This window comes from Struthio camelus, chromosome Z, assembly GCF_040807025.1.
Source record: "Struthio camelus isolate bStrCam1 chromosome Z, bStrCam1.hap1, whole genome shotgun sequence".
Taxonomy (NCBI): domain Eukaryota; kingdom Metazoa; phylum Chordata; class Aves; order Struthioniformes; family Struthionidae; genus Struthio; species Struthio camelus.
This window is the reverse complement of record NC_090982.1, coordinates 77,182,179-78,159,007: the sequence shown is the minus strand read 5'-3', so window position 1 is coordinate 78,159,007 and position 976,829 is coordinate 77,182,179. Positions and strand designations below refer to the sequence as shown.

The window sequence follows — 976,829 nt, the reverse complement described above, 5'->3', positions numbered from 1 at the left end:
AATAACAAATGCACTTAAAACAAGGGGGATACTTCAGGGCACAGAAGAGGCTTGGGGTCCGAAGTCTTGTGAAGAGCGCTACATGGGGCTGATTTTAGGCTCTGAAATCCATGGCTTACCTGAACGGCAGCTCCAGGGGAGGAGGGTTGCAGAGCCACTCCATACCTGTTGCTGGTCCTTGGGTTGCCTGGCAGGAACCTGGGTGCTCCCAGAGCCAGGTTAGATAAAGCGGTAGGTGTAAAATGGACCATCAGGAACGTCTGCACTGGTTCATGCCCCTTCCTCCTTCCTTGTCTCAGCACCAGAGCAAGGAGGGGGTGAGCTGAGGTTACCAGACAGTAGCAGCTCTGGAGGGTGCCAGCAGGGTGCCAGAGAAGCCCCACAGCTCACCAGCTTTCCCAACAGCAGGGAGGGGGCAGCAGGCACAGCCAGCCCCGTGTGCAGCACTGAGGTCTCAGGAGAGCACGGAGAGCAAAGCAGCCCATGCATGGAGAAAGCACAGGGCTGGGCTCTGTCTAAGCTGCTACAGAAACCTGCAGGACCCACCGCCGGTCTGTGCCTCAGTTTACCTCCATGTCTGCATAGAAGCTAAAATGCCAGTGTCAGAGAGAGGCTCTGAAGGAGAGGAGCGTCATATTCTGAGAATGACCATTCCCCTTTGCTTGAACAGAAGGACTGGGAGCAGTGCGACAAAGTGCACAAAGCAGCATGCTCTCCCTGCAACTGGCACAGCTGTGTGAATAAAACCTCAGTGCAGGTAGCAGGCCACCCAGGTGGCACTGACGTGAGCTCAGCAGACACCTGAGGCTCTGCATTATGCTGGAGCTGGGTGTCTTCACAAGACAGATAGGAAGCAAGCAGGGAGTGCTGATGGGACACCCCTGTTCCAATAGTTGTCCCTACTATGCAGAGAAAAGTGTCAGGAGCATCCCCATGCCCCAAAATGTTACCCTCTGTCCGTGGCAGGGCAGTGGAGGCTGGCGGCGATCACCCAGCAAGGAGAGAGCTGAGCGTCCCTGGAGGTAGAGCCAGATCCACCAGGGAGGAAAGACCTTCCTGAGGCCTGTTGGCCTCTATGGGCTAAGGGAACCCAACTCAAGTGCCTTGGAGAAGCACCTGTGGCCAGGGGGTAGCTCTGCTCCCATCTCCAGCAAGTGAACGGACCTTCTGCCAGTGTGCCCTCGGCTGGACTCAGAGCATACCACGCCATGCCGGACAGTGAGCTAGGAGGAGCACCATGCTAATCATCTCCCACTGCAGCGCAGTGTGCAAGGCACCCCGGGACAGGGGGAACAGGCCACCGTCAGGAAGAGCAATACCCAGCACCAGTGTTGGCTGGGTTCGCTCCTTCCTAAGCAGTCCCAAACACTGCCCTTTTTCCCAATGTGCAAGGCTTCTGCTGCGTCATGCGTAAGGACAGATGCTCTCTGGGTCAATAAGCTGGTCCCAGTCCTACGTCGGGTCCCTCAGGACACTGCATTCAGGCTCATGCATGAAAAGCCCCTGCTTTTCCGTTCTCTAGCTGCAAAAGACATTTTCAGGCCCTCAGAGCACAGGGTATCCAGTTTCTCAGAGGGCTGCAGGGATTACTGTAAGAGCAGCACCAGGAGGGAATAGAGTCACCTTTTCCTTTGTCTGGAGAAAGTTTTACTGCTCTCTGTGACACTGTCTAATTCCACTTTCTTTCATGGTTTCACTGCCTCGTTCCAGAGCGATTGCACAGACAAACGTGTCCAAAAGCAGATGGATCCACTAAGCATTTCTTTGCTGCACATTATCTCATACAGTTTGGGTGTAATAAAACTTATAGGCAGAACAAATCTTCAAGCTTGTGCCTTGCCTTATTTTTAGCTGTGAAGTATGTCTGTTTAGTGCTCCTAATCCCTGGCTTGGTAGTAATTTATGGAGCAAGATCTTGGCTCAGTTGGGCCAGAAGATTTGTAGTAAAACTTTTATAAGTTGCAGAGATAAATCCCATGGACTCTTGCAGTCTCTGGGGACTCTGCTCCAAAAGTGTGTTTTGTTGAGCATTTCCTTGGTGTGGGAGTATGTTCTGCTTGAGAAAGCTTCAGGTGGCTGAGAATAAATTGTCCCCAGTATCTTGACAGTCTGCAAATCGCCTGGAAGGAGAAATCTGGAGAGCCCATTGGCTTCCCCCTGTCCTCCAATATGCTGGACTTCCCACCAGGGCCAGAGTTAGGAGAGTCCTTACTCTGCAGGACCTGTTCTCTCACTCCGAGTCCATGTCCTTTGCCTGGCAAACTGGTCCTCGGCAAATCCTAGTAACAAACTGCATTATCAAGCTATGCCAGGTGGTAAGATGCCTGAGTGGGAGAGCAATTGCTCACACACACAGCCACTCTGGCTTTGCTGGGATTACTGGGAGGACTGGCTGCTCCCTCATGCTGGGAAATATACATGTTGCCCTGAAGCTTTTAGCATAAGGCTGTGGCTTAAGGACAGGGACAAGGGCAAATATCTTTTCCTCCACTGCCTGCACTCCCCAGCGAAACCTCAGGGAAAGGGTCTGCAGGAGGGAGCATATACTTTCTGCTTCACTGGAGCAGGGGGCTGAGAAATGTCATGGAGCAGAGCAGGGGAGGGGGATCAGGACGTGGGAACCATCAGCAACTCCCTCCAGATCACAGCAGAAACAGGGGCTGAAAGCTGTGCTTGCCGGCTCACCTCATCCAAGGGCTGTTTGCTGCGTCAGAGCTGGCCTGCTTGGAGCCCCAACGCTTCCTGGAAGCCAGCGGCCCTCCTGGAGACCTACTCCTGCGCCACATCCCTGAGCCTCGTGCCTCCGATACGCAGGAGTCATTTGCAAATGGTCCAACAGCTGGGGCGGGAGCTGCTGTGTAATTACTGCGGCACATCCCAGCAGGGAGGCCGGTGATTCGCCATCTGTGCGCCATGCTGCAATGGGGTGATATTCAGTTTGCCGTGGTGTTTAGATTCACGTAAACCCATATCCCCCAGTACTTCATATTCCCAAGAGCACTTTTTTTGAAGAGAGCAAATGTTTCCAGGAACTGTAAAGGAAGGAAGGTCAAATCCAGAGAGGAGACGTTCTCACTCTGCATAACTTTATAACCCGAACAGGCATCAAGGTTAGCTGCAGTCTGTGGGTAGATGTTCTCCCTTGTGCAATAGCTCTTGCAAAGATGGAGCAACCTTCTCGGCTGTTGGCATACAGGCACTGCTTGGTTGTGATGTCTTGGGATTACTCCCTGGCCAAGCTGGATAGCCTGCTGGTGACCTTGCATACTGTTACAGCAGGGGAGGATGGGTATTTCTCAGGTGTTTCCAGGTAGTTTGGTCAAGGAGAAAGCTTATCAACACCCAAATTTAGTGTCTTTGCACATTTGTGGTGTCCTTTGGTAAATGCAGACACAAAGAGCAGAGTCCTTCCCATCACTGTCCCTTGGGAGATAGTTGTGCTTGGGCGGACAGAAGAGTAGCCCTGAGAGGTATCCTGCTCATGCGCAGACCCTGCTCAGCATAGCCACACAAATCAGGTCAAGAGGACGTTCGCTGCAAGCGACCGCTGCTCAAGGCATTGCAGGGTTTCCTTGCAGTAAGCATGGGCCACGGTCTTGGCTCTCCTGTTTTCTTTCTCCCAGAAGCACAGAGTTATTCCAGCCCTAGCAGGAGATCCTAACATAGGAGAGCTTTTCCCTGGAAAAAATTCCTCCAACCACTAGCTGGAGCAGGAGAAACTTTGAAAACTTCCCCTGCGCTTTCCTGTCTCTAACAGTGTCCGCAATGACGGATGCCTGCCAGATTAGCAGCAGGGTCCCACACAAACCGTCTCCTACCTGTTCACCCTCCTGACTACCTGCTGGTCCCAAAAGCCTGCCATTCCCTCTGGCAGCTCACAGCCCACACTGCCCTGTCCTCCCATCCTTATAGCCCTTTTCCTCCAGCATCTCCAGCCACAGCCCCAATCCCTGTCCCTTGTAGGAAGAGCACTCACCTCCCATCACACAGAGAGGCTCTGGGCAGTCTGCCCTCCTACCTCCATAGGGCTCTGCCTCCTGCCTTTGCTGCTGCCTTGTCTCCAGCCTCTGGCTTTTGGACAGTCCCTGTCCATCTCTGCCACCCAGTCTCATTGCCAGCTTCCTCAAAGCACAATCAGGGAGGACCTTTCTGTCCACTCTGCATTGGAAAACTTCCCCAGCAGAGCATCCGTAGGAGCCCACACAGCTTCATAAGACCTTGCTGCTTCGAGCAGCCTGGGGTTTCCACCACATCCCACCAGCTGAGAGGTGAGTTTCCTCTCCAGCACATGCAGCAGAGAGGCAGGATCCACCTCCCAGTCCTGGCACTGCTGGTATGAATGTGCTGCCGGCATGGACATGTTTCTAGTCCTGCTTGCCCCTGGGGAACAGAGAAGTGGCCTTGTGGTGCACAGGGCAAATCATGGCTAAGGTGGGTTCCCCTTGAAGCTCCAGAAATGGCTGCAAAGATCAATTTCTTTCATCTTTTCTCATATCTTTTCCCATTTTCAGCCCAGTTTTCCCAGGGAATGAGCAGGATTCCTAAAGCCTGAGAAAGACAATGTAGAGCTGGAGCCATGCACACCCAGTCAAGTGGGTCACTGCATCTCACCAGCTACAGGAGAATTAGCTGAGAAGTTTCCTGAGCCAGCAGCCAGCGTTGCAACAGCTCCACTCTATCTGAGCAAGCACTGGCCTACTGGAGAAGGGGAGCCAGCCAAGGCCTCCCAAAGGCAGTGAGGCTCTTCAGGCTTGGTTTAGGCAGCTGGACCATTACAGCATGAACACCATGAAGCAAGATGCCTCTTCCAGGAGTGAACAGTCCGCCAGGCTCAAGGGACTCCACGGCCCCACGGCTCCTCGGTGGAGAGAGTCCTGCCCTGTACAAGAAGCCCTCAGCTTATTTGACAGCGCAGATGATGCAGGAAAAGATTCTTCCACTGGAGAAGTGGGAAACAGGCTCCCGGGGGAGAGCCTGAGGCATCTCCTGAGGGATTAGCAAGACAGCCAACAGAGACCACAGCACTGGGGAAGGAAGGGATGGACACACAGGGCAGATGGGAACCAGGGCTGGGGCCCGTCCTGTTCCTGCTGCCTTTGCTGGTGCAGCCTGGGGGTGGGGGGAAGGCTGGTGGCTCCAGGGCTGGCCAGCCATGCTGCCTTCCTCTCCACGGAAGATGCCTTCTCCTGCCCACCTGTCCTGGCTAGGCAAGGGCCCTGCTGGCTGTTCCTCTCGGACAACAGGGGCACAGCGATGGCCTGAGCGTGGCCCACAGGGTCCAGCTGGGAGACCCTGCCCAGGGTGCCAGGTGCCTCTTGCTGCATCGAGTACCTCCCCATGTAAGAGCCTGGGAGCTCGCTTCACATCAGCAGCCATGTGTCTCTCTGCCATTAAGGCTTTAGCTGCCCCTGGTCTGCCTCTCCTCTCTGGAGAGCACGGAGGGGTCTTGCCCACCTTTGCCCGGCAAAGAGCCGTCTGCAGGAGCTGGTGCTAGCTGCGATGTGCAGGCCCTGGCCTGCTCCCTGCGCTGGCAGCGGTCTGTGCTGCCCTCCCACGGCTGCGCCGTGCTGCAGCCTGGGCTCACTGTCTGGTCCCGCCTGGCTGTGCAGCCTCACACCCACTCTCCATCCAGCTGCTCTCCCTGCATGGGGCCAGGGGCAGGAACGAGGAGGGGGCATGGGCTGTGAAGGGCAGGGAGAGACAAGCTCATTCCTGGATGGGGACACTGCCAGTTCCCTGCACCAAGCAGGAGGTATGTGTTGGGGTCTCTGCTGCTCCCAGCTCATCTGACAGCCTCCGGCATTTGCACAGAGTAGACCCAGACAGCGCATCACAACTCAGATGCATGGAAAGTGCTGAACAGATTGGCTGAAGGACCTATCTTCAAATATATTTCCCCCAGGAGTGCTTTTCCTAGCTTTCCAACCTCTCTGACCTCCTCAGCAGAAGCAAACTCCTCCTGGATCAAACATACCCATAGACCCAAGCCATGCTAGAGCAATAATGCCGAACCTGCAGGACCTGCTCAAATACCCAGCAGAGCCATCCATGGACTACCAAAGAGCGCCACTGCACGGGTGACATGTTTCTTGGGGATCCCATCTTGAGGACACCACACAGCAGGCACTCTGCAGTAGCATGGCTCGCACAACCCCTCAGTGAAGGACACAGACCTTCCCTAAGGGGGAACATTTCCCCCTCTCCTGCACCAGCCTCTCATCTTGACCCCAATAGAGAGGCTCGAACCAGCTTTCAGGGAAATCCAGACAGACAGCAAATCCCAGGGACTCACTAGAGATGCTGGTTTTATGGCACAACACACGATAAGCTACCGCTTCCCTTCTCTCTGCAGCACGCGCTCCCCTTGCTGGCTCTGCCCCTGCAAATGGTACCCATGGCTCCACAGGTGGGATTTTTCACAGATAGATTATCAAAACTAGTCATGCTCAGAGAAACTGCTCTTCGTTCACATTTTTTAAGCCTATTGCTGCTTCCACTTCAGGCCTGAAGGATTTTGTGCCCTGAGCTCTGTGCTTACTAGTTGGTCTTACTAAAAAATATCACCTCTGCCTCTGAGCCACATCTTGCTCGCGCCCCTTAGACAATCACGCCTCTGACAGCATCCCGCTAAAACATCTCCAACAGGCATAAGCTGAGCCTGTCCTACAGACCCCTGGGGCAGAGGCTCCACTTCTCTCTCCAGATGATGCATCTCGGTGTAGACATCAGCTTTTCCTGATGTCTTCCCTAAATCTCCCTTGCTACACTCCAGCCCACGACCTCTCCTCCTGACACAGGGGGTGGCTGTTGCTCCCTTCCTTTCTATACTGGCAGGCTGCTGTCAAGCAATACCTGGCCCTGCTCAGGGGATATTTACTATTAATTGCCTGGTCCTTTTCTCTGGTGCCTTTCAGCTCAAGATCTATCTTCCTGTGACCCTGTGCCCAGAGTAGGTGGTACGTAGAGGCAGGTGCCTTGACTCAAGCTGATTCTTGTCTCCCAGGTGCCCCAGTCTGCTTGGAGCAACATGAAGCGCAGATGTCCCAGGGCTGCTCAGAAATAATGGCCAAATGGGATGTTTTTGGGTTGGCCCTCCTGTGGGGCCAGTCCTGCCTTGGGAAAGCTGCTGCCCAAAGTGTCATTCTTGGGGGATGTGCCCGCAAAATGCAAATCCCAGGTGGACCCCTGAGACCCTCCACCTTATGCTCAGGAGATGAGATATGAATTACCCCCTCTCAGGAAATCTCTGTATCTCACAGACATTGGCTGACTGCCCTCTCCATGATGCCTGTCAGTCTCAAAACCTTCTGCCATCCTGCCCAGGAGGCCTCTCTCCTGGGCGAGGGGCTGATGGATGCCTCAGCTGACACAGCACCACTGCCCTTCCCTTGGTGGCGGTGCAGAAGAAACAACAGGATCTGGGAGAGCCAAGGGTGGCAGCACAGACCCAGATGCTGGCTCTGGCTTGTCTGCACATAGTCCTTGCAATCCTCCATCCTCGCTTTACCAGCCCAAGAAACCCCAGCAAAACTTGCTGAGCATCCCACCACGCTGACTGAGGCCTGGCGGCTCAGTGCCGGCATCGCGACAAAACGCGCCAGCCGCTCCTGAGTTTCCCTGGGCAGCCACCCAGCCCAGCTCCCCCAGAAGGATCCTCCGGAGATGACCGCGACCTCGAAGCAGAGCTGCAGGAAGGGCGTCCGTCAGCGTGCCAGTGCGAATGCCTTCAGCCTCTGGAACAGTCCCAGCCCCGCCTGAGTCGGCAAGGCATGACAGGCAGCTCAAAGAGGCCTTGTTGGGCAGTGAATGCCACTTTTTCTCAGTCTTCTGGGTCCATGTCCCTTTGCCAGTAGCCTCCAGGCAGATCCCAGGGGAGGAACTAGCAGCTTCTGCTGTCCAAAGGGTGTTTTTTATCCTCAGGCCCGCATAAGCCTTTCTCCCAGCATCGTTCAGCCATCCATAGCCTATATTTGTGTCTCTGTCGTCCTTCCCTACGGAGCTCCCTTGCTGGCTGGTGTCCTTGAGCCACCCACCATCATACAGTTTATGCAAAGCCTGGCACTTCTCTCCATGCACGGGGCTGGGAAGCAGTGTGCGGCCCTCCCGTTTAGCCCTGCCAGGGCCAGCTGGAGGATAAACCCTCACCCTGCTGTGGGAAGGTGCTCTGGTCCCCATAGCAAAGTCTCCTCTCCAGCTGCCGCATCAGCCCTGGGGTATGTGCTGAGCTTGGGGAAGCCAGGCAGGACAGCACTGCCGCGTAGCCTCCTCATCCAGCCAGCATCACCCTCAAGGCTGGCTGCTCTCGGACCACCAAGCAGCCCCCCGTGCCTGAGAAGTGAGCTCAAATCTGCATGGTGCCGGGTGTTTTGCCTGCTCGGTCCCACTGGCACCAGCCTCACGAGTCCCCAAAATCCATGTATACATGCGGTTACATCAAAGGAGGGTTGCACTGTTGCAGGGGCCAAAAGGGACCACCCAGGGCAAGCTTGCATCTGGGGGCCAACAGCATGCTGAGAGCAGGGCTGTGGGGTGCAAGTCCCTGCAGGGGGATGTCTCCTGGGGGTGCAAACTGCTGGAGGCAGGGGTGAGGCTGCAATCCTAGCCCCTTCCAAGGCTGCTCAGAGGGGCAGGGAGCAGATTGACAGTGTGATGGAGAGGGGCACTCATCAGTGCGGAGTTTACTGCAGCCTGGATCCCTGCTCTGCCTGAAAGTCAGACCTTCCTGCAAGGGCTGCCTGGGCAGCCGGTTATAAACCTTCTTTATTTGCCCTCTTTCTGCCACTTCACTCTGCATTTTCTCTGTTCAAAATTTGGTTACCCTACTTTTTTTCCTGCTAAAATCTGACTTTCAGGGTCATTTTGGCTTGGAGGAAAAAGTCCAAACACATCCCCAAGCTCTGGTTGATTCAGGGTCCCGTCACAAGGAGCAAAGCAGTCCAGAGGGAGCAGGCACCAGCCCTTGAGCACCAGGGACCCAGGAGATCTGGCAGATCCCTGAAACACAGAGGAGAGGTGCCTGTCACCCACTCTAGGACAAGACACCTCGGTGTCCCCAGTACTAGATACTGCGGTGCTTTTCAGAGGCAAAGACACCCCCCCCCCCCACGGCCCCCACGGTCCCATGGGAAGGAGCAGCTCTGGGCTCTCCCCACCTCTGTGACTTTCTCAGCAGTGAAAAAGACGTTGTGTGTACCCCAGGGAGGCTCCAGTTTGATGGGTAGGAGCTGCGGGGAGCGGCTGCCCCTGAGGAGTGGGAAAAACCTAGAAGCAGGGACCAGCCCCTCCTGGCTTGCCATTGCCCATCTCCCACTGGCATCTTCAGCCTCGAACTGGGAAAGGGAAGGAGTCCAGCCTGCCTTTTCACTCCTCACAGAAAGCGCTGGGAGAGATGTGCTGGCTACCTGCCTGATCGGTGTTTTTAACATGTTTTATGAGCATTTAACTTCCCAAGCTCCTGCAGGGGCCAGTGCAACAGGGCAGGCTGGTGGTGTAGTGGGGGTCAGTGCAGGCAGCCCGGCGTGGGACCCAGAGGAGGGGAAAGCGGTGGATGCAGGCGCAGGAAGTGAAGCACAGCCCCGGGCTGCTGCCGGGAGAGGGCACCCGCAGCTCGAGCAGCAGAGCTGGGAAAGCTGCCTGGCGGCTGGTGCTTGGCCAGGATTGCCTCCTGTCCCCCACCGGGTCCTTGCAGCCTCCCAGTCTTTGCGGAGCATCCCTGGCTCCAGCCTGGCCACTGGTCCCCTCCCCAGGGTGGTGCTCCTGCTGCCCAGGATGGACAAACCAGTTCCATGCTCCTCCCTAGGATAAATCTGAATCTGTCTGCGTCTAAGGCTTGAACACCGTACCTTGCGTCTCCCCATCTTGTTGCTACTCCCCGGCTCTGCTCCCAAAGGCATGTGTCTGGGTTCACGGGGGCAGCAGCAATGGAGCATTTCATCTGAGTGTGAACACGTCCCCTGTCCCCTTGGGAAAGGCTTGCCCAGCGATGATTCGAGCTGCCAGTGCTGTTTTCAAAGCCCGGAGTGTCGCTCAACCCTTCCCCTTGCATGAAGGAGGCTGCAAAGGGGGAGCTTCTCCAGCTATTCCATCTGTTCCAGCTGAAAAAGTCCTGATGATATTTGGGACTAGCCTGTAAAACATTGCTGCCTGCAGATAGGAGACTTTCCGGGTCTTCTTCCCCTCTTCATCTCGTCACCTTTAGCTCAACTGCCCACTTCTGTGCCTCAGCATCTCCTTTTACAGGTTCCCTCCCCCAGATCAGTCTGGGCCTTGGGAAGAGATTTTGCTGCAGCTGCCTGGCAGCCCCAGGGATTTGGATAGGAATCTCCCAGTCCTGGTCGGTTGATACTGGTCCTTGTTTCCCACCTACAAGCTTGTTTCCAGGCTCTCTTGTACAGCAGGCAGGACTTATTGCAGAGCTCCTACAGGAATGGTCAGTTTGGCTGTTGATTTTCAGTCCCGTCTTTGCAAAAGCAAGCTGGATGCTGAGTGAAGTTTATGACCAGATGAGCAATTCCTGGAACAACAGGTACTGGGTGGAGGGGGTCTCTAATAAATCCCAGCTCCTCTCCCAAACACAGCCAGAAGCAGCCGCCAGGAGCACATAAGTACGAAGGGAGCAGACCTTTGAGCGCTCGCTGCCCTGGTTCACTGCAAGTAGCGAGGCTCCCGAGGACTCTGCACTGTGACTTTACACCAACCTGGGATGATTAGTGAGGGCTCCCTGGAGACAACCTGCTGATAGCCAGAGAGGGGCTGGCAGCATTAACAGATCTGATTCGGTAGGCCACAGCAGAAGCATCTCCCACGGTTGTCCCACAGACGGCAGCATCACCTTGGCTCCACTGAGACTTGCCTGGGGGACGGAGACTTACTCTGCTGAGGGGCAGGGAAGTCAGTGACTTATCCCTGGGTCCGAATGACCAAATGCCGACCTGTAATCACCGCTGGCTCTGGGAAGCAGCTGTGCCTCACACCTGGGCAGAGGTCTCCCTGCACAGTGCCAGCAGGGCAGTGCTGTGGACCGAGCATCCAGCCGCCGAGCCGGCCTGGGGAGACGTTGTCCAAAGCTGGGCCCTCCTCCGCAACAGGAGGGAGGAGAGGTGGAGTCCAGCAGTGTCCAAATGTTATGGGCCAGCGTTTCTGGAAGGAAACGTTTAAATTTTTCCTTTGGAAATAATTTCTCATGTTCCACTTCTCTTTGAGTTTTACTAGCTATCTCATGCCATAAATGTCACGACTTCAGGAAGTCAAAACCAAATACTGTCATGCACTTTCAGTGAATCCCTTTCTGGACTTTCTGTTGGTGGAGAACACAGGGATCTCAGAGGTCCAAACAGAACAAAACTAACATCCAGCTCTAAAAAGCCCCCTTAAAGCCAGTTCTCCATTCCCTGCACAGATTTAATACTCAGTGACTCAAACCACTCTGTCAATGATTTCAGACCAACTGACTAAATATTATCAGGGCCTGAATATGTCTCAGGGCTGTTCAAACATTTACAGAGCTGTAAAGCACTGGGGGGAGCCAAGTGCAAATCCCGTTCCTGACACGGCTCCTTTGCTCGCCCTCGGGTGTGCAACCACATCTCTCCCTCCCAACTTGCCAGCCCCGAGGCTGTCATGTGCGTACGCACCCCAGCCTTTGGCAAAATGCTAGAAGAAAAGAGAAAAAGGGGCAGGAGGTTGGGCAAGGAGGTTTGCTCACCAAATGAATTGCCCCTTGGATCTGCTCAGGGTGAAGCGGGCCTCTCTGCCCTGCGCGGCGGAGCAGCCAGCTGGCCGGCACACACCTCCCCGGAGAAAAAGGCTGTAAAACTGCCCTGGATTTCAAGAACTGGCTCGCATCACCCTGTTTATCAGCTCACTCGTGTTTTCTCCCTTTAATAGCAACACAGTTCGCTGGGCCACGTGATTCCTGTTTGCGAGCAGGGATCAGGAGCTCTCTGAGCACTGGGAGGTTTAGTACAATGTCCTCAGGTTTCTGGCTGGTGTTTTTTGTACTGGCCAGCTTAAACTCCAGCCCAGCCCTTGCAGCTGCCAGTCAAGTCCTGGCAGAAGGGCAACCCCTATAAATAGCAGTGAGTATAAAGTCTCCTTTCTCCGCTTCACCTCTTCAGCAGGACGAGGCTTGCAGCGCGCAGTGTTTTGCACACTCGCACCATGGTATCAGCCAGGTGCCAGCAGTGCAGGCTGGTGGGAGCAGCTGGGGTGGCTCAAGTCCCCGTCCCCCGGTCCTTAGGGAGGGATTCCCTACCACCAGCAAAATCCAAGCTGCACTTGGGCCTCGGGGCTGTAAATGAACCCAGGCCATGGCTTCCTGCTGGCAAACGTGGAGGAACTGCTAGACAAGAGGACAAAAAAAAGCCCAAAGGGCTGCCACATGGAAGAGCCACGTTGAAACCTATCCCCCTCCTTAAAGCAACCTTGGTCACTGCTGCGATGTCCTCTTTGGGATGAGGAACTGCTGTGACCAGCCGAGGGACCTCTGCTCTGCCCCGACTGTGGTAGGCTGGCCCAGTGCGGGCAGCGTGTTGCCCGGCTCGTGGGGAGCGTGGGGTTTTGGGGAGAGCAGGGCTGGTGGGGTTAGCAGTGCTGCAGTGGGATGTGGGGAGCAGCAGGCCATGGGGCATGAACCGCTGGTGTCCTTGGGCACAAAGAGCGGGTGAGCCTCAGCCTCTGTGCTTCAGGGTGCCCATTAGGCTGTGTCCCCTTGCTCTTCCTTCCCAGAGGTGATGGACGTCGATGAAAAGGGAGCTCCAGAGCAGGGATCAGCTACTGAGGGCATCGGCAATGCTCATCAGTATTTTGCAAAACAGGTGAAGAGCGAGAGGAACATGCAACCAGGCCAAGGCATCCACAGCAAAAGGATAAAGGTGAGCGCAAACCAAGAAACTCTGTTACTCAGCTACCAGATGCCCCAACGGGGTTGAGTTCCAGCTGGGCAAGATACTTCCTTGGTCCTGTCCTGCCCTAAGTCTCTGTAGGCAGAAGACTCACTGGGGTAGGACTGCTTTTCCAGAGTACAGATGTAACATGCAGCAGGAGAGGCATCCAGCACTGATAAGCGGACCTGGCATCTCCTGAGACACCGCTCCCGGCATGGCTTGGCCGGCCACGTGTGGGACAAGCTACTCTGCTCACGGATGGGACGAGTATCGCGTGGCACGGGGCATCCCTGCTGTCTCACTCCGGAGCGCCGGACAGCCCAGGACTGCTCTCTGCTGCGCAACAGCAGCCCTGTGAATCAGAGCAAAGCAGGGCTGGCACAGAGAGAGTCCCGCTGCAGCGCTTGGGGTTTTTGCTGCCTTTTTTTACAGCGCGAGCGGCCCAAACTGTGACCATAATGAATAAAGCGACAGCCAGGCAGCAGAGCGCTCTGGTTTCCTGTACACCTCAGGCTGGCCAGGGTAAATACACAACAAGCCTGCACTTCAAACAGGGCTGTGCCCAGTGCACGTCAGCCAGACCACGTGCCAAGCGAGAGCCAGCAAAGCCACTTGAGCCTTGCCTTGCCCAGCGCAGCGCAGCAGGGATGGCCACGAGTGCCAGCGTCAGCAGAGGCGGGTAGTTTGTAGGGATGCCTTTCGGCGGGCAATGCTATGGGTTGTATCTGGGCCGGTGTAAAGTGGGAGACTCCACCTGCACCTACAGGTCAGACAGATCCCAAGCAGGGCAACGGCTGATGCCAACCGGCACGGCCCCATTGCCATGCAATGCCTGTGCCCAGCTGGTACCCGCACCTGCCCCCCTGCAGCCCTGCCCTTGCTCTGCTCTATCCTGGTGCTCAAGAACCCGGCGCAGGTGTCTCACTTGGAGGAGGTCCCAGCCCACACGGCCTCCCCGCTGTTCAGGGGCAGAGCGGGCAGGGACAGTCACCGGAGGCTGGGCTCCGGAGCACGCGTCTGCCCTGTAATTACCCTAGCCACATCCATATCCCGGCTGTGTGGTCACAGGCCGCCCTCAGGCAGGCAGCACTCGGATGAGCACCGAGCACCGCAGCAGGACAGACTCCAGGCCAGATGTGAGCCTGGTCTGCCAGCCCGGCCTGCACCATGGGGGATGTGACCCATTGCAATGTACTGTGTGCAGAGGCCACAGCACCTGGCCGCACACATCTCACTCACTCTACCCCAGCACTTACCTTCACGCCAGTCCCCCAAGCCTCCTCCATCCGTCTGCCTGTCCCACTCACACTGCCTAGGCAGCAATGCAGTTCTCTCTAATGCACCCAGCACAGCTGAGGACCAGCACCACTGTTGCTTGACACGTCATCATGACACAACATCTGTACATCAGGATGAAACATCATGGCTCGATGCTTGGTCTGATCCCAGCTGCCAAGCTTCCAACCCCATAACTCCCCGTCTGTCCACCCAGTCAAGCAAGGCTCTGCTGGTGTGATCCCAAGTCACAACCGCTCTGGGCATCCTTGCAGTTAGTGCCAACACACTTGGTGAGTCAGGCAAAGCCAAGGGCTGTGAGGGAGAGCAAAGCGTAGCCCAGAAGGTGCCTCATTTAGCCTCGCATGCCTATGCCTGGGTTTGTGATAGCGATATGTAACCCCCAGCCACGTGCTTACATGTCCAAGTCTAGGCCTGCCTGGACAAGAGCAGGCAGCTCTCTCTCTGACATAGCCTCGCTGCTGGATCTCTGCTGGGAAGAGGAAAGAGAGACCCTGTGGTCCCCTGGCTGAGGGTTGCGGTGGGGAGCAGCATCTGGACGGGATGCTGCACCCAGCATTGGAGATGTTCTTTTAATAAGCTCTCATGCCATGGCAAAACGCAGGAGCTGGGGTGTGTGTAATCCTCTCGTACGCTTGAGGATGGAGCAAGGAGAGCACTGCAAAGTCAGAGCTACAAATCGTGCCAGTCCCACCTTGCTGTGTGCCAGGGAGGTGCACAGGCTCCTGCCCCAGGAGGCCTCTGCCACCGTAGCCAGGAGCAAGCATCCAGGGCACGTCCGTGACCCACAGTGGGACAGCCCAGCGGGTGGATCAGGACTGTGACTTCTGCTGCCGAAAGACGCTCGGAAGCAGCTGCTGTGTGGGTGGGCACAGCTGCACGGAGCTCTCTTCCTCCTTCCTTCCCCCCGCTCCCCTTCCATCGAGCCTGCGCGCAGATCAGCCCTTTCGCAGCCTTGTCTCGCAGCAGCGGCCGCCTGTCCTTCCCCCATCCTGTGTGGGGCATCTGCAGCCCCAGGAGCAGTGCAGGACTCCTGGGTGCCTGCACCTACCTCCTCACCCTGCTGAGCACCCCTCTCTCCCTGCCAAGTCCACACCGCTCCTACTGAGCCAGCCCCTTCTGCCTTCGGCTTTCGAGGCTTTGCTCCCCCTGGCTGGGACCTCTCTGCCCAGCTGGCTCTGCTCAGAGCTGGTCCCTCGACAAGCCGCAGGGCCCTGCCATCTCCTGGGTGGTGCATCCTTGCCCCAGCGCCCTCGGCGGGGTGTCTGTCTGTCTGCATTTCCCCCCCTCCACCACCAAAAAAAATCTGTGCAATTGAATCTCTGCTCTCCACTTCCCAACCTCAAAGGGCGGCTCCAGCCCCGGCGGAGCTGGGGGAATTCCCTGCATGCACAGCTCTCCTCCAGCGCCGCGGCGGCGGGGAAAGCAGCGCGTGGCTTCCTGCCAGTGCTGGCGCCAAGCAGCCCGGCTCCCGGAGACCAGCAAGAACCACGAGGCGCTGGGGAAAGCCCTCTGGGTCTGCTCCCTGAAAGCACCCACAGCCAAATGTGGGGGGGCAGCTGGCAGTCCCAACCACCCCATACCACTGCGGCCAGCCTAGGGGGCCTGATCCTGCAGGATGCTAGCGTCAGTCAGCTCGCGCTGGCTGCAAGGAGCTGGGGCGCTGGCAGAGCGGCATGTGGGGGACGGGGAAGGGGAAAGCGAGAAGCTGGGGGTCAGGGCTGAGGGCGCTGGCTTGGCTGGCTCCATCTCTAGGCTCGGTCGCCCCAGATCTGCGTGAGCCACTGGATAAGAGCAGATCTAAGCGGGCTGGTGGGACCAGACCCCTCTCCCAGACCATCTGAGAGGCCCCCCGAGCTGGCCCAGCGGTGTGCAGGAGTGGGAGATCCCCGGTCCTTTCCCAGCCCTGGCACTTGCCCAGCTCCTGCAGTACAGGCTGGACGGAGGAGGCACACGTGTGGCTAGCAAGGCGACAGCCCAGGCCACGAGCAGATGTGCCGAGCTGGGGCTATTCCTAGGCACAGAGCCTCAACCACAGCTGAGCGAAAACCCGCAGCGCGGCCGGGAGCGTGCGCGGGCGCCGGGCTCGGCACGCTCACCCCACACGCTGCCTCCACCTCTCGTAAAGTGCCTAGAGCACAAGAGCTGTCTCTATTTCGAAGGGGGAAACTGCCACCCCGAGGTGCCCTAATCATCGAGTTCATTAACACTCTGCCCATCCTCTGCCCTGCCATGACGCAGCCACAGCCTGCGGCCCCGTGCAGTCCCACACGTTGCCCGAGGCAGGAGGCAGAGGGAGATGCTAGACAGGGAGCAGGGTTTCCCTGCCTTGGTTGCACCACTTCCCGGGAACGCTGCCTGCGCCCATGCGGGATGCTCCGCTGATGGCGTATGGCCCTTATCTCGGTGCAGCCCCCGTCCCCTACCGCCTGCCCCAGGATCTCCAGCCCTTCCCAGGGATGACCCCAGAGCACATTCAGTCCCAGGCGAGGAGGAGGTTCCCAAAGTGTCTTCGCCAGAGGGTTTCCCATTGCAGGCTTGCAAAATGTTTTTTTCCTCTTGAAAATTTTCACTGTGATGACATTGCAAAACAAGCCCATTTCCAAAGGAAAACAGGTAGGGTGATGCTGCTGCTTTATATAAGATGAAAGGGGAACACAAACATGTCCCGAAAGCTACGTGGAGGAGAGACTGTTCCTCAGCTCAGGAACAGAAGCCCAAGGGCCAGATTTTGCCTGACAAGTTGCCAATCAAGCAAATAAACTACTTTAAAAAATCAGCTCCAAAGGAATGCCAATCCTACGGGCAGGGAAACTGAGGCTCAGTTGGGCTCGGTGTTGCCAAGTGCCCCTTTCTGGAAGGTGCTTCCCACAGAGGGCCCCGGGGGTGGGGGGTCCTACACCCCAGGGGGACCCACATGCCTCAAGGGGGCTGTGTAACTCTGAGAGGGCCGTGCATCCCGGAGGGAACCACATGCTCCGAGGGGGACCACAAGCTCCGTGGGGGGCAGAGCTGTGCACCCCGCGGAGGAGCCACGCACCCTGGAAAGGACCCACGTGCCCAAGGAGGTAGCCATGCGTCCTGGGGACCCTGGTGGGACCACGCGCCCCAGAGGGACCTGTGCACTCCGGGGGGAGCTGTGTGCTCCGGGGTGACCGTGCACTGCAGGGAGACCGTGCAAAAACGGTCTGGGGGGGGGGGGGGGGACCATGCAAACCGGGGGTGGCGTGCAACCCAGAGCAGGGAGCGGGGCGACCCCTGCACCCGGGGAAGAGCCGTGCACGCCGAGGGGAGCCGAGCACCCCGGCGGCACCGCGCACCCCAGCGGGACCACGAGTGGCCGAGGGGAGCCGTGCAGCCCGGGGGCAGGGCGCACCCCGCGGTGGCCGGGCCGGGCCGGGGGGCAGCGGCGGGTGCTGAGCGCCGGTGTCCGGCGCGCAGGCAGGAAGGGCTCCGCAGCGGCGGCCGCAGATTGGCAGCGCCCTGCTCCAATTGAGCGGCGGCGGCGGCGACGGGGCTCGCACCGCCCGCGCTGCCGGCTGCAGCCAGCCCCGGCGCGGGCTCCCCGCCACGGCCCGCGGCGGCCGCGCTCCCGGCCCCGGCCCGGCCCGGCTGCGGCCCCGGCCCCGGCCTCAGCCCACCATGGACACATAGCCGCGGCGCCACGCAGGAAGGTAGGACCCCCTCCTCCCAGTCTCCCTCCCTCCCCCCCCCCCACACGCATACCCCGGCGTGCGCCCCGACGCCGCGGTGAGGGGCGCGCAGGCAGGGGAGGCTCTTCGGCTGCCCTGGCTGCTTGCCGACCCCGCAGACCGGGGCGAATGTTTTCTTTTTTTGTTCCCCCCCACCACATACCCTACCGGGAGTTGCCCTCCTCCGTCAGCCTCCGCGGGTGCCAGGAGGGTTTTTTTGGAGAGAGGCTCGAGTAATAGCCGGCAAAGCGCCCCCGCGCCTAGGGAGCCCCCCGACTCCCGGCAAGGCCCTCTGTTCTCCGTGGTGGGGGCGGCGGGGGACCAGGCAAGGAAGAGCTGGTCTCAATTAGGGGAGGTGCGGAAAGAGGCGCTTTCTCAAGCGCAGGCACTGGCAGGGCTCTGCCGGCCTCGTCGCTCCTTGCGCCGCGGCGGCGCTCCCGCAATCACGGCTTCGCAGTCAGCCTCCGCGGGTGCCCGCCTGGGCTGTCCCCGTGCCACGTTCGCGGGCCCGCCACCCCCCAAATCCTGAGCGCCCCCCTTCCCCCCCCCCCCCCCCCCGCTCAGCACCGGCTCCAGGGGGGAAGGCTCCTAAACAGGGCTGCAGGGCTGAGTTTCGCTTGAACTTTTTTGGTATCAGCAGACCCCGACCCCTCTGGGGCAAGGGCTGTGGGGTGCCTTGAGAGTCTCGTTTCCATTTTGCCCCGTTTCCGCAGGGAGCTGCAGCAATTCTGGGGCAGGCGGCTGTGCCCCGAGACGGTGCGGGACCGCCTGGTGCCGTTCACGTCGCTGGTGTCCGGGCTGCCCGGGGCTGGTGGAGCGTCCCCCACGCTGCCACCGGCCAGGAGGTGCCCGGTGTTTGCACGCTGCACTCGCATCTGGGTCTGCGTTTGCAGGAGGTGGGGACCATGTTTGTGCTCTGCCTCTGTGTACACCAGGGCAGGTCACGGTGTGGTTACGCACGGGGCTGCATGGAGCCTGCGGGATGGCTTGGGAACGTGCCCGCGTTCTCCTGGCAGGGCAGAGCAAAAGCCTGGGATGAGCCTTGCGTGGGGCTGCGAGCTGAGCTGGAGGGCTCCTCGGGCAGTGTCTGGGCAGACAAAGTGGGACGGGAGCAGAGAGACAGCGGCTGCAGCACAGGGGCTGAGCAGTGATGGCAGGCGTGTGCACACTTGGGGGGCGCAGAGGATGGGGGTGCAGTGGGGTGATGTGGAGGGGTCCCTGGGCTGACACCCTGGGGGGATGCAGCTGTTGGCATGTTGGCAGAGCTGTGCGCAGCGAGCTCAAAGAGTGGCTCAGGTTTTGCTCTGCTAGCTGCCTTTCGGAAACCTTACAGAGAGGGGAAAACTTGATGCGCCGATTATTTCTGATAAGCAACTTTTTCCCCGTCCCAAAGAAGTCTCTGGGCTGTCACAGCGCCGGGGGGAGGGAGGATGCTTGGCTGGGTGCAGGCCTGTTTATGAAGGATGAATGAATGACTCACAGTGCTGCAAGCCGTGTTAATCTTGGAAACAGCGGCAGTTCCCTTTTACCGTGGTGTGCTTTATCGGAAGCCTCCACGTTAGGTCGGCGCCCACCTCTGCGTCCCTTAGCTGGCAGGTACCAACCTATAACCCGGACCCACGGTAGCAGGGAAACACGAAGGGACGGGGATCGTCCAAGTCATGGAGCTGAGCTGCAGCCTGCATCCTGCAACACCCTCACCTGTAGGGAGCGAGCTCTGCGCTATATTCACAGCAGCCTGCTTTCTTTCCCCTCTGCTCTTGTTTGAAGGCTGCTCCAGAGCCTTCCTGCTCTCGCAGGATAAACCTTCCTCTAATTTCCTGCCTGAATATATTCCTGGATGGTTTATTCCCACGTGTGTTTGTGCCAACATTGTGCTTTTAGTTCGAGACCTCTTCTGCCTCTCCGCTGTTTACCCTTGTGTATTTATAGCTTGTTCGTTATTTCGTTAGGTTAAACGAGCCAAGAGACTCTTGTCTCCTCTAGTCAGATCAGCTCGCTGCTCCCTGATGCTCCCTGCTGCCCTCCTCTGCCCTGTCTCCAGCTCTGGCACACGTTGTCTGTCCTCGGCAAGGGGAGAGGCTTCCACCCAGCTCTCGGCAGGGCCATGCGTGACAGTCCCGGGAGTTCCTCGGAGGATTAATAGATCTTTGTCCTCGGCTGCTGGCACGTGCCTAGGTCGGAAGCGCAGGGAGGAAGGGGCGCTCCCGCAGGTGTCCGCAGCGGTGACGCTCTGCTGTTGCGTGGGGAAGGCTCCCCGGGGAGGCTGCCGTCCCTGTGCGAGGCCAGGTGCCGATGTTTGCAAGGTGCCTGTTTGCTCACCTGCTGTCACGGCAGAGCCTTGCTGGCTGAGAGACGAGGAGGCCTGGGGTGTCCTTGGGAAGGCCGTTCGGCCTCAGGGAGGCAAGGCTGGAAGGAGCAGCGAGAAGCAGCGAACTGTAAACCTCTCAGGAGAAACATTTGCTGCCGGTTTGGGGTAGATGTGTACATGGAGTCTAGCTTGGAAATGTGCCCACGCATGTGACACGCTTTCGTGTGTGCATGCAAAGCTGCTCTTTTTCTGTGCGCTTTGCTCTCAAGATGCTTCAGAGCATCTGCATCCCTTGCAAGATGCTCCCCAGAGCGAGGCGGGCAGGTGTCGGGCGACTTGCGGTTCTGCTTTCCTCTCCTGCAATGTCCCCAGAAAAACAAAGACACCTTCCCCCATCTTCTCTTTTTGAGGTTCAGACATGAGAGAGAGTGGCTCTGCCCCTGCTGAGGACGTGGCCGAGGACAGATTTTGGCTTAGGTGGGAGCTGTTCCTTACATGAGATGCGACAGGGTCTCGTCTGCTATTTGGGATGCTGATGCAAAAGCAGCATTAAGAATTAGCTGTAGGGTATCTGGGTGATGCTCTGGGATGTTTAGAGAGCTTTTGGCTTTTGTAAGTGTTACTGTGGTTACAAAAAGCATCACATGTGTGAAAATGACCGAATTTCTCTCTTAGCAGATTTAGTGATCTGGTGGCCCAAGTTCTTACCAGCAGACCTCTGCATCTCTCCTGCTCGTGGTTTTCTCTCACACATCTTCTCTTCCAGGCTATTAAGGTGGGGAAGTGTGCAACTGTGTTTAAGTTGTGGTTAGGTTGTCTTCTCTTTGCAGTCAGATTCCCATGGACCGTTTCCATGGAAAAAGAAAAATTCCTCCAGAAATTAGAAGCAGGTTTGCCGTGTGAGAGATCAGTGTGTTAATAGGAATTATCTCTTGAGTCTGGCTGGTTCCCAAGTCTCTGAGTCACCCTCTCATTTAGTGAACCCTGGTGTGGTTCTGGGACGGGGTAAGCTTCAGGCTTTTCTGGACTCGATTGTGCTGTCACAGCATCTGCAGCCCCCTTAAAGCACGTACTGGGCTCTCTTGCAAAGGCTTTACCACTCTCAGCCGGTAAAGGAGAGGTGATGGGCGAGTGAGCTTCTCTGCACCCCTTGGGCTTGATTAAAGGTTACAACACAGTGATTGACTCTTGGACCTAACGGACTTTGGCTCAGCTCCATCCAAATCCACATTGAAGGGACCTCTCCGCTTGGTTTCTTCTTTGTAGTTACATCTTAACCCTGGTACTCAGGGAAAGCTGTATTGGCCTGCCTCCCGGGTCTGGCTTGGGGAGATAGGCACTGCGCTCCCGGCCCCATGTGCAAGGGGAGCAGAGGGTGTCCCACTGTCCCGCCTGTCATCAGCCAAGGCTCCACGGGTGGGTAATGAGGGCAGACTACCCCATCCCCTGCCGGAGCTGGGCAGAAAGATGTAATTCTTTCTTCTGTCCAGCAACATGAGTCTCTCAAACTTGGCAAAAGTATCCTCCTCCTCTGCTGCATCTGGTCTTTGGGGTAGGGAAGGTCTGGAAGAAGAGGGGTAAGAAGTTGAATTGATTTTTTTAAAACCTGATTCACCTCCGTCCTAAAGGGATTCTGTGCCGTGGTCACATCTGACCAGCGGAGCCTGGATTTGGTCCATAAGAGATCAGTCACTACTAAAAAAGCTTATGAGGGATTTCAGAAGGATTTGCTGGGAGGGTATGAGTAGGAGAAAGACACATCTGTGAATCCCCTGTTTGTACACATTTTCTGAAGATGCTTTTGGAGACTACAACAGATCTAGATGGACCTTGGGACAAAGCTGGTGTGGCTGGCCTTATGACTTAACCATATGGGTGGCTAGAACCGGAGGAAACCACAGGTAAGACTCTGTGTAGACCAGCACAAGATAGTACCCACTGGAAGGAAGGATTAGAAATACCATGCAAGTTGTCGGGTTTTTAATTGGCTGTAACCACTCAGGAAAAACACGTAGGCATCGCTTGTGGACAGCTCAGTGAAAACCTGTGTGCAGCGGTAGGCAAGAATGCAAACAAGATGTTAGGCCACGGAGAGAGGAGATAATGCTGAAAACATTTGGCCCTGTTATGAAAAATCAATCCAGGATCCCCAGGAGACTGCTTGGCTTTGGTCCCCTCCTCTCAATAAGGAGACAGCAAAAATAGAAACAGCCTAATAAAATGATTATGGATCCACAGAGATTTCCTTATAGGGAGAGGTGGAAAAGTTTAGGGCTCCTTCATCTAATGAAATCCTCATGGTGGAAAGAAGGTCTTTCGGGCATTTTCTATTTTATCCTAACTCCTAAAGTGAAAACAAGGGACGCCTGGCCTTGCTGAAAAGCTCCTGCTGGAAACGGACCAAGGAAAAGAGGGGAAGTCAGAAGCCACGAGCCAGCAGAGCTCTCTGCCGTGCTCTGGCTGCAGCCCAGGATGCGGAGGGGCCCCACGGCAGCACGGCACCCTTTCTAGGAACGTGGCGAGCGGCAGCGGGTGGCCGGCGGGCGTCCGCTCTGTGGTTTGGTGCAAGAGCCTTCCCGGCGGCTGGGAGAAAGTAAGTCCTGTCTCCAGCGCTCTGATGCCCCAGGGTCAGATCCGGTATGGGAGAGCCCCTAGCAGAGAGAGGCTGCGGCAGCCGCGTTGCATCCTACAGACAGCCCTCAGGGCAGGTGCGTTAGCCGGGCAGACGACTGATTTTGGAGTGCGGGTTTGGATTTGTGTCCCTGAGATGCGTCCCTCTGCCAAACATCCACGCTGGCAGAGCATCACCTGTTTCCTTCGCCTTCCTGTGCCTGCACCGGCCCCGTCCTTTGGGACTGAAATAGCGTGCGTTTTTGTCCCGGCCAGACCAACAGCCAAAGCTGGAGACGAGGATCTTGCAAGTCCCTTTTTGATGAAGGTTGGTATGAACATCAATGGCTCTTGAATCTAATAGTACCATGAAAGGCGTGATTCAGACCTCTCTTTCCTGTAAAATAAACTAGGAAAACAAAAGACCTTGGGTGACGTCGAGCAAGGCCCGGAAGGCTGCTTCGCCGAGGGAAGTGGTGAACGGCTGTGCTGCAGTATCGCCCAGCACCGCACCCATGTTACAACAGGGGCTGCAGCTCCCGACAGCTGTGCTGAAAATGTCCCTGTAAAGATCGCCCCGGGGCTGGGTTGGTTGTGGTGTCCTTGTTTTGCTTTGCAAAAGCCTCTGTCACGCATGGTGCCTGGGCCAGCTGGCATCTCCCCAGCCTTCCTTGCAGAGCTGGGGCCAGCCCTGAGCCCCTCGGGAAGTCCATGGGAGTCTTTCTTTTGCTTTCCATGAGTTTTGCCTGAGGCCCCAAACCTTAGGAGGAGCTGATGGACTTGACCAGCTATTGCTCCATCCTTGTCTTGCAAGGGCCAGCACGCAACCCCAGGGGGTCCATCAGGGCTTTGGCTGCTTTTGATTTCTTGGCTCCTGCGAGGTTCCCAAGAGGCTGTTCCCTAGCTCCATCGAGACCGCTCCGCCCTGTCCCGGCTTTGATTTTAGCGCTTTATGCCTCGAACGTGATTGCACCCAGGGAATTGTCCCTTCCTCCCTAACCGGTCCCTTCTTCCTCCGCAGTGCTGTGCCTGGCTCTGTTCCCTCACGCTGCTGGGGCAGTGCCAGCCATCCTTGCATCCCCTCGCACCCGAGAGCCGTGCGTGCTCGCTGGTGCCTCCGGCTCCCCGGCTGCCCCATTTCCCTCCTTCTGGTGCTGGGAGGGAGCAGGACGCGGGCCCCTCCGAGCTGCGCCCCTGCCCTGGGCGGCGTTCGCTGGGCGTGCGGCCACGCGCTAGCTTGGAGCTGACCTCCGCCAAGTGCAGCCGCCGGCCGGGTGAACTCCGGAGGGGATGGTTTTTCTAAGCATCCTGTTGACACAGCTCTTTGACTCTGCTGCAAAACCCCCGGAGGCTGCAGATAAGAGCTCAGAGCTCGCGCAACTCCAACTGCAGGGCAGTTTGCTCTGAAAATGCCTTGGAGGGCTCTCGCAAGCCAGCAAGTTGCTGAGTGTTGACCTGCACTCTGACTGGCATGGGAGGAAGGTGCTGAGACCCAAGTCTTGCTTCGGCTTGGATGGAGCCTTTGAAATAACCCGCAGCGGTCGTGCTGTACCTGTGATGGGCAGAGGACGTAAGCGAGGCCAGGTCTGTGGGGTAGGTAATATTTTCCCCCCACCTCCCGGGGTGTAGGTGGAAGAACGAGACCTGGGACGTGCTGCCCCAGCCCGCTGTGCTTCCCTGGCAGTGTCCCCACGAGACGTGTCATCGGCAGGGTGGCACACGTTGGACCTGGGGTTAACGGTGAGCGAACGCCAGGCTTCGATCCAGGTAGCAGCAGTGCACGGAGGGCTTGCTTCCTCCGGGGCCTGGGAGGCTCTTTCAGGGGCTCTTTCCTTATTTTCCCTGTCTATCAAGGGCAGAGGGACCCTGCGGCAGCGTTTAACCCTCTTGGGGCGCGGAGGAAACCTCGGCAGAGCTGCCGGCGACGTGGCTGCTGGGGCTGTGCTGCGCTCGGCCGTGAGATTTCTTGCAGCAGCGGTATTTCGGGGATGGCAGAAAACGCCTCTTTACCGGCCCTCGCCTCGACAAAAGGAGGGTGGAGCAGCGCCGAAGGAAACTTTTTGCAGCCAGCTCTATGAATTTCCAATTAACAGCTCGCCTGGAGTGGGCCCTGCCACCGCGAAAGAGGTTAATGCCCCTAATGTTTGCAGAAACGATCCATTTTTCTTAGCAATTTAATAGCGTGGGCAGACTACTTGCTGACAGAGAGCCAGCAGCCAGCACTGAGGAGCCTGTGTGTGCTGGGCTGCAGACCGTAACCACCTTCCCTATGAAAAGAAGGAATGTTGACCTAATAGAAAAGGCATTTAAACAGAAGTTTTAAAGAGCAGTTTGGGTTGGATTCGGCTTGCACTTACGGGTGTAAACCTGCCCGCTGCGGCGGAGTCGCTCTGGCCCCTCCGATGATGAGCAGGGCCGTGTCCCCTTTCTGGGAGCGGAGGGGACGTCCCTGCCGGCGCGGTGCTTCCCCGGGGCCTCCGCGGGAGCCGGGCGGCAGCCTTGTCCGGCGGGAGCGCGAGCTCGCGCGTCCACCCGCCGGCGCAGCTCGGGGAGGTTATATCGGGCAACGGCTTTATTCGCCGGAAAAAAAAAAAAAGGCAGTTTCGAGGAGGCCAGCACGATTTCTGAATTGAGGCTGGACTCGGTGCCTAGCTTGGGCTCTTCCAGGGCATTTCATTCTGACATTTTCCAAATGAAATGTTTTGATTTTTTTTTTCCTTTTTTTTTTCTTTTTAATTCCCCACCCCAAGGTAATGTTTGGAAGCCAAATTTAGCTCAATTTAATTCGAACCATTTTAAAAAAGTAAAACCACTGAAAACTAAACAAGGCCTATCATTTAGAACAAAATGTTTTGGTTTTCATTTTCCTTTTGGCACGAAAAGTCCCAACTTCTTTTTTTTTTGTTTTTTTTTTTTTTCCTCCTGACCCACAAACAAAATTTTTCTCCGGGTCTCTTCCCGAGCTCGTGTCGTGCGCAGAGCTCAGAGGCGCCCTGGCAGGGGGACAGCTGAGCCCTGCTGCTGTCGGTCCCCGAGCATCTCCGAGCTGGGCAGCGGGGTCGAGCCTGGACTGGGGCGAGCGGGGTGGGGGGCCCCGTGGGTGCAGCGAGGGGGGAGCACACGGGTGCCACGGCCGTGCCTCTCCGGCCGCGGGGAGCATCCCGGCGCAGCCCGTCCCGGAGGGGGACGGTGCCAGCATCGCCGATGGATGCTTTCCCCCAGCTGCTCCGCATCTGGCGGGGCTGAGGGCTGCAGGGTGAGCTCTGGCGTTGCCTTGTCCCCTTATTTATCCAAGTTTAAAATTAATCTGACCTTCCCCCGCCCAGGCTTGTGCAAACAGTAGCTGTCCCGGAGCAAGGAGCTCCTTTCGGCTAAATGGGAGCAGCGGTTTTTTTTCCCCTCTTGGCTTCTGCCGTCGCCTTGCAGCGAGCCCCCTCCGTGGGCGCCGGGGCGGGCACGGTGGCGGCGGCGGGTGGCCGCGTGCCGGCCCCTCTCCGCCGTCCGGGGCTGTCAGGATCGATGCGCGGGGACGGGAGCCAAGCTGCGGGAGCTGCTCAGGCACCTCCCGCTCCCGGCCGTAAATCAGAGCGCGGCGAATCCATAGGGCAAAGCCCGAGGGAGGGATGCCGCAAGCCCGCCGGGAGGCTGCGCGCTCGGACCCGGCGTCTCGCAGCCGGGCCGTGGGGCCGCGTTTGGGCCAGATTTCACCCAGCAGTGAGCAGGATGAATCCTTGCCTTGCCGAGCGCCTGATTTCTTTTTTTTTTTTCTTTTTCTTTTCTGTTTTTGCCTCTTCCCCTCTCTCAGCGCGTTGCTGCATGCCACAGCATTGCTTTTTATAGCCCCGAGCTGCAAGCCGGCTGAGTTGCCAGCCGGGTCGCCGGCCCGCGGTCCGGCAGCGGGATCGTCCCCTGGCGTAGCAGGAAGAGGAGAGCGGCAGGCCGCGGCGAAAGGGAGATAATTAACCCCTAACCCGGAGCCGCGCTCCCGTGCCTGCCGAGGCATTTAAAGAGCCGCATTAGTCACCCACGCTGGAGCCGGCGCGTGCCGTTGCCAGCAGGCAGCAGGGCCCCGGGCCGCGGGAGGGAGCGCCCGCCGGCGACCGCCGCAGCTCTTCCCTGCGAGCGGAGGTGGCCCGTTGCTCGCCAGCCCTTCCGGCGCTTCCCTCCTAAACGCTTGCTTACAAAAACAGGGTAGAAAAAGGATGAGAGACAAGCGGCAGCCCGGAGGCGGCGGGGTCCGGGGCGCGAGCGTTTCGTCCGCCGCCGGAGACGGGGCAGCAGCGGCGGCCGGGCCCTCGCCCCCAGGGCAGTCGCGTCGTGGCCGAGCGCTCCTGGCAAGGCTCGGAGGGGTCGCGCCTGCTCCCCCAGGGCGCGCGCGGGGCTGGGAGCGTTTCCGCCGCGGCCGCGGGTGCAAACGGGCATTTTGCTGGCCGGGAGCCCGTGCGTGCGCCGTTCCCTGTGGGCCGTTTGCAGAGGGTCGGATCTGGCTCTGAGTGCGTCCCGAAGGATGGAGGGGGAAGAGGCTTGCGGAGAGGCGAGTGCCATAGGGCAGTTTGGGTTTTTAGCCCCTGCAGCTTGCACCGTTGGGGGGACACGCGAGAGCCGCCAGCTCGTTCCATGAAACGCAGCCAGTTGCTTTCCGCCATCCGGGAGCCGAGTGCACGCCGCGATGCTGCTTGCAGGGAGGCGGTAGCGGTCCCCCCGTCCCCGCAGGCTCTGGAGGGGTTGCATTGCTATTTAAAAAGTTAGCGGGAGGCCAGAGGTTCCTGCCCGCTGGCCTCAGCAAGCTGCCGGCCTCCCACGCACCGAGCTGCACGGCCGTCGCTCCGGCAAGGGACGCTGCCGGGCGATCCGGAGCGAGCAGGGAGGCTCGTGGGAGGTGATGAGGAGCGCCGGGGAGGAGGAGACGGGATGTCTCGGCTGAAGCCAGCTCTTTGCAGGCTCTGTCTCCGGAGCATCCCTCTGTCTGGATGAAACCCCGAGCTGCCACGGGGCTGGGGCTGGCGGGATCTGCTCGCGGAGCCGAGGCTGGGAAGGAGGCAGAGAGCCAGCGGCCTCGCTCGGAGCGACGGCAGGGGATACGCCGGCTCCGCGCGCGCTTTCTCCAGACGTGATTTCACCACCGCGGGGAGGGAGCGCGGCCAAGGGATGGGCCCTGCTCGCCCCGGCGGCACCCGGCGCGCTTGCCGGGGCGTTAGTCATTGGGGCCGGGGCCGGGGTGTGCCGGCTGCCGCGGGAGCGCGTGGGGCCGGGGTCTCTCCCGCGCCCTGTCCTCGCGCGGCACAGGGACGGGCGGCCCGGTGAGCCTGCATTTCTGGGAAACCGCCGGGCTGCCCGGGGCGAAGGCGGAGGAAGGAAGGGAGGGATGGACGGGGACAGTCTGCGGAAGGCAGCGTCCCCCTTTGGGATGGATTTGGGGAGGCGACTCCGGGAGACGGAGGTGCTGTCTGGTGCAGGAGGAGCTCGGAGAAGGTGCTGGCACCATCCCAGCTCGGGGAAGCCTGCCAGGGGCTGTTTCTTCCTTCTCTCCAGCCCCTTCCGCTTGCCTAGAGCTACGGCACACAGTCAGCCTGCCCTGTACGGCTTAAGGTCAGAGGCAGCACCTCGCGCTGTGCTCGGCCCGGCTGCGGTTGCCCTCCCAGCTCTGCTGGTGTGACAGCAGTAAAACCGTGCCGTCGCGCCGCAGTGATTTGCCCTGCCAGCAACGGGGCTCTGCCCGGGATGCGCCCGGCTGTGGTTCGGTTCGATCCAGCCTGCAGTTAGCACCCTGGGGACGTTCAGGTCGCCCCAAGCTCTGAGCGCACCCTGAACGGCAGGGCAGAGCCGGCAGGCTGGGGGGCTCTTGCAGAGGTCTGTGGGTCTCTAGCACTGCCAGGGGCTGAGACACAGCCACGGTTTCGCCTGTGTGCCGCGGCTGCCCCGCTCAGGTCGGCCTTATCTCTCCTCCTGCGCAACCTGCCCTGCCGGTAAGCGCAGGAGCCGGGCCGGCTTCCAGGCAGCGCAAGTAGAAACTGGGGCCAGCCTCTCCTTCACCTTCGGGGGTGCGATACGAAGAGGTTTTCCAGGAGCTGCTCCCGAAAGCAGGGCGCGGATAGCTCGGGGCAGCCCGACTCGGAGAGGCTGGGAGCGCTGCTCCGCGCTCCGGCGCGGGAGGAGAGCGATAGCTCGGCTCCTTCTGCCCAGCCGACCCTGCTCCGGCACGACGCCAGCTGGGAATTGCTTCCCCGGCTCGCGCCGAGCTCCTGCCCCTGGGGACAAGGAGGTTGCGAGCTGGGAGAGGCCGTGGGGTGGCTCTAGGTCCCCACATCTCCCTGTGATGGGGCTCTGCGCTTGCATCCCTGCACCGTGCCGAAGCTGCCTTGGCCCAAAACTTCCTAGGGGAAAAGGGACAAAGCCAGGAGAAGCAGCCGGCGAAGCCCGGGGGCTGGGTCCCGTAGGACAGTGAAGGTGCCTGTGGCCAAGGAGCCCCTGGAGAGCGGGAGAAGCCAAGGCACGGGCGACGCAGAGGCGTCGGAGCGAGGACCGAGCCGCGGCCCTTTGCTCTGCGCGGGCGCTGTGGGTGTCAGGTTCCCAGGGCTAATTTTAAACCCCGGCTGAAACACTGGTTGGCTTGTTCTCCCTCCCGCCGAGGCTGCTGCCGGCAGCGTGTCCCGGGCACGGAGGAAGAAGCCAGCCTGTCAAATACCTGCGGTGCTGCCATATGGCTGCGTCCGAGCACCTGGGGCCGCGGAGGCAGCCGGAGCCAGCAAGCGCTGCCTGGGAAGAGGGAGGGAGGACGGGCAGAGGAGGGCCAGAGAGGGAAGATGTGGGAGCAAGAAGGGATGTGCACAGAGGGTTTTATGAGGAGCACACGCTGCGATTTTAACCTGGTGCAGGTGGCTGCGTGGATGCATTTAAGCCCATTTCAGATGCGTTGGCCTTCACTTCTGCATGGGTACGCACCTCGAGCGGAGACTAGAGCTTCAGCAAAGGGCTTTGCACGGTTACACCAAGCCACCACGGTTTGCTTCGGCCAAGGCTTCCTCTCTGTACCCCCAGCCTGTCCCTTCTGCCCAGGGTGCTCTGCGTCCCGTTCCTGTCCCAGCATCTCCAGAGATGCTCATGGTTGGCCAAGGATGGGTTTTGTCCATTGGCTGCCTGTGCTGAGGGTTGGGTCTCTGCAGCAGCGCCCAGCTGGCACACTGTGCCGATCCTCGGGAGACCTGATGGTGAGCAGCTCCATCGAGGGAAGCACCAGACTCCTGGGTGCTCCTGGGGCAGCCGTACCCCAGGCCCTGGGGTCCACGGGGCTGGCCGTGTTTGCAGTGCCCTGAAGGGCACCTGGGCATGGTACTGGGGTGACAGCACCGTGGTGACTCGATGCAAAGTGAAGGTGGGGGGGTATTTCCCCCTTCCCTAGCCTGCATCCACATCCAGCTCAGCCCTTCAGCCAAAGGTTGGGAGAAACTTAACCCAGAAGGGTCGCAGCCCAAGAGATGCCTGGCCCGGCTCTGATCTGCAGAGCCAAGGGCCGGGGGTAGCATATCTCTGTGCCGGAGCTGCAAAAGGGGCAGTGCGTGGCGCTGCACGTGCTGGACGATTTGCTGCCTGCTGGGCAGCGTGGGTGCAGAGCGGGCAACGGCACCAGCGTTTGGTGCTTGATACCTTCCTGCTGTGCTTCCCTCTCTCACCAGCGTGGACCCTCGAGGGGGAGCTGGCGGCAGGATGGTGTCGATGAGGAGGCTTGGACTTTGCATCTGCGCAGTCCCCATCGGCGTGCAGGACGGGGCTGCAGCGATGGCACGAAAGGGCTCCCTGCAAGGGAGCTCAGCCCACGCTGGTGTCCGCTCGCCGTGCACCCAGGCCAGGCGGCTCCGGCTGGGCTGCGTCAGGCTCCCCCTGTCCCTGTCACTCTCCGGGACCGAGGTCAGAGGCGATGGCGGGGATGCCAGTGCACGTCGGCATTGGGCATCCCTCTTCCACGGGGGTGCCGTGAGCGTGTTCAGCTCCACGGGAGCAGGGCTGCTCCCACGGCTCCCTCAGCCTGCCGGCCCCTGCTTTGCAAGCCGGTGCTGCAGAGAGGGCAGGCGTGCGTGCACGGCCTCGCACACCCTCCTCCGGGGCGCGCGTAGGCGGCCGAGGATGCCTGACCCGGGACGGGGGAAGGCTGCGATCGGTCTCGACCGGTGGGGTTTCTGCACTGCTGGCCGCCGGGGCTGCCGCGGACCCGCTCGCGAGCAGCACCGCGCTCCCGGCCCAGGTGCCGAGCATGCCGGGAGAGGGGGAATGCCTCGGAGACTCGTTCCGAAACAAGGCTGCCCTTTTATTCTTCTTTACGACTGCATTTTAATATCCACGAACACCGCTCCCTCCCCAGGCCCCTGCCAGCAGAGCCTCCATCGCCTGCGTTTGGCCTGACGAGAACGCCCGGCCAAGCCCTGGGCCCCAGCGCGGGAGAGAGGGTATTATTTTTTCCCCCCTCGTTTTTAATGTATGTTTTCTGTAGCTCTAATTAGACAAGCCGGGGCCCCGGCCAAGGCAAACACACCTGAGGGAGTCTTGCCTTACAGACCCCATCTGCCGCGCCAGAGGCTCTGCTCCCCGCACGGCCGCGGCGCGCGGCCCCTTTACGGGCGAGGGGGGCGCGGGGCTGTTTCGGGGGGAAGGATTGCTCCCGGGCCAAGCCGGCAGCCGTTGCGTGCGGAGATGGGGCCGAGCCGGCGGTGCGGCGGGCGGCTTCGGGGGCGCCCGGCACAGCCCCGTTCCCGCGTGGAGCTGAGGTACCGTACTGAGCACCCGGGCCGTGCGGGTGCTGCCAGGCTTGCGGGTGGGTGCTGGGTGAGGACGCCATGGGGAGGTGGCATGGGTGGATCGAAGCTGGAAGAAGTATCCCAGCAAGGTTTCACCCTCCCAGGGCGACCGAGAGCTGATATGCTGCAGGTCACAGTCCACCTCCTGGCTTTTGGGTGCTCAGAGAGGTGACAGTCCCCAAGACCCTGTTTGCCGGGGTGGTGTCAGGGTCTATGTTGAGCTGCAGGGCCACCTACCCTTTGAAAACAGTCCAGGGACCGCTTGGGAAAACGAGCTGGAGGCATTAATGGGCCGTGTTGTGGCAGGCCACCACAATGGCTTGCATTGACAGCCAAAGCCAAGCTCGGCTGAACTTTGGGAGTTTGTGTAGTACTCTTATGCCTTGGTTTGTTTGCTTTCTTGTGTGGGCTTTTTAGCTTTGCTTTTTTCCGCAGTTGTTTCAGGAACCCCCGTTGCGGGCAGGCTGAGCAACGCTGGCTGGGCACCGGCACCAAGGGGCCCGGCCAGTCCCACGCGGTGCCAGGGCCGAGGGCAGCTCTGGGCGCTCTGCTTGCCCATGCCAGGGGTCCCATCAGCTCAGGCTGAGCTCGCCGACCGCCCTGGCCGACAGCAGAGGTGTGCAAAGGGAAAATAACCCGTTTATGGGGAGACTGGGGATTAAACCCTGGGGTCTGTGCTCCAGAGCGACCAGGGCAGCACGTGTGCACGTAGCCCTCAGGGTAAGGACTTGTCCTGCTGCCCCTGGTGCAGCCAGGCCTTCTGCACCAGCATCGGGTCCTTCTGCCAGTAGTAACTGCAGTGACAGCTTAAAACTATAAAAAGCAGGGCCCATCCTCACCAGGACCTGCTGGTTCCCTTGAGGGGATGAGCCGGGCTGGAGGTCAGGCAGATGCACAGGCTGGGTCGTGCCTCCGTTCTCCCTCCCAACAAGTGTGACAAGCTGGAGGATTTTCCCTGCATATGGGGTTTTCTGGGAGTTCCGGCTGCTGGTCATCATGAAGGGTCCTCGGTGACTCTGGTCGAAGCTAGAGCTGTGCGGAGGGCAGGAGCATTTCACGAAGGATTTCAGAGCTTTCTTGGCCTCGAGTCAAAGCCGGCTGAAACAGGAACATTTCGAAATTCTTTTGGATGAGGAAAATTCCACAGGCAGCCCCCCCCTCCGGAGAAAGTTTGGGATGGTTGAAATGTTTGGAGTGAGAGGCTGCTTGGTTCTGTTTACTCTGAACTATAACATTAAAAAAAAAAGAGGAGACAATAGAAGCTTGTAAACAGAGAGCTGTCCCCAAGCGGGGGACGGGAGCCTCTCTCCAAGAACGTCGAAGGAGATGTGTCAGCACAGTCAGAACTTTGCCCTGGTTTTTCCCCCGCTTGGATACGCTCGCACTTAATTTTTCAGGAGAACTTTTTTTTTCCAGCAGAAAATGATCCTGCTGGTGTTTTTCCAACCTTCTCAACTCACGCTGTGCAGACCCCCCTGTCTCCTGGCTGCATTTCGGAGCCCCTCGGTCCTCAACAGTGGCCACCTCCTCTCACGCCTTCTAGTGTAACCCCCTGTGACGTGGCTAGGCACGCCGCGACGCCTCCGGGAGCAGGAGGACATGTAAATGAAACCAGCTTGGCTGCAGAAAAGTCTCTTTCCCATGTTGGCACGCTGCCAAAGGAGAGCAGCTGAGGGGGGAAGATGGGACCTACTGGTGCTCCTACTGCTTTCCCAGTGGAAATGGTGCCATTGGGCTGTCCTAGCGCCTCCGTGCTGGTGTGGTTCCAGCTTTTGCCGGTCTTTGCTTCTTGCAGCTTCTCTTTGTGTGGGACTGCTGGATGATTTAAATTCGATTGAGCTGGGAGGAGAGGAGGGCACGGGTGCCCGCCGCAGCAAGGCGTTTCCTCAGCTTCCAGATCCACCAGGTGCCTCAGAGCCTGCTGCATCCCTGGCTCAGCCTGAGCTGCTTCCTATTAGCAAACCACCGTGTCAGGGCTGCCTCCCAGCTTGGAGAGGACTGGCTGTGTTGGTCCCGCAGCAATGCCCGGCTGTCCAGCCACACTGGGCCCCAGAACCAGGCAGCTCCTTGGGCACCTCACTGCACCGGGCATTGGCAGGGGTCTGCACCCACGGTCCTTCCCCTGTGCAGGGACACCGTTGGCCAGACAGAGATGCTACAGGCATGAAAGGATAATGGGCTATTCTTTGGCAGTGGATTTATTTTGCTGCTCAGGTGTCTGTTAATGACACCTGAAATTGCCCCCAGCCCAAGAAGGGTTTTTGTTCTGTAGAAGGAATGACAGCAAATTGCTAGCTGCAGGATTATTTGTGCCATTGAAATGAAACGTTACCAGCCCTTGAAAGAAAGCAGTAACGGCGAACTGTTTGTTTTGGACCTGCCACCCTGCAATGTTTTGGCTGACCTGAGTGCCTTCGTGCTTTGGTGATGGAGCAGAGCCCAATTGCTCCCAGACACCGGAGAGCTTTAGAGCCTGGAGCACGGCTCTGCTCCCCGTGTCCGGGGGAGGGATGGGGCTGTGCGGCCAGCTCGTGGCACTAGGCGGGAGGGGATGCTGTGGGGCCCCTCTCCTGCCTGCGGTTTCCTTTGCGCCCCTCTTGCCAAGGGGCAATGGGGAGCAAAGCCATGATATGCACACAGGACATCGGTACATGAGACCCGAAGTTGCCATAGGCCGTGGTGGGGTTGCCATGTCCTAGAAACCTACATCTCGATGTGCAGGAGCCCAGGGGCTTCCATGGGACGTCTTTTCGGGCTCGCTCGAGATGTCAGGTCACGCTGTTCCGGGGGGACACCAGGCTGAATGCTCCCGTGCCCTGCATCCCTCCAAAGCACCTCAGTGCCCAGTTCCCAGGCTGTGCCCCACCTCTCGGTGTGCTGGCTGCCCGCCCAGCCCCACTCCCGCTGCCACAGCTCTAGCATGGTGTGCCGTCCTCTCCAGCTCTCTGCTGCAGGGACGCTCTGAGATGCAGACAAACGGTGAAGCCAGCAGCAGGAGGTTGTCCCCCACTGTCCTTGCACTTCTGGGATTTTTGCTGGACAGGCCAGGATGTCTGTCCCCTCTTCTCTCCTTTCCCTGCCACGCTCGGGCAAAGGGTTGAGCCTCCCGGCTACTGGCCTGCGGCGAGTAAGTGACACCGGCTTGGGGTTCAGTCCCCAAGGCAGCTCCAGGCTCACCCCAAGTTCATCAGGAGCAGACTGGCTTCCCAGGACTGAGGAGCTGGGGCTCGGAAGGGGCACTCACATATATGCACATATGTATATGTATATGCCCTGCACATATAGAGACGTACGTGCTGTTTGTATGCCAGCTGCAGCGCCAGCTTCTGCCCCGCTGGCACGTGCTCCTGAGGCTGATTTCGACAAGGTGCCCTTTGCCTCCAGGTCCTGTCGCAGCCCCGTTCTGGGTGGTGCGCGCTGCAGATGGGACGGGGTCCTGGCTCCCTGTAGCCTTTGGTGTCCCATTTCCCCTCGCTCCGCTCTTGGAGGGCACGCTGGGAGAGCTGTGCAAAGCCACGGCTGGACAGGGACTGTCTGCACAAAACCCTTCACCACCCAAAAGGAAAGCGGCTTTGGCAAAACCTAGACCATGCACAGGAGAAGTTTGTTTCTGGGGGGCTCCTAAGGGAAGGACAAGGAGGGGGAGAAATGCCCCAGCCCCGCTTGGTAGACGTGCTGGTGGCCGTGGGCCCCCGTCCTGCCGTGGGCTGTGGCTCCGGCCCCTGCTCTGCTTGGGAGCAGGGCTGGCTTTGCTCATTTCCAGCGAGGGGCTGAGCCCGCAGGCGTGCCGCCTCTTTTGTTCAGGAGCAGAAAAATGTCCAAAATCTCAAACATTCTGGGGACAGGAAAACAGCTTCCCGCCCTGCTCTAATCACAGGGTCGCGAAGGTCTGTGTAAGGAAAGGCCCAGTGGGTCCCACCCATGCCTGCCGGTCCGGCGCGAGGCTCTGCCTGGCCACGTGCCCAGCTGTCCCTGGCAGGGGACAGAGGGGGACAGCGGCTCAGCCCGTCCCCCCTCACCGCGCGCACCCGCAAGCCGTGCCGGGAGCCCCGCGCCGCTCCGTCCCTCGCCCTTCGGACGGGAACGCCGGCCGGGGCTGCCTTTAGGGCCGCTGAGATTATTTTTAGGAATTTCTCCAGCGTGCGGCTTCGGGCGAGGGTGGCAGGCCGGCTGGTGGGGGCAGGGAGAGAAGGGCTTTTTCTTTCCCCCCTCCGACTAAAAACGCTGCCAGCTGGCAGGGGCTCAAGGCTGGGCTGCTAACAGAGCAGTTGCTGTTTGGCCCCGGCCGCTGCCTCAGGTTACAGCCGGGAGCAAGAGCCTTCTCCTTCCGCGTACTGGGGCAGGGGAGGGTGGGGGCGAGGGGCCGGGCGGAAGCAGAGGCGTTTCGGTGGGTGTTTTCCAGCTGCAGCTGGGCTGAGAGCGGCGCCGTTCCGCAGCGCAGGGCCGCGGGGGCCCGGCGCGGGGCGGCCGCCCGTCACCGCGGAGCCCGGGCGGCGGAGGAGAGAGGTGCGCGGCGGACGCCGGGCTGCGGGCCGGGCGCGGCGCGGGGGGCGGCGCGGCGCGGCCCCGGTGCGCGGCGCTGGTGGGCGCTGCTGGCCTCGGGCGGGCTCTGCCGCGCACTTTGGGGCTGGTTGCAGCGCCGGGGCTGCCCCGGTGCCCGGCATGGACGGCGGCGGTGGTGGCTCCAAGGCGGCTCTGCTCTGGGACCAGGCGGCACCGTGCACCGGGGGGCACACGTGTGTGAGCTGCAGCGGGGGGCTGTGCGGGGGGCGCGTGTGCGGTTGTGTGTGGGAGACCGGCACCAGGTGTTGGGGCTGTGCTGGTGCTGGGGGGTGTGTGTATGTGTGATCATCACCAGGTGCTGGGGCTGTGCTGGTGCTGGGGTGTGTGTGTGTGTGTGATCATCACCAGGTGCTGGGGCTGTGCTGGTGCTGGGGGTGTGTGTGTATGTGATCATCACCAGGTGCTGGGGCTGTGCTGGTGCTGGGGTGTGTGTGTGTGTGATCATCACCAGGTGCTGGGGCTGTGCTGGGGCTGGGGGTGTGTGTGTGTGATCATCACCAGGTGCTGGGGCTGTGCTGGTGCTGGGGGTGTGTGTATGTGTGATCATCACCAGGTGCTGGGGCTGTGCTGGTGCTGGGGTGTGTGTGTGTGTGTGATCATCACCAGGTGCTGGGGCTGTGCTGGTGCTGGTGTGTGTGTGTGTGATCATCACCAGGTGCTGGGGCTGTGCTGGTGCTGGTGCTGGTGTGCGTGTGTGTGATCATCACCAGGTGCTGGGGCTGTGCTGGTGCTGGGGGTGTGTGTGTGTGTGATCATCACCGGGTGCTGGGGCTGTGCTGGTGCTGGGGTGTGTGTGTGTGTGTGATCATCACCAGGTGCTGGGGCTGTGCTGGTGCTGGGTGTGTGTGTGTGTGATCATCACCAGGTGCTGGGGCTGTGCTGGTGCTGGGGTGTGTGTGTGTGTGTGATCATCACCAGGTGCTGGGGCTGTGCTGGTGCTGGGGGTGTGTGTGTGTGTGTGTGATCATCACCAGGTGCTGGGGCTGTGCTGGTGCTGGGGTGTGTGTATGTGTGATCATCACCGGGTGCTGGGGCTGTGCTGGGGCTGGGGGTGTGTGTGTGTGATCATCACCAGGTGCTGGGGCTGTGCTGGTGCTGGGGGTGTGTGTGTGTGTGATCATCACCAGGTGCTGGGGCTGTGCTGGTGCTGGGGTGCGTGTGTGTGTGTGATCATCACCAGGTGCTGGGGCTGTGCTGGTGCTGGGGGTGTGTGTGTGTGTGATCATCACCGGGTGCTGGGGCTGTGCTGGTGCTGGGGTGTGTGTGTGTGATCATCACCAGGTGCTGGGGCAGGTGCTGGGTGCAGGTGTATATGTGTCTGATCAGTGGTGGGTGCTGGGGCTGTGCTGGGTTGCAGGTGTGCAAGTGTGCAGGTGTGTGTGATCATCACCAGGTGCGGGGGCAGTGCTGGTGCAGGGATGTGTGTGTGGGTGTGTGCAATCAGCTCCAGGTGCTGGGGCAGTGCTGAGTTGCAGGTGTTTGTGTACGTGTGTGTGCAGGTGTATGTGTGTGTATGAGCAGCTCGAGGAGCTGGGGCTGTGCTCTGTGCAGGCAGGGGTGTGTGTGTGTGATCACCACTGTGTACCGGCTTCAGGCAGAGGGGATGGGTAGGCAGTCGGAGGTTTCTACCTGCTCCCTGGTGGGAACAGGGTCTGGGGGGCTTTATGGGTTTAATTTGGGGTCTGATCTGAGTGGGGTCTTGGGGCCCCCCTGGGTTTGGCAGTGTCTGGCAGCGACTCCCTGGCTCCCAAAAGCTATGCCCTACGACAGTGCCAGGAGGAGAAAGAGGGGCTGTGGGAGAAGGAGGCACCAAAGAAATAAGGGGAGAAGCACAGGACATGCTTTTGGAGGAAAAGGCAGCTGCATTACTGAGCAAAGGCCAAAGTTTTCTCAGCTTGGAGGTCCGGGAGCCTCCTGGCAGGTCGAGCCCTGTGGGGCTGCACCATCTCTCCCCCTGTAGCAGCCCCCCGCAGTCAGAGGGTTCATTGCGCTGTTCACATTGGCATTTATCAGACATGGTTTCTGGCTTGTCCGTGTCTCCTGGGCTTCTCAAATGGAGGTTTCGCTGGAGCCGAGGGCTGCTGCCATCCCAGTGCAGAGAGTGCATACCCCTGGTCTGGGGCTTCTCCCATGCCCATCTGAAGTGCAAGTTGTCCCTGTGCTGCTGAGCCCCAGCTGTACCCAGCTGAGTCTCATCTGTGGATACCGGCAGTGGGTCGGATGTTTCATCCTTGCACCCGGGCAGACCCCAGTAGGGGGTAAATCCAAAATCCAGCACAGCCCATCCAAATCCTAGGGCTTGGCCGGTTTCTTGCGCCCGGTGCCGAGCCCAGCCGAGCTCCCCAGAGGCCACGTGAGCCCTCAGCCCCATGGAGTCGATGCTCCAGACCCTGACAAAGGAGGCACGAAGGAAAGTGGTCCTCCTCGGGGTCCCCACGGGATCAGAGGGGCTGGGGAAGGCGAGCAGGGTCACGCCGTGGCACGCGGAGGGGGTGGCCCCCGCCAGCAGCCGGGGACGTGTCCCCTGCCGGCGCCTATTGTTTGCCTTGTTCGCCAGCGCTGGCACGGCGCGCCGGGGTCGGGTGTCTCTGAGCAAGCTGCGGTGCAAAGGGGGACAACGTCACGCTCGCCGCGGGAGGCACTGCATTGTCTCCTTCTCCCCCCTGCCCCCCCCGCTCTCCACCCCGCCTTGTCCCCAGACTTAGCCAAAAACAAAGGATGAATACAAATGAATGCCCTGGGAAATGAGGGTGTCGCGCCCAGGATGGGTGCGCCGAGGCAGCCCCAGGGACGGCCGGGGGTGCGCGCTGTGATGCCGGCTGGCGTTTGCTCTAGGTGGCTGGTTATCCCTGGGAAAAGCCAACGTGAAGCTCCCAGATTTGAAGCACAGCGGGCAGGATGCAGCCCTTCGCAACTCGAAAAAGCAACGCAAAGAGGCGGCGGGCCGACGCAACAGCACTTTACGCTGCTGAAACGTCTTGGAGGTGCCCTGTCCTTGCAGGGTGGGGAGGGCAGGGGCCCCGCGGCGGCGTGCCGGGGTGCTGGCCCGGCGTGGTCGAGGACCTCCTGTTTGCAGTGGACTTTCCAAGCAGGACAGTGGAAGCTTCCCCCTGACCCAAAGGTGCATGTTAGCATAGCTCCTCGCCGGGGCAGCGAGTCTGTGCCGCCTCCAAGTCTAGCCACGGTGCTGGGTGCGAAAACCTCCAGCCCTTTGCTCGTGCCTGGAGAGATGGTGCTGGGGCAAGGGCGCGGGTCAGCGATGCCGGATCTCAGCCCTGCCGCGCTGGGGCCGGCGCATCCCTCGTCCAGGGAGGCAGATGCTGCAGGGTTTTTGGGCACAGTAGTGGCGTTGGGGATCTGCTCGAGCCATATTGCAGCAGATCACTTTGGCCAGCGCCGAAAACCCTTGGAGATGCTGAACGCAACACAGCCCATCCCGGTTTCCTGAGCTGCTTCGGCGCGGTGCGTCTGCAGGGAAGCCACAAGGAGAGGGGGCTTATCAGGGGGCTCCTCTCCCACCCTCCCAAACCCCAAAGGAAGCAGAAGAGGGAAGTTTTTGCTGCTTCCAAATGCCACCGCCCTTGGCTGCGGGATGGGTTTCCCATAGCCAGCACCCTGGCAGGAGAGAGCTGGGTTTGGGGATCTGCGCCAGGGCTGATCCACAAGCTCAAGAGAGCACGAGTCCCACATGATGGCATGTCCTGGGTATTTGGAGATGTCTCACATGAGATGTTGCCCAGTGCGGAGTGGCTTTTTGCAGGTGGGTGACTCCAGCAGGGCGCAGCGTGTTATGGGCAGAGCTGCCAAGTGCTCTTGGGTTTTTTGTATTTTGGTGGGTTTTGTCTTTTTTTTTTCTCCCCCTCATGTCTCCATTTCAAGGACGCTGCCCCAGACCACCCTGGGGAGGAGCTGTCAGGGGAGAGATTAGGAGGCGCCCTGGGTTTCTGCGCTTGGGTGGGAGCATCCTGTTTTTCCCACCGCCGCCGTCACCCTGTCCTCAGCCCCCCGACGCGTCGGCGTCTCTGTCTGTGTGTGTGTGTGTGTGTGTCCTCTCCCCCCCCCCCACCATCCCCGGCTGTGCGTGCAGCTCTTTCGCTTTGAAGAGCGACTTCGAATGATGCAAAGCAGAAAAAAGCCACTGTCTTTCAAGGCGCCGAGTGCAATGGAAAGTTGGCCTCCCCCAGGAATCTGCGCCGTGCCTGTGCCAGGCCGCCGCGGGGCACGGCACGGAGCGGCCGGGTCGGGGGGACGGAGGCGGGCGGACCGTCACGCGCCGCCTGCGTGTCGGTGCCGGTGCGCGCGGCACCTGTGACAGCCCTGTGATTTGAGCCGGGGTGGGGGGACGGGGGACGTTTCCGCTCCCATCGGTCGGGTTTGGATCGTGCCGCCGTTTCTGCAGGAGCGGGCAGGCTCGCGGCGGCGTTTCTACCCCAGCTCCCCGCAGTCAGGCTCCTAGAAAAAAAAGGTCAGATGGGCTAAAAAGTTACGAGAGAGATCTGCACGCCGCCGTCTGCCTGGGCTGGGGGCCCTGCGGCCCCCCTCGCCAGCCTCTGCCCTTGCAAAGGGGTTGGCCGGGAGTGGGAAAATCACGTGGCTCCAGGAGCTGGTGCTGCAAGGAGACATGCAAAAGGCCAGGAGGCTGCGGAGGAAAGTGGCGGCAGGAGTTGCCTCTCCCTCCGGCAGCGCGCCTCTGGCTCTGCCGCGCTCCCCGCGGCGCTGCGAAGTGCCCCGCGCCAGATGGGTGTTGCACAAACTGCTCCCGGCCAGAGCCGTCTCCTGGCTGCCAGCGCAGCTCGGAGCGAACGCAGGGCGACCCAGGCGGCTTCCTGCTCTCCGGCGAGCAGAGTTGGGAAAATAAGACAGGGAGGGCCCTTCTGGGGCCAGCCCAGCCCTGTCCCCTGGCACTGGCATTTAGAAACCTCCACTAAATTTCCCAGCGTGGTTTATTTCTAGCCAATTCATCCTCGTCTCTCCTTGAGCCAACGCGATCCCACGACTTTTGGAGCAGCTGCAGCTCCCATCCTGCTCCTCGGGGGCCCGGAGCAGCCGTCCTCTGCCCTGCGCTGGCTCCGGGGGGCACCAGCTCGCCGCGGCTGCTCTCCAGAGATGTCCCTGGCCGCCTGGGTCCGGGCGGCCCGGAGATGAGGTGCGTGGAGGTAACGTCAGCCGATGCTCAGCGGGCCCCGGCGTGCGCAGGGCAGAGCCACAGTCGGGCTGGGGTGGGATGGAGGACGAGGACCTTGCGTTTTTCGACTCCCGCTCGCAGGCAAGCACGGTCACTCCAGCTGGGCATGACAAGATCTTCCCACGCTGAGGCAAGTCTGATATTGCGGCTGTTCATCCCAGGATGAAGCTGTGACCCGGGGCGGGGGGCTCACGCAGCCCGGAGCGGGCGGCAGACGCCTCTCGGACCATCATTAGCGCGAGCGGAGGAAGAAAGCGCCTGATTGTTTCCTCTGCCGCGGCTCGGCTCCAGGGCTGCTGGGCCGGGGACTCCCTGTGCCCGGGATGCGTCACCGCTGGTGCGAGGATAGAGGGACGCTTTCTGCAGCCGGCCGGCTGCGTGCACGCCCCGGCCTCTGCGTGCCCGTCCGGGCTGGGGGCGCGTGGCACGGCAGAGCTCAGAAGGAAGCCAGCCCGGCGGTTGCACGCGCCTGTGCATTTCCATGTTTCTGCCTCGGTGGCGGAGGTCGGCTGCAAAAAGCACGGGGAGCCTTTCTGGCTGGCCGGTTTTGAACCGCTGCCTGACCCGGCATATCTGGCCTCCTTCCACGCCACGGCAGTGACGGAGAGCAAAGTCCCCGGGTCTTCCCCAGCCCGCGGCTCTTTCCCAGTGGGATGGGGCTGCGGCTGGGCACTGGGGCCGGCTCTTCTGGGCGCTTTTGCTTGTGGTCTTGGGGGCAGGCAAGGAAGGGGTTGCCCTGTTGCTCGTCTCTGCAGTGACGTTGCTGGGCCACGGCTAGCTTTCGGCAGTGCTTCAGGCAGGTGGTTTTTGGAGCCAGCTGGCATGTCTGCGTGGGCTTGATGCAGTCTCCCCCGGCACTGCCCAAAATATCCTACCTGAGGCTGGGAAGATCAAGATGTGCTGGGGTAAGGACGGAGAGTGCTTGGGGGTCCCTGGACGGGGGATGCTCGAGGGCGCTGGCAGCTGTGAGGATGCAGGATGATCCTTGGCTGGTCGGTGAATGATGGGGGGGTCTCTGTGGGGGATCAGGGGTTGGGGTATGGCTGGAGGCTGCAAATTGTGCTTTGTTCCCAGCTCTTCCCACGTGCACACAGGGAAAGATGCCTTTGAGTGTCTCCACTGCAGGGTAGATTTTCCAGGCTGGCCTCAAACTGGGTAACTACCCAGCGACCTAGCAAATTCATGTCACCAGTGGTGCAGAGTCATGGCCAGCTGCACTTGGGCTCGGCGCGGCCGCGGCATTGCGAGCACCACTGTCGCGGGCACCGGGAAGCCGCTCTGCAGCAGCGGGGTTAACAGAGCCGGGGTTTCGGAGCCGCGAGGGCCGGCGCTGAGCCACCGCGGCACGTCCCAGGGCCTGCGGTTTGTGCCGTTGGGTCGTTGCTCTGCTCCCAGATCAGCTGGTGTTTTTGCTTCGGTCGCCTAGTCCTGCAAGGTGATTAAAGAGAGCGAGCGAATAGGCGAGCGTCCGTCCTCCGCGTGCCCCGTGGTATCCCCAAAGCACAGCGACCGTGCTAGCTTGGCCAAGCCACCGCTGTGCGTTCACCCTCCGCAGCCCTGGCGCAGCCCGCGCTGGGGGAAAAAAAAAAAAACAGGACGATCAGGAGAATAAATCATTTTATTTTAAAGTTATTTTGCCCTGTCCACGCTAACACAGTCTCCCTTTTCCCTAATCTCCCACAGCATCATGCCCTTAGCTCTGACCCACATGGTGTTTGAAGTTATTTTTGGTTGCTGCTTTTAAGTGTATTTTAAGTCTTTTATTCCATCCCCAAAATATTTTACTTCAAGGCGTAATATTCCCAGTTAATATCAGTTACCATCATAGTTTTGGCAGCGCTCTTTCAACTGATGTTCTTGGGAATGTTTCTACATGTGGTTTAGTAGGAAAAGCTTATGACAGTCTAATGAAATTATTTATGTTTGGGGCTTGTGTTTGAGGCAGCCTGGTATATTCGGGAGGACTGCGAGCAGCTCTTGCAGGCAGAGATCGCAGGGAAACCTGCGGCCGTCCCGTGCGCGTGGCTCGTCCGCAGATGCGGGCACAGGAGAGCGGCCGGCGGCTGCTCTGTGGCACGTTTCCAGGGCCGGGATATTCCCCTCCGAGGTGACTCAGCGGGACGTGGATTTAATGCCCGCAGAGCTGAGAGCTGCACCTGACCCAGCGCTCGGGGCTGGCAGGGAACTGGCCGGGTCCCGTAGCCCCTGTCCTGCCATAGCCATGGGCAGAGCCCAGCGAAGCGGGCATGGATGGACAGGGCTGCCTGTTCCTGAGCGGGGGGCACTGGGGGGTTTCCAGGCAAAAAGGATTCAGCTGTCGCTGCCCCTCTCGGGGCCAGGCCAGGCTGGCTGGGACGGACGGGGCGACGGTGGCTGGGACGGACAGAGCGATGCTGCCTGGCATGGATGAGGTGATGCTGGCTGGGGCAGACGGAGCGATGCCGCCTGGACGGGATGTGGCAATGCTGGGTGGGACAGATGGAGCGAATCTGGCTTTGATGGACAGGGCGATGCTGGCTAGGCTGTGGTGGGGTGACCTGGGTCTGTGGCTGGGGCCGACCTGGTGATGGTTGGGAGCCCATCCCTGCCTCAGCATCCCAGGCGCTTCTTGCCCAGCACCCACTGGTGGTCTCTGAGTGGGAGGAAGGGATTTCAGGGTAGCTCCCTTTGGGCCCGGAGGTAACAAACGACCCGGAAGGGCCTGGGAAACATGGCGAACGATCCCACCTCCATCCGCTCCGTCTGCCCCCACCACCAGCGGTTTGGTAGCACGGCGGGACTGGAGCGGAGGTGATGGCAGCGTTCACCCCTCAAGCCGTGGAGGCTCCTCCTCAGCCCACCCGGGCCACCCGCTGTGACAGTGGCACAGACCTTCCCCGCCGGCTCAACACCACAGGTCCCCGCGGCGGCTGGACTGGGGGACACGTTGTCTGGAGCTGCCCCAACATCCCCCTCCGCCTGCCCCCTATTGCATCGCCTCCCCCGGGCACGGGGCCAGCCGAGCATCCTTGACCCGCTGGCCCGGACTGGTGGGTGCTGGGGGCAGGAGTGTGGCTTGGCGGCGTGCCCCAGCCACGGCGTTTATTTGCGTTTGCCGGTCCCTGGCGCGAGCGGATTAGCGGCGACCTGGGGTCGAGACGGCGTCTCCCGGGAACGCCGTTGCTGGAGCGCGGGAGGAACGGCCGGGGGTGACGCGCTGTCTTTTCTGCCTCCTCTAGATGCACAGTCCCACCCGAGGCCTGGGCAGGGTGATGGTGTTTCTCGCGGCAGCCCTTGCGTCAGCCTCCCTCGCCGTCCCCGAGGGCTGGGGAGAGGAAGGTGAGCAGCCCCCGTGACGCAGCAAGGCACAACCTTTTTTTTCCCGAAACGCAGCCCCGTGGCCTTGAGCATCCTCTGGCCGTCCTGCCCCTGCAGCCACCCGCTGCCCCAGCCCCAGCGGGGACCAGTCCTTCCCGGGTCCACGTGGCGGAGCCGGGATAACCAGCCCGGAGTGGGGTGGGACGGGGGGCTGACGCCCGTGTGTGTGTGTGTGTCCCCCTCCAGGTGTGCAGTACGGCCAGGTGGGGACAGACGTGACCCTGTCGTGCGCCGGCGCCCATGCGGGGTAGGTGTTTTCCGTTCGTGCCAGCATCCGATGAGCCGGTGGGTGGTTATAGGGGGGCTGCAAAACGATGGGACCGGGGGCAGCCCAGCCGCGCCGCGTCCCTCTGCTCCGACACGCCACCCCGTCCCCCTCTTCGGCCGGGCTCGACGGGCGCGCACGCGGGGCTGCCCCGCCATCCCCTTTGCCTAACGCCGCCTGCCCGGTCTTTTCCTCGACAGCTCGGCCGTGGAATGGAGACGGGACGGGGCCGCGGCGCTGCCGGCGGGCTCCGCCGTGCGGCACGGGGCCCTGGTGCTGCCGCGCGCCGGCCTCGCCGCCGCGGGGACCTACAGCTGCCACGGCGAGGACGGTGGCCTCCTGCACGCCGTGTCCCTGCGGCTGGGGCGTGAGTAGCATCTCTGCAGGCTGGGATAGGGGGCTGCGCAGCCTCGGCGGCCCCCCGTCGGCTCGCTGCGCCGCCGCAGGGCGGGCGAGCGGTGGCAGCCCGTCCTCGGGCTGGGGTTTCGCCCTGGCCAGACCCCTGGCAGGGGGTTGTCACGAGGGGACTTGTGCAGTGACGCAGGTCGGTACGGGGCAGGGAATTCCTTCACTTACCGTCGCTCCCCCCCCGCTCCCCGGACCCCAGACCTGCCGGGGGTCCCCTTTGTGTCCTGCAGAGCGTCGGACTATGAGAATTTCTCCTGCTCCTGGACATCCAGCCTCGAGACCTTCCTCCCCACCAGATACATCACCACCTATAGGTGAGGGCAGGGCTGCAGGGGCTGGATGGGGGTGAGCCCTGCGGGCCTGGCCAAACGTAACGCCGAATCCTGCTGGCAGCCTGACCTGCAGCCTGGGTTTGCATCGGGCCCCGCGGAGTTGTTCCCGAGCACCGTGCTGCGCCCTGGAGCAGGCTGCGTTTCAGGGTTTGCATCAAGCATGTGCTTTTTTTTTTTAAAGGGAGGCCTGCAAGCAGCGTTGAGGGGCTGGCGCAGGCAGGCTCGCTCTCTGGAGGTGGCTTTGCCAGCACCTGAAGGGGTATAAAAAAGCAGCAGAGTCATCTGCAAGCTGTCAGAAATGCTTCGGCATGCTTCAGGATGAAAGGAGTTTGGGAAACATCCCTGCTTCTAATTATCACAGCGGGCCAAATCGCAGGGTTGCTTTGAAGTCAGCCGGAGCTCGTAAAACGTGCCGAGTGGCGCTTTGAAAAGCGATGCAAAACGCAAGCCTGATCGGGGCCGCACACGCTCTGGAGCCGGGCAGCCCTTCTTCCCGGAGAGCCTGGCTTTCCCTCCTGCCGTCGCGGCGCTAGCTCCTCGGGGTGGGCCCGTGCCGCGAGCCCCCCACCCGCAGGAATGCAGCACCCCCCACCGTGGGCACGGCCAGGAGCACGGCCGCTTAGTCCGGGGAGACGGAGCCGCTTGGAGCTGGCAGTGGAAACCAGCGGGGTTTTTGGACTGGAGCGGAGGGAGAGAACAAAGCCAGCTGCCGGGGAGTGGAAAATAACATGAGGCCTCCCTGCATCCCGCCCGGGCGGCTTTTGTTAGCATCCCTATGCGTTTCTGCTGCGGCGTGATAAAGAGCAGCAGGCGAGCCCCGGCTGGCGAGGGGAAACTGAGGCACGCAGCGGGCCAGGGGCTGGCCGAGCTGCCTGGGCACGCGTCCCCGCCGGGGCAGGGCTCAGGAACTGCCTCCCCGTCCCGCCGGCTCCCGGGGCGCCCAGCTCCCGAGCCCGTCCGCGGCAGGAAGCCGACGTCCGGGTGCTGCGTGGGAAAGCGGGGCTGTGCGGCAGCGGAGCCAGGCGCCGGCCGTGACCTTTTCCGGCAGCCGGGAGAGGCCTGGCAGGTTGGAAGCGGGGAAGCACGCGTATTCGCCGTGCCCTGCGTGGCCCCGGCTCGCCGCCAAGCGGCTGACCCTCCCTGGGGAGCGTCCCCTGGGTGTCCTCCGGCTCCTGGGGCGCGAGTGTCCCAGCAAAACCCTGGCCCTGAGACTAGCGGGAAGCAGAGCAGCCCCCCAGGGCCAGGCTGGTGCGGGTCCCTGTCCCTCCTCTGGGTCACGGTGGGGTTGGTTTCATGCTGTTCCCCGTCCCCCTTTCCTCACTATCTGCTTTTCCATCTCGCTCCCCGGGCAGGAAGAAATCGCTGACGGGAGAAGAGAAGCGGAGGTAGGACTGACCCCACCCCTGGCCCTGTGCTCGGGGCATGGCCCCCATCCCAAAAGCTCTGCCGGTGTCCTCAGTGGGGTCACCAAGGCCCGAGGATGGGGACCCCCATGGGGGAGCAGGGTCCCCAAGCCAGGGGGACCTGGGGGGGAAGGATTTCCCCCAGGGAGGGACCTTCCCAGAAGACACTGTGGGGCTCAATAGGTTTCCCTTTGGTCATGCTCAGAGGGAAGTGCTGGAGTTTGGGGGGGTGAGAGGATCTTCTGCCCTTGCCCTGGAGTCACCTCGAGCTCTCTCATGGGCAAGGTACCTGCCCAGACCCTGCCTGAGCTCTGACAGAGAGGGCTGCCTCCTACACCGTGCTCTTGGCACGGGGGCTTGCCTGCATGGCACCTCCTGGGCGGCGCAGGGAAACGATGCGCGACCGTGGGGAAGGCACGGCGGAGGAGCCACCACCTTGTCACCCCGTCAGCAGGAACAAGATTGGGCATGTGGGGCCGTGCCTGCAGGATCCAGCCCGGGCCGACACCTGCACCGTTCACAAGTCCGAGTTCTGGAGCTCCTATCGGATGAACGTCACCGAGGTGAACCCGCTGGGGTCCAGCTTCCGCCTCCTTGACATCACCATGCAGGCGATCAGTCAGTGCGCCCCCATCATCCCTCCATCCCCCCCATCCCTCTATCCCTCCATCACATCTCTCCCTGCCTGTTGGGCAGCCAGTCCAGGGCGCCAGCACCCTTCTGCATGGGAGAGCGGAGGAGGCGATCGGCCACAGTGTGACGGAGCCTCTGCGTCTTCTCCCACACAGTTAAGCCAGACCCTCCGGAAGGCCTGGTGGTGGAGCCCGTCCCCCGGGCACCGCGGCGGCTCCAGGTGAGCTGGAGGTACCCCACATCCTGGCCCAAGGAGCCCCACTTCCAGCTCAAGTTTCGGCTCCAGTACCGGCCTGTCATCCACCGCTCCTGGTCCGTGGTAAGCAGCGGGGACGCGAACACAGAGCCAGCTCAGGAGCAGGGTGGCTCTTTGGCACTGGGAGAGCAGTGTGGGGTCTGGGCCTGGCTGGGGACACTCAACGAGTGTGAGTCGGGCTGGGGAGGTCGCCCAAGCCCTGGGGGTGGCATCTCTGTGTGCCCGATGGCTCCCCTCTGTGCCACACAGGTGGAGACGGTGAACCTCTCCGAGGTGATCACAGACGCCTTCGCAGGGCTGGAGCACGTGGTGCAAGTCAGTGCGAAGGATTTCCTGGATGCGGGGAACTGGAGCGAGTGGAGCATGGAGGCACGGGCGACGCCTGTCAGAGGTGTGGGATGGGGGCAGGCTGCAGCCCCCAGCATCTCTACGGGGCTGCACCATTCTTCTCCACAGCCCCTCAGCACCCCGGACTGCCCCTCTCCAGCCCCTTCTTTCCAACATCCCTCCTGCCTCGAATATCACCCAGGGCCATGCTCAGGGCAAGCCCTGGCTCCTGAAGTCCCGTGAATTCAGGACCCAGCTCTGAGTGCCAAAAGAAAAAAAAAAAGAGGATAGTTTTTCACCCTTAAAGTTGACCAAGGAAAGCTGCATGTGCCATCCAAATACTTTCCCCATGGCAAGAGGTGCAGCTGCAAAGGGACAAAGCAGCCCCAGTTCCCAGCCCTGCTGTGGGGCATTGTCCCTGCAGCCCCGTGGCAGGCTGCAGCTGTGCTGCTGGGATTTGGGGATTGCTTCCCACAGCCCTTGGCATCTTGGAGGCACCTTCAGGCTCCCAGGATCCCCAAGGCACAGCAAGACCCCAGGGGCACCCTTTTGTGTGGGTCCCTGCAGTGCTGCCAGTGTCCTGGGTGCCTGATGCCCACCCCCTGTGCCGTTCCAGACCCTGCCACCGTGGCGAGTGAAGAAACCACTACAGATGCCAGCCTGGAGAGCCTGGCTGAGGAGCCCTCGCGGGCTCCCAATCCTGAGCCCATTAGTGAGTAGAGCTGGGAGGTTGCAGACAGGAGTGGGAACAGCCAGTGGGCTGCCGGCTGCCTGGGCACGTCCATGGTTGAGAGCTGGAGAGGAAAAGTCCTGTCTCCTGAGACCCCGTGCCTGCATGTTTCCGCTTTGCTGGGCAAGCTGTAGGGGTGCCAGTGTGCCCAGGAGCCTGCAATAGGGTCCTAGAGTCCCCTGGGGTCTGCGGGAGGCTTGACTGGGGAGGTTGCTGGATGGAGCTTGCAAGTCCTTGCTTTTCCTTTCCCTGGGGCATCAAGGGCCATGGAGCATGATGGAGATCCTGGGGTCCAGCAGCTGTCCGGGGTGGGTGCAGCCCCCAAAGGAGGGCAGGGTCCACCCCAGCACTAGCCTGCCCAGCTACTCATGGCTGTGGGGTCACTGCAGGGTGTGGGGCTGTGGCATCTCTTGGCTGTGACGATCTCTGTGCCCACCTGTCCTAGATCGGAGCGACCCCCTGGAGAAGATGGCCATCCTGGTCTCCCTTGGGATCTTTGCCTTCTTCATCCTGGCTGCCGTTCTGGTCATCACCATCCTCGTCTGGTAGGCTGTGTTTTGGAGGGCTGTGAGGCACTAGCGTGCTGTGGCTGGGTGTGAAGTGGTGCCAGGCCTAGCTCTGCTGCTACCCTGTAGCTGCCCTGTAGCTCTCTGCTTTCCCAGCTCTATGCTCTCCAGTCAGCTCTGCTGCCATCCCTGTCCCACTGTGGCCCCCAGTCACCCCAGCAAAGGTCCCCCATCCTTCCCCAACCCTGTGCCATGAGTCCCACCCCCAAAGAGACTTGAGGCCAGCCTGATGTGGTGGTTCATTCTGTTCTAGTCCCCTTGGAAGGGCTAGTCCTCCGCACACCCATGCCTGGTGCACATTGCCAGCATTGCCCATTCTTCCAGGTGTGCTGGCCTTTCCGCTGGCCAGGACACACTGGTGAGCAGCCCTCTGCTGCAGAGGGGGACAGGTTCTTGACTGGGAGGATCAGGATCGGCTCTGCTACCAGAGTGGGAATGAGGCAGGGTTAGAGCTGCCCCGGAGGGGGATCGGGGAGAAGATGACGTGTGGGGGTGCTTGGCTGTATATTTCAGCTTGTGTGGGGTCTTCCTAAGGAGCTCACATCCATGAGACCTTATTCTGTATCCCCCAAAGATGCTGCCACTATTAATCTGCCCCCCCCAAACCCTCCTGCCTACCTGGGATCTCTTTTGCTCCGTGATCAGCACAGAGACCCCTTAATCTGCCTTTTTCGACCTGAGTCCTGCCCTTGGGCACTGCTCTGCGGGGTCCTGTCCTGCTCTGATGAGTCCTCTGTCATCCCACTACTGCTGTGGCCCTCCCTGCCAGCACTGTGGCTGTGTGGCCAGCCCTGCCCCTATCTAATGGCAGGACTCTCATGCTGCCTGGAGCTCACCTGCTGGGCCTGGCTGGATGGGGTGTGCAGTAGGATCACTGGGGACCGGGGCAGCACTGGTCTCCTTCTGCCCACGGAGGGCTGCTTGAGCTCTTCAACCACTCTGCTCTGTCCCCAGGCTCCGGGTGAGGAAACACGGCAAGGACGAGACCAAACCCCACAACTTCTTGGTTGCTGCCACCCACTTGAAGGCTCTGCCGAGTGAGTGCTGAGGGGGGCCATGTCAGGGGCCACGATGGGCAGGACAGCGGGGATCCATGCCATGTGCCCTGGCTCAGGGCAGGTCTGCCACCCAAGAAGGGGGGAGGTGGGGCTTTGACCACTGTAACCCCTCACCTTCTCTCCCTTTCCACAGAGGCCCAGATCTTGTAGTGAGCCCTGGATGTTCCCCTGTCTGAGCACTCACTCACCCGCCTATGGGACTTGACACCACTGTTGGCCCCAGAAGGGCTCCCCACCGCACGGAGCAGGGCCTGGCTTTGGACATTGCCTGAGTGCCGGCACCGTTGGGGCACACGATGGACCCTAAGGGGAGAGGCTGTGCTTTGAGGAGCTTAGGGCTGCCCGTGCCCGCCAGGAACTGGCTGGAGACATCTCGGACTCAGTGCGACGGGCCAGTTCCCACCACCGGGCACTGCTATACAACATGGGGGTGGGGCACCGAGCCAGCCCCACTTCGCTGCTTAGTGCCACATGGAAGAGGACAGTGGGCGCAGGGTGCCAGGGGTGTTGGTCTGTGGGCATCGGTGACCGTGCGGTGCTGAGCTCTGCCGGCCTCCCTGGCCCATCGCACCCCCACCAGCCATCAGCAGGCAGAAGCGCCCCCCCATCCCTCTGCCCCTCGCCCCCACGCTGTGGCAGGACGGAGCAGTGATCCCAATAAAGGGGGCAGTGTTGGCGCTGCCTGGGCCAGACCTCTCTGCACTTCATACAGGGCCAGGGGAGATATACAAGGTGCCAGGCAGAAAGAGAGTTGCCAGCTTGGGGACCCTTGGTCCTTGCAAGGGCGTGCATACATGGCTGGTCCCCAAACAGGACACCTTCACTCCAACCTCTCCCCAGAGAGCTGGTGGGCTGAGCGAGACCCTTGCCTGGTCCTGCCCTTGCTGAATGTCAGAAGAGGAAGATCCTTGTGCGCAAGCCTTGCCCTGTGTCCCAGCAAGCCTAGAGGAGTCCTTAGGGGAAGGACACCCCAAAAAGACAGGGCTCTGTCCATCCCCAGCCTCTCTGCCTCTCAGGAGAGCTATCAGGACAGGCCACAGGGCAGCTGTAGCCTCCTGCCTGGGACATCTCACTTGCCCCTGTCCTCGCCAGCCCTGCTGTGGGGACAGGAACCTCTGCACAGCCCCCAACGCTCCGTGTGTGCTGGCTGGGCCCGCTCCTCTCCGCTCGACCCGGCCCCTGTAATCGTTTCCATGTGTTGACATCTCCCAGCCCCGATGCTCAGCGCCAGCGGCTCTGTGGCCCAATGAGATCCAGATGGGGCTGGATGGAAATTCAGGCAGCGGTGGTGCTGGCTGGCGTTGGGAGCATAGGGAGCAGAGCCAGGGCAGGGTGGGCCCAGGGGCTCTGCCTTGCGGCCGGCACGGCAGGGGAGATATGTGTCACTTCAGGCTGGGCCGCAGGGCTTCCCTTGAACCCGGGGTGCAGTGAGAGCGTGGCGGAGGGGTGTATATTTCCGAAGGCTCCTTATGAAGGCTGGATTGGGGAGGACCCCTCTAAATGTCTGAGCACGTTCAGGCTGCACCTTGTAGTACTGTGGGGCTTTGCGCAGGGGGCCATGGGCAAGGCAGGGCCAGCAGGGTGTGGGGCATCTCCTCATGGCCCTTCCGCAGGGGCAAAGCAGGAGCTTTTGGGTGTCCCAGCCAGCCACGGGGCAGCTGGGGGCAATGGATCCATCCCACTGTGGTGCCCTTGCATGGTGAGGCAGGGCTGGGGGCTGGGAGGTGGCTTCAGTCTAGTCTTACTCTGGGTCTTGGTGTTCAGGATCAAGCCTGGGCAATACCATGGTGGTGAGGGCAGGGGCAGCCCTGTGCCTTTTGCAATGGGTTGTGGCCCTAGGCCTCTTTCCATGTCCACCTTGCATTAACCAGCACTTCAACCCTTGCCTCTGCCCTCGCTGGGCGCCCCTTTGCACCCAGCCCTGGATTTTGGAGCGTTGGGGCTGCCGACGCAGGTCCTGATTTTTGCAGTGCCCCTGCCCCTCACTAGCCCTGGTGAGCACATTGGCCCTGGGTGGAGAAGACACAGAGTCAGCCCTCTATCCTTGATGTGGTGCTGGAACGGCACCAAACCAGGATGGGAGCAGGGCTCACCGCAGTCCAAGTAAAGCAGGTCACTGAGCTAGAGAGGACCCTATGTGTGCCTACACACACAGGTATACACAGGGACCAGCTCCTGCCTGGGTTTCTGGGCCCAACAGCCACTCCTTCTCTTCCAGGCCCACCCTAGACCTTGCCAGCTCCAGCTGTGTCATGCTGCTATTGCCTCCTGCTGGGCTCTGGTCCCCAGCTTGGCTGTGCACAGCAGGAATTGCAGCCTCTTGGCACCCTGGCAGGTCCCCATGACCTCTGGGCTTGGCTGAGGCTTGCACTGGGGAGGAGGGGGCTGTGTGCATGCCTGAAGCTGCCCAGACAAGCGCCCTGCTCATCCAGCTGCACAGCTGGACCAGCACCAGCTGCAGGGCCAGCCAGCGTGGGGCAAGCACAGAGCCAAGCGTACAGCATCCCTCCCCAGCTTCCATTACCTGTCTCTGATGTGCTAGGGTCACCCTTGTTTCCCTGGTCCCAGTATGCCACGGGTAGCCCTTACTGCTTAGAAATCAACTCTTATTACCACCAGATCCCACCTTCCCTGCTACTGTGGAGGGTCTCAGGACTCTGGTTGTCCATGGGATGCTGTTGAATGCCTGCCATATCTGTCCCATATCTGTGGCTTTGGTGTTTGCAAGCAGAGCTCAGTGTTTTCCAGGCACATAGCGCTGGCTTAGAGGCTAACGCCTGCTCATGACGCAGGAGTGCGATTGGCCAGCAAATGGGAAAGAGCATGAGCCAGAAGCTCTGGCGCCCATCTCCTGCCCCGCTTATAAACTCCTTCAGAAAATCCAGATTTGCTCCAAATAAAAGGGAATTGCTGCTGGCCAGGGTGGTACAGAGACCACCGGAGCCTAGCACATACAAGACAAAGCGTGTCAGCTCCACACAGGTAAGTGCAGGTGGGTAGACGGGAAAGACTGCCAAGGCTGGACGGCAGCATGGTGATGTCCAGACTGAGCACTGCAGGAAGCTCTGCCCCTCTCCCTGTGCGTAGTTACCCCCAGGGCTAGGACCCCCAGTGCATAGATCCCTCCTGAAATGGGGGGAGCTGACGATCTGCAAAAATGGTACCTCTGTGGAAATGCAGTGGGGCAGGTTGTGTGCTGGGTCTCTGCTTGGCTCTGGGTGAGGAGCAGTCTCAGAGCCTCTGCAGTCTCTGAAATAAAGGCTGATGGGCAGAAGGGACCCAGAGCTCTACTGTCCCTCTGTGCCAAGCCCTATGTCTCCTTCCTTAGGTGCCCCAGGGTAGCTGCCCCAGGCCTGCTGGGACACCAAGTTTTGATGAGCAGGATGTGATCACCAAAGCTTGCAGGCAGGAAATGCACATCTGGTTTTCATCACTGCATCCCACTGCCCTCCACCCTGGGCTTCATCCCCTTTTCCCTTCTCATGAAAGCCTTAAAGGCATGACCAAGCATCCATTTGGCAGTGGGAGAGACCAACAGCAGGTGAGAGAGCTCTGCATTCAGCTGCAAAGTCCTACCTGCCGTGCTCTGAGGGACGGTGGCTTCTTGGTAGGATGCCCCACAACTCAGCCAGGCTTGCAGGCAACTCAGGCTGGTGCTGAGAGGTGTGTTCATTCCCCCATCAGCAGCCTGAAGATGTGATGCTCAGGCAACTTGAGACCCCAAGGAAACAGGGAGCTCAGCGCTTGGGGGTATCAGGATGTTTAATGTTGGGTGCTGCACACTCTGGGAACCCAGCTGCCCAAGGGAATGTGTGACCTGACACTGGACATGAGTGAACATGGCTCTCCTCTGGACCAGTGAAGATGCAAGGGGAGGGCTGAGTGCATAGAAATCTAGGACAAGGGAGTGGGCTCCAGATGCCGAAATCCACAAACTGCAGAGGAGGAAAAGAGGAAGAGATCATGAAAACAGTCCCAACACTGGCACCTCCCCATCCCACTGCTGGGCCAGGGCACTTCCCTCAGGGCTCAAGCCTTTTGGTGGCTCACACTTGCAGTCGCTGAGCTAGTGGGAGGCTTCCTGCTCCAGGCTGGAGCACTGCCTGGATGCACTCTGCCCAGAGTAGGCAGAGATGCTTCCAGACTCGCCTTGCTGCATGATCCCACCCTCCACAGGGCAACACTATGCCAAGATCTCTGGGGAGAAGGTAAGATCCAAGCCTCGGGGTACTGAGGCCATGCCAAGTCAAGACAGCCTGTGGGATGCACCCACAAGGAGTGGGAACAGGTCCCACCTCCCAGCAGGGAACAGGGAACAGCCCAGGCACAGCAGGAGGAAAGTATGGGAGAGTAGGGCCCAGGTCTCATTGGGTGCCAAAAGTTTAAAGCAAGAAATGCAACGTGCCAGGGAATGTCCCCAGCACCGAGGCCCTGAATGGCCCACGTCTGTGCTACATGTTTCCATCCAGCACAGGGCAGACCCATCCAGATCATCTCTTAGGCAGGGGGCTGGAATGGATCAGCTGCCCAGCCACATCCAGGACCCATTTGGGAAAGCAAGAGTCAGTCTGGGCCAAAACCACTGCATCACATCACTGATATGGACAGTTGTGCAGTGATGCTTGGACTGCTTGAATGTGACAGACTGCCAAATGTCTGTGCTGCCCTGAATCCCAAGCCCCTCCTCTCCACACCTTGCTGCCAGGTCAGCCTGCGTTTTGCAGGGAAGAGGCTAGGTTGCCTACGCAGGACAGCAAAGCAAGATAATCTTAACTTACCTCTCATGACCGCTCCTGCTTCCCTCTCCTCCACATCCTGAGCCAGGGAAAGAAGTAAAAGCAACCCCAGTAGATCCTGGAAAATATAGGGGCATGAAACCCAAATATAGGTCATTGGGAAAGGGAGAAAGGAAGGGATACGTACACAGTCAGGGAGTAGCAAGGAGGGAACTATGCATAGATCGGAGGAAGGAGCCAAGGATGATTGAACATACAGATGCATGGATGAATTGATAAATGAACAGACAGTTTGGTTGCCCTAACACCCTCCTAAGCATCAAATATGCTCGTTGTTGCAGAGGCTGATTTGTGAAGCCCAACTGTGTAACAGTGGCAAGGGGAGGCCCATGTGTAGAACAAGGCTGGTGTTTGGGAGCAAGTCCCAGATTTAAGCTACACACGCACTCATGGAAATGACACAACAGTTAACATGAGGAGACAGAGCCCGAATCATAGCCAGGGCAAGTCCTCTGTGTCCGGGGAGAGAGCGCGGCATCTCCAGAGGGGTTGCATCCCCTTCAGGAGCTGAATCGGGCTAGGAAATGCTGAGAGATCATCCTTGAAATGCCACAGCTGCTATGGCAGAGGGAAGATGGAAATCTTCACCATCTGACTGTGAGTTTTGTCACTGGAGAGAGAAAAGACGCCTGGAGAGACAGTCCCCCTCTGTCCAAGGGAGAGGAGGGCTGTTTTGGGCTGTGCTTCTGTCTCGCCCTAGAAATCTGTAACAAAAAGAGACAGTGGCTGTAGCTTCCTGTGGTGTTGTTGGGGCAGTCCCCCAGGCTGTTAGGGATCTCAGGGCAGACTCAGACCCTGTTCCCCAGGCTTTGTGGCCATTTCCAGAAGAAGCATAGCTTCCTGGACCAAGCAGCTTTCACATCAGTGTCAGGGCACTGGGGGTGTGAGTGCAGCAGGAATCCTATCTCAGGGATACGGCAAATCCCAACAAAAATTCCTTAAAACGCAGTGCTGAGCATTCACTCTGCTTATAGATTTTATCTCACCTGCAAGTGGGACACTCCTGCCTGGGCTCTTGCTAGCGAGTCAAAGCCTCTGGGCCCTGGCAGACCCCTGAAATCACCCATACTCACTTTTCCTCGTCCGCCTCTCTTTCTAGCTGCCATGGGCCTGAAAACTCCTTCCCCATCTTTCTCTCTCTTTCCTGAAAAACAGGGAGGGTCCAAATCACCCTGCCCATGCCAGGATACCCAGAGTCTCCCCTGGCACAAGGACTCTGCCAGCTGGGGAGTCTGAAAGCTGGTCCCCCCCAAGTTGTCCTGCAGACAGAGCTGGGGCCAGAGAACTTGATCAAAGAAGCAAGAGGGAGATTGGGTTGTATGGAGGGCAAACCCCAAGGATTTGAACCCACTCACCTCTTGGCGAGGTGACTTCACCCTGCAGGCATCCAGCGGTTTTCCCATCAATGTCTGCAAGAAAGAAGGGCTTTGTCTCCCTCAGCACACTTCACAGAATGCAGCCAGAGAGCAGACCATGAGAGGAGACCTGGATGTGGGTCAGGGAGACAGTGCTTCTTGCCCACCGGCACAACAAGAGGCATCACCTGCCAGGCCAGCTGTGCTGGCACCCAAACAGATGTGGAGGGGGGAGGGGGACAAGGAGAGAGGACAAATCTGAAACATCTCTTCTTGGTGCCCCCACTGTAGCCCCCTCTCCCTTCTGCACTTTTTAAAAGATTGATTCTTTCTTTCTTTGCTGGGGCTGGCCCCCTCCCTGCCTCCAGGGTACTTTTTGTCTTTCAAGGCCTGGAAGAGCCCAACACACAAACACAGAGCTGCCAGGAGGCTAGAGCCAGCAGCTTAGCTGTACCCAAGCGTTGTTGCTCATGATGCTCCCAGGAAACGGCTGTTCTTTCCTCGAACCAGCAGCAGCACTTTGGATGAGCTTACAGAGCACAGTACTTTCCTGCCAGCTTTTTTTACACTGAAAACAGGCCTGTTGTCCAACCAAGACTTCAGTGTTTCATGTACCTGCCATGAACTGTGGTGGCACAGGGGGAGACATGCAGCCAAATCTCTTGCACAACAGTACCCACTACATATCCCCCGCATGCACACTCTGCTGCTGTGCAGCACCTAGATCCCCACCCTTAGCCCCCACAGTGCTCCCCCAAGCTTGACCCAGATCTCCTAGATGCTGCCATGACACTTGCTTGGAGATGACCTCTCTCTTTTCTCTTTGGCAGAAAATCCATCCTCTCCTCCAGCTGTCTCCAGAGCTGTGAGGACTGAAACAGAGCAGGAAACACTTTTAGAGATGTCTTTTGGGAGGGACGGGGAACGTGCTCCCAGCAGGGAGATGGGAGGAAGAAGGCACCCTACTTGCTCTCCTTCCACCAGCTGCACCTTACATTCCCCCGCTTGCACAAACTGCTGCATCAGCTGCTTGGTCTGCAAGGATGAACCAAGAGAAGAGAAGTCACAAACGGCACAGCCTAGCCCTACACAAATGCTCCTCTACCAGCTGAGGGACTCAGGTACTCCCTGGGTTTCCAGGATTACACTAAACAGGCCCAAGGGTTTTGCACGCTTGGGGAAGACAAACAGACAGGCCAATGCAACTGGGTCCCTCACTGTATCCTGAAAACAACTGGCCAAAATTAAACATGACTGGGAGTCTTGTGCACCTTTGCAGGATTACAGTACACAGTGCCCTCCCAGGGCACAAGCAACCCCAGCCCTTGCTTCACGCTGGGAGAGCTGCTGGACATGGCAGCAGCTAAGCTCCTCAGACATGCTGGACACTGGTATATTCACCTCTGTGCCCAGCAGCCCCCAGTGCACTGAGATGCTATGAAGCTAAAAGTGACGGATCCATGTCTACGCTTGGGACCTCCTGGGGCAGGAGACACCACCAGTGCCTCTGTGATGCTCTGACCTCCCAGGAGGATGCTGACCTGGAAGGCCCTGATCTCCCAGGAGGATGCCGACCTGGAAGGCCCTGATCTCCCAGGAGGATGCTGACCTGGAAGGCCCTGATCTCCCAGGAGGATGCCGACCTGGAAGGCCCTGATGCCCCTTGAGGATGCTGACCTGGAAGGTGCTGTTTATCTGGGACATGGTGCTTTCTCCCCCACTCCAGAGCCCTTCCTTCAGCTCCTCACGTACGTCGGACACGAGGGACTGCTCCAAGAGCTTGGGCCGGCGATCGTTACCCATGAAAGCATCCATGGCTGGCTGCAAAGGGCCCAGTGAGCTCCCTGAGGCAGGCAAAGGGCTGCAAAAAGCTGATGTGGCACCCCGGCATTTACCACCGCCCCTGGGGCCTGCCGCCGGGGCTGGGAGCCGCAGGCTTGGCCGCGGGCCCTGCTGCGCTGCCTGGGACTCAGCCACAGGCTTGGAAATGCCGCCCGCCCTGCCGTAACGCCCCCCCCCCCAAAAACGAGAGCGGAGGAGAGCGGGTGCCAGCCTTCCCCCCGGCCTCCTCCTCCTCCTCCTCCCCACCGGGCCGGGCTGAGACCCCTCCAGGTGCGGCTGAGGGAGCAGGCGGCAGGGCAGGCCCCGTTGCCATGGCGACGGCGGCCTGCTGCAAGGGCCCCCAGCCCACCATGGGGCGGGGGGTGGTGGGGGGGGAACCCTCAAAACCTGGTTCCTTCCCTTTTCTGGGGTAAAAATAACCACACCTGGGGAGCGCCCCGCACGCTGGCGGGAGGCCTGCAGCAGCCCTCGCACCCGCCGGCACCTTCCCCGTGGCCTTCGCCCACGGCTGGCTGGCTGGCGCCACGGGGATGCAGGCTGTGGGGCTGCGTGTGGGGAGGCCGGTCTAGGGGGCACTTCCCCCACAGGGCAGGTTACCCCAAAATGATCCCAGGGGAGGAAAGGAGCAGGGATCGGCACGGCGCGATGGGCCGGCGGGAGTACGGTGCTGTCTCATGCCGGCAGCTCCCAGAATGCTAAAAACAGGGTGAAGCCGGGTCCCACCGCCGCCCCGAGCAGGGAACAGGGATGCCCAGACCCTGCTTTCCCACTAGATGGCAAACACTGCCTTTAAAACGGCCTCTAAAGGAACCGTTTTCCTTCCCCTGAGAGAGGAGGCTGAGAAAACTTCCCCAACAGCAAAGCAGGGAGTGAACGGCCTCTCCGAGCGTGGGGGGGAAAGTGCTGGGAGAGGCCGGCCGGTCCAGAGACGCCTGGCCGCGATCCCGCAGCCGTTCCTCGGACAAGGGGAAATCTTGCAGTAACTCTCTGAGAAGCAAAGTCTGGAGCGATTTGGACAAAAGCCAGGTTAGCAGCGGGCAAAGCTCGCGTGCGGTTTGTAACCGGTCAGTCTGGAAGAGGAGAGTGCTTTGGATGCAGGAGCAAGAGGGAGAAATTTGGGAAGTGTGAGAACTTTCCGCTGCGATTTCCGAAGGGAGCAGGGCTGGAAAGAGTCATTGCGACAGCTTGGAAACAGGATGCTTCGACTTTCCATTTTGCAAAGGTTCTTTCTCAATCCAAACCTTGTCCGAGTGACAGAAAGAAAGAACAGCTCAAAATGAAGAAAGACTGCGAGAGCTGGGCCTGTTCAGCCTGGAGAAGAGAAGACTGAGAGGGGATCTCATCAACGTGTACAAGTATCTGAAGGGAGGGTGTCAAGAGGATGAGGCCAGTCTCTTCTCCGTGGTGCCCAGCAACAGGACAAGAGGCAACGGGCAGAAACTGAACCACAGGAAGTTCCACCTAAACCTGAGAAAAAACTTCTTGACTGTGAGGATGACAGAGCATTGGAACAGGTTGCCCAGAGAGGTGGTGGAGTCTCCTTCCCTGGAGATATTCAAAACCCGTCTGGATGTGACCCTGGGCAATATGCTCTAGAGGTCCCTGCTTGAGCAGGGAGGTTGGACTAGATGATCTCCAGAGGTCCCTTCCAACCTAAACCATTCTGTGATTCTGTGAAAAGGAATAAAAACCAAACAGTTCAAGTTTTCAGGGTCCAGTTTCTTTCTCCATCATTTCTTAAACTGCTTTTGTTTCCTAACTGCCTAGCTTTGCCCTCGTCATAGGAGATCCATCCCTCACCCTGTGCCCATGGGTCTGAGTGTCATGTATATACAAGAGATACTTCTCGTTAACCCTAATAACATCGTGAACTCTGGGATAGCCACAAAGCTAAACCCAGAGGCTTTGCTGGGAATTGAGTACTCTGTGGTTCTTAAGCCAAACGTGTGCTCATTCCTGCTTGCATGAGAGCAAACCCCCAGGTCCATGTGCAAGCCCTTATACCTACATAAATGAAGGAAGAAGGAATGAAGGCCATGCAGGTGGATGTGCCCGCTTGTCTGATGTTTTTTGCCAGCCCAAATGTGTTTCCAGGCTCGTGCGTGTTTGTTTGAACTCAGCCCTAGATCATCTTGTGGTTTCCAGTATTAACCCTGCACAGCAGTTTTCTGAGAGTTTTCTGCCGGCTCTGGAATCACTACAACATTTTTATGCAGTCAAACATGATGCATCATAGTTAATGGAAGAGTTAACTGTAGATAGTAAATATTTAATGCAGACAAATCAAACCAATTAGGCAATGTCGGGGTCTGCTCTGAACACTAATGGAGAGAAATGCATCGTATTAATCGGCTGTGTCCGTCCTGTGTAGAGGGCTGCTTCTGTGGCAGGATACAACCCCAGCCGCTATACAGGATCAACAGCCTCCAGCGCCATCCAAGAGTAAAGAGCCTGAATGCAAATTTTCTTAGAGATCCCCTGGGCCACCATGTAGGTAGATTCACCTGGGAGAAGAGAAGAGTCTCAAAAGAAGAAGATTTTGTGTCTAAAACAAAGATCTCTGGATATCTTGCATATGCATGGCTGCTCTCTCTGAGAGAGAGCAGTTCTAGACAGTAGAACAGAAAGAAGTAAATCTTCCCACTGGAAGTACTCCTTGGAGGCCCACAAAGGGACTTTGGGCAGTTCAGCAGTGTGCCACCTGCTTTCATGGCAAACCTGGGGCTCTAATGCTTTGCAATATTTGGATGTGTGCATCAAGAAACACAAACAACTGGAGCGTAGGAGAGACTCTGCCTGGTGAAGGTGCCTCGGGGTGCACTCACTGCACGGCTGTAAAAGGAGCCGTTCCTAGGAACCACCCGGCATGTTAATGAACTAACAGCAGCAGCTATATTTCCTCCGCAAAGTGCTAAGGAGCTTCACTCCTGGCAGCATCAGCTCCATTTGCTGCCTCCAGCATTTCCTGCCTGGGGATGTTGTTTGGCATCACTTACTCTGGGATGAGAAGGGTCCTTCAGGCTTCCTGGACGCTTCCTTCAGGAAGGGATTATTACCTCTTCCTCAGCAGGACTGGGAAGTCCCTCTTGGGCCATTTATAGTCAAAGAGAAAACATAAAAAAATGAAAGGAGGAGGATGACTGGGAAACAGAAACTGTGGGAGCTGTCAGGAGCCAACATGCAGCATGAGGCTCAGGGCCACAAGCCTCAGCTAAGCCCGCTGTGATAACTACTGAACCGCAAGCATAGCAAGTGAAAAGCCCTTCTGGCTCACTCCAGGAGAGCGAGGCTCCCTGCCAGCACTTGTGTTGGCATGTGCTGGTGTCTGGGGACTTTGGGATCAGGGCAGAGGCAGTGACAACATGGACAGGGTGGGCTCTGGTGCATCCCCATGGCTAGAAGCTTCCCCATGCCTTTGCCAAAGTCACAGTCTCTGAAGGCAGCAGAGCAAAAGCACTTCAGCGCAGATGTGGCTGCATTCCTCTGGCAGGTATGATTTATAGATACAGACGGCTTTGACCCAACAGGATCTATTTGCCTGCCCGACTTGTGTGCCTGCACAGCCACAGCATCAGAGACCATGCTGGTACTCCCCAGGCCATTTAATATTGCCCTAATTGAATATTACCCAACCCCGCGGCTCCTTTCTGACTATTGACCCTACCTCTCTCCTGACCTGAGGACACCAAGGGATGGGTAATTCCCCTTACGTAAGGATGTCACGTCATTGCTGTGACACGTGTCTGATTTCAGCTTTGCAGTCCAGGTCCCAGGAGTTGGTCTGGCCCTTCCCTGTAGGCTCAAGGTTCTAATATTTCCACCCCGGGTGGCTTTCACCAAGCAAAAACACTTCCTGCCTCTGTGTGGCATCTGTAAAGGGTGACAGGCTACCATGAGCAGCAGGCACCCCCTGAGCCCCCTCACCTTGCTTTCTTCCTCCTCCCAGGTCCCTGGGGGATAGAGCCTGCTGTGGTTGTGGTGCTGACTGGTCCTAAGCTAACCAGTAAGCCAGTGGCTCCAGGGCAAACTGGCCAGCCATGTCCCCTCTCCCCTGCAGCAGAGTTACACCATCCACAACCCTCACCTGGTTCTGCCAGGTGAGAGCATCCTTTACCAGAAAGCAGCCAATGATTCGGAGACACCAGTGAAGCTGCACCAAGCTATTCCAGCCAAGGACCTGCGTCCACGAGAGCGGACTCTCATGGGGTCTTAGCCGTGCCTGTAGTGTGGGGCAGTGGCTGCAAAGGCAGACTGGCTGTGCTGGACTGAGCAGGAGGTCACGGAGCTGTTCATTCCCTTTATGCTGGTTCAGATCCCCCCAGGAGGTGACGGATGGGAGGCACGAGCAGGCAGGGTAGCTGAGGGGGCTGGGGAAATAAGTTTTCTGTTCCCAGAGGTAAGGGATGAGCATCTCCAGCCCAAGCTGGCCTCCCTTGCGGCTGCAGCCCCCTGGCCTCTCAGGGGGTTAAATGCAATAACTCACCATGACACACTTGCTTCTGGAACCATCATGCTGAAATCAGCGTCTAGAACTACACCCTCCAGCTACATCTGTACTAGGAAATCAGCTTTCTGGCCCTGAGGCCAACCGGCATGGCACACAAGGTGCTTGGCCTCAGGTGGTTGTTTGGTGCAGGGCTAGTTGACCTGGGCCAAAACCTGGCAGGAATGGTGCTGAGGATTTTTCAGCATCCTCAGCTGGACAATAGTGTTCCAGCATGCGGGAACATTTACTTCATTTACTTCCATCCTCACAGCTTAATGTCCTGGGATGGACGCTGCTATGTCTTCAGGGGCCACTGGAACGGAAACTCAGACTCCTGCTCATACTGTGGCTAAAGATGCCTCCTGAGCAACAGAACCCATAGGGGCTAAGCCCAATGCAAAAGAACAAACGTAAGGAAACCTAGTACAGTTCATATACCACCATTGCTCGAATGGCAGCCTTCTGTGACCGACATCACAGAAGGGGACATCAGCAGGGATCAAGGCCTCAAAGTTAAGGCAGGTCAAAGGAGACGGCATGGTCTGTGGCTAGACCTTGCAGTGGGTTAGTGGCCTCCACTTCCTGCGGTAGTCTAGCTGTGTTTGTTTATTCCTGTTGCATAAGCGCTTTGCTCTGCTCCGGGATCAGGTTCTGCAATCAATAACATTTTGATCTACCCTTTTTTCTGCACAATCCTTTAAATGCAGCAGTTCCTAAACTGTTGCCAAATGCAGCAGTTCCTAAACTGTTGCCTGAGGGTCTGTGGCAGAGCCATGAAAACCTGATGGGTGATCTGCAGACCTGCTTCATTGATGCAGTGCACTCTGCTCTGTAGGATTGCCTGGAAGCCTGTAAGAGACTTAAGGGCTAGCAGGGGTCTGGAGACCAAAGAAAAGGGTACCGGTACTTGCAGGTTCTTGCTCTCATTTCCTCCTGAAGGCACTGGGAACTGGGGTAGCCATTTCAAAGGAAAAATCTCTGAAAAAATCTGCTGCCTTCACTGGGGCACTCGCGGTAAAGGGAAGTGAAAGTTCCCTGCACATGCTGCAACGCAACCCACTGCCACCACTACTGTAATTCCCCAGTTTAATAATAATCCCCACACCCTTCTCCAAAGCACAGCTGGGATCCTGAAATGAAAACGATCCAGAGAACAATTGCACAGAAGGAGGCCAGGGATCATGGTGATGGGCAGCAGCTGAAACCCAAAGAGAGCATGGCAAGAAGGCGTGCTGCCCAGCCAAGCTGCACTCCTATTGTCAGCAAGGGAAGTTCGGCCTCTTAGTGTCTTTAGGATCTGGAGTTTTGTTGCTACCTGGAGAGCTTCACCAAACAGACACCTGGCTGCATCTGAGCAGGGCCACGGCAGCTTCTCTGCCCTGCAGTCCGGCACTCCTCGACAGCATTTTGGTGTCCTCCATAAGAGAGGAGCAATCAGCACTCCTGCAAGAATGCAGCCACTGACTGGGGCCTGGCTGATATGATGCGAGAGGAGGGAGGGCAAGGCCCTGGGGGTGGGGGGTAAGAGGGGGTTGCAAATGTTCCTTTAAGGATATGAACCTGATTTATAACATTGTGATTCTTTAAACAAGTACACGCAGGGCTGTATAATCTGCAGACCTGAGCAGATTGTGAAAAGGCTGATGAAATGCTGAGTTCTGCCTTGATCATTTAGTTTTGCCTTTAATTTTTTGCTTTGAAGATAGTTACCGGACTGAGTATGTGTATCTTGTACCCAATAAAGACATTAGGAGCCCTTTAATCTACTGCTGTGTAACCAGCATCTTATTTTACTGCAGAGGTAAACAACGTCAGTGTGAGATATTTGCTGTGCGTGGCTCAGAGCTTACTGCAAAACATCCTTGATTAGCTGTGAATTATTCACTGGCGTTCACTCACTGTGGGCTTAGCAAGGGTCTCGGCCCACCTGGCTGTAAACCAGGTGGCTTTCAGCATCCTCACACAGGCCATGCACAATCTGGTGACAACCTGACAACCACACTTAGAGGATAAGGTATATTTTCACAGTGGCACTAGAGCCAAAGCCAGGGAGTGGCACTAGGGACTGTGTCTGGAGCACCAATGTGATGCCGCCCTCTATTTCTCGCCACGGGGCTGGAGCATAGTTTGGAGTGAGACATCAAGCAGCGGATGAAGGGGTCCATGCAGGGCTCAGGGCTATCAGCCCTGAGCTGATGCAGGACAGAAATGTGTGTACCATCTTGGGAGCTTAAAGAAGAGTAGCAGAGACGTGCTAGGATGGGGATTTCGGCTTCCTCCTATGCTCACTGTGTGCAAATCCTTTTACCATGCGCTCCAGGGTGCATTCAAAGGCATCATGTGCTCAGCTCCTCTGGCATCCCCACAAACACCTCTTTTGCTGTCAGAGGTTCGGGAGGCATTTTGATTTTGCTCAGTATTTGTGCGAGAAGAGCAAAGAAGGACTCCCAGAGTCGCAGGAGGTGAGGCTTGTGGACTCATCTCAGCACATCAGAGTCCTTGAGATAGTGCCTCCTGCAAAGACAAGCTCTGTGCAATCAAAGCAGAGCTCCCTGGCCTGGAGGAGCATGGCGGTCACCTCCCCTCCTTTAGGACAGTAGAGGGGAAAGATGGAGCTGATGCGTTTGCAGTGGCCAGTGCCAGCACTCAGCATGATGGCTTGGGTTTCCTGCACACTGCAAGGATCATAGCACTCAGATTACAGGTACATGTCAGCCATGCGTGCAAGTCCAAGCTATGCAGGAATCATCATTATTATGGATGGTGTTTAAAGACTCAGACCTACTCTGAGCCCCAAAACAAAAGCTAATCCCCTCCCTAAAGAGTTTTCAGTCTCCTCTAAGTAGACGAGGCAGGCCACAAGTGGGAGAGTAGATCTGCCACCCCTCTACCCCATTTTTCCTGGGGGAAATGGGTGTCTTGACAGAAGATAACCATGCATGTTCTTGCCCCTCCAGAAACGGTACATGGGATGCAGTAACTGGTGCTGCTAAAGACTTAAGAGGAGAGCAGGCATCACTCAGAGCAGCCCCTTACTCTGTGCACAGCTCTGAGCCTTGCTGTGTTCACTGCATGCATCCCTGTCATGAGAAATTCCTTTAATTTCAAAAAAAAAAAAAAAAAAAAAGCTTAAAATGTGGTAGAGTGACCCATCAGCAATTTTCTATGCCACAGTCAGCTCCTAAGGTGGTCCAGGCTGCTCTGAAACACTATACCAGCCCTGCTACCTCAGCCTCCCTGGGCAGCAGGGATGAACCCTTTCTTTACTGTAAGGAGCTGAAAGGGCCCATCACTGTGAGCAAACAGTAGCACAGGGAGTGCATAAAAAGACTGCACAAACTCATCCATCATGCCCTGAGTCCTGGGCCCCCCTGGATGGCTGAATGCCCACAGGCACGGTCCTTTCCAGCTTACTTTTCTCGGCTGCCAGCTCCTGTTGGGCTCCAGGATGTGCTAACACATGCGTGCAGCCAGGAACGGTGGTGGATAGCCTTGGACTCTGCCCATCCGAACAAAAGAAAGAAGAGGCTCGGCGGTGCCTTCCTTCTCTTTCCCAATGGGTGGCTGGCTTTTTCTGCTCGCTGGGATTTTTTGGAGAGGCAGGATCATTTGGTTCAGCATTGTTCAGGCAATGCTGGGAGCCAGGGGAGTTCTTGCCCTGCAGGATACCAGGTCAAAGGGCCGTCACACTCCCTCCCAGACAAAGCTTACATCTCTATCTGCAGCCGCGCCACTTCCTCAGGATGTGACAGGCATTCAGTAGGTGAAAATCTCCCAGGGACGAAGGACAGGGCTGCCTTGCAGTGCTCTGCTAGCCCAGCACTGCTGGTACCCCTCATCCTGGCACATACCCCCCATTTCCTAAATGCAGACCCTGTCCACTCTCCTGGGACCCCTCAGTCCTGACTCTGTTATCCTTGGCCTCCCTGCACATCTCAGCACGAATGTGCAACTGTTCCCCATCCTCAGCCAGGTGTTTGCTTCCCACACGAGTGCTAAACCTGATCTCTGCAGTCCTGGTGCATTTTAATTAAACCAAAGCTTCCTTCTTGCCCACACAGTTGCTTTGCCCGGTAAATCTTGCCCAGAGGGGTGCATCATGAGGCACATGGGAGTGGGAGGAAGGACGCAGGTGGAGATGCCATTTGATTTTGGCAATACCAGAGGAGGTGAGGATTAGTGAGGCAGGTGGATAAGTCAGAGCGTGAGGGTATGCTGCAGCAGGGTGTTTTGAAAGGGCAGTGATTAGGGTCCTTGGTGCTTCGGAGAGCTGCTTGGGCACCCAGTGAGGCTGGGTGTGGGATAGTAACACGAAATGTGGGAGCAGGTTAATGACATTCACTGATAACTCAGAGGAGTGTCAGAGTGTCTTACAGGAGGAAATGAGTGCAATAGATATGGGATGAAATTTAGCAGTGCAAAGGGCATAGGACACAGCCTAAGGATGGCTGTCCTGGGTCAGGGCAGAGGCCATATCACTCTAGATCTCTCTTCAGCAGAGACCACTACTAAATACATAAGAAAAAGCACAAGAAACAGAGTAAACCAGAGTTATCCTTCTCTGCTATCCCCTCTCAGCTTCCAGCAGTCACTAGCACAGGAACTTGCCCAGGTGGAGCTTGCCTGGGCCCCGGGGGGTTTAATGGGCAGCAGTGTACCTACCCTGATGCGTTTGACTAGTGCCTGGCTGAGCATCTGGCTCCTCCAGGACCCTGTACTGCAGGTGTCCGTGATTTATCTACACAGAGTGTGAGGAGGAGACTCCTATTTCTTTTAAATTTGCAACCTGATCATTTCAGGGATGGACACGGATCATTTCAGGCCTGTGGACACCATGAGCGCAGGAGCAGCTGGGCTGGTCCTGGGAGCACTGCAGTGGGACAACAGGAGGTTTCTAGCTGTCAGGGGACAGGGTGCTGGGCTGGCCTTCCAGGAGCAGGAGGAGGAGGTTTTGAAAGACCTTCATGGTTCCCACGGGGGCCAGCACGTTTCCAGGTGAGTCCTAGTGTAACTGCCAGCACCAGGAAAGAGGAGATGAGGCCAAGTGGGCTTCAGTGCTAATCTCGCAGTGCATAGGCCAGAAGCTCCTGGGCCTGCTCCCTGGGACCTTGCAACAACTTCCCCATGTAGTTCAAGAGCCTAGCTAAGACAGCCGCTCTGCTTGGAGCCTCCTTTATTGTCCCATCACTCTGACTACTCTCCTGAGGCCTCTCCTCTCTGTTTCCTGTAACAAAGGATCTGCAAGCAAGTCCATCCTCAGCAGGGCACACAGCCAGTCTGCCTTATCAGACACAGAAGAGCCAGCCAGGGACTTTCCGCTTTTCGCTCGTATGCCCTGGTAGGAATATCAGCCTGATACATCGTTTGCTTCAGAGACTTCCCCGGCTCTCCTGTCCTGTGCTGCCTTTGACCTGCTGGCAGCTCTACCCGCACTCACTCTGGATTTGCTCTCTCTGACTACTTGTTCCTGGCTCTGGTCATCCTCTGCCTGGAAACCCCTGGGAAGGCTGGGAATGAAAACACTGCCTCTGGGGCAGCACACATCCCTCGATCCATGGGGGAGACCCCGAAGAACCAACCGCCATGGCCTCCTCCAGCTCCCTTTTATCACTGTGGTGTCCCTACAGCCAAGAAAAAAGCTCGCCTGGGGATTTCTGCATTTGACTCCTTGTCCATCTTGTCTCTAATGGCCCGTATGAGTGTGGCACGGAGCTATGGACTTTTTTGAGACAAGAGCTGGTACCCAGTTTAGCTCTCTTTGCTTTCAGAGCAAGCCCTTGGTAGCAGAGTAAGGTCAAAACCTTGTCCCTAACCTGCCCTCCATCCTTACATACACTGTTTGGGAAGCGAAAGCCAGCATCCCAAAGAGGAACAGCAACACCAAGCAGATTGGGACAGCTCAGATTGGAAAGTACTGGCCCAGGAAAGGAAATTATCAGTACTGTGGACCCAGAAGGCTTGTTTGACTGTGATCAGTAATACCTTTCAAGGAGAGAGATCCAGCCCTAGGAGGAATTCCCTCCTGGACTGAGGGATGAGCAGAGAGAGCAATGCTCTGCTCATGAGCTATGAGAAGAGAGAGCAATGACCCTACTGACAACCAGCCAGAGCTCTTGTAAAAAAGCACCATGGGGTCACATTTGCAGGGCTGGGGTTAATGCCCTGCCTGGAAGGAGCAGCTCTTTGCTTGTATTTGCCTGCATGCAGAACGGGAAAGGCTGCAGCCTCCAAATGGATGATGCAAGTGAAGCAAAGCCCCTAGAGAGAGCCAGGAGCTTCTGCTCTGCATGGGCTTGTCCCAGCAGTCAGCACAGCCTGTGATGAATGGCCTGGCATGTTCTGGTACACCACAGCGCCCCAATATTTACTTTAGACAGTTGCAGCAAAAGGGAGACAAATGAGATTCAGAGAAACTCAACCTGCTCTTGACCCCTTCTGTCTCCATTTACATGCCTCTTTTCTCCTCCAAGGCCATGTCTCTCTTGTTTAGGAGTGTGTCTGGCTTCTGGTCCTGTGCCAGATGTTTCCCCCTCCAGCCATTCCTCATTCTGTTAAAGTGCTGAGCATGATCACTTCAAGGCCTGTTTTGGTCAAAATGCTCTAGACTCGGATGCGTTTCACCAACCAAACATCACAGCCTCCATTTAGACCTACCTACTGGGCCAGGCAGTGCAGATCTCCTGCCAGCCAAACTCTCACGACTGCCTCCCACTTAAAAATCCTCATTTCAAAATCTCACAAGGGTGGAAATAAACGACCAGGTGGATGGGTCCTTCTCCGAGCTCTTTAGAGAGAAAGAAGAAGCACTGTAGAGCTTCCCTCTCCCCAAGACATTGAGTCCTGCCCCTGCTCTGACCATGGGGTTGCATGTCAAGAGCCTAGCAAACACGGCCTTCAGCAGCCACGTTTCGGGAAGGAGCTTGTGCTCGGGGCCTCTATGTTTTAAAGAAATTTCCTTGCTCAGGAGTACTTTCCATGGTGGGGTGGGACGAGGGGTGCTGCAGATAAAGGAGCCAAAGGAGAGGCAACTCTGGAGGCCAGCACAGTGGCATGGCTCCATGCTGCAGCCACACAGCAGTGTGGTGGGAGCTGGGACCCCAAAAGGCCTCCTTTGAGAGAGCAAAAGAGTTTGTTACACAGCTGTCTCCCACTCTCCATTTGCACAGCATGTTTGATGAAAACCTGCGTGTATGTATGTGCAGCATGCACACGACGTGAACCAGAGACACCCACCCTAACGCAACGCAGATCTCATGCCCTCTCTAAGCTCCTCGTATCTTCTTAAGGCTTTGCACCAGGGCTCGCTCAAAAGCCTGGGGGAAAGGAAAGCAAGAAATGTGATCTGTTTTGGGGTGAGACAGCACCCTCCTGTTTGCTGGCTGGGCGAACCGCTCCATCTGGGGCAGAGCAAGCAGTGGAGCAAGGTGTGCCCAGCGCCTCCCGCACAGACGCACGCCTGCCGTTTGGAATAGCAGGCCAAAACACTCATCTCTGCCAGGATTCCTCCAGCAGCTCTGTGGGGAACCTAGCCCTGCAAGGAAAGGTGGTCTGGAATACATTTGGTGAGATGGGAACAGCGTGTCCTGCCAGCCAGCTCTCTCACTTCAAACCAGCCTTTATTTATCTCTGAACGAGGCACCACAGCTGCTTTCAAAATGCATTTCATGCTAAACTCTTTGGCTTTACATTTCCCCTGAAGAGCTCTTTTCTTTTCTCTCTTTGGGTTGCTTTTTTTTCCAAACTCAAGTCTCAAACTGTGCTGGTGAAACAGATCTAAAGCTGCCAAAATCCTTGCCACCAGCACAGTAGCGCGTGGCCCAGATGGTCCCAAGTGACAGCAAGGATGTCATTTTTCACGACTGACAACTTTCACTCTGCTATTGGCGTCTGCACAGCCCGCTTGGCTTCAGAGCGATTCGAGGACATGATGCAAGATCTGCTTCCTTCAGCCAGGCCTGCCAACCTCTTTGCTTGCTCTCGAGGCAGCTTTGTCCCATGGCACTAGGTCAGTTCCTGAATTTGCACCGGGGAAGAAGGGCTTCTTGTGGCCATGGGGTGCCTTATGTCACACATCCAAAAGATGAGTGAGGGATTCAGAGTGTGAGTCTTCCCTTCCACCTCCACCTTCTAGAGGGGTCCCCAAGATCATGTTCCCCGTGACTTCATGCAGCCCTCAGAGAAATACCATAAGCCAGAGAAAGCCCACCTCTCCCACTGGGAACCCCATAGAACAGAATAGTCCAGTACTACTTAAATCTTTCTAGCAGGTGCTGGTCTAACTGTAAAAGTTTCCAGCAATGAAGACTTCGCATTTCTCCAGCTGCCTCTTCTGGATAGATGGAATTTCCCCATAATGTATGCCCCCAAGGTCTCCTGTGATTTCATGTCCTACCGAAAGTAAACTCAGAAAATAGTTCCTGCACTTCCGCTTCGTAGCAGCCTTCTATTGCTTTGGAGAGCATCTTATCTGTTACTGGAAGCTTCTTGCCTCCAGGGTAAACCGAAGCTCCTTCAGTCCATGCTTGGAGGCTGGTGTGTCCAGACCTCTTCTCCACTGCAGCCCTCCTAAGTGAGGTCACACCTTTCCAAAGCCCAGATGTGCCATCCCCTGCTCTTCTCCAGGACCACCTCTCCCATCAAGAGTGGATTTCAAAACTCCTGCAACACAGGATCACTCATGAGTGGCACCCAGGATCCTCGCTGAACACAGCTCAGAGGTAAACCAAAACAGTGGTCCCTGAATGAGGGAAGGGGACACCGACAGCAGGCTACAGGACTTGTACCCCCTCTTCCACATCCCAATAGCTGCAATGCTGTTCCCATTTCTCCTGTCACCACTGTAACTGCTTCCAGGTCACGCTGCAGATCTGAGTGCTTCTTGGTACAAGGCTGACTCACTGGCTTTTTATGGTGATTATTTGCTTCGGTCCACACTAGCACAGTTTTTAACTCTGATCCCACAGCATGCCAGGAGATGCTCATTTTTGCCACAAATGACTTGCATTTGATTTCCTATCAGTAGGGCTAATTATTAGTCTAGCTTGAAACCAGGCCAAGGTGGGGAGAGTTTCCCTCCAACCATCCGCCATCGTGCTTTAAAATATCTATGGCTCCTAGTGTCTGTGCTGAGATATGGGGCAATGCAACCCAAACAGGGCAGATCATCCCTACCCCAAGTGAGAAATGGCAACGAAACCCGGCAGCTCTGCAGCCTCCAACATTGGGAATTCCCTGGAGGTAGCTGGCCTTGGTGGGGGGAGAGGCAGATGCTGGAGAATTGCGCAGCAGCCGGGAAATGAAACCAAGCACTGAGAAGAGGGTGAATCTGTAGCTGTAGCGTATCTGGGACACTTCTGCTTTTGTTCTTTGCAATGCAGTGGCTGTCATCCATCACTGTAAATACTGACCAGTGCCTTTCCAAAAGCCACATCAAATGAATAAAAGGTGGTGGTGGGAAACTGCAAGTTGCAGGGTCTTTCAAGGAAAATGCTTGAGTTCCTTGCCAAAGACCACCTCAGAAGCTCAGAAGACTCCCAATAGCAAATCCTCCCTCTCTGGAGCATCATCTCCCCAGAGACAGTGGAAACTGATGTCTCGATAGTTTAAACAAGATTAATGAATGTGTACATAAACAAAGTTGCTAGCAATGTGGGGACAGTCAGTGCACAGCCTAGCATAAGAGGGGTTTTCCCAGGCAAAATGTCTGCAAGCAGGAAATCTTGCCTTCTGTGGGAAAACAGAGAAGAGCAAGAAGTGTTTGGTGGAGGAGGCAGACTGAAGGCTGCGGAGGGTAAGCCTCCCAAGCCAAGCAGCCGTACTGCACCTTTAGTCTTGCTACAAATCTGCACTGAGACAACACAGCTGCCTAGGGACTAAAATCTCTCTGGTCAGTCACAAAACGGCCACCACACAGGCAAAGCCTGGGGCAGAGTGGACCAGTGGCAAACCGACATCACTAGACTCACCAGAAGACTCCTTTTTATCCCCGGACCCTATGTCACAGATAGTCTTTGCAGAAAGGCTCTTTCAGCAAAAGCCAGAACCACCCCACATCCCACCCTCATTCGTGAGGGGCAGGGAGGGCTCCAGTCCCACTTATGGGCTCCCCTGGTCTCCCCTGAGCCACCTGCCTCCCCCTGCTCTACCTTTGATGGAGACAACCCACACGAGGAGGACGGGGAGGTGTCCTGGAGCAGAGCCTCCTCAGCTCACAGAGGACCCACATGATCTCACTTCCCAAATACTGGCAAGAAAGGCAGAAACTGGGCACCACAGGGTTCAGCAGATAGCGGGACAGAAGACCCCAGAATTAGACCTTTGCACTAGCTAGAGCTGAACAAAGATCCCAGGAAGACCTTCTGAGTGTGTCTTACAGCTAGCAACCCTCTGGCAGAAGTGGGGCTTATCCCAGCAGACCTTCTGCAGCTGAAATGGAGCAACCTTAAGGCAAGCCTTTAAAGTGTATAGGCTGGAGGTAATTCCAAAGAATTCCTGGCCTTACATGTCAGAGATGGCTGTCAGGGAGGCCACACTCATGTCTTCCCAGCCCCAAGGAGCAAGTGAGCTTGCAAGTGAAAGGAGAGTTCCTGGGGCAAACCCAGGCTTTTGAATCCCAGATGGCCCCAGCTAAGTTCCCAGCCTCTATATCTCCCTTTCCCTGGCCCAAACCTATCCTGAGGACAGGTCCTGCAATGGCCCAGGGCTTGAGGCATGAGGAAACGCTCCTCTGGGCTCATGGCTTGATCCAGGACAGTGACACATGCATACAGCCAACAGTCCCAACCACATTGCGACTACCACTGATTTACGAGCTCTTAGTGAACCCAGGTTGGAGGTAGAGCAAACAGGGCCCATGCCTTTTTCATTTTCAGGCCAGAGTGTCTTGCCTTGGGCAAAGAGCAGACTCAGGAACAGCTACTGAGGTGCAGCATGATTTATTCCCCACATCCCATGGCCAGGTGAAACAAGAGCAATCCAAGCTTGTCAGGAACTCTCAAACGCCTGTGCTGATTTATAGTTCAGCACGCAAATTCCAGATAAGCTCACCTACGGCCCAGCTGGGCTAAGCACAACATCAGGAGGGAAAGGTGGGGAACAGCACAACAAATGTCACTGAGCCTGCCATCACTGCCTGCTGGTTTATGGGGAGGGATGGTTAATGGGGAAGGTACTTTCCAGGGAGATTCCTGGCAGCAGGACAAGTCTCTTATTTGTTTGTCCTCTTGGTTTTCTCTTTAATCTTCAGGTGTTACTGCTACTGTGTGTAGCAAGATGAGTACATCTGAGAATAGAAAGGATGACCAAGCTCGGTTCCCCACCTCCCTTCCAAAGGGCAATCTGAGCTATGGAATCGGGGCCTGTCCCAGGCAATAATGCACATGGCTCATGGCTGAGCCTACACTTCAATGAGCTGGAGTACCAGCTCCTTGTAAATGCACAGAACTGAGCCCTACATCGGTGCAAGATATGCCTATATCAGGCAACTTCTAGGTTCAGTTTGGCTCCAGGGACCTGAACCACACTTTGAGGTTGGGTCAGGAAAAGCACTTCGATCCCCTGCTCCAGTCCCGGGGATCAGCAACCAGGTAGCCAGATCACACCAGTGCGGGAGAGGTCTCCAGGGCGCTTCCCGTTGCATGGGAGAAGAGGAGGAATCTTGGCCCTTCCCCTGTCAGGAGGCCTGGCAAGGCTCTGCTGCTGCTCCTGCCCTCTGGTAAACGCTCTTGCACTGCTTTACACTGCACTCCCCAAGCACGAGCCAGCTTCTGGAATCAGCCTTTGAGGGAATTCAGACCAGCTCTCAAGCACCCCAATCCCCCCACATCCCTTCTCCTACAGGCCAGGCTCTACCTGCATCTTCCCAGCCTCAGGAAAGCCTAACCCCTGTGAAGGAGACTGTGGTGATAACCCCAAGTCCTATGTGCAACACATGGATGGGGATAGGCCTTAATCATGGGAAACCCACCTCCCTGCTTCGTTTGGGTTATTTCTTTGTTTGGAAGGGTCTGACCAAACATTCAGACACTGAAGGGCAGAGTGAAACCAAAAAGCTGAGGAACAAAACTAAAAGCTGTGGTCTGGGATGGGTTCTCCACAGATCCAGGAAGGGAGTGGGAAGTCCCAGGCCCAGCATTTCTGAGCAGGTGAGTGAGGTATTGCCAGCCACCACTGTTGGTGGGCGATGAGAGCCGGATCGTAAGCTGGGTCATCAGCAGGACAGGGCTGGGTGCACAGGGAGCAGCTCATGCAGTGCTTTGGGGTCCTCAGCTCCAGCTGGCCATGGGATGCTCCCTCCCTGCCCAGGAGCAGCCATCCTGCCCTACAGGCTCCCTGGTGCAGTCGTCTGCCCATAAAATGGATGGATTTGCCTGGGCCCTCTGCTCTCCTGTGCCAACATGGAACCTGCCAGCCAGGTTCAGTGCTCATGCCAAGGGAGCTGTGCCCATGGAGAGCAGCCCCTTGCCATGGCACCAAGCAGAGAAAAGCACCAGTGCGGGTAACAACCAGCACTGCCATGGGCAAACGTGCTTGGGGACACATTCGCAGCTTCTGCAGATACCTGTGCACCAGCGAGCAATGTGGAGAGGTCTTGTGAGGGCCACGGGAGTCTTTAGCACGCTGCCGATGCTGCTCACCTCACATTCAGCTGCATTCAGGGGAGGGTGCAGTTTGGCACAGGGACAAGCCTCTTCTGCTTCAGGCCTGGCTGGGCCCTCCGTCCAAAGAGGAGGTAGGGACTTTTCTCTTCTCGCAGATTTGCTGTGGTCAGTTATTACCACATGGGTTGGTACTGACTGCGGGTGCTGGGAGCTGTGCTAGCCAGAGGGTGGGGAGGAAGTTCCTCCACGCTCCTACACCACTGTGCCTTGCAGCTCCTTATCAGAGGGGTCAACACTGTCCAGCTCCAGGTAGACAACAGAACAGCTCAGCAGCAGAAGATGGTTGGATCAGAGCTCTCCAGTCACTCCAGAAGCAAATTTTGCAACATGGGGTGCCTTTGCTATGGACCAAACACTACCTTTTCTCCTACCTCCTAGCTGGGAATGCCACTAGGGTGGACCCTAAGACTTCAGCTGGGTAGATGGTGCCTGCTGTGTCATGTGAATACAGCCTGGGAAGCACCCGACACAGCTTTCACCACACATGGGAGAGTCAGGAGGGCTCTCCTGATCCCAGCTGTGAGACCTGGGGGGTCAGAGAACAACCCAGAGCATGTTTACTTTGCTTTCATAGATGCAGCCTTGCTTCTCTTTTGTGGCCTTGCACAGTCAGCAGGCAAGCGGTTGTTTTGTTAGCTCCTCTGGAAAGCTTTTTGGTTACAATATCTTAGTCCATGACATGAGAAATAAGGGTCCCAGACATGGATAAAAGACTGTGTGTGATTTGATCCATGCTCCAGAATACCTCAAACTGATCCATGCAACATAACCCTGGATCTTCTGAGGGCATGTCACCATCGTACTGCAATGGATCCTGATCCTGCCACACTGAATCCTGCGAGTGGGGTGATGTTAAAAAATGAATGGGACAAACATGGTGGGAGAGAGAAAGAAACAGGAGGACTTGGAAGATGTCTACTGAGACTTGCTCTTGGCTGGGACCCAAGGTTTTTGACACAGCAGTGATTTGCCACTTTCTTCAAGGAAAGTGGCTGCTTCCCTCCAAAGAGGGTTTTTTTACAAGAAGAACTCAGTCTGCAGTTTACTTAGTACAGAGCCATGCTGTTTTTTGGCAGATTTCCAAGAGACAGGCTCTGCAGTGGGGTCAGCTGCTGCAGGGCTGGAGGAGGAACACCCAGCCAGGCCACATATCTTCTTTAGCCCTGGCTGAGCTGGACCAGAGGGCTCTGCTCGATAGGATAGAGTCTCCTCCTGTCCTTGACAGTTGGTCCATCACCCAAGGGTCAGGGCAGCCTGCTAGCAGAGCTGGGGCCCAGGTCACCACAGTCCTTAGCAACAGAAAAGACAAGATTTGTGATGTAGCAGGGATTTGTGATGTACGGCTGCATTGCTGAGATGGACACCTTTACTGGCCCAAAAGAGCTGAGATCCACAGGCTTTGCAGCCACACTCTTACAGGGAACTTGGCCAAACAGCCCTGCAAATCCTGATGGAAATAGGGGAACCTGCCTCCAGTGTCAAGGAGGTTGCTGCAAGCCCCTTCTCCCTCAGCTTCACAAGGAGCTGGGCCAGGCCCCAGAGCACCATGCTCTTTGCCAGAGTAGCCTCCAGCCGAGGATGAACCTGATCTTTCTCAGACTGGCTGCCGCAGTCTCCTCCTGCCGCCTCTGTCCTGCTCTGGGACCCTGGGCACCAGCTGCAGCAGCTCAGCCCAAGCATCCTCCTCCTCCCCAAGCATGATCCCTCACTGGGTCATCGAGCGAGCAGCAGGAAGGCTCCTGCCAAAACAAGCACCAGCCATTCTCCTTTCCCACTCCTGCTGTTTGTCTTGGCCTCTCTTCCCCTACCAGCCATCTTCCTCTTCCTCCTCCTCCTCAGGATTGGGTTTCTGGAGCTGTCAGTAAAGCTAATGATCTGGGACAGAGCTGATGCAAAGGCTCTGGGAAAGCAAGAGACAGCAGGTCCCAGGGCATTGCACGTGCTCAGATACCAGAGAGGCGGGCCCGGCAGGGGGAACACAATGGGAACCAAAACCCCTGCCACCAAACCAAGGGAGCCAGCAGACCAGGAGAGAAAAAGGGCCTCCCCTGGGTTGGACAGCCCAGCTTCTGCACCACCGTGGGCACCATCCTCAGGACAAATCAGTGGCCTTGTAGGCTCCTTTGCCTGGGGACGCTTGTTCACTGCAAGGTGCTGTGCCTCTGTCCAGCAGCCGTGGCGGTCATGATCCCAGCATCCACCCACTACACATAGCCATGGGCAGGGGAACCCCAGGAGATACAAATGCCCTCTCAAAGCACTAAAGCCCCGCAAAGCATCCAGCCCAGCTGGAAGCCCATCTCACACTTTGCCCTGCCCTGTGCTGCCCTGCCCTGGCCCCTGCAGAGGGAAGTCCTGTTTACAGGCCAGCTGCTATAAACCCCAGCTCTTTCTGAGCGGGTCTCCTGTTCACCACAAAGGTGCTTTGTACTTCAAAGGGGACGGTGACCAAGCCACAGCCAGTCGAACAGAGCAGGCTGCATCCGTACCTGCCCTGGACTATTCCTGCCTCCCGGGCCAGCTGGCACAGATCAGTCCACATCGGTAACATGAAACTTCCCCATCCTCCAAGCAAGAGGATCGCATCCCTCCTGCCTCTCAGGAATGGTCCTGGGGCCTCTCACTTCCAGACTATGCCCAGCTCAGTACTGGGCAATGCCAGCTGGCTGGGAACAAAACCATGCCGGGGTAGCGCTAATGATTTAACTGCATGAACAGTCTTGTTTGACACCACAGCCTTTGGCAGCAAGAGCATGGTGTGCAATGGTGGCAAGCAGTGGTGTCTGCTGGCTGTGCCTAACGCTACTTGCACTCGTTTGGCTGATGCTTTCATACAGCAAAGCAGTTTTATTCAAACTTTGCATGGCCTGAATGAGAGGGAGGTTTCCAGGACGACGCAATGCCACTTTGGGACAGCAGGTCCCAGGGCAGACTGACTTGTCTTGAGAGACATCGTTATCCACAGTCCCAGGGCACAAACCCAGGAGAGCCAGGGTGCAGGGGCAAAACGGCCAGGGACTCCCAGCTCACCAGTGACATGGGGCAGGAGCCTGTGGTTGCCCTCTATGCCTTGTCCTCGGGTAGGTCCAGAAGCAGGGGCACTGGGGTCTGTAGCAGCCTCCATTTCCCCAAAATCTCTTTCCTGTCCCTGGCACCCCAACCTATAGCCAGCACTGAACCACCAGGGGAATCAGAAGATCTGAGTCAAGGTGTGCCTCAGCTTGCCTTTGACGCAAAGGCAAACCTCCTGTTCCTTTAGTTCTGCAGCAGGTGCTACTGTTTGGCATCTGCGCTCTTTCCCCGTCCCTGCTGTCCACGACCCGTCAGAGCACTCCCGCGCCTGCGTGACCCAAGCTGTCTGCCCACACTCCCGACAGCAGCCCACACCGCAAGCTCTGCCGCCTGCCAGCTGGGGACCGCTGACCTGGCAGCCGCACAAGGGGATTGTAGTGGTTTGGCCTGCATGGTGCAGTACTCCCACACTTTCCTCCTCATCCCATCTCCACTGTGTAACACAGCCTCCCAGGGGCCAGCTCAGGCAACCTTATCTGCTGGCCCAGAGCAGGGTGGAAGCCCGACCATGGTTTTGAGGGACTCCCAGAAAAGACCTGAAGCCCAGCTCCTGCAAAAAGTGCCCTTCACCCCTTTGAAAGTCTCTTTTCCTTTCCCGGTGCACGGCTCAGCCTCCTTGCCTGCGTGGTGTAGCAGGGAGCACTGACTGCAAGCAAGCCCTGCAAGGCAGTGCTTCACTCCCATGCTCATGGCTGGATTTGGGACCCAAATATGAGGCAGGCCAACTGTCTAATTTTTTTTTCTTTTTTTATTTAACAAAACCACTGCAAAATAACAGAGAGAGAGAGAGGAAGCAAGTTACACCCGTAATTGTTGCCTCAAACAGATCCAGCAGCAAACACCTGAGTGTGGTGCAAACGCTGTTCAGGCGTCTCTGCCCAGGCAGGCGCTCGGGGCAGACGTGGTGGCAATGTCCCCGCAGAGAGCAGGGGCTGGGGGGGCGGCATCGCCAGGCAGCCGTGTTGGGAAGGGGGTGTGAAGCGTTGAAAACTGGCCTATTTCCACACCGCTGCCCCAGGCAGTCAGCATCATGCTGGTGCTCATCACTCGTTTCCCTCAAGCAGGCGAGGCCATGGGTGCTGCAGCAGATGCCAGGGTCACGCTGCAGACACCCATTGATGGCAGGGCTGGGCAAACCTGGCGCATTTTTGCCAGGCCGCCACGGATGCTGGCACTGCTGTTACCGGCTCCAATTCAACCCGTGCAAGAAAGGTCAGGAAAGGAAAAACTGTAGGGATGTCGGGGCTCGAAAGAGGAACCGCATCAGCCCTGCTGTGCTCTGAGGAGGTCCAGGTCACACTCAGTGAGGGACAGGCACCGTGCACGGCTGGTGAGGGACATCCCCATCCCTCCCCTCCATCCCTGCACTGTTCCATCCTGCCAACTCCTCCTAGGCCACAGAAGAGCTCAGGCCCAGGGATACGGATGGAAAGAAAAGGGAACGGGCCTGTGCTGGAGACCGTGGCTGCTGCTCCAAAGGGAAGGCTGAGACCCCCTCAAACTCATCGCACAGAAAAATCCACTAACCAGCTTCCAGCAAGTTCCTGAATGTGGCAGAGGTAAAACCCCAAAACTTGGCCGTAACCCACGTGCCGCCAGCCCCGCTTCACTCATGGGGTTTCTCCTTGCTGGGGAGCTCAGCACTCAGTCCAGCAGCTCCCCACTCAGCCTGATGCAGGTTTCTCAATCACGCTGGAGACAGAGCAAAGAAGAGAGAGCAGGCAGGACTCTGCACAGCCCCGCACACTGGCACAAGTCCTGAGGAGGGTCTACCATGCACCCTGTGCCTGGGAAGGGAAGCAGGCAGGCTTCACAAGCTTCAGATTCACAGCTGGGAGCTAGCTCCAGCTACAGGCATGGGGGCCAGCCACAGCCTTCTTCAGAGCCTATATGCCTTGAGATTTGGCCTGAGGAAATGAAAAATACAGCAGTGGGTGAGCGTGATGCCTCAGGGGCAGGAGTCCCTTCCCTGGGGTCTGGGCAGTCACTGGGGATTTCCTCCCCTGGCCAAGCCACGGTGGCAAAGTGGAGGGACAGCTGTGTGCATCTGCTTACAAAAGCACCGCAGCCTCATCCTGGGCATCCTTGCACAGGGCCGCAAGCCTCTTTTGGCATCCAAATGTCCTGGGCCGCCAAGGGTTGGCACTGCTGTGGGAAACCAAACTCTCCAAAAGAGATGCAGAGAGGCGCAGCTGAAAAGGTAAGGGCTGCTTTCTTCATCCTTCCCAAATCACTGCAGCACCACATCTCTGAGGCAAGGAGGCAACCTGGGACCTGGCAGGGGCTGCCCACCGCCAGGGTCATGGACATGCCTACGAGGACTTGCAAAGCACCCACCAAACTCATTGCAAACTTTCCCCTTGCCCCTGTGAAGACGTATGTGTTGCATCTCAGCCCAGGGAGGCCCTGGAAGCAGTGGCCTTTCCCAGCCTGGCAGAAGGTAGTTATTGCATACAGTAGTGCCAGGGCTGGATTTATTTGGGGTGGAAGAGGGATTGCAGAGGACGCACACCGATCCCAGTTTGAGGGAGGAGGGATGGAAACTGAGACCAATTATCCATGCCTATCCATGGTATGCTGTAACAGCCTCCCCGGCTCTGACCAGCACCCCAGTCAGACTGGGAAAATGCTATCTGGTGACTGGTTAAACCTGCCCGTGGGCTACCCCAATGCTTGGCCACAGAGCTGAGCCAAGGCAGGCTGAGGGCTAGTCCTTACCTTCCTGGCGGAGTTGGCGTCCACCTTCTCTCGGAGGTGAATCACCCATGGGGCTTGCAGGGGAGCACAGAGGCGCTTGCCCTTCATGGTAATGAACCTGCCAGGTCCACGGGAAAAAAAAGACCTGAGCGAGAAACCCTGGGGATTCTCCAGCATGGCCAGAGCTCTCACCCGTTGCCTCCACCACTGCTCTGGCACAGGACACAGGGTAAAGCACTGCCCTCCTCTGCCCTGACTTGAGATGAGTTTCTTCCCTGTCTTTTTTCTCAGGTGTTCCCCTCTCAGCAGGTCTCTCCTACTCTGTTTGGGCCTCTGATCTCCAGGGTCTTCCCTTCTCTTCCCATTCCCCTGTCTCCAAATTCAGCCCCATCTCTCTTCTTACCCTCCCTCCACCCTGCTCTGCCTCCCTCCTTGCAGAGCGCCTCCCTGCCGCATGGCCAGCCTGGGTGTCTTACACTGTGGCAGGGATGACACAGCCGTCCTGCACCAGCTGTATCCGGTAGTCCTGCACTATCCGCTGGGGGATGCGATTCTGACTCGTCCGCAGGCAGCAGTCCACGACATTGTTCCCACTAGACACTGGGGGAGGAATGCAACATGTGGGCTGAGGTTGTTCCCTGTGGGCAGCAGCAGCTTCACCACCCCCAGGTGATCCTGCCAATCTGAGCTCCCTACACCCTGGTCCCCTTGGGACTAGCACTTGTGGAGTGAGTTCTTTGTGCTCAGCCAGGCTGAGCTCAGAAGCAACAAATTGGGCTGGAGTATGAAAAGCAAGAGTGATTTCTGGCTGGGGAATATTGCTGTTGTCTAAGCAGGTGGGCTCCATCTGAAGGAGTCCATCTGAACCATGCCCCACGTGGAGCTGAGTGGGATGGTGTCCCTGCTAGCTCAGTGCAGAGCTCCGTGCTTCCACTGCCACAGCGAGCCGTGCCCTTGCGCACAGCCCTGATCGCAAATGCACGCTCAAGTTTTATTGGACCCACTCCCTGGCGCTGGGAGCCCTTTGCCTCCTTCCGACCGAAAGCAAAGAAAGTGAAAAAGAACAGGCTGGAGGAGGGCGCCCCTCCTGCACACGTAGCTCCCTCCTGCAACCCCGGAGCCAGTGCCTGCCAGCTGGGCAGGGCAGGACGAAAGCATTCGCCTGGCTCCGGGGCGCTGTGATACAGATACTGAAGACATCTGTCCCCAAGGGGCTGGGAATGTCTTTGTCTATATTTGCTATATGCCTGCTTTTGCAATCACCCCATTACTAGCCCACCCCACACTGATCAGTCCCGTTATAGCTGAGGGACACAACTATCTGCGCTTCGTGGCGGGGTAGGGGAGCCCAGCCATCCTCCAAGCAAATGCTCTATTTACTGTTAATGCCCAGCAGGGCTGGCAATGCCCTGGGATGACTATAACTCCCTGCAGCATTGCAGACCCGGGAGCTATTTGCTCGTCCCGGGGCTACCCCACACCAAAGAGACAGCTTCCTTTCCACTGCCAGGGGGAACACATTTCCCCTGGTGTGCCGGAGGTGCTGGACCTGCAGCAGTCCTGCTCCCGCAGGGGGAAAAGGGGCTGAGACCATCCCAGTCTGGTCTGCACAGACTGGGCTAGGGCACTGGGAGGCAGGATTGCTCCACCGCCTTTCCCAAGTCCAGCCCTCCCCCCTCATGCCCTGCAGGATCCTTCCTGGACTTTAGGCAGCACAGAGTTCCTCTGGGATAGGATGCAAGCAGATGACTCAGGAGGGCTGTGACAGACTCCCAGCAGTGGGTCCCTCTAAATGTCTGCTGGAAAAGCAAAAGGGGGCTAGAAGCTGGTTCCATTCCCTTCTGCAAGCAAGGCACCCGAGAGGTTCCCTCTTACCGTCCAGGACATGTCCCAGCACCAGGAGGCTGATGCACAGAAGATGCGGGTGCTGCATTTCGCTGCCGACTTTGGGCAGAGGATGGCCTGGGAGCTGGCTGCGGTCCTCCGGGCAGGAGAGGTGAGCGCTCTGTGCAGCTTCCCTGTGCTCTGACACTGCTGCTCCACTGCCTATTTATCCATCCAGTTTGTGGCTTTCACTTTCTTTTGAAGAGCGCTGGAAAGTTGCAACAAGGCTTGCCAGAGGCTGGATTTCGATCTTTGAGCAGTTCCCGAAGGTCCCAGCTGCCTTCCCTGCATCCAGCTGCTCTCTGGCCCAGAGGTAAACACCCTCCTGCCCTCTCCACTGCTGGTGGCCCGGGGCACAGAGCCTGCTGGCCAGAACCAGGGTTGCCCCGGTGTCTGCTCACCATGAAAAAGCACCCCAGAGCCCTGAGCAGGCACATTTGGGGTCTCATCCTGCACATTTCCCAGTCCTTCTTCCAAGACATCTCTGAGACATTCCCAATGGCTCATCAACATTTCTGAGGTCAAGGGGAGAACTTGCCTCAGTCCCTCTCTCCAGGTACCTCTCTCTGCTGGGGGGAACCTGCCACACTGCTCAGCCCTTGAAGTTTGCCTTGCTGCCCTGGATCCCCCTGACCCGGTTGCAGGAGCCAGCTGGCTCCTCCTGCCTCCCCCAGTGCCTGGGTGCTGGGCTTATCCAGAGCCTGGCATCCGACCTCTCCGGCTCCAAGGTGCCTCTATGCCAACACCGGCAGGGGAGGACCCAGCCTGCATGCTCTGCTCCGAGGCCACGAGCCCATGTGCAAAAGGCAGCATGCTTCCCAGGTGTCCCAGCAAATGGGCTAGTAGCCAAAGGCACTGCAGATTTTTCTGGAAACAGGTTTCTCGACATAAGAGCAGAAGAGCTCTGTCTGCACTGCTGCAGAGCAGCTCCATGGCTATGCAGGCACTGCAGGGAGCGAAGACCCACGCTCCTGCTGCAAACCTGCACTGTCAACCTACACTCAGAGCCTGTTTCTCCTGGAGAAGATGGATCATCACTGGGCCAGCACCTCCTGCGGCAAGGTCCGTTAACCAGCCTGCTTCAGCCTTGATAGGTGGCATATAGGATGCTGAGAGCAGTGGGTTTAGGCAGCATGGAGAAGGGAAGGGGAAAGCGAAGGGGCTGTCCTTGCTGTCAGCAATTGCCTGATGTGGGTTTGGAGGGAAACCAGAGCCAGGATCTACTTGGAGGGGCCCAGGGTCAGGATGAGAAGCAGCAGCACAAGTTGCATCAGAGAAAATTCCCATTAGCTACCAGTAAAAAATGTTCCCAGCGAAGGTGGCCAAATCCTGGAGCAAGACCTTCATCCCTCCATCTTCTCCCTTACTCCAGCCTTGGCCTTCCATTGCTCCTTGGCAGAGAGTGCTGCCCTTCCACGGGGACAAGCCACAAAGTTGGAACTGGAGGAGGTCAGTGATTCCCTGGTGTCTTCTTGGATGTACGAGTCCCACAGATAGCGTGCTCTGCCCCTTCGCTAATCTGCAGTAAGAAGTGAGAGGAGGCTCCAGCTGTGCCATCAGCTGAGGTGCCCCTGTCTGGGCACCAGCATGGGCTCCCAATGGTGGGAGAGAGGCACCAGACCCCTGCATCCAGCTGCTCCCCGTGACCTAGCAGGCCATCTCCATGCCAAGGGAGAGAGCCGGTTGGCAGGAAGAGCAGTAAAAACAGGATGTGCTAGCTTAACTTCAGTCAGCACCTGTCTCCTTTTATCACTCACAAACCCTCTTATCAGAGGGAAATCTTGGCTGACGGAGGAGGAATTTAGGCAGCAGAGGATTAGCGTCAGTCATCCGCCTCAGCTTCCCTGGGGATTTCAGGGATGCGGGCTGGCTCTAGGACCTGCCTTCCGTTGATCTTCCCAGGCATGTGCCAAGGACACCCCACGGCAGGGAGGATGGCAGCTCCTGGCTGCTGACGCTGGTGGCCAGCATCAGCAGCTGCTCTTAAGCCAGAGCCCGTTCTTCTCAAAGAGGGGCTCTGCCAGAGCAGTGTCTCACAGGCAGCAGTGTGGGGGGAGCTGACAATGAACTCTCAGCCCCTTGCACGTTTAGTGGCTTTCACTGCTGACGGAGTGTGCCCAAGAGCTGGTGGGTTTGCCGGGGATGTTGTGGGTCCCCTCATGTGAACCACCTCCAGGCACTGCTGGGGTCCAGGTCCCCCATGGCAAGTGGCTCTGATCCAGCCACTTCCCTGGCACAGGGGGCTTCTGGCCATGGCTGGTCTCCAGGGTAGCCATGCATGTCCAGTGTTGGGAATACATCCCACTGGGGGTTAACCCCTTTACTGCCTCCAGCTGCGGTGACCTGACCCAGGTGGTGGGGACTCCTGCTCATGAGCCACCCATAGTCCCTGCTGACACATGCCGGGGGAAGAGATGCTCGTCCTCCTACTGGGAGCTGTCTCCATGCCAAGTGGGTGAAAGCACAGCCCGCTCACAAAGGCTGTGCACAGCAAAGGCACCGGAGGGTGAAGAAAGGGGCTTTCCACTGGCATTGTGAAAGGGGGATGTGGTGGGTTTCCCCCCCTACGCTGGGGTCAGCAGGGTTTCTAAGAAGTGAGTGGTCATTTCTGAAGTCCATCGCTGCAGTATGCATGGAGGTGTCCCCATCCCACTCATAGAGCTGAGTCAGGAGCTGCGGGGAAGCACGGTGGTGCACATGGGCCAGAAGAGATGCAACAGACAGGGAAGAGGGGGTATTTGGGGATGTAGGCTCTTGAAACACACACTGGTAGGGAAACGGACAGGGGATCTGATATCATTTGGGAACAGGAGAGAGCACTGTGCGCACTGGCCTCTGATGCTTCATCCAGAGCGCGAGAGCTCCAGCCCTGCGGAGCTTCACCGCAGGCAGACACAACCCTGAGCATCCACCCCTGCAGGAGCCTCAATAACTCGTTTGCTAATGAAAGTGGAAACAACGAGGGAGGTGGAATCCTCAGGGGAAGTGCAACCCATCTAAATGCAAATGGGCTGTGTGAGCACCTCCATCTCCAGGCTCTCCTCAGGGAGGACTGGCCACGCCGCCCGCTTCCCCCCCAGCACCCTCCCAGAGCCCTGAAGCTTGCAGTGGTCTTGCAGTGATCTCCTTTCCACATCTGACCAAGGGACCTGGGAAGGGCAAAGGGGGAATTCCAGTAAATTCCAGGCACAGCCAGTCCCTGGGGCAGGATCTGACCTGGCTGTGTTTGCCTCATTGGGAAATACTGGGATATCACAGCTGCTTTGATTTCCTTTTTATCCATTTCAGCAGCCTGGCATGGGAGAGCCTCCTGCACAGTCCCCAGTGCTGCCTGAGGACCAGGGCCATGGCCAGCCACAGGGCTCAGGGCCCTGCTGTCTTACTGGGGCTCCTCCAGCTGAGGGGAACCTGGCTGGACTGCTTTAGATGGGATTTTTAGGGAAGGAAATGAGCCAGGTATTCCTTTGCCTAGAGCAAGTAAAGATGACCCTGAAGGTCTGGCTAAGAGGGTGCTAAAGGCCCCAATTCCTGGTCCGTGAGTGCCCCTCTGCCTTGACATTTGGTGCCTTCTGCATCATTAACGCTGAGGTGCCCAGGCGTGACGGCCTCTGAGTTGTGTTCCACTCGACCTGCCCTGGGGAGCATCCATCTCCCTAGGTCCCTGCGACGCACAGATCCCTTGGCAAGAGATATTTTCGTAGCATCCTGCAGAGTCTCACGGTGGCCCTTCAGAAATTTGGGGTCGTGCATGACTCTCGCTGGTGGTGATGGGAGGGGGGGATTTCTTTTCCGTTCAGGGCTCCATCCTTGGCAGTGGCCTTCGATCTCTGTGTGTTTTTCTTCTTTCTCCCTCTTCCTCCTCCCCTGCTACAGTAAAACTGGGGCTCTGGGCACAAGCCCAGCACTGGTTGCTCCCCATGCCCTAGGCGTTCAGGGACAGCTGGCCAGGCTTTGCCTGTGCTTCCTGCAGACATCCTCAGAGAGTCCTTGCAGCACTGCCCCTGTGATGGCATCACGACAGGGAAAGCCAGAAGAGATCCCCTGGAGCTTCTCAAAGCTGGATGTGGGCACCTGCACTGCATCCGGGGATGGCCAGGGACGGAGAGGGGAGCTGCATAGGTGTTGGCCCCAGTGCACTCCCTGCTGTGCATCCAGCCCTCATCAGACATCGCAAAACTGGCACGCAACTAGCATCAAAAAAAGCCTTGAAGCTGCAGTCAAAGTTCACAGCCTTTTAGTCCAGGAAGATCATTCTGCATCAGCCGGGGATGCTGAATCACAACAGACTACCACTTCTTGGGAAACGCGTGGTGCAGAGGGACTGACCCGCTGCATGTGTCTCCAGGTGCGCACACCTGGAGCCCAGCCCAGTGTTTCAGCACAGCTCGCTCCGTGCCAGGGCAAGCCTGGAGCATCATCTGCACTGGATATCTACTGAGCTGATCATTTGGCCCAGGTTCAAGATTTCCCACGGCAGGCTGTGGTTCCTGTCTCGCCTGGCTATTTTCTGTCACCTAATCCTTTTTGCTCTAGGGTGTCCAAGCCCTCCTAACTTTTCACTCTGTTTGACGCAGTTGCAATTTTTCTTTCCCTCTCAGGAGAATGATTTGCAGGCTTGTACAGCCCTGCACGCTCACTGCCGTGGCACAAGCCAGAGAAGCGCTGCCCTGGCTTTGCATATGCGGCAAAGCACCCGTTCCTGCGGCTGTTTTGCCCTGCCCAGATGTACAGCCATGTCCATCCTCCTCTGCCACTTCACTACTTTCTTAGAGCACCTTCTTTGCCCCATTTTGCTCATCATAAGTCTGTGGGTTCGCCTCCTTGAGAGCTGGGCAGTGCCCATGCCTGAGACTCCTTCCTGCAGGTTACCCTGTCCCCTTTGCCTTCCACTCTGCATTTGCAGCCGCAGCTCAGTGCTTGCTCACCGAGTCTGACCCAAGGGGCTCAGAGTTTCCTGAGTGAGGTTTCCAGTGGGGGTAAAGGATGCTAGGGTTTGCCAGGACCCCCAGGCACGTTCCTGGGACAGCTCGGCTCCAGTGAGCCCGCTGCAGCCCATCGCCTCTCTCTTCAGCCTCCTGCAAGGGATCTCCTCGGAAATGTTTCCCCGGTGCCATGCCCACGCCACGCACCACAACAGCACCACTCGCTGCCCACCTCTCCAGTAAGAGAGTTCACTAAGTCTTAACATGTTATTTTCTCTAAAAGCAATACTTGGAAATAAAGCTGGAAGCTGTGTGCAAATGCCGGGGGGGGAGGGGGGGCATGTGTGGAGATGCAGTTGTGCATTCATGTCTGTGCTTAGGTGTGTGCTCCTGGCAGGTATCTGTGCTCATGCACGTGACAAGCATCGAAGCAGAAAGCCTGCTTTTAGGATAAATTGTCTACAGAGCACACCCTAGCCACATTTTTTAACCTGTCTTAGTCCCTGGCCCATCTAGCTTTTTTTTTTTTTTTTGGGGGGGGGGGGGGGTCGGGGGGGAGGAAAACTCAAGCAGCATTCACATTTACAGCCACGGAGAAATTAGGCTCTCTTTCACGTGCTGACTGGCTCCTGACATCTGCTCCCACTTTGCTGTTTGTGGCCGGAGATGTATTTGGTTAGGCCTCCTTTCTAGGGGTTTTTTGCAATCATTTCACAATCCTCTGACACCGAGACCAGCGCAACAGCTCATCCTGCACAAGCAGAAGTCAGCCTCGCAGTGCCTGGATGCAGCTCACCCTTAGCAAACGCGGGGTGGGCTGCTTCCGGCCCTCCCACAACAGCCCCGGCTGACTCCCAGCCTGCAGAGAGCAGTTCCCAGGCTCCCAGCACGGTCCAGGCCAGAGCATAGCCTTTTTAATAACTCACTTTAATGCTGCTTTCCCGGAGCAGCCAGGAGGGCTGAGCCCAAGCGCTACTTTGAGCGAGAGGCGCTTGTTCGGGGAGGCTCAGCACTGCGGAGAGAGACTTGGCCACAAGCAAAAGATGCTGCGTAAAAACCATTTTGTGTCGCTGGGTTTACTAGGATCTCAAGACGCCTCGTGCTCAGCTAGCGTGGGGCGATTGGAGCAAATAGGAGGGCTTCACCTCCCTGGGCAACGAAGCAATGACAGCCGAGGCAGGAGCTGCAGGTAAGGGTACCCGCTGCCCCGCTCTACCATGCTGGCACGGCCCCTTCCCCTGCCCATCCCAAATCATGACAGCAAGAAACAGCGAGGTTGGTTAAGAATGTGATTTTATTGCCTTACATCTTGTCTCAAAACCCGCCCGGCGGGCGGACGCGTGCTCCCACATGCTCCGCGGAGCAAGCTCAGCACCTGTCCGTTCTTCAGGGCCAGTATCTCAGACTTCACAGTTTCTTTATGCAGTCTTTAAACAACACCTAAACGTCCACCTAATAAAGCGATCAAGCTAGATAAATGTACTTGATAGAAACAGTCAGCTACAAGCTTTCTCCAGCCAGCACACAGCCTTTGCTGATATTGTTAAGCTCTGCAAATCCTATTATTGTAATTATACAGCTTAATAGACTTTAACTGACCAAAGTCCACGTCTGAAGTCTCTGCAAGCAAATAGCACTGCAGCTGCAGTAAGACCCTTCAGATTGCTCCTTCTCAGCATACTGGAGGGGTTTTTGCAAACACGGGTAGTTGCCACGACCCTGTCAGCCCTGTTCCCAGATCTATCCCCTCACTCCCTGCGCTCTCACTTCATGGTGTCCCTGGGTTAGTGACTCCTCATTTTACTAAAGATTTGGGATAGGGTCACTCTCAAAACAACTGCAGTGTGTTTGCAATGAATTTTGCAAACTGTTCTGCTCCCCCACCTGCAGTGCTTCGCACACACCATTTTCACATGCAGGCTTTCTGGATTTGGGATGAAAGTGTAAAAGCATCTTTTTTTCCCTCAGAAGGCAAAACTTAAGACTGAACAGCTGACAACAGCAAAAACAAGGGGGACTAAGGGGGCAAAATTCCACCAAAATGAACATTTGTTTTAATTATAATTTCATACTTAAAAAAAAGGCATTTAACAAAAAAATCAAAAGGGAATGCGGACAAATCCTGACTTCTTCCTCCAAACTACACTGCAACAGTGTGCTGTAAAAGCAGAAGAGAAGCCCCAGAGCAGCTCAGGAATAAAGCCACACCATCCCCCCGCTGTCCCCAAACTCTTGTTCTTGCCACTACCGACTGCTCCGCAAGGAGGCCCAGGGACACAGGGACGTGGACCCTACCCAGCACCCCACAGCCTGGCAAGCCGGAAAAGAGCAAACGGGCCAGAGAGCAATGAAATGCAGCCGTGGTTTATTCGGTAGAAAAATAGGAGTAATCTTCCAGAAAAGCTAGCCTATGATATGAAGGGTACCCTGTAAAAAGTACGAGGAGCCGAAAGTAGAGCCCTTCAGGAAGCCTGAATGAAAGCACACTCTTTACATATAAATACAAACGTATAAACCCCCCCCCCAACAGTCAAAGGAAAAGCTGCCATCCTGTCGGGCACCCCTGGAGCTGGCGCAGCCCCCCGGCCAACCCTCCCCGGCGTGGGGCTCGACCCCGCAGGGCCACGGCTCACCTCCCCGGGGCCAAGAGGGACGGGGGCATCCCGAAGGCTGGCTCTTGCACCCCGCCGGGAGCCGCCGTTGCCGAAAACCCCAGCGGCTCGTGCCTTGGATCACGGCGGGGGCGACGCTGCAGCGGGCACGGCAGTGCCGAGGGGGCCGTGGGGCGGAGGGCAGCCCCCTCGGCCAGCCCATCCTCGCCTCGGCCAGGGCTGGTGGCCGGCACTCTCCAGATGTCCGTGTCCAGGCGATTGTCGGTGGGGAAGGCGTCCGTCCTAGGGAGAGGTAGGAAGGGGAGCATGGTTAGCCCTGCTGCGCCTTTGCTTTAAGCATCGCTATGCCCAGCAGCTGTGGCAGGAGACCCTATCCGAAGGCAACCAGTGGTTTGGAGGGGGCCGTGCCCTAATTGCCTCCATGATCCGGCTGCTGCTCCAGCACCTTTTCCAAGCTCAGCCAGGTGCCTCCCTCCATCCCATGAGAAACCACAGGGTGCTAACCAGGACATGGGGCAGCATCCTCCCGCTACTGCTCGGCACCCCCCGCTCATCCCACCTACCTCTTCAGGGCTGAGCTAGGTGCGCCGCCCCCTCTGCCGCGAGGCTTTCCTGCTGGATGCTGCGGGCTGCGCTTTCTTCTTGTCCAGCTTCTGCATCAGCTTCTGGACGGCCGTGTCGGTCGGGGAGGCGCAGATCTTCTTATTCTTCTTGGTGGTGAACCTGGGGGTCGAGGCAGAAAGGTTTGCTGTGGGGCTGCTATGGAGGTGGACGGGAGGCTACAGGGGTGACAGGTCGGGAGGACCCACCTGCTCCGGATGGCTCCCACCCAGCCAGGGTACTCACACAACGGCACGCAGCAGGCAGCCTGAGTCAGGTCCCTGTAGGCTGTAGGACTTCACCCAGCCATGCGGGATGACCTTCCTGCTGTTCTTCAGGCAGCAGTCGGAGGCTTGGCTGCCTATGCCTGGGGGACAAGGGGGGACACGTGGGATTTTAGACCTGACCCGGGGCAGCTTTCCAGCACTGCGGGACCGTAACGTGGCCAGCTCAAGGTAAGGGAACCACAGCAGGTCTTGCAGAAAGCCCCCGTTAGGAGCAACCCCTTTGGTGGTGGGGGCGAGCATCCACAGGCTCAGGGCTCTGCCCTCCGGGGATGCACGTCGGTGCCATCAGCACCAGAGAGACTGGAGAGGTGCTGGGGCAGCCACGTGACGATGGGAGCCCTCAGCCCCCACTCCCTGTTGCAGGTCAGACCCTGCCCCAGGGAGACGTGACGCCAGGTTTTTTGGTGAGGAAACTGAGGCAGAGAGGGGCTCCTTGCAAAGGAGCTGAAAATCATTCTTCTGCCCCTGCCACCCACCGCCACCACTGCCCTGCCAGCCACAACTGCTGCTTCTCCCTGGCCTGAGGTAAGCAGGGCAGTCCTCAGGGGAAGAGCTAGCGCAGCACGCGCACACACGTGCGCGCACACACATGCACTCACACCGCGTGGGAACGCATGGCAAGCACCACCGGCGTACTGCAAGCCAGCCGCGCACGCGCACCCCTGCCCGTGAACGCACTGCAAACGCTACGCGCCGACTCCAACCGCGTGCACAGGCATGGGCACCCCCCCCCCCGCCACGCATGAACGCAGCACAAGCACTACGAGTAAACCCTGCCGGCCAGCCATGCACACGCATATCTGCACGGCAAAGCGCTGCAAACACTGCATGCGCACAGCGCACCCCAGCCACGCAGACACATGCACGCAGGGGGACACGCTGCAATCCGGTCACACGCGCAGGCCTTCCAGCTGGCAGCCTGCACCCAGGGGCTCAGCACCCTGCACAGCCCCTTAGGGCACTCCGACCCGTGCACCATCCCCCCCCCCCCCCCAAGTCTGGACACCGGGGGTTTGCAGCCCCTCACCTCGAGCCGGGTAGACGAGGAGGGCAGCGGCCAGCAGGAGCAGCGGCAGGAGAAGGCGCAGAGCCATCGCGGGCAGCTGGTGCGTCGGGTGCTGAGCTCTGCTTGGGAGCAGGACGCGCACTGCTGCCTCGTGCCTCGGACACTCCTATTTATCCCTGGATGCTTTGGTTTCATTTTCGGCCACCCTGGCATGCAGCCCTCCAGTCGGACAGGGGGCTGGGTGACAGAGGAGAGGAAAGGGAGAGGATTCCTGTAAGCAGCAAGCCCCCCCTTACAGATGTGTCCTATCTTGTTCCCAGCTGCCATTCACTGCACCAGGCGGGGGGCACGCTAGAGACACAGCCCCCATCATGTCTCGAGTTTGTGGGCTCTCGTTTCCTACCCGGTCCCACAACCTGCTGCTACCTGCTCTTGTCAGGTCAGGTGTTGCTGCTTGCCTGTTTGCTCCCCAAGCGCAGTCCCTGGCGGGCTGCCAAGCCAGCCGGGAAGCCAAAAAGTCGACCTGCTCCACTTCCCCCAGAATATGTTGCTCGGCAGCCGCCAGCTCCCTGGTTGTTCCCAAGGCAGGCTGCCCACCTCGAAGGGGCAAGAAGGGGCTCGGGGAGACCCCAGTCGTGGTCCCCTAACCCCCATCCATGTCCTGCTGCCTTGGGATCCTCCTGAAACAGCTGGGCACATATGTATGGGCTGTGGTGGGGCCAGGCTGCAACTGGGGCTGCGGGAGAGGGCATAGCCCACTCCCAGCTCTGCAAGCACAAAAAAAAACCCAGGAATCTGCAATGACATTAAATTGTCAGGAGCTGTGGATGTTCACCTGCCTGGACCAGCTGGAGAAAGGGGCTCACGGACACCTCCTAAGGTTCAACGCCAACGCAGACAAACCGCAAAGTTCTGTGCCTGGGATGGAGTGATACCATGCCACAGGACAGGCAGCTAGCTAGAAAGCACCTGTGCAGGATGACTCTGGGGTCCAGGTGGAGCTGAACAGGAGCCTGCAGCGTGCCCTTGCGGTGACAGGGGCCACTCACTGCCAAGGCAACGGGCAGAAAGGCTGCGACAATGCCATCCTTGGAGATGGTCGACCCTCGGTCGGGCCAGCCCCCGAGCAACCTGATGTAAGTCTGGTCCTGCTCTGAGCAGTGTCTGGGCCAGGGACCTCCTCATTTTCACAGAATCACCAGGTCACAGACTAGTGGAGGTTGGAAGGGACCAAGGGCGAAGTTTTAACAACCTGTCTGGGCAACCTCTTCCAACGTTTGAAGTGTTCTAATGTTGAAAACATTTATCTCAGGATTTAATTGGATTGGGGTTAGCTAATCCCTTGTGTTGTGGTCTTTTGTCCTCTCTCTGGGCACCTCCAAAGTGAGGAGCCCCATCTTCTCTCCAACCCTATCAGGCTCTTGCTGACAGCATCCCTTTCCCAGGCTGCACAGCCCCACTGCTGCCCAGAGACTGCTGGCCCTATTGGCCCGTGCCACAGGTGGGCAGGCAAGGGCTCGATTGCCCCCCCTTGCCCTCCTAATAAGGCCTGAGGGGCTCACGGGCACGGGAGACCTTGGCACCATGAAGGGGAGCCAGCTGGCTGTGCTGCCCAAGGAGCCACCCCAGGGGGACATAGCACTGGGGAGCTGCTGATGCAACACCAGGACTTTCTACCAGTACCTGATAAGGACCCTCATAAAGAGTTATCAAGGGCAATAAGTAACCCAGGGGGAGAACAAAGTCCCGGTTGTTTTAAAAAGCAGAGTAATAGGATACCCAGGCTCTCCCCCGTCTCGGCAGGGAGGAGGCAATGCTGGAGTCCCAAAGGGCTCACTGGTAATGGCTCTACATCCCCACCTTGGGCACAGGACCCAGCAAGTTTCTGGGGTTTACTGGCTTCCTCAAGGATGAACTGGGGTGTCTGGGGAAAGCCCCCACTGCCTTGGCACATCTGCTCCCTCTGGGACTGCCCATAGCCTCTCCCGTCCCATCTGCAGGCCCATGTGCTGGACAAGCTGGGGGCACCGCTACTCCCTCAGCCCTAGCCCAGGTTGTATATCCCGATCATAGCTCTCCTGGAGGCTGCGTCCTGCCAGGGCTGAGTGGCATGGAGGGACGGGTGGCAAGCCACAAGCTGCCACCAGCATGGACCCAACATCCGCACACTTGAGGACTACTGTCAAGGAGCTGCACGGCAGCACAAGGAAATTTGGGAAGCAATGTCAGCCAAAGTGAGTTTTTTGGCTTGATTGAGCAGAAAGAGAAGCCAGCAGAGATGCCCCACCGGCTAGAGGGCCAAGGGCCAGTCCAGCCTGGTCCTGAAGGAGCCCAGGAGCCCTCCAAGCGAGCCTACCACCCAGGAGGATAGCCCAGCAGCACTTCTTGCCACATCCCAGCCCTGGCCACAGCAGCAGGCGCCTGGAAAGTCCCAAGCTTTCTGCATGTTTTCAAGACATCACAGCAGCATCCTCTGGCTGTACGGTCTGAGCTGCTGAGGAGGGTTAGAGCATATGTTGCCTTTGCAGGCACTTCTCTGAACACCGCAATTTGTGTCCAATGAAACTAGTTGGCTGAGTAGACTCTCAGCGGCTTAGCGAGGGACTGTGAAAGGGCACACGGGGGATAGGAAGGGAGGCAGGGGACAAACGGGTCTGATACCAGCTAAAGCATCAGGGCAGTGGTTAGGAGAGGGGCCAGGAGGGCACCCAGCACAGGGAGGAAGCAGGGAGCTTCTGGCAATAAGAAGGCAGTGAGCATCCAGCTTGCAGGGGAGGTCGCAAGGCAGACCTAACTTTCGGGATACGGAGGAGCTGCTGGGGTGGCAGGGGAGGAGGCAGCTTTTTAGGGGTCTCTAATGACAGCAGCCTCCAGCAGTTCTGCCCTGGTGAGGCACAATTTCTTGCATACACTCACATCAACCTGTTTCTCACCAGCTTGGGCTCCTGCACACGCCAGCCTTTGCCTAAAGTTGGGCAGGTGGAGGTGGTCAGAGCCCTGATGCAGCCAATCAAGGCACTCCTCTGCTGTGTCCACAGGGAAACTCTGGCCCCAGGACCTGTGTCAGACAGCCATGCACAGCTTCACGCACCCACAGAGCTGCGTGCAATGGTGCCTCCATCCACCTCCATACTCTGGCAGCCCAGCTCCAGCCCTTAGTGCACCCCTGTGGTGGAGGGGCCTCCAGGTTGGAGGAGGGGGGAAGGGTGTCATAAAGAGGGCCTTGCTCGTGAGGCTTTCCCATGCAGTGAAACCAGTATGGGAAGGGGTAGGGAATCGCTCAAACCTCCATCCCAAATGCTTCCAGCTTCACACTCCACACCAGAATCTGGAGTTTGCCCTAGGAATTACTTTCCTGACTCCCAGTGTCCCAGTTTCCTGGCATCCCATCTCTTAATGCCAGCAGACCCCTCTCTCCTGAACTCTCAACCCTCTGCTAGCCCAGCCTTGGGCTCCCTTTCAGCCCTGCGAAAGCCCTCAGGTCTGACGTGCATGTGCCCATTGCTAACTAGGCTGTAGGATCTGCTCCTTGGGCAGGTCAGGAGGAGTGGTTCGAGCCCTGCTTTGGAACAGAGGCTCCTCGGGTGCATGCACGGGGCCAAGGGCGTCAAGGGGAGCCCACCAGGGGGGCTGGGAATTTCCAAATCCTTCTGGATGCTGCGTCCAAATTAAAGTCACTGTTAACAGGAACAGGGTCGCCCAACTCCATTCAACTCGCTGACCAGCAAATTCCTTCCTGCAGAGGCCCCTGATTCCCAGGAGCAGGCAGTAAGAGGTACTTTGCAAAGTCCAGTGTGGAAAGCCCCAGTGGCTGGGAAGGGGAGTGGGCTGCCTGCCAGGCACACGGTATAGAAACCTCACATAGCAAGTGGCCCTCAGGGACTGGGAAAGAATTGCTGGAAGCCAGCGGCACACGAGCCGAGCAGCCTCCCCACTGGCTGCCTCTCCATCCCCAGCAATCAGCAGAGTTGATGGGAAGAGCTGGCTGAGCACAACATGCTGGGAAGGGCCGGGAGGCAGGCTGCCTGGGAGTCCCCTCCTCGCGCACGGACTCTGGAGCCGGCTGCACTCGGAGAGACGGCCTTCAGCAGGGATAATTCCCCCCCCCCCCCCACGCCCCGAGCGCTCTGACCTAGGAGGAAAAGCAGTTTCCAAGCGGGGTGTGGGTGCAAGAAGTTAACCCTTCTGCTGCTAGCACATCCGCAGAGCCACTCGACTGCTTTTGGACAGGGCGGGCTCTCCGCGGAAAAATGTGCTGGTGTGAAATGGGAGCAATCAGGCTGAGAGGGACCCCAGGGGGTCTTGCACCATGGCAAGATGCACTCTTCCTACAGCATCTTCTCTGTGGCTTGGGGCGCTGCCACTCATCCTGCCACTCACATGGGGCAAGCTCTGCCTCTTCCTCCCCAGGGAGAGCACGTGGGCAGCTTCATGCTGCTCTCACCCCTCCTGAGCCAAGCACAAGGGGGTCCCGTGCATTCAGGCTGTAGGTAGTTTGAGCTTTTTCCACTACTGCTACAGCAAACATGCTCAGTGCCTGCTGAAAGGGGTGACAGCTCAGAGCCTGTCCCTCTGTGGCATGGCAGAGACCTCCCTGGGGTGGCCGAGGTTCCTGGTGGAAAGGGTACTTGATCCTTCTCTTGGCAGAGCAGCTAGGCCAGCCAGCAGCAGACGCTGCAGGGAAGAGCTGGTCAGCTGGAGTCTGTATAACCCTCCAAATGTAAGGCACCTCTCAGCTGGTCCTCAGCCCTTGCACTGACCGCAGAGCCACCCCTCCCTCTTCCACTGAGAAACAGCTATCCTCCGTCAAGAAAAATCATGGTTCCTCTTATGGCAGGGTGAAACTTTGTGGAAACTGCTGGCCCCAACCCAACCTTTACTGAATATGGAGAGGTAACAAGTCATAAATCCTCCCATGGCAAAACGAGCAGCAGCCCCCAAAGCAAGTCACCACGTGTGTGCCAGCTGAGCCAGGACTGCCTGGAATGAGTGGTCTGGTCGGGCTCCGAGCAGCGACGTGCACACGTGTACGCTGTGTACAAACACATAGTCCTGGCCTGGCCCACATGACGTGTGAATTCAGAGAGCTTTGGGAAGCTGCAGGGAAGGGAGATGGCTGAGTGTTGTCGGAAAGGAAACTGCTCCTTCTCCACTTCATTGCTCTGGTGCCAAGGAACATGGGACTTTGTACTTGAAAACAGGCAGAGCTGTACTGCAGACAACCAACATCAGCCAAGCAGGCCGCTCTGCCTGCATTTCTGGTGTGTGCTCAGCTCTGCTGCTCAGAGCCTGGATCCAGTTTCTAGAGCAGATAGAAGCTGGCACACACAGCGAGTTCATCAAGTGGAGAGAAAAGGAGACAGAGAAATTAAAGATGGCCAAAGGGAAATGAAGCAAAACATCAAGAAGGCTCTGGAGAGTTTGTAGAAGATATCATAGCAAAATGTAAACAAGGAACTGGATGTGCTTCAGCCAAGGCTGGAGAACGCCAGAGGAGAGCTCTACTCCCAGCAAAGGTGCAACCAGCCACCCCAACCAGGGAAGCAACAGGGCCCAACTCCCAGGCAACGGTGGCAAAATCAAGTGCAGGGGAGAGAGAAGGCCAAGAGAAAGGAGATGACCCCCCACACGGTCCAGGAGCTGCCAAGCACAGGCACCAGGCACAGACCTGCCATATGAGCTGCTGATTATGGGGCAGTGAGCTCACTTGGCTTGGCATCAAGGGGAGCAACGCTGCCAGGAGGGTGCACGAATAGCAGCTGGCCGAGCCCTTCTCAGTAGTGTGGAAAGGAAACAGCTGGCCAGAAGCCTGGAAACGCCTGGGGGAGCGGTGGAAGCCCGGCTTGCACAGGTCTCACTCTGCCCGGATATAATTAAATGATAGGAAGAAGTAATAGAGTCGATATCTCAATATGACTAGTCATTACCAGTAATTCAGAGCAGCAGGGCTCGGTGATGGAGCAGTCAAGACCCTGCAATAAGTGACTATAGGTGACAGGGACCATGCTTGGAGAAAGTAGGAGTGACCTGAGGGTCTGTCCATCTCCCAGACAGACAGAAGTAATGCAGAGAGGATGTTCTGCACTGCCAGGGAGACCTGGGTGATGCACAGCAACCTCCTTGTGGGTACAGACAGAGCAGGGATTAATCAGAGACTTAGGACATCAGGACTCCAGAGCTGGCTACCGCATTGGTCACCAAGGGAAGGTGGAGGGCACATCCCAAGATGTCACCCCAAGAGTGACATCCACTGGAGCATGGGGAAAACAGCATTTGGAGCTGGGACTCTGCTTGAGATGCCCCAGCTGGCCAGCCAGTGCCCAAGCTCTTTGGTTCTGCGACTGGCTGCAGGTGGTGTCCGGCTGGCCTGAGAGCAGGGCATGTGGGTGGAAATTCCCTTTGGAGATGGGAGTCTGGTGCGATGGCTGTTTACAGCAAGGGAGCTGCAGGGGAAGAGCTGCAGGGTCAGAAGCCGTGAGACCTCTGGACCGCATCCCCCTGCCAAAGTCCAGCAGACCCTAAAATGACAGCACCAAGTCTGTGCAAGCTCTAGGAGAGCCTCCCAGATGCCTTGCAAGCCTCCCCTAGGGGACCAGAGAGTTCCTGGCTAATGTGACATTAGGAAGAGGAGCTGCATCCTTGCTTCCCCAGATGGTCCCATCCTGACACCTCAGCAGCAGAGCAGACCCCACATGTTGCAGAGGTCTGGAGGAGCTCATGATGGCCAAGACAAAACTGAGCCCAGGCCATGCCCTGTATCTCCCACAGCAATTGACTGTGATTGCAGTTAGAAAGGGGACTTTGCCACGAGTGCTACAACCATTACTCTCTCTTTGCAGGTCTCTGTTCCAGTCCTGAATGTCCCCGTGAGAGCTGCCAGCTTGCAAACCCCCCACCCAGCTGCACCAAGGCAGGGTTACAGGGACAAGCAAGAGCTGTATTAGACTGGCTGATATGATTGAGATTAATTGATAGTCAGAAAAAGCATTCTCAGAGTATGCTCCTGTCTCCGTTGCCTGCAACTGCCTCCCATTCAACACCTGATGTCACAGACAAATACCATAGCATCACAGAATAACTGAGGAGGGAAGGGATTTCTGGCTCTCCACTCCAACATCCCACTCAGAGCAGGTCTAACTTCCATCTGGATCAAATTGTTCAGGGACTATTCCAAGCAGAGAAGCCCACCATCCCTCTAGGCCCTATCCAGGGCTGCACTGCTCTTTGGGGAAGAAGGAGTTTTCTAGCATGTAATAGGAAATTCCTGGCACAACTTGCGCCACTGCCTCTCATTCTGTCTTTGGCCAGCTCCAAGCAGAACCAACCTGGCCCTGGCATCTCTCTAACCCCATCAGGCTGCTGCCCCTTCGCCTCCCTTTCCCCAGGCTGCCCAGCCCCACTGCTCTCAACCAGTCGAGGGACTGGAGGTTGGGCTCACATAGGTTGGGCTGGAGAAGGAAACTCAAGGTCCCTAAGGAAAAAGCTCTTTATAACGCCCTTCACAGTCACCCCCTGATCTTTGGGCCATGGAAAGGCTGTGTAAGGCACCTAAAAGAAGTCTGCAGAAGCAACACACGGCATTTTAGAAAATGAGCATGCCTGCACAGACTGACACACATGTACTTCACATGCAGATATTGTACCAGAGACCCATCTGATAGCCTGTGCCCTGAAGTGCATTAACCTATATTCCTGTCCATACAGCTCCTTGCTCATCTAGCTCCAGACAGCTCTGCTATCCACCAAAATGTCCAATCTCACTAGTTTCAGCGGCCAAAATAATCTGTATTTTAAAAATGTGTGGCTGGCACAAACGCTGGGAAATCACTAACGGGGGAAGGGAGGCAGCGTACCTTGTGCACATGTATATCAGCAGATCACTGCCGATGCCATCCATTTCTGGAGTCAGCCCTTCAGAAGGGATGTAAAAAATTGGATTAGGGTCTGAAAAGAGAGAGAAAGGTGAGGAGGAATTTATAAGGAGACTAAAAAAGAGCCTCATCTGGAATATTCAAGCCAGAACCTCACTTTATGGAAGAACTGGGGAAGTTTTAATAGATTTATAGATTAAAAGATTAATAAATTTAATCTTTAATGCGTCCAGGGGTTGGAGTGCAATCTTCACGTGCATCCGAACGCTTTGTATTTCACCAGATCTGCCGCACAGCAAAACTCATCAAGCAGTTCACTGAATCAGAGCTGCAAGGCCAGAAAAGACAAGACCACAGAGCAGCAAGCAATTTTTTGTTCCTGTGGTTGGCCGTAGCCAACAGTTTATTCCGCATGGTTACAACAGTGACAAGTTCCCCCTTGTCTACAAAATCCGGTTTCCTCCCCACACAACAAGAAACATCAGATCGACAACAGCAGAAGGACTGCCATCCTCTGCCTGTCCTTTGGGCTTGCTTTTCTTGCCTGTGACGTGCTTGGAAAGTAATTTGGCCATCATAAATGCTCGGAAACAACTCTCTCCACCTCAATGGCAAGTCCATATTCTCTCAGGTTAGACACTGTGTGCAGAGAGAGTGCCCTCAGGTACACCCACCACCCAATATATAACAAGGAAATCCTGTGATGGGCAAGAGGGACCCCCAGCCTTCCCAGGGATGGAGAGCTTCTCTGGGAGATGAGGAGCATTCTGTAATCCCCAGCACGCCTGAGACTGTGAGTAAGGATCTCGACTGGGCATCCAGCTTCTCTAGGAAGACCGTCAGGTTAGAGCTCAGGATAGACCAGTGAGAGCACCCAGATGTCACTCCCAAAACCGTGAGTTTCTTCTCATTCTAAAGGCTGAGTTGCCCTGGAAACGAGCTAGCAGAAAAGCAGTGATGAAGGTGGTGCCTCTTCCGAGAAGAGCCTGACTCCTTCTTTCAGCCAGCACTGCAGATACGTGATCTTTCTCCCTCCAGCAAATGGAGGAGCCAAGACCCCCAAAGAGGGAGCTGGAAGCCTGAGCAGAAGGTGAGTTCCCACCTTGTGCATCTGAGGACCTTTGCTGGCTAGGACCAGTGAGACCAGGTGCAATATGGGTGGTGCAGTAGGTAGGATAGGTACTGCTGTGAGGTAGTGGAACTTTCTGTCCACAGGACTTCCAAGGGGAAAGCATCTACTGTGTTGTTCCTGGAGATATGCAGGCCCCTAAGAAGGTTTCCCAAGGAGCTCTTCTCTCTCCAAATCTCCTTGTCTGTGTCATAACCATCCTCCCTGATCTGGGGAGATGAACAAGCCTTGGTCCATCTGGCACTCCCCACAGCCCAGAGCTGCTGTGTGGATGGGCTGGTGTCTCCCCATCTCCGTCCTCGTGCTTGGCCTCCAGAGCCTTGGCAGGCGGATGGTGCCAGAAGGTCTCGCAGCTTCTCACCCTTCAGCTTCTTCCTGATGCTCCCTTGCTATAAACAGCTGTCTTGCCTGACCCCCGTGTCCAAAGGGAATTCCCACTCACATGCATTGCTCCCAGCCCAGCCAGCTGAACTGAAGAGCTTGGGTGCTAGTTGGCCAGCTGAGGGGTCTCAAGCAGAGTCTCAGCTCCAGACGTCGTTTTCCCTATGCTCCGGTGGGTGTCAGTCCCGTCCACCTCCCCTGGGTGACCAATTTGGTAGCCATTTCTGGAGTCCTGATTCTCCACAGGGCAGTTCAGTGGAGATGTGAGACCCCTTCCCCTTTGCAGAGGCTAATGGAGACACTAAGACGGCCCTAACACAGCCTGAGCTGTTGTAGCACGTGAACACCAGGGAGAGGGACATCCCTGTGCACACAAAGCAGATTGACCTGTGGTGTCTGTGCTGGCGGGTGGCTCTGCACCCACCTTGCGAGCCCTGCAGGCCTGGCTCTCCCACTATGGGATCCTGGAGTCCAGGGGTCTCATCCCTGCCTCCCTTGGTCGGTCCTATCCTGACATCTGAGCAGCAGAGCAGACCCCACGTGTTGCAGAGGTCAGGAGGAACTCATGGCTGCCGAGAGCGAGACCTGGCCGTGCCCCATGTCCCCCACAGTGGTTGACTGTGGTTACAGTCAGAAAGGGGAATTTGCACCCCCAAGGAAGACCACAGGGGCCACAGCCCCATTTCCCAGCTGTACAGGGCTCTGCTCCAGTTCTGAAGGTCCCTGTGAGAATTGCCAGTATTGCAAAACCACTGCCTTGCTGGGAGAAGAAGGGGAGGACATTTAGACTGGCAGAGGACTGTGTGCTATTTCAGTACCGAAAGCCGTGGGGATGCTCCTGCCCTTTCTGTTTTCGGCCCGCATGCTCCTGCTTCTGGGAGCTGAACTGCCAGACGGTCTGTGAGACACAAAGCCCAGCTTCCCCAGTGAGCTGCGCACCACCCGCACGGGGCTCCTGAAGTGGTTAAATGTTCAGAACATTCTCATCTCAACTTCTCCAGCAGGAAGTCTAGGGTCAGGACAGGCCGTGCACCAGCCCATTAAATTTTGGCATCCCGAAGGCTCGGCAAGAGTCCGTCTGATTTCACAAGCAGACACAAGCCGGGTAACTCCCGCACCCTGTCCAGATCCTCGGTGCCACATCTGGTGGCCAGGGAGACGATGGCTGGTCACTCCCTGCCCTACGTTTTGCAGGACAGCAAATGTCTATGGCTCGTCTGCTGGGCTGGAGGCTGCTGTGCTGAGGACACGGGCACCGGAGCAGATAACAGCTGCCCAATGAAAGGACCCTCGCACTAAGCCTGGGAAACCCATCTTTTTTCCTTGCAGCAGAGCATAGCATCCCTTCATGATCCAACAGCCAAAACTTTGTGGTCAGAGAGGGAAACTCAGTGCTGGAGCTAAAATCTAGTGGAGGAGATGAGGGGAGCAGAGTTCAAAGCGTGTCCTGCTGCTTCACGAGCAGGCATGGATGGAGGCCATGGCTGCTGTGCTGCTGGGAGTGATGCCGGTCTCCAGAGCTGCCTGAAAGGGACTTCAGACCCCACACTGCAACCCTTCTTCTATTCGTCTGACTCCTCCTACATCAGGGAAAGAGATACCACATCCTTTTCTGATGAAGCAGGAACTCTTTGAAGCACCATCTATATTTCCTCTTCCAAAGAGCAAGACTCCACCAGTCCCGAGGCTCTCCCGCTCCCAGCCGCAACAGCCCCATGGTTCCAGGGAGGTCGCATGTTCCCATCTGGCTGTCTCACCTTGCGCTGCAGCAGTAGTAGCACGTAAAGATCGGTTTAAGCAGGTTCGGCCTAAGGATTCAGAGCATAAACGCAAAAGCTGTGTCATTATTTACAGCTGAAACCATGTAAAAAATGTGCTTTTCAGCAGCTCTTCAAAAGAAGAGGCTGGAGCAGCCAGGGTGGACGGCTGACCCTGTGCATCCAAAGCAGCTCTTGGTTCTCACACAAGCGACCTTAGCCGGGATGCGGGGTGCCCACCTCGCGTGATTATACCCTTTGCAGTGCTCACCCTATCTCCTCCCTGTATCTACTCAGGGCTTATGGGGTGCCTTTTCATCTCCCATCCTCATGATATTTCAGACTTAACCTTCTTGTACAAGGCAATTTAACAAATCTTCCTGGAACCTGTTGAAGTTTGTAATCACTCAATTATCACAGGGATTTAAAAGATTAAGCATATCTCCACGCTGCTGAGCCTCATCTCAGCATTCGGCAGAGAAAGCACACAACCACTTTGGCTACAGCACTGCAAAGATAAAGAAAATGCTTCAAACATCCAAGCAGATCATGGAGGTCAAGTCGCTCTCCCTTCCCACTTGATGTTATCTGCCTTGGGAGCCGCTGGGTTGCATACAAATTTCAGGGAAAAATCCCATCTTACTTAAAAACTTTCAATTGCCAGAGACTTCTCGAGCTTGGTGATACACTAGGGGCTAAATGTCCCCCCAGACACGCACACCATCTTTCTAGTTGCCCCTGTACCCCTGTCAAATATTGGCATAACATTTTCTTCTAAATCCTTTGGAAATCCCCGCTGTCCCAAGACTTGGACGCTGCCTGTGCTCGGCACGCTTTGCTGGAATAGGCGTTTTATATATGCTAGAGCGAATGACGCAGGACGTTAGAAGAGCACTTCTGGGATGGGCGCAGCCTGTCTAAGCTTGTACTCCCAAATCTCCCCGCAATGACCTCCCCGAGACAACATACGGCATCCTTCCACCTTCCACCGCCCAGAAGCTTCGGCCACATGCACAGGAAGAGCAGTGGCTGCTCGCTGCCCTGCAACAGAGGTTTCCCGACCATGTTCTTCCGCGAGCTGTTGCTCCCAAGCCCGTCGTGATCACCACAGTGCCCTCCCCAGTGTAACGGGAGATGCACAGACCATGCAGTTCTCAAGTCTTTACCAACCCACAGTCCCAGCCATGAGCTTGTGAGAGAGCCATGTATGAGATAGGGGAGGGCAGAGCTGATCCTGAAGGCACTCACGCTCTGCCAAGCCAAGATGGTGCATGGACAAGGGTTGTTCCTACCCCACAGTAGAACTGAAACATCTCTGAGGTCCAGGATGGGGGTGAGCCCCGAGCACAACCAGTTCTTACAGGTGGGGTCTGCACTGCACAAGGGGAAGAGTGGGCAACCCAGTGGTCTCCTCCAGCCTTAAACCCAAACAGTGTAATGGGGCGTGCAGCACCTATGGCTTCCTCCATCCTCACCACACAGCCAAACTTTCCTGTGCGGCCCCAGCCGCCAGACTGTGTGCTGGCCAAAGCCATTGGAGCACCACACACTGCTGCTCAGGCCCACTCCCTTCTCCCGCTCCGAGGATGTCCCCATAAAAAGCTGTCCTTCCAGTCTCTCGGCACTAAACTCAATACACTGCAATTTCTGGGAAACTTTGGATCTCACATGTGTTTGTCCCATTTCCCAGGCTCCTGAGCTGCCCAGCTGTTCCTTTCCATTTGGGCTAATCACGGAGATTAAGGCAAAGACCCAGCCTGGGAGGTTTGCAAACAGCTCCAGCCTGCTGCTGCAAACAGTTTTTGCGATCAGTGCTCCTGCACAAAAGCTGCTGGGCTAATAAAGCCTATGGCATCAGTGCAGGGAATTCCTGGGAAGGGCTCAGTGTTAACTCAGCCTAGCCAGAGACCAGCCTGCTCAGTGCTACTTCCAGCCATCAGCTTAGGGACAGCAAACTCAGGGGTCACTGGGCACAGGTCCTTGAAAGGGAAAGCTGATGAAGGCAGCAAGGTTGGAGACAAGGCGCCCCAGTGTCCCAGTGCCTTCCAGCACACAGCTTGGGTCCCAGTGTCCCTTGTCTCCCCAGAAAGTCTGCCCAGATCTTACTTCCAGGTGCCTGAGCGTGTTAACACACTCACCCCTCTGGGAAGGGGAAGCCCCAGGAGGGCGCAAGTTACAGCGGGGCTAAGCGGAGAGGAGCCTCCAGCCCAGTCCTCCCAGCTCAGAGACCCATGTCCCCGCGCTGCCCCTTGCAGCACCACAACGGCAGGCAGTAGCTGTTGGCTGGAGCTATGCACTTTTAGATTGACTCCAGATTTTGTAGCGTTTGAACACTCACAGCCAGGAGACTCCAGGCCAAGATGACAGATAAGCCGCCCTGCATCTGTCCAGCTGTGTGCTGAGGTTGCAGCAGCCACCCACCAAGCAAACCGCTGTCCCTTTCAAAGTAAACAGGTCGCCTTCTGTCTACTAACAAGCTTGAGGGGTCACCTTGAACCCCCAGACCATCTGTAGCCCCCTGTGTTTGCCACTGTGTAAAAGCAAGCTGCTTGCAGCTGCTCTCACTGCGATCGCACTGGGGAAGAAGAGGGTGCAATCATCTGGCTGACTGCAGGATATGATGGACCGCTGACAGACACGACCCTTCCCTTCCTGAGACCAGCCCCCCTCGTGTTGTGCTGGGGAGGATTTACTAGCAGGCTGAAATGGTGCAGACCTGAGCCTTGCTTGCAGCCAGGCCAGGATCTCATGCATTTGCGTGCCAGGGAGCGGTTCTGCAGGAAGGTAATGGGCAATGCTTACACTGCTGCACAGCAGAAACCTCAGGCTAAATGCACCCGTCCCATAGCCACATGTAGCTGCATGTGTGTCATCAGGACCAGATCCTGCCAGCCTCTGTGACTGCCTATTGCTGTTTCACAGCCTGGAGCTGGTGCAACACCTTCCTGTTGAAGAAAATGGGGTCCCACGTGTGCTTTGAAGCAGTCCTATTCTTTTTCTGGGGTACCCAAGCCTGTCTCAAACTTATCCTCCTAATAGGAGAGGCCTGTAAGGGGCTGCCTTTTGGCAAGGTGCAAGGTGAGAAAGACCTGCGGCAGCCCCAGGAGCAGGGATTTGAATGACCTGCGAAGCAGGGAGCCTTATAGGTGTCCTATTCATGGCGTTTCTGCTAGAGAAGAACTCATCCCTTTCTCAGCACGGCAGGCTATTCCCAGGGTAAGGCATTCTAGTCATGAAAGCATTAAGCTCTTGCTGATAATACAAACAGGATAATTTGGCCCCAAAACCTAAAGTCAGTTAAATCGGAACCATGGCTCAGCCTTACAGAGTGGGGATTTTGAGAGAAATAAACAGTTTAATTAATTTCACTCAGAAGCAGAGGTGGAAGTAGAAATAGGAAAAGACACTTTCAGTTATATATTTTGGGAGAAATAAGCATGGTCCTGAAAGGCATTTGGGAAAAAGGCACAGGCTTTCCAGCCAGGTGAGCTGCCAGAGGAGCCCACCGGGACACTGCACTTACTGACCAGAGGACCCCAGGAACCAGCAGCGGTGACGGACAGCCTCGCAGTGAACCGTGGCAAAAGAGGCAAGTTGTCTTCTTAATCAGGACAGTGACAGCATCCAGGAAAATCACAGGGACGTAGAGAAGCTTTTCACATGACTAAGTGTCCAAGGGAGGATAAAAGGAACAAGAGAAAAGGCTGTATACTCGATTTCTCACCATCATGACCTATTACAGTCAGTGGCAGTTGGATGGAGAAAACTGTGGTGGTGGTATGGTTTGTCTCTTTCCGTTCTGGTTTCTCCATACCTGCAGGCACTGGTTTCTCAGCACCTCTGCTGCAAAACCAGGGACTGCCTGTTGCTTCAGAGGAGTCTCTCTGGGTCTTATTCACATTGATACCTCTTGATCTATTAGAGCCGAGGCCCTGGAGTGACTATGTCCTCCCAGAGCAATGCTCAGGCTGCAGCGATCCTGCTGGAAGGTCACCATGCACACTGCTAAATTGTGCACACACTCCCTCGCATGCTTTTGAGACGGGCCAGCTAGCACAGCGCTAAATGCAGAGCTGCCCTGTGGGGTGAGCAGGGCCAGGGGCCAGCCCCAAGGGTCGGTGGATGCAGCCGCCACGTCTGGGAGCGAGAGCTTGGCCCTGAACCGCTCCTAGCCAGCTGGCTGAGGTGCCTGGTGACGTCCCCATGCACGCTTAATCAGCTCGCCCAGGCCCAGCTGAGCCCTCATGAATCACTGACAGACGCGGGTCCTGCCAGAAAGCCTAGCCCTTCCTCTCTCAACCTTGCATGTTCCCTGGATTCACCCCGTCTCACCCCCAAAACTCAGGCATAAGCTCTTGCCCTGCTCTGTTCCCAACATAGACTTCAGCACCCCGTTGCTCTCCCCGCAGGAAGGCAGCTCTCATCCCCCACCACCCGAGTGGCTCGGCCCCTGGCCCCAGGGTATGTGCCCTGCGTGGGAGCACGCAGACTGCCCCAGGCCGTGCTCTGCCCCTTCCCTTGTGGCCCTCCAGCGTGAGCTCCCAGCCGCTCTGCCGCTCCAGGCCAAAGAGTTTACAGATGCTTTCCAAACAGCTCCATTAATTTCCCCTTATCCCTCCTCTTGGGTCTCCTTAGGAGCTGGCAGAAGAGCATGCTGGGATGAATCTGAATCCAGAAGGAAATGCTAGAAATTGGCTTCATTTCTTATCTAAATTTGTCTGACTTCTCAAGTTGTTCGATCCCACTCCCACTCCTCTGCCAGTTCCAAGAGCCCTGTGCTCTGACCAGGCCTTACCAAGATCAGCTCACCTCCAGGCTCAGCACCAGGTGCCAGGAGCTTCTCAGGGTAGAGCAGGTTTTACTTCCAGTGAGCATCCAGATAGTCCTTTTCTCCAGCCTCCCCCTGTTCCTCCCTTAGGCTCCTTTTGGTTAAGTCCATTTTCAGCTGCTGATCTCCCTGCTTTCTCCCACTGCAGGGCCCTTCCATCCATTCTGGAAGGGATCTCAGGAGGTCTCTAGTCCAATTTCCTGCCAAAGCAGGGTTACCAGTGGGATCGGACCAGGTTGCTCACTGCTTTGCCCATCTGGGTCTTGAAAACCTTCAAGGTTGGAGAATCTTCAACATCTTTGGGCCTCTCTTCCAGTGCTTGACTCCTTCAGGGGCCAAACTCCCCACTATTCCAAGTTAGACTACTCTCATCCTCCTATTGTGCACCTCCATAAAAAGCCTGGCTCCATCTCCTCAGTCCTCTCTCTGCAGGTGCTGGCGGCTGCTGTGAGGTCCCCCTGAAGCTGTCTCTTCTCTGGGCTCAAGCCCAGCTCCCTCAGCCTTTCCTCACAGGACAAGCGCTCCAGCCCAACCATCTTGGTGACCTCCGCTGAACTCGCTCCACTTTATTGATGTCTTTCTTGTACTCAGGGACCCAGCTAGAAGCTCTGCAGATGTGGTGTAGCAAGTGATGAGTAGAGGGCGATAATCACTTCCCCAGAGCAGGAGAGAGCTTGAGCCCTTTTGCCTTTAGCGATCCAAGTGCATTGCCAAAACTGTTGCTCAGGCTCCCAGGAAATGAGGATTCACAGCCTCCTGTGTGCCCTAAAAACCTGTGCGTGATGCCCTGCGAGCACCAACCCTGTGTTTCTGCATTGCCTAGTAGCTCACAGGAGCTGTCGGTGGAGGAAGCCTTTTGCAGAGCACGGCTCTAGGAGAGGAACAGGATCCGCAGCTCCTTGGATGTCTGTGGAAATGGTGCAGCTACAGAACGCGTTTCTCAGACTCACAGAGCCTACGGCCAGAGGGAGCCATCAGATCACCTTCTTGCACCTCCTTCGCAGCAACTGCCGAAAGCCTCCCTGTCTGGCTGCTCTTACAATATTTTAGCTCCTTACTTGTCTCTGTGCCTGGAGATTTCATCATTCATCATTTCATTGCCTGCAGTAATTTAATATTCATTTCTCATCATGCTGAATGATATCAAGCCCAGGACTGGTCTCGGGGGAATAGGCTGGCAGGTGCCACGTCCCCATGGATGGCTGCAGCTGCCCGGGGTCACACACACACACTCCTGAATGGCCTCCAGCCCGTCCTCAGATCAGAGCAACCCGGAGTCCCTAAACTGTTGCAGGGATTCCTATCTCCAATATGCTTTCTAGGGTATCCTTAACATCCTTAACAGCAAAGAAAAGGACAAGAAATGACAGTGCAGTTTGCAAACACGATTTCAAGAGATCTCATGGTTTAAATTGTGCAAACAACAGAAAACGTGCAGGAAAACTGCAACTTGGGCAAAGCAAGTTGGAAGCTACTCTGGAGGCAAGAAGGACTTTCTGTTGGCAAGAAGCACAGACTAAGAAACTTTACGGTGTTTTCTTGATGAAGGGCCATTTGGCAGACTGGTGATTGAACCTCTAAAGGGCTGTTATGTTGGGTCCATGTGCATACCACAAAGAGACACTCTCAGCTGAGCTGCAGAGTGCCCCAGCAGCAAGCTCACAGGGTGCCCCCATGTTCAGGGAGAAAGGCTCTCTCTTCACTTACTACTCACATTTATTCACCATCCTGGGGACAAAGGAGAAGGCAGAGGCATAGAGCCGCACAGAGATGAGCTCCTTCCCATGGGGAGAGTGCAGCTGAACCCACCTTGGCACCAGCGACAGCCAGGGAGACAAATTTGGGAGATAGCATGCATTCCCATTCATCTTTTAAACCTCATCTGGGACTTGCGTTAGCTTTGCTTTGCTCCAGATTTTTCCCAGAAAGAGCAAGCAGTCATTCTTCTTTCGAGACACTTGTAGTAAGAGCCATCCCACCTCTGCGTGCCTGACTCACATGAAGGATGCTCTCTGCTCAGGAGGATGTGGATGTATGAGCAGGGAGATACTCAGCAAATGCCTGCCTGCTCCTTCATCTCCTGGGAGCACCAGGGAAATTCCAGTTGTATTCGAAATAAATACCAATGAGGCCAAGATCCTTTAGCCCATTCTTTCAGGGCTCTTGGGTACAATTTATCTGGGCTGCTGCTTCTTTTAAAATATTTGCCCTGAGTGTATGTCATCTATCACCCTTTCTTGTGCCCTATAGACTGGAAAGCATTTTGAAGCCTTCCTGCTTTCTTCCAAATACTGAATACAGATATTTTCTTCCTTTCTGCATTTTGCTTAACAGTGTTTTCATTCTTTTTGGAAACAGACTTTCCTCATCATCACTGAGGTCTGCCATGGAGATCTCCCAGGAGTGTTCAGCTTCTTTTCCAATTTTATACACTTCCCAACTTCCCATTTGTATCTGTCCATGACAATTCAACCCAATTTGATGGCTACTTCTCCTTCTCTGCTGAACCCACCAGGGTCGAGCCAGAGGTGTCCCCTTCCTCACTGTGCAGTTCAGATTGTAACCTCTAATAATCTCTTTTCAAAGAACATGCTATCTCAGCTACCCCTTTTCTGTCCCCGCTGCTTTGCTCTCCACCAGCCTCATCGCTTTGGTGCATGTCCTTGGTGATGGAGCTCATGCGTCCCACAGTGCCCCAGTCCCCGTGGGCTGCCTAGGGTGAGATCCGCTCGTGGCTGTCTGAGAGCCCTGATGGTCCCCCCTGGCCCCAGGGCCTCCCCTCTGCTCCTCAGCAGCTAAATGGATGTGTCCATCCTGGTCCCTGTGCAGCACACGAGAAACAGTTAGGAAAAGAGATGAAGAAGAAGAAGACAGACTGTGGTGAGAAGGAGCAGGACTCAGCCAGGCAAGTGTATGACCGGCCCCTTTCACTCCCCTTCCTCCGTTTTCCCATGCCTATTCCCCCCCGCCCCGATCCACACTGACCCCTCCTTTCCCTGCCTTTGGCCCTTCCTCAAACATCCCATGACACATCCCATTTGCACATTCTCACCATCCCCTTAAAACATCCAATTTTGCACAACCCTCCCTCAAAAACCCCTCGAAGAGCTTGCTCTGTCCCATGAGATGCAGGGAGATCTCATTGCCCTCTTTCTTGTTCCCCAGCTCTGGCTGAACGTCGCAGCTCCACGTGCCCTTGCACTGGCCTGGCCGTCAGTAAGCTGAAACCTCTGTCATTCCCTGTTCTTTAGGGTCTGTGCATCTGCAAGGTTAATGCATTACTCCTCCTTTCACTTGTCCTCATCTTTCATGCCGAATAGCTGTTAACCAGATATCCTGAAGAACTAAGTATTTTACAGCATAGTCCCCAAAAGGCTGGTAAGTACAAGGCTCTCTTGTGGAGCAGGACCAGACCATAGGCATTTGGAGTTCGCCTTCGGAAGGAAGCTGCACAAGACATTCACATCTTGCAGCAATACTGAAACATGTCCAACAGGAACCAAGGAGCACATTTGCCAGCTTCGGCAAAGTCCTTGCAGTCTCACCAGCCACACTTGCTGTGTGCACGCAAAATGGTCAAAGCTCCCTCTGAGCTGCTGAAGTCTGGCCAAGCTCAGGGCCGGGGGGAGAAATTCTAGAGGACTGAAGGCAATGTAGTTGTGTCAGTATTTAAAATGGGGAAATTTTCTAATGAGCCTGACAGAAATTCTGGAAAATACCTGGACAGGCTGGCCTGGACACAAGCAGAGGGAAGCTGAGGCACAGCACTGTCAGCAGGGAAGCTCGGAGTAGGTTGTATCACACAAACATCTGGTTGCCACTAGGTTGGCCAGGCTTGGAGGGACCACACAGGCAGGTTCTCGCTGGGGGGTTCCCACGCCCCAGGCCAGCAAGACAAGGTTGCTCCCCGATCCCTGCTGCCAGGGCCAGCCTGCAGTGAGACCGGCGAATACCCCACGGAGCGTACCACCCAGCTTGGCCACCCACCAGCAGGCAGGCACAGCCAGGGCAACAGCTCATGGCACTCTCAGGGACCCCATGGCACCCAGCACCAGCCCTGTCCCAGGACCCTCCTTCCAAGCACTTCTGAGTTTGCCCACAGTTCACAGCACAGCGAATGACTACCACTGTGGGGTGAAAAATAGGATTTAATGGGACTATAGGACAAATGGTCCAGACCTTTTCATCCCCCTCTGTCTTCCCATGCTTGTCCTTCCCGGACCCACTGCGATCCCTCCCAAACATCCCAGGAGCCGCCTGTGCAGTCTTTCACGTCTCCGCTCCAAGCGATGGTCTCTTCTCCAGCATCCCGGGTGCAGCCCTGTGCCATCCAGGCAATAACCCCCTTCCTTTGCTCGGCTTCCCGCACAGATGGTTGCTCTTCTGGTGTCTTCAAGCCTCTCCCTTCCCGCGTGCCTCCTGGCATCCCGTGCTCCTCACCAGGCACATGGCCCCCAAGGCCCCAAGGCAGCACAGTCCCCACTGCGACACCAGGGACCCAGCACCGCTGCTCCACAGGGCTGGCTCCTGTGTCCCTGGCCATGTTCGGTGCCTTCTTCTTGCTGCTGGCATCTGTCCCTGTCCCAGCTGCTGAGCCTGGAGAGGGAGTGCTGAGTGCTGCTGGTCCCTGAGCCTCCGGCAGGGATGGAGAGGGTGCTGGGCACCTGGCAGCCATGGACCCCTTGCCCGTCCCCTCTGCTGGAGGATGATGCTGCTGGCGTGGCCATGAAGGGCTGTGGGGGGCCAGGAGTGCCCATGACTCCTCCGTTTGGGGCTGTGGGCAACAGCATGGGGGGGCCCCACAGCAGCCCCAGGCACCCAAGGGCCCCTCCACCATCTGGGGCTGGGCCTCCAGGTGTGAAGGAGGGGAAGGAGGCTGCTCGGGAACAGGTGTCTCCGTCCCGTCCCGCTGGCTCCGGCTCTGGGCCATTTCCTGCAGGCCGGACTCGAGCGCCCGCAGGATCTGCCTCCTGCTCCAGCGCAGCGTGGCCACGGAGGCCGGCGGCGAGCAGCCCCGGCCCTGCCGCGGGGGGCTGCGGTCCCCGTGCGGGGCTCCCTGCCGGGGGGCACGGCACCGCGCAAGGACGCCCTGCCGCTGGGCCGGCCCCTCGCTGGCGGCCGGGGGCTCCTGCGCCGTGGCGAGGGCCGCCGGCGCCGCTGCGCTGGGTCTCTCCTCCGTCCCGGCCGGCGGCTCCTCCGGCGACGCGGCGAGGCCCCAGGCGGGCTGCGGCTCCCGGCCGCGGGCGTTCGCCTCCTCCTCCTCCTCCCCTGCCTGCGCCTCCATCTGCGGCCGGCTCCTCGCCTCCGCGCTCGCTCTCGCCTCCTTCTCCAGAAACGGCGGCGCCGCCGCCGCGTCCCCCCTGGCCGAGCCGGCAGCCGCGGGGACGAGGACCGGAGAGACCACCGCGGCCGCCGGCCCTGCCCAGGGCTTCGGCGTCCCCCGGCTCTTCCCCGGGGCTTCGCTGGTGGCGGCCGCCTCGTCGCCGGCGCCGCCGAGCGCGCCGGGCAGGGAGCCGGCCCCGGGGGCCGCCCCGCCGCCCTCCTCCTCGCCCGGCGGCGCCGGGCCGGGCCGGGGGCCGAGCAGGTCCCCGCGGCGCTGCAGCCGCTTGGCGCGGACGTGCAGCTCCAGGGCCTCGCGCTGCTCCTCGGGCAGGAACAGGGCCTCGGGCACCGCGATGTGGACGGGCGGCGGGCGCCGGCCCCCCGGCGACCTCCCCGGCCGCGGCCGCGCCGCCGGCTCCGGCGGGCAGAGGCGCTCCGGCGGGAGCTGGGGCGGCGCCGGCCGCGACGCTTCCAAGGACCGCCGCACCGCGGCGGGGAGCATCCGCAGCCGCGTCTCCAGGCACTTCCTCGCCGCGTGCAGCCACAGCCGGCGGCGGACGTCGCGGCTCAGCTCCGGCTTCGACGCGCCGACGGGCCCCGCGGCGCCCGGCCGGCTCCCGTCCTCGCCGGCGGAGGAATCGGCCTCGAGGTCGGCGCCGGCCTTCGGCGCGGCCGCTCCTGCCGGCCCGGCGGCCGGGCTGGGCAGCTCGGGGCTGGGGGCGGCCGTGCCCGGAGCCAGCGGCCCCCCCGGGGGCTCCTGGGCGCTGGGGGGCAGCCCCCCGCCCCGGCGCCGGGGGCCGTCCCGCGCCGCGCTGCCCGGCGCGCGCCCGGCGGAGGAGCGGGCCCCGGCGGGGGGATCTTCGGCTCCGCCGGCGGCCTCGCCGCCCCCGGCCGCCCTCCCGGGGGGCTCGGGGGCCGGCTGCTGCTGGAGGCGCCGGGGGGGCCGGCCGGGCCCCCGCGTCCCGGCGCCCGGGGAAGAGCCGGCGGAGGAGGCCGGGGCGGAGCGGGGCGCCGGCGGGCCCCGGGGCGGCCCCGGGTCCAGGGGGGCGAGCAGCGGCGGCGGGCAGGGCACCAGGCGGGCCAGGGACTCCTCGGTGGGGTTGGGGACCCCCCAGAGCCCCTGGAGGTGCTTCTGCAGCACGTTGGCGGCCACGGCGTCGGCCTTGCCCTGCAGCCAGGGGCAGAGCCGCCGCCGGGCCAGGGGCCGGGCCTGCCCCGGGCCGATGGGCTTGGGCAGGCCGGGGCGGCCCTGCCGCAGGGCGGCTCGCTGCTGCGACCGCCGCACCGGCCCGGGCAGCGCCCCCAGCCAGATCTCCAGGCCTTTCCGAGCCAGGTGGCTCTGCAGGGACGGAGAGGCCCGGCCGTCCCGCTCGGAGCCCGGCGGGCGAGCGGCTCCGCGCCCGGCGGGGGCTCGTCCCTCCGGGCCCGGGGCCGCGGCGCTCCGGCTCCGAGGGGGGCTCGGCCCCGGCTCCGGCTCCGGCTGCGGCTCCGAGGGGGCGGCCCGGCCCCGGGGCGGGGGGCAGAAGGGGCAGCGGTGCCCCGAGCGCCCGCCCCGCCGGGCCGAGCCCGCCGCGCTGTCGCTGCTGGAGGAGCCCCAGGAGAGGCCGCCCGCCCGCACCAGCTCCTCCAGGTCCCACCAGGCCGCCCGCCACGTGCTGGAGCCCCACGAGGCCACCGAGCGCGGCCCCAGCCCGGCCGCCGGCCCGGCCCGCGCCGCCAGCACCCGCCGCTGCAGCTCCCGGGCGGCCGCCGCGCAGCGGGCGCAGCCGGCCCGGCGGCACCGCGGCTCGGCCCCGGTGCTGCTGCTGCTGCTGCCGGTGGGATGCACCTCCGGACCGGGGCCGGGACCGGGGCCCTCGCCCAGCGCCTGCCGCCGGCGCCACCAGCCGCGGCCACCGCTCTGCGGGCACAGGAGCACAGCAATGGGACCAGACCAGAAGGGACTTGGCAGGACGCACCCCCGGCACCTCCCTCCCCTCTCCACCCCGGCCCGACCTGGCCCATACCTGGCGGCGGTGGCGGCGGCGGCGGCCGGCGGCGAGCAGGGCCGCAGCGGCCGCCAGCAGCAGGAGGCCGGGGCCGAGGAGGGCACCGCTGGTGCCGAGAGGGGCCAGGCCACGGTGCAGCGCCGGCCCCAGGGCGCCCAGCATGGCGCCACGGGCCGCGACGGGCCGGGCCGGGCCGGGCCGGGCAGGCGGAGGGGGTGCGGAGCGATCCCCATGGGTACCACTGTGAGGCCACAGACCTGCTGCTGTGAGGTCACGAACCCACTGCTGTGAGGTCACAGACGCACCGCTGTGAGGTCACGGATCCACCGCTGTGAGGTCACGGATCCACCACTGTGAGGTCACGGACCCACGGCTTCGCGAGCCCACCAGGATCCAGCAAGTCCTGCTGGGCTCCCAGCGCCCTGCCCGAAGCCACGTTGGCGCTCACACTACCACCACTAGTCCTCTTGCAGCCGTTTGCCAGGTGCCCCGACACCTCGGCGTCACGCCTGGCTTTTTGGGTGACAGACACTTCCTTTGGCCCCTCTGGCATCACCTTGGCTTTCGCACTCCATTAAAACCAGCAACAGGGACGCCCTCGGCCAGCTCCCGTGCAGCTCCAGGACGCACCTGGTCCTCCGCTGCTTGCAGAGAGGTGGGAACCAGCCAGGAGAAGGTGGCACGGCCAGAGCCCACCATCCACAGCTCAACGGTGCCTGCAGAAACAGCATACAAATTCACAATGCCATGAAACACGTGTTAAAACAAAGCAGGGTCCAGGCATCTCCTATTAGTGTGAACCAGACACGCTATGACTGTAGCGAAAGCCACATGTCCGATGCCCTGTGGTACCCGTGAAAGATGGGATTCAGCCACCGGTCAGACAGGGATCAGGGACGCAGCCCTCACAGGTGAGGTGGCCCAGGCCCTCCCAGGCACCGGTCTCATCTCCCCACTCCCCATGGGAATCGGCCCCCCCAAAACGGCAGCAGCGAACCCTGCCAGCCGTGGCAGATGGCACTTCTTCCCATGCTAATGAGCCGGCAGGATTTAATTCTTGCCTCCCATTGACACTCATTAAAGTGTCACTTGGCTGTTCATCCGAGTCTATCACATCTCTGCTGCTATTACCTCCGCAAAGTCGAGGCTGTCTCTGAGATTGCCGTCAACCCCTCTGCATCCGGCTGGCACCTCGCTGAACCCCAAACTCCGCTGAGACCCAGATCCCTTAAACGTGTCCAGGGGAGGCAGGCACAGAGCAGCACGACCGACAGCCTTGCGGTGGGCTAGCAGCTGCAGCTGCCCTTAACCCACAGACCAAGTCCAGACTCAGGGTTTTCCTGTGGCGTCCTCATCTATCCCAAAATCCTACAGCCCCACTCCTGGCACAGAGACGCAGAAAGAGGCAGACAGAGCTACTGCAGCTGGCTCGGGGCTGGAAGTAGGTTACTTTCTGCTGCGCATGGAAATGCTACGATGCATATTCATCAGTCACGGTTATGCAGAGTTTACAATAGTGGCATAAATTGCAGATTTGGGGACTATTAGCTTCACTCTGACTTCCTTAGAGCTTCCTCCTCTGAAAAATGGATGGAAAATGGAGTCAATCCCATGAGAAATAAAGGCCAGGACTTCAAGGGATATCTTAGAGAAATACCATTCTTCTCTTTACAGTACATTTTTGCTGCCCTCAAGGAAACAATTTAGTGATTATAAGCCTCATCTTATTATTTAAAATGGTATTTATCAGCTGTAATCACTGTCAATACATCTTCATTGTTTAAATCAATTTACCAAACTCTTCACAGGTACAAAGGAAACAAATTGAATTTGAAGTCCAGCCTAACAGGATCGATGCTAAGCAGGTCTCTGTGTCTGACTAACTCTGTTTACAAAGAGAAAATATTCTTTCGTGCTGCTGCCTTTCAGTATAATGGAGCCCAGGGAGCCTAAAAGCTTTGGGAATCAGAGAGGGTTTGGGGATTGATGCTCGGCAATCACTTGCAAAGGCAGGTGCTAGGGACTAAGATACCCCAGTGAATGCAATCCCGCGTGACAACCTTTTCACCCAGTGGAGAAAGCCCTCTCAGGTTTCACCAGCCTTAAGAACCTCTCAGAATGACACTCCACAGTTTTCCCCTCATGCACCGATAGTTATTAGAGCCCCTAAATCTTCCTTTCCACTCCAGTGTATGAAGGTAGCCCCACGTGGGGACTTGCCTGAGTCCACCCACAACGGACAGGTCTCATCTAAAACTCTGAAGCTTCTGTAGCTGACAAGGAAGAAGGATTGAAAGCTACCCAGCTCCTAAAATCAGACTTGATTTGAGTAAGCTCTGCATGATGCAGAAGCTGAGTGGTCAACCCTAGGCAAATATTTATTTTTGTTGTCCATTCCCTTGTAAACACAGAGGGATCGCCCAAAGTTATTTGCAGTTTGTCAGCTGCAAATAACAATGGTCTGCCAAGCTACAAAACATTTACTCTTTCACACTTTCAAATACTGAAGGAGGTTCATCGCTAGCCTGAACACGGTCCAGCAGACAAAGTATTGTTCCCTTTCAGCTGTGTAGCAGCAAACAATAATTGGAAGCATTTTGCTATTGCCATAGTTTAGGGTATCTGTGACCACAGAAAAAGCATGGTCTTTTCAGCCAAGCCTTTCATTAATTTTCCATCCAAAAAAAGAAGCTAATATCTAAGTGTAAAGTTCCTGGCTTCCCCAGATGTCTCATTTGAACTATATGGGACCCTCAGGAGATACCACTTCATCCACTTCCCAACCAAGTACTCTAAGTGCCTTGGGATAAGGCACTATGGCTCCCTTTTATTGCTCCTGCAGCAATGCCTTAATCATCCTCTGCATTTCCACATCTCTTTAACAACAAAGGAAGCTGTGGGAGCGCTGCTGTTAGAAGCTATTCTAGAAACACTTGAGCGATCTGTGCATCCTCACCAGCGCCAAAGAGGGGATAATAACTTCCCTTGATCTTCTAGCCACTGTCCTCCTAATGTAGCCCAGGATGTGGTTTGCCTTATTTGTGATCAGAGCGCTCTCTTAGCTCAGGTTCAACCCGACGCCCATGATAACCCCCAGGTCCTTCCCAGCAGCACTGCCGCTTGGCAGTCGGCTCCCAGCCTACAGCTATTCCACTCTCTGCTGCATTTTGCATTCCTCTTTGGTGAAGCTCATGAGGTTTGCTCATGTTTAGCTAATCCATCCAGACTGAGACTGTGCCAGGCGACCGTGCCACCCTTGCCTAGTATCTCCTGCAGCTTTGCTGAAGATTCATCCTGTGTCATTGCCCAGGTCGCTGATGTTGAGCGGTATCAGCACTGTATCAGCCCTGGGATGCTTCACTCACTCCTGGCCACCAGCCGAGTGTCGAGCTGCTGGTTGCCACCCTTGGAGTCCAGCATGTTTTGATCTTGGGAAACCCCCGCTGATAAACCTTCTTGCCCTTTATGTGCTTGGAAACGACTTCCAAGAGGTTGGACTCCATAATCAGCCTCACAGCAATTACTGCTCCCTTTACTCATCCAGCTCAAATCATGTCTTCCCTTTCCCCAGAAAGCACAGAGCCCTTCTTTCCTGCGGGAATCCTTTGACTCTTGGGTGGATAATCCTCACCATCACTGTCAGGCCTCATCCTGCAAGCACATAGCAATGGAAAATGCATAAAGCATGGGTTAGAGTCCACCTGAGATATCAATCGCTTGACATCCTGTGTGCCCCTTTGCTCTGGCCATCCCGGACACCAGGCCCCATGCAGCCAACAGCACTCTTAAATCTCCTGCAGGACGAACCATCTCCAGCCTGGGATGGAGGAATAATTTGGGGGATCCTAGCAGCAACCATTCTGCACAGGCTAGAGCTTTGCATCCCAGCAGCAGCCGTAGTCAGTATTGTACAAAGGCATTAAAGAAATGTGTGATCCTTGGTGTGGAAAGTGCTGCATAATTGCAAGCTGTTATCGTCTGAAATCACATGCACAAGATGCAATTTCAAAAGCTAAGCAGTTTGAGGGGAAAAAACCTTTGCTCAATGAGGGGGAAAGCTCCTGAGGGGAAAATGGCCTTGCCATGCCCCTGCCGAGCAGTCTCAGGTCTTCCTCTCAGCTGTCCAAGCACCTCAGTTTTCAAGCAGCAGGCTCTGGACAGGCTCTGGGAAACAGCCTACCCCAGCCACCCGCAGGCTTTGCTGTAAGCTCATGGTTTTTCTGTCCCATTGCTCTGTATAGCCATGCAGGCCTCCTTTTTCACCCCGTCAGTATCAGGCAGCAAAGCTGATGGTGATCTGGGAAGGGGCAGGCCTATGGGCTCCCCAGCCTGAGTCTGGATATCCAGAAAGCTCTGCCAAAGCCACTGTGTGCATGTTCCTACCCTGCTCACAGCACCGCTGAGCCTTTGCAGTGGAGCAGATTGTGCCCTTCCACATAAGCATTTGTGATCCCTTCCAGACTTCTCTTCCTCATCTGGATTAAGTAACAGAAGCCTGGGAAAGGCTGGGTTTGATCAGGCCCTGGCAAAGCCACAGGCATGAGTTTTGTTTCAGGCTTGCAATTCAGTGAAGTCCTAGAGCATCCCAGAAGAAGAACTGCTGCATTTTGTTTTGAGTTTCATCATTATATTTCATCAAAAAAGTCAGCATTTTTGGACTAGATCCTAAAAACAAGGTCTGATCAACAGCTTAATGCTGCTCAGCAAAGGTTGGAGTCTCAACCTTCTCCTGCAAGATGTCCCTTAGCCTAGACAGGTGGCTGGGTGCTCTCCATCACCATCTTTTCACAGGTAGAAATGCGTACATATCCCATCCCTCTTTCATGTCTCATCTCATCCACACCCACCTGCACCCAAACTTTGGGGGAGTTGCTGGGTTATATGAAGCTTAGATTGTGCCTTTTTGTCATCACTCAGCCCTGAGAGCCAGGTTTCATAATACATCAGTTTTTATGAAGCATGAGATGACCATGCATGAGGTCCACCTGGTCCTTGGAGATGCAGAGCAGGGAGCAGCCAGAGGCTGACCTGAATTTAGGACATACCTTCCTCTGGCTTGGACTTGAGGATGCTGCAAGCGTGCACGGGCTCAAAAGGAGACAAGCTCAAGGGAGAGAAATCCACTGACGACTGCTAAATACCCATGGGGTGGCCAGCACTCCCTGCCCACGGCCACTAACCCTTGGGAGAGAGCAGCAGGGCTTGCAGCCACACACAGCGCTGCCAGCTCTGCACAGCCTGGCAACTTCAGTGTTAACGGGGCTCTGCCCTGGCCCTGCCACACGTGCATGTTTGCCTTCAGAGCTGTGCTTCCAGAACGCTCCTTGCAATTACATGCTCTACCACCATGCAGGCAAGTTATTAATATTTATTAGGCTCAATTATTCATGGCCTCTTTAGGATCCTGTTGTTTAAGTCCAGCTTGAGATCTGCAGGCTAGCAATCACAAAAGTTGCTTTCCAGAGGAATTACAGTAAATCAATCCTTTGGAGATGTTCCAGGCAGCCGTAAAACTCACGGCCAGAGCTGCCCGGAAAGGAGCCTCACGCCCAGCCCTCAGAGGCACAGGAAGCCTGCATGGGAGCAAGTAGTGCCCAGGCCCTCCAGGGAGGGGATGCAAGGTCCAAGACACCATGCCCCTTCTCCCCACCATCCACAGGGAGGTCACACTGGCAATTTTATTCTGAAGCTACAGGATAGAATCAGCTGAGAGCTGCCCATCTTGCTGCCTCAAAGCAGGACCAGCAGCAGCCAGGGGTGTCTGCATGGCCTGGAAGGGTAGGATTTGCCCTCCTGCCCTGTGAGCAGGGTGTACAGCACCAGTCGATGCCCTGATTTGAACTGTGGCAAGCTCTGGGTGAGACCTGGCAGCAGACACCATGCATGCCAGGTCTCCGAGGTGCGCAGGGGGTCTGTTTGTCTGCGCACCGTCTGTAGCGGCCGCGAGCTGCCAGGGCTGTGCTCTGCCAGTGGAAAGCCATCTGGACCGCACAGAGACACTCGGCAAGGCTGATAGCTGGTGCCTGGCACCAGGCAAACCGAGCTCACAGCTGCTGCAAAGCACTGGGCAGCACAGGCCATCCTGGCACTTCCCCAGCGAAGCCTGAGTCGTACTCCTGCTCTGACCACTGCATCCACAGAGAAATGGGGACCTGGGGCTAGAAGCAGCCACCACACAGTCACAGCCACTTCCAGCTGGTGCAGCAGCAGCCCAAGAAACGACCCTGGAAAACACGGGGAATAACGCAGCAGAGGGGGGACTCAGCCTCTGCTTCAGGCCCCCGGGCCCTGGGGTCTGCCACAGATGCCAGCTTCTGTGCCGGCTGTGCAACCTGCTCAGTGCCCGAACACGGTGGCACACTTCAGTCCCCCGCCTGGGGGCAACTAGCACCAACCTGGGACCCTCGCATGGGACTGACAGATGGGACATGTGGCCCCCAAGGGACCCAAGAGCTGCTGGAAGGAGCTTGGTATGGCCAGAGTCCCCCAGCACATCGCAGACAGCGCATGTCACTGCGCCCCGCTGTCCCGGTGGGTGGGGAGGCTCTCTGGTGGTGCCGACTGATGTTCATCAACTGCAGTGGGCGATGGGGCATATCTCATGTAGACAGCTGAGGCTGGGCGAGGGGAAGGGAAGGAGAGCGCTTATGCCAGAGGAGCAGCCCCCGGCCTCCATCAGGCTCTCCTGGTGGCAAAGGCTCATCCCCAGAGACATACGGGCTCTAAGGAGGCAAGTGGGGCCGGTGTGAGTTGCATGTCCAGGAAAGAGCAGGGTACACCAGCCCTTCTCTGGGGACCAAGCAACCCAAGGAGCAGCCTTACCCACAGTGATTCGAGGCTGAGCCACATCGCAGGGTGTCAAAAGGGTATATGTCACCCGCAGGAACTGGGTTTCCTTGTGGGTCTTCCTACCTCCAACCTGCCTTCCCCTCTCCCCACCTCCCCCACCTCCCTGCAGCAGCTGATGCCTCCTGCCTCCTTTGACTGAGATCTGCAAAGCCGTGCTGTGCTCTGGGCTCCAGTGTTGCTCAGCGTATAAAATTTTAATCTGTGCAGTGGGTTTGTAGGGAAGGTGGGGGAGCAACGAGGAGCAGGAGGGGGGACACAGCCCCCTTCTACAGCCCCCACCCTGGGGCACCTCCGTCACCTGGGATGCGAGTGAGACTTCACACCATCCCTAGGAAGGAGGGATGGCCCCAAGCCCACTAGCCAGGCAGAAGGTGCTGGAGAGGCCTGATCCAGCTCACAGAAAGGACGCAGGCAAAAAGGCAGATTTGCCAAGGAGGGGAGAGGAGAGACCAGAGCACAGTTGGAGACAAATAACACCCTGCCGCAGAAAGCGAGGAGAGCACGTGTCCACGTGCCCAAGGCCACCGGGACCAGGCCTGCCAGGGGGCAGAGGGGACTCTGCAGGGTGCTCCATCTGCTCTCTGCCACCCAGCACCCTCCCAGCCAGCACCCAAGGGAGCGCTCAGGGCTGAGCAGAGGGGCCAGAAGGCAGCTGGGGGCCATGTAGCCTCAGCACCTGGAGGTGGAGGCGGCATGGGCAGCAGCAGAGGTCTGCGATGGCACGCGCTGTGCGCCACGCTGCAGCGGCCAGACCAGTGCGAGCGTGCGGGGATGCACGCCTGCCTGCCTCTGTGGTGGAGGTGAAGGTTTTTCCCTCTGACAGCAGCTTGGCATATCACAGAGCTTTTCACAGAGCACCTGCAAGGCCGTTGCTGTGCTCCTGACAGCCTCTTGCCCCTCGTTCCCCGCTGCTCCCACGAGTGCTCCTGTGCCCTGCAATATCGCTGCTGACGGAAGGGGTCGGCCGCAGACCTCCTGCGCTGGGGGCCTGCAGGGTGCTGCTGTCTCGCCGCTGCCTCCCTCCCCAAGACGTCTGTGAATCCCAGGCTGCAGCACTGCGAGGCGCCACGGACAGGCAAGAGCCGGAGCGCAGCCAGCAGACACGGCACAGCCTCAGAGCAATGCAGCGAGATGGACAGAAGCCACCGCAAAGCATCTGGGTGGAGAAAACGCAGCAAGTACTCAGGGAAGTTACTGGTTTGTTACTGGTGCAGTAGTGAACAGGATGCCAGCACCACAGGCTCTGGCTTTCATGTGTCTCCAAGGACTCACATGCACTCTCATGGTTGGATATTGCTCTTGTGTTGATAGATTTCAGGTGCATCCCAGCATCATAACCAGGGAGGACACCAGGGCATGGACAAATGTGGGCTGGACCCTCTGAGCTGCAAGATCAGCAGCACATCACCCCCCTACCCATCTCCTCTTCCTCCTCCACCGTGCTGCAGCGCTATCCAGCCGGATCGCAAGCGTGGCCAGCACTGAGAACAGCGGGTCCGTGGGGCCAGCACCCACCGCTTGTCCCCGTGCTCTCTGCCTGGGGACGCAACCTTGGCTGTGCGTCTCACAGCTCTCCCCCTGCCCACGTGTGCTGAAGAAGCTGAGATGATCCTACTAACAACAGTGTCTCAGACAGACTCCAGCAGGCAGGGGCATTTGCTCTTCCTCCCAAAAAGCCTCTGGATCCCAGCAAGAGCCATTTTAATCAGTGCTTTCTGCCCTGCGGGACTCCTCGTGGTATAATGCAAGAGGCGCAGGCAGCCCTTTTAGTCTGCCCTCCCATCAACCCTCTGGCCTCGTCTCTTTTTTTTTCCCCTCTGCATTTCAAGTCTGCCTGGTAAATGTTTGAAAGTGATGCTGATGCAGTTGTTATGGCAACACCAGGCTGGGGCCCTCGCCTGAAACCCCAAACACACAATTAGCTGATTAAGAGGCAAGCACGAAGCCATGGCGTGCCGGGGCCTGGGGCCCTGCTGCTCTGCAGGGCGCTACCCGCTCACGCTGGTCGGAGATGCCCCTCTTCTGAGCCATGGGGCTCACGAGGGCGACAGGTACCAAGTCCCACAAGGGGCTGAAACGCACCTGAGGGAGCAGGCACGGACCTCAGGTGGGTGAAGGACCAGCTTTCTAGCCTTAGGGAGGTCAGGACAGGTCTTTGCACAAAGCCTCCCCGTGGGACGCTGTGGTGCGGGAACCTGCCCGGTGCAACGTGCTGCGTGGCTTTCCCCACCTCGGGGGGACACCAAAGCAACGTGGTGGCTGCTGGTCCAGCTTGCAGGCACAAAGCCCGTGTCTAAACATGAGGGCATGGGAGCTTTTCATAACCCTGGGGTCGGGTGCGCATCACGCTGCATCCCAACGCCGCGGCAGGATGGGACCCAGCCATGCCCTGGGGCCGGGGTGCAACGGTCGGACTCAGTGCTCCCGGCCCCCAGCTTGAAGCTCCCCTGGAGCCAGCTGGCCTCAGGGCCTGCCTGCTCACCCCTAGCCTCCGAAACGGGCCCCCACGGTGCCGGCGGTACCCTCTCGGCAGGCAGAGGCATGCAAGGAAAGCTCTGCCCCTCTCCCCTGGCTGCTCCGCTCCTCTCCTCATGCACAGCTTTATCGCTCGTAAAGCGGCTCAGGAAGGCAGCAGTCATCCCCGTGACAGCCCCGTTTAATGAAGTCGGCCTTCATTAGGCGTTTCCGTTCCACTTGAAAAGCTCCTCTGTGAGGCGGCTCCAACAGCCTGCGGCGGAGATGGCCCCACGAGGGGAGGGCACGGGGACCGGCGACGCCGCAGGGGGCCGCCGCAGCGGGCTGGCCCTCTTCGCCCTGCCTGTGTGGGGACGAGGGTGTCCTCTGCAAGGACGCTGTGGGACTGGCAGCGAGATGCTGCAGTGGCAAAGCCCTTCCCCGCACCCGCTCGGCCCCAGCTCTGCCATGGGGCAATGCCAAGGGTCGTTCCCGCTCTCCCTGCTCCACAGTCACCCTCAGGGGACAGTGCTGTCCCTGCTTGCAGCAGCGGGTATCAGTCCCCGGAGAGCCATGGGCAGAGGGCTTGGCCTTGATCCCTTTGGAGGGGAGCGCTGCTCGCCAGGTGCCTGGAGTGGCCCCGTGGAGAGGGTCATTTAGCTAATGCCTGCAAGAGTGCTCCTAGCTAGAGCGCTCTGAAGTGCTCAGCTATTATCCGTCGGGAGGCAGCATCCTCCTCTCCCCAGGGCCAGGCTCGGCAAGCTGCCAGCTGCAGCAGCAAGCGCAGGGGAGACCCACAGCCCTGTGCCCCAGCTGTTCTGCACCTTCTCCTTTGCTCCCTTTGGGGTGTTTTGGCACCTGTCTGCAGCACCAAATCACGTCCTCTCTTAGCATCCCCTTCCCCGGGTCCTGGCTCTGGTCCCCACCCCTTCTCACGGGGGTGAAGGCAGCTCGTGCAGGAGCAACAAGGTTAAATGGCTGGGCAAGGCAGCACAGGGCTGAGCACCTCACCCTTTCTCCGAGTTTCCACAGCCCAGTCCTATACCGGGAAAAGGGAACGTCCCAGCCCTGCCTGGGTCTGCAACGGTTGTGTGGGACGGGAGCAGGTAGCAGAGAGCAGCCCTCAGCCACTGGAGATGGATGTGCAAGAGGATGGATGGGCAGACAGCCAGATATGCAAGCCGGATCTCCTTGCTCAGCAGCCGGAGGAGCAGGTGGAGCCCGTTATCCAGCCAGGGCTGTGAGTGCAGCAGGTCTGGGGAGGCTGCAGCTGAGCCCAGGGGACGTGGGGACCCAGCGGCGAGGATGAAGAGGAAGTGGCACTCAGCTCCACACCAGGCCGGGGCCCTGTGTCTGCCGAGGGGAGCTTGGCTGGATGAAGCTAAAAGCTCCTGGGGCAGCACAAAGAGCTCCTGCCCCAGGAGGGGAGGTTGGGTTGGGCTGAGCCGGGACCTCAGCTCGGATCTGCAAGTGGGCAAAGAAGGGCCTTCATCCCTGCACAGCCCAGTGCCTGGCCCGGCTCCAGCCAGGCGTTCGGCTGCCGAGCGCTTTGCTCTCCGTCGCATCCTGACAGACCTTGATTGCAAATTCCCAGGGCCTGCTGAGCTCCGGCGCTGAGGCCAGCTCCATTAGGCAGATCCTGCTCGGGGCCTTTGCGCCAGGGGATTTTTCCAGAGCTGGGAAAGCTGCCGGGGAGGGAGCCAGCAGCGCCAGCCCTCGCTCCGGGACGGGGCACACAAGCCTGCTCGGGAATTGCGCCTTGCGACAGCGCTGAATCCCGGCCCCAGGACGGGAGGGACAAACTCAGAGCAAGCAGAGCCAGCGCCACGGCAGCGAGGCACGCAGCCAGCTGCTGCCCCTCCTTAACCTACTTCGGCTTCGTTACCGCCTGCTCTTTCCTGGCTGCTTACGGGGCTCTCCAGGACCTGGAGGGAAACGTGCGCTGTCCCAGCCTCTGTCACGGACTTGCAGGTGACCTTGGGCAAGGCACGTTTCGTGCCTCCACCTCCCTGGTCCCCGCGGGGCGCGTTGCCTGAGCCCCGCGGAGGAAACGGCTGCAGGGTTTGTGCGGCAGTGCCTTAATCCCCAAATCCTCAGCATCTCCTAGACTCGCCGCGCTCCCCGACAGAGGGGCCGCGGCTCTGCCACCGCCGCCGGGCCGGGGCTGGCGGTCGTCACCGCTCCGACGGCAGGAGCCGCGACGGAGAGCCATCGGCGGAGGGGCCAGGAGGTGCCGCCGGGGCTGCCGGGCGGCCGCACGGGGAGCAAAGCCCCCCCCCCAATAACCTGGGGACCGGGATGGAGCCCGCGGCTGGTGGGATCCAGGGCTCTTTTCCCGGGGAGGGGGAGCACACGCGCCCCGGGGCGCAGGCTGGGCGGCCGCAGGGAAGGGCACGGCTCACACGCCGCCTCCCTCCGGCACCGGCTCGCTCCACCGCGGCTCGTTACCGCCGGCGGGTGACGCTCTCCCGGTCCCTGCCAGCCGTGGTACGCGGCAGCCCATGAGGCAGCCGCTTTGCACCCCGCTGCCGGCTGATTTTGGCACGGCTCTCGGCTCCTGCGGCAGCTGCCGCGAGGTGTGCCGAAGCCTCTCCCCACCCTGCGCGCAGCGCATCAACGCTATTATCTCCGCCAGCCAAACCGGTAATCTCCCGGAAAAAGATATCCAGTATTTTGACAAGTTCTGTTTGCTCCTAACCCCGCGCTGATTGGCACGAACGAGCGCTGGTGCAGGCGCTCGTCGCTGTCGCGCAGCCGCTTCTTCCAGACGTTTGGCGCCGGCGAGCAGAGGGCAACCGCGCTGCCCTGCAGCCCATGCCCGAGCGGGGGCCCGCGTGCGGGCTTTGGCCGGGGGCCGGGGCGGGAGCCGGGGGGGCCGAGGGGAGGCCGAGGGCGGCGCGGGGAGGCAGCCCTGGCACGGGGCGCGGGGCAGCGCTGCCAGGCGTCTCCGGGGCTGCGCGCTCCAGAAGGCGAGCGCCAGCCGCAGATGGTGAGCCCACACGCCGCGTCGCTGCAAGCAGCCAGTGACCTACACGCGGGCGTCGTGCGAGATTCGGGGAAGGGGGGGAGGGGGGGGAGCTGACAAAAACGCGTGTTCCCGCCGCGGCTCAGCTCTCACCTCCGCCCCTACAGCCCTCCCCCGGCAGCCCGGCGCTGCCTGCTCCGCTTTCACAGCCTTTTGCCTTCGAGCCCGCTCCAAAGCACGCCCAGCTGGTCTTCTTTCTCCCTATAGGTGCAAGAGCATCACAGATGATCGACGCCTCTGCGGGAGATGGAGGCTACTGGAGGCTCCTTGCAGAACAGGGGCTGAGCTCTGCATGCCAGCTGCATCGCTCCTCTGCAGCACGTGCCCTTATCAGGCTGGAAAGGGCAGCTCTGCGCAGCCCAGCGGGACGGCGGGAGCCGGGACCACTCCGCTTGACACAGTGCCTGAGCCCTGGGCACACACACTACCGTCACACCATGGTCCTGCCCTCCTGAGCATCCACCCGGCATCACAAACGGATCCTGAACCTCACACGCATGTGCCCTGGTCACTGGGGGTGACATTGCCTTCCTACCCGCTCCATAGCTCCTCCGCACCACTGCCCTGCATCTAGCCTGCATGGGAACAGGGATAGCCTCTTTCCATGCTCCCCTATACATGGTAGAGGGCTCTCTGGGACAGCCCTGCACATCCCACACTTGGGGATGGGCAGTTTGGGGAGGACCAGCCCACAGGACCTCCATGAAGGAGGCAGAGCTGTTCCCAGCATCATCCAGGATGCATCGTCCTGGATGCCCAGGGCAGCTGCATCCTTCCAGCCCGCATCTGATCACTATGCAAACAAGCAGGAGGCCCCAAACGGGGCTGCATCCGGGCAGCTGGATTGCCAGGGGTCCGCCAGGCAGTGCGAGTACCAGGGCAGAAGGCAATGTGACCCCTGAAACTTCGAAAGCCCTGAGGGCTCCAGTCCTGGCTGCCTTGGAGAGAGTGGGGCTGTGCATCTGCGCCCCCCCCCCCCCCCGCACCGGGTGTCCGGCTGCAGCACCGATAGCCCCCAGGGTGCTGGGCTGAGCGGCAGGGAAGGGGTCTGGTGCACCAGTTCGGCTGCTAGGAAATGGGTTCAAAGGCCACTGGCGGGCACCAAGCAGGGCAGGGAGCAGAGCCAGGAGCTGGCCTGCAGCTGCCAGGCAAACCCCACAGCTCAGCACCGGCCGCACTCCCCAAGGCCTCTCTCCTGCCCCACACTGGGCACCATCCCCAGCACCCCTGGGGCTTGCTGAGCTCCAACGTATCCCCCTAGGACCCACATCCTGGGCCCGGAGGACACAGCGGCTCCCCTCCAGCCTCCTGCCCCAGCCAGCACAGCCTGGCCCGCTGCCAGCACGGCCGTGGCGCTGCGCGCACCCGGGGGCTGGCCAGGCAGGGCTGGCGCTCCTCCTCGCCGTTGCTTTTCCAGGAACGGCTGCACTCAGCCGCAGGCCTGCCAGGTCAGGATGCTCCCTGGAGAGGCACTTAAAGCTTTCCCAGCCTCCCAGCACGGTCCTCCTCCACCGCCTCCCCCTTTGCCCAGTCCTCTGGGGCCAGGACTTGTCTGCGGAGATGCTTGTCTCTGGCCCTGTTTGCAGCTCACCTCCCCTTTCTCCAGCCCCCTGCCCACACGTGCATCCTGGCACCTCTCCATCACAGTCACCAGGCCGAATAAAGCAGCACGTCGCTCACCCTAAAGGGGAGCATCCTCAGGGAAAGATTCAGCAAAGTGAGGTACCCTGGGCCAGGGCTGGGGAACCGGAGGCTCCCTGCAAGGCTCCTGCAGGGCGCGGAGCGAGGCAGGACAGCACGGCCAGCGGCAAGAAGAAAGCAGACAAGTGCTGCCTAGAGCCTAGCTTCTTCGCACCTCTCCGCCCAGAGGGGAAGAGGGCTGTGGGCTAGCTGAGTCCCCGTGCAACACCCTGTCCGACGCCTCCCAGCCCCTTGCTGGTGGGTGGCGTGAGTTGCAGACGGTCTCAGCACACTCATGGCTGAGATCTGGGGGAGTAGGAAGGCTCTGTAACAGTGGCAGCCTGCAGCTAATCCAAGACATGGCGGGGGCCAAGCTCAACCCCTGCAGGTCTAGGTCTCCTGCTCGGCGCTCAGGCATCTTGCTCTAACCTTCAGCATGAACCCCAGGCCTGACTGCAAGCTGCTCCTGGGAGGGCTCAGTTGCACCCTAAGTCTCCCCAGCTCTGACAGCTCTGAAACGGCAATGCACAGCCCCCTTGGCCAGCTGTGCCCCATCCTGCGAGGGTGCCAGTGGGGCTGAGTGTCCATCCCTGCCTGGCGTGCGGCAGCCAGGGCTGTATATCGTGAGGACATCCCACCTGCAAAGAGATGCTTTAGGGCTGCACCTCCAGCATGAGGCAGAAGACTTCCCCCGCCCTCTTCAGCCCAGCATCCTCCCTCCAGCCCCGTCACCCCCCTCACATCTCCGCAGGGTCCCCAGCCCGTGGGCCTGGGCAGCAGAGCAGTAAAGGCCACCCCAGGCTCGATCCGCTTGCGATTCCCTGCTAGGTTTCAAAGGGAGCCCTGTCCCCCGCGGCGCCGGGACAGCCGAAAGCCCTGGCGCTGCATCGCACCGGGCGCCCTGGGCTGCATTTCGCCAGGAGCATCCTGCTGCACGAGGACCGGTGGGCGGCGGGTTAAAGCGGCTGCAGGCAGCCTGCGGCCGGGCGCTGGGTCCGGGGAAGACCCCGCGGGGCGGCAGGGGGCACCTTGCCTGCCTCGCTGCTGCACGGGGGCAGCCCCGGCTCGGCAGTCCTTGAGGTCGTCTCCGAGAGAGACAGCGGGGCCCCGGGGGCTGCGGGAAACGCAGGGAAAGCTGTTCTTGGTATCTCCCAGCCAACGTCAGACTGGGTTGAAAAAAAAAAAAAATGCTTCGTCTCAGCGAGCTGTTTAACACGGCTCAGGCAGCAATTGGTACAGGGACAGCAAAGCAGGCTGCATCTGCTCAGCCCCAGTCACAAGCTCCCCGCTCCCCCCGTGTGTGTGCGCGCGTGTGTGTGTGCGCGAGTGCGCGCCTGTGTGTGTGTGTGTGCGTGCGCGCGCACTAGCTAGGCACAGGCATCTGCTCCCAGCATCTCGCCGTCGCCTGCATCCTTCAGCGGCGAGAGCGCGGCTCCGGCTCCGCGGCTAGCGGCCTCGCCTCTCCGTCACCCCGAGCGGGGATGCGGTGAGCGCGGGTGAAGAGGAGGCGGCGGGAGCGGCGGCCGCGATGGGCAGCGCGCCGGCGGCTCTCTAGGGCACCCGCGCTCCCCGAGCCGGACCCTCACCCTGGTAAGTGGCTTCGCCCGGTGCGTGGGGTAGGGGGGTCAGCCGCCCTTCGCGATACCCACGGGTGGGTGGCCGTGCCGGCGCCGTGGAGGGGGGCTCGGGCTCCTGGGTTGCGGTGCCCGGGAGGGGGGAGGTGGACGGGGTTGGGAAGGTGCTGCTGATCCTGCCCGGGGTGCTGGGGAGGGAGACGAAGCGGGGAGCAGGGCGGGAGCTGCGCGTGCTGCAGGGGAAGGCACGCTGCTGTCATGGCATTTTCATCCCGCTCCGGGAGACGGACACGCGCGACACACCTATACAACCCGCCACGGCGCGGCAGGACGGACAGCCTGAGCCGGGCGGGTGAGCGGCCCTCGGCTCGGCGTCCTGGGAGAGGGAACGCGGCAGACCCCCGGCCGGCGGACGGGGAGGGTGCAGCCAGCCGCAGAGCCCCGCTGCAGCCGGGTCACCTCCCAGCGGCAGCGCCCTGGCCCCGGCGCTGCCCGCGAGATGGGGACGCGGCGGTGCCGCGCAATCCCTGGGCATCCCCTCTGGATACAACCCTCCCCGCAGGCCCCCCGCCGCGCCCCCTCCATCACCCAGCGCCCGGCCCCCCTCCTGCCCCACTGCCACCCAGCCCTGCCGCCGCTGTCCCCCGCTGCCAGGGCTGCCGTGGGGAGGCAGAGCCAGCATGGGCCAGGGGAGCCAGGCGCCTCCTCGCCGCCAGCCTGGGTCCCGCTCCGGCCCCGCGAGGATGGGCAAGGAGGGCACCAGCACCCAGCCCGCTGCTTGCGCTAGGCCCAGGACCCGTTTGCCCTCGTTTTGCTCCCCTGGCTCTGCGCCGAGGACACGCGGTGGGGCAGGCAGGGGGGCCCCAGCGTGTATGCTGCACCCCGAGCTATCTGTGTTGCTGCCCGGCACCACAACAGCCCACGGCCTCCGTAACACGGCCGTCCCGCACCCACAGCCACAGCCACCCACATTGCACCCACAGCTGCTCCAGCAACCCGCCCTGCACCCATAACTGCTGCAAAGAGCCACCCTGCACCCCTAACCACTGCAACAGCCCATCCTGCACCCATAACTGCTGCAAAAGCCTACCCCGCACCCAGAGCCTCCACAACCACCTGCCCTGCAGCCACAGCCGCAGCAACAGCCTGGCCTGCGCCCACAACCGCTGCAAAAACCCACTGTGTACCCATAACCACTGCAAAAACCTACCCTGCACCCACAGTCACTGCAACAGCCTGTCCCACACCCACAGCCACTGCAAAAACCCGCTGTGCACCCATAACCACGGCAAAAACCTACCCTGCGCCCACAGCCGCTGCAACAACCCACCCTGCACACCCAGCCAGGCCATAACACCTGTCTGCACTCATGGCCAAAGCACAGCCCCACACCTACAGCCGAACCATTACACACCCACCCCACACGCAGCCGCTGCAACACCCATCCCACTCCTGCAGCCGCCGTGCCCCATCCGCGCCGTGCCCACAGCCGCTGCAACACCCCCGCCGGCATGTGCAGCCGCCACAACAGCCGCACCCCGCGCACCCGCCCGATGCCCCGTGACGCCCCCCCCCCTGCCCAAACCAAGCCACGGGAGCCGTGTGTGCCCCGTGCTTCCCCCCTGCCCTGTCCTCCCAGCATCTGGATGCTCCAGCTGATTTTCTAGTCTCGCGGGAGCTGAGCATCGGGGAAAATCCCGGGTGAGCCGAGCCGAGCCGAGCCACGCCGGCGTTCCCCTCCGTCCTCTTCTCCTGGCGAACGCAGGTGTGACGCCTCCTTGGCAGCCAGGGCAGCGCGTCGTCGGGCCCCGGCGGTGCTGGGGGGGGGCATGGGGTACGCACGCACGGGGTAAGGGCATGTGTGATGGGGAGAGGAGCAGGGGCACCGGGGCTGGCGCCCTGGTTTCCTGCGTCGCTTGCTTGCACCGCTGCGCACCGCGGCTCAGCCCCGCTGCAGCGGGGCAGGGAGAGCTGCAGGGCAGGACGGGGCAGCGGGTGCTGCAGAGCCCGGGGACCGCACCGGGTTTGAGCATCCTGCCTTGCCAGCACCAGCCCCACCCCGCCGGTGCCCCTATTTCCCCCACCGAGGCAGGGCACCCCCCCACCACTCCCACAGTCCCGGCATTTCCTCCTGAGGTGTCTCTGTGCCTCGGTTTCCCCATGCAGAGAGCTCCTAGGGGCTGGGAAAGATGGGTCCATTAGCGCTAGGATGATGAAGCAGACTAAGTGCTTTTTAAGTCGGTGTTTTGCTCCAGGGCTGAAGTAAGGAGGAGCATTTCCCCATCAGAAGACCAGGGAGAAGCGGTGCTGCCCCGGGGGACGGAGACGGGAGTGCAGCGGGCCAGGGGAAGGCAAGGTTGGGGAAGGCCGGGGTGGGGGGGCGGGAGGTGAGAAGACGCCCCAGACCCGCTGCGACAGCCCCCTGCACTGGCAGGGCTCAGCAGGGGTTTGGAGACAGCTCCAGCCCATGCCCAGATTTAGCTCCTTGGCATGGGCGACCTAAAAATAGGCCTCGCATTTGCAGCAAGAAACAAGGTCGAGGCCATGGCACCTCATGCCACGGTGAGCTGGGTGGTGGCACCGGATCCCGGACTGCCACCACGCCAGAGCCAGGCGCCAGGCAGGGTGGCCGCAAATAGCAACGGTGACACCTTCTTTTGTCCCGCTTGGGGACGCAGGAGCCGCTTGGCCACTGCAGCTGGCAGGATGCGGCCAATGCACGGACAGCAGGTATCCGGGCCGCTACCGTGCCTCTGGCTCGGCACCGCCACTGCTCCCTGGGACCCCAGAGCCAGTGGCAGGAGCCAGGAGTCCTGAGCCAGCGCCAGGCTCTGCGTGGGGGTGATGTCTCCCCCCCGTGCATGGCAAACATGCCAGTCAGGACATGGTGGAAGGGGAGGCTGGCACGGCCTGGAGAGAGCAGAGCAGGTTCAGGGGCATCTGGGGAGCCCTGGGCCTACGGGGAAGCAGCAGGGTCTGGCTGGGGAAAGGAGAGGGAGATCCAGGTGAGGCCTTGCAGCCCCTAGATGTGGGGGGCTTCCATGCCAGGGCAATAAGGAGGGGCAAAGAGGGCTGAGGAGGGGCAGGCAGAGGAGCGGGGACCAGGGTCCAGCTGCACAGCGCTAGCAGGGCCAGCGAGGCCAGCAGAGCTGAGAACAGGCACAAGCTGTGACAGGAGTGTGAAGACATCTAGACTCGATGCAGGGCACATAGCGGCTGGCGGCACTGGCTGTAGCAGGACGTACTGAGGGCAGCCTTGGGAGGGGACAGTCACCAGGGACTGGAGGCACGGAGACGGGCTGGGCTCCTCCAGCAGTGGCACCGGGCAGCGGCACGTCCGCGCCGCAAACACGGGCTGCTCTGCACCGGCGGGACCGTGGGGCATGCGTGTGGCCACGCTCGGCATGCCTGGGGGCCCTCAGTGATGCAGGGATCTGCCAAGGCCGCGCCGGGGGGGTTCTCCCTACCGCACTCCCGCCTCGGTGGCTTGCAGGCAGAGCTGCAACGCTGCCCCGAGCGAGAGCCGATCCTGCCCGCAGCCCACTGGTGTCCTGAGCAGCCCGGGCAGGGGGGTGGTAGGCGCTACAAGGAGGCAGAGACACCCAGGGCGTCTTGCCCTGCTGCCAGCACAGCAGCAGAGATGCTGGCGCTGTGGCTCGTGCGTGTGCCTCCCGGCTCTTCCCCGCTGCCACCTTTGCAAAACCCCGGGCAGCTCTGGAGGTCAGTGGGTGCCCAGGTCAGTGGGTGCCCACACCTGCGCAGGCAGGAACGTCCCCCCGTGCCGCGCCTGCAGGCCGCCGAGACCCGCGGGCGCAGCTCTCTGGGTGCACACAGACATGTGTGCACCGCGCTGCGCACAGGATGGGGCACACGTGTTGCGCGCCGGGCTCCACGTGTGCGGACGTGTGTGCAGATGGCCCCCCTGGGCGGCAGCGGCGGCGGGGGGGCTGGGAAGTCACATGCGTGTGCTCGCAGCGGTGTTTGGGTTGGCACGTGCGCGCGCGTGTCTGCGCGCATGCACGCCAATCGAGCCAGCATGCGCGCCTGGGGGACGGACAGCACGGTGCTGACGCGGGAGGCAACCAGGCGAGAGAGCACGAGCGCACGGCTCTGCACCTGCAAGGAGGTGTCGGGGCCGCTGCGCGTTACGTGGCCGTTTCGGCGCGTGGGGAAGCCGGGGTGTCTGCGTGTCTTTCCATGTGGCTTGGACATTTGCATGCGTGGGCGCTGCACGGGGCTGTGTTTGCCCATCCGGGAGGGCTTGGCAAACTCTCAACAGCCATCGCTGGCCATTAAAACTCCCAGATCGGCTGCTTTAGGGATGACTGCAGGCCTGCGGGCTGCCGCCTGCCAGCAAGCACGCTCTGCTCGGCGTCGCGGATGTGGGGTAGCTGTAATTACCGCGCCGAGGCTCCCTGCCACAGCAGTGCCTGCAGCGCTGCGTAGTCCTGCGGCCACGAAACCCCGGCGAGTGCGCGTGTGCTGCTAATTATCCTGCTACCTGGGGACTTCCCATGCTTTGGCACGTTGGCCAGGCTGGAGGGGCCAGGAGATCGCTGCTCTGATGTCCCCTCTCTCACAGCCACCGAATGCCACCTGCTTGGCCCTGGCCACGGGCTGGGAGCCCCTCTTGGCTGCAGCATCTTCCACAAAGCAACCTCAGATGGGCACGGGGCAGCGCTGTGCCCCCCATCACTAGAAAGCAAACCCTTCTTCTCTCCAGCTTCAGCCCTTCTCTAACCCAAGATCACGCCTACCCACACTGAGACACAGCCCAGCCTGCTATTGCTGCTGCCATCGCTCTCCATTTTACCTCAAATACATCTCGGCCCTGCACCCAAAGGCCCCTTCTCTTCCCCCAAGACGCCCCCGGGCCCAGGCACCGCTCCCCTTCCACCCCAGCATCTTCACAGCTCCCCCCCCGGCTGGCGCAGCCTCCCCACCTGGCTGCTTGCTGCGAGCCAGCCCCGACCCACGTTTCAGCGAGGGATGCAGGATGCCTAGCAGGCAGAGCAGTGACACAGACACACACACACACACACACACACACACGAGCTTGTGAGGAGGACAGAGAGAGACTAGGGAGTGAGGAGAGATTTGGGGAGGGTAAGAGACCACCAGCGCCAGCCCATGTACACTGTGGCCCTGGGCAGAGCTGCTGTGAGGATGGCCCCCTCACCCCTGGCTGGCCACAGAGGTGTTTCTCCAAGGGAGAAAGGGGATGCAAGCAGAGGGGCAGGGTTACAGCAGGGCCCAGGACCCCAGCCCTTTGGGATTTACCAGTCTAGTGCAGGAAGGACCTGGAAGCATTTCTTGTTATGCTGGAGTCTCCAGAGCAAGGATCTGGTAGGCAGGGTGCTCCAGACCTGCTCCCTGCTTGCTATCCCCCCGCACCAAAACACTCAGACCCTCCATGGCCAGATCTCTCCGGGCAGTTTGGCACTATCCACCTGCAGCCAGCCCAATTCCTTGTGTCCCCATGGGTGATCCCAGCGCACCGGCCTGCCAAGGACCCCCTGTTTCTCCCTGCCCTGAGCTGCTCCCAGCCAGGGGACACAGCTCGCTGCTGCAGGAGCGGGGACCTGCCCTGCACCCCAAGGCATTAGCAGTTGACTCTTCCCTCCTCCTCGCAGAGCCATGGGGGTGTTGATGTCAAGGCGGCAGACGGTGGAGAAGGTGCAGAAAGTCAGCTTGGCGGTGTCAGCCTTTAAAGACGGGCTGCGAGATCAGCCGTCGACACGGCGACGAGCAGAGGCCGAGGGTACGCGCCGGGGGACACTGGAACAGACAGTGCAAGAGGGAGAGGACGAGGCACCTGCAGGGCCCTCCCAGCCAGAGGAGAGCAGCACCAGCAAGGCAGCATGGGAACGGCTGCGGGACGGCCGGGGAGTGGAGCCGGAGGAGTTCGACCGGGCCAACAGGTTCACGCCACCCGCCTTCATCCGGCCTACGCGGGAGCTGCACGATGACGAGCCGCCGGACATCAGCCTGGAGCAACGGGAGCAGGCAAGCACCCAGTGCCAGCTCCAGCCGGAGCACAGCAACGGGCAAGAGGGACAAGGCCAGGGTGGACGTGTGCAGGGGAGAGCAGACATGGCAGCCCAGGGGATCTGCAAGTGTCCCTAGCACCCACCAGGCAGTGACAGCCTGCCTGGGCACAGAGAAGCTCCTCTGAGCAGTGCAGCATGGCCAGGCTCTCCTGGCCCGGAGATGGCTCAGCAGAGCAGGATCCATGACGCAGGAGCGTTCCTTCTCCTGGGGCAGGACCTGGCAGCTGGGAAGGCAGGAGGTGCCATTCAGAGAGGAAGGTGCAACTGGGGTTTAGCCCTGGCCACCCCAGGGTGCCTAGGAGGGGAGGAGAGAGGAGGGGTTAATGCTGGGCACAGACAGCTCCAGCTTCGGGGAAGAGGGAAGAAGCATCTGATCTATAGGCTCGTCCGCACAGCCCAGCCAGCCTACAATCCTACCCATCCCTCCACATCTACAGCCCTACCCATCTCTCCACACGTACAGCCCTACTCATCCATCCATTCATCCACCCACAACAGGCCAACACACCAGCCAACCTACAACCCCACACACCATCCATCCACACCTACAACCCTGAACACTATCCAACCTACAGTCCCACAGCCCAGCCAGCCTTACCCACCCATCCGTCCATCCATTCCTGCCAACCCATCCACCCTCCTCCAGACCAACCCAGCCAGCAAGTCACCTTACTGACCCTTACACCCATCTCCGCCTGAGAGGCACTGCTCCACAGTGCCCTGAGCCCCCCACATTGAGAAGCCAGCCCCTCTGCCCACGCTGCTTTTCTGAGCATCCCCATGGTACTGAGACGGAGCTGCCCACCACTCCCCAGGTACTCAACGATGAGATGTGTGAGATCTGTGAGGTGTGGACAGCTGAGAGCCTCTTCCCCTGCCGCATCTGCAGCCGGGTGTACCACGACGGCTGCTTGCGCCGCATGGGCTACCTGCAGAAGGACAGCGCCGTGGAGGTGACGGAGACTGCGCACACCGAGACAGGCTGGAGCTGCTATTACTGCGTGAGTGCCTGGGGTAGAGGGTGCAGGGCTTCTGCTCTGTGGGTGCAGGGCAGGGCACGGAGGCTGCACTGGAAGCAGTGGGTGCTCCCTGGGGAGCTACGCCCAAAGTAGACACAAGCAGGGTCCCATATCAAGGCTTGGTCCATGGTGATGGGCACCTGCTGCTCCCTGGCTCCTCCTGCAGCCTGTCTTGGCCTGATGGGGAGCTGCCACAGGACAGAGGACACGGACCCTTTGCCACCTCCCCACCTTGGCACCCTCACCTGCAACCAGCCTCCCAGCAACTTGGCAAGAGGCCCTTGGGAGGCAGGGAAACCTTTCCTTCAGGGAAAGCAATGGAGAGTTTGAAGCAGGTCCAGCCAGCAGCTTTCAGACCAAATCTCTCCCCAGGGAGCACCTCCATCTGCCTCCAGGTTGTCCAGGAACTCAGAGAGACCGCTAGGAAATGCCCCTCCATTGCAGGCTCCCCCCTGGGGATTGTCTCCACATCTCCCCTGCTTGGGGTGCAGAGCCCCCTCACCCCCTCTCCTGGGCCTCTCCTCCTCCAGCTGGACCAACATACCACTAGGGCATGGTGACACAATGGGACATGCCACTGGGCACACAAGAAGTTGTGGCAGAGCTGGAACCATATCCAGAGGCAGATGGTGTGAAGCAACTACACTGCAGCACCTCTGGGTGATGCGAACCCATGCTGCCACCTCACGGTGCTACACTCGAGCACCCATCCCTGCAGGCAGCTCTCCCTTCCCAGGCTCAGATGCCCAGAAACCCACCCTGCAATTCAGCTGCGGCTATCTGCCCCGGGACACCATGCTTTGAAACACACAGCCTGGCACAGTGTGTGTGCCTTGTGCATGCCCACATCCACATATGTTCGAACACGTGTGAATGCAGCCATGCACCCACACAAAGCCCACATCCATCCACATGCATGCAAAGAGGATGGCTACCCTTGCACGCTAGTAATAAGCCCACGGGGTAACCTGGGCATAGGGGAGAGCCAGAGGGGCTCAGGGGAACGCCACTCTTGTAGGGATGAGGCAAGGGGAGTGCCCCCACATCCTGATGCTGCAGGAAGGCTGGGTGCTAATGCCTTCCCATGCATTCCTCCCTGCCCCAGGACAACCTCAATCTCCTGCTGACAGAGGAAGAGATGTACAGCCTGATGGAGACCTTGCGGCAGTGCAAGATCATTCCAGGTGCGGACCCTCCCCGTGGCGGGACGGGCTGAGCCCTCGCTCTCCCCTTATGCAGTCCCGGCCCCCGGGCTGAGCCCTGCTGCTCCAGGGTGGAGGTGTTGCTGCTCCCCTGACTGGCAGAAGGTAAAAGCTCTGCTAAAGATGGCAGCCTGTGGGGTCCCCTGTTAGCGCTAGAGGAAGCAGGAAAGGAGGGAAGTAGGGGGAGGGAGATGGAGGGAGAGGGAGTGTGCGTGGTGCTCCCAGGGACCTGGAGAAAGACAAGAGGAGAGAAGCTCTCCCCATAACTTTGAGGCTGGTGGAAGGGATGTCCCGAGTTGCCATGCCTCTGAGAACCACCCTGCTGCATGTCCCTAGCCTCAGGCCAGGCACTGGGCAGCTTCAGACCGCCCAAGAGCCGCTCTCCCCATCCTTTCCCTCGGCAGCGCTCAGAGCCCCATCACTGGGGTCTCCTGAGGTGCAGGTGCTGCTCACCTCTCCGCCTGCCAAGATCCACAGCAGGCTCTCCGGAAGACAGGGTGGTTTGGGGAGGCAGGTCCCATTCCCAGGGCATCACGCAGCACACTGACAAGGCACCTGGCTTGATCCTGCAGAGACTTGCCTGACTCTGGACGACTTCCTGCACTACAAGCACCTGGTGCACAAGCAGCAGTTTGAGCGGCCCATGGGAGAGGCCCAAGAGGAGCGGGCTGCCCTGCAGTTTTCCGCCCTGGACCCCGACAAGAAGGGGCACATCGAGTGGCCAGACTTCCTCTCCCACGAGTCCATCCAGCTGCTGCAGAAACTCCGGCCGCAGGTACTACGATAGCACGCAGGGGTTGGGGGTCAGCTCCCTGCCAAGGGACCAGAAAGGAGCTGGTTGCCAGCAGGTATCAATTGCAAGTCAACCTCGACCCCACAACGGGCTCATGACCCATCAGACAGGTCCCCCAGCCACCAGGTTGGTGGTGGCTTTCTCCATCTGGGGTGTGGGAAGGTGAACAGCTTGGGTATCGGTGGGACTGGAGCTATCCTGTGGTCAGCGGGAGGTTCCCCATGCCCAGGCCCTCTGCCTTGGCGCAAGCGCTCCCCATTCCCCTCTCCACCCCGCAGAACTCCCTGCTGCGGCTGCTGACAGCCAAGGAGCGGGAGAGGGCGCGCGTGGCCTTCCTGGCCCTTGACCAGGACAGTGACGGCTTCATCGGGGAGGGCGAGTGTCACAAGGCCCAGCACTCCTGGTTCCGGAAGCACCAAAAGGAAACGCCATCCTGCAACGTCAGGTAAGGAGACACAGCATCAGGTAAGCAGACACAGGCCCACAGGGGCATCTCTGCCCAGTGCAGCTCAGAAGCGCACCTCCACAGCCTGCTTTTGTGGGTCCTCCTTGCTGGAAAGGGTCCAGCAGAGCTTCAGCAGCCTCACGAGGGCTCAGCACGGGAACAAGCGTCCCTTCTGCCTCTTTAACTCTCCCCGCGGTGTCTCCTCTTCCGTGGCCTGACGCTCTTCCCCTGCACTGCGCACCCTCCTCCCCTGGGCCGTTTGGGGTGGGCACATTGCCGCAGCGGGATCCCTTCTGCCCACAAAGAGCGCTGCCCCGGCTCTTCCCTGCAGCATCAGCCACGTAGGACCCATGTCCGAGAGCAGCCCCGCCAGCAGCGGCAGCAGCAAGAGCCAGGAGAAGACCCTGCTGGCCACGGAGCAGGAGGAGGCCAGGTGAGGCTGGCTCCGGGGCGTCCCGGGCGCTGTGGGGCGCCGGCAGGGCCGCTGAGGCCGCGCCAGGCGCTGGGGCGGAGGCAGGCCGCGCAGGCCGGTGGGCTCTGCCTCTGCCCTGCGCGTTGACGCCCGGGCTGGCGGGGAGGATGCGGAGGCTTAGCGAGAGGCGGCGCTTGGGCGCGGGCAGAGAAGCAATCGCGGGGTGAGCCCGGACGGCGGGCAGCGGAGGGGGGCGCGGGGCCGGGGCGGCGGTTGCTGACGCCGCGGCCGGCCCCGCAGGCCCGTCGACTGGCCCACCTTCCTGCGGGAGAACGTCGCCTACATCCTGGCTGCCCGCCCCAACAGCGCCGCCGTCCACCTGAAGCCGCCGGCGTAGCGCCGCCCCGGCGAGGGCGGCCATGCATGACCCACCCGCCCGCCGGCGCCGCCACGGCGCCATCTTGGCTGGCGGGGTTGGGGGGGGGCTCCCCACCCCACCCTGCCCTGGCCCTCCCGTTGCCACGGCAACCCGTCCCGCACCCCCATTGGCTGAGGTGCAGACGGGCCCCCCCCCCCCACCCCGCCCGCCAACCCCGCGCCGCGCCCCGACACCTGCTGGCAGGACGCCGACTGCCCATTGGCTGGCGGGGAAGCAGCCCTGACATCGTCTTCTCCCAGCCCTGCTCCTGATTGGCTGAGAGAGGTCAGTGCAGGATGGTGGCCCAATGGGTGCTGGGCTCTGATTGGCTGAGGGAGGCCTGAGTGGGGGTAGTCCCTAAGTATCCCAGTCTCTGATTGGTCAGGAGAAAGCAGAGCTGGTTTCTCCAGGCCCCACCAATGGGGGGCAGGGAGTGACCCCACTGCCCCGGGGACTGGGCACAGGGGCTGCCCCGACCCCCCGCGGGGATGGCTCCGGTGTCCGGGGTGGGGGACGCCCCGGGATCCCCCAATCCCCATCTGGGACTGGCTCCGGTGTCCGGGGTGGGGGACGCCTGGGGATCCCCCAATCCCCATCTGGGACCGGCCCCGGTGTGCGGGGTGGGGGATGCCCCAGGATCCCCCCCCAGACCCTGCTGGGACCAGGGTGGGGGACACCCCGGGATCCCCCCCAGACCTTGCTGGGGCCAGGGTGGGGGATGCCCCGGGGATCCCCCAATCCCCATCTGGGACCAACCCCGGTGTCCGGGGTGGGGGACGCCCCGGGATCCCCCAATCCCTATCTGGGACTGGCCCCGGTGTCCGGGGTGGGGGATGCCCCAGGATCCCCCCCCAGACCCTGCTGGGACCAGGGTGGGGGACGCCCCGGGATCCCCCCCAGACCTTGCTGGGGCCAGGGTGGGGGATGCCCCGGGGATCCCCCAATCCCCATCTGGGACCAACCCCGGTGTCCGGGGTGGGGGACGCCCCGGGATCCCCCAATCCCTATCTGGGACTGGCCCCGGTGTCCGGGGTGGGAGATGCCCCTGGATCCCCCCCCAGACCCTGCTGGGACCAGGGTGGGGGACGCCCCGGGATCCCCCCCAGACCTTGCTGGGGCCAGGGTGGGGGATGCCCCGGGGATCCCCCAATCCCCATCTGGGACCAACCCCGGTGTCCGGGGTGGGGGGCGCCCCAGGATCCCCCAATCCCCATCTGGGACCGGCCCCAGTGTCCGGGGTGGGGGACGCCCCGGGATCCCCCAATCCCCATCTGGGACCAGCCCCGGTGTCCGGGGTGGGGGACGCCCCGGGATCCCCCCAACCCCACCATCCCGACAGCAGCGCTGACTGTGGCTCCGTCCCTCCACGTGCCAGGCGAGCAGCCCCACGGGCACCGGGGCTGGCCGCCCGCAGGAGCCCCCACACCGCCCGGTCTGGGAATTTCTGCCATCCCGCTGCCTCAACCAGCCAGAAGCAGCAGCGTGCAAGGGATCAGGGCCAAGCAGGGGGTTACGGGGCGCGGGGTGCTCTGTGCTTCCCCAGAGCTGCCCTACAGTTTTGGGGGCCAGGAGGCAAGCGTGGCGCACAGACCATCCCACCGCCTGGCTGCTCCAAGGGGCAGCTGGTTCCCGGGAGGCTTCGCGCCCCGGCACAAAGCAGGTCTGCACCTGGGGAGTCGTGGGGCTTGTTCGGGGGAGCTGGGGAGGGAGCAGAGCTGAGGGCGGCGCGGTGGGCAGAGCCGGGCGCTCCCCAGGCTGCTGCGTCACCCCCGTCCGCGGGCCTGACTGCGGGCAGCTCTCCCCTCGCCCTGCATTGCCGCCACGCGCCAGCCCCGTCGCTCCCTGCCTGGCGCGCCGCAGGGCGCGCGGGCAGCGGCCCCGCTCGCGCTGATCCTCGCCTCTCCGGAGGCGTTAGCATTCAGCGGCGGGAGGGAGAGGCTCAGCCCGGAGCCCTCGAGGGCCCCTCGTCCCTCCGGCGCAGGGACGGCAGGAGACGTGCTCAGCCGGCGCCCAGAGGACTGGCACCCCTGGGTACCTTGCTCCGTGCACACCAGCGGTGTAGCCGCCCGGGGGGCACGGCCGCAAGCGGCTATCCCCGTCCCCTCCGAGCTGCAGCCCTGCGGCGCTCCCGGCCCATCTCTGCCCTGGACGGGGGGCTTAGCTGGGGGAGCCCGGTGCTCGCAGAGACGGGGTGCGCACCCGCAGGCTGCTCCCAGCCACCAGGGACTTGCCATCTCCGCAGCCTCTCCTCCAACTCCTGAGCCCTGAGCCGGGGGTGCACCGTCCCTGCTCGGCACAGGCCCCCCGCCCCGGGTCGGGGCCTCCCTCCATTTCGAGCTGGGAGCCGATCGCCGAAATTCAGGCCGCATCAGGAGACGCTCCTGTGCCAAACGCCCCGGGGCACCCGTCCCCGCTGCCCTGGCCACGTTTCGCACCGAGCTTGGGGCCTCGCACGGTGCCGGGCCGTGGGGACATCTCAGGTGGCAGGTCTGAGACGGGGCTCGGGTGGGCTGGAGCCAAGAGGTGGCCGGGGCTGCGTGCGTCCTAACGTCAGCTCTGTACCGAGAAGCGTCCATTAAACAGCAGTGTCCAACTCCCCTCTGGCTGCTTTTCTTCCAGGGCGGCACCGCCGCCAGCCTGGCCGGCCGCTCCGGAGCCGCGCAGGGCTACTTCCCAGGGCGTTGCGGGCGCTCCTGCTACCACCCCACCGATGTCTGCTGTGCGGGGGCTCCGGTCCCTGGCCCATCAGGTGGCCTTGGCCTCGGCCTTGTGTCCCCTGAGCCCTGGCCTCCGCTGCAGTCCCCAGGCTCACGGGCAGCAGTCTGGCAGGTTTATTGAATGTGAATGGAGCATCCCCAGCTTGCGGAGGAAACCTCTCCCTTGGCTCTGCAGGAGGCGCAGCCAGGACCCTGCAGGCTCTCACCGGCTCGGCTCCGCACCCTGCAAGATCAGGGTCGCACCCTGAGTTCTTTCGCAGCAGAGCTGGGAGACCCCAAAGGCTGGGGGCACAAAGGGTCCTCGGGAAGAGGCATCTCAGGGACGGGTCCCCATGGCTCCTCCAGGGCTAGCGATATCCACCGAGCATCCAGGAAAAGCTGCGGCTGCTGCTAGTGATGCTGGAGAACCAGGCTGCCAGCAAACCCAGGGTCCTGGGGGGAATGAGGAGGGCTGTTGCAGGGTGAGGGAGGGCAGATGGTGCAAGGAGGCTGCCCTGCTGACTGGCCGTGGCTGTGCCAGGCTGCCGTGGCGCCCGTAGGGTCTCCCAGCACATGAAGATGCTCGTGGTCCTCGCTCGAGTCCCAGTTCTGTGCCTGCTGCTCCTGCCCTGGGCTCCCGGGAGAGACACGCTCGGGAGTGTGTCTCAGGTGTGTAAGGTTCATGCCAGAGGGACTTTTTGCTAAAAGCTGGCCTTTCCATGCTCTTGGCACACTGCAGCTCATGTGACACAGCTCTGCCTAAGGGTGAAGCCCTGGTTTTGTGAGCAGGGTTTCTCTCTGGGGCCGCCCTGCTTAGCTCTAGACCCATCAAGGAGTCCCTTGTTTGCTCTGCAAAGAGAAGACGACCCAGTGCAGGAGATCGAAGCAACCAGATGCAGTTTCCCCTGCGTGAAGCGGGTGGTCCTGTGTAAAACAGTCCCATCAGCAGGTTCCTCGCTCCCTCACACCGAGCAGCGAAAGGCAATGTCCAGGGGAGGCAGCTCCCATCGTCCGCAGGGTTTCTTCAGCCCAGGAGGCTAGCTGATGGCGGGCATACGAGGGGTGTACGAGGGCTGTACAAGGGGTGTGTTTATATATTGGATATTACAGCAGATTCCCACAGCCGCTCTTCCCAAGTCAGAGGGGCTGCTATTGGGGCCAGACCACAGCAGCAGTTTCCAGCTGGTCCCATGCAGAAAATTGAGCCTGGGGAGCAGCGGGAATTTCAGGCCCTGGAAAGACGCGTTAGCTGTTAAAGCTCCTGGAGGAGGAACCCATGCGCCTTGAGGAAAAGGACAGTGACCTGCGGGACGAGGAGCTGGCTGGTAGTTTACGAGCCTAAAGGAAGGGCAGGTGGGAGATGCCGTGCGCTCTGCCAGCGCGCGGGCTGCGCCGGAGAGGCGCTCGCCTGGGGAGATGGTCTTCACTGCTGCTCTTGCTCCAGCTGACGAGAGCTGGGCTGGATGGGGCAGAGCACAGGCTGGTCCTGGGGGCCCTGTGGTGGGAAGCATCCGCTGCCAGCACCCCAAATCCATGCTCTGAGCACCCTGCAGGATCTACAGGTACCTGGGACATGCTCCACTAAAACCAGTTCCCCCAGCTCCCCTGGCCAAGGACCATCCATGTTCAGCAGAGAACAAGCAGGTACTCAGCACTTCTGTGCTGGCGGATGTGGAATGAGCTTGGCAGGTCTCAGACCTGGCGTGTCCACACTGCTGCGCCTGCTGGGCATCCATTCCCACCTCGCTCGGCTGGCCAGGCTCTGCCCTGGCTCCCTGCAGGGCTGAGCACCGGAGGAGCTCACAGCCTTCCTCTTTCCGCCCTGGGAAAACCCTGAAGCAGGCACCCAGGACATGCAGGTCCACCCTGCAAGAGCCTTCACCCAACCCGGCAGGCACTGTGCCATTGCAGCTGTGCTGTGCCCTACACGGATGGGGCAGGGGCTCCCTCAGTGGGGCGCAGGACAAGCGGTGGTGGGTCCAGCAGCCACGTGGAGATGTGGCTCCAGCCCTTCGCCCTGCCGTCCGTCCCTGGGGACGAGGCACAGGCAGCTCTCCTGGCTCCAGCCTCGTTCACCTCGCCCTGCAGCATCCCTGCCAGGGGATGCAGCCGGCTGGTGTCCCTGGAGAGCTGACTAATGAGTGCTGCAGGTGGCCGGGCTGGCTCATGGCCCGCAGGGCTGCCCTGTCACCACCGCCACATTGGCTGCCCGGTCGCGTGCTCGGCTGCAGCTGCACGTCCCCAGCGAGCGCCTGCCGGGGGGCAGAGCTCACGCCGTGTCTCCGCCATGGGCAGAGCAGGGCAGGAAGCGGCAGGGGAACAGGCAGGGGGCTGCTGCAGCATCGCTTAGCTGTCACCCGCCACCACCCTGTGACTGGAGACGCTGGCTGCGCCACAACGCAACGGGGAGTGTGCCCCTGCAGCAGCCTGCAAACCTGCCCCGAATGAGGTGCAAGCCTCCTGTTAAATGCCAGTGCAAACCTCCCCCAAAGGCTGGCGTGAACCTCCCCAGCATAGCCCTGGAGGTCCCACACCAAAGCATCGGATGCTTCTGTGGGATTTGAGCCTGCAGCAGGACCCCCTTTACTGACTGTGCTCCCATCTCTCCCACTTAGCTGCATCCCACTGTTAGGATGTCCCAGGAGTGGCAAATTCCTGCTTTAGGGATGGTAGTGGTGCAGCTCCCGGGTCCTTCACCCCCGCCCCGGCTGCTCCAGGCAGCTTTGCCCAAGCCGTCCTGCCGCCTGGCTGGTGCCTGGGGCACCTTGCGCTGTCCTGCCTGCCTGGCTCAGGGTGTCCGCACTCACCCGGGTAGCATTAGTCTAGCACGGGGACCCCAGCGGGCGGTGGTCCGGGGGAGAGCGGGGCTCTGCTCTGTGGGGAGGCTGCACCCTCTGCTGGAGTGCACAGCCATTACACCAGGCTGCCACGCCACCCCAAAAACCTCAGCTTGTGGGGAAGGTGGGTGCTCGGCCCAGCACCCCAGGGTGCAGGACAGGACCCTCATCCAAGCCAGGGCATCTGCTGGCTCCACGTGCCCCAGAGCTGCTCGAGTGCCACCAGGTCTGGAGCAGCCGGTGCAAGGTGACCACATGTGCCACCCCAGAGCCAGCACCCCCTCGGGACTCCTTGTCCACAGGGTGACCCAGCAGGCTGGGACAGTGTCATCGCGAGCTGTGGCACCAGGCCATCACTTGGGGACATGGCATGAGATGTCAGGATATCATCCCAGCCCTGCCACGGGGCCGGTCGGGGGGACCGCTGGGCAGTGTGCCAGTGAGGGTGACAGCTCCCAGAGGCATTGCCACCCGATGGCCCCAACGGTGCACCCCCTCCCCTACGGCGTGGCAGGACCTTCCTTGGGTGGCTCCGGGCTGCTCTCCCCTGCGGCGGCGGGCAGGGAGGCAGCTCGCGGGGAGGCAGGAAGAGCGTGCGCAGCAAGGGGAGCATCAGGGAGCCACAGATGGCTCTGGGACCTCGGCTGATATTTCCATGAACGACCTTGTCACGACAGACAGGGCAAGTCACGAGCTAGGCTGCGGTCCCGACAGGGGCCGGGGCCTTCTGGGGAGACCCCCGGGTGGGTTGGAGGGCACGGGGGCCGCGGTGGCAGGCGAGGCGCTGAGACAAAGCCTCCAGCAGAGAGGTGGCCACAGGGTGTCGCCCCTGCACTGCGCCCGGGAGCGCCCGGTGCCACTTCCGGACCTGCACACCTGCACACCATCCCGGCTGCAGCACCAGGGATGGGGGGCATTGCCAGCTGGGGCCAAAAGCATGCTACGAGGGGGTCCCGATGGAGCAGACGGGCTGGTGTCACCCTGCCTGCCGGCCGTGCCTCCCTCCCTGTTCCCATCGCAGTCTCCCTGCAGCGGCTCTGAGCGCGGGGCAGACACGGCAGCCCTGGCACGGGCAGGCACATCCCGGCGTGGGGGCTGTCCCCAGGAGCCCCTTCCCACCTTGGGAGAGGACAGTGTCCCCAGGGGAGCTGTCTGGGCCAGGCTGCCGTGGTTTGGGTGCCAGACTGTGGATTTCAGCATCCCTCCCTGAATGGGGAGAGGCGGGAGCTGCGGGTCCCGGTCCTGCGGCAGGACGGGTTGGGGGGGATAGCTGCACCCGGGGTGGGGGCCTCAGCATCGCACAGGGCACCAGTTGGGTGGGATTTGGGAGACCTTAAGGTATGAATGCCACTGCCCTGCTCTCCCCCTGCTCCATCTGGCAGCTCACCAGGTGTCAGCCGGGCGGTGCTGTGGTGTCCTGCACCCTGCACCCTGCTCAGACCCTGGTGGGTCTGCCAAGTGCCCCCTTAGGAGCAAGCGGCTCTCCGCCTGCCCCCTCTGCACTGGATGGTTGTCCTCTGTCTGTAGGAGGTTGCTGGCTTGACTTCTGTACAGCAGATCTCCAACCTTCAGTATGAAGCAGCCTTTCCCATGGAGGTGGCACAGACACGGATGGGGGAAGTATGAAGAAAACAGGTCACAGAAGTCTGAAGAGGCTGAAGTCTCTCCCGGGTTAGGAGCTCTGAGCCCTGCCAGACATTCAGCACTTCCACTATGCCAAAACCCACCAGGAATTCAACTTTCCATCCCAGCTGGGGACCAGAAACAGTTCTGGACACTCAAAATGCCTGGGAGGGAAGATCCCACCTCCACTGCCCTGTCCCCTCTGTGGGCAGCAGGAGAAGGCAGCTGTGCCAGCGTTGGGAATGGGGACAGCAGGGGCCAGGATCTGCCCCCTCCCGCTGCCTGTCCCTGAGCCAGGGGCCGTCAGGGCACCTCTGCGGTGCTGAGCAGCCGCAGGGGCCGCCGCTCCGGGCACCGCCGCACAGCAGCAAAGGATGCTCTGGTGATGGAAATGCAGCCAGGCACTGTGAGCTGCGATGCGGGGATTCGGGCTGTGATGCGCACCAGGTTGCGGGGCGCCGGCTGGGACCCACCACGTGCTGCTTGGGTCCATGAAGCCGGAGCAAGCCAGATGGGAGCTGAGCGTGGGACCATAGAGAACGGGGTCCCCCATCGGCATCTCCCCCCACAGAGGGACAGGAGCAGCAAGGTGAACTGCCTCTTTGGGACACATCTCCCAGGCACCACAGCCTGGAGGTGTCACGCTCTGGGTCCCCAGTCCTCCCCAGTGCGCAGCGAGGACGCACCGAGCCTGGGCTGCCCACGGGAGCCCACGCTGCGGGGCTGCACATCGCTTTCCTCCGGCATCATCCGTGCTACCGGCTTCTGCCTCCCCCGCGCTGCCGGCCCATGGCCCTGACAGACGCCAGACGCCTCCTTCTGTTCCCTACGCGCTCGCCCGCTTTCCTCCCCGCGGCTGCCGCGGGCACAGCCGGGAGCGGGGACGTGGGGCGCCCACTCCGTGCCTGGCGGAGAGCGGTGCTGGGGCGAGGGGGAGGCACGGCGCGGCGGCGGGCACGGGAAGCATCGGCTTGGATGGGGGCAGGAACAGAGCAAGCGATGCAGCCCCCGAGCAGGGCATCTGGGACCTCTGCTGCATCACTGTAGGGTCATCAGGGAGCACACGATGACACCGAAAGTCCTCGGGTGCCTCCTTCCATGCCCTCTGCACCCTCCTGCTGCTATTGCCCTGGCTGCACGGTGGGACCAGGAGGTGGCACAGGGCACGGTGGCTGCGGCCCTGGCCTCCTATGCACCGTGCCCAGCCATCGCCCCTCTCTGCAGCCACCTGTACCTGGACCATGCCTAAAGTAAATGCTATTTAGCGCCAGGGCTGGGGCTGGCAAGGTGGGGGGCCATCAGCTGCCGAAGCTGTAGGAGGGAAACAATTCGGTGCTGGCCAAAGGTCCTGCCTTCTTATTTTGCTGGTGCAGGTCCAAGCCCTGCTGCTGGCATCAGAGCAGATGCTGTCAGCTCCTCTGGGTGGCACGGGCGGGCAGCTGCATGACACCCCGCGTGCCCCAGTATCCCCTCCCAGGCTGGGGTTCATCCCTGGGCTGGCAGACAGCTCTGAAAGGTTGCAGTGCTCAGCCTGAGCGGGGCCTGACCGTCGCCTGCGCTACGCTGCGGCCGGGGTGGCAGCCGGCAGCATCCTCCCCGCACCGCGATGGAGGCGAGGCCAGCGCCTGCGGTCCCATGTTGGGGGAGCTCACCCAAGGCATGTGCTAGGACACCGGTAACAGGACGCTAGTCCAGGCTCTGGACTAATCCGGGAGCCCCATGGGGCCGAAACATATCCTGGCTGGCCAGGAAAGGAGGAAGGCAGCCAGGATACCTGGAAAGCGCAGATTTGGGTCAGAGCCAGCCCAGAAAGCCAGTGCAACGCTTGGCATTGATGGAGACACCCAGCCTGCAGGCCTTGGAAGCAGCCGGCCAGAGACACGGAGCCCAGCTCGGTTTTACCCTCCAGCCCATGCCAGAGGCCAGGACGGCAAAGCAGCCCCTCCTGGGAAGGGACTGGCGCTTGTCCCGGCCCTCCACGAGCCCCAGCACTGTGCAATCAAGCCGCTGGCTCCCCGCACCTGGGCAGCAGGGTGAGGGGCTTGCCGCCCCTCTCTGTGGGAAGAGCAATGGTGAGGGTAGTAAAGGATGAGGCCTTTAATATTCAGCGCTGGGCACCTTGTTACCCAGAAGGCTGTCGGAGACCAGCAGCGAATCGAGCCGGGGGCTGGCGTGATTGCTTCGCGAGGTGCTGCTATATCTGTCTAGCTTGGCTGAGCGATGACTAAGGGAAGGACATGAGAGCAGTCTGCAAATACGGAGCTTGCAAACAGCCAGGCAGAGGAGGAATTATTCAGGCTGGAGCGCGGGGGTGGCGAAAGGGGGATCAGAAGGAGACGGAGAGAGGGAAGGTGGAGGCTGGGTGGGCTGGTTTGGCAGCACCCCCCACCGGTGCGTGGACACCAGGTACCAGGCTGGGGAAAAGAGGCCTGGGAGCTGTGGGACTTCTCCCAGCACACCTTTGCCAAGGCAAGAAGAGATTTCCAGCCAAAGGGGTGTCCTGCCCTGGCCCCAACCTGACAGCAACCACCTCCTAGATGCTGGCTCGGAGACCTGCCATTACCACTGCAAAACAGCCAGCATCTCTGTCCAAAATCCCAGCCAAAGGGACCACCCCTCTATATGCAGGATGCTCTGAGCGCATCCATGTTGCAGGAGGGATCCCTGTGCAGAGACACTGGTGCTAAGGTGTGAAAGGGCCACCAGCACGGCTCGGAGGGGAGCAACCCTCAGGCAGGAGAGCCCTACTGCGCCCCAAAGCCTGCACAAAGTGACGGGGTGGCCCCAGTCTCCTCTGAAGGGATCCATACGTGCAAAAATGCCCCGCAGCTGCCTGCACAGGGCAGGCCCGTGCACAGCCTCGGCCCTGCCCTGCTGCGACACGCAGGCAGCCAGACAGCAGGGTATTTGCAGAAGCTATTTCTGCTCTCCTTGGGGCCGTGCCGCTCGCGCTGCGGCCAGCCGAGTGCCTGCAGACAGACCACGCTGCTCCTGCGGTCGGGACGGCTGTGCGGGGACAGGCGGACACTGGGCTTGCAAGAATTTGCCTCGGTGCCTACAAAGCTCTTCTAACAGCAGGGAGAGGAAGGTGATAAAATGCCCCCAGTGTGCAGTGCGTCTCCCAAGCCCCTACCTGGCCAAGCAGCGCTCTCGCTTGAGCAGGCAGTGCACGACGGTAGTCCAAGGCAGGAGGAAGGGATGTTGAGATCCAGGTGCTGGGAAGGAAGGGATGGCACAGCTTGAGCCTCTCACCCAGCTCTGACACCTGACAGGTACCAAGCCTAATTTCCTTGGTCACCTCATGCTGTGGGGGGCTGACAGCAGGATGGAGAAGAGCAAGTTGAGCACCAGGAGCCAGGGCTGCTACTGATACTTCGGTTGGCCCATCCTGACTCTTTGGCCTGCAGGTTTCAACTCTTCTTGCTCTGCAAAGGTTTTGCAATACAGCTCAGGCAGAAGCATCCCAAAACAGCTGCTGTTTCAAGCCGGGAGAGCCCGCAAGCTGCTCTGTGCATGGGCAGCAGAGCCTGGCCCACCAGCACTTCACTGGGGAACGCATGTGCTCTCCACCCCTCTCCAGCCTAAGAGGATGTTTGCTAAAGGGAGGATCATTTTTAGCCCATTTTTAAATAACTTGCAGCCAGGAGTCCGCAAAGGGGCTCACTTTAATGGTGCAGATGAGTGGCAAAGCTAAAGTGCGTTTATTACAGTCACAGGAGTCGGGATGAGGACAGGTATGGGCCTGTCATTCTAACACCTATGGGCTATAGGGACAGCAACATGATCCAAGACCCTGCAGAAAAGGAGCTTAAGGAAGGGGAGATAACTCAGCACCAGTGATCATGACATTAGACCTATGCTTTCAGTAGGGCTTGTCAAAAAACCCTGGCTTCTTTATTTGCTGGCATTACAAATCTGGGCGCTAAAACACCACTGCAGACATACTAGGCTGCTGCAGGGCCGCTCCAGGCAGCCTGATGCTGCGATGGAGCCTGACGGGTGAGCAATACGCGGGGAGCGCTGGCAAAGCCGAGAGTCGTCCCCGGGGACGCCGTGGCCAGCAGGAGCCGTGATGAACGGGGCACTTGAGCAAAGTCCTAAAGGCGTTTCCTGGTCTTCAAAGGGCCGCAAGCAAGAACGGGGTCACGGCTGAGGGGTGACCAAGGGCTAGAGGCACAGTCCGGCTGGGGCTGTCATCAAGCCTCAGAGGCAGCTCCCAAAGGCAGCAACACTTCCGACCCCGCCGGGGTGACGTGCCGTCCCCGGAGGCTGTGCAACGAGGTGGGATCTCCGATCTGCTCATCCTCCAAGATACTGAACATCCTCTTCTGACACCCTCGGCGTCGCCTGGCAACGGCGGCAACCGCATGGCAACGGCGGCAACCGCATGGCAACGGCGGCTGCTATAGGAGAGAGAAAATGTCAGGCAGATCGCCCCTAGCCCCAGCCGGCCTCTGGGTCAGGCTCGTGCCAGTACCAGAGATGCTCCGTCTCCTCCGGGTACCCGTGTTACCCCTGGGTAGCAACTGCTGCGGTCTCTGGGCTCAAAGGACCCTGCAGACCTCATCACCTCCTTTCCCCATCTCCCAGAATTGCATGAGATGAGTTGGTGGGTCTCAGCCCAGGTCCTGGAAGTCCCGTTGTCCAGACACGGGCCAGCTGTGGCTGGCAGCAGGCTGCAGATGCCGTGCTGTGCTCCTGAGGACGTGCCCAGGTTTAGCAGCCCGGCTGCCAAAGCGGGTTCAAGCCCTGCGATGCAAACCTACCTGCTTGCTGCAAGGGGAGAGGCAAGGGGCAGCACAGCCCCCCGTAGGGCCCTTCCCCACGGCCCAACCCTGTCTTGCTCCCTGCCTCCCTGCCCAGCCAAGCGGTCTCAGGCTCAGAGCAGGGGCATTCAGAGAGCGCCGGGTCTCCTCCGTCCTGCCCAGCCTCCCTCCAGCCTCTCCGAGAAGTCGGGGGCAGAGCAGATGCAGGGAGAAAAGCCCAATTTCCTCCTATATATCTCCCGGAGCAAATACCTGGCTCTGACTCTCACCAGAGGAGCACAAATTCAGGATACCCGGCACATCAGTCTCTCCTTTTCGGTTGCCAAGGGCTCTTTCCCACGGCCAGTCCGTCCGTCCGCCCGGGGCCAGCCCTCAGTGCTGCCTGCCTGGCAGCAAGCCCTCCTTGCGCAGTTTCACCGGGGGGGGCGGGGGAGTCACCCCGGCAGCGGGGGCACCCCCCTCTCGCGATGCGGCGGGGGGGCGTCGGAAGTTACACAACGCTGCGCCCCCGCCGCGCCGAGCAGACAAGGCGGCGAGCGCGGCGGGGGCGCGCGAGCCCCCGGAGTGAATTCCCTGACGTGGCAAACGTGTCCCGAAGCCCCCTCGGCGCCCACCTGCGCACGCAGGCACGAGCCCACGCGCATACGCAGGCACGAGCCCACGCGCCGGCACACGCCTGCCTCTAAAGGAAAAGCCTCGCCGGAGCCAGTGCTGAAATAGTGAATTGCCTCATTCATTCAGCCTCGCCGGAAGCTTTGCCTGTACTTGTGCATGCAAACATACGCACGGGGAGGCATGTGCGCCAGACACGTGTGCGCACCCCCCCCCCCGGGATCCCCCCCCCAAGCCATCTTCTCCACTATCCGCTCCCAAATGCACACGCAGTCTTGCACACACACACGCACGGGCGCGTTTTTCCACGCCCGCCTGCGTCCTGCCGGCAGAGAGCCCATCCCAGCCGCCACCGGCACAGGGCATTCAGGGATGGAGCACGTTTCCGCAGGAAATTTCTGCAGCCCTCTTCGCAGCGGGGCGAGATGACCCCGCACATATACCTCGCTATAGGTGATGCTGCGGCAGCCAACCCCTCGCCACGGCCTGTGCGCACGCAGGTGGGTCCCTCCAGGCACATGCGGGCACGCACACACATGAGCACACCCGCAGCAAAGCTGACCCCCAAAACCAGCTGGAGGCAGGAACCCAGCACAGAGGCAGAGTGGGGCACAGCTCTTGTGCAGGGGCCTCACAGCCAAATCCCTTCTCTCGAGGTTGCCTCAAGATTTATAGCACAAAAAAACCCAAGAAAACGTTTCCCTTCCCTGGACCAGTGGCTTGCAAAAGCCACAGCTCTTCTCCTCCTCCTGCCTCATAGTGTTGGACTCCCCCCCCAGGTTACTCCTTGCAATAGGGGTGCTGCTCTCCACTGCCACCCCCAAAAGCTAGGGCAGGACCTGGCAAGGCTGTGCAGGGTCCCCAGCCCTGAGGTCCCCATGGGAAGGAGAGGTTGTCCCTCGCTGTTGCAACAGGTGCCTGGGCTCTGCAGGTGACACGCATGTGATGTGTGTGATGCATGTGCCTGCACAGTGCAACACATGCATGCGACATGTGTGATGCGTGTCTGTACAGCATGGCACAGGCACGCGACTTGCAACATGCCCGCGTGGCGCATTAGCACTGTGTATGACATATGCACATGCCCGGCATGCAGCACATGCACGTGTGATGTTTGTATACATCATACATGCGTGACCAGTGATGGGTGAACATCCAATGACACATCGATGCGACACCTGTGATGTCTGTTCATGCACGGCATGCGTGGCACACGCACACAGCACACGTGCACATGCTCTGCCTCCGGGAGACACCAGGACCAGTGCATGTAGCTACCACTTCCCTTCAGAAGTGACCAGAAGACTAAAAACAGACACCTCCATTTCTAGTTTGGAAAGTCCGGCCAGGGTTTATCACCTTCCTCCTCCCCTCTCTTCGTGGCAAATGCGCTCCCCTGTGACGCGCTGTCTTGCAGCACACTTCCGCGTGCAACCCAGGGCAGACGTAACATGTGCACACACACGCGTGCATGGGCCCAGCGTGCTCTGTGGTGCACGGGTCTGTACAGCCCTTTTGCCAGTCCCTTGGGGTCTGGCACATGACTCGCAGCCGTCCCCAGGCAGCACAGGGAAAAGCCTGCAGCCTACCTGCCTGGTCCTCAGCGTGACCCCGCTCTGCCCCGAGCGTCCTTACATAACTCCAGCTAAGTGTGGGACAAGCCACTGCACCGAGAAGGGAGATGGAGCGGATTCAGCTCATTTCCTAGAATAACTTCTTTTTTAAGCCTCCTGAGGTGCCTGAGAAAACATCCCATCTCCACCCCCCGCCCCCTCACCTGGCAGCCTCCCAGCAGCACGGAGCCGCGATGCGGGAACGGCAGCCGGCGCGGCGCGCGCAGCACCCATGGACGCGGCTTCGCACCCTGCTTGCACAAGCTGGCATCCTGCCTTGCCCACGCCAGGTGGGCACGTCGCAGGTGCCTGTCCCCAGCCCTCCTCGACAGGCAGCAGCCACTTCTCCAGCCCCACCGTCCCAATCACTGCCGGGCAGCGCTGGGCGAATGCTGGCTTCTGACAGCCTGGAGATGCTGCGCCGTGGCCAGAAGGTTCCCTTTAAGGAGAAAATCGTGGTCTTCACCACCCGAAGCAGACCTCCACCAGCTGTCTGGCACCCCACACACCTCTTTCCAACACATGCGTTTGCACCCTGGTGTGCACAGACGGAGGGTACCACAAGCAGAGAGCAGCACAGCATGTCCCTGTTCTGCTCTCTTTCCACCCTTGGCTGCAAAGTGTAGCAGGCATCACGGGACACATGGGACAGACACATGGGCCAGTTGTCCCCTCCGTTGCTGGCATAGAGCAACTTTCAGGAGTTCTTGCAGCAGCACCCGCAGCTCAGAGAGCAGCATCAGGTCCTGCTGGGGCAACCCAGGCACACGTACACCCAATGACATGCACCTCAAGGAAGCAAAGGCATCGGCTCCTGTAGCTCAAAACCTGCAGCCCTGTCCCCACCCACTCCATCATTGAATTTTATTCCAGTTTCACTTCAAACATTCCTTATGTATTTTTCCTCAACCTTACCTAGAATTTGAGGCCAGGGCTTGCATTTGTCCCAATCACTTTTCCCTTCCATACACATAGGTTCTGCATTTGCTATGCACCAGTCATTCAACACCACTCCAATTTGAGTGATGTATTAAAGGCAGTCGTTTGCTAAAGAGGAGACCTGTAATTGTGACAGCTCTCCCGGGGCTTGTGGTGGAGATCAGCCCATCTCCCCAGCTCAAGCACATTGAGAGCTCAGAGTTTTTGTTCCACTCCGGCAGTAAAAATTTGTCCTCCCCGCCTCCCTCCCACTCTCCATCCCGCTTTGGGCTGTACGTTCAGTGGTGCTGCCCTCACTGAGGATTGAGGCAAAGGGGGAATTGGTTTGAGGCCACATTTGCTGGAGCACTAGTTCTTCCAGCTCTTCCTCACGCAGAGACACTGCTGTTGCTTTCCTTTTTCTCCTCCTAGCTACACGGCCCTGTAACTTCTTTCTCTTGGCTTACTGTCTTCCAACAAGTTGGAGTGTAACATTTGCCAAGTCTCCCTCTAACCTTAACCCACTGCCATCTCCAACTGGGCTGAGATACAACACTGGCCTCTGCTTCCCTTCGTCCCTGCTGCCACTGGGCTTTGGTTTGTCCAGAGCTCACAGCTGGTGCTGTGCTCAGCATTCCCCCTGGGCATGGTCAGCTCAGCCCCTGCAGCCAGGCCAGCCTGCCAGAATTAGACACGTGACGGTCCAGCTGGAGATAGTCACAGCCAGCTTTATCTCAGGCTCCAGGGGTGCCTTGCAGCAGCTCTCAGCAGAGCCCACCAGGCAGGCACTGAATCCTCTCAGCCCAATGCCTTGGGCAACAGGACACAACTTTGAGAGTTAGAATCCCAGTGCTCTAGATGTGGCCCCACAGCTGGACAGCTGCACAGGGCCTCCAGACAGCTTCTCATCCCCAGAGCATCCTAACCCTGAGGAGCAAACAGCATCTACAGAGCCCAGGCTCCCAGGCTGCTGGAAAGGGTTGGTGCGTGCTGGGGAACAGCTGAAGCCAAATTCCCTGCTCCATCCATCAGTCTCAGTTCAGAAAGGAGCTTGGGACCCTCTCTGCTGTCAGGGTGACTTCTCAAGTCAGGGTTTCAGAGGGGCCTGAGGCAAGCCCAGGACAGTCAGCACAGTCAAACACGAGTCCAAGCACTGCCACCAGAGCCTGCATGATACACACAACAAATAGGAGCCCAATCTCACCCTGAGCAACTGCAGGAGGAGCAGGACAGCAGTTTTCCAGGTGCCTGCAAGGCCACCTGGGCAAGGTAGATCTTTCCCCAAGCAGCTGGGCAGTGCATCCAGCAAAACCTGTGCAAGGAGCACCCACCACAGATGGCTCTGCCAGCAGAGGAGCCCCCATTCCTGTGAGAAAGGCTAGTGCCAAGTCACATGTCCACCAGCTGCAAGCTCCCCTTTATGTCCTCTCCTGGTCCAGTGCTGGCTAAGGGCCACCTATCTGGGTTGCAGGGACATAAACAGGGTATCTCAGCAGCCTCCAGCACTCTGGAGGTGGTGCTTGGTGCTTCTCCTTTTCCTCCTGTAAAGGGAATCTTTGCTGCTTTACCTGCCCGCTGACCATTTCCCTGGACCAAGGAGACAGGATGCCGCCCAGGGAGCAGCAAAATCAGAGGGGCTAATAAATAAGGACTGAGAGAAGGGAGGGAAGGAATCTGGCACCGCTGTGGTGCCAGTTGAGACCCTGGCCTGGGTCCCATGCAGAACATCACCTGTCTCCCATGATGATCTCTGGGCATCTGCCTGCCACCAGGCCTGAGCAGTCACAGGGAAAGCAGTTTGGGAGCCAGCAAAGATGAGAAAAAAACTGGAACAAAGGCCAGTCAACCTCTCTTCCAGAAAACTGGCCAGACAAACCTCAGGTCATTTTTTGAAGCAACTGAAGATTTGATAACTCCACAGAGGTATTAAGCTTCCTACAAGTCAACTGGGTACCACTTTGTGTCCTAATTAACTAGCTAGATCTCAGAGTCAGTTCATTTAGGAAATTAAGAATTAGATGCCAAGCAGATCTGCAAAAGGAAGAGCACACAAGAGAGACACATTCCTAGTAGATATGGCAGGGACTGACTCTGGCCTTGACAATATCCATGACTGGGCATAATCATCAGGGCCAGCATTCCTGCTGGGGACACCTGTGGATGCCCATGCCCTGGGGAGCAGGGACTCAGGATGTGTTTAAGGCTAAAACTCCCCAAGTGACAGGGTGCTTGGAGAAACTAAAAGACCTCAACGCATTTGGCACCCAAAAGACGACTGGAAGTAACTTGATTAAGTAATATCCTGGTAAGAGCCTTCCCTAGGAGAAGCTATCAGGTGCTACAGGACACTTGCCGAGAAAAATAGCAGCAAAGTACCAAAAATAGAGCAAGTACCAAAGGCTGGAATTTAAAATCAAGCCAAGACAAGCTCGAGCACATGGTTTCAATGTGCAGATGGGTCCCTAGAGGCAACGGGCACTATTCAGGCTTCTTATAGCAAGGCTGGACTCCCTTCTTGGGGGACGCATGAGGTTATAGGCAGGTAGCTGGGAGGATGCAAAGGCTGCAGAGGTGCTGCCAGGGCTCAGCTACCACAACACCATTTCACCAAAGTGCCTCAACCAACAGATCAGAGTTCAAGAGCTCTAGATTCAATTCCCATGTCTGTTATTTGATTCCTGGGACAACTCACTATGTTCACACTGCAAATAGGGATGGAGGTGCATCCTCCCTGCTCAGACTGCAGGCACTGCTCTCAGGAGGGGCTTTCCCAGCCCACATGCCCAGCTTAGACAGGCATATTGCTGTTTCACAGTAGGAGCACCTGGGGAGGTCAGGCCCCAAATCAAGGTGTCCAGAGGCAGGATTTGCCTGGGAGAGCTTTGCTCTGCCTCAGGACAGCCTTATCCTAAGGAGCAGTCCCCAAACAGCTATTTCATCCCACTCCCACACCCCTGCCCTCAGGCTTTGGCCACTCCAGAGGACTGCATCCTCCCACATGCTGCTGCCCACCGCCACTCAGAGACACTCATGTCTCCTCCACCCGCCTGATGCATACAGCAGGAGAGGCCTGACAGGCTCATTACAGAGCACTCGCAAAGGTCAGCGTGAGAGTAGCTCTCCAGCGGGGGCCCATTCCCACGACGCAAGGGCCGTGTGCCAGCACTGGCTGGGAACCACTCAAGAATAGAGGCAGGAAGAAAAAAAATAGCCCAGCTGGCAGTACAGACATTGCCGGGAGAGGAAGCGGCAGGTTGAGACAAGGACACAGCTCATTATGCCACCCCCGCAGGTGCACAGCACAGAGCAGAGCGGCCTGCTCCGCTGCCACCAGCGGCGCACTGGCAGGGGGAGGCAGCAGCCAGCATCTTCAGCACCAGCCAGAGAGAACAAATTAAACACCATTATTAGCACTAATAGGGGCTTCTATCTCCTTCCTCCACCTCAGCCTCAAGAGACCGGGGAGACTCTGATGAGACACAGAGTGCCTTGAGGACATGGAAGAGGCTGCTGCAACAAGCTCTTCTAGTGCTGTCTCTGTCCTTGGAGGTTTTCAAGGCCAGCCTGGATAAAGCCCTGAGCAACCCGGTCTGATCTCATAGCTGACCCTGTTTAGAGCAGGAGTTTAGACTAAAGCCCCCCCCCCCCCCCCGAGGACCTTTCCCACCTGACTTATCCTAGGATCCTAGTGCCCAGAGCTGAAGAGCCTACCTCACACTGGGGCTAGCAACAAAGTCAGGGTTACTAGAAGCTGGCGAGTCACTTCAGTTCAGTGGCTTCCTCAGTGGACAGGCTAGGGGCTGGATAAGCCCAGAGGTACAAGGCCCCATGTCCACAGAAAGGGCTCACCTGCACAGACAGGAATTTCTGCAGGGATGAAGACCCAAACCTCACCAGGAAGGTTACCCACCAACATCACCTTGGAGTCACATCAACCTCAGGCCACAGCCAGGGCACTGGCAGGTGGGAACATGGCATTATGCCCAGGAAAATCCTGGGCATTGATGTTTTGCAGCTCTGGGTGAGGAAAAAGGAGGGCGATATCTCCAGGGACAGGAACAGGCAGGAAGGAGAGACAGCATCAAATACGTGGGCGCTGCTCTAGCTGTGGAGAGCTGAGTACAAACCCTGCTGCTGCTGCCAAGCCCAGCGTCCTCAGATGAATCTCTCAAGCTCACCGAACCATGATTCCCAGAGACTTCCTCATCGTGTTGTGGCAAGGGAGTCTGAGCAGGGTTGTGGGCACAAGAGATGGGAAAGGGCTCCCCTGTGTGCAGGACTGCACCCTTGCTCCTGACCTATCCACTGAGCCCAGCTAAGGTCTACACACCTCAGGCAGGCTGAGCTCTCATCTGTGAAAAGCTTTCAGGAGCCAACCATGCTCTGTAGAGGTGGCAGGACCAAGGGCAGCATCTGTCCCCTGCAGCTGGCCCTCATGCCAGGGATGAGGGCTGAGCAATGCCTCAGCAGCTGCTAACCAAGCTAAGATAGGCAAAGGGGTGCACAGCAGCAGGGCCACATTCACACTGCCTGCTTTAGGCACTGCCCCAGCATGTCCCACCTCCTTCCATCACCAGAAGCAGGAGCAGATCCAATGGCAGCCTGGGTTCAGCACTCTGACAGGCTGCACAGCTCAGCCTCCCTTGGTGATGGGAAATGGCACCTCCGCTCCCCACATCTCCTCCAGCTCGGAGGGTGCTGCGGCAGAGTCAGAATTCTCCTTTGGACCTTTGCAGAAGTGTCACAACAGCAACAAACTCACTTAGGACCCAACGCTCAAATAGGAAGTCGCATGGCTTGCTGCCTGCATACGCTGCTCTGACCTTCAAACACTCAAGCAATAACATAAAATTTTAGCAGAAAAACAGCCCTGCTGCTCTGGGCAGAGGTCCCTGAGCTCCCCACTCTCTCTGGGACAGAGGCCAGCAGCTGAGGCCTTGGGAAGAGCTCAAGATCAAGTTGAGCACATCGCAATGCTTCCCCACAACATGCTCCCACACTCCAGCAATCTGTAGCCCAGGGACTTCCCGAGCCAGAAGCACCATTGTTTGTGCTCACCAGTCTTCTCTGGGTTTTCTTTCCAGAAATTTGCTTAATTGCCTTTTGATCCCAGGCAAGTTTTCCTAATCTTCCCCCGCCACACAGCAAGCAAGCCTGGCACTTCCACATGTTAATCCCATGCCGCTTCAAGAAATATGCTCCTGCCCTGAGGTACCACTGCCTATTGCAGCACGTGATGCTATGCAGCCTCTTTATGGGAAGAGAGCTTAAGCAATCTTTCCCTGCTCACCTTCCCCCAGCCACACATGATTTTATTATTCTCCGTCATGCCTCATTCAGTCATCTCTTCCCCCAGACGGAAGAGAACTAGTTTATGTAATTGTTCCTTGTATGGCAACTGCTTCATACCTTTAATTATTCCTGTCACCCTTCCCTGCACTTTCCTAGCTCTACTTTAAAAGGGAGCCGGATGTTCAGGCAGACATAGGCTGTGAGGGAAGAGCAGCAGCTTTTGGTTAAAACATCTACAGTCAAGCACAGCACCCAAAGCAGGAGGCTGTGGTCTGTGCTCACCCCTCTCCCGCCTGGCTTTCAGTGGCATATGGGCTGCGTTCAGCCTTGCCACCACAGACCCCTGGACCAAACCGCTTGCTCTCTTCACCCTTGTTTGCGTTGTTTCAGCTCACAAAGGCTGAACACAAAGCAGATCACTTGCGTACACAGATATGGTCAGCATTGGCTCTACCCCAAAGCCTCCATTGCCTTTGCCTATTAAAGCTTGGGAAGTAGCATGGAAAGAGTTTACAAGTCCAGGACACTGCACTGGATGAACGGCACAAGCCCTTGGAGACAAGAGCAATTCCTCCAGGGGTGCATGGATACCAGAGCAAACAGAGAGCAAGATAGACATATAACTGATAACAGTAAGTAGTGGTTTAACATTCCGATGACTCAGACACTATGCAGATAGTACAATGAAAATATTGACTCTTTAGTTCAAAGACGCTTCACAAACACTTCATGAGAGGAAAGGAAGAGCCGGGGGGGGGGGGGGGGGGCGCTACTCGCATCTCACATGTCAGAGACACCAGCCCCATCCTGGGAAAGGACAAGGAGGAGACTGGTGCTGCAACTAAGCCATGGTGAAAGAACAAGCCATGAGCCCAGAAGCGACTCCAAAGTGCCCAATCCAAATACCTCCCCAACTAAGAGGAAGTATCCAGAAATTATAGAAGCATGGCACTCTATAATCATGGCAACTGCCATATTAATAGCCTCATTCACACCATGTCTCCCTCAACTTCAGAATCAGAAGCTTTTTAGATCAAAATTGGGTTTTCACTGTGGGTGGGCAGCATTCTGGCTCCAGAGACAAGCCAAGTACTCCTCTACACCCAGACTGGAGTAAGCCACAGTGATTCTGAAACAAAAGGGAAGTTTTTCTTCCCTGGAACAGGGTTCAGACACAACACCCAAGTGTCCCAAGATCTTCAACAGCACTGACAAGCGGCAGCCTCCCAGTCCCTGCGAGCTGGCATTTAGCCGCCGACAAGGGAAACGTACAGGTACCATGTTCCAGCTCAGATCCAGCACACCCAAGCACACGACAACCTGCCTCCTTCCCCACAGCCAGGACGATGACACCAGAGCAGAACATCCCCCATCAGGGTCAAGGTCCCTGTGCTTCCAGTGCAGCCTGAGAGCAGTGCTCGCACCCGTGAGCTGCTGACACTGTCCCTAGAGGGATCACCGCTCTGTAGCCACACAGTACTTCTACAAGGGCAAGAGGTAGGCTTTTTCCCGGAGATCAGCAGGTTTCCCAGGCTGAAAGCAAAGACACTGGCCGTAAACAGCCCCTGAAGGCTGGTGTCACATGCTCTCCCAGCACAGCCACCTCTAGCCCGCTTGACCCCAGTGCATCGCAGGTCCAGCCCCAATCCGAGCAGAACCTGTGGCTGTGTGAGGCCAAACCTTCAAGCTGTGCCATCCAAGTTTGTCTCTCCCTCCCCCCCTCCACCAGCTATCATCACTCCCCAGCTAACTCATTGAAAGGGGAGCAGGAGAACAACGAAGCATGAGTCAGAAAAAAAGTAAGGTTGAATGAAAGTTTCTTCCAGGAGCTCAGCAGTGCCGGCACAGGAGCATGGGATGCTGCAAGTCACTCTGGCAGGTCAGAGGGAAGTCGTCTCCAGCAGCATGCTGTGTCAAGCAGCTGGAAGCAGAAACAGGATGTGCAAACAGTCTCATCGCTCCCTGCTTGCACGCTGGATGTTAAGTGGTGGCACGCAGGCTGCAAACAGCACACGTCTGTCCTCACTCTGCTGACGGCAACAAGGCCGGGTGAGCACCCATGCTTGGCTAGAGATGGGTATGGCTCCCCTCCTCACAGCAGAGCCACTTTGATCACCTTGCGCCACTGCCTTTAGCCTTGGACATCCAGTCAGGCTGTCAGCACAGCATGGACAAGTGAGATCATGTCAGCAAGGCTCTGCACGCAAAGGAGCCCATGTGTGGCTGCAGCGTTGCAGCAGCAGCTCACCTCCACTCCAGGTCTAACCCCAGCCAGGGCTACAGAAAGATCAAGGGGATGACTCAGACTGCAAAAAACCCAAACACACTCCTCCCTCAGTAGGAAAGTATGATGCAGGACAGCTCTGGGAGCTTATTTAGCTCAGCTACACTGCATCTCTGCTAGTTTTCCCACAGCTTCAGGCACTTCCACTGCAGAGCTAGGTTCCACTGATGCAAACAGATCCGGACCTGTATTTTAAATACAGCCTCTGAACTCACCGAAGACCTGGATTTCAGAGGTGCTGATGGATTATTCCAGTGAAAAAATCCCTGAGAAACGCCGACATGCAGAATGAGGTCAGAACAGAGGGCTCTCAGCTCTGCCAGAAAGCATTTAGGGCTCCAAACCCCTAGGCAAACCTTTGCACCCTTTCTGGGCCAAGGTGTCTCCACTGACACTCTGACAGAAAAGCCTCTGCAGCGAGAGGACTAGGAGCCTCGCTACTCCTCAGTGAGTCAGTGCCTGATCCGGGTAGAGCAGTGTCCCCAGGGACCAGGTGTTCACACGTCCTTCCTGTCAGACGACCTCCAAACTACAGCAGCTGAGCAGCTCCCAGAAGGGCCCCACGCAGCGACTCCCCAGGGCTCACTCCCACTCCCATCCCGCTGCGTGTGCGGCAGGGCGCTGCCTTAAGGCAGGCAGGGCTTTGAGAAGGCACGTGCTGTCCCGCAAGCTCATCAGCACAGCAGGGCAGGAGGAGCACACCTTGTACTGAGTGAGGAGGCAACTCGCATTTGTTCCTACCTCCCATGGACTTTTGCTCCCTTCCTGGGGAACTTCATTCACCCTTCAGTGAAGCTGCCCCCAGTAAGCTTTCTTACCGTGGGACAGGCCTGAGGCCCACCAAGCACCTCTGGGCTCGGCCAGGCTGCTCCTAACCCCAAGACAGCGAGAAACATGCTGCAGCATCATCTAGTAAAAGCAGTGGCAATGGGAGCCTCGCTCACCGGGGCGGCCCTGTGAGCGTACGGTACCAGCCTGTGCGGCTCCAAGCACGCACAGCGGCCAGCACCGGGACAGGTGTCCCCACTGCACCCTCTGCTCCCCCAGCAGACCCACGAGGTCCACCCGCCCTGCCGAGGGGGAACATCCCCTGCCCAGAGCTGCAGAACAGCTGGGGCACATCGCTACCCCCTCACACGGCATCCGCTGCTGCAACTCCCCCACTGGCCCTAGGCCTACGTGAGGGGAGAGAAAGAGGTGCCCCCTACACACCCCAAACCTGTGGGGACCACCAGGCCCAGCCCCACACAGGGGCAAACCCATCTCTTGCCCAGCTCTGAACCTGTGGGCCCACCCGGCCCAGCCCCACACAGGGGCAGCTCCCCCCACACATACCCCACCGTGTGGGGCCCACCAGGCCCAGCCCCACACAGGGGCAGCTCCCTCCCCACACACCCCCACACCATGTGGGGCCCACCAGGCCCAGCCCCACACAGGGGCAGCTCCCCACACATACCCCCACACCATGTGGGGCCCACCAGGCCCAGCCCCACACAGGGACAGCTCCCCCCACACACACCCCACCATGTGCAGCCCACCAGGCCCAGCCCCACACAGGGGCAGCTCCCTCCCCACACACCCCCACACCATGTGGGGCCCACCAGGCCCAGCCCCACACAGCAGCAGCTCCCTCCCCACACCCCCCCACACCATGTGGGGCCCACCAGGCCCAGCCCCACACAGGGCAGCTATACCCCCTGTCCACCCCAAACCCCATAAGGTCCACCAGGCCCAGCCCCACACAGGGGCAGCTCCCCCCATACATACCCCACCATGTGGGACCCACCAGGCCCAGCCCCACACAGGGGCAAACCCACCTCTTTCCCAGCTCTGAACCTGTGGGCCCACCAGGCCCAGCCCCACACAGGGGCAGCTATACCCCCTGTCCACCCCCAACCCCATAAGGTTCACCAGACCCAGACCCACACAGGGGCAGCTCCCCCCACACCATGTGGGGCCCACCAGGCCCAGCCCCACACTGGGGCAGCTCCCCCCCCACACCCCCACACCATGTGCAGCCCACCAGGCCCAGCCCCACACAGGGGCAGCTCCCCCCACACATACCCCCCCCACCGTGTGCAGCCCACCAGGCCCAGGCCCAGGCCCAGGCCCAGGCCCACACAGGGCAGCCCCCCCCCCCCCACGGGCACGCGCTGCGTCCCGCTGACGTCACAATCTTCCAGAAGATTCCCGAGGGAATTCCGCCGAGACCGGCGCTATAAAAAGCCACCGAGGTGCGGCGGGGCGGGCGGTCGCAAAGCGTCGCTGGCCAATAAGAACTCGAGGGGGGGCCGCGCCGGCTTAAACTACCCAATGGGCCGCCCGGGGAAGGAGGCGGGGCGAGCTGGGCGAGCCGCCCCGCCTCCCCCGCTCTATCCGGCCAATGATCGCCGCGGCTGGGCGCGACGGGCACTCCCCCGGCCCAACAGGGGGCGGCGGGGTGGGGCGGGCGGCGGGCGGGGCGCGGGGGCGGGACTCCCCCGCCGTCACGGCCAGGGGGCGGGGCGGGCCCGGGAGCGGGCGGGCGGGCGGGGGTGGGGGGGGCGGCTCGGCGAGTGCGCGGCGCCCCGGGACAGCGCGAGCGGTGAGTGCCGGGGGCGGCGGGCGGCACCGGGACCCCGCGGCGGGGGGGCTGCGGCCCTGCCCCCGCCCCGCAGCCGGCCGGGGCCGCGCAGCCCGGCACCGGCACCGGCACCGGCACCGGCCTGCCGGGCCTGCGAGAACGGCTTAGCCGCCCCGTCCCGTGGGGTGACAGCGGGTCCCGAGGGGGCCGGGGGGTGTCGGTCCCCCCGTCCCGTGGGGTGACAGCGGGTCCCGAGGGGGCCGGGGGGGTGTCGGTCCCCCCGTCCCGTGGGGTGACAGCGGGTCCCGAGGAGGCAGGGGGGTGTCGGTCCCCCCGTCCCGTGGGGTGACAGCGGGTCCCGAGGAGGCAGGGGGGTGTCGGCCCCTCTGGCCCGTGGGGTGACAGCGGGTCCCGAGGAGGGGGACGGGATGGGGGGGAAGATTCAGCCCCTCTGCCCCTATGGGGGTAACAATGTATGCAAATAGGGCTGGGGGGGCAAGGGGTTAAACCTGCCACTCCTGGGGGATGTAGTGTCGCCCTGTGGGACTGGGGCGGGTGGGGAACGGAAGAGTTACCCCCTTCGTTTGCCCCATAGTGGGGCAATGACGTGTCCAAGTGGGGCTGGAGCGGGTGGCACGGGGAGGGTTAACCCTCCTTCTCTGCCCTCCGGCTTTGCAGAGCAGTGATGTGTCCTAGTGAGGCTGTGCAGGGTGGCGAGGAATGGGTTAAAACCCCACCACCACCACCACCACCACCTTGGGGGCAGCAGTGTGTGCCAATCAATGGGGCTGGATGGCTGGGGAGGAAAGGGTTAATCCTTCTCCCCACCCCACCCTCATGGGGGGTGACAGTGTGTCCCAGTGGGGCTAGAGGGGTTGGCAAGGAAGGGGACAACCACTGTCCCCATTGGAGGGGACAGTGTCCCCCAGTGGGGCTGGTGGCAGGGAGGGCAGTAGGGAGGGAGCGTTAACCCTTCTCCCCCATGGAGCTACCAGTGCCTCCCAGTGGGGCTGGCCGGGGCGGGGGGGGGGGGGAGCAGGCTGTCACCTCGTCCCCGCAACACAGGTGCCAGCACACCAGTGGGGCTGGCAATGGGGCCTGTGTATGGGGGGACAGCAAGGGGAGGGCTAACCCCATCCCCACACAGGGTGACAGCACCGAGTGGGGCTGGAAGTGGGGGGCACCACGCATGGGGAAGCAGTGCGGGGGGTTAACTCCGTCCCCACAGCAGTGCAAGCACCCCAATAGGTCCGGAAATGGGGGGCATCACACATGGGGTTGCAGTGAAGGGGGTTAACCCCCTCCCCACACTGATGCCAGCACCCCAGCGGGACTTGCAGTGGGAGCCGTGCAGGGAGAGGCAGCGAGGGGAGGGTTAACCCCATCCCCACGCAGGTGCCAGCACCCCAGTGGGGCTGGCAGTGGGGAGGGGGAGGCGGTGCGTGTGGGGGCCTGGGGAAGGGATGATTCATTGCGTGTAGTCATGACATTGCTGGCTGGTTCCCTGCGGCTGGCAGCCAGCACGGGCACGGGTGGCTCTGCCTGCCCTGGCGCGCGGAGCCTGCCTCGCCGTGCCTGACCAAACTTGGGCTTGCCTGCCCCAGCGCTGCTATGCCGGCCATCCTGCTCTTCTGGAGCCGCGCGGAGAGGTACGCACCGAGCCCCGGGCTTTTCCCGGCACCGGCTCCCAGGCTTCCCTGGGCAGCCGCTGCCCGGCGGCACCGCTCGGCACCCCCTGCACTCAGGCACGGTGCTTGGAGTGGGACCGGACCCCCATCCCCGGGGATGCGGTGGCTTTGGGATGGGGACTGTCAGCTCTCCAGGTGCTGGCTCCCCAAGGGTTATTTCTCAGGTGGGAAACCTGAGGCGATGTCTGGGTCGACGTCTGGGGGAGCCTGGCGCTCCCTGTCTCGGGGACGGGCAGCACAGGTTACGGGAAGCCTGCGCGCCCGGAGAGGATGCTCTGAAGTTACTGTGTGACGGGGGGACGCGGTGGCATTGAATTTCCTTGGCGTGCTTCAGGTGCCCTGCTGCGAGAGGCATAGATGTGTGTGTGAAGGTGACTTCTCAGAAGTAGGTTTTGTGCCATTCAGCATAGAGGAGGCACCGTCCCAGTGCCCAGCTCCGGTGAGGGAAAAATCAGGAGCGTGTCGGGGGGGTAGTAAGAGTTGCTCGGTGGGAACGTGGCTTTCAGAGCCCCTTCTGCTCAGGTGCAAGGGATCAGTGCTGGCGCCGCGGGGAAACGGAGACTCCCGTGAGGCTTAAGGGAGAAGATGGGAAGGTGCAAAACGGTTAACGTTACTTTTTCCGACTCGTGCATCATTGCCGTCCTACTTTTCTCCCTCTCTGATTCGCCTTGTGGGTGCAGCAACCCTGACACAATTGAGGCAGTGAGCAATTAATTTCTGGTGAAACCCAGGGACCCTGGGGTCCTTGTTCTCACTGCTTTTACCTGCTTTACTGCAGGAGGTGACTGCGTTGGGGACGTTAAGGTAACGGGTTGCTGAGGGTCGGGCATCTCGTGGCGGCTGCAGGTTGGGAAGTGGGAAGGATGCCTGAGCTGGCTGCAGAAATGTCTTAATCTGGGAGTCGTGAACGGCAGCTCGCAGCCTGCATTAGAGAGCCCGGTGCTCCTCTGTGTCTCTCGGTCCAAGAAAGCAACAAGAAACCAATTAGAGGAAAATTACTGCTTGTCAAGTGACTTCATTGAACGGTTTCTTCCCCGCTCGGTGGCGGGGAGGGGATGGCTGAGCGCTGCTAGCAAGCACACAAAGGAAGGCTTGCTCGCCAAGCATGGAGGCTGCTCTGTGAACCGCTTTGACGCCTGCTTCCCTGCAGCCGAACCCACCCACCCCTGGCGTTTCGGAGCTGCGTCGGCTGTCCTCAGAGCGGAGTTCAGAGCCACCCGCAGCCGCTCCGCTGGCGAGGACCTCCCTTTTCTGTGCTGAAGGAGCTGGGGAGAGGCTGCCACAATAGCAACTGCAGAGCATCGCTTCGCTGCAGTCGCGTACGCTGTGCGCCCCGGTGGCTTCCTCCTCTCCGTCCCGTGCCACCCTCCGTTGCCTCCCAGAAGGGCACGCGCTAGCTGCCGGCGCTGTAGGGGTTGAAGAGCCTGTGGCCAGTGTGATGTTTAAAATAAAATTAGAGCCTTTAAAAATGTCAGCTTGGACTCTGAATGTGTTTGTAAAGTTTCGGTAAGTGGGTTTATGTGTCTTGTGCTTGTGTTCTCATTACTGAAGAATAATGTTTTACGACCCAAGGTGCCTGTCAGCGCTCATCTTTGTCCGGTGCGTGATCCTCTGGCATCGCTTATCATCCTGCAGTGACCTTATAGTCTGAGATGGAAAATCTTACTGAAGGCACTATCTGTGTGGGTTTGTTCCCTTACATGACTATAGAGTAGCGGGATTATGTCAAATGATTGCTATTCAGCTGGCTCGCTGACCCAGGGCTTGCATGGTCTGATGTCATGTGAAGGGCTGGAACAAAGAATTTTTTTTTTTTTTTTTAAGAGGCGAATAGATGCTGGGTTATCTCAGCAGTGCGGTCACCAGCTGCGAGATGCCTGTGGTTTTCTCCGCAACTGGACATCTGGGGCTTTTCTGAACATGGCATGTTTTTGTAAGGTGTCCCAGCTTGGAAGGAGAATGCAGGTGCTGAAATCACTTGCCTGTCTGAAAGCCCTTGCTCTCCGGCATCTTCGCCCTGCTCCCTAGAGGGTTAAATGGGAAGGCAGAAAAGGATGATTGAGCAGAATGGGAGAGAGGAATTGTGGAAAGGCACAGCTGATCCTGGGGAGGTGGGAGGAAAGCTCTGCAGGGACAGAGTCGTGTTTTACCACCGCACATGTGAGTGTCGCCTCCGAAGCGTGGCTTAACCCACCAGGTCACCTGTAAGAGTCTAATTGTCTTCGGGACTCATCATAGTAAATCACTGCACGGGGCTGCTTCTCAGCTGCTTTATCATAGCCAGCCAGCCTGAGGAAGCCTCCCCAAGCCCAGCTGGGAGCCAGACGAAAGACTTCACAGCTTCCAAAGCTCTTGCCTGCTCTCTCCTTCCCTTTGCGACCCTCCAGCCTGACGCGGGCTGCTGGGGAAGACAGCAGCCAGGCTGACTAGACTGGGAAATGAGGTACTGTGTGATTTGGGATCCCGACAGCGCTGGGGCACGGGACAGATACCGGCTTTGCATAGACGTGTCTGATTCTGCTCGCACCGCGACCCCGAGAGCGTCCCCCAGCAGGCATCCCCCCATGCCAAGGACCTCTCGACGGTAAAGACCGGAGGTCTTAAGGGAGGAAGTACTGGTTTGTCTGGGCAGGGCTATCCTTTTGTAAAATTCGCTGTGGGGTGTCAGCCAGGTAGGAAGGACCCGTGATGGTGTCAGATACAGCTGCGCTGGGTCACAGCCAGGCACTGTGCCCCATGTGTTTTGCTAGCTCGCAGGTGTAGGTCCTGCTAGCAACAACTGGCCTCTGTTGTAACAGCAACTTGGATAAAATCTAACATTTCTGATCTCCATGCCTCAGGACATGATCTGATTGGGGTACAAAAGGAGGTTGTCTTCCGCATTGCCTCATTTGACCTTGCTCGGGAGGATTTTTTTCCCCTGGGCTATCCAGAAAGGGGCTGTTATCAGGCCAGCGGCCAGCTCTGGGGCTGGTGTCCCTTGATTTGCCTGAGTGCAGAGGAGCTCACTCAAGGTCTGAGCCCTGCCTGGCGCTGTACAAGGACGGCATCCCAGTGAACAAGGCTGCTCCGATCTGAGGGACAGGGATCAAACAGCTGGTGTGCCAAGGCCAGGTCTCTTGTGTGTACCATGGCAATGAGGACACCAAGGTGGCCTTCTAAGCATTTGTAAGGAGCTTCTACAGTCACAAGAGGCTGTTGTGGGAAAGGAGGGAGCCGGAAGGTGTTAGACTGAGGAATCTGGATCAGCAGGTTACCGTGCATCAGCATACAAGTAGTAGCTGACCCTCACTGCTCAGCTCAAAGCGAAGCTGGGTTTACTCACATCACCTTCTGCAATGGTAATGGCAATGACTTTTTTTTTACGGTGTAGTGCAAAAGTGGAGCTATGCAGAGAGGCGGGTAGAGATGCATGGCTGAAGCAAGGTGGTCTGTGCAGCAGCGCTCTGAATGCATGTGGCTGTGCCAGGGGCTGAGGGTATCTGCGGTCTTGCCCGGTTGCCCAGCTGGGAGTTGGAGAAGAAAATCTGTAACACCGAGTTGTCTGGTTAGTGTTGTTTGCTTGCCCTTAAGAAAATGACCTTTCAGGCCGACATTTGGGGCTTCTTGCAGTCCTGTCATGTGGAAAGGGCAGAATCCTAGGAGTCATCAGAACAGATGCAGAGTCGGTGGTGGGTACGGGCTAGAGCATCTTGTAACGTCTGTGTGGGTTTGTTAAATATGGCTGCTCTTTGCACAGAAGCTGGAGGGCTCCTGCTGGAGGCTGTGTTGGTACAGAAACGTGCTGGCATTTAGAAGCTCGGATCTGGAGATGCTGTGGGATGCTCTTTACACCCCCAGAGGCCTTCTTGTGTCTCTAACAATAGCACGGCACAGCGCTGGTGTGCCGGGCTGCAGTGTTGCCTCTGATTTCTGTAGTTACCCCTGAGGCCGGTGATGCAACCAGTTCGAGCAAGTGCCTGGCATCTTGCTGGTATAAACCACCTTCCTGCCCTCGTCCACATGAGCTTGCCTCTATGAAGGTGCCAGTGGGCCTGACCAAAGGCTTAGCCCACTACTGTTCCCTCCAGAAGTTCACGTGCCTGTGAACCCTTTTGCGCTGGATGCCTGATCTTCCTCCAGATCTAATGGAAAGTGACTGCACTGTGGCTAGCTCAGAGGGAGCACAAGTTGGTGATTCAGATCATCATAAGAGAAGGACCTGGGAGTGCTGGTGGACAACAAGTTGACCATGAGCCAGCAATGTGCCCTTGTGGCCAAGAAGGCCAAGGGGATCCTGGGCTGCATTAGGAAGAGCGTTGCCAGCAGGTCGAGGGAGGTGATCCTGCCCCTCTCCTCAGCCCTGGTGAGGCCTCCCCTGGAGTACTGTGTCCAGTGCTGGGCTCCCCAGTACAAGAGAGACATGGAGCTGCTGGAGCATGTCCAGCAAAGGGCTGCTAAGATGATGAAGGGACTGGAGCATCTCTCCTCTGAGGAAAGGCTGAGGGAGCTGGATCTGTTCAGTCTGGAGAAGAGAAGGCTCGGGGGGGATCTGATCAATGTGTATAAGTATCTGAAGGGGGAGTGTCAAGAGGGTGGGGCCAGACTCTTCTCCGAGGTGCCCAGCAATAGGTCAAGAGGCAACGGGCAGAAACTGAAGCACAGGGGGTTCCGTCTGAACCTGAGGAAAAACTTCTTTCCTGTGAGGGTGCCAGAGCACTGGAACAGGTTGCCCAGAGAGGTTGTGGAGTCTCCTTCGCTGGAGATATTCAAAAGCCGTCTGGACACAATCTTGTGCAACGTGCTCTAGGTGACCCTGCTTGAGCAGGGTGGTTGGACTAGATGATCTCCGGAAGTCCCTTCAGACCTCAGCCATCCTATGATTCTGTGATAATCAATGGGACCATTGAGGTAGCTGGGTAAACGGCTCATTTCCAAGCCCCTGCAGCAGCCCCCCAACTGTAGAGTGGTTATTGCCCAAGACAGGCTGGCTTGTCTGTCCCTGGATGGATGCCAGGGGCTCAGTGCAGCACTGCAGATGTGCACTTCCAGGGGGTGGGCAGGATGCCCAGCAGTGCTCATCGGAGCTGGTGGCCACCAGGAGCATCTGCTTATGGACAGAGTGAGGACAGGAGGGAGCATTTGGTGACCTGTATGACCTTAAAGGAAAGAGCCAAGGCTCAAACACGGTGTGGAAATCAGTCTGCTGGAGGGGCTCAGAGGGCACAGCAGCTGGGGACAGGGTTGGTCTGTCCAGGGCATGACAGGGCAGTTTGGAGCGAGGAGGGGGTGGGAGCTCAGAGAGTGCAAAAACTCTGGCTTAGTGGAAAGCATTCAAGAGCAGAGGGCAAGCTGGGGGCAACACCTGGAGAACAGCATGGCATGGAGCGAGCACCGAGCTATGTGCTGTGCGAGGCAGGGCAAAGCAGGTCATGTTCAGGAGGGACAGAAGTTCACAGGGCTGGAAAACTGAAGGGTAAGGAGCAAGTCAAAGCTGTTGGCAGAGCGTGGGTCTTGCTCACTTTTGCCGTTGTTTCTGCTTTGAGCAGTTGGTCTCATGTCTTTCTAGGAGCTCTCCTGGCTTTCCATGACTGCTGGCTTTTGCTGCTGCAGCAGCATGCCTGTGGAATGAATTAATTGCCAATCCATTTCCTTCCCTGGATTATGGCCGTTGAGTTTCCAATGCCTTAGTATAGGCATGGCTCTGTCCTAAGCCACCCACATGATGGAGAAAGTGAATCCAGGGAGCTGCTTCTCTATTCTGACCTCACTGCGTTGTGTCAGGCTATGACACTTAACCACCTCTTATGCCACTTAATATTTCTAGCTGATTGCAGCGTTTAGTTGAAGACTCAAAGGGAGTGCAAGTCAGGCTAGAAAGTGTTTTTTAAAAAAAAACCTCCCACCATCACAAGATGTTTCTGTCTAACGGCTTCGTTCTCTCTCCGCTAAATACAAATTACAGCTCTGACGTGCTGGAAGCATTTATCTCCAGCTGAATGCCAATTGCTTTGAGGAACAAAATGTTTGAAGTTCCTTTAAGGTGAATGCGGCAGCACTGTCCCTGTTGGTTTTCAGTCTGTGCTGCCATCTCCTCAACGACTTAAGAAGTTGCAGTCGTTACCCTGCTTTGCGTTAGCTATGCACAGATCCCTCTCCTTGCTGAACCTCCGTGAGACAGCAAGCCAAGCTCTGCCCTTCGCCTGCCCGGCGGAGGGGGGAGACAGCTACGTTTAAACTCCGCACAGCCCTCCTTGCTCTGTGGGGGGGAAACGGTCACGCCTACGAGCGGCCTCGCATGACGTTAGCGTCGGCGTTGCCCATATAATAATTCTGTGTGCTGGCTTAGTGCTTCCTGTCCGTGAGCCTGAAAGCTTCGCACAGAAGATGAGTGCCTCTGTCCCTGCTTCGCAGGTTGGGCAGGCAAACCCAGAGCCAAGGGGTGCCTTAGCCCTCCAGCGCTAGCGTGTTGCCTGCGGCTGCTCTGCACCGTTACGCTTAACTTTACCTCTTGCAAGGAAAACGTGGACTTGAACTGGCTCTGGTGTTGTTGGCCGGTGCAATGGGGGGAGAGACAGCTCCGTGATAAGTGTGTGCTCGTCCAATTTCTGGCTCCCGGAGTGCGATACTTGCGTTACAGAGAGCTGTCTTTCTGCTTTCAGGAATAAATACTCAGCTGCAAGCAGCGTCGCGGTCATGGGGAAGGACTATTACAAGATTTTGGGCATCCAGTCTGGAGCCAATGAGGATGAAATCAAGAAAGCGTATCGGAAAATGGCCCTAAAGTATCACCCCGATAAGAATAAAGACCCCAACGCTGAGGAGAAATTCAAGGAGATTGCAGAGGCCTATGATGTCCTGAGTGACCCCAAGAAACGAGCCGTTTATGACCAATATGGGGAAGAAGGTAAGGTGACGAATGCTCCCGCTCGAAGGCAGGGGTGAGCTGGGCGCAGAGGCATCCCAGATTGTTCTCTCTTCGGATCTTAGTAGGTTTTTATAGGCAAGGGAGCATTTTTATACCCTACCATGTAGCAGGCATTCGGCGGCGTAGGTGGTGTGGCCGGAATTCTCCCCGTGATTCATTGCTGCCTCCAAAACAAGGTTACTAGTAGCAGAATTGGGGAGAACAAATGCTCCGCTGATGCCACTTCGCCTCACTGCCAGAAATAATCTCTCGACCCAGTTCTCCACTGACTGCTCTGCAGCAGGTCGGAGCTGCTTTTGCAAGGTGCAGCCCTGCACCAGGCTGGGCCGGGCCGGGCCGGGCCGGGCCAGGCGGGGATCTCCTTGCCCTCAGCCCACAGGGCAGGCGAGGAATCACCCTGCAGCAGCTAGTAGCCCCAGGTAGTTAGCTCAGACGGTCAGGAAGCCAGCTGGCGCTTCTTAGCTCTTTAGTGCTGCCTCCAAAGGCTGAATCACTTACTGAGATAACAGAAGAGAAAGGAGTTTGACTCCTGGGTCACACAGGACTGTTTAGTTGACCTAAATTTTCTAGCAGATAACCTTTCCTTTTGCCTTGATTTCCCCTCTGCAAAGTCCTCGTTACCATGCTTTGAGGTGCCATTTGTAAGCTATTCCCACTTTTCTCTCTGGCACACGCTGACCTACATGATTCAAAGCCTTTCCCAATTTAAGTAATAGGTTCTTGTTTTGAAACTAAGTGGCTGCTGTTGTCTCCCGGTTGGCATGGAGGAGGAGAGCCGCTCCACCACACACAGCCTTATTAGTCGAATATGAAAGTCTGCAACCCCATTTGCTGAGGGTGAGGAGAGCACTGAATAGCATCGGCATTAATCAGCCAAGGACTTGGGTGCTTAAAAGATCAGAAGGTCTAGTATAAACAGGCTGCTCAGTGGAAGATGCAGCCCCTCCTGTGGGCCCAGCAAGCAGGTGCATCCCCTTATGAGACACCAGCAGAAATACACTGTGGTCAGAGGTACCTTTATCAGTCCAGTCCTGCTCCTGGCAGGCACAGAGAAGGCTCTCTCTGCCATTCGAAAGCAAAGAAGTCTTAGGAGGATACAGAGACTGGTACCCCTGACTGATGTAACTATATCCACTGCCTGAAAGTTGCTGGGGAACTAGAGACATCAGAAACTTAAGGAAAAAACTGAGGAGCTCCATGGAGAAGTTCCCAGAGGCTCCTCGTGCTGTTAGAAAGCAGGCTTCTGGGTGTGAAAGCGCAGACCGACCTGGGGAAACTCCCTGCTGGTTTATCTAAGCAAAAATACAGAGCTGTATTAGAAAATCTCTGCCTGGCAATGCACGCTCTCACTGTTGCCTATACCAGTTGCTTAACTAGTTAATTATGTCACCGCTACAAGGGAATCACTGAACCGCAGTGATTTGCTGCTGTCTAAAATTAGATATGGCTATCTCAAGTGAGAAACTAGCTTTTCCTTGGAGGCACCATTGAAATTGGACCCTGCTTTCCTGTTGGTCTCACTGCTGTCTTGGGATTAAAGTGAAGGTAAACAGCGATTGCATAAAGGTGAAACCTCCTGGCTGAACAATCTGTTATGGACAGGGGCTCTCTGGGGACGAGGTGAAAACTCCGTCGCCGAAGGCAACTAAAATAAGTTAATTGAGTAGTGGGGAAAAAAATACAGCAGAAAAGTGCTCCCCTAGTGTGCAGGGGATGGAGAGGCTGGGTTTGAAATCGGCCTTGCCTCTCTGTCACTGGCCCCAGCGTGTGAATGATTTTCTTTCTTTCCCCTAATAAAAGACTCCACAGTGCGTACAGCGACCCCAGCACCAACAGCATGCAGCCTGGCGAGACCCATACGTATGATCACCCAAGCACGTTTTCAGCAGCCGCTGGGGTCGTCCCCCCTTCAGGGCTCCCCTGGGTAAGGAACGGCCTCATGCTGCTGGGGTTTCTCCGGTGCTGGTGGACCCCAAAGCCACCAGGCCTGAGCCTGCTCCGCTCATGGCCTGGAGACATGCCCTCGCTATGGGAGCTGATCCCACCTACTTTGGCAACCCTGGCAGAGAAAACACAGGCACAGAGTTTTTGTGTTGAACTACTCAAAATGGGAATAACTAGCAGCAGGTTCAGCCCTTCCTGAGGGGCATGGATTTGCCTGAAAAGAGCACGGCACCTGTCCCATGGGGCTCAAGTACCAGCAAACCAAACCCCTTGGGTGTTTCTGGTTACTGGAGATGATTACTCTCTCTCCAGTATCCTGGGCAGAATCAGTGCTGTATCTCTTTCCCACTGGACGCGTGGTCAGGGTCACTATTTTGTCCTCTTTTCTTCCATTCGTACGCTGTTGGGCACCCGTGGGCTTTTCATGTTAGCGAGCAAGAGCAAGGCACGGATTTCCTTGTGACTTGTAGCTGCCCTCTAGCTATTCCTGGAGCAACTGGTTATGCTATTGGCATTGCCACTCTCTCCTTGCTCAGTGGCCTTTCCATGTTGGCCCATAATCAGCTGCCTTGCCTCTTCCTTTCGTGATCCCTCTTCCAATGCAAAATGTACTCCATCCCCTGGGCTGGGAGAGGCCGACTTCCCCTACAAGGGCTTCTCCGTAATTATGGCCGCGTGAGCAGGCAGACGCAGCGTCTGAGCTGGCTGTACCCAGAGAGCCCATGCAGAAGTTCAAGGTGTAGAGTCTGGGCAAAAAGGAGATGGAAGATTTGAGAAGGCCTTGTGGCTGAAGGGAGGGCCTGGGAGGTGCTGATGCTGGTCCCGGACCTGTTGCGGGACAGGACACGGACTGTCATCAGTCCCGGAGGTTTGGCTCCTGGATGGTGACTTCCAGACTAGTCACTTGCTCCTGCAACAGGCCCACTTTTGTTTTCCAACCAACTCCTTTTTTTGGAGCGATGTGGCCTGCTGGTTAGTGTTTTAAGGGGGCCTCTGGGCCCCACATACTGGCCTGAGTCAGGGTGGGCCCCTTGGGGCTTTGCTCCTCCTGCCCTAAGGCCCAGGTCCAACCTGGGAACCAGGCTGGGGAGGGTGACGCTCGTAAAATCGGACCTGTGCAGCCAGGGTGCTGAGCTGAGAGGCGTGACGGCTGTTGTTACTCTCCACATCTCTCATGCCATGGGGCACTAGCCACCTTCTAACATCCCCTTTGCCATCAGCCCTTTCCTAAGGCCAAACCGCCTCCTTGACAGGGCTGCAATGGGGTCTGAAAGGCACAGCCTTTCTTATGGCCATGAGAGGCCAGTGGCACCAGGAGCCTCGCGCAGCGCACAGCATGGGCTCTGCAAGAGCACAGACTGCCTGGCAGGGCAGGGGCAGAAGGCAGGGGTGCTGCGGACCACCTGTGAGCTTGCCCAAGTGCTGCTGCCTTGCAAGGAGGCTGAGAGCCCAGCCGGGCAATGAGGCCTCCTGCTCAAGTGAGTGCAAAGTGAAGCAGAAGGCCTCTACCTCACATGATAAATTCGTCAATCAAGCCAAGCAGAAAAGAGGAGCAAACATGTCCATACTGTGTTGTCCCCCTCGTATCGCCTGCTGCTGGCTTGTTGTGCAGGGCGCTGGCACAAGGGATGGCCCTTCAAATAGCCCTTTACCATCACTGGCTTCCCCCGAAAATAGTCCTTGAGCTAGGCTTGTTTTAACCCTTCCCTGACCTTCTTAGTCAAAAATAATGCTGCAGAGTATATGACCATGAACCATCTGCCCACTGCTCCTTGTGCTTTCCTGACCTCCTCTGTGGTTCCTCTTGAAGGGGTTTTGCAAGTGTGACTTCTTTTGGGGGCTGTTTGTCCTGTACCTCAGCTGCTTGGGACTTTATGGAGTTTGCAGTGATGTAAGGCTCTGCCAAGGATCTGTCAGGGGAGATTTCCATGGGAATGGTTGCCATTTTATAAAGTCTTCTTTTGAGTTGGGAAAAATACAAAAATACCACTGTAGGACTTCCACTCCAGTGGCAGCAGCTGACCCCTAAGACCTTGTATTGCAGAGGGGAAGGTAGCACATGCATGTGTTTAAACCCTGCCCTCAACCGTCCTCCTGCAAAATGATTGTCCTATTAAGCAGATGTAATGGTGCTCTGACAGAGCTATCACGATGCCAAACCTTCACCCCGTTTGCAAATTGCTGCTAGGACCTCAGGTCAGACCCTTTGATCTAATGTGCAGAGAGCTGTTTCGCTCCCACGCACCTCACTATGCTGGGGGGGGGGATTAGCTAGGGCAGGTCTGCTGACCTCCATGTGCTCTGCCAACAAAAGTCCTGACTGTACAGTTGCTTACTGAGTTCAAAGCTTTTTCTAACATGCTAAATGTGCTGCTTTTAGCCCGTGACTGTCAGTGCAGCTCAGGTACTTTGGGTAACAGGCAAGAGCAGATAGCTCGCCCAAACGTGGGCTTTGTGCATCACTGGCTGGATGTCAAAGACCCAATACATTGACTGCAGCGGCTCAGCTCCAAATGCAGCTTGAAGTGGCTGATAAAAGTCTGGTGGGATGCTTCATCCCCTTTAATGTGCAGGATTTCTCTGAACAGGCTTAAATCCTCATTACCAGGAAGGAAAAGCTTGCAAGCAGATCTGCTCCTGAGCCAGCTAGTCCTTGTGCTCACCTTCCAGCCCAGGCCACTAACAGTTTTCTCAGCCGTACCCATTCTCATCCACGGGGAAGATGTTTGGCTAGAGTTGTTGCTAGTATGTTCAGAGGAACATACTAAATGTTCTAAATGGACTAATCAGGAAACATTTTAAGTGAAAAGGCTGTAACATAACCAGAGAGAGCAAACAGGTCTTTCAGTAGGGATAGCAGGACAAAACCAGGCAGCTTTTAAGATGGAGCTGGCTGGGTGTAGGGGCAGGACTGTGTGATGTGGGCTGAGGTGATCCCTCCCTGGTCTATGCTCTCCATGGGCAGCTGGGATGGAGGGGGTGACCGACAACACCAGGAGCTGCTGGAAAGGCTGCCTGGAGCCGGTGGAGACCATACTCCCGATCCTGCACCTGTCTGGAAAGTGCAGCTGTGATGGGTTCCCAGCACAGCCTCGCATCTGCCATGCAGAACCAGCAGCTTTCAGCAGGGAGTGTTAATGTCTTGTGTTCCCCATTCTCTTCTAGGTCTCAAAACAGGAGGTGGCTCTTCAGGTGGCTCAGGGAACACTTTCCACTACACCTTCCATGGAGACCCCCACGCCACCTTCGCATCCTTCTTTGGAGGCTCCAACCCTTTCGATATCTTCTTTGCTAGCAGCCGCTCCCGAGTGTTCAATGGCTTTGACCAGGAAGACATGGATATTGATGACGATGATGACCCTTTCAGTGCCTTTGGCCGGTTTGGTTTCAATGGCATTAACGGGGTTCACCGGCGGCACCAGGAGTCCCTGCACACGCGGAGGAAGGTCCAAGACCCACCTGTCATCCATGAGCTCAAGGTGTCCCTGGAAGAGATCTACCACGGCTCCACCAAGAGGATGAAGATCACCCGCAGGAGGCTCAACGCTGATGGCCGGACCATGCGGACAGAGGATAAGATCCTAAACATTGTCATCAAACGGGGGTGGAAGGAGGGAACCAAAATCACATTCCCCAAAGAAGGGGACGCCACCCCGGACAACATCCCTGCTGACATCGTCTTCATCCTCAAGGACAAGCCTCACTCACACTTCAAGAGAGATGGGACAAACGTGGTCTACACTGCAAACATCAGTCTTAAAGAGGTGGGTGTCAGTGGGAAATCCTACAGGGTGGGAGGTGGTACTGGGTCATTGCACATGGGGCCAAGATGGGAGAGCTGTTTTGGAGAGCTGCTCAACCTTTCTGCTGAGTGTACGATATGGGATACTGCAGTCCCTGCTGATGCACCTTGCTTCTTGAGCAAATACATGTGGTATTTATCCATTTCCCCCTTTCCCCATATGTTCCATCCTTCTATTTCAACATTGGGTATTCACATGCGGAAGACAACCCAGATCCTCTGTAGAAACAAGAGAAAAAACAAGTTGGCTGACTTGTGTCTGGTCCCTAGTTGTTCACATAGCTGAGCCTGCTGTAGTAATCGTCCTGGATCCAAAACCAGCTGTTTTCTTTGGTTCTGGCTTCTCTAGATAGAGGGCAATAAATAAAATATTCAGGAAAGCCTGGCTGTGAGCAAAATCCAGCACACTCAGGCTATCGGTCCTGGAGGTCACAGTGAGACTTGCTGCATCAGAGCCTCAAACTGTGCAAGGATGGGAGAGGAAGGGGAGATTACCCAAGTACAAGATGTGCCGTTCACTGCTGCTGTCTAACTACCTTTTAATAAATGCCAGCTGGCAGCTGCATTTAACGTTGACATTTTTGGCAGCTGCCATTTGCTGTTCCTTTCAGACTGTAGACGCTGTCTGTCTTCTTAATGAATTGATTTTTGTTTCAAAGATAGATTTGTGTTCTCAGATGCATTTAATAGAAATCAGCTCAATGGGCCAGACCTGGGGTAGGGAAACGTGAGCTCTTTAGTGCGCCAGCAAGTCAGAAGAGCTTTGCGATGGCTCTGCATCTTTGCTAGGGCTATGGCCAGGTGTCCTGGGAGCAAGGGGGAACCAAGTGGGTCAGGAAGAGCTGGATGCAAAACCTACACTAAAGCAAACTCATCTCAAGGTAACCTGTAGACTTGGGAGTTGAATTTCCTTCACAGTGCAAAGGGATTCAAGTAAAGAGGTTTATTCCTGTGGTGGCTGGCTCTGCTGACCACTCCAGAAATACTTGGGAGAGGCTGCATTATTTATGGAGGCATGCATGCCATATCTCAGATGTTTCCTTCTGTGCATTCCCATATCTGTAAAATTAACCCCAAGCTGGCTGTCCTGATGTCCAGTCTATGTTAGTCCAGGATCATTTGCTGCTCAGGTAGCAACCTAGACTAGGAAGGACTCTCAGAGTTGGCCTTTGAGCATGCAGCCCTAAGAAAACTATTCTGGCTCCATGTGCTAGTGCAGAGACCTGCCAAAATTGCTGATGGTGGGGCCGGGGGAAGTAGCTGCTGTGCCGTACCAAGTAGTTCCCCAGCTACGTCTTACCCACAGGTTACTTGTGATCTCTCTCCAGCTGCCCATAAACAAGGCGTGTGTTGGCATTCGGTTTGCATGATGCAGTCACAAACAGAGACTAGTGGAAATTGCTGGTCCAGGCAAATTCCTGATCTCTTTCTTTGAGCTGGAGCTCCTGTTCTCTGCACGCCCTCATCACAAACTGAACTCACTGGAGATCCGTAGGGAGCTGCTGGCCTGGCTGCCATCCCCATCCTTCTGTTTGCCAGGGCAGGATAATGCTTTGCTGCTTTTATCTTCCTTGAGAAGAAGTAGCTTAAGTGCTCTGAAGCATGAGCAGATGCCAGGATCTCCCCGACTCCGTATGCCACGATCTCGGTTTGTGACGGAATAAATCACAGACCTCTTCATCACCTAGCCTACAACTGTAGCCTTGAGTGCTCTCCTTGCACTGTTCTTCTTTGCGAGTCTGTCTTTTTTAGCTTTAGCTTTCATCTTTTCAGCTGCCACGAGAGAGCAGCACAGTGTGGTACGAACAGGCAGATCTGGGAGGCGTTTGGGGCTGTGATCTGATTCACAGTCCTGCCGGAGACCTCTTGCCAGCACCCTGCTGCCAAGGGTGGTAACGCTCGCTGCCATGGCCCTGCTCAGGCAGGGAGCAGTGAGTGCCTAGGAGCAGGACAGGGGTGACTGGAGCACTGGCAGTGCAGCATCCGTTTCGCAATGCTTCCTCACGGGCTCCTTCTCAAAGTTGAGCAGGAGCAGGCAATGCTGAACCTGGACACCTGTCCACTCTCTGGTAGGAACTCGTCCGGCTCCAGCACTCCCACAGGGAACCTGGAGACCATCCTCCTTCTCTTTGATCCCATGGACCCCTCCAGAGCATGGTCCAGGCAGGTACTGGCCTTCCAGCAGTCACTTGACCTACAGAACCTAGCAGCTGTAAACTTGTAACCCTAGACTGCCTCAAGCAATGGTTTGGTCAGGGTGCAGATGAAGGCAAGGAGATCCCAAAGGACAAGCTGCCTTGTGGCACATTGAGGGCCAGGGTGCGACTCTTCCACTCTCTGAGCCCAGGCATTTCCAGAGCTCATGTCCTCATCCCTTTCGGCACCACATCCCCTTGGCCAGGACAGCACGGGGTAGTTGCTGCCCGGTGGGATCTGCTGGCTCAGCACTGCAGAAGCGTGTGGTGGAAGAGGGCTTCCCCAGAGGCAGGTGGGCTGCAGGGAAGTGTCCATTCTTAAAATTACAGGCACGCGCCGCAGTGGGAGCCGAGGGAAGGAGGAGTGACACTGCTATGCCAACAGCTGCAAAAGCCTGTGTCTCCTGGGAGGCAGATCTTCAGGCAGCGCTGCCGGAAGGGGCCTTTATGGAGATGTTACATCCGCTCGGCTGCGTGCCTAACGCCTGCCCTTGGGAGCTGCCTACTTTGCATCCTTTACCTGGCGTCACCTTCCTTGAAGCATCCACACTCCAGCCTTGCTGAAACGCTCTTGGAGTGCCACTGCTGCCAGTGGCAAAATCCTCCTGTGGCTTCACTGCAAGCAGAGGAGGGCCCACTGCTGACCTAGATAAATTTCTGCACTCGTAGCTTAGCTCTCGAACTTACTTTGATTTAATACCTAGGGGTAAACGGAGCCTCTTTCCAGGAGGCAGAGCAGCTCCCTGAGTTACGGTGGAGCGCTGCATGCTGGCGTATCACCGTGATCCACGCTCCTGCTTGCGGTCACTGGTATTATTTCAACAACCAATTCCTTAAATGCCAGTGAAGTTGGGCAAGAAAAATTAAAAACAAGAACATACGGTGGAGGAGCAGTTGCCTCTAATTGGTGTGTCTTGGCTCTAGGAAGGAAACGTTAAGATCCTGCCTGTCTTCACTGTTGCTGCCTGTTTCTGCTAACATTCCTCAGCTTTTCAGGGCAAACATGTTGCTGACGTGCAATGCCCGCACCGTGAGCATGGCAGAGGGCTCTCTGCTTCGACTTTTCCAGCCCTGTCCCTTGGTGCTGGATGCAAAAATGCCAATCACACTTCTGCTGGCCTATTTTGGTCTCAAAAGCTCATTCTGGAAGCTGAAACAGCCGCCCAGCTTCCCGCTGGCCGTGTTGCTGTGAGGACTGATCAGAGGAGAGCGTGCGGGCGGCTGCCCGCCGCACTCCTCAAGCGCAACGCACCATCACGTTGCAGAAGCATGGTGGCTTGCAGAGAAGGTGGCTGCCCTGAGAATGACCTGTCTCCTCCATAGCAAAAGCAGCACCTCAGTTTGCCTTTGGCTTTTCTGCTGCAAATAAAAGGACAGTGTTACCTTGGCCCTCTTGGCTGGAAACCTGAGGCCTAACTGCTGTGTCCGCCACCCACCCCTTGCTTTCCCTTTCTGCTTGCCATTCCTCAACCGGCGATGTCTTTTCTGCAGCACACCTGGACTCGTGCAGCCCTCTGCAGTATGTGCCAGTGGGCACCTGCGAGCACCCCCAAAACCGCCAGTCGCTTCCTCCTCCCTTTCCTTTGCGGGGTGTCTCTTGGGGACACGAGGGGCTGTACCCCGGGAGGCAGCTCGGGGTGGGGGGGGCGAGCGCTTTGCGTGCAGCGCACGGGACGAGCCTGCGCCAACCCCTCTCCTGGGAAGCTGAACCGCTAGCGCCTGGCAGCTTTATCCCCAGCAAATCCGCCCCTTCCAGAAGTATCGCTCCGCAGCCCTCTTGTTAGCGGCAGCCTTTCTCCCTTGCTGAAAGCCTGGAGACGGTGCTGCCCACGCGTATGGCAGAGCTGTCTGAGTTATTTAAGGACACAAGGATTTTCTTGCTGCATTCCCAGGTCACGTGGCCTCGCTAATGCGGGCTGGCTTGCGGCTGCCGGGCAGCACCCGCTTCCCCGGCTGCTGCAGGAGGCAGCACCCGGCCACGTGGACGGGTGCAGGGCTGGCAGCCCGGGAAATCAGCTCTTGGGTCAAGCCGCCCCCATGGCCGGGGGCTTGCGCTCGGCAGCCCTGCGCCATGGAGGAGCGTGGGGAGGCAGGGCGCACGGCCCGGGGGGCCGGGACGGGCAGGGGGGGTTGTCTCACTGCAGCTTCCTTCTTGGGCTGCCGGCAGGTAAAAATAGCCGGCGGGCAGTAGTGCGATGCTGTAACTCGACCCTTCGCCTGCGCGGGGACCTGCAGCAGGGAACAGACCCTCCGGAGCCCTGGCTTCCAGGAAACCTCAGCGTCGCGCCGCAGCCGCACCGCTGTCTCGCGCCCGGTATAACCTTTTGGAGGCTGTTGGCAGGGGAGCCGCAGCCTGTGCTATAGATAACCCGCAGTGCCAGGCAGAGTTGCCGGGCTGCGAAGGGCGACAGCTGATGAACCACAGAAGCATCCGATGATCTCAGCTGGATTTTCGGTCCTTCCCCCCCCCCCCAGATTGGGTGAAGAGGCCGGGGTGGGGGGGGCTAAATTTAACCTGCTCTGTTGCTGCGAGTCCCGGGTCGTTTGCTGGCAGTGTCTCCTGGGAAGCACAGTAGATGGGGAGCAGGCATCCTTCCCCCCCCCAAGCAAGGCCAGGATGACCCTCTCCTGCACAGCTCCTGGCACCTCGTGGCACCCAGCGCAAGGAGGTTAGGACCAGAGGAGACCTGGGCTTGCACCAGTGAGCATGAGCTGTGCTGCTAACCCTGGGAGCTGGGGGTGAGATCAGAGCCAGGCAGTATAATCCAGGGAGTGTCTAATGCAGGGATGCAGCATGTTTCCCGCTGCTCAGCAATGCGGGCACGGGGATGTCCCCATCCCGGAGCTCTGCTCCAGCCCCACGGGAGCTGGAGGCTCTTCCCAGGCCGTCCCGCTCCATCAGCGCGAGGTGTTCCCCACCGCGACGTGCCACGGGGCGAGCCAAAGCGTCTGCTGGGTTCAGGGTGGTGGCTGTGAGCGTCCTGGGGTTGCGGTCGGTCCTGGGGTGGCTCTGCACTGCCGCAGCCCTGGGCAGGCAGGATGCTTTGGGAGGTCACGCTGGACCAGGCTACTCTGGTTCAGGCGTGATTTCTGAGAGGTAAATAAATACGGCTTGTCTCTCATCTCTTGCCTGCTTGGAGACTCCCCCAGCTGTTTGGGAGTGTTGGGAAGGGAGAGGGCTGAACCCCGCAGGGCTGAGCCGGTTGTGCCCACTGGTGCCCCCCCCCCATGCCGGGGGGCAGCTCAGGGCTCTCTTGATAAACCCTTGGGAGCCGTAGCTGGCGATTCCCACGCAGGCAAGGCCAGCATCACTACTCCGCGGTGTCTGGGGGGAGCGAAGGGGCTAAGGGCCTGGGAGGACAGGCAGCCCGGCTCACGGCATGTCGCTTTTCTCCCTCGCAGGCCTTGTGTGGCTGCACCGTGAACATTCCCACCATCGACGGGAGGGTGATCCCGCTGCCCTGCAACGACATCATCAAGCCGGGCACAGTGAAGAGACTGCGCGGGGAAGGGCTGCCCTTCCCCAAGGCCCCCACCCAGCGAGGAGACTTGATCGTGGAGTTCAAAATCCGCTTCCCGGACAGAATAGCCCCCCAGACGAGACAGATCCTCAAGCAACACCTCCCGTGCTCCTAGAGCCCGGGGACTCTTCTCCAAGCAGCAATACTCCAAACGCACGTGCCACAGCATCCGACCTGTGCGGAGCAGAGGTGCCAGAGCACTTTCAAATGCAAAAAAACCCACCTTCCTTCCCCCAAGGTCCTGTCCAACTCACCCTCCTGCCTGCCCCTCTTGGCCTGTTTTCTACTCCAGCAGTGGAGAGGTCGCGAGCGCGGGCTCCTGCCCAGCCCTTCACGGCCCTCTTAGCTGCCAGCCTTTTTTCTTTGTTTTCTAGAGGTCCAGCTTTTCTGCCTTGCACAAGCGAGTGGCATGGGCTGTTTGCCCAGGGAGGTACATCACTTTGTCGTTTTTATGTCACCTGCTTTTGAAGCCAACTTTCTGACTAGAGGATGGACTCGTAGGGATTTAAACACAGTGTAAATAGGACTTTACACGACCTCACACACACACCCCCCTCCGATGTTATTTTCCTCTTCTCCTCTTTGATACTTGCTGCTGTTCGGGGTCCCGGCTGTACCGAGGTGCCAAGGAAACTGTGTGTATGGCAAAGGGATCGCTTCTGCACACAGTGGCCACTGTAGCTGGACTGTTTGTAACCTGGGACCATGGTACCTAGTCCTACTGCGGTCCGCTCTCCGGTGCCAAGACTACAACCGAGCATCATCTGTGCCAAACGAAAACGCTGAGCTCCAAGCGCTTGGTGACGGTTCCTCCCGTCCCCCTGCACCCTGCTCGGGATGTAGGTCTTGGCTGTCCCACAGACCCGCGTGGAGCTGGGCCAGCATCTCTCTGTGCCTGCTGCCAGGCCAAAGCCCAAGCGAGCAGGAGGGAAGGGGGAGCCCAGGGTGGGCGCTTTCTTGTTCAGATGTGTTGAGTTTGCATTGCTGCTTTTTTTTATACATATATATATAGATAGATAGATAGATAGATCAACTCCATAAGGGTTTTCTCTGCCCGTTTTGGGTTTCCTGGAGCGGTTCATCCTGCCTTTCAGGGGATCAGTTCAGCCATATGAACATCATGCCTGTGAGAACATAGTATGTGTGTAGCACAAGTTTCGGTGCAAAAGCAGAGCCAAGTGTGAGCAGAGCTGTGGTTTTCACTAGCGTTTGAGTTCAACCTTAGGGATTTTCATAGGAAGAGAAATGCACGTGTATATATTTTTCTACAGGGAAGATGAATTCAGGAGGTGTTTCTGGGCGTTACAGTGGAGCTGGGAGGAGCATGAGGCAATCTGCTTGGTGGTTTTGTTTTTAAATGCTGTATTTTTTTAAAACTTTGGATTTCCATCAGGAGAATTTTTATATTTCTTACCTTTGTCGGCCTATTCAGCCTCTCGCCAATTTTTCTCGGGAGGGGGGGTTCTTACGGAGCGGGAGGCATGTTTGACCTGGCTTTGTACGGCTCAAAAGCTCATCTTCCACCGCGGCATCGCCTTCCTGGTCCGACCGGCGCCGAGAAAACCTGTGCCAAAATAATCCCCCTGGCCATCCCTTTTCTTTTTTTTTTTTTTTTCCAAAGCGAAATCACTGACTTGAAACAGGGGTCCTTTGGGGCGGTCCGTGCGACGCGGGGCTGGGCCGCTTCCCGACACGGTTCACGTCTCGCCGCGGGGCGGCCGGGCCGAGGTGGCGCGTGCGGCGGGGCGGCGCGCGAGGTGTACAGATGTACAGCGTATCATACGCGGCGGGGAGGCTGTCCTGTGCAATGGCTTCGTTACGCGGAGGTGGAAAGTGTAGCGCACTGCTTTTAATTTATCGACCAGTTTGAATGGTTAGGGTACGACGCCTTTTCCCTCTGCTGTTCCCTGTTGAGTTCGACACACAAACCCTGGTGGACACCGATGGAGCGAGAAGACAGGTCAGCACGCAGATGCAAGCTGCTTGGTTTTTCTCAGTTTCAATGAGACCTGAATGTTTTCTAGTGGTTTTTTTTTTTTTTGTAATTTTTTTTTTTTTGTAATGTCAGTATTGAGAGAAAAATAAAGTATTTTAAAAAATATGCCCCGCTGGCATGTGTCACGGTGGGGGGACGCTGGCGCAGCCGAGGCGCAGCCGCCATCTCCGCCCCGTCACTTCCCTTTGGGTAGCGGTTTGCCGCAGCCCCGCGCTGCCGGCTCGTCCCCGCCGGAGCTCCTCTCCGCGTGCGGTGCCGGGGCCGTAACCCCCGATGGGGAGGAGGAAGAAACCCCCTTCACAGCACCCTCCCTCCCAAGCAGAGGGAGCGCTGCAGAAAAACCCCTGGCAGGGGGGGCACAGGAGCCGGCGGTGAGCTCACCCGTGGGGTGAGACAGGCCACCCCACCGCCGGCTGTGCTTCCCACCGGCAGCGGGGCCGGGGAAGGGCTCTGCCCCTCCGCAAGCACTGGGGGACACCACGTTGGGGCACCCCAGGGTGCAGCTGACACGGGGGGGCGGGGGCGAGGCCCGCTGACGCGCCGAGGGGCTGCGGGAGGGGGGTCGGGGCGGCCTCGGAGGCTGGGAGCAGCTTGGGGAAGGGACGGCGAAGGGGGCTCCTTCCTGTTGGCGGCAGCCTGATGGGGTGGGAGAGGCGCTGGGAAGCCAGGATCTTCTTGGAGGTGCCAAGGCTCTTGCCTCCATGCGAGGCAAGAGCTCAGCGCAGCGAAATCACCCGGAAGCTAAACCCAAAGCCGGAGCAGCACTCACTGCCGGGGGAAGCCAGCAGCTGGGCAGGACGTGGCCGGAGCTGACGTGCCAGAGGGTGCAGCCCCCCGGGGCTGGTGGGGCTGCCCATGGGGAGGGGAGCTCTGTGGGGCAGGGACGCCCATGGAGAAGGGACGCCCATGGAGAAGGGATGCCCATGCAGAAGGGATGCCCATGCAGAAGGGACGCCCATGCATAAGGGATGCCCATGCATAAGGGACGCCCATGCAGAAGGGACGCCCATGCAGAAGGGACGCCCATGGAGAAGGGACACCCGTGCAGAAGGGACACCCGTGCAGAAGGGACGCCCATGGAGAAGGGACGCCCGTGCAGAAGGGACGCCCATGGAGAAGGGACGCCCATGGAGAAGGGACGCCCGTGCAGAAGGGACGCCCGTGCAGAAGGGATGCCCATGGGGCAGGGCCGCCCGTGCTGTGGGAACGCCCCTGACGCGAGGCATGTTCCCAGGGTCGGGATGTCCATGGGGAGGGGACACCCATGGAGCAGGGAGATCTGTGGGACAGGGATGTCCGCGGGACGGCCCGGCAAGGCCCAGGCTGGCATCTGGGGACAGGGGTAGTGGCGAGCGTGGCCGTCGCCTGCCCTCTGCTGGCAGGCGAGCCTGCTCAGCCCGGAGATTTTTGGGGTGCTGCAGGAGGCCTCCCCCAAGCCCTTGGGTCACAAACCAGCCTCTAATCCCCATCCTGGGCTGGTGAGCCCCCCCCTCCCGCACCTACAGCGGCTGGGCCGTGCCCCCGGGGGGCTTATACTAGAGCTGAATATGGCGTATAAACCAAGGGAGCCAACGGGAGCCCCCAGACGGACGTCGCAGCTTATTTTCTGCCTTGCTCAGCTTGAATCAAACAGGTAAAAACATAAGACAACTGAAAGCCTCACCTGGAGCTGCACACCCGATGCAACTGTTAACACAACAAACAGAATAAAAGCTGCAACGAGAGCAGCCTGTGGGGTCTGGCCGTAGGGCCGGGGCACAGGGCCCGTCTCGCTGCGGCCTCACGGCGCAGGGGGCACGAGGAGGTGCCAAGACAGCAGCAACGCCAGGCCTGGCCTCAGCTGCCCCCGCAGCTAGGGCAGCCCCATCCAGGGCGAGCCCCCTCCCCAGCCATCCCAGCCACCAGCCCCTCCGGGGCTGCCCGGTCCTCCCAGCGAGGTGCCGGCCTTGGGCCAAGGGTGCGGCGGGGGGGTCCCTGCCCCGGGCGCGCAGCGGGGAGGCTCGTGGCCGCGTGGCTGCCGGTGCTCCGGCTTGCAAGGGGCTCCGCTGCAGGGTGTCCGCTGGGAAGGGGCACGGGCTGGGGCAAATCCGCTGCGGGTCCTGGGTAGGGGCAGGTGCTCTCGGAGCTCCTGAGGGTGCTGGGCCCATCCAGAAGCCGCGGCCCATGGAAGAAAGCTGAGGGTTTCAGCTCCCCGGCCGAACCTAGCGTCAGAAAGCAGCTCGCCGCTGGTTTCCCCTCGTGGCTTGAGCTGCCGTTTGCGCTGGGGAAGGAGCAGGACGCAAGAGGAAAAACCAGCACCTATTTCCATCGGGCTTGGCTGGCCCAGAGGCCCCGCAGGGCCAAGAGACCTCAGCCGCTCTCCCCTGCTGCGAGAAGAGCGAGGCGGCGACGCAGCCCTGGGCTGCTGAGGAGCAGCCGCCCTCCCTGCTCAGCCTGCCCGGCCCCTGCTCGGCCAGCGCAAAGCGGCCACAGCCCCGGGAGGAGCCGTCCTGCCTCGCACCTACAAGGGAGATGGGTCCCTAGCACCACCCCAAGGCTGCGGCCTTCCCTGTAGCGAGACAGACGCCGGTTGCAGGGACGAGGGAGGAGGCAGAGCTAGTTCAGGCCTCTCCGACTGCACCCCTGCAGAAGGGGACAATCGGCACTTTCCGAACAGCCTGGGAGACCCTCGTACCCGCCGGCCGGAGCGAACGGCAGGGCAGCAGCACTGACCACGTCCGCACAAACCGGCAGCTTTTTCCTTTGCTGGCAGCGGGCTTTGCGGCGCTGAAGCGAGCTGGCGTGAGGACAGGGCAAGATTGCTCCCAGCTGGCAGCTCTGCCAGCCTTTCAAACTAGGCCAACGCGGGCGAGCAGGGGCTGCCCGTCCTCCCCCGGCTCTGCTCCCGCATCCCGCTGCAGCCTCTGCCGGGAGCTCATGCTATTTAAGCAAAGTTTGCTCTCGCTTTTGGCGCATTTCTCCCGCTTGCTACCCACGCAATGTCACAGGGAACGAGCCCTCTCTCCTTGATGATCCCATCCTTTTGCTATTTTGAGACTCCCCTCGCCTCTCTTCTCCCCGCCCCTCCCCTTAAATCTAGCTGGTTTGATGGAGCCCGTCTAGAGCTGAGAGTTTACGGCCTGGGCCCTGCACAGTTCATGCAGGAGCAGAGGCTGCCACACGCTGTCCTCTGCAAGGCTCAGCCTCCAAAGGCCTGCAGGCACCTTCCTGCCCTCATCAGCACCACAACCGAACATTTAGGCCCCTTGCTCTTTGCAGAAATCCTTGCAGGGCCCCCAGTTCACCCAGCCCTTCCCACGGGCACTCGGTTGCTTAGTGCATCTTATAGCCAAGGTAACAGGATCTCCCCCTTGCTCCCAGGGGCTGGGCCATATCCAGCCCACCCCGACTCCTGCGTTCGCATGACAGGCTCTCTTTTCCTCTCTAGCCCCCCCCCCCCTTACAGCAGGTCTTCCCTTGTCCAGTTATGCACCCCAAATACCACTAATCCAGCCCGCACCTGGGTGATCTAGAGACAGATAGCGAGGGACACCTCACCACCCACAGGACTTCACATACAAGCCCGGAAAGCAAGAGGCTCGCAGGCCATGCTGCAAGCACCCCTTCACGCAGCTCAGAAATGAGAGAAACCTCCCTGTTCAGGCCAGCTAACTGTCTCCCCTGCCGTCGACCAGGGTACCTTCCCCCCTCGCTGGGCTGTTCCCCACGCTCACCTCCCTTGCTCTAACGGGCTGCTGGCCAAAACTGCAGGTTCAGCCCACTGAAAGGAGAAGCAAACCCAGCCACGGACAAGCCCGCCCAGCTCTCCAGGGTCAAAGGAGCACCCAGCCTCCGGCCTGTCTCGGAGGGTGAGCACAGGCGCTCGTTTCGTGAGATCTGCAGTCGACAACAAGCAGCAAGGGGACGAGTTGAAGCTACAGTCTTCGCGGTAGCGCTGTCCATGACAGTAACGCATCAGCGCGCCAACTCTTGCTGGCCCTGACCCCTCCCCGCCTGTTACGCTGCAATTCAGGGGCATGGATCATAGGCACTCAGGGCCTCCCCACTTCCCTCTTGTAAAGCCAGCCCCCTTACCACACAGAGTGGAAGTGAAAAATAACTGTACAGAGCAAGAAGCTTTTTATAAGCTGTCTGGCTCATCAGGAAGTTTAGGGATGAGTTCAAACTACAAGCAGCACGGGATCCAGCTTGCAGCTGCTCTTCCTGTAACAGCTCTGCTGTCCAGCTAGCCAAACTATTTTTCCTGAGAGCTCCTCTGCTGCTTGGGCCATTCACCTGCTTTAACAGGTACTCCCAAGGGCTTCAGGACAGCACTAGGTGAATGAGCACACGTGCACCAGGACAGGGCAAGCACTAGCTGTCAGCCCCAGGGCTTCTCTCAGGTACAACACTGAAAAGCACAGCGCCATAGCGCATTTCGCAGTTCAGAGAAGGGCAAATGAACCAAGGGAGGAAAGGAAGCCTAAGAACCATGATCAAAACCTGGCTACTGCGTACAGGGAATAACAAAGGGAAGGTAAGGAGGTTAACAGAAAAGAGCCGAGCCCTTCATCAGAACCCCAAGGGCACACGTGAATTGTTTCAGCTGAACGGGAAGGAAATCTTTCAGCAGAGCCTGACGAACAGTAAACTGCTGTCCGTAGCACGGGCCCAGGAGGCTCCTCTTTGGCCTAAGCACGCTCAGGCCATGCTGCACCACAGATTCCAGCCACAGCTCAAGAACCCTCTCACACCCTTCATCCTTTAGGCTGGACGGATGAAAGGGCAGTTGCTGGAATAGGACTCCTGCCTGCCAGAGTCCAACAGCCCGGCAGGGAGAGCACCGGAGCTCAAAGAGCAGACTGGGATTTGGGCTACGCTGCTGCACAGCAGCCAGAGCAGCAGGAGACCCAAAGGCTCACAACTAGTGTTGGAGAAAGAACACCAGATACCTGTCACAAGCAACAGCACGCTCTTGTTTGGTGCTTGCAACCAAGTAACAGCAAGGGAAAGAGGCTGCCAAACCGGCACATTTCTTCGGTTAACATGAGTTTAAAGACATAAGAATGAGCCTCATTAACTAGGGAACTTTCACAAAGGAATGGCCAGGGCCTGGCTAGAGTTTTGTGGGATTTTTATTTTTTTTTTTTTATTATTTTTGTGGGGGTTTTTTTATACAGGCTAGCGTTGTACCCTTTGCTAAAGCTGCTGATTCTGCCACAAACTAGAACAGAAATTTCTCAGAAATTAAGTCGGCTCCCCTCCTTGTTAATTCACTGTCTGCCTCCCAACTGAACATTGGTGTAGATTTGTTTGCAGAAAACATTCCCTGTACAAAGTCTGACGCACAGCTACACTGGTTCTGACTGAGGAATGAAGAAGCCGAGAGTCCATTGAACATTGGATTTTCCCTGTACAACGTGGCCTGATTTGGAGTTTGGTCCACCGAGGACAGTGAGTTAACCGTAGAGATCATCATCATTGTCTTCACTGTACACGTTGCCCCCGCTGCCACCTCCTGCGCCTTGGCTCGGACCAGCGCCTCCCTGGTTACCTGACGGGAACCTGCATGCAACGTTGCAGAAGGGGAGAGAAGAGATGCTGTTCAAAAGCCTCCTCCCAGCTCAGTACAATCTCCTCCCCTCCACACCAACACCCAGGTGCCAAGTAGGACAGAGAGGTGAAACGGGAAGAAGCCTTACAACAGGTCATACAAAAGGCTTGTATCGCTGCCAGCTGTTGCTTGCATTAAAAAGAAAAAGGCTCTTCAATGTAGACGGCCCTCAAGAGCACTAACAGAGCAGCTACAACCGGCCTGTAGCACAGCCGATACCGGCCCTGTACTCAGTTAGCTGCTGTATGTACTGGGGAGAATGGGAAAAATTGGTGGAAGAGGGGATTGTTACTCAGTATGCAGCTGAGAAGCTGCCCTTGGGGCTGAGTCATACTGCCCTCTCGCCCTCCCTCCTGGTTACCTGAAGCTGCCAAAGCCACGGCTCTGCTGTAGAGTCTGTGCAAACATCTCGTATTTCCTGATGTCATTGTCACTGACAGAGCGGCGAGCAAAGCGCATGGCCTCCTCAAAGTGATCCCTGCGTATCTCAGGAACCGGGTCGTCCTCCTCCACTTCCTGCATGGGATAGAGAGGCCAGGTGAGCTGTGTGCCCAAGTTCTGCAGCCAGACACCTGCCCCCAGCCTCCCTCTAGGCCAGGATGCTCTGATACCAGCCAAGGCAGGGACTAGGGAGGGACACTGCAGTAGACAGTGAGTCACAGCTGCAGCAGGGGCCTTCTGAGTAATGCCAACAATGAGACACGCTAGCAGGGCCTCACCCTCCCACAAGAGGAGAACAAAGTGCTCCAGCTCAGCGCTCTGTGCTGAGAGCCTACTCGTCCCCATCTGAGGATTACAGGCAGGAACTCATCATGCCTCACCCACGGGCAGAGGTGGGCTGCCTATCTCTCATGAGCAGGGAAAGCTCAGAGGTGCCTCACTCACCATGGCAGAAGGGTTGGTCTGCCTCTCACGTTCTCGCCTGATCTCGCTCTCGATGGACTCACGGATGGCCAGTTTGCAGGCACGCTGGCAAATTTCTGTCAGGTCAGCTCCCGAAAAACCATTGGTCATCTTAGCTAGGAAATCCAGGTCGACATCCTAGGAAAAAACATGGGAGGCCTGTCCTTTGTGCCTTACACTCTCAAGGGACAAAGAGATCTCCATGGTACCAAGGTACCACCTTAACCCTGACCAATTTTAAGAGATGAGCTATGAAGGCTCTCGTTTCTGGGAAAGGTTAGATCCACACAACGGCAGGCCACACTCTTCACACGATCAAGAGGAGCCTGCTAGGCAGCTACAAATTCCCCTGCACTGTTCATCCTCAAGGAGAAGCAGGCGGACTTCTGGTTTTAGGGTACTACCCACTCAGATATCAGCACGAGGGGTCAAACGAAACAGCGTCAGGCTCTAACACACCAGTAATGCCTTGGAGTCACTAGCTCAGGAGGTAACAAGCAGAGAGCACTACCTGCAGGTGCATTTCACATCACCAGCAAGAGACCCTTCTGCCACATAAAGCAGCAACATCACTTCAGAGGGAAGCACAGAGCACAGGCATGTAGGAGAAGGGGCACAAAGAGACAGGACCAACCACCTTCCTCCTTCCCTCCAACTGATGGAGTAGCACCATAACCTCCTTTCAAGCTTTTCTTCCTGATAGGGCCTAAAAAGGTAAGCTTGTCATAAAACAGCCTGAGCACTTGCTTGACACCTGCTCTTCTCTGATTAACGACACTGTCGGTTGCATTATTGCCTGCTCCCCCGGGAAAGGGGCATAGCTCTTGCCTGTGATAAAATTCAGCACCAATTTACTGTGATGACTCCTCTTCAACTTCCATTTTCCTTCCTGGTTTTCAACACCCACTTTTCTTTTGAAGTACAAGAATCTTTTCCATCTTCCCTAACACGCTGGTGGCAGGCTTTCCTGTTCCTGCACCATGTGATTAAGACTTGCTGTGCTACTTTGTGTACACACACAGTAACTGTGTGTCACTGATACCTGGTTTCATTGATATCTAGATGCAAAGCTCAAGCCTCCCTCCCATCTCTTCATTTCTGTCATTCAGGCACTGAAGGTTTCCCAGCTCGGTACTGCATGGATTAGTCACGAGCCCTCTGCTCTGTCTGAGGCTTGTGAGAAGCATTTGAAGCATGCACCAAACCCAAGTCAACCACAGTCAGGGCACAGATCCTACCTTGGCAACTGGTGATTTCCTCAGGTTGGCTTTAAGAATAGCCACCCGGGACTTCTCGTCAGGCAGGGGGATGTAGATGAGTTGATCCAGACGGCCAGGGCGCAAGATAGCTGGGTCAATGATGTCTGGCCTGTTGGTGGCACCAATGATGAAGACGTTCTTCTTGGTGGACATACCGTCCATCTCTGTCAGAATCTGGTTAATGACACGGTCTGCAGCACCACCACCATCTCCGATATTCCCACCTCGAGCCTTTGCAATGGAGTCCAGCTCATCAAAGAAGAGCACACAAGGGGCTGCTTGGCGGGCCTACAAAAAGCAAACAGGTACGGTTCCCGCATGTTAAGTACCACCAGACAGGAAGTACACGGATTTCCCACTAAGCCTACCCTAAAATTACAGTCGCTCAAAGGAGCGCTAGAGCACTGCTGCCTTAAGGACAGCTTGGAGAAAGCTGCTCTGGAATAGCCTCCTGCCGCACAAACCCATTAAACTCTCATGAACAATAAGCTGCATTTCCCCAAAGCTGGGAGCATGGTGAACCAAGCAGAAAGGTGGTAACTCCAATGCCTACAGGGAGAGCTGAAGCCATTTTGCCTGGACCAGAGCTGTCCCCGCAAGATCTAGGGTTCTCAGATGGCTATTTAGGCACTAAAGTATCAGTAATCAAGACAGACACATCAAATGGAAGGCGGGATCCAGGCGCTGCCTTCAGCTCCCTAATGGGTGGTTATGGGGAAGAGGTAGCCAGATTCTTCTTCGAGGTGTGCCGCGAAAGGACGAGATGTAACAGGCACAAATTGCTGCAAGGGAAATTCCAATTAGAAACATGGAAAAAAAAAAAAAATTCTTCATAATGAGAAATCTCAAATACCGGTACACAGGCCAAAAGAAGTGAAGGATTCTCCATCCTTAGCAGATGTTCAGAACTAAACTACACAATGCCCTGAAAAATCTGATCTAACTTCCGAGTTATCCCTGCTCTGAGCAAACAGTTGGACTAGATGGTGTCTGAAGTTCCCTTCCAAACGAATTATTCTCTCTCAAACTCCTTCTAACTTTGGTCTTACAGCATCTTCCCTGGTCTTAAGAATGAGGATTCCCAAGCTGATCCCTGCAGATACCTCCTGGAAAAGGAGGTAACACTACCTAGAGGGAACTGGGCAGTAGGAGTGAACTCCTTCCTAAGCCGTGTTTATTGCAGTACAAGAACCTGTAGGACGTTTTGAAGGTCTGCAAAAGGTGATGGCTAATGAGGTTTCAAAATAAGTTTTCAGGGATTTGAAGGATATCTGCACCATCCTAAGCCTAGCTGCATTGCTAAGGCACTTAAACGTTTATTGTCCAACAACAACAATGCAAAGGGTAGCAGAAGAAAACCATTTAAAGAGTTATGTTGCCAAAAAGGATTAGTTTCTTAACATCAGAAAAGCAGCAGGCAGTCACAGACTAAGTGGGGAAACACCAGACACAACAAACAAGCGCTGGGCCAGTAAGCTACGCTCAGTAGAGAATAACGTTCTGGGGTATCTGAGCGCAAACACAGCACAGGGAGCAGAGGGAACGCTTACCTTGTCAAAAATCTCGCGCACGTTGGCTTCAGACTCGCCAAACCACATGGTAAGCAGCTCAGGCCCCTTGATGGAAATGAAATTTGCCTGGCATTCATTGGCAATGGCTTTGGCCAGCAGCGTCTTACCACAACCAGGTGGCCCATAGAACAGAACCCCTTTGGATGGAGTCATGCCAAATTTGAGGAACTTGTCTGGGTGCTCCACGGGATACTGAAAGAAAGAAAAATCTGGAAATGAGCCAAAACAGACCCGTACCTTCCTCCTACCAGGACAGATACCCGAGACTTCTGGTGGTTTAAATAAAAGCTTCTGCCTCTAGGTGCTACTGGAGCTTTCGAAAGAGTGCTGGTTTGAAAAGCACCACAGCTAAACCGCAGAGCCGCCTTAAGCGTCCCATTTACCACCCCTAAGACAGAGTATTGTTTCAGGTATTTTTCCAGCACGCTTAACCCATGCTGTGCGCCTTCACTCCACGCTATAGAAGCGAAAGGGAACAACTCATTATCTAATCTATTCAGTTCTGCCCTCCAGAGACAGCCAAGGCGTCTTTTAGGTGGGCATGTATCCCCAGCAACAAGGTCAGAACTACGTGATAATTTTAACGCCAGGAAATTAGACTGAATAAGAAGGAAAAGAGATTTTTATTCATAGAGAGGGTGTTCCTACAGCATCAGTTGAAAGTAAGGGCACACCAAAACCAAACTACCCCAATGCTGGCACTAGAAACTTTACACAAGCCATTCTTGACAGTATGTCCCAGCCTCTCCCTTCATGGAAGGCTTCACAAACACCTCTCACCTATCCCTATGTAATACTGATGGAAAGCCCTTCAGAGGTATACTGTACGAGTACCTGCATTCACTTTCCAGCACATAAACGACCACTTAACAGAAATCCCAGCAGTGTTCTCACACATAAAAGAAGCAGATGCACTGCTGTGGCTGTTTCTGCATGTAGCAGAAAGTCCGTGAAAGAAGTCAATGTAGATTCAACTGGCAAAAGTCAGCTGTTGCTTTCCAGCACCCTCCCCTCGCTATGTTCGCTGAGAGGAAACGGTATGGTATTTTCAGTCCACTGCAAGCAAATACCGAAGCTCTGCATTTACCCTATTCCCAGCCCAAATAGGAATCTGAAAAGGTCCTGTTTTTTATTACTACTACTAAAGCTAACAGGGCAAGGATATGTCAGAAGCCCTTACCTGCACAAGCTCCTGGAGTTCTCTCTTTACATCTTCTAGACCACCGATATCTTCCCAGGTAACTTGTGGCACCTCCACCACAGTCTCCCGAAGAGCGGAAGGATTGCTCTGGCTTAGAGCCCACTACCATTAGAAGAGAAGGCATTATACGAATTCTAACATGCTATGTCCACAATTTCCAGATACACAACTAGGCATTGCACCTAAAAGAAAGAAGGGCACTCCTTCATTACCCTAAAGTCATCCATGGTCACAGCCAGAGAGTTCATCACTTCAGCGTCGATGGTTTCATCTTCTAAGTCTATGAGATCCATCTTCTTTCTGATAGCCTGAAGAGCAGCTTCTGAGCAAAGAGCAGCCAAGTCAGCACCAACATGGCCATGGGTCTCATTTGCCACCTGAAAGCAGAGCATCAGCTATGACTCACAGGGATACAAGCAAGCACTCGGCAAGGGCTATATGTGCTCTGGTCACTCACTCAGAGGTGCAACAAACTCCAGGACAGGACCGGACCGGACCACCAGTGCTCTGCTCTGAATTGAAGACAAGTGCTATCACCCATTTACCAGGCAGAGACACTGCTGTTCTGCCTGAGATCAAAGCTACAGGTGGAATTCAGATAGAGTTCCGAAAGACAACCCGGAGGACTGAAGAATTTCATTCAGAACAGAGATGACGGGAACCATCCTGTTTACGTGTGCTCCAGTCTCACCATAACGTGCACCTGTATAGCCTGTTTCAGGCTTGCTTTTTATTTTTCATATATATATATTTTTTTTAAAGAATGCAAGCAAACAAACCCAGGAAGACTGTGTCAAGGCACTTCCAGACTGGACAGATGTTTAACTCGGTCATGTCACTATAACTAGCGCGCGAGGACTTTTAGTCACTTGTAAACTGGTTAAGGGAAGCCCAGAGATCACATATTCACCTAGTAGCAGTTCATTTAGGAGGGCATGAAACATTTACACGATCAAACCATAACAACTCTTCCCTGCAAAACCCAGCATTAGGAGCGTCTGTCTGCACAGACAAGCTTCCCAATAGCACGCTACTCACCTGTTCCAGATCCACATCATCAGCCAGTTTCATATTTTTTGTGTGGATCTGCAAGATCTCCAGGCGCCCAGTGGCATCTGGGATACCAATATCTACCTCTCTGTCAAAACGACCTGGGGAGTACAAAGCACACGTTAAGCTGCTGACTCTGAACTAAAGGGGCTGCAGTTGCTGCCTTCCTCTGACTGAAGACGACGACGACAAGCCACAGACACGTACAATTCCAGAAAACGACAGAGCTGTGAGTTTCTCTGCTTCTCTGATACATGCTAAGTCAGATCAGAGCAGGAAGAAAGGATTTAGCCATTTAGGGAAAGCGAGACTACCGTTTTAACTAGAGTTCAAGATTACAGAACACAGAGGTACTGGTTCAGTAATTTTTTTCCCAAGTCTCACTTCTAGGAAAATTAGCTTCCTGTAACCAACATACCATGAGACACTTTTGTTCATTTCCACCCTTTTATCCTCAGCACAACACGTGTCTGCAAATACTGAGAGACAGATTTTTCAGAACTTGATCACAGCAGTACTAGAGCGGTGAAAACCATAAACGGCCCCAGTAATTGGGGGAAGGGAAGGAAACCTATGTGCTACTGCAATATTTCCTAAGGTACGGACACCTATCACTTGCCTCTCATCATAGCTGTGTGTTCAAATGGCTAGTTACACATTTAAGAGGCTACTCTCTTCTGCAAGCTTGGCTGGTTTGCTATTTTAGTCTTTACATACTGCCCAGACATTCACTCTCTCTGTGAAGTTTTGAAAACCTGGATCTCAGAAATTACTGTACTTCTCAGCAATAAAACTATGAGAAGTTGGACAATTCAGAGCCTAGTGCAACTTGAGACACAAACACCCTTTAAGTAGCCATTTACTCCTCAGTGTGTCTTGAAACAGCCTCACCTAACGGAGGCTAGCACATCATTCGATCTCAAAGTGTTTTACTATTTCTACAAGTACTAACCTAATAAAGCACAGAAAACGATACCAAAAGCAAGCCAGTAGTTTATGAAACATACAGAAATTGCTTAACGTTAATTTCTGCTCATTCTTTTCAAGGTCCCCCAAACATAACCTGTAAGAAAGTATCAGACACACGGAAAAGAGATGGCAATCCTGGTTACCAAATCGCCTGAGTGCTGGGTCAATGCTGTTAGGTCTGTTGGTAGCTGCCATAACAATTACGTGTGCTCTCTGTTTCAGTCCATCCATAAGAGTCAACAGCTGAGACACTATGCGACGTTCCACCTCTCCATGTGTCTACGGAGAAAGAAAGCAACAGTAAGACTCACAGCTCTACAACACGGCACAACAGCTAGTAGTGCACCGCAACAGATGGATATTATATCCACAAGCTACTACGAAACCTCCTAAACTGTATCACTCCAGGTGTTCAATCTTCTCAAGTCTGACTGAACTGTTCGGGTAAAGCAGCATTTAACTTATGTTCTAACGCTGAGGTTCACGTCAGCCGCTACCAAAAAGGATCTGAAGACCCAGCGCTTTCTTTACCTTCTCTCTCTTTGGAGCAATGGCATCCAGTTCATCAATGAAGATGATGGCAGGAGCATTCTTTTCTGCTTCTTCAAAGGCTTTCCTCAGGTTGCTCTCAGATTCACCAGCCAACTTACTCATGATCTCAGGACCTGCAAAATACACCATGAATTCAGCACGCTGCCGAATTTTTTTTTTAGTACAAAGATCACATGGGAGTGTCTATATCTTAAGCCAAAGCAAACACTAACAACCAAATTCTCACTAAATTTGCATCTGTACAGGTAAGGACAGCATGCAGCACTACTCTCTACCATTATTCTGGTGTTTTCAGTTTATTCTATCAGAACGCAGCGCTAGTCAGTGAGCTACCTTTAGCTGCCTCTTTCCTTACCCTATTGCACACTTGGTGAGCTTCTCTGCAATGTGCCACCACACACTGTTAATGCCAGTCCTAGCTTTTAAGAGAAGCAACCAAATTACACGGTGACGAATTATTGGGGTAGGGAAGGAAAAAACTGCAAGACACTGAAGGAAGGAAAAAACTGCAAGACACTGAAGCTATTTTTAGCTTGCGCTACACGGGTATATATTCCCCCTTGTAAGAGCCCATAAGCGAGAGCATTTCCGAAAAAAACTTCTCAAAAAGAGTAACAAAAGGGATCATCTACAAATACATCAAACCTAGAAAGGAGGGCAGCAGTCCCCCGAGATCTCCTATAAGGGCTGAACACAAATACAGACTTACAGATTTATTCTGTTTAGCTTTTTCCATCATGATGATGGGAGTGATAATGAGGAAAAAGTGCTCTTCTAAAAGATCCAAGAAAAAGTTATCTGATCCTCAGGAGAATACAGCTGGCTAAAGTCAGCTAGCTGCAGAGCCACTGGTGCAGACAGGTCCTGAGAGCATTACATTAAAAGTAACTCACGGATTCACACCAGTCCTATCCTACAACGTTATCTGCTAGTCCCAAACCTGGAGCTGCAGGCAAAGAACGTATCACTGACACCACTACTTTTCTTATACAACAAAGCACAAGTCTCTAAAGAAAAGGCTGGCGCATTAGCATACAGAGGTCCCTTTTGCACACTTCGGAAGTATATTACAAGGGCGATATATGCTTAAGAACAGCCCACTTGCATCCTGCATCTTGAGACCACCCCTACGCTGTGCTATGTCCTCCTTTGCTTTCACCCTAACAGGTCTATGTAATTGAAATTAGAAGTCTATGCAACGGAAGTTAGAAAGAAAGCTGCAGTCATGAAGCACAAACTCGGTCATTCCAACACGGCCTATGAAATGGGACAGAAAAGCAGTGAGGAAAATTCAGAATCTGGTCTTTACCGGCCAAAAAAAGAGCATCTCTCTTATTTGCTAAAGGGGGAGAGTGATCAAGTACGAGGTTCTGCCACTTGCAACTAGCCCCAAGGCACCCATTACAGCTTTGAGGGAAGTTCCTCCCAATTAACGCTATGGGAAGCGGAATAGGTCTTGTGCTTTGCTTGAGGGAAAGAAAATCCAGTGCAAACTACCTTCTTTTTTAAATGAAACATGCCGGCAGTGATAGAAGAGTGTTCTGCACCCATATACAAAGAATAATCTCAGCACTTCAGTCCTAACTCTGCCCCCACCAACGTAAACAGAGTCCAGGCCCCTGCATTCTAAAGCCATCTTCCCACCATTTTGCTACAAAACCGTTAAGCTTAAGGAAAGTGCTGCTACAGGCACTTCCACAAGAACGGCCTCTAAGTGTCTCCAGAGCCACATATCAAAGAGGTAAGGACAGATCTCAGGAAGATAACATGACTCTAAAAGCCTTATCAATACCATTCGTTACCATGAGCTGGATGAATAAGCCCAAAGTAGACTTGGGATCAAAGCAGCCACAGAACTCACCGTTGATCAGGAAGAAGAAAGCCCCAGTTTCATTGGCAACCGCTCGGGCAATCAGTGTTTTACCAGTGCCAGGAGGACCATACAGCAGAATTCCACGGGGCGGCTGCAGACAAAGCCAAAGGATTTAGGTGGTGAGTTAATTTCTGAGTGCCTAAGTAGCTTCACAGTGAAACAGAGTGTTTGATAAAGCAAATCCAAAATTCTGATGCAAGCTCATGCAACAGCTGCCATCCTACCATTACTATCAACATCCTTACTAGTTTACACGACACAGAAACAAGAACTTTGCCAACAGCTGACAGTGCTGATTCAAGGCAACACTCCGCTTCATAAGTTTCTAGTACTTCGTTCTGTGTCTAAAACGCCTAAGGCGATACCTTCTTAATATCAGCGAGAGGAAAAAACAACACAAAGAAAACCAGGTTATTCATTATGTTATTTATTCCTGTCCTCCCCAATACCTCATAATCCTCCTATATCAAGAGTTTTCAGCAAAGGCAAGACGACTCATTCACACGGCGCACCCAGGATACCTTACCTTCACCCCTATTGCCTTGAAGAGGGCAGGGTGTCGGAGTGGAAGTTCCACCATCTCTTTGATCTGGGCCAGCTGCTTCCGGCAGCCACCAATGTCATCATAGCCCACTTCATTCAATGATTCTTCCTCATCCTACCAGGAAGGAAATATATTAAACATTTGAGGGAAACAACAACAGTTCAATCCCTCCCAGCATACAGAACCCAGGAATTTCTAGAGAGTAGCGCAGAATCCCAAAGTGCTGGCTTATAAAGGGAACAAGCCACAAGTTTTGCTTGCTGCCATTTCTTTGTTACTCGGGGTTTCCCAATTTCAAGTCTTCCTGTGGTATTCAGCAACTCTTAGGTCTGTCTTCTCAGACATACAACGAGGATCACCTGAATGCACCTAGCCCCCAAGGCTTTTACAAGAACGAATGCAGCCCACCCTCCTGAACGATGGTCTCTGCCGACAGGTTCGTTCCCTAGAGATACTAGTCCAAAAAAAAGGTGTGCGATCCTCTACCATTGCTAACAAAGATAAAAATGGACCATGAAGCCCAGTATAAAACATCAACTATGGTTTAAGGGATAAATATATTTCAGTCTAACGACTCAAATTATCTTAGGTACCATACAGTTCTCATACGTAGTGTTTTCTTCAGGAATTGACTTGAATACTGTAGCTAAGATTAAGACCCATACATGCAGATAAGACCAACTGTAACTAACGCTTCTAATGTAGCTCTACAGCACCCATTTGTTTCATGGCCATGTAAATCTCTACTGCCCTTCATCATCTGCAACATTAGGCCACACTAAAAATCACCTAAGCTGGAGGGACCTCAAGGGGGGCTCAGTCCAACCCCTACAAACCTGAGACAGCCCGGCCTCATCAAGGCTGAAGGTTTCCAAACGTGGACGTTCCTGCTCTCTCCAGGCCCTGCTCCAGGATTTGACTACCCTTACGCAGAAATATTTTTCCCTTATATCTAATGGGAATTTCCTTTGGTCCCATTGCTTTCGTTCTGTCCCTGGGCACCTCCAAGAAGATCCCGGTCGCAGCTTCTCTGCACCTTCCCATCAGGCATTTGCCAACAGCAGTAAGACCCCCCCTTCACCTTCCCTTCTCCAGGCTGCACAACCCCATTGCTCCCAGCCTCTCCTCGTCCACCCAGCCTCCAGCCCCTTGTCATCTCAGTGACCTCAGCTGAACTCACCCCCATCTGTGTCTGCATTGTCCCGGGGAGCTCCAGCTGGACTCATCCAGGACCCAGACGCAGTCTCATAAGCGTCAAGTAGATGTGAATTCTTCAGAAGGCAGCTAGCTAAGAACTGCCACTCACCCCAATACAAGTAGTTAAAAGGCACTTCCTTTGTGAAGCATACAACCAACTTAGCTCTCATCTCTGAGGTTTCCTACTCTGAGGAGTAAGGTGGCCAAGACCTGACAGACAGGCCGCTCAGGCTACCTTAAAACTTGGGATGCTCAAAGCTAGATACTTTATGAGACTGGAAAAAATTCAGTCTCTCAAAGATCTCAAGCTTCTCATTGAAAAAGTACTAATTGCTTTCTTTTCTGAAGGAATGAAATTTAGCAACAAATTTAGCTCCTTCCTACTATGGCTCAAGAGAACTTCTGAATTAAAAGATGCATCCAAGCCCAGTATCAGATATCTCAAAGTAGATGCCAAACCTGCTGTGGCCCAAGCACGGCATCACCTCAGAAAATCTAAGCATTAATATTATCTCAGCATCTGAGGAAGGACACAGGAAGCACACTTTTCTAACTTCAGCAGCTTGTATCCCAATACTGAAATTTTCTAACCACTGCAGTCAATAAACAAAATGCCAAACCAGGAACTGCAAACAGTGCTCTTCAGGACTATCACAGAAACAGGTTTTGTTAGATGAACTGGATTCAGTGGAGAGCGGCACGCCAAGATTCTGCTCACCTCCCGTTTGATGGGCTCTCCTTCACAATGGATCACCGTGTCTGGAGCCACTATGCAGTAAGGACTCGGATCTGTCTCCACCACTTTGAACTCCACTGCACGCATCCCTCCACGCACCAAGAAGATGTCACCTGTAAAAATCTCACATTTCAGCAGCCTGCTGCAACTGACATTTGCAAAATATCAACCCTTGTACTATCAGCAGTCTCAAAGGACGAAGCAGGTTACACAAGCACATGCTACTAGTGTTTTACCACTAGTCTGTGCTTTAAATTCAAGAGCTGCGTGCACCATGACTACCAGAGCATCGTTTGGCTCTGCAATGGTTGAAGTTCTCAAATTTCATCCAGAACAAAACAATCGGCAAACAGGAGAAAAGAATTCTCTGTCCTGATACCAAACGCTGTCAAAGGCCAGTTATCAAATTGAAAACGAATGGAAAATACACTTAACTGTTTTGCAACTTGTTTTCCTTTTTTTTTAAAGGAAAAAAAACTTCCTAAAAATAATTCAGATATAGTTTAAGGACAAAAATTTTCACAATTTTTTGCAATTCAAGTTTGATTCATCTACTCGGTCACAGACTGACATGGAAGCAACCCCAATGAAAGAGGCTAATTATATGGCCCAAGACTAAGGTGTTAACTGCTCTGTTTTCCCTGCCTCCTTTAATAACTGGTTTCCGATCTTGAAAAAGAGCTGCCTGCTTCCAGTGTGCAGCAGAGGGACAGTAGAACACGCAATCACAAGTGTAAGTCACAAGTGAGACTGGAGAAATCAAAACGAGACTGCAATGGTGAGTTGCCATTACCAACAAAAGGTTGTTGAAAAGTTTGCAGAAGAACAGCATACTTGACCCCAAAAATAGGAGGCTACCTCCGTAAAATCCCAAACCATCTCACACAGATGGTGTTCTAGGCTAACAGGCAGTAACTGCTGGCTGTCTCCCCTGAGAGAAAGTCACTCTAACCACTACTTGCCTATTGCTTTTGTTACCACAGTACCAAAGAAGTGACTTCCAGGTGGCTGTTCTGGCCCGCACAAAGCCCTGCAAACAGAACTGCAGCCTTGGATGTCCTAACCTTCTGTCTACTGCACTCTGTCACTCCTGGCTATATTGGCTAAAGCAGCGTGATAACTTCAACTTCTGTTTATGCTTTATTAGGATCTATCTGTTCCAGTAGAAGTGCTACAAGCACAACTCTGCAAAGCGCAGCTGGCTTTTCTATGCACTCTCCTAGTTATTTATTAAATTGTGTTGAAGCAGTGAATTTAGTCAGGGTGCCAGCTGGTATATCTGACCAACTGACTAATACACAGGCAAACACCCAATCCCATCAAGTGATATTAACTCAGTTTAACAAGATTTTTTCCTGCATTCTACCTAAGCCTTTTATGACACTCTCCCATCCTATTTTGCAAGAACAGCCAAAGGAGGGGAAAAAAAAAAAAAAAAAACAGGAGAACCATCAGGCTGCTATGCTAGCAGCAGATACCACTCTTTTTCTGAAGGTCAGAAAAATCAGCATCAGCAAATTCTTGTTCTACAGATACCAACCTAATGCTACGCAGAGCGCTGTGCGTGTCTCTGGAGCTTCTCTTTAATTGGCCACGGGACTAGATCACAACCACTGTCATCAGGACCTCAACAACAGGTGCTATTACCTTTCCTGATGGGTCTGTATGCTTCCAAGAAGTATGGTTTGAGGTAGACCTCAAATAGATTTCCTGTAATCCCTTCTACTGTGTCATCAATCGGCAGCACATGGATACGTTTGCCGTATTTCACATCTGGGCAGGGCTGGATGCTGCAACAGAAGAAAATTCCAGTTAGCTACATCATCCTGGTTTTGTACCTCAGCTGGGAAAGGCATGAGATAACTTGTCCCAGACCCGTACAATTACCAGCAAGGACTCTCCAAAGCCTTGGTACGACTTCCTGCTTGCCGAAGAACATCTCAGCATTGATAAAGTAATAAGCATCCCTGCAGGAGAACTAGTCTTCACACTGCACGCTTTCCATTCCTGTCAGCACTCCCCAAGATTGCTGGAGAGATTCATACTCTTCTTCCTACATCCTGCTCTTCTGCAGCCTCCCTTTCCCCACCAAGGCAAAGCTCACAACTTCACTAATGCATCTTAAATTGCTTAGGAGAGTCACCAGCTACCTTTTATTTCTACAAGAAGCAATTGTTGAACCGATCGTAAGGGAAAGGGAGCTAGGAGAAATTCTTTTTTTCTTCAGTTCTCTCGTCTATAATAGACCTCCTGTTGCTCATAACCCTGCTTATGAGCAAAGGCTTTCAGTACCAATCATTGGTAATTAGCTTGCAGCCAGATAGCTGTCAACCTCACTTTGCAGAGGCTGACATTCCAGTTAAAGTCCTAAGGACCCTTCCCCCTTTTCTACTAAAAGCCACTTCAGTTATTATTTTACAGTGTAGGCCAACAGATTACTGTAGCAATAGCTCAGAGTAACAAACTGCTGCAGGGAGGCAGAAAGTTCCAATCAGCTTTGCCAGATAAAAGCGCCTACACAGAACTGCAACTAAGTGTGCTACTTTTCATACATTACTTTGTTAGACACGCTTAATAGAGCCTTTTACCACACGCTCCCCAGAGAAGATACAGTAGAAGAGTACAGGAAAAGACACGCTGCCCCAGAAGGAAAACAGCTCAGAGACCACAAGCAGAAAGTGATTAAAGCATGAACCTGTATTTCGGCAGAGGCCAAGCCATGGAGATAAGCAGAGTAAGTAATTAAATATCAGCAAGAAAACCAAGGAGGTGTGGAACATATCTGACCCTTGTAACAGTTAAGAAAATTGGTAACACATCTGGAAGGCTCAGAACCACTACAGACAGTCCCAGCAGAGAAGGGTAACAGGAGATGAATTGTCACACTAGAAATGACCCCAATGGTAACCGGTTCACACCAGTTTGAAGTAAAAATGCACCTTTATTTTAAACAGACAAATATAGCCAGCCTGGCTCAAAGCACCGTTCTCTTCCACCTGTAATAGTGTTTAGAACTGGCCTCTTCTAGTGGTAGAGAGCGGTGGAACAGCCTCATTCCTCTGCTCTTAGAAAGTTCACATGAAATGAATTTCGCATTTAAGAGATTATCCCTGGTCTCACCCTAGGGAGTCTAGTGCTAGCAACCAGGCTCCAATGTTCCCAAAAGAGGTAGGAGATTCCAGATCAGGAAGATGCTCAGAAGGAAGAGCCTTCTGCCCTACCACACTTAAGTCTGCAAATCAGAATTTCAGCGTTTAAGAAACGCTCACGAGTCCATCCCTGTTTCATCACAGAACGTAATCTGTCTCCCATAAGTCAATGGGAATGCTCTCCACGATGTGTGTTTCAGTGCTTCCCCGCTACTTTCTGCAAGTGTTGGGCAACAAAATTCCTGCAATGCTTTTGCAAGCATTACTAATTTTAAATTATTTTTATACCAAAAATTGGAATACACAGATTCTATGGGGATTTTTTTTATCTTGCTATTTGACGGCTCCCTGCTTTTGTCAATCATTTCTAGCAAGTTTTAACTTCTGCTTGTCACAGTGCAGTTCAGTGCTTGAACTAATGGTATTAATAAGACCCATTATAACATTGCTTAATGCTTTTCACATGTTTTCTGTTTTTAGCAGACAAGAAAACTGCGTGAATTCATCTGACAACGTAAATTTGGGATGAAGAATGTGCCAATGGTGAGGTAATTACTCGATTTAGTGACAGGACCTGGGCTTCTGAAAGTGCTGAGGAGACTTGAGGAATGTTAGTATAGTTTTTTTAGTATTAATCTACATGTATATACAGCCAGAAACACATGCACAAGTAAACGGAATCGAAAACCTTGATGTAAGACATGCACTTGAAAACATTCCCACGATCTCCTCCAGAAGACACAGGAGTACTTCCTGCAGACCCTGCCTCTGTTACTGACTAAATCAATTCAGAGCCCACGCGCAAATTCTTTAGGCAACCCAGGGATATGCAACAGTCAGCAAACTAGTCTTTACCTGATCACATCACCCAGGCGCACTCTCAGGTTGTTGCGAACAACCCTATTCATGCGAATCTTCTCATCTGAACAGGTATCATCTGACAAGACAATGCAGACCGCTTCTCTCCTCTTCTTTCCTTTCAGCAGGACAGTGTCTCCTCTGAACAGCTGCAATTCGTCCATTTTTGCCTGTAAACAATAACATTAGCACAAGCTTTTGACAAAGCAAAAATTTAAGTATTTGAAGGAGAGCTATTTGACTTTGGAGAATTACATCTTGAAAGTGATATACTAAATCCACAAAGACAGAGGATTCTACTACACTGGACAGGAGCGAGTCCTGAAGCCAGAATAAAGTCTCAAGCTTGACTGAACATGAAAAGTTCATAATCAAAGCATATTTTAACCATGAAAGAGCGCTAGAAAACAAGATGATCCATCTCCCTCACTTGTAACTACTGCAGCTTCTCATACAAACACTTCGATTGCTGCAGCTTATGTTCCAAGGTAACACACAGCAGCAGCTTGCAGGCTCGCCACATTTAATGTTTTGCTTCTGTAGATGACGCACCTGGGACAGCGACACAACACTGTTGTCTTCATTGATGGCTTCATCAACAATTAACCGATTGGGCCTGTTCTTCTGCTTCAGAATGGCAGTCGATAAGTCATCTGCTTTAGAACTGGAGAAGAAAACAGAACTTAGGAGTCCTAGCAATACCGGAGTCCTGGCAGTACCACTCGTCCCTTTCCAGCCACCCCCTGTTTTGGTCTCAATTTCTTTGTTATCTGGTCTTTTGGAAACTATAACCGTTCATAAGACAAAGGAGAATAGTCTTCCTAGGCAATAGTTTCAGGAGTTCAAAAGGTAATGTTTTCTGTGAGGAAACACTAGCTACTTTACTAGCCTCAGATGGAAATAGCCATGAACCTGTCCTTGAAAAGTAGTAGTCAGTGAGATGTCGCTGACTGCAAGATGTTTTGCCTAAAAGAATTAGTCAGACTCATCTGAAATCACACGTAACCACGGCCGCTAAAACTGCGGCAAGACTTTAAGTCTATTTGGTGCCAAATCCCAGATAAATAGGGGAATTAAAGCACAATGCTGCAGCTCCCCAGACAGGAGGAGTTGTAAGAGTTTAGTCTGTCGAGGCCTATTAGTTAAACCTAGTAAGCCAGTAAAAATAGTCATGTCCTCATGAAAAAATGAGATTTTGGGTTTTGGATATTTCTGTAAAACCTTCGCAGAAGTCACTGCAGCTCTAGCCCAGTACACCACAGCAGCTAATTCATTTACCTTAACCAAATGGAGCAAACCAAAGGGCAAGAAAATGAAAGAAAGGTAATTAAGTTGTTTCCTTCAAAACCTAATACACCAAATAAGTTATTTTATAAAAGAACTAAGATTTTGAATTCATTGATTCCTGGGGAGCTCTTCAAAGTTGTACACTAGCCACCTGCAAGAGCACCAGAAAACTGCTACTTCCCTTGTCGGATATCTAACTGCTGTCTCAAAGCAGTCCAGATGTGCCAAAGCCTAAGGTCATAACAAAATATCATGCAGAGTATGGCTTGATTTTGACCAAAAAAAAAAAAAAGAAGAAGAAAAAAAGAAATTTTCCTTTGTCCTAAGTACGTGAAAGCATTAGTAAAAAGCGAAGAGTACAAAGCTTTGTGGACAATCATGCTGGCTGTACACTTTGGCTTCATGTAGCTCTTTTAAGGACACAATAACTGAGAGAGATCAAACCTTGAGAAGAAGTAGAAGAGCAAGCAGCTACTCAGTATGAACGCAGCCTGTGGCAGCGATGCTTCTCTCGTGTTCACTGTGTCTTTAAAATTACATCGTTTCAGCAAGCAGAGAAGGATGACATACCTACAACGGGATGTTACCTGAAGTCCCCATGACACACTCAAGACTGAGCTCTTGCCAAGAGAGACTCTGTGATACTGGCTCCTTTCTTTGACACTTAAAAGAAAAAGGGGAACAATAACAAGCAGGCATTTAAGGATAGCCAGCTTGCCTCAAAACCCTTTGGAAACCTCAGGCAAGGGCTAGTAACAGGTAACGTTGCAACTGACAGGCAACATTATTTTAAGGGAACAGAAGAACCAGTTGCTGAACCTAACTTTACAGACCTGCCCTTCCCTTTTCCCTCTCTTCTTTAAAATAGGGTGCAACAGGTAACAAATTAACGTCCCTCCACTTCAATGGCTATGTGAAACTTAACGACAATTATCCATGCACATTCTTAAACCCCAAAAGACACTAGAAAGGCAACTGGATACACCTAGAAAGGAGCTTATGAATCCCATCTTGAATATAAAGCACAGCATTTGTAGAGTATCGAAAGGTCAGGAATTACCAGGAAAAATTAACAGAGCTATAAGACATTCTAAACCAAAAAATTACCAGGCTAATGGATGTTGCAGGTGAAACGGTGGATAAAAATAACTATTTGTAAGGTCCTTGCATCAGCATTAGCTCCTGGACACTGGAAATTAAATCAGCAGCTAGATGTGAACTAAGGGACTCCAGAAAGAAACAACACTCCTATCTAGCCTACTCAAAGTCAGAATGTAAATCATCCCAGGCACATGGCTGTGGAACCGAAAGCCTTTCAATAAGAAACCTCTGCCAGACTTTGACTATACAAACTGTCACTGAGACTGACTGGCTGTGCCGCAGGATGCGGAGACTATCACCGAGCCCAAAAACTGGCCTGGGACCCAAGATAAAAATAAACAGGAGAGGAACAGGGCAGCAGGTGAAGACTTACGGATCAGAATTTTCAAAAGCAGAAGTTGTATAAAAAAAACAGAAAAAAAAGTTCAGATAGCTTTCAAAACACAGCAGTACTGAGCAGCACAGCAAGAGGTGTGTTTAGTTCCACCAAACGTGAGGGAAAACAAAGTTTTAATACTGAAGAACTGTGCATCTGCAGAGTTCCCTAAATAAGAAGGGAGGGCTAGATCGATGTTGTCAGTACAGTACTGCATTTAAAGCAATTGAAGAACTCGGATGCATTTAAGAAATGGAATAAAGGTCTCCAAGGAACAATATATAGGCATTTAAATGAACGGGGTCAACTTCAGTTATCCGATCTGACAGTTCTACAGACAAAGAAACAAAAGTGTTAAGAAATTACATGACAGCTACATAGGAACATGATGTTACTCATCCTAGAGAGGAGAATAAGGACTCTGATAGACAAGGGCTACCTAGCCTTCCAGTGGCAGTCTAAAACATTACCATCACCATTTTTCCTCATTGCATCTCTCCTGGGGGGTCCCTTGCTATAATTGAGATGACGAAGCAAAATTTGTTTGCGCATTTCAGCCACCCTCACAGAGTCTCCAATATCTATACATCAGGAGAGCCTGAATTGAAGGCATCAAACAGGAAAGCCTATGGCACGAACAGCGCTTCTCTTCTGCCAACTTTCCTGAGCATAGTGGTAAGCCTCAGCGAAGGGCCAAGACAGACAGCTAACCTAGGTAATTTTTAAAAGCTCTCCAATGAGTTTTGATCTATTTCTACCAGAAAGAATCTGGTCCAAATCCTTTAGATCATTTCCCCTACTCAACAGCTTCGTCAATTCCCTCACACACTTTCTGTGTCCCTCCTTTCTTCCTGTCCCTCCTTTCTTCCGCTGATTCAACAAAGAGATAAACTGAACACAAAACATACCTTTAGAGTTGTTTTTGGATTAAAAGCAAATTCACAGTCTGCTTCAAACCTGGACAGAGGCCATAAGCGAGGACAAACTCTCCAGTACAATTAACGGCCAAACTTACACCTAAAACCCCAGCTGTCTATAAAATTGATGAGACTATGAACTAGCTCTAAAGACCAACAACAACTGATTCCCAGTTCCCATCGTTTAGCCCCTTTCCTTTGTCAGTTAAACAATCTTATAGCCCTTTTGATTGTGGGTGAGGAGGAGGACACAGACTAAGCAGGATGACTTTAAAAAAACAAAACAAAACAAAAAAACCAACAAACTTATGTTACTTCATCATTTCTCTGTGTCAGGGTTCCTCTAGTTCAACAGATGAAGAAGTTCAGAGACTGGGGTGGACAGTATGAATGAGTGAGGACACTAAGTACTTTATGATTAGTGATTCTTCTGAACTACCAATCTCCAAAACTCCACATAAACTAGGGAATCATGCTGTTCCTGGAAGCCTGTTCTAAATATACAGCAAAAAGGTCACAGACACAGAATGATTCCAGCTTCCATAACGAAAGTGAAAACAGTCGTATCTTCTACATGCCTGTGTGACTTTTTATCAGCATCCTCATGAACGTGCTTCTGAGACTAACTTGTCAACAGTTTCTTAGTGTCCTAAATCTGAGCATCCATGTTACAAGCAGAACTACTTTTCCCAGGCAGGTATTAGAAAAAAATCCTTAAAATATTTTTCCATTAAAGCAAATGAAAGAGGTCTCTACCCACTGGAACACCACAGGAGAATCTAACAGTGAGTTCATACCTAAGGTTGAGATGCCAAGTTCTCAAACACTATTTCAGGCAGGTATGCAGGGAAAAGTGAAATTCTCTTCAAAAACCACACTCTGCTAGCTCTTGCATTCTTACATGTTGTGCTCAAGCTCACTTCAGCAAGATGGCTGCCAAAAGCATTGACCCCAAAATCGCAACTTTTTTTTTTTTCCCCAATTGCAGAGTAACTTTTGTTGACACCTATGTGATGAGAAGAACTTTGTAGAGGTAGATGTTTATTTTTACAGATACTCTTCAACTCACTCAGCTTCACAATATGCCTTTTAGACTATTACTTCCAACACAAGCTCTACCAGGGACGCTAAATTCGTGGCGTACCTTGCTGGAACTGATTCAAGCTGGTCTAACTTTCAAGAGTTGCAAAAGAAAAAGAAAAGGTAAACAAAGGACATGACAGGGACTGAAGGCAGGTGCCTCTGGCAAGGCCAAAAAGTCATTTCGAGTATTCTTGGACTTGGAAAATTATTTCTAGGTTCCATTTCTACTGCTCCCAAGGGCCAACGAAGCCGCCTGCGCACGTGGGATGGGAGCCGAGAGACCACTCTTACTCAACTCATTTTTGAGGAGCGTGAAAGATGATCTTCAGCCTTGGAACAGAAAGCAGCGCGAGGCAAGACACCGGAGTGAAAAATATAGCCGATTGCCTCAGCTGCCACCCAAGCCAGCCCGGTACAACATGTCTGCCTCTCCTAATGCCAAGTCACTTGCCAGCCCGAGGCCCTCGGGCCGCTCCGAGCCGGCGGGGAGGAAACCGGCGCCTGCTCCGTCCCCCCACCGGCCGCTCCGCCGGGGCCCGGGAGACAAAGCCCTCCCTCGGGCCGCCCCTGGCGGAGGCCTAGCCCCGCCGGGACAGCCCGGGCCGCGCCGGGCAGCCCCGGACCACGGTGAGGGCCCGGCCTCGCCCCCCCCCCCGCCATGACTCGACACTTCCCGGGGAGGCCCCGGGGGGGGGGGAGGCGCGGCCCCGAGCTGGGCCCCGGCGCCGCGCGGGAGCCCCCTGCGGGCACGCGCCGGGCGCGGCCCATCCCCCCCCATCCCGGCGGCCCCGCCTCCGCCTCCTCGGGGCCTGCATGACACAGCGGGATCGGCAGCGGGCCCGCGCTCGGCCCGGCCCGGCGCCGCGGTGAGGGAGATCCAGGCCGGGCCCGGCGCCTGCGCGGACCAGGCCCAGGCCGCGGCCTGCCGGCGGCCGAGCGAGCCGCACTTACTCGGATCCCGAGGCCATGGCGCGGGGGGGCGGGGGGCGAGGGGGGGCGGGCGGCGGCGGCTCCTCAGGGCGGGCGGCGGCGGCGGGTCTCGGGGCAGGCTCGCGGAGGCGGCGGCGGCTACGGGCGCTTCGCGCTGACTGAACCTCAGAGCCGACTCATCGGAAGGGAGGGCGCCGGCCAGCCTGCCAGCCTGCCTAGCAACAGCGTGCGCTGGCCAATCGGAAATTTCGCCTGGCGAGAGTCTGAGCCAATCGGGAGGCAAAAGTGTGTGTCGGGAGGAGGAATCGAGGGAGGGAGGGGAAAAAAGCGCTTCCCCTCCTCTCCCCCCTCCCCTCTTCTTTTCCCTGCCCAATCATCACTAGCCAAGCGCAAAGCCCATCAGCCAATCACAGCGCCTTCCTGCTGTGGTTATTCTACCCAGCAACACCGGGCAGGCAGCCAATGGCAAAAATCGACCAATGAGAAAATTGAGCGGGATGGCCCGCCCCCACGGTGATCCCGTCTAACATCGCCGACCGATTGGCTTATGCCCGATGAAAGGGAAACGAGCAGCGCAGCCAATCAGAAGGAAGGAGGCAGGTGATTGACAGTTCAGGAAGCACCATCCTTGTGTTGAGCGCACCGGGGCTCAGCCGGGCGCTGCAATTGCAGAGCCCAGCCCGTGGGGGTGGAGGCTGTGCGGCCATGAGGGGTGGCAGGACAGCTAGGGGCCCACATGCGTGGCGAATGTGCTCAGATCTGCCCCGCATGGAAGCCAAGCCTGGCTGTGACTGACCCGGGAGTGCCCCTGGGGTGCCCTGCCGCAGCCTGCCCTGCTGAAGAAAGCAGGGGCCTGCTCCCCAAAGCTGCCTGCGAGGGAGCTGCAGCAACGGGCCCCAAGCCATCTCTGTGCTGAAAGAAGTGGCGTCATCTGGCCACGCTGTGGCGGTGCCGGGAACTCCTTGGCTGAGCTCCTCGCAGGGGGAGTTGTGGCACCCCTCGGAGAGCGGCAATTTCTCAAAGTGCTTCAGCCACAGCAGCCTTTGTGAGCTTTTTCCTTCTCCAGAACCCCTGCCTCAGCCGAAAGGCCACGCAGCAACCACGGGGTTACTCTGTGATCGATGGGGGCCCTCCGTATGCGAAAACCTGGTTGCGGAGAGAGATGACGCTCTTGTTAACGAGGGCGACCACCGAGCGAGGTTTTCGGGGACGTGCTCTGGGTCTGCCTTTCCCCGGAGGGCAGGTCATGCCTGCGTTTCTCCTCGCCAGCCTGCGAGAGGCGACCAGAAGCAGCCCCGTACCCTTCGAGAGGCCCGGACAGAGGCGATAGTACAGCACGCAGGGGGCCGCCGCGGGCTGGGAGAAGCCGTCCTGGAAGGCCGTGGACGGACAGGAGCTCCTGGTCCATCCTGCGTCTAACGGGGCGGCGAGCGCAGCAGGCGGCACTCAGGCTGGGTCCCTGCACCATCCGCTCACAACTCCTCTGCTGCATTGCCTTTCCCGCGGGGAGCGCGGCGCCTGCGGGCTCGCCTTCCCAGGAACCCTTCGCTTAGACTGAAAGGCACCTAAAGGGGTTTCTTTCCCCTGATTAGCTTTGTTTTGTTTTTTTCAGCTCGGGAGCATAAATAACTCCGATGGACGGTGACCTTGGAGAGAGGCGCTATCTGCAGGGACAGCTTCTGCAAGAGGCCACACGTTTGGCGCGGGGGGCTGCGGCTCCGAGCCGTGCCTCTGCCCGCAGGGCAGCTTTCCTGCATGCTGGGGGGCCTCGTTGGCCCCCACCTCTGGCACCGCAGTCACAGCTGCTCCTGCTGTCTAGCACAGACGCTGCTGGCCTTCAGTGGCCACATCAGGAAGCTGAAGCTCAGACTTCCCTTGAACAACCCCCAAGAGACCATCCTGGAGCTCCTCCACCACCTCTCCATGACCTACCACACTGCAAGTGCAGCTTTCCAGCCCATTTTGGCACTCATGGTCCCACATCTCCACCTGGATGCTGTTTCCCTACAGCCAGAAACACTCCCAGAGCCAAGTCACCCAGCCCAGACCCTACTGACTCCCTCTGGTTGCATCAGAGGAGGAAATCAAATGCGCCCAACGTTTCTTCTCCACCAGCCCACATCGGCAGTCACTCTCTTTTGTTTTCTCCTAGGTGCTTATGAATACATTAATTAGCCAATGCTCTATTCCACAGGGCCAACTTGTGCTTAATCCCTTGTGTCTTCTCTCCTACCCTCCTTTTTTTAAAGTCTGGGAAGTACATACGGCAAGACTAGAGAAAAGCAGACATGGGGGCCTGTCTGCCACAAAGCCCCAGGTTTGGGGCTCCACCAACTGAACCAGAAGGTCCCAGAGAAACCCGAGCCCGCTAACGTGCAGGTGTTTATTCTCCTGCAGTGCTTCCCCCCACGCCCCAGCTTCCCTCGTGCCATGCTTATGGACGACATCCACGTGCCCGGGCAGCGCACATCCTGCTCTGGCAGATGGGCTTCGACACATTTTCCTTCCGAATCACGATCCCAGCACAATTCCTCCTTATGTTTGCAGTCTGTAGCTGAGGCCACAACTTGGTCAATCCAGGCTCTTGCAGGTTTTTCAACCCCCTCTGTAACAGGCAAGTTTGTACCTCAGTCTCTCAGTTATTTTCCTTAAGGAACTATAGGCCAAAGCACACTTTTCTTGAGACTGACCTCTCCAAGCCCTTCTCTTGTCAGTCTGGAGTACTTCCTAGTTCACTCTTCATCTTAGCTTCGTCACTTCATTTTTCCTCTCCCCCCTCTCACATCTTAGCCTGCAGACCCCAACCGCTTCCTTCCTTCTCGCGGGAGATGGAGCCTGCCAAAGACTCGGCTAACGCAGTCGTGGGACCTTCCTGACCCCAAATGAGCTGCACCAAACACTGGGCAGGAGCAGGGGCACCTTTACCTTAGCCCAGTGCCACAGTGAGGGGCTCAGAGTTGTGCAGTGCAGTTGGCATAGCCCCCCCAGGGATAGATCCTGACACCGCTGTCTCCCTTGGCTAACGCAGCCCTGGTGCAGCGTGTTGGTACAGCAGGACCTAAGAGCTGCATGCTTCAGCCAAAAACATTCCTGGGCTCCAAATGACAGCAACTGAGTGAAACACCAAGATACAAAGCACAGGTAGAAGCAATGATCTGACAACCCTCAGCTTCATCAGCTTGTCTAGCTCTGCCACAGCTCCCCGGAGCAGGGAATGCAGAGCTGGCGCCTCTCGGTACAGCAGTGTAGCCTGTGACGACTTCAAAGGGCAAAGATATTTCTCTCCGGAGCAGGGAGCCTGCAGGCTCACAGCAGCTCCAGGCAACACCAAGGCCACGATCATCATTGCAATGGTTCACTCTGAATTGCTTAAGGAGGAAGGTCACAGAAAAACATATATAAATTAAATAGATCTGAGGCTTTTATTAGCAACTTTCAAAGCAACTTTGTTCCATTTCAGTCCTTTGGGAACCCAGCTTTATCCAAGAGTAATTCTGAGTCTTGGAGAAGCCATTAAGGCTTCCTGTCACCCTGGTGCAGGCAGGGAGATTTCAGCAGGTATGTGGTGATGGGGAGACGGACTGGGTTAGCTGGAGAGATCCTGGCTTGTGGTCCGGAGGTAATCCTGTATGTTTCTAGCAAGAGATTCATTGTGCGGGAAGCTGGCCTGCTTCAGACATGAAAGCAAGTACAAAGGGTAGGGCCTGAAAGAAAAGAGGGTATTGCAGCAGTAAGGACAGCAGCATTCCTTTGCCACAGTCTTACTAGTAAGCTCACTCCTCATACACTACAGAGACTCCTCAACTCTGCCCCCAGCCTTTGCTCTCCCATTTGCTATTGCAGAGGTGGGCTGACTTTGGCTCCTTGTCAGTTCTTATGTGCCCCAGAGCCCTGCAGAGCCACAGCCTGGCTAAGCACTGAATATCAGAGCAGAAGTGGGGTGAAAGCAACTCAGACGCCTTCGTGCTGCAGTTCCAGGCTGGCAAGGGCTGAGCTAGATAAACCGTGCACACAGTTTAAAACACAAGCTGAGGGCTGTGGAACCCTCTTGGGTGCCCAGCAGTGATCCCACCCACCTCACTACACACCTTCCCAGCCTCTCCTGCCGCTCATCTTCCTCAGAGAGGCTCTCTGAGAGCTTCTGCCAGCGAGTGGCAGCCTCCTGCTTTCGGTTCAGTTCCCACAGGACCTGAACCAGGTAGGAGGCAGCAGCAGGGTCACCTGCAAGACATGAAGAGTAAATTAAGCCCTTAGCAAGGGAGGAGCAGGTCCCTGGCACTGCTGTGGATTGTAGGGTGTTGCAAGAGCTGTTTAGAAGCCAGACCAGGGAGCTGAGCATGAGAAGAGGAGGCGTCCTGGGGAAGAGACCTTTCAGGCTACCTCACAGGCTCTAATTAACCCTGGGGCTGGCAGCCAGACTGGCAGCCAGGACAGATGGCATCAGCCCTGCGGTATAGCCAGCCACTGCTCTGTTTAGACATGGGTCAGGGTTTGCCTTGTAAGCAGGTCTGCACCCCCAAAGCAAGGCCCTGGCTGGGTGGCGGGAAAGCCTTAGTCAGGACTGCGATGGGCCATCAGAGAGAAGTTCTTACTATGATGATCTCACCAAACCTCGCAGACCCACAGTGACGGTGCTGCTATAGCATCCAACAGCTGAGGTTGGCTCAGGTGCCAGGGGATCACCTCTGCAAGCAGCTCTGGCCATGTCTTAGCTGTCCTCAGGACAAATGCAGCTCCCTGTTCTGCTCCCCTCTCCCAACATGCCTCAGCCTCTGGGCTGCCAGGTAAGGACACCCAGCTTCCTAGGATGAAATAAGATTCCAGCTATCCAGCTCCTCCTTTCTGGAAAACCAGTATCTCTCTGGGAGAAAGCTGGCTGCACTAGGCTTGGGTGCAGGAAGAGGAGAGACTTCCACGCTGTCTCAGGGTACCAGCAGAGAGAAAGGTCAGCCTTCAGAGGAAAATAGTTTTGCTCTGCTTCTCCGGGGCAATGAGCTGAGCAGGCCCCAGAGGAGTATCTCAAGCATGCAGCATTGCCAGCAGCCTGGCCACAGTCCGTCATTTGAATTTGTGATCTAGAACACGAGACCTTTCTACTGAAAATAGCAAAGGAAAACTTGTGGCTATTCTCTCTGTCCCTCATCAAAATGAGCCTCTTACCTGGTGAGATCTGCAAACCATGCTGGAAATCCAGCAAGGCTTCCCTATGCCTCCCCAGCTCCAGGAACTGGCTGCCTCGCCCAACGAGAGAAAGCAACCTGATCTTCTGGAGAAGCTTCACTTCTGGTAGGAGACTCTCTGGCATAGAAAGACAAAGACAAATACACCTGGAGACAGCATCCTCCGACATTCCCTCCCCCATCCTAGCAAACTAAACCAGGTTAGCAGTCAAGATAAACCAAACATTTGCCTGGCCTGTTCATCTTCCAACTGCCCTGCTCCACAACCAGCCTGTGACCAAGCTCAGCCTCTCTGCTTGTTGCCAGGCACATCCCAAAATGATGCCAATAGCGCTGCAAGAGACTGTCAAGGAACAGGGGATCTTCTAGGAGAGGACAGGCCAGGAGGTGGTAGAGGCAAGAACAAAGAACACCAAGCACCTTATGTGGCTATGACTTAACAGTAACCTCAGCAACAGCCTGACCTTTGCTCGGCTGCCCATCTGCAGAGGTGCAGGCTGGGCGCTTTCACGCTCTCTCGGCAGTCCCATAACTGGAATAAAGGCTGCTCTCAGCCTCTGCATGCAAACACTGCCAAGAGACCAAAGGCTCTGGGCCAGCGTTGCTGCAGATCTCCTTCCTGCTCAAAGCCTGCAAGCACAAGGAAGGAAAGGCTAAGCCATGCCTGTTGCAAAAGACTGGTGCACAAGGTGTCCATAGCACCTCCAAGGCAAGAATTAAATTTGCCATGGAAGACAAAGAGGAGCGGAGGGAAATCCTTAAAAGACTAGGAACAGCACAACTGATTCAAATCTATACCCTGGCACCCGAATTCAAGAAGCTTTCCAGTTCACAGCCCGCTTAACTGTCACCTAGCACACGGGGAAGAAGGCAGGGCTGGGGGAAACCCTTCTCTGACCAAACCAGCTGGTCCCTTCAGAGGTTCCAGTGTGGCATGAAGCTCAGCACAGCGCAACAGGCACCTCCTGCCAGAGGTGACAATGGGCCTGGAGCCTTGCTTCTTTTCCCACCACTGCCAGAAACACCAGATCCAGACACAGCCAGGCCTCGAGCAGGTCTCAGCTGCGCAGTGTCATACCTGTTGTTTCAACACCCGACCCATAAAGCTGGACTCGTAAGAGATCGCCAAGGCACCTGAGGGAGGGAGGACAGAGGAACTTCAGTGCTGTCCTTGGGCTGCAAGCAGTCACGCCAGCTGCCACAGCAAGGTGCACTCTGCTCTGGCCCGTCAGCCACTGCTGCCCCAGCATCTAGCGAGCTGCTGGCTAGGCCCCTTCTTGCAGTGCACCTTCATCACCTGCTGAACTGCATTATGGCCTCCTTGTTCTTGGCCAGCTTGGCCCAGGCCCAGCCCTGGTGCAGGTATGCAGCTGTTCTCCACACAAGGCAGCACAGACTCTCCCTCTTCTGGGACAGGGGACCACTAGCCAATTCTGTCCCTGGTGATGGGCGCTCTGGCCTCTCCTCAAATTCCAGCGTCTGTGGGATCAGGTCAGCTGTCCGGCTCACAACCTCCTCACACACAGTTATGGCATCCTGATGCCTCCCGGCCTGCTCCAGAGCAGATGCTGCTTCCAAGAACACCTCAGGTATCCTGGGCAGAGCTGATCCACCATCCAGAGGCACCTGGGGAAGACAAGCGACGGCAGTGCTCAGACATAGAACTGCACGACTCCCAGCCAAGCAGAGTGGCCCCATGCTTACTGGGGATCCAGAGCTGCCACCCAGCAAAGCTCAGACCCACTCCGATAGAAACTGGAGCCTGTTGGAAGCAGAAGCTGTGGAGCAGCAATGGCTCAGCAGAGCCAGAAAGGCAAACCCTAGTCCTGAAGTGAAGGCCATCCAGAACTGGGCCAACAACTACTCCCTGAAGATAAGGGGAAACTGTTTCTCCGGGCAGTAGTACCAAGCAGTCTCTGGTGTGAATCCCAAGGCAGATGTGCCATGGGTCAGAGGTGCCAGCCCGCAGCTCCCACTGCCCCCTTGGCAGCTCCCAGCTTATTTCCTTTATTTCTCAAGCTAGACAGTGAAACTGGTCCAGGTGTGAAGTCTGATACCAGTCCTTCAGGTGGGTATCCGAATCTCACCTCCCAAGGCGCCAGGGAAACTTTTCAAGATACCTACCTGCTGCTGCAGCCCATCCTGGAGCAGAGCCAGAAAATCCAAGTAATGTTCCACAGCAGCAGCCACCCTGCAACAGGGACAGGACACACGGTAGAAGGAGCAGGGGACCCCAATAAGTGCCAGCAGCCAGGTGGAACCTGAATTGCCAGCCTGCAGGCACTCCCCACACTGCAATCACTCTGTCCGTGCTGCCCACAACTAACAGACCTACAACAGCAATACCGACTGGACAATATCCAGGAGCACAGAGAAAACTGCAGATCCCAAAGGGGCAGCATCTTGTGAGCAGACAAGAGGCAGCTCTGTTACCTCCCATCCTGGAGACACCTCTGTGCCAGCAGGTACTTCACTTCGGAAGGGGGGCGATGGCGGAAGAGAGAAGCTAGCGCTGGTGTGTGGACAAGGTGCTCTGTTTGGATTAGACTACAGGGAGTAGTGGAAGCAGCTGCTGGAGAGCTTCTTTCCAGAGCCTGCAAAACAGGAACAGAAACCGTAGTAGATACACTACTGGTCAAATCCCAAGCAGTTGCAATGATTTGCTATTTCTGGACTCCAGAGATGCATCCAGCCAAGCAGAAGTACTACACCACACCTATGCTGTTCTCACTCACTAGGGCACAGCCACCTCCAGGAAAAGGAAGGGCAAGATCACAACAGAGACAGGCAGACTTTTGCTCCCCACATATAATCAGGAGATCTCTAAGAGCACACAGAACCTTTCAGTTCAAGATGCTCTGAGCTGCACGGAACAGCATCTCCCATCACAGCCACAGGCCTAGTTAGACCAGATCTTGTGCTATTAGCAGTGAGAGAGATCTCTCATGGCTGTGTTTGTGTTACGGGACTTCAAAAAGGCTTAAGAGCTAACTCGGTGTTTACTGCTCTTCCCAGGCAGGACAAGGCTGCCGCAGCTAATGCACACCCTCTCACAGCCACAGCATGCCTTTTAAAGGCTCCTTTACTAGAGACTTTAAGAGGCTAATGTTCTCCAACACTGAAGTGTAACCTCTGCTCAGCCAACAGTTGGGTGCTAAGCAGCAGTTCCTGACCAAGCTGGGCTCCCCTGTTCCCACTGCTGAAGCCAGAGGAGACACTGCTGACGGTAGTACCACGGCTGGATCACCGTCTTCCACTTTGGGAACCTCTTCAGGCTAAAACAGCCCCTCAGAAGGCATGAATCTCAAAAATCAACCCTGAGGCCACCCCACTGCACAACTGCAGGCAGCAGACAAACCTCGTATAGCACAGCCAGGGTCTGCAGCTCTGCGTCTGTCTCCCCCAGCTCACGGTACACTGCTGCAGCGTGGGACAAGGCAGGAAGGCACTGGAAGTCCACCTGGAGGGCCCGTTTCAGGTGCTGAAGGGCTGTCTGAGGCTTGCCCTAGGAAAATGAGGGGAGTTGCACGTTGCAAAGACATCCTGCTCACATCTTTACTGTTTGCTGGGATCCAGATCCCCACCTTGCTTGCTTCTCCGATAAGCCCCACTAAGCAAGGGCAGTATGCATGCACAGGCTACCCCAGCAACCCACCAAACCTTCTCCATGCCCTCAAGCTCCTTCAGAGCTCGCCTTACTGCTGCAGGGCAGCACGCATATTATCAAGCTGCAGCACTTTAGCCATCAAAGGCAACTCTTCTTGGACGGAGTTTGAGTTTCTCCTCTCTCTGAAGCAACCCTTTGTGCTCAGGGAAAATCCCTCTTTGGATTTTGCAGCTGCCCAAGGAGACCGGGGCCACAAGGGTACCGTGCTCAAGACACTGCCCTCCCGCTGCAGCCCTGACCACACAGAGGCACTGTGGAGGTTAGCCTGACGCTCCCCTCCCAGCTCTCAGGCTGTTTCCCCTCTCTGTGCTGGCAGGGGAGAGGCCTGGCTGTTACCATTCGCTGAGCGCAGCGGCCGAGGCAGGTGTAGATCTGAGCCAGGACCCTCTTGGAGCAGAATCCGCCAGCAGCTTCTTGCAGGAGGGAGAGGGCGCCTGGGAGGTTCCCAGCCTCCAGCTCCTGCAGCCCTACAACAGACCCAACATCTCAGCTCTGCGGCTCCACTCCCCACACAGCCTGGCCCCTAAACAAGGCTCTGTAGACACCCCATCCTGCAAACCCCCCCAAAGGGAGCAGGCCCACAGCTCAGGCTGTGCTATGCCCAACCCACCCTTTTCTTCCCAACTGTCCCATGCCTGGATCCCTCCACAACCAGCAACACAGGGCAGGATCGGCCCAAGCTTCCATCTTTTGCTCAACACTACTGAAAGAGAACAAGCTGCTCTATGTAAGCGTCTAATGGAAAGAAGGGCAGCCTCCAAGCCCTGAATACCAAGATGCCCACCTTTTCCGAGGCAGAGGTAGGTGCTGGGCAGGCCCAGGTGCATATACATGCACAGCAGAAATAGTGCAGGTGAGGAAGCACGCACAGAAAAAACATTTTTTTCCAGTACATCTGGGCCATTACCTAGCAGGATGCTCTAGGATATTAATTCAAAAATATTTACTGTGATTGCTGTTTGCTTCTCTTTCAACCCCTGCTTCAAGCTTCCCTCTGAAAACACCCTCAACGTGCCTAAGTCACATCCATATTCTCATCTGCTGCCTCTTTGCTGAAAGTGCTATTACCACCCTAGAGGCTTTTGAGAGGTTTGTGCATGAGAAGCTCCAACTTTCCCCACTCAAAGGAAAGGAAACTGAACACAGTGAGGCAGTGCTGGCTGCCCCAGGAGCTGCAGGTGCTATCAAGACAGCAAGCAAGCAAGCAGTGTGACTGGGATGGATCTCATCTCTGACTCTTGAGCTCTATCCCCTGCTGCCATACCAGGCTGAGAGGCTGCACAACAGCTTCACTTGGCTCTTGCAGCACTATAATCCAGCAGGAGCAGCATGCCTGCAACAAGGCAGGCACCAGAGGACAGACAGAAGAAAAGAAAATCCTCATAGGCCCCCCACCAGCCTTCCAGCTTTACCAAGATCAGTGCTGAGCCCAGGCACCTACCTAAAGCCAAACACAGGCAGAAGAAGCCCTGTGGCAATGCAGAGGCTTAGCTAGGGAAAAAGCAGAGAAGCTCTTTGGATATCAAATGGCAAGTCTGAGACCCATAGACCCAAAGGCTCAGCTTGGGTCATTTCCCAAGGGAATCCCAAGGGCTGACTTGGTTGGGAAGAACAACCAGGATAACGGCAGGGAGAGGGGTCCTGGGACAGGAGGGCAGGGGGAGGCTACAGCAGGGACGACGGTCCCTTCTGCACAAACCCTGCAGGAAGGCGGCTGCAGTGCACAGGATCTCCTTCAAGTCTTCGGCGCTCTGTACGAGGGACACAGAGGACCCCTCGGCAGGTACCTTCCATGCTTTGAGCAGAGAGAGGAGTTCGTTCTTCCCTCCGCTGCAGGGAGCTCTCCCTGCGTCCTGCAAGCACAGAGAGACAGAGAGCAGGGAATACTGAAGGGAGCGTTGATCCTGAGGCAAAGGGAAGCAGAGGGGCACTGAGCTCCTCGACAGCATGCTCTGTCCTGGGGAGCTATGTCCTACCATGCCCTCACTCTAACTACAACCTGGTTTGGGGAATAACTCCTTCCTGGTGCTGGGCAGCAGCTCCCACCTGACAGTGGGAGGTACACCTTCGGGACTTCCAGCAAGGCAGATTCAAGTGCTGCCTGAGGGCTTTTGAAAAGGGACCCCTCGGCGACCTGGTGCTCCTGATCAGTAGGAAAGGTTCCTCTAAGTCACACTGTTCACAGCTTATTCCCTGCAGAGGCTGCAGCTCTGTTTGCAGCCCCCTTCCAGCATGCCTGAGTCACCTGGCTGGCGCCTTGCTGCCCTGGGCCCTGGCAGGCAGGAGCTATTCTGGGACCCATTAATGCACTGCGGGCCATTAGGTTAAGCTGGGATGCCAGGGACAGGATTACTCATGCTAAGTGGGAAGCACTGATGGGTTCAGGTCTCCAAATGCCACAGCAGCATTTTGGAGAGAGGGTTTTATGGCAAATACAGTATTTATGCCAGCTCTGCACCCTTTTACCAAACCTGCAAGTATTTATTTTGGTCTGCAGATATAGCTGGGGCACACACTGAGACTACTTGGAAACTCCCTAGTGGCAACAGTAAAGAAAAAATACAAGCCCCTCAGCAATGGGCTGGATAGGTCTCCTGACGTTAGCAAGCAATTCAGATGCTGTCCCTTTAAGGCTGACTCAGGTCCAGCCGGACAATTCATCCCCAGCATGGCTTGGCGCTAAACTTTTGAGCCACCCAGAAAAACATCAAGCACCAGCTGTGGAGGAGATCAGGCTGCAAAATCAGCAGGAGGGGAGGAACAGCTGGCTTAACGATCCCCCAAGGCTAAGGGAAGACACCTATCATACACGCAGGAGGCACTGCACTGTTGCAGGGATGGTAACAGCATGCAGATGCTCTGACACGGGACAGTGTAGGAAGCTAGAAGCTGCACAGCATCCTCCTGCTGCCTGGTTACCTCAGCATTGCTCAGGAGCCGGAAGAGGCCGATGATACTTCCCAGGCGGTTGGCTGCCAGCCACCACGCTCCTTGCAGGGCGCCCAGCCGATGCAAAGGCGCCTGAAGTTCTTCAACAGTCACCTCCTGCAGCACTTTCTGCCACAGCTCCTCAGTGCTGAGATCCTGCCCAGAGGCCCCACAAGCCTCCAGAACTAGTAAAGAAACAGCCATGAGGCAACAGGTCAGTGCCCTGTAACAGATATCCTCCCAAGAGTGGGAGGAAGCCTCAAGCAAACAGAGGCTCTTCCTAGCGAGGGATGGAACAGGGCTACAGGGCTTGCCCAGCTTCACCTGGCTACAGGAGCAGCACAGAAACCAGAGCTCTCATATTAATGAGGTAACCCACAGCAGACAACACACCGTTCAGAGCCATGACTCCAGCTTTGTTGACTCCTCCTAAGGTCACTAGCCCAAGAACAAGCAAGCGCTAACACTGCGGATCTCTCTCTGACTCAGAGTCTACTTCAGTGAGTTCCCTTTGAACCCAGGGCATCATAATTAACAAAAACTTTGCTAGAAACTTGGCATTTTATGCCTCAAAACTCTTTTGTTTCCTTTAAAACCTTTGGCCCATCCCCACGGGCTGCAACATGCACATATTATCCATGGCCTCACGCTGCTCCATGCTCCTGCCGTTCCCTACAGAGCCAGCCTTTCTTTTTCACAGTCCTCCCTCCCCTGGCCAGTCACCCGACATATTTAAAATAGAGAATGTTCTTCTTACCCCTGAGGAGCCCCTGGTGTATTCCTTCTGCTTCTCCACTGATGGCACAGTTAGATGCTCCCATAGCAAAAAGCAGGGAGTTGTAGAGGACAGTAAGCTCCAGAGGCAAGGTGGCGAGGGCAGCTGGCAGCCCTGTAATCAAAGCCAACATAAGAATTAATTGAGCTAGGTGTGTGGCTAGAGAAAACCCTACAACCATCCACGCTAAGGCTTCATCACCCTGCTTTGCGACAAAAGAATATTCCTGCCAAGGTTTTTGTGGTGGTGGTGGTGGTGAGATTTTACAGTTCAGAGACCGCACTACCCACAGTGGGAGCAGATGTCACCTCTCCAGGTGCCGATACTACTGATACCATCCTTGGTGTCTTTCCAACCAGCATGCTATCTAGGTCCTGCAGTCCTCCAGGACAGAGAGGCCTTCCAGCCCTTCCAACAGGGCATCAGTAGAACGTGCTCTTCCCAATACAGGTCCGTCCTTCCGCAGAGGTTTCCCATGTTCTGTCTCCCCAGCTGCAGCCACAGGACAACCCAAATGCTGGGCTGCTCTGCTCTTATTGCCTAACTGCTCCCTATAGTATCTTTCTCCGATCAGGTTTCCTCTATAGTAGCACTGCCGCCGGGAATCCCTTTTCTGGCATCTCGGTGCAGTGGGGTGACAAGCAACCCCATCCAGCAGCTTCTAGGCTGCTGCCATTCCTTCCCTGCCTCTTTTCTTCCAGAAACCCCAAAGCTCAACCACAACCCCTGACAAAAGGATTAGGTACAGGTCAGGGCTGGGCCTTCACCCCTCCCAAGGCGCAGCTCAGCTTATGGCAGCAGGGAAAAATTTCACTTCCGTCTCTTCAGAGATTTGTTTCAAACATCAGGATATCAGAGCTGCGGCCAGGCAAACATCAGTATCCAGGCCCGGGACTTCCACCCCCGGCACGCTTCGGCTCTGGGAGGGGAGGGGAGAGGAGGGAAGGCAACCGGCCGGGCCTGCCACTCACCCCGCATCCGCAAGAGCAGTTCCCCAAAGGCGCCTCGCTGCTGCCGCGCCGCCGCTCCGCCGGGCCCCGCGCAGCGCGCGGCCTGCAAGGGACACACTCACCCGCCGGGCCGGCACCGGGGCCGGCCCGGGCCACCGCCACCCCCCACCCCGCGTCAAGGCCCGGCGCCGGCGGGCAGGCCGAGGCCGAGCCCCAGGCGTTCCCACGGCAAGCGGTGCTGGAAGCCCCGGCGCTCCCGGAAAACGGCGACCCCCTCGCACCCGCCAGCGCCCGGCCAGGGCCTCGCTCTCGGCCGCCCAGGCGCGGAGGCAGCCGGGCTCGGGGGCCTCCCCGCACCGCCGCCGCTTCATGGCGGCCGCCGCTCTCCTCCCGCCTTCCCGCCTGCCGCTGATTGGCTGGCGCCCGCCGCGGCGCCGCTGCTATTGGCCCCAAGGGCAGGCGGGAAGCGGCGGTCGCTAAGGCAACGGCCAAGCGCGCGGCAGGAGCGGGCGGGGCTTGCCGCCGTCCCGCCGCGAAGGCGGTGGCCGAGAGGGGCCGAAAGGCCGCGCTCGGCGAAGCCGCGAGGCCGGCAGGGCAGCGGCCGGCAGCGGGGCCCGGGCGCCGCGGGCCCCCCCAACCTCCCGAAATGAAGTCCGTGCGCTCCGGCTCTCACGTTTTATTTGCAGCGATGAGGTTGTGCAGTCGTACAGAACCGGAGCGACCGCCGCGGCGCAGGGCTTCGCGCCCCGCTCCAGCCTGGCGGGCAGGAGCAAGGCGGCAGCTAGCCTCCACGCGAAAAAGCTAATCTTCCCCACCACCTATTAACCAATGATTTAACAATTAAAATAATAATAGTAATAATAATAAAATCTAAAGCTCACGGGCCTTCCTCGAGGTGCTTCATGCACACCACGCGTAGCTCGGCCTCACAACACCCCTGTGAGGTAGGTCGGCGTTATCCCAACGCGGCAGCCGGCGAACGGAGGCGAACGACTCGCACGCGGAGCGGAAAGCAAAGACGGGGACTCCCAGCTTCCCAGGCCCTCTCCTCGACGCGCCAGCCCCGCCGGGTCAAGGGCGCAGCAGCAGCGTGGAGGCGACGCCGTCAGATGAAGGAGTGCTGCCAACTTGCCCAGTATTTACTTATTTATTTAAGGAAAAGAAAGGCTCTACTTGCCAGCAGAGACTCAAGAACCACTTCCACCTTCTGGGTTGAGTTGCTGACGGGGGAATGAAAGCGTTAACCAGATACGCAGTGATGCCCAGGAGAGCTTAGCACCTTTATAGCGCTTTGCAGGCAGAGCTCTCAAGTTGCTTTCAAGAACTGGGTCCTTCCCCCTTTTTTCCCAACTCAGGGTTACTGAGGCACAGAGAGGTTGATAAAATAAAAAACAATCTTACTCCGATCCAGGCAGTGAGTCAAGTCGGCCACAGGAAGAGAGAGCAGCTTTCCCAAGCCCACGCCTGTTCCTTGAATGCTGCCCACGCTGCTCCCCAAGGGCAAGGGGAGACAGGTACGCTAAAAACATGACTATTCCCTGGAGTAAAAAAACGGTCTGAAACATTCAGGGAAGAATAAACAGAGATGGGATGAAGAGAAGGACATGCAAACAGATGCTAATTGCTGGGAACTGAAGCACACCAAGTTTGACTTGTCTGAAGCAGTGTCATCTCTTGGCGTTGCCCCACAGGCAGCAGCTCCACGCCAGCCCCACGCCAGGCAGCTGCCCGGGGATCAGGGCAGGGACAGGCTCCAAAGAAGCCCAACCTTTCACAGTGGTAGTGGGTTTCTGTTGACATTTTCCAGGCAGCGCAAGCTAGACACAAACGATTCCACCGCTCCCCCATGCCAGGACCAAGATACATACTGTCCCACTCCTGGCCTGGCACCAGGGAAGGATCTCAGGGGAGGTTTCCTCCTGCATAGACAGACAGGGCCCTCCTCGGTGCTGGGCAGGAGCCACTGCTGAGGAGCGCGCACACAATGCTCACAGAAGCAAGAAGAGCAGCAACAGTCAGAAACCTCAGGATGGAAACCCCTCTGCCGAGCGCACTGAGGGTGCCACCTCTCATGTCACATTTACATAAAGGACACACCGACGAGAAACCAACCCCTTGGAGCATCTGCCTCCAGGGCTGGTTTGGCTCTGAACTGTGCCACCACTAGAGATAAGCATGAGACTGGATTCTACCCGCGAGTCCTGGCCTCCTCTAATCCTGCCTTCCCCACTCACCTCCAAGGGCATCCAGCCTGCATTTGCTCAGGGAGCAGCGTGACCCTCCTCCTGGCGGGTGCCTGCGCTGGGGAGGTGGCTGCTAGCAGGCAGGGAAGGGAGGCCAGGACTGCGTTAGATTGTGCAGCTCTCACTAGGGTGCTTCAGTCCCAAGGGAGAACCAGCAGGTTCTGGTGACAACCTGAATGGGGGAATGCAAGACAGAGCCTTCTCCCCTGCACCCCAGGTTTACTAAAGTGGCTAGGAGCTGGTTTGGCCCCAGGGGCACCTTCCACTGTACGCTCCTTGGGGTTTTAAAATCAACAAGCACAGCCACTTCTGTTTTCATATCAGCAGCATGTCATGCTTCCAAGGTCATCAAGCCTTGCACAAACATTAACTTTGTCATCCTCAGCACACTCAGAAGAACAGCAGTCAAACGTTCAGCTTGAGCTCAGTTCAGGGCTGCCTGGTAAAGACTAAAAATGTCAATGAAAGAAAGCAAGAGCATCTCCAGCCCTTGGACAGTTTGCCTTCTTGGATCTAAATTCTTTGGTGTAGCAGCTAGGCTCCCTTGGCAGAGTAGCTAGCACAATAAGTGGCCAGTCCTATCTCCTTGGCACGACTGCAGTAGTAACAAATCCAGCTGAAGTAAGAACCTGTGTCCCTAGACCCCTATGATGGCATCAAGGGAACAAGATTTCCGTATTTCTGGAGAGGAGATGTAGGCATCAATAGGCAGAACGATGTGTCTGAAGTCCCCAAAGAGGCCTGCAGCTTTTCAGCCTGGGCTCAGATCTACTAGAACATGACATGGCTAAAAAATAGTGCTAATTTTGACTTTGAGAGGCAGAATTTGTATTCTGCAGTGGGGACTCAACACTGCCTAATAAGTCTTCAACACTGCCTAATAAGTCTCTGGTGACATATGGGTGCACGTTTTATGGAGCTGGAGCTTTGTTCTCTGCTCTGCCCCAGCCTCCCTGGGCTGTGAGCCCACGGCCCAGCCAGGAACGTGGAGGGGCGACGTCTCCAGGGGGAGAACGGAGACCCGGGAAGAGGATGCCCGTGTGCTTGCTGAGCGCTCTGACCACACAGAAAGGGCGCAGAAAGGTTCAGCAGCATGACAGCAGCCCCTGAAAGAGGAACTAGTCCCAGAGATGGGAGAGAACACAGCCCAAGGGCCTAGGTGGCAGCAGCAGGAATGTCACGGGCCAGCATCACAGTATTAGCGATCATAAGGATTTCTGCCAGCACAAATACATTCAGGCAGCAAGCTCCTGACCACGTTGTGAGCTTACTATAAGACCTATTTGGGCCGCAGCCTTGGGGGTTAGCAACATGTGTTATCTGGACTTACCTTTTCATGTCAAATCAAAAATCACTGGATAGCTGCTGCCTCCAACCCTTTCCTTCTCTACATGCGAGTGCACCCCTCACTCATCAGCATGGCCCCACTCAGTACCTGAGAACCATCTGGCCACTAGGGAGACCCAAGATAGAGCATATAACCCATTTTAAAGGCAGGATTGCTTAAGCCAATCTCAGTGTGGGCTGCCACAGCTCCCAAATACATGCTCCTCCCTGCTTCCTTGCACCAGCACTGGTGTTCACGGAACTGGGCAGTGAGCCAGCTGAGGGAGTCAAGCCAGCTACAAACTAATCCCTGGTTTTGTCAGTTAAATTAAGCGAGAGAGGCCCATAGGGCAGGGGAGACGCAAGGCAGTGGTGGGAGAGCACAGCCAGCAGGCCAGAAGGTGGCCAAGCAATGGAAGCCCGAGATTTGATCAGTTTAAGCCTCCCTGGAATTGCACCCTAACACCTGGGCTAGTGTTACCCTCCCATAGAGGCTAAATATAGAAATAAACCTGCCTTCAAGAGACACTTTCCACAGCCTTCCCCAAGACTCTTCAGGGCAGAGGCGAGGAAGAGCCTGGAGTTATGCAAGCAACGAGGAGCTCGGAGGCAGTCACGGTCCACGAGTCAAAACTCAAACAGGGACTGGGAACAAAACTCAAAGCAGCAATCCCAAGCATGCGGTCCTCAGGTCTGTCAGGGCAGAGAGTGGCCCCACCACACAGTGCAGGTAATGTGCCCTCCACCAGGGAAAGAGATGAAAGTATCATAGCACCAAATAACGCCACACAGTGGTTCAGGGCAGGGAGTAAGGAATCCCAACTCCCATCGAAACTGCAGGGGCAATTTGACTGGAATGTGGCCAGGCACCGTGGTCACCATCCTTTACCTCTGCACATAAAGAAAGGAATACAACCCCTCCTGACTGCAAGCAGTCAAGAGCAGAATTATGATAGCTCACTTGCAGCACAGAGTCCCATGCAGAACACCACGGTCAAGAGGGAGAGAAGCACCATATATTGGATCACAAATGCTATAATCTGCAGTGCCGGGGATCCTTTCAAGGTGACATAACCTCAGGCGCACATGTAGATACCAATGGGTTAGATCACCTTGCAGAAAAGTTATCCCTTCCTAAGGGCTTTCAAGCAGCTCTCCCCAGGCACCAGTGCCCACACCAAAGCTACTCCTGCAGAGTTAGGACAGCTATTCTAGGCTCCCCTTTCCTCCTGACATTAGCCAATATGGAAATGGGTCAAATGCTCCATCACCACATCCTGCTGCAATTCAGCTGTTCCCAATCAACAGCCAGCATCCCACCGCAACAAGCTCAGGCAGAGATCGGGAACCCTGACTGCTATAGCCAGTCTGTGTGGATAGCCAACAGGCAGAGCCCACTCGTGCAGGGGTTCTCAGTCACAGACACAGTTCTCTGCTGTCACCCTTCCAACAAGCTGAGCCTGTTTCACACTGTATGAGACAACCCAACCTGGCCCCCTCGGCCCAACAGGGCCCTTCAGCAGGGTTGAGAAAGACCAAAATGGTAGTGAGCACGGCTTACCGCAGAGCAACCAACTGACTCTACAGCTGGAGCAGAGCAGCTGCCACTGAGCCCCAACGGACTACTGTACATATATGATCATGTGCACTTTGATTCAAGCATGAAAACTAAGCGCGCAAGGAAGAGAGAAGAGGCGATGGCTGCAGGACCCAGTGACAGGGCTGAGTTGGAGCCTTCCCTCTCCTCCCTTCCCTCCCCTCCTCAGCAGGCGCCCCTTCCAGCAGGTCACTGTCTTAGCAAGGTAACACATCCCGGGCAGCACGCCAGCTGCTGAAGCCTACCAGCTGCACAGTGGGCAGACTTGTCAGGAAAGTAGCAGCAAGACCCCTTGCTGGCGCTTCTCCAGAGGAGCACTTCAGGACTCTTGCTTCTTGGCCTCCTGCAGCAGACTCCTCTGCTGCTAACAAATGCCCAACAAGAGCTCTAACTCCAACTGCTGAGAAACATGCTCCCCGCAGAGCATCGCAAAGAGCAGGGAACAGCTGGCAACAGTCCTTTTGTGCAGTGCTTGAGGCTGGGAGCTGGGGATAATCCCTGACTGCTGTCGACAGGCACTCGTTGCTGGTGGCTCTAGGATCCCTCCAGGCCCCGGGAGGCAGGGAGACAACAACCACAGCCTCGGCCGATGAGCAGGACAGGCTCCCCACATCTCCAACGCTACCTGAGCTGAAGCTGGCTGAACCAGGTACTGACCGCACAGTCCACACGCATCACCAGGGAGATCCCCAGCAGGAGGCAGATGCTGCTGACCATGAAGCCCAGTGCTTCAAAGAGGAACCTGTGGGCACAACAGACACAGTGAGGTATCACAGCCAGCATGCCTGCAAAGACAAGCTGTTACCCTCACTCCCAGCGGAATGACTTTCCTGACAGCAAGAGGATCCCAGATCCTAAAACCTGATTACATTCACCCCCCAGCAGTGGATGCTACCTGCAACCTGGAAGCCCAGCAGGCTTCAAGTTCCTTCCTTCCAGTTACTGATCTAGAGGGCATTCAGGAAGACAGCTAGGAGGGATTTGGAAACTTTAAGAGCCCAAGGACTTCCCATGCTCCTACTAGCCCATGCCTACTAGCTTCTCATTTCTGGTCTGGTAGCTCTATATTTGGCTCCCTGCCCTGAATATTCTCCCACTCATTGCCCCTGCCTGGCAGGACCATTCTGGCCAGTCTGGGGATCCCACGGTCCTATGGCTATTCCCACTCAGACAGCCTACCAGGTACATGGTAGGCTCTGCATGTCCTCACAAATCAAGACAAGAAAAAATTTCTTTGCTTTAGTTCAAGATCAGCTTCTAGACTCAAAGCTGGAATTAATTCAGGACAGTCCTATAGCCTCTGCTAGGTAGGAAGTCTTACAAGAATGATCACACCCCTCTGGCCTTATTGTCTACACACACCAGTTGAGAGCTTGGGCACAAGAGCCCTAATCCAGCATTAGAGCAACTCCTGGGACTTACTTTGGGGCAAAGACCTTCCAGACCATGAGATGCCTCCTGAGGATCATAGCTGCACAAACACAGGCCAGAAGCTGTGGGGGAGACCAGGAAAAACAAGTTACAAGCGACTCTGGAGAGACCTCCTGGGCAATGGATGCACATTGGAAACTGGTGCTAAACCATGCACACCTGAGGGGCTAGTACAGTACACATCAGAAATATGCATCCCAGAGAGGATACTCTTCCATTGTGGCCTCAAACCAGGAAAGACAAACAGCCTGTGACACATACAGGCCCTCCAAGAAAAGGGCCAGTCCAGGACAGCACAGGGGAGGACTCACACTGTGGATAAGCTGACTTAACAGCTCACTGAGAGGGGTGTTGCTGTTCTCCTGTTGTAAGGGCTTGCCCCTTCCCTTGCACACAGAGAGATGATTTGATGGGCTAAACCCCAGAAAGCTTTTCATTTCTTTCATGGGATAAGTTTTCTGCTGTTCAGCTCCCTACATCACCACAACGTTGGATCAAATGAGAACCAGAGCCAGTGCAAATGGATATGCATGGTCAGAAAGAGGGGAAGCAGGATTATAACCCTGCAGCTTCTGAACAGATGCTCCCACTCTGCAAAGGTGGATATGAAAAGCAGCCTAATCTGTATTGCTGCTTCCCTGTTGGAGCCTTTCCCAAAGCAAAGAGCAAATGGCAGTGCTGAGAAGAGGGCCTGTGCAGCTGACCTTCCCCTGCAACCAGACATATCAACCCTGGGCCCGTCTCTGCCCTGGCTGACCCCTTCCTCATGTCAAGGTGCCTTGGGGCTCTGATAACACACCATTCTCCTCTTGGACAGCCTTCCCTACAGCCATCTGCATCTGCCAATACCTGCATCCCGAGGACGAAGAGGTACTTCAGGCCCAGCTGCAGCAGAGCAGCAGAGAACCTCTCCGGGGACTCCCGCAGCCTCATCTCCATCATGTGCTCCTCTTCTTTATGCAGCTCCTCCCGGGGCTCATTCTTGGGCTTCCTCTTCTGTGAGCTGGGCGTCTCACACACAAAGGGCCAAAGCAGGAGCAGAGGGCAGCCGACTACCTCGAGGACAAAGGCACAGGAAGTTACTGGGAGCCTAGAGGTGAGGAGCAGCGTGGGCTCTGCCATCGCGCCCTGGGCGTGCAGGAAGCATATGTGCCAGCTCCAGTTTGCTCGTCAGGCACAACTTCACGGAGGCTGCAGACCATGGGCAGCTCTGTGGCCCCTGGAGGGGACAGTGAAGATGCTGCTGTTCAGCTGGTGCTAGAGCCTCCATCACCTTCTGCTAAGCCTGCAGGCCTCCAGACCAGACAGAGCAGGGAGCTGTGCCTGCTGAGGCTTCGCAGCCCAGGAAGAAATTGATTTACCTGCAAAGAGGATATGGGAGGCAAACGTGTTGGCGCCCACCAGGACAGCGGGCAGGAGGTTTGTGCTGTGGTCAAGGTGGAAGCCCACAAAGGCTGCGTTCCAATGGATGGCTGGGAAGATGGGCTGGTGGCCTGTGGAATAGAAGAACTGGGAAGCAGCAAGGAGCCAGGAGATGACTGCATGCCAGGGCACTGAAAAAGGCTCTGAGAGAGAGAGACAGAGACAGAGAGGCAGAGAGGCAGAGAGAGAGAGAGAGAGAGAGAGAGAGAGAAAGAGATATCAGCATTGAGGATCGAGAGAGATCGACAGTCCAAAAAAGCATATTGTGTTTCCTTCCAGGTTTCCTTCCCTCTCTCTTCTGAGACAGAAACTAGTCAGGCTCCCAGCACAGGGAACGGTGAGTGGCCAGGCATCCCTTCCATGCTCTGCCCTGCTCCCGGGGCTCTGCCAGCAGCGATGGGGTTTGGTGGCTGCTCGCACCCTGGGGAGCAGCGATGGGTGAAGAACCCCCTTCCCTGACACAAGGACCTCCTCTTCCTCCTCCCATGCTGCATCCCTGCTGCATGTGCATCTTCTATCAGGGGATTTAAGCAGCTCTTGTAAAACACAGGAGCGAAAACCAGTGCACGCCCATTCCCTGGGAGCAGAAACTGGGCCCTGCCTCTCCCAATGGGAATAAGAAGAGGCCACTGAAGACAAAGCCCAGGCCACAGCCTAACACACATCCAGAGGATGCTTTGCTGAGCGTTGACTCACCAGCATCTCCAGCAAGGCTTCTGGCACGGCTGTGGATGTGCAGCAGCATGAAGGCCTCCAGAAAGAGGAGCAGGAAGGCAAGACTCAGCCGCTCACTGTGCAGAAGCAGCAAGAGGAAGCCCAGCAGGGTAAGTGCTATGACCAAGGCTGCTGAGTACACGCTGCCCAGCCCGTAGGCTGCAACTGTGGCCTTGCAGCTGCCCCGCTCCAGGCGGCTCTTCAGGGACTCCTGCATCCTCCTGTAGATCTGAGGGATGACGTGGAGGAAGTCAACTTCAGAGCTGGGAACCCCCAGGTAGGGGGTGACGATGGGTCCTGCTGACTCCCGTGTGTCCTTTGCAAACACCGTCATGGGATTGCACAGCAAGAGCAGCAGCCCCACGGACACCAGCCCGTAGACAGCCCACGGAAAGGCAACAAGTGCCACCTGCACCAGCTCCTGCAGCTTGCCGAGTGAGTCCTCAGCGCTGGAGGCAACGGCCCAATAACAGGCAATGCAGATGGCAACCAGTGGGAAACCCCAGCGCACAAAGAGCACGACGGGGTCTGAGCTGTTCAGGTTGCCGTAGTGCCGCAGCCACCACCGCACCACACAGACCAGCCCGACCAGCGAGGCCACGCACAGGAGGTAGAAGAGGTTCTTGGCCCGTGTGTTCCTCAGGCTGGCAAGGGGGGCGAGGAAAAGAGAGGGCTGGCACTGGGGGATTTCCTCACGGCACTGGTGGAAAAAAACGGAGAGGCGCACGCAGACCAGAAGCACGGCCACGAGGTACAGCAGGTACCAGCTCTCTTTACGGTAAGAGGAAAAGCCAAGAAGCTGCTGCTTGGGGCCTTCTGGCACGGTCAAGTGACCATCCCAATGGAGTTTCCCTATCAGCAACACCACCAGGGAGGCCAACAGGAACGGGGCCACTCGGGCCTCAGCCACCACAAAGCTATCGGAGAACATGGCTCCACAGCGGAAGAGGAGAATGCCCATGGGGAAGGCCAGCCCCAGCCATGCTTGTACCTGCTGCCTCAGGCCAACGCTGGCCAAGGGTGGCTGGCTGCCCGCCAAACGGGCTCGCTTGGGCTGCCGGCCCCACCAGCGCCAGAAGAAGGCCACCTGAGAAACTGCAGCTGCCCATGATGACACCAGGAGGAGATCCAGCCCCTCCTGGGTGAAAGTACAGGCCAGCCCAAGCAGAACAGCCACCACCAGGCCCCAAAGCAGTGGGTACAGGAGGCAGCTGCGATAGAAAGAGTCCGACGCTGTCGCCAGCTCCGAGGTCACGTAACAGAGCAAGCAGGAAGCGGCGATGAGGGTGCAGCCCGCCACCATACGCAGGGGGTGGAAGCGGGCCCAGGACTGGGTGCACACAGCCCGTGCCTCCCGCAGGTAGAGCTGGAAGCGACCGATCAGATTTCTCAGCCTGGATTCCAGCTCCGGAGACACCAGCATTGCCTCCTGCAACTGGGCCAAGAGCTGAGCGTGCTCCTCCACAGCGCCGGAGAAGAGCTCCTGCAGGTGCTGGAGCTGCTCTGCTGGCAGGTCCTGAGCCACCAGCGAGTAGGAACGCAGGAAGCGGTCCACCTATAGGAGAAGGGACACAGGGTCAGACAACAACACTAGGACCCCTGGGAAAGGAATTTCACTGCCATCTTCAGAATGGAAACAGCCCTGATCTGCCAACCCCTGCTGGGATAGACCTTGGCAGTATCGCCTGGGACTGCTCACCCAAACACAAGGTGTGACCAGCAGGAAATAGTCATTTGGCTAAAGTCACACACCTCTAAAGTGACATATCCATCCTGACAAATACACCTACACCTCTCAGCTACCCAGTTCTTAACTTGCTAGGTGTACTTCTGGCGCACATTGGTATACATTAGCCTTGGATAACAAGAGGCAAACTTCCCGAAGAAGTTCAAGTCACTACTAGCTATTAACCTGAGCCCAGTGTCAGCTTTTCCAATATTTTTCTGAGCGCAGACAGCAAATTGAACAGCTTTTAGCTAATCAGGCCAAACTGTTCCCTTTTTGAATATGAGAACACTAACCCACTGTCCCATAAGCTCAGGAAAGCTCATTCTGCCTCCACTTCAAGCCAGCAGGAACAGAGCCAGCTATGATCCCAAAGCTGTAAAGGGCATTACCAGGGCGAAGCACCTGTGCAAACATCCAGCTGCTCAGCGATGCAGATCCGCCCAAGCCCAGACCTGCACTGATACATTCCCGTGGCTTCCAGTTGCCTCCGAGCACAGGCAGAATCAGCCTGCCCCTGCCCACAACAGCAAACACACCCACTAGCTTTCTCCCAGGCTTGCATGAGCTCCCTGGTATGCCTTGTTCAAAATTGTGATCAAGCCAGAAACCTCCTCTGACAACTGAGTGCAAACATTTAAATAGGCAGGACTGGATAATATTAACTGCTAACAGATGATCAATATTTGTTGTGACTAATGGACAGGAAAGTACACTATCATCCTTCAATGACAAAGCACCCTTCTTCTCTATAAATACACAGCAGAGATGCTGAACGCTTCTGCCTCCCCACTAGCAATCACATGGTCTCCAGCTCTTCCCTGACTTGCACCAACGGCATCCAAACTACATGTGAGGGGTTGTAGCCAGGCCACTAGACCCAAAACGGGGCCTACGCTGGTTTGGCTTCTTCCCTGAAAAGCCCCACAGGTACACCAGGAAGCTGACTGGGGGCCAGAGGAGTTATTCTTGGGCCAGGAGTGTGCTTCTAGCAATCCAGGGGTCTCTCAAAGTCAAGTAGGGTCTTACATGAGAAACAGGCTGTGTAACACAATACATGCGCAGCAAATGTGATCCTGTGACAGGCCAGGAGCTGCACCAGACAGCCCTCCATAAAAACATGCAGACACGCCCTGGTGCACGGCCTTGTTCCATTGCCTGGGCTTCTTTTATGCCTGGTATATTCTCAGTCACTCACAATCTTGGCCCAGCCAGCCAGCCATCATTCAGCTGTGGGGGTTCTGTATTTTGCAGCACTAGGTGTAAACCGATCCTTCTCTACCATCCCACTTTACTCTCTTATTATGCAGCGTTTGTTTTATTTAATCCTTCATTGCTGCTTTCCTTTTATCACTGAATTAAAATAACTTTTTAGCTAAAACTGTTTCTCCTCCAGAATTGAAGAAGCATCAAAACATCCATTTGTACTTTCGAATCTCCATTAATGAAACCTGCCCCTAGTTTTCCTCACCTTTGAGGAACCATCTTTCCCACATGACTAAATCCACCACTGATCACCTGGGACCAAACCTTATCCAGAAGTACATACCAACTTTCAGATCAGTGATTTTCTAAACCATAGTGCTCATCACCAAGTACTAAACTGGATCTCCCATATCTCTTTTGGGAAAGCGGCGCTGCCTTCTCCTGGAGCAAACTCCACAAGGAGGTAACTCTTTGAATTAACTTCCCCATGAAGATAACACTGTCCCACCCCCCACCAAACAGAAGAGGTGGGCCCTTAAAAAGCAACTCCTCTTGCCCTCCAGTTCAATAAGGAGGCCTGCAGTAGGTACTGCTTAGCATTGCCATAAATCAGTGTCAAAGAGCTTGTCTGAGAGCTCCCATATGAGGCATAGCGGGCTGCGAGTTCCCAAAACGGTCAGGACCCCATGGCTCAGCCCTTAGCACTACCCCATGACTGTCAGCCAGTCTCGCCCTTCTGTTGCCCACCCACACAACAGGAAAAGAAGCTAAGACGACCCCGGCCATACCTGCTTGGCATTGACGTGATAGACTGAAAGCTGCTGCAAGGCTGCAGACACAGCGTCGCCATCCCCAGGGAACAGCTCAGCCATCACCTCCCCGATGTTACTGTAGGGAATGGGCATACCCAGCAGCAAGGCCACAGTGGGCACCAGGTTCACCTGGGGAATGGCCTCAGGCTCCTGGAGAGACAGCAGAGGAATCGGGAAAGTGGAAAAAGCTCAAAAACATGGTTTTCCACTCAGGCCAGAGAGGGCACAGCCAGCTGGGCACACACATGGGACACCAAACCCATGCTCTGTCATGCCCTCCGCTAGCCTGGATCTGGAAGGATGCCCTGCAGCTGTCACTGCCCCATGAAAAGGCCCAGCAGTGGGGAAGGCAGCCCTGTTCTAAGGAGACACCAGGGAGGCCAGGAAGGGGCAAAAATACAGGGGAAACCACAGGCACAGCTCACTCCTCCCTGAGTGCTCTGCAAGAGGAGGATGCCTTCTGGGAACTGCATTTGACCCAGGCTGTCTGGTAGCTCACCTGGCCTTGCTTTAGCACAGCTGAAAGGCCTGAACATGGGTTCCAAACACTGGCCCCACATACAGGTCACTCACTGCCCTCTAAGGTTGAAGGTAAAGCCCCGTCCCCATCCCAACCCTCTCCTGGAGGCCTGAGGGGAGCTGTCTGCCCTGTCACTCATTCAGCCCTGCAGCAAGCCAAGTGCTAAAGATTTACTACAGAAGTGAAACAGCCCAACAGAACCTGCATTCACCCCATCTGCAGTCTGTTTTTGCGATCAGATTTTTTTACTAATCAATAAGATGGATTTTGTTCAACAGAAACTGACGTTAATCACATTCCTATCTTTTAAACTTACACTATCTGCATCCTGTGTCAGACTTTCCCCTGTTCTCTCAGGAAGGGTGACAGACTCCCTGGCCCTCTCAATCTGAACAATCCTCATCGAACTGCTACTCTCTGTAACCCCAGGATGCAGTTTTCTCCCTGGAGGTCACCTCAGGCAGTAGCCTAAAATTCCCTAAGCATCAACATCCTCTCACCTCGGGAGGGCCGGTGCCAAATAGGGGTGTTTTGCTGTACACAAACAGTGCTGCATTCACTTCTTTCTCGCTGTTCCCACCATGGTCTCCAGTCTCCGTCATGCCATGGTCCCCAGCCACCAGAAGCAGGGTGTCATTTCCCAGATGATCTACCAAGGACCTGTCACCAGGATAAAGAAGGTCAACCCCAACCCTCTGCCCTGGTTGCACAGCTGAGAGAGGACGTATCTCCGCCAAACTGCGTGCACCATGGAGGTGAGGCCTACACAAAGAGCTGAACAAAACTAAGTGCTGCTTCAGAGCTGTACCAACTGATCAAGGAATCAACCTTTTTTCCCACTCAAACTGACAAAAGCCCTTGTAGATGTAGCTAGCAAGAATGAACACCCAGGTCCCAGGGCAACATATGCATCAGACAATTCAGAAGGGATGTCGCCAGGAACAAGTTTCAGGCTGATCTTACTTTGGATTTGTCACTCCAACATGAACACACATGCACTGACACTGCCCTGTGGCACAGCTGGGGTGCCAGCTGCCGCTGGTCAAAGCCGTTCTCTGTGGTAACCGGCACAATACGTGTTCTCTGTTGCCCTCTGTGTCTGTAAACACTTGAGGAAAACCCCACCAGTCTGGGCGAAGAAAGAGGCAAGCTGCTAAACCCCCACAGCCACTCCGATCACCTGAGCATCTCATTCATCTGAGTGAGCTTCTTAGCCATTTCAGGATGGTCAGGTCCATGTTTGTGCCCACAGTGGTCCACACCAAGGAAGTGAGCAATCAGCAAGTCCCATTCACCATCATCCACTGCAGAATAAGAGGAGCCTTATCAGATGCTAGCCTGGGATTTGGACAAGTGCCCTACTGCTGGCTCCTCCTGCCAGAGCTTTCTGAGTGCCTTTGGAAATACCCGTTTCTTCCCCTCATGCCCTCTTCAATCCCAGTGGTCAAGCAGGCCAGTACAGGCATGCAATGAAGGCACCCTATCGGTCTGTAGGTGCCCTGGTGCAACGCTGAGGGCAGCTGGACACCCAGCAAGCAAGCCAATATCCATGTTTTTCATTCACCGCCCCTCAGGAGAGGAATGGCCCAATGTTACCCAAGTTACCTTGAAATACACTTAACTCAGAATGACAAACCGAGCTAAACCAAGGAGAGGGTCAGGAAAAGGAGAACTCAGAACTCCAGCCCTTTCCCAGAGACGTTTTAGGTCAGACTCATCAATGTGCCCCTTCGTGTCCCACCCAGGACAAGGGCCTGGTGCACCAAGACTGTCCTCATCTATTAAGTTACTTCTGGCCCTTCCTGTTTGCTCCAGGATCTCCACACATGAGAACCAACTTATTTGCAGTTAAATGACTAATTGCATTTCTCCCACAAGGTGGAACTCACCACTGGGGCAACTTTTCCACCTTCCTCATGAAAGACCATTGCAATCTTTGTTTACTTAGATTTATACACAGACTAAACAAGGTGCGTTCCCCTTAGTCCTAGGGCCTCAAAGAGAAGTCTGAAATTACCTAAAATTCATACACCAGTGTCACATTTCACCCTCTCCCCAAGACTGGGAGCCACAAATATCCTGCTGAGAGCAGTGCTGTGCGTCAGCCTCCCACTCCAGTAGCTGCTCCAGGTGAGTATTTCCTATAGCACTGTGGGCCTGCCCAGGCAGCCACAGATCAAATGGCCCCTTCAAGGTTAAGTTTGAAGAAAGAGACGTCCTTCCTGCTCCATCCTAGCAGTGTATTTCTAGGACAGCTATAGAAGCCTAAACTGTGGACGAGTCCTAACAAGCTGTGTCCTCTCCCAAATGGAGGAGAGGCATTTAGAGAAATGGCTTGTCATCCCTGAAAGCTGGCTTATCTGTGGAAATCCAGCTAGGGCACTGTAGTCCATGGGCTACAGCCACAAGCAGGTATGACTGCCCGCTGCCACTCCAGAAAAGAAAAAACTCTTCAGTTCTACCCCAAATTTGCACTAGGACCCCAGCATAACATAAAGGTGCAGCTGGCCCCTGGGGAAGAGCTGCTTACCAGTTGGATAGAGATGCTGCAGGATCCCATCATCCACAGTATGAAGATCCTTCACATTAAAAGAAGGGAAGAAATACGAGCGGAAAAACTTATTGGGGAAGAGTCCTTCCCAAGTGTCGTCTCCCATGAAGACCACTCTCCTTCCTGGGGAAGCAAGAAAGGAATTAATCAGAGCAAGGAGCCTGCTGGAGTCATGCTCATATCCACACTAGTGCAAAGAGTCTGGGCAGATCCAGGACAGGGTCTGGAGCTCTTCTCCCACCCACACTTGAAGTGACTGACAATTAAAAACTCCAGCTGGTTGTCAACAAATCTGAATGTGGGGAACGGTTAGCCCTGTTCCTAAGCCTACAAGTGGTCCCAGCACCAAATCCAGCAGCTCAACCTCATCACCTATCATTAAGCTCTGACATGTCCCCTCAGCTGAAAGATCCATGGATTGAACAGGCTAAAAAGTTACTTATTTGTATCACTGCAGCACTTACGAAGGGAAGCGCAGGAAAGAACCCTCCTGTCTCAAACCAAAGGCCTCACAGTCACACTGTAGAATACAAGACAAAAGATGGCTACAGACAGACAGGGGCTGGGCAGAAGCCTTCAGTCCTAGGCTCAGACTTTAAACACGACAGCAGTGGTTTTGCAAATGCAGAGAAGGCAAAAGCACGGATGTTTCCAATTGTCTTCACTCTGCTTCTCCTACCTATTGCCAGCTACCCCCTCCGGGATTTCAGAGCGATTTCAGTTTGGGAGCAGGAACTGTCTCCTCTGCAGCTGCTGCTACAGCACGGGGTTTCCTTCTAGCATTTTTCACTACTGATGATTTACTGCATTTGCCCATCTTACCCTCGTACATGGGGAGCTGACAACTCAGTAGTGTCACCCCATCCTAGGCACAGGCACTACTGGTATTTGTGCCAGCTGGAGCCCTGGAAGGGAATCTCTCTGGGTCTCACAGGACTGCACCCTGTCCCTTTTTCTCTACTCCATCGTCCCACCCTAACAAGATGCTCTTTAAAGCTGCGCTCTCTAAATATATGCATGCAGCACCAAATTACATAGAGAGTGAGATAAGGTAGTTGCCTAACACTCGCAGGCGGCTGGCTGGGCAGGCCTGCTGCCTGCGTGACACCTCCACAGCGTACCTGGCACCGGCTCCTCCCGCCTTGTGCATCTCACCTGAATGCAAACACGACTGATTGGCAATGCCCTTGGCTTCCCAGAGCGGCTCCTGGCGGTGACCTTGCAACAGTCACCATTAGTACGGCTGTTATTACCTGTTCTCTCATTGTCTTTGAAGAAATTCTACCCAAGGTTACAGCTGCCTCTCACCCCCAGCACAAGGCAGAGAAACCCTGCCTGCGTGACCACGCTGACTGAGACCCCTGTGGTCTTCAGCCAAGGACCCTTGAGTGAAAGGGTTGAGGTGTTGCACCCGGTCCCCTTCCCAGGGGAAGAGAGGATTAAAGGTCCCACACAAATGCTGACCTGGGCTTTATGCATGGCCTCTCCCAGCCGGACTCCACCCCCAGCACACATACCGTTCTGCACCAGCTGTGCCAGCAGGTTGTCCTCCTGGATTGCATAGGTGGCAAAGTTGCTACCCACGTCGATGAAAGTCGGCAACGAGCCGGTGGTGAGGCCCTTGATGCGCTGCATGGTGGCAGTGGGGGGATCGGCTCGGAAGCGGTAGAGGCGGGCATGACGGGGCTGGGAGGTTGCTAGGTGGTGCAGGAAACTCAGCTTGTTCTCATATGGCAGTGGGCTCACATTGGCCGGGTTGAACCAGGCAAACTCAAACCGGAGGGCATCAATGATGACTAGCACAGCCTTAGAAAAGCGCTGGGGCATCCAGCAGGAGCCCGGCGGGAGGCTCTGCCTGTCCCAAGGTGGTGGTGTGAGGGGGTCTGAGCAGGAACTGCTGTTGGCAAGCTCAATCCGGGTGAGCAGGAAGCCACTCATGAAGAGCCCGATACCAGCAAAGAAAAGAAAGCAGACCCAGGCCAGGAAGAGCAGGACTGGCCACCGCTGCATCCTGCAGGGAAGGACAGGAACATTCAGCCCCCGATGGTCAATCTGGGCCAGGTACCCCCAACCTGCCCCTGCCAGAACCTGGTCGCCCCCCATCCCTGCACTGTCCTGCACCCTAACACCCCTCACATCCTGCTGTGCCCTGATACTCCTCAGAGCCCCCCCAGCCATCATCCTCTGCCCTGACACCAGCCTCCCTCATACTCGCTGGGTTACTGCCTGACACCTTGCGTAGTCTCCAACCACCACCCCTTGTACCCCCAACCACCACCTAGCACCCCAACACCCTTCCAATCCCCAGCTACCCTCATCCCCAACCTCCCTCCTACCCCAGAGCCACCACCCAGCACCCTGACACCCTTCCTGCCCCTCAGTCACCACGCTGTGCCCTGTCATCTCTCGTACTCCCCAACAACCCTAACAACCCTTACAACCCCAATCTCCCTGACTAACCAGCGGGTCTCCTTATTCCCCTTCCTACACCCCAGCCGCCACACTGCACCTCAGCCACCCTTGTACCCCCCAGCCACCGCTGGGCAGCCTGACAACTCTCCCACCCGCCAGGCCCCTTGCACACCCCCCCCAACCCCTTGTCCAGCACAGCAACGTCCCAGCACTCCGATACTCCTCTCACCCACCTGAGACCCCTCGGAGCCCCGGACACTGCCAGCACCCCGACACCCCTCCCACCCCCCAACACCTCTTGGAGCCCCAGACATCACCAGCACCCCGACACCCCTCGGAGCCCTAGAAAGCACCAGCACCCCGACGCCCCTTCCGCCCCCCTGACACCCCTCGGAGGCCCGCACACCCCCACCACCCCGACACCCCTCCCGCCCCCCGACACCCCTCGGAGGCCCGCACACCCCCACCACCCCTCGGAGGCCCGCACACCCCCACCACCCCGACACCCCTCCCGCCCCCCGACACCCCTCGGAGGCCCGCACACCCCCACCACCCCCGACACCCCTCCCGCCCCCCCGACACCCCTCGGAGGCCCGCACACCCCCACCACCCCCGACACCCCTCCCGCCCCCCGACACCCCTCGGAGGCCCGCACACCCCCACCACCCCCGACACCCCTCCCGCCCCCCGACACCCCTCGGAGGCCCGCACACCCCCACCACCCCCGACACCCCTCCCGCCCCCCGACACCCCTCGGAGGCCCGCACACCCCCACCACCCCCGACACCCCTCCCGCCCCCCGACACCCCTCGGAGGCCCGCACACCCCCACCACCCCCGACACCCCTCCCGCCCCCCGACACCCCTCGGAGGCCCGCACACCCCCACCACCTCGACACCCCTCCCGCCCCCCGACACCCCTCGGAGGCCCGCACACCCCCACCACCCCCGACACCCCTCCCGCCCCCCGACACCCCTCGGAGGCCCGCACACCCTCACCACCCCGACGCCCCTCCCACCCCCCCGACACCCCTCGGAGGCCCGCACACCCTCACCACCCCGACGCCCCTCCCGACCCCCGGACACCCCTCGGAGGCCCGCACACCCCCACCACCCCGACGCCCCTCCCACCCCCCCGACACCCCTCGGAGGCCCGCACACCCCCACCACCCCCGACACCCCTCGGAGGCCCGCACACCCCCACCACCCCGACACCCCTTCCGACCCCCGACACCCCTCGGAGGCCCGCACACCCCCACCACCCCGACACCCCTCCCACCCCCCCGACACCCCTCGGAGGCCCGCACACCCCCACCACCCCGACACCCCTCGGAGGCCCGCACACCCCCACCACCCCGACACCCCTCCCACCCCCCTGATACCCCTCGGAGGCCCGCACACCCCCACCACCCCGACACCCCTCCCGCCCCCCGACACCCCTCGGAGGCCCGCACACCCCCACCACCCCCGACACCCCTCGGAGGCCCGCACACCCCCACCACCCCGACGCCCCTCCCGCCCCCCGGCACGGCCCGCGCCCCGCCGCCCCGCGCTCCCCTCCCACCTGCGGCCGCCGGGCCCGGCGTGAGCCGCCGCCTCCGCCGGAAGCGCGCGCGCGGCCGTGGGCCAAGAGCGGCGGCGGCGGCGGGCGGGCGGCGGCGGCAGCGCCCCCTGGCGGCCGGGCGCGGGGCTCCCCCCCCACCCCCTTTCGGGCTCGCCCCCCCCCCCCCCCCCCCGACGGCGCCGAGCCGCAGCACGCCCGAGCCCAAATCGCTGTTTCACCGAGCGGCGAGCAGCGAGCGTGGCCCTTCCCGCCCTGGCTTCTCCTTTCCTCCACCCTCCCTTCAACCAGGCTCGGGGGAGCGTCTCCTCTCAGGCCCTGACCGCGCACCGACCCCAGCAGCGGGGCCCTGCGCTGTCCCACGCACCTTCGCTCAGCTCCGTTCCTAACCCGCCTGGCAGCTCCCGAGCCCCCCACAGCTCTTACAAAGCCACTTTCCAGGCTAAGTCCGCTCTCCGGCCAGTTGGTCTCGGCCCAGAGCTCTTCTTCCAGGGCAGCAGCTCTCGTGGCCCTCGGGGACTCGTCCCTCGGCATTGCGAGGGCCTCGCTGTTCCTTCGCCGCTGGCATTCAGCCAGGCTAAATCCAACCAAATTCCCGGCCTGCTCCCCTCTGGAGGTGGGTGAACACCTCCGAGACAAAACTAATCGCTCAGGATTAACACCGGAACCGGCCCCCTCTTGCTTCCCTGAGGCTGGCCGGGTTCTCTGAGTGATAACAGCAAGAGCTAAAGGCACCGCGAGAACGAGCAGACGAAGGCTGCCAGGTTCAGGATGTGCAGGAACTCAATCGGCCACGACGGGGAGCCCATATCCCCGGAGACGGATCCCAGGGCTCCTCTTGCCGACCATCATGCCTTCGTATGCAGCCACTGGAGCAACCGGCAGGATTAGGATGGACACGGTCTCAAACCGTGCCTCGTTGCCCCAGTACACAGCGGGTCCCGCTCCCAAGTGCCAGGAGGATGCGCTGCAGCACCAGTGCCATTTCCTTTATTACATGATTAAATCCAAATACAAAATAAGAACCAAAAGAGGAAGAAAAGCGTCTGACTGGGGAGGGCAGCAGCAGAACAGGATCCCCTGTAGCCTGGAAGGCCCTGGACTTGGATCCCCCTCCCTTGGGGTGCTGCCACAGCAGTATGTCCAGTATCCTTCCAGCCCTGCTAGCTGGAGTTCACCTGTTCCACCTTAAGCACCTCCGCGCTGGGGGGCTGGGGGCCCTTGTGGACTGGAGGTATCTCGTCCTGGGTCTTCACAGCTTGTGGCTTGGTCAGCGTGCTGTAGATGCCCAGGGCCTGCGGGGAGTGAAAGAGCCATCAGGGAGGAGAGGAGAAACTGGGCACTACTGGCAGAGGGAAGTCAGCCTGTCTCTGGAGAGGGTCCTGGGGGACAGCAGGAAATGTCCTTGCTGCAGGGCCGTGGCAGGACAAGAAAGGACATGCAGTAGGACTGTGACAGTGCAGGCCCCACAGGGCAGGCAGGGATACAACAGCCTCTAAACAGCCTACGTTCAAGGCCTCGATGCTGCCACGCTACGCCGCAACATAAGAAAGCCCTGCTAAGAGCACCTCCTGCCAGTGCACAAAGGTGCCTTCAGGAGATGACCTGAACCCTTGTTCCACGTTCAGTCCTGCTCAAGGCATAGGGACGGACAAGAAAGAAGTAAATTTACACCCCAAAGAGACAGGGAGAAAGTCAGCCTTGTATTTCAGCCCACTGCAGCTGGCCTATTTCAGCCAGCCTCTATTTCAGGTGGGGTGGAGGGAAGGGTCCTGTCTGCTATTGCCACAAGCAGGCTCAGGCCAGCCCCCACGCAGGCCCTCAGGCCCAGCCAGGGATTGCCACAGCAGAGACCCTCCTGCTGCCCCAGAGTGCTGTGAAGCAGGTATTCCAGCCCACAGCTGGGAAATCAATTAATTTCAAACCCACCCACTGGGCCAAATTCCTCCTCTTCTCCACATCTCTCCTTTACTGGCACCACCGCCTCCACCACAATAGCTAGGGGCTGTCACACTGTCACCTTCACTTCCCTCGTGCTCTGGCTAACTCTGGGAAAGGAGACAAGGTCCCTCTGACCACACTGACCTGCGCAACCATGTTGGTGACGTCACCGGTGTTGGCTGGCAGCAGGACTGTGTTGGAGTCTTTGGCAAGCTTGGAGAAGGCGCTCACGTACTGCTCAGCCACAGAAAGAGAGGCGGCTGCGTTGCCATGCTGGGGAGAGAGGGCTCATCAGCAAGATGATGAGCCACCAAGAGCACATCCACACCCACACCTCCAAAATGCCCTGCTCCAGCAGCAGCTTACAAGACTGCAAAGCTCCTTGCTGCCAATGGAGGTGACAGGGAGTGTCCCAGGGAAAGCCAGGCGCTGCCCTAGCCTCGGGTCTACCTCCCCCAGTGCTAGCACCAACGCTTTGGCTGCCCCAAGGAGCCACCACTCACCTGCTGTGCCAGAGCAGCTGCCAGGAGCTGAATAGCCTCAGCCTTGGCCCTGGCCTTGACCAGCATGGCGTTGGCTTCTCCTGGAACGAAGCACGGCAGAGCGCACGTCAGAGCTGCCACTTCACACACATGAAGTCTCCCCTCACAACGATCCTCCCTGCAACGCACCTCCTGCTGCCCCAGTCTGCAGGGCAGCAACACCAGCCAGAGCACAGCCCGAGGGCCCCAGCGGGGAGGAATCAGCCAAAGCGGCCAGGGGAGAACCTGGCTTGCTGGGCAGCCCAGCGGAGCACACGGAAAGCGGTGCAGCTTGCTCCCAGAGAGCGTTCCCCCTCAGTACAGAGGACTACAGATCCCCCTAGGGCCTGGCGCTCATGGCACGTTCTAGGCCAAGGCACTACCAGCAGCTTTGTTGATCTGTTCGGCCTTTTCAGCTTCTGACGCCAGGATCTGGGCCTGCTTCTGCCCCTCAGCCACGTTGATAGCAGATTCCCGGGTCCCCTCTGACTCCAGCACTGTTGCCCGCTTCCGTCGCTCTGCCTCCACCTGCAAACACAGGTTGGATGTCCACCTGCCACGGCCAGTCTGGGGACATCCCGTCCATGGGGCAAGCACAGCAAGGGCACGCTCCCATGCCCCTGCTTTGGCAAGCATGGCTGAGCAGGGGACGAGAACATGGCCATGAAACACTGAGTGAGCCCCAGGGAGGGATAGTTCTCCTTCCCAGGCTCAGCTCACTGCAGTGGTGAGCCCAGACCACAATATGCCATGCTACCACGATACTGGGTGTCCTCTTCCTTCTGCCACAGCGACCTAGTGCAGGGTGCTCCCTGTAACAGCGCTGGGCACCGCCAGGGTGTGGGCAACACCCACAGCAATAAGAAGTTGCTTCCAAGAGCAAGCATTGACCCGTTGGCCCGCGCAACCCTATGCAGCCTAGGTCACATTTAACCAGATAGCATGCTTCCCCCTCCTCCCGTTCCAGCGGGGCAAGCAGCTCAAGGCCAATACTAGCCCTGGGATCTAGCTCCCAGGTTTTCTCAAGAGGAGACTCTCCAAGCTCTGGGATTTGCTGCCTTCAGAGCCCTAGGGATTTTAAGGGTTGCTGGCAGGGCTCGTGTGTACGAGGCAGGGGCCACCACTGCAGAAATAAGGATGGGTATTATCTGTTCAATAGCCATATGTTCGCAGCCGAAGTCAAAGCGCTCACAACTTCCCTCACTGCAGGAGAGCCCTAGGCAACCAGCTCTGGAAGGAGAAAAGCTATGCTGCATGGGAGGGGAGGCTTTGCTCTCATTCCAGTCTGCCCCAGACCACCAAACCTGCATCTGCATGGATTCCTTCACGCGCGGGGGCACGTGGATATCCTTGATCTCATAACGCAAACACCGGATGCCCCAGTAGTCTGAGGCCTGGTTGATGGCATCCACAATGCTGGCATTGAGGGACTCACGCTCCTGTGAGGCACAAAAGAAACGGCAGAGAGGAGAGAGAGGAGCGCAGCATGAGATAGGGGTCAGAAGGGAAACAGTCAGACACCTCCCTTCATGGGCCAAGGTCATCCAGAAAACCCGAGTTCCACAGGGGCAAAGCAGGGCCAAGCTCTTCCCACATTTCACACGAGTAGGAGTCGCCTTCTCCTGGGGCAGGCAGTGCCCAAAGCTGGAACTGGTGAGAAGCAAACATCTGGTGTACATCTGGATATAAACACCTCCCAGGAGCACAAACAGCGCCTGCTTCTATCCACATACGCAGCACAAGGGTTTTAGATACCCTGAGCCGGGTCCAGCCAGCTCATCACTGGGCCTGGAGCAAAGAGCCACTGACTCAAGAAGGACAAAGCCAAATCAGCCGGGTCTGGGCACACACCACCCATTGTCTTTTCTGACTAACCCAGGACAGAGCAAAAACAGCTCCCATCAAACAGAACAATCGAAGCAAGACCCATCCCCAAAGGGTCCAATGCTGACAGGCCAACTGAAGAGGATGCCAGAAGCACTCCAAGCAAAGGGAGTTTTGCTGTTAAGTGAAGGGAGTTTTGCTGTTAAGTGCATCAGACTGTCCGCACAGGCCCTGCAAGGATTTGAGAGATGCTGCTACAAGCGGGCAGCTCCGTGACCCCTCCCCCAGCTCACCCGGAAGACTCTGTCGAGGGAGAGTTTGCCCAGTTCAGATCTCATGGTAGTCTGGGCCAGCTGGGTCACTGCGTACTCAGGATCCTCCACCCCGTAACTGGCCTGGACAGCAGGAAAAACAAAAGAATTTGTGGGGGTGCTGAAAGAGACCCTCAAAGAGGCAGAACCAGCAAACAGCACTAAGGCCAGAAGCCTACCACAAACACCCCTGCCAAGGAAAAGCAGAACCTGGAGCCAAGATCTGCCTTCCCCTCTTCCCTCTCACAGAGAGGCCCCAGGGAACGGGGTGCTCAGCCCCCCAGCCTCGCAGGGCACAGCGTGTCGGACAGAGGCTGAAGCGCACGTTTTAGAAAAGTGAGCCAGGAGAGCTGGGCGTGCTGCCCCCAAGGGTCTGCCAAGGCAGCTGGCTGGGCGACGCACCACACACAGACCAGGCCTGGAGCAGTCACAGGCTCCCAGAGGCTGAAAGTTGCTTCATGCCTCTAGGTTTAGGATGGGTCTTAGCAGAACGGGGACGGTACCTTGTAAGGGTCCATGACCCGCAGATAGAGCACACCATCAATCTGCAAGGTGACATTATCTGCCAGGAAAGAATGGCATATCCCTCAATGGAGCAGCAAAGTAAAGCAACAGCAAAAGCTCCCTCCCCTGACAGAATTAGCAGAGCTGGGCAGGGCCGTCCCCTTCCTTCACGGTGTCGGCAACACAGCATAGACAGAGGGAGCAGCTCAAATGGATCTCCTGATGTGAAAGGCTTCGTAAAAAGGCACTGACACTACATGTAAAATGTCTCATTTTGACGTTTTTACGCACAAGAAGTCTCAAGTTTCCAGATCAAAACATTTTATACTGTAGTTACCTTAAGATACTAAAGAAGCAAACAAAAAAAACCCTTAATACTGGAATTGAAAGACAGACCTCAATTAAACAGATTTGAAATTTTTACAGGTCTTGTACAAAAACTGAGGACAGATTTTTCCTAGTTCAATGCTGGAAAACATCCGAGATCTGAAAAACGAATTTCTGCCCACCTCCACTCAACCCATGCTGAGAATGGGCAGCAGCAGCCCAGAGAAGAGGGCAAGAGGGACCTCCTAGGGTTCCTCCAGGCACAATGCCACTAGTACGGTCAAACCAGATCCCCAAGGACAGGGCTGACTGTATGAGGCTGGGACATTTCCATTCTTCCCTGCACTCTCCCTTGCTCCTCCCAGATGCAGCAAAAGGAAAGGAGCAGGACAAAGAAGCTTTTCCTTACCCAGGGTAACGGCAGACTGCTCTGGGACGTTAATGACTATTTCCTTGAGACTCTGCACATAACGAATCCGATCCAGCAGAGGGATGAGAAAGTTCAAACCCTGGGAGAAGAAGAGTAGTTAAGGCTCAGATTAGATCACTGAGCCCAGAAACCAGGCCATATTTTTCTACCCAGAGAGCTCAGCCATACTAGAAAAGGCTGTGCAAAAAAAGCCCAAGTGCACTACGTGCTACAGATACTTCAGGCAGAACAAGCATGCTTCGCGCACAGGGAGAATTTAGGTTTCTCACTGCTTTCAATAGCCCACCAAAGAAAATTAGACCACAGACAATCAAAAGAATTGCAATCTAGAAGAAGAAACGCAGGTGCTCCAACCATCCCCTAAGTCCCCGTGCAAAGTACATGTCTCACTACAGCTATAGGAACCTGCTGAATCCAGAAGGGGAGAAAAGCGGCTCCTTACAGGCTCGAGTATTCGGTGGAACTTGCCCATCCTCTCCACCACCCAAGCCTCCTGCTGCGGCACAAAGAGCACTCCGATGTTCACGGGCAGGCCTGAGTTCCAGCGCTGCGGCGCCGGGGCCAGCCGCGCTAAATGCTTCAGCTGTTGGGAGCGCTGGAGAAAGGAAGAGGAATAGGATGAAGAACTGCAGCTACGAGCCTGACTCCACTTGCTCGCGCAACCCTTCCTGCCCGTGTGCTGCACTGGGCAGCCTTGCTGCTCGCAGGCTACAACCCTCTTCCAGCCTGTGCTCTCCTGTCTGGGCTTGCTGTTGCCAGCCCCGATGCACCGGGGCAGGAACCGGCGTCGAGCCCCCGCCAAGCACGCACCGGGAGGGGACGTGGGTTGTGCCCACAGGGACGAGCCCCGGACCGCAGGGACTCCAGAGGAGGTGCGGGCATCACGACCTTCCCCAGAGGCCAGCAGAGGTACGAAGCCCACCGCCTCTACCTCTGCCCTTCACACCCCCGCTTAGGGCGGGAGGGGCAAAGCCACCCGACACCGCAAGGGAGAGGAAGGAGCGGGACAGGGTCTCCCCTGCCCCGCTCAGAGCTATATCCTGGTCGCCCCCCTCTCCCCGTCCCCACTCCCCCCCCCCCAGACCAGGCCTCCCCCTCACCGCTCAGGCCCTCCCCGGCCTCAGCCCCCCCCCGCCCCCTCGCTACCCCCAAACGCGGCTCCCCCGGCCCCCTCCGTCCCCCCGGGGCTCCCCCGGCCCCACCTGCAGCAGGCCCCGCCCGGCCTCGCGCCCCGCCCGCGCCAGCATCGCGCCGCCGCCGCCGCCGCCGCTCCGCCGGGCCCCGCCACTTCCGCCCGCCGCCGCCTCCGGAAGCGACGGGAGGGGGCGGCCCGGGGCTCAAAGGAGTCCCCGCGGAAACGCTTCCGCGCCGGCCGAGCCGGGCTACGGCTCCTCCCTCGGCCCTGACCAGCGAGAGGCGGGCACGGAACGCCCCCCGCGCCGGGCTCTTCCGGGTGCGCCGCTCATCGTGTCCCCCGGGGGCGCCGGCCGCTCGCGCAGGTTCCGCGGGCGGCAGGGGCCCGGCAGGCACCTCGGGGCCGCGCAGGCGCAGAGCCAGGGCTCGGGGTCCAAACCAGCGTTTATTAAATTAAAAACAAACACAAGAAGTACCGGGCGCAGCTGCTCCGGCGGCTCTGGGTTCCCGCAAGGGCGCCCCCCCTCCCCCGGGCCGAGGGCCCCAGCCTCCTCCACCTCCCCGGCCCAGGGGCTGAGCAGGCCCGGGCCTGGCCCTCCCTGCCTCCCAGCCCCTGCCCCGTGGTCCTCGCCCCTGGGGGTGCCGGGGGAAGGAGCTGGGTGCTGGCCCTTGCTGGCAGACGTTGGTGTTCCTGCCCTCCTCAGGCTGGGCTCCCTCCCTCCCTCCCTCCTTGGAGATCCTGGCTGGGCCTCCCCCACCCCCAACCAGGTCTTCCAGAAAAAGCCTAGCAGCGACTCTGCGTCAGTAGGGCACGCTCAAAGGACGCTCCGGTCTTGCACCCTGCCTCTCTTGCCTCCCTGACCCCCCTGCCCGGGGCTTGACGTGTTCTTGCACACATTTCTTGAGGCTTAGGGGCAGAAAAAGGTACCGCTCTGGATAATCTCCAGCTCCCTTTCTGCACATCCAGCCCAGAGCTGATGCTCGATTCTCTCTGCTGCTTCCTCTCTTCTCCATCCTACCTAAGGATCAAGCCAGGCCTCCTCCCCCTCTACTCTCAGTTGATCAACGTGGTGACAGGTTCTTGCTCTAAGCAGGTTCCCAGCTGCCCCAAAGGCAACAGGATTCACCCCAACCCTACCACATCAGCACAAGGCCAAGATCTTTTGGTGATCTCCACCTTCTCTCAAATCTTGCGGGAAGGGCTAGTCCCTGCTCTTCCAGAGAGCCCCCAGCTCCTTGTCCCTTCGTGTTACAGCCATATCTCTTACCCCAGGGCCCATAGCAATAGCCACTTCCCTGCCAGCCCCAGGCTTCTTGGGGCCTGCCTTGCCCTAGAGGGGTTGCCCTCTAGGGCCTCCCCAAGCTGCCTGAAGAGGGGCAGGCCCAGCAGAAATCTCAGCCTCTCCCAGGGCTTTTAACAAAGGCCCCGCAGGGAAGCTGGGCCCTGTTCCTTCTGATAGGTTGGTCACCCTCTCCTTCCACAGCCCGAGATGTGCCTCGCTGCTGGTGACCCTCACAGTCCCCACAGCCCTGCCTCAATGCCTGCAGCCCCACACTGCTGAGCGCAGCCTGCCCGCTGCCTGGGTACCTCGTCCAGTGCCTGCAAGGCCAGGAGGGCTGCGGAGGAAGAAAAGCACGTCTGATCCTCTGCACAGGTCTCCTCCACACTCCCAGCAACAATAAATACTAATAAATATGAACCCTTCTACGGTTTCTGCTCCCCAGCCCAGGGACTGGCATAGACAGCCTCACCCTGAGCCCCCCTTCCAGGCTTAACTCCCCCCTCAACCCTGGCCACGTCTCCGAGCTTGGAGCAGCACTGGTGAAAGACCTGGGCATGTCTTGGGAGCGCAGGGGCTGCTCACCAGCCCCTGCCCCTCCTTACAAAGCCCCCTTGGTGATCCCAACCCTGCCATAGGGCACAGCCACGATGTCCACGCTGCTTGGAAGGACGCAGCCATGCGGGGAGGGCGATATTTCAAGGTGGTGCCTGCTCTCTGGCCCTTTACTCATCTCTCTCTGAAGTGCTGGGCTGGATGCTCCCCAGTGGCTCTAGGCAACGGAGAAGGTCAGGCGGCTCCGTGCTTAGGCCCACGGTGAGTAGCAAGGGTTCCTTGGCATCTCCGTAAAGGATTTCAGTTCATAGGGGATCCCGGAGTCGACCTCGATTGACTTGCGGGAGAAGAGCAGCCGGATATCGTCATGAAGGTAGATCTTCCCCGACTTGGAGCTGTGAAACCTAAGGGGAGAGGAGAGCACGGCAGAGGAACTTCAGACTTGCAAGAAAGGATGTAGCAGCCTCAGAGGGAGCCGGTGGCAGCAGAGCAGGGCAGGGGAACACAACTCCGACCCAGGAAGCTTCTTCCCACCATCTTCCTTGCCTACTTATGCTCCTGGTCAAAGTGGCTTCCACTCTGCCTGCCTCCAGAGGGGCAGAGACTGCTGCCCTAGGGCAGGACGGCAGCTCCAGTCTCTCCGCAGCCCTTCTAGGGCAGAGGACAACCGTTCCCTGCTCCTCCCCAGGGCTACCAAGTCAGGCTCTCCTCCTGCAATAGTGGCAGAGCCTGCAGGTTTGGAGGAGACAGGGACACACGGAAGAGGGGCCTGGGAGTCCAGCGGTGACCCCAGAGCAGGTGTCCATCCCTCCCAGCCTGCCCTACCTCAGGTGCATCAGGTAGCAGAGGACCCTGCGGGGTGGGCTGGTGCCTGGTGGGTCGCTGGAGGCCACGACGGCCCCCTCCTCCTCTTCCACGGGCACCAAGAAGATGCGGTGGCGTAGGAAGGTCATGTGGTTGGCTGGCATGTCCTGGAAGTCGTACGTCACCAAGAACATCTTCACCACAGTCTTGTTGGGGTTAAATAAGGTCTATGGGCAGAGCGGGGGGGAGGTCAGACTAGGAAGTGCCCACGGCATGGGCGCATAGGTCAGGCCTGGGGCATCTTGGGGCTGTGCTGGGAGGCCCAAGGGCCCACAAGAGCAGTCCTTGCTCCACACCAGCCCCAGAGGGTGTAGCCCAAGGCCCAGTTCTTTTCCAGTCTGTGTCCCTCACAGAGGAGCCAGCGCACACAGCTCAGATACCGCAACCCACCGGTAAGCCCTTTCCTCCCCACCTCCACCCACATGCTCCCATCTCATTCCCATGGCACCCACAAGCTCTGCTGTTGAGACCCCTGCCCCTCCTCACCAGCCTCTTCCTTTCTTGTGTCTCGCATCCCCTTGCCTCCTTGCCAGCGCCCCGGGGATCCCGTGCTTCCCTCCGCAGCGCTCCTGGTGGCCATACACTGGCTCTGCACAGAGCTTTCTGGCTGTTGCCCCAGCAAAACAACAGAATGGAGCAGTTCTGCCCCGGGGATGCTCCAAAGCCACGGGAGCCCACCTAGGCCTCCTCCACACTGCGCTATCAGAGGCCAGGGGATGACTCACCACTTGGATGGTTCCAGCTTTGGGGACACTGTAACCCTTCTTTCCCAAGGCCTCCAAGTCAATCACTCCCTGGGAGGCAAAAGAAACAGCATGTAAGAGAGGATGAAAGCCCACGGAGAGCCTAGCTGAGCCCTGATATGGGGCCCAGAGTCCCTCTCACCAGCAGACCGTGGGACAAGGCAACCAGGGGCACGTTGCAAGAGGGTGCTCAGCTCAATCCCTCTCCAGACCAGGAGGAGAACAAGCAGCAACAGAGAGGTGATGGCAAAGCAGCAGCCGTGAGACGGCTGGGCAGCGGCAGCCCTGTCACACATCTGAAGCCTGCCTCTTCCTCCCTTTGCCTCATAGGTTAAATATGGCTTCTGTCTCCCTGCAGCAGACCCTGGTGTGGCCGGTGCCACGGCCACAGAGATGTGCCGGGGCTCCTGGGATATGTGGTTGCTTGTGCCACGTTCTCAAGAGCGGGGCAGCCCCAGAGGATGTCCAGTGCCTGCATACGGCCCCTGCTCACCTCCCTCACTGGCCCAGCCCTCCCTCATTGGCGTACCAGAAAAGGCGAGGGCGCGCTGTGTTCAGAGATGTCGAAGTAGGTGACGTCGACAGGCAGGGTGGCATGCTGGGGGCAGTAGGAGCCGCTGGCTCCGATCTCTGCTGTGAAACCCTCGATCCTCCCTGACGGTGCAAAGCGCCCCTTCAGGATGGACTCCTGAGAGAGGAGGGAAGCGTTACAGACCTTACAACACTAGGCTTGCCCCTCACCTCTAAGCTATATGTGAAACGACCTCCATCTCCACCATGAGCACGCATCAGCCTGCCCTCACATGGCCCTAGGCTCTCCAAGGACTGCGTGTGAGGGACCTTGGCTGCTATTTCTGAGATGGACTCCATCCTTGAATAGGTGGGCTGAGACCAGCCATCTAACACCAAGAACAAGTGCGAGCGTTCTGGCTTTGCCAGTCAGCTCTGCGGCAGCCCTCTCAATAGGGTCTGAGGGACAAGTTCAGCCCAGCGCGTCTGTCCCCTGGCAGGATCTGCTGTGGTGAGCTGTTCTGCCAGGGGACAGATGCCTCTCCCCACAGCTGACACACGTGAGGCCCTTCGGGACACGGGATACAGCCTTGTGCAACTGCTGTACCAAGCAGCACGCTCCCATCAGGCTCAGCACCTTATGCCATGTTTCCAGCCCAGCGCCTGCAGGGCTTAACTCCCTCCCTCCTGCACTGGTGGGCAGTCACAGCACAGGTGCCGTTACCTCAAAGTTGCCCAGCAGAGCATGACTGACTGTGGTGGTGGTCCAGGGGGCTGCAGAGGGCCGGGTCCCTCTCCGGAGGCTGCTCCGGAGATGTCGCCTTTGAGAGAAGAGAGAGCATCAATGCCAAACCGGAGAGCAGGAAGCCCTGTGCTCCCCCTGTGTCCTCCAAGGTATGGGCCCTTACCTGGCAGAAAGGAGCCCTGTCCTTCTCTCTGGGCCCCCCATCCATCTCTCTAATGGAGGTTGAACAGATTTTCCCACCCCATGAAGTGCAGCAGAAACCCGCCTCCACCCCACAGCCCAGGATCTTCTGGAGGGGAAACATCTGGGGCAGGAAAAGGACTGGGATTACCCCAACCCTGACCCTCCCACGTGGCTGCAGGGTGCTGGGAGTGCCGTGCACCCAGAGCCCGCACTGCTGTGCCCGAGGCCCTGCTCCAAGGCCAGCAGGGCTTCATGGCTGCTGGGACACTCACGATTTGAGGCGCAGCCCGCTCTTCAGCCTTCTCCCGACTGTAGTGCAATCTGCAGAGCTCTGGGGGGATGCAAGACCAAGAGCCATGTTAGGGCAGCAATCAGGGGCTGCGCACCCCCAGGAAATATCATCACCCCCTGCCCTGCTACCCCACAACAGGCAGCAGGAAAGGAGGCCGCGCTGCCCGTGCACTGCCAAAGACCACTGCAGACAGAAAGACCCAGGCACAAACACCCCCTTGCACATCCCAGGGAACGGTACCACATACCACAAAGCTCCCCGGCCAGTCCAGGTCAAACTTCAGTCCCAGGTGATTCATGCAAAGCCCATGGCAATGCTGCTGAGCAAAGGGTCCTGCTTGCCCACCCCTGCCCAGCGCCAGGTCCCTAGAACAGTAGTAGTGGGTGCTAAAGCTAGGGCCACCCTGCTGCCTCCTTTTACAGGGAGTCCCCTTTTCAGGGATTTTCCTTTCTGGAAGCCACATAAAGGGCTGCACAACACAAAGCGATGACAGAGCCAGCTGGCATGACTGAGCTGGAGGCTCGAGGGAAGCTGCCGGAGGGACGGCAGCACTGGGGACAGCCAGGCTGAGGGACAGTCACCCAAAAGGGTACATGGGCAGGGAAAGAGCTGTGCCATGCTGATGGCACTGCCTGGCCCTAAAACAATGCATCTCTGCTGTCTGTCCCTGTCAGTCCCCGCACCTTGGGATGTCCCACAGAAGGACAGGAGCGTGCTGGCTCCGGCATGAACCTGCTGTGACCTTGGCCAGCAGGATATGGTGGGAGCAGGGATCTGGTCAGGAGCAGCTGGCAAACAGGATGGAATTGCAGGCTGCTCCTGAGCTACCAGGGTGGTTGCAAACCCCAGAGCTCTGCTCCATTTCTGAGGGCTCGTGGCACGCTGGGGACACACAACAGGCTCGCCAGTACCGCAGAGGAGCTAGCAGCATCTCGGCACACAGCACCAGGGCTCCCATTCCCTGGCCAGAGCTGTCCAGCCCTGATCCATGCCACCAAATCCTCACCCAGCAGGCCCAGCACCACGAGGGATGTCATGGACAGGGGCCGAAGCAGTCCCCATCCCTCTGCCTTCCTCCTCCCTAGGCACACAGAGGACAGCTGCTCATGCTAAGCCTGACGGCTTGACACAAAGCTGTCAGACACTGACTCGGCCGCAGCCAACAGCCCCTGTACTGTGTCTCCAACTCCCGCTGTCACTGGCGGGGGTGGGGGGGGGGTAGCGTCCTCCCCAAGTGAGGCTCTCAGCATGCCAGAGAGCTGGTTGCAAGGGGCTAATCCAGTGATCACAGCAGGTCTGTAGCCAGTGACACCCTGCAGACTGTTCCTCAGGGCTGGCCAGCAGCCACTGCCCTGTTTGAACCAGGGCTATGGCACTGGGACAGGACAGGGCGCTGTGCCACTGGGGGCCACGTGCCCACAAGCACAGCCCTGGACTCTGGATGTCCCTAGGCTGTTCCTTGCCTCTTCCCACCCCTCAACAACTGATGCTCACCTTGGCTGCTGGAAGCAGGTGATTCCAGAAAGGAGCCCCCTTGGCATCAGTGCTGCGGCAGGCCGTGGGCACTGGATGACATGGCGGGGCCCTCTTCTTCCTCGCTGGTGGGGACAGGCTCTCGTCCTCAGAGCAGGAGTCAGCTGCAACCTCTCCAGCAGGCAGCAGCTTCCGTTTGGCTGGGCAGCTGCTCCCGCTGAGCCGACTGCTCCCACAGGGTGTCTTCTCCAAGGAGCTCAGGCTGCTGGGCTCGGGGCTGAGTGCTGTCTGAGGAGCTGGGGGCTCCTTGCACCCGTTGGCCATCACTGGCCATTCCCCTTCTCTGCCAGCCTGGCTGCTATGAGCAGGGCCGTCCCTCGGCTTCTCTCTCTTCCCAGAGTCTGCCCGGGGCATTTGTGCAATATTGTGCAAATCAAGTTCAAGTACGTTGTGGCCACTTGCCCTCTCCCCATAGTCTTCAGGCTGATCCCCTGGTGGGACAGGGCAATGGTCTCTTGTGTGCAAAGTACTGCAAGCAATGTGCTGTGGCCGGGAGGATGAGGCATCCTGCGACCTGTCTTCTCTGCTAGCCTTGGGACTGTGGCTTGGGCTGCCCTCACATCGGTGCTCCACCACCCGCAGCCCGCTGTGGGAGAAGTGCTGCGCAGAGCCGCACAGGGATAGCTCCTCCACCAGCAGACCATCCTCGAAGGCATCGTCATCGTCCAGGGAACCGTGCCCGGGACCCCCGTCCCATTTGCCGTCTGCCCCCCCGCCACCCCAGTGAGTTCGTTTGGGATCGCGTGCCCCCTCTGGAGTTCGCTGCTCGGGGTACCCCCTCTTCACAGCTGGTCGGCTGCCTGTCCGCTGCTCTGTGCTCTCGGAAGAGCTGGAGAGATGGGAGAAGATAGAGACCTGGTAAACCTTCTGGCGCTTGATCTCTGTCTCGTTGTAGCCCATGAGGATGCCGCGGCGAGTGCAGCGTTGTGAGGAAGGCTCTAAGGCTGCCTCTCCACCTGGCCGGGACAGGCCAGAGTCCGTGCTGCGCTCTGGGGGCAGGGACGCCTCCGTGTGGATGTGCCGCATGGAGCCTTACTTGGCTGGACCCCAAGTGGAGCCAGAGTCAAAACAGCCCCATACAGCAGCAGGGAAGGGACAGTAAAGTGCCACAGGGTCACTGTGTGAGGGCAGCAGGTGGGAGCTGGACCCCCCTTGCTCAGGACGTCCGGGTGAGCCCTCTGTTATGGAGTGCGCTGCAGCGCAGCATCTGGAAGGACAGAGCAAGAGGAAGGAGATCAGCCCAGGATCCTGATCCTCAGCCAGCCTTTCAGTAGCAGGGGACGTACTGGGACCCGGGTGGCTCCGCATACAGCCCTGCTCAGACCTCCCTCTCTGGGGACGGGAAGAGGAACCAGCTTGGTGTGGCTCTCTAGGGAACCCCGTGGCATCACCCATCTGCAGGATCAGCACTTTCTTCCTGGCCTGGGCACAAAAAGGAGTCTCCAGCCGGGCTGGAGGCTACTGAGGACAAGCCTGAACAAGCGGGGAGAAGAGGGGCCTGCAAGGGACTTGACGTGCTTGCGCTGTTCTGGAGCGCAGGAATCAGGCGGGTCAGACCAGACCCAGGGGCTCAGGATTGTAATCACCCCTTTGGGCAAGAGCAACAAGATCTCCAAGCGCTTGCCAAGGAAACCTTGCCCAGCCGCATGCACTGAACAAGGCAGGGCTGGCTCCCTACGCTTTCAAACCCACAGTGGGGCCAGAAATCAGGCTGTGCAGCCTGAGGGAACCTGATCTAACATTGCAGTTAGCCCTTCTCTGAGCTGGCTTGAAACAGAGACCTCAAATACCTGAATTTGCAGGTGGGTGGTTCTGGGGGCTGCAGGTTAACAATGCCTCCAGCCTATCCTAACCTACAATCAGGGAGTTGAAGGAGCAGAGCCCACCATGGGCTCCTGCACAACCCATCCACATCACTCATTCCCACCTACCTTGAGGGTTTGGCCTACTCTGCGCTACATGGGGTCTCAATTTTGATTTTAAGTCCAATTTCGGAGCCATCAGAGTCCTAGCCAGGAGCTGTGTCTGCCACGATAAATACCGGAACGGTCACAAGACCTCAGGAGATGGGATCTTTGCCGAAAAGTAACTGCCGGGCTGAGGAGCTCCGGAGCCTGACAAGCAGCCCTGGTTTGGCAGCCCTGCCGCCATCAGCCTGTCCCCATAGCTCTGTCTGCTCCCGTGGCTCCAAAGGCTTGGGGCAGGTATGCAATAGGGAAAACGATTCCTCAATTGGGTCAAGGTCATCTGGGAACTGAGGCTGCGAGCGGTATTTTGCCCCACATTGTGATGGGGATGGGAGGGTGCTAGGTCAAGGCAGTCGGGCCCAGGGATGTTGTTTAGGAGGAGCGATGAAAGGTGCAACCTGCCACTCTGTAGCCTGTCCTGGCTGCCTCCCACACTCACCCCTCTGCAGCAGAACCCCACACGGCTCCAGATTAGGCTCCCCGTCCTGCAGTGGATAGTCGTTGGCACAACTAGCTGAAGACACCTGCCAGCCGGGCACCCCCCAGAAGCGGCGTGGCTGCCGTGGAATGGCTCCCACCATCACGGTGTGCCTTCGAACCTCTGCGCTGTCCTCTCCAGCTCTTCGGTCTCCACAGCAGCTCTGACGGGGAAGGAGAGGGGAAGATGCAGGGCGGGAATAATTCAGGAGCTCACCGACAGAAGAGCAGGAGGGTGCCACCTGCCTGTGGTGTCACACAGGCAGAGAAGGCAGTATTCGTGTTCAGACTTTCAGCCTCCCAAATCCAAAGGCCATACACATCTACAGGCCCTCTTGGGCAGTATGGTCCATGATTTCCATTTAAACCACAAATACTTCAAGCTAAGCTGTGAATTCTCATCTTTCCTGTATTTTATACCTCTTTTACTTGCTTACCTTCATGAAAACCTGTGCATTTGGACAGATTCCTACTTATTTTGGTGACCATTTCATGGCTTGCTTTCCAAGATGCTGCGAATCATCAGACTCCCCAGGCCACTGGTCTCATGTCCACCTCCCATCCCTTTCACCCACAGCACACGTCACTTTCTGGCCCTACAGACAAGGAGAAGAGCTTGCAATTTCCTTCCTCTAATAAGCGATGTCTGGCAGGAAGGTAGAAACAGGGAGCTTGACAGCCCTGAGCTGTGATGGCCCCCCACCAGCTTCCCCCAGAGCAAAGACAGCAGTCCTTTCACGTGCACAGCACTCACCTGCTCAAAGGTGCCCTTGATGTACGAAGGAGATCTGCGGATGCAACGCAGCTTCCTGGGCACAGCCACGGCTTCCCTGCGGTCATAATCCACCAACACCGTACCTTTGATGCCTGGGGGAGGGCAAGGACGAGAGTCAGCCTGGGCAGCAGCCTACGACATGACACCTTCACAGCAGGCAGAAGCCCTTGGGAATCTCTTCCCTTAGCCCCTCCATCATGGGGCAGCCCATGAGCCTTGTTGCCCCAGGGGCAAAAGGAGGCAGCGCTGCCCGTCCTTAGGGCCCACACACTCCCCACCTCTCCCCCCGTGCAGCCCTTGCCTGGGGGTCCACTGCAGCAGCTGTCCAGAGGGAAGTCGCTGCCTGGCTGGCTGGCCATCCTGACCGAAAGCACCATCCCAAAGGCGGCATAGCTTAGGCCTATATCGCCTCGCCTAACTCTCCGCAATGCATCAGGCTCCGGTTAGGCTGGGTGCGAAGCCCATCTCTTGCCACCCTGTCAGATCATCCCTCCATGAAGCATGGGGCCCAACAGAACCTGTGTCTCCCTGAGCAACTGCCCCCCAGGCAGGGTGCAGATCAGTACCCAGATAAGAGAAGTTCACACCCCACTTCCCAACCCAGCCAGAATCCCCGCTGCATAGGGCCGGACTGGAAACAGCAGGGCCAGGCAGATGAACAAAATCCCTGAAGGGATACTTGGAAACATCGAACACCCAAGTGCCCCCCTATTCTGGCACCTTAGTATGGCAAATTCTGCAACCCAAAATCTTTCCAGTTGGAGTCCTAGTGTCAGCAGGTCTCTTGCAGTGCTCACTGCAGCACCAGGGCTGACCTTGGCTGCCCCAGGAAATGGCCTGGCCTTTCATTATATTCCCAACGGCATCTGTAATTAATAGGCACTTGCAGCCAGTCCCCGAGAGCAGGTCAGCCCGAGAGCCACTGCCAGCAGTACCAAAGGAAGAGCATCGCCAGGGATCAGCCAGGACACAGAAGCAATATGCTGGCTCCCTGGAAGCGCTCACCGCAGGGCAAATCCACAGCATGGCACATCAAATGTCCGATCTCAAGCCTCAAGCTCCTTGAGGCTTTGTAAAGACAGCTCCTCCTGGCACCCTGCACTGGGCCTGCATGAAGGCACACAGGAGAGCAGGTGAACACCCACAATTGTGGACCGTGGGAGGACGTGGAGGTGCTAACTCACTGTGCTCTGCCTGTCTGGAAGGTGGAGAACTCTTACACCAGGTAGCTGCTTCCCTCTTCCACCCCCGGGGGAGATTCGTACCACAACCTGCAGGGCACAATCGACCGCTGGGAAGCAAAGTCAGCAGCTGGCAGCAAAAGAGTCAGCATGGCATGGCTGGAGAAAGCCACATCCTTCCTGCATGTCTCCATGCTGGGACAAATCTGCAGTTTCAACCTGCGTCATTTCTTTCTCTTTCTCGCGTTCCTCTGTGGTCACATCCCTTCCCAGGTCCTTGTGCTGGTGGGCTGAGCCATTTGCTCCCCAGAGGCAGCTGCGTTTCAGGAGAACAGGTCCATCAGGTGAGGCTGACACGCTGACACCACAAACCTGTCCCAGCTGAGATTTCAATGCCAGTCACCAGGTAAGGCCAGCGCTAGCCTGAAAGGGTTCCCTCTGTCTACAAATACACCGTGGGAGGGACCTCCTTGCACATCCCCTTGGAGGTCTGCCAGGCAGCCTAGGATAGGGAGCGCTGTGATCAGGAAGGTGGAATCCCCTTCTATGGCACTGCAGTGCCACAAGGGTCACATCCCCACTATCTCCAAGGTCCCCTTCTATGGCACTGCAGTGCCACAAGGGTCACATCCCCACTTCTCCAAGGTCTCCTAGCACCTGGCTCCACAGCTATGTCGGACGCAGCTTTCCTCTCTGCATCTCACCTGGCCAAGCTTGGAGAAAGGGCACTAGGCTTCAACAGCCAGGACACTCTCAGTGCCTGAGGACCAGCAGGGAGGGAGCACGTCCCAGGTGCTGGGGCACAGACACTGCATTTCACTGCCTTGGTGACACTGAGCCACCAGACCCCGACCCATCCAGCATCTGATGCAGGATGGTACAGCCAGGACTGAGGGTCACAGACCTGGATTACCTGTTGGCTTCATTCCTATTAGCACATCGGGGGGACACAATAAACAGACCGTGGCCTCAATCTGGCGGCACGAGAGCAGGATGGCAGGTGAGGAAGGGTTCCCAGCTGGGCGATGCAGCAGCTGTACTGTACGTCAGGCTGCAGCCAAAGCCTCTGAGCTGTAAAAGGATCTGTTGCCATTTTAACTGTATTGCACCATGCCAAGGGACAGGACAGGCAGAGTCTTTGGAAAGGGGAGCCCAGCAGGGTTACCAGTGTGACACCGGCGCAAGGAGGAAAGGGAATGCTGTGCCCAAAGGGGCCAAGCTCACACAGTGGGAATCCACACAGGTCTCCCAAAGAGACCAGCAAGTCAGCGGACACATGGCCAAGGGACAGAAGACTGTGGTCTGAGCCCTGCTGCCTGCGGCAGACAGCCACGCAGAGGGGCCAGCAAGGCCGAGAGCGGCCTCGCATCATTCAGACCACAGAGAAGGAATCCCTGAACAGACCTTCCCTGCCTGCCTCCCTCCTGCTCCCTCTCCTGGGAAGGGCTTAGGAGACCAAAACTTCCCAGCCTCCCTGCAGGGTGAAGCAAGAACCACAGAGCAAGGAAAGAGAGCGGCAGTGAGAGCGGCCTTACAAGAAGGCAAGGGATCGGCCTCAGTACAAGCAGAGCACAAGGCAAGAGAAGAGGCAACAGAAACTGCTGGAAACTGTGACTGCTTGGAAGATACCTCACGGCTCCATCAATCCTGTCTGAACCCAAGAAAAAGACTTAATAGGGGAAATCTAACCAGTGGAAGTGTAAAACCATGAGCTCCTTGGCACAGGCTAAGAGCTGAGCTTGAGAAGCAGGCAGAAAGTTTCCGTCACATTGCTGGAGGATGGCAGCACCAACAGCAATGTTGCCATCAGAGCGGTTTCTCCACGGCCTGCAAGACCAAATGTACCGTAGTCAGCAGAGAGACGGAAACCACTTATAGCACTATCCATGGGAGAGGTGGGACTCCTGTGGAGAAACCAGTGAGGGAGATGCTCCAGCAGCAAACTGTACCTGGAGGGAGAGATGAAAGGAGTAGACACGGCTCTGGCTCTCCCCTGGTATTTGGGTCAGGGAGGAAGAAGCCCACACTTGGTGGAAACAAGGGAGAGGGGAAAGAAAAAGATGATGCAGAGAGGGAGCATCCCTGCTCCACTGCAGGGACAAGTACTGCTCTCAGGGGCTCCTCAGAAGGAAGCCTCCTGCTGTACCAGATTTATGCAGCTGCAGAGCCTTGCTCAGTGCTGGCCCCTGTGCAGATAACAGGGAGGAAGCCCAAGCCCAGAAGGGAAGCATGGGGCAAGAGGGAGTGCCCATGTTAGAAGCTGCAAGCTCCTAGAAACCCTCAAGGGCAGCTTAGACAGAGACAAACCCTACACATTCCTCTGCCTGGCAGCACCCGTGTCAGGGAGGTGCTGCTGCTGCTGCCCTTCCTCCCAGCCCGCAAGAGGGGACACCGTCCCGGTGCACCAAAGCAGGGTGCAGAAGCCCCGAGCACAGAGCAGGCTCCCTGCAAGGAGCCTCGCTGTGGCTCCAGCAGGCTCCTGAGTGACCAGACACCCCATTAGCTCCCTGGCCTCCCTGAGGGCTGAGGTCTGCCCGGAGGTGCACGGTGCCTTCCCAGCCCCAGGCCCACGCACAAGGTGCCATAGGGGGCTACGTGGGGACTGAGCCCTTCCACTCAGCCAACCTGCGATAACACAATGAAATCTCTCCCGGCAGCTCAGAGCTGCTGGCCTGGCGGCTCACCCCCTGCTCTGACACCCCACGCAGATAACCTCCGCACACCTTGCCTCGGTGCGTCGCATGCAAACAGAGACGCTGACAATAGCCTGCGGCTGGGAAGGGGGGCTTGCAGGGTCTGCAGGCAGACCCCACTATACAACAGCCACCTGTGTACAGCTTTCTTCCCCCATGTCCAACCCTCCCACACCCCCCCCCCCATGCTAACCTCCCCCCCATGCACAGCTGCCCCTCTCCCCAGAAAAAGCACAGTCAAAGAATGAAAAGCAGCTTAAAATCCAGCAGGACAATCAGCCAGCTCTCCAAAGCCGGCAGCACCCCCTGCCCACCCAGCCCAGCAGGCTCAAACCTCAGCGATACAGCCTCCCGGCTCCAACGTTAATCAGGAGCCCACGAAACCTGCAGCACGCAGAGGGGGAAATCCCATGCAGCAGCCGCTCACGGGGAGGACAGCCCAGGTTGAGGACAGACCTTTGTCTCTGCCTGCCTGTCTCGCTCGCTCGCTGCTGGAGGAGGAAGAGGGGGGCGGTGGGGGACAGCAAGCAAAGATAACACCCCTAGGAGGGATGTCACAGTCACGTTAATCACTCGGAATTCCAGCCAGCGCAGACCCGGGCACTGCAAATATGGGCAGCAAATGGAGATGCTCAAAGCTCTGAAATAATTGGATCCTTTCACAAGAGCTGAGCCCAGAATCCAGCACAGGAATTCAGTCCCCGCTGGAAGTCGAGAGATCAAATACACAGAGAGGCAGGCACAGCACAAGCAATTCTTAGCCACTGCTGTATTCGGATCCGCAGCCCGCTCTCCCCCCCCCCCCCCCCCCCCCATCCCTTTGCACTGCTCTAATCTCAGGTATCTTCTCAGCAGGAGCGCCGGCACGAGAGCACCGCAGCGGAGAGCCCGAGCCCCGAGCAGAGCCGAGCTGAGAACTGTCCCCTTCCCATCCAACTTACTCCACTTGTGGCAAGGTGCAGAAACGCTGCCAGTGTAAAAGAGCGCTTATCAGAGGAAACCAGCAGCCTCAAAGCCCTGCTCGAGCAGAGGAACAGCCCACGGAAAGGAGCCCCCAGAGCTGCCAGCTGGCCTCCGCAGCCCTGCGAGGGAGACACGCAGCCCGGCAGGTCTCGCCAGCCCGCACCACATTCCCGGCGAGACACACACACACACACACACGGCACATGTAGGCTCCTGCTCAGCGCCTCAACGGCAATGAAAAGGCACGGAGGCTTCTGCCAGAAAACAAAGAGGCAGCGGCAGAGCTGGGGGTGGGGAAAACTCTCTGCTGCCCAAGAGGATCCCTGCAGAGACAACAGGATGCTGCTGGGCTCCACCGCAGCCACTTACCCCTCCGAGCCCGAGGTGGCACCCACTCACCCGGCAAAAGGAGTCTGCAGGGTGGGCCGGCCTCCGGTCCCCTCCCCGAGGAAGCACAGAGTGGGAAGTGCTGGAGGACGCAAGCCAGGCCCAGGACAACAGCTGGCCACAAGGGGAAAATTCCTCCGGGCTTGCTTCGCTTCATAAAGAGCTATGTCTTTTCACCCCGGGGTAACTACTGCGTGCCACCGCTCCCAAGGGGAAAGCACGGCCAACACCACATGTGCAAGTTTTACAACAAGGCAAATTTGCAGAGCTCAAAGCTGCACGCTCTCTCGAGTTGACCTTGCAGTAGCATGGTGGCCTGGCTGCCTTTCCTGCAGGAGAGCGGCTGTGGTAGTTACCCTGGGGTAATGAAGAAGGAGCCCACAGCTTTCTTTGCAGCAAAAGCAAGCCCCTAGTTCTCCATGCGCAGAGACTTGTCTGCGGGCTCCATTTCAGTTTTCCACTAGCCTCTGGAGGTGGCAGCTGAGGAACCTGGGCCCAAGCTGCCAGACAGCCACACAGACTCGCTGCTCCGTTCCAGACCTTGGTGCCAACTGGAACCGATGGAAAAATTTTCCACTGTCAGCAATTACAAAGTCACATGTGCGTGCACCCACCCAGTCACAGGACGGCCACAAGAAGCCTGATCAGTCCTGACGGAGGGGCAGGGATCACTTCTGCTCTGTGCTTGCACAACACCTGGGGTCTCTGGCTATGACTATGGGCACCTTCACTCCGCCTTGTTGAAAGTTCAATACAGACATTTGTCCAAGGGGGGTACGTCCCAGGCCCAAGCAGGACCTCACCCTCACTGTACTAGGTACTGTATAAATGTTAGGAGTAATAGTTCTTTTAGTCTGAATACTTCGTGTCCCAAGAGGAGTAATAATGCCCCGGGGTCACTGCCTGTATCGGAAACCCTGGGGAACCCTATCCTGACCTGTTTAACTTGACCACAGTGGAAAGGCAGATCACTCACTGCTGCTCACATCCCTGTCCCAGGTAGTCTTCCGCAGGAAGCGTGATCTAACTGTGCAGCATGAACAGGCAACTCATCGTTGCTGCGAGCCGGGCACAGAAACGTGGGCCCCAAGAGGGTGCTCTGGGCGATGAAGTTGCAGAAGGGAACCCCTGCCCCTTGCAGGCCTGCGAGGGGGCTGATGCTTCACGAGCTGGGAGAAGATGGCATAGCAATTGGAACGGCTGGTGGTGACAGGACCTCTGCAGCTTCCACTCTGCTCCCTAGCTCCACACCCACCTCTGACGCCCTCACCACCATGCACAACCACAGCCGCTCACAGCCCCGTCCTACCCTCCCTACCAAGCTAACTCCTTCCAGCCCCTCCCGCAACCGACTCCCTGTAATCATCGACACTGCCTGAGCCCAGATACACAGACCTTCAGCTTCCCTACATCCTTCTCACGGCAGCCCGGCTCAGTGTCCCCTAAAGCATGCTCTTCCTCACTCCCACCCCAAACTCTGCCCTCCCCAACCATCAGACCCTGCTCTGTTTACATGCACCCCCACACATGTCCCCAAAGTCCCCAGATAAAGATCTGGGCTCTGTCCCCTCCTGATCTCTGCAGCAAGTGACATAACCTACCCTAGTCTTCCCCATCCCTGACTGCCACTCACCTACCTACAGCCCTGCTGGCCCGAGCCTCTTTGCACACAACTGACATGAGACCCACCAAGGAGTCCCTGATACCCGTGTGGGAGAGCCACAGGAGCATCATCCTTCCAATGTCCCCTAAACTATCATAAAGGCACTGCAGAGCAGTGGAGAAGGTCCCAGGGATGCTGCATTACCTGAAGCGGCTCTTGACACGTAGGCATCAAAGCTGGGCACTGGAAGAGGGAACAGGCCCAGTGCCTGTGGTGAGAAGGGCAGCAAGAATTGTGTATGGAGCATTTACCCCGTGGGAACTGCCCATTCGCACCGCAACCCCTCTTGCGATACACTTCCTTTTACCGTAAGAGCCCTCCAAGGGAGGCGCTTGGGCACAGGCGCTCAGGCCTCTGGCTCAGCACTTCGAAGCTGCAGCTTGCAGATAAGGCTACAGCAACGGTGGCGACGTTCAGTGTCTTTTCCATTGCCCGTGCTAGACATCTGCATGGCATGGGGGGAGGAGATACCCTATATACATATCCACGTACACCCACCCAACGCGCACCTTTCCAGCTGCGATTTAGAAAGCCTTAAGTCTAGTGAAAGCTAAAGCGGTGATACTGGCTGGGTAGGTATTTGGGCTGTAAGGGCAAGGCTCTGTACTTGTTTGACTGTAAAGATCTGGCCAAATCCAGGAGGGCTATCACAGAGAAGGGGCATTTCTACCATCAATTCAGCGTCCTGTACCTTGTCAGATGAAGGCAAGGTCTCTCCCTTCCAGCAAGCCTGAAGGGAGGGAGAGGGAAAAGATCTGCCGAGGCATCAGGAAAAGGTTGTCACCACCATCACTTGAACACTCACGCTGCTGCCCATGCTGGCAGCAAACATAGAGGTGCACAAGCCCCTTCAAAGGGGAACAAGAGGGGATGAGGAATTGGTGTATCTAACGCCAGCCCCAGACATACCTAAGCCACAGGCCCACGCAAGGCAGCAGGATGCAAGGCCCAGCAGCATTGCACCAGCTCCTACTTCATCCCGTGGAACCGGCAAACATCCCGGTCTGCATGCTCTGAATTGAGCCTCAGCAAAGCCCTCTGCCCCGCACATCCACCGCCACCCTATAGCGAGGGCAGGGCTCTGAAATGGCAGCCCAGGCCTCTGCGCAGCAAGGCACCTGGGGTACGAACAGGGCCTAACACCCAGATGTTGCACAGAGATGGCAGCATTAAGGAAGCCAAGGCCCAACCAGTGCCTCATGCGAGACAGAGGCCAGAAAGGATCTGCCCTCGGGGCTATCAGGCAGGTGCAGCCTGCACAGACCACACAGCGCAGGGTATGCTGACGTATCAGCATCCTCCGTCTTTGCGGAAGTGATAGGGAACAGGGGTGAGTTCAAGACACAGCTGCATCCCCAGACAACCTTACTGCACAAGACACAAGCTCCCACATCAGCCCCTATAAAACAAGAAAACTCCCTTGCAAACTCTGCTTGTTGCTGCAGCAGTCCACGTTTTGCTGCACACCTTCCGCAGGAATACGCAAAGCTTAGAGATCTGAGAAACCAGCTTTACTGTGGCAACGGGGTCAAAACACCCCTTAAATTCTGATGGCAGCCATGCCACAAGGGACACAGACCCTTCCCCCCCAGCTCTGATGTTCATAGGGATCCAGAGCCCACAAAAGCCACGACAGCTCTCCATGGGCTATGAGGAATCGACTAGTCCTAAGGCATGCAGTGATTTACCTCCAGAGCTGGAAACAGATCTCAGGGGCCTCTTGGCTCAGACCATCAGACCCTGCTGCTCTCGATGCGCGCGAGTGTTGTAACGGGGATACCCAAGTAACGCAACAGCGCCCAGAGCGGTATTGAGTAACACCCAGACTGCGAGGAGAGGCAGCTGGGGGAAGGGAGAGACACCACAGCTTAGTGACCCAGGGGGTAGCCCAGCACCAACAAGCCCGAGGAAAAGGCTGAGATGAGCAACTTGAAAAGGGGTCTGGGGACAAATACAGGTCCATGGGAACCTTCTCGACAGTGGAAACCCACGTAAAAGTGTCCGGGGAGCCTGAATGCTGGGGACATCCTCCCAGCCTCTGAGATGGGGAGGTGCATGCAGCTACTGCTGCAGGTCAGCTGTGCCCAGGCTCTGTGGCTACACACAACCCCCTTTGCTCCGATTTGTGACTCTGGCAGAGGGGACAGGGCAAGCACTAAAAACCATTCTAGCACTTACACACCAGACACAGGCTTCTGGGGCATTAGACACTAGGGTCACAGTTAGGAGACTCAAACTGCAGAACAGAATTGTTTCTGAAGACAAGACTGACGAGGCTGCCAGCAGCCAGCCTTGCAGAAGGACAGGATCAAGAAAAGAGCAGCCATGAGAATAAAAGGCTGGCAAAGAAGCAAAAAATACTGGGAGCAAGTAATTCTTTCCAGACAGTCCTCCGGGCTCATCTCAGCCTCCATCTGCTCCCTATCTGCTTGGGATGGTCAGGCAGCTGGAGCCTTTAAAAAGACTACTGGTGACTTCCCCTCCAATCGCCGCTGTCTCTGGGCCTGAGACAGGCACCAAAGGGAAGATAAACCTGGAGCCCTTCCACCCAGAGGGGTTGGGGGCCAGTGTCCTCTCCAGCCTCCTAGTAACACGAACATCCACTGCAGAACACAGCTCCACACTGCCAGCGGAGCGGGATGGATGGTTTATTGCCCTGTGCTTTTCTGTCTCTGTGTCAGAGCCAAATTCCTCATACTCATGCAGGTAAGGGGAAAATACAGTCCTCTGGAGAGAAAGGTACTCCAGCTAAGATAGGTGGAGGCAGAGCAATGAGCTGAGCAATGCTGCTCAGACAGTGCCTCTGTTCCCCAACACTGCTAGCACCACAGGGACGAGAGACAGACCCAGCCAGGAGAAGGGCTGATACACACCATGCCGAGATGCAGCAAAGGGGATACACAAAACTAACCTCTGAGCTCTCTGCGCACCTGCAGGCAGGTCGGTCCAACAGGCCATGTCACAGCTCATGGCCAACTGCCCTGAGAGTTGCAGATCCGTAAAAAAAACATGGGCAGGAGGAGACTTTGTGTGTGGGGGGGGCGGTCTCAGTCCAATCCTGCTCTGAGCAGAGCCAACCTCGAGCAGGTTGCACAGGGCCTGGCCCCACTGAGGGCTGAAGGCCTCCAAAGTTGAAGATTGCGTCCCTTGTCCAGGTCTGCTCCAGGATTTGACTGCTGTCATGGGGAATATTTTTCCTAAAATCTGACGGGAATTTCTCTTGATGCATCTTGTGCCGTTGCCCAATATCCTGTCCCTGGACACTTTCCAGAAGAGCCTTGCCGCAGCTTCTCTCCAAATCCCCCTCAGGCAGCCTCTGACAGCAATGAGACCCCTTTGCCTTCGCTTCCCCAGGCTGTGCAGCCACACTGCTCTCAGCCTCTCCTTATCTGCCCTGAACCCCAGCCCCTCCGCGTCTCAGCTGGACTCTCTCCCATTTGTCCATGTCTGCCTTATCCTGGGGAGCCCAAAACCTCCTCCATTGACAGCAGAAGCAGTTCAGGTTCAGGGCGGGGAAGGACAAAAGGGGAAAGAAATGCGTTAATCTGCAATTAGTCACACTTTGGATCTGGGAGCTTTGGATCTGGGCAGGCATTCAATGCCAGCCACACCTCTGGTGGAGAAGTACTGCCTTGAGGACACAGCCCCCTGCGAGCCTGGGTGAGGCTCTGCATTTTGAGGAAGGGATGGGAAGGTCTGTGCAACAGGGAGACACTGACTAGCCACAGCCCGCCACGGCCCAGCTGGAAGATGGGGATGCAGACTAAGCACGGATAGCGTTGTCTCTCCTGTAACATCGTTCCATCCATTTCAACCACCACCATCGAGGAGCTCTCAGCCAGTCTGGTGGCCAGACGGATACAGGCAAACTCCTGTAAAAGGGCACAGGACACCCTCACTCTCACTTCACCCAGTCCACTTAGAGCAGGGGCAGAGGGTTAATCTGCAACACCTGAACTCACAAGCTGCAACAGGCAAAGCAGCTGACTGGGAAGAGGGAGCAGTCACCCATGGCAGGAGGGAAGTCACTCCACCAGGCTGGGCAGAGGGACTCCACCTGGTCCTACCCCAGCATGGTGCCTCCCACAAGCAGACAAGACACACATCTGCCTGCGAGCCCTTCCTCTTCTCACCTGAACAGGCTGCAAACACAATGCAGTGCAGCATGCCAACCTGCCTCAGCCCCAGGGCAAGGGCCAGACCCCCAGGGTATCTCTGGAGAAAGCTGGAGCCTGTTGATCTCCATACCTTGCAGCCAAGCACACACCCAGGGAGGACAGCAGGTACCTACAGCCAGCCTAGGCAACAGACCTGCAGATCTTAGGGACACTATTTCCCACAACGCTGAAACCAGTGGGAACTGTTTTGGTTTGAGAATTCAATCCACAGCTCTCCTCGTTAGAAATACCAGGATATAGACTTCAGTTCCCGTTGCAACATGCCCATGTCACCCTGCATCGGGAATCTCAAGTACCTGCTTCAAGAAGTTTGGCCCTAAACACACAGAGCTTTGGCTTTGCTGCTGTGGCACTGTTACAGGGCCCACCTCCATCCTGTCCGTAGGGGACCTGCCTATGGGCAGCACCATCTGAAGGAGTCAAACTCACCGGAGGCCAGCTGGGGAAGACAAAAACAAAACAGCCTAGAACAGGTCCCCGGATGAGGGAAGCAGCCCTCTATGACCCCCTCAAACGCCCCAACAGGGTCTGCAGCAGGGCCAGAGCCCAGACCACAGACGGGCTTTTGGAGCCAGCATCCCCCTGTGCCCCCAGGCCTGCAGTGCATCATTCCATCCTGGCTCTTCCCACATGCCATGATCACTCAATACAAAACTATCTGTTTAACCTTCTCTGCCCAGCAGGGATCATTAATTTTTCCATCTTCTCCCACTCTGAGCGCAACAGAAGGTCAGTGGACAGTATCCAGCCAGGACAGAGACCTGCTCAGTTTGCCCAGGGCTGGCTGGACATCCCACAGCCTCCCAGGGAACAAGGATTCACCCTACGTACCGGAAGCTGGGATATCTGGTCATCACACTGCTCCCTTGCAGTGCTCGTCTTCAGTCTCTCCCAGGAAAGCCTCAACACCAGCGACTTCCCAGGCCCCACCAGGACAGCAGAGTACTGAAGGCAAGAGGAGACGAGAGCAGAGAACAGGTTCGGTGCTTGCCCAGGCCACGTGCGGCACATGGCCAAGCCGGATACCGGGGATCCTGGCCCGTTCCCTCCGCTCTGCTGCCCAGGACGCGCTGCCTCTGCAGCGGCCACAGGTGCTACCTTCCCCTACTAAGCCTTGGGGCTCTCCCAGCTCTCTTCTGGCACCTCCATCCCATCTCCAAGCCTGGGCTGCCAGGCCCCTGGGCTCCCTTAAAGCCCAGCCCTGGGAGAGCACCTGCCTTTGGCTTCCCGCTGACTCATTCCCCTGTGATTCACCCCCTCCTCCTGCCTGACTCACCCGTTTGCGCGGTTTGTGCCACAGCCCGCGCGTGTGCAACCCTGCCACAGTTGTCAGGGCAATGCCACAAGCTCTGCGAGGCAGCAAATCAGGCAGGAAAACTGGCCAGGCTACACCAAACGCCTTGACTCCCGCAGCACGCAGCGGCAGGAGGGGCAGAGATGACGCCACTGGCTCAAGTCCGCATCGGGGAGACGGGGGCAGCAAGGCAGCCCGGGAGTGGGAGCGCTGCCATGTGTAAGCACTGCTGAGATAAGGAGTGAGGCTGGGGGAGGGTTTCCTCCAGGCTCCCAGGCTGCCTTCCAGGCAAACCCGTTCACTTTATCAGGCCTTTGGCAGCCTGTCCCCCACCTCTGGCTCTGGGAGGGTTAGCTGGTGCTGCTGCAGCGCAGACCCATATGCTAGCTGCCTGCCACCTAACCTCCTTTAGGTACAGCCAGCACATGCCTTCCCAGGCCACCCCAGGCTATGGCTTTTCCCAGCTTAATTCTCCAGGCAGCTGCAAAAGACACAGCTGGGAGCCCAAGACCCTGCTTGGGAAGAGAAGATGAGCTGAGCTGAGTGGCTCCCCTCCTCACCTAACTCTGCTAAAAAACAGTGTGAGCAGCCCTTCAGATGGCAGAGGGGTGACCAAGGTATGGGCACAGAGCTCGGGCAGAGGGATACTGTGCTTTCAGCTTCCTGGGAGCTGGGAAGGGCTTTCTTCTAAAGCACAGCTTTGTCGCTCAGCATCAGCTAGTGCCGCGGTCCTTGCGGGGCCTGCAGGCTTGGCCAGTTCCTGAATCTGGACAATACAAGAAGCTATATGCATGATGATACGATGTATACGTATCCTCCGCACACTGCTTCTCAGACTAGTGATTCCCCTAATGCTAGGGGCAGAAGTTCAAATGAAACAAGCTTTGCCCCAAATCCTCTCCCTTCACATTCATCCTAGCATCATTTCTTTCCAGGAGCTCTTTGGCTAAGCTCAGCCTCTTTCTTAGAGGGAACCAGTGTAGACAGAGCCTACAAAAGCAGGATTGCACATCACATCACAGCTGCTCACCGTGCTGGAGCCCAGCGAGAGCTGCAGCATGAGCCTCCCCGCCGGCGAGAGGCTGCGTGTACCAGAGCACATCCATCTGTGTCAAGGAACGCGAGAGAGAGCGGGCGTGCACAGAAGATGCCGGCCTGTGCAACACGCCTGGCGTGCAGATCTGCGCTTCTGCTTACAGCAGCCTCATGGCGGAAGGACCCATTTCCCATCGATTATGGAAAAAAATTACTGAGATCAGACATACACTCTTCTTTCACTCTTTCTGCTCCATACCCTGCGAGTCAGAGTCACGCTGACCAGGGGCTCTGGTCATATTCACCCAGGAGCAAAGTTCAGGACTATATGTCAGAATTGTTGGTTCAGCTAACGGAGCTCCCTGGATTCTTACAGGTATGACACAGAGGTGCAGTACCCAGCGCCTCCTGATTCTTGCCATACGCTCACAGAGCCTTTCTCCCTTTTCAGGGCAAAGAAAACCAAAACATAGAGAACAGAAGTCTTACCCAGGATCACACAGGGAGCCAGTGACTTGCCCCACATGCCACCTCTCCTTTTATCAGGATGCTTCAGTCTCCAGGGTCCCTTCTAGGAAGGTAGGGTGGGACATCTGCAGTACTCACTGCATGTCATCAGTGAGGTCAAAGGCAGAGCCAACACCACGGTCACGGTGTCACCAAGGTCACAGAGCTGGGTAAGTGCTTGAACAAAACTCAGCAGCTGCCAGTGGGACAGGCCCAGCAATTAAAATTGACATGCTTGAATCCACTTGTTAGTATTGGAAAAGATAGGCTTCTCTGCGAGCTCTGGGAGTCTCTGAGACAGTAGACCTATGTGAGCTCCTAGACCAGGCCAGCTCCTTGCTGTAGCCCCAGGAAAAAGGGGGAGCTGAGAGCAAACCCAGTGATGTGTCCGACATCCTGTTAGAGCAGCTAGGGGACTGCTCTGAGTTGAGCCAGACAGCAACAATTTCCTAGCGACAGTTCTCCATTTGTGAATAACAGATGTAACACACCATCCTTAACACCATCCTTCAGTCAGGCTCTGGGACGAACAGACAGGAGATAGCTAAGCTACTCTTGCTTTTGAGGTCTCTCCTACACCAAACAGGATCCCTTGCAACTGCCTTGTGTTCCTCTTCTACAGCCCAAGTGGCAAAAAAAGAGTGGCAGAGCATCCCTCCAAAGGACAGAGACAGCACCTTGCTGCCTTGAAATAGCACATTTCAGGCTAGCCAGTTGGGAACTGTCAGCAGAGAGGAGCCAGTTTATTCACCCATCTTTATGTCAGTGACCTGCTTCTACAGTACAGGTGCTGTCAAAGGGCAGGATGGGAAGAGAGGTTAGGGGAAACTACAGAAGAACTTCAGGCTTCCTGAATGTGGATGGGGGCAGTTTGCTAAGCTGCAAGAAGTGCACGAAGTTGATGCTTCTGCTGAAATGCTTCCTGGTTACAAGGGCTGACGCACAGATCACTAGTTTGAGAATGAGCAATCTACCAAGGTGAACAGAGGAAGTCACCGCTTCCAGGAACCCCTTGCTGGGTCATCCTTCTCACAGCAGCTCTCTGCTCTCCACATTTCTCCCTGCCCAGGGCTTGAAAAAGTAGAGCAGCCTCAATGCTACTAACTTGCATGCTGGCTGCAGTGACCTGCTCAGAGTTGCCAGCAAAAGGACAGAGGTTGGAATAGAGTATGTTCCTCTCACAGCCTCTCCTCTCTGCCAAGGACCTGGGGAGATGGAATAGCTGGTCCTGGACCGCAGGATATATGGAGTATTCCTGGGATCACTTTTCATCTCCTGGCTAGATGACAGTGAAGCATTAGCCCTTTGTTCACATCCAAGGTTATCAGGTCCAACGTAAGGACCAGATGTGGAATTTCTCTTAGTAAAAGCTCAGATTGAGGAGCACGTGTCTGCAGCAAGGGATGGAGCTGAACGGCCAAGCGTCTGCTAACCCAGTCTGAAAGAGTTTTAAGGACTCAACTGCCTTTTCTGGTCCGTAACACAAATTCAAGTTTGCTAAAATTGGAAAGCATGCCGTGTGGTTCACAGCTGGCGCTCACCCTTCCTGCAAGCTGGAAAATCCCATCGTCTTGGCAGCCCTCAGCAACCCCCACACCGAGGGGGGATGCTCATGTTGACTCAGCACATCCTGCAGCCTCCTTGCACAACCTGGGTGTGCTGGCTGGCTGGCTGGGGCCATATGAGGCTTAGGATGGAAACTCACCATGTCCCTCTTTCCACCTTGCTGTGGGAAGGGAAACACAGGTTTTAGGCATCCATTCCTTCCCTCCTTTTGCTGCTCCTTCTGCTGCTGTGCCCAAATGGCAGCCTGAGCAGATAGCACTAAGCCGAATGGCTAGGAAAGCAGCTAGACTTGGGCTTTCCTGCTTAACTACACATGCAAATATCCAGCTTTGGCCTGGGTAGGTCATTTAAAAGGCAACTTCCCCCCTCTGCCAAAGCAAAACGTGCCTGCAGGCACCCAGGGCTGTTTCCTCTTCTGCATTTGGGAGATGCCTTCCCTTGAGGCATTGCATTTGACTCTGCTCACTCTGCAGCCTTCGCCTGCTCAGAGCAGGTCAGAGAGGTCCAAGTGCTGATCGCATTGGCAATGCACAAATTCATGCGTGAGCAGCTGCAAGCATCTCCTCGTCCCACACTTCTTTGGTATCTCTTACAAAATACTCGTCTGCCCCACTGTGGATCCACTCAGGCAAGATAGCCTCACTGCTCTTCCCCAGGGAGCGAAAGGCATCCTCCTTCCAGCAAGCAAAGGCTCTTTCTTCCTCCTTTTCTCCAGTAAAGTTCCACACCAGGATCCTTTCCACAAGGACTGCTTCCCCCACCTCACTGTCAGCTCTCCTCTTCCTCCAGGCCCAGGCTCCTGCTTTTTTTGCCCTTACCAATACAGCCATCCGTTCTCATCTCCTGATTAGTGTTACCAGAATATCCTCGTCTGCCACTGTGTCATCTCTCTGCCTGCTCTGGCCAGCGAAACAATTCTCCATTGCGGGAGGGAGACTCCACTACATTTGCCACAACACTTGACAGAGTCACTAACAGCCCCAACAGCAGGAATGGCCCCTCTTAACCATTTTCCTGTCAAGGAGTAAGATACGGAGAAGTGCTATGACTGACCTGAAAACTCCTGGGCAGAATGCCTGAACTAAGCATACAATCCTAGCTTCCTTGCTCCCAGCCTTATGCTCAAAACACTCATGCATCTCAAGATCCAGTCCCAGTTTTCACTATGGTCTTAAAGCTACCCATGAACTTGTTTAGTTTTGGTTTGGTTTTTTTTTTTTTTTTTTTTCATGTTTGAGTAAAGACTTGGATCCTCTGGTCCAGCTCCAGGAGCAAAGGACAAATTTCTATGTACTGACCTCAGACTGGCTCTGCATTTTCACCACAAACCTCCAAAAGCAGTTTGGGGCCTGGCCTACCAGGTAAGAACTGTTAAGACTTCCCGGAATCAGGTCTTAAGGGCAGTCCCTGCTCCTCAGCTCTAGCTGAGCACAACTAGCTCTAGCACCCACACCAGGTAGGCCAACATCCTTTACAGCGTCTAGGTTTGGTGCAGCAGCAAATCACCACCCACCTACCTTCTAGAGCGAGAGGCTGAGGAGGAAGGCTTGTTCACGTTGGCTCCAGTTCAGACATTTCACTAAAGTTATTAAAGTTACTTTTTCTCTACTGCATTTGTCATGATCACAAGGTTAAGAGTCCAAGGCTGTTGTCTGGTTCAGCAGGGCGACTGAAGGGGAAAGCAAAGCTTATGCTGCGGAACGACGCACAGCTATTGTGCACTGCTCATCTATGAGTTTCTTGGCATCTCTCTCCAGCTTCAGGTCACTCAGTTGCCTGGTTCCATCTTCTTGGGGACTCCTTGAAGAACAGATCCTTTTGGTTCCCCCTGGGAAAGTGATTCAGCTGGTATTTCCTGTTATTACCATGTGAAGCACCACATTTATTGGCAATATCGTTAGCCCACTTCTATTTCCCTGGACATAATCTATTAGATTAAATTCATTATTCGCTATCACTTTATAGCACAATCTTTTCATTTCTCTCTTAACACACATCTGAGACATATCAAGTTCCAGACAGGCTCACTCCAAAGGTAATTCCATGCTCTTTCCTTGCAAAGATTTGTACAAGAAGTCATACATTTTCTTTTAGGTGCTAAAAGCCAAGCAACCAACCAAAAAAAAAAAAACACCACACACACACACAAAAACCCCACTCATCTTAGGGGTTCATTTTAAGACAGAACTTGACTTTTCTTTCCAGATCATCATTTTGGTTGCAGCTTTCTCAGGCTACGGAAGGCAGCTCCATCAGCAATGCCAATGTTTAGAGCTGTGTTGTAGGGAAGTTTTCAAGGGCAAAATGCCTTTTCCTATCCAAAAGCAACCAGCAAATGAATACAAGCGCTTCCTGGTAAACTGTTACTCTGTGCTTCAAGCCTCTGCTGCAAGACAGGCCTCTGATATCAGCCTTCCTTCCGGAAGCATCACTGGGTTTTCTTCAGTTACTCTAGCAGTATGACATTGTAGAGAAACACAATTAAAGAGAGCTGTAATCTATAATAAATCATTCCTATTGAACTGCCAGGAAGAGAGCTGCAGAGCAGAAAGAGGAGAGCTATTTCAAATCTGAAGTCTGTTTCCTCAACAAACACAAGCCATGAAACAGCCCTTCAGCTACAGGAAACAGGCACAGCAGCAAGAGAAGCACTTTCAGGATGGCAGCCTGATGCCACAAATTCGTATGTTCTCTCTATGAAGACTTATTACACGGCCAGGACAGATCACAGCAAATCCCTTTAGATCCCAGATGGTAAGCCTTGGGGAGAGGTAGGCAGGCCAGCCCAAGACAAAAAGCTGAAAACATGCTAATTCCTCAAAAACTGTTAGTATTTTGGCTGTTGCGTGCTCCCAGAATATGAATGGAAACAAAAAGCTCAGACCTACTACTTGATGCCACAGCCGCTTTCTTTTGCTGGCAGCCACAGCACAGAGGGCCACAAGAAGTGAATTACTCTCTTGTCCACTACTGGTCCAGCTACTCCAATCTCATCAGTGATGGAAACGCCGGCACAGAAAGGATACAAGTGACTGCGCTAACCTGTCTATGCTACACTTTCTCTGCATAGCTACAGCATTGCTGATTGGCAGTAAGAAAACCCGAGTACAGACAGCCCAGATATGCTTTCCCCAAGTCTCAGCTGAGTAAAGAGTTGGCTCTTGCAGACTATTCTTTATGCATCTTCCAGACAGTGACAGCTGCATACCACCGCTGGGCTCAACTATCTTCTCACAATTTAGGGAATGCAAGTAGAAACACCCATCAAGCCAAAGTTTACTTCTGGGCTCAAAGACACATCTTTGTTGAAACTGTGCTGGGGACTTCAGTAGAGGCAGCATTAAGGTGGCTGCTGATGTCCAGAAGGACATTGGCCAGTTTTTCAGTTACACTGTTCAACTCGGTGTCCCCATCTGACTATAAGCAGGCTTGCATGTTCCAGATCAGCCTAGGAGATGGCAACAGCGAAACACAGCACGTAACCACACAGTACTTTCCGAACTTTGACAGAACAGCTCATCCAGAAGGAAATCTCTCTTGGCTGCCTCTCCCTAAATGCTTATTCCAGCACTGCATGTCTAACTCCTCCCCAAATCGGTAGCTGAGAATGTGACCCCACTGCCTTTGGGTTTTTCTGTTCCTTTGTGCTCTGCTTAAAAATGTATAGAATGAGCAGGCAAAACACAAAAAGAGGGAGTAGCACTCAAAAGATGACACTGATATAACTCATCAGATAACAGCATTCAGCATTTCCAGTCTTAGACAAGGATCTCAGCGTGCTAGGTGCTGTATAAATGCAAAAAAACCTCCACTCTCTTCCCTAAAAGCTGGCAATCAACATGCCAGCACACACGTACTTCAGAGCCTTATCCACTGGGCTCTGCTGCCACTCCATGATATTTCGCAGTACACCTCGGGGCCTCAGATCGGAGCAAGGATCAGAAACAATAGGCTGCAAAAACAGGGTGAGAGGGAACTACCGCTTGGCTCAATGAATTCTGGTCACGCTCTGCCATTACTGCCCATAATATTTTGCAATGCCAGTTCTAGCACCAAGTGCTGAAGGTCAAATACATGAAAAGCAGTTCTTGAGCTGTCAATCTGAAATTGCCCCAATATCTCAGCTTCCCTCACGGGAAGGGAGCTTCAGCTGCCAGTTCAGAGCGAGCAAGCAGCTCCCCTTCGTAAAGAAAAGGAACCTGCCTTGGAAGTCTGAGGGAGGAAGGGCACAGCTATCTGCCACGAACAGCTTTCACTTAGGCTCCATGTTCCAGTTTCCACCTGCCTGTTTGTTCTCCCTCGGGAGCACCAGAGTCTGGAGTCCAGGAGACATTTTACAGACGATGGCTGGAACTGTAGCACAGGACAGAGTTGGGCAGTCTACACAGATCTTAAAATCACCCTAAATCTGATTTGGATACTACAGTAGACTGCAAAGAGTGAAATAGTTGTCATAGGCATTTCTGAGGCTTTGTATTCTGGTTCACAGATGGAAGGAGCGCTCACAGCTTAGGCAAAGGATCATGACATTTGTGAATACAGCATCATTCAGGCAGCCCATAGACACGCACCCTTTCCCCTCCATTTCTGCCTGAATGTCCTAGTCCCGGCTGAACTCTGAGCACAGGCACCGTAACAGAGTGCACTACCCCATAACAGCCCCACACATCTGACCCGCACAAGTTCAGAGCATCCTCCGGAGGTGGGGCAGGCTCCTTTATCTTTCAGGGCTGGGTCAGAGCTGGGGGCAGGGTGTTGCGGTTCACTGCGAGTGCTGACCTTTGAGAGGTGTAACGAGAGAGGTTTACAGCTCACATACCAGTACATGTTAAGATGAGCAAGTTCTGCTTGCTTCCAGCCAGTCCCTTGCCCCTGGCTCACACCCAAGGCTTTAGGCACTTTACAGAAGATAGGTCAGGTCCTAATCACACTCACATTATGGCCAGGCTGGAGCTTGGCTTCCTGACCCATTTCCTCTGTGCAGCCAGTGGGACAATGCTCCCTGCTGCATCCAGTAAGGAGAACGAGGCCCCCTACCAGGGTCTGGCGAAGGGTCTGCCCAAAGGCAGCTTCAGAAATATTCAACTTTTCCTTCACCTGCTCTGGGGGCAGGCCTCAGGGTCATATCACGTAGCTAATTAGAGCGTCTGTTTTCCATCAGCCTATAGAAACCCTGGAGCAAGGCAAGCAGGCTGCGCGGGATGGAGGGCACCGTACAGGGCCAGGCATCCTTGGCAGACGCAGGGATGGCTGGATCCACTGACACCAGTTACCTGAGGATGAGCAAGGGCAGCAGGATGACGAGCTACTCCCTGTGATTCAGGGAGAGGGCTTAGGAGAGCGGCTTCTTTCAGGCTGGGCCTGATCTGCAACTCCAGGCTTCAAACAGAACAGGTCTACAAACAGGAGGTGCCGGCCCATCCCCCAGCGAGGGGCAAAAGAGGAAGAACTGGACAAAAGCGGCTGCTGCCCAGGGGCCTGGGGAGAACGGCTCTGGGGGAGCTCCGGATGTCAGGTTAGCACGCAAGGAGCCCAAAGATGCAGAGGAGACAGGCTTGCCAGGAAGGAGCTCCTAACGGCGTGCCAGGATCCTGGCCACCTGAGATACGTCGAGGGCCGTGGCCGCACCGGGCTGCGTGTTGGTCCTGGCTGCTCGTCCGCAGCAGCGCAGGCTGGGGAAAGCGCGGTGCTGCTGCCAGCGGCGGGTTGCCATAGCAATCCCCCCAAGCGTGTCCCGCTGCCTCCCTCCTTTGTCTCGGCTCCCCCCAGCCTCGCCGTCCCCAACGCAGCGCACCCCATACACCACCTACTCCGGGTACCCGAAAGCCTCATCGGGCTCCCCAAAAGCTCATCACCCTGAGGAATAAAAGGGGGCAGAGGTGGAAGCCACCCCCAGGAGCCATCATCCCTACCCCCTTCAACTGCAAGGTGCCTGCTCCGGGCCCAGGTGCCCACACCCGACCTCGTCCACTCCCAAGATGGGAGCCCCCCTAGCCGTTATCCTCCCGCTGCGTTGCGGCAGGGAGGATGCTCTGCCAGTCAGCGTTACCATCTGTCAAGCCAAGCGTTCCTGTACTGCCTACTCCGTGTAGCGATATGCAGCCCCCTGCCCAGCCCAGCCAGCCCTCTTGCGCTGTCACCAGTGGCACAGGAGGGCTTTCTGGATGTGAGAAAGCTCCACGCACCTCTTTCTACCTTGTGCCAGTAGCAGGTTTGATGGAAACAGAGGTCCAGGATTTTTCTTCTTGCAGCCTAGCAGACATCCCTTAAGACAATAAGTCTCTGGTCTCCAGTCCCAGCCCATTTCCATTTTAGGCAGGTTTGTTCTGCTGCACTTAACCTTGCTGTGGCTTGAATTGGAGACAAGATCCTGCTTCACTTCCTGTCCTAAAAACTGTTGTCGACTGTTGCTATGTGCTGTTAAAAAATTATCCAACCTAGCATGTAAGCAGAATTCCCCTCTTTCTTTCCTTTCCTACACAGATGAGATGCAAGGGAAAGACAAAAGATCCTGCTGAACCACATCCAGGTGTGATACCTGCCAACATATTTTGATGAATTAATTTAATGACTTAACAGAATGGATAACCAAAAAACAAAACACTCTGAAAAGCTCAGCTTCCCTCCCCACTGCTGCTCCTTCCCTTGCCCTTCCACACATCCAGGAAGGCCCACCACAAACGGTTACATCATTTGAGCGTTACAGCAAAAGCTAGCAAAGCCTCTGTCCTGATCCAAGGTGACTCATGGGGCTCAGGAGACCATACAACTTCCTTCCGATACCATTAACCATGTCTTAAAGGGGCTAAAAATAAAGTCGGGCCAAAACTGCAGAGCTATGTCTTGCCTCAACATGAAACTTAACAAAGCTCAGCGTTAACCTCAGCTCAACCGGGATACCTGACAAAAATAACATGAGCAGGTGGAAACCAAAAAGCTCAGAGAAGCCAAAAATCTTGGGTAGATAAACAAGGGTGAGGCCAGGAGGCCTCACCCTGTGCTATGCTTGGTTGGAGAACATCAGTGGCAGATGCCACGCTGCCATGCAGCCGTACAGAAAAGGCCAGAGCGGTGCTCTCATCTCTCGTTTGTGGGTCTTGGGATATTTCCACACCCAAAGGCTTTGTGGAAGACTGCATTCGGTGTGGATGCACCCTTCCAAGACAACACGAACTGACTGCTGCAACAGGAGGGATGCTGCATTTTTTGGCAGTCAAGGCAGGGAAGCTGGCAGCTTGTAGTCAGCTTCCCACTGTGCAATGCATGGGCATCCACAAAAGCAAGGTCCAAAGGGAAAAGAGGGTGCTGGCACTAGGGCTGTAAAAAAGGGTCACATATACATCTGATAGGGAAAGGATTTGGCTTAGACACCTTAAGTAACTGAGGAATCAAAGTTCTTCCTAATCTCCGGGACACTACGGCCCTGCAGAACCTCTGCACACTAACATACAGGACTCTCACATAGCTCTTAGCAGGGAGCCGGCAAGATTGCACACAAATAGGACTTCAGAGGGACACAGGCAATGCTCGGGGGCCTAAAATTAGCCCCAGCAGATGATCCTCTGCTCCATTCTTGGGAGCAGTGAGAACTGAACGAGGATTCAGCTGTCCCAGCGCTCCCAAGAACAACATCTTTGAATGCCCAGCCTACTCGCAACAGAGATGGTAGGGCAAAGAGGGGATTCCTCACATAACTCCAGCGCTAATACCCACAAGGAACCCAGAGTCCCATCTCTGAAGGGGGAACAGCATTTCTTTGGGGTTTCCTGTGGAAAGAATATCTAGCACTACCTCGGCTAGTAAGGCCAAGGGACAATGGTAGCCACAATGTGCTAACGACAGACTGAATAGCGTCACGCTGATTACTTTTGGTTGAGGGTATAAACCCCCTCTTAGCCAGGTCTACGGAGCTTGCAAGCAAGGGCATCATGCCTCATTCCTGACAGAGGTGCCAGAAGTCTATTCAAGGATCTGCAAGGTGTACTTGCTTCCAGATTACTGCCGGCTGCATTAAACTGAACTAGAAAGATTAACTCAGTCCAAGTACCAGCTCACTGCTATCACCTGGGTTACAGGAGAGGGAAAAAGTTTCATGTTATGGCCAGGAAGTGGGAGGAAACTGCATTATACGTGTGTGGGAGAGTTGCTGTCCCTGAAGATATCAAGCTGTTTGGTCAGCAAGGGGATTAAAGTGGATCCAACATGGTGAGCTTTAGGTTAAAATGCCACTTGTCAAAATGTAGGGGAGCCCTGAGAGGAGACTGTGAACTTGGTGGGCTGGGATCTGTAAGTAACTCCAGCAGAACAGAGACCAAATCTTCCCTCTGCTCTTACTACTTAATCCATCTCCTTTCTGTTGCTCAGAGAGACCTGGGATCTCAGCATGGAGCAGGTATTAGTGACTGCCCCTCCTCAGCCAGATAAAGGGGCTGCTTTGCTGCTACTGCATTGTGTGATTGGAAGTCTGCACTGCACAGGGCAGGGCTGACATGGGTGAGGGACTTCTTCCTTTCTGCCTCCTAACTTCCCAGGTGAATGCATCCCTGCCTCGCTTGCTGTGGGTACCACTTCAGCATCAGGCTTCACTCTCTGGGAAACAGAAGGGAAAGGAAGGGATGAGGCCCAGACTCCAATTGAAAAAAGTCTCTGGACTGGTGGGGAGAGCAGGAGGCAGAGCAATGTGGCAGCACACAGCCAGCACCAGTGCTGACGGGGAAAGACAGTAATGTGCAAGGGGTTTTGGGGAAAGGAGGCAGCTATGGTAAAAACACTGGAATTAGAGTTCCCTGAGTACACAAGAAGTGTGCACGTGGAGGGGAGGGTTCATCCACCATGTCTGTGAGCAAGCATGAATCTCACCTCTTCTCTGACAAATGCTCTGAAAAGCAATTTATGCCGTGTCCCAATACTACACCAAGCTCTTTGCACGAGACAGAAGAGAGTCCTTGGGCTACCTGAGGCTTTCTGAACTAGCATGAGCCCACAAACAGCAAGGGCCCTGAAGGAGGAAGCCTGCCTCTCATTTTGGCAGGTATATCGCTGTATCCCCCGCACTGAGCACAGCTCAGACCGTCCTAATCTCTGCACCAAACTTCAGCAGCAGTAAGACCTGGACTTACAGAGATTCCCAGGCAAAAGAGCAAGCCACAAGGGAGCGAACAGCCCAGCAAAGAGCCCTGCATCCTGTCATGAACTCCAGGCAAGGTCTTAGCTCTGTTTTTTCAGGTGAAGGACAGTGAGCAGAAGAGACCAGCAGCTGGGAAACGTTCCTGTTCAACGTGCCAATGCATGAAAGGACAGATTCAGCAAGCAGCACAGACAACAAGTTCTCAAGGGCTTAAAATATACTGCCCTTGAGCTTCTTGACCGCGTGCAGGGTTCAACAGTCTTAACAGGACAGGTCATAGATATCCAGCCTCCCTTAGCCACACTGCCAGCGAGGTGGGAGGCAGGAGCATCCAGGAAGCCTGGGCTATGTGAACACCTGGCTGCAGTGACACCGGCCCCACAGAGCTGACCCTTGAGGAGAGGGAGGAGGAAAGGACAGGGTTCCCAGTGACCATCACACAGCCCCGGTAAAGGAAGGGAAACGGGTATTGACCAGACTGGTTCTAACCTTGGTGCAGGGCTAAAACAGGTTGGAAAGGCAGCTCTCAGCTGTCGGCTCCCACACCGTGGTCTGGGGATGGCTTGTTCCGGCTGTGCTGGGTTGCCTGGAAAGACAAGCGCACAGTGCAGAGATACAGGTTAAATGCAGCTGTGAAATAACCTGCCCACACAGGAAGACCCTCTGAACGCTAGACAGTCAGTAATTGCTCTCACCCCAAGGCAGGCAGGCGGGCTTGTGGCATGTACAGCACTGAGAGACCCTGAGCACCCCAGCACCTGAAGATCCCACAGCATCTTTTACCAGTGCTAAGGCCATCCCTCCGGCTACAGCCGCCCCGCTTCTTCCACCTCACCACCCCAACTCCCCGTGTGACTCCAGGTGAACGTATGATTCCCCCAAAGAGCCAGAGCTGGATCGCTGGAGAGGATTGCTATGGTCACTGCCACTGTCCACATTCACTGAATTGAAGTGGGAAGTAAAGGACTTTTTATACCCTTGGCTTTATTCTTCTCCACCCTCTGCAGCTGTGCTTTGCTCCACCACACAAGGCTTTGCCTGTACTTCGGTGGGTGCACTGGCATATGGTTTAGCTGCTAGTACAGACTCTCACTACGGTCTCCACAAGCTACCCACTAAATCAGAGTGCAGAAACACAGAGCCATGGCAGAAAGGGCCAAACTTTGCTGCCGGCTAAGTCGGAGCTCTCAACAACCTAAACAGACCGAGCCAAATCGAACGCTGTAGCGTTTCCCAGGCTACAGTGAAGGGGGGAAACGACAACTGCTTAATAGAAATCTCCGTGAGGCCTGCCAGAACTGTCACAAAGACGTTGTTTAAAACTCCTCCCCGGGTTCCCACTACTGTAATTATAGCCTACTGGAGACCACATTGTGTGGGAGCTAGGCCCTTGTGTCCAGCAGGCCCTGAAAATCAGGATGATAACAGCCTCTCCAAAACCACGTCTAACATTCCCCCAGCCGCAGGCACAATCAGCGAGAGCTGGTTAAGGGCAGTCCCCGCTCCTCAGACTGGCCCCTTGCTCTGGGTACCGCTCTGTGGCACACAGGCGATCTGCAGCAACACTGGCAGCGTAAGCCAGCTCCGACCGGGACAACGGCAGCGTGCAGAGCACTGCAGACTGCTGAGCAGGCTGCACTGCTTATCCCCCAGAAAGCACAGGCGTTGCCTCAGCCTTTACACCATGACGCAGAAACACAGCCTGTACACCAGCTCACTGGCAGAGCACTGGTCCTTCAAACAGTCATGAGGGTACCCAGCAAGTTTCTGGCAAATGCTGTCTGCAGCCATACAGCTAGCAAGGCATTCTGTACCACCGCCCCAGGACGAGAGCCCACCTCGAAGCTGTAACAGCTGTGCCTGCTAGTCACCACAGCTGTGTTTCCAGAGAGCTTACAAGCAGAACAAACCCCAGTATGCGTACAATGTGTGTGTACTAAAAAAAAAAAGAAAAAAAAAAAGAGAGAGAGAAAAAAAAAAAAACCCACACACCAACCCTCCACCAGTTCTCTGCTCTGCCATATTGCCTTTTAGACAAGACTCTCAGAAGGCTCTAAGCCTCAGCACCCCAGTGACATGAATTGCTTTGGACACCACTGAAGTATTGCCACCCGCATACTGCCCTAGCACAGGAAGTGATGGTGAACCATCCAATAGGGACTGGTTGAAAACACTCCCCAGGAAGAATGCAATTACCCCGAATGGACTGAGGCCAGGAGATCTGGATTATCACTTCAGCTCTTGCATAAAAGGCTTTGGATCTTTGCTAACTTCCAATAACAAGAATCCCAGTGTTAACATCAGCCTTAGCCTGGGACAAAGATTCATTACTAAAAAGCACTTCTGGATGAATCACTAACCGTACTTTTTTTTTACGGCACACAGGACTTCTTTGGAGGCCTCCCATCCAAGTATTGTTCTACCATCACGCTGCTTAGCTGCAGGGTGGCGGTGGGGGGTGGAGCTGCTGAGGCCACAACACAGGCGAGTATGACTGCAAACCACTAGCCAGTCCTGAAAAAGCTCTCTGAAAGGCAGAGCATGTGAGCTCAGCTGCTGTTCATTCAGGATTCACAATCAGCTGAGGACACTAACAGAAACATGGGGAAATATATTCACTGGCAGCTAAGCATTCACAAGACAAAGCAAATGAGACTATGAAAGAGAGGAGCAAAGGAAAAACAAAGATTTGCAAGGAAACTTCCCAGCTGAAGAAAAAAGCTTTTAAGCAAACTCCAAACTTTGAGAGATCAAGCTGAATTCTCAGGAGGTTACTGTCACCTGGCTCACTTGTGCGTGATCACAAGCAAAACTGAAAAAGAAAGAATAAGAGTCGGTCAAATAACAGGGCGTCAGGAAGCAGAACTGCCAGGTGCTGCAGACAGAAAGGACGGAAAGAAGGCTCAGAAACGCAACCGAGCCCACACAACCCACTGGAGGAAGGGGGTCCCTCTCATGTGGTGCAAGGCGGAGAAAAATCAGGCAAAATCCTCCCACAGAAGAACCGTACTGCCAAATAACCCACAATGATGTCCTCCGCAAGCCATCTGTTAATGTACAAATGACTCCCTTTGGGATTTCTCTCTCGCTGCCCTTCACACCTGTCCTGCATCAAACCTCACTCATCAATTCCTCCAGCTGTGATATCTTTGATAAATTTGACTACAGCTATGTTGGAAGTGAGCTGTGGGCACCATTTTTTCTAAGCAACATGGCTTCACGTTTCCCTTTCCGCATCTGTTGTCCCATACTCAAATACTGCTAAGTGGTGTGTCTTCTTATTCTGTATCCAGAGAGCATCCTGGTCCTCTAGGCGCTGTGGATTTCCAGAGAGTAAACGAGAGCATCTACCAACTCTAGCGCTGCAGGGAACAAGCACAGCCAGGGTCAGAGCACTAAGCGCAGGTAAAGGACTGGGAAAGACTCTGGAGTCAAGGAACATCAACTTTCAAGAGTGGGACTAATAACCATTCCCTTGAACCATCCTCTGAGAGTCAGAAGCAGTATGACAGCCCTAAAAGGAGAATAGGTCTGGGAGCTCGTGCACAGGCTGACTGAGAAGCAGAGGGCAGAGATGCACCAGGAGTAAAAGCTGGTACAAGACAAAAAGGAGGAAGAAGAGCAGTGCAGATGTGCTTCCCAGCCCTCAAAGGTCAGCTGAACTCAGGGAGGGAACTTCCTTTCCTGCTGCTCTGCGTGCCCAGAAGGAACAAGACCTGAAACCGCCGAGGGAACACAGCCCAGGAAAGCTCATCGCTATATCGCTATATATAGGAGTATATAGGGCCTGGGCACTTGGATCTGCCTGCTGAGAATGCTGCCAGGAATGAAGCAACAACCCTAAAAGTGAAATTAAAGTGATCCATTATCCCCTGAAGTCCATCTCTGCAGGAAGGATAGAGGTGAATGACAACGTATAGAGAGCTCCTCTGCCCAGTTTGCTGAAAAGATGGCAGAGCGGGTGAATCCATCAGTGAGCCATGCCTCCGACAGCAAAGTCCTGAAGTCAGCACAGAGTAATCACCACCAGCTTTCCTTCCAGCAAGGGGTAAGAAACCTTCCTCACACAGGGGAACAGAAACAAGGTGCATCAGTGGTAGTGCCGAAACACAGCCCCAGCCCTGTCCCACTTGCAGAACGGACCCAGGAAGAGCAGGCACCCAGGCAGTGACCTCAGTCAACAAGCGCAGCTTCCCGAGAACAGCTAGCTCTATGGCTGCAACAATGATCAGAGGGCTCTGCTGGCCCCACACGTCTTGGCCACCCCAGGGCCCACGGGAAGGGATGTGTTCAGAGCTCATGAGAGTCAGCAGGAACCTGCCAAGGAGGACTCAGGAGCAGTCGCTGCAGAGAAAGCAAAAGCAGGTGCTCTGTCTCCTCTGCAAAAGACACTGTGGTGACAACGTGACATCCCGCGCTGACAAAAAACTTTGTAGTATCGAGACACTGTCCCCAAGGACAGAAGTAAAACTCTCTTCCCACCCAGGTCCTGTTTCTGCTCTACCAGCAGAAACAGCATAGATAAAACTGCCAGGAGGCTGCAGATCCCAGCAGCAGCACTGCCCAAACTGGCTGCTCAGCTGTGCCGAGAGCGCTGCATGCTGGGACATGTAGTCCCCAGCAGGGCCCTCTCTCTCTCTCTCTCTCTCTCTCTCTCTCTCACTTATGCCAGGACCCCCTCTAGATCCACTGCCGCTATTCTGCACGCTGAGATGAAATAAGAAGGCAGTGGGGCTTTACAAGACGACTCAGTTCTCCAGATCCCAAAGGCTTTTTTAAAGCAGCGCTCAGCCAAAAGCAACTCCAGCACTGTTAAGATTTGGAAATTTCTCTCCAGTTTCACCTGCCACAACTTGTTTACCTTCCTCAGATATCAGCAAGTTTCCTCAACCTCTTCTTCGTGTCAGGATTCAATACTGCCACAATAACCACAAGGTCCCAGCTGCACCTCTTTGCTATGGCTACCACAAGCAATTTAGGCAGAGGAGGACACAACCATGAGCAGATTTTTCCTTGTGCAATACTTCTCACACAGGCACTGAATGGAAGTTACTTTAAAAGTATCCTAAAAGGCAGCATGGCATTCCCAGACCATACCCTATGTGCTTTCCACAGCAGCGGGAAACTCTACACTCCTCTTAAAAAAAAGTCTAGAGATCCCTGTGATAACTCCATGCCCCCCATACATGTCACCACATGGGCCATGTGCACAGGTGGTTTCTGAGCAAGCCCACCACAATCCCAGCTCCTAACACACAGACATCACATGCGTCTTTCCTAACGAACGGCAGCTCTGGTAATGCTTTCCAAACATAACATTTGGGATTTCCAAGAGTACGCTGAGCACCACCCCTGTGAGTTCTGCAGAAATTGGGTACTGCAGCCGCAGAGACATGTTTGAAAATCCCAAGTCCCCAGCTGCTCCTTTTACGTGAGTAAATGTCCTCCCAAACTGCCCTTCCGCCTGTGCCTCCTGTCACCAGAGGGCAGCAGGCCTCTCACCACGGATGCTGGGGATTCACATCCGCTCCAGCACTGCTTTAGCAGCCCCACACCGAATGGTGTGATTTACCCAGAGGGCAGGTGCAGGCCAAGCAGGCGCCGGACTAGCTGCGCGTCCTGCTCCCCAGCTCGGCACGCTGCGTGGCAGGGGCACAGCACGGCGCAGCAGCTCTAAGCCCCTGGCACAGCCCCACAGGGACCGGTCCCTAAGGCATCGACAGTCCAAGGGGCACGAGAGCACCCAGTTACTCCCAGCTGGGGCTGGGTTTGAGCTGGTGCGCTAGAGGAGGAAGAGGAAGAGGCAGAAGAAGAGGCCCCATCCTGTCCGCACTGCTGTGGGCAGACTGTCCGTCCCTGTGTCACAGCGGAGAGGAGGTGGCCCTGGAGGATGATACTGGGAGACGGCACAGCTCGCCTGAGCTAGCCCAGTTCATACCTGCAGACCCAGCACAGGGACCAGAGCTGGCACAGGGCCTTCAGGGGTGGCAGGGAGGAGGGTGCCAGGGTAGGGGTGCAGCCCCCCGAGCAGAGCCTGCTCCACCCCAGCCACAGCACCCCTCCCTGAGCAGGAGCCCTGTTCACAGTCCCCCACTCAGCACCCCCCCGCCAGCCCCAGATCTCTCTCTATCAAAGCAACCCGTGCTACAGTCCCCCCCCCTCACGTCACAGCAACCCCCCCAGCAGAAGCCCTGGCCACAAGGCTCCCTGCTATGGCCCCCTCCCCTACTCACAACCCCCCCCCAACCTCTCCCTCCAGTCACAGCCCCCCTCCCTGGGCACATCCCCCTCCCCAAGTCATTGCCCTCCCTATGCTGCAGCCCCCCCGCCCCCAGTCACAGTCCCCCAGCTCTCCCCGCTCACGGCCCCCACGGTCACGGCCCCCCGCCCCCACCCTGTCACTGTCCCCCCAGTTCTCCCCGGTCGCACCGGTGCCGGCCCCCCCCCCGCCCTCCCGGCCCCCCAACAGGCCCCCGAACCTTCTGGAACCGGGGTGGCGGCGAGGACGGGGCACATTAACCCCCTCGGCGCCGTCCCCGCCGCCCGGGCCGGGCCGGCCCCGCCCCGCCGCCCCTCCCCCGCCTCCCCGCCCCCGCCGCGGCCGGCACCCACCAGCGCCCCCCGCCGCCGCCGCCGCCGCCGCCTCGGCCCCGACTGCTGCGCGACTCCGGCCGCTCCTTCCGGGTGCCCGCGGCGCCACGCCCCCTGCGCCCGCCTCCTCCCCGCTGATTGGTGGGGTGGGCGGGGCACGGCGAGGGGCGAGGCGAGCCGTGGGGCCGCGCGGCCAATGGGCAGGCGGGGGAGTGGTGACGAGCGGCGGAGGGGCCCCGCCCCCGGCCCGCCCCCTCCACGTGCGGGTCTGTGATGACAGCGGGGAAGGGGCGGTCTCACGCAAAGCGGCTTCCCCATTGGCCGCCGCCTGGGGGGCGGGGCCAGCCTCAGCGGCCGGTGGGGGGGGGGCTGCCGCAGCCGTGACCCTTCACCTCTGACCCGCAGCAGGGTCCCTCACCTTGCCCCATGGACCCGGCCCCGCTCAGCCCCATGGATGTGGGGACCTGGCCCCACCGACGTGGGACCCCTGCCCATACAGACACAGCCCCCGCCCCATCCCCACGGACACACCCCTCCAGCCGCACGGGCATGGCTCCACCAGCCCCATGGATACAGGAGCTTGGCCCCATGGACATGGCCTGCCTGGCCCCACAGAACCCCCCGGCCCCATAGGCACAGCCCCCCAGCCGCGGCCTTCCCCAGCTCTGCAATCATGGATGGGGCCCCACGGATGAGGCTCGCCCCGGCTCCAGGGACACGCCCCCTTGGCCCCACCAACACGGCCTGCCCCAGCCCCATAGACACAGCCCCCCAGCTCTGTGAACATGCCCCCCCCCCCGGCCCCATAGGCATGGCCGCCCCCAGACAGAATCACTCAGGCTCCCCCAGCCCCACAGATAAGGCTTGACCCTGGGCAGGACCACCTGGGCCATGGACACAGCCTCCTCCCGCCACAGACACAGCTTCCTGGTGGGACCATCCGCAGCCCCCAGCCCCACAGACACAGCTTCCTCAGGTGGGACCGTCAGGGCATCCCCAGCCTCCGTGAGCTGACAGGACTCCACGGCACACACTCACACGCTGATCAGAGCGATACTGTGCTGGAAAAGGTCTATACTGTGTCAGGAATGATCTTGCAAGGATAGCTGATAGGCTGTTGCGGCCTTAAAAAATGACTAGTCAGAAATATTTAGGCACAGAACAAGCATTAAGGGCAGCAGGCTTTGCTACTGTCTGATGGAGACCCTGGGCTAGACAGGCCTCTGGGAATAGCAGTTCTTAGGGTCTGACTTAGCCCAAAAGCCTGACCAAGGGCTATTTGGATCACTGAAATGACTCATTAACTGCAGCAAATTTGGATTAGACCCTGTGAAAGTCAACCCCATAGCTGACTTATCTTGCTTCTCAGTGAGCCACAGATGCAATGTTGCTCTAAAAATAGCAGAGACCAGTACTGTCAAATGATAAATATAACTAGGATCTCGTCTTCTGACTATGTTAGCGTGCAGCAAGATGGATGCTAATTGACAACATACCGGCTACTCAGCTCCAACATCCTTTTCAGCTCGCTCCCTTTTCAGGGGCATTATTTTCAGACATGCTGTCATGGACAAAGCCATGCTCAGCGCACTCCAGGAATAGCCGTGCCAAAGGATAGGGCAGTACAGCCAGCCATTTCACACCCTGGTCTATGCTTACAGAAAGAAGTGGCAGGACAAGTGTGCTACTATGTGGATGCAGAGCAGCCACAAACATGGGACCCTCCTCTTTTTCTGGGGCCCCAGGTTGTTACTGTAGGAGATCTTTCTCATGCCTCTTCCAAAAACTCATGGCTGTTCCAAAAACGCTGGCTCCATGAGGGTGTGGGCTATTTTTCCACAGTTCCAGGTGTGATGATAGGAACACATCATCCATCAGTGGGTCTTTGCTCCCGATGGTTCGGGAGCCACTGCCTTGAAAGAGATGGCACATTTTCTTCATTTCAGAATAGAGACATGCCTGAAGCAGAGAGAAGCAGATTATGTTGTGAGGCAGCCCAGGCTGGAAGCCAGTTTGAACTGTTGCTGTGTTTTCCTCAAACGGGACACAACCTGAGCACTTACATTCAGGTCTGCTGAACGAGAATCCTCCCTAATTTTCCAGCAATCACATCAAAATAGCATCAGTGAAAAACTGATAGGCCATCACAGCATTGTTCAAAACGAAGGATCTGTACGCACTACAGCGTGTGGAGAGGCATCGCCAACAGCTCCTCCCCAGCTGCAGAAACCCCCATCCTTTTCCCCTTAGGAGGTGTCCGGCCAGAGCTTCAGTTCCTGCCCTCCTGCAGAGGACATCTACATGTCCTCATCGCTGCTGGAAGCGTGTGGTGGACACCTGCAGGCACGCCACCACCGCATGCTTTGGTGTATGGACGTGCCCATCTGTGTGCATGTGTGCGTGCAGGTGCTGGTTTCGGCAAGGGAGAGCCTGCAAAGGGCAGCAGGTCCCCCCTGCCCCCTGCTCATCTGCCACAGCGTGAGTTTCCCATGCTCTCCAGGGGCAACATTTAGCTTTTCCGCCCTTTCAGCCCCATGTGTCAGCCCTGCAACACTGGTGAGGAGCTATAGCGTCCAGCTGGGAATGCGAGCAGAGGCCACGGAAACAAGAGGGTTTGAAAGCCGCTTGGTCCCCATCCCATAGCTGCTTGTACAGGCCATGTTTTCCAGCCTAAACTGGCTGAAATGAGTCTGGGGTTAAGAAATGGTTAACGAACCATTATTGGCCTGAACAGGAACTGAACTGGAACAACTTCAGTCGCAGCTGAACCTGCCACGGAGCTGAATCCAAAAGATTTGCTGGTTCAGCTCCTTGGCTGTGGGGAAATATGGGCTCCTTTGTCCTTGACAAGAATAATACATTTCTGTTTATCGTGCGGGCAGTGAAGGATTTATAATATCCCAAGTTATTTACCTCCTGCTCTTGAGTGCTTAGGGTTTGCAAGCGGTGTCCCTGCCGAGTACACTGTCCCTTAGCAACCTTCCTTGATTTTTAAAACATGTTCCAGTTCCAAAAACAGGATTAAGGAGCAGGATGTAAAAACTCGTTTTAACAGGCGAGGTGGGGCTAGCTGTTACCTCGTCTCCTTGTCTGAGGGCAGCTCATCGCCTCTCCCCGCAGCACAGGATCGAGGCCAGCAGGTCCCTCTCTGCCCTGGATTGTTTTGCAGATTGGCACACGCTGCTTTTTTGTCTGCTCCCATCCAATTCCCTCTCCACAAATTCAGTTGTGGTCATTTGATGGCAAAGAGTAGCATAGACTTGAGAGCAGCCATTCAGAGAGAGGCTGGAAAACCTCCAGAAGCTCAGAGGAGATAGGGAAGGGGGAAAGTTCCTGCACTAGAGCAACGCCTCCTTCCCCAGAGTGACAGCACAGCCATGGCTTTCAGGGAGTGATTTTCCTCCACTCTCTGCAAACCCCTTCCCCAAGATTAGCTAAGACAATGCAAAAAGCAGGGCAAAAAGAGGTTTAAATACCTTACACAGGGATCTGCACCATACTAGATATCTTCCAGTGGCTTGCCTGCTGGACAGGCTGGGAGGAGAGTGTTTTCCCAGGAAAATGGGGTGTCCCAGGCAGCGCGTGATGGAACAACGTCCTTCCGTAATAAGCTCTGCTGCCTGCAGGGCTTCCCTTTGAACGGTGCCTTGGCGAGGTGACTCTGCACTGGTGAGTTCATCATTGGGTTAGCTGCCTGCCGACGCTGCCAGCACTGCCCCGATGGGCCGGCTCACACGCTGGGCTGGGGCGGTTCAGCCAGTTTGCCAGGCTGGCTGCTCTCGCTGGAGAGGCTCTTGGGGTGCGGATCTCAAACAGGATTAGGAACTCTGCAGGCTGACACCAATGAGGCTCCTGCTGTAGGTTTTAGTTATGGAAAGGTGACTTCCCCATGCACAAGCTTGTTTCATTGGCATGAGTAAGTTTGCAGTCATAAAAGCGCCTTACAAAAGTACGCGTATCATGTCTCAAAGTTTATGGGGCAAGATGTGCTTCTGTAGGCACCCTTGCATCACTTACCCTCTGCCCATGCAGCAGGCTGGACCACGCTACGCGCACCCAACCCAGGTCCATATCGGTAAAACAGTGCAAGGAGCATATGAAGAAATGAGCACTGAAAAACCTGGAGCTCTGCCAGGAAGAGGTCACAGGGAATTTTAAAAGGTCCTTGGAAGAGTTTGTAGGAATCAGTTGTCACGCTGTTCAGAGGCCCCTCACGAGCCATGCTGGGTGGTTTGGGCACAGACCCACAGCAAGGCCGGACCAGACGTCCTGCTGGGAGTGATGGCTGGACACCCCACATGACTCCTCATCCCAGCTGGCAAAGGAGAAGGAAAAAGTCCAAGGGGCAGGGGTGTGAGAGAAGGAGAGGAGCGTTGCATGTCAATTCTCCTTTTGCATAGCCACACAGTCATCTGTTCTTCAGGCAGTTGCAAAAGGGCTTGTTCTTTTATTTTTCTTGCAGTCTCAGCCCTCTGCACATTGCAGAAAGACCTTGGATCCTGCTGCAAGCAGCTAACTAACCCCCAGTCACCTCTCAGCACAGCCTCCTCGCTCCAGGTCCCTTCCTGCCTCTCACCTTCTCCAGCATTTTAGCAGGGTGGAGAGGCCACACCCTGCCTTGCTTTCTCCTTCCCCAGCTGATGTGATGCCACGATGCCATTGTTAGGGAGGGGAGGCACCCCAGAGCCCCATGGTGCCCAGCATGGCCAAGCCAGAGCCCACAGAGGTGTCTGCATTAGGGGAACGCATGCTCGCACCACGGGACCTTTCGCCTACTGGAACCTGTTTCGAGCAACAAGCTTGGTTTACCTGTTCGACCGAAATGGCTGTAAAACTGGAGATATGAGTCACGCTTGGAGAGTTTCCTCCCCTCGTGGAGGGGATAGGAGCAGCGTTTCCTTGCTGCACCTGCAGGAGCGCTTCCCTGTGCTGCTCAGAGTGGGGCCCAGGGTCACAACTCAGCTGGAGTCACCCGAGCGAGCCCAGGTGCCCCAATACCTCATCCCAAATTGGGGGTGTCTGCTTGGCTTCAGAGTCTTGCTAGGCATAGGGGGCCTGACAGCTCTACTGTGGAGAAAAGGCTCTGATGTCACTTTATCCAGCAGTGGTGCTAGGGTTGGGCTTGGTTGCTGTCTTCTTCCGGAGCCTCACACCCCCCTCCTAGCTACAGTAATGTCTCTTTCCATGGCCTTGCCAAAGACAGCAGCATTGCAGCCCCCTTGGGACTGTGAGAGGACTCAGGCACAGAGAGGCAAAGCAACTAGTGGCCCACCTAAAGAGATGGGCCATTAACCTTGCGCTCTAGCCTAGGGCTCTGGCTGTAGCCACAGCATTTTGCTCCCTCTGTGTCTGACATGCCCGTGGGGGGTCCTTAAGATAGGGATCTTAGCTGTAGGCAACACTCAAAAGGTTCATCCTGGAGCTGCTGCCCCAGAGCTGTTTGGCATGTGGTGTAGTGAGGGGCAGCAGCCACAAGTTGCCACTTAGCAGGTTCAGAGTGGACAGCAGAGAAAGTTTCAGCAGGAGAGATCTGCAACCCCAGGGCAAGTACCTGGAGGGCGGATGTCCATCTTTGGGGATTTCCAATACTGCTAAGCCACAGCAGATATGAAGCAGGGATGGCTACAGACCCATTCTAAGCAGAAGGTCTAGCTAAGGACATCCAGGGTCCCTTCCCACTGTCAGTCCCTGCCAGCAGGGCTCAAGGGTGGGGGCCAGCTGCCACCCCATGCTCAGCAGTGGAACCAGCTAGTGGAACACCATGGGCCAGCTCTGCACCAGGGAAGCAAGCCCCCACTCACTCTTCTCCTCTGGGACAGCCAAAATCCCCACTAGGGCTATCCCAGTCTGACCCCAGCCCCCAGGGTGTTGCTCCTACCAGAGAGATGGATCCTCCAGCAGTCCTGCAAGCAGGGCAGAGCTCAAGCCAGGACGCCCAGAGGGCCCTAGCCCTTCTCTGTGATGCAAAGGGTGAAAACATAGAAAGAGGTGCTGCCAGCTTCACTCCAGGCCTGGCCCAGCCAAGCTGGGATACAAGCTCAGTATTTGCTTCCAGAGGAAAATAAATCTTGTAGCACAGCAAGACAACATGATCTTTCGGCTAGTGCTTTACCACTTGGAGACACTCATCACTCCAACCAATTTAGCTTAACTTAATAGCACAGGGAAGGCAAGGGGCAGCCAGCAAAACAGCAAAAGAGAGGTAAATTAGAATCAGTTGCTGTTGATTACCATCTGGGCAATTCGGAGGAAGTAATTTGTGCCTGATCTAACTAGCACAGCACTAGGGCTCAGGAAAGTGAGGGATATGGCTGTAGTACTGCTCTGAACGAAAGCCCAGGAGCCTTGGTTTCCCATGTGCGTGTTCCCTGTGCAGTGCTGCTGTCTGGAGCAACCCGGCTGCTCTCTGCCGTGAGCATGGAGCAAGTGATTTGGGTAATGCGGTGCAGGTTTAGCATAGCACCAGGGAGCCCCAGGGAGGAGCAGGCGTGGGACAGGGCGCTGCTTGTCCCAGCTGGCCCTGGAGAGTGATGTACCAGGACAGGGGAATGCATCCCTCCCTTGCTGTCCTGTGCCTGAGCTTCTCCTGTGCCAGCTTCCCTACAGAAACGTTTTCCTTCCTTTGTACCTGACTTTAAAAATAAGGGAGGGACTGATAAACTCCATTATTTGCTAACCAAGATAGCCATCTGTCCCAGGCAGCTAGTCAGCGAGGGCCGCACTGGGGCCGGTGCGTGCCAGGGCTGCCCGGAGCCACGCGGTGATGTCTCTGCCTCGCTGCTGCCCGCCTGGCCGGGCCGGCAGCCTCTGTTGCCACCAGATGTGCGAGCCCCGGTGCCGCGGCCGAAAGCGCACGGCAAACTTCCCCTTGACGTCACCTCACTGGTGGTGGCAGAGGCGCCTGGCTGAGCTGGTGGCGAGGCGGTGCATCCCGCGGCCCACCCAGAAATGCCTCCCAACGCTGCAGGCTCTGCTGCCGCTGCCCTGCGCCCTGACGGCACTGACCTGAGGCTGCTGGCTCGCTCCCGGTATGGCTCTGGGCACCTGCCTGTGCCCAGATTTTGTGCTGTGGGCTGGCACAGTCCGTTGCTTGAGCTGCAGGGGAGCCAACAGCATTTCTCTCTGGCCGTGCTCACCGTTTGGGGCTAAGCCCTGACCTGGAGCTCTGCAGCTTGTTGTACATCCGGAGCTGGCCCTGCTGGGATCCTGCACCCTGCGCAGCCTGGGCGACCTGGGGGGCTACCGGCTTCACCGCCTTGGCGATTCCTCCAACACGGCTGTTGAACGGCAGGGCCGAACTTTGCACAGCCACAGTGAGATGCTGCAGGTGGGCTGCCTGCTCCCGGATGGGTGCTGAGGTCAGTGGGGGTTCCTCTGAGGCCCTGGGGTATATCCTCATCTTTTTGGGTTACTAAAAACCCCTTGCCATGCCTTTCTCGGTCGGTGGATGCTGCCTGTTGGCACAAGGTGGCAGTCCAGCCCTGCTTATTTTCAGCAGGGCTGGGTCCGGCTCCCTCCCAGGGAAAGCTGGGCTCTGCCTGCCCTGGCAGGGGAGGTTTGGTCCCCGGGGGCTTGGGCTGCGCATCCCCCACAGGGTGCTGCCCCAGCCCTGGCATGGCCTGGACTCAGCATTGCAGGATGGACAGATGCTGCTAAAGCAGACTGCGTGCACCCCTGGCCCAGGGAGCAGCAGGGAGACACCAAACCACTGAAACTGGCCAAAGCAGCCTGGGTGGCACAAACCAGTGCTTGCCACGGGTACTGCCACGGAGCATGTCCCCTGCGAGCACCCGTGACGCTGAGCGGTGTGTGCCCTCTACAAGCCTGCACTGAATGAGCTGAGACCTGCCTGACCCAGAAAACTGTCTATGTTGCACTAGAGCTGGCATGTCCCTGTGTGCCCGGATAAGGGCTGTGAGGGCAGCTGGGCAGCATCCCGGAGGATGTGCCTGTGGGCACCCATGCATTGCTCCTCAGCTGTGGTGGCTCTGCTGCCCAACACCTTCCCTCTGAAAGGGGACCTGAGGAGCCAGCACCCACCGGGTGCTGCCAGTGGGCTCCAGTCCTGCAGCACCTGGACTGGGGGGTCCCTGGGGTGAAGCCAGTACTGGGTACATAGTGGCTACCAAGACCTTCTCTCAGAGTCTTTTTGAGCAAAAAGGAGCAATGTGGAAATGGGTGAAGTGATGCAGCACAGCAATGGGGAATGATGGGCTCTCTGTGGAGAGCAGGGATGCCCTGGGGTCTTCAATAACCAAGCTAAAGTGTGGGTATTAGGATGCATTGAAAGTGTTCATGGGCTTCTTGCCCTGGCATGGTTGCGCACCTCCAGCAAAGGGATCAAGAAAAGCATTTTCACGAAGTCCTGATGCTGTGCGGGTTCGTGGTTGCTTGGGATCAGGTCTCACCTCTTGGGGCTCACCATATTCCTTGGTTTTATCTCTGCCTGTTGCAGGTCAGAGTCTGGTTTGTACCTGAGAGTCCCAGCAGATGAGTTCAGTGAGACCACCATGAAGAGGCATAGCAGGCTCTTCTTTCTTCCCTCCCTCCCTTTGTCGTTCCCACCTTCCATCCATCCATCCATCCATCCATCCTCTGCAGGTGAATTTTTGTCCCTCTGTGGAGCTCCTGGCATGGGATAATGTGGTGGCATCGTCAGGATGGTTCCTGGTGGAGGCCTGGGGTTTCCCTGTGCCCACGGAGCAGCCGCAGCTGCCGTGCGCGCCTGCGCTGCAGGGGCTGCAGTTCTCTTCCTGGCTCCTTCTCGATGTGATCCCTTTCCCGTCTTCAGTTTGCTCATCTCTAACAGGGACATGTGGGAATGCTGTTGGTGTGTTAGGCCTTTTTAGAGAGGCCTGCCCCCACCATCTCTTCCTTTGGATTTACTGAATCTCATACCGGACCTGTTTGCCCCCTCTTTCCATGCCCATAACCCGAACTTTGACTATCTAAGACTACCTCAAATTAAATGTTTTTTTTTTTTTCTGGCGTAACCCAAGAGTGCTTAGCGCTCGATGAAGCAACAGTGGCCTGTGCGCTGCAGCAGGTGAAACAGTGCTGCACGCACCGAACTGGGCGAGACTTGCCGTGGGCTGCCACTCCAAATCAGTACGTGCTGGGGGCGAAGCTGCAGCGAGGAGCAGGGCCAGGAGCTGGGCATCCCCAGCCTTTCCCATACAGTAGGACCCAGCTTTCAAGGCACTGAACCTTGAAAACAGTTTCTTTCCTACATGCTGTGGCCTATGGATAGGGGCTGCTCCCAGCTTCTGTAGGAAACTAGGCAAAAGGAGCTTCATTGGACACTTAATATTGACCTCTCTGCATCATCCCAATCTTTAGAGAAAATAAGGTCAGAAGGACCTCATGGAACAGAGGGGCAGATTTGAAGGAGGAGCTGCACTAACCACTACTGTTGGGAGGTTTAGATCTTGCCAAAAATCACAGCCTCGCGATTGCTTGGTAAGGCTGCATTAGCAGACAGGGCTGGGCAGCGTGACGGAGTCAACGCATCGCTGCTGCACCCTTCTGCGTCCAGAAACTCCCTGCTGAGCACCTGACCGCATGCAACTGCTCACGGTGCCCAGCTGTGCAACCCTGTGCACAGGACTGCATGCTCGGCGAGGGTGTCTCGGCGCTCCCATGCTCCGGTGGAGAGCAGGGGGCTCACAGAATAACTCTCCTCGCCCTGAATCACCACCGCTCATGCAGAGGTAGGAGCCCCCCTGCCATTTCCCGAGCCCCAGCCAGGATGGGAGCTGGGTTGGTGCTTTGCTGGCCAGAGAAATGCCCACATCTGGCTGTTATTTCTGTGCTAGCTTCTCTCACTTTTGGGGGAATGGTAGGACATCTCCGGAGCAAACCATTGTCACCTGGCAGCTTCAGCTCCCAGCATCCGGCTCAGCTCTGTGTGCCTGCCCTTCATTTCAGCGTACGCGCTCAATCCCTCACTGGGCTCTCGGAAGGATTGAGAATTAAACAACACAAAAATCCCTGCCAGCTGCCCACGCCAGGGCTCCCCGGATCAGTCTCGCGGGCTCTGCGCAGACGGGTGCATGAGCAAACGAGGTCACCGCCACGGGGGGAGGCAGGCGCCTTGGCTTCCTGCTCCAAACCCTGTGGGTGCAGCCAGAGTGGGGAAGCCTCCGTTGGAGAGCAGATCCCAGTGCTGCATGCAAAGGCAGGCGAGGGGGTGCTGGGCGCCAGGAGCCCCTGGCCGGGGTAGAGTGAAGCCCCCTTAACCAGGGCTGAGGTTCCCTTTGCATTACGCTGGTGGAGGATGCCACAGTGATGCTGGCAGTGTGAGCAGTGGATGCAAAGTGTTTTCAGGTTCCCTTAAGCAATTTTCAGCCCAGAGGGCCTGCCTCTGTGTCTTTCACACTTAGATCTGCACGACAAAGCCCTGCTAGCAAAGCTGCTTCGGTTTTAATTCAGAGGAAAAGACATATAGACCCCCAAAATGATTTAGCAGTGTTGATGAATGTCACCTGATGATGCAGCTTATGCCATTGAGTGTGTCCTTTGGCCACCAAAGCAGATCCAGGCTGCTGAGGCAAAAGGGCTCTCTTAATGGCACAAGCAAGGCAGCTTTAAAAGCAAAGCTCTGGTGTGCAAGCTGAAGGGTTCTGCTGTTTAAAGCTGCCCTAGCAAACCCTCTGGCCCAACGGCCTGTGCCTGCAAGGCAGGGCCCAAGGGAGATGTCTATCAAATATGAAGTGAGTATGAAGCAATCACAGCTACCTTGCTTTGGGTGCAGGTGGCCACGCTGTGGTGGGAGGCACTCAGCTCCTGTTTGGGTAGCCATCATCAGGCTGTGCTATCAGAACACAGCCTGTAGGAACGCTCCGCAGGAACTAGCTATCTCCAGAAGCTGGCGTCTCGCCCTGACCGGCTTGGCTTGGGAGTGAGTGTTTCATCTTTGCAGGCTGCCTCTGGACTAAACACACAGGGGAGCAGGGGGATCCCTGTATCTCTCACAACAGTGCTGCTTTCTAGCCGTGCGTCCACTTTGCTGCTGTAAACGCGTGGGGGAAGGAAAGAGGATAATATTCATGAATTAAAGTTCTAGCCTTGTCCTCCTCCATCGCTAATCCCCATTCAGATTTAATCAAGCAAAGAGGGCATTTCAGTCACTGCGGTTGGAGTTACTGCAGCAACTCCCTGCTCCACAGAGGCTGCGCTTCAGTAGGTGTTGTGCAAGCTCAGAATAAAAAGATAAACCTGCCTCTGAGCCCCTGCAATTTGGAACATGATAGCAGGTAGAGACAACTCCAGGGGGAACTGGGGAAAAACAGAAAGAAGTCAGCCAGCACAGCCCAGGAGCTGGGTAACAAATGCAGCAGGTTCAAGTGTTTTCTCTTTAGGATTGTATCAGCCAGATGGTTCAAGTGTTCAGCCAGGCGGGAAAAACTAGAAAGACGATGATGCTGTACTCCATGACAGAAGGACCTGATGACGGATGTAAAGATCTCTGTTTTAGCCAAGTTGAGCTTGAGGCCGTGGGATTTATCTGTGAGGAAAAAAGAGGGCCAGGCTAATTTTGGACGGGTAAAGCCGAGTCTGGGGCAGAGAGGCAGATCTGCGGTTCCCCAGCATGGATGGTGTTCACGTTCACAGATAAAGCCTTAGATTCATCTCATCTGATGTTTTCCTTCTTCTGAGCTAAGAACCCCTGGATCCCTTCACAGTCAAAGGACACAAATACGTACTTTTAGGGCATCTAACCTAGGTTGAATATGTATTTGAGAACGAAGGGAACTGTGCCTGAGAGGTGTTTCCACTGATTACAGAGGGGAACATAGTGGGAGGAGCCAGATACAGGTGGCCATGCTGCAGACACCTGTGTTTGCCCAGCTAAATCCTCCCCCAGAAGGTGGAAGGGGGAAGCAAGGGAATCTCACAGCAAGCCAAGTGGGATGCACGCTCCAAAGGACACCCCAAGGAAACAACGTGAGAAGAGATAGGACACAGAATCCAAAGGAAAACATGGTTTTAAGGATAAAAAGTGGTCAGTGCCCCAGTGGTGACAAACCAGGGAGGTCAAAGCACCCGCTCCACCTTGCACACTGCATTGGGATGGAGGCAGGCCCAAGGAGGAGCTGGAAAATGTCCTGAGCAGCAGCTTTGCAGAGGAGCAGCGCAGTTTTATAGACTTGCACAAACTCAGGTGGTACCTGAGGGTGGCAGAGGGTCTGCTTATGGTGTGAACTCATCCTAATGGATACGCAGGGATTTAGAAATGACCGAGCTGACAGCGTGCAGCAAGGATGAGCTTTGAGAAACCCCTGTGTGCAAAGGGCAGGTTCTTTGGCTCTGATAGCTTCTGCAAGAGAACTGCCTGCTCCCAGCACTGCTGCCTGCTCGGCTCTTTGGCCAGAGCACTGGTGTGCGTTGTTGCCCTGCTTTCCCTGCTGTGGGGAAGGGCTTTGCTCATGGTTTGGCAGACAGTCCAGCATACACCTAAAGCGCTAGAAAAGCTCCGCTCTTCCTTCTAGAAAGTGGAGACAAGGTTGAGACGCCAGTGCCTCCATCCCTACATGCAGGTGTAATTGGTAAACACTACTTAACGAACATTCATGCTGCTGTGGCAGCACCCTGCAGCTAGAGATTTTGTGCTGAACAAACTCACTCTGTCAGCACTAAACTGTCAAGGCCACATGGAGAAACTCTCCCTAAATAACACCAAATCACGGCAGTTTTCTGATAAGCCCTCGGATTGCAAACAACCCCCAGGACCCGTTTGGTTTTCCCTGTGGCTCTGTGGCTTTCAGCAGGTATCTCTGCTGCTTCCAGCCTCTGCGCTGAAGCTTCCAGCCAGCCTGCAGGGATCCGTGCACTTCAATGCTCCTGTGTGCTATCTTAGCAGCTCTTCACACACAAGAGCAGCATCTGGCCTGCCTAGTGGTGCCACGAGAGACCTCTAGAGAAACTTGGCTGCCTTCTAGGACAGTGCATTCTGATAGGGATGCTTTCCTCCTGCGTCTGTGTTGGCTTTGCTCCTCAGCATGGTGCCCTGGTGCCAGAAGATCTGGCTTTTTGCCGTCATTAAAGCTTGCTGTGGATTCTGCAGGCTGTGACCAGCCTGAGGAATTGGGCTTTGTCCCGTTGATGTGTCAGCCAAGGGATTTGGCTTTTAAGGGCTTCTGAATGCAAAAGAGAGCACTGGTACTGCCGGTCAGGAACACGAGGCGATAGCCGGTGGGATGAGACCAGTGCCTGGTGGTCACTGCCACCATTGACCAGTGCCTGGTCTCTCTCCCTGTGCTTATACTCACCAACTCTCCTCTCAGGGAACTGGATGCTTTCCTTATGGATTTTCAGAGGGGTGAGGTTTTAGCTGGCATTGCTGTTTTGCAGTGTGACGAGACCCTCCAGCACTTTCACAGCTTTCCTCCCCAGCCTGAATGCTCCCGCTGTACCCTCCCACTTCCTCGGATACAGCTGTCCCCAGGCTGATGAAGAGCAGAGGTCAAGCTCTTCCTTGTGCACTCAAGATGCCAATACCACTCTTGAAGGATGGGGCCAGAAGAGCCTGGACAACCTAGTGTGGTCCTGCTCTGTCTTACACCCTCTGGAGAGTAACAACAGCTCCTTGGGAACCCTAGATCTGCACCCCAGCTTAAGGAAGAGGAACAATAACACTGCCAAAGCTGTCCCTGTTCCCTCAGAGAGATGGGGCTAGGGGCCCCAGGAGACGATGGGTGAGAGGGGAATGCAGAGCAGATGTGGGAGCTGGTCAGACTCACAGGGGTGGGAGAAAAGGCAGGAAGATGGAGATGGGATTAAGACAGGAGGGAGAGAGGAATTACCGGGTGTGGGGGGCAGACAGATGATGGATAAAGGATCTTGTGATGAAAGGAAATATCTCCTTAGCCAGTATCTTTGTGAACAGGGAGCAGCTTTGTATGGATGTACGCGAATATCCCATGGAGATGAATGGCTGGCATTCAAGGATCGAAAGACATGACAAAAGTATGATATCTGTCTAAAAATTCACGTGCTTTGGATGCTGACTTGCTCTCGGCTTGCGCGGCTGCCAGTTCTCAACATTTTTCCAAGCAGAATTATCCATGTTAATGCATGTAACTCTGAGCATGAAAGCAAATAGCATCTGGAAGCAAACAATTTGTAGCGAGTGTCATTAAGAATTTCAATCTGCACACCACAAAATGATGCCTTGTGCAACTAAATGACTTTGCCAGTCTGTTTCTTTTCCTATCCACTAAGCAGAACAATGATATTGGGTTCATTTCTCCAGTTTGGGGTCTTATACTGTTCACTCCTCAGCTTTCTGAGCAAGCACACATAAGCATCTCCCCAAAAGGCATGAGGACTCCTGACTGCCATGGGCAATATCCACACCACCCAGGCGATACTCATCCTACAGGCAGGCCACGTGCAGTGCAGCCACTCTGTGCTCTGCAAGCATTTAGGCTCCCACTGGCAAGGGAAACAGCCTTTCTAATGACCAAGAGGCCTGAAAGTATCAGGTAATTTAGAGCCAGGCTCCCCAGGGAAGGGGAATGGCATATGCAAGCAGTTACCTAATTGTGATCTAATTACCCAGCTGGAATTTGGCCAGGACACTGGGACCAAGAGCTCTGCCCTGAGGAAAGGGCTGTAGGGTTTCTGCTGAGTGCACGTGCTTGGGACCTTGGCTTTATATGCTTAGGTGCAGAAAGCACAGCTGGCACTGCCCAAGGATGCTCCAAGATGAGCAAATATTTCAGGTATGTTGTTTCTTGGTGGCTTCTTGTCGCTAGAAGTTAGAGACCCAGCTTTGCCTCCTGGCAGGAGTTAGACCTCCAGTTATTGGCAAAGCCAGAGTTTTGTCTGTTTAGCATCTCCGTGCCTCAGAGTGTCTGAATTGTGAAGAGCCTGGGGAGTCCAGACAGGTGGATTATTACTTAACCTTCTTCTGGGCATCTCCATCATGATCCTACCCGTTTACGTCAGTGGGTGTCAGCACAGGCTGTGCAGTTTCTACGTGCAGGAGCTAAGCCAGGGTGCCAGGATGTGCCTGGCCGACCCCGTGCCCCGCTTCGTGGCTGCACTGCCATGTGGCTGCAGTTCTCAGGCTTTGCTTTCCTGCCTGCAAACACCAGGCTCTGTCTGGAGGCTCAGACCTGAACTTGCTTTCTTTTCCTCCGAGAAAACTCCAGCGAGAGGAGCTCCTCCTGCATTGCCCTGCCTTCTGCTGCGGCTTGTGATCTGGATCTCGGTGACGCTTCCTTGTTATTGCCTTTTTCTCTGAGATTGTTTTGTTCTGCAGCTGTTTCCTCTTTAGAAGCGCTGGTCACTTGCTCAGCATGGACCTGACAAACTCATGCCAGTACCAGGCTGTTTAAGGTGCTGCTTGCAGCTGTGCTCTGGTCACAGGCTCTGAGAGCTGCTCCGGCTCAACTCTTAGGCAGATAGGAAGAGATGAGAAAGAACGGGAACAGGAAGGGGAATGACAGGGCTGGGATAACAAGGGAGCTGCTCAGGACGGAGGTAGGGGCTGGAGGTGCCAGTAGCCTCTGGCCCTTCCTTATGGGTGGGTTTGGAGAAGTTTCCCGGCTGAGCTGAGGGATGGCTGTTGTGTCATGGTGTACCGCAAAGGGTAGCGGGCATTACAGTAAGGCTTGTAGCTGCCTGCCCCAGGGCATGGCAGAAGACTTCTGCATAGGGCTGGCGGTCGTAATGTAGTAACTGGGGACTCCTGGCTCCTCAGCTTTCCTAGCTTGCTGCCAAGCCAAACCTTGACGGTGGCAGGATCCTTGCAGCCTGGCGGCAGGACCCCTTATCACCGCTCTAATGTTTAAACAACTATATCTGTGCCAGGCTATTTCTCTCCAACTCTTGCTGATTTCCATGAACCATTTAATGCATCCAACTGAGCTGGACTTTCACAAGCATAGAGCAAAGGCTTATTGACCTTTTTTGTTGTTTTATGATAGTATATAAACTTGGTAGAGCAGTATTTTCCTCCTTTTTGGTTTTTCTTTTAATCCTCACCTCTTAGCAGGCTCACAAAGCTTGTGAACAGTATCTGTTCTGATCCCAACATACAACAGTAAGATTCATCGCAAAAAAACAGAGGAAGCCTGGGATTGTTGAATTCTGCTTTCATATTTGCTTTTTAACAGTTTCTTTCATTCAAAGATCCAGCAAACAGTTACAGAGAAATGGTCCCTATGTGCAACGGATCCTGCTCAAACAGATGTTACTCAAGGAGCTCCCGAGGAAGATATTACTCTTCTAAAACTTACCATCTCAGACCGACCACCAAAAACACAAGGTGAAGTTTAGCAAGACACAGGTATCGATAAGAAGAGTTACAGCCTGTAAAGATGATTTTCAGGTTGTAATGCTACATCTTCTGTGACTTATCTTTACCTGCAGCTTGCTCTGTTCCTGAGTAAACTGTGCCTTGCAGCTGCCACGCAGGCTGTACTGTGGACGCAAACATGTAAAATGTGGAAAGTCCTGAATTTTTATTTTTGTTGCTTTAAAAAAGGGGGGAGAGAGGAAGGGGAAAAATTAAAATCTGGACAGTGAGAAGGCTCCCAATTATTAGTTAGTGTTCGTACACAAACTGCAGCGCATGGACATTTAATGAAATAAGAGGGCTTCTCTTCCCTTTGCATTGTAAAATCTTTGGAAAAAGGGATAAAAGGGGAAGTCAAATGCGGTAACAGAGAGACTCCTGAGAGGACGGTGTCGCCAAATGCTTACTTTTTGCGCGTTCCTCTTAGGAGGCTGGTAGTAGAAAAGGTTCACAATGGGACTTTTATTTTGCTATCTGGGCTCTGAAAGCACGATGTGTGTGTGCCCGGGGGAGGGAGGGATTGCCTGCCTGCACGCCTTCCCCCGCCGTGCTTCACGTACCAGGAAGGCACGGTGCACACGCACGCGGCTTGGACTCCAGTGCCGCTGGAACAACTTGGCTGCGAGGTTAAACAGCCTGTTTGCATAGGAAATGTCAGTCACTTGGCTGCTTTTAGAGGCTTGGTGGTTCTGGCAAACTGTGGGAGGTTGGCCTTTCCCTGCAATGTACTTTCCCTGCAATGTACTTTATTACTCTAGGAAGTAATTTTATAAGAGTACCATAAAAATCCTCTAACAAAAAACATGTTGCTCATAAATACGGTTAAATACCTTACCATATTGCTTATGGCTCTTACCAAGGCATTTTTAGTCTTAATGTGAAAGCCCTCGTCTCTCCCTGCGGCTCTCAGATAACAGCTACGCTGTGATACGAAATCATGCCGAAGGGAGGTGGTTCTGGCCAACTGCTCCACACCAAAGTGAGAAGGATTCAATAACCCCAAGGGCGCAGCTAATACTTTATAGACAGACACTGTTTAATTTTAGCGCTGGGAACCACAGAAGGACTGTCACGAATAAAGTTCATAGGCAACGGGGTCCCGTTTGCCTTTCCCTGTGGCACCCTATGTCCAGTGCTGGGAGAGGGTGTTGCTGGGACTCTTGACCATGCTTGTGGGGCTGTGAGGCAGGTCAGAGAAGCAGAAGAGCCCGCTGCAGCCTCACACTGCTGCTCCCTCGGATCCCATCACTTCAGCTATATCTACCAACAACTTTTCCTTTAGCTTTGACAAATAGCTCCTCTTTTATCTCTGACAAATGTTCCTCTGCAATGAATAAAAAGTACAAAAGCAAGAGAAAAGCTATTCCCCAAAGCTGCTCTATTGAAGAATAACCTTCTGCACTCCTCAGACTTTCCCTGTTCATGTGAACAGAATAAAAGCAGAGGGCAAAGCTGTAAGGCAGGAAGCAAATCCTGCCATGGTGAGGGCTTCTGCACTTTGCCAAGCTAAAAGTGGCTCCTCTCGGAAAGGTGAAATAGCCGACTTTGTTAAAAAAAGCAGCTATTCTCTCTCTCTCTCAATCTCTCCCTCTCTTTGTTATAGGGAAGCCATGGCTCAGTTTAAATATGAATCAGATCAAAGCGGAGTAGAAATGGTAGAATTGGTGTCACGTGTTCCTGTTAAACTGTATGGTGACTGTCTGGTCTCGCAGAACCGCAGAGATCTGAGCATCGTATCTGAGGCATCAAGGTCAGGAAACGTTGGCCAGATCCTAGTGTGATCTGCTGTGTACAATATATGCCATCCACACTTGAGAAGAATTAACTCGGAAAGAGCTATAAAACAGTTGGAGTAACAGTTGGTCAGAGCTGATGGACCACAAGGAAAAGAGGCCTTTTTTTAAAGTCTGGCAAAGCAAAATCTGAGAGGGCATGGGGTTGCTGCCCCATGGTATAAAGACATCTAGCGGGTAAACACTATGAAGAGAGAAATGCTCCATGTGCTGACCCTGGGTGCAACTAGCTCAAGGACAAAGCACCCCAAAATGAATAAGAAATGCTTTGTTCAGGACACTCGGGATAATTGCATGAGAAATGGGTACATTTCTATCGGCTCCAACATGCGCGGCTGAAAGACTTTTCTCTTTCTACCGAGCAGCTGTAATTAAAAGGTCAGTTCCCATGGAAGCTGCTCCCTTATGCGGAGGGTTTTTCCTCCGAGATGAAAGGATGCTTCTCGCCTCTCTAGCCTTTTGAAGTGGGATTTGTATTCTAAAAGCCTGCGGATCACTTCATCTGTCTTAAATGATTATGTGGTGATAGCGTCTGAGTGTCTCATCATCACTAATGACACTCTTCATCTGTGATACATCCTTCCTTCAAAGAGTTATCACAACCTCCATTTTGTGCATGGAGAATTGGGGCACAAAGACTAAACCCTACCAAAGTGCTCATGCTGTTCAGGGAGGAAAGTAAGGGACCTCCTGAACCTGCCAAAAGGAAAGATCCAGCGAGGGGACTTCAGTGGCACAGTTGCAGGTTGATCAGGGTAGTCAAAGAGTCTCTGTTTCAGGGGGAAATCAAAATTAAGCCATGGGTTAATGCCTTAAGTTGCCAGGCCACTGTCACTTCCAGACATCACCAAGTCACCCTTAGGAAAAGCTGAGATGGGGATTTTGGAGAGAAGACACCCAAAATTGCACAGAAAATTTGGCTGGTTGGTCGGGGTGGGGGCTGCTGTTCTCGCTGCCCCGTTCACCTCTCTGCCCTGCAACGTTACATGCAGGTGCAGTCCTTCAGGTGCGATGTTACTCGGACATCTTCGTTATTTCTGTGCCTCTGAGACTTCACATGTACCATCCTGTTTCAGTGTTTTGGAGTGTTAAAATGAATGTTCTGGTTTAAATATTACTGAGGGAATTACAGGCTACTTCTCTGCAATTCCCAGTGCATGTATGTGCTGTTCTTCAGTTACTGCACCGCTATCTGCTGTGATCCATCCCAGAGAAAGCTGTTTCAAGGTGCTGTTGAAACAGCTCCTGCATTCAGGTGAGATGCCATGCAGTGTTGGGAAAAAGACCCTGGGATCCCCTAGCTGTTCTGCAAATGTTATTACTAAACAAATGGAGTAAAAATACCCGGGAAAGCCCATTCCTTAGCCTGTTACTTTTACAGTCAAACCTGAGGGCTGTTTCCTAATACTAGAATATCAATTAACTGCTTAGACTACATTCAGCACTCAGTTACTGCCAAGTGTCATGGGGTACATTAAAAGCTTTTTTCTCCTTGTCTTTAGAGCTCAGCCTCCCCCAAACCCCAGGTCTGAGATGATTTTTTTTTTTGTCAGTTGCATAACAGAAAAATAGTTTAACAGATCTAAACCTTTTCATTTAAAATAAAGCCCCTGTGGGTTTGTTACATGCCAGATTTCAGCTTGATCCATTCTACCACGGTAGAAATACAAAACCCCCAAAGGCAGAGGAGCAACAAAAGAAGAAGAAAACACAGTTTACCTAGGCTGCAAATATGGTTACACTATTGCTCTCTTAACAGAGCAACTAAAGCAAATAGGCTGGTATAAAACAGCTGGCAAGCTGCAGTGAGCCAGGGACCACCCATTTATAACCTTCCTATCCAACAACGGGTGATCCTAGATCAGTGGCTGGAGTCTGATCAGCCAGAGAAAATTAACTCTTGCTCTGCAGAGTGAAAATTGGATATCACTTTGGAATCGCCAGTTATGACTCCTTCCTGAGTTTGGAGAGCCCCTCAGTCTTAGTTCAGAAAGGCATATGGCTTCAATGTGTATGAGGGTTACTTTATTGTTTGCTGCACCGTATTTTCCCTCCTTAATTCAATAAAATTCTCCATTAAAAAACATTATATGATGCTGACGCAGCGCATACTACCTGTGCTACCAGAGCACTCTGCCAGCTGCAGAATTTAGATCCATTCTGCTACAACAGGATTTAGGGCTTTGCTTGTGGTTTATGAACCTGGCATTTCCTTTTGTAGATTTATAGAAACAGACCTTGAAAGATCTTCCATGTTTAAGAGGCTGAAGAAAGCACTGGAAGTTTTTTCCTCTTTCTATTGCAGAGTAAATAGCATTAAACTAGTCCCTTATTTATGACAACAGCGTCTAGAGGAAGAACTGGAAAAAGGAACAGGGAAAGATGCGTTTGGAAGTGTCATTTCTACTGGGAAAACATAAAGAAGTTGATATCAAGGAGCAAATATAATTTAGAGGAGGGGAATTCTACTTTGCAAAAGTTTCCTAGTGGTGCTGGTCGCAGGGGTGCTGGCCCGTCTTCCAGCCTGTTTGAAATGGAAAGGAAGGAGAGGTTGGGCAGACACACAGGCAAGCACCATCTTTAGGAATTAGGAGCTGGCTGAAGCACTTCTATACATGATCTCTTTTGATTAGATAAAGATTGGTAAAACACTCACCTAGACCCGGACTTCAGAACTGCAGGGAATTCATAAGACCTACAGTAACCTCAGCCTTTGTGTTATAGCTAGTAATGAGAAACCTCAGCCAGTGAAGGTCCTGGCTACAAGATGCTTCCTGGATTGCCGCAATTACTAGCACCACATTACTCAAGATTTTTAAAAGGCGTGACATCATCTGCCTTGGATGAGACTATTTCTGTCCTATGGTAGCATTTACAAGCTGTAGGCAAGACTTTCTGTACCAGGTGCTGTGTGGCACAGTAAGTGACGATCATGGCCCCAAAGACTTTATTCTTTAAATTAGGACGGGCAGAATAACGGGGCCTAGCAAATGGAGAGTCTGGTGGAGGAGGGCAGTGATGATGGGATTGTATGGTTATTGCTCAGATCAGCTCACGCACAGTTTAAGGGTTTTCTTTTGCAACAAGGCTGCAAAAGAAGAAGAGAAAGGACCTGTGTGAGATAGGTCTAAGACCCCTGAGCAGATCTTTTGCTGGTATAAATTTCTGCAGCTCCAATGACTGCAGAGGAGCAACAGAGATCTAAAAAGGCTGAGAATCTGGTGTGCTACCCTAAGATACATAGAAGATAAATAATAAAGGGCTTTTTAGAACAAAACAGTGACATCTCCTGAAGTTAACTGAAAATCAGTGTCATGCCCAGCTCACAGATGAGGCAGGCTTTGATGATGCGCAGCCAAAATACAGACTGGTTTGCTGGAGCCCTTACAATATCCTACTATATACTATATAATATACAAAATAATATGCAAACATGAATATATAAACTATGTAAGTAAGCAAACATCAGCCTTTGTGGGGTTTTAGAGCCTTTCAGAGACACTGAGGCCAGCCCAGGAATAAGAAGAGGAGATTCCTTCCCCACACGCCTTGGTGTTGGTACTTGAGGCTTCCTTCACTGACAGTCGCCGTTTACACTGCCAAGAGCAGAAGTGTTCCTAGTCCTTTGAGATTGTGCCTGGTAACATCTTAGCTCTTACTCTGCCTGTTTTTTTTACAGGAACACCCTGGCATGTCCTTTCAAGTGTTCGATCTTGGTATCTCAGAGAAGCTCTAAGTATTGCTTACACATTTCCATGACTGATACACTTCTGTGCAGCAAACATAACGGTAGTAAAAGGTACTGTACTGTACGGGGCAGAACTCAGCCCTCTCATGCCTAGGGCTGAATGTTGGGAAGGTCGGTGGTGTCTTTGAAACACCCCACTAAGGGGCTTGTCCTCTGCCCTCTGTGCAGAGTTTTGCATTATTCTAAACATGAATGGAGCAGAACTCACGTTACATGACACTCGACTGTTGAGTTTCAGTATCAGAAATGTTTGTTCCTCCTTGCATCCTCTATTTGGAACCAAAACCACATTCCACACAGTTATGGTTATTAATATATTGGGATGAAGCAGCTGCAGCATAAGAACTAGTGGCCATGAGAGAAAACTGCTGAAGAGCCAGGTTCAAAGGAAACCAAAGGAGTGGAGAGACTAGACAATCGCTTGGAAAAGAGATCGATTAGGGGTTAGTAAACACACAAACACATCAGATTCAGGGACCCCCCACCCCAGCTGATGACCCTTCAGAGCTGGAAGGATATTAAGAGGGAGGTCTTCATGAAGGGTAGCAATCACAAGTCCTCGACCTGATCTTACTCTTTTCCAAGCATTTGCTTATTTTTATTAGAGACAGAGGGGAGAGGGAAGCAGGTGACCGTTGCTCTGAATCGTTTGAGCCATTCTTAGGGCTGATCAGCTAAATCAGGGAGGGGGGAGCGTAAACACGGAGAACGACCGCCACGAAGACACCACCGGCACGAAGTTGTGCATCCAGCAAGTTCTCTTACATTGAGGGAGTAAAACAAAAGGAAAAAATGAGAGGGGGAAAAAAAAAAGGCGGGGGGCACCAGGGAGTTCCCTTTCCTCAGGCGCAGCCCTGCCCTCGGCACCAGCATCGCCCTGGCAGGAGCGCTCCGGCACGAGTGACGCCTGGAGCGCTGCGGCCGGCGCTCCTGCTCGCCGGGGAGCACAATTTATTTGCAGAAGACTTAAGTTTACGAAACGTCTAAGCGGGCAGACAAGACAAATTTCGCAAATTGCCTTCGTTTCCTTGAAGTCGGTCTTACATAAGCAGCTTAATTCCACGGAGTCACGGACACTTAAGCATTCTCCTTCAAGCTGCAACCGTAGCGTTGCGTTCACCTTGACTAGCGAGCTTATTTGCGCTTCACTTCACTTCTGGCGCTCGCCAGAGCAGTTAACCCGCTGGAGCCAACTCAAGGGCTCAGAGGAGCGGTTTTAACCTGCGCTCGCGTCGGAGACCTCCGAGTCAGCCCGGGAGGCTCCAGGGGGACGAAGGCTCTTTCTCCGCGCCCAGCTCCCTCCGCAGAGGCAGAGCGCGGCCGCTGAGCGCGCGCGGGGCGGACTGTGGGCGCTGAGGTTTAAACCATGGCGGGGTGTAAATCGCAGGGCTGCGCTGAGCCTGCTGGTGTAACTTCACCCGGGTGTTGTCGGAACAGACCGACCGACCCATTTCGGAACCCCTGGATTTGGGGTCGGGCCGACACCCAGACACGGGGCTGCCTCAGGCGGGCAGGAGATGGCGGCGGCGGGCGGTTGCCGTGGTTACCGGCGGCGGCGGCGCCCCCTGCCGGCCGCCGCGGGGGGTCATGGCGGCGGGGCGGGGGCGGCGGCCGGTGGCCGCCCCGTCCCTCCCCTCAGCGGGGCGCGGTGGCGCGGCTCGTCCCGCCGCTCGGGCGGCTCCTCCCCCGCTCACGGCGCCGCCGCCGCCGCCGCCGCCTCGCCTGCCCGACCGACCGACCTGCGGGGCGGCATGAGGAGCGCCGGGGGCGGCTGGCGGGGCGGCAGCTGAGGCGCCGCCATGTCGCTGCTATGCGTGCGGGGTGAGTGGGGGTGAGGGGGAGGCGAGGCGGTGCCGGTGTCGGGGGCTGAGCCGAGCCGAGCCGAGGCAGCCCGGGCGCCCTCCCCGGTGCCGGGCAGGGCGGCAGCGGCGGGGCAGGCTCCGGGAGCGCGGAAACGGAGAGGGAGGCAGGGCAGCAGGTGCGACGTCCGGGAAGAGCGGTGCCGCCGCGGAGCGGGGGGCGGGGAGGAGCCCTCGCTGCCGCCCCGCTTCCACCTGCCCGTGCGGGGCCAACGGCCGCCGGCGGCGGCGGGAGGCTGCGGTCGCCGCCCTTAGCTCTTGACTTCTGCAGTTGTTCTTGTCCCCAGCGCGCGTTATCGCTTCAGGTGCGCTGCTGGTTCCCGCGGCCTCCTGCTGTCGAGCCTCGGTCCCTAAGCGAACAGGTGGCCGACAGGCGACTCGTCCTTCCCGCGCCGCGGGTGGCGCAGCGAGCTGCTCCCTCTCCCTCTCCGCTCCTCCGTCTCTTCCCCTCTCCGTGCCCACAAGTCAAAATCCCCGGGGGAGACCCTCTGCCAGGGCGTCCGCGCCTGGGACGCGTCGCCCGGCGGCTGCAGCCTGGCCCCGGCCCGCCTCGGAGGTGTCGCTCGAGCGTTCTCGACGCCTTTGCCGGATGCGGTGAAAAACCAGCCCTGCGTTGCCGCTCCGAGTCCTCGACGGTAGCCCTTCGCCGAGCGGTTCGTTGCCTTTTGCAATCAACAGTCCTTGCCTGGATGACAGTGTTAATAAAGCCAGCGGAGTAATACCAGGGTGGTGTTCTTCTTGAGGGCAGGTTATTCTGGGGGGAGTGCTGCTCTCACAGGAGAGAGTTTTTCAAATTAAGATTCAGTCCTTTTATTAAAACAGTCTGTTGTGTTTAAGGAGTGAGGTGAGATGTGAAAGTGTGACGTTTGTCTTAAAAATGTTATTGTTGTAATCTCTGAAGCACACTGAGCAGCTCTGGTAGACGTATATAGTCCATTTTGAAGGCTTTGCCAAAATCGCTTCATTGAAGCGGATTCCTGCTAGCTCAAGGATGCTTCCAGGTGGTTGAACCTTCTCCGATTGCTTTGGATATGTTATGAGTTTGAGACATAAGGGAGAGGCAAGGTGATGGGAACAGCCCTGGTCTCTCACAGTGCTGGGGCGTTTCTTTGATGTGAAGGTCTGGTATTTCAGAGCACCAGGCAAGGAAATATCAAGAAAGAAGGATGCAAGGTATTCCAAGGTTTTGTGGAGTCAAGGCTTGCATAGCTGAGGAAAATAGTAGCTATTTCATAAACATTACATCTCGGTGAATCTGGCTGCTGTGTCAATCAAAGCCTGTTTAGAACAGGTTCCTGAATCTGGATGTTACTGTCGTCTGCACAGGGAGCTGCTGCTCAGCTGGCAAAGCAGGTAGTAATTCATTTTGGGTTGCTGTGCGCTTCATTTTGGGTAGCTGGGCTTCTTCAGCTTACCATCTGTTTCCTCGTGGCAGTAACTTCCCATAGGTTGTTCTCTGAGCACTGGAGAAATGTAGTACCAGGCTTCTGAAGGAGGATGTGTTTCTTCGTTCTTTGTGGCGGTGGTTCTCAGGTTGTCCTTTCAAAGACATCTACTTCCAATGCTACTTCGAGGTGACTGTGTTAAAGATGATTTGTACTTGTAGTTGTAGCTCATCCATTGAGGGTAGTGGAAGACCGTGAACTGAAGGATTTAGTTGTTGAAGTTGTCTTGCCTCTTCAGGGTCCTGATGCCTGGTCTATAGAGCTTTTGGGATAAAAACTTGTCAGTGGCCTAGAACAATGTGCTTTTGTGTTTGGCTTATTGTTCACTTAGGGATAAAGATAAGAAGAAACTTGAGGCTAGTGAATTAGTGATGGAGGATCATCACAGCGACAACTGTTATCTTTCATTTCAGCTCCTGCACTAAGAGAGTGGCTAATGTTAGCAGTAATTAGGATACAAGATACTGAGCAACTTTTATAATAATGCTATATATAAAGTATATATACTTTATATATAGCATTTTATATACTATATATACTTTATATACTATATATACTATAGTATATATAGCGTGTATATATATATAGCACTTATATAGTGTATATATATAGCACTTTATATACCATAAAGTATAGTAATTTACTAAACTTGAAGAAACCTATTTTTGAAGTATTCATGGACTGAAAGCATAAACCAAAAGCATAAACCAATGAGATCTCAAAAGTGTGAACCATTAAACATAAAGCGGAGGCATACTGAATGAAGTAGAGTATTCTGAAAACTGAAATGGATACTAGGAGCTGAGATAGTGCAATAACTTTGGAGGCAAGCGGGAGAAATCTCTGTTGACTTTCACTTCTAAAAAGTGACACTTTCTTGCATTTTGCCTTTCTACTGACATGAACAGATCTTGATCAGAAAGCAATGCAGCTGTTGATGAAAAGAGTCACTGTTCCAACTTTCTTATTAAAAAAGGTGCACGTATAAGGCTGCATAGTAGTGTGGCGTTGCATGCTGTAAACCTGAGATTAAAAAAGAAAAACAACAAAAAGCCTGTGAACGAAATGTGGGCGACTAGGACACTGTTAATCGCCTCTGAATTGCAGTTTAACAGATAGAGAGAAACATGGAAAAAACCCTAAGTGGCAGTGTAACAACAAGCCTGGCAGCCAGAAAGATAGAGTTGTAATTCAGTAACTTTTTTTCCTCCTTGAATTACATGCATTAATAATATTTTAATGAATGGATAATCTAAAACAGTGCCCACCAAACAAATCTGCCTGCTGTCTTTCTTCCTGGAAGAGTGGCTAACGTACATGGCTTTTGGATGTCTTTTTTAGCTGCACATTTCTCTTCCTTTTTCTTCCTGGAAATCAAAGCAGATACTTTTTTGGAAGCCTTGTGCTGTATCTGCCACAAAAGCACCTGATGGAAAATACTGAGCTCCTCTGAGAAAGTGTGAATCTGGGGTCACTTGCAAGTGCGTAGAGGATGCGTGAAGTGAGCCAATGGTACAGGCTGTGGAAGTAGGAGCACAAATCCGAAGAATTTTTTTGGAGAAGGAATCCTGAAAGATGCAGAGGGTTTAACTGAAGTGAAGGGGAAAACAAATGCTGAATTTTATAGGATTAAGGTTTTTAGAGGGGACTTCTTCATATTTTCATTCTACTGCTTGAGCACAAAAGAGATTGCATATACTCCTGTTTAGAGCAGCTGTGCGTGGATTATGTCCGATAATCTTCTCTTGGCATAGTTTGCTTTATTAGTTTGCATTTAGTGCTGTATTTGTGAGTATAGCACGTATTGAATAAAAGTAGTCCCAGTGAAGCAATCTAGGTTTTCACGTCAGTCTTGCATTGTTAACTTTCTTGGCCTTCTCTTAAAAGTCTTGATTTTACCTTGAGCTTATTTCCATTAAGTTTCTTTTTCTGATCTTTCCTGTCTTGTTACAGATAGAAATACCTGCTATCTCAGCACAGCTTGCAAGGGTCATCCCATAGGAGGACCTTCCTGAGGTTGGATCACCTGGTCTTGAGCTCTTCATCATCATTTCCTTTACTGTTTGCATCCTTTCCATCAAACTCCAAAGCCTTTCACTTACCGCTTTTATTACATCCTACGTTGCCTCCAGCTCTTGCCATCTCAAGGTAATGGCGTAGCGCCTTACCAAATTCAGTGATGGTTCTCTTCTCATCTTCCTCATCTCTGCTATGTGACAGCTCCTGCTGTGATTTCTCTTCCTCTGTCTCCTTAGCTTCTTCACCCACCTTATCCTGCTGATAATTGTAGTGACATTTATGTCTCTGTCTCCTTACCTTGCCTGTTCTGCTCCCTGCATCAGTGTCTGAAATACTTTGCTCCTCTGCAGTTGCAAAGATGTTGGCAGTGGGGATCTCGCCTCGTCTCTGTGCGCGGTACACAGCTTAGTCCCAAGAGGGTCTAAGCGCTTTTGTCTGACTGAAGTCTTGGGACCTGATGTGCAGTGTCTGTGTGAGATTTAGCTGCCGGAGATATTTAGGAGATTTAATTAGATGATCTGTTCTGGTGTTGCACTCTGAAATTATAAATTGTTGACTGTTATGTGAAATGACACCGTCTTGAGACTGGGGGCTTTCTTTTTTGGCATACCATTTACATTGCTGCTGCTATGAAGGGTTGCAAAAGCTTGCTTATCTGTTGATGTTTTTGTGATATCAGAATAGCAAGGGGTGTTGGAATGCTACTCAGTGAACTCGACTACACGTCCCTGCATTGCTAGCAAAATTAAGGTGCTAATACCTGTCCACCAAATTAAACTCTTGTTAGTGTCCAGGTGAAGGAAGCAAATGGGAAAATGGGTGTTATTGATACTAGAAATGAAAGCACACCGACCCTGTGGAATATTTAAAAATATCCATAACTCGAAGCAAGTAATCAAACATCAGGGCTTTTTCTTTGTATTTAAAGGTTTTTTTCCCACAATCATCAGGGACTTTTCTTTGTGTTTAAAAGACTTCTTCCCTGACACAATAGCCTCAAGTCACCTCTGCATTTTTTGTAGGCCTGAATGCAGCTTCTCCAGCTCCTGATGTCGCAATGGTGAAGGTCTGTAGTTGGAACTTCCTACATTGCACACTTGTAAACAATACTCTTAGCAGGAGTCTCATTGCACTGCTATGTTGTGATTGTATTCTAAAATGGTTACAAAATTGAAAAAAAAAAAAAAAAACTGGCTGTCTTTGTATAGATCGAAAGGGGAAAGAAAAGAATCGGATTCTAAATGCAGTAGTAGAAGTACAAGGTATGAAGCTAGGGCATGAATAAAAGCATAAAGCTTCGTGGATAAATTGCTGTGTAACTCTTAAAAAGCTCCTTTTCTTTAGTTGCAATTAATCATGACGCTACCAGTGCATCTACTATTGGAATAAAATAAAATGCATTAGGAACTTAGGTTTTAACGCTAAAGAGTTTTGCTACTAAAGGAACCTCTTTGTATCGAGTCTTGGGTTTGGAAAACTGAAGTGTGTAGTTTCTGGCTTAATTGGAGAGAAAACTTTAAAGCTTTCTTGCTTCTTCTCCCCTTGTTAAATAATAGGAACGCTGAAAACCTACAAATGGCGTTTGGCTTGTGATGCGCTGATGGTAGCTAATTCAGCTGTTTCAAACCCTCACTTTTTCAGCTTTGAACACTGTCATACTGCAAAAGTTGCAACAAACAGTTTGGACTTTTGTTTTAAGTATTTGGGTGCTACAGGCTACTTGAAAATCCTCTGCAGTTTTCAGTGGGATAAAGGCAATACGTAATACTGCTTCCCCAGTTGGGATAATATGTGCTTTCTTCTTGCTCACCTGGTGTCCTTTCCGTTAACTCCTTCAGCTTGGGCTCTGCTAAGTCAAACTTTAATTTAAAGTTCTTTTTAACCTACTTGTTTTAATATGCAACAAACTGCTGGATTTATCCAAATGCTGAAAGTTCTTCATTTTGTACTGTACTAGTATACAAATTGCCGTTTACACATTGTCATATAAAGTCCAGGCAAATTCAACTGCTTTTTTTTTTTTTTTTATCCAGCACTTTACTTCAAATATTTGACTTGGAGGCATGTGAAATGTATATTTCTGCCTGCAAATGACCTTCTTATTACTTTCCTTTGAACCTCCTGCATTTTTGTTTCTACTCCCTTGTTACCAAGCTTTAATCAACATTTTGAAAACTACTTTAATGACTCGGTGAAAGCTGCCTTAAGTGCTCTTCCGAGAGCGCTAAGGTACTTGAGGCAGAGCGATATACCTAATAACTATTGCTTTTTCATACAGGTAATTCGTTGTGTGGCCTTGCAAACAGATGTGCTGGCATGTACGCAGATTAGGAACTGCTGTGAGGGTGTGTGGGGACTTCTCTTACTCTCTCTTTGGTAGATTAAAGCCTGCTAGTATCTAGCATTTTCTTTGTGTGGAAGTGTGTGAAAGCACTTGCTATCCTTGTCTCTTGTTATCTACGCTACAAACTGTCAAAGTCTCTCTGGAAGGTGTCTTTTTAGCATTTGAATTTCTGTTGCTCTTTTAAAGTTTCCATAGAAATGAAAATTGGATTTAATATTCTTGTGTTGATCTCCTCATCGTTGAATGGAGAACTAAAATCTGCTGTATTCCTATTGATAGCTCCTGCTTATCTGTGCATACATTAGCCATCTTTGCCAAGGACTTTGCTGAAATAATGTTTCCCTTGACGACTGTGACCTGTAAAACTTGGCAGATGCTTTCTGTCATACAGGCTCTTCTTCTATAGCTGTATCCTGGGTGTTCAGATCCCTCTGCATTGAGCAGGATTTCAGATGCGTTTTGTTTTGACTTGGAACCTGTGTACACTTGACCAGGCTGCTCTGAGTAATGCTCCTTTTATTATTTGCCTCTTCACTAGCTTCTGTATCCTACTTCATTTTTATAAGCAACGAATGCTCAATCTGGCATTGCAAATGTTGCAACGTGGCAGGCGTTAATACTGGTGTTTGGGGAACTCCAACGATCGGGACTTTTTTCTCAAGTGGCTAACCGTTACTCTGTTTCACTGGCTTTCCTGATGATATGTGATTTTATGCTTTAATGAGAATATAATGCACTTCTAAGTCAAATGTCTCCAAAACTTCTGCCTGTTACATCTATGTAGTTCAGGTAAGTCTTTCCAAACCAGTGCTGCCTAGCAATCGCTATTTCTCCATATGCATTGGTTGCCGCGTTAGTTCTTTGTAGACGTTTCTGGCTGGAACTGGTAATGTGCTCTGCAATCTGTAGATACCTGCTTGGAGTATCACCTGGAGGCGGGCACTCCTGGTCTCCTTAGAGCTTCTTTTCTAATCTTTCGGGATGCATTTAACACAACCATCAGTAGGATACAGACTTCTTCAGTGACACCCAAGTGCCAGTTATCCAGACCTTCTGATAATTATTATTTATATCCTAGGGTGTTTAATCACTTCTTCACTTACTAATGGATCAGAAAGTATTTGATCACACAGGTGCTCTGCCTGTTCCCAAACATAGGGCAAATGTTTATTGGATGCCTGACGCTTCTTTGCCATTAGCAATTTAGTCGGTGAATGATTTAGGAGGGCGACGTCCTTCGTAGTGTTTTTCGTTTAATATAATTAAATTTTTTTTTTCATATCTAGGTGTCTCAGACATTTTCTCCACCATCTAACTTCCTATGCTTAATGCTGCTCACCTGTGTTGATACTGCTTGTTTCTCTTATGCTGTACCATGGTTTATATCTGTTTGCTGCTGTTGAGGTAGGATGGACTCTTATCCAAAACTGCCCTTCTTGCTTGAGGAATAGTGGCTTTTTGGCCCCCTGGAAAGCTCTTTGTAAATGATTCCTGTAGCTAATATCACAGTTTTGGTTCAAATTTATTCTTCTCAATGAATTTTACTAATAATTATCCTCAGCTTTTGAAGTTAGCCCCTTTGAAATGCCTCCTGTGAATTGCTTGGGATTGTCTTTGGACTAGCCATATTGTGTTTGATTTGGTCACAACTGCTGCAGGTAACTTTTCACTGATTCTTTTGTAGAAGTAATCATATTGGGATTCAGTTCTGCTGCTGCCTGCTCAACGCTTTTTGAGTTAGGAAGCTATCTACAAGTTTTGAAAGAACTGCAGAATTACTGGTAGGCGTATGATCTCTCCAGTGTTTGTCAGTTTAACATCTTTATGTATGTCTAATACGGTCCTCCACAATGAGTTCACAGATTTCAGTTAACTACTTTCTAAGCAAGGTGCTCGATATTGTAGTATATGATCCTGAGCATTTACATTTCTAGTTCAGGTAGGGAGTAAACTTCAATTTTAATCGGGATAAAAAAGTTAAAGCAAAAAACCTCTAGTTGTTACTTCAGTCAGAGATGCAGCTGAGAGATTACAAGGGTTACTTGGTGCGTTGCAAAAAAAACTGAAATGCCTGCCTCCGCCAGGCTTTCAAAACAAATTCCTAATGTTCTTTTAAGTTATTTTTTCCATTATTAGCTGTGAGTTTCAATTGAATAATTACACTTTTAGCTAGCAAATAACACACTGAGTACCTGCTGATGTTAGCAACTGTTTTCTTCTAGTACAGTGTGGAGTGCAGAGACCGGTTATGAGGCCAAGTTAGATGAAGAGAAATCCTCAGCTGAGGAACTCTTTTGACCAATGTTGACTGAACTTTATAAGCACTGTGTTATGACGTGGATTCACATCCTGAGGTTAAGGGAAGTGGCAAGGAGCTGGAGTATGAGTGATATGATGGTGCTAGCAGGTTTGCTCTGTTTCTGACAGCTGGGTGAGGGCATCTTAAAAATGAAGGGAAATGCTGCCAGCTAATGGCTGTGCCTCCGTTTCTAGCACACTGCTTTTGAGCATCCATATGCTCAGCCTTTTGTTGGATGAGTTGGGGTGTGATTTGAAAAGAACAGTAAGAAAGTTGGCTATCGGCATTCACTGTGGAAGTCTACACTGGGAGCCCCACACCTTATGGAAATACCATACTGAGGGGAAATTAAATTGAAGGAGTGTGAGGGAGAGTGAGTGTTTATGTCCTTCACCCCCTTTGCTTGCAGGAGTTTCTTCTACATGTCTTAGCATTGCTGGGCAGGGATGCAACGGGTTCAAAACCTGTGTTAAAAAAGTCATTTTGTTCCCTTTTTGTCATCTGCATTTGGGGAATGGGGCACTTAGAAGCATAAGGCTGTATGATCTTTCAGCAAGTTTGTGCTGACCTCAGACCCCTGCTCCTCTTCCTTGCAGCTGAGCAGACCCATGTGAATAGAACGTGAATTGGACAGGAGTGAGATTTCTGATGTGGGATGAGAGAAAGTGTTTTGTTTGAGATAATCTCCAGCCTAGAAGTGTTGGCACGTTTTTAAAAAAAAGTTTAGCTTCCAGCCTTGACCAGTGTCCCTTTAAGGAATACTGGTTTTAACCTTATTACTTAAAGCTTCTATAATGTAAACTTCTTATTTCTTTACAGCTAAATGCTCTGCTAAACAGACTCCAGCGTTTCCAGCACTGAGACATGATTATTAGGTATAAAATAATTGAGAATTACATTTCTGTGCGTTGGTAGACTCAGTGCTTATTTTCTCAGTTCAGGCTGATGAAGTAATACCCAGTTTAAGCTGCATAATCAAAAAAAAAAATACTTTTCATGTAAAAGGACTTCTTGGTCACCCCTCTGTCCAGATGAAGTCTACAACATATAGCCAACCGGTCTTCCTCTTTGTTGGTCTTGAAGAAAGGAGTTTGGGTCTGGAGCTAAGTATGGTTGTCCATTAAACCTCCCATTCTTTTAATCCTTGAGCAGATTGTTCCAAAACTACTCTGCATGCTTGGCTCTTGCACAGTTTTGATTATTTTTAAGTTGCTCTAAAATATGTTTTAAGGATATTTCAGAACACTTGCATGTAGTCAGGTTGTAATGGAAGGGCTATGTATGAAGAAACCCTGAGTCAAATTTCCCTAAAGCTATATTGTAAACTCAAACTTTTGCTTATCAACCATAGCAGTTTTCAAGGAAAGAAAACATATATATATGTGTGTGTGTGTGTGCTTATAGATGAATATGTAGATATTGAAATATCTAGAAGGAAACCCTTTAGTGACGTTTCCTTTCCTGAGGGCTTGTTTAAACCCCAGTACATGCTTTCAGGAACTGTCCAGGGGCTTCAGACTTTCAGTACCTGGGATGATTCGTTTTTAGTTGTCACAGGGTCTTCAAACTGCCTGACTGCAAGCCCTTTTGTTGCAACAACCACAGTTCTTTGCAAATACAGTCTCTTTGGACTATTACAAGTGCAATTACACTGGAGAGTTGCAAACTGTGATGCTGGAAGCCTTGAATAACTGTTTCTCCTAAAGGGATCAGGAGTGCTGGACACTAATTGAGATGATGCCGAGGGAGCTTATCAGCTTTGGGTGAGGGAGGAATTTGACTGCTGAGTAAACCACCACGAGCATTTTGAAAAATTGTTATTCCCGTTTTCTTCACCCTCTCAGTTTTGTGAGTCGGTCTTAAGCATGAGGCTTCTTTAAGAGCAAACAGGTGGCTGCCTTGTGAGGGCCTCTTGGCTTCTGCGAGAGGCCCACTTCATGTGGCTTCTCTTGGAGAGTCTGAGGGCCAGAAATTGTGAGAAAGCTGAGGCTACCTTGATTTGGGGGTGTAGGAATTGTAACACCACCAAAAATCTTTATATTGCCCTATGAAAAGGCATTTTCCTGTTATTTTACAAAATGAATTCTTGTCATCTTCTTATTGAAACATCCCCCTAACTTGAATTCCTGATCCAAACCTGAAACTTGTAGTAGGTTGCTGAAGTTTGGCATGCAACACGGATATGGATGTGGATCTGGCGGTGGGGGAGTGGGGGAAATGGATGTGAAACAGTAATTTTGTTTCAGCCTTTCCTACCTGGTGCAATGTGCTCCATATGCAAAGTTTTATTAGATTTTGACATATCAAATTACGTAAGCGGAGTCTGCATATGCTCCATTTTAGTTGCAGATTTTTTGAGGAGATTAAGTGCTTAGAAAATCTATAGTTTTAAGGCCAGAATGAATTGTCATAATGAGCTAATGTGACCCTCTGTAGAACATAGTCTTTTTTACTGTAACAATCTACAGTCTTTTAGAAAAACATCAGGTTTTGAATTAAAATTGATGAAGGATTTACTGTAGTTCCAGGCAGCTGCCTTCTCATGTTAATTATCATCATACTTGACAAATTCATGCTTTCTAGACTGAACTGGTCATCCAGCTTCAGCATCAAAACGACAGAAGCTGATGTGCCTTTTCTTGCATTGGAGAGGCTATTATGAAACTCATATTCTCCCTTCAAATACTTAATGATTGGGAAAGATGAAATTTGGTAATGTTTTTGTTGCTTCAGTGGAGGTACTTGGCTATTGTATTGTGGCTAGTCTGTCTGTAATGAAAAGTGCTGAGATATTTTTCCGTGGTGGAAGGAGATGAAGACATGCCATCAGATTGGCATGTTCAAATCAATATTTTGTTACACTTTGGCTAGGTAGAGAGACTGTGGCTTAAAAGAGCTTTAGCAACAAACTTTTTACTTCTGTTGTAAATTTGATACTGTTCTGTACGTATCTGACACTTCTGTCAAAGATTTAGAAGTGTGTCTGGCTTTATTGGAGCAGAGCAGGACATGATGGACGTCCAAGTCTGTTCACGCTAACCCTGTGCCCACTTGCTGGGGACTTGCGTTATATTTTTTTCTCGTAGAGCATCAGTGAAGTGATAGTAGGGGAGATGAATTGTGGATTACATGATTCTGGAATGGGAAGTAATATAACTTAAAGTAAATAGTGAAAAGCATCTTAATTAGTAATTTCTCTTGAGTTGTTTCCAGGAAGGTACAAACACGTTAGTATCATAAAGTGAAGTACGAGCCTGTGAGTAAAATGATGAGACTAGAACTGTGGGTGTAAAACTTGGAACTAGCTCTCGTAGGGTTAGCAGAAGTCCTGTGGAGTGGGAGGTATGATGGGAAGGTAGATGCTGGAGGACGTGCCCTGCTCTGGAAGGAGAGGACTAAAGGTGACTGGCAGTATTTCACTGTGCGTTAGTGATGCAAAAATGTAAAGCAGCATTAGTGTGGATAAAGGAGAACCAGCTGGGCTGAAATTACTTTAGGAAGAGCTGATAAGAGATTTTGCTGTGATAGTGCTAGGGAGCTACTGCATGTACTCTAGGATTTAAATGTGGGTTAAAAAAAAAATCTTGTAATATGGTTAGAGAGAGATATTTCTGGGTATTGTCACTGTGAGAGACTAACTCCCTGCACCCGAGAACAGATGCTATTGGTAATGGCTGAGTCTGAAGAGCTGTATTAGCTGGCAATGTCATCAAATAGCGACCAAAGTAAAGAGATCAGTGGAGATCCCTGTAGATGTAACTTTGAAAAGCATAGAAGATGCTGCAGAGAAGCAGGACATAGAAGCGAACTTGGACTGAGTGATCACTGCTTAAGCTGGGTTAAGGTAAATAGATGCACGAGTAGACCAGCAACTGTCAAACCTCTAGAGAAACCAAAGAAACTGGTTGTTAAAGCCAGGTTGGCAGAAGAACTGGGGAGCTTGGATATGGAGAAGGGCAGGGAATGTTGTGAAGCTAAAGGGGCAAATATTAGTATCTCAAATAACAAGCAGAGGCTCCATCTCGGAAATGACCTGGTGATTCATCTGATCATTGCGTCAGGATATGGTGAGCAAACAGAACCTCTGAGAGGTGTGGGCAAAAATCAGTTTGTAAAGGAAGGTGTATCTTGGAGATCAGGAAATTCAGGACTGAGGCAGAGGTTTCCAATACAGCACATGATGTTGAGGTCTTGCAAAGGATATTAAAGGATATTAACACAGGTAACGGGTGCTTTGGCCAGTATGAAGAGGAGAAACAACCAATCTCACAAAGGGAGGAATTAGATCACAGTGCAGCAAGGACAGGATGGAGAGTAAAGATGATCTGAGTGTGATCCCTGAGTTGTAGGCGTTGTTTTTTGTGAAGATGACATTGAAAATGATGCACGGACATACGGAGCGGGAAGAAAACTTTTAACACCTTAGTGCATTTAAGTCGGAGAGATCAGACAATCGGTATTCCAGAGCACTGAAACACATGACATTTGAAATCAGAAGTCTGGTAGCAGAAGTTAAAATACGGCTCTAAGCAAGTAGTTAGGCATCACCTAACTGGAGAACAAGAAAGGTGGTTTCTGTAGGTTGGCAGAAGAATAGGGGGATGGGTGATAGATGTGAGCCAGTATGGTTCTTGACCTCAAAAGCAGGCAAGACTCTAATAGTATGCACAGGTTTAAAACTAACCAGAGAGAATAATAAAAACTCCGTAGACAGGTGGAAGCAGTGTGGAAGGTAATTGGGTATAAAATGCAGTGCGGAGTTGCTGACCTCTTGTTCTAGACAAAAGCAGGCATCTGTTTGGGCTCAGATATTAACTTCTCACAAATAACAATAGCAGACAGGTCCCTTTTCTTGAAGAAAGAAAAAAAAAGTGGTAGAAGAAATGTGAAGCGGATAAAGAACTGAGCGAAACAGAAGTTAGTAACACTGCAAAGGCTGGTGGGAGAAACAGATGGATGTCTCTCCCTTGTGACATGGCAAGAAAAGTAGGAATGTGTGTGTTAAAGCTGTTGTTGAGCCAAGTCATAATGGCATAAACAGTCTGGAAGTAGATAAACATAATGCATGAAGAATTAAATGACCCTGAGGAAAGCCATAATGAAAATGGGTTGATATTGAGTAAAAGAGCTATGTGTGTGAAGGCAAATGGTAAGAATTTCTGATAAAGCAAGGAGCTCGGTGGTGAAAGGAGGGATATTGGGGAGTCCTTATTACTCAGCACTGTGTTGCCAACCAGTGCAGACTGTCAGTGGGAAGAGAAGGAGATACTGGTATGCGTTGGGGAAAGTATTCCTGGCCGAGAGGGGAGGACGAATGCATACGTAGTTCTTCCTTGAACGCAGTAGGCTGCACTGGTGCATCCTTCCTGGACAGGAACAACTCTGGTAGGTCTAGATGGAGAGGGTGAAAACAAACATGACTGCTTCTCCATTCCCATGAGCCTCTGCTGTGGGAAGATGAGGACCGCGTGGCGGCTTCCACCTACTAAATACAGGCTGATGGCATCTATGGCTTTTGTAGATAAATCTGTCGGGAAAGCAAACGCAGAGGATAAGAGGAGCCGTTTAAGGTAGGACAGCGTTGGCATGAGATGTAGTGGGTACAAGTGTGTCATGAATTAAAGTCTATGCTGGAAATTAGGAATGATTTTTTTGAATGGATTAAATGACATAGGTACTTATGAGAGCAGAAAGTAGGCTGAGTGACCCCAAAGGGCCTTTCCAGTCCTGTGATCCTCACAGCTCTAACTTCAGGACGCTGTGTATCACTTCTGTGACAACTGCTTGCTGTAGAGAAATTGTATGTTAAAGCAAAATTTTTGACTGAGTTCTTGCTGAGGTAAAAATTCTAATAATAAAAAGGCAAGCTACATGTGGGGAAACTTGCTCATACTAAATTGCCACACAAGGCTGTTTGTTTTAGTTAATGATTTTGATACTAATGCCATTTAGCCTGATGGAATTTCACTTTTGTTTTTTATGGAGGATGAAATGCAAGCAAACAGCATGGTTTTCAGGAGAACTGTCTTGGGTATAATCCTTGTCATAGTAACACCTGGTTATGTTCTTTGTGTATGCACTGTGTCAAAACAAAAGTATGGGCAGGGGAATATTAATATGTTCGGAGGAGACGGCCCTTGCAGATATTGTAAAACTGCCATGGGGCAGCAGCGCTATCCTCCCAAATGGAGTTAAAAATCCAGTGCTCATGCTTCTGAGCTGCCTTAAGGAATGGAATATTCTAAGTGACTGATGTCCCAAGACCTTTTAAAAAAAAAAAAAAAAAGAGAGAGAAAAGTTGATGTTGAACTAACCGCCACCCTCTTTCTATGATGTATCATCCAGGGACCAGTATTTTCAATTTGTGAACTGCCAAGTGTGAAGGCGGGCTTTCCAAAGAATTCATCTGCAAACCCTGCTCTGTCCGATCTCAAGTTCCCACATGGAAATCTCATTCAGTTATGGCGCAACTTATACCCTAAAAGTTTCTTTTGCTCTTTTTCAGCGCTCACGCTCAACTCTGTCTCCCATAGATTACACTTTTCTCTGGTTCGTGAACTATAGCAGTTAAATACTGAAGTACCATGATGTTATTTTCATTAGAACTAGTCTTCAAAGCAGATGAACGCTGCTTCGTTATTTGATGCAGGAACGCACAGGTGCCGTTTTCCCTGGGAGCTTATCAGTTGCCATAGTACGGCGGGGTTTGTTGTTTAAAAAAAGCAGTTTCTGAATGCACCACAGATGTGCTGTTGGTTTGGTTTTGAATTTCTCTTTTGCCACATACGTTAAACTTGCCAGACTGACCAATGATATTTATTGATCTCTCTTCTTAGGGCGATGCCTTTTGGAGCAGGGTAGTGCTCTGTCCTGCTTGACAAGAGCAGCGTTCCGGCTGGTTGATTCCTGCCTTGCTCTAACTTAAATCGAAACTACCAGAAAAGATACCGAGGCCGCGACTGGGTGGCGATCGCTTGTAGTGTGGTTAGTCAGCAACTTTGGTTCCAGGGTGGCTTCTAAATTAAACTAAATCTAAACAGGGAGTGTAGAAACAAGAGTCGCTTGGGAGACTTAAGTGCTTTTGTTGACCAAGGAGAGAGGTGTGCTCTGGCCAAAGAAAAAGTACACAAGTTCTTATATTCTCTCTGTAATTCCTGGTTTTTCTTCTTTGTTTGGTACCAGAGATATGGTACTTGTGCCTTCTAAGAGCTGTTACTTTGCAGTGAGCAAGCTGTGTGATTTGACCTGGTGACTCCAGCAAGTTTCTGATCATTTAAGTGGCCTCTACCAGTACTTACTATGTCTGAGCAGCTACTGATTGCGCTTCACATCTTGGAAGAAAGTATTCTGTAAAGAGGTGAATTTTATCTAAATCTTATTTTAAAACAATCTGATTTCTGAGGGTTTTTATTTTTCCTCCTCTTTGGCTTGTCAGCTCAGTAACTAAAACTGGCTTCCAGCAGACTTGATGTATTATCTGTCTGTCTCTTCCTCCCTTATAATGTAAGGATACTTCCTATATATGCACTTTTTTTTTTTTTTTTAAACAGACACTGATGCAAGAGTAGAGATGCTGCCCCTTCTGGCTATAAAATAATGAAAAATTCAGGAGAAATCTGTAACCGTCAGGGAACTCCTTAAAGCAAAGGGATTGAAGCAAAATTTAAGAGAAAATCTCTTTGGAGGGAAAGTGACAAACACAGTAAGTAACTCCCTCCAGTACTTTGCATCCAAGCTTTATTTACTACTTTTTTTTTTTTTTAAACCAATAAAATAAAATAAAATAAAGACTGCAACAGAATGTTGGAGAGAAGAGACAGGTTGGATTATTGGTTAGTTCACCTCTTCCTTGGGGAACCAGGTCACCCGACAGAGTTGTCTGTGTTGCTAGCATCAGGAGGATTAACCTCTTATAATCTCTGTGATTTGAATAAGAGATTTTGTTCCTGTCCTCACTGCTCAGTTCAAAGCAACTGCTGAACAGAAACTTGAGTGAATCTTCAGTAACGTGTCCATGTTGATCAACCAAAAAAGGAAGAAATGGATATTCGAGAATTTCTCCTAGCCATGCTTTTTAAAAGCTAGCTTATGTGTTCAGATGTTAAGTGCATATATATGGAGCTGTTTTCTCTAGGATCAGGGAAGTTGGCTGCATCCTCAATTGCCTTTTTGTTTAACAGGTATTTTGTTACACAAGTAGAATCAAATCCATTTCTCCCTCGCTACCCTCTGTTCCCCTTTGGAAAGGAAACTCTGGAAGAAAGTGTTATCTCTTGCTTTGTAAGCACAACATAACAAAATATCAGCATGTATTTATTTCCCTGCTTCTCAAGAAAAATGCAAATGATCCAGTCCAAATCATCTGCGGTGATGCTTTTTTGCCTGTGCTAGGTCAGTCCGAGGCTAGGAGGGATTACTCAGACCATCTCATGTATGTGAATGTAACCTTATGGAATGGTGGTGGTAGTAATGAGGGACTTAACTCCATTTATAGCCCCACAAAATTTGAAGAAGGTTTTTCTTTAGCATATTGTGATCATGGGGAGGCTGTTTATTAAAAAAAATGTATTTGCTGTGTCAAACGTGCAGGTGAAGAATCATCTTGCTTCTCTTATGGGTGCTAGTCCCTTTCTTCTCAATGGTGTGTGGATGTCTCGTCCAGAGTTTGCTTTAGTTGCTTACTTAATTTGAAATATCTGATACCAGTGTCAAGTGACAGTAAAGATGTATAGCAAAGGGGACAAACTGTGAAGTGAGGTCTCTGAAGCATGTGTTCCCTCTCACTATTAAGGAACTACCGAAGTGGAATTCACCTGAGATTGCTTGTTGGAGCCCTTAAGTCTTGGTTTCATTGGAGATGAAGGAGATTTGGTGGAAGAATGGACCATATGAAACTCTAAATCCAAAAGCACCACCTCTGGGTCCAGAGCCTAGCAGCTGGGAGGTGGGGGGCACATCACTATATAGGATAGGTACTGTTGTATCCTCTTCTCATGCTCTTTCCTAGAAATCTTTGAGGTGTTAGCCTGGTACCTTACCCAAGCAAAAGGGGCTTGTGGTGCAATCCTTCTTATCGTGATGTGACTACTCTTTGTCAGTTGTGTGTGCAGCCACGTGAGTTAGTGTAAACTCCTGCTGAAGGTGTGTAAAGAATCCCTTGATCTGCAGGGCAGGAGATATCTGATGTTTGGGTCCCAAGTGTCACTGATGTTAAAGTGGCTCTTGGGGATATCCCACCATCCAGTTTGAGCAGTGGGACTGTGGGACTTACTCTAGTCATGTTGCTGGTGGGGGGAGAGGCAGTAACCAAAAGGCAAACCGTGAGACGGCCAAAATGTCTCTCTGGGATATGGTTTGCAAATAATGTAATATGACTTTGATTGCAGCTCTTTTAATTTTTGTGAGGCGAAGTAGGGCAAAGGAGCTGATACTTCAGGTCTTTCTTTCCTTGATGAAGAGAACCATCTGAAAATAGCTCGAGTCTCTCAGTGCCTCTGGGTTTGAGTAGCAAACAGAGATGTTGAGGTGACAACTAGGAGTGGAGTTAAATTTCAGGTAGATGTTAACATGTCTCTGTGAAGGTTACAGAGAAGTAAAGTATAATGCTAAAAAAGCGTCTGAGTATACTGGCTCTCACCTTGCTAGAATTAACTGGTCAGTTTGCTTTGGGATCATGATTCTTGTCAGATAAGTTGAAGAGGTGAGTGATGAGGTGCAGGGCTCTCCAGAGAGCAGCATGCAAGCTTGGTATATCTTTGAGGCACTTTGTCTCCAGCATGGAGCTCTTGAGAACTGGAGCAGATGTTTTCCACACAACCGTTAAGAGCTGGTAACGAGATGTCTCACTAGAGGGAAGAAATCTCTTTGAGCGCTGGGAAGTTGGAATTCCAGTGAGTGTCAAAGCTGGCAGGAGATAGCTTATGATTCTCAATTTGTTCTAGTGACCTGAAGGGTGACTTGAGCTCATGTGGTTGATCTGCTATGCATTGGCTGGGGACGTCTCTTGAGACTGACTGCCTGTCAGATGATCTACAAGACCATACAAATGGGGGAAAAGGGGATAGCCCCTTAACCTGAAAAAGGAGGTGAGACTTGTCTCCTCCTGGCTTTGGGAATTCCAAGGTGATATGTTCCGCTCCTCTCCTTAGACTTTCTCCTCCTCTTCTCTTCTGCTCAGCATATAGCCAAGCAAACTGCCTAGAACTGGGAGCTTCTTCACTTTTTCTGTTTCCAAGTGCAGTTAATGTAAAAACTGGAAAGTCTTTTATGGGCTGTTGGCATTCTGGATTCACTGGCAGTGCTTATCTCTTACAGGGGGTTGTAAAGTTCAAGACTTCATGTTCACACTTTCTTTACGGTCTGAGCATCTGTTTCCAGCTTTTTTTGGCTGTATGGATCATGAATATGCTCTTTTTTTTCCCCCCCAGGGAGAAGGAACAATACTGTCAAACTTATTTCAGCTGCTGCTTGTATGAGATCAATTGAATGCTTCCTGCCGACTTTCAGGAAGCTTCTTCTGGGATCATGTGCAAGTAAACTTCTTGCAGTTTCCTTAGTGCAAAGCAGAAGCTTCAGTAACTGTTGGTGCTCCGTATAATATTGATGCAAGCTGTGGCTTCCAAAAGAACTCATCAATATTTTAAGTTTTGTATTGATAAGATCCCCTGAGTTTTTGGTCAAAACGATGAACGTGTTTTAAAATGCTGCAATCCTTTTGCAGTACAGGCTTCATACCTAGTGGTCATACCTATTTGCCAGCACGGATCCTGTTCTGGACCGTGCTAGCTCTTTAATAAAAATCACTGTAGCCCTTTGGCATGTATTCTGTAGCACTGTTTGTAATCTTTAATTGCTGCTCTTTAAGAAGAAATTTCTCTAGAACAGTCTTCCAGGTTTCTGCAGGAGTGTCCTAACTGCATGGTGACGTTTTCTTCACGTGTGAATTTATGTTCTTGAAATACTTTAGGAAATATTTCAAGTATGTGAGTTCTCGAGCTAAGCAGCAAATGAGAACGCATATGAAACTCTTCAGTTCAGGAGTACGAAAACCTGTGTGATGTTAAGTCGGTGAGTCAAATCAAATCTGGTAACAGATTAACCCGTAAACGAGATCCAGCTGTCTTTCCAACTGTCTGAATCTATTTTGTCATTGAAAGTGTGTAGAAGCCTACATACATTAACCGCCTGCTGCATGAAACCATTGTAGAAAGTAAAGATAAATTGAATTGCCACTCCTTCTGCTGTCTAAAATCCCTTTTAGAGAAGTAGGGCCTTTTAATAGAAGGCTTCTATTGCTGGGAAGGATTGAGCTGCATTTAAAAAAAAAAACTACACACACGTACACCCCCAGCTTGCCAAAGGTGTCTGCAGAGCTGGTCCTCTCTTCAAGCTGTACTTTGAGAATGTGGTTTCAATTGGTGTGTTTGCAACTGTTAAAAAAGGATTTCCTATCAAGCCTTTAAATGTGTTGTTTAAGTTATCTAGTAACTTTGTAAGGATAGAAGCAGAGTGCTGTGAAGCTGTGGTACCAGCAGAGCTGTGCTGTATACATTAGTAAGTTTCGTTCAAGAACTGAGCTGAAAAGTGACAGTGTCTGCGGGAGGTATGAAATTACTTAATTCACTAGGATGATTGAGCAACACAGTCAGATACATCTTTGTTTTGATAATTGGTTCCAGTAAAGTATATTAAATGTAGAATTGCTCAGTTTTGTGTAGATTATGTTGTCCATTTGACTCTCCGGGTGCCCTGTTCAGGTGAGTAAGACACTGAGTAGGGAATTCTTGAGATATCCTACTCAAAAGCTGATAGGCTATGGCAGTGATGAAGGAGATTTAGATAAGACTATGATATATAGCATCTAGTGAGACTCAGCTATCCAGAGGGTTACTGGGAGAGATATGTATGTACTTTCCGTAGTGCTTTTCTAGGTTTGATATCAAAAATGGTACTGAAGCTGGATGGGGTTAGCACAGGAATCTGGGAAATTCTTCCAAGCAGTGTCACCTGTGTCCTAGCTGCTATCAGTCACCATCCTGTGGACAGAAAGGGTGGAGTGACTATTAGGAAGCTATTTGTTGGAATATTGCATTGTAAATCAAATACACTTGGTAGCTTTGTGCGTCTTGGGAAACGGTAATGAATTTGCAGATCATTTGATCAGGAAGATGCTAATTCATGTGAATTAGGAGGGATTCTAATTCATTCTCAAGACGTTTGGCAAAACGAAAATCCCTTGGGTAGATCAATTTGCTACCAGAAGCAACAGAAAATATTCTCTCTCTTTCTCCTTCTTGAGAGAATCCAAGAGGGACAGTAGTTGTTTTTTAAATATAGTTGCCTGCTAAACTGAGCCTAACTTCCCTTTGCTTGACATAGTTCCCAAGGTCTTGAGAAAGGTGAGACAAGTTGTCCTGTGGGCGTTGAGAGTGGTCCAATTGAGGAAAGCTCCCTGCTTCGAGAACAGGAAGTGCAGTGTGAAAGTGGTTTTTTCATGTTGATGAACTATTAAAAATTAATAAACGCATATTTTGTCCGTTCCATTTATTTTGGACTACTTATTAAAGCAGATTAAAGCTCTCCGTTCAGTTGAGGTAAGTTTAGTGCTACTGTTGGCTTGCAGTTCAGGCTATCTGGATCCCCCCACTGTCATCTCAGTCAAATATGATGGATTTTTGAAGGACTGTTTCATGTTTTAAGTCAGAAAAATCCTGCCTTTAGACCCAGCCTTAGTTCTCTGAGTACTGATGGATCTGTGCTACGTTTCTGTTGTAGTGGCTCTTCTTTCTTCTGCTGCCAGAGTAGCTCTCAGGTCAACCCAGCCCACAACCGAAATCCATTCATGCCAAGCAATAAAAAAAGTTATTCTCTGTTTGTTGTCAATGCGGTCTCAGCTTTTATGTCTGTTGATACATGAAGGTGTACCCAGTGTGTTTCCAGCACGTAATCTTTGAAGGGAATACACTGGTGCATAAAATGCTCCCTTCACCGGCTGGGTAGCACAATGGTTATATGTAAACCAGTGATTTGTTTTCCCTGGCAGTAAGATAAAGCATAGAAGTAATTAACCTGACTTTAGTCTCTTGTCTCCATACCACCCCTTAGGTGCCGAGGAATCTCTCAGGTGCGATAACTGTCTTAGTTCAGCAGCGCTCTGGTTTTAGGAGATGGGTCTGAACGGGCCCTGTTCTGGGCTCTCTTGCAGTTACAGCAGAGGCTCCCAAAGCGCTAGTGAGTGCCTATGAGTTGCTGATAGGACTCCTGTGCAACTGTTCTTTTCCTTCTTAGTTATTTAAGGAAAATCTTTTCCTTCTGAACATAATTTAGCTCTGAATGTATGAGAATGCAGTGAAGCTCTGGTTTTTAAACCTGTCTCAGGCTGGGAAATACCAAGGGGCTGTGACACGTTGAATCCTCATAGCAGGCTTCGGAAACCATTAAGCTGCTGTTTCATGCAGCTCCTCTTTTCCTAGAGTCGTGATGGCATGAGAGGAGTTTCACAGCATAGTCATTCTGCTTTCTGCTGTTGCACGTGCAATTGCATTTAATAGCATGACTGTCTGATGCTGCTGCATTTCCATAGGGAATGTGTGAAACAAAACAGTGACCAACTTAACGTGGGAGGGTCTAAGGCCACTGTGTGGCTCCAGCTTTTTACAGTGTGGAGCATCTTCTGGATTCTGGTGGCTTCATTGCCTGCGAGTGAGAGGTGAGGATGTTTTCACATCTGCATAGCCCCTTGGCAGGGGCTATGCGTGATCTATAAAATTTCTTGATTTCCAGGGTGAGGAAAGGTACCTGTGTATCAGGGTTGGACCCCCAGGAACAGAGCAGTCCTTGGTAGATGCAGCAGTCTTGCCTCGCTTGCCAGCCTTTCATGGGTCTTAGAAACAGCTTTCAAGAGGGACTAGGTGTTGAGTTTCTGGCTCTTTCTATCTGTACGTGTGCTGTAGCAGTTGGTGCAGGGTTCACGTGGCAAAATGGTCACCAAAGACTCAGTGCAGCTTATGCAGAAAATGTAACAGACCTGTAAGGCTACAGCAGTGACTAGCCAGCATTTCTCTCTCAGAAGGGAGTCCCTCCTTTCTGCGCGTGTACTGCATGATGCACAGGGCGTGAATTTGGTGTGTTGACTTAGTCTTGGATAGTAGAACCCTCTTGCAGTTGTCTGTTATTTCTGTTGTTTAAGCAACCTTTGCATGGTGCTTTATATCAGTGTGCACTGAAGTCTGAGGCACTTGCAAGAGGTAGGAAAAGCCCAGCAGAGTGAAATGGGACTATGAACGGATTCTGCTGTACAGTAACTGCCTTCAGCTGAACAAGTTGGTGTACGTGGCCGGTTCTCTAAAACACATTAACACTGCATTCAAGTTTTGCAGGGAAGAGGAAGCTATTTGTCAAATTGCTTGTGTACATTAGCTGATCATGAAAATGCATTTTGAATGCTCTGCTCTCAGCATTGCTTTTCTTTTTAAGAGCATTAAACTGCATCTTCTCGTTCTCCTCCTTTCCCATGCAGCCCGTCTTTGGTACTTTATTGGCCTCTGTGTCAGGATGTAGATTTTGTTGTTGTGTGATCAGTGACCAGCTCCTGTCATGTGCTGGATTTAGTTAGGATGTAATCTTTTGGCCATCTGCTCGGGCACTCCCTGTGTCTACATCCCTCCGATTTGCAAAGCAAATGTTAAAGGTGAGCTTGAATCTGCAGTTTTTCAGACTATCCATGAACTCCCTAACTGAATAGGAGCATGTTCCCATTCAGGAGGTTTGAGAAATGTGATGTATGAGCCTCACAGTAATTTGACACGCTGATAACCCCTCCCCCCCCCCGCCCCTCCGTCTGGGTTATGGTATACCCAGTCAGAAAAAACATTATTTTAGAAGAATTCAAAAATAAATTGGTAGCAAGGATTTCTCTGTAAAATTGAATTTAAGAATAACTGTGATGTATGTTTTACTGTTGCTTTTCCACTCTCCCAAAATGATTCTGAACCTTTTCTGCAAACTCTGGCTTATGTTTTCTGTCTTCTAGGCTTTAGGAGTCTGTTTGGCTTTCCAGTGTTTTGTAGCTGACGGGTATAGAGCCCTTTATTTCCCCTCTTTATTTAGAGTAACACCAAAATGGTGAAGGATTCCCAAGGGCAATTCTCTGGATGAATGAAATGTTTACATCAGTTATAGTTGCTTTCATATCTGTCCGCCCAATATGTGTCCAGTTATTTCAGTGCAGTCTGTCTGCTTTCTAGTAGGTGCTATCAGTGCTCCTGGAAGTGAGGTGTGGTAGGTGTGACTCTCATATGCCAGTCTTCTCCTGCAACTAAATGCACTTTCGTTTGCTTAGTGAGAGCAGGTGCTTTTCTATGCATCGCTATAATGCATTGTTCCCACATGGCAGTGCAAAGCTCTAGGCTTCTCTTTCTGTTCTTATTTTCTATCATTTTCAATCCCTTCCTTCCCACAGAGCATTGCAGTGGCATAGGAGAATTACTGTTCAGTGCAATTTAACGTTTGCCTCTGAATGGCTGGGCTTTCTGCGCTGCCCAGTTTGCTGAGAGCAGCTGTTTGAAACTGGACAGGATTTAATATTTCCAGTTAGTTTCCAATTACTGCTTTCCCAGAACTCGGAGGAGCTTTTGGGATAACCTTTTTGGCTTTTTTTTTTTTTTTTTGTTTGCGCATGGGAGTAAGGAAATTGCTCCTTTAGATCTCTGATTTATTGTCTTCAGGTTTTTAGTTTGTGACAGTCCAGAAGCAAATGCATCTGTGATACCTGGCATTGCTGCATGCTCCGGAGAACGGTTTCCTTTTGTGATACAAATTTTAATCTATAAAGCGTGCTGTTCCATGCGGCTTGATTTCAGTCTACCAACCCACGAACCATGGGAGTAGCAACTGGTTTTTAGGCTTTGCTGTAACACTGCATTTAACTGATAATGGTTCAGGTTCTTTCATGGCTTCATTGCTCCTTTGCGTCATTTGTTGGACGCTTGGCATATAGGGGCCTTTTAGGGAGCTCTAGTGAGATGGAACGAGCAGGTGTGGGTACAAAAATGTCCCTTGGGAAAGCTAAGCTATTGTTCCTTTCTGAAGCCACAGTTGATCAGCAGTGGCTTGATGCACACTGTTCTGCTGTATCGCACCCATCCTGTGAACAGGCTGGGTCTTGGTAGTGTCTAGTGGCTGTTTCCAGTTCCGACCTCCAGGACATTCACCCTACTGTATGGGAAACCCTGCGGTCTTGCAGCAGATCTGATCCTAAAGTGTTGTGGGAGCTGCAGCTTTGCAAAGATTTTTACATGTGCCTACGAAGTGCTTTCCACTGAGCTAAAAAATCAAAATATATCCAAGTCACTTTTCCTGGGAAACTTTTTGGACACACTGGGTTAACTTGCAGAACGAGCAAGAGAATTGCTGGAGTAGATGAAGCTTCCAGGTCTGTGATCAAGCTCTTATAAATAAGCCCTGCTTCTGCAGTTGAAGGTGTAACTTGTTATGTGCAGGTTGTCTGCAGGGAATGAGCCCAGGGCCTCTAGGTATTATAAATACAATGCTTCATTTTTGTGTTACGTGGGTCTGCAGCAGGCTCGGGATCTCCTGTGTTTCGCTTCACTGCCGCTCCAGATCATCCCCTTTGCTGTGACCCGTGGGACAGCTCTTGCTGGAGCCCTGCACCAGGAACTCTTCTGCATACCATCAAATGAACCTCTTAATATTTAGAGGTTGAGACCACAATGTGCAGACAGCCATCTGTCTCTTAGTTTGCATATCGCTTGCTGCGGAGACCACGTTTGTCTCGGTGTGGCTGGGAGCGATTGGCCTGCTCTGGCTGCTTTTCTAATAAATAATCCCTGAATTTCCGCGCTGGGGGTGCATCCGCTTCCCTGCTAACAGCAGTGGAGCTTGTTGCCGCTGACCAGGGAGCGAGACTGGCTGAAGCTTAGCTTACTGCACACGCCCCTGCCGTCTTTCTCCCTTTCTCCCTTCCCTCAAGCACATGCACTTGTTTCTTTGTGTCCCCTGCCTTTTCCAAAGAGGGGGTAGAGAGGATCTAAGATAAGCTGGTGTCTACCTGCTCCAGGGCAATGTTGACTCGTGAAACACCTGCTTTTGTGTTATATCCAAAGGCACCTAGAAAGCAGGTAGATTGCCCTGCCTCTTTCTCCGTGATTAAACAGATTGATTGGTTTGGAGGTTAAAAAGAAATCTGCATCTTCAGTCAGCTGGAACACTGGGGCTGCGACCCTTGCGTGCTTTGCTTGTACCACTAGGTTTAGCAGCAGGAATACTTCAGGCCCTGAATCTGCGAGAAAATGCGTCTATTTATTTTGGAAATAAGGCTTGCAGGGCTTCACAGTCTTGCTAAAGGCTGCAGCACTTCTAACTCCTGTTTGAGACCTCCCTGTCCCATGCTACAACTGGTACAGCATTCCCTGCATAGAAACATCTGCTTGGGCTGTGAATGCTTGCAAAGAGGCATTTATCAGATAGCGAGCATGTTCTCCAGCATCACGCTCGGTTGTAACTCTGTGCATATAACCATGTAAAGGCCATTAAAAAAAAAATGATTTCCTTCTAGAGCATTTCTCTTGGAAATTAGTCACTGTGGGATGCTAGTAAATGTTGGGTGCCCTGTTTTCTGGAGGAAGATGCCCTACCTCCCCCCTTCAACTCTTTTTTGCTCTCAAGTATATCTTGCTTCCTAGCTTGTCAAATATCTTGTTAGTGTTATGAAGCTTCCATTGGGAAAGCTAGAGGAGCCTGGAGATAGATGTCTTACCTCAGTACTTAGCTTAGCAATGTCATTGAGGATACGAGCTTGCAAAAGAGAAACGTAAACAAAATCTCACTTAGTTTGACGTGGACTGTCTCCGTCCAGAGAGATAAGAACCAGTGCTGTTTTATGTTCTGATCGTTGTTTTTTGATAAATACTGTCCTGGAATTAAATTAACAGACGAGAGCTCTGACGAGTGACATTTGAGTTCAGCCTGCTGCTTGTTTGGCATAGAGGGTTCATTTCATTTATAGATGTCGTATTATAGAGATAATTCTTGGATGATTATTTTCAAGTTGTGATTGAAAGTCTGCTGTGTCCTGCTGAAGAGATGTTCTTTGTTTATATAGTAATGTTTACTTCTTCTAGAGTATCCATAACTTTCTAAGTGAGATGATATGAAGTGATGTCTTGCTAAGCAGAAGTAATGACTTCTGGTTTGCAAAGGACTGATTTTGAAATTGTTTTGTTAGCCACATCACAGTGCTTTCCAAACATTAATCCTATAATTCTTTTCCTAACTGCATCAATCTAGAGAGGTGAGGTGGGGCACAGAAGAAGCTCTGTCTCCAGATTTGTTAAGCTGTGAAAACCAGTACAGATTTCTGGCTTCCAGTTCTCTGTTGGGGATGTTGTCCAATGGCCGTGATGTCCTGTGGCACTAAATGTCTCCTAGAATGAAAGTGTAGCAAGACAAAATCACTGATAACCTCTTTTTTTTTTTGTTTTTTCTGTACAGTTAAAAAAGCCAAACTTCAAGGACCACCAGGTAAGCCCTGCTCTGACCTTGTTCCAGTTGATCTTGTTCACAGCAGCAGTGACACTTGCTCCTGTTCCTGCTCACGCTGCTTCACCCCCACAGTTTTCATCTAACCCCTCTCTGCACCTCTATGTTCTCCGTATGAGTGACAACAACTACCCTGAGAGTCCAGGCTGTCTGAGTTATACAGCCTGAAAGGGGACCTGGCGTCACCGTGCTGAGAAACCTCTACCTGCTCATCTGACCTGAACAAGGCGATAAGTGAGGAAAGTCAATTTTCATCTACTGTCACCAGCTCCCACCCCAGCCTGCCCTTTTGTCTCATCTTTCATGTGAAAACATCTGCCAAGCAGAACTGGTGCGTCCCAGCCACTGGTGTGTGCCTGTCTGGATCCAGTGCCCCCCGACCCCTGCACTGATTGGGGTTGCTGGACGCTACCACAGAAGCGACTCATTCTCTTAGTGGCAGCCCTTAATGGCTGTAGTTGGGATCAAAATCGCATCCGCCTGGTTTTGTGTCCACATAATAAAATAACAACAAACAGTTGGTGGCGCACAATTTACAGTCTACATAACTACTTTACTGTGCTTCGGTAGCTAGCAAGGAGTCCCTCAGCAATTAGGCATGTTTGTTGAATGCAATTTGATGTGCTTTTTACAAAAGAATAAGCAGTTTGCCTTTCTTTGGAGCCCAGTGGTTTTTAAACTTGCTTGTTTGAAATATCGTTTTGGGGACATTTGAAGAAAGGAAAGAGGTGTGGCTTCTGGAGAAAGATACGCTAAAATGTTTAGGTCCAAAGCAGTTGCACAGCTATATTCATGATGTACTCATTCAGCTGTATTCCCTTGGTAGAGGGGTCACCAGGCTATAGCTGAACTGCAGGCATGCTTGTGTGTATCCTTTTGCTATCTCCTTGTCCTTACTCCACATCAGATCCCGATCTCTACACACACCAGCCTTGGTTTTCCAGGAAAGGAAAGCTGAGTGCACAGGCTGGAAGGGAGACAGTATGTACTCCAGGCATTCTCCATCCAGCAGCTCTGCTCAGGGCTGCAAAATGCTTCCTACAGCCTAGATTTAGCACAAGTGAAGTGTATGGCCCAGTGTGCCAGGAGGGATGCAAGCAGTGTAGCTAGATATGGTGTCCAGCTTCCAGTGACTCCCACTTCTGCCTGAGCTTCTGGATCGTGTATTAAGATATTTGAAGCTAGATGCTAGGATGTGCTATAGTAGCTGGCAGCACTGGTGTGTGTGAATTGCGCAGCATTAAAATGGACTGTGATCTGATTTACGCAGGGCATAGATAAAGCAGAACACCTAATTATTAGAATTTGTTCTTTGCTTTCTCGCTGCTTAGTGTGTGTCTTGTTCCAGGTTTGATAATGCTAGTAGAGATGCCTGATGCAGTAGTTCCCCTTAAAGGGGACTTGCTTGTTCTCAGATGCTGATACTCAAACGTCCTCTGTGTCTATTTGCCTGCTTTTGGTTTTATTAGCAAAGAAGTAGCAGCAATGAGGAAAAAAGTTGTTCCGGGCTTTTCTGTTAGATTTGAAAGAAAAAGCAGAAAATCTTAACAAACCCGGACTTGTCAAAATGCGAGTGTAACATGGTTCTTCTAGTTCAGCTGGTTTGGCACTACAGATCAGTTTTTGCATATTTAGCATAGATCACTGTATTTCCCTGTTGCCTTTAACTTGTCATTAGAAAGCCCTTTGTGGACTCACAGTTGGAAAACCAGATTGGAACTAGGAGAGCAGTCAGGCTGATCATACGGTCTTTTCCCTTCCGTTTCAATTGCTTCTTGCTTGTATGTTTTGTATATCTGTTTTTAGCTCTGCATGGTCTGTGTGATGGGCACTATCCCTTCACACTGGGGGGGACTGTCCCTTCTTCCCCTCCTTTGCGTTTCAGTAAGCAGCCATTTAAAGTGGCTATGTTCTTCAGGGTTTTACCCTCTCCCTCCCCCTGCCCTTTACTTACCGTAAGTGCTTAGTTGCCTGTTGTTTGGGAGGGAAGACTTTTTATTTGTTCATGCGTGAATTTCTAAGAAAATGGGATTGACACTGATGGAAGGCGGAGGCCTTTGAAAGACATTTTCAATATTTAGGTCTTTAACCCAGTGATGTCTCCCCACATGGGCTGTTTATTTTGGGTTCTCTAAAGTGCAATGTATGGACTGAAAGCTTTGAAACGTTGCGTTTATGCGATGACATGGTGCGTATGCTGTAGAAGATAATTTTTTGCCTCTCATTCCCCAGATAAATTCAATACGTATGTGACCCTGAAAGTGCAAAATGTGAAGAGCACAACAGTAGCAGTGCGAGGGGACCAGCCATGCTGGGAACAGGATTTCATGTTGTAAGTACGGTGTTGCATGGCAGTGAGGTGCTTGTGCACGAATCTTTCCACAGCATTGACGTTTATAGGAAGCTCCTTAGCATATTGTATGAACTGGAGTACTTATGCAGGCAAAGTGCGCAAACCTGTTGACACCCTAAATCATTTGATTTTCTATTTTACGCAGTAGCTTGTGCTCAAGGAGATGTGGGCTGGGAGATTGATCCCGACTGATGGAATGGTGGGAGCAGCCTGTGTTCTGTAAGGGTCCCGGGTTGCCTGGATTCCTGCTCTTGGATCCTGTGTGTCAGGGCGCAGTGAGGGCTGGCTGCCCCATCTACGATGGGGATCCGGGAGCCGAGCGTGATACCGCGGCCGGCTCTTAGTTATGGGAATGACATGGTGTCCATCTCATGGAGTCAAAGCTAATGCTGCTGTTTTTCCGTGGGTCTGAGGTGTTTGCATAGTCTCTGTAGCAAGACACCCACATGGTGCTTTGTGAGTGCACTCCCCCCGTACGGCAGCAGTTGGTCGTCCTCTCCCCAGAGCGTCCTCGCCCAGAAGCTTCTGTCTCTGGGCGAGGAGCTCACCTGGTTTGGTACAGGGCAGAGTGCTGCTATCCTAGCTGTGCTCCCATGTCCCTTATTTTGTAGCCCTCATCTCCTTTTGGAGTGGCATATGGGAGTGTGCTCCTCTTGCAAGGAGAGTTGGGAGCCCGTCTTCAGTGTCTGGTGAAACATCAATTGCATGATCATCTCAGCTCGGCACTTTCTGTTCAGACCAGGGCTGTGGCTGACATTAGGGTAAACCACGCAGCTCTGAGGTAATCCCGCTAAGGGAGGCTGGGGCAGGGAGTTGTACCCATCTGCCAAATCCCATGCTAGTACCCAGGCTATTAACTCATTCTTCCTGTGCTTTGGCTTGGACTTGCGGGCAGGAACTAGCTTTAAACCCAGCCAGCTACTGCGAAGGTGACTCAGGAGCGACTGAAGAACGACGGGTTTATTTTGGATGACCACGTTTGCCACCATCCCCGTCGCCCCTGGGACTGCTCTCCCCTTGCAGCTGGGAGCTTAGCTAACATGCTGTAAGGTCACTGTGCCACTCCGTAATTAGTTGCTAAGGGATATAAAAGCAGCATATTAGCTAAACTACCTCACCCTGCTCTTCTCTGCTTTTACCCAGGCAACAGCACAGTTATTGTGATGTTTTTGTAGCACGTGGCAGCCAGTGTGTTTTGCTTGATCCTGTGTACATTAAACTGGCCCAGGAGAACTAACACTGATATTCCAATGCAACTGTTTACTGGTTTGCTCTTCTTTCTGGAGCTGGAAAAGGTTTTTGAACGTAGTATTTTTTTCCCTGAGGGGAAAAAAAAGGGAGCTTTTTACTGTCTGTGTTTGTGTTTACCTCCTTTATAAGGCATGGTAGAAAAATACACTGCAAGCAAGAAAACACTTTCTGTGTGTGAATGTTGGTTTTGCTTCTGAACTCCTTGTCAGAAGTAACATTTCAGAATTTGAGGCTCTGGGGATGTTTGAGATTTGCTTATCTACCAGACCAGTAGAGCACTTTAACGTCTTCTTTGGGAACATCCTCTAATTTTGAAGAAGCTTTGAAATGAGTGCGTGTTTACAAGCAAGCACCTCTTTAGTGAAAATACAAACTATGATGTTTAAAACACGATAATTAAAGCGGTGCTGAAGTTGTTAGAAATGTCTTTCATTTAAATTTTGTGTGTGTGGAATGGGAAAGACATTAAATTCAAATCTCAGCTCTTTTGTTTTTTGAAGCTATTCTGCCTCTCACCAGAAGGTGGAGAAACGGAGACATAGTCAAAGCAATCAAAGCCACCGTCCTGAAAATCTTTCTTTCCTAGCTGGTGACCTCTCCTGTGAAGCTCTGGACAGAAGCCCCATGGGTGTCTTACAGCCAGAGTCTTGCTCTGGTTGCTCTAGGTTGAAGCAGAGACCGTGGTTTTACAGTATGGCTGAGCCAATCTAATGAATCTTCCCTTCCTTCCCCCTCTGGCCTCACAGAGGTCCAGCCAACAGAAAAAATCACTTGTTTGTGTTGGTGTTGCAGGTTTATCTGAGCAGTGAGATAAATGTCATCTCCCCAGGAGGGAAGCAGTAGGACAGTGCCGCAGTGAAGGTGCGAGTGGCTAGTTGTTAGCTTGCCTCAAGCCACATTATGTAGCCATATCCAAACGGAGAGGGCTGGAGACTCAGCTTCAAGATGTTAACAGTAAACTCATAACAAGACTGTGTGTTAGCTTAATTGTAAACTCACCGAAGTACTGGGCGCTCCTGACCTCAGTTTCTGTGTCCTAAAACAAGAACAGAGGCGCTTGGATTTAAAATAGGTGTTGAAGTGTTTTGCTGTAGCTGTAGGGTTTGTCTTGAACCTTGCAGATACAAAGTACTCTTTTCGAGTATGAGATGTCTCTGAGACAAAGCCCGATTAGATGCTGGAATTTGCAGCAGTCCTTTTTTTTGGCCATGATGACAGTCTATAGAAATTAGCAATTAACGGGCTTTTAACCTCCTGTGATAAACTTAACGTGCATGCCTTACGTTGCTGGACCAAAGCACAACGGGTAGCAGCTCTTTGTGTCTGAAATACCTAATTTTGGAGATTAGCAGCTGTACAAAGGATAGTTCTGGACTCGAACCAGAAGAGGCAACAGCCTTGCTACATAAGTGCAAGACAATTGTGTATCAACAGAAAGCTCCGGAGCCTTCTGTTCTTTATCATTTCTCCCAATATTCAGACTGTGCCTGTGTTACACTGTTCTTGAGTAGGTATATTATAAACCACCATGAAAGAGAGAGATAAATGGCATGGAGCAATGGGAAGAAATGAATTTGAGGTGTATTCTTTGGTCACTGAGAGGAAAGACAAACACAAAAACCTTCTGACAAATATTTCCAGGAACATAGCACTCGAAGGTTGTGTGCTTGTGTTGCCATGTGCTGCCAGAGACTCGCATGGCTCAAAGTCTTGCAGTGCCGTGCAGAGGAACAAGCTAGTGCAGGATCAGAAGCAGTGCAACTCAGCACTGAGCAACAGGTAGTGCTGCTAATGCAGTTATGCTGTATTTGGGACTGTTACTCTTGACGTATGGCAGCTCTGTTCACAGATGCATATTGGCATGTTTGAGTCTGCCAGAGCATGCTCGTGTTGCTGTGTTGCTGAGGGAAAGGAGATACCAATTTGTTAGAAGTGGGGATGGCTGATGACAGAGAACAGCTTGCCTCTAAGTTTCAGTCCAAAACTTACTTCTATCTCCTGTGTATTTAGCAGCTGAGATGAGTTTCCAGCTCTGGCAGCCCATGAGTTAGTTCAGGGTCCTATTTTGCAATCTTTCTGCAGTTAAACTGTGAGAAATCGGCCATTAGAAATGAGTGTTCCCTATGTGTGCGAGACACCTTGGCTGCACACATTCCTTCCAAAAGCCCTCTGTAGGTTGATTAAGCTGTGTGGAAGGAGTTCACTGGTGTGATCACAGTGGTAATGCAGAATCTCAAGCAGAGCTGGATTGTCCTCTGCTTTTTCCTCACCTATGCTGCCTTTTCTTTTTTTTTCTTGCAGTGAGATCAGTCGCCTGGACCTGGGCCTAATTGTTGAAGTATGGAACAAAGGACTGATCTGGGACACCCTGGTCGGGACCGTGTGGATTGCTCTGAAGGCCATTCGCCAAGCTGACGAGGTTAAGTTGACACACCAGTTCTCCTGTGGTTGCACCAGTACTGATAGTTAATGTATTACAAATCTAGCCTGGTGCAGCTCGGGACTGTGCTTCTCAGAAGAACTTCAACTTGCAAAGCTTGGGACTAGAAGGAGGCTGCCAACATGAGATAATTGAACTTAAATAGGTGCCTGTGGTCTCGTTGCACTCATATGAACTCAAAAAACAGGGCTTAATGTGTTAAGGAACGTGTATATTTGGCAAGTGTCTGAAGTCTCAGGCCCCGACCCCTTAGTTTGATGCTCAACTTTTTTTTTTTTTTTTTTAAGTCCCTATTAAAGAGAGAGGGCATTGTAGTTGTCCCAGTAACAGACAAGCTGACTTTTAAGGTAGGCCTAGGACGTGTCTACATCATTTTCCTGCAACCGCTGAGTGCAATGTTAGAGGGTGCCTAGCGATGTTCCTATTTAAAAAAAATTAGGGAATGGGATGCACTCGTATCTGTAACTCCTGTAACTGCTGTATTTGGCATTCCTTGCAGCTGATCAGAGCATACTTGATTCTTTTACCTCAAATCCAGTGCACTTGTTTAAAATAATATTCAATTTGGTTTTGGAGCAGGGAGAGGGAATTTATAATAGAAATGAAAGGAAAAGGTTGGGGATGCCCAGCAGTGTGACAGTAAGATCTAGACGATGCTGAATCCCTCTGACTGTCCAGGCACTCCTTGGTGTCTGCCTTTGAGGACTTCACTTCTCACGGGAACCGCAAATGTAATAGTTCTGCTTTGAAGTATATGCCTTCAGGATTTGTGAAACCAAGGCTGCCAGCATGTGCTAAGTGGATGTCTGTAGACGGTAAAACCGGGTGTCACATCTTGACAATGTTGTGGGGCTCCTATCCTAGCAAACGTGTGAGAATTACTGCAAAAACACTTGCCAGACCTGAAACTTCCTTTGTGGCTTGTAATTCACAGGAAGGGCCAGGGGAGTGGTCTACACTGGAAGCAGAGGTTGTAATGAAACGTGATGAAATCTGTGGAACCAAAAACCCGACTCCTCATAAAATTTTGCTGGATACAAGATTTGAGTTACCTTTTGGTGAGTGAATTTTGATAACTTACCTAGGATACTGATGCTGGAGAGAAAGTGTTTGGGAGCGATTTGAGCCTTATAATCAAGTTGTGTTCATTCACAATTCAGGCAAAATAGTTCAGCGCAGATCAACGCTGGTGACCGCTCCTTGACTGGCTCCTTTCTTACTTAAAAAGTCAGAATAAATAGGCAAGATTTGAAGGTCTCCGAGTGGTTGAATGTTTAGAAACTAGTAATATTTATTTCAGGATTGTGCAGTCAAACATTTTGTGTCCAAGCAGGGAACGTTCACTTCTTTGTATCTATACATGTTTGGTTCTAGAAGAGTCCAAGTCCGTTATTAGAGCTATTTTGAATGAGCTGTATGCAGTAGGTGCACTTGCTTTCTGCCAGAAGCAGGCAGCTTAGTTCGTGAAGTATTAAGGCCCAATGTTTTTGAACATTCTCATTAACAGAACGTATAAATAACTCAGTGTCATAGGAATAATTGCTTGTCTTGGGAGTTACTTGCGGTTGAAAAGGACAGAATGTGGAAAAGGTAATTGGAGCAAAGCTGTCTCAAGTAAAGGTGTTTTTAATAAAATTAAAAATGAAAAAAAAAAAAAGGAAAGTTGAGGGGAAGGAAGGAAGGATTTAGCCACAATGCATCCAAGGCTTATATAGCTTCTCTTTCCAGCTCTTCACTAATGCACAGGAGCTAGAACAGAGATGGTATTTGGGAGGGTTGTGTGCTTTTTTTCTGCTTTGGGTGTTGAAGTGTTTCAAAGTTGTCTGTCATTGCAAGACTCATCTCTCCTCTTCTGCCTGTTGCTTGTTTTCTGCAGCTAAGCTCCTGGCAGTGTGAGTGATGTTGCATCATGATCTAAGCACTGATGGAGTATTTGTGCACCCTCTGGCATTTGGCCAGGAATTGTCAGGATTGGCCATCTGCTGTGGAAAAAAGTTAGGTCATCCATTAGTCTCACACCCTCCTTGGTGTAAGGAAGGATGCGGGCTTTGGCCCTGCAGCACTAAAATCGATGTAAATTGTATCTTGTGTTATGAGAGCTACACCAGATGTACTGTTTTGAGTGCACAGAAGAGTCAGCTGGATAGTGCACATTTGACTGAATGCAGTGTTTTATAGAAGTAACAGGCACTACTGTTTGACTACAGTCCTGCATGTAAAGGAGGAAAGGTATCCAACATCTTAAGTTGTCTAATGTTGTTGTGGAGCTATCCTTCTTCCTCATGAAAACTCCCTTGATGATTTACTGTTGTCACACTGTCAGTGGGAAGTTTGTTACTGAAGTTGCCTGTTATATAGGGAGAGGAGCAGCTCACTTTATTTCCTTGTGGAAAGAAAAATTGCTTCTGTGGGGAAAATGTTCAGGCTGTCGAGAAGGAGAGAAGACAGCACACGTAGCTAAAGGCAAGGCTTATAGCCACTCTGTTCTCATTTAAGTTCATCTTGACACCGTTGCTTGTAAATCATCTCTGCTTTAAAAGAACATGAAGTTGTGATCTCTCTCTCTCTCTCTCTCTCTCTCTCTCTGTATTCAGAAAATATCTGAAAGAGAATTCAGTTTCTTCTGCAATTCATGTTTTAGACTACGTTGCAGTCTGTGAACTATGCTTAATAGAAATCATCTGTGTTTTGCGTCTAGGAAAACAGACTCCCTGCAAAACACTATGTGTTAGAACAGTCTGGATTTAACAAATGAAAAATTTCATGTAATTTGTTTTCTCCCTGCTCCTCCCCTCGAAACATAAGACTGTTGTTTTTTAACCACTATTTTAGAATATATTACATTATACAAGACCATAGCATGTGCAGAAGACTGAGAACATTAAATGGATAACAAGCGTTTTACGACTTTTCTGTTTTTGATTTAACACAGTTGATCATATAAAATAAATCTATTACTTCTTCCTTTGCTTATTGTGCCAAATCGTGAAATCATAGGTACTCCACACTTAACTGCCTCTCAGAGGTCTGAGACAATGTCTAATATATTATATGAGGCTTCAAAGGAAACCTTTAGGATGCAAATTAATTTTCAGTGGATTATAGATTTAATAAGAAAACTCTAGAGGGAGGTCTGCTGCACTGAAATAAATTTAGTTTGGAGTGTGGAAAGTTATCCCTTTGTCCAGGGTTTTATAATGTCCAGGGAAATATGGGAATATTAGTTGGCTGTTTCGAGGCTTCTGCAGCTTTTCACTTGAAGAGTGCTGCTCGATTTCTTGGATTCTCTCCCTTCTTAGTTTGCCCTGCCGCAGGAGGGTCAGAAGCAGGTTGAAAAGGTGGAGGTGCCAAGAGTGTGGAAGATTAATCTTAGGAAGGTAGCCTCTACCCACATCACCTTCTCAAGCCGTGCTTCTCTTCCTGTGGTGACTGAATGTCTGCTGCCTCCACCTCTCGGGAGGAGGAGGAGGAGGAGGGGCCCTAGGAGACAGTTTGGGAGTCTTGGAGGGATGCATGGAGATTGCTCAGCAAATCCACTGGGAGAGAGGCAGGGGCAGTGCTGTGAGCTGAGCTATGTCCCTCTAGGCTGAGGGCAGCAGCATGACCTCTTCATGCCCCACTTGTTAAGCCTGTGTTGCCTTATCAGCTGGGAATAGCTGCTCTGAACCTGCACAGAGAACTGAATGGATCTTTGGTCTGCTGTGGAAGTTCTTATGTCTGCAGTTCTGTCACTGTAGACGTAGCCTTTTAATAACAGCATGTTTGCAATGGTACTTAGGAACATTGTGTATCATGTTTTGTTTCCCAGGTGAAGATCTCCTGGATATTGTAGAAGCACAAGACCAGGAGTGATACCTGTGTGCTCGTATACAGCTTGTGCTGCTTTCCGAGTCTGGTAAAATGTGTCTACCTCGAGTAGCAGCTTTACGAAAACAGAGTGTTCTTCTGTTGGGGTGTACTTTTGTACTTTTTCTATCGCTTCTGGCTGCTCTGTTTGTTAGGTTAGATGATGCATGTGGATGCAGTACCCCAGGCTGCTCAATCTATACATTTAAAATGTTTCATTGTGTTTAGGTGGTACTTGAGAAGTTTGTAAGGAAGTATAAGAGAAAATAAATTTCAAAACCCCAAAAGCTGATGAAGTCCTTGGTATGAAACATGATTGTATTTCCAGATTCTTGGATTCTTGATTCTTTGTACTATATTTATCCCAGATTAGTTTGCTGTTCCTACTTCTACCTAATATGTTTGGGATTCTTCCTCCCTGGTATGTCAAGTTTCAAGTTTCCCACACTTTCTTCTGCTTCTCTGGAGACTGGCAACAGCTAAAAGCTGGAAGAAATGCATAGCATGCTGGTGCTGTTATTGGTAGTACATGATGCAGGCAACCAAGAGATCCCCCACCCCACCCCTGCCATGAACTGTTTTAAAAGCAGTTAGCAATTTGGAGTAGGGAAGCAACCGTCTTCTGGAAGAGGCTGGTGAGGACTGCTGTAGTCTCTGCTCCTGGTGATATAATCAGATATGATCTTTCCAGTGGTCATCCAGGAGTTACGCTTTGCTAATACTTACACTCCTGATGGGACCAGGAACATCTGTAAGATCCTCACTCTAGCTTTTGTATATCCACATTGCATGTTCTGGATGCAGGTCTTGCTTTGTGTTCACTGGTGCTGTGAGCATGGTGTTGGCTGTGGTGTGTAGGGGAGAGAGATCTGTGGACCCTTCTGCGCTAAGCACGTGTGTGTGATGGAGCGCAGTGCTGGGGACCAGGCTCTCGCCTAAATGTTGGCTGCCAGCCCTGTGTTCTTAAATGTTTGGTCTCTCGGAAACAGTGACTGAAAATCCTCTTCTCTGAAAATGGAGAAAAGCGTGAGCTTTAGTGAGAGTTAGTGAGAGTTTGATATTAACCCTTACAGTGCAAAGCATTTTTGTGCTTAATAGTTGTTTAAAAATGATAATAAACTGCTTTCTTGATGGGAAGAAGTGGTTGTTGTCTAAGACAGACTAGAGCAGCTTTGGTTACTGATCAAATCTGATTCTTTTCAGAAATAAGACAGGAGACAGCTTTTCTTCTTGCTTGTTTTAGAAACTTTGAGAAGACAGCCCAAGAATCAGTCTTGCCATTGTTGTCCTGAGATGTAGTGAATGTGTGCTGGCTCCTCTCCAAGACGCTGCTTTTCAAGTGTAAAATTTTACTGTTAAAATGCAACTTTTCTCTGTTCCCCTGTTTAGAAGTGCAGTGGCTGTGTACAAGTCTCTCGCATGGTGGAGTACTTAATGCTTTTGGCTCCCAAACTATAGCAGTTTGTGTCTATGCCAGTCTGTTTCTAGCAGATAAATGGAGTGAGCGTGCTGATCTGCATCCAGCCATCAGGTGGAGTGAGCGTGCTGATCTGCATCCAGCCATCAGGTGGAGTAAATGTGCTTTGTTGTTTTATTGTCTTGGGAACCGTACAGAAAGAGAAGTGTGCAAAGGCATCTCGGTGAGAACTTGTAAGGACTCCCATACCTCTGGAAAGAGAAGAAATTGGGGTTGGGAACTAAGGAAGAGAGGAAGCGAGGGTGGTTAATTCTTTCTTTTACTTCCATCGCTTACTCTTGCCTGTGTGCAGCTGAGGTATATGCCCCAGCCCAGGACTTGCTACTTGGGAAAAGCTCAGGTGGCACCAGATGGTGTGCAAGGAGTACAGTGAAGAGCTCTGGATCAGCCTCGTGGTAGAGAAGAGCTGTGTTGCAAGCAAGGTTGTTGCAAGCTAGAGATCTCTAAGAGAGAATACTGGTGTATTTAAATATCCAAGGGAGTCTGACTGTGGGAGAAATGGTCTGTACAGACACAGGAAGTTCTCTTCAACTTCCTTCCCCAGCCCGATTAGTCTCTATAATGGAGTGCCCTTACTTCTTGGTGGTGCAGTATATGCTGGTGTTAGGGCCCTGAGGGCGATAATAAGCCTTAATGGCATTGAGTAGCCTCACCTGGGGCCTCCACCACTCGCATCCTTGCCCTGAGCCCAGGAGCACCATTTCAGCTCAGCCTGTGGCCTTCTGTCCCTGCCTAAACTATGTTGGAGGTGTACTGATCTGCAGCTCGGCCCCAGCCATGCCCATGCCTGGCCTTGGGCCCTGCGGATCCAGACCTGCATCCACAAGCTGATTTCCCAGCTTGACTCTGGACCTGCCTTGTTACCCTGGACCTGCTTGGCAATCACTGGACGTGACCCTGACCTGTGGACTGACTTCCTGGCGTGACATTGGACCTGCCGCGTTGCCGTGAACTTAACCTCGTGATCTGGACTCTTGGTCAAACCTGGCCGTGATCTCTGGATCTGCCCAGCTCGCCTTGCTCTGGTACAGTAAGCCTGGGCCCTGGCTGGTGAGGTATCAAGCTCAGGTCCTGGCTTCCCTCTCTTAGGGAGCAACTGGCCCTTGCTGCACCCTGACACCGACAGCCCAGAGCGATGCGGAAGAGTTCCAGCTTTCAATGTTTGGCTGAAGGCGGCAATAGAAACAAGGAGGGTAAAGCGGTCAACCTTTTCATGTTAGTGTCAAACTAAGAAGTCCAAAAAGCTAATTAATAGATTTGCCCATCTTCTCGTTGTTCTTGTTCAGCAATTTTGTTTCACTGTCATATGGCCTTCCTGTCTTGTTTACCAAGCGTGATGTCAGCAGAGTCCTTGACTGACATCAGATGGTCTCTGTTTGGACTAGTTCAGCTTCTTGTCTTGTAAGCAAAAGTTAATGTAGCAGAGTAACTTGGACTTGTAATCAAAGCTCTGTATTGGTGCAGGAGTTGGCTAGTGGATGTGCCTCGTAAGCAGTCAGTCTGTGATTTCTGTGCTAGGAGTTTGGTTTCTCTGTGCTCCAAAGCAGCAGCTTAAACAAAACAGCTGGCTGAGGCCAGACACAAATGGATGATAAAATTAAATATTTCCAAGATGCATTCTCAAAAAATCAAGAACTCTGGTTTGTTGGGCATCTGTTCTTCTGAGAAGGTAGCTTCACTCAAATTCGTAGGCTGGTTACTTAATGTTTAAGGTTTGCTGTGCAGTACCTGTACTGCCATTAGCATTGCTGACAAGAGTTTCTCCAAGATTGAAAAGATGCCCTTAAAAACTCAAAGTCTAGATCATAGAAATACTCTATTTCTGACTTGCACAAAAAGCTGTTTCTGTAGAGCAGTAGTGATCCTGTACTAAAAATCTGATACCTCTGTTTATGAAACTGGTGCCTTGGATACAGGAGATTAAAAACAAATCCAAGAGATGCACAGTGCTCTTTGTTGTCTGGGCATTTAGATGAACTCTGATCTATGGGTAAGCTTTAAAGCCTGCTCTGAGACCGCTACAATTTCTGCAGTGTTGATGATATCACTTCCTCCCTCCTGGATCTCATTGGGATAGATTTTGGGCTAGGAGGGTTTATTCCTCAGTTTATTAATAATTCTTTAGCTTTTAGAGATGTGGTGGCTTCCAAGGGCAAAATTCCTTAGCTTTGCTCTAATATTTGCATTGTTTCAGATCGTCATTGGAGTTTCTTGTCCCTCCTTAATTGCATTAGGTCCTATGCTGATGGCACTTCAGTTAAGTGAGGTCCTCTTTGTTAATCAGTTATGTCCAGATTTCCTTCAGATATCATCCTTAATTGGTGCAGAGCTCACCTAAGAAATCTAGCTATGTATTTTTGATCCACAGCCTGATGATCATAAGCATGTATGTTTTTCTGCACTTCCCGTAATTGTGGAAGACTGTCTTGTGTTTCTCCTACCTTGTTTTCTAATAGCATGTGACAACAAAGCAACATGCTGTACATCAGAAAGAGTAACTGACTGTGTGTATTATAGTTAAAATATATTACCTCACTGATCTCCCCTCCAGAAAGGGGAAACGGCCTGTCCTTTTTCTGCTTAGTGCAGGTTTTCAAGACCCAGGTACTAAATTCCCAGTTCCCTAAAACTTTCTCAAGTGAGGCTTGTTTTATCCCCCTTGCCTGGACAAGGCTTACTGCGCAAAAATTCAATGGTGTTTATTTTGCAGAAGTGTAGACATTCAAACATGTATAGTCTAGGGAAATACCTCCTTCTGCAACTTGAAATTCCATGAAATTTGGAAATGTTCCTTGTTCGCGTTGAAAGCTGTTCATGTTCTCAAATAGTGGCCAGTGGTTTATCCAGATGTTTTTTGGGTCACGGGCTTCAAAAAGATGATGGTTTATGTAGCTGAGAGAAGTGTCAAACAGATGCCCTCTCTGGGGATAAGAAGAAAGTAATACTCAGTAAACAGCTACCCTCCAGAAAAAAAAAGAATTAGTTCTCATTATTTCTCTCAGGAGCTAGAATGGATGTAACTTTTGGAAGTACATTTTCATCAGGAAACTACCCCGGCATACTTCTCCTGTTCTTGCTGATGTACAGCTTAGCATGTTGAGGACATATTTGTGTGGTACAGTTCATTGCAGCAAAACAAACTTGTTAGGTGTAAACATCTTGGCACCTGAGAAAGTTAAGAGTTGTAGGAGTTGGGAAAACCAGCTAAATTCATATGAGCACTTACCCACATTTGTCAGTCCTGGGGACGGTCAGGTTGGCAGGGTTGGTCTTGTGTAGCCAGAGCAGTCCCTGCATCTGCCGCTACCATCCCGTGCGAGTGCTGAAGTTTCTCCCTGTGTTTAAGCAGTTGTACAGGCCATGAATAGGCAAATTTCAAAATAGTCGATGCCCTGCTGGAGGCAGGACTGACTGACTGCTCTAGTATCAGGAGGGTGGTACTGAAGGTTGGCTGTTCGTTTTTTACTCCAGATATTTGAGAAAATAAATCCTAAATAATTTACAGTTAAATAATTTACGTTAAGTCTGCTGGGTTGGAAGCCTGACTGATGCTGTGCTTTCAGTATCTTGGGCCTCTGGTGCTGTGCATCACTTGCTCTGTTCCTTAAGCACAGTTCATATCTGACTTGCCTCGTGTTAAGCTCTCCGCAGCAGTTTGTCTGCACCTTCAAAGGTGGCCGCGGAGAAGTGATGTTTTCTGAGTGGCAGAATTCGTTGTTCCCTTCAAAGCATTAGGTCGTGATGTTATTTCGAAGTGTGAAATAGAAAATAGTTACCAAGAAAGATGGTAATACTTGCTACTTGCTGTTAGCAGTTAACTTGGTAAATCTTCTGGAAGGTGAAAGGGTGGCTGCAGCTCATTTCACAATGAAGCTGCATTGCAGTATAAAAATAGGAATATGCTTTCATTGAATGTGACTGTGTCTGTAACTCTGTTCATTACCTCATCATATCTGCCTTATCACCTGCAAAGGAAAACAAGAGCCTGTTTCTTGTCTGATGCTTCATTTGGGTCACTTCAGGTACATAGGTGAGCTGTGCTATCCAAAAGGAGTCCTTGTTCTTTGGAGGTTATGAAGGCCTCTAGAAGAAGCTCTTGATCTTGTTATGTGTTGTCAAGTACATAGCAAGCCATTATTAAGCGGCACCTCATAAAGCTAATACTCGAATTAAACATGCACCACTTTGTCTCCCCTTTCCTACTTTTGTGTGGTATATATTTGGTTGATCAGCTTTAAACAAGAAAGTAATGTTTGCTCTGAAGACCTTGAAATGTGTTCCTATTTAGAATGTTTATTTTTTCATCTGAGTGCTGGTATAAGGCCATTTTATTTACTTCAAAATTAAGTGTGTTTTTTTGGTGTGATCTTGGAATACTCTTGCTGTTTTAGTGCTGCTGGTGATAAATGCAAACTTGCCTGGTCAATAAGATGGTGTGACTCTGATTCTTTTCCTATAGATATCCCTGAAGAAGAAGCCAGATACTGGACCAGAAAATTAGAACAAATAAACTCACTGGGAGATGATGAGGTAAATATCCGAACTGAAAGATAAATGTAGGAATATAGCCCTGAATGTCCTTTAGCTTGCTTATATTTTTGGTATTGAATTCCCGTGGTTAAGGTAACTACTGAATGTTCTGCCACTGCTACAAGTCTTCCACAAGCTGTTTTCAAGACTGTTTTCTTAAGTGTAATGTTGGTGTTAATCAGAGAAATATTTTTCCATATCCTGGAAGCGCTCAAATAGAACTGTTTTATTGATGCATGTACGCTCAAAGTAAAGGTAACATTATGGCTTACCTTTTGGGAGGATGAAGCAACTTTTGACAATCTGTAATTGGCTGTCTTCGTTCATGAAATCAAGTCAAAAAGGATGTTTTAGAGTTAACTTCTTCTGGGAAGGAGACAAAAACAGTTACTGAATCTCTCCTGGAAAGGAGACGTTACTGGAAGGAAAGCTTTTGACCTCATCAAACTGTTAATGGTTCAGGTTATAAACGTTGTATTGTAATACCTGCTACCTATGGCTTTGCTTTCCTGGATTTTCTTATGTGTACATAGGTAAACAGCTGTACACTAAAAATTATGATTTTTATTAGAGAGCCTGGAACACTAGTATTATTAAAACCTTTCTTTACATTTCGTACTACTGTACTGTCTGATGAATTTCAAAATCGGATCTGACCTACTAGTTCCTGCGATCGAAGTTTTGCATTTCTTACCTCTCATGTAGCAATGCTAACACCAGCGAGTAGGAACGTGGTGCTTGCTTAAACTCTGATAGGTCTCTTTCCTTAGCAAGATACCCTGCAAAAGGTGCTATCAGTGACTTCAGGAGCTTGTTCGGGGATTTGTCACCTTGTCCGTTCCTTATTTCAGTCACTGGATTTGCTGTGCAGGTGGAGAAAACTAAGGTGGGTTTTTCTTTTTGATGAGGATGGGTCAATATTTAGGTGAATTAAAAAATAATTGCTCAAGGGCAACCTCTCCTGCCTTCACAGAAGTTTGAGAACCTCCTGGATTTGATGAAAAGCTCATTCAGTGGTTTGGCTTGTCAGTGATACTACTGCCATGCCTCCCTGCGCCTGTGGGCTGTAGCAGAAGTCTGTGCCAGGTACTTCAGTGGAGCGTAGATGCCCTCTAGTGCTTCACTGAAGCTGTACGTGGTGAAAAATGTCCTGAGCTTTGTGAGGCTCCCCTTTCCTTGGAGTGCCATCTGTCTGCATGTTAAGTGCATTCTGTTCCCGAATAATAACAACAAATTCATGTCACTTTATTTGCAGTCTAATTTATAATGGATGTTCACTTTTACCTGTAAGAACATAAAAAAAAATGTAAGAGCAGCTGTGTAGGGCCTGACCCAAGGCTCATCTAGTGCCACATCTGATAGTGACCCGGAGAAGCAGGTAACAGGGCAAGCGTGCAGGGGCACCTTCCTTGCGTATTCTCTGACTCTGCAGCCACTTGTAGTTCAGGAACTTCTCAAGCCCGAGGCAGTAACTTTGTGTTTAAGAGCACTTGAAGGATTTTTCTTCAGCGACTGTCAGTTGGCTTTTGAACCCAACTAAGCCTGTTATGTTGTAGCAAGGAATTCAGCAACTTCATTATGCGTGGCCTGAAGAAATACTTTGTTTGCTCTGAACAAAGAAACCTTTCCTTATGAAACCAGCTGGATGCAGGTTTATTTGGGGAAATCGAATGACTGATCTGCCTTTGTTTACCCTGTGCCCCTCAGAGCTCTACAGCCCCCTCTCCTCCTGGCTGGCTTTCAGGCTGCGGATTCCTAGTCAGTATAGTGGCATTTCATACAGGACAGCTTTGTGCCTTTATCTTTTCTGTTCTTCTTTTGCTGTCTCCATTTGAGACAAAGGATGAGCAGGCTGAAGTGGCACAACAGTATTCAAAGTGCAGATTCATTAGGAGTTTATATGGTGGCATAATAATGCGTTCTGTTTCTGAACACTTAGCGTTCCGTTTCCTTTTTGGGACTGCTGCTAGCTGTTGGGCTGAAGTTTTAGAAAGGACAAACCGTTACCGTTCTTGAATCTCATCTCTTAGTATGACTGCCAGTTCAGAGCCTGTTGCTGTTCTGTGCAGCTGAGGATGTTCATCAGCAGACTTCCTTTCACCAGTCTGCTAACTGGTCAGTGCTATGAGATCTGGTAGTTCCTGTTTTTGCGGTCCTGAATAGCTCAGTGAAGTAGAAGCTTGCTGGTGATATGACTTACCACCTTTCAGCATCACTTGTACATTTTAAATAGCACAGGTGTGAAAATGAGCACCACAGAAGTTTGTGGGTCATCCTCCTCCACTGATCAATAATTCTTACCCAACCAAAGGAGAGACTGTTTTGCAGAAACTGCAGCACCCAGGTTACTAAGTTGCTGTTTTCCTTGTCTTGAGACCCTTTCTTCCTAGCAGAGACTGTTCTCACTGTTTTGCCCAGTTGTCCTAATTTTCTTACATCTCTGTGTCATATGACACAGAGGAGGATAACAAAATAAAATCAGCAGTGTTCCCCTGTTGAATGCTTGGATGCTATGACAAACAACTTCATAAAAATCGAAGCTGGTTAATTGAAATATCTCCGTTTTCTAATTTGGTGTTAAGAGAGATGTAAAAATTCTTCACTTTGGACCTACAAACTCTTCTGTGATTCACTGTATGCGTTGGCTGAGCAAAAGTATTACAGCCCTTCTGGACTGCCCTTCCATCTCCAAGCTCAGTATTGCTGCAGCGCCCCACACTTTCAATCTTGAGCTCCTGAAGGTGTGCTTGGATGTCCGAGATAAAAGTTTGCTTGTGCTCAGTTCTGAGCTCCCCACCACTGTACAACTTCGATGCAGAGAGTCAGATCTTTTAGATGCCTAAATTGAAATCTCAGAATTGAAAATAGTGCCTCTGCTTGTACTAAAGCAGACTGTATCCTAGCCAGATGCACAACTGTTAACAGCTGTTTTTTTGCACTAAAAAGGGGAGAGACTGCTGGGAGAACGGTTTGCTATTGGTATTAAGAAGAATACTTTGTGCTTTGATACTGCCAGAGATGTTTTCTCTAGTGTGGCATGTCATACTCTGAAAACTGTTTCATAAAGTTACATTTGCTTTCTTGCCAATTTGCGTTTTTATTATTTTCCTTCAGTATTCTTCTCAGGAGGAAGTCCAGAAGAAACCGTTACCCAGTGCTGCCTCCCAGTGTTGTAAGTCAGACCTTTTTTTTTATTTCTTCCTAACACTTTTTCTTCCTTTAGTGTACTTCATTGCCTTCTCTGGTTAGTTATCAAAGGATGGTACATCTGAACAGTGTTTTCTTGTTAGACCTGCATGGAAGAAATGGCAGATCAGCTGGAGGGAGCAATACTTAAGTCTCTGTCAAGCTAATAACTTTTGTAGGTTATGAAAAACTCTGCCCATGAAAAATGTTGATCCAAAACTCCTGATGCTAGAACGTGAAATCGGTCATCGAGTCTTTAGCCACTGTATATCCTTGTGTACATCAAGAAAACGAGATGTGTCTGAGGTCACCTAGATTGTCAGGTGCCCATAATGCCAATGCAAATGAGAAAATTGGATGCTCAATTTTCATTGTATAGCTGAGTCAGGATATGTTATCTTTAAACATCATGTACTTAATATTATTTTTATGACCCTTATGGAATTTTAAGGGGAGGAGAGTACATGTAGTCAGAGATGCTGCCCATAGCTTGTTAAAATGTAGCTGTTTTGTGTACTTTAATTTCTTTGATACTACTTTAAAATGGTGACTAGATTTTTTTTTTTTTTTTTACACTTGGATGGGAAAACAGCATAGTACACACTATATCTGATGGTCTGCAAAATTATATTTCTGAAATATTGCTCTTAACATACACTAGAGGAAGCCTCATTGATGTCTCTGAATATCTTATCTTCTTTTGGCAGCAACATTCATAAAATTCAAGGTTCATAATTTAAACAAGTCTTTTATTCTCTCCTTAAAATCCTGGAAGACTTGCATATTACACTTTGCGGGATGTTTATCCATTAGGCTGATTATAGGATCTCTACAAAGCTGTTAACGTTAGGAAATGTTAATTACTCTTTACCTTTTTTGGAGAGAAGAGTTAATTTATCTGTGTGCTTTTATTATGTTATCCTAAAGTTAGCTTCAGAAACATGGATGTTGACCAGTTGCTTAGGAAATCTGAATGTACTGTGTAGCTGAGATGTACAAGCCTGTATGAAAGTATTCCAGCAATGGTATCCTAAGTAGTGCTAAATGTATCCTCCTTTTGAAAACAAAACACCTTTCCCCCAAGCAAAACGTACATACACAAACACCTACGTGCAGGTGTGTATATGAAGTGTGTGTGTGTATATTATCTGAAGATATGGAAGGATGCAATTGATTTGTAAAGCCTACAAACAAGAAAAGTTGTTGGAGAAACTGTAATCTTTGGATAAATCATACTAGCATAGTATACAAAACTCCTAATGTCAAAAGATCAGAGAAAATTTGTCTAATCTAAAGTGTCCACAGAACAAATGTCTTACAGCCTGTGAAGTCATTTCAGCAAACGTGCCCTGGGCTTTTGCATTTGTTTGAGAAAGACTGGATTAATTGATTTGTTCTAAATATTGTGATGCATGAGTAAATTAGCAAGACTATTTCTCTGTAGGAAAAATTGCTGCACTTGTTCCCACAGCATGGTGCTTTTACATCTTCAAGCTCATGTAGCAGGTGTCTTTGCTGGAGTTCCAACTCACTTCTTGCAAGTAGAGATAGTAAAGAGTAGAACCACAGCAGCCCTTTGTGTTGCCTGTTAACAGCCTGCATCTTGCTGGAAAGTGACCTTTTAAAATAATTAATTGAAGTTCTCCAATTTGAACAATTAGTATTGTGTAAGAATGAATTTAATTATTCATGGGTTTAAAAACAGAATCACTAGAATTGTGATGTTTAGAAATTTCATGCAGGATGTGGCTAACATTTAAGAATTTTCTGGTAATTCAGTGAAGCTTGTGCCACTGCATGCACTTCTGCCTATCTGTTGCCTGCAAGTGTCCAACGTCTGTGAATATCAAATTGTTTCCGTGACCAAATACAGAATAGGCATTTAATGTAGAAGTAAGTCCTAAGTTTGACAAATCGACCCTGCCTGCATTACTCTATGCATAAGAATTGTAAGCTTGTCTGAATGATTTGTAGTCCTTTAGAACCAAAGAATTCAACTCAGAAGACCCGTTGGTTGTGGCTCCGTGTTGAAAGCTGACCTGGCCTTTGCATATGAAGCAGGCACTAAACCCCTTTACCCCCCTTTCAAGTATGGATGGCCTTCCTGAAACAAAAACCCTGAGTACAAAGCCTCCTTACTTAAAATGTGGGTAAATAACTGACAGTTATATTTTTAGACAAAATAAAAATGGGCTCAAGAAACTGCTCTGTAAAACTCAACCAACTTTCCATCACAATGTGCTAGATGAGATCTGTGGTCCAGCTGATGGTCTCCTGTTGCCAGTAGTGATCGGGGTTAGCTACAAAGAGGCAAAAGCAGGAAATTCTGGGAGTGAGTAGATTTTTTTTCCCCAGGAAAATGTCTTCCTGAATTGTAAAACTTAACAAAATTGTCTTAAAACTTGATGCGCTGTAGAGCAAAAATGCACTAAAATGTTGCATATAGCTTGCATTTAAAGGAACTAACTGTATATCTAGTCTGACTTGTCAGTAGCTTGGGTCATTCTTGACCTGACTTGAAGACAAGGACTGTAGGGCTCTTCTCCTTTACAATTAACTTGCATTGCATGACACAATGGGATTAGTGCTCAGGGAGAGCCACTGCATGTGCTGCTGGTGTCCTGCTGAGGCCTCCTACGGCTCTCGAAAGACTTATCCGGCTACTTTGTTCTAGCTGGAGAAAATTGTATTCCAGTAGGCAGGTCTGGGTTTGTTAAATGGGGAAATACTTTTCCTTAAGTGCTAGAATTAGATTAGTCCTGCCCTGTTCTGCTCCTGTGTTCTCCACGTGCCTCTGATTGCTTTCCAAAGTCACCTTCTCTCACGGTTATTTTCTCATTTCCTGTATGGATGTGATTTCTGTTGCAGGGGAAGTAGAGAGGGGAAGAAGGATGGAGCAGTGAGCGAGGGAAGGGAGCTGGGTCAAGCTGTCCATTTATGGAGCTCGGCAGTAGCCTCGTGTCTAAAAGCCAAGATCTGATCTGTGGTGGTGGGCTCTCATTTTGTGGGGTCCTTGTGTGTGTGCTGCTGCCTTGGCATGGTGCCTTGGGAAATCTCAGCCCAGACTAGGTGCTGTCATTTCTCCAGAGACTATGGAGCTTTCAGGCCTACTTGACAGTCTGAAATGCTACTTTTTCTTTACAATACATTTCTTTTCTTTACTAATGTAGCGCAGGCTTAGGGCTTTCTACTGATTCCTCAAATGAAGCAGGTGGGTCTGTGCTTGTACATGCAGTCTGTTCTAACTAGGCCCTTCTAGTTTTGGCATTTCTTGCCTCTTCCTTCGTCATACTTAGTCATTTCACTTTTTCCTCGCTACTTCTGTGCTTCTCTGCACGTTTGTCCTGCCCCAGCAAGATCGTATGCTACCAGCTGCTTTAACTTCTACTTATCCCAAGCCATAAGTGAGGCACTATAGTGGTAATATATTTAAACATATAGAAACATATATCAAGGTAAAATATTTAAACAAAACTTCTACCAGGAGTCTTTCCTGAGAGTGAGTTCTGTCTGTCCATAACTGGTGCCTCAACTGTTCACCGCTTGACTCCAATTTTGTATGCATTCCTGTCAAATAATAACCTTAGTTCTGAATTTCCTGATACTTGATTGTTGGATAACTGCAGCATCCTCATACTGGCTTTTACCCGCAACGTGAAATTGAATGTAAATTAAAAAATAAAGCAAGCTTTTATTGTCTGGAAACTTACTTTAAATGAACGAGATTGAAAAAGAAGTTATTTGATTACTTAGAGCTTATTGACTCAATGAATGTCAAAGTTATTTATTGTAGTTGTAGGTACAGATTTATTTTCCTCGCATGCTCGCAATTATTTCTGGCAATGTCAAAGTCCATTATAATCCGTGAGTGAGTCACTCTGTCAGTATTTTAAATGCAGCTCTGACTTGGAGTAGACAGCAATGCAAACTGGGATGATACATATATTCTATATCTTTAGGAAAAATGGTTGCCTCAGTTCATGTCAGCTAGTCTAACTATTGCCATATCCCTTTTTCAGAGAGTTCACAAATTTGGGAGAGAGCAGTTTTTTCAGTATAAATTCTCAGAAAAGACGATATACTTGCCACTGCATCGACCAGTTTTGTCTGTCCTCATATCTTTGGCTGTTAATCTTTGTGAGAAAGGTTTATCCTCCCATCTCTTCGTATTTTTCTTCCACTTCCTTGAGTCTGTGATGTTCCTCTTTTTACAGTCAGACTCTAATAGACCACAGCTCACCGGAGTGATGTCTTGCTTCGTTTCCATTGTGTAAAGTCCCCGTTCACCAGGGCTGTGGGTTCTTTTCAGAAGAAGGTAAATTTGTTGCCTGGCTCTGGATTGTGAGCTGATGCAACAATAAGAGAAATAATTTCTGATTTGCTGTTACACCAGCAAAAGCAATCCAAGTCAGCCTGTCCTTGGTCTGCCAGCAGATGAAACAGAATGGAGCAGGACAGAATCTAGCCTGGAATAGTAAGGAAGGATCCTAAATACTATCTAGAATAGGTATGCCTGTGTGCGTGTACGTGCATGCAGGAAAAAAACGATATAGCTTTGTTCTTGATACTTGGATGCAGCCTTTTAACTGCTTAAAAGCTGGCTAGTTATTTTATATGCATTGTAGGAATGGGCATCGTTCCAGGCCAAATCAGTTTGCTGAGTTGACCCTCCTTTCCCAGTAATATTTGAAGACATCTGTCTATTTTTGCAAATTATATAAGGTAGAACTTTGTTAGTATCTTTGAATTCAGTTAATCAGTTGAAAGTACTAAAGACCTGCTCTGAAAAGTTGAGAGGTTTCATTCCTGATATCCATTAGTTCTGTCTCCAGGACCTCAAATCCCATTGACATGTCAGGAAGATTTATACATTCCTCTGCATGTGCTGAGCTTATGGCACCTTCCATGGCACTGATGGGAGACTTTGTTCACTAAAATGCCAGATACCCGCCTCCTTTACACCCTACTCCTGCTCCCCAGCCAGCCCCAAGACATCCACATTCATTTTGTCGTGCATTTAGGGTGCTGTACTGGATGCTAGCATGTTTATGCTGGCGTTAATGTGCCGTTGAGTTAGGGCTGTGTCAATCTGTTGCTGGGATTTCAATGGCAGGAGGGTTACGGTTCTAGCAGAAGTGACGCTGCGTTCACAGATCTGGACAGACTGGGCCAACTAAAGCTCTTACTTGAAGAGCTCGGTTGGCAGAATATGCGTTACAGCCTGTTGCGAAGGAGTGCACTCAAAGTGACCTAAGGTTGCAAGTCCACTGGCTTGAACCGCATCATCTCATGCAGTTGTCGGATCCTGTGGTTTATTCTAGCTGTCGTTCAGTCGCTGCTGTCCACCAGTGCTGACCTGGGAGAGCTGACCCTATGGCAGTGAATGTGCTGAAATGCTATCCTGTTGAGAGTGTGGGTTTTTCTTTTTTTTCCTGTTCTATAACAACATTTAAAAAAAAAAATCTGCTATGCCAGGCTTCCAAGGCTAGGCAATATCAAAATGCTTCTGAATAGGCCACGACTCGGTCATCTTAACTGTTCATAGAGGTGTATGACCTGTAATCCTGTACTGGCAAGCAGTGTAGTACGTGGCAATTGCTGGGAGATGATACTGCTCTCCTTGTTGTAGAAATGCATGCTATACCTCTGGTTTTTTTGGAAGCTTTTGCTGAAGTTATTAACCTGCTTCTACGTTTACAAACAACAGTGGGTTTGCACTTACCTGTGGCGCCTCTAGAGAGGCCAGGCCAGTTCGAGAAGGACAGCGAAGAGGTCAGTGAACGTTTTCCCCTTCTCCTCAAGGGCAGGTGCTGCTAAAGATACTGCTGCTGTTGTTGAAAAGCTGCGATTTAGAAATAGCGGTGAAATTACTGGCTGCAGTGCAAACAGCAAGCCTTACAACAGACCTCGGGAAACATTCAGTGTAATTCAAGACGTGGCACGTGAATGAATGTTAAATGGTAAGGGGAGAGAGTGGGTGGAAAGGAGGTTAGTGGGTTATTATTATTATTGAGCCAGGGAAAGAAAAACTACCGTTGTCTGTACCAGTGAAGCAAATATGCGATGTTTTGTGATTGCTCAGCTGATGAGGTGGAAAAGTTGCCTCTCTGTTTCTGGAGGACTGACGGCTCCTGCTCCTCTTTGTTTAGGAGGGGGATAAATCCCATCTGAGAGATTTGTTTCTGTGGTTTTGTGGTACTCGCTGTCCTGGGCTGGCTGGAGACGTGATGGTCTGCTCAAAGGAATGCTGATTCAAAGTCTGAAAACGCCTGCCTGCGTTTTTAGTATAAAGCTGCTACTTCGAGACTGAGCATGTCTAAGGGAAAAGTACTCAGACAACTGAAGTTAAAGATAAAAATAATGGCTATATTAGAAGTTTATGCAGTAACAAAGTTTCTAGCGTTTGACCCACTGCTGAACTCTGCAGATCCCTGGCTTTTTGGCTGATCCTCTGGATGTACTTTATTAGTTATCACTTCCTAGAGCACGTACTGTCTTCTCAAGGGTTTTGACAAAGAAATGAAGCTTTGACTTTTAATAAACTCAAAATGTATGCATCTCTTCTTTAAATGCTGATAACTGCTAATAGTCACACAATTCTCTATGAGTAGCGATCAAAAAGGCCAACGCTCCGTAATGACTTAGGTTTCATAATTTGTTTAGTGCCTCTGTTTTGGGGTTTTTTGTCTTCCTTTTTTTTTTCTGCTGGGGTAACTCTTTTTTTTTTTTTTTAAGGATTCTAAATCTTTAATGGTCATCTTTTATGTCACAGCAATAACAGAAAATTAATTTGAATTTTTCTACCACAGTGGAATATAACCATTTATTTAAAATATAAGAAGGTTTTAAACTGATACAAAAATCATTGCTCAACTTGTACACAAGCCATAGCATATGTCCTGGAGCAGTGGGTCTCAAACTGCAAGTCCAACATGGAACATCAGAAGAAATAGGCACCAAATCTTTTATCTCAACTACCAGTCCAACAGTATATTCTCCATTGTTTTTTGTATGAAGGTAATGTTATATAATCAATAACCAACTATATTCTAAAACTGTACCTCAAGGAGGAGCATATAAAACTCTTTCTGATTCTGTTTACATCTGGTAGCTGAATAGTGTGTGTGACTTGGCAGCCCAGAAATTGAAAAGACATCTGACAGCTCTTTAGGTATTTGTGAAGTGATACAAATATTACGGGTTTTCCATGATGGGTAAAATCAGTCAGTGCTCTGCCTGATTCTTTTGTCTACAGTTAGTAGTGAATCGCACAAGTCTGTAATAACTTAACGGATACTCTCGATGATCTTATGGTGATCCTAGCCCCGTTCACGTTTTCAGCTCTCGGTCTATTTTATTTTGACCATAGCAAAGTTGACTGGAAGAGCCTTTTAATTTAGTGAAATTAAATTGCCCCAAAACTGCAGCATAAACTGGATGCTGAACTGCAGTAAAATATGTTCAAAAAGAGGGAGTATAGCAGGGAGGAGAGGCACGAGTACTCCCATGCTTGTCCTTAACTCTGTTAACTCCTTGTAGCGTATTTCGCTCCTGTACTTCCTCGTCTCCTTTTGCTCAAAAACCTTATCCATCATTTCTGGTATTCCAAAAATGAACTGGGAAATGTGATACTTGGCATGAAACCTTCTCGGTTAAAATTCCTGCTTACTGAAAACTTGATTCTAAAAGCTAGCTGTTTGACATTTGTTTTATGTTTTGGAAGCTTATTCCGCTAAATTACTGTGTGTTTAATTTTGGAAAGTACATCAAACACTGGAATAATTACACTTTTATAGAATCTGCCGAGACCTGAGATCTGTGCATGCTGTGGAAGGGTGTTAGCTAGAGGAAGAGGAGCTATATAAAACTTTGGAGAAGGAACCAAACAAGACTTGCCCATCTCTGTTTTCTCTAGCACAGTACTTTATCAGCACCAAATATACTGATATTTCCTGAGCTCAGTTTGCTTTATTTTTAAACTTGTTTAGATGCTATCTGCCTTTGCTAAACATGGGCTGTAACAGGAGGATTAAATAATTTGTCAGCATGACTGTCAGAAATGGACAGTGGCAAATGATAATGCTCTGATGCTTTCAGCTGCTCTGAAAGACTTGTAAACCCTGGAACAAAATGACATGCGGAAAATAAAATTAGACTGTGTTTAAAAACTTGGAATGTTCTGCTTTGCTTCAGTGTCCCTACTGATCCAGGCTTGACAGTGTGAAGTGAGGAGGAGGAGTTCCTCCTTGAATAGTTGCATAATTTGAGACACAGAACGAACATATGCTATGTTCAGCTAACTGTGGGAACTTAGATGTATTTTATAAAATGTGTTAATGACAAGAATGTTGTAGCTTCCAAGGCACCAGGCTTGCTGGCATCGCTTAGTTCTTACTTGGAGGTTTATATGAAACCTCATTTTTGAAAGTACTGAAGCTTGTGAATACAAAATAACGTGGTAACCGAGACACACACTGTTTGTGTTTAAGAGCACATAGAGTAACTAGTCGGATTTGTCTGCTTCATCTATTCCAGTATTAATGTATTTTGTTGCATCTTCTTAGGATTGCAACTTTCCATTTTCTACTGTCTGGGCTTCTTGGTATTTTCAGTTCAAGTCTGTAACATTTTACCTCTGGTTTACAGGCCTAAATTTGTTCCCAAAGTTAATCTCAATCTTGAAGCATAAAAGCAACTTGAAAAGGCTAAAAAGAAATTCTGTTTTCATTAACCTTCAAAATATCAAGACTGTCAACCCAGGTCTTCTGTGATGATGCTGAAGGACTGAGATATATACTGTTAGCTCTTGAATCTTAGATGAAATGGCATATGTGTTGCATCTTTAATAAATTCATCTTTTATCCAAAATGTTAGACGCTGAAGTGAAGTGGGTGTCAGTAAAAACAAACAGAAGCAGAGTTGTGAGTTTCTGCCTGAAAATCCCTTCCTCTCTCTGTTACTGCACCTCTTTCCGGCTGTTGCTGCAGTTTCTTTCCAGCAGGTCTGTGGTTCTAGCATGCCCTGTTTAGCCAAGAGCCAACTTAGAGGGTAAGGAGTTGGTTTCTAAAGGCAGCTCCTCTTCACCTCCCTCTCTTCCTGTCAACCACTATTTTTCTTATGCATCAGAAATAAATCTCTAATATGCTTCTGAAAGTTTGTGGGATTTTCATACTGTACATAAGGAGCTTGGTAGTGGTAAGGTAGAGAGGTAAGTAGCTGTCTCAGGGGCATCATTATCGGTTTGAGGGCTCTTGTCTATGGCAGGTGGTAGTGTTTCCCCTCCAGGGACAGACTTTGTCTCTGTGAGGCTTGTTTTTAGTGCTTGGTGGTTTTCTCCTTGTTGTCTTTTGAAGCTGTGAGTAGTATTGTGCCAGCCATCCTAATGGTTGCTGTCAGTAAAATGAGGGATAGGAATGGTCTGAGCTGATTTCAAGAGTCAGGCTTTGTGTTTTCCCTTAAAGAGCCCCTCGGTCCTTCTGAGCAGATTAACGTGGTTGTGATGAGGGAATGAGGTTGTCAGTCTTGGAGTTTTATCTGGGGAAAAGCAAAGTAAGCTCTGTTTCCTTTGTAGCCTTCTAACCTGTATGCTGCTTTGTGATATTTATAGCATCTTCTGCGGTTCTTCCCCACTATCTTTGGGAGGTTGCATGTGCACGCATTTGTGAAAAATGAAAGGGGTTTAACTAGCCGGTAGGCTGAGTGCAGTAATGCTGTGCTGCTGTACAGGTCTTCTGGATCTTTAACAGTAATCCAGGCTGCAAATAGCTGACCATTGACTTCCTTTGCCTCTCGCCGTTCACCTGAGATAGCAACTTCAGCATCGCTTTCCATCCAAAAGTTTCTATCGCGTCCGCTAGTGGTGCGGTATCAGTGGGAGAGCTCTGCTGAGCTTCAAGATTTTCAGGATTGAGAGATTCATAAGCTGTTATCTAACTTGCATGTTAATAGGAAGTTGTTGATTTCCCTTCCTCTTGAAGAACTATTTAAGACGGTGAATGAAAGCTCGGTGCAAAGTTCTGGCTACTTTTTGTACCTTCTCCCTGGCCCCTCTCACCATGTGCTTCTTCATGCCATTCCTGCTTTCGCTGCCTCTTGCTTCCGTAGTCTGTCTTCTGGTTGTCTCCCCTTCTCAGCTGTCCTTGCCACATCCGTTTTACTTCTGCTCTCTTTGCCTGCTTGATTTCTTGTTTCTCTTCCCCTTTTACCCTGAAAGAGACTCGGATTTTAGTCTGCCAGTGCTTGACTCTACGGACTTCAATTTTTCCTCACTTTTTCTGTAAACAGGAAAAAAGGTTTTTTTGTTATTTCTGTAGACAGGACAGGAGTGACCTCTTATTTTCCATAGAAACTGCGTGTTTTTGACATTATAGCTGTTTAATATGTGGTTATTTCTAAATAAACTGGGTAAAAAATATCATGTTGGTTCCATGCACATATTTGGTCAGAGCTGCTTAGATTAATGACAAAAGCAAACATACATGTGTGATTTTTTTTTTTTTTCTTTGTCCTAACTGCTCTTCCAGGGGCCCTAAGGGAATGTCGTGCTTCTGAAGCTTTCCTAAATAGTAGAAGTCCCACTAAACTTTAGCTATGACTGTACTTGACAAACCACCAGCCCAGAGTCCAGGGACCCTGCAAGTACTGAAGTGTATCTGAGGAATTACATTGGTTTGTAAACCTTTTATGCTGAGAAGGAAGAAACAGCCTGGCTGTAGCTCTGATGCACTGTTTGTTTCCAGATGAGAGGATTAAACCCTGGCTTCCTCCCCCGTCTTTCTTATTTTTTTTCCTTCAGGATATTCTAAATCTGCCCTCTTTTTTTTTTATCTGCCCACCTTAGCTTCACTCACAGAATTGAAGTGGCACCAGAGTCTCTCTGTGGTAAATGTAATATTTTTTTTTTGTAAAGGGGAAGAGGTTTCTTGGGACTTATTTATTTATTTTATTATTTATCTAAAAGTAAAGAATAGCCCGTTCTAACTTTGCAGGCCTTGTTTTGAGGGCAGGAGGAGTGATGTGCTGCATCCTCTAAGCTATCCCCCGCAAGAAAACGCGTGCCTGCCTGGTAGCTGGAGATGAGGACGGTAGCCAGGGAAGAAGGCTCTTGCTAGTTCTCCGCCCGCATGTGAAGAATTTGTGTTTATTGCCTGTTGCGCTTTTGCAGCAACACACTTGTAAATGTCACTTTTTAAAGCATTCTTGCACGCCAGCTTCTAGAAATGCTCGTTTTGAGACTTTCTTGGTGCTACAGGTTTTGGGTGTGCTTCTAAATTGCTTTGAAGGGTATACGTAGCAGGTTGCTGCCGCTGTCCTCTTGGATATCGCCTTGAGGTGGCCACGTGATATTGGAAAGGCATAAATTGGCTCGCTTACCAACTTGTTGTTTAGCTTTAGCGCAAGTTTGTTGTCATCTTCAGTTATGATACGGGAAGATTTGCTTACTGCTGATTTAATTCACTACTGTTTGCCTCTGGGATGCTCTGAGAGCTCTACGTTTTGTAGCAGTGTCTTTCTCTCTGGCTGAGACAGCGCTCTTCATTTATGCTAGTTTACATGCATGCCGATAGTTTTTTATGCTAATATTACTCCTGTGACGTTTTCACCACTGAAAAGTGGTGAAAGTGGTTATCTTTGTTCTGGAAAGTGGGCAGGAGTGGAAACATGAAGCAACTTCTGCCAGTTAACTTGCAGAGTTCAGACAAGCATTCAGGTATTGCTCTAACCCAGTCTCCCCTCCTGACTCTGATTTTTCGTATGTCCTGTCTGTAATCATGATAATGCATGTAGTAGAGAGTACAGTGTTTAACAGCTCTTGCAGAGTAGAGTGTTGATAAATATTTTGTCTACTTATGTTAATAAATGTATGGTAGTTTAATAGTTCCTAGGGTTTATAGCAGTCTTAATCTTCAGAGCGTCTTATAAACAAACTTAACAGTGAGCCCCAAAAGAAATTTACTGCTGAATTTATAAAGAAAAAATGTCTTACATTTTCAGGCATTTTAAATGCATGAAAAGTATGCTTGTGGTTTGCTTTTCTAAGCTTTCTTTTTCCATTCCTATTCTTTGCTGCCATTTGTGTTACACCCAGGCAACTGGAGTTATTTCGGATGGGGAGAGCAGCTGAGTACGTAACAGTTTAATTTCTTGCAAGTTTCATGATCCTGCAGTGATGCAGCATGCTCCAGTATGAGGAAATGGGAATATTCATGCATATAGAAAATCTATTCTGTTGTATTTTCTTTAACTTTCACGGAGTCTTCCTTTTTGTGTGAATGGTTGTCTGCTCATTTTTATTCATTGTTTAGCTTTTGTTTTGGCAATGTTTTGAATGAGTCACTCGCTCTAACTGGAGTTTGAGGGGTGAGAAAGCAGAATTGGAATATTCTTCTTTTCCTCTAAGAGTGATTCTGATTTTCTGCTTGTACACTTTCCTGTGTTGATCTTCCCACCCGTGTAAACCTAAATCCATCTTTGGAGTAACTGAAAAACAGAAGGGAATCTGTAATTGTTACTTTATTAAGCTGACAAGATAGATTGGAAGTGAACACAGATTTATCAAGCACTACATACAAGGACAAATCTAAAAGAGGATATGGCTAGTGAACACCAGTGTGACAGAAGTGTTGCAGGTGTTCTAGCATATTTGAGTTCAGTGGGACAGCAACGTGGCAAAAGTGGCAAGGCTTTGCTTTAACTCGTGTCCACCAGCCTAGAAAAGGTAAAACTTAGTTACTGCTGACCTGTAGAGCTGAGGGCTGTACCTGAAGGCTGTTTGGTGTGATGACTTTTGCAGAGGCCCCACAGCTCAAGGTTTGCCTGAGGAACCTGCATGAAGCATCTTTACTTTCTGGAAGTCTCACAGGCAAAGCTTCTGCTTAAGCTATGGTGCATGGTTTCTACTGCCTGTAGGACCTCCAGAGATGGATCCATCAGTCTTAATTTTAAGATGTTTGTTCCCTGTGTCAAAACAAAAAACTAGTGTGTTGCTCACAGGGACTGTATAAAGAACAGCAAGAGTAACTGCTGCCAGCAGGAGAATGGTTCTGCTTGATACTATTCCATTTTTGACATAATGGAATATGGAGAGGAAACTCTAACTCTAGCCAAGTAATTAGTCTGGTGTCCAGCTAATGTTACAGTGCATTTCACTAACTGTATTTCTTTCTTCAGCTCTGCTCTATATCCAGCTAAATTATCAAAAAGTGAGGACTTATTCTTTTGATTTCTAGAATGCTTCCACCAGAGCTTCCCCATCTCTCCTTCTGTAATATCCCTCATCCTCCTTGTTCTCCTGTCTTTGATCAAACCGTAAGTTCTTTGAGCATCAACACTGCTAGATGACATCGTTATGCTGTTAGTGTTGAATGTCTCAATTGCTGTTCGAGCTTATTCTCAAAGATATGGTAGGATATTTGAGAATTAACTAGACTTTTTTTTTTTTTTTAAACTACTGAAGATGATAAAGATGAATATCCTAAACAGTGTTTCTTTATTTGCCGGTTTGTGTGTTTGGGGAGGAGTGATGAAGGTGCTTAGGTATTGGTCAGTCAGAAATTTAGGGGGTTTGTGCAGAGAGTACTTCATCTGTTTCTCTGGAGCAGGCTTTTCAGAAATGACTGATATTCATGGAGCTCCCTCCTTCCCCTTCCTCCTTTCTGGGCTCTTCTCCTTGAAGTCATATTATGAATTTCCTTAAGGACGGGCTTGGGCCAGCATTCATGGCTGGCCCACACAGACTGATTATTGCCACAGAAGAGTAGGGAAGAACATTTTTAGCATACGCTCTGTTGTAGTTTGTATGTAGCAAGCTTTAGTTTTTCTATGGCTGCTAAATGTTTCTGTGGCTAGGATAAAGTTAGGAAAACTTTTCTATGGAAGATGAATTTCCTTAGTCTCCAGTTGTATTGTCTCCCTGGTTGTCAGAGCCTCTCTTTATCAACAGGAGACTAGTTGATGGGATCAAACAGATTTGCATGTGTGTGAATGTACCCAAGCCAACTCCATTAAAATCCACGTGAAGTTATAAACTTAAAACAGCAACTGGGAAAGAAACAGCATGTTGGTAGCTGGCAGACTTCTTCCTAGTGAGAGCTTCTTTCGAGAAGGGTGCTGCAGCCCAGAGCACTGCTGGCTGGACACGGTGTACCTAGAGCATAGGGACATCTCGTGCTGCTGACCTGATTTCATTTTAAGAAAGGGAAAGACATAAAGAAATAAGGCAGACGTTCAAGGCACTCTTTGCACCTCTGAGTGTCAGGCAGGTTCTTGACCGTTGGCTGTTTTAGCAGAAGAAAATATTTTCTGAAGTGGGGAAAAATAAGATTATGAAAGCCCTCAGACTGAAGACTGCATATTACTAACTGCCGGTGTTAAATTTAAAATCATTCAAATGTCTAGTGTGCTTTTTAAGTAGTGAGGGCAATAGGAAGGATTAATGACCTGCAAAATTTCATTTAAATCATTGCTGCTAAGCTTTTCAGTTTTTAGCAGAAAGAGAGCTGTAGAAGAGCCTCAGAAAGATCCCCTAGTGTCCTTTCCGATTTTTTCTTTCTTTTTTTTTTTTTCCTATTACTTCACTAGTTCTCCTTTAGCTTTCCAGCGTTTGAAGTATAAGATTTCAGAAAGGGAACATGACCATCAGAAATGACGTACAGTTCAGTGAGGATGGAGTATTGGGTTCTGAGAATTGATTAAGGAAAGATGTTAGAAGCTTTTGTAAAAAGCAATTTAAGTGGAATGCAGGGTGGAGAAGGTGGCCTGGGAAGGACCTGCTGTGGAATTGGCAGAGATCTCTTTTGGCCTTGGACTGAAAGCAGTGCATTCAGTACGCTCTCTTCTCTTCTACCCTGTTCTTTTAAAAGTAGATAAAAGCTATGGGAAGCCCAGTGACTTATTTTGGAGAAGTGGTGGGGTCTTTAGGATGCAGAACCTTGCATTAACCTCCTTCCTGAGGACCTCATGCAGTGTGCACTTACTGCTTTTGTCCAAGTTTTTGCTCTAGCTTGTGAAGCATAGCTGAGCCCAGGGATTGGACCCCCCCTCATGATGGCAGATGAAAAGCATAAGGCAGTTTTAACTCAGTGCAGCCTTTTGAGAAGAGCCCCTGCTGTGCATTGGATCCTTTAGGGAAAAAAAAAAAAAAAGAATTCTGAAAGGGCATTCATCCAACAGCCTGTAATAATTTTGCTGTTAACTTTCCTTCCTGTCCTGAAGCAGGATGTAAAGAAAGTTGCAGAAGTTAAGTCTGGCTAGCTAGCAAAGCAGGCACAAAGTGGTTTTGAGATAATTATATTAAAAACTATGCTATTCTGCCTTGCAGCTGTGGTTTGAGAGCATCTCAAGGTGGAGAGGGGAGAGGAATAGGGTTTCTGGGGTGCAGTTGGTTTCAGAGAAGTGGATTCTCTGAACACATCTTGCCATCTCCTTTCTTGGTTTTCCCCACTCTTTTTGTAAAATCCTGCTGTGATGTGACTGTCTGATAGGTTTTCTTTATATGCAGCCTATATGCATGAATATTCAATTATTAAACACGAACAGCATGCTTCTGCCTTTCCCTTCAGCCTTAGGCCCCTGCCCCCACCCCCCCCCCCGCTCACTGGACAGTGGGTCCAAAGACAAAGAAACTTTTTTCATCCTTGAGAACTGTTTGGTACATGTGAAACTTCTCACATTTGGGTAAAATAACTGCTTCTTGTGTTTATTGTTATGTATCGTGTGATGAATGAACTGATCTTCAAAGATCGAGGTTAAGCTACTGCTTTCCTTATGGAAGGCCTGATGGATCATCTGTTTGAAGAAGATAGTGCTTGAACTTAATATGTCAATGTGTATTGTGAGGGATATTTTGCCGAACCGTGGGCTGTAATGTCTGATCTTTTCTTTTGAAGGGTTACTTTGCCCCCAAAGCTGCTTCTGCAAGTTCTTGTCAGTCTCTTATTTAAAATTTGTTAAGTGTCAAGCATGTTAATGAATGAGGTCATCATCATGTACAGGCAGTTGACGGTAAACTTTCTTGCAGAGATAATGTGTGCTATAAGCCACATAAGGGCTGAGTTTTAGTGCTCTTAATCAGGCTGAGCAATGTCTTTGTGAGTGTTTCCATTAAATAAAGTGAGACTGGTCATGGCGTTTCCGTTAAATAAAGTGAGACTGGTCATAGGGTAGGTACGGTTCAGCATGGACAAGTTTCTGGAGCTGGCCATTATCTGAGTCAGTTCTTACTGAGGGTTTCTTCCTGGTATTAAAAGCTATAGATGCTGTAGGTGCTTGGCACACATATCAGGGGTGTTTGTGGTTAGAGTGTGGTATCCTTTAAATTTGTCATGAGGGAGGCATTCTGTGTGATGACCTCCAAGAGACTTCCTCATGCTGTACATTAGTAAGAGCTGGGAGAATTTCTGGGGCCAAGCTTTATAAACATACATGCTGTAAATGTTTGATTAATATTTAAGCTAGTCTACTATTTTTAGATATAGCGTAGAAATATTCTGATTCTTATGGGAATTCCCATTTTTGAGCCACAATGTTTATCACCTTTCCTATAGAAAAGGAACAGAATATCTGCTAGTGACCGTGCTCCAACTAAGAGTGGAGAATTTTATCCATCATAAACTTCTTTAGTCTGATATAGCAGAATAGTGCGCTCTGCAAGACTGGCCAGTGCTAGACTGGTCATTAGCAGCCACTGGAATGCATAATCAGAACTGAAACAGCGGCCTTGCAGTCACTTTAAAGTGGTGTAGGCCTTAACCCCTTCAGCAAGTGGTTATTCCCCTGCCCGCTGGTCATCCAGTGGCACATTCTGCCACCTCCCCTGTGCTCTCCCACTGTGAACGGGGTCAGGAAGCTGGCTTAAGCTGGAAACCAGCCTCTTCCGCAGTCCAGAAGTGGGTTTTAGCTTGGGGAGGGAGGTCTCTGACCCTCCCCACTGCTTAGGGACACAGATGCTGTAGCCAGCACAAGCAAGCAGGAACGCAAGGCCACACAGTACGCAGACATGGGACTGCCTCGTGCAGCAGCAGGCTGCTCTTACTAGACCTTGCAATGATTGTGCAGCCACAGCTGGAAGAACTTTGCGTTCTATCAGAGTTATCTAACCTTCGCTTTCAATGCGGGTTATATCTGATGGGAAGAAGAAATTAATTGAGCAGCAAAGCGAGGCATTCGAAAGCTCTTGTGAAACAGTGTTTTCTGCCCAACAAAAGTAATTATTGTGCATTAGACAGTAATGGCTCAAGCGTTCAGCAGTGACATTGCTCATCTGAGTAATTGCTCATTACCCTTCTGAGGATGGCGTGTGCCTTGTGATCTACAAATAGATCAGCCCCTGCACCACAGACTGAAAATATGGTGCTTTTCAGAAGAGTTTGTCACTTTGGCATATCAAATCATTTTTCTGTGTAGCAAATCATTGGTGCTTCTTTTAGGCCCCCAACTGCATTGAAATTGGACATTTTGTTTTTAATGAAGCTGAATAAAGCAATATATGTTTACTATTCATTTGTATTCAATTGGCTAGAGACTGACAAGAGCTATGCAGCGTTTAGGCTGCTAAAGTGCAGGGGTCTTATCTCTGTTTTCACTGTGGACAATCAAATTAAATCGATTGTGCTGAAGAGGATAGAGTTTCCCGCCCTCGCCCAGCAGTTTATAGATGTGAAGCCATGTTTTATACTGGAATTGTTTTCTGCTTTTTCATCCACTTTAAGGCACTGATGTAACTTTGCTCTATTGTAAAGAACTGAAAAGATCACTAGCAACAGCTTTACCTTAGATGAAAAATAGATGTTGAATTGGAGGGGCATGAAGCTCTAGTAGAAGGAATAGGTGTGTCATCACTGTGCATCATGTCCGTCTGGAGTTTCAGCAGTTAAACTTTCTCTTTTTTTTTTTTTCTAATTGCATGAAAACGGACAGCACTCACTTTATTCATTGCTCAGCCTCATGATGAATGGCTGGTGAGGGCACATGCCACTGAATAACTTACTAGAGGGTGCTTTAATTTGATTGTCCTTTTCAGACAGGCTTTTGGTGGTGGACATGGTGAATAACGACTGATCTTTATTTTTCCTTTGTTTCAAGCATGCTAACGGTGCACTCCACTAACTTACCAGTGTTTTACTTTCACTGTACGCTTGCAAAGTTAACCTTGCATTCTGCACAGCCAAACACAGCTATGTAGCAATACTGTATTTTTGAGAGCTTTCCTCAGAATAACTCTTTGTTCTCTTTTTCTGAAGGCCTAGCAAGCAGAGGTGCTTCTCCAGGGAGAGGGACTCATGGGAAGGGAGCTTTTCCCTTTGTGAAGGTTGTCTTTAGTGTCGACTACTAAATTTAACAAGCTAACCTACCCTGGTGTGTTAATGTAGCATTTTTTTCCTGGAAGAAGCAATAATTGTTTATAAGTAGAGCTGCTTTCTCAGTTCTGATTTTCCTACTTACTTGACCTTCCTACTGTTTCATTAGTTTCTCTTAACTTTAAAAACTAATACTTTTAACAATCCTCCCCACCCCTCAGCTCCCTAAAACACAGATTAAGGTTGCTGAGAAGAGATGGTATTATGGTGAAAAGGCAGAAAAGTTTCCAGTAAAGACCCCTTTTCCGTTAAGGGAGTGTTTTTCTCCAAAAATCAAAATATTCATTTTGACCACAGTAAAGAATCTGAAAGTTTATTGAATTTAAAAAAAGTCTTAATCTTCTGCTTATTCAGAATGAATAAAGAGAAAGAAGTTCCTCTGATAAGAAGTGGGAAAGGGGGGTGTGGAGGCGGTCACTGGAGTTCCTCGGTATGTATCAAGAGAACCACAGATTATAACCCGCTACATGTACAGGTTGTACAGGACTCATCCGTAGTAGAAATAGCCTCTTTTTGTAGCTTTCTAAAATCTAAATGGGCTTCTCTGCCCCAGCAAGGCAGCATTAGAGAGCTGTGCCCTTAACTGTTTTTTCTTCCTTAGCCTTTGAAGATGCTGACAGTGCTGTGGATGATCGAGACAGCGACTATCGCAGTGAGACAAGTAACAGCATTCCTCCTCCATACCACACGACTGCACAGCCCAATGCCTCTGTGCACCAGTTCACCATACCATCGCGCGTGCAGCAGCAAGGGCTCTTGCGGGAATCCTGTGCTGACTCGCTACAAAACTATGATCTGGATTATCCGGAGCATGTGGCCATCAGGTGGGTGCCATCTTCTGGGTAGTTCTTCTTTTCCTACTTGTCTCCCATGGCAGAACCTGAAGTTGCTGTGCTGGCAGAGGAGGATGGCTCAAGGGCTCCGAAAGGCTTGAAATGAGAAGGTACCATATGTCTTTGCTCACATTGGGACTCAGCTGTGAAGCAAGATAAGCATATAAGGCTATGTGTTACACCAGATCCTGTAGCTTAATAAATAACCTTTTAAATATGCGCTCAAGTATGAGGTCATTTATTCTTGGTTGTACTTTTTCTTTCCCTTTTAAAGGCTAGAACACATGGTAAGGGGTTGTTCTGGTACCAGTGTATGAGTGTGCCTCCAAAGTCAGTGAAACACAGCCTGGCAGAGTTGTCCTATTGTGAGTTTCCTTTCCCTGGGGGCAGATGTATTTTCTCTTTTGGATTAGCTCCTGTTCTTCTATTAGCTCTGCCCATGCAGCATATTCAAGGAGAAGGTCTTTAACTGCTAATTTCTTCAGTTACCATGCAGGGTTGTTAGATAATGCATTCTTTTTTGTTTTGGTTTGTGGTTTTTTTTTTTTTTTGTCTATATGAAAGATAAAGTTTACAGCTTTAAATTAACTTTCTTCATCTTCTTAAGTAACTTCCTTCACAATGGGGTTGATTTTTGCTCATGACAGACATGTAAGTCTTGGGGCCATTTGGCCGTAAATCAGCAATTTCACAACTGCTTGTGTCTGACCCGAGCATTAAGCGTTAGAGCATTGACTTACAAGCATCAAATGGTTGTGCTGGGAGTAGTACAAATGTAAGAAGGATGCTGTTCAAAGTAAAAGACGAATAAGTTTAAGGGAAAGCAGGAAGAAGAACTCTGACAATAGCAGTCAGCTTGATAGGACTGGATCTATAGACCAGGGCATGCTGCTGCTTCTGCCTCTAGTGCAGAAGGAAGAGGTAGTTGCTTAAACATTGTCAGAGTTGGAGGTGCAGAGTTTTACGCATGTTATAACTGATTCATTCTACCTCATCCTTCTCAGTAAGAATGTTCTTGTTTCCTGAAGCCTGAACCTGGATTCAGTTGTTCTCCTCGGTGAATAGCTGAGGCTAAATTTTGACTTTTTTGGCTTGGTTAATCAAAATTCTTTGGTGAAAGCTGAAGCTGACTTAATAGTAGCATTTCATGTTGTCATTGGTGTTAGGATTTCATGTGGCAGAGGCAAATGTGCCACCAAAAATGCGTATACTGTAATGTGATATGTCATTCTTACTGTTTTTTCCTAGTTTGTTAAATACCTAATGGAAAGAATAGACGCTCGTGTCAACTGTTCTATACTGCTGGTTTACAGTGGTAACGAACTGAAACCTTTTCTTTAAGGATGGGCCAAGCTGAATAGCAGGTATTGAACCCCCAGACTGGGGAAGTCGGCAGTGGCTGGATGTTTTGGCAGCCGGGCAACTTCTTCGGCTGGTATTGACAATAGAAAGGGACTTGCCCACCTTGCTCGGAGCAGGCTGTGAACTTTTAGCCCTATGTGACAGATAAATGTGGTGTTTGTAACATGCCCTTCTAAAGAATCCCTTCTGATTTGAATTGCTAAAGGAATAAAAAAATTAAATATTGCGCTTTATTGGTTTTTTTTTTTTGATTTCCTGAATGTATCCATATGAAAGTATCAGGACTTTACTTAAACTTTATTTAAAGCTAAACACTTTGTAGCCCTATTCTGCTCTAAAATTACTTTCACTCCAGGAAAGCAAATCTCAGATGGTGATCAGTTCTCTCAATACTGCTGTTCTCCTATGCGTTTTCCAGGTGCCCAGCAAGATTTTTTGTTGTATACTTAATCTTAATACTTAGGACATGCAACAATGCTTTCCAAAGAAGCTACATCAGATTTTCTTTCTTACCAGGAAAGTATTTCTAACTAGAGTGGTCTGAAAAGAGGCATTTCGGTGGACATTAACTATTTTCATATTTAATATTTAATTAAATTTAATATTTTTAAAGCTCAGTTGCAGCGAGTATTGCAAAAACAAAATGTGTTTTGACTTTTACTCCTAGCAGCTAGAAGTGCCGTGGACCAGGCAGCCACCTGATGAAACCGGCATTCCTGGCAGACTGCTGTTCATGGTTGCTGAGGAAATGACCGAGTAGCTGTTACAGACTCTTGGGCAGACCCAGAGGAACCAGACAAGGTTCTGCTGGAACCTGTCTTGACTTGGGTGAAAACTGGTCTATGTCACAATACTTCAAATGAAACTGGCTCTACTAACACCTGCTTGAGTTTTTTTTTTTCTTCTAACAACGTTTGATTTAATTGGAAAAGTTCTCATCCTCCTGTTCACCTTGAATAGCTTTTCAAGGTGACTGTGTTACTGTGATAGAAGGACATTTATTTTATTTACCTCTGAGTAAACTGAGCATAACAAATATTATTCTTGATTGTCCTTGGAGTATTTTTGCTCCCAGTAGCCAGTTCAACTTCAGAGTAGCAGACCCCTTCCCCCCAGACTTTTTTTAAGCTCCTGTTTTTCTTTGCGAAGTTCATTTTTGGAAGCACTTTGTAACTGTGTGTCCTCCATGTCTCCCTACTCTTGCTCTATTTGCTTCCAAGGCGCTCTGATAGCATAGATTCCACTGTGAGTGGCCGAACTGACCCAGAATCTACATCTGAGTCTAGTCAAATGACAAGCCGCCAGTGCTCGCTCGAGAGCAGGCACTCTCTAGATCTATCCGATAGGTGGGTTAACCTCTTTGCAGCCTATGTGCTTGTCTCCTTGCTGTCGCTGCTGTGAAGTGGTCTTGTGAGATATTTCAGCTGATTTTTCGCTGTTTGCCTTGGCTGTGTTTCAGATCTGTGGTAGTTTTAATGCTGGGCTGACATCATCACTCTTTTCTTCTCTCTCTCAGGTGCTGGACTTCTTGTCATTGCTTTCTTTTCAGTAGAAGAAATGCTTTGTAGAGTAGCGGGGGAAACTCTTATGAGGGGGAGCTCAATTAGAAACAAAAGTAATTTCTTTGGTGCTTAAATTAGTCGATTATTGGTTCAGCATTTACAGCTAATGGCTCTTCATGCATTCATGTAGCTCCTATTGCTTTCAGCTGAGATTTGGAAGGGCCTCATCCAGCAACTCTGGTGGCCCTAGGAGTCTTTTCAGTTTCATTAGCTTTTTAAAGATAAACATCTCCATTACTGGCTTAAAATTGCAAGCAGGAAGGATGTGGCTATTTTCTAAACTGAGCGTAACAGGGCTCATATAAAATAATGAGTATCTTTCCAATTAGTGTAAGTTAGCTAATACTGATGGAAATGAGGCCTTAAACCAGCGGTAGTGAAAATGCAATGACCCATTTCTCCTTCAGTGCTAGTGCATCGGCATCCTATATCGGGGTGCCTCAGGCATCTCAGGCTCTCGGGGTGAACAGACTTGCATTAGCAGTATCCATACAGTGCCCATATTCCCTTTCCCTTCTCTTGCTCTGTTCTTGTAGTGTCAAGACGTGTGCCCTTATGGTCCTTAGTTCTTTTCTGCGGTGTATCTTTTAGATAAGTAGATGTAAAAACCAAAATGCTTTCTACCTGATTCATTTTTAGTTAGGCTGCCAAGAACTCTTCCTGGAAGATTTAGATAAGGAGGAAGCTTTCTTCCTATTGGCATTGGGAGTGGTGAGGAATTGAGGTAATCCTGTGGTAATTCTGATCCTGGCTTAGGAGTTAATCCAGAAATCCCAAGGGTCATTTACTTGGGATTCTAGAAAGCTCAGCTTGTTTGATAGCAAAACTAGCTGCTGTAATGCATTCTCCCACAGTAGGCAAGTTTGGATTGCTGAGCCTCTTTAGAGGCATAATAGTGGAAAAGTATAGACCCTGGAAAGCATCTGAGGCTTTTTATGGGCATCGCTGCCCATAAACTATCCATCCCTGATGTGTTGTTTTGCCAACTAGGCCAGTAGTGACCCTGAGGATCTTCCTTTTTACATTGGTAGGGGCCACCTCAGAGGGAAAAGAAAAAGTCACTCTGTGCACATATGTGGGCAGCAGCCTGGGGGGCAAGTTTCCCCTGGAAGAGAGCAGGAGAGGATCAGGCTGTCCTGTATGCCAGGCTCAGGAGCTCAAATAACCCAAGAAATGGTCCAGTCCCCCTCTGTGCAGAGTCCTGAGACATGAGCTCAGTTCTCCCTAGTTGCGGTCTGCCCGCCCTGCAGAGCATCTGGAGAGGCGCTGTCGTGGCTGCAGTGAGAGCAGGCCCAGCAAAACAGAGTGGCTGCAGTAGGCAGAGCTCCTAGTGTTGTCTGTGTGCACAAGTTTGTATTTTGTCCTCTGGCCCCTTTTCCTTGGTGTCCCCTGACTCCTGAGACTTTGCACACATTCTCTGCTCTTTAGCCAGCCTCAGGAGAAAAACGGTGCCCGTGCGCTATATGAATACTGCTAAAACAAAGTCTCCTGCCTAGAGTGACTGAAATACAGGCATAGCATAGTGGAATGGTGCATGTGGGCGCTGTATCTCAAAGTAGTCCTGTTACTGTAATGAGTGACATTTTTTCAGTATGCCGAAAAATGTAACAGCGGAGTATTGGTACAGCCAAGGCTGTGTGCCCTCAAGTGATGACAAAAAGCTATTCTTCCTCAAACAGGCATTTGTTAATTTTCTGTAAATGTAACTGGTGGAATATCGTAACCCCTACTCCTTTTCTTTTCTTTTTTTTTTTTTTTGAAAATTTGATTGAAATTTAATGTTGGTAGATTGACAGGTTTTTAGTTTTATCTCTGACTGTTTCTCATTTTAATTTGCCTTTGCTTAATGCATTTTTAATTACCATTTTTTCCTCATTGAAACTGTCCTTTTAAAGATTTTTTTTTATTTCCCTTTTCTTCTTTTTGCTGCCTCTCTTCCTTTCCCGCCCACCCCCTTTACTTCTCATCTTAGACAAGAATCTCTAGCTAGAAATGAAAGAGTCAGGATCATTCCATTTAACTCTGAAGATGGAGAAGAAGAACAGGAGAGTAACTATGAAGAGCTAGGAAAACTGCTAATAGAAGAATTCTTAGAAAAAAGCCATAAAAATAGAAGCTGGCAGGAAACAAAAAAGACACCAACTCTCTCAAAAAAGGAAAATTTTAATCACTGTGCAAGATCAAGGTATTGCCAGAATGTGTATGTGGAGTCAGGATCTGTAGATGTCCCTAGGTATCCTCAGGAATATGATACAATAGATAGGAGAAGGAAAAAGAAACTGAGATACAATAATCTTGACGACAGTGAACAAATAAGCCTGCAACGCAATGGAGGCCTGCAATTTCCTAGGGGGAAAACAGTTTATTTCAATGGTGTGCCAACTAGTTCCAAGCCTAATGATGTTTTCCCAGTATATGATAGAACTGGAAAATATACCAACAGCTCCGAAAATAAAGAACAGTTGCCTGTTTATCCCGTCCTGCGCCCATACAAAAATGGCCTGATGGTTAAAAGTGGCAAGTTGCCCAACAAGCAGGGAGTGAACCCCGAGGGCTCACTTCACCTCAGTAGCAGTGAAGACATGAAACGTGTGGGACAGTTGGAGGACACGTTTGTGCCCCTGGATATCCTTGAGGAGTTTGACAGCAGTGCTTCCGACGAGTTCCAGTATTCACCTGTTTCAGACGATGACATGGAGGAACTGGCTATGCTTTCACAAACGTGGTGCGAGTCTGACATCAGCCCTTTGAGAGGCTTCAATGTTAATTGCCCTGCAGATTCAGAGTCCAAGTTAAAGGCTAGCTGTGATAAAAAACACCAAATTAAAGGAAGCAAGCATAATTATCCTATGCAAGACTTGACACTGTCTCCTGTTGAAGAACCCAATGAGGATTATATAGACACGATGGATGAACTTCAGTGTCTGGTAGAGACGGTCTCAGAATACTTGGCTGAAAAGGAGGAAGAGATCAACAAATTTGGTACGTTGCCGGAGACCAAAAAGAGTGCTGAGAGCGTGTCACTGAAGCAGGATAATGCTGGTAATTCAGCAGAGGGCAGGCATTCTGGACAGACCAAACTTCCTGCCGCAGAGGAGATTAGTAAAGGCAAATCGGAATCTCTCCCAGACTTGTCAGGTGTGAAGAATACAGTGAATTCTCTGTTCAGCTCTTTCACTGAAAAGGTGGGATCAAGCACAAAGCAGTTCACAGCCTCTGTTGAAAAGCTTGTTTCTTCCACTCCGGAGAAAACAGAGAGCAGAAACTCCTCAGAAAGTGGAATCTCAAATGTATTACCTAGTAAGCCCAAATGCGAAAGTTCATCTTCTGGAGTGATGGCAGACAGTAAAGCTGACACCAAGTTCTCCATCCACTCTTTGCTACCATCCCAGGTAAGTGATGATAAAAGAGCCCCAAATGCAATCTCCAGCAAGCCAGAAGCTACTGAGATGGACAATAAGGCTTCCACACCAAATCATCCTCAGCAGTCACGAGAAACTGCCACCAGCAGCCAGCAGAGCCAGCATTCGGTTATGAATTCTGTCCTAGGCATGTTTAATCCTTTAAAGATCTTCTCTGAGAAGGAAGTGCCAAAACAAGAAGTCATAAAAGAGGAGCAAGCCAAAGAGGACAGCCATGTGAAAGCTGATGAGGCAAACCTAAGTGAGAGACTGTCTGGGCAGCCGGCAGCTGGGACTAGCAGTATTGTTCCGGAAATACAGACGAGTGAGATGAGAAGCGAGGGAGAAGTAAACACAAATAGCACTTCTGTGTCTTCAATCTTTGGCAGGCTCACAAACTCGGTCAGTTCCTTCAGTCTGAAAGCCAATTTTGATGGTCTCTTGGCTCCCAAGCAACAGGATGTGCCACAAACGCAGTCAGATTTGCGTCACGTTACAAATCAGCCAGACATCACAGTCAAAGAGGGTGCGCACACTGACCGAGAGCAGCGTCCTGTGAGTCCCTTAGGGAATCAGCATCCTACAGAATGTGGACTGAGAAACACGCAAACTAGAGGTAATGTGGAAGTTCATTCACAGCCTCCAGATCAGGCTCCAGCATCTGATAACTTTTTTGGTCCACTCAAGAAGTCCTTCAGTCAATTGTTACTTCCTTCTGCTGAACTAGGGCAAAAAGAAAGTACGCCAGGACTTTTTAAAGGCCCCAAGTCTGAAGAGGATGTAAGACAGAACAGTTCATCAAATGACAAACACTCATTTCCTTTCACTGGGAAAATTTCTTTTTTCAATGGATTGGGTTTTTCAGACAAGCAGGAAAGTACAAAGGAGAAAGGAGGCTTTATTCCTTCTTTGTTTAAATTTTCTTCTGCAGAAAATCTAGCAACTTCAAAGGACCAACAAAATCAGAGTTCTGGTGGCATTTTTCCACTTGAGCACAGAAGCAGTAGTTCAGAAAATGCTGTTTCGTTAAAGTCTAGCTCTGTTCCAAATTTATCAGACCAGAAGGAGGAACTTGTACAAACAAAAAATACCAGTAAAAAAACCCCTTCTAGTGCCCAAGTAAACAGAAATAAACAGCAGGAGAATGCCTCTGTTACCTTCAAGGTTGCAGACAAGCAACAGAAACCTCGGAGTGCCCAAGAACAACCTAGAAACGTAAAAGAAGGATTGATGAGAGAAGGACCAAGTGTACCAGGCTTAAACAACAGCTCAGTTGAATCCATCCCTTCAGGTGGAATGCCAGAAGTTACAAGTGCAGGTGATATGCAGAAAAAACACACAGCAGGTTTTCTTTCTGGATTTCTTCACATCTCTTCCAATGAAAACACACCCAATAATCAAGACCTGACTGTTAAAAGTGAAGGTGATGACCAGAAAACCAATTCTCCTGGATTATTTTCTGGCTTATTTAAACTTGCGTCAAGTGAAAATGTGTCTGAATGTAAGCAAGAGAAGGTGAAATCAAGCTCCCTAGGCTTCGTGAAGCTTTTTGATAGAAGTGACGATTCTAGCTCAGAGAGAAAACGCAGCAACTCGGGAATGACTTGTGATACTCAAAGCAGCACTGTAGAAAAGCAGGAAACTTCCAGCTTCTTAAAAAATCTCCTGCCCAAACCAAAGGAGAAACTAGATAATGTGAAAATGACGGAATCTTCCAGAAATACCAGCTCTCTGTCCAGTGCAAGAGTAAATAAAACAGCTGAGCCTCATGTTCCCCAGTGTGGGCATCCTGAGTTCCATGATGCTCTAAATCCTCAGGACAAAGTACAAGACTTATCTGGAAAGCCTGTAAATAGCAGGCATATCCCTTATCAGGATGCAGACTCTAGAGTTCTTCCAACCATTCTAAACAGAGGATCAAATGAATGTCTCACTTTGACTAACGAAAGCCATAACTTTACAGAGCAGCGCTCGGATTATCAAGAAACAAGAAGTCATTCTAGCTTTGAATGGGAGTATGATGTGGGGGAATTTGCTGCTGACGCTCATGGAATAGCTCTACCAGTTTACTATGTATTAAACCAGAACTCTGCTCCACCCCCTCAGTTCTTGAACTGTCCAGAAAGTGATATGGTAGTGAATCTCTGTAAAAAAGATGGAAATGCAAATGTAATGGATTGGCAGACTAATGCCAATTTTGATGGACAGAATTTAGATTTAAGTGTGATATCGTATGAATCATTTGACCAGTTAATGTTTCAAGATGTCTGTTCAGAAGACAATGATAAGTGGACTACTAATTCTCTCAATGAAAATTATAGTAATTTTACATTTGAAAGAGATTGCAGTTACTCATTAGAAGAGATGCCCATGGATTTAAGTTACTCGTCTGGCTGTGATGGAACTATGTGGACCCTAACTGACCAAGATACTTTAAGTATGGACGAGAGCTTTATGTACTCCTCCTATAGCCGGGAGTACCAGGAGTGGCTAGCAATGCTTGAACAGGGTATATGGTGGCCATCAGAAGATGGCGATTGTGGATACTACATGTACAGTGATAGCCAATATGTATATTCACTGCTCACTGATCCGACTGGGCAGTATGTCTATGTGTGCGCCCCTGAAACGTACTCCTATCCAGATTGCTGGGATTATAACTTTCAAATGGGCTCTGTTCCAAGAGCTGCGTTAGAAGACAACATGGTTGCTGTTTGTGGTTTTAAAGTCCCTCTTGGCAGTGAAGATGAGCTGTTCTGGTTTGCTGAAGAAGACTCTCTAGATGATTACACAACAAATAAACCTCTGGATTTGTCAGTAGCTTTGCAGAGAAGTGATCAGTTAATGAACATGAACTTGGAGACTTTTTCACAGATGTTTGAAGAGTCTATTTATTATCAGAGAGAGCAGCCATTAGACTTCTCAGGTTATAAACTCCAAAAACTCAAAGTAGACTTAAGACCTGAAAAGGAAACCCTGAATTATTCAGAGGAATCTCCACTAACCCTTGATCTTAGAACACATTCCAAAGCAGCTTTTAATAAGTCACTGAATAAAGAAATTCATACCAAGCAAGTGGATAAGACTGTCCCTGTGCCAGCTACTGGGAGCGGATCGTCAGGGTTCTTTGGTTTCCATCTGTTTCAGTCTACTCCTAAAGCTGAAGAAACTGTGGTATCTACTAAAGGAATAACAGAAGCAAAAAAGACTGAAGAGGATAAGAAAACACCTGTGAACAAAGTTGCCTCTTTATTTTCTGCTTTGGGTGGACTGATTGGAAAGTCTTCAAGTCCTGACTCTGAGCTGTCGGAAGATTCTGCCTTGAAGAAAAAAGACACACAGTCAAAATCATCTGAAAATAAAGCTGATGCTTTGTCACTTGCACTGAATGGAAAATTAGGAGATGAAGCACAAACGGGGCAAAAGTATCCTAGTACATCTGAACTGAGGACAAATAGTTCGTCAGAATTTAATTTGGAGTCTGCGAGAAGTGAAAAACATGAATTAAATCAGAATGAAAACTTGCATGTTAAAAATACAGGATTAAAAAAATCTCCTTCTCAGCTGAGCCAAAATATTCCAGGTGGCAGGCCCATAAGAGAAGAGAGGCCCATTAAAGCAAAGCCAGTTTCTAGCCATCTTGAACGCCATGAGAGTAGCAATGAGCCCAGACAGTCACAGCCAAGTCAGAGCCATCCAGCCGCTGAGCCCGAGGAGACGTTATTTAAAAGTGCTCTGAAACTGTTGAGCCTCGGAGAAGGTTCTTCTGCAAGCTCAACTGCCAACAAAAGCCAAGCTTCGGGATTCTTTGACTTCTTTAAAACACAAGTAAGCAAAGCACCGCAGCCATCACCAAATCTGGAAAAAATTCAAAGTGATAAACCAGAAAAGACAATACCTCTGGAACAGAAGGAAACCTCTAGCATCTCATCATTATTTGGATCCCTTGGAGATCTCTTCAAAGGGGAGGCTGTCTCTTCTCAGCCAGCCTCAAGTACTACAAGTCTACCAAAAACCAATGGCAGAACTGTGGCTGAGTCGAAAGAAAAGAGTGAAAAGTCTGTTGATCATCAGAATGCCAGTGTGCCGCGTCTGTCCCCTGCTCCTAAGGAAGGTTTAAGAGTGGAAGGCACGGGCAAACAGATCTCTCCTGGTCCTGACGTGCAAATGGAAGATCTGAGCAGAAAAGCTGAGGAGGAGTCTCCTGATAGCAAAAGAGTGCCTTCCGGAAATGCTTCACAGAAGCCAATGTGTGTAGGTCCCAAAATAGGCCAGCTGAGTCACTCAGCTGTTCAGCAAAGCAGTGTGCCCACGGTTACACCAAAGCAACAAGGAGCAAATCTTTTAGGTGCTACAGTTAATCAGACACAGCCAAGCAAGCCGGATCAGACACCTAAAGGATCTGGTTTCAGTTTGCCTTTCAGCTTGTCGGATATTACTGCTTCAAAATCACAGCCAGCACAACCAACCAGTAGGAACGTATTCTCGTTCTTCACTGGATCAGGTGACCCAATGCCTTCAGCACCTGCTACCGCTCCCGCTAGTGCGAAGCAACGAGAAACAGAGGGGCTATTTCGTCTGCCCTCCTTCTTTTCCAGCAGTCCAGCCGCTGAGAAGAGCGTACCTCAAAGAAGTACTAGCTTTAGCTTCTTCAATTTGACATCCTTTTTCGATGAAAAGCCACAAACTGCCCCAAGACAGGAAGATGATACAAAACGAGCTCAATCGGTGAACTCCAGGCCATACATGAAGCAAAGTATTTCCACTGACTCTGGTGTCAGAATTGCCAGACCTTCCAGGCAACAAGAGACAGACGACAGAAAAGACGTTGATGATATTGTTGCAGCAGTGACTGGTAAACAAACGTCTAATAATCTCACCATCACAGAAAATACATCAAAAGTGCTGGCGGTGGAAGATATTGTAGAAAGCGTTGCTGAGGTAGTTGAAGAGAATGACATAAAAAAACAACTGCAGAGTGATGGCAATGCAGTAACCAATTCAGCTGTTTCTGATGCTTGTCTTGAGACTCCCAGCATGCAGGAAGGTTCTCGGGGCCAAGAGGCTGTTTTGTTAGAAGCAGAAGAATGTATTCTGGGTAGCACAGGGAAGATGGACAGCATTGCATTTCCTATTGATAAGGAGCAGCCTTATTCTTCAAAAGAACAAGCTTCTGAAAATAGAGATTATAGCATGGCCTTAGATGATGAAAGGGTTTCAGTGAATCTAAATGGCATAAATATTACGAGTGCCATAACAAATGAGGCAATCTCTAAAGAAGTAGCACGTTTACAACATGAATTGCTGGAACATAAATTACCTGAACAAACTCTTGGTGACGGGTTACAACAGGCACAAGAGCCACAGTCTCTCTCTGAAATGCCAGATGCATCTAATTTGCAAAACAAACCTAAGGAATCTGACAGTGATAAATCAGTACTCAATTCTTCAGTCGAAATGTTTTCAAGTTTCATGACAAAAATGAAACCTCCCAAAACGCTATCTGGTTTCTTCTCACAGCCTGAAGCTCCAGCACCTCCTACTGCACAGAAGAAGAGCTCCTCTTTCTTTGGTTTCTCATCCCTCCCAAGTGGCCCAGCTCCAACTTTCACAAATGACCTTTTTGGCATCTTTAAAGGTCCAAAAGAAACTCCAAAAGAGATGCCTCCAAAACCAACTGCTAAAGCTCAAAGCAGTAGTGTGAAAGTTGTCATTGGGTCCGTTCCAGACTCTAGAAAGACAGAAGATGCATCTTCAGCCAGAGCGTCTAAAATAGATGCCCCAAGCTCTCTGAAGCAGGATAAGTTGTCTATCTCAGCAGAAGAGAAAGCCACAAAAGAATCTCTTATGAAAATGGAAACTGAAGAAAATAGGAACACAGAAGCCTGTAGAGAAGAACCAGTGAGGAACACTCTAGAAGCAGTGGTCTCTAGTGAAGATCAAGCCCTGGAGGTCCTGCAATTAGGTAGTGACACACAATCCTCTGAGATGGTAGATGATAAGCCGTGCCAGTCTGATTCCAGTAATGCAGTTGATGCAGAGCAGACGGTGGTCACTGACCAGACTGATGTAAATCCATGCCAATTAGATATGAGCTTTTCACATGTAACAGAAGAACAAGCAACAGAGAAGGCAGCTATTAATTTCCTTCCAGCTGGCTCTAGCAGTGGACTTGAACTGGAAATCGAAGCCCCACCTGATAGGACAGACACAAACCTCTCCCATGCAGATCTCAGTGCTACACTTGCATTGGAGCCTGCTGTTACGGAAGAGCAGGCAAATGCTTGTGCTGATCACTCAGACCTGAGTGGTGGCATTGGAACAGAAACTGCAGCTTCAGCTGATGAACCTAGTGTTCGTCTGCTCCCAGAGGATGGGGAGAAAGCAAGTGAAATAGAACAAAGAGCTGCTGAACAAACAGAGCATTTAGTAGTTAACAAAGTGCCTGCAGAAAGGATTGCCTCCAAATGTGACTTGGAGAAACAAGGTCAAGCTAGTAATGTTCCTACAGATGCAAGCAGCAGTAAACCAGTCTTTGAAGTACCAAGCATGCCCAGTTTGCCAAAGTTCAGCTTTATGTCATCTGCTGATAGTGGGAAGCCATTTGGGTCGCTCTTCTCTCAGCAGCCACCTTCTGTTAATAAAGCAGGGGCAGACCAGGGCCTCATGTCCAGCTTTAAGAAATTTTCTTTGACTTTGTTTGAAGGAGGCGGTGAAGAAAAGGTGAATAAGCCAGAGAGTGCCCAAGGACCAGTATTTGGAAGAAAGCTAGAATTCTCCTTTCCCTGGCAAAAAGACAACAGAGAGGCCCCTGTCAAAAGGGAACTGCATGTACCACCGCAGGCTTTGTCAAAACCAGATGACAAGGTGTTAGGAACAGCCAGTTCAGATGAAAGCTCGAAATCTGCAGTATCAGATCAACTAACTAATGCAAATACAGAAGTAAATTTGTCTTTAAAGCAGCCTGGCACTGTAGACAATGAACTTTCTGAAGAGCCAACTGGTGCCAGCGCTGTTGATGATATATTCAACAAAGAGCTGGAAGAGAAAGTTGGTAAAGAGTCTGAGGATCAGCAGAGTGTGATTTCTAGTGAACTGCAGAAAGACGATCAGGCAGAAGAACGGGAAACGGACCAACCTGAACTGAAAGAAACTGAGTTTGATTCTGCTCTGAACAGAGCATCGCTTCATCCTAGCGCACAGCCTGCAGATCTGAACAGTGCGGAACAACTGAATGAGAAAAGGCCAGTTACAAATTAGGCATAATAAATGGTTTAAAGGAAGTGGCCATTTATAATGCGATACTACAGCAGTAGATATTGGCCGTGGTGTCTGATGTTTGTAGCTCAGTCCCATCCCTTTTTGTTGTTGAGTGTTTGTAGTATTACTGGTAGTCGTCGCAAGAGGATGCGGCAAGCTGTTATTGCTAGTTATGCATAGGCCCTTATACCATCTTCTCAGCTTTTTCCATGCCTTTTTTCGTGAGTGTAATTAGCTTTCCTGTGTTCTTATACTGTACCACTGAATGAGATGCTTTTAGTGCTGATTTCATTAGCCTTTCAGAACTTAATTCTTTGTGTGTTAATTCTTCTGCGTACAATACACTTTACTTTCTTGTTTAGTGATGGTTTTGTTGTATTTGCTAAGGAAAAAGTAAGAGTAAATAACACATTGTGGGGAATGAGCATGGTGTTTTCAAAACGCAAAATAAAGACTTTTAATTACTGAGAGAAATCTAACTTACCACTAATGCATTATAGAACTAATTGGGCTCATTTCACATTATTGAGGCTTTTAAAAACATTTCCGGAGTTATCAGTGAAGGTATTTTAATGCGTGCTCTTCCTAAAATCTGTGCAAAGGGTATATCGTGCGGTACTAAAGGAAACTAGCAGTATTTCATGAGTCTGAATTCAGTCCTGTATATATGCGTGAAGTTACAATTACTCTCAAAAATCAAAGCAGAGACTTGCTAGACTTTCATCTGTGGGTGATGCAAGTGAAACTTGTTGTGCTTTTGATCCTACAGTTGTTACACTGGACTCTAAAACTTCCTGTGTGACATCAGATTCACCTAAATTCTAAATGTGCAAGTAGGAGAAACATTAGTACAGCTTAATTTCTCGGATTGCAGTGTTTACCGTGGTTCACCTGCAGTTTCCTGACTGCACGAGAAATTTCCATCCGCTCTGTTTTGTGTGAGGATTCTAGGGATTCACTCCTGGAAGTGGTATCTTGAATCATGGCGGGTCAGGCCCCTGCTGTGTTGGGCTTTTTAATATAAATGAAATTCTTAGGAAGGCTCTGGAGTGAGACGTACAGCTTCCTTTTGTGAATAATTGCTTCTACTTTTGTAAAAGATTTTAAGCTGATTGTCTTAACAACCTGAATCTTGACTTTAATGTTAGAGTTAACTGAAGTTCTTAGCAACAGTCAAATTAAAAGGTCATAGTAAAGGCCATGGCTGCGGTGAAACCACAGAAGGCAAAACCACTTCCATTCTGAATTCCTGTGTTTCCATTCTGAGTCCTATCTGGCTATTAAAATACCTTCACCAGCAGTTTCTAGCTGACTTAAGATGGAAAGTAGTTTATGGGTGCTAGAAAGACTGCTATAATTCATTAACATATGTAATCTGTATACTGGCAGGCTGTATATCAGCTATTTCTACTGCCTCCCAGAGTTTTGAAGTTTAGTAGTCTAGGTCTACTTTGAGGAGCATAATTGTTAGATATGACTTAGCAACATACCTTTTCAGCATTTTTAGTGTCTCATGCGGGTTATTAGACATGCAGATTGCTTTGTGTTTCTCCAAGCCACTGCTTTTTTCCTGACAAAATCTCTTATTCTCTCATAGTCCTGCTGGCAGTAGTAGATATGGCTCTTCTTGTAATGTCAGCCAGGGAAGCTCGCATATAAGTGAGCTGGAGCATTCCCACGAAAGTACACACGGCTCGGAGCAAGATGATGATCACCAGGAAAGGGAGTCAAACCATTCCTACCACAGCTCTGGCAGCTACCAGAAAGATGGCCAGGCCTGGCTCAGGGAGCAAGTGGAGCCTCGTGGCAAAGGAGAGGAGGAGAAGGTCTGTGGGACAGAGGAGAAACATACAGATCGTTCTGCAGCTAAATTACCTCTGGAACTTGAGAAGCCCAAGGATGTTGATGCAGGAGTTCAAGTGAGGTAGGTGAAATGCTGTATTATTGAGTTCCTTTTAACTAATTCGTAGAGGATTCTTCTCTTTGTTGTTGTCTGAAGCAAATTGTCTACATTGTTATTGCCATCTTCTCTAACAACTAACTTGGTGTTGCTGATCTACAAAGCATCTTTACGTGCAGGACCAGATATTTTTTGAGACATTGGCTAAGCTTAAACTACTTTTGCTATATACATGAAGAGGAACACCTGCTAGTGTCTTGAAACTCACTTGCTGTTTTACTTCTTGTTCAGTGAGTCCTCCAGTCTGGGCCAAAGATTGCTGCTTGCTTTGCTTGTGTATAATCAAGCTTACATGCAAGTAAGCAAGTGCTATATCTAGTGATGGTGAGAGCTGCACTAGTTCCTTCTTGCTGTAGTTAGCTGGTCAGAATTAGGGTTTATGGAATTGTAGGTTGTAGGCTTATGGTATGAATAGACAAGTTGCTTCTACTCGCTATGGCAGATTTTCTCCTCCTTGTACTTTCCAAGCTGCTGGCAGTTTTGAAGACAGCCATCACAGCTGAGTTTGGAGGAGTAATGCTCTGGATGATGTACAGCTTTTTTGGGAGTGACTGTTTGTTGCTGTTGTTTTTCTAATTGATGGAATTAAGTCATAGCAGCCCCTAATGTGGATACAGTTATGCTTTCGCAAGGATTAGGGGTTGTTTTTGTCTGGCTCAGTTACATCCATGGAATATGTTTGCCTGCGAGTGCCCAGAGCTTTGAAGGTAACCATATCTTGACACCAAGGTAACTGTGCTTATGTAAGACAGTAAACCCACAGCCAAAACCCTGCAGTTTGTGCAGAGGCAACCCTTACGCTAAGGATGTAAAAAAGGAAAATAAGACTAGAGAAAATGTTAAACTCTTAAACTCTGACCACTCGCTTTCCTCTTCTCCTTACAGATCAGCACAAGTCTTGTCCCAGAATAGCTGGCCTATATTTATCTACATAGACTATTCACACAGTCTATTTCAGGCTAATTTAGGCATCCAACGTGGATATTACTGCATCACTGCCTCCCTTTCTCTCCACTCTCTGGAAACACTTTCCTGTCTCCCTGGAATATTTGGGAACCTAAGTCTGAGAAATCCTTGGAGTTGCACCTGAGCTTAGATGTGTAGCATGGATAGTGTGCCTTGTTGCTATAAGCTATATATATATATGTATATATATATATTTTATACTGCCTGCAGTGCTTGATGCTTTGCAAACAGGGAAAGGTGCTCACCCCAGAATGTCTGACACCTCAACAGCATGCAAAGGGAGAGATACAACCCAAGACCCAATGCGTCATGAGGTCAGGGAGAGTAAAACATGCTGTGGGACACTGAGATTCAACATTTTTGCCAGATACCCATAACCTCTAGAAAAACTGTGGAAAAGGATGGACTGAGAAAAGTGCAAAGAGAGGGTAAAACGCACTTAAGCCCTTTTGCCAGTATTTCCACTGAAAAGGGGCCACAAATTCGTAGCAGTAGGGATAAGTGGGAAGAGGCAGTAGTTAGAAGGGACTGGCAACAGGCCGGGGGGACTATAATTATGGATGGTAAATCTTCATTCTGCCTGCTTGTGTGCACCTGTGATACCACTATGATGAATCAGCTTGATCTGATTAACTTCCCCCTTCCCAGAGCATGTGTCGGGTTTTATTTACTTGAGGGTCTACTTCCGCAGCTGAAGCTTTGATTGCTCTGTGTAATGTTAGTCTTTAATATTACAGATGAGTAATTTTCAGATCGCATTTTTATGTTTCTTGTCCTTAAGCTACCGTGGTGACAACGAGCCACTACCGTTTTCTCCAGCAAGAGCCCGTTGGATTCAAGCCATTAGCAAAGTACGACTGCAGCTTCAAGAGGTAGGATGGAGCATGGCTTCACGCCTTCTCTGTGCTTTCTGGATTTTAGGTCTGTGGCTGAAGGTTTCATTTATTTTTCTTTGTGAGACACCTCTTACAGTTTTTATGTTTTACAGACAAAAAGATAATCAAATGTATTGCACAGGTTTGTAACATGTTGTGACGAGCCTTTGGTGTAAAAGCTATCTCATGCTGCCAAACATTATGGAGGCTTGTTGTTTGGAACTAGAGAGGAATTCTCAGAAAAGATACAGAAGCAGAGAAATTAGCTATGAATTTGTAAATAATGATAATTAAAATAAAAGTTTGGGATTAAATGGCTCATGTTCAGCTGTTCAAAATGAAGATGGCTTTTCAAGCCAACCCCAGAATATCTTGTTAACTCAGTAGGTTAACAGTTAACAGTATTTATGTAACAGTTAACAGTATTTATTATGTTAACAGTATTATGCCTCTTGCAAAGCTTTACACCAATATATTTATATATACTAATTAAAAGTGGGTGTATAAAACATCCTGATATGTCCCCCTCTGAAAAGTAGGATTTAAAAATAAATAGTCTCAATTTGGGAAGTCAAAAGCAAAAGGTTGTGACATTTTCTTCAACAATATAAACACTAGTTTTAGAAAAAAGCGATTAACCCCCCAAAAGTGTGTGTGTGTGTGTGTATGTACACACACGCACACAGTCTTATGCTTTCATCCATCTGTATGCCCACAGAAATAGAGCACATGGTGTGTTCATTTTCTATAGATGATAAACTATTGCCTGCTGTCCAATGTGCACAGTTAATATCTTTCATTTGAAAACATTACTTTCTTCTATAACTTTTTTTTTTTTTTGGTACGAAACAATTTTACAGCAGCTAACTATCTCCAGCAGAACTTCTGTTTCTTTCCAGGATCTTTTGCAAGTTTCTGTCTGGGAAGGCATTTGAAGCTTCGTAGCAGAAACAGGTTTTTTCCCTGGGCTTATCTGGATTGTAATTTCTTTCTTTCCCATCTGGCAATTACTGTATTACTTCACTTTTGAGCAGAATGGCTTTGGGTCAAAGCTGTCAGTGTTTTTGGTTAATGCCAACAATTGGTATTGAAGATCACCACTGGCATGTAAGCAGAAAGGAAATTTCTGTTGTAGTTTTGTAGCGCATGCAAGCAAAACAGTTCAGTTGTGTGCATTATGGAAAACGTGTGTACAAACATACCAGAGAGGGCAGGAGATTCAGAGATGCCTCTCCCTGGGTATCTCTTTTTTTCTGAAAGAGTACAGGGTCGCTGTCTGAAGTGGGAGGTGTTTCAGCATCAATCAAAACTTTGAATTTCTACTGAGCCGAAAGGAAGTTTTGCCTTGAGATGGCTGTTACAGCAATCCTGGTTTTGGTATGATAGCAAAATATCTCTTAAGAAATAAGTTTGAAAGAAAACCTGTAATACCCTTAGTCAGTCTTCCCACACCATAGCTTTGCCTTGACTGTGCCTAACAACTTTCTGTCCAAACTTTCCTTAAAACAAAAAATCTTAAGTGATGGAGCTTTCCAGTGGCCTGCTCCAGGGTTTAGTTGTCTTTGGTGTCCAAAAGCTTTATCTAACCTCTGCTCTGGATCTCTCTTGCTCCATATAAATCTATTTCTCGTGGGCAGGACCAGTTGAAATAGAGCAGAACTGATTCCCTTCCTCTCTGGAACAATGAAGGGCTGCTGGAAAGAGAGGACCACATCCGCACTTGCTCCTCTCCTATTCGCTAAATGACCCTTTTTCTTTTACTTTTTCTTGTCGATATTTTGAGGAACTCTTTAATCAATGCCTGCCTCTTTTGTGAAATGCAGCGTCCAAAGCTGGATATAGAAGCCCAGCTGGGAGCCTGCTGATCTGCGCTGGAGAGCGAGGAAGACTTTGTTCTCCAGGCTCTGATCCCGATATCCTAAGATATCAGATACTCTGGTGTGATAGTGCTTTTTCATCACAGAGTAAAGCTGTTGACGCACAGTTAGCTGCTTATCCTTTCCAGAGCTCAAGTCCCTTCTGAAGAAGGGCTTTGTCAGTCATTCCCTATCCTATATTTATGTTGGATTAGATCTGTACGTGATTTTGCACTTGTTCTTACATAATTGTTTTTTTTTTTTTTCCTTTTTCATCCCTGAAGCACACTGCCCTCTGTCTCCTTCTAATCTGATATGCCTACAAATCTTTCAAATGAGGTGAAAAAGCTGTGTAGTGCCCAGGCTGCCAGGTTGTACTCTGCCAGAGCTGCCTGTAGGACCCTGTTTGATACATTCTTTGTATTTGGCTACACTGAGTGTAATTTTTTCCAGTGTGTTTGCATCCATTTTAGCAGTTTCATCCAGAAGTCAGGATATAATACTTGCACTGCTCTTCTCCTACCTCTTAAGAATAATTCACCATGTCATAGCAGGAAGCTAAATGCATTTGATACAGTTTTACTCTTGATGAAAGCATACCACCTGTTATTTCTCTCCTTTTTATGTTCTAGATGATTTACAAATAACTTGATTATTTGTTCCAGTTTTCAGTTCCCAGGAGGGGGGGAAAAAGTCAAGTTAGCTCTTTCATAATTATTTAAGTCAGTCCTCCTTTCTCCATTTTTTAAGGATAAATGCTACTTTTGCTCTTTTCCAGACCACAGGTGCATTACCCGTTTTTTCGAGTTCTTAAGTATTAATACTTGGCAATCGTCCCTGTTTGTAACCCTAAGTGCCTGAGGATGAAGATTCATCAGGGCCAGCTGATTAGGAAATAACTACCTTCTCTATTTGATCTCGAATTTGTTTGCCTTTACTGCAGTCTATTTCCTAACTTGCAAAACGTTTTTTTTTTTTTTTTAAACCAATATTTACTTCTGTCAGCTGCCTGACTGCAGTTGTCACTTTCAGTGAAGACTGAAGCAAATAAGGCATCAAAAGCTCCAGCCTCAATAATGCCATCTATTGATAGCTTTCCCTTCTTGAAAGTAGCAGCTGTATTTTTCTGTCGCATTGTGTAGTCTCTCTACTAGCTGTTTAATTTTGTTCTTTGGCCTTTTGATTTCTTTCCTGCATGTTTGTGCTTATCCTTAAAAACTTTATCAAGAAGAAATCTCCACTTTGAGGTCCAAGCCCTCTGAAGAGCTTGTTATGTTCTTGAACTGCCCTCTTGTTGTACCACTTTTTCTTCCTCTTCACTGGGATAGCTTGTGGTTGTATCAATTAATGTTGTTTTCCATTAACTGTGAACAGCTTCCTGTACTCCTTTCCATTTAAGCCCATTCTAGCTACTGATTTTGTGAATATTGGTTTGCTTTCTTAAATTCCTGAGTCTTCATCTAGCTCTTCTCACTCCTTTCCTTCCAAGCTATCAGGAAGACGGTATTTCAGTTTTCCCAGATGCCTTTGCATTCTCAGCTGATCTGTCTTTAGTCAAATGTAGAAGAGCTTCTCTGCTAGCTGCTTTCTGTTTTCTGCATCTAGTGCATTGTCAGCTCGTTTTAAGACCTCATTTGCCAGAAATACAGACTATCCAGATAGGTATCTGGGTTTTAAAGTGCAATGTGATGGTAAAATCTGATGTTTCGGGTGATTCTGGGGATAGTTAGAAAAGGTCTAGTCTATATTTTATCTTTCCATCTTCTGTCATTGCCTAGAAGCCTTCAAGAGGACTATCCCCCTCTTTTGTTCCAGCCCTCGGAGCAGGTGCTTATGTCCTTGATGTTCAGGGCAGTGCCTGCAGCTCTTATTCCTGTTCCCGTTCCTCAGTGCGTGATGTTCTTTCATGTTAATACTTGTGGAACTCCAGCACACGGATCCGAGCTATTGGATTCCTCTCACATAGTCTACTGAGATGGTTCTAATGACTCTTAATTGTTAATGATCTGGGCAGGAATTTGAACAAAGATCTGGCTGGAATTTAAACAAATGACAGCTAAGAAGTTTCCATATGTGATTAAAAATCCCCTGAGCAATTCAGCCTCCTACCTGGGAAGAGATTAATATGCATGTGAATATTATACATGCATCCTACAGCACCATGAGTCAGAGAAATGTAGTATTTTAATTAAGACTTGACAGTTATAAAATGGCACAGAGATTTGTAACTATGCATATTAAAAAGGCTTAGTGGTAGCATGCGTAGAGTCTCTTCTACTATTTAGCTAGTTTTGTTTCCCTATTTGTGAAAAAGGAAACTTAATTATGCCAGAATCAAACTAAGGTTTTCAGTCCTGAGAGGAATGACTCAATAATCCTCACCTTCACACTTAAAACCTTGCCTACAAAGAGAGATTAACTGATAGCTCTTCTGCTACAGTGCCTCTGGGGGAGCTGCTTTTTTCAGAATAAGAACAGAGACAGGGCTGTTTAATGTTCAACTTAGTCTCCTTAACTGAAATAGTTTTAAGTTATCCACGTGCCTGTGTCACTTTTAAAGTTATACAAATTTGAGTTTGATTGTTGTAGAATACAGAAGAATTAGTAGACAGGAGCAGAAGAGGAAAAATTCAGTCAAATCATCAAATTGACTCTCTTACCAGTTCTTTCAGCGCTTAAAAGTATTATAAAAGGCTGTTGTGATCTGGAATTTTATTCTCTTACATTGAACTTTTTTTTTTATGGGGAAAAAGTCTTGTGCAGCATTTTTCTCTTGTATGTTAGGAGCTTAAGTACATCAGTTTACTTGCTTTTGTTTCGAAAGCAAAGCTATCCAAGCAGTGTTTCCTCTTTGGCTTTTCTTTTATAAAAGTCATTTTATACCAGTTGTTTTGATTTTAATTGTTGTCTTTGCCTGTTAAATATCAATATATATTCTTTCTGACTGCTATATAACTAGATCATGTATTGAGATGGCAGATGTAGTTGGAGCATTCATGACATTGTTGTTTTGGATTATGATAAGCACCCAGAGTAGGGTACTGAGTTATGTTCTCCTGTTAGTCTTACAAGTACCCGTCTTAGCCTCATTTCCCCATGCACGTAATTAAACAGGCAGTGCTTTTGATCAAGCACCTATAAATATTGAAGAGCCATTAGGCACTCGATTTTGAAAGCCTTGGTCCACAGAGGGCATTGTATTGGTGGCTTTCGAGTGTGAAGCCCTATTTTTATTTTGACAAAAAAAGGTGATGCTGCAGACCTCCAGCATTGCCTTTTACGTAGCTATGGGGTTCCTGGGGAAGCGGAGTCCTTTTTGGCAATTTCCACTGTTGGTGAGGACAACAGTGGGGCACTAACTGGTGTCATTTTGGTTGCTAGTTTGACTGTAAGCTGTCTGCCTGTGCCCCTCCCCACATTGCAATTGAGGCCCCCAGATCAGTAAAATTGTGCTGTGTTCTAGCCCAGATGGCTAACGGAGGACATGCTTTCTTTGAATCAGTCACCAAGAGATTAGAAACTGCCCCTTTCCACCTTTCATGAACTTTGCAGTGCGTGGAATCGTTTCCTTTTGGCGTTTTATTTCCCTTAAACTTTGCCAAGGTGTCTTTTCATCAGTCCTGTGAAGATGAGTAAGCTGTGCATTTTCAAAGCCTCCCACACAGTGGCAAAGAAGCAAATTGAAGCACCGTGTACTCTTTCTGAAAGTTATTAGAAACTCCTCTTCGTAGGAAAAAATTAATCTCCAGTTAGAAATCTTCCTCCTTTTCTACCTGTTATGTTTAGGGGGGTTATCTTTAGTCTCCAGAAATACCAGCACTGCTGATCAAAAGTCCTAGAGGTCAGGGATGGCGGGAATCTGTAGAGCATCCCTGTGCTTAGGAGACTGCTGTTCCTGCAGTGAAGAGGAGAGCAGGTTTGTGTAGTTAAGGTGTAGGTTTGATGATCACTGTCAGCTCTTGTGCAGACTATCTGATGTTAGACAGCTGTGCTTACAACGGCAGTCAAATGGTTTCTGCGTACCTTATCTTTAAAATGCATATGTGGCTTTCAGATTCCTTAGGGACTGTGCAACAATAACTATTTCAGGATCATTAAGTACAAAAGTAACGGGGACCATCTAGTATCTCCCCATGCCATAATCTTACTTCCCTGTGTTGCATCTAAGTTTGCAAACTAGCAAGTCCTGTGCCAGAGCAGAAGTGTCATAGTAGCACAGCCAGGGCCTCCCCAAAGCCGCTCATTGCTCCCCAAGGCAGCATTTTGTGCGGGGTGGTTATCTGGTACTTGAACGATCTGTGCCTGTTGCTTCTTTTTCCTGCCTTTCTGTGGAGGTTTGGCTGACACGCTCTGCTTGGAGTTGGAGGAAAGGTTTGTTCATCTGCCAAGTGTCTTAAATAGCCACATCTATTTGGAATAAAATGGATGTTTATTTAGGTTACTCATCCTTACTAAGATTCTCTGAGACCTACTATCATTTCTTTAACCTGCTGTACATTGAATGGTAACAGTTAAGTAGTAATGAAGAGATAATTACTTATGTATACACAGAAGAAAATAGTATTGTGCATTCATTAATGCTGCTGTTGTGGTTTTGAGTGGCTTTTGGATAACCTAATATCCAGAGGGAAAAATCAGCAGGCTTGCCTTTTTTAGGGTAGTTACATTGAAATTAAGAGAAATGCATCTCTTACGAAGCAGTGTGCTGGTCAGAAAGCCTTTTTCATAATGACCAGAGCAGCTAGAAGCTTAATTAATTGCTAAAAGGATTTTCTATGAGGTCCTCTAAACATACCGATGCATTAACACTCTGCTTCTGTTCATTTAAAACAAATTTCAGTGTTGATGTCCTGTGCCAGGGAACACAGACCATCCGTCCCATTCAGTGAAAACAAAGTTCTTCCATGCACTCCCAGTGGTTGGTACTGAGAAATAACTACAGTTTGTGCAAAAACAAAGCACATGTTCTCCCCCCACCACCCCCCCCCAAAAAAAAAAAACAAAAAAGAAAAGTTTAGTGAGTATTCTTAAAGTCGTTACAGGAATTTGGAGTAGATAGTTAACTTTCCTGTTAGGCTATTTTACTACTTCACTCCAAGCCTCCTGTAGGCGTGCAAGACCCTTCATGAGAAGACAGAATCCTGACACTTTCTCTTCTCAATCTGTAGTAGCATTCAGGACTCCAGCTTTGTTTCTCCAGTTCAATATCAGCAACTTTACACGTCTCTTAGTCAGAATTGTTACGAAGTCTTTGAATGGGAATCGAAGTGTAATTTACTTCTGCTCCAAGGTTTATTCCATTGATTTCCTTAAAAAGAAAAGGCAGATGTGTGTGTGTGATGCCTGGGGTATAGTTTAAAAGCACAGGATATTCCACAGCCTGACACTAACTTTGTGTCAGCACTGCACATAATAAAGTTCCAGGATTCAAATCTGGTTGAAGCACATGTCAGAGAACAGGAGCATATATGATTACACATTGCACATGTATGTTCTGGTCTGCCATTATATCTCAGATCTGACTTGAAATATTTCATGTTTAAGTGTTTTACTTCTGGAGTAAAGCTGTGTGGAAAGTGGTGGCTTCTGTCCTGTAACGTGGGTGTTTATAAGTGGGTGTAGGGTAAGGTATTTCTTTTGAGGTTACCAAGAAAATCCATTACAGACTGGGATGCAACAAATGGGAGACCTCTCTGCGGAACAGCCGACAGCTTAAGGGGGAATACATCTCGACTAAAGAGGGGGACTTAGCCTCTAGTCCCTCATTGGAACTTGACAGTACAGAGATTTTAGCCTAGGTTTCCCACATCTTGGAAAAGAGCCCTGGCTGCTAAGCTGTAACACCCCTTCTAGGGAGGGACCCTTCCCTCCTCTCCCTTTCCTATCTGAATATAGCTTCCATCTTAGACCTGAGAGGTGTTTCCTGTCAAATTCTGTGCGCTCCTGTGAAGCGTGTTTTGATTCTGACAAACTGATGTTTTCTGAAGGCAAAGATGTTTTATTAACCCTTCTTCCTCCCGACTGGAATTGTACTACTGCTGAAGAGAGATTAAGATGTGAGTGGCAGCAGTGCTTTGATAACGTGGATAAATGACCTCATGTCTCATAAGGTCCCTATGTTCCCAATTAGATACGTGCCCAGAAATACTACCTTTTTCTCCTTGGCTCCGTTTTGCTCAGACGACCTGGTCGCAGCAATTTCGGTGTTTGTCCTGTGCAGAAGTGACTTGTATATTGCAGACTGAAGAAACTATCCGTTGCGCACAAAGCGTTGCCCAACTGGGCTGAACCAGAGGAAGTGCTATTCCTCTGCCAGCTGCTGCTCAGCTTCCATCCACGCTTGTACCAGTACCTTCCTAAACGCTTTGTCAAGCAAGTGCTTTTCTCTTTTTAGGACCTGCTGCAGCAGTTGTCTGAAGCTTTTAAGAAAAAAAAAAAAAAACCTATAGAAAAGCACTCAACGTATTAGAAGAGGTCGCATTCACCACCTTCTGCAAAACTTCCCTCTTCGCACCTTATTTTGGGGATGTAATGGCAGAAGAAATACAGCAGCGTGCTCTGTTAGTAGAAGCTTGTGTCTAGTGTGGAGTGGGACAAAGAATCCCGCGGTGGCCTGACCATCTCACCATGGCACTTGCATGTGGTGTTAACCTGTAAAAACTGAGAGATTCTTCTAGCTTTGGAGTAAGTCAGTTACTCCTGCTCGGAATAGGGGTGCAATGGGAGCAGTGGGTGGGGGGACTCCTACCTTCCACATACACAGCTATTAAAAATAGCATTGCCTGTTGGGAGAGCCAGACTTCACACACTTATTTTTAAGACTCTGCGTGGGAGGAGGGGTTATTTCCCAGTTTTGTATATTGCCGAAGCAATCTGTAATGCTGCACTTGAGAGAGAGCAGTGGGCTTTGGCTTACAAGGCACAAGACTTGGGAAAAAGACGAGCTAACCAGCATGGGTTGTGAGAGCATCGTAGATGAAGCATTAACTATTAGTGCAATGTTAGCAAATGCTTCGAATAATATCAGAACTCTATAGAAAAGTCAGTAGCTCAGAAAAGTGGTCTAGTACATGACAGTTCTGTTTTTCAGTGCTGTTTCTTTCTTTCGCTTTTTTTTCTTGTTTTCCAAGCGGTGTGGTTACACACAGGGGTTGCCTTGCATACTTCTCAGCTACTTGCATGTATTGAATCAGGAAGAGAGAAGGAGAGTCTGTTCTGGGTAACTCCAGGCCTCCTTAGTGTGCCCTCAGAAGTGCGTGGGGCTGTGGAATGATTTTAAAGGCAAAGTGTCACTGGATGGCAAATGGGAAATTAGTAAAACTGTGAATTGCATGCTGCTTTCTGCTCTGTGCTACGGTGTGACAGAGCAGGTGGGCGCTAAGTCTCGTCTGTGTGTATTGCCGTAATATTTCTCATGTGATGCCATAAAGGAAACTAGCAAATAATTTGGAGAAGATGAGGACTATTGCGAAAAATTAGAGAACGAGTTATAGGGCTGGGGAGGGGGCACTGGGGCGGTGTCGAGGAGGCAGTGCTGAGAACGTGTGAGAGGAGCCCAGGCAAGTATGGTTCGTTTATCTCAGCAGTCTGAAAGCTGAGAACGGATGTACTAATAGATCAGGGGAGTAAATATTGGCAAGTTTACAGCCATTTAAGCTAAAGGTTAACGTTAGTGCAAGAACAGAAGGGTATAAACTAGTTATGAACAAACCCAGGCTAGAAATCAGAAAGCAGTTTTTCTAGTTGTTAGTGAACAGCTTCCAAATGGGTTTCTTTGCCCTTTCTGTTTCTAATTAATCTAAAAATGGCTCTGTTTATGAAAGCTATTATATGACAGTCGTCTGTGGGAGCAAAGAATGGGACTTCATCATCCAGGAAGCCTCTAAGCAGGCTGTGAGAAACGTCCGTGGAGCCACAGCCTCTGTAACTATTTTTTGTAGCGTAGCCTCCCAGCGTTCACGCTGCCCACCAGCCTGCCTTTGCTGCCGAGCTCTGCTGCGTGCCGGGACCCTGTGGGTTTCAGAGCACAACCAGAGGTGCGTGGGAGAGGTATTTGCTATTAGATATAGTCACTGAAGTAAAACTGTGAAAATTATATTGCAGCCCGGCATGGCCTAGCTTTTCGGTACACTGATGCAGTAGATGTTAAAGATGCTAGCAAGTGTGAGGTGTTTTTTGAAGAATAGTATTAGTGACTCATGCCTTTTAATGAAGCTGTCATAGATACCGTTTTGTTTTCTGACAAATGTTCAGGTGGTAACCGTTTCAGAAAATATGGTGTAGTACGTAAGCAGGTTTGTACTTAAATGAGATTTTTTTTTTTTTTTTAAGTTTCCCATAGGATTTCAGTAGCTTATTTAGACAATAAATTGCAGCTGAACCCATCTTCGTTACAGCTTTCTTAAAGCTAACATCAGAAAAGTGTTTTTTTTTGGAGAGCTGGAAAAGTGACAGTCAAGACAGCATTAAATTGGTGATCTGTTCTAAGAGGGGGATAACAGAGCTATCCAGCATTTGGTGACTTTAGATTTGACTTTGCACTGGTTTATATATTTAGCCCCATCTTGGCCATTATTTTAAGCTTCTCTTATGTTCTTGTATATAAGAAACTGGAGATAACCTTACATAAAAGAGCATTTTATTTTAACCATGTTTCTGTCTCTGTTTTCTATTGTTTAGGGCAGTCAGTCAATATTCACCTTGTCACTTACGATAACATAGGTGTTTTTGTGAAACTGTTGTTCAGACTAAGTTTTACTGCGAATTATTTAAACTTTCCTATTTTTATTCGGTGTATCCTGTTAGTGCTGCAGATTGAAATGCTTAAATATGTTTTTGTGATATTTTATTTAAAGGGTACTTGAAGGATCCAGTTTTGCCTGCATAAATATCTCTGTACATTGGCTGGTGTAGTCACTCTGAATTGTATCATGCCTCATTTGAGGAACGTATTTTAAAGCAAGTATTACTTCTTCATGTTTATGTGACATGGATTCATGTTACTCATCATAATTAAGCCACCCTATTTTTAGCCCGCAATACTGATATAGGACTACATACAGCTGCTAGAATCATCCCTCTCTCATCCTGTGTTTGAATTTGCTTCTCTTCCCTTTCAGTGGAGGTTAAAAGGCTTCAGTGACTTGAGAGCGTACAATAGAGTTGGCTACAGGAATGCTCCTCCTGCCTTCTCTGCTCAGTATTTGTGTATGTTTTGGTCGAGCTATGCTTGTCCAACCTGTCACAGACTTGCCAAAGGGGCTAATTGGCCTCTCAGTCACTTAACGTAGGTCAGCTATGTAATCATAGCCTGGTTTGTGGTGGATTTTTTTTTTTTTATCCCTTTGCACAGGTTTTCTAAACCCAGCTATTTTCACTTTTTTACATTCAATTTCCTGCCCTTTTCCCTGTCCCTGACAAGGAGGGGAGTAGTCTGACTGGGTTTTTAGAATAACATGCAGACCCGTTCTGCAGAGACCATCAGCTGTAGGTTCGAAAGCTGTATCTGGGCTGGTTAACGTTGGTATGATCGCTGGAGTCAGCTTCGTCAGAGCTGCAGTGTGCCAGTGCCCCTTCTTTCTCATTCATTACATCCGCTAGCAGTGCCCGCAGAGGCTGGCGGAGGAATGCGCTTACATGGGGTTTATAACAAATCTGTATGGGGTATTTTGGTTCATTAATCAGCTGCTGTCTTCGGTAGGAAATACAAATCTACACAATATTCCCACCTACAGAGAAAGGCAAATTATTTCAGCCAGCAGTCATTAAGCTCAAGGTAGGGTATGGCCAAGATTCTTTCCATGCTTTCTTGAAAGTTGGTGTATCTGTAGCAAATGAAGACGAAAATATAAGAAGAGAAAGCAGAGGTAGCTGGGCATTGCTCCATGGGGTTATTAGTTATTATTCCTCTGCCACACTGCTATATGTGCTGGAGAAGTTATTTAGTGGTGATTTTTGAAAAGGGTTTGCCCCTCGCCTCTTCGTGTGATCTGTTACTTGATTTCTGATTATTTGACTTAAGATGCTGAAAATGAGCCATCACAGCAGTAACTGAAATAGTTGGAAGCTAGACTTTGTAGTCTTTATTATGCTCCAAACTCAAGTACTCTGAAAAATCAAGCTTTTGTTATCTTGAAATGGCTGTCTAAAAGGAGCAGATGGTCCTGATTCTGTTATTACTCTTCTCTTCTGATGGGGATAGTACACTTGCTTGCTTCACAGGGAAGCTATGAAAAAGCAAAGTATTGTTTAGAGCAGTTGAGTAATGTGGTGATGAGTACAAGGAACGCTTCCTAACCCGCTGTGTGTAACAATGGTTCTGTTTGTTATGACAGGGCTTGGCTGCAATGCAGTAAATACTGCATGGGGCCATTCATTGAACAACACAAAAAATACTGAGTGGTTTCTTGTTTGTTGAGCAGTAGGACATACTCTGTTCTTGCTGAGAAAGGGGCTTACCTCCAAGCATATGAATAGTCTTGAGGTCCGTACAGAGTACCACTCTGTAGGATACAGTCATGTAGGGCAAAATAAAATGAAAATCTGGAGGGTGAATTAATGTTCTGGGAAGGAAGAACTCAAAACCACTTTTTTGGCTCTAGGTGGTAACTGAACTGTTATCCAGGGCAAGAAAATCAACTCTGAGCAGGTTTGAGGGACACACAGCTCCTTTATCCTGAGGGCATGCAGTGGGAGATGAGCACAGTATCGTATCCCGACAGTGCTGATTTAGACCGGATGAAAATAGACAACGTAGGGTACCTGAATCCTGAGGAAGAGTTAGGTGCCGAGACTGTTGGCTGCAAAATTTGGTGCAGAGAAAGGAGCCGACTTCCTGTAGCAAAATCTTGGTGTTATTCCTACCTTTCTACAGAACACGCAAACAGGTTTGTCAGAGACCGTTTACCTGTTCTCCCTGTTATGCTCAAGTGGGAAAGCAAGCTCTATAGTGTTGGTTTAAGCCATTGTATTGTGGACAGCTGAACTGCCATGCAGACCATCCGTAGGGACTAATACACTTTCGTCTTTTATCTCTAGAGAAATGATCCGCAAGGGGTGATGATGCTCAGCTAACACCAGGGTCTCTAATAGCCTACCTAGACTACGTGCAAAGTCATTAAGACATGTTGATGCCTGTTAGCTGGCATTGATGTTATGTAGTTTCCTAGTTGAGAGAGGTTCTGGAATAACATAGGTAAGGAGCAATAGAGTTGAGGCCTGGGCAGTCTGTGAGGAGATTAACTAGACCCATCCATCTTCCTCAAAAGCAGCTCTGAAAAATGCAAGTACTCCATCTTTTTAAAAGCTTCTGGGAGGGAGATTTTGTAGCCTCCTTAGACAATCCATGCTCACTTAGACTTATCGCTAAAAGCTTTTCCAGATGTCTAACCTGGCTTTTCCACTGCTGCAAGTTAAGCACGTTATGTCTTTATCTGTGTTATCTGTGCTTACAATAGAAATGCTGAATAGTTTGCTACACTTGTCCTTGCCTCCACTGGTTTGTGTCTGAAGGCTATTATGTCTACCTGATGCCTATATATTTCAGAGCACCTGCGACTTTTACTTCTCAGGTTTCTTGATCAAAAAAAAGCAGTTATAGCTCTAAGTGTGAGTGTAATTCCTTCCCCCTCCCCCCTCCACCTCCAGCACGTCTGGGCTCAGATGAGTTTCTGTTTTAATGAGGTTGATTATTTAATTAGATGTGCAATTAAGACATTTTGATTGTAATTTTCTAATCTCATGAAATATCACGTTCTTATGTTTTGAATGCCGTAAGGGGGGAGAGAGAGAGAGAGAGAGAGAGAGAGAGAGAGAGAGATGTAATTTGAAAGAGGAAGCAGCAGAGGGAGAGTTTTCTCTGCAATAAATACTTCCTTTACTGCCTGTTAATTTGAGTTATTTAAGCTGACTGAAATTTAAAAGCCAGTTTGATAGTTGTTCCTGGAATAGGAGCACCCAGTTGGTAAAAATTTTAGTCAGCTGAGTTCTAGAGGACAATGTAGAAGATTTGTAAGGGCCTCTGAAGGCATTCAGCTGTTCTCAGGTGCACATCTAAGAAAGGTTTTGGTGCCAGTCATTCCTGGGGCACAAGGAAATAATGTGTCACCCCAGAGCTTGCCACCTGGAACAGCTTTGCTCTCCAAATCTGACCCTCACTTTGAAGGCTGGTGCGGGATGTGACACGTGGGGTGGCTTTGGCTCAGGAGCAGCTTCTGAAAAGAGCCCAGTGTCTGGGAAATGAGGCTAGTTTGTGCCCTGGAATGACTGGGACTTACTGGGTGAGGAATAAAATAGCCTTTTCTATGAAACACTGGATTTCAGAACTGATAGTATTTGGTTTTATCTACCAAAAGTCATGGGTGTAAACATCAGCATGAAAACAAGGAGGGGAGGAGGTTTAGCTTGTGTTATTAAAAGGGCGGTTTGGGATATTTTGTCAGGAAAGGCTATGCCTGTCCTTGCAAGTGACGCTGATGACTGTGAACAAATCAAGTGGAGGAGAGTTTTAATGTGAGCCTTTCACATTCACTAGCTTTATGAACAAAACTGCCTTTAAGGTCTTTACATCACAAGAATTCCCAGATCCGTTTTAGCCCCAGGAGAAGTTTTTGGCTGATGTGGCAGCAGCCGCCTCAGAGGGAGGTGTTGAGGACTCATCGCAGGCAGCTCGGAAGTCCTTTCTATCCCTGCCTCATAAAAACTAGCCTAAGCTGTGAAGCACAAGGATTCGTAGCCTTGCAAAGATGTTAGTGCTATTTTAACTCTAGGCTTTCATTAACCTTATAAAAATTCCACGGCTTGAATTTTGCTTTATTCTTCACCCTGGAAATATCCTTTATTTCCAGACTATGTGAAAGTCTTTCCTTCTACTAGTTTAGAAACATTCATCTCCCAGGTTTTGGTAGACATCTTTGCATTCGAATAAAGTAACAATAAGGAGTCTAAACACCTTTGGTCCATCAACAAGAAGTCAAACAGCACTGTGGGTCTCACTTATTCATGGCAGGTAGACTTACACTGCCTACCTTTCTCTCTCCTTTGAAGGTAAACAGTCCTAATGCCTCTAATCTCTAGCAGATTTTCATGTGCCAGAGCTGCTATTGTTGTCTTCCTATAAGCCAAATAGTTTACCTTCCTGTTTTATATGAGGAAAATCCCTTTTAAAGGAGGGGAAACTCTTTTGGTATTAAGGAAGGTCATGTCTCCTTCCTTCTCTTCAGGGGTTTCAAGGCCAATAGTTAGTAATTATTGCTTTCGAGCAGGGTGCTATAGAAGGGATCTGTGTCGTTGTTCCCTTTCGAGCTTGCAGATTGTCCTTGCACCTAGCCTTACTTCTTTCCTAAGTGGGAAAGAAAGGATCAGTGCTTTGTGTGACACCTTCATGAAACTTAAACTTATTCTTTCATCTGAAGGCAATATCTTAAAGATGTATTTAATGTGATGTGTGTTGTGGAACTACAGAGTGGCTATGATGACAGAAATAGCATTGGTAGGCTAATTTTAAATGACTTGGAATATTACTGTCTCTTCTCTTCCAAACTTATCTTAGCATCACTGGCTATATTGTGGTGATCCATATGACCTCAGAGTGCACGCACTGAGGACAGTTGTCAAACACTGGAGAACCACTGTTTTTACATTAATACTTCAGTCTTTAGACTTTTGGTTTGATTTTCTTGTGGCTGTGAAGAAGATAGTGAATTGTTTTCACTACTGAACCGATTGACAGCCATTACACTGTATATTTGAACTTCCGTGGTCCAAAACAGCTCTGACCCCAGACTACCTCACCAAGCGCGCGCTCTCTCTCTCTCTTTGGGGAAATGCAGTAGGCAGCTTCATTTTCAATAAATGATGCTCCTTTTTTGTTTGCTTTACGGAAGAAAAGTGGTTTATTTTAGAGAGTTCTTGGGTCAGAGATGTCTGAGGCTATTTGTGAGATGGGTGCGAGTTGGACAGAATTTATCCCTGATGTTTTAGATGGGCTATCTGCATTGACTTCTCCTTTCTTCTCCCTTTGTTCCAACTCTGTACGTAATATTTTATCCTGCATTTACTTAAGCGCCACATTTTTTATTTTCCCAGCATCTGGGGCTAGAAATGTTCTTGCTTGTTTTCCTGGAGGAAGAAAGGTGTAAGAGTCTGGGAGGAGGAGGAAATATGCTTGAAGCTTGCTCTTTTTCCTTTGGTTAATCCACTCATGCTCATGGAGAAACTGCTTACTTACACAATGTAATCAGTAATTTGGTACTTTACAGGAAGCTGGAATGAAATAGAAAGATGATGAGGATTAAAAAAGAAAGAAGGGTAGTGTATACCTCACAGACATCAAAGCACTTGGCCTATATAGTTGAGCCTGGTTTTACTGGTTTTACTAATTCCCTACTGGCTCAACCTAAAATTAAAATCTGTTGGCAAATTAAAAAATCACAGTAAGAAGTATTTAAATTTTTAAGTGGAAGTTTTATTTCTCTAGTAGAAGACAAATCACTTAGCAGTCTGAGCCTTAAGGTAAAACACATTCTTTCTCATAGGCTTTTTACTTAGATGTGAGTTGCACGTATTTTTTCCAATCCTGAATTATTTTCATTATTTCCAAAAATTAGAGCCCTGAAAAACAGAGCCTGAACCAATAAGCAAACAATCTCCCATGTGTTAGATAAGAGATTTTAAGTAATTGAAAGGAACAGTCCTGCTTGCTTCTGAGAGCACCTGTTTTGTCTTTTTATAGCCACATTTTCCTCTCCAGCTCTTTGAGCTGTCGTAAGGGCCGTGACCAGTGCTTCACTGCTCACGACCTCGGTTAGCAGTGTCTCCTGTCTCCTTGTCTAATGAGATCTGCTCACTTTTTCCATGGTTTTTTTTTTTTTTTCTGCTCTTATAAGGCAGTCATGAAAGTATTGGGATTTTATGTGGTAGTGCTTGGAAACCTGCGTAGTCTGTTTTGGATCTCAAGAGCCCTGGCTGGAGGATTGTGTTTGGCCCTAGTGCGTTTTTGACTTGAATGTACTGCAGGGAGGGAAGAAGACCAGGAACAGAAGAAATATGAAGGACAGGGGCAGAGGCAGCAATATCAATATGGCATTGGCTCCACTTGTAAGAGGGTCTCTGGAAAAGAGGGAAGGCACGTAAAAGCCTAGGAGGCTGTCTAATGGGTACTTCAGGTGCTCTAGATTGTTAATGCCAGCAAGAAAGGGTTGTCTAACTGATACTTTTCTTTTTGAATGCTGTGAAAGAGATCACTGAAGAAGGTCCTTTTTGTCTTATTTGTATGCAGAACTTTGAAGTTACTAAATGCCACACAAATCCTGGATTGCATTTTATTTTCTTAGTTGGGCAGTCTTCATCCTTATGTGAATGAATTTGATTTAGAGCTTTGGCTCTGAGCTAAAGTGCTGTAATTGGTGTGTTTAGTAGTAATCGTTTCTACTGCAGTGGAACTCGGTGCCCTCAGTTGGATAGCAGCCTTCCTGTCCTGGCATGATGCAAACATATAATGAGAAGCTCAGGGTTAGACTCTTAAGAGTGTTTAAAGCTAAAGCAGCTCTGAAAATCTGACCTATGGTTCTTGGCCCTGCACCAAAGGAAAGAGCAAAGAGAAGGAGAGGCTTCTGGAAGATGGAGGAAATGAGTGACCATGGTGGTCCTCCAGACTTATGGGGATCTGAAATGAAGTTGGCTGCCTGATTTCTGTGCCTGGCTGAAAGGGGCAGTGCTGTGGCTGCACATGGAAAGGGCAGAGGGTACTGTTCACCAGTATTGCTGCTAAGACAAAGTATTGTGACCCGTGGCATTAGTCTACCTGTAAGCAAAACTTGTGCTTATATCCATCGAACAAATGAGCTGACGGGGACACCAGCCTGACCATCATCAGCTGATGCTTCACTGAGGTAGACGGGTGCTGGGAAGAAGCTGTCGGTAGAAGCTGTCAGGAGAATATCCCATGCAGTGAGGGCAAGGCTGGGAGCACGGCGATGTTTGTGGAGGTAGTGGTGAATAAAAGTTGGCTTTGGTGTAGGTAAGAGATTTGGGAGGGGGGAAGCAAGCGTCATTGTCAGCAAGGCTGGCTCACAAGGAGGTAGGAGGTACTTGAGTAGGTGGGAAGACAGTGGCATTTCTATAGCTAAGTCACACAGGCCTCTTAAAAGTTCCACCGCACACTAAAAAGACTTTGTTTTGAAAGATGCAGTGAATTGTCCTTGAGCAAAACCAGACAACGTGCACAGCTCCTGTATAATGCCTTCAGTGCTGGTGCAGCTGTGAAATAGCCTTTGGGAAAGAAGTGGGTGCTTGTGTTGGGTACATGAAGAAGGGCAGCCCACCAGTAGGATGAAGGGAGCCTTTGTGAAAAAGGGGATGTGATGCAGACCAACTGGCCAGGAGGACTTTCTTAGCAGCAGTCCTTTGGATGCCCCAGGGGCAGCTTGTGGTGCAGATAAGAAGCGGCTTTAATTTAGGCACTTTTTACAGGGCTGGCGTCTGCTGCTGCCCTGATTTTATACTTAAAGGAAAGAAGTGTCAGTTCAAAGTGAGTGAATCTGATTCTATATGCAATGTTTTTGCAGTCATTCTTTTATGTAATGATAGGACTTTTATTTTTGGGAAATGCAAGATCAATGGGGTGTTCAATCCCCCACACTTAGAACAGAGCTGGTACTAGTCTTCCTTAAGCTGGATATGATGTGTTTGCGCAAGGGCATCACTGAATCTTGCAGGTTAGTCTGGGGGTGAACCAGAGATATAAAAATATACATATGTATCTCTAAAATGGGCAAAGAATCTTCTTGGAACGGGTTAATTGTTTAGTCCTGGGCTTTTTTCCCGGCCCCCCCTGCTCCGCAGTCCTACCGGGTGCCAGGAGCCAGGCAGAGCGTTTTTCCAGTGCAGATGTGCTCACTGTGCTGTGCTGCCTGCTCTCCTGATGCCTAAGGAGTGCTTTTTTGTCTTTAGTCAGATTGGTCCCATCAGTTCTTATTTCCTTCTGAATGGATAATAAAGTGGAGAATCATTTCAAGTCGAGGAGTGTTGGTGTGTGAGCGAAAGAGGGAGGCTGCGTGTGTGAGGATCTAGGCAGTAAGCAGCTGACGAGGAGGAGTAAAGTAGCAATAGCTGCACAGCTTTCTCTCTGCCTCTGAAGTACAATATTTTCTGTTGAGTCACAACTGAAGAGAAGGATGAAGTTTTAACTGTACTTGGTACTGCCTGAGAAGGAAAAGATGCATTACGTTGGTGAACAAAAGAATTTCTGTTGAGGGATCCTCCTTGAAGCTGACAGGATTTCTGCATTTTTTGGTTACGTTCATTGGCTTCTACGGTTTTTTGCTTTTTGGATTTTTAGCAGCTGTTTGCATTTTTTTTTTTTTTTTCTTCAAAACATGCCTTCAACTTTACATGGTTTCTCGTCCTAGTGCTGCTGTGGAACAGGATACTCTCGGTGCCTTTGTACCATCTCTTTTCCCGACCCCTGAGATGGGACATCAGGAATATGTTGATAATCTCCATAGTGAAAGTTCATTATCTGATGAACCTTTAACAAGATTAGGAATCATTCAGGACTTCTGTTTTCTATGAGAACAAGCTATTGTATTCTGTAGTTTTCTATTAATTCTATAAATTTCCTTTACATTTTAACATTTTATTTTATTTTGGAGCAGAAAGGTAAGTGAATGATTGGAACGAAGTGACTAGGTATAAACTACAAATAGGCAGCAAACAAGGAGAATTGCTCTTTCTTTATTTTTAGGGTGAGCTGTTTGTGTGTTTATTTTAGTAATAGCTCCATTGGAAGCTTACTGGATGTAAACACGTGCTTTGCAAAGACAATCTACTATTGGTATGTTCGTTTGTATAATCTATTTTTTTAGTTTTTGTATTCACCCCTTAGACACTAGTTGTAGATGTCTTACTTCTGGTATAACTGGGGTTGTGTCTGTTTACTTCACATACTTTTATATTAAGAGGATTTGTATCTCAGTTGGAATTTGACATCAAAATCGCTGTGTGAAGAAGAGTTGAAGGGAAAAGGATTTTGGAATAATTAAAATTTGATCTCTTGAAAATCAAATAGCTAGAGAGTAATTAAATTACTGGCTTGATTCTTCCTCAAATGTCACTTAAAACAGGCTTGCTTTTTAACCCAGAATATTTGTCATTGGCCTGATTTCCTGTGCTGAGAAGCTTGTGAGCTGATGAGATGAAATGACTGGCATGAAGGAGCAGTGAGGATGCTGTACAAGCTCATGAATCAGAGCAGATGGTGTGACAGTTTCGATATTTTTTTCGGTTTTTGTTCCTTTTTTGCGGGTAGCTAATGGAGACCGTTTCTGGGATAAACATCAATATTTAATCCAGAATGCTTAGCTTTTCTGCCCTCAAGATAAGAAGGAAGATGCATACAAAAGTAAAGCTTCAGTTTTAGCCCAGGAGGATTTTAGTTGAAGAGAGCTGCAGTTTAGCAGCACGGGCTGGAAAAGCCCGTTTGTTCCATCAGCTGCCTACGTTACCTTTTCCCTTCCTGTCTGAAAGCTACTGAGTGTCTGTCTGCCCTGAAGTGGTGCAGGACAGGCCAGAGACAGGCGAATGAGATGATACAGCACCAGTCCAGCTGTGCTAGCAGTGCCTCTTGACAACACAGGTTGCATTTCCTAGTTGCATCACGTTGGGCTGGTGGGTGCTGCCTATCACTCCCGGCTCTGACTGTCCTTGTTAGTTGAAGCACTGTCAGCTGGAAAACCAGCTCCAGACCTCCTCAGTGAGCAATTGGAGTTTTGAGAAAAATCGTAGGGATGAGTGTGCGTTTCCTGGTGGCTCTCATCAGAAATGCAGCACTTGGGAGTGCACATGATTGCTTCAGTGCTGGTTGTAAATTGGATTGCAAGTCGGGGAGAGTACAGCATGTTCTGTTTCTGTTACTCTAGGCAGAGCTCTTAGCCTCCTTCAGTGCTTTCATAATAGTGCGCGCAAACCTTATTTAAGGCAGAAGTACTGGCAGTGCCGCCCGTCTACTCTCCTGTTAGAGGTAGCTGGAACAAGCAGAAACCTTTCCATAAAGCCAAGCGTATTTCTGCAGTCCTAATCGCAAGGCCAGCTAACTTGTCAGCGTGCCCCAGTGCTTATATTTCAGTTGTTGGTGCTGTTTCCCTTAAACAGAAAAGTTGGTTCTTGCTCTGGCTGATCTATTCAATATAGTACTTGTTCTTCAGGATCCTGATGTGGGAAAAATCTACTTTAAAGAGCAGCTGTCAGCTGATTACATTGCAGTGCATTAGCTTGTCATGAGTAAATCATTTAATGGAGATACCTGATTCATTCAGCCATGTACAAAATCCCATATAACCTAACATGAGTGCTCTGGAAATAACGAAGCTGCTGAACTTCATTCTCTCTCAATTTGCTCTGAAACTGCTAACAGCTTGGGTTCCCTGCTTGCTGCCGAGGAATGGAGTGATTTTGCATAAGAATGATAGAAGAAACTGCGATTTCTTCCCTTTTTCTCAGCAGTCAATTATCCTTTTTGCTGTTTCTCAGCGGAGGATATTCTTAGATTTAAGTAGGTACCTTAGACTGAGCTTGCTGCTGGCTATGCACAAGCCCTGTCACTGCATTGCCATGGTCAGCAGCTTTCAGCCTGTTCTTGCCTTTCCACTCAGAGGGAGCTTATTTCTTTAACCCTGTCTCTGCATGCCTTGTTTGCTTGGCCACCAGGTAATGGCAGATTTCGTGTGTTACTGCAACGGGTGCCAGCTGCTGCTCCTTTTAGCTTGCAGGAAAAGCTGTGATAAAAGGATGTGGCTGCCCAGGGAATGAGTACATCTCTGGGAAGGGCAGGGCTGTCTAGTGCCTAGCCACTCTCAGGGTAGATTAATTTCAAAGGCCTAATATCTCCATTCTTCTCCATCTGTGCTATCAAAGCTGGTGCCAGTGAGGAGGGGGGAGCAGCGTTAGTCCTGTTTTACAGAAGGCTGAGAGACACTTAGCAACTTTTTCAGTCTGTTGTAGTTTGTAGGGGGTAGTAAGGAGTTAAGGTTGTGTGCTATCTCTCATAGTAATACTCTTTAACTACGTGAATTTAATTTCAGGCAGTTTCTCAACAAAATTTTTTACGCTGCTGATGATCCCCTGGCAACACTTCAGTGTTTTTTTTTTTTTTTTGTTTGTTTTTTCAAACCCTCGTAGTCAGTACTTTTTACTGTTCCTTCACTTTGTAGCTACATCAGTCACGTGCTGATATAGCAAAATATTACTTGGTGGTGTTTTTTTTTTGCATCAGTTGAATGTCCCTGTGTAAAGGGTAGCAAATACCTGTGGCATGAGATATGCGTAAGTGTGTAATTCATTCAGCCAATGTGCTGAGTTCCCCGGCTCACTTTCCACCATGAGAGTTACTGGTATGGCAAATCTGACCTTTTGTTCTCTTCCCTCTTTTCATCGTCAAACAGCTTTGGAAAGGTTTCAACTGTATTTTTGTAAAATGTGATAGGAACAGAGGCTGGCTGTCGTTCATTACACCATTCATGTTCTGATACAACTTCTGCTCTGCTTTATTGAAACAAATCTGTTTGCAGATATAGGTGAAACATGAAAAACATCATTGGAAGCGCTTGAAGATTTCAGAAAGTTTTACAGGTGGGGCTGAGATGCAGTTAGAGTTTTAGCAGCTTATGCTCCAATATGTGAACAAGAACACAGATTGATAAGGCTTGGACAGGAACAGGATTACTAAGTAAGGGGCTGTGAAATAGTTTCTTTGCTCAAATGTGGTTTTTTTTGTTTTTATTTTTTGTTTTTAAATCATTTTCATCCTTTTATAACCACTTTCTTTTCAATAGTATGAATGTATTTCCTTTATAGTCCACCTGTGAAGTGCTGTGCATCTCTTCTGCACCTTACTTTTATCCAAAGTGTCCTCAGCTGAACAAATGCTTCAGAATACATTTTGTTCTCTAGTCCTGCTGCTTTTCACCCAGGCTTACTCAGCCTCAGGTATCTTCTTGTTCAAATAATTCATAACAGGACTCAAAAGTTGGAATTTCTGTTAATTACCCGAAACAAGGCTCGGAAAGAGAAAGAGGCATATTCTAAGAAGCAAGCAATAAATGCCACGGTTAGGTGTGGTCCAACCCAAAATTAAATCTAATTTTGTTAATTAGAGAATAGCATGCTCACCTCCAGAAGTTATACTGTCAGCAAGGCTGGTTGTAACTCTTCGTGTTGCTGTCAAGCCTTGTTGTTAGGATCCTTTTAGCAATTAATGTGTTTAAAAATCCTGTTTAAAATTCCTTTCCCAGGAAGACCTGATGTTTCAGCATGCAGAGTGCTGGGGCGATGTTGCTATGGCAGCCTTAGCCATGAATTCTGTCTTCTGTTAATGCCAAAACCTTTTTTCCCCACCATGTCCTGCATTTTACTTCATGGTATTTTTCATGTTTAAACAACTCTTTATACAATAGCAAAATGATTTTTTTACTCATTTTGTTACTTTTCCTGTTGTAATTGTTAGTACAGGTAACACAATACCACTTGGCATGGAAGATGCTATAAAAGTAATCTAGTCCGAAAGATTTCACTCGGTGCCATGGTGGTGTGAGTCAATAGCCAGAGAGGCTGCGTGAAATGTCTTTTGGTCGTAGTCATTTTTTGCATCTCTTTGCTGATGACTATCTCATCTGCACCAGGGCACCAGTACCTTCTGACATGAAGGTGTGGGGCAAAGATGTCTCAGAATCTCCCTTAATGTGATGAAAGCCACATACCTGGTAAAGAGACAAACTGATCTCGTGTTAGTAGAGGTTTAATGGACACAAAGGGGCCAAACTCTCTCCTGACACTCTTCCACTTGACTGCAGCCCGCTCACTGCTGCTTGGGGCAGTGCTGAAGGGACTACACAAGGCTGCCTGTCTTTTCAGTTGCGTTTGTCCAGTGGCTGGTAGAAGTGAAGACCCTGCTCCAAGTGGGTTGCAGCCAACTTTCCTCTCTCTGGTGGAGAGCCTGACCTTCTCCAGAGCACTGTAAATGTGAAGTTTGATCCCCAACTGTTGAGCAGAGATTTCATAATTGCAATTTATTTTTTCATGAGACTTCTCATATTCTTATTTCTCACCCATTGATGCTTATCATTGGCATGCCTGCTGTTATTGCAAACCTTTATACCAGAAAGAAATGCAACTGTTTATTCATGTTTTAAGAGGATATTTCAGAAATGTGGCCAGTGGCAAGGTGATCATCTCTGCAGTCTGTGTGGTAGGTTGCCTGTTTCCGCCTGTCTAAAATCTTAAGATGTCGTTTTTGTTCCCCTGGAAATTTAAAAAAAAAAAAAAAAAAGAAGAAGAAAAAATCCCTAAGAAAAGCCAGAGTGCTCTCACTGTTCCTTAGCTTGAGCCTGGCTTTCTTTGGGGCGGTTGCAGTACATAGTACTGGGGATGTCACTGAAAGCTTTGTAGCTTGCTCTTCCATCTGCACACCCAGAGATGACTGTGCTGAAATAAGCCCTGAGATCTCCTGGAGACAAATGCCTGCTAAAAAGGCAATCAGAAGTTTGTGTAGTATGTGAGGGTTTGCGGTATCTGGCAGGATATCAGGAGGCAAATGCTCTCTCTCTCTCTCTCTAAAGACTGGATTTCTTGTTACATGTTGGTATGACTCCTCAACTGATCCTGGGAGAGAGAGAGACTTAAGCAATGATCTAAGTCTAGATTTTTTTTTGGTTACTTTTACTGTCATTTTGATGACTCTGTGCCATGAGGAACCCGTGACCTTGACACAGGTGACATCAGAGGAACAAGAGACCTTTATAGGGGATAGATAACTGCACAGCACCTGATCTGGAACAGCCAAAGGGAACAAGAGCGCCCACACAACCCTGGGTGGGAGGAGGAGTGAAGGACCCTGGTAGGAGGTGTGGAGGGACGGGGAGGTCAGCCCACAGTATGAAGTGTGGGAGTACCTGGAGCTCTGTGTCTGACTGGAGAAAATGGAGATTTCCATTTGCTTACCCCACTGTACAGAGAGGTGGAGAGACTCGCTCTGAGCCAGAGCTGACATCCTCATGTTCTGCTCTGGCCCTGTTCCCATACTGGGCGGAAACAATTTTCGTCCCTCTTGGAACGAGCTGGATAGGTGTTGCTGGTTTTTGAGATCCGAGTTACTGCTTTTCTTCTGTGTTCTGATAAACTGCTCCTCTATAATGAAGAGCTCTAAGGGGAAAAAATGTATGTATAAATGACAGCTACATACTGTTTGCATTTAAGTGCCTGCTTTGGAACGGCTGCAGTCCTGCGAGTAAGTGTTTGACAGGAAGAAGCGTTCTCCGTAACAAACAACTGCTGCTGTTGAGTGTTGCAAAAGACAAAGGAACTCAGAATAAATTCCAACTGAATTGATTTTTTTTATTAATTAATTTTTTTTTTTTAAACTATAAAGATGATTAAGTCCCTCCAGTGGCTTGAAAGCCATGTGCAGAAGGAAGCGTGTTGAACATTTGAGTATTCGGAGGGAATCCTTGCACAGGCGTGTGTAGGCTTTTCTCCTAGCACTCGGGGTTTGATAAGCCGAAAAATATTTGAAATGAACTTCTCTGTGTGTTATCCTCAAGCAATGCATGTAGGGAGGCACAGCTTCAGAGCTCTTCTGCCCAGCTGCCACTGAATACAGGTGCTGGCTCTCTGAAGGTTCACTTCTCAAGTTTGACACGAGAGTGTTTTTCTAGCATTAAACACCAGTTCTTTGCTCAAGTGAAAGGTAACTGCATGTGATGAAAGAAGAGAGCAAATATTTCTTAGGTCAGCCCTGTTCTGTGAAGGAGCGTATAGGTAAAAAAGATGTGAAAGGCAGATCTTTATGGATTGAAAATTTTATAAAATCAAAATGTCTTTTCTTTAAGAAGCTAACAAAGAAATTTTGGGGGAAATTAGCATTTACGACTGAGTAAAGTGACTATTTAGCCTACACAAGGGCATGTATCACATCTGGTATGTAATTTCAGCCGAGGTGCTAGACAGTAGTAGGGCTTAAACCTGAAGCACAGATGCAGCCTCTGTTGTGGCGTGTTAACTAGCTCCGATTATAACAATCGATATTTGCAAGTGTTGCTTGCTCCAAATCAAAAAGCCTCTCCGTCCCTGCCCTCAAAGAGAAATGACAACAATGAAAACAAAATACTCACCAGAATGAAAACACTTGCTAAAAGCAAAATATTGATAATGTCATAATAAATGACTGTCAGGTGGAACTGGAGGATATATTAGGGAAAGGAGTTTCTGCACTGCAGTAGCTTGGGGTCGAGGAAGGAGCAGAAAAGCTGAATTAATGCTTTGAAAGTGGGAATCATTGTTTGACTGCTGAAAGAGGCACCTGGCCAATGCTTTTGTAACCTCTGGACCTGGCCCTTAGTTGGCGGAAAGGCTCTTAGTCTTAGATCAAGGCCTCGATTCAGTGCAAGCAGAATTGCTGCGGTGTTCAGTCCTCTGCTTCGCATGAGAACACGCCTTAGTTGGGCTCAGCCCCTTGTCCCACACTCTCTAGTGGATGCTGCTGGGACAAATGTGGCAATATCTGCAGAAGGTTTCAGGATGGCAGAGACCACGTCAGGAGAACCGAGGTTACCAGGCCTCGAATAAGGGTGAGAAGGAAGCAGAAGAAAAACACCTGATGTAAACTGCAACATGCATTAGCCTTAAGACGGTTAAACCAAGAACAAGGTTAGCTTTGTGCTGAGCTTTTGAGATTGTGAGCTGATGTGGAAGGAGTTAAAAGAACCTTGGGTTTATAATTCTAGTGTAATTTTGAGCAGCTGGAGGAGACCCCAGACTCCATCTGGCCCTTTTTCTATTCCTTGCAACATGGCAGTAAACCTTCCTGTGCAAAGCAATTGTGAGCTATATAGAAACGTGCATCCTGGAGGCAATTGGTGAAATTTAAGTTAGGCTGAATGTTGCATGTGATGCTTAGATTTGTGCATTGTGGGATTTAAACAAAAAAATTGTTTTAGATCTAGATAATAGTAAAAATGAAAATTAAAGGCACTTGCTATGGGTCTTACACCAAATAAGAACATGAGAAAGGAAATGTTTCAGCACTGAGTCCAAACTGGAATGTCAAAGATTGAAGTGTTATCTACTCACCTTGGCTCAAGGAGGAGGAGGTCTATATTGGTCTGTGTCTGGCTCAGTTTCCTGGCTATCTGGAGGAAGCTGATTGTATATAGCTAGTAAGTACAGCAGTGAAGCCACATGAAAGCCTTAACTAGGTGACATAATTCTTTTTTTATATATATTTTTACAGTGGGGATTTAATTTGGGAAATGATCTATTGCAAAAATCTTGATTGTTGGACTAGAAGTGACGTGCAGAATCTTCAGGCTGTCAGCTCAGCCTGTTCGTACATATGCTGAGTGTGGCACGTTTAACTGCAGGTTAGCTTGGGAGCTTGGGAGCTTTGAAGGTGTGTGGGTTATTTTTTTATTTTTTATTTTTAAGTGTTTGGTAGCAATATATTAAGATAAAAATATTAAAACAGCAAAAAGGTTTTACACTCAAAATCTGTCATCCCGTCTTCCTGCCACTTTACATCACTTTGTGCAATTCCTGTTGGATAGCTGGTAGTAAGCCAACTTAAATATGATTTCTACTTCAGTTTGAAGCAAGAATGGATGAAGCTAATGGACTGAAGGGAAAGGAAACTTACAGAGATAAAATTCGTAATATTTCATGTCAAAATTCTGTGTTCAGAAGAGCAGTTAAGCAGAGTACCATTGTTAGGAGCTCAACTTAGAGAAAATTGACAACATGGTAGTAAAACCAAATGGTCACAGGGTTGGTCTTTGCTGGCGGGAGGGGAAGGTATTTTGGGAGTTTTATTTGTTTGCTTTACTCAGGTAGAAGAAAGTGTGAGGAGCAATTACTTCAACAAAGAACACCTAATATGTGGAGGTGGCCAAAACCAAGACGGTGGCTGTAATACGCTTCAAATAGTACATCTTCTTTCTGCCTGCTTTTATGTGGATGCTGTTTTTTTTTCATTATGCTTTTTAAGTTACTTTGGCTATTTCTACTTGAACCAAAACGTAATGTTTTTTCCCCTCTTTTGGTAGCTGCTTCATGACAGAATAAAAACTGGATGTGAGTTGTGCATTGGGAAGTGTTTGATGTGTGCTTGTGCGCCTTGTAGCACTATGAAAAACACAGGTGGAGCTGCTGATTATGTTTGCTAGAAGTAGATTGAAAAAGCAAGAAAATGAAATTACACTTCTGCACAGAAGACCTGTTGTAAAACTGTGGGCCAGGAAGCAATTCCGAAAGCAAAGACTCCATTTGTTTGTGTGGGACAAAATGAAGAGGCTTCTTCAAGGCCAGGTAGATGAGAATCCAAATCACGCTCATCACTGCCAGCTCTCTCCAGTAGAGATTGAAACAGACTTGTTTGTTTGTGGAATAAAGAGGAACTCTGCGAGCACTGAATTTTCTACTGCTGGAGGGAACTTTAATCAGGACGGAGGCGATGGCTGCAAGGAAGCCAGTGAAGTTTGTATTGGGGAGGTGGAACTGAACTGGGATGGCTGTGTCAAAATACCATGCTCAGTTCAACAGAACCAGAAGGACTTGGGGGGGAATTCTTCTGATTGTATGAAGCAGACCTCTTCTAAAAGAAAGGGTAGAGTGTCTGAGGGGCAGGACCTTTCTACCCTGAGCATTACCATGAGCTGGAGGGAGATAGCTGAAAGGGAAGGGTGCTTTCCCCAGGAAAAGACCCCTACGTACAGCAGTCATAGACGGAAGTCAAGAGATCGCTCGGCTGATGTGGTTGATTACATTGTTAAAGAGCTCCAGGGAATAAGCCGCATCCAGACAGAGATTGCAGAGCTCCGGCAGCACCTCACCTTGATAAAAGGCTCTGTGGATGAAGTCTCCAGCTGTGTGGATACGGTCTTGAGTGAGATAGAAGGCCTTCAAGGTGGTTCCACCAAAACCCCAGGCACACATGCTCGGGAGCCATGTAGGGAGGTACACAAGGAAGAACCAGTATTATATTTTTATGGGATCCCAGAACAAGAGGGTGAAAACACAGTGGAGCTCATCTGCAGCTTCTTGTCTGAGTATCACTGCTTCAATGGTATCCAGTGCAGTAAGTATATAAAAGATGCTTATAGGTCAGATATTGGTACAGGCAAGCTATTAACACCAAGACCAGCAGTTGTGAAACTTGTAAATTCTGAACAGAGAGACTTTATTTTACAGAAGTCTATCCTTCTGCAAAGCTCAGGGGTCCGGATTGCTACCAGTGAAGAACAAAAGCGGCAGAATGACCAGAGGGGCCGCAAGGTGGATTCAGTCTCTCTGCAATCTGGCTTCAAGAAAAATCATCGCAGCTCGGCGAATCTTGATGTAGCTCAGAAAACTGATGGAGTTGGGCACCTTCGAACTGACTCTTACCAGGTGAAGTGTAAAAGCACAAGTAGGAGAACACAGTGCGTGGAGGAAAGATTTGATTTTGCACAGAAGTCGACCTTGGCCAAGAAAAGCAACTTGATATCCGAAACTGAGAAGGAAGCACAAGTAATAAGCTGCAGTGAGCAGCCTTCACATGACAGTGACTTTCACCAGGCCCCTCATGAACCTCCACAAAATCTTCAGGTGACCAGTTTGGTCAAATCAGGTGATGGAAATTCCTGCTGCTTATCTGAGTCTTCGGGCCATGCCAGCCAGGTGTGTGCTTCAAGCAATGGAAGTGAACACAGGCTTGACCTTGAAAGCATCCCTGAGAATGGTTCTTCCCCTCTAGATAAACATGAGAGGGTAACTGCTGAAGAAATTGAAATAGACTGTGATAGCCCATGCAAGTTCACTGGTCTGGAGAAAGGTGATACTCAGAGAGAAGATGTTTCTAGTGGGGTGACAACTATTAGCTGTGATCATATAACAGATGAAATGGCTGATAGTAGTGACAGCTTGAAAGATATGATCCAGATGGACCTGAATGATCAAGATCCAACTGATCAGGTCTTTAGGGATGTCCTAGAAAACTCTCAGTATTTCCTTGACCATTCCCGGGATAACATTGATCTTGTAGACATGAAATTTTACACTAATAAGCTTGGGAAAGCTATTCATCACTTCAGATCTGCTCTGCAAGTGGTATTTAACAAACTAGAGACGAGTGATTCCGAAATCCTTTTGGAAAATGATAGTGGCTTACAGATGGATGATGACAATACACTTATGCTGAACAGTTCAGGTATGTGTGACAGCTCTGACAACTTTGCAGAAACCCCTCCTAGTCAGTCATCTGAGAGCCAGGCAAACACAACCGCAAACAGCGAAGTGTCTGCTCATATGCAGTTTGTTCCTTCCAGTCTTCCCTCTGGTCCACATGAGCGTCCTGTTTCCAGTTTGATGCTGTCATCTGACTGTGAGATTTCTGCTGGGCAGCGCTCACCTCCTCATGAGCTTGGAGTAGATGTGAGCTCTCTACCTGAGCAAGCAAAGGAGTGCAGACCTATGAGCCTTGAAAAAGTGTGTGCGGAGACCATCTACCTGAACAAATGCATCAACAATTTCAAAAATGTGCTGAGGGAAAAGAGACAAATGCGTAGGAGACTCTTAAAAGAATTAGCACAGGAAGGAAACTGGATTTCTGCTGAGGAGACGAATTCAGGTAAACTGAAAAAATGTTTTAAGGAGATGTCAAAATCTAGCATTTGTGCAGCCGGTAGGGAAGACCTAGCTCTGTGGGTGAACAGTTTATTAGAACTGTCTTAGAAGTTGTTAGCAAATAGTTACGAGAGCAAGCACACATGATATGCGACAGTACTGACCGAAAAGAACTCCAAAATTTATTGGATAACACACTAGAATGCAAGTTTGCAAGCTTCACCCCCCTGCTTTTTCCTTTTTTTCTTTTGAGAGGTTCGCAGTGTATCTTCAAAATAGCAAGTGTTAGGATTTTTGTCATAATTCGTGACTTGGTTCCTTGTTAAATATAATAGTCAGGGAATGTGATAACAAAGTGTGCATTTGAGCTATAAGTAGCTAGATTTGCCAGTTCTAGGAATTGAGTGGATCTAGATTTCCAGTGGCTCCATCAGGAAGTGGGAAGTCTCAATGTTTGTTAGATTTTTATCCTAGTGGGGACATTAAAAAAAAAAAAAAATTGAAACCTGTGTTGTGATATTGTGTTTCTGTAACTTGTCTATGAGATGAGAAATTTTCCATTTCTGTGGGGCTGCATGTTTTACTGCCAGCATAGGTAATGAAGCGTTGGACCTCAGCAGATGTAAGCTGATATAAGGTTGCAGCAGTGCTGGTTGACCTGTGCTGGGATATGAGGCATAGAAATGACCTGCATGTTTTGATGGGCCTTGTTTTAGTAGGCCTGGATTTGGTAAAAACAAGCCCAACCTTGTAGTTGAGGTCCATCTAGCCCCTCCGTAATCCAAGGAGTAAAGAAAACTTTCTCAGTAGCATCTCTGTCCGAATCACTACACAGTTAAGGACAATGAAGCGACCTGACTTTCAAGTGTCGTAATGTTGGAACTGTAGCTTGAAATCTTCATTTGCTCATTTTAAGCTTCCCCATATCAAATATTTTGTTCACTTGTCTTCTTGCAGTCATCAAAGCTAATTAGAATAGTCATAGTGCTCCTTTGCCCACTGAAAGAGTTGTCTCACTTCAGTGACTGTCTTATCCAGTCGTTGTGCTTTTGCTGTGAAGAAACAACTGTCAGTCTGTTTGGCTTGTGTACCAGTTACCTTCTCAGTTACGCGGATCATAATGCTTGTAATCAGCTCTTTGCTTTCTTATTTTGTGCAAGGCCCTTATTGTAGAATTCATTCAAACAATAGGCTTGTAATAAGTAGAAACAATAGTCTTTTGGCATGGATGAATACCTGTTTCTGTGTTTCAAGGTTATATTCAAATTACTGAAGTATAGATGGTATAGATGAAACTGATTTTTTTGTATTCAAAAATTTATTTTGCTTTTCTATTGTTTGTTTGTTTGTTTTTTCATATTTTATTGTTTGCATAGTGCTCAAGTCCTGGAAGTATGTCCTCTAATTTTAGGACCTAAGGGAAGAGACAGTAGTTTGGGTTCACTTTCCGTAGTTTGGGTTTGCCACTGTACAAGAAAAATATTGCAATAACCTGTCTGTGAGGCGCCATCGAATGGGAGGCTGCCTCTCTCAGCAGAGTTTGAGCAATACAGGCCTATTCAAGGTGAAAAGTAGCTGAAACAGTAAAGAGAAGGAAGGTGACATCTGGACTTTGGTGCCTCAAGTCTGACTCTGGTATGGATTAGCATTCCTGTGAGCATCCCTGGCTCAGTTTTCCTGTCTAGTAATTACAACAGCATCCAGTGATGGGAAAATGAGTTGATGTTTGTGTAATAAATCATGGAAAGGCATGTCTATATGGTAGATATGACAATTGCAGTTACTGCAATGAGTATGAGATGAAATCACAATTTAGGAAATGTGTTCTGAGAGATGGGGGAAATCTAAAGGAGTGAAGGGTAGTGGAAGGAACTAGATAAAGGATGGGAAAAGGGAAAGAACTTGGAGGGGAAGAAACCCTGGAGGAGAAGTCAGGAAGCAAAGCAGCCCAGAACATGAGGGCAAGGCATAGAAATGGGCAGTGGAAGAGCAGGTTGGTCTAGAGTGGAGGCAGGGGGGTGTAACCAAAATGCCAGTGTTAGCACAGGATGGAGCAAGCAGGTGAGGAAGCCAGTGGGTAAATAGCCACTTGGCGGTAGCCAGAAAGATTGGAGAGGATGGCAGTATTGGCAAGGGCCATAGGGTAGAACAAAAGTAACCATATAATCATTCAGTGTGAAATAGGGTTGTTTTGGTATGCGTTTTCTGAGAAAGAGTAGCAAGTGTTTTATATTCCTGACTTCTTTTGCTACACTCAACTCAAAATAGGTATGAGCTAAGCTCTTATTTTCTTCTTTTCAGAAAAGTATCACATACAGAATGCAATGAGAGTCTTTTTTTTTTTCCTTCCCCTTCCAAACTGTAGGTGACTGTTTATGCCTTTAAAAATACAGCTTTTAAGTTTCTGAATCAGGTCCACTGAAAACCTGGTTCTGCCTGCTGGCTTTTTTGTTCTGAGCCTGAACCACTGTATTGTTTATGTCTGTTGTAAAGTTCAGTTCAAAGTATTTTATTAAATATGTTTGGCAGCAGTCTGCAGCAAAGGAGTAGATGGTAACTTTGAAGGTGTTAGTAAGTCTGTGTGTTTTGATGAATCAGAGATGATGCACTGGCATAAAGGTTTAAATTATTTATAGTTGTACACAGATGTAAATTATAAGAACAGTTTAAAGCTTGGCAGATGCGTGTAAGTAATTGTTGTATTTAGTTTGAAGCAAAAAGAGAAAATAGAATATCCTCTGAAAATCTAAACAAGCTCATAAAGGTTTAATTTGAAGAAAGAGTAAGTGAAGTGGTGAAGATGGTTTGACTTTGCATATTTAAGAAACAACTGAAATGGTAGCGATTTCTATGAACTTAGTGCTTGGAAGTGAGACAGTAAAAGAATTCTGTGATTAGGGTTTAACTACATCAGTCACTGTTGAAGGCTTGTGCTTTTCAGTATTGGTGAGGCTGTTAGCACATCTGCTATAATGGACGATAATTAGAAAATTTTAAAGCTGTCTCTGCAGTCGCTTAGAGATTTGCCAAATTATATTTAGCCTGAACCTGTCCCTAACATCTTTGAACTGAAGTGGCTTAGAAATCAGAGATACGTATGGAATTTAAGCCAAAATAATCCAGCATTTTCTGAAAATGAGCCCAATGCAGGATTTATTGCTGTATGTTTCTATAAATATAAATTTGATGACCTTTTATTTGAGAAGCTCCAGTGCCCTTAGGCATTAAAATTTGGCAGCAGTAGTCCATGTCAAGGGCTTATCTGTGAAAATCTACCCCAAATGAGTGAAGTGAATAAGTCTTTGAAAAATGTGTGGTTTGCGTATGCCTACTGGTAATTTGTTACAGCTCAGCTGTTGCATTGCCAGAAAATTCATCCGTCCTCAGTGTTTTCCAGGCTGGAGCTAAAGCAGTTTTCCCTGGTAGGGATGACAGAGAACAGTGCCAAACATGAGCGGGCCAAGGAGTCCAGATCTTCTGCTCTCAGAGACTTCATGGGCTCTGGCAACATTGGGAAGCAATCTGATCCAAACATGAAGGAGATAAAACCCAAGAAAGAAGGAAGATTGGATCTGCCTGGGACAGACGGAAAGAACCAAAGGGATGAAGTCAGGAGAGACAGGGTTTGGATGTGGAAGTTTGGGGTGATTGTGCAAAGAGAGGGATGCAAACAAAGGACTTGAAGTGGAATTGGGGTTGCCTAGGTGAGAAGGTTTTTAATAACCTACAGAAAGGAACAGGCAGGAGCATGGTGTTGGAAATCACAGTGCAAGGGAGCAGTTGGAAGTGTCTGTGCCCCCCAAAAAGCAGGTAGCCTGGAAGGGACCCCAAGTTTCCTCAGCTCTTCCACATCAGGAGATAGATGCCGAGCTGACTGGCAAAGTGTGGCATTTCTGTTGCATAGAAGACAACAGTGTACTACTATATATGTTTTCTCCTCTGTCAGCTCATGAATGCAAGGTCTGTCCAGTGGTCCAAAGGCTTTCATCCCTGCTGTGGATCCGTGCAGGCAGCACTGACATATTTTAAGGTGGAAAGCAGGGATTTTATTTTAGCTACAATCCAGCACTTCATTTTCTAAAATAATTTGACTTCTCCTTCGTGACTGAATTAAAATAGTTTCCAAAGTTACTCTCTATATAGGTGTAATTACACACATGCAATCACTAAGACAGGAAAATAGAGAAGCTATTTTAGCATTTTAACCAATCTGAGTGGCCCTTGTTGCCATGAAGCTATTCCTTCGCCTCTGTCTTTCATTGGCAAATGGGTAATTTGATTCTCCTATGCAGACGCAGCATTTTCTGATTGATAGACTTATGAAATATCATGTGTGTACCGGAAGTTTTGAGTATGGCTCTCATAACTTTACTAGTCTTGAAATTGCCTATCCATAAATATGAGATCTGGTGTAGGAGGCTTCTGGATTTTTTTTTTTTTCCTCGGAGGAGAACTGCCTAGATTTATAAAACCAGAAAATCTCTCTCAGCATTATGGTATTTGCAAAAGCAAAATATGTTCCGTGGGAGATAGTGGTTTCCTCCCAATGGGCAAAATGTACAGGGGGGAGGAGAGGGAAATGCTTCGTATGCAAACAGGGCATGCAGTCTGGGGAAAAGGAGGCTAAATCTCTTCCTTTTTGTGATAAATACAGGTTCTCCTTCAAGTGCAATAAATAGCATCTCTAATTCAGTATTAATTAAGATGATTAAAAGTTCTTGAGTTAATAAAAACAGGAGCTAGAACACGGTAAAATCAACTCTCAGAACCATATGTTCTAATGCATGTGTAGTTATGGGTGAAATTTGATCACAATTTAACTAGAGATTAATTAACTGGTGTATGTCCCAGAAACCACATGGAAAAACTCTCCAGTGCGCAAATGTTTTATCAACTTGCAGCAAATGTTTACTCCACTTTCTGAAATAATTTTACAGAGCTCATGGCAAAAATCTGGTCTATTAACTTTTATTCCTCTCCTTCCTCTCTTTTTCTTTGCAGAAGGAGGTAGAGGAGAGCTCCAGGTTGTACATGTTGTCCCTTCTCAGCAGTGTCTCTCTTTCTGAAACACCTGTGTGTGCATGCCTTGTCTTCGTGTAACCGGTTGCTTCAGCTGAGGCTCTGAGATTCAGTTTAGCATGTTATGGTCATGAGAGGAATTGTTAACACTGTGTATAAGCTAAGAATCTGTTCAGTGCGTATTACCTTTTAGAAAGAGAAAACACGAATGCTTCAAGTGGTCTCTTCCCTTCAGCAGTCTGTGGGGCGTGTGCAATGTGCACAGGAACCAGGCTAGTAGAGGACAAATTGTTTGTCTTGTGTTTTCTAGTCACCCTCTTCCTTTATGATTCCAAAACCAAGTATTTCCTAATTTTTCCTCAGTTCTATTATTTCATTCCATCTCTGTTTTGTACAATTCACTGCAACTGAAGTCAAATGTACCATTATGGGATGTAATCCTGGGATTAAGCAAGGCTATGGGTGCTGGGAGGTGTCTGCTGCAGATCCCATGCCTTTCTAGCTAGCTACAGGCTGCACTTTGCTCCAAACAGCAGGGCAGTGTGCCCCAGGGGAAGGGCAGGACTCTTCCATTAATACCTGCAGCTGTTGCCTCTCCATTCACGGACCTGTTGCCTCTGCTTGTCACGCTAAGGTGTTTGGGCAGTTTGTGAGTAACAGATAACTGTTTCCTCCTAGGAGGATGCCCAGAACTTTTTGACTGCTGTGCAACATCTTGGTTTGCGTTTGCAACTGCACCTCATGTATAGGAGTTTCTGGCTGTTTGAGTCTCAGGTTGTTTTTTCTTTTCTTTCAACCCATGCTACATGGATTAGGTGCCTGCTGTGCCTCTGCCTTGCTGTTAGTTGTATGAATCAGGTTAAATCAGCTTCCTGGAGCAGACTGAACATTGTATGTCTTCTGGGCTTCCATGCAGGTCTTATCCTTTAAGCTTCATGAATTTGCATTTTTAAGCTTTGTTAGCTCATATATTGACAGCTTTGTTTCACGGTTTCACAACTGGCAAGTGTCTGTCCACTGACTTTTCTTGGAGGTGCAGAGAAATTCAGAACTGGTGTCAAATTCTATCCTCTTCTGACTTGGGTGCAAAAACATTGTAGTTTTCCTTTAAGCTGTTCGTTTGGCAGGTAGAAAACTGTAATTGGAGAAGTCATCAGGTGGAAGTAGCTTCCTTTGCGATTTTTCAGTCGTTATTTGAATCAATGCTATTGAAGATTCATTGTGAATACAATGAACGTAAGATAATCCTTCGGCTTGTTGCGGCTTTGGATTCCATGTAACATGTAGTGTACTTGGGTCAATAAAGGCACTAAATGACAAGACTGGTTAGTTTAATTGGAATGACTTAGCTCATTCTGCTAATGCCCCTGAAAAAGGGTCTAATTAGACATACCTGGAAGTTTTATTTAGACACTGAAATGGTTTTTCCTTCTTTTAGCCTAATTTGGATTCTTCTATAGCTAAACAAAAGGATTTGAATTTCTAGAAGGCAGATTTTGGTTTGAAGGTTTAATAACCAAACATGGTACGTGGAAATAGGTAAGGATGATTTTTAAAGCAAACAAGAAGTCGTCATTGATTTTCTTATGTCTGTTGAAATAATGCAGCTTTCTATGTTTTACATTTGATTTTCATCTAAGAGAATGATGTGACAGACTCAATATTTAAAGGAGATAGAAGGTTACATTTCAGAAATCATTTTATGTAGTCCTGGAGAGGACTAACAGATGTGGGGATATTTTTCCTTATGCACCTCCAGATTTAGTGACTTTTTTTTTTGATGCCTTTGTCTATTTTATGGTTTTTTCCTTCTACAAAACCATATAATTGTTCTCTCTATTAAAACATCTTCATGTATATGGAATAAACTCGATGCAAATTGCAGCTTGTTTAAATAACTTCTCAAATTATTTGTAATCCTAGCTATTGCTCTTCCTGAATAATCAAAACCCTTACTGGGTTCCTTCTTAGGCTTTACTAAGCATTGCTTTCCTGATGATTGAATACTGTGCCTTAAATGATCGCGTCTATTGACTTGTTTAATCCAAGGTATGAAATTCATGCTATTGTGTCTCTGGCGTTATTTTGCTAAACGGTTCCTGGTTAAAAACTTCAGTTACTTTGCAAAGACCTTGCAGCAACTGATTGCAGCATTCTTTACTGTGAGTTAATATACGGAATTACTAGGGTTGACAAGCACTTCTCCAGCAGAAGATTTGTCAGACAGTGGTTGTAAAACCATCATCCGTCAGCATCAGAAAAGCACAAATTGGGCACCACAAATTTATGGGCTGTTTTGTGTACATGTTCGCTGCTCCATCTTCTCAGTGCTTCTTTATGCACTTATTGAAGACGAAAACATCCATAATTTCCAGATTCAAGTAACCTGGCCTGGCTGCTTCCAAGAAGGGATCAAGTGACAGAGCTGCAAAGAGGAGGGAAGTAGAAGCCGATCACGAAGCAATTTCCTATGGAGTGCTGAGCGTGGATGTCTGTGTGTTACCCATGCTGGCTTTGCTTTCCCTTCCCATTTGTTTGTTGGAAGGACAGTGGTTAAAACCCTCACAGTTGTTCTGGATGTTCTTCCCCTCTGCCCGTTGCATTTTCTCTGCTCGCCCAGGCTCTAAGCAAGCCCAGCCATCATCTGGGCCTGCTGGATGTGAGCAGCTCCACGACTGGTGATGCGATCTGGACTGGCCACTGGAGCCCTCTGGCACACAGCTGTGAGTGCTGCCTTCAGAGAGCAAACCCTAGGCAACTCTCCAGCTGCAGCAAATCTACCTAAACACCATTACCATTTACCTCTCTTAAATGAAGAGGAATCCGTTTCTATAAAATGTTCCTCCCCACAACTGTGGTATAAACTATGGATTACTTTGTTACACTTAATTAGTGCTACCAGAGGTGTCTGAATCATGTTAAACTGCATGCCAGTACTTGCAGGTAATGCGGCCCCCGTTTCCAAGCTCATTTGACTACGTAGGTTAGTGCAACAAGGGATCGCAGAGGCCTTCATCGCTGTCCAGCCCTCTGCCCTTGTGTGCTCTTGTGTCATTAACTCATATAAACTACCTAGTTTACCTTTCTAAAACTAGTTAAGTTTTAGAAGGCTGCTTGTCAAAGGCTACTACAGAACTTCAATCCTATCATAAGTAGACCCCTTCTTTCCAACTGCTGTCTATATTTATTCTCAATTCTTCTTCCATGCTGTATGTTTTCCTGTCTAATGAATAAACAAAGGTTCATTTTGCTGGAGTAAGCAAGCTGTTTTCTGTTCTCTTCGTTGTAGTGTGGTCTCTGCATCCTCACACGGGTTTTGCAGTTTTCCAGTTTGAATTCTTTTTACCTCAATATAGAATACTGAGGTTGTACATGCTTTTCTGAAGGTGTCTTGCTAGCACTCTGCAGTGGATTTCATTCACGCTTTTATTTCTATGAAGACTTTTCGCTGGATATGCCTATGGATGATACTCTCTCCTTATATGGTTGTATCATAGTGGCTCTCGGCCTCTTTGCGATGCCTACAACTCAAGTTCTCCTTCAGCTGCTTTTCTTCCGCTGAACAACCCCTTGTATGCCGTAAAATTCACAACAGGTTTTGGAGGGGGTCTGACCTTGGTGTTTGTACTGACTGCGTTTAATCTTCTGTTGTCGCAGACTTCACTTCCAGGAGCTTTTTCCATAAGGTTTCTCAGTTCTCTTCTGTATCGATAATTCTCCTGTGTTTGTCATCAGCAGATTTTATCAGCATATCTGACTTACTCCCACTAACTTCCTTATGACGTTGTCCAGGGCTGGCTCAGCTACAGTTACTTATTTACCCACCTTAAACCTCTCCTACTCCTTCTCAGTGTATCCAGCCTTATTAACATCACATGGCATCATGTCAAATGTTTTGTTGAGCTAGAAAGAATTATTGTATCAATGGCATTTTTATGCTTGGTTGCTTTGTCAAAGAAGAAAACAATATTTTTAAAAACTGGAGTACCTTGTGGGACATTTTATCCTATTTTCCACTTGTTAACACGTTAATTCTTCCCTGTATATTTGCTCTGAAGCCTTTCAAGCTCTTGAAGTCAATAATGAGCCTGTGCTAGTCTGGATCACATCCTCCCCCTTCTCTCTCACACCTTAACTGTGGGCACTGTATTTGCTCTTCTGCAGTCTTAAGGCAACAACGCTGGTTTGATGGCTGTCAAGTGCTGGTTCTCTCAGTATTTACTCAGGGAGAACTATGCCTGGAGCAAATTAACCTCTTTACTTCACTTTTGCCTGGAGATAGGTGTGTGGGAACAGGAGTTATCACATGCCTTGCCCCTGCATCAACACTGTCACTTACTGAAAGCTCTTTCTTCTGTTTTGTGGTGATATACCCAGATGATTTTTAATTTCAACCCTGCAGAAGCCCCTCCTTTTTCCATGGTTTTCTTTTTATTCACATATCTAAAAGGCTTGGCAAAAGAAATTAAAACAAATAAGGAGAAATACAGCTTATCTGGCCTTTTGGCAATTTTTACTTTGCACATCTCAAAAGCTGGGAGATTTGTTTCCTGATTATTCTTTCTGCCCCTCTCCACCTTCACAGGCTGGATTTTTTCCCCCCCCTCCCAAAAAAGAGTTCCTGATGCTCTTATGGGCTCAGTGCTGTAGTATGGCGCATGGTATTTGTGATCTGCTTACGTGTCAAAGATTGGCCACTTTAGGTTTAGAATTTCTCAGATAAATTGACTGAAAAACCAGGTTACACCAATGGCGTTTACCAGTAGACGATACTACGTTTATTTGCCATTCTTAGTCATTCAGGACAGTGGTTCAGCTTTGGCTGGATGCTGCTGTCAAGCTCAATCCAGTATAAAACTTTCTATGATTGCGTTCTAGCCATAACTCTTACAAGTGTTCAGGGACAGCGTTAGAGATGTCCTCCCTTCTGCGCTCTGAAGTAGCTCATTGTATTTCCTTCCTGAAATCCTTGCTCTTGGCCAGCAGTTGATCCAGGTCTGTCTGGAGGAAGCCTAGGTTTCAGCTGCGGGGAAGAGTTTTTCAGGAGCTCAGCTTTAAGTGGAGGTGCATTGAGCACAGCCCTTTTGGAGAGAGATTGCACCCCAGCATGCTGAGGGAAATGTGCACCGGGGGCAGACTCTGTGGGTCAGAGCTCCTGCCTGTTCTGCAGTCCTCTGCAGGCACATAGCAAAGCAGGGAAGTCCATTAAGTACTGGGTCGTGTCATATTTTTCGTGCCTGTGGGGGACAAAATTCTACTTAGTCTTCTGATCTACATGGCCCTAGAGTTGTAGGAACAATGAATGAGAAGTTTGGGCTCTTGCTGCTGCACAAGTTGAGACCTCAAACTGAAACCTGTTTTTCTTCGTTATTTCTGCTCTTCTTGTGAGAACTCTCCTGTCACCTGTGAACAACCTACAGGTTGTGCAGCTCATCTGAAGGAGATGAAGAAGAAGTGAGTCTTTCTTTTGGAGCTATGTTCTTTTATCTTGCATATAACTGAAGCTTATTTTCTGATAGGTACTGCTTTGCTTTGCACTTTCCCAGATTGGCGATACTGTTATGTTTGTTTTCTGTGGTGTACAAGCTACAGCCTCTTTATACTCTTGGCAGACATGATTGTCTGAGGTTGGACTGTTAGGTATTAGCAGTCTATTTTGCTTACCCCTATGGTACTGCTGGAAACTAGCTGCCCTTTCAAGTATGCAGGAGGATGTATGCACTGTATGTTAGGAATAGAGATGTTACCATTTCCCGTTAAACAGAAAGTTTACTGTTTTCTTCAGGTATGTTTTAAGTGTTTAAATGCTTTTCAACTGTAATCAGTCCTTTTAAGATTTTCAAGGAAACAAGACTTTGCCCTCTAAGTACACTCTTATATTGATATAAGAACATGATTTGAATTCAGATGATCCTTATATTGCTGTCTGTAGTGGTTTCCATCATACCTACAGATCACGGTTCTCCTGCAGTCATCTTGCAAGCGACTGCCCTTGTTCATCACCTATTGGAAATGAAATACTCGTGTACGAATTGTTGGAGCTGCAATGGAAGCTTCCTGCTGAGGGGGTTGAAGAGTCTTTGTCTGAGCATGAACAAGTGACACTAACGTGATCTGTGCCTAAGAAAGTTCATATGTGTTTGTACAAAGTTTCATGTTGATCAAACATTTGTCCATTTCATACAGATGCTTTTAATTTATATAGTGTCCCAATTATGACCACGTTCGCGTAAGTTGTGATGTAGAGTAACAGGAGCTCTCCAATAACTCATGCCTTAGTTTAATTGAAAAAAAAAAAAAAGGGGGGGGGGGTTGGTCTTCAAAGCTCCCTTTTGAAAGGGGAGATGCACTGAACAGGCTCTTCTGGTCCCAGTCCGAGGTGTTTAATGAAATTGCATAGCCCATCTGTGTCCATATGACCTGTCCTGATGTGCTGGTCATTTGAGGTGCTTGAATGAGCGTCTGTATGTGTTTGCCTGCATGCAGTGTGGTCTGTTGTCCTTTCCTCAGAATATAATCTGATAACATTTTTTGATGTTTTCAGAAACTAATTTCACATTGTTCTTTCCCCTTCCTCCGTTTAAGGATCAAGATGAGGCTGATCCATCAAAACCACCTTGGCTTAAAGGAGGGTAAGTGGTATTTTGAAATCTTGTTTCCCTGTGTTTATAGTTACGCTGTTATTTTGTGGTCTCCAATTCAAGTTAAGTAGAAGCAGCACTTCTAATGTTTTTAATAGCTGTTCTCAGGATTAATCAAATAGCCATGTCTCACCTAGAGCCAGGCTGCTGCTACGTTTTGCAGTCTCCTCTTAAACAGCTGGAGGTGGGCTGTGCAGCTATTCAGGAGGTCTGTGATTAAGAACAAGGTTATAATTGCAGTATAATCCCTCAAGTGATGGGGATAAGCGCTTATGGCACTAGTTAGTAAATAATCCTTGCTGAGCATCATAGAGAGGAGTCTGGATGAGGTCTCTTTTTCCCAAATCGGTCGCAACTGGCACCAGCAAAGGGGGAGAGTAGCTCTGAACAACTGGTTTGTCTTTTACTCTTAGAGAAAGGTAACTTTGGGGAAATTTTCTGTCTTTGCAGTGATTTTTATGGCCAGGCTAGTAGCCAAATAAAACTAGAGTAACTCTGGAGATCACTGCAATTTGTCATTTGTAAAGTAGTGATGATAATGCCTCTTTTAGGCAGGTCAGAGTGAGAGGCTGTGTGCGTTCTCTCTACAACGTGCTAGTCGCAGCAAATGAAGCAGACAAATTTTGATTATGTCTAATGTCAGCATGATACTCGGCATAATAGATGCCAGCGCGGTAGCTTCCCTAGAATCCTCTCTGGAAAAGAGCGTGCAGTCTTTCCGAGCTGTTGGGTGATGCGCTCTGTATGCGACTAGAGCGAGACAGTTCTGTGGTGGTGCGCTCATTAGGCGCTGATGTTGTAGCGGCAGATTTGTCCTGAAATCTCAGCAAGAGATTGACTTTCCACATGTACAAGTTAATTCTCATAATACTGAAGTAGGCTTTGCTAATAAAACACAAAGTTATGTCGAAGACTTCATTATACAGCTTTCTGCTTTTGGAGTAATTGTTCTATAATGTTGGTATTGCCACAGAGCTTCCTCCACACCTGCAGATGCCTCGAGCTGCCTAGCAACCCCATGCTTTCTTAAGGAGCCTAAGACTCTGCTCAGCAGACTGCTGGAGAACTGGCAATTAGCAGAAGCAGAAGACAGTGATTAATTCTAACTATAAACAGCACCTTCTCCTGTATTAACAAGGAGCCAATACACTGCGCTTACTGGTTCACACAGATAAAATGATTTCCTAGCTTGAAAGACAAATACAAAGGCAATCACTGAATACTTACAATTTATTTTGTCAATGCAAGGCAACGTTTGCTCTAGTCTATAATTTGTTTCTTGCTCTGCAGGATATAACAAAACAGGCCAGCTACTGTAGTTTTGACAAAAGTCCGATTTATTCACCGTCTATCCCCGTGCAAGGGATTTCCAGAAAAGGCGTTTGTGGCTGGTTATGCTTTAATTCCAATGTTAGCCACGTTGTGGCTTATTCGCCACGAAGTATATTAAACCACTTATGTTTGGGATTGTTCTTCCATAAGAAAGATTAGAAAAGTGGAGCTCTTTGAAGAGAGTAATCATTTCTTGTCATCTCAAACTATCTTTACTTGGTCATATTTCCAAGATTTAATGTAAATATTTGTGTGATAAAGCTAGTATTAAAATATCAATACATGCTTCAAGCTAAACTTGCATTTAGCATAATGTAACTAACTTTCTGTCTGTAAGCACTAGTTTTGGAAAGAGAGCTTTTAAATAATAAGTACAGTTGGTATTATAGATCAGTTTCTGGGTATAATTTCTCATATCTATATATTTTGTTTATTAACGCAAATAAATCCCTCATCATCTTCATACAGAGATGCTGTTCACTCCCCAGTGAGGCACTCTGTAATAGTGCTATAAATATTACATGCATTGCAGAGCAGAGTTATCCTGTTACATATATAGCTACAGTGTGCCTGTATGAGGCAGCATCAGTAATTGTGTCTGTGCAAAAACTGTGATTTAGTTAAGCAAAGTTAAGCTTGTACTTGACTAAAAAGATTCAGGTATCAGAAAACACAACAAGCTGAATAATTTTGAAAATGAAGAACTAGTGCTGAAAGCTCTTTTTTATATTAATAGGCTAAAAGCAGGTCATCTAGGTATAACTGTCTAGGTATTTGGTTGCGTCTCTTCAACAGAGACTGCGAGCACCTTTCAAATATTCTTGTCCTCTGTCAGAGTCTGACTTGGGCGTTGTTCTTTTTATTTGGCAGCTGCAAAAACTTCTCAGTCTGTCACAGATATTTGGCACAAACCAGGTCTTAACTAGATATATTCTCAGGCACAATAACTTGTTTAAGTTTATCTTGAATTTAGAAAACATGCCATTTTAGTGTTTTTGTTTCTCAGGAAATGTCAAAGTATCACGATTCCCTTCCAGTTGAATTAAAAAAAAAAAAATCAGAAATCCTGTAGAAAATAAGTGTTGCTTCCCAACTATATCGTTAACATGGACTCTGGATTTTTGCCTGTGTCTATTCTGTTGCATCTTTTCAACTTGCAGACTTTAATCAACTAAAATTATTGATTAATTACACTTCCAGCACTATTTAGATCACAATGCATTCTTAACATCATCTGACTAGTATTCCATGACACCTATTTTACTCCAAAACAGTATTTATCACTAATATCAGAAAAGGTTTGCAACATCAGGGCAACGGATGAAATTCCTGTTTGATTTCCAGCAGGAGCGTACAGATGTTTTGACAACATAAACTTTTTATGTAGGCATTGGTTAATGGTTAATTTGGGTCATTTTTTTCTGTTATAAACCAGAAAGGATTATTGAAGCGTAACTCAGTCAAACAGATTTTCCAGAGTTTGCTGTTGGAAAGGAGGATAGGATAGCCTTTAGTAAAAACACTACCTAGCCTTGCTGTAAGGATTTCCAGTGGTGGAAAGCTATTGAATTCCTTTGGCCTAAAATTCTAGCAGTTTTAGTTAACTGAACCGCTAAAAATCTGCGCCTTTCTCTTATCTGAGTTTGTCTCCCATCCCCAGCTGAGGATCTGGTTCTGCTGTTTCGCAGGCAGAACAGTGCAGCTGACTGGTTTTTTGTTTGCCGTGGAGCAGCATCAAAAACCGCCGGCAGTACTGCGGTGCAACTGTGACTAATGTTGCATACAGAGGCAAACCACGGCTCATGGCATTACACGTGACGACGCACCTTCCCACCAGAGCTGTTCAACCAGCAACGGCTGTTGCTCAGCTGTGACTTGGACATATCACCCTCCTACATCCCATCAAAAGTCAATTTTACCCCTATAGCACTGTGGCAGATTTCTATATATAATAGACTGGTTTCTTCTTTGTCACAGCCTTGTGCTATGCTGTGCCGTGATGTCCTTGTCCATCTTGGAGCCTGATCCCCTAGTCTGTACTAGAGTTCTTATATCTGAGGAGAAAAGAGAAGATACTGAAGGTTTTGGGTTTTTTTTTTTTCCTTTTTTGAGGGCCAGGATTAAGTATGTCCTGGCCTAGACTCAGAGGAAGGATAGCAGGGAACTGCCTTAGGTCTGATCCACTTTGACGTGCTCCCTCCCATCCACCAGCGCATGGCAGAAAGGTCTGGATTGTTGCATATAAGAAGATAAACACTTAATCACTTTTACCATAACTGTACACTTTCTGAAGTATAATCTCAGTTCTGGCTGGCTTTGCTTTATCCAGAAAAGCATTTTTTCCCTTCTCAAAGAAAAAAAGAAAGAAAAGAAAAATAAGAAAGAAAAACAAAAAAAAAACTCAAAACATACCCCCAAACCAAAAGAACCCGACAAAACAAAAACACAAGATGGATTTAATAGAAGGGAAAGGAGCAGAGAAAGACTGATGCCTGTATGTTTCCTAAGTTTCCAGAATCTTTCCTGACATGACGCTCAATACCAATAGTGAACTATAAACTGAGTTATACCTAAGGAACAAAAAATGTTTCTCAAAGCATAAGCATGTGAACCGGCTACTGCTGACTAAGCTGTGGTGTGCATTAACGCCACAGGTCTGCGGTTCTGCCGTTCCCCAAGTTTTTGCCAAATCCATGCCCAGTAGTTGCCATGGGGGAAAGGCTGCCTTCCTTCCCCGTACAGGCAGCAGCGAGTGGGGAGCTCTGCATGCTCTGTGAGCGTGTGCCCAGCCTACTCTGAGTGAGCGCAGACCTCAGCACTGAGAACTGGAAAATGACCTTTTTTGTGTGTGTAACAACTTCAGTTTAGTAGATTATTACCGAGTTGCATTTGTAGCGAAACTGATTTTTCATCTGTGAAGGCCAGATCCTTCTGTTCTTGTTGATTATGGTATTAGCAAGGAGACTGATGTTTTTAAGGAGGGCATTTGTTCATCTATTTGCCATATCTCATTGCTGGTGAGATTTTTAATCTTTTTTTTTTTTCTCCTAAATTTCCAGGCCTGCAGGTGGTCTCTATGGCATCGATAGTATGCCTGATCTACGCAAAAAAAAGCCAATTCCACTTGTCAGTGATCTGGTAAGAGATATATCTTCTGCCACAGATATAGTCATTGGTGCAAATGGCTTACTTTATGAGATATGATTATGTTCACTTGACACGTGCTAATGTTCATTCACCTTCCAGAAGTTGTAGGTTTCCTGTTAAATTAAATTAATCCTTAAAGTAAGGAGTTGAGTTGTGCTTGCAGAAATCTCTGTGAGAATGAGGGATGATTTGGTAGACTAAGGTCTTTTTAATGTTCCTTTTCCCTTTTTTCCAAACTGACTATTTGTAGGCCTGCATTATTCTTAAATGTTTTCCTAAAAATCACAAACTCTGGGGAAAGTTATTGTAGTGCCCGTGTTAGGTTTAGAAACTTACCAGAAGGTCAGAATTTCAGAGGATAGATAAACTGAGCATAAGTGCTTGGATTTTAAAAGTAATTTTCAATATTGCCAGTAGGCTTCTGTGCTGAGGAAGCACAAGAACCATACTAATAATGAGGACAAATTTCATGTACTTGTGTGATATGGTGAGATAAGGCTTCTGTTGGCTGCATGTTCAACACAAGCAGTGCATTTGCTCTTGGGAGAAATATTTTAAGAGCTGCAAGATCAAGGTTTCCATGTTCTGTAATTCCTCTGAAAAGATAACATACAACTCTCTCTGCCAACTAATGCATGGGAGGCCTGGTATGTGTTTTACTAACCGCTTATAGCTCTTAAGTCTCTGCAATGATGGCATTAACTTGTCTTACTTTCTTACTTCTTTTGTATGCTTTCACTCTCTCTCTCCACAGGCCATGGTAAGTGGAGTTAAAGATTATCCACCAAGTCTTAACCAGAAACAAAAACTATTTTACTGTATTTTCCCTCCACCGTTTTGCTTTTTATTTTGAACCTGCAGTGCATGCATATTCAGTACGCTGTCCTGCCACATCACTGATGGGAATGAACCTTTTCAGTCTGCCTTCAAGTAGCATGAATCAGGGCAGAGATGGAGGTTTCCATTAGGATTTGATGACTTCAGTGCAGATGTTGCTAGCTCTTACTTCCTTCTTGATTCGTGCGGTTGAATCAGGCTTGCTGAAGAAATCCTTTGGATGCCAGTGTTAGGTGCTGCAAAGGCAGTCACCTATGGTGCACACAGCTGCAGAACTTAGCACTGATGTGATGTGAAGGAGGCAGTTTTGGGTGGGGGAGGAATGCTGTTCATTGTATTCAGTGATGCCCGGTGAATGTGACACGCTGCACATTCAAACGTGATTCTTACCCACCCTCTGTTCTCTTTCACTCTGTTTATTTGTATCCCTTTCACTGTCACATTTGGGAGTGTTGGATATGTTATAAAACTGATGAAATAATCTCCTTTTGTTTATGAATAAAGTTAAATATAGAGGAGCGATCCCACATAATGACCTTAGGCAATAGCAGTGCTACTGTTGCTACTAGAAAATAGAAGTGGAGATGTGAACACTGTTTTTGTCTACGATTAGTACAGAGAAACAAAATAAAAATCTCCTAGAGTAAGATGGGTTGTGAACAGGTGGAAACAAGCTGATGACCTTTCAGAGTATGCTTTTGACTCTTCTGGTATGTGGGCTACCATCATTTAAGAAACCAACTTGAATGTAATAGATTGCTGATTTGGTATCATTTTGGAGTGACAGGTTCTGCCCTTGCTCACCTCTCTGTGCATGTATTGCCAAAGCATTTCTGAATATTGCTGGTGAATAGCAAACTTTCTCCTTTCTTAGTCACTGGTGCAGTCCCGGAAAGCCGGAATTACCTCAGCAATGGCCACTAGAACATCTCTCAAGGATGAAGAGCTGGTAAGTGGGAGGTTTGCTTGGCTCGTGATAACTTTTAGTAAGCAAATTGAAGGAGCTTGGCTCTCTGGGGTGTAGTGCCCGCTTCACAGATGTCTAAAAATATAGATGCAAAGCTTCTTATTTAATTTGTTTAAAGAAACCAAACATACTTTAAAAAAAAAAAAACATTTAATGTGTCAAATGCAATCCTGAAAATAGCACAAAAGGAAGTGATAAGATTCTGTCTACCATAAGAGATACTGTGTGGAACTTGCTTTATGCAAGGTACTCCTTGTCCACAAACCTTAGTTCTTTCCTCTCCCATTTTTTTTTTTTAAATATCTGCAAAATCATTTTTGAAGCAGTGTTCTCTGCTGCCACTTGTAAAAGTTTGCTAGACTTGGCTACCTCAGAAGCGTGGATTTATCATGCTGCTCATGCATTTTCTCTTAAAAGTCATATGATAACCAGTGAAAACGGATTCAGTCACCTTTCTGAACGTTTCTTCATGTGTTCTTGTGTTTTAGAAATCCCACGTTTATAAGAAGACTTTGCAAGCCTTAATTTACCCCATCTCCTGTACAACCCCACACAACTTTGAAGTGTGGACTGCCACCACTCCTACCTACTGCTATGAGTGTGAAGGGCTATTGTGGGGCATTGCACGGCAGGGAATGCGCTGTGCTGAATGTGGAGTCAAGTGCCATGAGAAGTGCCAAGACTTGCTCAACGCTGACTGCTTACAGAGTGAGTAGTGACTTTGCTGTGCTCCCTCTTGAGAGGTGCAGTGGAGCGTGGTCCTTCCAAAGGTGTTTCTACACCTTTTCTGGCTGCATACATGATACTTCAGTGATGAGCAAAGATGCTTTTATTAAAGTGACTACAGATTTTCTGAAAAGGTGACATTGGGCTAAAACTGTCCCGTTCACTCTGTGGACACAGGCAGCTCCACTGACACAGAAAAACTTGTTTGCAAGACTGTGCTTGATGTGCTTTTTAAAAAAAAAAAAAAAAAGTTTAATTCTCGGCTGTGTCACATCTATTTGTTTTTTGGGTTTGACCTGTGTAACATGTTTAATCTCTCTCTGTGTCAGCTCAGGTGGGATGTTTAGCGTATCCAGCACAGATGAGAGGGAATGGGCTGGATGGATAGGGTCCTGGGTTGAATGTTCTGACTTCTCTTCGGTCGGTCCTGTCCTGGAATCCCAGGCAAATTGCTTGTTTTTACCATCAGCTCATTTTGCTGTAGATTTTAAGATCTTCAGAGCAACACTGGGTTCCTGGTGATGGGATAGCAATCATGGACTTAGCTCAGATTCTCTGTACCAAGTGTAGACTGGTAAGGCATTTTGCCTTTAAATAGGAGAGCCTTGTGGCTGAATCACCTTAGAGACTTAGGGCTGAGTCAGCATAGATGATGGGTGAGACAGGAAGGTGTCGTTTGAGCATATGGGCAGTATCTCATCTTCCTAGTAACGCTGCAGTTTATTTTGTTGTTTCTGCAGCGTTCAAAACCTAAGCCCTCCCTTCAAAGAAGGCAAAGAGCTGTGAGCTTGCAGAATGAATGAGACCTAACACAGGCAATAGAGATGTTTAAAAGAATTTGATTAAAAATGAAAAGAAAAATATTAATTTGATAGGCACCTTGCTTAGCCAGATTATTTTTATTTGCTTGTAAAACAGTTTCCTGATTTGGTCTCTAGTTTATATTAATACTTGAGAGCAAAATATGTTAGTCTAAATGGAATGCAAGTTTCTACCATGCATGTTAAATCTTGGGTAGGACCCATTTCTCTCGATTTTCTTCCTGTCCCAGATTGATAGAGTAAGTCTACGTAATAGGAAAAGTTTGTGAAGTATATACCAGGTTGTTGCAAATTATGGTAATAGGAGTCTGAATAATCAAATCTTGTACCTGCCTCCGACTTTAGTTGGGAAAGTTAGGCTGGATGATCCAGCAAGGGATACCAGTGAATCATAGGTCACCAGTTTCATAGGGTTTATCTTGACACCTCAAACAGACGTTCTTTATACTTTTATTTCTCATGTGTGCAGGGTTTTAAAGAAGTCGCGGTTAGGACTGGGGCCATTTGCAATGACTGACTTACATTTCACCAGTATCAGCCGTGTCTGAAAAATATCTGTTCCTCAGTTGCTTAGGATTTATTTGATTTGCCTTCAAGGGCCGTAAGGTGATCTTTACAGTTTGTAGTGTTTGAGGGATTGCATCATTGATAACTTGGCTTTGTTGTGACCATTTGGAGCCTAAGCAAAGGGCTTCTGGATTTCCTTTGGTTCAGGAGAATGAAATTAAGCCATAATTCAGGTTTCTGACAAAATTGGATATAGAAGATCACTCAGACTCAGGAAAACTTTGTTAGTTTTGGGTTTCTGGAGTCGCCAGAGCCCTCTGCTACCTGGGGATTTTCAATATTTGAGATGAAAAGGTGCTGATATGTGCATCCAGGTTTGTTTCAGATGCATGTCGAAGATACAGTCATGTTCCCTTTGGAGCTGTAATATCTCAGTATGGCAAAATGATATGGAGAGCAGAGGAAAACTAGGTTTGCACTAGGAGCCGTGAGGAAATAGATACAATTTAGCTGTGCAGAGCAGAGGTAACGAAGTCAAAAACAGTAGAAGGAAAACTAAATTTCAGAACTAGCTGATGACTAAGAGGGGATGTATTCCTTCAGAGGGCAGCTCTGGCCATCCGTGTGCAAGAAGGCTTACTTTAAACTGGGGTGCGTACTGAAAGGGGTGCAGTGGTAATGGGGGAAGTGTGGACTGTTTCAAGAGGAAGATAGGAGTTTGCTTGTTCATCTTTCAAAAGAGAGGCTTGAAAGGGTGAGATGGGAGGACGGCAGGACTGGTGCTATTTCAGGAAGCTAAGAATGGCCATATTAGGTCTGTTCCAATATGGGATTTCTAAAGCGATGTTGTGGAGCCCTAGGCAGAGGTGTACGACATGCAGTGTAGAGCTCCTACATCTCTGGCTTGCTCTCCCAGCTTACAGCTGTCCCTGGCTTGAGGACTTTCCAAGTAGTAGATGCTATATTCAGTAACCAGCAGTGATGGCTCTGTGAATTGGTCTAATCCATCTTTGAACTTGTTTATGCTTGAAGTATATTGAGGAAGTGGAACATAGACAGCACGGAGGGCAGTGGTCTGTTTAATCCTAATGTTTGCAAAAGAAAAAAAAATGGAATAAATTTGCTGTAAGAAAATTAAGGCTGGAAGCTAGAAGATGGCTTTAATGGTGAGAGCAGGAGTCTCTGGAACAGCCTCATAAGAGCATAATCTCTGTCTGGAGTTGAATCGGTTTGTGCAATGGGTTCTGGGATGTGGTGATGACAGTAGTCTGTGTTTTTTCTGTAGAGTAGAAGTAACAACTGGAAACAGCACTGCTTTTCGTGTCTAGCAAAGCACCAGATAAGAACTTATTTTATTCATGGGATTGCAGATATTTGCTTTGCACATTTCCTTTCAAATGTGAACACAAGATATTCCAGCACGCAGCCTTGAAGGTAAGGAGAGGAAGAAACTGAGAGTGCTCTGGACTCAAAACTCATGAAGCACATATAAAGGCAAAACTTCACTTACTGAGTTGTTTGAAAGTTTGCCCAGTATCAGAGCAGGGAAGATCCAGAGACTGTGAGCTGGGGCTCTAAAGGTAGCCAGTGTGAGCATGGCAGGTATTGTATCTGGGGTGGAGACAGGACAGGAATTGGAGTTGGGTACTATGTAGTTAAAAGACGGAAGAGTCAGGGGAAAGATAGTCCTAGGAGATTAAGACGGTGGGGCCAATGTGTGGATGTGCTGCTGGGGTGGGAAAGCAGTTGTTATTGATACTGAAAATCTCTTTAAAGGCTTTTTCAGAAATTTGTGTTCTTTGCTTCGGCGTGTTCATGCTAAAATTCTTCTAACTGGAACCTGCAAGGCCAGAAGAAAATGGAAAAATTAAATTAATTTTTATGTATGTTTGAAGAACATAGACTCTGCTTGAGGAATGAGAAAAAGGAACTTCTGGGAAGAAAAGCAATAGTTTAGAGATCCAGTAAATCTGAGACTAAATTTTTTTTGTTTATTAAACTCAGGAGGGGGTTTCTTCCCAGCAGAGAAGTCTTATTATTGCTGGCAGTATAAAAAAGCATCTTCTCACATTGCATCTTCACTTAAGTCTATGCAAGTCTTCCAGAAAATGTTACATTGGAGTAAATGAATTTTCAGGCTGGTAAGAAATAAATCCCGTCAGTTATGCCTTGATGTCTCAGGACATATCTTCATTCAAGTGTATATAAGTCTTCCAGAAAATCTTGCACTGAAGTAAAGAATGTTCAGGATGGTCACAAATAAAATTCCATTGATTATGCCTTGAAAGTTTGGGTAGATGCTTGATGTTCTATTCCTTAGATAGAGTCAGGATGTGATGTTAATCTTCTACACTCCAGTGACTTTCTCTAGGAAGTAACAAGATCTCTTTCCCCAAGTCTATTAGAGTTAAGCTCAGTTATTTCTTCTGAGGGAGTTTTTCTCACTCTCTGTATTTTAAGAATCTGAGTATCTGATAGAGTCAACAAATGTGTGGGACTGTAGTGACAAAATACTCAAATTCAGCACTGCTTTGTTGCAATTTGAAACAAAATCCATTTGGGTAAAATTGCGCACTATTTCTGTATTGAAGCCAATTTTCTCATCAATTTATGTTTGTGAGACTGCTTCAAAACATTAGTTGTCTAGGATGCAATTAAGAATGTATTTGCAATATATTTCCTGCTCCAGGAAGCATTGCACCCAAGATAGGACACCCAGCCGAGAGGAAGGATGGGAAACTTTTATCTAAAATTTACTTAATAAAAGCAAAACTTGCAACTTTCAGCCTAGCAGCTTAGGGTTCAGCAGTTTTTTGTTTGGTCTCCAATATTGTGTGATGGGTCATGGCTTACATGTCAGTTCAGGAATGCTGTTCCCTGAATTGGCGATGTTTGAAGTGCACTAAGCCTGAATTACTTGTGGCATGTGTAGTGCAACCATCTGGTTTATGGCTCTGTTGGCACTAGGTTGTTGCTCCGAGAGTATTAAAAAGTCTGAGTTTCTGTATAGCAGAAATTTATAAGATGTTATTGTGGTGATGAGGCACTAACCTTTTTATTTTAAGGTCATAAATACTTGCTCAAGGTCAGATGCTCTCTTTTTAGCCTTTGGCGATTCTTGGGAGTAGTTGAAATTTCCCCTGTGGTGTTCTAATCCTTTCTCTCCAAGTGAATGGAGGGATGTTCCTGGGAATCCACAGAGCGGGCAAGCTTTTGGAAAAAGGGTACCTTTATTCTTGCCCTGAGCACCAGTATAATACTAACTAGAGGACAATGAGTGAGCAAAGCTGGTGTTAAGGGAAGAGTAAAGCTGAGGATGGATGTAGGATGCAAAGAAGCAGATGCAGAGAAGTAGGTATAGCAGAATTATGAAGAGTGTGGAAAGAAGGGCATTATGATAGCAAGATCATAGCAAAAGGGGCTTGCACAGTTCTAGGCTAGCTTTTGAGAAACAATAGTATTCTGCTTCTGCAGGTGTTCATCTTGTTTTTCTGTAATGTTACTAATCTGGTGGATTACAATCAAACCTGAGGAAAGATATAGCCCTGGGATATCCAAGTCTGGTTCCTTGGAGCTCTTGAAAATGAAGAATTGAGATCTCAAGCCTGAAACTGCTGTTGAACAGGAAATCTGTGTTGTGTGTGATTAGCCATATGTCTTTGCCTAATGCATCTGAAAGGATTTTCGTTCTTTATGGCGTGCTGGAGTCACAAACCTGCAGAACTTCGTGCGAGGTATCACAGCTGCTTTGTTGGATGCTCTTCTTGGCACTGTTTTGGCCCCTGGGACTTTGGTTTACTTCTGGAGCTCTTCAGAGAGCGTTCTGGCTCAGGACTTGAAGTCAGTTACCTTTGCGGCTTTTTACATGAGAAACTTTTGTGTGTTACACTCTGAACAGGTTGCAGTCGCAGAGGCTGAAGGTGGACTTAGTAAGACAGATAAGTCAGTCCTGTGATGAACATCTTGACTTTTGTGTTGAATGATGATTAAAGCACCATGGTGATGAATACTTGTTTGCTTCCAGAATCCTGTACGGGAAAATATTTGCACAGAAGGAGGAAGGATACCTTTATTTGAAACTTGAATATCTATTTTAAGTTTCAGGAATATAGAATTTCTAAGCATTATCCGCCTACTGAGCAGCTGTCTTCTATCCTGCCAATGTTGCTTTCTTGACTTTTTCCTGTTAGAGCATAAGGTAGCAGCAGTGGCAGTTTACTAATAGCTGTATCAATACCAGTCTCAATATAGTCTTATTTCCTTTCTGTTTCCAGTCATAAATTGACTCATGATTCATTTCTAGAGAGGAAGAGATAAGGAAAGCCCAGTACCATTCATATGATGCTGTATATTCCTGTACACGGTACTTGGATATTCTTTAGCCTTTCTGTAGTCATTTACAGAACTACTTGAAAAGCTGAACCTTTACACTGCCTGAAATCACCTTTTTGCAGCTGAGTGAAAAAAAAAAAAATCTCAAGTCCACCAACACGACAAGCACTCTCTGCCTTCCAGTGTAGTGATGTGCTTTGGGTGTCTATCCCATGCATTACAGGTGATTAATCCCCTGATGATATTTATTTTAGAAACCATGGAGATTTTGTACCAACAAGCAGGTGTTAAAATGAGGAAAGGGTGTATTGTTATGACAGAGAGTTTGTCTGTTCTTTACTCTGTTAGTCTGTATTGTTAATTAGGCTGCCTGTTTGTTTGGTCCTGGCTTTTGTGCTCTGGGTCCAGTATAACCTCTGCAGGGAGAGGAGGAACCTTCCCAGGGGAGGAATAACCAAATCCTCTTCCCTGGGCAAACGATCTGGGCAGAGTAGGGGAGCAGCATGGATGGGGACAGGGGGTTACCTGGGAAAGTCGTGAAGCAGAGCCTTTGAGGTGACAAAAGTGGGCGCTCTCCGAGGGTCTATGTTGCAGTGACTGCGTGTGCCGCAGTCCAGGTGGCCACAGACGGCTGCCAGCCTTAGAGTGAGCCTGGATGAGTGACCCCATTCTGCAAGGTTTCTGGATTGGGGGGCTATTAAGCATCTTTTTAATTGGGATTCCTCCAGTTGCCCAAGTTTGTGTCCTGAAGCTGCTTTGGTGCCTCTGGAGCGCTTGCATTAATACAATAATATGGACCATGCCACTTCAAAAATACAGTAAGTTGGGGCCCATCTCGATGATGAACAGCAAAACATTTATATCTGCCAGCTGCCTGGCTACTAATTTCTTCAGAAAATGACTCTGAACTAGAGCACTCCCACTCGTGCATGACATGAGCTCTTAATGTTTAAATTTGTTTCTTAATTTTTATAAAATCCAAAAGGGCAGGGCAGGGTTTGTTTCTTTGGCTCACTATGGATTTCAGAATTCCAGCAAGGAAATGCAAAATGTTCAATTTGGCCTCTCCCGATTTTCCAGTAATTTTTTGTAGCTGTGTATGCACTAAGTAGAGTCCACCTCAGTCCCCAGAAGGCCTAAAGCTGAATAGCACTTATCTGAAGTTCAAAGTATAGCCCTAGTATCATTTCACTTTTGTAGTCCTTTAACAAATGCTGAGTCTACAATGAGATGGTTGTCTTACACAAGACATCGCTTTGCGTGGTGCTCACTCGTGTTCACCAATGAGTGGAGACAGCTGGGACTGCGTAATTAATTCCAGTATTTTAATTTCGTTTCATCTTAAGCCAACAATAGGAAACTCTGGGGCCTTTTCTCAGATGCCTTTTATTGTACTAAATGGAATACTGAACATAGAGCCTCTAGCAAGTAAAATGAAAAATAATTATCAGGTGAGGCGAAGTTATGGCCTGTTTTAGAGCCAGGTCTTTAATAACATGCCTTGGTATGCAGTATCTTTAATAAACTTCTGAAACTTCAGCTATCACAGTCTGTTCCAGATTGCATTTTTATTCTTTTCGATTTGGATGGCGGAAGTTATAATTGAGTTTTGTTTCTTTATTGAAGTGAATTTAACAACGGTTAAAGGCGTTAGATTGACAGTCCTGGAAATGGATGTCTTTAGGCAGCGTTAATCACTGAGCACCCTGTTGAGCCTGCTAACAAGACTGCCTGTTAAGTTGTGCTGCTGGGGGTCCTTTTTGAGCGTGCACTTGTTTCACAGAACTTTATTCGTATCCAGACACCAACTGCTGGAACTGTTTCATATGCAAAATTGTAATGCCTTATATTAAGGTGTTCCCGATATCATCTTTGCCAACTTCTTTCAGAGGCAAGCAGTTTTAGGTATCTTCATGATTTGATGGCTGCCTTTGCACAGACTTGCACACCTGCTTTAATGCATATTTTTACAGAACATTTCTCTAAGACAAAAGAATATTTTAATTAAGCTGTCCCAGGGAAAAACAAACAAACAAACCAAAATAAAAAAGCATATTAAACGAAACCAAAATGCGATGGTTGAATACATTCACAGGATTTTTGTCCTGGTTTCACTCAATCTGATTTAACATCACAATTTTAACTGCAGACAGTGTAGAGAGACTGTGTGTAGTCTTGGATTTTTGTTTTTCCTTTCACACTCTGGTTTATCTGCCTTGTTAGTTCGTGTCAGTGCTTTCAGTAACGTATGCCTCGTATCCGACCCGATAGTCTGTGGCTGAAATCTGCCAGTGAACGTGACCAGCATAATTTAATAGGGAATAGTTAGTGGTGGGAGCGTTCTTATCTCATCATTATATGAACTTTTTAATGTTCTAAGAGATATACAGATGACCAAAGTCCTCGATTTTCTAGTTACCTATGAAGTACAGACCCCTAGTCTGGCTTTTGTTTCCAGTGGCTGGTTACTGTACTAGCACCTCTATCTCATGATGGTCTGTATTGTTAACTTTTGAATTTGCTGTCTTATATGTTACATTTACTATAGCTGCACAATTCTAAGAATGGTTTTTTTGTTTTGGGCTTCTTACAAGTTGATAAAATAGAGTGGGCTCCAGGGAGGCACTTCAGATGCCTCCAGCTAATGCCTGATCCAAGCAGATGGTTCTAGGCAGAAGAAATGGGCGTACACTGGGCAGTGAGTCTGTGCTCCACCTGTGGAGGTGTGTGGAGCCTATCAGTTGGAAATGCTGTGCACTCGGGTCCATCTGAACTCCTACTCTTCCCTGGTCCTTAGGTGCAGCCTTCAGACAATCTCATAGATGCAATTGGATATGAAAGACCTACGTCCTCTTCTTACCACTTCCCCAAGCGGAGTTTTATTTATTCAAAGCAAGTTCATGAGAGGAGGGGCATGCTAATGTCTGCTGTTACAATGAGAACCTGATTTCTGGGTCTTTCTCAGTTTGCGTGATTCTGATGAGCATTTTGTACTTCCTGGTGCACAGGAGCAGCAGAGAAGAGCTCAAAACATGGGGCAGAAGACCGAACCCAGAATTTCATCATGGCCATGAAGGATCGCATGAAGATCCGGGAGCGAAACAAGCCAGAGATCTTTGACTTGATCAGAGATGTGTTCTCTGAGAGCAAACTGACACATGCTCAGCAGATGAAGACAGTGAAGCAGAGCGTGCTTGATGGTACCTCAAAATGGTCAGCAAAGATCACGATCACGGGTGAGTGAGGGGAGGCACGGGTTCTCTTGACCTCACTTGGGAGCCTAAGGTGAAAGGGAGTCGGGGTACAACTCGAGAGAATGGAGAAGAAAAGCATCTGCTCTGAACTGTGTGTCTTTCTGCTCAGTGTGTAAGAAGCAGAGGGAGATGCACTTCCTGCCCCAGGCACTGTAATGCACTGTGAGCTGAGGCTCAGCAGAAATGGTATCCCTCTTTCTGTGGGCGTTCTGAGCTGCCACTGCATGTGGCGGGCAGACACGTTGTCTTACTGGAGGGTGGCGGTAACGCTTTTCTTTTCTTTACAGTGGTGTGTGCTCAGGGTCTGCAGGCCAAAGACAAGACTGGGTCCAGCGATCCATACGTAACTGTTCAAGTGGGCAAAACAAAGAAGAGGACAAAAACAATTTTTGGGAACCTGAACCCTATCTGGGAAGAGAAGTTCTATTTGTGAGTGCTCTACCAAGGGCTCTCACCCCTCTTCTGCCTTTCTGTATGATCTCTACTTCTACACTTACCCCTTCTGTATCAGCATGCATTCCCACACCACCTATCATGTATGATGCTTTCATTTGTCCTCAGCATAGTGTGTGTGTCTGGAGGCCTGATGACTTTAACAGTATGCATGGTGCATACCTGCCCATGTCATTTTTCCTACTTGTTATGTGTATCTAAAAAATTTATCTGCTTTGTGAATGTCTTTATATTGCTGTTTCTAGAGAAATATAAAGGAAAATCTTTAACTGGGAGACTCTTGTTCATGCACAGTAGATGTGCATTGAAAATTCTTTGAAGTATAGAAGAGTAAAGTTTGCACAAAAGATTATGCAAGCTGCCTGTGACCTACTGCTTGTGTTGGTGTTTGACCAAATTTGTGAGCTCAGATTAGAGGTAGAGGATTGTCTGTCACTTGTCTGTGAAGATAGCGAGCTCCCCCTTAATTCTGGAAAACCAGTGTAACAATAACTTGAGGGATTTTTCGCTTTCAAAATGAGCAACGTATGGGCATCTGAATCAAAAATAAAGGCTAGAAGTACAAATTCTTAGATAACAAATAAGCTCAGAAGGCTGAAGAGGGTTTTGTTCCATCATACTTCTATAAGTAAATAGTAGCATCAATTTATCATCAAACTTGTTGTAATTCAAAATGGAGACATGAAATCCAAGAAGCAAGTAGCTTCTGAAGATTCTGGGTGATTTCTTGCACCCATCTTTGTTTCCTTCAGTGTGTCAGCACTTCTGTTGTACTTCATCTCGCTCTCATTTTTCTTTTCCCTCATTTTTTCCTGAACTGGTTAGAGGAGAGTTCTTCCTGAAAACTGAAATTTGTGTTTGTATTTTAAAATCAAGCTTATGTCAGTGCAGGTTTGTCTTTTCAATGCTTTTTTACAAACAAAATTATTTCTAAAGTAGTTTTGAGTTCCTCATTAACATCAGAGAAATCTCAGTTCTATTTTGAGCTGCTAAGCCCTTGGCCTTATATTCTTAATTTAATGAAAGATAACGTTACTGCTTGGTAAGTAGTAAGCAGGCTTATGTACCATTTGGATAACTCTAGTCACAATAGCAGTGAATCTGTGTGGGAGCCTTAAGGACCTTGATTTGCCATGCCAAGTAGTTACCATGGTATTTGCAGTGTGTTCCCTTCTAATTTTAGGAAATTCAACAAATACTATGTTTAAAGATAGATACATGATAACAACATGATAAATGTCACAGTTCTCATGGTGCCGCTGTACGGGTTTTATGGCCATATCTGTGATTCAGTAGGATAGTGTGCTGTTGGACGTTGGAGTTGGTGCTACTTTATATCTTGTCCATGTCTGGGTGGGTATTTTAATTGCCTTGGGAATAGCAGGAAGAGGTGAAGGAAATGAGCACAGTATCCAGATCACTGGCCAGAGAGCATTCAGTGCAGGAATCAACGTGTCATTTCAAGTAACAGGTGTCAAAGCTCACCTTATGCCGATGAGGAGAGTCATTTAGTTAAGCATATGAATTGCTGGTTTTTTACATTCCCATCTTCTTTCTTGCATTTATAGATCTTTTTTCAGCTTACAGCTCTTAAAATTACTGAAATCTCCTTCTCCCCATAATCAAATGGAAACTTCAGTCAACATACGCTGACCAAAAATACACCCATTACTTACTAGGTGGTTGTTGTTGTTTTGTTTTTGTGTGTGTGTGTGTCTGTGTGGTGGTTTCTTTTTTTTTTTAAAAAGCTTGTCAGGGCAATCAAGAAATTGTGGAGGGTTTTTTGTTTGTTTTTTAGACATAATTTACATGGGTAGAGAGAGGTCAGGGTAGTGATAAATATATGGATTAGTAGTAATTGCTGTTCCTTTTCTGTTTGGCTTGTTGGACAGCCTTGTTTGTAGCTGGTATTCCTTAGGTGCCCACTGTCTTTATACTGATCATAATTCGAGTGTCTGTTTTTAAAGACTGAATACAGAGCCAGAAATCTGTCTATATCAGTCATTATCGGGTTGATATTGTAATCCATACCATGAACTGAGGCAGTGTATGTATAGCTCAGTGCTATAATACTTTCTACAGACTCAGTAAAGTTTATTAAAATTTTTGAAACTGGTTTAAGCTGCTTTTAAGGCTGCAGTAACCCATTTCAAATAGTTCTTCTGTGCTTATTTACAATGATGGTTGGAAAAATCTATTAGGGTAAGTACCCCTCCTTAAATATGACTTTGTTCCTTTCTTATATATTTTTAGAAAAAATATTGTGGGAAGTTTGACCCAATTTGGAAATCCAAATTTAGAACCCTATTTTAGAAGAGACTGAAAAGACTTTGGGTTGGCATTATTTAGGTCATTACCAGCCTATGTCTTACCGGTGTCTGCTTAGATTAATGACCAGGTCTTGGAGCATACTCATGTTGTCTGAGGAAGTGATTTGCAGGTCCTGTTGTCTCTTTCTGAAAACTATCTCTTGGTATAGTCACATCTTTAGCTTTAGGAAATGTCCTGCTCTAGTGAGATTGTTGTATCTTTTCATTGAAATTTAAAGACTTGGGAGAATTTAAGGAGTTGATCTTTCTGCTCCATTCAGTGTTGCAGACTTGACACAGACTCGGCATATGCAGTGCTTGGCACGATGAAGCCTTATTGGGGGACCCTGGCCATTCCTGCAAACAGAACGAGTCGCTCTGTGAGCGTGCACTGGTGAAGCCTGCTTATCTTGGGTTTGCATCCCATTTGTCTTCTGCAGTAAATCCCGGGTCCCTTCCCTGGGAGCTTATAGGTGGTTTCCTTCATTTGCCCTGTGGGTTTCTCTGCAATGCCCTCAGCTGTCTTCCCTGGCATTGTACTCTGGCTGGACAGAAGGCAGAGCAGGGCATGCCTGCAGCTGGGTCTGAGTTGTATGTTTGGATCAATCAGTACATGTGAGCCAGTTGGCTGCAGGTTTCCCTGGGACAGCAGCTGGTTTGGGTTTCTCTACTCCATCCAGCTCTAGCTTTTCACAGAACTTGTTGGAACTTTGGTAAGTCTGCACAACTCTCAGCTAAAATAAATGTAGGGCCTCCTGCAAGCAGAAAATCAATATTTTGCTAGGACTGTTCCAAGGATATGTGACTGTTCCGAAGTTATTTTTTAAGACTACCCCTTCTGAGACCGCTATATTTATAAATGCCGCTGTAACTCTGCACATTCAGCCTTTGCCCATTGCATGGCAGGGGCCGTGCAGGCTGTCCTGCTTTCTTTATTCTCCAGGCACTGCGGATAATGAAACTGGCAGTCTGATAAAGTCCTGCTTGTTTCCCTGCTCAGTGACCAATGTAAAAACTAGATTTGAGCGCAGAGTTGATGCCTTGCAGCAAGCGCCTGTTGGGAAGCTGAGTTAATGTAGCTAAAGCTGTAACGCTCCGAATCGCTTTATCTGCTCTTTGTAGTTTGGAGAGTTGCACGATTAATTTGTGCAGTCAGTGCTGTAGCATTGGGTAACAGCAAAATGATTGTACTTGTTCCCCTAAGAAATGAGCTGCTTCATGCTCATAAGAACAGAAAACTCATTTCTTTGTTGTTAGACAGCAACAGCTGGATCTCAGGGCATTCGGTTATGTTGTCATGCTCAACTTCTAAGCTGCTCCAGATTTTATCCTGGTTTTCTTGCCTCTCTGATTTTTGCCTTCAGTGTTTCCTCCAGTGTCTCTTTCTGCTCTGATAGAGGAGTCTTGGCATTACTTAAAAATTAACCAGTCCTTAGAAGTTTTCTGCCTTCCTTTCCTATTGAAGTTGGCCATAACAGACCTACAAATTGGACTCTGCTCTTTCAGGACACCTCTGTTTGAACCATATCCAAATTATTTTACTTTTTCAGCCAGATTGTTTCCCAAAGTCAACTTTTTTTTTTCCTGCTCCCTCTATGTATGTTATTGTAATTCTTTATTAGGCTCTTTTTGCCTCGTGCTGGTTGCTACAACTACCCCTTCCTTTCTAATTTTCCAGTAATCTGCTTTGCTTTTTTTGGAGCGTTGCTCCTCAGAAACTGACATGATGACAAGTCCTGAGCTCCTGCTGGTCTGCACTCCTGTGCGTTTTCCCACCTCCTGCACTCTCACCCACTCTTCCTGCAAGTAGCTCTACACTTTTTTCTGTGTCTCTAGCATTGCATGAACTGTCCCCTTGCTCTGGTCTGTGAAACTTTGTAGTCTCTCTTCAAGAGCTGCGTCTGCCGTGATGCAGAATGGAAACTGCTCATAGCGTATGACTGTAGAAATATGCATTAGGCTCTCTGGACATAAATATATTTTTAATATCAAAGCACAGCAAAACTATTTCATTTTGGGCGTGACTGACCTACTTTCAAATCTGCAAAATATTGTTGTTCCCTCGCTTCAATTGTTTGTTCTCGCTATGCCGACTTGTTGCTTTTTGTCTTTATTAGACTGTCAGCTCTGCAAGGCAGGGGCTCCCTGCCTTGCTGTGCGCTGCCAAACACAATAGAGTCCTGATTGCATCTGGGGCTTCTGGGCTTTTCTGTCTTCAGACTGCAAATATGAGAAAACAACGTAATTTTAAGGAAATGTCTTTATGTGAAAGGGGCATGTTGAATGAAAGGGTTGTGTTGGCTTCTCACCTCTCTAATCTGTGCAGTGCATGTTATAGACATAAAATCTAAGTCTTGCTGCAGCATTAGTGGATTGAAACTGATGGTCTGATGTATCCTACTGGGTTAACTTGTTACTAATGCATTTCTTGAGATGAGAAATTGATTGAGAAGAAATATCCATGCAGATATGATACAAACGGAACTGAAAAAGCCCTTATGGTATTTACCTGTGTCTTATTTCTTGAGTATAGAGTCATCAGAGTGAGCTAATATTGTCAGAAGGTTTTAGTTTCTTTTCTGGCACTCTCCATGGTCTAAATTTATTATCTTGATTGCAGTTCACTTTATCGTTTGTGACCTGCTGGACACAAAGGTTCATAGGTGTACCTTGGTATCTCTTTTTGTAGAACTTTACAAACTTTATGTTTAGCTACAACTTCGACGTACGACTTCATTTGACATTAGTATTCCTCCAGCGTAGAGATTCAGTAACAATCCTGCAAATGTTGTTAGCACAAGCAACGAATGATTAACAAATTCAGCACAATTGCCATTGTTTTCTCCACCTCAGAGTGCAAATCACTGGCTTGAAAATGTTGTTCTGGTCATTTTTAGACAATTCTCCTTTTTCTTCTCCTCACTTTCTTGAGGAGAGGATGCCGTGCTCTGTCCCAGACCCTTGACAACTTCTGAACCAGTTTTTACAGATGGGCAGAGGTCTCAAACCTAGCAATAAGTAGGTTTTTTTTTTTTTTGGTTATGTATGTGGAAATTGGAGCTGGATTACAAAGACCCAAATAATTAAGTGAATTGTGGGAGAAGCTGTAATGCATATTCAGCAGTTAGCATGCTGCTGTGTGCGTAGCTCAGAATTAAGAACAGCTTCCCGTGCTTCCCCTCACTGCAGCTGGCAGCTGGGGTATGGGAATAGGGGCAGGGTATCGAAAGCACTGAGGGATCTATGTGGGGAACTGGTAGTTTGGGGCTGGGGCACAGCCAAAGAGGAACGTGGCAGAAAAGCTGGAGGTAGAGAGTGGGTTAGGGGGCAAGTCTGCAGATCCAGGCTTTGCTACTTCTACTGCTCCTGCAACCTGCGCTGGCTTCAAGGAGAAAAACTTGATGGAAACAAGTTTACTATTTATTTGACTTTTGCAGGTTTTGTGTGTTACTTCCTGAAAATGTTACCTTACTTGGTAGTTGGACACGGCGAAGTAACTTCTGTATATAAAATGGCATCACTGAAAACATCAAAAGAGTAAAGAAATAAAAGAGAGACAATTTCTGGGCCACAGAATGGAGGGAACCTTGTTTACAGGCCATTAGACTCTCTGAAATCTCTCCGAACTCATTTGGTGCTTTCTTCCTTGTTGTGGGATATGACGGCGTGTTTCCTCTATCTGCCTCCTCTTGTGAAAGTTGTAGGGGGTTCAACATGCAAGAGGGACTGGATGGACGTAGATGTGCGTACAGATCCTTAGGAAATCAGGCTTCACCAAATGGTAGCAAGAAGCAGGGCAGGCATCTTTAGAAATATGCCACCTCCTGTGTTATGACAGGGCAGGTTTCTAGCAGCAGTCCTGTTGAATTATTATCATTCTGTCACAAACTGGAAGCTAATATTTTTCATTAGTTATTGAGTCTATTATCAGTTAACAAGCCTGAATCCCCACATGTTCATGGTTTTGTTTTGGGACGCTCTCTGGAACGTGTACTGATGCTAACACAACAGTCCTACTTCGATGCAAACAAGGACTGTGGTTCCTACCGACTTACCAACTGTGATTCCTACTGACTTACCAATAGTGACGTTTGAAGGGTAAGCCACCAGCCTAAGGATTTCAGCTGCTCTGAACCAGCAGTACCATAAGGTACTCTCTCTGGCATGGGAACAGCATGAGGAATATGAATTGAGAAGTCTCTTAAAAATGGCAGAGAAAGGCGTGATAAAGTAAAAACTTCAGGAGCTCAGTAAATGCTGCTTAAAAGCTTCCAGTGGCCCTTTGCAGTGAGCTGTGCTGCTGTGGCCAAGTGAAGGAGGGCGTTCAGCCGTTCTGGGAATGTGGGACGTGCGTGTGGGAGCGCCTAAAGCGGATTTGTGTCTAAACAGCTTGAATGCTTTCCTGAAGGAAGGAGCAAAGTTTTGACCATTGGTAGCAAAGAATTGAGATCGAAGCTGTCTTAATGAAGAACTGGAGCACTAGAAGGTGAGATCTGAAGGAGTCAGGAGTTAGCTTGCCTGGTGCTTTGTAAATGCCACTGTGCGCCAATCTGTATCTTTAGGCGCCCATGTATTTCTGAACGCTGAGCCTCCGAGGTGCTGCCAGAATGTATATTAGTGCACTGCACAGGGAGCAGAGAATTTAAGTGCTTATGCTGTGTTGCCTGTAGACGTGGCAATGTGCTCAGATAAATTTTGAGAGCTACAGAGAGCAGTCCTAGCATTCCCTGCCTGCAAACGTTTGCTGCATAGTTTAGTTGAAAGAGGGCATCCTTGAAGTGGAGGAGGAGGAAGGGAAGAATAAATGCAGAAAAGAAACACTGAACCTTCTTTCTTCTGAACTCTAAACACGCTCCTATATTGCGTAGGAAAGGAAGGGAGCATGGACAGTCTCGAGCAACGGTCAGAACTGTCCAGAATTGCCTCGAAGTTTCTCCATGTAATCCCCAGGTATTCCTTTGGGCTGGAAAAAACCTGTAGGAGCTGCCTGGGTGTCTGTTAAGCAGTCCTGAATCTCATTAGTGGCAATAGGAGCCCAAAAGATTCCTTGATAAGGAGCATGCAAATACCAGACACTGCTACATCTTACTGACCAGGCTTAGCAGATCTCTTCTGACCCATTTCTTCCTTTTCCTTGTTGCTTAGCAACAGATGCAGCATGTTAAAAAGGCTAGAAAACAGGCTTTCAGCAGAAGTTGCCTATTTTCATAGGTTTTATTTCCTTGAGGGCAGACATTTGTAGAGGTTATGGTGAGTAATCACCCTTGTCATGGTCTCATGTGAGCATTCAAATTGCTTTATTGTATCGTGTGGCCTATAAATGAGCAGAGCTCTTATTATGTGGTCCTTCTACCCACTTCTGATATCCAGGAGCCTGTTTATGTCTACAAAAGGTATCTGAACACCTACGCGGGGAGGGAGGCTGCGAATTCTGCCTGTGCACTAGGCTTAAGGTGCGGATTCAGCAAACAGTAAACTGCTTTATTTTTTTTTTTTAATGGAAGTGTCTTTACTGACCTGCCTGCGGCACAGAGCAAGTATCAGTCTGAATTGCGAATAATAGGCAGAATCAATTTCAGTAATTAAATACCAACTTTGTTACAACTACTGTATCCCACCGCATCCTCCCACGTACGGGCAGTGTTTATATCATCTGATTATAATGTGTTGTACATTAAGCATTATTACTTTGTGAGGATCTTGAAGTAAGAGGACTATCTCTACCTGAGCTACTTATTTATTTATTTTTGTTAGCAGAGAACGTGGGGGGCTCTTCTCATAAACCTGGACCCTGCTTTCTTAAGCACTGCACATGCACAGACAGAAATAGCCTGTAATGCTTGCAGTCTAACATGAGACCGTTGATGGAGAAGGATATCAGAAACCAGTGAGATGCTCACCGCCCTCTTTGGGGTGTGCAGGTCGATGCATGAGCCTAGCTATCATTGGGATTTTATGTGCTTCACAGCAAAAAAGATGAGGATAATGAAGATGATTCGTGAGTTCAGGGAGCTGCTCCTGGGAATGAGGAAGAGCAGTAGAGCTGCAGCCACTTGCACGTCTGAAGCTAGTGGTTGCAATCAGTGCAGGGCACTCTCCTTCTGCCTGCATCACATGTGCCTGTATCCATTATGTCATAGGAGCAGTTAGAATGCGTTGTCATGTGGTTCCTATCAAAGGCTACCCTTTTATTTAAATTGGCAGTTGTTTATATTTTATGTTTATGCATCCCTCTACTGTTAGACAAACAGGTCAAAATGAATGTAAAGCATGTAGTGTAGAAATGCCACCTGAAGTATGTGCTCTTCAACATCACGTGTGTCTCGTTCGCAGTGAGTGCCATAACTCCTCCGACAGAATCAAAGTACGAGTGTGGGATGAAGATGATGACATTAAGTCTCGCGTCAAGCAGAGGCTGAAACGCGAGTCAGATGATTTCTTGGGGCAGACTATCATTGAAGTCCGTACACTGAGCGGAGAGATGGATGTGTGGTACAACCTTGGTGAGTGGGGCTTTGGGTTTGAAAATGTGTCATGTGTTTGTTTGGGAACACTGGGAAGCCTAGACAGTTTCAAGAGTGGGCGTTCTACAAGGCTTTGGTCTTTGGTCCCAGTTAAAATGGAGAAGTGTGATTTAGCATTTCCCTACAGGCACTGGAAAGTACTGTGGGTAGATACTCGGCACAGGGTGGGACTCTCCTGACACTGGAGGAATATTTCCCATCCTGTTCCCTTTCTTTTTATGCTGATGTAAGCATTTTACCAGTCTGCCAGTGCACTGCACTGGGCTGGCAAGTTGTTGAGGCCTTTTTCAAGTGGCAAAAATAGGACTTTGAAGGAAAAAATAATATGTAACCAGATGGTGCTGATTTAACGCACATAAAAATCCTAGGAGGTGCAAAACTGTCTTGATGAGGACAACATCAGCAATTCCCAGGAGCCTCAGGACTATGATGAAGTCAGGAACAGATTCCACATCGGTCAGCCCTATTCTTAAAAAGGGATTTGAGCAACATTTTCCAGATACACTGGCATTTTAATGCTTGCCTTGGTGAAAACCTTGTGTTATGTATGCTGAACTCTCTTGCCTGCTGTTATATGAGCCTTAGTCTGGAGAGGTTTGCAGCATGTTCCCTGGTGGTTTCAGTTCAAGTGACTGAGTCTGAGTCCGGGGACCCTGCAGCACAGCTGGCGTCAGAAGGGCTGGTTTATGTCTATCAATGTGCGTAGCTGTAGCTAGATGCGTCATACTGGGAGTGTATCGTGGCAGTTGTTTTCCTGGGGCCTAGTTAGTGTTTAATATTTTGGAGGAAAAAAAAAAAAAAGTCAGTCAATTTTCTCTGTGGTTATTCTGACTCCAAGTTCAAGCCTGAGTTTCCAGCAGTCTCTTTTCCCGTGTTGTCCCCCCAAGATGGCTGTGCTCCACACGTGAAAAATACGTATAATTGCTGATGCATTTTGCTTCTAGAGAAGAGAACGGATAAGTCCGCGGTGTCTGGGGCTATCCGCCTGCAAATCAGCGTGGAGATCAAAGGGGAGGAGAAGGTGGCTCCATATCATATTCAGTACACTTGCCTTCATGAGGTAAGAACATGTTCTGCTTAGTCCTTTCTGTGTTCCTCCTTTCTGTTGAGAAGCAATCTTCCGACCTTTATTTCCTTGAAATGTTCCTCCTCACCCTAGATAAGCTCTTCTTTCCCCTGTGCCACAGGCCTGGAAACTTGCTGAATTGTCAGACCTGCGTTTATCAGGAAGGCAGAGGAGGCTCTAGGTTGTCTGCCCTGCGCACGAGCACTGCCCGGCTCAGCTGATGGTGTTGCGCTCCGTCACGCTGTCGCTGTCCAGCTCAGCGCCCCGTACGAGCATAACGTGGAAACTTCTGTATTTCCTCAAGCAATGTTTTTAGCATGTACAATACCTAGGTTTTTAGGGCAGGACTACTCAAATGGCAGGCTCTAGCCCAGATCCGCTTCACAAATAAACTTCATTCATACCTTGTGGGGTCCCAGACATGCAGCATTTCCATGTCTCTGAGCGTAGTGAGTCTCTCAGCGTAGTGAACAGAACTGCTTGTGTGTCAGTGGTAGCGAGCAGCAGTTTCAGTACATCATTGTAGTTTCCATCTGGACAATCAGCATGTGTTGCATGGTTCAGCAAAGCTGAGCCTAGTGCTTAGACTTGGTTGTATTGTCCTGCTTGGACAACACAGGAAAAACTGTGAGTGGCCCTACTGAAGAGTAATTGCTAAGCTACGGGCTAGTGCCAAGCGTTCTGCAAATTTGAAATGAAATGACATCAACTTCTTCTGTATTTTGTGAAGCAGGAGAGTTGTAGAAAAGCTCTTAGGTTGCTCAGTAAAAGCTGTAGTTAAGCTCACCTGCCTGAAGAAAGCTAGAAAAGTGAATATTCATGTGAAAAGTTGGATTTTTCACCTTAGCGGCTTTATGAGTAAGTTCTGTTCTGGCGAAGGCTTTGACTCTGGCCATTGAGCGGTGCAGGTATGGGTGGTGTAGATTCCTCTGCGCTGCTGTGCTGCTGTAGAGCTATGAATGAATATTGGGGAACCGCAAATGAGCTCCGGTTACAGGGTACTGAGCTGCCTCAAGATAGACTAAGCTAGGCAGGCAGTGTTTAAGAAGTTGGATGAAACTCAGAGAGAAGACTTGTAAGAACATTTAAAAGAAGGGAAAACCCTGTGTCTGAGAGATTCATGGTGCCCAGTCTATTTATCAAAGAGAAAGCAGGTGACAGATTCAGTCTCTGAGTGCCTGAATGGGCAGAAGTAATCAGAGTCCTTTTACCTGCTGTATAAAAATATCACAAGGTCCAGTGAAGTTGAAGCAAATTCAGATTAAGAGAAGGACAGCTGTGTCACAGTGAGGAGCGTTCAGCTAGGGGAACAACTTATGTATTTAGGCACTGGGCTAGATGAGCCCTGTGGTGTCTCCTGGCCTTACCAAGGAAGAGACAGATAGATGAATATCAGTTTCGTTTAGTAGGCTGTGCTATGTCCTTCAGTATATAGTTTTTGTTGGTTTTGAGTGACTGCTTCTGTTTGTTAAGCTATTTTTTCCCCTTCTGAGCATGCATGATCACTTGCTTCCCCTCCTTTTTGCAAAGATGTCTCTTTCCAAGCATCACCTTCTTTCATGGACTTATTTGTGCATCATAAAATGAAAATGATTTACGCCTAGAATAATTTCATCAGGAGAAGCAGCGGTGTAAAGCAGAGTCCTATAGCTCCTAATTAGCCCATAAGACTTTTGCATCCCTTAGCTACAGGGAGGCAGCTGTCTGAAAGACTGATGCATTCGTAAGTGACATAAATTTGAGGATTACTGAGAAAGCCACTGAACTGAATGTGCAATTTCTGCACAGCAAGAATAGATGAAAGCCTTTCCAGTGTTCCTAGATAAAGTGAAAGGTTATGATGAATAATAATTTAAGGGTCTAGTTGTTAAGGGTCCTGCTTCTTGGAAAAAATTCTGCTCGGACTGTTCTGCTGGATAGTAGTAATTATAAAGCTGCTACAAAACTGTTACATCAACTAGTTTAAATAGCTTGTCCATGTTAAGTCAATTTTTTTCTGAGGATAGAAATGTGTAGGTTTCAGGAAACTAATTACTCTATTATTTCACTGCATTGAAGCACTCCTCTGTATCATTCACAAAGACTGATGGGTAAAGTGGTAAGTATGCACGTGAAAAATTTATCTGTGAATGCTCGAGAAGAAAAACAAGTCAAAGCAGAAAAATACAGAGTGAGTAGCGGAGAAGGAGAGAAGGAGGGGAAGGGAACTTGCCTTCAGCAGCTACTCCCTCAGGGCAGTTTCAGGCTGGACAACAAGACTCACTTGGAGGCTTCAACAACTTCACGTATAATTTTATTCCTATTTTGTATTTCAGAACCTCTTCCACCATCTCACAGATGTGCAAGGAAATGGGGTGGTGAAGATCCCTGATGCCAAAGGAGATGATGCCTGGAAGGTGTATTTTGATGAGACAGCTCAAGAGATAGTGGACGAATTTGCGATGCGTTACGGCATTGAATCAATATACCAGGCTATGACGTAAGATGCCTTTCGTATGGTCTATAGTGCAGATGTTCAGTCTGACTAATTCATGTGACTTTTCTGAGTCTGAAGATTAAATCTGGTTGGTAATGAGAGGCTTGGCATTGCCGGCTATTCCTTTGGGGGATTACTGTGAGCAGGAAGAGACTGCCTATCTCTGAATCAATAGCTTCCTCAAAGTCTAGAAATTAGCGTCTGATAAAGTGCTGGAATTAGACATCCAGCTGAGCACTTGGAGTGAGCACCTTTCCGTTTAAAATGAATTCTAAGGCGCTACACCAGCCTCAGTAGTGTAAATAAGTGTACTTTATTATTGACAGTTGAGCCATTTTTATTTTAAGACTCTAAAATCTCTATTTGAACACTATCATATTAAAAAGATATTGTCTAAGGATCCCAGTGAAGATTTCTAGTGGTATGAGAAGGGAAGAGGTTTTGTGAAAGTGTTAATCCTGCAGGTCTGTTGTGGCAATTGATACAGTCCTGTGAAATCACTGTGAATGAAATCCTGTGAATTCCCAGATGCTGTTGAGAGCTAGCTGTAATATTCCTAATGTAATATTAAATATGCAGACTAATGCAAAAAAAAAAAAAAAAAGGTCCACATCTGAAGCTGAAAGCTTTTTTTTTTTTTTAAATCAACTTAAGGGCCTTGGACTAGTTATGATCTGCACTTATGTCTGCTTGCAAGCACCTTTCTGCCTATTGATTTAAGCCAAAGTAGAAAGAAATTGCTGAAATTAATGAGACACCTGCCATGACTAGATGTTCTTGTCCAGGGCTTATTGTGAATAGCTACAGTTAAGCTGCTGGCACATTGTGGTTATTGTTATTTCAGGGATTTTTGTAATAGTAAAAATAGGGTTTGTGTGTGGGCAATAGATCTTTCAGAGACATTTGTTAAAAGATGAAAAAATAGCCAAATGGAAAGGGGAACATTATTATTTTGCAGACTTGTAGAAAGATATGAGTTGGAAAGGACTTCTGGAGGCCGTCTTTCTTGCTCATAGCAGAGCTAACTTGGCAATTGGATCAGGTTGCTCAGGGTCTGGTTCACTTTGTTGAAAATCTCCAAGGATGGTGATATACCGCCTCTCTCTCTTTTCCGAGGACACGAGCTTTCTGGGAAAGAAATTCCTAGTTGGAAAATCCTAATCAGAATTTCCTGTGCCCCAACTGCTGCATGTTGCCACTCTAAGATACTGTCTCTGTCTCCATCTTCTTGCTAACTCTACCCTATCTGTTAATTAATGAAGGTATCAGTTAGATCCCTGCTACTTAAGCCTGCTGTTCTTCAAGCTAAACAAAGGCAGTTGATGTGCCTTTATTGATCAGTCTCCATCCTTATTTACTGATAAAGTGCCCAAATTACCTGTTGGTACATAGCTTGCTGGCTACGTGATACCTAACATTGAAGTATCAGTATCATATGGTTATCTGAAATACTGGTTTGTGAATTTGTGTGAAATCCTCTCACTGGAACTTTTTTGGTTTTAATTATTTGCAGGATAACTTGCAAATGTCTGTGGTCAGCCCCGTGGGGAGAAAGCTACATTTAGAAAATTGCTCCCAAATTTGATTTGGGAGCTTTGTAAGGATTCCTGCATAGAGAACTACTTAAAAATTGGCCAACTTTCCTGTCTGTTGGAATGAACCTCACTTGCTTCTGCTCTTATCAGCCTTCTTAAGCTCTGATTTTTTTTTTCCCTCATGTCTAACAGATTTTCTTTGATTGTTTAATCATTTCACAAGCCCAAATGCTTCTGGAATAGCGTTGAGATTTCCTGCAGGAGGGTTCCTTGCACTTTAATGAGAGCAATTAAATGATAAAATGCAAATGAGGCTGTGTGATTCCAGCAGGATGGAAGGGTTAGCCCTAAGGAATTGAGTATCAGCGTGGCACGCAGCTACTAATGCATGATCTCGCTGTGCTTGAATGCTTTGCGGTTGCTGCTGCCTCGTGTCACCTCAGTAGCTGTGGCTACCTCAAGGAGCAGTAAAATTTATGGTAATCTCCTTGTGTCAGGCTTGAGTCTTATAATTGGAATTAGGACCCAAGGTATTACCTAATCACGAGCTATTGACAATAAATTGTTGAGAAGAGAAGCTATTTTGTAGTATGGAAAGGGCTGTAGTAAAGAGATTACTCTTGTTTCTATAGTATCTATTGTTTCAATGGTATCTTTCCGAAAAACTCAAAGTAAGGTGCTGGAGACTTCCTAGAAGAGAGAAAGTGTAGTTGGCATCTGTGCAGGGTGCTAAGCAGAGCCATGTGGCTGTTAAAGGGATAGGAAACAGTGGCCGACCTTTGGTTCTGGAGACTGTAGGCAGAAAATGAAGTTGTGCTGTGCAAAAGAGACCAGAATGACCAGGACTGTCCTCTCTATTGCAGGCACTTTGCATGTCTCTCTTCCAAATACATGTGTCCAGGTGTGCCAGCTGTGATGAGCACCTTACTTGCCAATATCAATGCTTACTACGCGCACACAACTGCCTCCACAAATGTGTCTGCTTCAGACCGCTTTGCAGCCTCCAATTTTGGGGTATGTTTCTGTGTTCGATGATGTTACAACTGGACATGTTTGATTTGCCTATGACGTTTCTGCCTTTCAATAAAGAACTAGATCCGCTTAAGGAGCGTTAGATCCATGAGGAGCTTTAAGCTGTGGAGCTCTTCTAGACAAAGCAGAGCAAGGTTTATTGTCATCTTCACACAGTTTGTATATTTGTCAGTGTAATGTATTGGAGTGTCGGCTCTTTGTGTTCAAATTGCACTGAAGCACAGATGGTATGGAAATGAGCAAATTGTATTAAACACTGTGTGGTGATGCTGTTGATAAAATATACCGTGCAATCTAATGATTTCAAAACTTCATTTTTAAAAACAGCAACTGCTTAAAGAAAAAAAAAAAAAAAAAAAAAGCCTGTCCCCTAATGGTTCAGCTCCTTCATATAATATGAGGTGGGGTTGAGCACACTAGCAAAGTGGTAGAGTTGAGCATATCGGGAAAGTAACTGCAATAGCACGAGTTCTCCTGTAGGACAGAGGATACATAGATTTGAATGAGGAGATGTTCACAGTGCGAAACCAGGATCCAGTGGAGAGACCTGACTCCAAGAAGATAGCCCTAGTCACGAGACACCTGTAATACTTGTCATTGAACTAATACGTAAGAACTTGGATCTGTCTCATTGCTCTGCAGTAGACCCTTTTATGCCTGTTCCTTTACTCACTTCTGAATAATAGTTTCTCTACAATACAAGCTTAGTGCAAACTGAGTTCTAGATATCAGGTTGTTTCATTCTGCCTCTACTTCAAAATGGTAATAGAGTATTTTTGCAACACTTCTACTGTTTTATAAGCTTCAAAAATCATTACAGTGTAACGGCAATTCCAGGAATCCAAAGAAAATACTGTTTGCACAATGTGGTTTCCTCCCACTCTCCTGAGATCTGACACTGCTTCTCTGATAAGTGGCTTCTTACTCTGAGCATCAATTGGACAGTGATGATATGTGATGTTTGTTGGTGTTTTCTGCTCAACAGAAAGAACGATTTGTGAAACTTCTGGACCAGCTCCATAATTCACTTCGTATTGATCTATCAATGTACAGGGTAAGTGTCAATAAATGGAATCTTTTCAGTGATTCTCATGGGCAGAGAGGAAACACAGTTTGGATTTTTCTTATATGTCTGAATTTTTGGGTAATTTCTGTGTCTTATGGAATTGTCGTGACCAGCTTGTTGCTCAGATGCCTAATTCTGTTTCTCTTTTGGATAGAGCTTCAACTATATTCTTTCCTGCTTTATAACTACCTCAAAACTTCTAAAGTAATTTAAAGATTGTGAACTGTACTTATCTGTGATACTCTCTCAGAGTAAGTTGAGTTAGATTAATTCCTTTGAATTAAATCCTCCTCAGCTACTTCAGGCATAAACTACAGAGAGAAAACAGACGAATCTGTTCTCACTTAGAGAGGCAGGAACTTTTAGGGGACTCACAGCCACGTTGCACATATTTTAGGTCTGGCAGACTCTAATCGCTATCGCTGACTTTGGATCTAAGATGTGCTCTCAGGATGAGATCCCACTTAAAAGTATAAGGGAGGATGAGTTTCAAAAATTACCATCAGTCCATCAGACTTCTTAAACCCTCTAGTTTCTTTCTGTGCTGCTCCAGAGTCAACACAGGCTTGTGATTTGGCTGCTTTTTTTAAATTAATTTTTATTTCTTCCTGGAGAGTCTAGCAAGAAGCAGGAGCATAGGAGTTCCTTACATATGTTTTCTTTTTCTTATTTTTTATAAAATACACTAATTACAAATTTTTTTAAGGAAGCAGGAGTCCTGGAAGCATTTTGCTGACGCCTCAGTCCCATGGTCCTGAGATGTTAGGCTCAGTGAAGTCTCTGCTCTGGAATATAGAGAGAAACGGTATCATAGTCAAATACCCTTTCTCACATCAAATGCAAGTCCTCTCCTTTTGTCATGGTTTCCTTCAGAAACCTTCAGCCTATCTTCTGGGGCCCCTGTGTGAGAGTGGAAAAACCTCTTGGTATTTAGCACTAGCTAATAATTCCAGCTATCGATTGAATGGCCCTAGCTTGTTTGTGGTACTGAGTTTCTTCCTTTGGCAGGGGACATATTGGAGCAGTTTTGAGCCGTTTTACACCTGTGTCAATGGAAATACAATAAATAGTGACTAATACTGCTTCACTGAAACGTTCAAAAATGGTGGCAAAAAATCAGCTTTGTTTTTTTTTTTTTTTAAAATCATATTCCAGGTGGTTTATCTCTCTGAAACACACCAAAACATACGGAGAAGGGAAATATGAATGGACTAAGAGGAGGAATGCATTAGGAAGACAAACAGAAAGGGACAGAAAGGGGAAGACACAAAAAAAGATAAAAGGGATGCTATGTAATGAGCTATTCTGAAAGTGCATTACTAGTAAGGCAAGGTCCAAAGAGAGCACTGATCCGCAGTGTAGCAGAGAAAAAGCTACCAAAACATGGCAACAGGAAGCTGCAATGTTGGTCCCTTTCTGTTTGTATGATCTTCAGGAAAAATTGCATTCGGGTATGGATGAACAAGACCTTAGCTAAGGACTAGGAAAAATTAATGTACTTCAAATAATGTAGAGGTTATCAAATTGGTAGTATACTTAAAAAAACAAAACAACACAGGGACTGAAGCCATCTGAGACCTGCTAGTGATTATTTTAAGACCCCTGAAGGACCTGCTAAGTTCTGGAAAACCAAAAAAGGCATTTCTGTTTGCAGCTGTAAAAAGAGGAGATAGCAATGTACAATTTAAATTACCCAATTAAAATGCGCCCCCTCCCCCCCACAAAAAAAATATTGAAACAGCAAGCTATTCGTAAGCACTTATAACAAAACAATGAGTAACCAGCAAAGTGGATTTGTCAAAAAGAAAGCATCAATAGTTTTTGAATGGGCAAACATGACAAGACTATTCAAGTGCGGTTGCCTTTGCTATTTTACTTGTGGCAAAAGCAGCACGCTGGCCTGAGTGTAAGAACGTGCTGAGGAACCTTAACACTGTGAAAGGACACAGGAGGGAAAGAGTGGGAACACAGGGAAGGCAATGGTGCCTGAGGTCAGAAAAGCAGCAGTCTGTTGCAAGAAATAGCTTGCTGCTTTGGGGTCAGCATATATGTACATGCATATATAAATATAAATATATATATATAAAAAAAGAGAGAGAGAGAGAGAGATTGTGTGTGTGTGTGTATATGTGTACATATATATGTGTGTGTATGTATATAGTTCTGGAAAGGACAACGTGGATCTCAGAGTGGAAGAGGAAACAACCATTACAGACAGCAGGGTGATAATGTAAAATAAAAGTGGGTTAGAGCGAAGGAGGTGCTGAAGGATACCTGCTTATCTTGGCGGCTTTGGTCTTAGAGGGGAGCAAGTGGTTAAGACAACTTTTTATGGTGAGCAGCGCTCTTTTTGTCCTTCTCCGTCCGATTTATTCCTCCAGAGAGACTGAAAATATACCACACCTTTTGGTGTCTCAGAGAAGCCAAAAGCTGAGCAGGGAGCGTGGGAAGGAAAGCACCAGCCCAGTGGTTAGGCAGGAGGCCAGGGCTGAGGGTGGCGAGGCTGTTGTTCACAGCCTGCTCATCGTGGGGCCAAGGAAAGGCCTCATGTCTCTGAGGGTTGTTAGTCTCCTGGCATCCACAAACTTTGCATCCATATGAGAAGCTATTAAATTAAGCAAACAGATGAGCTCCTGCAATAAAAGGCCTTATTTGTTGAGCATTGTTTTGACTGGTACAAGCTTCTTGAACAGGAAATGTTTCTAAGACACTTTCCCTATTTAGAACATGCTTGAAGCTTTGCAGGGATCTGACTGTGCTTTCCAACAGGATTTCCCTTTTTTGTCAACAGAACAACTTCCCAGCCAGCAGCCGTGAACGATTGCAGGACCTGAAGTCTACAGTGGATTTGCTGACCAGCATCACCTTCTTCAGGATGAAGGTCGTGCTATGGGTGGGGATGGGAGCGAGACCTCTGTAGCTTTGCAGCAGGAGCTGGTTTTCCATTTTTATTCTGTTATTTTGTGCCTTTGTTCTTTAGACACTGTGAAAGACAATGGAGGTCTTAGGCTGACTGTGTGATAAACATCCACATTTTATTTCTATATCACTGTATGTTGATTGACAAAGATTAATGCTGTTTTTTCTTTAGGGTTCTTAAGTCATAAACATGGCACAAATAATTTTCTTCAAAAAAAAAGAAGGCATATTGTTCATCTTTAGAATAATGTTAGGAAGCTTTTCATATAAAATTTTGTCTATATCACTTAATTGTGACAACTATGTCTTCACTCTCTTTTATCCAGTAGATATTTTTAAATTTATTTCCTGGAGGGTAAGATACTGAAATGATAGTATCCATCAGTAAAGACCCAAGGGAGTTTTTGTGTATGTTAATGTGCCTGTCTTGCAGTAAAGTTTATTGTTCTGGCAATGTGCAATGAGATTATTTTTAACTCTTGATTTTTTTTTTTTGTTTCTCAACTTTTTTTTTTTTAAACTGCTGCAGTAGGTGAGCACATGTCACTTAGCAGCTTTCATCTTTTCAAAAACAAAGCAAGTTTTCATTTGAGCTATTTCAGGAAGTGCTTATCACTCTCATCCTAAGGCTTTTGGATGATAATGTTTTAGAACTTTTTTTTGAAAGTCTTCATTCATACAACATGTATGTATTGAAAGTTTGGTTTACAGAAGCACTCTGAAAGATTTAGAGACAACAGCAAGCAAAATTGCCTCAGGATATAGTTGTATTCTCAGGATGATGCCTGCATATCTGTTGCAGTATTAAAGTAGACCTGTAATGTTTTTCTAAAGTAATGTAGCAGTGACACAAAAGAACTGATGTTGCAAGAGGAGAATGGAGTATCAGTTGGCATGTCACTAAGGATTCTGGTATGCTTTAAAATTCAGTTAAGCTGATGAAGAAAAATGCCCTCAAAGAAAGTTATTGTATTTAAAGGCACGTGAGTGTTTGGTCTTTAGCAAGACTTTCCAGATCAGATGTAACGTGCATGCTCTGATGGTTGAAAAGAACGTGTGCTGTCATTATAGCAAAATCCTTTAAGTTTAGCAGAGATTATGTGTGCCTAGCTCAGACTTTCTGCACCAAAGCACACAATTTATGTATTCTGAAGAATGCTCCTTGGCACTTCAAAATCTCTCTTATGCTCCAGATGATCCTGCTGGAGCATAAGTGTTGTCACTGCTGTTTTGTAGCTGGGCAAGTGAGCCACAGAGACTGGCTCTTACATGGTTTCAGGTCACTAACAGTGCAAGCGGTAGAAAGCAGATCCACCGAGTCCTGGGTAGTGCCCAAACTGGTGGCTTGTTCTTTTTCTGCTTTATGAACACTGTTTTGTTTGGCTTTTTTTTGTTGTTGTTGTTGTCTCCTTGCAGGTTCAAGAGCTGCAGAGCCCGCCCCGAGCCAGCCAGGTAGTGAAGGACTGTGTAAAAGCTTGCCTCAACTCCACCTATGAGTACATTTTCAACAATTGTCACGAGCTGTACAGTCGCGAGTACCAGACAGATCCTGTGAGTAACTGATAAGCAGGCAGAAATCCAAGCTTCTGATTTGCTTAAGATGATAATGAGAATACTAATTAATACAAAAAGCTAGAAGAAAATTGTGTGGCATGTAATCTTCTAAACGTACAAAACTTGTAATCAATTAATGAGCACTGATTAGTAAGTGGAGGATGATAATTGTTTTACACTAACTAATTGCTCTGCCATTCATTTTACCAGCTTCAGCTATTTTATTTCATGAGCAGCTATTTCTGAAGGGAAGGTTCGATGCAGCATTCAGTCCGCAAAAGCCAATTAGCATGTAGACCTATCAAGGAAACCGTATTTAGGTTAGATAAACCTCAAGGAGTGAAATTTTACCTTGTTTTCTGGCACCTAGTGTCCTGCACTGGGCTTAGGATGTACCTCTAGCCCCAATTTTTTCTCAAATCCCTGAGAGCTCTACTGCCCAGTCTTCAGTAACACGCACAGAATTTGTCAACGTGGATATGTTAGTCAACACAAGTGACTAAAGTGCAAGTAGTTGCAACTAGCTTAGAGAAAAAGATGTCTCGGCAAGTTTGCCCTAGCCTGAGCTGCTCTTGGCATGGTACGTGACAAAAGGAGGGTTATCTCTGGCTTTGAGGCCACCACTTGGGAGCATGGTTTGCGTGTTACTGTGTTTTATGTTAGATGAAGCAAGTTGCCGGGAGACGTTAATAACTTTAAACTCTTTGGAAGGAAGTGCCCAAATGTACTTCGTGTTTGGAGTTTGTAAGGAACAAGGTGATCCACATTTGTGAGCTTTTTCTTTCCCCTTTAAATTTACGCTGAGTTTCCAATGGCTTCCTTCCCAGAACAAAAATCAGGACCTTCCTCCTGAGGAACAGGGCCCCAGCATCAGGAACCTGGATTTCTGGCCCAAACTCATCACACTGATAGTTTCTATCATAGAAGAGGACAAAAATTCTTATACCCCAGTCCTGAATCAGTAAGAAACTTCCATGTCCTTTATGGCTAATGCTAGTAGTGGTCTCTCTGTGTGCTCTGCTTTATTTGTTAAACTGCTTTCTATCTCTTCTGTCACTTGTGTATTTCTAGAAGTACTTATCTTGTCTGTCTGTCTTTCTGTCTTATTTGTCTCTGTCTATATAAATAACTCTTTTTGATTGGGATGGAAGAGTTTCAAAAGGTTCATTTACGATGGCGTTCGAACACAAACACCCTGATTATTACAATCCTGAACTCAGGGAGGCAACTGAAAATGGGGTGAGAGTTGTTGGTTTTTTGTTTTGGGGATTGGGTTTTATTTTTTTTGTTGAGCAGTTCTGGGGTGCGTATTAATGCACACAGTGATGCCTCGGTGGCAGCGCCTTACACTGTGGTTTAGGAACATGATGTTCTGTGCTGTGCCGGGAGATTGCATTGAATGGAGTTGGCGTAGCATTGCAAAGGAACCTGAAACTGGTCTGTATAACCAGTGAACGCTCCTCTGACAATGCCACAGGGCAAGAGAGAGGGAGATATGTGAAGATATGTTATACGTGAAGGGATGGATTTTGCCCTAGAAGGTGTGGATTTAACATGGTGAGAACACCTGATTAGTGTCCACCTGCTACCAATGCCTAGTAATTGTAGAAAAAACCTGGAATATGGACAAGAAAGGGAAAAACGTGCAAGTGCATTGAGGTCACATTGCTGGAGTTATTGTATATGTCTGTTTTAGGAGCGGCATCCAATGACTGGCTCTTTGAGTTAACACCAGTCTCGACCAGTCCTTGATGTCCAAAATCCACCTGGTTATCTCTCTAGGGTGAAAGACATGTCTGTAATGTGGAGTCTTTCAGCTTATAGTTTAGCTCAGAGCAGAATAAAGAGCCTGTTGCTCTGAAATGTGCCAAAGCCTTTCCCAAATGTCCTCTCAGGTTTCCTCAGGAGCTTGCTGTTGGGAAGATCAGTGCGGAGGTCATGTGGAGTCTTTTTGCCCAGGATATGAAATATGCCATGGAAGGTAAGAGGATTTCTCACCGCTGCCAGCTGAGCTGTTGTTGCTGATCTCTTGTTCTCTGTCCATTTGGTGTAAATGAAGCTTAAGCAAATTGGTTGTACCACTATTTGGAGCAGGTTTTTCTAGTGTTTTATTTGTGGACAGATGCTTTGTGGGTGAGAATTCAGACTGAGCGCTGCATGGCAGGCTCCAGGGGGTCTAGACCTGGGTGTCAGGCTGTGTTGCAAGCTGTTTATAGTCATCTCAGCTTATTTAAAGTAAGGAATTCGCTTGGACCTCAGAACATGGTGCCCTTGAACAGCAACAGTTTCTTCCTGCAATGTACTGAGGTAGTGAGGTAGGATGGGCTCTGGGTCGTACCATGGCTGCAGTTTTCTGTGTGATACGGTGTAGGCTTTGTCTAAGTGATGAGCAGAAATGTGCTGCGAAAACAAATCCTGCTGCAGACATCTTTATCCTGAATAAATCTTTGCATAATCCCAGCAGACTCCTAGTAAAGGAGGAATTTTACAGTTTTTGAAAATATGAGTTAGGCACACAGAGGCCACCAAACTCCCTGAAATAAATTTTGCCATTTGCAGTACTCTTCTTACAGTTTATTACAGGGTCTGAATTTGGTTTTTGTATTTGTTTGCAGAGGGCAGACAGCTTCTTACAAGGTTCAGAGAGCATCCAGCTCCCACTGTCTCTGCAGCTATAGTGGGAGTTGTTTTCTCAGTATTTTGCAGGGTCAGGCCTTGACAATCATCTGTAAGGTGACAGTCTGATAAAACGGAAGTGCCTGTGCTGCCTGTGTGTTAGGTGTAGCTTGTATTCCAAAAACAAAGTTACTACTTTTGGTCACTCACAAAATTGCCCTCAATCCATTTACCTCAGTTTGATCTAAGCTCACTTACTGTTAGAAAAAAGCTGTTGCTAGCTAAGAGAGTTTCCTGCATGTTGTTCTGCAGGCGCAGTCTTGGAAGCTTGTGCTGTAAGTGAAGAGGATAGACTCCATCTATTTCTCAGTCTCTATTAGCATAACAGGGCTAGAGACTGTGCTGTGGACACCCTTTGCCAGCTCTAGGCTTAACTTGAGCAGGCTGCAGGTCTAGATGAAGCATTGTCACTTCTGCGTTAGGAACTCTTTGAATATGTTTGTACCCCTCAGCATCTTTGTCTTGTGGGGTTACGTTGATCTAAGAACAGATATTATGAACACGGGACTGAGACCTACTAACTGTATTGAAGTGTCTTTCTTGTAGTGACTGGCACTACTGGCTCATGCATCAGAGATAAGGCAGCTGTGATTATTTCACGTTCACTTTCCCTAGAAACCGTTTGCTCCTACAAACCCTTTTGGCTTCCCTCTCCATTTTGTCTTTATTTACTCCTGTGCACTCATCCTCAGGAAATCATAACGCATTTTGCTCTTCTACATGTTGAAAGTGCCTTTCCTATTGGCCTTGAAAACTGTATCTCTGTGGGTCTAGTTGCTGACTCCTTTTCCTGAGATTTCCATTCCCTATTGCGTCCAAAATATAGCTGCCAAAAGTTGTACTGATTCTGTCTGTATCTGACTGAATCTGGCTGATGATTCCCCCCCCCCCCCCTTTTAAATGTCTCCATTAGATTGTCAATGACCAAGCTAACTCTGCCTCCCGAGTTTTCTCCATTCACATCTTGTACCTTGTCCCCTTTGACCATGTCAGTGGTGCCATCTGGACTTATTTTAGCTTTTCCTGGCATCCTTCTGTTCACTTGTGAGCTCCTTAAGACAAGGACTGGCATGATGTTTCCACCCAGGAGTTGATCAATGCATAGGAAATACTTGCTAAAAGAGCATATATCATAAGAGCTTCCCTCTTTGGAGTATTTCTTGCTGAGAAGGGTTGACGCTAAGTCAGCTGATGGACAGGGAAGGGTTTGCATTTTGAACTGAAGATGGAAAAACTGCATGATATATGTATTTGTACTCTATCTGTGCAATTCCTGTGGGAGGGTTGAGCAGTGGTAGAGTGTATGTTGGCGTGTGTGTCTTCCAACTATATATTCGAGAGATCCTCAAGGTGCAGAGTTCTATTCAAGGCAAGTGTGATTCCACACCGCTTTACTTTCCAGAAACTTTGAAGGTAACCTTTAGAACAAGCTTGCAGTAATTGAGTTACTGGCCTTACTATCCAGGTTTTAAATACAGATGCTTGGATTAGCTCACTGCATTTCTTTTTTTTTTTTTTTTTTTTTTTTAATGGGACAGAGCAGGGGAAGGATACGAAGGATGAAGATCAGATTTGCTGTCCTTGGCTGTGTAATTTCTCAGTTTAACTCACTAATTTCACTACCAGTTTAGCTGTATTAAGAGTTTCACATTCCTGTCTTTGCTGGGTTGTGTGTAGTAATTGGTGGGTACGCTTCTAGTGTGCTCTGAGGTCTGTATGCGTCAGAAGCTCTCTGCTACAAAAGCTGATCTGTTTTGTGGAGATGTGTGCACGTGAATGCAGAGTGTAATACCTGCTCCTAACTTTCTTCATGGTGTTTTCCTTTATGTTCTTTTCCTAAGTTCTGGATAACATGAGCTCATTCACTTCACCAAGTGGTAAGTTCCTGCTCCTTAATAGAGTTTATAGTTGTGAGTAGGCAAAGACTTTCATATGTTACTGGTAGTTAAAGCACCTTGGCCGTAGTTAGTATTAGCTTTATTGTCCTGTGGTGTCCTCCTGTCTGAGGCCCTAAGCTGTGAGTAATATTCAGTGGAGAATAACTGCTGAGGTTTGAGCTCTAGTTAATGTGCGGGCCTGTTCCTTCCCTCCTGGCTGGGTGACACTTGAGGATCTGTGGCCCCTTCGCTCTGCAGTGGCAGTAAGCTGGCTTCTAACTTAAATGCTATGCAATGGCTTTGGTGTCGAAAGAGTGGGGGCCTGGTTGCATGAAACTGCTCTCTCCCTCGCTCCAGCTTGGTGCTTCCACATTGCTCTCCAATATGCAATGTGGAGAGAATTGTGAGGTTCAGGGGGAAGGCAGCTTCTCTGAGCTGGAGAGCAGCTCCTGGCTGCATGAGTTGTCCTCTTTCTGCACAGGTGGTAGCTAACAGCATCTTTTCTGGCTGGAACTTCACCCCCATATGCACTGAACAGTCTGTGCAGAGCAATGTAAAAATGGTAGTGTATAGGAGCAGTACACTGCACTGCTCTCAGTGCTGTTAGTGGGCAGGATGTTTTAGGAGGAGGAAGTAGAGCCCTCAGTGAGATGCAGACCCTAGGCTAAGTTAAGCATCTTGTTTTTTTATTTATTTGTTTTCTCTGTAAGTCTCTATTGCTAAATCTGTAGCTTTGTGAGAAGAACAGCAGCTTTCAGAGAATAAAGTGTAGGAGATATCTACGATACAGTGCTTGGGGGGCTTCAGAACTGGAAGTCTTGCTAGTTCAGGGGTGCTGCAGTATGTGCCCTTTGAACACCTTTAGAAGAGTAAGATTGCTAATGTTTGAAATGTTCAGGTCATAAAAATGAAACACCTCTTCTCAATTTAAAATATGTTCTGGAACTGGTAGTAGTAGTGACGGCAGCAGCGTGCTGGAGGTGGCTTCTGGAAGGCAAGCGTGCTGGAGGCCCATCTTTTGTTCCCGTTTGTCTCCCCTAAGGAGACTCAGGTATTGAGACATGGCAGCAGCTCCGGGATCTACCAGGCCTGTCTTTTTTTTTCCTCTCCCCAGAAGCAGTGACAGCTCAGAGCACTGTGAGCAGAAGACCTGGTGCTTCCCTTCTCTTTGGCAAAGGCGGTACAGGAGGAGACATTCAGAAGCTGCCCCCTGTTCCCCGTCAGCCTTGGGGGGGCAAAATAGATCGGATAGAAATGTCACACGGCCCAGATTTGGTTGGCAGGATCCTCCTACTCTGCAATCACCGTAGGGAAGAGCGCAGTGTTTCCAAGTTGCACAGTTAGCTTCACTTCTGTGGCACTGACTAGTGCTCAGCAGCTGGAGAGCCTCCTCGTGAAACCAGTTTGGGCTTACAGATGAAACTAAACTGGAGTTACTAGTTTTCTTGCTATCTCCCATGAAACCTCCATAACCCAGAAAGCCCACACTCCCCAAGCGAAGAGGGATTCTGCTCTTTCTTTATTAGGAAGACATTAAAAGGCAGTAATAGAAAATCAATGTCATCCTTGACAATAACATTTCATCTTGTTTTGGACATATCAGTTTTAGGGAAGCTGAAAATTGGAGGCATCTCTGGTAGCAACAGAGACTGAGTAGACTTGGCAGGAAGGGCTGAAATAAATCATTCTGCCACAGTCTGACTTCTGATATGGGAGATCAAGTGCGTGCACGGATGCCAACTTTCTAAAGTGTTAACACCCCAACAGCCTAGGTAGCTATTAGCATTTTTTTGCAGAAATTCAGCATTATTTGCTTGAAATTAAGAAAAGTAGGTTGACTATCAAGAAAAAAATCCACCCAGTGTGATGTGATGGCCTGTGGAGTAAGAACGTGGTGGAAGTCCTATTCTCTTTCTCAAAAATAGAACTGGACGTAACATTGAAAAGCCTGCTGCTAGGAAGCAGTTCCCTATTAACGCTTTAATAATATGACCTCAGTGACGCTAAAACTCTTCTCCAGAGGAGACTATTTGCAGACGAAGTCTGCAGAGGAAATGTGAGGACGTTACAGAAGTTGGTGGGTTTTTTTGAGGATAAAACACAGCAGTTGCTGAAAAATATCTGTGTACTCTTCCACTATTGCTGCCACTAAGCTCTATAAAAGCCAGCAGGTTATAAAGCAGAACCTGGATCTGCTAAGACTGATGGCTCCTATGCTCTTCAACTTATTTTTTCTGAACAGTGTGAGGGTCTGCAACACAGTTTGCTTTGTGTGAAAGGTGTAAGTGCAATTTTATGCAATATACCTGTGGCCTGTAGCTGATGTATTTCCATGTTGCCTTCACGTGCTCTGAAACCTTTCTCTTTACAAAGAGTGCGGGTGATCAAAACCCTGCAGGGGCCATTGAAGGGGGGGAAGGCAGAAGGTACAAGCTGGTGGAGATGAGGGGCTATGGCTTAGTTGGTTTTCTTTCTGCTCCAGTGTGTTTGTCTGTTGTAGTTCATTTTTATCTTTTGTCTGTCACAAGCCCCGCCTTTCTTTCGTATACGCAAAGGTCTCTTTTATGGTGGTAAGACCTCTCTTTCTTTTAATTTCCCTTAGTTTTGTCTCCTTAGTGTCAAGCCTCTGCTTTACTGCATAGATGGTTAGGTAGCAATCCCTGAGCTTATGCTTCTGTGGCTGCTTTGCATCTTCCAGTTCTGCAGTTTACTAGTGTTTTAAATGTCCTACTGCAGGAAAAATGCATATCAAGAAAAGGCTTAAATTGCTTCTAGTGTGCTGCTTAATTTTGAGGAAATAGGTCTGATTGAGTCCTTTTTACATTGCTTTTTACCTACAACATTTAAACTTTCACCGTCTTGGCTGCTATTGTATGCACCATGTTCCCTTGTTGTGTGAGTGATGCAAAAAGCAGAGGGGTCAAGCCTCCCCCCAGTTTCTGAGCTAAGTGCCATTAGGCTTATCACAGTGAATGTGTTATTTTGGCCTGACTGTTTTTAAAGCTACCTCTCCACCCTTTACAGGTGATATGATTCAAAGTTCAACCACGAGTGCTGCAGGCTTCTGAGTAAATGGTGCTTAGGGAGGTGGATAGTCCCCTTACAGGTTTTTTGGGGTGACTTTGGGATGATGCCTCACCTTTGTCGAGGTGCACAGCCAAGCTTCAAGTCAGGCCTTCTGTTTGTGGGAGCAGAGCTGTTCCCATATAGGAACCGCACCTCTCTAGCACCACATACCAAAGTTAATGAAGTTATAATCCTGCATCGCTAAGCGGTCGGTGATATTGTTATTTTTGTTTCCAGTTTTAGGTCTACAAAGAGAGCTTATTTTCTTCTGCAGTTATTCTGAGGAAGGTCAGCACTTTAGACTCTGAGGGAGGGACATGTTTCCTTAGTGCTGAAGAAAGATATTAGCTTTATTAAGCTAAAACACAAACGTACTTCTGTTCCTCTGCTTCCAATAAAAGCAACTTCACTGTGAAGAGTGATGGATCACAGCACATGTGGTAGCACATATGAAGTAATTTGTCCATCATCCCCTGGGGATTATGTCTATCTGTTTGATATCAGCCATTTTAATTTATTTAAAAGGAAGGTTGGGTTTCTTTTTTTGAAGATTGTATCCATGTGGATCTGCTACATGTGAATTGGAAGAACACTCACTGGAGTGTTCTACTGCTTTGGGAGTTGGTGAAATTCATAAAACAATTATGCGTGAGAGGTTCCTTGTTTTTGTGTTTTTGGTTGGATAACTCAACTTATTTGGCCTTTCTTCTTATGCATATTGCTCCAGCTTCAGAAGAGAGGTGGGAGTTTCTTAATGTTTTGAAATAGCTGCACGTATTCACATTTACATTAAAATGTACAATGATAATGTAAGATAAGGTTGTCTGTCAGGTTATTGCTTAGAAAAGCTGTGACCATTTTACATCTTTAAGGCACATGTTCAGCTGATCAATACCTGTAGTGTATGTTGTTCGCCTATGCATATATTTACCCAGTTGCTGGGTACTTTTACTGTAGTACTAGATCAAAGCCATTCAAAGTTGAGAGAGACTTCAATTTTTAACGCGTTCAGATCCAGTCTACGCATGTAAGCGGCGATGCCGTTAGAGACTTACATTAGTAATGACATAACCACACAAAAACTAGAAAGTTAAGTTTAAAGACAAACCCTAGATCTTACTCCCTTCCTCTCCTAGGCTCATGCAAGCTTTTGGAAAAATTCCTAAGTCTGTATCCAAATCATGTACGTTTTAGCATAGCCTAATATCTAAGACCATAGTCATGGCCTAGCAGCTTACCATGGTGCTAGAGTGAACAAACTGACAGACAACAGGCACAAAGTGTATTCATGCTGTTGAAGTCTGATAGAAGAAAGAAATGGATACAGGTGGTGCAGCACTAGTCAGCTGATCATTAGGATCACAGTTCACATAAAGCTCAGCTTCTGTGAGCCCTCCATTAGCATCATGAAAGAAGATTTAATCTTATTCTCCTCAAGGTGGATTTTGAAGAAAAGCAGTGCACTGGGAGGAGCTTCTTTTAAGCTCACAAGTGGTGGCCTGGGAGAAAGCATGAAGGTGCTTTTTGGAGAGCCTAACAAGTAGGTTAAAAACAGGGCTTGTGGGCTGACCAGAGGTGGGAGTCAAGGTGCTGAAAGATGGTAACGTGGAAATAGGCTGTGAAGGGCCTTGGGAATGATGACATGAAGCATATGTTTCTTATGAGAGAGAAAGGGGAGCGGTGGTCCAAGGAGATGATCTCTGCGGTAATGTAGGTCTGAGTTTGGCAAGTGCTTTAGCTGCGTAGGTGTATGGGAAAGGTCACGTTATGGAGACAGATGCATTATGCAGAGAGGAGCTGTGTTGTTCAGATAGCCTGGGTACAAAGACATCTGGAGAAGCTCAGGTCAAGCAAGAGGGCCAGGTTAAAGGTCTCAGGAACAGCATGCCATGTAGTGACCACAGTGAGCAGGAACAGCAGCTGAGATGGCTTTGAGGTGCGATGGCAGTAGTTTGCTTTGGTTGCACTGGGCTTTGTGAATGAGGAGAGGAAGGGAGAGAGGTTGAGATTTCGTCTTGCAGAGAAGACTATAGCTTGGAATAGAGATCAAATTAGATCACATTTGAGTCTGTGTTGCAGAAAACTGGGATGGAGGGGAGAGTAGATGGATGATCTTCTAAGGGATATGCTGAAGCAAGGACTAGAAGCTACAGGAAAAGCAGAAGATAGGCACAAAATCTGAGGGGAGTAAAATTTTCAAGAATTATGCTCCACCCTGTTGATAGGCTGAGCGGGGGCCTATGGAGCTCTGGTTCTGAGATTCCGAAGAGGTCATTTGGATTAAATGTAATCTGAGTGTTGTAGGTAGGACATGAGAGATGATCTGTGGTGGAATGAGACAGACTCCTAGTATTGCTTGTGCATGTCATATTCATTGAATAAGGGTGGAGAAAACAAGAACAACTGAAGACTGGAGACGTGAGCAGTGGGTTGCTTTTGCAGATGGGGAAAACTAAAGTGTACAGGGGCTGAGGGGCAAAGAAGAGTCTGAGGAAAAGACTGGGAAGAGTAAGCTGGGCAAAAGGGTAGTGATGCGAAGGCAAAGAGTCGTTAAGCTAAACTGAGAAGAGGAAGAGAGCAGATGAAGAACAGGCACAGTAATGGATAAGTACAGACAGATTTATGTGAGGCTTAAGAGCAAACATGAACACTTCTGGGCTATGCAGACTGGCTTCAAACCTGTTTGTTACTGGGAAGGTAGCCCATATGCAGAATGTAAGGTAAAATAATAATAATTACTTGAAGCCAAGCTGGTAATGAAAAGCTGTATGAGCCTTCCAGGAGATATATGGAAATAACATGCTGTGGCAATCCGTGGAGTGTCTGTGATGCTGAGGAATGTTTTGTGGCTGTATTGGAGAAGTGGAATGGAGTATTTCTGGCTACGTATTGCCTCTCTTTAGGGTACGAGGAAGGAAAAGGCCTTTCTTATAACTCTACTTGTACCACTGAGAATTCAGCTGCAGATCAAGTTGATGTCAAAATGGCTCCAGTGACCACTGAATTCATGCTTGCTCCTTCCCAGTCTTCACAAGGCAGAGTTGGGCAGGGGGAGATTTCACATGCTATAGTGAAAATGCTTGAGAGGGCCTATGTGAAGAATTCACAACTAGTCTCAACTTGCTCATGACTGACAACTGTCAAACTAAAGAACTTGATTCTCTCTACTGCTGTCTCTTAGGGGATGTAGTGTAACATATATATGTTGCCTGTCTTTATATCTAAGAATGAACAGATTCACTCTCCTTGATTTATTTCCTGAAAGAATAAAATCTGGACATCATATGTTAAATGGAAAGGCTATAAGAAATTGCTCTCTTTTTATTGCCTTGGCAACCAAAACCTCTTAGTAAGTGGAAGTATTAGTTGGAGCTACAGAAATAAACTCCAGAGCACAACCTGTCAAATGTAGAGAACCCCTGCTCGCTGTTGAAATCCTGTGTCGTTGAAGATTTTATGGCTCTGTAGAAGCTTTGTGCTCAAAACCATGGCATACTGCAGACGTGCTTTGTAAGACCATCCTGTATCTGATGCAGCAATAGTGGCAAATTGAGACTTAACTACTATTTTTTTTCCTTCTTTACAGAGCATGAGAAACACAGGCTGTGTAAAAGTGCAGACTACATGAATTTACACTTCAAAGTGAAGTGGCTGTACAATGAATATGTTCGGGATCTGCCTGCCCTCAAGGGAAAAGTGCCTGAATATCCAGCGTGAGTGTATTGTATCTTCTGTGGTAAACCCCCACTCTCCATCTCCTTTTGTCGTCTTGAGGGCAGTCATTTGGCTGTCCCATGGTTCCTTCATGATGCACTGTTTCATCACTCCTTATTTATGTGCGTGTTTGTCCCCTGTGGTGGTCTGTGGCCCTATCCCTGACGCAGTTCAGTCCCTTGTTGTATAGTGTCTCCCATAGGTCTCAAAAGGTTTAGCAGGGGCATGAACAGCCCTTAAACCATTCTGTGCTTATAGCGTGGGCTTTGGTCAATTCTCGAGCAGCAGGTTTTCCCTGTCATCAGAAACCCTCTGAGTAGGTGCCCCAAATGTATGCAATCCCTGTGCCTCTAGACAGGTGCTTACATTCTTGGTGTTAATAGATACAACTTTATACAGACACACGCACACGTACTGTATGTATGTCTGTACATGTATGCATGGTATCTCATATACACACAACAGGATTTGTAAGTAAAGATAACTTTTTTTATGAGACCAGGTGGTTTAGTTGGAAACATCAGATAAGCTTTTCCTCTTAAGCTCTAGCAAATGTTCTCAACTTTTATTTAACTTTAAAAGAGAAGGAGTAGATTTCAGACCTGAAGAAGGTTTATGAGCCCAAAAGCTTCTCTGAGTAATCCAGAGAGAATACCGTACCAGAGTCTACCACCTTGCCTAAGGCAAGAGCCAGGTATGTTGTTGTATGTTGTTTCTGACCAGTGTTTGTCTACCTGGTTTTTAAAGACTTCCAGTGATAGTGGCTCCACATCCCCTTCAAGCAACTGTTTTCCTTGGGCTTCACTGTTATCCCTTTCATCAGGTTTTGGGGGTTTGGGCCCCCCTCCTCCTACAAATCTTTCCTGCCGGCCTGGGCATGAAGAACAAATTGTTCCTGTTTTACGAGAGTCACCTACTGTCTCCTGCCCCTTCCCAGTCTTCTGTCTGTTCCCATTTGTTCTAACTTTCTTTTAAGTGAGTTTTCCTCAGCTCTTTCCAGCTAGTCTGTATCTGGACACGCAATACCCACACTTGAATACGGCCGTTGCATCTAGACCTTGCCTTGTATTACCTTGAACGCGTGCTGCAGTTCTTGCATGCCAGGGCGATTGCAGTCGTCTTGCAATGGTATTGCCAGCCCCCAGGGCATCCTCAACAGTGTCCTCTCTAGCTGTTGTTCCCACCCATATTTGATTTTGCGCTGCTGTCTAAATATAGCAACTCTGCATTTGCCCCTCCTGCTTGGACTGCATATCCAGTTTGGCTTTTTGAATTCTCTTCCCATCCTCCACTGTACACAGTCCCTCAAGCCTGGTGTTACTTGCATGTTAATAAGACCTCAGGCACTTGGTGTAATTGCTCGCTTGAGCTGTGAGCCTCGCTTAACAAATCGGGTCAGAGAGAGGCATTAGCTGAGCGAATAGGATGCTGGAGTGACAGTCTCAGAAGGCTTATCTCTTTGTGCCTCTGAGTCAGTGCAGACTTAGGCAAGCAATCAGATATTCTTAGTCTCCTTTTTTTCTCCTGTGTAATCAGGATAACGATGCTCAGTTTCTTTTTGCAGACTGTTCTGCTCTGCTGGTCTTTGTGGTAGAGCTCCTTCAGTGCTTGTGTACCTGTGCAGTCTCTGGCTTCCCTTGCTACTCCACTCTCATATTTTAGTACAACAGCCACATTGTCAGGCACAAGGAGTGTCTGTTTCAACCGTGATCTTCACCTGTCACAAAATACTCCCTTGATATCAATTACAGCAATGTGCTGTTGTCTATTCTGCTCAGTCACAAGTGTTTTTAGTCTTGCAGCTCCTTTAAACAAAGGAGTCTATGCGTCAGGTTTGCACATCAATAAACTCTGTAGATGAAACCAAATTGCTGCTGTCCAGAGAGCAGCTGAGATGTCTGTCTGCTAGGAGGATATCCATAAGCTCTCTTTTCTTATTTGAGCTGTAAAAGACCGTACTTCTGAAAGCCATGGGAAATGATTGAATAAGGTGAAGGCTCCAAAGTATTGAAGCTGAATTTTTTTTTTTTTTATTCTCCCCTTATTTTCTAAAATTCAGCAGCAGTTTCTGAAATTGAAGTGTAACTGGGAGTGGATCTCTAAAACTTCCTCTCTTCACTTTTTAGCTGCATGCTAAAAGCTGTGAAGTGTCAATTTCCAAAAAAAAAAAAACCCTATATTTTTAGACATGTAAAGAAGTGTTCTATGTTTTGTTTTAATAGTGATGTTTGCATGCAGCTTGAATTGTAGCTGTACTAGAGACTAGCTGCTCTCCAGTGGGGGGAGGCATTCCTGCCTTTGAAATCCTGTTTTGTCCCTCTGACTCACTTTATCGAACAACATATCTGCTCATCTAACTCTTCAAGATCCTGCTTGCCTTCTTGCCTCTTCAGTTGCCAGGGCCCACTGGATGTTCGCTGGACACCCACAAGCATCAGCACAGCAAATGAGCAAGATCAATTCACCTACCAAACCTGAGACCACAGAAGCCGGGCTTGTGGTCAAGCTGAAATTACAGCTTTTTGTGCCACGTTACTGTTGTGCAACCAACAGCAGCACGCTTGCATTTAGTCACAAAGCACTGCTCCCCTTCCCTGCAGACAGGACTGAGGCATATTCTGTACAAAAGTTGTTTGGAGACGTGGGCTGTGCCGTCTTGAATCAGGCTGTGCCGACCTCTGCAAGCACAGAGCGTTCGTGCAGTGGCAGCGCGAGCTTCTGCCTTGTGTGCTGGTGTGTGAGTCATTACCCCGCTTACTTCTAGATCGATAATTGAAACCGACAGGATGAAGACTATATTTGCCATATAACAACATTTTGAAGTTATTTCTGCATGAAATCAAATAATTTCTATTGGCTTCTGTGCTAGATAATTTTGAATGTCTTTTTGGACATGTTGCCTTCGTGGTCCCCAGTATCCCTCCTCACTTGCTCAGCAGCCCAAAAACTGATGGTAAAACACTATAAGGGGTACTTGGCCTGAGAAAACTCTAGGTTTTTGTTACAGCTCAAATCACATTTTGCTCCTGAATGTGCTCAAGAACTAGAAATATTTATAGATGATTTATAATCTCTTGTGCAAATGTGGCTACAAAATTTCCTGACCTGACCTGAGTAGTTCACTTTGCACTTGAAGGTTCATTTTAAACCTTTTTCTGGACGTGGAGAATTTTTTTTTTTTAAATGATGGAACTGTAGGGGTAACATGGCAAAAACCCGAACCAGAGTGTCCCTTTCCTTACTCACCATCTTTATTTAGGAACCTGGTGAGACAGTAAAATAGGTATTCAGTTGATTTAATGTATCAATATATGGTAGCCATAAAAATGGGCAATTACAGTTCTGAACATTGCATGGCCCTTTCTTACGGATATGGTGCAATAACCAAGGACGAATGACAACTGGGAAGTAGTTCTACTTCTCTTTGTGCCAGAAGCTGCAATTTTGGCTCTAGCAAGTAATGCTGTCTATCCATTGAGCTTTGACACATGGGAGGCAGTCAGCAGCTTGCAGCCTGGGAACTCTGAGAGAGGTGGAGAATTTTGTAGTTGCTTCCTTGTAAACTGCTGAGTTTTCTTGTAAGGATCGAACTGCAGCTTCAAAACGCACTTTTGTAATTAAAAACAAAATGTTGAAAAAACAAAAGTTGAAAGACACTTGCAAAGCACGAGAAACTCCCAAATATGCTGACTTTTGAGAGCTTGTACTAGCAGTCAAAAGGAATTTTTCAGGAACACGGGAAGTCCATATGTCTATGACTATTTTCCTCTGTTGCTGTCTAAATTGAATAGTGCTGCATAGGCAGGTTGCTGTTGGCATTTAACACCATCTCAGTTACAATTTCCAATATTAGCATCGATGTGCTTTATGTTCCAAAGCGTAGAGAGTATTTAAGGCTATCCAGTGTGTTCTGTCTGTGAATTTGCTCTTCATCTGCCTCTCATGTCTGGCACATGCTTTCATGTTCTTTGCAAACTCAGCCCATAATTAGCACGATCCGTATGAACACAGCTGCTTGTTTAGAGGAAGTTGTACTCTGTTGTGAAACTCGTATAATAATCTTGTATGGACTTAAATCACATATGGGCATTTTTTTTTCCTTATTTGTGATTGCTGTTTAGTAATACTTGAAATTAAGGTTTGCTTCAGCTGCAGTACATTAGCACTTGCACACGACAGATCTGAACAACAAACCCTAGACAGACGTTTAAATAAAGCCTTAAGTGCTGTGTTTTTGCTTAAACACAGACAAAACTCCTCCCATTTGTAGTGTGTGGCTATGCCCCAAATAGCAGGGGACAGAGGCGTGACCTGCTCTACAAGCTCTAAGGTCCCATCACTGAAGCAACTTCTCACCTTGCCTGTTTATTCTCCTCTGACACCACCTCACGTAAGGCATCTTCCTGAGATACAGCAGTGACTATTTTAATAGTTTCCTTCTCCGTGACCTCTTATATTCTGCTCTACCATTTAGCATTTCCTCCCAAATGAGGAGAGGGGAAGGATACAAAACTTGTCCTGGTTCTAGGGCCTGCCTGTCTGGGGAACTCAGCCATGTTCCAAGGCTGTTGGGCCAATGCTTTTTCCCATGAACTGAATTTACACTTCTTTAAAAGAAGACAAAGAAGTGCTGTTTGCAGGGCTGGCCAGCTTTCTGTGAGCCTTAGAGGATGAGCTATGCTATCATAAGAAGTTCATCTTACTCAAGCACCCTCACAGTGAGATCAGCAGGTCGAGGAAATGGGAGGATGTTCTGGAGAAGGCTTGGGGAGGAGCACAGCAGTATTAAAGCAGAGAAAACTTCTAGCCTCAATTCTCGTTCTTGGCACTCCGGAGCTGTGCCTATATGTGCAGATAAAATGTCTACAGGGCCCTGAAAAATGGTGTCTTTTCCTCCCTTCATACCTCTTACATGCAAAATGATAAATCTAAATAGACCCCAGCAGGACAGCGTGTTCCCTCTCTCACCTCACACAGGTAGGGGGTGTGGAGGTCTCCCTTCTCTTGCACAACACATAGGTGAAAAGGGAGGAAAAGGGAATAAAAATGCTCTGAGATGCTGAAAAGGTAAAGAAGGAACCCACGGGAAAAAGGGGAAAGGAAGAGGAAATATAGGGGAGAAGGACAAAAATAGCACAGGACCAACAGTCTGCAGAGGCTGGGCTGTGCTGTGTTCTACTGATCCAGCCCAAGTGATGGTACAGGCCCTACTCATTGTTAGTTTGTATACCAGTAAGAGCGTTTGGGGGGACTTTGGCTGGATACATAGATAACCGTATTCAGGCAACTAACAACAGCAAGCTTTCACAAGGCTTACTGAAACAGCAGCAACTGTCTGACGGTAATGTTGGGGAAAGAGGAAGGGCGAGATATTACTCTGAGGGCATTTAGATCATCTGAACATTCGCTGGATGCTGCAGGGATGGGTATGTCCCAGGAAAAGGTCTGTTTGGGGTGCTCATGCTGTATCTTTCTATCTTTCCTGTCCCTCCTCCAGATGGTTTGAGCAGTTTGTGATGCAGTGGCTGGACGAAAATGAAGATGTTTCTTTGGAATTCTTGCACGGTGCTCTGGAGAGAGATAAAAAAGATGGGGTATGTAGGTCACTGAAAGGACTGCAGCATTCAATCCAAGCACCAAACAATAACAGTGTAAATTCAGCTGTCATGCGAACGGAGGATGCAGTCCTTTTTGCACTAGGAAACTTGTTTGTAATAGTGCTTTTGTGTACAGGTCATAAAGAGCTGTTTTAAACTAATAGTAAGGTGCAAACCCTTCATTTATGCCTGTTTCTGTTCTACTGTTATTAACCTGTCAGCCAGTGGCTTGGTGCACTCTCGTCTCCTTGTGTTTGTGAGATATGTAATTGAAGTATAAGGTACTTAGGATGTGCTTAATAACAGTAGTGCGAATATGACCTTAATCTACCTACAGACTAATCTTATTCTTAATTTACTGGGTATTCCCAATGGAGAGCACAAGCCTTGCAGTTTGTTCAGTGACTGTTGGGGCTGTGGCCTGTGATGTGATGCTAATGTCAGCATTCCTTTTAATGTCTACGTTTCCAAAAAAAAAAAAAAAACACCTTACCAAAAAACTCTTCGCTCTCTTCTTTACTTGTTAACTGACAGGCGAACAATGCACTTCATTAAAGGTGTCAGCATCATGGTACATTTCCTTAGTGCTTGTCAAGTCCTAGCTGGTGAAGGACAGTAAACCTAAAAATTCAGCGGAGTTGGCTGTTTAGCTCCTCTGGGCCTTTTGGAGAGCTTCTGACTAATTCAGAGGAAGATGTGGGTTTTGATGAAGTTGTCCTGCCTCCAGGACTGCAGATGATAGAGATACCCATGAAATGCAGCTCTGTATTTCAGACCTTCCCGTTTGGGAATGACTCTGTGTGCTTCTATTTTAGTTCCAGCAAACATCTGAGCATGCTCTATTCTCCTGCTCGGTGGTGGATGTCTTCACTCAGCTCAATCAGAGCTTTGAGATCATTAAGAAGCTGGAGTGCCCAGACCCCGTCATTGTTGCTCATTACAATAGGAGATTTGCTAAGGTAATACCTTCAACATCCAGCTGTTTGTCTGCCCTTAGTGGGAGGAAAAATAGTATGAGGTTTTGAAGGACCCTATTTGGTCTGTGGTTTTGTCTTGATTTCCTGGAGCTGCCCTGCAGTGATGGGGGACAAATGACAGTGCTGACACCTTGTCTTCACAGACAATTGGGAAAGTGCTGATGCAGTATGCTGACATCCTCTCCAAGAGCTTCCAGTCCTACTGCTCCAAGGAGAAACTGGTGAGTCGTGATGAATTCCTCCTCCACCCTGAGGAATCACATAATTGTCCTGATAAAACAAGTTCCCTGCCCACTGCATCTGATCATATGGATGGTGTAAATATGATCAGTACTGTTTTTATCATCATCCCTACACTTTTGTGGATTGAATTCTGGTTTAGCTATAAAATAAAACCAGACCCCAGAGGTGATCTTCAGGGCTTGGAGGCTGTTAGGTCCCCTTGGAATTAACTTCCACTCTGCCTGTCTGCATCCTGCATGATGATGGATGATGGGCACAGGTTGTTCTCTAGATATGGTACTGAGAAGCACTCTTGGTTCACTTTTGTCTCCATCTAGCTGACTTGCTGTTTAAACCCAAATTTAGTAAAATTCAGGATATTAAATAAAACAAAGCCTTTCATTTTTGAACCCTGGGTCTGTCTCATGCTGTTTTTAGTATCTCCCACAGCTGTGCTGGGGATGGAAGTAGGGAGAGGAGGAGTCTATTGCTCAAGCTGCCCTTGACTACTGCTCTCAGGCTTGGCCTAGCGGACCCTAAACATCTCTCTGAGTGCAGCTCTGGCTGGCAGTTTCCCTTATGACCTGAGATTGACACAACTCTCAATAGTACATGGCAGCAGTAGGCTGAAGACAGCAACAGCTTGGACTTTTGGAGGGCATGGGAGGAGAGAGGTGGGCGTTTTCCTTGCACTGACTTCTTCTCAGCTCATTCTCTGTGATAGAGGTGAGGAGGAAAATACAACAGCTGAAAATTCCCTGATCTGGGGTTTCTGGAACTGGCCATCTCATTTCAAGCTGGAGAAAGAAGGACTTTCCTTTTTTAGGTGTGAGTGCTGCCATCTGTGCTTGCCTTACCTCCTATTTGACTCTCAGAGCCAGTGGTACTTGAGGGAGGGTGTCTGAGGCACAGACTGTACCAGTGGATGAGTATGTGTTAGCGTCCTGAGCAGTAATGGGCACCTGCTTTTGTCCCTTCAGCCCTGCATCCTTATGAATAACATCCAGCAACTGAGGGTACAGTTGGAGAAGATGTTTGAAGCCATGGGTGGTAAAGAGGTAAGAGTGCTAAAAGGTTGAGTAATTGTTACCCGTTCCTACTGCAATGTTAGTAAGTTATTAGCATCATCCTGGTACTTGCAGGCTGCAGTCATGAGGAGAGCCCCGTGACACCTGGCACTATAGTAAGTGTGACGGGACAGCCACACCTGGAGATTTTTCAGCTAAATTTATCGTAAGAAGCAGGAGGGAAAGTTTCAAGACACAAAATAGAGTGGAGGAGGAAAGAGAGGAATCTGTAACGTGTTCATGTGGACTGGATGTGGGCAAGACTCTGAAGTCGGACAGATGTGTCTGAGAACTGTTGACATCAAGTTGTTTTACATGATGTACATGTGGGACAGGACCTCTGGTGTTAAATGTTCAGTATCTAATATACTGCAAACATGCAAATGCTGAGTTACATACTCGGAAGTGTCCGTGAACATAGATATCTTTCTTAGCTTTCCATTCTTTTTTCTAAGATGGCCGTCCGCACAAAAATAGCGTTTTTTCTCCCCCAAATAACTGTTTCTGTTCTGATATAATCTGTGTACTTTTTTCTTTTTCATTGCTTTTCAAGATTCAGGAAGATGAAGAAAAGGCTTCTGATGCCGCTGTTAGGAAAAAACTGTTTTCAAAGCCTAAGTGCATTTTCTTTTGGCTGTGTTGTGGTAGAATCTGTGCTATGACCTATATACCAAGAGGAAAGTTCATTTTGCTAATGGGTAGTTCAGTTTTTACCTGCATTGCTGTTTCAAATCTTTCTGGTGCTTAGTGGCAGAATTCTATGAAGTGGCAAAAATCTCTACTAGAAGATTCATCTCATAAGGTGAGAGACCACTCTTATCCTTTCACATGTGATCTCAACAGTCCTAACTTCTTACAGTTACATCAAGAACTAGAATTATATCCTCTCAGCTGTAATGGCAATGCTGGCTAAATGCTTTTTTTTTTTTTTTTTCAGGAAAAAAAAAAAAGCCTTTTGATGAAATGTTTGTGAAGTGATTTATAACGCTTTAATACATACACACTCAAATTCTCTTAAGGAATCAATTTGTCAAATTATTCCATAGCCCATTGACCATTAAGTAGGGTTTCCCTATGCTTAGAATTGAAAATACCAGCAAGTTAGCTGGTACTATGTTAAATTGAGGGGGAGGGGGGAATGTATTTAATGGGACTGTCACCTGCTTTTCCTAGCCTAGACTACTTCTCTGCAGTCTACCATTTAAAACCTTCCTCAGGTGGTAGTTGAGGTAGAATAGAAGTAACGAAGCCACTATTTCCCCTGTAATGTCGAAATGGACAAGAGAAAAAGGGAGAGGAGCCCAGCCTGGGAGCAATAAAGCACCTAGGAAAAAAACTGGTAAATATGCTAGAAAGCTGTTTTTTGGAAGTGATTTCCTTTTTTTTCTTTTCAAATTCTGCTTGTTCACTTCATCAGGCTGCCGCTGATCACCAGAAATAAATCGTGTTGTGCTAGGTGCCTGAATTAGTTGCTATCCCCGGGAGTTTTCCTCTTGGTGACCGTGTAGTATTTTGCTTCTTGAATTGAAACCTGCCAGATCCTCTATTTTGCTAAAGTAAATGAGATCTCGTCCTAGTTTGAGTAGCCCCATTTCTGATGGAGATTAAACCTGGCTAGTGGGTATCAGTTGGTGAGACAACAGCTTTGAAAATAGAACCACGTAGGCAAACATGCTACTAGAAATGCATCTCTGAGTTTTGTCCTCTCCTTCAAGAAGGCAGTTCTTAGTTTGTGCGATAGATTTGATGTGTGTTCATCTATACATCATACAGCAGCCTGCACAAATGTAAATGCTGTACACACCACTGTACTCAAAACAGAACTGCTTCCTTGAGGGATTAAGGAAGTAGCATAGTGATATGTCCTGGCCCTCTTGAACTGTTTGCTTGTTTGTGTTCTTGTGTATGTTGTTGAGAATTAGGTACCAAATGTTCTGTTGTTCCAACAATAGTGACGTTAGATATACCATATGTGAAGCCAGAACTTGGGGACTGTTTTCAATTACTGTGTGCTCGTGGCTTCATTTGATTCTGATTTACAGATCCATGTCCATCTGCAGAACGCTAGTCTTGCAAATCTCTGGAGAGCTTTTAAATGCTGCTGCTCCCTAGTGCTCTTTGCCAGCAAGTCCCAAGCCACTCTCCAGCGAAAGTTCATGTCATTTATTCTTTTTTACAGCTAGAGAAATGAAAAGATGATAGCCCAGCTATAGTTACCCTGCAGTGTAGTAGCATAACAAGGAATAAAGTGCTTGCCTGATACTATATCATGGGATTAGGCTCCTTAATATAGAGTCTCCCTTCTGTCTTTCCTCAGGTGAGGAATCTTATATCTGCCCTCACTTCTTTTATTCTTTTTGCTTCTTTGTTTAGAAGACATAAAGTAGGACAAAAATCATCAACCAGTTTCATATGTGATGTCATGTAGACCATAAATGGTACTAGTTGGAAAGGTAGGTCATCAAGGGCTCTAGAGAGCTCTGTACGGAGTGATTCTTTCGTGTCTGTGCTTGAGATCCAAAGGAATCTTTGTATAGATTATAAGAAGAAGAATCTTACATAATTTTTAGGGTTTATAATTGATACTTCTATTCCCCTTTTGAGATGTGTTATCTCATGGGATCAAAACAGCTTCAGTGTGGCTCAGAAGCTCTCTCAAACATTCCTGAAGCTGGTTTTCAAAAGGTAGCATTTATGGTGTGACACTTAGTATTAAAAGTATAAAGGGCAATGGAGTCAGGGGTGAGTCCTGGACAGAAACTGAATACATAAATACTTTTTAGAACTATGCTGCTCTGTGTTAAAATAGGATGTGTGTGTGTGTGTGTGTGTGTATATATATATATATATATATATATTCATTGCTAGCACTTGCCTCCATCTGGCCTCATTTATGTAATTATTCATACATTATTGAATTAAACCTAATGCGACCTGCATTTTCTACTCACCTCTGCAGTTTTTCTGCAGACATCAGCCTGCCCTGCACACTCTGCCTGAGGCCAGTGTAAGCCTTTCTGGTTTTGCTGGTGAGAGACGGTTCTCTGCAGCCTATTATTTTGCTCAGCTTTTCATGAGTTATGAACTCATAACATTGAAAAATAAAAGCGACCCTACTGCATTGCCTACTGCTAGAGTCTAGGTGTGCTGTGGAAGCCTAGTTTAAAACAGCGTTTCTGCGCTTTTTGTGAAGTCCGAGTGTCTAGGGTGAGTATCAGAGATGAGCATTGCTTAGGGAATGCAGAGAATTAGCTACTGAGTAGCAGCAGATTGTCATCCTACAATTGTCATGCCTTTGGTTACAAGCCAAGCTGTACAATTAGTGCTTCAGGAAACTCTTTTTCTTAGTGCTCAGCCAGGTTTAGCCCACATTTTAAATCCTTAGTTAGCTAACTGAATAACAAATTGCAGGACAGCTTTAAAACAGCCAAAACTTGACAGGAATGTTCTCACAGGGTCTGTGGCATCTATTGGTTGCTTCTCATTAGCCTCCCAAGAGCCGTAGCTCTTCAGGCCACTCTAGCGTTTGAGAAGCATGCAGCTGTTGCCAGTATCAAGGTCTCCAGGTTTCTCCTTCCTGAAACCTATAGGAAAGTGGGGAGAAGCATGAAAATTCAGTGCAGCGAGTCCTTTTAAGAAGCTTGAATGTGTTTAGCTTCCTGCCTCACATTTACCTTTGCAGAGAGAAGTTCCCAGGCGCTAGTGCAGGACGACAGAACAAGAATTGGCAACTTCAAGCTGGAGACAGATGAGTCCAGTAACTTGCCTGTAGCTAAAATAGGATAGCAGGACAAAATTCTCTGGCTGCTGCTATGTCACATCAGACCTGATGATTTCACAGGCTTTAAGATGTGAATTCATTAACATCATCAAGATGATGTTAATGTAGACATCATCTAGACAGAGAGAGCTGAGTTTCTGTAGACAATGAAGAGCCTTCCAGTTCTGGTTGCTCACTCCTCATCACTGTGTGTAGAAACAAAGGACAAACTAAAGACACCTCGTGGAGAATTTGGAAGCCTGTGACAGCAAATTCATGGGTTCCTTTTCATCCATGAGAGAAGCAGGAGAAGGTCAGCCTAAAATGAAATTTATAATACCATGCTGTAAATACCACCGTTCAGATTAGCGGAGAACTTGAGGTTCCAGCCCTGTATCTGTTTGGATGAGACTTCGAGGCCTGGATTCTCTGAAGTGCCAAGTTCTAAGTCTTCACAGAAAATCAACAGGGCCCTGGTTTGTTCCCCAAAATGTATATATAGGGTTAATGCTTCCCTCTTTTGTCTGCACCTCAGTTGTCTGTGCCACACATTCAACGTCTCAAGCATGGTACTGTGGAAGCACCAACCATAATTTCCACTGGAATTGGAGCGTTTTCTCAGAGATAGAAGCCACGTGGCCATAGGTGCTGTCCCGTGTTTTGCACAGAGAACTTTCCGTTAGCTTTGTTCCTCTGAATCATCTCCTGTACACCCACAGAATGGAGATCGCAAGCATGTTGAGCTCCTGTTTCCAATAGAAATGGTCTGGACATGACATATAGCAGTGGCCCAACTATCTAATATTGCTTTTTGCTTTGCTCTACCGGCCAAATTTATCCTGCAGTCCAAGCAGCACTTCCTACTGTCAGTGATAGCTGATAAACTTAGAATTCATTGGCTGAGCAGCAAAATAGACATTATTTCATTTGAGAGCTGTTATCAGTGCTTCACCGTATTGGCAAAGAACAGTTCACAACTATACCATGTCCTACAGGGATGCTGCAACCGATGTGTGACTTATGCACGAGAAACAGCAATACATTCCTGCCTACACCTTCCTAATGGACTTAACTCGTGCTGAGATAATTCCCTACAGTGTACTTTGAGCCAATACCTAAGCATTAGCACTTGGTAATGTATTATCTAGACTCCTCCTCCTTCTGTAGCAGTAGTAATTCAGGAAAAAAAAACAGCCTTTCCAGCCTGACAGAAGATGTGGTGGTCACTTAACGAGAGTGCTCATCACCAGGGTTGCCTTTGGTTTTGCTTCCTGAGGGTAAGGTTAGGCACCTCTAGGTCAAATCTGGGCAGCTGTCTTGCTGGTTACACTCAGCCATGGGCTGATGTTCTGGAGGGGACACAGTTCCTCATCGTGGATACTGGAGCTTGTCCCCCTTGTAAAGCGCTGCTCCAGCTGTTGCGTCTTGCAATACAAGTATCAGACTTCCTTCTGCTCCCTGGAAGGTTAGACTGTGGTCAACAAGTGTAGCAGCAAGGAAAAACTTAGAGGCTCTCAGTCATGTCACTTCACAGTGAAATGATTCATTAATTACATAGTTTATGAACCAAGGCAGCAAGTTGTTGAACCATGTCCGAAGACATCTCTAGATTCAGTGCACGCACACGTCTGGTGACTAATAAAGAAGTAGTAGTAAATGCAGAGCAATAGTTGATCCGTAGAAATTTCTTCTGGCCTTTTTTTTCAACTGGAAAAGCCATTGCCTCAAATGTTTGGGCCAATCGTGAGCTGATCTGGCCCCAAATCTACTAGAAATGGCCAAAATGAGAACACTGTTCAGTGCTATTAGTTATCAAGAGTGAACCAGGCAGCTTGTGATTTGTTGCCACTTTACGCTAATATGAGAGCAGCAGGCTTGCATAGGGGCAAGACAAACCGTTGCCAACAGACTTTCTTTATTTTGTCACCTGCAAGTTTGACTAGAATGGTTGCTGACTGGCATGGCGTTATCTTTCCTCTGCCTTCATAGCAAGGGACTTGCAAAGATAATAGAAATACAAATTCATATTAATAGAGAAGAATGATCACAGCAAGCAATGCCTAAAGTTAAAAGGCTTAAGTAGTCATCATCTGCACGTTTTTCACTATTTCTTTCATTCTGATCCAGGAGTTTCATTAGTGCTGTTTCAAATGCCTAACAGAGTCAGTTTTCCATGCCAGGTTGCAACAGGAAAATGAATGGATCAGATTTCAAATCCCCTAAGGCTTGGCTTTCTGTAGCAGGGCTTCAGCACAGAATGTAGTAGTGGGAATTCCCATCAAGTCCAAATCCTGTGTAGCTGCATGTGTGGATATACCACAAAAATCTAAACCGATTTCTAGCCACTGTAGTGGCATCTAGCTGATTACATTGGTAAATAGATAGTCTGCTTAGAGATAAAGCTGAAGCTCTGAATGCACACATTTTGGAGGTTTTTTGTTTTACAACCAGAAGCTTGCCTGCATACAAAGGCAAATTTATTCTACAAGTTACCCTTTCAGGGCAAACGATCCCAAAACATTCAACATGTGGTGTTATGTATGCACACAGGCAACCTGCTCAGAAAATGGCTTTTGTTTCAAGGCAGGAGGGATGAAAACAGCCAGAATACAAGCACTTCACAAATGCAGAAACAGGTAGCTTTGGGCTGAGAGTAATGGAGCAAGCACTTTCTTACAGCACATGCCAAGATGTCAGCAAATTCCGTGTAGTGCTTGAGCACTTTTTTTTTTTTTTCTTATAATGTATATAAAATCTTCCGTGAAGAGTTGTATACCAACAGCTATCTGGATCCTTGTGAGAGCAGAGCTGCATGCTCAATATTCACAACTGAGACTATGTTTTCCAAAAGTGATCAGTGCACAACAGTTCCTGATGTGGTACTTGTGGCTAGATTTGCAAGATAGCTGGGGAGCAGTCTTCTGAGAGCAGTGGCTAGGTCAGTCTGTAGTTTGAATACTGATACCAGGGTGAAAGGTGAAATAGCATCTTTCAAGATCATGCATGGAGAAACGTACAGGTAAATAACATCAAGTCTAAAAAATCAAAGTCTGCTTCTGAACTTGCAGTAGTATCAGGAAGAGGACTATGAGGGCATCTGGGCCTAGGGCAAACTCTAACTGCTGTCTGGTCAGGTATGTGTTGACAATGCCACCGCTTCTGTAATAGCAGCAGGCAATAGAGGAGAGAGTCCTAGTGTGCAAAATCCAGTGGTGAGAGTTCACATGCTTATTAACAGTGGCCTGAACAGTGAATGTGGACACTGTAAAGGACAGCAGACTGACCTCTGGGTCCAAGCTAAGTTTTCTTCTTTCATCTACAGTTGGACACAGAAGCAAGCGACCATCTCAAAGAGCTCCAGGTGAAGCTGAACAATGTTTTAGATGAGCTGAGTGCAGTGTTTGGTAACAGGTGAGTATAACTAGGTTCTCAGTCCTTGAAGAATTCCTTTCTTTCATCTAGCCTCATTTGTTGAGGTAAAAAAGAGAAAAGAAACTCATGTCAGCTGTATTGTATTTTTCTTTTTGTTATGAATTCATGGCCTTTCACATGCTGAGACCACATAAAGAAATGAGAAATGTTTTCAGAAGTCTGTTTTCTATGTTGCTTTGTGTAGAGAGGTAACACGGAGATCTCTTCAGCTGTGAAATGTATTTGAATTACATAGGCTGATTTTTTTTTTCTGTAAACACTGCTTGTCAGTAACTCAATTGCCTGCTCCTTTATTGCTCTGAAAGCAGTTTCCAGCTTAGCGTTTTTGAAGCGACATTCTTGTTTAAACATTCTGCTCTGAACGTATGAAACAGCTGAGTGATTTCTGATTGTTAAATGAATATAGGAATAAGAAGGGAACGGGTTTGGAATTTGAAATCGGCTTGGTCTCATGTTGCAATGAATTGTGTTTTCCAATGTTTCAAAGGGAGAAGCCCTTTAAAGATTTGCCAGAGTAATTGTTGGCAATTCAGTTTTATTTCAAATCATGATACTATTTACCTGAGGATAAAAATGTGCTCAACTTTGTAATAATTTTTCAGTGAAGCAAAAAGATGTCAATTATGCAAAATCTAGAAATGGAGGGTTCCCAGCTGATCTTCCAAAATAACTGTTTCTCATGTTAAACCCCATTAATTTCATGTTGTGCTTTATAATCAGATTAACGCAGGCATGTAGAGTGGTACAGCTTAAACATGGGTATGGAGAATAGAGCAAATTATACCAACTTAGCTTCCTACAGTCTACAGATTTGCAGTACTTATGACCAAAAATCGCTGTGGGATTTGTCAGTGTCTAGCTGGATTTCAGCACACAGAGCTAAGTGGGTAGCTCCCGTTGCCGCTAGTGGATGGCGTAGCAAGAAACAGATTCAAACTGTAACTGATGTGAAACAATAAGGTTCATTATTAGGTGGAGAATAAGTGAGAAAACATAGTTAGGGGATGAATACTGTTACCTGACACCTGTCTCTGTGGTGTCACTGCTACAAGACAATTAGGGTTGAATCTTGACATTTGCAAACGTAATTTAAAGAGATCATTCCGTATCAGCGCACATACCAGGGAGTGTTTGAGAGATGTGCCAGCAAGAGATTTAACCAGTCAGAGGGCTGAGCTGCTTCACTTATTCCTTAACAGTAATAGAGAATGAAAAGCAGAGCTACAGTTTACTGTATAAGCAGGATCTTCTCCTGAAGGATGTAAATGTGGGAGGTAAGACCAATATCCACAGTATCCTGCACAGGGTCTGCAAGGAGCTGCTCCCACAACACAGTGCCCACTTGACGCTGCCGATCTCACTTTGGTTCGTCTGTGTGAGATAATTGCAGCTGCTGGGAAAGCAGCCTGCATCCCAAGAGCCTTGCCGCCTTTGAGCTGAGAGATGATTATGTCTGGACATGGAAACTTTTTCCGCTTTACAGGATTTCTTGGAGAAAAGGAACCCTGAAAGGCTTTACACTTCATGCAAAGCTGGTTGCTGTTTTGTTCTTGGAAGCTGTGGGAGGAAAGGGAGGAAATCCTGTAAGAATTAGGGAGCCGAAGGCACTGTCTGACAGCATAGGTGAGGTTGTCTTTTAACTCACTGTTGCCAAGGGTTCCTGCTGAGCTGTACGTTCACCTAGGCCTCACATTCAGGTGAAACTGTTACCACAGTAACTGATTTAACCAGTTTTTATTGTTGGTGACAATTTTACCTTTTTTTGTTTTTAAGTCTTTTAAGAGATGCTGTTACTTTCTTTCCCCCAGCTGGAGGTTTACAGTATCTTGAAGCAGGATCCCACAATCGATGCAGTATTTGGGAGAACGGTGGGGTGGGATTAGCCTGTAACAGAATAAGGACTGACAGCAGTGTAGGAAATTCCCAGTAGTGTTTTTCTCTAGCACACCTGATGTGGCTTATGTCTCTGGCTAAGCTGTCATTGTAGCTACAGCTGGCTTTTGCAAGCTCTCCTCTGCTAAAAATGGGGAAAGTGGAAGTGGAGGCTGCATGCAGAGAGCGCTCTATCTGGAACTGCAGTGAGAAGCAGGTTAGAAGCGAGCAAGGAGGATCATGAGGCTGGAGGATGCGATGCAGGAAAGAGGTGATGGGTTGGGGAAGGAAGGGTAGAGTGAGAGGGCAGTAGCCGGGGGAAGGTGTTGTATGCTGGGAGGAGCACTGCCTGTTCCGTGCATGTCCTGGTGATTCACACAGAAGCAGCTCAGGTCACTTACACAGATATAAAACTGGCTTCAAAACCTGTGTTCCTGCTCTTAAGTCTTTACCCTAGTTCCTAGCACTGGTTTCACTTTGCAGTTTCAAACCTCTGTGCCATTAGTAGATCACTAAATGTCACTTGTAATGCCTGTTGCTAGTAATTGCGCTTTTAAATGTCAAAGCATTTCCCTTTATTCACTCATTTGGTAGGTTGACAGCTCTGCTGTGGTATTCGTTATATCTAACCGTTGTATTATTTCATTTTAAATCTCTTTTTAGCAGTAAGAGATGGAAAGGTAACTGCACTTTAATGGCTTGCAAGTCACATCATTACAGTGATACTGCTCATTGTATAGCTAAGCCCCACATCCAGTTCTGATATTTTGGTATAGCACGGACTGTATGACAGTGGAATGATTTCAGTCTGTATCTGCTTTCAGGCTGTCTCTATGACTTTAAAGGCTTGGCCTTGGTCACAGCCAGATTACTGCTGATGGACTCTTATGTGCTTGGAGTTGTACATGCGTCATGCCATTGTTCCCTGTTATAACCTGATCTCTATGATATAACACTGTGTGTAGAAGGCAAAGATATGTAAGGCTTTGAACTAAGAATAGCTGCATTTCTAGAAAACAACAAAGGATCATTTCTCTTTGCAAGCTGAATGAGCAAACTCCTCTTAAGTGTGACTGTGTCTGTGTTCACAGGTGGTAGGCTGTCTGTGGATGATGTGCATAAGGAACTGGATAGCATGTCTCTTTATAACAAGCACTGTAAGGAAATAAGCGGAAAATCTCAAGGAGGAAGAATGTATAACTGAGTGCACAGTTTATGGGCTTGAACTATTTTACCTTATGGACTAGAGTTGAAATCTGTGCCACAAATAATCTTGTTTTTGCTTCTCTCTTACCTGTCCAGCTTTCAGACTCGTATTGATGAGTGTGTCAAGCAGATGTCTGATATCCTCTGTCAAGTGAAAGGAACGGGAAACGTTCCTGCTAATGCCAGGAACACTGTGGCACAAGATGCGGATAATGTCCTGAGGCCATTGATGGATTTCCTGGATGGAAAGTAAGAGTGTATTCAGATATGTCTTGCACATACAATGCATCACAATGGGAACAGGATGGGGGAAGGAAAAATAGCTCCATATCCTTGGGTGGTTCTTGAGACGTACAGCCTCTGAGCTCTCAGGTAGAGTTAACGTCTTTTCTTCCCAGATCTACCTCTCTCCCAAGCGCTGGGTCGTGTACTACTTCAACCTTCATTCAATACCACAATTCAATCCTAATTCTCCCTTCCTCCTTCCGGCAATTACAGATATCAGCAAAACACACCGCTCATCAGGTAGTGGGAAGACTATGAGGCACGCAGTAAATTATAAGTTTACTGGCTACAGTTTCCTCTTGTACAAAATACACTGTAACACACTGTAGCCAGTTAGCAAACATACTGCAAAACATACTCATATACTTACGCATACACTACTCAGTATCCCAGTATCTCTTGTTAAGCTTTTGTGTTCTAGCCATACCAAGTGCTGTTCTGACTAGCAAATAAGCTTTTGTACTAGTTGAGGTTCATTTTTGCACATCCAGCTTGGATCAGTTGAACTACAATTGTTGCCATTAACGCTACGCAGCATTATTCAACCTTACAGGGACATTTTGCTGCTAATCGCATGTAATTCTTGTGATCAGCTAAACCTTGATCTACAAAGCAATATAGTTTTTAATCATGGTAGAAATAAACATTATTGATGATGCACAGCAGTCCTTTATTTTGAAAGGTGTAGCCAGCAATTTTCATGATAAATGCTGTGAGGGGTGTGAATCACAGAATCACAGAATCGTTTAGGTTGGAAGGGACCTCTGGAGACCATCTAGTCCAACCTCCCTGCTCCAGCAGGGACCTCTAGAGCATGTTGCCCAGGATCACATCCAGACGGGTTTTGAATATCTCCGGCAAAGGAGACTCCACTACCTCTCTGGGCAACCTGTGCCAATGCTCTGTCACCCTCACGGGAAAGAAGTTTTTCCTCATGTTCAGGCAGAACTGCCTGTGCTTCAGTTTCTGCCCGTTGCCTCTTGTCCTATCACTGGGCACCACGGAGAAGAGGCTGGCCCCATCCTCTTGACACTCTCCCCCTTCAGATACTTATACACGTTGATGAGATCCCCTCTCAGCCTTCTCTTCTCCAGGCTGAACAGGCCAGCTCTTGCAGTCTTTCTTCACAGGAGAGATGCTCCAGGCCCCTCATCATCTTTGTAGCCCTCTGCTGGACTCTCTCCAGTAGTGCCATGTCTCTCTTGTACTGGGGAGCCCAGAATTGGACACAGTACTCCAGGCGGGGCCTCACCAGGGTTGAGTAGAGGGGGAGGATCACCTCCCTCGACCTGCTGGCAACACTCTGCCTAACGCAGCCCAGGATACCATTGGCCTTCTTGGTCACAAGGGCACACTGCTGGCTCATGCTTAACCTGTTGTCCACCAGGACACCCAGGTCCTTCTCTGCAGAGCTGCTTCCCAGCAGGTCAACCCCCAGCCTGTACTGCTGCATGGCGTTCTGCCTCCCTAGGTGCAGGACCCTGCACTTGCCTTTGTTGAACTTCCGGAGGTTCCTCTCCGCCCAGCTCTCCAGCCTGTCCAGGTCCCTCTGAATGGCAGCACAGCCTTCTGGTGTGTCAGCCACTCCTCCCAGTTTAGTATCATCAGCAAACTTGCTGAGGGTGCACTCTGTCCCTTCCTCCAGGTCATGGATGAATACGTTGAACAAGACTAGAGCCAGTACTGACCCCTGGGGGACACTGCTTGCTACAGGCCTCCAACTAGACTGTGCACCATTCACCACAACCCTCTGAGCTCGGCCATTTAGCCAGTTCTCAATCCACCTCACCGTCCACTCATCCAGCCTGCACTGTCTGAGCTTGCCTGTGAGGATGTGCTGGGAGACAGTGTCAAAAACCTTGCAGTAGTCAAGGTAGACAACATCCACTGCTCTCCCCTCATCTACCCAGCCAGTCATTCCGTCAGAGAAGGCTAGCAGATTGGTCAAGCATGATTTCCCCTTTGGTGAATCCATGCTGACTACTCCTGATCACCTTCTGGTCCTCCAGATGCTTAGTGATGACCTCCAGGAGGAGCTGTTCCATCACCTTTCCAGGGATGGAGGTGAGGCTGACAGGCCTGTAGTTTCCTGGCTCCTCCTCCTTGCCCTTTTGGAAGACTGGAGGGACACTGGCTTTCTTCCAGTCCTCAGGCACCTCTCCTGATCTCCAGGACCTTTCCAAGATGATGGAGAGTGGCCTAGCAATAACATCCGCCAGCTCCCTCAGCACTCGTGGGTGCATCCCATCGGGACCCATGGATTTATGGATGTCAAGTTTGGACAAAAGATCTCTAACCTGATCCTCCTCCACCCAGGGAGACTCTTCCTTTCTCCAGCCTTCCTCTCTTGTCCCCAGGGTCTGGAATTCCTGAGGACTGGCCTTAGCAGTGAAAACTGAAGCAAAGGCAGCATTCAATAACTCTGCCTTCTCTATATCCTTTGTTACCAGGGCACCCGCCCCATTCAGCAGCGGGCCCACGTTTTCCCTAGTCTTCCTTTTGCTATTGATGTATTTGAAGAACCCCTTCTTGTTGTCCTTGACATCTCTTGCCAGATTTAATTCCAACTGGGCCTTAGCGTTCCTTGTCGCATCCCTGCACGCTCTGACAACGTCCCTGTATTCCTCCCAAGTGGCCTGTCCCCTTTTCCACATTCTGTGTACTTCCTTCCTCTGTTGGAATTTTGCCAGGAGTTCCTTGCTCATCCATGCAGGTCTCCTGCCCGCTTTGCTGGACTTCTTCCTCAGAGGGATGCACTGATCTTGAGCCTGGAGGAAGTGATGCTTGAATATTAACCAGCTTTCTTGGACCCCTCTTCCTTCTAGGGCCCTGTCCCATGAGATTCCCCTAAGTAGGTCCCTGAAGAGGCCAAAGTCAGCTCTCCTGAAGTCCAGCGTTGCAATCCTACTCATTGCCCTGCTCCCTCCTCGTAGGATCCTGAACTCCACCATCTCATGGTCACTGCAGCCAAGGCTGCCCCCAACCTTCGCATCTCCAACTAGACCTTCTTTGTTCGTTAGTACAAGGTCTAGCATTGCACCTCTCCTTGTTGGCGTCTCCACCACCTGAGTCAAGAAATTATCATCAGTCCTCTGCAGGAACCTCTTTGACTGTTTGTGCCTAGCTGTGAAGGCTACTTGCAAATTTGCAAAATGATTTATTTGCTTGCTTTTTGTACTTGGTCTTTCCATCTTTATTTCAAGTCACCATGCAGTATGTGACTGGAGCAATCATTACATCTAGGACCTATCTCATTTCTTTAAGCGTTTTCCGTGCATGTCTTTGCTAATCCTGAAAAGCTATCCTCTTTTATGTCCTTGGGAAATCGGAGTGCTGTGAGCTTTTCATCCAGCTGCAGAGCAAGTCATTTTGAGGATGATAATCTGAGGCTAGATTATTTTCTTTACTCTTTTGTGGAAGAAAAGTCTCTTTTTGATGACTCCTGCATCGTACACACATCACATCGGTCCTGTCCCTGTTCGGTTTTGTTCACTCACTGTCTGACAAGTTATGGGAAAATAAGAAGTTTGGGAGAAGATGTTACACAATGTAAAAGTTGGCTATTGCCTGTGCACTACTAGTGACTGTAGAATTCCTATTTTATAGCTCTCTCAATGTGATTAGCAAATAATACTAGAAAGGACGGTGGGACTTTGAAGATGGATCTGTTATTTCTTAGCCTTTTTGGAAGCCTGTACAATAGTAAAGGAGGAATAAACAGGGAGATAAAGCAGAACTGCTTTATGTGAAAGGGAATAAACATATGGCAGGTGCTTGCTGGTGAAGGCAATTGCAGTAAAGTGCAGAGGAATCCAAGAAATGCCTTGATGTGGTTCTGGAGGCGATTTGTTAAGGAACTCCAGCAAGTATCAGAAGTTGTGCGTTTGCAGGAATTTCTGCATAACAGTCTGGGGAAGTATTAGTTTAGGAAGTCAACCAAGATCATTATAATAATCCCTTCAAGCTTAAAACCATTTTTCTATATTTGTTCATGACTTTCTCCTCTGTACTTTGTAAGCCCTATACAGCAGAATGTATCTCCTTAAAAGGAACCAATGTAATGGTACCTGATCTTATTTGGGATATTCCCAAATACCATAATTCAGTGGTATCTTCTGTGATCGCTGGGTCAATAAACAGAAATGACTGAGGTCAGAAATGTCAAGAACCCATTTTGGCCAAATGTCATTAGTGCTAGAACTCCAAGGATGAAAACAGGCTGCCCTGAACAAAAAGGGAAGATTTTTCCCATAAAGCAATCATTATGAGAAACTATTTTGGATGGGGCACAGATTCTCATATACACATCTCCTTTCTCCTTGCAAATTGTATTTCTGGTACTTACTGAGTCCTTGTTCTCTCCCTGCAGCCTGACACTATTTGCGACTGTGTGTGAAAAGACAGTGTTGAAACGGGTGCTGAAAGAACTCTGGAGGGTGGTAATGAATACCATGGAGAAGCTGATTGTGCTGCCTCCTCTTACGGACCATACGGTAAAGCATTTTCTCCTTCCTGGCTCATAGCAGAGGTAACACTGTTCCTGTGTAACTTAATTCCTTGACCAATTGAGTCTTCTGTCCAGCTAAATCAGTGTGCGTGGAAGCCTGCTCTAGGAAGGAAAGAGGTGTCTGTAACCTAGCAAAGTAAGAAAGCTCTATTAGTCTCAAGATTTCAAGCTCTATTTGTTTCAAGGTTAGTTTCAAAGGTTGCAAGGTATAGAGCATATACTCTAGAAGCACAACAATCCAAAATCCATGATCCAAAAGTAGTGATTGTCAAGAATATCAAGTTACATTGATTAGGAATGGCAATCCTTTAGAGAAAGTGTGCATATGGGATTATCCGGCAGTTAGTGTTGGCTTCATGGTGTTAGATCTACACCTGTAAACTCTTTTGCCTAATTATTGTCATCTTATTAGCCGTGTGTGTCTCTGTATAGATGTGGTTAATTTGGGGTTGTTTTTTAATGACCCCAAACCTTTAACATTAGTAAGGGCTATCATGGCTTCTGCATCTCTGGTGTTGGAAAGTTGGAAGCATGTCCAGACAGTTTGCCTTCAAAGGCAGCCTTTTATGTAATTGTTCAGTTCAGCTGCGTGGACATGCTCAATGAATGTGTGTTGTGAGATGTTTTGACTTTTTAACAATGCAAAATTAACCTCTTTCCTAATTTTGAGAAACCACAGAAGCTGATTGAATGCAAGTCACGTATGTCCAGCTGCTCTAGGGGATAACACAGAGTTCGGTAGGTAGTGTGAAGTCTGGGCTATAACCTTATTTTTGGAGATGATCCAGAACTTCTTTTCATGCCTGCGTTGGAGTGAACTAGTGGCTAATTTATGCTGATGTATTTTATCCTAGTACTGAGTAGAACAATAGTGGTTTTCACTATTCAGCAGCTGCCTACAGATATTGAGTGGATTTCTTGCATTGTAGCGTATAGAAAAGCACTGTCAACTTGTAACTTCCTCTAGGTATTCCTTGCTTTGAGAGAGGGAAAGTCTTTGTCTCTGACCTTGATGACAACTTTAAGTAGAGCAGCTGGGACCCAGTGTGCTGTCATACTGAGCGTGAGGCACAAATTTGCTAGGTGCTGCCAGCTCCGAGCTTAGGTTTGGAGTGATCATTTCTGTTTTCCACTGGATTTATAAAGGAGAAAAAAACTAATTTGAAAAGAGGTTGGAATTTATATCTCTTTGCTGAACTCCTATGAAAGCAGTCTTTGGGGAGAAATACTAAAATTATCATGCAAGAGCAGTGTTATCATGACCCCTTAAGAACGGAAGCAGTGAGGTCAAGGGCCTCAGAGAACCAGGGAGGAGCTGCTTGGGTTTTATACTTGCTGATTTTGAATTTTAATGGTGGTATAGTAGAGTGCTTCAGTGCTCATATCATGGGGAAGGCAGTAACTGTGTTGAGACAGTTCTCCCAGCGTGCAAGATGTTGCTATAAGCCACTCTGTGTTTTTTACAAGTAGTTTCATGTTGCCATCACTTCAGTTTCAAATTGAGACACCCTCTTTTGTGCAGTGATGCACACCCTCAGTTTTTCGAGATAATGTGAAATGATCATAGCGGGATTTTTAGCTATCTGGTCAATTGTATCGTAGTGAGAGGCTGAACCAGTCTGCCCTGGGAAAAGAGAAGCTGCTTCAGAAAGGCAGTTGTGGGCAAAGCAATGAAGGAAATGGCCCCTTCTGCAGTCCCTGAGCAGGGATCTGTGGTGAGGCTAGATGGGCTACAAGGATGAAACTCTGCTTGCAAGGTGAGTCTCAGCTGTCCCCTGGGACATGGTGTTGTATTCTGTCACTGCCAGATCTTCATCGCCCTGGTAGAGAAGGCTGGCAGGACTGCAGCTCTGGGTCGGCAGTGTAGACAGAAGCTGGACTTTCTCTTTGCTGTTGTGCTTCTCTGCTGCGCACCTCTACGTATTTTACTTCGTCATAAAGGAGGGAACGTTATACTCAGAAACAGCCCAGGCACCGTAACTCGCTTTCTTCCCTGGCTTCAGCAAGAGAAGGCCCTAGCTGTACCTTCTGCATGTTTGAAAGACGTTGGATGGGGTTTTCCGTCTTAAAACTCCTCTGCAGCCCTTCAGAAGTAGGAGATGCTTATGAGAGAGGAGAGTCCTTTTATGTTTGGAATGATTTTTCTCCCCTTTCTGTAAGCTTACTAGAGGTGTAAAAGTGTTTTTAACGGTGGTTATGGAAAGCATAAGCAGCCAGAAGGTTCCCTACTGGAAACACTGAAGAACGTTAACTCGGCATGACCTTGTCACTGCACAGTGCTTTAACGCCTGTTATTCTCCGGACTGATTTATTCCACTTGAATTAGCTCAGTCCGTATTACACAGGGAAGAAAATCTGATCTCTCCTCTTTCATTTTCTGCTACTTCGGGAGGGTTTTGTGTAGTGGGGGGAATTAGGATGCTCTCATGGGCAGCTATTGCCCATGGACGATATAGCCTCACATTCCAAGGAACTGAGCTGCCGATGTCCTAATAACTCTCTCAAGTGACTGGCTTCTACCTCTCTAAGCTCTCACTGCCCATGGATTGTGAGATTAAAAGCAACATGATCTCCAGTAATTCACAGAGCAGTTCACACCTCGCGAGCTTTAAGTAAAGATCAGCATTTAATTAAGTACTCTGTGTCTTGGATGAGTGGATATGCAAACATAGCTCTCTGGGAATTCTTATTTTTGGGCTCAGTGCATATCACTTGGGGATATTAGCAGGACTAGATATGCTTTTCTTTCTCCCTGCTTAGCACAAAGTTCCGGCCTTTCATCAGGTCAGTGAAGAGCTGCTTAATTCACGCACAGATGATTCTTCTGAAGCCTCTCCTTTATTTACGTCGCATGGAATGCAGCAGCCCATTTTTTACATAAAGCTTGCCCCTGCTGTGCTTTTCTCTACTCTTGACAAACTTTTCTGCACTAAATGAGAACGTGGTCCGAGTTAGAAACACAATTTTCTTTAAGCTACAGACAGATTTTTGCATGTAATCTCTTGACTGGTTTTCTTCAGTGGCTTCTGTGAGCTATTCTGTGGTGCCAGTGTGTTTTGCTTTGAGAGGTCTTCTGAAACCTTTAACTTGTGGGTAGTTTAAATGCATCCTCTCTTCTGCAATAGCTAGAAGCGGAAAAGTCAAAGGCTGGCCCCGTGGTGGGGAGAGGAAGCTGTCTTAGCCTTGAGTAGAATACTCTACTTTTGACTGTATGCACGAGTCCCACTAGAAGGTCTGTAAACTGCACACGTGCCCAGATCTCTGTTCCAAGAGGAAATTCTTTTCCCTTTTTTATTCTCATTTTAAAACCTATCTTCTCAGTGTTTAATACACTGCAACACCTCAAAAAAGTCTGATTTTAATGAGAGGTAGCTAATGTTCCCCGATGATAAAGCTTTTAAAATGAACTTAAATGTTCATTATCGCTAATAAGCGATCAGCTCTCATTTGTTGTTGAATCTGGGAAGAAAAAAAGAACCCTGAAAGGAATGTACAATACCAGTTAAAACTTCCTTGCAGTAGTATGACTTTTAAAAAATAACCTTAAGTAATAGTAAGTTTTCCAAAAAGACTGGAATTCAAGAGACTTGCAGAAGGCTTTTGTTTCTTAACTTTGTGTGCTCAGTGGAAGGACAATTAAGCTATGAGGATTTAAGCCTTTTGGAATAAAAATCAGCACAGTTCTGTTGGCTTCTAGCAATTAGACTTGTGACAACTGATGATCCTTCTCTGAATGCTTTTCCTGGGGGAAAATCCAGTCAAAGCTTTAACAATGAATTCAAAATCTCTGTGCTGCAGACTATAGATGTTTCTGAATATTCCTGTTTCCAAAAAGTTCACAAAGGTAAATGAATTTCTTGAAAAGAACTAGGAACACCAGCACTGTTTAAGGTTTGTCCCTTTTCCAACTATGTTTATCACAGAGCTAGGTAGAAACATTTCCTATTAAGGTCTTAATTTCCCCCTTTCTTTCATCCTTGGCGTTTTAACCAATTCTGTTGTGGGTAGTGTGTTTTTTCCCCCTCAGAAACTATTATCCAGGTATGGTTGATTTCATCCCAAATGGTGCACATAGAATAAATGCTACCTATAGAACTTTGTAGTATGTTTTCCATGAATAAATAACTTTCTGAGGATGTACAGCGTCTTGTTTACAAGAATGCCATTTGGCAGGGAAAGGAGCTCTCCCGATTGTCATTAGGCATTACCAGCATTGATGAGAAACTCTAATAAACAGTGCAATAACTTTTGCTTGCAGACATGTTCACAGAGATTGGCACTGATTGATGAGGATTTTCTTAGTGGGCAAGAAGAGCTGAAGAGCAGTTATCTGAGCAGCTTTGTTCCATGAAGCGTATCAAGTCACTGGGAATTGCTCAGTGTTACAGACCTGCCCTGCTAAGAAGCCTGTGGCAGGGAGACTACGTGCCTTGGCCAGTTAATGTTGTTGTTCAAATGTGCATCAAAAAAATTCCAATGAAGGCTGAAAATACTGAATCAAGAGACATCAGTGTATTTTGAGGCTACTCACTTAACATTTTTATAACTTGGATTTTGAAAAGAACTTTCTTTTTCTTCCGGCTTTGTCAACAGGCGTGAAAACCTTAAGTTTTAAAACCTGTAAATCAAACAAGCTCCATGATCAATAGTAGAGAACAGCAGGCACATCTGACAGCATTCACAGCTTGGTACTGGAGCCTTGGGTGCTGCCATGTCCCTCCAGCTGTCCCACGTGGTGGATTATGTGGTGTGAAATCTGTTTGCTGCTCCTGTTGTGCTGCTCCCCACCTTGCTTGCTGGAAATATGAAGAATTTTGTATTCTTTCAGTTTAGAGAGTTGTAGTATTCTACCACTGCTGGGCCTACCCATGAGATGTGGCAGCAATTGGAGCCCCCAGTCTCTTTTCAGAAACCTTCCTTTAAGGATGCCTTGCCCTTGCCTGCATTTATCAAGAGCCTCTGTTCACCTATAGAATCAGTAATGATCATGCTCTATATTGATTTCTATTCAAGAAACATAAAAGGCTGAGGAACAGTGAGGGCTACGTGATGGTTATGGATAGAGCAAATCAGGAGGTTGGGCACAATTTCAGGTCACAGAGTCTTTCAGCTTGAGCAATTTCAGAAACTGGCAAAATTAAAGAAGAAGTATCTAATCAAAGAATGCAGGGCTGGACTGCTCTTGAAACGCTCGAGAGGACGTCTAGCTCTGTCTTTCCAGTGTTACTGCTGTAAGCTGTTTGCCTGTGCTTTTCTTCTGTAAAAGAGTATCTGCTACTTCTAGTGGCAGGTATAAAGGCATGTTTTTGCTCAGGGGGAATGGATTAGTGGAGCTGATGAGGTTAGTTTAACCCTAGACAGAAATGAATGATTTTTAACAACAATTTCTGCAGTAGAACCTGATTCCCAGTCTCCCCTCTGCAAATGCATATGCAGGGTAGCTGCTGCCCCACACAGCAGTGACTTGGAAAGCAACAAATGAGCAAATACTGAAGAAGTAAATGAAACAAACTGATTGTCATAGGTAGGAGCAAAGGAGAGTATAATAATTTTAGTGTTACATCGTACTTTGTTACTGTTAGAGAGGGGCTTGTTCACAGCAGTTGTGGTTAAGTAGGCAGGTGAAGGACTTTGAGATAAGGAAGGGTAGTAGATTAGAGGGAGGACGACTGCGGAAAGGAGAAACTGTGCTTTGGATTTACCAGAGATCTTTGGGGAAATGTGGCTCTTATGGAGCCAGCAGGTCCCAAAAGATAATCAACTTTACTTTCTCCCAAGTGTTTTCCTGAGGAAAACAGGCCATACTACAAAGTGCCACCCACCAGCACGTCTGCCTGTCTCTGAAAGTTTATTTGTATGGCCTCCCCTGGGCCCTTCTCAACTGGTAGTTGTGATGGCATTTCCATATGCTTTTAACAGTAGCCCCTAACAATTGATGAGAGCTGAAAGTCATCTTTAAGAGGACAGCTCTCCTGATCTACCTACAGCTTTCCTGTAGAGAAAAAGAATGGTGGTGGTGATTAATTGGAGAAGAGTGGTGGCCTGGAGCTGTATGTCTTAGTCCTATAGCCCAAATTTGACCAGCCCAAGAGGGCTGAAGTGGAGAGCAGAAGTTTAATAACGTGATAGATGCACTATTCACAGTCAGAATTACAGTGGGCTGTGAATTTATTCCGAGTGGAATAATGGGCACTTGTTTAAAGAAAAAGGCAAGAACAGATGAATGGCAGGAACGGGGTGAAGTGGAAAAAAATAAATTCCAGCATACCCCATAAAGCATCTGTGGGAGGAGAGGCTGGAGAAATGTATTGGTTGCTTTTATCTTTCTAATTTAATTTTGGACCTATGTCCCTAGGCAAAAGCCCTATCAGAGAAACGCTTCGGTGGGGAAAAGGAAAAATGCCTTTACATTATCACCGTTGCAGGGAGAGTATGTAAAAATCCATTGTACTAGAGTGCAAGCTGCTCGAAGCAAGATTTCTTGTCACTAGGCTTTATCTCCCCTCCCCTCCCCCCCCCTTTTTTTTTTTTCTTTTTCTCCCCCTCATTGGTCATACAGCATCGGTAAGGCACAGTGTGGGAAGAAGAGCCACTGTCAAGCTTTCCGAGATGTAAAGAAGTTGCTGTAACATCCACTGGACTTAGTTTGCCAACCTGTTGCCTGAGATCTGCTCCGATTCAGTTTTGTTTCTGACCCAATGTACGCTTACCCCCACCCCATTCACTGTGCTGTACTTCTGTAGCAAGATTGTCATCAGCAGTGTGTGATCTCTGCTTTGACCGATCTTACAGTATCACTGTGTTCACGTGTATCTAGACTTGAAATCCAGAGGAGCGCTTGGAGATGAAACCCATGTGCTGTCTTCACGCCCAGCTTGTGCAACCCGTTTGAAGGCGCATCCTGCTTAAATGGGTGGCCTCTGTAAGCAAGAGCAAGCCAGTTAGCAGAATATTGTGACCTAAAGTAGGTCTGGATGTGGAACACACAGAAATGCCAGGTTTTTCCCTAGGTAATGAATTGGCAAGGAGTCAAGTTGTTGTGACTGGCCTTGGGGGTTGTTATGTAAAGGTGTTATATCTGTAAACCGACTTGACGTGCTCAAAGGAAAAAGATGCAACGCTTGTTTATAATCTTTTCTTTTTTCCCTTTCTTCTCTTGTAACTTCCTGCAATCGTAGGGTACGCAGTTGATTTTCAGTGCTGCTAAGGAACTGGGACACTTGTCAAAGCTGAAGGTATTGTTGTTGTGCATGGCTTGTGTTAACGTCCTGTGTTAACGTCCTTTCATGTAAGCATGAAAGTGTAATAGTGCGTAACGTGTCTTGTGCTTCCAGTAGTTTGTGGCTGTGTGTAATTATAGAGAATGTGTGCTTTGAAATGCTGCTAACATTAGTGTTGTGCTTAAATTAGCTGTTAGATTTTACCGTGGATTTAATCAGCTGAGTACTTTATATATTCAGTAGAAATAGCGATGAGGTTTTTTTTATATCACTTTAAAATGAAAAAGTAAAGATCTCAATATCTGGCCAATGCCTCTGCATCCCCTTGTGTAAAAGGGAGTCCCTTGTGCCATCCTTTTGTAGAAGTCATTACTAATGCTCCCGATAATGAGATATCAATCGGAAAGTCTATTTTGCTAGCTATTGATGAGGGAATTAGATGCTCTGTTGCAAAAATAACTGTTGCTTCTGGAGCAGAGCCTGTGTCTGTAAATTCCTACTGCGTGGGCTCCCTTTACAGGCAAGCTGGCATTTAGCATGAAGGCTATGATGATGTGTTTTGACAGTGCATGACGTGACAGTGCATGACACGAGCATTACTAAGCGCACGCCACCTCATCATAAGCTAATCAAGCTCTAATTCACTGGTCACGACAGGAATGGTATGAAATAGTGATGCCTTACAGTGTTCAAATTGCACTACAATGTGGTTCGACTTGTGCTGCAAAATACATTTTTGGCAAGAAGAGGTTTACATCGGGAGAGTCACAGTGCACAAGTGATGCTGGAAGGAAGACCAATGTGAATGTGAACGCTGTCTAGGAAGGTGGCCAGGGAATGCTTCCCATGGCAAAGGGCGTTCTCCTAAGTGATTAGTGCAATTTCAAAACACATTTATCTTTTTCCATGGCATCTTTTTGTCGTGTGTGCTTATTACAGTTGTCTTTATACAGCTGTCTGTTTTCCTTGCTTGGCAGACATGTTTTGCATACACATGTTTATGAGCCAGGACAGTATGCAATCGTTTAAGGCATTACTTATTAAAAATCTTAGTAATCTGAATATGCAGGTGCTCTCATTAGATGCACACACTTTTCTCCAGTTATATTTTAAGAATGTAATATGACAGTTAACAGTGGCCACATAGAACCCCTCAAGTGTGGCCCCTCAGGGGAATAGATGTCTTCTCTGGTCATTTGTGCTGGAGGATTGCCCCCTGCGCTCCCACAGCTGGACTGGCCTCTTTGCTGACGTGGTGGCTCCAGAGGAATGTGCCAGCCACCTCCACTGTTGCCTGCATTTACAATGCTCTGTATCACTTCTGCAGTGACTTTTGGCAGAAATGGGGAGAGAGGAGCTTTGTGTCCAGACTGGGAGAGTGGGAGCTGGACCACAGGGCCTAATGACCCCCTTTTCCTGGCAATGTCCTTTTACCCTTTTAGAAACAGCTGTGAGTACTCAGCATTTGGAGGTGGAAAAGTCATCCCTGCTCTCTGCATGCACTTCTGGCATCAAAAGGGGAGAGCTCTGTGAATTTGCTCCGTTACTCTTCCCAGGTCACAAGGGTAACAGTTTGTGTACAGATGACTTCAGTGGCTGTAAATTCCCTGGATTCTTGGACGTAGTCAGTGACATTCACTGTTATCTTTTACTTCCTCCGTGTTTCCCCTTTACTGGAATTTCTGAAAGCATACAAGGTGCCTTTTACCAGGAATGAGTTGGAAGCTTTGCCTGTGTCCGTTTACACTGGTCAGACAAAGGCCATCCCTCAGCAACAGCTTGTCTTCAGTTCACTTTCTGTGAGGCCTATCTTTGGTAACTCTGGACTGCATTTTTAGAAATGCACATAATCATGCAAATGAGTCGAGCCTTGGTGAGTGTTCAAGGCTTTATTTGCATAGCCATATATAAAACTACAGCAGTGCAGGTACGTGGGATTTTATATCTGGCAGGAGAGCTGTACGCAAGGGCGAATGCACTCTACCACCTGTATTTTGGGGACTTTTAGTTCAGACAGATGTTGTGAACCAACACTGCATCCCAGTGAGAACTTCCAGAAGAATAAGGGTGTTACAAGAGTGTGAATTGTTTGGGTTTGTGTAAACGTTATGGATTTCTTGCCCTTTTGTACAGTGCTAGGCAAACTAACAGGAAAAACATGAGTGACTAGCTCTTCAGAGCCCCTCTCCTGTACATTTTACAACTACAAATCTGGAAAAATTATGGCATGCGTTTTAAGCCTCTATTTTGTCTTAAACAGAAGAGGGGGGAAAAGAGCCCTAGCGAGTCAGATAACTCAGCTGAACAGCTGAGGCTGACAGACCTAATGAGCACAGGCTCCTGTCCCGGTGACAAGTCAATTTTGCAATGTATTTTAAAATGCTGGGAAAACTACCTGTGAGACTGTCACTTTGGTGCCATGTATCTGCCTCTTGTTTATTATCAAACCCTGTCTGCTCGGTTGGCTTAAGCGAAACTGGGCTGTCGCTGCTGCTTGCCCTGCGGAGCCAGGAGCTGGAAAGAGAGGAGCAGGGAGCAGCCGCCTGTTCTCCCTTGCACTGCTTCTGGAGCAATTAGCCGAGCTTTAGCTATAAAGTTTTTCCAAGGGCACCTCTGGAGCATACAAGAATGAATATGTGAGACCAGGAAAAGATTTTGACTTCATCTGCTCGAAGTTACATCACTATTTATTTGGTGTAAGTATTTGTAGCTTGCTCTTGGCTCACAATCTGGGAAGCGCAGGGTAGCGCTTTGTGCAGCCCTTTATAGGAACAGTGTGGGATGAGCAGAGGGCAGGTACACAGGGGAATGACAGTCGTGGGCTCCTTTGAGTGTAGGTGCAAGCATTACCAGTCCAGGCACTTGGCTTTTTTTAGATAATGTGTTGAAGTAAATGCCACGGGGAACCTCTCTTAGGAAGCAGTGACGTGTTGCTCTGCTATGAGAGCCTTGACAGAGTCAGGCTGGGTGACAGCTCAATTGGGTGGTGAATGAGCAGTTTAGGAGAAAAATGCTGATCTCCTGGTTTCTATTGCAGCATGGGGCATCTGGCTGGCAGACTTAGAAAACTGTTTCAACAGACATGAAAGTCGCTCTGCCTGGGGGGGCATAGCTACCCTGACTAAATAGTCCTCTCCCATGAGTGTGGCCTTAGGCTCTGGTTGATTGTGGTTGCTTAATCTCAGATTGTCAGACTGAGAAAGAATGGTTTGCCCTCTGTGTACTGAAGTGTGAAACCACATCATCTTCAACGGAATTACTCCCAGCTCATGAAGAAGAGGGAGGAGAGCTGTTGCTCCCCTAAGGAAAGCTTGTCACAAGATAAGATACTTTGCAGCTTACAGAATAGCATGCCACCACAAAGAGCTTCCCAGACCAGAAACAGTTAGCGCGGAGGAAAGAGAAGAGTTAAGGCATGTCTCTGTTACTCAAGAAAGCACAGTACAAATTTGAAGTATTTCTGATTTGAGCAACTTCTTCTGTATATTGTAATGCAGCATTGTGCAAAGATACTAGCTAGACGTCTCTGAGGAGCATGGTTGTTTGCCAAGCGCTGCTCCTAGGCTGCAGGAAGCCTCATCTCCATCAAGCTGGAAGAGATGTATCATGATAGATAACAAGCGGAATAACCCCAAATGATGTCAACTGCAAGACAGCCAACCAGCCTATCAGCTAGGCACACTTCACTGGAAGATAATTTCGTGGATGTGTGCCCTGGAAGTGCCTCTTATCAGAGGCTATGCCACATTTATAGCAGGCATAAGTAGCCTGTGTCTGATTTTTCCTGTATCATCTTCACAAATGTGTCTGTGCCTAAGCTGCAGCCAGCTGGCCTGACCCTCAAGCAGCTCAGTTAGTCTGGGTTTGTGCAAACCTACTTCCTAAAAATGTACTAGTTTTACCTAAGATCTAGACTCAACATCAGAGAGCTTAGTGAAACCCCAAAGGACGACATGTTCTTGTGGCCTGGTAGGAGTCTAACAGGGATGTGCTCCAACTGCAAGAAAGGGAAGCTTCCCCAAGGATACCTGGCTTTTTGGTATTTAGAAGTGGTGAGTCTTAATGGGAATATCTTTTTCTCTTAACAAAGGTATTTTCTAGAGCATGTTGCTTGTTTGTTTTCTCCCATTATACTAATGATATGATAAAGTAGTGGCCTATGTAGATGGAAGAATTTAAAAAAAAAAAATCCAGCAAAAACATCAAATAATTTTGCCCAACTTGCGGTTCACAGAATTCATTGCTTTGGGTGGTGTTTTGAGAGTTTTGTTTTGGTTGTTCTAGGATGACAGAATTAGCAAGCAGGTTCCCGTTTGGGTTTTCTGAGAGACAAACTGTGATTTTAAAATGTCATTTGTTATCTTTGTCCAGTTTCCTTCTGTATTTCTCTCTTCTTTGCCTACAAGAAACAGAAGAGTTGTGTTTGTTTTCCAGTTAAGCTGGCCACGTAGCCACTGCATGAATCCAGAGAAAGAGGTAACACTGACTACTCCTTTTCCTTTAGTCTCTAACAGCATACTAATATCATATATAATGGTTGTTTGCAGGATCATATGGTGAGAGAAGAAACTAGGAGTCTCACTCCAAAGCAGTGTGCTGTTTTGGATCTTGCACTGGATACGATCAAAGTAAGTGGTTTCACTTCTGTAGCTGTCCTTCCTTTGCTCCATCCTCCCATGCTGTTTTGGAGGATAGTGCCTGTCCCAGTTCAGGAAACGCCAGCAATCTGTCGTCACTGTTACAATAAAGGCACCAAGTGAGCCATACTGTGACGTTTGTATAAACCTGAACAGGCTCAGGTGACTGGCGTATGCTTGGAACTAGCATATTTACATTTAAGAGTTTTGGGAGAAGAAAGCCACGAGCAGACAGGATTAGCTGATCTAAGCAAAATTTGCGGCGTAGAAGCTGTTTTTTGAAATTTTTAGATCTTTCCGTTCTGTCCACAAAACGTCATAGTAAGCATTGGTTGCCGGTTGTAACCTTCTTCTTTAACATTTTTCCTTTTTATTTTTACTCTTAGCAATATTTCCATGCTGGTGGGAATGGTCTGAAGAAAACCTTCTTGGAGAAAAGTCCAGACCTGCAGTCACTTCGGTACGCGCTCTCTCTCTACACTCAAACTACAGACACTCTCATCAAAACCTTTGTCCAGACTCAGACAGCTCAGGGTAAGACTCTTTCCTGTTGTTGGCAAAGCTGAATGGCGCTAACCACTCTGTTCGTAATTGCTCTGTCTTGTTCTGCCAGTTTGCGGAGCGCTTTTGGCAGTAACGTTTTCTAGAAATGTGACAGTTGAGAGCTTTTGAAAATGGGAAGGAGGGAAAAGGGATTCGTTCCTGCTCACCATTTACGTTTTGAGAGCTCGGAAATATGTGAAATATAAATCCTGAGGGTTGTGTGGTCTTTTCTCCTCAATGCTCATTTAACAGTCACATTTCATGAATTAATGTGGGTGGGTGACTTAAAGTGAAAGTCTTCACAAAAAGTGAAGTTTTAAGTTACTGTGCTGAAACTTGTGAGTGGTATGGGAGACGATTTTGGCAAAATATCACTGCAGAAACTAGTCGTTGTCAATGTCACAGGCCGGTTTCCAGCAGTCCATGCAGCTCTGACATGCTGATTGACAGCAATGCTGTGAGTCACAGGGCTACGTGCTGCCCTTAAAGGGAAGAGTCTCCAATGAGAGTAACACACATACTGTTTTGTGTGCAGCCAGTATAGGATGATAGCTAGACGACTACAGATCTTAAGTGAAGAAAATATTCACTGATACAACATTTTAGTAAGCTGCAGGGATGGGTCACTGGAGTTATTTGGTAGCTCCCTGGGAAGTCAGGGTGCTGTTTCACTGATTCAGAAATGGTAAATAGTTAATTGTCTCTATCCTCCATTACTTTCATGGAAACATCTCCGGATTCTGGCACAGGGCTCTAGTCAGGGACCTTCACTGGCTGACTTTGAATCCTGCTAGTCTCAGGAGGAGGATGCAAATATTATTATAGGTTAGGTAGAAAATGGAAACTGATGATTTAAGATTTCAGGCTGTTTAAGTCTTGGGGGCTGGGCAAGCAAAAGGCGTTTCAACAGCAAAAGGTGTAAGACTCCGTGGACGGGTTTTTCTGCCACCTTTTTGCTTGGAGTCCTGCTTCTTTCACTCCTTCCAAATCCACAGCAGCTGGCGACCCCACAGGCCATACTAACTCTGCCAGCGTATTGCCACACCAACCACTGGAAACAAGCAGAAACCCCTGCTTAGCTAATGCGCTTTTCCCTGGTGTGTGATACTGGCATTCCCAAAACATTGGAGAAAGTACTGGGAATCCTGGGAATTTGGGGACTGAACCATCCCTGTCTTTAGCAGCACGACATTTTCTTCCTTATGTTGAAACATACTGGGTTTAAAAACTAGAGTCATTGCCTGCATTTGAGAAAGTAGTCCTATGACTGTAGGTCCCAGCAGAGCAATGATGACATCCAGTGGCCAGAAAGGTCAAACACTGCTATATCCACAAGGGACTGAGGTTAGAATTAAACTCTAGCTTTAGGATATAAGATGCACTCGTTATGTGTTAGCCAATTATGTCTCATAACTGACTGATAAGCTACTTCACAAAGAAATGTTATCAGAGACACTTTTGGGGACAGGTACTGATCCAACTTAAAATCTCCTACAGCGCTAGGCTGAGAGTTTTGGGGAAGGGAGGAAAAGGCTTGAGCTCTGCCACCTACTGTTTGTAGGATCAGTGGTGGTACAGCTCTGAAAGAGGCGCAGCTGGTTCCTGGGTTTGGGGCTAGAGAAAGAGGATGTTGCTTGTGTACGTTTCTGAGCGACCCTAGACTGTGAAATGGCTTGGAGATCTGCATGTGCGTTGGAGGGCAGAAGGAGCAGCACTCATATTTACAGCTGACACTGCCTTTACAGAGCTCTGACTGGTGTTTCTGTTTGCCTAAGTCAAGCTTCCACAGGCCTAGGGGAGGACATGGCTGCCTGCAAAACCACTAGTAGTAGTTGTGTATTCCAGTTTGTGAGGTCTCTGTTGCCCTCCTTTTCTTCCTGAGCAGGCTTCTGTGACACAAAGCTGTTGGCTGTTTGTGCTGCAGTGTTGGATCAGAGCTTGTAGTTTAGCTATGCCAGCACAAATTCTCTCTTCATTTTAACCCAGACAATCCCTTACTCCAAGAGCCTTGCTCTCCAAAGCCTGTGGTGGTGCAGAAGATCTAAGAGGTTATTTAGTTTATTAAGAGCTAGAATGTCTTGTATTTGTTTAAGTGTCAGCACTAACTGGATTGTAATTCACACTCTTCTCTCTTTATCCTGCTTGCTTCTTGCCTTTTGAATTCATGTCTCAGTGCATGATGGGAAAGGTATTAGGTTTACCGCTAATGAGGACGTTCTTCCTGATAAGGGTATGTTCAAGACTAATGTTGTTACCATAACAACATTAGCCAGTTGCAAACTTGCCTTGCTTTTAAAGTCTTCTTGCCCGTGCTCTGAAACCTTTTCCAGAGATCCCTTTCCTGTGGTTCCCTGTAGAAGTGGACTGCTTGCACCCTACGGATAGAGCCACGGGCTGTGCGCGGGAGAAGTCTGCTTGAGAGCCTGTCCCGAAACTTGACATTTGTTCAGGGGGTGTGAAAGCTGTCCTGAAAAGGGGCTGTTTTTTGAGAGATGCTACAGACTTGTTCCCCTACCCTCTGTCGTGGGCTGTGTATTGCCGTGTTTCAAGTCTTAGACTTGCATGCGTATGTTCTGCCACAGCAGGCTACTGCGGTACATGGTAACGTTTGATATGCACTCAAAGTTATGGCCGAGCTTGAAACATCTGGCTGGGGGCGGGGGGAGTAGCTGGAAGCCTTGGTGTTCAGGAGAATGGAATAAACTTAAGTCTTGTGTTTCGTCTCTCATTTTATGCTGTCCAAAGCATTTTAGGTCCTTAGGTCAAATATGTCTGTAACACGTTGCACGAGCTCACTCTGCAGTCTCACCCTCCAGTATCACCATACCAAGGAGACTTTCATGTCAAGATTAAAATCTGCTTGTCACTGTATATGTAAGCATATGTATGTACGCAGTTGTAAGTGACCAGAGTATTTTCATAGGCTGTCTACAGCTATTAAGTCCTTTTTTTAATCTGAGAGTATTTCAGTTAATATAACACGATCTTTATATAAAAAGACAAAAGTGAAGATAGAAAACCTTAATCTAAATCTGTCTCCCTCAAAGGTAATGGGGCAGTTCTGCCATCGTTCCTCTGCAGCATTAGTGTCTCATTTATAGCCTGTTAGCCAGTGACAAATATAGCCACTACAGTTCGATAAAATCAAGACCTGGACAATAATACTTCTGGTAAAATGCTTCTCTTCTTTTGCAAGTTCAGGGCTGTACTGTTGTTAAATGATGACTGTCCAGATCACTTGCATCAAATTCTCAACCTTGGTTTACTCCCTAAGCGTATGTGCTGACACGGCTGGACTACTGCCTTCTGCTGCTCTGCTCAGCCCTTGGAGGAGGGCAGGGAGCTGACATGTGCAAGGCCCTGGCTCTCCAAAGTACCTCAGGAGCAGAAAGACTGATTTTGTAGCTGATGTTTTTGCAACTGTGGTCTGACGAAGTCTGAGAAGATGTACCTACGTAGTATCGGTAATCTTGCCTGCTCCTATGGAAAATGCCGATAATATGAGTGAGAGACCGTCACCATCAGATGAGTCAGGTCAAAAAATTAAGCCTTCCAGTTTTAACACTGTGCTTAGGTACAGGAAAGAAAGAACACTTAAGAGCAGGGATAAAAAAATGTACATGCAAGATAATGTACAAACGTTATAGCGTAAAGGCTGTTTATTTTACTTAGGTCAAGAATGAGAATCTATCCTAAGTTAATAATATGAAGTTCTATTATGTTTGCTTATATACTTGCATATTAATGTGACTTGCTTTGTATACAATTTTTCTGTGCCACGTAATGCACTCTCCAAAATTGCAGATTAGCTCTCAACCTTCTGTCTTCTTTTTAAAATGTTTTTGCTCCTTGCAGTCTGTTCTCGTAAAAGTCGACGTTAGACCCATATAATCAACATACCTGTTTAATGATATTACTTCAAGCTTCTTGTCCTAAAATTCAATAAAATACGACACTTCTTTCACTTCATAATGTGTTTTAATCTCAAAATTGGCAAAATAGTCCTTTTCTATATAGGTACTCAATTATCCTGTAGGTATGCCAATTACAACTACATTGCTAATTGTCAGCCTGAGATCAGACAGTTATCAAAGGGAAAGTAAAATAAATCTCACTATCTTATCAACTTAATTTTCATTTTGCCAAGCAGTCTTTTTCTGTAATTTACATGAGATCTGGATTTTCCTACCCAGATAAATGTCACTTCCCTGTACTGCATGATAATTAAGATTAAAAGTGGAAAAGTTGAATGCATCCTGATACAAGAATTTTAAGGCTCACGTAATCTTTTATTCTCCCTCTGTTGTAACGTTACCTTTTCCTCTGCGAAACTACATCTAATTTTCTCCCTGGCTAATTGATGAAGGGAAGCAAGTACGCAATTTGTGAATGCTTGCTTTCTCCTGACCGTTCACGGCATACAGTAGTTAAGGGATTCCCATTGTGCTCTGAAGGGAAGCAGGTAGGCAGTTGGTATGACAACTTTTATCTGATGTACAGCATGGAAGCTTCTTGGAGGGTGAGGCTGCATTACGGCTCAGTCCAAATGACTATCATTTTTGTCTTTTTTTTTTTTTTCTTTTCTCTAAACTTCCTCTATTCCTCCCCCCACCACCAAACGCACACTTTTGTGAGATTATAGGAATGCTGATGTCCAGCACTGGAATGCCTGCATGTGTATTCAACAGCTTTGCAGGAACTTCTAAAAAATTCTTGTTTTCTCTGAGGGTCCGTTGTTAAATTTTAGGAGTCTTGTTTTCTTCCTAGTATTCTCACTAGGATGTAATTTTTAGTGTTTCATGCAGGTTGGGCATGCGAGCCTGATGTTAATTTGCATTAATGTTACGTTATCAGTGTTGACTGAAAAGCTGGCTATGGAGGGTGTGCTGTGAAAAGGATATTGTCTTGCTGAGGCCATAAACCAAATGTGGTGCCAATGAACAATAATCTGTGTGTGCATGGTGGGGGGTGTCCGTTTTCTTCCAACAGGGTCTGGTGTGGATGATCCCGTGGGTGAAGTGTCCATACAGATCGACTTGTATACACATCCAGGAACTGGTGAACACAAGGTCACTGTGAAAGGTATGGGAAAGCATGCGTTACTGCTCAGGGTCTGTGGTTGTATCAAGGCAGTTTTCCAGCCTTGGAAGTCGTCATATTTTTGAGCTAAACCATGCAATGTGAATCCATAATTGTTTTTTCTGTTTCAGATCAGAAACATGTAGAGAAACAGCAAATGAGCTTGTCCAGCCCAGCCAGTGAAATGGCAATGTTCAGTCCTGTTATTTATTGGCAGCGATATATGAAGTAAACAAAAATCAGATGACAGCTCTCACCAGGCCCCACAGTTTAGCATGTGCTGCAAAGCACAGGGCAGCGTGACAGAGTGATCTTGCGAAATTGCTCAGTGTGAGCCGAGAGATCGCAGAGCCACTAAGAGTACAGAGGCTTCTCTCTGCCTAGAAGGCCAAACCGGTCCCTGAAGAGCCACTCTGAAAATAACCCAAGCAGTGATTCATCTTAGGCTTCCTCTTCCTCTTTGGTCTCCCTTACTTGCCTACAGCCTACTTGTTTAATTTTCTCTAAATATATATATATATATATAAAATACAGCTCTTCAGGCCTCTCTTCTGCAGGATAAATCTATACTGTAATGTAAAAAGTGGCTTTCACAGATATTCCCTGTGGTTCAGTCTGTCCCCTGCAGTAACCTTGGAGTGGATGACTATTAAAGAGCTAATAATGTGGGATTTTCCAAAGCTTTCTGAAAGTACCCACAGCTCTTATGCTTTGCTGGTCTTACCTGCAATCTCATTTTGCGTTTCAACAGACTTTTGTATCAGTCCCCCAAATGCCTCGGTTTTCCCTCGTTCCACATCTGATCCTAGAGTTAAGCACAGAATTGCCAAGGCAACCTGCATGGAGCTGTATGAGTGCCTGTTTCTCAGACTAATTTCTTGTCTCTGCGCATGGCAAAAGCCAAGTGCTGTCCCAAGTATTAAGTTCCCTATACAGAACTAAAACGGGAGCAAAAAAGCCTGTTGTTGTAATACAACACAGTCCTGCCCATGTGTGTCAGGACACTTGCGTGTTTTGGAGTGAACTTTGTCCTCTGAAACAAGGAATTGTGAGCAGAAGGGAACTGGGAAGGTGTCCAGAGCAACGGGGACAAATGAGCATTTACTGGAAAGCAGTTTCTGACTCTCTCTTGCAGTTGTGGCAGCCAACGACCTGAAGTGGCAAACATCCGGCATGTTCCGTCCGTTTGTCGAAATTACCATGATTGGGCCCCATCAGAGTGACAAGAAGAGGAAGTTCACAACCAAGTCGAAGAGCAACAACTGGGCTCCCAAATACAATGAAACCTTTCACTTGTAAGTGTGAAAAATAGCCTAAGACTCTGACCTGGAGACTGCAGATGCTGAGCACAGATAGAGCCTTCCAGTTCAGTGAACAACCTGGCAAGGGCCGAAAGGACTACTCAAACCAGGAGCTTGGCCCCATGCTTGGTGTTGTGGCAGGAAAAGCTAGAATATGGGATTTTTTGTGGTGGGTGGGAATGCTGATGTCTGTCCTTTACCAATAGCATCCTTTAACTACCTTCTGAAACACACTGGGTATCCTGTCAACACATTTCACTGTGGTCTGTCATTTTAATGAACTTTATATCTTTTCTTGGTAGAAATGAGGCTAAAAGTTCATCATGTAGTTTGGATTTGTTTTTTTAAACTAAATATTTGTTTCTGTCTTGACTTGACCTGCAGGACATGCTTTCTGAATCTGTTTCCAAGGATACAGTCTTTGGAATTAATAGCGGTTACTTTGCTACAATTGCAGCCTTTCTAAACACTGACCTCCTCTTATTTGGCTTTCATTATTACAAGGGCATCTTCCTTCTCGGAAGACTCAAAAATGGAGCTACAGACCAGTCTTCACCTAGCTGTGCAATAAGAATGAGAGGAGTAGAGGTGACCAGCAAAAAAGTATAAGGATCTTGGAGGAGAAAGACTATCCATATAATTTTTTGTTGCATTGATGTGAAGAAAGATCTGACAGGCTTCCTCTAAATGAAGAGATTTTTGTGCCTTTTTCTCTTTCTTTTTTAACTTCAGAAGTATCGGAAAGATTGGCAGTTTATTTTTATTAGCTCTTGCTTTAATAGAAAGTTCTGAATCTTTAACAAAGACTTCATCTAATTAAAATATTAATTACTGAAATGAAGCAACCTTTAGCACAAGCAGAAATGTTTCAAGTTATCTGACTTGGAAATACTACTGGCATGGCTTTAATGTTCTGCTTCTCTCATTTCACAGTTTAGCACAAACGCACATACAAAGGCAAGCTGAAAAGCATTGTTGGCTTTTTCTTTTTAAATATCCAGGTTGTCTTTATCAGCTATGAAACAGCAAAAATGCCCATACACCGTAAATTTTACTTCTTCTCTAACCCTGGTCTTTTTTCCCCTCTCTAACCTGGATTTTGTAGAGTTTTTCTGTAGAAAGGAGTTTTCTATGGCTCATCCAGCACTCTAGACAGCTGCTGACACCTTTTTGCAGAGAAATGTGTATATTCTGCCGAAGCTAAACAAACTCGTGTGTGTTTTTCAGCATATTGGGGAATGAAGATGGCCCTGATGCCTATGAGCTCCAAGTCTGCGTGAAGGACTACTGCTTTGCTCGGGAGGATCGGGTACTGGGCATAGCGGTGATGCAGCTCAGAGACATAGCGGACAAAGGAAGCTGTGCTTGCTGGTGCCCCCTTGGACGCAGGATTCACATGGATGAAACTGGACTTACAGTCCTGCGGATTCTCTCTCAAAGAACCAATGATGAAGTTGCCAGAGAATTTGTAAAGTTGAAATCTGAATCTCGTTCCGCAGAGGAAGGCACCTGAGCTGAGCTATGTAATGTTCCCTTTTCTCTTCTGCCTTGTGCCAATATGTGCAAGTGTTCAACAATTCTCTCTTATTAATTACAAAAGGTTTTTCATGTTGTCTTTGTCAGCTCCAATAGCGCACGTGTGCTGTACAGGAAACAAATCCATCAATCTGATGTGAACTATTTATTTTTTAGTAGCTGGGTAAGACACTATAGAGAATGAGACAATCTCTTCTTATTTAAGATGCAAATTCTGCTTTGTGTATATACATTATTTTATACTGGAGGCTGGGTATGCTGGGTTTTGTTGATACGCAGCACTGTGATTTTATCCTCTGAAGTTGGATAAAAAGGTTCTACATAATCACGCTACAAAACAAACCAACTGTGTGGAAATTGGGAGGAGAACAATGATTTGGGGTTTTGGCAAATCAGTTATTCCTCGTGGAATTCGTGTACTGTGGAGCTGCCAAGGGATGTTCTTGCACAGATTATACCGGTGCCCAATGTGATACGTAGACGCCTCAACGTCTGCTTAAAAAAAAGAAGTTGCGTATTGCTTTGAAGATGCACACCAAAAGAATGTATGACCGTGGATGTGCTGCTGTGAGCATGGGCAAGACCAGTGGGACAAGTGCAGAGAGGCTTAAGATCTCATAGCCAAAAGCTGCAAAGGCCACATGCCAGCAGCAGATTGCGGCTGCCCTGCTGTTGTAATTAGATGGTGTGTCTTGGATAATATACATCTCTGAATGCTGCTGTGATTCCTACATTAACATGGGGGTGCTATAAGCTGCCAAACTCCGCAAGTCATACTTTGGCTCCTGTGACCAACGTAGTGGGGATGGGAACAACTTTAGGGCAATGAAAAATAATAAGGCTGCTGAATACCTTTTCCACCTCAATATTCTTTTGTTAGTTTTATGTGGATTTGGTAATTTAATGCTTGCAGGCTTTCTGTAGCATTTTCTTTCCCTGGAACAGGGATTCCTCACTACGAATCCAGAAATGATGGCTTGTTTGGGAGAGTGCAACACATCTCCCCTCTGAGAGCCCTCAGTCCTCAGTACTGGTCAAGGTGAAGCAGGTCCATTCTGTTCTCATCTTAAAGTTGCTGTTGGCCATGCCATGGTTGATCCATGCTGATTGTTGTTATTCTTGTTATTATTAATGAAACCACTGAAAAATGTTCTTGCACTAGCGTGAAGCAGCATCCTGATTTTGTTTTTTTGCAAAATGAAGTGATGTCCTGAGCAAAGTGATTGCAGGGATGTCAGAATTCGTGACTGAAGTTTCCTAAGCAGAAAGGACTGGAGTAGTGATTGTACTTGAGGTTTTTTTGTTTGATTGATTTTTGTTTGTTTGTTTTTGTTTTGCTGTTTTCAGCTGCCCTTGTACTCTGGAAAGTACAGCTGGAATGAGCCAGTCCTTACCCATAAAGTACTGTAATACTGTCAATAAATTCAAGGACTGTGTATTGAATGACTTTTTTTTTTTGTATTTTATTTTCTATTTTCTCTGACACTTGTACAGCTGTATGATAGGACTCGTATATTTCACGGGCCTGCTTGTAGGGTTCTGAGACTGCACATCTGCGTTGTTCTTGTCCATGGTGTATTATAATAATGCTCTTCAAAACTCCACGCTATTTGTCATGATTTTGAATCATTGTATGTGCCATTGTTACAAGAACTGTTAGTACAGTCTTTAATAAACTCTTTTAGCAGCATTTGGAGTCATCTATTGATGTGTAATTGTAAATGGATTTGCTAAATCATGTAGGCAGAATCACTGTTGCATCTTTGCAAATTAGTGTTGTTTAGTACACATTTTTTTCTTTTCCCCTCCCTCCCCCTCCGCCCACACTATAGCTGCCCAGCAAGAGGTCAGGCAGTTCCCTTCTCCGTGATGCAAATGTGCCTCCATCTTTCACATCTTTCAATGAAGTTCTTGGCTTCTGATAATGCACTGAGACATTACAGAAAAACACAGAGAACGACTTATTTCCCTTTATTCTCCTATCTTGCCTTTAAGTCAGGTTTCCTTTGTATTCAGGTAGGCTCCTGAAGGTGCTAAACAAAAAGAGTCAGGCAGGCAGTAGGATATTTTACAGATAACGCATGAAGAAATATAATTATATATCCAGCTTGATTCATAGCTTCATTCTGATGTGAACATTAGTAGTCTGTAGATGATATTGACAAGAGATGAAAGAATAAATCTTCTTAATGTCAACTAAATTACTCCCTCTCCTTGTTCTTTGGGGACTCTGCCAATTTGAAGCAGACAAGCTCAAATAACTCGCAGGGACTCACGTTTCATGATTATGCAGGCCTCAACTGATTGTGTTCTGAGGTGCAGTTTTTTTGCTTGGGTAGCATACACTTAGCAATGTGAGTCCAAGTAACTCGGCTAACTCAAGGTCCAGCCTGTTGCTATATTTCTGTTTCTAGCTTGAGTGTGGGAAATTCTTGAGTTTGACATGTCCCATGTGATGGGCTATCTAGCACACGTTTAAAGCCCCTCTTAATACAGTTAGACAGACACACATTTCTAACTCATTGGTATGTTCGCTTGTGATCGCTTCAGTGAGCGCTGCACTGGAGAGAAACCAATAAAGGACTAGTCAAAGGGAAGAAGCCTGAATCAGGAAAGTGGTTTGGCCATTATTAACAGAGCCAGGAACCCAACGCTTCTGAATGTATTGCTTATCCACCAATCTAGTGCTTGTCTGCAAACCAAGTTTGTGAACTTTTTAATTATAGAATCAAAATACATAATTGTTGCTTTTTAACATGTTTTTTGTCTAAAGCTGTCTGCCTGTCTTGCATTGTTTCTTGAGTTTCTACTCATTCTATGATGCTTTTAAATTTTCTTTTCTGCCAGAAAATCATGCAGACTTGCGTTACAAACACTTGGACTTTCTCTTGTACCTGTGGCCCTAAAGTGCGTGGCAGTGGTTTTTTGGAACTTTCCAACTTTCTTGGAGGTTTTTAGATGTCTGAACACCTGCCTGGTGGTGTTACTGAAAGGATAGTGGGACTGAGATGCCCATTTAGCTCTTTGATTTCTGGTTCTCTTCACATCCAAAAATAATTGGTGTTTAGAAGAAGTGCATCAGTCAGAAGGAAGGGACAGAGGCTGGAAGAATCAGCTTCCTTGCCTTTATTTCCTTGAATTTTTTTTTCCCTTCATAGAACCACAGAATAACTTAGGCTGGAAGGAACCTCTGGAGGACCCTGGGTCAGTTCCACTCAAAGCAGGGTGAACTCTGAAGTCCTTGCCCGACTCCAGTTAATGGTACTGGTGGTACGCACTTCCGGTGAAATGTCACTTGTCTAATAGGTAGATATTTCAGACACCCGCACTGAGTGAGTGAAGACATTTCTGTGGATTCCCGTTGTCTCTCCTCGAGCAACAGACCTGCTACCTTGACAGTAATGCTAGGTAAGATAACGGTAAATTCAGGACCATCAGCAAGACATCAGAAATTAAAAACAGATTTGTTTCAGAGTGATTTTGTGGGGAGGCTATGTTTTACTCTTTATTTTTTTTAATTTGATTGGGTTCCTGTTTGTCCCAGAAGACAGTTGTGTTTATCAAACTTGAATTTTCCCAGAGCACTTGATTTAATCCAGTGTCCTTTTTGATTAACAGTGAATTAAAAATGGGCTCTCCAGCAAGTTTCAGAGTACATCAGGTGGAGAGAGATGGGAGAGCGGTGCCATTTCTAGTAGGGTTCCTAATGTCTAAGTCCTTGGTCCTGTGATATCTGGAGTTAGTGACTGTGGAGAACACAAAAATGATCCACGATAGTGTTGTGCACATGGCTTTCTTCACTCTATCTGAACGCTCCTCAAAATGACAGCTAAGCCCTACCCAGGGTGGAAACAGCTATCAAGAGTTGAAAGAGGCTGTTTTAAGAATGCCATGGCAAAGGTGTCAGAAGCACCAGTGAGTGGTAAGTTGCCTGCCATCCCATCTGGGATGAGCCTATCTGCTGACAGTCTGGTTGCTCTGACCTTAGGGCTTTCTGCTGGGCCTGTGCGAGCAGCTGTGTTGTTTCCGACCAAGAGTCCCTCCAGCTCAAATCCTGCCTCCAAGAGTGGTTCAAGCAGCAGTCCAGAGACAAATTAGAATAAGGTAAACTAATGATGCTTCCTTCTGGAATGCTTTAAGGTACTGACAATTTTTAGCTCGGGATACTCCTGAGCCTGTGTTTTCTCTTTAGTAAGTCTTAAGTTATCCTTCTCCCATCTCCCTTTGAGCCCCTGAAAAGGAGATTCAAGGATTTAGAACTTTTTATGTGGAGACCGATCCTCTTTTCTTTGTTTTGAATCTGGCTCCCACTAGTTTAATCTGATGCGCCCCATTCTTATGTTGGAAAAGATGCTGAAGCGTTGGTCCTATGTGCCCTTCCCAGGCTAATCAGCATATTGTAGACCTCTAGCATATTTCCTCTCCTTCATTCCATCATTGCTTTCTGGGGCGGTAGTATCCCAGCTTACTCAGTTATCCCAAAACTTTGATAATCCTTATTGTCCATATTTGAACCTTTTCCATTTATATGGATAGTTTCTGAGCTGTGAGGACCAGAACTACAAGCACCAGAATGGCATCCAGCCTTCGAGGTGTGAATGAACTGTGCCAGGAGAAATCCTTTTGAAGAAGGCATGTTGCTCCTGATCTTAAGAGCAATGGAGTCAGTCAGCCCAAGATGAGCTTCCTGGTTGCAGGCGGAAGACACTGGCAGATTGCTGGGAGGAGTAAGGAGCAGACATGCAGCTAGACTTCTAGGGTGACAGAGAGATCCTTCCTACAAACATGAAAGGGAAGTTAGAGAGGTTGCTTCAGCTTGGGAAACCAGCATAACCCGAACAAACCTGAGAGCAAGGAACTATCCTGCTGAGATTCAGTGAATAACAGAGATCTGGTTTTGTTTTTTGTGTTTTTTTTAAATTTTTATTTCTAGCCTTTGTTTGAAAAGATTAGACAATTTTTGAAGAATAGAGAGAGAGAAAGAAAGCCTAATTTTGTGTTTGACAGACTTACTGTTCTTCAGGAAAATCCCTTCTAAGGCTTTGGCCAGGTCAGGGTTGTAACATACTCCTTCAAAAAAATGGACTGGAGGAGTGACAGCAGGAATCAAAGGGATGATGCATGCTTGTGATCATGTGACAGGGATGGAATGGGCTTACAGGAAAGGACATTGTATTTCTTGGGACAGGAGAGGGTAGAGGGTAGAGCCAAGGGCAGATGTGGGGTGGGTGTATTCCTGGAAGATGCTAGCAAGATGTCGGATGAAGACAAAGTGGGCAGGAGAATGGGAGGGTCTGGGGAGTGAGAAGGATATAGTGAGGAAGCAGCTGGCATTGCCAGCATGGGATTTGCTTTTCCAGTTTCTCAGTAGCAACATTGAGGGAGGAGGCAGCCTAGTGGCAATGGAGGAAATCAGGCTGGTCGTGGAATTTCCTTTTCTGTCATCTGGTCATCTTCCTTTTCTGTTCTTATGCTCTCATTTCCTCCCTTCAAGAGAAAACTCTAGACTTTGATCCCTATTGTGCTTCCGCGTGAGTAAAGTCTGTGAACACGTATTCCCTAGTGCTCGGTGGAACACACCCTATGGGTCAGGGCCCTCCCTGGCAGCTGTGGGCTAATCCCACAAACTCCTTTTTTAAATCAGGAGTGTGGACAGGAATTTAACCATATCTGGAGGATTTTTTCAGAACCTCACTTCTCTGATACTTGGATATCTTCTCAGTTGCAGCCTTGACTGATGTATGGCCAATTTACAAATACTTGTTCTTAAACCAGCAGTGCTCTTCAGTTTCATTGAGTCTCTTCCCTGGCTCCTGATACTTGGATAACATTGTTATCTCTGCTAAACTTTTTTCTGCTGATCTGGACAAAACTTAGCTTTCTGCCTATATTCTCCATTTCCAGTCCTTTCTTTGCATCTGCTCTAAAGTGCAGCCATTTGAGCATCACTTCTTTCCCTAGCTTTTAGAAGAATTACTTATTATCAGTCCCCTGCCTCCTTCGGCTTCTCACAGTGCTCAGCCCATTTCCTTTATGTCACCGCATAGTTCTTTCACTGATCCCAGATTCCTCCAAATAGTTCCCATCTGACAACGTCTGTAATGCTTTTCTCTAGTTCCAATAGATTTGATCTGCTACATTGGTACCTAGAATTAGGTTTGCCCAGCCAGCAGCCTGTGCTAATATTCAGGTGGCCGAACAGTTCCTGAATTACTTTGACTGCCTCTTAGTATCATGTACCTAACCCTGCAAGCTGCCACTTCATCTGCTCCCAAGTCATCTCAGAAGCAATGAAGGAAGCTTACAGAAATGTAAGCCTTTGACGGGTTAGACCTAGGAGAACATGTCTCAAAGGACAAGTCAAATTGATCCTGCATATTCTACCTCTGCCAAATCCACGCTGCCTTTTGTCCCATTTCTTATCCTGTCTCTAATATTCTTTCCTTCAAGATTTGTTCTAAAGCTTTGCACACTGTCCAGGTCAACCTAACATGCTGGAAGTTGCTTGGACTGTTTCCTCACTAAGATAAATTACAGATTTTGCACGTTATTCTTCGGTCACCAGACCTCCACCTACACAGATGAAAAGATCCTTGCTACCAAAACTCCAATTCCGTGTTTCAGTGTTTTCAGAACCATAGGATGGAAGTGATCCATTCCCAAGGATCTGGGGGTTTTGAGCCCTCTGAACTTTTAGCTACCTTGATGTAGGAGTTTCTATTTCCTTGCTCTCTGTTGTCAGTCACCTTGCCTTTCTGTCACCAGACAGACCCTCTAAGGCAAAGTTCTTCATTTGTGGGATATTTTTTCATCTTTTTCTGATGCTCTCCTTCCTGAAAATGAACATTTGACTGAAGGAACCAGAGTTCCTTTGAAGCCAGTCTCTCAGTCACCCAAGACCATGGAATAGGCCTTAGACTAAGTGAAGGAACGTCCGCCCCTCAGATCAGAACAACATCATATCAGCAACTCAAAATCTAAAGAAACTGTGATATGCTACAAGAAGCGAGCAAGAGAGAATGGCAGCACCACAACCACGTTAGCAAATTCTTCACTCCTGAACAAGTTGAAGTCAACACGGCCAGAAGAGCAGGCGTCTTTAAATCTGGCCTGGGGAAGTCCATACCCAGTGGGCTGCTAAACACTGAGCAAAAGCAAGATACAGAGGCACTTGAGCTGTTTTCTTAGCACCGTTGGTATGTTGCAAAATACACTGAAGAGGATGAGAAATTAGAACAGTTATGCATTGGGAAGGAAGAATGATTGTTTCTGGCAGCCTACAGAAGACGAGCAGAAGTCCCGAAGCATAGCATTAGTTATTTCAGTGCTAATATGACGTGATAAATAATGTAAGTATATTGCAAGTTCAGATAAGAATATCAGATGAGATTCAGAATGCTCAGAGACTAAAGCTTTTATTCAGAGATATTAATCTCACCCTCGAGCATCCAGAGGGACGGCAAGCCTGCAACATTCATCTCCAACAGTGTCAAAGGCTTCTTCCAGCCCAGTAAGAATTTCACTCTGAGACCAAAGCACTAGCTTCAAATTCTGCCAGGGCAACTCTTCCTTCCTCTGCTCCCTCAATCTCTGTGCCTCTCATATTATCTGAACATTTACATTCTCTGTCCTTGACAAGGTTAACTCGGATGAACTTTAATGAGTTCCTGTTTATCTCTACTTGATTTTCAATTTGTGGAGGTTTTTTGTTTTAGAAAGAAAAAATTTTACAGATTTGTATTTATCCTTGCATTTAAACAGCAAATAACTATTGGACTGGACAATAGTGCTCTTGTGAGTTGCTGTTTTTAGTATTTTCACAGCTTATTGGAACCAAACCTAGAATAACACCTCCTTTTATTATCTCAGTGACTATGTGGTGACAAGATCTGAGAGTTGCCATGTCGGGTAGTTCCATTATTAACAGCAGCTATTCACCAGATGCTAGCTGCCTGTAATGGCAACTGTCAGCCAAAAGGATTTCCATCTGTCAGCTATAATATAGGTAAGTGAGAATATCAGCCCAATGAACCAACCTTTGGGGGCAGACATTCAACTCATGTGGATTTTGCAAAGAAGCACTCTTAGTGCCTGCTCTACATCTCCTATTTTTATCCTAAGACACTCTTTCCCAAGACCCCCTCTTGTTACCCACCAGTGTTTGGCAAACTGAGGAAAGTAAACCTTGCCTGTCTGCATCTTCAGAAGCAGAATTAATTTACGGTGATTTACCTCACCCCTAGTCACAGCTAGAAAGACAGAGAGGCGTGTCACTTTGGTAGCTGTAAGAAGTGATGATGTCAAAAAGCCACCTTTAATTGAAATCCCTACTAAACATGGTCAGTTTATACTTTTCTGAAGCACAGCAGCTTGTCATGCTGCAGATCCTTATTTGGAATTATTTTCATGTGCCTGGAGTCAAGCCTAGGTCAAGTCATGTTTTTTTTTTTTTTTTTTTAATCAAAGGAGGAAATTTCTGAGGATGACAATCACGGATACAATAAACCCACACAATGGTGACCAAGGTTTTCTCTCAAAGTTTGGCAGACACAGTCAAATATTCCCTAGTGTGCGTGGGGGGTGTGAGTTTGAAGAAACAAACACCCTGTGTTTTTCAAGGAAGTTTCTTATTCAGTTTTCAAATGCTTTTTTTTTTCTTAAAAAAAAAAAAAAATCACTCCCCCACATACAGACACTCTCAAACCCCTTGCCTCCATATGCTAAGTTCATATACTAAGTGTCTTTAAGGCACTTTTTTCCTTTATCTCCCTTTCCTCCCCTTTGGAAGTAGTAGAACATTCATCAGCAGGTGTTTGAGACCTCAGTCAGTGCAGAACTACTGAGTACTGCAGTTGCATAGGCTGCTCTGTGCGACTTTTCCAAATCATCCTTTCATTATCGTGTTGTATGAACAATCCAGGTTTTAGCTGCATGTTTTTCTGCAGGGGGAGCTTGTAGTCCAGTCTAGAAACTGGAGCTAGGAAAACCACCTGGAGAACATCTAGTTTGTTCAGCTAGAGTCCAGATTAAGAAAATTCCTGCCATTACTCCCCGCATGAAGGAGGTGCAAGGGTTTGAGTCACCCGGTTACTGCTGTATGCTATGAAATTCATTCTCGTAACATAACAAGCTATGAAGGAAATGAAAGCAAAACCTTGGTCAGAGGAAATGTAATTTTACAGATTTTTAGGACAGTGACCTTTTTTTTCTTTTGGATCTGTCTTGAAAAAGGAGAAACATGAGAACTCCTCTTTCTCAGCCCCATGATAATATTATCAAACCTCTTCCATTGTGCGACTACCAAGCTTAAACCAGGCTTCTGAGCTTCTGTGTTGCTAGGCCAGCAGAAGCACTGATTTCCATGGTGGTAAGCCAGTGGTTACAAGCCACACTTCCCAGCAGTCATCTAATAATTGGTATGATGGTCCTCAGCGATAATCTCCCTACCTATCTGTTTCAGGTAATTTCACAATAAAAAAGGCACCTCTATTGGTAATATACAACCCTTACACTTCCCGGAGGTAACGATGTTAGCAAATGCCTTTTGTATCTCATAACTTAATACTTTTTCTCCAAACAGTCAAGGTGAGTTGTGCCTCTGTCTATGCTCACCTCTTCTGTTTCTGCCGTTGAGAAACTTTGAGGCATCTCCTGCGCTGCCTGGAGTAACTGTAGCAATCAGTCAGTTCGCTAAAAGTTGAAAATTATTAGCTGAGTGAGTTGTGCACATTTTGAACCACAGGGAAGTAGCATAGGGGGATAGGAGAAGAATGTGGCTTGGAGTATCCCACTTGCAATCACCTCTGCGCAATATGCGATGATGAAATGGGAGAAAAAGAAACACGTTTTGCTCCTTAGTATTGCTATTGTTCAGTCTACACTGTCTGTCTAGTGCCATCCCCAAACCAGTGGCACTCTTGGTAATGATAGCTCTCGTCTGTTATGTAAAACGCCATTCTTTCCAATATAATGAGCATCTGTAAACTAATGCCAGCGCTGTAGCCAGTTTTGTATGTACTGCAAGTTTCCTCTGAATCGTGCAATGCAGTTTTAAAGGATTGACAGAAAAGTGTGATTCAGCGGAAAGCATCACCAGCCTGAGTTTAAAAAGTAATCCTCTTAAGCAAATAAAAACCATCATCTTCAGTGACAGAAGATCCCACCAATTCTTTCACAGTTTACTACCCCATCACCTACCCAATTCACTGCAGACTATTAAGGCCCTTTCCTGTACTCTGCGAAAGACATGATGACCACCATATGCATAACATCTATAGAACTGAAGCCAGGGAAGAATCAGTAGGTCATTTCATCTCATCTGCTGCATTACACAGGCCATAGTGTATCATCCAGTTAAGTCTGTATTAAGCTCAGCAGCTTTGGTTTTGTTTGTCATCTGCCGCAGAAGGATATTCTTTATCTTGCTGCTAAGACACTATGAAACGGAGATCAGCCCACTTCCTTTGGTATTTCCCTCTAATGGGTAACTGTTCAGAAGCGTTTAGCTTTCTAATGTTATTTGTTATTCACTTGAGGCCTCTATCCACTGATTCTTATTATATTATAGACTCAGGATGGGAGGACAGTTGTTAGAGCAAGAAAAGATGAGAGGTCTGCCTAGGCTGTCTAGCTGTAGGTTTACCAGAGAAAATGTTAGTTGAAATGGATCCACATGGACCCAGACCATTAACTTGCAGCCCACAGGCCTATGGGGAGAATTTGGTCCAAAACAAAAGAAGGAAGGAATGCAAAATTATAAGCCTTTACCAGGTTCTGTGCTTTAATGTTTCAAAAGTCTCCTGGAAGCATCAGTATTCCCGCTTCTCCGCCCCCATGAACAGCTGGTTAGAAATAAACTGAAACAAAATATATCTGTTTCCTTCTCCCACCTCTCCTGGGATGCATCAGAGATTGATCAAAGATTGGCAGTCCACCCTCTGTGGGCCATAGGTGACACAAAGGTTCCCTTTCTGAAATATCTGGTTGGTACATCTTGCACAAGTACTCAAGGTCATAGTGATAAACAGATTTAGGGTCAAGAAGTATTATTACAGAACATGTTGACTTGTGCTGCAGTGGGCTTCCACCCAGCTCTTCTTCACAGCTTCGAATCGGTTGCCGAAATCCTTTGGCATCTCAACCCTAATATTGCAAATAATTAAGAAAATGCAGTAGCTAGTTCTAGCACAATCAAGACAATAAAAAAGAACCTAGAGTTTGTTTATAACTGCATCAGAAACAATGCTGGAAGACTTGCACAGCTTGTGCTTAGGATCCTCACCCAGAATACACAAGTGTCTGGAAGCCCCTATAGTTCTGTAGCCCCCTCACACTTGTTGTTTGCGTTGTGGAGCATTTTGCAACTACGTAATAGACTATTTTGCAGAACTATAAACATCATAAAATTCTGGCATGGGGCATTTAGTGAGGATAAAATTGTTTTCTTGACAAATGACGTGAAAGAAATCCTCCTTTTATCTACAGAATAGCAGCACAAGCAGACTTCCCACACACTTGCTATGCCAGCGTGCCTGAATCCTGATCTGCATATGGGACTTTAGCCAGGAGTAACACGTTCTTCACCACTCATGTAAGTTCTTACCTCTCCTAAGTATCCTACTTTGAGTAGGGTAATGTTGCACAAGCTGATGCAGCGCAGAAACATGGGGATGAGATCCGGCAAGTGTTGTAGTTTTGCTGGCACAGCACTGCTCCAACCAACCATGGGGCCGATTAATTGTATTATGTTTTTTGGGGCTGCATCTGGCGCAGACATTGCTCATATCAAGCACAGTAAGCCCACGATAGAGACCGCAGAGCAATGGCTCATCCAGTTATGAGAAGAAAATAATTTTTAATCAAAATTACTCAAACTTTGGTTAATTTTCATTCTATCGCTTCCTGTGTAAGTCTACTTTTCCACCTCTTCATGTATGTATGCAACGATAGGATTGGCTGTGCAATCACAGGGTGTATCCCTATTTTGACTGTTGGGCATTGAATCAAGAGAAAAGCTGTACCGCTTGAACTAAAGGCATAACTAGAAGCACTGCTATCAACAGCGGCAGATTTTTTGCTGTCCCCTTGGCATGCAGCATGGCATATACGAAAAGCCCCATCTTCCTGCCCTTGTGCAGACGTGGTGTAAGCATGCTGCACTGCCATCCAGAGTGTCCCCACATACAAACAGTATTTACTCAAGCTTCCTTCTAGTGCAAAGCAGGGCATGACGCCCACTGGGGAGACGGTACGTCTCAAGACAAAGTGCAGCCAGGTAGAACTCAGGACGCAGCCGTGGTTTACGCTTGGAGACCTAGAAGTGCTCCCAGATGACTGGTTTAGTGTGACCTAGGCACAGCAGTTAAAAGCGCCCAAAACCCGTGATGCTTGGTGGCTGTGCCCGTTTCCTTGCCCGGGGCCCCACGTGCCAGTGGTTTGGTTCACTGGGGTAAGCACAACCCTCACACCGCAGTGTGGGCATGGAGAGGTGGCCACAGCGCTGTGGGCAGGTGGCCTCATCCCAGGGGAATTTTCTACTCAAACTTGGTTCATAAAAGTTCAGCACAGGTCCTGTTCTGAGAAACATAGAAGGGTTCGACGGCTGACAGCGTCCAGAGGCAGCAGAGGGGGAAGCTGGAAGGGTAAACAGAAAATAACTTTTCCCTTTGCTTTGAAGTCTTGCAGGTGTGGTGTGAAAAACAGCCCCTTTGGAAAGCACAGCAGCTCTCCGGGTTGTAAATTCCCGTATTCTGAAACTCCATCAGGACTCGTTCCCAACTCCTGCTAGCAGGGAGTTGCAAGAGATCAAAGCCCTAGGTAAGTAGGGCACCTATTACACCGAGCCTTTATCTTTTCTTGACAGGAGATGGGAGACAGCAGGAAGTTTGATTGTACAAAGCTAAACCAAAAGTATTTCTGCAGCTAGGGGATATCACGGGAGCCTTCACAGCGGTTTTGAATTTGCGTCTCTCAGCAACTGATGTCCTGTCCCCAGTGTGCAAGGGAACATACTCAGGGACTCAGCAACCATACAAGCAAAAGGGGAAAAACATGTAACAAAACGTGCCTCCTTTCTTTACTTATTCTCCTGTGTATTTAAACTTCACTTTGAGGTGTCATTGTTAAAATCATTTCTCTTTTTCTTGTCAGATGCTTCTCTTCAAAAGCCTAAGTAATATTGTTGGGTAAGACAGAATTTTGTGGGTATATCTGCGATGCTGGCTAAACTCATACTGTCCCAAGGGTAGAGGGGAAACTATTCAGGCACTGTTATGTTTCTGGCAACCCTTTGCCAAAATTTCTCCTCTGCTAGAATGTGTATTGTTGTATATGAGTCTGACTGTGCGAGTTAAAACCCTTCATGGCAGAGCCAACTTGTTAATAGTGATGGAGTGAATTCTCCACATGCTTCTTAGTCCTGTAAAGCCTCCTTTTTCTCCTGTTTCCATTATCTCCAGTTTTATGCCAGAGTTGCCCGTTTTTGGGATAGAAACTTGAACTTGTTCATGCACTATTTTGCTATTAATGATTCTTATTGTAATTAATGTAATAATAAAATAAATGTTCAATATAAGTATTTTGTAACATTTTAGAGCTCTCTGACTAATCAGGGTAGACATTGCTAAACAAAGGTAGGTTGATTATCATTTGCGAAAATGCCTTCAGTGTTTCCAGCTGTAAAAGTTTCTCTGTGCTAAATGACTATGAATTTAACACACATTTTGTGATCTTTTACTTGTCCACATAATTGGGTGCTTGGAGTCAAATTCTAATTTATTACAGTGTAGTAAATTCAGAGTATCTCCTATAATGTTAATGATGTTAGCTATGAATTAAATCACAGAAAAAGTAAAGTTGAACCACAGTACCAGGCCTTAACATACCTTGGTCTAGCTCTACTGCTATGAGCTCTGAGCAGGCCTTAGGTTTCTATCTGAGGGTCATTTTCAACCTTATTAAGAACAGATTTTGTTGTAACTGTTCTTTCGCTAATGTTTTATAAAGAGGTATCACTTGCCTTTTAATGTTCTTTTCTTCTAATACGATCTCTACATTTAACAGCTAATAAGATCATTTAGCGAACTGAAAGGTTTCTCTCTGAGTATTTAACCATGGTTGAAGCTACCAAGTTTCTCCAGAAGGCTCAAAAATTGTCACTTGGGAGGTTATGTCACTGGCATTTTAACAAACTGCTGGGAAACTGAGATTTTTCACAGGAGTCAAAGGGATGTAGGCGCATAAATTTTCCTGAAATTCACTGGAAGGTGACAACTACATTACTTGCAAAAGTTAAAATGGAAACTTTGGTCAGAAGTTCTCATGACAGCAGTGGGCTGTAAATGATTACATGACCACATGCTTCTTTTAGACTCAGATTGTGACACTCTTTCTTACATGTTTTTTTTTTATTTTACATCATGATGCAAGCATCAGGGAGTCTGTTTGTGCCACAAACATCTGACGTGCCTTAGAACAAATCAAACCGGAATTAACAATGCCAGAGAGGCCTGTCTGAATTCTAATCAGTAACAATAACTGCATTTTTACAGAGCTGTCTCTCCCTTGGGTCTTGTGCTATTCCTTCATATGTTTTGGAGTGAAAGTCTGTTTATAGCCTCATTATAGGGTGTTTAGCATTAAATGTCAGGAAGCATCTGGTGGCATATTTCTCAGTTGGAGACTTTTAAATTCTGCAAGTGAGTTTGGGTAGCTGTCTTGAATATACATGGGAGTTTCCTCCAGAGATTTGGATCATGTCTTTGAAGACAAGTTAAAGTTGCCTTATTGCAAACACACTTCATCAAACGGGCTTCTCAGTAAACGGTCAAGCTGAATACTCGGCAGCAGGAGTTCTCATCGTCCCTCATTTCAATAACACCCACTGTCTGGCCCATATCACAGGGGTCTATGGGAGCATTTTTTGCTGGTATTATCTCCACGTGTGAAGTTATACTTCCATGAGACACTGGTTTCAGCAATAAAGTGGCTTAAGGAGTTAATCCCTCCTGGACCCTAGCATCACAGTCCTGTGGGTTTTGCCAACACAAGTGTTTGTGAGGCCATGTTTTAAATTCAGTTGCTGAAAATACCTATGTAAAAAGGTAAGCCTGTGGCTCCACAGGCATTGCAATAACTTCAAGTGGGCCTCACCAGGCCCCAGCCAGCCTGTTGTCACTATTCTTGTTGGGCTGACGTCGTTTTTGTGACTGTGGCAGTGAGTTAGATGAGGGAATTGATCCAACTGAAAATGTCAACAAATATATTTTTTGGCTGAATCACTTCCTATTCTGAGGATGGGAGCAAACAGGAGCTTCTTCAGGTGGTTTCCCTGTTGAAGCCAACGGCTTATGAACTAAACCGATGGTTTGTAGCATAGGCAGTCTGTCTGAACCGAGCTTTGCGCTTAGCTGCTTTGAGCTGCCTGTAGGCGTGAGTTCTTCTTAATTCAAAGTGTCTGCTTCTCTTCACACGCAACCATCACACGTTCTTATGTATTTAACATTCAATTATGTGTTACTGATGATCCATATAGTCTTCGAGGCCTGCGTGGTAGGTTCTAGAGAATAAATTAGGACTGCTCCTTGTCCAAAATGATGAGTGAAATCATGTGGCTGATGGATGCATCTGTGTTTTAGAATCAGTCCTCAGTTAGATGGTTTTATCCTCCTGTTTGGATCGGCAGGAGAGGCAAACCCTATTTTCTTCTGTGTTTGCATCCATCAGTCAGGATGTTATGATGAATTTTCTTACTCCAGCAAGATTGGGGTGCTTATTACCTGCAGGATGAATCTCCCTGAGAAATCATTAGAGATCCGTCCTTTGCCTTGTGTCTTCCCCTCTTCCCCTGCATGTTACAGCTATAGAGCAGGACACAACATAGCAAGATATTTCTAAAGCAGAAAACGGGGATGGGGAAACAGGGTCAGTTTGTACAAAGAAAGACTCTGAATTCATCCAGGGGAAGGAAAATAGGTTTTGAGTACCAGCTACAGGCTAGAACCTGGAGACAGGTAGAAGATGGAAGAGAGGGGAAACCCTTCCCCTATATGTTGTATTTTGTAGAGGGGACAACTTTTGAAAGCTCTCCTCTGCAAGAAAGCTGCTGGGAAAAAGCTGAGGGAGATTAAGGGAGGAGCAGTCTATGAGTAGTTCTTGCAAAATGATTTTCCATTAGGCAGCAGCATGTAGCCTTTCTCTTCCCCTTAAATATTGCATCATTCTTAAACAATAGCTTTTCAGCTACACACAAAAGGCTTTCGTTCTCCTGCTTGGAACGGTTTAATCTCACGTTCTAGTTTTAGTTCCAAATTATTAGCTATTGTTAATTTTAAGTTATTTTTACTTTAGTGACCAAAACATCAAAGACAGGAAAGAATTATAATTTTGCATATCTTCCAAGACTGTTTCCGACTTCTGGGTAACAGTCGTCTTACTAGCGCACTGACTCATAGCTGTAATACCTGGAGTCAAAATGCTGGCATGAGAGTATTTTATATTACTATTGATATTAAACCTGAATCCTGCAGTGTTGTTGTGACACCTTTATATTTCCTTAAGAAGAGATTCTTCTGTTTTAAAAATAGTATCACAAACCAACACAAGAACTGAAAAGTGAGCAGAAAAAAACTTGTTCACCACTTCTGCCAGAGAAGGTGAGATTCCCTTTTTTATCTTGAACAGGTTTTTCCAGGACTTTGAGATAACCTAGGCCTTTGTTACATGAGAGAGACTTAGCAATTTTCTTGTACTGAGATGTCCTTGATACGACTCTAAATGCCTCATAGTCCTTATTAATGCATCCTACTCCGTCTCTTGAGGAAGTGAAGAATTGTTATTCCCTTTTATGAATAAGAAAATGGAAGTACAACAGTATTAACAGACTCGCCCATAATTTGCCACAGATGTGAGAACGGATTTGACTCTTATTTCAGTGTTTGCTCAGCCTGCTATCCTTCCTTCTTCATGTGCTCACGTGACCCTGTTAGTCATAGCCATGGCCCATTACCTAACCAGAGAATTTTAAATAAAGCAGGAAGCTTTCACTGCCATGTTTGTAATCCTGTCTACTGCACGGAAAACTACAGAATAAACTTTATTTGAAATAGGCTATAAACAGAAGTGGTAGTGACTAGTCTATTTTCATTAACTGAGAATAAACAGTCCCAAAAAGCCCAGACAAGATGACTGAGAAGATCTGAATTACCTTTTAAAAAGCCTTCCACTTCAATAATTTGGCATGTTGCAAGGAAAGTCAAAAAAAAAAAAAAATTACTTATTTAACCTAACACTAATTCTGAATTTTTCAGTCAGAAGATGTCATCGCACCTAAAGCAGGTGGTAAAAATGCCAACCAGTGCAAATCAAAGCTTGTGAATTAGCGTCGGAAGCTTGTATTACTGAATAGGGAAATCTGGAATACTAGTATGGCTTGGCACGTGCCATTATTAAGGTTTTTTTAAAAACTTAAGTCTTCATACTACAGCCTATTGTAGTTGTACTTAGGTGATTTTTTTTAGACTAGCTCGGTCTCTCCTCTGTCTCACAATTCTCTTCACAAACTTTTTTTGGCTGAAGAGGGCATTGAATTAAATAATCTAGAGTCAAAAGCTGAATTTACGTGTTTTGTTAGCATAACCATGGCAACCAGAAGCCTGAATCTGGATCCTTTTGTACTCAGTGCCATAAAAACCTAAAGGAATGGATTGTCCCACAGAGGCTACATACCTTTTAGTCCTTATAGGTGATAATGAAACGTCTGGCCTTTAGGGAAGAAAATGTTTTGTGTTTGAAATTCTCCAGCTGAGGGCTGTGCAAGAAAATCTGTCTGTTGGTTGCAGAAAGTTGAGCACATGTCTTGTTTGCCACTCTAGCTACCGGTTTGCTCTAAGAGCATGCACAAGTAGGCTTTTCAGGCTGCATTTCTCTTGGATGAAAGAGACTCCTGTGTGTGGTATATTCCTTATTAATACCTGATGCCATACATGAGTCCAAGGATCAATTGCTTCTTATTTACTCAGTGCTACACAGTGCCATGTTCCACCCACAGGGTCAGGAACTTTGCCTTTACTCTTGCAGGTTTTATTGAGCACATGAAGCACACAGAGACATCCTGTAACTTCTGGGACATAAGGATCACGTTCAGCGTGTCCCAGCCCGCGTTTACCTCCAGATCCTGGAAAGCGTGGTGTCCCCTAGCGAGCTTTGCAGCTGAGCTAGAAGGAAGCTTGGCGTTCTCTGTTGAATAATCACCTAGGGTTTTTAAAAGAAACTGTACGTTTTTGAATGGTGCTGAAAAATTCCTTCATGCTTGTCTTGACAAACAGCTCCAGATAGAAAAGGAAACACCGAACAGCCAGGTAGGCCAATTTCTTCATGTGATCTAGAAGAAAAGTGTAAAACCTCGTGTAGGAGCCTTGCTTTCTATTTTTATTGTGTGTTTTTTTGCTTTAGCATGCTAGATTATTCTGTGTCTGTAAATGTCTCTTGAGAGTAAGTTTTCTTTAGGTAGTGCCGGTCTTACTATGTCAGTAACTTAAGAAAAGTTGAGTGAGCTGGGACCACTGAAGTGAGGCTTTAGCAAAGCCTTCAAAAATCAGCAGGAAAACACGTGTTCACTTTCCTGGCTTTGGGTTTAGGTCTCTGTTCTCTCTCTATAATATCTGAAGGGAGAGCCTGGCCTTTGCTTTTCCTCAGTATTCTCTCTATTCTTGGTGTTGTTGGTGACTGCATTTTGGTTTAACAGTAAAGGCATGAAACACTGGAACTTCTTGCCTCCATCATAAAGGGTTTTTGCATCATAAGTGACTATCTCTGGAAGAAATATGCTCAGATAGGTAGATGAACAAATTAATGAGTGTTGTTCTCTGACCTGTTGTATAGTAAATGAAAATAATGGTCTTTGCTGCCTTTAAAATTGGAGAGGGTAAGACTCAGAATGGAGGATTTGCATCACTTAGAACCTTATATATCTCAGGACATTAGCTTTCACCTAGATATGCTTTTACTGAGCACCATTATTTTTGTTTGATTAAACTTATATGTGCCACACTATGCAAAGAGAAGAGACTAACACACATTATGATGGTAGAGAACTGACCACATGAAACATATTCAAAGCATCTTCCCTAGCACAGAGAAAAATGACTCCTTCTCCTCCAGGTCCTTGCTACTCCAACAGAAGGACTCTTCCATCCTTACCCCATGTCTGATACTAATTTGACTGTCAGCCCATGATTAAATCATTTTAGCCATGTGTGGAAGGAAGATTTTCACCACAGAGCATTGATCTTCTCTCTCTGTCCACGAAAACATGACTATTCAGGCATCCTGACACAAACAACGGTCTCACAGAAGCCAGCAGGAGATTCGCTAAGTGAGGCTGGCAGGTGTAGAAGCTTTTTTGTTTTAGCTGAAGTTAACTTGCTGCACTAACCCTAATGTGTATCTTTGCAAATGAGAAATTAGCTCAAAAATCATATTGAGAGAAAGGTTAAGGCCGTACTATTGATGACAGAGGCAGTGTCTCTATCGGTATAACTTGGTTGCAAAACATCAGAGCAAAAAAAGCTGCAGTTCACGTTACAGATGTAGCTCTTTACTTCCTCTCAAGTGAATGACTTATTTTTGTTATAGGTAAAAATTCTCTGTGGAGCTCTTCCTAGTCAAATGTGTGCTGATTGCACTTCAGCTTTGATTCTAGTTGTTAGCTTATTCATGACCTACATACAGTTTAGCATTATTGTAAGTTACTCTTCTGGGCTTAAGCAAAAAAAAAAAAATCTAAAAGGGAGGGAAGAGTGAAGTATGTTATTTTAGTGATATCAAAGTAAATCACACCGTTTCCTGGGAGTATAATTGTCTTCGTGTCAGGCCGGAGACTTGCTTTCAGTTTCAGTGAGAACAGTTATTCCTCATCAGACAAGAGAGACCGCCAGTGCAAGAAACAAGAGGTAGGTTGTCTGCACGAGGGAGGCTGCGGCGTGCTCCTCGGTTGCACACCTTGCATGCACTCCGTGTGACGATGCTTAGTCTGGACAGCCTTCCAGTCCCTCACGTGTATGGGTCCCCTCTAGGGCTGACCGTTAGTGTGGTAATGTTTGCGAGTGCTCACCACTGACTGCAGGTCGGAGTAGTGCAGGGGCACGAGGAGCAGGGTTAGGCTCTTGTACATGGGTGAGTGGGTATAGTGATGATGAAGCAAACCCACCTGAGACCCCTAGCCTTGTTAGTGCTTTAGGGCTGGAAGCCTCTAAGAGGTGACTTCTAGTCACCTATAGCTGCTTCGGTCTATAGCTGCTGGAGGAAAGTTAAAACAGACTTTTCCAACTCGAAAGTTTGAATTATGCAGCTTACCAGTGCTTTAAAAGCCATGCCCCAAGCAGGAGCACTGAGTGGAGGTAAAACAGGCAGGTCACAGTCCACTGAACGCTTTACTTTTTTCTCACATGCTGCAGTGATGGATGGCAATGTGAGATGCTAAGACTGATGGTTGGACACCATTATGGTAAATCCAAGGTCAAAGCTAGGTGTGTGCTCTGTGGACAGGGCCAGTAACTAATCCCTACATGAACAAGGCTGCTTCTCACTTTCCCTGAGTCAGTCCAGGGGCCTGTGCAGCTCCCTGCTTGCCTGGAGAGCTTATTTACAGCATTATACTTTCATTGCATTGCTTCCTTCCTACTCCATTGTTCATGTGATCCTTAGTTTATTGGACTCTTAGCTACTAATGGTTGCAATTTCAGTGACCATGTGGATTACCTAGCAGTTTAACATTAAGACCTTCACTTTCTTTTCACTGCCTTTTGATAAGAGCTGTTGTGTGTAATTTATCCTGTTGTTGGCATCGTCAGGCATGTTGCCAGTGCTTTCTCCACCTGGCATTTCACTTCTTGAACAAATAAGATTTAGTTTACTTTTCTGTCTTAAATCTACAGCCTCAGATTTTCAAGCATAAAGGCTATTGATACAAAAGTAAGGGGAAGGAGAGCAATGTTTTTGCCTAAACTATGGTTAGTTGCAACAGGTTGCTGTATTTCATCCCAATAAGGCTCGTTCTCCCTGGTTTTCTCTTCCTCTCAATGCTGCAGCACTAACTGGCTGTCCTATGCAGAGGAGACCCCTCTGCCCTCGGTGCTGTGTACTGTAGACTCAGAAGAATCGGTTTCTACCTCAGAGGGTTTCTTTCTAAGGGCTCTGGCTCATGTTCACAGGAGTGGGATGGCTGGCGTGGTTACAATGTCGAACATCTCTTGAAGGCTGCTCCCTCATAGCAAGATCAACCAGACAGATGTGTGTCTCTTGACCTGCATAATTTATAGGAACTGTCATATGAGCATAAACTGAAATCGATGGTGGTTTGTGTTTATTTGCAGGGCTGTAAACCATGACTACTCTAAGTAACATCCTCTTCAGCTGCAAGATCAACAAATGCTTCAGCTGCCAGTGTTAGACTTGTCTATGAATGTGACAGGAGCCCTGAGGCTGCAGTCATATGAAACATAGGCTCCCACCTGTAAGCAGTCACATTAAATTCACTGGTTTTCAGTGCTTTTCATTATCATTATAATTATCTAGAAGTGTGTTTGTCTTTCAGTCTAGGTCTGACCTTAGGGCTATTTTACTTCATCCTGTTATGATCCTAAATTTTCTTTTTTGCATGTGAATCCTTTTGCTTCTGCTACCTTGTCTTCATAAACTCTAAGTACTTTCCTTCTTCCTTTACGTCTCTTCTTTCAATGCTTGTAAGAGGCTCCACGGAGGCCCCTTATTGTTTCTTTAACAAACAAAAGACTAGAAACATGAACCAAAAATAGAAAAACCTGTTCAAAATTGTAGGACTCTTGTAAGATGAGCTGGAGACTAAAACCAGCTTTCAAGAAATTTTTCTTCCAAAGACTTGACACCACAAATGAATAGCAACTCCTGGAGATAGTCTATGGATTTTGAAATCTAGCAGCAACAATCACAACTATAAAATGGTCACTGGTCGCTGTTTAGGTCCCAACAAAGGTCCCTCATTAGAGTCTCTTTCCGGGGTGGCTTCTTTCCCACCTTTCGAACATTGGAGTTTGTCTTAGAGCCATTCTGAGCAACATCTGTACCAAGCAAATACTTCAAACTTTACTCTGGAACTTTTGAAACTACTTACTGCATAAATTAAAATCATCCTGCAATGTCCTTCCAGATATTGATTAATGAAACAATATACACTTTGGTCTATTTACATGTCCTGTCTGTCTGAGATGGTTGCCTCATGTCACAAACTTTTTGGAGAGTCACAAGGTACAGAACTGCTACCCACTACTTTGCCACGTGTCAAACAGTCTTTCTAGCTACTGGTGATCACCAGACTTTACTTTTGACTCTGGCTGCTTGCCAGAGATCATCATTTTCTGGATTATCAGCACAATTTCCCTTGTGTTTAACCCTAGCTGTAAAGCTGTGCTGCATAAGGGCTGGCCAGGCTAACGTGCTTTTATTTACTTGGTTTACAAACAAAATTTCTTCTCAGCAATTTTTCTTGTAGTAGTGTAACTCTCTTCCCAAATGTACTACACAAACTCACTCGGGACGCTGCCTTTGCCTGACCCCTTTGCGTTTTATGCTGCTTTTTCTCCTTTGGCTAAAATGGTATTTGTCCAAAATAGCAGTCTCAGTGTGGGAACAAATCCATGTCCATATGAATGAAGCTGTGCTTTTCTGGGCAAACACTCCCTGTTCAGCAGATGACATCCAAAGAGCCCTCAGACCTGTAACTAAGCCGTTTGAATCTGTGTGCCACTCTCCACCCAAAACTAATCCCATTTTTCTCTTTCTAGGAGGAATTATGAGTTACATGTACACAGCATTTATTCTGTTCTGATTACACCACTGTTGCTACCACTGTTGCAAATATGCACAGGGATTACATGTGTTTTCTACTACTTTGCTTCATGCCAGGGAACTTGTCCAGATACTACTGGTCCTTAGAAGACGTTTCTTCTTCACCCAAGCCCTGCAGCCCCTTTCAAACTAGCCTAAACAGCTACACTGGCAGCTGTAAGCTTTGGGTACTGGGCCAGTAACCCAATCTGGAGCTGGGCTATGGGAAAGATGTTGCAGAACCGTGCTTTCGAAAATTCACCACGTCTGGGATGAGGAATGCTGTATCACTTGCCAAGATTCAAGGTTGTATGAAAGTTAAAAATGCAGATTTATAAGTAAGGGAAGATGGGGAAAAAAAGCTAAAAAAAACAAAACACACCCTCAAGATGAGGCTTAACAGCACAGTTTCTTGTTGGCTGCATTAGCCTGCCTGTAGCTTATATCTCTTATTTTCAGTTGGGATGTTCTGTCATTATTTGAAAGCTATCGAAGGTGGCTGCTGCAACCTCCCCCCTCCTGGGGCAGAGGAGATGCGAGCAAAGGTTGAAGTTTTGTTTCTGTGCCACACCAAGCCAGATTGCCATTGGGTTTTTTACTTCCTTGTTAGGAAAATTCCTCTCTTTACTTCCCTGTGACTAGGTGTTTGGTAGCTACCTTACTTAATTCCCTTTCATCTCTGCTGTTCTTTGGTTAAGTTTTCTGCTGTATGCCTTCATTAGCACATTCCTAGCTTCAGGCTGTGTGTCACAGCCTTCTGGAGATACGCTGGGAAAACCTTTTTGATTTTATCAGAAATAGCAAATGCCTTTTCTTCTTGCAGGGTTCACTACTAGTTTCATCCTGCGAGCCGCACACGAAAACCAAACATGGCAACATTGGGAATAGTGTGTTTAATTTAAAAACTTGCCTCCCTCTCCATGTATCTCCTTGATTATATAAGGCTGTTCTGTGATACTACATCACACCGCAATAGGAAAAATGGCTATGGTTAACCTCAAATCAGAGCAACACCCCTTGCACCTTTGTGGCTGTGGGCACCGTTGTATCTTCTCTGGATTTCTCTCCTGACTGAGCTGCTGCTGTGTTCTCCCCCTGCAGGTTATGGTTTTTTTTAATTGTTGTAGCACTTTTGGGAAAAGAACATGTCCTACTTAACACTGCCATCATATCCTGAAGGCCCTGCACACCCAGCAAATTATTCCTCTCTTTCATTTGGCTGCAGAGGGATTTATGTGCAAAACTTCCATTGAAGTTAATGGGAATTCACTACTTAAAAGCCTTTCTGCGTGCACAGAGATGAGAATAATGCAGGCCTTTGTTCTCAACTGTGTGAGTGCAAAGAAACATACATTTCCTTTAAACACCTGGAAAACAGGGAACAGAACAATCCAACATAAAATAAACTCGTACTGAATAAAAGGCAAAGGTTGTCAGTGCCAGGCCCTGGCACGTCTGTGCCGTGCTGGCAGAGCCATGTTATATACTGTTTACTTAGCACAGAGGTGATTCTGCAATTCAAGTGCAAGCTGTTGACAGAGATGTCATGCCGTTTCCTTTTGGGGGTTCTCCAGGGAAATTAATAGTTTTGTGCATATTTATGCCAGTGTGTATTAGAGCAGCCATCTAAGATCTTTGGTTAATTAGCTAAAACTTGATGTTTCAGAAGGGAGCCAGATTCTTTCTTCTCAATAGACTAGGTCCCTGGGCCTTGTTTTATGAGTTGGCTATTTCTTTCTGACTCCGTCCTGAGTCACTCCATGATCCGTTGCCACAAGTCAGAGCTCACAGATCATGAGTTAGGACAAATCAAGAAGTCACCCAGTCTCAGTCTTCAGCACTAGAATAATATATTCCTGTGTGCTTGTGTTGATTTTTGGGAGCGTGCAGGTACAGAGAGGCTGGTCTTGCTGTATAGCCCTAGAGGGGACATCACCCTGGCCCTCTTTGAGCTCCAGCTGACCTCTTCAAGATCTTATTGCCCTCTGGTAAAGGGCAGCCAGCCAAAGCTATAATAATACAATAAAGATGTAATATAGAAAATAGTAATATAATATATAAAAATTATGATTGATACGAGAAAGAATTTCATGGAAGCCAGCAGATTGCTTCAGTGTTTTCCCCTGTAGGCTGTATGTGTAACCTGGAGAAGTACAGATATGTGTGCACATATATGTGCACTTGGAAATACAGTTAAAGTATTTCTGAGCATAATAGATGTAACATAGTATTTAAAGGAACTGTCTTGGAGTGCCACCTGAGTTTTCCCTGTTAAGGATAACTCAATATCAAAGCAATATATAATGGAAAACATGAAAAATTTGAACAAATAAATCCGAGGCCTTTGGGTGATGCTTCAGGGAATGCAGAAGCTATCTGTTCCCTGAAGATCCATGGATCTCTCATTGCTTTCACATATGCTTAGCGCCGAAACCTGTGGAAGTGGCAATGAGGGACAGAGCCACATTAGAGCTGAATGAAACTGCCTGTGCAGAGTGGTGGACTCTGCTCCTTGGAGTCCTGTATGACTACAGACTGGACAACTCAAGCACAGATCCAGGGCACCCCTTTCTCCTTTGCCTCGTGACCTCTCCTAACACATTTGTTAGGCATTGGCGCTTGCTCTTCCGCTGCAGTTGAGGGTCACAGAAAGAGTACCCAGGCTAAGCACGCCTGGGGCCTGAGCATCTGTTAGTGGAGGCTACAGATGTTTTGGGTCATGTTGTACATGCCAAAAGTGTCGTTTTTCCAGTGCAGCTCAGAGGCAAATGATGACGCTATAAAACACCTAGGCATTTTGCTGTCTCTGCATGGGTTGAATTTCCTTTGTATCTTGAAGTAGTGGGTCCCACTGAGGGAAGTCCTAGTTCCTCAGAGGTTATGCTCTTGTTTTTTGATGTGTGTTTGAGGAGTGTGCAAGTGACAATGTTTGCAGTGCCACCAGATACAGCATATGCATTTGTGGCAGCTACTGGCTTGCAGATAACATCAGGAGGTCTTGTGTAATACCCATGTTGCAAAGGGCATTTTAATCTGAGGCTCTAACAAGCTAGGATGTTGCTTTACCCTCAGCTATTGACTTTTCCGTTCACGTAGGTAGGATTAGCTTTTAACAAGCCCTCCCAAATATTGCCCCCATGATTCCACTTTGTTCACTGAAGATGATTAGGAAATATGTGCTAAAAGCAGCATGGACACACCTGGGCTTTGCTGCAGTGGCTGATTGTTTTGTATTCTTTCCCTGTATAGTCAGGCACGCGCAGTGTCCTGGGCAAATGAAGAGATACAGATTTATATTCCAAGAATTTAATCCTATCACAGGTGGATCTCCATCAACGCCCATTGGCTATGGAGACCATCAAATCACCCAATTGCTGTGATCACAGGATCACAGCAAATGCTTTACAGTTCCTCCCTATCGATCAGCCCCTTCTGCACCAGGAGAAATGAAAACTGTTGGCCAAAGGAGAGCTTGCAAACACAAGACAAAATCCAGTGAGAACGAGACCTCACTGAAGAGATGAACTCAGGCCTCGTTCTCCACAGAACTGAGTGTAAACTTTATCTCCCCTTCAGCGTAATTTGAACTGCCGAAACTCATATGAGTGCTCTTTGACCAAAATCTCCTTAACTCTGCTCCGTCTTCTATAGACTGTGAAGGTGGGGAAGAGAGAGAGAGACTATTTTAATTCCTATTTTAAAGCGTCAGAAGGTATCCCATTTGCTGGTGTTGGTGCCAGGAAGACGAGACTGATAGTCACCAGAACAAGTTGCTCTTTTCCTTTAGGAAGCAAGAGGCTGCAGCTTTGCGGATTTCTTATGAATTTCCCCAGATGATCATTTTTTTCTTAAAGGCCAGGAGTACTGGGTGAGGGGCTCTGAGAGGAAAAGGGAATTTCTTGCTACACACCCTGCTTTCCCTGCTGCAAGTAAGTGGCACTCTACTGAATCCTGATCAGTATGAGTCACATTATTCTGCACACACCCACTGAAACTATTTTCTGACTGATTTCCATTTCACATGTAACTTATAGCACTCTCTCTGCTCCCAGGTACTGGAATAATAGGTGAAGTATGGGACTATTTCTGTATGGACCTGCAGTGCTGAAGCTGCTCACCAGACTTCTGTTTAGATTGCATCCAAGGGGCTGGATGTACACTGATAGGAATTCAGAGCATCCCTCCAAATTGTGTAACTTTGAATTTCCACCAATTTCCATCGGACCTTGGGTCAGTTCTTTGGAGGAGCAGTTAAAATAATTTGGCTGAGAAGCTCCCAACAGGCGAGGCTACTCTGACAGTAACCGATCTTTCTATCTAGTCACGTCAAAAGGTTGCCTTCCTGTATCCATTTCATTTTCATCCCACGGTCTGGTCATATTAACAGGAACCTTTAGGATTTATTTTTCCCTTCCTCTGCAGTGGAATCACAGTATACTTTCTGCCACCTGTAGCCAATTTTACCTGTTAGATCCTCTACCAGGACTGAGGACACTGTCAGTACACTTCAGCTTCCTGCCCTCACCTGTGACACTGTATTTTGGGACTTTTGGTCTTCTATTCCTTGCTTTATTATTGTGCTACTGTTTTGTGGCCTATGGCAATCTGCAAACTGGATGTTCTGTGGGTCCTCCTACACTGCACTTTTTAAACAGTTCTTTGATACTCAAGGGACTGACATCAATGTGTAGGTCCTTTCAGTCCTGTATCTTTCATGCCTCCTACATTGACTTGCAACAGCAATAGGTTGGGGAAAGCTTCTTGTAGGAAGAGCAGCCAAGACAAAATGCCCATCTGACCCCCTCGCAGCCTTTGTAGGCTCTTATGACAGTAACAGATTTGCCAGTGGACCCCAAAGTGATGTTTGCTCCTTATCACTCCCCTACAAAGAGGAGCTCTTGCCTGGCTCGGGGAGGCATTTGGTTGAAAGTAGTTTTGATAACACTGACATAGGGAGGGCTTATTGAAAGGACTGGCGTTTAGTTTAAGTCTACACTGTGGCATGTTCCAAAGTCTGTTTCTCTCCTGTTCCTCTCGGGTTGCTTGAAGGCATATTAAGCCACACAATGCTGCTCTAGGTTACCAGGCATGTCTGGGTCCTATGCGCTCCAAAGAGTCTCTGGCTCTCAGAGGTTTGCTGTGCAGAAGGACAGAGAATCTGATCTTGAGGGTGGGCTGAGGGCATCCCTTAAAGACCGCTATCATTAAGGCCTCAGTTTTGCACCTTGGTCATGGTTCAAATCCAACACAGACTGAATGTCTGGAAGTCATTCTGCCACCTATGGTTCTAGGATAAGGTTCAAAAAGCATGAATTTCAATCCATCCCACTACACTAGCCTTCTGTGGCAGGGAAAGCGGAGGATTCAAAGCACCATGCTGCGGAGGTAGTTACCCGTCCAAGTAAACAGCTCCTGTTTAAGGAAAAGGCAACAGCCTGAATGCCTTCTTCCCACAGGTGCAGCTATGCCAAACTGGAAGGAAGGCCCAGGGCTACAGGAGAGCACAGCAATCTAACCACTGCCTTGCTGCTTGGCTGCTGAAAATAGAAAGTTTTGCTGTTTGGATTTGTCAGCCAGCACCTGAGATAGGATTTAACTCATAGATTAGGATCCCTAAATTTAGATGTCAGCACGTGAGCTCAGTGTTTGAGCTCCTACTACTGCCGATGGAGAGCTAATGAATACAGTTAGGGAAGTCTGGAGAGTGCGTCATCTCACCCAAGTGTAGCCCCTGCATTTGGTCAGCTGAATCTCTGCCCCGATCATGTAGACTAGCTCCACTGACTGCAGTGGGCGCTCAGATACCCGGCATACATGTAGGTACTTTATGGAGGCATTGGAATTTAGAGAACTTACTTTGCAGGCTGCACTCCTCCCTGATGTGTTCAGAAATTTGCAAAGGAGCCAAAAAAATGGTGTGAGCTTTGGGAAGATGGTTTCCAGGAACCTATGTTTAATGCAAGCACAAGAGACCTCAGAGCTGAGCTGAAAATACTGAATCACTCCTGCACTCCTAAATGCTTCCTCATGCGCTGAACTTTGCTTACGTGAGTAGGTTCATTGAAGTCTGTGGGGAAAGTATAGCTGAAGGGAAAAGTCATTACCGATGTAGGTGATGCGGATTTCAGTGCCAAGAAAAAAGCAAGAAAAACAAAAGAGTTTACCCAACCATTAGCTATTGTCAGGCCTAAACAACAAGCTCCAAGGCCAGTTGATTTTACGGCTGGGTCCACTCTTTTGTCAAAGGAAGGAGACGAACCTAAAACTAGGGAAGGAAGAAACGACTGAGGCGAGGGTGAAAGTAGTAACTTGTCATTATAAAGTTAGCAGCAAAGGGAGAAAGTGGGAGTAGTATGTAATGAATTGTCACTAGCTAACATATTAAAATAAAATGAAAAAAAAAAGCAGAGAAAAGTTCTGAGTCTAAGAAGGAGAAAAACTCCAGAATAAAGCAAGAACAAGAGGTTCTTGAAACTGTAAAAGACTGAAATTAATATAGATCCTTGTTCTATTGGCCATAGGAAAAAATATGCTACTTCAGTGAATGACTGTTGGAGTTGAGATGGGGTGTGGGTAGCGAGAACATGAGAAATGGCTAGTGCAGGGAAATTCATCTTCGAATTAGATATTTATCAATTCACAATCCTCTGCAAATAACTTCAGTCTTGAGGAGATCATTCCTACATGTCCTGTCTCATGTTGGCTGTTTGTATGAATTCCTCGTGTTGGAATTAGAAATCAGATTCAATGAGTGTTACCTGAAACAGGTGTAGCTTCAGAGAATAACTCTGGCATTAATGCAGAGGGGTGCAGGCTCTTGCTCTTCCATCAGAAATTGCTTACAGTGCAAGAAGATCCAGTTGATTGTTTCTCTACGCTCCATCCCTTCATGACCACTGGACTACTGCCACTACAGCATCAAGGACCTTCCACAGCTTTTCCATCAACGGGACTTAAGAAAATTTCACCTTCCAGAGAATGCTCTTTGACAAACCCTTTACTTTCATGTTTTTAGGATTAATCAGCTGATTAATGTATTTGTGGGTAGAATTGAAATTCTAATAGTGTTCACACAAATCCAATGGGAAAATACAACAGATGAAAGAAAAATGAGAGAGAAATGCATATAGAAATCTTTTATATTAAATAAACTTTCTCCTGCTGTCTGTGGTAAATCAGCATGCTTCTGGCAGGCATTACTGTTGAATCATCTTAGGGAAGGATATGGTCATCTTAAGAATAATCGCAATTCATATGTATAGGGAAGCAGGAAGGTTCCTTAAAGTTGTAGTTGGCCCAGTTTTATTTTTGTAGGGTACATAGCAGGTGAAGTGCTGGGAGACAGGCATGTGGCGGGGGGGGAGGGCACTATAGTGTGAAAGGTCCTTACATTTGACAAAAAATTTAAGTGTGGTCTGCTGAAGGTGGGAGAGCGAGTGGGAAGGTGCAGAGGCTTGTGATTACCCTGAGAGCAATTGGCAAGGAGGACCACCTTGACAGCTGTGCACTGTCTGTGAGGCCGTGCGGATGTCAAAGAGGCCAAGGGGAGGTAATTCTGTTAGGGATGAGTAAACCCTTACATTTCGGCGCGTAAGCTGTCCTCTGGCTGACTAGAGGAAGCCCTGTGGTTGAGTTATGCAACTGTACTTTACGAGGTTTTTCTCTGCAGAGTTTGCTTCTCACAACTGTTGGAAATTGGACTAGGTGGAGCCTTGGGATCAGCTTGCAGGATAGTTTCTCTGCATTTAAAGAATCCTCACTAACTTTGGGAATACAGACAGAGAGTGGGGCTGTTTCTGGGAAATGGATCCCTTACCAAGTTCATCCTTTTTAAAAGCAATTTGATATGCTGGGGTCTTTTACTCTCTCGGTTTCCTTTCAAAAGCTTCTGCATTGGCAGGAGGTAGGTAACGAGAGCAACAGTTGTCTTTGGAATTAAATGGGCTATTACAGCCCAAGGTGCTTTGCTTTTCTGCTTTAGTCTTTCACAGCTTGTTGTCCTGGACATTTTATTTTAAGGGAGCTACTACACTCTCCCTATCTACAGGAAACAGAATTAAAAAAAAAAAAAAAGAGAAGAATTTGGCAAGGAGCCAAGACCAGTGACTGAAGTAGGAAACTTAGAGTAAGTTTAGTTACCGGGACATTGCATGGCAGACAGGATCTGCAGTGCATTTTACAGGGCTGGAGACAAGGACACAATGCCTATTGCACCGTGTAAAGAAGCTTTGATTTCTTAGATGAATATCGTCTCTCTGTGATTATGAGCGAGGCTGTTGATCTTGGGAGGGGATAAAGCAGTGTGTAAACGAGAAGAGAGGACTATATCGGAGTGCTATGGAGGGCAGTAACTTTGTTGCTGTGACTTTTACAAGCCTTCAAGGGTAAGATTCGATGCTTTCCTTTCACTAGTTTGTTCTCTCTGTCAGCTTCTGGGGCAGAAAGCTTGCATTTTCAGACCCAAGATTTTTGTAAAGCCTAGTCAAAGTGCTTTGCGTTGAGTTTTTTTATATGCCCGCAACGATAGACTTCTGGGTGGAGTGCACTGCACTGTGCAGGATTTTAGCCAGCAGCTGTATGGGGAAACTGCTATTGTTTGAACTGTTTCAGAGGGAGCAGACTGCAGTTTGCGTTTCTTTTCTGTGAACGCTCTCTTCCTCCGCTGTTGGATCAGTAACCTGAGCATTGCGACTAACTTACTTACCCACAGGAGCTGAATGCAAATTTTGACTGCCATTCTGGTGTCAATTTAAAGAGAGTTTTAATGAAGACAGATGGAGGATATGGGATCATTACTTTAAAACGTGGCAGATAACAGACTGAGTCTGTTTTCCAGCAATTATATCTAATTGTATTGGCACAGTAGAGTGTAAGGGGTAGGAGCAGTTTGGTCTGTGGATAATTTTGTGAGCTGCTGTACATATAGCTTGCAACAGCACCAGAAAATAGCTGAAGGGCTAGTTCACTTCTTCCAGGATACCTGCTCAGGTATTCCTGATTTAGGAAGCTGGGGAGGTTTTAGGCAAACTTTCAAACTCCTTGCAGAGAGCTCACAAATTTAAGTGAGTCACCACTTCTTTTGTGAATCCTGACTACAAGATTAGTCTTTTATAGTTTCTTAAACTTATTCCGGGTTGAATCCAGGGAATTCCAGCTGCAACCCAAAAGTAAGAGTATTATTCTGAGATTAAAACCACAAGCTTCAGTTGCCTGTTCTGCCACGCTGTTCCTATATTTTCCATTGGCAAAGCAGGGAGAGGTAAAACACGTGCTGTTCTCTGCTTTGCTTTGCTTTGGAGGAGTTCAAGCACAGGAGGATGTAAGGAGGGGCAGAGAAATATAATTGCTAATGTATATTAATATTAACGATGACTGGTACAAATTATTTTTAATGGCTGAAATTTTAATGTTTGCTTTAAATGGAGGAAAGCAAATGCGGCTTACTTTTTGGAAGCACGATTTGAACAATTTGACTGAAACTGTTACTACATCAGCACTTGAAATGGGACCCTTTACAAACATGACTTTTTGTGGCATGTTACAAGGTCAGCCCATGCCAAGTGCACCAGATGTTTACACTGCTTTTGCCAGAGCATTAAGAAGTGTTGTACCAACTGCAATGCTCTTCTGTATGATACCTGCGAGCAAATGTGGCTCTCCTTTTTTTTAGTACCTGATATCGCACAACCCCTTAGCAAGTATGAAATGAAGACATGGGAAAAATAGGTAGTTACCTAACTCACCTAACTTGTTTAAACTCTTAAATATTTTCCCAGCTGTTCCTCCACATCCAGTTTAGAGTGATATGCGTTCAAAGTCTGAGGACTTAGACTTGGTTCATCTCATGATATGCAGTAGCATTACTCCACCAAAAACACTAAGCAACACAGGCAGTTTTGAACCTTTTCTGTCATATGTCCTGTGCTTGGGATTCTGCTTTCTCCTGTACTGAGATGTTGGTTGGATATTTAGTACTTTAGTAGGAAAAAAAAAGCTCTAAGACCCGTGAATATTTGTGATTGCTACATGAGCTGAATACAGATAAAAACGTTCCCTTACAAATCTTGCTCACATGCAGAAGCTGACCTGACATGGAAAGCTGTTGAGTGAAGGCATGGCACGCACTCTGAATTTTCAGCTAGACAAGGCCATTGCATAATAAGGATGCGTATATATCACATTATTTTTGCTGGCAAAACTGATTGGAGAAATCCTGTTTTCCTGCCTACCTCCCCTGGACTCTGGGTGCTTGTTTCCACCATCATATCACAATTTACTGCCCCATTGAATCTGCTAATACCGCTGTGTGGACAGGAATTTTAGTCTGTACTGGACTACACCCCATGATCTAGATTAAAAATAACATTTCCAAAAATATTATATTTAACATGGATCATTTCACAGAGTCTGGGAACAAGGTGGTGGGAGCAGAAGCACGAAGTATTCTTTAATTCATATTTATCATTGAGTCTGATGTATCATGTAGCTACACCCGGAGAAACTGGGGCCAAGAAACTAACCATATTTTCCACTCAGAACATCTGCTTTCTGTTCATCAGAGTGGCATCTTTTCTTATTTTTCTACTTATTATTGCAGTGGCAAGGAGTGCCTCCTTCCATCTCCAGTTTGCAGTAGAGTGCCTTTGCTCTTGGTTGGTGAATTACCCTTAGGGAGTCATGTTTTTGGGTTAGGTTGTGGCCTCTGCGAATTCCACGTGTCATAGCTCATTACAACCTGCCTCTTAGGCAGAAGGAACATTGGAATTGCATTCTCAAGCCAAATCTAGATACTGGCTTTTGACTCTCAGGCCTTAAATAAGGCTGACCTTGGATTGTGAAAAAGCGTCCCCTCCCTATTCAAGACCCATCAAAGTAGCTTCTCTCACTGTGGATATTAAAGTGCTCAGAGCCTGTGATGAAACTGTCAGTAGCCACAGAGCAAATGGATTGTCTTTGCAGAAGCGTAAGCCCTAGTTAGGGATTTTGTAGAGCGCTGTATGTACAAAAACCTTCCATAGTGAGAAGAGGAAATTTATTCATAGTTTATACCTCTGACTCCCCATAAGGGAGGTACTGGGAATTTGATCTTTAAATGATTTTCGCCATAGACTCTGGAAACCTGGGGAAGTAACACATGTCCTGTTAGGCAGAGGAGCTGGAACTGCATGACTAATAAAGATCTCTTTTGAATACCGTCAGCCTCAGTTGATTACTGAACAGCACAGGGTACCAGGAGGAAACAGAAATGAAACAAAATGGTCAAGCGGAAAATGGAACAGCAAAGACGTCCAGCTGAGTTGACTATACTATGGGAGACAACTTGGGGAGATTTAAACAGTGCTTCACTTTGCGTCTGAAAAATACTGGTGCCTGGGAAAGGCAAACAGGAAGTTGTCTGTGTTTTGACTGTAGGAAGTTTTCCTATGTTTTATGGTTTTCAGTTAATTCAGAAATAGGAGGTTGTGAAAATGTCATACCAAAATTTGAGAAGTACTTCACACCACATGAAAATGAAGCATATGAGAGACATCATTCTTCTAGAAAGTGCAAAGGGAAATTAAAACTATAGCAATGTATGTGACTGAGGCTGAAAATCCATTGTTGCAATTTTGGAAGGGAGGCTGAACCTTTCATGTAAAAAATAAAGCAAGACATAAGAAATAACAGCCAAACAGGAATGTGAATTTGGATCACATCTGGAATATGGAACAAAACCCTGGAGGAGATTGTTGATAGATACCAGTGGAGAGTTCTTTGACCCTTAAGGTACAACTGAGAGACCAAAATGTGCCAAGAAAAAAAGACAGGCTTGCAGAGCTAACATCAGCCAAGAAGAACACATCTTGCTGTAGAAATTGTGAGCGCCAGCACAAATGAGAACTGTACGTGGCACCTAAGGAACAGGTGAAGGAAATGCAGCGGTCGAAGCAGTCTGCAGTGCCTGAAGCAAGAGTTAACACCAGTAGGAAGTGCTGAGCACTAACGAAGAGGACAACTCCACCACCATTTACTTAGGTTTGTTTTCATACTTGCAGCAGCAGGACAATGAACTCACAGGCTGAAAACAAGCACATAAAAGTATTAAGGTGTATTGCCAGAAACTGGGCTGTTAGCAGACAGGTACACAAAGAAGCTACAGACTGTGAAAAAAGTCGGAGATTCGGTTGCTAGCTAAAGGAATACGAGAATGAGATGTCTGAGTCAAAAACAAACTGGAAAAAGAAGATATCTGTAATATTATCAAAATAAAGAGTACACCTTAGCGGGTTAGGGCTGTGTCAAGCCTTTTGTGTTATTATGCGTGCACCCATTGAATACTGACACATACTCAAATGACATTGTGGTTTTGGCAAGGCAGGAACTGAATTTTGCTTAGAGGATCAGGTCAGCTTTGGAAAGATTTGTAACTCATGGGCTTTAGCTAAGCAGGCAGCTGTGATAAATCTGTGTGATGGAAATAACATATTTGGAAAGGTATTGGTAGAGAGGGGCGTGGTAAAGTTATTATCCATGTCTACCCTAAAATACAAGTTTTCTTTGAAACGGTGAGCCTGTAGGAATACTTGTGCTGCTTTAAGCTGCCCTTGAAGGTAATTTGAATTTGCTGCTGAGCAAAGATATTCAGTGGATGCAATTCTGATCAAATGCACTGAAGGAATTAAAGATGCCCCATGACAAAACAGTATATTGTTGCAGTCTTTTTATCACCCTACTGTCACGCCAGAAACCAATGATTAATGTACCACAGTAATTAACAAAACCCATGTGTCAGAGCTGAGGGAAGTTTCATGTTTTTATTTATGAGAAGCTGATCTTAACTCTATTTTTTGTTTGACTTTATTATTGCCAAAAGAAGGCTTATAACCTCCCTTCTCTCTGCTCTCCCATAAAAATAAACCTTTTTTCCCTCTACTGAAGTTATATGCCTTTCAATTAAGCACACAGCTGGGAGATATTTAGTAGTTGCAGATAGTTTTTCTGAAGCACTTGGCAAATACAGCAAAGTCCAGAGTTCAGCATTGTACCTATACCAAATGATTACGACCAGCCAACCCTTTGCAATCTTAAGCTACATGCAGACTGTGCTTATCAGATCTGTGGCTCTTGGTGCTCTAGGAAGAGTCCAAGGTCTTTACCTCTAGGTGTGTGGGGAGCATGTCTCAGTCCTCCCACCTGTTTGTGTGGAGCTCAGTCCTAGTTAGAATTGTTTATAAGACATAGGATTAACAAGCTTAAAAAGATACAGAAGAATATGTTGAAAAAGATGCACTAAGGTCAGTTAGGGATGGAAAGTAAAAGTAGTGCTAGGGATATTTTATATTAACCTCAAATGAACAGCAGGACTGAGAAAGCTTTAGATTGTGACTGTGAGTGTTGTAACTTTAAGTGGTTTAGCTCCATGGACAAAGGAAATCTGAGGGAGAAATATTGCCCAAACATTTATTCTGGTGAGTTGGATCTACATGAGTGCCTGCAAAAAGGATCTCTTTGAAGTACAGTGGGCACAGAGGGTTTCCTGAGCACTGCAGTAACTGAGTCACTGAGGTGCGACTGGTGTGCAGCTGGGAGCGCTGCCTGGACTGCTGTGGGTCCAGGGCCTCCAGCGGTCAGCGGGCTGGCTGGAGCATCACCTGCTGCTGCTTGCAATATTTCAGGCTTATTGAATTACAGCTGCTGAAAATAGCTCTGTTTTAGCATCTGGGACAGAGAAGATCTGCACGGTGTTCAACCTATGCAATCATTGTAGAGTTTTTCTTCAAGTTTATCTTTGTTTTCTGGAAAGAAGTGAAACCCAAGCTAGCACCCAGCACTGACCAGTGATGTTGCATCGGGAGTGCACCTAGGCAGTGGCGTGGGCTGTATTCACACTTGTGTGTTTCTGAAATGGGGTATATCATCTGCTGTACTTATTTCTTTAGCCAGCCTTGCTCGGGCACAGATAAGAGTATAATCTTAAGTAAGTGGCACTTTAAAATTAAAGAAGAGGAGTTGGTATGTTTTTGTATGAGAGACAGTATGAATGTCTGCAAGTTGCCGCGGACTCATGGTGGGTGTTCTTTACCCATAACTTTTAATTTTTCTTCATGAAACACGAGCAGTGTCAAGGTACAAAACTTCATTCTATCACTTAGTTACGGTCATCTGCAAAAGTTATTTTAGTTAAATTTGGTTCCCTCAGACTTCTCTAGTTGGCTCCATTGGCCTGTTAAGCAATTAATACAGCATTCATCTTCATTCAGGCTCCAGGTCAACCAGGCATGCAGGGGAATGCAGCCTTTTCCCAGTGTTCAAGGATCTTCACAGCCTGTCAGCACCAACATGACCCTTAAGTCCTTTAAATGAACAGTGCCATGCTGGGAACACTGGAAGTTTTATCACCAACAGACTTGATGTGATTCTTCTAATGTTCGGTCTCTCTGACTATCAGGACATGTTAAGTGCCTTAAAAGTGTTTCAGGTGCCTAGCTTTAGGCTAGAAATTTTGCAGCCACCAGGGGAAAACTTATACTCAGAGCCATATAAGCTAGTCAGCCTCAAACATTGAGGATACCCAACAGATGGGCAACAGTGTGAGCCAGCACATGTTGAGAACAGGCAGATGTACAGAAAGCCAGTTTTTCCCACTGCTTCCTTCTCTTCAGGGAGGCTAGTCTTGCTGTGGGTAGTCATACAGTTCCTTTGTATCTTAAATTCAAGCCCTGTGAGTATATTCATTCTTTTCATATAGGGTCAAAGAAGTAGAGAACATTCTTTTTAGTGTCTCCTTCACTGGCTCCTTCTCTGTGCTATGTCAGGAGATGAACAGATCAAAATGTCCTAGGTAAAGTAACCTACACTGAAGTGCTGCAACTTGCAAACCTGAGATGGTTTTATGTTTAAAATTTGCTATGTGAATAACTGTAGCTGTTGATGCTATTGCTTTGGAACTAGGATCTCCCATTGTAAGGCTATAAATTATATGTTACTGTTACCTCATGTCATGCTGCATGGCTAGAAACCCCCGCTGTGACTTGCCTTCTCTCTTGTCTTGCAGAAATTCCATGGAGTTGGACTAAAATAAAGTTTTGGGATGCCTCTATTTGGAATACAATTTGGAAAGAAGAAGTTGAAAGGTGAGTGAGGTCTGGTAATTAGCATTGTCACTGATGACAACCTAAGGAATGTAAACTCAGCACATGTGCTAGTCCTTGAGGACATGCTTGGGAGCATGTCTTACACCTGCAGAGCAGGTGAAGGAAGAGGCATTCTGTTTACTTTCTCTGCATTTACTGCTACGTCAGGGAAGTGCTGCAGACTGTGTCCCAGGGAACGGGAGAACGTTTAAAACAGAGCAATCTGTAAAGGTTGTACTCTGCCATAGAACGTGACTGGCTTTTTTTTTGGTGTCCTTTCTACATGGCTATCTTGGAGTGGGGGGAGTGATCCGCAGTACCCTGTTGGTGATAAAAAGTGTTAACGGCAAAGTGAGAGGCATCGTTTTAGTGAGAAGCAGGAAGAAGAGCAAAGTAGAGAGATGCACCCTGAGAGCACCCTGAAGGCTGCAGAAGGGAACAGCCCTGGAGTAGAAACCAGAGCCTACATAATTCCTTCCTTGTGAGCTCCACATGGCATCCTGAGACAGACCCTGAAACAAATAGGTATAGAGATAGGGAACAGCCATTCTCTGCATGATCTTCACCAGACTTTCCAGCAGGAATCCTTGCAGAGAAGGACGCTTGGCGCATATTAGCCTCCTTTCTGTGGGGAAGCTACTGCAGGTAGGCTGGGGGAGCTCCCTGGGGACAGAAGAGAGGTCAGCTGGGTGCTGCTTCAAGAGAGAATGGCATCTCGTGCAAAAGCCCTGCAATGCAGGGATATACATGCTGAGTTTGGGGCTCAGCTGCCTCAGACACCTTGTCCGTTTGGCTGGTCTGCATAATTGGCTCTCCTGCTCCCTCCCAAAGGTTTCAGCATGATTTCTGTGCGCTGCCTCAGAGCTCTCCTGTGGTTTTTCTCATTGGGGCAGAGAGCTGGTGTCATCAACAGATTTTTGTTTATATGAAGAAGAAAGAGGCTAAAGACAGGAGATCCACCTGCTGAAGCCTCACACAGAAGTCTGTCTATATGGCCTTTACTTGTCCATTCATTTAGCCCTGAGAGAGTGTGTGTGTGTGTGTGTGTGTGTGTATTTATATTATATATATTCTGCCAACACTGATTGCTTTCACTGCTCTGCCCACCAGTGCTGGTTATTCTGTCCCTCCTGCACACTGCCTCGCAGGACAGCCCACTGAGTCCTGAGAGGGACACAGAAGGGACAAAGACATCCAAGTGGAGTGTATCCTTAAAGTGGGCCAGCTTCCCGCAGCTCCGTAGCGGGGATCGTGGTCCGTATTAGGGCTTTGCAGCAGGGGTAACTGAACTGAGTCTAGTATTTTTGCACTTCATCTCCAGGCCCAAGGTGCTATTAAGGTGCCCTGATCTCTTATCAGGGATCCATGTCAGCAGCTTCTGTGTTAAAAGGGAAAGTCTTTGACCTTGCCTCTCCAGAACTCTTGTTGTTTCTCCCTGTATAAGATGAACACAGAGGTTAGTGCCTACTCATATTTTGACATTAATTTTTTTTCCCCCAACCTATCTGAGCTCAGAAGACTGGACAGTTTTTTCCCAAGGGTTTATGTCTGCAACTGTGCTGCTGTTTCCCCTTCCTGGTGCGGGGCAGACTGTGTGCCCTGGAGTGAGGACAGGGACATCTGTTTGCTGTTCTGACAGTCCCCCAAGAAGAGGTTGTGTCTTCTCACAAAGAAGAATCTCTGCCAGCTTGAGGTCTCTTTCTCCATCTTGGCTCTGGAGAAAAGATACGCTGTGCTTGTCTGTGAGCCACTGTCCATCCAGGGCACCTCTGCTTGTATAGCAACAGTTGTTCTGATTATCAAAAAGACTATGTTGCTGTAGGAAAATTTTGTGTTTTGCCCAGCCATGTATCTGGGCTTCAGTGGAGCAGTGTTCAGTCCCTTTTCAACTGAGCGTCTGAGAGTCTCAGAGACTCAGAACTTCCTGGATATAAAGGAGCATACTTTACAGGGAAAGATCATTTATTTTTCACGTTTTATGTGCTTTGATCATCAGTTCAAAACCAGTGAATTCAAGCAGGAAGAAGTTTAGAGAAGGCTAAGGGAGACTGGGCTGATCAGGGAATGAGGAACTTTTATAAGAGGAAGCTAAGAGAGGGGTTTTTTTTTCTTTTTTTTCCCCTAATTCTTTAGTCTTGCAGCCCAGAAGTCAATGGGGTTACGATTCCTCTTTGCAAACATTTCACTGGAGTAAATGCCAGGGATGAAGTTTAGGAGCCTTTGTGCCTGGAGACGTCTTTAGGCCTGTGCTGCCTCAAAACAGACGAGGTTCTTCTGTGGGGAACACCCGTACACTCTCACTTCCTAGGGGGACAGCAAGGCTCATGGAAAGGTCTAATTTCCATTCCAAAAACGAAGCTGGGCTAGACTTGACACTATATCCCTAGCCTAGGTCTCGAATGACTCTTATGGGAGAGAATGGATTACCTCAGGTGTAAATTGCTGAAACTGGGATCAGGATTCCTCCCATCAGAACCAGTAACATTTTACTCATTCTCCGCAGCAAGACATGGCTGTTTTCTTATGAGCAAGGATACAATAAAAATTATGAGGTTTTTTTTCAGGATAGATAGAGTTTAACTGGACAAGTAGCGTGCTCTGAAATTCTTGGAGATAAGAATCAACTTCTTATAGTTTTATGTTCTTTACACAAGGAACAGGGATGTAATTAAAACTCAGCTTCATAAAACAATATGTGATGCCATGTCAGATACTTGTGCAAAAATTGTTAGAGGAAACCAGTTCCTAAATGACTAAAACTTAGTGAGGCTGTTCAAGCTGAAGTGGGGAACTACATGTTTTAGGTAAGTAGGAGAAGTGTTTTTGTGGAAAAGATTTCTGACTGAGATCTTTCATGCTGAGGTTTAACCTGCAAGTAACATTGCCTAAGCAAAGAAGAATGGGGAGACTTTAGGTTCACAGAGCATGTGGGAAAAAATAAGGATCAGGCTGTGACAATGGCTAATAAACTTGGAATATCTGCTCATTTGCTTGACCCCCATGGCAGCTAAACTCAGCACTGGAGCTTCAGGCCAAAACAAAAGAATGAGGATGATCGAGTATCATCTATGAAATGAACAGCAATAGAGAACACAGAAGATTCAGCTGTACTAATAACCTGACTGCTAGGTGTGCCCCAGGGAGTGTTTCCAGTTCATGGTTAGAGTCCCAGACACTCCTGCAACTTAGCCACCTTAAGCCAAGCCTAGGGACACTGTGAGAGGAAGAGGAAAGATAGCAATTGAGGTTAGGTTTTGAGGAAAGTGAACTGCCTTGGATTTTCCTTGTCATTGCTGGAGGCTGCCTGCTCTCCAGGACAATTGGCTTTTGAGCAGCTGAGCTCTGGGCAGAGCTCAGCAGGAGCAAGCAGCTCCAAACAGAGAAGCCTGGCTGGGAGGGGGTCAGTGCCTGGCCTGCAGCCCACGAGTGGCTCTGCCGACGTAAAGCTTGGCTGACTTTGGGACTCCCATTCAGCTCTGATAGGAAATCTTGTATGACCGCAGACACTGAGAATGAAAAATATATTTATTTTGACATAATTTCCCATGAGGAAAATAACTGTGAATTGAAAAACTTTTCAAAGTTTGTTTCAGAGCTGTATTTATTTTTATGATTCTACATCACTTCCCATCACTGTGTATCTCTGTTATTGACACCATGTGCAATTGTATCAAGCTGTTGCATTACCAGCATGCCTAGGAGATACTGTCTTCTAGTAAAGGATATGATATAGTTTGATCAGTACTACCTAGTCACTGTCAGAATAGTTTTTAAAATACAAATAATTAACTATTATTTCCGCTGTTTTATTTGATGTGCTGATATTTGTCTAAATATGATGAACCACTATTACAGAAAACAGGATACAAAGTGATATAAAATTCTAAACTAAATTTGGAAAAATAGAATTTCCAAAATTAAAATTTTCCAACATGAGGAAGAGACACAATCTCTACTCGGTAAAATGTTTGAAAGCACTCGTTTTCATTCTGAAGTGGACTGAAAACAAACATGAAAACGTGTAGCTCTTCCTAAAGAAATAATTTATTGCAAGGCATTTCTGAGATGTGGCAGGTAACACCTTGCTGAGGGTCTGGGGAAGGTGGACAGGTTCCTGGGCAGGAAGAAGGGGAGGACAAACCAGGACTGGTGCTATCACAGGAGAAGGGGGAATGGAGAGGTGAGGCAGTTTCCGTCCCTTCCTGTAAAGACCTAACAGAAAGTGCTTTTCATTTTAAGCTTCTCTAGCACCTCTTCCAGGCCTGTGTCACAGAGGTCCTGTTTGGCCACGTGTGTAGTACATGTAGGGCAAAGTTGAGGCATCCTTTTGGAGCACTCTTTTCATGTCATGGGTCTCTCTCTCCTTATGGTGATAATATGAAATGAGGCTTTTAGAAAAGGGAGGGATCTAATACTGAACTTTATCTTCAAGCTAAATATTTACTGGACCTGACACAGAAATAATTCCAGTTCACTCTCAAAATTTTTTGTTTCAGACCTTGCATCTGCTCTATGGCAACAGAGATATCTTAGTACATCTCTTGAAGGGGTCCTATATTAGGTGATGCCAGAAAAAATTCATTTTGCATTAATGCCTTGTCCAGGCACATGCGAAATGTTTTACCTATGTTGTCAAATTCCAGTTGTCATGTAGTGTTTGTTTAGTGAGGACAGTAGGTTTAGCTCGGCACTGGGCAAAAAAGACACAATCCTTGACCAAAGAGCTTACCTTCTACAAAAGTGTATTTCTTACATTTTATTTCTTCATAAGGAGGAGGACTCTAGTCCTCCTTTCAGAGGACTCTGTCTTGTTTTTAAGTTATGGGAGGAAAAGATGTGACAAGGAAGATCTTCATTTAAGAACGGAAGATCAGGCAGGAGGGAATAGGACTAAATCCATTTATGGTGGTGTATCCGAATGGTCTTGCCTCAAGATTTTTAAATTAAATCCCTCACACTCAGTACAAACCAATCTGTGCCAAAGATGAAAATGCATGTGATGATTGCCAGAACAAACTATCTCCAGCCACAGCAGCCAGAGAGGCTCCGTAGAGAAATGGGCGTTTACTGTTTAAAGATGTTCCGTTTTATAACACGGCAGCCTTAAGAGCTCCTCCTTTGAGTCAATAATAAAAAATATTTTTGTTTGGTGGGCACCTGTGCATGCGCCTGCTCTGAGCACGGCTTGGCTGTAATCTTCACTTTTCCCACTTCCATCCCACCTGGTCTTACCTCTCCTCCTGCTGCATACGCAGTCACTGCACCATGTCAGACTTTGGCTCCATTTCAAGTCATGGATGGGCTTTGGTTTGGTACCGTAGAGCAGCTGGCACACTTCAGCAGCCTATGGGTTACAGCATTAGACTGATATGCAGGTAATTATGGATCAGTTTTTGGATGTGTGCCAAACTGCCTATATAGTGTAGATATTTAACCCCTGTGTGCCTCAGGCCCCTCACACAGCTCGTCTCTTCACCACATATTCTGTGATCTTTACTAAAATTGTGAGATGTAAAAAATTGTTTGGTAAAGATCCTTTATACATAAATATATATATATATAATATATATATATATATGTGTAGCACTCACTCAAGGCAGCTCTGACCTCTGTGGGCATTGCTGTATTATAAATTTGAAATCCTCTAACGTGAAGGGACTTTGGCTAGTAGTTTGTGTAATAACCTCCTCAGGAACAACAATTTAAATTCCCTAACACAGGATATAATGACTTGCCCTCTCCCATGTCCTTTGGTAAGCACTGTGATTTTCTTTTTTGGGGATGGGGGACAGAGGTACCAGCACACCATGGCAGATTTCAGAAACTTGCCCACGTGGAGTAACAGCTGGGCACAGACCAGGAATCAGGGGTAGGATTTCTCTGCCTGTGAAGAGGTGGGTGATCTCCTGTGTACTGGATGTACGGTGGCACTTCTGTGGCCATTCCTGCGAGGTGGTACAGAAAGCTGGGTCACACGGCGCCCCCAACAGCAGACGAAGCGCCCAAAAGCAGGATCCACAAATGTAGTGGGGAGATGGGGCATGGTGGAAGGAGGCTCATCTGTGAAATTTGACACAAAAACGTGCTGAAATTGGTGGAGGCCTTGTGAGGCTGCTTATAGGCTAGTGGGGGTGGGGGAAGGCCTGAATTACTGCTGCCCAAAGGACAGGCTTGGGAAGGTCAGATGCGTGCTTCTGGGGAACAGAACAGTGCTGAACAGCCCAACTTTCACGTCTTGGTATTGGTATGCTTTGCTAAGAGCCCCTTTGCAAGGAACACTGAGCAGACGAGCCCAGCTCCCCGATGCCACTCTTTGTAGCCGATTCAGTGCAATTTTCATGCTCGTGAGGTTGCTTGTTTAAAGGGTGGAGCAGAGGTTGGTTTTTTTTTTTTCTTTTTAACAGTTTGTGCTGTCTCTACACTCAGACTTGGTTACTTCAGCACTCCCCTAATTTGGCTGTGCTCATTTCATGCCTGAGGTATCAGGCCCTAGTTTGTATGTAACTTGGCAAAAACAAGCAGATCTTAACCTCCCTCTCCTTGGAGCCACAAAACCTAATATCTGCAAACCTTTTCCAATGGCCTGTTCAAAGCGTTTCTCTTGGCCTACGCTCCTTAGAATAAACCAGAAGCAAATTTCCAGGATCTCTGACCAGATCTTGAATCTAACCTTTTGCAGGACTTTTCCATGCAACAGCCCTAAATGCAGAAGCCTGGTGGGCTGACCAGTTACATTTATAGCTGATTTTTGGCATGGATTTAACATTATTCAATCCAGATGTTATTCTGTGGTTTAGCTCCTAAATCTGTCTGCCTGAGAAAACAGCCAGTTTCCCAGTGACTTGGTCTCAGTGGTTAGACCAAGAACTGGGCACTAGGCCATATTTGTATATGCTGAGTTTCCACTGATGAATAATTTAAAATAGTTTTCAGTGGCAGTGAAATGATAACTTGGAGCACAAATCCCATTCCTTCTTTCCAGTGATTTGTGACCACAGTTTGCAGAAGCAGAAGGTTTAATAGGAGTTGCTTAGAGGTAAAAATGTTTCAAGAAATGAGCAAACTCTCATCTGCTAGCCCTTCAGTTTTCCCCTCCCTTTTTCTTCAATGCGTCCAGAATTAACAGTGCATGATAAGACATGTGCGCTTAGATCTACAGCCAAAATATTCTGAGCTGTGGTTTCCAGGCATAGCTGAGGTAATGGTAGAGTTTCTCTAGCTCTTTGTTTATAACGATTATCCAAGAGGCTTCGTTTCTGTCCAAACTGCTACAGAAACAAATAAAAGAGATGTCTACTCTATCTTAGTTTGAGAACTGCTTGTTTAGGAAGCACAGCAGGAGGGCCTGACTGTTCTCTGTTGGTAAAAATAAAACCACTGAGACAGTGCTGCCCTGTGTGTGTGGTCAGTGGTGGTTCTCCTTTAGTGTTGCTAGAGGAGAGAGAGTTTTGCTTGCTGACCTTGCTGGATGAGGCATCCTTTGCAATTTGTTGTGGCTGTTGTTGCTTTAACAAAGGTATTGGTTATTTAGAGTAAGGATAATGAATATCTTGTCATTTGAAAGTGGCCTCAGATCTTGGCCTTTGGGAGTGCCACCTCTCGAAGGCTGAAGACCATTAAGAGCTCAGGTCTCCAGAAAGGGAAGAGTCCTGGTGTTCAGGATGGATTTCCTAGGGCAGGCCAGAGAATTTCCAGTCAGTTTTGAACCCAGGTTCATGGCTATGTGGGGCCTTCAGGAATGGGTTGTCATAGAAATCCTGCTCTTGATACCATGCTGGTGCTGGTGCACCATTCAGGTGCTTCTTACCTAGTTGTACAGAGGGATTGCATGATGCTGGGCAGCAGCCTGAAAAAGCTCAGCAGCTTCACTTGTCTGAGCTCCTCTGTGTAAGCACGTGGCATGTTTGAACACTTCTGCCTCTGCTCTTCGACAGCCGAGAGCAGAGTTGACTCGCTGTTCCCCAGCCTACCACAAGCTCTGCTACTGCGTTTCTACAGGCTGATAGATTTTCAAAGTTTTGACATCAAATCCTATTTTCTTTAAAGCCATTTATTGTTTTTGTGGATTTTTATGCTGGGACTAGACTTGGAGTCCCTGGGGAAGGAACTGGACGGAGTAGCACTTTCTGTATAGAAGGAAATCTGTGAGCATAGGGAAGTTCGGTTTTTAACAAATAACTGTATCTGTCATCTACTTTGATAATGCCGGTTACTCTCAAGAAAATTCCTGAAGGGGCACATAACACAATAGTTAAAGCTCTACAGGCCTGGACCTCCTGAGCTCTGCTTCTGTTTTCCTTTCAGACACTGGACAAGTTCCCTGATCTCTCTGTACTTTGTTTTCCCCATTGTAAAAGATGAGAAAAATGTGTCGGAGGAAAGCAGTAAAGAAATTAAGCACTCTGAGGGTCCTGAATGAAGCCTCTGTGCTGGTCTGAATCACCCAGCCAGAAGCAGATGAGAATTGATTTAAAAATGTCTGACTAGATATGCCTGAAAAAAAGGGAAAGAACATTCACCTGCTAACACAGTAAAGAGGGTTTTAAGTAAGCAATTAGAGGGCCTGATGACAACAGCTTATAGACAGACATTAAAAAAAACGTGATCTGGAAAAGGGCTTAAACATTAGGGATGCAGTGTTACTTACAGGGCTACTGGAGGGAAAGGAGGAAGGATAGCAGTTCAATAGCTTAGAGGTTAGCTAATGCAAGAGTGGATAAACAGGAAGAACTAGATGTCTTAATAAATCATTTAATAGGTAAAACAGACATGATGGGCTAATTCATGAGGCTAGTACATTAATATAAAATAATAGAGCTTATTCTGGAAAGGGAAGAGATGTTTTCCTTGTATGTTCGTGTGCTTTGATATCCAGTGTATAAAAAGAGATGAACAAAACAGCAAACGTCTGGGCAGTAATACAAGGGTAAAGAACACAGACATAGCAAACCAGGAAGGACAGTCTTTTGTGAACAGTTAGTATGGTTATCTGAAATACAGAGCACAGTGGTAACGGGCAGAATTCTAACTGGGCAGACATACGATTGGAAAGGAGCGTAGGGGAACATGATCTGTTCAGCGTGTTCTTGGAGTGAGTTTGGTACAGCCCTTCAATACAGAGGGGGACAATTTTTTGGAGCTAGAGAGATGAAATCATAGTATGATACTTAGGAGAGGAAAAAGTGACATCGGTGAAGTGTTTAAAATGGACTTCAAGACGGAAATCTTCAGTAAATATGGAGAACTGGTAACTAATATCTCATGGGAAGGAAATCTAGGGCGGGGGAGGGAATTAAGCAGAACTGTCATTTCATTAAATAAATTATATTAAGGGCATAAGTCTAAGCTATCATGTTGCAGAGAAAGGTTCTGGAGAATGAATAAAGCGGCTAAATCACAAGCTCTTCATTCACCTCACACAGAAGAAGGATGCCTACAGAAGGTGCATAGCAGGCTGTTTTATCCAGGACAAACTGTGTGGGAAAGGCACAAAGTGATAAAAAGCTATCAAGGGCATAGAGGACAATAACAGTTCCTCTGTAAGCGTTGGGTTCTCTAGGGTTCTGTAACCCTTCTAGTAAGCGGCAGATCAATGAAGGTTTATGTCTGATACTCAGTGAAAGAAGCTCAGCAAATAATGGCTGGTTTTTTTTTGTTTTTTTTTTTTTTTAAACTCATTTCTTGCCAGCAATGGAGGGGGAGGGAGATTTTGAACTGAAGTAGAGAAGAAATAGGTCATTTAGGTAGGACAGATGTTTTCTGTCCATTTAACTGGGTGAAGCTGATTGTGTACTGAGAGAATTGCCTGGAGCAATATTGTCTTTGGGAGTTTTTGGAGCAGAGACAGGCAAAGTTCAGAAGACTAGGAAAAGAGCAAAAGAGCTTTCTAGGACATGTATCTTGAAACAGGGGAAAAAGAAAAGCTGTGCAATTATAGATGTATTGGCTTTGCTTCTTGGCCTAAATGTTGAAACAGTCAGGCAAACCACTTCAGAGTAGTTGGGGAGGGAAGAGATGATTAACAGTCAGAAGTTCAGAAAAACTCCATTAAGCCAAAATTAATTCCGTATTAGTGGCAGGCCTGAGGGCGAGGGAAGAAGCCATAAACAGCTGTCATGTATCTTGGCTGACATAGAGAGACATGCTCAAGATAAAATCACCACAGAGTGAGTGCTACACTTTTCGGGAAAAAATACACTGACAATAGGTATTGATGATTCATTATCAAACTCATGGGATTCATCAGGGATGTATCCTAGATCTGATATTCAATATTTTCTCTTCCAACTTTGCTTGCAGAATAAAGAACACATTTACTAAATCTGCACCACCATTGGCACCACCCGGCAGGAACTGCAAGCACACTGAAAAATAGGATTAGAATTGGCTAATTGGAGAAATAGTCTGAAAAAATTTGAGTGCAGTTCAGTAAGGGCAAATGTAAGATTTGCATATCCTGATGAGGCATTAGCTCTACCAAAAAGAATCTGAGTATATAACAGATCATATTCTGTCAGCTGAGTCCTGATGGTGCAAAAGGATATTATTTTAAATTATTCATAGGTGAATTCCAAGTCAAATACCTATTGTCTGCAAGATAGATGGAGTATCCTTTGTGCTCTGGTCAGCTTTGATAAGGCTTCAGCTGCTAACCAAAACCCATTTTGGGTACTGTGCTTCCAGAATGAGGTAAACTAACTGGGAAGCCCTCTGGAGAGTACCAAGAGTGATGACGGTTCTGACCGACTGATCCATAAGAAGCAACTGAACAAACTGGAGTTGTTTAGCCTAGGCAAGAGAAGACTAGAGTAAGGCATAACAGCCTTCAAATATGTAATAAATTCATTTGTGCTTTGTGTCCTTGGCAAGTAGTGCAAGGAACTGCAATCTAAGGGAGAGCAGAAGAGAACTTTTGACCATCCTAGGTCAAGATACAATTTGTTTAAATTCAATAATGAGTTTTATGTTAGAGAATGGGAAAGTTTCCCCGCCTGTAAGGACACTGCAGTCCTGGAATAGACAGTCAGAAGATTAGCCCTCGCTGGAGCTTTCTAGGACATTTATTGAGACTGACAGGCATGACCCTGCCTTGAGGTAGAGGATATATTTGATGACCTCCTGAAGTCCCTTCCAGTGGTCTTGGATTTTGTGACTGTTGTGGTGGTGATGTCCTGTCTGTGGGATGATGCTAGGACATGCATTTGTATTGGCTGAAGGGCACTAACAGTCGGTTCATGGCATTAGAGACACTTCAAGGGAAGAGGCGGAACAGGGCAGGGATTTCGAGGACCACTAGTTAAATTACCCAGGAGGACTAATAGGACAAGCAAACGACCTGCTAAAGCGGTGCTGGCATTGCAGCGAAGTGTGTGTGAGGGCGAGTTGGAGTACGGGCTCACATTACTATGGTACCAGTTCACAGTGCTGCCCTGTCAGTGCTGCCAGCATGGGGCATTTAGCACAGAGCACAGATTTTGCATGATAGCACCTCTTAGCAGATCTTCTTTCTTCTGCTGCTGCTTCATTCGCGTCTGTGAGGATTCTGCTTATCTTCAAGCATGTATCAGCTCTTCCTCTGCAGAAGTCTGACGTATTTCTTCTTCTCTACAGAGCAAGAGAGACAACTTCAAGCAAACAATCGGGACTTCAATCTACAGTTTGAATATGCTGTAAGTAATCAGCATATATTGTTTAATGCAGTTGTAATCACAGATGTGTCACATCTGCTTCATGTCTTCACCCTGTGAGGATATTTCCCTTCATGTTCATTTTGTTGTTTCAACTGGTTCACATCAGTACATGCTAGCTATGACTCTGCAAACAAAGGGCTTAAGTCTACGCTTTATGAAGAAGATTTAATTCCCTGGGCTTCACAGAAAGACCTGGACTATGCATGTTGCTGTATCTTGTGGCAAGACAACGGGAACTCTGCCAGAGGGCACATCAGGGAGATGCTTCATTACTGACTCAGGCACAGGGAGATCCATCTTTGCAGTCAGCCCTGCAAATGGGCAATTGAAAGAGATCTAATTCTGGAGGAGCGTAACACAGTAACTTTCCAGAAAATTATGTGAGTCAGAGTGTTTGCAGGATCAGGATCCAAGGTCTTTCAAAAACGGAACCTGGATGGAAATTTTCTGTTGAAAATGTGGCTCCATTTAAAGTAAAACATGAAAGGAAATGTGTCAGTTCCTCAGCTCTTGCAGTGAAATCCTCTCTGGCAGGAAGGTTTTGAATCTGGCCTTCATGGCTTCCTGCCAGCTTTTATTTCCAGCTCCTTAACAGCCTACTTGGGTTCACACTGTGCCATGAAATTCGTGATTCCAAGGAGCATCATTACATAGCCTGGCTGTGACCCAGGTCTGCCAAGCCCTGATGCCAGGCTGCTGTTTGGGCGAATGAGACTTGGGGACCATTTGCTGAAGCTGTGCATGCAGGAGAGCCAGCTCAGCTGGTAGGCCTGTGCTTCTTGGCTGTAAGGTAATCTCTTCGCTGAGGCTATCCTGAAGTTACATTCTTTTGAAGCCTTTGCAGCTGCCAACTGATATTGAAATGTATATTGGGAATTTTTTTCCTGTGCATCTCTGAATTCCAATGGTGAAACTCATCCTTCACTTTTACTCAGGAGCGCCTTTGAATCATATTTTGTTTTAGGACCATCAGAAATGTTTTTTAGGAGATTTCAGAACTGGAACATCCAAAATTTCAGAACATTTTAATTTTTCATGAGGTAGAAATTCTCACTTGCTACCAGCTTTGACTATAAGTCTTATTGTAGCTGATCTGTTGTCAAAGTGAACTGGATGGTTTGCGGTGGTCACCTTTCATCCATGAACTATCCTACACAGGTTAGAGACTTCCTAGGTATGGAGCTGCTGCACATGTACTGAATATTAAATGCATTGTAGGTAATACATGTAAAGGGCTGTTCACCTCCAATACCTATCAGGCCAGGTGATTTGAGACTTAGAAAGTGCATTTGATTAGCACAGAATCTGCCAGTACAATAAGGGAATTGGCATTGCCAGTATGCATGGATTTATGTTCCTTCATTGGATGCTGGATGTTGCAATGCAGAGTATGTGCAGAAGTGGGACAGTGAAGCAGGAGGCAGAGGCACAATGATTGCGGGGAGAGAGAGAGAGAGATCTCACAGATCTGATCTCACAGAGAGAGAGCAAGCAACCACCCAAAGAGATTTTGCATGTCACTGCTTCCTGCCCAAGGATTTGCAAATAACCAAAGTCAAGAAGAGGGCACTGAGAGCTCTGGAGAGCACTGAGAACAAAAGTCTGTTGGTTAGGTGTGAAAGTGCAGGCAGCCAAACAGCCAGCTCAGTATAATCTGTTAAAACTCAGCAGTGAATTTCTGTTAACCAGTCCCTCATGTTAGTCAGTTATGGCTCATGATTTCTGGAGCCCAGTGTAAATCAAGCTTTGGAAATTCTAGAAAACTGTCTAGAAAAAGCCAAGTCTTGAGGTGCTGCCAGAGTGGTGGGATACTAAAGAACTGTCCTTAAGTGATGATGCAAGCACTGCCCAAACTGTACAGACCTGGACATCATGTCCTGGGCTGCTTTTTTCCAAAAAGCCCTGATAAATTAGGTCGTATTTATTAAATCTCTGTTACCATGGTGTATGAAAAGGAACTAACCTTGCTTAACATTACTTCAGATTGCATGCTATAGGTTGCTGGATACATCTGGAAATGTCCAAAAGGGAGATCCTCCTTCCCTCTCCCCATCAACATACCATGAAACTCCTGAAAGTTAGCTCTACTAGTCTGGTAGTCTGCTGGAACGGAGAAATCTGGGCCCCTTCCTCACTTTCAGATTTGTCCAAACACTGTGAGGTTGCACTGCAAAGCACTAGGGTATGATCCAGTGGGACTGAAGCTATGCAGACGCCATACCCTGCCCTTGGCTGCAGAGGCACAACTGCTGTTAGGGTCAGTTGGCTCTCAGTGTGCTGGCATCTTCTGGGCAGAGTAATTTCTGTGTCCTGCAGCTGCAGTCCTCCCTGCCCAAGGCATCTTCTCACCCATATCTATTTAATTTGACCTGTGCATAAGGGGACAACAGAAGAGTTCAGATTGTCTATGCTTCATTGTGATACTCATTTCTTCAGGCCAGGAGAATCTGTCTGCATGGACAGCTGCACAGGTGATTGGAGTCTGCTTTATAGGGGCCAGGAGGAGAACGGCTATCATTCAGCTCTTGGTCCCACAATGGGGAGATCAATCCTAGTCTGAGTGCATGAGAGTCTTGTCCCAAGGCAGGATTGTCCTCTTGTCCCAGGAAGTTTGCGCTATACGGTTATTTCAGCCAGATAAAGAGGACATAAGGCAGAAACTGGAAAGAAACACAGCACTATAACAAAGCTTAGAAAGTGTTTTAGACAGTGTAAGCCACAGGGGTAAGGTTCGCTTTACTCAGTACTTTAAGGCCTTGTTAGCTGTAAAACCTATAGAACAGGTTCTTGTAACAAAGGGTAAATGTTTCTTCAGGGTGAAGCAGTTGTTGAGAAAGACCAACAAGGAAAAGAAAGGGAAATGCAAACAGAGGTATAGTGGATTGCCTTATTACTGCTGCCAGGCCGTATGTCACAGCTGGTGTACAGGTTTGAGCCTTTCACTAAAAAGAGAGTTTCTTCTATGTTGGCATAGATCAAAGGTACAAAAATGCTTTGTCCTTGTTTAGGCTCAGTGAGAATAGGGAAGTCGGAACATACAGTCAGAAGTAGGTGTGTTGCCCTGAGTAGTTTGTGATTATCTTTCCTTTATGGTGCAAAGTCTACAGGATGTTTGAAAAGGAAGAAGTGGAGAGCTGAGAAAAGCTATTGTGTGTGGAGTGTAACATCATTCTGGCAGTTGCAGAAAGTTGGCCTTCCTGATATGAAGCAAGACTCCTGAATATTCGCAAACCAGCTTTTCAGAAACATGATGCTGCATTGTGAAAAGCGGTGTCTGCCAGTTCGTGCAAGGGAATGTTCAGATCCATCCCACTTGGTCTTGTGGAAGACTTCAGAAGTCTTCCCTTCCAAATTCCCTTCCTGAGTTCATGAGAACACAACACAAAAGGTCAAGCTACAGTGTGTCGCTGTGATATTGCTCCAGCCACTGAAAGCTGAGCAGTGGCAGGACAGAAGGGTTAGACACTGTGTGGAAGCTGGACTGGTGGGATAAAGAACAGGACAGGAGTTGCACATAGTGGAAATCCTCTTAACACAGAGGCCTCATGAGGAGGCCGGGGTTCTCAGAGAGAGAGCTGAAGGCTTGTCCCTATGCACAGAGTGCTATGAAATGTATCATACAGATGGACTGGAAGGGTGGGGTGGTCTCCACCATCTGTGTGAACGGAGACAGTACAGACTGAGAACGGGATGAAGGGAGTGTTTCTTATCTGAAGAAACACAATGCCTCTTACACATCTCCTGACAATTTTTGCTGTGATTAAGAAACAGGAGGTGCCTGTGATTAAGGGCAGCAGCTCTGAGCGATCCTCTGGGAGTGCTTGGGTAGGTCAGGATTTAGTTGGACTTACTGTGAAAGCACTGGTGTATGCTGAAACTGGAGCTCTCAGATTGATCCAACCCCAAACATCCTTGGCTTTACCCTGCACAGCAAGAATGCAGTAGCTTAGAAAAATAAATCCGATTTTAAAGCAAAGCACTGTGCAATTAACTGGAAGGGCCAAGTGTGAAGGTATGTGCTGCCCACCAGCCCCCAAGAGCAGTTAGCAATGAGTCAGAAACCAAGTGTGAGTGAGTGACATGTGCAAAGGCACTTACTTCAGCACAAGAATGGACTCAATATTGGTCTGTAAAAATGAAAGGTCACGTCTAAATCCTGTGTTTATTCACACTGCAAACAGGCAGATTCTCCCAACTTAAATAAGAGATTTGTCTGTGTAAAGATTGAAAGAAAGTGGAGAGCAGAGTGCCGTATGTGGTCCAGTGAGATTTAAGGAGTTTAATTAATATTCTTATGTGAGGCAATTCAGTGTGGCTGCGCTGTCCCCAACGGAGCTGCAGTGGCAACTTCTCCAGTGTGGATCCGCCATGACGGTCCACCTCTGCACCTCTCTGTCTACAGACCCTCTGGAGAAGGAAATCTCTTCTGAAGGTTTTTCATGTTGTCTCCGATTCAAATCCCTTTTTATTTCTTCAGTTTCATGGTGGAATTCAGCACAGCTGCACTGGGACGTCACAAAGGGCTGCAAAAACAACTTTGAAATTGGCTTTCAGACAATAGGAGAGGAAGTGCAGGGCCCATGAGTCAAAGACAAATTTCATCTTGGATCAGGATTTAGGGTCAAACTAGCATCCTTTCTGTAGGGCCAGCAGTGAGGGGGCTGCTTGGCTCTTTTTATTTTCCTTGGTCACCTGATAAATTCTCTAGTGAAACAGGAGGGATTCATATAACTTTCTATGGCTGATACTGCCCTGGGCTAGAGCAACAGCAGGGGAATCTCATCTCTTTGAAATAATGAGAGCAAGGAGCTCGCACAGTAGGCTTAGGCTCAACTCCGTTTCCTATACTCTGATTGAAGAGGATGCCTGGTGGGTCATCCGCCAGGACTCTTGTCAGTTTGATCAACAGCAGCAACAGCTGCCCTTTGATCCTGTACTGAACCTGCAAATGTTTCCCAGTGTTCTTCACACCCGAGGTTGAAGGGAGTATTGTCTAATCACATTAAAAGTGGTTTGAGTAACTCCTGAGCAAATAACTGCAGCAGCATCCTGCAGTGCTCTTTCCGCATCTAGGGTGGTGTTACCTGGAGCAATCCAAAGAGCAGCTGTGCTGAGGCAGCACTGCCAGAGAGCAGCAAGTGCAGGACTGCTCCATGAGAAGGGACAAGCTGGGAGCTGAGGATGTCTCCAGCGCAGGTAGTGCCCTTACTGACCGGGGCACAGTCCTGCAGCATATGATCAAGGTGGGCAAGGCAGGTGGCTGATGGCAGGGTCCATCCCGACAGTCTCAGGCAAGGGGCAGTGATGAACCATGTCCACAGTCCATGCAGGGAGTCCAATCAGGAGCAGCAGGAAATGGGGCTAGAGGCAGGGCTGAAGGCAGGGCTAGAGACAAGATGCCTACAGCATAGGTCTGAGATCCATCTAGGAAACAAGGACGGATACAGATCTGCAACAGACACACCAATGACATAGTTCAGGCAAGGACTGAAGGCCCAGGCCTGGGCTTAAATGGAGCTCCTTGGCCATGGGCAGAGGTGTGGGGGGAGGCAGGTGAGCTTAGGGCGGTTAAGGCCTGTTAGTGCCCTCAGGGCCCTGAAAGGCACAGAACGGCTGATTTGTCCAAGACATGAAGTGCTGTGAAGTCCGTGGACTCTCACGGGACCGAGTCCTTGGCTCTTCATTTTAGCTCAAACCTCATGCAGACAAAACTACTGCACTGGTTGGGAGCCTGCTTGTGTGAAAATTTAGTGACCAGGCGAGTGTGAATTGGTGTTTGCCTTCCCTTGCATTCAGCAATGTTCTGCCCTGCCCTTCTGCTCAGATACTGGACTAAGCTGGAGGAGAGGGCAGTGTAGTTAAAGCAGATAACCAGGAGACAAGGCTTTCGGATCCTGGTCTTGACCTGTCTGCGAGTGATGATGTGACATAACGCAAGTGATGCCACCCCCTTTTACCTCCATGCATTTCTCTGCATCAGTAGGATAAGGATACTCACTGCAGGGATGACACACTGATTAACAGCTTTGTAACGGGATGACTCCATCCAAAAGGAAGAGTGTAGGAAAACAATCCTAGTGAATATATTTTCCTAGATATTTTCCTGGAATACCCAATGTATGATTATATTCTGGAATTCTTTACGTTATTGCTGCCAAGAGGCAGAGGGGGTCAAAGGGTTATATGTGCAACAAATTCCCAAATCTGTTAATGAAAAAAAGAAAAAAAAGGAGTGTGGGTTGGATATGAATCTTTCTATTTCTGGTATTGGGCTAGCCTTTTACTTCTGAGAGCAAGGATGAAATCTTTATAGGGACCAGATGAACCCCCATTCGCTTCCTATGGGCCTTTCTCACTCTTCTCTTGATCTCGGGCCGCAGTCAAACATGATTGCTCTGTGAATGGCAGTTGCATGCTTTCAAATTGCACTGCTGCAGTTAAACAAAATGTCACTGAATTGTGCTCCAGCAGTCTCCTTGCAAGGGTTTATCAAAGCACCTGGGAAGGCCGTTTCTGTTTCTCAGCTGCTTCTCTGGTTTGTGCCTTGTGCTATGTTGGCACCAGTGTAAGTGTCATGGTGCAACACCTCCCCACAAGACAGCCAATCTTGCTGTAAGGTTTGCTTTGAGGCAGTTTGTCCAGTTGCAAGAAACTAATATAGCGCTGATCTAGGAATGTAAATTCAGATGGGCAGCTGCTCTCCTACCTACCATGCCCTGCCCTTTCTGAGTATCGCCCTTTAGCCCCTGTAACCTGACCACAAATGCAGCAGTGTCTCATATATCCAGTGTCTTTTATGGTGAGGAGATTGTTTGTTCAAGGAACAAAGGTAGGAGCCATCTGCTGAGTGTTTGCCTGTGGTCTGACGTCACAGGCAGGATTCTGAAAACACCCCCAAAGTAACAGCTCATCAGTCAGATCTGGACTTGTTTAACTGTGGTGCTATAGGCACTATTCTTAGGGACAGCATTTCAGTGGAGTCACACTTCCAGGAGGTGTGAATCTAGCCCCTGAAAAGAGCAGATTAGAAAAATCCATCACCCACAGACAATGCTGTTCTCATATCAAACTTTGCATTTGTAGATCTTGAAACCGAAGGTGGGTAACCACTGTCTTTCCTACTGCTTAAGGAAACAGGCACACACAGAGGGACTGTCCAAGGTCGCACAGGAAGTCGAGGGCAGAACTGGGAATAAATGTAAAGCTCCTGATTCCCATCTTTGTCTTGACTCATAAGGCTGCTTTTCTTGGATGTTTAGTTTTTATAATTCTGTAGGAAAATAAGAAGCTGCTGTAAGCCTGTATAATACTTAATTGCTTCTTCCAAAATTTTTCCTCTCCCTCACTTTTCTTACATGGGCAGATGCCCATGTAAGTGATGGAGATCCATCACTGAAAACAGAGCATGGGGGAGGTAAGAAGGATGTTGCACTAGAGGCATTGCTTATAAAATGATGGTGGCCTGTGGACTGCTTAACACACTGCAGTGCTGCAGGTTTCTGTAGTACCCCTCCCATCCCAGAATAAGGTTCTCGTACAACTGTTAATAAAGGACATGATGGTACTAGGCATCACAAAATGGGATAAGATAAGAGCAGAAGCCGGCTGAGGTTTCCCTCTAGTCAACTGAGAGCCTAGGCTGTCAGAGCACACAACTCTGGCATGTTGCATGAAAATAGAAATGATCTCTTACATAGAGCTTCAGATGTATCCTTGAAATGAGAATTCAGAGCCTTGAAGTGGAAAGGCTGAAGTTTTCCTTAGCTTGTTTTTAATCATTTAATATTTACATTCTCATAGCTAAGGGCTATGGACAAGTTTACTTGTTGAATTACAAATTTGCATGGTGATGATGGGTAATTTTTTTTCTTTGGGTGCTTGGTTTTAATTATAGCTTCTGAGACAGTCAGGCAATCGCTTGTGATGCTACCTATCCTCATTCTGTTCTCTGTAGTGTCCCAGTATCCCGAAAGACAGAGTGTGACAAACAATATCATGATCTTGAACTACTATGCAGAAAATGCTGGACGGCCTGTTGTTAAGTTAGCATTTGGAAGCTGTTATGTTTGGGGTTTTTAACATGACAATAGGAAACAAAATGAATGTGTCTGGTTCATTCAGCGGTTTTCCTGATGTAATTAATGGTCAGAAATAGAAGGCAGGAATTGAAATAAAACACTCCCATTCTTTTCCTTTCCACCTCTGAGATTTTGCAGACAAAGTCCTTCAAACTTTATGTGAGTGTTTACAGAATAGTTTTTCTCACATTGTATATGACTGTCTTCAAAATCTGGTGACACATGAAGGTCAGGTCCCCTGTACATACTTCTTCCTGTAGCTACTGTCTTCTCCTTTTAAAGTGGCAGTGACATTTTGCTTCAGAATAGCAGGGAATGAGCCTCTTTAGATCTGGGTTTTATTAAAAAATCTGCCAGACTGTGTGTCCACTGGACACTGACTTGTCAGGCAAGTTTTTTAATTCCCTACATTTTAGGTTTACTGAGCATGCAGCTATTTCATTGCTTGTGTTTTAGTAGTGTCTGTGGAGCCTGTATGCAGCGCATATTAGGAACTTTGAAATAAACCAAATTTAAAGGTGTGTGGTGGCATTTGTTAACATTTAGATCACAGGCAGAGTTAACCACATCCAGAGATGGCTACATGATGTCAAAAGACAGGCAAGATGATTGTTTAAATGATGATCACTGATAAACATCTCTTCTTGCTAGAGTGCGGTCAGCTGGTCAATTTGGTTAGCACTTCCACGGAGTTTCCATCTCTGCTCTCTCAGAGGCTTACTGACTGGCTTGTACAAACGGATAACACATCAAATTAATGCTGAAGACTGTTTTGTACTTTGTGTCTGGATACAGCCAGGAATCCAGTAACTGCCTGAAATGGAATAGCTTCCTCCATGCACACCTTATGGTGGCGATGTTGAGTAATTGGTTGACTTGCTTAAATAATTTATTTAATGACAGAAACAGGCTGATTGTGAGTCAGCTTATGAGTAGAGATCCTGGACCAATGCATGGATTGGAAGTGGTCTGTAGTTCATGTTCAGCAGCTCATGTGTTCAGAGGAGTTCAGATCCATCCCAGCTTACCAGTGTCTAAAGTTTATTACAATGCTATAGTCACCACTTGCTCTTATGTAGAACCAGCAAATCTATTACTGAACAAAGGTGCACTGCACAGTACCTGCCTCCCTGGGCTGTCACGCCTTAGATTCCCATGAGAGGGCTAAATGCACCTTTTCTGGAGAGCTTCTCTGGGGTAAATTTAGATGTGCTGGCAACAGCTTGCATACACGCTTCCATGACTAAACATGGATGAGTGCTTGATAAACTTCATATAAAAAGAAAATCTAGTACACCCGAATACTGAAGGGAGGAAAGTAGCTGCCATTCCACTGGAGCACTGGGAAAGGTCTGTATCACAATGTGTCCTCAAGCCAAGGAAGAAACCTGTGGGTCACATTTGCCTGTCCAGCTGTGCATAACTCCTTCTATCCTTGGAGTAAGGACTCTGTGCTCATGCTATGCCTCCATCTTTGCTCAGTGTATCCCTTTGTACTTTGTTATGCCCTCAAGACTTCACATTTTAACAGTCTTCCAGACCCAGGCCTATTGATATTCCAACGGAGTGTCAGATTTGATAACAGTAAATCTCTGAGATGTCGCTAGACATTCAGTCCAGGGTCCCACATTGTTACCACTGCCCTCAACACAGTGAGTTCTTTGGTATGGTCCACTCTGGAGAGACAATATGGAAACAGTAACTGCTGCTGCTTTGGCTACCATGCTGCTGAGGCAAACAGAGAGATGTGGGCTGCTCCAGCCGCTGCGTGTAGCCTAGGGCAGCTTCAAAGAGCACTACAAAGCAGAGACAGATCTGAGCTAAAACTAGCTGGTGGGCTCAGTAGGGTGGATTGAGCCTGTCCCTCAGGTGGGTAGAACTGGATCAGAATGCCATGAGTTTTGGGGTAGAAAATGCTCAGACCTGTAATATCTATCTTTGGTCTTTCTTCTCTGGTTTGAAGAAGACAGAACTGAGGGAGTGGCTAATGCTTGTGGCTGGAGGGGCTGTCTGCAATTCAAAAAGGAAAGTAGGAATAGGGAACAAAGTCACAGCTTGCTTACAGAAGTAAGTGTTGAATTCTTGTATTAGTGGGTCTTTGCACAACACCGCATTCAAGTGATCTTTATGGAAGAGAAAACAGCAGCCTCTTCAAGTCGCTGAGTGAGAAGCTGCTGAATCAGCTAAAAGCTTTAAGATCAGATTCAGCTTCTAGGCAGACCTATAGCTCCTATGTGGTTGCCTGGCTGAATGGCGCTTAGAAGTCTCAGGAGAAGTTACGAACAACTGACATAGCATGCATTTTCTAACCCTGCTTTGTTGATGCTAACAACAAAAAGCTAACATCTGAGTTAGCTATGACTATAACTGACTGGCTACAGTTTTTAGTTCTCTTTGTGTAGCTCCTAAGTGGAAAGAGTAATAAAGGGAAACTATGTCTCTGTGTGTGAGTGACTGTACCTGTGCCTATCTGGAATTGCACTGGCAGAAACTGAGCATCATGTTTTCACGAATTCCATGAGGAATTCTGTCTGTTTACCCAAACTCAGCATGACTGTATTGGGGAAAGGAAATGTTTTTTGAGCTGCTGCTGGAAACAATGCTATTGCTAAATATAAGCAAGTAAAAACACAGTTGAAATGGGTTGTGCTGTAATTTTTGTTTCCTGTTTTACCAATCCTTTTTTTTGCCTTTCTTTCCCTACAGAGCAATTCAATTAAAACATCGAAATACAACTTCTTCACTTTCCTGCCTCTCAACCTGTTTGAACAGTTTCAGCGAATAGCCAATGCTTACTTTCTTTTCTTGCTGATTTTGCAGGTATGAATTCACTGTGCTGTTTCTAACAGATTGTGTTGTCTGTTATCAGAGCCTGGCTATGTATTGATAATTGTAATGAAGTGCAAGCTATGTGCCGGGATTAGCATCTTAGCAAAACCTTAAAGTAGGTAGAACGTAGGGCAGGAAAAAGCAGTTTCCTCCCTTACCTTTGAATATGATGGTTTGAACTAAGCGAAGAAAAAAATTTAATTAAAATTTTCAACAAGTTGTGTACATTTTTCATGCCCTGTCCTACTACCTTTTTGTGTCTACATCTAAGTGCTCCTGGCTGTCCTTGGCTTTGTGTATTCCTTCGGTAGTATAAAAGGAAGTCATCTCTTATTCAAACGTTTAAAGGCAAATTCTTTATATTCCACTGCCTGCCTCATAGGAAATAGCATGAAGAAGAACAAATTTTCCTTGGAAAGGAAGGAGTTAACATCAGGAAGGCTGACAGTTGCAGCTAGTTTGCACAGAGAATTGAATATTGCTGCTCTCTGCTCGGTAGAGTGAGGAAGGTCTCTAATATGGAGCATGTCAAACAGTGGCAATGCTATTGAACCCTGTGGCTCGTAATAGCACTGAATTGCGCTTTGCCCAGTGCTGATAATAATACTACTCCTTCTGAAAGATGAGCATATCAGAGAAATTGATAGCAGGATTTTTTGCCCTTTTGCACTTTGCTACAATATGGATTAAAGCTGTGCACTTTGTCATTTTTGAGTCTTATTGGAATACATGTTATCAAAAAACCTGGTCTAATTTTTATTATATGGTAAGTATGATATTTTAAATTTGATCATTTCACTGCAAACAAGTTTGCAAAACTGCCTTTTCCAAACCATCTTTTTCCCTCTTAGCTTGAAAATGTGTAGGCAAAATTTTGTTAAGGCTAAAGCAAACTATGCACAATCTTTTTTGCTTATTTGCAGAAACAAAATTTAGGAAATTTCAGCCCACGTGTATATTTTTCAGGGAACTAATTTATACTAAAAAATGCATTTTTAGCTAAGCTGACAGCACTGTTCCTGCGTTGTGCTGCACTCTAGCTGTTTGTCAAATTTAGAGTATTTCAAGCTATTTGCCTTAAATTCCTCAGTACCTTTTGCTGAGCCATTTAGAAGCGGTTGTATATAAAACTGTATCGCTTTTCTACTTTGTTTATCGAGGTAGGCTAGAACGGGTAGCTATTAGTCTTTTTATCATATTCACCCATTTAAGTTTTTCCCTTGTCTGCCCACTCGCTCCATCCCTGTAGCACTGAAAGTATCTCTGCCTACATCAGGCATGGATTTGATGGGCCAGCTGTGGGGACTCTGCCTCCCCACTCCACTGGCACAGCCCAGTAGGTCATGTATTTTCCCAGTTAGGGGAAAAGATAGCAGTTACATTACGTGGCTATGCAGTCTCCACAGTGGCATGGCTCTACAAATCATTCCTCCTGACTGAATTTGGTGGTGCTTGTAAGATCTTGGTCGTGACGGTGCAGCAGCAGGAGTGATCTCAAAGAGCAGCTCTCCATCCTTAAAAATGCTTTAGTGGCAAATACGTCACTTCAATCATTCTCATGGAGCTGATGCTATCCGAAACCATTCTGATGGATATGATGATGCTAGAGTCACATTGCTTCCATCATTAGCGCTGGTCTTCTAGAGGAAGGGGGGAACTACACTGGGGTAAGGCATCTTTATATCAGTGACAGCAAAAGGCCTTTGACCAGCGGTTGCTTTCAATTCTCGGGTCCTCACGCTAGCAAAAATGGAAACAAAAATGGTTCTGCTGGTCTAGTAAGGGCAAAGTCAGCCCTGGCAACAGCTCTCTGTTGTTTGTTGACATGAAGTTTACCTCAGCAAAATACCAAGAGTTACCGAAACAAAAATAGAAGCGTTTGAAGGTTCTGCACAGCAGGCTTTGCTCATATAGCTCTGTGTTCCTCTCTCCAGGCTTGCCCATGTCAGGGCCTCCAGCGAAAATCCACTGGGGACTTTGTAATTCTAGTGGTACAAACAACAAGGGAGAGCAATCCATTGCGTTTCCTGAGAGCTCCATTTTTATATCCTAAATTAGAGCTTGGCTTGTAAACAAAGGCATGGTTTCCCTGGTTCTTCCACTTTGTGGGGTGACATGCAAGTGCAGCGTTTCTATCTTTACTCTGTATTCAGATATCATAGAAAAAATATGGTCTATTGCTTCCACAAAATGCAGTGTTTTATTTCCTTCTTTTTACTGAACTGACAAGAAACTTCTCAACCCAGATCTCTTTTTTTCTGCAGCTGATTCCTCAGATTTCCTCATTGTCCTGGTTTACAACGGTGGTGCCCCTACTGCTGGTGCTGGCTATATCAGGCGCCAAGGATGCCATTGATGATTTCGTAAGATTGCTGTCCTGCACTTTGGAGTTAGCCCATGATTCTTCAGGACTATGACTAAAGCAAACTACTGAAAATTAACACAGCCAGTGGCACACAGTTGGAGAATTGGTCTGTGGCCAAGATGGGGTCTGAGATTAGATTCCCAATTTTATATTTCATTACCTAAAAAGGAGCCAGAATTTCCAAATTGCTGAAATTCCAAAATGCAGCCCAGGAGCTCCATTGACTTTCTCTGGAACTGGTTAGCACGTCTGAAAATGTGATAGACACACCTGAATACGTGCACAAGAGTCTATTCTTGGGCTTCCACTTTGGAAAACTCATCCTCTTCCATCTAGGTCCTATGTCTGTGTCTGGAGGGGAGGAGCCTCCTGCTAGGAAAGCGCGTTTGGTAGGAAGTAACTATACAACCTGTGTGTAATTTTTCAAACTTTCCCAGCCTTGGCTAAAATTTGCTCCCATCAAAGCTGAGGGTAAAAGTTCCATTGACTTCACTGAGAGATGTGAGGCTGAGTTTAGCACCTGATTTTATCTCTTTTTTAAAATAAGTTTGATGCCCGAGCTTGGTCTATGGGGACTCAGTATAACTTTGTATATAGGCAGACAGCGACATAATTGTGGAGTGTGAGCAGTCAGAGATGGTGAGGTGCTCTCCCAGGAAAAAATACCAGAACATTTGGGGCCACTTTCCATATCAGAGCAGAGGAACGAATTTCTCTGGGTACTTAGTTCACAAAACTGTGATGGGCAGGACCAGCCCCAATGGAGTCGGGATTATGTTAAGTGACATATAAGGCCCTACCCTCCTCCTTCCTCCCTCCAAGAGCAAGCCCCATGTCACCTATTCCTCTTTGCAGTCTGGTTATGCCATCTCCTACTAGCTAAACATGGTCTCAACTGTGACTCAGCTATGACTCTAATCTATGCTTGCATGCATGGCTATAGTGTCATTGCCCATTTATGCCAGCTGGGTGAAAACCTAAAATGTTCATGCACTGCCTACACATCTTGTACGCTTGGTTTCCTGGAAATGTCTTTTAACATGTTGGTCAACTTTTCAGAATCGACACAGAAGTGACAAACACGTCAACAACCGCCCAGTTCAGGTGCTGATCAATGGCATGTAAGTCTTGTTTCTTCTGCTGTAATTTCAACTGAATATTTATCACATTTTGTTGCTATTTTGTGTGTCTGATTCCCAAAGAGCACTAAACAATTTAAAATGGGATCTTCTTTCACGCTGTTTGTTCACAGTGCTCAGTGCAATTCCGTGCTACTGTATCTGATTAGTGATTCCAAAACACAGTACCACAATCAGTGTAAGACATTATGGCTGTGCCCCTGCATAGATAAAAAGTAAACTATTTATTTTCCATGATATGTATCTTTTTAAATAGGTGATGCCTTGAGAGTATCATATTATTTTTCTCGTTACCCTAGAGACACCAAGCAGGGCCATTTGTGTTTATTGTATTTATTTCTGAGCCAAGCAGAACTAGACATAATCAACAAGCAATTTTAGATTAAAACACGTGAGTAACTTCTCCATACATGTTGTAATACTTTGAGTGTGTCTACTTATATATGAAATGCTTCTGTCCTAGAGGTATTCAAAACATTTCAGCTGTACATCTTAGGCATTGTACTGCTCGCCCTTTTTTTTCCTTCAGAAAAAAACAACAGACCCTTCGGCTTTGTGGCAGACAGATGAGCTATGTACTTGCAGCTCCATGGAGTCCAGTTGTCCATACGACACAGCTGTTGACAGCTGTGAAGTCCCTGGTGGCTCTGATAGTTTTTCTGTACTATAGATAGCAGTATATTGTGTAAACCCCAACAGATGCTCAGACAGTTAAAAATAGAACTGGAAGCTGAAGAATAGGCACATGCTTTTAATATTTTCAGCTAAGTAAACTAATTTCTTAGTTTACTGTGTATTAGTTACTGTGTCTACTAAACAATTGCATTGAAATGCAAATTTGCTAAGATTCTGCCTGTTTCAAAACACCTAGAAACCAGAGGTCCTGCCCAGCTCTGGCTGACATCGAATAAGAAAGGGCTGAGATGAGCTCAAGCCTGAATCCCAGTCCTATTTTGAAATAATTCTTGACATTTTCATCTTTAAGTTTTTTTCAGATACAGACAACACGACTTGGTTAGGTTGGCATTTGCCATTTAGCTGGACGTCTTGATTAGCGCTGTAAAGGCCATTGCAGGCACTGCCTTAACCAGCTGTAGCACCTGGATTCCTGCCCTTTTAACAGCCAGTCCCACACAGGGTCAGAATTGCTGTTCTGGCCCTCAATCCTGCTTAGAACTAACATAACTAACATAACTGGCAATTTTCCCAGGCATTTGGGATATCTGTTACAATGAAGAAGAGAGTTCTTTATAAGCCAGTGTGACTCTTTAGGGGAAGGAAGGGAGTAATCAGTCCAGACAGGACATTGCACATGGACTGTGTTGCTATTGTGGGACCTGGTTTCAACCTTGCATGTGTCGCCACGTGAACACTGTTGCTACCTTTTTGTATCATGATAGTCTCTCAGAGTTTAGCATGGACCAGGCCACAGACTGGCTGGCCCTGCTCCATTTAATCTACAGTCCAGTTCCTGATAACGCTTACAACCTGGCTTTAGGAGCAGAGCTGAGTCTCCTAGGTTCCTAAGAGTATTTGCGTTATGTGCTTACTTAAAAGGAGTTTTCTTGCAGGTTGAAGGATGAAAAATGGATGAACGTCCAAGTAGGGGATATAATAAAACTAGAAAACAACAACTTTGTGACGGTGAGTACAGTTTCTCTCCATGATGAGCACATTTGGTCTTTGTAATTACTCTTCTCACTCACAAGCAAATTAGACAGTAGTGACGCTAACTGCCTCAGAGAGCTGCAGTGTTCGGAAACCACAAGTGGCATAGTGGTGCCATTGGTCTCTGGCTGTGTGAGCTCATGCCACATCTGTTTGTTTGTGTTCAGGCTGATCTACTGTTATTGTCAAGCAGTGAGCCGCATAGCCTGACATATATCGAGACTGCTGAACTGGATGGGTAAGTAAGTGAGCCTGGTCCTCAGGCACAATCACTGCTGCCAGTGCAAGGCCAAATTTTGTGTGGTGACCCTTGATGCCACGAAGGCTATCTATCTCGGCGTTTCCAGCACTGCCAAGTTCAGAGCTGAATCACAAGAGCTGTTATCATATATCCTGCTAGATCAATGACCAGGATTGTACATGGCCAGCAAAGGTCAATCCTGTTTGCCTGCTGTTTCCTCCCTCGTCCTATCTGCACTTCTTCCATACTGAGAACCATCTAAATGCATTCTTTGCCTATTGAACATTTGCTTGCCCCCTACTCTCATCTTATTGTTCTCCATAGAGTTGAAAGTCATTTCAGCTTTCCTGCTAAGGGGGTTTATCACTAGATGGAAGCATAATTGTTTAGCTCCAACACACTGCATGGGAAGATTGCAATCAGATCCATCATTTACTAAGTCAAGCAGTTGTCTGATGTGGGTCCAAGGTTAAGTCAAAATGCACCTTGTTACCTGCAATGGCTTCTGTAGCAATAGTTTCCTAATACTTAGAATAATCTTCAGGTAAGTGTCTTGAAAAATGATGTCTCTGGTGGATACTCTTCACTCTCGCATGTCAAATGTCATATGGGGAGGGGCTTGGTACCCTCTGATTTTTAGTAACAGTTCTTCTGACACTCAGAGTTAGTTTAAATTTGTTCCTGCAATATCTAAAGTCACTGGCAGAAGCTTTCTGGCTTTTATATCTGCCTTAGTCTTCTTTCTTAGCCAAATTATTTAGGTGAAATAATCGCAATGAATAGCTCCAGTAATCTTCTTTGGACTGCTACATCCATGCACACCACAAAGGCATCCAAACTTTGCTCACTCTGGTGCACAACTGGCAACTGGCCACAAGACAGAGGGCTACAACTAATTTGTGTTAATTGGAATAAACTGGAGCTGACCTCATTTTTATGACCGAATTTGCTTACCTTTTCTGGTTGTCTGAAGCCATCCTCAGCTGTGGACTTTGGCCTTGCTTGAAGGACCAAGCAAGACTAGAGAGACCCAGTCTCTCTAGACAGCCGCTACACACAGCCCTCTGGACTTTCTCCTTCCATTTTTTGCTGAAAATGAGCCTGTAGTTCTGGTTCATGCAAGTGCTAGGGAAAACTAGGAGGCTCTGACCAAGTGAAGTGCTTCTTTGACATTGCAGGACCCCATTTTCAACTCACTTCCCCAGCTAGCTGGCTAGTCCCAGGACTTCAGTACTCTTGAGGGCCAGAGTATCATAGCAGAAGATCCAGAGCTCTCCTTTATGTTCTGATACCTCAGGGCTGAGTGTGGTATGAGCGGCAGGATGGACGGTGAGCTGCTCAGGGAGCTGTGATGCCTGGTGTCACGCTTTGCAGTGACGGTGAGAAGACAGAGCCAGCTCACCCTCTTTGCTAACACGTCCAGCATTCCTCTAGACCACCTCTCTTTGGAATAGGAAGAGATAATGATATTGTTATGGCCAGGTAAAAAAGGCCCATAACAGCGTGATCCATCAGATGTCTAAGGAGGACGAGACCATCCTCAGGAACAGAAGTGATCTTTCAGGGAGAGCTAGGCTCATTCTTTTATGTCTCATGTAATTTATTACAGTGAAACAAACCTCAAGGTGAAGCAGGCACTGACAGTCACTGCAGAACTTGGAGAAGATCTTCAGAAACTGACAGAATTTGATGGTGAGTCTATGTGGAAAATTAAATTCCCAAAGCATTTTTCCAAACACCAAAGTCCAGAGAGAGACTGGGAGCCTGCCTTCCAGGCTGTCCTGTTTCCTGCATAGGACTCCTCTGGATACAGTAGCAGCAAAACAGAACTGGTACATTGCAGTCTGTACAATGGATAGCAACAGCATATATAGAGGAAAAGATTCCCCTTTGCTTGTAGGTCTCTCCAGTGCCAGGTGTGGCTGTTGGGTTAAAGGGCATTGAGTGCAAGTCTCCTTGTGGCTGCACCTTTTTCTTTAGCATCTGTCTGTACATGTTGACAGTTCTTTTAATTGCACGGTAGGAACTGGTTTCTCAGCAGTATTTGTACCAGACCACTTTTACACTGATGTAGCCTGCACTTCCTAGCCCCAGTGCTGATCTGAGGACTAACTCTGGTCTGTGCACACATGACACAGGACTGACTTCCCAGCGTGAAGCTTTGCGCTGCCAGTATTTCTCTGCTCTCTCAACACCACAACAAAGACGATATTTTAAAATATTTATAGACATACAGTGCAGATGTGGTTAACAGACAAGGTGTCCTTTCTTAGCACTGTTTTCTATATCATAAACATATAGCAGCACATATACAGAAAGCAGCCAGACGTGTTGAAAACAGAATAATCCATGCTCGCACAGTTGTTTCTCTGGAGAGAGGATAGGATAACAGACCAGTCAATGTTAGCTATGTTTTGCAGTGCTCTGCTGGCTTAGATATGAGGGCAGGACTGCAGTGTGAGTCTGTATGGGAAGGGGTGGAGTTGAGTGTTGCTGTCCCTGGAACTTCTTGAGGACAGCAGATTCTCAGGAGATATTTTTCAAAGAAATATCTTTGAAATAACTAGACAATTCCTGTACAAATGGTGGGGATGCAGCAGAGATTTGGCATAGCTTGGACAGTCTCTGGTAGTACTGTCCAAATGCATGGGCTTTTCTTTTGATTTCTACATTGAGGTTTTTATGAAGTAATGTGTTTCCTCTCAGCTGAGTGACAACTCAGTACATCAGGGTTTCTTTGAAGTGAGGGCTGGGGTTCTGAGTGCTTTAGGTCTTGATAAGTATGTTCTTACAGGTGCCATAAGAAACTTTATGTTAATAATCCCAGTTGCTTGTCTAAATTATTTTCCTGAAGAGGCTGCAGCGTGTATCAGTTTTGGAAGCAAAACCTTCTGTCTAAATCATTTTTCAAAAATCTTCTGTGTAATGCTATCTGAGGATACTGCAATTTTGAAACTGCATGATTATAAAATGTTTCAAAATCTTCTGGAAAATTAAAACTTTTCTTATCTAATATTTATTTACTCTTTGGTTCTCTATTTTAGTTATTTTGTAAATAAAAGTGGCTTCTTTGCAGTACTTAAAATGAATAAAATATTTCCCAGGATGATTTATATTTGGAAGAATACTGGGAAGAGTGCCTAGAATCAGACCTAACTCTGTATTTCCCTAGCTAACCTCTGTAGAAGTATTTAAATATTTATGTAACTCTTTATCTAATTACTTCTTAGGACAGGAAGAGAGGAAAGGGTTGAAAAGCTAATAGAGGCACTGAATGGAATGCTTAATGTCCGTTATGTTTGTTGACATTGTGATGGTTCAGATAAGGGAGATGCATGCCAAAAGATGAGCTTTTTTTCTTTGATTTGGGGAGCTGGGAGATGAGAAAGGAAACGATACTTTTCAGTTAGCTACTGCTGGTTGCATGTAGCCTTGGCAGTATTGAACTGATCTGGGTGAAACACATTCAGATATCTTCTTGCTGTTAATGGTAGAAGGAGACAGGAAGCGTAGTGTCTTGCTGAGGTATCTTCAGCTGCAGAGTTACCAGAGTTACTGCAACTATATTGGGTGAATCTCTAGAGCGTCTTGCTTTTTGGTTGACCAGCCTGACTTGGATGAATTTCTTCTGATTTCACTATCAGCATACCAGTAATGTGGATCCACTCACTTAACTGGAAAGCAGCGCTGAATGTTAGCATACAAAGTACTCACACAAGCAGCGTCCCGCAGTTAGCATGAGGAGAGGCACAATATTCCTGGTGAGGGATCTTCAGCTGCCGAGGCATGCCCCAGTTTTGGTTTACCAAAGCTTCACCGTGTTCTTCTTCAGGTTACATGGCAAAACCTCTGTTTTCTATGTGCTTTTCAGGTGTTGCAAGGGTTGTAGTGAGATAGGCCTGGTTACCCTAGACTTTTGGAGATTATGGAGTGCAGGTATGATTGTTTTTAGATTAACTAGACGATAAAATAAAAGATTATCATAGTTATTAGTGTGGGCTCTGATGTCACATGTGTCTTAGAATTTCCCAATTGCTTCATCTGTCAAGTCTTATAATTTGTCTGCACTAGAGTGTGGCTACTTTTCTACAAAAAGAACATCTGTTCTTGAATTTAAAATTTGCGGCGATGGAGATAGATAGTATCACAAAACCTAATGAACTTTTTTCTGGATTTCTCTAGGTTTTGCTTCCAATCTTTTGAGCTTGATGTGTTTTGTCTGAGAACAACTGGAAGAATTGTATTCCAGGCAAATGCTAGTCCTTATGCAGATATTTGCAGTCTGTGATCAAAATATCTTATGTCTGTTGATAAACAGAATAGAATGAGCTATTGGAATCACTTTCAATAAACTGCATTTTCCAGTTCTTTCCAATACATCCCTTGGGCTCTTTCAATCTTTAAATATTGCTGTAAGTGTTGACTTAAATAATAATTTTTATATTGAAATATCTGTGTTGGCAGTATTGTGCGAACACATTTTGTTATAAGAAGTAAATATGTAATATGGAAAAAGAAACAGTCTCTCCAATCACATACAGTGTCAGCTGCACAGTCAAAAGTACCAGCTTCTTTTTTCAGGTGCCAGTGGGACTTAGGGTATGAAAGAGTTGAAATTAGAAAGTAGTGAGCAAAGACACCTCACTTAATTACTCTCTTGCAACCTTCAGGCATTGATTTTCTCATTTGGGCTTGTGCAGTTTTTAAAGAAAATGGAATAAGAATTATGTGAGGTCAGCAACTGCTATCTAAAATTATCCAGTGACATCCTACCACTATGAACTTGCTGTAGAAGGATTAAAAGTATGTTGCTGGTTCAACATTTCTTCTCACCCACATATAAGGAATGGAGACTTTGTGTTGGGCTATACCAGTACAAAATTGCTATATTCAGAGACCAGGATAAATCCAGATTCATTGTGGCCCATGGGATTATGACATGAAAATGGGGTAAGAGCAATATCCCAAAACATAAGGAAATACAGGATAAAGGATGGGCATGACAGAGCCAGGAGGTGGACTGCAGCAACATCTGGGGAACAGCTGAGAATGCAGTATGTATTGACTGACATATTTCTAGGCTAGAAAGATTTCCACCATCTTCTATCTTGTTTTTTTTTTTAACAGGTGAAGTCAAATGTGAGGCACCAAATAACAAACTAGATAAGTTCACAGGAACTCTTACTCTTCGAGGAGAAAAGTATGCCCTGGACAATGAAAAGATGCTGCTGAGGGGCTGTACTATTAGGAACACAGAGTGGTGCTTTGGTCTCGTTATTTATGCTGGTAGGTCAAAAACTCAACATGTACATTGTGAATTGCAGAGCACAGCAGCATTAACATGTGAGCACATAAAACACAGTAAGTACCAAGCAACCAAATATTTTCCTCTTCAGAAAATTTGTTTCTGCCAGGTACAAGAGCAAGAGAAAGACTATACATGTGATCCCTTGACTGAACTCTAGGCTAGAAATTTTGCATACTACAGGGGATTTAAATTTGGAATTTTTTTATAGTGGTCTATAAGAGAAATCTGAATTGCAAATGCTACATTACAACATCCAATTCCATCTTGATGGAGTACTTTGGTAAGCAAAGGCAGTCTCTTATTCCATAAACTCATGCAGCAAATAACATGACAGAAATCTTAACGGAGCGATCAATAAGGGAGAATTTAAGAATTAAGTCTGTTTAAGGATGCATTGGCCAATAGGAGACTTTCTGTATCTCCAAGCATATACAAAACTTCCCACTGTTAAGAGTTTCTATCAGTTCTATATGATTGCAATCCCTATTGGAATATCAGGATCTTTACTGATGTTACTGTAGGCTATTAGATCTGTGCTTTTTACAAGTGTAGAACTTCTGTTTCTACAGTGCTATAGACATTTGAGACAATGTGTAATATGCCACCAATAACAGAGCATTAGCAGGTATTCTATGAGAAGTAATTAAACCCGAAAGGGAGGATTGATTTTTGACAGAAGAGAGCAGGATCCAAATCCAGAATGAATGGTTTTATATATGAATCTCTCCATATGATCTAAAGCAAGTTATTTAACCTTTTTCTGCCTGGGTTTCCCACCAACACTATCAACTACTTGCACCTGCTTTCAAGAAGGCTCTGATGGGTATTTGTGTTATAAAGCATGGTGAGGCATCAAACCGAATCAACTTTTGAACTGTTAAGCATTGTTACTAGAAATCATGAGTGTATTTGATCTCCAGGGCCAGATACCAAACTGATGCAGAACAGTGGAAAAACAACTTTTAAACGGACAAGCATCGATCGGCTCATGAATGTCCTTGTGTTAGTGGTAAGTCTGATTAATTTGTCTTCATTTCTTCAGATGTGTTCATCATTTCTGAATGCTCCACCTCTTGTCCTCACAAATGAGGGGCTATCAGAAGTGACTAATGATAAAAAGACGAGTTCTGTAAAAATTTATTAGCATACAGACTTCTGCAATGCCTTGGCCTGCCTATCTTGCAAAGCAAGGCCATTACATTGACAGTGTTACAGACCTTTCTTCTGAGCTTTTCAATTGCTGTGCTTTCTCTCTCTTTCTCTCTCTCTTCACATTTTTTTGTGAGAATCCCTTTGAAGCCTGCAAATTTCTTCTTCTGATAATTTTGTCATTTTCTATTTAAATTAACATTAGCAGTTCTCCCTCTCCTTGCTGATTGCTTGGCATCTTTGGTGGTATCTGCACAGGACTTGGTTATCTCAAGTCTGTTGATGTACGTAATGCTAACTTTTGACTTAACACATTAGGGTAAAATGTTAGCTACGGTCTCATTAACACCCAGAAACTGGTGTTTTCAGCAGCTGGCAAATTTGAGAACACTAATCTTGTGTAGCAGGTACTCTCCACAAATTAGGAGACAAATCTGACTTGAGGTTTAAGCTTGTCAGCAGTTTTAACAAAGAGCAAACATTTCCACCTGGAGATAGTGAATTTTCTACAGAAACCCTCCCAAGACTTTACCACTTGAGCTAAAAGCCACTCAGGCAAGGGACTGTTTTGGTTGCTACTGCCAGTCTTCAAAGACATTCTGACACTGCTTTATTCAATGTTACATGAAGGAAAGCTCCTTAGTTTCAGGGTTTTATTTTCCTTTGGATGCAATTTTGTCATGCTTCTTCATGCATGTTCCACTGCCTTCCCTTTATCTTACAGGAAGAGCTGGCCACTCTTACGGTCACCTCTTCCTACAAGCATTCACTGTTCCCTCTTCTTCCCTCCTGCCCTTGCTCTCCGGGCAAGCTGGGGCCAGGATTCATCCCCCTGGTGCTGGAGCAGGCCCTGGGGAGAAAAGATCTGGAAGCCTCCCCCAGCAGCCTGTCCATTACAGCCTAGCGCAAAGCCCTGTGACCGGCTGTCCTGAGCTCTGCCTTCCCTCGGAGGCTTTGTGCCTCTTCAGCATGGGGTCTTATAACACGTATATCTCCAAGCTTCCTCATCTCGCCATCCTTGGCACTTTATCCCAGGCCCTGCCCTCCTGTTTTTGTTTTTATTTTAGAATTGCAAAAACTCTTTAGCTGTGCTCAGAGATAGGAGAAGTTAGTGGACAGCCGTGCCACTGCCAGAACACAGGCTGTATGTAGTGTGCTGTGAGTCTGAAAATTATACCAAAGCGGCACCAGTGACACTGGCTCCCAGAGCTGTTACAGTGCCCTCCTGAACCATGTGCATGTGTGTATTTGCTATAAAGCAATGCCACTGCACAGAGAGCAACTCCAGGGTCATCTTCAAGCACCCTTGAGTCCTTACTCAGTGTGCAGTAAGGACGCTCACTCCCTTGACTTTAGCAACATTATGCCAGTCTATGCTGATGTTTTCCTCCGTGTGTTGTCTCCTCAGACTTAGGGGGGGGACACAGAAAAGAAGGTCTGTGCAGCATGAGTGCCTAATATTCAGAATTTTGCAGATGTTTGAAAAACTTCACATTTTCTTAGGTGTCCTGTTGTGATGTAGTTGGGAAGGAGGAAGGGATGCAGGGTCCAGCTATATTGGATCCCTAGTGCAAGGAAACAGAGCAGAGAAAAAGTGAGTAGGGAACTATGGATTTAACGCTTGATTAGGGTTTGCCTACTCTTCTTTCACAAGTTAAGGGTCCCACCCAGAGTCTTCAGACTGTTTGGCCTCTCTTTGTAAACATGAACAAGATCAATTTAGCTCCTGGCTCTGTTTTAAAAAACTGAGCAAGTTGCAGATGATTGCATCAGCCTCTGCCTCGGTTCTTGGACATTGATTGAGCCAAGCGTGTGTTTTTCTCTCTCATGCATTTTTAAGGCACTTAACATTTTGGCATCCAAGTACAGTTCTGTTCTACTCTAACCACCTGGTTCTTCATACACCAAAGGGAATGTGGCATGAGGTCCTTTCAGCTCACTCTATGGTCAAAGTTTACAAAGCGTGGTCATAAAAAGAGGCATTGTGTTGCAGTCTTGAGTTTGGAAACACAAAGCAGCTATAGCTTGCTATAAATAGCTCATTTTAAGTGAAATGAAACTTGTTCCATGTGAACACAAGCAAAGCTATTTTGTGTTTAATTGTCCGTGAAACTTACAAAACAGTGTTTAAGCAGGGCATTCAAATAGAGTCCTGGTTAAATGTAGCCCTTGTGTATCTCAACAAGAGTTAATCAATCAGGAATAAACCTTTCCATATGGAAACCGTAGTTTTCTTTTTCATGTTTGGGAGTGTTTGGCAGCATAGGACTGAAATCAGAGGGAGAGGAACACAGTATTTCTCAGAGATCTCAGAAAGAAGTGAATGTTCCTCGGCTGAGGACACACCCACCAGCACCACGAATGCGTTTTGCTCTGAGGCTTGCTTTTTCTGCAGGCTTGGATAAGCACATTTTCAGAGAAATGGAGCTGTCACTGTCAGCTCTAAATGCCTTATTGCTTCAAATCCCAAAACAGAACTCCAAAGTGCCAATAAAGAAACTGAAGCAGTCATAGTCTGACATGAAATGTCTGTCAAAAGTCATCTTCTCTTTATAAAAAAAACAACTACTCAGTCCTTCAGAGGATACATCATGGGCACTGCATGGTCTAGTCCCAAAGAGAGAGGATGTTCACGGTGGGAAGCCCCATGAGCAGGTCATGTGCAGGTCTGCGATCTGGTTTATTCACATCCTTCTCTTACAGAGGCTGTGGTAATGAGTACAACACCCTGTACACAGTTGTTTCTCCTTATGGAAATTAATCTCTGGGGCTGCTGTTGGGTCAACAGCTCAGTCTTTCGCATGCGTCTCAAAGTGAAGTGTGTTAGCAATCCTTGTATAAGCGTAAGTGTTATACACAAATCCAACCTTGTACGGATGAGAGCAGATATACAAAATGTACATAAAGCAAAGCGTATATAAGGCAGTATATAAGTGCAGTAGTTGGGTCCGGGGACAGGAGCTGCTGTGATATGGGAAACTTCAGCTGCTGTCTGCCCCATGTTTATTTCTCTTGCTAAATCATACTTGTTTCCACACTGAATTTCCTATGTAGAAGATGATATACTACAAACTGACAATTTTTAACCTGTGCGACCTCAACCAGGAATCTTTCAGGGCATAATGATAAAAAAAGCCAGCTGGCTCTTCTAATTAATTTCTTTTACAAGAGACTATGTCTCCAGAGGCAAGTAATATCTTTCATTTATTTCTAGAAAAATGGACAAGCTTGTCTGTTTTCTCCATCTATGTCCATTACCCATCCCCAGGTCATGCCTCTATTATATCCTTAGATCATCATGACCGTAGCAGTGCTACTTGTAGGCTGTTTTTAGTGCCAGTCACAGAGGTTGAAAAGCACCACACTGCATTCCTTGCTAGTTGTCTCTGTTTCACAAGTGGAGAAACTTGATGGACTTGCTGGAATTCAGTAGATAAGCTACTACTGGTGTGGAAATAAACTGGTCTCCTGAGAATGAGCCCAGCACATTTACTTAGTGCAGTCCTTCTTTAGCGTCTTCTTGATATTAATCTTAATTTGGTAGGGTATGCGCTTTCAACGAAGCAATTCAAATCTCTCTCTAAAGGTATCCTTCCTCCCCTCATAGTTTACCTCAGCAACATAAATATCAGCTTTATGAACAAAAGTTTCTCTGTTTGTACCTCAATTATTTTTTAAAAAGTTGTGTGGTAATATGACTGTTACTGGCTGGCCTTATACGTAATGGCCCAGTTTACCGGTATTTCCTCCTTAATAGCCATAGTTGCAAGAAATGATGCTTAGTCCCCTATTGTGCTGCTGGTTGATTCTGTATCTTCATGTTTTTATTAGGATGTTGGTCATGCTAAGTCAAATATTTGGAAAAGTCCAAATGTTCCATATCAACAGAATTGCTTTTATCACCCTTTCTCCAGGAACGATGTCAAGCTAACTTCAGTTTATCTTTCCCATGGTCACCATTTCTACCTTTCAAATACTGGAATTGTGTTGGCAGATTTTCAGGATAGTGGAGCTTCCCCAGCTTTTCAAGCATTGTTAAAAATTAACTCTACTAGTTAAGAGAATTTCTCAGCCAGTTCCTTTAAACTGTTATATTTGAATTACCTGGACCTATTTTGACAATGCTAATTATTAGCAGATAGAGCTACGTACTGTTCCTTGTTACAGATGGTAAACTGTCTTTTCCATCTGCTACATCATATGGGATAGATACATCCTTCTGCTTCATTTAAAATGAAGAAAAGTCATTGAACATGACTGCCTTTCCCACATCTCTATTTATGAGTTTACCATTTTCTTTTCTTGATATTTTATAGGACTATTAGTTATTTATAGCTCAATGATTCCTTACTGCTCATATTAATTTTTCTTAATTACCCCTCTTTCCTTTCTTTTTATATTCATTTCCAAATTATTGTGTTGCTATGTTCTTTTAATCAAGTGCTTTATGACCTATGTAATGTTTTTATGCCTATGGAATGGTGTTCCTGAGCAATTCCCAGTTTTTACTAAGGTGTTCCACTTTGAAATTCTGTTCTTGCTGTGCCACTGGTTGCTTTAGGCTTCAGTAAATAAGCTTCTTTCAAGTCTAAGGATACACATCACTGGTTAGTGCTGCTCTCTGTTTGCTCAAAGGAAATGTAATCAGATTGTGATGGCAGGTACCAAGGCAACCATTAGTTCTGAGTCAGTGATTAACTCTCCTTTGACCATCAGAATAGTATCCAGTACTCAATTCCAACTTGTTGAGTACAGGACTTGCTGTATTAAAAATTATCCTTAGTATTTTTTCAGAAACTGTAAGGAAAACTTTGTTCTTAGCCCATGATACATCCAGCAAATGGCCAGATAAGGTGCTTTGTGAGATTTCTGTTCCCAAGTGTGCAGGCAGATGTTTGAGGAGCAGCAGCTCAGCTTACATCTAGTGAGGTTTGACGTTCTGTAGCCAGCTGCCCATGAGGTCCTCATTTTAGGTCCCTGCTTAGAACCTAAATTCCCAGGTGTTTGATGTCTTGTGATTCCAAATCACCAAAGAGACTGTACGGTGTAATTTTGTCTTTGAATTTAATTGCCATGCTTTTGCTCTTTTTCCTCCTTCACCACTAGGAACCATTTCCATGTGATTCAGGCTGTCTAACCCAATCTGATTAGGGTCTTTTGATTAACCTGTACATAATAAATTCCACGTTTCTAAAATCCAATATCTTTGTTGTTTTTGCAGATCTTTGCGTTTTTAGCACTGATGTGTCTTATCCTAGCCATTGGAAATGGCATCTGGGAGTACGATAAGGGCTACTACTTCCAGGTCTATCTGCCCTGGGCAGAGGATGTCAGTTCTGCCTCCTACTCTGGCTTCCTCATGTTCTGGTCGTACGTGATCATTCTAAACACGGTGGTCCCAATTTCGCTCTATGTCAGGTATGTGCCTGAACCTCATTTCATGTTTCATCTTAGGTGAGCTTTGACTTTTGCTTTAGTTGGGAGCAGCGCTTTTCCCAGTACATGAATGAATTACATTGTGGGTATGACACACAGCCCAGGCCAGCTCTGAGTGCCAGTGCCACCTAGTGAGGACCCCTAATAGCCACTGCTTTCTTTGTGGGTCTTGACTAGTCAGAATAAGCCCCATGCGGTTTTAAAGAACAGAGGGTTAACCTTTTTTTCTTCTCCTTAATTCCCTCCTTGATTTGTCAGGATCTAAAATCGCATTGTTGGATAACTCCACACCACAGCGATGCTGTCCTTTCTGCTGCCTTGGGAGGGCTCTGCCAGGGCTGGAGCTGGGATACCAGTGAGGTCGTCGAGAGGGGAGGATGACTTTGCAGTTGAAGGGGAAGTTTTCATTTAGGATACTATGGGAGTGAGAGTGGAAACCTGCTACTGGTAGCACATTGCTCTTCCATGGTTACACTGTCCACCAAAGAAAGTGAATGTCACATTCTCCAATGTGACTGTAGGGCTCATGTGAGGACTGAATTGCCAAATAGGTATGTTTAACCAGCCTGACGACCTGTTGGGCTTGGCACAGTATGAACAGAGAGAATGTCATCACTTGTCTAGAGGTCATAGTGCTGTGTTGGTTCCTGCAGATAGGCAGGCAGGTGTAAAGGGGAGGCAACACGCCTGTCATGCTTTGGAAACCCTTAGGCTGGGGTGCAGACTGACTTGGCCTGTACAATTTATTGTTTGAATCTAACTCTTCATGGAGCTTTGCTACTGCCTCTAGAGTGAATCCTTAGTGTATAATTTGTACAGACCATTTATGTAAAGTTTGTGATGTCAGACCTCAAAGGACAACTCTTAGCTCCTGGTGCTGCCCTTTCAACAATGGTGCCAAGAGAGGCGAAGAGTTGTGAGTTTGGAAGTTGCATTCTGAGACTCTCTTCTGTGTTAGGAAATATGAATAATTCATTCCATTCCTGTCTAGTGTTTCACACCAACAACAAAATGGAAATTCATGTTGCCTGTGTGCTGGTACAGCTCCATGATTATATTAAATTACACAATGACTCACTTGTTCTGGAAGTCTGGGCTGTTTCAACCATGGCTGTTCTCAAACCCGGGCATCGCAGCTCAGCCCAGCCCAGCATCCGACTGAAAATGTGCTCAGTCTGACCACCATTCCCTAAACTGAACCAAATGAAACACACTGCTGCTGCCATCTCGCTCTTTGGTCCAGGGACATGGCCTACCCACAGCCTATTTGGTGTGCAGTGCTGCCGCTCATTCACAGCAGGATTAAAGAAGGTTTGAAGGAGTCTGGGTGAGGGTGACTTCTTGCTGCTTTTTAACTCAGTGTCCAGCCTAAGGCTTTCTATGACAGAAGGGTGGCCCTGACAGAAGCAAATACAGACTGAAAGAAAGCATCAGATGTTTAAAGTTTCTTAAATACTTCTGAAACTTTTCAAATGTATTTTTAAGAAGTTGTTTTATAAATAAAAGAAAGGAATTTACCACAAACCTAAACAATTTTTCCAATGGTACTTGCTTCAGCAGTGCTTAATATACACTCTTTAAGACACTCATGTCTTTCAGACTTTAGGGACCACCTGGTGAGTACTCCCTGTCATTACTTTCAAAGTTGTCTTCTAAATGCAATTACTAGCAGTCGTGCTTAAGATAAAGATCTTGTCTCTTAAACTAATGAATATTTCATCACCTTCTTTTCCTGTTTCACCAGTGTAGAGATTATACGTTTGGGCAACAGCTTCTACATTGACTGGGACCGTAAAATGTATTACCCAGTGAATGACACACCGGCTCAGGCCCGTACCACCACACTTAATGAAGAGCTGGGGCAAATCAAGTACATCTTCTCAGACAAAACAGGAACTCTCACTCAGAACATCATGTGTTTCAACAAGTGCTCCATCAACGGCAAATCCTATGGTACGATATCAGTTTGTCTTATTTTCTGGGTCTGCCTCTTAGTCCACAGAGACTAAAATGATATCTAGACGAGACAATCTTGTAAGGAGTGGAACAGACTTAAATGCTATTATGTGAGAATTACTGCTCTGAAGTGATGGGTGGTTACTGATGCCATCAGGCCTGGAATAGGCACTGATATGCTTATGCCAAGATGCTCGATCTGTCTGTCTGGGTGTTCCCTCATCGGCAGGGGAAAGTATCCTGTACCCTCCAGTCCTTCTGACCATGGAAGTTTGTTTGACTCGTGTGTTATGGTCAAAAGAACAGATTTGGTTTATCATCCTAATCTAGCTGCAGTGATCAAGTGCAAGGCTACCCATCAGATATTCCTGGACAGTCTTGATTACATTATTTGCATATCTTAATATCATTTTTCTGAACCTTGATTCTCCTTTTGCTCTTGTACCTCCCTTTTTCAGGCCTAGTATCCTCCTAAGTAAAGAACCTGCCCCTAACTACTTTTTCCCTATTGGTCCCAATTTTGCTACATCTGTACCCAGCGTTTGTTTTTTCTGATATTGCTACCTAGGTGATCTCAGGCTTATATGGTATTATTGATATGGTACTGTTAACCTTGCCAGACTATTCTCCCCAAAAGGCCCCCAGTATTTCCCTCCAACTATTTGTGACATTCAGCTGTTTCTCACATAACTCCCTCTTAGCCACTTGTGAAATCAGCCATCCATCACGGCTCTATCTGTAACTTTTGTCAGCTTCTCACACAGTTACCTCTTGAATTTAGCAATTTCTCATGTCATGAGCAGTGGTTTTCCACATCCTGTTCAGGTGGGTTAACCTTAGGCCAAGGCCTACTCAATGGCCTAGCCATTTATCTGCAGCCATAACTATTACTTCACCTACTAGAAGAGAGAAAAGGTTGTCAGGAGTTGGAAAAAAATGGGAAACAAAAGTTGTTGGCTCTGTTTGATCCGAACAGTCATTGGCTTAACAAGCTCATTCATTGTCTGGTCCAGAGCAGTTTTCTCCATACGCCTCAGGAGGTGCCAAGGATTCACAAATTGTCTAGTTGATTAGCATCATTATACTCCCCCAGAGAAATTAGTCACAGCTTATTTGTAGATTGATGCTTGTTGTGCCTGTGTCAGACCTGCTGATGGAATAGTGTGCCAGAAGACTTGTCTTTTTTTCTCAGTGCTATTAGTTGGTCCAATTAAAGAGGTTATTTCTTCCTATAAATTTTGCTTTGCTTATATCTCTAGACCATTGTATCTACAATAGCGCTACTATGCTAGCTAGCATTAGTACTGCTAATCAGAGTTTGAGAAATATTCAGTCTGGTTATTCAGGTCTTGTAATAGACTTTTCCAAAGTGGATGTCACCTCAGAACATAGACATAGGATGTAGGTTCAAGAAATGAGTGGGAAAGATGCAAAAATAAAGCAGACGACTGTCTATTCGCTATTGTTTTCTAAAAGCTCACCTTCCTCCTTGGAACATGCTTCTTTGGATTGCCTGCTCAGGCGTGTTTGGGAAAGCCATACCAGGAAGGATGAATCGGTTCTCCTGCTTGGGAAGGTACTCTGGAGGCTTAGACTTCCCATTGAAAAGGAAGTGTCTAAATGTCTCTTGGCTACAATTCCCGGGAGATAAACTCACGTGCAGTGGAGATGAGATTCTGGATTTTGTCACGGACTAACAAAGGGACAGATTGATATGAATCATCGGTCCTCAGCCTTCCCGTCAACATATGTGTGATTATTGAAACTCTTTAACTTGATCCTAGCTTTAAAACTTTAACTAGTTTCTGTGGTAGAGAGGCTCAGAGACTGCACCTAGCTGGAGTTTGTGGCTATAACCCCAGCCTCTCTTGCTTTCAGGTGATGTGTATGACCTGGCTGGCCAAAGGATAGAAATAAATGAGGTAAGTGCTCAAGTGCTAACCGGGCAGGCTCTGTACTTTCCGCATAGGTGCCAGTGGACTCTTGGTATATTCCACCGAGGCACAGTTCATGCTCATGATCCTCTTGATCCTGACAACAGGGAGGTCGGTTCTGACGGGCCTCAGAGGATTTTCAGAATTGCATTCCCCTTCAGCACGCCTGGTTTACACCTGCACGGAGGGCATTCTGAGTGCCTGCTGTTCCCTCAGCTTCACATGGCATCCTACTGCATGCCCAGCTCCTCTGAACACTTGGCCATTGCTGTTTGTCGGAAACCTGGACGTTAGTGAATTTTATTATCCTTGGCAGTGAATTAAAGCTTTTGCTGGGAATCAGTGAGTTCAACTTGTATCTGTAAGAAGGTCACTGTCAAATTCTCCTAATGTCTGGACATTGGAAGGTGTGGAAATGAGTGACCTTCCCATTTCTATCTAGCCTCTGCCTCTGCTTGCTGGCACAAACCTGACTGTCTGGGATTTTAATGCCTAAAATGTTTGAAAACTGTATGTAGTAATTCAGGTAACAAATGGCAAGATGATGATCAAAATGCTACTCCTCATTCCAGTGATTCATTTCCAAGCTCTTTAAAACTTAAATTATCCATTGAAATTGTCTATTTGTACTGAGTGCTGTGCCTACAGACTGCCCTCACTCAGGCAACAAAATGAGAAGGGCTGACTTGCTTAGGGAGGGAGAGATGCTGATTTGCTGCCAACCAGCTGCCCAGCAGCTTCTCCTGCCCCTGCTACCCCAGAGAGCACAATCCTGCAGGTCAAAGGGCTGCTTCTCACACATCTGTGGTGTTGCAGTGTCCAGAGCTTGTTGTGCAGGCTACTGGGGGAGCAGAGGGACTGCGCTCTTTTGGTAAGTGTTAAATGTCAGCTTACACAGGTCAAAAGCATGACTTCCCATCCTGGAAACTCTGAGCTCTCCAGGGATGAGGAGGGAGTCTGAATGGTCCCGGGCAGGCTCAGCGGTGCATTCCTCCATGACACATCATACTTTGAGCTTCTGGCTGTTTCTCAATATGTTCCACTCTGTTTGGAGTGGAGGCAAAAAGGGCAGCGCCTGTGGAGCTGAACCTTTACATCATTTTTTTGCCATCCTTTTTCATATCAGGTTTTTTTTCTCTTTCTGTGGGAGAATAGGGTGGGGAATACAGCCTTTTGAATTGTTTTAAATTGGGCCTCCACATTCACCTTTTGCTGACAGCCATCGAAATCAGGAGCATAATGGCTCCAAACAGGCATGTGTTGTGAAGGCAGGCATTTCTGCACTACAGAAATCCTTTAGCAGGCACCTCATAGGAGCATTTACTTAGTACAGGAGGCATCTTTAGCTAAAGAGGTCATCAGTTGGAGCGCTGCTTTGAAAGGCACCTCAAGTGCCTGTCCTATTCTGTGATTCAGTGGCTTACACAGCCTCCCATTTATTTAGATTCATCAGCCTTTCTTGTCAATAGCCCTATAGGAGAGGGATTTTTTGTAAAAGTAACAAAGAGAGGGGGCTATGGTGGGCAGTCACTGGTGTACAGACATAGGAGTGCTTTACAGATAATGCTGAACCATATTTTTGCAGAACACAGAGAAGGTTGATTTCTCATACAACCAGTTAGCCGACCCAAAGTTTGCCTTCTATGACCACAGCCTGGTTGAAGCTGTGAAGCTGAGTGATGTCCCAACGCATAGGTTCTTCCGGCTGCTCTCACTCTGTCACACAGTAATGCCAGAAGAGAAGAAGGAAGGTGAGGACTCTTGAAGGCACCGGTCTGAGTGGCTAATGTCCACCCTGCATCACAGTATGTCTTTTCTTCACAGAAGCTGTAACTGGTCCTTTTGACTCCCTGGTGATTTTCTGTAGTGTATGGCTACATGCAAATCTGTGTCTTTGGAGATTCTGCATGGGAAGACCAGTGCCACCACTCCCCATGTGTTCCCATGGTGGAAATGACACTAGTGCAACCACCACATCTCTGAAATTTGGAAATTTCAGGTGCCAAAGCATCCCCAAGAAGATGGGTAGATGGCTTGCCTCACTCTGCCTCTGCTCTGCACCAACTCCTATAAAGAGTAGAGCATATGGCACCTATCTACTGGAGACTCATTAGCTCTCCTCATCCAGTGTTCCTGCAAGTATGGGCCTGTTAGGATGAAGTTCCATCTTTCCTGGTGCTTTAAGGGCTAGAATTGTTAATACGTGCAAGATGAAAGTATTGATGAGAAAAACACATACAGATGTAACTAGAAGTCCTTAAACCCAAGGAAGTTGGCCTCCCAGTGAGATCTTTTGGACTCCAAAGAGAGTGATAAAGGCCCCAAAAAGAGGCTAGGATCTCTTGCACTGGCCTAGGGGATAGAGTGGATGGAACTAGATGGAGAGATGTGATCACAAGGTGCTTTTTAGTGCTAGGTCTTTGCAGATAGCTAGAAGAGCAGATGGCTAACTGCTATGTAAAGTCTTTGATCCTGTATTTGTTTAGCCTCAGGAGCAAGATAGAAGTGATATTACTTGTCTTTCTTGCATGTCAGGTAACTTGGTGTATCAGGCCCAATCTCCTGATGAGGGAGCCCTCGTCACTGCTGCCAGAAACTTTGGATTTGTTTTTCGGGCTCGCACACCGGAGACCATCACTGTTGTGGAAATGGGAGAAACAAAAATCTACAAGCTGCTGGCTATTCTTGATTTCAACAATGTGCGCAAGCGAATGTCTGTTATTGGTATGTCCTCCTCGCTCCCTTCTTTCTTTCCTGACTTCTTATGCTCTCAAGTTTGCCCTCATTCTGCTTAGATGCCTTTCCCACGGACAGCTCCTTTGTATCACTTTCTGAATACTATTTACTTCTCAGTGCTTGCGATGGGCATCCTCAACCATTCACTAACACAGCAACAGTGCTAGATAAAGATCTAATCTGTGTAGGTGGGAGGACATCTTCACAGCTGGACCACAGTGATGGAGCAGCTTCCTGAAGACACTAGGCTTTCTACACATTTCATCTCCTTCATAACAAAGCAGGATCCTACTTCCTTCCGGTCAGCTTCAAAATTATCAGCAAAAGCTGAGGAAGTGGGAAAGGAGAAAGCAAAGACAAGAAATCCAATTTCCCACAGGGGAAATGGTGAAACAATTCAAGAAACCTAGTGTAGCCTTTATTAATCCTGCAGTGTCCTCAGATACTTTAGGGACTGGGATGGCATAACTGCAACAAGAGAGTGGCAGCACCTCTTTTGGCAGCAGGACTGTTCTCTAGCAGCAGACTGTTTTTGTCTTTTGAACATACATGTCCTCCTTGAGGTGCTGTTTGTAGGCACCACATAGTCTAACAGAGCATCTGTTCAGACCAGTGTAGTCTGGGAACTGTCTTCTGTGCCACTGCCACTGAAGTTGAGAGTAGTTACATTATCTTCTGTTCTAAGCAAAGCGCATCTCAATTCCCGGCAATTTGCCAACACGTGGCAGAGTATGGATGTCTTTAAAAACCTTTATTTGTTTAGAATGCAAGTGCTATGAACGCTGAGTGTCCGGTATTTGTAGAACTATTATTCCTCTTCCTTGTAGTGCGGAGTCCAGAAGGTGACTTGACTTTGTACTGCAAGGGGGCTGACACCATTCTTTATGACCTGCTTCATTCATCCTGTGAGTCTCTCAAAGAAGAGACAACAGAACACCTGAATGTAAGTGCTTCCTTCTGCACAACAGCTCTGCATTTGATGGTTGCCTTTTGTCCATGTATTCAAACCTTTCTCATGCCTTCCTCTGGACTAGAAATGCAATTTGTATTGAGATGAAGAGCAGATCTCAAAAGCAATGCCCAAACATCAAGTATTTTATTATTTTTCATGGGGAATGAAGGAGGAAATTAATTTATAAAGTCTCTGGTGTCAAATCAGTTGCCTAAGTATATGCATCAGGTGCCATTTGAAGTGCTCTAGCATATTCCATATATCTGCACATAGCTGGCAAATGCAATGCAGGACATTTAAAAGACCTGTGTGTCTTTGGAATAGGAGCTGGAGACCAAGATAGGATAATTGGGGCATCGGAAATGGCACTGCACATCTGTGTTTTGGTAACTAAATTGCACCTAAGTCTGCTGTTACTGTACAATGCATGCACCCAGTACATTCAAACATGCCTTGGATTGGAATAACTCAGGCAATGAGTAAAGGGCCACTGAGCCTTTCTCCTTCTTGAATACAATCTAGATCTGCAGTGATTGTGATCTGAGAGGCCTCAGTCAAAAAGGACTACACAGGCACTGGGGCATACGCTGGCTCCCTCCCTCCCCCTCCAGATCATATAGGGGTATATTGACTGGGCAGCTTGGAAAATGTGGCATTCAAACTTGTGGGTTTCTATATTGTTGATGGTGTATGCTGTGAGGTGATTACTCACACAGGTGGATGTTTTGCCCAGTGTTTACTCCCTTGTGATACCAGATTCTGCTGGTACAGTGCAGAGCACAAGGTAACAGAAAACCTTGCTAGAGAGGTTGCAATGGCACAGACATCTCTGCTCACTGCCCTGAGGGAGCCAGGGAATGTTGCCAGTGAAGGAAGGGCCAGAGCACCGGGAGATGGGCTGTCAGTAAGGTCAGTTCCTTATGCAACTTTACTTCAAGCCTGTTCTTTCAGAATCCACAAGGAGAGAGAAATTGTATGTCCTGTTACGGGAAGGAAGCCTTCAGTTTGCAGAAAGGGTTCTCTGTTATCTTCCAAACACTGAGGTGCATATCTCCAGCTAAGCATATGCAGAAAGGGCACTTACAAGGACTTGCTGAGATGCCATGACTGATGGTGCTCACACTAAGCAAACAGTTGGACCAGCATTTGCACCTATAAAAATGTTGAGCACTGCTGAATTTCAATTTAAAGCTGAGCTCAGTGTGTTTTATTTAGGTCTCATTATTCTGAATCTCATGTTGAGAAATATCAATGAGGGAAACAAGTGCCTCGTTAACGTAAAGCTTTAGAATGAAAACACAGGAAAGCCCTTTTGAATTTGTTTTCTGTAAGGGCAGTGGCTGGCAATCATAAAGTGATGTGGAACTAGCTGTTAAAAAATACCCCTAGGTTTGTGGTCTAAGGTGTGATTTTTCACCTTTCCTTTGCAGACTTTAGGTAAGAAGTTTGAAAGAAAATGGTTATTTGTAAAGAGGGTTCTTTGTAAACCCGAGTGAGGAGACTATTCTTCTTTGACCTCTTCTGCCTCACCACTGTCTCACAGGAGTTTGCTGGTGAAGGTTTGAGGACGCTCGTTGTGGCCTATAAAAACTTGGACGAAGAATACTTTGAGGACTGGATCAGGCGTCAACATGTAGCAAGCACTGCCTTGGAAGGAAGGGAAGATAAATTGTCGGAGTTGTATGAAGAGATTGAAAAAGATTTAATGGTTGGTATTTCATGGAATCTGGGCCAAGCTCTGGGGGAGGTGGCAAGGATAGCGGTTTGTCAATAAACAGCTCAGTATGGCTTCAGTAAACATTGTTCTGCAAACAGCTCAGTGCGTTGTGAGCCTGGAGTGGTTTGGAACAAGGCAGTCCTGGGTTTTCACTGGCACCTCTGTGAGAAGCCAGTAACTGGGGTGTCAACCATCAGTGCATGGGAACAGTTTTATTTTAACTCACAAGGGTGTCAGAGTAGCTTTCTTGTGATGAAGCAGCATACCAGAGCTTAAGGGAGATGACAGAGACACAAATATTTCATAGCTATCCCTTGTACATGCAAATGGCTGATGTATTTATTCTTCTGTCTTTGAAATAGCAGGCAGTGAATAGTCCCCAGGTTCCCCTCCATTTCAAAGAGTGTCATCTTTGTTCTTGCAGCCCTGGGCAAGATGGAGGATGATGTCCATGAAGTTGTTTGTGTCGGTTTGACACAGGGCTCAACTGTGATCTTCAAGTCATTCTTTTCTCCATGAGTATTACTACAGCTTTTTGAACACTCCAGGGTTTGCCTGTGTTTTAGAGCCATGAATAATGAATGAAAAGGATGAGATGTGTGGGATCTGAGGGGAAGCAATTCAGCTTTTGCACGTGCAGCAGTGCTCTCCTGAAATCTTGGAAACCCTGGGAGCTGTATGGTTGCTCCTTCCATTAGCTGTATGTTCAGGATGCCAACAGGGCCAGCAAAGAAGTAGGTGCGAGCCTAGAAGCTGCTGACCTTTGGAGGCAAGTGTAAATTGCATAGTACAGGGGGAAGACTGCTGCCCTCCTGGGTCTCAGTACAGCAGTGGAAAGTGCTAATTGTCTAGTCCAGAGAATACATCACACAAATGCCTTGTGGAATGTGTGCAAAGGAGGAAAGGCATGCAGGTTTAGGAGGCTAAGGAGCCAGCTGCTTTGCAGGAAAGGACTATGAAGCTCATGGCCTGAGTAGAGAAGAGGTCATGGGCTTGCAGGAGGAAGAAGTGTTGTTCAGAAAGTGATTACACCAGACCTTCTCTGTACCCTGTGCAAGAATGGCTTTACTTTCAGAAGGTGCCACAGGGAGGGACAGAAGGTGGATGTAGGAAAGCCTGGCTTGTGAAAGAGAATGGATTTGAAGGACAATGTCAGGAAGGAAGTAGATGAGTCTTGTGTTGGTGTAGAGGAATGTCAAGCATCAGTCTGCTTGACAGTCAAGAATGGGAGTCCCTGAGTTTAATGCTAGGGGTCTTTACAGGGAGTGAGGAGATAAAGGCAGCACGGGGTGGAACAGGGATGGAACATGGTTATGTTCAGAGCTTTGAATACAAAAATGCAATTTAACATTGACTGTCCTAAAAAATAAGGAAGAGCCACAGTAAGGAAGGAAGCATGCTTGTTCCTCCAGCTGCTTGTACACCAGGCCATGGGCAGACAGGCAAAGGCCTGGCATAACTCACAGCATGATTGTACAGCTGTCCCTATTATCATTGCCAAGGCACAGATACAACAGTGCTATTGTACTTTTCTGCAGCTCCAGAAAGACAGTGTCTGTGGGGAGTACAAACCCTTATTCGATATTCCTGGGCATATTTGACATCAGTGTCCATCTTTGGCCTTCTAACCCAGACTCAGAGGGCTGCCAAGGATGAGCAGGTACTCCCAGGAGATGGCTTTGTACGCTATGAGCATTTAACCTCTTGGTAGCTGGACCATGGACCACTACTGTAAAATGTGGATTGTGCATCTTTGAGATGCCTATAGAGAAGTTTCTTCAGAGTTGTTGTGTGCACTCATAACACTCTTAACAGATGAATTATGAACATCCCAGGAAGCCAAAAGGGATCTTGGGATGAAAGCCAAATGCTGAATTTAGTCCCCCAACAGCAGGAGGTAGGTGGTGGCAGATGCTGCCTAAACCTGAGCTAGCAGTGAAAGCTTCATATTGCTTTGACGTCAGGTTAAAGCCAGCAAGCGTCTCCAAAATGCAGAAGAAGCAATGACTTTACCATAATGCAAGTTTGCGTCTTGTGCAGCCTGTGATTTATAGTGCTGTGTGGCAGCATGGAGCAGGGATGGAGACAACTCTTTTGTGGGCTGGAGGGGATGCTGCGCAGCCATGTGACAGCTGCTGTACAGTATGGCTGGGAGCAAGCTCCACACTGGAAGATGCATATGGAGGTTTGGGGTCAGGGATCCACAGTTCTTTTAGTCACAGTTAAATCTCTACCTGCTGTGAAAAGGACACATGGGAAAATATGAAGACTATTTGTAGCCCTGCAAACATGTTGGCAAATAATTTCATGCAAAGTCACAGTCCAACTTAATCTGGGGAATTACGAAGTAGAGTGTTTGCAGGATCAGGGCCATAGTCTGTACAGTAGAATTGCTGAGGAAAAATGAAAGTCATCTCAGCCTTGCTCCTGGATTTCATTTGTGCTTGCTTAAGTAATTAGCTGGAGGTCCAGTGCTCCTCCTTTGTTAGTGATGAGAAGACTTACAGGTTCCCTACTGTTTTCTGTTAAGCTGCTAGGTGCCACAGCGATTGAGGACAAGTTACAAGATGGAGTCCCACAGACGATTGAGACTCTTGCTAAAGCCAGCATTAAGATATGGGTTCTGACCGGAGACAAACAAGGTAAAGAGGCTACAATTTTGGGTGTTTGTCTTCTCTCCCATTGGTGGGATGATTCTGCTAAGATCCATGGTCTGATTCTTTCTCCTTTTAAAAACTGCACAAAGGATAAGCTTACAGGGCTTTGCTTGGTTGCCATCTAGACAAAACTCCAATTAACTGGAATTGGATCAAATAACTGTAGCTAGTGGCTGTTCTTAATTCCTATCCTAAGGCTGGAGATAGTATGGATATTAGCATCCTTTGCCTTTGAAGTGATGACGGAGAGGATCCCATGGTCCCTGTCCTATGCAAAGAACAAATGCAGCCAGGAAGCAATATTCCTCATATTCTTTTCCACTATGAGAAAGAAGAGGTATCACTTTAGTAAAGTCAACTGTCCTGGTGAGGAAGGCTGGAAAAATCTAGTCCTGCTTTCCAGGAACTGGGGTATGGCCTAATGCTAGAGTTGATGTCAGGTCACTTTTAATTTGGTCCTGGGATTAATAATCTGGAATGAAAATGGGGGAAACACAGGCTTTTGAAGAAAGCATTAAGTTAGAAAGAATTTTGAATAGAATCCAGTGATTTCGCCACTGGATTGGGGGATAAATAGTGACTTTACTGAAACAATGGTATTTCAGGGAGAACAAAACTGTTGGCAAGTCATTTCATTCAAGAAATGAGCAGAGAATTTTTGAGACTGATCAAGTGTTTCAATTTGTTATGTTCAGAATGAAATAGTTTTGCGTATGAAATGCCAAAATATTGTTTTTCAGTATTTTCTGAACAAAAATTCTTGATATTCTTCTTCAGAATTATGGGATTTTTGGAGGGGGAGGGGTGGAAATTGACCTAAATTCCAACAAAGAAAGAAAAAGATTTTTAAAAAGTGAAATAACCTGAAAAAAATTTGAATCAGCTTGAAATGTTTTGGATGATCCAAGTGTGTGGACTGATGGATGTTTTAAGCTTTTTAGTTTTGATAGAATTCATTTTTTTTCTGTGGTCTTGCAAAGCCATTAGCGGAGATTTGCTGCTATGTTCATCAAGGAGACTCTCCTGGTTCAGTTAAACTGTTGGCTCTGAAAGGCTCAGGGCTCTCTTGGACGAGGAGGAGAGTTTTTGTCATGTATCTAAAAAGGCGGGAGAGATTGTGGGGTGAATTCAGGGCTGCTAAGATGGGTCATCTTCCTGGTTTATCTTTCCCAGAAACTGCAGTGAATATTGGTTACTCCTGCAACTTGCTGAATGATGACATGGCGGATGTTTTTATTATTGAAGGCAGCACATCTGACGACGTACTTAATGAACTCAGGTAAATGGCTGAAATATGCAGCTTCATTGCTGTGTGCTGACAGAGGAATGAAGCAGCTTTGTAGTAGTCCATCTTTTCTTTTCTGTATGCTTTGCCTGGTGCAGCTCACTGCAGGGACCTTGGCTAAAGGTTAGCTAATTCCCTGAATGATCCAGCAGCTAGTTGCGCATGGTATAGATATCTGCGAGGAGAAACGCCAAAGCTTCTTGATCCAACAGGTTAAATCTACATAGATGTATAAGGAAGCAGACTCAGGCAGGCAGAATGGGTTGACATTGGGCTGGTGATTGGGAGCCACAAAGCCTTTGGCTCTATGCCTGAGCTATGCAGTTGCTCCACTGCTGTGGTAGTTCATCCACACTGCGGTTCTTTCCCTGGATATGTTCCTCTTCTAGCACTACCTGGAAATTTCCCTTGCTTCCAGGGCCTGCTCAGGAGACATCACTTCTTAGGTTCAGGGAAAAATGGGGAAGTCAGACCCTTTTATTTTGAAGGAGATGGTTGCCAGAAAACATGAACAGAAATTTGGGATGGCTGTTGAGATAATGTTCTTCACGACACTCAGATGATTTGTTAGACTCTAAGTCAGCCCACATTTAGCACACATTTATTAGAGTTTTAAAAGCATGTGGGTGAATTGCATGAACGAGAGCAGCTAATCCATGCATGCTGTAGTGGGGATACAGGGAAAATTGAACTAAATTAGCAACAAGAAGCATAGTATTTTTATTTTCATAAAGTTGATTTAATAAAAAATATCTGTCTTTGTTTGCAAGCTATTAATTATTCTTCTGGATGTTTTTTTAGGAATGCAAGGGAAAAGATGAAGCCAGACTCCTTTCTGGATAGTGACGAAGTTAACATTCAGTTTGCAAAATCTTCCAAAAAAGCAAAAGTTCTACCTGACGAACAAGCAAATGGGGTGTACGGTCTTGTTATCAATGGCCATAGCCTGGTAAGGAAGGTTCAGTTATGTTAAGACTGAGTTCTCGTAAGACCTTAATGTGATAACGATATACTGGAAGTCTGAAAATGCTGAAAAAACTAGCCTTAGGGGTCTAGATTTTTTTTCCTAGTTGGAGGTTACGTCCCGAGCTCTTGATAATTCTTGTAAAATTGTCGGAAGGAACTTAGAACCATTAGTTGTTATCTGAGAAATCAAGGGTGCTGAACAAGGTTTCATAAGCCTGGAATGGGGAGAAATTGGCCCTGAAGTGAGGTGAAAAGGAGGAGGAGTAGGGTAGCTGGATTAATTTTGATTTCCAGAAAGTTACTGAAGAAATAATCATGCAATCTATAGATGCACCAAGAAGATAAGGTAACATCAGAGATGGATTTCAAGTATGTCAAGAACATACGTGCTTAAATATATCTGTTTTCCACTAATGGATAGGATAGATACCATGTAACTTGACTAATAAATCATTCGATCTCCCATTATGTTTTTCCAAGCAAACTGAAGTAATATGATCTAGATGAAGTTGCTATGTGGCAGATGCAGGACTGCTTGGAAACTATGACTCTTAGTGGCTCATTGTTGGTCTAAAACATATAAATAAGTGGCACGTGCAGGGGGCTATCCCACATCTATTCAATATTCAGTGTTTTAATTAACCGCTTAAAAAGAGAGAAAGCTTCTTAAATCTGCAGATTACACCAGCCTGGGAGGAACTGCAGACTTGAGGGAGTTCAAGATTAGATTTGAAAATAATTTTGACAAATTGAAGTGATACTTTGAAAAATAGAGAATGCAATTCAGTAAGAACAAATGCATTGTTCTTCACTTTCGTGTAATCATCAGCTGCACACACAAAGGATCAGAGAGGCTCATATATGAGAGCATCATCTGCAAGGTTTGTGAAGAAAACCTTCTGCTCCATTTGGCATTGGTAAAGTCTTAGCTGAAGTACTGCAACTAAGTTGGGCCCTTTTCTTTGAGAAATACTTAGACCACCTAGAGAGAGTACACAGAAAACTGCAAGAGTGATCATGCATGATTGAGAAAGCATGAGGGAAAACTGAGAGAGTTAGGGTGAGTAAAGAAAACTGATCTGTCTTGAGAGTAGTCTTCAGATAATAACAGGTAAAAGAACTAATGGGCTTAAACTGAGGCAAGAGAGTTTGAGGTTAGGTTAGATGTCTTTCTGGTGTGAATATTGAAGCACTGGAAAAGATTTTCTGTCCTTGAAAATTGTTTAGAACAGGTTAGAGACAGAACTGATTTAGATACAGTTCATCCAGCCTGGGAGAAGAGTTAGATTAGGTCAAGCTTATGTGTCTACTGTATTTTGCTTTCCCAGACTGCAGGATAAGCAAATAGGAAGAGATGCCGAGAGGCAGGAGGCACCGCCTTTCAGAGGCAAGATGCTTCTGTTTTCTGTAGCTGCTAGCTCTCTTGATAAGAATCAAGCAAATTTAGCTCCCAGACCTGCAAATTACTGTTCATAATCTCCTCATGCTCCACCTTTGGCTTCTGTACGATGGTTGCTGATCCATGAACTTAAAAGAAGACTTATCTGGCACTGTCTACATTCTTAAGTATGCTCTCTCCCTCTGCTAGTGCTGTAGAGTCAGGATATTGTGGGAAAAAACATCTCTAACTGTAGTGTCTGGCCAGTGTACTAAAACTAAACCATGAAAAGGTCTGTTTTTTTGAGCAAGCCTGCCTGTCACTGATGGCAGGGAAGCAGGGGTGTTGGTGACTCACAGCTCTCGCCTTTAAGAAGAAAGGGCATCTGACCTAAGGATTGGCTGCCTTATGTAGAAAGGGCAGCTGCCCTGCTGTTATGGCTTTGAGGAGGAGACAGTCATGTAGATTCCTTCCATGAGTGTCTGCTGAGAAGAGACACCAAAGCACCGACTCAAGGAGCACAATCAGTAAGAAATATGAAAAGCTAACACTGCTCCCTCCTTCCCATGTAGAGCTGGAGGGCTAACAAGACACCCAATTAACTGTACATTTCCAGAATAGAAATAACACGACTGACTGAATTAAAAGGTCAGCACTCAGAACAGAGTTGTGTTCTGTCTGGTTTTGTGTTTTGCTTTCTCATGCCCATCTGAGTACAGCTTTTTCCATTTTTTTTTAATTAAGTACTCCCAAGTTGAAATCTATGCCATTTATACCACAGATCTGTCAGAACTTAAAAGGTAAACCAAGAAGCATGAGCAGAAATTCACTCGCATGGAGATACGCGAGCTTGCTCAGGTCCAGAAACAGGTGTGTTAATGCACTGCTCCCATTGTTTGACGGTTCTGCTGCACTGTCAGGATACATTAGCCAGAGTGAGTGTTGTGCTGATAGGACAACATCGCAATAGTACAAGCATCTCAACAGTAAGTGTTGCGATGCTTCCAAGACCAAAGCTGGTAGATTTATTCTGCATGGCATTATATCGTGCCGCATGGATATTCCCTTGAACCGAATGGCCAGATTCCGTTGAGGTCACTTTTAGCGAAGCGACGACATATGTATTTTTGATGAGAGAAACACTTGCTGCAGCACTGGGAATATCAGCTCAGCCCTGGAGACCTTTCAGGCATCTCACACCTTCCTTATGCTGAATGAAAGAACTGGATTAGTTCTTTTTTATTTCCCACTATTTCTGCTTTGTAAGGCTGAGAATTGCTGCTAGCCTGACTCACCCTTGCCTTTTTTCTCAGGCCTATGCACTGGAAGAGAATCTGGAGCTGGAGCTGGTGAGAACAGCCTGCATGTGCAAAGTGGTGATCTGCTGCCGGGTGACTCCACTGCAGAAGGCCCAGGTGGTAGAGCTGGTGAAGAAGTACAAGAAGGCAGTGACTCTGGCAATTGGAGATGGGGCTAATGATGTCAGCATGATCAAAAGTGAGTAAAGGCATCCTGTCCTGGCTGATGGTCAGCATGCTCTAGCAAACTGGTGGGCTACTGTATCTGCTGTGCTGCCATTACTTGCTATGGCAGGTGGGTAGGAGCAGCTCTTTGCTGTGAGCATACTTCAGGCTATAGGACTTGGAAGCAGAAATGCTTATTTGAATGGCTTCTACATATTCTTCTTTGTGGAATCAAGGTGGCTGGGGCTAAGTTTCTGGAGATTTCTGCAGAGCACTGTCACTTTGGACCAGTCACGTCTCCTGCCTTCGAGGGTACACAAGACTGGTACTACTTTAGTGGCTGTGTTCCTGCCACCAGAGACACTAGAAGCTAAGACTGCACTTATTGTCTATTTCTTCATTTCTGTCCACTGATCTTTCAAGCGTGTTTTGTTTATAGCTTGGTTACTTGGGAGAGTATGTTAAAATCTGGCAATGCTGAGCCAGCGCAGCATACTAGACTTATGAGAATAGGAAGATCAACTGTTAACGCTCCTGCTCAGAGGGAGACTTCTCAACCCTTATGTCCTGTGCCAATACACAAGGATTCAATTTCTGTCAGCATCCCCGACTCTGTCAAATCGACCTTCATCCGCTGAGGTCGTTAGATTCAGATCCACTGGTTCCCTCCCTCCACTGCTCCCTGGGGTCAGGTAACCCTCACGTCTTGCCTCCAGAGTAGACAAAAGCCTGTAGGGGCTGTGACATGTACACCTATGTCTGTGTGACTATCATCACAGTGGCAGTGCTAAGAATAAACAAATTTATTTCAGAGAGGTGGCCTATCAGCAATGCAAAAGGAAAATTTTCATGCTTGTAAATAGTCTGTATAACGGTGTATAATTTTTTAATGTTTCCACGTGGTCTGGGGTCACTTGTCATTTATCTCCCTTGTCTTATGAAAAACAGGCCTCTAGGCCCCTTCGTTCTTGAGTATCATTCGGTGCTACATTACCTCAATGAACTTATGAAAAAAATCCCTTAACTAGGTATAATTAAATTAAGATTATTCAGAAGGGCCTATTGCTGATCTTCCTTGTGTTAATTTGCAAAAATTGATTAACTGGAGCCTTTTAATTAAGAAAGCAAAGGCTAAGTAGGGAGCTTCAAGGAGATAAGTCAGGCAGCCAGTCAAGAAAGGATAAGAAAAGCAAGTTAAAACGTACATGATAACTAGAAATGAACCCCGCCACTACGAGAGGGTTGGGACTTTGGGATTTTATCAACTCACTGTTCCATGGAAACCTCTCAGTCTAACCAAACTCCAGCCATCAAGATTGTTCTCATTAGTTAAAGCTGTATAATTAGCTGTCACATTAAACTTACGTCCATGTTTAATAAACCCAAGTTACTATTAAAGCAGACATGACTCTTCTATCTAATTATTTGATTGAAATAATAAGGCCCAGAAAATGTAAAATGGTGACAGTCTGCCTTGTGCCACTTTGCTTTAGAAATCTGTAAGGAGTTTGTTGGTTTGGAGCTTTCACCTGTCTGGAGCGATGTTTTAAGGCTGCTAGAAGAACATGCATGCATATAAATACTAGTCACATCTCAATAGAAATTAAAGGTATTTCTTCATAACAGCAGTGATATTTTGTGCCGTTGATAAACATTAAGAAAGAAAACATGAACGGTCACTGAGGGTGTAATTCCATTCAAATAACATAAGCCCAGTTACTGTAAATGTATCACTGTAGCCAAAAAAATACTGCCACTGAAAAAAATAGTTTCTCCAAATCAGGTTTTTTTTTTCGTAAGTAATTTTACATTTGACTTTTTCTGCTCAGGCTGGGAGGGAATTAACGCAGTGTACCAGTGTGGCCGGGACATTTAAAAAATGGAGTTATCAAAGCTCTCACTGTAATGACATGACCAATCATTTTCTTGTTGCAGCTGCGCACATTGGGGTTGGTATCAGTGGCCAGGAGGGGATGCAGGCGGTCTTGTCCAGTGACTTCTCCTTTGCACAGTTCCGTTATCTCCAGCGCCTGCTCTTAGTCCATGGCCGGTGGTCCTATATCCGCATGTGCAAGTTCCTCAAATACTTCTTCTATAAGAATTTTGCCTTCACATTAGTGCATTTTTGGTATGGATTCTTCTCTGGCTTCTCAGCACAGGTAAGTCAGCTTCTGTTTTCTCACGATCAAGTCTAGCATTTTCAAGCAAAGTATCTGGAAACATTGTAAAAGTGTAAATAAAATAAGCCGTTCCCTCCACCTTACTGAAAGGTACACAGGCTTGTCTTTTCCAGCTGTGCCACTCTAATGCAAATATTGCTTCCTTCATTGGACAGATGGTAAAGGACAGATGCCTGAAGCTGTTTAGGTGCATTATGAAGCAGATAGCTACCTCATGGGATTTTTGAAAGTGACTGACTAGACTAACTAGACTGACTAGAGCTATCAAACAAGCGTACAGATTAGAGAGAGGCCTGACCACTTTGGTGCGGATCTGTATAGGGCCTATGACTGCCTTTGTAATACATTTAAAGCAGTTAGTTTAACTCCAGATTGCTTGTGTGTTTCAGCAGCTTGTAAGAGAAGCAAATCCCATGCAACAAAATATGCAGCTTTAGTTTAAGATAAACCTATCTCCACCCCATAGAGCACCACACAGTTAGTGTGAAAATATTAATCCTGGGGCCGAGTATGCAATGGTGCAGGAAACACCTGCCTGCTTGCAGCCTGCAGCAACCCGCAGCTCCCACCTGGTGGCTGCCACTGTGCCAGCTACTTAGCAGTGCCTGGGGCAGTGCCACAGGCAGCTGGGGGCCCTGGGCTGGCCGGGGACCAGGGGTGTCTGCCCTGTCACTGCTATCCTGGTGCTCAGAGCTTTCTCTCACACAGGAGCACTGCCACTGAGAGCTGGGTACCATTGGCCAGTGTGCTTGAGGTGACCAACAATGTGTCTTTTGTGCTAGGCTTAGATGGGACTCCAGTGGTGTTCTGGCATATTATTTTAGAGGTGAACGTTGCCTTCTGCAAATATAGGAATGAAACAGTTACAGGCAGACTGCACCAGGGCTGTCATTTCATTAGGACTCAAGAACAGTCATACTAGGCTAGGCCAAAGGGCTCTTTGGCCCAGTACCCTGTTCTGGCTGTGGCCAGTAGTGGATGCTTAGAAAACAGGACTAGCATAAAGAGATCCTTCCCCTGTGTATTCCCTCAGCTTCTGATAATGCACAGTAGTGGACTGCTGAGCTTGACATTATACTTTTGGTCTCAGGACTGTTCTGAACAAGATGTTCCAGCATTTCATTGTGTATACTTTTAGGAGAGATGGAAAAGGCAGCATTTTGCTAACTCCATGCTCTGTTTTTCTCTTTAGACTGTATATGATGAGTGGTTCATTACGCTTTACAATTTGGTATATACCTCCCTCCCGGTGCTAGGAATGAGCCTCTTTGATCAGGTATCGTTTCTATCACTACTTGGATTTTTTTATAGGGGTGCTTTGAACTGGTTCTATGAAGCAAAGCAACTGACTCTGGCTAGCTATTGTGGTAGCCCCTGAAGTAGTTTCTTGCCAGTGACCACTAGGAGCACAAAAAAAGGACACACAAAGGAGGAGATTGTATATTGTCTTGAACTGGACAGTGAGTTTCAGTGTGTGGCGGGACTTTTGGGTTAGCCTGTTGACTACAGTAAAAGCCGCCATTGCAACGCTCCCCTGACCTAGTCGTGTCCTGTTAGTTCTGTTCCCTGAAGCCTGACTAGTACCTTTTTAATGACCACACAGAACAGTGAATGAACTAGACCTCTGAAGATCTCCTGAGCTAGGCTTTCTTTGTTCAGCCTTTTTAATGGTGTCCTTCCTGCAGTAATTTCACATGTGCATTTCTACCTTATATGCTTTTATTGTTCAGCAATACATAGAAGCATAGAAATACATGTTGCTCCTACATGTCTTTTACAAATGTGTAGGAACTTGCTACTCACACAGTGATTCATAGTGTTCAGCTCTTTTAAGGAATCTAACTCAGAGGGCCTTTCCTATGTGTGGACCTCTGTACTTACTAACCATTAGCTTCCAGGAACCTTTTAGGAGAACAGGTTGTACAGCCTGCTTAAGAAGAAATGTGCCTTCATTTTTTGCAGTGCTTGTCAGTTTTTTCAGCACAAGGTGAAATTCAATATGGAAAATGTGCCTAGGTGACCTTGGGATGTGGCATGCTAGTCAGCACAACTGAGTGAATTGTGTGCAAAGCCTTTTCTTGTGGAAATGTGCCTTCTCAGGGGCATGGCAACATTAAGTGGTCTTATGAGGTCAGTTGGGTAGGTGCCAGCAAACGGCTCTAATCATCTCCTCTCTACTTTCAGGATGTGGATGATCGCTGGAGTATGCTGTTTCCTCAGCTCTATGTGCCTGGCCAGCAAAACCTCTATTTTAATAAAATAGTGTTTGTCAACTGCATGTTGCATGGGATCTACAGTTCCCTCATTCTCTTCTTCATCCCCTATGGGGCCATGTACAACACAATGAGAAGCGATGGGAAAGCCATTGCTGACTACCAGTCCTTCGCGCTGATGGCCCAGACCTGCCTACTGATAGTGGTGTCTGTACAGGTAAAGCAACCCTGGTAACGTTTTTAGGAATTCATTATTGTTTTAAGAAGGCAGCATCTGGAGGGGCCACTTGAGATCCTGTTAGCATTCTGTTTGCTGGTGCATCTTGCACTCTTTCCAAAAACATCTCTTCACACCGGATTATTCTCTGCAGTTCAACAGACCAATGGATTTGGGTGTCATGAAGGATCAGGGCCACAGGAAGACAGAACCTCTGCCTTGGGAAATTTACAGTCATAGTAAACAAAACAGCTGTTTTGTTTAAGGCTGGGAGAAGAGAAGGACTCATTCCACTTTTTCAGGATGGGTTTAAAGAACAGGATTGTCTCTCTGCTAGCAGGCAGTTATTTATAAGGTCTCAATTGTGGTGCTGCCTCTGCAGCCTGGTTCGATGCATGATGCAGATGCTAGAGCTGCACTTGATGGAAGAAGTGACTGAGATTAGGATAGTAAAAAATTCAGATGATATTGGCAGGATGAGAGAAACTTCTCAAAAGAAAATGTCATCTATCTCACCTCTCTAGATAATGGTTTATGCTGTGTGAGGTGTTATAGGTGCCTTCTAATTTTTGATAGCTAGATCACAGCATGGGGTAAGGACATAAGTAATGGCCCCTTCGAACCTAGTATCCTCTCTCAAGCGCGGGCCACCAGTGAATGCTCAGGAAGAGGGCGAGAACAGGGCAAATGAGTAATGCTTGTCCCGAATGTTCTTCCAGCATCCTATGATCTGTGGCTTGGGTATTTCTTGAGCCTTGAATCGTGTCTGTGTATCTGATAGTACATACTGTTTTTAATATGGGTTCGTAGGAGAGGCCAAGAGCTTCTCTCTTGGTTATTACACATAGATTTTGGAGCAGGAGGGTACAGATGGCATAACAAATAACTGTCTCAGGGGGGTGGGAGTGATGTGAAGAGTGGTGGACAAGATCTCGAGCTGCGTTCAGCATAGATACACTAAATAATTAAGGCGCTGACAGCAGCTGTATTGCTCCATTCTTTCAGATTGGCTTGGACACGGCTTACTGGACAGTTGTGAACCAGTTCTTCATCTGGGGCAGCCTTTCTGTTTACTTTGCTATCACCTTCACCATGTATAGTGATGGCATGTACCTGATCTTCACAGCCGCATTCCCATTCATTGGTAAGCCCTCTGACAATTCTGAACTGCACTCAAAGTGGGCAAACTGCTGGGCTTAACTCTGTCAAGTATTTCTACTATGTGCATAGGAAGAGCTCTCAAAAAGGCAATAACAAGCTGCAGAACATATCGATTGCCATTTCCACAAGAAATTCCATGGTATTTCTGCAGGCTGCTGGGAATGCTTATTCTGAATCCCATCCATCCATGTGGACATGTGTCCCATGTTCACTTCCTTGCAAAAGAGTGCACATTCACACAGCGACAGGAATAATCCTTTAAATAAGTCCACAGAAGTGGATGGAAAACTTTCTGCTAGCTCTTTTCTATTCTGTTTCCAGAGCCTTACAAATATTTAGGAGCATTTTGTTTGCAGAAGCGTGTGTGTTGTCCTCAAAATAAGTTAATGTGTTGGTGTGGGAGGGCATAGAAATCCAGCAACCTTACTCTACATAAAATCTTTCTGAACACATGCAAAAAGTGAAGAATAATATAAAAATTAATCTCGCTCCTGAGACTGTGAGCAGGAGGGAGACATAAGCTCAGCAAAATAATTTAGCCATTTTAAATAGCTCTGTCCATCTATATCAGTACTGACAGAGTTTTGCTGTGAAACTCTACTTCTAAAATGCTGAAGCACGTTGCTTCAAATCTCAAGTTGGTGTAGTAATCAACGCCTTGGATTTGTTAAGCCAAGGCCTTTTCTGCCCATCTGCAGTACCAAGGTGCTTGGCCATTTTAGAAATGTCTGAGATGTAGGTCAGCTGTAAGGTATTTTTCAGGTAGATGGCCAGATCCACTGTAGAGATGGCTTTTAGTATCAAAAGTTCTGAGTGAGAGAAAGTAGAGTGTCTGTTCAGTTTCCAAAGACAGCTGGTAATCCGCTTACCAGGGACATCTGTATCTGCTGTTCTGTTGATACTACCTAGGCCAAAATACACGTAATGTTGAATACCACTTAATAATGGTCTCACTGTGAGACCATTTTTTATGAAAGCGCTTCAAGTCTGGACTCAATTAACCTGACTATTTTAATTTCAGCAGAGTTGTAATACGGCAGAGTTTGGCTAACTGAAAAGAAGGCATTCAGCAACTTTACTGCCAACATCATTAAACACAGTAATGAGGATTTTGCAGGCTATTTGTTCTAACCTACATTCCTTAAGTTTTTGGAAGAGCCAACAGTGAGCACTTTAGTTTTAAAGAATGTGTCAGTGTCATGTCACCACATGGCAGCTGCTCTGCCAATATACCTGGTAGGCTGCTCTGTCTGTGCAGACTCCCAGAGCAATGCACACGCCTCTCTCATAAAAGACTGTGATCCTGCCATCTACTGGGCACCCAGAGGCAGTACCCCCTATGCTTCAGGAAACAGTGCTGGCAAATAAGGAAATACTATTCTTTCTTTTTGACTGGAGTCCTGGATTGCCGCTGAAGAAGAGCTCTCAAATATTTATCCATCAACCTGTTGCAGTGATTTGACTCTTTGTAAAGGGATAAGGCATTCACTCTGACATCTTTGTCTCCCTGAATAGTTGCTGCAATTCAGCCTGAACGCTGCTTTCTTCTTTGCTTGTCTAAGAAAGTTATGACGGTGTTACTGTCCTCTCTGCAGCAAGTTGATTTCACAGTTGGAGTATATTTATATTTATATTTATATTTACATTTACATTTACATTTACATTTACATTTACATTTACATTTATATTTATATTCTGGTCTGTTTGCCAAGTGCTTTGGAAGGTGAATAAGGGTGAGAGGTGTTGCTGTCACGGTTTTAATCATGCTCTTGTTTTTCAGGTACGGCTCGAAACACCCTCAGTCAACCAAATGTGTGGCTAGCAATCTTCCTCAGCATTGCCCTCTGTGTGCTGCCTGTAGTTGGCTATCGATTCCTGAAGACTCAGTTAAAGCCAACTGCCAGTGATAAAGTAAGGAAATACGCTCATAAACCAGAAACCCTGCTCACTGCCACCTAAGCCTACTGAGAGCTGTATCACAGGGGCCTGGCCTTAGTGTATGTTCCTGGAAGTGCAAGTGCTGCCATCCTTCTGTCTCCTAGTCCCTTAAAAAGGAGGACTGAGCATGTGTTTTGGCGCAGTTCAAGCCATCTGCAGCTGGGAGCAACGCTGAGATTATTTAGACATGGATTAGATCACACTGGAGTGAGGAAGCAGCACTATTTTTAGGTGCAGGGTTTCAGGGTGTGGCTCAGTGGCAAAGCAGTGGCATATTTCACAGTCAGCAGTGACACCTTTCTGCCGTACAGTTTTTAGCCTGGCAGACTGCACCTCTTCACCCTCCTGCTATGCGTACATGGTTGTTGGGGATTTTTTGGCTTGAGAATTTACTTCCTTTATAGCCAATGGTTATATTCCCCCTTTGAAACCAGCTGCCCTCCCATGCCCACAAATATGGAGATGAGGCCAAGGAGAGGCTGGGAGAGGTGGAAGGGGCAGAGAGTGCCCAGCTCACTAGAGCCAAGCCGCTCCTGAACAAGATCAGTGTAAATGCAGCTCCCTGCACTGCCTTTCAAACAGATATCTGCTAAATGTTGCTGCCACCTGGTGCTTCCTTCCTCTTCCTACACTAAGCTGTGAAACAACAGCATCTCTGAGCAAAGTCTGGAGGGGTGGCACTTGGTCCTCAGTGGCTGTCTTGATCAACCTTGGGATGTCTGTAAAGGTCCTCAGGTGCTCCAGGGCTGTTTGAGGAGGAGTGAAGAGGAATTCTCAGCCCTGGCAGAGGGGGTAGATGGGTGCTAGAGAAGATTGCTAGGTTGGAAGGTCCTCAGCACATGGTTAGAGGAAGAAGTTCAGATTGTTCAAAATATGCAGAAGTGGGCTGAATTTACTCTTCAGCTTAGTAGAACTCTTTGACACAGATGTGACCTGGAATCACGGTCTTAAGGCTTTGAGTTAGCCTCTCTCTCTAATGCCAAATCGCTTCACTTTTCTACTTCCTTCAGAATTTGTCTGGGAAGCGAATTATCACAGGAGAGGAACATTTAGGTTTTCTGCTAGAGAAATCCCTAGTCTGAAAAGAACTAAACACAGGCCTGATGATCAGAGAGCCCAAGTACCTACAGCTGCCATTGTCCCAAGCAGGCAGGGCAGAGGTTCGACATCTCTGCCTCCCCCTGTGGAGGGACCCACACTCCCCCTTTTCCCAAGGAATATAAGAATCTATCGATCACCATTCTCATCATAAAAAGCCTTTATATATTGAAAATCCCCTTTAGTAGCCTGTTTTCTAGATTAAGTAAGCCAATTTTTCAATCTTTGCTTTCTGGACTTCTTTGACTTTGACATGTTCGTTTTTTTGATTGAAGTGCCTGAAAGAGCTTCAGCAATACCCTATCTGAGGGCTCACAGTGCTGTGAGGAGTAACAAATGGAAATCATTCTCTCCCATATCTTACAGATGACATTCCCAATAATGCCTTCTGGAGTAAGATTTGTTTTTCCTTTTGCTGAAGTGCTCCCATGGTGCTTCAAGTTCAGTTCCTGCTCGGCAGCCCTTCCTGCCGTCCTCGTGTTTTGTCAGTCATTGTTGGCTTTGGACCCATGCTTTTGTTTCCTCTTCTGAGCTCCTCTTTTGCTGCACTCATGGATAATGATGTATTTCCCACTTGTTCAGTCTTATTTTCTAATTTCAGGTCCTACGCAAGATCAAAGAAGCCAAAAAGAGGCCACCTCCACCCTCACCCAAGAGGCGTCTGCGTCGGACCAGTACCCGCCGCTCCGGCTATGCCTTCTCCCATCAACACGGTTTCGGAGCGCTCATTATGTCTGGGAGAAACATGCGGCCAAAATCACCTTTTGCTACAACAGGAACGTTCTCACCCAATAGTGAAAAAAACAAACACAAGGGACTTTAAAAAAAAAGAGAAAACTTAAAGGGCTGTCAGGAAAGGAAGCTGTGCTCCTTGCAAAGCACCGAGCCAGTGGCTGCTCAGAGGTCTGTCCTGTGAGCTACCAAAACAAGGACTTGGACCTTTCTTTTTACCCACAGGCAGTCTCCGACTGCAGCTTCTGTTCCAAAGAGATATGCTGCTCCTAGGGAAGTAAGGGAAGAGTAGGGAGAGCAGATGAATTAAAGCTGTTGTTTTGTATTCCAGAGGGCCTCCCTGGAACAAGAGAGAGAACATGCTGTGGGAGGCTCCTTCACTCACTGAGATTGTTTATGATGCCATTTTTTTCTCCCTTTAACTACATACCTCAGAACAAAGTGAAGTCCAAGCTGAGGAAGAGACAGAATTGGTGATGCCTTTTTCATTCACATGCCTGCCTTTGTTTCTGTCATGAATCTGTTCTGGGCCATGTTCCTGGGCTGACAGTATTGACCCCAGGTGTGCCTTAGCTCCAGCTATACAACCCCCAAGTCCCCAATCTTTGTAATATGTGTAATTTTGTAGCTTTTTGACTATAATGTACACCACCACTTCAGAAAGCATGAGTTGCAAATAACCTCCTTCCAGACTAATAGTTTCTCAGAAGATGGCCAGTGCCACAAGCACAACTCTCTTCCTGCATTTGCAGCGTGGAGGTGCTGCAAGCTCAGAAAAATGTCTAGTTGGTCAAGAGACAAGGACTTGACATTCATCAGACAGCCCTGTATCTGCAACCCAAATCTGCTCTGTGGTAAATGATCGTTGTTCTCAGAGCCGTCTCAGGTGTTGTAGCTGGGCATCAGCCATTTCTTTTAGACTTAAAATAGAAGGGCAAAAGAATTTCAGGCTCCCGTATAGATCAGGCCATAAAATCTAGCACTGAGGAGGCCAATACCTCAGCTAGGACTCGGCTGGGAGTCTCCAACACCGGGTGGCTTTTCTCACCCTAACAGACTGAGAAAAATTCTGTCTTCCGAGACACATGCACATCTGACTTGATGGAAATTATACAAGAAATAGCAGAGGGACAGATGCTATTTCACTGCTAGTGCAGGGTGTCCTGCCCTTTACTGTGCTGGTGCTGTTTGTCAGTGCAACAGATGAAGCGTGATCTGGTTGCTCTTTCACCCTCCCCTGATGGTCAAGTTTCAGAGGAACTTAGTGAGGGCTCAGGGGCCTCTGCAGAGTTTCGCTGTGGTGGCTGGTATTTTATTCAGAAAGGTTCATATGTCAGTCATCACTTCCAGAGAGCAGAAGGCTCCACCAAATCCTATCAGTCTGAGTGCCAGCAGAGGGACCGAAAATGCACAAACACAGCCAAAGACATGATGATATTGAGAAACTGGGACTTGCTCGCTGGTTTGTTACACAGTGCTATAAAACTAGCATCAGTAGATTATTAGGTGGAAAGCCAGAATGAGAATCTGTCCTGCCAGTGCGGCTGAGCTGTCGAAATGGAGCCTTTTTTGTGAAGCCTTTGCTGTTATATTTTCTTGGCTTCTTTACGGAAGTTTAGACTTTCCTTCTTTTGAATCAGGATTTTTGCACACTAATCATCTGATATTTATTGAGTTCTCTGCCTTGAGCCTCTGAGCTATCGGTAGAGGCAATGTGTCTTGGCAACAGGCCAGCCGTGTCCCTACTTCATCTGGTCTGCGTATAACACCTTACTGCCTGAGGTCCTAGTTTCAGCAGTTACTGTATTTATATATATATATATATATTTTAAGCTGTAATAAAAGGTTTCATCTGCCTGGATTTAACTCAGCACAAAAAAAGCGGTCTGTTGCACCTGCTGCTTTGAGAGGCTTGTTGCAAACTCTAGTATTAAATTTCAGTATAGCCAGTGCAAATTAGACCTGGGCCTGGATCCAGATTTCAGCAGCCTGGAGCTGCTTGTTAGAGAAGGAGCAATTTCTAATCCAGTGATCTCCCCTGCAAGGAGATGTCTAAATAAAGGGAGCACCTGTACCCTGACTGAGAAAACTCTGCTGTGATAGTTACTGCTCTTCACCTCCCTCTGATTTGCCAGTCACTTTGCAGAGACAATCATGGCTTTCTGGTTAGGATAATGCCTTTCACAATCAGCCTCCCTGGGGCTAGAGGAAAAAACAGGATTTATGCAGGTGAGCAGCTATCCCCACAATAGCCAGGTTGGCCTGTGGACTGACAGGCCTGTCAAAGCTGTTGCAAGTATGTAAAGCAGTGGACTATAATGCTGAGCAGTAGAGGCTGACCTTTTCCTAACAGAGCAAGGAAACTCTGAGACTGTGTCACTCTTCTCACATGGTTTACATGCAAGGCACTCCGCTTGCCTTGTGGCTGAAGGGGACTTGCAAATGCTGCATAGGACGTGTTGGTGAACTTGCTCCAGCTACGACTATTTCAATAGCTTGACAAGATCAACCTCTGAAACATATCAACTGGCAGTGATGTTCAAACTACATCACTCCTGATTTTTTTGTAAAATTATTTTTTAAAATAAAAAGAGATCATTAGGATGACTGATTCGTTGCCAGTCTGCTAATGATTAAAGGAGTTTATAACCAGATGTGTATGTTATTCCTAGATCTCCTGAAGTAAAAGGATAGGCTGTGGGAGGATGGATCTGGAATAATGGTCCTTTTAATTTAGTATCCTGATTTGGAAAACAATCAAGAAAGGAAGGAAGCTCCAGTGAACAACTCTGAAGAGTGAGCCCCTTGGAACAGCCCTGTGAATTAGTAGCTGGTTATCATGCCGTGAAGGTGGAATTCCCTACAATGAACTTCCTTTGTATCTTGTAAGTGAGATCTAGGTGTTCTTATCAGCCAAATTATCCTGCACACTTTTTTTGAGCTTCTGTTTTCAGTGGTCAGATGTAACAGCAAATTCAAAGTTTGCGTGTGCTTTGCAATAATGTTTTCTCAAAGCTGTTTTACAAACAAGACGTTTGTAAAAAATGGCTTGTGGGAGGGTAAGAGGAGTGAAAAGGCAAGACCTGATTTCTAGTGATGCTAACAGGTCACAGAGGCTCTTCCATCGTTTATTCACCTCCCTGAGCTCAACACCCCCCACCTCCCTTCTGCACAATGAGGCAACGGTAGCACCCTGCTTTGCATGAACGCAGAAACCAGAGTCCCTCAATAGCCATACTGTGATGAAGGAACCTCTCGACTGCAGTAACATAGTGAAGTAGCAGCAGGCCAAGGACACTCTTGCCTCTTTTTCCCCATTTTGAATGCAGTGGGTGAAACTGGCAGCGATGTCAGGAGGCAGGGCTGCTGCCCAGCATGCAGCGAGTTTGGGACAGGTGATGCAAGTAGCCTGTGTGTCACTGGGCCACTGAGCAGGCTGGCGGGAGTGTCAGTGCTGGCAGGTGGTAGAGGAGGTGGTTGTTGCTATGGTGGTAGTTAGAGGCACCATCAAAAGTGGGAGTGGCAGTAGAGGAGGTTGTTAGTGCAGATAATGGCTTGAGGAGCTGTTGCTGCCATGGGAGACATTTGGGGATGGTGGTTATGGATGGTGGTGGTGGATAGGAGTGTGATGAGTGTTGTGAGTGGCTGCTGGGGTGGCTGTTCCCAGAGGCGATGGATGAGAGAGGCAGTTTGTATGTGACTGCCGGGGCAGCCGTTGGCTGAGGGGGGGCAGTTAGTGTGTGGGTGACCGCCGGGGCGGCCGTTGGCTGAGGGGGGGCAGTTAGCGTGTGGGTGACCGCCGGGGCGGCCGTTGGCTGAGTGGGGGGGCAATTAGCATGTGGGTGACCACCGGGGTGGCCGTTGGCTGGGGGGGGGGCAGTTAGTGTGTGGGTGACCGCCAGGGTGGCTGTTGACTGAGGGGGGGGCAGTTAGTGTGTGGGTGACCGCCGGGGCGGCCGTTGGCTGGGGCGGGGGGGGCAGTTAGCGTGTGGGTGACCGCCGGGGTGGCTGTTGACTGAGGGGGGGCAGTTAGCGTGTGGGTGACCGCCGGGGCGGCTGTTGGCTGAGGCGGAGGGCAGTTAGCGTGTGGGTGACCGCCAGTGTGGCTGTTGACTGAGGCAGAGGGCAGTTAGCGTGTGGGTGACCACCGGGGTGGCTGTTGGCTGAGGGGGGGCAGTTAGCGTGTGGGTGACCGCCGGGGTGGCTGTTGGCTGAGGCGGAGGGCAGTTAGCGTGTGGGTGACCGCCGGGGTGGCTGTTGACTGAGGGGGGGCAGTTAGCGTGTCGGTGACCGCCGGTGTGGCTGTTGACTGAGGCAGAGGGCAGTTAGCGTGTGGGTGACCGCCGGGGTGGCTGTTGGCTGAGGGGGGGCAGTTAGCGTGTGGGTGACCGCCGGGGTGGCTGTTGGCTGAGGCGGAGGGCAGTTAGCGTGTGGGTGACCGCCGGGGTGGCTGTTGACTGAGGGGGGGCAGTTAGCGTGTGGGTGACCGCCGGTGTGGCTGTTGACTGAGGCAGAGGGCAGTTAGCGTGTGGGTGACCGCCGGGGTGGCTGTTGGCTGAGGCAGAGGGCAGTTAGCGTGTGGGTGACCGCCGGGGTGGCTGTTGGCTGAGGGGGGGCAGTTAGCGTGTGGGTGACCGCCGGGGTGGCTGTTGGCTGAGGCAGAGGGCAGTTAGCGTGTGGGTGACCGCCGGGGTGGCTGTTGGCTGAGGGGGGGCAGTTAGCGTGTGGGTGACCGCCGGGGTGGCTGTTGGCTGAGGCGGAGGGCAGTTAGCGTGTGGGTGACCGCCGGGGTGGCTGTTGACTGAGGGGGGGCAGTTAGTGTGTCGGTGACCGCCGGTGTGGCTGTTGACTGAGGCAGAGGGCAGTTAGCGTGTGGGTGACCGCCGGGGTGGCCGTTGGCTGAGGGGGGGCAGTTAGCGTGTGGGTGACCGCCGGGGTGGCTGTTGGCTGAGGGGGGGCAGTTAGCGTGTGGGTGACCGCCGGGGTGGCTGTTGGCTGAGGCGGAGGGCAGTTAGCGTGTGGGTGACCGCCGGGGTGGCCGTTGGCTGAGGGGGGGCAGTTAGCGTGTGGGTGACCGCCGGGGTGGCTGTTGGCTGAGGGGGGGCAGTTAGCGTGTGGGTGACCGCCGGGGTGGCTGTTGGCTGAGGCAGAGGGCAGTTAGCGTGTGGGTGACCGCCGGGGTGGCTGTTGGCTGAGGCAGAGGGCAGTTAGCGTGTGGGTGACCGCCGGGGTGGCTGTTGGCTGAGGGGGGGCAGTTAGCGTGTGGGTGACCGCCGGGGTGGCTGTTGACTGAGGCAGAGGGCAGTTAGCGTGTGGGTGACCGCCGGGGTGGCTGTTGGCTGAGGGGGGGCAGTTAGCGTGTGGGTGACCGCCGGGGTGGCTGTTGGCTGAGGCGGAGGGCAGTTAGCGTGTGGGTGACCGCCGGGGTGGCTGTTGACTGAGGGGGGGCAGTTAGCGTGTGGGTGACCGCCGGTGTGGCTGTTGACTGAGGCGGAGGGCAGTTAGCGTGTGGGTGACCGCCGGGGTGGCTGTTGGCTGAGGCGGAGGGCAGTTAGCGTGTGGGTGACCGCCGGGGTGGCTGTTGGCTGAGGGGGGGCAGTTAGCGTGTGGGTGACCGCCGGGGTGGCTGTTGACTGAGGCGGAGGGCAGTTAGCGTGTGGGTGACCGCCGGGGCGGCCGTTGCTGCGGGGCAACGGCTGAGGGGGCAGTTGTTGCGGGGCTCGCCGTGAGGACCGGACCACGGGCCGCTGTGCCGCCCGTTGGCGGTTGCGCCCGTTGGCGGCGAGGCGGGGCGGGGCGGGGCGGGTCTGGGCGCGCGCCGCGGGCGGGCGGGAGGCGGCGAGGCACCGCCCCGCCGCCCGGCTGTAAACAGCGGCGCGGCGCGGGACGGCGCGGTAAGGGGTGGTGGGGGGCGGCCGGGGGGCGGCCGGGGGGCGGCGAAGGCTGTTTGCGGGGTCCGGGGAGGAGGTCGTGGTCTTTTTTCGAGGCGCCGAGAGCATGTGAGGGGCTCGGGGGGAGCTTGGGGGGCTCGGCGCCCGCTGTCCGGGGCCGAGCGGGCAGCGCTGCCGGGGACGTGCCCGGAGGGTGGGCCTGGAGCCGCGGTTGGCGTGACCTGCTGCCTTGGGGATGGCTGCTTCGCGTTGCAAAGGCTCCTGTTGCAGGCTTTGGGTTAAAGCAGCTGGGTGTTTTCCTTACCACGGCTTTCTGCCGAGCAGATCACTGCGTGTGTCTGCTTCCAGCAGGCTGGCCGTGAGTCTGTGCTCTCCTGGCCCCCTGGGCTGGCAGCAAAGGGAGCTCTGGTAGGCAGTGTGGGGCAGCCTGGGATACTTCTCTGCCAGCAGGCCTTGCAGCAGGCTTTGCTGCGGGCAGCGAAGCCTCCTAGTTGTAAGGGTCATCGATGTACATAGCAGTGTTGCATGGCCATTGGAGAGAAAGCCAGTAATGACTATATAAAGTATTATAAAAGCATTCTTATCAGTGTTTATAGGGCAGTAGCTGAGTGTGCTGCAGGTGGAATTCATCTGTGCTGTGTTACTGACATGGAGGAATGTCTGAAAACCAGTGGTAGTAAATAGACCAAGATCCTTGGGGAGTCGTCATTTCTTCTGTGAAAATGCACAGTACTCCTGCTGAGTCCCACAGCGGGGATCTGGCATGATGTGTTGAGGCCTCACGTGATCTGTTGTACAGCATATTTTTAAAATATCATTGAGAAAGACAATTTAGTTTTTCATGGAGCCTCCTATATCTAATAGTTAGGTATATCAAAAATCAATCCCTGGGGTGTTTTTTCCTATTCTAGTTATTCAGTAACGGGGAGGTTCATGGTTTGAACAGCGGGTTCAGTTCCCCTGTGGCACCTAAAAACTCAGTGGCCTATTAGACAGTAATCTTGAGGTCAGGAATGATAAGGCTGTGATGATAACCGGTGAGAGAGATGGTTACTTCAGTTTTATTGCAGTGGAGGAAGAAGTCGCTTATGATATCTCCTTTCCCCCTAGAATCCATGGGGTAACCTGTGCTACCTCTGCAAATAAGCGTGCAGCATTAGGTGCTTTTGGGTGAAGGCACCTTTACAGTGTTTTACATAACTAAATGCAGCACGGACATTCCTGCTGCCTGGTGGCTCTCACTTTATCTGTGTTCATCCAGGCAGCTCTCTTCCACTGACCTGTAGTCTAGAAGTGATTAGTCATAAGCAGCTCTTAAAGAGTGGGAGGGCAAAGGAGTGCCACATGCTTACCCTCAGTTATCCAACTTTAGTGATCCTGAGCAAGGGTTGCTGTAAGAAAGGAGCCTTCTGAATCATGACCCATGCTAATTCCCAACTAGAATCAAAGACAAGAACACAAGAGACCTCTTGGGTGCCTTTGGGTATACGCACCATGTCATATAACCACTTCAGACCGCTGATTAAACTTCATCCTAAAACCAGCTGTGCCAGCTGGAAAGCTTCCTGTTCTGATGGTTGATGTTTTCCTTTTTCCCCTCTCTATAATTTTGCAACCTAAATATATTCACAGCACGTTTATTCACTTGTTGTGCCAGCATTATCCTTTTGCTTCAGCAGTTCTGTTTGGCTCCTGTGATATATTTAGAGAGCAATCCTATCTATTCTCTGCTTACATTTGGCTAGGCTAAAAAAGCCAGGTTCTTAAGTTTCTTCTTGTTTGATAGGATTTCTCTTTCCCTCAATCATGTTTGTGGCCCTTTCTGCACCTGTTCATTTGAGTTTGTCATTTTTAAATGTGGATGACCAGGATTTTATCTATGATGCTCCTGTCACCAGTGTCTGTACACTAGTACTGATATGTCACTGCCTTGTCTAGATTGTATTTGATTTTCTTATGGCCACATCATCTCTGAAATCCCTAGTACAGCTTTTATGGGTGACTGATTTGCTGAACTGCTCTGTGGTTATTTTTCCTAACTTTTCTGTGAATGTGCAGGTTTGTCCAGCTCAGTACTTGCAGCCAAGGTCTCACTCAGGCAGTCTCTAAAATCACAGGACATGGGATAAATTAAGCTTGAAAATGTGCCTTTCCCTCAACACCATCCTTTTGGACAGATCTGGATCTTCCTGTTCTGACTTTATAAAGTTGTTGTTTGTTGCTATGAGAAGCATCCTTCCTCCAGTCCATGCCTGTGCCTCTCCAGGGAGACTTCACCTGTGAAGCAGAGGCAGAGGGATGCACGTTTGGGACAGCCTCCTGATACATGGGACTGGGTGCTTTTAACAGAGGCCCCCTGGGCAGGCTGCATTCCTGTGAATCTGTCCATCTAGGGCCTCAGGCACCCACAGTTCCTAAGCGTCTGGAGTGAGTTAGATGTTGGCTAAATAAATACTTCTTGTTTTGGATTGTCGTATGCCCAAGAATGTGAGGAGGAGCCAAAGTCATTGTAGTGCCAGTCTGTGTATGCTGCCGCATTAAGCTGGTGTCTTTTTTTGTCCCCAGGGACAAGTTTTCTCCCGGAGAGCTGTAAATATGCTGAGGAGACTTGTAAATTGTAAATATGCTGGGGAGAGGGAGCTCTCATTCCTCCTAGGGAAGGCAAATTCCTAGCCTCAGCTTTGTGTCCAGGAGTCTCCTTTGTCTCTATTTCAGTGATAGGGGACTGAGTTCCTGGAGGGATGTATGTGGCACAGGAAGATGGGTACACAGCCTTGCTGGCTGGGCTTGACTTGAGAGTGTGTCTGGCCTTGGCTACAGCTCAGCTGCTATTCAGTGTTTGGGAAGCTAGTCTTCTGCTGCCCTACTTTTTATAATTCACTCAGAAGTAAAGAATGTTTTTCTCTGCTTGGCACTATGAAGGAGCAACCTCTCTCCTGTTGCTCTCTGCTTGAAGGGAAGTGTTTTTTCATACGCTCGTATTTCCCCTGGTCTGCCTCTTGTGCTGGGTGGAATTGGCTGTACCGAGCTGTCAGCTCCCTGCCTTTCCGCACAAAGCTGAGCTCTCTGCCAGGCTCTTTAGCTATAAATGGATCTGGCTTCTTCCAACCTTCTTCCCCCCACCCCGAACACTCCATGTGATATTGCGGGAAATCAGAGCTGGGCCAGGCTTCCTCTTAATTAGGAAAACATAAGTTCCTACCACTGCTTTTAGTAGGTTCTCTGTTAAGTAGCATGCCTGGTTTGAGGGGTAGCTGTCTGTGCACCAGTGAAGGCTATGTTGCTGAATTGCCTGTTTGCACTGTGAGAGAGTGTATTCCCAGGCTTGAATGCAGAGCTTGGGCAGACCTTTAGGTGCTAGATCCAGTGACCAGCCTGGTGCATAACACCACAAACAAAGCTCTGTTTGATCTGAGGGTTTTGTCTCAAGGGAAGGCCAATGTTTTTGCTACTGACTGCATCCTGCCTCCGCATCCATGTTAGGTACTTAATAAAAGAAGCTTTGCTTTTGTGTGTAGTGCACAACCCTCTCTTGCTCCCTTTACTTTGGGATTTATGATAGAGATCCTGGGGTCTTTTATGTATTATGCATTTCCGCTCTGCTGAGGGACAGGGAGGATCAGTATCTTAAGCGGTAAGGAGCTGGGGGCAGAAGTATGCAGACCAAGATAACTCAGGGATTCAATAGCTGCCCTGAATTAAACTAAAGTGGTTTTTTTTGTGCCTTCTTGAGCAGAGTGCTAGCCTCTATCAGGTACCCTCCATCCTGCAGGCATTCAGGCCATTCATTCCATTTAGAAAACTAATTTGTAGTCTCATATTTAAAAACTGTAGTCTGAAAGTCTCCTAGTTGTGCTTCACCGAAGCTGGTAGACCAGGTCCCATCTTGGTGTCCTTTCGTTGACAGCAACGGGTTTGCTTCCTTTGGGCTTTGGGCTAGGTCAGTTGCTTTGAGACTTCAGAGATTCTGCGGGCTGGTTTCACAGGGGTTGGTTCAAACTGCACCAGGATCCTCCATGACTGCCAGGGCACGACGCTGGTTCAGATGGCACTGTGTGAGAACAAATTTGATGTGCTGCTAATCTCATCCCAGTGCTGGGATGTGGTATGGCCCTGCAACTGCAGTAATGGTCAGGTGCTACAGTACACAGCTGCCTATAGGGAGCTTTGAGACTGTGCTCGGCAAAGCCTGTGGTGTTTCTGGCAGGTGTCTGTGATGGGGTGAGGGGCTGGGAGGTTTCTTTGAGACCCTAGGTGGATGTAGAGGTGAGAGCAGAAAGGAGGGGAGGTACCTGTGCATCTTAGTCCGTTGGCAGCAGGACAACCCCAGCTGTGGTAACAGTTTTGAGGACAGCCTGGCCTTTTGGTACAGGTGTCTACTTGTGCGTGGCCCTGCATATTCTGCCCTGTGACAGCACAAGTTCAGATTTAGAGCATGAAACAGCAGCTAAGAATTAGTGCTGTTGCATGTGAGCTCCCACAGGTTCTTGTGTCAGGAAGCAATGGGGTATCCCGCCCAGACAGGGCAGCACAGGCTCTTATGAGCTAGTGTAGGACAAACAGTTCAGTTGTCTTGAGCCAAATCTTGATGAGCAAGGGGACAGAGAGACCAAGCTGCAAGGTGTGTGTGGAGGTGACGGAGGAAGAGGTCTACCTGAACAAAGATTAGAAATACCTTTTCTGTCAAGTGCCACCTGCTGCAATCTGCTGCTGTCTCCCACTGCTTCCCCTGTCAAGCTGGGAGGAGCGAGCCAGTCAGTCTGCCCTGCTCCATTGTGGACTCCAGTTTATCAGAGGAAGGGCAACGCCTGTCTGTGCCCTTTCCTGATCCTCCTATGTCACTGCTCCAGAGTGAAGGCAGAGGCAAGTGATGTCAGCATATGAGGAGAATTTCCTGTCTGGGGTGTTGGTGGGAGTCTGGTACTTTTGATTTGGAGGCAGTGGGGGCAGCAACACAGGAAGCCTTTGCCTGGGGCCAGCGCAGGTCCCAGTTTCCCCTGCAGTACAGCTGTGCTTTTCCTGCGCATGAGGCTTGGAGAATTTACTCTGCCACGCTCAGCAGATGTCCCCAGGATGATGCTTCTCCCAGGGGATGGCAAGATGAGCTATGTCTAAGAAGGGGGGAGTATAGTACTCTGCTGCGCTGTGAATACTGAGTCTCTGCCTTGGCTCCTTCCCTCCCTTCCTACTCCCAGGCAACATCATACCGTCCTATCTCTGGCAGCCGTACCTTTATATCCTCTGTCCTGCCTGGCCTGATACTTAGCTTATCCTGCCTGTCTCTTCCTCAGTGCTGATGGCTCTCCATATGCCCTTGTTTTGTTGTTCTCCTACTCGTTTAGTCTGGAAGCTAGCTGCATTTCCAGTTCATACTTCTGTCTCCTCGCTGCTCCTGTTGTTTCATTTCTAGTTCCTCTAAAGTGAACACGGAGGTAAGAGTTAGGTCTGTTGTTGCTACAAACCTGACTCAGTGATACGCCACTACGCTCAGCTCACGTATTTCACCATGGTTGCCAGTGTCTTTGCTTAGAGTACTTCTTGTTATAAGCCAGCCAGTGAATTCTTCTCTTCCAAGTCCTCTGTTGTAATTTCCGTCACAATCTAAGCAATAAATGCCTCCGGTCTCCCTCCACTGAGGACTGGGAAGGGCTGGAACTGTACTGCTTTGCTGATGGCAGAGTGCCTTGGATGCTCATTTTAGGAGCAATAGCGAGATTCACCGTTATTTGCTGCTCACCCTATTGTAAACTTAGAACTAAGATTTTTGTGGAAGCTGGCTGAGGCTGCAGCAAAAGCAACCAGAGAGTAGTCATCTTGGGGTTTGTGCCTGCCATTTGGCTTGCTGCAGGTGGATTCTTAACTGCCTGAGTCTGGTATCAGCAGGACTGAGATTTTGGAAAAACGGGACTCAGAATCCAGTTATAATTTTACCTCTGCCTTTTTCCTGTGAAGAGCTGAACTCGAATCCAGACACTCATGAGCTCTGTTTGTGTTTCTTTCAGTAGGCCAGATAAAGAGTTTAAAGCCCCTGCAGTGCTCCTCAGTTCCCCGCTCCCTACTGGAGGAAAAAAAAACGTCTCCTGGCAGCCTTGAGCTGTTTTTAAACTAGACAAATGCCTGGGGTGCCTGTCTGCCAGATCCTCCAGCCTGTACATTGAGTCCCTTTTTAGTATGCTTCTCTGTGCATCTATACGTGGCTCCCGTTCCTTGCTCTGGGAACGTGACCTCATCGTTGTTTTGGTATTTCCAGTGATTCAGCCTGGTCTGGGGCAGGGAGGAGTCATTCCTAGTACATGCTGATGGGGTGTTTATGCATTGCTCGAATTACAGAGCGGTGCAGCCCCAGCCCTTCCGGTGCCTTGACAGCTCACTCTGAGGGCTCAGCTGATGCGTTGCATTCCTGCTGGCAAATGGTCTGGACACAGCTGGTGGAGCTACTGAAGCTCCTGCTTTTGAGGCTGATGGGAATCACTGTCTTTGCAGTACACCTGTATGCCAATACAGGTAGAAAGCAGGAAGAAAGCTGAGTGCAGTAGCTTGTATGCCTGGGAAAGCCACAAGGAGTCTCTGCTTTATGAGTGGAAAATGAGTCTTCCAGCATGCTTGCTATTTACAGAATGCCTGCATCTCATAATGATCTTATACTCACAGCATCTGTAGAAACGTGGTAAGTGTCAGATCCTTATTTCGCAAGTGGGGAAACTGAGGCACAGAACAGGGAGGTGGTCTGCTTGAGGTTTTAAGCAGCTAGAGCTGGAGAAGTAAATTCCTGTGAAGTGGTGTTGACTGTGGTGCCTATTCTCTCCTGTAATAGCTGAATTTTTCCAGTGAAAAAAGGGGGTGGCCAATGGGTCAGACTGAGATGGAGCAGTGCTTGTTGGGAAGAGCAGCTTCCAATGTGAGATGAGGCCAGGCTGTGCAGATTTCTAAACCACTTTTTCTGTGGCTGTTACTGTCCTCTGTCTCTTCAGGTGTGTCAGAGAACAGAGAAGAGAACTCTGGGTTCCCCAGCCAGGGTCAGTTCTCATGGTTGTGGCAGGCTGTGGATGCAGCAGGGCTAGGACTCGCACTTTGGCAGGGTTGCGTTTGCTGGAGATGTGATAAGCCTTACTGCAGCCTTGGTCCAAACACTCTCAAGTGCCTTGTTTGAGCCTGGGCTATTGTGAATGGTTTCCAAATCTTTCAGGCTCATCTAGTGGTTAGGCATTCCCTGGCTGAGACCAGTTTTGCTGCAGAAGTAGTTTTGTTGAACTTCAATGTTATCTTGCTCAGCAGGGAACCAGCCTGCCAGTATAGAGTAGCTTCGTTCCAGGAAAGGCCTGTCTCAGTTTGTCACAATTCAGGAATAAGTCATGAAGGCTCGTGATGTTTGAAGAAGCATCCTCGTGTGTGGAGCCCTCTTGCCCAGTGTGATGGATATACGCTTGGAGACTAAGTCCTGGCAGTATTCTCTCTCTGACAGATCTGGGAAGCTATGTCAGGCCCCGGATTTCATGTGGTTACATTGGGAGGCTTTCTCTTTTTCTTGTGCAGCAGTAGTACGAAGACAAGAAGGTATCTTATTCTGGGGTCAGCTGAGCCATGCTGTGGTGGAGGATGACTGCACCACAGAGGGAAAAAGCAGAAAGTACCTTCCTCATTGCAGGCACCAGCAACCCAGGGGATGGATATCAGCATGTGCAGGAAGAGGCAGTTTTAACTCCAATAACCTGTCCTATCCGAGGCATGTGCAGGGGTAGTGGCTGTCCTGGCAGTTTGCTGGAGGCAGGAGACAATAGATAATTGTCTCCTTGACAATTAATGGGGAGCACATCAGGTTGGCCTAATACTTGGCTTGCTTGACCCCTCTTAAACGTATCACCAGGACATACATCTGCTCCCCGTTGCTTACTCTGGGGTCCCTGTGCTCTCCTTGAGTCTAGGTTTTTAATGGCACTCACTGACATGATTGCAGTATTTTTTTTTTTTCCTCAAAGGAGGTACTCCCAACCCCTATAGAATACACATCAGTGGCTACAAAGCCATATGAGCTCCCTCTTCTTTCTCCCTAGTTGCACCTAGAGGTCACTGGTGTGAACTATATGCTTGTGTGGCATTAGACTTAATGAAGATAGGCTATGCTCACTGTAGTATGCATCCTGACACAGCTCCTTGTCAGCCCCTTGGTGAGATCTTCCAGTACTAGTTTAAGAGGCAGTAGTTGAAACCTGCTAAACCCTTCTAGTGTTGTTTCCAGCTATGGGGGGGGCAATGAAGGAAAAGCCATCAAACATTTTGACACATTGCTGCTTTGCTGACCTATTTCCTGTTTCCTTATCTTCCTTATTTGATGTAAATCCAGCTGCAATAATGTTTGTAGATGATCCTAAAACAGAAGGCAAAGAAGAATCTTAGCAGAAGTTGCCGAATGCAGTGAACTGGAAAGAGGGGTTAAGTTGCAGTGACTGCAGAGCCTTGCACGTGGGGAGAGGGCTTGGACAGCGGAGGTGACTGCTGCGCCATGGGTTGGTCATGCACAGTGATGGAGCGATAGTCAGATCAGCCCTTCTCCCCAGGCATGATTGGTTGCTGTAGCAGCACGCACCCAGGACGGTGTGGGGCTGCATCTCCAGGTGTTGGTAAAGGGGTCATAGCTTGTCTAGACTGGGGTGTGTGATTGCAAATTGCATGGGTCAGCATTACTGCTGGCAGTTGCTGTGTAAGGAGTTGTAGGAGCAGCTAGAGTGTGAGGATTTAGGTGTCTCTCCTTGCCAGTGGTCACCTCACCCCCATGGCCTCCTCTCACAGGCAGCGAGCAGGCTGTGGAGTCAGCCCGCACAGTCCCATCACACTCGCTTCTTTCTGAGCTTGCTCTAAATGGCTCTCTGTAACATGAGCTGCATTTCTGCCATAGTTCTCCCCAGAGTGCATCTGTATTTACACCAGGGCTTTCATTAGCAATCTGGCCCTTGCTTTGTCAGCAGCCCTTGCTCTCCCTTCCTGCTCGCTTGCTCTGTGAGTGAGACAAGCACCTTGGCATTGCTGTTCCTGAGGACAGGCAGGTGACTGGCAGTGAGAGGAATCCTTGAACGAGCTCCCATCGGGGAGAAGTGCCTTGTCTTGTTGCCTCTCGCCTGCCACCCTGCAGCAGCTGGGTGGTTGCCTGCAGAGACTCCCTGCAGCAGGGCTTGCTGATCACTGAGCCGACACTGAGACAAGCTGGTTTGCTTTGGATTATCGCTGGCTGCACAGGCTGAATTCATGCTGCTCTCATGCAGTTGCTGCTGTACCCGATTCCCAGCTGCAGCGAGCTGAGTCCAGGATCTGGGGAGATTGTATCTGGCAAGGTAGGAGCTGAATCCTTCCGTTTGTACTGCTAAAAGTAATGTGACCAGTTCTGCCACCACCTGAATATGCCTGAATGAGTAGTGTGTGTGTGTTTTTTATTCTGCATTGTTCTGTAGCTCTGAACAGACAATATGCTGCTTGGGCTGTGGCGTATAAGACATGGAAGGGCAATACGTATATCCATTTTGTTTTTAGCAAATCAAACTCTGGCTCCCTTTCTACTCCAGTTTGGTGCTCTGGTACTCCAGAGCCTCTCTCCTTTTCTCTGTTGTTGTGCAGCATCCTGTGCATTTTGGGGCAGTTGTGTCCCCTGCTTTTCCAGGAGGTAGGGGCCCTCTGACAGTAGAGAACAGTCTAGACGTATCTCTGGAGAAAGGGGGAGGGAGAAGAAATTTACCGAAAGCAAAAATCAAGGAAGCTTAATAGGCACTGACATAGCTCAAGAGAAATTATTCTTACCTTAGACAATTAGACAGGGGAACAGCCTCCTTTCTCTGGGTAGTCTCAAAAGGGTATCTTCTTTCCTTTCAATCTCTTAGGACAAGCCATTTCAATACAGAAAGACCTAAGGCTGCTGTTGTCACTGGGGGTAGAGGAGAGTCAGTCTTGTCAAGCTGATATCTCCTTCTCAGCTAACCCCTCACTGTTTGGCATGTAGTGCTTCATCTTCTCCCAGCTGTACACATTCTGACTGAACCTGAAGAGGAGCAAGAGATGATGACCAAGAGATGCTACCCCTGCTGGTTGTCCGTACTGTAACCAAGGACAGATAAAATGAGAGGGCAGCAGCATTTTCTTCTGACCCAGTTGGTGCTTAGGCCGAACTGTTTCCTTTTCTCTCCGCAGCAGCTGGGTGTGCCTGCCCGCGTGTATGCACAGCCATTCATCTTCCCCAAGACTGTTGTAACTGGGCTTCCCTCCTATGCAGAGGAGAATCTCCTGAACAGGACAGACAAGGAGGTCAGACCTTCTGCAAGCGATGGTTTTGTTCTGAGGACTAGCTCAAACAGCAAACCATCTCCCCCCCCATATCCCTAGTTCCTAGGTTTTGAGGAAGGAAAAGGGTCCTCTACCTCTTTAGCATGCCCTGCTCTGCTGCCAGTGTATAAATAGTGCCCACAGTATGCTATTTTGATGACACGCTCTTCCCAGGATTCATCCAAAGAGTTATGTGAACAAGTGTTAAAAATAACACTAAGCCCTGCCCAAATGCTGGCATCAACGTTTCAGTCAGTGTTGGGAACCTTCTGCAGAGAGCAGCCTTGGCCCCTTGGGTGGGGGGAGCAGGACAGGGCCCAGCATGACTCCCAGGGTTTTTCTGTTCTTGCTGCCCTGCTGACCACAGGCGACACTGACCTTCAGGTTCAGCAGATCTGCTGTTCCCCATGAGTCTGTGAGACTTTCACTTCTAATTAGGTTATTTGCTCCTGAGCTTTCCCTACAAGTTCGGATTATTATCTCTTAAGTCTAAGGACAGGAAATGCCAAGAAGGGTTAACCTGAGTTTTATCTAGCCTACCACCAGTCCCTGCCAGTGGCCAGATCAATCTAGCTGCTTCTCCAAAAGGTCCTGGTTCCTAGCCATGGCACACGCAGAGATTCTGTCCCTACATTAGGTGTGGCCTGAGGACTGATAGTTGGACTGGTTTACTTGCAGAAAGGATATTAAAGCTATATGTTGAACCAACAGCTATAGCTCTGGATGTTCTTGCTCTCCATATAAACACAAAAGTAATTCCAAAATCCTACCCTTTTCATGGCGTGGTCAGTGCGTAGAACTGAAAACTGGACCACGTTGCAGAGGTTGCTGGGCTATGTAGCCAGTGCGGGCTGCCCCATCCCGCTGGAGGAGCTGAGCGCTGCAATTGGTTTCCCTCATACTGGGTTTTGCCTGTTGTTGGTCAAGTCCTATGACAGTGTAACATCTACTCACCTGCTCTCATGCTGCTGGAGTATCTCTCCCACTTTGGGGCTGTGTATGTCAGGGCAGCAGGCCCCACTGACCACTTGTGTCCAGTGCATGGAACCCAGAGCTCACAGAAGTGCTTCTGAGGGGGCCTTATGCTCAGAGAAGCATCTGAAGACAGAGATGCCCCTCCTTCTTGTAGGCAGGTGATGAGGCTCCACTCTTGCCTGGTCTAATATGGAATATAGCAGAAGCCACCCTCTCACATTACGCAGTGTGGCTGTTACGTGGCTTAACACATGGGCCCTTGCATGCAGAAGGAGGAAGGAGCTGAGATGTCTCCTGGCTGTGAGCTTGGAAGCAGTGCTTGAGCTATTTGCTTTGAATTGAAGGTAGCAGTGCTGTGGGCAGGGGAGATTGCGCTTCAGTTTTAGATACTGAAGTTCTGAACTACAATGTTAATCCCTCTGTTTAACTCTCTGGCCTTTGCGTATGCAACCCTACATACATCTCTGTGCCAGTTCCTGGCTTTGTAGAGAAAGGGTCAGATGCTTCTAAAGCCTCCAAGTACTTCACTTCCTGAAGAGCTAGATTTATTTTAAGCTGATACAGAAAGTTGCTGTGAAAACAGCAGGCCTGTAGAAATTGCTGAAAAGGTCCCAATTGCTGTTTGGTGCTCCGTGCTTCACCTCCCCTGATATAGGGATACTAATTCTGGCAGACGTCCTCAGGGATGGAGGGCAGCTCCCATTAGAACATCATGACCGAGAGTTTTCTCCAGCGATTGCACCGAGAATTAGAGCACAACAGCCGTTCGCGTTTGGGCTTTGACTGCCTTATCTAGCTTGCTCAGCCCTCGGTAGCCCTCCTCCCTTTCTTGCCGTTTAGTGGAGCTTCTTTTTTCCTTGCTGTCCGATGAAAGGCACTGGCTGAGTTTGTGCATGGGCTGGAGTGCTTTCTTACATGTGTGTTCAAAGTACAGATTTTTAGGATTGTCAAAGGTGAAAATATATCACAGAGTTGAAAGGCGTATTTGTTTTTCCAGGTATTCTGTAAGTCTGATTAGCCCTTCACTAGGGGCTTCCTACTCCTCTATAAATGTTCAGCCAGTATATGAGGTGCCTTGAGTCATCATCATTCCTGTTTATTATTAGGTCTGAGCCAAGGCTCTGTATCTTCGTGGTATGCATTACAGAGCTCCCAAGGGCTCTTTCCACACTGGTATGCTCTTATTCTCATGCGTGGAATGTACCTGGGATGCCTGAGGATGCACGGCCTTGTTTGTCCTGAGTGCTTCTTTGCTGGCTGTTCATCATCAGCCTTCTGCGAGGTGCCAGAGTCCCACACCACAGTTTCCAGTGGTTCCTGAAGTGATAAGATGACTCCACAGGGAGCCCCGTAGAGCAGACTGCCTCCTCTCTTTCACCTGCCTCACATGAGGTTTGAGTCCGATTTCAGTCTCTTCAACCCAGTCTAAGCCTGACATGTCAGGAGTCTCTTATGACCTGCTTTGCCTTTATGATCTGTCTCCTCACTGGTGCCAGATCATGGGCACTGTGTGAGCCCTGGACTAGGCTTTGCCTTTAACAGCTTTTGTTTTCTATTTTAAAGAGTATGTCGGGATTTCCTCCCGTGCAGGAATCCCCTTTATCCCTATGCCATCCCCTTTGCTGTGGGTGTTTCTCAGTCCTGAGCAAAACTGCCGTCTGTTCCACACAGTGTAAAGGCACATCCTTCCCAGTTCTATGTGTTTGTGTGTGCCTGCCTACGTAGGCATGTGTATCTGTCTACGTACAGACATACATGGTGCCTCTTAGCTGGAACATACTTGAAAAGGATGCAGACCTTGCATAACTGGCAGTACTGCAGCTAGATGCCACAGATTAGACTCTTTGTGCTGCTTTAGCATGTACCTGTAAGCGCATACAGCCAAAAGGTTGTTTAATCATGGGATGGCCTGACATGGAGACCCGGAGTATAGCTGGCCGAAAATCCACTACAGCCTGCTTTATTAGCTGGGAAGAGGTAACAGTAACCAAAGAAAAGGCTAAGAGGGTTATCAGTTGTGGTGAAGTAACAACTTCAGCAAGACCAATGAGAGAGTTTCTCTTCACTGTGGTGGACAAAAGTAAGATGAATTCACTGGGTAGAAGCTGGTACCAAGCACATTCCTTTTAGGGGGAAAAAACCCAAACCCTCAGGGTGGGTTTGAACAGCCAGGTGGATTAGCTATTGGATAAGTTGGCAATGGGATGCTTTTCCACGCTCTGCCTTTACGTGTAGGTTTACTGTCTCTTTCCAGAAGCGTATTTCTGTTTCTCAGGCTTTTAATCTTTCATCAGAGGCTTCCTGCTCCCCTGAGTCAAACAGAAATCGTAAGAAAATAAGACCTCTAGAAGCCATGTAATTACATCTCCCTGACCCAGGCAAAGTTGACTTAAAGTATGCCATTCCTTATGATTCTTTGTTTCAGCTGTCTCTAGAAACTTCCAGTGATGGTGACCTTGGCTGCTGCATTCCACAGCCTAGCACCCCAGTCCCCTCCGTCCATCAGTGTATGCTAATGCCATGGCACATTGGGCTGGTCAAGGCATTTGATGGACCTTTCTTAGTGGCAAACCTAGAAAAAGAGACCATTTCCAATTTCTGACACTAAGGATCTGTGCAAACTAACGAGAATATATGTTTCTAAATTTGTAAAACAAAGAGCTTCTGAGACAGGACCTCTTGTAGATTATGTGAAATATTAAGAATATTACCTCCTGACTGCTGTGGGTTTTTTTTTTTTTTTTTTTTTTTTTTGGTGGAGTGATGAGTGGCTAGTTTTATCTGATGCCTAACCTAAACTTCCCTGGCTGCCCCTCGGGTAGCCTGTTCCTGTTGTCAGGGGAGAATTCTCTGATTATTCTCTCGTTCCTGGCAGTAGCCTGTTATGCATTTCAGAACTACTTTTGTGTATTCCCTAGTTTTATACAGACAAATAACCCAACTGCTCTGTGCTTTCTTCCTTTCTGTTTTTTTCTTGCTCTCTTTGGACTCTAAGCAGTTTGTCCAAATCTTTACCAGACTGGTAGAAGATGAGGCCTTTACTAGTGTTGGGTGGAGTGGGAGGCTTGCTCCATGTCTTGCATATGATCCGCCTATTCATACAGCCCTACATACTGTTTGTCTACTTCAAAGCAAAATACCACTATTATTCATGTTCAGTCTGTGATTTGCAGTAACCACAGATCCCTTCTGAGTGAGCAGGTCCTGTAGAATGATTGTGGGTGGGGGTGTCCAATGCATGCTGTTTAAGATGTCATGGTAATGATTATAATTTATGTCTATTTACAGTCTGTATGTAGACGTTATCTGTTTTGTTGACAGTATCAGTACTAGAGGTGGTGCAGATGAAAGTAAGAGACAACCACTCCCTCTAAGAACCAGCAGGTTAAAGGTATGAGAGGTGGATGGGACTGCCAGGATTTGGTTACAAGCCTGCATTGCACAGGCTTTTTAGGAGAAGTCTTCAACAGTTCTCCCTTAATAGACTGTTCCCCCTCTTCTTTGAAGTTTTTGTAAGTGCCTGCTAGGATGCCCATGAACAGAGGCAGGCTCTTTGGTGGCATTGTCTTAAGCATACCAGTGCTGTGCTGTAGGATTGTTGCTGCTGGATGGTTTTTGAGTGTACCTTCAGCGGTCTATTCTAATCGCAGAGGGCTTTGCAGAAGCACAAGCTATCTAGGGCTTACTTTATTTGCCACTAAAATAACCACCTGGGGGAGGGAGCAGCGCAGAGCAGCAAGAGTGGCCAGTTTGTGTGGTAAATGAAGAAACATAGGAAAAAGCAGTATAAATAATAGTTAGTATCTTGTATCTCTAAATCAGCTGATGATTATATGCTCCCTGGGGTTTATTGTAAAGATGGGAGTGTGTTTGAGACCTGGGAGGTCTTTTGGGAACAGTTTACCTTGAGTTGACAGATATCACTGCTTAACTTTTGCTGTTGCTCTGAGCAGTGATGGCAAAAAAGGGCTTAGATGTGTGCAGAGGGAGGTGAAGTGAGTGAGGTTTTCTGTGTGAAATCCAGAGCAGTTTTCTGTTTGCTGTTTCATCAGAAAACTGGAATGTTTATGACTGAATGGTATTGATAGGAGGGTAGGAGACTTTCTCCGTTCTTGGATGTAGCCTCTCTTGTCTCCATCAGTGATGTTCTTCTTCTTCTGCCCTTTTCCTGTTTGCACCCATCCATTACAGTCTCTGTGAGCTGAGGCTTGTTTGCAGTGCAGTTACACTCACCTTAAGGCAGCCAGGAGATGCCTCTGCAGTGGGAAGGCAGTGTCACTTTAGGTACATCTTGGGAACCTCGAGCAGTCACCTTTTTGAGCAGTGCCCGCTATGTACACAGTAATCTCTGCTTGTCCCTAGTATGTAGACAGTGAACCGGCTTGTGGCTGTATAGGTCCAACTGAACCCTGCAGATTCTGTGCTGCTTGTTTGGATAGTAAATATTAAAAAAGTATCTTTTTTATTTCAGGTCAGAAACAAACCAGTGAATACAGCAGAATTGTGGCTGCCAGAAGCATCAGTTTTACTATGTGATCTAATGTGGCAATTTGAGGCTTTCCTCCTGGCGGTGGGGAACTGTTAAGTCACAGAGAAAATGTACTAATAGTTGAGGTAAATTGTGCTATAGAGACAGCACTGATCACATTCTTGAAAGCTAATTTTCATGTAAGTGAAGCCAGAACGCTTTAGTATCTGCTGTTTCTATGGCCAGCTCAGAGCAAGTGGTTGGTTGCCAAATTAGAAGGCATATCTTTTTGTAATAATACCCTTTCTGCTCCTTTTGCCAGTGCTTTTTTTGTTGCAATGGTTTATATCAACAAAGCCCGAGTGTTTGTTCAAGCACTCAGGGCTGCTGTCATAGCAGGGCTCTTGCTTCAGGCACTCTGAAAGCATAGACTGCATCAATTATGTCCAAACTTTGCTTTAATTGAAGGTTTTCTGTACAACTTTATGAGCTTTGTTTTATCAGATTGAAGCTGAGACTTCAGACAACAATTCAGGAGCTGGTCTGTTGTTTTTGTCCTGACTTCCCTCTATCTCAACTGCTAATCTATTTCTTTGTGCTCCTGCTTTAGGAAGCACTGAATATTAGGGCTGAAATATGGGCGCTGGGATCCTAGGATCTGTTCTTGCTTTTCCCGCAGGCTTCCAGTGTAGTACCAAGTGAAGCACATCTCCATGTTGCCTCAGTCTCCTGCGTGTAAAATACTGATAACCATACTTTCCCTGGAAAGCAATACGAGCAAACTGGGGTCCTGGGCTGGAAGGGACTAGCAACAGGCAGCTGACAGTGAGTTTGGTTTGGTTTTCCCATAGATGTCTCAGTATTATTGAGGTATGTGGAACTCAGCCCAGGCCTCTAGGGACCCCTGCCAGAACTAGCCCTATCTGGTGGCTTTGACTTGTTATGGAGCTTGTAAAAGCCTCTGTTCCTGAGCAGGAAGGTGTCAGCTGCTAACAAAAGGAAAGATCGGACCTTAATATGGGAAGACAGAAATCACTATAATGGCCTGGATGAAGGATCCACCTAGCACGGTGTTCTTTTTGCAAAACTGGTTGCAAATGGTCAGCTAAGGAAAAGTGAGGAAAAGGCAAGCAGATATGATACCTTAATACTTCCTTAGCTTCTGACCTTTTTCAGTTCAGGGTATTTCCTAAGTCTATTGTGTTTTATCTGTTTAGTAACCTGAAGTGGATCTCCCAAGCACTTGTCCTGCCTCCTCTTGAACAAGCATGAAATTCTTCCCTCCACAACATTCTTTGCCGAGAAGTAAGGAGCAGCATACTGACTGAAGGAAGATAGGAGGAATGTTGAAAGAGGAAATGCTGGTCCGAAGGGAAGTTGTCAGTAGAAAGTAGCCTTGGAATGTAACCTAGTCAGTATATGAAATAAAAGCTCTGAGCATTAAAAAGTAAGAGTTTGCTAATAACGTTTCCTGAAGAGACAAAGCTGGGGAGCATCATCAATTCAGAGGTAGTTCAGGGTTGTTCAGAAGGAAGTACTTGGATGACTTAAGGAATAATACAAATGGGAACTGAGTAGTTCAAAATTGCATGGTCATGTCCATTAGGAAGAAGCAGAAAGTTCAGCTCCATCTGGGAGCTCACTGGGGAAAATAAGGGAGAAAGGAAAATCCAGGCTCTGTCAGTCAAGCATGAGATAACTGTGAACAACTAATATGATGCAGCCATGAAGAAGATAAATGTCATCCAAAATGACATGTTGGACAAAATATTTCTAGCAGAGATGGGGAAATGTTAGTGCTATTATCTTAAGGCATGTTGAGATCTCACTTGAAAGATTGTGTATGTTTCTGGTCACTCTCAGAAGGTTGGATTCAAAGTGGATCAGGTCCAGAGAAGGGCTACTGCTGTGATCAAAGAAAGGGAGAGCCTACCTACTGCAAAGCAATTACAGAACTTGAATAATTTAACTTTAAACACAGACTGGATACATGTTGATGCTAACGGTCATCTTTGGAACAGGAATGACTAGGGGTGAGCTACCCATGAATAAAGGTAAGCTGGAAATTTTTAGGTTCTTAAACATCAGAGGAGTGAGTTTGGGAATTTTGTTATCTCAAAAAATATTTATCAAACAAGAATAGTCAATTTTTTGGAAAAACACCTTTTGGTATCAAGCCATTTTCTTATTTGGAAGCATGTCTCCTGCCTCGGATTGCTAGCCCTGAAGAAATCAGTACTGCTGTTCTATAGAGTGGGCAGGGCTTGCTGGGGCAGAGTCATCTTGAGCAGCTTGGTGAAACCTACTGTTGCGTATGTGCAACCAGCATTGCCCTGCCAATGGTTACGCCTCTGCCCTTGCTTCCTCTCAGAACCCAGGCTCAGTGGGAATCATTAGTGACCCTCTGGGGAAATGCAGGGGCTGAGGGCAGGCATTGTCACTGTAGTGTTGTTGTTGTGCGCTTTTCTCACTCTCTTTGGATTTTTTTGCTCTCCTCATTCGAAATCATCCATATTTTGTTCCCACTTTATGCTAGATACAAAAGTTGTCAAGCACATATTGGTAATGATCAGCCTGTATTGATCTTTGTGTTTTGGGGAGAGATGATGTCGACCTTAAAGGCAGAGTTTGCAGAGATGGGGAATGATTTTTTTTTTTTTTGAGGATTTTTAAGTTTTCAGTACTTCCTGCTTTCCTGGAGGCATCTGTGTTTTGATCCCCCTTGCTCCAGGTGAGCAGCACCATGCTGATCAGTAGCTCTGACCAACATGCCTGTCTGGCATTCCTGAAATGGCCTGACTGGTGGTGGATGGGGTTTTGTGGATTCAGATTTCTGAATCAGTGAGTGAGGGTGGAAAGGCAGTGAGCTGCTCCCAGGTTGCTCCTGAACGTCCAGCATGTGTGAAAGCGTGACATGTCTCTTCCTCCTGTGGCTGTGCTCCAAATGGGGTCATGAGGAATCAAGCGGTGGCCTAGGCATGTTCTTATGTATCTGCTTTGGAGCAGAAGGCACAGGCTGTCCACTGTGGTGATGACCTTGCTGCTGCTCTTGCAGCTTTTTATTTGCTTAAGGCACACTGAAGTAACGATGCCTAAACCAAAATCTCCATCCTCTGGAGAAGGAGGCAGTCAGCTCCCTGCGCTGAGTTACACCAGTGAGTTGCAGCGAAGAGGCTGTAGCCTGGAGGCTGTCTGGCTGTTGCGAGGGTGGGTAGACTGAGTGCAGTGCCTGATCAAAGGCATGATTAAAGGCCTTTTCCTATCTGGTGCTTGATGTCAGAGCTACGGCTGAGGTAGCCAGCTGGGATTTGGGCCGGAGCTGTTGCCACTCCATTGATTACCAGAGAAGATTTGCAGCAAATAGGTGGGAGGCTTGAGCTGTTTTTGCTGAAGTGGGTGATTTTGCTATACAGTTGTGGTGAGAGTGGGAAGGTTTGTTCCTTCTTGTCTGCAGAGTTGTGCTGGCCTTAGTGGGTGATTTCTGCACAGTCCGTGAAAGCAGATGAGTATTCTCCTGACAAGGTAGAAGAGCATTGTGCTTTTTTACTCTAGGTGATCAGGGGTTGGAGGGGGTGTTCATGTCCTGGATATGGTCTGCAGGAGAACAGAGCCCGAGAGGTACATATGTCTGGCCCATGCCCCGCCCAAGCGTGGTGCACAGGGCTCCTGCTAAAGTAGTGAGCAGTGCTGCAGCCAGGCACTGGGAATGGGATGCCTGTCCTTCCTTACTGGAATACATGGGCTGGAGAACATGTTGTACACTCAGTTCTCACACCCTTGGAAGGGGAGGATGGCAGAACCCCTGCCCTACATCTGGGATGCCTGTGAGTAGTGAGACTAACATTGCTTGATAGGCAGGTCTCTCCTGCCAAGCTGTACCCTGCAATGCTGAAGGTGTGTGGGAAGCACCATCTATCCCGTACCTCTCCAGGCAAAGCAGAGAATGGAGCTGGGTTACTGTAAGAGCAGGCTGGTTTTGGCCCCTGCATCTTCCGTGCTGTGCTTCTCAAAGGAGCAGAGTTACCAGCCTGCAATTCCCTTGCTCCCCTCCTTTGCATGAGACTGCGGAGTCGGCCATCCTCCCCTTCTCACACTGACTCATCTTTGTGATCAAAGAGAAGTCATCTCCTAGAAGTCAGCCCCCAGAAAAGAGTTTTCTTCTCTGTGACTGCCTGTAATCTCTTATTGCCTGTGAAGCTCTGAGAAAACCCATCCGTTTTTAGTGCTGTTGCGGAGAGGGGCAGCAAATGGGAGCTTGCAACAGGGGTGCAAGGACATGAGTTTAGGTGAGGGGGAAGGCACTGACCTGAATAACTGTCTCAGGGAGGAGGATACGAACGTTTACATTGTGAAGCATATGTAAATAGCTAGCTGGGGGTGTTTCTGAAGGAGCCCTTTTTCTACTGCATTGCTCCATCTGATTTCTAACAAAACAGCTCCCTGACTGCATCTGCTCTGGGGTGATTACTTGCTACATGAAGGAGGCATTACTGTCAGTGAATTAGTTAATACCAGTGTTCTGTGGCAGGGGCAGCGATGCAGGCAAACGTTCAGCCTGCCAGCATTTATACCTCCCAGCGTCAGCGTTGGCAAAGCTTGCGGAGGACTGGGGAGGGCACCAGAATAGTTTCCATTCTCCTCTCTGGTGTGGGAATGAGTTTCCTGGGTAACAAATGCTACTTGTTCTGCGCAGAGCTCCACAGTTGAGACTCTGTCTCCTTTCTTGCTGCCGCTCCCTTACTGCCCTAGCTGAGCGGGCCTGAGATGTCTGCTCGAGTCTGCCTTAATTAACACTGACACTGCAATGGGACTGGCCTTAGGGAGGTCTGGGGGCTGCACTCTATGGGAATACTTAGCTGAAACTGTTAATAGTCTCATTTACCACAGCTTGGGGGAGCAGGGCTCTCCAGGATTAGCTCTCTGCTTGCTGCAGTCGCCAGGCGTGGAGGTACGTCCCTCACTCCTGCTATGGGGCTGCATCATCCCTGAGTCTTGTCCCTACCACGTGAATGGGATCAGATGGGAGTGTGGGGCAAGCAGTGGGCTCGGGAGCGTGAAATACCACATATGGGTCGTGTGCATCACCCGCAGGAAGGATCTACAGAGCCTGAGTTTTGGGACTGACTGACAGATTGTTCCCACTGTTTTGGAGGTGAGTGGCAGAGCTGCGCCTGTGATATTGGCTCCCAGGCTATGTGAATGGACTGCCTAGCCACAGACAGCCTGAGGTCCGTCCTTTTGTGTTCCTGTAGATGTCTCTTTCTGTACCCATAACCATAGCACTGGCAAAGTCCCAAATGCCTGTCTTTGGAGCCCTTGATAACTACTTGGTGGGAACAGTCACTGTGTTTTCGCTCAGAAGTCTGATTTGAACATTATCCAAAGAGGCATTTTAAGGGTTGATAGTGGTCTGGGATCCAAGATGATTGGCAACCGCTTCCAGTGATGAATCTAATATTTTTCTAGTATAGCTTTTTATGTTGGCATCTTCAGAGGCAGAAGCCTGTACAAAGTATTGTGGTGTTCAAGCTGTTTTGTTTTGTTTGGCAGTTGTTTTGGGTGTACCGTGGCATAGAGCAGAAAGTACTAAGGTGTGTGATTGTTCTTAATTTCTTTGAATTATGTGTCTGTGTGACGTTTTTACCCTGTTTTCTGACTTGCCTAGTCCCCTTGACGGAGATGGGTTTTGGTTCAGACTTTTAGGCCTTGATAGCGTAGAAGAGCGGTAATGTTAACTTAGCCCTCTGAGTAGGGTTAGACAGCAAAGTGAAATAATGTGAGTCATCCTTCTAGGATGGTTGCTCAGGGGAGCTGCTTTACTGCTATAAACATCCCTGCTGGAATGGCCTTTGAGCCCAACTTGGTTTCTAAGGTGTGTAGTTGTGCCCAGCCTGTGACAGAAAAACAAGTTACTGCCTCAGGGGGCAGGGAGAGGGTTCAGGGCTCTTTTCAGAAGAGAAATCCTAAAGTAGCAGTGTGTGTCGCGCAGCGAAGGGGCCTGAGTCTTGCCAGGAGCTGCATAGACTTGCATATGGAGCAGGTTGCAGCAGCCTCTGGTGAAAGCGGGCCGACCAAAAGAAACCTTATGCGTGGTCCCAGGGTCACAAAAGAGCCTGACTTTTTGCAGGTAGTGATCTCTGTGCATCTTGGCTTCCTCTTAGGAAGGAGGGTCTGTTATGGATTGCCTTGAAGGGGTGCCAGGATTTAGGCTAAGCTATGGGCAGCACTTTAATCCCAGGCTCTAGTTAATGGTTGCTGGGATCTTGATGTAAGATTTCCTGTGACAGCTTGAACTTTTTACATCCTGTTCCTACTAGGTGTGTTTGACAGTGATTGAACTATTTGTGGTTGCATCCCACTCCAGGGGTGGCTGCATTTCAGGGATGTTATGTGGATATTGTTGGTAAAGCTGTTTAGGAAAAGGCATTACAGAAATAGAAGAGAAGCTTCAGGAAGCTTCTTGTAGTATTCCTGATCTTTCAGTTTGAGTCCTGCCCATCCTCCTCCTGTGTGCTGCTTTGCAGGATAGCATTTCATCTCCAAGGACTCTGGCTGCCATTGTGAGTTGGAACATAGCACTCCAGCTCCCTTTGATTTCCAAAGCCAGAAGAGACCAGAAAGCTTGCAGCCACGCAGCATCTGAAACACGAGCTCAACACAGGATAAGATGCTGCCGCTCTATTTTACAACACAGGCTTTGTCTTTATGTGTTTTCTCAGGCTATCTTCCTGATTTCCCACTTACTGTAAGAATCAATCATCCATCTTCCAGCTCAACTTGTTCTCTGCCCTCCCCTCCTTGTCTGCTCCCTCCCATCCCCTGCTTGGTCTGAGGTCCCGCAGGGACTGACCGCAAGCCGGAGCGGCTGTGCTGTGGGCATGCTTGCTCCTTCATATGCAGCAACGTCACAACAGCAGCAGGAGCATTGGAGATGTGATTGCGCAGACCCTCTGCATTGCCAGGGATGCAGCTGTGAAAAAAAAAAAAAAAATTGACTCTGTGTTTCCCACAGCATCCTGGGGAGAGAACACAGAGCCTGCTGGAATCTGAGCGCTCGGCACTGGCTGGTGCTGTTGGAGCAGTGTGTGTTCATTGAGAGGAGACGGGGAACAGAGGATCTGTGGAAAGGTGAGATGGGAAAGTGATCGGGTGGGCGTTTTTCTTGCTGAACGGTTTTCAAGCCATTGTCCTGCAAAGGGGTTGGTTTGTTTTTATAGAGATTGCCAGCTACCCAATGGAGCTTACAGATTTCAGGATTGCTTTGTCTCTTATTGCTTTGGAGTGGTAGTGATTGTAATTGATGTAAGAGAGTGAGGAGGCTGATATTACTATGCAGAATACGTTTGTTCGTTGTATCTATGAAATAGCGGTTGCCATGTCCAGGGCTGGTTGTGCAGAGGCGAGCTGTGTTTTGCTCTGACAATGCTCACTTCTTAATGCAGTTGCACAGTTCTTCATTGTGTCTGCCATGACAGTCGAGCGCACCCGGATTGTTTTGGTCTCGAGAGCTGCCATGCTCTCTGTGCATCCCTGGCGGTGCTGCTGCTGTGCAGCATGAAAGCTGTTCTGACAGACAGCGCTTCCATGAAAAGCCAGAAACAAAGGACACAGGCAGAGAAAAGGTTGCTGTCTGTGTGGCTTTGGGCTCTATTTTTTTTTTTAATAGCAGTAAATCAATTGCACAAAAAGGTGTTAGCATAAAATAGAGTGGCAGGTAAAATCCTGCTCTTATCCAAGGAAATCTGTGCAGGTTGGAGTCCTTTGTGTTACAGCTCAGGGTGTGTCTGTGATGCTTGTGAAATGAATGCTTTCTCCTTGTCGCTTTTCACAGATGAGGAGAGAAAGGTTATCTAAGCATGGAGGAATTATTATTTTTAATTACTGAGATGAGTGGTCCAGGCTAGGTACCAGTTACTAGAGCTTAGGCTGGGTACCAGTTACTAGAGCTTAATTACGTGGTCTTGTTATAACCAAATCCCTCTTTTTCCCTCCCTGACTGTCTTCTTCCCTCCCCCACCCCTGCATAAATCCTTCCATCAAGCTGCCTCTGCAAATGCAAAAGGAGAAGGGCTTGAACAAAGAGAAGGATCTATGTGGGAAAGGGATCTAGATGTTGAAGAGGTAATTTTTAGGATGATGGTCAGAAGAATAAGGCAGAGGTATAAAAGAACAAGATTTTGGTACATGTGGTACCATGATGTGGCTATAGAGGAATGCACACATGGGACTGTAGTAACATAAGGAAATGAGCAAATAGCAGATGAAGTCTTTTGGGGTTATGGAAAATGCTGAGCATGTGGGGTTGCCGTTGCAGGTGTCTGGGGGAAATGTGGTGTTTATGGGAATTACAGTAGCATTGGCTTATTGTGGAACATACATATAGAGACTGGAGTGATGGGTGTTGTAAAGGATGTATGAAGTATAGGGGAGGACGAGCTCTTCTGCTTTTTACCTCTGGACGCCTGAAGTCTCATATACTGATATTGCTAATGAGCAAGTTTGGCAGCTCTCACCTATTCACAAAGCGTTTCTGCAGTTTGTCAAGCTTGGCAGAGTGCTTGGGGGCAGCTCATTGTTGAAATGACCAGAGAGTAGTTCATATAAAGCATCTTTAGGTCTTTCAGGAGCCCCAGGATAGCAGGAATAATGTAGGTAAAATACTAAGTGTTTTGACAGAGCAGTGGAGGAACCTTGGCACCAAAAGGCCGTAGACGCGTGTGAGGGGCTTTGCAGAGATAGGAGAGCAGGGGGTTGTGGGTTAGAGACCAGTGGTAGAGGGCACAAGAGAGGAAATCCAGGGCTGTCATTGTCAGGGTTTGTACTGTCACTCTCCAGCCTCTCTCACTGTGTTCCCTGAGGTGGTCAGCGTTGTGTGCAGACCCAACAGGTTTGTTGAGATGAGAGCGATCCTCAGGACAGCCTTTTCTGCAGTGGTTTTCTGAAGGAACCATTTTACGGCTGCAGATTCTCAGACAGTTGTTCACTCTCCATTCCTGTATTGTGGTAAGGCGCTCTGGTCTTTACGCTTTGTGAAGAAGTAAAAACCCAGAGTTTCTATTCAGGGTGACAAATAGGAAGTACAGGGGCTTCCAGCAAAGCCACGAGGCAGTGTGCGTTCTGCCCACAACTCTGTGACAATGTATTGGAAGCTCCTTGGAGCTTACTGAACTGCAGCTCCTTCTCATCCCAGGCCTGAAACTTCTCCTCAAGGACTAAGAACCCTCTTTGCGTCTGTCCCATTCAGCCTGGTGGGACTGGGTAGCAGGATGTACTCCTGCAGGTGTGAGAAGGGGGATTTGTGCAGTGAGGGACACACTACCAGACTGCATTTGTGCTGTGAAGGGGTGATGCTACAGAACAGGCTTCTGCAGGAGGTAGCTAGGGGGTAAGAGCAGCATGTGTGCGTTTGTTTATAGGCGCATCGTGGGCCAGGGGACAGGATGCGTGACAGGACGAATCTATGCAGGACACGTGTATCAGGGTGTGGAAGAGAATTTGCAGCGTGTACAATGTTTGCCTGACAGAATAAGAAGGTGGTGATGCAGCCTGCTTCCCTGCATGGGGGGGAATACTCCCTACGATGCACAGGCTATGCCTATTTAGTTGTAACTCTCAGAGGAGCATCTGTTAAGCACTAAGACTGCATAGAGTCTCTGCCCTGAAATTCTTACAGTCTGAAAGATGGGCAAGAGCTTCTGGGGACTGGAGCTTACTGAAAGTGATTCCTGGGAAGGAAGTAAAATTGCTACTGTGTGTTGTCTTTGCTGCCTTGATCCAGAATGCGGGGGATAACGTGCAGCCCTATCCTCTGGGGTGGGCCTGGACCTGCGCTGCAGGAGGTGCAGGTGCCCAGGAAAATATGCAAGGGGCTCACAAATGGGCTGCCTGTGGCTCCATTATTGCTTGTCAGAGTGTCTGAGGCTGTAATAGGAAACAAAGACAAAATTCCCTGTCCCAGAGATCTTAATTTCCTTCTAGTCTGAGGCTCCTGGTGAGTCAAGATCTCACTCTGGTTTTGTTCCTGACAGCCAGGCAGTAACCCTCCTTTAGCAAACCCATGTTCTGTTTTGCCCCATTTTTCATTTATTTCCCTGGCACCTTATTCTTATGTAACCTTATAAAGCATTGAGGGCAAGCCAGTAGATCTGTTCTAGCATGGATCATTGCCCTTTCTCTTTCCATACAGGTATAGGCTCTACCTTTATTATCCACATGGCTGCCCCTCCTCCCTCCCTTTTTCCTCATGGATATTTTTATCAAAAGCCCTGATGCCAGCTGTGATCATGCAACAATTCTTTCATTGTTCTGGGAGCAAAAATGACTTGTCCCTCTAACTTGAGTGCATTCATACCCTTGAATTTGTTTGCACTTCAAATAATCATATCGTTTTTCTGCACCTTCTTTTTCCCTGAATTGCCTAACACGTCATCGCCCCAGCTTCCATGTTTTTCTTGCTGAAACAGCATCAGAGAGTGTAGCTATTTGGGTCATATCTAGATCTGTCTTTTCACTCTACCTTGCACAGTTGGCTCTCTTCCTCTCTCCTTGTTTTCTTTTTGTTTATGTGGCTGAAGAACTTGTTAGGTTTCCTTGGCAAAATTTAACGATGCTTGACCTTTGTGATTCTTTCAGTATCCCTTCCCATGATGTCTTAAGGTGGAATTTTCTTGGATGAATAACTCCTTTTTCCATTCTTTGCAAGTGCTCTACCTCCCTCTAATATCCTTCCTGATGTGGTTATTCATTCAGGTTAGTTAGGAGTACTACTGTTCAAATTTTCTCGCTGTGCTTGGCATATGGATTCCAGATTACTTATGGTGTACATTCAAAGTGTTTTCTGTGGTATTCCCCCAGCTCTTCGTTTTTGTTGACTTTTTAACTGTTTTCCCAAATATACCAAAGAGCTGCTTTTTCAAATTAAAAACACTTCATTACAGAGCTGTTTGATTTTTTTTTTTTTTTTTTTTTACTCTTCTTCTAAATGTAAACTGGATCAGACTGAGATCATTCAGTCCAAACTGGATCAGCTTGAGATCATTCAGTCCAAAGTCACTTCTGTATCACCGATGCTAGGTGATATCTCTGTAGGCAAGTTTCTCATGGGCCCAAGCAGACCAACAAGGTTCTCATGGACCAAAAAAAGCAAATGATAAGTGAGAGGTGCCCAAGTCTTTGAGACGCTGAGGATCTGAGATGGAGATACCTCCCTGTCAGCTGTGGAACTGAATGACAGTACTGACTGAGAAGATTTTGGGGGGATAAAGTGATTCTGGCAGATTGAGCCGTAAGTCCCAATCCAATCTGTAGGTCCAAAAGAGCCAGAATTTTAACCCCATTCCAGGACTATGCAAGAGGCTGCAATATAAGACTTGAAGGAGCTGAGGGTTCATGGCTGGCAGGGGGTGAAATCCATAGCAGTGGTCAATGACAGCTGTGTTGGTAACTAGCCTTAGTAGGGATTTCTCATGTTATCTGCTGAGCAGGTTCCCTGCGTGCCCTGACATTTATATGTCTGTTCCAGTTTTCTCTCACCACAGAAATTATTTTAGTAATGGAATTATTTAGTAATGGAATTTTCTATCCATAAAACACATGCAAATATTTCCTACTGGGCAAGGCAGTGGTTCAGGCGCAGTCTGTCAGGCAACATGCTGCTGGGAGTTTTGTTCATGATACGTTAACATCAAGAAACTGCAGTAAAGGTCAGGGCTCAGTGGTTCAGGTGCTACATAGAGCAACATAAGAAACATCCTTTGCTCCAAAAAGCTTGCTGAATGAAAAACTTGACAGGTAAAGCTGCCAGTGGAGGGAAGCTTAAAGGAGCACAAAGATGCAGGTGACTTATTCAGGTGCTTATTTAGACAGAGAGAAAAGACTGTGGTCATAATAACTGCAGTAAATGAGAGTGTTCAGCCCAGTGGCAAAGAGCTGAGGTTGACTGGAGTGTGTCATAGGTGAGGTGATGAAGGATACTGCCAGCCAAGTGGCAATAACAGGAGGCAGAGCTACCCAGGTAAATAGTGACCACGATGCAGCTGGGTGACCATAGTGTATGTGACTACACTTTCTGGCTCAGGCTCACCCTCCGAGTTTGGAGCTGTTGGGAGAGAAACCATGTGCTGGTGTTTGTGCAGTGCTGGTGGTGTGGCGCTGGCAGTACCATTGAGTGACAAATAATCACAAGTATTTGAGAGGTGGCTGCAATGCTTAGTACTGGGTCTTAGCAAGTGATGAAAAACTGACACTCAAACCAAACCATTGCTTTCTCAGCTCCAGCACGGGATGTTATCTCGAAGTAGAGGCTGAACATCACCACCCTATTGTGATGCTTTTTGGGCTGGTGGTACAGCGCTCTTAGAGTGATGAGAGCTAGCTTCCTTCTGGCAAGAGGGGATTTTCTGCTCTGGGAGTTAGAGTGAAAATACCTGTTTGAGGCAGTTGGACCTTGGCAAATATACAGCAGACTTTCATCTGATACTTCCCTTGGACGCACTGTTACATCAGACTGGACTGTACTCTGTTCATGAGCAGAGTGGGACACTTTGGTGAAGGATGAGGACTGGACTGGGAGAGTCTGCTTTCCCCTTGGTTCCCGGATGTGCAGGGGACTGACCTGTGTGTCTATGGTCCTGTTTGTTCAGGAACTCTACTGAATACTGGTGCCAGAAAAATTGGCATACAGTTGCAGGAAAATGAGTTTTTGCATGAGAATTCCAGTTATTCTGTGATGTTTTGAACTAATGAGCTGCTTAACCATGATGCAGTCAACCCTGGGGAAAATTTTGTGCTTCTCAGTGATGGCTAACGCAGACTCAGTTCAGTGCCAAGTAGATCGTCTCCCTCAGCTCTTTCCAGCCCTCAGGGAATGGACTCTTCAGGTGTTACTCTTGAATGGAGAAGGGAGTCCTTGCTCTCACAAAGTTAGGCTAATCTCATTAGTTTGTTTTAACTCCAGAGCTGCACTCAATTCTTTGTAAACTGGTACCAGCTGCAATTGCTTCTGGGAGAGTGTGACCTATATGCTTTCAGTGGGCAGGCTTTTTTCTGTTCTGCTCTGCCTGCGTTGGTGCAGGAGTAACCACAGGCTTACTTAGCCTCCTTTTTGTCAAGCAATTCCAATTCTGCCTGAACTGTTTACCAGGCCACCTTCTTTTGATCCCTCTCTGGGTTTCCTATGGCAAAGAGCGGGGACGCAGGCATCACACTACACTGCCACGTGTATTCTGTGTAGCTCAGGCAGCAGAAGCAGTGCTCAGCATAGCTGTCCTTACAGATGCCCTTCTCAGCAGGGAGAATGACCTGTCTGGAGCATTGTGCTAGTGCAATTTACTGTTCTTTGTAGTCAGGCTAGTTCCAGTGCCTGCTTGCGCTGCACTTTTTCCATGTAGTCCAGGCCTCAGACCTTTTCCAGTAACTCAGATGGTGCTGTTGTAAGCCCGAACATGAGAAAATCCAGTGGAGGTATAAATAATTCATATCTGTGGTCCCAAGGTATTGTTATCCCATGCAGAATGTCTTCCGTGGTTTTGCTTAGATCCTTCTGCTGATCCTTGGCTAGAGTGTCCCTATTTGCCCTGGACTGTGGCTTACTGTGGCTGTCCTCTCCCTCAACACTTGTTAGTATGTGAGTAGTTGCAGTCAATTCTAAGGGGCTTGTTGACTGAATATGGCTTAACATGAGCAGTGGTTGTAGCTTGGCTCTTTGGAAGAACAGCAAATGGATTTCAGCACGCATCTATGCTTAGCAATTTTGTATTGCCAACAAGCTGTTCTCTCTCATTCCCCTGCAATTTCATCTAACTTGACCCACTGCTAAGGCTCGTCCTCTTGCTGCAGTTCATAGTGCTTGAAATGGCTGCTGAAGCCATTGATGATTGAAGCCAGATGCTTGAATGGCATCTTCCTTATCCGGATCTCACCTCTTTGTCTTCAGCTTCATGTCCTATGCCTCCCTTTCATTTCTGCAGACGCTTGCTATTTATATTTATAAAGCACTCTGAAGGTGGTGACTGCATCTTATCAAAGTAAGCCTGACAGCCTCTTATTTCTGTGTGTTTTCTGTCCCTGTTTTCTCTTGGGTTGGCTGCCTCTTGGGGAGGACTTAGCAGAGAGGAAAGGTGAGACTGCGTGGAGCACAAAGGGACTTTAGATGTTCCTAAGAGTCTCTAGACCTTAAAACTGCTGTTTGAAGCCCTACTGTTCCTAGTAGGGCTAGACACTTTGCGGCACAATAAGAGGTATGGAGAGGAAGAACTGTCTGAGGAAGATGTGTCCCAGCACTGACAAGCAGCAGCCATTAGGGTGGTTAAAGCACTACAGTGGCACCACGGTAGTCATATGTCGTTCAGTTTAGGCCTTGCTGTGCCTCGTTGAGTAAGTGATACTAGTAGTCAATGATCTAATGGAGTTTCTCTCATGTGCTTCTGCTGGTGACTTGCACAAGCTTTAACCACATCAAAGAATACCTCCTTCTCCATAACGCTGACCTCTCCCAGGCTTTCTGCTGCTGATACAATTGGGTATTACAGGATGGAGAAACACTCCAAACTGAAGCAATGCATTTGTATTGTTCCTGGAGATGCTGAGGAGTGATTTCCCTCTTTACCAAAGGTGTTCTGCAGCCAAAATTTTGGTCTCCTACTGCGTTCTCTGCTTTCCCCTGGGTGCAAGTTGAGGTTGAGGAAAAAAACCCACAAAAACCACTTGGCCTGCTTATCAAAACGAAAGGGGAAGCTTCTTTCTTTTGTGGAGCCAGGTTGCCAGACCTCGCTGATTTAATGAGGTAAGTTCACCAGCCAAACTATCTTTCAGCCCATACCTTAGTAATTGAGAACCTCCTTATCTCTTGGGGGGGGTCCACAAAGAGACTTTGCATGAGGGCAGGGAAGACTTTTCCCCACACTCCTACCGCAAGAATCTGTGCAGCTTCACAGGGCAAAACCCCCATAAACCACACTACGCAAACAGTGAAAAGAAACTCCTCTCCCCAGAGAACAGATATGTAAGAAAAATTGCCTGTTTCCTTCTAGGCTAATCTTCTTGCAAAGACCTCGAGGTTTAGGAGCTTGATTTTTTACTGTAAGAAAACAACACGAGTAACAGAGTTAGAGAAGATACCTTTCAAATAAGCTGCCATTAAGCTCAGAAGAGCGCCTGGATGCCATTCTTGCCATTTCTGTGAGGACCTTTTTTTGGTGAATGCCTGCATTTGAGTGTTAGGCTACATAAGAAATGGAATGGAAAATTATAGTACAGTGTCTTCTAATGTCAGTACATAAAACGGAGGACCTCCCACTTTTCGTTGGGAAAGAGTGTGCAATTAGTACTCCAGCTCAGAAGGATGACTACAGAGTTGGAGAAAATTGAGAAACAGCCCAGGAAACTGCATGAGGTCCTGGAAAACTCTCGTAAGAGGAAAGACTGAAGAAACTGGAATTATCTGCTAGAGGAGAAACTTAGGAATCAAGATATGAAATAATGAATGCTCAAGAGAAAGAGGACAATGATTTATGTGCTGCCCAATTTATAACATGGAAATTTGCTAGGAAATTCAGGAGGATTATTTGAAATTGATAATAGGAATGATTCTCACATACTGTGATTGATTAGTCCAGGAATGCTGCTGTTAAACTTCAAAGTCCAGCAATATTCCCAAATGGTTTGGGGCGTGTGTGAATAACAAGGCTACGTGATGTGTTTATTGTGCATATTCAGAACAAAAATTTCGGAGTTTTGAAATCTCATGGTTGAGCTGAAGCCAATTTCAGTGTAAGGGCTTGGGAAAGGCAAAGTCTTCCTACAGCTCTTCCTACACTATACTTGTTCTTTTCTCTCAGACATGTTGTACAAAAAGGACACAACGGCTTGAAGTGACAATGTGTCCCAGTGTGGGTGTGTCCTCACTGGGATGGACTGGAAGCCTACATTCTTGAGTTGTCTTCCTGAACCCTCCCTAGCGTCCCTGAAGAGATTAGAAGCAGAGCAGCCATCCCTCTGGTAGTCTCTGTGTGTGCTCAGGGACTTCTTAACTGCTCCTCCAGTACAGAGCCAAGGATCATCCCAGTTTACCCTCCTCTTATCTCCTGTAGAGTAGGTGTATGCCTACTCTGCAACCCAGCAAGACATTCCACAGCAGACCACCTTGGTTAATTCAGGGTTATCAGATTTAGTTAGTTAGACCCTTAATACTCGGTTGAGCCCAGTCATTCCAAGCCCAGTTAACACATGAGCCATCTTCTAGAGTGTATCCTAAAAGAAATGCCGCATTCGAGGCAGCTGATCGCTGTCCCTACTAAAGCTTTTACAGTAAGGGTTTGGTTTGGGTTGCCAGCCCCTGTGAGGGATAAGTTTCTCCCCTCAGAAGAAAAGTATATATTATCATTAGTAGTGTCTGCTCTGCTTTACAAGCATGTTATTAAGGTTCTGGCTTGCCTTTTATTAGTTCTTTTACATGGAAAATATTCTGTTATGTAAATTAATGTTGCAGATTTATCCAGGTCCTCTGAGTTCTGCCTCCACCTCTTCCACTCGCCATGCATATCCTTGTGTGTGCGCGTGTGTGCGCACGCACACACATTAAGAAGGCAATCAGAGAGAGATGGGTGGCAGGACCAAGGACCAGGCAAATGTAGTGCTGAAGATAATATTCTTCCTGCCCTAACGCAAGAACAAACGGTGACATTAACAGCTGCTGTGTTCAAAAGGACTGACAGAAACCTGCCCCTTTGGCATGTAATTAGCTGGGAACTCACTGGCTCAGGAAGTTACAAGGCCCAAAAGCTGCGAGAACTCAGGCAAAAAATGAACAATATAAGGGATGTCAAGAATAGATAACATTATAATTATTTAGGCACCTAGCTTAGTATGGGAGGGTTATAAAACCTGCTTCTAGATGTAAGCTGTCCTCCTGGGAAGGAAGCTGCTTGTGGGAGGGGGAGAATGGAGCAGCCAGTCACTCACGTAGAGCATCTGAGCTCTCTGCTGGCAAAGACGAAGGACTGGGCTTCACTGAGTATATAATCCAGTCCAGGCTTCTGTGTGCCTCTGCTGATATCAAAACTTTACTGTAGCTGTTTATCCATGAAGGCTAAATATGTTCATCTGTCCATTACGACTTTCTTCTTCTCCTACTTCTGAGCTAGTGACAGTTGCCCTAGATTTTCTTTCTTGGAAAAAAACCTTTCTTGATAGACTTGTTTTGGCCAGAGAAGTCACATCAAGAGTTGCCATGTAGTGCAAAGAGCCATTTCTATTCTTAGGCATTCTCACCCTAAGACTGGTTCCAGAATTCGTTCCCAAATCTGAAGCTTCTTATCTCATTATCTTGGGAAGCATTCTTCCTTTCTTTTCCCACCCTGAACTCTGTTGAAAGGAGATTCAGACAGTGTCTGGGCACGATCAATTACACAGGGCCTGATTGTTCAAGCACTCGGCCCAAAAAAAGATCAAGAAATGCCTGGTCTTAACAATAGTCAGGTGAACAGTTTCCCTCTTTAAACCTCTGTGTAAAGCTACAGGGTCTCTTCCTTCAGCTAACTGTTGGGAATTGCTCAGTCCAGCCCATGAACTAAGAGCAGTTGGATGGCAGTAGCAAAAATATATGTAGTCCTGACATCCTGTACAGGATGGGATAGATTGGATGCCTTAGCCTTGGTAGATGCCACTTTTATTGGACTGTTAACTCAGCCCTCTTGCTTTATAACATCTTATCATTTCTGAATCAGGGTTCTGCCCGCTTCCAGGCGATTGAATTGTTTATTGCAAATTCCTGCTTTGCAGAGGTAGAAAATTTCTTCCTGTGCATCCAGTTATTGCTTCTGGCCTTGGTAGAGCTTCCTAGAGCTGGGAAGGGTTAAAGTTTCCTGCAGTTTTGGCAGGAGGACGTAGCTGCTATTTGAAAAGCCATTTAGATGAGCAGCATAAAGAGGAACATCTAGTAAAACCAGCCTGCTGCTGGGATGTTTTCCGTTTGTGTTTGGTTTTGGGGCTTCTGAGCTGCTTGCACACAGTATATTAAATTTCATGTAGGATTGCATCATTTAAAAATAATAAAGCTCTGCGGATGCAGGCATTCTGTCTGTCTGGCGGAGCTGACACTCATCGCTACTAGGTTGTTTCATCTGCATTGCTTCTCCCATTCACTGGGACGTGGCTGCCTAGTCCTGATAGGGAAACCATCACGCTGCTGCTTTGTACAAGTCTGAAAATGATCATACTAGGGTTTTTTGAAATCTTTTGCTGTATTCATGCATCCCAAGGTTCTGTGTAGTTAGCTACAGTGGGTTGTGGGGTGGGATAGTACCTTAATTATTTCAAAAGCTTGGTCCCCCTGAGGTTTTCCTTTATTCGCAGCTGAAAGTAGTATCCACCTTTACTGCCTGTCCTACTCTTGCTGTGTTGCTGCATGAGGTCATATATCTATAATCTGTCATCCCAGAACTGGCTGTTTTTCACTTGATAATGAGTAATTCTTATGTATGTGAAGCTTTGATCTGAAAGGACAGTGGGCATGATTTTACAATCTCTTTATCTCATTTATCTTAACACTGAGTTCCTTATTTTTTTAGGCTTTCTTCAGTGGTCTTTGGCACTTTTCCCTTGCAGTGAGGCTTCAAGACTGTTTTGCAGCTGTGATTGCAGCAAGATGTGATCTGGAGAGAAATGCCATGCCAGTTTTAATCTGGATAGTAAGTAAGAGCAAAGTAAGTGAGTAAGAGCAAAGATAGGCAGCTAAGGAGTCGCTGAAGTTTCTGTGGGTGTGCCAACCTGTACTGCAGTAACACCTTGTTTAAGGTGAAGACAGACCTTGTTTGTTCCTCTTAGGGGTTAGCTCACCGTCTTCCCCAAGTCATGAAGGTGATAGGGGATTTAGAACTATCCAAGTTGAAGCGCTCCTCATTTGTTTTTTCTTTGTGCAGGTGAAACCTCATGCTGAAATTGTCCCCCGCTTAAGCCTTGGATAAGCAAGACCTCTCCTTTGGCAGGAGCTGGGCAAGGCCAAGTTGTCTGAAGCTAGATTCCAGTAGATGTTTGGGGGGAAAGTCCACAGGGCCCAGCAAGAATGATTTGTGACCTCTCAGAGACCTTTCCAAAACATGGCAATTTTAGGGGCGCTTATATCCTCAGCAACCCCTGAAATCTCCAGTGCTGTTGAAAGTACTCTCACTTACGTGAAGCAGCTATACCCTCTCCTCCTCTTTCTATGATCCTGGGAGCCTTTGCCCCTGCAGAGCGCACCTGAACAACCTGCTCAGTTACAGTTGCATGTAGCCATATAACAGAGACTTCAGGAGCAGCCTTGGCATTTTGTATGTCTCCAGGCACAGTTCAGCTTTGGTCCATGAAGCCACACTGAGCTTCAGGCGTGACTCTTTCAGGGAGGTGGTTTATTCCATGCCCTACTGTGTGGTGGTTGTGGTGCAGACTTTTTAACTCCCAGCTCCCACGTGTAGAAGTTGGTGGGAAGATCTTCAAGCTGTACTTCTACTCTCCTTGACTCTGATTCACCCAGAACTACCTGGGCTGTATTTTTTCCACTACTTGACTAAAGCCTCTGGTTCCTCAGCCATGTCTGGAAAAGGAGCACATTCATGAGGCAGCCAGCTGATAGTCACAGCCTTGCTTTGTGGCTAAGCCCTGACCGAAGTTGTACAGTCTCTGGCAGATACCATGCACATTCAGTGCAGATGAGCCTGGGCTGCGTGGAAAGACTGGGTTATGAGATGTCATTGAAAGTGGTGCAGGGGAGTTAGGTGGCAGGGCTCTGTCCCCTGGCTGGCTTCTATGCACCATGTTGTGTTTATAAGAAGTCCTGTGGTAAAGAGGAGTAAAGCTTGGCAGCTTAGCTAGGTTCTGCCCAGCAGTTTCATTATCTTATTGGAATTTTCTTATCTTCATGGATCCTTGAGTGCTCTTTGGGAATCACGTAGCAGCCAGGCTCCAGCACCTGGACAGATCCACGTTTCAGAAAAGAATTGTGACTCCTGCTCTTGTAAAATCTTTAACATGCTTTCAGAATGATCAGACAGAAAGATGCTATAGAAATGTAGTTCTTCTTGCAGCTGCTGCAGCTGCTACTTGAGTGTCTGTGATAAGAAAGGATTTACTGCATTTGCAGTTTAATTCAGCAGTAATCTAAGTGTGGTATTAAGAGCTAGAAACATCAAAGTCTTTTTCTTCTCTGTAGATTTGCATATGGTAATTGGGAGCATATATGATTGGGGCTGGGACAGAGGATTGATGGAAAGAAGGAACAGACTCAAACCCAGATCACCTTGGCTAATGCCTGTGAGTCATGGCCTATAACTGGCTACTGCGGAGTGCCACGTGCCAAAGGATGAGTCATGGAGCAAGAGAGCACAGAAACAGGAGAAACTTGTCAGGTCGCTGTCCAGCCAGCATGAGAGCTGGCGTAGTTTTGCTCCTTGAGCTATTTCTAATGTCTCCTCTAAGACAAAACACTAAAAGCAGCTGGGACTTCTTTACTTCTAGTGGGGAGGTACCTACCTCGTGCTAGTTGTGTCATCATCAGGAATATACAGTCTACCTTTACTTGCTCACCATATCATTACTATAGCAAGCCCCTTACCCCTGACTTGAGAAGCTCCTTGCTTCCGTGTGCACAAAGGCTGGATTAATTGTCACATGCTGCAGTTTCCATTTTGAACACATTGTAATCCTATATAATTCTGGCACGTAGTGATACATTTTGGCTAGGCTTCTTGGTCAAGCTGTCCTGGAAACCTCTGGAAAATCCTCTGGCCCAGGCAGCACGTAGCTGTGGAAAGAAAATGGAAGTGATCTCTTCAGGAATCATGACTTCTTCAGGAGCACGAGAAGAACAGGCCTGAGCTAAGGGAAAAGCTTAGGAAATATTTAATCTTCCTATCTTGCAGCAGCTCCCTTGTAACGTTAAGCGCTGGAATATTCACTGTGGGAACAGGCAGACCAACCTCACTGTGCTCTGTGTTCCCTGAGGCAGGGAAGGAGAGCTGGAAGCTTAGGAAGAATCAAACAGCTAGTATTTCCTTTTAAACCTTTTCTTTCATTAAATGTGCTGGATGATATATTACATGATTTGATGAAGGTGTGAATTTGGCAGCGATGTGTTAGCTGGCTAGAAATGAATGACTATCCAAGCAGATACCACTGGCTAATTCTACCCTACAACAACTTAGAGGCTTCCAAAATCCTCACACCTATCTTCTTTTTATTAATCAGATGGTTCAGTCCTGTCCCCAAACCACTCATTCCATGTCTCTTGCTGTTCACTCAGGCTGTTCTCTGAATGCCCCCCAGCTTGCTGGAATTGTCCTGCTGAGTTTTTTAAACCATTCAGTACTTTCTGGCAGGCTTTGGAGTAGCAAAGCTGTGGCAGGGACTGTGTTACTTGAATCCTGGAAACTGGTGCCTGAGTCAGCGAGCAGCTGTTTGAGCCCTGAGATCCCCTACGCTGGCTGTCCAGTGGAAAGTCTCAAGATCTGACTTTCAGTTTGGATTCTTCTCCCAACCACCTGGCCCTGAGGTAAACTTATAATGGGTAAACTGGATATATTTCTCCCCACGGAGCAAAGATACATGTTTTTTGCAGCATTTCTGCTGATTCTTGTTCTGTAGGGCTGTGTGGTTTCTTCGGGCATGTTGGTGCAAATGCCCCATAGGAATCAGGGGTTTCTGTGGAACAGCCTTCAAAAGAGTGTGCAGCTTCAATACAAAAGGATTTTGCCAGTTTGTCAGTGAGACTGGATTCCTAGCCCTTAACCCTATTTTTCCATCTTTCACTCTTAAGTGACTTAATTGGTCTTGGTTCGTCTGAGGAAGATGATGACAATGAAACCATAGCCATACAGAAAGAGGCAGCAAGAACGGGCACAGTAAAATATTTATGTTGTGCATTCAATCTCATGGATGAAGTGGCTGGGATTTGTAGAAACGCTAATCTATTTAGAAAAGCCAGCCTTCAAAAAGGCAGTATCCCCTCCAGCTGGCAGTTCTGATGATCTTGCTCCTGGCTCTGCATCCTCTATGCTATATATATTATCCTTTTGTATTTAAATGATATTTGTCTCTTAAATCTGTGCGTGCCTTCCTCTGCTATTGCATTATATCTTACGAGAAACTTGCTTTACTGCCTCTTGAACTTGGTCACCTCGTCTGTGCAGCTGACAGTGTTGAGCAGAGCAGAGTATTAAACAATCAGTGATGGAGCTCCAAAAGTGTCACTAGGGCAGTAATAGGTAGCGGGGTATATCTGGAGGTGTGTGACTGCCACACCTAACGCATCAGCACTTGTAGGCATAGCTGGTATTTGCACAAGCTCCCTCCTAATTGAAGCAGAGCCACGCAGGCTGGTTTGGAGCCAGCTCTGAGGTCTTCAGCAGCTTCTCTGCAAAGCTATAGCGGCAAGAGGTAAAGAATTTTGACATTTGCAATCACAATGACTGTCAAACTGCTGTGTTTAGAGTCACGGTGCTCCCTTTGTGCCTGCACCTATCTGTTATCTCCTGCCTTGTACTGCCATGACACGCTTTTCTGAGCAGGGATCGTTGCTGGATGCTATGTTTGCTGTTGTGTGTGTAGTACTGAGGAGGATTCAGCGCATTGTGGGCTTATGGTATTACAAGTGGTAAATGAGAAGAGTGAAGTGATTTGGCAAAAGTGTCTGGGTACATGCTACCTATCCCCACTTCTGAGAATCATTGCTTGCAAAAGGTTGTAAGGGCTTTGCAGAGAACTGATCAAATCCTACAGAATCTGACACACTGCTCTGCCTGATGCATTTTAAGGCCAAGTGTCAATCCCAGCCTTCCAAACCTTGAATATAAGAGGGAGAATCCTTCTACAGTCTTCCAAAATTGGTGAGGGAGAACCAAGGGAGGGGTATGGCCAGAGATATATGGAAGGAAGGTTGGTCTGGTGTTGGGAACTGAATGGTCCCTGTGGTATTAATGCTACTGCCTGACTTCCCTGCAATCCCCAAGACAGGAAGAAGCCAGGAGAGGTGTTCTAAGGAGGAGACGGGTATCTAGCACGTGAAAGAAGTCATGCATATCCCTAGGGAAGCTGTTAGGATGACTCCCGGCAGCAACTGACTTCATGCCTCCTGCAATATTGGCCCTCAGAGCCTTGTACTGGGAGCAGGCTGGGAATGCAGGTGGAATAGGCATCCGTCTGCTGCAGCATCTGTGACAGTGAATCACAGTCCACCCAGGGAGCCTTTGCTGCCACTGAAACTGAATAGCTGGGCAGAGTTGCATGATGCGGTCAGAGCTCCAGAGAGACAACTGGGAAATGGCTGTGTGTCAGCTCTCTGACATTTTGCTGTCAAATGTCAAAGTGTGCCTGTGCAAACCTTATCCTCCCACAGCAACATCTGCACCAAAGTGAGGCCTGTGTTGCTCAGCAAGGCTTGTCAGCAAATCAGTGCTGGTGCTGGAAATCTGTTCCCAGCAACCACTTACAGAGAGACATGGTCTAAACCTTACAACCAGCCACAAAGGTATTTGCAAAGGCAGCGGAGGTCTGAATGAACAGATGGGCACGGGGGGCCCATGCCCATCCTTTTTTCTTTGCTGCTGGGGGAGGATAGGGTAAATCAGGGCTCCTGCTGCTATGTGCACCAGCATTGGTATGCAAGCTTCTTCAGAATGGGGCACGATCACTGCCCCAGCTGCAGAACATCACCTTCAGTATATGTGTGTGCTAGGCACAGAGCCAGTAGCTGCTGTTACTAATGGTGGTTCTTGAATAATGTGAGCTTGAGAATCCCTGATGTGAAAGGTCTCCTGGGAATCAGGGCTGAGAACTGACTCATCCCTTTCAGCTATTGCAGCAGAAGATGCGGGAAAGCAGCCAGAGACTTGTCAGACAGAGAAGTCACCGAAGGGGGAGTGAAGGGTTATATGAGTATTAAGGAATCTATAGTTGGTGGGAGCTTAGGATCACGCGATAGTCTAGCTGGATGTGGTCCAAGTGTCCTCTCTCCCTCAGAGCCTAATCCTGGGTGAAACATCCCAGCAGAAGCAGGTGCGAGGGTGTGGGCCTCCATGCGAGTCTCATGCTGATCTCTGATAGAGTCTAGTCTGATCCACAAGCTTGTCTGCTTGTTAACACTGGTGTTAGCATTAACTCTTACATTAATAGGTGTTTACTGTAAACACCAGGTCTGTTTCCATCTTTCTGATTTTTTCCTGCCAACACATCCTATGTCTCTGAGATGCACTGTTATGCGTGGGAGGAAAGTACTTTTGATCAGCTTTATTTTAGCATCTTTTAATAGCTGTTCTTATGCTGTGACTCTGGAACAACTGAAGCTCCTTATCTTCCTTTTGTAGAGCCATCTCATTGCCTACACTGTTCTGACTTTTTATCCTTCATTTTTCAATTTCCCTTCTGGGCTCCCATGTGCCCTTGTAGCTCTCCTCCAAATATATTATCATCCTATAGTCACAACTGCTGAGGTAAGGTAGATGAAGGCCGAGATATTGTGGATGTTACTTCATGAGATCTGGAGTGATGGCAGCAGACCCAGGGGTCCTGGTGTCCAGAGCAGGATCACAGCATAGGGCATCAGGATGCTGTGAGCACTGAGGATGCTGAGATGAGACATGAGATGTGGATTGCTGACCAGCAGTGTTTGGGCCAGAGTTGGGAGGAGGAGAGCTTGATGCTCGAGAGCCCTAGTTCGTTCTCAAATCCCTCAAGACTGTCCTGGTTCAACATTGGTTGAACCCGGTTCAACCTGCTTTCTCCCTCTCCTTTCTGCCTTAGTTGCCTGCCATGAATTTCTCTGCTCTGGGTTCTCTGAAGTATATAAGGGAATTCAAGAGGGAAAACACCCACCAGGTTTTCCTGGGAGCACTTACTGTTTGGCCCTCTGGAGCAGCTGGGGAAGGAGTGAACGTGTTTCCTGCTCTCCAATGTCAAATGCTGGTAAACATCTTTCTCTAGCCTTATGACAGCCTGCTATTTACTGACCGCTGAAGGAGCTGGGCTCTAAATACCCTGCCTGTATGGCTCCTGGGACTGCAGACCGTTAGAGTGATACCCCTGTGAAGTGCAGTAGATAAGTGCTACAGATAATGTGGCAAAGTGGCAGGAAACCATGAGCCAGCCACCTTATGACTGTCATCAGCAAAAGGTTAGTAGAATGCAAGGTGCTGTACGAGATCTATTTAACCTTCAGCAGTAGCTCCCCATGGCCTCACTGAGGTCATCCACTCCCCATAACACGGGAGGCGCTTGTGTGCCTCAGTAGTTGCCCGCTTTAATTTGTTCCCCTGGCACCATTAACAGAGTTCAGGGCCTCGTGGGAGCTCCTTGACTTCAGAGAAGAATGGGTGTTCCTGCTTTCCTGTTCCAGGGCTGACCTGGACTTCTGTATCTCTAATGCTGTGAGATCTGCCAGTACAGTTAAGGGTTTTGTTCTTAAGGGAAAGTTCAAGAAACCAAGAGGCAGGCAAAGATACTGAATCCAGTGCAAGAAGATAGACTGCCCTCATCAGAGGGCATTTGTGTGCTGTCTGCTTGTTTTCCTGTGAGTTTACAGTGCCACGACCGTTGCAGGGCAATGTCCTGAGCAGGACCTGTGCAACCCTTTGGTCACTTGAGTAAAATCATTTTTCTGACTTCAGATAGGTTTGAGAGGGATCAGTTGGAAGCAAAAGCGTTGTCCCAACAGTCTGGAGGGAGGGGACACGTTTACCTTGCGTTGTAGTGCTTTCCCTGAAGAAGGAGAGCTGAGGACTTTAGTAATTGTGCTGAGAAGAACCCAGTCTGTTCAGGGCATGCAGTCTTCAGTCAAGCCAAGGATGCTTTAAACTGTTTCTGCCTTTCCTGAGAGGTGACTTTCTCTGGTTTATTTTGATCTCTCCCTAGGTATCTGAATTCCTCCATGAGAAGTGTTCTTCCAGCCTCTCATGTACACCACAACCTGTCCATGGGTCATGCCAGCTTAACTGATGTCCTGAAGAGCATTCCTCACCATGGATAGTCCACCCAAGCTGACTGGCGAGACACTGATTGTCCATCACATTCCCCTGGTGCATTGCCAGGTCCCTGACAGACAGTGCTGCTCCGTGAGTAAAAGGACCAACCCCTTCTGCCAGCCAGAGCTAGGCATCACACGGACCTCTGCCCTTCCAGACAGAGACCTTTCACAAACTGACTCCTTGGTGTACAGCAGCTTTCTCCAAACCTCGGAAACCTCAGCAGAGGCCTCAGACAACAAAGAAGGCAAAGCGAGGGACTTGATTGTCCCTAGTGTCAGTAAGCGGCACAACCCTTTCCTGCTGAATGAGGGTGAAGACCTCGGTATCTTTGGGGATGACTTGGGTCAAAAATCTTTCCACCTTCACAACTCCCTTGTGGCTGGCAAACCTCCCTTTCACCTACATGAGCTGTCCTTGCCCCCTTTCCACCTCCACGACTCCAACCACATTGTGAAGTCCTGGAACATGGCCACTCGCTCCGGTGTGGTGGATGGGCAAGAGGACAAAATCAGCAGTGATGACGTCCAGAAGAGGAACAACGTCAACCGGTGCCGCCAGGCCTCGGAACGCATGGAGCTCGATGACTGCAGCTGCCATCGTGGGAGCTCTTCCAGCTTCTTGTTTGATGGTGGCGACCAAGAATGGAACCAGAACACTGGTGAAGCACTGAGGAATCAGGACACTCTGCACAGCCGGACATGCAGCTGTTCCAGCTCAGAGCTCCAGCACTGTCGGTGCTACAGTTCATCGAGTCAGTCGGAAGCAATTGACCAGCAGATGGGCTACATCAGTGACTCTTCCTGCAACAGCTCCGATGGAGTGCTGGTGAACTTCAGTGCTCTCTACAACAAAATGAACGGCCATTCTCAGTCTAACCTGAATTCAGCCAACCTGTCCTGTGACTCTTCCTTCTGCAGCCACTCAGACACAGGGGCTTTTTACCTGGATTTGCATTCATCACCCACAGAATCCAAGATGTCTTGTGAGTCGCATCATCCAGAGAGTTCAGGGAAGGTATGTGGATGTCAACACTCCTCCTCACCTGTCCTTGACGCTAACTGCAACTCTTACCACCTCCACTGTGAGCCTTGCACTTCAGAGAGCTCAGATCTCACTGCCTGCTTCCAGAGCCAAGCACGGCTCGTTGTGGCCACTCAGAATTATTATAAGTTAGTCACGTGTGACTTGTCTTCCCAGTCATCCCCAAGCCCAGCAGGATCTTCCATAACTAGCTGCTCAGAAGACCACACCAAAGGTAGCCCAGCCCAGCCAAATGAATACTACCTGTTTAGAAGGCCTGACTTGAAACAAGAAGAAAGCAATGCGGAGTGCAGTGAAGAAGAGACAAAGGGAGAAACCACCCAGAATATGATTGAGGGTCAGGTCTATGTAAATGTGTCACCACCTAACCTCAACGCAGGCCGGCAGCGCTCCAGGAGCTACGATCAGAACCTGGACAGGAGTCCTAGCAGCCGGCTGGGCTCTCTGGAGCGTATGGTGAGCTGTCCCGTTAAGTTGAGTGAAAGTCCAGCAATACCTATCCAGAGTTCTCCCCCAAAGCGAGTGACATCTTTTGCTGAGCTGGCTAAAGGCAGGAGAAAGAATGGCTCTTCCCCACCTCTCCGATCCAGTGGTGATTCCTCCCTGGAGTTCTCCCCTATTCCTGAGACACAGCGGGATTGCCCAGCCTTCCTTGAAGAAAGAGCTCGCCGCAGCCAGAGTCTTCCACCCATGCCCTTCATCCATGGCCTGAACCGGAGCTGTGAGGGCTTCTGCTTGGATCAAACCTTTAGGGATGGCCAGGCTTTGCGTTCCACCAAAGACTCGGGCTCCAGTGAGACCATCCCTGGTGGGCATGGGGCAGGTGAGCAAGCCTCTCTCTCCCTGCTCACGGAGGCCGATGCCAGCTGCTCAGGTAGCTCTGCCAGTGGCCGTGGACAAAGAGATGTTAGAATCCGAGCAGACGGTAAGGAGCCAAAATAGGCAGAATGGAGATGTAAAAAGAAAGGCTGCCCTTTGGGACGTGAGGGGAGCAACAGAAGAACCTGCATGGCACTGGGAGACCGTTGCCTCTGCAGTTTGTTCTCTGGCCTACTGCTCTCTAGGGTAAAGCCCTGCTGTGCTTATTTCAGACCCACATCAGTGCAACTGTCTTGCCCTCGTCTGTTTCTAGAGCCTTTTGAGGTAGTGTGCAGTCCTCCCATATCATGTAAGGGAGGACATGGCATTAGCACTTAGGATCTATGCAACTTCTTGGAGAATTGTCTTATTCTGACTCCGTTCCATGGAGTTGTACTCCTCCAGTCCCATAAGGATCTCCTGCCGTTAGTTCCCAAGAGAGGGATTTGAGGATGCTCAGCACAGCTGGGTTCCCAGCAGAGGTAGGAAAGGGAACAATTAGATATTTTTTAGCCCTTCTTCTTTGGAGCCATATGGAGGGGAGGAGAAGGCATAGCCAGCAGCCTCTTCTCGATGAAGGGCCCAGGGAGCTTACAAAGTGTCTGCCACAATTTATAGCATGAGCCCTGTAGATGTTAGAGGAGCAGTGGTGTCTGTGCTCAGCCATCCCGTTAGCCTGGAATATCCTCGCTGTATCCTCCACAGTGCATGGGTTTGCAGCAAGGATTCCTGTAGAGAGGCACGTGGCCATCACCAGGGTAATTGTTCCGGTTCCCTCTGCAGGAAAGCCCTTTACAAGAATCGCTTTCCACACTGATATTGCCATTCCGTGTCCTGGTGAGGGAGCTGTGTGACCCATAAGTGGCTGAAGTACAGCCATTCCTCTAGCATACCAGGAGATCTCTGTCCCTGCCCCAGGCAGTTCTTGTACCTTCTTCACAGGTAGGAGCCTGTCTAAAATGGAGCAATGACCAGATTGCTGTGGTAGATAGCCCCTAATGTGCCAGAGCCCTGATTGTTTCCATTTAATGCCATGAAGATTTCTAGCGGGAGATGGGAAGAACAATTCATTCACTGCTGGGGCCGTGTTTTGCACTGCAAGTGTGGGAGAGAATTTAGCCTTTGGAGCAAGCGTTCTTTTTGTGTTGATCTCTTTGTTTACTGAGCCTTGAACCTGTGCTTGGTGCACAGGATGGCTTGGAAAGCAGGTCTCTTCTGGGAGAAGATAGCAATGGGAGCAGCGCTCTTGGTTTGCAGAGGAATTGCTTGGAGGGAGCAAGAGCTGCGTAGGGAGTGGGAGAAGGGGGCAGACAGCAGTTCCCACAGCCATGGCCTCTGTACTGTCCCTTCCTATGACCAGTAATAGCAAGGCAGTCATTAGTGCTATGCAGAAAACGCCTGCCTGCAGCCAGAGATAGACGCAGAGCTGCTTTGCTCCAGCTGAGAGCAGCATGAAGCCTGGAGGGACTGAGGAGGGACTAGAGGGAAAGAAAGCCCTGCTAAGTGATAACTAGAGCTCTGCTTGGAATAGATCCTGAAGGTCCTCAGCAGCTCTGTATCCTTGAGTATGCCGTAGGCCTGGCATTTCTTAAGGCAGGTGCCTGCCCAAAGGCAGTTCTGGAGGAGGGGCAGGAGAGGCATGCCAGAGCCTGCTATGCCATGCTGGGATGCTGTGTGGCTGTCAGTCAAGGAGCCTAGCCAGTCCTCTGTGTGTATCCAGTGCTGTGTGTGTGTGTTTTGCACTGTGTGTACAGCGCTTCACACTTCAGCTGTGTCACTGTGGATATAGTGGCCCTAGGACGTCTGTGTCTGTCATTTGCTAAAGCAGGCCTGGCTTTTCCAGGGTTGGAAACTCTTCTATTTCTGCTGTGGGTCTGACTTGCTCCTGGGGAATTACTTTCTTGCCACCACTGATACATGGAACATCCTGCTTGGGTTCTGGTACGGGCAGGGGGAGGAGGGAAGCTCAGAGAGGGAACTGTTATAAAGGAAAGAGGAGGAAGGCAGAAGGGAAAGATCTGGCAGGGGAGCAATGGGCCTTTCCAACAGCACTGAGTGTGATATGGGATGCAGAGCTGCAGTGCTGTTACTTGGGATGCTTGTGCTAGGTTGGGTGAGTCCTCAGCACGTATGGGAGGGGACAGTCCTTTGGGATATTAAATCCCGCTGTCGTAAGTACTGTACCATGGTGTGTTGGGCCTGTATGGAGGCGGGCCAAGGACAGGTGCTTGGGACTGTGGTTTCTGGACACCTAGAGCTGCACTGAGATTTTGTTGTCTGTGCTGTCCTAGGGGATGGGGTAGAGATGAGAAGGGGGAGTGGAGCGTGTGAAGCTGGTGACTCTGTAAGGAGAGAATCTCCAGTGCAGCCCCCTGCTCTTCCAGGTGGCTGGGCATTCCACATTTGGGGCTACTTGTCTTTACCTTGCCAGCTCATGATGTATGTGGCCGGTTCTGACTTGAACCACTCTGCTTATTTCACTGGCTCATCCTCTTTCTCCCACAGCTGAGAGTACGTTCCATTTTGCTTGTGATCTGCCAGGCTCATGATGATTGTTCCTCTGCCCATCCTCACACTCGATCCCCCTTTCTCTCCCTGAAGGTGGTGGCACAGACAGCAAACCTGTGGTACGCTACAGCAAGGACCAGCGTCCCACGACTCTGCCCATCCAGCCCTTTGTTTTCCAGCACCATTTCAGCAAGCCACCCAAGGCACGTGCCCTGCACAGCCATTTTGCCTCTAGCCTTTCTCAACTCTATAGTTTGTCCAGCAACCGACTTGCCAGCCAGCAGACCTCCTCCAATTCCCAGTCCTCAGCCTCCGCCACCTCAGCAGAGCAGTCGATGGTGGCAGGGAGCCAAGCTCACAGCACGCTCCTGACCCAGCGCTCAGCAGATGGAGCTGCCTCCCTCAATGATGGCTGCATTAAGAAGCCTGCCCCTGAGACAACCCGGCCATCCCCCTTGGGGAGTTACTCTCCTGTGCGATGCAACGTGCCTTTCTTCCAGAGTGTGGACTCCTCTTCCTCACCCACTGCAGAGAGAGCTGGAGAGAGCCAGCCTCCCAGGAGCAGGTCCTGTCCCATCTCTGCCAGCCTGCTTCCCACGAGGTCTTCCCCAGCTGTCAGTGCCAGGCAACCTGTCCACGTCACCAAAGCTGATGCCCTGAGGCAAAAGGAGAACCCCAAGCCAGTTCCCAAGAAGGAGGCACCGCTGGAGCCAAGCCCGCCACTCTCTGAGTACCGACTCCACAGTGAGTCCCTGCTACCCCTCTCAGTGGGTGGTAGGCCCATGAGCAGAGTGGGAGGCCACTCAGAGCCCCACTGGAGGAGTGGCAGTGAGACCAGCAACTCTAGTTCCCTGAGCAACATGGGCATACGGCCCCTCAACGGTAGGTACCCATCCCCCAGGCCATGCTAGTCTAGGAGACTAGACAAAAGTCTAGTCTGTGGCTCTTTTCTGTAGTACCACCCTCCCTTATAGCCACAGCCCAGGGTGAAGTTTCCTCTGGGTGCTACAGTGCCCTACAGCCCTATCATCAGTCTGCCTGCGAAAGGAAGTTGTATGCTGAAAGCACATCCCTCCAATTCTGGTCCCTATACTGCACCTCTGGAGAAGGCAGCATGGGGCTGCTGATCCCACAGCTCCCCGTGCCAGGTGCTTGCACCCCAAAACTCACTCCTCCTGTGCCTACAGCCATGAGGCCACTCAGGCTCCTGTGTTGCTGTGCCAAGCTGTGGCCTCCGCTTGTCTGTCATGTATACACGCTAACGTCCTGAAATGCTGCTGGACTGTAACTAACTTGCTGTCTCTTTCTCTGTCCTTTCTCCTCTCATCCTCTCTCCCCATTTCCCCTCCAACTGCTCATGTCTTCCCATACGGTGCACGCTGCCTGTGGTGTTCTAGCGAATCACCTATCCCCTCAAGCACTGAAGTGGCGGGAGTACAGGCGGAGGAACCCCCTGGGCCTGGACCGTGTTTCAGGGCTGCCTGGCTTAGCAGGCAGCCTAGACAGGAGGCAGCAGGAGCCCCGACTGAACCGGGGGAACCCCATCTTTGAGTTCCCTGGCACTCTCAACACCAGCCAGTTCCACTGCAGGCTGAACGGTGCGCACCACCTCTTTGCTGGGGGTATCTGGGGATCACCTTGGGGCTTAGGGTCAACATCCCAGCCCTACCAGGCCTCATTTTTGCTCTGCCTGCTTCAAGCAGGAGGGATATGGCATCTGGTCACACTGGGGCTGAGGTGTACCAGAAGAAAGTGAAGACTGGCTCGCTGATGGGTGCAAGCTGTGTGGGGCCTCCCTTCTCCATAAGTTGAAAGTAGTCGGGTCTGGCTCTGGACCAGGTTGAAGGTCATGGGGAAAGTGAATGGCCCAAGAGCAAGCTCAGACCTCAGCAAGTGGTCGTGGACCGTGTCCAGCTTGTAGCCCATTTCTCAGCTGTTGGAGATCTAATGTCCAAGTGTCCCAGGGTCTTGGCCCATCTGCCCCAGCCCTGGTAGCATGCTGAGTGCTGGGTTACAGCTCTCATGGGGGGGCTGGCAATACTTCTCTGCTCTGCCATTAAGGTGTTCCCCATCCTCTAAAAACTGTGCAGGAGGCCCTGTGAGGGGCAACTGCTTTTGGCTGAACCTTTGTGAGTCCTCCAGGAAGAGCTGTGGGGTCTGTCTTTCGGAGGGAGAGTGTTCTTGAGGCCAGCCCCACATCACGGAGTGAATTCCCCGAAACTCTACATCTCACACTGCCAACCCCACCAGTTTCTCCACCCCTCCTTCACTGGGAATCAACCAGATGGAAATCTAGCATATGAAAGAACTCCTGGAGAAGTCTACCCTTGCAGAGGGAGAGACCATCCCAAAGGATGGGCAGAAGGCAGCACATTGCTTGCTGCCTGTGGCTGCCTGTGTGTGTGACAAGTAGGGATTCTCAGTGTGCTCTGCTTTTGACCCAGTTCCATCCCTGTTGGGGCTATCTGTACAATGTTCCTGAGAGTCTGGTGTAGTGAGGTTTTCTTTAGCACCAGTCATTGAGAATGAATCTCCCACAGCATCTTCCAGTGCCCACGGTCCCCTGCCAAACTGGAGCTAGACGTTGGGTGGCCTGTGGGTTTGAACTGTAGAAGCTCATGTTAAAAACCGTTGCTGGGGGAGTTACAAGCCTGTAGCCTTGCAGCTCTGCCTCAGGCTGGGACAGGGTAGTGTGAAGGCTCCTGCTGGTGCAGGTTGCCACTAGGAAAAGCCACAGTGTAGGAGAGGCTTTGGTATAAGGGCTTGGGGCTGATCCTTCTCCCTCTTCTCTTGGCCCAGCAGGACAGTCTATGAGGCAACTCCAGCTTACCTACACTGACTTCTTCCCTGACTACTTCTCGCTAGCAGAGAAACCCCCTGCTGAGTTCTGCCTCTCCCCAGATGGCAGCACAGAGTCTATCTCCATTGACTTGCTGCAGAAGAAGGGTGAGTCCATACCTCTTGTGTGGGAGTGTGGCGTGGCAGAGCATAAGGGCAGACAGTGCTCATCTGTCTTGTCTCATCTCTGAATAGGCATAATGGTTTCTTTCCCTGCCTTTCTCTGCTGTTGGTGTCATACTAGATGTCCTCTTGTAGTGACAGCTGTTTCTGTGGCAGGTTTGCGTGTTCTCTGCGCCATGCTGCCTGCCATGGAATACGTTTGAGGTGCTTGTCCCAGGAAGAATGATGAAAAGGGATCTTAAGTCCACAAGAAAAGGTGGAGAGAATAGGCAGGCACAGGAGTATGACCCTAAAGCAAGGCATGCTGCCACCCTGTTTCACTATACAGGGGTTAATCTGTGGATTCACGTGATGCTGCAGATGCTTGAGATTTTGTAAATTAGTTGAAAGCTCTGTTGGGTTCTAAGCTATATGGTGAAGCGTTTGTATAAATGGGTGGGGGAGAGAATCTAGAACAGGGCATGGCTGTGATAGGGCCTGAGCTAGAGGTGGGCTTGGGTACAGGGTTGTTGGTAGCTACCTCTGTATCATGTCAGAGAGAAGGGATGTGCAGAAAGGTTCCCGTGCCTTTGCCAACTCTGCGCTGGCGATTACCAGGTGGCAGCCTTCCCCCCTATTCTGCTTCTGTTCTTGCATCATGTTGATGCAGGTGTCACGTGACCCACTGCTGGCTTGTTACTGAAAGTTATTACATAGCTTGCCAAATGCATGGCTCCTGCTTTGTCTCCAAGCAGGATCAGAGCATTGAGGGACTCTGTGCCTTGGATCCATCTCTGCTCCCACAAGGGACAGTGTATGGAGAAGGTGTCCCATGTCCCCTGGGAATCTTGACAGGGTGTCTTATGCTTCAGCCGCTTCTAAAGATTGTTCCTATTATCGAGGTGATATTTGAGTCCGGGAACCAGCAGGGACAGATTTGGTTAGGAGAGGTTAGAGAGGAGACATGAGCTCATCTTCTTGGAAATGCCCCTGCTCGACTTCTTCATGAAGTGTTTGGCTTGGGCCTCTCGTAGAGGCCCCTCAGGCAGCTCTTTGACCGTGTCTTTGTCCTCTAGGTCTGGTGAAGGCAATCAACACTGCCGTTGACCTGATTGTGGCTCACTTTGGAACCAGCAGGGATCCAGGGGTGAAGGTAGATATTGCTTTCTGTATCGCTTCTCAATGTCATGAGTAACACAGAGGGTTGGGTAGGGGCTGACTTTCTGTTCCCTTCTAGCCCAAAAACTATGGGGCATCAAATGAAGCTAGCAGTAGTAAGAACAGAACAAACAAAGGTGGTGGTACTTCATGCAGCAGTTAGTAAATTTGTGGTAATTCTTGCTGCATGGTGCTGGAGGTGCTAAAAGGTTACATGGATTTAAGGGAACAGTGGCCCAATACAGGGAAGGGAAATTCATTGGGTCTACTAAACACATAGGAATCATGTCCAGCTTAGGCAGTCCCTGAGCTGAAAGTAGTTGTAGGCTGGGACAGTATAAGGGGAAGTATTATGTGCGTTGCTCTGGTTTGACTCTTTCTTATGGACTTACATTTGACCCTTAACGAGAGAATACCAGGCCAGCTGGACCTCTGGTCTGAGGCAGTACAGCTGCTCTTTTATCTCATATAGTGGAGAGTTATATTTCCCTCCTCGGCCCTTCCTGTGATCCTGATCAGGCACTAATACCAGGGCACAGTGCAGTGTCCCCAGTCCCTTGATATATCACAGGTCTCCACAACGATAAAAAGTACATCTGTCATTGCCCATTGGTGTCCTTCTCTGACACCCTTCCTGGGGGGACCTGCGTTGCTTCTGTGACAGAGCCCTTGAGAAGTCGCGTTGCCTTCTGTAGCTGGGTGCCACAGGAGTTGGCTCTGCCACAGTCTTTGCTCTACCCTTGCATCAGCATTTGTTTTGTTGTGAGGCTGGGGATAAACGGAGCGGCAGTCTGTGCTGTTCACAGCCACTTGCTTGTTAAAGTCAGAGCTCAGATTGAAGAGCAGATGAGACATCTGGGGCAGGCAAATGTCCCCTGTGGCCCTTGCCACAAAATCACTAGCTTCAGAGTGCATTTAGGCTGCCCGTGGGGCTGGCTGCCTCTGGCTTGTGCTCCCTTTGTCTCTCATTTCTGGAATAACGCAGGCAGAACAAGCTCGCTTCTGCCTGCCCCAACCATTGTTTTTCAATCCTGTGACAGCATGGCTGTGGTGCCTCCTCTCAAAGGTGAACATTCTGCTTCGATCGCAGGGGCCCTGAAGCAGCAATGTTACAGTGTTTGGACGTGACAGCTGCCCTGGGGTGCTGTCCCCAAGGAGAAACCTGACTGTGACAGATTCCAAACCCGTTCAATCTTATCTCAGAGCCCAGGGTAGTCTGCCCCTAATTACAGTTGTTGCTGATGTGGAGATTGCTGTGCAGCAAAATTGGAGCTGTTTGGATGTCCTAACTTTGTATTTCCACAGCTTCTTGCAGACTTCACTGTGGATTTCCTATGCTTGCAGCTTTGGTCTAGGGAATAATTTGAACGTTTTCACACTGCTTTACTTGGCAGACAGCGCTGTACTTACAGCCTCGTCATGGTTTTAATATGGGGTTCCATTATGCCTCAGTATGCCAAGGGCTGAGCATTCACCTGTTAAAAGGCAGCCCCTGTCCCTGATGCTCCTACGCTCAATGGATCTGGCAGGATTATTCCTGACCCAGAAGTTCAGACTCAGTTCAGGGCCTTTGTGGACCTGTGCCAGCCAGCCAGTGTAATTCCAGCTCAGCTGGTAAAACCTGTGCTCTAAGCCCAACTGCCCAGGACCACCAGAATGATGTGCATCCAGGGCTGACCCTTTGGATTGACCCCTCGGCAGCTCAAGGACTGCATGCAGCAGAGTGTATCCCTGCTCTGCTGATGCTGGGCTCTTAAATGCTTCCTCACCTCAACCTAGGCCTTGTCCAGCCATTTTGCCTCCACCCTGTTTATTTATAGTAATCCCTAGGAATTATAGCTTGGCATGTCACTGAGTTAAGTGTTCCTTAACCCCTCAGTGCTGGAAGTTCCTTAACCCCTCAGTGCTGGAAGTTCCTAGGTCAGTTGCTGCTTCCTGCTTCTAAAATAGCAGCAAGAAAATCTTTTGCAGCAGTACAAAAAGTCCCTACTCTTTTCTTCCTCCTGCAGGACAGCCTTGCTATATCTCCTTGCTATATATGCTGTAGGGAGAACTTCAGACATCCTTTCTAACTAGGATATCCTCTTGCCAAGCTGTTGCTTCATCTCAGCATGGTGTAGACGCTGCAGGGAGCAGCCCAGAAGTGGTGTGTGAGGCAGCAGGGGTGAAGGGGAAGAGCTAGCCTGTACAAGGAGCTGCTCAGTTTCATCTTGGCCTGGATATTGCCCTGCTGGATGTCTTTGGTGGGCAAATGGGGCTAGACTGTTTGCATATGTCAGTACTCCACAGAACAGTTACTAACTCTCTCCCTGTTGCATCTTTTCCCTTAGGCGAAGCTTGGGAACAGCTCCGTGAGCCCCAATGTGGGGCATCTCATCCTGAAATATCTGTGCCCTGCTGTCCGGGACATCCTGAGTGACGGGCTTAAGGCTTATGTCCTGGATATGATCATTGGCCAGAGGAGAAACATCCCCTGGAGTGTGGTGGAGGCATCCACCCAACTGGGTATGGAGCCTGTGATGATGCCTGTCCCTCCTCAGCACTGCTCTGCTGTGGCTGAGGAGGTGCTGGGGAAAGTTGACTGTAGGGGTGGGGGTACGAAGTGGCCATTCTCCCTCAAATTGCCAGATTTTCCCGTACTAGGCCCTCACAATGGAAAATAAAAAAGAGAGGGGAACCCCTCCCCCGCAAAGTATCCTTTTTCTCCCTCCCAAAAGAACGTCCTTTTTCTCCTCTGTACCATTCCAGGGTTCTTCTAGACTTCATCTTTAGCCCTGCACAGCTGCTGTGTGAGGCAGAGGTGTGCTTTAGCTTGGTCCGTAAACAAATTTGTGCATACAACTCACTGGCCTCAAGCATATCCACGTCACCTACATCCTCTGCTATTAGTACTTCGCACCTTAGATTGCGGTGGCAGTGGCTAACATCCAGAGGTTACAGATGGCAGGCCCACACTGTTCTCTGCTTCATGAAGAGCTTAGGTCCAGGCCTGGGAAGCCTCCTAGCCTGTCTGCGGCAAATCTCCAGCTCCGGTGTTGTTGCTGTGATTGCAGACACCCCAAATTATAACCACCCATAGCACAATTCTGTTTACTTGGTGATTCTGAGCCACAGGTTGTGGTCCTCTCTGAAGTGACAGGGACATGTCTGTGGGGTACTTTCCTCCACTGACACTCTCCCAACGTTTTGGAGTGACAGTCTAGGAGAGACTATGTCACATCTCCCTTGCGGAGTCCAACTGTTGGGATGGAGTGAATTCATTCCGCTCATCAGCGGAGGGGAAATGCACAAGCAAACAGGGGCACCCAGGCCCTTTTTGCCTTTCCCTGAATGCTCCTTCCTGATGGTGCCATTTTGGCTTTACTGACCACAACTAATCCCAGCGTTTTGCTTGTCTCCATAGGCCCCTCCACCAAGCTGCTGCACAGCCTCTACAGCAAGATCAGCCAGTACACGGAGTTGACCAACCACACCATGAGGTTCAATGCGTTCATCTTTGGCCTTCTCAAGTAAGCAGGCTTCTCGGGCTGACTGCATGTCGCTCTCCAGGGCTGGCAACAGGCTTTGCACCTGACCCCCACGCAAGTGCAATTGCCAGTAGAAATATTTAAGAAACTTGGGAGCAGCTCCCCAGCTGTGAGTGGAGGAACAAAGAAGCCATGAGCCTTAGGGAACTCCAGAGGGATCAAAACCTACCCCTCAGCAGGCCAGGACTGAGAGGGGCTGGCTGCAGCCCACTGAAAAACACAATCAACTTGTTTTAGCCCCAGAACGTTAGTTGGGAGGAATCTGTCTGTCTGCGTTCACACAGGACTGGAGATAACATAAGCAATTTAAATTACTCCTGGATAACCCTGTATTGCTGCTTCCTAGGGTTGCAGTGAATTCCAATACGTGAGGCTCTGAAAGAGAGATTTTCCTGGTCCAGGACTCTAGGCTGACCTTTTCAGGCTGGATAAGGAGTGGGCACGCTCAATATTAAACAGCAAAATGACAGTGATGTTCTGTCTCTTTCCCTTTGATGGGATGAGTGCTGTTAGGATGCTGTTTCCCTGCCCCACTCCAGTGGTCAGCAGGAGCTCTTGACGCTGGCAGTGGAGTCCCCAAGATTTCCAAATGTTGGGAGACCCCCAAAGCCAGTTATGCCGTGCCCACCGTGCCAAGGGTAGCCCAGCTCTTTTCCTCAGGCACAGAGTGCCAGCATTTTGGCAGCCAAAGCTGAAGCAATGGTCTTATGTTTGTAGATGATTTGCCTCTTCCATAGGAGCCCTGCTCAGCAAAGCTAAGCTCTGCTGAGAACGTAAGTGCTAAATGGTGAGGAAACTTGCTGGAAATGTGGCTCTTAGGGGCCACAGTGGCACAATACCTCATTTTAAAGCAAATAGGGAAGGATGGTTCCTTAACAGACTGGGTGGCTGTGGTCAAAGCATGCTGATTGGAGTAAGTCACTGTCTTTTCACCGAGTTTTGAGGTTCACAGGGCTGTGCTATGTAAACGCCCTTTTCCAGCCACACTTCTTGTAAAACAGCTAGGATGAAGGGAGTGAGGGGATTTTTCACTGCTTCTTCCCTGCTTGTTTTTCCTTCCTCCAGTATCCGGTCTTTGGAGTTCTGGTTCAACCACCTCTACAATCATGAAGGTAAGAGCCTGGGTGCTGTGAGCTGGAGTGGAGACCAAATTCTGCATGATATGAGCACAGATCCAAGTTCTGGGGCCCTTTTGTTCCCTGGTAGTGTCTCAGTCTATATTGCTCCCCTCTGCTCTGAGCTGAAGGATTAGACTGTGTCCAGTGTACAGGTTGTTGCAGGGCTGTTCAGCTACAGAGACGGAGGTGGAAATTGCAGCCTCATACAGCTCCCTCCACCTAAGCTGTGGAGAGTCTGGCTAACCATGTCCTTCCCAGTTGCAGCCAGTACCCAAGGCTGCCACCTCCAATGCAGATCCCTCAGTCTTCCCTCATGGGATCTGGTGCCTGTGTGCAGATGTAACCCTCCACAAATTTATTTGTTTTTTTGCAAATTTCTGCCCAGCACCTAGGAATCTGAGATTGCAGGGGGTGTAAACACTTTACTGAAACACTTTGAGTATGGGAGATGGAAAGGAAAACCTCCTGATGAACAAAGAACAGATTTTACTGGCTGTGTCTGTTTTTTCAACCAGGGTTGTATCTGGACTGTGTAGACACCCAGCAGCTCTGACCAAGCTGCCTAGCACTTCGTCATGCTGCTTCTAGGTGTTAAGTGCGTTGTGAGACAGAGACACCCTTAACATGCTGGATGCCCTGTTAAGTGCTGCAGGCTCAACGTGCGCTCAGCCCAGGGCCGCATGCACTGCTAAAAGAGCCCAGCGTAGTGTCTTCTGGCAGGCTTAGTGGCCGACAGAAGATGACATTGCCAGCTGTGCGTGTATGCACTTCTCTCTGGAACAGCCAGGAGAGCAGACGTGCCTTTGTACCCAGAAGTGGGGCAAGAGACACCACCCTGTTTTTCTGGAGCAGAGAGACCCCCTTACAAATCCTCCAGTCTTTTCCAAGCCATCATTAAGAGCTGAAAGGGTGAGCAATATCTAGGGGTCTCTGGAGACTGAAGGCTGGGCAGAGGGGTAGGAGACAGGATGCAAGTCCTGTCTGTGGTACAAGTTTGTTACCTCACTGGGGTCAAATGGCCACAAACCCTATGCCCAGCTCTCTGGTGGAGAGGTGGTGGGTGGTGCCGCAGGTGCGGTCAAATAGGTGAATGCTGCAGATGGAAAGAGCTAGTCGATTTTCTGTTAGGATCCACAATTCAACAATTCCCAGCCAGATCCTTGGAAAGAATTTATTCAGCTGTTCCTGACACACTCTCTGTGTGGGGGACTGGTATTGGCTCAGTTCTGCAGCTCCCTGTTTGTATCTGGGAGGTGGAAGAAGAGAATGTTAACATGTGTCAGCCATCTTTGATGCTCTTTATTCACACCCTATGCCCATGGCATTTGTGATAGAGGTTCTCCTGGTGGATAATCTGACAGAACAAAGTTCAGGCTGCAAGCAGGACTAGAAGCAGCATCTGGGCCAGTTTGCTCACAGAATGTCTGGTGCTCCCTGACTACTGGCACAGTGCTGAACCTCATGCTGCAGCCGCGGTTGTTACCAGAAACTAGTGTTCAGACTCCTTTCTCCATAGCTTCAGTAGCTTCTTGGTGGCCTGGCAGTGGGCAAAGGTGGCAAGGGCCTCTGATCTAATCGCTGTCTCCTGCCCTGTAGATATCATCCTGGCACACTACCAGCCGGTGGGCTTCCTGTGCCTGTCTCACAGTGTGTGCCAGCCCCTTTTTGAGGAGCTTCTGCTACTGCTCCAGCCTCTCTCCCTGCTGCCCTTCAACCTAGACCTCCTTTTTGAACACCACCTGATGCAGATGGGCAAAGAGCAGCAACAGCAAAAGGAGCTGCTGCGTGTGAAACAAGACCTGCTGCTTTCTGCACATTCCACCCTGCAGCTGATGCGGACACGAGGCAGCAGTGAGGATCCTGATGGCTGCAGCACTGCCCCTGAGTCATGTAAAGCAAGTGCCAGAGATGGTGACGTGTCACCAGGCCACAGCCCCGACCAAATTGCAAGCGAGAGAGTCAAGGGGGTGGGGGCTTCCTGTGGAGACGTCGACAGGGAGGAAGAGAGGAGGAAGGTGCGAGACAGCACATGGGAGGGGAAGAAAGACAAGCAGGCAGGCTGGTGGTACCAACTTATGCAGAGCTCCCAGATTTACATTGAGGGCTCAGCCGAAGGCTCGAAGTTCATCCGCTATGAAAAGAAGAAGAAGGCTTTGAGTGCTGTGCCCAGTTCAGCTGAGACCCACAAGGCACCGCCTCCCCGTGAAGGGGTGGTAGAGGGTGCAGAGTCCTGCCCAGTTGCTGAGGGCACCTTGGAGGAGAGGCCCAAGGCTGCCAGCAGGCCAAGCCCCGAGGCTGTGGCAAAGCCCCCAGAAAAGCCGCAGCAAGCACCAGCCAGCGAAGAGGCCAAGGAACGAAACTGGCCCTTCTGGATGGGTAGCCCCCCAGATTCAGTGCTTACAGAGCTGAAGCGCAGCAAGGAGAAGGAGACCGGGACTCAGCAAAGACTGGGAGCAGCAGCAGCCCCCCAAGAGGAGAGCAGCACCAGTGCACCAGAGGGCAGCCAGCCCATTAAGTGGGGACACTTGTTTGGGTCCAGGAAGGTGCAAAAGGAGCCCAGACAGCCCAACAGGTAGGGACATGGAAGGCTTAGGGTTGGGGAGGGCTAGTTAACCTGGGATTGCTGCAGTGCAGGTGGGAGTCAGGCCAACAGCCTAGTCCTGTGCTACACTACAATGGTACATCAGCCCTGCCAGCCTGCCTGCCTTAATTCCACGCATACCACTGTTCCCCGCTGCTCTCACCCTTCATCTATCCCTCTTGCTGACTCTCCTCTTCTGCCTGAGCTGGGCTACTGCCTAGATTCCTAAGCCCCTCTCTGGGGGAAGATGGGGAGAGGCCTTTAGTGTGGCCCCTGCTGCTCCATTCCCCTCATCCCTCTCAAAAGCACACACTAGGTGAGAGAAGAACATGAAGGCATCCCCGTTGCTCACAACGGGTGAGGAGGAGGCATGAAGTTGCCCGGTGTAGCTGGATCCTCCTAGCTTTGTTTCTCCATCTGCACCCTGCTTGCTTCTGTGGCCACTAGAAATGTTCTCAGAGCAGGCCATGTTGTGTCTGGAGGTAGCTGAGCTCGCCCCGCAGGATACGTCTTGGGGACTGCGGTGCATGTTGTGAACACAGTCGGACTTACAGGGCATGAACTTGCCATGGAGCAGCTGCTCCTTGCCTCCAGGTACAGTTCCCTGCCACTGCCTGCTTCTGTCTCCCTCTCACAGGTTGCCCTCTGGCTGGCTGAGCTTGGACAAGTCTGTGTTCCAGCTGGTGGCCCAGACGGTTGGGGCAAGCATGTGGCGAGAAGCAGCCCCTGAGCCAGAGCCCCCACGGATGGAGCCGCCTGAAGTGTCACCTGAGCAGCGGCTGGCTCGGGGGCTGTCTCCCAACCCTCCCTGGTGAGCCGTGCCATGTGGCCATCCTGCAGGTGCCAGGGATGTGGTGGGCTGGTGGGGTTGATGCTGCTTTGCCTGTTAAGGTTTGTCTGGTCCCTTTTGCACTCGTGGGCCAGTGGCAGTTTAGGGCAGTAAAGCAGTTTGCGCTCTGTCCACCCCAACTCGGCAATCTGCAGATGAGGGGGAGCTGGGGAAGGCATTCGTAGGGCCCTGTCACAAAGCAGCCATGGGGAGTCTGACTGGGGAGGCGAAATTGCTCTACTTGCTCCTCTGTGACTACAGTGGTCCCTAGGCTGCAGTGGGGTGAGTGTCCTGTGGCAGGCTAACCCTTTCTTCCCTCCCTCTGCCTGCAGCCAAGTGAAAGCTCTTTGCCATCACATTGCCACTGAGGCAGGACAGCTGAGCTTCAACAAAGGGGACATCCTGCAGGTCATTTCCAAGGTGGACGGTGACTGGCTGCAGTGCAGCTTCGGCTCCGAGAGGGGACTGGTGCCCATCATGTACGTCACCCACCCAGAGGACGAGGACTATTGACACGGCTGGGAGGCTGAGCACAGTACCGTGAGCTGCTGAGGCTCCTCTGGAGGAAGCCCACCCACCCTTCCAGAGGAACAGACACAGCTTCTTGCTAGTTTCTTACCTTTTTTGCCATTACAGGATACAGTAACCATAGGTTCTGCTCCTTCTCGCTCCTCCTCGTGCAGCTGCCAAAGGCCGACTCAGCCGAAGGGGCCTCCTGCCAGCTGCACCTTGTGTTGCCAGGCATCGCCGTGCATGCAGCCGCGCCAGGAACTGCCTGAGCCCCCTACACCTCACGCCATCTCCAGCACCTGTAGGCCGTGAACTCGTACATAGCAGGAATTCAAGCAGTCCCTGCCAGAGCAGGCGCTGCCCCTCTGCCCAGCTCAATGCCATGCTGAAGGGTGCAGGACGTTGGCTGTCCCCTTCCCAGGAATGGCAGCGCAGCCTGCAGCCTTCAGTATTGCTGGAGTCATCAGCTACAGGGGTGGGAGCACTGTGCATTAGCAAAATCTCTGCAAGGCTCTCCCATGCTGACAGGTTGTGTTGTGGCTTGAGGGGGACCAGAAGGTAGGCTCCCCCATCTAGAACAGCCCTGTCCTAACCTATAATAATGGTGCGTTGTGTATTGTACCGCACCAAGAGCTTGTGTCACACAGGTCGGGCATGGCCAAGTGCCTCCCTGAGAGGGCAGTCCAGCCCATGGCCTGGCACTGCCACACTGCAGGGCCTTGTGCTGTGCCTGGCCATGGCCAGGGGAGAGGGGAAACGGTATGTGTGTGTGCAGGACAAGGGGGTGTGGGGGGTTGTGAGGAAGGCGTGTGAATGTTCCGTATTGCGTAGATCCAGAATGGATAGTGGTACCTGGGCAGAGATGGATGTCCCTCATTCCCTCCATACGGATGAGGGAGCCAGTGCCTAGGTTGCCCTGTGACGCTCGGTGGAGAGAGGGAGGCTAGGACGGGAGGGAGTGAGGACAAGGTCCCCGAGTGGGATAGGGATGCTCTTTGGAGAAGGGGGCAGTGCTCCCAGTAGGTAGAGCGGGAGGGTGCTCCCAGAGGGAGCAGGGGAGACAGGGTGGGAGGGATGATGTTTCTGGTCTTGCTGAGCAGTGCTGTGGTGGGGGGAGCGAGTGGGCCCATAATTGTGCACAAGCACAAGGGGCTGCTGGGGGTCCTGGGGTCCTTGGCAGAGCCAATGCCAGTCAACCCCTTCCTTTCATGTTCATGCCGCCCACCGGTGGGGAACAGTGTTAATGAAAGACCGTGCCAGTATTTGGTGCCTTGGCCAGGTTGATGCTGCTCACGGTGTCATACCTGGGCTGGCTTCCCCATGGCAAGGGGCCCTGGTTTTGCAAGGTTACCTCCTGCTTGTACATCGCTTAGCGGACATTGCACCATATTTAATTTGTATTCCCCAGTTAGAACGAGGTGTCTTGCCTTTATTTATTTCTTTATTTATGATGCATATTAATAAAAAAGGTGCTGATTGAGCTCCCTGCTGGTATGCGGCCTTGTGACTTCAGCCTGTCCCTGGGGAGGGCCCAAGGGGTACCTGTGCTGGGTCACCGCATTGCAGGCTTCATCCTTCCTCCAACCACAGCCAACACCAGACCTTCAGAGAGAGACAGATTGCCCTCAGCTACCCTTGGCTTATCACAGACCATTCGAGAAGAGAGAGGTTAGTCCCCGTTTGGCCCAGAGTAGCAGATCCAGTCCCCATATCATCCAGTTGAAGTGCAGGACCAGAAGTCCTTTCCTCACCCGTACGATGTATTCACAGACCCTGGCTGGATGTGGCTGCCCGTGCCTGGGTCTTTCTTTTCTATGCTCCCCTGGGTAAGCCTGTGTGTTTTTTGCCTGCTTCCGGCTCTGGCAGTGCTAGGCCAGCAGTGCTGTACAGATTTGGAGACCCTGTCAGCTTTCAGGCCTGGGAGGAAGAAACTAACCATAAGGGGTACTGCTCCTGGTCTTGCCATAGACCTGTCACCGTCTGGGATCTCTTGTTCGTCCTGAAAATGAATTGCTTTGACTTGCTGGGCTATGTCACATCATCTGATGGTGGTACGTCTCAGCTAGGCAGCTCAGCAGGGCTGGGGTGACCCACCCTGGAGGATGCAGTATCCCCTCAAGGGAGGTTCCTGTGGCAAGATGGGGCATAACTACACCAGGATGCAGCCCTAGGTAAGCAAGAAGAGCTGCAAATCCCCTTCCACCTTGCATCACACTGGCAGGCAGCATCGTTTGGGGTTGCTTGTCTTTATTCCTTATGCATGCTTGGGGGGAGCCCAAGTAGGTTTCAGAGAGGAGTTCACACCATGCCTGACCAGTATTCTTAGTCTGGCATCTGCTTCTTGACGGTGCTCACGCTCAGGGCGTTGTTAGTAAGGTGGCCATAAGTGTGGCCAAACTGGAACTTGTAACCTGTGGACAACAAGGAGAAAGTCCTGAGTAGTGTGGGAAGGAGGAAATGAGAATAATGGGCTGAGCACAGGTCATGGGGCTAAGAGCCAGAGCCTGGGACAACCGGGCTGTGAGACTTGCTGGCTATGGGTCACCTCACACAGAAGGGATCTGGGGCATTTAAACTTAGACCAGCCACAGCACAGGATTCCCAGGTTCTGCAGCAACGACCTCTGCGAGCCCATCCATCCCTTTCTCTTACACCCAGGTAGCTCCAGGGAGAAGATAAAAGCTCTGGTTGAGGCTCCAGCTTTTTTTATGAGGGTATCACGTTGGAGTGTGAGGCTACAGTTTGCAGTGGTGAAGTGAGCCAAACAGGTTCAAAGTCCAGAAATGAAGCAACACGGCCCCTTATCCCAACCTAGGGAGTCACAACATGGCCACAGCTTGCACATGGTGCTGTAGACAGACCCGCTTACAAATGGCACCGGGCCAGACTGCTCTTCCCATTTGTGCAAGCTGGCCGAAACGGGGAAGGGAACTCTGTGCGCCCAAACAGGAGTGTTGAGTCAGACTTGCAGCAGGAGAGGGGATTTCCAGCACCCTGTGTGCTCTTGGCACAGACACCAAGAGGCTCTCATGCCAGCTTTGCCCATGCTTACAACGAGGGGATGCTTGCTGCGAGGCTGCCCTGGATGAGGCTGGCCGTAGCCGAACGATGAGGACATGAGAGGCTGGATTTGGGGTCGCAGCTATGGGTTTCCGGCCCTTGCGTCCTTCCGTGCCAAGACACTCTTGCTAGATGTAGAGGAGCACACTGGGGGTGAAAGCTGATTTCTCCAGAGGGAAGGTGTGTGGCCGTGGCTGCTTGCTGCTGGACGCTTACCTGGGACGTAGCCCGTGTAGTGAGGTGGCAGGCCTGTCTCCCTTGGGTAAGTCTTTCCCAGAGGTGGGAGGATAGTGCTGCCTTCCTTGGTCTCACTCCTGTCTCCTTTCTTCAGGGCCATCTGACTAAACTCAACCAGGGCCCGGTTGGTGGTTATCGGGTAGCCTGTCCCAATCAGGAACCGGGCACGAGGCACAAAGCCCGTGAAGCCTGCATAGGTCACAAGAGATACCCTGTAACAAGACCAGCACTGGCTGTGAGCAGCCCTCAGAAGGCCTAGTGCCCCCAAATCACCCAGGGGGGCACCTGGGAGTCCCTGCTGGACTTCTCCCATGCCCACCACCCCCTTCCAAATTGGCACTCTTAGGCTCTCTGCATCCCCTTTGAGGAAATACCCTATCAGGGCAGTATCCCCTTACCATCCCCCTGGGAGCCCAGCCCTGCCCTGCTCCTTGCAATCTTACCTGAAATGAAATATTTTTGGGGGTCATCATCCTCCATGGAGTAGGGGGAGCACTGTGGCTGGAAGGTGTGCAGCAATGCATATGGGGCAGAGGCTGCCAATGCTGCTGCTGCGGCTGGGTGGCCCTGGTGGCAGCCTGGCCCTAGGGGGTCAGCTGTGAGATCCTGAAGGGGACATGGAGCTGTGAGTACCACTAGCAGCAGGCTCGGCTGGGCAAGGATTCCCTGGTGCTGCCATGCCCTGGAGCAGGCCCTGATCTGGGAAGGATGGCTCAACCAGGTGCTGTTACAAGGAGCTCTGCATCCCTCAGCACCCCTCAGCTGGGACCCAGTGGCAGAAAGGCAGATGCTGTGGGACACAGGTGGCGATGGAGGGAGGGATGGGTGTTGGCTGCTGACCCCAGCTCGTGTGCCCTCCCCTCGTTGTGGCTGCGATGTGCTGTGTGCCCTGGGCACAGAGCAAGGCTGTAGACAGGGGAACAGCCCTGGACCAATGGTGAGATGCCCACTCACCCCAGCCCGTCTCACATTGCTCTCCTGCGTGGGGTCCTGCAGCAGCGTCCGTGTCTTCAGCCAGGCTTGCTCCTTGCCGGCAGCTCTCAGCCTCTGCTTGGCAAAGTCGCTCCTGGCCTCCTTGCAGATCTCGGAGTAGGTCTTGGCAAAGAAGCACTGGGCTCTGGGGATGAATCCTGGAGCAGAATGCCCGACGCGTTTGAAGCAAAGAGGAGCCCCCCTCCACGGTACAGGGCCTGCTCTGGTGTGATGGGGAGGGCTGCAGGACCCAGCAGTGGGGTAGGTAAAGACATGGGGTGAGAATATGGCTTGTGGGGGGCTGAGGGTGAATGGGAGCACAGAGGCATGCGCCAGCCTGAGGGATGTGTGCCAGCTTGGAGGAGAAGACCTGCCAGTGCCAAGTGACAGGAGTCCTTCTCTATACACCCTCTGGTCTGTCCTGGGAAACTATCTTGCAGCTCCCACAGTACCGTGGTGCTTCACAAGGGTAAACAGTTGGGACAGGGCAGCAGGGCTGGGTGCTAGTACAGGTAGGTGGGTTCTGCAGGTCACCACTGCATGCCAGGGCAGCCTCCTCCTACCTGTATATCCAGGGATGATGATGGAGCTCAGCGACTGAGTGCCTGCCCCACAGCAGGCTCCTGGCTTCCCTGGCAGGTTTTGGGGCTCAGTGCCTCGGCAGGACCAGCGAGTCGGCTGCAGCACCAGCTGGCAGGAGCGCAGGACCTCTGGGCTGGTCAGGAGCTGGGACGTCTGCTGCCCGTAAGTCTTCCCCATGCTGAACTTGTAGTGAGGGCAGTAACCAGTGTAGCTGCCACGGCAAAGCGAGGGCAGCCGCAACGTTGGGAGAGTTACACAGGGCAACGCTGAGTCCTAGCACTGTAGCGCTGCCATGCTCACCCTGCCTCTTTGCGTGTGCTGCCGTGCTGCCACTCTATGTGTGTGCCCAGCAGCTGCAAGTGCTTACCCTTGCACAGGCAGTGAGAGCAGGGAGGAGGGTGCACGTGGGGCAGGGCAGGCAGGGAGAGTTGGGATGGGGATGCACATGGGGGCAGGACCCTCCCAAGAGCAGGAAGGTAACCACACCTTATTCCTGTGGACCAACCGCATTTTGGGAGATGCTGGAGGCCACAGGGTGCAGCCCTGCACACCTGATCTCTCACACCTGGAGTTAAAGGGCTGTGGGAAACACACAGCAGGTGAACAGCACAGACCAGCTATCCCACACACCAACCCACCCCACCAGAGACTACCTGCACCTCTAAACCCATTTCCCCTCCATCCTGGCGACAAGGACCTGCCCTGGACGCTCCTGGGTGCCTGCACCCAGGAGCAACCTATTTCACATGGAAACTTGCTCCCCGATCCCAGAGCGAGTCTCAGAGCTCCCGGTGGCCTGGGGGGAGGCGAGCAGCACCCTGGGACACCAGGGGGCTGAGGTCGCTGGGGCAGGCACTGCCAGCAGGAGAATGCTGCTCCCCTCTGCCATGCCACCTCGCTCCTTGCTGCTGCTCCCGGCTGGCCGGGGCCAGGGTGGAAGGTTGCTATGGAGGCCCCTGTACACAGTGTCATTGCGAGCTGGTGGCTTGTGGGGCCCCAGGGAATCGTCCTGATGGCATCTCCCTCCCTTCCCTCCCTTGGGGAAAAAAAAATACCCTGGATGCCAGAGAGGCTGGCAGGGACAGGGAGCTTGGTGCTGGCAGGAGGAGCTGGCAGGGCTGCGGGGGAGGGCAGGGCTGGGCTGGGAAGCAGAAGCAGCACCCCGTGGGGCTGCACAGAGCAGTCGTGCTCTGTGGGCCTCGGTGAGGAGGACCCCCGGCACAGGGGTCTCTGCACAGGGACACAGCTGCTCCCAGAGCCCTGTTCCTCTAAGGCCAGGCAATCCAGCACCAGCCCCTGTGCTTACCCAGGGATGTAGTGGGGCTCGGGAGTCATCAGGACCTGGCTCCTCTTCGGGGCAAAGGCTGCAGCCATGGTTTGCAGAGCCCTCACTGGCTAGGAGCAGGGCCCTAGTCAGAAGCAAAGCAATGTTGACAGTCGCTCAGAGACTGCTGTTGGAGCCAGGCAGGCAGGACAAGTGCTGAGGAACCAGGGGCCAGGAAGGGAGGAGCCTCCTGAGCACCAACAATGGCCAAGCTGCCTTGGGAACAGGCTGGGAGAAGCAGGGTGGGGATGCACACGGGGCAGGGCGGGCAGCCCCAGGGGGTGAGTGCCAGGCCTTGGTGGCCTGCAGGCACCCCAAGCTGATAGACCTGCCCACATGCGCTGCTTCCAGTGCCATACTCTGGAGGGGTCATGGTGGTACACACCAGCCTTAAACCCCATGAACCTGCAGTGCTCATGCAGTGCCAATCCCCACAGTGCAGGAGCGACATCCCATGGGGTGGTAACAGCTCTGCGAAACGTAGCTCCAATACCGATGCACTGGCTAGGGAGGCAGTGAGCCAGCTGTGCTGCAGTGGCAGCCGCAGGCTGCAGGGAACTAGGCCATGCTGCGAGGCTCACAGCAAAATGGGGCACGTGCACAGCAGCGTGCCTGGACCCTGGCACCGCCGGAGCACTGTGACACATGATGCACAGAGGTGCTGGTTGCTGCCCATTGACCTAACCATTGGCCAAGCTCCACATGCTCCCAGTGCAAATATTGGAGCAGGCCCTAGGTGATCTCTCCGGGACCGCAAGACATGGCTCCTAAGGGGGAGAGAGGAGGGTGGCCTCTGCCAGGGGAGACTCTGAGAGTCTCTCTCAAGCTTGCTGAGCTCCTGGAGCAGCTTGCCGGTTTTTTTTTTCTGGAAAAGCTGCTGACTAGAGCCCTAACCAGCTCTGTCCAGTCCCTGCTGTCCCACCCAGGGCCCTGCATTGCATAGCTGCTTTTTGGGGTGTTAGGGGGTTGCTGCTCTCCCTCTTCCCCGGGAAGCTCTGGCTGCTCCTCTCTTCAGGTCGTTGCACTGCAGTGTGCCCCGAAGTCATTTCAGGGCATGCTTGGAGCTCTGGCACCGTATTGCAACACCTCCTGTCGTTATGCAGAGCCTGGGTTATGGTCAGCAGTGGATTTTTCTGATGCAGTGCAAGGGGAAGTGTGAAGAGAAAGAGTGAGTGAGAGCACAGGGCTTCCTGACAGCTGCTTGAGCCACACTTCTGCTATGGAATTTGTGGTTTCAGATGGGGTAATAAAGGGCTTTTGGGGGTGTCATACTGTTATCACGGGTCTAGTCTGACAGCCATTGCACTGGGAGCAGCGCACAGAGCCACTGAGGCTGTATTTTTTCAGCTTTATTTGATTTATGGAATTCTCCTAGCCATTTTCCAAAGACCCCCAAAAGGGGAATCTCTTCCTACTGAGGTGGTTTGCTTTCATAGCCCCTTCTTGGCCTCCCACACTGAAAAATCCCAGATGTAGAGTTAAGCACCGTGAGGCAGGGAGAGGCAGTGTCTGAGTTCCCATGGGTGTGGGAGGCAGAGGAGCAGATGCTTTCCCCACTGAAACCTCCCACCTGAGGCAGAGCGTGGCAGTGGGGTGCTGTGCTGCAGGGAGAGCCAGCGACCGCACTTGGCTAGGTCACGCCTGGGTACCCGTGGGCTGCACCATGCCCGCTGCGTGGGAGCCCCAGGCACTTCTGCCAGGGCAAATACGTGGTCAGGTAAGGGAAATTCTGTGTGGGTTAGCTCTGTGTCTGAGCAAAGGAAATGGAAAGGCAAGTCTCTGCCTTGGGGAGCAGCTCTACTGCAGGAAGAGATTAAATATTGATAGGGGAAAGGAGGCTGAGGTTGTGTTTCTGAGTGCATGAGGGAAGGAGAGAGGCGTCCAGGCAGACGCTAGCTCCGTCCTTGAGAGGTGCTTGGCTGTTGGAGCACCTGCCCCAAGCAGCATCACTGGGGAAATGCCAAAACTAGACTTCTATAATGGGCCAAATTTTTGGGACTGCTGGGGAGAGAGTATTTTTGGAGGGAGCCCCCCCCCCCCTCCACCGTACCACACCCTGCCTGTGCTGAGGCCAGTAAGGCAGGAAACGACTATTGCTTGCGGATCAAGTGAAGGATGTGCATCAGCATAAAGCAGATAGATAGCTTCAGAGTCCCAGACCCTCCTGGAGAGCACAGAAAAGAGGAATCTATCACAAGGAGCTGGTGGCCCGTCTGGGAAGGTGTGGACAAGATTTCAGGACATGATTTCTCCCCAGCTGTGCGCTACAGCTGGGGCATGGACCAAGCACCTCCGGCAAGAGCTGCTGGGCAGGCTGGAGCACAAATTCATTGACTGCTGCCCTAGGCCATCTCTGATGGTCAGGTTTGCTGCTATGGCCAGTTCTACCAGTAGCCAGTCACTGGCAGCCTCTTCACACCTCACTGCCAGTGCATCTCCTGGCTGTGCCTGCTGCTGCCTTAAAAGCTCTTCTCACCCATTCCCCCTCCCAGGGTATCCCTGTGGCACAACCAGCCGGAGCACTTGTGCTCCCCCTCTCCCGGGCAGCTTGTTCCTGAGCATCTGCCCTCAGCGTAATCTGGTGCACCCAGCCATTTCTGCCAAAACCTTGGCCTAAGGCCTGCACTTTTGGGTAATTAAGACCTCCTGTGCACCTTAAGGACCCTTTCTTCACAATCCCTCCTAAGTTCTCAGACAATAACAAGAGGAGGGTTGTCCTGACAGCCTGATGCAGTTTCTGTGTGTTCCTGCAAAACCCCAGGTCTGGAGGACTATGAACCAGCAATGCTCACATGTCCTTCTGGGACCTCTGAGATCTGTTCAGAGAGCAAGCATGCCAGGTGTTGTGGCTAGTGGCTGCTCCTGTCAGAAAAGCTGAAAAGGCCGTTCTCAGAAGATGAGAGCTCAAAGAGCTGTGAGACTGCAAAAGGGGTGTGAAGTTGCCTGTTGCCCCAGCGCACAAAAGAGAAGAATGAAAGCAGCACTGACACTGGCGGAGGTTCCCTCTCCAATGAGGAAGCCTCTTGCACCACATGCAATTTCTCTGCGTGGCTGCTTCCTTTCCGTGCACGCATCTCCTGCTATCAGTCCGGTGAACTGAGAGGCAGCGAGTGAGCCTGAGACCTCAGTCGTGCCCTGGGACTTTATGCTAACATGACTCTGAGATGGGCCTTTCTCCTGGTTCTTGCACCTCTGCTGGCTTCATGGGAACAGAAAGATCCTCATCCTGAAGTCCTAGAAGATGCACCTCTGCTGGCTTCATGGGAACAGAAAGATCCTCATCCTGAAGTCCTAGAAGAAGCCAGCGAAACTGGTAGGACTTGACTTATTTTGTTGCTTTTGTGTCTGCAAGAAGAGGTTTTGCTGCTCCTCTTTCCGTTAGTTTGCAATGAGTCTTTACCCCATTTGGCTCAGAGCAGCTGTGCTGAAGAAGATGGACTTGATGACTACATCAGTCCCAAGACAGTCAGGCATCAGTCAGGTAGCAGTGGGGTGAAGCTGTGTTTGGGGTGGAGGGCAGCAAGCCTCAGGGCGCTGGGAAAGCTTCTGAGAGCGTGGGGGCTGTAATGTTCCTCCAAGGAGTGGGCGGTGTCCTGAGGAGCAGGAGTGCGTGGCTTTCCCAGGGCCATCGGAGCAACGTCCCCATTGCAGGGATGATGGGTGCTAGTCCTCAGCAAAGACCTTGGAAGCTGTGAGCTGAGTCCCTGTGTCAGCAGGGATGCCTACTCTCCCCAGAGACCCTTGGAGATAGGAGTGGTGGTTTGGTGGGATTGCTCTTCAGAGGGCTTCTGCAGAGCCAGGAGGACCAGGGGCACTTCCCAGGGCTCTGTTGGCTCTTCCTATGAAGGCTGCATGCTGTCCTCTGTGCTGTGCCCCGAGGCTGCCAGTATTTGTGGTGCACCCCTCTCCCCCCACACCAGGGGCTGGTGTGCTGGAGGGATGAGTCATTGTCTCCACAGGGAAACCAGTGAGCAGTGACTGCCATGACCATGAGCACATGAATCACGTTACCCATCGCTGGTGACTGGCAGGATGCTGTCCTCCCAGCAATGGGTAGCCCTCAGCTTCCCCTGAACAGCTCAGAGTGGACAGAGATCTGGGGTAGGGACAGATACACACAGTGAACGTGGAGCACGTGCCCCCTCCCAGCTCGGGCAGAGGTGCATTGCAGCACAGCTTACTTTCTAAGAGCAGATCATGGTTGTTTCACTATTTCTAGCACCTGTCAGCAAAAATGAGAAAGGAGGCTGACATTCACATCTAAGCAGAGTCCTTTCATGTGTCCCTGTAGGGTCAAATGTTGTACGACCTCCCAGAAAGCCAGTGAATCAGTCCAGCTAGGCACGGTGTGAGCGCTGGGTTCAGTGCCGGGGGCTGTGACCCTGTGTTGCTCTGCATCTGTTTGAAGCTGAGTGTTTCTCTAAGCTAACCTTGCTCGGGCTAGGTGACAAAATCACTAAGTTAGCAGCTGCTCACACTGTCCTGACCTGCTGTGGGGATATCTCTGGGCTGATGCGGGTTAAAAGAAGGAGCTGATTCAAGATCCTGGCTATTACAGAGATCTGGAAACCGGACGGGGATCTTTGCTTACTGATGTGAATTCAGGCCCAGTGAAGCGACAGCAGTGCTGTGCTGTGTGACACGGACTGTCAGAGCCTCAAGCCCATTCCCAGAGGGGAGGTGTCCCTGTGGTTGCAGGGACTGTGAGCACAGCACTCTGTCACTCGAAAACCGAGGGCTAGCCCGCAACGGAGGATATCCTCCTGCCTGCGGTGGCTTGCCCTCACCTGGATCCCCTGCAGGACCAGCATGTGCAGTTCATGCATGGCACGGCTCTGCAGTCAACTAGCACGGCACACGTGGGCACGCCAAGGCCAGGACCTGGCTGCACCACACGTGCAGAGACTTAGCGAGGAGTCAGCGGCTGGCAGACCCTCTGCGTGCTCTGCGCGATGCTGTTGCCTGGCTGTCCCAGGGGAAGCCTGGGGCTGCCTGCGGCGGAGAAGGCATTGCTGAGTTTGCACCCCAGCATCTGCAAAACGAGAAACAGATGAAAACACGCAGCAGCCGCACCCAGTGGTGCAGGCAGCCCTGCCTGCATCCTCAGCACATGGGCTCATCCCATCCCGGGGACCGGGCTCGAGGGCCTCATTTCACTGATGCCAAGACATCAGGGATAGCCAGGAGGGGCACAAGGTCCCAGAAACCTCCCACCTCCCTGGAAGGTAAGAGGCCTCCACAGGGCAGCGGAGCAGGGTTGGACAAGGGAGATGGGGGGAGCATGGGAGCAGGACACGGCCCAAGACCCCCTTTCCTGGATGTCCCTGAGAATCCCCCACGACCCTGGCAGATCAAAGAGATGCTTGGGGAGTGGGGACAAGCCATGTATGGATGAGCTGCTCCCTCTGCATGACACTGCCCCACAGCAGGGCTCCCGCATGCCGAGTGCACGCAGCCCCTCACATCACCCCGTCCCCCTGCTCTGAGCATCGGCAGCGCCAGTTCCTGAAAAGCCACAGGCATCACCATAGTTTCGGAGATGAGGATGGAGGGGGGGGGGACCAGGGGTTTGGGGCAGTACCGCAGGCTGCAGGGGCCCTGGACTTGCCAAGGAAGTGAGGCTGAGTCACACAGCAGTGTGCCAGGGGCAGGGCAGGAGGTTCGCGCGGCGTACGCGGCATGAGCGCTGCGAGGAGCAGGGCAGGAAAGAGATGAGCAGCTGCAGCAGAGGATGTGGTTGGCATGCGGTGCACAGTGCAAGCCGGGGCTGCACCTCCCTGTTTGCACTGTCACCTCAGCAGCTGTGCCACGAAGGGTGCCTTGAACAAGGAGCATTGTCCTATCATCCCCTATTGTCTCGCTGTGTTGTTTTTGCAGGGTGTTTCTCCCCTGGGTTATCCCACTTGTACAAAAGCCTCATCCCTTTATAGATCAGTGAGCCTCAGAGGGAAGTGGAAAAGCTTCTGGGAGAGGGAATTTTCTCTGCTGAGGCTAGGTCTGTTATCCAGGCTGCTCTAGCCCTTTTCTCATCAGCCTTGCTTGACATTTCACAGCGATTTATGAGCAGCTAGCAAGGAGTTCTAACTAAGATCATGGATGTAACGCCTGACGGATCAGTGGGTGTTAGTTAAAATAAGGCCATGCTCGCAACAGAAGATTTTGTGTTACATCCTGGCTGCGAACTGTGTGTTCCCCCATGCTTTTGCTATCTGTTACCAGAATACAGACACAATTATTTCACCACCTATTTTTAAGACTCTGTCGAAAGTCCTTTTGCATGGCAGCGCAGCAGAGGCTAAAGCGCTGCTGCTTCCCCTGCTCTTCTGCAATGCCTAGTTCGATAACCTGCTTCATCACCTCTTCCTCTGGCGTCTCTTACACATAGAGCAGTCCCACGGTCTATCACGCTGCTTATGGCTCTTAAAGACTCACGCAGCAGCTTTGGCTGCCAGCAGCGAACACAGCGATGCTTTAAGCACCAATGCATGTGTTCTCAGTCGCTTACAATACTGCTTCCACTAGTGAAAACAGCGGTGGCTTTTCTTAGCTTGTGTCAGTAAACATGTGGTACCAAACACAGGGTAGACTCCAGTGCCAGCAATACACTTTGCTTTCACGTGCATTAGCGGTGAATGTTCGGACTGCCATAGAAACAGCATTTAACTTCACCTGCTGCTCCTTGAAGTTCACAGTGTCATTTATTCTCCATGTACTGGATAATACTATGTAAGAATATGCATCTTCTCCTGGCAAGCAATGGACCGACCCCAGGAATCTGACCTGAATAACCAGAATAGCTATTTCTTCTTTCTCCTGATCCTTTCTGACATCCCGCTGTAGGACATGTTAGGGCTTGGCTTTGTCTGCCAGACTCACTAACTCCTTTGCAGCAAGGACAGCCATTCTGGATGTTTTCTATAAAATGCTTAGTGTATTCGTGGGTGTTGAACAATAATAATAAGGAGGATATTCATTTAATAATAGCTAATGAAAAAAAAATGTAATGGTTATCTTTGACTATATGAGGCAAATGCATTAGCCTTTTATCACCACTTCTGCCTAGGAGTCTAGCATTTTCCATTTTGCAACGAGCACATATTACATGTTACGAGAGGTGTGTGTTTTGTCACATCTACACCATATTTTCCATGCTGAAATTTCACTTGTCTCGTCCTCTTTCCTCTGGTTGGGGGTGGAAGGGCCTGTGGGTGGATGTTTGTGTACTACAGTGCAGGTGTTTAAAAAAAAAAAAGCCTTGGGTGACTGTTTCTTTGGTCCCTGGGATGGTGTTAGGCCCTACAACGCTAGAAGCCCTGATGAGTGCTTCTTTCCCCTTCCTCTCTGAGCACCATCCCTACCACAGCAGTGCCCTGTCCCCCAAGCGAGGGCACATGTGTCTATCCGCTTTGCACAACTGGTGAAACTGGGGCGGATCTGAATACGCTCTGACTCACTTACCCCCATGCAACTTCCCATGGCCGACGGCACTGCAAAAACACACAAATAGCCACCACACAAACCGGTTCCTCTGCTCCAAGGATTTTATTGCCCCCAGCAAGTATTACCAAGTGGCTGGGGAAGGAGTGCAAGAGGACAATTACAGTAGGGTCCCACCGCCTCCAGCAGTCACGGATTGGCTCAGCCCAGCGAGTCTCAAGTAGTAATTACATTCCTTGGCCTGGGCTTACTAGAGAAGGGAGGTTGAGCCGGGCTATATTTGGAGATATTCTCGAGGCAAAAGCAGGCACACATTGAGAGTGTCTTCTCTTCCGCCTTCCATGGGGAAGCAGAGACTTCCAGGCTGTGCCCTCACATGGTCTTCAGAATACACAGTGGAAAGGGCTCTGAGCGGCTGCAGATCCCATAATGCAGACAGTATCGGTGCTGTATCAGCTGCTCAGCAGCACCAGGGTCCTGTGCGAGGCAAGCCCTGGGGGTGCTCTGCAGGCACAGACGCTCCTAGCAGGGTGCTCTGCATATGGGAGGTAAGCAGGCATTGGCAGCCTGCCAGGCTATCTCGCTTGTATACGCTGTCCCTTTCCAAGGCAGGCGAATTGTTTTTTATATCTGTCCCTCTGCCAGATAGCATTAATTCCCAGGCTAGTTTCCAAGGCTGGTGTGTTCCTCCACAGCAGCACTCTTCAGGCTCTGGCTCCTCCAAGGACTGGAATTAGCTATGGGCTCTGCCAGCCTTTTCCAATCTCTCTGTGCCCAGCCCCAAGACCTCCAGCGCTTGGCTCTGCCCCGTGAGGTCTCTGCCCAGCCTGGGTCCAGCCGCTGTGTTGGCCAGTGCCTGCCCCACATGCAAGCACGGCAGCGCCGCATCCGGCAGGCCGATGTGTGCAGTGGGGCTGGTATGGAGGAAAAATGAGACTAATGCCCACCCACGTGGCTCAGAGGACTCTGTAAGGGAAGGGCAAGTTGCAGAGGATGAGTCCAAGGAGAAACAAGAGGGCTTGCCTGTGGGACTGCTCGCCAGTGCAGTCCTTGTGCCCCACGGGGTCCTTTCAGGCAAATCAGGTGTGGGGCTGTTCCCCTTTCCAGGAAGGACACAGCATGGGGATGGGGCAGGTGGTACCCAGGCCTGGGAGCCCACAGGCGATTTGGGCAAAGGATGGAGAGGAGAAAATATCCAACATGACCTGCAGAGCAAAAACAAATGAGCATCTTGATTTTTTTTTTTTTTTCTGGAAATAAGAGTGCTCATGGGTATGGGCAGGTATTGTTAGAAGCTGCACAGCAGCGTGACATGAATGTGGGTGTGTGGTGGTAGCAGAGACTTGCTGGAGTTGATGCCTTCCCACTGCCCCTGTCTTTGGGGCAGATCCACCAGGCTGCTGGATCTGGCAGCTGGGATCCCTCGCAGAAGCGTGGGACAGCGCAGGGTGGGGCAGGCGCGCCTGCGGGAACCCTTCCTCATCCCTGGCGTGACCGGGGTAAATGCACTGGGGTCTAGGTTTAGGGGCAATCCCTGATCCTGGGAGGGGCTCATCCCTGCAACCCCTCTGAAAGGATGAGGTCCCATTGCCCCGAGAATGCTGCCAGAGCCAGGGGATGCCCAGGGCTCTCCCTCATTTCTGTCGCACACAGGAAGATGCAAAGCCCCCTCCAGCTGGGTCCCCAAGCTGCGGTTTACCCCTGACAAGACCAGCTACACCTTGAATGACCTGGTGCAGCTGAGTTGTGTGGGGGGCTACCAGCCATCAGTCCCCGTGGTCAGATGCATTTCCAACCGCAGCCAGAGCTTGTGGAACGAGACTGCCACCTGTGAGGATAAGCACAGCCTCACGTCACCTGGATCCCAGGGTCCTGGGCTGGCACCAGCCCCTCCATCCTGGCTGTCCTAGAAAATGCCTTCTGCCTCCCATCTACTGCCTTCTTGCGCTGCAGCTCAGTCCCCTGCTCAGCCAAGCCGGTCCCCTGTTATGTCTGCCCGTTTTCCTGAGTATGGGGATGGACCGGTCTTGTGCTTGGAGGTGGCTGTCCTTACAGACCTGCCAGCTTTCCGGAGCTCCTTTGCCCCCTATGGGAACCGCCTGACCAGGCCAGAGCAAGAAGATGTCTGCCCTCCTGAGGGCTGGGCTCTGTGCTCTGCTACGTGCTCACTGCCTCCACCAGTGGAGTCAGCCGCCACTCTCTCCCAGGCACTACAGCCAAGGCTGCCATTGATTATCACAACCCCAGCCAGCTCTTCCTGGATCACAAATGGCATGTCCCAGAGGGCTTCACACCTGGCTGGCCCATCCAGTGGCTGTGCTGAGAGGTTATCCCCAAGGCCCTCCAGAAAGCTCTGGGATTGTTGCACCCCACGGTGTTGCTCTCCCAGCAGATCTTGGGGACCTTGAGGCTCCCCACGTCTGTAACCTGGAGACTTCCTCAAGTTGCTTAAACCGGACTGTGCCCATCTGTTCACCTGAGGAGGTGGTGGGGGCACACTCCCACCACGATGTCCCCCTTACTGGCCTCTCCCTGGTCCTGACCCAGAGGCTCCAACCAGCCCGTCACCGGTCTCCTGTTTCCTAGGAGCACTTGAAATGCTCAGGCCAGCTCTGTATACCACCGGGTCTGCTGCTCTGCCTGGGTGATGACCTTGGAGCTGCAGACCCACAGCGAGCCCCTTCCCAGCCGGCTGACACCCACCTCTTCTTCTCTGTGCAGCGAGATGCCAGCAGCCCCAGTGGGACCCAAGGCTCCACTTTGCCCCAGAGCAGAGATTTTACAGGCTTAATGAAGAGCTGACACTTAGCTGCCTTGCCGCGGATGCTCCTCCCCTTGCTGTGATCAGATGTGCAAAAGAGAGATCTCCAGATCTGAGGGATACCTGGGAAGTGAGAACCATGTTGGGAGCCTGGCATCACATAGCAGAGAACCTGACCTGCGTGGGTAAGTGGAAGAGCAGCAGCTTTCCCCTGCTGCATGCTGTTCTCCCAAGCAGGGACCCTGGGCAGCCTACCACGACTGTGGGATGTGTGGACCTCAGCTTGGAGATGGGTCACAGCTGGGAGCAGTCTCCAAGCTGGTTGGATGCATGGGGGGTTGGGGAGGGACAGAAGCCTTCTGTGTGGGACAGCTTTTCTGACTGTCTCTGCATCTCCTCCCTGCTCTTTCCTGAGTCACAGGAGATCACCGCAAGAGCTGGAGAAGGAGAGAGTGATGGAGGGACTGGGAAATCGGAGGCTGTGGGGAGGTGCTTCCCATCATGAATGGTCATGTGAGGAGAAGAGCAGACGCCAGGGCTGGTTCCCACTGTGGGCTCCTGCATGCAAGGTGGTCGTGTGTCCAGTCTAACGCCCTGCGTCCTTTAATTGGCCCTGCTGCGGCGATGCACAAGGTGGACTGGACAGAAGTTAGTGCAAACTGGGCAGAGGCCATGGAGAGCTTGGGGGAAAATGAAGGTGGTAGCAGGGAGCCCAGTGGCCAAACCCTACCCCATTCTTCTCTCTCTGAGTGTCCTCCATCACTGCTGTGTCCAGGCACACGCTCCTATCCTGTGCTCGGGACGTGTCCTGGTGGTGTTGACTGCCAACACCAACTGCCAGTTGTGGCACAGCTGCAGCCCCCCTGCATGAGCATCTCCTCGACCCAACACAGGAGCTGACGCTTTCTCTCTAGCAGGAAAGTGCCCAAAACCCCAGGGGGACCATCACCTCCGGTTTTCACCAAAGAAAAGCCATTACGAACTGAATGAGGAACTGACGCTCACCTGCCCTGGAGATCTGGAGCCATCCTTCACCCACGTCAGATGTGCAAGGGAATTTCTGCAACTGAGCTCTGGAAAGCCAGTATATGACAATGCCTGGTGGGGGAGGAACAGCACAGGTGGCTGGATTCGTACTGGGAGCAGCATGGTGTGTATCGGTAAGCGATGAAGTAGCAGCTCTCCTGAGTCCCCTCTCAGCCTTGACCCACGGTGGCCATTCGTGATGCTGCCCAGCTGAGTGCCAGGCATGCCACAGTTCCCCCTTGCTGCTGTGTGTCCTGTGCGTGCTGGTGGAAGAGGCCAGTCAAGGCACAGGAGACGACTTCCCGCAGGCAGGCAGGCAGGCAGGCAGGCAGGCAGGTCCTGCGGTCCTTCCTGAGGAGGCCAAGTGTGGGGCCCTGCGGATGTGGTGCCAGGGCCTGGGGCAGGATTGGAGGTTCTCACCAAGGTGCCTGCTGAGGTGCCACCCCAGAAGGTGGAGGTCTGTCCCATTCCTGTCACCTGCCTGCCCATGCAGTTGAGGGATGGGAGACATCTGCTGTGGCCCCTGCAGCCGGGCTTGAGGGGACCAAAGTGAGCCCTGAGTGGCCAGTGCTCGGATGGCCCTCAGCATCTGGGATGGCGGCAGTGGAGTGACACCCGTGGGGAAGAGCGATGCCCTCCCTCAGGGGCTGCTGGGTGTGGAGCTGCCCCGGCAGGCACAGAGCTTGGCCGAGTGCAGGGTTGGCTGCATGTGGCAGCCCAGAGTGCAGGGGAGGTGGGACAGGGACAGGGAGCCACCCTGCATGCTGCGTGAGCCTTCGGTTCCCTGGGCTCGCTCTCTGCATCTCAGGGCAGGCAGGGCAACGGCAGGAGGATGCACCAGATCAGCCTCTGCGCAAGGAGTGTGACAGGCAACAGGGCTCTTCAGCTGGACAAGGCTGTGGAGGAGATGTGCTAGAGCGTGGGGTGTGTTGAGCCGGTGCTTCAGGGTCTTTTTCCTAGCAAGGTAGTAAGGGGTGGGGAAGGCGGCACTACCAAAGGAGTCAAAAGAGGAGTCTCCTCATGCAGGGTGCGATTGCCCTGGGAAAACTCCTTGCGGCATGAAGTGGTGGAGAGCTCCAAGTGTCAATGGAGATGAGAGCAGAGCAGGGAAGTTCATGGATAAGTGATTGGTCGTGGTGCCTTGCTGCAAGAAAAGCCTCTTCCCTCTTGGTCTGCTGGGGGTGTCAGGCCCCGGCCGATGGGTGTGTCGCCATTGCCTCTGCCTTGGGGGGCTGAAATCTGTCAGTGGACCTGAGGCTCCTGGGTACAGTTTTACTGGGGTGTGGGATCAGCTTCTCAGCCCTGACGCTCTGCAGTGCATGCCGTGCAGGTGAGGGAGGGCACAGAAACTAGCGGTTGTGCCCCTTCTTCCAGCTCAGTGAGGGTGTGTCTGAGTGCAGGTGGTGGCAGGAGGGATCCAAGCCCAGGGGACAGTTTCCCACACGGTCTGTGCAGAGAGATGCTTGAGAGGCCACGAGGCAGCGATGGTGAGGGAGTGCAATTTTGGAGGCGGGGGGGAGGGGGAAGGTCCCGCATCACCCATGGTAAGGTGAGGTCAGCAGAGCAGCACACACCAGGGCTTCTTCCTGTTGTGGGTTCCCGCCTGCAGGGTGGCCGTGTGTCCAGTCGGGGCTGCTTTGTCCTTTCATCAGTGATACCTAGACTTGTGCATTGTCATGATATGGCCACAATGTGCAGTGGCCGTGAGGACCTTGGAGAAAGTGAGGGCAGCAGCCTGGAGCCCAGTGGTCTAATCCTGCTCTGTTCATCCCTTTAAGGGTCCTACATCGCCTCCGTGTCCAGGCACAAGCTCCTGTCCAGTGCTCAGCAGAATCCCTTGCATTTCCTCGCTGTGTTGATGCTAAAGACATCCCAGGACCCTCCCAGCCCCCACTAACACGCACGCTTTTTTCTTTGACAGTAAAATGCCCAAAGCCCCAGTGGGACTCTCGGCTTCAGTTGACACCAGAGCAGCAAGCCTACAGGGTGAATGAAGAAGTGAAACTGAGCTGCCCTGAGGGATATCAGCCATCCCTCCCCCAGGCCACATGCAAAAGGGTCCTTCAGATTATGAAGAATGGGAGACATCTGCCCAAAGGTGTTTGGAGAGAGAAATCCAGTACAGGCAACTGGATGTACATTCAGAGGGACGTGGAGTGTATTGGTAAGTGGGTGAGCAGGAGGTGCTCCTCTGGAGCCCTGTGCTCAAATCCTGCCCCCTTCATCCCTCTCTGAGCTTCTCTGGACAAGCTTTGTGCATTGCACGGTTCCCTGCCTGCTGCGCAGAGTCCCAGGAGCTGCCAGCTCCCTCTGGCCTTTCCTGGGAGGCCTGGGGGGAGCAGTGTGGAGCTCTTCTTCAGCTCAGCTCCTGCCTGGGGATGTGGTGCGCGAGGGCTCCTCCTCGGTGCTGTGTCCCAGAGCTCCCTCCCTCCCTCGTCATGCCGTGCCAGGGAAGGGGATCACCCCCTCCACCCTGTGGCACGCTCTGCTGGGCCAGCCAGGGCAGGCAAGTGACACATGCGTTGTTAGTGTTGTAACTGGAGATAGAGAATGATGCAGGAAGAGAGTTGAGAGAGATGAGGTTGGAGCCATAACCTGGCAGGTTGTGGTGAAGGCTGGGCAGAGGTGGGCCCCTTGGTTACATCAGCAGCTGTACCTCCTCACGGCCATGTCCTGTCAGATCAAAGCAGTGGCTTTGAACCTGAAGTTTGACTGAAAGGGGACAGTCCCCTCAAACAGCAGGAATCAGCCCAGAAAGTCATGCCCAGCTTCTTGGCACACTGTGATCCCAGAAGAGCTGTGTTATCTCTCTGGCAGCGAGTGACAAGGCATCGGGGCAGGGGGGCATCTGCCATGCCTTTGGGAGGGAGGAAGAGCCGTGGCTGGAGAGAGCTGCAGCCCAGCAGCAGTGGCCATGCATCGGGGGTGGGAGGACAGGCTGACCTGGGGGCTGGTGTGCGGTCAGCAGCCTATGCTGGGAGGGCGGCAGGTGAAAAGGAGTGGAAGGAGGGGAGGCCTGCTCTTGCAGGGGTGATTCTCTCAGGAATCTTTGTTGCGGGGTGTGGTGGAGGGCTAAGGGTGTCCATGGGCACAAGGGCACAGCAGAGAAGTTCATGGAGGAGTGGTCAGTCCTGCTTCATGTGCACAAGGAGAGCTACCTCCCACCAGGCCTGGCTGAGGTGTCCTGTCATGACCAAGGGACGTGTCACCTTCCCCTCTCCCTTTAGAGGACTAGACTCCATCAGAGCTGATTCCTACACCCCCATCATCCCCCGTGCCCCACCTGGTCACCCCACAACCCTGACTAACATGCACCACCCTTTGCCTCTGCCAGAAGTGTGCCAACATCCCCAGTGGGATCGAAGACTCCAACTGGTACCGGACCGGAGATATTCAAAACCCGTCTGGATGTGATCCTGGGCAATATGCTCTAGAGGCCCCTGCTGGAGCAGGGAGGTTGGACTAGGTGGTCTCCAGAGGTCCCTTCCAAGCTAAACCATTCTGTAACCCTCTTGCAATGTTTCCTTCACAGAACTTCTCCAAGTTGTCCCTGGGTCCTGGGAGGTTTCCGCCACCAGCATCAAACTGAACTGGACCTGCAGGTTCCCTGACGCCTGTCAGCACATGCGGGCCACGTGCCAGCTTGTCGGGCCTGCCTTCCCTACCTGTGAGGCTGAGGATGTCAGGGGAGAGAAGTTGCTACGGGGCCAGAAGGGAACGTTTACCTGCGCCCCTCTGCAGCCCTTCACAGTCTACAGCATCACCATCTCCTTGCCCCCCAGCACAGTCCTGTTCACATGGCAATTCCAGACAGAGGAAATGGGTATGTGTCCATGGGCGAGTGCATCAAGGTCAGCACAGCGCTGAGCTGCACCACAAGCGGGGGAGGTTGGGAAATGCACCTTTCCATCTGCAGCTCAAGGCAGGCATCTGCTTGCTGTGGTGATGGTCCTGAGAGTCAGGCCTGCGGGGATTTGGGGCAGGGGCTGTGCAGGGCCCTAGAGCAGAGCACATGCCCTCCTCACCCTCCGCGACGCACAAGCTGCAGCAGTGCAAGCTTTGCCCTGCTTGGGTGCAAAGCCTGCTTGGGGGGGAGGGGGGAGAAGGGGGTCAGTTTGCAGCCTGTCCCCTGGGCCAGCAGCTGCCTGCACCCTGCTCTGGGCTCAGACCCCTCCCTCGTCAAGCGCATAACTCCATCCTCCTGTGCTTCCAGTGCCGGACAAACCAGAGAATTTGTCACTGGATCCCAGCACCGGGTCACTCAGGTGGAACGCGCTGCCCTCCTGCAAAGGGGAGATCCTTGGATACCAGGTACCAGGTCACCCCAGACTCGCTGGGGTATCCCCTCCGCTTGGCAGGCACGTCCCTGCCTGGGCTGCTGTGGGCATGCCGGTGGGGAGAGCAGGGAAAGTAAAGCTGTCATGACCCGCAGTTTCGCCTCCGGTCTTGTGGAACTGAATTTCAGGCTGTAACAAGCACGAGCATTTTCTGACTCACTGCCTATGTTCCTCCCGCTCCGGTGCTGTCTGGGGAAAATGTTGGGTGCTCCCTGCCCCAGGGCTCTGCTTGTGGGGCATGTCACCACATTACCTGCAGTGCTGCAGTCGCGCACCCATCACCTGGCCTGGGGCTCATCAGAGGCACAGTCATCTAGCCGAATGAATGACCTTCACGTTGCGCTGATCCCACAAGCCTGGCGCTTCCTACGGGGGGCCCAGACAACCCCGCCCGGCCCTTCTCAGCATCTCTGCACCCCCGAGCTTTTCCTGCCCTTGCAGGGGTTGCAGCGTCCTGGTGCACCAGGGCCAGGTCCCCCTTGAGCATGGTGCTGCCAGGCTGTCGTGCCTCGAGGCGAGAGCTCAGTGCTGCTCCCCTCCAGCTCTCTGTCGTCCTCCAGCTGGGCATCACAGCCAGGAGCACGCGTGAGGGCAGCTTCCTGGAGATTGAGCGGCTGAGACTGAACAGCTCTGTCACCGAGTACAGGCTGCCAGACTACCGACCCGGGCGCACGTACGTGGTGACGGTGCAGGGCCTCACGGCTGCCGGTGGCGGGGATGTGTCACGCCAGGAATTTCTGAGCAGCGGCTTGGGTAAGGTGGAGCGTGGCAGGCAGCGGTGCAGTGGGGCGGCGGGGCCCTGCCCCCTGGCCAAGCCCCGGGCCTCTGCCAGGGCAGATGCAGGGCCAGTCAAGCCCCATCACCGCCCCCGTCCTGCAAAAGGCCTGCGCGGGCTCAGCTGCACCAGCCGGGGCAGCTCTGCAGCCTCACTGCCTGCGGGCTGCTGCCTGCACCCCGCAGGGCCCCTCCCTGCCCGGCCGCCTGCTGAGCCTTGGCCCTCTGGTTCCTCTTCAGAGACCACCGCCCCTCTCAACGTCAGCTCCCGCGGTGCTCGTGACATCTCCCGGTCCCAAGGCACGGCCGTGCTTCCCCTCCGCCCCATCACCCAGCCCCACGAGGCAGTGAGGTGAGCGCAGCCCCCGCGGAGCTCGGCTCCTCTCCGTCCCGTGAAGCGTTTCCCCTCTGGCAGCACTTCCCCGTGGCTGCCTCTGCTCTGCTCTCTCGCTGCCCGTGCCCCCCGGCCCCTGTGACAGCCCTGCCTTGCAGGGAGCACCAGCTCATCGTTGCTGCCAGCCAGGACGCCGCTGCGGTGGCAGGCGCCTGCTCAGAGCAGCTGCCGCCCTTCAACGCCAGCCTGCAGCACCGTGCCTATGTGGCCGCCGTGCTCAACCTCACGGCCCCCACCGACTTTGTGCTGGGTGACGGGACCCGCCGGCACGGTTACTACAACGCTCCCCTCCAGCCGGACTGGAACTACACGGCCCTTCTCCGCCTCGTTCGCCGCCGGCAGCAGGTAGCCTCTTGCGGGGCTCGGAGCAGGGCACAGGCTGCTCCTTCCCCAGGCCCCGTCCCCAGCAGCGCGGCGAGGGGGGCTGCTCCTGCCCCACACGCTGAAAGCTGGAGCATTTTGGCAGCACAGTCCCGCTGGGGAGCTTTGGCCGCAGCTGGGGCATTTTGTGGCCGTGGGGCGGAGGCCTTTGCTCCCGGGAGCGGGCAGCTGGGCAGCAGTGGCCTGAGCTCTCCCTCCTGTCTCCTCCAACAGGCAGAGAAGTTCACCTGCGTTTGCTACAGCTTCTCTGTTGGTAAGTGGGCTCCTCTCCTCAGGGCCGGGCTCGGCCCCGCACCCTGTGCCAGAGGCACCATCCCGCATCCTACCTTTTCCCCACCTGGCCGCTTCCCTTGGAGAGGGAAAGCCAAAGCTGAGTCAAAGGGCAGGAGGGTCCTGGAGTGCTGGGGAGAGGAAACCTTTTCTTTCTCATACACGTGGGTCTCCCATAACAACATCTCACTTCCATCATCTTGCATATGCCATCTTGAGACTCTAATGGATGGATGGATAGCAGGTGGCTATCCTTGGCCACTTGCACAGGTATTCACTGGCCTCCCTTCAAGCCTCTGTCCCTGTGTATTTACTGCTCATTTCCATCATGATGTCAGAGTTGAATGATCTCAAGGGATGGCTGGACACTCCCGACCTGGTCTTGTATTACTGAGATCTGTGCTGTGGCTGACACTGCAGTATGGGGTGTGTTGCTAGGAAAAAAATCCTCCTCCCGCTTGCCTGCCAGGGCCACTGACTCTTTGTCACCCTCAGCTGCCCCAGCACCACACAGGGACACTGCTGGGACAGGTGGGAGAAGCCTGGGAGGCTTTTGGCTGGCCAGAAGTGTGCACAGCCCATCTCTGATAGCTCTTCTGGATGCTGAAGGCAGCATGCCTTCCCTGGGAAGGGTTCCTGGAGAGGGATAGGAGAAGCAGATGACACACATCATTGGTCTGGCAATGCAGGGTGGCCTGCAAGGAGTAGCACGGCTGGCAGCCATGGGTATTGTGCATCCATGCCATCATCTCATGTTGAATATAAGTCTTAATGCTCCCTTGGTACATATGCAGCCCCACTAATGCAAGCACCTCACCAGGCTCTGGCCATGCCTGGGGACAGTCAGAGAGACAGTGCTCATGCTGAAGGGTATCAAGCCAGGCAAGTTCTTCCTGCTCTAGCTTAGCTGTTCTCCAGCACAAAGCCTGTGGTGGGAGGTGAGAAAAACTACTTTTCTCCGCACTACCCCAGTAGGATGTCCCACTGCCTGGTTCAGGCTGTGCAGCAACCTGAGTCTGGGCTGTGCTGGTTGCAGGGCAGGAGCCGGTTCCTCAGCTAGACAGCAGAGTGGTGATTATGGCAGTAGCGCTGGTCGTGGCACTCCTGGCACTAGGAATTTTGCTGCTCTTTCTGCTCTTCAGGTCAGTATGTGCCTCACCTCTCCTGCTCTCTGTGCTGCCATGGGACATCCAGCTCCCTGCGCTGCCAGGCAATGTACAGAGTGGACCATGAGACAAAGCAAGGTGGGAGGCAGGGCTGTTACATGGGCAACACGCTCTCCTCTATATCCCTCACTTCTGCTGGTCTATGGGTCTGACTTACTGTTTTGCAGGAGGAAGCGCAACAGTTCACAAACCTATGAAAGCAACAGCACTATTCCCCTGAGAAGATGTCGAAGAGGTGTGGTATGAACAGAGACCCCGACAGCCCTGTCTGGACAGGCGCTATGTTAAAAGCACAGGCAGGGGGGTTCTGAGGTCCTTACAGGAGCAAGAGGGTCAGAGCTGGCTGGCATGGGGAAGGGCACCTCCTGAGAGAGAGGGACTTGTGTGTGGCTTTGGTGGGGTCCTGCCCATCTCAATACCAGTCCAGTCTCAACTTCGAAGGTCCCACTCCCAATGCCAGGCATCAGATACATGCTAAATTGCTGGCCTCATGGTCCCCATAGGTGCGAACAAGATGAATACACGGATCCCAGTGGAGGAACTGCTGGAGGCTCTGAAAAGGTTCAAGAGGGAAGAAGTAGAGGCAGAGCAGACAGAGGATGAATCAGTCATCAACAGAGAAGGTGCTGGGCGTCTGGGAGAGTATCAGGTCTGATTTAGCTTTGCTTGCACTTTTGGCTGCACTGTCCATCCAGACCCAACCCCACCTTGGGTGCGTGATACAGTTGCTGTTGGCCAGCCCCAGAACATGTGCTAATCCAGAGTGGGCTCATCTTCTTCCTCTGCAGAAACTGGTCTCCACTTTGTTGCATCCCTGTGATGCCGGGAAGGAACTATGTAATGAGGGCAAGAACCGCTACAAGAGCATCATCCCATGTAAGCAGAGCCTCCTAGGGGCTGCCACAGGGATATGGAGGGGCAGTAGGCAGTACAGGACACTGGGTGGGTGTAAGCTATTCAACAGCGCTGAGCTCCTCGTCTCATTTCAGTGACCTTGTGGTCACTTAAACCCACAAGTTTAAGTGATGGGTGTTTGGCCCTACATGGGGGGTGTTTGTGTTGGCCCTCCAATTCTATATCCAAATCATGGTGTTGGCCCTACAATTCTACATCCAGATGGAGAATCCTGTTGTTCTGGGCCCTGCTTGGTGTGAATATTGGCCATTGCATTAAGTCTCCTCCATGCATTGCATTTCCTCCTGTGCTCTGTCACCTTTCATTTCATTAACTATGCTTTACTTTCAAATGTATCTTGAGACCTGGAGTGCTGCTGAGGAGCAGCAGTCCTGGGGTTTCCTAAATCACATATCCTTCCTTAAACAGTCACTTCTGCCCCAAAGAGGCAGTCCACGACCTCATGTCTCCCTTCTCTTTCAGATGATCACTGCCGTGTGGTGCTGCAGCCCTCTGACACAGGCAATGGCTACATCAATGCCAGCTATGTGGAGGTAGATTGGGAGGAATTACTGCCCTGTGAGGGGCAGGAGAGATACCAGCTATCTTACAGTACAGGGTGGGGACAGTCCTTCTCACATTGGTGACCCAAGGATTGGCACTTGTCCTGGGTCCTGGATGGTGTCCTGTCCACCACCATTACTGCCCTCAGGAGTTGGCAGATCCTGGGCTGTCATTTTCCTTGCATCCTCTCTGAGCTACCTGGAGTACTCTGGATTTGTGTGCAATTCTCATCCTTAACAAAAAAGGACCACACTCACAGTGGGGGACAGGAATGGAGATGTCATCCTTGGATGCTAGCTGTCTGTGCTAACTGAGAATAGTGCTGCTGGACACTCTCTGCCAAGCACTCTTGGCTCTGGAGCCTGTGGGAAAGGATTGTTTATTTCATTCCTTGTTCAATGTTTAATGCATGTGATTAGAGCTCTTTAAATTTCCCTCCCACAGAGCTACCAGAGTCCACGCTTCTTCATTGCAGCTCAAGGTGGGTGCTTGCAGCCCTGGGAACTGCCCAAAGCTGGCTCAGGGTCCTGTGCATGCTCAGGAGAAGGCAGGCCCAGCTCTGAGCCTTTTGGAGTGTGTAGAATTGGGACAGCAGCAGAGGAACTGCTAATGGCTCAGTCCAAGGGCCCATATCTCCAGAGTGTCTGGCTCAGATGGTGGCCACTGCTGCTGCAGAGCATGAAAGGCCTCAGTGGCACTTCAGCAGTGATCAGACCACAGAAGAAGGCTGTGCTCTGATCTCTGGTCTGACTAAGCTAAAGACCTGGTTGGAGCATGTCGTGGTTTCTCCCACCTGCAAACCTGCCCTATCTCCTACTGAGACTGATGTGACAGTCTGGTCTTCACATGGGTCAAACCTGCAAATGCCTGACACTCCTGCATTGTCAGTGCACTCAGAGAACTGGTGCCTCTGATGGCATGGAACCAGGACACATTAATCTTCTCTGGGCATCATGCAGTGAGGGGTCTCAAAGGCTCCATGCAAGCTGCGGAGATGCTTTTCAGGAAATAAGACCCTAAATGTGGGAGCAGCTCACAGTCACCTAAGGATCTGACTGAGGGAAGCTACTTGTTGCACTGCCACAAGACTGCACAGCCTTCTGGCTGCCGGACCCCAATAGGCCACTGAGAAGTCCCTGCAGCAGTAGTGAGTCCCCAGCATTCCTTCACCTGCCTTCCCTTTTCCCTGTCCCGCTCTCTAACATGGTTGCTGAAGCCAAGGTAGCTAGCACCCCCTACTAGGCACTGCCATCCTCAGGCTGTGCAGTGTTTGTCCCTGGGCAGAGGGAAAGCCAAAGCTGCTCTGTAGCGTGAGAACGTTCACTCTGCCCTAGGAGTCTGTGCAGTGGCTGGGAGCAGCTACACCTCCGTGTCCTGGATCATGACATGGGGCTCTCCTCTTCCTCCCCAAGGCCCCTTGCCTGGAACGGTGGTGGATTTCTGGCAGATGGTCTGGCAGGAGAAGACTTCAGTCATTGTGATGCTGACAAGCTTAGTGGAGCAGAACAAGGTAGAAAAACCATCTCAGTCTTTGCTCACCCTGAGCCTCACCGGGGTCCAGGCTTCCTTGCCTGCTTTACTTTGTTTTGATGCAGCCATCAATAAGAGCAGAGAAAGCAGCTCCCCATCAGACCCCTTCCCCGCTTCAGAGCCACCCATTCCCAGCGGGAGCTCATCACCCTTGGTCTGGTATAGGAGACTGACCTTGGGGAGCACAAGAGAAGAAAAGCAACGTGCCATCAAAGCACATGTCCCCAGGGAGCAGATTGCTGCTCCAGAAAGCACATACCAGTACCCTGGGTGTGTGAAGCATCAGGAAAGTCTCCAGTGCGGGGGAACATGTTAGCCCTGATCAAGACCTTGTATCCCACCTGAGCCATGAATCAGTCCTTGCACTGTCTGTTGCCTGCCCAAGCACAACAGTGATACAGGGCATGCAGTGTACAGCTGCTGGCTTGCAACATTCCCCTAATGAGTTTGCTAGTGCTTAGGGGTCTCGATTCTCTTGACAGACTAAGTGTGAGCAGTACTGGCCAGAGCAAGAGCAAGTCTATGGGGACTTCACAGTGACACTCAGCAACACAAGGACTACCTCAGGCCTTGTCACACGCATATTCCACCTGCAGAAGGTAAGACTGGCATGTAGCTGTTGGGGATGCCGGGTGTTTCTGGGGGTTCAGCAGCTGATAGGTGCCTTTGGCCGAGAGACCCTGTGATCAGCCTTGCCAGGTCTCCAGGAAGACAGGTCAGCAACTGCTTCAAGTTTAGCTGTTCTCAGTGTGGGGAAGTAGAGAATAAAGTGAATTGTGTGGCTGTGTGCTTGATGAATTTGCTTAGAGTCCTCATCCTTGTTGTGCCCATTGCTGTCTGAGCTATGGTGGATCAGTCAGCATGGCAGGGGTGCTGACTGGGAACTGCTGGGTGCTGGTGCATCCCTGCCATGGTTTTCTCTACTACTCCCTAAATGTTGGCCTGCAATTACTTGCACAGCTTTCTGGGATGGTTCCTGTTCCCTGTTCCCAGCCCTGTCTCCCTTTTCTCCCTCTCTACAGGCAGGTTGTGATCTCCCAAGACTGGTGGAGCAGTTTCACTACCTGCTGTGGCCAGACCATGGGGTCCCCAGAAACCCTGCTCAGCTCCTGTGCTTAGTGGAGAAGGTGAACAAGAGGGTGTCAGAAGACCCTGCCGGCCCCGTGCTGGTACACTGCAGGTACTAGGCTGGGAGCACTCAGGTGCTGGAGCAAGTGTGGCCAGAGCAGTGCTGATTTCCCTTTTCTGTGTTCTCAGTGCGGGGATTGGGCGGACAGGTACCTTCATTGCCCTGGACTTCCTCCTGAAGATGGCGAAGGCTGAGGGCAAGGTGGATGTGTTTCGGTGTGTGCAGAGGCTGCGGGAGCAGCGGGTCAGCATGGTGCAGACCAAGGTGTGGAGAGTTACTTGCTCCCTGCATGCTGCAGGCTGCAGATTGCACGTTCTGGTTCCCACTCTTCCCAGGGACGTGGGTGTGCAAAGCCTCACAGGCTGTGCAGCGCATGGTCTAGCCACAGCGACTGGGGCTGCCAGGTGACTGAGGCTGCAGGCTCTTGTTTTCAAAGTGGTGTCCAAACCTAGGCAGCCTCCATGCTCTCCTGAGACCCTCTGAAGTGGCAGCAGCCTTTGAATGCACCAGTCATCCTGGTATGGAAGGGTTGTCTTGTAGGCAAGGCGGATGCGTGAGAGTGCACATGTCCTTTAGGCTTGCAGGAAATCTGCCCTCGTGGTACCCTCTGGGCAGCAGTGTCCTAGCTGAGGGACCCTCTTCCCATGGTCTGCTCAGTGCTAAGGCCCCATGGAGGGGATCTATAGGATGGGTCGTGTTCCTTGGTCCCTTGAAGAGGAGCTTTTCACTGTTTTTCTGAGTTTCCTTCCTCAAACCGGGGTCTGGAGTGAGAAGGATCATTAAACCACAGGAAGATGGCCTTGTCTGGGTCATTTCATCTGCTGGCTGGCCATCAGCAACACCTGGGAGGTTTTTGGCCTCAGGGACTCACAGCAAGGGGGGGGTGAAGCTGGAGCTAGCTCATTCCTGGCACAGGACACCATCAGAAAGATGTAGTCCAGTGGCTGGTGGCCTAGATTCCCAGGAATCTCTGTGTTGTGGCCCTGGGTGCAAACAGGTGGAGTTGGTCTGGGCTGTGCAGCTGACCCATGTCCTCATGCAGGAGCAGTACACCTTCTTGTATGAGGTGTTGCTTGAAGGCCTGCTCTGCGGCAGCACCGGGGTCCCAGTGGAGAATGTCATCAGCCACATCAGCTCCCTACGAGAAGCTGAGATCCAGAGGCAGAACAACATCCTTGAGAAAGAGTTCAAGGTACCATGGGATCTCATTCTGGGGCAAGCTGTATGGGATCACAGATGTTAATTTGGTTGGCTGTAAGGCAAAGCTGAGCTTCATTAGGGGGAATCACACCTCTGGGCTCTCTGACTGCTGGGCAAAGCCTCTCCCTCTGTGTGTCTTAGTCTCTGGAGCTGGGGTTCGCGAGCTGCCAGGCTCATGTCTTTGAGGCTGTGTCAAGGGTGGCTGAGCATGCAGCTCCCTATGTTCTCGCTTTCTTTATTGCAAAGGATCTGGTGCTGACAGGGCTGTTCCCTGGTACCTCCACCTTGCTGCTCCCCCTCAGCAAAGGGAGGGAGATGGGGGGAGCATTTCTGGGGGGAGGCTGAAGGAGGGAGAGGGTCACTAATAAGTCAGAATGGCTCAGCTGAATCATCCCATCAGGCCCTGCAGAAGTTTTCCGAGTTGTTCCAGCTCCTGCCATGCAAAGAAGCGGAGAAACCCAGCAACCAGCCCAAGAATCGCAAGCCAGGGATCCTGCCAGGTACTGCTGGCAGGGTTGGGCTGCCCTTTGCCCTGTGATCCAGCACTTGAGAGTAGTATGGGGTGGACTTGCTGTCCTCAGCACTACTGCCTTTCTTCTTGGCACCATGCCACTGCTAGGCTCAGTCCAGGGCAGCCAAGTGCCACTTTCTGGTTGACAATACTCAGTGTAGACTAGACCAATCTGTCCGTGTGAGCAAGGCGCCATCCATCCATCCCTCCCTGCTTCCTTCTGTACTTGCCAGACCAGTGGATTCATGGGCTGCCCTGAGATAAAAAACGTCCCTGGGTCAATTCTGTCCCAGAACTGGGCATCAGGGACCAATCAGGAGGGCAATGTTGCTGTTCCTTAGTGCCTCCACCCATGCGGGCTCGGGACATCCTGTGTCAGACAGCCCTGACTGCTCCTGGCACTGGGCCTGGTGGTGTCTGCTCATGCTGACCCCCACCACTTGCAAGGAAAGCCCTGGGGTCTCTGTGCAAGGAGAAGTTGGCTCACCCTTTCTGTCTCTGGCCCTTACCTCCACAGCGGATTCCTGCCGGCCTGTCCTCATGTCCTCACTGAATGCAGATGGCTCACCACGTTATATCAACGCAGTGTTCGCTGATGTAAGGCTCCAGCCACAACAGGGGTTTGGAGCTGCTGGGAGCAGCAAAGGCTTGCAGGGCCCCACAAACACCACCTCTTGAGGCAAGGCTAGACTGTGGGTCCTGGATTTGATGTGTCTCAGCTCGGGGGCTTCCTCTCAGTGATTGCTTCCCAGTGGTGGGGCTCTGCCTCCAGGAGATGGCCTCAGTGATCAGTTTAAACCCTGCCTGCGCTGGCTCCCTCCTGGCATACAGCTCAGCAGGCTGCTGTACAGCCTGTGGCCTTTGCTTGCTGTGAGGAGGGACCAAGTGTGATGAGCTGAGGGGTCAGAGGGATGCAAACCTGCTCTGAGCAGGGCTGTGGTGGCCTGCATCTTCCTGGGCTCTATTCCTGGGATTGCAGAGCTGCCTAGTTTGGCATTTGGCCTCATGGAGGTTGCTCAGGTACCTGGCCAAAGTGGTTACTACAGGGACTGGGGATATTGGCAATAACCCCAGGTCCCAATGGGATGGATCCATGGGGACCGACTGTTTCCCTCAGCTCTGTGAGGACCCACAGAAGGAGGCAGGCTGCTGTCCCCCCCATCTCCTATTGTCACGTCACCCACCTTCAGGCTTACCTCCCAGGGATCCAGCATCTGCCTTCTCCAGGGCTCAGCATCAGCTGGTGGGGGTACATGTGGAAACTTCCCAGCAGCTCCTGCCCCTTGCACTGCTGGGGATGTGTGGGTTACCCCTACTGACATGCACAGTGGCTGGGAACCACTTCTACAGGTAGCCCCTTTGCAGTCAGGCCATCCTCTTGCAGGGCTGGCAACAGCAGCCTGGCTGGGAGGAGGCAAGGACCTTTTCCTGTGATTAGAAGGGCTCTAAGGGGGTTGATTATGTGACCTCCTCCATGCTGTGTTTTGCAGACATACACTGAGGAAGACAGATTCATTATCACCCAGCTGCCATTTCTGGCCACACTGGTGGATTTCTGGGCTCTGGTCTGGGATTACACCTGCACATCGGTGGTTGTGTTAAACCAACTGCAGGAGCTGGACCAGGTCAGCAGCCTACACACTGTCCTCCCCTCCCTGGCTCCCGATGGGGCCAGGCAGTGTACTATTTTTCCTAAGCCCCCTGCAGCTCTTCTCATAAGGCACTACAGTAATGGTGTCTCCCCACTGTCGTGGTGTGGGCTATAGCAAGGGAGGAAGGAGCATCCTTCAGGTTTTGCTTATGCCTGCCCAGGTGTCCTGTCAGTGGGGGTGTTATTTTTCTGATTGCAACACTGTGGGTTTATTGGTCCCAAGTGCACGGCAGGCAGAGCACCCATGTGCACATCGTGATTTGTGGGTGAAGGGCTGGGCTGAGCGTACCGATATGAGTACTGCTGAGCTCTGCCATGCATGCAGATTGAGGCAGTGTGTGATAATGTGTGTGTCACCCCCTAGACATACGTGGAGTTCTGGCCCACCCAGGGAGAAACGATTTACGGCTGTTTCCATGTCCAGCTGATCTCAGAGGAGCCCGGAGCTGGCTTCACAGTCTGGACACTCGCTTTGACCAACAAGCAGCAGGTGGGCTCTTTGCACAGATGGTGAAATGAGACCAGCCCTTGTGAGACCTGAGAGTATTGGCAGGGCTCCAGCATCAGCAAGCTTTGCTCTGGGGTTGGAGTCACAGCTTGCAAAGGCATAGGCCACAAGGGTCAGGGAGACCTGACGAGGTCCTTGGAGGGCCCTGAATGGTGTAGGGCCTTTCCCCTTGGGGGAGAGGTTAGTCCAGAGAGGCTCATGCTGCAGGTAGAGATATAAGGCAGAGCACTGGTATGTTTGTGTTGCCTTTTCGAACTCTGAGGACAGTGGCCATGGAGAGAGTCTGTGCATTCTCATGGTGGCTCTTGGATGGGGACAGCTATTACAGGTAGTCAGGCCCCGGACTGACATCAATCTGAGCTGCACCTGGTAGTCAGCTCTTAGCTTACGCTCTGCCCATCTATCAGTCTCAGAGCACTCAAAGGAAAAGGGGAGAGTCACTCTCTCGGACTAGGCCATCCCACTGTGGAGCTGTTCCCTTGTTCTATTGTGCAAGACTGAGCTAGGACTGGCACACACTGTCCCTCCCTTCCCTCCATGTAGTTCTTCTAGGCTCAGCTCACTGTCTTTCTTCTCTGCTAGCCCAAGAAATCTGCACTGAAAGTCCAGTTCTGTCAGCTGGAGGACTGGCCCATGCAGCAGTGCCTTCCCCCGTGCCCTGCCACCATCATCAGCCTGCTGGGAAAGGTGGAGACACACCAGCATCAGAGCCAAGGTTCACATGTCCTCGTCACTTGCTGGTGAGCAAGGTCTCTAGCAGGGGCAGCTATGGCACAGTCCAGGATACATCATCTAACTTGGGTCACAGTTCCAAGGATGGACTTGTGGACATGGGTTCAGCTGTGTTCATGGGAGGAAAGCTTCCCCATGGAGGCTGGCTTCATGTAGGATCTGTGTATGAGACCATACTGAGAGCCCCAGGCCTGTGTGGCTAGCAGGACACCCCCACGGCTCAGTACTACCAGGTGATCCTAGGCCAAGTGACTCTCCCCTTGCTCTTCTCTGCAGGGATGGTGCCAGCCGGAGTGGGATCTTCTGTGCTTCCAGTTTTCTCTGTGAGCAGATCCAAAGTGAGGGACAGGTAGATGTGTCCCAGGCTGTGAGGATGTTGAAGAGGCGACGGAGACAGCTGGTTAAGGATGTGGTAGGTACTGACTCTAAACCCAGCTGGGGATGGCAACGCCACAGCAGAGGCCGTAGCCTGAACAGTTCTGGCAGCTACCCCAGAACCTGTATGTTCAGATCCTTCTGGGTAAGGCGAGACCTCTGGAAACCTTACTTTTCTGTTGCTGTGGCATACCCAGCCCACTCAGCTGCAGTCTCTGCAGAACCAGGTGGGTGCTGGAGCATCCCACAGGCTGAGCTGCCCCTTGTTGGTCCACAGGCCCTGCTCAGCTGAGGGCTGAACCAGTGGGTGCTCAGGTGCCTACGTTGCACCCACCTCCCAGCTAGATGCTGGAAGCCATGATGGGGAAAACACTCTGGATGGATGTGAGCAGCAAACATTTTGCGATGTGGTTGCTGGCTTTCCTCCTGAGACCAGCTAGCTGCAGCCCCTCAGCTTCTTGGAGTACACATATGTGATTTCTCAGTGGGGGAAGGTGGGCTGTGAGTGGGAGGAGGAGATCAGGCTGCTCCTATACCATAGGCGCCTATGCCTATCACTCAGAAAGCTGTCAGCAGCCAGGCTGGCCTTTCATGACAAGGGTTCATGCACTGTGTACTCATGTATGTCCTGTCCACAGGAGCAATATCGGCTGTGCTATGAACTAGCCCTCAGTTACTTGAATTCATTTGAAACCTATGGAAACTTCAAGTAGAGGCATGACCACAACCCACCTCTGGCCAGGACTTCCAGCTCTCTTGACAGTTCTCTGCTAGTGACTGTGGAAACCAGAAGAAATGAGAGCGATGTGCACAGCTCCTGTATCTTCTGCAGCTGGACAGGGCAGTCTGGACTGTCCCCAAATCGTGTGGTCACTGACCAGGCTTTGAAGCAGGAACCCTGCCCTTTGCCCACAGTTTGGGTAGGAACTTACCTGGCATCACAGCCTGAATGTGCAGACCACAGAGGAGGCACTGAGACTTTACCTATTTGTGCCCAGGATGGAGAGAATCAGCTGCCCCATCTGGGCTCCCATGTCCTCTTAGGCAGCTGCATGAGAAATGAGGCAGCTCCACCAACACCAAGACTCTTCTTCTAGGGGAGCATCAAACTGCTATCAGTCAGATCCACAGGGCTCAGGAGCACAGGCTTACTGTCCTGCACTGGGAGAAGCATGAAGCCCAAGGCCAAGAAGAGCTAGAAGGAAAAGCCACAGTCCTGTAGGACCATCCTGGTCCAAAACCCCTTCCTCAAGTGTTATCTTGCTGACATTGATTGTCCCGGGTGCTCTAGGTGCCAGCTCCAGGGAGGCTCCCTCACCAGCCTATCTCTCTCCACCACAGCAGTCCCAGGTTGTAGCATCTAAGCTTGGGTACCCTTAATGCTATAACTGCAGTTTGCCTCCTACAAGGGGCTGCTGCACCTTCGAGATTGGTTCTGCCAGAGCTGCTCGAAGAGGAAAGTGTCTCAGAGCCAAAACTGACCCCCGACCCTATTCTGTATCTTACCAGTAAAGGCTCTGTGCTGGACATGGTGGGGCCGAGCTTTGACCTTGGTGTTCTTCCAGAAATCATCAGGTGTTGGGGAAGCAGAAGAGGGAAGAGCTTGCAGGTTCCCCAGCTCTGCTTACAGCACAGGCCACAGTCTTGCCCAAGGTGTGCACCGAAGAGCACCATGTTTCCCTGTTTCCTACCATGCATCCCATAAAAGCGCACATGAGAGTTGCCCTGCACAGCCCTGGGGGTCAGGCATGTTCTCAGGCTTGGATCCAAGCCAGGGGGTCACGGTAGCCCTTCTCCCAGCATCCTCTCTCTAAAATACAATTAGCTCAGCTCCCCACAGGAGATATTGCCCTTATGGGGACATGAGAGGACCAAGCAGGAGCTGTAGCAGAGCAGGTAGCCCCCCTCCAAACCACAAGACTTAATTGTTTTTCTGGACATAGCAGGCAGAGTGACAAGGCCAAATTTGAGCAGAGTCATGGGTGTGGCTGGGCCTCGCCATATGGAGCAGAGAGAGGGGTTGGGAACCCAGCTGGAGGCAGCAGCATAAGCCAAACCTCAGACGAAGCCCACGCAGTTCAAGGGCTAGAAAGACTTGTTTCCAGTCCCAGCTTCCAGGAAAGCAAAAAAGAAAACAAAGCCACAAAAAAGAGGCTATAAGAAGTCTCATCAAAATATGCTAGCCATTACAAGATCACTGAGTGAAGGATGGGGCAAGGTAGAAGGTTTAAGGAAGAGAAAGATGATAGCCTTTCCTTTGCTCTGCTGAACTGGATGAGGGCTCCCAGGGCTGGTCACAGTCACAGGAGGGTCTGAGGAGACAGCTGCCATTAGCACGAAGCCAGGGACATCTTCTTCCTCTTTTCTACTCCCTTACTCCTCCGCCTGTCTCCTGTGATCCTGGGCAGAGATGGGGTGTTAGCTCCCAGCGCAGAGGCTGCCATGTGCCCTTGGCAGTGTGGGGAGGTCTCGCCAGCACAGCTGCCTGCACAGGCAAGTGTTTCAGACAGGCTGGAGTCCTGGGCAGTGCACTCTGTCACCCAGCTTTGCCCATCCACAGGTCCCTAGAGGCTGCCAGGATGGCCCAGAAATGCACACATGTGAGAGCAGCCAGGGCCTGGGGCTCCCTCCTGGCAGAGCCTTTCCCACCACACCAGAGGGTGAGCATCCCCAGGCCCTGACCACAGCCCTGGGTCCCTCCAAAGGGCAAGAGACAAGTCTCCCCTTTGCACACTCCTCTTTGCTTGTTGCCACCGCTGCGCCAGGCTGGGGAGATGTGCCTGCAGCCTCGCTTGACTGCAGCCTGGGCCCCAGAGGGCAAAGTTATCCTGACCATCCAGGGTACCAGAGAGCTGGTGCAAACATGGGGCATGTCATCCCGGGATGGGAGAGGACGGGCAGATGTTTCTGCCGAGGGTCAGGCCTTCCTGGTGTCAGCCCTGCAGCCATCTCTGTGGTGGTGGCCCCAGGAAGATGCATTTTTCCTACCTTTTTACTTGTTCTCCTCAGCTTGGCTGATTAAGGCCTTCTTTTTCCTGGGAAGACAAAGGGCAATCCTGAGAGGGGTGAGGCTCACGTTGCCAAGGCCACTGCCAACCCCAGCTGCAGAGGGATGGAGGGCTTTGCACCTCTCTGCTCCTGGCCTCCCACAAGCTGGCAGAGGAGTTGCCCACCAGCACCCTAAGGGATGGCAGTGGTGGCAGGAAGAGCCACAGGGGACGAGGTCTCTTGGTGCCTGTGGCCCCTGTCCCAGCCCCAAGGAAGATGCTCACAAGCCCCAGGTGGGAGCCCTGCAGCCAAGCCAGTGTTGGAACCAGCTGTCTGCATCCATAGCAGCGCCAGGGTGGGAGAAGCAAGGGAGAAGACCCGATCTGGCCCCAGTTGCCCTTCAGCACACAAAGCCCTGCAATAGAGCAGTGACTCCAGGCCCCCCAGCCACTCACCTGGACAGCACAAACCACAGGATCCCTGCAATCAGGAAGGCCAACACAAAGAGCACAAGAACCACTGTGACCGCAGTCCAAGGCCATGGGGCTGTGGCTTGCCCTGCAGCTAACACAGAGCCAGAGGTGGGTATCACAGCCTGGGGCATGAGTCCATGAGGGCCCCCACCCTTTGCATTGGATGTGAGCATGTGTGTGCACACATCTATCTGGGCTCTACTGGCTGTTGAAGTGAGGCACAGCCACGCCCTGCCTTGCAGGGAGCTAGCAGATAACACATCTCTACGTCTCCTTCCACCATCTCTGCTGGCACTGCCCAATCTCTGGCTCTTTGCTCAGGGTCTCTGAAAGGGCAGGAAGGCATGGCCCCCCAGTTAGCAAGGCCACCAGATCCCAGGGGCTGATCCCATGAAGGGGACAATGATCTTGATAACCCTGTTTGAGCAGGGGGGTTGGACCAGATGATCTCCGGAGGTCCCTTCCAGCCTTGGCCATTCTGTGATTCTGTGATCTTCCCATGCTGACCCTCACAAGTCCATGGAGCAGGATCTTTCTGGGATGAAGGAATACCCACGTGTATGAGAAAGAAAAGGTTTCCTCTCCCCAGCACTCCAGGACCCTCCTGCCCTTTGACTCAGCTTTGGCTTTCCCTCTCCAAGGGAAGCGGCCAGGTGGGGAAAAGGTAGGATGCGGGATGGTGCCTCTGGCACAGGGTGCGGGGCCGAGCCCGGCCCTGAGGAGAGGAGCCCACTTACCAACAGAGAAGCTGTAGCAAACGCAGGTGAACTTCTCTGCCTGTTGGAGGAGACAGGAGGGAGAGCTCAGGCCACTGCTGCCCAGCTGCCCGCGGAGAAGGGCCGTGTAGTTCCAGTCCGGCTGGAGGGGAGCGTTGTAGTAACCGTGCCGGCGGGTCCCGTCACCCAGCACAAAGTCGGTGGGGGCCGTGAGGTTGAGCACGGCGGCCACATAGGCACGGTGCTGCAGGCTGGCGTTGAAGGGCGGCAGCTGCTCTGAGCAGGCGCCTGCCACCGCAGCGGCGTCCTGGCTGGCAGCAACGATGAGCTGGTGCTCCCTGCAAGGCAGGGCTGTCACAGGGGCCGGGGGGCACGGGCAGCGAGAGAGCAGAGCAGAGGCAGCCACGGGGAAGTGCTGCCAGAGGGGAAACGCTTCACGGGACGGAGAGGAGCCGAGCTCCGCGGGGGCTGCGCTCACCTCACTGCCTCGTGGGGCTGGGTGATGGGGCGGAGGGGAAGCACGGCCGTGCCTTGGGACCGGGAGATGTCACGAGCACCGCGGGAGCTGACGTTGAGAGGGGCGGTGGTCTCTGAAGAGGAACCAGAGGGCCAAGGCTCAGCAGGCGGCCGGGCAGGGAGGGGCCCTGCGGGGTGCAGGCAGCAGCCCGCAGGCAGTGAGGCTGCAGAGCTGCCCCGGCTGGTGCAGCTGAGCCCGCGCAGGCCTTTTGCAGGACGGGGGCGGTGATGGGGCTTGACTGGCCCTGCATCTGCCCTGGCAGAGGCCCGGGGCTTGGCCAGGGGGCAGGGCCCCGCCGCCCCACTGCACCGCTGCCTGCCACGCTCCACCTTACCCAAGCCGCTGCTCAGAAATTCCTGGCGTGACACATCCCCGCCACCGGCAGCTGTGAGGCCCTGCACCGTCACCACGTACGTGCGCCCGGGTCGGTAGTCTGGCAGCCTGTACTCGGTGACAGAGCTGTTCAGTCTCAGCCGCTCAATCTCCAGGAAGCTGCCCTCACGCGTGCTCCTGGCTGTGATGCCCAGCTGGAGGACGACAGAGAGCTGGAGGGGAGCAGCACTGAGCTCTCGCCTCGAGGCACGACAGCCTGGCAGCACCATGCTCAAGGGGGACCTGGCCCTGGTGCACCAGGACGCTGCAACCCCTGCAAGGGCAGGAAAAGCTCGGGGGTGCAGAGATGCTGAGAAGGGCCGGGCGGGGTTGTCTGGGCCCCCCGTAGGAAGCGCCAGGCTTGTGGGATCAGCGCAACGTGAAGGTCATTCATTCGGCTAGATGACTGTGCCTCTGATGAGCCCCAGGCCAGGTGATGGGTGCGCGACTGCAGCACTGCAGGTAATGTGGTGACATGCCCCACAAGCAGAGCCCTGGGGCAGGGAGCACCCAACATTTTCCCCAGACAGCACCGGAGCGGGAGGAACATAGGCAGTGAGTCAGAAAATGCTCGTGCTTGTTACAGCCTGAAATTCAGTTCCACAAGACCGGAGGCGAAACTGCGGGTCATGACAGCTTTACTTTCCCTGCTCTCCCCACCGGCATGCCCACAGCAGCCCAGGCAGGGACGTGCCTGCCAAGCGGAGGGGATACCCCAGCGAGTCTGGGGTGACCTGGTACCTGGTATCCAAGGATCTCCCCTTTGCAGGAGGGCAGCGCGTTCCACCTGAGTGACCCGGTGCTGGGATCCAGTGACAAATTCTCTGGTTTGTCCGGCACTGGAAGCACAGGAGGATGGAGTTATGCGCTTGACGAGGGAGGGGTCTGAGCCCAGAGCAGGGTGCAGGCAGCTGCTGGCCCAGGGGACAGGCTGCAAACTGACCCCCTTCTCCCCCCTCCCCCCCAAGCAGGCTTTGCACCCAAGCAGGGCAAAGCTTGCACTGCTGCAGCTTGTGCGTCGCGGAGGGTGAGGAGGGCATGTGCTCTGCTCTAGGGCCCTGCACAGCCCCTGCCCCAAATCCCCGCAGGCCTGACTCTCAGGACCATCACCACAGCAAGCAGATGCCTGCCTTGAGCTGCAGATGGAAAGGTGCATTTCCCAACCTCCCCCGCTTGTGGTGCGGCTCAGCGCTGTGCTGACCTTGATGCACTCGCCCATGGACACATACCCATTTCCTCTGTCTGGAATTGCCATGTGAACAGGACTGTGCTGGGGGGCAAGGAGATGGTGATGCTGTAGACTGTGAAGGGCTGCAGAGGGGCGCAGGTAAACGTTCCCTTCTGGCCCCGTAGCAGCTTCTCTCCCCTGACATCCTCAGCCTCACAGGTAGGGAAGGCAGGCCCGACAAGCTGGCACGTGGCCCGCATGTGCTGACAGGCGTCAGGGAACCTGCAGGTCCAGTTCAGTTTGATGCTGGTGGCGGAAACCTCCCAGGACCCAGGGACAACTTGGAGAAGTTCTGTGAAGGAAACATTGCAAGAGGGTTACAGAATGGTTTAGCTTGGAAGGGACCTCTGGAGACCACCTAGTCCAACCTCCCTGCTCCAGCAGGGGCCTCTAGAGCATATTGCCCAGGATCACATCCAGACGGGTTTTGAATATCTCCGGCGAAGGAGACTCCACTACCCCTCTGGGCAACCTGTGCCAGTGCTCTGTCACCCTCACAGTCAAGAAGTTTTTTCTCAGGTTCAGATGGAACTTCCTGAGGTTCAGTTTCTGCCCATTGCCTCTTGTCCTGTTGCTGGGCACCACGGAGAAGAGATTGCAAGAGACTGGAAGGTTGTTTCCTTCCCTTCCCCTCCCACCTTTGCAAGGATGCTGCAGTCAGAGAGCCCTGCTCCCCACCCAGTGGGGAGGAGGAGGAAGCACGAGGCTGACTGCAGTCCCTTCGTGGCTCCCAGTGGGGGAGCAGGAGGAGTTTGGGATCACAGTGGGCCAAGAAGTCGGGCGTGGCTTAATGGGTGTATGCGCTGATTGCCATTACTCAAGGCAACTGTCCCCACTCAGCGAAAGTTTAGGTGTTTGTGGGTCCAAGCAATTGTACAGCCCACTGTATCTGGCTGTTGGAGAACTAGCCTTTCCATGGTGTGGCTAAGACCCAAGAGAAGGTGGGGATCCTGTGCCCTGGCACAGGACGATGAGAGATGGAGCTCTGGGACACAGTACGGAGGAGCTCTCCCCCACAACATTTCCAGGGAGGGACTGAGGGGGAAGAAAGACCCCAACATTGGGAGCTCTGTCAGGACTGCCTTCGGTAGCGCCTACTCTTTCCCTCGCCTGGCAAAGAGCCTGAAACTTTGTGTGCATGCACAGCCTGCATTTTCCTGTTCAGGGAGGGAAGAGCGGGGCAGTCAGGAGAGCTCTTGAGGCCTCCCTTACCAATGCACTCCACATTAGACCGAATGCGGATCCAGCCACCTGTGCCGTTTCTCCCCATCCAGACTTCTCTGTACACAGGTTTCCCATGACTCACGGACCAGACTTCACTGGCACATTTGACCTCCGTAAAGGATGGCTGCAGACCCTCAGGGCAGCTCAGCACCACCTCTTCATTCTTCTGGTAAGTCACACGGTCCGGTACCAGTTGGAGTCTTTGATCCCACTGGGGATGTTGGCACACTTCTGGCAGAGGCAAAGGGTGGTGCATGTTAGTCAGGGTTGTGGGGTGACCAGGTGGGGCACGGGGGATGATGGGGGTGTAGGAATCAGCTCTGATGGAGTCTAGTCCTCTAAAGGGAGAGGGGAAGGTGACACGTCCCTTGGTCATGACAGGACACCTCAGCCAGGCCTGGTGGGAGGTAGCTCTCCTTGTGCACATGAAGCAGGACTGACCACTCCTCCAAGAACTTCTCTGCTGTGCCCTTGTGCCCATGGACACCCTTAGCCCTCCACCACACCCCGCAACAAAGATTCCTGAGAGAATCACCCCTGCAAGAGCAGGCCTCCCCTCCTTCCACTCCTTTTCACCTGCCGCCCTCCCAGCATAGGCTGCTGACCGCACACCAGCCCCCAGGTCAGCCTGTCCTCCCACCCCCGATGCATGGCCACTGCTGCTGGGCTGCAGCTTTCTCCAGCCATGGCTCTTCCTCCCTCCCAAAGGCATGGCAGATGCCCCCCTGCCCCCATGCAGATGCCCCCCTGCCCCGATGCCTTGTCACTCGCTGCCGGAGAAATAACACAGCTCTTCTGGGTCTCACTCTGTCCCTCTGCTGCTCCCTTCCTGCCCATTCCCCCCCTGCAGCTTGGACATGGGGCCTTCTCCATTCAGGCCCTCTGCTTTACCCCTGCCCCTTTGCCGTGCCACAAGCCTGCTTCCTCATCCTCTGTCTTCCTCCTGGGGTGAGGACGGCCCAGGTAGAGAGCAGGCCCACAGCCTGTCCCAGCAGTGTGCTGAGTGCTGCAAGGACAGGTTTTGTTGTAAGGATTCCTGCAGGCAGTGATGCTGGCACCTACAAAGGGAGCACTTCCCCATCCCAGCCTCTGCAAGGGTCTCTGAAAATCCTCACAGTGCCTAAAATATGAATTTCCCTATCTTAACGGGACATAGAATGTGTCTGACAAGTTTCATATCATCTTTTGAAAAGCCACAAAGAGGTACAAACCTTGCTGTGAAGCAAAATCCTAGCAGGAGATGGTTTTATTTTCGAACAACCCTGGTTACAGAAGACAAGGGATGCCCAGCTGAGAACCACAAACAGCAGAGGTACCCCAGGAACACACCACTGCCTATGCATTTCCTGTGGTCTAGAGGCACACAGTCCCACCCCATGCCCTGGTACGTCTAGCTCAGCAAAGTGACAGGCTGTTCCTTTATGCTCTGCTCTCAGCAGGGACAGCGTCCCCAGGGGCACATCAGCCATCAGCCAAGGCTTAATGTGTAAGGTTGGGTCTGCCCCAGCATCCTTCTGCTCTGTGCATGGCAATGAGCAAGGTTGTCACCTGCTCTGGGATGGATTTCCAGTTAAGAGCGTGGCCTGTCCCTAACTGACCAGCCTTATCCCGTCTTTCTCATACTATCCCCAACACAGCCACATAGCACTCTAGCTCCTGTCCCCATGAGTCTCTCAGAAAAAGCAGGCATCCCAGATGACACAGGAGCTCAGGCATCTGGCTGGACTCCATCTCACGGGTCCTGAGGTCTTTGCTGAGCACTAGCAACCAGGTCCCCTGTGATGGGGACATTGCTCTGATGGCCACGCACTCAGGCTTCACCCGCCCACCGTGCAAAGAGAAACGGCCACCTCCTGCTCCTGGAGACGTTGTCCTTTCCCAGAAAAATGCTGCAGCCCCCGTGCTCTTAGAGACTTTCCCAGAACACCAAGGCTTGCTGCCTGCCATCCCCAAATGCAGCTTCATGTCACCACAGCCTGGCTGAGGTGCAGGTGTCTTGGAGCCCTAGTACAGGCTCCAGTCCTCTCAGATACAGCTACTGCATGCTGAACCTGGTAAAGATGCACAGCTAACTTACAGGAAGAGGAGCAGCCAAACCTCCTCTTGCAGAGTGAGAAGCCACCAGCTCTTACCTGTTTTCTGGGGCACTCCTTGAGCTTTAGGACCAGGCTCTTCCTCTCCCTGCGTGGCGCTCAGAGGTGCAAGGACCAGAAGAAAGGCCAGAACAAGCCCTTGCAGGACCATGTTAGTGTAAAGACCCAGAGTAGGACCAAAATCTCAGCACCACTTGCTGCCTCCCAGCTCATGTGTCTGTAACTGAATGCAAGAGAGGTGCAAGCACAGGAAGGAAACAGCCACGCAGGGAAATTGCTTGTGTCGCAAGAGGCTGCCTCTCTCTTTGCAGAAAGAAACTCCCAGTGGTGTCAGAGCTGCTGCCTCTTGTTGGCTGTGTGCCATGGGGCATCCGGGCACAGGATCTCACCAGGAGGACCCCTGTCACTAGAATCACAGTGTCTCTCCTCAAACCCACCTTGTAAGCGGAGTGCACTCAAGAAACACTGCTCACATTTCTGACACTATAGCTGCATGCTTCCCAAAGCCATGGCTTGCAGTCATAAGCTTTTTGAGCTTGAATCACTGCACTTTTACCTCAACAATCACAGCAGCCTAAGGTCCTCTGACAAGGTATGGAAAGAGCTGTCAAGAGTCAGTGTCAGGAAGACAGGTGAACTGCGAAGAGTACCTCAAGACCAGAAATACTCCTTAGCCCTTCTGAAAAACACATTCAACACACACAAAGCCTCTTCACAGAATCCCAGAGTCATCATCTAGTCCAAGCCCTCTGCTCAAGCACAGTCACTGAGAGCAGGCTGCCCAGGAGCCTGTCCAGACAGCTTTTGAATGTCTCCAAGGATGGAGACTGCACAACCACCCTGGGCAACCTCTTCTAGTGCTCTGTCACCCTCACAGTGAAGAAATTTTTCCTCATGTTCAGGCAGAACTGCCTGTGCTTCAGTTTCTACCCGTTGCCTCTTGTCCTATCACTGGGCACCACGGAGAAGAGACTGGCCCCATCCTCTTGACACTCTCCCCCTTCAGATACTTATACACGTTGATGAGATCACCTCTCAATCTTCTCTTCTCCAGGCTGAACAGGCCCAGTTCTTGCAGTCTTTCTTCACAGGAGAGATGCTCCAGTGCCCTCATCATCTTGGTAGCCCTCTGCTGGACTCTCTCCAGTAGTGCCATGTCTCTCTTGTACTGGGGAGCCCAGAATTGGACACAGTACTCCAGGCGGGGCCTCACCAGGGTTGAGTAGAGGGGGAGGATCACCTCCCTCGACCTGCTGGCAACACTCTGCCTAACGCAGCCCAGGATACCATTGGCCTTCTTGGCCACAAGGGCACACTGCTGGCTCATGCTTAACCTGTTGTCCACCAGGACACCCAGGTCCTTCTCTGTAGAGCTGCTTCCCAGCAGGTCAGCCCCCAGCCTGTACTGCTGCATGGCGTTCTGCCTCCCTAGGTGCAGGACCCTGCACTTGCCTTTGTTGAACTTCCAGAGGTTTCCCGCTCTGCCCAGCTCTCCAGCCTGTCCAGGTCCCTCTGAATGGCAGCACAGCCTTCTGGTGTGTCAGCCACTCCTCCCAGTTTAGTATCATCAGCAAACTTGCTGAGGGTGCACTCTGTCCCTTCCTCCAGGTCATGGACGAATACTTTGAACAAGACTAGAGCCAGTACTGACCCCTGGGAGACACTGCTTTCTACAGGCCTCCAACTATACTCTATGTCATTGATCACAACCCTGTTGAGCTCTGCCATGCAGCCCTTTTTCAACCCACCTCACTGGCTACTTATCTATCCCGTATTTCATCAGCCTTGCCTATGACGATACTATGAGAGAGCATTATGTGTGAAGTCAAGGTAGACAACATCCACTGTTCTCCCTTTATCTACCCAACCAGTCATTCCATTGCAGAAAGCTATCAGATTAGTTAACCTGAGGTCCAGCAGAGCATCTGTCCTCGTTCATTCTCCTCTCACCTGTATCAGGAAGTTGTCATCAATGTTCTCCAGCAACCTCCTGCATTGCCTGTGCCCTGCTGTGTTGCTCCTCCAGAAGATATCAGCGTGGTTAAAGTCTTCCAGGAGGACCAGGGCCTACGAACACGAGGCTACTTCCAGCAGCCTGTAGGAGCCCTGCCCTCTGTTCTTCACACAGGACAGTCTTGCGTGCACAGAGAGGCCACGTCCATCAGTTCCCAAAACGGTGACCCCAGAATGGATTTGATGGTGCAGTGCAGAAGCAGCTGCAGACAGTGTCTGGTACAGGACTGGTGCTCCAGGGCACAGAAATCCTGGGGGACACGCTGATACCAGGTAGCACAAAAGTTCAGTCATCTGACGCAAGCACGAAAGGAAGCAGCAGAACAGGCGTGAAAGCAATAGCCTGCAGTGATTGCTACAGAGCACTGTTTGAGTGATTTCAGACAGACAACCAGCTGGCAGGAAGATGAAGAACAAATGGCAGCCATACAGAGATTGTGAAGAACAGGACTGGAGCCACAAAATACCCAGGAAAAGAGAACAGAGGCAGTAGAAGGTCAGACATTAGTCCAAAAGCTCCCCAAGGGAGAGAGAGGATACTGGGGCACCTGCACAGAGCGCCAGGAGAGGAAAGAGGGGTGATCAGACCTGGGGGCAGCAGAGGGCCTAAGAGCACCCAGGTCCCCCAGCTCTGCCCACAGATCTGCCCCAGACCTGTCTGGGGAAGCACTATCCATCCCCAATTTCCACCATACACCCCATGCAAATGCACGTGAGAGCTGCCCAGCACAGCCTGGGGGGGTTAGGGATGCCATCAGGGCTGGGGGGGGGGTCACAGCAGCCCTGCTCCCGGCCTCCCCTCCCCAGGACTCAAGTAGCTCAGCTCCCCGCAGGGGATGTGACTCAGTGAGAGAACCAGGCAGGAGCTGTAGCAGGGCAGGCTGCCCCCTCCAAACCACAAGCTTTTATTAATTGTAAGGACACAGCGGGCAGAGCCACAAGGCCAGTGCAGTGAGGCCAACATCAAACAGAACCATGGCTTTGGATGGACATCAGCATATGCAGCAGGGCAAGGGGCTGGGAGCTCAAATGGAGGCAGCAACACAGGCCAGCCCTCAGTTTCCCCATTATCCCAACCCTGTTCATTCCCCCTTGTCAATCAGCAGCAGCCACATTGGGCTCAGCTTTCTTCTTCCCTCTCTGCCCCACGTCAGTTCAGAGCAGCTCCATCAAAGCAAGCAGGTTACACCAACAAGAGCCCATGGGAAGGAGCTGCTTTTGTCCCAAAGGCCAGTCTTGGGCACAAGGGTCAGGGGCAGGCAACTTAATCACAACAGCAAAGGACTTTCAGCACACGTCTTTGCTGGTACAAGTAGTTTGTCCCAGGCCTAGGGCTGCTCTCACTCTGCAAGAGACCATGCTGGAGCTTGTTGAGGACTCTAAAGAAGCCGCTTGGTCTGCTGAAAGAAACAGCTCAGGCCTCTCCTGGATGGGGCTCCCAGAGCTGATCACAGTCACAGGAGGGCCTGGGGAGCTCTGGCTGAAGTCAGCACCAAGCTGACGACATCCTCCTTGTCTTCTCTGATCCCTCACTGTTCTGCCTGTCTCCTGTAATCCTGGGCAGAGAAGAGGGTGATGGCTCTTCAGCGTGGCCACCTTTACCTGTGGAGACCAAGAGCACCAGGGCCCTAGAGGCTGCCACGTACCCTTGGCACATGTGAGAGCAGCCAGGGCCTGGGGCCTGTCCCTCCTGCAGTCCCTCCTGGCAGAGCCTTTCCCACCACACCAGAGGGTGAGCATCCCCAGGCCCTGCCCACAGCCCTGGGTCCCTCCAAAGGGCAAGAGACAAGTCTCCCCTTTGCACACTCCTCTTTGCTTGTTGCCACCGCTGCGCCAGGCTGGGGAGATGTGCCTGCAGCCTCGCTTGACTGCAGCCTGGGCCCCAGAGGGCAAAGTTATCCTGACCATCCAGGGTACCAGAGAGCTGGTGCAAACATGGGGCATGTCACCCCGGGATGGGAGAGGACGGGCAGATGTTTCTGCCAAGGGTCAGGCCTTCCTGGTGTCAGCCCTGCAGCCATCTCTGTGGTGGTGGCCCCAGGAAGATGCATTTTTCCTACCTTTTTACTTGTTCTCCTCAGCTTGGCTGATTAAGGCCTTCTTTTTCCTGGGAAGACAAAGGGCAATCCTGAGAGGGGTGAGGCTCACATTGCCAAGGCCACTGCCAACCCCAGCTGCAGAGGGATGGAGGGCTTTGCACCTCTCTGCTCCTGGCCTCCCACAAGCTGGCAGAGGAGTTGCCCACCAGCACCCTAAGGGATGGCAGTGGTGGCAGGAAGAGCCACAGGGGACGAGGTCTCTCGGTGCCTGTGGCCCCTGTCCCAGCCCCAAGGAAGATGCTCACAAGCCCCAGGTGGGAGCCCTGCAGCCAAGCCAGTGTTGAAACCAGCTGTCTGCATCCATAGCAGCGCCAGGGTGGGAGAAGCAAGGGAGAAGACCCGATCTGGCCCCAGTTGCCCCTCAGCACACAAAGCCCTGCAATAGAGCAGTGACTCCAGGCCCCCCAGCCACTCACCTGGACAGCACAAACCACAGGATCCCTGCAATCAGGAAGGCCAACACAAAGAGCACAAGAACCACTGTGACCGCAGTCCAAGGCCATGGGGCTGTGGCTTGCCCTGCAGCTAACACAGAGCCAGAGGTGGGTATCACAGCCTGGGGCATGAGTCCATGAGGGCCCCCACCCTTTGCATTGGATGTGAGCATGTGTGTGCACACATCTATCTGGGCTCTACTGGCTGTTGAAGTGAGGCACAGCCACGCCCTGCCTTGCAGGGAGCTAGCAGATAACACATCTCTACGTCTCCTTCCACCATCTCTGCTGGCACTGCCCAATCTCTGGCTCTTTGCTCAGGGTCTCTGAAAGGGCAGGAAGGCATGGCCCCCCAGTTAGCAAGGCCACCAGATCCCAGGGGCTGATCCCATGAAGGGGACAATGATCTTGATAACCCTGTTTGAGCAGGGGGGTTGGACCAGATGATCTCCGGAGGTCCCTTCCAGCCTTGGTCATTCTGTGATTCTGTGATCTTCCCATGCTGACCCTCACAAGTCCATGGAGCAGGATCTTTCTGGGATGAAGGAATACCCACATGTATGAGAAAGAAAAGGTTTCCTCTCCCCAGCACTCCAGGACCCTCCTGCCCTTTGACTCAGCTTTGGCTTTCCCTCTCCAAGGGAAGCGGCCAGGTGGGGAAAAGGTAGGATGCGGGATGGTGCCTCTGGCACAGGGTGCGGGGCCGAGCCCGGCCCTGAGGAGAGGAGCCCACTTACCAACAGAGAAGCTGTAGCAAACGCAGGTGAACTTCTCTGCCTGTTGGAGGAGACAGGAGGGAGAGCTCAGGCCACTGCTGCCCAGCTGCCCGCTCCCGGGAGCAAAGGCCTCCGCCCCACGGCCACAAAATGCCCCAGCTGCGGCCAAAGCTCCCCAGCGGGACTGTGCTGCCAAAACGCTCCAGCTTTCAGCGTGTGGGGCAGGAGCAGCCCCCCTCGCCGCGCTGCTGGGGACGGGGCCTGGGGAAGGAGCAGCCTGTGCCCTGCTCCGAGCCCCGCGAGAGGCTACCTGCTGCCGGCGGCGAACGAGGCGGAGAAGGGCCGTGTAGTTCCAGTCCGGCTGGAGGGGAGCGTTGTAGTAACCGTGCCGGCGGGTCCCGTCACCCAGCACAAAGTCGGTGGGGGCCGTGAGGTTGAGCACGGCGGCCACATAGGCACGGTGCTGCAGGCTGGCGTTGAAGGGCGGCAGCTGCTCTGAGCAGGCGCCTGCCACCGCAGCAGCGTCCTGGCTGGCAGCAACGATGAGCTGGTGCTCCCTGCAAGGCAGGGCTGTCACAGGGGCCGGGGGGCACGGGCAGCGAGAGAGCAGAGCAGAGGCAGCCACGGGGAAGTGCTGCCAGAGGGGAAACGCTTCACGGGACGGAGAGGAGCCGAGCTCCGCGGGGGCTGCGCTCACCTCACTGCCTCGTGGGGCTGGGTGATGGGGCGGAGGGGAAGCACGGCCGTGCCTTGGGACCGGGAGATGTCACGAGCACCGCGGGAGCTGACGTTGAGAGGGGCGGTGGTCTCTGAAGAGGAACCAGAGGGCCAAGGCTCAGCAGGCGGCCGGGCAGGGAGGGGCCCTGCGGGGTGCAGGCAGCAGCCCGCAGGCAGTGAGGCTGCAGAGCTGCCCCGGCTGGTGCAGCTGAGCCCGCGCAGGCCTTTTGCAGGACGGGGGCGGTGATGGGGCTTGACTGGCCCTGCATCTGCCCTGGCAGAGGCCCAGGGCTTGGCCAGGGGGCAGGGCCCCGCCGCCCCACTGCACCGCTGCCTGCCACGCTCCACCTTACCCAAGCCGCTGCTCAGAAATTCCTGGCGTGACACATCCCCGCCACCGGCAGCCATGAGGCCCTGCACCGTCACCACGTACGTGCGCCCGGGTCGGTAGTCTGGCAGCCTGTACTCGGTGACAGAGCTGTTCAGTCTCAGCCGCTCAATCTCCAGGAAGCTGCCCTCACGCGTGCTCCTGGCTGTGATGCCCAGCTGGAGGACGACAGAGAGCTGGAGGGGAGCAGCACTGAGCTCTCGCCTCGAGGCACGACAGCCTGGCAGCACCATGCTCAAGGGGGACCTGGCCCTGGTGCACCAGGACGCTGCAACCCCTGCAAGGGCAGGAAAAGCTCGGGGGTGCAGAGATGCTGAGAAGGGCCGGGCGGGGTTGTCTGGGCCCCCCGTAGGAAGCGCCAGGCTTGTGGGATCAGCGCAACATGAAGGTCATTCATTCGGCTAGATGACTGTGCCTCTGATGAGCCCCAGGCCAGGTGATGGGTGCGCGACTGCAGCACTGCAGGTAATGTGGTGACATGCCCCACAAGCAGAGCCCTGGGGCAGGGAGCACCCAACATTTTCCCCAGACAGCACCGGAGCGGGAGGAACATAGGCAGTGAGTCAGAAAATGCTCGTGCTTGTTACAGCCTGAAATTCAGTTCCACAAGACCGGAGGCGAAACTGCGGGTCATGACAGCTTTACTTTCCCTGCTCTCCCCACCGGCATGCCCACAGCAGCCCAGGCAGGGACGTGCCTGCCAAGCGGAGGGGATACCCCAGCGAGTCTGGGGTGACCTGGTACCTGGTATCCAAGGATCTCCCCTTTGCAGGAGGGCAGCGCGTTCCACCTGAGTGACCCGGTGCTGGGATCCAGTGACAAATTCTCTGGTTTGTCCGGCACTGGAAGCACAGGAGGATGGAGTTATGCGCTTGACGAGGGAGGGGTCTGAGCCCAGAGCAGGGTGCAGGCAGCTGCTGGCCCAGGGGACAGGCTGCAAACTGACCCCCTTCTCCCCCCTCCCCCCCAAGCAGGCTTTGCACCCAAGCAGGGCAAAGCTTGCACTGCTGCAGCTTGTGCGTCGCGGAGGGTGAGGAGGGCATGTGCTCTGCTCTAGGGCCCTGCACAGCCCCTGCCCCAAATCCCCGCAGGCCTGACTCTCAGGACCATCACCACAGCAAGCAGATGCCTGCCTTGAGCTGCAGATGGAAAGGTGCATTTCCCAACCTCCCCCGCTTGTGGTGCGGCTCAGCGCTGTGCTGACCTTGATGCACTCGCCCATGGACACATACCCATTTCCTCTGTCTGGAATTGCCATGTGAACAGGACTGTGCTGGGGGGCAAGGAGATGGTGATGCTGTAGACTGTGAAGGGCTGCAGAGGGGCGCAGGTAAACGTTCCCTTCTGGCCCCGTAGCAGCTTCTCTCCCCTGACATCCTCAGCCTCACAGGTAGGGAAGGCAGGCCCGACAAGCTGGCACGTGGCCCGCATGTGCTGACAGGCGTCAGGGAACCTGCAGGTCCAGTTCAGTTTGATGCTGGTGGCGGAAACCTCCCAGGACCCAGGGACAACTTGGAGAAGTTCTGTGAAGGAAACATTGCAAGAGGGTTACAGAATGGTTTAGCTTGGAAGGGACCTCTGGAGACCACCTAGTCCAACCTCCCTGCTCCAGCAGGGGCCTCTAGAGCATATTGCCCAGGATCACATCCAGACGGGTTTTGAATATCTCCGGCGAAGGAGACTCCACTACCCCTCTGGGCAACCTGTGCCAGTGCTCTGTCACCCTCACAGTCAAGAAGTTTTTTCTCAGGTTCAGATGGAACTTCCTGAGGTTCAGTTTCTGCCCATTGCCTCTTGTCCTGTTGCTGGGCACCACGGAGAAGAGATTGCAAGAGACTGGAAGGTTGTTTCCTTCCCTTCCCCTCCCACCTTTGCAAGGATGCTGCAGTCAGAGAGCCCTGCTCCCCACCCAGTGGGGAGGAGGAGGAAGCACGAGGCTGACTGCAGTCCCTTCGTGGCTCCCAGTGGGGGAGCAGGAGGAGTTTGGGATCACAGTGGGCCAAGAAGTCGGGCGTGGCTTAATGGGTGTATGCGCTGATTGCCATTACTCAAGGCAACTGTCCCCACTCAGCGAAAGTTTAGGTGTTTGTGGGTCCAAGCAATTGTACAGCCCACTGTATCTGGCTGTTGGAGAACTAGCCTTTCCATGGTGTGGCTAAGACCCAAGAGAAGGTGGGGATCCTGTGCCCTGGCACAGGACGATGAGAGATGGAGCTCTGGGACACAGTACGGAGGAGCTCTCCCCCACAACATTTCCAGGGAGGGACTGAGGGGGAAGAAAGACCCCAACATTGGGAGCTCTGTCAGGACTGCCTTCGGTAGCGCCTACTCTTTCCCTCGCCTGGCAAAGAGCCTGAAACTTTGTGTGCATGCACAGCCTGCATTTTCCTGTTCAGGGAGGGAAGAGCGGGGCAGTCAGGAGAGCTCTTGAGGCCTCCCTTACCAATGCACTCCACATTAGACCGAATGCGGATCCAGCCACCTGTGCCGTTTCTCCCCATCCAGACTTCTCTGTACACAGGTTTCCCATGACTCACGGACCAGACTTCACTGGCACATTTGACCTCCGTAAAGGATGGCTGCAGACCCTCAGGGCAGCTCAGCACCACCTCTTCATTCTTCTGGTAAGTCACACGGTCCGGTACCAGTTGGAGTCTTTGATCCCACTGGGGATGTTGGCACACTTCTGGCAGAGGCAAAGGGTGGTGCATGTTAGTCAGGGTTGTGGGGTGACCAGGTGGGGCACGGGGGATGATGGGGGTGTAGGAATCAGCTCTGATGGAGTCTAGTCCTCTAAAGGGAGAGGGGAAGGTGACACGTCCCTTGGTCATGACAGGACACCTCAGCCAGGCCTGGTGGGAGGTAGCTCTCCTTGTGCACATGAAGCAGGACTGACCACTCCTCCAAGAACTTCTCTGCTGTGCCCTTGTGCCCATGGACACCCTTAGCCCTCCACCACACCCCGCAACAAAGATTCCTGAGAGAATCACCCCTGCAAGAGCAGGCCTCCCCTCCTTCCACTCCTTTTCACCTGCCGCCCTCCCAGCATAGGCTGCTGACCGCACACCAGCCCCCAGGTCAGCCTGTCCTCCCACCCCCGATGCATGGCCACTGCTGCTGGGCTGCAGCTTTCTCCAGCCATGGCTCTTCCTCCCTCCCAAAGGCATGGCAGATGCCCCCCTGCCCCCATGCAGATGCCCCCCTGCCCCGATGCCTTGTCACTCGCTGCCGGAGAAATAACACAGCTCTTCTGGGTCTCACTCTGTCCCTCTGCTGCTCCCTTCCTGCCCATTCCCCCCCTGCAGCTTGGACATGGGGCCTTCTCCATTCAGGCCCTCTGCTTTACCCCTGCCCCTTTGCCGTGCCACAAGCCTGCTTCCTCATCCTCTGTCTTCCTCCTGGGGTGAGGACGGCCCAGGTAGAGAGCAGGCCCACAGCCTGTCCCAGCAGTGTGCTGAGTGCTGCAAGGACAGGTTTTGTTGTAAGGATTCCTGCAGGCAGTGATGCTGGCACCTACAAAGGGAGCACTTCCCCATCCCAGCCTCTGCAAGGGTCTCTGAAAATCCTCACAGTGCCTAAAATATGAATTTCCCTATCTTAACGGGACATAGAATGTGTCTGACAAGTTTCATATCATCTTTTGAAAAGCCAAAGAGGTACAAACCTTGCTGTGAAGCAAAATCCTAGCAGGAGATGGTTTTATTTTCGAACAACCCTGGTTACAGAAGACAAGGGATGCCCAGCTGAGAACCACAAACAGCAGAGGTACCCCAGGAACACACCACTGCCTATGCATTTCCTGTGGTCTAGAGGCACACAGTCCCACCCCATGCCCTGGTACGTCTAGCTCAGCAAAGTGACAGGCTGTTCCTTTATGCTCTGCTCTCAGCAGGGACAGCGTCCCCAGGGGCACATCAGCCATCAGCCAAGGCTTAATGTGTAAGGTTGGGTCTGCCCCAGCATCCTTCTGCTCTGTGCATGGCAATGAGCAAGGTTGTCACCTGCTCTGGGATGGATTTCCAGTTAAGAGCGTGGCCTGTCCCTAACTGACCAGCCTTATCCCGTCTTTCTCATACTATCCCCAACACAGCCACATAGCACTCTAGCTCCTGTCCCCATGAGTCTCTCAGAAAAAGCAGGCATCCCAGATGACACAGGAGCTCAGGCATCTGGCTGGACTCCATCTCACGGGTCCTGAGGTCTTTGCTGAGCACTAGCAACCAGGTCCCCTGTGATGGGGACATTGCTCTGATGGCCACGCACTCAGGCTTCACCCGCCCACCGTGCAAAGAGAAACGGCCACCTCCTGCTCCTGGAGACGTTGTCCTTTCCCAGAAAAATGCTGCAGCCCCCGTGCTCTTAGAGACTTTCCCAGAACACCAAGGCTTGCTGCCTGCCATCCCCAAATGCAGCTTCATGTCACCACAGCCTGGCTGAGGTGCAGGTGTCTTGGAGCCCTAGTACAGGCTCCAGTCCTCTCAGATACAGCTACTGCATGCTGAACCTGGTAAAGATGCACAGCTAACTTACAGGAAGAGGAGCAGCCAAACCTCCTCTTGCAGAGTGAGAAGCCACCAGCTCTTACCTGTTTTCTGGGGCACTCCTTGAGCTTTAGGACCAGGCTCTTCCTCTCCCTGCGTGGCGCTCAGAGGTGCAAGGACCAGAAGAAAGGCCAGAACAAGCCCTTGCAGGACCATGTTAGTGTAAAGACCCAGAGTAGGACCAAAATCTCAGCACCACTTGCTGCCTCCCAGCTCATGTGTCTGTAACTGAATGCAAGAGAGGTGCAAGCACAGGAAGGAAACAGCCACGCAGGGAAATTGCTTGTGTCGCAAGAGGCTGCCTCTCTCTTTGCAGAAAGAAACTCCCAGTGGTGTCAGAGCTGCTGCCTCTTGTTGGCTGTGTGCCATGGGGCATCCGGGCACAGGATCTCACCAGGAGGACCCCTGTCACTAGAATCACAGTGTCTCTCCTCAAACCCACCTTGTAAGCGGAGTGCACTCAAGAAACACTGCTCACATTTCTGACACTATAGCTGCATGCTTCCCAAAGCCATGGCTTGCAGTCATAAGCTTTTTGAGCTTGAATCACTGCACTTTTACCTCAACAATCACAGCAGCCTAAGGTCCTCTGACAAGGTATGGAAAGAGCTGTCAAGAGTCAGTGTCAGGAAGACAGGTGAACTGCGAAGAGTACCTCAAGACCAGAAATACTCCTTAGCCCTTCTGAAAAACACATTCAACACACACAAAGCCTCTTCACAGAATCCCAGAGTCATCATCTAGTCCAAGCCCTCTGCTCAAGCACAGTCACTGAGAGCAGGCTGCCCAGGAGCCTGTCCAGACAGCTTTTGAATGTCTCCAAGGATGGAGACTGCACAACCACCCTGGGCAACCTCTTCTAGTGCTCTGTCACCCTCACAGTGAAGAAATTTTTCCTCATGTTCAGGCAGAACTGCCTGTGCTTCAGTTTCTACCCGTTGCCTCTTGTCCTATCACTGGGCACCACGGAGAAGAGACTGGCCCCATCCTCTTGACACTCTCCCCCTTCAGATACTTATACACGTTGATGAGATCACCTCTCAATCTTCTCTTCTCCAGGCTGAACAGGCCCAGTTCTTGCAGTCTTTCTTCACAGGAGAGATGCTCCAGTGCCCTCATCATCTTGGTAGCCCTCTGCTGGACTCTCTCCAGTAGTGCCATGTCTCTCTTGTACTGGGGAGCCCAGAATTGGACACAGTACTCCAGGCGGGGCCTCACCAGGGTTGAGTAGAGGGGGAGGATCACCTCCCTCGACCTGCTGGCAACACTCTGCCTAACGCAGCCCAGGATACCATTGGCCTTCTTGGCCACAAGGGCACACTGCTGGCTCATGCTTAACCTGTTGTCCACCAGGACACCCAGGTCCTTCTCTGTAGAGCTGCTTCCCAGCAGGTCAGCCCCCAGCCTGTACTGCTGCATGGCGTTCTGCCTCCCTAGGTGCAGGACCCTGCACTTGCCTTTGTTGAACTTCCAGAGGTTTCCCGCTCTGCCCAGCTCTCCAGCCTGTCCAGGTCCCTCTGAATGGCAGCACAGCCTTCTGGTGTGTCAGCCACTCCTCCCAGTTTAGTATCATCAGCAAACTTGCTGAGGGTGCACTCTGTCCCTTCCTCCAGGTCATGGACGAATACTTTGAACAAGACTAGAGCCAGTACTGACCCCTGGGAGACACTGCTTTCTACAGGCCTCCAACTATACTCTATGTCATTGATCACAACCCTGTTGAGCTCTGCCATGCAGCCCTTTTTCAACCCACCTCACTGGCTACTTATCTATCCCGTATTTCATCAGCCTTGCCTATGACGATACTATGAGAGAGCATTATGTGTGAAGTCAAGGTAGACAACATCCACTGTTCTCCCTTTATCTACCCAACCAGTCATTCCATTGCAGAAAGCTATCAGATTAGTTAACCTGAGGTCCAGCAGAGCATCTGTCCTCGTTCATTCTCCTCTCACCTGTATCAGGAAGTTGTCATCAATGTTCTCCAGCAACCTCCTGCATTGCCTGTGCCCTGCTGTGTTGCTCCTCCAGAAGATATCAGCGTGGTTAAAGTCTTCCAGGAGGACCAGGGCCTACGAACACGAGGCTACTTCCAGCAGCCTGTAGGAGCCCTGCCCTCTGTTCTTCACACAGGACAGTCTTGCGTGCACAGAGAGGCCACGTCCATCAGTTCCCAAAACGGTGACCCCAGAATGGATTTGATGGTGCAGTGCAGAAGCAGCTGCAGACAGTGTCTGGTACAGGACTGGTGCTCCAGGGCACAGAAATCCTGGGGGACACGCTGATACCAGGTAGCACAAAAGTTCAGTCATCTGACGCAAGCACGAAAGGAAGCAGCAGAACAGGCGTGAAAGCAATAGCCTGCAGTGATTGCTACAGAGCACTGTTTGAGTGATTTCAGACAGACAACCAGCTGGCAGGAAGATGAAGAACAAATGGCAGCCATACAGAGATTGTGAAGAACAGGACTGGAGCCACAAAATACCTAGGAAAAGAGAACAGAGGCAGTAGAAGGTCAGACATTAGTCCAAAAGCTCCCCAAGGGAGAGAGAGGATACTGGGGCACCTGCACAGAGCGCCAGGAGAGGAAAGAGGGGTGATCAGACCTGGGGGCAGCAGAGGGCCTAAGAGCACCCAGGTCCCCCAGCTCTGCCCACAGATCTGCCCCAGACCTGTCTGGGGAAGCACTATCCATCCCCAATTTCCACCATACACCCCATGCAAATGCACGTGAGAGCTGCCCAGCACAGCCTGGGGGGGTTAGGGATGCCATCAGGGCTGGGGGGGGGTCACAGCAGCCCTGCTCCCGGCCTCCCCTCCCCAGGACTCAAGTAGCTCAGCTCCCCGCAGGGGATGTGACTCAGTGAGAGAACCAGGCAGGAGCTGTAGCAGGGCAGGCTGCCCCCTCCAAACCACAAGCTTTTATTAATTGTAAGGACACAGCGGGCAGAGCCACAAGGCCAGTGCAGTGAGGCCAACATCAAACAGAACCATGGCTTTGGATGGACATCAGCATATGCAGCAGGGCAAGGGGCTGGGAGCTCAAATGGAGGCAGCAACACAGGCCAGCCCTCAGTTTCCCCATTATCCCAACCCTGTTCATTCCCCCTTGTCAATCAGCAGCAGCCACATTGGGCTCAGCTTTCTTCTTCCCTCTCTGCCCCACGTCAGTTCAGAGCAGCTCCATCAAAGCAAGCAGGTTACACCAACAAGAGCCCATGGGAAGGAGCTGCTTTTGTCCCAAAGGCCAGTCTTGGGCACAAGGGTCAGGGGCAGGCAACTTAATCACAACAGCAAAGGACTTTCAGCACACGTCTTTGCTGGTACAAGTAGTTTGTCCCAGGCCTAGGGCTGCTCTCACTCTGCAAGAGACCATGCTGGAGCTTGTTGAGGACTCTAAAGAAGCCGCTTGGTCTGCTGAAAGAAACAGCTCAGGCCTCTCCTGGATGGGGCTCCCAGAGCTGATCACAGTCACAGGAGGGCCTGGGGAGCTCTGGCTGAAGTCAGCACCAAGCTGACGACATCCTCCTTGTCTTCTCTGATCCCTCACTGTTCTGCCTGTCTCCTGTAATCCTGGGCAGAGAAGAGGGTGATGGCTCTTCAGCGTGGCCACCTTTACCTGTGGAGACCAAGAGCACCAGGGCCCTAGAGGCTGCCACGTACCCTTGGCACATGTGAGAGCAGCCAGGGCCTGGGGCCTGTCCCTCCTGCAGTCCCTCCTGGCAGAGCCTTTCCCACCACACCAGAGGGTGAGCATCCCCAGGCCCTGCCCACAGCCCTGGGTCCCTCCAAAGGGCAAGAGACAAGTCTCCCCTTTGCACACTCCTCTTTGCTTGTTGCCACCGCTGCGCCAGGCTGGGGAGATGTGCCTGCAGCCTCGCTTGACTGCAGCCTGGGCCCCAGAGGGCAAAGTTATCCTGACCATCCAGGGTACCAGAGGACTGCAGAAAATGTGGGGCATGTCACCCCAGGATCCTTCTCCACCTTCCCCCCCAGGGATGTGTGGGGACACAGTCAGGGCACTCTGGGTCCTACCTGCATCGTGTTAGTGTTAGTGGGGGCTGGGAGGGTGTTAGTGGGGGCTGGGAGGGTCCTGGGATGTCTTTAGCATCAACACAGCGAGGAAATGCAAGGGATTCTGCTGAGCACTGGACAGGAGCTTGTGCCTGGACACGGAGGCGATGTAGGACCCTTAAAGGGATGAACAGAGCAGGATTAGACCACTGGGCTCCAGGCTGCTGCCCTCACTTTCTCCAAGGTCCTCACGGCCACTGCACATTGTGGCCATATCATGACAATGCACAAGTCTAGGTATCACTGATGAAAGGACAAAGCAGCCCCGACTGGACACACGGCCACCCTGCAGGCGGGAACCCACAACAGGAAGAAGCCCTGGTGTGTGCTGCTCTGCTGACCTCACCTTACCATGGGTGATGCGGGACCTTCCCCCTCCCCCCCGCCTCCAAAATTGCACTCCCTCACCATCGCTGCCTCGTGGCCTCTCAAGCATCTCTCTGCACAGACCGTGTGGGAAACTGTCCCCTGGGCTTGGATCCCTCCTGCCACCACCTGCACTCAGACACACCTTCACTGAGCTGGAAGAAGGGGCACAACCGCTAGTTTCTGTGCCCTCCCTCACCTGCACGGCATGCACTGCAGAGCGTCAGGGCTGAGAAGCTGATCCCACACCCCAGTAAAACTGTACCCAGGAGCCTCAGGTCCACTGACAGATTTCAGCCCCCCAAGGCAGAGGCAATGGCGACACACCCATCGGCCGGGGCCTGACACCCCCAGCAGACCAAGAGGGAAGAGGCTTTTCTTGCAGCAAGGCACCACGACCAATCACTTATCCATGAACTTCCCTGCTCTGCTCTCATCTCCATTGACACTTGGAGCTCTCCACCACTTCATGCCGCAAGGAGTTTTCCCAGGGCAATCGCACCCTGCATGAGGAGACTCCTCTTTTGACTCCTTTGGTAGTGCCGCCTTCCCCACCCCTTACTACCTTGCTAGGAAAAAGACCCTGAAGCACCGGCTCAACACACCCCACGCTCTAGCACATCTCCTCCACAGCCTTGTCCAGCTGAAGAGCCCTGTTGCCTGTCACACTCCTTGCGCAGAGGCTGATCTGGTGCATCCTCCTGCCGTTGCCCTGCCTGCCCTGAGATGCAGAGAGCGAGCCCAGGGAACCGAAGGCTCACGCAGCATGCAGGGTGGCTCCCTGTCCCTGTCCCACCTCCCCTGCACTCTGGGCTGCCACATGCAGCCAACCCTGCACTCGGCCAAGCTCTGTGCCTGCCGGGGCAGCTCCACACCCAGCAGCCCCTGAGGGAGGGCATCGCTCTTCCCCACGGGTGTCACTCCACTGCCGCCAGCCCAGATGCTGAGGGCCATCCGAGCACTGGCCACTCAGGGCTCACTTTGGTCCCCTCAAGCCCGGCTGCAGGGGCCACAGCAGATGTCTCCCATCCCTCAACTGCATGCAGCAGGGGAAAGCTGCTGCTCTTCCACTTACCCACGCAGGTCAGGTTCTCTGCTATGTGATGCCAGGCTCCCAACATGGTTCTCACTTCCCAGGTATCCCTCAGATCTGGAGATCTCTCTTTTGCACATCTGATCACAGCAAGGGGAGGAGCATCCGCGGCAAGGCAGCTAAGTGTCAGCTCTTCATTAAGCCTGTAAAATCTCTGCTCTGGGGCAAAGTGGAGCCTTGGGTCCCACTGGGGCTGCTGGCATCTCGCTGCACAGAGAAGAAGAGGTGGGTGTCAGCCGGCTGGGAAGGGGCTTGCTGTGGGTCTGCAGCTCCAAGGTCATCACCCAGGCAGAGCAGCAGACCCGGTGGTATACAGAGCTGGCCTGAGCATTTCAAGTGCTCCTAGGAAACAGGAGACCGGTGACGGGCTGGTTGGAGCCTCTGGGTCAGGACCAGGGAGAGGCCAGTAAGGGGGACATCGTGGTGGGAGTGTGCCCCCACCACCTCCTCAGGTGAACAGATGGGCACAGTCCGGTTTAAGCAACTTGAGGAAGTCTCCAGGTTACAGACGTGGGGAGCCTCAAGGTCCCCAAGATCTGCTGGGAGAGCAACACCGTGGGGTGCAACAATCCCAGAGCTTTCTGGAGGGCCTTGGGGATAACCTCTCAGCACAGCCACTGGATGGGCCAGCCAGGTGTGAAGCCCTCTGGGACATGCCATTTGTGATCCAGGAAGAGCTGGCTGGGGTTGTGATAATCAATGGCAGCCTTGGCTGTAGTGCCTGGGAGAGAGTGGCGGCTGACTCCACTGGTGGAGGCAGTGAGCACGTAGCAGAGCACAGAGCCCAGCCCTCAGGAGGGCAGACATCTTCTTGCTCTGGCCTGGTCAGGCGGTTCCCATAGGGGGCAAAGGAGCTCAGGAAAGCTGGCAGGTCTGTAAGGACAGCCACCTCCAAGCACAAGACCGGTCCATCCCCATACTCAGGAAAACGGGCAGACATAACAGGGGACCGGCTTGGCTGAGCAGGGGACTGAGCTGCAGCGCAAGAAGGCAGTAGATGGGAGGCAGAAGGCATTTTCTAGGACAGCCAGGATGCAGGGGCTGGTGCCAGCCCAGGACCCTGGGATCCAGGTGACGTGGGGCTGTGCTTATCCTCACAGGTGGCAGTCTCGTTCCACAAGCTCTGGCTGCGGTTGGAAATGCATCTGACCACGGGGACTGATGGCTGGTAGCCCCCCACACAACTCAGCTGCACCAGGTCATTCAAGGTGTAGCTGGTCTTGTCAGGGGTAAACCGCAGCTTGGGGACCCAGCTGGAGGGGGCTTTGCATCTTCCTGTGTGCGACAGAAATGAGGGAGAGCCCTGGGCATCCCCTGGCTCTGGCAGCATTCTCGGGGCAATGGGACCTCATCCCTTCAGAGGGGTTGCAGGGATGAGCCCCTCCCAGGATCAGGGATTGCCCCTAAACCTAGACCCCAGTGCATTTACCCCGGTCACGCCAGGGATGAGGAAGGGTTCCCGCAGGCGCGCCTGCCCCACCCTGCGCTGTCCCACGCTTCTGCGAGGGATCCCAGCTGCCAGATCCAGCAGCCTGGTGGATCTGCCCCAAAGACAGGGGCAGTGGGAAGGCATCAACTCCAGCAAGTCTCTGCCACCACCACACACTGTCCTGACTTCACCCTTTGAGCAGCTTTCAGCACTGCCAGCCTGCCCTTAGGTTGCAACATTCACAATGCTGGCCACATGACTCATGTGGCACTCAGTGAACCCAGTCTCTTCTGTACACTCCATCCAAAGTGAGTGTGTCTTGTCCTCCTCTGGCAGACACATCACCCAGGCTTGCTCACCCAGTGCAACCTGCATCTGTGAGGAGGCATCAGGGTAGGAGCTGGCCAATTTGCTGCCTCCCCAAAAAGCACAGATAGGATGAAACACTCCTTTTAAGCTATGCATGCACATCTTTATATCTGCCCACTTCCTGCCAACCAGCCCCCTCGGGGCTTGCACTCACATACCCTGGAACAGGGGCATCACTGAACTTCCCTTATCTCGTAGTGGGTTTTTACGACACCATCTCCATCCTGGCTCTGGCCCTTTACTTCAGAGGACAGTGGCCCCTACCTCATCCTTTGAGACTGCTTAACTTGTGCAGGTAGGAACTTCTTCCCCCTCACCTGGATGCCTCCTAGCACCCTCAGACCACAGACTTCATTGTGACAACCAAAAGCCTTGACAGATGTTAAGCCCTTGACTCAGTGTGTGCTTAGTTAGATATCCCCAGTATGAACATTTCCCTTTTCCCACGATTAAAGGAGAGGGGAGACAGGGAGGCTTCCACCACAGTAGACCACCACAGTGGGCTACCTCCCCAGGGCCAAGCATTTGACCAGGGACACCAGGCACCAGGGAGTAAATCCCTCTGCAAGCAAAATGAAACACACTTCAAGAAGCAGACTTTCACACATGGTGAGGACAGGTTTCCTGTTGGTAATTGTCAGGAAAGAGTTTGAGAAGGCTAGCTGTCCCTGTGATGAAGTTATGATATGAAAGGCTATGCAGAAATACCCTACACAGAAGGAGGAAAGGGTTTGCAGTGAGAGCACAGCCTGGCTCAGTTATGAGGCTGATGATGACCTGAAATGCAATAGTACACAGTAAAAAGTAGGTTGAACTACAAAGGAAGTAGAAAACAACAGGAGGAGCATGTGGGGAAACAGTTAGGAAGGCCAAGGGACAAGAGGGGATGAAGTAAGTGAGAGCAATGGGAGCATGAGATTGTCTTATGTAGAGCTCATTGGGGAAAGGAAGGCCAGCAAGACTGGGCCGTTGGCACTGTCAGCAAGTGACATGGCTAAGGCAGAATTTTTCATACCTTTGTTGTTTAGATCTGGTCTAGAAAATGCATGTGGATCATTTGGCTATTCATAGCTATCACGAAACATAAAGGATGTAGGACGTGCAGAGAAAGTGGGAAAACCATACATCTATGGTAGACGTGAAAATAAGCTGGATTAATTCCCTGATGATACTTGAAGAGCACAAACTGCAGCAAAAGCCCTTGTGCAGCCTTTCCCTGGCTTTCCTCTTTGTGTAGGCTGAGGCAAGCTCTCCTAGGCTACCCATAATCCACACACTCCTCTGCCCCTTTCTGTGCTGCAGATGCCAGCTGCACGGTAAAGGGGGTAACAGGCAGAACTTCAGTTCTGTGCTCCACACCTCTTCTGTGGCTGCAGATCCAAAAAGCTCCCGCAGTCATTCAGAGCCAATGCCACTACCAAGCACATTGCAGCTTCCTCCATTCCCCAGGCAGCAGGTCAAGGAGGGGAGAGCTGTGAGTATTGAGAGGGCTCATGAGAGATAAGCTATGGGGAATGAGAGCAAGTGGCAAGAGCTGCTGGTGAAACCTGGGAAATTGACTTCACACTGCCCTTTTTACAGATAGCTGAGAGCTGCCTCTTGCTGAAAGGGTAGTGTCCCTCCAGCCACTACAGATGGGTAACATGACTCATGTGCCATAGGGTGATTTTCCAAGCCACTTCTGCTCAGATTTCCCCATAGAGACAACAACTCACCCCCTCATGGCATTGGTGGGAAGCAGAACAAGACTATTAAAGAACAATCTCACCAAACCATAGCTCCCACCACTGCGGTCTCCAGGGTCTCCAGCAGAGAGCAGGCATCCCCACTGACACAGGGACTCAGCTCACAGCTCCTGAGGTCTTTGCTGAGGACTAGCACCCATCATCCCTGCAATGGGGACATTGCTCCGATGGCCCTGGGAAAATCACACACTCCTGCTCCCACTCCTTGGAGGAACTTTACAGCCCCCACGCTCTCAGAGGCTTTCCCAGTACCTTGAGGCTTGCTGCCCCCCACCCCCAAACACAGCTTCACCCCACTGCAACCTGACTGATGCCCGACTGTCTTGGGACTAACGTGGACATCAGTTTCAGCCCTGTTCACCTCAGCTTCTGTGGGCCAAATGGGGTAAAGCTGAAAAACAGACTTGCAGGGAAGGAAGTAACAAAACCTTCTCTTGAAAAGAGAGGAGAAACCAGCTCTTACCTGCTTCCTTGGCTGCTCCCTGGGTTTTGGGACCAGGATCCTTCTGTTTCTGTGCAGGTAGCAGAGGTGCAAGGACCAGGAGAAAGGCCAGAGCCAGCCCTTGCAGAGCCATGTTAGCATCCAGCCCAGGACTGAGGTCTCTGCCCACCCACTGCTCCTCAGGAAAGGTGTCTGTGTAACTGAGCGCAAGTGAAGTACTTGTAGACACAGAAATGAAACAGCCACACAGGGAAACTGCATGTGGTGGAAGAAGCTTCCTCTTTGGTCAGACAGTCTCCCACTGATGTCAAAGCCACTTTCTTTCCTTGCCTGCGTGCACAGAAGCACCATGTTCAAGGTCCAGGGCTTGTTTGATCTCCCTGGTGGCCCAGTCCAGCCTTTTCCCAAGCTATCTCAGGCAGCCATCATATAATCCTGGTCCCATAAGCATCTCCAAAACTTTTTCAAACCTGTTTTACTCATCTCTCCCTAGAAATCAAGTTGTGGGTGTCAAGAAAAAAACAATCCTGTTTCATCTGCCTGTGACTCACCCTCAGAAAATATATCACATCTGTGAATGAGCCACCCAGATACCACATAAAGCCTTGCTGCTAACCATTCAGCATATGCAGTGAAATTACATGGGAAGCAGAACTTGAAATTCATTCCTGGAAAGGGTTCTCACATATTGCTTCATGCGTGATGCAAAGCCAGCCATCAAATCTGTGCTGCTCATGCTTGTGGATCTCATACAGGCCATTTACAGAACGTGACAGTTTCCAGCCAAGGCACCCAGTTTCTTCACTGAGATGACATGGCTGAAACCAGCTGATGCCCCTATATCATACTCTACTCCCTCATTTCTGCCAGTTCCTCTCAATACTCTATGCAAAGACATTCAGTAGACACCAATAGCTTCTGACCTGTGTTTGACCTGGACTTTACTGCTTCGTGCTAGAGCTAGTAACAAGAAACTGCAGGTGAAAATGTATCCACTTTTTTCTAGCTAAGTCAACTGATCTTATACTGCATCACCTTTGCCCCCAAATCTCACTACTCATTACCTTAAGCCAGCATAGCTGCAACAATCCTGCTGTTGAGCTTCACCTGTAGCAAATTGACCTTACCTTGTCTCCTTTCAGGCCTGACAAGATCTTGAACCAGCCAGATGTGGCTTATTTGCTCTCTCCTCCAAACCGTTACTGCTATCCTGCTATGGTGGTGGTCTCCACCAACCAGCTGGGGCTCCAGGACTGGTCCTTTCCCAGGAACCACCATTCTCAGCACTGTGGGACACCTCAGTGCATCTGCCCACACTGCCTCAGCACAGAAGAGACCTTGAGGAGTTTCTTCAAGCTGGGTCTCTCCTATTATCAGCTCAAAAACACCAGTACATCAAGTCCAGCCCTCTCGCATATAGTATTTTGAGATGAATGGGGTAAAGCCTCCCAGCAAACTTGCACAGAGAGGATCATCAAAACCAAATTAGACCTTCTCTGTTTTCTTGGATGCTCCCTGGGCTTTGGGACCGTGGTCTTTCTGTCCCTATGCACCCAGCAGAGGTGCCAAGACCAGGAGTATGGCCACAGTGAGAACTTACTGGGTAATGGCATCATAAAATCCCAGGGTAAAATGTAGACCTGCTCACTGGTTCTCTTTGCTGCAAGAAAGAAGCAAAATCAGTGAAGGAAAATGACTGAACTTAGGAAATGCATTTGGTGCAAGAGCCTTCCTACTGCAGTTGATGTCCATAATCCTTTTCTTGTTCCCTGTCCTTAAATGCATTGGGGCCTAGAAATCTGTATTTGGCTTCCTCCTTCACAGAAATTTACCATTTTTAAATATTTGTTCTCTTAGCATATAACATGCACTAGCACAGTGATGAGGATAAATTGAAAGCCACAGCACTCATTCACTCATTCATTGCTTCCAGGAATGCCTGCCAGCCCTGTGCCTTACCCCAAGCAGGGGCCCTGTGGTGTCATGCTCCTCTAGCCAGGTGGTGCTTGTAGAGAGCGCAGTTCTACCCCATGAGCCACTAGACTGTGCCACCCTGTGCTCCAGGGAAGCCAAAGCAGGGGGGCAGTCACAGTTTCTCTCAGGTGTCCAGAGTTGTGAACTTAGAAGCCCTCCAGGCCCTTCCCAGATGATAAAACCCAGGCATCCTGGTCCCCTCCAGCATGTCTCCCCCAGAGCTGGGGAGAGAATCCCAAGCCTCTAGGCAGAAGGAGGGTAAATGGAGCCCCAATAGTTCTGGGGAGCAGAGGGATCTCCCTCCAGGGTGATAGCCTGGTCATGATGGGCTATCACAGTCTGCCCTGGGCCCAGAAAAAAAGTCTAGGAGGTTCGTAGTGAGCTGTGCTGGCCTTGGAGAGGGACAGTGCTAGGGTATCTTTGCTGTCACCCAGCCGACAGAGCAGCCTGGGCAGGGACTCCCTCTTGTGGCACTGGCCGCTCGTGGCTGTCATCTCTCGCTTGCTGGCAAGGTGGCTTGCAGAGCCACCAGCTCTGTCCTTAGCCTGGAGTCCCCCAGATCAGATGGGGTGGGCTGAGAGCAGATATGTGACAGGGGGACACCTGGCAGGGTGCATTGGTCCCAGTAGGGTGCTCCTGCATGCCAAGCAGACATGCGGCAGGCCCTGGGGGGCTGGATAAGCACCCTGCCTTCCCCTCTGCTCTGCCTTGAGCTGCTGCAGCAAGCTCCTTCCAGAGGAGGGAGCAAGACCTGCTGTCTGTTGTATGTCATGAATATCTCCCCACCTTCCTGAGTCCATCTGTGCTTGTTCCCCATTCCCCCACCCCACCATGCCCCTCTCCCCGGTGCATGGACCAAATGCAAGCAAGCAACTCTGCCCTGTACTGCAGCCTTGGCACGTTGCCCTCTGCAGTGCCAGCCTGCCCACAGCCCCCCCCCCACCCACCCATGCGGCTCATGCCAGTTTGGCCTTGTTCTGCAGCCTACTTCTCCCTCAAATACAATCTCACTCCCCTGTGTGACCCTTCACTCTAATGCTGCAACGCCGTCCCATCTGCTGACCACTCAGAAGGATATTTTTAGCACTCAAAATTGAACATAAGCAGTTTGCAGCTGCAAGCAGGGTGGAGTAAGGCTGGAGGAACGTGGGATACTGCATTTTGGTGTGGTTTGATGAAGGTGTGTTCAGAAATGGGATTTCCAGCTCTGACCTCTGAGTAATTCCACATTTGGTCCAGCTGTTCCTGCTCCCACTCCCAGAACTGTCTTCCACACGTTCCTCCAGACAGGGAGCCTCGCTAAGCCCAGGAGGCAGGAACTGTGAGATCTGATGCAAAGTCTCAGACCAGACTCACGATCTCTCCCTGCACATTCTCGCAGTCCTGGACAGAACATGCTAGCTTGGCTTCTTCATCTGACAGCATGGCTGAGACAACAGCTCACAGTGCTGGCCAGGGTCTCCTCACAGGAACACATTAGATGACAATAGCCTTTATCTTTGGATGAGGTTTCTCAGGCTCTTGGGATGAGTAGAGCTGAGGCTCACAGTCTCCCCACTGCCAAAGGCTAGATCTGCTCCAGACTCCTGCCTTAGACAAGCTGCTCTTTCTGTCTGTACATTTCCTAGCGCAGTACCCTATCTGCCTTCTGGCAGGGGTGGCATGCTGTGACTGCAGTCTTTCTCACTGCCCAGGTGGAGCAGTTCTCTATCCTAAGCAAACCCTTCACTGTGCACCTCCTTCACTGCATTGGCCTATGTTACTTCTCCAAAAATGTTCCGCCCAACCCCATATGCTGGCCCTAAACATCATAGCTCTCTTTAATAGGATCTCACTGACAGCTGATGGAGTGCATGTGTTTGGTGGCATCCTGAGTCTCTCCCTCCATCCATGGGTCTTAAATAAAGGTCTTGGTATTTCCCCTTTTCAGTTCTCAGCTTCTACAGCTTCCAAAGGAAAGCAAGTCCTGAGAAACTGCCTATGCCACCCAGGGTAACTGGGAACAGAGAAGTGCCCAAAATATCCTGAGTCCGGAAGGAACCAGATTGAATAGGGAAGAAAAAGCCAAGCAGCTGTTTCCTCAGTGAACTGGAGCCAGTAGCCTGGAGAGGGAATGTGGCACAGCTAGTGGTGTAAAGCTATTCCTCTGAGGGCTGCACAGCCCCATCGTCTCTGGCTGGCACCACATTGATAATGCCTCGGATGTGGTGGTCTCTTCACATTGCCCCCAGCGGGAACCAGAGCTCCTTTCTGACCCATCCCAGGAGGGCTCTCAGTGTCCTGGCCACGGGGTTGCCATCAGCAAAGTGCTGTGCCTCATCAAAGCCAGGATATGTTTGGTAACACAGACATCAATCACCTTCATCCCCAGGAATGCTCCCAGGCCTCCTGCTGCAGCCCACAACCCCACAGGCCCTGTACTTTGTCATATGGGATGGCATTTGAGGGCATGAGGCTGCCCTCATGCCCTGCAAACCAGCAGCTGCCTGGTTTACAAGGTTGTTTGGTGGGGGACAGCTAGGACTCGCTTCCTACAATGAAGGTCAAAGGCACTGTTTGCAAGAATTTCCCAGGGGGGACTGGTCTCCTGCTTACCCCCTATCCTCAATGCATGGCCCTGCAGAACATGTTGGGAGCACATTGGTTTCCCCCAACCTTCAGGATGTTTGAAGCCTTGGCAAAGGTTTGTCTTGGTGTGACCTTAGTCCCCACAAAGGCTGTGAGCAGGTGGAGGAAAAGGAGAGAGGAGGACACCATGTCCTGGGTAAGACAATGTGAGTGGTGAGGATGGCATGGTGCCCGGAGCAAAGGGAGCAGCTGGCCTTTGTTGTATAAATATATGCATAAAATCACCTCTATTTCCAGACCAGGTTCAAGCCAAGAGGAAGATCCTGAGCAGATCTTGGGCAGGGCCATGGCTGACCCAGAGACAAAGGAAAGGTCCCATCCCATGAGACAGCTCCCACAGGGAGCTATCTAATCCCATTCCCAGTCTGCCAGCAGAAATCCTGCAGAGCCCAGGGCCTGCTTTGTCTGCCACAGGACAAGCAGGCTGAAGAGGCAGTTTCCCAAACAGGAGGCAGTGGAGAGGGAGAGATGCTGCTTTGCCCTGGGTCATGAGGGAAAGTTAAGTCTCCCACTGGATTGAGAGGAGGATGTTGGAGTTTCCCTGGGGAGCTTGGTGAGATGATGCTTGTGCTGGCTTTTCCTCCTGAGAGCCCAGGCTACAGGGCATCCATATGGATGCTCCTGAATGTCCCATATACAAGGACTCCAGATGTGTCATGGTGTGGCTTGCATTCCAGGCGCTGGACTGATGGTGACACACTTGGCTCACCCCCAGCCTGCAGCACCAGGTCTCTTCCTGGCTGCGACTACCCTAGAAGACCAGTTTGTCCAGAGCTGGCGCAATCTAGGCACCACAGGATGAGGGCTCAGCAGGGTGGGGTGGCCAGCCACCTGTGACACAGGTGGACAGAAACTAGGCCACTTTAATCACAGTCATGAATATGTTACGGTGGCATATACAAGCGCTACCTGAGAACAGCGCTCCAGTGCGCAGGGTGCTGAACAAGCCCAGCAAGACCTAGACCCTGCCCCACTCATCTCAGCTCCACAGTTTGCTGAGGCCTGCAGAGACTCCAGTTTAAGGTGGCACTGCTCCCAGTTGCTCTGGTTGACATATCATTTGCTCCTGCTGCTGCTGGGCTGGGATCTTTGAGCTCAGATGTACCCCACTAATATGGCTGAGGAGGAGCCACTTTCCCTCCTGATTTCTCACCCATTGTAGAGTAGAAGGCTGCTGCATGTGGACACCCCTGCTCCCTTGCCCTGTTGTATTTTAAAGGTGGCCCCAGCAGCACACCTCTTTTCCTTTCCTTCACACCATGTCTCCTCATGGCAGACCCTGAGAGACATGGCAAGGTCTGTGCTGGACCCATGCAGGTACTCAAGGGTGTGGGAAGGTTTTTCAGCCCAGGTCCCCTGAGGTGTGCTGATTCACCTCCTTGGAGTTCGGAGTGCCTTGTCTCATGGGAGAGGGCAGGAGGTGAGAAATGCTGCCAGTGCTGCACATGAGATTTTCAGCAGCCAGGAGAAGCAATAAAGAGCCATGACTAAATTGGCGGCAAGCAGCAGCATGACAGCGGCTTCCACGCTGCACACAATGCAGCCGCCTTCCCTCCTGATGCTGGGCCACGCTCCAGCCTGTGCTGCTCCAGCCTGCCCTACCTGGCCAGGGGTCCAGATAGGTCACAGGAAAAAGAGAAGGGGGTGGGAAGTGCCCCCAGTTACAGGGTGTTCCTGCTCTTGCTGGTGCAGAGCTGAGGCTCTGCTTTCTGGCTCCTCCAACACCCCATGCATGTGGACAGAGCACCTCAGTGCCCACTCGGCCCTGGCTCTGGCAACCTACAGGAGAAAGGCTCCCATTTGTGTGGGACCACACAAATCCCAGCACCCTCACCCTGCTCCTCTGCACCCCAGCATGCAGCTGGGGGGAAGCGGAGTGGGAAGGCAGCAGTCACACGAGACCAAGCACATGGCTGAACTCTCCTCTCTCCCCGGAAGTGGCCGTGCCCAGGCTTCCTACTGGGACTCATCCTGGCCCATGACTTTCCCTAAAATGAGCCCTGTCCTATTTGGCACAGTCCAAAACTACACCAGGGAGTATGTTGGCAACTAAACAGTGTAGCTGATTACAGGACCGTGCTCAGGCCCGTGCCTTGTCAGGTGAATTACTCAGAGAGGGGTAGCCTGAGTGACCGCTGGCTTGATGGTGGGGGAACCTCTGGCAGCACCTACCTCTTGCTCAGGCATCTGGGAGAATAAGCAGGGCTACATGGTCTCTAGTTGGGGCAGGAGAGCAGAAGGGGTTAGGAGCATCTCTTTCATCCATGTACCTGTGACCAGGGTGGGGTGCATCCTTCCTGACCATTCTTTGCTCAGAGTTTGCAGGTGAACAGCTCCCCAGCCTGATGCATTGCTTTCTTCCAGGAGGGTGTCCTTTTCTCTGGTCTGGGATGGGTAAGGAAGCCAGATCAAGACTGAGGATGTTGGGTGTGTTAATGTAGGGTCTCTGGGATGGACTGTGCATGCTGATTTGTTATTGTAGGGTCCCTGGCAGTCACTGTGCTGAGCTATGCACACTCTCTCTGCCCTCTCCCTGTACACTGCTGTGCTGCTTTTGAGTTCCTCCCTGAAGGAATGGCAAGCTGTGCAGGTCAAAGGACAGTGACAAACCACAGGTGAAGGCTGTTCCTCAATGCCATGGGCCAAGCCCAACTGAATACACCAGGCCTCACTGCCTGCCCTGCTCTCCCACAGCTGGCAGCATGGGTCACAGGGCTGCTCCCTAGCTCACCAAGGCCTGCCCTGTGCAGGCCTCTGATGTGGTCCTGCTCTGCCCACTGATGCAGCCAGACCAGCTTATTGGCGTCTCTGCTCCTGGCTTATGTCTGGCAGAACCGCAAGCAATTCAGGGATGCTGCATTGTGGCTAGGGAGTATTACTAATAGCCTGGCAAGGGGAAGGGAATGGAGCAAAGCTGGTACAGCCTTCTGGGATGAGTATGGAGCTGCTGAGAGCCCCACTGCCCAGGGCCAGGTCAGGAGGGCAAAGAGCAGCTCTTACCAGGTGGGCAGCCTTGGAGGAGGAAGGGAACATGGCACGTACTGGGAGATAAGCAAGACAAGTTGGATCAGGACCAGGGTCGGAGATGCTGGAGGCTGCAACATTAAAGATTTCCCCTATCTGGTTGGCATGAAGCCATGTTTCTGGCCTGGGCATCTGGTGACCAGTGAAGCTCTCTGCAGCACTTGTTCACTGGAAGGATTTAGACCTGCTCACATGGCTGTGCGCCATGTCACCATAGGTCACAGATGGTGCAGACCTGGCCAGGGCTGCCTATCCCTCTTTTTTCAGTGTTTTTTCAATGTTTTCAGTGTTTTCAGATACACAGCCCCTAGGGCTCCCAGCAGGCACTCCCTCAGCTGGGCTCAAGCATCGGCTGCTCCGTTCTCAGCTGTCACATCGTGCCTCCTGGCAGAGGCACTGGGGCGTGTCTGGGGACAGGCAAAGCAGGGAGCCGAAATCACTAACCACCTGCAAAACATGGGGGTAGGATGCAGATGTTGCCTCTGCAGATGTCCAGTGTACTCGCACCCAAGTGTGAGAAGCATCAACAGGAGAGAACAGCAGTCAGTGAGCAAACGCTGCCCTGCCCTGTGCTAGGCTGACTTTGCTCATAGAAAATTAGCGACAAAACAAGTGTTTGCAGCCCTCCCAATGTGGATGGTCCCCCATTGGCCTTGCAGCTGGAGCGCTAGGGAGGGAATAGAGAGGCAGCAACATGCCTGCACAGCAGGGACTGCACCAACCCCTGCTCGCTGCTGAACGTGGGCTGCTGCAGCTTACAGCCATGGCGCAGGGTGCCTCTCTCTGCATTTAGTGAAGGAGGCATTACAGGGCTTGCTGGGAAATGTAGTCCCGCTGCATCACCTGTACTGTGTGCTGTGGGGCATAGCCAGGCTGCACCTGAACCACTGAGGCTAGGACCTTCTCTCGCCTACTCTGGGCTCCTTGCACCGTGCAGGCCTTCTAACAGGTTGCAATGGACCCTACTGTGCCCTCCTCTCCCATTTCCGACCCAGCTCTTCCCAGCAATGTGGGGCAAGAGAGGGAGATGTTTGTCTGTCCCTCTCATAAGCAGGGGGCTGGGGAACATGCAGGACAGGGGCAGGTCCAGAGATCTTCCGAGAGGTGTCTTCCTCTGACAACCTCAGCTCTTTTCCCACATTGCTGCACACACAATGGCACCAGTCATTGATTTTTTTGTGTGTTTGCTGAGGAGGAGCCTTAGGTATGACTGGGCTCCTTGCACACAGATGCAGAGGAGGGGACAGTTCCAGATCTGGGTCCTGGACACTGAGCAGGGCAAATCTTTGGCTCAGGATGGGTTGTCACTGATCCGTCCCAAGGACCCAGTGCAGCAGGTGCCCCCCCTGCACACACCTTGCTGCCCTGCCGCACAACCTTGCCACACCACAGCAGTGATGCGCGCTGCTCCTCCAGCCCCCACGTCCCTGCACTGATCTCCCCGTGCCATTTAAAGGCTCTCACCTCTGCTGCCCCACAACAGCCTCACAGCTGGGTGATGCGTCAGCCCCACCACACACGCACGCAGAAGGAAGGTGTTGTTTGTTAAGCATCGAGCCTTCTCCTCATAAGAGGGGGATGGTGTGAAGCCCAGACAGAGAAGGGCAAAGAGGACACAGCCCCCCTTCTCTCCCCCTGCGGCTCCTCAGGAGCGAAGCACAGCCAGGGAGACCCGCTTCCTCCTTTCCCTCTCCAGTGCTTGAGGAGCTCAGTTTGTGGTTTGCTGCAGGTTCAGCCTTGCTTTGCACCCAGCTGCTAAGACTGTACCTGCCTGCACCATGGGAGGGCTTTGTGGCAGTGGGGACCTTTAGCCATGTCTCAGCTCAACACTGCTGTGTCAGGCAGGAACAGAATAACACGGGCAAAAATAGCACAGTAGAGTTACTGGGGCTGATGAGAGAAGGGACTGTAAATCCTGCAGCAGCAATTTCCACAGTCAGGGTTGTCTCCAGGGCTTTAATTTATCCGTTACAGCTTAATTGGATGTAAACCCAGTCACTTGTAAGCAGCAGAAGCCCTAAACAGGCAGTGCCTGTGAGGTCCTCTCTGCAAGATGCCTCTGCAAGAGGACTCCATACCTCTGCCGAGCTGCCTCGACCCTCGCAGGGCTGCTGCTCACGTGCACTCAAGGGAAAGGGAGAGGGTGCGTGCAAAGACCACGGTACCAAGCATACTGGGGCAGCCTTGTCCTGCCTGGGTGGATGGATGGGAGTGTTCATCCGTAGACTACGGCAATGTTTGCTCGCATCCTTGCCTCTGTGTTGCCTTGGCCCCGAATGAGCTGACTTTGCTGCTCCTTACGGCAAAGTGGAGGTGGAGGTCACCAGGCTCTAGATACAGCAGGATGCTCAGGCCTCTCAAATGCCAGGGCTGAGCCAGGGCAGGAAGGGAAGGAGTTGGCTGCCTTCAGAATGGATGCAGCTGGTTCTTGTGCTGGGAGGGCAGAACTTGCAGCCCAGCGCACCTCTCCTGTCCCCTCGTGCAGAGACTTCTCTTCTCTTCTCTCCATGCCCTTCCTGTGCAGCCATGGCACAAGACGTGTAAAGCTGCTCCTGTCATTCTGTACAGCTGTTGTGAGCAGGACAGACGTGTGAATCCCAGGAAATACAGGAATATGGCTTGTTGCACAGCCTGGTTAGGCAGCAGCAGCCTCCCCCTCTCCCTTGCACATGCCATCAATCACCTTGGCATATGCCATCAATCACCCTGGCAGGCAGAAGCACGAGGCTGGAGCTGCAGGAGGAAAGGGACAGTGCAGACCTTGTGAGGTAGGGGCTGGCAGAGCTCCGCCCCAGCCTCCATCTCCCCACACCCAGGAAACTTGCCCTGCACAGGCAGACTCCCTTCTACTGACATAATAATAACAAAATACAATAATAAGGGGAACACCATGCATTCCTGGTGGGGCAGAGGACTGCTCTCACTATAAGGGAATCAGAGGCTCAGTTCTCCTGCTCTAACCCACAAGGTCGTACTCCCTTCCTGGGGTGAGGAGAGCCCTGGCCCCTGGTACGTGGCGCCTACACTGTGTTTTGTGGTACCTGGGAGCTGAGCTCTGATCAAAAATGCCATGTTAAGAGACACACTATGCGGCAGAGAGGCATTGCCATCTCAGCTGGGCAGGATTAACCCTCACCCCCTGCAGTCACCCTGCTGGAGCTTGGAGTAAGGCCCCTGATCTGTGGTCACCTGGGAACATGGGTATGGGGCTGCCCGTAAATGCCTGGAGGCTGCACGCCAGCTCAGAAAGCAGCTAGAGCCAGGCAGGGCATGGGGAGACAGCTGTGCTGTGGTCAGGGAAGCAGCTGGAGCAAAACAGCTGTGGGGAGGCTGCCGCAGCAGGGCAGCGCGCACGAGTTGCTGCAGTGCTTGGGAAGGCAGCTGGGGCAGGGCTGTACCGGCACAGGCAGGTGAATGCCAAGGAGAGCAGCAGAGCAATGTGTGGGACGGAGCAAGAGCAGATCCAGCCACAGGGAGTCCCTGGGCAGGAAGGACGGGACAGATCAGCTGCGGAGCAGGGAAAAGGCCTGGGGTGGGAACAAGAAGCAGAAGGAAACCAGGGAGAGAACAGAAGAAAGGAAGAGATGAGAAGCAGGAGAAGTAGACCCCACACAGACACCAATGTGTGTTGGCATAACCAGAGGCACCCTCAGCACCAGCTGCAATTTCCCAGCTCCTGTCTCCTTTCAGTGCCGCTTTTCTCCTATCTAGGATTCAGGCCCGGTGCCCATTGGACCTGAATTCCCCAAAAGAGCCACCAGCCCCCTGGATGCCAAACGGAGGGGAGGAGGGGAGGCTGGAGTAGCTCAGTGATGGGCACAAGAAGAGCTGGGTTGTAGGTAACGTGCCATCACCAAAAGGCTGCATCTCCCTTCTCCTCTGGGTACAGGCTGCTGGGGGTTAGGCTGGGGTAAGGGAGGGCAGAGCCCTCAGGGACACCATCCACACAGGGGTGGGTGTACAGGGAGACACACTGCCGCACGCACAGGGTCAGTCCTGGCGATGAGCGGGGTGGGGGGAAGGAGGGCACCAGAGCCTCTGTCAACAGGGCCCAGCCGGGCAGGGGCTCTGCATCGGAGCACCTCACGGGCTCCATCCACGCGGGCCGGGACCCGGCGCACGGCGAGACAACAGCTCCGCACCCACGAGCCCTACCCGGGGCAGGGGCCGGTGCGCGTGGAGACGGGACGCCCACGGCCCGCCCGTCGGGGCAGGGGGCACCGCGGTGCCGGCGGTTTTGGGGAGGGAGGGAATCGGCCGTGGGGCGGGCAGCGGCGGTGCCCAAGGAGTTAAGGGCTGTCCCCGCCCCGGCTCCGCCCCGGCGGTGCCTGCGCTCGGGGCGGCGGAGGCGCAGCGCCGGGCCGCGGCGGGGGTCGGCGCGCCGCCGCCCGGGCATGAGCGCCGTGCGCCCCGCCGCGCCGCCGGCCCCGCGCCGCCGCCGCTGCCGCTAGACGGGGCGAAGCGAAGCGAACCGAGCCGGGTCGGGCCGAACCGAGCACCCGCGTCGCGGGGGGCCGCGCGGGCCGGGCCGGGCCGCGGGGCGATGTGAATGGCGTTGGGGCTGCTCGGTGGGGCCGATATGGAGTGGGAGAAGCTGGCGCGGCGGCCCGGGCTGGCGCTGCGCGGGGAGCGGCCCGACGAGGGCGAGGGGGAGGCGGCGGGGCCCTGGCCGGGCTGCGGGCGGCTGCGGCCCTCCTCGTACCGGGCGCTGCGCAGCGCCGTCTCCACCCTGGCGCGCATCGACGACTTCTACTGCGAGAAGATCGGCGCCGGCTTCTTCTCCGAGGTCTTCAAGGTGGGCGCGGAGGGTGCGGGGGTCTTCTCTGCCCCGGGGGGTGGGGGGGGCCCCTCCTGCCACCCTGCCCCTGTCTAGGGCATGGGTGGCCGGTGTTGGGGTGGCAACCCGCTCGCCGTAGCGGGCGCCGGGAGGGTGGCTGCTCCGCCACCGAGGGGTGAGGGTGTGGGCAGCCCTTGGGCCCCTCGTGAGCCCCCTCCTCTCCGCTTCCTCCATGGCATGGAGGTCCCCCTTCTTGGAGGGACCCAAAAGGCATGTCTCTCCCCTATGCCACCCTTGGGTGGGAGGCGAGCTCCCTTAGGTGGGGAGGCAGGCCCACACCAGCCCGGCTGCGCTCCCGGCTGGCAGGGGGCTGAGCTCCTGTGCATGGGGGCGAGGTGCTGCCTGGACAGGGGGCCGGGGTTGAAGCTACTCGGCCAGGACTTAGGGGACCGGGTCGCCCTGGGATGCTGGGGAGGTCTGTCCCCGCTGATGTTGTTGTTCCTCCATCCCTCTGTGCAGGGGGAGGGGAGCGCCGGGTCTGTTTACAGCCAGGGAAGGCAGCGCGCTGGGAAGCGCTGCAGCCGGGCTCGCAGCGGGGCTGCCTGGGGGGCCAGGGCGTCCCGGGGGCAGCAGGCAGGCCTGGCGCGTGGACCTCTGTCTCGAGCCGGTAGCTTGGCTCCTGGCAGGCCCGGCATTGGGCTGGGCTGTGCCTGTGGTAAGATATGCAGGCAGGGTTTGCTGCGAGTCCAAGGTGATTTCCAGTGTTGCCAGTCCTGGGGCTGGGCCTGCTCCAGCCTGTGCTGAGCAGAGATGAGCGGGGTGCCCTGTTGGAGCCTGCTGAAGGTGACCAGGCCGGGGAGAGCAGTTTGATAGTGTCGCGCAGCGCGGGGTCTGGGCCCTGTCGGGCTGCCCACAAACGGCCCCCGGCTGTGGCTGCCTTTGTCCCCTGCAGGAGCTCTCTGTGGCTCAGAGCGGGTGTGCGAGCGGCTGGAGCGGGGACATTCGTGGCCTGCACCCACGTTCGGGGTGCATGGGTGCTGGCGTGGAGCTTGGGCTCCCCAGCGCGAGGCGACAGGGTTGCAGAGGTGCGGGGTGATGGTACCTTGCCAGCCCGTGTGTTGCTGGTGGGGTGTGAGGGGAGGTGTGCGGCAGACGCGGGGCTGCGCTGCGCTGTGCTCGGCTGCCACGGCTGCCTCTCCCTTTCAAAGGGGAGCTGTGTGCACGTGTTGTTTTTGTCCTTAGAGTCGCTCAAGGTGCCACGAGCCTTCAGGCAAGTATTACCTCTAAGCCATGCTTCCTGTGGCTTCACCCCCCTCAAAGAGCATCTTTGGGCTGGCCAGGGTGCCCCTGCGGTCTCCGAGATCCTGGCAGCGCTGTGCTGCCCCCCCGAACAGGGCCAGGCTCCCGGCTCGGCTCCCGCGTGCAGTGTGCTGGCCAGACAGCTGTGCCCCGGTACGGCTGCCCTGGCAAGCTCAGCCTGGGGTCCCTTCCAGCCTAGCCTGGGGAGCTGGGAAATCCTGAAACCCAGCTCCTTTCAGCTGCAGGACTCCTGTGAGGTGCTGTGGCAGATGTGCGGAGGGGTCCCTTTTCCTTGTGATCCCTCCTCTTCCTGCGGCCTATGGCCTCTGCGCTGGCCGGATTCCCGCTATTGATCTCTGGCTTGGAGCGTGTGGCTGGAGCGGCAGCATCTTGGAGCAGAGGGAGGCATTTAATAATGTCAGGCGCGGATATAGCTCTTTAATAATGGATTCTGCCGTGTCTGTGCCAGGTCACGGTCTCTCCTGGCCTCGCTGTGTCTGCTTCTCCAGGCCCTGCAGGAGTCCACAAAACGATCTTTCTCCCCCTTAGGTGGTTGTTATCCTTGCAGGGCCGCATGCTCGTAGGATTTAGGGGAGCTGTGGAGGTTGGGGTGGGAGCTGCTTCGGGCAGCAGGAGCCGAAGTGTGTGTGTGCAGGGAAGGAGGCAAGGGCAGGAGGGGGCCAGATGGGGCTTCGTGCTCGTGTGGCGTGCAAGGGGTTGAGTCCAAGATCTCAGCAGGATTGTGAGGCAGGCCTGAGGTCTGCCCCGGGGTTCGGCTGTGTGACACAGGCCCTGAGGAGAATATAAGTTATAGCGAGGAAGGTACAGCTTTGCAGGGCAGGAGAAGACCCCTTTGCCTCCCATCTCCCTTGCTTACGTAGAGTTACCAGGGCTGTGGGCGCTTGCAGCTCCCTCCTCCATGCAGCCGCTGGGTCCTGCCCCATTCCAGCCTTGCAGTACTCCCCAGTCCCACGAAAAGCCTGGGCACCACGCCAGTCCTGTCCTCCACGCATGGCTCCCCAGCCAGGCCTGGGCTGCCTCTCTGCACTGCTGGCGTCCGTGAGCTCTTTGCGAGTGGCTGTGGGAGACTAGGAAGGGACCTGGGCATGTGTGGCCCTTTGGAGGTAGCTCACCCCTGCTTCAGACAGGGTCCGGTGTGGAGCTGAGCCTGAGCCTGGGCCAGGCAGGCTAATGGGGTACTGCCACGGGGGTCTGACTGCGTTCCCCGATCGAGCGCCAGAAGGGCCCGTTAGCTCACCGTGTCTGAGCCCTGGATACCCCAGACTCGCCCGTGGGTTGAGCCTTAGCTTGGTTGAGCTAAGTGCAGCTCCTGGGCTGTCCGGAGTGGACCGGAGCTGCCGGTGAGGGAGGCTGCCCTCTTCCCAGGGAGCTGGCCCCTGACTGCTGCCCTGCTCTGTCACAGAGCTGGTTTTTCTTGCCTTTCTCTGCACCATTTAAGAGGTGCCAGGCCCACTGGTTTTCTCAGGTGCACAGACAGGGCAGTGAGCCACCTCTCTGTCTCTTTGACAGACTGAGCAGATTGAGCCTGGTGGGTTTCTGCCAGACATTTTCTCTAGCCCTTAAACCATCGTTGCATCTCTTTCCCAAATTCCTCTCCAACTTTTCCGTGTCCAGTCTAAAGCAGGCCCTGAGGCTACAGGTCCTCTCCTGGCTTTGTTCTCGTGGGGCTGTATGCAGAGGTCTTTGCTCCATCCAGCTCTGTTTGCCCGTTATGCCTCGGCCCCCCCCACCCTCCAGAGAGGCAGCTTCCCTGTGCTCGGCTGAGTGAGCGCCCCGTGTGCACCGTGCCGTGGGGCGTTTGGCTGCAATTAAAACCTTCCTGCGTGGACAGACCTTGAGTGATAACTGCCGCCCTGATGTCGCCTGCCCTGCCTCTGTTCGCTTCTCCACCAACCTTTGAGATTTCCTATGTACTCCCAAATCGCCGGTGCAACTAATGACACGACTCCCGCGCTCTTATCTGGTGCCCTTCATCAATGGACCTTGCCTTGTTTCACGAAGGAGGGTGGAGTGGCATGACACAGGCGGCGCAGCTGGGGAAACTAAGGCAGGCAGGGCGGAAGTGAATTTGCCGCAGTCAGCCGGCCGCAGCCGCAGAGCTGGGAGCAGCCCCAGCCTCCCTGTCGCCGGTCAGGAGCCCTGAGCGCTAGGAAACGCTTTGTGCTGACTAGCCGGGGCCTTGCACCCGCTGGAAGTTCTCCGGATCCGTCACGGGGCGCTTAGCCCTCGCGGCGCGCGCGCTGCCCCAGCGCTCCCGAGGGTGCCAGGGGGCGGAAGCTGCTGCGCCAAAACGTTCCTCGGGGTGGGCGTTTTGTGCCCTGCCCGGTTGCTAGCAGCCCTCACGCGGCGCAGCCTTGGCTGCCGGCTCCTTTCGCTTCCCGAGAGGAAGTATTTCTTGAATGATCCTGCCTTTTCTGCCTAATGAGCAGGTTTTCCAGTCCCACCCGGTAAAAGACCTGTTGCGCTGCTGGCATCCCCGGGAGTTCGAACCCGGCCATCCCTAGCAGCGATGGCATTTGCACCCTGCGCCTCCATAAGCGCCCGCTGGGGTTGCAGCCGCGTCCTTCCCGCCTCGCTCTACGGGGCGGCTCGGGCTTCCCGGGGCGAGGCGTGAAGGCGAACGTTGGGCGCGTGGCCTGTCTGCGGAGCGGCCTCTGGGCGCAGGGGGCAGCGGGCTGCTGGGACCCCCAAGCCCCCCCCCAACCCGAGCGGGTCCCGGGGGCTGGCTGTGGCGCGGGGCCCCGGCAGCCAGGTGAGGGCTTCGCCCCGGGGAGCCCCGAGTCTAGAGGGGCACGCGGGCTGCGCCGAGGGAGCGGGCCGTCTGCTCGCTCTCATTAGCGTGCTCTTTAAATAAGACTCTAATTTCCGCTGTTGAAAGAGCGCAGATCCCTCGTGCCCAAGCTGAGGCTGCAGCCAGCCCCGTCCCTTCTTCCCCCAGCTCGGCGTGCGGGCGGCAGATGGGACGGGGAGCGCGCCGGTCGCCGTACCCCGGCGTCGTCGCTCCCGGGCACCCGGCGGAGGGGCGGCGCGGGCGAGACGAGGGCAGGAGCGACGGCTCGGCCGACCCTTGCGTGGGCGCCGGCGGCCTGCCCGGCGCGCGGTGCTGCCCGGCTGAGCTCAGCTCCGGGGAATGCGCTGGGATTCCTGGGCGCCCTGCCAGAGCGTGGAGAGGAGACGGGGGGGGGGGGGGACGCATATCGCCCTGGGGAATCGCTGCTGCCCCTGCTCGGGCTTGGCTGGGGTCGGGGGGGAGAAGGAAACCCCCTTCTGGCAGGCCCGGAGGTAGGCTGGGGTCAGCCCGCTCCCTGCTCTGCTGTGTCCTGGGGGTTGCTTCTGCTTCCCGAAGGGTGTCCGGGGTGCGGGAGGGGGCTAGTACCTGGCCGCGGCCGTGTAAACAGAGGCCAGACACGTGTGGGAGGCCGTGCGCGCGTAGGGAGAGCGTAACCCCTTCCCCGCTGGCCTAGCGGGAGGCGTCGGCACAGGTCGCGGGGAGCGCAGGATGCGGTCTTGCAAGCAAGCACCGGGTGCTGGGCACCCTAGGCAAGGCCTGGCCCCTTGGGTGCATGGGGTGGGACTGTCCTGGGAGCCCCTGCAGCCTTCCCTGCCCCAGCAAGCGGGCACCGCGCTGCAGCCGGGGTGCCTGGCTCGTCCTGGAGCCGGGTGCCAGGCCAGGACTGGGTGCCAGCGGCGGGGGGCAGCGGGGCCCCCAGCTGCCTCGTGCACCTGCAGCCTGAGCTGCGGAGCTGAGCCTGGCCAGGGCAGGGTGTCAGTCCGTCCCCCCGGCCGCAGGATCCTCTTGCGGCTGCTCTTGGCAGGATGCGGCAGCGGTTGGTCTGCAGGGCAAGGAGGGCTGGCGTCCGGCTTTGTTCACAGCACCCCTCGCCCTCTCCCTCCGGCTCCCGGTGATGCTCTGGGGGGCTCCCCACATCCGCCTGGGTGTTAGGGGTGGCGTCGCTGGGGGTCCCCCAGATTGCCCCATGGCTCTGCCTTGCGGACGGATGTGCTGGAGAGACCTACAGCCCTGCCGCTGGAGAGACGGGGTCCCCGGAAGAAACCCTGGGAGGCTTTCGCCAGACCTCCCTTCCCCCCGGCTGTGCTCCCATGTCATTCCCTTCCTCCAGGATTAAAGGCATTAGACGCTCTGCGGCTGCACTCGGCATCTGACCCAGCCAATTGCAAATGGAAGGAGGCTTATTAGCAAGGAATTAGGCCACGGGCACAACGCGGGCACGTGGGGCCGAGGAGGCATCTGCCGGGGGCTGCTCCCTGACGCAGGGACGCTGCTCCTGGCCGGGACGCGGCCGGTCCCAGGGCGGACCGCTGCTGCGTGCCAAGCGCGGCGCGCGCCGCGAGGCATTCCCGTCGTGGGCGCCCGGCTCGCGGGCCCACGGCGCCGAGTCTGCCGCCGAGCCGGGCGCTGGCGCCTGGCAGCTCCCGGTGCCAGCCAAACCGACCGATCCGGTCCTGCCAGCCCCACTCGGCGTGGGAAGGCAGCGAGCGTCGCTGTCAGGCGAGCCAGGTCAGCGGCGTTGCGCCTTTGCCAGGGAGCACCCGGCGCCGGGGGGGGAGGGGGGGGCGGCAGCAGCTGGGTGCTCCCGGGCAGGTCCTGGGGCTCGGCGGGGAGCTGGAGCCTGGCGCAGCCTCTCCAGCTGCCCCTCTCCATCAGCCGGGCCTGGCGTCATGCTTGATGCTTTGCCCAGCGCTCCGACCAGGCGAGCCCCCTCCTTAAAGCGTGCACGGTGCCTGGGACCAGGCTGGGAGCCTCGTTTTTGGGACGCTGCATCCGGCAGCCCTGCACGCCAGGTGGGGTGGAGGGACGGCCGCTGCAGCGGTGCGGACGGGGCAGCAGCTCGGGCACACGGCTCCTGCCCCTCGTGCTGCCTGCGCGTGTGCAGGGAGCCCCGGGGACGCGGGGACGGCAGGAGCCGGCTGGCGCAGAGCGGGTGGGTGCCCTGCCGGGGAGGTGCCCCGCTGCCCCAGCGTGCCCTCCGCGGTACCAGCTTACCGGCTGATCGGGCTCCGATACCGCGCCAGCAGGGGACAGGGAGCTGGTGACACGGGGCAGGACACACTCGAAACCATCCCCCTGAGCTCCCGACTGCTCTTTGGGGTGCTGGCGGATGGGGGGACCTGTCCTCCCCTTGCCCCACATGTGGTGGGGGCAAGCGGTGGCATTGGGTGTTGGTGGGAACCCATCCTTGCCTGTCCCGGACCCATCCTCCTCCCTGCCCCGCTGCGTGGCCCGTGCCCTGGAGGCGGGGGACCCGGCAGGCCAGCTGGGGCTGGCCTGGGAGGTGACGCAGGTGTAACCTGAGCGCGGTGCCCGCAGGCAGGTGGCTGCTGAATTATTCAGGGCCTCGCAGCAGACTCCATGAGCTGGTAGTGGCAGAGCAGGGTCAGGCTGGGCCGTTGCCGTTCACGTTGACCCTGCCTAGGGCTGGTTGGCCTTGGCGCACCAAAATGCAATGAGGGATCTTTATAAAAACCTAATTTCCCCCCAAGCCATTTGGTTAGGGGGAGCTGCTCTCCATCCCCCGGGTTTTGGGTGCTGCATGAGTCCCCATCTCAGCTTGTGCCCCAGGGCAAATGTTCCCAAGGCGATGCCTGCCCGAGCCGCCGAGGGCCCACAGCAACAACCTCCTGCCCCGCGTGATGGGGGCAGGGGGTAGGGGACAGTCATGTCCCGTGCTGGGCATGCATGTCGCTGGCATGCCCCCCCTCTGCAGCGTGCATGTGGGGAGCCCCGGCCTCCTCCAGCCGAGGCGCAGCCCCTCCAGGGTGGCCTGCAGCAATCCCATGCGGAGCTGAGGGCAGGGCAGGGGCGCAGGGAACCCTGTGCTGAAAACAGACTCATTTGGGGCCAGCCCTGCCGGCCGTGGGGTCTGAGCCGCGGCGGTGGGGGGATGAAAGGGGCCGGGGCTCTGCTCCCCGATCCTGCCTCCGGCTGGCTGCTCAGACCCGGCGGCCTCTAGCCAGCCCCCTGTGTTTTGGCCAGGCAGGCGATCCTGGGGTAGGGGTATGTGGGACGGGCCAGGGGCTGGCACCGGCGCAGGAGCTTCAAACAGCATCGACTAAAAAGGACAAGAGCAGGGAGCTGACGGCAGCGCCGAGGAATGCCTGCGTCTCCGTGCGCGGTTCGGTGTGCGCTGGGGGGCCACTGGGACCGGCCAGGGTGATCCCCGGCCGGCAGCTGCTCCAAGGGGGCTGCTGTCCGTTTCCGAGCACCCGCTCCGGAGGAGACCCTCAGTGCCGGCTCAGCCCCTCAGCACGGTGCTGGGGATCGCGCCCCTTGCTCCGCGTGTGCCGGGGGCTCCAGGAGGACGGGGTGGGTGTCCGTGCTTGGCCGCGTTCCCAGCTGCTGTTCCTGGCGGGGAGCCAGCCCCCCAGCTCACATGGCAGCGTCGGGCTGGGGCAAGCTAAATATATAGCCTGGCCCAAGCGCTGTGCCCCGCGGGGCTGGGGCTGGGGTCGCCTGCTGGGGCGACGTCAGCCGTCACCAATGCGGCCCCTCTGTCCTGTGCTGACGGGATCTGGCTGGGCTTGTGATGCTGGCCCAGAAAAGCCAGCTAGTTCCCCCCTTCCCAGTGTGCCCCAAACCCGCACCCAGCCTGTCCTCGCAGCGGGGTCGGCATCACAGCTTGCAGGAGCTGCCACTGCCTCTCTGGCAGTGCTGGGCAGCATAGCCTAGTGGGGACAAGCCAGGTGGCCCTGGGAGGGTGGCGTTGTGTGTTATCGGCACTGAGGTCTTTGGGGGTGCTGCTGTGCATCGAGATGCTCCCATTCCTGGGGGGGGCCCATGCTCTGGGCAAGTGAGGTGCTCGGCTCCAGCCCCGTGGCTGGAGATGGGTCTGGGGCCTTTGGAGTGGGCACTGGGTGCTCATGCCCCGGCCATGGGGCTGGCTGGCAGAGGGGTGGCGTGCGGGGGCTGCAGAGGTCCGTGGGCCTCAGCTTCCCCGTGCACCTCCCTCCCAGGTGCGGCACCGCCAGTCAGGACAGATCATGGTGCTGAAGATGAACAAGCTGACAAGCAACCGAGGCAACATGCTGCGGGAGGTGCAGCTAATGAACCGTCTCTCGCACCCCAACATCCTCAGGTAGGACCTATTCCCGGGCTTCCGTCATCCATGCCCCCAAGGCCTTGCTGCTGCCCCTTTTCTGGGGCAGGTGGGCTGAGGATGCCCCTTTCCTGAGACATGTCCTCAGCACTTGTCTAGGGGAGTCGGAGCTGCCGCTGGGGCTGGGCTATCCCATGGGGATGGTTGATGCAGTGCCCACCCTCAGGGCCCTCTCTGTCTCCCAGGTTCATGGGGGTCTGTGTGCACCAGGGACAGCTGCACGCGCTGACGGAGGTGAGAGCAGGACGGTGGCCGTGAGTCTGGGGCTTTCCCGCGGGCAGGGCCAGGCTGGCCTGCGAAGGGGCTGGGGATAGCAGTGGGGGCATTTTCTTCGCCTGTGGCACATGTGCAAGGCAAGGTCTGCTGGGGGGCTGTGCCGTGGGTAGCTGCAGGATGCTCTGTGCAGGGGGAGGAAGGCAGGTGATGAGAGATATGGGGATCCGGCTTTATTGGGAGGGATGCAGCAGCATGATGGCCTGGCTCTTCTCATCAGTACATCAACGGTGGGAACCTGGAGCAGCTGCTGGACAGCCCTGTGCCCCTCTCCTGGTCCATGCGTGTCAAACTGGCCCTCGACATTGCCCGTGGCCTGCGCTACCTACACTCCAAGGGCATCTTCCACCGCGACCTGACCTCCAAGGTATGGAGCATCCTGCCACCCTCATTTCCCTGCTCCCATCTCGCAGGGCCGGCCTGCAGGAGCTCTGCCCCAGGCAGGTGCCCGCACACCAGGGAGCAAGGGGCCTGGGCAGCGCTGCTGGCAGGCACTGCCCAGGCTGTCACAGCTGGCTGCCCTGCCGGGGGGAGCAGTGTCTGGAGAGGCTGGGGTGGCTGTGAGACAGTGTGACGGGGCTCCTTCTCTGCCCCCAGAACTGCCTGGTGCGCTGCGAGGCTAACGGCTACACAGCCGTGGTGGGCGACTTCGGCTTGGCAGAGAAGATTCCCACCTACAGGTGTGTGGGGAGCATCCTCCTGTCCCATCCCTGTCCTTGGAGCAAGAGTCCTCCGACCTGCTTGAAGCAGGAGTGGGGTCTCCCAAGAGAGGGATGGACATTTGGGATGCAACTAGAAAGGGAGGGATGGGGGGAGGTACGGAAAATCCCCAGAGGCAGGGACACACCGAGTGGATGGACATGTGTGGGGGCTGGCTAGGAGGGGAAGGAGAAAGGAATGGAATGGGTGGTCCCACTGGTAGGGAGACATGGGTTTGTGGGGTGCATGGGGTGTATGGAGGAGAAGGGTGGCCCCACTGGTAGGGAGACATGGGTTTGTGGGGTGGATGGGGTGCATGGAAGAGAAGGGTTAGCCCAGGAAGAGAGAGGGAGATGGGGATTTGGGCTGTCCCAGATGGAGGACGGGACATGGGACAGAGGCTGGGGGCTTTGGGTGGCCCATAACGTCACTGCTGTGTCCTGCAGCGAGGGCAGCGAGAAGGAGCCACTGGCTGTCGTGGGATCCCCGTACTGGATGGCACCTGAGGTGCTGCGAGGGGAGATCTACAATGAGAAGGTGATGCCCTGGGGCTGCCATGCGTGGTGCTTTATCGAGGCTTGTGCTGCGGCGGGCGGTTTCCTGGGCAGGTTCCTGGTGGACCTGGAGGTGCCCATAGGCTGGGAAAGCTGGACATGTGAAGGGCGCAAGATGCGCAGAGGCAATTGGTGTCTCTGCTCTCTGCAGCCGCCAGCTTGGGGGTGCTGGATAACAGGGACCGCCCATGCTGATCCCTGGGGCGGAGGGGAGCTGTGGGTTTAGCAGGAGGGTGGCACCATCCTCTCAGGGCTGCAAGACCTGCGCCATGACTCTCTGCTCTCTGCAGGCCGATGTGTTCGCTTACGGCATCATCCTGTGCGAGACCATCGCTCGTGTCCCCGCTGACCCCGACTACCTGCCCCGCACTGAGGTGACTCCTTGGGATGGGGTGGGAAGGCGGTGTGCGGTGGCACTGGGGCTGATTCACTGAACAAGGGGGACCAGCACCCTGTGCTGAGCAGAGACCTGTTGCCCTGCCTCTCGGGGCAAGGGTGCCAAGTCCATGACGTCTGCTGGCAGCAAGTACCTGGGGAGAGGTGCTGTCTGCTAATAGCCTGCGGGATGCACACTCAGAGCCCAAAGTTGTCTGAGGTGGGTTCGGGAGATACTTGCATTCAGGCAGAGAGCGAGGAGGGATCTATGTCCTGCCATCCTCCCACTTGGGATGACCCCAGGCTCTCCTCTTGTTCTGGAGTGCTGGGACCTCGTGCCAGGGTGCTGCCGAGTCCCTGCTGCCCGTGGTGGCAGCCCATGCAGCGTGGGGCAGGCCAGGCTGTGCCAGGTCCCCCAGGGCAGTGCGGTGCCCCCGTTGGACCTGGCCTCACCGTTCCTCCTTTCCCCGGCACAGGACTTCGGCCTGGACGTCACCACTTTCCGCAACATGGTGGGAATCGACTGCCCGGCGGCCTTCCTCCAGCTCGCTTTCCACTGCTGCAGTGTGAGCCTCCGCCGGGGGCCAGCCCAGGGCCGCGCGAGGCTGGCGCGGGGTCCCTGCTGCCCCTTTCCTGCTGCTGGCACCCCTGCACCCTGCCTGGGACGGGCCGATGGGCAGCCCTGCCAGCGCCGCGCCGGGGCCGCGGAGAGAGGCCGGGAGCTGCCTTTGCTGAGCGCAGCCAGCCTCGAGCCTCCCCCGGGGCGGAGGGGTGCGGGGAGACGCTGGGGAGCTGGTGGTGGGGGGGGCGGTCAGAGACCTGACTGGGGACCCATCCTGCCCGCAGATGGAGCCGACATCCCGCCCCTCGTTCCTGGAGATCACGCAGTGCCTGGAGGGCGTCCTGCAGCACCAGCTGGCGGCCGAGGGCGCTGGGGCCACCCTCTTCATCGGCGGGGAGAGCTTGCCCGCTCCGGGGACGGCGGCCGCGCTGAACGGTACGTGGGTCGGCTGCTGCCGCAGTGCGCGGCCCTGGCTATGGGAGCCCTGCGGGGATGCCCCGGGGAGAGGCCGGGGTTGGCCGCGAGGGGCAGGGACTGCCGGATGTCACGTCCTCCCCCTGGCATCCCAGGTGGCTGGCTGTGCCACGGGGAAGGAGATGAGGGGTGCGCAGGATGGACCCCTATTTCTAACCGAATGGGGAGAGCCCAGACCGTGGGGGCCGGTGGAGAAGGGTGTTGCTGCCCGGGAGCAAGGCGGCTGTGCAGGGCAGAGGGTGCCCCGAATCTCAGCCGTGTGCTGGGAGCTGCTAGCAAGGAGCCAACTCCGCTGAAGCCCCGGGGCATCGGTGACCCGCTGCTGTGCCTCCGCCCAGGGGTAGCCGGGAGGGCGTCAGGCCGCGCCGAGCAGTCGCCCCTGCGCGAGCTGGGGACGCAGCACCTGCAGCCGGACCAGCGCCTGTCCCGCAGCCAGTCCGACATGTTCCCCCCCAAATCGCCCGCCCTGCTGCGGCCGCCCGAGCCCTACGGCGGGGCCAGGACCAAGGAGACGCCGCCGCGCGTCAACCCCTTCTCCCAGCGCGAGGACCTGAAGGGCGGGAAGATCAAGCTCTTCGACACGCCGAGCAAGTCCGTCATCTCGCTCACCTTCGACTTGCCGCCTCCCGCCTCGCTGCAGCTCAGCACCCCCGTGACGCCCGAGCCCGCCGTGGAGGTGCAGTGTGACTTCTCGGCCCCCACCGCCGCCCCGCGCAAGTGCCACTCGCTACCCACCTCCCCGGAGCTGCCGCGCCGCGGCGGCTTGGCGCTGGGCATGGGGCCCCCGCGCGCCGCTGAGCCCCGGCCTGGCAGCCCCTTCCCAGCTCCGGGCCGGGCCGGGGCACCGGAGGCGGTGGAGCCGACCTCCCCGCCGGGGCCGGCCGCGGAGGAGCAGATGGACTGCGGCCCCGACAGCCCCGAGCTCCCTCCGCTCCCCAACAGCAACTTCATCAGCACGGCGGCCTCGGGCGCCCGGCCCTGGCCGCCGGGGCCGCGGCCCCCCAACGGCCTCCTCTTCAACAACAACCACGTGGTGGTCAGCAAGCCCCTCGCTTGGGGCGCCGGGCTGGAGCGCGGCTTCTCCGAGCTCAGCATGCCCTGCGCGGCGGCCCTGGAGCGGACGGAGCGCGCGGCCATGCTGCCCGGGCACAGCCCCGGCGCCGCGCTGGAGCAGGACGAGGTGCTGGCCTGCCCCGGCTGCTGCCTGGGGCCCTTCAGCTTCAGCTTCGCCTCCGTCTGCCACCGGCCCGCGCCCAGCCCGCCGCGCTACCAGAACCTCAACTGCGAGGCCAAGAGCCTCCTCTACCACCAGAAACCCCAGGCGCCGGCCCTGGCGGAGCCCAGCCTCAAGCTGCCGGAAGCACAATCCTAGTGCTGGGGACACGCGGGGGCCGGGGATGCATCCGGGCACCCCACGGACCCCCCCCCTCGACCTCAGCGTGGGGCCGCTCCAGAAGCCCTGGGCGTCCTCGTGGTCCGTCGCGGCGAGCTCGCCCGGACCCCGGCTCCTGCTGGTGGCCGTGATGCCCGGGTGCCGCGATGGCGATGCGGCCGGGCTCTGCCGAGGTGCTTGAGCTCGTGTCCCGGTGGGGTTCGTCCTTTGGGGCGCGCCGGTGGTGGCTGGGGAGGGCAGAAGGCTCCCCCCTGCCCTGCCTGTGCCCGGCCCCGGGGGTCCCCGCTGGGGGTCCCGGGGCTGCACCGGGGCATTGCTGGGCTGAAGTGCAATAACACCGACGTTTCGGGCACGCGCCAGCGCCGCCCTGGGCGGCAGGGCTGGTCCCCCGCAGCGCCACTGTCCCCGCTCAAAGCCCGGATGCGGGAGCCCCCCATCCCCAAGGGCTCGCCCCCTCCACGGGCTCTTGCAGAGGGGCGTGCAGTGACCCCTGTCCAGCACGGCGCCTCCGGCGCTGCTCCCCCCGGAGCACCAGGAGACCCCCTGGTCTGCCCGCCCAGCCGGGGGGCTGAGCCGGGCCGGGCTGGGGCTGGGGGGCAGAGCGGTCGGTGTGTGTATGTGTGTGTGTTGGGGGGGCCCCGCCGGGCTGGGGGGTGTCCCCGCTGCCTCTCCGCAAGCGTGGAGAGCGTGCCTGGTCTCAGATATCTAACGGGAGGAGGGGAAAGGCGTCATGGCATGCGGTGGGGCACGGGAGAGGGGTGATGCCCAGTGGGGCAGTGCATGGGGAGGATTTCCAGGGCTGGGGTGTCTCGGTGGCCACGTGACGTGGCGGGGTGGGCGCTGAGCCGATAGGACAGCCCGCACCGACCCGCTTGCTGCGGCTGCGGCGGCGAGAGTGGTGGCAGGGAGGCCAGGGTGCCGTCCTGCCCCGACACCGTGCCTGGCAGGGGGCGCAGCCGTGCTCCCGTGCCACCTCTGAGCTGGGGCACCCCCAGGGCCGGCCAGCGCCTCCCGGACAGGTGCGGAGCAGCCGGGGGGAGAAGGAGCCTGTCTGCGGCACGGCCAAGCCGCCCAGGCCCTAGCAAGGGTGGGAGCCGGCTTCCCTGCCTCCCACACAATGCACTGGTGAATGCAAAACTCTTGTGTTTTTTTATTATTATTAATAATAATAATAATTGCTAGTAATATATACCCAGCTTATTTAAAGTGTTCAATAAAACTGAATGTCCTAGCGCCTTGGGCTGCTGCTTCTGTCTCTCAGATGCTCTTTGAAGGGGGAAGGAAGCCCAGCCCCAGAGGCTGGCGTTAGCTTGCGCACGTTTTCTGGGGCTCCAGGTGGACCTCTTGATCCAGCTGTGTCCCTCGGGGACCACGACTCAGACCTGGCTCAGCCCCAGGTTTCAGGTGGCCCCAGAGTGGCCGTCTTGGTTGAAACCATTTCAGTGAAATTCCTGGTTATTATTTAGGATTGTTACAGACATGCCTTTGAGTTCTTGTTCTTGGTGGCACCACAAAAGAGCAAACAAAATAGAAGCTATGTCTCTTTATTGCTACCAAGTGAGTTCAGCCAGCAGACAAGACAGAGGAATGGCACGTGTCACCTCCAAAAAGCCTGCCTTTAACACCCTTTTGCTCTTCAAGCAAACTAATTTACATACTAATTGGTCAACTATATATGGTACACACAACTCCATAATAAGCTGAGAGCGTCTTCGCCTGGTTGAACATGATTTCCTTTGCACTCGCCTTGCTGCAACGTTACATCACAGTGCTATCTTGCTTTATCTTAACATGTGCACATGTGCCACAACTATTTAAAGGCCCGATGACTTGTCTTGCAAAACATCTATCCGCTGCAAGTGCTGGAGTTGCTTTTGCTTTGAAGCACATTGTCACAAAGTATAATCCTAAGATTACCGCTCTATTCCCTAATCAGCAAGAAAACCCAACCCACAAGTGCAGGCAACAGCCCGTTCAGACCCAGGTTCCCTCCGTGGTCTCTGAGGTAGAGCTAAGGTGGCTTTTTTTCCCGTGTATTGCCTGAAAGCAGAGGCCAAGCTGTCCCCGAGCTGGGTCTGGCGGGCCACGGGCAGCCTTGCAGGGCTGCCAGGGGCTGGTGGGGGCGGCAAGCCTAAAAGTCCCTGCCACGGGGAGGGGATCCCCGGCGAGCCACGCCAGGGCAGACTGTGGGGCTGCGCCGTCCCCTGGTTCTGCTTCCCTGCCTCAGCACCGCTGCTCCTGCCCGCAGCAGAGCCCGCTGCGCTATTGCCTCATGGGGCTGCTCTCCGCGCTCCCAGCACCGAGCATCGGACTCACGGGCTTGCTGCTCTGCAGCCAGGCCCGTGGTCCCCATCTCGCTCCAGCAGCGCGGCGATGCTGCAGGGCAAAGCGTCCTGCAGCCCGGGCAGGGCTGGGTGCACCGGCCCTGGAGCTGGAAAAGGCCTTGGGAAGCCCCAGGGAAGGTGATGAGACCCCCGGTCCCCCCCAACTCCTGTCCCTACATGCAGTGCCCCCATGCAGGTGCAGGGCCGGGCTGCGGAGCCCTCGCTGCTCCACTGAACCGCATCGGCCGGGGACAATGGTGACTTCTCCCCACCAAATCAGCAGCCCTGCAGGGCTGGGATGAGTGGGTGCAGGGCGCGGAGGGGCACCCGAGAGAGGCTCGTGGGGCTGACGCTGCCAGTGATGGCAGGCAGTGCCGGCTGCATGGTTTTGGCGGCAGGAGAGCCCCAAGGCCAGTCTGCAGGCTGGAGCCACGCGCGCCGGGCAGGCACCATCGCCGACCCCAAGCCGGCTGTCAGAGGGCTTCGGCAGGGAGCAACGGGACCACCTCCCAGCCCCTGTCCCGCTCTGGTGCCCCTCATCAGAAGCACAAGCGGGACCAGCAGGGAGGGACCCAGGCATCCGGGCAGCCCCTGGTCAGAGGTCGGCGAAGCAGGGGGGCTGCTCATGCCAGCAGGGCCAGGCTGGATGGGGCAGGCTCCTGGGTGGCATGCGGGGCTGCAGCGGTGCTGAAGCAGAGCAGGTGCATGGCGTGGGGGCTGCAAGGGAAGGTAGAGGGCGACGAGAGCCCCGCGGTGACTGGCTGCCCCGGCACCCCCCTCCCGCCGGGGCGCCGTGACGCCTCCTGGGGAAGGCAATGTGCACAGGGGTTTTCCCCATCTTGTCCCCTTCCTGCCCCACAGCTGGGTGTCACTTGAGTCTCCCTGCCCCCAGCTCCCGCAAAGCAGGGACCCCCCGCCGGGGCAACGAAGGCTTTGTCCAGCCCTGGCGATGCATCTTCATCCCTCTGTCCTTCCTGCCCGCTCCTTGGACCAGCCCAGCCTGGCTCAGCTCCCCGCTTTCCTCCTCGCACACCCCCTGGGCCCAGCACACCCTGCTTCCCCCGGGCTGCTCGTGGCTCGGCAGAGCCAGGCACAGGCGAGGGCTCACATACTCACTGCAGCAGTGGCGGGGCCGGCGGCTATTCTGACAGGAAAGCGATGCTCGGGCCTGCCTCCTTCTCACAGATCCAGAGGTGCAGGTCGTCTGGACTGGCGCACTGAGTGGGCTTGATGTTCCCATGGCTTATTATGGCACAGGACCCATTGGGCTTCCACTGCCAGGGCCTGGCGAGGAAACGGCGCGTCAGGGAGATGCTGCAGCCCGTCCCACCAAGCCCTGCTTAGTGCTGCAGGCAGCCAGGACCGGCAGCAGGTTCCCCCTTGCACGCTTGCTCAGGGAGGGTTTTAAGGACGCAGCCAAAGGGCCGGGGGGGGGGGGGGGGGGGTCCTCCAGTCCTCCTTCACTAACTTCACCGGCCGAAACTCATCCCTGCCCTTCCTTGGGGCTCCAGGCCCAGAAATCCCTCTGCCGAGAGGTCTGCATTGCTCGTGACTCCCCTTGGCCTCCCTCCACTCGGACCTCAGCTGCCCACCCTTGAGGCTGGGGAACATTTTGCTCCGGAGCGCCCTGGGGAGGGGGGACGCCAGTCATCCTCGAGGAGGCTTGGACCGCCAGAGATGCTGCCTTGCCCGGCGCTGCCAGCGGCATGGCAGGGGCCGGGCACTCGGCGCCTGGCGAGACAGACCTGTTCCTCCCCACTGCCTTCAGACACCGCAAGAGGAAGCGGCGGTGAGAAGGGGAGGTTGTGCACGTGGCGGGGAGGAGCCCGCACCGCTCTGCGGGCGGGAAGGCCTGATTGCCCCTTGAGGACGAGACGTGGGAGGAAAATGTGGTGCTCAAATGCTTTGTCTAGACCCCAAATAAAACTTGCGGTTTCTTTTGTCCCCTATCACTGGCTCCTGCTCGCACAGGCCCTGCACGTGCCCTCTAAGGCTTTGCATGGCCTCTGAGCTCCTCAACGTATGGCTGCTCCCACCTCCCCTCAGCGCCACCTTGTTTTATGCCTCAGCAGTTGTGCCAAGGGCAGGGACTGAATATTGGTGGGATTTAAAAAGCTTCTTAAGGCCTTGCTGGAAGAGAAGGGCTTTCTGGCGGGGGGTGTTACCCTGTCTGCGCCTCTCCAGCAATGGATGCACACAAATCAGCCTCCAAGTACCTTTCATAAAGAGAGCCATCAACCCATAGCCAGGCGTCCGTACCACCCTCACCATCTGGATCCTCTTCCTCCAGCCACCCGTACTCGTACCAGGGGAAGCTGCTCTTGTACAGCCCAATCCAGTACGGGGTGTCTGAGTTCTTCAGGAAGTTCTGGGGAAGGGAAAAGGAGCCTTACGTGGTCTTTCTCGACCCCAAGTAGCTCCCTCACCCTGTGCAAGGACAATTCTCCAGAGGCCACAGGGGCGCACGTGTGCCTGGCACCGAGCAGAGGGATCGTGTGTGCAGTCCGAGGAAGAGTGCAATGAGTCCCTGCAGTGAGCGTTTCTCCCATGCCGGCAGCCAGCCCAGCAGAGAAAAGCACATGAGACTCACCCAGCCACACTACTGGCTGCTAACGTAGACCTGCCTCCCCGGCTAAGGGGTCTCCCGAGGGGTGTGATCTCCCCACGCAGCCCTTTGGCCTCAGGGCTCCTTGTGGCAGGACGTCTGAGCAGCTCAGGTGCCCTGCTCCAGCCCATGCATGGCCGGAGGTGAGAGGCAGAGCCGTTCTTCCTTGCGCCCAGTGCCGGCCCCATGCTGTCATGCTGCGCTCCAGGGATCAGCCCCACACCCTCCGATCCCAGGACTCCCGCAGGACTTTTCCCCCGGCACAGTGCTGATGCGCCCGGGTGCCCTGGGGCACAACGCACCCAGCCCCAGCCCTCAGCTCCCTGCACACCGTACCGGCACGGTCCAGCGAGTCCAGGATTTAGTGATCAGGAGGTCAGAAATTTTCTTATTGCACTCTGCTCTGCTGTCCTCCCAGGTCTTCTTCTCCGCTGACAGGAAGAGGCACTTGCCCCTGTACATCACCCAGCCTGAGGGGCAGCAATCTGGAGGCACAGGCAGCACTTAGGCGCGTTCCCGGCCTGGCCCGGGAACATCCCCTGGCATTTCCCCGGCAGACATCACAGGCTCTGCAGCTTCTCCTTCTGGTCCAGGCATAATATCATCCATGGGTCATCCCATCCCCACCAAGTGCAAAAAAGCCAGTGCCCCTGACTCAGTGCTGCCCTGCCAAGGATTGCCTGTAGCCTGTGACACCCCATTCCTGCTCCACCATGGCCTTACCGATATTTGAACAGGAGCGCAGGCTGCTCACAGTGCTCTCGCTGGCATTGAGCTTCCCCTTCACGTCCTGCAGCTCCTTCTCCATCTTCCCCAGGGCCCCCATGACGCGCTCCAGCTCAGTGTCCAGGCTCCCCAGCTCCAGCCGGCTGCTGTTGCCCTCCAGCCACGCTCGCTGCAGCTCCGCTCTGGCCCGCGCCAGCTCCAGCTGCACCTGCTCCAGGCTCTGCTCCCGCGCGCTCACCTGCTGCGAGAGGCGGCCGCGCTCGGCCGCGTGCGCCCGGGAGGCGTCCTGCAGCCTGCGGGTGACCTGCAGGTCTGGGGACGGGGGGCAGGAGCTGTGGGACGGGGCCGGGACAGCTGGGCAGGGGGACGCCGGCACTGGCCCCGCGGTGCGGGGTACGGCGTGGGCACGGCTGGGATGGGCACAGCAGGACTGAGTCAGGCAGGGCAAGACAAGGAAGGGAACGAAGGGTGGGAAAGATGGGAAAGACAAGGCAGGGAAGAGTCCAGTCAGGGGGTAGGCAGCAGAAAGCAGGACAAGACAGGATGGAGCAGGACCATGTAGGACACCATATGACAGGGGCAGGGGCAGGGTGGATGTAGTGGTGCAAGGCCGGGAAAGGCAGGGATGGGGAAAGATGAGGCTGGAAGACAGATAAGGCAGAGCAAGGCAAGACTGGATTTGGCATGGGAGGGAAGAGAACCAGTAAAAAGGAAGATTTGCAACAGGAGGCAAGGGAGGTGCCTGTGACGGGCAGGGGATACAAGGTAGCTTGGGGCAGACTGGGCATTGGTGCTAGCCCTGAGCAGCCTGAATGGGAAACTGTCTGCCCAGCTATTCACCCACGGGACCCAGCAAAGTTCCCTCCCTCTCCCTCCCACTGCCCAGCCGCCCCACAGCCCCAGCGGTGCCCAGAGCAGCCCCTACTCACAACAACCCCCCAGGGCGATGGCAATGGCCAGCAGCAGCAGGCAGGCTGCTAGCAGCCCCGCACGGACGGACCGCAGCCGGCGCCAGGGCCCTGCAAGACACAATCAGACACCAGCATCACCTGTTGCCACTGCCACCATCCCTGCAGAGAGCAGTGAGACTGGAAATCCCACGCAGCCGCCAGCCCTCCTGCCCCAGAGCCAGTGCAGGCAGCAGGGCAGTAGAATGGCAGAGTAAAGGCAAGGTGTGCCACCCATGGCAAGGTGTGGGCGTTTCTTCTCTTCAAGGATGTGAGCAGAAGTTCCCTGATACAGCCCCATTACCCATGCCTGGGCCTCTCCAGGGTGCCCCGGGCCCTGAGCTGGGCACTCACCTGGGCTGGGCCGGGCCCCCTGCCCGTCCTGTCCCACGGTCACCTGCCCCGGCTGCATGTTCTCGTAGGGGCTCTCCGCCTCGTCCTCGCACAGGGCTGTTGGAGGAAGGCAGGGGAGAGCGGGTGAGTCTGTGGGGCCCGGGCCCGGGGCGGGCCGCTGTGGGGCTCCCGGGGGCTCTCACCTGCCTCCAGTGCCTGGCAGGGCGTGCTGCGTCCCGCAGGCACCTTGGCAAACCTCAGGTCAGCATAAACCACACTCTGGGCCATGTGGACAGGAGCTGGCTGTGCTCTGGGCCCCGCTGGCTCCAGCTCTGCTTTGCTGGGATGCTCTTGCTCCCCCGCGATCACACCGTCTCTCTAGGGTGTAAAGGAGAAGTGAGGCTGGTTTCTGCAGAAGCAGAAGTTTGCTCAGAGCTGCACCAGATGGGACCAGTGAGGCACGGCCATGGGAACCAGCAGCCTCCCATTGGCCCCAGCACCACCTGCTTGTCCCCTCCCACAGCCCCGAAAGTGCTCACGATCCCCTGGGCCCATGGCAGGGTTGGAGTGGCACGGCCCAAAGTTGGGGCACTGGGCTGAGCCCTCGGCAGATCTGCAGAGCCCAGCAGGTAAGGACAAACTCAAATCACTTGGTCGGGGAGAAACGGGTAGAGCAGAGCCAGTTGTGATGCAGGAACATGTTGCTCTGGGGCTGTACACATCAAGACCTGGAGACCTCCAAGAATGAAGTTTTCCCAGCACCCCATCCTCACACAGGGCCTTGCTCTATATTTTCTTCATATCTAATGAGAATGTTCCACTTTCCAACATCTGTCACCGCCTCTTGACTTATCCCTCTCCTAGAAGACGCCAACTCTGGTGTTTCTCCAAACCCCCATCAGGCAACTGCGAACAGAATTAAGACCCCTTTCACCTTTCCTTCCTCAGACTGCACGGTCCCTCTGCTCTCAGCCTCTCCTCGTCCACCCTGACCCTTTGGCATCTCACTTAGCTAACCTTGATGTAGGCATTTTCTGGGACAGGATAGGTATGCAAGGATACTGGTGGAGGAGGGCCATGGCATTGTGAGGCCACCCTCTAGCATCTCTGTAAGGTCAGTGCAAGTCTCACAGAATCATAGAATCACAGAATCATTTAGGTTGAAAGGGACCTCTGGAGACCATCTAGTCCAACCTCCCTGCTCCAGCAGGGACCTCTAGAGCATGTTGCCCAGGGTTGTGTCCAGATGACTTTCGAATATCTCCAAGGATGGAGATGCCATAGCCACCCTGGGCAACCTCTGCCAGTGCTCTGTCACCCTCACAGTGAAGAAATTTTTCCTCATGTTCAGGCAGAACTGCCTGTGCTTCAGTTTCTGCCCATTGCCTCTTGTCCTATCACTGGGCACCACGGAGAAGAGACTGGCCCCATCCTCTTGACACTCTCCCCCTTCAGATACTTATACACGTTGATGAGATCACCTCTCAGCCTTCTCTTCTCCAGGCTGAACAGGCCAGCTCTTGCAGTCTTTCTTCACAGGAGAGATGCTCCAGGCCCCTCATCATCTTTGTAGCCCTCTGCTGGACTCTCTCCAGTAGTGCCATGTCTCTCTTGTACTGGGGAGCCCAGAATTGGACACAGTACTCCAGGCGGGGCCTCACCAGGGTTGAGTAGAGGGGGAGGATCACCTCCCTCGACCTGCTGGCAACACTCTGCCTAACGCAGCCCAGGATACCATTGGCCTTCTTGGCCACAAGGGCACACTGCTGGCTCATGCTTAACCTGTTGTCCACCAGGACACCCAGGTCCTTCTCTGTAGAGCTGCTTCCCAGCAGGTCAGCCCCCAGCCTGTACTGCTGCATGGCGTTCTGCCTCCCTAGGTGCAGGACCCTGCACTTGCCTTTGTTGAACTTCCAGAGGTTTCCCGCTCTGCCCAGCTCTCCAGCCTGTCCAGGTCCCTCTGAATGGCAGCACAGCCTTCTGGTGTGTCAGCCACTCCTCCCAGTTTAGTATCATCAGCAAACTTGCTGAGGGTGCACTCTGTCCCTTCCTCCAGGTCATGGATGAATACGTTGAACAAGACTAGAGCCAGTACTGACCCCTGGGGGACACTGCTTGCTACAGGCCTCCAACTAGACTGTGCACCATTCACCACAACCCTCTGAGCTCGGCCATTTAGCCAGTTCTCAATCCACCTCACCGTCCACTCATCCAGCCTGCACTGTCTGAGCTTGCCTGTGAGGATGTGCTGGGAGACAGTGTCAAAAACCTTGCAGTAGTCAAGGTAGACAACATCCACTGCTCTCCCCTCATCTACCCAGCCAGTCATTCCATCAGAGAAGGCTAGCAGATTGGTCAAGCATGATTTCCCCTTTGGTGAGTCCACTAACGGCAGCCCTGCCCTCCAGTGTACCCACCACTCCCCCAACTTGATGTCACTCGTCAGCTTGCTGAGGGCCTTCCCCATCCTGCATCCAGGGCACCAATGAGGGTTTTAAGGAGTATGGGCCCCAGGATCAACTCCAGAGGGATGTCACAAGTGACTGATCACCAGATGGACTGGGTACCACTGATGACAACCCATGCAGTCCTCCCACCCAGCCCTGTTTCCACCTACCTTATTATCCTCTTCTCCTGGACAGGTCTCCTCAGTCTGCCAGTGAGGGTACTGCAGGGACCACATCCAAAGCCTTGCAGTGATAAGAATAAAGGAATCCCATGGCTCTCCTCTTGTCCCTGACCCAGTCCTTGCATGGCAGCAGGCAGGCAGGTTGGGTAGGTACCACTTGCCCTTGATAAATCCCTCTTGGCTCTCCCCAGCTACCAGTGTCCTCCCTGTGCCTGGACTGGGCACCCAGGAGGATGTGCTCCATCTTCTTCTTGGGACTGAGTCGAAGCTGCTCAATCTGAAGTTTTCAAGACCTCCTTCTTGCCCTCTTTGAAGCTGGACACGATATTTTCCTTCCTCCTGTCACGAGAGAGAGGTACATTGCTAGACCTTGTACTAACAAACAAAGAAGGTCTAGTTGGAGATGTGAAGGTTGGGGGCAGCCTTGGCTGCAGTGACCATGACATGGTGGAGTTCAGGATCCTACGAGGAGGGAGCAGGGCAATGAGTAGGATTGCAACGTTGGACTTCAGGAGAGCTAACTTTGGCCTCTTCAGGCCAAAGGCTAACTTTGACCTACTTGAAGGAGTCTCGTGGGGCAGGGAGGAATATAGGGACATTGTCAGAGTGTGCAGGGATGCGACAAGGAACGCTAAGGCCCAGTTGGAATTAAATCTGGCAAGAGGTGTCAAGGACAACAGGAAGGGGTTCTTCAAATATGTCAATAGCAAAAGGAAGACTAGGGAAAACGTGGGCCCGCTGCTGAATGGGGTGGGTGCCCTGGTAACAAAGGATATAGAGAAGGCAGAGTTATTGAATGCTGCCTTTGCTTCAGTTTTCACTGCTAAGGCCAGTCCTCAGGAATTCCAGACCCTGGGGACAAGAGAGGAAGGCTGGAGAAAGGAAGAGTCTCCCTGGGTGGAGGAGGATCAGGTTAGAGATCTTTTGTCCAAACTTGACATCCATAAATCCATGGGCCCCGATGGGATGCACCCGTGAGTGCTGAGAGAGCTGAAGGATGTTATTGCTAGGCCACTCTCCATCATCTTGGAAAGGTCCTGGAGATCAGGAGAGGTGCCTGAGGACTGGAAGAAAGCCAGTGTCCCTCTGGTCTTCCAAAAGGGCAAGAAGGAGGAGCCAGGAAACTCCAGGCCTGTCAGCCTCACCTCCATCCCTGGAAAGGTGATGGAACAGCTCCTCCTGGAGATCATCACTAAGCATCTGGAGGACAAGAAGGTGATCGGGAGTAGTCAGCATGGATTCACCAAAGGGGAAATCATGCTTGACCAATCTGCTAGCCTTCTCTGGTGGAATGACTGGCTGGGTAGATGAGGGGAGAGCAGTGGATGTTGTCTACCTTGACTACTGCAAGGTTTTTGACACTGTCTCCCAGCACATCCTCACAGGCAAGCTCAGACAGTGCAGGCTGGATGAGTGGACGGTGAGGTGGATTGAGAACTGGCTAAATGGCCGAGCTCAGAGGGTTGTGGTGAATGGTGCACAGTCTAGTTGGAGGCCTGTAGCAAGCAGTGTCCCCCAGGGGTCAGTACTGGCTCTAGTCTTGTTCAACGTATTCATCCATGACCTGGAGGAAGGGACAGAGTGCACCCTCAGCAAGTTTGCTGATGATACTAAACTGGGAGGAGTGGCTGACACACCAGAAGGCTGTGCTGCCATTCAGAGGGACCTGGACAGGCTGGAGAGCTGGGCAGAGCGGGAAACCTCTGGAAGTTCAACAAAGGCAAGTGCAGGGTCCTGCACCTAGGGAGGCAGAACGCCATGCAGCAGTACAGGCTGGGGGCTGACCTGCTGGGAAGCAGCTCTACAGAGAAGGACCTGGGTGTCCTGGTGGACAACAGGTTAAGCATGAGCCAGCAGTGTGCCCTTGTGGCCAAGAAGGCCAATGGTATCCTGGGCTGCGTTAGGCAGAGTGTTGCCAGCAGGTCGAGGGAGGTGATCCTCCCCCTCTACTCAACCCTGGTGAGGCCCCGCCTGGAGTACTGTGTCCAATTCTGGGCTCCCCAGTACAAGAGAGACATGGCACTACTGGAGAGAGTCCAGCAGAGGGCTACAAAGATGATGAGGGGCCTGGAGCATCTCTCCTGTGAAGAAAGACTGCAGGAGCTGGCCTGTTCAGCCTGGAGAAGAGAAGGCTGAGAGGTGATCTCATCAACGTGTATAAGTATCTGAAGGGGGAGAGTGTCAAGAGGATGGGGCCAGTCTCTTCTCCGTGGTGCCCAGTGATAGGACAAGAGGCAATGGGCAGAAACTGAAGCACAGGCAGTTCTGCCTGAACATGAGGAAAAATTTCTTCACTGTGAGGGTGACAGAGCACTGGCAGAGGTTGCCCAGGGTGGCTATGGCATCTCCATCCTTGGAGATATTCGAAAGTCATCTGGACACAACCCTGGGCAACATGCTCTAGAGGTCCCTGCTGGAGCAGAGGGGTTGGACTGGATGATCTCTAGAAGACTTTTCCAACCTAAACCATTCTGTGATTCTGTAAAGTGGGGTGACAAGAACCTGATGTTCAACCAAGGGAAAGGCTGAGTCCTGCAGCTGGAAAGGAGAAACCCCCTGCACCAGGACAGACGGAGGTTGATTGAAAGGCAAGGAAGCAGCTGAAGGGTTGGCAGGAACCTCTGGAGATCCTCTGGTCCAGCCCCCCTGCTAAAGTGGGGTCACCCAGAGCTGGTTGCCCAAGACTATCTAGATGGCTTTTTAAGATCTCCAAGGAAAGAGACTCCACAATCTCCCTGCGCAACCTGTCCTAGTGTTCAATCAACCTCACAGCAAAGATATGTTTTCTTATCTTCAAGTGTAATTTCCTGTATTTCTGTGTTTCTGTTCCCCTAAAATGGCAATGCCCAAATCCAGGAGCAAAGCCCAGAGAGGGGGCCTTCTCCATCTTTAAAGGGACCAGCTCCAGAGCAACATGTTCCTGCATCACAACTGGCTCTGCTCTACCCCTGACCAAGTGATTTGAGTTTGTCCTTACCTGCTGGGCTCTGCAGATCTGCCGAGGGCTCAGCCCAGTGCCCCAACTTTGGGCCGTGCCACTCCAACCCTGCCATGGGCCCAGGGGATCGTGAGCACTTTCGGGGCTGTGGGAGGGGACAAGCAGGTGGTGCTGGGGCCAATGGGAGGCTGCTGGTTCCCATGGCCGTGCCTCACTGGTCCCATCTGGTGCAGCTCTGAGCAAACTTCTGCTTCTGCAGAAACCAGCCTCACTTCTCCTTTACACCCTAGAGAGACGGTGTGATCGCGGGGGAGCAAGAGCATCCCAGCAAAGCAGAGCTGGAGCCAGCGGGGCCCAGAGCACGGCCAGCTCCTGTCCACATGGCCCAGAGTGTGGTTTATGCTGACCTGAGGTTTACCAAGGTGCCTGCGGGACGCAGCACGCCCTGCCAGGCGCTGGAGGCAGGTGAGAGCCCCCGGGAGCCCCACAGCGGCCCGCCCCGGGCCCGGGCCCCACAGACTCACCCGCTCTCCCCTGCCTGCCCACAGCCCTGTGCGAGGACGAGGCGGAGAGCCCCTACGAGAACGTGCAGCCGGAGCAGGTGACCGTGGGACAGGATGGGCAGGGGGCCCGGCCCAGCCCAGGTGAGTGCCCAGCTCAGGGCCCCCCGCACCTCGGGGAGCCCAGGTGTGGGGCGAGGGGGGTGGGGGGTGCTCCTATCCCCACCCCACGGGGACGAAGGGCAGGAGGCTGGGGACTGGCGATGGAGTTCCCCTCCGCTCGTGGGGACTGTGCTTGGTGGTGGCAGCACGTGGAGCTGGGGCCCTGCTGCGCCGGGTCATGCTTCTGGGCGGCGGGGTGGTTGGGGCTGCACCATCCGGGCCAGCGGGACAGCAGGGCATGGGCAGCGGCCGCCGGCATGTCCTCTTCATGGATGGGAGCACTTCCCCACTGCGCCAGCAGCTGCTTTTGGCCCCGCATCCCTGGGGAGCCGAGGGGGCCGGGACCCACATCCCTGTCCTGTGCCCGCGTGGGTGCCCACCGGGTCCCCACGGCGCCCCGTTGGCTGCCAGCCCCGGCTGCTCCCGGCAGGAGAGCTGGGGGCTGCGCGGGGTGACCAGGCTGGCGGCGGCTCTCTGCGGGGACGCCGGAGGCAGCAGCGGGGCCCGTGGGGCGGCTGATGCCGGTGGCCGGTGGTGTGTTGCAGGGCCCTGGCGCCGGCTGTGGTCCGTGCCCGCGGGGCTGCTGGCAGCCTGCCTGCTGCTGCTGGCCGTCGCCGTCGCCCTGGGGCTGTGCTGTGAGTAGGGGCTGCTCTGGGCACCGCCGGGGCCGTGGGGCGGCTGGGCAGCGGGGCACGGGGCGGCGGGTGAGCGGCAGGAGGGAGGGAGAGGAGGGCCGTGAGCCAGGGGAAGAAGCCGTGGGGCTGGGCGGCGCCGTGGGGCCGTCTGGGGCAGGCGCTCGGCGGTGGCGCATGGCTCGGGGCAGCGCCCCGGGGACTCCCCTCTGCCGCGCCAGCCGGGCTGTGCCCACGCTGCACCCCGCACCGTGGGGCCAGTGCCGGCGTCCCCCTGCCCGGCCGTCCCGGCCCCGTCCCACAGCTCCCACCCCCCGTCCCCAGACCTGCAGGTCACCCGCAGGCTGCAGGACGCCTCCCGGGCGCACGCGGCCGAGCGCGGCCGCCTCTCGCAGCAGGTGAGCGTGCAGGAGCAGAGCCTGGAGCAGGCACAGCTGGAGCTGGCGCGGGCCAGAGCGGAGCTGCAGCGAGCGTGGCTGGAGGGCAACAGCAGCCGGCTGGAGCTGGGGCACCGCGACGCCGAGCTGGAGCACGTCACGGGCACCCTGAGGCGGACGGAGACGGAGCTGCAGGACGTGAAGGGGAAGCTCAATGCCAGTGAGATCACCGTGAGCAGCCTGCGCGCCTGTGTAAATACAGGTAGGGCTGTGGCGGGCTGGGGGCCGGGGGGCGACGTCTTTTGGGGAGATGCCGGGGGACGTTCCCGGGCCGGGCCGGGAGCACCCCTGAGCACCGCCCGTGCCCCCAGATTGCTGCCCCCCGGGCTGGGTGCTGTACAGGGGCAAGTGCCTCTTCATCTCGGCGGAGAAGAAGAGCTGGTGGGACAGCAAGGAGTACTGTGAAAGTAAATCCTCTCTGCTCCTCGTGCAAGGCCGCTGGGAGTCATGGACCCTGCCGGTATGGAGGGAGGGTGGCTGTGGCCACCCTGGGGGGTGGTGGCGATTGCTGGGGCCACGCAGAGCCCTGGGGGGCGAGAGGCAGCAGCAGGCGTGGGGCAGAGCCCGCGCGGCGCTTGGTGGCCGTGGGACCGCAGAGCTGCGGGATGGTGCTGGGGTGGCCCCGCTGCCTGCTGCCCCGAGCCCCATCCTGGCCAGGGGCCGAGCAGGAGCAGGGCTGAGCCCTGGTGCTCCTGGGCCCCCAGGTGGGCGCAGGGCAATGGGGTAAGTGATTAGCAGCTTCTCTCCCCCCAGCATTTTATGACGGCGGTGGATGCCCACTACTGGATCGGTGTGAAACTTTTTGGTTGGAAGAAGCAAGTAGTGTGGCTGGACAGTGAGTTCTTTGACATGTAAGTGTAGCAGTCCCACCTTTGAGGCCATATCCAGTTCACCCCGACCCAGAAGGGTTGGTGGGAAGGTTCCTATTGGGTCTCTATTCCACCCTCCTACTCACGATAGGACTATGACCAGTGATAGAGCAGGGCAAACCTTAAAAACCTCCATGGTCAGAAGTGTCCCCATGAACCGGGGTCACCACTCCTGTTTCACCCCAGGATGCTCCCCAAGCTGTGCTGGGGAAGAATCACCCTTGGCTCTCCTTCCCCAAGGATATGGCCACACTGGGGGAGGGCACAGCATCTGATGGGAGCGGAGGGCAGAGGGCAGACTGCGAGCGTAGCAGAGGAGCTGAGAGCGGGTCTGCCCCTCTGGACTGGCTCTCCACCACAAAGGGTTTAATGGCCTGTGGAAAGGGGGGGAAGCCAGGCACACTTGACCCCCAGGCATCACAGTCCCAGCGCATGGCATGGTGCCATGCATGCACAGTAAGGAGGGAGGATGCCGGTGGTGGAGCAAGGGGAACATGGCTCTTTCTAAGACTGGTCCCAGTGTGAGGCACCCCTGCCTGCCCCAGATGTACTGGAGCCTGTGGGAACAGGCAGCCACAGTGGGGACGCTGTCCCTGCTCATCTAAAATGTGTCTTCTCTTCGAGATACAAAAAATTGCCAAATTGCGGACTATCAAGTGCTGGGAAAATGGTGAGTGTAAAATGCTCGGAAAAACACCCATGGATCTGCGAGCAGGCCCCAGAGCTGAGCAGTGCATCCAAGACCCTGTTTCCTCTCCTGGCCAAGGGGTGATTGCGACTCCCCTGCCCTGTCACAACAACACACGGGGACAGGATCTGGGGCTGCACTGGGGAGGCACCCTCACCCAGGCTGCAATACAAGCATCCACACTGCACCCTTGCCTCAGCCGTGTTGCAAAGCTCTGGGGAGACAGTCTGGGAAAGAGGCTGTATTGTAAAGCAAGACTTCTGGAAAACAATTGGTATTTCCCTCTCTCACACCATGCTCACACTTATACCCCCTACCACCTGCCCTCCAGCGCCCGGATGCGTGTGCCCACGTGCCCCAGCCAGCACGGCTCACGGCACCTCAGGGGCAGAGGATGCCGGTACCGAGCCCTGCTCATGCCTGCTGTGTTCATCTGAAGCTGTCGATTGTGTGCTGGCGGCGGTGTGCCTTTGGCACCTTTTTGGAGCTGGGGATGATGGTGCCACTTGTGTCCCTGACCTGTCCCCCTCTGGGAGTGCTCTGGATTGCCTGGTCGCCCCTTGCCTCCTGTGCTGGCTGTCGGCAACTCCTGTCCTGACCTTCCTCCTCCCACCATCACCTTCCCACAGCCTCAGCCTGTCCCTTGGTTTAGCCCTGCTCTTGACCAGTGACATGTCACTGGTGACATCTTCTTGTCACTGGTGGCAACCCTCTGGGGTCAGCCCCACGGCCAATACTCTTTAAACCCTTCATGGGTGCCTTGGATGCAGGCTGGGGAAGGCCCTCAGCAAGCTGACAGGTGACACCAAGTTGCAGGAGTGGTCGGTATGCTGGAGGGCAGGGCTGTCATTCAGTTGGGCCTGGAGAAATGGGGTGATGGGAACTTGCTGATGTTCAACCAAGGGAAAGACTCAGTCCCCAAAATGGGAAGGAGAAACCCCTTGCACCAAGACAGGCTGGGGCCAATGGATGGGCAAGGAAGCAGCAGTGCCACAAAAGGCATGGGGGACCCGAGACCAAGAGGCTGGATAGGGCCCAGCCATGTATCCTTACAGTGATGGTGCTCAGCGGCATCACAGGCTGTGCTGGCCAGAGCACAGGAAGTGGGACCAGGGACGAGCGTTAGCCCCTCCGCTGGCGCTGGGGAGACTGTGTCTGGACTCCTGTGGGCAAGGGCGACTCGCACAGGCAGGACCGAGCCATGGATTTGCAGGATAGCTGACATTGGAGGGGGACCCTGGAGCTAGCGATTCCAACCTCACAGCCTTGCAGCACCATGGCCCTGCCCCACCAGCATCCTTCCACACTGCCTCTTCTCTCCCAGAAGCTGCCGGTGTTCAGCTTTGCTAGGTGGTCCCCACCTTCACATCCCTCTCTGAAAAGTGCCTTTCTCTGGAAACACTGTGGGCAACGGAGGCTCAGGGCTAGCTCTGGACTTCCTTACTGCACCAGGGCCAGGCTTGGCACACTGCTCCCTCATCTGCTCCCCTGCAGTCTCAGAGCTCCCCAGTCCCACTCTGATCTTAAGGATTTTCCCCCTATTGTCTCAGATCTTTCCCATTGTCTCAGGGTTCCCCATCGTACCACTTCTGCCTATGGTCTCCGGGCTCCCCCATGCCCCCCCCCAATCTCCCCTGGGACCTTAGGGTTCCCACTGCACCCCCATTTCCCCCTATGGTCTCCGGGCTCTGCACTGCACCCCATTTCCTCCGTGGCCTCAGGGCTCCCCAGCACTCCCCTATTTCCCTCCATGGTCTCCAGGCTCTGCACTGCACCCCATTTCCCCTGTAGTCTCAGGGCTCTGCACTGCACCCTGATTTCCCCCGTGGTCTTTGGGCTTCTACTGCACCTCCCTTTCTCCCCATGCTCTCTGGGCCCCCCAGCACTCCCCCACCTGACCAGGAGAAGCAAAAGGTTGCTGCACCCCCTTTATTCTGCCCCAGCCCTGCTTCCAATAACCACAAGCTTGGGCACACACAGTCAACCCAGCACCACCGTCCTCGCATCCCAAAAGCCCCCTGCTCCATCCTCATGCTCGCAGCTGGGCCTGGGCACCTCTCCAGCTGCTGTGTAGCTCCAGCGTGCATCTCTGAACTGTGGGCTGCCTTCGGGCCATGGCCAGGGCCAGGACCCCCTGGCTCTGCCCTGAAGCCACATCAGCCCTGCCGGACAGTGTACCCAGAAGCAGGCTGTCCCTGGGCCACAGCAGGGAGAGCAATGTTGTGAGGGTCAGAGGGCATGGGAAGGTGATGGTGGGAGGAGGAAGGTCAGGACAGGAGTTGCCGACAGCCAGCACAGGAGGCAAGGGGCGACCAGGCAATCCAGAGCACTCCCAGAGGGGGACAGGTCAGGGACACAAGTGGCACCATCATCCCCAGCTCCAAAAAGGTGCCAAAGGCACACCGCCGCCAGCACACAATCGACAGCTTCAGATGAACACAGCAGGCATGAGCAGGGCTCGGTACCGGCATCCTCTGCCCCTGAGGTGCCGTGAGCCGTGCTGGCTGGGGCACGTGGGCACACGCATCCGGGTGCTGGAGGGCAGGTGGTAGGGGGTATAAGTGTGAGCATGGTGTGAGAGAGGGAAATACCAATTGTTTTCCAGAAGTCTTGCTTTACAATACAGCCTCTTTCCCAGACTGTCTCCCCAGAGCTTTGCAACACGGCTGAGGCAAGGGTGCAGTGTGGATGCTTGTATTGCAGCCTGGGTGAGGGTGCCTCCCCAGTGCAGCCCCAGATCCTGTCCCCGTGTGTTGTTGTGACAGGGCAGGGGAGTCGCAATCACCCCTTGGCCAGGAGAGGAAACAGGGTCTTGGATGTACTGCTCAGCTCTGGGGCCTGCTCGCAGATCCATGGGAGTTTCTCTGAACAGAAGAGAAACCTTACTTCCCCAGAGTGTGATGCTCCACAGTCCATGTAATAGGGCAGCCTAGAAGGGAAGGAGAATGTCAGAGGTGCAAGGACAGCACCTCATGCTCCTACCCTTCTCCCAGTCCTGCTGTGCTGCCCATGCAGCAGAAGATGAAGGCCACCACAGCTGGGACAGAAAGTCCAGAGTGTTGCCAATGACCAATCATTGACCCCATTGCTAGGAGCAGGGACAGGCACCTGTTCCTCAAGGCTGAGAAAGGTAGAAAAGCTCTAGGGGAGGTCCAAGCAGCCAGGACTGCTCTGCTTACATGCTAGGTGTCTTGTCCAGCCACTCAACTGTCGTTCTCCAAGAGGAATACATTGCGCCAATCCAGTACCGGGCACCCGCCACTGTCATAAAATGCTGGGGGGAGAGAAGCTGCTAATCACTTACCCCATTGCCCCACGCCCACCTGGGGGCCCAGGAGCACCAGGGCTCAGCCCTGCTCCTGCTCGGCCCCTGGCCAGGATGGGGCTCGGGGCAGCAGGCAGCGGGGCCACCCCAGCACCATCCCGCAGCTCTGCGGTCCCACGGCCACCAAGCGCCGCGCGGGCTCTGCCCCACGCCTGCTGCTGCCTCTCGTCCCCCAGGGCTCTGCGTGGCCCCAGCAATCGCCACCACCCCCCAGGGTGGCCACAGCCACCCTCCCTCCATACCGGCAGGGTCCATGACTCCCAGCGGCCTTGCACGAGGAGCAGAGAGGATTTACTTTCACAGTACTCTTTGCTGTCCCACCAGCTCTTCTTCTCCGCCGAGATGAAGAGGCACTTGCCCCTGTACAGCACCCAGCCCGGGGGACAGCAATCTGGGGGCACGGGCGGTGCTCAGGGGTGCTCCCGGCCCGGCCCGGGAACGTCCCCCGGCATCTCCCCAAAAGACGTCGCCCCCTGGCCCCCAGCCCGCCACAGCCCTACCTGTATTTACACAGGCGCGCAGGCTGCTCACGGTGATCTCACTGGCACTGAGCTTCCCCTTCACGTCCTGCAGCTCCGTCTCCGTCCGCCTCAGGGTGCCCGTGACGCACTCCAGCTCGGCGTCGCGGTGCCCCAGCTCCAGCCGGCTGCTGTTGCCCTCCAGCCACGCTTGCTGCAGCTCCGCTCTGGCCCGCGCCAGCTCCAGCTGCGCCTGCTCCAGGCTCTGCTCCTGCACGCTCACCTGCTGCGAGAGGCGGCCGCGCTCGGCCGCGTGCGCCCGGGAGGCGTCCTGCAGCCTGCGGGTGACCTGCAGGTCTGGGGACGGGGGGTGGGAGCTGTGGGACGGGGCCGGGACGGCCGGGCAGGGGGACGCCGGCACTGGCCCCACGGTGCGGGGTGCGGCGTGGGCACAGCCCGGCTGGCGCGGCAGAGGGGAGTCCCCGGGGCGCTGCCCCAAGCCACGCGCCACCGCCGAGTGCCTGCCCCAGACGGCCCCACGGCGCCGCCCAGCCCCACGGCTTCTTCCCCTGGCTCACGGCCCTCCTCTCCCTCCCTTCTGCCGCTCACCCGCCGCCCCGTGCCCCGCTGCCCAGCCGCCCCACGGCCCCGGCGGTGCCCAGAGCAGCCCCTACTCACAGCACAGCCCCAGGGCGACGGCGACGGCCAGCAGCAGCAGGCAGGCTGCCAGCAGCCCCGCGGGCACGGACCACAGCCGGCGCCAGGGCCCTGCAACACACCACCGGCCACCGGCATCAGCCGCCCCACGGGCCCCGCTGCTGCCTCCGGCGTCCCCGCAGAGAGCCACTGCCAGCCTGGTCACCCCGCGCAGCCCCCAGCTCTCCTGCCGGGAGCAGCCGGGGCTGGCAGCCAACGGGGCGCCGTGGGGACCCGGTGGGCACCCACGCGGGCACAGGACAGGGATGTGGGCCCCGGCCCCCTCGGCTCCCCAGGGATGCGGGGCCAAAAGCAGCTGCTGGCGCAGTGGGGAAGTGCTCCCATCCATGAAGAGGACGTGCCGGCGGCCGCTGCCCATGCCCTGCTGTCCCGCTGGCCCGGATGGTGCAGCCCCAACCACCCCGCTGCCCAGCATGACCCGGCGCAGCAGGGCCCCAGCTCCACGTGCTGCCACCACCAAGCACAGTCCCCACGAGCGGAGGGGAACTCCATCGCCAGTCCCCAGCCTCCTGCCCTTCGTCCCCGTGGGGTGGTGATAGGAGCACCCCCCACCCCCCTCGCCCCACACCTGGGCTCCCCGAGGTGCGGGGGGCCCTGAGCTGGGCACTCACCTGGGCTGGGCCGGGCCCCCTGCCCATCCTGCCCCACGGGTACCTGCCCCGGCTGCACGTTCTCGTAGGGGCTCTCCGCCTCGTCCTCGCACAGGGCTGTGGGCAGGCAGGGGAGAGCGGGTGAGTCTGTGGGGCCCGGGCCTGGGGCGGGCCGCTGTGGGGCTCCCGGGGGCTCTCACCTGCCTCCAGCGCCTGGCAGGGCGTGCTGCGTCCCGCAGGCACCTTGGTAAACCTCAGGTCAGCATAAACCACACTCTGGGCCATGTGCACAAGAGCTGGCTGTCCCCCAGGCAGCTCCAGATCAGGGACTTTCTACTCTGCTATGCTGAGATCTGGCAGCAGATTTGTGGCTCATACAATTGGGGTGGAGCAACTTCTTGCTTTGCAAGAAAGCAGAAGTGCTCACGCTATCTGCAAATTATAGATTACTTCTGGGCAGCTGTTGCTGTAGGGGGAGCTAACTGTTCTCCATCCTGGACACCATGCTCTGCTCCCTAAAGGGTCCCAGCCCTACGGTACAACGAAGAAGGATGGTCATCTGCTCTACCAGTCTATGAGGAGACCCTGGCCCCAGTGCTTACTGGCCACAGTGGATCCATGCTGTGCAGTGTCACAAGTCTGCAGGCAGGAGCAAGCCTCAGGGACAGCATAGGCCCTATCACAGTGGGATGCATCGGTTGGCAATCTCCTGGGGCATCTACAGTCAGAGACCCCCATGCTGCAGAGCGATGTGACAATAGTAATAAGAAATGAAATGATGCTGTAGAAACCTTCAACACTGGTAGAACCTTGTGACAATAGTGATAAAAAGTGAGAGACAGGAGCAAGCAAGGAAACAATAAGACATGATCGAGTAGACCCTTAGGCTTGTGATTGGTTTAAGCTACTGTCCCTGGGGAAGAACAGTGAGGAAACTATAGAAGATCAATGCCAGCTAGTGCAAGAGCGGACCCTGCTGTGTGTCCTGACCACAGGACGACCACCAGGTGTGAAGGGGATGCCTGCATCGTGATTCCTCTGTGAGAGATGGGGCATTGAGGATCGAATTTCCTGAGACAGCAACTTGGCTGCAAACCTGAAGAGCACGTAGTATAGCATTTAGTGCCTGGCTATAGCAAATTAGGCTAAGATAAATCTACAAAGGAGTAATAAATGCGCACTGCTTGTGGTCATGCTACACCTGGACTCCTTGCTTTTTACGGTTCTCCCATAAGTTATTGACCATTGGAAAAAATCCTTAGGCACAAGGCCACCACGCAGCAGCCATTCTCAGAGGGGGCAGAGCAGAGAGGTCTCTGGCTCATCCCGGCTTAGGTGACACAAAGGGGACACCCACGAAGGGACCAAGCAGCAGGTTTGGTGAGAGGCAATGCAGGGAAAGGAGGTCTGATCTAAGGGGCCAGAGGGGGCTGAGCACGACCTGGCATCATTCGCAGGAGCACTCAGGGGCAGGAGTGCAAGGCGTAGGTAGCGCGTGGGCTGGCTCAGCGGGAAAGGCAGCTGTCCCCAACTGGCCTTGGCCCTGCTTCCTCCCTCCGCCCACGCTCCTGCCTGCTGCAGGCACTGGGCTTCCTCTGCTCTTCACTGTCCCCATCCCACCACCCATCTGGGTGAGAGCCAGGCTGTGATCCATCGTGAAGGGCAGGAGGGGCAGCAAGGGAGGGCTGTGCAGGCTCTGTGTGCTGCTGGCACGACCCCGGTGGCCAGTTTCAAACCAATGATAGCCATCACCACCGAGCAGGGCTTTTAGACTCTCATGCACCACTCAGTCTCAAAGTGAAGTGAGTGCATTCACTGTGACCTCCACAGACCACGCAGGCATGAGGACACAAGCTGCTGCACAGGCCAAACCCTCTGCCGGGACCAGAGAGGCACCGGCTGCCTTCCCTGAAGAGCTACAAATCTCCAGCAGCGGGTGCAGCCAGCAAGCCCAGAGCTTTGGGGAGACCCGTCCCAGCTCCACGGGAGCTGCTCCACACTGCCCCCATGCCACAGGGACCCTTGGGTCAATCCTGGCCCCCAGCCACCTCCCCTAGTGCAGTTTCCAACCAGGCTGACAATGCTGTGGGTGCCACAACTCTGCGGTGACGGCAGAGCCTCCCCCTCAGCACTTTGCCCCAAAGACAGCTACAGCATCCATGCGCCAGAGTTTATTGCCGAAGTTCACAGATCCGGGCTGGGGGGGAAGAAGAGCTCTGCGTTAGGAGACCGCAATCTAGGATGCCAGTGTGCAGGAGCTCGGATCAGGCTGGACTGCAGGGGTAGGATAGGGGTGGTGGGGTCCCTGCGCTGCCAGAGTGGCCATGCTGGAGGTCCTTGCAGGTCACCAGGGCCCCGCGCAGGTGTAGGTGGTGTTCCCCCAGAGGAAGGTGGGGGGTGCAGACTGGACCCATTGCAGGGCAGCAGCGCTCTTCTCACAGATCCAGCCGCGGGCTTCCCCACACGGGCCGCCAGATAGCCCTGAGCCAGATACCCTCCCACAGGCCAGGAAAGAGCTGGTGAAACGCTGGATTGGGAAGAGCCTGCACAGAGAGAGTGGGGTGAGATGGCTTGGGGTAGGATGGGATGGAGTGAGACGGGATGGGGGCCAGAGGGGTTGGGGGTGAGACGGGATGAGGCAGGCTGATCAGCTCCTCCTCTGCCAAGGGACTGGAGACTGCGCAGAGATGCCACAGGGGCAAAGCTAACCCTCACCATGGAGCAGTGCCCCTCGGCCATCCTCCCCTGCCCAGGGTACCCATCTCGATCTCTTCCCATCCTGTCCCTGCCCATCCTGCATGCAGCACCCTGGGCCCTTCCTGACAGGTCTCAGCACCAGCTGCACCTAGAAGAGCTCCCAGGACCTCATGCTGGAAACCTGCTCTTGGGGGATCCCCCAGCCTTGCATCCAGACCTCGTTTGTCCCCAGGGTGTGAATGATAGGGTCAGACCTCTGCAATCTTCCCTCCCCTAAAATGCCCCAGTGTAGCCCTGAGAGGGGAGAGGTGGCCAAGTTGGGGAGCACATCTCTGCCCGTCTGCACTCTCCCTGTCCCCCAGTCACCTCCCAGAGCCCGGGGATGGGACAGGATCCCCAGCAACCCTGGCTGGGGGGCAAGCTGAAAGCCTTACCCCTTCAGCGCAGTGCCATCCAGCCACTTCCAGTCAGCCCGGGAACTGTCACGCTTCAGCCCCACGTGAAACATATCCGTGTCGGACATGCGCGTCAGGAACGCCTGGTGCACAAGGAGACAAGTGTGAGCTGCCTGAAGGGCCGACATGCTGCTGCTGGCACGGGCACTTGCACATCATGCCCAGACACTCCCACAGACAGACACGGCCACATACCCCCCACGCCAGCAGGAGTTCACACTACTGCATGCCTGCACATGTGAACGCATGCGTGTGCGCTCTTGGAGGGGTGGTCATGCCACACACGGGAACATGCAGCAGCCAGATGGGATGGCTGGAGCAGCATGGAGCTGGGTATAGCTCACTCCCATGACTGAATGTGGTTGGGGGCAGGCTGTGGGGCAGAGCCTGCTGCTGCTGTGTGCCAGGCCAGGAGAAATGCAAGGCCGACGCACTGGAGGGACACCCTGCCCGACCCTTCAGGCATAGCCCCAGCGATCAGGAATGAGAGCTGTACAGTGCGGGCAGAGCATCACCAGCTCTCCGGCTGAAGGCTTGGCTGTGCTCTTGGCACGTGAGCCACAGCAGGGGAGATTGCACCCCATCACTGCCGTAATGCCAAGCCATGGCATTGCTTGATCCTTGCTGTCCTGCCTCCCCAAGAAGGTGGGGACAACAAGGTAGGGTGCACAATTTGGTGCGGGTGGTCAATTTGATAGAGGTGGTCAAGGTGGTCATCAGCTACAGTTTGGTAGAGGTGGTCAAGGTGGTCGTGGCCCGATGCCCACAGGTGGGTTAGACAAGCTGGTTGGGTGTCAGCAGGGTGCACTCACCAGGGTGGCGTTAGTTCGGATGGTGACCAGCTGTGCCCCTCTGGAGCAGCAGTCCTCTTTGCTCTGCTCCCAGGTCTTTTTGGCAGAAGAGAAGTAGTAGCACTGACCTGCGTCCCAGAACCAGCCAGCTGGGCAGAACTGGCATCGCCCTGCACACCAGAAAAGCAGCCTGCCCATGGCTCTGGGAGCAGCTGGGACAGGGAAGCCACCAGGGGCTCCCACCAGCTCCCAGCCTGCGCTCAGAGCTGCTGCAGCAGGGTGCAAAAGGGGCAGCCAGGGAGCCATGGCACCAGGCTGTACAACCAACCCACCATGCTCCTGTGGCTGCCCCATGGAGAAGACCCCTACATTGGTGTCTTCCTCCGGAGGCCCAGCTCCCACATCCCATCTCCAGCCCTGCAGGACTCTGGTGGGAGCCCCGATGGAGGTGGGTTAGTTACATGAAGGGGTTGGCACAGGGGAGGTGAGCCAGAGAAGGGTGCTCCAGGTTCAGTGGAGTGATACAAGGATCCCCTACATTTGCAAAGTGCTGGGAATACAATCAGGATTTCAGCTTTCCTGGAGGCCAGTCTAAAGAGAGCATCTGACCCTGTCTGGCTCACAGACGCTCATAGCAAGCAATAACCCTGCAGCTTGCCTGGGGCTGGTGGCGTGTCGAGGTGAAGGTGAGCTGCCATGGGGTTCTCTCTCCCAAACAGGTCCTGGCAATGCAGCATGTTCAGCAACACCGGGGCAGCTCTCCAGGCCACGAGCCAGAGGCCCAGCAGCAAGAATGGAGGGAGACTGAGGTGGGGGCATGGTCCGGTGGGAGCCCCCGCTCCAGCAGGCAGTAGGGCCAGATCCTGCCCCTTGTATCGCCAGATCCTCTCCAAACCTTGCCCAGAAGCCCACCAAGCTCTCCTACCTTGCGGACTCTGTCGCCCACCGCTGAGGCTCTCTTCCGTGCTCCAGGGATCATGGGTGCAGCCTGCCAGTTGCCCTAAAACTATGCACCAAGAGCACAGTAGTGACCCTGCCAGCCAGCCTGCAGGTCCCAGGCCAGCTTTTGCTCCCAGCAGCACCCAGTGAACGCTCCCATGACTGGGAGCCCCACAAGAGCCACAGCCAGCCCACCGCTGAAGGCTTCCCCCTCTCTTTAAGCCAGCCAAGCCTGCCGAGGCCCTTGCAGCTCTTGCTGTGCTTCTGAGCCCATCACATGACAGGCTTTCACAGAAAGTGCTTCTTTCTCTCAGTTTCAGTCTCGCTGCTCTTGGTCCTGTCTTCATCTCATTGCCAGGTGATGGAGCGGGATGCCCCAGGGCCCTTCCTGAGCCCACGCTTTCCTCCCCGCCTTTCACTCCCCCACACTGGAGGCACTCCAGACAGGCAGGCCTGGGACCTGCACCTCGCCTCACCAATTTTGCTACTTGCCCCTGAGCCTGGAAGCATGCAACACCCTTGGCTCTGAACAGGAGGGACCAGCTCCGCACGCAGCGCCCGGAGGGGAAAGTTCAGGCTCTGCTTGTGCCTGCAGTGGTGTCGGGGCAGCTGCTCTTTTGACAGCCCTGCAGCTCTGTCCCCGTCCAGCACACGCACAGCACGGACCGCGCTGTGCCGAGGCCGACCCCGAACCCCCAGCCCCGGCTGCGGTGAGCCTTGGCACCACATGAGCAGTTGGAGGGGCACCGGCAGTGACTGGACGTAAGTGGGTACTCACAGTGGAAGCTCAAGCCAACGAGGACAATTTGTGCCAGCAGGAGCAGCAGGCAAAGGAGAGCCAGGCTGAGGGCTGCACAGCGCCAGGGCAGCTGCTTCAGCCGCTGAGGAGCTGTGAGAGAGAGATAACCAGGGTCCTGAGGGCTCTCTGGGAGAGCAGCAGGGATCCGCCGTGCCAGGAAAGGTCTGTGCACCCTAGGAGGGTCTCAGGAGGGCATCAGGGGAGCCTGCTGCTCTGCGGACATCAGACTCCTGCAGACAACATCCCTCAGGAAAAGTGCAACACTGCTGTGGGCCAGAGGGAGAGCCCAGTTGCAGGGCCCAGATCCTGCTAGAAGTCGTCCCCCTGCAGACGGTGCTTGGCATGGGGGGAGCAGGAGTGCGTGCATCACGCATCTGGCGTGCAGTGAATGTCCCCTGCCCCTGAACCCCTCCTGCCCCGCAGCCCCAGAGCAGGCAGTCTGCCAGGCAGCTGGAGAGGAGCTGCTTGGCAGAGGTGCAGGAGCAGATACCTGAAAAGAGTGAGTGGAGTGGGAGCACTTTCTGGGGGAAAATGGCCCTGCAAAGAAAAATGAGCTGCAAGGGGAAGTGGCGGGGAGAGACGGGGATGCCACAGGGGCGAGCGGGGCAGGGGGTCGCCAGCATGCTGTTACCTGGTGGCGGGGGGAAGTGCAGATCAGCGTACGTGACCCTCTCTTCCATCCCGCGGTGTCTCGCTGTGCACTCCACCGGCGAAGCAGCAACCCCCTCCCTGCCCCCTTCCGCAGCCCAGTGTTGTGCGAAATGGAAAGTGTCACTTCCTGGCAATATCCCCAGAGACACCACCAAGGCCGCAGCCCCTCCGGGAGCCCCAGCATCGCTGGCTCCCCTGGCGAGGGGGAGCCCCAGGCAAGGCTGAGACCCAGGAGTTCCCGGCACAAGGAAACCAACCCAGCAGCCCCGCTCGCACAGCCCACGCCGCCCTGCCACCACGGCAGGCTGGGCCTCGCACATGGCCCTGTTACCAGCCCTTTCCCCAGGTTCAGGGGGTGGTGAACAGCATGGTCCTGCTCGTCCCCTGCCCAGCTGAGCACCCTGCGGCGTGCTCAGCAGATCAGCCTCGGGAACTGGGGTGGGGGGGTGTCTCTGCTACCCTGAGGAGCAGGACATGGGGCCCCATCCTCGTCCCCAAACTCTGCGTGCTCAGAAGCAGCAAGGAGGCAGCGGAGCACTTCTTCAAATGTGGTTTCTGGTGTCTTTTTTGCATGGGGCTGCAGCTGTGCGAGCACTGCCTGGAAAGCCCGAGGCTGCCTGCTCCTTCCCTTCCCCGAAGACCGGCAGGCTGCTCTGTCCTCACTCCCTCTGCACCCTGCACCCGCCTTGTGCCTGCGAAGGCTGCGGGGGGGGGGAGTCTCCAACCCCCCCGTCCCCCCAGGGGTGGGCTCTGCCCCGCGGCTCCGCGCAGGGGCAGCGCATCTCCGCCCCCGCGAGCGCGGAGCCAGCCCGGGGCGGGGGAATCCACGGCCGGGACTACGTTTCCCAGCGGCTCCTCCCGAGGCTGCGGGTCGCACATGCTCGGTGCGGCGGCCGGCGCAGTTCCCGGCGCGGCGCGGGGCGGTGCGGCGGGTCCCCGGGGCGGCTCCCGCTGCAGCTCGCCGTGCAGCGCGGGGGCTCCCGGTGCGCTTCCCGGTGCAGCGCGGAGGCTCCCGCTGCAGCTCCCGGTGCGCCCCCGGGAGCGCACGCCGTGGGACTGCACCCGGCCCGGCCCGGCCCGGCCCTGCCTCGCCGCCAGCCCGGGGCCGAGCTGCCGCCGGCGGCCGCCCGCCTTCCCCCGCGCTCCCGTCCCCGCCGGGGCCCCGGGGGCCGGCGCCCACCCGGCCCCATGCCCCGAGGGCGCGCCTGGACGCAGGAGGAGGTCGGCTGCCTGCTGGCGCTGGTGGGCGGCTGCGGGCAGGTGGCCTTGCTTATGGCCTCCACGTCGCGGCCCAACGAGGCGCTGTGGCGGGACATCTCCCGGGGGCTGGCGGCGGCCGGTTACGGCCGCAGCGTGACGCAGTGCCGCTCCAAGTGGAAGGCGCTCAAGCAGGCCTTCTACTCGGAGCGGGCGACGCGCCGGCAGACCGGCTGCCACTCGTCGCGCGTGCCCCTGCACTACCGCGCCATGAAGACCCTCTGGAAGGCAGCCGGGCGGCCAGTTTTCGGCGAGAGGCGGCTGCCAGGTGGGTCGTGGCCCTCCCGACGGTTCGGCGAGCCTTTCCGGGGCAGGAGGAGAGCCTGCAGCTGGGCCAGCGGGGTAGCGGGGCTGCTTGGCATGGGCTTTGCGCCCCCAGCCCTTGCCTTGCTGGCGTGCCGGACTGGAGTAGCGCTGCTCCTCGCTAGGAGCTTGCTCCGCGCTGCCAGCTCGGTGCTCTTTACTGCCTCTTGTCTGATCCCTTTCTCTCTTCCTAGACCGGGTGAAGTTGCCTCCCAGGAAGCGCAGGCCACCCCTCGAGGACCACTCTCCATCCTCGCCTGAGCTGCAAGGTACCCACGGGCTAGGGTGGCTGAAGGTGGGGGTCTGTCCTGACTTGCAGGATGATCTTTATATTTCAGAGGGGTTGGGGAGAGGTTACATGATTTTGAGGGCTTGGAGGCGAGGATGCAGACAGTTGTGACCCTCCCTGAGTTGTTCCCTCTCTGTTTCTTCCTGCCGACTGCTGGCTTGTGGTGCTGCGCTGGGCAGCAGCTGGATGTGCTCCTTGGTTCAGGCCTGGGACCAGTCCATGTGGGGCTTTGTCTGGGACAGTCTGGCTCTTGTACCCCAGGGTGGCTGGGATCCCTCCTCTCTGCTACTGAAGGTCTTTTCTTTCCACGGCACCTCCCCTGCTGTTCTCTCTGCAGAGCACGTCACCTGCACAGATGCCCTGGGCACGCTGCCGTCCCCGCCACCGCAGTGCACGAAGGACAAGCCTGCGAGCCGTAAGTACTGGTCTGCCCTGCTGCGCTGGGCTGCATGGCCATGACTCCAGCTCAAGCCCGCTCCAGCATGATAGGAACGTGATGGGCTTAAGGAGTGAGGAGCACTTCTCCCAGGAGGGACTAGCTGCAGTATGGTCCCTAGGCAGGGATGCTCTTGGACACAGAATGGGGATGTTGGGACTTGTCCCTCCAGAGGCTTTGGCTCCAAACCAGCCCCAGGGTGTGAAGGGATGGGGAAGGGTGGGATGGGGAAGGAAGGGTCCTTAGCTCTGACCCAGCCTCAGGGCACAGAGAAGATTGCTGGCTGGTCAGGGGGCAGGTGATGGGGCTCAAGGCCTCTAGGGGACGGTGGCCCTGATCCAGTCGAGGTGGCTCTTCTGGCTGTGTGGCAATGCAGGGCATGTGACTCCACTTTAGCAGGTCCTGGATCCCTCTGCCTCCCCAGCAACGCTGTAAAACTTAGTTTGGAGAGAGTATGAGGGCCAGAGCCCAAAGTGCATGTGCCCCTGCCCTGCAGCATACTCAGGCAGAGATCCTGCGCCTCCCTTGCTGTGCGCACACCCAGACAATTGCTTGGGAGGTTTGCCACCCAGGCGATCCAGGGTGCGTCCCTGCGTCTGATTAGTCTGAGCAGATGAAGGAAGCAGATGCTGTTCCCCGAGCCTGCTCGCTAGCTGGCAAGGATTAGGCCTCCAAAGCAGAAGCAGGTTAAACTTCTCCCCTGCAAACATGAGCAAACAGGATCAGAAGGGTTATATCTCGGATTGATCCTGATTTCCAGGGTACTGCGCTGCAGGAGTCTTTGGGAAAGCCTTGGCTGCTTCATATCCCTCCGCCTCCCCCCTCGCTAACGCCAGGGAGCGAACCCCGGCATCCTGGCCAGCTTCCGTACTGGATAATTACGTTCTGTCTCCATAAATTCCCCCTGCAGTTTCAAGTGGATGTGGGATTCTCCTTCACTCCTGTCCTAATCTGTTGTGTAGCGTTGCTGTGCGCTGCTAAACAGCTGCTGCCTTCCACCCCAGAGGTGGCTGCATTGCAGTGGTGGGTGAGTGACTCCTGCTTTTGTATCTAGCTTGTAAAACGCTTTGAGGGCCGGCAAGGCGCTGTGGAGCTATGGCTAGGGCATGTCGGGCTGCGGGGCTGGCCGTGGCAGGCGAGGCAGACCCTGGGCTGGTTGGGTTCCCCCACAGCTCCCGTCAGACTGCGCATCTCTCCTCTCTGCTCTCTCCCAGCAGCTCGTCTGGACCAAGTCGCTGGAGTGCCTCCCGCTCCCTCTCTCGTACCACGTAAGGCTTTTTTTGCCCTGCTTGGCCCAGTAACCTTCCTCAGCCCCGTGAGCAGAGGGCTGTGATGCCTGCAGTTCTGACACGGTTCTCGTTGCAGACGCTGGCCACCCGTTCCTTCCCCTTCCCTTCCTCGGTGAGTATCGCGCCTGCTCCGCGCTTGCGTGCCCTGGGCGGGAGATGGTCGAGCCTGCTCACGTGCTGCGTCTGCTCTCGTTCCAGACTTTCACGCCACCTTCCCGCCCCTGAAGCAGGAAAGAGCTGAACAAAAGGCTGGTAAGAGCCTGCAGTCGCTTCTCGCGCAGTGCAGCAGGCTCGGCTTGCGACTTGCTGGGGGGGGGGGGATTCGGACAAGTGCCGCCGCTCGAGGGGGAGCTCTATGCTACCTGCCCGTGGGGACGTGGGCACGCACCTCCCAGAGGCTACGGTGGCATCAGGTGCTGCAGCAGGGAGGCTGGCATGAGCGCAGGGTGAGGGCGGCTCTGCTACCCTTGTGCTCTCTCCATGCCAAGCTGTCTTGGCAGGTTCCCCTGGCGAAATGTCTCTAGGGATGGGAACGGGAAACCGAGCGCTGCTAGTGGCTACCAGAGACTCGGGCTCCCCTGGAAGGGCTTCTGCGAGCGAGCAGACAGCAGCAGATGAAGAGGCATCAGGCACAAGCCTGCAAGGTGCGTCCTCACTCCCTGCATCCCGACAGCCGCGCCGCGTGCGGGGCAAAGCCTGACGCCGCATCACCTCGGAGGCCTGGTCGGGGCTTGCTCCCGCTGACCCCACGCCCCATCTCGCTGCAGGCGCCGGCGTGGCGGGCTTGCTGCAGAGCGTGCAGCAACTCCTGGTGCAGATCCTGCAGACGTCGCAGCAGCAGCAGGTGCTGCTGGAGAGCCTGGCCAGCGACACCGTCTCCCACCTCCACGTTATCTCCGACAACCTGGTGCAGGTGGGCGAAACGCTGCACGAACTGCTGCTCCGGGCGCACGCCCGTGCTGGCACCCTCCCCAGCCCGCTCGACTCCTATGTCAGCCGCGCACCCCTTTTCGAGGGCGGCCCCCGGCCCCCGCTGCTCCCCGGGATGCCTTGCTCCCCTGGCACTCCCCATGCCTCCCCCTGCCACAAAGGGGAGCCTCTGGGGTCCCCTGCCACCAGCTTCACCTCGCCGTGAGCGCTGCTGTCCCCTGGGTGCCTGCAGGGGCTGCCCGCATCCCCAGGGGAGATAGCTGCCCTACGCAGTCGCTGCACTGATCTTTATAGCAAAGACCCTGGATATTTTGGGCATTTATAAAAGAGACAGATTTTAATAAAATTAAAAATAGCTTTTGTAACAGCAGCAACCCTCAAACAACTCTTCCCCCCTCCCAGGGGGACATTCCTCTTCTCACTTTTGAGATGAGCAGAAGGGGAACTCGGCTATTTACGGCCTCAGAGAAACTCCCAGGCTGCAAGCCGCAGGGCAGATGCGCATCCTCTGACCTTGCGCGTGCTCACCTGCCTGCCGCCTTCCCACTCGACCGGGGGCCGGCAGGGCTCCCTGCGTCGAGGAAGGACCGTGCAGCTATTGTGCTGCATGGAGAGGCGGTGGGCAGGCAGGGGGCCGTGCATCGCCCCGGGGAGGCGAAGGCGCTGGCAGCGAGTCGAGACCTTGGGCCGCCCTGGCCTCTGTGTGTCCCCACGGGGCAAGGGTGGGCTGGGAAGGACTGAGGACCCTGCCCCTTGGCCAGACCTGCAGCCCTCTGGGGCTGTGGGAGCGCTGGGCAGACAGGGACAGACCTGTAACAGGGTCCGTCTGGGGTCTGCCCCCTTCCTGCCCTACACAAGGCCTGCTCAGCTCGCCGCGATCGGGGCTGGCGAAGGAGAGGGACTGTCTGGGGAAGACTGGGCGCGTGGAAGCCCTTAAGGCACTGGTAGAGCAGTGCGCCCATCTTGGCAGGCACGGGCTGGCCAGGATGCACGCTGCGCCCCGGCGGAGCATCCTGCAAGGCGCCGCGGCTGGTGAGGTCGTGCGCGCTGCGGCTGCACGTAGCCCTCGCGCCCTGGGTCCGCCGGACCCCATGGCCGGCCCCTGGGTGGTGCAACCAACAGCGGTCCTCCGCACAGCACCGTCGGGGCTGGACTCGGGCGCCGGCAGGTCACTTCCAGCGGGTGACCTCGAGGCTGTCGCGGCAGGCGCTGCGGGCCTGCAGCATGCTCCTCCGGGCCGCCTCCTGCTCCCGCGGGCTCAGGTGGTGGATCACCATCAGGTACCGGTAGTTGCAGACGCGCCACCGCACGTTGTGCTTAGCAAAGCGGGCGCTGGCTTTCGCCCGGACCCCCGCCTCCTCCGCCAAGATGCCGACGTAGGCGTCTTCCACGGGGATGGGGCGGACGCGCCGTGCCGCCTCCAGGATCTTCTCGGCCGCGTCCAGGGAGAGGACGTAGCCGATGCCGCTGGCGTAGGGCGGGTACTTGTCCGGGCGGTAGTCCTGCCGCGACACGTACCACTTGCTGGAGGGCTCGCGGATGACCTGCCGCTTCTCCTGGGAGAACAAGGAGCCCACGTAGAGGCCGGTCCTCGCCGTGTTGAGCTCAGCCAGGAAGGTGGGGAGGCGGTCCGTGTTCACGAAGCAGTCGTCGTCCGTCTTGAGGATGTAGCAGGGCCGGCACTGCTCTGAGGCCCACTTCAAACCGTGCATGACCTTCAGGGTGAGGTTGCGGTACGTGTCCTTGTAGTTCCCCACCAGGATGTCCCCAAACTCCTGCTGTTCCCGCTGCACGCCCCTGGCCACCTCCGCCTCGGCTGCCTGCCCCACCAGGAACACCGTCTGCCACCGGTTGGCGGGCCGTCCCTCCTGGGCGCCCCAGGTCCTCCTGATGACGTGCCGGGCCTCCGCGTTGCCCGGCGCGGACGTCACCAGGATGAGCAGCACTTGCCCCCGGGCGCAGCGCGGGCCGGCGTGGGACCCCGCGAACAGGGAGGCGAAGTCGACCCCCTGCGCAGCCCGGGCAGGGGGCCGCGTCGGGAGCTGCCCCCGCGGCGCCGGGCGGAAGCGCCCGGCCACTGGCCGCTTCTTCTTCTGCACGTCCCCGGCGAGGAGCAGCAGGCACCAGAGGAGGAGCGAGAGGAGGAGGCTGCCGCAGAGCAGCCTCTTGGAGCACCGCGGGTGCATCCGGGCGGCCGAGGGAGGCCACGGGCATGGTCAGCCGGGCCAGCAGCCCCGCCGGACCGGGGGGCGAGGGAAGGGGCGGCGCGGCTGAGGACGGCCCCGGGCTGTCGCGGCGAAGGGCTGGCGTGTCGCGGGGCGGCGCGGCCCACGGGCGAGCGGCGGTGCCGGGAAAGGCCGGTGCCTGGCGCGGCGCCTGCCCCCTCTCCTTCGCCGCCCGGGACGGAGAGAAGGGCCGGCCGCGAGAGCGGAGGCGCGCCGGCCCCGTGACGCAAGCGGGCAGGGACACGGGCCGCGCGAGCCCCGGCCCCCGAGCCCGCAGGCGCTCTTGCACCAAGGGGCGTAAATCCCGGCGGGGGGGAAATCAAGGCACAGAGCAGGGCCTGTGCTCCCGCCGCGGCGCACAAACCCGCCTCTGTGCTTCCCCCAGCAGCGCGCAGCAAGCAGCTGGCTGCCAGCCAGGGGCTCTGGCCTTGAGCCTGGGGGCCCGCTGGGGGCAGAGAGCGCCGCCTTTACCCACCCTCCGGGGGCGACGGTTCGGCCTGGGCAAAGGCCGGGGCGGGAGGAAGGTGGGATCCCGCTGGCCACAGCCCCGAGCCGTAAGCCGGGGCAGGCTGCAGCGCTGCAAGCTCCCCTACTGCAGCGCCGTGCCCCCCGCTCGGCCGCGATGCCCGCGAGCCGGGGGGGTGCCCGTCGCTCACGCTGCGCCTGGCAGCGGGGCGCCGAGCCTTCGTTTCTGCTGGCGGAGGGGTCCCGGTGCTGTCGCTGGGAGCCGCTGGACGCCAGCCTGGGCTGGGAGGGCCCTGGCGGCGCTGCCTCGCCTTGGACGATGTCCCCCCCCGCCGAGCCGGCTGGAGAGGCATCCCCACGGCTGCAGGCTGGCTCCTGCAGCGCTGGGGCACCGAGGCCCCCAGCCCGCCGGGTATGGAGGAGCGCAGGGCTCGGGGGGGCACGGGGCAGCGGGGCAGGTTCTTCCCCTGCACAGAAAGGGGGCGAGTCCCCGGCGCTAGGAGGCTTAGCCGCCCCGGTCCTGGGGCAGCGTATCTGCAGCAGGGATGCTGCAGGATCCCCGAAGGTGCTGCAGCGCCGGTGCCAGCACCCCACGGGTAGCGCCAGCACCGCAACTGCCCCAGCGGCTCCAGGACTGCACAAAGCAGCCACGGGGCAGCACGCACCAGCAGGCCAGGCCAGGCCGTAGGAGCCGCGCAAGGGGCAGGAGCCAGCAGCGCAGCGCCAGGGGCTGCGCCCACAGGTCTGCCCCCTCGCTTGGGCACAGGCAGCGGGATGCAGGGGGGAGGGAGCAGATGGAGGAGCAGAGGGGCCCAGCTGGTGCAGGCAGAGGGAAGGGGCCGTGGGGTGGGGGAGAGCAGTGGGGAGCTGGGTGCAAGGGGGCAGAGGCAGTGAGGAGGGGTGTCCGGAAGGGGTCCCATGGAGGGAGTGTCAGTGGTGGGCTGGGTGTGGGGGTAGGCAGTGGGGGCTGCATGCAACGAGAGGACGGTGGAGATGAACAGTGGGAGGGCACAGTGGTGGATAGGCGCAGTGGCGGGGGCACATTGGGGATGGGGGTGCAGTAGGAGGCTGGGTGCAGAGGAGGGTGCAGTGGGGAGCGAGTTGTAGTAGGGAGGCCATCTAGGGGGTGCAGTGGGGGGGCAGGGTGCACTAGGGAGTCCTTTGGGGCTACGCGATGGGGACTGTGGGGGGGGCAGCAGGGAGGGCACTGGAGTGCAAATGGAGTGCAGCGGGGAGGTGCAGTGAGGGGCTGCAGTAGGGAGTACACTGGAATGCAGTAGTGGGATCAGCAGAGGTTACACGGGGGTGACGGGGTGCACTGCGAGTTGCAGAGAGGGAGTGCAATGGGGCACAAGGGAGGGCAGTCAGGATGCAATGGGGGCTGGAGATCGGAGGTGCAGTGGGGTTCATGGGGTGGCTTTAGGAGTGCAGACGAGACAGTGGAGAGCATGGGGGTTGCAGATTGGGAGTGCAGTGGGGTGCAGGGGGTAGCAGTGGGGGGTTGCACTGGGGCCTGCAGTGGGCTGCACTGGCAGTTGTGGGGGGGTGCAATGGGGTGCAGGGGGCGGCAGTGGGAATGCAGTGGGGTGCATGAGGTGGCTTTGGGAATGCAGGGGAGACAGCGGGGTGCAGCGGGGAGCGGGGTGGATGCAGACTGGAAATGCAATGGGGGGTGGGGGGAGGCAGTGGAGGACAGTGAGTGCAGTGCGGGGGCAGACTGGGGGTGCGCAGGAGGGTGCAGTGAGGTCGCAGTGGGTGTGCTGGGGGTGCAACGGGGTGCAGTGCACCCCCCCCCAGGCGGGCCGGGTCGGAGTGACAGCTCGACAGCCAATGAGAGGGGCGCGGGGGAGGGGCGAGGAGGAGGCAGGGCCAGAGCGGGAAGGGGCGTGGCTGAGCGGGGGGGGGGGCTCGCACCCAATCGGAAGAGGTGAGGCGGAGACAGCAGGGCGCAACCAATCAGACAGCAGGGCGGGGGCGGGGGGCAGGGGGTTCCCGGTGACGTCACGAGAGGGGATTCCCCGAAGCGGGGCGCGGAGCGCCCCCCCCCCCCCAGCGCCGTCGGGCCGGTACCGGGCACCGGGCAGAGCCCTCCGGCCTTGCACCCCCCCGGGGCCGTGCGGGGCCAAAGCCCCCTCCCCAGTATGGATGGTCACCCCCTTAGCACAAGGACTTCCCCCTCCCCAGTGCAGGGGCTGAGCCTGCCCCCCAAGAGCGGGGGTGGCCCCCCAGCGCGTGGGGTGGGCTCCTTGCTAGGGGCTGTCCTGCTGCACACCGGCTGTACCTGCCCCAAGCACACCCGCGCTGCACCCCAGGCCGAGCTCTCTTCCCGTACTCCCGAAAAGCACAGCACAGCCTGGGGGGTGCCTATGTCCCCCCCCACACACCACCACCACCCCGATTTGTGCGCAAAGGGGCTGCGTGTGCAGGGCTGGGCTCTGCTGCCCCTGTGCCCACCCTGCGTGCACGCGCCTTATGAGCATCCCACCCACGGGACAGAGGCTGGCGACCTGCGCCGTCACGGCGTGGTCTCAGCTCGCAGCCCGGAGGAGCAGCCTGCGAGGGGAACCAGGGCCTGCCCCGAGGCGTAACTGCGGAGGAGCGCTGGTCCCGGGAGGGCTGGAGATAGCCAAAAGCCTTTGCGCGCTCCTGGGGGCGTCAGACTGAAACAACCCCGGTTGCCTGGCAAGGCGCCTCGGACTAGAAATGGGCGCTTAGCCCAGGCTGGCAGTAACCCTCAGGAAAACAACGGAGAAGCCTGGGGTGAAGCCAGACTCATTTGGGGGCACAACAAGGCCTTCTCCAGGCTGGAAATGGAGGCAAAAGCACCAGCACATCTCAGCAGGGTTTCAATGCTGCCGTCTAGCGGTTGAGGGACCGCTCCTGCTCCACCGCCAGGCACTGAAGATGATGCACAGCTCTTTTCCCTCGACTCCGGGCAATAACATGCAATAAGGGAGCCGAGGTGTGCCAAGTGCCCTCCCCATGGCCCTCCTGCGCCGAAACAGCCGTACAACCCCCAGGGAGGCCGGAGCAGTCCCCTGGGGGGAGGACACCTCGGAGGGGTTTTCTCCCCAGCTTTATCCTGCTGTGGAGCAGGTCAAATCTGTACCACTTTCCAGTCCTCTCTTTCCTACTCAGCCTGTCGCAGCCCAGTCAGGGGGAAACCCTATGTTTAGCGTCAAGAGAAACTGCAATAATAAAATGTTTTTACCTGCCAGTGTAGCAAGCAGGAACGCTTCTTGCTCTGCCTCCAGCAGCTGCGGGCGCCTGGAGACGGTGCCCTGGAGACGGTGCCGGGTGCCTGCAGGAGCGTGGTCCCAGCCCCAGAAAGAAGTGGCACCGGTGGCACGACCCACCCAACAGCCCAGAGAGACGCTCTGGGCTGCATGCTTTGGCTGCTTCCTTCTGCCGCTCGGTCCTGCGGCTTCCCCACTGCACCAGCAGTTCCCCTTTCCCTTCCTGCCTCAAAGGGTGCCCAAAGTCCCCAGGCAGGCAGATGAGGTGCACGCGTACCCCTGGCCGTAGCTCAGCCCTGGCAGCACAGGTGAGCGAACCCTCGTCCGCGCCCCGGCATCGCTTCGCCACCCTGCACACTCGCCGGCCCCGGCAGCGAGAGCCCCCTGGCAAGGCGGCCGTGCTGGCCCTCGGCCTCCCCCGTGGACGTGACTGCGCACCCCGACTCACGGCCGTGCCGCGGCTCCGGATGTGCGGGGGATCTCCCTGCCCGGAGCCTAGCTCCTTGCCAAGGCTGTGGAGGTGGCCGGCCACCCCCTGCCTAGCCCCGCAGCAAGGTCAGGCTCTTTTGGACTCGTGGACTGTGCCCAGACATCACGGCAGGGCGTGCAGGCTGTGGCCACCCACCACCCCTTCACCTCGGACTAGCTCTTTGCTAAAGCACGCGCCGGAGCGAGCCCTGCGGAGCCCCATCCGAGGCAGCACGCGGGGAAAAGCCTCAGGACGGCTGGGTCCGTAGCTCTGGGTGCTGGTCTTAGGAACGGTTCCCGGTCAGCTTTCAAGTGATGCAAAATCCTTCTAAATGACTTTGAATGCACGAGGAGCGATTCAGCATGGAGTTTCTGGCTAGTTCGGGACACCCCCCTCTTAGCGCCTGTCACACCTCTCCTGGTGCTAATATTCGGTATTTGCACCCAGGCCTTTATAAGCACATGTCCCGCTGATCTTCTGTCAGAGGTGGTTTTGCAGTGTTTCTTGGCTCTTTATAGCTGGGCCAGAAAGCAAAGCGGTGCCGAGCCCCGGGCCAGAAGGGAGTATTTGGATTAGCGTCAGCGCACCGAACGTCTCACACCGCAGACCAGCAGCCAGCAGCTCCCCATTCGCCCATCCAGGCTGGACTAAGCCGCGGGACGGCATGTACAGATATATAACTCTCATTAAAAAAGCGAGCAGTGTGGGAGAGGCTATCTCGGTACAAGGAGAGGAAGTTGTTGTGAAGTGTATCAAGAAGTTTATTTTTATGTCAAAAAAAAAGAACTAATTCACTTTTTTAATCAAACAGTTCCTCCCTTTGAAGTGATCCTTTTCGCACTGTGCCTGACGGGGGCTCCCAGGGGACTCTGCAGAGACGTAGACCTTCCGCTTGCCAATCAGTAATTTTTCTCGTCCAATTGGTCTCAACAGTCCAGATCACAGCAGACAGGATGAGACAAGGAGATAAAATTTCCGGGATGGATTTTATTAGGGCTGCAGAGCAGGCATGGCAAAAACGAGGCAGAGCAGAGAGGTGCAAGATAGCAGGGATCCACAGTGGGAGGGACTGGGGGCAGCGGAGGGGGGGCCATGGTGCCGCTCAAGAGATTTGCAAGCTCGGTTCATCTCGGATAATTTTCTCTTCTTCTAAAAGAGAGGCCGTACTTGTGGCTGGAAACCGCTCTACCTCGCAGGAGAGGAAACAGCTGCAGACCGGTCCGTCTGCCTCCTGTGCACAGCCGCGAGCTCCGGGGCTGATGTCGGCAACCGGCATTTCCCCGGGGGGGGCTGAGAGATGCCCCCAGGCTGCCGCTGCCTGCTTGGCACAAACGCAGCCTGCTCTCCGGGGCGCTCTCAGCTGCGCTCAGCGGCTTTGCTGCCAGCAGACGGCCCTCGGGGCTCCCGGGGAGGGCGAGCGGCGGCCGGCGGCCACCTTGCTAGGGCGAGCGGAGGGGAGCCCAGGCCGGGGTAAAGGAGAGCGCGGCGTCGCGCGGCGGGGACTGCCCCCCAGCTGCACCCCGAGCCTCGGCCGTGCGCTCCTGGGGGTCCCTGGAGAGGGGCTGGGGGCTGCTGCAGGCCTGCCCGGATACGGAGGGAGCCTCCAGCTCGGATTATTCATCTTTCCCAGAGGAGACAGCTTCATTAGTTAATTAGTACAACTGTTCTCCTGGGCCGGTCTGGGATTTGCCTCTGCGCTGGCAGGAGTGTTGCTGACTCCAGGCAGGCCCTGGAGGGAAGCCCCGGGAGAGGACCTGGCTCCGGTTCTAATTTGTTGTGCCCAGGACACAGCTGTCTCCCTGGCTGTGCTCAGGAGCAGCCACTGAGCCTTTCCCCGGCCCAGGTGACAGCCCCGTCCCTTTTTTGGCAGAGCCCAAGTCTCATCGTACCCTTTCAGCAGTCAGCATCGCTGCACCCGCTCCTCCTAAGGCCTTTGCTGCCCATGCAGCTGTGCTTGTTACGCAACGGCGGTGACCTGCAGACATCAGCCAAGATGCTGCTTGCTGCAAATTTGGGACGGTGGAGCAGCTTTCCAGAGTTGGCCAGTGTTCGCTCCAGTAGGTTTCTGCTAAATCGGAAATCTCTAGCGTGCAATTGTTTGGCGTCAATGTGATTTTAGCCAAAATGGTCTTCCTAGAAATCTAGAGCCCTGCTTTTGAGCGCTTGGAGGTGGTGAAGTGTCTTTATATAAAGTAAGAATAAACTGCAATATTCCCTTCGGTGTAGGCACCATTTACATTCAAAAAGAAAGATTCAACATGATTTCTTTAATACAGCTTCCATTGAGAGCAGTATTCATACATAGCATATTGCAGAGCACTTGGTTTTCTCAAGGGAAATTTTAGTGGTGATATTTGAGCGGGGAAATGTTTTTTATGAGAAAACTTTAATCTGCAATCCATAAAGGGAACAGTGGCTTTGCATCCATAAAGGGAACAGTGGCTTTCCATCCCATGGAAAATGTTCTCAGCCTCCACTAACATGGTTTTATCTTCCTCTGCAGGCTTGCTTCTTAAGATAAATTTATCCAGGATCGCATTTTGTGTAACAGTTTGATTTTTGTTGGTGTGAGGTTGATTTCTCATGAGAGTAACTGCCTTAATTTCCTACCACTTGACAGCGAGCGCAGCTGCACTTTGTGCTTGTAGACTTTGTTCTCGCAATCACAGCCCGCACAAGCTCCTCTCCCGGCTCTCCAGCAGGGAAGTGCCGAGGCTGCTCCTTAGCCCTGGCGTCCCCCTCGGTCAACACACGGACCCTGGCAGTCCTGGCTGTCACCACACCATCCCTCCCCTTCCTGTACCCTGGGGTGTCCCTGGAGGCCCCGACCCCATTGGAGTGCGAGCCCCAAAGTCCCACTGGGTGAAATCTGGCCCCTTCGGCGCTGGCTTTGCTGCCTGGGTAGCAGCCGAGCTCTCACGGGAGCCCTCCTTGCCGAGCCACTGCAGGCTGCCTTCACCGCCTGTGATGATCTTCCCCTTCCAGTCTCCCTGTGGCCCCACCAAAGTGTTTTTGCTACAGCTATGTTTGCAAGTTGGCTTATCTGCAGTTTTATGCTGTTGCCAAGACCTTCCTCAAAGTCTTTTTTGCTCTGGTTTCATGTGCAGTTTGCTGGAGTTCATGCTCCTTCCCGTGCTCTTCGTTCTGACACAGCATCCCCTCCTTGAGGAATGCCCTTTCACGTCTAATCGCCTGCTCCACTCTGCTCTTTGGCTGCGCTGGCTGGGTGCTGACCATGGAAATCTTGTTAAAGGATGCGTTCATTTACTGGAAGTCTCCAGCATGCTGTTCTGAGCAATTCTTAGGCTGTCTGCAAGCAGTCTGCCCTCCTGGCTAGTCTATTAATTTCTTTTAGCAAGCTCCCTGATTTTTATGCAGTTCCCTTGATGAAGCTAAGCGCAAATCGAGTGGCTTTTCCACTTGACAGAGCAGCTCTTCAACAACCCTCATCAAAATTGCCGGGGATAAAGTCCTGAGTTCTGCCCCCGCTGCGAGTTCCCCAACCAGCCTCTCCAAGAAGTGCAATTGCCAAAAGCTAAAAATCGCAGTGCTTTGCACCTCGATGGCATTTGCCTAGTCTGCCGGGTGACAGCGAGAGTCTCCCATTGCTGTAGTTCCCCTCCTCCCAGCTGCTCTGGTCTCCCCAGCAGGCGAGCATGGCTGTCGCTGTTAGTCGCCTGGGCCTCCTGTTTCGGATGCGGGGGCTGCCTTTGCAGTGCTCTGCTCCCTGCGGACATGGATGACCTGGATAACCCATCCGGCTCAGCTCCGTCCTGGCTGTGTCACACAGGGACCCACGGCATGGTGCTGCCCGGCATGCAGGAACCGGGAGAGACACCCCATGGTGGCAACAATGCAGGAACGTGTGCTGAGGCTGGGCTTGCTGCATCTGTAGCTGTCCCCCACCTCCGTGCCTGGAGCTGCCTGGCTCTCAGCAAGGTCCTGTTTGCCCTGGCTCTCTGTACACTCCAGGGAGAGCACTGAGTGCTTGAGGGGCACAGCTGTACCCTCGTGTGCTGCCCCCTCATGCTGCGCCCGTGTCGCATCTCCTCTGCACCCGCCAACTGCTTCTGCACCACTCGCCTCCCCACCTCCTCTCCAGTCTGCTTCCGCACTCCATTTTCTGCCTTTCCCATCCCCGTGCCCAGTCCCCGGCTCACCTCCCCGTTCCCCAGCCAAGCCTCTACGCCAACATGCCCTTGCCCAGCACCCTGCACACCGGGGCTGAAGCTTCGAGGTGTCCCTGACACAGGTCACAGGCTGGGGATGGAGGCAGGAGGAGTGCGAAACAGGACTAGGTAATGGGGGAGAAGGAGGGGTGAGAGAGCAGGGTCTGGATGGATTGCACTGGGGGAAACAGGACTGTCCGCAAGCTCAGAGCCGCTCCCACAGGGCTGCCGGCAGTGGGGTCACTGTCTGCACGGCTGAAGGATGGCCAGGGGCAGAGCAGGGCAGGCAGCTCCTGAGCCTGTGGTCTGCACAGCGGTGCCAAACGTGGGTAATGGATGGGTCTGAGCAGGCAGGGAGGTCAAAGCTTGCTACTGTGATGAGAAAATCATCGAGTGGCTGCAGGGCACGCTGGGCAAATTGTGAAAGAAGAGAGCAGCCAAGCCATTTCTGAGCCTTTTATCATCCTCTGAGTGGGCTACCGACAGCCGCGCCTGGCCAGCGAGCGAACTCTGGCTGCACCCCCACCGGGACTTAGGTTGACTGGGTAGCCCAAGGCAGTGGAAAGACTTCATCTTGCTGGGATCCCAGCAGCAGAGCGAGCAGGAGGGGAGGAGAGGACCTCCTGGGGCAGCAGTGGGGTCTCTGCTGCCCCATGCTTCTTACCAGAGGGGTTCGTGAGGAAGTAGGAAGCAAACATCAAGGCAGGGGGCAGAGTGGGGGCACATCCCAGCCTACAGACCTGCCCCTGCACCCGTGCAGAGATAACCCTGCTCCTTGGGGTCCAGCCAGCGCAGTGGCCAGGCAGGGACAGCTATCCCCCAAGTAACCAAGCCACCAGCATCTCACAGCCCTCAGCGTAAGCAAGGGGCACAAGCATCCTCCCTCACCTGCAGGGACCCAAAATGCTGTCACCCAAGGCTAGATGGCTGCCAGGAGAGAGGCAGCAGCTCTGGGGAATACCATGTACCCCAGGTGTGTCCTGGGAGAGGGGATGAGGGGACTTCTCACAGGTCCTGGTGTCTCCCTGCTCCCTCCACAAAGCCTGAAGCACTTCTGCCTGCCAGAGATTTCTGGGCAGGGTCCTCTTCAGGTGCTGCACAAGTCCTGGGCACACCAGGGCAGGGACACCTCTTGCTGCTTCCAACCCTATGCAGGACTGCCTTGCACTCTAGGCTGCCTTGGAAAAACTGATTTGAGGATCGGGAGCCAGCAGGACTTGGGGACAGGGTTCTTCTGCTCCCCGCAGTCACACTGAGACCCCTTTTGCCCTGTAGCTGGGTCACCATTTCCTACTAGCTTCGACGTCAGCTGGGACCTCTTGCCCGCCTCTGCCAGCTGCTGTGCCCCTGGGCACACGTGGGCAGGGAGAGGAGGAGGGACGGGTCCAGCCTCTGTGCACACAGACTGCTGCAGGGCTCAATAATTCAGGCCCAGCACATTAAAGTTGCATGGTACGAATTGCTGTCTGCAATGACAGACTGCATCAGTCCCGCAGTCTGGCGAGCCTGGCCCGGCAAACAGGGACCCGCAGCGGTGGAGGGGCCCGGGGGAAGCCCTGCAGAGAGGGCAGCCTGGGGGCAGCCAGCCCAGAGCATCCCTGCGGCAGAGCGGGCCGCTTAGGGGCAGGGCAGCGAGAGTGAGAAGAGGTTTGGGGGGAGCCTGGAGCCTGCCTTCAGGATATCTGTTTCCAGGACACACTGCCCTGGTGGTGCCTCCATGCCCTGCTCTGGCCTCCCAGGTGTTGGGCTCCCCTTGTAGGTGGACACTGAAGTCCCTCCAGCCGGCTCTCTCCCCACCCGCTGCAGCCCCCGGCCCCATCCTCACCAGTGCGGGAAGAGGAGAAGCTCCTCACCAGTGAACTTCAGGGACAGGCTGTTCGGGGAGTAGGTTGCCATGGGGATGTCAGATGTACCTGGTTGTTATAGGGACATCGTTGCCATGGTGACGAGGTTGCTATGCCTGGGAGAGGCAGGGATGGCGTATCAGGAAGGCTGTTTGCTGTGGCGGGGGCGGGGGGGAGGGTACCCATAGGGGACTCGGGAACTCAGCTGGCTGAGAGCCCAGCCTTCGCCCAGAGCCACCCAAAAGAGCACCCTTGCTGAGCCGAGACACGGTGGCGGGGCAGAGACCCGGGGAGATGTGCTGGTGAGGCTCACGGACAAGCCATTGCTCCTGAGCAAGGCAGAGGGAAGCTGCGGAGGAGGGCAGGCTACAGACTGCCCCAAGGAGGGCGACAGGGACCTGGGGCACGTTCCCACCAGGGCTTGGTGGGAAGCGTGGTGCCACCTACCCTGGGCTGGGTGTCCTGTGGGAGAGGGGGCTCTGGGCTCCTACCCTCACCCTCAGGACATGCACTGAATAGGGTGACATGCCCCAAGTCAGAAACCACGCTGCAAGGCCGGCTTGGGCACGTCCTGCTCCCCAACCCTGCAAAGCGCCTCCCCACATGGCCTGCAAGGTGTCTGTGGTCCTGCAAAGCCGTGCCTCTGCCCTGCCCGGGCTAGCAGGGATGCGGGGAGGGGTGATTCCCAGCTCACAGCCAGGCTGCACTGCGCTGTCTGGGGAAAGGGACGTGCCACTGGGGGGGGCCAGGGTCCCGGGCTGGGCTCACATGGAGCGCTCGGACCTTCCTCATGCTCCCTGGCTTGGCTCCCTCCCTCGGCGCCCACTCAGCCGCTTAGCCCGTCCTTGAGATGAAAAATGGAATCGCAGGTTTAATTAAAATGAGAGCTAGCACCAAGCCGCCCCGGCAGCCTGGAGAAGAAGCAAAGCAAAGCCTGTGTATGGCTCCTCCAAGCTTCGCTGGGCTCCTCTGCCAGAGCCCAGCTCCCCAGTGGGGTGCCCGGTGCAGGGGAGCTCACATGTGCACCCTGCACGGCCCTGCTGCCATGCAGGATGCTCTGCTCCCTACAGCTCTGCACCAGGCCCCGGGAGCTGTCCTGACCCCCACACCACGCAGCACATGTGCTCTCCCTATCTGCGCAAATCGCTCTGCATCAGCTCCCAAGAGCAGCCCAGTGCTGAGCCCTTGCAGCGTGTTGCGACCTCAGGAGCTGCTCCCAGCAGAGCGGCCTCTTGCCTGGTATTTCACATGATCATGAGATAACTCACGGACATCATGTCCCAGATCGGCTGCCAGGACCTCTCCAGGCTGCCGGGGCAGCATCAGGACATGCTTGTGCCACCCCTTCCCTGCCATGGGGCAGGCCCTTGCAGCTGGCTGCAATGGGAACATGCTGCCACAGCCATGCTTCCTGCTGGATGCTCTCTAGGCTTTGTTATTGTAGGGTCTGTACTAACATGCAAGAGAGGTTTTGTGCTTCACAGCCACAGTGGTGGGCTGAGGCGGTTGGAAGGGGTAAGGATGTTGCATGGAGCACCGACCTCACCATAAAAACAGAGTGCTTAAGCAAGGGACCATATGCTGGGCTGGTGCATCATGCTGGGGCGGCCAGGCCTTGTGTTCAGAGCGCACCGCGCCTGAGTGTGTTGTTCACGTAGAGGCTGTTTTGAAAGCTGAGCTCCTCATCCTCTGGGGGCTGCTACTGCCAAGGAGATGCAATTGGACTTGGTGAAGTGAGCAATGTTTTTAATTAAAAATTAATCCTTAATTGGTGGCCTGGCTGGACCAGACACGGCATTTTGCCTGGCAGAGGAAGGGCTGGAGGCTGATCTCACGGTGAAGGGGGAGGCACAGGCAGGCAGTGGGTGCACACACCATGACTGTCCCAAAGTTCCCTGTGCGCAGCGACAAGGGGCAAGAACGGACCCTGCCCCGCTGTCCGGGCCGTGCAGAGCTGCCCAGCATGACTCCGTGCCGGGGCTCATTCCCCACAGCCTTCTCGCACCCAGCGGCTGCTGCTTCGAATTGGAGCTCCTCCAGCTGCAGGGCTTCGCGGTGCCGGGGAGCTGGGTCTGGCCTGCCCAAGCTATGCATGGGGATGCCTGGAGCAAAGGCTTGAGCCTACCGTAGCCGCTGTGGGCTCCCGACCCTGGGCATGTGCTGAAGGGCAGGATCACAGCTGATGGCCACAGAGAAGGGGTGTAGGCAGCCCTCGGCAAGCCTAGGGGCGGGCAATACTAGCCAGATCCCTTTTGGTAGAGAGCTGGGCAGAGGATGGGGCATGGTGGGGACCTAGGGCAGGAGGTGCCAGCCCAAGGTAGATGCTTGCAGGAGGCTGCAGTCCTCACCAGGTCAGCCCTCCTGCTGCTCTGGCCGTGCCGGTACTCGCTGTCCCCACCACCTGCCCCCCAGCCCCCTGAGCCAGCTCCGCTCTGGCCAGCTGGGGCCCAGCTCCCAAGCAGCAGGTTTAATTAGATTGCAATCCTATTACAGAGCTGCCTGCCCGCCTGCGGTTGCTAATCCTGTTAGGCATCCAGTAAATCTCCTTGCGCTGGGCTCTGTCCCGGGGGGTGCAGGGAGGGGGGCAGCTGGCAGGTGGCTCTGCTGAGTCAGGAGGTGAGCGCTGGGATGAGGGCATGCAGGAGCAGGACTGACCTCAGAAAGTCAGAACCCCCAGAAAGTGGGGCTGAGAAGAGCCCAGGGGTTCATGGTGATCCCAGAGGGGACCAAGCTGGTGGGGGGGGGGGGGGGTCTGTGTGTTTCCAGCTGGGGCGTGGGGCAGACCTGCTCTCTGCAGCACGCGCTCCCTCATGGGCTGGTCCCCAGGGTGCTGGGTGCCACAGAGTAGGGGCTCCTTGGGCACATCAGTCTCTGCAGAGCTTTCTGCCTCCCTAGCCCTGCTGCCTGGCCCTAAGGCCTGGCCCCATTCCCATGTGTGCAGGCCATGGTATGGCAGCACAGATAGGACACCTGCGTTTGCAGCTCCTTGGCCCTGCTGGCGCTGGCCATGGCCCTGCACCGGGTGATGTCCAGGGCTCTGCGCAGCCTCCTCATGCTCAGGCACATGAAGCCAGAGGTGCTGAGCAAGCGGAGGCACAGGAGCAGGGTGGAGATGCCACATACCTGTTCCATGTGCAGAGCCCAGGTGCTTACCACCATGCCATGGTCTTCAGCAGCTCAGATCAGTGCTGTGCCCATGGGCCTGACCACAAGGGCAGCAAGGAGTAGGGGCTGAGATGGAGTTGCCCCGAATTAGTTGGGATCCTGAGTCCATGCAACACCCCCCTGGCAGTGATGCTTGGAGCCTTGCAGAGACCAGCTCCCTCCTGAGCAAGGAGCTGCTCATCACTGGTGGCACCAACATGAATGCGGAGTTGCCACTGCACCCTGCCTGGGTGGGTGCACCTGCACACCAAGGTGCTCAGTGAGCACGGGGAGGAGGGAGAGACAGTGAGCACCTGGTCACCCCCCTCTCACCAGCCACCCTGCACCATGCCAAGGCCTCCTCAGATGAAGCCCTGCACCAGGGCTCGGCCACAGACCAGCCTGCTTCCCTCATGCCCTGTAGGATGTACGCCCAGACCTTCAGAGACCCCAGACCGCACAGACGAGCTGCAGCCAACCCCAGGTCCACCACCTCTCAGAACGGCTCCTTCGGCTCCAGGGTCCTCACACCCGCAAGAGGCACCGTGCTGCGTGACGTGATGGTGCCCCCAGGACCCGGCCCTCTGTCCTGGGACTGCCCTGGGGTGCTGAGCCTGGGGACAGATGGCCAGCTGGTGGGGCTGGGGTGCCTGGAGGTAGCTCTGTGTCCCTGGCCATGGCTCTGGCAGTCATTAAAGAGGTGTTCCCAGCACAGCTGCGTCCAGAGGCAACGGGGAGCCCATCGACACATCTGCGTGCACCCCAGGGTGCCAATCCAGGGGAGCCCTCGGGTCTGGGAGGCAAGGAGAGAAGGTGGAGGCCCCGCCTGCTGGCCCAGAGGTGCTGGTAGCACTGCAGGGCAACAACATGCAAGCAAGAGCCGTGCCTCCCGCCGGCTGTCAGCGGAGGGGCTGGGAGCTATGCTGGGCCCCCGCACCCTGGCAGGGCGCCAAGGCAGAGCCGAAGCCCGAGTCCGTTCTCCACCGCCGCGGGAAGCTCGGTGCCTTCCTGGCACAAGGCCGCTGTGGCACGGCTGTGCCGCATCCCTGGGCCGCGACGGCCATCCTGTAGCAGCACAGAGGCATGATTCCCCAGTCCAGCCCACGAACAACTCTCACTGCTCCAAGCCCCAGAGAGACACAGCCCAGAGAGCCCCAGCCTGAGTCCTGGCACCAAGGGACCAGAGCAGAGCCCACAGCCCGTGAATCGCCTTCCTCTGCCCCTGCCAGGCCAGGTCCCCCGGGCCCACAGGGCTCTGCCAGCCTCAGCAGCCCGGGGAAGGGGTGAGCGTGGCCATGCGGGCACCCCTGCCCGCCCGGCCTGGGCTGCTGCAGGGGTCCCCAGCCCCAGCTCAGCCTCGAGACCCCCCAGACCTGCACTGGACTGAGCTGCAGCAACTCCTGGGAACAAGTTCAACCGGGCTGTAATTGCAATAACACGGTGGCACTGGCAACTCTGTGTCCACCCAGAGAGTCCTGGCGCTCCCAGGATGGGCACTGCGGCTGCACCCAGCCCAGGCGCCGGCGGCACTCATCCTGCCTGGTATCGGGAGCACCGGGCAAAGCCCACGTGGGAAGTGAGCAGCCGCCTGGCCCCGCAGGGCTGCTGTCCGTGGCTCCAACCCGAGGGGCCTGGCTCTGCTCGCCAGCCAGAGGAGTCCGGGACGCCGGTGGCATCAGCTGGTGCAAATGCTGTTGATGGAGGCCACGGCAGGGTCGACCAGACCCAGCTCCTCCTGTTCGTTGACGCAGAGCTGGTAGCCGCAGCCCTTGCGGCGGGGCAGCGGCCCCAGGCGCCCGCTGGGCTTGGAGCGGGGCGGCAGCAGGAAGCCCACGCTGCCGGCGATGAGCAGGTGCCAGATGCTGTGGATGTAGAAGTAGTTCTCCTCCGTCTCCACGAAGGCGTAGAGCAGCACGGCGGCGGCGGCGATCAGCGCCCCGGGGCACAGGTAGAAAGCCCAGCGCTTCCAGGTCGGCGGGTAGCAGTGGCGGCGGCGGATGGTGCGAGCCGTCTGGGGTGGGGGGAAACGGGGCCGTGAGCGCCGGGGAGCAGGGTGCACTGGCATGGCCCCACCACGACCGGGCTGTGTCCCATGCACCGCGGGGACGAGCCGGGGAGGGTTGTTCCCCAGGGGAAGGGTGAAGGCAGCCCAGGGCAGCTGAGACGAGTGGGTGCACGCGGAGATGAGTGGCTGGGCAGCAATGGGGACGCAGAGGGACGGGGAAGGGGGCAGCCCGGCCCCGGGAGGGCACCGGGCTCCTTACCCAGGCGATGGCCATGATGCCTAAGGCGAAGAGGCTGGGCCCGAGGAGGTTCCAGAGCCCGTGGCGGTCCATCTGCAGAGCCATGGAGAGCAGCATGGCGCCCAGCAGGTACAGCACCTGCGGCGGCAGCGGGGCGCCCGTGAGGCTGGGCGCGCTGCCCGGCGCCAGGGCTCCCCTCCCAGGCGCGCACGGCCGCCCTGCGCCCAGGTTGCCCACTCCCTGCACTCACCTGCTTGACCACGGGCTGGAGCCGGGCCATGGCAATGACGGTGACCCAGACGGACATGAGGGAGCCCAGGAAGTCGCAGAACTGCAGCACGTCGTAGTCCATGATGCAGAAGACCACGATGCCCGGCTGGTCGCAGGCGTGGTAGAACTAGGGGTGGGGAGAGGAGAAGGGGTGAGAGCCGCCCCGCATCACGCCCCGCGTCACACTCGCATATCTCAGGGCTGCCCCCACCCCACACTCACGGTGGAGAAGAACATGGTGAAGATGTACACGGCGGCTTCCAGGAGGTAGTGGCTGCGGACGGCGATGGCCACGGGAGGCACGAACATGACGTTGCTGAGGCACAGCAGCAGCGTGGAGAGGAGCTGGAAGCCGTAGGAGAAGGCCTCAGCATTGTCTGTGCAACCCCAGCCATTCCAGCCTGTGGGCAGGGGAGAGCCACCGTCACCCTTGCAGCACCCCGGCACGGCCCACAGGCGCCGGGGAGGGAGCAGGGAAGCCCCTTTCCAGCGCCCTGCAGAGGCCATGTCTCACCTGGGCCAGCAGCAATAGCAAGGACAGGAGGGGAGGATACCAGGGGAGGCCTCTGGGGGCAGGGGGCACCGTGGGCTCCTGGGCAGCTCTCACCTGCTTTGCACTCGCAGGCAGCGTACAGGTAATTGTTGGTGCGCAGCAGCTTGCACTGGCCGTAGATGCCGCAGTCGTTGATGCAGGGCGAGAGGTAGGCGCGCAGGTACACCTCAGCCGTCACGTTGGTGCAGGGCTCGAACCTGCCGCACAGGAGCACGGGGTCAGCGCCCAGCCCATTCGCGCCTCGAGCGAAACAACCGCTCTGTGCACCTCACAGCCCTCGAGCAGCTCCCACCTCCACCAAAGGCACCCTCAGCCCTGCCGCACTTGGTGCGGCACCCTGACTTTGCTGGTGAGGGGAGACACAGGGGTAAGCAAGTGAAGTAACGAGTTGGTTTGGTGCTTGATAGGGCTCCTCAGAGCTGGTCCCCAAGGGTCTTTGCAATGCAATTGTCTGTGCCAGGCTGGACAAGCAGATGGGAACGTGGCTGTGGTTAGACCCACTTTGCCTTTAGTGACACATTCAGCTGGCTCCTATTTTGTCTGGATTTTGCTGTGCAAACACAATGCCCTGCAAAGCTTCTGTGTGACTGCATCAGGGAAGGACTGAGTGCAACTGGCAACCTCAAGTGAACTAGAAACATAGCTGAAGAGCTGGAATGTGCACACCACCCCTGCCACCACTCACCTCCCACGCACACAGCTCCATGCACGCACCCCCGCCGCCCCCGCGTGCACACTCAGCACATGTGCAGCCTCCAACAAGCAGGAACACAGGCAGGCATGCGTCTGGGCAGCCCACACCTAGCGCTGTCTGTATGCACGCACGAACCCACATATGCACAAACATGTACATAGCACTGTCTGCACACATACACATGGTGCAGTATGCACACGTGCCTGCTGTTCATGCGTGTGCTCACCCAGCCAAATCTGCACACACGTGCATGAAGAACGCGCACAGCCCCATCTGCACGCACATATGTGAACAGAACCGTCTGCGTGCTTGCATGCAAATACACTCATAGCCTTGTCTGCACGCGTGCACCCAAACACGCACACCACACCATCCACACGCATGCACCTAAACGCGCATACCATGCCATCTGCATGCGTGTACCCAAATGCACACACAGCCCTGTCTGCATGCACGCACAAGACACACACCATGCCGCCTGCACGTATGCACTTAAACACACACACACTGCGCCGCCTGCATGCATGCAGGCGAACATGCACACCATGCCATCTGTACTGTGCACAACCTCACATGGACACTCGCTCGCACAGACACATGCAGGCAACAGTCTCTCTCTTCCCCAGGGCTCTCAGCCAGACACAGAGGCCAGGAAGAGAGCTGCAGACACTGGATGAGTCCCTGGAGATGGTGAGCAGAGCAAGGGCACAGCAGCCTGGCCAGTGCTCCCCCTCAACCCCCAGACATGGAGCCAGGCCCTGTCTTTGTAGTGATAGCCCAGTCCCCTGCCAGGCATGGGGACGGGTACGGATGGTACAGATGGGCACTGCCGCAGAGATGGGCAGGCACCAACAGATGCACAGCGCTCACATGCTGACGGGCGCTTCCTAGCAGAGAGACGCAGGCTACAGCCACGAGGCCCCACAGATGGTCAGGCAGGCGCTAGCTAGAGCTGTACGTGCCCACGCAGACACTCACACACAGACAGACCGCCCGCAAAGCCATGTGCGCGGTGACGCACAGTCGCAGAGCCATGCAGGGGCCAGGCACGCACAGGCTGGCTGCACACACAGAGGCACGCCGAGGTGGGGACATCCCCTCCAGGCCTGCAAGGCTGGGGCACGTGGGGGCTCTTACCCATGCTCCGTGGCACAGAGCGAGCGCAGGCTCAGGTACCAGCTGCCCGTCTGGGGGTAGGGGATCCGCAGGCGGCTGAGGCTGGCCGTGGCATTGACGGAGAGCAGGAAGCCTGCCAGGGACTCTGCAGCCAAGGAAAGCTCTGGGTGAGCAGGGCAGGGGGAGCTCCGTCCCCTTGGGAGAGCTGTGCCAGGGCAGGGTGCCCTGTGCCAGGGTGCTGTGTGGCTCTGAGGTGTCCCCAGCTCTGGGGCCAGATGCCCCTGCGGTCTCTGCCTCTTCCCACCCGCTGTGCCCAGAGACCTGGTGCCTCTCGCCGAACCCGTCGGCGGTGCGAACCCCACGAGCCTGCAGCAGCACCAGCCCTGCACACACAGGCTATGGTAGGACAGGCATGCGCCGCACTGTGCACCCTACCCGTCGCGCAGGTGACCGATGCGTTGTCACCAGATGTCAGTGGGACCTCATGGTTGAGACACCCAAACACTGTCACGTTCTCGCCGCACAGGGAGCTCTGAACGGAAAGAAAAAAAAGCAGTCCTAAACCAGGGCTGGGGATGTCCCCTGCTCAGATAGTGCCTGGCTCACATCACACCACCTAGCAGCACCCCACACCACTGACCATCACCCAGAAACACTCCAAATCCAGCCCATTTTCCTGCCCTTGGAGCATCCTGGCCCCCACATCCATCACCCAAGAGCACCCCAGATCATGTCCACTGTCCTGCCCCACCAGTACCTCAGCCCCCAACCCGTCATCCAAGAGCACCCCAAGTCCAGTCCACTGCCCTGCCACAGCCCCAGCAAGCCCTCATCTCCCATCCCGTCTCCCGCAGGCTGCCCTGCCTGCCTGGCCCCGTCCCAGACGCCGCACGGCTGCCTCACCACGTTGAGCCGCAGCTCCAAGTTGAGCACCCCGCCACTGTCCAGCACCGGTAGGAGGTTGATGACGAAGACAGCAGGGCGGTCAGGAGGCACCGACACGTTGGGCCCGAAGAAGATGTAGAAGTGGACAGAGAAGGTGTCCAGCTCATTGCGCAGTGTAGGGCGGACTGGCCAGCACCGTTCGCTGGCAGATGACACGGTGGGGATGGCACTTGGCTGCTTCGTGCTGTTGGGGTCCATGGGTGGAGGGCTGTCCCCCAGTGCCAGGCCGCCCGCAGAGCCGAAGGAGTGGGGCATGTTCATGGATGCACTGGGAGGCAGGAAGGGTGGCCGGGCCAGGCTGGGTCTGGAGCAGTCTGGGGGCAGAACCGTCACCCCAGGCACCACACAGCCCCTTCAGCCCCCTGCACCCTCCCCCACCTCCCTCTTGTCTTAGCTCCTGCCTCCTCTCCTGACCCACTGCTCACCTACATCTGTATCCCAGCACCAACACCTCTTTGCACCTCCTAGTATCCCCATCCCTGCAGAGTGGGGAGTCACCGTGTGCCCAGCTGGGGCCAGATCCTGTGGGCCCCCCTTGCACCCCCACCAGTCCCCCAAGCAGGATCAAGGTTGTGCCTCCTCCCACCTCACCCTGTGCTCCCTTACCTGTGAGCTGCACGGTGACCTGGAAGGAGACGGTGCCTGGCACCCCAGGGTGCTTCTCCACTAGCACGTAGTACCAGTGCTGCCAGAAGGGCAGGTCCAGTGCCAGCTGGCAGGGTGTATGCTCCCGGCAGTCCAGCGCTGTGGAGTTGTGCAGCGGGGGGGCCTTGGCCCGCACACGCAGCCAGAGCGGGCAGCCCTCAGCCCCGCGGCACCGCTGCACCTCCACCAGCACGCGTGATGTGTAGCTGGGCACGAACACCCTGCAGGACAGCAGTGTCAGGCCCTACCCCTCAGTGCGGACCACCAGGCCTGGGGTGGCACGCTTTGACAGAAGGGGATCCAGAGGAATGGGGGCATCCTAAGCTCACCTGTTGATGGGGTGCACACATCGCTCCCTCTCCACCCTGGGGACCCCCCCCCCAAGGCTGCCCTCTCCTTAGGAGACCTTCTTGCACTCACTTGTAGAGGCAGGAGCGGTTGTGGGGGGCCATGCTCTGCTCAGTGACGTACCCGGGGTACAGCACGGCAATGCTCACCAGGCGCTGCACGATGAGCTGTGGCTGGAAGAGATACTGGCACTCCTCGTAGAGCCCCTGCACCAGCAGAGCAGTTAGCACGGGGCAGGTGGGGCCCCCGCCACACAGACCCACAAGCTCCCAGTTGCTGACCCCACACCGCAGCAAGGAGGCAGGGGGCAGCGCCCCTCCCTTCGGAGACACCCAGGACCCCCACAGGGGGATGTGGCAGTCCTCCTGCCCTCCACATGGTCCCACTTGGGGCACCTGCCCCATTTGCCCCTGGGTGCCACTAGCCTAGAAGGACAGCCCGACCCAAGCAGAGTCCCATAGCGAGTCCCCACCCCACATTCCCCCTCAGCCCTTCACCTTGACAGAGATCTTGCCCTCATCTTTGGGTAGGTGGGCAGCCAAGAACCAGTCCCCGGGGAGCGGGCTGGTGACGTTGAACACTCCTGTCGTCCGGTTCGGCAGGGTCCAGGTGAGCGTCAGTGCAAAGGAGCCAGGGACAGCTGTGTCCCTGGGGAAGTGCGTATGCAGTGGGTTAATGACAGAGGGAGCCCCTGAGCGGAAATACCTATGGGAGAGACAGCAGTTAGCAGGGCCCAGGCTGGGCACTGTGGTGAGGACAGCCTGCCTTACACGTGTTGGCCTGTCCTCCACGCTATCAGCATGCTATTAGCAAATTCAAAGATACCACGGCGAAGCCATCTGTAATCTGGGAACTTGCTGGAGACTGTAAGCTTATTTAGATGTACGTTCAAGTAAAACTGCTCATGCGTAAGATGGAGTCTGCAGTGGTCCTGGAAAGACCAACTAGGGGGGAGTGAGTGTGCATGCATGTGTGGGAGTGCATGTTTGAATGTGCGTGTGCACATATGTGCATATGTGCATGTGTGTGCATGTATGTACACAGCTGTGTGTGTACATGCATGTGTGTGTGCACAGGTATGCATTTGTGTACATGCATATGTATGCCCAGATGGGTGTGCATGTACATGCATGAGGCTTCCTCTGTACTTGTGTGTGCATGCATGTAAATGTGGGTGGGTGTGCATGCATGTGCAAGCAAGAAGCAGACAGGCTCCAGGGTAAGTCTGGGCAGGGGGCAGGAAAGGGCAGGCAGGGAATAGGCAGAGAACAGGCAGGGGAAGGCTGCTTACTCACACGGTGATGCTGCGGTCTGGGCATTGGTCCCCAAAGGTGCCACCCTGCTCCTTGAAGGTGATGAGGTTCCAGACGGCAATGACCGTGTCCTCGGGGATGTGGAAGTGGAAGAGCTCGATGCTGGCAAAGGAGCGGAAGGGGCTGAGCTTGCGTGGTGTGCGGGTGAAGTAGTCAGTCACGAAGAGCCCATCTGCAGAGGACACCCAAGGGGCTCTCAGCAGGGGTGGGTGCAGCACCCCTCCCAGACCTGGTCCAGCCCCATCAGGCTCTGAACATGCCCCAAACTCTGTAGCCTGAAGGCAGGAGGGGCTGAGGCCATGTCATTTCAGTGTGTCCCCAAGGCTGATGTCAGCTGTGCCCAGCTGCACCTCCCAGCCCTGGCACAGTCTGCATCATGCTTGGTTCAGTGTGGCCTCAAGCTCAGTGCATGGAGCTGAACTGGGCAGTCATCTTCAGGAGCCCTAGGGAATCCTTGGACCTGGCTGCACTGAACTCTGCTCAGGCACATCCTACCTCTCTTTCAACTCATCGTTCTCCTCAATGAGGACCTGTTCCCTGCCCTTTACATGTGATAAAGGCTGATTCCTGATGGCTCCATCCCTGCTCCACCAGCTCCCTCTGGCTGTGGGACACGCAGATCTCCCCTTCCCTGCCTGCTGAGGGGTTTCAGCACAGAGCCCACCATAAACTGCACACAGAGTCCCATCCTGGAGCCAGAACAAGAAGGAGAGAGCAGAGTGTTTCCTGCACAGCCCTACACCTCTCCCATGGTGTGCAGATGAAGAATGGTGCACATATGTGTACACATATGTACACGTGGGTACTGTCTGCACGCATGGCAAAGTGGAGGTGGGTACACCCACAAGCATGGGCATGCATGGTTGTGCACAGCACCATGTGTGTCCAAGACACTTCCTGCAAGCCTACTGCACTCCCTGGGTCCACATCTCCCTGCCCAACTGTTTGACAGCTTTGGGATTCCCAGGAGCCCCAGCAGCAGAGGGGCAGCCACTTCCTTGGCAGGGTGGAGACAAGGGAGCCCTGCTCTCCAGGCAGGAGCTGTAAGTTTACCCTGCCATTGTACATGTAGACAGTGCCAACTTGGGAGACCTATGCATTCTCCAGAGATGCACTGAGGAAGAGATGTATCTCCCACAAGCTGCTAGCAAAGGGGATGCCAGCAGACGTGGGCTGGGAGCAGGGATGTGCCCAGAAAGACTCTTCTGGTGGGGAGCGGGATAGCTGAAAAGGGGGCTGCTTTGCACAGTGCATGCCTGGCTGGGAGTGCGCGCATGTGCCTGTGTGCACGTGTGTTTGTGCTGTGTGTGTGTGTGCAGCCCCAGCTGGCTGTACCCTGACATGCATCTGCTCCCTTGCCTGGAACAAAGGCATCTCCCCCTCCCCTTTGCTGCCAGACGACATAAGCAGGGTATGAAACGCCAATGTAAGTGCAAGGAGTACCTAATCCCAATTGCCCCCCACCACGAACTTGAGTACTGCATAGCTCGCCTCCTCGGGGACCAGGGCTCCCCTGCTAGGTGGGGGCTGTGGCCTGGCAGAGGACCCCAGTGAGAAGGCAGTCTTGAACGCCCCTCCAAGAGGTGGCACGGGGGCAGCACTGGAGCCTTGCGCTCTGCTCCCAGCGTGGTTCCCCTTCCCTACTCCCCCTGGGCAAGGCAGGGAGAGCAGTGTGCAGGGACAGGAGCAGGCTGGAGCACCGCGGCGGTGCCGCCAGAGCCCAGGCAGGGGACCTAGAGGACGAAGTGGGATTTCCCACCCACGAAGGGGGATGGAGAGGAAAGTAAACATCCCTCTGCCCCGGGCCTCGGGCGCGCAGCCTCGGGACGGGGCCGGGGCCGGGGCCGGGGCCGGGGCCGGGGCCGGCTGGGCGCCAGCGGTCAGCACCGCGGACAGCTCCGGCGGGCGCCGTCAGTACCGCGGACAGCTCCGGCGGCCCACGGAGCCGCCCCACGGCCCGGCCCCGCTCCCTGCCCCACGGCCCCCCGCGACAGAGACGCCCCCGACGCCCCCGCTCCTCAGCGCGCCCGCAGCAAAGGCGGCAGCCCCCCGCGCACCCTGTGCTCTCCGCCTGTACAGCCCCTCTCCAGGCCCCATAACCAACCCCCCGCCGGCACCCCACAGCACGCTCATTGCCTCACGTAGTACCGCCGCTGTTCTCCCGCACATTAGTCCCTCCCCGCTGCCTCGCTGCACGCACATCCCCCTCGCCGCACACCCTCCATCCCCACTGCCCCACTGCATGCATACAGCACTCTTGCCTGTGGGCTCACTGCACCTGGATCCTCCCCGGGGACCCACTGCACGTGCACCCTCCCTCCGAGGCTGTCCCACTGCATGTCCACCCCTGGCACACGCACCTGTGTGCCCCACTACACACTTATCCCCATGACCCACCCCGTGCCCCACAGCATACACATCTCTGTGTCCCACTGCACTCACACCCCACACCCCATTGCATGAGCACCCCACATCCCACAGCACATTCACCTCTGTGCCCCATTGAATGTGTACCCCAAGCCCCACTGCACACACCCCCCGTACCTCATTGCACACGCTCACCATGCCCCACTGCGTGTGCACCCTGCCTCCCACAGCATGCAAACACGGTGCCCCACTGCGCCTCCATTCACGTCCACCCCGTGCCCCGCTGCATGTACGCCCCATTACACACATGTGTCATACCCATTGCATGCACTTCCTCATGCCTCACTAGACAAGCACCCTGTGCCCCACTGCACGCACACCCCATGTCCCACAGCATGCTCACCTCATACCCATTGCATACGTACATCATGCCCCACTGGATGAACACCTCACACCCTGTGTCCCATTGCATGTGTACCTAATAGCCATTGCACGCGCAGGCTTGTGCCCCATTGCATGCATATCCCTGTGCCCCACTGCACATGTATGTCATGCCCACTGCATGTGCACCCCATGCCCCACTGCACGTGTATCTCATACCCATTGCACATGCACCTCGTGCCCCACTGCACGTGTGCCTCATACCCATTACACGCACACTCCGTGCCCCATTGCACGTGTGCCTCACACCCGTTGCACGCACACGCCGTGCCCCATTGCCCGCGCACCCCGCGCTCCGCGCCCCCCGGGCACTCACCGGCGGGCGGCGCGAGGTGGAGGAGCGGCAGAAGGAGCAGGGGGAGGCGGAGGAGGGGGGCGAGCGGCCGCCGCTGCCCGCCGCCCCCGCCGCCCCGCCGGCCCATGCCGCCGCGCCGGGTGCCGTGGGGCGCGCGCCGCCAGCCGCCCCGCCGCGCACCGGCGCCCATGACGTCACCCGCCCCGCCCCCGCCCCCGCCCCCGCGCGCCCATTGGCCCCGGCGCGCGTCACTCGCCGCCGCCGGCAGCGCCCCCGCCTGCCCCGGCGCGCGCCTCCCCCGAGCCCGGGCGCGGGGGGAGAGGGGCCGGCGCGCGGGGGCACGGGGGGGCACGCGGGCTGGGGGCAGGGGGACACGGAGCTGGGATACAAGGAGCCATGGGGCTGGGAGGCAGGGGACAAGGGCTAGGGGCTGGGGGCCATGGGGCGGGGGTGCAGGGGGATGTGGGGCTGGGGGCCATGGGGTTGGAGTGCAGGGGGATGTGAGGCTGGGGGCCATGGGGCTGAGGTTCAGGGGGATGTGGGGCTGGGGGCCATGGGGCTGAGGTTCAGGGGGATGTGGGTGAGGTGTAGCGAACATGGATTTGGGGTGCTGGGGGACATGGGGCTTGGATACAAGGAGGACATGGGGTACAGGGTACAGGGCCCATGGTGGACTGGGAGGCACTGGGACATGGGGAACAGGCAGGGGGAATATGGGGGCTAGGGTATAGGGGGAAAATGGGAGCTGGGCTGCAGGGGATATGGGGCTACAGTGCAGGGGGGACATGGGTCCCACTGTGGGGAGGGGAGAGGAGGCTTGAGCAGTATGGGGCCTGGGATGCAGAGAGAATAGGGGAGAGGATGGAGATTTGGGGCGGAAGGGCTGTAGGAAGGGGAACCAAGGGGAGAGGGCATAAACAAGGTGTGCTATAGGGGCTGCGGCACGGAGGGGAGGGCTGTGTATGAGGGCTGCTCAAGAAGGTTAGGGGAAGGTGAGTTTGGTTGGAGAAAAGCTCCCTGGCACATTTTGCCTGTGCTTTGTCTGATCAACAGTCTCCGAGTGCTACAGGCCAGTAGGTCTGGGCACCAGGCTGTGCAATGATGCTGGCAGGGGACAGGACCAGCCATGGTCCTGGGCAGAGCCTTACTCTTTGCTCAACACAATCCCTTCAGCAGGCTGAAACCTGGAGTGGGATTTGGCTGGGCGGCAGGAAGCCCTCAGGGCTGGGTGGAAAGTTTGAGCTGGGGAAAGCTGGAGGTTGGAGGGCACTAAGGAGATGGGGTCTCTCAACAGCCTTGTGGGCCCTGTTGGTGCAGGTAAGGCATCCTGGCCTTGAGGCATATTCCCCCCGGCAGCCCATGCTCCAGCCACCCTTGTCCCATCTTTCTTGCAGGCAAAGCGCCCTGTGCGCTGCACATGGAGCTCTCCAGGAGAGGAGAATCTGGGTATAGTGTGCATGGATGAAGGCAGCCCAACTGGAAGTGAGCTCATCACATTTCCCCACACTTCCCTGACATCATCGTCCTCCTCGGCCACAGCTGACGCACATGGGGGTGACTCGTGGGCATGGTCCTGCAGGAACACTGAGCTCATCCCCGGCTCCATCTGCAGCATACACTGGTATCTGGGGCCCTCCAAGCACTGCAGTGCTCGGAGTTGGGCCCTGCACTGCAGACCAGACTGTGGCCTCATCTGGGACAGCCCTGCCAAGACCATGGCTTTGGAAGCAGAGCGATACTGGGGGGGGGCTCTGCCCTCCTGGTTCCATCCAGCCCTGCTCCTGCCTCATGTCCTCGAGCACAGAGTACCCCAAGGGGCTTCCTTGGGTCCCAGTACCCCCACATACCTTTCCCTCCTGGCTCTGCTGCAAGGAGGAACATCTGCGCTGGGCCCATCTCTGCCAACCTGCCTCTCTCCAGAGGGCACTACATCTCCTCGGATGGCTGGAGTGCAAAGTCCAGGCTGCTAAGTTGGTTTGGGAGAGGTTATCTTTGACAGAAAGCAAGCCAGACAGCCAAGGACCCGGGGATGCAGGGGCAGTGCCCCCTGAGACAGAGAGTCCCTGAACTTGATTAGAGTATGACCATGTTTGCCCTGTCCTACACTCACCCAGAGCTCATGCTGCTGTCCCCAAGGCAAAGACTATTCAGAGTTGAATCAGCCTCTCGGAGACAAAAATATCACCTGAATAAGTGATTTCACCTCAAGCCAGCACCTCACCAGCGACACATTAGAGAAGAGCCAGGAGATGGCAGAGGCCAGGCCAGGCTGAGAGGTGTCACGGCACAGACGTTTGGGCTGTCTGTGTCTGCTCCCAGAGCCATTTCTCTGCCTCTTCTCAAATGCAAACCCTGCTGAAGCCCCCAGAGAGCTGCTCTGAGACCAGCGTGGCTGCAGGCAGCCTCTGCACAGAGCCTGGCTCTGGGGCAGAGATCTCTGCCTCATGCAGGGACTGCAGTGAAGCCTGTGGTCTGTCCAGGAGCAAAGTGGTCTGTGTTTCCTTTGGAAGAGGATAGGAGAGCCCAGCTGGAGCGGAAATGCATAGATGCTCTGATCCTGTGCAAGATGCTCCCCAAAGGAGCTAGTCCTGGCTCCAGGGTCATACAAGAGCTCTGGGGGGAAAGATCTGTCCCCTGTGAGAGACATCTGTCAGCTCTGGGAACTCAGACAGGATGGCTGGGCCAACTGAGGCCCTCAAGGTTAGCCTGCTTTGGTATGGGGGAAGAAGAGGGATAGGATGTTACGGGAGGCAGAGGCAGGAGGGCCAGCCCACGTGCCAAGCAGGTGTGGGGTCACACATGAAAGGCAGGGCACAGCTGAGGTGAGGACACCAGGCATCTCTGGACCTCAGGGGTCTCTTTCACAGATGGCCTGATCTCAAGCCAGGAGAGATCCATCAGTGGGAACAGCCTTGTGCACAGCAGTGGCCAGGGCTTCCTGGCAGACTCAAGCCCAGGGGCTGCCAGGAGCCCAGGAGTCACAAAAATTGGCTGGAGATGTGGGGCTGAGGGAGGACTCACTGGCCTACCAGCGACAGCTAGCGCAGCCCCCGCCTGACCCTCCTTCCCCCGCCAATGAACGGACAGGCACAAAGTGCACAGCAAAGTGGCATGTTTCTTTGGCTCCTGGCTCCTCGTTTCCGTGGAGCGGCAGCCCAGATCACGTCACCCGTCTCTGCCCAGCGAGGCTGTGGGATCTGCCCTTAGCCCCTGGTTGGGATGCACGAGTCAGGAGCAATTTCGATGGGGATGTCCCCCAGCATTGGTTTCCTTGAGCCCTGCAGGGGATGTAGCCAGGTGGGCAGGGGACACACCAATCCCCAAGGCAGCAGGCAGGGCCGGGTGCTGCGGTGCCAGCCTGGTCAGGGACTCCCACGCACCGCGGACCTGCCTGGGGCTGAGCTCTGCCGAATGCCCTGTGCCCCCCCTGCTGGCAGAGAGAAGGGAGATGTGGCAGGAGCAGGGCCAGAGGGGGAAGCAGGCATAGCATGAGCAGGAGGAGGATGGGGCAGGGAGCAGGGAAGGGTCACCCCAGAGGCCTGGAGGTGCCCCACAGGGTCCTGGGCAGGTTGGTGTGGGGCACGGCCATAACCACGGGGGCCAGGGAAAGGGATCCTGCAGGGTCCGCAGGTCTCATCCCAGGCCCCTGCTGCCACCCTGAGCCCCCCTGCATGCTCCTGCTCAGCCCCACAGTCCCATGCTCTGCTGTCCCCAGACCCTGTCAGCCCACAACGTGGCTGGGCACCCCAGGATGTGAGCACCTGCATCGCCCCAGCCCACTCCTCGCACCCTGGTGCAGGGCAGCGGGGCCGGTGCCATGCCCAGGGACCCCTGCCCAGGGGAGCTGAGCGCTCCTCGGCCGGGAAGGAAGCGCAGGAGCCTGGCTCCTGCCCCTCGCTGGCTCTAACCACCGAGCGGTGATGCCTCTCCTGGTCGCGCCTCCCTCTGCTCCCCAGCCCCACAAAACCATCCCCACCTCCTGACCCCCTCCTCCTTCTGGTTATCAGGATCCCCCCAAGGCCAGCAGGGACCCCATCTCCTCCCACTATCGCGAGCTGCTCCATGGCCCCACGTCCCCCAGCCATCTGGGAGCTGCCGCATAGCCCCACATCCCCCACATATTTGGGGCTGCCCCAAGGCCCCACATCCTCTGGTCACACAGGAGTTGCCCCCTAGCCCCCTGTCACCCAGCTATCGGGAGCTGCCCCGAAGCCCCGCAGCCCCCAGACACTCTCCCCCCATTCCGGCACAGGGGTCCCTGTGTCACAAGTCACCACGGCCACCACCAAGGTTCCCTGGCAACCCTGAGCATCCCCGCTGGGGTGGCTCTGGCCATGCAGCACCCGGGCCAGGCCAGCTATGGAGGCTGAGGCACCGCAGGCAGAGGGCCCCGCCGAGGGGCCCCCGGAGCCGGCTGACGAGCCCCAGGCAGCGGCCCCCCTGCCAGTCGGGCCCCCCACCCAGCCAGCCCGGGCAGCACCTGCTGCAGCAATCGAGGGTGCCCAGGGGGGGCCCCACTGGGAGGGCAAGGATCTGTGGGGCATGTCCCCCCCTCTGGCTGTCCTGGAGGGTGACGAGGTGGAAGCGAGCTCCCAACACAGGCAGGCGAAGCCCAGGAAGCCCAGAGGCCAGAAGAAGAAGGCAGCTGCCAAGACGGGGGTGGCAGGTATGTGGCTCTGCCCCCCGACACCCCAGGCCAGCTCTGGGGTGCTCTGGGGATGAAGTCCCCTTAGCGTAGGGGCATCCCATGGTGAGAGGGTGGCAGCACAGTAGCTGAGAGCCCCCCTCCCCTTCCTACTGCTTGGGCAGAGCCCCCCATCCTAGCCCATCTCTCCCCTTGGCCACGTCCCCTCCATCTGCTTGGCAACTCTCTGGCATCACTGCCCCTCTGCAGCTCCTCCCACGTGCAAGCAGACCCCACGGCCGCAGGTCTGCCGGCTGGAAATGGGGCAGACCCCACAGCCATAGGTCTGCCAGGTGGAAATGGGGCAGACCTAGCACTGTGGGAGGCCACCAGCCTGCTGCTCTCCCAGGGCCAACCCTTGGGAGCCATCTGGGGCCATGCCGAAGACGCGGTGGCCCCATACGTCTCTGTCTGCTCTCTCCTCCGCAGATGGCACGATGCAGGCTGTAGTCCCGGCCGGGAAGGCCGAGCTTGTGTTGGTGGCCAAGGCCATGCACCGTGACCACTTTGGCAAGCACGTCGAGGAGCTCTTCCACCTGGAGAAGGAGGCAGCCCTCAAGGCCCTGCGGACAGGCAGGCCGGCTGGGGGCACGGGGAAAGCACTGCATGCACCACGCGCTGCGGGGCAGCCGGGCTGCTCCATGGTCGGGCGCCTCTCGCCCGACCGCAGGGCAGCACGGCTGTGTGGCCCAGTGCGGGGGGGGGGCGCAGGGGGGCTTGCAGGGCACCGGGGGCTCAGTCCTCCATTGGCCCACAGGCCTGTACGTGGGCTGGCGCTGCCCCGAGTACCTGTGGGACTGCTTCCGCGTGGGCGACCACTCCAAGTGCTTCTGCGGGCACCTGCTGAACGAGCACCAGGCCTATGCAGGTGCGTGTGGGCGCTGCCGAGGTGGGAGCACCCTGACAGCCCTCTCACTGTGAGCCCCCCCAGGCTCCTTTCCCAGCCAGCTGGACCCCTCCACCCCTGTAAGGTGCTGCTCCCCCGCTGCGAGGGGCTGGGGCTGACGGCTACGTGCCGTGCTGCAGAGACGCAGGGAGCGGTGCCCTGCGCCACGGAGCGCTGCGAGTGCCAGAGCTTCACCTTCATCCCCTCGCGGCCCGAGGACGTGGGCGAGTTCTGGCTGCGGCGACGGGCCCCCCCGGAAAGCTTCGCCTGGCGCGCCAAGTGCCGGTGCGAGCACAGCCACGAGAAGCACGTGCCCAGAGCCAGCCGCCCCTGCCGCGTCGCGGGTGAGCGCGTGCGAACGAGCGGGTGCCTCCTGGGTGCACCCAGAGGGCTGCAGCCTCGGGGGGGGGGGGCCCTGGCCAGATGCAGAGGGGCAGCCTCCTGCTGGCGATGCCCACGTGCCCCTCCGTCCCCTCCGCAGGGTGCTTCTGCAAGTGCTTCGAGTCCACCTTCTTGTGCGCGGCGTGCGACCGGCGCTGGGAGGAGCACGAGACTTTCTTCGAGACCACGGAAGCGCGGAAGCAGGGTGGCCTGCCCTACGGTATACGGGGAGGAAGAGGAGGAGGAGGAGGAGGAGCGGGGCCTGCCCTGGGGGGGCCGTAGCCCCCGGCTCCGCACCCTGCCTCCCGCACCGCCTCTCTCTGCCCCCAGGAGAAAACTACCTGCTCTTTGCGGAGATGCCCGAGCTGAGGAACGCCGTCCTGACGGGCAAGCTCAGCGACGACTCGGCGTACCAGGCCCTGCTGGCTGAGCCACCCGGCCCGTCCGGCTCGCACGCGCTGCCTCTGCCCTCCCCAGATCCCCAGCGCCCACCTGAGTAGGCGCCCCGGAGCCACCAATAAAAGGATGCTGCAACGTGTGTGGGACGGCGCCGGCGGGACGGGGGCAGCGGGGACCACAGCTGCGGCGAGCAGTGCCGGCACCGCCGCTGCCAAAAGCAGGGCAAGGGGCCGGCGGGCGCCTGCCGGCTGCCTCGTCCCCCTGCCCGCTTCGCCACCCGTCCGCGCCGCCGGGGGACACGAGTCCAGCCCGGCACAGGCAGCGCCTCTCGCCCTCTGCCCGGGATCCCGGGGGATCCTGCTGCCGTCGGGGCGGCGTCGAGGGGCTCCGGGCCCCGCCGCCGCTGCCGCGCCGCCTCCGGCCGCCAGGGGGCGGCAGCGCTCCGCGGTCGCCGCCGCGCTCTCGCCGGCGCCGTTCTGCCGCCGCCGCCTGGGTCCGGCCGCTGCTGGGCGCTTCCGGCCGGCGCGCGGAGCTGCGCGCGCAGCGCCCCGCCCCCCCCCCCCCCGGCCCCGACCCCGGCGCGGTACGTGTGTCCCCCACCCCCCCCGGCCCGGTACGGCCGCCCCTCCCCCCTCCCACCCGGATATGCCCCCCCCCGGCCCGCCCCGGCCCCCTTGGCCCGGTACACCCCCCCCCCCCGGTCCGGTTCCCCGACCCTGTACAGCGGCCCTGACCCGGTACGGCCCCCCCCGACCCGGTCCCGTCCGGTCCCCCGGCCCCCTACAGCGCCCCCGATCCGGTCTGGCCCCCCTCGACCGGGTAGGGTGACTCCCCCCCGCCCCATCCTGGTACAACCCCCCCCCCCCGACCCTGTTTGGCCCCCCCCCGGCCGTGGTTCGGGCCCCCTGACCCTGGCCCGGCCCCTTCCCCCAGTACAGGCTGCTTCCCCTCCCCCCCCGGTGCAGCAGCCCCCCCCCCCCCCCCCCCCGGTACAGCCGTGCCGGTCCGGGGCATCCTCTCCAGTATCGTCTCGTGTCCGATACAGCACGGAGCACCCTCTCCGGTACCGCTCCCCCGGCAAACCCCCCCCCCCCACACTCCAGGCCCGGGTCACCTCTCCAAAACAGTCTCACCTCTGGTGTATCACCCCCCCTTCCCAGTATAGTCCAGTTCAGCCCCCCCCAGCACGGAGCACCGTCCGGTACAGCCTTTTCCTCAGCTGCAGCCTCTCCGCGGCACAGGAACCCCCCGGCCCTGGGCAGCCCCTTCCCCATCACCCCCTGCACCCTCTTGGGGTACAGCTCCCCCCCCCCAGGGCTCTTGCCCTGGCTCAATCCCATGCCCCCGTCCTGGGGGTGCCTGGCGCCGTGGGGCACGCCGCGGGGAGCAGGCCGAGCACCGGGGCCGCCTCCGAGCTGGGTGTCTGTCTCCTGCCAGGCGCGTTATGGAGTTCCCGGCCACCCTCTTCCCTTCCTACTTCGGCGCCGGTCCCCCCAGAGAAGAGGGGGGCATCGCTCCGGCAGCTGGCTGGGGCGAGTACGGGCAGCTGCTGGACGCCTGCCCCGGCCTGCACGCGGTGAGGCCACGGGCAGAGCCCGTCCTGCCCCGCGGTGGGGGGCATCTGGTGTGGTGGGGTGTCGGGTGGGGGGGTCAGAGCCCCACACAAAGAAGAGGAGCTGTGCTGCAGCTTCTTCCGCCTGCGTTTCCAGCCCTGCCCTGTGTGCGGGGTCTGCAGCCCGAATCCGGGTGCTTTGGCAGGGAGGGAGTGGGACGGGGCAGCACAGCCAACGTGAGCTGCACTGGGGCACTGTGGGGGTGAGCAGGGAGGTGGCGCGGGCTTGTGTCTCACCTTGTGTCTCTCCAGGCTGAGACAACGTTTGCGCCCCGCTGCGGCAGGACGGGCGAGAGCTGGGAGCCTGCTGACGTCGCTGCTGTGCCCTTCCTACCCCCCAATGCGAGTGAGGGCTCTGCAGGGCAGGCTGGAAGGGGGTGGGAAGGGACGTGCTTCCTCAGGCGTGCTTCCCTGTTCTGCCTTCAGACCCTCATCCCAAGCTGCTCCGAGGTGCTCCGAGGTTTGGGTTTCCAGCCCTTCTATCTCCATCAGCTCTCCCCTCTCCCTGGCGTTTGCCCCAGTGGTGTTTGCTGGGGGTGGGTGAGCTGTTCCCCAGCAGTGCTGTCCGGTCTCTCTGCTCTTTGTACCCAACGCGGCTTCCTGGAAATTAAGGCTTGCTGCCGCAGTACCAGTCGAGTCCTGCCCTTTTCCTGCAGGCTCCTGGGTCCCCTCACTCATGCCTCAGGACATCCTTTACCGTGGGGTCCTTCGCAGGAAACTCCGGTCAGGCAAGTCTGGAGCTGCCCTCGACTTCACCAAGCAGGTAAGATCTTGGACACTGCCTCTTGCTGAAGACCTGCCTATTCTAGGAGGCTGGCCTGGCACCCTGGGGGTTCCTCTGGAGTCGTGGGGTTACGCAGAAGTGCAGTACCCTGCCCTTCCTATTACGGCATTTCTTCCACTGACAGTGCTGCAGGGCAGTGTTACTTCCCTGGAGCCAGGGAACATGTCTGAGCACAGGGAGGGGAGCCTGGTCTCCTAACAGCGCCTTGATCTCACCCCAGTACATCCTAACCCTCGCTCTGTCCTTCCTGCACAGCTGGGCCACTTCTTTGTGGATCACCCAGAAGATGCGTTTGGCTCCCTGGGGCAGCTGCTGCACAAGAACTTCTACCTGGGCAACTCCAAGCTGAGGGTCAGTGTCCCTCCAGGGGTGACAGTGCTGCCCCTCACCCTGTGCCTTGCAGCTGCCAGCCCCAACCTCTGCCCCGTCTCTTCCCTACAGAGAAAGGCCCGAGACACTACCATCCGGATGACATCCCTCATTGAGGAAATCAACCGGCTGAAGGCCAGGCAGTGAGTGTCGCCTGCCCTGGAGAGGAGTGGGGAGCTCCTGTTTTCTGCTCCGGCTTCCCCTGCCCTAACTCTCTGCACCCAGAGTGGGTGCTCATGAACTGCCTGGCTCTGCCCTGCCTGACACTGGCTGTCTCCGCAGCGGCTGCCCCCAGCAGCACCTCACCTCCCGCGTCCGCTGGTTCTCCCACCTGTGCCGCGACTGGCTGTTTGAGGTGCCGGTGGACCTGCTGGCGGACTGCGTGCACGACGAACTGGTGCTGCAGTGGGCCAGCCTGCTCTTCGACGACAGCTCCACGGGGGGGGCGCTGGCCTGGCTGCCCCCCGAAGACGCAGGCACACGCATGGGCTGTCTGGTGTACCCTGGAGGACAGGCCATGAACCACCTCTGTATCCTTCTCCCAAGGGTCCTGGGGGGGTGTCCCCACGGCAGTTTGGTGTCGCACCGCCCTTAGCCAGCACCCCAGATTTTCAGGATGTGGTGCTGGGTGAGGTGCCCCGCACCCGGGGCTCCCCAGCGCAGTTTGAACTCAACGGACGCATCCGGCAGGTGGCTGCCACCCAGATGGACGGGGAAGGTGAGCCTGGTCCTGGGATTGGTCCCCCAGCCTCAGTGGAGGCACCCTGCGTCCAGCCCCAGGTCAGGGAGGGAGCGGGGAGCTCCCCCTGCACTCAGGGCTGTTCCCTCTAACATGCCTCTTCTGTCCTGCACCAGGTTTTGTTGGTGTCCGCTCAGACTATCACTGCGGTGTTTGGAGGGTGCGGAGCAGGACAGGCGCTGCCCCTACCCCGCTGCAGGTCATCCGCACCAACGTGCCTGCCTCCTGCCTCACGGTCAGGTAGGCACCTGGGGAACGGGGCGTAGCGGATGGGCTCGGCACCTGCCTCTGCATCCCTCTTCCCTGGGGCCAGGTGCTACTGCCCCCGTGGTGAAGCCCTGCCCTTCTCTCGCAGCCCTCATCTCCCCGGGGAGCTGGCTGTCTGCACCCAGAGCGGAGCTGTCTACCTCTGGAGCGTGGAGACGGGGTGAGGCCGGGCACATAGGCTGGAGGGGGCCAGCACAAACCGCTGGTTCTCAGGAGTGGGGTGGTGATGTGGTCCTTGGGAGAGAGACAGCTCTGGCCTCTGCTCTCCGCTTGCCTCAGGCCCAGCTGTGACAGCAGTGGCTTTTTCCCCTAGGCTGCAGCAGCTCCGCCGGGACCCCGAGACCATGTTTTTCCGGGACCATTCACCCTGGCGCTGGAGCGAGTTCACTGCCCACCCGCGGGTGCTGAGCTGTGCTGACCGCACCGGCCTGCAGTGCCTGGACATGCGGGTGAGCCTGGGAGTGAGCAGGCAATCAGCGCGGGGCTGCCTCAGGGCCAGCCAGCCTGTCTGGACGTGGGTGGCAGGAGAGGGCCTCCCACCGCTGCGTGCTCATGGCATCCTGCTTCGCTTTTCCAGGCACCTGGGAGATGCCACTTTGATTTCTTCAAGGTGGGTGAGGAAGCCGGGTGTCAGCAGGGCGAGCGCGTGGTGCTGCCCATGTACCTGGGCAGGGCCCACCCCTCCCAGCACCTTGTTGCCACCCAGGTCAGTCGCGGGACATGGAGGGTGGCAGCTCGGGGGGACCCCCAGCACAGCCCTGGCTCCCAGGCTACCTCCTCCAGCACCTGGGCATTAGGGAGACCAGCATGTGGTGAGCCCTGAAAGTGACGGGGGTCCCCAGCTGATACGGGGTGGGGGCTACCGCAGGGTGTTGGTGTGAGCCCCACTGAGCCGTGCCCCATCCCAGTTTGCAGTGTACGTGATGGACGAGCGCTTGCCGCTGGTGCCCATGCTGAAGTGGGCACATATGATGAAGGACCCCCCGCTGTTTGCCCACGTGGTGCCAGGGGGCCCCGGCAGGAGCCACAAGGTGCTGCTTGGCGCGCCTCACACCCAGGAGCTGTTGCTGCTGCAATACACAGGTGAGAGATGGGGCTGCGAGCGATTTGGGGGTGCTGTGTGCTGCAGACCTGGCCGGGGCAGGGCATCCTCTGGGTGCCAGGCCTGGCAGAAAAGGGGTTGCCCGCCTCCTGTGCTGATTGGCAGTGGGGCCAGCTGCCATGTGGTGACCAGGGATCACTGAGCAATGTCATCACATCCTTCCACAGGGGGCAGCAAGTCGGCCTGCCAGCTTGCCGGGTCTCCGCAGAAGCTGCACAGCATCTCTGGCTGCCTGCAGCACCTGCCCACGCAGCTCCCGCACCGGCACCACCTGCTCCAGCAGCGCCTCGGCGCCCCAGCTGCTGGTGGGTGTCCCACGAGTTGGGGGCGTGCGGGTCTCGGGGCAGGACATTGCACCAAAGCTGCCTCCCTGCTGGGCGGGCGACGGCTGGGCAGCCCCGGGGGTGGTGGGGAGGGTACAGCCCTTGCAGGGCTCTGGCATGGGGCTGGAAAAGGCAAAAGCAAAATCCCGAGCAGCTCCACGCGCCAGGGCAGGCTGGAGCTGATGAGAAATTAACTGCCCAGGAGCGAGGTCAGCCAAAGTGCCGAGGGGCTGGGGATCGGGGCGGCCGGGGAGGCTGAGAGCAGCAGGCAGGCTGGGCAGCCTGGGGAAGGGACGACGAAGAGGTCTCCTTGCTGTTGGCGGTGGCCTCGTGGGCTTGGAGAGACACCAAGGCCGCCTTGGAGAGCCAAAGACAGGACAGTGGTACAAGTCACACGCAGGGAAATTCCCATTGAGTGAAATGTATCTCCCATGAGGGCAGTTAAACCCTGGAGCAGGGCCCAGAGAGGGAACCTCCATCCGTGGAGACCCTCAGCCCTCGATGGGGCCGGGCCCTGAGCAACCTGATGGAGGTTGGCTCTGCTCTGGGGGGCTCAGCGTGAGCTGCTGCCCTACCTTCCTTCCTCTGTCCCTCGGTGGCTGGTGGCTATCCCCTGTCTGTCCCCGCAGGGCTAGCGGCAGTGCAGCAGGCGCAAGGACCTTGGGAGTCCCTGCTGGTTTTCCAGCTCTCCGAGGCTGGGGACATCTTCTACCAAACGCTGACGCATGACGCAGCGCAGCCCAGGGCTCCCAGCCGTGGGGACAAGGATGCGGCAGTCCCCAGCGCTTCCCCTGTGCTGGAGGCTCCGTTGGGCAGCGCGCCCGGCTCTGGTGGCGAGGAGGAGGAGGAGACCTTCTACTTGTCCAACCTGGAGGTGATTGTCAACGAGGAGGAAGAGGACGTGGGCACACCAGCAGCTCCAGAGGAAGCCCAGCACCCGGAGGAGCTCCGTGCCAGCCCCCATCCCTCGCCGATTGTGCCCAGCCCGGCCGCCACCGCGCGGTACCGCCGCTGGCTGAAGGCGCTTTTCAGGGACTGTCGGCACCTGCCTCAGCACGCTGGGGCCCGGGGGCCCCCCACCATCAGCCAGAAGCGCCTCTTCACCAGCAAGGACCTAGGGCCACCGGCCGGGGCCAGCGAACTGCACAAGCAGGCGCGCCAGCAGCTGCGCCGCACCATGCGGGAGCGGGGCTGCATCCCGCGCTGGGACCCGGGGCCCGACCCCCAGCCCTCGCCCCAGCCCGTGGAGCCGGCGGCGTGGCCCGACGCCCTGAGCACCCGGCTGACGGCGGCCTGGGCCGGGGACTGGAGCCGCTGGTGGGAAGAGCGGCTGGGCTTGAACGTGGCGCAGAGGCAGCGGGCGCTGCGGGAGCGCCGGCGGCGGCAGAAGCAGGCGCGGGGGCACCGCAGCCTGTCGGCCAGCTTCACCTCCTCCGTCACCTACCAGTCGGAGCTGTCGGAGCTCAGCGACGGGGCGCCCAGCTCGGCCCCGGGCCCCCCGCTGTCCCCCGGGCACCCCGACGCGCTGCCCCAGATCTTCGCGGAGGCCTGGGGGGGCTCCGCGCCGGGCGGCAGCACCCACTGCCAGCGGCCCCCGTCGCCACCCCCCGCCGAGCCCCTGCTCTCCTCCCAGACGCTGCGCTCCCGGGGCATCCCCAAGGAGCGGCGCAAGATGCTGCGGGACTACCTGGCCGTGTGCGCCGAGGGCCCCGCGGAGCTGCCGCCCGAGCCGCCCTCCAGCCAGCTCTCCAGCCAGCTCTGCATCCCCTCCTCGCAGAGCCAGCTCTCGGCGGCCGGCTCGCAGCCCCGCCGCAAGCGCCCCCGCATGGGCTTCTGAACCCCCCTCGCCCCCAATAAAGTGGTCGTGGGGCAGCGTTCCCTCGTGGCGTCCTTGGTGGGGGGACCGCGTGGTGCCGGGAGCGCTCGGGGCCACCAGGCTCGCGGGACACCAGTGGGAGTCTCGCCTGCTTTCTTCTGTGGGGGAAGCTGCCCGGCCTGCCCCGCTCTGCCTTAGGTGCCCGCAGCTCCTACGAGGCGCTCCGTATGGCGGCTGTGCCGCTGCGCGCGGTCTCATGCCGGCCGCGCGTCGCGCGTGGGGGAGTACGGGCCCTTTAAGGCGCCGGAATCGGGCTTGAGAGTGGCAGCTGCGGGAGCCAATGGGGGTGGCGGGGCGGGGCTGGCGCGCGCGGGCCGCAGCGATGGCGGCGATGGCGGCGCTGGCGCGGGGGCTGGTGCGCGTGGCGCCGCTGCGCGCGTGGGGGGCGCGCGCGGGGCAGGTACGCGGGGCGCGGGAAGGGCGCGCGGGCGCAGGGCGCGCGCTGGCCACCCGCGATGCCTTCGTGGGTACCCCAGAGGGGAGGAGGGCCCGGCGGTCCTCGCCCCCCCCCATGGTCGTGGGACGCGGGGGCCGTGGGGCGCGCCCCAACACGCGGGGGGTGTAGGCTTGCGCACACATCTACACGCCCTTGACACGCGTGGGTGTGTGCCCCGAGCCTTGGGCGCATGCGTGTGCGCAGGTGCACAGGTTCCTCGCGCAGCGCCCCCATGCAGCACGCGCGTGAGCACTGCCGTGCACCGCCCCCCCCCGCAGCTGCCCCACGCACTCGCACCTGCACGGCCCTGCCGCCCGTGGGCCGGGCCTCGCCTTGCCCGCAGCCACCTGCCAGCCCTGACGGGCCTCTCCCTGCAACCCTTGGCGTGCGCCCTGCTGGCAGCCCTCGCATGCACCCCCCCGCCAGCCCTCGCGTGCAGCCCTCTGCTGCCCCGCCATGCACCCCCTGCAACGCCTTGCCTGCACCCCCCGCAACGCCTTGCATGCACCCCTGCAACGCCTTGCATGCACCCCCTCTGCAACGCCTTGCATGCACCACCTCTGCAACGCCTTGCATGCACCCCTGCAACGCCTTGCACGCACCCCCTGCACAACGCCTTGCCTGCACCCCCTGCACAACGCCTTGCATGCACCCCCTCTGCAATGCCTTGCATGCACCCCCTGCAACGCCTTGCATACACCCCTTCTGCAATGCCTTGCCTGCATCCCCTGCAATGCCTTGCATGCACCCCTGCAACACCTTGCCTGCACCCCCTGCAACGCTTTGCATGCACCCCCCCTGCAACACCTTGCCTGCACCCCCTGCAACGCTTTGCATGCACCCCCTCTGCAACACCTTGCTCGCACCCCCTGCACAACACCTTGCCTGCACCCCCTGCAATCCCTCCCATGCGTCTCCCCACCAGCCCTTGCCCGCAGGCCCAGGGCCCCGAGCCATGGGGTCCCCGTGCCCCATGCCTGGCCCTGACCGCGGCGGGCCGGGCTGTAAGGCCTCCCTGTGCCTCGGTGCCCTAGAGGTGGTACGTGGCGCCCGGCGGGCAGGACGGGGAGGTGGGCAAAGCCCAGCGGGCGGCCGCGGCGGGCGAGGAGCTGGGCCAGCAGCCCACCGTCTTCAGCAAGATCATCGCCCGCACCGTGCCCGCCACCATCCTCTATGAAGACGACCAGGTAAAGGGGAGCGGGAGGGGGGCAGCGAGGCGAGCGGCAGCCCCCCCCGGCCGGGGCTGCCCCCGAGGGCACCCAGCTCAGCCCGCTCGCTCGCTCGCTCTCTCGGCAGTGCCTGGCCTTCCGCGACGTGGCCCCGCAGGCGCCCGTCCACTTCCTGGTGATCCCCAAGCGGCCCATCGCCCGCCTGAGCCGCGTGGGACCCGAGGACGCGGAGGTGAGTCCCCCCGGCGCGGGGCCGGGGCCGGGCGACGCCGGCGCCTGACCCTCTCGCTGCCTCGCTCGCAGCTCCTGGGGCACCTGCTGCTGGTGGCCAGCCGCACGGCGCGGGCCGAGGGACTGGCCGACGGCTACCGAGTGGGTGAGTCGGGGCGGCGCGGCCCCGGGTCGCGTCCCGCGGGGGGGGGGGCGGGCGCGGGCCAGGCGCGCGCCCTAACCCCCCCCGCCCTCTCTTTTCGACAGTCGTCAACGACGGCAAGCACGGCGCCCAGTCCGTCTACCACCTGCACCTGCACGTGCTGGGCGGGCGGCAGCTGGGCTGGCCCCCGGGCTGAGCGGCGCCCGCCACCCCCCTCCCCACCCTGGCCACCTCCCCAATAAAGCGTGACCGGCCACCCTGCCTGCCTGGCGCCTGCATCCCGGGACGGGACGGGACGGGACGTCGGGATGGGGCGCGCCAGCCCCGGGCGCCTTCGGCTCCTCTCTCCGCGGTGGCGGGAGGGTCCCCGCGCCGCTTCCCTGCCCGCCACGGCGTTTCCGCCCCTCGGGAACGGGCAGCGGCTGGTCCCTGCCGGGCAGCGCGCCCGGCGTCACCCCAGCTCCTTCCCCAGCTGGGCCGCGCGCAGCTCTGCAAGATCCTGCGGGTGACGGGTGCCCGGGCCGCGGGGCGATGCAGGGCGCCGTGCCCGGCCGACCCCCCGCTCCGGCCTCGCCGCAGGTCTGGGAGCTGCTGCCCGAGCTCACGGCCATCGTGCAATACCGGCAGCCGGTGCCAGCGAAGCTGCCCAACGCGTACTCGGTGGGCGCCTCGGGGGCTGCGCCCGGGTGCCGCTGTCACCGCCCCGGGGCTGGCCTGCCCCTGCCTCACCCGTCACCTTCCCGCAGCGGGAGCAGTTCGGGAGCTGGGCCAGGCAGAGCCAAACGCCGTCACGCGCTCGCTGCGAGCCAACCCTCGTCTACAGCACGGGCGCCTCCAAATGGGTCGTGCTGAGTCGCGACGACGTGAGCGTCGCCGTCCCGGGGCTTGGGGCACCCCAGCCAGCGGGAGGATGGGGGCTGCTCCGCCGGGGATGCATCCTGACGCTTGTGCCCGCCGCAGCTCACCTGGCCCACGGAGAGGCTGGCGGAGGTGCTGGGGCTGCAGGAGGGGGAGGTGACCCTCAGCTACCTGCCCCTGAGCCACGTCGCCGCCCAGTTCGTGGACATCTGGATGCCCATGTGGGTCGGGGGCACCGTGTATTTCGCCCAGCCCGATGCTCTCAAGGTGATCCCACGGACAGCGGCCGTGGGGCTGCTGGGGAGAACTGGGGGGCGATTGCCTGCTTCTTCGCACTGTGCATCGTGCCAGGGCTCCCTGCATCTGGGAGAAGATGCAGGAGAAGCTGGAAGATGCCTTCAAGGCGGCACTGCTGCCCAAGAGGCTGCTGCTGAGCTGGGCTGGGGCGTGGGGCTGCGGGCCAGTGCCGGGCACCTGCACGGGTGGGCACAGGGCAGCACCCATGGGGAGGGTGGGCACAGGGCAGCACCCGTGGGCAGGGTGGGTTCAGGCAGCACCCACGGGGAGGGTGGGCGTGGGGCCGTGCACAAGGGCGACGCTGGGCACGGGACTCTGCGCAGGCTGCAGGGGAACAGCAGTGCCCCCGCGCGGGTTGCTGCTGGCGCAGGGCTGTGGGTCTGGGGGGCAGAGCCCACGCAAGCCCCCAGCACGCAGCGCTCCGTGCGCGGCTGGCACCCCCAGCACCCGTGGACCCTGCAAGCCTGACCCGGGCCGTCCCCGCAGCGAGGGCTCAGCGCCCTGGGGTTTCCGGCTGGCCGACTGCCTGGTGCTGCAGCAGGAGCTGGGGCTGGATCGGTGCGGGTGAGCGGGCCGGCTGGGGCGTGGAGGGCCGGGTGCCCCCCAACAGCCCGGTTGCGGGAAGGAGAGGAAGGGCTGCAAGAGCCGCATCGACCGGCAGGACGCGTCGGGCGCCGGGGAGCTGTGCGTCTGGGGACGGCACGCGTTCGCGGGCTACCTGAGCCTCCCGGAGCAGACGCGGGAAGCCCTGGACGGCGGCGGCTGGCTGCGCACTGGGGATGTGTGCTGCATTGACGCGGAGGGCTACGTCTTCATCACCGACCGCAAAAAAGGCACTGCCCGCTGGGGAGGCTGGGGTGGGCACGTGGGGGGGCTGCATCTGGCTGCGGCGGGTGCCCAGGACGGGGCAAGGTGGAAACCCAAAGATGGGGTCTAGAAGAGGCAAAGCCCCGGGGGAGGTAGGTACCAGAGGGTGCATGGGCATCCTAGGAGGAGGGGACCAGCCTGCAGCCGCCCCAAGGAAACCTCCCACCCCGTCTCGTTTGCAGAGCTGCTGGCCACCTCCGGGGGCGAGAACGTGCCCCCCTGCCCGTCGAGGAGGCCTCGCGGCGGTGCAGCTCTGCCGGCAGCCGGGCAGCCCGGCGCGGTGGGTGCCGGAGGTGCTGAGCACCCGCGACCCGACCGGGCACGCCGCTGAGCAGCGCGGGGTGCACCAGGTGAACCGCGCCGCCCCCTCCAAGGCCCAGCGCGTGCAGAAGGGGCTGCTGCTGCCCCGGGACTTCTCCGTCGCTGGCGGCGAGCTGGGCAACGGGGGGGTCGGGGAGGGCCGCGGTGGCGGGGTTGCAGGCGGGAGACGCTGCTCCGAGGCTCTGGGTGTCTGCCCTCTAGTCCTGAGGGACACGGACGGGCCCCATCCCACCCTCGGCAGCTCCCTGGTGGCTTCCTCACCTGGAGAGGACCTGGCAGCGGGGACCTTTGCGACAGCAGAGCCCCCAGGGTGGGACGAGGTGGCTCTGGAGGAGCCCCCAGCCGTGCCCGGGAAGCCCCCCCACGGTGTGCAAACGCCCCCAAGGCCAGACGCGCGCCCGCTCGCGCGGCAGCCCTTCGCGCCGCCCGGCCGCCGGCGCGCTCCCCGCGCCGTGCCTCCCGCTCCGGCTGTTTGCTTGGCCGCGAGCTCGGGGCCGGGCGCTATATTTAGCAGCGGGGCCGGGGCTGGCGCTGCGCGCAGCCCACCTGGCACCGCCGGCCCGGCCGCTCGGGAGAGGGTGGTGCCGCGCGGGGGACCGCAGCCTGGCGTGCATAATGTCAGGTTTGTTCAGCTTCGGCACGCGGCTCGGCTCGCCAGCACGCGGGGTCGCTGCCGGGCTGCCCGGAGCGGCCGGACGGAGCGGGGTCCCCAGCGAGGGGGGCTCCTTGGGCGCACGCCGCCTGCCCTCCAGGCCCCTCCGTCAAGGAGCTAAGAATAGCTCCGGGCCGGCAGTGGGACGCAGGCGCGAGCCCGTTAGCATCCTCGGCCCCCGCGCAGCCCCTGACGGGGGGCTCCTGCCCGCCAGCCCCTCTCCGCCACGGCTCGGCTGAGCCTTCTCCTCCTCCTCCTCCTCCTCCTCGCGAGATGCCCCGTGGCACGAGGCTCCCCGCTCAGCCCCGAAAGGCAGCAGCTCAGCAGGAGGCAGGGGAGCCCTGGACCTCAGGGCTTGACAGTCCCACGGGGCTGGGTGGGTGGGTGGGGAAACGGCTCCTTTCCCCCAGCAGAAGTGAGTGCAAAGGTTGGATGAAACCGTGCCCAGCGCACTGCAGCCGAATCCCCAGCGCCAGCGTCCCTGGGAGACCTGCGGGCACGATGTGCTGGCGCCGGCCTGTCCTCTCCCACTTTTTTTTCGCATGAGGAATCTGGGTGCAAACTCACTTTCAAAACACTGGCTGGACATTGCTCCTTCCCTCCTCCGGTGACGGGCACGTGCTGGCCAGGCTGCCAGTGCTTGGAGGGCACGAGCGTCACCTTCAACCCGTCAGGGCTCACACCCCCTTCAGCTCCCTGCGACGGTGTCCTTGCTGCTCCCCTCACCCTGGGAGAGCGGCTGGGGGGGTCCGAGGCCACAGTGGCCCATGCTGCCTCGTGGGACGTCCAGTGAAATGCCCTTTAGCAGCTCCCCGGTGCAGTTTTGCATTCAAATCCTTTCTTCCAGCTGGTCTGGTCTCATACCAAATTGATGTTTGTGAGAGGGGCACTTTTAAAAGTGTATGTATATAATAATTATAAGTGGATTACACAGCACATCCACGTTGTGCCCCTATCTCTGTAATTCCTGGCTTGGACTGTAGTCACAAAGGGCTGGTGCTGGGAACTGCTCTTGCCTTAGCTTGAGCTGGGGCTGGGTTTGGGGCCGCTCTCAGACGTGGGCCAGTCCAGCACCACCTGCACTGGGTGCCTTGGGAGCGACAGGCGTGCTTGGAGATCCCAAGGATGGGGTGCAGATCCCGAGGATGGGCTTGGAGAGCCTAAAGGCAGGGTGCAGATCCTGAGGACAGTGAGAAGATCCTGAGGACAGGATGGAGATGCCAAGGATGGGGTGCAGATCCTGAAGATGGGGTGGAGATCCCGAGGAGGGGATGGAGAACCTGAGGATGGGGTGGAGGTCCTGAGGACAGGGTGGAGATCCTGAGGATGAGGTGCAGATCCGAAGGACGAGGTGAAGATCCCGAGGATGGGGTGCAGATCCTGAGAGTGAGGTGCAGATCCTGAGGATGGGGTGGAGGTCCTGAGAACAGGGTGGAGATCCTGAGGATGGGGTGCAGATCCGAAGGACGGGGTGGAGATCCCGAGGATGGGGTGCAGATCCTGAGAGTGAGGTGCAGATCCCAGAGATGGGTAGGCATCCCCAGGAGATGGTGGGACTGAGCAGTGCCCGTGCACAGGAGGAAGGTGGCAGTGGATGGGTGGCTATGCGAACAGCCGAGGCTCCACGGGTGTTTTGTGGCGAAGGCTCGGGAGGACCCAGGGCCCGGCTCAAGGCTGGCAGCGCAACAGGACTGCTGGAGGGGACCAGCACGAGCTGCCCAGCATGAGGGAGCTGCAACAGCCTCTCCGGGCAGCGGCTCACCAGTGCATGTTCTCCCAGGGCTTAGCAAGGGCTACAGGAACGCACCTTGGCAGGAGAGGAGCTCTGCGTGTTGCTCACAAGGCAGCTCTCAGTGGAGAAAGCAATCACAGAAGAGCCAAAAAAGGGCATGTTGTGCAAACATTGCTATGTTTCAGGGTGGTGGTTGCTGCTCCGGAGCAGGGAGGTCAGAAACACAAGAGTTGCTCCTTCTCCTGACCTCATCGAAGACGCAACTGTCTGCGGAGCTGTGCACTTGGACCACGGTGCAGCGTTTCCCTCCACGGGCTCCACTGGGGATGTGGGGACGTGTGGTGCCACCTGAGAGCTCGGGGCCATGCCGGAGCGCTTCCCACCGGCTTGGCCGACCCTCAGCCCAGCGCCACGCTCTGCAGATGGTGGACACGAGGTTGGGCCATGAACATCTGCAACCGCGTTTTGTCCTTGGCCACGTTGATTTTGTCAGTCCCCAAACGTGCCCACCCTCCGCGGGCAGCGCCGGTGTGGCGCTCCCAGCCCTGCAGGGTGCAGAAGGGGGCCGTGGGGCTGGGGGGCCGTGGGGCTGGGAGGCCCCGGGGGCTGTCTGGGGAGTGGGGCGGGCAGGGGCTCGGCGCGCGGGGGACGGAGGGTTGTTTTCGTTCCTTCGCCAAAGACTATCACAAATGACGCAAGTTCCCAAAAGAGCCAGGGAGGGGGAGCGGAGGGGGATGTGTCAGCTGGCCCGAGGCGCCCACATGTGCTCCAGCAGCTCCAGCGGGAGCCAGGGCTGCCGCCCCACAGCCGTCCCGTTGGGGTGCCGACCCCCAGGCTGCTGCCCCACGGCCGTCCCGTTGGGGTGCCGACCCCTGGGCTGCCGCCCCATGGCCATCCCGTTGGGGTGCCAACTGCTGGACTGCTGCCCCACGGCCGTCCCGTTGGGGTGCCGACCCCCGGGCTGCCGCCCCATGGCCATCCCGTTGGGGTGCCAACTGCCGGACTGCTGCCCCACGGCCGTCCCGTTGGGGAGCTGACCCCCGGGCTGCCGCCCCATGGCCATCCCGTTGGGGTGCCAACTGCTGGACTGCTGCCCCACGGCCGTCCCATTGGGGTGCCGACCCCCGGGGTGCCGCCCCATGGCCATCCTGTTGGGGTGCCAACTGCCGGACTGCTGCCCCACGGCCGTCCCGTTGGGGAGCTGACCCCCGGGCTGCCGCCCCATGGCCATCCCGTTGGGGTGCCAACTGCTGGACTGCTGCCCCACGGCCGTCCCATTGAGGTACCAACATCCAGGCTGCCGCCCCACGGCCGTCCCGTTGGGGTGCCGACCCCCGGGCTGCCGCCCCATGGCCATCCCGTTGGGGTGCCAACTGCCGGACTGCTGCCCCATGGCTGTCCCGTTGGGGTGCCGACCCCCGGGCTGCTGCCCCATGGCCGTCCCGTTGGGGTGCCGACCCCCGGGCTGCCGCCCCATGGCCATCCCGTTGGGGTGCCAACTGCCGGACTGCTGCCCCACGGCCGTCCCGTTGGGGTGCCAACCCCCGGGCTGCTGCCCCATGGCCATCCTGTTGGGGTGCCAACTGCCGGACTGCTGCCCCACGGCCGTCCCGTTGGGGTGCCAACCCCCGGGCTGCTGCCCCATGGCCATCCTGTTGGGGTGCCAACTGCCGGACTGCTGCCCCATGGCCGTCCCGTTGGGGTGCCGACCCCCGGGCTGCCGCCCCACGGCCGTCCCGTTGGGGTCCTGACCCCCGGGCCGCCAGCCCCTGGACCGCCACCTCCAAGGGCTCCTTTCCGGCAGCGGGTGCCGGCTCGGCCCGGGGCTGACGCGCCGCGTCTGCCTGGCGCCCGGCGGCGGGAGCCATCGCCGCCGGGGGCCTCCGGCTAGCCGAGGGCAGGCCGCTTCCCCGGCTCGCGGCACCCCGGCCCCAGCCAGGAAAAACAGAGGCCCCCGCCGGCCTCGCGCGCGGCGCACACCGCAGAGCGCTGCAATAACAGCAGTCGCCTCCGCGCTCTCTCAAAGGGCCCTTCTTCTCCCCGGCGGCCGGCAAGGACGGACGGACGGACGGAGGCCGCAGCCGCCCGGCCCGGCAGAACCGTGGCCGCGACCTCCCGCCGGCCCCCGCGGGGCCCCCGCACGCTCGGAGCCACCACCCCCCCCCGCGGCCCAAGCCGACTGCTTTCGGGGAGGGGGGTCTCTGGGGAGGCCGGGGCGGCGCGCGAGCGGCGGTGGAGCCAAGCCTCGGCCCCGCGCACCCGGCGGGGCCCCGCGGCGCCCGGGGAACCCCTGCGGCGCGGGCCGGGCGCCGGGCTGAAGGCGCCGCTTGTTGTTATAAATATCGCCCGCGGCCTCGTCGGCCCTGCGGGCGCTGGCCGGGCCCCAGGGCTCCTCCCCGGCCCTGGCCCCGGCGGCCATTGGCTCCGAGGGCCCGGGGCCAGGCCCCTCTTCCTGGCCTGGGGCGAGGGGCAGGGGCGAGCGGCCACCCCTGGGGGCTGGGGCCGGCCAGGGCCCCCCTGCTGCCCCCCAGCCTGGCCCTTGGCCCCATCCTGCCCCCCCGGCCTGGCCCTCGGCCCCTTTCTGCCCCTTTCTGCCCCTGGCCCCGCCCCTTTCTGCCCCTGGCCCCGCCCCTTTGCCCCTTTCTGCCCCCGGCCCCGCCCCTTTGCCCCTTTCTGCCCCTGGCCCCGCCCCTTTGCCCCTTTCTGCCCTTGGCCCCGCCCCCTTGCCTCTCCTGCCCTGCCCCTTTGCCCTGCCCCTATCCCCGCCCCCTCGCCCTTTAGCCCCGCCCCCTGCCGCAGCAGCCTAGTGCCAGGGCTTAGTGGGCGGGGACAGGGTGGACCCGCGTCCCCTCCCGCCACGAGGCTCTCCGCCAATGGGAGGAGCGGCCGCGCTCGGCCCCGCCAATGAGCTTACAGAGTTGTGGGGGGGGCGGGTCCGGGGCGGAGGGTGTTTACCGTCTCCATGGAGACGGAGCGGGGAAGAGGCAGGAAGGAGGGGAGCAGGGGGTCCCGCCATGGAGCCGGGAGCGCGGCGGGGGCCCGAGACCCCCCGAGGGTGGGGCAGGGCCTGGAGGGGGCATTTGGGGGGGGCAGGGCCCGGGGGCCTGTTTAGGGGGCGGGGCAATGGGGGGACACTTAGGGGTCAGGGCCCAGGGAGGCTTTAGGGGTGCGGGGCCTTGGGGGCATTTGGGGGACGGGCCCTTGCGGGGGGGAACTGAGGGGGAAGAGCTCTGGGGGTGCATTAGGGGCGGCACGGCCTTGCGGCGGCATCAGGGGACAGGGCCGGGGTCATTAGCAGATGTGCGAGCCAGAGGGGGACCTTGGGGGGACATTGCCTGGGCCGGGGTGTTGGGAGGATTGTGCCTGGGGGGACCTTGGGGGGCAGAGCCCAGCATGGGGAAGGGTCTGGGGTGGGAGGAGGTTGGGGAGGGGAGTGCGGAGGGGAAGATCCCTCCGGAGCGGAGGCGCAGCAGCAGGCACTGCTTTCTGCATCCCAAGAGGGAAAGGAGTCCCTTGCCCCCCAGCCCAGAGAGGGACCTCGGCGCGTCCGGGAGGGTCTGAGGTGCGAGCAGAGCGGGGCAGGGGTGACACCGCAGGGGAGCTGCGTCCCAGCGCCTCGCCTCAGTGACCGCCTCTTGTCCCCATGCACAGGGTGGCTCTGACAGGCCGTGTGCCTGTCCCGCACCCCGGGGAGAGGCTGCTGAGCACCGTCTGCACCCCCAGCAAAGTGCCTGGGCCCGAGGGACCCAAGGAGAAGCCCTCGTGCAACGGGAAGACGCTCGCGGCCGCAGCCGAGACACCCAGCGAGGCCCTGCCGGCGCTGACTGCCGGAGCTGGTGCGCTGCCACCCCCTGAGGTCGGGAAGGAGCCCCTTGGGGTCGCGCTGCCGCCCTGCCATGGAAAGGCAGGGCCCTGCATCGGAGAGCTGCCCCCGAGCCCCGGGCAGATGCTGCCCGTCCCTGCACAGGCGCCCACGGAGCAGCCGAGCCAGCCCGCGCCCCGGGGAAGTTGCTTGATCCACAACTGGCAGGAGGAGGTAATTCCCCAACACTGGCTTGGAGGTGCTATGCGTAGCAGTGCGAAATGTTTCTCGAAGACAGCTCTGGCAGTCTGCCACGTTCCTACCCCCTTGCCGCGAAGCCCCTGCTCGTATGTTAGATGAAACGCTATGGTCTGCACGCTGGCCCAGGTCAGCCTTGCTTACCGTGTGCTTCCTGCCTCGCTGGAGCTGAGGAGGTCCCCTCCATGCTCTGTCAGTCTGTACTGAGGCCTCTCTGTCCATTGCCCGCCCCCAATCCTGCCATGGGGTGCCCTGGCCCCCCATCTTGCTAGCGGAGGCCTGCCGTTGTGTTTTGCGCTTTCTCTCGTGCTCACAGGCTGCAGCTGGGGCAAGGGAAGGCCCTGGGAATGCACTGTTGCCAGCACCCTCGGTCTTAGCCTACACCAGGGCACGGCCTGTCAGCACCCCCGGATGAGCTCTCTCTCTTTAAATAGCTGTCCTTGACCAAGCCTGAGCTCCCTGGATGACCTTGAGATCTGCAGGATAGAAATGGGATGAAATTCAATAGTGCAAAATGCACTGGCATGCACTTAGGGACCAAGAGCTGTAACCTGGAGCTCGTTGTTTCGGAAGAGAGGGTTGAGTGTTGCGGTCGATCATGGAGTAGTGACAAGCTGACAAAATGGGAAGCCGTAGTGACAGCAGGGACTGAGGCGATGCAAGGAAGTGTCAGGCCAGGCATTTTCCAGCAGAGCTAGGAAAGTATTTGTGCCACGGAGCAGGGCTCTAGTGAGGGTGTTGCTGAAAAAGCAAGCGCAAGTCGGTAGCCCCTGGTGAGGCGAGCAGGACTGAGGGGGGCAACGAAGGCAGAGAGGAGGATCCCCGATCCCTTCGCTGAGCCCGACTGCTGCATCCAAATGCCCTGGGGAGCTCAGAGGGCTGTGCAGACCAGAGGACACTGCTGGATGAAGAGTAGGTGGACCAAAAGTGGCCATCTAGGACAAAATTAGACTAATAGAGTTGGCAGAGCTCTCTAAATAGCATCTTTGTCCTTGGCCCAGGCAGCAGGAGCTCTGCCCAGCCATTCCTGACACGTTTAGCCTGCATGTAAAGTTGTGGGGTGGAGGGTGCAGCCCTCCCCAGGTAACCTTCCCGCTGAGCACCCGTGCTTCAACTCTTTCCTGTGAAATGTCCCCTGAAGCCTGGCCTGCTTCTCCCTCAGCACAGGCTGAACCTACAGCTTTTCGTCCTGGCTGTGCAGTCAGGAGATGCCTTTATTCCCTTCCCTATTTTGCACATAGAGACCCTTCCCACATCTAACCTCACTCTACTTTGAACCTGAACCTCTTCATTCCTTCCCAGAGGTTGCGTTATTCGTATTTTTGCACTCTGCGTGCTTCACCTTTGGCCAATGTCTATCTTAAAGTGCTGTGGCCTGACCTGGGCACAGAATCACAGCTGAGACTTCCTCAGGACTCTGCACCACATGTGCTGCCGTGACAGCCCTGCCCTGATGCTTTCTAGCGTCAGTCTCATCCCCGGACCTTTTCCTGCAGAGCTGAAAGAGCTGACTTTTCTCACTCCTAGATTTCTGCAGCTGGTAAATGTAGCAGGCAGTTTTCCACCAAGAAAGCAGTGATGGTCAGCAGCGGAGACGGGGTTCCCGTGTGTAGGGGCTAATTTCCCTTACACTCAGTGTCTGCCCACAGTGAATGTCCCAGTTATGCAGAGGGCCTTGTCCCTCAGGATATTTACCCAGTGCATCAACAACTGGCATCCTTACAAGTCTCCTCGCCAGCTCTTCTCCAACTTCTCCCTGCATCGTTGCTGCTGATCAGTGTCCGCTTTACAAAGACCGTGGCTGCCTCAGGCCCAGGTCTCCCCTAACCCGGCCTCTTTCTGATGGAGCTGGTGCCAGAGCAGAACTGGAGTTGCTCATATTTGGTCTGAAGTGGCTGAATAATCAAGAGGCCAGTGCACACGCAGCGCCCAAAAGCGAGGAGGGTGCCTGCTGGGGGAGAGCCCGTGTGGGGCACATTGCTGGCCCTGCTCCACGTGCAGCGCAGAGCGGAGCTGCTTGTCCGATATGCGCTGGGCTGGCGGCACAAGCGTGGGCCACTGGCTGAAGTGTGTGCAGAGGGATGAGTGTCTCCTGGGGCAACTGGGCTCCCTGTGCAATAGTTTGCATGGGGAACTGGATGCATCCCAGGGCAGCCACCCAAAGGCCGTGGGTGCGTTGCATTGTGTGCCCTGGCAGCCCGACAGCTGGCGATGACCATGTGGTGACTCCGCATGACAGGGCAATGGGGATGCCCTCTTGCTGTGCCAGCTGCCCTGGCAGGGGCAGGTTGGGCCGGGGGTTGCTGCCAAGCTGTGTTGAGGCTCAGAGAGCCTCCTGGTTTGCTTTAATGCCGTAGCAGTGCTTGCCCAGCTGTAAGGCCAGCTGGGACGGCTGTGCAGGGCTGTTTTCCACGCAGGCTGAGCACCTGTTGCCTCCTTCAGCTTTTCCTGGTGGGGGTCTTGGTAGCTCTACAGGGATGTCTGACCCTGGGCAGGCAGAGAGAGGCTCAGCCCTACCCAGGCTGCAGGTGTCTCCTTTGCAGCTTTCCTGGTGAGCAGAGCTTACGGGAAGGACCCTCTCCTTTTTGCAGAACGAGCCTCAGCATCTGGGGCTCCTCCTCAGCAAGGTGCCCTGGAGCACCTTGTTTTAGGGAGCTGCTCATCGTACTGGGCTTTGGCACCCAGCTGGATGTTGCGCCTTGATGCCAGGGTCCTGGGGGAGACACGCCACAGCCCAAAATGAGGGTACTGTCACCGCATCATGGTGGTGACTGCATGGTGTGGGCATGACCCTGTGCTGTGGTAGTTGTGTGGACGGGCAATGCTTGGGGCAAACATGGGGTTGGTGTGGCCTTGGGTATGTGATGGTGCCCACACCACAAGGAGTCATCACGTTTAAGACGTGGCGCAACTCAGCAGGAGGGGAGCGTTGCCTGTGGGGACCTGGGCCCACCTCCTGCCTCTCTGCTCAGAGCTACATGGGACTGTCAAAAGCTTAAAAGCCTGGAGCAAACACAGGGCAAAGACTGCGCTTGCCTCCTGCCCCCTCCCCACAGCCCCTGTAGTCTGTTCCCAGAGAGCCACGAATGACCTGGACCGTGTGCCAATGCCGGAGCTGGGCAGAGAGGCGTTCTTCTACCGGCACGGCCACCACGGGCTGCTCACCCGCCAGCTCCTCTCCCAGCTGGCTGACAGCACCACCATGAAGGACGCCTACCGCCAGCCCTGGAGGACTGCGCTCCCGGCACGAGGTGAGGCAGAGCCCTGCTGCGCCGTGGCCCTCCATGGGGGCGGTGAGCATGGGGGGCCTTGGCTGCCCCGGGGGCTGACGGTGCCTGCTTCCCCCGCAGGGCAGCGGGAAGCCATGCTGGAGGTCATGCTGCACCAGAAATACAGGCAAGTCTGCGCTTCCTCGGGACAGCCACCGTCAGGCCTCACCGTCACTGCTTGCTGGGCTCCAGCTGCGGGTGGGAGGCAGGTTCCCCAGTGCAGCAGCCTGCCTCGGTGGTCCTGGAGGGACCTTGGCAGAGTTAAGACCTGGCTCAGCAGAGCTATGATCTGGGCCTGGGGTGTTTTCTGCTGCTTTCCATCCCTGCGAGAGTATGAGTCGGTCAGCTGGGCCTGGGCTGACCAGCTCCTCCTCCCCGGCCAGCTGATCTGCGGGAGCACAGCTGGGGTGAGGAAGCAAAGGGACGAAGAGGATCCGGAGCTTGCTCTTGAGGTGTGAGCTGAGCTGGCAGGAGGTGAGGAAGGGCTGGGGATGATGCTCTGGCATCAGCTTTTCCTGAGCGCGAGGTGGTCCCCTAGTCCCAGAGGCATTTAATTCACCCGGACTGCGCCAGCCAGCCCTCCTCTTCTCCTAGCCGGCTGCTCTGGGCCTCAGGCCTGGAGCAATACCCTGGAGGGAGGGCTGTGTATATCCGAAGGCACCGAGGCCGAGTGGTGCTGGGGGCCCTGTCCAGCTCTTGCCTCCAAGCCTCAGAGCTCTCCCTGCAGGAAGGAGATGCTGGAGGAGATCTGTCCGCCCCCTGCTCCCATGGAGTCCATCTCCACCACGCACCAGGACTACCGTGCAGAGGGCTTTCAGCCTGCACCGCTGCCTGCCACCCAGGTATGGCTCACCCCGAGTGAGGGCGCCCTCCCAGCTCGTGGCAGCGCCCAGGCCACCCACAGCTCATGACGGCTGTCTTGCCCAGCACTGGGAACAGCCAGGGGACTTTGGGAGCCCCAGGCCTGCCAGAGCCCCTCAGAGCACGGAGCGGCAGCTGGATGTCCTTCTCCCTGCTCACGGGCTCTGCACCTCTTCCACCCACAGCCCCACGACTGCTACACGGAGCAGCCCCACAGCTACTGGCTGGAGCAAGCCCACCGCGTGCCCGTAAGCACCCCGCCGCCCTGCCCTGCCCAGCGCCCTCCGCGCTGGCTCTGCGCTGCTCACGGTGACCCTCTCCGATTCCTCCCCCTCCAGGGTGTCACCAGCATCTGCACCACGGACACCCCCTTTCGGAGGAACGCGGCCTTCTCCACCCCCATCACGGAGTACCTGGGCCAGCCCGTGCCCTGACGCCCTACAGAGCTGCCCCAGCCTCTAGCCTGGCCGAGCAATAAAGAGCAGGAGGTAGTGGCTTCCTTGCACCGCTGGAGGGTGAGGGCCTGACTCTGTCCTCCTGGGCATATGTGTGTGTACCTGCCGCCCCAGGCACCCTTCCCAGGCTAGGCCAGGTGCTGCCCCACGTCCAGAGCGCCTCATTTCCCATAGCTTCTCAGAGGGGCCCAGCCTGCCCTCCTGGCATGGGGCACCCTCCAGCCCCTCGGTGACTCACTGCCAGGAGCACAGCCCCGCTGCAGACCCCGCCAGCCCGGCCCAAGCCCAATGTCCCCCACGGCAGGGCCCCGGTGCTCCCTCCTTCGTGCGGGGCAGACCCGCCTTGGGCCCTCTCTGCCCGAGAGGACGAGTCCCGGCGTGGCCCTGTCCCCTGGGACGCGTCCTCTCGCGGTGCCCAGGTGACGCGTGGCCCGGTGCCCAGGTGACGCGTGGCCCCCAGGCGCAGCTCCGGCCCCGGGCAGCACCCGGCCGCTGCTCTCCGGGCACAGGTGGGTTCCAGTAAGCGGCTGCCGCGCAGCCAGAGCATGAGCTCACAGGAACGCGCTGCAGCCCTCGCGCCAAAGCAAACCCCGCAGCGGCGAGGCCTTCCCAGAACTGCCCTGAACCCTCTCCAGCAGACGCAGCGCGGCAGCCTCCCTGCCGCGGCTCGGGAAGGCCGGCGCGGGGCGGCTCGCTGCACTCGCCTAGCGCCAGCCCCCCGGGGCCAGCCCCCGGCCCCGCCGGGGAGGCTCTGTCCTCGAACAGCCCAGGGGCCGCTGTCCCCAGCCTCGGCTGAGCTTGCGGTGGGGGGTCAGCTCTCAAAACCCACCCCCAGTTTTGCAGCCTGGGCGGGGGGGGGGTCGCGGCTTGGGGGTCGGAGCGAAGCACAGGCTGGAGGCAGAGGTGTTTGGGGAAATCTGTATTTCAACAAAATAGTTTGCGCTATCTGACTGCTATATTTACACCTGGTGGGAGGGGGTATTTACACGACCCGGTGGGGCTATATACAGGGGAGCGGGAGGCAGGTGAGACGGGCAGGGGGTGTGGGGAGGAGCAGCGGCACTTCACATAGTCGGCTGTGCTCCAGCTGAGGGGCCAGTCCTGGCAGGAGCCCCCGTCTTTCCCCCACCCCAGGGAGGGGTGACAAGGTCAGCCAGGGCCCGAATACTGAAGACAGAAGGCAAAATGCCCTGTGGGGCAGCCAGGCCCCAGGTAGTGGGCTCAGAGCCAGCTGAGCCGTGGGGGAGCGGACGCAGGAGGGTCCAGGACCTGAGAGGGTTGGGGGACACGGAGCCGGGATCGGGGCTGGTTCCTCCCCTCCGCGGGGCAGCGGGACCCCGGGGGGGAGGTGGGCTTTGCTGGTGCCTGTGGGTGGGGGGCAGGCGGTGCTGTCACTGTGGGGCCTCGCGTGCCCGAGCCCTGCTCCAGGAGGCCGAAGCCGGGAGCTGCAGGGGCCGAGGTGGCCCCGGCCACCCCAGTCTGTGGCATGGCCCAGGGGCGTGCAGGGCCAGGCGGCGCCGGGAAGCGTGGCTGGAGGCAGAGCGCGGCGTCCCGGTGCGGCGCGGGGCTCCACAGCGGTGGCGCAGCTGGGCTCAGATGACTTTGGGGTCTTTCCTCTCACCCAGCAGCCAGTACGTCCGCATTTTGCCCTTGCCCTGGGGGCAGAGGGAAGCATTCAGAGCCATGACTGGGTCAGCACCGGAGCCAGACCTTCCTGAGCCCATGGCCTGGCTGCGGTGCGGACCCCGTCCAGCCCTCGTGCAGGTGAGCTGGTGCCACCCACTGCCCTCTCAGATGCGACCTTGCAGACTACCAGATCGCCTAGGATCTGCCAAGGGGCACGGGGCCCCCAGTACCATACCACACCACTCAGTCCAGAGCACCTGGCTGGGGTCCTCCACCAGGCCCCCTGCCCACCACCCAATGCTGGCCTCACCTTCATCTCCACATCTCCACGCAGCTCCAGCTCAAAACAGCCAAACTCATCCAGGACTTCCTTGGTGGTGGACGAGACATGGATCTTCAGGGCTGGGGTGCACAGGGAGGGAAAAGAGACATTGCTGGGGCCTGGGACGGGGGTGCCACCTGCAGCTATGAACCCTGGAGAAGCCAGCAGCCCGTGGCTGGCCCCGGCCTCGGGACTCACCCTGGCCATTGGACTCCATGCGGGAGGCTGTGTTCACCGTGTCTCCAAACAGGCAGTAGCGGGGCATCTTTAGACCAACAACGCCAGCACAGACAGGGCCTATAGGCACAGAGATGTGGTGACCTGCTGCAGGATGGGTGAGCGTCTCCCAGCTGCAGTCCCAGCTGAGTGCCTCTCCAAGGATCCTTGAGCATGGCACCTATGTCACCCACGGGGTGACAGCAGCCCTCACACCCCTGTGCCCTCTGGCATCTCTCAGCTTGGGGCTCACCGGTGTGGACCGGCTCACACGCGTGGGCTCACCGGTGTGGATGCCGATACGCAGGTGGAGCTGGTCGTTGGGCCGGTGCCGGATCTTGAAGGTTTTGACGGCCTCGAGCAGGGCCAGGGCCATGCGGACGATCTCGTGGGCGTGCAGTTTCCCGTTGCGCACCGGCAGCCCCGACACCACCATGTAGGCGTCCCCGATGGTCTCCACCTGCGGCAGCGGGGGTTAGGGGAAGCAGCGTGCCCTGCGCCGCCCTGGCAGCACCCGCCTCGTCGGGGTCCCCCGTCCCCTGCCCGCAGCCCCCTCCTCGTGCCCCCCCCAGCCAGCGCCTTGCTGGGGTGGGGGCTGCGCGCACTCGCGTCCCCCACCTTGTACACGTCGAAGTTGTCAATGATGGCGTCGAAGCAGGTGTAGAGATCGTTCAGCAGCGTCACAACCTGGAAGGAGCGAGGGCGAGCGTGGGGCCGCGAGCGGGCACGTCCCTCTGAGCTGCCCCGAGCTGCCGGCGGCACGGGCCCGAGCCCGGGGCTGCCAAGCTCTCCCGCCGCCCCGCGGGGCCCTGCTCTCACCTGCATGGGGGTGCTCTCAGCCGAGAGGGCGGTGAAGCCCACAATGTCGCTGAAGTAGATGGTGACGCTGTCGAAAGCCTCGGCCCGCACCGTCTCCCCGCGCTTCAGCTGCTCCGCCACCGAGCTGGGGAGGGAAGGAGGCACGGTGGGTGCCACGGGGCCTGGCGCGACCGCGGGGAGGATCGCTTGCTCCCTCCCCGAAGCCCGGCACCCCGCTCCAGGCTCCCTGCCCTCTCCACCCCTTTCCCCGGCACAGGCCCGCAGGGCCAGGATGGGGACCCTGCGCTTGCCCGGCGGCGGGTGCAAGCAGGCACCCGTCTCCGGAGCGCCGTGCGCGCCCGTCTCGCCCGCGCGCCCGTCCTCACTGGGGCAGGATCTGATAGAGCAGGTTCTCAGCCTTGCGCTTCTCCTCCAGGTAGGCCTGCGTCCGCTCCTCCACCAGCTTCTCCAGGTTGTTGGCGTACTGCTCCATGCGCGACAGCAGGTTGTCCAGGATGCTGGTGCTGCCCTCCCTGCAGGGACACCGGCGCCTGGGAAGCCGGGGGCCGCGACGCGCCCTCGCTCCCAACGGGGTGAGGTGCCCCCAGGGCACCTGGGGACCCAGCTGTCCTCCCAGAGCCACCAGGTCCTGCTGTCTGCAAGGGCTAGGGCTGCTCTCAGCCCCTCCAGCACCCGCGGCCACCCCCCACCAGCACCCACTTGTTGAATCTGCGGATGAAGATCTTGATCTGGCCGAAGTCGGGGCGCTCGGCCGGCTCCTGCGCCCAGCAGCGCTCCATGAGCACCGCCAGCTCCTCGCTGTGCACCCCGATGTCGAGGGAGGGGCGGAAGTACGGCTTCTGGCTGTTGCGCACCTTCTGCACGATCTCTGCCGGGGCGGGGGGACGCGGCGTCAGGGCGCCAGCTCGCCGGGGGCACCGGGCGAGCACCGGCAAACGCCCCCCCCCCCACCGCCTTCACCTTTGGGGCTCAAGTCCATGCCCTCGATGTAGAAGGGGCCGTTGCGCAGGGCGATCTCCTGCACGATGATGCCGAAGCTGTACACGTCGGCCTTCTGCATGCCCTGCGGGGGCAGCTGGCCCTTCTGCAGCAGCTCCGGCGCCGTCCACAGCTTCTCTGGCAGGACACAGCCACGGGGCGGTGAGGCAGGGCCACCCCATCCCACCCCCGCGGGGACCGGGCCGGGACCGCTCCGGCGCCTGTGCCCCAGCAGCCGGGGGACGGCACGGCACGGCACTCACTGGCGTAGAGGGCGTGCGTGTCCTCGCCGTCGCAGGACGAGCGGAAGCTGGCCAGCCCGTAGTCGGTGATCTTCAGCACGAAGCGGCTGTCCACCACGCAGTTGGATGACTTGAGGCTGCCGTGGTGCCCGATGATGCTGTTGTGCAGGAAGGCCATTCCCTGTGCCGGACAGACAGACGGACGCTGCAAAGCTGGCACCTCTGAGCAGAGCCCCGGTACCCCCCCGGCACCCCGTCCCACAGCCCCACAGCCCAGCGCCCTCATACAGGTACCTTGACGATGTCATTGATGAGCGAGTAGCGAAACATCCAGTCCAGGTTGATGCTCTCGTTCTCCAGGACGTCCTGGGGGAGCAGGCTGGACGTGAGCAGGGTCCCGCCAAGCGCTGCCGGGCAGCAGCACCGAGCGCCTGGCCTCGCAGGGAGCCGAGCCACGGGGCTCGCCCGGGGTGGCCCAGCGGCACCGACCCCGTCCCGTCCGCGTGCCTCTGCCCCGCCGGCACCCCGTTCACATGGCTGCTCCCCTACCGCCAAGTCTCGCGGGGCTCGCACAGCCACCGGGCGTTCACAGCCCTGTCCTCAGTGCAACCAGGTCACTAGCCGTCAGGGCACAGCGCTGAGAAACCCCCGCCCCGGACCCCTCCGGACATGGGGTGCAGCCGGGCTGGGTGTCACCTCCCGGCCCCTCTACCTGCAGGCTGCCCCGCGGGCAGTACTCGGTCACGATGCAGATGTTGGGGGGGTCGATGCACGCCCCGATGAAGCGCGTCAGGTGGTTGAACTGGATGTCCCGCATCTAGAGCCGGAAGCAGAGCCGAGACCATGCCGAGATCAGGCGGGACACGCTGCTGCTCGCGCCCCGGCACCCACAGACCAGCCTGGCCCTGTGTCCCCCAGCCCCCCCGCCAGCAGGACCAGCCGCCGTGCCCCCAAGCAGGGTGCCCCCCGCCGCCCGGACCCCACACCTACGTGCTTCAGCTCGAAGAGCACCTGCCGCGTCAGCTCGATGCGCTTCTTGTTGACGTGTTTGATGGCCACCACGTTGCCCTGGGGCGGAGGAGAGGTCAGTGCCGCGCGGGGAGGGAAAGGGGCACAGGGCGGCCGCGCGGCGGGGGGACAGCCGGGCACGGATAACGCTGTAACGGGGGCCACGGCGGAGGCGGCACGTGGCGGGGAGCAAGGTGCCAGCACGCAGCCGAGGGGGACGCCGGAGGGCGCGGGGACGCCGCACGGCCGCGGGCTGCAGGGCTCGGCAGGCGGCGAGGCGGCCGCTCTCGCCGCCGGCCGGACTGACCTTGAAATGGCCGGTGTTGGCGAAGATCTGGAACTTGCCGTGGGTGGTCATCAGGGAGCCGTAGCTGGAGCCGCGCTGGGAGGGAAGGAGAGGGTTAGGGACGAGGGCTGCGGGGCAGGGACAGCCGGCGGCAGCGGGGCGCGCAGGGGACGGCGCAGAACGGGGCTCGGCAGGGCCAGGGTCCGTGGGGCTACATGCTCTATAGGGAGGGCGAAGTCTACGGGAGGAGGTGGGATGCTCTGCCAGGGACGCGGCTCTCTAGGGGCCGGAGAGGCGCGCAGCGGCAGGGCGAGGCGCGACGCTCTCACCAGGGACAGCGTGAGCCGGCTGCCCGCTCTCTTGTGGTACCGCTCGGCGCTCCCGAAGTGCAGCTCGTCCCAGCGGATCCGCCACAGCATACTGGCCAGCTCCTTCTCCAGCATCAGCTTCCTGGGGAGCACGGCGGGGTCAGGCACCCGTGGCCCTGCCCGGGGTCGCCCAGCGGGGCAGGACCGGTCCCTCACCCTGCCCAGCACCCTGGCTGCCCGGCCTGCCCCCCACCGACTCGAGGGGCGCCCGGGGCCAAGGCAGAGGCTCCCCGGTCCCCGACTGACCTGAAGATGAGGAAGCTGGAGATGCCGAACATGACGAAGGTGAGGCCGGCGCCCAAAGCCACGATGGCCAGCATGGAGAGGGGGGCTGCAGGGAGCAGGGGGCGTTAGCACAGCCTGGCTTCCCCCCCACCGCAGAGCCCCCGGACCCTGCGGTGGGCACCGGCCAGGCCAGCGCCCAGGGGAAACCGCCCCAAAGCCTGGGAGAGCCCGGCTGGAGCTCCCACTGACGAAGGGCGCTGGGGACCAAGGGATGGGGGAAGCCGGGATGTCGGTGCTTGGGGGCTAGCTGCCCCACTACACTCACTTTTATCGCAGGAGGGGTCATCCACGTCGAAAACGCAGGGCGGGTTGTCCAGGGGGGGTGCCCCCTTCACCCAGTGGATGGGCTCCAGCCAGTGGATCTGCTTCTCCGCACCTGAGTAGTGTCCCACCACCTACGGGGAGAGAGCGCTGAGCCTGCGGACCCCCACCAGCCCCAGGGCCCTCCAACTCGCCCTGGAGCTCCCCACTCACAGCGCTCCGAGCATCCCTTCCCCAGACCCGGCTGCGGGCACGCTCCCCGCTGCCCCGGCTCCGCAGGGCCAGCACCAGCCCCCACCTCGTACTGCCCGCTCTCGGGATCGCCCATGGCCCAAAGGTTGAAGTCCGTGTCCCGGTCGTTGTTGCTGTCCATGCTCACCAGCCCCGTCACCCCTGCAGGAGAAGCGAGACCCAGGTGGGAGAGGGACCATGTTCAGCTCCCACCACGGGTGCCAGCTCCACTGCGTCGGCCCAGCCAGGCCACCGGCCTCAACTCCCACCCCGACCCCACCGTTACCCTGGAACTTGCGGTCCCGCATTTTCTGGATGATGCGGGTGATGTTTTTCTTGGAGCCGCCCTCCCGCAGCGTCTCGTTCAGCACCATGGCGTACAGCAGCACCCCGTCGTAGAAACAGCCTGCCACCAGGTTCATCTGTCGGGGAGAGACGTCAGCGTCCCCAGCCCTATGACCCCAGACATCGGGGCCGTACACCCACCCACAGCCCCATAACCCCAAGCACCAAGGCCATACACACAGCCTCCGGAGACGGCACCTCTGGCATTGCACGCGGTCATGTCCCACCTTCTGCACACTGGGGACATGCCACAGTCCCGGTCAGACCAGTCCTCACCTCCTGGCATGCAGACCCACGGGGCCCCACTTACCAGGGAGTAGTTGAGCTGCACCCCAAAATTCTCCTTGGCTCGCAGGATGAGCTGGGTTTGGAAGTGCTGGTACTCGGGGTTTTGGGGCTCGTGGTAGGTGATCACCAGCACCGTCTGCAAGCAAGCACAGCACCGCGGCTGTTCACGCAGGTCCGGCAGCGCTGCCCCGGGCCCCGGCCCCGGCCCCGGCCGCAGGCAAGGGACGCCGCGCCGCTCACCTGGAAGGCCTCGCGCAGCCCCGAGTCCTGGCCCTGGCCCTGCTGCCAGGGCTTGAGGGCGTCACGGGCAGAGTCTCCCCGCAGGCTCTCCCCGAAGACGTCCACGTAGAAGAAGACATAGTCGCCGTTGGTGAGGTTCTCGCGCTGCGCCCGCTGCATGATCCGCCGCAGCATCTCCAGCGGGCCGCAGAGGTAAACCACTGCGGGAGAGAGGGGGCGTCAGGGGGGCACGCCGGCACCCGCTGCCGCCCGCCCCGGCCACCAGCGCCTCCTCGGGCACCCAGGACACCCCTGCCACGCGCACAGCAGGCTCCTTTCTCTCAGGGGGACGGGGCAGAGCAAATTCCCCTCCCGGAGAGGGGAAGACGGAGCAGGCGGACGGGGAAGATCTCAGCTCACCATCTTTTAATGCCCACATGCCCATACCCTCACGGCCGGAGAGCCCAGCCAGCCCCCTCCACGGCCCTCATTTGCCCTGTCCCGCTCCTGCCGCCTTGGACACCTTGGGTTAGAGGGTCAGAACGGACAAAAAGGCAACCCTTGCTCCGAAATATGGCACAGGCACCCCGTGCATCCCCACGCACAACAGCCTGGCATCAGTCACCCCACGCACAGCGCTCCGGCACCCCCCCACCGCGCCGGCACACAACCCCAGCACAGACGGGTCCTGCCCAAACAGACGCCAGGCACCCTCAGAAACAGCAGCCCCACACAGCCCTTACGCAGCCCCACTGAAATGGGTCTTGCCCAGGCTGATCCCCCCCCACCCCGACACCGACCCCGCGCGCAGGCACCCCGCCGCCGTGCCCGGGAAGGGAGGTGACAACCAAGGACCACCTCCATGGGATGCTGCCCGTCCCCCCCAGCCCCTGACGGAGCAGCCGGGAGCCCGCTGGCCCGGCATCCCCGCTCGAGGGGCTCCACCAGCCCCGGCCAGGGGAAAACAGGTCCCGAAAGGCCCGGGGGCCGTGCCCCGGAGGACGGCAGCCTTTGCCCAGAGGACGCTGGGGAATCCAGACTCGGGAAGGGACAAAAACATGTTTGGGTTTGCGGTCGTGCGGCAGGAATGTGCAGGTTCCCGGATTCCAGCACCTTCGGCGGCTGCGGCATTAATTGGAAACAGAGCATCTGCTGGTGTGGCGCACGCGGCAAGGGGGTGCCCGGGCCCCGGCCCGCCGCCCCGGCTGCCCCCAGCCCAGCGCCGGGGCTCTGCCGGCCCCGCAGGGACACCCGGCCCGGGCACCGCGACGGGGGCTGCACGGGGCCGGCCGAGAGCGCCGCGGGCGGCGGGGAGGGCCGCCACGCGGGCTGCGCCTGAGACCGTCTGAAACCCCCCCGAGCAGGGGCCCTCTTCGCCCTCGGAGGGCCAGAGCAGAGGCTCCTGCCACCGCCTCCTCCCTCCCCCCGGAAAACCAGGGCCCCCGCTCCAGCCAGGCTGGCTGGGAACCCGGGATTGAGCAACGTGGGAGGAGGAGGCGGCGGGCGCCGGAGGAATGTCACGCTCAGACGCTGGCCCCGGCGCGCAGCCCTCCCGCGCGGGCTCAGCGCCGTGCCAGGGCCCCGGCCGGATTCGGAGCCCAGGGAAGGACGGGGCGAGCAAGGAAGCCCCGGGCCAGGGTCCCTGCGCCAGGAGAGCCCCCCTGCTGCGCGCGGGCGCGGGGCCAGGCAGGCAGCGGGATCCGCAGGGGCTCCCGACAGCCTCGACTCTCAGCGCAGCAAGGCAGCCCGGGCTGGGAGAAGAAACCCCGCAGAGCCACCCTGCGAACCGGAAAGCCGCAGAGATGCCGGGAGCTGCTTCTGGGCGGGGGGCAGAGGCTCAACGGCAGGGGACACAGGGGAACAAGGTGACAAACGTGCCGCACGCCGGCCAACACAAACATCCCTCTGCCATCGCGGCTGAGGCCGGTACCCGGCGGCAACGTGTCGCTGCACAGCCGGAGGCGGCTCCCGCCCGTCCTCCGGGAACCTCTGCTCTCCTCGCGAGAGATTCACAGCCGGGCACCCCAGCACCCTGCCGCCGCGACGTCCACGCTCCTTCCGCCCCGCCATCGTCCTCGCTCCCCGCTCGGCGCCGGCGGCCCAAGCTGAGCAAGGCAGGCACGAGCAGAAGCCTGTTTCAGATTTCCTAAGGGGTCAGAAATGGTTTCGCCCCGAATGCTGCACCTCCTTCCGTAAGCACTGTCTCTGCCCGCCCCGCGGAGCTGTGCGGGTCTGGCGCAGAGAAACCCACCAGCTCCCACTCCCCAAACCGCTCCGCCACTTCGGGCAGCTCAGCACCTCGGCAGCGGCGGCGACGCGGGAGCTACGCAGAGGCCGCGAGCCCCGCGCGCGGACCTGACCTATGACCGAGCCCAGCCCGGAGCAGGCGCCAGGCTGGGGGACGCTGCTAAAAAGCAGCATGAAGCTCGCGGCGAGAGGCACCGAATGGGCTGGGGAGCAACAACAGCTGGTGGCAGATGGCGGGACACCCGGCGCAGCAGGCTCCGACGCCAGCAGCAAAACCCAGCCTAGTCAAAGGCCACGGAGAGCGGGAGGAGGAACGGCGCCTCGACAGCTCCCCGGGGGCAGTTACAAGAGCCGGGCAGGGCAGGGTCAGCCTTGGCGGCTCTCCGTGACGCAGGCGGCCGCCGGCACGCCGCGTGCCTGCTGACGGCCGCCCGCAGGTCGGCTCCCCGGGTCCGACGGGGGGCTGCAAACGCAGCCAAAGCCTTGCAGGGGAGCCTCAGCCCGGCGGGGCTGGCAGCATCACGGGGGATACCGGGCGCGGGGGGCCTGGCTGGCCCGTCTGGCACCCAGGAGGTGCAGGCAGCGCAGAGCCCCCCGGCGCCGACCCACGGGGTATCCGTGAGGCAGGAGGGCAGAGCGCGGCGCGGACGGGGCGGCGGGATGCCGTCCGCTCTCCAGCGCCAGGGAAGGAAACCCGAAACTGAGGGCAAAGGGAAACCTCCCCGCACATCCCTGTTTCGTGCAGCAGGGCCAGCGCGGGACGCCCCGGGGCGCACAGGCCTGCTCGGAGGAGCGCTGCCAACGCACAGCCCCCAAAGCGGGGCTGAGACCACCGCCCCAGTCGAGCGCCCTTCCCCTTCCCGCGGATATTGTGCGCATGAGGAGGGCCAAATCCACTCTCCTCCTGGCAGCAGCACCCCCCCGTTTCCCCAGGCACAGGACCTGTGCTGCGCAGGCAGATGCCCCGGTAATTCCCTCAACCTCAGCTCTAATTATATCAGTGCTTTTGTGAGCTGCAGGAGAGACGAGGGCCCCTGCACGTCGCCCAGGGCCCGCGAGGGGGGCAACGGGAAGCACAAGGCGCTAGCATGCAGGACGGGGCAGGGGCTCGCCTGCCCTGCTCTTTCCAAACTGTGGAGCTCCCTCAACCCCCCGCGCTCACTCTTGAGAGCTGCAAACATTGAGGATCGGGAGCTTCAGGAGCTGACGAGGGGGACAGGGAAGTGGCTTTCCCCAGCGAAGTTTTCCTTCACCAAACTCATGCCCATCACCTGGGAGAAGGGAGCCGAAGCCAGAACAAACGACGTGGTCTCGTTGCAGGACGTAGCCCCAGACACGCGCTGCAACTGCAGCTCCTGCTTCCCTCCCCAGCTCTCTCCCTGCCTGACACCCCACACGTGCCCCAGCGCCGCGTCCCTACGCACACAGGGCTGCCAGCACACCCACACCCCTGCTGCGGTGCCGAAACGCCGAGCCGGACAGCCAGGGCTCTAGCAGGTCCCGCCACCGGCGCCCCACGGCGTACCCGCGTGCTGGGGCAATGCAGCTCACGCAGGGGTCCCCACACGCTCCGGTGGCCCCGCAGCCACGCGCTCCCGAGGACCAGCCATCCCCACCGCAGTGCGCAGACAACGGGCATCTGCCCTAGGACAGCCTGGCAGACGGCTCCCGCTCCCTGCCCCACACCTCCAAGCTTGGGGGACCACCAGGGCCACGGCGATGTCGGCACTGCCGGCCCGAACATCCTGTCCGCACACCCGGTCTCCAGACGTCCAGCCCCCCATCCTGCCCCCCCAGCGCCTGGCTGCAGCCAAAGAGCCCCAGCTTCCCTGCAGGCCAGCCGGCGGGCCCACGCGCTGCCCCGCGTCTCTGCCCACGCCTGGCCCCCTCTTCCCGGCCCTCGTCTCCTGCCTGCATCACGAGGGGTCGATTCACATCGAGGTGATTTATGGCACCAAGCCGGAAACGGTGATTGGAATCACTGATTTTGGCCTTTTTCTGTGCGCGGTTCTTTGCCCCCCCGTCCCACGTAGAGCTCCAAGCCCCACGGCAGCACCGCCGGCGCAGCGAGCCTCCATGCCCACCGCTCGGCCAAGCAAATTGCAGGGGTGGGCACAAGCCCACCCTCGGCTCCTTTGACTCATCATGGGATGCCCAACCTCACCGATCCGGCGCCGTCAGCCTCCTCGCCAGCACAGCCCTACGCACCTGGGCCAGCCCAGCAAACCGTGCCTTCGGCCCCTGGGAGCCCAGCACGCGGCCGAGCACGGCCCGGTCCCCCCGTAAGCCGGCAGCTTGGCCCAACAGAGCCAGGAGTAGCGTTCCCTCAGCCAAATTTCCCACTGTCCAGTCTGGCTCCACTTGCCCAGGCTTGACGTCCTTCTTAATGACACAGCATCTTAGGATCCATTAAGAAACAATGCCGAGCAGTTGTCTCCAGGATCAATAAACCCTGCTCATCAATAATGAAACAGCATCAGGCCGCCCTTGGTCTCCAGCTGCCTCCGTAATCCAGTCCATTTCCTCCTGCTCCCAATATAGCAGCTCTCCCGGGGCGCTCTCAGCGCGCCAAATTGATTTATCCCTCCATCAGCAGGGTGGGGCCGTCCCAAAGCCCCGTCCCAGGGGTCCAGCCCAGCCCTCTCATCTGTCAGCATCGCTCAGGCGGGTGGGTGCTTCTCCGGGATGGGGCGGCAGCTGCCCCTCCCGGGTCCCCCGCCGCAGCCAGGGACCGGCACGACCCAAGGGCACCCATGGGCCAAGCCGGGGGCTCCCTGCGGGCCGGCACCTCGGAGCCTCGCTGCTCCTGAGCGAGCAACCTCAGCCAGGACCATCCTGCAGCCGCGTCCACGCTGTCCCACTCAGCCGCCACGCGGGGCGGCCGCGTCCAAACTGCCCTCGGGGACGGCCCCAATCCAGCTAACACGGGCTGTGCCTGGGCTGGCTCGGCAGAGGGCAGGATGTGCCAGGACCGTGCTCGCAGGGTCCCCCAAGTGTCCCTGGCCCTGCTCTCCCTCCTGGCGTAGCCCAACGCGTCTGGCAGTGCCCACCGGGGCGAGGGCTCCGGCGCAGGGTGGCGGGGCTGGGGACAGGGAGCGCGCGGCCCCCGCTGCCCGGGAGCCCCCGCCTGCACTGGGCTGGTCTCGAGGCCCTGGAGCTGCCTTGTCCCCTGCTGGGCCACCCTCCCCGAGCAGGGTCCCGCTGCACCCAGCTCCCACTATGCCTACCTTCGCCCCTCTCTGTACACCACCTAGGTCCCACTTTGCCCCCTTGCTGTGCCCCACACAGGTCCCACAGTCTCCCGGCCACTCACTGTGCCCCTTGCAAGTCCCACGGCTTCCCTGTCCCCTCGCCGTGCCCCACGCAGGTCCCACTGCGCCCCGGCCTCTTGCCGTTCCCTTCTGCAGGGCTTTGCTCCTTCCCCTCCCTAAGCCCCCCGAATGGGTCCCTTTACCCCCCACCCCGCGACCTGCCCCATGCACGGTCCCCTTGTGCCCCTCTTTGCGCCCAGCCCCGCACAGGGTCCCTGCGCGCTCCCCCCGCTTTGCACACTACCCCCCGCACGGTCCCTGTGCGCCCCCCCGCCTTGCACGCTGCCCCCCGCACGGTTCCCTGTGCGCCCCCCCGCCTTGCACGCTGCCCCCCGCACGGTCCCCGTGCGCCCCCCCGCCTTGCACACTGCCCCCCGCACGGTCCCTGTGCGCCCCCCCGCCTTGCACGCTGCCCCCCGCACGGTCCCTGTGCACCCCCCCGCCTTGCACACTGCCCCCCGCACGGTCCCTGTGCGCCCCCCCGCCTTGCACACTGCCCCCCGCACGGTCCCTGTGCGCCCCCCCGCCTTGCACGCTGCCCCCCACACGGTCCCCGTGCACCCCCCCGCCTTGCACGCTGCCCCCCACACGGTCCCCGTGCACCCCCCCTGCCTTGCACGCTGCCCCCCACACGGTCCCCGTGCACCCCCCCGCCTTGCACGCTGCCCCCCCGCACGGTTCCCTGTGCACCCCCCCGCCTTGCACGCTGCCCCCCGCACGGTCCCTGTGCACCCCCCCGCCTTGCACGCTGCCCCCCACACAGTCCCCGTGCGCCCCCCCTGCCTTGCGCGCTGCGCCCCGCACGTCCCCATGCGCCCCCCCGCCTTGCACCCAGCCTCACGCACGGTCCCCGCGCGCCCCCCTCTTCTGCGCGCTGCCCCGTGCAGGGTCCCCGCGCGCCCCCCCTTTTGCGCGCTGCCGCGCGGGCGGCCCCCGCGCGCCTCCCCGCCTTGCGCCCAGGCCCCGCGCACGGTCCCCGCGCGCCTCCCCGCCTTGCGCGCTGCCCCGCGCGCGCCCCCCGCTCCCCGCGCAGCGCGCCCCGCTCCGCACCGCGCCCGTTGGCCTTGATGAAGTGGACGGCGGCGTCGGGGCCGCCCTCGTCGGGCGAGTAGATGTGGTAGCGCAGGGTGATGTTGCTGGCCTCCTGCAGCTCCTGGTAGACGCCCTCGATGGTGAAGTAGTAGGGCCGGTCGTCGGTCCGGCGGTCGGCGTAGAGGAGCGCGGCGCGGGCGCTCCAGTTGAAGTGGGCGTGCAGGTGGGCCACGAAGGCGCCCAGCTTGGGGGCCGAGGGCCCGGTGCGCACCGTCGTGCTGTAGAGCTTCCGCTTCTGGCTGAAGCCCGCGGCCACGGCGCCGGCGGTGATGAGCGGCAGCCGCCAGTGCGAGGCGAACCGCCCCACCGTGGCGGCGGGGTAGACGCAGCCCGGCCCGAAGAGCACGTCGGGGTCGTGGTAGAGCTTGAGGTCCACGGCCTTGAGCGGCGCCACGTACTCGGAGCAGGCGCCCTCCAGCTCCGAGCTCATGAACTCGACGCGCACCGAGAAGGGCCGCGGCAGCAGCGGCGGCTCGCCCCGCTCCAGCGCCTCCAGGGCCAGGCTCAGCGCCGGCCCCACGCGCGGCCAAGCCCACGCGTAGCTGAGGTTGCGCTCCGGCAGCACCACGGCCACCGTCAGATTGGCGCCCGCCCCGTCGGGGGCCGCCGCCCGCCGCCCGCCGCCGCCGCCGCCCGCCGCCGCCAGCAGCGCCGCCAGCACCAGCGGCAGCCGCGGAGCCATGGGCCGCGCTGGCTCCTGCGCCCCGGCCGCCGCCCGCGGCTCCCTGCGCCGCGCCCGCGCCCGCGCCCGCCCCGCCGCCGGCGCCTCCCCCCGGGCGGGACCGCACCGGCCGCCGCCGGGGGCAGCGCCCCCTGCCGCCGCCGCCGCTCGCGGCCCGCCGCCCCCCGCCCCGGGCACCGGCCACCGGGTACCGGCCACCGGCCACCGCGCCCGCCGTCGGGGCGGCCGCGCGCTCCCAGTGCGCCCGGGCGGCGGGGGCCCGGGCGGCGCCCGCGGGGTGCGCGGGGGCCCTGGGGAGGGTGTCCCCACCAAGAGGGGGGTGGGCTAAGGGTGCTATGGGGCCCTGGGGAGGGTGTCCCCACCGAGGGGGTGGGCTAAGGGTGCTATGGGGCCCTGGGGAGGGTGTCCCCACCGAGGGGGTGGGCTAAGGGTGCTATGGGACCCTGGGGAGGGTGTCCCCACCGAGGGGGGTGGGCTAAGGGTGCTATGGGGCCCTGGGGAGGGTGTCCCCACCGAGGGGGTGGGCTAAGGGTGCTATGGGGCCCTGGGGAGGGTGTCCCCACCGAGGGGGTGGGCTAAGGGTGCTATGGGGCCCTGGGGAGGGTGTCCCCACCGAGGGGGGTGGGCTAAGGGTGCTATGGGGCCCTGGGGAGGGTGTCCCCACCGAGGGGGTGGGCTAAGGGTGCTATGGGGCCCTGGGGAGGGTGTCCCCACTGAGGGGGTGGGCTAAGGGTGCTATGGGGCCCTGGGGAGGGTGTCCCCACCGAGGGGGTGGGCTAAGGGTGCTATGGGGCCCTGGGGAGGGTGTCCCCACCGAGAGGGTGGGCTGGGGGCACTGTGGGACCCTGGGGAGGGTGTCCCCACCGAGGGGGTGGGCTGAGGGCGCTGTGGGACACTGGGGAGGGTGTCCCCACCGAGGGGGTGGGCTAAGGGTGCTATGGGGCCCTGGGGAGGGTGTCCCCACCAAGAGGGGGGTGGGCTAAGGGTGCTATGGGGCCCTGGGGAGGGTGTCCCCACCGAGGGGGTGGGCTAAGAGTGCTATGGGGCCCTGGAGAGGATGTCCCCACCGAGGGGGTGGGCTGGGGGTGCTATGGGACCCTGGGGAGGGTGTCCCCACCGAGGGGGTGGGGTGGGGGCACTGTGGGACCCTGGAGAGGGTGTCCCCACCGAGGGGGTGGGCTAAGGGTGCTATGGGACCCTGGAGAGGGTGTCCCCACCGAGGGGGTGGGCTAAGGGTGCTATGGGGCCCTGGGGAGGGTGTCCCCACCGAGGGGGGTGGGCTAAAGGTGCTATGGGGCCCTGGGGAGGGTGTCCCCACCGAGGGGGTGGGCTAAGGGTGCTATGGGGCCCTGGGGAGGGTGTCCCCACCGAGGGGGTGGGCTAAGGGTGCTATGGGGCCCTGGGGAGGGTGTCCCCACCGAGGGGGTGGGCTGGGGGCACTATGGGGCCCTGGGGAGGGTGTCCCCACCGAGGGGGTGGGCTAAGGGTGCTATGGGGCCCTGGGGAGGGTGTCCCCACCGAGGGGGGTGGGCTAAGAGTGCTATGGGGCCCTGGGGAGGGTGTCCCCACCGAGGGGGTGGGCTAAGGGTGCTATAGGGCCATGGGGAGGGTGTCCCCACCGAGGGGGTGGGCTGGGGGCACTATGGGGCCCTGGGGAGGGTGTCCCCACTGAGTGGGGTGGGCCGGGGGGTGCAGGAGGGTGAGGAGCCCTATGGAGGGAGGCCATGGGTAGCGGTGTCCCCCGGGGGGGCCGAGTTGTGGGGTAAAGGGGGAAGGCCCTGGGTAGGGGTGTCCCCACTGAGGGGTCCCCCAGGTTGTGGAGTTGGGGGGACCAAGCTGTGGGGCGCTCGGGGGGAGCCCCAGGTGTGCTGTCCCCACAGAGGGGTGCCCCAGGGTGTTGGGTGGGGGGGCCTGCAGAGAGGGTGCCTTCAGTGTGAGTCTCCCCCTGGGGGGGGGGGTGCAGGGGGTCTGAGAGAGCCTTGGGTGTGGGTGTCCCTGCCAGGGGGTCCCCCAGGCTGTGGGGTCCCCTTGCACCCCCCCCCTTGTGCCTTGCTCCATGCGTGGTCCCCTTGTGCCTCCCCTGCTGTGGAGGGTGCCGGGGGAGAGGTGCCCGGGGAGCTGCTGTGCCCGCTGTGCCCGCTGCGCCCCTGCCCCACGCGCGCGCCGGTCACATCGCTGGGGTCTGGCTGGGGCCGGGGGCGCTGGGGCAGGAGAGGGCTCGGGGAGTCCCTCCGCCGGGCCCCCCGGCTCCCAGCCGCGGGGGGGCCGGAGGCAGCAGCACATCTGGGCTGCAGGTTTCAAGCCTCAGCAGCGGCCCCGATGCGGGGCGCTGGCGCCGAAACCGTCCGTGGGGTGCAAGCCGGGAGGGGGGGCCGGGGGGGCCAGAGGGTGGGGGAGACCAGCCGGGGGAGGGGGGGGCTGCGAGCGGAGCAGGGGCGCTGGGACAGAGCCCCGGGGGGCTCTGGGGGGGCAGGGAGCCCCGAGGAGCGCCCGCCAGCCCTTGCAGGGACGCCGGGGGGGGGGGGTTGCAGAGCGGGGCAGAGGGAGGCCGCGCGGCAGGGAGCCGGGGGGCCGCGAGCAGGCGAGGGGCTGCCGCGGGGAGCTGGCCCCGCTTGGGGGGGTTGCAGCGGGGCCGCGGCGGGGGCACGCAGCCGCCGCGCGCCGCATTCCTCGCATTCCCGGCCGGCCCGCCGCCGGCCCGCGGGGCCCCCGCCGGCCCCCCCGCCCTGCCGCCGGCCCCTGCCCGTTGCAGGGCGTTTTGGAGGACGCAGGGGCACTGGCAGGCACGGGGAGGGGGTGACGCCTGGAGGGATTGAGCTGGGCGCCCTCCCCACGCGGGTGCCCCGAGCAGCCCCGGTGCGGAGGACGAGCCGTGCCCCCCGCGGCTGCCCGCAGAGCTGCAGGGTTGGCCCCAGTCACTGGGGTCTCGCTGGCACCGCTGCCCCTGCGGGGGGGCGTGCTGGGATCCGGCCGGCGAGATCCGGGGGTGTCCCCAGCCCCCCCCCCCGGCCCCGTGGCCCTCGCAGGACCGCTGCTGCCGGAGGCCGTGAGTGAGGAGTAAGGGACAGGCTGGGCATCTCCTGAGGGCCACGTGGCGGCCCGGACGGGACGGGCAGCGGCTGCGCGCGCCCCCCCCGGCCCGCCTCCGGGCACGTGCGCAGCTCCAACTGCAGCCGGGCCCGACACCTCGGGGGCCCCAGCCGCTCTGGGGCCAGGACCGGCGTCCTCCTGCCAGTGCCTCCGCACGTGTCCCCGCGATGAATGACGTGTCCTTCCCGTCGGGGGGTCACGGAGCTCGGCTTGCCCAGCCCAGCAGAACCTGAGCTCCGGGCATTGGGTTCCCGGCTATAAATACCCCGGCGAGGTCGCAGCTCCCAGCCGGGCGAGCTGCCTGAGCCAAAGGACGATGCCGGCCCAGGAGCAGCTGTAATCCAAACGGGGTGTACGTCTGGGTGAGAAGTGTGAAGCAGGGAGGGTCTGAAGCAGCTTCCCCCTGGGGCACCGGGGCTGGGGGAGAGGGGGACTGCCCGGGGTGCATGAAGCAGCCAGCCCTCCCGTCCCCCTGCAGTCCAGCAAAAGGAAGTTCCTGGAGATCCCCCTCAGCCCAGGCATTTCCAGGAGTACTGGTGAAATCACTGTGTCCCTGAGCCTGGGAAGGACCGAGAGCAGAGCTGGGCACAGTGGATCCCCAGGGGTGCTGCTTGGGAAGCGCAGCCCAGGTGATCCGCACCTTCTCTGTGCTGCTTGGCCAAACTCAAGCCCGCCTGGCTGGGGACCTGGCACAGTTTGGGGCCACGGTGCCTTTTCTAGCGCCCGCCCCGTTTCAGCCTCAAAGCCCGTCGGCATTGCCTGGGGCACAAATATGTCCCGAGGACCCTTGCCAAAAGCTCTGCAGCTGCCAAAGACCCTGGGGCGCTGACTGCACCAGGCCCTGCGTGGCGAGACGAGATGGGGACGTGAGGAAATGGGGACAGGGGCACTCCAGCAAGGGCTGGGCTTGGAGCCTGTCGCCCAAACACCTCCAGCCTCGGGGAGCCTCCGCTGCTCCCTCTTCCCTGGGGAGCCCCAGGCTGGCAACTGGGGTGTGCTCCCGGCCTGCGGGATGCCACCCGGGGGACTTCTGGGGACCTCGGAGCAGGAGGGCAGAGCAGGGGATGCCTCTGGGGTAGGAGCAGGCACCGGTCAAGGCTGGTTGTGCAGAAGGGCACGTTTCACCCCAGCAGGGCCGAGGGTTTCCCGGAGGCGCAGGCAGAGAGAGCAGAGGGACCCCGGGCTCTCATCCGCTCTTGCCGGGAGCAGGAGAGCCGGCTAGAAAGCCGCAGCAGGCACGGTGCCTCCAGAAGGGGCCGGGAGCGGGTGGGACTTGCAGACCAGGCGCGCAACCAACTTCCCTGCGACGGGTGAGGGCGCTCCCGGAGGAAAGGGGCTGACGGCCCCCCGGCTCCGGAAAAAGCTTTGTCCAACCTTTTCTGTCCCTGCCTATGATGGGCTGGGGACGAGGCTGTTGTGTCACTTGTTGGGGACCTAGCGATGCTCTTGTGGGACGTGCTGCAAGCAACGGGGGCGTAGCGTCGGGGTGAAGCGACGCCAGGGCCACGGGGAAGCCGGCCGGGAGCACGGGGAGCAGCGCTGCACTCCCGCTGCTGGGAGGCCTGTACGGGGCCGGGCTTTGCTCTGGGGTCGGGGCCGTGCCAGGCTCAGCAGGGAGTGTTTGCGTGCAAATGCCAGCAGAGGGGGCCCAGTGACCGGTGCTGTACACCGTACGCTGCACGCTGTACACCGCTGCACGGGGATGCTGGCACCGCCAGGGCACCGTGCACCGCTGGGGCAGGGAGGGCTGGGAAGGGGATGGGGTCTCACGAGCAGCGTGCCCGAATGTGCCGCGTCCTCTCCTTAGCCGTCCCAAGCCGTCCCAGAGACCAGGGCTGTGCAGAACGGAGGGGACGCGGTATCTGCACGGTGTGTCGCGTGCCACCGTCTTCGGCTGCAGCCTCCCGCGCAGGCTGAGCCGGGCCCCGGCGCAACCATCCCCGGGGCAGAGGGGAGGGAGGGACACGGAGCGATGGATCTTGGGGGGGTCACTCCTGGCAAACGGGATCGCCAGCCCGGCAGGGCAGCTCTCCCGGCAGAGCTGGGAGAGCAACGTGCAGACCAGGACTGCGATTTGTGATTTCTTCCGCTTCTGGAGTGTGACTGCAACAGAAGAAACAGCAGAGCAAGGGTGGAAAGACAAAACACGGGATACCACTCGTTTCCCTTGTTTCGGTCAAGCCCTGCTGAGGGCACAGCTCAAACCAGTGGTTAACAGAAGGCCCTGCACCCTGAGAGCAGGTCGCAGCACGTCTCCCACCGCATCCCTCCTGCCGGCCCAGCACTGGGACAGGCTGCGGCCAAGGAGCACCCAGGGCCGCCGCTCATTCCTGCAGAAGATCTCTCCAAAAGATAGTCCGTGGTTGCCCGTCTGGAATAACCCTGTGGGTCCTGCACTGTTTCACTACACTTCTTTCCTGCAGTTGAAGCCTCTCAGCTTGGATCTGACAAGTTTTCTACTAGAAGGCTCATTTTTAATGATTCAAGGTGAAAGCTGTTGCCAAACCTTTGCCCTGAGGGAGCCGTGGATCGGTCTCCCTGCAGGAGGGGGTTTGGTTTTGCACCCCAGGAGACCCCCATCCCTCCTGCGAGCTACCAGCAGCAGCCATCCCCAGGTGCCGGATCTGCTCCCAGGCCTGGAGCTGCCACACGTCACCGTGGGGCTGTGCCCAGCGCCCCGGCCGTGGCAGTCCGCGTGCTGGGTGGGAGCGTGGCCAACACTGAGGGCGCAGCCCTGGCCACCTGCCCCAGGTTGGGGGTCATGACCGAAAGGTTCCTGTCTTGTTTCCTGGGTTCCCAGAAAGCAAAAACAAGCCCAAAGCCCCCAAAGCGGGTGATTGTTTAATTGGTCAAAAATGTTTCTCCCTACCCTGGAATGCAATAAACCAAGCTAACGTCTGCAGGAGCGTGCCAGACGTAGTCACCTCTGCACCGAGAGCGGGGCCAGAAACCTGTCATTCCCGGAGGTGGCTGTGAAGAGCTTTACAGGCATCAGGAGTGGGGTGCCCTGGGGACTGCCAGCTCCTGGGGCCATGCAGAGGAGCTGCGCAGCGTACATGGCACAGGGCACAGGATGTGCGTACCGCGTTGGGTTGCCGGGAGGTCTAGCGCTCTGGCACAGCCCTGGAAAAGCACGTGGTGGCCCAGGCGGGCACTGGCTCCTTTTTGCTGTAGCCACTGCATGGGCTGGGGGTCATAAATGGGCTTGGTAATGGGAGGCTTGGAGTGGGAAGGAGGTAGGTGCCACACGTGGGGCCCAGCAGGCTGTCCCCTGCCGTGGTGCTAGTGGAGGAGAGTTCCTCAGAAGGACACCTCGCTCCAGAACATCTCCAGAAGGTCTCGCCCTCCAGAGCCTGCAGCCACGTGGCTGCTCTGCAGCCTGCAAAGAGCCTTTGGCAGCTCAGCTCTGGGCAAGGACAGTTCCCTGGGTACTGTCTGCCCTTACCTGGCTGCCGGCAGCGCTTTGGCACCACAGAGGGAGGAGATGGAGGTGAAAGCGGAGCCATCTCGGGCACTGAGGAGGCCCGGCCCACGTGTCAGGCCAGGCTAGCATGTGAGGTGGTGTGGGCCAAGAGTGGCGAGCCTGTGGCGTGAGATAATGTGCAGGGATGGCTTGGTGCATGCGGGGCGACCTTTGCATTTATGGGTTTCCTCTGCTCTTGTTGTCAGGGTAACCTGAAGGACTCCTTGTTTGTGTTTGGATTTTATGTGCCAACAACGGAAAAAATGGAGCAGAAGTGAATAGTTTAAAGGGAAAAATGTGGGTAATGTGGCAGCTGTGTTGTTCCTCGGGTTCAGGGCAGGTTCAGGGCAGGGGCCTGTCCGTGCAGCAAGGGCAGAGACCCAACGAGTCCATGAGGCAACGTGTTCACTGGGACTCACCAACTGCCAGTGCCTCTCCATGCCCCATCACCCAACGAGGGGATCTACACGCGTTCACAGAGTCACTGAGGGACGGTGGCTGGAAGGGACAGTGGTGGCTAAACCCTCCAAAGCAGGGCCAACCTCTAGCAGGTTGCTCAGGGCCTGGTCCCATCAAGGGCTGAAGGTCGCCGAGGATGGAGGTTTCCTCTCTGGGCCCTGCTCTAGGTTTTGGCTGCCATCACGGGGAAATATATTTCCTAATATTTAATAACCAGCAGCTCCGAGCGGGTCAGGAAGCCGGGCCACCGGACACATGGAGGAGTTGGTGTCATCGGCCAATGGAGCACATGGAGGGTTCAGCCCAGGGCCAGTCCCTGTCCGAAACCAGGCTACGATATTCCTGCTGAGATACATCTCCCTGCAAGGGCATTGCTGCTGAGGTTCATCCCGAACGCCCGGGGATGGCCGTGGAGAGCGAGACGCCGAGGCCAGGCACGCGAAGGCCCATTCGTGCCCCAGCTCGTGGCCGCTCATCTTGCAGCCGCTCACCGGGGCAGCTCCGCCACGGGTGCCCGCTCTTCCCTTGGCCCCGGGCCTGACAGGCGTGTGGCACTTTCTTGGACAGCGCGGCTCCTGCGTGGCCCAGGAATGATCTCCCAGGGTTATTTCTGACTCACAGGACAGGAAACGTTTAGGGGTTTAAGCCGAGATGAATAATGTGCTCATTTCCTTGTGCCGACTACAAAGCACCTGCTTCGGGGGATTTATGGAGTGCCGCTCTCTCGCGCTCGCGGCGCTGCTGCCCGCCCGGATGTTTTTGTTTTCCCAGGATGGCCAGCAAGTGCCAAGGCCTGTTTTCCTAAACACCTCGCGCCCTCCCGTCACGTTTCCTTCGAGAGGAGGCCGAGCGGAGCCGCGGGCAGCTGCGCGCGCCCCGAGCCCGGAGGTGCCGGCTCTGGGAGCCAGCCCCGGCCGGCACCAAACGCAGCCGTCCCGGGCGCCCGGACACATGGGGGTCCGCGACCGGCCTGGCACGGGGAAGGCTGCAGGGGGGTGTCCACGCAGCTCTAGCGAGAGGCGTGCGAGACGCGCACAGATGCCAGAGCGTCTTCGAAGGGCGCTGGCGGGCGGCGGGCAGCCCGGGGCAGAGCTGCAGCTGCGATGGGAGGGCTGGAGAGCGCGGGAGTGCGACGGCCCGCGAGAGCGCGAGGCTGTGCAAGAGCGTGGCGAAGGGCAGAAGGGAGCACGAGGGAGAGCGCAGGAGAGCAAGAGCGTGAGTGCGAGGGAGCGTGCGAGGGCGCAAGGGCATGCGAGGGTGCAAGAGCGCGAGGGGGTGCAAGGGAGCCCGAGGGAGCGCGAGACAGCCTGAGAGCATGTGCGAGTGGGAATGACTGCATGCAAGAGAGTGCAAGGAAGTGCCAGGAAGCACGAGGGAGCATGAGGAAGTGCAAGAGCCCGCGAGGGAGCACATAAGGCCGTGGCATGTCCCAGGACGTCTTTTCCAAAAGCCACCGTGCTGCTGTCCCCTCCCGCCCTCCCGAGCCCTCGTCACCCCCTTTCGTGCTGACCGCGGCTCTGCCCCCCATGACTTGCAGCAGCCCTTTGCACCCCGCTTTGCAGCTGCCCACGAGCGGGGCCGTGCTGAGCTGCCGCCCGTCGCGAGGAGCGCGGGGAGGCGGCCGCGGGGCCGGCCGCTGCCAGCCCCTGGCCCTCTCGCTGCCTTCGCCCAGCGCCCGGGGGTCCCTGGCTCCTGGCGGGTCTCGGCCGTGCCGCAGCCCCCGTCCCGGACCCGAGGGCACGGCTGCGCCCCCTCCTCTCCCAGCCGCGGGCGCCCCGGGGGGCTGGAGGGCCGCGGGAGAGCGTCCTGCGAGCTCTGCCTCTGCCCCGACACCCCGAGGAGGGTGCGGGGTGCCTGTCTCTCTTTGCGCTTATCCGGTCCTACCCCCCTTTCTGGCTCCTTGTTGCCCGTATCCCCCCCCCGCCACTGCATCTCCCCCCTCGGCTCTGCCCGAGGCCGGGAGTCGAGCGGGGCCGCGGCGGCAGCGCTCTGGCCGAGCTGGGTCCCAGCGGGGCTCCTCTGCCCGTCCCGGTTACTGCCGCCAACCCGGCGGCCGGGAGCCGTCTCTCGGTACGGCCTCGGCACCCCACAGAAGTGAGGTTTTTCGACGAACGGGCACTTTCTGGGGCAAAACCCGCCTCCCGGCAGGCTGCCGTCGCGGGGCCAGGAGCGGGCAGGGGCGGGAGAGGGCGGCGCGGAGCCCCCTCGCCCGCGGACGGACGGGCGCCGGGCACCGAGCGGGCGCGTGCCCTGCCGCCTGCCCTTGCCCTGCTGCGTGCAGCCCTGGCAGCGGGCTGAGGCAGGCCCAGCGATACGTTGCGGGTTGGGGTTTTTTTCTTTTTTCTTTTTTTTTGTTTTTTTTTTCCTGTTTAGTGAGAAAATAAAAGTGCTTGTGGGGAGCAGGAGCCAAGCTCCCCAGTGCCTAAAACAGCAATCGCGGCACTTCCTCGGATTTATGGTGTTTGCTTTCACAATGCCAGCCGGGATCCTGTTTGCTTCCTGCTCTGCAGCTGCAGCCTCAGCTGAAGGCTCTGGAGATTCGGGTTTTACAACGCTCCTGGATCCTGCCGACGGCAACTTGTCCATCATCTTTATTACCCGCGCGCCTCCTGCGGGGCTGGGGTGGGGGTCCCACGTCAGCCGGTCCCGCCTGCCCGGGTGCCGCAGAGGGCGAGGGGCTGCGCGAGCTCCTCGTGCCGCGGGCGCTGCCAGGCCACCCCGCGCCGTCCCGGCTGCTGCGTTTACCCGCGCCGCGCGGGACCCGGTATTTAAAGCCCGCGGGCGCCCCGCTCTCCCAGCAAAGCCGGATCCGCCGGCGCTGCCGGCTGAAGTCTCTCGCCTCCCGCCTGGGACCGCCACGGGCCAGCTCACAGCCGGCGGCACCCTCGGGCCAGCGCCTCCAGCCGGCGCGGCAGCTTCCCCCGCGGCGGCTTTGGGCAGGCGCGCCTCCCCGGTGCCCCCGCTGCCCCCGCAGGGGCCAGGGCAGCCGGCGCAGGAGGCAGGGGCGCAGCCTGGGCGCCTGGCCCCAGCTGAGCCTGCCGGGCAAGCCGAGCGCCTTTCGGGGAGGCGCCGCCGCGGGGTGCAGGGTGCAGGGCAGCAGGGGCCTCGGCGGGGGCGTCCGCGCCGCCGCGCTCCTGCTCAGACCCCCGTCCGCCAGCCCCGCCGAGGCACGGCCGGGCGCCTCCGGCTCCCCTCCTCATCGGCACGCTTTCCCCTTTCCTCGTCCTCCGTGTTTATACCGCTAAACGCTTCGACGAAATGGCCATATGTTGCAACCGGGATGTTAACCTTCACCTTCTCTTTAGGAAACTGCAAAGGTTGAGCTGCAGAAATCCCAGGAATGTTTTCCCGTGTCCCCGTCGGAGCAGAGGCGGTGGCCTTCCTTGGGGCCTCGCTCGCAACTCTCTGCACATTTTTGGGGTCCTTCTTTCTGGAAGCCAGGGCAAACCATCTCCAAACGAAAAACACTACTCGTGTTTTGATATTTTCTCTGCTCGGTGATGAAACGGTGATGGGTTACTTCATTGTGGTTGCTAGCGTGCCAGACTTCTCCTTCCAAACACACAATAGGAATATTCATTTACTGCCCCGATGATGAACGCTTTTATCCGCGTTATATAGTAACAACTCTACCAAAGGGCAAATTTCATTTGTTGCTGATACACTTAATCATTCCCGCTTGCAGCCCCGCAGTCAATAGGTTGTTCCTGGTACCCTGAGCTTCTCCTCCTGATCATCAGCCTTTTCCAGCTGATGTTAGACTTGCTGCCATCTGCTTCACCATTTTTCCCTTAGTTTAACATTTGTGTTTGGGAGTGCACGTTTTCCTTCGCTTTCAATGAATTCAGCGTTTTAACCAAAGCAGCCACCCTCTTTCAGGAGATCTCTCCGCACCCAGCGAAGTGGTTTCAGAGGGTCCTCCGGCCGGAGAGCCCAGCAGCCTCCGGCTCTGGGGAAGTGCCGACCTCTGTGCTCCCAACCTCGATACTATCCCGGCCCCGACGACATCCCGGCCCCGGCCATCTCCCGCTTGCACACGGCCCCTTTCTGTGGGGCGGCTGGTGTCCGAGCCCCCCCCAGACGCACCACGACCCCTCTCCGCTGGCTGGGACCTGCCCTGCAATCAGAAGGTGGCGAATCCAAAACGGATAAAAGGAAATATTTTTTCACTCTCTGCTTAATTAGGCTGCCACAGGAAAACATCCCGGCCAAAATTTAGCAGGATTCAAGGAGGGATTGGACATTTATGTGGATAACAAAAATATCCAGCTATAATAGCGGATGCCAACACAAATTCTGGAAGGGATATTGAGCCTCACGCGTCAGGGTGTAAACCTATCCCAAACTTTTAGAAAGTAGGAAGCTTAACGTAGGGGCAGATGACCCACATATGCTACTGCTACTGCAAACGCATCCCTCCCAGCGCTGGCCGAGCTGCCGCTTGGACCATCCCCGGGGTCCTATTTCCTGCTGCCAGCAGCTGCTTCTGAAGAGGGCTGCAAATTTCTGTTGGCAACTCAGCACTGCTCTCGTACGTGCCCCGGGGACGGGCAGCCACGCCGCCCAGCCCGGCAGCTCCTTGCGTCCTGGCCTCTTCCAACGCTCCCGTCCCATCCCTTTGGCCACTTTGGCCATTGGTTGAAAACCTTATCAGTTTGCTGTGGAGAGGGCCAGTCTGAGAAAGGGATTTCCCTGGGGGCCGTGAAGGGACGGTGGCAGTGCTACGTGCCCCTCCGGGTCTGCCCAGGGCTGTGATGTCTTCTCATGGCTTCCCAGTCAAGCCCCTTGTTTCCTTCTCTGGTCACTTGTCCAAACCCACCCTCATCCCCTGATTTCTTGCCTACCTCTTGCCTCCTGCACGTCTTGCTCTGTTCCCGGCTTTTGCCAGGGTTGGTCTCCAGTTCCTGACAGGGACGGCTCAGCTCCAGCCGCTCTCAGCCACTGCCGCGTCCGCAGGCGGGACTGTAGGGCCCCGTTCTCATGCTCACGTTGGTGGCTACCAAACCAAGACCTAGGAACTTTGTTGACTCGTGGGGGCTTTCCTCACTGCCCCGTGGCATGGGCATCGCCGTATAACTCACTCTCGTCCTGAAGAACCAGCTGTGGCCACCTCAGCCTGGCTGGGGCTCCGAGCCCGGCTCGGCAGCACCCCGCAAGGCTGGAGCTGCAAAGACATCCCAGCGGCAAGGGGAAACGCAACGGCTCAGCTCAGAAATCTGGAGAAGCGGCAAAATTGTGCCACGGTGCTGTCCACGCCTCAAGCCGAACCCAGCAAGGCTGTGCCGTTATATCCCACGCTGGCTGCTGCCGAACGCCGTGCCAGCAGCCACAAACCCGGGGACGGATGCGTGGCTCTGCAGCGTGACAGTTCGGACACTGCGCTTCCCACTGGCAGAAGGCAGGTTGGAGCACGAGCCCATGGTGCTACCAAGGGACTTTCTTCTTGCTCTTGCACCAGACCGATGCCCAGGCGACCTGGCTACAGCTGGGCTGGAGCACGCTGACGTGGTGCCTCTCCTGCAAGACGAGATGCTCCCAAGATCTCGGCTGTTTTAATGGATCAGAGACAGCTCTGTGCGACCAGGAGGGGAGTCCAGCGCTCTCCTCCTAGTGGGGTGCCAAGGGCTGCAGCGTAAGCCTGCCGTGACCCTGCGTGGGGCCTGCGTGACCCTGCCGAGGGCAACCCCGCTGGGGTCCCTTGGATCTCCCCTCGCCGTGGAGCCTTGCACCCACAGGGGCTTCCAACTGGAGACATTTCTGGAGGGCATGAATCAGCTTTTCACAGCTTGTTAAAAATCTTGATCCTACCTCTTGTTTTCATGCCTTTCAAATCAGGAAATGAGTTTTACAACTTTTCCAGTGGGGCACAGCTGGTGGCCAGGGTCGTAAAGCTGAACTTTATAAATATCTCTTGTTGGGATCAGGGGAAGAGCATTAAAAAGGCAGAGAGACAGAGAGAGAGAGAAAGAGAAGGGAAAGGAGCAAAAGAAAGAGAGAGAGAGAGAGAGAGAGAGAGGAAAGGCAATCTCAGCAGGACCGCAAAGAAGCCCAGCTCATCAACAGCCATGGCCATGAGAGTGCAGAAGATGGTGTGTGCCTGGGGCAGGCTTTGCCTGCTGCTCTCCCTCCTCCTCCAGCTGCCGGGCTCCCAGGCCAAATGCTACTTCGAGGCTAAAGGTAAGTGGCCTGGGGAGGTGAGCTGGGAACATGAGATGCTAAGACGAGGCCATAGATTTCCCCACGGCTCTCGGGGTGGTGGGGGCTCTCCTTTGCATGCCTGCGAAGCGCTAAGTGGGCTGTGCTGAGCTCAGGAGCATGATCACAGGCCAATGATGACTGGAAGAAGCAGTCTATAAACCGCGGAACAGCTCCCCAGGGCTCTGGCTGAGAAATCGCTCGTTGGGCCATGAAGAGCTCCTGACAGGAGCCCGGCTGGGGCCGTGCATGCAGGACCAGCAGCAAAGGGAAGAGGGCAGCCTGTATTTCTTGTGCTGCCTCCTTCCAGGGCTGCAGGGATGCCTGAGCAGGCATGGGATGTGCCTGCTCCGGGGCAACAAAAGCCACCTGCCGTTGCCCCCTGTCTCGGGGCCACAAGGGCTGTGGGGAGAGCAGCAGGACACAGCCAGGAGCAGATGGGTGGGAACATCGCTCTCGGCAGCTGCTCAGGCTTCCCACACCTGCAGGAGCCCAGGGAGCAGGGCTGCTGAGGCAGGGTGGAAAGGACACCGACTATCTTCTGCGCCACTGGGCAGACGGGAGGTTGTGATGTTCCCCCCGTCCCCTCTTTGTGGCAGAGGGGTGCCAAGGAGGTTCCCACGCCCCCAAGCACCAGCCCGTGGGTGCTTGTCTCTGCCATTTCCTTTCCAGCTCCCTGCGAGTATGAGGGGAAGCAGTTCTTCCTCGGGGAGTCGTGGCTGAGCGCCAACTGCCTGCTGTGCACCTGCCTGCACCCCATCGGCGTGGGCTGCTGCGAGACGTGAGTGAGAGGCCGCGGGGCGCTCGGGGCGGGCTGCCGCGGTCGGCGCTGCCTTGCTGCAGCACCGCCACGCAGGGCGGCGTGGGGCTGGCGGCTGGGCATGTGGCGGAGCAACTGTGACAGCCCCAGGGGCTGGTGGTTGGAGCGAGCAGGGTGCCAGGCCCTTGGGAAGAGGTGGGTGGGATCCCCCTGAGGTGCTGAGGGTGGCAGGGTGGTCGTGCTCCTTATCTAGGCAGGTGGAGAGCCAAGGACAGCCCAGGGCAGGGGCATCCCAACGCAGCGAGGGCAGGTGGGGTGAACGGTCCCAGGGCTCTGGGGACATGAGATATGACAGGAGCTGAGGCCCAGCCAGTGTCTTGCAAAAGCTGGCTTGGGGACACCCCTGGCAGGCCGGGCTGGCAGCGGAGGGAGCCATCTGGCCAGGCCAGCAGCCCAGTGGCAGACGTCAAGACCACAGCGATGCCTGCCACTGACAGCACCGTGCCCTCTCCCACAGCACCCAGCACCCCATCGACTTCCCCGACTGGTGTGAGGCCCACTACGACTCGCAGACCTGCCAGATCTCGGTGGTGCAGAAGGCCAACCCCAGCCTGCCCTGCGTGAAGAGCCTGGAGCACGAGTGGGGCTTGCCGGCACCCCCGAGCCGCTGAGCGACAAAGTGCTGGACACGGGGCTGAGCAGATAGAGGCCCGGCAGTGCCCCCGTGCCCCCAGCATGAGCCTCTGTAGTCCAGAGCGCACCTCCTGCATGTTCCAGACCTGCCCCATCCTGTAGAGACATCACTACAGCCACCTTTGAGGGAAACCACTATCCATACACTATTGTACTGAGCTAACATTTACACCCTAGTGCTGCCATGGTACGGCTTTGCTTCTGCCTTCAGCTCCCTGAACTGAACCGGGCTCCTTCCCTCGAGACAGCATGCCGAGGAGGCCCTGCATGAGCGGGGGCTCCTCGCCTCCCATCCTCCAAGGCCAAGCGCCTGGCCAGGGCACACAAGTGCCCAACAGGGCTGCGAAGCCGAAGGCTCTCGCCAGATTGACCTGGGCTTGCTAGCGTGACTGCACTACTCTCAGCTCTCCCCAGCAGAGCAGGAGGGGAAGGAGTCCCTTTTTTTCTCAGTGCCTGCAAGGAGGAGGGCTTGTGTAGCTCTGAGCCAGGCTTTCTTTAGGAATGCAGATCCCAGGGGATCTCCTCCCAGGAGCGCAGGAAACTTCCCATTTAATTTAAAGCAAGGGTGAAAGGGCCAAATTTGCTTATATCGCAGCAGGTAGTCTTGCACTCCTGTGTCCACCGTGGCCCTTCATGCAGGACCTGCGCACCCCGGCCAGCCCCTTCTCTGCCCTGGAGCACGAGGGACAAAACCCACCTCTGGAACCACTAACGCCCCTGCTTCTGCAGCTCCCAGAGCGAGAGGAGACCCCCCCCTGGCACCGCACACCAGCCCTGGGCAACACTGCAATGGAGCCAGCCCAGGGCAGGCAGCAGCGCCCTGGGTGTGCTGGGGGAAACCACTAGAAGATGTCCCCAGCCTCCCCTCCGGAGGCTGTCCCATTCCTAGCTGCAGGGAGCACGCCGGGGGAGCCCTGCTAGCGTTCAGGGAGCTGAAGCAATCTGTGTGCGCCAGGGTGGAGCCGGCTGCCCCGGCAGCCCGCCTCAGCTGGTGCCATGCCTGTGTTGTGCAGAGCCTTGTGTAGATGTTTCTGTTCTTGCAATAAAAGTATTAAACAAACAGGAGGTCTCCAGCCAGTGACTGTTATTTGGGGCGGGCTGTGCCTACCACGGGGAAGAGGCCTGCAGTGTTGCACCTCCAGCCTCCGGAGCAGAAGGGTGCAGTCTCCACCCAAGGGACCCCCGGTCTAACCTGCCCTACAGCTGGGGCTAGGCTCCAGCCCACCAGAGAACAAGCGGCTCCTGCTTGTGCTGGGGCCCCGGAGGGCTCAGGGCAGAGCTGAGCCTAGCAGAGTTCCTGATGGTCCTTGCCACCACCAGCACCAGTCAGGAGCAGCACTAGGTGCACTGCACAGACCCTGCTCTGCATTACCCAAGAGGCAGCCAGAGGCTGTTAGAGATGCACCCACTCCAACCCACAGCCCCACATGCAGCCAGGCGTACAGCGACACTGTGCACCCCACTCCCTTGCAGCAGCAGAGCCCAGAGGCTGGGAATAAGGCTCTCTGGAGGACCAAGTTTGCATGTTCAGATGTTTATTAGATTTCCATGCAAAGAGGAAAATTCTTTGAAAGATTTGGTGGAAATGCAGAGCTAGCTGTTGAGCAGGGAGACCTGAACTCAACCTCAGCTCCAGGAATGCACAGCATACATTTGCTCCAGCTCCCCAAGGATCCTGAGACCTGCAGGACGCCTTTGTGACCAAGAGGGAGCCCAGATGCTTTGTACTTCTCAGTGCCGGCTCAACACCATCATGCTGCCACCTCGCTCAACCTCAAACTGTCAAAGCACTTGGCTACATCCAGGCTACCAGCACACGCTGGCAGTGCAGGGCTGGCCTGCCAGGACCTGCCTTGTCCATGCTAGGGTAACAGGGGTGCTCGGCTAGGTGCACGAGATATCCCTTCCACAGTGCAGGACAGGCATGCCAGGACAGTGCCTACTGGGAGAGCAGTCTCCCACCCCACTCCAGTGGCCTGCATGCGTCACCTGGAAATGAGACCTCTGCTTGTGGGGTCTCCGCTGTAGGGATATGACCTTCACACAACGCTGGTACGAGCTTCACCAGAAGAACTCCGTTCTCCTTATCCTGGGCTGGACCCTTCTCTCTTGGAAGCCCCTCGAGGGGCAAAGGCACGTAGGGTCATTCCCTGGCAGGCAGATCTCCTTTCAGTGAGTGCTAGGACTCGCTTGTTCACCAGGCGAGAAAGGGAGACAGCGTCTGGCTCCCAGCTGACAGGCTGCAGCACAAGGCACTACAGCAAGCAGAGTACTCCTTTGCCCACAGGCAGGACACACCTGCCGGGCGCCCGCCTGGGCATTGCAGGTAAAGCCAGGGGAAGCACTGGGCTGCGCACCCCACACCACGCTGGCTATAGTCCTGCCTGCCATTCCCACTGGCCTGCAGCACTGCAGGCTCCTGCCAGCAATCCCCACTCTCAGATGGTGATGGAGTTGGTGCTGGAGAACTGAGAGACGTAGGAGGCCAGGACGGGGTTAGTGGGAAGGACTTTGATGGGCAGGTCCCAGCTGAAAGTGTCCACTTCGATCTGCTCCACCCCTGACCAGGTGACGGCCTCCGACTGGCTTCCACGAACCACGCAAGTCCCCGCTGATTCCCCGGAGGTCACAAACTCGAAGTGCAGCCTCCACTTCAGGGACACTGTGGGCAAAAGGGGAGTCAGCAGCCAACACAACAGGGGACAGAGACAGCAACCGTGTCAGTGCTGGCTGTCCTGGCTAGGGCACAAGCAAATATGCCCACTCACACAGGCCCAGCTCCCTCCCACACAACACGACGGTGACAAGGCAGGGCTACCTGTAACACAAGGAGATGTCACAGCCCTCCTGCAGAGACAAGCAGGGGCAGCTCCCTTCCCCAGTGGCCACTAACCGATGTTGGTGGTGAATCCTGGGGTAGAGCTCAGCGGGATGGGCAGGCTGAAGCTGCTCTGGGCCGTGTGCAGGCAGGCCTCCTGATGGCGGGCGTGCGTGCTGTAGGAGACAGGCTGCCCCCGCCGCCGCTGGAACTCCTCCTGGATGCTCTCCTCCGTCTGCAGGCTCACCGAGTACTGCAGGGCAACGGGCAGGGTGCTCGCTCTCACACGCTCACACAGCCACGGCTGAAAGCCCTGAGGCCTCCCATCCTCCAGATGAGCACTAATTTGGAGTCCTTCCCCACCTCACACCCTAAGAGGACCCCAGATGGGTCCCACTGAGGCCTCACTAGAAACCCCAGAGAAGCTTAGTCCCACCCCAGCCCCAGCCTCACTTTCCCACACCTGAAACCACAGCTCTGCCCCTGTCTCTCTGCATAGTGAGTCCGGAGCCAGCACTGACCTGCAGACACGGGATGTCTCCTTCTGAGAAGTTAAATGTCCCAATGACATCCTCTCCGATCTTATACACTGTTTTAAAGATACAGAATGTCCCCACCTTCCCACGGGTGTTGCTGATGTTATACAGGTCTGTGGAGAACACAAAGGGGAGAGGGTTGCAGCATGATGATTGCTCCAGACAGCAATCTGGGGGAATTTAAGAGCCCACCAGACAGGAATCCACACCTGCTGCCTGGGAACAGAGGACAGGCCCCTGGAGGGGGCATTCCCTTTGAGAGGTGCCTGCAGTGAGCAAAAGCAAACCCCCCAGTGTGTGATATGTCAGGGAAGAAGCTCTGCCTGGCTGAAATAGGAAGAGTCTGAGATTGGCAAGGAGGCGGTTATGGGGAACTGATCTGAGCAGGTCCTGATGGAGCTGGAGCTGCTCCACAGCACCAGTCAGAGCTTTTTGCAGAGGGCATTGAGCTGGGAAGGGGGCTTCGCCAAGGGCAGGCATGCAGGCATTGCTTAGTTCAAGCACAGGTTAGGACAGCAGGATCAAGCAGGGAGAACGACCTACGCAGGCTGCGTCGGGAGGTGGCCACCATCAGCAGCTCTGTCGCCAGGTCCGCCAGGCGAGAGTCTTTCTTCAAGCCTTCCTCCTCCTCCAGGAAGGGGTTTGAGGGAGCAACGGCCTCATCCTGCGGGAACTGGTAATCCTTGAGCCCTGGGAAGAAGGTAAGAGAGTGAGTGGGGCAGGGTAGGGTGCAGACAGGCCCGTTTCCGAAGGGAGGGCAGCGCTGTAGCCTTACCATGCAGCACAAGGACACGGAAAGGTACGCGCAGGAGCTTGATGGGGGAGTTCACACGCTGGCAGCCAATGGTTAGCTTGTACACGTACTTCACTGACTGTCCCCGAAAAGAAGGAGGGCCATCTATGGGCAGCGTCTCACAGTATGAATCTGCAACGAGCGCAGAAGGTATTGCTATCCAAGGCCAAACAGAAGTTTCTGGAGCTGTTGCTCAGAGACTCCTTGCACTGATGGTTAAGAAGAGCAGTGGGGCTGAGCTAGGGGCAGGGCAGGGTGTTCTCTACCATCTCCTCTTTCCCACAGCGGCCTAAGCACATCCCCAGCTTCCCTGCAACAGTGCCCTGCTGCTCACGTCACATCACGTGTACCTGCCATTTAGATACTGCTTCCAGCACACACAACCACATGCACCAATTCTGCCTCAAAAGAATGTGAAAGATGTAAAACCCAGGAACACAAGCACATGAAAACTGAACTTACTCATCACATGTTCAACCTGAATTTGCCTCTGCATGCTTCCTTTATGTGCTGCCTAACATAACATTTTCAAGATGAAGTCACATGTTGTTTTCCTCAGGGCTTTGCCTCATTCATGCACACACAGTACTGAAGGGAGAGAGATGCTGATCAATATTTATTTCTATAGTCACTTTACACAAACCTCAAGCTCAAAAACAAAAATGAAGTTTCCTGCTGTGCTTTCCTGTGAGGCTTACCAACAGTGGGTATAAATGGCCAAGAAACAATTAACAGCCCTCACAGCAATCTGTGGAGAATATCCCTTTACAGGCTGACAACTTACGCCATCAAGACTCCGAATCTGTGACCTCTGAGATACCAGGGTCTTGCTTTACACAGCATTCAGCCCTCTCAAAGCCCCTAACCCACTACACGAACCCCAGTGCATCTCGATACAGTGTGAGCACTTCTGCACACAGAGTAATAAGAATGAGGTAAATAGCGTCCTGTGGAAAGTCTCCATCTATCCGGCTTGCCCACCGTGACGCAGATACCCCCTGCCAGAGGAAGGGCAGCATCCTGCTGTTAAACCACAGATCCTTCCCCAAATCTGGCACATCCTAAACTTTGAGGCTTAGATTAAAAGATAGAGTTACATTTTAAATATAACTTCCAGATTTAAAAAACAGAACTCGAAAGAAAAAACAACCCATGCTAGTGCCTAGAGCTCTACTGCCAGGCTCTCACACCTAAAAACGCAAGGCGGTCCCACTGGAACAAGGCTAGGGTGCAGCTGAAGCTGAGACTTGTCCTGACAGGGATGAAAGTAAGGTATTTCAAAGGCAAGTTCAGGAATGCTGCAATAGACTGCTGTAATCCCCTACACCAGCTGTTATGAACTCATGCCTGACTTAATAATAAGTACCCAGGAACATCTTTAAGCCCAGTCAGGCTAACCTGAGTGCAGACCTCTGCCGTCCAGGGCAGCGGGGAGGAGCATGGGAGATGCACTGCTGCTTGCTACCTGGCACAGGAATGCTGAGACTCAGGAAGTCCCAGCTTCAGCGCAGGTCCCAGGAGGAAGTGCATTCCCGGCACTCCGGGTGCCTTCCTCTACCCACCCTGCTGCACCCTCCGGCTGGGCTCCTGGCCTGTATCGATGCGGCCTTCACTTCCTCCTCTCTTTATGGTATACCAAATATCTAAAGGTATTACAAACTGGAGAGGAGGCAAAAACAGCCACAGATACGACTTGAGGGCTTGAGAAAATGTTCAATGGTGACAAATTTAAAGAGCTTGGTCAGGGCAGTGTGTCACAGTGACGAGAGGTGAGTCAACTTCAAAATATAGGTATCACAACAAGGGGAAAATATGGAAGAGTAAGCTTGTAGGCAACGGAAAACAAGGCCTTTTATCAAAAGATAGCCTCACACAACCTCAGCTATACATGCCAGCTCTTGCTCTATTTTAATAACATAGTACTTCACTGAAGCAGAATTCAGGTTTCTCGGTATTTTTGCCTTTCCAAACTGTGCAGCAAAACTCAAAACTTCTGAAAAACAGGAAATGAAAAATTAAGATACACACCCACACAGCCTTAACTCTGCCTCCACGGAGCTGGCAAGAGCCCCCAGGAATGATCCGCAAGCATGCCAGCTGCCGTCTTGCGTGAGGGGAGCTGCGCTGCAGGCTGACGGGAACGGTGTGAGCAGCCTGGCAGAGCTGGGGCCGAGATATCAGAAAAACAGGATGGGCCAGGCCCCTGTGGAGCCTGACTTCTGCTTGTAACCAAAGGAAAGAAGCCAGAATCCACGGAGGAATCACTTCATTGCTGCAGTTAGCTGCCCCAGTCAGCCATGGTGCAATGGGAGAGGAACAGCGGGTATAGGTGCTAAAAAGCTGTGCCACCACACTGCCACACACATTGGCATGACACACCAAAGAGATATGTGCATTGCATAACCAAGGGGAAAAGCTGCCACATGCAGTAAGAGTCTCAAAGCATAGTAGGCACCGCATCTTTTCCTGAGGGGCTGTGTCCAAACGCAAGGCAGACATGGGTTGCTCATGTTCAGTGTGACCAGAGGCAGAGCGAGCACACACAATACACGACATCACTCCGAGGGGGACATTAGCACTAGCTTAGCTGAAGGCTAAACAGCTTTTGCCTGCAACAGGCAGCACACAAGAAAATCCCCTTATAACCCAGCCCAACCACCTGAGCCCTGGAGCCAGGCAAGATTGCTGTCACCAGTCTGCTCTCCCAGAGACTGTCTGAGCCACTTCCAAAAAAAGGGGCTCCCCCTGCTCCTGGAGAACAAACGCTCCAAGCCAATACTTGCCAGCAGCAAGGAGCGCAGGGGAATCCAGGTGAGACTCCGGGCATTTGAGATTTCTGCCTCCTCCTCCCTGGCACAGCCACTTTCACAAGGCACAGAGGACTTGGACTGTGATGTGGCATGGCCAGCTCCCAGCATTGGCATACTGCTGCGGAATAGTAAATAAATGACTAAATGTGCCTGGATAATAGGAGTTGCAGTTTAGGACATATACCCAGCAAACATTCCTGGACAGCACTGCTCCACCCCACTAATCACCTAGTCGAGCCAGGTTCATTTAGCCCTATCCGCTTTTCTCTCCAATCAGGCCCCTCCAGGCCTAGAATGGTAGCAAGTCACAGCTTCAAAAACGGCATGTTACAACTCACGGCTTCTTGGTCTCGTCTGCAGCTCTGCTCTGACCTCCCCAGACCTGAAAATGCTCCAGCGGAGCCCCCTCCACCATAAGCAGCGCATCTCTTCTCCTTCGCTCTGCGACTTGAGAAACCTCTATCACCCAGTTACAGCAGATACCTAGGACAACCTGAAGAGCCTGTCCACGTGGAGCCTGTAACGCCTAATGTTATGCCACTGCTGGACCATGCGCTCAGCCACGGCTGAGATGCAAAGGAGGTCTGCCATGAAATGACAGGCTCAGTCATCCCTCTGCCAACTGATAACAGCACACACTTGTGTTTTCCCAGCTGCCTGTTATGGCAGAAGCCCCTGACACATGAAGTTGCCTGGAAATAGGAAAATTAGTTACTGCAAATTCTCTCTGAAAAGGATGAAACTTTCTCTAAACAATAAATGGGAAAGTAGTGAAGAAGGAGAAGCTGAAAGAGGGCCCAATGGAAGAACATAGTTTGAGGGTTTTGAAGGGATGGAGAGCTCTGAGCCAGAGAAGATCATAAGTGCTTGCTTTCAAGGCAAAGTCAGAAAAAGACAGGGCTGTGATTTGAAGGACAGTCATAACCTTCAGAGGAAGCATGGACCACTGGAGGATGCCAGCTAAATTCCAAGAATACTCCAGCGTGGCTGAAGAAAAAAAGGCAGGGAAGACCAGGTATATGCTTCTGTTCTTCCAGCTGTAGCCAAAGATACTTCAAGAGTGTTTCATGCCTTGCAGCTACGCAACGGACCTGTGGCAAAGGACACGGGCCAGGGGCAGAACTGAGGGACACTTTGCAGTATGTAGGCCTGGTACGCTGGAGAACACACTGTCTGGACGATGCAGCAGGGAACAGTTGCTTAGCATCCGCGCTCCCAAGGGACCTGGCCTTCTGCGAGCACCAGGTCTCCCACTCGCAGCGCTCAGGTCTGCAAAGCTGCTTTGAGAGCAGGGCTCCCAAGAACGCTTTGAGCAGAGGAAGAGAAGACAGGACTCACAGGACTTTGATTCCCCAGGATCCAGTCGCAAGTCACAGAAGAGAATCTTTGGTGGAGTGGACAGGATACACTGACCCCGCTCTCCTGGAAGAGAAGAATAACCAAGTGAACACTGCACAGTCGCGGGATCCAGACTGAGGGGCACTCACCATGTCCAGGGCCAGCTGTGCCTCACCCTCACCAGAAGGAACGGGGAGGAGAAGGGGACAACGAGGAAACATCTCAGTCTCCGGTCAGATGACAAGACATTCCCAGAGCAGCTTGACTGACAACCCTCATGTTTTGCTCCAACCCTCATGTTTTGCTCCAACCTAATATCACTTCGATCTCAGCGCTAAAGAGGCACTGCAGCAGCCATGCACCAGGGAATTATGCAAGGAAAGCAACACGGGCTTCCCTTTTGCGTCTACATGTGCTGCCCTCAGACACACATTACACTCCGCTTCATTCCTGCTCACTGTGCTCTCACTTTCCCCTACCCAGGAAAACGAGAGTAGCACTCACCTCTGTTGGGGACGAAGACTGTCTCGTTCTCTGCCTGCACATCGTGTTTGCTGCCGTCCGAGGGGGGGAGTGCTACCCGGTTCTCGCTGGCGTGAAACTGACAGTGGATTTGGGCGCTGGCCCATGCCAGCATCTCGCTGAGAGCAAAGAAGAGCAACATTCGTGTCTACACTTTCATCTGGATTAACGCAAGCATGAACTCAGAGAATAACAGCTCTTCCTGCTTATCTCCATGTGCAACTGCTCTTCCAGAAGGAAGAAGGCCTTGCTTCACTGTCACTGAAGCCACTCTCAAAGCCCCCCTCTGAACATGCCTTCAGGGCAAACTGGAGCTGGGTCGCTGACCCAAAGCCACCTCTACCTGAGCTGCACGACAGCCACTGACATCAGGCTTCACTCAAGGCTACGTGGGCTGAGGGCTCTCGCTTAGCAGCAATTTTTGCAGCCTCCGTGAGCACTGGAGCCACAACACATTGGGCATGGCACAGAAACAGAGTGAGGAAACATCCTGGCCCCAATAAGCCTGCTGTACACACAAGGCAAAAGATGGAAAGCAATATAGGTCATCAGCTACCCCTTCCACAGAGAGCTCCCGAGAGACAAAGTGGCCCGCGCAGAATCCCACAGGGATCTTCCACCAAAAAAGCTGAAGTGTCCTGAGATCCAGTCCAAGGCCTTCTTCACTTGGTCACCCTTCTCACCACAGCAAGGCACAGCTGGGATCTGCCGCGGATGCGCACTACTGAGAGGAAAGCTCTAGCTGTCACACGCGGGCCATGCCTGGCAGAAGACTTTTAGCCATCACAAGTGAGAAGTGACACAAAGAGCAGTGTTCTGAGGTGCCTCCAGTGATGGTGCAACAACCTGGTAAACGGGTGGACATAATCAAACCGGAAATAACAAAGGCCTCCGACCTGCGATCAGCTGCCCTGAGCGCAACACTCCCCAGGGCAGGCAGGCTAAAGACATGCTCCCTCCCCACAGTACCGTCCGTCCCAAGAACATCAGTCTCTGCTGGATGTGTCAGACTGGAGACGGACACTTCTGGGCCAACCCCAGACAGTGCCACAGCTCTGCCTACTTCAGAGATACCTCTCTTGGCTGCAGTGCTCCTGTCACAGGTCTCTGAGAGGCAAAAATAAGGCCTTATCTCCTGCCCTGCTCCCTGCTCTGAGGCTCGGCCGTTCTCAGCGTCTAGCACAAACTCTTGGGGCACCTATAACTGCACCAGCAGCGCTGGGTCAGGGCTGAACCCCCAATTCAGCTGGGATGGTGGGGAGACCACACTGAAAAGCCAGCACAGAGCTGTGATGGGAGAGAACGAGCATGTACTTTTACTGCTCACAAAAGGTCTATGGCAGGGAGCGCTGTAATATCCACTTTTTTTTTTTCCTAGAAAGCAAATGCAGATTAAAACATAGTACAAAATAAAGCACGCTTCACAGACAAAACCCAAGCACCACAGAGAGGTCTACGACGCCAACTAAAGCAGCAGGTGCCTGTCACCAGCGACGATCCTGGAGGCTGCAGAGCTTCTAGCACACAACCCTAACCTGGCTCTGCAACAGGCGGTGAGCAGGACCTTCAGCCCAGGCCCCTGCTCAGGGCTGACCCGCTCTGAGCTTGCCAAGACACAAGCACAAGCCTGGGGCCTGCACTCTGCAGGCTCTCAGGGAACCACAGCGCTGCCCCTCCTAGCTGCCAGGCAGCTTCTCCAGAGCACCTCCTGTCCTGTCCCACCTGCACTGGGCAGCAGTTCACCCTTCCGGCTCCGAATTTTGGTTCTGGGCAGCTCTTCCCCAGCCTCCTCTGCTGGTCACCCCATAGGTATGAGGTTCTTCTATTTGAAACACCACGAAACTTTGCAGTCTCCCTGCCTGTGATATTCATTATTTTACCTGATGATGAGGAAACACTGAAAGGAATCTACTGAAGGTTATAGGGGAGGCAAAGGCATCATTTTGCTCCCTTTCTGTTCAGCCACAAGAATTGATTTGTACCCAATATGAAGAATAGTCTTGCATTTTGGACTTCACTACAGCCTCAGCCGTTCCACAGGGTATTTCCAAAGGCATCATTCACAACTTTCAGTTTCCAAACCCCTTATCTATCTTTATTTTAACAGATGCACTGTTAATTTAGCCAGTGGCTGGTTCCTCTGGTGTTATCTAACATCATGATCTCATTAGTCTGCTGCATTCATTTCAGCTGACTAATTATGCACTATTTGATCATTTGTATGTTCTGGCTGCTTTTCTGCAAACAACACACTGGATTCTCTACTCAGTTACTTCTAACCCTACAAGTTGTAATTCTGTATCTTCAGATGCACCAGTGTGGCTTTTTCATAAAGTCTGCTAAAAGGTTATCCTAAGACTTCTGCTATATGAAAACAGAGAAATGCTCTTGTTTAAGAGACAGTGTTTACTGATTTTATATAACCTCAGCATGATTACAGTACCTTCAAACACAGTATTCTTGTCTATTCAAACACAATGAATTTTGTCTTCATTTATTTTCAGTATTGCACAAAAAAATGCCCCTGAATTGTTTTTATGTTTCTAATTTGCATGTGCCTTTCTACTGGCAGACCTTGCTCTCCCAGCTGGTAGGATATGAAAGGATCCTGCCTTACTGCTGAGGACACTTCTCCCTTCTCCCACTTTTTCTTACAACTCCTGTAGCCCGCAACAGCCCCAGTCATCATTCCGCACAGCCTTTGCGCAGAACAGCTTTGCCTTGGTTTTTCGTATGCCTCACATACCACAATCAAATTCTCTTTCTACCATTTGCTTACTACCCTACGCTTCAAACATACGCCTCTCAGTTCTTCCACTTGTGCAGCAGCTTTCTTTAGCCCTGAAAGCTATTCCTTGAGCAGTCCATCTGTTTACTGCAGTGACTGCACTTTGATCTGGCTACTGCCTTTACACTGTAGCTTCAGTTTCTAATCCACCCATCTATTAGGTGTTCCCATTCATATGATTTAGCCTAGACTGGTCAGTGTGGCCAACTCCTTTTTTATTGTAAAAACTTTCCTTTTTTCCAAGAGCTGGTTTTCTACAGACCACAACATTCCTGAAATTCACAAATGAAGCTTCCATTACTATGCTGTGAAACTGCAAAACTGCTCCATCTTATATCTTTGCAGTCCTACATATTTCAGAGGAACAGGAGCTGCAGCGACAGGTCCCAGGTCCACTTTGAATATAGCCAGGCCAGCACTGACCATCCTCTCACATGCTGTATTTCCAGAATGGGGAAAAACAACTATCACTTTACAAGACAAAATTCCGGAAGCTAGATGCTCATGCCAGAGTTGAGTTTGCAAGTTTAACTCATCAGGCAAGAGGAAACCCAAATAAAAGATGGAAAGTGAAGGAAGTCAATTAAAGGGGTCCTACAGTGGTAATACAAAAAAAGATTGCTTTCCTGCTGTTGAGACTGGAAGCTCTGACTGTGGGTCCACCGGGTCATACCAGAATAGGCATGTCTGAAATTTGTACCGGCAATGAAAAGATGCTGAACTGCACAGGGCTGGAAATCGATACTTCCCAGGAAGGACCCAAGAGAAGAAAGCAATCTCCACCCCTTGCAGGATCAGACAAGGCCACACACAGAAACACGAGGCACAGAGGCTTTGGGTGAATTATTTCTCTGTTGAAACACTCCCTGTGAGTCAGTATAGAAAGCTCATCTCTGCTCACCTGTCCTCAATGTCTACTTCAGGCATTATGAGGCTACAGAGAGAGACGATGCTCAAAGGCTGGGCCACAGAGAACATCTCTGACTGCTTCTTCCCCCCTCTAGGTATTGCTAGTCCCTTTGATTGCCAACCCCGGAGGCAGGATCACCCTGACATGCCTGTGTGGTGCCAGGCATAGAGAATTCCTTCCAAAAATATAGGAAATAATGATGTTGTCTGGATCTTGCCCTGTAAGGCTGCCACTCTGGTGTAACCAGACACTCTGGTTTGATAGCCAGTTTGGCTCCATTTTCTGCCAATGACTCTGCTGCTGAGGGCACACCTGAGGGGCAGTTAGGACCATCTCCCTCAGCATCTCAAACTGCATACTTTCCTCAAGTCTCTCTTAGGGGCAGAACACCAGAACTGCCTCAGTTTTAGCCCTGACAGCAGCTCGAGATGGGGCCAAGTGCCATTTGCATAGTACCTTGGGGCAGGGAAGGCACCAAGGCTGAGCTGGCACTGTTGCCCCACAGCTCGGCCGTGCCTATGCCCGAGCGCTCGGCGCTGGGTGGACGCGGACAGCGCGGCTGCAAGGCTTCGCGCGTGGAAGGGCCCAGCAGCGGGGGCTGCCCTACCTGCTGGCAGAGGTGGATGAAGCCGATAAGGGGTTGGTGAAGGTGATCACGCACTCCAGCACCTCCCCTGCCAGGAAGACAGGCCCGTGGCCCAGCTTGGCCAGCACCTCGATCATGGCTCAGACGGCTCCGCTACGCACCTGCCTGGTAAAAAAAAAACAACGATGCATGTGGGGAGGGAGGGCTGGATGGGCAGCGGGGCTGTGCAAGTGCCCACGGGGAGGTGAGGAACACCCTGGGCACAGGCGTGCACGGGGGACGGCGACAGCCCCGGCCCCCCCCCCACATACACATAGAGGGGAGTCAGGATGAGGCCCACACACATACACACACACGTAGAGGTCAGTCAGGATCAGGCCCCCCCCACAGGGGCCAAGGACAGCCCCAGCCCCCCCCCCACACACACTCACACACATGTAGAGGGGAGTCAGGATCAGGCCCCCCCATACACACACGTAGAGGGCGGTCAGGATCAGCCCCCCCCCCCCCACATACACACAGGTAGAGGGCAGTCAGGATCAGGCCCCCCCCCATACACACGTAGAGGGCGGTCAGGATCAGCCCCCCCCCCCCCATACACACACGTAGAGGGCGGTCAGGATCAGGCCCCCCCCCCATACACACACGTAGAGGGCGGTCAGGATCAGGCCCCCCCCATACACAAGTAGAGGGCGGTCAGGATCAGGCCCTCCCTCAAGTACAGGCGGACCAGGGACAGCCCTGCCCCTCCCCCAGGCGGGCAGGGACAGCCCCGGCTGTAAACACACGGTCGTAAACACACAGAGGGGGTCAGGCACAGCCCCGGCCCCTGCTGCACAGCCGGACGGCACCCCACAGCCCCCCCCGTCCCCCCTCCCGGCACGCCCCGGCTCCACTCACCGCCCCGCAACGGCCCCGCTCGCTGCCTCTCACACGCTCCGCGCCGCTCCGGGCCCGGCTTCCCCGCCGCCGCTCGGGCTCCGCTCGGCAACTCCCGGCCCCGCTCGGGCTCCGCTCGGGCTCCGCTCGGCAACTCTCGGGCTCCGCTCGGTAACTCTCGGGCTCCGCTCGGCTCCTCTCGGCAACTCTCGGGCTCCGCTCGGCAACTCTCGGGCTCCGCTCGGCTCCTCTCGGCAACTCTCGGGCTCCGCTCGGCAACTCTCGGGCTCCGCTCGGCAACTCTCGGGCTCCGCTCGGCAACTCTCGGGCTCCGCTCGGGCTCCGCTCGGTAACTCTCGGGTTCCGCTCGGCAACTCTCGGGCTCCGCTCGGCAACTCTCGGGCTCCGCTCGGTAACTCTCGGGTTCCGCTCGGCAACTCTCGGGCTCCGCTCGGCGCCACTCGGCAACAGTCGGCGGCGCTCGGCCACGCCCGCGCCGGCGCTGGGCCGTCCTCGAGGGCGCTGGGCCGGCTGCCGGCGGGGCGGGGCGGGGCGGGGCGGGGCGGTGTCCCGGGCGGGCGGCGGGCGGTGCGCCGTGCCCGGAGGGCGCGGGCGGGGCGGGGCGGGGCGGGGCGGGGCGGCGGGCGGTGAAGAGGGCGCGCGCGGGACGCGGGGCGGCGGCGGCCATGGCGGACGCGGAGCCGCTGATGCGGCGCTACGAGGGCGCGGCGCGGGGCCGCGGCGTGGCGGCGGCCGGCTGGCGCCTCTGCCTGGCGCACCGCTTCGAGGAGCGGCGGCAGCCCTACTGCGCCTCCGACGTGCCGCTCGCCGACGTCCTGCGGCACGTCGGCCTCGGCTTGCGGTACGGGGGGGCCGGGCGCCTGAGGCGGGCGGGGGGTCCACGGGGGGACAGGGTAGGCGAGGGGGTGGCCCCAGGGCGCTGGGGGTGTGGGGTGGCCCCGGGGCTCAGGTGTGTGGGGGGGGGACAGGGGGTGTGGGGTGACCGTAGGGGAGAGGGGGCTTTGGGGGGACCCCAGGTGACAGGGGGATGTGTGGGGTGACCCCAAGGGACAGGGTAGGTGACCCCAGGGGACAGGGTTGGGTGGCCCAGGTGACAGGGGGTGTGTGGGGTGACCCCAAGGGACAGGGTAGGTGACCCCAGGGGACAGGGTTGGGTGGCCCAGGTGACAGGGGGTGTGTGGGGTGACCCCAGGGGACAGAGTAGGTGATCCTAGGGGACAGGGTTGGGTGGCCCAGGTGATGGGGGTGTGGGGTGACCCCAAGGGACGGGGTAGGTGACCCTAGGGGACAGGGTTGGGGGGCCCAGGTGACAGGAGGGTGTGGGGTGACCCCAGGGGACAGGGGGGTGTGGGCTGACCCTAAGAGACAGGATTTTGGGTGACCCCAGGGGACAGGGTTGGGGGGCCCAGGGGCAGGGGGGTGTGGGGTGACCCTAGGTGACAGGAGAGTGTGGGGTGGCCCCAGGGGACAGGTATGTGTTGAGTGACCCCAGGTGCAGGAGACAGGGTGTGTGTGGGGTGGCCCCTGCACCCTAGGGACGTCTATGGGGCAGGCAGGGGGGCAGGCTGTGTGGGAGGGGCCTCCCCCAGCCGTGGGGGCACCATAGGGTGCGGGGGGTGGCGTTAGCGGGGCTGCGGGGCCTACCCAGTGCTGCACCCCGCCACGGGGTCCCGTCTGACTCGGCATGCCAGGGATGTGCCGCCACAGACCCTTCCTGTGAGGACCCGGCTTCACCAAAGCCCCCGAGTGCTGGTGGCTGATAGGAGGATTGCCCAGGGGAGGTAGCAGAAACCTGCAGGTACATCGAGAGTAGGACTGTGCTAGGAAAAGAGATGGAAACTGCGAAGAAAACTACCTGGAAGATCAACAAAGGCGCTGGGTTGGAGCGTGGCAGGAGGAGCTGCCGCCAGCCTGGGCCGTGTCCTGCCAGCGCCCACGCCTGCCCGGCTCCCTGGCGCGAGCAGTGGGAGCGCTGGTAGGGACTGTTTTTCGGGCAGAGCCGGCGTCGGACTTGGCGCCCCGGACTGCGCTCGGCGGGTTTGGGGGCGAGGGCGCAAGGCTCTTCTTGCAAGTGTTCTGCAGCCTGGGCTGAGCACGAGCACCAGAGGTGTTGCCGAGCGCTGGCTAGTGGGTGCTTTGCTTTTGTGGTAATCGCAGGGAGCAGTCCCTGGGAAGGGGACGTACCCCTCTTTCTTCAACCTTCAAGGGTTGCTGTTGGCGTCTGTCAGCGCTGTATCTTCGCTGGATAGCGTCGTGTGTTTGTTGAATTGCATAAGAAAACTTTCTCTTGGCAGATTATGGAGATAAGATGTTAGGTTAATTAAAAATATTTTGAAAAACTGTGAACTATAGCCGATCTGGTATACAGGAGTTCTTCTGAAGCACAGCAGAGCCAGCTTTGAGCTATGGTGTGCTATAAGTAACCAGGAAAATCACATATGGAAAACAGTATTTTAACCTTGAAAAGCAGCGCCTGTAAAATGCTCTTTGAACATTGACGGTGTTATGCAATGATCAAGGTTGACATTGAAATAGATGGCAGTGTAATTTAGATATGAAGCAAGCACAAGCAAATATCACCTTTGTTTTCTGGGCTTTTTTTCCTGCCCCTGCCCTCCCCCTATTGTTTGTGGGGAGGGGAGCGTTCCTCCATTCAAGGCAGGAAGCTGAGAGATGGACCTATGAAAGGCCACTGAAGGTTGCTGCCTGTAAAGCTTGTTCATGCAAAACCCGATGAAGGGGCAGATAATGGATTGCTCTGGATTATACAGCATGCTGGTTTTACCTGAGCAACATGCACCCTAACATCCCTAATGCAAGGCTGAGTATCTGGGAACTGAGAGCGTGGGTCTCGTGGGGTAGATAAGGGCTATTGGAAAAAGCAGCGACTGCAGGTCGATGCTGACCTGAGCTCAGTGTATTGCGGTGGCTCTGCAAGCGTGAAGTCCCTGGCTGTATGAGCAGGGAGGGATTATCTCTGCACTGGCTTTAAGGAGATGGTGATTGGGTCCTATGCCCTGTTTCCACATGCGTTTCAACCAGAATAGTAGCAGCTTGTATAGGTTCTAGGAAAAGGACTTAAGTTTTGGAAGACGGTTTTTCAGCAAGAAACTGAAGAAAAAGAAGCTATTGGCCCTTGCTCTGCTCTGACTTTAAGGACAGATTGTTTGTGATCCCTCTGTACCTGCAGAGGGCAAAGCTTTCTTGTAATGGGGCTCCTGTCCGGCGAGGAAAGAACAGCAAGGTCCTAGTGTTGATTAATGAGGGGGAAGCTGGCATAAGGAAATGTCCAGGACACTGCTCTTGCCTTTGGCTCACACCTACAGGTCTGTCTAGTAGAGCTCAACCAGGAAATGGGCTGGGTATGGGAGCGTCAGGCTGGGTCACCGCGGTATGCACTCTGCGGATGGCTGCAATGGCTCTTCTGGCCTTTGAGCACTGAACACGGGTGCCACGCTATTTATCAAGAATGCTGTGTCAACAGGATCCTTTTCCTTGTGCCTTTGAAAACTGCTCTAAGGCACTGTCCCCAACTGTTCAGCAGCTCCTCACGTGCTTGTGGGACCAGGGCCTGTGCAATGTTTCTGGGGTGTACTCTTGCTGCAGAGGCAGCCAGCTAACTAAAAACTGGGAGTTTGTGCTACAAGAGAAGCCTAGAGCTTGATCCCATGGCTTGATGCATGGATTTGAACCTCTGAAGTCCTGCAGGTTGGGGTGACCTCTCCTTTTGTAGATGTCAAACGAACCATGATTGCCCCTCTCTTAAGGCAGAGGGGGGGTGTAGCAACTCCTTTCTTGGGGCACCTGTGGCAGGATGATGCTGTGCTCTCAAAAGCTGTCGTGCCTTGGAGCACCACAAGTAGAAAACTCACCTGATGCAGCCTCTTGCAGCTCCAGAGACTGCTGAGATAGCCTTGGGATTGCAGCGTGTTTTCAGCTGAAGATGCCCAGGACCTTGGGAAGAGCAGTCACATCCTAGGCTGATTGGGGTTCATGTGTCGCTGTTGTGTTGAACTTCTGGCTGATGAGCATCCTCTATTCCTCTTCCCCGACTCCCTCCTCCTGCAGCCCAGACATGTGCTGCATGGTGTAACTGGGGTATTGACAACGCTGGGATGGGGGTTTTAGGCCTATATGTTAATCAGGACTCAGGGATAGTTTCTATGATGGAACGTACCCAGCTGGAAACATGGAAGGAAAAAGTAGTTATGACGCTTTGGACTCTGGCACGCGCTAGAGCTATTAGGGCAGGAGGGAAGGTGGATGACATGCTGGCAGGGGTGGAGGGCCTCTGGAGAGGCCGATGCGCTGCGCTAGAGGGTAGCTGATATGCTCTAGAAGATGTTCACGATGCAGATTCAGAATGACAGAGAAAGCTGGGTGATGTTTGGACAGGTTTTAATTCCGCTACCAGTTTGAATGGAAAGGAATGCCCTCCAGCCCCGGCATGTCTTTAGGTGTTAGAGGACATTTTCTCCTGATGGCTTTTGCAGCCCTGTGAGAGTTATTGATAATTGGCACAATTGCACAGGGAATCAACTGCATTTTCTTTTCACGCTGTGTGAGGTGGGGGGAAAACTGAGGAGGAGTTAGCCTTGGAGATAATAAAATAGCTCAAGCGGTGGCTGGCTATACATTTCGACTGTCTCTCACCATAAAATCATGAAACAACTGCTTTTACAGTCCAGTGAAATCCCAGTGCTACCTTCCTTATAAGGAGCTGGGATACCCCTCTGGGCTGTGTTATGGCAGCTATGTGGGCACCTTGTTTTGCATATCCAGAAACCTGTTGGGGAAGCAGCTGGATAGGTTCTCTGAGGCTGGTTAAAAAGGTATTTCCTCAAGAGGACGTCATGCCAAAAACTCACCTCAGCAATGTAAAGTCAGAGCTGTCTCAGCTGTTGGAAGAGCAGTTGCAGCTGATGAAACTTAAAGATAGTGGCAGGCTGGTGGAGTGGCAGGTGCTGATTCAGGGCAGCTATACAGGCCAGGCTGGTTCCTTGGTGTGCAGGGCTCCTTTGGATGAAGTGTCCGTAAGTAGTCAAAAAAGAAGTTAAATATGTAGGACGGTGGGCTGCAGTCAGATCACATGAGACTGCATCCTGGAAAATGCGACCCTGAGAGGGATTTGGGGACCTTAGAAACTTGCAAATAAAGATGAAGGTGCAGTGGCCATGTGGCCAAAAAAGGCGAGTTTCTCCTCTAAGTAAGAGCAGAGAATGTGATGCTGGTAACTTAAGTCCCGGTTTACCAAAATCAGTTCTTGCGCCTTTGTGAAGGGCGTTGAAGGATGGAGAGAGCACAGAGCCATTGAGAAGCGCTTATCGTATTAGATTGCCGTTAAATTCGCTTCAGTGCCGATGTTCCTGTAGCTGCTGTCATCTCTGTGCCACTGGTGATGGCGAAGGAGGGGATTACAGGTGTGTAGGGCCTTTAACCCCCAGCTTCCAGGGGGAAACGGCCAGAGGGGATTTGTGCTGGCAGGTTCCCCTTGCTGTACGGGAGTGTGCTCAGCACCCTGCAGGTTGCTGGCGTGGCAGTGTGGGGCCCTGATGTCCCATTGGAGTGGGACAGGCTGTGCGCTCCTGGCCACAGTAGTTTTTCCTCATGTTTGTTCCAGCTACCCTATGGGAAAACCCTCTCTGTGGCTTCACAGTACAGCGCCTGGCGCCCTCTCTTAGTTGAGGACGGTACTTGCTACCGTCTGCTTGGGAGCTGGGCCTGCTCTGGCAGCGCTGCCGGTTCCGTCTCTCCTGTCTGTTCCCTCAAGTTCAGCAGCTTCTTTTAGTCTGGCAGCTATTTAATGTATGCTAATTTTATTTAGCTGGAAGATTTAACTCGGGGCAGTTAATTAGCAAAAGCCGGTCTCTCTTATGAGCGCTGCCTTGGGAATCCAGCCCTGTTCCTGTTGCCTGGAGTGGTGCTGGCGCACCCAGGTCTGGGTGTGCCCTGCTGTGTGCCCTATTGTCTGTGTGTCTTGATTCCCAGGCCTTTGGGTGAGAAGGTTATCTGATGGGCAATGCCTGGCTCTGTGTGTGTGCGGGTGTTTGTCTCGCCTGTGTGCCATGCAAGCCAGGATGAACTGTAAACTGCAGAGAGCAGGTCCTGTCTGTCCCAGGGTACAGGTCCCTGATAGCCCAGCCACCCCTAGAGATGTGGCGCTTGGATGTAGCAGGATGGGGCGTTACAACAGGAGCGTGGAGGTGGAAAAGCAAGGTTTGCCTCCCTGGAGGAGGCTATGGCTTCCTCTGGGCTTGCGCCTCGGCTCTGAGACCTTCCTTACCGGTGCGCGCAGTACCAGGTGCGGAGGTGCTGCTTGTGTTCATCCCGCTTCTCAGGGTTGGGGGACAGCTGGAAGTGCTTTGGGCTGGGAAAGCTTCCTGCCTCTGCCCAAGTCAGGGAGCTGAGTGAGAAGTATAGGCCTTGATCTCTACCCAGGTGTTGAAGTGCTCTGTTTTCTCAGTGCGCCCTTGCACACAGGCTGTGACTCAGGGTGAGTCTGTGAGTTGCTCTGCTGGCAGCGTTTCCTAACGCATCTGCAGTGCAGCAAAATCTCGGCGCCAGGAGTTGTCACCCCGTGTCCCTGTGGCCCAGAGGTTCCGGCAAGGCCTTTGTGCCTCTGTACAGGAGGGGCAGCTGGAGCGTGTGCCAGCCCCATGCTCTGGAGCGGTGATGGAGAAGGGGCAGTATGTCCTTTCATACTTCCTTTTCCTTGCAGATACTTCAGATGGTGGTACAAGAAAACCCGCACAGAGAAGAAATATCCATTCATCAACCTCTTAAGTGCAGTTCCTCTACAGCAGATATATGGTGAGACTCCAGTTTGGACACTGGGTGGTGTAGAGGGAATGTCAGGATTCGCCCCAGGTCCTGGAGTCTGTGCCAGGTGCTGGTGGTAAGGCTGCTGGGACCTCCCCATGCCTGCAGAGTTGGGGTGGAGTGGGAGAGAAGCAACAGGACAGAGGGCACCAAGCTGGAGGTGCAGGTTTTCCAGAGCTGATGCGAGGAGCAGGGCCTCCTGTAGGGCGGGTGCCTGTGCGCTGGGAGTGATGTGGGTGCTGCTGATTGGGAAGAGATGTGTGTGGGGCAGTCAAGGCACTAGAGACTTCTGGGATGTGGGCAGTGCTTGGGGCCCCCAGAGCTGCGGGGGGGGATTGTTGAGCCAAACGCTATTGTGTACAGTGCCACAAGGAAGAACAGGAGTGACCATTTCTGTGTTTGTCAGGGTGCCCGCTGGGCGGGATCGGGGGAGGCACCATCACCCGCGGCTGGCGGGGCGAATTCTGCCGCTGGCAGCTAAATCCTGGGCTGTACCATTACGAAACAGTCATCGCTGACCAGGTAGGTGCAAAAGTGTAGCGGCATGCTGTCCTCCAGCCCCGTCCCTCTGTGCTTGGCAGCGCTCTGTAGCGTAGGCCAGGCAGGCTGAGCCTTGCAGCGGCCCCCAGGGTAGAAGGCTGGTGCAGTAAAGCAGCAGAGCTGACACCAGTTTGGCAGATGAGCAGCGGTTTGTCCTGGACGTCAGTGTTACAGGGCTGCTCCCTGCTCTCTGTGGCTCTGCCTTCTAGGCGGGTGTTTGCTTAGTGGCACGTTGCCCTCAGAGCAAGAGTGTTCAGGGCATGTGGGGCCAACCTGGACACCCCAGCTTGAGGACTGGGGCAGTGAGGGAGGAGCTGCTTGAAGTGACAGCATGTGGTGGCTGGAGGCTATGCCTCTGCAGACCCAGCTGTGTCGTACCTCCAAACCCCTTGTGCTCCACCTGGCTGAGAGAGGAGCTGTTGTTTCTAGGGCTGTATCCGACCGGCCTGTGTTGCGGAGTGTCTGGGAATCTGCTGTGCATCCCCATACTACACCTGGAGCTAGGAAGGGGTCAGATGAGCTGAGATTTCATTCTTTTGGGGGGATATCTGAGACTTGACGAGATCTGAGCAGCGCACCTCTGAGTGCTTTGGAGGTCTGCAGTCTCTGGGTGTCCGTGCCAGACAGGAGGAGTCTTCCTCCTTAAAGGAAGACCTTAAAAGGGCCTCATACTGGGACTACCTGCCAGTAGGTCCAGTAGGTGTGATTTGGTTGCACATGGCCCTCTAAGGCAGCCAGGGCTTGGTCTGTGCAGGGACCAAGAGCCAGATGGGGTGTGAGCTACACTGGAGCCACCTGTGCTGTAGAGGCCTCTGCTCCTGGGCTCATCTGATCACTTTGCCCTCCTCTGCTTCCCAGTTTACAGTGTGTCTGCGTCGCAAGGGGCAGACAGTTTACCAGCAGGTGCTGTCAGTGGAGAAACCCAGTACTCTGCAGGGCTGGAACTGGGGCTACTGTGGCCACTATGCCTTCTACCATGCGCTATATCCTCGTGCCTGGACAGTCTATGAGCTCCCAGGGCAAAATGTGGTGCTTACTTGCCGCCAGGTCTCTCCTGTCATCCCCCACGACTATCAGGTAAGGAGGCGATGGCCCCCCGCTCACCGCAGCCTGCTCTGAACGTTGGGTGGTGTGGGCGCTGCTACCACTTGCAAGCAACGCGTACGGTGGGGTGCTGGGGTGAAGTCTGTCCTGCAGCAGAGTTGCAGGATGACAGCCCAGACCTGGCCTTGTGAATGGGAGCTGGTGTTGCTGTGGCAGCTGGGTGCGCTCTGGGTTCCCAAGAGCCCTATCATGGACAGGGCAAGGTGCTACAAGTTTTGAAGACAACTGCCCGTTTTGGGGCTTGAATGCCCCAATGTGCCCTTTTAGGAGCGTGAACAAGCTTGTTACCTGCTGTTTCTCCAATTAAGCTGTGGAGGCAGATGCTGCTGCCTTATCCACAGGGCTGGTTATGTTCCTGCAAATGGGTAAGGAGGGGAATAATCTTGTGGGTGGTATGACAAATGCGGCCACATGCAGCTGCCTTAAGGAAAGCAGATCAGACTGCCCCTTGCAGCAGGGGGATGCACTGCGGGAGCAAGTGTCCACACTGGGCTATGGCAGCGCAGCTATTACAAAGTGGGTTGGCAGGGACTTGGCAGAGGTGCCTGAGTAGGAGTAAAGGGTCAGCCCAGCAAACTGGACAGTCCTGTGCTTTGGGATCTGCTGTGTAAGGTATGTGTAGGACAGGCCCTAAAGTAGTGGCTTGGCTCACAGATCTCCATGTCTGCTGTTTGGGCAGGAAAGGCTTGGAGCTGGTGGATATTAGACCCCTGAGCATTGCATGCTGTGCCCACAGATGCTGCAGTAGATGAGAGTCCTTGTCCCCTCTGTCTAGTTTTAGGAGTAGCAGAGAAGCATGGAAGAAGTGAACTTGCTTGTCCCCAAATTGCTTGCAGCTTGAGGGAAGCAAGGCCAGGCCAGGAGTGAATCACAGACGAGTGTCCCTGGTGAGGCTTATGGCTCTTCATGGCTTGTGGGTCCCAGCACTCCTGAGGTGCCATAGAAACAGATATGACAGATGTTGGCTTAATTCTGTAGGCTTTTCATCCTTGTTTTTCTTTCCCAGCCTAGTCTTTTCTGTCCTGGTCTGTCCTAAGATCATGTCCCTAGTGCCAGCTGCTCTCTGAGCCTGTAACAGTCAGACCCTGGTAAGGCTCTGCCCATCCCGAGGCTGTTGGTGCTGGGAGGGGTTGTCCCTTTTTCCTTCCTGTGCTTTGCTCTGGCAGCTGTTCCTTTCCCTTTTGACCTGTGCTTTGATGTTTTGTCCTGCTTGTTCCTACACTAGTTTCTATGCTGTGACAATCCCAACCGCTGTCCATGCGGTGTGGCAGGCCGACGGCTGTGCCCTTGCTGCATGAAGGGTCAGGTGCTAGCGTTTTAAGAATTCCTCAGACTGATTCACAAGAACAGGCTATCAGCTGAGTGCTCCCTCAAGGTGCTCCTGGGAGTGTTCTGGCTGGTTTCTGCCTGCTCTTCCCACGTGAGGGCTATTTATTAGCTAGAGTTGCCCAACTACAGTCTCCACTTAGCAATGCTCCCCAGGCAGAAGGAGCCCCTGCAGAAATAAGGCAATTCCAGAGGCTGGCGGTAAGGGATGCCTCACTAATCCTGCTGTGCGCTTCCAGCCTTGGGTGAGGGCAGGATGCTGTGCTGCAGACATTCCTGACCCTGCTGTCCCCTCAAGAAGCAGGTGGGTCTGTAGTAGCTGCTGATGTTGGCCTGTTAAGCACTTGAGAAACACATCTCAGTGTTAGGCACTGGTTTCTGTCTGTCTCCGTATTGCCTGATGCGGGTTTGCTTGCTCAGGGTTCGTGACCTGAATTTTGTATTACCTGCCCCCACAATTCCTTTGCTCCGGTTTGGCAGCAGACTCCAGGTGTGAGGTCAAAAGACTGAGTCATTCCTTGTGCTCTTGCACCTGCCTCAGCCCAGACAGTTTCCCCTGGCACCGGGGAAAGCAGCGCTTTGAGCAGTTTTCCACAGTGTGCAAGCTCTGTACATGTCTGTCTCTGCCAGGACTCCAGCCTGCCGGTGGGAGTGTTCATCTGGGAGGTGGAGAACGGGAATGACGAGGACGTGGATGTCTCCATCATGTTCAGCCTGCAGAATGGCATGGGTACGAAGGAGGACGAGAGAGGAGGGCACTGGAACGAGCCCTTCACCTTTGAGAAGGAGGGCAAGCAGGTTGTTGGAGTTCTGCTGCATCACTGCACTCCCGTGAATCCCTTCACCCTTGCTATCTCTGCCCGGGAGAAGGTAAAGGGCCGGCTGGTTGGTGGTGGTCTGCGGGCTCAAAGCACCCATCACGGCAGGGAGGCAGGGGCAAGGCATGAGTGTCCCATGTGGCAGAGGTCTCAACTGTTGTGCCTGGGAGTGACCCCATCCTGGCCCTGTCTGACCCCATTTGGTGTGGCTCCCAGCATGGGGACAGCTGTGCAGCCCTGCCGAACGGGGTGTCTGTGGGCTATTTCTGCGCAGCTAGTGAAGGACAGATGTGTGACATGCCTTGGGTCAGAGTCAGCACCACCCCCTGGTGCTTACCTGACTGCCAGGGCAGGACTAGGGGCGTGACTTTAAGTAGGTTCCAAATGGCACCTGTTTGGGGAGTGGGATTCCGGTAGAGAAGCTGTAGGTGAAGCTTACAGGACACTAGAGAAGTAAATTTGGAGGTAGCGTTGATAGGCAACGTGCAGAGTGTGGAATCGGGGCTGCAGGATTGTGGGGTAGTTCACTGTTCCTCCCCACCTCACCCACAAAAGGACCAGCTCCTAGTTTAGGCTCTGTGGGGGGATCTGATCTCCTCTCACTCAGTGGAGACACTCAAGGTGCTCATATTACCTGCCCTTTAGAGGGAACCCTCACCATGACTCTATTTTTTTCATCCCCAGGCTGGCACCAGAGTTACCCACTTCACAGCATTCAGTCCCACAGGATCAGGTAAAGAGGTGTGGCAAGACCTCCTTCAGGATGGCAGGCTGGATTCCCCTGCAGGTGAGTCCTCCTTTCTTTCTGTGATTGAGGCCAGGTCTGCACAGAAGTGAGCAGAGGGAGCATGCGGCTGCCCTGATGCAGGGCACAGAGCCCCAGGCCTGGCAAGCAGAGCTGAGTTCATCTTCGTCTGACTGCCTGGATACGGTTGCAAGGAGTGTAGCTTCTGGAGGAAGCTGTCGTAGAACTGAATGGAGAGAATCTGTACCCTGTGGAAAGATCCTCCCTGTCCCTTGTGCAGTGTAGGGTAAAGGCCTAAAGTGGGAGATGCTCTTAACAAAGCTGTGCAGGGCTGCCAGGTACCCTGAAGGGCTGACTTACCTGTGGTTGTCACTCACTCTTGTTTTTGGTGATGCTATGGCCTGTCCCCAAGTCCTGTGGCCCTTATGCTGCATGAAAAGGGATTCGATCTATATATGAATTTCCTATTGTTTAGTTTCGTTGTCGTGCTGTCCTTGTTGTGGTTTCATGACATGAGTGGAGGTTCTCCAAAAGCTGTTTGTATCAGTTTGGGGCTGTTCTTGGCTACATACTTTGCATATACTGATATCTTCTTAGTCTGGCCAAGGGCGAACAGAGTTGAGTCTTCTACTGATCTAGCCATAGGGATACCCCACCACCTCTGCTGTTGTCAGTGCTGTGACCTGCCAATTATATTTGTCCTAGTAGGCATTTAGCACTGCGCAGGTTTTGGTGCTGACGTAATTTGCTGTCATCGTGTTTCTGCATGGGTTTCCTGAAGGTCTCTCAAATTTCCTGGATAATTCTGCATCATCCTCTGCTGTCTGCTTGCTCCCTCTGCAGAGAGCCTTAAAATGGAGTCTTGCAGCCCCTGGTGGTAACCTGTTACTGCAATAAAAGCTTGACCTTTTGCCTAATGTCCCAGTCAGCATTTGACCAAGAATAACGCTGACAAATTCAGTGATGCTGATTCTGGGCCTTTGCAAAAAATTTTTCAAAGCTTGAGTTGTGTAAAGCATTTGCATTAATATCTCCAGAGACATACGTCTCCTACCTGCTTGTCTGCAGATGCACTCAGAGCTCTTGAGGCTATTGGGATGTGGTTTTCCTCTGTACATGCTAGGCATTATCATAGCCAGGATCTGTGCTCCTGTTAAAATCGTTGCCTAAATGAGTTTACCTGGGACGCGTGTCAGGGCCAGCATGTAATTATCCAGTCCCCCAAGGGCTTTTCTTAAATACAGGTGCGATTCAAGCACCCTTAAAACAGTTGGAAAGAGGACTGTCATTTATGAGTGATTGTGTCTGCACTGATAGCAGCGCAGTTACTAAGTAATGAGGCACTCTGTCCATTCCAGTCATGCCTTCTGACTTTCCTAATTTGCACCTATGCTTTTGTTTTGTTTGTTTTTAAGCCCTGTGCCTTTTGGCAGATATTTTTTCCTATTTGTAAAAAGCAGTTACTCGCGTGCACTAATGTTTTTTATGAAATGTCCTGGATGTTCTCCCCAGGTCATAAGGGGTCTGGGGCATGCCTGAATAGCCTTGTACCCCTCAGGACATTGCTGAGCCCAGAGGCTGGGGGTAGACTTTTTCTTCTCACTTGTGAACGTTTCTTGCTGGCAGGTAGAAGCACCCCAACGGAGAAGGGGCAGGTGGTTGCAGCAGCTGTGTGCACCAGCTGTACAGTGCCTGCCCGAGGGCACAGGACACTTGAGCTGGCTCTGGCGTGGGACATGCCCTGTGTTCATTTTGGCTCAAAGGAGAAGCTGCACCTCAGGTGGGTGGATTGGGTGCAGCCACACAGTCGAGCTCCTGGGCCTGCTCCAGGTAGAGCTTGGCTCATGTGCCTGGAGCTCCCTTCTCTTCCTCTGCTTTCTGACTCTGGGCTTGAATGCTGCCTGAGGGGGCTTGTACTTCCCAGTCTTTACAGCTGGCTGGACTCTGGTGTGGCCATGACCCTGCCAGCTCATGCAGAGAGTGAACATGTCCTTGTCCTATGGGTGTGTCGAACCTTCTTTCCAGAACCCATGCTTTCCCTTTCAGCAGCCCCCAGCACTGCTTATTAACCTCTTAACTGGTCTGGAGACTTGGACCCTCCAGCTCTGTCCCTCTAGCATGCCAGTGCTGGCTCATCTCATCTGTTTTGGAAGCTCCACAGTCTTTTCGAGCCTTGACATCCCTGCACTAGCAGTCCTTTTAGTCTCATATTCCTTGTGCTCCCGTTGCAGTCCAGCTCCTCTCACCTTACTGGGGATGGCCAGGTTGGATGTCTGGGCTAGATGGGCTTTCCAGGTGTGCCTCTACCTGTCCCCCAGCAGGCTGTGTGGGTGAGCACTCCCAAATCTCTGTTCTGCAGGCGGTACACACGCTTTTTTAGCAGCAAAGGAGATGCTGCTCCTGCCCTGTCGCATCACGCTCTAACGCACTATGAGAAGTGGGAGAAGAAGATTGATGCATGGCAGAAGCCCATCCTGGAGAACAGGTGGAGTAGATGGGAGCAGCACCCTGGGCAGAGCTTAGCACCCTTCTGACAGACAGCACTAGGCTGAAAATCTGGGGCTGGATCTCTAGGAATGAGCTGGCAAGTGGCAGCAAGGTGAACCCCTACCAGGACCGTGGTCCCCACAGGCTCTGTGCAGCTCTGTCACGTGCTGTGAGGGAGATGCAGCAGAGAATCAGTGTGTTTACCAGATGCTGGCCCCAGCTCGTGGAGCACAGCGTGATGGCTGCTGGCCTCGTGGGGCTGTTGGGGGTAGGAGCACTGCGTCCGCCCCTCTGCAGGGCGGGTGTTGCCAGGAGTGGAGGCTGCGTGCTCTGGTGGCGTGGTCTGCCTCTCAGGGTCCCCTTCAAGCTGAAGCTCCAGGGGACTGTTAAGTTATTCTTGCTCAGGCTCACTGTCCTGGCTGTTGTGGCTGTGTTTCCCTTTTGCCTGCAGCCACCTGCCTCCCTGGTACAAGTCAGCCCTGTTCAATGAGCTGTACTTCCTGACGGACGGGGGGACCATCTGGGTGGAGCTGCCCCCGGACTGCCGTGCGGAGGACGTGCAGGGGCCGGCGGGGGCTGGCCTGTCCCAGCTCCTCCCTGTCCTGCGGGAGTACGGGAGGTTTGCTTATTTGGAAGGTAACTTGCAGAGAAATGATGGATGGTACCAAATCAACCCTCCTGGTTGCTGTTTTGCCTGCTGTGCAGCAGCTCTTTATATGCTGCTGGGTGGAGAGCAGGGAGCAATGCTGACTAGCTGTTCCCAGAAAACCCACTGTGGGGTCAAGCATGGTACAGCATAAGGCCTTCTCCAGACCCCTGGGTGTTCAACATAAGGAAAGCAAAATGTCTTCCTAATGGGAATCCCTGCCTATGCTGGGGAAAGGGCCCAGCATCTGGGGCTGTGTGGGAGGGAGGATTTGCCCCTCCTTTCCCCTCCGCTGCAATAGGTCTCCCCTCCGTCACCATCCCTCTGTGCTTACAGGCCAAGAGTACCGGATGTACAATACCTACGACGTCCACTTCTATGCATCCTTCGCTCTCATCATGCTGTGGCCCAAGCTGCAGATCAGCCTGCAGTATGACATTGGTGAGTGACCCAGGAGACCCTGGCTTGACCCTTGCTGATGTCATGACCTACAGGGGGGAAAGAGGATTTGGGACTGCTTCTGCCATAGAAATGGGGGCTGTGGAGCCAGCATCGCCTCTGCTCTTGTGCCCTGGGACTTGTGAGCACCCAGCGTCCTCTGCCATCTGCTGCTGCTCACCATCTGTCTGCTGAGCACTGTGATACCTTCTTGCTGCTTCCTTGCTGTGCTGGGGATGCAAACCTGGCCCTACCTGGGCTGAGGGAGTCCCTGGTCTTAACAGCTCCCTTCCCATGCCCCTTGAGGGGGGAGGGGAAAGCGTGTAGCTGTTTGTAGACCCTGATGCTTTGAACAAGCCTGGAGGCTCCTCTGTGTTAGCCCAGCCAGCAATGGTTCCAGAGGGGACAGAATCAGAGCACAGCCCTTTGCTGGGCTGAGGGAGAGCTGAGCCTGCTGAGGCTCCTTTCCAGCCCTTGGTGCTGCCACCACCTCAGTTAAGGTGAGTACATTATGGCAGTGTCACATGAGGTCCTGGCTCCTAGCATGGGCAAGGAACAGAGGATCACATGTACCCTACTGAAAGAAGGCTGGGAGCTCCTGGATGTCCCCTCATCCCTTTGCAGGATGCTGACTTTTACAGCCCCAGCCCAAGTGGGCAGCCTGGTGTGCTGTGGACACAGTGGGGCGCTGGTGGCTTGTGCCAGTGGTTAGGGCTTGCTGCTGCAGTGCCTGCTGGTATTCTCATGGTTCTTGCTTTATGTCCTCCCTAGCCGTCACGGTGGTGAATGAGGATGTCCAGCCTCGGCAGTATCTGATGTGTGGTCAGACAGCCCAAGTGAAGCTGAAGAATGTGGTGCCACATGACATCGGGGAACCAGGTGAGGGGTGTTGCTTGGCCTGGCTTGCTGAGAGGCAGAGGGAGTGTAGGGCTGCTCACACAGCTCTTCATGGTAGTTAACCCCCAAGCTGTGGGGCAGCCTGTGCTTGGGAAAGCTATATGGTGTATGGAGTGCACTATTTTCGGGAGCGGGAGGCTTGGACGGCCCTTGCTGTTCAGGGTGGCAATGGTGATGTAGGATGTGCTGTATGAAGCCTGTGCAAGGGAGAAGTTACAGCAGTAGGAGGAAGGCTGTTCCCAGGAGAGCTGGTACAGGATGCAGTATGTTATTTTGGTGCTGCTTGCTCATAGCATTCTTGGCACCTTGCACCTAGGTAGGAGAGTGGAGGTTTGTTGCTTCCTAGACTGCTACATCTGCTGTTTTCTTGCACAGATGATGAACCGTGGCAGCGTGTCAATGCCTACCTGATCCACGACACAGCCACTTGGAAGGACCTGAACCTGAAGTTTGTGCTGCAAGTGTACCGTGACTACTACCTGACACACGACTCCCTGTACTTGCAGGACATGTGGCCAGTCTGCCAGGTACTGGGAGGAGGTCCTGCCTCACAGCCTTTCACTGAGGCTGTGGGAAGGGAAGCAGCATCCTCCTTAGCTTTCATTGGGAGACATGTGACATCCAGGGAGCAGAGAGAAATCACGCCTGAGCAGAGCATGAGGGGCAGTCATGGGAGAAAGCTGCAGAGTGTGCTTGGGCTGCATGACTGTCTCCTGCCTCCCACAGGCTGTGATGGAGTCGGAGCTGAAGTTTGACACAGATAACGATGGGCTCATCGAAAATGGTGGCTTTGCTGACCAGACGTACGATGCATGGGTGGTAACGGGAGCCAGGTGAGCAAGAGGCACGTGGGCCTTGAGAAGGTGGAGGATGGCAAACTGGGACACGAGCAGGGGAGATGCTTCAGAGCTGGGAAGGCAGCCCCAATGTGTTGCAGGGGCTCTGCACAACCGTGCTCCATCCAGCATTGCAAATGCTGCTTTCCTTTATTCTGGCAGTGCCTATTGTGGTGGGCTGTGGCTGGCAGCTGTCTGTATGATGTGCAAGATGGCAGAGGTGCTAGGCGATGGTGAGACCCTGCAGAAATACACCGCCATCCTGCAGAAGGGCAAGGAGGCATTTGAGAGGCTGCTCTGGAATGGTGTGTACTAACCAGTGGGAAACCATGCTCCTTTCAGCCCATAGGGGCCACCAGGCTGGCCACCCTCTGCTTGGGGAGTGGGGCACAGGTCCCCCTGAGGGCACAGAGCCTTGCTGAGGAGCTTTGGGGTGCAGTGGCCACTGCTGGAGGACAAAGGAAGGAGGGGAGATGTCAAGTCCCCAAGTAGAGGGGAAGGACCAGGTGCTGGGGAGGGATGTTGCCTCCCACAAAGGGAGGCAGGGGAACAGGAGGGGTATGATGCCAAAGGGTGGTTTGGGAAAGGAAGGAGAGGAACACCTTATGAAAAAGGTGCCATGTTCCAGCCTTGCCAGGAGAAGTAGGACCGGCATGCATGGGCAGTGATGCAACCGTCTGTTTACACTGTTTACCACCTCTTCCAGGAAAATACTATAACTATGACAGCAGTGGGAGCGTCGCCTCCAGCAGCATCATGTCAGACCAGTGTGCTGGGCAGTGGTTCCTTGGGGCTTGTGGCCTGGACCAAGGGCAGTTTGAGGTAAGAGGAGAGGCAGCATGGTCCGGAGGAGCTGGGCTGCAGTGAGCTGGGGACTGTGCCTGGAGGAAAACATAGTGTGGGTTAGGCGTTAGTCTGTTAGCCGCTGGTGCGGAGATCTCTGGTCCACTCCTATGTGTTGGCAGTGCAAATCAGTGCAACTCATTAAACTGAAATACACTTGTGAATAGACTGCAACAGGTGTGTGTAATCTGTCAAATTGGGCACGCTTCAGAAGTTCCCATTGGAGCTTGTTCTCAGAAAAATGTTATTTGTTTAAAAAGTGAAGAAAATGTGTCGATGTTATTTACTGACCATTTTCAAGTCCTGCATGAAAATCGGAGGAGACCAAGTTTTATTTGGGGCCCTAAAGTCCATAGCCTTCCATTTGCAAGAGAAGGATTGACTAAAGACTATCCTGTCAGATGTTAGTAATGTAATTCCCAGAACACAACAGGATAGTAGAGAGCAATCGGATGAATTATTTATGACCAATAGACAATTGACAGACCCTACTACTGGACGGCAAATGTTTCTGTAGTGATGCAGGACAGGTGAAAGCTGTGTGTGCCTCAAAGAAGGCAGAATGATCCTCTCAGTTGCATGAAGGTGATGGATCGTTTTGTGGCCCATTAGTGTTTGAGGGGAGCTTGAAATAGTCTATCCTGGGAGCAGATTGTACTAAACATGTTAGGATTTAATGAGAACCACTGGCTTTTGCTTGTGTCCTCCTGTATTTACTCCAGTTTGGATTTCTTGAGCAGGGAGACTAGGACTGTACCCAGAATTGCAAGTGACGTCTTGCCCAGGCCCCATGCAGTGATACGCAAACATCCCTTTATGGGGGAAATAGTAAACCTGGTGCAGTCAAAAATTTCACTTGCCTCTTCCTCAGGCCTCAGACTTTGTTTAGGGAATCTTTCTTCTCCTTTAACTAGTGAGCTTTGAGCTTACTGAAGACTTCATACTGCTGAACTTCTCTACTACTATGGTCATCCAGTTCTGTCCACGTGACGTTTTGATTTCTGTGTTGTTGGCACCACTCCTGTGTTTGTCATTTCATTAGCACACTCCTGCTGCGTGCCCAGGTCAGTAATGAAATACAAAATAAGAAAAATCCTGAGCTCAGTCCTGAAGGAATTCTACCCCCCAGCCTTCTGCCAGAGAGACAGCTTCACACAGCCCTTCCACTAATGCCTTCTTCCTTAACAACACTTGTACTTATCCCTAGATACAGAGCCCTTCTGGAAAAAATTACTGTATTGGATGCTTGGCTTTAGTGAAGGTAAAGGGGCTATGCCTTAACTTCTGTGGACACTTATCAAGGAATCTGGTTAGACTGCTCAGCCTGCCTTTGGCAAGCTCGTATTTCGGTTCGTCATGCCTTCCATTTCCTCTGGCTTTGTCTGCAACAAACTTGCAAGAAAAGTCTGGAGCATCACTGGGGTTGGGCTGGACTAATGAGCCAAGAATTACCTGACTCTTTCTCCTCTCTTACAAAGTGGTGTAACATACACTATCTTCCAGCTCCAAAATATCGCTCCCGATTTGATCATTGTGAAAAGTCCATGTGATGACTTTCTAGTTACGTCAGTGTAGGATGAGACTAAGCGGTCCTCCTGTTGCAACATTGCTGAGTTGTGAGCTTTGCTTCTGTCACATAGGCAATGATCTCTGAAATTATATTTCTCAGTATTATTACCAATACTGAAAGCAGTGGAAAAGTGCTATTTACTTCTAGCTATGTGCAGAGGCTTTTTAATCTTGATGCAGTACTCATTGCACAGCCGCTCCACTGCTTTTTATTTGGCTGGCAGGCCTCTTAGTGCTCACTCTTTAACCTCTTTTGTAAGAGCTTACTCAGCATGGTTATTTGCAGTTTGTTCTCCTAACTTCTTGAGCTATTGGCTTTAGTTTGAGCAACTGACTTCTTTCCACCCCCCCTCTCCCTTTCTTCTGGGAAGAAAGTGTTTTCACTTCCTCCTGAATTTTCCCTTGAAGTGACTGCTTATCCAGAAAGCTGCCATCTCTTTTCCCGTAAGTTGTCTTATGTTCTTAACCTTTGCTTTGGATAAAAGTTTCAGGTTCAAATCCAGACAGTGAAAATATCAGGCATCCTGAACATCCCAGTCTGAGCTAATCCTGATTTACTTGCATCACCACCCAATTACAAAATTTAAGAAATTAAAAACCTTCTGAAATCCACCAAAAACAGGAATTCAAATAAGAAGGTAATTCTGAGTAGGGTTGACCTGGTCCCCAGAGCAAACTCCTAAGAGAAGCAAGGGGTATGACCAGTGACTGAAGGTGAGAAGCTTTTTGTGGAGTCACGATAGACGATAGTTGGATGAGTTGTCGGATTTCCTGCAAGGAAGATGGGGTGAAGCTGTGTCCTGTGATCTGAACAGGAGCAATAATAGTCTCTTCTAGCCTAAAATTTAACCTTGCTCCCTGGAATTTCCTGGCTGAGAGGTATGAGTAACCACTGAGGCAAAAGCTCACACACTCCCTCTGCCTCTCTCTCCATGCAGGTCTTCCCCAAGAGTCATGTTGTCAGTGCGCTGAAGACTATCTTTGAGAAGAATGTCATGGGCTTTGCTGGCGGCACCATGGGAGCTGTGAACGGCATGACGCCTGATGGGGTGCCAGACACCTCCAGCCTACAGTCCAATGAAGTGTGGATCGGGGTAGTGTATGCCTTGGCTGCCACCATGATCCAGGAGGTGAGTAGGGTTTTCTGTGCCCTCAGGCCAGCAAGCAGTAGCCCTGGGCCTGTGCCCTCTCCTTGTGCTCCATGCAGGTACTGATGGCCGCCTTCCTTCCCTCTGCTGCAGGGCCTGGTGCGGGAAGGGTTTCACACAGCGGAAGGCTGCTACCGGACAGTTTGGGAGCAGTTGGGCATGGCCTTCCAGACACCAGAAGCCTATTGTGAGAAGAAAATCTTCCGCTCGCTGGCCTACATGCGGCCCCTTAGCATCTGGAGCATGCAGCTGGCCCTGGAGAACCGAGGCAACCAGGCACTAGCACCTGCAGAGCCCACCCAGGCAAACTCCCTCAACCCCTGAGCCTGGGAGCCCGGTGGTGCTGAGCAGATCAGAGAGGGCGCCCACCCTGGGGATGGGAGCCTCAGCTGGAAGGCAGGGACTCTGCCACAGTGCCCTTCCCCTCCCTCCCCCTATAATTCTCAAATTGCTGTTTTACTTCTCCATCTCCTCACCCAACCCACAGGACATGCCCTTCACCTTGGGGGGGCCTCCAGACACTGATGCTGAGCGCGAGGGGGTCCAGAGACACAAGTTAATCTCCTTACCCTCACCAATGAAAGGAGGGGTAGGATAAGGGGGTAGTGCTGAGGCTTGTGCCTCCCTTTCCCTATTGCTCAGGGCTCTGCTAGCCTGCAGGACAAGTAGCTTTCCTCGACGTGAACTGGCACCATCTCCTAGGAGCAAGCAAGACCTTTCTCCTGCAGGCTTTGTCTGGGAGAAGTCAGTGGGCCTGGTAAGGTAGGAGTTGGCCTACAGGGCTAATAAGTGTGCGTGTGTGTGTGTGAAGTGAGGACCTTGGACTAGTGTGGGATGTGGCTGCCTGCACCAGATCTGGCTGCTCATTGCTGCTGCACATAGACACGTGGATACTGTAGTTGTTTCTCCGCTTTGTAACTGCGGCAAACACAAACCAGCTCTCCTGGACTGACCGCCCCCCGCCCCAGCTCTGCCAGCAGCTGAAGTTGGCTCTGGGCCTGGCTCAGTGCTGGGTCAGTGAGCTCTGGCCTGGCCCAGCAGCTCCCTTGGAGGGGGAGCTGCCTGCCCAGCCCCTGTACCACAGCTGCTCATGGGGCTGCGTGCTTCTCCCCACCGCCCGGAAGGAGCTAGCTGCCCGCCTGCCCCAGGTAGGGAGCACACAGGAGAGCTTGTGGCAAGTACAATCCGCAGCGGGGCCTTTCTATGCAGGGGAAGGCCTGGCTCCCTGGCCCGTGACAATCTGAGCCCAAACACATCCTGGCCCAGGAGGGGCAGCATGTCCCTGGTCTGGTACTGTGGCTGGCACCCCTCCCTACTTGCACAGTAATACAGGCTTGTGTGGGCAATGGAGCAGATTTTAGATTATGAATCATTTTAATTTAAGTTCTTAATAAATGATTATCCAGATGTCTGTCCCTGGTGGTGTACCTCCTTTGTGGCTGGCTGAAGGGAGAGTGAGCCTATATTGTTGTCCTGTTTCCTTCAAAGCTTGTCCCACCCTTAAATAGTTTCTGCGGGGGCCTGTGTGAATGATTTGTGGTGCGCGTACGGGACAAGACTTAACTACAGGCTTGTTGTCATAGATTATTTTGCCAACAGGTTTGTGATAGGAGCAAAAAATGCCTTCCACCCAGCTGCGACTGCATTGAGGTCCTAGAGAGCAGTCTGAGGCATGTCCCTCATTCCCTACTCCGATGTAGGTGCAAACCATGTGAAGGCAAAGACACTGGTGTTGATATCAAATTCCACTAGCATGCGGCTTGTCCCCTCCTTGGGCAGGTAGGGCTGTTCTCTTTGGGTGGCTGCTTAGGTGTCTGCACTGCCCTCGAGCTAGCCCTTGATGGTGACTGGCTCCTGGTGCCACAGGCTGTGCTTCTTGCTGCTGCACGCCTTAGTTTTCTCACTTCTCTGCAAACAGTCTGCTGAAGCTTGAGGGAAGCAAGGAGGCTGTACCTACTTGGTTTCAGGTAGGTGCCCTCATGGGCTCAGGTGTTACCCCTGGAACAGACAACTTTACTTTGTCCCTTGGCAACAAAGTTGGTAGGAGGGGAGCAGGGCTCCACCCCATATCAGAGGGGCTGCTTTGGCTCTTGGGTTGGGTTATCACCTCAAGCATGAGGCTGAACGCAGGCTCTGCACCATGGCCAGCCTGTGGCTTAACCACCTCGGGGAGTGCCAGCACCAGCGCTCCCACAAGTTTGTGTAAGTCTTGTCCGTCCCCGTGGCTGCAGGAGGGTGGGAAAGTCCGCTCAGGTTGGCTTATGGCTCCAGCGTGACCGAGCACTTAGCACTACCTTGGCCCTGGTGGAAAGGGACCTTTGAGCTGTTGGAGGTGTGCCCCAAGGGGTGAGGGAGTCTGCCTCCTGGAGAAAAGCAGGGCAGAGACTTGCCTTAGGCATGTCTCCCCTCAGAAAAGGGGCTCGGTGGACAGGTGGTAGTGAGTGATGCTTTCCCTAAAAGAGAAGGAGCTGGGCATAGAGCAGCAGGTACCTGGCCCTTGCCTGTGCCCCTAGCCTGGCTGGCCTCCATCCTCTTCCCATATCTGCCACCTCCCTCTCCCTGTTTCTGCCTGGTTTAGTTGTTCCCTGCCACTTAGTCATGCGTGCTGCTTGTTTTAGTGCTGTCTATTAATCTTTAAATGGGACAGCGACTGTCCTTCTCTTTGTGCCCATCTTTCCTCCCCCTTAGCCATGCCCACATGGGAATGCCAGTGGGGCCGGGGCAGGCAGGAGAGCGTGAGGCTTTCCAGCAGCTGGCTGGCCGGCCTCCAGGCAGCTGGAGCTGCTGTGACCTGCAGGATGCCTTTGTGCCAGGCTCTTGCTGTGGATCTCCAAACGCAGTGTAGGTTCTAGGCTACTGATGGTTGACCTGACCCCAGGCCTGGCCAACACTGTGCTGCTGGCTGGCATGGGAACGTGCAGATCTGGCACCAACGATCACGGAGCTGAGGCTGCGGTCCCAAAGGCTGCTGCCAGCCTGGCCCGGGAGCCAGGGCCGCTCTCCCACTTGCGGCGTTGGCGTGGTGGTGGCTCAGCCAGGCTCGCTGATGCGTTCACCTGCACGATGGAGACAAAACCTGGCTGGGCACTCTTTTTGCTGGGACTCGCTGCCTGCTACTACGTAGGAAAGCCTGAGAGCGGAGTGCCTGCTGGCAGCTGGCTGGGGTGCGGAGGGACAACTAGCTCCACTGTGACCGCAGCAGCCTTGTGCAGGGATGACACCAAACTCCACAGCTCCTCAGGGAGCTCAGCTGAGCTGCGCAAGGGGCACACAGCATCTGCGTCGGGACAGTCGTGTCCCTCAGCCTGGGAGAGAGGCTCAGAGCGCCTGCAGGTGTCGTTTTGGTTCACCCTCGGAGCTCCCGCAGAGGGTTGCCCTTGAACACGGGGCATGGGCAGGCTGGCGCTGGCCCAGCACTGCCAGCGTGGCAATGAATGGCCTTTTCTTCCCCTGCGCTCCCCAAGAGAGAGTTCCTGCATCCGTGTGGGCTGAGAAATAATGTTATCCAGGCAGGTCTTGGCGGGCACAGCCCACTCCAACCAGCCCCTATTGTATTCTTTTGGCTTTGGGCTCGCGTGTGGCTGGCGGGAGGCCACCACCTGGAGCTGCAGGTTACCCAGGTGTTTTGGGGAGGAGAGGACTCTCGCCTCTGCTGGGCACAGGGCCTGCAAAGCCCCTGCGCCCTTCACGGCGCCACGGCTGGTGGAGAGGGGCAGTGACGCTCTCCTCTGGCGTTGAGGATTTCACCTCGGCCCCGTGTTCCCTGTCCCCAGGGGCAACCTGGGCAGGTCTCCGCTGGCCAGCGAGCACTTGGTTGTGGCTTCACTGCTGTGCTGTGCCAGATTCCCTGGCTGTGGGTCCACAGGGACTGCTGGCGTCCAGCAGTGGTGCTGGGACGCAGGTGGCAGTGCTGGGGCAGGTTCCCCAACCTCCTGTCCCTGCAGGAAGGGGACATGGTGATCCATTGGAACAAAGAGGGGGCTTGCTGGGCTGAGCCATAGGGGTGCTGGCCAGGTCTTAAGGAGCTTTGGCAGAGAGGGGAGCGCTGGGAGACCAGAGATCTTCCCAGCATGGTAAACTGGGTATCCCAGACTGGAGTTGTGCAAGCGCCGAGCACCACTAGGGAGGAGCCCCTGTGAGCTGAGTTCACAGTTTGTCCGCTACCCTGGAACTGGAGGTGTGGTCCTGCCCTCTCTGTTGGCTTGTTTCCATTAACTACATGCTAAAAATTAGTTTTCCTGGAATTTCCAGCCTTGTCCGTGCCAATGGTGATGTGCAATCCATGACGTTCCTGTGACCTTCAAAGCAGCCCCTGTCTATGTCCGTGAGCTCTATGGTGGAGGCGGGGGCGAGGAGAGGGCTGTGCACCAGCGGGGGCAGTTGCCCAGCACGGCCACCCCTGTGCACGCAGCAAGCGGGGCAGGGGCCAGCAGAGGCACCTGCAGCTCCAGCGAGGGAAAAGCAAGGCTGGAGGAGTGCGGCGGATGCTGGGTTTTCCTCTAACCTGATGCATCTGTTACCTAAGTTGCAACACCTCTCCAGGAGTTTCTGGTGGCAGCAAGAGTCTGAGTGACAGCATTTTAGCTACGTTATTTCATCCCTCTCCTCTTTATGAGGAACAAACTGTTTACATTACATCAGTAGTTCCCAAAATACAGTTACATTCTGATCCAGCAGGCAAAGAACAAACATAGCTGTCAAAACCATCATGTTTTCTTAACATGCTTTATTTTATTGCAGAAACTCACCAGCATCGTTCTTTAACCCTTCATAATAGCTTGCACAGAAACTTTGTTTCAAAGGTTGGGTTGCTCCACTGAGAGAGTAACAAGACGGATTTTTCTACTGTTTTCTTTTTACTTTATAACACATATCAATTAAAATTGTGCATTATAGGGTTAACTTTTGGAACTTTTGTTTTTTCCTGAGACCTTTCTCGAATCCTCACACCCCAGTTCTTTCAGCTTTTAACTCCTTCAGCCTCCGCTTCCACCCTCCTCTTCTGACCTTTGGCTCACCCTTGCTCCATCCCTGCTCTACGCGTGCTCGAGAGCCCGTTGCAGGACTGAACTGCTGCAAGGACCGCGAGAGCCGAGCCGGTCCTGTGGCTAACCCTTGGAGGATCGCTCGGGCATGCAAGCGCTAAGGACCTCCGCCAGTGGTTGCGTTGTTTTCGTTTTGCTTCCCTTTCCGAGAGCTCTAGCTGTGACTGTTGAACGAACGCGCTCCTTGGTCTGATCCTTGCACCTCCAAGACACGTCGCTAGGCTGAGGGTTTTTAAACGTGAAAAAGAAAACGATTGCAGGCGGATAACCGCAATGGTGGTTGTGTCATGCTAAAATATGGCCACAGCTGTGGATGAGCTGTGCGTTTGCTCTGCAGCTCTGTACCTTCTTGAGCAACCCCCGTGCTTTGTCCGGGTGCCTCTCCTTCCTCAGCACCGGCCTCAACAGCTGCAGGGCAGCGCGCGGTGGCCCCCGGCACCGCTCGCACGCACCCCAGCTGGCGCGGCCAAAGTAAACGCAGCTGTTGCAGTGGGAAAACATACCTCGATATAAATTCATAAAAGAGAAAGGCAAATATCTGAGCGGGACTTTCCCCTTGCAGGGAGCTCGCCGCCAGTGCCAGGGGCCACGCGGAGCAGAGCTCCTGCAGGCAGGGTTGGGACAGAGGCCGCCAGCAGCCCGGGAGCGCCCCAAAACCCCGCGTGCAGCTCGGGCCCTCGTGGCGTCCGCTCCCGAAACGCAGTCCAGAAGGGCCAGCGAGGCGCGGCGGGTCCTGCAGAGGGGCCGGGAGCCCAAAACGCGGCTGGAAACGTGCCACGGAGCCGAAGCCCCATCGTGACATCGGTGCGGCGTTTGCTGTCCCAAGGCTGAGAAAAGGGCTGCACCTGTGAAGGTGCGGGGGTGTCCGCGGGGGCTCCGCAGAGCAGGGTGCGGGGAGGAAAGGGAAGCATTTGGGTAAACCGCAGCCGAAATGCCAGGTTTTAAAGGCCCGGGTAGTGGTGAGTGGTGCGAGGGACTGAATTTTACTGCTGGAGAGAAACTGGGGCTCAGAAATTAGATTAAAAGGCAACTAAAAATCAAAAAGTATTTCTGAGATGTTATAAAAAGTTCGTTCCATTTTAAGAAAAAGAGCATTTTCTGATAAACAGGCCTAAACGAGCCCTTGATGTGATGACAAGGGAATTCACACATACACGTTTTAAGAAACCACCTTGAAAACTGTCAGGGAACAGGAAAGGAAATTGGGCGTGAACTGAGTCGCCGCAGGGACAAATATAACACAAGGTCAAATTTATAAATAGAGAACAGGCATTATTTAAAAACCCCTGTGTGAACATAAGGTGTTGCCAGCATTAAAATCCGACATCCGAGATATTGGAGGATTGATTGTTTTTTGGTAAACAACATAGCTTCCCGGCAATAAAAGTCAGCTTGGCAGGAGCGTCGCAAGCCGTGATTTCGAGCCCCAGCCGCAGAAGAGCCGGGGCGGTGTGCCGCCAGCTCCGCGGCGCCCGCGCGGGACGGACCGCGGGAACGCGTGCTCTCCGCCGCGTGGCTTAAAAAGGGGCAGGAATAAAGCAAAGCCCTTGAGGAAAGGGCTTCCCGCGCCTGCCCGCCGGCGGGGTTGCTTGGGGCTTTCAGCACGTGACAGGGCTGGGTGCCTCCTCTCCATCCAGCCCCGGCAGGGAGCTGGTGCCAAACCCTCGGCGAGGCCCAGCCGCCTGTTGGAAGGCGTGTTGCCCGTTTTGGCGCGTGCACGAGCACCGGGCCGGCTGGCGGGGACCCAAGCAGGGGCTGAAGGAAACACGCCACGAGGGGCGAGAGGTGCCTGCTGCTGCCGCGCCGGGGTGCTGGGGCCGGGGTGGGCACGGGCGCGAGGTCCGGGCCAGTGGGCAGGCCTCCGCACCGACCCGGGCAGGCTGAGGGCAGCCGCACGCCCCGAGCGCGTGCCACGTGGCGATGGCCGTACGGCCCGGCGGGGCTCGAGCCGTCTCGCCAGCCGGCGGCGCGGGGGAAGCCACGGGAAGAGGAAAACGCAGCCCACACGGAGTTTGAGGCTCAGGGAGCGAGGGGGGTCTTGGCGGGTGGGCAGGGAGACGGCACGATGCTCCCGCAGCCCTGCACCTCCCGGCCAGGAGCCGGCCACCATCATCCCATGCTGTGCACGTCGGGGATCCTCTGCAGGACGTCTGGTCCCCAATGAGGTTTGCGGGAGGGTAGCCGGCAGGGAGGAGTGGGCTCGGGTCGCCCGGGCTGCTCCATCTCCAGGGCAGGCTGGGGCTAGCGCCGTCCAGCACCTGCACAGGGAGCTTGGGTAGCGAGGGGTGCAGCAGCCTACGGCCGGGAGCGTGCAGAGAGCACCAGGAGAAGGTGCCAGGGATGGTGCCAGGGTGGGAAACGGGCAGGGGGTAAGGCTTTGGGAAGACAGCCCTTAGGATGGGGTTTTCCCTGGCTCGGGGGGCACATGAGCAAGGAGGGGCTGTTTCGGCACAAGCTGCTGGGAATATCTGCATGCAATCACCCTCTCATATCTCCAGGAACCACAACTTTGGAAACACCCAGGTTATGCAATGCCTGGGCAGAGCTGGCACTGGGAGCCCCAGCAGCAATAAAAAGGAGAAGGAGCCGGCAGCAGGACAGATCCCTGTGAGGAGCACGTCCCGCGCATCGGCAAGCACCTCCCGGCCGCAGAGACCATGCAGGCGTCCCCCGTCCTCCTGGCGCTCGCCCTGGCACTGGTGACTCCCAGCTTGTCTGCTGAGAGGAAGGTAAAGGTGTCGGCGGGCCGGGCCGGCCCCGGGTGCTGCCGGCTCTCCCGCAGGGCTGGCCCCCGGGCACGCGGCTGCCGGGCTCCTGCATCGCACTCTGCAGGGCTGAGCTGGGCACCCGGGGCTGATTCCTTGTTTGCAGTGTGTCCTGACAGGGTCTTGGATGAATGACCTGGGCTCCAATATGACCATCAGTACCGTGAACAGCAGAGGCGAGTTCTCCGGCTCGTACCTCACAGCCGTGACAGCCACCAACAACAAAATCAAGATTTCTCCGCTGCAGGGCTCCCAGCAGTACAGGAACCAGCTCAACCACCCCACCTTCGGTTTCACCGTCAACTGGAGTTTCTCAGGTGCTTCTCCCTTCTCCAGCCTCCCTGGGATGTCTCTGATGATCCGCTGCCCTCCCCTGTGATGTCCCCGACGGTGCTCTGCCCTCATGTCCCCAGCACTGCCCTGTCCTCCCCGCGATGTTCCCGATGGTGCCCTGCCCTCCCCTGAGATGTCTCCTGTCATCCTTTGCCCTCCCCTGTGGTGTCCCCAGTGGTCTCCTGCCCTCCCCGAGTTGTCCCCGATGCTGCCCTGCCCTCCCCCACGGTGTCCCCAAGCCCCGCGGTCGACGGGACGTGCCAGGCACGTGTCCTGAGCTCGCTCCTCGCTGCAAACGCCAAGTGGCCTAGATGTAAGCGTCCGGCTCCGGGGCCCCGAGGCGCACAGGCGGTGCCGCCACCGAAGCCCGCTGCCCGCCTTGCGAGGCGCCCGGCCGCCCGGGAGAGAGGCCGACGGAGGGCGGGTTTCGGGGCACGGGCTCTCCGCGCCGTCCGGCGGCGAGCTCACGCCTCCCGTGTGTGCTCTCTCCCCGCCGCCCGCCCCGGCCCTGCAGACTCCATCACCGTCTTCACGGGCCAGTGCTTCGTGGACAAGGACGGGAAGGAAATTTTGAAGACCATGTGGCTCCTGCGAGGGACGGTCGACGAACTCGACGACGACTGGAAAGCCACCAGGTGAGAGCGTTACCCAGCGCGGCGCCCGCGTCTCCGAGCCCCCCGGCAGGGCGCCGGGCCGGCGCGGGGCACCTTGCCCACCCTAAATCCCCTCTCCTGCCCTTGCAGAGTCGGCGTCAACACCTTCATCCGCCTGCCGCTGCGGAGAGAGTGAGGGAGCCGGGCGCCGCGCAGCCTCTCCCACGCCGCCGCCGCCGCCGCCGCCGGGCTCGGGCTCAGCGCCGGGCTCGGCCGGCACGGGACGCCCCCCTCCCTCGCCACCCGCCTGCTCCCAATAAAGCTCTGCTGCAAACGGCCACCCGGTTGCCGTCACTCGGTGCCTCTCGCCGGCCGCCCCAGCCCGCGGGCCCCAGACCCGTCCCGTCCCTCCTGCCGCGGCACCCGCCGCAGCCCGGGCTCTCTGCCGAGGGGCCCCGCTCGGGCCCCGGGAGGGAGGGAGGCAGGCGGGCAGGGAGGGAGGGTGGGCGGCGCGGGCTCTGGGGCAGGGTCCGTGCCCGGCGGGCCGTGCCCAGGGAAGGGGCGCCGCAGCACGAGAGCTGGCCCGCGGCCGTCCCCCGCTGCGCTTCCGGCGGCCTCCCCGAGCCCAGCAGCGGCGCCCCGGCACGGCGGCACCCTCGCAGCCCCCGCCGGCACCGCGGCCGCTGCCGCCCGCGGCCATCCCCGCCACTTCACCCTCGCGCGCCTCAGGGCGCTCGAGAGCCCGCCGGCCCGCCGCAGGCGTCCGTCCTTTGGCAGGAGTCCCGGCATGCGCAGCCGCTGCCCGGCCTGAGCCCCCTACGCTATAAAGGGAGCCGGACCCAGAGCCCCGGCAAAGTGCTGCAAGCAGGGACTGCCCCGGCGCCGGCGTCCTGCTGCCGGGTGCGATGGGGAAGCACAGCTTCTCCCTCATCCTTGCTGTGGCCCTGCTGAGCCTCAGCACCATTTCAGCAAGGAAGGTAAGGGCAGCTTTCATGCGGCGTGCGTGGCTCAGGAGCTACGTGCTCTCGCTGCGCTGTGCCATGCCGTGCTGTGCCGTCCCTGGGTGCAGCGTGCACAGCCGAGGGGGTTACATGCTCTCTCTGTGCTGTGCCATGCCGTTTCCATCCCTGAGTGCAGTGTGTGCGGCTGAGGGAGTTGCACGCTCTCGCTGTGTCGTGCTGTGCTGTACCATCCCCGGGTGCAGTGCATGGCCGAGGGAGCTGCATGCTCTCGCTGTGCCCTGCTGTGCTGGGCCATCCCCGGGTGCAGTGTGCATGGCTGAGGGGGTTACACGCTCTCGCTGTGCTTTGCTGTGCTGTGCCATGCTGTCCCTGGGTGCAGCATGCACAACCAAGGGGGTTGCAGGCTCTTGCTGTGCCATGCTGTGCCACCCCTGGGTGCAGAGTGCACGGCCGAGGGGTCTGCGTGCTCTCGCTGTGCTGTGCCACGCTGTGCCATACTGTCCCTGGGTGCAGCATGCACGGCCGAGGGGTCTGCGTGCTCTTGCTGTGCTGTGCTGTGCCATACTGTCCCTGGGTGCAGCGTGCACGGCCGAGGGGTCTGCATGCCCTCGCTGTGCTGTGCCATGCTGTGCCATCCCTGGGTGCAGTGTGCATGACCGAGGGAGTTGCATGCTCTCGCTGTGCCATGCCATGCCGTCCATGGGTGCAGTGTGTATGGCTGAGGCAGTTGCATGCTCTCGCTGTGCTGTGCCACGCTGTGCCATACTGTCCCTGGGTGCAGCGTGCAAGGCCGAGGGGTCTGCGTGCTCTCGCTGTGCTGTGCCACGCTGTGCCATACTGTCCCTGGGTGCAGCGTGCACGGCCGAGGGGTCTGCGTGCTCTCACTGTGCTGTCCCCAGCTGTCGCAGTGTCTAGGATTCGGGGGCCAGCTCTGCACTGCCCAGCCATGGGCTAGGGGACGTGCCAGGCCAGGTTGTGCCTGGGGCTGCTGGTCCTGGCTGCTGGGTGGGTGCTGAGCCGCAGGCAGAGCTGGGCTGGCCAGCGCGTGTGCCCCATGCGGAGGGGCCGCCCCAGCCCCGAGCCGGCGTGTCTGCGAGGTGGCACAGCAGTCACCCATCCCGGCAGCCCTGGCAAGCTGGAGCAGAGGGGTCCCGGCTCGGGCGCTGCACCCCTGGGCCGCGGGCTGCAGCCAGGTGCCGGCGTGACCCCTCGGTCCCCAGTGCGACCTGCAGGGCCTGTGGAGGAACGAGCTGGGCTCCAACATGACCCTCTCGGCCCTCGACGCTGCCGGGGCCTTCATCGGCTCCTACCACACCGCCGTGGCGGCCACCAACAAGCGGATCCTGGTGTCGCCCCTGAAAGGGGTCCAGCAGCACCCCAGCGCCAAGGGACAGGTCACCTTCGGCTTCACCGTGCAGTGGCAGTTTGCAGGTACGGCAGCACCCCCAGGTGCCGGGGGGCTCGGGGGCCGCCAGCGGGGCCAGCCCTGCCCTTGCCCGGAGCCGGGTCCCCTCGCGGCCTCGCTGGCCCCGGGGATGCCCGCAGCAGCGCTCGGCGCAGCCACCACTGGAGCCCCGTCTGGCCGCAGGGACGCGCTTGGGGGGGGGGGGTCCCTGCTCCAGGGGGTGTCCGGGGTGTCCGTGTGTCCGGGGAAGGTGGCGGGGTGCCTGTCTGCGCCCGGGTTCCCACGGTCGGTGGGTGCTGAGCCCCCTCTGCCTGCCTCGTAACCCGGGCAGACTCCATCACCGTCTTCGTGGGCCAGTGCTTCGTGGACCAGCGCGGGAAGGAAACGCTGGAGACCACGTGGCTGCTGCGGGAAGAGGTGCCATCCCGCAGGGACAGCTGGAGAGCCACCAGGTGAGCGCCCACCCGGCCCTGCCCTCCGGCCCCGGAGCGGCCAGTCCCCCCCCCCCGCCAGGGCGCTGACACCATTTCCCGCAGGATCGGCACCAACGTCTTCACCCGGGTCAAGTGACGCAGAGGGCGGACAGAGCCGGCTGCATCCCCCGTCTCACCCGCATCCCTGCGCTCAGCCGGCTCGCGGGGCCCCTCGCGCCCAGCCGCCGAATAAACCCGTCTGTGCTCAGAAGCAAGCCGTGCCCTCCCGCCTGTCCGTTCCCAGCCAGCCGCCACGCTCGCCGGCCGGGCAGGGGTGGGGGGACGGCGCGGGGGACGCCGCCGCTCGTTTTGAGCAACGCCCCAGGCAGGCCGGTGGCTGCAAGTAACCCCCAGATGTTTCGATTGCAGAAGCGCGAAATCCGCCGAGAGCCGAAATCTAGCGGGCAGCTCCGAAGGGGCGCGTGGCAGGTCCGCAGGCTGCCTTTGCCAGCCGGGACGGCACCGTGCACAGAGGAAAAGCTCGTGCCCGGCGGCCGGCCCGGCCCTGTACGAGCTATTCGGCAGCAGCAAGCGGCTGCGGCCCTCGGGAAGGGGCGGCGACGTGATGCCCACGGCCATGAATGCCGCAGCGGTTGCGGGGACGGAGAACACAGTGGGGGTGATATATCCCCTGCAGGAAAAGCCTGCTCAGACCGCCCCGGCCGGGGCGACACGGCTCTCCGAAGGCAGGTCTCGGCGCTTGGCCCCCTTCCGCGCTGCCGGGCCGTCGCGCGGGCGGCTGGTGCCCTCTCCTGCACGCGGCGAACAGTGCCGGATGATCCCGCTGGCCGGCCTCGCTGGGGCCCCTGCCCACCCACACGCCTGGCCCCGCGGCCCTCCGTGGGTGCCGCCGCCGGTGGGTCCGCACCCCACGGCTCAGCCCCGGCCCCTCGGCCCGGAGCCGGGTGTTTCTGGCCGCAGCGGGATGATGTGCTGCCGGCCTCTGCATCGGACCCGCTGCTGCAGGAGGGGGGCCGAGCAGCGGCCCCGGGGTGCTGCAGCCCCGCGAAGGCAGCGGCGGGGGGCAGCGCTGCACGGCTGAAGCCCCCCCAGGCTGCAGAGCCCGGCAAGATGTCCCAAAGCTGTGGGTGGGGGCCTGACCCTGCCGGGGTCGCTGCCCACGGGGACGGGGAGCCGGGTAGGGCACGGCTGCGGAAGGGCGTTCGGGGACTGCACGGGATGTTTAGGGGAAGGACCAAAGGTGGGGGAAAGCAGGCGTCGAGGGAGTCCTTTGGGGAGGAAGAAGTGTGGGAAAATAGGGGGAGCAGAGGATAAAAGGGGCCGGCCGGGAGCGAAGGGGTTACGGCCCGCGCGCCTGGCCAGCCCTGCGCCCCAGCACCTCGCGCTGCCCGAGGCAGCGAGGCGGCTCTGAGGCTTGGGAGCCAGCATCGATCGGGGTGGCCATCTCGGGCCAGGTACTGGGGGGATCAGGGGGGCTGAGAATTGGCTACAGGAGGGACCAGGGGGTCCAAGGGACTATTAGAGACTCTGCGGGGTTTGGGGTCAGCTCCTGGCAAGGCCATAGGTCTGGACCAGTTCCCAAAGACCCATTTGCACGTGTGAGTGTCCATGCGGAGGCAACTGGGAGAGCTGAAGGCAGCTACTGGGTAGACTGGGTGTCTAAGGCCAGCTACTGGGGGGATCCATATTGTATGTATGTGCCTGTATTTCCCACTATCGGACCACCCCCCTGGCCCCGAGAGAGGGGAACAGGATGAGCCCCGCTAACGGTGCAGGACACGGAGCAGCAGCACGGAGGCCCCGCTGTCACGTGCTGCCCTGGGGGTCACGTGCCCGGGGCGCCAGGCAGGGACACAGGGGGGCCCGAGCCCCCGTGGGGAGTGTGGGGTGCCAGGGGCCGTGCGGGAAGGGAGGGGGGCAAACACCCCGGGAAAGCAACCGTCTGTGCGGGAAGCTGGGCAAAGGAAGGGGGTTACTGCCTGGGGGGCACAGGGCTGCGCCCGGGACGCCGGGGCAGAGACCGTGGCTGGGAGCAGAGACGCGGAGAACTGCAGACAGCTCCTGGGATGTTCGGGGGGGACGGGGGTCGCAGTGGGTCAGAGAGGGACAAGCGCAGGAAGACAGAGGGGGAATAAAAGACAGAGGGGGAATAAAAGGCAGCAGGGGCTGGGCAGCAGCTTCATGGGGCCCAGCCCGTGCTGTGCACACCGGCGTACGGAGCAAAGGCCTTTGGCACTGCCCCAAAATCCCCTGGTTAGCTTCAGACAGGAAAAACGAAAGCATTCCTCGGAGGAGGATTAGCAGCCGGGGCTGCCAGGGCTCCGAGCGGTTTCCAGGAAGCGCGAGCCACGGCTGGAGGAGGCAGCCCGGGCGGCCGGGGCAGCGGCGGAGGGAGCAGCTGCTCCTGTTCTCGGTCGCTGTCACTAAATCCCCAGTGCCTCAGTCACAGCTGCTGCTCTCGAGGAGGGCTGGGCGTTCCTGCTACTCTCCGAAAACTGTGCTCCAAACTATGCGCAAGACCAAAACCCAGCCCCGTCAGAAAGGAAATCACCTAAACAGCCAGTTCTTTTACTCAGAAACAGAAAGCCGTCACCCCCAGCCTTAGGGGAAGCCGGGGACTTTGAGAGCGACAGCGAATGTGCCAGCAGCAGCTCTGTCGCCCTGTGCTGTGCTAACGGGGCAGGGGTCCCAAACGTCTGGCAGCCCTTCCCTCCGCACCCCTTCGCCGGCCCTTTCTCACCCTCTTCTTCTCCCACCCCTGGTTCCTGTTCCCCCCGCGCCTGCATTTTGCTCTTACTTGTATGTGCGATGGAGTTTGCCATCTCGGGGGGGGGGGGGGGGGGGCTGTCATACTGCTGTTAGCACAGTTTCAGTTTCCTCTTCAGGCGACCGATCTGTGTCGCCGCCGACCATCCTCGGCCCGGGGTGCTGCAGCGGGTTTCGCACGCCGTCGTGGGCCGCTACGGTTAAGGAGTGACCCCCCCCCTCCCCCCAAAACTATGTTGAAGGACTTCGCCGGCACGCTGGCATCAAGTCCCAAGCCCCCCGGGTCACCCCCGGCTACGTGACTCGCAGCTCCAAGAGCCGGAGGGCACGGGCACGGGGAAGAGGGTTGCAAACAGCGCGGTAACCACATCCGCGGCAGGGCTTTGTCTCAGGCAGCCGGGTGCGTGGCGCACGGTGCCGCTGCGCGCAGCGCCGCGCTGCTCCGTGCCGCGGGCAGCCCCAGCCCGCCGTGCCGCCCGGGGCGTTGCGGAGAGGCGGCGACGGCCGCGCTATAAAGGGACGGGGCGGCTCCGCCGGCCGCAGCCGTCGGTCGGGATGAGTCGTCGCCTCCTCACCGCCCTCGCTCTACCTGTGGGAGCGGCCCTGGCCGGAGCTGCCGGGGGAAGCCAGGTGGGAGCGGGGACACGCGTGGGAGCTCCGGGGGAGCCTCCGCTCCGCGGTGGGACGTGCGTGGGAGCGCCGCTCCGCGGGCTTGCTGCTCTGCTCTGCGGCGGCGGGGGGAGCGTCAGCTCCCGGGGGGGACGGACACGCGTGGGAGCGCCATCCCCGGGGGTGCCCCTGCTCCGGGGATGGGAACCCTGCTCCGGGGTGGGACACGCGTGGGAGCCCCTGCTCCGGTGGGGTGGGACACGCGTGGGAGCGCCATCGCTGGGGGTGCCCCTGCTCCGGGGATGGGAACCCTGCTCCGGGGTGGGACACGCGTGGGAGTCCTGCTCCGGTGGGGTGGGACACGCGTGGGAGCGCCATCGCTGGGGGTGCCCCTGCTCCGGGGATGGGAACCCTGCTCCGGGGTGGGACACGCGTGGGAGTCCTGCTCCGGTGGGGTGGGACACGCGTGGGAGCGCCATCGCTGGGGGTGCCCCTGCTCCAGGGATGGGAACCCTGCTCCGGGGATGGGAACCCTGCTCCGGGGTGGGACACGCGTGGGAGCCCCTGCTCCGGTGGGGTGGGACATGTGTGGGAGCGCCATCCCCGAGGGTGCCCCTGCTCCGGGGATGGGAACCCTGCTCCGGGGTGGGACACGTGTGGGAGTCCTGCTGGGGGTGGGACACGTGTGGGAGTCCTTCTCCGGGGGGTGGCACATGCATGGGAGCGCCATCGCTGGGGGTGCCCCTGTTCCGGGGATGGGAGCCCTGTTCCAGGGGGGTGGGACATGTGTGGGAGTGCCATTCCCAGGGGAGCCCTGCTTTGGGGGGGGGGGGAGACACAGGTGGGAGCCCTGCTCTGGCGGGGTAGGACATGCGTGTCTGTGCTGTCCAGGGGTGCAGCCCCTGCTCTGGGGTGGGACATGCATGGGAGCCCCTTCTCCTGGAGCAATGTGCATAGGGACCCCTGCCCCAAGGCGGGCCACATATGTCCCCCCCCCTGCTATGGGGGGATATACCAGGGAACTCCTGTGGGGGCATCGGGACATGCGGGAATGTCTGCCCTAGTGGGGGGTCATGGGGACCCTGGTCTGTCCCCAGGCTGGGGAGGTGCAGCGACCGAGGGCACAGGGAGGGCTTCGGGGCTGTGCCAGAGCCACGGCTCTGCAGGCGGGATGCTGCAAGGCACCAGCCATCGGGGCTCCTTGGTCTCGCAGGGGGCCCAGCACAAACGCCAGGGCTCTGTCCCTTGCCAAGGGCTCTCCCCGGAGCGCTGGCACACCGCGTCCCGGTGCCAAGCACGGCACACTTTCCTTACCTCTTTTGTTCTGTTTGGCTTCACTTAGTTTGTGGCTCTCCTGACATTTCTGAGATTGTGATGACTTTGTAAATCAGATGTCTTAAACAAAAATGCCTGAGCAAAAGGCCATGGTGGGCTTGTGCCCTCCACTCCCCAGCCCCAGCACCGTCAGACTCCTCAGGCTCCTGAGAAATGCTGCTGCCAAAAACTGACTTTGTGTTTCGTTTATTTTTAAAGGTGCTTTGCCAGTTAGGCGAGACCCTCAAAGAGGAAAAGACGACCATGAAGGAGGCAAAAGGAGCAAACGCCAAGACTGGGCGGGACCCTGAGCAGAAACAGCCTGCAGGAATGGGCAAGGTAACTTTGGCCCCTGGCCCCTGGCTGGGGGCTCTGGGGAGGCCTGGGTGCTGCGGGGAGCTGGGCTCTGCCAGGGGCGGTGGGCAGGGGCTGTCCCCACAGCACCACGGACGGGCCAGCCCCGGGCAGGGGCAGCCCCCGGGGAACCACATCCGCTCCCTCCCTCGGCAGTGCAACCTGGCCGGGTGGTGGCAGAATGACCTGGGCTCGAGGATGCACGTGTTCAGCGTGAACAGCCAGGGCGACTTCTCCGGAGAGTACCACACCGCTGTCTCGAGTGCCCAAAAGCCAATCAAGCCTTCACCCCTCTGCGGGACCCAGCACTTGGACGAGGACGGACAAAGCACGTTTGGCTTCACCGTCAACTGGAAGAGGTTTTCCGGTAGGTAGGGGCAGCGGCTCCGTGCGGATGGGAGGGGAGCACAGGCAGACCACCATCGCTTGGCCCCTCCACACACTCCCCTCCCTGCTCTGGCCAGCGTCTGTCTGTCTGCCGAGCACCCCGCAGACAGCGTGACGCATCCTGAGGCACCTCTTGCTGGGGCAGACTCCACGACCGTCTTCGTGGGCCAGTGCTTCGTGGACAACAACGAGAAAGAGATCTTGCAGACAGCCTGGCTCCTGCGACAGAAGGTCAACTCCCTCCACAGCGACTGGAAAGCCACCATGTGAGCAGCGGGATCCTTGTCCCTATGGGTGTTGGCCCATCTGCCAGGTGGGCACCAACAGGGTCTGTCATGCATGTGCTTTCCCGCAGGACCGGTCGCAACGTCTTCACTCGAATCGACTGCAAGGAAGAAGAAAAAGCCCCTCCGACGGCTTCTCTGCCACCCTAGGAGGAAAAGATGCTTTGCACAGGTATCAGCAGCACCTGCCATGAAGTATTTCTCCCTCTGCCTATCTTTTCTTGCTCTCATAGCTCAGTATTTGCTGGCTTCCCCAGCCTTGTCCGGGGGGTCCTGATGGGCCAGTCTGCAGCATCAGCTCTGTGCTGGTGCCACTGGGGACGCAGTGGGGCTCTGCTCAAACTCCTTTGAGCTTCTTCAGCAAGAAGCTTCTTGCAAACCAGGAGCTGTGCAGCCAGGACGGGAAGAGCCTCTGTGCCCCAGGACTTCTCTAGGTGCAACTTTGGCTGAGGCATTTGCTGTGCTCAGAGCAAGGGGATTAGCTCAGCAGCTCGCTGCCTCCAAACCTCATCTGTTGGGAGCAACCCCCATCCAGACATGGGGCCTTGTAGCTTCTCTGAACACTTTGGTTGCCTCATGTCAGCTCTCACGTGTCCGGAGAAATCGTGACAGAGTTGAATCTTTTCTCTGGTAAGCTCCTCACGGAGGACCTTGGAGCCGCCCCTTCATGTGCCCTCATTCCCTTTTCAGGGGGACTCGCCTGGGCTGTGCCACACCACGTGGTCTGACACATACCATCACCACCTGCACACATCAAGGCTTTTGTGGACATGCAACGCGAGTGTCTTCTTAATAATGCCTTTTTAGTGCCTTCACGGTCACCTGCAGAAGAGTCCTACAAGCAATCCCTGCCCTGGGGTGTCCCTAGATGACCTACCTGGCATGGGGATGTCCGATCCCTCTTTTGTCAGCATTGGGCACCCCCTGCCCGACTCTCCCAGCACCCAGGCTGTCTACAGGCCCCTGCACCTGCCTCCCCCGGCCTCGTTGGGCTCACACAAGGTGCTCCCCCCCCCAACCTGTGCATCTGCGGCGCAGCACCAGCACACCCACCACCGCAGCCTCGCGCTCTCCCCTGGTGGGAAGCACGTGCAGGGGAGAGCTGCGCTTTGGTATAAGTTCTCCTCTGAGGCTGTTTTCAGCTTTGGGGAAAAAGGCTCCAAAGTGGGAATAAAATGAAGGATGTTCTCTTTAAACCCAGTGTTGTGTGTTTTGTAGCTGTACGTTGAGAAGCCGGGTTGAAGCGCTGCTGCAGGCAGAGGGAGCAGGACGAGGTGCTCGCGCACCTTTTACTCCAGAAAGGGATTGGCCCTGAGAAAACCCCATTTCCAGCCCCAACGGGCTTTGCAACGACTGCAGAGCACTGTAGGCTGCCAAAGAGAAATGGGCCCTTGTAGAAGACAGGGAGCAGGGAAGGTCCTTGGAAGCCAGCACAGGGGAGCAGATGGGTCTACATGTGCACGCTCACAGTCTGGTTTCTCCTGTCAGGTGCTTCTTCCACCCAAGAAATTCCCCAGTTATTTTCAGTATAGATTTGCTGCTAGTGACAAATTATTTCCTGTTCAGGACACTGTGTTAGGGTCTAGCTAATGCTAATTCTTGCTTGCCCCTGCCTGGTGTTGCCGAGTCCCCTCCCCTACCAGCTCTGGGGGATGCCACCTGCAATGGGTGCTGAGCACCCTCTCCCGCTTTGACCTCTCCTCGTTTCAGTATGCCCTGACTGCTCAGTTGTCCAGCTCTGCTGTTTTTCAGTTTGCTCTGTCTGCTCTCAGACCCGAGCAGGAGCCATGCTCTGCTCACAGCCAAGGGGCACTTCTGTTCATGCGAGCCCCATCTCTGAGCATCTCACCAGGGTCTCTCAAACCACTTTCAAACACACAGCCCTGAGCTTAACAGGCTGGGATTTCAGTATTTACAATTTTATCGTTCCCTTTCGGTCCAAAACTCGCGTTTCGGTTTGTGATGGGGGGCGGGGGGTTGTGCAAATTTCGACAGGACACAAGCAGCACCTCTGAGCACAGGCTGCCTGAGCCTGCCGCCAGCCTGGGGCAGCGCTTCGAGCGTCTCCGTACAGCACAGGGCAGGAGAGGGATGGCACATCCCAGCAGCCACCATCCTGCACGAAGGGAGCTGGGGCTGGACCTGGGGCTATGCATGGGCTGGGGCACGTGTGATGAGAGCGTAACTCTGGGGGCTCTTTTGCAAGCCGAGCAATCTGCCTGGCGGCTGACCCGCGTCCTGGGCAGGCAGACACAGCAGCTTGCACCGTCCTCTGCTCCCGGCGAGCAGGAAGGGCTGTGCAGGACCCTGCGGCGCCTCTAGCCCCAAAACTCTGCTTCAAAGAATTAATGTCATTTACTGGAAACGGGTGGTACAGGGGGAAATGCCTTGCTGGAGAAACAAGTGCTGAAGCAAAGCTTGTTTCTTGATCCGCCCAGTTAAGGCCCGAGCAGCTGATTTCCAGGAAACTCAGTGTTAGCTGCGGACCTGAGACTTTTTTGAGCTGCCCGGCCCTGGAGCGATCCCGTCTCTGAGTGGCCAGTGAGCTGCAGGGTGTTGCCGAGCTCTCCGGCAGCCCGCAGCGCTTCGCCGCCAGCGAAGCTGCTGCCCCCTGTCACTCCCCTGGGTTTCCTGCTGCTGAGGTCTGGGAAAGGTTTATTAATAGCACCAATGGCTTTAGCAGGCTTTTCCACTTGTTTTGGCCTGCCTTGTTGTGGATTTGCAGATTGTTTGTTCTTTTTTTTTTTTTGAATGTATCTCCAGCTTCTTAAACAATGTTGTTTTCTTCGCATTGCCTCCCTTCCATCTGCACATATTACCAGCTTTTCTAGTTCTTTTACAGCCTTTCTGAAGGGAGTACCTTCATGCTGGCCCCCTACTACAGTGTTCTTAAATCTCCTGCAGTATTTCACCTTTGTGGCTGCTCTGCTGGAAGTCCCTTTCCAACAAACTTCCTCATTTTGAGATAGTATTTAGTCCAAACAGCTGCTCTACGGGAACCTGAGGATTAGAAAAGCGGGGAGCAGAGGGGAGCATGGCCGGCTCAGAGGCATCCGGTCTCGGTGCTGCGGATGCTGCGTGCAGGGCGGCTGCCGGTTTTACTGCACGCATCCTCCTGCCTGTATTACCACCACCAGGCAGCGCCGAGGCTCGTGCTAGGACGCAGGCTGCCAAGGCAGAAAGGCAGCAGCCTGGCGAGCCGGCACAAGTATTTACGCACCTTAAGGCCACACTCCCATTTCTGCCCTGCCTACACCTGTCTCAGCCGCAAACACCTCACCAGTCACCTCCGTCCAACTCGCGTCCATCGGCACGGCAAAGCTGAGCACCTCCCTGTGGGGTAAAACCAGCCGTTGCTCCTACATCACGTCTTCTTGGTCGCTGTCGTTCACGCGCTGCGAACCTTCGGAGAGCCGGGAGGTGGAGGCGGAAGGCCCTTTACAGAAATGCACAGCGTACTGCTGCTAGCGTGTCTGCGTCACGCAGACACTCGCAGGGAGATCATTCATTAAAAAAAATAACGAGAATATACTGGGATCTTCTTGGCATAGATTGGGATCTTCTTGGCATAGGGTGACGCTCATATGGGGGGGTCTCAAATCTCTCAGATAGGACAGTGGTGGCTGTCCAGAGAGTGACAGGAGTCCCCGTTGCAAGGGTCCTTGCAGCGGTGCCCTTACGAGGACCAGGTGAGATGCTCCAAACCGCTGCTCTGCACAGTTCCTGCCACCTTGCTGGCTGTGCTCCTCCATGACCACGCCAGTGCATGCCTGATCCATCCTTACTGATTATCTTACCTATACAGAAAATATCCCTTAAATGTCATAACCACATAGAGGAGACTGGCCTACATGACCTCTCCTGCAGGAACAAGACCCACTGACTGTTTACAAGCACCTTATCTAGGTACAATTTGATCACTCCCACAGCAGAAGCTCTGGAGGGGAGGGCCAGATTCTCCACCCAGGTTGCCAGCTCACATACTTAAAACATATGAACTGCACCAGGAAAGCAGGAGGATTGTCTGAAATTACCTCCTGGAGGATTCCCACATCCTTCAGTCAAACACTTAACTGCGATAGTCCAGAAGAAAAAAAAATCACCTGTTTCAGTGTCCAATGACTCAGTGTTCAATGATTCAGTGTTCAATGTCTCGGTGTTCAATGTCTAAGTGTGCAGTGATAATCCAGCCATTACCTCAGCGAAGCAGATAGAGCCGGGGAGTTCCTCGATCATTCAGGGAATTATGGGCTAATTCCTCCGGATGTGCACAGAGCCACAGCCCTGATACCTAGCCACACTGCTGTGATGACTGAAGAACAAAATTGATTTTTATTACTCATTTATAACTTAAGTCTTATAGCTCCTGCCACACGGGTTGTGTCCATGTGGTTATCATTCCCATCAGCCTCTCCGGTCCGGACCAGCACTTCCTACTCAGCAGCTCTCCACACCAGAGCCGCTGCTAAAACCAGCGGTGTGGAGGAAGCCTTGCTCTTCTCCTCTGCCCCTCTCCTTGAGCCGAGCCCTTTCTGCAGCCTTTCCTGGCACGGAGCTCATCTTAGGTGGTTGGGTGAGCTCCTCCGCCAGCTCCCCAGCCCTGCCCTCCCCAGCCCACTCTGGAGACGCAAGCCACTCTGAGCCCTGATTTTGGGAAGAAGCTGGGGTTTTTTAAGGGTTTCCTTCTCAGAAAGGTGAAATCTTCACAGACAGAAAAACCTACAAAGACTGAAGGGGTTTTGCCTAAAGGGGAAAGTCAGCTCCAGCACGAGCGCACCAGGGAAGTGGAGCCGAGGCTTCCTGGGAGCCCTCTCCCTGCTGCTCCCCTGCAGCTGCGTGCGAGCGGCTGCAGACGTGCCAGGGGAAGGAGGCCAGCGACCCGCCAGCGTTCCCACCTCGCCCAGCACAGCCACCCCTCCAAATCCCTACCGAACCCCACGAGCCAGCGCTTGCACCCGTTCCCCCGCCAGCCCTCGCCGCCGGGGCTGCGCGGCACCGAGGACCCGGCACCTCTCGGGAGCAGGGACACCTGCGGGGCTGAAGCCCGAGCTTGCTGGCCATGCTGAGCTCCTTGCACCGGGCAGGACGCCCCTGGGATGAGCAGGAGACCTGTTTTATGGAACTTCCACTTTCATTTTCCTTCTTTGTCACTAAGATACAGGGGTCAGATCGCAGCTGGTATGTGCCTGTTCCTTGGAACTTTTAAAAATAACAAAAACAATAGAGCCCGTCTCCCTGCAGCTCTATAAAAAGGTGCCGCACATACTCCACAGCCAGTTAACCCAGGCGGTCGCAGCGCTTTGGCAGCCAGCACCTGCTCTGGAGAAGGATGGACAGACTCAGCATTGCTCTCATCCTCGCCCTGGTGGCAGCATCCGTCAGCGCCGCCGCAAAGGCCAAGGTAAAACGGATGCCAAGGAGGGACCCGTGCACCATCCCACGCCGGGGGCATGGCTGGGGCTGCAGGGAGCCCTGCGGGATGCCTGCTCCGGCATCTCTGCCCCTGTCCTGGCTGCGCTGCGGCAGCCGGGGCTGATTTCCCCTTTGCAGTGTGTCCTGACAGGGTCTTGGATCAATGAGCTGGGCTCCAATATGACCATCAGTTCTATGAGCAAAAATGGCAATTTCTCTGGCTTGTACTACACAGCCGTGACAGCCACAAAGGAAAAGATCAAGGTTTCTCCGCTGCAGGGCTCCCAGCACCATAAGAACGAGCAGAACCAACCCACCTTTGGTTTCACTGTCAACTGGAGTTTTTCAGGTAATTCCTCCTTCCTCAGCCTCCCTGCAGTGTCCCCAGTGGCCTCTGCCCTCCCCTGTGGTGTGCCTGATGCTCCCCCATTCCCAGCCCAGGAGCTGCTTGGGTGGTGGCACCTCCCAATCCCAATCCCCGTGTCTGGCTTGTGTCCAAGGCAGGTCTAGCCCAAGAAGAGGAGGGGGCAGAGCTAGATCTGGGCTCAGCTGGGCTGGTCACCCCCAAGAGCTGAAATCCCAGATCCCTCAGGTCTGCTGTCTCTGATTCCAGCAGTGACAGACTGGAGAGGGAACCGTCACCCACAGGTCACCACAGGACACACAGGGGCTCTCAGCTGCAAAGCTGTCACATTATGAGCTACACCTTTATGAGCTAGGACCAAAACCCAGCCATCTATATTATTTGTGGATGCTCCCTTTATGAGTTGATGAGACCCCTGCAAGAGGCTGTTCTTGACCCTAGGTGGTCATAGCAGCCTTTTTCACCCCAAACTGGCCTGCTGCCTCCCAAGCAGAGAGAAACCCCTAATCTGGGGGCTTCAGAGTACCTGTAGGAAGCACCACGCTCCCAGTGTCCACGGTGAACCAGTCATCCCCTGCTCACCCACTCTCCACTGCAGGGACCCTCTCTGTGTCCCTTCCCAGATGCGAGTAGGGTGCAGGACCTTTATTTGACTGAATGGTGCTGTCCCCCCTCGGCGCTGGCCTCGGCACTCACCCCACTTCCCATCCCTTCCCTGCAGACTCCACCACCGTCTTCACGGGCCAGTGCTTCGTGGACGAGGACGGGAAGGAAATTCTGAGGACCACGTGGCTCCTGCGACAGGAGGTCCACAACCTGAGGGACGACTGGAAAGCCACCAGGTGAGCCGTGGGCAGAGCAGGGCCTGTGGGTGCGGGGCCATCCCTGCATCTGGAGGATGCTCCAACTGATGCTAATCACTGTGCTCAGGACGGGCATTATTGGTGGTCACCCTCGTGCTGTGCAGGGGTCAGACCAAAAAGTCCCTCCTGACTTCGATACACCAAGGTACGAGCTCTGTGTTTCCCTGCAGTATCGGCAGTAACGTGTTCACCCGGTTCCAGTGATGGGACACGCGACTGCCTCAGAAGAGTCAGCTGTGTCCTGTGTCCCCATGTGTCCCTCGATTTGAGGACCTCTGCCCACCCCGTCCGTCCTCCCAGCTCTGCGTCTCCCACGCAGCTGCTGGAGGGCTGCTGAGCTGCTCTTCTCCCACGACCCTGCAGAACTGCTCTGCTCGCAGTAAAGCTTTGGTGCTGCCAAAACTGCAAGTCCCTTGTCCTGTCATTGCTCACAGCTTTTGGGGTAAAGCCTGGCTGGGTCCTACCCCCGCCTGCCCTCCATATGCCCCGGAAAGATCCTGGACTTCACGCTATTAGGGACCCCTTTGGAGGGCTCAGACAGGGGTGTCTCCTTGAAGCACATGGGGCAGGCAAGGTTTGGGGCAGAGGGAACTGAGCCAGGTCTGCTCCCTCAGCCTCCCTCCACGGCAGCCTCTTGCCCCTTCCCCTGCCTTCTCGCTCTGTCCTCCCCGCTCGCCTCCCCCCAGCCCTGCCTGCAGCGCCCCACAGCCACCCTTCCCTGCCCCACAGCCATCGCCCCCCACGCCACCACCGCTGCCTCCCCCTCCACAGTCCCGCAAAGACCCTCTGCGGAGACTCTGCCCCAGGACCGTGCATGGGCCACCCCCCCAAGGGCACGGGGCATCCCTCGAGGGACCCTGCACAGGGCATCCCCTTCCCCTCCTGCAGGGTGCCCCCCCTTGAGGGACCGTGCACGGGGCATCCCCTCCCGCAGGATCCCCCCTTGGGGTCTATGCACAGGACATCCTCTCCCATGGGGTCCCCTGAGTGTCCTGTGCCCCCAGCCCCTGTGTGTGCCTCATGCCAGCTCCTGTGACACCAGTGGAGGGGACCCGTCCCTGCTCTGCAACACCCACTCCTGGGCTGGAGGGATGGGGCAGAGCTGTGAGGGGCACGGACCAGAGCCAGGGGCCACATCTAGCAGGAAGAGCGCAGCAAGGGCTGGCCCAAAGTGGCTGAGGGAGGGCAGGGACAAATCTGCGGGCTCTCTGGGCCCCCGAGGCTGAGCGCGGCGGCCTCAGGAGATGGCTGCAGCAGGCCGGGATGCGTGCAGCGAGTATCCTGAGCTGCAGAGCGTGTTCTCCCTGTGGCTGCTCACCTTTGCCAAGGAAGAGGCATCATTAGCTCTTGCAAAGTCCACTACTCATCATCGCAGCGTGGGTCCTGGTGGTCCGACTCCAATTTTAACTTCCGCCCACGTCGCAGACGAGCTCATCGGCACTTACCACGGGGATTAAATCTGGGCCATCCGAGAGCTTGCGTTGCAAGCTGCCACTGGCCCCAGACCCAGGGAAAGCCCAACACAGCCCGGGAAAAACACCTTGGGAAAACGGCCAAAGCTTCTGACGCGGAAGGGGGCTGTCGTTAGGACAAAACCACCAGGGAAGAGGTGCGTTTTTCATGTCCGGCAGGGAGTCCGGCGTCCGTGGGCGGTGGCACGCAGATGGCGGCAGCGGGACGGCGGCAGGCAGTGCGAGCGCCCCATGCAGACCCCACTGGTGCAGGAGCAAGGGCCAGGGCTGGCAGCGCCCTGCCGCCTCTCCCCTCCGGCCCTCGGCGAAGGGCTGGGCGAACCGCGCCAGCGCTGGCAGCCGGCGGCTCTATCTATAGCCGCCCGCCGCCCCGCGGGCCGTCGGCGCTGCCCAGGTCACGCAGACCCGCTCGCCTCGCCTTTCCCCGGGCGCCCTGCCACCGCCAGCCGGCTCTCCGCCAGCTGCCGAGCCGCCGAGCCGCGGCGCCGGCTCCGGTTGCAGCCCGCGCCCGCCCGGCTATAAAGGGGGCCGGGGCGCGGGTGGCCGCAGGGAGCCGCGCCGGGGCGGGCGGGCGGGCGGCATCCCCGCGGCCATGGGGAGCGGCGCTCTCGCCCTGCTCCTGCTCCTGGCGCTGGTGCCGGGGGCCAGCCCGGCCGGCAGGAAGGTACGGGGCCGGGGCGGCGAGGCACTTGTCCTGGGGATGCGGCGGGAGCAGCCGGGGAGGGGGGCTCCCCTCTTTGATGCCTTTTCCGGCTGGGACGAGGGATGCAGGCAGGAGAGCTGGGGAAGCGCAAGGTGCGCTTCCAGGGAGGTAACGCGGGCACAGTGGAGAACGGGCATCCCTCTGCTCCCGCGTCGGGACCGCGTGTCCACGCCAGCGCCGCGGTGCAGCGCTGCGCTTTCACCTCCCTGGAGGAGCGGGGCCAGCCGCTGGCCCAGCACGGCGCGTTTCGTGCCCGAGCCGTGGCCGTGGCCAGGGGCAGCCGGGGACGGCTAGCAGCCTGTGACGGCGGGGAGGCAGCCGGGCGCCCCGGGGGGCCGTGCCGCCCTTCGCCCGGCGCCCGCGGGGGCAGCCCGTGGCACGGCCGGCCTGTGCGCCCCTTGCAGTGCGAGCTGAGCGGGCTGTGGAGGAACAACCAGGAGTCGCTGATGGAGATCTCGGCGGTGCGGGACGACGGCGGCTTCCAGGGCAAATACCTCACGCGGGTGAGCCTGGCCGGCGGCTGCCCCCGCGTGTCCCCCCTGAAGGGCGCCCAGCACCACCTCAGCGAGGCGGCCTGGCCCACCTTCGGCTTCACCGTGCGCTGGGAGAAATTCTCCAGTAGGTGCTGGGCCGCACAGGGCCGGGGCCGGGGCCGGGGCAGGGCTGGGGCGGGAGCGGGGAAGGTGCCGCCGTTCGCGTCGGAGAGCTGCAAGGCTTTGCCCACGCCGCCTAATCTGCTTTGTGCGCAATGCTTTTGTGCGTATGAGCCCAAGCAAGCAGCGAGCCAGTCTGGAAAGAGAGGGATCGGGGAGGAATCCCTGCTGGGGTGGAGGGATGGGTGCAGCGGCGCCCAGCAGCGCGGCGGCTCTGGGCCGGCTCGGAGCAGCTCCTTCTCACCGGCATCCTTGCGTCAGCCCGTGGGGTCCGTGGGGTCCAGCCCAAGGTGCTCGTGGCAGGTCTGGCCTGGGCACGCCGCTGCCTGCGAGCCCGGGCAGCGGCCCCATCCTACCACCACCGGTTCCCGCAGACGCCACCACCGTCTTCGTGGGGCAGTGCTTCGTGGACGCGGGCGGGAAGGAGACGCTGGTCACCACGTGGCTGCTGCGCGAGGCCGTCGGGTCCCTGGAGGACGACTGGAAAGCCACCAGGTAGGGAGGGGGTTCCTGCCACGGGGTCTGGGCGCAGGGCTCTCCCTGGCCGGAGGCGTCGAGGTGCCCCCGGGACGGGCTGGCGCCGGCGGCGCTGAGCGGGTCGTCCCCGCCGGCCGGAGCGCGGCAGCCCTCTGCTTCCCCGCAGGGTGGGCAGAAACGTCTTCACCCGCAAGCGCAGCCAGAAAGGGAAGATCCTTCAGAGCTGGTCTTCCTCCTGCGAGGACGACCCATCGCCCGAGCCGTGAAGGCGCCCTCCGCCTGCAGCCCGGTGACTCCCGCCGTCCTCTCACCGCTTCGGCTTTGCCTCCCCGCGTCCCCCCGCCCGCGCCTGCCCCGCAACGCCCGGACCCCGTGTTTGGCCCCGGCAAGCTCTGCCCCAGCCACGTGCAGTCCCTCGGGACTGCAGCTCCGCTTGGGCTGCCTCGGCGCTCCCCGCAAGATGCGCGGCCACCTCCCGCCATCCCGTCGGCAGGTTCCCCTTCCCGCAGGCCCAGCGCGTTCCCCGCCGGTCCCTCCTCGTGCCCCTGGGGAGCAGCGGTCCCGCGCCGTGGGGACAGCCGGCCGCCTCTGTCCTCGCCGGGGACCCGGGGCCAGGGCTCTCGGCAGCGCTCGCCTCCCCCAGCCCCCTCGGGCTGTGCATGCCAGAATCAAGAGGAGCCTTCCCCAGCCAAAAAAATCATCTCAGCCATGGTTGCATTTTTTAAAAATTGCCCTCGCTCACCCTCTGATGCAGCTTCCCTCTCCGCAGCCGCCGGGTCCCCCGTGGAGGTGAGGGCTAGCGGGTGTTTCTGGCCACTGCCGCCCTTCTCCAGGGGCGTCCGGACCCCCCCCAGCCTGCTCTCCCCCCTCCAGCTCTCTGAGCCCTTTCCCCTCTTTACCCTAACTTCAGCTGCCACCCTGAGCGCCTGCTCCTCGGCTGCCTGTCGGTGGCAGAGACCCTTCCTGCATCCCTAATCGAGCTGCCGTCCTTGCAGTAAACGGGGCGAGCCCTTCATATCCCTCCCTGTCGGGCGTTTTTCCAGCCCCAGGACTATCTACGTGCCCTGCGCACGTATGTCAGGCTTGAGCACGAGAGCCCGGAGCTGCCCCGGCTCTCGCACGCGGAGCCGCGCGCGTGCGCTGCGTCCCATTGCCACCTCTCGGTGCCTTCGGGCACAGGCAGAGCCTCTCCTGCCCCCGCGCTGTTTTTTCAGCAAAATCACAAGCTCGGTGATCCCGCGTGGTCTTGGTGGTAAAGGCAACGGTGTCAATGGATGCAACACATCTGGAAAGTGCTGCACGACGTCCGGAATGAGGAAACGAGCCCCGGAAAGCCTGGGGAGCACACGCGAGCATCAGCTTGGGCATGGTCATGCTGGTGCAGCCAGCGAGCAGTCCCCGAGGCCCTGATTTACCAAGAAGTAGGGCAAATTGCTCCACACGGAGCTCCCTGCTGCTCTGATGCCTGAACCACCTCATTTCAAGCCAGCTAAGGTATAGCTCTGTGCTACGCTACCGCTCGCAAGAGAGAAAACCTCCCCTTTGACGGAGCGCACCGCTCGCTCGCCCTTCCAGGCTGTCTCCCGGTGTGTCGCAGCAGCGCCAGGATATCTATTTCGTTGCACCAAGGACAGCAGCCAAGCTCAGTTTTTCAAGCAAGGTTTTTGGCAGGTTTATCAGTGAATCCAAAGCCTCTTACAGAGGCATGACAAATATAACCCCGCCGGAGGGGATGACCGCGCACAAGCCGTACTCTCTGGCCAGCCTGGGTGAGAGCCCCCGAGGCCAGGGCCCAGAAACACGGCCTGACCCGACACCCGCCGCAGGGGGCCAACGCACGCGGATGCCAGGGCATTCACGGACAGGCCGGTATCCGGTACTGGCACCTCAGACGGAGCAACACGTCCCTGCCAAACAGCGCAGAAATGCGTGGCCCGGCGGCGTCCTGAAGAGACCGTGCGCAGCACACAGGGCGCCAGCAAAACGTCCCCCGCGCTGGTGCAGCAGGAGAGGGAGCGGGGGGTTTCTTGGGAGCCTGGTTCTAGGAAAAGCCCAGGATTTTGGCACTGCATAAAAGGTGACGAGAAGAAGCGACAGAGTTAGGAGAGAGATGGTTTCTGCTCAGTGCAGCCCGCGGCAGCCGTCCGGACCCGAGCACCAGGCGCTGCTCAGCGGCCAGGGCCTGGGATGTGCCGGGGCTCCTGGCTGGCTCTGGGCTGTGCCAGCAGCTCTGCCGGAGGCCTCCTTCCCCGGCCGGGCAGCGATCCCTCCTGTGCTTGAAGTGTGCGCTCGGCAGTTTCCAGCCCCCGGAGCCAGCCGGTGCTTTTCTGTTCCCAGGAAAGGTGCTGCCACCCCAGAGACGGTTCGAATCCCACCTTCATTTTCTCCGGTCCCCAGCCCTGTGAGGCGGCCCCCCCACTGCAGTGCCCCGAGATGCAGCTCGACTGCCCGGGGAAACGCACGCTCTGTTTTGCACATCCAAAGCCTGTCAGAGTGGCAGTGCAAACACACCGAAGGTTAGCGTGGACCCCAGAGGCCCCCGGCGCGGTTGTTTCCTCCCCTAACTCATACAAAAGCAAAAAAACGTTAGCGGAGCATATATCAAGCTGACGGTGGGGAAACGTGAGTCCGCTGAAGCAGAACAGCCCTCACCCCGCACGGCGATGCAAGGACGGCAGCTCGCCGCTGCCAGCACCCGCCGTATGCCGCTGCCTCTGGCGTGACAGCCCCGGCCACGCAGCCGGGCCGGCACAGCACAGAGCACGCAAGTGTATAAACCAGTAATGACTTTCAGCCCAAAATGTTAAGGAAATGAATTTCCAAGCAAAGAAGCTGATTTCCCACCCCACCCCCCCGCCAGGGTGCTGTTGGGGGGGATCCTTAAAGATAGGGAACCAACAGAGCAATAAGGAGCAGTTTCTAAAGGCGGCAGACTGCAGACCGCCTTGGCGCGGAGAAGCCGCTCGGGTCAGACCTGGGGGAACGAACGGGGCAACCCCAGCCCCAGAAACGTTGGCGTCCTTGCCCGCGGGGATTTCGCCCTCGGGATGAGGGTCACGCGTGCCAGGGCGTTAGGTGCTCTGGGATCCTTGGGGAGCGAGCGCGGCCGGGCAGGGCAGGGGGAGCAGGGGTTAAATCCCGCTACAAAGCCACACGCAGGCGAGCCGGCCCCGGCCCCATGCGTGGCGGTGGCTGGTGAACGTGCCCGGGAGCCGGGGCGAGGAGCAGGCCTGCTGGTGCTGGCAGCCGGCGGCTCTA

General features: G+C 52.8%; 39 protein-coding genes and 1 long non-coding RNA gene across 104 annotated transcripts; 21 read left to right on the top strand and 19 right to left on the bottom strand.

The window, feature by feature from the left end:
• The first annotated feature begins 17,788 nt into the window (after positions 1-17,788).
• LOC104152005 (interleukin-11 receptor subunit alpha) lies at positions 17,789-60,361 on the top strand. Of its 11 annotated transcripts, none has more exons than XM_068928210.1 (13): positions 17,789-17,854; positions 44,549-44,648; positions 44,874-44,934; positions 45,153-45,319; positions 45,560-45,674; positions 47,045-47,077; positions 47,547-47,713; positions 47,884-48,047; positions 48,234-48,375; positions 48,928-49,023; positions 49,487-49,586; positions 50,562-50,644; positions 57,647-60,361. In XM_068928210.1, exons 2-13 carry the CDS (start codon positions 44,549-44,551, stop codon positions 58,042-58,044), a joined length of 1,626 nt encoding a protein of 541 aa, XP_068784311.1. In that variant the 5' UTR covers positions 17,789-17,854; the 3' UTR covers positions 58,045-60,361. The 11 variants fall into 11 exon arrangements, with proteins under 11 accessions (XP_068784311.1, XP_068784315.1, XP_068784312.1 ...); XM_068928214.1 differs by having other exon boundaries at positions 17,808-17,854; positions 47,550-47,713; XM_068928209.1 differs by lacking the exon at positions 17,789-17,854 and adding an exon at positions 24,041-24,377.
• Positions 60,362-79,645: 19,284 nt separating this feature from the next.
• On the bottom strand, positions 79,646-83,505 carry LOC138064637 (C-C motif chemokine 19-like). Its single transcript, XM_068928094.1, has 4 exons — positions 83,448-83,505; positions 82,049-82,172; positions 81,594-81,690; positions 79,646-80,782 (listed from the first exon to the last, which is right to left on the bottom strand). The coding sequence occupies exons 1-4, from the start codon at positions 83,503-83,505 to the stop codon at positions 80,762-80,764; spliced, it is 300 nt and encodes a 99-aa protein (XP_068784195.1). The 3' UTR covers positions 79,646-80,761.
• Positions 83,506-89,653: 6,148 nt separating this feature from the next.
• Positions 89,654-93,007, bottom strand: LOC104152023 (C-C motif chemokine 21a-like). The gene is made up of 4 exons (XM_068927335.1): positions 92,905-93,007; positions 91,837-91,957; positions 91,554-91,713; positions 89,654-91,272 (listed from the first exon to the last, which is right to left on the bottom strand). Exons 1-3 carry the CDS (start codon positions 92,969-92,971, stop codon positions 91,569-91,571), a joined length of 333 nt encoding a protein of 110 aa, XP_068783436.1. The 5' UTR covers positions 92,972-93,007; the 3' UTR covers positions 89,654-91,272; positions 91,554-91,568.
• A 17,558-nt stretch (positions 93,008-110,565) lies between these two features.
• LOC138064818 (collagen, type I, alpha 1a-like) lies at positions 110,566-116,321 on the bottom strand. The gene is made up of 3 exons (XM_068928794.1): positions 116,178-116,321; positions 113,684-116,071; positions 110,566-110,577 (listed from the first exon to the last, which is right to left on the bottom strand). The coding sequence occupies exons 1-3, from the start codon at positions 116,319-116,321 to the stop codon at positions 110,566-110,568; spliced, it is 2,544 nt and encodes an 847-aa protein (XP_068784895.1).
• A 15,075-nt stretch (positions 116,322-131,396) lies between these two features.
• Positions 131,397-144,677, top strand: LOC138064750 (PHD finger protein 24-like). Its single transcript, XM_068928600.1, has 8 exons — positions 131,397-131,757; positions 137,375-137,747; positions 138,607-138,792; positions 139,916-139,994; positions 140,585-140,787; positions 141,084-141,250; positions 141,582-141,683; positions 141,963-144,677. The coding sequence occupies exons 2-8, from the start codon at positions 137,379-137,381 to the stop codon at positions 142,057-142,059; spliced, it is 1,203 nt and encodes a 400-aa protein (XP_068784701.1). The 5' UTR covers positions 131,397-131,757; positions 137,375-137,378; the 3' UTR covers positions 142,060-144,677.
• Positions 144,678-167,247: 22,570 nt separating this feature from the next.
• On the top strand, positions 167,248-189,435 carry LOC104150890 (dnaJ homolog subfamily B member 5). 5 transcript variants are annotated; one of them, XM_068928495.1, is made up of 5 exons: positions 168,946-169,776; positions 170,123-170,478; positions 175,614-175,858; positions 180,989-181,587; positions 187,223-189,435. In XM_068928495.1, the coding sequence occupies exons 2-5, from the start codon at positions 170,411-170,413 to the stop codon at positions 187,454-187,456; spliced, it is 1,146 nt and encodes a 381-aa protein (XP_068784596.1). In that variant the 5' UTR covers positions 168,946-169,776; positions 170,123-170,410; the 3' UTR covers positions 187,457-189,435. The 5 variants fall into 5 exon arrangements, with proteins under 5 accessions (XP_068784599.1, XP_068784597.1, XP_068784596.1 ...); XM_068928498.1 differs by lacking the exons at positions 168,946-169,776; positions 170,123-170,478 and adding an exon at positions 167,248-167,305; XM_068928496.1 differs by lacking the exons at positions 168,946-169,776; positions 170,123-170,478 and adding an exon at positions 168,744-168,933.
• A 4,998-nt stretch (positions 189,436-194,433) lies between these two features.
• On the bottom strand, positions 194,434-216,808 carry LOC138064774 (transitional endoplasmic reticulum ATPase). The gene is made up of 17 exons (XM_068928701.1): positions 216,508-216,808; positions 211,345-211,456; positions 210,790-210,962; positions 208,433-208,575; positions 206,768-206,898; positions 204,835-204,966; positions 204,297-204,399; positions 202,415-202,548; positions 202,027-202,162; positions 200,903-201,015; positions 200,077-200,241; positions 199,844-199,966; positions 198,643-198,855; positions 197,072-197,380; positions 195,816-195,971; positions 195,292-195,446; positions 194,434-194,881 (listed from the first exon to the last, which is right to left on the bottom strand). The coding sequence occupies exons 1-17, from the start codon at positions 216,522-216,524 to the stop codon at positions 194,776-194,778; spliced, it is 2,421 nt and encodes an 806-aa protein (XP_068784802.1). The 5' UTR covers positions 216,525-216,808; the 3' UTR covers positions 194,434-194,775.
• Positions 216,809-219,885: 3,077 nt separating this feature from the next.
• Positions 219,886-230,797, bottom strand: LOC104150900 (FA complementation group G). 3 transcript variants are annotated; one of them, XM_068926583.1, is made up of 14 exons: positions 230,660-230,797; positions 230,008-230,089; positions 229,019-229,150; positions 228,253-228,446; positions 227,033-227,186; positions 225,670-225,800; positions 225,025-225,171; positions 224,100-224,260; positions 223,791-223,857; positions 222,964-223,292; positions 222,745-222,800; positions 221,647-221,784; positions 220,563-220,707; positions 219,886-220,190 (listed from the first exon to the last, which is right to left on the bottom strand). In XM_068926583.1, the coding sequence occupies exons 2-14, from the start codon at positions 230,012-230,014 to the stop codon at positions 220,073-220,075; spliced, it is 1,779 nt and encodes a 592-aa protein (XP_068782684.1). In that variant the 5' UTR covers positions 230,015-230,089; positions 230,660-230,797; the 3' UTR covers positions 219,886-220,072. The 3 variants fall into 3 exon arrangements, with proteins under 3 accessions (XP_068782684.1, XP_068782681.1, XP_068782683.1); XM_068926580.1 differs by lacking the exon at positions 230,660-230,797 and adding an exon at positions 230,268-230,361; XM_068926582.1 differs by lacking the exon at positions 230,660-230,797 and adding an exon at positions 230,268-230,361 and having other exon boundaries at positions 220,575-220,707.
• Positions 230,798-235,330: 4,533 nt separating this feature from the next.
• On the bottom strand, positions 235,331-250,347 carry LOC138060859 (GPI ethanolamine phosphate transferase 3-like). Of its 4 annotated transcripts, none has more exons than XR_011137622.1 (11): positions 249,874-250,347; positions 247,052-247,545; positions 245,514-245,657; positions 244,164-244,287; positions 243,484-243,643; positions 242,440-242,613; positions 238,702-240,274; positions 237,945-238,148; positions 237,433-237,639; positions 236,575-236,645; positions 235,331-235,894 (listed from the first exon to the last, which is right to left on the bottom strand). XR_011137622.1 is itself a non-coding variant. In XM_068926577.1 (11 exons), exons 1-11 carry the CDS (start codon positions 250,038-250,040, stop codon positions 235,774-235,776), a joined length of 3,435 nt encoding a protein of 1,144 aa, XP_068782678.1. In that variant the 5' UTR covers positions 250,041-250,347; the 3' UTR covers positions 235,331-235,773. The 4 variants fall into 4 exon arrangements, 3 of the variants coding, with proteins under 3 accessions (XP_068782678.1, XP_068782679.1, XP_068782680.1); XM_068926577.1 differs by having other exon boundaries at positions 237,433-237,635; XM_068926578.1 differs by lacking the exon at positions 249,874-250,347 and adding an exon at positions 249,510-249,560 and having other exon boundaries at positions 237,433-237,635.
• Positions 250,348-250,480: 133 nt separating this feature from the next.
• LOC138064383 (stomatin-like protein 2, mitochondrial) lies at positions 250,481-256,685 on the bottom strand. The gene is made up of 10 exons (XM_068926595.1): positions 256,567-256,685; positions 255,807-255,959; positions 255,344-255,443; positions 254,607-254,665; positions 254,086-254,187; positions 253,273-253,407; positions 252,352-252,496; positions 251,951-252,030; positions 251,592-251,720; positions 250,481-250,801 (listed from the first exon to the last, which is right to left on the bottom strand). The coding sequence occupies exons 1-10, from the start codon at positions 256,609-256,611 to the stop codon at positions 250,670-250,672; spliced, it is 1,080 nt and encodes a 359-aa protein (XP_068782696.1). The 5' UTR covers positions 256,612-256,685; the 3' UTR covers positions 250,481-250,669.
• Positions 256,686-256,926: 241 nt separating this feature from the next.
• On the bottom strand, positions 256,927-297,704 carry LOC138060866 (atos homolog protein B-like). Of its 11 annotated transcripts, none has more exons than XM_068926589.1 (13): positions 297,629-297,704; positions 291,506-291,602; positions 267,688-267,919; positions 266,402-266,514; positions 266,085-266,243; positions 265,610-265,811; positions 263,165-264,410; positions 261,651-261,709; positions 261,175-261,271; positions 260,470-260,628; positions 259,923-259,991; positions 259,159-259,364; positions 256,993-258,737 (listed from the first exon to the last, which is right to left on the bottom strand). In XM_068926589.1, the coding sequence occupies exons 7-13, from the start codon at positions 264,227-264,229 to the stop codon at positions 258,584-258,586; spliced, it is 1,809 nt and encodes a 602-aa protein (XP_068782690.1). In that variant the 5' UTR covers positions 264,230-264,410; positions 265,610-265,811; positions 266,085-266,243; positions 266,402-266,514; positions 267,688-267,919; positions 291,506-291,602; positions 297,629-297,704; the 3' UTR covers positions 256,993-258,583. The 11 variants fall into 11 exon arrangements, with proteins under 11 accessions (XP_068782685.1, XP_068782690.1, XP_068782688.1 ...); XM_068926587.1 differs by lacking the exons at positions 267,688-267,919; positions 297,629-297,704 and adding exons at positions 278,319-278,432; positions 297,496-297,596; XM_068926590.1 differs by lacking the exon at positions 297,629-297,704 and adding an exon at positions 297,496-297,596.
• A 23,438-nt stretch (positions 297,705-321,142) lies between these two features.
• LOC138064576 (protein unc-13 homolog B-like) lies at positions 321,143-538,917 on the top strand. 4 transcript variants are annotated; one of them, XM_068927824.1, is made up of 41 exons: positions 321,156-321,275; positions 347,931-347,960; positions 350,211-350,310; positions 353,884-354,001; positions 354,957-355,080; positions 363,805-363,875; positions 366,990-367,047; positions 379,150-379,185; positions 386,019-386,241; positions 401,433-401,759; positions 403,543-403,633; positions 445,741-445,787; positions 450,188-450,266; positions 451,987-452,061; positions 452,568-452,787; positions 461,474-461,701; positions 462,007-462,148; positions 470,815-470,984; positions 471,950-472,065; positions 474,387-474,550; positions 476,946-477,096; positions 478,100-478,168; positions 480,972-481,061; positions 482,516-482,650; positions 483,481-483,614; positions 484,549-484,634; positions 493,859-493,985; positions 499,484-499,580; positions 500,399-500,542; positions 500,704-500,781; positions 501,763-501,840; positions 508,932-509,020; positions 512,216-512,368; positions 516,774-516,897; positions 524,090-524,146; positions 528,679-528,759; positions 529,155-529,302; positions 531,485-531,541; positions 534,301-534,393; positions 535,526-535,685; positions 536,919-538,917. In XM_068927824.1, exons 1-41 carry the CDS (start codon positions 321,254-321,256, stop codon positions 537,202-537,204), a joined length of 4,878 nt encoding a protein of 1,625 aa, XP_068783925.1. In that variant the 5' UTR covers positions 321,156-321,253; the 3' UTR covers positions 537,205-538,917. The 4 variants fall into 4 exon arrangements, with proteins under 4 accessions (XP_068783926.1, XP_068783925.1, XP_068783923.1 ...); XM_068927825.1 differs by lacking the exons at positions 379,150-379,185; positions 531,485-531,541 and having other exon boundaries at positions 321,143-321,275; XM_068927822.1 differs by lacking the exons at positions 321,156-321,275; positions 347,931-347,960; positions 350,211-350,310; ... (6 more) ...; positions 401,433-401,759; positions 403,543-403,633 and adding exons at positions 422,412-423,150; positions 431,580-434,140; positions 439,138-439,160.
• LOC138064577 (uncharacterized) lies at positions 538,306-555,133 on the bottom strand. Its single transcript, XR_011137836.1, has 2 exons — positions 554,952-555,133; positions 538,306-542,004 (listed from the first exon to the last, which is right to left on the bottom strand). It is a non-coding gene; the product is annotated as an uncharacterized lncRNA (long non-coding RNA).
• A 185-nt stretch (positions 555,134-555,318) lies between these two features.
• Positions 555,319-644,297, top strand: LOC104150896 (phospholipid-transporting ATPase ID). 2 transcript variants are annotated; one of them, XM_068926923.1, is made up of 28 exons: positions 555,319-555,583; positions 575,122-575,200; positions 586,811-586,869; positions 597,675-597,788; positions 600,062-600,160; positions 601,222-601,283; positions 602,873-602,945; positions 603,137-603,207; positions 604,820-604,902; positions 608,338-608,496; positions 609,439-609,527; positions 614,889-615,085; positions 616,848-617,056; positions 618,938-618,981; positions 620,579-620,744; positions 621,529-621,717; positions 622,557-622,672; positions 624,225-624,389; positions 626,929-627,040; positions 628,229-628,334; positions 629,142-629,289; positions 631,998-632,181; positions 634,083-634,306; positions 635,520-635,603; positions 636,512-636,757; positions 637,763-637,901; positions 639,699-639,829; positions 641,556-644,297. In XM_068926923.1, exons 2-28 carry the CDS (start codon positions 575,158-575,160, stop codon positions 641,775-641,777), a joined length of 3,534 nt encoding a protein of 1,177 aa, XP_068783024.1. In that variant the 5' UTR covers positions 555,319-555,583; positions 575,122-575,157; the 3' UTR covers positions 641,778-644,297. The 2 variants fall into 2 exon arrangements, with proteins under 2 accessions (XP_068783024.1, XP_068783025.1); XM_068926924.1 differs by lacking the exon at positions 555,319-555,583 and adding an exon at positions 568,068-568,471.
• Positions 644,298-647,522: 3,225 nt separating this feature from the next.
• On the top strand, positions 647,523-707,863 carry LOC138060913 (AP-4 complex accessory subunit RUSC2-like). 11 transcript variants are annotated; one of them, XM_068926916.1, is made up of 14 exons: positions 656,625-656,903; positions 670,338-670,453; positions 681,892-682,011; positions 689,201-691,279; positions 693,814-694,602; positions 695,118-695,318; positions 696,523-696,666; positions 697,737-697,813; positions 700,149-700,323; positions 701,222-701,327; positions 702,411-702,457; positions 704,060-705,035; positions 705,682-705,855; positions 706,206-707,863. In XM_068926916.1, the coding sequence occupies exons 4-14, from the start codon at positions 689,308-689,310 to the stop codon at positions 706,384-706,386; spliced, it is 4,842 nt and encodes a 1,613-aa protein (XP_068783017.1). In that variant the 5' UTR covers positions 656,625-656,903; positions 670,338-670,453; positions 681,892-682,011; positions 689,201-689,307; the 3' UTR covers positions 706,387-707,863. The 11 variants fall into 11 exon arrangements, with proteins under 11 accessions (XP_068783021.1, XP_068783015.1, XP_068783017.1 ...); XM_068926917.1 differs by having other exon boundaries at positions 681,892-682,026; XM_068926914.1 differs by lacking the exons at positions 656,625-656,903; positions 681,892-682,011 and adding an exon at positions 647,563-647,580.
• A 787-nt stretch (positions 707,864-708,650) lies between these two features.
• CIMIP2B (ciliary microtubule inner protein 2B) lies at positions 708,651-712,721 on the bottom strand. Its single transcript, XM_009685406.2, has 6 exons — positions 712,541-712,721; positions 711,216-711,445; positions 710,635-710,810; positions 710,124-710,286; positions 709,660-709,869; positions 708,651-708,794 (listed from the first exon to the last, which is right to left on the bottom strand). The coding sequence occupies exons 1-6, from the start codon at positions 712,606-712,608 to the stop codon at positions 708,706-708,708; spliced, it is 936 nt and encodes a 311-aa protein (XP_009683701.2). The 5' UTR covers positions 712,609-712,721; the 3' UTR covers positions 708,651-708,705.
• A 2,807-nt stretch (positions 712,722-715,528) lies between these two features.
• LOC138064612 (receptor-type tyrosine-protein phosphatase mu-like) lies at positions 715,529-741,730 on the top strand. 4 transcript variants are annotated; one of them, XM_068928019.1, is made up of 28 exons: positions 715,535-715,871; positions 722,717-722,941; positions 723,674-723,916; positions 725,704-725,946; positions 727,315-727,605; positions 727,996-728,093; positions 728,680-728,872; positions 729,134-729,245; positions 729,386-729,632; positions 729,882-729,921; positions 730,975-731,080; positions 731,272-731,339; positions 731,608-731,753; positions 731,893-731,980; positions 732,482-732,552; positions 733,007-733,043; positions 733,975-734,072; positions 734,575-734,691; positions 735,115-735,272; positions 735,350-735,485; positions 736,264-736,413; positions 736,822-736,921; positions 737,450-737,529; positions 738,423-738,557; positions 738,948-739,073; positions 739,674-739,831; positions 740,100-740,235; positions 740,837-741,730. In XM_068928019.1, the coding sequence occupies exons 1-28, from the start codon at positions 715,712-715,714 to the stop codon at positions 740,909-740,911; spliced, it is 3,837 nt and encodes a 1,278-aa protein (XP_068784120.1). In that variant the 5' UTR covers positions 715,535-715,711; the 3' UTR covers positions 740,912-741,730. The 4 variants fall into 4 exon arrangements, with proteins under 4 accessions (XP_068784122.1, XP_068784121.1, XP_068784120.1 ...); XM_068928018.1 differs by having other exon boundaries at positions 715,537-715,871; positions 723,671-723,916; XM_068928020.1 differs by lacking the exon at positions 738,423-738,557 and having other exon boundaries at positions 715,534-715,871; positions 723,671-723,916.
• Positions 741,731-742,345: 615 nt separating this feature from the next.
• Positions 742,346-750,061, bottom strand: LOC138064613 (receptor-type tyrosine-protein phosphatase U-like). Of its 3 annotated transcripts, none has more exons than XM_068928024.1 (10): positions 749,849-750,061; positions 747,705-747,947; positions 746,494-746,784; positions 746,006-746,103; positions 745,227-745,419; positions 744,854-744,965; positions 744,397-744,713; positions 743,642-743,750; positions 743,187-743,233; positions 742,346-742,683 (listed from the first exon to the last, which is right to left on the bottom strand). In XM_068928024.1, exons 1-9 carry the CDS (start codon positions 749,958-749,960, stop codon positions 743,191-743,193), a joined length of 1,518 nt encoding a protein of 505 aa, XP_068784125.1. In that variant the 5' UTR covers positions 749,961-750,061; the 3' UTR covers positions 742,346-742,683; positions 743,187-743,190. The 3 variants fall into 3 exon arrangements, with proteins under 3 accessions (XP_068784125.1, XP_068784123.1, XP_068784126.1); XM_068928022.1 differs by having other exon boundaries at positions 742,346-742,598; XM_068928025.1 differs by having other exon boundaries at positions 742,651-742,769.
• A 2,505-nt stretch (positions 750,062-752,566) lies between these two features.
• LOC138064751 (receptor-type tyrosine-protein phosphatase U-like) lies at positions 752,567-770,476 on the bottom strand. 2 transcript variants are annotated; one of them, XM_068928601.1, is made up of 11 exons: positions 770,257-770,476; positions 766,233-766,457; positions 758,620-758,862; positions 757,409-757,699; positions 756,921-757,018; positions 756,142-756,334; positions 755,769-755,880; positions 755,382-755,628; positions 755,093-755,132; positions 754,338-754,446; positions 752,567-753,929 (listed from the first exon to the last, which is right to left on the bottom strand). In XM_068928601.1, the coding sequence occupies exons 1-11, from the start codon at positions 770,366-770,368 to the stop codon at positions 753,887-753,889; spliced, it is 1,713 nt and encodes a 570-aa protein (XP_068784702.1). In that variant the 5' UTR covers positions 770,369-770,476; the 3' UTR covers positions 752,567-753,886. The 2 variants fall into 2 exon arrangements, with proteins under 2 accessions (XP_068784702.1, XP_068784704.1); XM_068928603.1 differs by lacking the exons at positions 766,233-766,457; positions 770,257-770,476 and adding an exon at positions 760,762-760,975 and having other exon boundaries at positions 752,572-753,929.
• Positions 770,477-782,318: 11,842 nt separating this feature from the next.
• On the top strand, positions 782,319-796,650 carry LOC104147547 (dual specificity testis-specific protein kinase 1). The gene is made up of 10 exons (XM_068928077.1): positions 782,319-782,656; positions 790,931-791,052; positions 791,259-791,307; positions 791,567-791,713; positions 791,944-792,026; positions 792,492-792,582; positions 792,890-792,973; positions 793,451-793,540; positions 793,821-793,971; positions 794,349-796,650. The coding sequence occupies exons 1-10, from the start codon at positions 782,411-782,413 to the stop codon at positions 795,380-795,382; spliced, it is 2,097 nt and encodes a 698-aa protein (XP_068784178.1). The 5' UTR covers positions 782,319-782,410; the 3' UTR covers positions 795,383-796,650.
• An 87-nt stretch (positions 796,651-796,737) lies between these two features.
• On the bottom strand, positions 796,738-808,176 carry LOC104147546 (B-cell differentiation antigen CD72-like). Its single transcript, XM_068928078.1, has 11 exons — positions 807,945-808,176; positions 805,122-805,306; positions 804,956-805,028; positions 802,542-802,716; positions 802,360-802,455; positions 801,988-802,077; positions 801,056-801,370; positions 800,669-800,817; positions 799,944-800,095; positions 798,844-799,011; positions 796,738-798,444 (listed from the first exon to the last, which is right to left on the bottom strand). The coding sequence occupies exons 3-10, from the start codon at positions 805,019-805,021 to the stop codon at positions 798,867-798,869; spliced, it is 1,188 nt and encodes a 395-aa protein (XP_068784179.1). The 5' UTR covers positions 805,022-805,028; positions 805,122-805,306; positions 807,945-808,176; the 3' UTR covers positions 796,738-798,444; positions 798,844-798,866.
• A 9-nt stretch (positions 808,177-808,185) lies between these two features.
• On the top strand, positions 808,186-812,803 carry LOC138064631 (B-cell differentiation antigen CD72-like). 2 transcript variants are annotated; one of them, XM_068928079.1, is made up of 7 exons: positions 808,186-808,370; positions 808,454-808,549; positions 809,113-809,202; positions 809,524-809,838; positions 809,948-810,096; positions 810,375-810,487; positions 811,130-812,803. In XM_068928079.1, the coding sequence occupies exons 1-7, from the start codon at positions 808,286-808,288 to the stop codon at positions 811,275-811,277; spliced, it is 996 nt and encodes a 331-aa protein (XP_068784180.1). In that variant the 5' UTR covers positions 808,186-808,285; the 3' UTR covers positions 811,278-812,803. The 2 variants fall into 2 exon arrangements, with proteins under 2 accessions (XP_068784180.1, XP_068784181.1); XM_068928080.1 differs by having other exon boundaries at positions 810,390-810,487; positions 811,130-811,835.
• A 1,167-nt stretch (positions 812,804-813,970) lies between these two features.
• Positions 813,971-818,293, bottom strand: LOC138064632 (B-cell differentiation antigen CD72-like). Of its 2 annotated transcripts, none has more exons than XM_068928081.1 (7): positions 816,484-818,293; positions 816,305-816,400; positions 815,655-815,744; positions 815,019-815,333; positions 814,761-814,909; positions 814,373-814,482; positions 813,971-814,122 (listed from the first exon to the last, which is right to left on the bottom strand). In XM_068928081.1, the coding sequence occupies exons 1-7, from the start codon at positions 816,566-816,568 to the stop codon at positions 813,975-813,977; spliced, it is 993 nt and encodes a 330-aa protein (XP_068784182.1). In that variant the 5' UTR covers positions 816,569-818,293; the 3' UTR covers positions 813,971-813,974. The 2 variants fall into 2 exon arrangements, with proteins under 2 accessions (XP_068784182.1, XP_068784183.1); XM_068928082.1 differs by having other exon boundaries at positions 814,373-814,467.
• A 146-nt stretch (positions 818,294-818,439) lies between these two features.
• LOC138064633 (killer cell lectin-like receptor subfamily B member 1B allele A) lies at positions 818,440-823,474 on the bottom strand. 2 transcript variants are annotated; one of them, XM_068928083.1, is made up of 6 exons: positions 822,596-823,474; positions 821,944-822,054; positions 821,152-821,232; positions 820,248-820,396; positions 819,415-819,518; positions 818,440-818,826 (listed from the first exon to the last, which is right to left on the bottom strand). In XM_068928083.1, exons 1-6 carry the CDS (start codon positions 822,933-822,935, stop codon positions 818,628-818,630), a joined length of 984 nt encoding a protein of 327 aa, XP_068784184.1. In that variant the 5' UTR covers positions 822,936-823,474; the 3' UTR covers positions 818,440-818,627. The 2 variants fall into 2 exon arrangements, with proteins under 2 accessions (XP_068784184.1, XP_068784185.1); XM_068928084.1 differs by having other exon boundaries at positions 820,248-820,354; positions 822,596-823,421.
• Positions 823,475-823,744: 270 nt separating this feature from the next.
• On the top strand, positions 823,745-827,327 carry LOC138064692 (uncharacterized). Of its 4 annotated transcripts, none has more exons than XM_068928446.1 (8): positions 823,745-824,140; positions 824,370-824,444; positions 824,802-824,879; positions 826,118-826,168; positions 826,266-826,301; positions 826,388-826,441; positions 826,678-826,833; positions 826,957-827,327. In XM_068928446.1, exons 1-8 carry the CDS (start codon positions 823,804-823,806, stop codon positions 827,322-827,324), a joined length of 1,155 nt encoding a protein of 384 aa, XP_068784547.1. In that variant the 5' UTR covers positions 823,745-823,803; the 3' UTR covers positions 827,325-827,327. The 4 variants fall into 4 exon arrangements, with proteins under 4 accessions (XP_068784547.1, XP_068784546.1, XP_068784549.1 ...); XM_068928445.1 differs by having other exon boundaries at positions 826,115-826,168; XM_068928448.1 differs by having other exon boundaries at positions 823,748-824,140; positions 826,690-826,833.
• A 961-nt stretch (positions 827,328-828,288) lies between these two features.
• Positions 828,289-829,305, bottom strand: LOC138064817 (beta-1,3-galactosyltransferase 5-like). The gene has a single exon (XM_068928793.1). The coding sequence runs from the start codon at positions 829,303-829,305 to the stop codon at positions 828,289-828,291; it is 1,017 nt and encodes a 338-aa protein (XP_068784894.1).
• Positions 829,306-844,076: 14,771 nt separating this feature from the next.
• LOC138064668 (transmembrane protein 8B-like) lies at positions 844,077-854,091 on the bottom strand. 3 transcript variants are annotated; one of them, XM_068928321.1, is made up of 13 exons: positions 853,923-854,044; positions 850,781-850,970; positions 849,983-850,190; positions 849,558-849,691; positions 849,099-849,358; positions 848,451-848,806; positions 847,983-848,079; positions 847,569-847,692; positions 845,792-845,934; positions 845,407-845,585; positions 845,165-845,311; positions 844,936-845,052; positions 844,077-844,682 (listed from the first exon to the last, which is right to left on the bottom strand). In XM_068928321.1, exons 1-13 carry the CDS (start codon positions 854,026-854,028, stop codon positions 844,347-844,349), a joined length of 2,397 nt encoding a protein of 798 aa, XP_068784422.1. In that variant the 5' UTR covers positions 854,029-854,044; the 3' UTR covers positions 844,077-844,346. The 3 variants fall into 3 exon arrangements, with proteins under 3 accessions (XP_068784422.1, XP_068784423.1, XP_068784421.1); XM_068928322.1 differs by having other exon boundaries at positions 844,936-845,007; XM_068928320.1 differs by having other exon boundaries at positions 844,936-845,311; positions 853,923-854,091.
• Positions 854,092-858,443: 4,352 nt separating this feature from the next.
• FAM221B (family with sequence similarity 221 member B) lies at positions 858,444-860,396 on the top strand. The gene is made up of 6 exons (XM_068928792.1): positions 858,444-858,567; positions 859,015-859,158; positions 859,343-859,459; positions 859,624-859,815; positions 859,953-860,072; positions 860,183-860,396. The coding sequence occupies exons 1-6, from the start codon at positions 858,444-858,446 to the stop codon at positions 860,350-860,352; spliced, it is 867 nt and encodes a 288-aa protein (XP_068784893.1). The 3' UTR covers positions 860,353-860,396.
• A 375-nt stretch (positions 860,397-860,771) lies between these two features.
• LOC104145795 (TATA box-binding protein-associated factor, RNA polymerase I, subunit C) lies at positions 860,772-867,322 on the top strand. 4 transcript variants are annotated; one of them, XM_068928317.1, is made up of 15 exons: positions 860,772-860,834; positions 861,689-861,827; positions 862,116-862,209; positions 862,520-862,626; positions 862,903-862,998; positions 863,089-863,159; positions 863,299-863,546; positions 863,624-863,734; positions 863,872-863,995; positions 864,111-864,182; positions 864,336-864,471; positions 864,600-864,728; positions 864,931-865,105; positions 865,292-865,429; positions 866,077-867,322. In XM_068928317.1, exons 2-15 carry the CDS (start codon positions 861,696-861,698, stop codon positions 867,282-867,284), a joined length of 2,841 nt encoding a protein of 946 aa, XP_068784418.1. In that variant the 5' UTR covers positions 860,772-860,834; positions 861,689-861,695; the 3' UTR covers positions 867,285-867,322. The 4 variants fall into 4 exon arrangements, with proteins under 4 accessions (XP_068784418.1, XP_068784417.1, XP_068784419.1 ...); XM_068928316.1 differs by having other exon boundaries at positions 860,813-860,834; positions 862,116-862,323; XM_068928318.1 differs by lacking the exons at positions 860,772-860,834; positions 862,116-862,209 and having other exon boundaries at positions 861,722-861,827.
• A 323-nt stretch (positions 867,323-867,645) lies between these two features.
• Positions 867,646-869,538, top strand: HINT2 (histidine triad nucleotide binding protein 2). The gene is made up of 5 exons (XM_068928791.1): positions 867,646-867,723; positions 868,794-868,946; positions 869,056-869,160; positions 869,232-869,304; positions 869,406-869,538. Exons 1-5 carry the CDS (start codon positions 867,646-867,648, stop codon positions 869,495-869,497), a joined length of 501 nt encoding a protein of 166 aa, XP_068784892.1. The 3' UTR covers positions 869,498-869,538.
• Positions 869,539-876,973: 7,435 nt separating this feature from the next.
• On the top strand, positions 876,974-882,752 carry SPAG8 (sperm associated antigen 8). The gene is made up of 7 exons (XM_068927167.1): positions 876,974-877,083; positions 877,680-878,064; positions 881,165-881,339; positions 881,439-881,484; positions 882,085-882,199; positions 882,404-882,466; positions 882,557-882,752. Exons 1-7 carry the CDS (start codon positions 877,043-877,045, stop codon positions 882,650-882,652), a joined length of 921 nt encoding a protein of 306 aa, XP_068783268.1. The 5' UTR covers positions 876,974-877,042; the 3' UTR covers positions 882,653-882,752.
• Positions 882,753-883,577: 825 nt separating this feature from the next.
• On the bottom strand, positions 883,578-897,555 carry LOC104145797 (atrial natriuretic peptide receptor 2). 2 transcript variants are annotated; one of them, XM_068928482.1, is made up of 23 exons: positions 897,473-897,555; positions 896,776-897,289; positions 890,189-890,388; positions 889,971-890,084; positions 889,602-889,737; positions 889,383-889,477; positions 889,089-889,218; positions 888,785-888,869; positions 888,500-888,620; positions 888,192-888,266; positions 887,867-887,944; positions 887,589-887,693; positions 887,171-887,242; positions 886,898-887,057; positions 886,617-886,772; positions 886,356-886,524; positions 886,022-886,168; positions 885,657-885,780; positions 885,456-885,524; positions 885,123-885,297; positions 884,820-884,918; positions 884,610-884,701; positions 883,578-884,328 (listed from the first exon to the last, which is right to left on the bottom strand). In XM_068928482.1, exons 1-23 carry the CDS (start codon positions 897,497-897,499, stop codon positions 884,266-884,268), a joined length of 3,006 nt encoding a protein of 1,001 aa, XP_068784583.1. In that variant the 5' UTR covers positions 897,500-897,555; the 3' UTR covers positions 883,578-884,265. The 2 variants fall into 2 exon arrangements, with proteins under 2 accessions (XP_068784583.1, XP_068784582.1); XM_068928481.1 differs by having other exon boundaries at positions 896,776-897,499.
• Positions 897,556-910,526: 12,971 nt separating this feature from the next.
• Positions 910,527-912,137, top strand: MSMP (microseminoprotein, prostate associated). Its single transcript, XM_009680592.2, has 3 exons — positions 910,527-910,688; positions 911,379-911,487; positions 911,984-912,137. The coding sequence occupies exons 1-3, from the start codon at positions 910,577-910,579 to the stop codon at positions 912,135-912,137; spliced, it is 375 nt and encodes a 124-aa protein (XP_009678887.2). The 5' UTR covers positions 910,527-910,576.
• Positions 912,138-913,677: 1,540 nt separating this feature from the next.
• Positions 913,678-926,637, bottom strand: LOC138064370 (RAB6A-GEF complex partner protein 2-like). 2 transcript variants are annotated; one of them, XM_068926492.1, is made up of 9 exons: positions 926,161-926,637; positions 925,282-925,425; positions 920,959-921,095; positions 920,455-920,538; positions 916,289-916,438; positions 916,057-916,203; positions 915,499-915,626; positions 915,053-915,230; positions 913,678-914,821 (listed from the first exon to the last, which is right to left on the bottom strand). In XM_068926492.1, the coding sequence occupies exons 2-9, from the start codon at positions 925,395-925,397 to the stop codon at positions 914,598-914,600; spliced, it is 1,164 nt and encodes a 387-aa protein (XP_068782593.1). In that variant the 5' UTR covers positions 925,398-925,425; positions 926,161-926,637; the 3' UTR covers positions 913,678-914,597. The 2 variants fall into 2 exon arrangements, 1 of the variants encoding a protein (XP_068782593.1); XR_011137611.1 differs by having other exon boundaries at positions 914,690-914,821; positions 914,978-915,230; positions 926,161-926,317.
• A 150-nt stretch (positions 926,638-926,787) lies between these two features.
• GBA2 (glucosylceramidase beta 2) lies at positions 926,788-947,783 on the top strand. The gene is made up of 17 exons (XM_068926491.1): positions 926,788-927,001; positions 932,879-932,970; positions 933,386-933,501; positions 934,378-934,596; positions 936,580-936,819; positions 937,452-937,554; positions 939,139-939,292; positions 939,872-939,997; positions 940,451-940,635; positions 940,982-941,086; positions 941,855-941,962; positions 942,356-942,507; positions 942,707-942,813; positions 942,979-943,121; positions 943,523-943,638; positions 946,167-946,358; positions 946,470-947,783. The coding sequence occupies exons 1-17, from the start codon at positions 926,826-926,828 to the stop codon at positions 946,698-946,700; spliced, it is 2,565 nt and encodes an 854-aa protein (XP_068782592.1). The 5' UTR covers positions 926,788-926,825; the 3' UTR covers positions 946,701-947,783.
• A 6,153-nt stretch (positions 947,784-953,936) lies between these two features.
• Positions 953,937-955,467, top strand: LOC138064739 (avidin-like). The gene is made up of 4 exons (XM_068928557.1): positions 953,937-954,150; positions 954,293-954,503; positions 955,034-955,154; positions 955,263-955,467. The coding sequence occupies exons 1-4, from the start codon at positions 954,079-954,081 to the stop codon at positions 955,306-955,308; spliced, it is 450 nt and encodes a 149-aa protein (XP_068784658.1). The 5' UTR covers positions 953,937-954,078; the 3' UTR covers positions 955,309-955,467.
• Positions 955,468-955,875: 408 nt separating this feature from the next.
• LOC138064795 (avidin-like) lies at positions 955,876-958,165 on the top strand. The gene is made up of 4 exons (XM_068928731.1): positions 955,876-956,089; positions 957,295-957,505; positions 957,811-957,931; positions 958,016-958,165. The coding sequence occupies exons 1-4, from the start codon at positions 956,018-956,020 to the stop codon at positions 958,047-958,049; spliced, it is 438 nt and encodes a 145-aa protein (XP_068784832.1). The 5' UTR covers positions 955,876-956,017; the 3' UTR covers positions 958,050-958,165.
• Positions 958,166-961,095: 2,930 nt separating this feature from the next.
• On the top strand, positions 961,096-964,823 carry LOC138064738 (avidin-like). 2 transcript variants are annotated; one of them, XM_068928556.1, is made up of 6 exons: positions 961,096-961,309; positions 962,822-962,941; positions 963,113-963,323; positions 963,489-963,609; positions 963,699-963,799; positions 964,435-964,823. In XM_068928556.1, the coding sequence occupies exons 1-5, from the start codon at positions 961,235-961,237 to the stop codon at positions 963,775-963,777; spliced, it is 606 nt and encodes a 201-aa protein (XP_068784657.1). In that variant the 5' UTR covers positions 961,096-961,234; the 3' UTR covers positions 963,778-963,799; positions 964,435-964,823. The 2 variants fall into 2 exon arrangements, with proteins under 2 accessions (XP_068784657.1, XP_068784656.1); XM_068928555.1 differs by having other exon boundaries at positions 964,318-964,823.
• A 3,889-nt stretch (positions 964,824-968,712) lies between these two features.
• LOC104147807 (avidin) lies at positions 968,713-970,656 on the top strand. Of its 2 annotated transcripts, XM_068927930.1 has the most exons (5): positions 968,713-968,805; positions 968,901-969,028; positions 969,178-969,388; positions 970,125-970,245; positions 970,437-970,656. In XM_068927930.1, the coding sequence occupies exons 2-5, from the start codon at positions 968,957-968,959 to the stop codon at positions 970,468-970,470; spliced, it is 438 nt and encodes a 145-aa protein (XP_068784031.1). In that variant the 5' UTR covers positions 968,713-968,805; positions 968,901-968,956; the 3' UTR covers positions 970,471-970,656. The 2 variants fall into 2 exon arrangements, with proteins under 2 accessions (XP_068784031.1, XP_068784030.1); XM_068927929.1 differs by having other exon boundaries at positions 968,784-969,028.
• A 1,674-nt stretch (positions 970,657-972,330) lies between these two features.
• Positions 972,331-973,837, top strand: LOC138064814 (avidin-like). Its single transcript, XM_068928790.1, has 4 exons — positions 972,331-972,402; positions 972,846-973,059; positions 973,469-973,589; positions 973,738-973,837. Exons 1-4 carry the CDS (start codon positions 972,331-972,333, stop codon positions 973,835-973,837), a joined length of 507 nt encoding a protein of 168 aa, XP_068784891.1.
• Positions 973,838-976,829: the final 2,992 nt, after the last annotated feature.

Bases quoted from the DNA above. Each gene is read 5' to 3' on its own strand.
- LOC104152005 (XM_068928207.1), top strand. From the start codon at position 24,351: ATGGGCAGAGGACGTAAGCGAGGCCAGGTCTGTGGG. The intron at 24,387-44,548 runs GTAGGTAATATT...TGCCTCCTCTAG, and splicing joins AGCGAGGCCAGGTCTGTGGG to ATGCACAGTCCCACCCGAGG. The intron at 47,714-47,883 runs GTCAGTGCGCCC...TCTCCCACACAG, and splicing joins CATCACCATGCAGGCGATCA to TTAAGCCAGACCCTCCGGAA.
- LOC138064637 (XM_068928094.1), bottom strand. From the start codon at position 83,505: ATGCAGCACCCGCATCTTCTGTGCATCAGCCTCCTGGTGCTGGGACAT. The intron at 82,173-83,447 runs GTAAGAGGGAAC...TTCCTCCCCCAG, and splicing joins GCTGGGACATGTCCTGGACG to TGTCTAGTGGGAACAATGTC. The intron at 80,783-81,593 runs GTAAGGACTAGC...TCATTTCCTCAG, and splicing joins ACGCCAACTCCGCCAGGAAG to GCCAAATCTCAAGGCATATA.
- LOC104152023 (XM_068927335.1), bottom strand. From the start codon at position 92,971: ATGGCTCTGCGCCTTCTCCTGCCGCTGCTCCTGCTGGCCGCTGCCCTC. The intron at 91,958-92,904 runs GTGAGGGGCTGC...CTTGTCCCCCAG, and splicing joins CCTCGTCTACCCGGCTCGAG to GCATAGGCAGCCAAGCCTCC. The intron at 91,714-91,836 runs GTGAGTACCCTG...CTCGACCCCCAG, and splicing joins TGCCTGCTGCGTGCCGTTGT to GTTCACCACCAAGAAGAATA.
- LOC138064818 (XM_068928794.1), bottom strand. From the start codon at position 116,321: ATGCTGGGCGCCCTGGGGCCGGCGCTGCACCGTGGCCTGGCCCCTCTC. The intron at 116,072-116,177 runs GTATGGGCCAGG...CTGTGCCCGCAG, and splicing joins GCCGCCGCCACCGCCGCCAG to AGCGGTGGCCGCGGCTGGTG.
- LOC138064750 (XM_068928600.1), top strand. From the start codon at position 137,379: ATGGGGGTGTTGATGTCAAGGCGGCAGACGGTGGAGAAGGTGCAGAAA. The intron at 137,748-138,606 runs GCAAGCACCCAG...ACCACTCCCCAG, and splicing joins GCCTGGAGCAACGGGAGCAG to GTACTCAACGATGAGATGTG. The intron at 140,788-141,083 runs GTACTACGATAG...TCCACCCCGCAG, and splicing joins TGCAGAAACTCCGGCCGCAG to AACTCCCTGCTGCGGCTGCT.
- LOC104150890 (XM_068928495.1), top strand. From the start codon at position 170,411: ATGTTTAAAATAAAATTAGAGCCTTTAAAAATGTCAGCTTGGACTCTG. The intron at 170,479-175,613 runs GTAAGTGGGTTT...TTCTGCTTTCAG, and splicing joins AATGTGTTTGTAAAGTTTCG to GAATAAATACTCAGCTGCAA. The intron at 175,859-180,988 runs GTAAGGTGACGA...ATTCTCTTCTAG, and splicing joins TGACCAATATGGGGAAGAAG to GTCTCAAAACAGGAGGTGGC.
- LOC138064774 (XM_068928701.1), bottom strand. The intron at 210,963-211,344 runs GTGCGTCATCTA...TATTGTTTACAG, and splicing joins GTGTTGTGTCGCTGTCCCAG to GCAAAAATGGACGAATTGCA. The intron at 195,972-197,071 runs GTAGGATCTGTG...GTTTTTTCCTAG, and splicing joins GGAAATCACCAGTTGCCAAG to GATGTCGACCTGGATTTCCT.
- LOC104150900 (XM_068926580.1), bottom strand. From the start codon at position 230,357: ATGAAGCGGCGGCGGTGCGGGGAGGCCCCCGAGCCCGGCTGCCTCCGC. The intron at 230,090-230,267 runs GTGCGAGGGGGT...TGTCCCTTGCAG, and splicing joins CCCTGGCCGGGCGCTGGCGG to GCCGCGCGCTGCGCGGGGCC. The intron at 220,708-221,646 runs GTAAGAGGCTCA...CATGTCTTGCAG, and splicing joins TGGTTTGCAGATCTCACCAG to GTGACCCTGCTGCTGCCTCC.
- LOC138060859 (XM_068926577.1), bottom strand. From the start codon at position 250,040: ATGCCGAGGGACGAGTCCCCGAGGGCCACGAGAGCTGCTGCCCTGGAA. The intron at 247,546-249,873 runs GTGCGTGGGACA...CCTTCCCTGCAG, and splicing joins AGGAACGGAGCTGAGCGAAG to GATGCAGCGGTGGCCAGTCC. The intron at 240,275-242,439 runs GTATGGCCGGGG...CTTCTCCTATAG, and splicing joins ATCACGTCAATGCCAAGCAG to GTGGACCGCTTCCTGCGTTC.
- LOC138064383 (XM_068926595.1), bottom strand. From the start codon at position 256,611: ATGCTGGCGCGGGCGGGGCGCGAGGCCGGGCGGGGCCTGCTGCAG. The intron at 254,666-255,343 runs GTAAGGAAAAGC...CTTTCCTGGCAG, and splicing joins GCAGTCTGCCGTTACCCTGG to ATAATGTCACCTTGCAGATT. The intron at 252,031-252,351 runs GTAGTGCCTTGG...GCTTCGTTCCAG, and splicing joins ACAGATCAACAAAGCTGCTG to GAGAAGCCAACGCCATGCTG.
- LOC138060866 (XM_068926584.1), bottom strand. From the start codon at position 264,229: ATGCGGCACATCCACACGGAGGCGTCCCTGCCCCCAGAGCGCAGCACG. The intron at 259,992-260,469 runs GTACGCCAATGA...TTTGCCTCCCAG, and splicing joins GCGCGCCCTCGCCTTTTCTG to GGAGTGATTGACTTGGAGGC. The intron at 258,738-259,158 runs GTAGGGCAGGCT...CTCTCCCCTTAG, and splicing joins TGCTACCTGATGCACCTGAG to GTTTCACAGCTCCAAGTCGG.
- LOC138064576 (XM_068927822.1), top strand. From the start codon at position 431,689: ATGTTTGCTAGAAGTAGATTGAAAAAGCAAGAAAATGAAATTACACTT. The intron at 516,898-524,089 runs GTAAAGCATTTT...CTGCAATCGTAG, and splicing joins CTCCTCTTACGGACCATACG to GGTACGCAGTTGATTTTCAG. The intron at 529,303-531,484 runs GTAAGACTCTTT...TTCATGTCTCAG, and splicing joins CCAGACTCAGACAGCTCAGG to TGCATGATGGGAAAGGTATT.
- LOC104150896 (XM_068926923.1), top strand. From the start codon at position 575,158: ATGCCTCTATTTGGAATACAATTTGGAAAGAAGAAGTTGAAAG. The intron at 609,528-614,888 runs GTAAGTCTGATT...TTGTTTTTGCAG, and splicing joins TGAATGTCCTTGTGTTAGTG to ATCTTTGCGTTTTTAGCACT. The intron at 637,902-639,698 runs GTAAGCCCTCTG...CTTGTTTTTCAG, and splicing joins AGCCGCATTCCCATTCATTG to GTACGGCTCGAAACACCCTC.
- LOC138060913 (XM_068926920.1), top strand. From the start codon at position 689,308: ATGGATAGTCCACCCAAGCTGACTGGCGAGACACTGATTGTCCATCAC. The intron at 691,280-693,813 runs GTAAGGAGCCAA...CTCTCCCTGAAG, and splicing joins TGTTAGAATCCGAGCAGACG to GTGGTGGCACAGACAGCAAA. The intron at 702,458-704,059 runs GTAAGAGCCTGG...CCTGCCCTGTAG, and splicing joins CCACCTCTACAATCATGAAG to ATATCATCCTGGCACACTAC.
- CIMIP2B (XM_009685406.2), bottom strand. From the start codon at position 712,608: ATGGCTGCAGCCTTTGCCCCGAAGAGGAGCCAGGTCCTGATGACTCCC. The intron at 710,811-711,215 runs GTAGGAGGAGGC...ATTCTGCTCCAG, and splicing joins CATCATCCCTGGATATACAG to GATTCATCCCCAGAGCCCAG. The intron at 709,870-710,123 runs GTAAGATTGCAA...TGACCTATGCAG, and splicing joins CCAAAAATATTTCATTTCAG to GCTTCACGGGCTTTGTGCCT.
- LOC138064612 (XM_068928018.1), top strand. From the start codon at position 715,712: ATGACTCTGAGATGGGCCTTTCTCCTGGTTCTTGCACCTCTGCTGGCT. The intron at 731,754-731,892 runs GTCTGATTTAGC...CTTCCTCTGCAG, and splicing joins GGCGTCTGGGAGAGTATCAG to AAACTGGTCTCCACTTTGTT. The intron at 737,530-738,422 runs GTAAGGCTCCAG...TGTGTTTTGCAG, and splicing joins TCAACGCAGTGTTCGCTGAT to ACATACACTGAGGAAGACAG.
- LOC138064613 (XM_068928024.1), bottom strand. From the start codon at position 749,960: ATGGTCCTGCAAGGGCTTGTTCTGGCCTTTCTTCTGGTCCTTGCACCT. The intron at 747,948-749,848 runs GTAAGAGCTGGT...TGCCTCTGCCAG, and splicing joins AGGAGTGCCCCAGAAAACAG to AAGTGTGCCAACATCCCCAG. The intron at 743,751-744,396 runs GTAAGTGGGCTC...GCTCTGTGTTAG, and splicing joins TTGCTACAGCTTCTCTGTTG to CTGCAGGGCAAGCCACAGCC.
- LOC138064751 (XM_068928601.1), bottom strand. From the start codon at position 770,368: ATGGCTCTGCAAGGGCTGGCTCTGGCCTTTCTCCTGGTCCTTGCACCT. The intron at 757,700-758,619 runs GTAAGGGAGGCC...TTTCCTTCACAG, and splicing joins GTCTAATGTGGAGTGCATTG to AACTTCTCCAAGTTGTCCCT. The intron at 755,629-755,768 runs GTGAGCGCAGCC...CCTGCCTTGCAG, and splicing joins CAGCCCCACGAGGCAGTGAG to GGAGCACCAGCTCATCGTTG.
- LOC104147547 (XM_068928077.1), top strand. From the start codon at position 782,411: ATGGCGTTGGGGCTGCTCGGTGGGGCCGATATGGAGTGGGAGAAGCTG. The intron at 791,308-791,566 runs GTGAGAGCAGGA...TCTTCTCATCAG, and splicing joins AGCTGCACGCGCTGACGGAG to TACATCAACGGTGGGAACCT. The intron at 793,972-794,348 runs GTACGTGGGTCG...GCCTCCGCCCAG, and splicing joins GACGGCGGCCGCGCTGAACG to GGGTAGCCGGGAGGGCGTCA.
- LOC104147546 (XM_068928078.1), bottom strand. From the start codon at position 805,021: ATGTGGTCCCTGCAGTACCCTCACTGGCAGACTGAGGAGACCTGTCCA. The intron at 801,371-801,987 runs GTGAGTAGGGGC...CCCCGTCCCCAG, and splicing joins CATCGCCCTGGGGGGTTGTT to ACCTGCAGGTCACCCGCAGG. The intron at 799,012-799,943 runs GTACTTGGAGGC...TTTCCTCGCCAG, and splicing joins GATGGCTCTCTTTATGAAAG to GCCCTGGCAGTGGAAGCCCA.
- LOC138064631 (XM_068928079.1), top strand. From the start codon at position 808,286: ATGGCCCAGAGTGTGGTTTATGCTGACCTGAGGTTTACCAAGGTGCCT. The intron at 808,550-809,112 runs GTGAGTGCCCAG...GGTGTGTTGCAG, and splicing joins GGGGGCCCGGCCCAGCCCAG to GGCCCTGGCGCCGGCTGTGG. The intron at 809,839-809,947 runs GTAGGGCTGTGG...CCGTGCCCCCAG, and splicing joins GCGCGCCTGTGTAAATACAG to ATTGCTGCCCCCCGGGCTGG.
- LOC138064632 (XM_068928081.1), bottom strand. From the start codon at position 816,568: ATGGCCCAGAGTGTGGTTTATGCTGACCTGAGGTTTACCAAGGTGCCT. The intron at 816,401-816,483 runs GTGAGAGCCCCC...GCCTGCCCACAG, and splicing joins CTGCCAGGCGCTGGAGGCAG to CCCTGTGCGAGGACGAGGCG. The intron at 814,123-814,372 runs GTAAGCAGAGCA...CTTCCCTTCTAG, and splicing joins CTGGACAAGACACCTAGCAT to GCTGCCCTATTACATGGACT.
- LOC138064633 (XM_068928083.1), bottom strand. From the start codon at position 822,935: ATGTGCGAGGCCCAGCCTGCCGTGGTGGCAGGGCGGCGTGGGCTGTGC. The intron at 821,233-821,943 runs GTGAGTACCCAC...CTTGGTGCATAG, and splicing joins CGTTGGCTTGAGCTTCCACT to TTTTAGGGCAACTGGCAGGC. The intron at 820,397-821,151 runs GTAGGAGAGCTT...TCTGGTGTGCAG, and splicing joins TGGGCGACAGAGTCCGCAAG to GGCGATGCCAGTTCTGCCCA.
- LOC138064692 (XM_068928445.1), top strand. From the start codon at position 823,804: ATGCCCCGAGGGCGCGCCTGGACGCAGGAGGAGGTCGGCTGCCTGCTG. The intron at 826,302-826,387 runs GTGAGTATCGCG...CTCTCGTTCCAG, and splicing joins CCTTCCCCTTCCCTTCCTCG to ACTTTCACGCCACCTTCCCG. The intron at 826,834-826,956 runs GTGCGTCCTCAC...ATCTCGCTGCAG, and splicing joins ATCAGGCACAAGCCTGCAAG to GCGCCGGCGTGGCGGGCTTG.
- LOC138064817 (XM_068928793.1), bottom strand. From the start codon at position 829,305: ATGCACCCGCGGTGCTCCAAGAGGCTGCTCTGCGGCAGCCTCCTCCTC.
- LOC138064668 (XM_068928320.1), bottom strand. From the start codon at position 854,091: ATGGGCGCCGGTGCGCGGCGGGGCGGCTGGCGGCGCGCGCCCCACGGC. The intron at 848,807-849,098 runs GTAAGGGAGCAC...TTCTGCCCCCAG, and splicing joins GGTCACCGTGCAGCTCACAG to ACTGCTCCAGACCCAGCCTG. The intron at 848,080-848,450 runs GTGAGGCAGCCG...CTTTCCGTTCAG, and splicing joins TGGAGCTGCGGCTCAACGTG to AGCTCCCTGTGCGGCGAGAA.
- FAM221B (XM_068928792.1), top strand. From the start codon at position 858,444: ATGTCCCCCCCTCTGGCTGTCCTGGAGGGTGACGAGGTGGAAGCGAGC. The intron at 858,568-859,014 runs GTATGTGGCTCT...TCTCCTCCGCAG, and splicing joins TGCCAAGACGGGGGTGGCAG to ATGGCACGATGCAGGCTGTA. The intron at 859,159-859,342 runs GCAGGCCGGCTG...ATTGGCCCACAG, and splicing joins CCTCAAGGCCCTGCGGACAG to GCCTGTACGTGGGCTGGCGC.
- LOC104145795 (XM_068928316.1), top strand. From the start codon at position 861,696: ATGGAGTTCCCGGCCACCCTCTTCCCTTCCTACTTCGGCGCCGGTCCC. The intron at 863,547-863,623 runs GTATCCTTCTCC...CCAGCACCCCAG, and splicing joins ACAGGCCATGAACCACCTCT to ATTTTCAGGATGTGGTGCTG. The intron at 864,183-864,335 runs GTGAGGCCGGGC...TTTTTCCCCTAG, and splicing joins CTCTGGAGCGTGGAGACGGG to GCTGCAGCAGCTCCGCCGGG.
- HINT2 (XM_068928791.1), top strand. From the start codon at position 867,646: ATGGCGGCGATGGCGGCGCTGGCGCGGGGGCTGGTGCGCGTGGCGCCG. The intron at 867,724-868,793 runs GTACGCGGGGCG...TCGGTGCCCTAG, and splicing joins GGGGGGCGCGCGCGGGGCAG to AGGTGGTACGTGGCGCCCGG. The intron at 869,305-869,405 runs GTGAGTCGGGGC...TCTTTTCGACAG, and splicing joins GGCCGACGGCTACCGAGTGG to TCGTCAACGACGGCAAGCAC.
- SPAG8 (XM_068927167.1), top strand. From the start codon at position 877,043: ATGGAGCCGGGAGCGCGGCGGGGGCCCGAGACCCCCCGAGG. The intron at 877,084-877,679 runs GTGGGGCAGGGC...CCCCATGCACAG, and splicing joins GGGCCCGAGACCCCCCGAGG to GGTGGCTCTGACAGGCCGTG. The intron at 881,340-881,438 runs GTGAGGCAGAGC...CTTCCCCCGCAG, and splicing joins GACTGCGCTCCCGGCACGAG to GGCAGCGGGAAGCCATGCTG.
- LOC104145797 (XM_068928481.1), bottom strand. From the start codon at position 897,499: ATGGCTCCGCGGCTGCCGCTGGTGCTGGCGGCGCTGCTGGCGGCGGCG. The intron at 887,694-887,866 runs GTAGGTGTGGGG...TTCCGGCTCTAG, and splicing joins TGCTCTTCGAGCTGAAGCAC to ATGCGGGACATCCAGTTCAA. The intron at 887,058-887,170 runs GTACCTGTATGA...TGTCCGGCACAG, and splicing joins TCATCAATGACATCGTCAAG to GGAATGGCCTTCCTGCACAA.
- MSMP (XM_009680592.2), top strand. From the start codon at position 910,577: ATGGCCATGAGAGTGCAGAAGATGGTGTGTGCCTGGGGCAGGCTTTGC. The intron at 910,689-911,378 runs GTAAGTGGCCTG...TTTCCTTTCCAG, and splicing joins ATGCTACTTCGAGGCTAAAG to CTCCCTGCGAGTATGAGGGG. The intron at 911,488-911,983 runs GTGAGTGAGAGG...CCTCTCCCACAG, and splicing joins GGCGTGGGCTGCTGCGAGAC to CACCCAGCACCCCATCGACT.
- LOC138064370 (XM_068926492.1), bottom strand. From the start codon at position 925,397: ATGATCGAGGTGCTGGCCAAGCTGGGCCACGGGCCTGTCTTCCTGGCA. The intron at 916,439-920,454 runs GTGAGTCCTGTC...CGCTCGTTGCAG, and splicing joins TCCTGGGGAATCAAAGTCCT to ATTCATACTGTGAGACGCTG. The intron at 915,231-915,498 runs GTCAGTGCTGGC...GTTGCCCTGCAG, and splicing joins GAGACATCCCGTGTCTGCAG to TACTCGGTGAGCCTGCAGAC.
- GBA2 (XM_068926491.1), top strand. From the start codon at position 926,826: ATGGCGGACGCGGAGCCGCTGATGCGGCGCTACGAGGGCGCGGCGCGG. The intron at 937,555-939,138 runs GTGAGTCCTCCT...TCTTGCTGGCAG, and splicing joins CAGGCTGGATTCCCCTGCAG to GTAGAAGCACCCCAACGGAG. The intron at 942,508-942,706 runs GTACTGGGAGGA...TGCCTCCCACAG, and splicing joins ACATGTGGCCAGTCTGCCAG to GCTGTGATGGAGTCGGAGCT.
- LOC138064739 (XM_068928557.1), top strand. From the start codon at position 954,079: ATGCAGGCGTCCCCCGTCCTCCTGGCGCTCGCCCTGGCACTGGTGACT. The intron at 954,151-954,292 runs GTAAAGGTGTCG...CCTTGTTTGCAG, and splicing joins GCTTGTCTGCTGAGAGGAAG to TGTGTCCTGACAGGGTCTTG. The intron at 954,504-955,033 runs GTGCTTCTCCCT...CCGGCCCTGCAG, and splicing joins CGTCAACTGGAGTTTCTCAG to ACTCCATCACCGTCTTCACG.
- LOC138064795 (XM_068928731.1), top strand. From the start codon at position 956,018: ATGGGGAAGCACAGCTTCTCCCTCATCCTTGCTGTGGCCCTGCTGAGC. The intron at 957,506-957,810 runs GTACGGCAGCAC...TAACCCGGGCAG, and splicing joins CGTGCAGTGGCAGTTTGCAG to ACTCCATCACCGTCTTCGTG. The intron at 957,932-958,015 runs GTGAGCGCCCAC...CATTTCCCGCAG, and splicing joins GACAGCTGGAGAGCCACCAG to GATCGGCACCAACGTCTTCA.
- LOC138064738 (XM_068928556.1), top strand. From the start codon at position 961,235: ATGAGTCGTCGCCTCCTCACCGCCCTCGCTCTACCTGTGGGAGCGGCC. The intron at 963,324-963,488 runs GTAGGTAGGGGC...TTGCTGGGGCAG, and splicing joins CAACTGGAAGAGGTTTTCCG to ACTCCACGACCGTCTTCGTG. The intron at 963,610-963,698 runs GTGAGCAGCGGG...GCTTTCCCGCAG, and splicing joins AGCGACTGGAAAGCCACCAT to GACCGGTCGCAACGTCTTCA.
- LOC104147807 (XM_068927930.1), top strand. From the start codon at position 968,957: ATGGACAGACTCAGCATTGCTCTCATCCTCGCCCTGGTGGCAGCATCC. The intron at 969,029-969,177 runs GTAAAACGGATG...TCCCCTTTGCAG, and splicing joins GCGCCGCCGCAAAGGCCAAG to TGTGTCCTGACAGGGTCTTG. The intron at 970,246-970,436 runs GTGAGCCGTGGG...GTTTCCCTGCAG, and splicing joins GACGACTGGAAAGCCACCAG to TATCGGCAGTAACGTGTTCA.
- LOC138064814 (XM_068928790.1), top strand. From the start codon at position 972,331: ATGGGGAGCGGCGCTCTCGCCCTGCTCCTGCTCCTGGCGCTGGTGCCG. The intron at 972,403-972,845 runs GTACGGGGCCGG...CGCCCCTTGCAG, and splicing joins CCAGCCCGGCCGGCAGGAAG to TGCGAGCTGAGCGGGCTGTG. The intron at 973,590-973,737 runs GTAGGGAGGGGG...GCTTCCCCGCAG, and splicing joins GACGACTGGAAAGCCACCAG to GGTGGGCAGAAACGTCTTCA.